Source organism: Marmota monax, unplaced genomic scaffold (genome assembly GCF_021218885.2).
Source record: "Marmota monax isolate L192 unplaced genomic scaffold, Marmota_monax_Labrador192_F-V1.1 WCK01_AAM20220418_F8-fsc00003, whole genome shotgun sequence".
NCBI classification, from domain to species: Eukaryota; Metazoa; Chordata; class Mammalia; order Rodentia; family Sciuridae; genus Marmota; species Marmota monax.
In genome coordinates this window covers 7,615,048-8,750,387 of record NW_026694084.1, presented here as the reverse complement: position 1 = coordinate 8,750,387, position 1,135,340 = coordinate 7,615,048, and the positions used below count along the sequence as shown (strand labels likewise).

The 1,135,340-nt window shown below is 35.4% G+C and overlaps 5 protein-coding genes, 2 non-coding genes and 1 pseudogene across 25 annotated transcripts; 5 read left to right on the top strand and 3 right to left on the bottom strand.

Annotated features, from left to right (window-relative positions):
- Positions 1-6,528: 6,528 nt before the first annotated feature.
- Fbxo43 (F-box protein 43) lies at positions 6,529-15,741 on the top strand. The gene is made up of 5 exons (XM_058585602.1): positions 6,529-8,005; positions 10,413-10,515; positions 13,854-13,856; positions 15,143-15,346; positions 15,450-15,741. Exons 1-5 carry the CDS (start codon positions 6,534-6,536, stop codon positions 15,696-15,698), a joined length of 2,031 nt encoding a protein of 676 aa, XP_058441585.1. The 5' UTR covers positions 6,529-6,533; the 3' UTR covers positions 15,699-15,741.
- Positions 15,742-27,693: 11,952 nt separating this feature from the next.
- Positions 27,694-137,981, top strand: Rgs22 (regulator of G protein signaling 22). 3 transcript variants are annotated; one of them, XM_046465008.2, is made up of 28 exons: positions 27,694-27,803; positions 28,288-28,316; positions 37,804-37,866; positions 50,497-50,718; positions 56,944-57,029; positions 57,905-58,073; positions 60,934-61,063; positions 62,846-63,452; positions 64,882-65,043; positions 67,981-68,155; positions 72,612-72,745; positions 74,275-74,389; positions 75,960-76,085; positions 76,952-77,053; positions 101,029-101,223; positions 103,342-103,434; positions 106,472-106,644; positions 107,952-108,114; positions 110,920-111,078; positions 114,195-114,263; positions 116,690-116,851; positions 120,828-121,007; positions 124,673-124,828; positions 129,458-129,553; positions 131,660-131,753; positions 131,857-131,940; positions 132,150-132,200; positions 133,202-137,981. In XM_046465008.2, exons 1-27 carry the CDS (start codon positions 27,779-27,781, stop codon positions 132,161-132,163), a joined length of 3,783 nt encoding a protein of 1,260 aa, XP_046320964.1. In that variant the 5' UTR covers positions 27,694-27,778; the 3' UTR covers positions 132,164-132,200; positions 133,202-137,981. The 3 variants fall into 3 exon arrangements, with proteins under 3 accessions (XP_046320964.1, XP_046320963.1, XP_058441624.1); XM_046465007.2 differs by lacking the exon at positions 132,150-132,200; XM_058585641.1 differs by lacking the exons at positions 132,150-132,200; positions 133,202-137,981 and having other exon boundaries at positions 131,857-132,121.
- Positions 137,982-187,954: 49,973 nt separating this feature from the next.
- On the top strand, positions 187,955-199,018 carry LOC124106958 (cytochrome c oxidase subunit 6C). Its single transcript, XM_046464895.2, has 4 exons — positions 187,955-188,080; positions 188,999-189,125; positions 193,990-194,118; positions 198,895-199,018. The coding sequence occupies exons 2-3, from the start codon at positions 189,012-189,014 to the stop codon at positions 194,101-194,103; spliced, it is 228 nt and encodes a 75-aa protein (XP_046320851.1). The 5' UTR covers positions 187,955-188,080; positions 188,999-189,011; the 3' UTR covers positions 194,104-194,118; positions 198,895-199,018.
- A 788-nt stretch (positions 199,019-199,806) lies between these two features.
- Vps13b (vacuolar protein sorting 13 homolog B) lies at positions 199,807-955,829 on the bottom strand. 16 transcript variants are annotated; one of them, XM_046464889.2, is made up of 62 exons: positions 955,552-955,829; positions 954,986-955,364; positions 945,709-945,852; positions 907,544-907,664; positions 900,326-900,493; positions 889,524-889,705; positions 881,815-881,989; positions 874,838-875,106; positions 863,487-863,585; positions 862,719-862,841; positions 862,136-862,273; positions 860,994-861,081; positions 857,766-857,957; positions 851,534-851,703; positions 844,406-844,600; positions 833,329-833,453; positions 789,447-789,628; positions 694,203-694,337; positions 693,276-693,449; positions 631,862-631,971; positions 619,237-619,384; positions 598,151-598,278; positions 587,376-587,610; positions 553,228-553,448; positions 536,795-536,998; positions 511,118-511,289; positions 510,458-510,572; positions 508,040-508,181; positions 505,259-505,667; positions 495,265-495,376; positions 461,828-462,031; positions 452,486-452,612; positions 450,418-450,561; positions 400,587-401,274; positions 374,972-375,109; positions 359,796-360,203; positions 342,623-342,825; positions 340,357-340,564; positions 339,882-340,066; positions 303,668-303,864; positions 294,826-295,007; positions 293,415-293,764; positions 287,935-288,096; positions 261,329-261,484; positions 253,011-253,274; positions 252,644-252,727; positions 252,290-252,465; positions 251,443-251,613; positions 250,870-251,071; positions 249,570-249,758; positions 246,898-247,044; positions 244,143-244,426; positions 241,770-241,897; positions 241,360-241,559; positions 226,079-226,197; positions 221,367-222,172; positions 217,596-217,772; positions 215,554-215,724; positions 208,622-208,798; positions 205,849-205,951; positions 205,047-205,296; positions 199,807-201,365 (listed from the first exon to the last, which is right to left on the bottom strand). In XM_046464889.2, exons 2-62 carry the CDS (start codon positions 955,130-955,132, stop codon positions 201,117-201,119), a joined length of 12,072 nt encoding a protein of 4,023 aa, XP_046320845.1. In that variant the 5' UTR covers positions 955,133-955,364; positions 955,552-955,829; the 3' UTR covers positions 199,807-201,116. The 16 variants fall into 16 exon arrangements, 14 of the variants coding, with proteins under 14 accessions (XP_046320845.1, XP_046320847.1, XP_046320844.1 ...); XM_046464891.2 differs by lacking the exon at positions 508,040-508,181 and adding an exon at positions 508,734-508,800 and having other exon boundaries at positions 954,986-955,160; XM_046464888.2 differs by having other exon boundaries at positions 954,986-955,160.
- Positions 263,948-266,947, bottom strand: LOC131424961 (synaptojanin-2-binding protein-like; annotated as a pseudogene).
- Trnaa-agc (transfer RNA alanine (anticodon AGC)) lies at positions 738,450-738,522 on the top strand. The gene has a single exon. It is a non-coding gene; the product is annotated as a tRNA-Ala (tRNA).
- Positions 934,493-934,599, top strand: LOC124107066 (U6 spliceosomal RNA). Its single transcript, XR_006856273.1, has one exon. It is a non-coding gene; the product is annotated as a U6 spliceosomal RNA (small nuclear RNA).
- A 72,983-nt stretch (positions 955,830-1,028,812) lies between the features above and the next one.
- Osr2 (odd-skipped related transciption factor 2) lies at positions 1,028,813-1,036,900 on the bottom strand. Of its 2 annotated transcripts, none has more exons than XM_046464762.2 (4): positions 1,036,494-1,036,900; positions 1,031,693-1,032,461; positions 1,030,589-1,030,688; positions 1,028,813-1,029,638 (listed from the first exon to the last, which is right to left on the bottom strand). In XM_046464762.2, exons 2-4 carry the CDS (start codon positions 1,032,346-1,032,348, stop codon positions 1,029,456-1,029,458), a joined length of 939 nt encoding a protein of 312 aa, XP_046320718.1. In that variant the 5' UTR covers positions 1,032,349-1,032,461; positions 1,036,494-1,036,900; the 3' UTR covers positions 1,028,813-1,029,455. The 2 variants fall into 2 exon arrangements, with proteins under 2 accessions (XP_046320718.1, XP_046320720.1); XM_046464764.2 differs by having other exon boundaries at positions 1,028,813-1,029,556.
- Positions 1,036,901-1,135,340: the final 98,440 nt, after the last annotated feature.

The following is a 1,135,340-nucleotide window of genomic DNA, read 5'->3' as shown; positions in this document are numbered from 1 at the left end:
ATACTAATACGTTAAAAATAGAAATTTTCAGAGGAAATTAATTTAAAATTAAAAACAGAAATTTCCAGAAAAGTATCAGTTTCCTGCTTTTTCCTTTACCCACAGACTAACAGCATAAATATTTTGACCATCAGCCCTGTTATGAAATACTTCTGTCAACCAAAGAGATAATCCAATACAAGGGGATATCTCTTCTCCACAAGAAATATTAAAGAAGACTGTTTTTATCATAAGACAAGGATAACGGAAAGCGAAGATTTCACATTTGCAAGCTATCCTAGATTCTAACTCCAAGTATCAAGATGTCTATGAAACAAATCAATCTATAGCAATCAGAATGGATCAATACAGGTAGAATATAAATGGATCTGGAGACCCTTCAGAATGGTATGACAATAACAAGGCATAGTAAGGAGACCCAGAATTTCCACAAGAGTTCATTTTGGTGCTAGTTCCCAATTGAAGGCCTTCTTTTCTAATAGCAGTAAGCAGTAATTTAGGATCTAAATTTAGCTTCATGGAAGCTACCCTATTATCTTTTGGTGGGGGATGGGGGTCTGGGTCTGGGATTGAACCCAGGACCTCACACATGCAAATGCTGTACCACTGAACCACACCCACAACCCTATTACCTATTAACAATGATGATGTTAGCTAACTTTTCTTGAGCCCTTATTACGTGTCAGATATCTCTCTCCTAATAAGAGCAGTAGTCTTGCCATCCTGGACATGAGGGATTTTAACTCTTTTGAATATGGTTATAGAGATAACAAGATGCTATCCACTCCCCCACCCCAGGCGAATTTCCCTCTTTCCTTTTCCTTGATCATAATTACTTACGAAATTGGCATTGCTTGAATGCCACGGTCAATGGGAAAATCTCACATTGATTGGTCACAAAAAGAAGCATTAGATCTTGTGGAAAGTAGGTGTATTCGACGGAATGGTGCTCAAAAACAAGAAAGGGAAACAAAAAAGCAAAAGACGGGTGGGTAAAGAATATAAAAATTTAGTTAAGTGGCTACCTCTGGAAAAATTCCTGGAAAGGGATTTTTTTTCTTTTTCTTTCTTTCTTTTTTTTTTTTTTTTTTTGTGTGTGTGTGCAGGGAGTGATGAAAATTATTCTTTCTTAACTTACACAAAAGTTCCATGGTATTTTATTTTTTACTTACAATTAAAGTATCTCTGGAAAATAAATTAACTGGAGGAAGAAAAGAGCAATGTTTGAATGATATTTGGAGGTGATGTGGATTATATTTAACGATAGGCAAAATTCCCATCCTATTTGCATTGGGTGAGGATGAGTAGCAAACATTAAAAAAAAATAAGTAGACAACATCACATTTTAGAAGGTGACGAAATGCTTGGGAATATTCAGTAGAGAAGGCGGATGGCAAAATGCCAAGCAAGGAAGGGTGAAATAGTTGTAACATTTGTTTGAAGAGCTAGGGAGCATACTACTCACTGTGTGTGGGAGTGCTTGGGAGGCCTCAGACAGGTGCTCTTGAATGATGTGTACTCCATCAATTCCTTACCTGAATTCATACATGTACTTCATCTTAACCTCACACTAAATCCATCTTATTTTCCCCCATGCCTGTTCTCTAACACTCCCCTCACCCTAAGTCACAAGTGGTGGATTCTGCCAGGTTCTTCTCCATTCCCACTGTGTCCCAGAGTGACGCAGTAGCTTCCTTGAAGCCACCCTCACCTGTCTTTATTCTGTACTTCATGCTGCCACAGTGGCTTTTCTAAAATGCTCTGCACTGCCTCGGGGATAAACTTCAGATTCTTAACATGCATCCGTAACTCTCCATGACTTGGCTCTACCCCTTTTCAAGAATTTTCTCTTGTGCTATCCTCTGGTATATCTTGTTATTCAGCTATAACAAATTATTTACAGTTTTTCTAATGTGCCCAGCTCTCAATTTCCTGCTCTTGATCATTTTGAGTTTGGAATTTCATGTTGTGCACCTTTTATGCCATCTGTCCATCAAAATCTATCTGACATGGTCATTAGAAGTTAGCATTGCACCCTCTTCTCCAGTAGCATCAGTAGGTCCCTCTTTCCTTTGTGCCACTGCTATTCTTCTATAATAGTACCCATACCAAACCATTAGCCCCTTAAACCAGTGACTGCTTGCCTTATCTTTTTTTTTTTTTTCTCTCAGTACCTAGTCCATTAACTGGCAGGAAATTTGAGTTGAGTATTTGTTAGTGAGTTTTATTTTGGATATGTTAAGGATGACCAAGGGGCATGCAGATAGAGGAAAGTCACCAGAGTAGAGTTGTGGAAGAGGCAGTTGGTAACACCAGCAATAGTTGAGCTTCTAAATGAGACTCTGAGATGATCACCTAAGTGCTGAAGTAGGGTAGGGTCTTGCCTAAGGAATGGGCCAAGGAAAAGAAGCCAAAACAAGGAGGAAGCTGCTAAGAGCAGTAGGACTGTGTCTGGCATCTAAGTGTCCAGTAAATATTTATTGAATGAAAATTAGTGTTTAAAAATACGTTTGGCATTGAAAGTATTTGGGTATATGCCATATCTAATAAGGGATGTCTGTAAATAATGAATCCATTTCACTGTTTTTTTTCCAGTTTTCTAATTACAAAATCTATATATTTGTCTATTCATTGTAGAAACACGAAGAAAAATACGAACAGGACACTATTATAAAAAACAAGCATAATCTTATCCAAAGATACAGTGACCACATCATTCCTACCTTTAAGCTCTTACTCTGTGTCTCTCTATACTTTTCACCTAAGAGCGCTCATTCCGTTTGTAACCTGCTTTTACACTTGAGCCCGGAAATCTTTTCCAGTGAATACCTTCCTGCATTATTTCTAATAGCACCGCAATGCAAAGCACAGAAGCCTTTGAAAACGATGCTTCCCCAAGTGAGCGTGCTAAAAGAGCTTCGACCTGCGTGGGTCGGGTAGGTGGGAGAGGGCAGGGCCTGCGGGCTGGCTGCGGGCGGGGCCGCGGCGGAGCCCGAGGAAGGGGCGGCGCGGGGCGGGGCGGCGCGGGGCGGTTACTCAGGGCGGGCAGTTCAAACTGAAGGAGGGAAAGGCGGCGGCCCCACGCGAAGCCGGCGTGAGGGTTGCCATAGCCCGGCATCCCTGGGGGGCGAGCGAGGCTCCTCCCGGGCGCACCCGCGGCGGCCGCCCGGTCCCCCGCCCACCCATCCGCCCGGCGAGCTGCGGGGTCGGAGCGGCAGCTGGACGGGGTAGGGCACAGGTGTGTGTGCCCGCTAGGCGGCCTCGGGGCGGCGCGCGCCCCACTGGGGTCTCCGGGTGCGGGGACTAGCGAGGGTCAGGGCACCAGCTCTCCTCCCGCGCCCTCCGCTCCAGGTGACGTCCTCGCGGCCCTGTCGGCACCTGCCGGCCTTGGCGCTCGGGTGAGACCGTTACCCACCCACCAGCTGATCGCACCTGAGGGTAAAGGCAGCGCTGCAGCTCAAGCTGCTTTTGCAGAAACCTGGGTTTGAGAAGTTCAGTCATTGCCAAGAGTAACTGGAGAAAACACGAATATTAAGAGTACTGTTGTCTGAAGGGTTGAAGGAAATTCAAAATGATTTAGGCCTTTTCAAGCGTGGTGTCTAATCCCTGTGGCATGTATTTTATGTATACTTCCAATTTTAGCATTCATTATGTTCTGCACGTTTCAATTAATTGTTCAAATTGAAGTTTCTAAGTGACATTACTTTGGCATGAGTTTTAATGAGAAAGATGAGAGATTTTCATGTTTGGAAGCCTACCTAACTTTGACATCTAGGAGTTCAAGATTTACTGATGGTAAGATTTTCCACTTTAACAAATAAAGGAAATATACTTTTAACATAATTAAATATCCATGATTTAATAGGTGCTTTCTTTTTTTTAGTTGGCACATTGTAATTACATACAGTAATAGGATTCATTATGCTGTATTTGTACATGCATATAACATAAATTGTAGGTGTTTTCTTTTTAAAAGCCTTTAGATACGCGTTCTGAGCTCTTTATCAGAAGCCTGGTTTATAAAAAAGAATATCCAAGAGACTATTTCGTAAGTGATTTGTTGAGTCAGTACAATAAGCCAAGGGGCATTCTGTGATTTGGGGTGAATAATTTTAAGGTTAAGTTTTGAAGAACCAAGTTTTGAGACCAGTGTTTTGGGGTAAATGAAAATGATGACAGCAGGGGGAAAAAAATGGTTTTGAAGGGGAGGGATTTCTGGGACTCCACTTTGTTTCCAACAATTTACCTCTCAGTTTCCCATATTCTAGCATGGTGAGACACCTAGTGGCGAAGTAGCAGAATAAATTTGTTTTTAACTGTAGAAACTCCTTGACCATTTTTTTTTTTTAACCAAAAATTGAGTGAAACTGTTTCTTCATAGAAGATTCGTGGGAAAAAAAGTAATCTGAAAACACATAATATCTTATTAATTTAATATTTGGAAGACAAAAAATGTTTTAAAATACATTGCAAGTTGTAGAAAGCAAAGTTTGATCATCTTGGCTCCCAAGCGTGTGCAGAAGTTAACAGTGATCATGAGGAGACATATGTAAGATTTATCAAGGAGTAGAGATCTCAAAAGTCAGCTACTTGGCCAAGTATAAATTATCAGTTTACCATAAAGAAATAATTTTGTGTTTAGTGTAGAAATTTGTTTATGTAACATGCTTGTTCACTATGTTTTGTTTTGTTTGAGACAGGGTCTCGATAAGGTGCTGAGGCTGGCTTTGAACTTGCCATCCTCCTGCCTCAGCCTCTCCAGTTGCTGGGACTACAGGTGTGGGCCACCATTCCCAGCTCTTTTACTGATATATCTAACTAATTTAACATAGGCATAAATCAATTGCTATCTCATTATATAATGTCAACTAAAATTTATTTCCTAATGGTCTTTTAATTGCAAAAAATCATGCATATGAGTTGGAGAAAATTTTCAAGTAATTTTCTTAGTGTCCTATGAAATATATGGAGATGTATAAAAAATGATAACTTTCTGGGGGCTGGGTGGTGGCTCAGCAGTAGAGCGCTTGCCTAGCACATGCAAGGCCCTGGGTTTGATCCTCAGCACCATATTAAAATAAAGGTATTGTGTTCAACTACAACTAAAAAATAAAATATTTAAAAAAACTATCCAAATTAGCTTCATTCCTTTGAGTTAACACTTAATTCAAGTTTCTATAAAGAAGGAATATGATAATACTGTTGAAAAGGTTAAGGAGTAAAATACTTTCTACTGTTGTTTCTTACTCATATACTTGCTAAGTAAATGTTTTCTTTAAATAACTGATTTGAATCCCTTATTTCCTACTTCAAAAGTATTATAAAGGGTGGATTTTTGCCTCTTATCTATGATTTTAAGCCTACAATGGGACCTTATGTCTTAAAAGGTTAGAAACTGAGACATAAAGGCTAGGGTTGTAGTTCAGTGATAGAGCACTTGCCTAGCATGTGTGAGGTACTGGGGCTCAAACCTGCACATCACATAAAAATAAATCAATTGTGTCCATCTACGACTAAAAATATTTTTTAGAAAACTGAAACATAAGTATAACATGTCAAGTTTGAAATGGCCCTGTACTGTGGTGCAGTGATTCATTTTGATTATCTCAAGGAAAATATATTAGTAATCAATGAGCCAAAGTCTTTGTAATTCTGATCTTATAAATTTTGACCTTATAGTTATGAGTACTGAATTTCTCTGTTATATGTGTGGTCAGCCTAATTACATTTAGACTATCGGCAGCACGCATTATTTGACACATTTTCCAAAGAGATGTTTTAAAAGTAGCATATAGTGTTTTTAAAGTAGCTTTATTTATATCACAACACTTTTAAAGGAAATACCCACCTGACAAATATAGCTAAGTATGAATAAGCTAAAATATTAAAACTAAAATTATGTAATTTCATTCTATGTAATCATAAAATAATAAAATAAAAATGAGGCTGCTAGAGGTTTTTTTTTTTTTAGTAGTTCAAGAAATAATGCTTGGACTATGGCTGGTAAAGTAATGTATGAATATTTATAATTCAGGTTTTGGTATTATGACATCAAGAAATTATTTTTAAGGGCTGGAGTTTTAGCTCACTGGCAGAGCACTTGGCTAGCATGTGTGAGGTACTGAGTTCGATCCTCAGCATCACATAAAAATAAAGATTTTGGGTCCATCTACAACTAAAAAGAAAAAAAATGTTTTTTAAAAAATTAAGGTGTGGGCTGGGATTGTGGCTCAGCGGTAGAGTGCTCACCTCGCATGTGTGGGACCCTGGGTTCAATCCTCAGCACCACATAAAAATGAACAAAATGTAGATATTAAAAAAAAAAATTAAGGTGTAAAAGAAGAAGTTGTTTACGTAGGATACACATCAGTATATTGTGTAGATTGGATTTTCAAAGTAACTTTAACAAATTGTCACACAATTTTCTAATATTATCTGTACTCAAAACAATATATTTAGTGTAAGCTGCCTGGGTACTCATTTCAAAGGAAGAATAAATTTGTTTTCACTTTTTAGAAACAGAGAGCTTGAAGATGTCACAAAGGCACTCAGATCAAGCTAGCCCTGGAACAGGAAGTCAGGTGGACTCTCCTACCATCAACTGCAAGTGCTCCAGCTTCAGACGTTCTTGTTCCACATCTTCCTTTCAAGATAGTGACCATAACAAGTTGTCAAAATCTTTCTGCTGTAATAATGCAGATAAAGAAGTTTTGGGAAACAAAGAAAAAGACCCAACAGTAACTCATGAGCACCCTGAAACTTTAAACCTAGGCTTAACACATCCTTTAGAGTCTCCCACTCAAAGAAAGAAATGTGTCTTTTCTAGGAAGGAAATGGAGAAAACCCCAGAACTTTGTGAAACTCCTAAAGTCAGTGGGAAAAAATGTCTACTGCGGAGAAGATTGAATATGTCTTTCTCTCTTCTAAAGGGGGACTTTGAATCACGAAACAGTTCTTTAGAAAGTAGTATAAGCCAAGTTCTCAACTTAGAAAAAAAGATCCCAAGCAGTGCCACAGATTTTCCCAGGCAAAATGATTTTAGCCCATTAGTTACTAGCACATTAAAAACAGAAGAAGTGACATCCAACAGTCAAAACTTGAGACTAAATTTTTCTCAACAGAAGACTTCCACAATTGATGATTCTAAAGATGATTGTGACTTATTTGAAGTTGAATGTATATCTCCAATTCAGGGCAATAATTCCAAAGATTCTATCACACATGACTTTAGTGATAGTAGTTTAAGTGTTAATGATGAAAATACACATCCTGCACTTCTGGGCTCCTCTGGTAGTGGAACAACCTGTGGAATAGATGAGGACCTATTTGTGACTCCAGTAAGTAATCTTGTAGCGAATATTAAATTTAATGCAAGTCAAACACATTCTCCTTCAGCTGAAGTGAGACACAATGTTTCAACACCTGAAGACAGTGGTTTCAACTCACTTAGCTTGGAGAAGTCTGAAGATTCCCTCTCTGACCAGGAGAGTTCTTTTCAAGAACTATTCCAGAATCATAAGGGGACTCTCAAATTGGGGGACACCGTAAGAAAGTCAAGGCGTCTTGGAAGGTCGAGAAGACTGTCCACTCTTCGGGAGCAAGGCTCACAGTCAGAGACAGAGGAGGAAAAGCAGATCACCCACTCCAACCCTGAAACGAGACTCTTGACCACTTCAAGCACCTCAGAGAGTGGGCTGGGCTGTGATAATAAGAGTGAAGATTTGACCATAAGCTTCGAGAATTTATCAAGAACCCCAGCCTTGCAATTAGTGCATGAGCTCTTCATGAAAAACAAAAGGAAAAGATTTCAGCAAAAGGATGCCCATGAATTCTTGGAAGAAAGGGATGGGGAAACAATTGCCACCTTGCAATCTGTTCTTGCAGGACTGATTGGCAAAAAGATGGGTATAGAACAGCTGGACATCTTAACAGAATTAAAGTATAGAAATTTAAGGCATATTCTTGCTATGGTTTTAGATTCCTTGACTGCAGAGAGCCTGTACAGGTAAGAAAAGTTTATGAAATAAAATTTGCTTTTACTTTTTAAGTTGAAAAGTTTTTCTGAATTGAGTGTCCTGTTTTTCATGTGTTTGTTTCTGTCTTTGATTGTCTTACACTGTATTGTTTAAGTAACCTTCCCAGTAGAGTTTGCTAGTATAGTTTCTTCTTCTAAAGCCTGATTTAGAAGCAACAATATAGTTTTTTTTTCTGGATAGAATTTGTCACTCATTTAAAAAGAGAATTCCTAAAAGTTGAACTTTACATTTTCAAAATTGTAAGCTTTGTTCCACAGATTGTTTGAAGAATTAAGAATTAATATCCTATTGTTGGATACAAATTGTATTTAAGTTCTAACATTTGGTAAGAAATATTAAGAATGTGGTTAGTAAGAAATGACCACATACAATGGATACCATTTAATTATTTAAACCAAGCTCTAGAACCCAAGAATAATAGTTAGCTTTCATTTTGGGGTTTGGTCTTTCAGGGGCCAGGGGAATATGCATTGTTTCATTTTCATTGCTAACACTGCAGAAGAAATTAATTACTTTTGGGAATTACGAACTGAAGAATTTGTGTTCACAGATATCCCAGTAGTTTGAGTGATGCTACATAATTAGAACAGACAGACCTTTAGGACTACTGAAGGCAGGAACTAGAATTACAAAGACTAAAGGAAGAATGTTCATGCTGGTGATGTGAAGGAATTTCAGGATTGTCAGAAGACAGGACCCTCAGTAATGTCATGGCCAGGAAGGAGGAAAGTCACACAGAACAGGTTTTTGCTAAGTGGTGGTGGTGGGGGGGGGCATACAGGAGGGTAGTGAGTCTCTTTCTTAATGGGAATATGCCAAGGGTTTGGTTTGTTTTTATGGCCACTACTCCTAAACACCCTTCCTCACTGCCCCCCCCCCCTCCAATATTATAGGCTATTGTAACGAATTGTAGAATTTCATAGCTGGAAGTATTCTGAAATATTTAGTCTAACTATTTATTTTGCAGATGAGGAAACAACTCTATAGAGAAGTTAAGTGACCCACCTGAAGTCACTCGGGAGACAGGAATAGATCTAGGTCTACAACTGAGCTCTCTCATTTCTCATGATTAAATGATTAAGGTCTTTCAGAATAAACTTGATAGAGAATGTATTTGGTAGGACACAAACAAATATCCCAAATAGGATAGCAAACATGTTAGGCTTTCCTTAGGTTTGTCTTTTAAAAAATTTTCAAGAGATAAATTATTTGTTTAAACAATTAAGGAGATGGCCAAAACATAGGAATGATAATTTTTTATATGCTAGAGTATTTGGATATGGCCCAGTTAAAATAAAAAGTTGGGTGATACTTTAGGGTGCTCACTTGAATGAGCAGTTGACATTCATATTTTAACAATAACTTCTTCGTACCACTATCCAAATTTATAGTGTTTGTACTGCAGAATTTGTGTCTATAACCTTAGCAGTGCTGTTCTTGGCAGCGTGAGGAATAATGGTCAGTTGAAATGGGTGTGGAGAATATCCAATTATGTCACTCTCTTCCTCATTAATAGGTGACTATGTAAGGCACATTTGTTGGCTTAGAGAAAGGCAATGGCAACTCAAGTGGCCTTGGTAGGAAGAATAATGGTGTCGAGCATTACCTGGGCCCTCTAAAATGAGCAACTGCTTTTTTTCAGTCTTCTTTCAGTTATTGATAATAGCAATCATTGGATGAAAACTGTCTTTAGATGCTTCGTTGTTTTGAACTTTGTTGAATAAAACAGGAACTTTGGTGCTACTCACAATCATGTCTATTATTTGGCACTTATTGCTTTCAATGAAGGATTAATTTTTCTTATGTTTGTTTAGGTAAAATGGAAGAGATGTGTTGAATACCACAATAGGAGAAATCAATTTAAAATTCTTGTCCTACAGATGATAATCATTTTCTTGCATGTTTTATTCCAGATTTTGAATCTTAGTGTCACTTATCTTAATTTCCCACTGGACTCATTTTGGCCTTATATGACTACGTATGAAATGGCAACCTATTAAAATGCTAACATATACTTAATATTTATCAGGAATTCTTTCATAGAGTGAATTAGTATGAGACAAGATGTTGATCAAGTCATATTTTTAATATTTTTTTAAAGAGAGAGAGAATTTTAATATTTATTGTTTAGTTTTCGGCGGACACAACATCTTTGTTTGCATGTGGTGCTGAGGATCGAACCCAGGCTGCACGCATGCCAGGCGAGCGCTCTACCACTTGAGCCACATCCCCAGCCCCTCAAGTCATATTTTTAATGTAACTTTCTAGTTTAAGTTTATGTCCAAAATCTTTTAAGTTTTTCTTATTTTTTACCATCTATGAAAAATTATAATCTTTCAGAATACGTTCAATGTAAGGACTGATCTTTCGTTTCAGTGCTTGGAAAGTCAGCAAAAACTGGCGTGAAATTGTTGTTCAAGATAAAAAAGCAAATCGGAGGAGGAAATTTTATATCACACAACTGAAAGCAAATTCTGAGGTAATAATGTACACTGTACTTTTCTAAAATGGATTTATATAAATATCCAATCATTCCACATTGTGGAAAAGCTAATTTGGTTTTCCTGCTATATTTTAACCCTTTCCATTTAGCAAACATTCAATCATAATCTTTTTACTTTTTCCAAAATCCCTTTCACGCCATCTGTAAAGTCAAATAGATAAGTGAGCACCGAGAACATCTTGTTGAGTTTTGTGGGATTTATGCAGATTTGCTGTTAATAACATCTGAATACCAATGATATACTAGATCCCATTCATAAATCAATATCTTCATAGCATTTAAAAAAACTTTTTTAGTTGTAGATGGACACAATATCTATCTGGACACAATATCTATCTATCTTTCTTTCTTTTTATATGGTGCTGAGGATTGAACCCAGGGCCTCACACCTGTGAAGCAAATGCTCTACCACTGAGCTACAGCCCCAGCCCCTCTTTATAGCATTTTTTTAAATCCAGTCTTTTGAGTGCATATTACATGACAGTAGCCAGTTGTTCAAATTACAGTGGTAGGTAATTTCTGAAATGGTCTCTGCTCTCCTGGAGCTTTTACCCTGGAAATGATACAAATAAACATGTGACTACAATACAAGTTAGGGGAAGCCCAGAGTTATACTGGACATTTAAAAGAAGTGCACCTCAGACCAAATGATAAATTAGCAATTAACTAAGAAAATGACACACGTAGAGGCCTAGAGGTGATCTTGGCAGATGAGTACTTGTGAAGCACTCCTTTGAGGATTTGAGGTCTGGCTTTGAAGTGACATGAAAAGGCTTACCAAAGCTGATGGATTCTATCTACACAGGGACACTACTTAGTATAATGGACACCTGATGACTGTCACCCATATGTTTTAATAGATTCAACTTGGAGACCTTTCTTAGGCATGAATACCCAAAGAAACTCTTGAGAGTTTGCTACCTTAAGTGTTGTTCTAGTAAAAAGTATTTAATAACATATTGTAAGAAAATTTTACAATTAGATTAAATATAATTGAGATGAAGCATGGCATTAAATATGAACATCTAAATACAGATTAGTAGTTTTCTCATTTCGGGGAAATATTAGAAACTTTGAAGAAAAGTTTTACCTTTTCACCTGCAATGCTGCCTAGGTTTATTCAGAGCTGCTGGGCACTTACTGATGTAGCTGCTGGCTCCTGGAGCTTATGTAGTGAAGATATTAACATTAACTGCTTTTTCAATGTATGTTTTCAGAGTGCTGACTTATATACTAAAGGCAGAATTAAAAACACCTATTTTTAAACCAAGTACCTATTAATATTTAAACTTTTAGCTCCATTTACTGCTTAATACCTCCTGGGAAGGAAAGGGGTTCTGTTGGCAACCCCTCCAAGTAATTCTGGATAAAATATCCTCATATCCTAGTCATCACTTAAAAAAAAAAAGTGGTTTCTTAAAATATAGTATACATTTTACCTTTTTCTTTTCTTTTTTTAAAATATATTTTTTTAGTTGTAGTTGGACACAATATCTTTATTTTATTTTTATGTGGTGCTGAGGATCGAACCCAGGGCCTTGCACATGCTAGGCAAGTGCTCTACCGCTGAGCCACAACTCCAGCCCCATACATTTTGCCTTTTTCAAAACAGTTTTTTTATTTGCTTTTTAAAACTCAAAGTAATACATTTTTAAAAAGTTTAAAAAATGAAAATGGATTGTGGCTTAAAATAAAACATGGTATTCTCCTGTCCTACTTCCTACTTCCTGCTTCCAATTCTTGCCCCATCAAGGCAATCACTTTCAACTTTTCTATTCTTGACCTCCACAATTTTAGATTAAAATGCTTTTTGTGGGGAGAGGATACCAGGGATTGAACTCAGGGGCACTCAACCACTGATCCACATCCCCAGCCCTATTTTGTATTTTTTTAGATACACGGTCACACTGAGTTGCTTAGTGCCTTCCTTTCGCTAAGGCTGGCTTTGAACTTGTGGTCCTCCTGCCTCAGCCTCCTGACCTGCTGGTATTACAGGAATGCGCCACCACACCCGGCAAAATTAAATGCTTTGACTGATATTTATTATTTTTTTTCTGTAGAGGTATTAGTTTAGATCTCTAACCTCTGTTTTGTTTTTTTTTTATTTGTAGGTGGTCACAATATCTTTCTTTCTTTTTATTGGTGCTGAGGATTGAACCCAGGGCCTCACACCTGTGAAGCAAATACTCTACCACTGAGCTACAGCCCCAGCCCCAGCCCCTCTTTATAGCATTTTTTAAAAGGGGTTCTGTTGGCAACCCCTCCAAGTAATTCTGGATAAAAAAGAGATATGACCACTACTATCACTATCTAGCTACCTCCTCCTCACCCCAAATTCATTTATCCCTTTCTTCCACCTTATTACTGTAATTGTACCACTATTTGAGAATGAGTTGGAATTAGGTATTGACATCATTGAGACAGTATTGGGAGTATTATGACTTGTACACTATGATTACCTTTTATTTCCTATGTAATTCCCCTACCCCCAGAGTTAATAATTGCCCAGTTTTTCTCTTTTTTGCTCAGTGTTTCTCTGTACAGATCCCTGATTCATCTCCCATTATCCACCAGAACTGAAAGTCTCCTCTCTGTAAGTCTAAAACCAGGTATTCTACCTCTTCTTTCTTTTCCTCAGAGGTATCCTTCCTGGAGCCCTATGTCCCCTCATTCCCATCTGGACTGTTTGCTTTCTACCTAACCTATTTTAATGTGTCACTAACTAAACAGAAAAATTAAGAAACAATGTTGTGTTGTGATTTTCCTCATGCCTAAAAGCTCCTGAAAACTTTTTGTGTAAAACAAACAAAAAATGTGTTACTGGAAGTTCCTGCATGTAAAAATTAGAAAGTACAGATCAGGTGCTCATAATAGGAGCTCAATTTTTGTCTGTCAGCTTTGGAATAGTGAGAATGAGTACTAGAATTGGAATGCCACACCTTTTCCATTGCATTTCTTAATTAATTATTCTCTGTTCTCTCATTTTTGTGGAAAAGAGCAACCATTAAATTATTCCACTCTCACACTAAAATATTATCTGGTAATGCGATGATAGCCATATTTTGAAAAATTTGGGCACTTGTGAATGTGTGCTTTTGTTGACTGCTTCACTTCTTGTTCAAAAATAGTAGCACACATTTTAAGCTTCATGAGGATTAGACTGTTTTATTCACTTGGCACCTATTAAGTGTTCTATAAATATTTATTAAATGACTGAATGTTTCTTTTGTGACTGCAATTTGCTTCAACAACATATCTTTATTCATTTTGGGGTGCATGTACACCATGTTTGCCAACTACACTGAAATCCAAAGGGTGTTCTTTTAGTGTGCTTTTGGGTTATGTGCTGTGCTCTAGGCTGCAAATCATTTATTCAAGTGTAATATAAAAGCTATATTGAGCCCTTGGATAATTTAAACATGTTCAAATGTATTTGTCCTAATTTCTGAAGGCCAATATTTGTTCATTACTCTGTGCCTATATTTTTAAGTTGTTAATCACATAATTTTTCATGACCCACTATCTGCTTTTCCTATACTTGTCCTATTATAATTTCTCACAGTTTAACTCTCCCCACAGTTAGAAGCCAACTATGGCTAAGGACACTATTGAGGGAGAGGAAACAAAGCCTAATTATAGTTAGATATTGAAGGAAATTTACCTATAGTGCATTTTATTTTGATAATTGGTTAAGAAAGTCATTTTTTTTAAAAAAAACATTTTTCCCATTACTGTTCTTAACAAAATAAAAGGCTATACAAATTACTTATTGAAAAAGATTTCTTTTTGTTTTTAATTGTTTGTTTCCAGCATTATTGAGGTATAATTTAAAATAGAAATTATATATTCTCAAGGTATATAAGCTCATTATTTCTTGACTGAAATTTGAAAAATGTGGGAATCCAGTTCAGATGAGGGAGGTTTTTTTCTCCTTTGACAACACCAAAGCCATTAAAACTTAATTGTAAAAATGAATCTACACCAGGTATTTGCAAAATTCAGCTAAAGAAATTGGGTTTTATGATCTAACCAGTTTCATACTTCTTCTGACATATGGCTAAGGTAAGAAACCTTCAGAGAATTCCATGATATCCCATGACAAACTTTCAAAAGATTCTCCTCTTCCTAGACCTTGCCTTAAAACAGGAATTGCAAACTACAATCTATAGACCAAGTCCTGCCTATCACCTATATTTTTAAAGTAAGTTTTATTGGAACACAGCCCCACTCTTTGATTTACTTATTGTCTACAGCTGCTTTCTGAACAACAGCACAACTGTGTAGCTGCAACTACATGGACAACAAAGCCTAAAATATATACTATCCAGCCCTTTACAAGTAATGTTTGCAAAATCGAGGCTTACAAAAAAATGGATATAAATTTAACGTTAGAATTTATTGTTTTAATTTTTCTTCTTACATTTCTTTGACTATATTTCAAATGTTGGAAAGACTTTTGGGGAGTTAAAAGAAGGTCTAGGGGAAAAAAATCTAGTGGTATAGCCACATTTTAAACACTTAAATCTATATCCATCAGAAAGCTCTTCTCTCTGGGAATTTTTTTGGATAGTGTGGTGTTGACTCCTCTCATCTTTTACCACAGGAGGCTGTATTAAATGTTGAAGATGCTGCCACTCGCCTCCATCTTTTAAATCGCTCAGCTTTAAGATCAGTACAAGCTCAGGCTAAGACACCCAGTTCTCAGAAAGAGCAAGTTCCAACCTTATCTCCTTGGGGAGAAATTTTGACACCTATAGCAAGCTCTTCAGTTAACCATTTAAATAGTAAACAGGAAGAATATGTTAAGGTAGGTATTTATCATAAATTATTAGAAATAAATATTTGCAGTTTGAAATAAAGTGATTATCTATATGACACCAGGAGATTTAGTGTGTGTGCTTTCACTGCAGGTTGCCAAAACACTTTTTATTGATGAAGCATTAAAACCTTGCCCAAGGTGCCAATCCCCTGCTAAGTATCAGCCATATAAGAAAAGGGGACTGTGTAGCCGCACAGCCTGTGGTTTTGACTTTTGCGTGTTGTGTTTGTGTGCTTATCATGGGTCTGAAGAATGTAGTAGAGGAACAGCAAAGCCAAGAAATAGAAAAGATGCTCTCCCAGGAAGTGCCCAGAGTAAGCGGAATTTAAAACGCCTTTAAAGAGACGAAACATAAAAGAAGCATTCCCTCTTTGCAATGTTCTGTTTGTTGACTTAAAATTATGACTATTTTGAACACATGCAAATTTTCCCATTAATGACAGATGATGATTTATTTCCTATTTTGTATAGATCATAACCCATGTTATTGTATGTTTTAAGTGATGAGTTTTGAAAAAATTTTATTTTACGATGTCATTTTTACCCATTTTAATAACTTGGTGTTTTAAATAAAGAACTTTCAATGTTGTTTTATATATATATATATATGTATTTTGCTATTTCATCACTATATGTTGAAATGTTCTTCAATCAATTTTTAAAAAACAGTTTTTCAAATAATATTAAAAATTTTGAACTTAGAACCATATAGTTTTGGAAAATGAACTCTTGACTGAAATGAAATACAAATAAAGTATTTTCAGAAGTTCTGTCAAATTTACTCCATAATTTCAATCTTTCTTATATTTGGCATATTTTGATAACTTCCAAGTAAGTAAAATTTACTTAACATTGATAAATAGAAAGACATAAAAAAGTAAATTATGGGGAATATGTGGTCATTCATAATGGGAGTCTTAATTAATAAACCCCTGTGAGTCACACATTATAAGGTAATATTTTTAAAATTTCTTTAACTGTAATAACAGATTCCATTGATTCAGTGTAGTCAAGATATTACTATTTTGACAAATTTGGGCTGATTGGAAAAGATAGTTTTTAAAATAAAACAATGTACTAAATTATTTATAATATACATTATGGTTTAAAATACCTTTTTTCCAAAAATGATTTTAGGCTGGTTGCATGTTCCGTATAAAACAGCCATAAAAAAAGAGATAAGTTCTATTGCTAAACAAATTACTAAGACCAGGGAAACATTTGACAATAGTTTCATCATTCTCTCAGCTTATGTTTAGGTAATCTCTGTGTGTTGTATATATCCATGTTCTCACTGCATGCACAGATTTTCATATAGTTATCACACACTATTTTAATAAGATGATTTAAAGTGTTAGAAATAGATATGTGTGGGGAAATCTGCCATTAATATTAATTTATTGTTTAGCTATAAATTCTGAATTAGATCAAATTTTATCCTTTTCAGTTCCACAAAGGAATTTTTAAGACAAAAAATAAATATGATAACATGTTAGTTGTATTTAATAAAAGTTAGCCATCTTTAAATTTTAGGGACTTTTTGATTTGTTTGGTTCTAACCTAATTAAGTTCTCCGCCTCTGTTTCCTGCAACATCTTCTACATTGGGCCAGTTTACTAGTTAATGCAGTACACTTCAGGCTTAACTCCTTTTCTCCATTAGAAAAATTTTCTTTGTTTTTAGGAAACTTGTTCTGGTCCCGATTCTCTTTAATGTATGAAGTCACCCTTTTGGTTTATTTAATCCAAATTACTTGTGCTTGGCTTTGCTTTCTGTGGCCCATATTGAATCATATCTTCATCTGTCATATGAACATTTTTGCTATTTCATACTCTTGATTTTCTGCCTGATCTGTCATTCCCCTGGTGACTTTTTTAGATCTTAAAACCACAGATCCAGTTCCTTGACATGACTTTTTAAAATTTTATTAAAGAACAGGAAAGGAAGACAAAGATTTCTTGGTCACAGAGAATGTCATTTTCAAGGTCACCTGGCATCCTCTTTCCTTCCCCCCCCATCACTATCCCTCTGGTGTTGTATGTGTTGCAGCCACAGTTCCCTTGCAGGGCGCTGCTTACTGTGGTCCTCCTGTGGCTATGCAGCCCATTAGAATGTGATATTATATCTCACTTAGGTGGTAAAAAAAAAAAAAAACAGTGTTTACCACAATTATAGAAATAAACAACAAACACGTTTTATTTTCTACTGAAGGTAATCTTAAGCAATAGAAGCCGAAGGTTTTTATATTTCTGGTTTTACTTGGGATTTAAGTATTTAGATCAAATAGATATAAATGAAATAGAGTAAGGGCACATATTTTAATGATTTTATAATAAAACTTCCTGAAGAAGAAAATATCAGAGTAGTAATTCAACAGGTAAAATCCTTTTGGGTGGGTTTTATATTTGTGATTATACAATCAACGTTATCTTAATTATTTAAAGTTATCGTGTGCTGTCATAACTGACTTGAGTAGTTACCCCAGCTCTGTACTTCCATAGCATCCTTTATGTCCTCTGTCATGGAACTTAGTTGTCTGTATTTAAATCACTTTAGTTTCTTTTTGCATAAGCTCTGTGAAGTCCTAGGCCATATCATATTTGACTTAAAGGCCAATGTGTCCCTAGCATCTAGCATTCAGTTATTGAATGTGAATGGATTGTTTTAGTGCTGCTAGCCATTTAAAAAAATATTTATTTTTCAGTTGTAGTTGGACACAATACCTTTATTTTGTTTGTTTTTATATAATACTGAGGATCAAACCCATGGCCTCTCATATGCTAGGCGAGCACTCTACCATTGAGCCACAACCCCAGCCCCTGCTGCTAGCAATTTTAACCAAGTAAATCATTATAAACATTAGGCAAACAATTTGTCTTAATATAATTCATTAATTTCTTAACATTTGATTTCACTGATTAATGTTTTAATACCCAAAAGGTAGAATTTAAAGGATTTAATCTATTTAAGCATATACTCAGTGAATTTGTTTGCTACTCATTTTTTTAACCTTTATTATATTTATTTATTTTTATGTGGTGCTGAGGATCAAACCCAGTGCCTCACACATTCTAGGCAAGTGCTCTACCACTGAGTTACAGCCACAGCCCTGGTCTATTCATTCTTTTAGTTGATTTTGCCCTAGAACCAGTTAGGAGATAATGGAAGGAGCACTAGGTAAGGAGAAGGAAGATTGCTAGCTTCCCAGCCTCCTAGTGAGCACACTAGCTGGACTGCTTATTAGCTATGTCCTTATACAAGTCAGCTTCTAACCTGTTTGCAAAAGATGAAATTGAGCACACCATTAATTGATCTCATGCTAACTCATTTATTCCTTACAATGATTCTATAAGGAATTCATTTTTTATTCATTTTATATATCAGAAAACTGAAGAAAAGAGGTTAATAATTTGAGATCATACAGGCAGCAAATGGGGAACAGGATTCTCACTGAGGCAGTTTACCATCAGCAAAACTCTGCACAACTCTGTTGATGAACTCAGTATACATATAATTACAAAGTCTTAAATGTTTTGGTATTTAAGAATAACTATTGGTCTAGTAGGGAAAAAAAATCTAATTTAAAATAATTCTGCTTGAATAGAGTAGTCCTGAGCTCACAATTGGATTAAACAATTTTGTCATTTAAAAATACAAATAAATTTGGCTCAGCGGTAGAGTGTTCGCCTCACACGTGTCCTGGGTTTGATCCTCAGCACCATATAGAAATAAATAAAGGTATTGTGTCCAACAACAACTAAAAAATAAATTAAAAAATAGAAATGAATTAAATGAATATACCATTATCTGAGAGTAAAGTTTAAGACTTCCAATCCTGAGATTTTATAATCTAATGACATAAGCATTAAAGTAAGTATTCTCATATTCTAGTTGTTGCAACATTCTTATCAGTTTTGGTTATTGGGGAGGGAAACAAGTAAGAAAGTTTCTCCAGACATTTATTGATGGGTATACTCTGAGTATACCTGTGTTCCTGAGGAAGTTCCAAAATAAGAGCAATAAGTACATTTGGTATTTTATTTTTGTATTTTGTTTCATTTCTTTAAAACAACATAGGAAAATCAATAAATTTTTGACCTTCTACTGATTTAGGATAAAAATCTCTGCCTTTCTATGATCTGCCCCTTGAAGGCCTTGGTGACTAATGGGCAGGAATAGTCTGTCTGATTTCTTGATTCCAGGAAGGGCAGATATTTCCAAGTTCTCTCCTCCTAGTTTGGAAGAATAGTTAGAAACTCATGGCAAATAATATAAAGAGAAACAACACTTTAAGCTTTATCATTTTATACTAGTGTACCTATGAGCACAAATGTGGATGTTTAAGATTAGCTATTAAAATAACTAAGCTTTATTATGAATTTCTTTAGTAAGAGTTGAGTTGCTATTGAGAAAATATTTTTGTTACTTACTTGGCAAGTAACTGTGTAAAGCTAAGCTTTCCCATTACCTTTGCTTAATTTATGACACAAAGCAAAACTGTCAAATTTTTGACACAAAAAATTTACTGAACAATTTGGATATTTAATGTTAATGAATTATATCATAATTTATCATTAATTTGTCATAAATTGTACCTGTTTAAAATTGTGTAACATCTAAAAAAATGCTTTATTTTAAAAGATTTTTAAATCTTCATTTTTGTATGAAGAAGGAATGTTTCAAAGATGATACTAAAATATTCCACTAGGGGGCACCAAAGACTTATTTATAGTGATTTTGGCATTTCTTCAAAAAAGTAATTTTAGCTTTTATGTATTTGACATTGATATGCTATGACATTGCCAAATAGAGGAAGTGTTCCTTGACTTAATTTTTAAAGTGTATATAGAATAAATTTGGGGAATAGTTATTACTCCGAGTTGGTAATTAAAATATTTTAGCTGGCTTGCAAGAGCATACCACCTTCCCGGATGCCTGCTAATAGAACACCTTGTTGGCAGGCTCTGGTTTGTATTTAGGCCATCTGTGTTTATTTGCCCAATGGCTCTACACTCCTGGCTCCCTTGTCATGGACTGTGGAGCCAAAGAAATGGAAGGAGCAATGGAAATATGGCAGGTGAGTGCTGGTTATGAAAGTAGTGTAGTGCTACCAGTGATTTACCTCCCAATTCTCATTCCTGCAGAAAGGTAGTTCTGGGTTCAGGGCTTAATCGCATAGGTTACTGTGAATGTCTACTTACCTAGTTACCTGCCTAGGTTACTGTGAATGTGTCCTAACAGACCCTGTACTTCTATTTACTCCCCATTTGAATCTCTCCTAAATGTTTATTGTAGTTTATTTGTAATAAATGTAGCTCTAATCACATGGCTTCCTATTTAAAATGTAGCAGAATTTAGTCTCTCTCAGTGGTCATGACTTTCTAGCAATCTGCCCCACCATTTCATTCGGTAAACTTTATACCAGCCAAATTAGACTTCTTGCTGTTTTCTAAATTTCCCATGTGATATCTCCTGCTTCCACCCTTCCTTGCCATATTATATTCCATCAAAATCCAGCTAATCTTTGTTTCCATGAGTCATTTTCTGATCTCTCCAACAAGATGAAAATTTTACTTTATTTGAATCAAATATTTATCTCTTTCTCATCATATTTCTGGTGTTTCTTTTTTGTATTAAATTCTTATCACCCACTATTATCAAGTTTCTTAAAGGTAGAACAGTTTTACCTCTCTACCTCCTTTAGCATTGTGTCTTGAACATGATAGAATATACAGAAAGGGTTAGTTGAATTGCTGAAATAATAATGATTGATTGTCATGTGATACAGTATACTTATCCAAACCTCTATTTTCCTTACTTTTTCAGGTGGTAGCATAGCAACTTCAGTTATAGTTGTTTTGAGAGAGCTGAAATAGACACCATCTTTTCTGCAGCCTTCCAACCACTTGGAATTTCTACTACATTCCATTTTCCCTCCCTCTTTGCCTTTGCCAATGCTGTTTTCTCCCTGGGATTGTCATTTCCTCCCTGCCCCCAGTGCCTCTTCTACCTTTGAATGCTCAGGGCTCACCAAGACTATCACCTCCCTCCTGCCCCAGGCTGGTTACCTCTCTCCTCCTCAGTGCAACTGGAGGCCGTTTGCACTGTTATCATCACCCTATCAGAATTTGTGGTTTCCTCCTTAGACAGTAAGTTCCTCTTACCTATGTCTGTGTCCCCAGTGCTTACTTAGTCTGAACCACAGCTCCATGTTTGTCAGTAGCCATCCCTGCCACTTCTCTGCCCAGGCTAGGTGAACTGTACATGGAGCACATTGGAGCAGAAAGAGGTGCTCCTAAGTCTTCTGTATCCTTGTTAAAAATGAAAAGATGTCAAGGCCACTGACACCAGAGGCCTTCTGTTTTTTTCTTTGCTGCCAAGGAAATGCAGGCTGCTGCTTCTCTCCATATGCACTGATACACAGTGTAATTGCCCTCATTTTCAAGTTACCCTGTTAGTGCTCTTGAATTATTTCCTAAAGAGTATAAATGTTCTGGGGCAGGGCTGTTTTTTCTTACCTCCCCTTAGTGCCTCAGTATCTGCTACTACAATCCTACAGAGGCACTGTAAATGATTAAAGGGCTGTGGAATCCCGAGACAGGGACTCCAGTTTAACATATTTATATATTTTTATTGTTGGTGGCTGATTTTTATTTTGGCCAGGCACTAGACTGTGTGCCTTGCAGACATTATCTCATTATGTTAAGAGCAACCCTATGAGAGAGGTACCCTTATTGTCTAATTTTTTTTTTCAGATAATTTAAGATTTAGAGGGGCTTAAGAACATAGTCATCCCACATTAGTAAATTTAGAGCTGGGGTTAGACAGCGGCTGTTTGATTTTACATATTTGGTCTTGGCTTCCTCCCTGCTCATGCCTTCTCTGCACCAGCAGAACTTTGGGTCTGCTGTTTCCTGCTTCATTAGTGGGAATCACTTGCTGCTGCTTGTTTAGCCTCAGGTAAGCAGATGGGAAATTCAAGCTATTGGACTTTACTATTTTCTCTTTTCATCTTTTTCTGACCACTGACACTTGATTGGGAAATGAAAATTTGAGATCTTTTATTTTGACCAATAATGTTTCCTACGACTTTTAGTAATATAATATGTCTTCAATAAACGTAGTTTATTTGTTTAGCACATTTATCGATTTGCTGCATCATGCCAGGTTTTGCTTTAGTTGATGGAGTTATAATAGTTACTGACATGGGTTAAAAAAATCCCTTTTGGAACACAAATTCATTTTTTAAAAGGAAACAGATTAGAAGAGGAGAGAAAAAGGAGAAAAATATTCTGTATTTGTAAAAATCACAACATTCTAAAAATTGAATTATCAGTGTATGCAAGAAATAAAGCAAAGGAATGGAATATATTGACAATTAGAATAAATCTAAACCAACAGGTCCAGATGGTAGTTATCTCAGATAAGTTAATAAATTACCTAATGAATATATTACACTAATTATATTCTTCAAGAAATTATGAGTTGTTAGGATGTAGGAAAAATGTCTTTTTTCAGTTAGATATAATATGGATGAGGGTAGTTATACAATATAGATAGTATCACATAATATAACAAAAAGAAAAGATAATCAGCAATAATCAAAAGGAGAATGAAAATAATAAATTTCATAGCCTGTGTTTCTAAATTTCCTTGTCACACCTGCAGTTACTTTAGGAGTTCAAGTGTGGGCATGGGAATCACACACTATTAGATGTTGAGTTGCCACTCAGCTCCAAGGGAAAACACTCAAATGTACTGCTCTGCCATTCTGGTCCATTTATGTATAAAAACTTAAAATATAGTTTAGTTGCTTGAAAATAAATGAAGACAACCCAAATGAGAACAAACAAACTATTTATTCTATGGTTGCTATAACAGGGGAATCAGCCAGGATCATTTGTATTTTTCAGAGGCTGGAAGATAAGCAGGGAGTGGGGAAGATTTAACAGCAAGAAAAGAAAAAGGATGGCCAGGTCCACTCTGCCCAGATGTTGTTATGTGGGGAGGGGGTGTTAAATGGAATCCAGTGGGCAGCCTGTGTGATTGTTTGGAGAAGGAATTGGCTTTCTCTGATTGGTCCTGATTGGAAGTGGCTGCAAACTTAGGGAAGCTGGCAGTCACTGACCCAGTCCTGACCATTCTGAGCCTATTACTACAAAGGTTGTGGTTTGATTTCCAAGGCTGGTTGCTACAGAGGTTATAGGTCAGAGTTCACTCTCATATATCTTAAGATGCTATTGTCCAGTTGCATATTAAGACTTTGGGCCTTGATAAATATCCCATTATCACTGAAAAGTGAAATTAACGAGTTGTATCCTTTGGTGCTATTCTTCTTCACACTCAGAAAAGTTGAGAACAAGCCTTAAGTTGAAACAAGCTACCATGCCAAACCCAAGGAAGAACTGGTACTGTCATTAAACAGAGGGTTGGATGCCTCAAAATATGCTCTTGATTGTCAAGGAGATCTTTAATCTACACATTCTATTTAGTCTCTCCAGCAGTAATTAGGAGAATCATTAAATAAATCCCTGAGGACTGGGATTGTGGCTCAGCGGTGAAGTACTTGCCTGGTACATGTGAGGCCCTGGGTTCGATCCTGAGCACCACATACAAATAAGATATTGTGTCCAACTACAACTAAAAATTAAATATTAAAAAGAAATAAATTCCTGAGATTTCTTACCCTGAGCAGATATACTTTCTTACCCTGAACACGGTACATAAAGTAGCCCTAATATAAATTAATCCTTGCCATTCAGAAGATCAGTGTTTGATATGTGGCTCAAAGCTATCATTTTTCTCTCTAGAAGCTTAACATGGTGCTGCTTCTGTTCTATTCCCCAGTTACACTGGCTTCTGACTATGTCACAATTTTAGATGACTTGGGGGAGACTGTCTGAGATGCTCTCCAGGGTTCCCTAAAGTTGAATTTCAAGTATACAAGATCTGTAAATAAGGCAGACTTCAAATTTGCCTTTCAAATTTGCTGATTACATGTCTAGAATCAGAAGATAATAAACAGAAATTTGATTCCACTTATGTAGGTAGAGTTTCCATTAAAACCTTTGGTTTCAACAATGATATACACTAGTTGTAGGAAAAAATGACTTTTGGTAAAACTACCTAGTGTTTACCATCTGGGGATAGAGTACAGAGAAAGAATATGAGAGTAAATAGACAGAACTCAAAGTAAATCGAATCCAGACATCAGGGAAATGCAAATAAAAACCACAAAGAGATACTGCATCATACCCAAGAGGATGGCCACATTGAAAATGTCAGAGATAAAAATGTCAGGTGAAAAATGTCAGCCAGAATGTGAAGTCAGAACCTGCATCCACTGCTCATGGAAATGTAAATTGGTACAGCCAATTGGGAAACCAGGCTGTCCGCCCCTGAGCAGATAGAAACCTAAGAGAAATGAAAATATATGTACACACAAAATTTGCACACGAATGTTCATAGCCTCATTATTCATAATTGTCAAAAGGTAGAAACCAAAATTTTCATTGATCAGTGAATGGACAAAATGTGATATAACCATACATTGGAATATTATTAAGTCATAAAAAGGGAGTACTGATCCCATACTACAATAGTAAATGAACTGGAAGACATTATGCTAAGTGAAGGAAGCCAGACACAAAAGACCACATGTGGTGTGACTTCATTTATATGAAATGTCCAGAATAGGCAATATATAGAGAGAAGGTAGATTAATGGTCGTTAGGGAAGGGAGAATAAAGGGATTCTGAAAAGTTATAGTGTGTGTTTGAAGTGATGAAATATTCTAAGTTTATAGTGATGGTTTAACAACTCTGAACCTACTTTAAATGGGTGCACTGGATATGTGAATTATATATCAATAAAACTGTTACCAAAAAAAATCACCAAAACATTAGAAGAGGTTATAATGTAGGTATTTGGGTCAAGTTATTGTCAAATTATTGTCTTTGAGTTCTCATGCTGGTTTTTAATCTTTTAAGATTATTTTCAGGGACAATGCCCATATAAGACAGTGGCCAAAGAGCAAAGAACTTGGATTCAGGGAATAGAATCAATTTGTGACTTCAATATTTTCAAATTGTGTCTTTCTATAAATTATCTAAGTGTTAGTTTCCAAAATTGTAAATTGAGAAGAACAGCACTAATCAGGCTCTTGTTAGGTGCTCTTAGTGAGAAAGTAATGCATTAGCTGCTGTTATTGTTAAAACAGATTATTATCATTATGGCTACCTGAGACAGGAAAAAAAAAAAAAGCTCATCTGTGAACAGAGCATAGTGTATAATGCCATGGAGAGGAAATCGAGAAGAAGTTCATTTCAACAAGTACCTACTGAGTGGTGATATTTAGTAGTGGGTGTGGTGCAGAGAGGAGGAGATTAAAATAAGATGAATCTCTCTTCACCCCCAGAATCATACTCACTGGTAGTGATACTAGGGGCTGGGAATGCACCTTCTTCTTGCAGTGATTTTAATATCAATATAGTTATAAAATGGGGTTTGCACCAAGTACAGAGGAGCAAGAAGAGAAGCCAATGAGAGAATACTGAAGGAGATGACCCCCAAGCTGAGTCTTGAGGAACAAGAAAATTTCATCTGGTAAAGAAAAAGCCAAAAGTTTTCTTTTGTGGCAGAAACAGGAAGTCCATAGGCAAACTCCTACAAAGTCCATTTATGTGCCATCAAATTCTGAGTTCCAGTGTCAATTGCAAACTCAAAATCTTCATTTGGATGGCCAATAGACTTAGGTCCTTCATAGCATTCCCTCCCTCAGTCGATGGCTGCTCTGGCCTTCTGGCTGTTCAGGCTGAAAACCTTGGAGTCATTCTCAGCTACTCTCTTCCTTTCCCCCATTCAACTGCTCAGATACTTCTCTGAGCTCCCCTTGAAAAATGTATGCATTTTATGCTTTAGACAAAGAAAAACTGGAGTTGGCAGAGGGACTCCTAAACCTGTGTTGCCTGCTCTGAACCTCTATCCACTCTTACCTGCCTCTACTTGTGCTGTCTACATCCTCTAGACAGCACCCAGGACAATCTTTTCACATAAAAGTAAAACCAGGACATTTCTCTGTTCAAACTCTCCTGTTTAGGACCTGTGATTATTCTCCCCACACCTCTTCTTACCTCTGCTCTCTTCTACTCCCTCTTGATTTCATCTCACCCTCTGATTTTGTCTGGCTGAGACAATAGTTTATTTTACTTTTGTCTTTTCCTATGTCATATTGAAAAAGCAATAAATATAACTGGGCAGGTGTTAGCTTCCTTGGAATGTGAGCACCAATTGTCTAACTCCTTGCTTAAGTATTTGCATACCTGCTGGCCCCTGCCCAACCTTGAGTGTCCTCCACACTGAGAAAGCAAATGTGGAGCCACTGAAGGTTTTAAGTAAGTCAGATTGGTATTCAGATAGATGATATTGCTTTCAGCATGGAGAATGGATTTAAGGGGAACTCCACTGGAAGCAAAGGCTGGAAGGGAAACAAGTGAGGAAGTTTTTACAATAGTCCAGATGGGAGCCTGCACTAAGGCTGTGGTTGCTAGTGAGAATGGAGAGGAGATTCTAGATTGCAGAAACACTTTTAGAATTGGCAAGACCCAATGCTTGACTGAATATGGGGTTTGGAAGGAAAAATTTAGGGGGGAAACTCCTAGGTTTCTGGTTTGAGAAACCAACTGGTACATGCAGCAGTCATTAGGTTTTTGTTAGAAGATGACTTTGAAGATGATGTGGAAGATGTGTTTCTTTTGGACATTTGCATTGGATACATTGCTGTGTATAGTTGTTATATATATATTTGGTGCTGAGATTGAACCCAGGGCCTTGTGCATGCAAAGCAAGCACTCTACCAACTGAGCTATATCCCCAGCCTTCCTCGGGTAATTTTTAAAACTTAGAAAACTGGAAAGTGCAGCAGCCCTAACTGGAGAAAAGGTGCGGGGAAGGATCTGGTTCCCAAGGCCGGTGGGTATTTAATTTTTTCTACAGATGTTGTGTGCTGAACTCCTTCTGCTCCATCAAGACGCCTTCGTCCTCCTTGGTTCAGGACCAGCCGGCCTGGCGTCCTCGCGCGCCCACACCCCGGGGCCAGCCGGCCTGTCGTTAGTCGGGGACTTCGCAGTTCCCTGGACGGGGCAGGCGGGGTCCTGCTGAGCGAGCCCCGGCCTGAGCCCGGGTCTCCACGGCAACCCGCCGGCTCCAAGGGTCTTTTAAGGGCGACAGCTCTCCAGGGCCCGCTCCCGGGGGGCTGCCCAGAGGCAGGAACCGGGGAAGCGCGGCGTGCGGCGGCCGCATTGTCTCGCGCCATAGCAACCGGGCGCGGCGGGGACACGCGCGCAGCCCGGCGTCGCTCTCCAGCAGACGGCTCTGGCGGGAGCCGGCACCTTGCAGCGGGCCCCGGGCGCGGGCGGCGGCATGCCGAAGAAGCGGCTCACCGCGGGTAGGTGCGCGGCTCGCCCCGGGGCCGGACGCGGAGCCGGGCCGCGCCTCGCGCAGGACGCTGGAGGTTACTGCTCGCCCAGGCGTCCCCTCTTCCTGACGGTCGGAAATCTGGCTTCACCGCCCTCGCATTGCTTTTATTAGGAAATTCACCTCCTCCCCCGTTTACATTGGCACCGAGTTGCTTTATCTTGCTTAACTCTCCATTTTGCAGCTGGAGTAACGGAGGCCTCCGTGGAGGAAGGTTAACTCCAGGGTCACAGTGAATTAGTGACCAAGCTGGATTCCAGAGGCCTGGCCTCCCCACTTCCATCTTGAATTCCAACTTAAAATTCAATCCATGTGCAGAGAATGAACAGAGGGCCAAAATTTTACAGAGCTTACCCATGTATAAAGTAGGGCTGGGCGCTGTCTCCGATTATTTCATTTACTCTAAGAGGAAATCAGATTTGAGTGAGATAATGTAATATTTTATCTTGTTTCAGAGCCACCAGATATTACAGAAGAAGAATTTGTAAGTAAATTTTAAAGGGGCTATTTATTTTTGCTTTTTTTTCCCAATATGAGATATCGTATCATAGATGAAAGCTGTGTGCTTTTCCTTTTTTCCTAGTAGAAGCTTTGATTTAGTAACAGTGGTGAAAACTGGGTACAAGACCTTCTTATATTCTTTAGAAGGAGCCAATTACTTCGTCTGATGAATTTTGATCATTATTAAAGTTCTTTCACATAAACGATCTCACTTGATTTCTCTGAACTCTTTAGCGTCTCCGTGAGAGGTAGGGTTTATTTCCATGGTTTTGTTGTGATGTGACGCACAGTTCCTGGTTGCAGTAAACATTAGTAAGTAGCATTGACTGATAGTGATTAATTTATAATTCCTTTTCAAATTTCTTAGCTATTATTCTTAGTTCAGACTTCTGGAGAAGTTGAGTAATAATCAGTATTTTGCCAAATTATACACATCATCATTTAGACACCTACTATCTTCAGTATGGGTTCATCTGTATTTCCTATTGTATATTTAAGGGACTTGCCCCAAATTACACACGGGTAGGAAATAGCAAAGCCTAATTCTTACTAAGGTCTGACTCTGAATCCAAGAGCTCTAACCACTTCTGTTATTTGCTTATGTCCTCCAGCACTTATTTCTCTTGTTGGCTGATTATCATATTTGCTTTTGGCTTTTTATTCAACAAGCATGAATGATTGCAGTCCTAGAGGGATAAGAACTAGAGAGGAGGGAGGGCTGTCTTCCTGGGTTGGCAGCTTCCACTTTGACCTTTACAGGTCTTTGCTGTTGAGACAGAGAAAGGGAGAGAGGCAGAGGAACCCCCACCTCCACCCTACACATACACCAAGGTAGAGGTACACAGAGTTAGTCAGATATTCCTCCCATCTTCTGGCCATGTTGGCAGAGTTCTGTTTAGTGGGGAAACATTTTAAAGCTTCTTCAGGCCTTAAGCCTGAACTGCTCTTTGTTCCAGTAGGAGGTGAACATTTCTGGAGCCAGCTGATCCTTTCTTCTAGGATTCCAGCACAAGCTCTCTGAAGAGCACTCAGTAACATACCCCTTGATGTTTGAGCAGTTCGCTATTTCAGGCATTTGACCCAGTTTGCACAGCTTGAAGACTCTATTAGCCCACCCCCTTGGCTTCTTTAACACCACTGTCTCCCAGTTCTTTAATCTTTCATTTATTCCTTCTTTCTAGCTTCTCTTTTTCTTTTCTCATGAAAGTATTGGCCTTCTTCAGGATTTTTTATTCTTCAGGATTTCTCTGCATGAGCTCCTTTTTTGCTTCTTGAGCTCCTTTTTTTTTTTTTTTTTTTTTTTTTGGCACTTTCAAGTCTCATACCTCTAGCGTAGATACCGCTTTTGATGCCACTTCTGTATAGCCAGTGCTATTGGGCATCATCTGGGTGTCCCTACATCACCTCAACAGAACTTTTATCTCTCTTCCTGATTCCCAATTCTTTTTCCTTCTCTTTTTCTTATTTTGGTTAATGGGGGTCCTGGTCATTCAGTCACTCAAACAAGAGCCTTTCTTCCTCCCCTGCCTGTAATCATTCACCAAGTTTCTTTCATAGCTAGATCTTTTTTTCCATCCTGATGGCTACTGTCTTATTTCAGGCCTGTATCCCTGGCCTGGACCTTGGCAGTGGTCCTAACTGATATCCCTGTCTTCAATAGTCCCTTTGCCAACTCCAGTTTTTCTTTGTCTAAAGCATAAAATGCAAACTCCTGTTCATGAACTGTACTGGTGACCAGCTACTGCTTTGCTCTACCTTTAGATTTTTCTTTTTTCCATCCTCTGACCCTAGCTACCAGATTGCTCTTAGCTCTTTTTTAAAAAATTACCATGTTACACAACCTTATTATCTGCTTATTATGACCCACATTTCACAGATGAGGAAGTTGAAGTTCACAGGGGTGAACTTTGGCTACACGTTTAATAACTGGGGGAGCCAGAATGTCAAATGCCTTTAGCATTCAAACTTTTCTATAACTGTTTAACCTTCTTTAACCTTACCTCCCAATATTTCTCTTGTGATAAAGATGACATTCATCCTGTTTAGGGTTTGTAAAGTACTTCCACATGCCTTCTGGTCCAGCCAAACTACCCTGCTTGGCTCCCGCCTTTGCTGTTGAGTTTGGTCTCAGTTGCCCTTTCCCATCCATTTCACAATCTTGCACATTCTTCCAGGCCCAGCTCATCTCCTCCATGAAACCTTTCCAACCTAACATCATCCAGACTGCCTTGGAGCTCAGGGCAGCTTTCCATTGAGACCAGTTTGTGACTAGATCCTTAAGCTCACATGCTCAATCAAGCATCCTCTACGATCAAATAACTACCCTGCCTCGAACATACATTTACCTTTCTTTTTCTGAAGTGTGAAAGTGTTGTTCTCATCCATAAACTGCCTAGTTTTAGACAAAGAGTGTGGCAGAGATTTGTAGCTCCCTTACCCCATTTTTTTTTCATTTTTCATAATAGGTACTAGACTCTTTACTCTCCAGAATAAAGGTTACATTTTCTAGCTTCCCCTGCAGCCAAATGTGGTTATGTAACTAAATTCTGGTCAGTAGAATGTACACAGAAATGTTGTGTTCTACTTCTGGAAAGTTGATGTTTACGGAGATCAGATAACCAATCCCAGGTCACATAGCTAGTAACTAGATAAGCCACAATTGGAAACTGAATTATTTTCTTTTTTTAAAAGAATTTTTAATTTGTTCTTTTTAGATAAACATGACAGTAGAATGTATTTTGACATACACACATGGAATATAAAGTCCCACTTTTGTGTTGTACATGATATGAAGTTACACTCGTCATGAATTCATATATGAGCATAGGAAATTTATGTCCAGTTTATTCTACTGTATTTCCCATTACCATCTCCCCTTGCCTTCAACCCACTCCACCCCGTCCAGTATGGTGAACCCCCCCACCACCACCATTATGAGTCAGCATCTGCATATCCGAGAGAACAACATTTGGCCGTTGTTTTTTTTTGTTGTTGTTGTTGTTGTTTTTTGGCTCATTTCAGTTAGTATGATAGTCTCCAGTTCCATCCATTTACAAAAAAAAAACGCCATAATTTCATTCTTTTTTATGGCCGAGTAATATTCCATTGTGTATAGGTACCACATGTTGGAAGCTGAATTTTTTAAACTCTAATATTCATGATATTTGGCAGCCATGCTGCCTGCCCTGAACTGCCTATGATTTTGTGAGACAAATAAACTTCTAAGATTTCATTCAAATAGTGCTTTTTTGGTTCTGTGCTCCTATATAGATAGTATTGTTTTTTCATACTAATTGTCTCAATCAATCAGTGGATCTAACAGTACAATACTGTCACGGATGCCTGTAAAATATTTTATCCTTAACATGGCCTCTTCATCCCCAAAGCATAGAACTGTTCATTAGATTCAATCATTTGTTTTCCAGAGATATGCTACCTTATATATTATATATTCATACTTATAATCTATAAATTTTGCAGTTTCTTTCTTTTTCAGTTGTCAATGGACTTTATTTTATTTATTTATATGTGGTGCTGAGAATTGAACCCAGTGCCTCACACATGCCCCCACCTTGCATTCTTTATTTACCTTGCTTTCTCTTCTGACAACATCTCTTATTATTTTATTAGTATTGTTTTCTTAGATCCTTTGTTAGGTTGTTGGTCTTTTCAGGTTTCATATCCTCAGTGTGATTATTTGAATATTTATTCAACAGGAATGTTTTAAGCATTACTATCTAAGGGCATTTGGGAATTTTAAAAATGAGTAAGAAACAGACTTTTTCTTCTGGAAGTTCACAAGTTCCAGTGGGTGAGACATGTACACAGATAATTATAGAATGAAGCGATAAATGATTTTATAGGGAAAACACAGATTACCACTATTCCAGACCTGGTGGAAAGAAAAAAGGTAGGCAGTGAGCAGGGGAGAACAAAACTCTCCAGACAAAATAATCAGAATGTGTCAAAGTACTGAACTATGAAAATTGCTGAGACTGGAGCATGTTAGTATGCGGTAAGTTTGGACAGATGAGCAGGAGCCAAATTGCACTCATCACAAGCCATATGATGAATGGATTATGCAGAAAAGATTGGGACAGTGGGCTCTTTGTATTAAATGAAGTATGTAACCTACAGGAGACTGACCCGTAGGTTAGTGTGGTTAAGGAGGGTTAGGAAAGCGCATCTGACTGGTTATGGAGAAGAGGGTGAAACAGAGGTCTCAGGTGTCTATCTTTTGTGGATAGCATCCCAGAGTAGTGCTCCAAAGATGCTCAGATAACCAGGAATTTATTCTAGAGGTAATGACAGTGATTTAGGATGTCATTTAGTACACAGGAAGTTAAGATGGCTGTCCATAAAGTGCAAAGAAATTTGGTTTTGTTTCCTTATATATAACTACCGCCCACAGCATTCTATTATGATAAATTTTTATTAATTTTTTAAATTTACATATGACAGTGGAATGCATTACAATTCATATTACACATATAGAGCACAATTTTTTTATATCTCTGGTTTTATGCAAAGTATATTCCCACCAATTCATGTCTTCATACGTGTACTTTGGATAATGATGTTCATCACATTCCACCATCATTTCTAATCCCCTGCCCCCTCTCTTTCCCTCCCACCCCTCTGCCCTATCTAGAATTCATCTATTCCTCCCAAGCTCCCCCTCCCTACCCCACTATGAATCAACTTTCTTATATCAGAGAAAATATTCAGCATTTGTTTTTTTGGAATTGGCTAACTTCACTTAGCATTATCTTCTTCAATGCCAACCATTTCCTGCAAATGCCATGATTTTGTTCTCTTTTATTGATGAGTAATATTCCATTGTGTATATATGCCACATTTTTTTTTATCCATTCATCTACTGAAAGGCATCTAGGTTGGCTCCACAGTTTAGCTATTGTGAATTGTGCTGCTATAAACATTGATGTGGCTGTGTGCCTGTAGTATGCTGTTTTTAAGTCCTTTGGGTATAGACCAGGAAGAGAGGGATAGCTGGGTCAAATGGTATTCTATTCCAAGTTTTCCAAGGAATCTCCATACTGCTTTCCATATTGGTTGCACCAATTTGCAGTCCCACCAGCAGTGCATGAATGTACCTTTTTCCCCACATCCTCGCCAACAATTATTGTTTATATTCTTAATAGCTGCCTTTCTGACTGGAGTGAGATGAAATCTTAGAGCAGTTTTGATTTGCATTTCTCCAGTTGCTAGTGATGATGAACATTGTTTTTATATATTTGTTGATTGAGTGTATATCATCTTCTTTGGAACATATAAGAAAAGAATTGTATAGCTGGGCGTGGTGGCGCACATGTAATCCCAGTAGCTCAAGAGGCTGAGGCAGGAGGATCACAAGTTCAAAGCCAGCCTCAGCAATAGTGGGGCACTAAGCAACTAAGTGAGACCCTGTCTTTAAATAAAATACAAAAAATAGAACTGGGGCTGTGGCTCAGTGGTCAAGTGCCCCCTAGTTCAATCCTCAGAACCTCCCCTCCCCGCCAAAAAAAGAATTGTGTAATGAACACTGATAGACTTATCAGGATTTCACAATTATTATTTTACAACATGTGCATTTTCTGTCCTTTTGTCTGCCTGCCAGCAATCCTTCAACCTCACTTATTTTTAAAATAAGTTACAGTGATTGGTATGCTTCACCTCCAAACACCTCAGTGTGAATATCACGAACTGTGCTTCAATATTAGTTTGATTTTTTTGTCGATGTAAAATTTATATACTCTGACATGCAAAAATTTTGGATCATTTGATGAATTTTGTCAAATGAATATACCTGTGTAATCCAAACTCCAATCAATATATAGAGCACTACCACAATTCTAGAAAGTTCCTTCAAGCTCCTTCCCAGTTTGATTCTTGCCTCTATTCCCCAGAAAAAACTACCTTAAGTTTTGCTTTCTGGCCTTTCTTCTTTGTGTAATTTCATTCTGTGCTCTGCATTGCCTTATATTTATATTTCTAAATATAGAATTTAGGGCTGGGGATGTGGCTCAAGTGGTAGCGTGCTTGCCTGGCATGCCCGAGGCACTGGGTTCGATTCTCAGCACCACATAAAAATAAAAAATAAAGATATTTTTAAAAAATTCAAAGGCATGCTTTCTTTAAAAAATATAGAATTTAAAGTTATTTAAAGTATATTTCAAATGCCATTTTCTCCACTTGAGTCTCTTCTGATTCTTTCTACTAGATAACATCTTTACCTCTGAGGAAATAGTTTATAAGATCTTTGTATACCTTAAGCATCTTTTAGAGTGGTGAAGAAATTGTAGTTCATTTGATTTGAGGGTGTAGAAAATAAGCCAAAAATTATAACCTACCATATTTAGCAAGCATGCATAAACTATTTTACCTAGCCAACTTTCAGTAAGAAATTTGAGAAGTTTGGACTAAAAATGGAAAAGTTGACTTCATTTCCACAGACGGCACACCTGGAATACATGAAAAAAAAATAGGTTCCAAGAGTGTATTCAGTTCTGAAGAACTGTTCCTACCTTCCATTGCATCATTCAGCAGAAAATCTGTGTTGCAAATTCAGCAGTCAGGTTCATGGGATGATGTAATGGAGGAATTGATTGTAACGTAGTTTTCTTCTTGATGGTACCTTTAAACATCACCAGTTTAATGTTTATTTGGAAGATATCAAGCCCAAGTAGGAAGAATTAAGAAATGAATTCTTTAAGGAATTCTTAATTAATTCATTAAGAAATGTTTATTAATTCATTAAGAAATGTGGAAAATGTGATGGACATCATTATACAAAGTACATGTATGAAGACTTGAATTGAGTGTCAACATACTTTATATACAAACAGAGATGCAAAAATTGTGGTGTGTATGTGCATAAAGAATTGTAATGCCAAAAAAAAAAAAAAGAATAGTATTACCTTAGATTAGGTAGAGGGAAGTGAAAAGAGGGGAAGGCAGGGGATGTAGGGATAAGAAAGATAGTAGAATGAAACAGACATTATTACTCTATGTAGGTATGTGACTATATGACCAAGGTGATTCTACAATATGTATACTCAGAAAAATGAGAAATTATATACCATTTATATATGTATAAAAATATACAAATGCATTCTACTGTCATGTATAACTAATTAAAACAAATAAAAAATTTTAAAAAAATAGTAACTGGTTCATACGGAAAAAAAGAAAATAATAGAGAATAACTGAGCTGCTGCTGCTTCAGATCAAGGCTTTCTTTCTTTCTTTGGTAATTAAAGACTTTGGGAGAAGAAGGTTTATCAGCTCTTCATTGGTTTGCAAGACTACCTGGTGATGTGACAGGACATTTGAACACATTTAACTGGTAACTGCAGTGGGAAATGTGCTCATGTATTTAGAGAAGTGCAGGCCTTCCCACTGAAGTGCTGTGGGAGGATCAAGCAGTCTGCGCTGATTTCCCATGGCCGAACTGCCCCATATCAACAGATCTGCCGGTGTTTAGTATCAATAGATGTTAAGTTACAACTTCAGAAAAGAAATATAGATTTTTATGTATTGGAATAACACCTAACATTTCTACGGTTGCCTGTAAGTACAAACTGAAGGTTGTGACTGCCAGGAAATGCTGAATCTCCATGGGGTTAGAGCAGGGCTACTAGTGCCACCTAAGAAGTCTTGGCCATCTGTGGCAAGATGAGCTCAGAAATCACAATTGTTTAGAATCTTGGTGGCATTTGACAAAATATGTTTATAACTATTGAATTTGGCAATAAAAATTGGGATTGCAATGTAAGTGCTTCATTTCATTTCCTAGTAATTTATTTGTACTCTTATTTCATGAAAGTTTTTGTGTCTAAAATACATTAAGGAAAAAAAAAAAACAATAACAAAATGGGTACCTCATCATATAGTTCATTGAGTTAGAGTCTTTTAGAAGTGTGAGGCATGTGGAGGTGAATATTGAAGGCCAAGGATTGTCTAGAAATTCTAGCAATGTGGCTAGTCAAAATCCTGGCAATATTAGGTCCCTCAGGCTCTATGAAATATGTATTCTATAGTACAGCTAAAAATTAAAAATAAAGTGCATAACTGAGAAAAACTAACAAGGGAATATACTCCACTACTATTGTTAATTTAAATTACACATCCTTCCATCTCTGGATTTTTGATCATGTGGCCTAGTACAGCAAAATTTGGCTACTCTTTTTCTAACACAACACCATTTATCTTGGAGATACTAAAAACATTTATTGAATTCAGATGTTTTCTCATAAGAGTAAGCAGAAACAAACTACTTAACTAAATATAGTCCTAGGAAATTAAGGTAACTTTGAAAGGTAAAGGTTATTAGCCTTATAGCTTCCCCCAAAATAATACTTGTCTTGTTCTGCTTTATTAGACCTTTGTCAATCAGAACTTATTTGCATATACTACTAAGGTACCACTTTGAATGTGTTATATTTATTAACTCCTTGGTTTGTTGTTGTTTTAACCAGTTGAAATTTCTAGTAAATTCCCCGATAAGTCCTGTGATTGTTCATAACTCAAAGTACTTGTAAATATACCATTGTAATCGTCTGGATCACACTACAATGCAGTAATTTTTTTAAAAAATTGGCCAGCATTATATAAAAGGAAAGTCATTAGTCATCTGAAAATAATAGCATGTTAGATTTGCAAAATTAAAATATAATTATGGATAACAAAATAAACACATGTACTGTTCAACAGAGTGTGCCATGATGTGCTTTTGACACAAAGGAAACAATGACTTATAAAATAAGGTATTTTATGATTTGGAAGAGAAATTTTGTTCTTGGCGGTGGCATTTCAATTTTGCCAGTTTTAAAAGTGGCTATGTTGGTGGATGATATAGTAATGGAAAAATGTATACAATCCTTATGCTGAGAACATGTGCATTGTCAAAGTTTCCTCATGCAAAAAGGAAGCAGAATATAAAAAATTTTAAAAATTGAAAAAAATGAAGCAGAACCCAAATTACAAAAACCATATCTCTGAGAGGCAGACAGAGAACATTTTCTTCACTTGGTTTAGTGCTTCTACTGGGAAATTTAAGAAATTTACCTTCTAGATTGGCTTTTAACCCCAAACACTGCTTCGGACTTTATTGACTGCTTTATTTTTATGAAATATATGGATTTTAATAAGTCTGTGGGAAATGTCCTGGGTGGTGGAATTATTTTGTATTTGTCTATTCTTTTAAGCATTGCACTACTTTTTTCATGCATTCTGTTTTGAGCTTAGTACAGCAGCAAAGTCTTGTATGTTCCATTCTGTTTTTGTTATTCCTGCCTTCCAGAGACTGTGTAGCACTGTGTTATGTTTGGGGTGAGGATTCACTGTTGACTGACTAAAAAAGATCTGAAGATATGTATAAAAATAAATTGATAGCAGAATTAGAGAATAATATGGGCATGTTTTAAAACATCTTCACATAATCAGAATATTGTGTTCTTATGTTTTTGAAGGAAGATTTTTTGGCAACAGATGGCTTCCTTGTGGACTACTTTAATGAATTCCTAAGCCTGCCAGTGAGTACATTATTATGTTCTATTGAATATATTATAAAAGGAAAATATTGTAATCACTGAATTATCTTTATAGAGTTAACCATTTGGGTTTGAGTCATATTTAGAAATTATTCTTATTGAAGAAAGCTGGAGTTCTCCTAAGCATCAAAGAGTATTCTGTATAAAATATGACAGTTGTATTTGGCATTATGTTAGGCTTTGAACAGAGATGATAAGGACAGAATATCAAAAACTCAAGAAACTCAAATGTTTTACTCCAGGCAATTATTTTCATCCTTGTGGTCAGATATGAAAGTGGAATTTACGTACAAGACAACAAGTGTTTTCTATCCGTAATAAATAAGACTTGGGATACTCTTGGTGTAACATAGGTGGGTGCTGGTTATTAGAGTTTCAGTCTTAGCAGTGACCAATAAAGTTAAGTTAGAAGTGGTTTGGGAAACAAAATGAGGGTTCATAGAAAGTTTAATATTATTGTGTGGAATAGCAGTTAAAAGAAAGTTAGATAAAGAAAGGTTTTCCTTATACGTTATAAAAAGCATGAATACTTTTTTCATTTAAACTCTTACCAGGGAAAATTTGGAATATAAAGAAGTTCAAAATAATTTTAAAGGGAGTGGACCATAAAATGTTAAATCTCTTAAATCAAACCACTGAGAGTATCTTTTGAGGAGAATGTACTACTCAGTCCTATCTAGTACTTTATTGCTGAGATTAGTTCTTGTATTTCGGTATGTATCTATTTATACATCCATGGCTGTTTTGTGATTTTTCCCACCCAAATCATCTGTGTTCTCTCCTGCACTTGGTTCAGCTGGATCTCTGGAACCATTATGGAAGAGTTAGAGACACCAAAGTACCTTCTCTCTTTCCAGGAACAGACTTGAGTGACACTTCAGGATTTGATAGTCTACCTTTCATCATCTTGTTACACATTATTTAAAAAAATACAATAGTGTCACAAAATTGCCAGAATTTGGTTCTTTTAGAATTTGTAAATTTTCTTTTGTGCTTTCAATCTCCACTGTTTCTCCAGCCTCTGTAATTATATATTTCTAATGCATATAATTTTACATATTAGAATACATGTGATCAAGGTCTCTACATATATAACAAATTTTGTATTTTTATAGAATTTTAAATAGAAAAAGTTCTGTAAGTCTAACTTTAGTTTCTGAACATTTAAGTTTCAAGATTTGTGATTATCCCAACTTTTTCTTGCTCCAAAAAATAAATTCCCCTGCTTAACTTTCTTTTTTTAAAAAAAAATCTATTTAAAATTATACAAGTAATATAACAATAATATAGAAATTTTGTCAAAAATATGAGAAAAATTCATCCATAATCCTGCCATTCAGTCAAAATAAACATTACCATTTTTGTATGTTTTCTTCCAGGCTTTGGGTGAAATAATAGAGTGTGATTTCTGTTGAACTCTGTGTAGTCATGTTTTTCATCCCTCCCCAGTAGACATTCATAAATTTGAAACCTTCATGTGTTTCAGGCTGGCCTCTTTTCTATTTCCAAATCCCCTGTTTTTACTGCCCCCTCCCCCTGTACCTTCTTTTGCACTATAGGCAATATCACATGGTCAACCTGTCAATTACCCATTCTTCACATCACAAGACAAGGGAAGGGAAAATGTCACACAGTTGCAAAAAGAATTTGGGGATAGGGAGGAGAAGGAGTGATAGATTCTTAAACCAAGTGCCTGGCAAAATTCTAGACCAGATTAGTGATGTTTAGTTTATGAGCACTTAGCTAAGAATTAGAAGCCAGCATGGGTTTACTGAGAATCAATGTGCCAAACTAATCTCTTTTTTAGGATCATTATGAACTGGTATTTTAAGGAATCATAAATTCAGTGAGTTAGGATTTCAATAAAGTGTTTTAAAAATAATAAATTGAATCATGTTACTTCCTGATCTGCTCAAAACCCTGTTTTAGAGGCTTCTCATTAACTACGAATAAAATCCAGAATCCAGTATGATTTGGTTCTTGCCATCTCTTGAGCTTTATTTCCTATCCTTTTTCCTTGGATAATTCTTTTTGAGCTTAAGTAGCCTTCTCCATGTATCTCAAATATGAATATGCCAAATATTTTCAGGGTCTTTCAGCCTGGAACACTCTTCCCTAAGGTATCTATATCACTTTCTCCCTGACTTAAATCACTTCGGTTCAGAAAGCCTTCCCTACCAATTCTAAAATAATATCCCCAACACACACACCACTTACATTGCTTTATTTGTCCCCAAAGTCCTTATCATTATCTGTGAAATTAGTTTTCAAATATTTGAACTGGTTCACTAACTATAACCAGATTGAACTTGACATTCTTTAGTATGGAATTCAAGACCCATGATAATTTGGCTCAATCTTTCTGGCTCTGCTCTAGTGTATATTATTGATGCCACTCTGCACACTGTTTTCTGCTCCTCTAACCCACCCACCCACCCACCTTGGCCATATATTTTCTTATGCTCCATTCTTACCATGTAATTGTTAGTGACAGGAGTGAGACCAAAGTGTGTTTGAGTGTGGTCTTTCTACTCATTACTGGTGTGATCTTAGAAACATCACTCAATTCCTTTACTTATTTATCTGTAAAAACAATATACTTGCCTTTTATAAGATTATTAAGAAGTGAGGGAATGTGGAGCTGGGATTATAGCTCAGTGGTAGAGTGGAGGCACTGGGTTCAATCCTCAGCACCACATAAAAATGAATAAAATAAATAAAGATATTGTGTCCATCTTAAAAAATATTTTTTTTAAAAAAAGAAGTGAGGTAATGTATATTAAGGACTAGTGCTTCTCTTTTCTTTCTTTTCACTAATTAGATCATCTCTTCTTCCATTCCTGAAACCTAACAGGCAACCACTTTGGTTGGATTGGCAGATCATTGCCAATCTGGAGAATAATCTTGTGTGCCACACAAATCTGTCATCAACTTTGCCTTTTAAAAATTATTTTTATCAGAGACTTGTGTGAAAAGTTGCAAGAGAATCAGTGTTTTTCCAGTTTAAGGTCACTCAGCTGGTAAATGACAAAGGTCCGTCTAGGACCACATGGCTCAAAACCTTTTGATTCTCCTGCTGCATTATGATGTCTACAGAACTGGCATCAGAGAAATAAAATGATCATTTGAATAACAGACTCTGGTCTCATTTTTATTCTGGTACATAGTATGAAATGAACTAAAATAAACAAAACTAATATATTTTTGGAGTACATTAATAGAAGTATAGTCAAGATCAAGAAAAACATTAGTCTGGGAGCATAGAAGGCACTCATAATAGGGTTGAATCGTGAGACCACATTTGGAATATTGTGTTCCATTCTTGGTGCCATATGTTAAGGGCTGCTCTGCCAAACCAGACTCAGGGAGACCCAGCCCATGAACACTCTGGAAACTGTGTCAGATGAGGAAGGGTTGAAAGAAGTGTGCATGTTTAACCTGGCTTAGGACTGGGTGGTTGGGGTGGGATGGAGTAGTCATCAAATATTTGAAGATCTGATTGAGGAAGAGGGATTAACATATTCTGTGACATTAGAGGATATGACCAAGGCCTCATTTATAAGGGAATCTAATTTTCAGGTTTATTTTCAAACAATGAAATAGGGCTGTCTTATGTAGGAGTAAATTCCATGTGATTAGAGGTATTTACATGAAAGTCAGGAAGTCGTCTTATAGAATATTGCATAGGGGAGATTATCTATCTGTTTCTATCTATCTATCTATCTATGGTGGAAGACTGGACTTACACAACCAAAGAAATTTTGATCAATTTCTTCTCTGCTCATTTTATTTCAGGTCAGGAGCTACATTGTAAATTTCTTGGGGACAAAGATATAGGTCTCTTTTTATTGTGTCTCCCAAAACTTCTTGAAGATGATTCTGTTTTTATTTCCTCATCTTCTATATAAGATCCTTGAAATAAACAAGTAAAGGATTACTCCTGCTTCCCTGGTCTCCATCCCCACCTCCCACCCAAAACCACTACAGAAATAAGCCTGAGAGTGTAGATACATATTATAGGGCCGTTCAGTCATCTAGATTTCTAAGAGTTCTTCTACATCTGTACTAACAAGCCCAAAGTCCCATAGCTGGATTTTGGCAAAAATGGACCTAGGAATCAGGCTTTCTGGCTCCTATACTATTTCTTTCCATTACAACATTGCACCCTTGGGACCACATTGTAAGATCCAGAAATTGATGGCTGGTAGCCTGCCTCCATGTTATTTTTTGATGAGGGGAATCCAGGACAGTTGCCGCTGTTATAAATGATTATGGCACTTTCCAAATCCTAGCTTTCATAACTTCATTCTGTTTGTTCTTGTGCCAAATTCACATTCAGATATTGTTTTCATTTGGTGTCTGGGAGGTTGTTTTTTTTTTTTTTTTCCTGCTGTCAACTCTTTATGGACAAGTGTTTGCTTATTAAGTTTTCTTCTGTGCTATAGTGTGAAAACATTTTTTCCTTTTGGTTTTGTTTTGTGTGTTTTATGCTCAGTGACTGTTGTGGGATTGAGTTGACGAGCCCACATAGATTTAGGTTGGTCCTCTGTGGGTGGTTTCAAATGTTTGTGACATTTATGGTTTGCAGAAGCTGAAGGGGTGGCCTGGTCTATACCCTCTTTGCAAGGTATGTCATGTGTTTGCCAGACCATGCTTAGCTATGAGCTTTTGGAATTGTACCATAACTTCTTTTTTTGGACTGATTCTCCACACTTTTTTTTTAATCTGTAAACTATTATAATTTCTTGCAGCTTTATGGAGGAGTTATATGCTAGATGGATTGTTAGTTGAAGGGGACTTAGAGAAACAGAAAATATAGATTTGGAGACTGAGTAGTCTGTAAGGGGGTAGAGGGCTTGGTATCCCCTTGCCAAAATTTAAATGCTCAGAGATTATTTTTTCAAGGTGTTGATGGAGCTTTGACAATTGCTTAGTTCAGTGTTTATACCTGTGGGTGTTTTGATAAACCTTGTAACTCCAACATAAAACACGTTACCTAATATAAATCACTTTATTAACTAAGGATATTTTCTGTACGTCTTATGTGACATATTATTCCTTTCATCTGATTGGTGAATCTCCAGTAAACAGTTTATAGCTAAACATCTAAAATGACAATAAAATTTAGATTAAAATAAGTTGTGATTGGGAACTGACTTGTTATATTCAAGTAGTCAGATGTTTTTTATTCACTGACTAGGATGCATGTTTAAAATATAGCTTTGGAGCTCAATTAGTAGAGACAGAGTTGGAGCAGAGATGAACATGTATTAAATTAACCTAGTCATTAGTTTTTAATTTAAATACTGTTCAGCTAAATAATTTGGCACCCGGTAAGTTTCAGTGGTGCTGGGCTGGCAGTTTAAGCACATTGCTAATTATTCACAGGTTTTTTTTTTCCCCCTCTTCTTTTCAAAGAAATGTGGAACCAGCAATTTATTGTGGTAAAAATATTTTCATGCACTTGCTTTTTCTGTGAAAATATTTTTCGCACATGGATGACTAGTACTACAAAGTTAGCTTTCACCACCTTCAGGTCAATTCATTTTAGAACATTTGGAAAATGATACCCTTGAAATAAGAAATTAAGTAAGGAAAAGGGCAGTCTGTAACAGCTTGTGGAGGATCGAGTTTGAGGTTCAAACTGAAGATTTTTCCTGTCATATGATTAAAAACTGAGTGTTCTTAATCAGCCTAGTCAGTTTTTTTGGAAAATGTTTCCCATATCATTCATTTCTATCCCCCCTAACCTGTGTATCCTTTATGGTCACATACTTAACTAACTTTGGGAGTTTTGTAGACATGCTTGGAAATGGTAAAAACAAAGGACATGATACATGGGAGAGATTCTTTTTAAGCAGAAATAAGAATTTGAGTGATAATGAAGCACAGAGTTCTTTCTCCTGTGTACAGAACATAGACAGCAGGCACCCTCACGTAGGTGAGTACAGGTGACAGCATGACGGAACAGATAGTTGGCTTTGGAGTTTGTCTTAACCTGAAATCTGCCTCTGTTCAGCTAAAAACTCCTCAGTAGTGCCTTGTCATTCTAAAGCAATGGTTTTTAAGCTTGGGTGTGCATTAGAATTACCCAAGAGCTTCTTAAAGCTAAGAATGCTGGGCCCCATCCCAGTTTCCAATTTTAGGGAGAAGCCCCAGAATTTGCATTTCTTATGTTTCCTAGGTGATGCTGATGCTGCTGGTCAAGGGACCTCTCTCAGAGAACCACAGTGCAGCTCCTCAATGAGCTAGTCCCCTGTCTTCCTCTCCAGGCTTCTCTCCTGGTGTTCTCCCCTCACATACTAAACTTCCACAATGTCACCTGCTTGCGGTTCACAAGAGGTGCCTGTTGTTCTGTGCTCCTGTATTTGGATGCATTGGCTCCACCTTTTGTCAAATTTCCTTCCCTCTCGTCTACTAAGGAATGTCCATTCTTTCTTCAGGACCCAACTCTAGCATCCCACTTTCTCCACACCTCTTCCTTAGTTTCAAAAGATAGCTAAATGAATCCTTATGTGCCACCACACCACTCTGCATTGCTTCAGTTGTGCTTTCTATGTTTTAAAGTGGTATTGCATTATAATGCATTACTGTGCAAATTGAACTGTTCATGCTTAGCAGAGGCAGCATGGATGATTTAAAGATTGAGAATAAGCTTGATTGTTGTGCCAATTTATGAATGTGTGTCCTGGAGAGGATGTGAGATGGAAGAGGAGAATCTGCCATTCCCTCATGGGTATCGTTCTTCCTTCCTCTTGATAGCGTAATCATCTCCTGCCAAGGGCAAGTCTAGTGTTAAACATAACATTTTTGCACAACATGAGTTTTAAACCCAAACATTCCACCTTATCTTGTTCTTAACTGAACAGAGGAAAACTGATCAATTTGAGAACAGTGTTTAAGGTAACATTATATTTTATGGGTGCTTTCAAAGATTTCAGGGGGGTAATTTTGACTAAATATGATTTCACCTTACATGCTGGCTTGGAGAGTGGGTCTTTATCTAGTGCATTTACTCATCTTTCTTCCTCTGTTAGACTGTGTGTGCTCTGAGGTATAAACCATGTCATTTTAGAGTTTTGTGGAGGATGCTCTATATTGGTTTCTTCAATATAGCAATATATCATCCATCATATTTTATTTAACAAGGATTCAATAAATACTTATTGAATAAATGAATGAATTAAAAGAATGGTGGAGTTGGGTGATACTGCTAGAGAAGAGAAGATACAGAATCTTTTTATCATGGACAGTCATCTTGGACTGACAGAGTATCAGATGTGGAAGGCACCTGGGGATTATCCATTTGAAGTCTCTCCTCCCCTTTTATGATGTTTCAGAAAGGCAGAGTAGTTTGCCCAACATTTCTTCCATTTAATCATTCTGCTTTTTCTTCTCTGGATAGTTTCTGGTTTAGTCAAATCTTTTTTAAAGAACAATAACTAAACCAGACATAAAATTCTAATATTGTCCTTTTGGACATATTTCCCTTTTGGAATTTGCCAAAAAAAAAAAAAAAAACACAAAACCACTACATGCTTTAGTTTTTCTCTCTAAGAATGGATATATACCTCTCCTCTTTCACCACTTACCTAGGCTCAGTATTCAGATATTTTTGTGGGCCCATATGTGTTAGTTAGCTTCCCATACTGTGACCAAGTAAGTTCCCCATGAGAACAACTTAGAGGTGGGAAAGTTTATTTGGAGCTCACTGTTTCAGAGGTTTCAGTTCATAAATGGCTGACTCTTTTCCTCCAGACCCAAGGTGAGGCTGCACATCATGGGAGGAGGCACGGCAGAAAAAGCTGCTCAGCTCAAGGCAGCCAGGTAGCAGAGAGGAGCGGGGAGGGATCACAGAGAAGAAGCACCCTTCCAGGCATGCCACTAGTGATCCACCTCCTCCAGACATGCTCCATCTGCCTACAGTTACCACCCAGCTAGTCCATTCAAACTAGGATGATGAGGGCTGATTTAGTTACAGCCCTCAATCCAATAATTTCACTTCTAAATATTCCCACATTAACACTGGAGCCTTTGGGGACACCTCATATCCAAACCATAATACTCCACCCCTGGCCCCCAGAAGCTATTGTCTATCTCACATTGCAAAATGCCTTTAGAACAACTCCAAGAGTCTCCATAGGCAATAGTTCCAGCATTACTTAAAAGTTCAAATCCAAAGTCTCATCTGAGACTCAAGGCAAACTCTTGGCTATGAGCCACTATAAAAATAAAAAGCAAGTGACATATATCCAGTATACAATGGCACAGAGTGAACATTCCCTTTCCAAAGGAGAGGAATAGGAGCATACAAAAAAGGGATGGGATCAAACCAAGACTGAAACCCAGCTGGGCAAAAAAGTTCAGTAGCTCCACATCTGGTGTCTGGTGCACATGGTAAAGAGATGTGTTCTCCAAAGGGCTTGGGCAGCCCTGCCTCTGAAGCCTTTCTGGCTTCAGCACTCATGGCCTCTCTGTTTAGCTTGGCTTTCTCTGTAGCCACAGTTTTTCTCAGCAGACAGTCTACATTACTGGCACCTCTTAATTCCTGGGGTCTCCATTCTCACTTAAGTTTCACCTTCACAACTTCATGTACTGCCCTCTCAGGGGCAGCCCATAGGGATTTCAACCCTGCTACACTTTGCCTAGCCTCCCAGGCCTTCCCTCGAAATCTCAATGGAAGCCTCCATGACCCCTAACTCCAGTATTCTGCATTCCTGAAGAACTAGCACCACATGGACAATGCTAAGGTCTGCTGCCAGCTTGAGTGGTAATTGGGCCCCTGGGATCATAACTGCAGCTGCCTCTGAGTGCCTGAGTGGCTGAGCACAGTGAAACAACTTCCTAGGTCCCCCTGTGCAAGCAGGATGCTCCTGCGCGGTCTTATTTTACTTTTATACCCTTGAACCTGTGATGTGTATGGCCAAGGATGCCCTCAAGGCATTTTTTCCATTGTTTCTATGCAAAGTATTTAGCATCTCTTTATTGGCTATAATCTCTTTAACAAGCACACCATCCTTGGCCCCACTTTTACGTGCACTTTCTGTCCAAACTGCAAGTTTTAAAAATCCTTCTGTTTTCTGGTCCCAGTAAACCTGGCTAAATGAATCCATCATTATTCATGCCACTGCCTAAATGCTGTGCTGCCTTGAAATTTTCCCAACCATATTAATTGCCCATCACCTTTAGATTAAACCTCACAGAAAGTCTCAGGACATTGGAAAAAATGTAGGTCAACTTCTTTGCCAGAATGTAACACAAACAGCCTTTAGTTCAATTCCCAATATAACCCTTGTTTTCTGAAATGTCATGAACACAATTTTTATTATCTACATTCCTATGTACATTTTGGTCTTCTGAGCTCCACTAGAATCGCCCATCATGCTCCACCATTCCAACATTCTCAGGCTTCTCCAGCCTGCATCTCTGAACTTTTCCAAACTCCTCCCACAAAACATTTCCAAAGACTTCTGAACCACCAATTTAGTCACAGCAACAACGCCCCCCTTCTTAGTACCAATTTATTTTTTAGTTAGCTTTTCATCACTGTGACCAAAACACCAAGAACAACTTAGAACACCTCATATCCAAACCTTAAGAGCATATAAGTAGTAAAATCTGAATCACACATGAATCCATACATATGAAGTCCTGAAAATATAGGTTTTAGGTTCCCAGGCCTAGCATTTCAGGAATTTGGAATAGATCCTGAGTGAGCTGGTCTGCAGCACTCACCCTAAGGCCTAATTAAAATTCCCTCGGTTAAATCTGTTTCATAATTATCAACCCAGAGTTCTGTAGAACTTATAGAACTTGCTGATACACCATGAAAGGGTCATTTAACCTTTCTCAGCCATAGTTTTGCTTTGTATTGGACAGTTAATAATTACTACCCTAAACCTAGTTGTTACAACAGTCACTCTGTCATCTGGTGGAAGCAGTCTAGCTTCCTGGCTCATGAGCTGGCAATGAGACAGTACATCCTCCAGACTGCTACCTCAGAAAACTTACTAAAACACAAACCATTAGTAACTGTGTTACTGCCCTACTTAGGATTTAGTCATGCCTCCTTATTTCCCAGAGGATCAGAAAAAGGGCTTTACTTCTTAAAATAGCATGCAAAGACGTTTATGATCTGGTCCTATCTACCTTATGTGCCTCAGGTCTCTTTCCTCTATTCCTTAAACTTTTCTACCTCTCGCTATTCTAGTTCTTTTCCAACTGTGTTGAACTGCTTCAAGTCACCCACACCCACCATGTTGCTTCATGCTTCTGTGCCTTTACTAGTAATCCCAAAGTAAAGGGAGGCATAGGCTTTGGAATCCAAACACTGGGAATCCTCTTAACTATCTAGGGTTATTACTTAGCACAGTGCCTGGCGTTGAAAAAGTGGTCAGGATGTGTTAGTTTTATTGTCTGTGAAGCAATGCAGTAAAGAAAGGTTCTTTGGAACCAGACAGGCTTATTTCCAAAGCGCTGATCTATCACTTCGTGGGTTTGAATCTATGGGTTATCATATCACTTAGCCATCTTGAGCATTAGTTTTCTGTAAAGACCTATCTCAGGAATGTGGAAGGACTTGGAGTGCTGTTAAGGTGTCCATCACATACCTGCACAGGGTAGATGGCCAGTGAACAGTAGATTTTTATCTCCCCTGTTATTTCTGCCACTGTATTTTAACTATTTAGTACTGCTAAGTAAGATTGGTTACTGAAGGGCTCAGAGTGCCACAGTTCCTCTAATGCTTTTTACTTGAGCATTTTTTTTTACTTGATTAGTAGAATTTTTTTCTTTATCTATTGACCTGACTAGTTGGCATTCTGTACTTTAAACCATCATAGCTTTGTGTTCTGCTACCAGATCTGAGGGTAGAAAGCAGAAAAAAGAAAGGAAAACAACAAAGGTCAAGCTGATTCACTTGTTCTGTGGATATTCGGACCTAGGAAAAAATCTTTTCCAGGTCTTTCACATTTCCTCTTCCATTTCTCTCATCCCGATGATCTGTGATGTCCCTTTACTACTGAGTTTAATTCATTTCCTTCTCTAGCTAGATAAATCCAGTCTATGATATCAGCACTCTTTTATCTCTTCAGTCAATTAATAGCATAATTCAGGAATAATATTTCACATTCAGATAAGTGGTGCCTGTTTGAATCTCCATATTTGAAAGATGCTAGGCAACCAACAAAAAATATATATACTTATCAATGCATTCTTATACACATACTTATACACATTCTAATACACAATTTATTCATACTTATTCATTGAGCCAGGCTTGTCATTTTGGAGGTAAGGCTTGGCTTTGAGGCTTTTTAGACCGTGGACCAATAATCTTCTTGAGCTCTGTTTGTTCATCATGTACTTCATTTATTTTTTAAACATTTAATTCTTTTTTTTTTTTTTTTTTTAGTGGTAGATGAACACAGTACCGTTATTTTATTTATTTTTATGTGGTGCTAAGGATCAAACCCAGTCCTCACACATGCCAGGCAAGTGCTCTACCACTGAGCCACAACCCCAGCCCTGTTCATGAACTTTAAATTCCTTAGGAGGGAAGACAGACAGACTTTAGAAACATGATATTATTTTACATCTCTATATAAATGTAAACACATACACATATACATATATTTTTCTAGCTCCAATTTTCCAATGACATTTTATCATTTATTAAGGTATAACTAGTGTATCCTGCAATTCCTTAGTAAAACTTGTAAGAATTAATGCTGTACTTAGGACACTTACTGATCCATGGGGAAGAGGTTAATGTTTTCTACTATTTGGCTAACTGCATATTCTGTGGATACTCGGAACTAGAAAAAAAATGAGTAGTCAATTTATTGAAGGTACCTTAAAATAAATGAATATCATGAACAAGGGACCTGTCTCTGGATTTAGACAGCAAAATGGGACAATACTTGACTAATGCACCAATTCACTTTTTATGGAAATAAAGAACCCAATATGTTTAATGATTACCCAAAGTCATAGAGCTATTTATTGTCAAGTTGGCTTTCAAAGACTCATGACTATTGTATATTAACTAGCTAACTTTAAATAAAAGCTGTCAGCATTTAGTAGTTATTGAGAAAAGCTCAACAGTGTTATTCTCTTTCACTTTTTTTTTTTTTTTTTTTGGTTACAGAGAGAGGAATGGTGTTGAAATAATTTTAATGAAGAACATATTGTCCTTAATTTTCTCTTTTAGAAATGGGAGATTGTTAGCTTTCATGGCTCCTGGGGATAAAAGAGATAATGGGAGCCTTATTTCTTCTTCCTTTATTCATTCTTCCCTTCGAATCCACCCCCTTCTTAGAGGATGAGATTGCTTCATTTTTCTTTAGTTTCAAAGAATAACAAAAATAAAATGTTTATACAAAGGGAACTTCTACCACATCATACCCTGTCACTTATCTCAAGTCACTGGTAAGGAAGGACTTGGTGGATCCCCTCATCTCTAGCCAAGGGATTTCCAAGCTCCTAATGGGAGAAGGAGATGATTAAGAACACAAAACTAAGTGCACACGCATATGTATAAACACCAAGTCTTCTTAAAGACAGTTTCTGGGTTTAAATTTTTTAAAAAATTTCCACACATTTATATTGCAGACATTTTCAGAGGCAATAAGATTTAATGTGGATTTTGGAGTTTTTGAAGTGATTAACGATGCTCCACAACTTCTGGAAAAGCAACTGAAAAAAATTCTACAAAGTCAGCAACCTCGAAATCCCATCTATGATGTAGTAAGGAAAGGAAAGAATGATGTTAAACCCATTCACATGAGTGTCCCCAGTGAAGATGAGACTATTAATGTCAACTACAATATTATGGTAAGAAAGCATATCTGAGTTTATATCTTGAAAGAGAAAGTGTTTGGTGAGAATAAATTATAGTTCTTTAGACCTCCCTTTCTGAAATCTAACTGTATTTATTGTTGTACATACACATAGTATTTGTTATGCACTATATCATCTGTGCATAGCTAGTGGTCAATTTAGCAATTTTATTGCTGTTTATCAACTAAGAAGGTTAACATAATTTACTTGGAATACTTATTATCAGGTTATTTTGTGGCAATATAAATGTATATTCTTTACTATGTAGATTAGTTGCTTTGTAGGAAATGTGAGTTTATATGGAGAATTTACTTCACTTGGGTTTTAAACCAATACCATTAAACAATTAGTAGTCAAAACTTTTGATCCTCAAGTTGCTGCAGGTGGCTTTGACCTCCCGGGTCTTAAATTCTATTAACCGCCTCTAGTTTTTGTCTTCTTAGCATGAGGTCAAAATTCTGGGTTCTGACATGGGTTGTTCATTTACCAGGTCTGTGTCCTTCAACAACTCACTTTGATGAACCTCATTTTCATCATCTGTCATGCATTCACTACCTAGTGCTTAGGTTTGTTCTGTGGATCAAATGACAATAATAATGAATGTTTAACAATACTATTTTTATCTGACAGAAATAGGCTAAAATAGGTCTAACACTTCATACATAGCTCTATTCCAGCCTTAAAGTTTTTTAATTCTTCAGTTACTAAATTGAGATATATATTCTATCTTTCCTGTTAACTTTATCAAATTAAATGCTAATATTAATACCTACATTAAGGCATTGTTTTGAAGCCAAAACGAGGAAATAAAGTCTAAATTTTTAAAAATACATATTTTTTAGTTGTAGGTGAACACAGTACCTTTATTTTATTTTTATGTTGTGCTGAGGATTGAACCCAGTGCCTCATGTGTGCTAGGCAAGTGCTCTACCACTGAGCCACAACCCCTACCCCTAAAGTCTAAATGTTATCAGTTGTTTGTTAAAAAAGATTTTTTACTTGATGTGCCTATGATATTTATTAGCAACAATAATTACTAGTGAAGAAATAATAAACATCAATAATTACATGAAATTTAAGTGGCCAAAGCACCGCAATTAAAAGTCAGAGTCAGGGGCTGGGCCTGTAGCTCAGTCGTAGAGCACTTGCCTCACACGTGTGAGGCACTGGGTTTGAGCCTGAGCACCATGTAAAAAATAAATTAATAAACAAAGATATTGTGTGTCCATCTTTAAAACAAAAAGTCAGAGTCAAATGGGATAAAAAAGAAAAACAGCTATTTTTTGTCTACAAGAAATCAACCTTAAATATAAGACATAACTAGATTAGAAAAAAAAAAGGATAGAAAAGGTATACCATAAAATTACTAATTAAAAGAAAGCGAGTGTGGTTATATTAATACTAGACAAAGTAGATTTCAGAACAAGGAATCTCGCTATGGAAGAAGAGGCGTGTGGGGCTGGGCTGTAGCTCAGTGGTAGAGCACTTGCCTCACACATGTAAGGCACTGGGTTCAATCCTCAGCACCACATGAAAATATATAAATAAATAAAAATGTACTGTGTCCATACATTAAAAAATCAATTATTAAAAAAAAAGAAAAAGAGGAATGTTCCATCATGATAAAGGGGTCAATTCACAAAGAAAGCTTGGCAATCCACAAAATGTATCCACCTTACAAGAGGACTTCAGAATATACAGTACAGAAGCTGACAGAACTGAAAGAGGAACCAGACAAGTCCATAGTTACAGTAGGAGATGAAAACTATGCTCTCTCAGTAATCAATAGAAAAGGTAGGAGATCTGTAAGGACATGAAGTTCTGTATGACACTGACAATCAAGACAATGTAGTTAATATTTATGAAAATTTTACCCTATAGTAGCAGGTACACATTTTTTTTAAGTACACTTGTACTATTTACCAAAATGGACCATATTCTGGGCCTCGAAACAAATTTCAACAAACTTAAAAGATTTGAAAGCATGCAAAATATGCTCTCTAACCCAGAATTAAACTATAAATTAATAACAAAAAATATCTGGAAAATCTCCACAAATATTTAAGTAATTAAACAAAACATCTCAAGGGAAATGAGAAACTGTGTTGAATTGAGTGTGAAAATCAAAATCCAGCACATCACAATTTGGAGGATGCAGCTAAATTAGTCTGTGGAAAGAAATTTATAGCATCAAGTATTTATAATAGAAAATACTAAACTCAAATCATGATCCACCTTCCACTATAGGATACTAGTGAAATAAAATCAAATCCAAAGTAAAGGACAAAATCAATTAAGTTGAACAGAGAAAATCAATTAAATTAAAGAGAGAAAATCAAATGAAAATGAATTCTTCTTCTTTGGGAAACAAATCAATGAAATTGATAATCATTTAGCTAGATGATAAAAAATGAAAAGACAAAAGATAAATGACTACAATCAGAAATGAAAGAAAGGATATCATTACAAACCTTATAGATGTTCAAAGAAAAATAAGAGAATTTTACAAACAACTTTACATAAACTCAATCATTTAAATTAAATGGCTATATTCTTCAAAAGACACAAATTATGGATGCTCACTCAAGGGGATGAAGATAATCTGAATAAAAGACGGGGAGGGAGCAGGACTGGAAAAGGGAGGAACTGCAGAATGAAATTGGCTAAATTATGCTATGTGAATATACTACAGTGATTTCTGATTTTATATATGTCTATAAAGCACCAATTAAAGAATAACAAATAAATTGAAGGAAGATCAGTAGAGTAAAGGAAGGAGAATAAGGAGAAGGGAGAAGGGGAGGGAAAGAGGAAGTACTAGGACTAAAATGGAGCACATATTCCACACGTGTATGATTGAGTCAAAATGAACCCCAATATTACATATAACTACAATGCACTAATAAAAACATTTTAAAAACATATCATCTGAGTAGCCCTGTGTTAAAGGAATTGGATCTGCAGTTAAAAATCTTCCCCCAAAGAAAATTCCAGTCCTAGCAGCTGCACTGATAAATTCTATCAAACATTTAGTAATGAGTGTTGTAATGAATGAGATAATACCAAATTCATGAAAATTTCCAAAAAAAAAGGAGAGATCAATTTCCATTTCAATTTTATGAGGCTAACATTATTCTGATGCTATCACTAAAGAAAATTCAAGGAAAAGAAAAAAAACCCACAAACAACTGGGTATGGTGGTACTTGCCTTTAGTCCTAGTAACTTGGGAGGCCAAGGCAGGAGGATCACAAGATTGAAGCCAGCGTCGGCAATTTAGGGAGAAGCTGTCTCAGAATAAAAAGAGCCGGGCATTTAGGTCAGTGGTAGTGCAACTCTGGGTTCAATACCCACTACCACAAAACAAACAAAAAAATGACAGACAAATATCTCTCATGAATGTGGACACAAAAATCCTCAAAAAAAAGGTAGGCAAATTGAATTCAGCAATGCAAGAATAAAAAAAGATAATTTTTATCGTGTTTTAGAAGATATCATGGGCATAAATCTTTATTATCTTGGATTAAGCATTGTTTTGTTTTGTTGTTTTTTTTTTTAGATATGATGGGGAAAGTACAAGTGACAAAAGAAAAAAATAAATGAATTGGACTTCATCAAATTTTAAAATTTTTAGCCAGGTGTGGTGGCACACAGCTGTAATCTCAGCTATTCAGGAGACTGACGAAGGAGTATTGCAAGTTTAAGGTTAACCTGGGCAACTTAGTGAAATCCTGTCTCAAATTAAAAAAAAAAAAAATTAAAAGGGCTGGGGATGTAGCTCAGTGGCAGAGCACTTGTGTAGTATGTGCAAGGTCCTGGATTCAATCTCCAGTACCACCCGCTCAAAAACTTTAAAAAAAATTATGCTCTAAAACAGATTACCAATAAAGACAACCTATACAACTGCAGAAAATGTTTACAGATTACATATTTTATGAAAATTTGTATGTAGATTTTATAAAGGACTCTTACAACCTAACAATAAGAAGGGAGATTTAAAAAGACAATTTAAAAGTCCGACTAGAATTTGAATGGACATTTCTTCAAAGAAGATATAAATGTCCAATGAGCACATGAAAAGGTATTCAACAATCTTTAGTCATACAGAAAATGTAATCCAAACTACCAGATGTCACTTGACATCTACCAGGATGGTTATAAAAATCAATTTTATTTTTTCAAACTTTTCTTTTTGGGTCAAATAGATGCCCATATTTTGTAAAAGGTGGAAATATGCAGGTAAACAATTTTTTAGTTAATTATTAGGCAGTTTGGTTTTGGATGAACTAACTAATCTGACAACCTTATAGAATTCCTAAAGGTTTTATATTGCTCTTTATACACAGTTTGGCATTTTTGAGGGGAATTGAACTCAGGGGCACTCGACCATTGAGCTACATCCCCAGCCCTATTTTGTATTTTTTTAGAGAGAGGGTCTCACTGAATTGCTAAGCGCCTTGTGTGCCTGAAGCTGGCTCTGAACTTGCAATCCTCCTGTATCAGCCTCCCAAGCCACTGGAATTATAGGTGTGTGCCATAGCCCTGAATTGGCATTTTTTTTTAACCCACTGAATGTACTGCTAATGAAGACTTCAGCATCCTGAAGGGTTGTCAGTTTGTAGCATCTTTGGAGTCTTCCTAACTGCAAGATCCAAATTTCTTTTAGATCTCACTGTAAGCCACAAGGCAGGCAGGCAGTAAGGTGCTATACTATTCAGGTGCTGGCTGTTTCCATAGTTTTCTTCTATTCTTTTGTTGCCCAGAAGATAGTGTTTGATGAAACCAAGTGGATGTTTTTGCTGAACAGGAGGAGACCATTGTGTGCCAAGTTTTCCATTCACAAGAGCCTAATGACTTTGTGCCAAATGTCAGCAATGTTGATTGAGCACATGTGCATTCTCATGAACATCGGATGTTCATGATGCCAGTAGCACTACCGTGGTCAATCACTTTCCTCATGGAGTTAGTAATGGTCTGTGTTGACATCTAATGCTATTGTCACAGCAAAACTAGGTTGTAGCAAATGGTCCATGAAAGCCACACAAATGCAGACACGAATATGTCACTGAGATGTGTGTTTTATTGGTGGTTTTACTTTTTGGTGGCATTTGTTGAAGTACTGACATTCTTTAGAATTGTGAAAAAAGTGAATAAAAAAAATTAAAATCAATAGTGAGTAGGTTTTTCAGGATGAATAGCAGCTTAAAAACTCCTCAGTAATTTTGTATTGCCTTCACAACCTCAAGGTAGAATCTAAACTCTTTAATGTTAATTAAGACTATTCACAGTCAGGCCCCAGCCTGCTCCTCCAGCCTTCCTCCTTTTATCCCTCAGATTGCATTCTGTGGTCTAATATATAAACTTGTCCCCTCTTCCCTTCCACAACCTAGCTAGTCATGCTTTAGGTCAGAGAGTGCAGGACATGCTCTGTGGAAACATCTCCTGAGTTGGGTGTGTATGTGGGCACCCACAGAATCCTGCACTGTGGCACCACAATACAGCCTTGGTATCTCTAGGAAAGTGCCTGGGAGTGTTTAATATTTGACCAAAAAAATTTTACACTACAGTGGCCTTTATTGTTTCCTTGGTGGTTCTTTTTATGTTTCTGATAATGATGATAATTGCTACTACTACTACTGCTATTATTATTATTATTATTATTAGTAGTAGTAGTAGTAGTAGTAGTAGTACTGGGGATTGAACCCAGGGGGCACTCTGCCACTGAGCTATATCCCTACCCCTTTTTATATTATTTTGAGATAAGGTCTCGCTAAATTACTGACGCCTTGAACTTGAACTTGAGATTCTCCTGCCTTGGCCAGGTCACTAGGATTACAGATGTATGCCACCAGGCCTGGATTTGTTTATGATTATCGTAACCTATTTTATGATAGTAGAAATATTAAAATTGACTGACTTTTCTTTTTTTCTCTTTCCTCTTCCTCCTCCTCCAGTAAGTTACTTAACTTTCCTGGATTCAACTAGTTAATTTATAAAATGGAGATAATAGTTGATACAGGGTTTTTGAGAGAATGAAAGAGGTACTATACGCAAGAAGTTGCCTCACATTTGTGGCTCAGGGTCATTGCTCTCTCTTGTACAGAGAGGTAGGAGTGGAGTGCCTAGTGACAGCAGGAGATCAGTATTGCTCTCATGATTAGGCCTCAGTTTTCCTAAAAGGTGACTTTCTTTGACACCGTTTTTTCACTTTCTCCTAATAGTGTCTCAATCGTGAACAAGGTATTAAGTGGATCAAAAAACAAAGACTTCCAGCATTTCTAGAAAGTGATTGCTACTTTGAATACAGGTATTAGAGTTTCATATATCTATTATTGTTGTATACCTATTTTTAAATGCCTACTTTTTCAACTAAAGTCATTTTTTTCTGTGATTTCTTAGTAAAATGGTATGCCTTTGACTCCAATGGAGTTGGATCCACCTGCTATAGAATAAGAGTGAGAGACCACTGACAAAAATTGCTTAACTTTTCCAAAGAGATTTCACAGAAGCATCACTTAACCAATGTACTTCAATTAAACTTCTTTGATCATTATACTTTAAAAATTATTTATGTGTGGGTGCTTACAAATGAATGTTAGTGTGACATTAAAAAGATAGCATGTCATCCAGGCATAGTGGCGCACGCCTATAATCCCAGCAGCTCTGGAGGCTGAGATAGGAGGATCATGAGTTCAAAGCCAGTCTCAGCAAAAAGTGAGGCACTAAGCAAATCAGTGAGGCCCTATCTAAATAAAAATAGAAAATTGAACTGGGGATGTGACTCAGTGGTTTAGTACCCCTGAGTTTAATCCCTGGAACAAAAAAAAAAAAAAAAAGAAAAAGAAAAAGAAAATAAATAAAAGATAGCATGTCAATATAGGGCCAAGATTTTCCTTTATGTTCCCTGACTTTTAAACTATAAATACCTAAGCATTCTGAAATTATACTAAAATTTGACTTTTGCTTAGAACAACCATTTTTAAAATAAAATAAATTAGAATAGAAAAATATTAAGTAATGAGTGGTTTGATAAATAAGCCATTGGTTTTAGCAGAGCTTAAGAGAATCATCCTGCAGAGCTACGAGGAGAAGAATACATAAAATAAAATTTTAGGGGTTTCTTTTTCCTGAATTCTACCATATTTGAAACTTATTTCAAAATTCATGATTTCTGCATTTCAGGTTAGCCAAATTAGTCTCACAAGTAAGATGGAGCCAGTCAGGTATGACTTTCACACTTGGTGCAGATACTTCTCCTTGGATCATGAGAAAACTGCCTACTCCACAGCCTCCTCATGATGAAGAAGACAATCTCCTGGTTCTGAAAAAGTTCTACATTTCTCTTGGCGAGGTAAAAGTATTAGTAATTTTTCATGATAGAACTTCAATGAAACTTTTTGTTTCATAGGTATGTATGTCATTTGTACTACTTAAGCAGAGAAGATGATTTCAAAAGCTTTTAAAGCCAGGCTCAGTGGCACATACCTGTAATCCTAGCAATTTAGGAGCCTGAGGATCATAAGTTTGAGGTTAGCCTCAGCAACTTAGTGAGACTCTATCTCAAAATGAAAAATAAAAAGACTGGGTTATATCTCAGTGGTAAAGTGCTCCTGGGTTCAATCTCCATTACCCCTAGCCACCCCTACCCCTCCCACCAAAAAAAAAAAAAAATTTAACCCCATTTAAAGCATACTTAACAATAGTTCTTGGGGATTTATGTGTACTCATTTTCTATTTATTCTTTCACTTAAAATAGAGTTAGATTAAGGTATCCTTTCACATCTGAAGTAACAAAAGCAAGACTAAAGAACATCTCAGTGTCACCCAGGAAGCAAGCATAACATGCATTACCCCTGATTTAATTGTTCATTCCAAAATTGTTATTTGGATTCAGTTAACTTTTGCACAAAAAGATGATGAATTGGATCTTCTCACCCCTGTACTGCTATAATTCCTTAGTAGTAAAATGCATTATTTTTTAACTGCTATGAGATAAAAATTTATCCTCCGTGATTGTAGAAATGTGGAACTGTATGAATGCATTGGAAGAGATAGAACCTAGAATCAAATGTCCTTTTGGATCATTGCAGCATTTATCCTCTAATTTTAATCAGATCTTATTTCAGGGAATATGCTTCTGATAAACAATTGTATACAAAATCAGGAATGGCAAATATGTGCTCCATGTGCTGTTGCTTTCTTAGTGCTCATTCAGGACAGACATTGCTAATCAATTGTGGCACTTTTTCTGCTGAGCTAGGGCTTGACTCCAAATTCTTTTCAATACAGTTTTTTTTTAGACAGGCACTTCCTATTGATTAAAGATGCCAGATAAAAGGAAACCTCTTTTTTGTCTGTGTTGGAATGGATAGACTTATGGTATTTAAACTTTTTTCCCCATGTGTATCTTCTAGTTAATTTTATCATTGGGGCATTTCTATCAGTAATCTTTATCAAGAATGTTTAAAATTATACCAGTCCATTATTTCTACTCGATAATGCTTAATGATGTACTAAAGGCATATTTTTCTTCTCTCTTATACTTATTTTTAAGCATTTTTTTCTTAATTTATATATTACAGAAATGTCATGAATGTCATAAAATACGGACTGATAGTTGAGGCCAATAAACTTGCAAAGGGAAGATCAATCCAGGAGACTAAGTCCTGACTCCTTTTATGTGAAATTAATCAAATATAGGAAGTAAAAATCCAAGCTAGTTTACTTTTGCTGTTTTCTGAGATTAAAAAAACTCATTTCTGTTCACTTGATTAATATTTTAACTACATCACATAATTTTTCATAGCCTTTGAACTTTGAGGATTCATAATTTTTGACTCTTAAATTATTTAAATGACTATAAATATGAATTAATCTTCATGATAATTGGTAATATTTCTTTGAGCCTTTAGTTACACCATCTAAACACAATTGGCCCCTCTTAAAGGTGTCAAGTGGAATAATTAACTGATGACCAACTGATGATTTTTTTCTCCCCTGTCCTCTACTCTCTTATCCTTTTTATGCAGTTGAAATAGCAGGGACATTGGTATATTATTCTCACTCAATGTCTTGAGCCTCAATTTTTAGCCTCCTCTCTGTACTTAAGATACTGCTTAGAAGCATAGTAGCTCTATAAGTAAATATTGAGCAACATATAATTAATATTAAATGACCTGGTTTTAAAGAAAAGAGGGAACAAAGGTGACTTCTTAGTCTTTCAAAGCTTTCATGCACAAGGAGCCTTCCCCCCAAGATGGGTAGTGGCTATGCAGAGAGGCACTTCTCCATTTTCTCTCTTGCTTTAGTCTCATTGTGTGGCCTGACTTGTCCTGCTAATTCTGTATAATAGACAGGGGACACTGTCTTTCATTTGAGCCCTGCCTCTTCCGTGAGTGCTAGGCTAAGTGCCCACCAGCTGACAATTGAGGAAAGGAGAAATGAGAGGAATGCAGGACACTCCCTTCTCTGTTCCTGTTAAACAACTTAGATTATCTAGGAAAAAAATAGGAGATGACATTTCTGAGAGAGAGGCAGCCAGAGGAATTTTCCCAGGAAAGCTGGGATAGGAGTTTCTTACGGGCTGGGGTTCTAGAAGTTACAAATCAGCTTGGGAATTGGGCCAGCTGGCTTGGGATACACAAAGCAAAGGAGGAACTGACCAAGGAGCAATTGGAGTCAGGAATCAATCAGTCTGCAGGAAGCATCCAATCCAAGAAAAGTTGTAAAAATGGAGTTTTAGGCAAAGGGGGCAGCTAAGCTTGGAGAGGTTGCCAGTGGTGCTAAGAGTAGAGGTCTATCCCATTGAGGAGGAGCTGATAAAAACGTTGAGCCAGGTCAGGCAGAATCGAGAGCATGAAATAATTGGAAAGGTTGTAAATGAGAAGAGGTAGCAAAAGATACATCAAAGGATGTAGTAAATCCAGAAAGGAGGGTTTCATGTCCAGCTTTAGTCAGCAATAACCTGAGAGTAAGTGTGGAGGAGAATTTGATGGTATTGTGCTCATTTTTTTCCTTTGATTATGTGATATGAAAAAAAAATATGGATTGAAGTTATCCTCTTGCTTAATGCATTTTAGTACAATTTTTCTTTTTTTCACAGAGTAATTTTCCCATTACATATTGTACTTCACAAATTGAATATTATTTAATGATTTGTCCAGGTTGGCAATTGGAGAATTACTGTTAATCTTATGTTCAATTTTTCCTAGGCTTCCTTCACTCAAACAAAAGATTGGTTTACACTAGCAAAACAAAGTCAGGAAACTGTATGTACCTTTTCATTACCCTGTTGTATAACCCACAGCACAATTGAATCTCCAGCGATTTCACCCATTACTGGTAAGCAGAAAAGGACAAGATTGACTCAGAGCTTCTCTTTGTTTGTTGTTTGTTCTGGTCTTATAGGACTTGTGACTGAAGAGAAAACATTATCCACACCGCCCATGCCTCTTCTTCACTTCCTCTTGCTTCTTGAGAAGCAGGTTGGGATGGTGAAAGGGGAGGGTTTAAAAGAACCCAACTCGAATACTTATACGTTGTGTGAATTTTTTATGATTTATTCCACTTCTTGTTTTTCTCCTCTATAAGATTAGACAATGATACATGCTAAATGTATAGAAAATGCCTACCCTCGTGCTTGGCACCTAATCTACAGTTGATAAATGTTTATCTTATCTTTATTTCCTATCACAGTTCACAAGTTCTTATTATTAAGCCTTTGCAATAAAGTGGGTACAATAGTTCTGTCTTCTTAAAAGTGAAGTCATTCATAGAAATTGAGTTTCCCGTCTGTTTTTTAAGTTCAGACGATTTTTTTCCTCAAAAAGCAAATAAATTTCTACTGCTATTATAGGTACTTTTGTGGGTGATACAAACGTTCCACAAAAACAACTATAAAAAAAAGGAAACTTCTAGAAATGGAACTTATTAGCTATAATATTATTAGAGGAAAAAATCTAGATGTGATTCAGGAAAAGTGTTCAGGAATTCACTTAAACAGTTACTAACTGTAAGAGTGTATTAACTCTAAACCTTCTGAAAGGTATGTGCAACTTTAGGAGAAGATAAATCTGGATACTCTAGAATTAAATCTAGGTCTAGGTAAAGAGGAACATAAACTCCTTAATATTGGATTTATGGGTTTCTTGCTATTTCTTCAAAATGCTAAAATATAATATTAGAAAGTATAGAGAGTAAATATGAAAAACAAGGTCCATAGGAGGATGGTGAGCAGAGATGTCTGTGTCATATGCTCCCTCCCACTCTATGGGATTGAGCCCAGAAACTCCTGGAAGTTTCACAAAGTCTATGATATTAGGTAGGAAAATGCAGTGTATATAGGTATTTTTTAATAAAAATTAAAGTGAAATATTTCTAGTGTATTGCGATTTGAAATCTAGTAACTAAGAAAATATTAATCAAGGGTGGGTACAGATGACAACAGTCACCTGGTCTGTGGCTATACTGACGATGTGAAATATAGTGCTGCCATCTGATATTCACTGATTTCTAAGAGAAAAATGGGAGCTAAATACCATGTCTTTAGAAAGAGTGTAAAAATAATCCATTTGTAAGCCTTCATAAGTGCCTTGTTCTTTTGTAACTTTAATGATAGGTTGTAAGAATGTTAGGATTTGAATCTTTTTTCTAAAATAGTGAATGTTAAAGAATTAATGATTCCAGTTCTTGTCTGATCATCTGTGGTCTCATCATCTATGGCAGCTAATTTTCCTTTGTTACACAACATGCACATATAATTATTTAATATACATCTTTCTACTTTTCTAATAGATTTGGTCTTTATGTTTGTCATTCTATATCAGTCTGAAATATTAAATTTTAAAAGCATACAATGTCTTTTTGAATATTCTCTGTGTTAGGAGTATCAAATATTTAGTCCATCTGCCTCCCTTGCCATGTTCAAGGAAGACAAGGAAGGCAACTGTTGGCAGTTTTTTCCCCTACTGGTTCCAAATGTGGCTTCAGAACCCTTCTGAAAATACTGGTCCATGTGCTCATCCCTGTGATAAAGTCATTTGCTATGCAGGCTCTATAACATCTGTGTAACAATATCAATTTTGTCTCATATCTAACTTAACCACACTTTATCATTTAATACAGAGAGTTTTATCTTTGATGATGGAGTTCACCCCAGGACCAAAAAAAGCCTCTCTAAAATCGCTGAATTTGAAGAAGAGGAGGAAGGGTCTATATCTCTAAAAGATACTCCCTCTCATGCTCTTCTGAGAGTATACCTTGAGAAGCAACGGGATGCGGCTAATGAAAAGTTGACATTGCACTTCTCAACGTGTGAAGAATTTTTAAACTTGTTTATATACTCTGTTTTAAGAGCAGCCATTCAGCAAATTACTGGCCAGCCTCTCACAGAAAGCCCAGACTATATAGATTTCGACAAAGTAGATCAAGTGTCGTTTCCTGATTATTTTTATCCTTTCTTTGGCAAGAATGTTTTAGCTGAACCAGTTCAAACTGAAAAGGAAAAAAAGTCAGAAGAGATATTAGAAAAAACAAGTTCAACGAGTGAGAGCATTGGACCTGAGAGCAGGGCTGACTGGTGTATGTCTCACAGAACTTATGACATTGGCAATAGAAAGGAGTTTGAAAGATTTAAGAAATTTATGAAGGGCACATTAGGGGAAAAGTATTTGTGGCTATGGATGGATATTGAAAGGTTGAAAGTTCTAAAGGACCCTGGAAGACATCAAAGGTACTTCTATTTTTTATTATTCAATAGTTTCAAAAACAAATTCTAGAATATTTGGGTTATTTAAGACAAGTAGAAAGACTGAAATAAATATAAAAATGTAGCTTACGCTTCTAGAGGAATGAATAATGATAAAATTTCTTTTATAATAATACTACATTTTGATTTCACAAATTTTCTGTTTTCATAGCTTTCAGGTACTAATATAAGAATGATTTGGGTTTGCATAATGTTTCATCCCATAAATTCTAGAACTATTCTAAAATTTTCTACTTAAGTTTTTATAACATTCCAATGATGTTAAATGTTTTAGACAAAAACTTATCAATTGTTTAAGCACACTTGCATAGTAGAGCTATTCATGTCAGTTTGTAAGGGCCTGTTCCTAGCAAAACCTCCTTGGTTAATAGATTGCATGAACTTAGATCTGATTCCAAGTAGCTGGATATCTGAATGAGTCTCTCCACTGGAAAGCCTCCTGGAGATCTAATGGGGTTCAGGTTAGCTCCATATAGTGTAGGTTACCGGAAGTCTAAGAATTTTAAGAGGACACTATTTTAGGAAAGTCCTTATTTTGACTGTAGTTTCCTGATCTTCTCTGAAGCAGATTATCTACAGTAGATTGCAATTCCTATTAAGATTAGACTGAGTATATGCTGAATGATAGGATTATTCTAGTTATTTTAATGTTTTAAGAGCTGAGGCACCATGATTGGTTATGGAGTGTGACCTGACTGATTATGGAGTGAAGGTCATTACACTTTTCAAGACATATCACAGAAGTTACATGCAAGTAACCTACATAGGTTTTTCAGGATTAATACTGTTTCAATTATTGCCACAAAAAAATTACCTAAATTTTGTGGCCTAAAGCAACTAAATTTTACTTATTCTCTTATAGTTCTGGAGGTCCGAAGGCTCTGGGTGGGGGAGGGGAGATCCATTTCTTTGCCTTTTCTAATTTATAAAGGCCACCTCCATTCCTGAGTTTGTGGCCTCTTCCTCCATCTTCAAAACCATCAGCATGGCATCTTGCCCCTGACCTCTCTATTTGTCCTCACATCTTATGACTGTCTCTCCTTCTTCCCTCTTTTAAAGGACTCTTGTCATTACATTGGGACGACCCTGATAATCCAAAATAATCTCTTTAAAGTCCTCATCTAAATACATCTGTAAAGCCTCTTTTACCATGTAAGGTAACAAATTAACAAATTCTGGGGATCAGGATGTGGACAGCTTTGCAAAACCATTCAGCCTCCCACAGATGCCCTTCTGTTATTCCCATAACTGTGAGAAATATTTGTATCACCATAAAAAATGTGTGGTATTTCTATATTGGTTTTGAGATAGTCCATTATTTGTCTGAAACACATTTGGTTAATAGAATATTGTGTCAATATGTGTGTATATGTAGGTATGTGTTTTATTTCAGACATCTTGAGAAGATGAAAAAATGCTATCTAGTGAGCAGTGGAGATTGCTACCTTTCTGCAGAAATCTTATCAAAATTTAAACTGTTAGATGGATCTCACTGGACTGAAGAACATTTAAAAAATATTCAGTCTGAGGTTTTAAAACCTTTACTTCTGTATTGGTAAGAAAAATAATGTGAATTGAAGTTTTTTACTTTCACTTTTCTTAGGCTATTTTATGAGTTATGCCTTTTGTCAGATTGGCCTATAATGCATGGAAATTTAAATAACATTATTAATCTTTAACCCTCTTAAAAATACTTAACTTTTAAGTAATTGGAATATTTGGGTGACTAAATCCATAATGAGATTGGACTTAAGTTTTCTTTTAACTTTGTGAGCACATCCTTCTACACCTTACTCTTTTATGATCAGTATCCCATAAAATTGGTGTATGTGTGTGTATGTGTGTGTGTGTATACATAAAACTAATGTTACAGTTTTATCATCTCAATGAACATTTTTTGAGCATTTCCTTTAGGCCAAGTGCTTGCCATGGATAAAGGATAAAACCTGTTCAACTAGGTAGGGGTCATGGTCCAGTGAGAGGAACGGACAGGTGAAATTAAATAATAGGAAATATGGTGAATGCACACCACGTGGTCCCTGCTTAGCACAGAGAAGAGGGCACATTTTACTTGAGACTCAAAGGACTGGTAGCAAGGAAAAGCGAACAAACACAGTATAGATTAAAATGTGTGCTGTTTGAGGATCGGCATGGTGTACATTGTAACTGTTGGATCTGATTGTGTCATTTCTCTGCTTTAAATCTCACTGTTTTTCCCAAAGAAAAATTCAGATATTTTTAAAAATTAGCAAATCAGGAGGGGCGTGGTGGCACAAGCCAGTGGCTCTGGAGGCTAAGACAGGAGAATTGCAAGTTCAAAGCCAGCCTCAGCAATGGTGAGGTGCAGTGAGATCTTGTCTCTAAATAAAATACAAAATAGGGCTGAGGATGTGACTCAGTGATTGAGTGCCCCTGAGTTCAATCCCAGGTACCAAAAAAAAAAAAAAAAAAAAAAATAGTAAATCAGGTAATCATGATTTGTTCCTTGTCAACTTCTCTGACATCATCTCCCACCTAAGTATTCTAGATTACGTACATGCTTTGTACTTTTCTATATGTAATGTTCTGTTCTTTTCTTCAGAAAATTTATTCTTTGATATTTTAAGACATACAGAAAGGTATGAATTATACTATAGTGGGTACATATGCACACACGATCCAACTTAATAAAACATTACCAACACGGGGAGATTTTCCTTTATTTAATTACACTTTTTGTTTTGAGATAATCGTAGATTTTTTGTTTTGAGATAATTGTATATTCACATGGAACTTTTATCCAGTTTCTCCCAATGGTAACACCTTGCATAATTATAGTACAATATCACAGTGAAGAGATTAATATTGATAGGATATGTCCATCTTTTCTACATATTACCAGTTCTACATGTACTCATTTGTGTGTGTATTTAGTTCCTTTATCACTTTGTATATCTATGCATGTGCCAGCATAATCAAGATACAGAACAGTTAGGATATCACAAGCTTTCTTTGTAGTGCCCTCTTATAACCACCCCGTACCTTCTGTCTCTCCCCTTATCCCTAACTCCTGGAAACCACTAGTAAATAAAATTGTATGTAATCTTTTGCCATTAGCTTTTAAAAACTCATGCAATTGTCTTGAGATATATCTAAGTTGTATGTATCGAGAGTTTGTTGCTTTGTATTTCTGAGTAGTACTCATACACACATACGTACACTGTAAATAGATTTCTCCCACTCACAAGAACTTGAGAATTAAGGTATGTACAAATGTACACAAGAACTTATACAATAGCAGCATCAAAAATAGTACAGTACTAGTTTCGGACTCACTGCAAAATGGCCCATATTATTGGATGAATTCATATAATGGCTAATCAAAGATTAATGCTATGTGAATGAAATGAGTGTAAAATTATAATGGTAAGGGCAGTAAGGATTTATGGAGTCAAATCAAGATACTTTAATGATAAGAATCATAAAATGGAAGCACCTACATTTCCTGGCCATCAGATGTGTGATGTATTTGATAAGGCATTTCTGGATATGCCCACTTACTGATTGACATGTGAAAGGAAGTAATTTTGGATACCTCTAAGTGTGCTAAATAAAGCTTCTGAAATGTAGGATAGAATGACCATGACCACAGAGATTACATGGGATGCTTCCTGACTCTAAGCTACTTTTGGACTGTGGATTCTCCTCCACTCTTGCTTTGTTCACACTGAGAAGATATATACCTTCTTCCTATCATAAAGGGAAGTAAGTTTCTGCCAGGTCCTGCAATATGGAATAAAAATTAGTCCTTGGGCTGTGGCATCTGAGGGAAAACCTGGTCCAAGAACCAATTAGCCACAGGCCTTGACAGCTGGAGTTAACCTCATGTACAATAGTTAACCCACAGACTGAGTACCAGAATATCCAACCAATTAAGTGTGGCCTTGACATTGTGCCAGACATTCTTCTTCCTAAGTTTCTTGCAGTAGAATTGGTCTTTTAATTATATAAATTGTTGTAAAATTAATTCCTATCTTGAAAATAGATAACTTGAATCATAACCTACTTTAGTAGCATATCTGAGCATTGCAAAAAATGTTTATAATGTCTAAAAATGTTAATTCCCCATTCTACCAATTTTTTATTGGTACTATAAATACTGAACTGCTTTAAAATGATCACAGTATGTTTTTTATTTTACTAGAAGATGTTATTTAAATCTTCCTTCATCAATACATGTTTCTTTTTCTTATCAAGCAAATAATAACTTAGATTATTTTATGATATTTTCTTGCACCATTACCTTTTTATATGAGCAAATAGAATCATAGGCAATTGACATATAGAAAAATATTTTTTAAGGCTAGGGAGCAGAAGAATAGAAGTTATTAGAAAAGGGATATATTAAGATTGATTGTTGATTAAAGATTATTTGTAGGCTTTTGTTTTTGAGGCTTATTGTCTAATTTAATCTTAATATCTCTAATCTTAAATTTGTTTTTCCAATAAACAGGGCACCAAGATTTTGTGTTACTCATTCACCCTCAACAAAACATGCTACAGCTGAACTGAAATTCTGGCACCTCCGTCAAGAGAAACCAAGGAAAGATATTGATCCTTTTCCACAAATGGCAACCCTCTTGCCATTAAGACCTAAATCTTGCATTCCACATATAACTGAGGTCCAGGTAGGGTGTCCAGTCTATTCTTTGGTTTCTGCTGGTTACAGTTAAATATCCATGCTTGAGTGTTGTACACTGATCCTCCTATTGGTTTTATCACATGCTTTATCAGTGTGGTGGTGAGTCCCAGTGAACATGCTGCCACAGTTAGGAAATGGGAAAATCTACAATCTGTAGCCTACAAAGCAGCAAAAGTGATCGTTTTAAAATGTATGATTATGTCACTCATATGCTCAAACTCTCCATTGGCCTCCTCTCCCATTCAGAATAAAATCCAGTCTTGGTATAGCTATATAGGCCCCTGCCTTCCTGATGACCCTGTTTCCTACCCTCTTCTCCAACTTACTCTACCCTAACCACACTGGTCCCTTTTTTTTTTTCTCTTTGATACAGCATGTAAAAACCTCGGGCTTTGCACCTACTGTTCTCTTTGCTTGAAGCACTTGTCTTCCAAATGTCCACATGGCCTCCCCCATCTCCTTTAGATGTCTGCTGAAATATCACTTAATCCTTGACTCTTCTGTATGCACACTTATGTAGAATACCATACACATCCATCTATCTGTGTGTGTGTCCTTCATCCTGCTTATTTTGCTTTTTTTGTGCTTATGACCATGTGATCTGTTTGTTTACTGTATTTTACCTCCTATAGAATATAAGGGATTTTTCTTTGTTACCTGTGTGTCCCTAGTGCCGGAAAACAGGGCCTGACATGTAATTACTGGTTAGTAAATATAAATTGAAAGAATGAATGGGAAGTTGCAACAGCAGAATTACAGGCAGTGAGTTTCCATCATCTGAGGAAGAATAAGACAGCATAAAAAGATAAAGGGAGGGCTGGGGCTGTGACTCAGTGGTAGAGTGCTTAGCACGTGTGAGGCACTGAGTTCAATCCTCAACATCACATAAAAATAAAAGTATTGGGTCTATCTGCATATATAGAAGATAAGGAGAAAATCTGAAAAGAGAAGAAAAATTAACTGACTTTAAATAGAATAAATAAATAGTCCTTTGTATTTTGGCACAGAGAAGCAATAATTATATCTTCATTTCAATAATAAGAAGCCTAATTAATCTTAGTTGGCTTTAAAGGTATTGCAGAATGTTGACTGCCATTGACTATACACAGCCTCTTCTTTATATTCAGGATATCTTATTTTTAAAGGCAGGAAGATGTATAATGAGGTTTTGAATGTTTTACTTCTACAAATAGTGTTTTAGAGCTAGAGAGACATTACAATTCTTCTGTCCATGGAGAAATTTTAAAACATACCAATGCCTGAATCCTACTTTCAGAAATTCTGATTTAATTGATCTGGAATGCATCAGGGTCACTGAAAAATCAGGGAGTTGCTTTGGAGGGTTCTCAACCCTCCTTGAATACTAGGGCCATGGTTTAGAACCTGCCTTTTTATAAGATTCCCAGGTGATTTGTATGGGAAGCACAGCTACTGGCTGTTGGTTCTCAAGCTTTGGCACACTAAGCATCACCAAAGACCTCTTCAAACAGATTCCTGGTCTTCAACAGAGATCAGGGTTCAGTAGCTCTGGGGTGGGCCCAAGGCTTTCATTTCTAAACAGCTGCCTCTCATGAGGCTGCTCTGGGGGGACCACATTGGGAGTTAGTGTGTCTTTAGTGCACAAGTATTTGCTCATCCATTGTTTTGACTTCTTCCTGGCTTCCCTTGCATATTATGGCTATACCGTATGCCACTCCACTGATTACTCCTGCTGGTTCGCCCATGTGACTCAGCGACCCAGTCACTAGGTGAGCACACATCTTGGAGGCAGACTTCAGGGAACACATCACTGAGAGCATACAAACATTTGCATAAACAACAACTTCAAACGGAGAGGTACTGGGGAAAGAAAAAATAAGATGTGGTTAAGAAAAGGACCTTGAATAAGTGAACACTGCCAAAGGAAGGGAGAGAGATTAGCTTGTGTGAAAAAGTGGTAGAAACATGGATTCTCCTCTGTTGCCTTTGGCTTCCAGAGAATTAGCACCATCTGTTGTCCTGGATACTTTGTAGCTGGACAGTGCTTTCTGATCTCACGCTCTCTCCTTGGTAGAAAGCACTCAGTGCCGTTTTTTTCCCATTCAAAAATTAAGATATCATTCCTATACAATAAAAGATGCCCTTTTCAGTGTATAGTTCTGTGAACCTTGACAAATGTGTACAATGTATAACCACCATCAGAGTCATGGTACAGTTTCTTCCTCCACCTTCTTCCTCAATTCTACTTGCCCTCTTGTTGATGTTCCCACCCCCGCCCACCCCTATCCCTGTTCTAGCTTCCACCCAAGCCAGCAAGCTCAAAAACTCTTAACTTGGGCTTCTCTCTGTATGATACACTATAATTTGTGTGTGCGTTGTGTATGGTAAAAAGCACATGGCATGACATCATCTCTGCTATGTTTAAGTGTACAGTTTGCTGAGTCGTGGCTGTCCACCTTTGTGGAACAGAGTGCCAGGCTTTGCATCTTGCAAGTCTGGCTGTACACCCATTGGAGACAATGCCCCCTACTCTCCCTCCCCTCCTGGAAACCACATTTCTATTTTCTTTTTCTATAAATTCAATTACTTTTCTATGTTTAACTGTAAGTATCACTGAAAGCTTGGTCTTTGTTCCCATTGCTAATCTAGTAACAAAGGCACAGTTTTGGGAAAAAAGAAAAAAGGTTTTTTTGCTTTGCTAGCAAGGGAGAAACACAGGGGACTCCAGTCCCAAAGGCTGTGATTCTGCCCATCAGCAAGAACAGGGGGCTTTAAAGAGATGATTCAAAAGCTACCTTCCATGTGTTCTCTGTTGGAGTGGTAATTTACTTTTAATTGCCCTCCCCAAAGTCTGGATTACTTCCTTCCTGTGGGGATTGTGTACTCAAGGACAGATACATCTGCCTACCTGGGGAAGAAAGGTAGTCCTGTTTCCCCAGAGATTAGGGTAGGGGAGAGATTAGGGAGGAACGGAAAAAGCTACTTGTCCCTTTTAAAAATAAGTTGCAGTGGCAGAGCAGTAAGGGCTATATTTAAAGCATAAAGTGGACCACTCTTACTTAAGCCCAACTTCCTATGGGGACTTTCTTTTATTGAGTGTTTGTTGATTAATGTCATGCTGTGTTCTGGATTACTAAAGGAGATTAGGAGCCCTGATATCTAGGAATCTATATGTAGAACATACTTAGGCAACTAATTTTGCTTGTAGAATTCTTAAAAATTATTAGTAGTTGTTAGGTATGTAGAGTGTATATATATATATACTTTATAGTTCTGGATATAAAATATCACAAATATAATCCTGTTTGGATTATATATAGTAATCTAATAGAAGTTAACACATTAGAAAAATTTGTTTGTTTTTCAAATTATAAAAATAATAAAACTACTATAAATTTGGAAATAGGAGACAAATCATTTCTGATATTACCTCCTTCTATGTAATTATTATTTATTTTCTCATAGGCATCTTATGGAATTTTCATTTTAGTGCATTTCTACTTTTATATTGATTATTTCTTTTAACATCATCAGTAGTCTTCTGTGTGTGTCGTCATCTTCATAGACAGTTTTTAAGTGGTACATAATGGTATGCCTATGTATACCCTATACTCAGTTGTTTCTTTTTCCTCCATTTGTACATTTAGTTATTTATATTCTAGATTTAAATTGTTAACTTTTACCATAAAGCGTGTGTGTGTGTGTGTGTGTGTGTGTGTGTGTGAGAGAGAGAGAGAGAGAGAGAGAGAGAGAGAGAGATAGAGAGAGAGAGAAAGTGAGAGAGTGTATGTGTGTGTCACTGGGGATTAAACCCAGGGGTGCTCTACCACTAAGCTACATCCTCATCCTTTTTCATTTTTTGTTTTTTTGAGACAGGGTCTTGCTAAATTGCCCAGGCAGTCCTAGAACTTGTGATCCTTCTGCCTCAGCCTCCCTAGTAACTGGGATTATAGGTGTGCACCATCTGCACCCAGCTACCATAAAGAACTTTAAGAATGGGAACAATAACCATAAAAATAAAATGTCCGAAAATGGAAGTGCTATTAAGATGCATGTTCCTTCTCCAGGGCCAAAGGGTATCTTTGTTTTATTTTCCTGCCATGCAATATCCCCCACCCCAAACATATTCAATATAGAACAAAGAAAAGTTCCTGTCAGTTGCTTCCTTCAGCAGATTCTACTTTCACAGCAGTAGAGTCAGGACATACAATTTTTTGACTATTCTTTTCTTTCCTTAAATCTAACTTGTAATGGCATTTCACTCTGCGGGTTGCATAAAACTGGGAATTGGGGAAGGAGAAAATTTCCATTTTAGTAAGAAACATGGTAGGGTGTACGGTGAAAGAAAAGTCCTCTAGTGATCAAAAGAAATTTGAGGTCTGTGTACAGAATGATGTTTTATTCTCTCCTTTTTTTCCCATTTTGCTCACTTTTGATTTTGTTCATTCTCTTACCACTTTTAGAAAGAGGACTTCAGTTTATTACAACTTCCTAAATCTGCCAAGAAATTACCTAGAGTAAAAACAGCAACTCAGAAGCCTTTGAAGAATGAATCTTTGTATCTAGTTTCTTCAAAGGATGATGGGATTGAGAAAGGGTAGGTGAAATTTTGTGTGTGTCAAGTGCTTTCATACAATGGTAAGATTTTGAAGAATTTAAAAATTAAGTAGAAACTGAAAACCAGTACATTGATTTTATGTGGGTTCTTATATTTCAGTTGATATGTATTAAAGGTTTATACTTCATATATAGACTCTAAATTAATTGTGTAATTCCACATGTTAGTAATTTTAAAGAGATGCTACCTCCAATCTCTGACCTGTCATGAGCTGTACAATAAGGACTTCCCAGAGAAGATTGCCTTCTATCCTATTCAATAATTTATGTTTCTCAAATTTAAGAACTCATAAGACTTTCCAATATTGTCATTGTTTAATATAGCATATTATTTTATCAATTTAGGCTTGTTAACATACTTACCTTTTTTATTGTTCTTTATTTCCAATGGGATTATTGGTCTTTTAAAAATTTTTTTTTTTAGTTACAAAACAGTTCCATCACAAGGATCTCTTGAACTACCATTTAATACTTACAATCACTTGCCTTCCTTCCCCTTCCTCCAGCCACTGACAACCACTAAGTTGTTCTCCAACTCTATAATTTTGTCACTTCAAGAATGTTATATAAATGGGATTGTGAAGAATGCAACCTTTGAGATTGATTTTTTTACTCTTAATTTCCTTGAGATCTATCCAAGTTGTTGCCAGTATCTACAGCACGTTTCTTTAATCGCTGTGTAATATTCCATATATTACCCTTTTTAAAAATTTGGATATATCTACACCTAAAAAATAAATATTAAAAAAAAGCAGCTTTAAAAAAATTTGGATATAATGAGTTGAATGAGTCAGAGTAATAGTTAAAGTCACTACATTTAGGAGAGAATGTTTCCGTTAAAGCTGTTCCTAAATATTTTTTGGGGGGGTTCTTTTTTTGAGGCTGTTTCAAATGGAAATGTTTTCTTTTTCTTTTTTTAAAATATTTTTTGTAGTTGTAGATGGATAACAGTACCTTTAACCTTTAATTTTATTTACCTATCTTTATGTGGTGCTGAGGATCGAACCCAGGGCCTCACACATGCTAGGCAAACTCTCTACCACTGAGCCACAACCCCAGCCCCTGGAAATGTTTTCTTAATTTCATTTTTGGATTTTTCATTGATAGTCTACAGAATACAGTTTGTTTATTTATATTTTTGTATATTTATCTTGTATCCTGTGACCTTATTGAACTTATTCCAGTAGATTTTTAATGGATTTTGCACATTATCTGAAAATGAATATAGTTTTAATTTTTTTCTTTCAATCAGGTTACCTGTTATTTATTTTTCTTCTCTAATTGCCTTAGCTAGACCCTCCAGTACAGTGCTCAGTAGAAGAAGAACAACAGACATCCTTGCCTTGTTCCCAATTTTAGGGAAAAGCATTCAACCTTTCACTATTAAGTATGATGTTAGTTATATCTTTTTCACAGATTCTCTATCATTTTGAGGAAGTTCTTTGGTGCCATATATACCAATTGTGCACAAAATTTGTTGATCAATTGGTTCTGATCCCAATAATTTAGGTCAATGCACATATCAGAAAGCAGCAAAGTTATTCGTTTAACATCTTTTACTGACATTTCTGAATGTCTGAAGCCCCAGCTGGATACAAGATTTGCTTATACAGAAGAACCTAAGGTACGTATTTTGAGGACTGGAAATCTTCTTTCTCTCTCATTGGTCAGTATCCCTTGATGTTAGAAAATTTTTTTATTGATTCACCATATTTTTCTCTACTAAGCAACACATTTTATTTTTTCCTTGACAAAGGATTTTCATAAAAAAATTCTCCTGTCCTCTATGTTTCCTTTTGTAAGTAAGTTTCATGTTTCACTTATTATAAAAACTATTTGTTCTGGTTTGGGTATGATGACACCTCAGACATAAAATAGCACCCTTTAGTATTTTTAAATTCTTAAGTGTTGATTAAATAATATTTGAAGTTAGGTTTTGGAAATATAAAAAATATTTTTAATATTTATTTTTTAGTTGTAGTTGAACACAATACCTTTATTTTATTTATTTGTTTTCTTTATGTGGTGCTGAGGATTGAACCCAGGGCCTTGCGCGTGCTAGGCGAACGCTCTACTGCTGAGCCACAACCTCAGCCCCATGGAAATATAAAAATTTTAAAAGGCAGAGTATTCCCAGAGTACAGCTACCTTTACGACATGGATTTAATGCACCTGTTCTAGATGAAGATTTCATTAGTATTATGCTTTAAGTAGAAACCTCAGAAGCCCCAATATAGTCTCAACACTTAGCTGTAATTTTGTGTAACTTTATTCTATTTTTAGCAAATAGTTCTCCTTTGTTTTTAATTAGGATTGTTTTTCCTACTAAAGTAATTATTTTTTTTTAGTTTGGAATGCTAATAGTTAAACATCATAAAACATCAAATTCTTATCTTGGAATTTGTTTGGCAGGCAGTTAAAAAGGTAGAGAGACAATACAATAGAGAGCAAGAGCCTTAATTAAACCCTAAATTTTTTCACACTCCACTTAAGATTATAAAGAAATCTGAGTTCCACAGAACAAATAACAGAGTTCATGCAAATAGCATATGCCCTCTCATATTCTGGAGTCATTCTTGTGTTTGGAGAAATAGCTCTCCATGTTTCAAGGATGGCATTAGTGTTGCTAGCATTGTTGGCAGAGAAGCCATAAACAGCAGAGTTTTATGAGAACTTATATTGCCTTTTACACTCTGTAGGCCATGACCTATGCGGGGTGGCACTGTCCAAAGAGGGACTCCCTAAGGACAGATAATGAGCAGCACTGAGAGGCCTTGAAGATAGTTCTTTTTATATCCTCTTGTAGCTATAATAGCAGCACCTCAAGGCTAAAATAACAGTAAATAAGTAGGAAAGAATAGGCCACCAACAGAGATTTGGAAGACTTCTCAAATGCCATCACTGTGCCTGAAAAATGTGAACAACTGAGGTCGGGAAGTCACTTAAGATATCAAGTTTGAAATCAGATTGGCTTATAAAAGAATGAATTTTGCTGCTATAGTTGGCTCCATAAATGAATCTTATAACAGTCATATGCAAATAGACTGCATTAATGATATGTATAGTACAAAACAAAATAACATAGTACAGTGGGAAAATGACAGGCTGGCAGAACTTAGGAAACCCACTTGTACAATGCTATTAAACATTACAATGCTTTTGGGAGGATGATAGATTTCTGTTTTGTTATCTAGGTTAAAACCATAGCAAATATTGATGCCCTAGGAGGATACGACATGGAAAATTTGTTGCAATCTTTGTATGTAGAAAACAGAGCTGGATTTTTCTTTACTAAATTCTGCGAGGATTCAGGAAACAAGGTAGAAAAGAATTATTTAAAATTTTATAATTTTGCTCCATTTAAAAATAAGTGGAATTAAAACAATTCAGTGCTCAAGTAAATATATTTGATGGTAAAATTCCCATCTCTGGTAAGAAAGTCAATATTTTATATTTAGTAAACATTTAAACATCTCAATTATAATTCTCTTTGGTTTACTACTCTACTAAGATTATAAAGAAAAGTAAAATACAGATAGACCAAGATTGGCTTGCATTACTAACACTGGTTTATTCTCATATAATTTCATCTCAGTGTAATATATTTTAGAGTAGATTTCTATCAATCCTTTAATTTAAAATATATATATATTTTTTTAGTTGTTGATGGACCTTTATTTTATTTATTTTTATGTGGTGCTGAGTATCGAACCAGGGAGTCACACATGCTAGGCAAGCGCTCTACCACTGAGCTAAAGCCCCAGCCCTCAATCCTTTAATTTTTAATAATTCTACAAATTACAATGAGTAAAGGCAAAATTATTTCACTGGCTCAATTATTAGAATAATGTTTGGTTCTGCTATAATATACATTTGCTCCTATCAAAATACCTTCAGATTTTGGTTGCATGCCAGAAACATGTGGTTACTCTTTAACTAGAACACTTGCTATTTTAATGACTAATTATGTGAGAGGCATACATGCAAAAAAATATAATGTCCCAATGACAATACCAATAAATATTTTGCATATTGCCAGTTTGTGATAAATGATTAAAACTACCATATATTGAACCTGATTTATGGTAACAGCAAGGAACTAAACAATGATTTATATTTGAAATTAGAGCTTTGTAGAGCTTTAATAATTGGTTGATCCTTGTTTATGTTCTTTTTCCATCTGCAGTTGTGGAAGAACTGTGTGTACTTTTGGTTTGACCTACAAGCTTATCATCAGCTTTTCTACCAAGAAACACTTCAGCCTTTTAAAGTATGCAAGCAAGCACAAGTAAGTAGTAAATAATGCTGGGTCCATGTGAAGCTCTAAGTACACAGAGAAATAAAAATTGTGTCCAGCCTCAAACAAGAGAAATCTGGGATTATAGGCAAAAAGGCAGCAGTTAAATTGTAGCCAGGGGATTACTTTATTTAAATGTCAGCAGAATATTGTCTTGTAATCTGATTTGTGGGTTTTCAGTTTTATCTATTTTATTTGGTTTGTTCTGTTTTCCCTTTGCTGCCAACTACTTGTTCTTCCAATAAAGAACATCTCATCCTTTTTTTCTCCCCTCTAACTTATACCTTTTTGTTTTGACTATGGGAGATTTAAAAGAAAACCCTGAGAGAGGACTTGTAATGAGTCACCGGAGTGACCAGGAGTCGCTGACCAGTGTTCTCTGAGCCTCCTTCATACCTCCACTGCTGGCTGCACCAGGCCCCTCAGCCTCCTGGGCTTCTGTGCTACACACCCTGTGAGGCACACATTCACAGGGTGGTTTCAAGACCACCCTGAAGTCTCACAGAGAAGGAAGAACAGAAGATTCTGGAAAGGGGGACAGAGAAAATGGCTTCTTTGGCGGGGAGGCAGGAAAGGGAACAGAATTATGACTCAAGCTGACTTATCCTTTTGTTTTTTTTATTCTTGGGCTCTTCTGATCTTTTTATGAAGAGAGGTCTCTAAGCCTGGAAAACTGCTCATCACTTCTATATCTGTTGATTACTTAAGTGATTTTTTTTTTTTTTTTTTTTTTTTTTTAGAGAGAGAGAGAATTTTTTTAATATTTATTTTTTAGTTTTCACCGGACACAACATCTCTGTTTGTATGTGGTGCTGAGGATTGAACCCGGGCCGCACGCATGCCAGGCGAGCGTGCTACCGCTTGAGCCACCTCCCCAACCCCCACTTAAGTGATTCTTATAACCCAGAATAGCCCATTCCAGAATACCTCCCCCCAAACACTACTGAGGAAACCAGCTTCATCATTTTATTCATCATTTCATAATCTTATTCAGGACATCAGATAGCACTGCTGGATGTCTGTTGTTTCTTCCGCCACCCTGACTCTGGCATGAATGACTCTGCTTTGTAAATCAGGGACAGAGCTTTGTACTTTTTACTGTGAAAATAAGGGCTTCAGCTTCTACATAGCCCAGATGTCTCCTTGAAATCATGAAATTAATCTCTCTTTTACCAGTTCCATTTTCTGAGACCACACAGTTGACTGTTCTACTTGTTAATCCTTTACCTGTAATTCACTGTTTATCCTCCTCCCGCTAACCCATTGCCCCTGTCTGCTGTAGTACAATCAGTTATTTTTATTATGTTTTCACTTCTACAAAGAGTACTCCTCCAAAAATCTTCAACTGCTTAATGAAGCAGGAGGTTTTTTTCCCCCCCAGGGGAGGGGGGCAGTGGGGTGGGATGGTTAATAATAACCAGATATCCATGCATTTGTAAAGAAGGAAATTCCTTTAAGCTTGGTATACTTATTAATTCTTAGTAGTGGTATTCAATTAGCTATAAATGATTATAAAACAGGACACAGACAGTTTAGATTATTCAGAGATGGATTATTCTGTTTTGAGATTATCAGGGCCTCTGAGTTTTTCCCCTATGCTCTCTTTTTGGGAGTTAAAGCCAAGTTGTGGGGAGAAAGGGAACAAATGAGACGTTTGGTTTTAGCAATAAACAGGGAGAAATAAAAGGAGCAAATTCATGTGAGTTTTTGATGTATTTTCTCCTTGCATCTATAGCTACTTTGTTTTATTTTATTTTTTGAAGGAGAAACAGTTGTCCAAATTGGTGTAGGTTTTAATTATCCAATGTTTCTGTGCCTCCAGATAGAGAAATTGACTGTAATGCCATAATCCTGTAGGTTTGTTTCACAGTTGGAAATATCACCCATTTCTTTATAATGGAAATATTGTATGGTTTCCTTCAAGGATATATTTACAATATGGATCTTTGCACTGATAATGCTACTAGCAGAATATAACTAGATGGCACTATGTTGAAGTTGCTGTGACTTGATTTATATAGTTTTCTTACATTTGCCAAATTGTATGCCAGGAGAGCAAGGGTGGATTCCAAGGGACTTACATGATTTTCTGTATACTATCCTGAAGTTTTATTGTCCCATGAAATATTATAGAAATATCTGTAGACAGACTAGATGGGGAGAGTTAGTAACAGTGATTTAGCATGACTAAAAAGTCCAAATGTTTGAACTACTGTGTTGGGCATACCCTGAAGTTTTCACTGCATGCCTTCAAGAGAACATAGTGCACAACTGTAAACCAATCAATTTGGTCTTAGCAAGGAGAAAGGCAATCACTTCTTTGTTTATAGATAAAATCTCTGACACTGGAAAGGCTTGTCAGGGAACCATCTACAACTTCGAAGATTTGAAAACTAGATACTAGACCTTTTGAATGTATGTGCTTGCTTCAGTGAGAGAGCATGACAATTGGAAAAAAAAAAAAACAGACCTGGGTACCACTGCTTTTTCTAACTTCTTACATCTTTATGAGTCTTTCAAACTATCCCAACAAAAATTATGCATTTATTATCTACCATTCTCCATAGCATACACATTGAGGTTTTTTAAAAATGGTAAACATGATACATTCATATTACATGTGTTTGTAAATATGTATACACACTGACACAAAAAATGTAAAAAATAAGAAATGAGAAGGAGGAAGAGAGAAGGAACAGTAAAACTTAGAGTCCAGAAGAAGGATTTTATGAGCCAGGTGCATTGGCATACGCTTATCCCAGCGGCTCCAGAGGCTAAGACAGGAGCATCACGAGTTCAAAAGCCAGCTTCAGCAATGGGGAGGCGCTAAGCAACTCAGTGAGCCCAGTCTCTAAATAAAATTAGGGCTGGGGATGTGGCTGAGTGGTTCCCCGAGTTCAATCCCTGGAACCTCCGCCCACCCACACACACACAAAAAAATCAGGAGGCAGTGAGTAAAAAGGCAGGTAAGAGTGTATAAGAGGATTGCTAGATAAATAAATTACACTTTTCCACAAGCTATTTAAATAAAGATATTCTATAGTAGTATGGAATTTTTGCCTTATTAGATTAGATATCAGGGTTATCTAGTGTTATTTTAAAGAATCACCTAGGTCAGAGTTATATGACATAGAAGGAAAAAAAATCACAGAACTTGGAATTTAAAGACATGAATTTAAGTCACATTCTGCTAGTTGCTGGCTGGGTAAATTCTGTCAAGTTAATTTTAATAAGCCTTGGCTTTGTGTTTTGCAAAATGTGGGCATTAATAATATTTTACATTCTGTTTTCCTTTATTGATTTGGAAATTGCATGTTCCATTTCTGCTTTTACTTTTCCAATTTTAACACAGATTCTGAAATTACAATTTGTCTAATTGTTAGACTTCTAAAAATATCTTAATTATCATTTCAAATGATTTAGGATCTTAGAACTTTTATTCTACCATACCTTGCTCATTTTAAATATAATTTTTGTAATATATATATTATGTTCTATTTTTTTATTTAAGTGCAGTGCTGAGAATTGAACCCAGTGTCTCACACATGCTAGGCAAGCACTCTACTACTGAGCCACAACCACAGCCTATATATATATATATATATATATATATATATATATATATATATATTTTTTTTTTTTTTTTTTTTGCATTGCTGGGGTTTAGACACAGGTTCTTATCTGTGCTAGGCAAGTGCTCTGCCCTGCCCCTGACCTATATCCCAGGCCCGTGTACGATGTTTTCTATTAATTTTGTTTTATGCCCTCTAAGCAGTCATCATTTTTTTTTAGTGCTGTTAGTGCTTGTATCCAATTTATTCACAAATGTTATTTCTTGCGGCCACTCCTTTTCACATCACACTCCTTCCTTTAGGCTTACTTTCTGAAGACTATCCTTGAGTAGTTTTTTCATTAGGGTACGTTAGTAGTAAAAAAAAATACCTCAGGTTTCATTTGTCTGAGAATGTGAATTTTATTCTGATTCACGATTTAGCTGGATCTAGAATTGTAGGCTGACAGTTTCCTCTCAGCACCTGGAAGATGTTTTTCTTCTGTCTTCTGCTTCAGTTGCCATTATTGAAGAGTTTACTGTTGCTTCTTTTAAGATGCTTTTCCTCACTGTTTGCTTTCATAACCTTTTCTTTTTCTGGGGGTGGGAGTACTGGGAATTGAGCTCAGAGGCATTCAACCACTGAGCCACATCTCCATCCCTATTTTGTATTTTATTTAAAGACAGGGTCTCACTGAGTTGCTTAGCTCCTTGCTTATGCTGAGGCTGGCTTTGAACTCAAGATCCTCCTGCCTCAGCCTCCTGAGCCTCTGGGATTACAGATGTGTGTGCGCCACTGTGCTTGGTTTCTTTTGTCTTTTCTGCTTCTTTTTAGACAGGTTCTTGCTCTGCTGTCCAGGCTGCCAGACTGGCCTCAAAGTCATGGGCTCAAATAATTTTAAATTTTAAAATTTCCCCTGAGCCTCTGGAGTAGCCAGAACTGCAGGCCTGGGCCACTGCACCTGGCTCTGCTTTTACACGTTTGATTTTGGTGTTCTGTATTCCACTTCCATGTGTGTACTACAGCTATCTTTCTTGGGTTTTATTTGCTTCTAGAATCTGAAGAATCAGTCAACTTTCCAGCAGTTGTGGAAAATCCTCAGCTATTATTTATTTCTGTCTTTCTACTTCTCCATTTTCTGTGTTTTAGTATTCCCAGTCTGATCAGGTGTTGATGATTAGAATATATCTTATCTTTCTTAACTTCCCTTTCAAGTTTTCCCATATTTTAATATGTGTTTTATATTTTAAATTGAAATAGATTAATTTCCTTTGATCTGTTTTTCAGTTTGTTTATTATTTCTCCAGCAAATTTCATTTGACTATTCAACCTACCTATTGAGTTAAATCATTTTAGGAATTATGGTTTTTTTAAATTAATAAACATTATATTCATGTTTTACAAATCTTTCTGGTGTTTTTATCTTTTGTCTTTTTTCTAATATTCTTTTTTTATTTTTATTTTTATTTTAAAGAGAGAGTGAGAGAGAGGGCGAGAGAGAGAGAATTTTTAATATTTATTTTTTAGTTTTCGGTGGACACAACATCTTTGTTTGTATGTGGTGCTGAGGATCGAACCCAGGCCGAACGCATGCCAGGCAAGCGCACTACCACTTGAGCCACATCCCCAGCCCTCATATTCTTTTTTTTTAATGTCTTCAATTATTTTAATCAGTTTTTAGAGTTGGTAGCTGGGTTTGTTATTTATTCCTCTGTAGCAGTATTATTACAAATTTCATGGCTTAGAACAACACACATTTATTGTCTCACAGTTTATGTAGGTCAGGATGCTGGGATACAGCTTTGCTGGTCCTCTGTAAGACTGTAATCAAAGTTAGACTGCTTTTTTCCACATGGAAAGGGAAAATCTGCCTCCGTGTTCACATGATTGTTAGCAACATCCAGTTCCTGGCAAGCTGCCAGACTGAGGGCCTCTGTTTCTGGCTGGCCATGAGCTAGAGGCCACCCTCAGCCCTGTGCCATGTGGCTTTCCCCATGTAGCAGCACACAACATGGCAGCTCGTTTCTCCACGACAGCAAGCAGGAGAGTTCCTTAGCAAGACAGGCATTGCCATCTTATGGAATACAATGGTGTACATGTGATCACATATAACACCATCACCTCTGCTGTAATCTGTTGGTTAGAAGCAGGCCACACATGCCCATGCTTGGGGAGAGATCATAAAAGGGTTTGGATACCAGGAGACACTATGTTCATGGGGGCCAACTTGGAGTCTGGCTCCCACAGTATTCAATAATTCTATGATTTGTAGTTTCTTGGAAGAACTAATTCTGCTGTTTATTAGTTCTGCTGACATGGTGGATTCTTTCTTTGCGTGTTTTGTAATTTTGAATTATGAGCTCTTTAGTGGAATTTTTATCTATGGTTCTTCATCTAGGCACATTTTTAATGCTGCTTTCTTACCGTGCATCAGTGTGTAAATGTGAAAGCCAAACTCACATGAGGGGAAATGCACAGTAACACATTCTTGGGAGATTTTTTTTTAAATGTAGAATCCAGGCAAAAACAAGCAAACTTCTTTTTTGCCTCCTAGGTTTGGTAAGTTTAAAGTCGCTTGCTTTTCTGTTTCTTACTATGGATGTTAAGTAAGAAAACATGCAACTGCTTTTCTCAGAGATCTCTTTTTCTTATATTTTGGCAGCCCGGATTACTTGAAAACTCTTCCTCTGTAAAATTTACAGAAATACTCGATAAAGTATAACAAATAATTTTCTAAATGTATGGCTGAGATGGTAAGGGAAGCCACCAGGGGCCAGAATTAAGGAATGTATAAGCATGTACAGATAATGGGACTGCCATGGTAAACCAAGAGCCTCAGGGTAGGTACCTGAGACAAGGCCTTGGGCAGACCCTCATGAGGTAAAAATATTACACTGAGACTTCACATATGCCAAGGTCCTTGAAGGGTTATACACAAAGTGAACTGGAAAATACGTATTCCTTGTGTAAATTGAAATGTAATTTATCTTATATTCAATTTCAAAGTATGTATTTTCTACATTTCATTTTTTGTGAAACCCATAGTAAGAATATGAGATATTTTTTATTCTCATTTTGCATAGCTAAAAAGGAAATTAGATTTCTGACATGTTAACATTGCTAAGGACAAAACTTTGCTCAATCTGGAGGTAGAGAGCCCTGTTTCAGGGTGGAACTCCCCTCCTCTACGAATGTTCTTGCGTCCACCTCATAGGACTTCTGTAAGGATTTTATAAGATGGTGTAGGTGAAAGTGTTTTGTGGTATAGACCACTCTATGGGAAAATAAATAAATAAGTATTGTTTTTATGATTCTTTCAATTACCTGGGTGATAGGGAAGAAAGAAAATTGGAAGTAATTACAGAAAACAGGATGGAAGAACTACAGCTCCCTCCCTAATCAATAGCTGTTCATTCAAACAATACTAGTACTTTGAGTTTCAGAATACAACTTAGATAAAAGTATACTGCATAGAATCACAACCTTTTAAGAATCTCTTTCACAATATTTAGTTGATTACCTATTAACATTCAATAAGAGACTACCAAGTAATGCCTTGTGATCAGGACAAAATTCCCCAGTAGAAGAGGAGTTAAACAGTTTAAGAGCTCATTCTGTAAGGAGAGAGAATTCACTAAAATACTCCAATCATGTTTGAAATGACAACAAAAACAGACAACAGCATCTTTAGTGGAAGATGGAATAAGTTCTTCCTCTACTAACAGATAACAGTTGCTATTTTATTTTAAAAGTCATCCACCTGTTTTCAAATACCTATGGAAGTGAGGAAATTTGTTTCCTTTTTTCTCATTTTTTGAACTAAATGCTGCTCTCTCGGTCTTATTTATGCCTTGTGAAGTAACACAAAATAAATCTTTCTTTGGATGACATCTCAAACAACTAAAAAAATTATACTCTCTTATTCATATTAACAACTACAGACTAATTTTGAAATTTTGCCAGTATTTCCAACTATAGCTAGATGAAACTTTGACATTTGGAAGTCACACCCCTGACATCTACCCAGTGATTTGTCAGCTTGAAAATACTCTCTGTCCCAATGGTCTGGTTAGAGACTCTTGTTTCTATTTACACACATTCCTACAAAGAAGTGGTTTGATGGGTTCCCATTAAATAAGTCAGTTCGAGTAACTGCTCCAGGGTTTATATACTGTCAACAGTTGTATGCTTTCAACAGTTCACAAGAGAAAAAGGAAATACAAAAGCTAAGCCAATAAAGGTCAAACCTATATAAGGCAATTGTGTTTTTAGAAAGTCAGAAGATGAAATGGGATAATAATGCAGAATTCTTTCATGTATTCACTCAGCAATTATTTACTGCTGTCCTCATCCTTTCTAACCTCAGATCATCCAGTTTCCTTTTGTGTGATCTCCAACATAGTGTGGATTCAAATGATGTTCCTGTTAGGTTACGCAGTGTGGTCCTGCTTGAGGGTTCTCCAAGTATGTCAACGCATTTGTCCCCTTTGCTCCTGCTCCTGTTTCTATTACTGCAGAAATAGGAAATTAACATAAACCAGATAGCAGCTATACCAGCAATTCCAAGTACTCACTTGCTTAGCCTAAAAATGTATATTGATATTTTTATAAACATTTATCAAATATCTACTTTATGCTAGACTCTGATCTGAGCTGGGAACATGCTGGTGAACAACACACAGTTGTTGTCCCCGGAGTTCTTTCTACCAAGGCTGGAGAATGTGCTTTTTGTTACCCACTTTTCCAGAGAGTTCTAGAAAGATCAAGAAAGACACAGACCATACAGCCCTTTTCCTATAAAATTTGCATTGTCTTATCAGTATTTTCCAGTGACGTGTGAGCTAACTATAGGAAACTAAAACCTTGAGTGTTATCATAAATTCATTTGAAAAAAAATTGTGGCATAAGAAGGGTGGTGTTGAAGATTTGTATCTGATAATCAGCTTAGTTTCTGCTTTGTTCATTGTTATCTATTGCCTTAATTGTTTAACTCCTCTCCTACCTTAGCTTTTACAGGTCTTAAATACTTCAGGGTGGTCCTGACATTTTCATTAAAGTGCTATGAGCTAAGTGCTCCTTTTCTAGGCACTGGTGTATTTTCAGGTGCACTACAGAGCTCATTATGTCTTCACTCAGCGACAGCTTTAAGAATCAAGCTGTATTTCCTAAAAGATGAATGGGCATAGGTGAGGGGTGAAGTTGGATGGCGATAGAGTGTGGAAAGTCATGAACCTTTTTATAGCTTCATGGTAAACTTCAGTGTCTTCCTCATTACATTGTTTCTTGAGTGCTGTGCAATTACTATTTAAGCTTTGTTACCTTATTTGTTTTTGTTACCAGAGAGATGGTGTCCCAAGTAGCAGTCAGGCTTGGATTCCTGAGCACTATGAATCACTGAGCATAGAATCAGCAGGGTTCTGCCTCGAAGCCCGTTTTGTTGTGTTTGCTAGTGAGTGGATTCAGGAAGAACACGCACAGCAGCCAGCTTTCTGGCTTACAGTTACCCATTCATTCCTGTTCCTGTTCCTGATGTTTATAACATACCAGCGACTCGCATCCAGTCAGAAGATTCTGAACACTATAGGACTGTGGACCAGAAAAGGATCTGTAATTATTTCTGTAATTATTATCATACACAACATTTATTTAAGGTTTACTATCTGTTAGGTTCTGTGCTAATAAATTTATGTGGATACTTTTATTTAATTCTTGACAATACTAAGAGGTAGATATTGATATTACCCCCATTCTATAGATGAAGAACTGAGATTCAGAGAATCTGAATGCTTCTTAAGGCCATTCATTTAGTAATTGTTGAATGTGGAATTAGAGTTCCGACTCCAGACCTTCTACTATCAATTTCTAAGTTGTGGCTTTCTTATTATTCACTGTCCCTACAAAAAAAAAATTGTTCTCAGTTTATCATCTTGTTTAATCTTTCATCTTAGTACCTTTATGAACATAATATATCAGATTTCACCCTTAATATTTTTCCTCACTAGACCTATGAGTCCATTAAGACTGTCTGCTTGATTGCCTTGCAGGTAGCTTATGAAAAGTGCTCTATTAATTTTTGAATAAATGAATGAACTCATGGACATGTTTATATTCAGCAACATGTTATAAATCAAATTATAGTTAATCATTGATTATTTGGATATGACCACTAGCCAGATGTTTTTATTTTTTTAAAACATCTTTGTGTAAAAATCGTTTAAGGAGCCCTCATAAACCATCACCCAGCTTCATCTATTATCCATCCATATTCCATCCTTACGGAAATACTGTGTTAATAGTCCAAATTTGTTCTTAAAAAAGAGATCTTAATAAACCTCACTGGAGCAACAGTGAAATCTTCCTGTCCCCTCTTACCTCACCAAAGTTGCTTTTTGAAACATATACGATGAAATCGATGTATAACAATTTAGAACAGATAGGAGCAATCGTTTAGACACAGAATGGCTTCATGGGTCTTTAAGATTTGTAACGAAGACATCAGTACATTTAAAGAAAGAATGTTCCTGTCAAGAAGAGGAGTTGGCTAACCAGCAGCACCCCAGAAAGGAAAGTGTGACAGAGGCCAACCTTAACTGTGCTCTGAAAGCACCAAGCTGAGATGCCTACTCATGTGAGTATCTGGTTACGTTTTAGATCTGGATAGAGAGAACAACCATAGTGACCACACAGTCAACTCCCCCTCTTCTGACTTCAGGTAACCAGCTACATGTAAACCTGTTTGTTCTTCAAGGTAGGTGCCAGTTACTGTCAACACCCAGCATGATTGATGGTAGATTTTCTCATTGCAATCACTTGATCCTCTGATTTCTTCCACTGGTCTTGTGTGCTTTGTTAGCATGGATTAGCATCTCAGTGAGATATTTTTTTAAACCAAAAATGTTAATATAATCGTGAATTTCTCATTGAATTATTCCTTGTTCATTGATTTTTTAAGATATCATTTATTATTAGGGGTTAAATAATTACATTAGTTTAAATACATGTTGTGCTTTTGATAAAGGATTTTTAAAAAATGAATAAATATTGATAAGATTTAAAAAATTATTTATTCCTTAGGTTGCCTTAGACTGCTTAGTAGAAATTCTTTTGTGTGTGTGCTTGTCTATTTTATTCCATCGTGTACTTAAATCAATTTTGCTTAAAATGTCTTGAGCAATGGCCCAAACCGGCCTTAAAAACCTAGTCTATTGTGTCCCTTGAGTTTATGGTTTGTTTTTGGCTTTACTTAACACGTTCTATTTTCCCCTGCTGATTTTTCATTCTGTCCAAAATGATTCAAGTTCGTTTTATTCTTTTATCCTATTGGCATTTTTTTTTAGGGTCTTTTGCTTTGACTTCTTAGTAGGGTCTGAGCAATTGCCAGGAATTCTCAGTTCGATTGTCATCACGTTATCTTTTTGTGTGCAATTCCATCTTGCGTTGATCTCCGCAGTAGTTTGCCTTTCGGTATCAGGATGTTGCAATCCCTATCCCATCTTTAAGCTTCCTAATTGAAAAACTTAAGTTCTTCACATGGAAATCCATTTGTGGAGAGCTCCATCTGTAATTTATTCCCTTTCGGCATCGCTCCTCGGTAATGTTTTTGAGCTCCTAGTGGGATATGAGAAGTCATTAAAAATCATCATTTTTTCCTCCTTTTGCAGAAAAAAAAGTTTGGATTGCTTGAACTTGCTCATTATTTTCTTTTTCTGCCTCATATGAACTCAGATAATGTTCTGTGCCTACTAGAGCTGTGAATGGTTATGAAAACAGACTTTTTTTTATTCTTTTTCTTTTTTTACTGAAGGAAACATTTTGTGATTTCTGCAAGTATCCTGTATCAGGGCATTTATATTCCTTTTATAAACACCTCTAAGGCCTATTTTTTGCCTTTAGCATCTTGGAACACAGTTTCATCTGATTGTTTTATATAAATTCCAAAGATAGAGTTATTGAACTCAGTTGAGATGGTCCCACATTACTCTGCTATTTGCCTTTAAGTACATCTGTCTGCTTTTTGCTTGTTGTTACAGTGGACATCTGCTCTATTGTGCTTAAGATTATCTGTGAAGTGATTCAGGTCTCTTTGGGGTTCAGAGACTGAATCCAGACCCATTAGAACCAACTGTATTTCTCTTACTGCTTTCATGTTTCTTCTTCAAAGCTGCTCCTTGTACTTTCTCAAGAGGACAAGTTAACAAGTTTTTCCCTATTACATTCTTAACCTCTTCTGACTCACTTATCAGACTGAAATTAACTTTTGAAGCTTAGCTTTACCCTTTTCTAAATAAAGACTATTCAGAGTATAAGCAGACAGATTTAAAGAAAGCATACTGGCCCTCCTTTTGTGGTTCAGAGCTTGACTCTTAACTATTAAAAGGGGTTTAACTATATCCGTATTTTTAAAAATGGATGTCAGTTAAGTGGAGTATGGAAGTAAACTGTTATAAATTGGCACATTGTGGTGTGAATTGTTTATTGTGGGACGTAGCTTTCCTCCAGTAAATATTTGAATTAACTGATGTCATTTGCCTTTTCCCTACTTTACTTCTCTTTAGTGGTCATTATAGGAAAAGAAATATATTTGCCTCTTAATCAGTGGTATGATGGTAAATGTTTAACAACCAACTATCAGGAGCTGTCCTGATTTGTAGTATTTGCTGATCTCTGGGTGTAAATACTTTACAACATGGGTGATTTCAGACCCCAACATGTCACCAGATGCAGGGTTGGGAGAGTTGGAAAGGAGCACACCATTATATAGCCTCTTCACCTTAAGATACAACAGAGTAAATAACTTCAAGAGCATGGATAACAGTAAAACAGAATCATAGGAAGCAGTGAGTTTTGAGTATTCCTTATATTCATTATCTTTGTTTTTAATATAACTTCTTAAGTTGTAACTGTAATTTAACTTTGAAACTGAGTTTAACAACTAACTCACAAAATTCCAGAAAATTTACAAATCATCATAAGATGGAGGGAGAGAGGTAATGACAAGAGAAGTATCACTCTGTTCCTCTCTGTTTTTGAGCTTCTCCATGTTAGGACTGTAGACCCTAACCCTCCACCTTCAGAATTTTCTTCCATCTTTTAGAAACTGCTCATGCCCTTGCTTGTGCCACCTTTGGTGGCACATCATCTTTGTTTTAGAATTATTAGGTCTTATAGTTTGTTCACAATGAACTTGAGGAAGGAGCTGATGAAAAAGCTTTCTGTATTTCTGTAGCCAATGGATTCTTCGTTTTTTGTTTTGTTTTGTTTTGATTTTCCTTTAGAGTATATAAAGTAATGTCATGGGTTTTGTGAGATATCTATTTTTTCTTCCTCGGGGGCTGATGGATCTTCATTGATCCTACCCCATCAGTCTATCAGGCAGATCTCCGGTGCTTTCTACCCATAAGTAGAAGGAATAGCAATGGCACACAGCTTCATATTTCCTATATACTCTTGGTAGGAATCTTTGGAAATTACTAGAAGAATGTGAAAGATGCATATTAAAATGCCTTCTGCTGCTGTTTATCATTATAGTTAAGTAATGAGTCCAAGAAAAAATCAACTTGCTAATGATGCAAAATGCCGAAGCAAAAATGTTTTCTCCTACTCTCTGAACTACTTTAATAAGTTGTTGAAAATCCATTATTTAAGTTATTTTTAAATTAGCATATAATAATTTTACATATGTATGGGTACAATGTGATGATTTGATATATACCTTATACAATGAATTAATCAGGACAATCAGATATCTATCACCTCATACATTTGTAATGTCTTTGTGGTGGCAACATACAAAAGAAAATCTACTTTATCCCCAATTTTAGTTAATCTGGTAATAGGATCTTCTTGATTCCTGTAAGCCAGTATCAAGGTCTCACAACACACAGGATCTGATACATCATATCCTCAGCATACTGAAGAGCTCATTTTAAGTCATAGAGTTCCAAAGTTTTACATTTCTCTTTCTTACTTCCAATCCTGGCCTGGTGGTGACAGCAAAACATCATGCAATCAGTGTTACCAGGCAATCATTAGAAAGACACATACACATGATCATTAAAATAAATACATCAAAAGAAAGTATGTGAAACTGTTCCATTAACATAACTAACAGCTGAAATGTAACATAACAAATCAACACATGTGCTACAACATTTGGTATTATTCTTGACTTTGCCTTTTAAGGACACAGAAATTGTTCTTGTTTTCATTGGAACACAGATGAGTGTCAAGCTGCAGCTCATCAAATGGCCCCTACTTATGGAAAAGATGCCTTCCCAAGACTGTGCTCACCTTTGGCACAAGGAGAATACTTTGCTGGGTGCTTCTACAGCATGTGTCTACAGCATGATAATTAGAATCTTAACCCATAGCTGTCATCATTTAGTCTTTGCTACAAAGAGAAATCCAAATAACACAGACAGTAGTGGAAAATTCTTTTTCCCTTTTTTTCTCTCCCTCTTTGGCATTGTTAAAAATGAGAATATAGGGCTGTGGTTGTGGCTCAGTGATAGAGCACTCACCTAGCATGCATGAGGCACTGGGTTCAATCCTCAGCACCACATAAAAAACTAAATAAAATAAAGGTAATTTTAAAAAATAAGAATATTTCCAGTAAGTCCATAAATTCCCATTCTGAAGTTTGTTTAAACTTCGTGATGCAATAAGAAAACATTCATTAACATGGTAAAAGTAAGCCTGTGATGCATTTTAATATGTTTGAAAGCTATTGAGATCCACTTCCACCCAAGAAGATGCTCAGTAACATACACTTTCAAAATGATTCTGAAAAGTTAATTGGTAATGCCGCAGTCTTGCATGCAAAATATCATAGGTTTGGAAAAAATAAAAGTTGGCATGTTATATTTTAATTTGTTTGACCCATCTGTATAGTATAATGAAGTAGTATGAATAGGATATTGTCTCTAATTAATGAAGCATCTGAGATTTCCTTGTGGAGGCAAAATTAGAAACATTTTTCCCTATAATGCCAACAAACTAATATGTATTAAAAATAAATAGTATTCTCCATTCAGTTCCCTTTAGAAAGAAAATATTTATTGGAACAGTGTTGTTTTTCTGTCCCACCCCATTTTTATTATTTTTGGTCTTCATTTCTCATTCTCATTTCTTCCGATTTGTTTCTCTATTCTTTTCCCCCCCTCTCCATTTCAACTCTTCCTGCTGTCATCTTTGTTTTTTGCTATTCTTGTTAGCCATCAGCTAATCTTAAGAATTTAGCTAAAACCAGAAAATGAACTTCCAGAACTTCAAGACTGTAAAAGATTATTTTTTAGGGAGAAGCCTTGCTTTTCTTTCCCCCTATTTGATGCAGTTGCCAAGAAAGCTAGTCACAGGCACAGGTGTAGAGAGGTGCAGGGCAGGCCGCCCGTTCTGCATTTCCTGATTACATAACCTTTGAGTGTCTCCAGGAGAGATGGAGTTCAGAGCCGTGTTGTGTGCAGTGCCAGGCAGTCTGATCACAGACAGGCAGTGCTTGTATCCTTCTCAAAAACTTTCCTGCTGGGCTGTTAATGCATCGGAGGTTAATGTTTAAATTGGAATCATGTCCGCCACAGCTGTGTATGAGTGAATCTGCTTTACTGGGAATCAGAGGGGCCAAGTGGAACATGAAGGGAGCATTTTTTTTTCGTTGTTGTTGTCGTTATTTCTTTTTTTTTTTTTTTTGTCTCCGACATGAGCTACATTGTTATTTCTCTGTGGCTAGAGAGGAAGAGCTGGGTGGGCAATAAAGCAACAAATACCCAGGATATTGAAACAATGTTTTTAACCCTTAATTAGACTGTATTATTTGGGTATCATGTGATATAATTTAAATATTTCACCATAAAGTTGGTTTACATAGGCAAAAATGATTTTCATATTTATGAAGATTTTAGCTTTTAAATTTTGTTACATAATAAACACAATATGTTCATCTCTTGCATTTGTTACATGTCAATTATTCACTTACAGGTTTTTCCCTTGGTTGTTAGAAAAATATATTCATATTTTAATGCCATACATAACTGAATGTACTATAAATTTACTGTGTTGCTCTAAAGGACTGGCAATGGAATTCTGTTTTCTCCTCCTTACCTACTTAACCACCTTTGTCCCTACTACCCTGGGGGAGGTAAAGAGGCATGCAGAGAGCCTCAACACAAGACACTAAATGTGTGTAATGTAAATTTGGCCTCTCAAGCCCCTTTCTAACACCTCTAGTTCCTGTGATTTTACAACATGGGTTAAGAATTGGGGAAGTTAAGGATGTAAGGATTTTGCTGGTTACCATAGTGGAGATTGACACTTGAAAAGAAATAAATTACTTTATCTTGAACAATGTTCTCATACACTGACTGTGAGGAAGCTACATAAATAAGTAAACAAAGTGGGAGAGCATTTATTTTTAACCAGGGAGTCTGTGAAGCTGCCAACCCAAATTCCTCATATGAGATTCTGGCTTTTGAGAACAGCTATTCAGTTCATATGATTAGAAATTAGACAAATATAAATGTTTCTTAGCGAGGGGTACCCTCTGCCTTTCTATCCTATATTGTCAGCTTTCAATGTGAGTCAAGGATTTCTAGGAGCCTTGTTTTAGAGAAACTTCATAATTTTATCTAAGTGGTGGCAGTTAAATATAGGCAAACCATAGAATTTATTATCTAAATCCAGATGCTTTTGATAGTGAAAGTGGAACAGTTACTAATATGCCCACGCAGTAGGCTTAAACCATATTGGGGACACATGACTATCCTAATTATAGCTCCTTGAGTCTATGGATCGAACAGCTAAATGCTATGCACAGCCCCTGTGGCTGAATAGAGCACATTGAGTGGCGGTCGGGAAGGACAGGAGCAGACAGCAGCTTGGGAACAAAACCTGGTTGTGTGGTGTTCTTGATACTGTGCTGCTTATTTCCTTCTCCTAGTTTTATACTTGCTCTTGGTAGTTTCTGTTTGTTTCCTTGTTGAGATTAAATTTATAGACCTCGACTTTGAGGAGAAAGGAAGGAAATGTGAGGAAGAGTCAGATTGTGCTGTGATGGTGTGTTATTAATGAAAACTGGAAACACAGGAGGAAGGCTTGGGAGGTTAGGAAAAGTGATTTGTTAAACTCCTGAGTCATTGAGGGTCTATAGGATGTTGAGGAAGCTATTATAAGAAGGCAGCTAGAAGTAAAGGTTTAGAATTCAGGGGAAAATATCAGGTCCAAAGCTATATATATATTTGGGTTTTTTTCCACATACAGTTGACTGTTAAGTCTTTGGGAATGGGTGACATTATTCACTCACTCACTCATTCATTCTACATTTAGGGTTATGATTCTGTCTTTATAAAGTTTCACTTTAAAAATAGCTCAGTGATAGAGCGCTTGCCTAGCATGTGCAAAGCACTGGGTTCGATTCTCAGCACTGCATATAAATAAATTAAATAAAGGTCCATCAACAACTGAAAAAAAAAAGTACAGGGTCCATGGGAGCACGTAGGAGGGATAGCCAGCTAAACTTAGGAGTTTGAGGAAGCTTGAATCATTTAGGACAGGCCTGGCACAAGAGAATGTAAACTGTATAAACATGAACTGAGAAGAAAGTAGAATGCGGAACTTTAGAGAGTGCCTTCTTTTAAGGGGGATAGAGGAGAAAGGAGTCCGCAAAGGAGCCCAAGAAGAAGTGGAAATAGTAGGGTCAAGAGAAAGTGTCAGAGAACTCAGTCAAAAAGAACAGAGATAATCAGCAATGTCAAAGCAATGTATGGGCTCAAATAGGTTGGAGATTAAGGAGACAGATTATTGAACTGAGATTATGTGATTGTTAGTGATCTTGGAGATCAGTTTTACTGGCATGAAATGCAGATTGCAGTAGATTATGGAAGTATGGACATTTTTAAAGAAGAGAGGTAGTGGTAATAATTTGAGGGCAAAAGCTCAAAAGTAAGGAAATATTTAAGAATGGGAGAGTCATTTCACTCAAACAACTTTGTGGCATAAGGAAGGAAATGGAAGCAGTAGAAAGATTAAGAGAGCAAAGCACTAAGGAAATAATCCCTGCTACCCTGTTGGAAGTTCGGGAGGAATGTGGTCAGAGCATATGTGAATGGTTCAGGCTTGGAAAGGAATCTTCCTTTGAGACACAAGAAAAACACACAGACTTAGAGGAGAGATCTTGTGAGGAAAAGTTAGGGCATTCATAGTAGTGTTTTCTTTTTCCAGTGAAGTGGGAGATAAAGACTATGAATGTGACAAAGCATAAAAGTAAAGTTGAGGGCTTTAAGGAAGATGGCAACATTTAGAAAGTGGAAATGGAATTGGTCCAAAATAAGCAAAAAGCAGCAAGCTTTGCAATCTCAGCTGAGGTTTTTTGTTTTGCTTCTTTAAGTCTCTACAATGGAACCAATTTGTCATAGTTTTTACTGGTACCTTGAGGATAGAGTTGGAAAAATTAATGAATGGTTAGGTGAGCCCCTAATTGAGTCTCTGTCACAGTGGGGAGGAATTAGAGATATTCATGTGAGTGTCATTGAAATAATTGACAGTCTTCAGTTCTGATTGCATGTAAGTAAGAGAAGTTAGGTGATGTATGGTTTATTTAGAGGACAGAAAGAAGCTGTGGATTGTGCTGAAGGCAAAAAAAAAAAAAAAACTCAGTGGGAGATCAGATAGAAAAGGAAGAAGAGTGTGATCAGAGATAGGAAATTGTGCAACTAATGTGGTAAGTGGTAAAGAGAAACTTGTTCTTAAGAAAATCATAAAGTGTGCTGGGTTGTGGCTCAGGGATAGAGCGCTCGCCTAGGACGTGTAAGGCCTGGGTTCGATCCTTAGCACCATATAAAAATAAATAAAATAAAGGTATTGTGTCCAACTACAACTAAAAAAAATCATAAAGTGGGGGCGGGGGAGGATTAAATGAACTCTAGATAGGGCAAAGGAGAAGAGGGGAGGGAGGGGAAGAGAGGGGAATAGGGATAGGAAAGACAGTGGAATGCAATGGTCATCATTACCCTAAGTACATGTATGAAGACATGAAGGATGTGACTCTACTTTGTGTACAACCAGAGATATGAAAAAATGTGCTCTATATGTGTAATATGAATTATAATGCATTCTGTTGTCATATATAACAAATTAAATTTTTTTAAAAATGTGGTATATATATTCAATGAAATATTACTCAGCTTTAAAGAAGAATGAAATTATGCCATATGCTGGTAAATGGATGGAGTTGGAGAATATCATGCTAAGCAAAATAAGCTAATCCCAAAAAACCAAAGGCTGAATGTTTGATATGTGGATGCTAATTCACAATAAAGGGTGGGGGCACTAGAGAAGAAAAAAATTACTTTAGATTTGGTAGAGGGAAGTGAAGGGAGGGGAGAGGAGGGGATTTGGGGATACAGGAAGGACAGTAGAATGAAGCAGACTTTTTTTTTTACTTTATGTATATATTATGCTTGCATGACCAATATGATTCTATAACATGTACACTCAGAAAAATGTGAAATTATACCCCATCTATGTATGATATATCAAAGTTTATAAATGCATCCTGTAATGTATAACTCATAAAAACAAATAAATAAAAAAGAAAAAGAAAATCATAAAGCAAAATTCCAGAAAGTAAAAAAGCCTAGGCAACTGGACACAACTGTGTATGGCAACTTGGTATGCAGTGTCCACAAAGGTTGGGTCATAACAGGATATGTATATACTGCGCATAGTCTCTCATGGGCCTCATGGTAGCAGTAGGTGGTAGACATAAAACAGGAGTGAAGGCAAGATGGGGAACAAAAGAGAAGGGAATAGATTTGGGTTCCACCAGAAGCTAGCAGTCATCATTTCTGTCACAATTATCCTAGTCACCATTTCCACATCTGCACAATTTTGCTCTCTTCAATGTTCCCATTTTTTTTTGAAATCAAATGAGTTATTTTGACTTCAATTAAAGAAATTTATATGCAGCATGTCAAATCTTTTAAAATTATAGCTTTGAATGTAGCTGACCCAAAGACAAAGATGTTGTTTTATTTTGCCATTTAGAGAATATTCCTGTTCAAATTTAACCTGACTTCTGAATTTTAGTTAGTGACCTGGGTTATTGAATTTCCTTTGAGATGACTTTGGAATTAATGGAGCAAATTATATATATATATATATATTTTCTAGTGCTGAGGATTGAGCCTGGGGCCTTATACATACCAGCAAGCACTTCTGGTACTGAGCTACTCTTTCAGCCCAAGAGACACTTTTAAATGTTGTTAATTTGGTAATTTGAACTTTCAGTTTCCTAGTGTACCTAAGTATGACATTAGTTTAATTTATACACTTTAAAAAACTTAACAACTTAGGACATATTTAAGAATAGATTTTAATCTGTTACAATCCTATCTTGTTAGGTTTATAGTAAAGTAAGGACTAGTCAATTTTGTAAGTCAGTCTCCTAAAACCCTCCCAAAATTAGAAAAAGAAATATTTCTATATGAAGTGTGTATGTGTTGTGTGTGTATGTGAAACAACTTTAACTTTAAATATTATAAAATTGTTCAGTAAGAGTATGGTTCACTTTGGGCTACTATACCCAACTATTTCTAGAAAAGGAGGTTTTTGGTTTTCAAAGTTACAGAAACCGTAGATTACTTAACTAAAAAGAACTTCTAGAATGGCTCTTAGGGTCTCTTCCCTGTATTTCACAGCACTCAAGAAGAAGAGCTCTTCTCTGCTACTGTTCAAGCCTCATCTTTTAACCACTTTAAAAATTTTGAAACCTGTCTGTTAATTTTCCCTCTCACAAATCTCATTAATGTTATTTAAAGACCTTAAGTATTCTTTATATTCCTAGAAAATTTCAATAAATGACTGAAATTTCCTTTCTCTTATATCTTGAAGCTCTTCAACATCTGCACTAATGACCTAGATCCTGCTTACCCATCTCCAATGTCTCTTAACTTTATTTCTCTTCAGTTGACTATAGAGATGGCCATACATTGTCATTTGCAACTACTCACCTCTAAATATTTGAACTCTGAAATTCTCCTTTTGGATCACAGTTTTGCTTTGAGTCATTAAGCTGTCATTCAACCACTTAGCAAAGGTTTGTTGAGTGCTTGTCACATGTTGAACTGTACAGTGTTCCCTTTTAACAGCCCTCCATTCCTCTACCTTATAACTTCTAGCTCCTTGATATTCTGATTTTTACTTTATGTGCTTTGCTAGTTTATTTTTTATTGATTTATCAATTTATTTGACAAAGATGAGAAACACTAAATGAATATAAGGATATATTAATAAAAATTACCAGAATTTAAACATGCACAGAAATAGAAAAAAGGAATTAAAAGTGAAGAACACAAAGAAAAATAAAACACAGGATTTAAAACCTGGAGTACTGCAGCATATTGTATGGCAGTGACATAAATTATTATCAAAGTGATTATCAAAAATCAAAAGATAATAAGTATTGGTGAATGTGGATTAATGATAACACTAAAACACTGTTACAAATGTAAATGGCACAGTCATTATGGAAAACAGCATAGAAATTCCTGAAAAATTAGAACTAGAGCTACCATTGGATCCAGCAAATCTATGTAAGGTCAGGCAGCAGCGACCAAAAGGAGGCAGATTTTAAAAGGCCACTGAGCGAGGCTTTATTGAGATTTCGCTCCCAGGCAGAACTCTTAGACTGACAGAGTGGGTCTAAGTAGAAGCGCTGGGGGATCCACGGGACTGGAATTCTTATTGGGCTTAGAGTCCCTTGGCCTACTGGAGTTGGTGATGGTGGTGGTGGTGGGAGCTGGCTAAGATCCAGGATTGGCCTGGGGAACCTGCTGATTGACAGGCAGTTCTGTCAGTGCCTGATCGGTGTTTCTTTCACGCTCTTGTGTTGCTTGGTGCTTTGTTCCTCAGCCGCCTCCACCTAACCATCTACTTCTGTGTATTTATTTGTTCATTTTAATTAATTTATTTAGTATAATTAGGTATATATGAAGGCAGAATGCATTTTTATTCATTGTACACAATTGCAGCACAACTTTTCATTTCTCTGGTTGTACACCATGTAGCATTGCATCATATGTGCAGTCATACATGTACCTAGAAGAATGATGTTCATCTCATTCCACCATCTTTCCTGCCCCCATGACCCTTTCTCACTCACTCCTCTTTGTCCAATCAAAGTTCCTCCATTTTTTTCCCATGCCCCCCTCGCCCCATGATGGATCAACATCCACTTATCAGAGAGAACATTCGGTCTTTGGTTTTATGGGATTGACTTACTTTTCTTTGCATGATATTCTCCAACTCCATCCATTTACCTGCAAATGCCATAATTTTATTCTCTTTTAATGCTGAGTAATAGTCCATTGTGTATACATACCACAGTTTCTTTATCCATTCATCTATTGAAGGGCATCCAGATTGGTTCCACAGTTTTATTTGCTTTCCTATTTTATTGTAGATCGTTTCAGTTGCTCTTTAACCAGCACCTTTAATCCTTTTTTTTTACTTGAACCTCACTTCATTTGACCTCTTCTAGTATTGTGTGTCTTCTCTATGGATTTGGTACAATTCAATAGTGGTTTATGGGATCTATTCTGCCAAGAACAGTTGGAGATTCACAGATGAATAAGTTATAGTCTTTTCCCTCAAGCATCTGAGCCCAGAAGAGAGGACACATAAGTACTTAATTGCAGTATAGGGTGCTGGACATAGAACATATGATCTTAGGAGGAAAGCAAAAGCTTCCTAGAGGAGGAGAAATCCATGTTAGTTTTTAATTTTTTAAAAACCGGAATTTATCAAGCAGGCAAAATGTACAATAGGCTCAATATTCAAGATTGATGGAGCAATATGTATAATGATATGGAATGGTAGACCTGCAAGATTAAAGGAAATTATAGAAAATTTGGTATTTGAGTATAAAGTTTGAAAGGCAATTCATGGAAGATAAGCATAAAAGATTGTATAGGCAGTCACTGGAGATCTCACTTGTAATATGTAGCTCTGTTGTAGCGTTTATCATACTGTATTCCACAGTGATTTTTCATCTTCATGTCACTACCAAGTGGGCTCCTTCAGGGCAGGCATTGGCCCTTATTCATTAATCTTTGCACACATAACACCTAAGCAAGCGTCTAAAACATAGTAGATACTCAGTAAATGCTTGTGTAATTAGTGTGGACTCTTTAAAACTTTTTAAAGATTTTTAAAATTCGGGCTCAGTGGCACACAACTGTAATCCCAGCTACTTGGGAGGTTGACACAAGAGGATTGCAAGCTCAAAGGGAGCCTGTGCAAAATAATATAAAAGGGTTTGGGATGTTGCTTAGAGGCAGAACACTCCTGGGTTCAGTCCCTGCTATCACATACACACACACACACACTATATATATATATATATATATATATATATATATATATATATATATATATATATATATATATATTTCTGAGTTGAGTCTAGACATTGTAAGAACCTTTTTAAAAATATTTTTTTAGTTGTTCATGGACTTTTCTTATTTATTTATTTATTTATTTATATGTGGTGCTGAGAATTGAACCCAGTGCCTTACACATGCTAGGCAAGCACTCTACCGCTGAGCCACAACCCCAGCCCCAAATAGACATTCTTAGACACTCTATTTTTAAACCTGATGTTCAGGATATGGCATATCTAGTACATAAAAATTTTACAAATAAAATGTTATCAGATTTCTTCTCAGATATAAATATTATTGATAGACAAGACCAATGGGTAGAACAGAATAGATGTCTACGGCAGGTTGGTTAAAAGTTCTTTGTATATCTTCCCATTTACTCATATCCCCTTCCTGTACCTCCTCCAGAACGTAGGACACCACATGAAGATATTTTATGACAAAAGGGATAATTAGAAGACTCATAAAACTCTGTAGCTCAGTTAGGGAGGGCAAGAGGTCTGCTTGGTATCTAGAGTAGAAGACTAATAATAGTCAAAATTTCAGTTCTTGTGTATTCTAGCCTCTTGTTTCCAAACAGGCAATTTGGAGCTGGGGCAGAATGTCTGCCTTGCATACACAAGGCCCTGGTTTGATGTCTAGTTCTACCAGCAAAAGAGCAGAGGGAGGCATTTCAAATAACTGGGGAAAGTAGAAAATGTTGTGAATATAAAGGAAAAAAAGGAGTCTTATAACCTTGACTCAATCATTATAGTACCTAGTACATCTTCAGAATTTTGTCAGCTAAGAGAAATTGGCAAATTGCTAACCACCAATGAAAAAATAGAAAAAGAAAACCCAAATTCTTTTGGGTAACACATTGCTTTGTCTTTAGTAGTCTAAAGCTTTTTTGCCTTCTCTTGCTGCTTTTTAAACGCCTTTGCTGAGGATGCTAACCACTGTGGTTTCTCCCAATGTCCTCTCATTCCTTCCCATCCTCCCTTAGTATATTTTTGCCACATATGTTGCTCCATCGGCCACTCTTGACATTGGACTGCAGCAGGAAAAGAAGAGAGACATTTACAAGAAAATACAACCACCATTTGAAGACCTCTTTGACACAGCAGAAGAGTACATCCTCCTCCTCCTTCTGGAGCCCTGGACCAAGATGATGAGGTCAGACCAAGCTACTTACAGAGAGGTATTGTGGCTCTGATAAAGGTGTGCACCTTTCCACTTTACTACACAACTAATGATAAGCAATACCGCTAACTCACAAGAGAAAAACTGAAAAAAAGAACTCACATGGGCCCCAGATATAGAGTTAAGATTTGTGTGGGTCAAAAGTTTATTTATTTATAAAAATAAAATAAAAATATTTTATGCCATTTTCCTATTGTCTCCTAACAAAAATACTAAAATCTCTGTCATTTTTTGTTCCCTGTACAAATACGTCAGTAGAGAGAAATTTGAGTTCTGATTTTCTGTGAAGCAGCAAAAGATCCATGGTAACATACTAGTTAGTATATACTAATGTCCTATCTTGTTATGTTTCAGCAGTGGCCTTAATTCTGATTAAGGGAAAAAGCCTGTTTCATTTAATGTTCGATGAGTTATATGAATATTATACCCATGGAAAGTATAAATGTTTCCTATGTATTGTGAAAAGCAGGTCCTTTGACTTCAGTGCTTCTATTTTAAAGCATCCCCAGATATTTAGGTCAGAGTGTTTTGTTAGATAAAAATTTCAACACACTTGTTTTTCATTCCAAAAAAAAAAAAAGATTATTTTAATTTTTGGTGCTTGAACATTTTCATTTTTCTTATTGGTGAGTGGAGGAATTTTCTTTAAATATTTATTTTGAATCACAAATTAAAACCATGCTTAGATATTCTTATGTTAAGTTAATCATGCATTGTATGCTTGAGGTGATTTAAGGTGGAACTCTGCTTTTTACTGCTATTCTTTATTCATATTCACTCAGCAACTTGTTAGATAGTCATGTCTTCAATCAGGAGGGGTAAGTTAGGTGATGATGGTAAAATTAATACCAAAGCACCTTGAATGGCACTATACTGGACAAGCTTGAGATTTACTAAATTCAACAACGAAAATAGATTTTCACTCCTGATTTCTCTCTTTTTTTCACTCCTGATTTTTCTCTGAAAAATTAGCATAACATCTTTTCTACTACAGAAATATATATACTAACTAGGAAAATCAGAAGATTATAAAATCTAAAAAACTTCTCTCTAATCAATTTTTAAAATCTTTACTCTATTGGGTAGAGGAAGGGTATTGTATAGGATATCCTGCAGTGGTAAAAAAGATTTGGAATATAACTAACTTCCCCAAACCCCAAATCTTCGACATTAGCAATGATACAGGACAAATTACGTACTGGTTTTTATTTATATATATATTTGTAGTTGTAGATGGACAGAATGCCTTTATTTTATTTGTTTGTTTTTATGTGGTTCTGAGGATCAAACCCAGTGCCTCACATGTGCTAGGCAAGCACTCTGCCACTGAGCTATAGCCCCAGCCCTACATACTATTTTTAATATATGGAAAAAATGAATCTCTTTCTTAGTCCTAGAAACTTTCTTAAATTTAGTCCAGAGAACTTCTCTAAAAGCCCAGATGACTCTTATTATGTAGACTCTTTCCTAAAAAGGATACTCAAGCAGACTACCCAAGCTTTCTATTAAATTCAGAAAGTTCTCTAGCAACTAGTTAGCCAAACCAGGTTTTCCCTGCAATAGAGACACAGTGATCTTGTTCTTCTGACTACATAGAATCGTGCTCTGAATACTGAGACCTGCTATGAAAATTAATTTAATGATTGTCTTATCTTTTGCTACAACAATAAAGCCTTTGCTCCCAGACTAATAACAATATGGAGTCCAGTCATTTCTTGTTCTCTTGTGAATTATTTGGTTCCTAAAGCTAGCAGTGTCTGCCTTCATGACTATTATCCTGTTACATTGAATATAAACTCGAAATGTGACCAACATATTTACATTGTTTGTTAGTCTACATGGGGTGTTCAAAAAGGAGGCATGATCATCAACAGCCTTATATCATTACATAAAAATGTCTGCAGTTTTTATTGCATGCATGTGAAGTGTGATTTTGCTGTAGCTAATATTTTTAACTATGTTAATCTTCCACTTTTGCCTCCAAAATAACTTGCTTTGTTGGCACTCATCCTTGTTTTTTAGCTCACTGTTTTTGGAAATTGAGCATTGTGCTCCACACTCTTTCATAATGTACATTCTGTTGATGTTACAAGCTTTGTAATTATTATTTTTTTAGGTGGAACTGGTGGAAGAAACTCGGCAGCTAGACTCTTCATGCTTCCGAAAGCTACGGGCTTTGCATAAAGAGACCCTTCACAAGAAAGACGAGGTAAGATAACTCTCTACATAGAAAAACTAGCCTTTTATCCTTGAGAGGGTTACTTTATATGTTGGTGGCTAGATCTTACCTTGAGGAGATCATGTACTGATAAAATGAGGACAGGCCACATCATTTTCCTGCTGGTTTTTTTGTTTGTTTGTTTGTTTGTTTGCCTAGCACATTGCATTTTACAGGTATCACATTATATTTAACAAAAGAGCCAGAAAAACAAAGCAGATAAAGTAGAATAGGGAGACAAGCCATTTGTTTGACTTAGCTAAGACTGGAAACTTGAGCTTTTAAGCGACATTACAGTACTTTGAAGTATATTGTTTTTTTTTTTTTGTTGTTGTTGTTTTGTATTTGCTCAACATAAGAAATGGTAGTGTGACAGCAATAGACAAACAACAAAGAAAAAATATGAAAAGGAATTGGGGAAATTGGTTAAAAATGTCATAGAATTGACTAGGGTATTAAAGTGTTATTTTACCTTATAAATATGCAACTTTTGCATTGGCTAAATAAACCATGATAGATCCACACAATCATAAATTTAAATGTGTGCATCTACATAGAAATGATACTTAATTGACCTAGAAAAGGTCAAGGACATATTATAATATTAAAATGTATGGATCAAAAACAATGGTATGGACTGATCCTATTGATGTAAAATCATATATGCATTTCTACATGTATACATGCATACATGCAAAAAGAGATGTCTGGAAAGATATTCACCAAAATGTTAACAATAGTTTTGAGTGGTGATTTTTCTTTTTTTTTTTTTTTTTTTTTTAGTGGTGATTTTTCACTTTCTTCTCTGTATCTACCTACAATTTTTATTCTTATACAATAAAGTTTTACAAAAACAAAAAGTTATTTTAAAATGTAAACTTTATAATAGTTGCTTTAGTAAATTAGAAGTTCTCTATTTGAGACATTACTGTTTATTATTTTTCTATGCTGAAAAATTTTATTTCTTGAGTTTAAGCAATGGAAGTCAATAATGAAAATGACAATACTGAAACAATAAAAAATCGAAATTATCTGAAGAATAACTGTACAGTTTATATATATGTGTCAACTGCCTCTGTGTGTTAAATTTCTTTATTGGCTTTCTAATAAAGCATTCCTCTGTGGTTGTTTAAATCCCTCCATCCCAACTCTCAAAGATGAAAAATTGTTTTAACAAATTTTCATCTTTGTTTGTAGGAAGAATCCCAGTTTGGCATCTTTCATGTTCTGAGTATTTTCAAACATTTTCATCTAAACATTTTATCTAAATGTTTTATCAAACATTTTTATTCAGCTCTGCATTCAGTTATGATACTTGATAACTTTTTCCTTAAAGTGCTTCTCTTAGGACAGAAAATACACTCACAAATCCTTTTGGAGACTTGTTTCATATAGGTGATAATTTGCTGTAACCAGTAGAGCCCCAAGTACTTTTTTATGTACTAAGAAAAAAAAAAACAAACAACAAAAAACACCCCTCAAACCAAAATAAACACCTGTTGTTCCCAACAGCCAGAGTGGTTTTTGTAAACATTTTCTCATGGTTGCCTCTAGTCCTTTGATTTTTATGAAAGAAATAAAATGTCCCCAGTTCTCTTTAATAAAATTTTACACATATAAACTAAGAACAAAGAACTGTTTTGACATTGTAGAGTTCTAAGAAAGAGAGGCTCAAATTAAACAAATAGTAAGTGCCACTGCATATATGGCCCCCCAAAATTCCACCAGAAAACTTCTAGAACTCATAAATGAATTCAGCAAAGTAGCAGGATATAAAATTAACACACATAAATTAGATTTGTTCCTATATATTAGTGGTGAATCTACTGAAAGAGAAATTAGGAAAACTGCCCCATTCACAATAGCTTCAAAAAAAAAAAAGAAAAGAAAAAACAACTTAGGAATCAAACCTTAGAAGATGGAAAGATCTCCCATGCTCTTAGATAGGCAGAATTAGTATTGTCAAATTTACAGATTTAATGCAATTCCTATTAAAATCCCAATGACATTCTTCATAGAACTAGGAAATGCAATCATGAAATTCAGTTGGAAAAATAAGGGACCTAGAATACTGATTACTATCTTGTGAAGTATACATAAAAATCCATAAAGTTGTCACATTTTAAAGTTTTATTTTAAACTTCATGAACTAAAAATTGTTAACACTTTCCATAATCCTTCTACAGAAAGAGAGTTAATTCTTTAAATATTAGTAATTTATCTCATGGTCAAACACTTTCAATAGCACATATGAAGATAATTAATTATGTAAGTAATTATATGAAGAAGGAATTTTCGAAGAATAAGCCTGTCTCTTTGCACTTTATAGCTTGTAAACTATCCACAAAACAACAGATGTCTTAAAATTACCTAAAAATGTAACTTTTATAGGAAGGTGATTACATTAGAAGGATGCACTATTAGACAAGTATCTTTTATTGCTTTGTAACTTTTAAAAATTGTGTTATAGAAGAGTGTTTTATGTTCATGATGTATTGTTTAGAAAAAGAACCAAGTTACAACCTTCATTTTTGTTTGTTTGTTTGTTTGTTTGTGGTGCTGGGGATTGAGCCCAGGGCCTAGTGCATGCAAGGCAAGCACTGTACCAACTGAGCTGTATCCCCAGCCCACAACCTTCATTTTTAATAAACTACATGTAATATACAAAAAAGACTGGAATGATACAAAAGCATATTAATGGTGGCTATCTCTAATGTTATTACTATTGGTGATTTTTTTTCTTTTTACTCCAAAAGACATTACTTCTATACCAAGAAAGTATAATAAAATTAATATTTTAAAATAAGTGCTTTGTATATAGTGAATGTTTACTAAATATTCATATTAAGAAAAGAATGGAGTAAAAAGGAACAGAATAAGAATCTGAATCACCTAGATACTTTATCTACTTCTACCACTACTAAAAAGCCTCGGCTTAATTGTTGATTTTTCTTTCAATTTCTCCAATGAAAATTGCCAATAGTTTGTTGCATTTAAGAGATTTTTATGCGAAGTATTATGTCACTAGGGCACCACTGGTGAAACTGGAACTAGTGTTTTATCACTCTCTAATGTCTATAAAGAAACAGAATATTGGAATAATGTTCCTGAAGAATACAAGCATTTTCGTTTTAATGATCTGCTGAACAACAAACTGGAGTTTGAACATTTTCGTCAGTTTCTTGAGGCTCATTCTTCAAGGTGAGGAACCAGCACCATTTTTAAATGTATTCCTTACTTAACACATCATTTTTCTTAGCCACTGGTTTTGATTCAACATATTATAATAGTGCTAGATTTTTACCCATGTCACTAAAGACTGTTAAGCATAATTATCTGAAATTTGTATGGATTACTTTTTTGTTGGAATGCATTTTATTGTATCAAACTCCAAAATGTTATTTTAAGTGATTACACAATATTTATACTTTCAGCATTGCTTAACTTAAAACACCACTAGTACCTTCTACTTTTTCTTTTCTGCTGTTTATTTTGCATTTCTCTAGACAAGTACTTCAATTACAATTTCTGGAAAGTATTTCTTTTACATTTTTACATTTCACTAAGTTTCTTGTTTATTTTGATATCAGGGATTGAACCCAGGGGTGCTTAACCACTGAGCCACATGCCAGCCATTTTATTTTTTATTTTGAGACAGGGTTTCACTAAGTTGCTTAATGTCTTACTAAATTGCTGAGGCTAGCTTTGAACTTGTGATCCTCCTGCCTCAGCCTCCCAAACTCCTAGGATTATGGGTGTGTGCCACCATGCCCAGCTAGCTATTTAAATTACTAGACTATTTTACAATTTATTAATGGAAATAATGGGGATGGAAAAAACAAGTCTTTGGGAGTAAAAGATAAAAGAAATTCTAAAATTAAGCAGCTTTGACAAAACTATCTTGCTGTTAGTTCCCTGAGATACAAATCTGGGACATATTAGCAAAAGTGCTTGGGTATCTCAATAAGCACAACTATATAATATATAAAGGAAACATTGTGGTTTTGAACAGAATCTTGGAAACTTATAACATTTACCTGTAATAAAATGAAGTATTGATCATATTGTTTTCTCTCAAGTTAATAGAAACTGGGTGCCAAATTTCACTCTATAGAGTTGCCCTTCATTGTGCGTGAAGTTTTTTAAATTTGGCCTTCTGTCAAATGGACATGTCGTATACAGACATTTCTCCAAATTTGAAATTGATGATCCTATTCCATCATTCGTGGAAGACCCCATCACTATTGATGAGCGGTTTTTTTTTCTGGTCCCAGTATTCCTTTTCATCACTCATTTGTTTAACCAGGATTAGGATTATAATAGTCAAGATAACTGCATAGGAAGGCAAGAGGTGACAGTGTGCTCATCAGTTGCATGGTCTAGTCCATTGTGCTCATTAGCCAAGACAGCCACTTTCTGAATCTGTCAAAACAGCAACTTGTTTAGTGTTTAGTAGAATTTAGAGAAATAAACAAGAAAGGCTCTATTTTTCTTTGTTTTCATTTTAGCATGGATCTTATGTGCTGGATAGACATTGAGCAGTTCCGAAGAATAACTTACAGTGATCTAAATCAAAGGGAGGCAAAATCTGTATACATTAAAAAGAAATACCTTAATAAAAAGTATTTCTTTGGACCTAACAGCCCAGCTACTCCATATCAGCAAAACCAGGTATCAGCATGTAAATCTGTTTTTTTATTTCAAGTATGAAAAACAGTCATTTATTTCTTTTTGCCAACAACCTGAAAGTCTGTTTTTCCTTTTGTTTTGCTTTTATGGCATATGCTAAACACTTTTGGTATCTTATTTATTTAGGTATTTACAATTCTATACATTAATGCCTTTAAAATTCATTCAAGTACATACTACAAGAATATGTTACTAAAAGTAATTTACAGGTTGAAAAGAACTTGTATTCATGTAGGTCTATATTAAGGACATTGCTCAGAAAATTAGGGATACAATTACAGCTTTATACCTATTGTACTTGAATTTCTCCTTCATTCATTCATTCATCAAATATGAGTGCCTTTGATATGCCAGACTGTGCTGGGTGCTCAGGACAAAAAGGAGAACAAGATGGACAAGTTCCCTGCATCTCTCAACATTCAAGAAGACAGCCATTGTCAACCATTAAACTAATCTCTCTTTCCTCTTAATTGTTATTATTCCAATCATAATTGATCTTTGAAAATTCTGTTTACAGTTGTCCCCAGAAACCATTTTCATTGATTAAGAACATAGGTTTGACCATTTTGTTATACCAGAGTCCTACAGATTTAGTCACAACTCATTAATAACAATAGCGTTATTAGACTTACAGCAAACACACACCTTAGATTGGGATTCAGCAATGGGTATGAATGCTCAGTGATCTAAATCAAAGGGAGGCAAAATCTATATACATTAAAAACAAATACTTTAATAAAAAGTATTTCTTTGGACCCATGTCTCAACTTTTATGCCTTTAAAATATAAAAAGTTAGGTATTATAATTTATTTAGTTTGAAGTTTGTTACTTCTTCATCACTACCTAAAGATCAAATATATACCATATGATTATGTATTTTAGAAGCTTAAAAGGATGTCTGTCCTAATGGTGCACATTTATAAATTCAGATTAATGTTAAATTTATTGAATTAAAGAAAAATGAATAGACACTCATGAATAGAGTAATCCAAACAAAGAAGCTGTAGCTTTGGAGGGGTTGGAAGAAACAAGTCTTTGGGAGTAAAAGAGAGAAGAAATTCTAAAATTAAGCAGTTTTGACAAAACTGTCTTGCTGTTAGTTCCCTGAGATACAAATCTGGGACATATTAGCAAAAGTGCTTGGGTATCTCAATAAGCACAACTATGAAATAAGTACATGGAAAACATTTGTTTTCTATTTGGTTTGTGCTATATCGTGTGAGGGTTCATGTATCTGATGCTACTGTGTGAACCTTCCATAGTACATACGACTGCATGGCTATCATAGCAGAATTTTTCCAGTGACTCTGCTTCATTTTATCATAACATTTTTTTGTTTTGTTTTGTAAGTATTTTTAGTTAAGATTGACACAATATCTTTTTTATTAATTTATTTTTATGTGGTGCTGAGAATCAAACCCAGAGCCTTACTCTTGCTAGGCAAGTGGCTTTACCACTGAGCCACAACCCCAACCTCATCCCTACATTTTTAATTACTTATTTTATACTTGAGGCTGTCCAAATGATATTAAGTTTTATAAAGATCATGCCAGTCATAATATCAGTTACTTAGCACTTTGCTCTTTGATTAGCAGGGTAATCTTTTCCTTTTTTTATGTAAAAACAATATTATTATTTGATTGTTTATTATTTGATAATATTATTTATTATTAAAAAAGGACTAAGAAGTATTTCTCTTTATAATACAATATTAGTAATTTATTAGTAATTTATTAACATGACTAATCAAAGGAGAACTAAATAAAGAGGGTGAATGTTCCAGTCAGCAATCCAGAAATTTTGAGCAGTATGTAGACAGAAACAGGTAGAGGACAGATAATTTACAACAGGAAATAGCCATTAGTGGGTTGTTGAGGCCAATAATTATGCTACAGGAAAATTTGGGCCACAGAGAAATTGTTTTTGAATGGTACCACTTATGTAAGACTATTATCTGTCAAAATGGCATTTTTCTACTTCCTGTTGCCTACTTTCTTCTGAGACTTGTTAAAATGCCCTGCATGGGCTGAGGATGTGGCTCAAGTGGTAGTGCACTTGCCTGGCATGTACAGGGTGCTGGGTTCGATCCTCAGCACCACATAAAAAGAAAATAAAGATGTTGTGTCCACCAAAAACTGGAAAAAAAATATTAAAAATTCTCTCTCTCTCTTAAAAAAAAAACAAACAACGCCCTATATAACTACCACAATTGTCATCCTGCTGTCTCCATTCAAAGTTTGTAGGAAATGGAGTATTTATTTTTCTTTTTCAAAAAAGAAATGGCTCGATTTGACTAGAATTACAAATTCAGCTTAGAAGAGAACTTAGAAAGCTAACAGATGAATGCTCTCATTTTATAATTGAAGATATTGTGTCCATGGAGGGAAAAATGCCTGTGCTTGTGATAATACAGAATAAAAATCCCACCCCTGGGGCCGGGGATGGGGCTTACTGGTACAGTGCTTGCCTAGTATGTAGAAAACCCGAGGTCCAATCCCTCAGCACTGGGGGAAAAAAAAAAAAACTACCCCTGTGTTCTTCACATTTTATTTTATAGTAAGCCAAATCATACTTCTTGAACAACCACCATACAAACAACCATTCTTGGTTGACATTAAGGGAGTTGTCTGTCATTCCTTTATACATTATAGCCAGAAAACAAAAACTTTGAAAAATTGTGGTACCTGTCAAGTTTACTGCAATAGTTTGGAATGAATGAATGAATCTTAGTGTTATTTGACAAAGCACAAGTTTGTAGTTACTGTTTCATTTTTTTATTTTCTTAGATAATGCATTTAAGTGGTGGCTGGGGGAAGATTCTTCATGAGCAGCTTGATGCATCTATTCTAATTGAAATTCAGAAGCATGTCCTAAACAGGCTAGAAAATGTGTGGTTGCCATTGTTCCTTGCAAGTGAGCAGTTTGCAGCCCGTCAAAAGATTAAGGTATGAAATTTGTATATTATTTGAATAGCAATTGACAGTACCTGTCAAAACCTCACATGCTAACCTGCTGAGCCAGCCACTGTACTTGTGTGGTTCAAAGCCTGGAGTCAGACTTCTAAGATTTTAATCTCAATACTGCCACATATTAATTGTACCACTTTTAAGTTTCACAAATTTAATTTTCTCATTTGAAAAATGGAACTAACAGGGGCTGGGGCTGTAGTTCAGTGTCAGAGTGCTTGCCTAGCATGCGTGAGGCACTATGTTTGATCCTCAGCACCACATAAAAATTAAAAAAAAAAAAGCATTCTGTCCATTTACAACTACCCCTAAAAAATCTTTTTAAATAGAACTAATAATAGTAATTGCTTCATAAGGTATTTGTGAAAATGAAATAAAATTAATATGGTTAGTTTCTTAGCATGGTGCTGAGCATACAACAAACATCAAATGTTGCCTATTAATATAGTTGCTATTTAAATTTTTTTTTAGTTGTAGATGAATACAATATCTTTATTTTATTTACTTATTTTTATGTGGTGCTAAGGCTTGAACCCAGTGCCTTATATGTGCTAGGCGAGTGCTCTACTGCTGATCCACAACCACAGTCCTATAGTTGCTATTTGTCCTCACACAAATGGGCAAGGATATATAGACATCGCTGTAATACCATAGGGGAAAATAGTTGAGTTACAATAATTTCACACTATGGAAAACTATTCAGATTACCATATAAAATAAGATTATAAAAATGAGATGAAATATAAACTTGAGATTTCTACATGTGTTGATATGAAATATGTTATTTATTGACTGAAACAAGCAGAGCAATATATGGCGAATAATTCTATTATATCTATTTCCATCTCTATATCTGTATATATACATATCTGTCTGTCTATATATTTATCTTTCCATTCAACATTCGAGCTACCTACTATGATTTGGATCTGAGGTGTCCCCCAAAAGCTCCTCTGTTAATGCAGGAATGTTGGAGGCAAAATGATTGGATTATTCAGTTACAGTTGGGTGGTAATTGTAGGCCAATGGGGCTGATCTGGAGGAGGTGGGTCACTGGAGGCATGCCCTGAAAGGGTGCATCTTCTCTGCGGCCTCTTCCCCCTCCTCTCTGCTTCTGGCTGCCTTGAGCTGAGCAGCTTCCCTCTGCCATGCCCTCCCCCCACCATGTGGGCCTCACCTTGGGCCCAGAGGAAAGGAGTCAGCCATTTGTGGACTGAAACCTCTGAAAGAGTGAGCTCCTAATAAACTCTCCCACCTCTAAGTCCTTCTCATCAGGCACTTGGTCACAGCAATGCAAAGCTAACACACTGCCTATCTTTTTACTTATACTTCTAAAAGGACCTGCCTCCTGGGAATGGGTTTGAGGAGCAAGCAGGATTTTTACTTTATAAAGTGGAGCTTTTTTTGCTTTGTTTTATTTTTATTTTATATGACCAAGTATTACTTTGATCACTTAAAACGTCATTAGCATTCCTAAAAGCAGGCAAGACTGATCTTTACAAAAATAGTAGAAGGGTTGGAAAACATGTAATTTTGGACTAAAAGACATATGGCATTAATACTGATCAGGAAGAACCCGAAAAAGCTTTTCTCTGTATTGTATTCAATTTATTAAACACTTTGAGGTCTACTTATCTGAAAATGTAGACTTTCGAGCAGAGCAACTTAGGGAAAAAGCAGTACATCTGGGAGCACAAAATTTATAGTATGGAGAAAAAGAGCCAATTTGTTTCAGGCAAAAAGTTCCTGGAAATAAACTTTGGGAAAACTCAAATCTCCTTGTTCCCTTTTCTTCGGGGAAACTCCAATTCACTATACAAAGCCAAGAAAAAGGACATTTGGCTTACTAATATTATTTACCACATTTTCTCATTATGTTTACCACAGTAATTTTATCGTAACTTGTAGTCATTTCCTGACTTAGCATTCTTTGGATGGTCAGCAAAATAAACTGATTCTGGCAACCTTAAGCCAAAGACAGAAAGGAGGGGTGAGAATTTATTATCAAATGGTGCTGGTGCATCGCACAACTTAGGGAAAGAGTTAACACCCAACCTTCAGAAAAAATGTAGGTGAGGACAGCCCCAGGAACCCTCAAGAGTTCTCAGATCTTTTCTCCAAAGTGTGGCTATTAAAAAGACTTGGGCCTGAGGATGTAACTCAGTGGTAGAGTACTTACTTAGCATGCACAAGGTCTTGGGGTTTAAACAGTTTAGCCCAACTGGTCCTAGTCCTTGTTTCTCTAGATCTACTCTTGGATCTATCTGCTATGGGTAGGGAGGTAGGGAGAAAGAGCACAGATTTGACAGGAGCAATTCCCAGAAAGGGAAAATATTATATAGAGACAATAATCCCCAAAAACACAGTTGTCTCTTAGTATCCATGAAGTACTATTTCCAGGACCCCCTTGGATACCAAAAATCTGCTGATGCTCAAGTCCCTCATATAAAATGATGTAGCATTTGCATATAACCCAATCCTCCAGTAGATTTTAATTCACCACTAATTACTTTTAAAACATTCTAAGGTAATGTAAATACTTTGTAAATAGTTGTCATACTGTATTGTGGGGAATAAAAAGGAAAAAGTCTATGCTTATTCAGTACATATATAATTTTTTTCTGAATATTTTCAATCTGAGGTTGGTTGAATCCATGGATGAATAACCAATGGATAGGGAAGGCTGAAGGGATCTACTGTGTTTTTCTCTGTGTTAGGAGTAACTTTTGGACTCTTCTAAAATTAATTGTTGAAAAGTACATGGTTAGGAAATAGCACAAAATTCTGAGGAGCTAAAATTATCACTCCAAACTCAGTTTTTATGTGAGCCAAAATAAAATAATCATCTGCATTTAGGGGATTGTGGTTGGGTGTAATCTCTATTTTGCAGATAAGGAAACTGTTCTGAGAATGAGTGGCTCACCTAGAAACCTGACTACAGGGCTTTTATTTCTAATTGATCCTCTTCCGCCTGAATGACTCCATCTCTTATCCAACCTGACCTTTGCCTCATTTTTTAAGCTATTAAATTGGTAAATAATCTCAAAGCTGAACATTCTGAATAAGGGGGATAAAATTGTTGGTTTTGTTTTTAGGTACAGATGAAAGACATAGCAGATGAGCTTTTACTACAGAAGCATGAAAGGAAAATCGGGATCTGGAAGGCAAGTGATCATTATATTCCTCCTCTTCTAAGTTCCACTCCATCTAAAGTATTATTTTTCCTTCCTCTTCATGTTCAAAAACCTTCATCAAAGACACTGCTTTCTGAACCACCAACCGATTGCTGATAACTGTTCTTACTTAGCAGATGAAATTTTGGCACAAGTGTGACTCTGCCAGAGCTCTCTTCTTAAGAATTCCTTGACCACGACCATAGAAGTGTGTCCTTTAATTATGATGTTTTATTTTGTTTTGTTTTGTTTTTGCACAAGGCCCTGGGTTTGGTCCCCACACACATACTCTGTGTGTGTGTGTGTATTTGTATATGAACATATACATACATATATATGTATATATAAAACACATACATATATACATATATGTACACACATATATATGTGTACATACACACACACACACACACACACACATATATATATATATATACACACACACACACACATATATATTCTGATTGTGATGGATTTATTGAGACAAGCTATTCTTTCCAGCATATGGTAGTTTATTTATTTTTGAGAGTAGATTATACAAAAAGAATAGTATGCAATGGGATCAGCAAGTTTAGACATTTTACATTATCCCCTTTATTTAGAATAAGTTTAGCTTTAAAATAATTAAGATACTATCATTTCAGTGATTATTAAACCCACTCTAATGATACCTTACTAGTAATTGCCCATTTTGCGATTTATAAGCATCATGAACATAGTCATCCCTTTGAGCCTACAAGTTTATGTGTATTTATTCTTCTGCAGGTCATGATAGAAGGCCACACTAGGCCCAGGTGATCCCCTGCAAACCAACAAAGATAAAAATTTAATCAAATGTTAGAGGAGTGCATGTGTCTGTTAGGATGCTCTTTCCTGGATTTCCTCTTGAACGGAAATAATTTTTTTAAATGTTTGATTTTTTTTCTGTGTTTTTAGTTGGAATACTAAATAGAATGAGCTTATATTTTCTTATTGTGCCTTATATATTATATTATTTTCTATTTAGTTAAATTATGGGTTTTAGTTAAATTACTAAGTTTTAGTATCTTAAGAAGCAGGTCTTAAAACAGTATTTGTTGAGTGGGTTTTAAATAAACATCCCAGTCTAATCCATAGTTGTTTCTATTTATGGGGCTATAATTTTAATATGGACCAGATGGTAAGGGACTTAAGTTTTTGTCCAGAGACCATGGCATGTGCCTCACTAAAGCAGTGATAGACATCTATGCACTTTATCTGGGTTAATGGCACCACCACCCATCCAGATTGCCTGGAAATGTGTTCACCCCTCAGTTCCAACTCAGATGTCATCTTCAAGCCCTGATCTCTAAAGGCTTCACTTTTCCATGCAGAATTAGTTATTCTTTCCTTTGTATTCCCACGGCACTTTATGTAACTCTGTTAAACATTTGTATTGATGATCATATATGATTTTTTCTCCCAAGGAATTTATTTTGTGCCTTGTCAGTGATAAATATTTTTCTTGTAATTTAATCATTAATATAATCTGTAAGTACATCTAAAATGGTGCCTTGGGAATGATGCTTTCTTGTATGGTTGTACACGACGATCAACTCTGGGGAACTTCAATAAAATTAAAATCTATTCATCAAATTCAATAAAATCCATTTCTTATGTTTTTTAATCTGAGAGGATAAAGGGAATTGAATGTGTGATTTTAAATAATCAAAATAAAAGGAGGAGACATGTTATATTTCAAAATTGTGAAGATATAAAATACATGTAGGTTAAAAATGCCCTTCAGCATTACTGAAGCACCATGGGTGCCTCTGGATTTCATGTTGCATGGTGCAAATCCTCAGCAGAGAAACTTTATTATTTTAAAAAAGTTACTTACTACTTGTTTTTATAATTATTGATTATTAATCATAATGTATTATTAAAATAATACGAAGATGTTCTGCCTAAAACCATGAGCTTTCAGGATACAATTATAGTGAAGTTCAATTAATTGATATCTTTAAAAAATTAGAAACTCTTAAGTGTTACACTGCTTTTACTTTTTAAAAGGCAGGAGAATTATGTAATAGTAAAATAAATAATGGAGTAATATCTAATCATGACATTAAGATTATCATGTTGTGTTTGAGTGCCGAACTCTTACCACCCGCCGACAGGTAGGGTTGCCAAGTTGCAGTGTTTTAACATTCTCTATGTAGCCATGTGTTCTAAGTCAACTAGTCATTTCCTTTTCCCTCTACCTTTAAAAAACATGATGCCATAAAAATATACAGGAGACAAGAGAGCGGGGGAGGGGAGTTGTCCAGTTCTATGGTATACATGACATGAATTTCAACAGCCAAAATTAAAGGAGATAAAAGTCAGTAATTTAGCCTACTTGGTGACTTTTCTACTTTTTAGAGCACAGTTAATTTTCTGTATTCTGTTTTGCACAGCCAGTGGAGAGTAAATGGATTTCTTCATGGAGTGATATTATTGCTTTTCGTAAAGCATTGTTGAATCCAGTTACTGCAAGACAGTTCCAACGTTTTGTGGCTCTAAAAGGAGATTTACTAGAAAACGGGGTGCTCTTTTGGCAAGAAGTACAAAAATATAAGGTATCGTATTGGAAGCTGAGGAAAAACCACTTCTTTTTTGAGGAGGAAATGCATTAACATATCAAATTCCTAACTATAACTCTCTAGACAAGATTTGTATAAGATCTCAATTTTGCCATCTTCTTCATCCCAATTTTAAGTACTGAGATGCTTATTACTCGTTGTCTAGATACACTTACTATTATATCGTGAAGAGTAAGTCCTAAAATGGTAGTAATAGGTTTTTTAAAGGCATTAACATGTATTATGATCATAGAATGAGTACCTTCCTGGAGAGAGTTTTAACTGAATTTTTCTATCTTACATATGTATATATATATATATAAGTGTGCCATACACATTTTTTCCCTTAAGATATCCATATAGCCAATACCTCTTTATAAGAATTCCTCCCAACTAAATTTATAGCAATTGTAATCAGAGATTCCGATTTATAGATAAACCACAGATGAGAAAGGTTTTTCTATTAGAAAGAAAGGCCAAATTCTTAACAAAATAAATAAGAGAATAAGGGGTTAGACACACAGATAGTTTATTTGCAGATTAAAGTGTTTAATGGAATCATATATTATATTGTCTAGACTTGAACAGAGAAATGTTGTCTAAAAATACTTAAGAGGTATCTAGCATCTGTTTAAATGCTCCCAGGGGTGTAGGCTTATTTTCTTGTAATCAGCCTATTTTATCTCATTGTAAGAGTGGGGAATAAAAATCAAACTAGAATTCAAGAGTACAGTGTTTTCAGTTGGTCTATAATGTAAGTTTGTATTATGCAACACTAATACAGTTGCATAATATTTGTTCAATAAAATTCATGCTTTCTCCAACATACATGAAACTTTTTTCTACCTTTTTCTGGTTTTGTACTATTCTCAGTTTAGGTTGTAACAGAAAAAAAAAATTTTTTTTGAGAAGTTTTTTCACAATGTTTCCCAACAATCATACCAAAATAAAATTTTTGAGAATTAGAAAGGAGGTAGAGTTTGCTTTCCACAACAGACAATTTTTGAGCAGGGTGAGCAGAATCATCTTAAAGTGAATATGAACATGAATAAGCCCAAGACTGATAGGACAAGAAGAATGAGGTAAACCTTATAAAAAAAATATTTAAAAAGAACATGGACTCATAGAAGCCACTCTTAGTGTTGTGGCTGCCCTTAGTCTCCATTTTAGTATCTTTTCTACAGTATGGCATGAAGGACTTAAGAATACTCGGTGGCTATATTTTAAAATACACTATAAAATTAGAAATCACGCTATGGGAATAAATCCATTCCTCTGAGAAGCATCTCTTTTGTGTCTGGAAAGGTGAGCACAGTGTGTTGGCAGGGTTTGAGTAGGTATAGGTGTAGCACAGAGGTAATGCTGGGGTGGTGGGGCAGGGAGATCTCAGCAGGAGTGGTGGCCCTTGTACTGGGTCCTGAGGGAACTTGCCGGCTGGAAGGGGCTCCACTGGGCAAAGCCTTCACTGAGCTCATCTTATGGGGCTTACTCTGCTAAACATTTATTGTCTGGAAGATATTGTCTTAATGCTTTTCATGTAATAATGAATTTATTCTTCACAAGTATCCTATGAGTTCAAGGATATTTTCACCATTTTACAGATGAGAAAACTAAAGCACACACACAAAAAGTTAAACTCCCAACATCACCAGCTAGTTAAATCATAGAGCAAGAATTTGAAACAAGTCATTCCAATGGGAAAGCCTAAGTTCTTAACCTCAAAGTAACACTGTCTCCTAGTAATAATTACGGTAATATTTAAAGAGCTGGCTGGAATAAGCTTAATCAGATGTTATTCTGTATTGTGAAAAAATCAGAAAGAACCAGATGTACAAGAGGACACTGGTTACAATTATGAAACATCTCCACGACAGAATACTTTGTGTCAGTAAAAATCATGCTGTGGGAGAATCATCAATGATGGAAAAACATGTTTATATCATTGATTTATTCTAAAGTAGCTACTAGAAAACAGTATGATTTGATGTAAAATGTGTGTGTGTGTGTGTGTGTGTGCGTGTGTGTGTTTATACAGAAAAGATTAGAAGGACATTTTCATCTAACAAATATTTATTGAACCCCTACCAGGGGCCAGGTTCTATATCCTGAGGGTTCAACCATGATCAAAATAATCTCTCTTCAAACTCATGATATCAAGAGAGGTTCAGACAATGGCAGACAAGGCAATAATAAGTGTGTCATTAGGGCAACAGCAGCAGGGGAAGCCTAGGATGCTAGGGAAGTAGGCAGGATGGACGTCTCTCTTGGAGTCTTGGAGAACTTACTAGAAGGAAACATACTTAACAAAACCTCTATAATAGGTGACAGTTAACTAGGCTAGTGGCATGACAGGGTGGGACAATTAGGAAAAAAATCAGGCCCAATCAAAAAATTCTTCTATATGATAAGCCCACTAGTAATGGCAACGAATGCATCCCATAATGTAACAAATGCCATTTAAATATGTTTTTTCTAAGGTGATGCTAAATTAAATAGAAATGCTAACCATTGTTACAATATAATGTTTTATATTAAGCTTTTTCACACATAACTTTTGCCAAACCATACATAAATTTTACATGACTGGTACAAGAATTTTTCTTTCATATTATGTGTAAGACAGCTAATACAATGACTGATAGGTACTGGACACTTAATAAATATTAGGTAATTTCTGACCTAGAATTAGAAGTTTTCAAATTTGTTTGCTTTCAACTGATTAGAAAACAATGTCTGGCCGGACCTAGTGGCGCACACCTGTAATCCCTGCAACTCAGGAGGAGCACAAGTTCAAGGCCAACCTTGGCAATTTAGTGAGGTCCTAAGCAACTTAGTGAGACCTGTCTCAAAAAAATCACAAGGACTGGGGATGCAGCTCAGTGGTAGAACCCTCACTAAATTCATTCTAGTAGCAGAAAAATAAATTAAAAATATCTTATTGAGCCCCTACCTGGGGCCAGGTTATATATCCTGAGGATTCAACCACAATCAAAATAATCTTCTCTCTCCAAACTCATGGTGTCAATAGAGGTTCAGATGATGGTAGATAAGGCAATAACAAGTGTGTCATTAGGGCAACAGCAAGGGAAGCCCAGGATGTTATGGAAGTAGGTAGGATGGATGTCTTTCTTGGAGTCCTGGAGAACTTACCAGAAGGAAACATTTCAGCTAATGTCTGTGGCTGGAAAATGCTATAATTCAGACTAAGTTATCTCTTTATTAAGAAAAAGAATATCCCTTTATTTGTGACTTAAAAACTGGGTCAGTTTAAGAGATGGTATTACTTTTATGTTTTTTATGAAGAGGATAATATGATGGGGTAATTGGAACAATATACATACTAAACGATATATAATGCCATTCCTTTTCACCACCAGCAGGCCCACTTTCTTCACTAGCCTTTTTAAGCCCAAGTCAATTTGGTGAAAAAGCAGCCTGGCGGGGAAAGCTATTGCATCTACCTGTAGCCTGAGTTAGATGCCCATTCTTGATATGCTGCACGGATCTTCTATATACCTCTACCATAACATACCATAACTAGCTATCCTGAATTTAAGTAGCATGTTTTCACATTTCTGCAGTAGAGATTGAAACCTCCAAGGGCATGAGCTGTGTCTGGAGTAGTCTCAGTCTGTGTCTGGCAGGTAGCAGGCTCTCAATATATAGTCATTAAATGAGTCAAAGCAGGCATTAAAACTGTTTCTTTGCCTGGATAAACAAGTGATCTGTATTAAATGAAATCTGTACCTATATAAGGTGCATGTATTAGTTTTAGGTTCTTCAAATCCAACAGAAAGAAAAGCTATGTTTATTTATTTATTTATTTATTTATTTAAGATAGCCTTGACATGTTCTGGTGCCCTCTTAACCTGAAGTTAAAATGAAATACCTTGCAGACATAGGTCTACGAAAGTGTTTTAGTAATGCATTGATCACATATTATTTTGTCTTTCCTTTCCTCCTCCTTGTTTAGGACTTGTGCCATTCCCATTGTGATGGGTCTGTCATCCAGAAAAAGATCACAACTATCATCAACTGCTTCATTAATTCTTACATTCCACCAGCTTTGCAAATTGACATTCCAGTAGAGCAAGCCCAGAAGATTATTGAACACAGGAAGGAGTTAGGACCATATATATTTAGAGAGGCACAGGTAAGAGATCAGGGCATGTGGCTAAGCATATTTTAAAATACATTAATAGGGCTGGGGTTGTGGCTCAGTGGTAGAGCACTTGCCTAGCATGTGCAAGGCACTGGGTTTGATTCTCAGCACTGCATATAAATAAATAAAATACAGGGTCCATTGAAAACTAAAAAAAATATTTAAAATATACATTGACAATCAAGATATTCTTTTAAAGCCTTTACATTATTCATATTTGGCAAGATTTCAATCTTCTGAGTACTGGGATGTTTAAATTAGTTTGCCGTGCCATTTAAATATAAGAAAATAGTAAGTCACGTGCTATTTTGTTGGTGATAAGATATAGCAAATAAAACTAAATAATACGCTTTGACTTTCAGTAGTTACCATTTTTATTTCTAATTTACTAAAAAAACTCCAGCTAATTCCTCCTTCCTTTCCCACCATTCATATTTCTTTTTAAAATATCTGCTACCTCAAAAATGTGTAAAATATGTGTGTCCCAAGATTTGTATATTTTTAAAGATTGGAATATTCACATAGCTCATAAAATAAGTGAGAGGAGATTTAAGTATTCAACCAACATAAAGTACACAAACTCATGAAAGGAAAATCATGTCTGTTAACCTGCTCAAGTTACTTCTTTTTAAGATAAATAATAGAAAACATTGACTTGGTGAACATAATTTATTTGCATTTTGAAAAGCCTTTTAGTGATGTTGTTCTTAAAAAATGATTAAGAAAAATAAATTATAATAGGGGTAATAGGGAAGGCCATGTCATGAATTAAGTGATATGAAACAGAGATTTAGAGTATGATTGCCCTTGAGCATGGAAAAAGGCCATTGTTCCTTAACTTTCATTTGTAAGCCAGCTGTGCTCTAAGTCCTCTAAGGGATTGAAAGTGGACTCACAATCCAAAATATGCATTAAAACAGGCAAAAATATAGAGAGGCATGATTGAGGATGTGCTAGAGAGAAATAGAGAAAACAGGGTGCCAGAATCAGAGCATCTGTTAATGAAGAGGTCTTAGAGAAAGCTTGGCCTCGCCTCGGGGTACTGACAAACCCAGACAGGACTTGCCAGTCTATTTCAAAGACCTTGAGCCTGGTGTTAGAGACCTGGAGCTAGGGACACTGGCTGGTTCTGGCACACTCTTCAGGAATTGCAGCCAGTGAGCTTTATTGGTGACCTCTGGCCTGTGACTTCTGTCTGATGTCCTAAAATGGAGTCCTAGCAATAGCTTAAATATAGAGTTTGAAGCCTCTGAAAATACAGGATCTTTATTTGGGGGCCTCATCCCTTTGAATCTGTTATTCCTTCTGTTGTTCCCAAGGAAGCTCAGAGAATGGCATACCACCTATCCCTCCCCAGGTATACAGCTAGTATCTGGTTGCCATCTTCATGTCTTCCCTCTCCTTCATTTTGTTACTCCCTCAGCTAATCCCTTCCTCAGATGTGTCCATTTGTCTCCTTGTCAGCTGTCACTCTACCTATATTTTCTTAAACTGTACCACACTTCAGATATGTAACAAGTCTCACATCAAATTACCAAAACCCCCTGCCTCTGGGCTCTCTCTAGTCCTTTCAACTCAATCTGCAAACAGAGTTATCTTTCTAAAATATGTCTGATCATGTCACTTCTCTGCTTAAAACGTTTCCGTTGTTCTCTCCACTGCCCTCAGAATGAAGTCCACATCCTCCATACCTGCCTGGCTCCATCTCTTACCGCTTCCTGCCATCTCTCCCCGGGTCTTCCTGAAATGGCTCTTACTGTCTTCTCTCCTGAGCGTTGTGCTGTATCTTCTTTTCTTCCTGTATCTGTCCCTGTCAGAGCCCTTATCACACTAAACTACAAGTGACTATCCTCATGTCTGACTTTCCCATTAGGCTGTAAGCCTTTTGAGGACAAGGAATGTTTCTTTCTTACCTTTGTGGCCCAAATGCTTGGCACATTTTTTGACTTTATGAATGAACGATGTGAGACGAGATCTGGCATGACAGTGAAGAATAAGATCATATTGGAAATGACAGCAGAGTTGAGCAAAAGGACTGAGTAGTAAATAAGACTCTGCTGTTTAGCATGGCCATCAGTGTACCTGTGACGACCCCTCCTGCCCATGCCCAGTGGCTGGAAAATTTCATCATCAGCCAAGTTTTCACTGATCCTTTGATTCATACTAAAACCATTGCTCATCTACTAGCATTGAGCAGAGTAGTTCTGTAGTTATTATTTTCTTTACCCCACAATTTGGTTTTCTTTTAACCTTCTGGAGGTACAGATTCCATTTATTAATTATAGGCATTAACCTAAAATCTTAATTGCATCTTTTGGAAATATTGAGCTTTTATGACTTCTAGTAAAACATCATGTCCTAATTGGGTGAACTTACTAGAGAGCCTTCTACATGGAGATACATACATTTGAGAGATGGGAATGATTAAGATTTTGGAGAGAGAATGGAGAAGTAGGCACAAAAATTGGTGGTCAGAGAAGAAGGAGTAATTAAATTAAAGTTCATATAGCTACTGTGATACCAGTATATTGACAAGGGGATTACCTAATTAAATGAGTGGCAGATAAATATAAATGAAATTTTCTTCAAAGCATGCATTTCATCAAATAAAATGTCTCTAGATTTTATGATCACATTCCCAGGAGTCTATGGAATTCAGTCACAAAACTGTCCTTTAAAAAGGGTGAATGATTTTATAATTATGAATCACATTCATGTATGGAAAAGTGGAGCAATGAAATATGCCGATTCAGGACTGTCAACCATGAAGTATTTACTTTGTAAAAAAAATAAAAAAATCTTCTTTTCCCTTAAGAGTTGGCTTGGTGCCTAATGGGATGGTTCATTTTTCTTAGGGCATTAGGTAAAGGCCATTCCTAGCCATACGATGTTGGGCTTGATTTGATGTGGCAAGTCCTACCTTCTTGGAAGTAATGTATGCCTCTGGAACTAATGGAAAAACTTGGCATGGGAATTAGAGCAACTATTCTTATCTCTGTAAATATCACAATTAATCACTTAATGTAAAGTGTCCTTATAGAAAGCATTTGTCTAGGATACCATTCTGCTTTCTAAATGTTACTTTTCTTGCTCTCACATAAAAGAAAGATTATATCATTTAAAAGTTACTCAAGATTTATTCTTAGATCTGCAGCTTTGTTTAAGAGCTTTTCCAGAGGCAAAATGGTATTTCCTTTCTCTAAAAGAAAGAAAAGGGGGTGGGGGAGTTTCCCTTGATGAACTGAATACTTGGAATACTTGTGTAGAACAGCAGTGTGTAGCAGATCAACTAGTATATGTTTTAAAAGAAAACATAAATTTCTTATTTAAAAAGACCTAATGGATTCTTTATTAATACAATCAATTGGTTAGGGAAACATAAGAATAAAGTGACTTTTAAGTGTATTTGGTCTGTGTGTGTGTGTGTGTGTGTGTATTTTTTCTAAAGAAAGAATTCTCATTGGTAATAAAAAGAACATTGATGATAAGCATGTGCTGAGCTAAACTGTACTAAGAAGTCTGGAGACAATAAGTTGAAGGAAACATGGTGCATATTAAAGACAGAATAGTTAATCCATTATTATGGTGAATTAGAGTTTAAATTGATGCATTTATATAAAATTGTAATCTGAGACATACTTTGTTTTTTTACACAGATGACAATTTTTGGGGTTCTGTTTAAATTTTGGCCACAATTCTGTGAGTTTAGGAAGAATTTAACTGATGAAAAAATTATGAGTGTGTTAGAGAGAAGACAAGAATATAGTAAGAAAATAAAATCCTCAAGCACAGATGACGAAAAATTGGGAAAGGTAAGACAAGACTTCTTTGGGATTGAATCGTACTTTGAAAAGGTATGTGGTATGTGTGAATTTGTAGAAGAATTTTCACTGAGGGAATATAGAGATAAGTTATGGAATACAGATTTTAGTGGCTTTTAAGTCTTTGTTCAGAGGTTTCAGATTTACTTTTGAATTCCCCAAGATTCATTTCAAATATTGCCTCTTCTATGTGAAGTCTTCCTTAACTCTCCTAGCTACGCAAACAGCTTACATCTGCTGCAGTAATGTTCCCCCTTCTCGTAAAGCATGCTTTTTATTGTCCTGTAAGTTTCTGCATCTGCCATCTTTGATGGATAGAGATCCTTAAAGATAGAATCACAAGTTCAAGGCCACCCTCAGCAACTTAGCAAGACCCTGTCTCAAAATTTAAAAAAGTAAAGAGGGCTGGGGATGTAGCTTAGTGGTAAAGCAGCTCTGTGTTCAATCCCCAGTATAAAGAGAGAGAGAGAGAGAGAGAGAGAGAGAGAGCCCATCTGACTCTTCATCCATGCTTATAAGCACAAATCCCTTAGCCAGCATGTTGCTTTATTATTAATAATCATCGTTTATTGAATAAATCAGGAATTCTATGTGGTGTATGTAAAATAAAGAGTGTAATATACTTTACATCACAGAATACCATTGAAAAACATGTAGAACACAGCACGTGTCATAAAGTAAATGTTAGTCACATTGATACTGTGGCAGTGGGTCTGTGCACCTCAGTCCCAGATGCTTTGAAGGATGAGGTGGAAGGATGGCTTGAGGTCAGGAATCCAAGAGCAGCCTGAGCAACATAGGGAGACTCTGTTTCAAAAACAAATGTAGCAATAATTTTTCTTCTTTATTGTAAAAATAATATCAAACATATCTTTCATTTTTATTCTTATCAAGTAGTTAAATGGAACACGGTAATCTGAAGAAAGTTATGATAAGAGAAAAAGAATCTCATGAAAATAACTTTCATTTAGTTTAATATCAAATACTTAAAACGAACAGTGTCAAATTTATTAACAAAAAGAGCACGTAGCTTCACTAAATAAAAATTTTAAACTTTTAAATGGCAAAAAATAAGATTAGAAGACAAATTGGGAGATAAAAGTTAAGATATAAGTTATAAAAACAAATCAGAAAAAAGGTAAATACTCTTAATAGAAATTTGGATGAAGAGTGTTAGTATGCAATCCCCCCCCCAAAAAAAAATTACAAATAAACAAAAGCGTTCAAAGGTATTCAGCCTCCCTGTTAACCAAAGACATGAAGACTGGCACAGAAGAAAATATTGGCAATATCCACTGTTTGTTGAGCTTGTGAGAAAGAGGCATATAAACTCATCCATTATTAGAGAAGGTATAAAATGGCACATTTTTCTAAAGGATAGTTTGACAACAAATATTGTTTAAAATGTTCATTTTTTAAAAGTCAGCACATACACTTCTAGAAATTTATTCTAAAGGAGATAATCATAAAAATGCACAAAGGTATATGTACATAGCATCATTTATAATAGCACAAAGTTGGAAATCACCTAAATTTCTAATTTATCTAAGTATATCCCTTTAATCACGTTTTGAAAATGATAGTATATGTTTTTCATTTTATCATTCAACAAACATTGAGTGCATAAGACTATTTAGTCATTGAAAATGGTGATCTAATTTATTCATTTTATCATTCAGAAAATATTTGAGGACATCCTATGTGACAGATGCTGTTCTACAAGTAAACATATTAATGGCAAATAATACAAAGGCCCAGCTTACATTCCATTTCTGTGTTTCTTTACATAGAAACGTTTTCATAAAATATTTTGCATGAAAATGCAGATTTTAAAAGAACACATATATGGGAAACCTGGAAATCCATATGCTATAGAATGAAATTTAACCCTTATTTCTCACCCCGCACAAAACTCAACTCAAAGTGGATCAAAGGCCTAGGAATTAGATGAGAAACCCTGCACTGCTAAAAGAAAATATAGGCCCAACACTCCAACATGTCAGCTCAGGAACTGACTTCCTTAACAAGATTCCTAAAGCACAAGAAGTAAAATAAAAAATCCCTACATAGGGGCGGGGTTGTGGCTCAGTGGCAGAGTGCTTGCCTCGCAATATGAGGCACTGGGTTCGATCCTCAGGACCACATAAAAATAAATTAAAAAAAAAAAGATATTGTGTCCATGTATAAATAAAAAAAATATTTAAAAAAAAACCCTACATGGGATGACACCTTTCAACAGATGAGTGGATAAAGAAAATGTGGTATTTATACACAATGGAATATTACTCAGCCATAAAAATGAATGAGATTATGGTGTTTGCTAGTAAATGAATGGAACTGGAGACTATCATGCTAAGTGAAATAAATCAATCCCCCCAAAATAAAAGCCAAATATTGTCTCTTATACACAGATGCTAGCATACAATAAGGGAGGGAAGAATAAAAATTTATTGTATTAGACAAAGGGGATGGGAATAGGAAAGACCATACAATGAATCAGACACAACTGATATGAATACACTACTGGTTGTAACTCCACATCATGTATAACCACAAGAATGGGAATGTATGTACGTATAATGTCAAAATACATTCTACTGTCGTATATCACTAAAAAAAAATGAAATGTAGTAGAACATTGTGTAAAATTTGGAGATACAAATTAATATTTAAGATTAATGCTTTAGTTCTTTTCCGTAATCACCTGCTATATTTGGCAAACTTAGTGTTTAGCAAACATTGTTCTGGATGATGTTTGCATTTAAAAGACATGTTCTGTCTTCTCAAAAAAAATGGGATGGCATCAAATTATAAAGCTTCTTCACCTCAAAGGAAATAATCAAGAGCATGAAGAGAGAGTCTACAGAATGGGAGAAAAATCTTTGCAACTTGCTCCTAAGATAGGGCATTAATATCCAGGATATACAAAGAACTCAAAAAACTTAACACCAAAAAAGCAAGTAACCCAATCAATAAATGGGCAAATGAACTAAACAGACAGTTCTCAGATTAAGAAATCCAAACTATCAACAAATGAAAAAATGTCATACATCTCTAAGAATTGGAGAAATACAAATTTAAACTACACTGTGATTTCATCTCACTGCAGTCAGAATGGCAATGATCAAGAATACAGGTAACAACAAATGTTGGCGAGGATGTGGGGGGAAAACATACACTCATGTATTGCTGGTCAGACTGCAAATTGGTGCAGCGTCTCTGGAAAGCAGTATAGAGAGTACTCAAAAAGCTAGGAATGGAACCCCATTTGACCCAGTTATCCCACTCCTTGAAATATATCCAAAGGAGTTAAAATCAGCATGATATATTGATACAGCCACAAAAATATTTATAGCAGCTCAATTCACAATAGCTAAGGTATGGAACCAATCTCGGTACCCTTCAATAGATGAATGGATAAAGAAAATGTGGTATATATACGCTATGGAATATTACTCAACCATAAAGAAGAATGACTTTATGACATTTGCTAGTAAATGGGTGGCTTGGGAGACTATCACACTGAGTGAAATAAGCCAATCCCCCCAAATAAAAGGTTGAATGTTTTCTCTGATATGTGGAAGCTAATCTACAATAAGCGGGGGGTGGGAGTGGGGGGAAGGTATAGAAGTTCAGTAGAGTAGACAAAGGGGAATGAAGGAAAGGGAAGGGATGGGAATATATGTATATAAATATACTAAGTGAATCTCACCATTGTGTACATTTACAAGAAATTAATTAAAAAATAACTATGAGTAAATGACAGAAAGATCCCTAGAAGAGAGGAAAGGGAAGGGGAGGTACTGGGAACTGAATTAGAACAAGATATATTTCATGCTTTTAAAATTATGTCAACATATATTTTTTTATATATGTATAACATGTATAACTAAAATGAACAAATAAACAAACACTTCTCATTAGTAATAAAATAAAAACATTGATGATCAGCATGTACTGAGCTCAACTATACTAAGAAGTCTGGAGACAGTAAGTTGAAGGAAACATGGTGTATATTAAAGACAGAATAGTTAATCCATTATTAGGGCGCTCTGGCATGACAGTGAAGCATAAGATCAAATTGGAAATGAGAGCAAAGTTGAGCAAAAGAACTCAAAACTCAAAAAAACCCTCAAAACTCAAAACTCAAAAAAAAGCAAAACTCCTTTTGTAAAAGGACTGAGTAGTAAATAAGACTCTGCTGTTTGGCATAGCTATCAGCATACCTGTGACTACCCCTCCTGCCCAGGCCCAGTGGCTGGAATTGCATAAAATTCAATCGACAAAACATAAACATTAAGATTATAGATTATATTTGTATTTCTATGCATTTTCTTTCGTGAGAAGTCTGGATGGATGTTCTTGAAAATGTTACAATGGTTTCTCTTAGATGCTAGAATTTGGGAATAGATTTTACATTCCACTTCATTATCTCATTTGTTTTAAAATATTTTATATTAGTATAAAAGAAAATTAAGATCAAAATGACTTGATGAAAACTCAGTTGTAGCATTCACCATGAAATATTTTTTCACATGATATTACAACTTCTTCACTTCAAATTCGTATTAGTATAGCATTATCCCTTTTCTGGAATAATTTAATTTAATATGATTACAGTTTGGAATCAAACAATATGGAAGTACTACAGGGTCTGCTACCAAAAGCGCCTTAGTCACTGAACCCCTCCAAGGCCTGCAAGCATATGGCCGGCAGGTAAGCAGCAAAAGAGCACAGGTCTCACTTCCTCTCCAGAGGACTGTGTGGTGGCTCCCAAACTCAGTCACTGGACAGTGCTGGGGTGTTTGAAAGTGGGGCTAAAGTTATAACACTAGGAATGATTGGAAGGGAATGTCCTTGAGTTTTTAGAGTTGAACAGTACTTTTAAGCTGATTCTGGACATGTAATCAAGGAAAATAACTTCTTGAAACACATGAAGATTTAAGTTGCAGAAGTTGAAATGACCATTTTACTGGAAAAGAGAATAAGAGAGAAAAAAACTATATGTATATATATATATGTTGTTATATTCTTGTGTTAAGAGATGACAGAAGAACGTTAATGCTTTGTTTCAGTTTTCTAATTTCTTGAAGCGGTCATTAAATTGGCCATTGACTAATACATTCACAACTTTTTTTGTTTATTTTTATAATGAGCACATTAATATCACTTCTCCCCAAATTTCATGAGATTATGTGCATTTTTGATTATTTTATATTGAAAGTGTTTGCATCTTAGGATAATACTGACTCAAGAAACAATCATTTTAGCACTCAGGAATGTCACATAACTTCAGTTATCTGGTTGAACTAATAGACTGAAAAGCTTTACTGTGAGAACAGAAATATTCAATTTTATGCAACCATGTGCTGAAAGAGAAATATCTAAAAGTGTACAATACCTAGAAATACATTCAGAAATATATTAGTAAATGATTAGTGTTAAACTTCAAAAACAGAGTGTAAAAAGAAAAGGGGTAAATGGCAGGGTTCCGTGGTGCACGCCTATAATTCCAGCAGCTAGGGAGGCTGGGGCAGGAGGATCACAAGTTCATAGCCAGCTTCAGCAATTTAGCGAAGCCCCTAAGCAACTCAGTGAGACCCTGTCTCTAAATAAAATAAAAAAAGGGCTGGGGATGTGGTTCAGTGGTTGAGTTCAATCTGATACGGAAGGAAGGAAGGGAGGGAGGGAGGGAGGGAGGAAGGAAGGAAGGAGGGAAGGAAGGAAGGAAGGAAGGAAGGAAGGAAGGAAATGCTGATGTAGATGACCAGGTTTATAATTTTTACTCTGCCCTTATAATTCAGCATTACCTCATTGACTGAAACTCAGCACATAATCTCCTTTGAGTCTGCTTTCTTATTTGTAAAAAGAGAGAAATGAGATGATAATGTCCTAACAGATAGCTCAAGATATTTGTAGGAAATGGAAAAGCTTTTGAAACGGAAGTGGTGATATACTCCTGTAATCCCAATGGTTTGGGAGGCTGAAGCAGGAGGATTACAAGTTTAAGGCCAGCCTAAGCAATTTAGTAAAACCCTCTCTCAAAATAAAAAGGGCTAGAGATATAATTCAGAGGTAGAATGCTCATGGGTTTGATTTTTTTTTTCAATTTTTGTTCTTTCAATACTGAAAGAAAGAAAGAAGAAATACTCTTTGGAAACCAAAGTCATTTTATAAATATAAATGTATATCATAGTTATTATAGCTATTTAAAGTATCTATGTTGAATTACTCTAGCAATTTGTAAAATAATAATAACACTGCCATTTTGCAAATGTGGGTGGGTGCCTGGTATATGCATTTTTTCAGCTAGATTTTGCACATTGAAATTGTAATTAATCCAATTGCAAAAATTATCCTCTGATTCTCCTACCCGCAAAATCTTGGATCTTTTATAAGCACCTAGTATGTAAAGATTTAACTGTCAAGATATCTATAAAGCTTTTGTGACACTGATTCACTGAGCAATATTATCATCATCCTCACATCCTCCCCCTCCACACTCATCCAGGAAATTTACAGATTTAGGCAAAAATTTTTAGAATGCCCTTACTGTATCATAAACATTCTAAGAAAAGGAGTAAGATAGATTGATAATAATTTTTGATGCCCAAAATGTTTACTAAGCAAATTCAGCTTGTGAAATTTATACCCCTTAAACTTCTGATATGCATACTTTTCTTCGTATGTGTTATACTTCAATAAAAAGTTTAAATGAAGCGATATAAGTCATTTTACCCTCAATAATAGAAGTCATTTTAACTCCAGTTTACTTCCTCAGGCAAAAATTTCTAGAATTAACTTTGAAAATCATTTTTCCAGCCAACCTGGTGCTACTCAAAGTATATAGAAGCCTTAGAACAGGAAAGAGTTCTTCTTAAAATCCAAGAGGAACTGGAAAGAAAGATGCTTGCAGGTAAGTTTTTCTCTTTATTTACAAGATTATTTTGCTATTTCCTATCACAGATTAATTTTAGAGGATTTCAGCAATTACTTTTTATTCCTTTCATTTTGCACAGGTACATCATCACTAAGTAATTTATTTAGGCCTTCTGGTTCAGTCTTGTCTTTGAAGAAGACTTGGTCTACCGTCAGCCTCCTGAGTGAGTTTCCAGGGCTAGTCCATCTTCAGTCCTCCTTTCTGCCTCTCAATTGGCCATTCAGAACATGGAGGCCATTCAGAACCCCCACTTCCCTGAATCCCAAGTTAGGGATGCGAGTGTGTCCTGGTGTGTTCTGTCTCTGTGTTTTCTCTCCTTGCTGAGGAGGAAAGATTAAGATATTTATTCCTACAACTTGACCTCTTTTCCAGAGGGACAGCATTGATTGTCAGTGTTTGCATCCTGTTGCTGATAGGTGCAAGGTGAGTCCTAGTCTGAGAGATGGTCATTCCCACCATGTCCCTTTAGCACACACTCATATATATGTGTGCAGCTGTGCACACATAAACCACACGCACACACACCACACACATCTACACATCCGTGCCCCACTGACAAATCAAGGGGTCAGAACATCTTGTCCTCCTTTTGAATGGTATTGTCTCTCCTGAGAAGTAATGCCTTTGAGAGTACTTAGTACTTATCCATCCTCTCTTCCACAGAGAACATGGATGGAAGAATGGGATATAGCACAGTTTTCCCAAAATGGGAATATAAGAAGGAACTGAGAGTAAAGACAGGGCCTTTCTCCCATAAAGATATTGATATACAGATTATCTGTCATTGTTTTGTTTTTGTTTTGCCATGTTTTTGTTTTGAGCCCAGAGGAACTCCACCACTAGGCTATATCCCCCGTCCTTTTGTTATTATTGTTGTTGCTATTTTAAGACAGGATCTCCCTAAGTTGCTCAAGCTGGCCTTGAATTTGCCATTCTCCTGATTAACATCCCAGGTAATTGAGATAACAGTGTCCACTACTGTAACCAGCCTTATATGGTTTTGACTGGGTACTAATGTTGGGGTTTAACAAGTCCTTTACAAAGTAGTCCAATGACAAAATGTAGTATATGTGTGACCCATTGGCCAGATAGTTGAAGAAGCCAGTTAAATTAAAGTCCCCTTCTTTTTTACCTTTTGTCCTGCAGATTAACTTTTTGGTTTTTTAAAATTCTTACTTTTTCTGGTTCTTGGGAGGGGTTGATGAGTAGGCCTAATGTTTTTAGCCTGCTCATTTTTTTTTCCTATTATTATTTACCCTACCCACTGTTTCCCCCACTCCTTAGGACACCACTTTCTTGATCCTGTGACAATTCTGTATAGTTTTTGTTGTCTCTGTTCTGGATTTAAATTTTCCATAATATCATTTTAAATTTATATTTTTTATAAATGCTTATGTTTTCATGAATTTATTTTTGTCTTGCAGGAATTTTTTATGTCAAAGTTAACTGACATGAGAAGCTCAAGTGACTTATTGTCTTGATGGTCTGCCATAGAGCAAGTCTAATATCCACATAAAATTTAGCTTGTTTTGCTTTTATACTTGTAAAATTACAGTTATTCTGTACACATGACATACAAGAATGTAAAATTCTCAGAAACACTACAACAAAATTACTACTATCTAGCTTAAAAGAATCGAAATGTTTTGCTTATCATAATCCTTAAAAGTATGTAATGTTTTTCTCCTCAGTTAATATTTTAACAAATATTCCTTGATTCCTTTACTATATTTAATTAGCAGATACATTCGGCAAGCCATCAGGGAACATGAATATTCCAGCAATAAATTGGCCCAAAATATAAACAAAAGAGTCTTCCCTCTTTCCTTTATAAAGAAGCTATCATTAAAGCAGTGGTTCTCACACTTTAATGTGCCTAAGATTGACATGTGACCCTGACTAGCAATTCAGGTTCCTGGGGCCACTTCCTGAGAATCTGCTTCAGTAGTGCTTGGGCAGGACTCAGAAATCTCAGTTTTTACCAGACGTCCCTGGTGATTCTGATGCAGTATTCCACAGAGGACTCTTTGAGATAAACTGATAGGGCAGCAAGAAAAGTACTTCAAAGGGTAAAAGCCCTCTTATTAACTGAAGCTGCATTTTTTACTCAGAGGATCCAGACATACCCCTTCCTTTACTTGTTTCTAGAGGGAAGGGAAAGTGGGTAAAGAAATGACCTGGGAGGGTGGTTTATGGACCTTGTGACTCAGTTGCTCCAAGGACTGCGACTAGATGACCAGATTGTGAACAATGGACTTCCAGTTCTACACAATCTTGGAAGATATTTTCAAAGTTGTAAGTGCCATTCCAAATTCTCCAAGGAGTTAAATATTTTAAGTGGGGAAAGTATCAGTAGATATACTTTAAAGATCATCTTTCCTCTAAAGCAGGGGGTTTAGGAACTCTGTAGTTTCCTATGCTCCCACAGCACCCCTAAACCCTAGAAAGCCTGTTTTGAGACTATTTTCCATTTGTTAACCTTCTTAATTCGTCTCTTCTTTTCTCAGTTCTTCTTTTCTCAATTTCTCTCTCTCTACTTCTCCCACCCCTGTTTTTCCTCTCCCACTCTTATCCTACCTTCTCTGTTTTTTTTTGTTTTTGTTTTTGTTTATGTTTTTTGGTACTGGGAATTGAACCCAGGGGCACCTAACCAGCCACATCCCCAATCCTTTTTAAAAAATATTTTATTTAGAGACACATTATCTCTAAATTGTTGACGCTGGCTTTGAAGTTGAGATCCTCCTGCCTCAGCCTCCTGAGCTGCTGAGATTACAGGTGTGTGCTACCACGCCTGGCTAATAGAGCATTTTATGTGGTCCATTTTTCTCTCTTAGCATATCAATTAGACTTCTTTTAAAAATTTTCTCACTGGTTGTCCCAAAGTGTGCAATACACATTACAACTAATAATAGTCCTCTTTCAAAGAAGGTTATAAGCACCAGGCATGGTGGTACATGCCTGTAATTCCAGCAACTCAGGAGGCTAAAGCAGAAGGATCCCAAATTCAAGTCCAGCCTGGGCAATTTAGTGATTCCCTGTCCCAAAATAAAACATAGAAAAGGCAAATTTTAAAAAAGAAAAATTTGAAAGAAGCCAGGAAGAAAGGGGTAGGGCAATTTAATCTACAGAGGAACAAAGATAAGAATTACATTTGACTTCTCTTCAGAAACCATGCAAGCAAGAGAGTGTGGAGTAAAATATTTTAAGTATTCAAAGAATGTAGCTTAGTGGTAGAGCACCCCTGGGGTCAGTCTTCAGTATCAACTCTTATCCCTCTGCAAAAAAAAACCAAAAACAAACACTATAGTATTTCTAGGTAGTACAAGTACCTATAACAGAGTATTACCAATCCTCCTTTATCACACTTTCCAATAAACTATAATCACTGAATACGTTTTGCTATTATTTTGAGCAAATTTTTATCTGTTAGAGCAATTGGAAATAAGAAAAATAAAATTTATTATTTACCTTCATATTCCTTCTCTATTAATCTTCTTTATGTAGATCTGAGTTTCTGACATGTAGATTTTTCTTTTCTCTGAAGAATGACTTTTCATGTTTTCTTGTAGGATATGTCTACTTGAGACAAATTCCTTCAATTTTTCTTTGCCTTAGAAAGGCTTCCTTTTTAAAGATAACTTCATAGGACAAAGAATTCTGGATCAGTGTTTTTTTTTTTTTTTCTTTCAACACTGAAAATATTTCACTCCACTCTCTTATCTGCATGGTTTCTGAAGAAAAGTCAAATGTAATCATGATCTTTTCTGCTGTGTGGGTTGAGCTGTCCCACTCCTTTCCTTCTGGCTTCTATCAAGATTTTCTCTTTGTCTTTGATTTTCTTAAGTTTGAATATTACATAAATAGGTGTAGATTTGGGGGCATTTATCCAGCGTGGTATTCTTCAAACGTCCTGGATCTGTTTTGTTGTCTATCATTAATGTTGGGAAATTTTGCCATTATTCTTCTAATAGTTCTTGTTTGTTTTCTTTTCCTTCTGGTATTTCCATGACAAACATTGACACCTTTTCTTATTGTGCCACAGTTCTTAAATATTCTTTTCTTTTTAATTCATCTTTCTCTTGCATATCAGTTTTGGAAGCTTCTGTTGAGCACCTAAAGCTCATGATTCTTTCCTCAAGTGAATTCGGTCTATTGATGAGTTCATCAAAGGCATTCTTCATTTATGTCATAGTGTGTGTTTTTTTATTTCTAGCATTTCCATGAGTTTTTTTCCTTGGACTTCTCTGTGCTACAGTACTCATCTGTTCTTGCATATTGCCAATTTTTGAAAAAAAATTAGAACTCTTACCATATTAATCATGGTCATTTTAGATTTCCTACTCTGAGAATGTCAATACCTCTGCCATAGCTGAGTCTGGCTCTGGTGCTTGCTCTCTTCAGACTGCATTTTGCCTCTTCACATGCCTTGTCATTTTCTGTTGAAAGTAAGACATGATGTATTAGGTGAAAGGAACTGGGGTGGATTAGCCTTTAGTGTGAGGTTCATGTTCAGCTGGCCAATGATATGAACTTACTGTGTTGTTAGAGCTTGAAATTTCCTCTTTGCCCTTGTGTCTTGTTTCCTTGTTGTGTTTGGGTTTTCCTAAAGACTAAATAGTGCCTCAGCCTTGACATTCTTGAAATTGGTCCCTGTTAATGTGGTAGTGGGGGAACATATTGTAGTCCCATGATTAGATCTCAGTGTTTCATGAGCCTGAGTTGGGTATTTCCCCTTCCCAGTTTGTTTGGGCTTTGATAAAACCCTCCTCTGTTGGGCTCTTGTCAGATTGTCTCCCTAGAGGGCAGGCCTTGTAAAGAACAGCACACTCGGGGTATATTTCAAAATGATGACTCTAGTCGTCTCCTACCAGAAGCCAGAGGAGATTTTTCTCTGGTCTTCTCAGGAAAACATGGTAAAACTTCTAGAGATAAAACTCAAGGAAATTTGGGGGCTCCCCTAAGTCTGGACCCTTGAGACTTTTTTTTTTTTTTTAACTCTCAAGCTAGTCTGCAGTAAGCCTTGAGCAATTCATCAGTTCCAGCCTCACTGTTCCTACTGAGGCTGGTTCTAGCTGCAGGCTTCTGCTCCTGATGAGCTTTCTGTCTCTCTGGTTTTAGGGGCAGCAGATTGCCCTATTACCAAAATTTTTTGATGGATGCAAGGAGAATTGTTGATTTTCAGATTGTTTAGCCCTTTTTCTTGTGAGGATGGTCGTGATGACTGACCTCCTTACATGACAGTCCAAGGCCCTCAAAGTGTCTTCAGAGCATGAGCTTATCCTCGTTTTTATCATTAGAGGGAATTTCCTTATATTAGTGTGCAGGAAGTATCATCAACTGTGGTTCCACAGGCTCTTCTCAATATTTTGTCAATTCTTCTCCTCCTCCCCTCTTTATTATTGGATGGTTACCTATTTCAGATCACCATCACCTTAGAGCTGGGCACTAATTAGTATTTCTTTCTCCTGCCTGGCCACCTTCCCCCTATCCTCAGTGTAATCTTTCTAAGATGCAAACATAATTCCCCTGTCTGAATCCTTCATTGAGATGATTGGTAAAACCTCTGTTATTGGTCAACTAGAAGTCCTTTACTTAGCATGATGCATATATAAGGCCCTTTAGGTTCAGGCTTATCCATCTCAGCACGATTATCATTTTTGCCAGATGATTATTTGTTGTTGAGGGCTGTCCTGTGCATTGTGACAGTGTCCCCGGCCTCTACACACTTATGCTGATAGCACAGCTCCCCAGTTGTGGTAACTCAAATTTCTTTAGGTATTTTGTCAAATCAGCCTTATTTGAGAAGCGCTGATTTAGCCTTCTGAACATTTTATTTTTGTTTTTTGAAATATCTGATTATAATAAAACTTTAAAATTCTAGTTTCAGAGCATATATTTTTTAAAGTGTCATACCTGCTGCCTCCATAACACCTACCAACAACAGTACTTTGTAATCACCAATGACTGATTTGTTTTAGTGAGTGTCTATATTACATCTACTTGAATAATTTCTGCTTTTTAATGTAATCACTGAAAGCATAATGCCTAATAGAGATTCCCAGCCAATGTTTGTTGAATTAATAAAACTTAAATTCCATATTCACGTTTAATGTAGCATATACTGTGTTTTAAGTAATCTTAAAAGCGCCCTTAAATCTGAATTGGGTGTGTACAACTAACTAAATAAATTCTTATTGTGCTCTATTTTTGTATTTGATGCTTCTTAATTTTATGAGTTCTCTTAAAGAAAACACAGCTCATTTTCAGAAGAGTCCTAAATTTTGAAAACACAAATTACTCTGCTGGGGTTGTAGCTCAAAGGTAGAGCACTTGCCAAGCATGTGTGAGGCAGGGGGTTTGATCTCAATACCATAAATAAGTTAATTAATTAAATTAAGGCCCTGGTCTCTTCCTAAATGAGAAATTACTTGTGTATTTTGATTTGACCTTGGATCAAAAGATGAAAAGAAAAATGGAAAAATCTGTGTTCTTTCCCTTTCCAGAGTCAGATACTTAGGGTATGTGACTAAAATTCCTGACCTGAAAATAGTTACTATTTTAGCAACGTCTTCCTTATTATTTTTACTATAAAGCTAATATACACACCTGGGGAAAATATTCAACAGTACATGATGAAGTGAAGTGGTGATCTCCCCCTTTGCCCCATTATGATACAGGCTGCTATTCCCAACATCCCACTTTGATTCCTCTTAGTACTGTATCAGACCACAGCCCAGTTGTATTAGGGCAAAGGATAGGTGCTCAGAGACTAAAGAAAACATCAGGAGATGGTGTGCAAGAAAAAAGGTTTATTGGAAAATGCTTACAGGGAGGTCCAGTGACAACAGGATGGACAGACAGCACCTCTGTCCCTCTGGTGCTTTGCCAGAAAACAGTGCCTTCATCCCTGCTGGTATCTTTGTCCAGTAGTGACTAACTAGACAAGTAGCACCTATTGTCTCCAGAGTGTCCTCAGTTACCACAGGGAGAAGAACTTTATAAATTAGGCCACAGAAGCAGTGACATCATTAGTTTGCTTTGTTCCTTGTATGACCAGAGTTCCAAGGAACAGCTGTCCTGTCATGCATGCAAGAAAGCGGCTCCTACAAATAACCCCAGTTGCCCTAGTCGTAAAACACATGAGAAAGAAAGAGCTAGTAGTATCTCTAAAGATAGAATTTATCTGGACATTCTTACCAGGCCTGCTCTTATTATTCCCTTAACTAGGCTTAGTTCTTGGGAACAGAAAGGGGTATTTCAGGGACATAGTGTTTTATTGTTTTCCTTTTCTTCAAGATGACACATAATGGGACTGGGGCTGGGGCTCAGTGGTACAGCGCCTGCCTCGCACATGTGAGGCACTGGGTTCAATCCTCAACACCACATTAAAAAATAAACAAAGATATTGTGTCCAACTACAATTTCTAAAATAAAAGATGGCACATAATGGAATCCCACCATTAGCCATACTCATGACCACCTCACTGGAGTAAACTATCCTTTCTCAGGCTACCTCACAGGTAGGTATGGCCACCTGACCATTAAGCCAAGGGGATGTGAACACAGTGTGCAATATCCATTCAAGTCTTAAGAATGAAAATGCTTTCCAACCATTTCTCTTTTCTCTCTTCCTGTGGGAACACAGTTGTGGTGCTGGCTAGCAAGCTCCACCATAAAGATGGAGCATCTGAAGAATTATGGAACCTAAGTCTCTGAATGGCCTCAAGGACAGCTGCCTCACTCTGGACAGAGAAACAAATTTCAATCTTTTCTTTAATATTTACTTTTTAGTTATAGTGGATACAATACCTTTATTTTTATGTGGTGCTAAGGATCAAACCCATGCTAGGCAAGCAATGTATGTCTGAGCCACAACTGCAGCCTCCTAATCTTTGAGTCACTTTATTCTTATGCATTTTATTGTGCTACCATAAGAAAAACCTAAAGAATATGGCATTGATCAAGCAGTCAGTTTGTGGACATAAAGAAAGCATATAATTGCAACAAGAAAGGTGGAAACCTTTGTAATATTATGGCAAAACATTTGGTAAAACTATTACTTCTAGTAACTTAGAAGGCAGACCATGTGCCTACTGTGCCCGTGGCTCTATAAAGGAGGGATTTTAAAAAGGAGAAGGAGGAAGAAGATGAAGAAGGAGAAGTAAGAGGAAGAGGGCAGAAGAAAAAAGGAAGAAGGAAGGTTGATGAACATTGTGGGTGTGTTGCTCCTTGCAGTTTTTAGTAAGGCACCATGAGAAATACATCAGGCAAGAATGAACCAGTTTACAAAAAGAAATGTAAGAAAATACAGCTTAGCTAAGGGAGGCACATTCTCTGACTATCTTGCAATGCAATTGATGTAAAATCTAATAATTGGGCCCTCAAAGTTGGTAAAGCCAACTGCAGCTACACCCCATAAAGCAGAGCCTTTAGTTATTAAGACTTTTCATCTGGATGGTGGCCACTGTATGAAAAAGATCAAAGTAAAGATAATGCTATTCTGGCCTATTGTCTTTAAAATAGCCACTGTTAAAATTTAACAGTTGTGTTAATCATAGAAATGAATAAATAAAAAAGGAGAGTTAGCAGGATTAAATCTATGACCAGAAGAAATTTTTTGACATGGAGCTGACTGGAACTAAACTGAAAGCTTACAAAATTTTTGATGAAATAATATTCTTATCAAAACTACAAATCTGTGCTATGATTTAGATAAGAGGTGTCCCCCACAAAGCTCCTGCGTTAATGCAGGGATATTTGTAGGTGAAATGCTTAGACTGTGAGCTGTAATCTAACCAGTCCATCCTAGTTTGAAACTGAGTGGTAATTGTAGGCAGGTGGGGCATGGCTGGAGGAGGTGTTTATTAGGGTTTTCTAGAGGAACAGAATCAATAAGAAGTATGACTATACAAAGGGAATTTATTAGATTGGCTTACATGACCAGAAGCTAAATATGATCAACTAAATATTTGGCCTTTGGTGACTGAACTCAATCCCCAGCTCCTATCCCCAGAGATCAGGGAGTGGGGCTGAAAGTTTCAGTCCTCTACTCACACAGTTGGTTCCTCTGAGAATTATCATCCATTCTGAAGCTATTTAGCTCTACTGTTGGGAACAACCTTGGGGACTAAAACCAAATATTATTACTAAAGATGTTTTTATGACTTAGTTAAAGGGCTTGGGGAGCTTTGTGTCAAGAATCAGGAACAGAAACCAAATATTATGTTACAGTCCATCCTGTGGTTTCTGTCCATACCCCTTACAGTAAACATCATAAAAGTCAAAAGATATTGGCACCTTACTAGAATCCCATCCACTCATTAATTAGTCCATCATCATAACACTGAAAATTTCTCCCAGAGCAAGGCCACTCAGGTTGGCAGGCTTGCTTTCTCTCATCCAAGTACTAATGAGGCCGGACCCTACTTAGCTTCCCAGATCAGACAAGATTCGGCACTTTCAGGGTGGTGTGGCCATAGACGGCAGGCTTCCTTTCTATGTTGCAAGGTTTTAGAAGCAGGAGTATTCTTATCAGACTGATAATAGTACCCTCTTAGGTGTCTGGTATAGTTGAGCCATGAAACAATATTTTATCTTGCCTTCAGTCTCTCTTAGGGTGTTGATGTAACGTTGGATTTCCCTCATTAAGGAACCCATTCATTCACTCCTTTATTGTCAGCTAGTATTCCTCCTTTCCATTTATGTCCAAACTTTTCTACCTTTGGAAGACACATTAGGTTCAGGCAGTGGTATTAATCTAGCAAGTACCTCTGTACTTCAGGCAGTGATATTAATCTAGCAAGTATCTCTCCTCAGTCTCCTCCCATGCAGATAGAGTGAGGTTCCCTAGGTAAAGAAATAGTGGGTTATTTAAAACAGTACAGTTGCCCTCACTGACAACCCCAATTTTGACAGATGAGGTGAGGTGAAGGCAAAATCTGCTTCATCATGTCCTTAAAAATTCTGACGTGAAAATTTGAAAATAGAGTTAAAATTTCTTGTTTAGGAATCATCCTTGTTTCTGGCACTTAGAGTTGCAGACCTGGTCCTATGATCACCACATCAGGTGGGAAAAAGGCTTGAGGTGATGTAGGGAAGAAAGAAAAGACATGTAATTGTTGCATGAGAAGCCTCCCCACTCAGCAATAGTTGCACAGTTATTCAGGATCCACCACACTCCCTCTTGTCTGGATCTACCTTCCCCCCCATGCCTGCTTTCTGGGGCTACCTGCTATTTTCAATAGCTCGCAGGTATGACATGTTGCACAGTGGAGTCCCCACTGTGGATTCACTCCAACAGCTCCATTCCCATGGCTGCACTTGGCATTGCCCCACTGGGATCTCTGCAGGGACTAATTCTGCAGCAAACTTCTGACTGGTCTCCCAGGATTTCCTTTGAAATTTTGGTGGAAGCCATGACCCTCTAACTCTTGAATTCTGCACTCCTGCAAAATCTTGATGTGGTCACCACAGGCTGATGCCAGCATGAGCTGCAGCTGGCCTGCTTAAACCCCAGCTATAGCCAGGGAGAGCTTTGCAGGCTGGATGCAGGGAAACAAATTCTGAAATGAGGCCAAGAAGAGTGTTTCAGGGTTCTGTGAAACAGTTCTTCCCTAAAAATCTCTGGACCTATGATGAAAGGATTGACCTCAAAGATTTCTGAGATGCAAAGCAACTTTTTTTTCATGCTAATCTCTTAACCAAGTGATTAATCAATCACATCCTTACATGCATTTTTTCTCCCTCCTTCCCCAGCCAGGTTGCAAATTTTCCAGACCTTCTTCACTCTGCTTCTTTTTGCTCCTAAGTCTCATTGTGAATCTGACTAAACATGGTCAATAATACGCACACCTTAACCTGAATGTTTTGTTGTTTTGAAATTATTTCCATAAAATAAGCCAGTCTGTCACTTTAAAAATTGTACCTTCCACAGAGACTTTGGATATGGACTCAATACAGTGAACTTCTTTGCTACCTCATAACAATGTCCTTCCCTCCAATTTCCAATTAAATCCTCCTTTCTACTGGAGATGAATTCTCTAATTTCCTCATCTCATGACTGTTTACCAGAATCACGTGTAACCTTCCACTTGGCAGAATGCTAGGCTTTTCCTGGCCTGCTCCTCCAAACTCTTCCAGCCTCCGCCGATACTTCAACTCCAAAGCCACTTCCACATTTTCAGATACTCATTATTAGCAACAGTTCCACTTCTGGGTACCAATTTTCTGTATTTGTTCATTTTCCGTTGCCAATAACACAATAATATCACAGGCCAGGCAAGTTTTAATGAAACTGGTTCATGGTTCAGAAGGCCCAAGATTGAGGAACCACATCTGATGATGCCCTTCTTGCTGGCAGAATCCTGATGTGGTACAGGGTATCATGTCCAAAAGAAAGGAAACATGCACATATGTTTTCTGGTCTCTTCATCATGAGAGCTCTACCCTGCTGACCATATCTGATCTTAATAACCTCCCAAAGGCTCTAACTCCTGAAGGTTCATACCACCTTTCCATGTTGCTGCACTAGGTATCAAGTTTCTAACACATAAACCTTGAGAGACAAACCACATCCAAACCATAATACCACGTATATCCACATAGACACTCAGGGATCAAAGGTTCCTCATCCCCTACTTTTTATCCTGCTTGTTCCCCAAACACTTGTTTCTGTAAGCCAGAACCATTCTAGCAAGTCCCACTCCTCATACCAAATCTAGGAAAGATCTGTTTCTTCTATTTCAAAATTTTTGACATCAAACATGCAGATTTTCTATAAAAAAAAAATCTCCAATTCTCTGCAAAAACCAAGTGAATTTAATTCAATTTGGACACTAACTACCCAGAATCAGTTCAGACTCCACAGGTTAAGGACTTAGTCCCATAAGACTTTCCCCATTTCAGATGTCAATTGCAAGTGTCAGGTCACTTCTGACCAAGTGACTAAATCAGGAGTTCCCACAACTCAATTTTCATGTGTAATTATTTGCTACAACATTTCACCAAAATTAAAGAAACATTTCTTTTAGTTTTATGGTTTTTTATAAAGGAAACAATTTAGGAAGCTAAATGGAAGGGATTCAAAAGGCAAGGAATGTGGGAAAGGGCATGGAGATGAGGTGAACACCTTCATTTGTTCACCAACCCAGTAGCTCCAGCTCCTGGTGCTTAAGTGTAACTTCTGACCAATCCTCGACGGACTACCACACTGTGATGATCCAGCAGTAACCCCTAGGTGGTAAGGCTTGAACATAAAACAAGATTTAAAAGTGGGCAGAGGGGGGCTGGGGTTGTGGCTCAGTGGTAACATGCTTGCCTAGCATGCGTGAGGCACTGGGTTCAATTCTCAGCACCACATACAAATAAAATAAAGGTCCATCCACAACTAAAAAACATTTTTAAAAGATGGGCAGAGGGCTGGAGTTGTGGCTCAGCGGTAGAGTACTCACCTAGCAGGTGTGAGGCCCTGGGTTTGATCCTCAGCACTACCTAAAAATAAATAAAATAAAGATATTGTGTTCGATTACAACTAAAAAATAAATATTAAAAAAATGAGCAGAGACATAAATAACTATACAGTGTACAGGAGACAGACTGTAGAATTAGTTCAGTCAGGTTGATAAACAACTAAAAACCCCACTGCCACAACCCCCAATATGGAGGAGCAGTGGGGAGTGAATCAGAATCCACATGTACTATGTTACCTGAAATGTTCAATCTTAAAAACTATAATACATTGCAAATAAATAGAAAAGTGTGACTATACACAGAAAGAAAAGCAGTCAATAGAATGTGTCTGAGGAGGGCTTACTTGTTAGAATTTGCAGATAAAGACTTCAAATTTGTTATAATAAGTATATTTAACTAAAGGAAACTATATTTATATAAAGAAAAGTATGATAACAATAATCTCATTAAAGAAGTGTATCAAGGGACTGGGGCTGTAGCTCAGCGGTAGAGCACTTGCCTTGCATGTGTGAGGCACTGAGTTCGATCCTCAGTACCATATAAAAATAAATTAATAAACAAAGATATTAAAAAACAGAAGAGTATCAATAAAAAATTAAATTCTGGAGGTGAAAAGCATAATAACTGAAATGAAAAATTTACTATAGGAATCCAATAGCATATCTGAACTGGCAAAGGAAAAAAAATCAATGAACTTAAAGTTAGATTAATAGATATTAGCCAGTCCAAAGGATAGAAAGAAAAGAATAATGAAAATAACAGAGCCTCAGAGAACCATGGACACCATTAAATATACAATATATGCTTAAAAGGAGTTAGAACAAAAGAAGACGGAGGTGCCATAAAAAATATTTGAAGAAATAATGAACAAAAACATTCCCAGATCAAAGTAAAACTCTAATCAACAACCAAGAAGTTTAGAAGCAAATTGGATGTATATTTAACAACCCAAATCACTTTATGTACTTTATTATATTAATAAATGACTGCAGCCATATGATCATTTCAATGAAGAAGCATTTGAAAAAATCCAGCACCTATTCATAATAAAAATTTTCAGCAAATTAGAAATAGAAGGGAATAATCTAATAAAAGACATCAACCAAAAAAAAAAAAAAAAGTAAAAATCATAGTCCCAGCAGCTTGGGAGGCTGAAAACAGGAGGATCACGAGTTCAAAGCCAGTCTCAACAATGGCGAGGTGCTAAGAAACCCAGTGAGACCCTGTCTATAAATAAAATACAAAATAGGGTTGGGGATGTGGTTCAGTGGTCGAGTGGCCCTGAATTCAATTCCCAGTACAAAAAATATATAAATAAATAAAAACCTATAACTCACCTTCAATAACTCAAAAGGTTCCTTGCCTTTGTTTTGGGGGGGTTTTTGTTGTTTGTTTTATGAGATCAAAAATTTAATTAAAAATTAAACAAAAATTTAAACATACAATACAGTATTGTTAACTATACACACTATGTTGTACAACAAATCCTTAGAATCTATTCATGACCATAACTGAAACTTTGTACCCATTGAACAACAATTCTATATTTCCCCCTGTTCCTAACCCCTAGCAACCACCATTCTATTTTCTGCTCCTATGAGTTTGACAATTTTGGATACCTTATAGAAGTAAGATCATACAGTCTTTGTCCTTTCTATAATTTGCTTATTTCCCTTAGAATAATAATCCATGTTGTTAAAAATGGCAGAATTTCCTTCTTTTTGAAGGATGAAGAATATTCCTATTTTAATCAGCTTTTCCACTGCTTTGACTAAAAGATATGACAAGAACAATTATTAGATGAGGAAAAGTGTATTTGGGGGGCTCATGGTTTCAGGGATCTCAGTCTATAGACTGCTAGCTCCATGCCTTGGGGCTTGAGGTGGAATCATGGTGGAAGTGTGTGTTAGACGGAAGTGGCTCACATGATGATCAGGAAGAAGAGCCTTCACTTGCCAAATACAAAATATATACCCCAAAGTCATGCCCTCAATGCCCACCTCCTCCAGCCACACCCTACCCACCTTCAGTTACCACTCAGTTAAACCCTCTCAGGGGATTAATTTTAACAGGTTGCCTTATTAATGCTCTCATAACCCAACCATTTCTCCTCTAAATCTTCTTGCCTTGCCTCACATATGAGCTTTGGGGGGACATCTCACATCCAAACCATAACAATTCTATTGCATAAATCTGTCACATTTCTTTATCCGTTCATCTTTTGGTGGACATTTGGGTTGTTTCCATATCTTGGCTGTTGTAAATAATGCAGCAATGAACATGTAAGTATCTCTTCAAGACCCTGATTTAAATTCTTTTTTAAAAAAATATTTTTTAGTTGCCAATGGATCTTTTATTTTATTTATTAATATGTGGTGCTGAGGATTGAACCCAGGGCCTCACACATGCTAGGAGAGTGCTCTACCACTGAGCCACTACTCCAGCCCTAATTTCAATTCTTTTGAACATATACCCAGAAGTGGGATTGCTATTTTTAGTGTTTTGGGGATATTCCATATTATTTTGTATAATGACTGTACCATTTTACATTCCCACCAACAGTACACAAATTTCTGGTTTCTCCACAACCTTGGCAACATATTTTATCTTTTGAAAAAATCATAATTTTTCTCATTAGGTATAAGCTGATATATAACTGTGGTTTTGATGTGCATCTCTCTGACAATGAGCACATTTTCATATACCTCTTTGTTATTTGTGTGCTTTCTTTAGCGACAGGGCCAATTAAACATTTTGCCCATTTTTAAATCATTTTTCCCCTATTTGGGTTGTAGGAGTTTCATATATATCATGGATATTAGCCTCTCATCAGTGTATGGTTTGCAAATATGTTCTCCCATTACCCTCACTGACACACTCAGAAACTTCTTAATCTTAAGTATCTCTTAATCCAATCAAGTTGGTGATTCAGATTGACCATTGCACCTACTTATCTATTCTGCTTTTCTTGCATGTGCTTTTGGTACTGTATATAGGTTGCCTTTTCATTCTTGTTGAGGTTTGGATCTTAAATGTCTCCCCAAAGGTCAGGTATTAAAAACTTGGTCCTCAGATGATGGTACTATTGGGAGATGGAGGAATCTTTAGGAGTAGGAGACTCCTGGAAGAATGTTAGAGTAACGGGGTCATGCCCTTGAAGAGGATATTGGAAACCTTGCCCCCTTTCTCTCTCTCCTTCTCTGCTTCCCAGCTTCCATGAGGTGAGCAGATTTACTCTACCATATTTTCCCCACCATGATGTTCTACCTTCTTCCAGGCCAAAATGACAAGCTATCTAGCCATGGACTGAAACTTCTGAAACCATAAGCCAAAATAAATCTTTCCTCCTGTTAAGTTCTTTATCTTGGTATTTTGTCACAGAGAAAGCTGACACATTCTTTTTTTTTTCTTCTGTTACTATACAGAAACTTTTTAGTTTGATGTAGCCCCATTGTATTAGGTTCTTGTTGTAGTTTAGATATGAGGTGTCCTTCAAAAGCTCATGTGTAAGACAATGCAAGAAAGTTCAGCAATGAAATGATTGGGTTATGAGAACCTAAACTTAATCAGTGCATTAATCCGCTTATAGGGATTCAATGGGCTGTAACTATCCACATTATTTGATTGGATATATATATCAGCAAATCAGATTAATTTACTTATCTATTTTGCTTTTGTTGCCTGTGCTTTGGGTGTCATACCCAAAAAAATAATTGGCAAAAAACAATGTGAAAAAGATATTCCTGAATGTTTTATCTTGAAATATTACAATTTTAGTTCTTATATTTAAATCTTTAATCTATTTTGAGTAGATTTCTAGGTGTATGACATAAGGTAGGGGTGTAATTTCCTTCTTTTGTTCATGGATATTCATATTTCCCAACATCCTTTGTTGAAAAAACTATTCTCATTGTTCTAAGCACTCTGGTTGAAGATCAGTTGACTATATATGTGTGGATTTATATCTAGGTTTTCTGTCCTATTTCATTGTTCTGGTTTCTGACGGTATTATACACTCTAATTACTGTAACTTTGTAATATATTTTGAAGTCAAGAAGCATGATGCTTCCAGATTTGTTCTTCCTTCTCAAGATCACTTTGACTATTCTGGATCAACGATGGTTCCATATGAGTTTTAGGAAACATTATAATTGATGCCATAGAAATAAAAAGGATTGTAAGAGACTACTATGAAAGATTATACTGTTAACAAATGGAATAACCTAGAAGAAACTGATAAATTCCTAGAAACATGCAACATCACAAGATGGAATAATGAAGAAATGTAAAACCTGAATATACCAATATCAAGCAAGAAATCAAAAATTAAATTACCACCCCCCCACACACACATAAAAACAACAAACAAACAAAAAACATCAGAACCTGATGGCTTCACTGGTAATTTCTATCAAAGTGTTTAAAAAAGGACTAATTCCATTTCTTCTCTAACTTTTCCCAAAAGCCCAAAGAGTAGAGAACACTTCCAAACTCATTTTCTGAGGCCACCATTACCCTGATACCAAAGATGAAAATACCACACACAAAAAAAGAAAATCATACACCAATATCCTGATAAAAAGAGATACAAAAATCCTCAACAAACCACTGAAAAACCAAATTAAACAGCACATAAGAAGTATCATACAGTGTATTCAAGTGGGATTTATCCCTATGATGCAAGGATAGTTCAATATTCATTAATCAATAAACATAAGCTGGGTGCAGTGGTGGAAGCCTGTAATCCCAGAGGTTTGGGAGACTGAGTCAGGAGGATTATGAGTTCAGGCCCAGCCTCAGCAAGGCCCTAAGCAACTCAGCGAGACCCTGTCTCTAAATAAAATATTTAAAAGGGCTGGGGATCTGGCTCAGTGGTTAAACACTCCTAAATTCAATCCTCAGTACCAAAACAAACAAACAAACATGAAATGCCAAAGTAATAAAATATCACATGATAATTTCAGTACATCCAGAAAAAACATTGACAAAATTCAACACCCTTTCATGATTAAAAAATAACATAGGTTTGCTCGGTTTGCTAGGTAATCCCAGCGGCTTGGGAGGCTGAGGCAGGATTGTGAGTTCAAAGCCAGCCTCAGCAAAAGCGAGGTGCTTGGCAACTCAGTGATACCCTGTCTCTAAATAAAATACAAAATAAGACAGGGGAGGTGGCTCAGTGGTCAAGTGCCCCTGAGTTCAATACCCAGTACCTGCCCCCCTGCCAAAAAGAACATAGGTTTAGGAAGAATATACTTCAACATAATAAAAATCACCCAACAACCTACAGCTAACATCATATTCAATAATGAAAAATTGAAAGTTTTTCCTTTAAGATCAGGAGTAAAACAAGAATGTTGACTCTTGTCACTTCTATTCAGCATAGTACTAGAAGTTCTAACCAGAGCAATGAGCAAGAAAAAGAAATAAAAAACTTTTAAAGAGGAAAGAAAGAAGTTAAATCATCTCTTTTTGCAGATAACATGATCTTCTATGTAGAAACCCTAACTATTACACACACAAAAATAGAGCTAATAAATGAATTCAACAAAGTTGCAAGATGCATATGAACACATAAAAACCAGTTGTACTTCTCTACAATGACAACAATCTGTCCATAAAAAAAATCAACACAAAATTCCATTTACAATAGCATTAAAAAGAATAAAATACTTAGAACTAAACTTAGCTAAGGAGGTGAAAAACATACACATGAAAACTACAAACATTGATTAAAGAAATTGGAGAAGACACAAATAAATAACAAGATACCCACATTCATGGATAGAAAAAAATTGACATCAGTAAAATGTCTATACTGTCTAAAATGTTCTACACATTCAGTGCTATTTCCTTCAAAATGCCAATGGCGTCTCTCTTTTTGTTCTTCTGTATGCAAATGTGGGACAGTAAGAATACAATCATTTTGACACCATTCCTTGATACATATAAGGGAGCCAGCAGTTTTACACACCATTGCATTAGTTTCATCAGTACAAATGTCACTAGTGAAAAAGTCAAATAATGCCCTAGTGTTATTGTGAAAATAGTTTGGACCTTGAAACCCCTTATGAAAAGGGGTCTACAGAACATTCTTTAAGAACCACTGTTCTCTAACTCACAATGGGCCAGGACAGTTTCATACCTATTCTATCTGCCTGGAAATCCCTTCTCTCTTCATTTTGCGGAGAACTCTTACGGTTTTTCAAAGGCCCAATCCAAACATCATCTTCTTGAAACTGACCCTGACCCTTCCCTCCCCCACCCAAGTTATCATCTTGCCTTTTGTCTTGCCATAGTGTTTTCTTGGCATGTACTGCTGCTACAGTACTTAGTGCTGCACTTTTTGTTTGCATATTTTATTAGATAACTCAATAATTTAATGAGGCTGGAATTTTATCATTACCTACCAGGAAATCATGACAATGGTTGTTTTGTTCTTATTGTTGTGCATGATTTTCAACTGTTTAAACAAAATAGTTCTGTCATTGGCCTACTTTGCATTATACATGGCATATTCAGTTCCTATACAATTGTAGTTCTTAGTCAGATTCTCTTATTTATTTATTATTTTCACATATATTCTACAAAGAAGAAATAATTTACCTATCCAATCCCCATGATAAATATACTGAGAGCATAGTATTTGGGGTGAAACGTTTTGTCTTTTTGTGCCCTTCTTTTTAAGTTCAAATAAAGCTTATTTACTAAAATTTTCCACTTATCATCAAAAGAAGAAAATAACTTCAATATCTTAACAATAAATTCGCTCATATGAAAAAAAAACATTTTATAACAGCGATATACTTATTTCATCTGATGATTTTAAATGGAGTGTTATCGATATAATCAATGCATTTTTCATTTTGTATACTATTCATTTTTAAGGCTTGTTGATAAAAAAGAATACTCTTAACAGATTGTGCTTTTAATTGAAGAATTTTTTTGTCTATTAAGACTATTATGGGCATGGCCCTTTTATGCCATATGTGTTTGAAATTTCCATCCTGCCAGAAATAATTTTTTTTTCAAATCAAGAGAATTATCTCTTCTCAGAAAAATATTCTTGTACACAGAAAAGCAATCATCTCATTAACTAGAATGTGAAATGAGACAAATGACAGAACAAACAAGGAACAAACACGTTGTCATACAGGAAGAATGTGCTTGCGTGCAATGCATTACTGCCGCTAAGACAAATAATTTGATGTATCAACAAAAAGTAATATACTGGGTGAGATATTTTATAGATGTGTGTGGGGGTGTATGTGTTTGAAGGATGGCTATTCTTGTTGGTAAGTGTTCATTATTTTATTTCAACCTAGGGAGAATGACTATTTTAATTCAGATATAATTCAGTAAAGACCACTGTGTAATCATTATAGCCATCAACAAACTGATTCATGTGCAATTGGTCCAAAAGTTGCAAAAGCTGTTTTCTGAGTTCTTGTTTGTACCCACCATCTTAAGATTACATCAGAATTAAAGCATGCAGGACTTGAACTGACTTCAAAGACTAAACTTAGACTTCTAGCTAGTTTAGCTTTTTTCTTTTATTGGTTCATGTTTTCCATTTGGCTCCCATATCCTGTTCTAACTTGATGCCCCTTCTAGAATTTCATTTACAAATCTTACAACTTTGGTTGGTGAAACACACTAATTAATACTGTTGTGGAGGCTGAAAATTTTAGCAATCTCATGACTTCTGCTTGGAAAAATGTCTGCTGTTTTTCCGCTCAAGTTTAGCACCATATTGAACACAGCAAATGTATCCTACATGAAACTCTAAATGCATTTAATCAAAATGCATTTAAGGAGGACTGTTTACACTGTTATCTGTTGACAATACTATTTTTTAAAAAAATATTTATTTTTTAGTTGTAGCTGGACACAATACCTTTATTTTATTTGTTTATTTTTATATGGTGCTGAGGATCGAACCCAGGGCCTTGCACATGCTAGGCAGGAGCTCTACCACTGAGCCACAACGCCAGACCCTGTTGCCAATACTATTAATCATAAAACTCAAAACTTTCAATGCAACAGAAATTTTAAAATCTGCTTTCTTTTTTAAAATATGTTTTAGTTGCCAATGGATTTTTAACTTTGTTTATTCATATGTGGTGCTGAGGATCAAACCCAGGGCTTCACACATGCTAGGCAAGCGCTCTACCACTAGCCATAACCCTAGCCCTTAAAATCTACTTTCTTTTAATTAAATTTATTTTCAAGCAAAATGATAAAGTAAAAACAGGCCATTTTATGATTTCTAAAAATTCCAAGTAATGCTTAAGCAACATTCCAGCTTTTAAAAACAGGTGATTCTACAGGCTTTGTAAATTTCTTATGATGATACTAAGCAGTATTAATTTAAGGGACAAACTCCAGTTTCATAGGTTCTTGGCTTGCCTGAGAACCCTATAGAGCCCACTAAGTTCCTATCTGCTTGAGGAAGCTTTATATGTGATGCAATTTTCAATAGATTTTGGTTAGTGCATACATCACATTTTACTTGGAATTGAATAAACCTAAAATTACTTGTGTTCATTTGCCTTCCAAGCTTATAGAGATCTATATGGTACCATCTATTTTGGGTTACTTCTTAGATTAGTTTATCTGTAGGCCATCTTGTGATGCTGTTAGTAAATGTCCATTTAGTATTTCTGAGCAGCATGTCGAGACCATGTTTTTAGCAGGTTTTAAATCTTTGAAAGAATAGTAGGGTGTTCTGTAAGCACTGTACTTTGTAAATCATGAGATTACAGTTCAGTTTCTAGCTCTTAGATTTCTCCAACTCTAGATGAGTGAGAATGAGAAAAAGACAAACTACTTTTGAAACTCCAAATTCACTGAGGTGGGATAGCACTCTTGTTGAGTTGGCTAACTTGGCTACATTCATTGGCTATCTATAAAACAGGGGAAGATGGAAAGGATGTTTTGTGAATAAGTGCTGTAGATTTAGCGATTTACACTGCCAATTTAAAAGCTCTATTTTTCCAGGTTCTCATATTGTCCAAATCCTCATGTATTTGAAAGCTTTATGTGTCCCTGGAGACCTCCTGATGAATGTGATTCCATCACACTTCCAAGAACCTGGAGATCCAGGATTAGCTAGTGAAAAGATAATTTATAATACATTTGCCCTGAGTTCTGATTGGCAGCATTTGCTAATATAGCCCCTGTGTTTTCTCTGATGTGTGTGTGTGCGCAAACACAAAGGAATGACAAGTTGGTTCCAAAACAACAATTTTAAAAAATACAAGAAAAAAAACCTGCCTGTGGCTTCCTTAAAACTGTTTCTCCTCAAAATTTAAAAATATATTTTTTGTCATGGCATGCTCCAAATTTTCTAACATTTAAATGAAAGTTTGTTTTGAAAAATAGAGAAATGTAATTCAGAAATGTATTCTCTGGCTTCTACTTCTAAAACACTTGTCACAGTCATCAGGGGCTTAATATTATGCCATTGGTATCCATATTCCTATTTTACTAGAGGGAATACAAAGGAAGGCCTCAAATGATAAAATGTGTTGCTTATGTTTTTTCTCACACTCTTGTGCAAAATGAATGGCAAAGTTATGATCAGAACTAATAACATCTAAATGTCCCTACTGTAGTGATGATGACGATGATGATTGTTGACATTTATTAAGCAATTTTTTCCTGATATCAGGGACTGAATCCAGAAGTGCTCTGTCACAGAGCCAACATCTCCAGCCATTTTCATTTTTTATTTTGCAACAGCCTCTCACTAAGTTGCTGAGGCTGGCCTGGAACTTGTGATCCTCCTGCCTCAGCTTCCATAGTCTCAGGGATTACAGGCATGTGCCACCCTGCTCAGGTATTAATACATTTTCATGTTCAAAGCTGCTTCATGTATTCCTCACAGCAACAAATAAAAACATTATTTTGCCTATGATATAATGGTGCACAAAGAGGTTAAGTAATTTGTCCATGGTTATGCTGCTACAGCTTGTATCATTAAAAAATGATGGCTTGCATCATTAATTCCTCTTCAATCCATGAAAGACCTACTCAAATTGGCATCATTTTGGAGGCCAATGGCACCAAAATGTGGTGTGAGGGAAGTTAAAATCTGAGTCTCATATAAAGCAAATTAATCTTCTCATTTTGACATCAATGATAACATTGTGTATTTCCTATAAATTAAATAGTTTACTAAGTACTAAATTCAGATCTCATACCTTTGTGGGAGGTAGGTAGAACAATCTCTTTAGAAGCCTTTGACTTTTCTTAAATGTGATGCTTGGCTTTGGCTTTAGACCTGAGTACTTGGCCTAAAGGCACACTGACTCTGAAAACATTGTTTTTTTCTCTATTAAAATACTATTTGAGCTGCCTGCACCACTACTGTCATTGCTGCCTCTGATTCCACTGCTGTCAGCCTGAGGTTGCTTGGAGGTCTTCTTTCAGAGCTGATGCAGAAGCCACTGCCGTGCCTGGAGGTCTCTTCTCTGGGCACGACCTCAGTTATCTAGGAAAGGAATTCCCACACTACCTCTGTGGTCACTGCTGCTGAACTGGAAGTGTCCTGTCAACCAACTGCCTGCTGTACCTACTGCCTTTGTTGCTGCCTCTGATTCTGCTGCTGCCAGCCTGAGATCACCTGGAGGTCTTCTTTCTGGGTACTGCTGCCCCAGAAGAAACCACTGCCCTGGATGTAACTGAAGCCGACACTTCGCTGCTTACCCTGGATTGGCTGCCTGGTGACGCTGCCCCACAGCTGTAGTTACTGTGCTGCTGCAGCCACCACTACTGCTGACCCACTGCCTGCTGCAAGCCACCACCACCACTACTGCGCTACCACAGCCTAGAGGACTGCTTCCAAGGAGACTCCAGGTTGGTTGCACATGGCTGCATCCATTTTGGGACACCAGCCAGGGCCTGGGGTCTGGGTGCCAGCAGGTTTACCACCACAGGAGCCTCTATCTGGGGACTCTAGCCGGGACCTATACTAAAGACAAAATAAATAATCTTGAAAATAGAATTGAACATATGGAGAAGATGGTAAGAAACCATGAAGAGAACATCCAGGAATTATGGGATAACATGAAAAGACCAAATTTAAGAGTTATTTAACTAGACGAAGGAGAAGATGAAGGTTTCTAAACCAAAGGAATGCATAATCTTTTCAATGATATAATAACAGAAAATTTCCCAGCAAATGAAACAATTAATAATGAGAAGAGAGCCTACAGATTGGGAGAAAATCTTTACCACATGCAGCTACAATTAAGCTACAATCAATCTCTAGGATATATAAAGAACTCAAAAAACTTAACACCAAAAAAACCAAATAACCCAATCAATAAATGGGCTAAAGAACTGAACAGACACTTCACAGAAAAAGAAATACAACTGATCAACAAATATATGAAAAAGTGTTCAACATCTCTAGCAATTAGAGAAATGCAAATCAAAATTACTCTAAGATTTCATCTCACTCCTGTCAGAATGGCAATCATCAAGAATACAGGCAACATTTCAGATAGCTGGGATTACAGGCCTGTACCATTGCCCAGCCCCTTTTGTTCTTAATAGGAGCTAGTGGGAAGATCTAACTAGATGAATTGTATCAGGAATCAAACAGGCATCTAAAATAGAATGTGATAAATACTGTGTGAAATTGTTGCAGGCACATTAAGAAAGGAGAGTTGATTTATCTCAAGAGAAGGAGAATGGGGCATGTAGAGTTAATAGCATGTTCAAGTCATATGTAGAGAGAGTTAGGCATATTTTGGGAATGTAACAACTTGGTTTAGCTTAACTCAAGTAGAGACAGTTGAGATATAAGGAAGAACTAGAATGATATACTATAATAAAGGGTCTTGTCTATAATGCTAAGGAGTTTAGACTTTATTAATGGCCATAGCACAGGATAGCTAGTTATAGTTTCAAATGATCATTTTGGCCATGGTGTAAAAGATACATTGGAGAGGGAAAACCTGAAATAGGGTGTTAAAACCAAGGACTTGTCAGACAAGTCAGAATTAGGCCAGTTTCAAATGATTTTCAAGAAAAGAGTAATTAGAGATACCAGATAACTGTTATATAACACTTTGTTTTTTAGAAGGTTTTTAAATGATTCTTGCATTGACTCAACCCTTTGATGGTCACAGCATTCTATGAATAAAGAAACTTTACAAAGGATGCTACTCAGAGGCACATTAAGTAAATTGCCCAAAGTCACAAAGCTAAAAATTGATGGAGCCAAGATTTGAACCTAGGCAGCTGGATTTTTAGAATCAGTGCTTTTAAACAAAATATGGAACTACCAAACAGTCAAATCTAAGTACCCCCAAAAAATGTATTTTGAATTTAACAACCAGAAACTTAATCCTGTAGGCTGAAATGATTCCAGAGAGCTGGGGACAAAGTCAGATTGCAGTGAGTTGAGGATTGGCACATTGTACACACATCTGGTTATTTAAATGTCTTTAACAGTGATCATTAAGCTTTGTGAGAAATCTTTGAAAATCTGACGAAATATATGTGCCTTTACCCCAGAAAATATTCTTATGTACATGCATATCAAGTGTCACAAACCATTTCAGGCTATTCAAGGACCCTAAAGCTTTTTCATGACCTAGTGGTCGATGGTCCCTCTCTGTTAAGAACTCCAATATATAGGATGTGGGACTCAAAGGTTAAGAACCCAGAAGCTTTGGACACTATCTAGTTGTGATGAGTTTGAAAAATTCTACAGTTTGAACAAACTTTTTGGATGAGATGTATTCTTGAAAAACTATGTGTACGAATACGTTTATATCAAATAATATTTCCCCGTACTACAATCAGAAAAAAAAAAGAATACAGGCAACAATAAACGTTAGTGAGGATATGATCATATCTCATTTGCACTCATATCCTATTGGCCATATGAGGATATGGTACATTGCTGCTGGGACTGCAAATTGGTGCAACCACTATGGAAAGCAGTATGGAGGTTCCTCAGAAAATTGGGAATGGAACCACCATTTGACCCAGCTATTCCACTCCTTAGTTTATATCCAAAGGACTTAAAATCAGCATACTATAGTGATGCAGCCACATCAATGTTTATAGCAGCTCAATTCACAGTAGCTAGATTATGAAACCAACCTAGGTGTCCCTCAATAGATGAATGGATAAAGAAAATGTGGTATATATACTCAATGGAATACTACTCAGCTTTAAAGAAGAGTAAAATTGTGGCATTTGCTAGTAAATGGTTGGAATTGGAGAATATCATGCTAAGCGAAATAAGCCAATCCCACTAAACCAAAGGCTGAATGTTTTCTCTGATATGCGGATGCTAATTCACAAAGGTGGGGGGCACTAGAGAAGAATAGTGTTAACTTAGATTAGGTAGAGGAAGTGATGGGAGGGTAAAGGAGAGGATGTGGGGATAAGAAAGATAGTGGAATGAAACAGACATTATTACTGTATGTATATATGTGACTACATGACCAATATGATTCTGCAACATGTACACTTAGAAAAATGAGAAATTATATCCCATCTATGTATGATCAAAGTACATAAATGCTTTCTATTGTCAGTATAACTAATTAAAACACTTAAAAAATTAAAAATACTATTTGATAATACAATGTTCATGGATGTATTTTTATATATAAGAATTGATTTAGCCTCTTGAATCCTCAAAGTATGGAGTAAGTAATTCAGTCTTTTAAATCTGAAAATTGTTTTGAATAACCTACAAGATTGACTTTAATAACAGATTTAACGGCTACTTAAATGGGTGTGTGGGTACGTGCATGTGTGTGAACTTTGACACCTAATGTTAATGCATATGCTCTGATAGTGTTCACAGTTGATGATGATGTGAATGCTATGTAGCTTCCTCTTTATCTTTAAAAATAGTCTTATCAAGTGCTAAGATCATCAAGATAGGCCAGGTTATACTATTGTAATAAACCCTGAAATCTAACTGACTTAAAATCACAAAGCTTTTGTTTATTTGCTGGTTTTCTTATTACAGCCTTAGTAAGTCAGTCAGCTTTCCTTTGTGGCTCTCCCTCAAGCAGTTACTCAGGGTTCTAGGCTTCTTACATCTTGGCAGGTGGCCATCTGAACAGCATGACCTCCAGGATCATGTGAAAGGAGGAGAGAGACTGAGTCAAGTGTGCGAGGTGTAAGGGGTAAGGTAGCATTTTATGGAGAGGTCAGAAATCATATATCTCATTTGCACTCACATCCTATTGGCCAGAACTCAGTTACATGGCCCTAACATAATTGCTTGGAAGGTGGGGAAATGTAGAAATGCAGGATAACTAGGATAAGAATAATGAAATAGAGTCTGGCAAACAGCATTTTCTCTGTCACAGTTGAGGATCAACTTCTTGGAGATCAAAGTGAGGAGGCAGAAACTACAACTGGGTTGCAATTACCTAGCTTCATACAAAATGTAGAGTGTCCCTAATTCAGTACATAAATTCCTTCTTCTACCTTAAGAATGTTTAGGGCTTAGTAGCTGCTAGTTTCACACAGTCTTAGAGCTAGTAATCAAAGGAAAATGGGTTACTAAATTTACCACATATTCCAAAAGCTGAATGGTACTTGGGTACCACTTAGATTCTTGATGTTTTAGCTTTGATGTTATGAATTTACAGATTATTTTTTCTGTATCTTCAGTGCATGATAAGATAGCTAAAATTATAGGAAGCACAAAAATAAGATTTACATGTATTTCCTATCATAGAAAGAACTTGAAGTGGCAATTGTCGGACATAGCTTTGAATACCTTTATTACTCACTATATAAAAAATGAGTGTATAAGAATTTAAGGAATATTTGGGGACTTCTGGTGCTTGACACGAAGGAATAACTAGTAGCAGACCTCCCCTCCTACTGTAAATATTTGTTAAACTGAACAAAATAATCAAAGCAACTTTTTAGGCATTGAATGGTACACAGTGCATGACTACAATCCTGAGAGAAAAGAAGTTTAAAATGGGAACTTTATTTTTTCTTGGTAATAAATTTTATTTTGAATTGACACATAATTATCCATGTTTACTGATTCCATGCGATATTTTGATAAATGTATATATATTTTAGAATGTTCTAATTGGACTAATTAATATAACCATCATATCACATGCTTATCATTCTTTGTGGTGACAGCATTTAAAGTCTACTCTTTTAGCTCTAAAAATCAGAACTTTACATTCATCTTGGGGACATTTTCCAAATCTCTTGAAGGAAATTGGAGCAGATAAATAGATTGAGGTTTTTAAGTTGCAAAGGTGCCTAGAAATTGTAGGACAGGATATACAGATAGGAAGGAGTGTCAGTAAACTGCATGAAGGTATCTTTTGGCACTTGGCCAAATCCTAGGCTGCATATGTTTTAGAAAAGATTCTGCAAGTCATATCAGAAAACAATAGCTGGAGGAGCTGAAAGCTAACCCAAGATTTTAGAATTTGTACAGCAGCACTGTGAAGACACTGGAGTTCTGATCTGCTCAGAGTGGAGATACCTTATTGAGACTTCGAAACGGTCATGCCCTGGAAGTAAGAATCATTCCATGTGTACAAGGTCTACATTCTAGAATTAAGGCAACCCTTCAATAGATGCATCCTAAGAGCCTAAAATAAGCCTTAGCTAAATAAAATTAATTCAACAGTAATTTAACTTTGTTCCAGGAAAAAAACAAACAAAAACCCTCAACACTCGTAAGAGGAAGGTAACAAAATACAGAATTTCTCTGACAACCACATTTTTTTTTAAGTTTCTGGACATGTGAAGTAACATGAGATAAATTATATAAAATTAAGAGGAAAAAATGGTCAATTGAAAAGATTCATAGATGACCTATATTTGGGGATTAATAATGAAAATCTTTAAAATTATAAATATGTTTCAAAATTTTAAAAATATTCCCCTTTAAACCTCCATATGAGACCACAGCCTTAGCTGGCAGACTGACTACAGTCTCATGAGAGAGCTTGACCCAGAATTATCCCGCTAACATAGCTAAGTAACATCAGATTCCTGACCCAAAGATACTGTAAAAAAATAAATATTGTTTTGAGTCACTAAATTATTTAAAAGATTGAACAAATGGCTAAAGAGATAAACAAATCACAACAAAGAAAGGGAAGCTTTAAAAAAAGAGTCAAATGAAAATTCTAAAAAATGGGCTGGGGATGTGGCTCAAGCGGTAGCGTGCTCTCCTGGCATGCGTGCGGCCCGGGTTCGATCTTCAGCACCACATACAAACAAAGATGTTGTGTCCGCCAAAAACTAAAAAAAAATAAATATTTAAAAATTCTCTCTCTCTCTCTCTTTAAAAAAAAAAATTCTAAAATTTAAAAATATAGTATACAATTAAAAGAGTCCACTGGATGGCTTAACAGCAGATGAAAACACCAGAAGAAAGAGTAGTAAACTCAAAGGCAGGCTAATCAAAATTATCCAAATTAAAGTATGAAAAGAAGGTAAAAGGAAAAAATTAGGATGGAGTTCTAGAGACCAGTGGGTCAATATAAAATGATCTAATTTGTTGAATGGAGTAGAAGTATTTTTTGGGGGGGAGGGGTAATCAGGGATTGAATCCAGGGGCACTGAACCACTGAACATGTGCACATCCCCAGCCCTATTTTGTATTTTATTTAGAGACAAGATGTCACTGAGGTGCTTAGTGCCTTGCTTTTGCTGAGGCTGGCTTTGAACTCGTAATCCTGCTACCTCAGCTTCCTGAGCTGCTGGTATTACAGGCATGTGCCTCCTCACCTGGCTAGAATAAGTATTTGAAGCTACAATAGCGGGCTTAATTTTTCAAGATTTTATGAAAGATATCCACCTACAATCCAAGAAATTCAGAGAATCCAAACCAATAAATTCTATGAAGACCACATGTAGGTACATCATAGTCCATTGCTAAGAGGCAAAGGAAAAAAAAAAAGAAAAATCTTAAAAACATCCAGCATCCAGAGAAAAACCACATATTACATTTAAAAGTACAACAATAAGAACAATTGCTTACTTTTTATCAGAAACAATGGAAGCTAGAATGGAGTGACCTTTAAAGTGATGAAAGAAAAAAAAATTTTTCAACCTGGAATTTTATATTCAGTAAAAATATCCATGAAATTAAAGACCTTCACTTCACCTTCATCTTTTATTTTTTTAGTTGTAGTTTGACACAATACCTTTATCTTATTTGTTTGTTTATCTATCTATCTATCTATCTATCTATCTATCTATCTATCTATTATGTGGTGCTGAGGATCAAACCCAGCACCCCACACATACCAGGTGAATCTTATCCTTTGTCAGTCTAAAACTCAGGGGCCAGGGTCAGGGATTTGGCTGGCATGGTTTGCAGAGGCAGAGTTCAGGAGCTGCCCTACATAGTTAGGAGACTGATTATATAAAAGAAGACTGACAAAATAGCATAGCAGCCTCACTGTTCTAGAAGTCAGTTACAAATATGGTAAAGAGTCACGTGAGAATAAATTGTGAGGGATTAGGTTGGAATTGGAATTATTGGTGTCAACTTACTGTTTATAGTTTCAAATTATCTCATTACTAGCTACTTACTAATTATTCATAAGTTAAAGACATTAATTTACAATGGAGAAACAAGGCACGTGCCATTTTTTTGTTGTGGTGGTAAATCTACATAATATAAATTTGAAATTTTAATTATTTCAGTGTGTGTGTTCAGGGGCATTAAATACACCCACATAGTGCAATCATCACTACCATCTCTCTCTAAAACTTTTTCTTCTTTCCAAACTGAAACTCTGTACCCATTATAAATATTTCCCCATTCCCCTTTCTTCCATCTCCTGGAAGCAGCTACCATTCTACTTTTCATCTTTATGAATTTTACTAATTTCAATACCTCATATGGGTAGAATCATACGGTATTTGTCTTTTATTTCATTTAGCATAATGTCCTCCAGGTTCATTCATATTGTGGCAGGTGGCAGAATGTTCTTTTTTAAGGCTGAAACATTTTATTTATCTATCAATGGACACTTGGATTGCTGTCATCTTTTTTTTTTTAGAGAGAGAGAAGAAAGAGAATTTTTAATATTTATTTTTCAGTTTTCAGTGGACACAACATCTTTATTTTATTTTATTTTATTTTATTTTATTTTATGTGGTGCTGAGGATTGAACCCAGCGCCCCGCTCATGCCAGGCGAGCGCGCTACCATTTGAGCCACATCCCCAGCCCCTACTTTCTGCTTTTTTTTTGGTTTTATAGTACCATCCTTTTGGGTGCAAATAAGTATCTCACTGTGGTTTTCATTTGCATTTCCCTAATGGTTTGTAATGTTGAACATCTTTTTGTGAGCTTATCAGTCTTTTATACATCTTCTTGGATAAAAAAATGTTTGTTTGAATTCTTCAGTTGGTTTTAATTGTGTTGTTTTCTGTTATTGTTAAGTTGTAGGAATTCTTTATACATTATCGATATTAACCTCTTCCCAGATATGTGATTTGCAAATATTTTTTCTTTCCATGACCTGCCTTTCATTCTATTGATTATGTCCTTTGATGCATAAAAGTGCTAAGTTTTGGTATAATCTAATTTCTCTATTTTTTCTTTATTTTGCCTGTGCCTTGGTGTCATGTCCAAGAAATCATTGCTGAATCCAACATAAGAAAGATTTTCTTCTAGGAGATTTATAGTTTTTGATCTTATGCTTAAGTGTTTGATCTGTTTTGAAGGGTCTTTTGTTTGCTTTTTTGGGGGAGAATATGATCCAGCTTCAGTATTTTGTATGTGGACATCCAGTTTTCCAGACATTATTTGTAAATAATATTCATTTTTTCCATATGATGGTCTTGATGCCCTTGTTGAAAATCATTTGAACATATTTGCAGGGATTTATTTCTGGGCTCTATATTCTATTCCATTGCTCTGTATGTTTGTCTTCATTTCAATACCATACTATTTTGATTACTGTAGCTTTGTAGTAAAATTTGCAATCAGGAGGTATGAATCCTTCAACTTTGTCCTTCTTCAAGTTTGTTTTAGTTATCCAGGGACACATACCATGTTAACCAAGTAATGAGAACAATTAACACTGTATACTTCTTGATATCATGCACCAAGAAGAACATAACATAATTCCTGTCCCCAAACACCCTTCACATACACACACAAACACACACACACACACACACCAAAAAAAAAAAAAACTCCACATCTTGATATATGAGATAAATCCAAACTGAAGGATATCTTACAAAGTAATTGACTTACATTATTCATAAATGTCAAGGTCATAAAACACAAAATGAAGAATTCATCCAGATTGAAAGAAATTAGACATGGTAACTAAATGTGATGTGTGAACCTGGATTAGATCCTAGACTTAAAAGAACATTATGGTAGTATAGTCATTATGGAAAACATTATGGGGGTTCAAAAAAATTAAAAGTAGAACTATCACATGATCTAGCAATTCCACTTCTGAGTCTGTTTATAAAGGAAATTAAATAGTATGACAAAGAGATATCTGCACCACACATTCACTGCTGCATTATGCACAATAGCCAAAATATGGAATCAACTTAAATGTCCATTGAATGAATAGATAAAGAAAATGTGATACACACATGCACACACAATGAAATACTATTCAGCTTTAAAAGGAAGAAAGCCTGTCATTTTCAACAATATGGATGAACTAGAGGATAGTATGCTAAGTGAAATAAGCCAGGCCTGGAAAGACAAATACCACATGATCTCGCACATACACAGTATCTAAAAAAGTAGAAACTCATAGAAGTAGGAGTAGGTTGGTGTTAACAAGGGAGTAGGGGAGGATAAAAAGCAGATATTTAAGTCCAGTTTCCTCTAGACAGTAGGAATTAGTTCTGGAAACTTTTTTTTTGTATAGCCTGGTGATGAATATTTTTACCACAAAAAATGTGATAAGTATATTAGGTGATGGTTTTGTTAATTAGTTTATTTAATCATTTATCAATGAATAGATATATAAAAATGTCACAAAAACATCACATATTACACCAATAATATATGCAGTTTTATGTTTTTCTGTAATTATAAAAATGAATTAAACTTTTAAAAAATACTTTACAGTTGTATGTAATTTTAATTTGTCAATTAAACCTTAATAAAGCTGGAAAGGAAAAAAATAACATTGACAGGGGAATCCGTGAAATTTTCATGGAGTCTGTGAATTAGATGATAATATTATGTCAATGTGCATTCCCTGAATCTGGGTTCATTCTATCTACAACTTTCAAATGGTTCAAAAATGTTGGGGGGGGGGGAGTGTGCTGGGGTTGTGGCTCAGTGGTAGAGCGCTTGCCTCTAATGTGTAAGGCACTGGGTTCAATTCTCAGCACCACATGTAAATAAAAATAAAGGTCCATCAACAACTAAAATGAATAAAATAAATAAAATTTTTTTTAAATGTGTGTGTGCACACACAAGTATGTCTGTGTCTTCATGTATATACATCCATAAAGAATCAAAATTAAATAAGTGTGGAAAAGTGTTAACAATTGAATGTTACCCATTAAAGTTTTTTTTAAGACAACTCTTGAATTTTCCTGTAAGCTTAAACTTTAAAAGTAAAAAGTTTCAAAAACTAGAAAAACTGTGGCTAAATATAGACATTTTCAGACAAGCAAAAGCTAAGAGACTTTTTGGCACTAGATCTGCACTGCAGGAAATATTAAGGAAGTTCCTAAGGCTGAAAAGAAATGATCCCAGATGGGAATCTGCATCTGCAGGAAGGAAGAACACTGGAAATTTTAAGATTTCTAAACTATACTTTAAGACTGGTAATTCAATATTGTGGATTAAGCATGTGTGCTTAGCTGCTCTCCCTCCAAACTCCTAAAAATTAGTTTTTAAGGCTAAAGTTATAAACCCAGAAAAATGGAGGGCATCAGTTCATTAGAGATTGCAAAAATTTTCTTGAGAATGAAATTGAGTGATAGAGTAAGCACTGAATGAGGAGCAGAGAGGAGGAAACCTCACTTCGAACAATGTATGGAAAATATTGTAGCTGAGGGAACAATATGGCTGCTCCTCTGAGACGGAAAATCCCAGCATCACCTGGATTCATTAGAAACACAGACCTCAGGCTTCATCCCCAGACTGGGTCAGAATCTTTGTGACATTGAAGTTTAAGAAGCATTCCTCTCCAGCACCTGCTAGAGTTGATCTGAGCCCCCTCTCTGCCACCTCGATGCATCCCTTCAGCCACCTCCTCCTTGATTTTCTCCCCAACTAACTGTATTTCCCTGAGAGTAGGGAACTATAATACTGTTTCCTGGTGGACTTAATTGTTTATTATCTAAATTTTTCTCTTTCCTTAAAAACATAAATCAAAATCTTTGGCTCTTAAGGTCACTCACGTACTGTAAGATTTAATTCACTGGAAATAGCAATAATATAAAAGCCCATGTTAGCATCTCAGAATTTTTGTGTGTGTGTGTGTGTCAGGGATTGAATTCAGGGGCAGTCCACCACTGAGCCACATCCCGAGTCCTATTTTGTATTCTATTTAGAGACAGGGTCTCAATGAGTTGCTTAGTGCCTTGCTTTTTGCTGAGGCTGGCTTTGAACTCGCGATTCTTCTGCCTCAGCCTCTCAAGCCACTAGGATTACAGGCATGTGCCATCTCTCCTGACCTCAAAATTTTGATGGTACCATTGATATTTTGAAAAGCAGGCCAATTTAAAGAAAAATGTTACATAAATAATAATTAGTGCAGGGGCTGGGGATGTGGCTTAAGCGGTAGCGCGCTCATCTGGCATGTGCAGGGCACTGGGTTCGATCCTCAGCACCACATAAAAATAAAATAAAGATGTTTTGTCCACAAAAAACTAAAAAATAAATATTAAAAAATTCTCTCTCTCTTTAAATAATAATAATAATAATGATAGCAAACATTCAAAGGTTGGAAGCCTAGTTTAGGTTGTAAGCAGCCTAAAATTCTCTCCTGGGGCTGCACCCATCTTCACTTGTTCTGAGTCAGCCTCTGAAGGCAGAGGGAAAAGCACAAGTAATTGACACCATGAGCCTAATTCTACCAATAAGAACAGTTTGTTATATTTAAGAGATGGGAAGCTTGGAGGAAAGATGAGAAAGAAGGGGCCTGTAAGACTCTGGGAACTTCTCAGGGTTTGAGACCGAACTGTGAGCATCTTTCCTCTCAAACTATCACCAAGTCAGGCTGATAGTAGCCCCAGTAAACATTTGTAGAATGAGCACCTTAGACTGAGAGCAAGTAGAGTTTTTGTATTTAAATTATTTAAAGAAATGCTAGTTGTGAGCTGATTCTTCATAAAAATGGAATGGCTTAAAAGAAATGACAGGTGCTGGGGATGTGGCTCAAGCGGTAACGCGCTCGCCTGGCATGTGCGGGGCTCTGGGTTCGATCCTCAGCAGCACATAAAATAAAAATAAAGATGTTGTGTCTACCAAAAACTGAAAAATAAATATTAAAATATTCTCTCTCTCTCTCTTTCTCTCTCTCTCTCTCTCTCTCTCTCTCTCTCTCTCTCTCTCTCTAAAAAAAAAAAAAAAGAAATGACAGGAGGGGCAAGAGGAGAGGTAGGTAATCATATCCTTCAAAAGTGAAAATACAATAAAATAAAGAGAAAAACATCAAAACCGAAATATACTGATAACTCACCTCAACATAACTCACCTCAACATAACAGCAAACAAACGGGGAAGCCAAAAGAAAATTAATGTGGTTGCTCAGGGATCTCGCTGGGGAGTTTGGCATTTAAAAGCCCCTACCCTGGGCTGGGGGCACAGCTCAGTGGATTTTACCCCAACACTGCAAACACAAAAGAGAACTACTTATGAAAAAGAATAATGTCAAGAATCATGAGGGGTGGTCTGAAGTTTACAGATAATGCTAAACAATTCAATTGTTTTACATATTTATTATGAAAAACAGGTGTTTCTACACATGTAACAGTAAACAGAATAATACAGTGAACTCCCCTACACCCAGGATCCAGCTACAATAATGATCATTTTACCAGGGGTAAGCAAATTATAGACCAAAGGCCAAGTCCAGCCCCACCACCTGTTTTTGTAAATACAGTTTTACTAGAACACATCTGACTGGCTGTGGTGCACAAATAATGGAGGTGGGGAGCAGTCCTTGGATCAGCAAGCTTCTCTTTATTCAGTGATGGGGTCAATCGGTCAAACACCCGACACGGCTCATTTTCAGGGGTAAAATGGCTGCTGGCCACCAAGAGGTTCTGGGCTGTACACACAACCTTAGCAGAGCCAGGTCATAGGAGAAATCAGTTACTTTTGGTGGCCAGAGGGCAGGGCCAGGTCATGGGAGTTTGGGTGGAGGGATTATTTGGGAGGGGGCAGGAGGACAGGTAGGTAACCATATCCTTCAACATTCACACTCATTTCTTTATATTTTGCTTGTGAGTGCTTTCAAATTGTAATGGCAGGATTAAATAGTGGCAACAAGAACCTTGGTCCAGTTATTATTGGGTTCTTTATAGAAAAAGTTCATGACACCCAATTTTATTCTCCCATTATCAGTATCCCCTGATTCCTATCCGTCATCCTACCTGCCAGAGTGGTATTATTTTGAAGCAAATAATCATCATAATGTCATTTGACTTATAAATATTTAAGCCAGTATTTCTAAACCATAATGCCATTATCACTCCTGAAAAGAGATTTAGCAATAATACCTTAATATCATCAAATAGCCAATTGGTGTTCCAATCAGTTTGTATGAGTTTTCTTGTCTTTCCTTTGTACAATGTGTTTGAATCGGAATCCAAAAAGGTACCACCATGTGATTCTTGGCACATGCCTGTAGTCTTTTTTAATCTATAGGTTTTCCCTGCAATTCTCGCTCTCTTTCTTTGTTTCTCGTAATTTATGTATTTATTTATTTCAGGAGTAACAGGTTTCCTGTACAGTATTTCAGAGTCCAGATTCTGCTGACTATACCTCTGTGGTGGTGTTTAACATGTTCCTCTGTCCCTTGTATTTCCTGTGAATTGATAGTTGGATTTCAAGGCATTTTTAAAAGATGCTAGACCCACTGGCATTGCCTTCAGAAAGTGGTGTGAAGACAGGATTTCTCACTCCCGTTTTATCATTACTCAAAGAAGGAGTTTTTAAAGTACAAGGAATTAGGGATTCCGCCTCTTGGGCCCCTTCTTCCTCCAGGGAGAAGTCTTTTCTACTGTCCTTTAATAAAGCTTTTACTTTCCACTCTAAACTTGCCTTGGTGTGCTTCCCTGGTGTTATACTTCAGCATGGGGAAGCAAGAACTCGTCACCAGTTAAACAGTGGTAACAGATTGGAGGTTCCTCACCAAGATCTACACTGAGACCACCCATCACTCAAATGGCCCTCCAGCCTGTTACTTCTCAATCGGACTTCTTTCATGGACCACTCGATAGACCTGATTTTTAAAAAGGGGGACTCCAAAACTGCTTGCTCAACACTGTGGTCTTTCAGCTAGAAGAAGCCAGAACGGTCATCGTCCCCTTTCCTTACAGCAGTAAGGAGTTCCCAAAATTAGAGGGGGGAATGAGGCCAGATTTAAAGATAGGTAGTTAGTGTAGTTAGGTAAATCAGGTCTAATATCGAGTAAAATCCAGAATGAAGGCCATATTGAGAATGGAGTCCAGGAAAAGGGGAATTGAAAATGTCCCCAAGGCTCAGAGCCCATCCCAAGGAAATGTTAATGAAGCAGCTGTCCCTGCCCAAATTACTCCTTCAGCCCACCTGTCCCCCACCCTTTGGACCTTCCCCATGTATATTCCATCACTGCAAGATAACAAAACTAAGGACAGAAATGCAACAGGAATGAAGGAAAGCTGAAAGAAGACCTTAGCTATAAAAAAGGGAAGACCTCCCCCTTCCACGGATTCCACCTCTTGGTTCCCCTTCTTCCTCTGGGGAGAAGTCTTTTCTGCTGTCCTTTAATAAAGCTTCAACTTTCCACTCTAAAAAAAATGAAATAAAATAAAGTACAAGGAATTAAAAATCTGTTATGGTGTAGTTCTGTGTGAAACAATGCAAGAAAGTTAATAGATAAAATCTTGGGGTTATGGGCATTTTAACCTAATTGGTGCATTAATCCTCTGATAGGGATTAACTTAGTCATAGCTATAGGCAGGTAGGATATGGCTGGAGGAAGTGGTCTCTGGGGGCATGACTCTGGGGTATATATTTTGTCCCTGGAGAGCTGGGTGCCTGTCTGTCTGTCTCTCCTTCCTGGTCCAATATCCTGAGTCACTTTCCACTGCCATGATGTTCTGCCTCACCTTGTGGCCCCAAAATATGGAGTCAGCCGTCTATGGACTGATACTTCTAAAAATGTAAGCCCCAAAATAAACTTTTTCTCCTCTAATTGTTCTTTTCATGTCTTTTGGTCACAGCAGAAAAAAAAAAACTGACTAAAACAAAACCAAAAATTTCTCTAAAACAGTACAACTTGCTTGTTTTATAGGAGATCTCAAACACAAGCCCTATAGACATAGCCCTATAACTCCAATTTTCTTTCCTTTTCTCTACTTCTCAGCCATCATGCCATAAGGTGATGGAAATTTAACCAATCTGTTGAAAGGCACTTCCCATCTATTTAGCTTGAGGAGCCAATTCTATTTTATATCACATCTGAGTGTGTTACCACCTAGGGTTACTGGATTCATTGTCTCCATTCATTAAAGACTTAAAAAACAGGATCACAAGCAAGAAGTGGGTTTATTGCAAAAGCAAAAGAGATAGACTTCTCTGAAGGAAGGGGCCATGAGCTGGGAATCTGGTGGGAATTAGTAATCCTCCTATCAGAGGATATATGCACCAATTAAGTTAAAATGCCCATAACCCAAAGATTTTATCTCTTAACTTTCTGGCATTGTTTCACACAGAGTTACACTATAACAGGTTTTTAATTCCTTGTACTTTATTTTCTTTCTTTTTTTTTTTTTTTTTTTTTTTTTTGAGTGGAATCTGGCCCATTCTTTTCATGACCTCTGGAATTTCCTCCTTTCCTTGTCTCCTTCCTTGTCCACTATTATTGATTGGGTGCCCCCTCTGTCCATGTGTCTATTTTAGGTTTTCTATTGGATCCTCCATTTAGGAACATGAGTATGGAAGTGTTTGTCTGATTGGGTCCCCGCTTGTTTCCACGAGCACTTTTGTCAACCAGGAAATTGACTTCATCAGAAGACCCTCTCCAAGCTCCTTTGTTCTGACCTATCCCCAATCACCTCACTCACCATTTTGCCCTAGCTGCCTAGGCCCTCCTATATCTCTCTCAAGTGAGGTCTTCCAGGCCAGGTCAGATCTCTCCCCCATCCAACATGGATCCAGTATCATTAGTCTTTTTGCTATTTCTGGAAACAAAACAAAACAAACAAACAAAAAAAACCCCAGCAATCTCATGCCAGATCTTTACAGTCTCACTTCCTCACATCAGTAGGAACTCTGCTAAGAGAAGTGGAGACCCCCCTCCAAAAGGGCACCTCATCACCACTTTCCTTCATTTCTTCACAGAATTTACCACTGTTGGAAGTTATAGGATGTATTTATTTGTTTACTCTCATGCTGAACAGAGTAAACAATGTAAGATCATAAATTCCACAAAATCAAGAAATTTATCTTTTTCTCATTTATCTCTAGTGTTAGTTATTGGTTGATGATTTAGTCATCTCACACTTATTTACTATTCCAAACCTTCTGCCTAAATTAATTGACTAATTTTAGTCCTGAACTCTAGTCGCTGATATTAAATTTCTTTACTCTGTAGCACAATTTCCAGGTACTAGAGCTAAGGGGCTGGGTTATAAAGTTCCTTACCCTGTCCCATAATGACAGGCACAGATCCAGGAACATAGTAGAGGCTCAGTAAATGTTTTTTGAATTATAGTAAGAGAGTTTGGTTTAATGCCTTGAACGTGAAGTGTAAAACATCACACATAGAATGGTTCATCCTTCATATTCTGTAATTTATAATCCAGAGAAGGCTTAAGATCAATGTGAAGGAAAGTGTATACAACAGGGGTCAAATCTACTCATTTTTCAGGTATTGATGGGCATGGTGATCCTACTCAAAAGGTTTGCTTGGGGCCCCAGATTTTAAATGTGCACTGTCAGGGCAACCTGGGTTCCTCTGATTGTGTCCTGTTTGTGCACAGTGACTGTCTACCCAGCAGAGCATCTGGAAACTAAGGATATCATGTTTATTGGGTCCAATTAGTTCACTGTGTCCATAAATTAAAATAAATGTGAGTTCAAAGTGGGATTTTGAAGTATCTACCAACAGACCCTTTTTCCCAAATCAATTAAAAAGTCATTAAGTGTTCTGTCATACACAATTTATATCTTTTGGCTTTGCTGTGTCCTCTTGGAAGTTAATGCATGGTATTTTCCCCTTCTCTTGATTTTTTTCCCCATACAGTAAACTTTGATTCTTTTGCTCTCTCTGTATTCTTAATGCAACTGTGTTTAACAAGACTCTCATTTAATGGCTTTATTTCATAAAGGCCTCTATCAGTCCAGGACATCTCTGAGTATAGTTTCTGTGATTGATGTCAACTTTATTCTGGGGAAACCGTTTTAATTACTACTGGCTTTGATATGCCCAAGGGAGTACCAGATCTCATCACTATTAGTCTGAATAAATAACCTCTTAGATTTTCTGAGCAGGACGTAGGAGGATATGTCTATCTAACTAAAAGAAACTGAAAGCTATGAAATAATCTACTGATTTGGGGGAGTGTTCTCAGTGGATGCTTGGGTGATCCTCTCAGCTATTAGGGACAACAACAGAGAACACAGTAGGGGCTCAATGAATTATTATAGGTCGATGAGTGTTGTACACTGAGGTAAGTATGTTTTCCTTGAGGTGTTCTTAGCCATAGTGTGGAAGGTCATTACTGGCATCTCACACTCTAGGTTCTAGTTCCAGTTCTGCTTTTTTTTTTTTCCTTTGAACCACTATGACCCTCAGTTCTTTTATCTAAAAAACAGCAATCCCGGCTATCTCATGGAATCATTGGACAAATTGAAAACATATGTGAATATGTTTTGCAAACTACTAGGTGATAAATAGGGCTTACAAATACAATGAAATAGCAACTTAGCTCTTGGAGATGGCCACACCACAAGCTTCGGGGCAGTCAGGGTTTCTTCAAATACAGTTCTCCACCAGAAGCCTTGGGCTAATGCCTCAGGCGCTCAACTTCCAAAGGAGCCCAAATATCCAGAGTTCCTTGGGCCAGCAGAGGGAGGACTATTAAGCAAAATATTTTCTATTTCAAAATTCAGGGCTTCTTCAGAATTTCTCTGGAGGGTAGGGCTGGGCTTAGGGATGCCACCATCCTGAAAGGCCTTTTATTTTCAACTTGGAAAATATTGTGATGATCAACATAGCTTATTTCCAGTGCCACCTTCCTGTCCTCATGTTCTTTTCTCATTCCTTTTTGTCTCATTATTTACACACTTGCATCCTTTTTTTTTTTTAACTTCCATGCCAGTCAGGATGAGCTACGTCTGTCTCTAGGACTGCATCAGCCTTCCATTGCTGTGACAAAATACCTGAGAAAACCACCTTAAAAGGAGGAAAGAGTTGGAAAGATTTATTTTTGCCGATGGTTACAGAGGTTTCAGTGCATGGTCACTTGACCTTGTTGCCTGTGGGCCTTGGGTGAGGCAGAACATCATGGCAGAGAACATGAGGCAGAGGGAAATACTCACCTCACGACAGCCAGGAAGCAAAAGACAGAGGGAGGAAAGGGCTGAGGTCACAATATTCCATTCAAAGGCAAATGCTCGCAATGACCTAAGTTCCTTCCCACTAGGTCCCACCTCCTAAAGGCTCCAGCATCTCCCATTAGTGCCACAGGCTGGCCACCCAGTCTTTAATACATGGCCTTCGGGGACATTTAAGATTAAAGTCTGCTGCAGTCTGGCTGGGCATGAGTTGCTGTTTGAATCTACAAGCTGTGTGGTGGCTCGTGATTTTGTGCCCAGCCAGACTGCGGCATTTGGTGGCCCGTACAGGGAGCCCCGGGACACTCGGGGGTAAGTGACGAAAAAAAGCTGCCCGTCCATAGATAGGACGGGGGCAATCTGCTCGTCCCTAGGCAGATAGGGCAAGAGGAAAAATGGCCATTTCGAGAAAATGGAGAAGATTGATACAGTATGTTTGTGTCTTGTTTTGTCTTGAAATGTTGTATTGTCTTTATGATGAAAATATGGAAGGGGTGAGAAGTAAATTACTAAGGGAAGAAGGCACCCCAGTGGAACCAAGAATAGTTAGGGCATGTGTTGATAAGAGCCCAGGAACTCTAGTCAGAAAGAAAAAGAAAGTTCAGAAGAAGAAGGATTATCAGGAAAAAAGTTGCAGCAAAATATTATTACTGAATACTTTTCGTTACCAGAGGGTGCGTGAATCGGTGCAGCGGCCGCCACGTGCGCGAGCCAGTCATGGCGCAGCAAGGGCTTTCCAAGCAGTGGCAGCCGGCTCTTCCCTGCCCCCCCCCCCCTGCTCAGGGGAGCGGGATGCCATTACAAGAGCCTAAATCTAGACCTGACCTGGAGGCACAGTCTCGCAGGCTCTTGCTCCCTGTGCCCAGTAGCAGTTTGAGTCCGGGACACTCTCTGGGGCCATCTGGGGCTTCCCAGGACACTGCAGGCGGAAGATGGCCCGCGACCCTGAAGTTTAATGTTTCCAAGGCCAATAACTACAATGGTTCTCCCACACCTGGAAGCTGATGAGTAATGAGCACTTATTAAGGCTTATTTCAAATGTAGAAAACCTTGAGATAATGTACTAAATTGTTCAGAAGGTTGTTTTCTTAGTAGAATACTACAGGATTTTCTTTAGCCGTCCGGAGTTCCTGCCTTCCTCCCAGTGCCGGTAAAGACCAAGGTGGAAGAATTTCCAGTGTTGCTGAAAACCGGAGGAGACTTCGGCTGAGAAATAGACGAGACTTCGGATCAAGCTAGTTGCCTGAAGAACTTATCTGGACTGTGATTTAAGCTAGCTGCCTGCAGAACTTACCTGGACTGTGATTTACCTGGACTGTGAGTTAATCTATTGAGACACTGCTTTACCTGGACTGAGACAACAAACTGTAATCTACAACAAATTGTAACTCGGTATCTTTGCAAATGGTGTCATTGCTGATAAAATTTTTCAAAGGGATTCTTGCATGGAGCCATCAAGTGGCTTGGTATTGTGGCATTTTGTATCCTCCCCTTCTGCTTGTAGAAGATTATTTATGGTGTTTCTGTAAAAACCACTATGGTCGTTATTTAAAACAAAAGGGGGAATTGTTAGTCTGTAAACAAGTCTGGATGGTGCCTGGCAAAATGCCAGAGGGAGTGGTTTGTGAAGTAACGCCAGTGAGCCATTAAGTGCGGAGATTCCTTATTGGTTGACTGATGTATCGAGTTTATGCTAATTAAGATAAGGTGTGAAAAATGTATAAATACCTCTGTTGTCCTACAATAAACGTCTCCCATTCCTGCTGTATCAACGTTCACAAGTTGTTCGTCACCACACCCCCACCCCCGGTTATTTTGCTGCAGCCGGACTGCGGCAAAAGTCATAACAAGAACCAAACAACCCAGGAACTTCATGGAATAACACGTGGGTAGAACCCTCCCAGCCCACGGTCCCTGGCCAGCACAGGTTAGTAAAAGCGCTTTGCTCAGCTTGGTGTCTCACACTCTGTGACATAATGTCACAGTCAATACGTCCATCCTAACAAAGGCAGGGCAAAGTGAACATGGCGAGCCACGGGGTTTGTGAAGCTTCTGCTACTGATCTCAAAGGGAGCAAGGAAACATGAACCTACTGTACTCCTGAAAGGAGAACAGAAATCTTTATCATACGGGCCTAACCATGGCCACACCTCTTATAGTACCCAAAAGGACAACACTCCAAGAACTTCTACTTGGTCTTCCCAGGATAAAGTTATAGTATGTGTCAAAGAGGAATAAGGCTTCATGGAGAAATAAGGCTGCTCACCAGCTGATGTTCAAATAGGGAGATCATCTTTAATTATCCACGTGGGCCCCAAGAAGAGGAAGGGCAAAAAGGAGAGTCAGAGGGTGGGAAGGGACAGAGCTGGTTTCAAAGGTCAAGGAGTCGGCTATGATTTGGATGTGGTTTCTCCCCCATGGTTCATATGTGAGAAGTTTGGTCCCCAGCGGGGCAATGTTAAGAAGTAATGGATTGGGGCTGGGGTTGTGACTCAGTGGCAGAGCACTTGCCTCGTACATGTGAGGCACTGGGTTCAATCCTCAGCACCACATAAAAATGAATAAACAAAATAAAAATATTGTGTCCATGTATAAGTAAAACATATTTTTTAAAAAAAGAAGTAATGGAACTTTTGAGAGGTAGGTCCTAGCAGAAGGACACTGGAGGCGCGACCTTCAAAAGGAATTGATGTAGTTCTCAGAGGACCTTGGATAGTTCTTCTAAGAGCGTTGTTATGAAAGAGTGAGACTTACCCTTGAATCCATCCCTGGCTTGTTCTCTCCTCCTGTGATCTCTCCCCTCTCACTTGTGCTCCTACCATGATATTATCAACCTGTGACTCAGCCAAAGGGACCCTCACCAAGGCTGAGTGAATGCTTGTTTGTGTATTTGGGTTTTGGTACTAGAAATTCAACCCAGAGGCACTTAACCACTGAGTCACATCCCCAACCCTTTTCATTCTCCATTTTGAAACAGGGTCTTGCTAAGTTGCTGAGGTTGGCCTCAAACCTGCAATCTTCCTGCCTCAGCCTCCAGAGTTGCTGGGTTACAGGCATGGGCTACCATGCCTGGCTAAACCCTTTTTCTTCATAAAGGCCAATGCCTCAGGTATTTCACTGTAGTAAGAGAAAGTGACTAAAACAAGGATTATTTTTTTGTTATGAGAAACAATAAAAGGCAAGGAAACAGATTCTCCACTAGAGAGTCCAGAAGGAACACAACAACCCTGATGACACATTGAGCTTAATCCAGTGAGACCTGTGTGAGACATTGGAACTACAGATATCTGAACTATTTGCATTGTTTGTAGTCAATAAATCTGTGGTAAATTTGTTATGTGACAATAGAAAACTAGCATACCTCACCTTTTGTTAAAAATATTTTTTAGTTTTTTTTTTTATTTATTTACATGTGGTGCTGAGGATCGAACTCAGGGCCGTGCACATGCGAGGCGAACGCTCTACCGCTGAGCCATAACCCCAGCCCCCATACCTCACCTTTTAAAAATCACACATTTATTATTTGTTTTTTTTTCCTGAACGTAAAAGACATGATCAAATTTTGAACAAATAAAAGTATAAAAACGAAATATAAAAATAATCCACAATACAAGTTCTTGGTGTATGTCTTTTTAGTATTGTTTTCTGCATATAAATCCACAGGTACATGAATCCATGTCACAAAACTAGATCCCTCTGCATTGCTCTGCAGCCTGCCTTTTCATTGAGCAATGGCTCATGAACATTTTCCTATGACTAAAATGTTCTGTTTCAGTCACATGTGGCTTTTAGAACTTGAAATGTACTTTGTATAAATTGACACTCACTGTAAGTGAAAAATACACCCCAGATTTCAAAGACTTAGTATGCAAAAAGAAGGTAAAATATCTGGTAATTTTTTATTGGTTACATATTAAAACAACAATATTTTGGCTTGTGGCTGGAGATGTAGCTCAGTAGTAGAGTGCTTGCCTAGCATGACGAAAGCCCTGGGTCAGAACCCCACCGCAAACAAAAAAAAAAAAAAAGAAGAGGATGAAGAAAAACCAATAACTATAGCTTTATTGGGTTAAATATATTAATGTTAATTTCACTTGTCTCCTCTCACTTTTTAATGTGGCTGCTAGAGAATTTCACATTACCCATATGGCTAGATTTATGTTTATATTATACAACACTGTTCTAACATGGAAGGATTTTTTTTCTTGGGGTACTGAGGATCAAGCCCAGGAGTGCTTTACCACTGAGCTATATCTTTATCCCCTTTTTATTTATTTATTTTTTAAATTTTGAGACAGGGTCTCAAGAAGTTTTTGAGGCTGGCCTCTAACGTTTAATCCTCCTGCCTCAGCCTCGTGAGTTGCTAGAATCACCAGTGTACCACTGTGCCCTGCTAATTTAAGATTTTAAATGCAAAGTTTTGATAGTGAAGAAATTCTTTGGAACTTTCACCATCTCTCTGTCTTACTTAGGATGATAACTACCTTGGAGAAAACAGCTAGATTTCCTCTGCACTGTCCCCAATGTTTGTCTAAAGCTGCAGTGAACTCCATTTATATGTGGGACCATGTTGCAGCTGATGATCTTTCAGCACTAGACCAGTTCAGTTCCTTCCTTTAACTGCACTATGACCTTCCTTGCCTTCCCAGGTCCATGCCAGACAGCATCAGCAACAGGTGAAGGATCTCTCTGGCACAATTACATTTCTGGGGGGGCATACAGAGCCAGCATACCTCAAGTTACCTGAAACAATATTGAACCGTTGTCAGTACCCAAAGTAGGAGATCATTTGCAGATGAATACTCACTGCCTTTGCTTTGTCAATAATAGAGTCACTGAGAAGATCCACAGTGTTGTTTTACCTACAAAAAATTTAGTTGTTTACCAACTAAAAATTCTCTCGGATTCTTAACTACATGTTGGATGCAGTCAGATTTTAAAAAGTATCTCAATCCCAAGTTTTGTGACGGTCCATATCCTCAGCTGGGTCCTCAGATCCAGCTCAGGGAAATCTTGAATATGCCTTTCAGGGTGCGGTGGGTTTTCCTGTTGAACCTTGCTGACAATTTCTTATTTATTGATCAGTGGGAAGGCAGCAAAGTTACATTATGTGGCCACATCTCTGAAACCTTAGATTTTCTTGGTGACAGTGAGTGGTAAATAGAAAATTCCTTCCCTCATCTCTTTCACTCCGTGATCTAACTTTCAACTCAGCATCCTTTTATTATTTGTTAAATTCAAAAGTACAAATAAATCATATATAAGAGAGTTAGTAGATCAACCTTGGAGATTTGTTAAATACTGTAACTGCTGCGATTTTACTTCACAGAGTTTTGTTGTTGCTGCCACCGTATTTTAACTTCTGAGCTCCTCACATTCTCTTAATCCACAAAAGTTTTTATTGCTCCTGCCATTGATATGATATCAGAAATACATAATATGTTGATAGGCTTGAAAGTTTTCCACTCTTTAAGAGTTTCTTACAACTTTGGTCAATTTCCTTTCTTGAGATCCTGGCTTGTAGTCTGTACACACCATACTGTGAGTAGCCGCTGCACAGATGATGCCAGGTCTTCTCAGAGGTACCTCAAGAGTAGGTGGTAATGGAGAATCCAGCACAGAAGTTTCTCTAATACCTAAACTCCCAAAGGGTATCTTTCAAATAACATGCAAGGTAACAGGTTGACCTGGTGATTATCAAGGCCAGGGTGCAAGTGGACAAAGGAAGCAAGACTGTAGCACTGTCTCCTTACCAATTAAGGGAGTCTTATCTTCCCCAACTGGATGCATCTCTGGTCAAGGATCACCTTGAAGGGAACTAATGTCTGCTATTGTGAATATTTAGTGGAAATCTCCCTGTATCTCTCACCTAGCCAACCCAGTTTATTCCCTGGGGCCGTGCAGAACAAGCCCAATCCTTCCACTGAGCCATTTTTTACTATAATGTAGATAGAGCATGGGCTTATCTACAGAGTGCCAAAGTCTTTCTCAACCTTCCTTTGTCCAAAGATATTTCTTTACACACACTATCTTTATCCTTATTTAATTTTTTCCTTTGCTTGTATATCCATCTGATCTATTTTTGTTATTGTCTGTTTTGCCTGTGGGAATGTAAGCTTCATGACTGTGGGCTCCAATGTCATCCCCCCTCCACCTGCAAAAGAGTCCCTGGAACATTATAGGGACAGGATACTCTCTGGCCTCACACTCTCAAGCATGCACAGGACCTCTACTCCATCCCACTACAAACTGCCTTCCCCTCAAAGGAGATCTTTCCCCCCATTCCTTTCAACAGAAGTTTCGTTGGCCTGGCTAAGGTTCTGTGCTCAAGGGGATGTGAGACATTGTTTGACCATTCCTGGGTCATCTGCCCAACTGGAATATGATTTGGCCCTTGTAGAATCACATGGTTGGAAGGGTTGATTTCTGGAAAAACAACCAGGCTCTACTACTACTAGAAGAAGGAAAGAAGGAAAGCAGATAGACATTATCTCAATGAATCTGCACCATAAGCAAAAATATGAAGAAAAACAGAAAGGAGAAAGCAGGGGCTGGGGTTGTGGCTCAGCAGAAGAGCGTCCACCCAGCATGTGTGAAGCCCTGGGTTTGATCCCAGCACCATATAAAAATAAATAAAGGGGCTGGGACTGTAGCTCAGCAGTAGAGCACTTGCCTTGCATGTGTGAGGTACTGGGTTTTATCCTCAGCACCACATAAAAACAAATAAATAAATAAAGATATTGTACCAACTGCAATTAAAAACATTTAAAAAATAAAATAAAGGTATTGTGTCCATCTACAACTAAAAAATAAATATTAAGTTGAATAACTGAAGGGGTCTGTGTGGTTGCACGCAGGCCTTGCAGGGCCTGAACCAATCAGTTTGAATGTGTACTCTCCTTAGGAATGACCTATCACTCCAGCCTGACCTGTTCCCGCCAATGAATGAACCAATCATGTTTAGGAGTTGTTATTCAATTTTCCCGCGCCTCATGATGATTTGTTCTGATGTATACAAAGCCCTCCGCCCTCCCCAAAAAGTGTACTTAAGCAGTGCTCAGCCCCTGCTCCGGGCTCTGGGCTGCTTTCCCTTCTTGAGTGGGCACGGAGCCCCAGCATGCTGGTTCAATAAATCCCCCCTTCTGCCAATTGAAAAAAAAAATTAAAAAAAAGAAAGGAGAAAGCCAACTTTGAAGGGTTAAGACATTTGCTAGTTAGAAGGTGGTGATCTGGGACTTAAACCTAAATCATGAACAGAATTCACAGATACCATCTCCCTCTGCTCACCCCCTCCACCAATCAATTTCTATTTAAGTGTCAACTTTGGTCACTCAGTATGGATTTACTGTGATCAGCCCTGCATTTCCCTACTCAACCACTGCTTCTAACTAACCGCTCTGCTCCATCCAGATCAGTCTCTGTGCCCTGAGTTCTGTCTTGGCCACATTCTTCCAAATAATATTGCCTTTCATTAATTCTCCACTTTTCCAGATCTCTCCATTGGTCTGAGACTCAGTTCTGCTTCCATTCCTTCCATGTCTTCTCTGAAGTTTTCGCTGATGGTTTTCACACACACAGAAATCCCAGTGAGTGCTCAGGTATACTGCTCATTCTCTGGTCAACGGAGATGGAAAGGGAGTGAGAACAAATGAACGCATGGACAAATACCATGTAAACATTTTTACATGGATATGTCACCAGAGATGAGATGTCACAGGAGAAGTTCCAAGGAGTTCCCAGATAGGCAGTTAACTTGATGCAGGACAAGTGGGGTCCTTGGGGTACAGGAAGGAAAGCAATTTCAGCACATGCCAATCAGAGCACAGACAAAAGATTTATTTAGGAAAGCAGATACATATTCAAGGGCGAATGCAGGCTGTCTAAAAAAAGAGAGACACATTTTGGGGTTTCCCAGCTCCTCTTTTTTTTTTTTTTTAAGAGTGAGAGAGAGAGAATTTTTAATATTTATTTCTTTAGTATTTGGCAGACACAACATCTTTGTCTGTATGTGGTGCTGAGGATGGAACCCGGGCCGCAGGCACGCCAGGCGAGCGCGCTACCGCTTGAGCCACATCCCCAGGCCGTCTCAGCTCCTTTTTTAAAGGAAACAGTGTGGGGATATATGTAGGAATGACACAGTCCTGGTGATCCCTATGATCTTTTGTCTATGCAGTCTCCATTATGTGACAACAGGCAATGCTGGGAAGACTCCTAAATAATAGGTTTGTTCCAATATCATATCTTGATTCGCTTAATCTATTTATTGGTGGGCTAATTAATAGTGTTCAAGGTAATTACCATAAGTGAATGATTTTGTGGTAACTAAGATTTATAGATTTCTCAGAAATTTGGCAGGAATAGGCTGGGGAGAAGAACTTAAGGAGTGATAGAACTGAAAAAGGAAGCAGAACTTTAAATTAAAATTGTATTTTCTTGTCCTTCTTTTTGTTTCCTCCTCCTATTTTTTCTTTCTACCTCCAGTAGACTTTTGATGAGTACACCACCCATAACCAACCCCATGATGTGGGCAAATGGATACTGGGCAAGAGCCTGCCCTAACCTGAAGCCCCCCAGGGATTCCCCTCCCCCCAGGTACAGCCACCCAATTCCCAAGTCCCATTCACTGTGCTGTTGGAATGACAGGGCCTGGGCTCTATTGCCCCTGTCACCTCAGATGGCACGTCCGGGGAGCCCTGGGTCACAGTAATGGTGAATGGCCATGAAGTCTCATTTGTGGTCTATAGTGGGGCAAGCCTTTCACTCTTGAATAAATGGCATGGATATACTTTTAAATCAAATATCCCAATTATGGGAGTCTCAGGGACCCCTAGATACTCACTGCAAATACTCCCCCCCTTTTTTTGCATATTTGGATACCCTTCATTATCCCATTCCTTTATAGTTGTACCAAGTTGCCCATCTCCCTACTGGGTGGAGATCTCCTTCACAAATTAAAAGCCTCCATTATCATTCCCGCTTTAAAGTCCACCACCATCTTTTTAATACATTCTGGCCTGGACCTGGTCTATGCACCCCATAAGCCTTCTAAATGCCCTTTACTTGCTGGAATTAACCCACAGTCTGGGATACTTTCAACCTAAAATAGTAAGACACCATCCCTCGGTTCATATCCAACTGACAGACCCCAGCTATTATGTAATCCTCCCCCAATATCCTTTAATCCCCTTAACTCTGAAATGTTTAAAACCCCTTATCTCCCATTTATTACAGGCCAAACACCACATACCAACCCACTCGCCTCATAACTCGCCCATTCTTGGAGTACAAAATCCAATGGTCAATTCTGGCTAGGACTTCAAAAAAAATAAATGAGACAGTTGTTCCCACATACCCTGTAGTGTCCAATCCCTACAGCCTTTTATCTCATATCCCAGTTTCCACCACACATTTCTCAGTTTTTTTGGGGAGCGGGGGGGAGGGGGAATGAACTCAGGAGTACTTGACCACTGAGCCACATCCCCAGCCCTGTTTTGTATTTTATTTAGAGACAGGGTCTCACTGAATTGCTTAGCACCTTGCCATTGCTGAGGCTAGCTTTGAACTTGTGATCCTCCTGTCTCAGCCTCCACACATTTCTCAGTATTAGACCTGAAAGATGCCACCTTTACCATTTCCTTCCATCCTGCCTCACACCCACTTTTTGCCTTTACCTGGACAGACTCAAACATTAACTACTTTTATCAACTCACCTGGACTGTACTCCCCCAGGGCTTCCAAGATAGCCTCCATTACTTTGGCCAGGCTCTCCAAGGAGACCTGGCCACCTAATTTTGTCCCCTAGCCACCTAATACAGTATGTAGATGACCTTCTGCTCTGCAGTCCTTCACTAGAATATTCCACATGTCACACTAGCATTCTGCTTAACTCCCTGGCCTTCTGGGGGTACCGGGCTTCTCAATCTAAGGCCTAGCTCTGCTCCCCTGAGATACAATATTTAGGAATCCTATTAACCCCCACCTCCTGCACCGTAACCTCAGAGAGACTCCAGGCTTTAAAAAACATCCCCTACTCACCACCAAAAGAGACATGCTGTCCCTCTTAGGCCTTTTTAACTATTTTTGCATCTGGATACCAAAATTCTCCCTTGTAGCCAAATTCCTCTATGAAGCTTCCAAAGGAAACCTGTCAGATCTTCTTCCATATCTCTTCTTCCATATCTTCCATATCTTCTAGTCTACAGAATTCTCTTCTCAAATTCTCAACTCTATATTACCAAACCCCAACAAGCCTTTTTTCCTGTCACTACATTCAGAAAATGAATAAGCCTTGGGAGTTCCTTACTAAAAGGCTGAAGATACCCTGCACCCCTTGTATTCTTATCTAAATAAGTAGACTTAGTTTATCAAGGCTGGCCCCAATGCCTTGAAGTTTTAACAACCGCAGTTCTCCCAATCCCTGAGGCAAGAAAATTTGCATTGTTATCAACCCATTATTGTACTTACTACACACTCCCTCCAGGATCTTTTCAGTCATTATTTATTTTTATCTATAATGTCTCACTTCTGTCCTGACATTCTGAACTTTTTGATAAGTCCATTTTCTCAAATAATGGATCAGCATTTATCTGACTCTCCAACTGGTTCATAGATGGAAGCTCCCAGAAACAGTCCCTTTACCTTGCAGGTTATGGTATAATTCAAGGAAAAGCTACAACAGATTTCCCTTTCATTCTCACTCAGATATTAGAGTTATCTCCCTTACCTCCAGGCACCATATCCCAGCAGGCTGAATTAGTGGCCCTCATCCAAGCTTTATCATTAGCCAGGGATAAATCCAGTCAATGTTTTTACTGATTCCAAATACACATATAATAAATATTATTCATTCTAACATCTTAATCTGGAGGGAGGGGGACTTCCTAACTCAGAAAGAACCCCCAATTCTTTTTTTTTTTTTTGATACTGGGAAGTAAACTCAGGGGCACTCAATCACTGAGCCACATCCCCAGCCCTATTTTGTATTTTATTTAAAGACAGGTTCTGAGTTTCTTAGCGCTTCACCATTGCTGAGCCTAGCTTTGAACTCACAAATCCTCCTGCCTCAGCCTCCTGAGCTGCTGGGATTACAGGCATGCACCACCATGCCCAGCAGAACCCCAATTCTTAATGCTAGCTACATAAAAGATTTGCTTGAAGCTGCACTTTGACCCCATTAGGTAGCAATCTTACACTGCAAAGAGAGTCAGACTGATAAAAATTACGTTTCTTTAGAGAACCAGGAAGCAGACAGGCTTACTAAGAAAATTGCTCAGTCTAGTTTTATATTCCATGCCTACAAAACTCCAGCTTCCCCCTGATAAAACAAAGCCCTCTTGTCTTATCTCCATAATTTATTCCATCCAAACACGTGTTCTCTCCAAATATTCCTAAAGAAGTCACTAAACCTGTCTCCTTCAGACTTACAATATCTCCAGCAAATTTCCCAATCATGCACAACCTGTCTCAAGGCTAACCCCAACTGCAATGTGAGACCACCTTCATTTCCCACTCACCAAGATAGAGGAGTTCTTCCAGTCATGGACTGGCAACTTGACTTCACACATATGCCACCCTTAAGAAAGACCAAATATCTCCTGGTTTTGGTAGACATCTTTACTAGATGGGTTGAAGCCTTTCCAACTAGCAACAAGAGGGCTTCCACTGTAGCAACCTTACTTTCCAGGGAAAAAAATTCCATGCTTTGGATCCAGAGTTTACTTCCTCCATTACCCAAGAATTGGCTAAAATTTTAAATATAAAATGGAACTTCCACATTCCCTATCATCCACAGTCCTCAGGAAAAGTTGAAAGGACAAATAGGTTTGCCTGAACGAAACCTAAACCACTTGGATTGGATTAGGCTCCTCCCTTTGGCTTTCCTCCAGATGGGAGCAAAGCCCAAGAAGCCCCTAGGATCAGTCCCTTTGAACTTCTCTTAGGGCGACCCACCCCTCATTCAACCTCAATCACCTAGCAATCCTCCAGAAGCGCTGAAACCCCTGTAGGCTCACCTCAGAGCTACCCTCTGGAAGTATGCCCACACCCATCTTCCCCAGCCCCAATCTTCAGGAGCCCTCCCTCCTATTACTGAAGGAGATTTAGTTTACCTTTCCCCTTCCCAAGAAAAGTGGGCAGGCCCCTTCAAGGTCATTTTAACCACTTCCACTGCAGTCAAATTAGTAGGCCTCCCCTCCTAGATCCACCTAAGCAATATAAAACTCATTCCTGCTAGTGCATCTCATCACTCCATTCCCACAGGTCCCACCTGACTTCACATTACCTACTTGCCTGCCATTCCTGAGGAAGTTGCTGAGAGTCACACCTGAAATTCCTACTGTCCCTTTTTCAAGCCTCCTTTCAACTTTTCTTAACAGCCCTCAGAGACAAATTAAATTTATTATACTCAATCCTCCTTCATCTCTCTCCTTCTCAAGCATTAGACCTATTTAAGATCTTTGGCTTCAAGGGACATTCATTGATGAAACCCACAACTCAAATCTCTTTTCTTTTCTGTGTTTTCTGCATTTTGTCTTTAACTTCATAAACAGCCACACCAGACTGGAAACAGAGGAGACAAAAATGGCTGACTTTTAATAATGAAGAAGTTAGAGGAGTTTAGCTGAAGGAATTTCTTCTCTGAACCCTTTTAAATACTTTTCTACACGTGTAACTGGATTACTAGCTATAACTATACTGTTGATTTTATTTCTGTTCTTATTTTGCATAATTTGTTGAGCAGGATGGAGAAGATTAAACACCAGAAAACTATGATTCCATAGTTATTCATGCTTGCTATGCTCTGAAGAACCTATACTCTTGGAATCATGGAGAGTACACCCTAAATCTGAGTAGGGCACATGGTCCCCACTAAGGTCAATAGAGTCCCAACTGTATTACCTGTTGAAATTATTTTCTTGGTAACAGCAAATCAATTACTCTTCACCTTTCTTATAATCACTTTACTTACAATAATCTTTCCTCTGCCTATTATTACTTTTATATAGGAACGATTTCTTAATAATACATGGGCGGATGCCATTTTCCTGCTCACTTTCTGACTCACTGAGACCACAAAGGGAAACTCCACTTATGATGGCCTCAAGGTCCTCTCCCACTGGGGTCTCCATGCTCTATTCCAGAACACTGAAAGGAGAGATCCCCCAACTTTGCTGCTTCTCAGCTTGAAGCGGCCAGATCCAGATCTGGTGCTCCAATTCCTTTATCCTTTCAGAGTCTGGAATGAAGAATTATGGAAAATAATAATCCTACAAAGCAACTCCCAAGGAAAAGCGGAGAGACTGCTCAGGAGGAAGGAGGGGAAAGTAGCCAAGCATTGACCTTCCAGTAAATCCTTTCCTGGTAACAGTGGGCCCTGAGGGAAGGAGGCAAATACTGAATGTTAGGACTTTGACTTTCCCCCATTGCAAATTAGTCCTAAAAAGACACCCTGTAAATACTGACCAATGGCCCTGAAGGAAGGAGGCAAATATTGAAACTCTGGGAGACAATAAATTCCAGAAAAAGATACCCATCCCTCACAATCTGAACTTCTATCTCTCCAAGTAACAATGAGTTTCTGCCTTTCATAGCTGCCCTCCTGAGTTACAAGTTTTAACCTACATAACTAGCCCCTGACTATCTGAATGGCACACCCACGAGTTACAATGATGAAACCACCCTAATTGCACCCTATAAAACCAAAATTCCCTCTGTAACAGCCGGCCCTTTTTGCATCCAGAAAATGAGTCCCCAAGGCACCCACGAAGAACAATAAATGGCTTCCCTGAATCTGTTGAGGTCTGAACTTGTCATTTTGAGCTTATACTTATGATCCTTTAGGCTCATGCAGTCTCTGTTATGTGATCAATTGATAATGCTGGGAAGACTCCTACATAATAGGTTTATTAAAACATTATATTTCTCTTTGCTTAATCTATTTATTGGTGGGCTAATAAACAGTGTTCAAGGTAATTATCATAAGTGAATGATTTTGTGGTAACTCTAAAGTTTTACAGATTTCTCAGAAATTTGGTAGGAAGAGGCTGGGGGAAAAGAACTTAAGGAGTGACAGAACTGAAAATAGTAAGCAGTCTACCTGTAGACTCTTGATGAGGTGCCTGAAAAATGTTGCTGAGGCTCAAACCCACTTCTGACTCTTATTAAGCACCTTTCTGTGTGTAGCTGGAAGTTTTCACTCCCTAGAGTGTCTGTTAATAAATTGAGGACAAAGACTGTATAACAATGGGCCGCCTTGTACCTGTCCTCCTGTATAACACAGCTGAGCGTAATAGGTACATAACCAAAATATGTTGAGTCAGTATCATGTGACTTTTCTGTGCCAGTTTATCTTCCACAGTGCTTGCTCAGTTGACTTAAATCATGCCTTTCAAATACAGGTCATTTCAATAATAACTAAGCCAGCACAAGTACCTGCCTCTTCTACACCACTTTCCAGGAGCTTCTAGTTGCCTGCCTTAGAAAACACTTGTTTTTTACTAACAGTCCAACATAAATGCCCCTCTCATTAAAACTTGCTCAGCTTTGTCAACTCTCCAAATTTGCTTCTGTGGTAGATAGGTGTTCGTTCTCACTGTGGGGAATTGGTATTAATCTGTTTGTGTCTGTCTTATATGTTAGGCTGTGAGTTACTGGAAGTTATCTCTTTCACCCTTTACCCAAACCAAGCGCTCAATCACATAAAATCATAAAGCTTTGATTTGCACATGCTTAAGCAATCGTTTAGCCCGGCATAATTAGTACTGCATTTATAGGGTACATTAATTTTTTTTCACATATTAAATATCTTTGTATTCCTTCATAAGTCTATAATAACTATATGAATAAGATTGCCATTTTAAGCTTACTAGGGAAACTGTCTCAGGAGGTCAAATCCTTTGCTTCAAGGTCGCATAGTATAGATCCTAAGCGCATGGATTTCCGTAGTAAACGCCAGGAGGCTCACCGAAAGACTTTTGGACTCTTTAGGTTCCCGTCGCTGCGGCCTCTAGGCGCAGTCTCCTTCTGCGCCTGCGCACTGCGGAAAAACCGTCCATTTCTCTGTCTACCGGGAAGGACGCAGGTGTGGAGGTGCGTTCGGGTACTGTTTGAGACCCGCATTGCGGTTCTCAAGACTGCCGCCTTTCGCTCTTTGTCGGCCTGGGAGTTGAGTCGTGACTTTGAGCCTCAGCCGCGGTGAAGCCCCGGACTTTTCTCCCACGTCGCCTCTTGCACGCCCCCGTCGTGGTCTTAGGAGGGCGGCGGACAGCGGGGCTGGAAGCGGGCGGCTCCTTGGGAGCGGGGTTGGCGGGGGGTCCTCAGGAAGCCTGCGGGCTTCGGAGTGGGTCGGCCGGGCCCGGGTCCCGCTGCGTTTTCCTCCCTTCAGCGTGACCTTGTTTAGGTCATTTGACCTATCGGGCCCAGTGTTTCACTCGTTAAAGGGGCTGGGGGGTTCTTCCCACCGGTCGTGTGGCTGGGGGGTCGACGTAGGGCCGCTGTTTGCTGTATAGCCTGGTTCCAGGTTAGAGTTGGGCCGCTGAGGAAGGTCACCGTGCTGCCTTTAAGGACCCCCCTCCCCCCAGGTGTCTGGGCTGCGGGGGGAGCACGGGCCCACGAGGCAGCCTCTGCGATCCCGTCTGCGTTTTAGTGGCTTACGGTGTGATTGCATAACACCCACCTCACTGTTTCATGGAATTGTCTCGAAAAAAAATTTTAAATGCTGTTAGGAGTATTTGCACGTGTAATTACCACTAGAGCTTCTGCATGTCTTTGTGGTTGGGAGAGATTTAGTCGTACTTTTTGCTCAGGGTCTCTGGTTGTGCCACAATGACCACGTTTATTTGGGGTATCTGGACTGTTATGCAGACTGAGCCACCCAACGTCCTATTGGGCTTTGTGGGAGGAGTCAGTCCACCGTTGACCTTTGCCTAAGGACTAAAATGTATCATGCATGAGAGTTCTTTAGATCTTTGTTGTTGTTGATTTTGTTTTCTTATTTTACCTATGAAGGACCCTAACTGCCATGGCTTCCGGCACTTTGGCGAAACCTCAGATGCGGGGTCTTCTGGCCAAGCGTCTGCGGTTTCATATTGTTGGAGCATTCACGGTTGCCCTGGGGGTTGCAGCTCTCTATAAGGTATGTATATTTGTTTTTTGTTTTGTGTAAAATTTCAAGAGTCTTTTAAAAATGAACTCCTCTTTACGGTGCTTGCTCTCTTCCCTTCCCTGCATTTACTTCATTATGACAGGTGGTCATAATCTCCAGATGGTTTGTCCTTCATCTTTAGATGCAGCTGTGTTCTTGCCAGTATTGCCATGACAAAGAATCATGGACATAGTGACTTAAACAACAGAAGTTTATTTTTTCATGGTTCTGAAGATCAGAAATCTGTGGGAAAGGTTGATGTGTTCTGAGGCCTTTCTTGCCTTATTAAATGGCTCTGTTCTCTTTCAATCTTCACATTGTTCTCTGTATGGGCACATGACTGGATAGATTTCCTTTTATGAAGACAACAATCATTGGGTTAGGACTTACCCTAATTTAGACCTTGTTTTTACCACATTAAAGTCCTAATTTCCAAATAGGTTATATTCTGAGGTGTTGCCACTCAGGATTTCAATGCATGAATTTTGGGAGCACACAGTCCCACCCTTAAAGAGGGTAAGTGTACAGAGGGGCAGGAAAGGCAGTAATTCTGTTTGACACCTTGAAGAATTGTCACAGTAACATTTTAATGCTGTGCTTGGTGGATTTTAACATTAAACCTTGTGTTTTTATCAAAGGCTGTATGTTATATTTATATAACCATAAATATCCAACTCAGTGCCTCATGCATGCGAGGCAAACGCCCTGCCACTGAGCCACAATTCCAGCCTATAATGCCTTTTTATAAAAATGTTTATGATAATACATATTTATCATTAATTGTCTGAGAGAATTCAGAGCTTTTGTAATTCCTCCCACTTATCATTTTTTGTTTAGTGTCTGTAATTTTTTGGCGGGGGGTACTGGGGGTTGAACTCAGGGGCACTTAACCACTGAGCCACATCCCCAACCCTATTTTGTATTTTATTTAGAGACAGGGTCTCACTGAGTTGCTTAGTACCTCACCATTGCTGAGGCTGGCTTTGAATTTGTGATCCTCCTGTCTCATCCTCCTGAGCCTCTGGGATTACAGGCTTGCACCACCGTGCCTGGCTTAGTGTCTCTAATCGTTACTAGGCTCTGAGCCTTATTGAGGCCAGGTCTGTCATTTATTTACTTTTACTTGGCACCCCCGAGTCAGGAGCCTTACACACAAACAGTTCCTTAAAAGTATCTATTGAATAGGAGCCAGTATCTAAAATTCAGTACAGTCGTATGTAACATGGAGTTTCAGGTGCATTGGAGAATCCAAAAAAATAATACAACTAATGCCTCTGTCCTTAAGAACTGAAGAGTTATGGAGAGGTTAAAAACATTTTTTAGAAGCTGTTGCAGGATAGGACATAAGTGAAAGAATGTGGTTTTAGGGCATTCTTTTTTACTTATTTATTTTTTTATGTGGTGCTGAGGATTGAACCTAGTGCCTCGTGTGTTAGGCAAGTGCTCTACAACTGAGCCATAACCCCAGTCCTTATGTGCCATTCTTTATTCAAAGAAGTGGAATTTGAGCCTTGAAAGTTAGGGAAAACTTGGAGAACAAAGAGGAAGGGAAAAACTGAACAAAAACATTAAGTGGATTCTTGCTTTGGCAAGGAGACAAGCCTTTGAGGAGACAAGCCCCAAAAGCAAATCCTTTGCTTGGCCCTTGAGATCCCTGTTGCTTGGCACATAGTGGATACAAAATAAAGTTAGAAATATTAGAAATAAATGTTAGAAAAAGGTATAGATATATATATATGAGTAAGAAAGATGGGGGACTTTTTGGCTTTGTCATCATAGTTATGATAAAAGTTCTGATCTTTATTAAAATTCTTTATGTATAGAGTCTTGTTACTTCTAACTGGTAGCCCCTAATGTTTAGTGAATTTTAAAACTTTCAACCTCCAATAGAAATACATGTATTTTTGCATTTTGATTTAGTGAACACATACATACAGGTAGAATGTTTGTAGTACATATAACTGGAACAGTTTGCAGCAAAATTGTGTGTGCTGTACTCTTAATATTCACGCTTTCTAAATTGGTTTCAAGTACTATTGATGGGTGGTGGATAATGTGAAATAAACTCATCCAGGGGCTAAAACTAAAACCTACTTTTGATTCTAATACCTTTGCTGTTTTGCCCTTTCTGCCTTTCCATTGTCATTCCCAATCACTTTTAATACATTCCACTTGGAGCCTTTAGACCTATTTGCTGCTTTCTTCCATGGTTATTAACATGCTAGGAATATTTTTTATCTCATTGGCAAATTCCAGTTTGTCTTTCAAGGCCTTCTCAGATGCTTCCTTTTGTGGAGCAATGTGTACCCTTTTCCTTTTGAGGTTGGTTGTACTCTCCTGGGTTCTTACTCATTTCATACCAAACACAGTATTTTATGTTAAATTATATTTTCTACCTTTTCTCTGAAGAGCTGGGCTCTTGCCAGACTCATGGTCTGTCTACTGTGATGAAAAGTCAGAAGTGCTTCATAATGAAGCATTTCATTTGTATATAGTTAACTAGTAGGGTTTGTTTAGAAAGAAGGTCTCCAAAACATTGAGGAACTAAAGAATAAGATAGGATCTTTGGTTGTCTTAGTTGCTGTAATAGCCTTCATTTTCCCCTCCCCATTAGTGCTTAGTGCTTTTGAAGACTTGATGTTTTTCATTTTACAGGTTTTGGAATATGTTCACATTTTCAATCAACTTTTCTGTGTGTTACATGGATTGTTATCCAGCAATTAATTTTTGGATAAGTTAGTTGTGCTCTAAAGCTTAATTTATGGATATGAGTTAGATTTTAAGAGATAAATGAACAGCATTTACATCAAAGTGGTATTTCCCCAAGGTTTACTAATTGCTATCATAAATTAGGCTTGTTCTAAATCTTCTTGTATTCATGTAACATATAAGACCTCAGGTATGTATTATTTTATAACTTTATTAAAGTTACTCATGACCTGGAGGATCTAAATTGATAAATTTCATTTCTTTCTGAAGTCCAGATTTTTCAGAGTTAAAAGAAACTTCCCATTTGAAATATTACAGACAAAAAATTTAGATGAGGTTATAATATTATTTTGTTTAATTTCTTAGGTTTACTAACAGCTTATTATTACTTTCTCTCTGCCTTAGTATTCCAAAAAAATTTTAATGAAAAATAATTCTCCTCTAACAAATTGTTTGTGGTTGCCTTGTATAGTATGCTAGGACTCTCCAGAGAAACAGAATCAGTAGGGTGTGTGAGTGTGTATGAAGAGATTATTGTGAGAATTGGCTTGAGAGTTAGGCTGAAAGGACCCACGAGCTGCCATCTACAAGTTGGAGATCCAGGAAAGTTGATAATGTAATCCAGTCCAAGTCTAAAGGACTGAGAAGTAGGGGAGCTAATGGTATACCTCCCAGTCGCAAGTACAAATGCCTTTCGGGCAAGCGGCCTAAGTCCCAGAGTCTGAAGGCCAGGAGCTCTGATGTCCGAAGGTAAAAGAAGATGGATGGGTTAGCTAATTTGCTCTTACTTTTGTTCTATTCAGGCCTTCAGTGGATTGGATGATGCCTGCCATGTTGGTGAGGTTGGATCTTTTCTAGTCCAATCTCTTCCCAAGATACCCTTACAGATACATCTAGAACTAAGTTTTTTTCATCTGTATTTCATATCCCTTAGCCCTGTGTCAAGCTTATGCAAAAAATTAAATACCATGTATAGTGATGGGCCCCAGTAGACTTCATTTGTGTTTCTGTAGTATTTCACTTATGTGGAATGATACTTGAATTTTTTCCTGGTTTTTATATGCAGGCTTAGATTTGAATTTGGATTGTAACCCACACATTGAAATACACTAAGCAGTGTTTTGTGGAGAATAAAATTTTTGCCATAGGTTTGAATCCTGCTCCAGCCCCCTGCCAGTTAGTGCTTCTTCTAGACCTTGATTAGGTCTACATTGCTCTCTTGAATCTTCATTTATTTTTTTCTTTGTTTCTCCCCTTTGTATATAGAAACTACAACATTACAACAACAAAATAAAGACCCCTCCCCCTAATCCTTTTGCTGCAGTTTTAGCAGCATTAAAGCTTTCTTTTTCTCAAAGTGATCAGTGGGCATCATCTTGGGTTCATTCCTTCATTTTAAAATAAGCCAATAAACCAATTCTCACTCTTAAGAGTTTATGTTTTTTTATCAGTACATATTAATTATACAGAATATTATTCCTTGTGGCATATTAGTATAGGTAAAACCCACCTCCCTACTACCTCCCTTATCCTACTTTTTCCCATTTCCCTTCCTCATCTCTAATAGTCTCCTTTCTACTTTCAAAAGCATATGTGTTGAAGTATAAATCATTTAGAAAGTTTCCTGTGCCTTTTAGAGGCTGATGGTTACCAAATCAATTTTAGACTCCTTTGAAATTCATAATGTGGCTTTAACTGAACTAGAAAATTGTGGCACGTCTCAGCATGCAACAAATATTATGGCGATATTTAGGCTTGCTGAAGAGAAGACTGTTTATCTTTTGTCAGACATCTTTTAGCATTTTGGCTGCTATCATCCTCTGGCTCTTACCATTCTGCACTTGTTTCTCACCAAACACACATATAAATCATACATACATAACTTGCCCAGGAAAAGGTACAGTCTAGGAAGGGGGGCCCTTTTTTGCTGTTTAGTTTTCATGAAACTACTTCCTCATTCCTTGCATCTGGGTCACCTCTCCTACTCCTTATCTTATAATTGTAGGGTTCAAATCCCATGAAGTCCCAAATTTTCAGTTCTTTGTAGGACATAATGGGTTAAAGAGTGAACACAAATGATATTGTAATTTACTTTAGATATTACTAATAATCCAAATAATACATTAACAGTATGTTAACTTTTTAGTTTGGTGTGGCTGAACCAAGAAAGAAGGCATATGCAGATTTCTACAGAAATTATGATTCCATGAAAGATTTTGAGGAGATGAGGCGGGCTGGAATCTTTCAGAGTGTAAAGTAATTTTGGAATATAAAGGTAATGCCATTTTTTTGAAGTCTCTTTTTCAAAAACATTTGAACTGGTAAAATGCAAATAAAATTTGCTATCAATCATTTGTAATTGTATAGTTCAGTAATATTTAATTACTGTACATTCACATTATTGTGCAAGCAGTTTCCAGAACTCTATTCTTTTAAAACTGATACTGTCTATCCATTAAACAACTTCCCATCTTCTGCCCTGAGGCCTTGGCAACCACTATTTTACTTTCTAAGAATTTGACCACTTTAGATATTCATATAAGTAGATTCATAGAGTATTTATCTTTTGTGACTGGCTTATTTTATTTAGCATAATATTCTTGGTGTTTATTTGTGTGTAGGATGTATACTTTTTAAGGCTGAAAAATGTTCCATTGTTTGTATATACATTTTGTTTATCCATTTCTCAGTAGACACTTGGGTTGCTTTCAACTTTTGGTTGTTGTGAATAACTACTACAAACATAGGTATTAAAATTATCTCTTCAGGGTCCTCCTTTCAGTTCTTTTGGGTATGTACTCAGTTTTTAAGAAATTGCCATACTATTATCCACATTTTACATTCTCACCAGCAGTGCACAAATGTTCCAATTTCTCCACATCCTTACCAACACTTGTTACTCTTTTATTTATTTATTTAATTTTTTTTTTTTTTTAGTTATACGGGGACACAATGGCTTTGTTTTTAGTTATTTTTATGTGGTGCTGAGGATTGAACCCAGTGCCTCACATGTGCGAGGCAAGCGCTCAACCACTGAGCCACAACCCTAGCCCTACTCTTTTATTTTTTGGTAGTAATCTTCCTAATGTGGGTGAGATCTCAGTGGTTTTGATATACATTTCCTAATGATTTGCATTGTTGAACATCATTTCATGTGCTTATCGGTCATTTGTTTATCCTTGTTGGGTATATTGGAGGTTGTAAAAATTCCACATTTTTAAATTCATATTTGAATTTGGTTGTTGTTTTGGTTGAGTAGTGGGGGCTCATTATATCAGTTATGTCATTCTGGATATAACTCCTTATTAGATATGATTGATTTGTGTATATTTTCTCCTATTTCACAAGTTACCTTTTCACTCTGAGGATTGCATCCTTTGCAGAGGTTTTAAATTTTGATGTCCAATTCATCTTTTTTTCTAAGCATTTTATTGTTTTAGTGCTTACATTTTAGGTCTTTGATTTTTTTTTTTTTTTTTTTAAGGAATTGAACCCATGACCTTGCTACCTCCCAGCCCTCTTTTATCTATTTTGAGTTAATCTTTGTATATGGTGTAAATATATAACTTGTTTAGCATGTGGATGTCCTGTTGAGATTGTCTTCTCCCAATGAATAGTCTTGGCATACTTGTAGAAAATCAGTTGTCTACATATTCAAGGATTTGTTTCTGGGCTCTCTGTTGTATTCCATTGCTCTATATGCCTGTCTTCATGTCAGTACTACACTGTTTTCATTACTATAGCTTTGTAGTTCATTTTGAAATGAGGAAATGTGAATTCCTCCCCCCCTCTCCCCCCCAAGATTGTTTTAGTTATTTAGAGTACTTTGAGAGTCTGACTGAATTTTGGAAGGCTTTTTCTGTTTCTGCCAAAAATGCTGTTGGCATTTTGATTGGGATTGCATTAAATCTGTAGATTGCGTTGGTTAGAACTGTCATCCTTTTTTTTTTTTTTTGGTATGGACATCTTTACAAAGTTTTGCACTCTGTGAGTATGGAATTGTTTTATTTGTATTTTTAGTTTTAAGTCTTTTATGTTTTTGGTAAAGTTTATTCCTGTTTTATTCTTTTTGATGCTATTGTAAATGGGACTATTTTCTTTAAAACGTTCATTGTTAGTGTAGAAAAACAACTGATTATTATATTCAGCAACTTTGCTGATTTTGTTTATTCTAATGAGTTTATTTTTTGTGTGGAATCCTTACTTTTCTATAGACAAGGTCTTGTTACTTTCAGGGATAATTTTCTTCTTTCAATTTTTGGATGTCTTTTCTTTTTGTTGTCTAATTTTTCTGATTAGGATTTCAGTACATATTATATTGAATAGCTTATAAAGGACACATATTTTAGCGTTCATTATTTATGTACCTAGTTTATTGTTTTTATCATTACAAGGTTCTGGATTCTATCAGACTTTTTTCTGCATCTATTAATATACTCATGTAATTTTAAAATCTTTTGTTCTGTTACTATGATGTTTCACATTTATGAATTTGTTTGACCATACCTTGCATTTTGGGAATAAACCTCTTGGCCCTCATGTATAATGCTTTCAGTGTGCTATTGAGTGGTTTACTTGTGTTTCATCAGGGGGTTTTGCATCAATATTAGTGCAGTTGGCCTATAATTCTCTTGTTTTTGTCCAGCTTAAGTATTGAAGTATTTTTTTTCCTTGGTTTTAGAAGAGGATTGGCATTAAATATCAAATATTTGATTTTTTTAATTGAGTTACTATATTTTTCAGCTTTTTTGTGATTATTTTTATTTTGTTCATATTGTTTTCCTGATTTTTATTTATCTGTTCTTGTTCTTCAAACTCAGTGAACATACTAAGATAATTGTTTTTAAGTTTTTAGTCAGAAGTCAGTGTTTCTTTATGGTTTGTTCTTGGAGATATTGTTTCTTGGGCCATATTTCTCTGTTTCTTTGTGTGCTTTGTAATCTTTTGTGGCAATTTGGGCATTTGAACAAAACAGCTATCTCTCACTCTGCAGATTTTGACTGCATATGGGAGAAGACTTTCACTAATCATCCCCTGGCATACAGCCTCAGAATCCTTTTCCTGAGAATGTATCTACTCAGGATTCATTTTTTGTTAAGGTTTCTGAATATTCATAATTCTTTTTTTTTTTTTTTAAAGAGAGAGATTTTTAATATTTATTTCTTAGTTTTCGGAGGACACAACATCTTTATTTTATTTTTATGTGGTGCTGAGGATCGAACCCAGCGCCCCATGCATGCCAGGTGAGCGCACTACCGCTTGAGCCACATCCCCAGCCCAGTTACTCTTAATTTTCCTAAAAAGTTTCAGTCCTGCTTCCTCTTGGAACCCTAGTTATTCTCTGCCTCTTATAATTTCTTGGCTTCAGTCTGTCTGCAGCTCTCATGCCAAGGCATCCACCATTGCTTTCATTTGTTTCCAACCTGATATTCTGACTGTACCACTATTCCCATCAGTGCTCCAAGTCAGGCAAGACAGAAACCCAGATGAGCCAGCATGTTGTAATAAGCAAGTTGTATTCTTTACCTTCAATCCCAGGGAGGAGCCAGGAATTGGGCAGTTTCCTTCATATAACACTGCATTGCCTGAAGAGGGGTTGGGGCAAAGTCAAGCAAAAATGTCACAAAATTTCCTATTTTGAGGGGTTTTCGTCTTGGTTAGGTGTTCATTTGGTTGCTGCAGCTTAACTTGTGTCTAGAGTTATTGCAAACCTACATATGTTTTATGAGGGGTAGGAGGGGTGTGGTCTGGAGTTTTATAGTCCAATATCTTATTATTGACATAGGAAGTTCCTTTTTATGTTCAAAATCATTTCACATATTTTGTTATTAACTGACAGGTTGGCATTAGGAAAATCATTCCTTTAGAAAGAAGTGACTTTTCAAAAAACAATGGTGTTTTTGCCTTTGTTCTTGTTATTTAAGTACTGAGAATTGAACCCAGGGATGTTCTATTCTAGCCAGCATATATTCATACATATACACATATACTTTTTTTTAGTTGTGAATGGACACAGTATCTTCATTTTATTTATTTTTATGTGGTGCTGAGGATCCATCCCACTGCCTGACCCGTGCTGGTAAATTGCAGAAGCCTGGAATCCTTGTAATCCTCCTGCCTTAGCTTCCCAAATTGCTGGGATTACAGGCATGTGCCATTGAGCCTGGCTAGATAGATAACCTTTTATAGTTTGTTAGAGTGTCTACAGTTGATATGCTAGTTTTTGAGGGGTAGATTCTGATTTGGTCTGTCATATCCATGTGGTCCTTATATCTCTTGTGTGAATTAAGGTTCTACATCTAAAAGTGAATTGATTGGTGTGCTCATGAAAGATCATTTACTAAATTGATCTGAAAGGATGTATTGTTAAATATAATTTATACTATGAGTGATTTTTGCCTTATATGACTTAATTCTAGAAATGCAGATAAATGTACTAAGATGTGTAGGGATGAGCTATTGTGAGACTTGCACAGGGAAAAAGACTGGAGAAGAAAGATCCACAAAAATATTAATAGACTTATAATTCTTAACATTGCTGTTTTAACTTTGAAATTTTCAAATTTTCCACAGTGGGCATGTATCTCATAATTAGATGATATTAGGCTAATTTTTATATTTGTCAGATTATTATTTTTTTTACCCGAAGGTGATTGTTCTAAAAACCAGTAAGAACAATGATGATTTGGAACAAATGAGTTCTCTTATAACAACAGGTGTAGATATGAGAGGGAATGGGGGAGGGGTTGGACTTGAGAGGGAGGGGGAGAAAGCAGAATTTGTTAAATGAAAGCAAGAAGTAAGTGTAAGATATGTTTTGTCCAAAATGGAAAAGAGGCTAGCTAGTCAAGCAGCTAAGGTGGTCAAGCAGCTTGGTAGGAGAATGAACATAAGAGCTTAGGCAGCCTGAGGTTTCTCCTGGGGTTGAAGGTGAGCAGTGAAAATGTAGGGTCTACTAATAAGGAATAGACCTCAGTTAATCTCAAAAGGTAGTGAGGTAGTGAGTATTAGAGACAATGTTTATTATTAACTATTTTCTTTCTCTCCACAGAATTTCTTTGGATTGAGATCCTTAGAAGTTTACTGACTTGTGCTCCTGAACTATTAAACATGAATATGTGGGCTAAGAAATAGTTTTTCTTGGTAAATAAACAATTAACAAATACTGTATACAATGTTTTGCTCAATTCTTATTGATAATTTGGGGCACAAAAGCATCGTAATTGGTTGGAAACTTTTAGCACTGTTTATGGACCTTATGAAGATATCTTGATTTCAGTATTTCTTGCAATTTTCATTGTTTTATACATTTTTTTAGAGATTTTTTTTTTTTTAAGGTGGACACAATATTTTTGTGTGGTGCTGCGGATCGAACCCAGTGCCTCACATGTACGAGGCCTAGCTATAACCCCAGCCCCGTTTTTGTACATCTTTTATTGCCCTGATGTTTCTTCTGTTTCACTGAGATACTCCCAGGTGCAGTTACCTGGTCCTGGCCTTGAAAGGGTCTCCAGGAGTCCATAGATAATTTCTGAAATGTGAACTCTTAAAGGACAGTGATAGTTCTTCCAATAAAATCTGTGTGGGGGCCAAGGTTGTGGCTCAGTGGTAGAGCACTCGCCTAGCATGTGCGAGGCCCTGGGTTTGATCCTCGGCACTACATAAAAATAAAAGATATTTTTTAGTTCTACAACTAAAAAATAAATATTACAGAATTCTTAGAACTTCCTGTTGTCTTTTGTTGTGATCAAAATGATACTATAGAGCACTTTGATTTATTTATTTTATCCAAAGCTAGTTTAGTGATGAATTATCATTTGAAGATAACAAAAACTGGCTTTTACCCTTTTTAACTCATGCAAAATTGAATCCCAGTGATGTAACCTGTACTAAACTCAGATGGTATTAATGAAAAACTTCATCTTAAAAACTCCTGGTTAAAAATAGATGTTTATATATGGCCTGAAATTCAAGGACACCTTTTATTTTAAACAACTTTACATAACAGTTCTTAGCAGTATGCAAAATTACCATAAAACATACAAGAATTAGTACATATTTACATTCTTAAAAATAGTTACTCTTGGGATTGACAAAACTGTCACTTTCCTAAACAAGTATATATAACAAACCGAGGAGCCATTTTTCATATACAACCTGAATTGTCCATTAACAAACAGTCTTGCTTTCCTTTAACAGTGATGTAGTGGTGACTTGTGCCTACACCTCTGTGAGAGTTCAAAGATCAGTTGGCTTTAAAATTGCATTTTCTTAGAATTTCACAATTGTAGGCAATAAGTTATAGGCCCAAGTTTGAAGGTAATAAGACAAATTTAATTAATTAGACCATGAGAAAGATACTTACTGAACATTTAAGTTATCTGGTAACTCTAGACCCTGAGTCAAACCCAATCTGAGATGCAAAATAATATTTAGCAATATCTTCATGCTTTATCAAATCACTCAGAAAAATAAACTATCTGGACTGATGTCATTGCTAGTATTAATGTTGTGTTCTTGGCTCCCCTTCCAGGACTTCCTAACATGTTATTTGTGGAACTAAAGAAACTCACCTGAGTACTTCAGGTCTGTCATTGGTAAATACAAATGATTTTTAGCTTGTCTATTTAAAACACAAACTGGAAGAACATTTTTCTAAAATGTACCCAGAGTCATAGACTGTTTTGTGAATTTCAGTAAAATGCAGACTTTGGAGGGAATACACGTAGTAGCTTTCACTAAAATAATGTTGCTGTAGTTAAGCAAATTTAACAAGTTAACCAACAGAGTTCTAAGTTCATTTCATTTAAAGAATCAACCTTTGCAAAAAAGGGGTATTGGGCAGAGGTGGTATCTCAGTCCCCCAAAACAGATGGAATTAGGGATGAAGTTTTAACTCTGGCTCTGCATTCTAAGGCCTAACCATGTATTTTTCTGTAGAGCAGAGCATTAACAGGTCCAAATAATTGTGAAAATTTTAGCAAACGGCATTGTTTTAATCACTGTCTTCAAATGGTAAAGGAACCCCATCCCCATCTTAAAGTATCTAATTTGTTTTTAGGGAGAAAGATGCTAAGATAATTTTAGAAGTTACAATACCTGAACCACCGAAAAGTGTTGGTCTTTTGTCCACAATGAATGTTAGAGCTAATCTCTAGGTTCTTTTTTTTTTCTTCTTTTTATTCATCATTGATTCGTATCTCTTGGCTAACCTCTAGGTTCTTTGTTTAAAAAATAAACTGCACAAACAAGAATCATCATCTTAGAAGGGATTCAAGGGAACCCTTTCCTTAGGGCTTTATTCTTCACCATGGTAAATTTACTAATGAAGACCTGACCAAAATGTGGGTCCACCAAATAATGGTATGTTTTAACAGTGGAAAGGGGAGGTTCCACAGCCACCACAGGGGATGGTGTTTGCATGGAAGAGCAGCTGGGGGCCAGGTGACAAGACGTCTTTGTGATATAGTCCACAAGTCTGTTGTATTGTTGCTCTGACAGTCTCTCTCGGATTCCGTCTACCTGTGTTCAAGAATAAAGATTCATTAGTTGTCAGATCTTATTATGAGACTTCCACAACAAAATTATTCTTTTTCCTTGATGCCTTTTAGGTCATCTAATAAAACCATGTTGTCCAAAGCATTGTTTCCTTTTATTTTGCCTATGAGATGTGGCAATAACACTGTTTCAGCAATGTAACAAAAGCTCTGTGTGTGAATATTAAGAGAAACTCTTTGAATAAAGCATCTGGTGTTGCATAAAGTTCCCATGTTTGAAGTTGATGATTTGATAACATTTTACCCATTAAGTATTAAAACATCTGTCATTGCTCTTTAACAAGCAGCCCAGGAACAAAGAAGAAAAAATGTCTCTCTCCCCTGTGCTTAAATTTAATCAACATTAAACGCAGCATCCCGAAATAAAAGCTCTGTTAACTTGGCTCCCTGAACCTCTTAAGATAAAACCTCTTCAGTTTGACAGAAAGTGGAGAAGAGCACCTCGTTCAAACCAGTGGCTCTGGGCAGAGCATTAAAAAAAAAAACATACCTTTTGAACTGTAACATTTTCTGTTTTTATAAATACTACAGTTTAAAGCCAGAGAAAACAGAAAAGCTGGGCAGAGGAAGGGGAAATTTTTATGGAAAAGAGGGAGGATGCAAAGTACATTTATGGTTCATAAAAGTCTGGCTCATCTTCAGTGGAACTGAAGAGGAGAACTGAGATATGCTGAGTTCTTATGTGAGCTATTCTGAGAAAGTGCCCATCAAAGGCAGCTGGAGCTGCAACAGCTATCTAGTGTGCTGATCAAGCACAGTGGGAAGTTTGCAGTGCAAGCCACTGATCTGAGAATTAAGTAGCTACTGACCTACTGGTTTTTACCTACCGAATGTTGGCAAGACCACACTGGAAGAATTATAAGCAGTTTAATGAGGGCTTTTTTTGTTCTCAAAGTAGTGGTAAATAATTTTATATTTCTGTGTAGGACCCAGAAACAACGCAGCTGAAAGTGTCTTAAAAGCTGCAGAAAGCCAGAGAGATGGCAAAGAGAGTCAAGGGGCCTGCCAGAGGAATAAGGACATCCTAGAGTTCGTCTTATAGTTTCATGCTTGAGAAAAAAGAAAGGCTCCCAAAGATTCACTGACAGATGAAAGCTGTGCACCACCAGGCAAAAGCCAGAGCTCCGATGATATCATTTGATGGGGCCAGAATTCAGCTGGAAAGCTTTGAATACACAAAAAAGTCTTAATTGCTCCTCCTGAACAGCAGCACAGGAAAACCCGTGTTGTGAAAGGAACCTGGCCAAGGAATAAATTGACCTTCTGACTCATTTTGAGCCTCTCATAAGGGATTTCAATAATGTGCCAGGCATATTAAGCAATTATTACCCCTAAAAATGGCTGCATTTAACCAAGAAAAGCAAATGCTGATTTTAAAATATCTGAATCCTGCCATATTTGAATATACTGAATGATGTCATCTACAAATTAATTCCTTCCAAAATTCAAAGGAGCTATGATTCCTAGCCTCCAAGGCAAAAGCAATAAACCAGAAAAGCTGTTTTATATGAACAGCTTGAAATACTGCTCTTGATTTTCACTGCAAGACAGCAGGTAGGCTTCCTAACCACGTTCTATACCTGCATTATGTTGAGAGGCACTGACAGGAGTGGGGCATGTCAAAGCAGCACCCCAAAGCCCCTTTCCTCCCCTGTGGAAAATACCTTGATTTACAGTCCTTTTAATGAAGGACTCAGATTAAAGTACTCTGCAGTTGGGTTTTCTCTGTGTGAGTGGGGGAGGCTAGGGTATGGATACAGGATTAAGGGGGTAGTTACTGTCTCTTAGGAGTTGAGGTGGGGACGTAAGGTGGAATAGATACGAAGAAAGCAGGATGTGGAGACGGGGCATATTGGATATCCACCCTCTGCCCACTGCCAGGTGCTGCTTTTGAGAGCTCTGCATGTCTAATGGCTGTTGTGCAACACTCCTGGTCTCCTCTTTACCTGTCTTCTCTTAGCCATCCCTGGATCCCAATCCTCCTTTATTCCTGCACTCTGAGGGAAAGCCAGTATTGAGCATGGTCTCCGAGCCCCAGTGCTTCCACCTCTAACTCAGTGATTCCATGGTCTCAGCCTTGGCATTTGCTAAGGGTACTGACTCCTGCTATCATCTCCATAACCCCTGAGGGAACAGGTCTGTTCCTCTCCAGCTACAATGAGTCCTCTCAGTATCCTTCACAAACAGAAATGCAAAGGAGAAGGATCACAACTGAAGACAGTTTAACGGCAAAAGATGAATCTCCAGTCTCAGTCGTTTAAGGTCTTCAGCTTTTCCTAGGCCAGCTAAGGAAAAAAGATGGTCACAGATATTAGGGTCTTGGAGGTTTCTTGTTAAGGACTAAGGACTTGAAGATAATGATACTATCCTCTGCCAAATCCTGTAGCCGGATCACTGCTGCTTTATTGTCAACTGGATCAGAAGATTTTTGGCAAATGTTAATAAAGTCAGCCTGGACATCTGACCTCTGTTTATTCCCAGAAAGTCATCAACTCAAAGCAGCAGTATAGCCCTGGTGCCAAGCCCCAGCGTAAAGCCTGACTGATTATGATCCAAGAAACTAGAGAAATCCTAAGAGTTGTTGTGGTTGGCTGCTTTCCATCTTCTCAGATAATTTTTACCCAAACAGTGGTGTGAGGGAGGCAGGCTCCCATATCAGGAAGAAAATAATGAAAAAAAGCAATCAGGCAAGGCTTGCTGTCCTTTGCTGAGGCCACTCAGTCCTCAGGACCAGTAAGCTACAGCTTGCCACTGATCACCCCATCTTGCCATATGGAAAAAGATTCATTTCTTGGGCCAACAGTTAGGGCTGTGGATTAGGCCATCTCTGGGAGGCAGAGATGCAGAGCAATTTTCCAGTGGGTGCATCTGCTTGCGCTAAGCTGGACTTCAGGAGGCTGCAGCCACTGGTTGGGGCTCACCTCAGCCCTGACACTCAGGATGCCCCACCTGAGCATCTATTCCATATCACCCTATGTGTTCCAGGAACTGTGGGGCCAGGAAGCTGCACCATCCCCAAACCTGTGTTACTTACAGGACAGGAAATGGTTCTATCTTATTCTTGAGAATTAAAGCAGTGGGTAGGAAAGAGATGTATTTATAAAATAAATCTCCGGGGTTGGATGTTGGGGAGGGAGTTGAGGGAGGAACCTTTGGTTGCATCAGCTTGAAGGGGGCCCTGCCCTCATCTTGGTTCCCTCACTTTTGCATCAGTTCTTCCTGTACCCACAGGCCTGCTGGAGCTGCTCGCAGGCTGTGTGTAGACTGGGGCTTCCTTTGTGGGTAGCTGCCAGGAATTGCTGCTGTGTTCCTCACCTTTCCTAGGCCATCCCACTCATTTTGGAGTCCCACCATACTGCACTGTCCTGTCCTGGCATGAAGCACTTGAGCCCTCTGACAATGGAGCAGGAAGGGCCTTGTTCTATTCGTTTGGTGCTTCACCCCAGGCTTCCTGGGAAGGCCTCGCATGCATACTGGTGGGGTCTTCCAGTAAACCCCACTCCCCACCTTCACAATCCGTTCTGTCTCACAGCTCTCCAGGTCTCCAGCTGCCCCTCCTGAGACACATAAATGCCTGGGCACCAGTGACTGGCCTGTGTCTCAACCTGCCCAGTAGTGAGCCCATCCCCCATTTTCTGAAGTGTACCTCCACATCACAGGCCATTCTCGGCTGCTTGAGCTGCACAGTGAGCAGGCTGCTTTGCTTGCTGTCCTGTGTGCAGTCTATCTCTGTGACGGGGAAGGCCTGTTGCTGCGTGTCCTCGCTGACACTCACTACGAAGAGTACTTCTGAGGTCAGCAGCAGGCACCCTTCATGTTCCTGGCCTGAACCTCTCACGAGAACCACATCCAAGGCCATGTGGACTTCTGGTCTGCCCAGAGACTGGAGCATTTTCCTGTTTAAAAGAGAGTGAGTGAGGCCCAGAGATGGCTTGGGAAAGGCAGTCACTTGTCAGTGTTCACTGTTTACCAAAGACTTGGGACAATCCTACACAAATCTCCCCAAGGGCAAAGTGCCCTCACCAATCTGATTATTCATGTTAGCTTGAAATGCTAATTGTCAGGTCCCGCTCCTCCTGGGAACAAAGATTTCCTGTGGCTCTGTTGTGCTGCTTCTCTTCCCATTAGAACTGATACCTCCTAATTAGAGTGTGGGTTCCTCAGGGAATCTCGGGCCTTCTCACAGGCCCTGGCTTTTCTGCCAATGTCTGCCCCCTCCCTGAGTGGTCAGGGTGGAACAGAATTTTGCCACCAGCCCCAAACCTGGGAACAGCAGCTTTTCCCGGGTCCTCTAGGATGCTCTGCTACTACTGCCCAAGAGGCCAGTGCCCAGAATGACTGCTCTTCTTGGGCTCCCCTGGAAGCATGGCCCATTAGCTCGGGAGCAAGCCAGGAGCTATTAACATACAATGGGGATGTAAAATTGAGCAAGTGTTTCAATAAGTTACCAGACATATTTGACATGGCTGTTTGGAGCCTGGTCAGCATGTAGATCACTTGGCTGATAGCGCTGTTTGGGAAGCTGAGAAAGTCCAGCTCCGTGTAAAATACCTGTGGGGAGAGAAGCAAGGGAGTGTACTGGCTGATTTCTGGAAAACACTTCCATGCTGCAGTGATGTCATCTGCTTAGAACCATCCATAAAACGTTACAGATCCAAAATGATGTCACATCTTGAGAAGCAAGTGTATAGGTAACCATTAGACATTACAGTGTCCTTAACCCTGGCAATCTTACATTAGCTACAAACTGAATATGACTGTGCTACAGTCCAAGCAAGGACTAGCACTTAGAGGAAGCATAACACTCCCGAGAGAAGCTCATCATGAACAACAGCTGACAGACATGTCATTTACAATTTGTGTTAAAAAAAGTCAAGATTTCTACTTGACCTCCTTGCCTATTATAATACTTCTGTATCTGTGCTATGGCTGGTGAAATAAAAACGCAACACACACATAGATGCATATGAAGGCACATGGTTTGCCTAGATACGCATTTAAATGCTAAGTGACTTAATCCAGCTGTTAAACACGATTCCATATACATTTATGAGCGCTCTTGGGGCCTCTGGTTTATTACATGCTCTCCCTGGTGCCAGCACCAAATGAGGGCACCCAGCAGCAGCCACACAAGCTTCCAAAGAGGCTCTCCAGAACCAAAGATGGTACAGCATGTGTGCTTTCTGAGGGCTTGTAAATATTTATAAACGAGGCATAGTCATTAGACTAAGAGTTAGTGGTTTGTAAAACCTTCAGTGTGGTAATAAAAGTTTTACAAGAGTGATGGAAACCAAGAGGCCATGTGAAGCCTGCTCCGAGATGCTCTTACATAAGGCTGAGCCCTGGGAAACATGGGAAGGGACAACGGCATTTTCAAAACCAAAAGAATTTATGAAGTACGAGTTGACTTTACTTCACAGGAATCTGCAGCAAAAGGAAGACTTAAAAAAAAAAAAAAAAAAAACCCTAACATATAAGGCCTAAGCATTTGATAAGGGAGAGTTTGACTTTTTCTACTTTCAAGTTGCAGCAATTCTTATTGTCAGCTTTCCTGTGAGGAGTGAGCGTGTCATTCAAGAGAGAGAGAGAGAGAGAGAGGAGAGAAGTGGAGAGGGAGAGGGAGGGCTGGAGCCAAGAGGGCACTGCTCATGCCTGTGTGGTCTCAGAGGCTCTCCTGGCTGCCTCCCTGGGGGCCTCTGTCCCACTCTCTCCCTTTTAGATACTAGTTTTATGCCCTGATGGGGCTGCCCGGCTCAGACCTCCTGAGTGCAGGGTGCCCAAGTACAGTGAGACCCAGGGAGTGAGGGCCAGAGGCAGGCGAGTGCTAGGTGTCTGGCCTTCATGTGGTCTGAGACATTGCTGGATGGCCCTGCTTCGTGACCAGAATGATGACAGCAATCTTAGGTAAAAATGTAATTCCAGTCACATGTTTACTAAAAGTCACTTTCAGGTGCTCTGCTGAGATCGTGGAAAATCAGCACAGAAGGAGAGGCGTGTGTGGAGAGAGGCCCTGGCGTGGCCTTTCCAGGTAGAAGTAGTGTCACAGGCTGCAGGGCCCCTGCTGTCAGTTCCACGGGCCAGAGACCGGCCTGTCTGGAAGCAGCAGGATGGCGTCTGCAGGTGAGAGAGCCACCCCAACCCAAAGACCGGCCCTGTTGAGAGCCACAGCCAAAGGGGCCCCAGCAAACTTCCAGCTGCTGGCTGATGATTGGCTCACAGCGGCCCCAGCAACATCTAGCTGATTGGCTCCTCGGCCCCAGCAACATCTAGCTGATTGGCTCCTCTGCGGTGATGCTCATTGGACTGTTTCCCTGCCCTTTCAGACCACGGAGCTGCTCATTGGGGGACTTTTTTGGCTCCGCCCACGTGACCCAGCCAATCGGCCTCAAGAGCAGGAGGATTGTGGGAGGTGGAGAGAAGCTTGTGGGGGAGAGAGAGGCTTGTGGAAAGCCGGTGGTGGCAGTTGAGGCTCTGAGGGTTTTTCCTGAGAGACTATTTTGTTTGTCGTGTGTGGTTCTAAAAATAAAGTTAGTTTCTTTTGAAAAAAAAAAAAAAAAAAAAAAAAAAAGTCCCCCAATGAGCAGCTCCGTGGTCTGAAAGGGCAGGGAAACAGTCCAATGAGCATCACCGCAGAGGAGCCAATCAGCTAGATGTTGCTGGGGCCGAGGAGCCAATCAGCTAGATGTTGCTGGGGCCGCTGTGAGCCAATCATCAGCCAGCAGCTGGAAGTTTGCTGGGGCCCCTTTGGCTGTGGCTCTCAACACGGCCCAGCCCGGCTCTGTGCAGGTTCCCCACGCCCAGCACTGGCTCTTAGATTTTTTCCTGCCTTATATCCTGCCTTTCCTTCCAGATTCCTCACGGGGGAAATAGTGGTCATTCTTTTCTCTGTTGCAGTGTGTTCTCCATATTGCTCTCGACCTCTAACTGGTTATTTTTCATTAAAATCCTTTTTATTAAGTATACTGTAAAAAAAGATTCTGAGACACAGAATCAAAGAATCTCCTCTGAAATTGCTAATGGAAATTACCAATTGGTGTTCTGGTTTATAATTTTCTTTTCTTTTTCAGCAGTGTAATCCTACTTTGTGTCAATAAGCACAGGGAGGCAAGAAAGGCCGCTACTATTTGCCTACTTTACTTTTCTCTCTTTTCCCATGTGAAAGGACAGAGGACCCCAGGGAACCTGGGTGCCATGATGCAAACTCATCAGTAAGTCTCTTACCGTAGCCGGTCTGTGACACGAGCTCAGCAGCTCCTCCAATGGGCTTCGTGAACACCCCCATGATTCCTTTCCCCACACCAGAGATAACACCCTTGGCCTTGTGTCCGGCTGAAGCCTGAGCCTCGGATGTTTTCTGGAAGTTCTGCATCGGCTGATCCACTATACCAGCAATTGCACCTGAAATAACAAAAGCCCCCAGTAAGTACAGAGGCTTAAAATCCTCAGAAAATGAAAAGCTCAGTCTGGCATGTAGTTTTATTTGGATTGAAAATGAATCCCCACCCTCAATATAAAGTTCTTTACATTTATTTACCAATTATGTAAGTACACTTTGGGCTGTTTACATTAGACATTTTTTATCCTCATTGAAACACAATGTGCAGACTGGGTTTGGTCCACAGTGTCAGGATCGATTATTTCCAAGTGCTACCTATGTGTGCTCCCCCAAATAAGACAACACAAGTTAACAAGAGCCAACATGAACTCTGGGGGCCGAGCCCCCAGCCATCCAGCTTCTTTCCCATGTTTCCCTGGGACCAGGGAGCCTCAGGGCTGGGGCAGGCATAGGACTGGCCCAGGCACTCAGGTCCCGGGACGTCATGGGAGAAGGGCTGGGGCCTTGGGGTTCTTATCCTCCCCAGTTGGCCTACTGTTACATATTAAACCTCTTCACCCAGAAAAAAAAAAAAAAGAAGAAGAGCTAACAATTCCTCAGCAGGACAGAAAGCCTGCACAGCCTAGTAAACTTCCACTCAATCAAGAGTGGGGCAAAGCCAGGTGCGGTGGGGCACATCCCAGCGGCTCTGGAGGCTGAGATAGGAGGATATCACAAGTTCAAAGCCAGCCTCAGCCACAGAAAGACCCTGTCTCTAAATAAAAAATACAAAATAGGGCTGGGGATACGGCTCAGTGGTTGAGTGCCCCTGAGTTCTGGTACCCCCCCCCAAAAAAAAGAGTGGGGCAAGAAAAAAGGGCCAGCCTCATTCTGTGCCTCCACTTTTAATAATGATGATCACTTATCAATAATGCAGTATCATCAATATTATGATTTAATGATTATTTAATAAAAGTAACCATTAGTATGATCATGGTCTCTCCTTATAGCTAACCTGTCTTGAGTGCTTGAGCTTCACCTATATGAGATCATTTAATCCTAAAATCCCTTGAATCAGGCATTGTTTACCTCATTTTCCAGAAGAGGACACTGTGGCACAGAGAGGTTAAGGAGTTTTCCCAAGGTCACACAGCTGTTAAATGGTTAGGCCTGGATTTGAATCCAAGGAGTGTGAATCACAGTCTCCTCTTAACCACCAAAATTTTCACTTATCCTGTTTATAAAACAGGCTCTTCTCTTCTCCTCTCTGCCAATCTTGGAAAAACTTCCTTCTCTCTTACTTCAACTGAGGTTTGGCTACTTTTCACTTCAGAATAGCTACCAAAACCCTGCTTCACTAATTTGCTCCAACTGCTTCATGACAGGGCCACCATTTCCTTTACTGAGCTTAAAGGTTGTTACAAATGAAAGACATCCACTCGTCTGGATGTGTCTTCTTGCTCCATGGGAACAATGACCAGTCTAGGAAAGGCCTCAGGAGTCCTGACTTTTTTCAGAATGAAGAGGCGGGTTCTCTAACTCAGAAGTAAAAAATTTTTTAGAGTTCTTGATAGAATTTCCTGTTTTCAACTTAAACCTGGTAGGGTTAATGAAAACCCCCACACCCCTGATAGAAATTTTACATATGTCAAATCCTATCACTCTAAATGTCACCAATTCAGAATCTCTTATAAATAGAGATTTCTAGACTTCAGTTAATGACCTGCTAAGTTCAAGCAATATTTCACTGAACAAAAGGCGGTTTCTCCAGGTCAAAGGTTAAGGATCTGAATGTTCATGGGCTCCAGTCCTTTAGGTCTTGAAAGGGTCATTTAAAATTCTGAATCCACAGACTAAGAATTAACTGAAGTGATAGGTCTGTTTCCCACCCTGAACTAATGCCACCCTAACCCTCTAAAGACATGTCAGGAGGTGACGGGAGCTAGCTGCTACTGGTTGGCCCAGGCCACCCTTGATCTCAGGGCTGAGCGTCCCTCACTTTGTCGGAACTGAGGAATCAGATGCTCCGCTCTCTACCTGTAAGATCCAGGGTCAGTGGCCACACAAGGTCGGGGGTAGAGACCACCAGCCCTGTAATGGAGAGGCAGGGACTTTGGGTCTTCTCCTCAAATCATTCCATGTCAGGTAAAGTGTGCAGCATCAGATTAAAGAATGCAGGTTTCATCATTTCATTATCTGATTTCTCTGAAAGGTTGTGCTTAAGATTACAAAAATGGGCAAATTATTACAAAAACACCAATAGATTAAATTAGTGCCAGATTCCTGGTAGAAATGTCTTTTCTCAAGTGTGGCTTTCATTAGGACTATTAAAATTGGATTGGGGGATACCCAGGCATGGTGGTGCACACCTATAATTCCAGTGGCTCAGGAGGCTGGGGCTGAGGCAGGAGGATCGCAGGCTCCAAGTCAGCCTCAGCAACTTAGCAAGGCCCTGTCTCAAAATAAAAAAATAAAAAGGGTTGGGGATGTGGCTTAGTGCTTAAGTATTCTTGGGTTCAATCCCTAGTACCAAAGAATAAATAAATAAACAAATTGGGTTGGGGACAGATGGTTCCCTCATTTACAGTCATTCCCTTTTATGCGCTAGCCCTAACCTATGCAAGGAACCTAGAGCCCTGACCAGTTCTGGTCATCGACACAGGGTGCAAACAGGAGTTGGAGAAGGAGTCATCAGACTGCATGTCCTCAGCTCAGCACCAGAGATGGGAGAAAAGCCACCCATCACACACACTGACACCTCACTGGTCACCAGGTGCTTCTGTCTCTCTATTTAGTCTCTCACTCTGTGCTGATGAGCTGGAGAACAGAGAGACCAAGAGAAACTAGCAGCCACTCCAGGCCTCTGCAAGCCTGCCTTGAGGGAGGCCACTTCTCTCAGGGCTGAGGCCCTCTTATTAAATCTAATCCAGCTAATTCCTAAAACTGGTAAATTATTTACTATCATGTACTTAAACTCTAAGGCTTTAAGTAATGGAAACTGATCTCAAGACTTGTCTGTTGGCAACAGGCCCACGGGCCACATGGAGAGGACTGTGATGTGATGCAGGGGTGAGGAGGGTAGGATGCTCCTAGGTGGGGTGCCGGGGACTCTGAGAGCTGGGCTGGGCTGCAGGGGGAGTGGGGGCTTCTTGGGCACCTTGGCTGTAGGAGGCCCTTCTTTAAGAAGTAAGGAAACTATGAGACTCTCCTTTACTTCCTCTGTGACTGTTCCCAGCATCAGGCAAGGATGCTCAGTCACTGATCTATTTTGGTGCCAGCCTTATCACACAGTGTAATCTTATGCTGGGTACTTTTTTGTCACAATAGCAGAAGTACAGGCCTAAACTGGGACACCACTCCATCCACAACTCACCAGACACAGGAGACCCACCATAGCATGAAAAACATCCCAACTCCAGGGCAGTAGTTTTTGATAGAAGAGATATGCAAACTTTGGTCTGTCACCCTGAAATTCCAATCTGTCAACCTGACTGCTGAGGAGAGACTCTGGTGCTATACATAGCTCCTCCTTGCTCACTGGAGGGAAACTCCAGCTCCACCTGGGAGAGGCCTGTTTTGTTGGGATTCTGAGAGGAGCCCCTGAGAGTGTCTAGGAGATGGAGGGGTGCGGTTGTGGGGGTCCAGCACCATGATGAATCTATCAGGCAGCAGCCTGGCCTGGCCTGGCCTGACCTTTGGTGTTTGTAGAAGGAACAGGTCTGGGAAGGAACACAAAGTGGATGAAGACGTAGAGCTGCCAGCCTTCCACAGTGCAGGCTCCAGGGCAGAGGGTCAAGTGCAGATATTTGGGGAAACGGATTTGTTAAATGTGGGAAAGGCTGATGCCAATCCTACAGGCTACGACAGAGTTCTCTCAAAAGCCGTTGCTTTTGGAAATATTGTCATATTAATAAATTGGGTTGGGGGCAGGTGGTTACTTCATTTACAGTCTTCTCCCATTTCCCTTTCATGGTAGCCCTAACCTGTTCAAGGGACACAGAGCCCTGGCGACCTCTCTCAGACAGCTGGAAGACACTTCTTACTGGGGTTGGGCTACGTGGCTGGTCATGACATCTGGAGATTTCCTTTGATTTCAGGTGACTCACAACCTTCCACAGCATCCCCAGAAAAAACAGAGTCAAGAAATCCCCCAAACCCAGATTCATTAGTGGAAGCCATGTTTCACTTATCCTGGAACTTTTGACTGTTAAGTCTCCCTGTATCCTGGCTGTTTTCAAGCCCAGAGCCCTTCAGGGGAAGGTGGGGTGGCAGAAAAGTCCAGGTTCTTGTCCTTGCTGGAGGGTTTGATCTGGGCGGTCACCTGACTTCATTCATGCCTTGGGCTGTGAAGATCAGTAAGACACTTGAAAAAGTGCTCTGTCAACCATAAAATGTACTTTAAGTACTTTTTTTTTTTTTTTTTTTTAATTAACTGGGTCCTTAAAGTTTCTGTATTACAAAGGAAGGAAATGACCAACTAGAATTTCAATTTCCCTACCAGGAGTTTCAAACTACTATATCAGGATAGCTCTAACTTCAATTAGGCATTTAATCCTATCTAGCTATTTTAAACACCATTTCTGGGGATGAATGGAATGGTGACAAATCTATATTTTTCATATATGGAGGCTTGGTTGTTCCTGTTCCTCTCCTCTCCTTCCTCTCACACTAGTAGTTCTAAGACCAGGCATTTGGAGATGAGCCAGAGGTCCTGAGATACACAGACAGAACTCTTGGAGGAGGAAAGAAAGTTGTTTTGGTCAAGCTAGAGACACCCACAATGAACTCTGAGGAGCCCAGAAATGGCAGTAGGGTGTGTGCTGGGCTGGGACCAGAGCTCCGAAGGGCTGGGGCAGGCTAGTATGGGAGTTTATGTCAGCCCCATAACTCACAGGTTTCTGGAAATTATCAGAAATGAGAAAAGACAGCATAAGCTCACGGCCATATCTCCAGCAGCATGGATAAAGACATAGGAGACACAATGACCACAGCAAAGATCAGGGTTTTGTGAGCTCTACCCTGTCAGTGAGAGCCAGGTCCAAAGTGACCTTAGTAGGACAAGCTCGGGGGTTCTCAACTAGCTGATCTCTATTTCCAGACATACTTTTAGATAGTGACTGGGGCTTCATTGGGTGCGGAAGAGAGTAGAATCCTTAGGCTAAAGTTGAATCAGGAACACGCCGGAGACGGCCATGCAATGGCCACACCAGACCTCTTCTTCCTGATCATTTGAAAACTCTCGGAAGAGCTTGGCTGGGGGAAGGAAGCTCTTGTGTCCAGGGTAGAGAGCACTAAAGCCTAGAATTCTTAGCATAAAAAGGTCCCCAAGTCCCAAAATAGTGACCTTGAAGCCCTAAGAAAACATCATGGTTCATTCCTCTAGTTTTAGCAACTTAATCCATTGGACTAAATGAAAGCAAGAATGCTCTTGCCATTACTCAAAGGCCTCTTTGCTGGGATACTCATTGAAACCATAACACAACACAAACAGGTGCTGTCTGTCTAGCATGGACCCTGTGTCTGTGGTTACTCCCAGCGATGGCATTACCAGCCCTAGTTTATAAAGCAGAAACCCAGGATTAGAGATTAAGAACTTAGCTGAGGTCAAGAAGAAAGGACTTGGACACTGAAGCCTTGGGCCCAGAGTCCTGAGGGCTGTGGTCCACACTTATCAGACCAACTTCCTTAAGGGAGACCCACATCCTCTGGGTTGCTGAGTCAAGCAAGAAGATTGTCCTTTACCCAGCCTGTCCCTTGTTGTAGGTTACTAGCTTCCCTGTTTCCTTGCATTATCAAGTGACAGTGTCCTATACCATGGACTGTTATTAATTAAACAATTTCTAGTGACTTAGCCTGTACTTGTAACTTTTTACTACTTCCTCCCTCAGCCTGGACTGGCTGCATGCAGTGGGGGGGGGGGGGCTGCAGAGGGAACTGAAGACCAGGGGAGGATGGAGCCTTTCAAGCCCCTCTTTCCCACCCTGTGCTCTGCACTGCCTTGGTCACTTTGATCTCTGAGAGCCCGCACTCCCTCAGACACGTGGGTGGCAGGTTGCCAAGCTGTACAGTTTTAAATTCTTTTGTAAGCAAATAAACAAAATATACCCTTGAAAATCCTTCAGTGCAAACTTTCAGCTTTACAGCTTCCTTTTTATAGATTTTCCAAAGCAACTTATTTTCAAACATTTGTAATGTTTTGAAACATCCATCGCAATTTTCACCTCTAACTATACCATCTGACTGCTTGAAAAACAATAATTGCTCTGAGTCAGGCAGATCTCAAAAATAAATAAATGAATAAATAAATAAGAGGAAAAGCAGGCTCCTCGCCAAAGTTCACATGACACGTGTAGACTGTGCAAGCGCTGTTCAAACAAAAGCAGGCGCCCATGGTACTTGCTATAGGAGCAGTGAGTGCTTCAGAAGGGCTGTCTGTTACTGTGAAGAGCAAAGGATGATATGTTGCTGTGTTGCGTGGACGCCACTGTGCTCAGGGGGGTCCCACACAATTAACTTTTTGCTTTGGAGCACCACATGGAAGCCCAAGCTACATTTCCTACCAGAAGCAAAGGAAGGCAGAGCACAGGGGTCTGTGTGGGCCAACATCCCTGCCAGGCAGGTCCTGGGAAGGCCTGTCATGACCATGTGATGGCTCTGAAAATGGGGTTCTGTTCTACATGAACACAGAGGCACTGTGGGCACCAGGACAAGTGTATTATCCTTTCTGAGCCTCAGCTTTGGCTACAGAAAGGAGGTGAACTTCATAGCCATCCCCAGGGAGGAGGCAAAGCAGCCAATCTTGGAGAACTGCACTGGATGGGAGTGGCCCAGCCCTTACCAAGCAGGCTGATGCCCAGCCGGGACAGGCCCTGTCGCAGCCCCTCGCCCAGGCTCTCAGGCAGTTGCCGCCGCCACTCCTCCTGCCGGTTGTAGTGCTCCTCATCCAGCGAGAGCCGGTCCATGTTCCGGGCCAGGCTGGTGGCCAGGTTGGTGATGGATGTGAGGGTACCTGAGGGCACAAGAGCACAGGGTTGTCCTCTTTGTCACATGCATACTGGATTCCAGAGCGGAGGCCCTGGAGGTCTGCTGTGGGGGAGTGAGAGGGGCAGTGGCAGCATTTGTGTCCTTCCTGGACATGCCCAGTGGGGAATGACACTGCTTCCTTTCTGGGCCATGTGAAGTATAAGTTTTAAGAAAACGAGGTAAGGATTAACATCTGTCCAGGAGGGCAACGGCACTCTTCAAGGGGGTTGAGTATGACAGGCTAGAGTTTGAGATCCATCCTATCACCTGATTGTCAAGACTTGGCAAAGCAGTTCTGAAGTCCCCGATGAAGCTCCGTTTTGAAGGCTAAAATTTGCCTGCTCTGATGTTAAAGGTTAAGGTTATGTTGCTGTATTTTAGATAGATTACAAAGAAATATTTTCATTTAGGAATGCAATTTATCTCCTCCTCATTACTTCAGTCTTAATAAAGGGAAACACTACAGTTTATCATTTGACATTCTGAGTAAATAGTTACTGTGCCACAGAGAACGCAGGCAATTTTAATATCCCAAATATTAACCCAAAACAAGTGAGAGCAGTGAAGGGAGCTTCACTCTGGTTGTCCTAAGAATGGCGACTTCAGCCTCTTGCTCAAACAGTCCTAACCCCTCTAGCAAGTGCGCATATATCTCAACTAACTAACTGTAGGACAGGCTTCTAGTCTGGAGAAGACATGGCAGATGTCATTTTGCAGCCACATTTTTTCTAGTGATCTGAAAAGAAACACACATACACCAACGAACCAAACAGATTCTGCAGGAGAAAAAGAGTAAAAATACATTTAGTGAGTAAGTTTGCCTCAATTATCGCAGAAGGTCAATTTATCTGGTGTTGGTTGTCATATTTTATAATTAGAACAACAGAGATCACAGTGTCAGAAGAACTCCCCCACCCCACCAGGCTCATCTGGTGAGGGCAGCTCTGTTCCCATGCCTCCCAAAGATCCTGGGCCGGGCAGTGGTCCTCTTCACTGTCCAAGGAACTTGTTCTTATTGCTCTTGCTGTTTTCTTATCCACTACCTCGGGCCCCCGCCCTCAATGGATTTGGATTCTCATATTTCAAGTTCAAATCTTCTTTTGAGGCCTTCTAGAGACTTCCACAACCTGCCCACTCATGACAGGATTGTGGCACTGTCTACAGTAAAATGTCTTTTATGGGGAAGAAGGCCTTTGCCCTGTTTTCTCTGCCTCCTGCTGAGAAGAAAAGGGGACTCAGATGGCTCTTGTTAGTTCCCGAGCCACTGCCAACCTGACCAAAATATCATCAAGCAAACTCACGGATAATATGAAAACACTCTCCTCTTTATGGTCAGCAGTCTGGCCTGTGTGCCCAGAAACTACTTGGGCCACAAGATGGCACTGTTTACGTATCATGCTAGAGAAAAGTTGGCTGCTTCGCCTCCAAATCGGCTTCCATGTCAAAATGCATCCATAACCTTAAGAAAGTTATGACAACTGTATCTACATTTAAAAAAAACACGATGAGGCAACACAGTGTAGGATTTCTGATGTTTAGCAGAAATCCTGAACACCTTTAATATTTCTGCATTCATCACACGGAATAACAGTTGAGCCAATCCTTGTTTTCCCAAAGGGAGGTTTAAGATTCTGAAGTTTCTGAAACATTTTCACACACTGCAGGCAAGCAGTGATCTGTTTAAAACCTAAGACATTATATATGAACTTTGTTACAAATCCAGCATTTCACTGCAAGCTAACAAACCAAACAAGCTAGAGGCGATGTGAGCACATTTACACCTTCAACGTGGTCTTCACAAAAGTAGGATAAGGAAGGAATGAGATAAAGGCATTATCACAAGGAACTGAGAGCTACCTTTGGAAATGTGCTTCACGAATGATGTTGTCCCTCGGGAAACTCCACTCACGAAAGCTCCTGGGCCTCGGGTCAGTCCCTCATATGGAAGTCTGAAGAAGTCAGCGATCCCATTCCCCACGCTCCTCACCAAGCTTGCTGGGCTGCCAAGGATCTCCAGAGACCCCACCACCCAGCCTGCAACAGACCAAAGGAAGGGGTTACTGAAACCTCGACTACCGCACTTTCAACATTTGTGAAAAAGTGGCCCATTTTCCCAGCAATTCATTTTTCACACTAGAATTGAGAGTGTAATAAGCTTCTTTGGAGCAAAATATGGGAAATAACTCATTCACTGTGAATTCATAAATGGTGAACTTTCATACTTTATAAATCAAAGTGATCCTCTGGCAGCCTCACAAATGGCTTTAATATGACTTCCTTGCCTGAGCCTCCTGGACTCCCGTAAAAGGGATCCATGTGCAGGGGGCTCCCTCCAGCCGGCCTGCGCTTTGGGCTGCAGGTGCTCCCAGGCGGGGAAGTTCCTCCTGAACTGCACAGGGCAGGGGGAGAGGCCAGATGCTAAATGGGGTGCTGTAAAGGGGACACAAACTTTTGACAAGGATAGAGGAGTTATTTTTAATTTTTCCCAATCCTACCAAGTTGAGTGCTTCCCTTCAGAGCAGGATTAGAGCCAGACAAACATCTCCCCTTCAACCCCAGCTTTGGTTGTATAAACATCAGCAACAGGGACATACTGATTAGGTTAGCAAGTGTTCCCAGTTGATGTCCCAGGGGGTAGTTTTGGATCCTGTTACCTACTTAAGCTCAGCCTGGCCATGGCTGCCTCATGGGAATGAGGCTGTGGTGCAGGTCTGGCAGAGACTGACCTTCCCCTTCTGCCTGGGGTGGGGATGCGGGACTCTGAGCCCAGAAAACTACAGGGGCAGGAGTGGGCCAAGGGCCAAGGGGAGGCGGAATCTGAAAGGCAACTTCCTCCAGGAACACATTGCCAGCCCCCCAGGCTGGTGCTGGGCCCCTTTTGTGGGAAGGGTGTGGGATTAAAGAGCCACGTGGGAGCACCCTCCCTCAACAGTAAGCCTTTGGAGGACAGCATTGTGACAGATCCTCAGTTAAGTAACAGGTCTGAGAGTATCTGGAAGGTATGAGTGGTGGAAGGCTATTTGTGGACCAGAGGTACATCTCAGTAGTAACTGCTTTGGCCAGAAAAGTGCAGAAAGTACCCAAGGATATTCCTTTTAATTATTTTCATCCAAAAGCAAACATTGTTGTCCCTTGGTATCCATAAAGGGTTGGTTTTAGGTCCCCCAAAGATAACAAGATGCTCAAGTTTCTTATATAAAATGGCATAATATTCACATGTAACCTGTACACATTATCCTGTAAACTTTAAATCATCTCTAGATTACTTATTATACCTAATAATAAATGTAAAAGCTATGTCAAAGACTCATGCCATATTTTATAGGAAATACTGATGAGGAAAAAGTATATACATGTTCAGTACAAGTACAATTCTTTTTTCAAATACTTTTGATTGGTAGTTGGTTGAATCTGAAGATGCAGAACGTGCAGATACAGAGGGCCCAGCTTATCTTTTGCATAGTTGTTTGGAAATTTGGTCGACAAAGGGAGTCTGTCTGGCTTCCCATGAAATTGAGACTTGGAGGTAGACAGGGACCTCAGGAAATTCTCAAGCCCACATTCTTTCTTTCAAATAGGGTTACTCACTTCAAATTACCATTTACTTATTTTTAAAAACTCTTCAAATGACTCCACAAACTTCCCTAGAAATGAGGTCAGGGTGTTTTTTACCACTGTGGCCAGGAACCTTCTCCTCCAGTCCAGTGGATGAAAGCTGACCCAAGTGAGATACAATGTGCTCGCTCCCAGGCCAGCCCTCGCCCTGCTGGCCCAATCTCTTCAAGACTTCTCTACCTGGCCAGAGGCTTGGCACCTCTGGCCATCTGTCCATATCCTACTCCTTGGATCACTGTTTGCTTTCAGATAATCCATAGATTTTTAGTGACAGAGTTTCCAATAGGCTCTAAAAACTTGGCTCTCTGTATTAGAATTTCTTGTCTTGGTATACAGTGAGATTGGGACAGCAAAAGGATTTTTAGGTGATTACAGAAACTACAAACAGAATGTTCTTGTGAAACCTCATTAAAAACAAAACGAAGAGATCACTTTTAGCACACAAGCTGCAGGGGCCATGGTTACTTGGGGCCACAGGTGGGGTTTCTCCTCCAGCTCATTAACAGATGGGTGCTTCCCGCACCTTGGCATCACCCAGTGACCACACAGAGTCTTACTCCTCCCCTGGCCTCAGATCAGAGCTCAGTAACCTACATGTCTGCTTCTCATGTTAAAAGAAAAGTTGCCTGAAAGGGTATGTTTCTGGAATGGTTTGTAAATATACCCATCTATTAAATTTGAAATGTTAACTGCTTATTTTTAAATGACTTCTTAGCAAGAGGAAAACATTTTCTTCATTGTTGTGCAAGCTCTCAAAACAACAGGTCTGGCAGGGCCTTCTCCCTGATCTTGTCGTTTTCTTTTATAAAGGAGTCTGGATAGCTCTCTTAACTCTAGGACTTTCATTGCAGGAAAATGTAATCTTACCAACATGGCTGGTTACTGGCATCTCACAGTGATAACATGGGCCTTTTATTGCTACAATCTGATACTTCTATGGGAATGCATTAACCAAGTACATGGTCACAAAGAGGGTAGGAGAGATGTTCTCTCCTTTGTCACTTTCAGAAAGTTAGACTTCTATGTTCTTTCCTGGAGAAGGCTGATGATGCCGACCTGGGATGGTGCTCTGCTTGAATTCCTGGGGCCATGAGGAGACAGACTATCAAATAAACTACTTTAGAGTGAACTTGGCTCAGGAACACAGGCTTTGATGCTGATTACTATAAAGTATTCTGACACCACATGGTTCCCAACACTCAATCTTTGGTGCACAGTACTGCCCATATAAGATTTTTGTACACATATCAAACCACTCCTTGCAGACTTTTCCAGCCAGACTGAAAAGGGAAGCCTTACCTCTCCCACTGAGCCCCTGAGAAACGGCAACCTCTGGCTTACCGGAGGCCACCTGCCTGGCACTAGAGGGTGGTCAGGATGAGCAATGGCCATTCTTCCTTTTTGGAGTTGGGTCTATAGAGGGGCTGAGACACTGACAGCCTTCTCTTTGCAATCCGTCTAGACAGGCAGCATGGCACAGAGCAGGCAGGGGGCTCTTTGTGCATCTTAGCACAGAAATCCTCTGAATTTCTCACCTCCAGGTATTCATGAATAGAAATGAAGAAAACTAATCACCAAGTACTGGATTTCTTTTAGGCCCAGGAGCAGAGGGCCTGGGCTAGTTTTCCTGGCTGCATTAACATGCTAAAAAGGGTCTTGTGACTGCATGTTGCTAAAAAGTTTTTGCTAAATTGAGTTAAATTCTACATCATATAATAGCAAAAATATTACAGCCATTATTGCTTGAGTGTTCATTAAGTGCCAAGCCAAATGTTGGGTACTTTACATACTTTCATGTGGTCTTCACAAAAATCTTAAAACCCACTACATAGATGAGGACACTGAGACTTGGGGAGGTTCAATAACTTGCCCAAGGCCTTACATCTAAAAGCAGCAGAGTCTAGGTTTGGATGCATATTTAACTGCCCACATGTTCCACCTCTCACTGATTGCTCAACCACTACCCCAGAGCATGTCATTGTCATCACAGACCCTCATCTGCTGTGTCCTTACCTGCTCTAAAGAGGGCACCAGCAGCATAGTGCATTGCCAGGGCATGCACAAGCTGTCTCGCAGTGGTGAAGATGGGTCCTCTTTCAAACACAGAGAAGGAGAGTGGAGTGTGGTCAGAGGCTATGTATAGCTTGAGAGATGCATGGATGCTGACAAGCAGATTCACTGGCTGGATCACCAGTCTCCGTAACTTCACTGGATTCACCAAAGCCCTGGCGTGTTGTCTCACTTGCAGAGGTAGCACCTGCTTTCCCCCAGAGAGCTGTGGGGGGTGACCAGCCAGCCTGCTGTGAGGAAGGTAAGTATCAAACAAGGTTTTGATGTAGTATACAAATGTGTCTTCCACATATAATCGGGCAGGTTTCAATTCAAAGCTGAACTCGTTGACATCCAGTGGGACACTCTTGCCCTCAGTTAAGGTGACGCGGACCTTGATAAAGCAGTTCTCCTTGTATTCTTCCAGATCTCTGCTGGAGGCAAGGAGACTCTGCCCTTTGGAACACTGAGTAGGTTCTGTTTTTTCTCCCTGGCAGATCAAGACAGCAAAGTGGAAGTTGGACTTGTTATAGAGCTGGTTGTCCAACTGCAGATCCCCACAATACACCTCCACACAGTGAAGCTGAAAGAGAGCGGCAGCAGGCTCCTCCCCCGGAAGAATGCCAGCCACAGGAGCCATGTGCAGAAAAACATTGTCCAGTGTGAGCCTCAGGAGTTCAGATGATGCTCTGTGGTGGGTGAGATCATCCGATACTGCCAGGCTCAACTGGGTGATGAACATTCTAAAGGTAATGGTCTTCTCCAGAGTTCTAGAGGAGAAAGAATAAAGGACATTAGCCCCCTTTTCTTTCTTTCATGTTTCTTTTTAAATGATAGTGCCTTATTAAACAACTCCTGATGGGACATCAGATTCTCATAAGAAACAAACAAGAACTCAACTTTCAGTACATCGTGTCTGGACAGAGCCAGCCACAGTCGAACAGTATTGGGAAATGTTCCCAATGGGATTATTACAAGTTCCTGTCATGTTTCTGTGTGTGTTTCCCTTATCAACACCAGATTTTCCTCCCAAGTCCCTCTAGTTTTTGTGCACTAATTCTCTGTCATGATGATCACAAGGCACAAAGATAAATAACTAAGACCCTTTAAGTTGAAAATGCAAGGCTAGCAGAAGAAAGTTCAACAAGAAGCCTACCTCTAACTGCCCCTGCCAGCGCCCTTCCCCTGCTTGCTTTCTGGAAGGGAACCATTTGTGCTTCTTCTGGAGGGCCCTCCAAGTGCAGCATGACCCTCTGCACTCGCCTGTTCAAGGCCATCACTCCAGTGACACAGCCCTGTCCTACAACATCTTTTCCCTAGATAATAGAAGCTTATCAGTGTGTGGTTAGTTCTCTTCTCTTAGAAAACACCTCTACCATTCAATTTTATGACCCCTTTTATACAAAGACTCCAAAGCGTTTCCTATATGCATTCTTTCCTATTCCTCTCCTTGCTTTCTCTCTAAAGCTTCCTACAGGTAGGCTTTTGTCCCCACCAATCGGACAGAACAACTCTTGTCAAGGCTTCCAGTGACCTCCATTTGGCTAAAGCAAATGATAGACTTTCAATTGTGTGCTTATGCAAGTTGCTAATGGTATGTGACATTGTTGGTAACTCCCTCCTCCTAGACACACTTTCTTTGCATATATTTTCTCAGATCTTCTCCTTCTCTGTTTACTCCTCCTCAGTTAGCTGTGCAAATCTTTTCCCAGTTCTTTTAAAGTGATGGTGCTCAGCTCACAATCCTCTTCTCTTCCCCACCTCCGCTGACCTCCTTGGGGAGTTTATGACTAATCTCATGACTTGAAATACCACTCATATGCTGCTGCCAAGAGCTCCTCCTGAAACTCCAATCCTGTATATTTAATAGCCTATCCATATAGTGGTTTAGATGGCTGAATGATATTCAACTTGCCCTATCTGTAATCAAATTCCTGATCTTATCCCTCAACCTACATACAGTCTTTCCCATCTTAGTCAATGGTAACCACATCCTACCAGCTGTTCAGACCAAAACGTTTCGAGACATCCTGTATATTATGGCTTGGATCTGGAATCTTGCCCCCAAATTGGTCCCCAGTATGGCAAACACTTTTGGGCAAATAAACATTATAATATTGTTTGAAATACTATAAAATGGAACTTTTAGGCAATGATTGGATCCTTAGGGCTTTGACACCATCAGTGGATTAATCCATTTGGTGGATTAGTAATTTAAATGTACTAACTAGGAGGTAATAAAATACTATAGATACTCTGGTTTCTCTTCAGATCGTATAAATCTTTCGCCTTTTTTAAAATACTATAGACACGTAGGGCCTATAAACCTACAAACAAGTTATATTTATTTTCTGTACCTCCCCATTCTAAACCTATGAGAATATAATCTCAAATGCAGGGGTTTTGGACTTTTTATTAATTGATGATCCTTAACCCTAGAACAGCAACTGTCATCCAGAAGGCACTTAAAAATATTTGTTGAATAAATGAATCAAGTAAGTGTAAGTAGTTAATTGGACTGTTTTTATTTCTACCACCAAATATATAGGTTGTAGTTATTGTTATTATTTATGCTGTAAATAAAATGTCTCTAAAATTGCTGTGTAGGTTTGAAATGTGGGCTATACAATTAAAAATTCTTTTTAAAAACACTTTTGGGCAAATAAACATTCTAATATTGTTTGAAATACTATAAATTCAAATCAGCAGCATCCAAATGAATGAGTTCTTAGCCATCATGAGAAGTGCAGAACTTTTTTTTATAAAAAAGGGCTTTAAATGAAAGTGTGCAAGTTAACGTTATTACTTCACATTCTAATTTAAATTAATCTTATGATGATAAAATAAATAAATGCTATTACAGAAAGTTAAAATACAGAATTTATTAAATAACTTACAACCCCACATACATTAACAATTTTGATTATTTCTTTTTCTTTCAGTCTTATTTCAATTTTTATTTTATATATCTATATACAAATATGAAAATATGTGTATATACATAATATATGTATGTGTCTATATGTACAGATAACACATAACCAGGATATTTATATCTTTAATATTATGTTTAGCCTGCTTCACTTTTGGTTATATTATATATATATTATAATATATATTTTGATTATATTATGTATATATATATTATATATAACCAAAAGTAAAGCATTATCTAGTTCATTAAAATTCTATAACACTTATTTTTTGTGATGTACTATTTGTGGTACATTTATGTATCATCTATTTCCCTACTGATGGACATTTGTACCCTGAATATTTTGCCATTATATTTAGCAATATAATAAACAACTCTCTGTTTATCTTTCCCTACTTCTTTATTTCCTTAACACTTAAAAGTGCAATTTTTAAGACAAAGGCATTTTAAAACTCAATATATATTGCTAAAGTGCTTTCCAGGAAATGGCACCAATTTACATTTCCTCCAGACTTATGGATTATCATTGGATCACCATTGTTAATTTGATAAATAATATCTTATTTAAGCTTCTATTCCTTTGATTACTTATATTTCCTCCTCTCAGATTTAGATTTTCTGTTCATATCTTTGGCCTTTAATTAAGTTTTTGAAAGAAGGGGTTATCTTTGTATTATTCCTCTTGAAGTATATGAGTTCTTTGACTTATTTTTAAAATTTTTGGGATATTATATGGCTTGGAATCAAACCAAGGGGTGCTCAACCAGTAAGCACATTCTCAGGCCTCCCCCACACCCTTTAAAATTTTTTTTTATTTACAGACAGGGTCTTGCTAAGTTACTAAAGGCCTTGCTAAGTTGCTGAGGCTAGCTTTAAACTCACGATCCTCCTGCCTCCTGGGATTACAGGCATGTGCCACCATACCTCGATTGAGTTCGTTTAAATTAGGATATCAATCCTTTGCCTATTTCATGTTTTTAAAACCTGATGGCAACACTCAGGTCAAAACTGTGGCTCTAAGAGGTATATTTATTTATTTACTTGTGTGTGTTTTAAATGGATATCCTAAACACATTGAAAGAGAAAAAAGAAACAAACTGAAATAACTCTTGAATATATTATTTTACAAACATACCTTTACTCTAATGGTTAAAAAACTAGAAGAGGGGGCTGGGGTTGTGGCTCAGTGGTAGAGCACTCATCTAGCATGTGCGAGCCCCTGGGTTTGATCCTCAGTACCAATAAAAATAAACAAATGAAATAAAGGTATTGTGTCCAACTAAAAATAAATATTAAAAAAAAAAAACTAGAAGAGGGCAATATTGAACCTTATAACTGTATGGTTGTTCTTACTATTTTTTTTAAATTTTAATTTGTGGTATATTTACATTTGATGTAGCTCTACTTGCTAAGGCTGATTACTAAGCCGTCATGTGAACATAGAAACGTTAACTTATATTTCACACTAACAATAATGGTATAATTCTGAGACACATGTCTCAGTTTGTAAATTAGTTTGTTATACTTATCACAGAAGAACTGGAAGGAGGACCCAAGAATGATATTGCTACCTATTATAGAGAGTGAGTGGTAATTACTATCTCTAACTTATAGATTACACAAAAATTAATCCAAAGTTTTCAGAGTATATGGGGATGAGAAAGAATGGTTAAATAACAGATTTACAACTTTATAAAGGGAAAGCTTACTGTTCTATTACTAGGAAAATTATGAGGCCTACCTGTTGGTGTTGGTTAAAATAGATCCTGCTTTTCCTTCTGGGGCCACAGTGATGAAGACTGTGCTACACTGATGGAAAACATCCACATACACATAGCCAAAGCCAGTGAGGAACACAACCTGCAAAAAAGAATATTCAGAATCTGATTAAAAAGAAGTAAGAACACTACTGAAATGGCTGACTTCAAATGTCTCAAATTCTGATTCAATACCACAAACACTTCCTGGTTATATTTCTTTATATTCATGTGTACAGGCAATTCAGCTGACTTAAAATGAAAACAAAAATCAATTCCAGATTTTTCAATATCCAGCTGTAAGGATCACAGAAAAAAAAATGACGGATGATGGGGCATGAGTGTCTTCATTCTCTGCTTCTTTGGATTTGGCAAATAACCCTGTATGAGCTGGAGTGCAGCCATGGGGCCAGCTTTGTGAACACATATGAATCTCTTTGGAAAAAACCCTGAGACTCTGGACTTGAAATGCAATGTGCAAAACATTTTCAGGCACGTGAGTGTTCACTTACTACTACAGGAGTGAGTGCCCACCTTCCTTGCTGGGCACAAACAGTATCCCCTAAGACACCAACAAGACAATTCATAACCCTGCCCCCTGAAGTACTCAAATAACTTGTAGAAAGAATTTTAGATAAGTCAATTTGTTTAGAGTCAAAATGAATTTTTCTATCATGAGAAGGTGGACCTAAAAAAAGTTCTATCTCAGAAGCCAGGTACCAGGCCAGCAGAACTGATGTCCTTTCAGCATTAAATACCAATGTTGCCTAAATGGATAAATATTTGAAAACAGAACAGCACTATGTGAAAAACAACTCCAAGGACATCATGTTCACAGCCAGTATTACCTGAGGGTTGGGGCAAGAACTTCTTTGTGCTTGGGAATGTTGGTTCTGATGATTTGCAATACCAATTTAGTTCAAGACTAGGCCATTTATGAATGTTAGGACAGCAAATAAAGGAAGAAAGACTGACAATTCCTGGATGAAGGAACAAAGCTAGTGCTTGCTTGACAAGTAATGAACCTATTCTAATTCTGCACACATGAAGCAATACTGGAGAGAGTATACACAAGACCACAGACTTACACTTGGAAGCAGAAACTTAGTATGCTCTTTACCTATTTGATTCTTGAGAATTCTGTATTCTAGTTACCATATCTCTTGCCCTAAGACATGATTCTTTGCTATCTTGCTTTCTTACCTCTTTATGAATTTAAGAGAGTGTCTAAGGAAAAATTATACCCTTAATCTGATTCCATTTGTCAGTTTAACATTAAAATTTTTAACAGTGAGTGTGATGTTTGGAAGCAACTTCAGGGTGACTGGGCTTCTTTCTTGACTCCCTCAGAAATCCTGCCCATATTCAGCATCCAGGGGACCTGGATGTCATGTGGAGAGCCATCCTCACGCGTGACTGGGCGACTCCCGGTTTGGGTCTGAGGCTTCTGGCTGTGTCGGAACTTTCCCGGCCCTCTCCTGATGAGAGAACCCGTCCGTGGGGGTGTGACTGACCACTGACCCCGGGGGCCCAATCACTGACCCTGACCTTGGAGTGCGGCCCCCCCCCAACCTTCATTGGATGGAATTCTCCCCTGAATTTCTTGTTCCCCAATAAAAGGCTACTCCCTGGCGTGCTCACTCTCTCTCCTGCTAGCCCTGAGTAATCCTTGCTGCCCTACAGGTGGTTTGAGGTTGGAGCCAGAGAGGGGAGCCGTCTCGGACCTGGTCATAGAAAAAGGTAACTGAGTCTGTGTGTTTTATTTCGATCTCTGCTAGCTAACTTTTATGCCAAGAACCTCATTAATGAAACCAATGCGCAGGCCGCATGGTGGAATTGGCGCCCAACGTGGGGCTGTGAGCAAATATTTTCTATCAGACTCTGTACAAAAGGCGAATTTGGACCATATGTCTCACATTCACTTTTTAGTTCCTTAATGGTTTTAAATGGGATTACAGCATGAACTCTAACTCTCTGATCTTGCTCATTAACTTGCTCAAAAACTGGAAAAAGTTGAAAACCGCTAGTATCCTCCCCATCTTCCTGTGCTTTCTTAATACCTCGCTGCAATGGGGTAAGAAAAGTCATTGTTAATCCAGCGTACCTGTTAAATTTTGTCCTTTTAGCAGGTATTGGCCGAATTCAAATAGCCTGGGCAGGCGGTGTTAAACGCAGCCTGTTAAGATTTCTCTGTAAGTCCTGAATTTCAATGTCTGATTCTTCTCCCTCAGACTGCGATTCATGGTCAGACTCTGTGCTGTCGCCATTTTGAAACTGGGCTTCTAAGCCATGTGGCTGAGAAGAACTCTGTGCCCCTCTAGGAATCTCTTCCGGATTCTCCTCTCCAGGAAGATCCTCTACCTCTTCCAGAGGGCTTTCTAGGATTTTGGAGGTTTCTTCTCTATGATATTCGTCCCTATAATCTCCCTGCGGGCTAGCCTGGTCTTGCAAGTTTAAGGTCACATTCCTAACTTTTGGTTTGGCCCCTAGCGTCTTTGTTTTTAAACGGCTTAAGGGAAAGGGAATTAACTTAGCCTCAGGCGGATTTTCCATTTGAATAGACTTAATAGCCCTCTGCATGCCTTTTAACAGGTCTTCAGGGGGCCACAAACTTTGGCCCATATACTCAAAAAGACAAACTTCTAGAGGTGTCCAAGTTTTCTGAATACTTTCTATGCCTCCAGGTAGTTCATTAGAAAGATAAACCTTTTGTAACTTTCTTCCTAATTTCTCTCAAGTAGATAAATTTGGAGACTCTTGGTCATAAAACCAAGGACAATATTCACCTACAATCTTTAAGAATTGTAATAACTGAGCTTTCTTTATCTGTTTTCCTTTCTGATTAATTATACTGTCTAAAATAGTCAGATACATTTCCTTATCCGTAGAAGTTGAATTTCCCATTTTAATTAATTTAACGTCTCTTTCCTTCAATATCTCCAGGTACTTTTGTGACTCTAAATTGTCACCACTTCCTTTATCTTATCTTTATAGCATGCTCCCACTCAATCTAGCTAATCTAGAATGCCCCCCTCGTGGGCGCCAATTCCACCATGTGGCCTGCGCATTGGTTTCATTAATGAGGTTCTTGGCATAAAAGTTAGCTAGCAGAGATCGAAATAAAACACACAGACTCAGTTACCTTTTTCTATGACCAGGTCCGAGATGGCTCCCCTCTCTGGCTCCAACCTCGAACCACCCGTAGGGCAGCAAGGATTACTCGGGGCTAGCAGGAGAGAGAGAGAGCGAGCATGCCAGGAAGTAGCCTTTTATTGGGGAACAAGAAATTCAGGGGAGAATTTCATCCAATGAAGGTTGAGGGGGGGCCGCACTCCAAGGTCAGGGTCAGTGGTCAGTCACACCCCCCACACGGACGGGTTTTCTCATCAGGAGAGGGCCGGGAAAGTTCTGACACAGCCAGAAGCCTCAGACCCAAACCCGGAGTCGCCCAGTCACGCGTGAGGATGGCTCTCCACAATGTCATTTCTGCCTCTTCCTTTTATTCCTCCCCTACAGCCCAGGTGTTATCAGATCTTCCAGCTCTGCCAGGCTACTGTTCTAACGTAAACCTTGTCTGCCATTCATCATTCCTGGTGCCTAGAATATGCTTTCCCCCATACAAGTCCTGTGTATCTTTCACATGCAGTTTAAAGAATTCCTATTCCATGAAGCACTTCTTTAACCTTTCTATTCCCTTCCTCAGTTTGACACCTGTACCTAAGTCTAAAAGCACTTAAACCATATTTATACTTGATCATGAATTTTATTGTTTGAATATTAGTTACTTGTTTTGTGTACCTGACTCAATCACTACATTATAAACTTCTTACAGCAAAATGAGTCAATTTGTTGTATCTATATTCTCCATAGACACATTTTCCAAATGCATTGTTTTCCAAAAATACCTGTTTTAAAATATTCTGTATCCTGAATTTCCTCTATTTGTTCTAGGTAAGAAATGAACTTGACTATGATAAAACTTGAAATTAAAATGGCTCAGCTCATGAATCTAAAACAAAATGGATACTCTTTGAGAAACATTCCTAATTATATAGTCATCCTTTTTAACATCATCTTCAGGCATTTAGAGTCATCTTCAGGTATTATGAAATGAGAACATGTACTGTTCTAAGATAATAAAGACAAGGCAAGTTGATGAATTCTGTTAACTGCTAGAGAGATTCAAAAGCAAGCAAATTAGCTTAAGCTTTTAAGGTATTTCTTTCTTCTGGCCCAAAACCTGGACTCTGGAGAGAGATTTTGCTGGGTGTTCCTTGTCCCCACAATGAGAATGGATGAAACAAACTTGAATCCATGGCTTCTCTCCTTGTCTCCTTTCCCATGTGGAGCAACAACTCACAACTTGAAGCCTTTGCATAGTGCAGCTGTAGTGATTAGGAAACTAGGTACCTAAGAGAAATTAGGCATATGTACCCTGACTCCGGAAATGTAAAGGAACTCTTTGCTTTGGTTTGATGGTTTGGTTATTCAATCATTTCACTTATTCCCTGACAAACACTTAAACAGTACCTACAAAGAATCAGTTACCAGAAAGTCATATGCTTAGGTTGCTCAAGCCTAGGTGGCAAAAAAGCCAAGTGCATAGATAAGGAGATGAGAACTGCCAGCTCCAGGGCAGAGGTGCCTGCGGTGCTTCCCCCTCTTAGGCACTGATCATATGTGCTCCACAAAAGCAATAGTTTTATGTCCCTTTTCTTCAGTGCTTATACCAATGCCTGGTCCTTGGATGATTTGACTGGATATCTCTGAAGGTGGTTCCTGAGGTATGACTTCTAGTGGCCACCCATGTCCAGTTCCCTCCTCTTAAAGCCACAAAGCTGAATTGTACTCCCTGCCCTTGCTGTTTGGTTTGGCCATGTGACTAGTTTGGCCATTGTGCTAAAGGTAGCATTGTGCGTAGAAGAACGATCTGTCTCCTGCTGCTGCAAAGACTGAATAAAGATCAGTGAGAGGCCACTACCTATTACTGAAAATAGAGTTTCACTGGACAGAACTATGCTCAATTTGTTTATATACTGCTTCTATTTAATAAAAGAGCCGAGAAGTTGCAGTAGAGACTATATGGCCTGCAAAGCTTAAAGTACTGTCCAGTTGAAAAAAAAATGCCTGCAGAATCCTGCTCTGATAGTTGTGGTAGACTGTTACATAATCAATGAGTTGTACATCCCAGAATCTATGCCCTTGTGTAGCCCCTTCCTATACTGACATTGGGTTTGGCTCTGACTTTCTTTGGCTAACATGACATCAACAAAAGGGAAGCTTGAAAAAGCTTGTTTACTGGAATCTGCCTTCCTGATGCCATGTAAGGAAACTGGTCTAGTCTCTTCATGGAGGAAAGACCACGTGGTGAGAAAGCTGCCCAGAGTTTGCAGCTGAGGTTCTCTCCCAAGCCCTGCAACTCCCCTTCTAAATGCAGCTGCACATGTGATCACAGGCTCACCCTGCAGGAAACTCAGTCAACTGCCAGAATCATTGTTTTTTTAAGCCAGTAGGTTTTGGGTTGACTTGTTACAATGTTGCAGATGCAAGATGATGGAATCTTTATCAACCTGGATCCCTGAGTGACCATGTAGAACAGAGCCCCTTTATGACAGATACTGGCATGTAGCATGACAAGAAGTAAACCCAGGTTACAACAGGCAATATGACCTACTTTATATACTAATGTAGATACTTGTAAATAGAAAAATGGTTCTAGTAAAAACCAAAAATATTGTGCCCTGGATTAGTGGTCAGGCATTAAAATTAGACATTTGAAAGCTACAAAAATAGGGATTCATTTTGAAATGTCCAAGCATCTAGGTAAAGCAGTTGCCTGAGGCTACTTGAGAGGTGGATCATAAACCTAATAAATTTGTAGCTCTAGAAGATGAGGTTCAGTAGTATATGTTTGCTGCTGTTGGCTTCCAGCAATGGAATCACAAAGAGATGAGCTCAGGACAGAAATGGCCAGGTTGCAAACAGAAATGAAAGAGAATAGAGAGAGTCTAGAAATTCTAGGCCTTGCAAAGTTAGAAAGGTTTTAAACCTGCTATGGTCTGAATGTGTTCCTTCTATATTCATATATGGAAATCCTAATCTCCCCACAGGTGACACTATTAGGCAGGGATCAGTGCCCTTATAAAGGGGACCCATGAAAGCCTCTCCCTTCTACTATTGTGAGGTTACAGTGAGAAGATGGCTATCTATGAACCAGAAGTGAGGCCTCATCAGATACCTCATCAATCTGCATGTACCTTGATCTTGGACTTCCAGAACATTCAGAAAAAAATTTTGTTGTTTATAAGCTATGCAGTCTATGGTATTTTGTCATACTAGCTCAAACAGATGAAGGGAAAACCCCAAACACAACAAATAAAATCAGAAAGCCCTTGAATGTGAAGGCATTAGGACTCATCACAAACATCACACTCACTGCTAAAAATTTTAATGTTAAACTGACAAATGGAATCAGATTAAGGGTATAATTTTTTTCCATAGAAGCTCTCTTAAATTCATAAAGAGGTAAGGAAGCAAGACAGCAAAGAATCAAGTCTTAGAAAGGACAAGAGATATGGTAACTAGAATACGGGATTCTCAAGAATCAAATAGATGAGGAGTATACTGAGTTTGTGAGAGATTACTATGGTCCAATACACTCATGAACCTAGACTGATAGAGACTGATAATGTGAGGCTGAAGACAAGCTTCACATGGCCCATGAAGATCCCTCCTAGAGAGTGGATCCAGGAACCTGAACAACAGTGGTAACAGTACTCTCAGGAGTAGAAATAAGGGGCTGGGGCTGTAGCTCAGTGGTACAGTGCCTGCCTAGCACGTGTGAGACACTGGGCTCAATCTTCAGCACCGCATAAAAATAAATAAAGGTATTATGTCCATCTACAACTAAAAAAAAATTTTTTTTTTAAAAGAGTAGAAATAAGGGCTGTCAAAGAAGGTTTCTTGCTTCCAGGGTATAAACCCTACTCAGAAATGTACCTGGAAAAATTTCAGAATTGCTATTGGCAAGAGGCTTACATATGTCTCATTCTTCCTGGTTTCAAATTGAAGACGTTATTACTGTTTTCCTGTGCTATGAAACAGCAGGGCAAGGTAGATCAGTTCAGATGTCTGTAGATCAAAAAGAATCATATCTAGACTGAACATCTCTCAGAAGTACTGGACTTTAAGTGTGATGTAGTGACTGCCTATAATCTTGGAAGAATAGACATTTGTTTGTTCGGTATGTGGGAAAAGAATGAACTAAATGAATAATGGTCAAGAGGATTTGTTGTTGTTGTTGTTTTTCATTATCATGAAGCAACCTAGCCAGTCCTGAACCATGTGGTCATGTTTACTTTCATCACTTTTCGCTACTAGTATATGGGGCAGGGAAGGCTCTAGGCAATATATACTAACATACTTGCTGCCTTAACCACAAAACAGACCTGGGGAGTCTCTGAGCTTTGCTATTTGAATCTGTGTTAAAGAACTCTGATCAGTAAAGCTCTCTCTTACTTAATGTGGGTATAAGAATATCATTCAAGGCCTAGGTCCTGCCTTCCTCTTAGGACATCATCTTCCAATATAATCACAAAGAAGATACACTTAAATAAAACTTGTGCTTTACTATGTACTCAGTTAAAATTTTAAAAATCATTTTTAAAATGATTTTTAAAAATTTATATCTAAGACAATAAAAAAATTATACCAACTTAATTTTTTACTTAGTAAAATTTAATTTTACTAAGTAAAAATGTTATGCAGAGATAGAAAATAAAGGGAATATGGAATATGGAAAATATTTTTAAAAGTCTATTTTCCACCTTGCTGGCATTTTCCCCCCAATAGGCTATATGTGAAGATATAGGGATAATCAAAAGGGAGTTATAAAACTCTCAGCCAAGTTAAACTTAAACAATAATAAGTTATCCTGGTTATTAAAATCTTCAGTTTTCATGAATTCTCTCTTCAACTGGGCTCCAATTCCTATGATTGGTACATCTCACTGGGCTTCTTTCCTTTGCTTCCACTTGACTCATTCTGCCCCACCTCAAAGTTTTACTTCCTTTCTTAGAAAGTCTGAGAGTTTAGCCATCTCTCTCTCTTACCTCTAGCCTTTTCTAGCTACCTTTCCACAACCAAAATTGTTCATCCACCTGGTTTTGTAAAGATCATTTCCTCCCCACGTGGAATTCTACTTAGTCTTAAAAATGATAAAAGATGATCGTTTCCTCTCCTGCTTTTGCACCTTCAAGCTTTAGTGGCATAATACATGTGCTGTGAATTGATTTGTCTAAAATGATCTGAAGATACATTAACTAGGCATTTTTCTTGTTTAGCTGAGTTTTAGCTAAAACTTTTTTTCATTAAAAACAAACAATAACGACAAAACCCAAACTCTACCTCACAAAATAATTGTGAAGGAGTAAATTAAAACTCTACTACTTACATGTCCATGGAAGTAGTTTGTAAGAGGCAAACCATGTTTGCAACTAGGCAAACCATGATATGCAAGACTGCTTGACTTCTTAGTCTTTGAAGAAAGGGAACTAGAGATTTCCACGTATGCTAAGTAATTGACATGTGGTCTGTTTTAAGTGGTCTGGAAGACTGGAGAGCCTTCTCTGAGCTGGACTCCATGTTTTAGGAATCTCTTTGGTAGCAGTTATGAACACAGACTTAAGGGTAGAGACATCCTTTAAGCTGCTATTCGTAACATCTGAGATGAACCAAAGGCCTGAAAATGAGAGAAGGTACCAATTCCAGAGACATGTCTGAGTGACTGGATGTGTGAAGGAAGGAAGAAAAAGGAAGGCACTGGGATATAGTAGGGAGAAGCCAGGTTTAGAAGCCAGGCCATCCTGGGTTTGAATCCCAGGTTGAGTTACATTGTGCAAAAATCACCTCTAGGAGTTTCAGATAGCATCAAACTTTAAAGGGATGTAACAGGGACTGATGCAAATACTTTTAGAGTTCTTGAGAAAAAACAGCAATTCAGTACTAGTTTATATCAATATTACTTAAGGCTTTTGTACTGGCTTGTGATCTGGGAAATGATCATCTTGGTTTTAGACACATTGGTGTGAGGTGCTTGAAGATCAGTGGGTAGCTGAAACACAGATTTGCAGTTTAGGAGGACACAGATTTGGAGTTTAGGAGGGATATGAGGGAGATTTTATATATATGTAGGTCTGGGAGTGATGGGTGATAGAGAGTAGCTAGACCTATGAGATGAATTATATCTTCCAGAAAGGAAAAGAAGGGAGATGAATTTCTAAGATGATTAAAGTAGAAAATGTTAGATAAGGATGAAAAGAAAAAAGTTGATATTCTGGATATAATTTTTTTCTCTGTATATTTTTTGAAAAACATTTTAGAGGAACCCCATTCTGGAGAATCTGTGGAGCAGTTGTGATTCAGCCAGAACAAACTATAAGCACACAAAAGACTCTAGACCCAGGGACTAGGCAGGCTTTCAGAAATGGGTGCCAACTTGCTGCTCTCTGTTCTGGCCTGGATGTGGTGGGTGGTAAAGGGAGGTGAGAGAAGTAAGAAAGAAATCAAAATACCTTCACTACAGATTTTCTAAATCAGAACCTCACTTGGATTGACAACCTTTTATTTTTTCTATATACAAATCCCTGGATGGAGGTAGATGTATCTCTGAAAACTACCACCTGTTACTGTAAGCATCTGTGCCTGGGTTCACCTCTGTGTGATGTTTACTTGATGGCTGATCACACTTTTGAGTTCTGGTTCATCAAAGAACTTAGCAAAGTACCTCATGACATTCTTACAGATAAGATACTACACATTATAGTTTAAAAGTACTTTTAGGTGTATTTTCTAAAAACTGTGGGCTAGATGATGTAGTTTGGCGTGTTACTGGCTGACTGGAGGGAAGTCTCCAGTGATCCTCCACAGTATACTGCAGGCTTTGGACTTGTCCTGCTCAACATATTTACTGATGACTTGGATGAACATGGAGAATGCTTGCTCACCACATCTATAGCTGACCTAAAGCTACCATGGATACCTAATATGTTAGATGACAGCATTTCAATTTTTTTAACGGTAATTTCAACAAGCTGGACTAGGCCAATAGCAACAAGACTTAATTTATTGGGGATAAATGTAAAGTCCTGTCATTGAGTTCAAAAAGTCAACTATATAGCAAGTCATACGATAAAGACTTGGGGGATGTGGTTGACCACAAGTTCAATAATAACAAACAGTCTGAACTTGTTAACAAAAAGTGAACTGAATCTTCTACTTTATTAATGGAAGCACAGGGAGGTAATAGCTGGTTAGACCACATTTGGAATACTGCATGTAATTCCAGCTGCCAGATTTTTAAGAGGGAACATAACACACTGGTGTGTTCAGACAAGGGTAACTGGTGATGGGTCTGGAAATCACATTTCCTAAAGGGGTGACTCAAGGAACCAGAAATGTTTGGCCTGGATAAGGGAACACTTAGAGAAGATGTTGAAGCCTCCCTCAAAAAATTACAGTGTGGCTGTACTGAAACAACCCTAGAGGGCAAAACAAGGATGAATGAGTGGATGCTATTGAGGGAGTTTTCAGTTGGATTAGGAAGAAAGTTTCTTATAGCCAACACTGGACGAAGCCATGACTATGACAATGGGACCTTCTAAAACGTCATGCAGGCACTCTTGCACTAGGTAAAGGGGTAATTAGAAAGTGTTCTTTAACCTGTGCTTTGATGAGCTTTCAGGTAGCAGTATCTTCAGTCAGCAGGACTAGAGAGGACGGCCAGTGGTGACCTCAGTTTGGTGTAGAAAAGAAACAGCTTCGGGAGATCCATGAGCAGAGCCAGGTGCCAGCCTGATCCTGCTCAGCTATAAGTTACCTTGCTGATTATTCTTTAAACCTCAAACCTCTCATCGGTAAATAAACATAAACATTATTGTCCTTTACAGGATGTATTTAGTTAAGTCCTTAAAGGTAGGGATAATGCCTTATTTAAAGCAAAGGGTTTGGTACTTGATAGACCCTCAATAAAATTTTTTGAACAAATGACAGAATACGGACTGTGTGGGAGAGCACTTGAATGGCAGAGAACCATATAAACACAAACTGTCACTCTCTGACATTTCCCCTCTCAAACATAAACAATTTGAGACTAGCAGTGACCCTGACCCCACTAAATACTTCCCTTAAGAGCTAAAGATCATGAGAATTCACTTGATCCTTTTAGGATCAAGGAAATTCACCTGCAAAGGGATAATTTGGAAGGGAGGTGGTTTTCAGACTGAGCATTCTACTTTGCTCATTCTTCAGTGGCACATAAAATACTTTTCAGAAGTTCATGCCTGCATATCCTTGAAGGCATAGATGAAAAGTCCCTCACCCAGAGACATTCCCTGGCTTCTCAAACTGGCCTGTTGCACACTTATTCCCTTCCTTCATTGCTCCCATCAGAGTTTATGATAATACAACTCTCCATGTGATTAGTTGCTTATTATTTACGTTTTCCACACATAAATTCCCTGGGGCAAGAGCTGTGTTTTGTTTTTGTTCAGTGCATTTTGTGTAGTCCCAGTACCAAATTTAATGCCTGGCTAATATTAGAATCTCAGTAACTATTTGTTGATTGAATGAATGAAGCAAGCTTTACAATATTTTTGTTAAATGGAAACTTCTATTGCTTTCTTTGTACCTTGTTTTGGTTTTTCAAAGTAATGTTTCCTAACTTTTGTCAAAAATAATGTTTCTATTAGAAGTTGAAATTGCATGCACTATGATAGGATTTTAACCTATTTTGCTGATAGGATCTGTACAAATGATCAGTACAAATTTATTTCTTATGCCCTCATTTGTCAAGAACCTAGAGGTTTCTCTTCCTAAGTCAGGCTACCACCTGCTGTCACATGGTAATCAGTTGTTACTTTTGGGCCTCTGGCTGAACATCCACGAGATGTCTTCTAACCAGGTGCGAGATCCAAGGACACAACTCCCGAAAGCCCATACCAACTTTATAATCTAGATTTTGTGGCCTGCCTGTTATGAGATCTTCTTTGATAACTCTTGATACAAAGAATGCTTGTTTGTGAAATTATAAACTTTTTTGTGTATATTCTTTCATATACTGCATTTAAAATTATATGAGATTGTCTTATTTACAAAACTGAGCCCAGGGACCTATGTAGGACTAAAAAAAACCCAATGCAGTTTTTTTCCTTGAGGCATAATGGAGATCTTTTGGTGTTTTAATTGTGCTTGTTTAGGCCAGCTTTGAAACTCATATCCCTTCTCTCAGATCAAGGGCTGAGGGGAGGTTCCTAGAAGACAAACCCACCCGTCCCCAAAACTGCTCTTTCATCAGGGACAGAGTTACCTCTCTCCCTAGTGATTTATATGCCTGGGGGTATTACAGAAAGAATGTTGGTGAGGGTCTGAAACATGTCTTTCTCCAGAGGAGGAAGTGCACCATGGTCTGTAGGACATATGGCATATAGCTCCTAAAAGATTAATGGGAACCTGAGACTTTGCTGGGTCCTCTGACCATGAATGATCAGGGTGTTGGAAGGAGTGCCTCCCCTGAGCTTTGAAGTATCCCTGACTACAAAGGTGTGAGGAACTTTAGAGTGAATAGGAGTCCCCAAAATAGTTTGGCAGACATATGCCTATTGTAAAGAATTCCTGAGACACATATAAGCAAGATTTCAAAACTCTTCAAACCAATGATGGGGAATTTAGGAACCCTTGAGAAGCTTACAGTGTTCATTTTGTAAATTAATAAGACTGGGCACATCTCCAGGGGCTGCAGGGACTCCACAGATTTTCGACGTTTGTCAAATAAGCACGGCTGATGGAAAGCACACCCCTGGCTGCTACAAGTGCAGGTGTCCAGGGTGAGTGCAGTCCTGCCAGCTGCTCATTCATTCTTTTGTCTATCTTTGGTCAGATCCTTCATCTGTTTCCACGGCTACTGCTTTCCCCAGACCCCTTCTTCTTTCCCTCTCTTGGCAGATCATTCACTCCACACTTCACAAATAAACTTGAGGCACTGAGAACCAATTCAACTAATTTCCTGGCCTCATCCCTCCACATGTTTCTATCTACACCTGTGCTCATTCTCACCCTTTGCCCCATTGGAGAAACAAGTGGTCTTTCTATTCAAGCTCAAATACTTTGCCTGTGCCTTGGACTTATGTCTCTGGGCACATTTTGCTCATATTTTCCAACCTCCTTGCTGGGCTTGTCTCCCACAGTATGTAGCATTTCCTCCCCACTGATCTCATTTTCTTATGGCCACGCTCCTTGAGAGAACAACACTCACCTGCTCTTCTAACTCCCTTGCTTCTACTTACTCCTGAACTTACAATTTCTTATCATTATCTTGATTGGCATCCTTCCGGGATTTTCCATCCTGTCACAGTTCTCCTCTGGACATTTCCTGTCACTCCACCCAGGTTCTCTTCCTGCCACTTGTCTCCTTTCCCTCCTTTCTTTTGCTGCTCTATACTTGCAGTTGGAGTTTTCCCAGGTCATACCTGGGACCCTTTTGGCCTCCTTCACCTAATCTCATTTTCTTATTCAGTTCATTCATTCAGACATTCATTTATTTCATTAATTTTTATTAAGATCTTCCTGTGTTGTCAGATACTCTACTGTGGTCTAGGAAAGAATAAAGTATGCACCTAACTGCCAGGAATCTTGATGCAGTAGGAAATCATTTAAAGAAATAAGTGCAGGGCTGGGGTTGTGGCTCAGTGGTAGAGTGTTTGCCTAGCACATGTGAGGCACTGAGTTTGATCCTCAGCACCACATAAAAATAAAATAAAAGACACTGTGTCCACCTAAAACAAACAAACAAAAAATAAATATTAAAAAAAAGATAGAAGTGCAACTAAATGCTATAGATGTTATAGGAGAATATAGAGGGGTCCAGAGGGTGAGGAAGAAGACTGCACAGAGCCTTTGGGAGAATCTTAAGAGATGAGAAAGAATGTGCCTTCAGGGCTGGGCAAGAGGAATTAAGGAATTCCAAGTAAAGAAGTAGCACATGTGGCACAGTGTTTCAGAGCATGGACTTTGGAGCCAGGAGATCTGGATGAAATCCCAGGTCCTCATCTTGAAGGAATGGGAATTAGAATGTGCTGCTTTTAGAGGTCTTATTTTCTATTTCTGCAACAAGACCTAACATGTATGGCTGCTGTAAAGTTTAGATAACAGCAAAAGTGCTTATTAGCACGATGCTTGTCACAGAGTATGTGATTATTAAATAATAACCATTATTACTATAAATATAATTATAACTTTAATATGTGTTTTATAACCATTACAGGAGGATCTACTTCATAAGACCAAATGAACTAAAATAAATGTGAAAGAACTTTAAAAAAAGTATAATGCAAAATTATTCAGTCATAAAAAGGAATGAAGTTCTTGTACATGCTAAAATATGAATGAGCTTTTAAGAAAACAAGTTAAGGGAAATAAACCACATACAGAAGGACAAATAGTTTATGATTCCCCTTATTTATGAGGTACTTATAGCAGGCAAATTCATAGAGACAAGAAAGAAGAACAGAGGTTCTAGGAGTTGGGGAAGGAGGCATGAGGAGTTACTATTGAATGGGCACAGAGTTTGATTGAAATGATGAAAAAGTTTTAGAAATAGACAGTGATGATGCTTGTACAACATGGTAAATGTATTTAACGGCACTGAATTGCACACTTAACAAACAGTAGGTTTCAAGTACAGCAGAAAAGGAAGTAACAAATTCATGTGCTATTTTCAACAAAAAAATACCACTAACATTCAGAGTAAGACAAACAAATCAGGACATCTTACCCACTCAGGTTTTTAAAAACTATACTTATATTTGCAGAGTTTTACTAGTATGAAAAATGTATGTTTTTAAATTGGTAAATTTTCAAAAAAGGGAATTAATTTAGGTTGGTATTTTGATCATCCTAAAATCTGGATAATGAATTTACTTCTAAATAAAGAAGTCTAATAATTGTGCCTCATTTTTGACCTGTGGTAGATTCAAGATGACTTGATTTTTTCTAGGTGCTCCCCCTGGTAAATAGTTGCATAGTAAACTTTACTGATACATATTTGTATTGAAGAATTTAAGTCTGTGGGGATATAAAAATGGATACACAAGTACCCTTACATAGAGACAAGTTTAGCATTTAGAAAGCTGCATTTAAAATAAAGAACCAATAAGGACTCAGAAAGGGAAAGTTTCCCTTGGGCCTGGGCAGGAACACATGGCTCACTGACCTGCGTCCCCTGACTGTTGATGTCAACAGCATCACTCCACTCAGTAGTTATTTCATCTGGCAACTCTACTCTCAAACAAAGGCTAGGAAGTAAGTCTTTGGTCTTGCAGTCTGGATAACTGGAAATCTGATGATAGAGCTCATGATGAACTGAACTCTCAGAAGGAATTTTTCTGCAATAAACCTCAAATTTTGGGATGTCTGAAATAAAAAAAAAGGCATATGCAGACTTAGATATGAATGATAAAGACTTAGGGATATTAAACATAATGTTGTAAAATAAATTTCTTAAGAAGTTTACAATACTTTTATTTAAACATTCTTTAAAGAATACATGTACTACTAAATAAAAGAAAAATAAACCTCCTGAAAGAAAATTTTATTCTTTAAAGTCTGTTCTATAAAATATACCTTTAATGTTTTCCTTTATAAGCACTGCTACTGGGCATCTGTTGTGGAGAATGACTCGAGGACTAGGGTCTTCTGAGAGGGTTAAATAAGTCACTCCAAAGTGTTCTTGATATGTCAATGCTATAGCCCTAAAACAGAATCAAATCAAATGACAGAGATGGTTTAGAAAAAAGTGCAAGTTTTCTCTCCTGGTCATGTTTACTTGGATTAGCAATATTCCAAACTCTAAAATGCCTTCTCTTTTATACCTTGGGGAGATTTTTCCAGAAAAATGAAGCCATCCCTTCATTTAATAGCTGTCATACATGAACTGTATATTTACTGATTTTTAAAAGGTAACATATTTATTATAAGATATCCAAAAAATAAGAGAAATTATTTAAAAGATTAAAAACCCTAACTCTACCACTCAGCGAGAACTATAGCTAACTCTGTGCTCACCTTGTCCCCGGCTCTTTTGTCCTCTATGCATATGTACCTTAAACTTCTCAGACAAGGTACCGTCTTCTCCAAAAGTGCTCAGTGAATTCTGGTAAAGGAAGAGCTGATCTACTTTAAGGACTACTTCAGAATGTGGATGCCTGTCCATTTCCATTCTAACAGCAAGCAAACAATGTTTGTTGTCAATTTTTACAAGATGGTCAGACTTTACAGGATCTACATTTTGACCACCAGGAGCAAAGGTGTATTGATAGGAGTTAGAAAAACAGCTGCCTGAGCACAGGTTGCCCTCTGTGTTAAAGAGAGAAACTCTCCTATTGTACTATAGCCTACCAAATGATATTTTATATCAAATCAGGAAAAAGATTCTCTCTGAAGTCTGAATTACATACACTGTTAGAATTAATCACAGAAATTAGTTAATTTGCTGAATGTGGTTCTTTGTTTATGCTGATAAAAATGGGTTAAGAGCACATTAAACAATTTCCTGTTTGCCATCTATTCTATTTGCCAATGTGAGTCCTTCCCAAAGATTATATTAGTTTAAGATGCCAAAGTGAACTGTGCATTAGCATTTGGTGAAAGATATACCATCAAATATGTACTACAGAGTGAGGGAGGGAAAGAGATGAGGAGATGGGGAGATGAGCAGAAAGTACATTCCTTTTCAGAGTGAAGTTCTTAGATAAACAGGAAAGATCTTTTCTTAGACTAATTTTGAAAGAACTGGGAAAACCAATCTCAAGACAGTTCTTTTGAAAGCTATGAAAGTTAGGGGCCAGGCTAAAGTATAGTCCTTTTTAACTATTTAGATTTAATATTTATATATAAGATTAATTTATACTATAATTCTTAGAATTTAAGCTTCATTTACAAATGAAGTTTTGCTTCAAATTTTGTCTTTTACTGTAAAAATAAGATTTGTTTTATAGACAGAAGGTTGCATACCTTTCAAAAATACTTCCTTAAATTCAACATGCTTAATATTATCCATAACCATATATAAATTAGAGTAACCCCTCTTTGCAGGGTTAAGGCTGAAAATATTTATAAACTCAGGTATGTTTGTGAACATTGTGACGGAAAAAAGGATGTGGGTGTGGAATAGGGCCTTGCCACTATGGACAACTCCAGTTAAGCTGTTATCTTTTAAAATATTACTATTAAATCTTTGTATATATCAAAAAAGTTAGGATGGCTGAAGTCCAAAACTCTATAAATTCATAATCATGAGCATAAGGTACCTCCCATAAGGTCACAATATGTTTTCTTTTGTAGCTGTTACATATACCATAAATAAGTTATTCCTGACATCTGTAGAAAGGATAGATTGCATGCAAAACAACCACAAAATAGAAGTCTAGTATGAAGAAAGCATTACATGTCTCTGCCTTGATTCTGTCCTGTTATTTGCATAATTGGTAATCAGTAATTGGAGCAACTTGTGTACAGGAACAACCACAGCAGCAGTGGCAGCAGTCTTCTGTGGCTTGTGTTAATCTAAGTTCTCTCACTAGATCAATTTTTGTGAAAAATTCTATTTTGAAGTAAAATTACAATATTAGAAAAGAAAAAGCTTTCTCAACTTGACTTTCTTATATTTTAGCCTTAATTTCTCACCATTTTACAGAGGCTAAGAACTCCTAAAAGAGGGTAATCTTTTTCATTACAACATATTGCTACTATCCATGGTACAAATAATATCATTTCCTCCAATATAAGATGCATACACCCCTCAAAACATCTCATAAGCATTACACTGGGACAACCCATTATATGATCACAACATTTGAGCAACATATTTGATGTCTAGAAGTCATTAAAGATAAAATTTAGTCTTACATATATGGAGCATTGCACCTATTCTCTTTGCATCTCCAGGAACAGTGACACTGACAGGCAAAGAAGGGCATTCACATATATGTAAAATACCTGGTACAGAATCCATTTTCCCTAGAATTCCCAAGGGGCACTGCCACACTCTGTCGGGGAAACTCTTGTTTAACTAGAGCTGGCAGGCTCCAACACTGTGAGCTGTCGGCACCTGTGGCAGGAGAAAAGCCCAGCAAAATCTGTTTCTGAAGCAAGGATGTGTCCAATACTGATGGCCCAACGTCAGGCATTAAATCCCAGCAAGGAAGGGAGCTGGATTTTATAGCCGGCTGCTCTCCACCTGGGCAAATGCTGAAAGTAGCACTGTCCGGAACGTGAAAATACTGGAAAAAGACAATACAGAGAGGGCACACTTACTACAACAATGCAGCCAAGTTAAGTTTTAAAAGCATAGATTCTAAGAAACCATAACCGTGTATTCAAGTTGGCAATGTGGGAATATCAGCACAAGAAAGCCCTAATGAAACAGTGAAAGCAGTGGAAGCAGGGTCTGCTTTGCTGCACATGATAGAGTTGGGGTGACTTAAAAAGATGATGCATAGTTCTTTCTCCCAGGTATTGCAAAAATCCCCATGATACTGGCGTAGAAATGTCATGTGCTGGGGAGGGAGTCCCCTTGGACAGATAGGTATGGCTACACTGAAATGGTGTGGTGTGGTGGCAGATATTAGGAAAACAAATCTGAATAACATTCAGAACAGGAAACTGGGAGTTCAGAAGACAAATTTTATGTAATGCTCATCCTGAGGGAGGAGCAAACTCTGATTGAATTTTACACTGTTTCTGGCACTAGAGTTGCTGAATTTTAGACTTCAAAAGGACCTCAAGGGATAATAATATATTTCAATAATATATAATAAATAATATATTTGAATTTCCTATTTCACAGCTAAGGAAGCTGTTTGTTTTTGTTTTGTTTTGTTTTGGTAATGGGGATTGAATCCAGGGATGCTTAACCAAATCCCCAGCCATTTTATTTTGAGATGGGGTCTTGCTAAGTTGCTTAGGGCCTTGTTAAATTGCTGAGACTGGCTTTGAATTTACAATTCTTCTGCTTGAGCCTCCTCAGCCACTGGGATTACAAGTGTAAGCCACTGCGTCCAGTAGGAAGCTGCTTTTGACTGAGCTGATGACTTATCTGTCCAATAGCACAAAGCCAGGAAGTGACACAGCCCTGCCAGAAGCCAAGTTTCCTGCTTCCAGTCTGGGTTTTCCCACTGTTCCACACTCTCTAAGAGACCAGGGATTACCATGCCTCTTGAAAAATCCTAGACCTGTCTGAAGCAGAGTCATTGTTGGAAAAGGGGACACTTCTCAGCTATAGGGGCAAATTGAGTCTTTCTCTTCTTCCAGGAAGCCAAGGCAAATGGGGAGTCCTGGGTGATGTTGATGCTGCAGATGCTGCTGGCTACAGTCATTTACTGAGCACCTATCCCTTTTATTTACATTAATTTATTTAATCCTCATAAAACCTACAAGGAATACAAAATGATGCCCATTTTAAAGTTGAGGAAATGCAGGCTGGGGCTGTGGTTCAGTGGTAGAGCACTTGTCTAGCATGTGTGAGGCACTGGATTCAATCCTCAGCACCACATAAAAATAAATAAAATAAAAGTATTGTGTCCATCTACAAATAAAAGTATTTTAAAAAAATGAGGAAATGTCATCTGGCCCAAAGTCTTGGGAAGCCCTAGAGTGAGAAGTAGGACAATTACCTAGATGAAGGCTAATTATCTTGTCAAAGCAAATGTTGTTGACCTCTATTCTTTTTTCTTAATATTTATTTTTTTAGTTGTAGTTGGACACAATACCTTTATTTTATTCATTTATTTTTATGTGGTCGAACCTAGGGTCCTGCATGTGCCAGGTGAGCGCTCTACCACTGAGCTACAACCCCAGCCCCTTGACCTCTCTTCTTAACTGGACAATAACTGGGTACTTCTGGCCACCTATTTATTTTTATCAATGAACTAGGATGAAATTCTATTGTTCCACTTTTTGTAAATACCACAATACACTGTCAACTAAAAAAAAGTGTACTATTTTATCCTAATCGATCCTTCTAATACAATTTTTAGGAACAGAAAGTAAGGGGTAATAATAACTGCAAACAAAGGTAAAGAAAGATAATGCTTTTTTATATGATAGTTTCATTAACATAAAATAGCTGCATACTACTTGGCATACTCTAAGTTTTTTTTTTTTTTAATTTCTCCTTACTTTCTTTTTCATTGAACAAAGAGCCAAGTCAAAAACTCCTCTCAACATTCCCAGATGTATTTTCTATGTGTTTTGCCATTGAGATGTTAACATAAACAAGCTGGTACATTTTCACATTCACTCTTTGTGTGAACACAAAGCTCATTGCCCCAGATCTGTGGCTCGGTTCGGTTCTCGCCCTCCGTCCACACCAGCAACTCAAACCAGTTCCTCAGCTGCTGCAGCCTGCGGGACAGATGTGTTTTTTTTTTTTTTTTATGCAACTCAGAGCTGGTCCTCAGGCCCACTGTTTTACTAGTGGGGGTTCATTGAACCTGTGAGAGGACCATGCTGGAACCTCTGAGCAGATGGAGTGCAGGCAGAACTAATCCAGCAGTGTCAAGATCTGTTGTTTTTTTGGATTTCTGCCCATTAATTACAGAGCAACCATGGCTTTAATTACAGCCAAATAAGTGGATTTCTCTTTACCTATATTCAGTGCTAGCCTTCTTTGCCCTAGGCTATAAAAAGTTGATCCTATTTGTTGTTAATTCATCAAAACATAGACAAAACCATTATGTTATGAATTGCTTACCTCTTTTCCAGAATGGGGTTTGGAGACAGATAACTGTGGTTTATAAAATATCTGATACGGTGTGTTATTGATTACTGTAGTCTTGTCTTCAATCTGAATAATCTGTATACCTTGCTGTACCATAGAAGAAATGCAGAACTGACACAACTGTAAGATAATCGAGGAAAGGGCAATTTTTACAACATTATAAGGCATATGATTATTCTTTTTTTTTTTAAATATTTATTTCTTTTAGTTATTGGTGGACACAACATCTTTGTTTGTATGTGGTGCTGAGGATCGAACCCGGGCCGCACGCATGCCAGGCGAGCGCGCTACCGCTTGAGCCACATCCCCAGCCCCAAGTATGATTATTCTTTAAAGGTTATTTATCTATTGCTTTGCCCACGATAGTACTAGTTTACCTTTTTCCAGAGTACTTAATAGCATCCTTTCAGTCTCCAAAATGCCCTGGCCAATACAAGGCAAGAGTTGACAGCAAAGTACTTTAGCAAGCCAGTTACTTGTGCTACTGTTGTACGGTATAGACAAGAGATTTGTTTTCATATTATTTCACAGATTACTTCATACAATATTTATAAAGCACTTATACATAAACAAATTCCTACTCATCTTACTCAACAGGATTCAATTCAGCAACCCTTCTCCTCACAAGTACCACAGCAGTGACCTCACAGAGTGCCTTTAAAAGTGACAATGAAGTGCCTTTAAAAGTGACTTTAAAAGTGACAATGAAGATGAAGGAAACAATATGACTGACCTTCATGTATTGCTATATCATGCACCCCACCTGTTTTAAGTAATTTATGAATATTAATTCACAAATTCCTACATATAGTAACAATATAGGGTGATTTCTAGTATCCCCATTTTACAGAAGATGAAAGTAAGATGCAGAGGTTCAGCATTTGTCAAGGTCTGGCTGGGCTGGAACCTACATGGTCTGGCTCTGCAGTGCTGCTCCTCACCAATATGTGCACTGTTCTCCTTGCACTCCTGCATCCCATGTGGAACTGATGCTTGGAGGGATACCTGCCTAAGGATAGCTGTCCAGTAAGTGGCAATCTCAGAGCAGCAGTCCTCAGAGGGTGGCTAGAGCTTATATGGAGGATCTCCAGAAAGGGGTATTAAGTTCAAAACTAAATTTATAATAATACTGACATTATATTTTTCTTTTCACTTTACTTTCCTCATGAGCATATGGTGGAATTTCCCTGAGGCTATTATGACATACCATGTCACAACTCTGATGGCTAATGGAATATGTTTAAATTCTTGTGTTTAAAAAATTTCTCTTAATTTACAATCTGGTAAAATCTGATAGAACCCATAGAAACAAAAGATCTTTGTGGGGGTCCCCAACAATTTTTAAGCATATAAAGGAATCCTGAGACTGAAATGTTTGAGAGTTATTACTAAGAATAATTGAACATCACTATATATTCCAATAGTTAGTTCATTCATTCATTCATTTGCAAGTATTTATTTAGCACTTGCTGTGGCTACTTTGTGAGGTGCTAGAGGTATTGGGTGTTTGCCTATATTGTGTAACATTTTTTTCCAGGTTTTGATGGCAGTTCTCAACTTACAACTATTCAACTTTGGGTGATTCATGCTTACAGCTCTTTGCCATTTACACCCATGTTACAGCACTTTGGCAGGCAGGCAGAACATAAACATATGTTGCCCAGACAACCTTGAGGAAATGGATACCAGCCTTGAACACTGAAGAAAGACCAATTTCTTGTTTCAGGGAAATTTGTTTTTTAAAAAATGACCAAAGAACCCTAACTTTTCTTAAAAGACTCTTCAAAGATGCTCAAAACAACTTCTTCCCAAAGAAAGGTCATCCTGAATTCTACTATTCTGATAAAGTACCCCTTCTCCTTCTCATTTGGGATAGCTAAAATAATGAAGATAATTTTAAGTACAGCAAGAGACTTCCACATGTCACACTAGATATTATTCGTTCATACATACAATTTAATGTGATTAGTTGCTATATTATTCATCTAATTAGTTTTCATAGACTTTAGATTTATGCTGAAAAGCACACACCATTTGTATTTATCTAAATAACTACTTAAATATTTTTGTTTGTTTGTGTGTGTGTATATGTGTACATTCTCTAAAAACATGGGCACTAGTCAACTGTTGAAGAACAGTTGAAGTCCTTCAGTTGAAAACGTCTTATAGGAATTCCCTCTTAAAACATTGGTTCTACGGGGAAAACAGAATTGGTCCACATCATTTTGCTCAGGATGCCCTTTGCAGGAATATGACCTCTGCTCTAGGAGGCTTTGTTCTTTCACTCAATGCTTAGAATGTTAGCAACTTTACTTCCTGGTCTAAAAAAGGAGGCCAAGTACAATTTGTAGATATTTTGGAATAAGTTCATTCCCCTTCACATACTATATATAAATCAAGTGACTGCTGAGTGTTCTGAAAAGAGCAGTTATTGGATAAATTATGTGATACAACTTTTATCATTGGTAAAGGAAAAATATATTGTAAAACAGAAGTCTAAGAAATTAAGAAATAAAGTATTTTACTGCTATGTATTATTTAGAATATGTAATACCAAAAAGGGGTTAAAAAGAAAAGGTGGGTTTATATTAAATAGCTTAAGGGGATGGCACATTTGATTTGAGCCAAATCAACTCTGTCCTTACCTTCTGATGTCCTGGGAAAGCACCAAGTCTTATTTCAGCATCAATAAACCCTTCTTCGTCCAATGTCACGACTTCACCATTACCTCCATCTTTCCACTTTGGAGATGTCAGGTTATGGACTAGTTTAATTGCTACTGACTTGTGCACAGTGTTTGTATTTGCCCAATATATTCCAATCTGAAAAGCTTCCTGGAAAAATAATGCCTTAATTATAAAGTAATTTTTCTTAACTTTGGTATGTTTTTAAATCTCAATCCACAGGATCTTTTCTCATATGATATAATAGGTCCATTAAAGCAACCAAATATCATTCCACTTTTTTTTTATAATGGCAACATATATTTTATCTTTGTTCCTAATGTTAATTTTGATTCACAATGAAATTCATATTTATGGACAGGAGAAACAAAACAAACTTGAGATGTGACTACCCTATAAATACCAAGTCTTAAAGACTGAAGGTTTCATCTCACTTGACAAGAGAATAACATGCAATAATAGGTCCATACAGGTCAACATTCCAATTCTATAAGGTAACAGTATTTGATTATTAAAAAAATGAAAAATGCAATTGAATAAAGATGTTTAGGGACTGGAATGCAAAAAAAAAAAAAAGAAAAAAGAAAAAGGACTCTGAAATTGTTTTCTATTAGGAAAATATTTTTATTTAAGAGTTACTTTATTTTCTCAGATTTATGTCTATTTGAAATGATCTATCCTTATAAAGTTAGTTTTATAAATTAGAATACAAAATCTTCTGAAATTTTTATCTTGTGATTAGGTTTTTCTACCTGTGTCACTAATAATTCCATGTTGTTTTAATTAATAACTGGATAATCCTTCATAATTATGGACATACAATTATGGACATATAAAGGAAAAGGAGCCTGACAAAAATGGTGGTTCAGAAATCCTCCATACCTCACAGAATTCACAGAATTTAAGAACTGCAAAGATTATCAAGGGGATGGGTTAGCATATAGTACAACTCTGTATCCTTAACACACTGAGAGATCAATCTTAATACTTGTCAAATATCCCGCACACAATAGAAATGAGTATGTAATTAGTACAAGTTATCCAAATTTAATCATAACTCAACCATGAATACTGCTGATAGGGGGGGAAAAGACATCTGAAAAATCTTTGAATATCAAAGAACATTCCAGACTCCTTATGTATATATCTGTGAGGACAGTTTTCCACAATGGATTTATTCCGTTAAATCATAAATGCAACCTCAGAATAAAATCTAGTTGTTGAGAGAGAAGAATTATGTTAGTTTCAAAAGTTATAGTACCTGAAAATTAGGAGGAATAATAGTTTTGCTAGCAGGAACCTGTAGAACAATCTTCTCTCCTTCAAACAGCCAGAGGTCCCACTTGGACTGATTGATAAGCAGGGCCCAGGGCAGAAGTTCTATCAACAAAGTTCTAACATATGGCTTCCAGATCGACAGCTTCACTCGCATTGGGCTATCCCACTGACTCAGCTGTTCATTCCTGTTCCAAATACCACATCCAAGAGACTCAATGAAATATGATGACTTCAGTATTCATGAAATACGTTTAAGGATTCCAGACACACAATGCTCCTGTAGGGTACCTCTTCACATCAGTCATTCAATGCTGAATTTGCAAGCAGGAAAAGCAACTTCTCATGCAATTATGTTGTACATTACGAGTAAAAAAAAAAAAAAAATATATATATATATATATATATATAAATGTACCTACTAGATGACAAAAGATCAGAAAATCACAAATACATGCAAATACATTTTTCACACTATTTATGAGATCTTAATATTTTTGTGAACAGTCATTTCTTAATATATAAGTGTGTATAGAAAAAGATAGCTGAAGACTATTACCTGTCAGAATCCTTCTTAATATAGGGCCATGTGGGTTCGAGAGATTTTTCTGGCCCATAGAATTCATCAAGGATCTGATTAACTGTACCTCCAGGGTGTATCTTAGTGGCTATTTGTTTAATTAGGGCTGTTGAGATGGGGACAGCACAATCTGAAGGGTCATATTCTTCTCTAGAAAATGGAAAAAAAAAGTGTTAGATTTCTAAGTGGTCTACAATTTATTAAAAAAACCCTAAAAATGTACTATGAATCATACTTTTAAGCGAGATTGAGTCCATTTTCAGTGATTTAGGAAAGTATGATAGTTTTTGGATGATTTGGGCCTTGGCCTTTCCTTCTCACTTGACCCTGCTTGGGTGAGATCTCAAGTCATGCCTTCTTCCACTACAGAAATCATGTGTCAGTTAAATTTAAACTAAATTATATTTTCTGATGACCTCTCCTGATTGGCTCTTTCTTTCTCTTGTTTTGAGTAGTAACATTTTTATTATAAGGGAATAATACACACTTGAGAATGGGAGAGTGGGCAATCATATGGAAGGAAGAAAAGAGGGCAGAGAAGAGGGTGAGAAGAGGGAGAGAGAGGAAGAGAGGACGAAAGGGGGAGAAGGGCAGGGGAGACACCCAAAAAACAAAACTCTTATTTCTAATCTTGATGAGAAAGGATGAATTTTATCTAAAACTATAGAGGAGGATAAGAGAATAAGAAAATACTAGGCAGGGTAATTTAAAATAACATTCTCCTAAGATAAAAATTCCATTCATGCTCCTCCAGCCCCCAACAGTACAAGGTTAATTTTCTACTGAATTTCTCTTAGGAATATAAAAAAATGTATTTTGCTAATACCTTGCTTGAAATGTTAGGTGATGTACAAGATCAGGTTCTATGTTTTGCAGTGGTTTTTCCTGCCCTCTTCCTGGAATAATCTGTGTTTCATTCAATCCCAGACTCCTTTTCTCCAAATGTATGATAATGGGGTCTGGAAGATGACTTCTCATGATAAAAAGAGGGCTGAACACAATCTATAAAAATAAAAGGACAGAACAACTTTCATATTTGCTTTGTTGCAGTATTCCAGCTGTTTGATGCTGAAACAAACTTGTAATAAATCTCTTCCCTGGGTCACTGTGACCTTAATTTATTTCAGAACAGGAAAGGTCAGAGTCATATACCATATTTTAGGATTGGGAAAGCACTCACCATTCGTTGTTGCACTTGAGAGTTGGGTTCTAAAGTCAAAACTGTACACCAGACATAAATAATGGAACTGTTTGAAGATGGCACCTGCACATGAGATAGCAGAGGATTCTATTAAATACTGAACTGCTTACTCTTTAATCAAAATAAGACACAGATATAATATCAGTTTGGATGATAAAAAATAATTTCAAGTTAGATAAAAAGCCACCAAAAACAAAAACAACTATGCAAAAACAGACTTCATCATGGCATAAAGCAAATGCACAGTGGATCGATGGGGCCAAGTCTTTCCATAAAGAACATTTCAATTTTAAAGCTGCTTTATTTTAGATTCTCATCCCTGGATCTCATATTCTCATTCTCATACCTGGATGACAATGCTATACTCAGAGGCTTTGGATTCTAGGCACACGTCTCTTGACCAGTCTTCATCTCCTTTGGCCTTCACACACAACTCTGTCAGTTCACTGTTTTCTAATATGTACGAAGGTAATTTTTGTTTGGCTGTGAGGCAGTCAAAATGTTCTTGAACTACAGCTTGTCCATCTTGTCCAATATAATGCTGAACGACTTTTAGTTCTATGCTTTGAGACAAATAACTACAGATGATCTGTCTTCCACAGATGATAATCTAAAAAACAATTTAAAAATATAGAAGGCTTCATGAATTCAGATTTCATTACATGTAATCATTTAGATAGATATGTTTATGTTAATGAAAAACAAATGAAGTAATTAGTTTAATATAAGAAAGAAAAGAGACTTAAAGGAAAGAATTTTGTTCTGTCATGTTGAGCTGTCAATACATAAAGGAGAGACTCATAGGCAGGGTCCAGTGCCCACCCAGAAATACTGACCAGGTGTGCTCTAGAGAGAAGATGAAACCAGAGACAAATATTTGTGAAAGAAAAGCTGTGCAAATATGCATTGACAGGGGATAGTTCACTTGAAGGAGAGGGTGCAAGCTCAACTCCAGAAATTGATACTGTAGGGACAGACTCAGGGTGAGAAGTCAGAGAAGGGGCCAGATGAAAAGGGGTGAGGAAGGGTAGAGGTGAATCAGGAGAAAGTAGGTTTGCTGAAGCCATGATATAATATTAGTTTGGATGATAAAAAATAATTTCAAGTTAGATCAGAAGGTGGTGATTAATCTCATCAAATAATGTATAAGATGAAAAAAATGGGAGTTGAAAGTAAGCATTAGCTCTGGTAACTGAATGGAAAATTGTGGTCTATCTATTCTTTGAAGCTGATTTCTTATAGTTTATTGTACTCTTATCCAGGAAGAGATATCTGAATACACTACTACAAATGATCTTTGACTGAGATACCTCATTATATTTTACTTTATTCAGTTTTTTTCTACATTGTAGAAGTATTTTAACTTTATAAAACACATAGAATTACCCATTAAATTCTCAGACCTAACTTTGTATCTGGACAAGAGTATAGTTTATAATGGATATTAAGAAATGTTTCTTAAATTGGTTGAAATTGAAAAGATATTGGAAAATTTACTCTTATGTAGTAAATAATTTTAGAAAGCAAATACTTCTGTAATAAGTATTCACCATGGTTATACAAACAGAACTAGTTCACAAACTACATTTCATATTTTTAATATTTTTATAGATTATAAAATAATAACTAATACATATAGTATACTAAAAGGTCTAAACATGTGATGATTAACTTTAATGTGTCAACTGGGCTATATTTTTATTTTTTAAAATATTTTTAAGTTGTAGATGGACACAATACCTTTATTTATTTTTATGTGGTGCTAAGGATGGAACCCAGTGCCTCACACAACTGGGTTATATTTTTAATCAAACATTATTCTCAATGTGTCTGTGGGGATGTTTGTAGATGACATTTACCTTTGAGTTGGTAAACTGAATAAAAACAGATTGCCCTCCCAATGTGAGAACATCACCCAGTCAACTGAAGACCTAACAAACAAAAAATGCTTATAGAGAAGGAACTCATTCTGTCTTACTACTTGAGTCGGGACACTGGTCTTTTTTGGCCTTTGACCTTGAACTGTCACATTGGCTTTTCTTGGGTCTTGAAATTGCTAGCTTTTGGACTAGCACTTTTGCCACTGGCTCTGCTGGTTCTTAGGCCTTCAGACTTAGACTGGAAAATGACCTATCAGCTCTCCAGCATACTGACTGCAGATCTTTTGACTTTTCTGTCTCTGTAATCATGTGGGCCAAGAGATAATTAATCATTCCCCCACACACTGCACATGCTATATTGGTTCTGTTTCTCTGGAGAACCTTATATAGAAAGTATTTCCCAAATTAACCTATTTATTCTATTCTCACAGCAACCTTATAAAGTAGGTGCTATTATGTCTCTCCATCTTAACAAGTAGAAAAACCACAGGCACAGAGATGTTGAATAACTTGCAAGTTGGTACCCAGAAAATCTGGCCTAGAATCTGTGTTGAAGATCACTTTTGATAGTCTGTCACTCATAAAATTAATACCTATTCATAAGAAAATTTAGATTCCCAAGGAAAGAGGGTAAAGGCTGATCACCATAACACAAATGTGGCAGATGTCATTGGGTTCCCTTTCCATAGCTGGTCCTTCTTTACTCCTGCTGTTAAAAACTGATTTGGTCTAGGTATCAAAAGATAGTCAAGCACTCAGGGGAGGTGGATATCTCCCTTGAATTTTGGAGGCTGTACTGAAATGGGTAAAAACTAATCCTGGTAAATCCATTCCCTCTTAACCAATGATTACCTTAGTGGTAAATGTGTTTTGGCTAGTAATATGAAAAGGAAAGATGGCAAAGGCTTGGAGAAGATTTTACTCCTTGAAAGAAGGGAGACAATTTGAGAAGAGAAAGTTCTCTGTTATGGAAGATATTATAAGAGGATGTACATCTTGAGATCAGAAAGGCACATCAGAGGATGGCAGAGAAGCAGATACAGTACTGAGGTGCGGAGGTCACCAATACCAAACCCACCTTCTTCCTTCTTTTGATGTGAAACAAAATGTACAAAATAGGAATAATAATAATAGGATCTACCTCATTAACTTGCTATGAAGATTAAAAAGTATATATTTGTTCAAATTTTATGAGTTTATTACATCTTTTTAAAGATAAAACATTTGGAAAACAACTATATTGCAAATAACTTGTATTCAGAATATACAAAGAACTCTTAAAATTCAATAATAAGTAACCACCTAGCCTTTTTTCTAAGTTGAAAAAAAAATCTGAGCCTTTTCACTAGAAAAGAAAAACAGGTAACAAATAATCATATGAAAATGTTCAATATTATTTGCTATCAGAGAACTGCAACTCAACACAAGATAAAATTTTGTCTCTACATACTTTTAGAATGACTGCAATCCAAAAAGAAAAATACTAACTGCTGCCTAGGATGCAGAGCAACAGAAACTCTTTTTTAAAAATATTTTTAAAAATTGTTTCTTTTTAGAAATACATGACAGTAGGGTATATTTTGACATATTATACATACATGGAATACAACTTCCCATTCTTGTGGTTGTACATGATGTGGAGTTACAAGGCTGGTATATTCATAGGAAAGTTATGCCATATTCATTCTACTGTCTTTCCTATTCCTATCTCCCCTCCCTTCCCTGCATTCCTCTTGTCTAGTTCACTGAACTTCTATTCTTCCCCTCCTGCCTTTGTTGTATGTTAGCATCCACATATCAGAGAAAACAGTCAAACTTTGTGTTTGGGGAACTGGCTTATTTCTCTTAGAATGACAGACTATAGAGCCATCCATTTACCAGCAAATGTAATAAAGTCATTCTTTTCTATGGATGAGTAACACTCCATTGTGTATGTATACATTTTTTTTTTTTATCTATTCAACTGTTGAAGGGCACCTAGGCTGGTTCCATAGCTTAGCAACTGTGAATTGAGCTGCTATAAACATTGATATGGCTGCATCACTGTAGTATGCTGATTTAAAGTTCTTTGGGTATATACCAAGGAATGGGATAACTGGGTCAAACAGTGATTCCATTCCAAGTTTTCCGAGGACTCTCCATACTGCTTTCCAGAGTAGTTGCACCAATTTGCAGTCCTATCAGCAATGTATGAGTGTACCTTTTCCCCGGCATACTCATCAGCATTTATTGTTACTTATATTTTTGACAATTGCCATTCTGACTGGAGTGAGATGAAATCTCAGAGTAGTTTAAATTTGCATTTCTCTAATTGCTAGAGATGTTAAATATTTTTTCATATACTTGTTGATTATCCATATTTCTTCTTCTGTAAAGTGTCTATTCAGTTCCTTTGCCCATTTACTGACTTGGTTATTGGAAAAAGCATATTTTATAAACATAATTAGTTGATACTTTTCCCATGTCATCAAGAGTTCTCTGTGACCATCTTTTTAAATGAGCTATTGTTTACACAAATAAATATGATTATTTTTGAAGGAACTATTATTTATCCAAAAGAAACCTACTAGATTGATAGATCAAAAATGAAATGTCATTTTTGTTCTACCTTGTGCCATTTAAATACTGGGATTCAGTATTTTCTTCAATATTTATTTTCTAACTATCCATTCATTTGCATTTTCTTTAGGAGCACATGTTTAAAACCAAGCTACATTTCACTGTTATACTTCCCTTAGACATGAGAGCCATTATATCTTTTAAAACTATGTTTTCAAAATAATAAACTAAAAGTCTATGAGCCCTAAATTAGCAGGCAAGCTTTTCTTTAGCATATGCTAGGGATTACTAGACACTCAAGAAAAAGTCTTGTGATGCCATAACAACACCTAACTTTAAATAAGCATTTGAAAACTTGGAGGCAGTATTTAACTCTGTTTTTATTCTTGATATGCTAAGCCTGGCAACATGTGTGCACCACTCTTGCCTTACAACCTTTGGACCCCAGGAGATTTAGAAGAGAATTTTGCTGTCTCTCACAGAAACCACAGACTATCTGCAAGCATCTGGGACTCACTTTGTTTAAAGACAAAGATCCTCTTGGTGGGTTTTTATAGTTTCATTTTCAACTAAAAAGCCTGTTAAATAGGCTTTCAGATTTGATAAAAAGATCATCTTTACAAGTGGCCAGGGAGGGAAGACTACTAGGATAAAGGACAATCCAAAATGGCCACTCCTCTGAGTGGTGCTCTTTCATGGTTGTGGGTTCAGGAGAGTTCTGTCTGCTCTTCTTCAAAGTGGCCAACTTATAATGCTTTTATTTTGAAAATTATGGTTAGAATTTCAAGATTAATTTATCAGTTGAAGACAGCTACTTACTTTTTTTTAATGTAGGGTTTCTCTTTAATACATATTTCCAGCTTTCACACTAATTCCCCTGTTTTACCAAAGCCACAAAGATGAGCATTGAAGATTTCCACATATGATTTTACTTAGCAGGTTTCAGAACTCTTATTAGATCAGTGCCAAGAATAGTGATATTAAAGAATAACTCCAGAGTACCAGATGCACTGGAAAATGATATCTTATCCATGATTAAAAGTATGTGTATAAAGATGCAAATATACATACATTTGGGCTTTTAGAGTGGTGAAGGTTTATTCAATGAAGGCCTGGGAAACACAGAAGCAATGTGTACATGAGTAGTCATATAATGTATAAAGGTCCTGGGAAATTTTATATGTGGTCAATTTTGATTCAGTTGTGGGAAATGAGAGGAATATAGGAAAGGCAGAGTACAGATAACAAAACTTCAATGTTAAAAAGAGCTTTAGCCAACTCTCCATTATCCAGGGGCATATTAATGTGGTTAAGGTACATGCACTCACCTCACTAAATAAGTCTTGGTAATTAGGCAGCTGCAGTTTATTGCAAATTTCCAGGCCCAGGTGGAACAGAAGGAAAGAAGCCAAGATGTGAGGGAGGCAAATATCCATGGAGCTCTTCTGAAGCTTGATTCCTTCCTTCCTCCCTCATCTCTCCATCTGAGGAAATCCTATGTCTCTCATGTACTTTAACTAGACCTAATCTGGATGTTAAACTACCCTGACAATAAAAATTAAATCCAATTGGAAAAGACATTTAAAATTTTTGCTTGTGTGTGTGTGAGTGAGAAGGAAGAAGGAGAAGGAGAGAGGTAAAATTTTGTGAGAAGTTTTTAGAAATGTGTTTTTTAATTGACCAACTACTTTGACATTTGATTTACTGTTGCATTGTGTAATATCTGTGTAGAAACATCATATTAATTTATCCCTGAAACTTAATATAATTCCTTGAAAATACAGATCTATGCAAGAATGAGGTGCTACTGTAGGTTAACACCAAAAAGTCCAACTAGTCCATTCTCATGCCTGAGAATATATTTCATTATAATAATTTTAATTGAAGTTAACTGGACTATGAGTGAGTTGGGCACACTGTAAGTACTCTGTATACACAAACTCATTTAATGTTCACACTAACTTCCTAAGGAAGCCACAATTACTATCCTTATTTTATAGATAAAGAAACTGCTTCAAAAAAGGTGAAATGATTTCCTTAAGATCACACAGTCAGCAAGGGGATACAGATGGGTTACCTAGGATCTTAATTGCTAGGATATAACACTAAAACCATTTCTTGGCACCATTTCACTAATTAGTAAATGTTCTAGCAATCACATGGAGAAGAACTGAAGAAACTGTGGTCCCTGGATCAGCAGAATCTGCCATCACTGGGAACATGTTAGAAATACAGGCCACTCCTAAGATCTACTGGATCTGAAACTCTGGGGGAGGGATCCAGCAATCTGTGTTTTGATAAGCCCTCCAGGGATTCCTTATGCGCAGCTGAGAGAGAGAGAAGCCTGGGCCTAGAGACAAAGAAAACATGCTAGCCCCCTTCACAGTTTGAAAGACTTGAATATAGAGGTGAGTTGTCCTTATTACAAGGTGTTGTGTCTTGGCTGTATACACCTCACAGTTCTGAACAATGCTAAAAGCTTGTGGAATGGTGAAAGGTTTTGGTAAAATTTGGGAAGAACTTTCTAACAGTTGGTAGAAATCAACAACAGAAAGGGCTGTGGATGAGGGGATGGGCTCTCATCTGAATTCTTCAAACAGAGGCTAAGTGATCATTTCTCAGACATGCTAGTGAATGAGAAGGTAGATGAGGCATTTCCAAAAGAGCACGAGTGGAGAATCTGAACCCCAGTTGTATTTGTTGAGCAGGTCTTTACTGAGTGAACACCAAGTAAGAGCACTCTAGGACTGATGGCAGTCAGGGGCACTTCCAGCTCTTTCAACTAGCTCAAAGCTCACACTAGTAGTTTGGTCTCCCATGAATCCTTCAAAAAAATCCATAAGATTCATTTATCCCATCTTTGTGTCATTTTTTTATGATATATCATCTGCTTGGGATGTTCTTTCTTAATCTAAATTCTAATATTTCCCAAGTTCTAGCTTAAGTTATATCTTTTAGTAAAACCTCTGCTTACTCTCAATTCTATACATGGCTGAATTTACATACATTTGCAATTTTAGAGCAAAGATTGTGTCACATACTTGGTGTCTTCCACTTTACTCTGTTTCACATCTTAAGAACTGTAGGTGACCAATACATACTCTGAGAAATGACATCTAATCGAGAAGAGTCTTCACACTTCTTCTCTGGACTCCTCTGCTATAGTTCTCTTTTCATTTTTGTTGGTCATACTAATGGAATATGAAGCCCTCTCTCTGATTAGGTGCAGACCAAGAATGTACATGGTTCGGGGCCTACTATTCCTCTCTCTCCAGTTGCTTCCTGCTTGTTTTTGGCACAGGGCAGCAGAAGAACTCCTGCTGCTTGATAAGAGGAGCTCCCCTTTCCAGGGCCCAGTACTGTTTCTATCATGTCCTAGTTCACATACGCTCTGGCTTGACTGCTAGAATCCAGATGCAGATGTATATGTGAAAACTCTTATGACAAATCCAGTTATTATGTGTGTGGTGAAGCCAGTTTTCAGATTTTAATACTTCCTTTTTTTTCCTTTCTACTCTTGTCATATGCTCCAAGCTTGAAAAACATCTTTTAGAAACCACATTTTCACATCTTAGTAACACAAAAAAAGTGTCAGATACTTTTTTCCCTTCACAGTCTTAGAACTTCAAAAACAGCCAAAAGGAAGTTTTATAAAATACGTAAAAATATGTGCTGAGAGCTGAGGTTTTATATGCCAAGAGTTAGGCTGCAGTGAATTTTTACTGCAGTTAATATTAACTTCTTGAAGAGAAAAGCTTGCTGGAGACCCAGGCTTACCCTGTCACGGGACAATATCACAACACTTTCACACAGCTTCTTCTCACATGCTGCAGAACCAACTCCTGGTTATCCACTGGTGGATTATCTTGGGTCCCCACCACCCCTTCTTCAGTTCCATTTCAGTAAAGGCCTTTGGCTATTTCACAGCTCATTAGCACCTCCACCAGAAGGTAGGTGGTGACAGGGAGAAGAGGTGAAACTAAAATCAGTAAATTTTACGGCTCGTTAGCAGCTCTTGTAAAAGATGTGGGACAAGGGGTTTGATACCATCACCATCATCATCATCATGCTCATCAACGAGCACTTATTAGGTGCCCATATGCATGGTTGTAGTAAGCCTAACCACTGTGATATTTTCATTATAAATTATTTACATTTATTTTAAGTTTCATCTCTACTACATCAAATATATGAGATGTCTAGGACATGAATACAAAGAACTTACCTGTTTTTGCACTCCATTGAGTTGTTGAACCTTGATTATGAGTGATGCAGTTCGACCCTTGTACTGAATTGTTCTAATAAACGTTCCAGCGTGGTCCACACTGAAGGGTTCTGACCAACGCCAATTGCCCCAACCTTCAATACAGATGTGCAACAGCTGGAAAGAAAAACAATAATCGTTACAATGCCAAATGTGCCAACAAAAATCTAGTCCTAAAATGAATGTCTCATTGCTGGAAAACCTTTCTATTTCTAATATCTAGCATCTGTTTTCTTTCTAACCTGCATTATTCATCCATTTCTAGCTTATTCCACCAGGCTAAGAATAGAAAATATGCCACATAGAGTCAATGTAGTTTTCCAGATCACATTTTAAACCTTCTTAAAAATAATGGTCCTATCACATAGTAAAAGGCCTGTTGAATATCTGAGAAAAGACCCATTTCATTCATTTTGGAGGACAATAAGGTTTAAATATGAGATCAAAGAGCCTTGTCTTAACTGATAGGTTTTTTTTTTTTTTTTTTTTTTTTTTGGTACTGGGCATTGAACCCAGGGACACTTTGCCATAGAGCTACATCCCAAGTCCTTTATATTTATTATTATTTTTTATTTTGAGACAGGGTCTCACTATGTTGTTTGGCTGGCCTTGAACTTGAACTCAGACTCCCATGTCACTAGGATTATAGGTTGGGTATTTACCACCATTGTCCAGCAGTTTATTCCTTCTTATAGTTAGGTAGTAATAAAAGCTAAGTTTGGTTTGTGGCATTTTATTATTATTATTATTTGGGCACTTGAGGGTAAACTTATTTTTTCCCTCTAATCTTACAGAAGAGTATAGGTTTTGTACACAAAGGATATATCAGGATCAGGGTGTTAACAGTGGGTAGAGGCCACAGGGACATTCAAGCCAATAGGAAGTCTTTTCCTCAGCAAGTCTGCCAAGGCCTACCAGATTTTTCTATGCCAAGTTTGGAGGAGATCACAAGCCTTACAAGGCTGTCATTTCTCTGATCAAATAACTTGGACGTCTTGGAATGTCATTTCTTATGGTCCTGCTATCTGTCTTCTGGAAACATCTCCTTTCTGTAGTGACATGGAATATGCTTATAGTAATCTGAGATGGGTATATAACAGGGGGTACCCAAGGAGATAGGATGTTGAAATGGAATGGTAAGATGTTTGTGGAGACTCTGGTTGGCCCCAGTTATTCTGCTGTGTCTGCTGCTATTGAAGGGGCACAGAACCAGAGGAGCCAGTCCAGTGGGCCTGTAGCAGGTGCATGGCATTATTTTTTATCCTAAATTACCATTCCTTATTTTTTTATTTTGATAAAGAACAAAATAGCAATTTGAAGATTTTGTTCATTTAATATACTCTCCTTATGAGATCACAATATCAAGTTAGAAATACCTTCAGTATTTTGATGTAAGAGAAAATCTTTGTTCTATTTTTTTTGCAGTATTTATTTACTGTAACTTTTACAAACCGACTCTCTTGATTCATATTTTAACTTATTCATATATTTTGCCACTTTTGGTACTATCTGGATTTCTTCTGTAGTTATTTAATTTTCCTATTTTGACCCATTAAATACAGCTAAGGAAATCAGTTTATGTGGGCATTCCAAAGTAATAATAATTATAAGTACTTCTTTAGGACATATTTATATGAAAATAACAATGTTCTATCTGTTTTTAAGTCACCCAGTATCATTGGTCATCCAACATGCGTTTTTATGGATGAGTAAGGTGGGGTCCTACCATGAACAAAGTATTTTAAAAAACATAACTTATTACCCTGTCTTTAATATATGGCCCCACTCTGGTTCTTTCTCCACACAATTGCCAGTGATTCTATGAAATCAAAAGCCTACCAGTGATGACTTCTAAAAAGGAAGGCTAATAGCTAAGAAGAAGAAGAAGGAAAAAACAAACAAACAAACAAACTAAAAACCTAGACAGCAAATACCTTCATGGGGAAATAGGGTCTTACATACTCTTTCCAACATAAAAGTACTAGAATATCTTTGATGTTTAAATATAAGTTACAGGGAAGAAAAAAGAATAGCAGTATTTGGAACCGGGTCAGTTTTTTATAGCAGCAATTGGGAATAAAGCTCAGGGCACATACAAAACTAAAAGAAACAAGAAAGTTGTTTTCTTTGGAGAGACTAGTAGCTGGAAACGACAAAAAAATAATGAGGCAAGGTACTTAAGGTCAAGTTCAGCTATATTTTTCCTGAACATTCCATAGACTCTAGAGATAGCTTTAATATACACTATGTAATTTTAATTGAGAACTGTTCACAATTGTATATGAGCTCAATGTAAGATAGCTGCTTTCTCTGTGTACCCAGCTTTTAATAACTGAATGTCACCAAGGAGTATGCTGTCAGGTTTTTGCCTGGCAGCTATTTGTTCTCAGAATGTGGGAATAGATTATTTTTTTATAGAATTATAAACTTTGATCCATTTGGATTTAGTTCACAAAGAAAAGTTAAGTGGTAGAAAAACTTTTATAACACTTCTCCTCATATGTATCATTAATTGAATATATGTGAAGTTTGGTCATTTGTTAAAAAAAATACCTAAATATTCAGTAGTAATTTGATGTATATAACTTATTAGGAAAGGAATTAAATTCTTAAGAGAGAAATCTGCACAAAGAATTTGAGGACGCTCAGGAGTACTACATTCCTCCTTCTCAGGGTGTAATTAACCCCATGCTTGGGAGCCTATGGCCCTGGGTTTGGGCACTGGATGGCAGTGCTCGGATACTCCCAGACATCAAGTCAGGGTGGGAGGTGGTATTCTTGCTAGACCCACTGACTCACTTTCACTGCTACAGTACTAAAAAAAATCTCCATTTAATAACAAATACTCATGTATCTATTTTCATTTCTATACAGAGGGAAATGTAAAATCAGGTACAAAAATGTGAAATTTGTGTTAGACCATTTGATTTTAATGAGATCCCCCCTCCCCATTCATCCAATATATTTTCACTATGTAGGTACTGAATGGAAGGTTACTATGCTAGGCCCTACAGAGAAAATAAGAAGGAAGAGATGTGTTCTTTGTCTCACAAGGCACTTTTGATCTTACAGGGGAAATAAGACAAGGCAAATAATAAACAGGAAGCAGTGGGAGAGGAGCATAGCCCTAGAGTAGTCCAGAAGAGGGAGGGCCTGCTTCAGGGTTTTGTGACTGAGAAAGCTTCATCATTAGCTGGGTCTCACCTTGGGTAGGATTTCAACCCACAAAGATGACAGCGGGCTCCTAGGCCAAAGAGACAATATGAAATATGAAAAGAAGAAACCATGCTTAGGGCAAATTCAATAGCCTTAATTGGCTGGATAAATGGAAATGTGGAAAAAAAGAGTGGGGGATAGGGTCAGATAGGTAGATCTGCCTGGTAATTCAGGAATTTGAGGGCAGTCACCGAAGCCTTCAGTTTAGTGAACAATGTACTACCACTACCAGAAGAGTAACTGCGGTATGTGGAGGAAGAAAAATTATAAAAGGATGATAGCAGTGTGGGGAAGGGGAAGGCAATAGGCTTTTTCCTCTTGCCTGGATACTGAGAAATTTTTATGTTCTCTTATCAACTTGGAAATTTTCTCTCACTTTTTATTTTATTTCATTTGTTTTTAGTTTTCTCACCTTTTTAATTTTCCATAAGGCATCAATATTATACTGTCATATATGCATATGTATGTGTATTATATATGTATTTGCTTTTTTAAAAAAGTAAAGAGCTCTTCTTAGTCTCTTATGTCCAATATAGGCACCAAAAATGTATTTAGAAATTAAATAAAGGCCACAAGTATTTCCCAAGGAAGATCATTAAAAAAGAAAAATCCCTTCTTTCTCTCATGTCATATAGCTAACTTTCAATGCACGCCAGCTAATGAAAAGGTATCACCCATGATGACAGGAAGACTGAACTGTTCCCTCTTTGGGTGGTAGCTGAATTTCTATTAGCAGACCTAGTAAAATATTTAACTCCTCATTTGTTCTAAGCAAGTCTTTTCTTCAGCTTTCCTTCAAACAATAACTTTACTCTTAGAATATGAAGACTTGGAGATTCTGAATAGCATGGTTCTGGGTGGGAATCAGTCACTTTAAATCATGTGTTGGCTATGCAGAGAGGGAAAGATATGGGACAATAACAGGGAAGGAGGAGAAAAGAAATGTAAGTTCACTGGGAGCACTAGAAGACAGCAAGCCTTTCAAAGGTGTTGCCAGTATCTCACTAAGGCCCAGGCTGCCACCATGGTGACAGAAACACTGGCAGCAGCACCATAGCTATGGGAATACCACTTGGCTCCCCTTCAGCTCCATGTCCTATAGGTCCATTCTGCACCTGTAACCTGTGCTGCACTCTCAATGACACAGCATAGCCTGCGTTACCACACAGGGCTACCACATCCCGGTGCAGCAGGTTCTTTAGGTCTTGACCATGTAGCCAGAGGATCTTATCACCTACCCTCCAGGAGCAGCCCATCCAGGGCCGCAACCCCATTCTCTTTGATGAGGCTGAGGTAGATGCCACTGTCTTTAGAGACATGCTGCTGATCTGTCCCACCCACGATGTTGAAGCCCAGCCCTGAAAGTCCTCCCATGAGATCAATCTCTTCCTTGGTGACCAAATAATCCTCTCTTCCATTCATGTTCTGCTGCTCGCCTGCTTCCTCCTCGGGTCAGCTGGCGCTGTGCACAGGTGAAGGTGAATCAGTCTCAGCCCGGTGTCCCAAGCACAGTCCTTTCAGTTTCCGAAGCATGCTGACCCGGCCAGGGCACAGGGAATGCAGGGAATCCTGGCTCTCGCCTTCTTTTACCTCTTTTATTTCCCTTAAAGATGCACTTCCTCCACCACCTTTCCAAAAAATCTAGTTTTTTCATTCTTTTTGGTCCATTTAGCTAGTATGTAATATTTTCCACTGTGTGTGTGTGTGTGTGTGTGTGTGTGTATGTCAAATAGAAGCCACAGGCCACAATTGTTGTGAGGTCCCAATGGGCTATGTTTTCTGTTTTTCAGCAGAACCCCCAGAATTACACTGGCATTTAGACTATATTCATAATTTTACTACTGAAGACCCCAGATAGGAGCATATATAGCTCAGTTCTTCTTTTTTTCGCCCTGTACAAGCTAAAACTTAGAAGTAGTCATCAGGGAGGACCACACACAGTGATGTCCAAAAGAGGAATTCCTGAATCAATATTCAGAAAAAAAATAAAAATAAGATAAAACCTTGGAAAATAGAGTACACCAAGAAAGAGAAAGAGCAAAATTAGGCAAAAGTTTTATATTACACTTTGAAATACAAATGATAAAAGTACCAAATATTTTCCATGAATTTATGTATTTCATTATTCATTTAAAAACTGTTATCGAGACTTTTTGTACCTCAATAACAGCAAATTAAAATTTGTCTTCGGACTTCTTTGTGGTATTCTTTTGCATTTTCTGGTTGTTTACCCCAAGTGATATGTAATGTCCAAAGAGAAACTAAAAATCTAAATAACTTCAAAAAATTTCCTGTTTCATTGTGTTCATCATAGAAATTTTAGGGATTATAAAAATTATCATGAAATCCAAGGGGAAATAAGCTATTGAGTATACATTCATTTATTTATATATTATAATATACAAATATCTGGAAATGTTGTCTATATTAATACATTAAAACTTAGGTACCAAGCATTTGTTAGACTTTAAAACTCATCACTTTATGAGTCTAATGCACACTGGTCACTCAGTAAAATTAAATAAATAAACGAATAAAGCTTAATTAACATAACCAAAAGTAAGCATCCAAAACTTTTAATGGTGACATTTATATATAAAAATATCATAAAGTGAGCATTAAATTAAAATATTTAGAAAAGTTTATGTGTTCTGCATGGATATTAAATGAAACCACAAGTCAATGTGATCCCTCAGATCCACAACTCAGATATTATAATGTTGATATTAAGATATCAAGTATACCCCAAATAATAAAACAGATGAGCTTCATGAGTGAAAATTAAATTTAAATATATTTTAAAATTTTTATGCAAAATATTATCTGGAAAGCAAATTAAACAGATCAAAGTAAATTGCTTATTTCAAATGAATGAGTCTAAGTGGAACTGATAGTACATTTCACACTGCTAAGTTAGCGTAAAATTGAAATATGTTGCTCATTGTGGCTTTTTCAAGGCAGTTGGATTTCAGGACATTAAGGGTATCTGAAATAATGCTAAGAACCGAGTAGAAAAATTTCTAGATGATGGCTCTTGTTTAATGTCATCATGACTCAATACTAAAACTCTTTGGACCCAACGTATATCCATTCATATTTATAGAACACAATCTGCCATCTAAAAGAAAGATTAGGTAAAAATAAATAAAACAGAATTGTTTGTGAGTGGATACCTTGGATTCTTTGTTATGGTTTATTTTGGTAGAAGAAAGGAAAAAAGAAAGCAAGTTAAATATGAAAGTCTTTCCAAAGCAAATTTGCAGGAAGTGACAGACACTATCATGATGCAAGTGCTGGGCTGTTTGCTTTCCAAAGAAATATGAATATGTGTAACTTTCTCCTTCAGACTGAATTCACTGAAGGCCACAAATACTATGCAAGCAGCTTGAAGCAATCTCTTTAAAAAGGTTAACATACAAAAGGCTGGAATAAAAATTGCAATGGGAGGGTAATACTTACATGAAAAATCTTAGTTTCATAGTTAGACTCATCAATTCTAAGAAAGAGTTTATCCCCAGGTGATAATATAAATATGTGTAAAGATTTATCTAGATGTGTGCTTATTCCAGAATATATTATTTGGTAGCACTAAAAACTGATTTAAAAATACAGTAAAAATAACAACATCTATCATTTATAAAAACTTTCTATGTGCTTGGCTAAGTGCTTTTTATACACTATTTTATTATTCCTTATAACAATTTTGTAGGGTAGGTACTTTTTTCCCACTTTTAAAAAAATATTTATTTTTTTAGTTTTAGGTTGTCACAACATCTTTATTTTATTCTTTTTATGTAGTGCTGAGGATAAAATCCAGTGCCTCACGCATGCCAGGTGAGCGCGCTACCACTTGATCCACATCCCCAGCCCTTTTTTTTTCACTTTTAGAGATAAAAAAAAAAAAAAAAGCTAAGGTATACAGAGGCTGAGTGACATCTTCAGGGTTGCAGAGTTGGGGAGGGAAAATATGGGATTTGAACATGTACTAACTTACAGCTTCTATTCTTAATCATACTTACACTGTAGTCCTCTCAAACTACTGAAAAAATTCACAGCATGAAAAAAAAATGCTAACACTCTGTTAACAGTAGATTAACTGAAAAAACTACAAAAAGATATGTACTGTCATGTATATCCAGAAAGAACAACAACAACAAGTTTGGTATGTGTAGTGTGTGAGAGTGTGTGTGTGTGTGTGTATGGGTTGTGGAGTTATATATTTAAAAAATTTTTTTTTTAGTTGTAGGTGGACACAATCTCTTTATTTCATTTTTATGTGGTGCTTAGGATCTAACCTAGTGCCTCACGTATGCTGGGTGAGCACTCTTACCACTAAGCCACAACCTCAGCCCCTTGAGTTTCCTTTTTTCATGTGTTTTGTATAATTTCCAAATTTTAGACTGAATTTAATTATTGTTTTCAGATAAAATTAATGTTAAAATGAAAAAAATCTAATAGTATATAGAGCTTGCATTTTGAGTAAGAAATTATACATTTCTATTTTAAAACCCTATATTCAGTCTCTTGAATGAAGTTCTCCATGTGTCCTAGTCAAAGTCACTTGTACTCTTGGCACTTTGCTAAGAGGGTGACTGAATCCTTATTTTATCTCCAGAGCCTCCATAGTTCTTAGCACAGGGTCTGGTTTGCTAAATTACTTTATTATATAATCACAAGATTCTTAGAGTAGTTTAATGTGATGATGTGAGATTCCCCCCACCACCCGCCCAGGATTTTTTTTTTTTTCAGTTTAGCCAGTATTTTTAAGGATCAAGAGCTACTAAATATTTACCATAAGCCAATTAACTGTGTAATGAATGGTGGATACAGAAAAGAATGAGACATTTTATTTGGGTTAAAAATCCTTTCAATATAGTGGGAGAAACAGATAGTCAACAACAAGAGTAAACTGCAAAATTAGAGAGTTAAAAAAAAAAGTTGTAGGAATCCAGGTGTTCTGGGGAAGTTAAAAGGCTGACAGAGGACAGATTATACTCCAAACAAGTAACATGAAAAAAGGTTGAAATGGAATGAAAGATGACAGTACTGTTATTTCTGATAAACCAAAGTAGGCAACAACCTAACTTGCCATGTGGCTACGAGGGATAGAATGGTTCTTTCTGTACAAAATTAATGTTTCCAAAGCATATCAACTGTATTACAAACAAAGACAGTTCATAAAAGTGATAAGCTATGGCTTCAAACTAATTGTGAAAACAACTTCTGGTTTTACTTCTTGCCAATATAATTTGGAAAATTAACTTTATATTAAAAATTCATCAGCTTCCTTTCCTCTAATAGTTTTGATCATCACCCAGGTGGAGCCACTGAATATTGATCCTAGAAATGACAAAGTCAAAATAGAACAAAATTCATTGTTCTAGAAGATCAAATCTTACTCATGGTCAGTCAAGAGGCCTGTGTGACTAGCTTGTTTCACTTAACATGATATTCTCCAGTTTTATCCATTTACCGGCAAATGCCATAATTTCATTCTTCTTTATGGCTGAGTAATATTCCATTGTGTATATATACCACATTTTCTTTATCAGTTCATCTGTTGTAGGGCACCTTGGTTGGTTCCACAGCTTGCTAAGTGAAATAAGCCAGTCCCCCAAAACCAAAGGCAGACTGTTATCTCTGATATGTGGATGCTAACCCACAACAAGGGAAGGGAAGATTAGTTTACTGGATTAGACAAAGGGGAATGGCGAGAAGGGAGGAGGAATCACAGGAAAGACAGTAGAATTAATTGGACACAACTTTCCTATCCTTATATATGAATACACGACCAATGTAACTCCATATCATGTACAACCACAATAATGGGATCCTAATTGGAACAGGTTATACTTGTTCTATGTATGTATAATATATCGAAAGATACTCTACTGTCATGTATATCTAGAAAGAATAACACAACAAAAAGGCCTGTGTGTAGACTGCTAGGGATACAGAGAAGGGAGGGTTAGGGAAAGGCCTTGCCTGAGGGAGTAGTAAAGAAAGAAATGCGAAGAGGCAGGGAACTCTTAGGTCAGTAACTGCTATTTCCCCTGGAACATCAATCACCAATCAACACCAGGACTGAAGTATGAAAGACAATTAAAGCAATGAAAACAGTATCCTTTGGCTGCTTGAAATAATGTAATTCATATACTGTATCTATATTCTTAAAGCTTTAAAATACTGCATTGTCATTTCATCATCTAGCTTAACTGTCACTGAATTTACATGGGCAAGTGAGGGTGTCAAATGTCACACATTTCTAGCAAACATTAAGGATTAATCTATGTCTCAGTATATCTGTAATCAATCCATTGGAATATTTTAAGCATTATTTTTCATAAATAACCGTAAGCAAAACTCTAAGTTCAAGAATTTGTTTATGGGCTTTTTGTTCGGTCTCTGCCTAAAGTTTACATACTTAGAGAAAATGAGTTAAAAAATAAGAGTAGGGTGAAGAGTAGTGACACTTTTGTTTTATATTTATCTACAAAACAATGGGATGTTTGGTGGGGCATTCTTTCTTAAAAATCATCTAAATTTAAACGATCTCAACTAGCAGGAAGTGATTTGCTTAACAATTTTCTTTTTTTGCAGAAAGATTAAATAAGCAAATGGTCTCATATATTGAGAATACTTTTAATATTTTATCCATGCCATTCTGAACATTTCCATCATAAATTATAAATGTGCACAGCAAAAGTATGAAATGATAGACAGTCTTGTTTTAAAGAAGTCATTTCAATATCATACATATTATTATTTTCACGTTTCTAAGAAGTGTGGGTTTTCCTACAGTTAAATGGTGATTGAAAAAACAACAGCAGTGATATTAATGGCTGCCTCAAGTTCAGATTGTGTGATGGTCTATTTATCCTTGATATTACCACACAGGGTTCAAAAGTGAACTTTCGAAAAACATTGATATGTATGTATACAGAAAAAGATAACTGACATTTTTAAATGAATAAATACTTCAAATAAAAACTTTGTTTTTATACAGTTGTATTAGCAGCCAGGAGATTCTGGTGCTGTGCAGACACACTCTTTTGACAGAATGATAGTCAATTTGGTCATCTTCCACTTCTTTAGTGGAAGAGTTTAGAGTACACTGGATGGAAACAATACAATTAATTTAGGTGAGCTACAAAATGGAAGCCGACAAGATAAGCAACTGCAGAAGCACTTGGACTTGGGAGAAGCATTCTGTGAGTCAAGTGGTCAGATTTTGTTTGTTTGAAACTCAATTTTGACTAAATGTAAGCATAAACAACAGAAAAACTGACCCCAAATTTTCATTAAACTTTCTTTTAAATTGTTCTCAAATGTAACTTTCATTGTTCATCAAATCTTAGTTTAATTTAGAAGACATGCCAACACATATCTTAAGAAAAGATCAAGTGGTTTTATGTGATTTAAATTTATTTTTTAGTCATTAGGGCAAATTTAGACAATTATAATCGTTATCACTAATTTTTAATTAAAGAAAAAAGAAGTCAACAGATGGATATAAAAGAAATCCAAAATTCTTAGTTATTTATTTTCACTTAACTAAACTGCCTTGCCATACTAAGAAAACATTTTTGTAAAGGTTAAGTAAAGTATTTCATGGCAACCGCTGCTTCTTAGTGCCTGTATAACAAGAAACATGAGCCAGCCAAAGTTGTGCAAGTTGGTTTTCTTTCCCAGTGAGGGAATGTGGTATCGAAGACCTTATCCTAACTCATTTTATCCCCAAGTGTAAGTCAAGCAAGTCAAACATGAACTAATGCCTGAAGGGAAGTCCCTGACTCCAAAAGTATGGATTATTTCACATTTATCTTAAAATCTACTCTCAGAGTTCTTAAAATTCACTAACTTGGCAAGTCAGGAATTATCATGAGAAATGAAATAATTTCATAACTATGAAGTCATCCAACATTCCATGCATCTGACACTCACTGGGCTTGGCCATGTCTTGGGCATTATTCTGACCTTTAAATGATAAGTTCCTCAATATTCTGGAAATAATTAAAAAGCATGGAAATAATTAAAAAGTGCCACTGTGTAATAATATGCCATTGTCTTTCAGTTAATGCTTTTGCTAAAACACATGGTGGTAAGTATGATTAAAGACAACCACATTAGTTATGCTGAAATCTTTACAATATTCTTAATCAGTATTTCCCATTATTTAAAAATGGCAAAATACCATGTTTTAATGGTGCAGTTGCATTTCCTTTCTCCAAGCACTCCGTATTAAAATTCACATTTAAAATTAGTTCGGTGAAGGATCTTTATGTTTAGACATCAAAAATTCACATTTGCAGAGCACTGGCTTGTGAAAAGGCTTTGAGTGTCTTGTAAAAAGCTTAAGGAATCTCCAGTATGTTTTCTCCAAAGCTATATTTCAATATCTAAAATTTATTGCCATGGAGGGACATGGAGACCATTAGCAGCACCAGCAGTCATTCCTCTGGGTGCTTCATAACTGAAATAATCCCCAGTCCTCCACTTTCATGCAGGTTTGTAAAAAACTCCAGAAATCAGCCCTTCGACTGGATAAAGCACCCTATCACAATCCCATCTTTGTTATTTCTTGTGAAAGACTTAAAAAGATTTAAAACAGGTCATATTGCAAACAATTTTTATAAAGAAACTTTAAAATCTACAGAAAAAGAAAACAACGTCAAACTTCTGCCTCTAATTTAAGTAGAACAAATGTGTCTCCCAATAGAAAATGAAGAAATTACAAATATGCTCTGTGCATTAGACACTTAACGACCTAAACTGTGAGGGCCCCATTTTACTTCTACTGATGACTTCAGAAGGCGCTGTGAGCTCCCTTAGAGAAAGTGAATTTCCTGGAATCCCTCATGAAACTAAAAATACTTTGAGAAAAGCAAAGGAACTGAGTCTACAGTCTACTTTTTCTGCTGTTTTGATTACTGCTTAAAACTGAAATAAAAATGCAACTGATGGTGAATGGACGGTAGTTCCGGGTACTCAAATGGAGTCAGTGTTTACAGAATATTTTGGATTAAAATCCTTGCCAGATGGTCCCAAGAAGTGTTTACCTCACTGTTGATTTTAGCTATCTTAATGTCAGCACAAAGAAAAAGAAGCTTGTTACTACCACTGGGGAGCAAAGGCATAAAATCCTTCCTCCCCAAATGGAATTGCTAGTTGCAGACAGCTGTGCCCTATACAACAACAAGGGTGATACCGTAGACTTCTGGGAAATGATTTCCATGAGTAGGGAAAAAGACAATATGTGGCAAATTTAGTTTGCAATGACATCTACTTTAAATGTGTAATATTTAGTTATTATATTATATACTGTTCATTTATGATAAAAAATACGAATTCGGATAAAATAAACACAAAAGATTAAACGAAAGTGAGAAGTTGGACATGCATGTGGGGCTGAAAGCTGGTACCATCTGAAGTAAATTGCTAATAGCAATCTGTAGCATTTTCCTATTTTATAAGATTTTGCTAGAGGCCACAGAGAGAACCAGAAGCTGTTCTCAGAAGAGTCCAAGTGCATTGAGAGAATACAGAGGTATCCATGTTGAAGTTAGTGCCTCTTTTTGTGTACGTATATACATACTATATGATGCAAAAAATAGTGTTTGTAATTTTCTTAGTTAAAATAATTAAAATTTTAAGTCTATGTTCTTGAGAAATATTAGAAAAGGTACGAGAAATCACAACATTTATCTATTCAGTGAACATTGAGTGCTTATTGTAAGCAAGATACAGGAATAGATTTTGTAGAAACACTGTTTTATTAAAGCCTACTCCTTTTTTCCCCTTGCATTCTCAGCAAACACCCACTACAACCTCATTTACATTCACACCATCCCCATTTTTTTCCCTCCTGTCTCAGAGTAGGAGGAGTCTCTTGAGGTAAATTGTCAGTGGCCACAGATCTTCTTTGGCATCTATGAGGATCTAGCTCTATTCTGTGGATCTGGCCTAACCTGTGACTTGCTCTGTCCAACAGAATGTGGCAGAATGTCAACATGTGAGTTCTGAGCCTAGGTGCGAGAGGCTATTTTATTCTTGTTCTCCTGGGATAATTTTACCGAGTGAAGATGCTGGACTAGCTTGCTCAAGAGGTTCTTGGAGAAGAACCAAGGCACCTGGCCAACAGCTTGCCAACTACCAAGTATGACGCCCAGGCCGTCTTACACCATGCAGCCCTAACTGACCTACCACCTGACTGTAGCCTCCTGAGTAAGCCCAGGATAGACCAGCAAAAGAACCTCTTTAGTGCACCAGGATTTCTAGCCAACAGTCTTATAAACTGATAAATGGGTTTTAAGCCACTGAGTTTTGGGTGGCTTATTAAGCAGCAATAGATATGTAGCATGAACTGCTTCCTAGCCAAGATTAATCCTTCCTTCTGTGGACTGAACTCTTTCCTCTTCTCCCCTTGTACGGCCTTATGCCATTAACCTTTTTTTTTTTTTTTTTCTGTTCTGCATCATCAATCTCTATGCTATTTATTTGTTCTCACATGAACATGCCTAAATTTCTTCCATGTAATGCCACCCCCCAACTTTGGCTCTGTAGCATTCTACAACTAATATCCAACAAAAGTTTCCTGTCCACTTTCTCACTTCCCATTCATTTCTCAACCTTAATCTGGTTTCTACCTCGCTCTCTCCACTGAAAGAGCTTTCCTTAAGCCATCAATGATGTCCCAATTGTCAAATACAAAAGTCTCCTCTTTTCAGTTTTTACATCACTCAATCTCCTTATGGCATCTGACAACACTGATAATTCTATCCTATTAGCCATTTTCCTTTCTTTCTTTTAAAATACCAGTATGTGCTGGTTTTCTTACTATCTCCATTTTTCTCATACTCTTATTCTCTCTCAACACTCCCCATTCCTCAGCCTAACCTCCAAATTCTACTATTGTTCTTTATGTAGTCTTATCTCCCAAATAGCTCCAATGATCTCTGCCCATGTCTCTTTTAGTGCACTCCATATTGAGGAGGCCTGACCTACATCACTAGGACACTGAAAATGATAGAGAATGACTTCTAAGGCTGAGACATAAGAGACAATGAGGCTTCTGCCTTGTTCATATGAGACCATGGATCACTTGATCTGGAGGAAGCCAGCTGCCACATCACAAGAAAAATCAAGCAACTCTATGTAGAGATCCTTGCAGTGAGGAGCTGAGGCCTCCTACCAAGAGTCATATGAGTGTGCCATTTTGGAAGTGGATCTTCCAGCCCAGTCAAGTCTTCAGATGACTGCAGGTCTAGCTGAAGTCTTTAATGCAACTCTACTAGAGACTCTGGGTTGGAACCACTCAGTGCACAACTCCTAAAATTCCTGACTAACACAACTTTGAGGTATAAATATTTATTGATTTAGCTACTCAAGTTTCGGGGTGATTTGTTACACAATAATAGGTGACTAATACAGACTGTGATATCTGTAAATGGGGTACTATTTTTTAAATATTTTTTTTATTTGTAGTTGGACACTATCTTTATTTTGTTTTTATGTGGTGCTGAGGATCGAACCCAGGGCCTCGCACGTGCTAGGCAAGCACTCTACTGCTGAGCCACAATCCCAGCCCATAAATGGGGTACTATTAAAACAAAGATCTACAATGTAGGAAAGGCTTCAGGGAAGGAAAATGAGAAAAAAACTGAAGAGACTATTTAGTGAATAGGCTTCAAAGAGATTATTATTAGAAAACTGATGGCCTCAAAAGAGGCTGCAGTAAGAAGTAAAGAAAACATTATTGGAAATGGGTGGAAAGGGAGTCCTCCCTCTGTAGTGGCAGAAAGTTTAGCAACATATCACCTGCAGTAAATTGGAAAATAGAAAATGTGCCTAATAAACTATGTGATCTAGCTAAGGAAATTTCTTTGGTGGAGCTGATGTGCCTCGTGGCTTCTTTCTACCCGATGATTATATTAAATTCAGAGAGGGGAGATACAAGCTTAACAAAAGACTTAAATAAAAAGCACAGCTTTATTACATGGCAAAGGATACTAAAATCAAGAAATGGTTTCCAGGCAATTTAGAATGAAATCTAGGATGTGATCAGGATAGTTGGGTCTAGAGATAAGACAAAGGATGTTCTTATAAAATCCTTTGTTATGACCAGAGAGAGATCTAACCTTATGCCTGGGGGTTCTCAGATAGTCAAGGGTAATGTCCCACAGAAGTGTCAGCAGAATCTTACAGTGTAGAGAAAAGCTTATCTTGAAGAGATCTATGCGTATGATTTTGTCTAATATAGTAAACCTAGAATCATATTGATAAAAATACAAAATGAAGAGGTCTTTGAACCTTCAAAATTCTGCCAGTGAAAAGCAGGTTGAGAAAACTACAAGGTATAAGGAAAGGCTACTTTTCATGGGAAATGAAAAGAGGCTAAACCCTAGAGCCGAAAGCCATAAGCCACAAAGAATTATTCCCTAGCAGGAGTAATATTAAGTACTAAACAAGAAAATTCCAACATTTATCTGCTTGGATTTTAGAATTTCTATAGATCAGCAAATGCTATATGTATACTATCTTCTTTGATGAACAGGAGCCTCTGGAGTGGTTATGCTACATTTGTAGCATAACAATTTGTAGATTGTTCTGAAGCACCAGATAACTAACAGGGGCCTCTTCTTTTGGTACAGTCTACCTAATCCTACTGCTGCCTAGGCACTGATGACTGGCTAAGTTTATATCTCCAGGCCAGACTATTTTTTTGAGCTCCAGACTCTTACATTTAATTTATCTATTTTCCACATCTATTTGGATGTCTAGATAGAGAAAAGGGAAAAAAGCAAAGTTGGTTTATATAGAGTGGGGTTCTTTACTGCATACCTCATAAATGGTTTTCATGGAATCTTGACAATAATCTCTTAATTTTGCAGAAGAGAAAACTGAAGCTCCAAGAAATTAAGAACCTGTCCAATCTCACACAACTTGGAATGAGATGAAAGTATTTATGGCTTCAAAAATGGTTTTAAGATTATTCTATTGTGTGCTCATAACATGTATCATTCTCTGTTTTTAAAACACTCCTCAATTCCCTGCCTTGGTAAACAGCAATATTACCAACTTGTCATCTAATATTGAAGCCTCAGAGTCAAACCAGATCCTCTTCTTCCATAACCAATAATCAAAGCCTGGTGATTTTAACCTCCCAAATATCTTCCAAACACACTTCTGCCAATCTAAAACTTTTCTCAGCACCTTAAAGATGTTATTTTATATTCTTTTCATTTCTTATTGAGAGAAGTCCACAGCAATATGATTTGTGGTTTCCTTAGCTAGTGTCATTTCTCTCTGGCTGCTTTCAAAATCTTCTCTTCATCTAGTTTCTAGAAGTTTCATTATGATGGACCTGGATATGAATTTCTTTGAATTGACCCTCTCTGGAGTTTTTCTGATTTATTTTTTATTTTTTTGAGATGAGGTCTTGCTTATATTGCCCAGGCTTGCCTCGAGCTCACCATTCCCCTCCCAAATGGCCAGGATTATGGGTGTGCACCCAGCTTTTCCAGAGCTTCTTTGGTTTACAAGTTTCTACCTTTCATAAAATTTGAGAAGTTTTCTGGGATTATTTAATATTTTGCCTCATTTTTTCCCTTTTTCATTCTGGAATTGCTATTTCTCATATCTTAAACATTTTGACATTTTTCCAGAGATCCGTGGGGTTCTATTTGTTCTGTTTGAATCATTTTTCTCTTTTTTCTTTAGACTGGACAATTTCTATTGACATTTTCAAGTTCACTGACTTTTTCCTTTCGACATGTTATATTTCTATTACTGAGTGACAAATCATCACAAATTTAGTAGCTTAAAACAACACACATTTAGTTTCTCACAGTGTCTGTGGGTCAGGGGTATAGGCATGGCTTGAGCTGGGTCCTCAGTTCAAAGTCTCATAAGATTGAAAATGCGATGTCATTTGTGCTGCATTCTTATCTTCATGCTGGAACCAGGAAGAATCGACTTATAAGCTTGTTCTAGTTGTTGGCAGAATTCATTCCTTGGAGCTGTATGAAGAGAATCTCAACTTCATACTGGCTGGTGCTGGTAGACACTTTCAGGTTCTGGAGGCTTCCCACAGCTCCCTGCCCCATGTCCCTCTTCAAAGGCCATCAAAACAGGGCATTTTACTTCTTCAGGGTCAGCAGAAGTGTATGTCTCTCTTATCATACATACAGTTCCAATCCCTCTTTTTAAGGCTTTTATCTCAATACCTTAGGTCCATTCAGGATTATCTCCCTTTTGATTAACTAAAAGTCAACTAATTTAGGACATTAATTACACCTATAAAATTCCTTCACGTTGATCATTATTATCCAAAGTTCAGGTATGAAGACATGAATTGGTGTGAATATACTTTGTATAAAACCAGAGATATGAAAAATTGTGCTCTATATATGTAATGAGAATTATAATGCATTCTGCTGTCATATATAAATAAAAAAATTCCTTCACATTTCATAGCTGCTTTAAACGGCGTGTCTGATAATGTCAACACCTGAAACATCTTGGGGTTAGCATCTATTAATTGTCTTTTCTTTGAAATTGAGTAACATTTTTTCTTCTGACTCTAATCCATTAAGTAATTCAGAGTCATATCATAAACACTATAAATTTTAGGTTGTCGAGATTCTGGATTCTCTTGTGACTGCTTCAAAGAGCGCTAATGTTTTTGATTTACGAGGTAATTAATTTACTTAGATTCAGATGGAAAATTCTCACACCTGGGTGAGTGGCAGCTCAAATGAGTTCAGATCTTTGAGCCCTGAGTGCAAATCACCCTCATCTCATAGCCAAGGAGCTGGGCCACATTTAAACATCATGTTCTCATTTCATGACTTTCTCCTTTCAGGATTTTTTCTTCACTCTCTAGCAGCCTTGGTTGCCTGGACTTTCCCCCTAGCACCATAGGCCATGAAGATGATATGCCACCCTACACTGTCATGACTATACTTGCCAAAAAGGTAAAGGTACAAAAAATGGGGAATACACTCTGCAGGCGACTTGCTCCACATTTGGGCTCTCTTCCACAATCTTACTCCTCTTTTTTTTAGTGCTCAGAGCCCTCAGATAGAATTTATGGCTATTATTCATAAAAAATCTTTTTCTTCGGCATTTACACCAATCTATGCCTCCTTCTTTGTCTTAATTCAGACACTCTCATCTCTCTCCCTCCTAGACTATGCAGCAGTGCTCAATCTACTCTGTGTTCTCAGTGTCCTCTAGACCCTCTTCCTCCTATACCAGAAGCATCTTCCCGAAATGCAATTGTGATCCTGGCATTCCTCTTGCCCGTCACATAGAAGGATACCACCTCAAAATGGACTGCCAGACTCTTCAGAACCCAACTCCTCTGAACAGTGGTGTGTTGGATTTGGCTCTTACTTGCTTGAGAAAACCAGTCATTAACTATTCAGGAATTTGTAAGCTGGTTTTAAACAATTGGTAGCTTGAAATAAGCTATGATGGGATTATTTCATCATGAAAAGGCAAAACCTACAAAATCAGGGCTTCCCACCACTACTGCCCTAAGAGCCAGGATAGCAGTATATATTTCTTCAGCATGGCATGACATGTTTTGATGCTTCATTTACACTGAAGAAATCCTGAATTTCTTTAACTATGTGACATACTGTCTGTCTTTGTGTGTGTTTGTGTGTATGTATGTCTATATTGATATATATTCTGGTTCTGCTTGGTGTGCTGGCTCCACTGTTGTCCACTGGGCCAATTTGTACTCATCTTTTAAACCCCACCTCTGTGGAAGGCTAGTTAGATCTCTCTGGGTATACAGACTATCACGGCCTCAAGTTGGCATTAAAACTGCCTAGCGTGGCCCACGTTTGCCTTTTTCCCATCTTGCAGTCCCATGCACATCCTGTACACTGCAGCCAAATTAGTCAGGTTCTCCTACCATACCATGTTGTTCCATGCCTCGGTCACTTTCACACTGTTGGTTCATTTATCTGGAATACCACACCTCTGCTCTCACTTCAGTGGCCTATCTACCTTTTATTTAAACATTAAATTTAACACCAATATCCTTTCTTATAGGAAGCGTTGACGGATTCTCATCCTCTTGTCATATTTAGGAGCATTCTTATATTCCAAGTAAGACTTTGTCTGAGTCCAGATGTAAATGATTTTACTTCCTGATTCTGTTTTTTTCCCTCCTATGGCTAGTGTTTTAATTAATTAACCACCCAGCATTTCTCCCTCTCCTGAACTGCTACACTGATATCCTAATAGACACTGATCATGTTGATAATGACTTTTCTGGCTCCCTCAATAGGCAGTACATTACTTAGAAGAATACATACTTAATTCACATAATGGATCATAATAAACTAAAATTTACTAATTTAGAAATGAATAGGAGGGAAGTAAGCTTTAAAATGCTGCTAGAGAGAAATCACAGGAAGGCCTGTGAGGAGACTGAGCTAGGCTCTGGACACCAGAGATCAAGATATTACCTAATATTTGTGAGGAAGCCTGTGAAGATTTTCCGACAGGGAAGAATAATAATCAAAGTATTTAGGAAAATTACTTGCAGTAGGCAAAACTGTAATTAAGAAAGAAACTCAGGGGCTAGTGTTGTAGCTCAGTGGTAGAGCACTTGCCTAGCAGTGTGAGGCTCTGGGTTCAATCCTCAGCACCACATAAAAATAAACAAACAAAATAAAGGCAGTATGTCTGTCTTTCAACTACATTTTTTTTTAAAAAAGAATGTAACTGAGAAAAACTGCTGCAACCGTTCATATAAGAAATAATAAAAATAACCATTATTGATGTATCATTATACTTGCCACTATTTTTTGTTAACATCTCAAATTCTTGTCTTTTAGTTTGTATTTTTTTTTTGGGGGGGGGTACCAGGGATTGAATCCAGGGGCACTTAACCACTGAGCAACACCCCCAGCCCTTTTTAATATTTTATTTAGAGAAAGGGTCTTGCTGAGTTGCTTAGGACCTCACTAAGTTGCTGGGGCTGGCTTTGTCTTACTGCCTCAGCCTCCTGAACTGCTCGGATTATAAGTGTGTGCCACTGCACCCAACTGTATGTAATTTTTTTAGGGGTTTTAACATTTTTTTGATTTAATAATTTGTGTACACTCATTATTAAAATGTTGAAAATGTTATAAAATAGAAAAATATCACCTTAATCCACCACACAGAGGAAACCATGGATAATATTCTAACATCTCTTTCCAGTATTTTTCTGTATATTTGCTCTGTTTTTTTTTTTTAAATTTGTCTTAATTAGTTATACATGACAGTAGAATGCACTTATGTACTTTGATATATCATACATAGATGGGATATAATTTCTCATTTTTCTGAGTGTACATGTTGCAGAATCATATTGGTCATGTAGTCACATATATACATATAGTAACAATGTCTATTTCCTTCTACTATCTTTCCTATTCCCACATCCCCTCCCCTCCTCTCCCATCACTTCCCTCTACCTAATCTAAGGTAATGCTATTCTTCCCAAGTGTTCCCCCCCCCCATTGTGAATTAGCATCGCATATTAAAGAAAACATTGGGCCTTTGGTTTTGTGGGATTGGCTTATTTCGCTTAGCATGATATTCTCCAACTCCAACCATTTACTGGCAAATGCCATAATTTCACTCTTCTTTAAAGCTGAATATTCCATTGAGTATATACACCACATTTTCTTTATCCATTCATCTATTGAGGGACACCTAGGTTGGTTCCATAGTCTAGCTATTGTGAATTTGTGCATTTGCTTTTACGTTGTGAAGATCAAACTGTATATACAGAATTTTATAGTCTGCTTTTTTGATTTATATGATAGGGCATTGTTTCCCCTTTCTAGAAATTGAAAGGTTCCATAATAGATCACTTTATAGACTTATAAGATTTTACTTATTTCCTTAAAAGTGGATATTTTGGTATTTAAAATTTTTCTACTATAAAAAATTGTGATAAACTTTTTTGTAAATAAATGAATTAGATTGAATTTTATCTTTTTATTTCTTATTTATTGCTTTTTTAGTTATACATGACAGCAGAATTCATTTTTATATAATTGTACCAGCATGGAATGTATCTTATTCCAGTTAGGACCCCATTCTTATGGATGTACATGATGGTGGGATTCAATATGGTGTATTCATATAAGTATATAGAAAATAATTTCAGATTCATTCCATTCTCTTTCCTTTTCCTATCCCCCACCCTTCCCTTCATTCCCCTTTGTCTAATCTACTGAATGTCTATTCTTCCCTTCTACCCCATATTGTGGGTTAGCTTCCACATATCAGCGAAAAGATGTATTCTATTGTTTTTTTGAAACTGGTTTATTTCATTTAGCATGATTGTCTGAGGATAGATTACTAGTAGGAGACTGACTGGGTTAAAATTTATAATCATTTTTAAATCTCTGAAACTTCTCACACAATTGCTTTCTAAAAAGGAAGTACCAAGTCCTTTTGCATATTCAGTATGTGTCAACTCATTGGCCCTTTTCAAACAAACTAACAGGTATATAGGCACATGAAAATGCTTGAAAAATGTATCAGTTCTGCTAACACAGACTTTCCTCATCCCTTAGTCTACTTTTTAAAAGTTTTTAAATTGTGATGGTGACAACAATTTATCTCTTTCCTTAGATTCATGTGCATACATGTATTACATAAATGGATTTGGAAAGAGTGGTAACTGAACAAAAATTGCAGTCTAGTTAATAAAATTGCCAAGTGACTGGAATCACCATAAGATATGCCTATACTCAAAACCTGTTGCTTTCTTTTTTAGATAGATGTCACTTTAAAATATTTCTACATTCAAAAAAAAGAAAGAGAGCTTTCTGTTTATCTGCTGTTTAGACCCGGAACAGATAAAACACAAAAATATTTTACAGTTAATATGAAAAATATTGAAAATATTTTATATTTATATTAACACACACATATACATATATATTAAGAGATTTAAACTATTATCTGTCTCAGTTTCTGAAACTAATTACCAAACTTTCAAGTGAGGAATAGCATTTAGGTCAGAATGAAAACAACTTTAAATCAAATCTTTCATCTATTGAATTTTATCAACTGAGAGACCTGAAAACGAAGATTGGCATACTTGGGCCAAATTTGGTGGCATATGTGCCAAGAATGGTTTTTACATTTAAAAAAAATTGGGGGGGGGCTGTAGATGGAAACATACCTCCATCTTATTTATTTATTTTTATATGGTGCTGAGGATCGAATCCAGTGCCTCACACATGCCAGGCTCGTGCTCTACCACTAAGCTATAACCCCAGCCCCGGTTTTTACATTTTTAAGGGCTGAAAAAAAAATCAAAAGATTTCATAATGTATGAAAATAATATGAAATTAAAAATTGACTTTGTCCACAACCAACTTCCATTGGAACACAGCCACATTCATTCACTTATGCATCACCCTGTGGGTGCTTGCAGAGTTGAGTAGCTCTGTAATGGAGACTGTAAGACTTTTAAACTTAAAATATTCACTTTCTGGCTGTCTAAAGAAAATGCTTGCCAATCTCTGCTTAAAGCAATGTAGGATTTATATTTCTCTTATTATGTCTGTTTAAAGTATTTTCCTAAGATGCTCTGCTGCTCATCAAAATTAATTCTTACCTTGTTACATTTGCATTTTTAAATTTGCTGTTTTCATCAACTTATAAAGCTGCTTTTTAATATTAATTTTGGAGAAATATTTTTATTACTTTCTATAGATGTAGCTAGAGCCTATTTCCACCTACTGGATGATTTAATTACTAAAATTAAGTCATTGGTAACTGGAATTCTGCAATTCTGGAAAATATGTGCATAATTCAGAAAGCATGTATATTTGAGGATAAAAAGCATATGTAAATCCTTACACACAAAGCAGAGACATTCCTATCCCCCACAGTTTTGTCAACCAACAGTGTTCTCTATCAGCCAGAAAAGGCTAATTGTAGCAGCCTATACACAAACCCTACTAGTTGGTGAAGGTGCCACTGTATCCAGTTTGGCTAAATTAAGCAAAGCTTCCCTCAACTCTGCTGCATACACTGCTCATATTGTGGGAAGAGATTCCATAAACTCACACTTCAGTGCTTAAGTTCAGCTCTGCACAACGCAAAGCACTTCTTTGAAGACAAACCCTTGCCTGGTTGTTTTCATTCAACCTGATCTGAAGTCTACTGAACTGGGATGTTTAAGGGCCCTTTGTGGTGGCATCTATGATTCTGTGCAGCTGAACATGGTCAATTATTCCCTAGGAAATAGTTTTGTTCTTTCTTTGTTTATTTAGGCAAGAAATTGTTGTGGGATATCCAGCATTTTAAGTGACTCTGCCTCAAAGCATGTGTTAGAAACTATAAGGAGAGTTTATGACTTCTCAATTCTAAAAGGTTTCTCAGCTTCGGGTTTCTGGAATCGGTTGTGTCCATGTTTCTTCCCACCCTACTGGGACTTAATGTTGTTAGCAACCTCCTGTGTGGTTCTAAGATATCTTGACCTCTTTGAAACCTTTCCAGGTGTCATTGCCACTTTCTTGATCTCTGCAATATAAGCTACATTGTTTAGTGGAGTTAAGTTCTATGAACTTTAGAAATTCTCCCTGAGACTATGAATTGACTAACACCCAAGGCAGCATAAACATTCAGACACAAATGTTCCTAAAACCAAGCTTGCTGGGCAATGCAGGATATGACTAGGAGTCTGGAAAAAGGAACATTTTGCTCACTTGTGCATCTCTGACTAGCTCCAGGTGCAGTTTGAAGCTAAGTGGCTAGTTTTTCTGATCCTCAGATATAACCTCTCATTAGAACAAGCAGAAGTTGCAACTGTGAATGTAAGGAATTCCACGAAGACCCTCTGGGCCTATTAAGACTGCTGGCTTCAGAGGTTCTTAAAATACACTTACTTCAGCACACACAGTTAGTAGTTTTCTGTAAATTTAATGTTAACTGAAAGAGAATTATAGTGACTGAAGCTCATCTCAAAAATTTGAATATGGAGTATGCAGTTACAACTTCAAAAGAAAAACAAAAGTTTAACTGATACCGTCTATGTTTCCTATTTTTCATTAAAAGGTTCTTATTGTTGGGCTGGGGTTGTGGCTCAGCGATAGAGTGCTTGCTTAGCATGTGTGAGGTACTAAGTGCATTTCTCAGCACAACATATAAATAAATGAATAAATAAAGGTCCATCAACATCTAAAAAATGTATTTACAAAAAGGTTCTTATTGTTTTTGGTAATACAACTAAGACTTTGCAAGTAATGCAGTTTTGGTAATACAGTTAAATATTTACTTGGACTAAGAATCCAGTTTCAGTCTAGCTTTAGACATGCATAGTCTATTCTATCAGATTGCTCAGCCCTTATCTTAAACCTTAAGATTTGCTAACACATGAATCATGCTGTCCAAACCCAGGGGAATGAGACAATGCTGTGGAAATGACACCAGGTATATGGAGAATCAAGAGATATGTCTTCTTGTCTAAAAATATGTGTAATAAATAATACAAACAACAGGAATATTGTGAAAACCAGCAATAAATACAAAAGTCTTGAAAATGTGGAAAAGGGCATAAATATGAAAGATATAGTGGCTGACAGTGATTGTTCATTTTTTTCGCCCACTGACCTCTCCCCACCCAGAAACTGTATGTCTCCACAATCCCAAGTCAGCTCTTCTTGTGATCATCCTTTCCGTCCTGGATCCAGTGTCCAGGGAATCCTGAAGGTCATGGAGGGCAATGCTAGTTATGCATCTTCACATGGCCATGAGCAAGGTTAAGTTTCTTCTGCTTTGGTTTCTGTTGGCTGAGGCCTGCAGTTAGCTGTGTGTACACGGGCAAACTGGCTACAGGTATGGTGTACAGTCACACATTACTGCAGCTCCTCAGAGGCTTCTTTCCTGCTACTAACAATAGTTAATTGCTGGGAATGCAATTATCATGGAAATCTTTATTAGATCTAAAAGGCTATACAAGAAGTGTAATAGGGGATTATAGATATGTGGATTTTTCCCCCCAACTGTGTTCTTTCACTTTTGCAATCAACAGGAAAAAAATATCAAAAAGAAGCTTAATTTTGAAATAAACATGATGTCCTTTAGCTATGTTCCAAGAGGCAACCAACTTAAAAACTCTCTAACATGGACATTTCTCAAGAAGAAAAATTAGAAAAAAAAAGGCATGTGACCACCCTGAAAATATGAGTGCACTATCATATTTTGTGACACGTTCTTGCAAGAACTTTTGTTAAAAAAGATTTATATAGTTTTAATGTCCTGTCAGATCAATTTGAATTAAATATATTTAAATAAGAAATATTACCGTATATCTACTTCTCTAAATTTTATAACAGTGTGGCAATCTGATGAATGAAACAAGAAATCAGAATCTAGCTACTGGGGGAAAAATAAAGACGTAGCCTGAGGGTATAACATATTCTGAAGCTGGCCTATAGACCAGATGGGAAACTTGTTCTCTAATCTAATGACTTTCTTTTAATCATAAGCAGACAGTTATTACTCAGAGTTTTAGAAATACATTATTCTTCAGAGTACTTCTTAGGATTTCTTTTACTCATTTAAGACCACAACTTTATATTTAATTCATCCTTGTATTATCCCTGTAGGGCACGTCTCTAATTATTCCCATCTAAAGTGACAGGAAAATGGAATTATACTATTGGAAAACAGGCATCCTTTGATATGTCTCTTCTTGATGCTCCCTTGGGCAGTCTGTCATTGTGCTCACCGCATACAGATTTTGAGCTGTCCTTAGAGAGCACAGACTGTGACTTCCATGTCTTTGTATACCCAGTGCCTAGCATGTGCCTGATACAGAGTAAGCACACAGAAAAAATCTGAATAAATGAATGAATGATAGTGCTCAACATATAATGCTTACTGTATACCAAACACTAGTCTAGTGCTTTACATATTAGCTATTTAGTCCTCACAACCCTCTGTAAGAGGTATTGTTTTTTTATTTCCATTCTACGTATAAGTAAATGAAGCAGAGAAAACAGAGCAAGGTTCTGCAGAGCCAGGATGCAGACCCACATGCTTTGGCTCTAGAGTCCCATCTTTTAACCACTACAACCCTGATGCCCCATCAGTACCCTTCTCAACAGGAAAATGCTCCATTCCAGGAGAAGCCTGTACTAGGATATACTAGGCCCTACCTCTAAACATTCTGGGTTTCCATCAGATGTAGATAACCTGTGTGGTTCTTTGGGAGATTTAAACAAGGAAATAGCTGGACACAGGCACACAAATGCAAAATAAATGAATCTTCAGCCTTAACAATCGCTGTGTTTGTAAGGCTGTTTCTCAAATACCTGTGGGGATTTGTGAGAGCGCCAGCTGTACTGGTGACTGTGGAGACTCGCCAGCAGAATATTTTCGTCAGTATCCACCTGGCCAAACCGCAGTGTCTCCTGTGTGTCATTACAGATCACAAAATGGCTGAAGACCAACTCCTCTACCTCAGGGCATTTGTTCTGAAAGAAAAAGAATATGAAAACCAACGTGTATCAGATTAATTGCAAGATGTTTGGCAGCTGTCTGCCCAGTGGCCATTGTTATAACACAGAAACCCTAAGGATCTGTTGTCATTAGCTCTGGTATACAAAATATTCTATACTTCCAGGATAAGCACACAAAAAAAAATCTTAAAGAGATCATAAATGTTCCAAGAATGTGTTTTGATTTATATTCCTACAAAATAAATCATACACACAGAAGAGTAAAAGAACAATGAGATCCCTTTTAACATTTCTCAAAATGTATTAACATACTACAAAGAGTGCTGGACTGGGTAGTGCACGTTTCTGAGAAGTATACTAGCAGCTAGAATTACCATGTCCCCAGCCCTCTAAACTCAACAATCAAGACCAATTAGCAAAGCCACAGTTTGTACCCTACAGAAAGTAAGGATCATTTAGGTAATACATCCCCAGATCCCTGAAGCGGGAGGGTGGATATGTGTGTAAATCTGTTCAGGGAGAGACATAAATAAAACCATAACTTTCTCCGTATTGTTAAGAGGCTGAACACACAAAACAGATCAACTCCAGAGTCAGTTTAAGCCAAATTGTAGTTTTCAAGAGAAATAATGTTAGTTGAAAAAACAGTTTCCAGTACCTCAGCTAATATTCATCAGTTAATATTCTTCATTAATCTGCTAAGTTTCAGCAAATTAGTAATAATGTTCCTGTGTTGACACCTCTTTTTTGACTAAATGGGGGCTTCATCAGCTGCTTTTACAGCAAAACACTGGCACAGTGATAGAGGACTTCTGTGATTATACTTTCATCATTCTGGTTAGGGTATGGTTTAAAAAACAGGAAATATTTTGGTAAACTAATAGTTTAGTTAAGTAAATTGAGAATATAAGGAAAAAATCATAATTAGCTAATCAATTTGCTGATGATGGGAGATACTATGCAACGGATGCTTCTGCAATTGGCTTCTCTCTATTTCCTGGCTGTGGCTCTAATGAACACCACAATGCCATGCTTTACCCTTCACCACTTTACCGAGGTGAGGAAGAGTCAAATGGATTGGAATTCAGAAGCACAGTGATTTAAGCAACAGGGAGGTGTGAAGCCAAGGATGAATGTATCTGGAACCAGCAAGGTTGGAGACCATACCTAGAACTTCCTCAAGGAACAGTCATTTTGGGAAACAGAATTCACTCCTAGTCACGCATATTGTCCCTGCAGTAGGTGGCAGGCACTATTCCTGCAGCTGGAGAAGAGGCCCCAATAAGCCTTATTCTTCTGGTGGCCCTTGAGGACTTCTAAGCTCTCTATCATCCATCTATTTTCACCAAACCCTGCTTGAGAGTCACATTAGTGACAAAAAGAATCTGGCTGAGACTAAAGTACTTTTAAGCAACCTGTTTCTACCATAATGTTCTCTGTTGTTGCTCTTGATCATTAGCTATGAGTTCAAAACTTGCCTGCCACCAGGTTTTAGACATCCAGTCTCACTCATGGGCCCTGCCCATGGCTCTCTGTCTGCAACTTGAACTACTTCCCATTTGCTGATGATGCTTGTTCAGGACACCCCAACTCTACCAGTCTTTTTTCCATTTTTCCAAAACTACCCTGGTCTCCTCTCAATTTATCCAACATATCAAACTGCTTTCTGCCTCACTGCCTTCTCTCTGCTGGGACCTCTTTGCCCCTAACTCTTGCCTGACTAACTTGCTTCTAATTTTTAGGTTCATCTTGAAAGGTCACTTCCTCAGAGGAGCCTTTTGAGATCCTCCCCTGACCAGACCAGGTTTCCTTATTTTATACCTACATGACACTCTAATTCACCTTTCAGAGCACTTGTTAATTTGCATCATCCTGGGCTCAATATTGTCTCCATAATTAGACTATGCTATAAAAGAGCTGGAACCCTATGTGTATTATTTACAACTTCAACGCTAGTACCCAGCACAATGTCTAATACATAAGTACTCAATCGACACTTAGGAAATACAAAAAATAAAGTAGATTAAATTTTTTAAATTCTATGTTCAGCATATTAGAAGACGAAAAAGTATGAATTTAAAAAACCCTTTAATTTTGCAATCAGCAATAAGGCTATTAACACTTTGGTGAATTTTCTTCAAGGAATTTTTTTCTCTTCTGAATATTCTGGTTACTATTCTAATCTATCCTATCTGATCTGATCTTATATATTTATCTACAAACCTCTAATCAAACTGGAATCATAGTGTATAATTAGTTTTGATGAGATTTTTCCATTTAGTATTATATAATCAACATAAACTGCTCTCCTTATAAACATTTTTCTCTCCTTTCCATCCAAGAGTACAAACATGAAGGAAGGGATATGATTCCAATCTCTCACTTAGTTACACATCCTGAGATTAGAATTCAGTTTTCATAATGAATTGGGATCAATCTCAACACAGAGGTTAAGTTACCAGATGGAGCTTGAGTAGAAAAAAATTGTATTACTTTCCTCATCTTTAAAAACTGACCTTTAATAAATGATGAGGGTTTTAGGAAAAAATGTAAATTAAAGAACACAAGGGGGTTGTTTACATTTTTCTAAAGAATACTCAAAGTCCTCAGGGAACTATTTCTTTACTGCTCCTTCATCTGTGGAGTTCATTATAACTACAATAAGTTTAAGCATATCTTGGAATGTTTTAAATTCTGTATTATAAAAGAGCTCATTCACATTTGCTGTGACATCATATAAGCTGAGCTTGAGAATGTTCACTACGGTTTATAGTTAAAAGTTGACTTATTCATATTTAAGTTTCATGAAATTAAGCAGAGATACTGTTTGTATAAAGGAAGATATATGAATATAATCTTGATTTTTGAGTAATCCCTTCAAATGCTATTTTGTTCAAATCTAGGAATGTGACAGAAATATAAAGCAAACTCACAATGGCATTTTGAGTCATTTAATTCAGTTTCACTAAACAGTCATCATGTATAAGACAGAGGAAAAAAGAAAGAAAAAAAGGAAGGAAGGAAAGAAGGAAGAAAGGAAGAAAGACCTACAGTCAGAGAAATCAAACGTTAAAGAAGGTTTCTGTTAATCTTGAATTCATGACCTAAAGGTAAAAGGCCAAACTGTTTCATTCTTTAACTCTCTGGTCCATCTATACTGGGTAAAAATGACTAGTCTCTGATATGAATCTGATAAAAAGTATTGTGGAGAACTCAAATCACTTTTCCTACTTATTAAATTCATTTTTTCTCTGTGGCAACAATTGCACTATCTGTGAACACTATATACATAATAAAACCCAAATTTTGGAAATTAAACTTCCCTAAAAAGAGGGTAAACCACATTGAGACCATCTTAGAAAAAATGAACTTAATAAACTTCCATCAGCCCATTTCAATGTCAAACATTCTATAATTTCAAAGTAGTGCACTTTCATATTTACTTTAGAATACACAGGGTTAGAAGCATACCACATTAAAACTTGGTGGTAAGTACCCTTGACATGGGAGGAAACAAGAAAATTACAGCAACAATTACAGAAGTATATCCTCTTGTGGCTCATGTTAACATTGCCAAATCCCTGTATAAATCAGAACCAACTATTCATAGAATGTACCTGTCAGCAATATGCTACGTGACATATGGCTCTACTTAATCAAATATACAATTCCTCAAAAAAATTCAGAATATTCCTTCAAGGCACTGTGTTAGCCAGTCAGTCATTCACACTCTGATGTGGTTTAAAACATTTAAATATTTATGCACCATATTTTATTTATATGTATATCTGTGTCTATGAGAATATTCCCTGGAAGGAAACTGATATTTCTGAAAGCCATTTTGCAGTAGTTGCTACACATGAGTCCTCTTATAATGGCTCTGATACCAAGACAAAAATATCCTGGGTTTAAATGCTGTATCAATGACTCTTTTATATTTTCTAGGTTTGTTTTTTATTAAATGCATTGTTCAAAATATGACAAAATAACAGGAATTGGAGCCATGAAGGTTTTTTTCACACTGCTATTTGAACCAGCTGCAAAGATTTAGATCACACTAGCTCTTATTTTACGCATGTCCTTTGCAACAAGAAAACCATGGAATGCCCTTAAAAAAGATTTTTAAAATATAAAACAGATGTGTTATCTTCTTTTCCTTTGCTATTATAGTACCACGTTAGGTAATTAATTCCTTAGTCTTGTATAGGTCTTCATGCATATAAAGAAAAACATTAAATTTTATTTCCAGAAAATTTAATTGTCATAAAAATTCTGAAGTTATAGGACTAAAAATTCTTTTTAAAAATTACTTATTTCATAAAATTTATTTTCATGAAAATTCTTACTGCCCTAAAAATCTCCCCCCAATTCTTTTTACTTACTCCCATAAAAATTTTTGAGTTAGAGAACTAAAGCCCCTTCCCTCACCCTTTAGTGCCTCTGTTCCTTCAAGAGAGAAGGTAGGAGGAAGGACCATTCCTTCTGGGGAGCCAGCTCCACACAAGTGTTTGTAACATACATAAAATGTGGGAAATGTCTCACTTTACATAGCAACCAAACATGATGGAGATACAATATATCTGTGAAAGCAGAAATGATTTGTTGTTAAATTGCTGAACATATTATCAGCTAAACATTCTGTGAAATTACTTCCATGCTAGTTAGACATGAACAAGTTTCCCATTTTAAATATGTAATTTAGCAAAGACATATACTTTGTCCCTATTTGATATGGATAATTTCTTATTATAGATATAAATAAATTAATGAAGTAACCAAGAGTCTCTGAGGGGTCCCCAAAATCCATTATCCAGTGCTTTATTTAGAGAGTCAATAAGCCAGAAAGATAGTAGAGGAAAAGACTAGAACTGTGCTGTGCTCACAGATGCCATCCTACTTGTCTTTTGTGTAAGAAGCTGGAATACTATGATAAGGAAGGCTCACAAAGGTTCTTCTTTCATTTTTGGTACATGGCTAAGTTGAAGCTTTAGCAAAATAAGGGCACAGAGTACTTGGAGAAAATTTCTGGGAATATGTTAATTTCCACACAGTTGTGGGACATTCGTCATAAAAATGTGGGCACGATCCCTGATGTGTGTGTAAAGAACTCATATTCTTGAAAGTTAAAAAAACAAAACAAAACAACAATAACAACAACAACAAAAAATGCATCATTTTGCCCAAACAGAGAAGGCTCCAAATATTATGGTGCACATCAAATTCCTCACTCTCTCACATTTTTGTGTTTATCTTATAATTAGAAGTGATAACATACAGTACCTAATAAAAGATCATATGTAGCCAAACTGTAAACTGTTCTGGAATGTGCATACCTGTTGCCAAGCTTGTACTGCAGTGTTTAGAGAATGAACTACATGCTGTCCAAAGTTTATAAATATGGAGTCCACTGTCAAGGTGCAGTCAAGCAGCTTTCCCACTGCATCACTGGAAACTGCAATTTGTCCAAAGATGCTGAAAGGCTTTACTACACTTTGCATTGTAACATTTCTGCATTCTAGAAGTTTACAGTCTGCTTGAGCTGAGAACCTGATCTCCTGGCAGATAGAACCATTATTCCATTGTCGAAAATACATGTGTGGTTCTCTGAAGGAAACAATCATGTATTCTAGTTCAGATGGTATATTTTTATCAAAAATGAATGGCTGTAGGTATTGTGGTGAAGCTGTTGAGAAAGAAACAAAAAAGCCAGGAATTAAGATGAGTCAATAGTTATACAAATAAAGAAATGATGTAAAAATTACCCACTTTTTGGTTATGAATTTAGTATTTAATAAATTCAAAAATTCTCTTGAAGATATTAAAATCTTTGAATTTTGTTTCATATTTGAAAATAAAATTGTTTTGTTCAATTAGGTCTCTTAATGTATACTGTCTAAAGGTTACTTTCACTAACAGACAAAAAATTTAACTGCAGAGAACAACAAATAAAACAGAGGAGGAAACTATGTACATTTCTGTATCTACCAAACAGATCTCAAAAACAAAAATAAAAACAAGACTCACAGAAAAAGCAGAAGCAGGTTCAACTTTAGTTTTGCTGAAAAGGCAAGATGCTTAACAGCAGCTATGTTTGGTTTTAATCTGATTTCCTCCCTCTTTTTCCATTACATGTCAGGAATCAAAATGTTTTAACTGACATGTAAATCAAAATGTATTAACTAAAAAAGATTTGGTACAGAATATAATGCTTTAGAAATGATTATCCAAGTAACATTAGAAAATTTATAAAAGCCACTTTTGGTATGTGGGGAAATCATCTTCCTTCTAAACTTATAGAAATGTGACTCCTTTAGACTAAATTAAGAATGGGTTCACCATTTGTAGAAGGTACTCAGGCAGTATCAAGTGCTGTTGGAATTTATTTGCCACTAATTCGATAACTCAGGATACAGAACAAAACCAGATGTGTTTCTGTCAAAAAGATCATAATTAAATTAATTATTAATGTTAAATTAATATTAAAACCTGCTGTTTTAAAAAATTTCTTGAAAATTCTCTTAGGAAGCATGCCAAAATGTGTGTCAGCTCAATACCATTGATAACTTACAGGTGTATAAGCTGGTTTAAAAGTAGGGGGTATACTTTTTGTACCAGAGCAACTTCAGAATAACTGCCAGTACTCACTTCATACTTCCTGGAAATAAGTCAGCTGGGTCAAAATTGATGAACTGTATCTTAAGAGCACTTAAGTGAATGTTGTCCTGATGTTAAAGGAAAAAGTACCTGTGCCTAGTTGATCAAGATGATGACAGAGATGGAACTCCAGGTGAGCAAACTGGAAGGACATGCAAAGAGACGGTACAAACCACGGGGTAAAACAGGAGTCAACTCTGGTACAGGCGGCCAGGGCTGTTGGAGTTACAAGCTGATCACAAGTGCTTTGAGAACCAGATTCACTTGCAGAGCTATAGGAAATAAGTAATAGGAAAAGTTTGATAACAGATTTTCTAATATCATATAAATATAATGTTTTTCCTATATGAATTCCTAAAGTGGGCCCAAAAAATTGTAGTCAAGATATTATCATCAAATCTTCTATATATACTCACATAAATTAGTTTAAAAAATAATTAAGTTCATGTTGACTTATCGTATGTGGATTGTTGGGAGAATATTGTCAAAGGATTCCTTCAGGTCATAATGACCTAGCTCCAACCTAATTTTATTCTCCATACATTTATAAAACTTATGGACAATTTGTTCTCATATTAGTTTAAGACCAACACAATTCAAAGCATGATTCTGCTTCTCCAAAATCTATTGGGCTTGGATTGTGGCTCAGTGGTACAGCACTTGCCTAGCATGTGTGAGGCACTGGGTTTGATCCTCAGCACCACATTAAAATAAATAACTAAAATAAAAGCATTGTGCCAATCTACAACTAAAAAAATTGTTTAAAAAAACCCTCAGTATTATCAGTGCCACCATGAATGTTTCACTTTTGCTCTACTTCTTCATATTCCCATGAGTCAGTCAGTACTCTTTATTGAACACCCAGTGAATATTGTACTAGATAACATAAAAGTTATGACCATGTCCAAAGAATGAAGGTCTCATGGACAATATTGCATGGGTCCTCTCTTCACTTGCTCATTCTCTTGACATTATTTCATACAAGTAGGTATGACTACATGAGTATTGAAGGCATCCACAAGAGGATAGCTCCTGGTATGTGCATGGGAAGCATGAACAGACTGCATTAGTGCTAGTGGGAGTATGAGAACTGGGGATTAGAGTAAAGGAGGAGAACAAGATGCATACTGTTAATTGTGGATCAATAAATAGATGCTGCCCCTTTCCTGATCTCCATTCCTGCCTTTTCAATTGAATTTGCTCTATAGTTCTGACTTACAAATCCATGAGGAGCCTAGAGAACATCACTGTGATTTATAGTATATTTGAGAGAACTATGCCAGGAAAAACTAGGGAGATACATTCTTGGTTTTTCAAAGAATTCATAATCTAACTGGTGATACCCAATTCATAGATATTTGCAAACATTATAAAACATCATCTGGAAATGGGAGAGTCAAAGTGCTGACAGAGTGGATACCTAAGAGGAACTCGAAATGGCATAGGATGAATCACAATGGATTCTCTGAGGTGTGAATCTTCAGATGGGTTTTGAAAATGGTTATGAAAAAGGTTGGTGAAAATGAAAGCTAGAAGCATTCCAATGTGTTTACTGAATTGTTTAACCTCAAAGTGTTTTTAGTTATATGGTGGTATTTATTGCAATGCCAGTAAATCTCCATAGCACACAAAGAAAATACAAACTCTGGGGCAATATGTTACTAACTAAATACTATACACAAAAATGCAGCTAAGATATTCTTAAAACATCTATAAGTGGGCACACTATTTAATTTAAATACATTTCTAGGACTTTATGGAATTTCAAATAAAAGATTTCCTTGGCAAGGTAAAATTAATTTTTATTTATTCAGAAACAGTAAACTATATTAGTTGTTCACACATTTGAGCTCTTTCCCTTATACTAAAGATGTTGTAAAAAATAGGGTACAAAGTTAGTAAAAATATTATTAAAAATAGAGGCAAGAGTTCTACAGATCAGTTTTAAAACACAATTTGAGGTGTTTATCTGAAGCATTTTTCTTGCCAACTACAATTTTTGGCACCACAACATTTTCCAAGTTTATTTTTTTTATCTGTAGAGATCAGCAGATATTATAACATATTAGAAAAGGTTGTGAAAACATCATGAGTATCTGCCATAATCTTCTTTAAAACAAACTGATTAATTCTTCACTTTTTTTCTAGATTAAACACATAATCAGTATATTAGAAAGAAATTTTTAAAGTATACATAGTAACTCCTAAATCATAAAATCATACTCATGTGATCAGCAATACTCTCTTCAATCTTGAAATTCTGACTAAAATGGTTACTAGGTTAATCTATTTCAGAAATTTAGGCTTAAGACATATCAAAATTAAACATTTCTTAAACATAAAATTAACATGGAATATATAATGTGAATGTTCTTTAACTGCACTTTGAATCAGTTCATTTGTAAGTTTCTGATACTATAAATTTGATTACCACTACATGCTAAAATGTTATCTGCTTACCTTTTACATAAGAATTGAAAAGATCTCAGTGAGAAAGAACTAAATAGTCATAAATATGAGTTATGACCTTCTAGAAACTTATAGTAGCTAAATTTTTATAATTTTTTGCATTAGGTACAGTGGACTTTGACCTGATAGAGAACTCTCACAAGTGTACATTAATGAGATATACAATAGGCAGAATAGAGAAGAAAGTTTTAAAAAGTCAAAAAATTTCAGCCTATGGTATTTATATTCCAACCCTTTCCTTTTTCCAAAAAAGATTTTCAAAACAGGTCAATTTCAGGCCAAAGACTTCTAACATGGTGGGAAATGGCTCCTAGAAGCAAGACCTCTAGTAATAGAGCTCAAGATCCAGGAGTTTGTTCAACCATTGTAAGTTCAGTGCAAAATCAATTTTTTTTTTCAGCAATGAAACATTCTGAATGCTGGGAGTTTTATCCACATATAACTTCAGTTTAGCTCAAGGGCACCTTATCAGCTATGCTGGTGGCCTACATTTAGATGTAGATTGAATCTACCTTAATGGCACTGTGAGGACCCAGGCATATCCCCTAAAGATTCACCCCTGTGTGCCATCTGAGATGAACCCCTACAACACAGGAGGGGTGTGACACAACTGATGAAGACCTGAGCTGTTTTCTGGATCCTCCTGTGGCATTAGGTTTTACTATACAGCATAATAGAGCATACAGGCTCAACAAAGAATGACGAGGGTGAGAGAACCTGTGTCAAAACACATGCCCTGCGATCATTTGTACTGCACTTAATGTTGGGTAGGTTATTTCATTGGGCTAAATGTTAGTTTTCCCATTTGTAAAATGAGTACAGTAACTAGACTTACTTTTTGAGATTAAATGAGACACTGCGTACTACTTAGCATAATGGCTAGCATTTAATAATAGGAAAAAAAATCCTGTTCCTTGCTGTCTAAACAAGGTACAATACTGGATAACTGTTGAAAATTATCTCAATGGGCACTGCCTCTCAACAATGGTTCACATAAACATTCTCCTGCTCACTGTATTAACACTGTTCTGTTCATCCTGGGAGAGTCACAAACAGATGACAAGACATGGGAGGAAGTGTGTGCTTGCCATAACACATGCCCTCTGGTCCTTACAGTTGCAGTTTCTCAAATGTCTTAACCCTACCCAACATAAAAAATACACCTTTATTGAAACACTGTAAACACATGTAAAATGGGAGGGGAGTTTTCCGATGACACATACTGATATTTTATATTGTTACTGTATCATAAAATTTATCATTTGAACCATTTTAAAGTATGTGGTTAGTGGCATTAAACACATTAATTTTTGTGCAACCATCATCATCACCCATCTCTAGAACATTTTATTTTCCCAAACTGAAACTCTATACCCCCTTAAATAATCACTCCCCATTTTCCCTGATCTCCAGCCCTAGCAACCACTATTTTACATTCAGTCTCTATAAAATGGACTACTCAGGACCACATGTAAGTGGAATCATATGTCTTTTTTTTTCTATTTTATCCTATTTTATTAAAAAATTTCATGTGCAATCTGCTAAATTCTCTTATAACCCACTAATGGATTGTATTCTGTAGTTTGAAAATCAACTTCAAATGGGTCCTCAGGTAAAGAGTTCCTTTAAATTTAGCTAGAGAGAAGAAGAGAGAATGCACACACAAGATGTAGAACTATCTCCCAAGATTCTTAGAATAAGCAACGTGATACAGAGACATTCTTAGTATTATCAGCCTAGAACTTTAAATGAGACCTGAGGGATACCAAGTACTTCAGGGAATGTGTATCAAAGACTATGTGGCAAAGAACCAAACCCCTGCAGGATTCCTGCGTAGACTTAGGTCATTAACTAAAAGGAAGTAGTCAAGGGCCTCAAGAGTATACTTGGGGAAAAAACTGCCAAGGAAGAAAGGCAGAAATTCATGTTTAGCCCTAGGAAAGAATAAAACTTTTCTGGATATATCCTGGAGTATATTATTGTATGACTAGAAACACAGGTGTCTAAAGCAATTCCAAATGTCAAGATTTATGTCTAAATGGCTTACAACATTCAAATTTTGATTAAAATAGAAAAGTTGCCCCCCAAATTTTGGTGTATATAAAAGAGGATTTGAGTAGCCGAATAGAGGGGAAGCACCTGGAGGCCACAGTCATTTCCTCATAGAAGGTGGAGAGAGAAACTTAGGGACTTAGCAATCATTGATCTCTCTTCCATTGCCTGTATTTGTGAGGGTCAGTGCTTTTAGAAATGAAACCAGTTCCTCCTCCCATACAAAAGATGTGGGTCACTGTCTCAATGATTATGGGAGATAAGTGGACAGTGACTTCTTTTATGGGATCTTAAGAGGGTAGGAGGGGAAAGAAGAAAGTGTACATGTAAATGTGCTTAATGCTACTGAACTCGTTTCCTGCTTTTTGTCACATCCAAAGATGAAAGCACTTCAAAAAACTTACAAGATGTTCAATTTTCATCACATAAGGGAAGAACCACACACCCTAAGTCATTTCTCTTTCCAAGATGACTCCCATCATCAATCAACATTTTTGGGGTGGTGATAGAAAGTCCTTATAAGGCATCTGCTCTCACATGTTTTAAAGTTGTGGAAAGATAGCCATGCAATACAGGCAATACAGGCAATGAAATGCCAAAGACAGATCAACAGAGTGTAACATTATCATCAAGCAACTTATAATCAAGTATAACTGGATATATACATAAAAATTGTGGTTATTACTGTTATATATGGTGTATATCTATAATCTGTGTGATGTTAAGCAGCCAAAATAAGTACTTCTGAAATTGGTTATTTGGAAGTGAACGTAAAGGGGGAAACAAAGGATGTTCTGATTCATCAGAAGACACCTGATAGGAAACCCAGGGAACTGGGCAGCATGGCTCAAAGTCTGACAGCAGGACCGTGACTCCTTCTCCCTTCTATTTTTTCTGAGAGTTAGTCACTGGGTAAGAAACTGTAAATTGCAATTAAGTCCATGTGTACTTGCTGGGCATCTTCTGTTTGCTATCGAGATCTACTTTCTACCCTTCTCCACATTCTTCTCTGTCCTTGGGAAGGACCTTTCTGCACTGCATCAACAAGCTATTTTGTCCTCTTGCTTGTCCTTAGGGTTAATCAGTGGAATGTACCCACAGATTAGAAGGCAAGAAGGCAGTGAAGTAAGTGTGTACATTTTCCTGGCTCCTTCTTAGCCAGATCTCTGTACATGGCTGTCTTTCTACCAAAAGTAGCTACAAATACCCACTCTGAGAGTTTTGGGTAAGAGCTCTTTCACTTGGCTCTTTTTAGGCCTAAAGTGAGGTAGTTTCCCAGGGTTCCTAGTCACAAGGTACTGTGCCATCCCCTGACCTCTCCATACTTGTAAAAAGAGTCAGTTTGAGCTGCCATCCTGACAGGGACTGACTGGTAAAGGGGGCTTATTGAGGTTCTACAATAGGCAGTAAGTATGACCAAAGACATCCATGATGGAATTAAAGATAAGTAATTAAAATGGATAGCCTCAGGAGGGTTCCAGAGTTTATGTCTCTTGCCCTAGTCTAGTGAACAGGAAATAGAACGGGTGGGTTCCTAGAGATCTATAGTATTGTGGAAACTAAGACTGAAGCACAACATTGACTATACTGCAAATACTACCTCCAAAGAACCAGAAATCGTTATCAACTCCTTGTTTAGTACAGTTAAGCAAACCATTAGTTAAAGATAGTGGAATGGAATGATTGACTCTTTGTCTTCAGCCCTTTGTACTGAAGGTTCCCTGTCATACTTTGAACTCATTGTAGCACCTATTTATTCTTCAAATTCTCAGCTTAGCAATCTGTTTCTCAAGGTCAAATACCATGTTTGTGATGGAGTCAGAACTTAAGCCCAAGTCTTCTAGTTTGGAATTCTGTTATATTTACCTCTATTTACATACATACAGTGAGGCTAGTACCATTGTGGCTGCAGACCTACACTGTTGGACTGTTGGAATGTCATCTCAATCATAGGCAAGAGGCTCTTTTTTTAAAAAAAAAAAAAGAAATTCATTTTAACTTATTTTTTATGAGCATTTTTCCAGTACATCCAATAGTCTGATGCACATCTTTCTCAAGCCATTGGAAATATTACTTATGAAAAGACAATCTCTGATCATAAAGTGCCAAGTTTTGGTATACATTTAGATTTTTCATGTGACAGAACATACTGACAGTAACTGAAAAAGCTTCTGTCTGCATGCAATTTTTGCTTTTATTTTTGATTTTTGGTGATGAGAACTAAACCCAGGATCTTGTGTATTCAAAGCATTTCTTCTACCACTGAGCTACTATAACTTAGTCCCTTGATATTTTCTTTCTAGAAATTGGATGAAATTTTTTATCCCTTTTGAAAAATATCTTCAGAGTATTTTATTATGTTGCTTTTTAAACTAACTCTTCTAATTCAATTTCTCTAATGTCAATTTTTACCTGAGAATAGATTAACCTAAACAATTTAAAGTGAGATCAATTGAAGGGCTGGGGATGTGGTTCAGAGGTGGACCACTTGCCTATTGAGTATAAAGCCCTGGGCTCCATTCCCAGAACTGGAAAAAAAAAAGTAAGGTAAATTGTGAAATATTAGAAAAAATCTAAAATACTGGGCAAGGACAAAAGATATGTGATCAAAAAGTCAAAATCTTGGTGAAAAGCATCCTGGATGTGGTTGTCTATATAAATTTCTGTCTCCTAAAGGTTCCACATTTCAATAGAGCTAAGCTTACCACAAAACTAATTGTTATGAATGTTTCAGATTCAGAGGAATTAACCTTGTCCAAAATGGTTCTTTCAGTGATGAAAAAAGCATTCTTCCATAATTAAAATCAAGAAATTACTTCTAACTTGATACTATTAATGTAACACAGAGTTTGAAAAATCAATGTAATTATCTATAGCTCTACTTTCTCTGAGATTTCCTCATTTCTGATGAGGTAATTCATATTTAGAAAAAGCAGTCTATCTGTCTGCTAATTCCTCATAGGATTGGTGTTATTTTTATTGCTGCAATACTTTGGGTAAAAATCAAGATCCTACTTCTCTAATATATTTTCACCAATTGTGTATTACTAGGTAACATACTAGGAAGATAATGACTTTTAAGGAGCTCAGATGACCTTGAAATAGAATATATAGAGTATAAAGCACATCACTATCATAAACATACAAAGTAATAATCAACAAAAAAGACTCAGGTTACAGAGTGAAATGTTAACAGGTTACTCTGGTGTGGTATGATTATAGGAGGTGTTATTTACTTTCCAAATATTCTTCAATTAACATATAATTAATTAAAATAAACACTTTAAAAAGAAAAAGCATTTTTAATTATTTATAATATAAAATAGGAATTAATACAAAATGATGTGCTATGATTATAACATGTGTATACATATGGGCAAAAGAGAAAATAATTGATTTGCAGAGTATTGGAATGGTGAATATTTTTCTCTACATTAGAGTCAGAATGTTGTGTGGGGGGAAACAAATTGTACAAAAGGAATAAAATAATGTTAAATCCAACCCAACTGCAAAATTGGAAGGTAGGACACTGAAAGCAATGAACAGTCTTGCTGTACACACAATACTATATTATTTAAGAAAACTGTTCCAATATTGTAGTTTACTTTTTTGTCTTTTATGAAAGCATGAGCAGAAAAGTTTGGTAGGGTGTGTAAATTAGAAGAGATGCTGTAGAATAGGTTGCTGAAGCCATTTTCTTTACCTTAAGTCAGTCCGTGTGTTATACAGGCAAAAAAATGGAAATGGGTATAATCCAATCCCTATCTACCACTAACCAGATATCTATTAGGAATGAGGAAGTTCCAGAGACAATGATACAGAATACTTGAATTCTATAGCTCTTGAGATTCACTTTGGTCAAACTGACTTTATAGCTGGACAAAACTTTAGCTCTCTGAACTTGGTTAGTCAAGCTTTCCTAATGTCTGCAGGTCTGTCTTTTAAATTTCTTAAAACCATTCCAGATGGAAATATTTTCAAAATTTACGTTTTAGAAGGACAGAATCCAATTTACTTAAACCTTCCTTCTAATGCCCAGGGTTATCTCTATACATACTGATTACTATGCCATTAAAAGTCTATTGAGGTATATGTGGCTCTTTTTCTCTGTATTTTTGGCTTCAGGATGACTGGATTTATTTTTTTCAGTTTGCTTTTATGTATTTTTTCCTTATATTTAAGGAATAAATTCTTAGGAAGGGTTCACAGGGCTGTATTATTAGTTAAACAGGATTTTTAGTACAGACTGTGAAACATCAGACTTTATCTTTCTTCCTCCTGCTCCTTATCTGTAGTTCAGGCAGGTGCTAAGCAGCTGAGATACAACCAAGTGTCACTAGATAAGAAAAGATAATTTGGAGACTGTTTCCCAGCCTAATTCCACTAATGCTCTTGTCTTTTGTTGAGTTACCTTTGGTCATCAACTCCGTTTTGGCTGCTATTCAAGACAATTCTCCAAAGATCTGAGGATACCAGTTTCTTCTGGTCATTCACAAGATTGATGTCCGGCAACTGCAGTTCACAAACTTTGCTTTCAGACAGACTAAATTCTCGAAATGCAACAAAAACCTTTTGGAGTTCATCCCAGTATTCCAGACTACAAGGAACCTATGTCAGAGTAAAGAAAATTTTACAAGTTATAAATAGGAACTAAGCTTTTGTATATGTTGAAATGCAAATTAAACATTCATGGAAGTTATGATATTAAGACTTTGAAAGGAGGATAAATTTGTAAAAGACAATGGTGTTTAGAATTTTTTTTCATAGTTATCTCACTCTATTTTTTTTATTTTTAAAAGACCCACAAAAAATAGACAAATTTTTCTGAATAAAAGCAAAATAATGGTGACAAGTCCTACAAGGTGTTAAGTGTACTCTAAAGCCATGAAAATTAAAAGATGAGGCTAGAGTAGCAACATATGAATAAATTAAAAGAATAGAATGAAAAGGTAAGTACAGATGAAATATTAGTATGTAATGAAGATGTTCTTTCAAATAAGCTGGCGACAGATGGAAAATGTGGTTTAGAAACTGTCTAGTCATTTGGTGAAAACAAAATAGTCCCTACATCATTCTTTACACAAAAGTAAATTCCAAAAAGATGACAATGGTAAAGGCTAAAAAAATGAAAGCATAGAGGGAAAAATATCTGTTAGTGTTTTTGTTGTTGTTTTGTTTCTGTGTTTTCTTTTTTTCTTTTGTAATTGGGCAGTATTTCTTTGTATGCAATGAAATGCATGAATGGAGAAAAACTATGATTGATTAAAATAAAATTTAAAAAAGCTTACTGGGATAAGAGGAAATATTTAATGACAGATCAAGGAATATTTGTTCCAATGGCAGAGAGCTCTTATAAATCAATGACAAAGGGATAAGCAAGCATACAGAAGAGAGAAATGCACCTGCTAAGCGCCGTGGTCCTTAACTGTACCAAATATCTATTGTATACATAGCATCCCCCTTAGGCCCTTCTGCATCAACTTGTGGGACTTGGGGAGCAAGAAGGAACCAGTGCAAATATGATGATCATGCTGTGTACTGTGCCAAAAGCAATAAAGATCTTTTTTTCTGACCCAAGAGTCTTCTGTTTTCTGCTAGCATACATGAAATATTAACAAGATAACTTACTAGCTTGCACAAGGTAAAAACCCCAGACCCCAACAGCAATTAGTTCACAGAAGAAATATAACAGCCAGTAGACATGAAAAGGGACTCAATTAATACTCAAAAATACCAATGAAAATAATAGTGTAATATTTTTATTTATTAATTTGGCAGTTTAAGAGGACTAATAGTTTCAATTTTTGTACAGGTGTGGGAAAATTCTCCTACACAGTATTTTTGGAGGGCAATTTATCAATACCTATTAAATGCTTATATTTTTATCTAGGAAGTGTATTTCTAAGAATCTGTTTTATAGATTCCAATGCAAGGGTGTGTGTATGCATATATATGTATAAATACATATATTATGTGATTGTACATATTTACATACACAGGAGTAAATATAATATTGTGTGTATTAGAAAATTGGAAACAACTCAAATATCAATGGGGGTTAGTTTTAGATCTACAAAGTGGACTACTATACAACCATTAAAATGAGTAAGGAATATCTCTATATACAAACACAAAAGATACCCAGTATATATTACTATATTTAAGAATATTAATTTTAAAACAAAAACATGGTGTTTGATCCTGTTTATCTTAAAAATAGAGAGAGGGGCTGGGTTTGTAGCTCAGGGGTAGAGTGCTTGCCTAGCATGTATGTGGCACTGGGTTTGATCCTTAGCACCACATAAAAATAAATAATTAAAACAAAGTACTGTGTCCATCTACAACTAAAAAAAGAGAGGGAGAAACAGATAGAAAGACACTTGTCTCATATGTGCTTCCTTTTAGAAGCATTCCCTAATGACTACCCTGAGCTGATCACTGCCTCTTGTGTCATCTCTATTCCTAGTCCACTCTATCACAGAGCTCCTTATACTCTGCAATTCCTGACTTACATGTTTGTCTCTTTTACTAGACTCTGAGACTCTTGAGGGTAAAAAGTCCATATTACTTTAAAATATGTTGTGAGCACTTAACACAGTTTGGAAAACATAATATCTCAAAAAAGTTTCCTGAGTGAACAGATTTCTCCTTAACCTTTTTGTCCTAAATAACCGATCTGCCCCCTCCTACCCTGGTAGTGCCAGGTATCAAACCCAGAACCTCATGCATGCTAGGCAAGTGCTCCAATACAGAGATATATCCTCAGATCCTCTTGATACTTAATCTTTCAGTGGCAATATATTTACTTCCGCTTACAATGAAGTTTCTTTTCTTTAAAAAGTGAGTGAGCATTCATATATGAAGAGATGCTAGATGGAAGAAGGGAGAACAAAACAAATATATGTAAGAGACTAACAGTACAGTAAAATAAATGCACATGTTTTGGATTTTGATAAATAACATACTCATAGTATTCTGTATTTAGCTATCATTTCTTGAAATTCTCCTTCTTGCTATCCATGGCATAATTTTCTCTTTCTCTCTCTGGGTAATTATTCCTATATTCTCTCTCAATCTAAAATCCCTGTACACTCTAGTTTCTCACTGTCTAATGTCTAAATCCTTCCCATTTATCAAGGACTAAATTAGATGCTACCTTTCTCTGGGTGTTTTTACCTCTTCAGATGGAAAAACTCTCCCCTTTCTCAATGCCAAAATTTAAAAATAGGAATCTGTTTCGTAGTTCTTATCACTATATACCTCAAATTACACTTATTTCTATACAAGGTATCTTCCCTGGTAGATATATTCCTTGAGGGAATGATTTCCATTTGGCTAAACTTTGGATTTTTATAGCACATGGGATAGCACATACAACAACTGTTCAAAAAGAGTTGCTGAATGAATAATTCATAAATGAATATATACAAACTCAGCCCATTTTTGGCACATTAAAGAATCTCTACAAAGTACAAAAGTAAAAACATGAACTTTGCAGTCAGACTTACTGGGATTCAAATCCTATCTCCATTTATAAGTTCTTGAGCAAATTAATTTTTCTAACATCAGTTCCTATCTCTGTTTAAAAAAAGGATTTTAATAGACCTACTCTCTATAAATACATATATTATATATCTTGTGTGTTTGTACATATTTACTGTACATAGGAGTTTTTGCAAAATTAAAACTGCCAGGTTAGAAAAATTACTGCACACAGTAATTTTTGCAAAAATTAAAGACCTTAAGAAATATTATCTATTATTTATCTTCCTCATGCTTGAAGACTTCTCCTGAAGGAAGCTTTATGTTATGTTGTAACTAAAATCAGGTGAGTCATAAGAGTCTTGCTTATTGTTTCCTAACAATAGGTTGTCTGAAAAAAACAAACCTCAAACTCAAATGTTTGGAAATATTATAACCGTAGGTTCCATATGATTTTCTGCTGCATGCCTGTCAAACTAGCCTTCTACGCATACTATAATTATAATGTAAAAAATTTCATTGCTTAACTTTTCTTTAGATTTCTAGTGATCCTGCTCTTTGTTTTAAGAGACTTCTAACCAAGGATGGAAGAGATGTGGGAAGTGAGGTATGAACCTCTAATTGGCAATATAAGAATCTCAGTGGTGGGGCTGTGGCTGTGGCTCAGTGGTAGCGCACTTGCCTGGCATGTGTGAGGCACTGGGTTCAATTCTCAGCACCACATATAAATACTTAAATAAAATAAAGGTCTATCAACAACTAAAAAAATACTTTAAAAAAAGAATCTCAGTAGAAGAAGTAAATGAATTTAGAAAAAGTAACTAATAACTAATGATTTTTCTGTAATACTGATAATGGAATGGAATGTTCAACATAATCTTTTTGTGGACAGATTACAGAGGAAAAAAGAGTTTGACCCTGGCATTGACTCCAGAAGTTCTGTATTAGAATTAATATACAATAGCTAGTGAAAAGTTGCGGTCATACTGTAAAGCAGAGTAGGACCTTAAGGAAAAAGTACTATTAACTTCTGATGGTGTTGGAATTAGTCTATGACATAGGAAAATTCACACTGGAAAGTGTTATGGGAAGCCAATGAACATGGACAGTACCAACACAAGTTGGGGGAAGGAGGAACTGTGGGAGCTCAAAAATGTGCAGGAAAGCTAAAGAAAAACTTTATTTAGTTCACAACTTGTATAAGGCTGACCCTATGGTTATACACTACAGTTGGACAACTCTGAAATTTCAGAAAACAATAGAAAACTAGTACAGAAATATATCCCAATACATATTAGTGTTTGTCAGGATTTTCCTTTTTGCACCCTATTTTCATTGGTTAATAAAGGGTATTAATAAATTTGCTCCAAATGAAATCCCTATTAAAAACAAATTTATACCTGAAAGTACATTTACAAGTCACACAGTTACCCTTTTTTATCCTATCATAAGAATATATACTATCTTCGGCATTTAAAAACAAATGCTAAAAACAAATGCTAAAAACAAGTATAACAAGCATTTTAAAGGTAATTTTATTCAATCATCCATTCAAATATATATATGAGAGAGTGCCATAAATTTATAAAATTAAATAATATAGGTGATAATATTCACATTACCTTATTTTTCCATCTACAATAAAAAAAAAAACAACAACAAACCTCACTGGTATTCTACAAGAGATAACATTCTGGTCTGCCACTTAAATCACTGCTCTATGACTTTGGGCAACCTATTTAACGACCTAAGCCACACTTCTCTTACTTGTAAAATGAGGGTAATAAAACATACATTTTAAAAAGTATAATTAAGGAGGACTTTAAATCTTTAGGTCTATTGTATGCCTTTAAGGGTTTTAAATAAAGAGGTGATATAGTTAAATTTACATTTTTCAAAGATTCAGAATATTGTAGAGAATGGATTTTAAAAGGTTAAGTATGGATGCAATAAGACCAATTCGGAGCTCTGAGCTAGAAATGGTAATAGCTTAGAGTATGGCTGGTGGCACTGAAGATTCTTGGGATATAAAATTAGTAAGTCTAGTTGATTGATCAGATATGAGAAGTGAGAGGAAATTATCAAGGATGCCTCCCAAATTGCAGGCATGAGCAATGATGTGGACACTGATATCATTTCTGAAATGGGTAAAAGTCTGATTTGTTTCTCTAGGGAGTAGGTTTGTGGTATATGTGGGGTAAAGATGAGTTCATCTTTGGACAAGCTGAGTTGGAGGCACCAATCAGCCTTTCTAATGGAAACACTGAGTAAGAAGTTGGCTATTCTGGAGAATAGCCAGAGGGAGTTAACTGTGCTGATACACAGCTAGAGGGTGGGATCATCCAGCCTTTGCCTCTTGCCAGTGGGGCACAATGGAAAGGACAGGCATTGAGTTTAGGGTATTTATTTGCAGGACAATGTTTTATATGATGAGTTAAGAATATAAGCTCATTAAAAGATGATATGAAAACAGCAAGTTAATGGATAGGGAGAAATCAGGGAACGATACATAGGTTTACATATAGTTTAAAGAACAACTATAGTGGAAATCGTTAAGCAGGCAGTTGGCTATGACAGACTGTTATGGATGATGCAACAAATGATTTAGGAGGCAGAAAAACACTAGATGATGACAAGATCCAGGGTTTGCATGTGGGAGTGAATAGGAATGGAGGAGATCATTGAGAGATGAGAGCAAGGCAGGGTTTGTGCTGGGTCACTAACATGGATGCTGCTGGCAGTGAGATGAAGGATGGAAGCTGTGGGTCAAGGACTTTAAAGAATGATAACCAGTGTTCTAAAAGTCAGTGGAAGGCAACAATGAAGAAGGGTGAGGATGGTATGGTTAGGCAGGACAAGTCATAAAGAAACAGGGATTTGACAGTAGGGTAGAGAGTCAAGGCAAAGTGGCACCAGTGAGCAGAGAGAACACCTTTATGTGTTAAAGAAAAGGGATGTGAGAAAATAAACAGCTCCCACACTTCATATTGCTGTGAATAGGGTCACGGGAGACACACAATTTTATTTAAGGTACTAAAGCAGAAGAAATGCTTGAAGAAGAGGAGGCTGGGGTTTAGGGAGCTCAATAACCTTAGAGTAGGTGTTCCAGAGGGCTCCATGGAAGGGTATGGAAGGTAGAAGAAGAGGGAGGTTGGTACGACTGGAAAAGAAAGGCATTCAAATAAGTATCTAAATAAGAAGGGACACATTTTATAGTTTGGGTGCTGACTAGGAAAGTAGGAAGTGTTGGAACTGCATTCTGATTTATGAGGTGGAGGGGCAGTGGTGTGGAGGGGCAGAAGTAGCCTACTGCTACTTCTTTAAGCCTGGCTTCAATGCCATGTATTCTCAGACCAGTATCTTAAAGAACGATTTCTCCAATAAATTCATGGTACAAGGTCTAGTATATAGTATATTTTTAATAAATACCATTTAAATCAATCAATATGAGCTGAGGATGTAGTTTGGGGGTAGAACACTTGCACTGAATGGAGGAGGCCCTGGGTTCACTCCCCAGCAGTGCTCCCACCCCCCTCCCAAAATAATAATAATGAATGAATTAAGATGGTTGCTGAAAAGATAACAATGTCACCTTATTTTATTCTAAAAAAGGTCTTTTATATATTTACTTGTTCATTCGCCCAAGTTATTTTGCTGTCACATTCATTGTTAACAAATGTTTAGTGTCCTAATTTTCTTTTGTCTTTCTGTTACAAGTTGACATTGCTCAGATAATCTCTAGGTTAGTAGTGACATAATTAAACTAAAAATCTAATGTGGTCATATTATGCTTACAGCTTCATATGGTAGCAATTAATTTTTCACAAAGAAAATTCTGGGCTCTATTTTGTGTGATCTATTTAAAATAACTTTATTATGTGCTTTTAGGTTTGAAAGAGATGATAGGAATGATCTTTAGTTACATATCTATAACTGAGGATTTATTACTAATGCCTGTACTGAATAACTTGAAGGAAAGATGACTATTCCAAGAAAGTTTGGTTGCCAAAAAATAGTTTAAAAAGCCTGAATATCTAGTACTGAGTCATGGGAAGTGGGAACAAGTAAATTGGTTTCACTGGAAAACATTCCACATGTAACACATGGTACATTTCAAATGACTGTCAAGATTATATATATATTTTTTTATTACATTTTGTTTTCCTATCCATTATTTGACAGGGCCTAAAAAATTAGCCAGCCATACATAATAAACTGTACTCTAAGCATATGTGGTCTTTGCATATGAATATATTTTAGATTGTATATCTGCCAGTTGGTAAGAGCACATCTATTTTTGCATTTAAAATGTTATTCCACAATTTGTTTCCATTTGATGTTTCCATTTGATGGCTAATTTGGGAGGATTTGCATGTGTGTTGGCCATTTGAAAATATTTTTGGTACAAAGGATATTTTGGCACTTAATTTGTTTTTATTACTTAGTAGTACTGCCAAGGCTATTAGCAGGGTTACAACTGGCCATCTGTCCTCATGGATGAACAGCTCTAATTTCTTTATGCAGGGGCTGCTGAAGTGAGGCGATTATCTCCTTCCCATTCAATCCCACTAAACCACCTAGGAAAATGATACAGAGAAAGTATCTTTCTTGTTGACATGTCCATAATAAAGAGATGATGGATACAGAGGAGAGATCTAACAACTGCTTCATTCTTTCAGTCTGCTTCATTCGCCCTTCCTTGGTCTTATGACCACACAAGTTAGCTGCCCATGTAGAGTTTATGAATATGAAGGCAGGCTTTCCTTTCTGGACTCAAGTTATTGAAGTTTGGCTGCAGGAGAAGTTAGTACCTTCATAATCCCTCCCATATTTCTAGATTTTGCAAAATGCCAAGTCAATAGGTGATTATAACAGAGGAAAGCACAGCTTCCTTCCATCACTGTCTGCACTTCTAGGAGTAACAACAATAGCAATAATCATGGCAGCTGGAAAAGGAGAAGACACTATCTTTTGAACAGCCCTTTACACTTTACAAAGATTTTTCTTATATATTATCTTAGGAAAATATTATTTCCACTTTCAGATAAGTTAACTGTGGCTCAGATAAGTTAGGTAATCTGCTCAGAATTTTACATTTAGTAAGTTACACGTCTTTGGTTGTAAATACTGTTCTTCAATTATCTCTAGATTAAAGAAAATAGATGCAGGTGTGTTATTTATAATTTCCAGTTTTGGTTTCTTTAAAGTGGATTCTTAGAAAGCAAATGATATAGACTACATTTTGATTTTTGATATTTATCTCAAGTGATTCATAGTTACTTTAATCTGGAAAGCTTTTTCCTCATTAAAAGTATTTGTCTTTCAGCACTTGTGTCATCTCATTGTTTTCTGGCCTCTATGGTTTTTGAGGAGAAATCAGCTGTAAATTTTATTGCTCTCCCTCATATGTAATGAGTTACTTCTTCATTATTGCTTTCAAGTTTCTTTGTCTAGGTGTGTTTATTCTATTTGGAGGTCACTGGGTTTCTTAGTTTTATGTCTCATTAAATTTAGATGAAAGTGTTCAGTCAATATTTGTTCAAATATTCTTTATTCTCCCATTCTCTCTTCTTTTGGAACTCCAGTTATGCATATATTGGTACACTTAATGGTATACCACAGGTCTCTGATACTCTGTTCATTTCTCTTCATTCTTTTTTTCTTTTTGTTCTTCAGAATAATTTCAACTGACTCATTTTCTGATTTTTTCTTTTATCTGCTCAAATCTCCTGTTTAGTTTCCAAGTGAATTTCTATTTTGGTTATTATGCTTTTCAACTCTGGAATTTCTACTTGTTTTTCAAAATTATTATAGGTTAGGCATACTTAACCTGAAAATCCAAAACGCTCTAAAATATAAAACTTTTCGAGTGCTGACCTACTGTGGAAAATTCCACATGTAACTTCATGATGGGTTGTAGTCAAAACAGAAGCAAACACAGTGCACAAAATTATGAAAGATATTGTACACTTCTCATTACATGTATGTAAATATTTTTTTAAAAAGTCTGACATCCAAAACATTTTGGATAAGGGATATTGAGCTTGTACTTCTCTATACTGATAGTCTCTATTTGGTCAGACCACATTCCAATATCCCCCTACAGACAGCTTTCTTTAGTTCTTTGAACACATTTAACATAGCTGATTTAAAATGTTTGTTTAGCAAGTCAAACATCGGGGCTTCCTCAGGAACAGTTTCTATTGCTTGTTTTATTTCTCTACATGGGCCACATTTCCTTATTTCTTTGTATCACTCATAAGTTGTTTTTGTTGGAAATTTGATATTTTAAATTATGTAAAATTTTATGATATTAACTATGCTTAATATAAACCTTGTTTATAACTTGTTTATAAACAATGAAAATTATAAAAATCAGATTTTGATCCTTCCCCAGGGTTTATCATCATTGCCATTTGGTTTAGTTGTTGTTTGTTGATATTTATGAACTAATTTTGTAAGGTCTGATATTTATTGTTGCTATGATATTGATGTTGTTTGTCCCTGTGAAGGGTCACATAATGGGAGCTTGGTCTCCACTGTGACAACATAGGAATTGGTAAATCTTTGAGGGGTTAGGCCTAGAGGTAGATCCTTAGGTCACTGGGGCAAGCCCTCAAAAGGGATAAAATTCTCCCTTGTGGTACACTAGTTAGTTTTCTCAAGACAAATTTTATAAATGCCTGAGCCTGGTCTCTCCCATATTGAGATGTGATCTCCTGCTCCCATGCATACTCCTTCCATTGCCATCCACCATGATGTGATGAGACGAGAGGCCCTTAATCTGAACTGAGCCAACGCTAGTGCCATGCCCTTGAAACTACAAAATCATGAATAAATAAACCTCTTTTCTTCATAAGTGTTCCAACTTAGGTATTTGTTATAGTAATGCAAAACTGACAAATAGGTTGTATAGCCAGTGAAGTCTTCACTTCATGAGCTTAGTGGTCACTTAATGGTTAGACAGAGACCTCCTTAAAGACCTGAAACTAAAAAACCTCCAATTATTTGCTATAGGACCCTTTGAAGATATTTGGGCATATATTCAACTCTGCCTTAGACTTCATTTCCTGCCTGAACAGTCTTAAGGACAGACTAAAGATAGAGTGTAGGCCATTTTCAGGGCTTTCTTGAGCATGCACAGAGCCCTGAATATTTACATAGTCTTGTGAATGAACATATCCATCTAATTTTTCAGAAATGGATTAGAGCTTTTCAAAGCCCTTGTGGACATCTCATTACCCAGCTTTTCCTTTTAAACTTTCTGGTTAGACTATTGTTTACCCCAGCTGTTTTCTACTGCCTCAAGAAATTTTAAAATCAATTAATTTCCTCTAGTTGTTTTTGACATATCCCCCAGGGGCTGGGGTATGTGTAATTTTTGTAATGTAAAGCTTCTAGTAGGTAACCTTTTAAAGTAATTGTGAAACACTTATTTTGACCATAAAGTTACATTTTATTTTACTAGCAAAGTAAAAGTATGTATATTGTACTTTAATAATGTCAAGGTGGTAGTAAGACCAAATATATTCCCTAATGGAGTTCTAACAATGTTAGAGAAGTAGATAGGTGAAAGAGTTTTTAATTGATGATGGAGGAGAGTAAGTGAATAGCTGAAAAATAGAAAGTAAGATCTGAGCATGAATTAGACATTTCTAATGAATGAAAGAGATGGGGCAAATATGTACAAATAGGGATGAGTGAAGAGCAATATATAGGCCATAACCTTAAAAAAAACATTTTATGCAATAATTAGGGTTTTTAGTTACGAATGTATTAGGGTTTAAATGTCCTTTTAAACAAACAAAGCTTTTAAAACTTTCAAATCAGTTATTTACATTTATCAACAGGAGACAGATAGTTTCCATTTATTCTATATAATGAGTATCTGTCTGGAAACTGAGTGAAGATATTTTCTAGTAGTTAATAATCAAAAATAACATTCTGATCATAGAACCTAATTTTTGTTTCTACTTCACTGTAAAAGTCTAACATTTAATAATGAGATCAAATGTTTGAGATCAAATGAGATATAAATGTTTGCAGTCTCCAGTGTTTCTGCTTATATTTCTTTTTGTATGTATCTGCAAATTAGTTGATTTTGAATTAGAAAAACAAAAGCTTCTATACATCTTCAACTAATAGAAGTCACACCAAAAACAAAACAAAACAAAACAAAACAAAAAAACCTTATAACATTGGAACCAGTTGAGAAACCACAAGTATTCAAATGCAGGAAATCATGATTTTATAACATTTTAATGTGATCTGCTCTTGGGAAACAAAGTTAACCAAACTATTTCTGTACAGGAAATATTTCAGTGTACAGTTGTAATACATTGTGGTGAAGGGTACAGCTGCAGATTTTTCACCTGTAATGCCCCACTGGTATTGTGGCTTACTACATTGCATTAAGACTGCCTTCCTGTCCGGAAAACCCTCTTAGTACAAACAAGCCTCTAACTCCAGATTTTATTTTCCCTTGGTATCAGAATATGGTAATTTAAGAGCCCTGAGAAATACTTCTCAGCCTTTAAAAGGAAATGTGTAACATTTTTTTATTAGGATCTATGTTTGGGTTGGTTTTTAAAAAAACTTAACATATGACCCAGTTATCTTATCAATTGATCAAGCTACCAGGTTTCAAGCAAATGCAGGTGTGTCATATGACATCCTTCAAGATTATATTTTTCTTTAAAGATAAATAATAAAAATATATCAAGACTTTCTGACTCAAAACTACCTCAGAACAGGGCAACTTTACTATGTCAGGGTTTATTTTAACGAGACTGTAAACCCTAAATTCATACTGTGCATTGGTCTCATCCCAACTATTTAGGTATTTTACTCATTTATATCAAACGCAGTTAAATGTGCATGATATTCTTTAAAAATCTACAAATAACTTGTTAACTTGTAAATGTGTGAAAGAGACTTTTCAATTATACTTTATTGAATAGATTTGTATCACATATCATACACACATAAATGTATAAGAATGTGCTTTAAGAGAGGGGGCATAGGGTAATTAATGATAGTGGAATGTGATGATCATTACTATCCAAACACACAAATAGGTGTGAATATACTATGTATACAACCAGAGATATGAAAAATTGTGCTCTATATATGTAATAAGAAGTGTAATGTGTTCTACTGTCATATATAAATAAAAAATTTTTTACGTAAAAAAGAATGTGTTTTAGTCTATTGATCATACTTAATTACTTATAAAATATTTATAAAATATTTCCATGGTAAAGACAAGATAGGAATATAATGGTCAGCAAGACAGACACACATAATTCTTGACTTCATAGAACTTATAAAGTAGTAGTAAATAAATAGTCAAGGACCTGGAGTTGCCAGCACTGATTTTAAGTGTATTTTTTTTTTTTTTAGTTTTATTGACTTCATTTTTTAAATACATGACAGCGGAATGCATTAAAATTCTTATTACACATATAGAGTACAATTTTTCATATCTTTGTATATAGAGTATGTTCATGCCAATTCATGACTTTATACATGTACTTTTTTTGTTTGCATTACAATTCTTATTACACATATATACCACAACTTTATATCTCTGTTTGTATATTAAGTATGTTGACACCTAATTCGAGTCTTCATACATGTATTTTGGATAATGATGTCCATCACATTCCACTGACCTTGCTAATCCCCTGCCCCCTCCCTTTCCCTCCTACCCCTCTTCCCTATCTAGAATTCATCTATTCCTCCCATGCTCCCCCTCCCTACCCCACTATGAGTCAGCCTCCTTATATCAGAGAAAACATTTGGCATTTGTTTTTTTGGGATTGGCTAACTTCACTTAGCATTATCTTCTCCAACGCCATCCATTTACATGCAAATGCCATGATTTAATTCTCTTTTAATGCTAAGTAAAATTCCATTGTATATATATACCACTTTTTAAAAAAATCTATTCATCCACTGAAGGGCATCTATATTTTTAAAAATATGCTTTTCTCAGAAATGTACTTATTTTATACTTTTCTGATACATATGAATCTGTCTTTTTAGTCTGATAGTCTAAATCAATGTGATTTAACTATTTATCAGGGGCAGAGATCATAATCTCATAAGTCCATATTAATGCTCTTTCTTTTTACTAGATCTTCTACAGAGCTGCTGGTAAGTATGCAAGACAGACTCATGAGATTTTAACTCTGATGGAGGTACTAATGGGAAGAAAAATTATTAGTAGACATATAACAGGAAGAAGGAGAAAGAAAAAGTATGCAAGAAAAAACAGGGGGGACTGTATAAGCAACTTCTGAGTAAGGAGCAGAATAGTGTAGTTTTAAAAACAGTAACCTTGTTTGGCCTCTGGTATTCTGGGAAAGTATCATAGGAAAATAAATCTTAGAATGATCAAAGTGGAATTATGTGCAATTTTCTATAGAATTAAGTCCCAAACCTGGCCCTCTTTCCCCAGATGACTCTTCTATTTTAATATTACATATGCCTTGGCCATCATCAGCTTGTTTCCATCAGTGTTTCTTGAAATCTCATATTATCTTTCAAACCTACTCTCTACACTACTTCTCAGAAAAACAAACCACCCGAATAACCCTTTCTTTTTTGGGGGGCGGGGGTACTGGGATTGAACTCAGGGGTACTCAACCACTGAGCTACATCCCCATCCCTATTTTGTTTTTTTTTTAGAGACAGACTCTTATTGATTTGCTTAGTTCCTCGCCATTGCTGAGGCTGGCTTTGAACTCTATCCTCCCCCAAGCTGCTGGGATTATAGGTGTGTGCCATCATGCCCAGCACAACCCTTTCTTATTCATCCAAATTAAAAGTTCTTCTGAATTTCCATAACAGACATACATGGTGCTTACAGTACTTAGTAACACTATCTTATTATCTGGGCATATCTGTACACACGGAGCTCCAGTCTGTGGATCTCCATAATTATCTGCCTCTCATCAACTGTACCCTGTGCAGAATGAGAACAATTCTCAGAGGCTATGTCTTAACTTCTTATCAGAAATATTGCATAGTTTTCTTTGTCATTATTCTACTCATTTAATAGGCTTCAGAGGCACCAAACAACTAATGATAACAGCACATAAAGTCCAGACTATAAAGAAGATACATACAGTAAGGAGGAGAATAGTGTAGTTTTACTTTAACCATGATGTTTTAGGAGACAGTATTAATACATTAAGCTAACCTTATTTTATTTCATCTTAAGCTTCCACTTAGTCATGGTCAACACCTACCAAGTAAATGTTAGGTGCTAGAAATCAAAGATAAATACCATACAAAGTCTGTTTTGAAGAAGCCCAAAGTCAGAATGGCAGCTATTATGAATACCAACAATAAATGTTGGTGAGGATGTGGGGAAAAAGTTACACCCATACACTGCTGGTGGGACTGCAAATTGGTGCAGCCAATATGGAAAGCAGTATGGAGATTTCTCAGAAAATTGGGAATGGAACCACCATTTGACCCAGCTATCCCTCTCCTTAGTCTATACCACCCAAAGGACTTAAAAACAGTATACTATAAGGACACAGCAACATCAATGTTTATAGCAGCACAATTCACAATACTTAAATTGTGGAACCAACCTAGGTGCCCTTCAGTAGATGAATGGATAAAAAAAATGTGGCATATACACACAATAGAATTTTACTCAGCATTCAAAGAGAATGAAATCATGGCATTTGCAGGTTAATGGATGGAGTTAGAGAAGATAATTCTAAGTGAAGTTAGTCAATCCCAAAAAACCAAATGCCAAATGTTTTCTCTGAGGAGGCTGACTCATAGTGGGGTAGGGAGGGGGAGTATGGGAAGAATGGACAGACTCTAGATAGGGCCGAGAGGTGGGAGGATAAAGAAGGGGGCATGGGGTTAGAAATGATGGTGGAATGTGATGGACATTATTATCCAAAGTACATGTATGAAGACACAAATTGGTGTGAATATACTTTATATACAACCAGAGTTTTGAAAAATTGTGCTCTATATGTGTAATAAGAATTATAGTGTATTCTGCTGTCATATATAAATAAAAAATTAATAAAAAAAGAAGCCCAAAGTAAATGTAAATCAGTGATGAGTGTTCAAAGGGAGGGCAGTATTCCTAGTCAGATGAGAAATTGAGGATATTATAGAAAACTTTCTGGATGAAAAGTGAAGAAATGAATATGTAAAAATAACATAAATTCACACATATATAAGATGCATTTGATCTTTTTAAGGATCAACTTAAGGCCTTTCCTACCTTAGAAATATTTCATCATGAATGAATACAAAATATATTTCATTTAAACTAAATGTGAGTTGTTAATTTAAAACATCCATAAAAATAATTGACAAGATGACAATGTGGGCTGGGGATGTAGCTCAACACCAGAGCAGTTGCTTAGTACACACAAAGCCCTGAGTTCAACTTTCAACACAGCAAAAAATAAAACCATACACAAAAACAAAAAGACCAAAATGATAATGTAATTGGCACAAACCATTATGTACTCTCTTTAAAAATGGATAAGATGGGGACTGGGGTTGTGGCTCAGTGGTAGAACGCTTGCTTTGCATGCGTGAGGCACTGGATTTGATCCTCAGCACCACATGAAAATAAATAAAGGTATGGTGTCCATCTACAACTAAAAAAAAAAAATGGATACGATGTACTTCAATGTAAACCCCCAAATGAAAAAATATTGGTTTTTTGTTATTATTGTGTATGTTAAATTTTGTTCATAACATATAAAGCCATATGAAATTCTGAAAAATACTTTTTCAAATATGATAAAGTACATATGAGCAAAGTGTACAGTTTTTTTTAAAAAAATCATATTTATCAGTGACCACCTTAATACTGCAGCCCCAAAGTGGAATGCCAAAGGAAAAAAAAAGTAGTCAGGCACATATATGATATATTGCATTATAAAGACATGAATGTCTTTGATATTGTCATGATTCTTTTCCTATTGTCTGTCATGTTACATTTGACTGAAATAATGACTTATAGTAGTATAGTGTGAATTACTTTTAACCTTAAACTTCCTTGACCTACCAAAAGAGTAGGCATACAGTGATAGAAAACATATCTGCTTACAAACCAACTGAACATACCAAACCACAGCTTGTCCTCTTAGTTTGTTTTCGGGTTTCAGGTAGCTAAGGGAACAAAGAATGCTCTCATACATATGGATAATTCTCTAAGTCTTGCAAAATCATCTCTTAGAAAAATCTAAGAGGAGGCAAATTTCCTGGACGGGAATGACTAGCTATTTCTTCATGAATTTGCAGATAGAATTTCTGGCTGTACTGACCACCATTATTTGGTGGTGACCTATGTCCTATTAAATGGATCATCATGTAGAAAGAATGTAATGTGGAAAAGATGAGTTTTAGGAATGCGTTTTAGACAATTTAGTTAAATTCATAACATCATATGTTAAAATAAAAGCTATACACACCTAGTTTTCTGTCTAGGGGTATAAAACAGACTTTTGCAGGTAGTTTTCTTGTAAGATTCATGGAAATGAAAACAATAAAAGTGTAACATAAAAAATTGATAAATAATATGGATAAGGATGACAACAACCCTGTCAACAACCAGAGGATGCACAGATTAATTCTTATATTTCCACAGAATAATCAGGAACTTCCTTGATTGTTACCCTCTTTCATTCCCTTCACCTGGTCCTGCCACCCAAAGGGGGGAAAATACTCTTGGAATAAGTTGCTCTTAAAAAAGTAAAAAGAGCTGGGTGTGGTGGTGCATGCCTGTAACCCCAGCTGTTTGGGAGGCTGAGACAGGAGGATCAAGAGTCCAAAGCCAGCCTCAGCAAAAAGCGAGGCACTAAGTAATTTAGTGAGACCCTGTCTCTAAATAAAGTACAAAATAGGGCTGCGGATGTGGCTCAGTGGCAGAGCGCCACCAAGTTCAATCCCTGGTACCAAAAAAAAAAAAAAAGAAAAGGCAAAAAGAACCAAAAGGAAAAAATTCTCCCTAATATAACCAATTCTTAAAAGTTTAGCATGCAATTAAAGATGGCATTAATTTTAGAGACTTTCCCCCTCACTAGAAAAACAAAAATAGTTTACTTTTATTGTTACAAATATAAATATTTTGTCATGTCTTAAATAATTATACAATATTTTAAAGGTTTAAGTTCTATTTATAATTCTTGACATGTGAAAACTAAAGAGCAGCAGAATGATTTTACTCCTGGTAAAAGAATACAGGATTATAGATTCTCTACAAGGTAGAATTGGCACAGGTCTGAGGAACTCAGTGCTGGTCTGTATTCACTTGAATGTAACAAACTCCCCCCCTCCCCCAACTATTTATCCTCAACCACAGGACTAGAACCTCACTTAATAGTTTGAGTATTTAAAAGAAAAAAAATTTTTTTGGCTAAAAGTCAAATTCAAGACTTTTTTTTTTTTTTTTTTGTATAACAACATATCTATTTCTAAATTTTGGCATGCTTTTTTCTTTGGATCCCATCCCTGACAGACATCTGTATTTTGTAACTTTTCCTACATTCTGGCTCTGAAGACACTCTGAGTTCTGGCCCAATAATCCTCTTCTGTTTGAATTCATTAGTGTGAGAACTTCAGGGCTGAAAAGGATTTTGGGAGGTCATATAGACATCAACTTTCTGTTCTGGACAAGATAAACTCCAAACCATGAAAATAAATGATGTCTAAACACTTGAAGAAAATGTTTTATAATGAAGTTTTTCATTTTATAAAAATGATATTTGGTGAACATCATGATTTTCCATAAAAATGAACTATCATGGAACATTGTAAGCCTCATTAAAGGGACATTTAACACTGAAATTGCTTTGGGACAGTAGAAGTACTAAGCTTATATGACATTAGCATCATTTTACTAGAAAAAGTACAAATGCTATTCATGTTGAATTCTCATTCAGTCTGGTTATAGTTTTACTTTATCCATTTCTCAATGAATGTTTTCTAGGTTAACTTTTCACAAAACAACTTCTCAAACCTATATAACTGGGACCACTGAGAAAATTAATTTCTTTATTGTAGTTTCCTTACCTACCAAACTGCAATAATGTATGGAATGCACAAGATTTGGGGGGAGAACAAGGCAAAAAAAAAAACTAGGTAAATTGTCAATCATAATTTCTGACATACAGAAATTGCTCAATAAACGCAGGTTACCTCTTTTAATGAAAAATACAATGAAGTTAATTTTGGGGGTTTGGGCAAATTCCTGACAAACCATGGTATACATCACTGGGTACTAAAACCACTGGTGAAAAGGTTGGTGGGGACTCTAAAATGATGGGTCAGACGGAAAACACCTGACCAATTTTAGCATTGTTAAAAGTGACATAAGCAGTCATATGTGTCTTTTGCTGTAATGCAAAACGATCCCTGAGAAGTATCTTTTAAAAAATTCAACTCAAACATAATAACAACTATCATGTTGCAGAAAATATGGTAGAGAGAGGAACATGTTTAAAAATATTATGAAGAGACAATGAACCCAAATTCAAAATAAGGAAAACTTTCCAGACCAAATGATCCAATTATTTCAGCAAATAAATGGCATGGTGGGGGTAGAGAGGAGACCATTATAGCATAAAAGAGTCTTGATAAACATATCACGTGAACCTCAGTGGGATCCTGACTCAAACAACTACCTCTAATGATACAGTTTTGGGATGAAGGGAGAACTAAATTGCACTAAATTTTATGTGATAATAAAGAATCATTGTTAGGGGCTGGGTTGTGGCTCAGTGGCAGGTGCTTGCCTCACATGTGTGAGGCTCCGGGTTCAATTCTCAGCATCACATATAAATAATTAAATAAAATAAAGGTCCATCAACACTAAAAAATATTTTTTAAAAAATAAGGAATCATTGTTAATTTTGTAGGCTCTGACAAAAAAGTGAAATGACATCTGAAGCTTCCTTTACAAAATAATAACATCATTAACAAAAACTGGTGAAGAAGCCAGGTATGAAGTCATCTGCCTATATTCCCAGTTATATGAGAGTTTGATGCAGGAGAATCCCATATTTAAGACCGGCCTGGGCAACTTAGTGAGACCCTGTCTCAAAACAAAAAATAAAAAAGAAAGGACAGTGGCCATAGCTCAGTGGTAGAGCACTTGCCTAGCATGTGTGAGGCCCTGGGTTCAACCCCCAGTAAAACACACACACACGCACACATACATATGCACGCATGCACGCATGCACATATGGGTATTAGATGTAATAAGGTCAACTGGATATTGATAATTTCCAAGATGGGTGAGAGATTATATACAGATTATACTAATCTTTCTACTTTCATTTACTATATATTTGAAATTCTTTATGATAGAAACTTAAAATTCTTTTCAAGGAAAATTATCAAAAATTTTTTCAACTTAAATCAATTGAAAAATAAGAGTCTAGATTAGGAATAGTAAAGATGCATATCAAAGAAGGAAAATTTTAAAACTTATTTGAAATTTTCCTCAAGACTACTTTATGAATCACATTAGAATGATAGAACTCATGTAACAGAAATCATTGTGATGAAGCCATATTTATAAACCTTAGAAAAGGCCCAATTAATATTGGATTTCTTTTCTTCAAAAAGAAAAGAAAAAAGAGAGTTCATGAGTTAAAACAAACAAACAAAAATGCTATTACTAGTAGATCTGTTAAATGATACATTTTAATACACTCAAAATACATACTGAATAAATGCTTGATAGGTTCTGTAACTTAAAACTACATGATAATACCAACATTAATGTTTTGTTTATTTTATTGGTCTATGTTGATTATGTTAATATGATAGTTTATAAGGGTATTTTTATGTGCAATGGCAAGTACCTAGTGAAGATTTTCAATACAGTATATAAATTTTAGAGAGTTCAAGGAAATGCTTAGAAAGAATGTAGAGCTGTGTGTATAGGAGTCACACCTACAAAAGGATGAATTGTGGTAAAGATTTTTCAAGACCTTTTTTTATTCTGAGTATACTAAAATACACTACAAGAATCACTAAGAGTAGTTTACATCATCATTTATCTCAAAATTTCCTTATGTGCTCGAAAGTTGTAAAAAAGAAAAAATTCAGTAATTTGTATCTTTTTAGATACTTTATTAATGAAATAGAAAGGAACTTTAAAAGTTTGCTATTTTATTCAGATATACCATGATTTAGATAAAAAGATACTGATATTGATACAGTGTTTGAAATTCAGAGTTGAAACGACTTTTATTCATGAAAGAAAAAAGAGTTGTCACAATAAAGAGTAAAAAAAATAAGATTAATGGAATCATTGTTTATATTTAAGGAAAGTTTAAGGTTGACATTGCTGCAATAAAATGAAGTTTGAGATGTGCTGAGAGTTGTGGTGATAACAAGTCCTCTGAGAATTTTAGTTACACACACACACACACACACATATATAGAAAGAGAGAAAGAGAGAGAGAGAGACTCAGTAGAACAACCACATCACTCATCTTTCTTCACTTTAAAAATGACCTTTGATGAATATTTTCTTAAATAGTTAAAAGAGGCTATATTGTGCATTGTACATAAGATAAGCAACTATTCCAGTCCAATATATGATAGTGGACTGGAATAGTTTTTCACAAGAAAACACACTTACCAGAATGCCTTTCAATAGTAGTCTAAAATCAAAGTATGATTTAGTTGCTTTGGCAGCATTCTGAGTATCTCAACCCAGTGACTAGCCACCATGTAGCTAATCAAGCAGTGAAAAAAATGGTTGCCATCTACAGTTTTGTATTTATTTATTAAGTCTGCTCTTTCAAAATAGTGTGATACCAAGATACAGAAAACTGTCCAACATATGCTTTTGGTTTAGATCAATTTTAAAAAATGCAAGGACATCACCAATAACTAAGAGTACAGGAAATAAACTAGAAATCAGAATATTATTTTATAATTATAAAAATTAATAAAATACATTGTAGAGTAGAATACAGAATTTGGGTGGGGGAAAATGGGGAATTTCAAAAAACTTTTGTGATTGGGGAAGGGGGAAGCTGCTGCTTTGGGACAATACTAAGGACTGGCAAGATTTGAGAACCATTGATCATATGTGAAGGTGTGTTTCAAGAAAGACATCTTCAAAATGATGCCCTGAAGCACCTCAAATTCAATAAGACAGAATTGTTCATCAACCTATCCCTGTAGTTAAAAGGTAGATTCAGTAATCAGAATGCCCAAGATGGAACGCTGGCTTTGCTATTTACCCATGATGATGGTCCTGCTTCACTCTAATTTCATATTCCTGATTTTCAGAATTGTGAGAGAATAAATTTCTTAGGAAAGCTCTTCAACCTGAGTCTTAGCTTCCTTATCTGTCAAACAAGAATAATAACAGTGTGTGTGTAAAGTATACGTTTTTGTATCATGAGAATTAAGTGAGATAATTATGTAAAGCTATTAGCATAATATCTGACAGTAAATGGGGGCAAACAAATAAAAACAAGAAAAAAACTACCTCTTTCAGTCCTAAAACCTTAGGGTAACAAGTCTGTGTTTTGTACTTATATCACTTGTCAAGCTTTGTTGGCCACTATGCAATACCACATGGATTTAGCCTAAACCCTCATAGAGGCCATGACAACCCAAGATTTTTTTCCCCCTAAACCACATCTTTCCTCTCATTTCTTCTATCTCTAAGGAATGAATCTTCTCACTTAACTCTCTACTTACAGGCCCTTCTACCAACCAATCCCTCTATGTCCTAGAATCAAATGTAAACAAAATTTATAACATCTCTTCTAATTCCTAACTTTTTCCCTCCACCCTTCAGCCTGTTTTACAAATACCAAGCAGCTCCTGATTTCCAGTGTTCTAGACAACATACAAACATTGATAAATAAAGGATAGAGCCTCTACTCTTGTGGAGCTTATCTATTGAGAATGTCAAACAACTGCTCAAGACACTGTTCCTGAGCACAGAATACAAGAAGGAGATGGACTCTTATAAGGGAAAGGCTCTATCATGGTGCCTGGTGACTAATACTCTCTAAGTCAACAGTGACCTCAAAGATGTCAAATTCACAGCTTGCTCCCCCCCACCCCCGGTCCACAATATATTACTTCTCAGACATGATGCTCCTGTGCACCCCAAACTTCCTGAACTTTTTACTATGCTTGAAACTTTTCACATCCCTGGCACTGTAGTCGCCTATCCCTTTCTCTCTCACCATTCCTTTGTTGATTCCTATATTAGTTTTCTAGGGCTTCCATAGCAAATTATCACACTAGGTGACTTAAACAACAGAAATTTATTCTCTCACAATTCTGGAAATCAGGAATATGAAATTAGGGTGAAGCAGGGCCATCATCCTTCTGAAGGCTCTTAAAAAAGAATCCTTCTCTGCTTCTTCCTGGTTTCTGGTGTCTCCCAGCAATCCTTAGTGTTCCTTGGATTGCAGGTGCATTCTTCTAATCTTTGCCTTTGTCTGCACATGGTCTCTTTCCCTCTTGTTTGTTTGTGTCTCTGTCTAAACTTCCCTTGTCTTACAAGGATACTAGTCATTGGATTATAGCCTGCCCTAATCCAGTATGACCTCATCATAACTTAATTATAGCTGCAAAAACTGCATTTCCATTTAAAGTCATACTTGAAGCTTTCAGGTAGAAATGAATTTGGGGAGGACACTCTTCAACCCACCATAATTCCTAATCTACTACTTATTTACTGGATGGATGCAGTAAGCTTTCTCTCTCATCTTTGAACTCTTTACTCCCTGTATGACTTATATTTTATTTGGATGGCTTTACTTTTTACATCTATGAGTCTGTCTCCCAAAACTATTTCTTAAATAACTCTGACTCTTCTCTGCCCATAATTGTCAGCCCAGATTTCCAAACTTCTGATAGACATTTCTACTGTGATTATTCCTCTAAAACCTTAAATTATAAAAGTTCAATGCAGAACTTATTATCTCTTCCACACTCCTGACTGCTCCATTTTTTTCCCTAACATTTCCAGTCCCCCATTAATGGTGGTGTTTTATCCACTTAGTCACTTAGAATAGACCAAAAGTGTCATTTTTAATTTTCCTCTCTCATTACTGGCTAGGTCCAGGCATTGAAATCTGTTTATTCTGCCTCCAGATGTGTCTCATACATAAATTTCCTCCTTCCTTTTCCAACTGTCATTCTTATTATTTCTGAGTAATTGCAATGTGCTCTGAACAGGTCTCCATGCATCCAATCTATAGTATCCTCTAATTCATCCTTTCCTGTGTAATTGGTCATGATTGTTGCTTAGTTTAATAACCATTTTAATCACTACCCTCACAGAATGAAATTATGAAAAATTCAAATGTCTCAGTTGATCTTACTTTAAAACTTTTTTCCCAAGCTCATATTCTACCATATTAACTTCCTTCTCTGCACTTTGATTATAACACTTGCTATAGTCTGTTGCATAACCATTGATAATGTATTTGTTTCATGAAACTTAAATTTTAAGTTTTTTGAGAAAATGCATGCATGTAAAGACACCTTGTAAACATTATTAATCATCATTATCTTTTGGTCTTTCCCTGAAGTTTGTAGTACAGAACAGAGTCTAAATAAGGAGGACAAGGATTCAAAAAATGAAAATACCCAAATGCCCCTCAATTGATGAGTGGATAGTTATAATTGGTATACCTATACAATGGAATTATTATTTGACAACAAAAATAAATATTGATCCATGACACAACATGGATAAACTGTGAAACATGCTGACAGATGCTAACCACAAAAAGGCCATTTACATGAGAAGTCCAGAATAAAGCAGATACATAGAAACAAAGTAAATTTGTGGTTGCATATGGCTAGAGGATGGGGAGATTGGAGAGTGATAACTAAAGGGTAGTAGGTTTCTTTTTGAAGTGATGAAAATGTTCTAAAATTGATTCTGGTGGTGATTGCACAACTCAATGAAATACTAAAAACTACCAAACCCTTTAAATGGGAAAACTATATGAGTTGTGTCTCAACAAAGCTACTAAAAAGGGAGCTAATAGTATAAGGGAGCCAAGATCCTTAACTTTAATGTTTAAAGATATTGCTATAAAACATTACAAAACATGTAATCAAGTTAGAATCTTTTTTCCAGATCAATGTCTTTATAAAAGAAAACAGGTAAAGATAGAATTTGTAGTTTGTAATCACAGCTCAACTCTATTCTAACATTCAAAATTTAGGGCAGAGTATGAGGCAAACTGGCATCTAGCTATGGCAAGTCCTTAACAGAGAGTAGTAATCACTAACATTTGTAGGGCTTCTACTAAGTGCTAGACACTAAGTGCTCTTTATATCCAGAAGCCATTCCTCCCAACAACTAAATGAAGTATGAGCTATTATTATCCCTAATTTACTGATGAGAAAGATAAAGAATAGAGAAGTTATGTAACTTGCCTGAGGTTACCAGCTAACCTTGAGTTTGGAGTCAGAAACTTTAGCTCCAGAAACTGTGCTCCTAAGAGCTGGGCTAATATTGCCTCTTTGTCCATTCTTCTTCTCTTCTGTTTGTTGTTCTCTTAAACAACGAAAAATCTACACTTAGTGAACAATGATTTTTTTTTTACTGTGAATCTCAGTGGAAAATATTTCTATTTGGCAGAGACTAATTCATAAAAAGATGATCATAGAACATCATTCATATTTATTATTTCATTTTATCTTTTTACATCTCAAACATTTTTAATACTGAGCAATAAACATCAAACACACTCTCATTGCTAAGCATAGTTCTTTGTTTCCAGAAAGAAATACCCTGTCCACTTTTAGATGCAAGAGTATTTAATGGGAAAGGAGAAATAAGCTAATAAAATTTCTACCACCAAATAAAGTGACAGGACAAAAATGACTTCAGTATTCTTCCAGTTTGCAAATGTTTTCCATTTACTTTAAAAGCACATCTTACTGACAGATTCCTTCCCCACCTCTTACTTTTTTGAAGGGTAAGGAATGCGAGCATTTCAAACTATTTATTTTTTTATTTCAAAAATAACATTTGTGTCTTAAGTTTTGACTACAAATTCTGCCTCAGCAGACCTTTCATTAATGTACTACAAAGTTAATTTTCTCACTGCACTGTACACTCACAATCAGGCAGGAGGAGAAGCAGGTTGCAGGGCCGGACAGCACAGCAGAGCCCTCCTCAGGGGTTGAGACTGTGCTGCCAGCAGGGAATACTGCTGTCTCCCAACATCTCTTCTTTCCTTCCTCCTCAGAAAATGAGCCCAATTTCCCTTTCAACTAGGTGATGCCATGTGACACAATTCTGGACTCTGGGATGTTGGCAACACAGAAGTACAGGGTGTGGGTTCCAAGAAATATCTTTAAAAGAGGAGATGTGCTTTTTTTTTTTTTTTGGTTCTTTCCTCTTCCTATGGTTGGAGTAGGGACAAGCCAATTGAAGTTTGTGCAGCCATCTTGGACCATGAAGAAAAACCAAATGCTGGAGACAGCAGAGCAGCATGAAGTCAGAGATGACTGCACCCTCAAAGCTTTGTAGAGATCCATCCTGATCTCTACAAAGCAGTCCTGATCCATCCTGAGAGGAAATGGACTTCTATTCTGTTTAACTTACTGGTATTTTGTAATTTTTGCCTTTCATTCTGAACTGAATCCTAATTGATTAGTAGTGTTTCTGGTGTTATTGGGATTCTTCACTAATGAGTCATACTTAGCTGATAAGAATCTACAAACTTCCTGAAATTGGGTGTTAAGCCTCATGCACTTTCATGCTCTTTCCTGGGAGAAGGGTCTAGGGCAACTCATTTAACGTTGCAGATCCTCTCAGCTTCCTTGTCTCTAATAAATGGACAACAATATTCCATTGTAGGACTGGTTTCAGGCTTAGAATTTGTGTAAAGTGCCTCACAAAGTGAACAGAGCTTAGCATATCAGGCGTTCCTTATCTCCAAAATTGTATAAATGTTCTCACCATACTTCTTTTTGAGCTTAAATCTCTTATTCATTTTTTGACTCCTCTTACTCTCTCCTTAAATGATCATATTAGATGTCAAGAGCATCCATTCTTTCTCTACACATGTCCTGAAATCATTTCTTTTTCTCCATCCCAATTACTCCCTTTAGTTTAAAGCCTTTGTCATCTCTGAGACCCCTGCCATTCTCATTTTTGGTCTCTCCTTGTTCCATTCTACCTCTATCAGGTCACTAGATTTAATTTTACCCCAAATCCTGGACTGCCAATGATTTGTCAAGGCTGATCAAATGAAAAATAAACTCCATACTCTAAAGGTAGTTAGTCAAGGCAGCACAACATAGACTTAAGGATTCATACAAACCCAGGTTTGAGCGGTAGTTTCACCCCACTACAAGCTCTGATGTGGAAATAACAGTACCTACTCCATAGGGTTACAGTAAAGATACAAGAGACATATATACACTCAGTACTCAATGAACAAGTTACCTTCTCCTTTCTTTTCATTGAAATGACAGATTAATAAACTGTCTGGGGCTGGGGTTGTGGCTCAGCAGTAGAGAGCTCGCCTAGCATGGGCGAGGCCCTGGATTCGATCCTCAGCATCACATGAAAATAAATACATTAAAGATATTGTATCCAACTACAACTAAAAAATAAATATCAAATAAATAAATTGTGTCTTATCACTCTCCTACTAATCCCATGCTTGTCTAACCTGGACTAGTCAAATCAGACTATTTGCCAAATCCTAAAAATGTTATATTCTGCCTTCTCTATTCAGTTCTAAAATTTTGTTCATATTGAATTTTTTCCTCTTTTTTCAATTATTTTATTTTTTTAGCTATAGGTGGATAGAATGTGTTTATTTTACTTAATGTGGTGCTGAGGATCGAACACAGTGCCTCTCGCATGCTCGGCGAGCACTCTGCCTCTGAGCCACAATCCCAGCCCCTCATATTGAAATTTTCTCATATCCTTTTCTCTATTTTATTTTCTGGAATCCTACTAATCCTTCAAGGGTCCCCTCCACAGCCATCTCTTCTGTGAAGCCTTGTCCTGATATCTCCAATCAGCTGTAAACTCTTTGTCTAAAGAGGTCCATTCTCTGTGTCTTTTCCATGGCACATCTCAGGCTATGTCTCGTCTTATTTTTTGAGGTTGCTGACTACAAGCACCTTGGGACCAGAGCTAGAACCCTCTCTACCTTTATGTCTCTCTCATGGCACCTACCTGAAGGTCTTTCATCTGTATTTACTGAGTTAACCTCAAAATTCTCAGGCAGTGCTCTTTAAAATGTATTCCTAGATCCTTTCTTCATATTTTTAACAACACTATGAAGACAGAATGATTAAAAGTGTATTCAGGGAATACTCTATTTTAGATTTCCCTTCTTTGGCTTCTGGATGTAAAACACTTAGTAGTTGATCCAGCACCATTACCCATCATTCAAAAGCATTTATAATTGTATCCACTGAGTACACAGGATCTTTTCCTTTCCTTTATTTCCTAAGAGTCTGGCTTGGCCTCTTATTTTCCCCAATGCCCCCCAGACTTTTTCTTCTTTTCTGCATTTCAACTCATATCTGGCTTTGAGTACCCCTCCTAAAGATGATGGATAGGAGCAAGGCCTTCTGGGACACATTAGTACAGCTGCCAGTGGGCAGGAGGTGCTTATAAAATAAAAAGCTCAGGATTCTGGGAACATATGTGCAGCTATAAGCAAACCAACCAACACAGCTGAAAAGAAACACTCAAGAATATTTCCTTTTATTCTTTTTAAGCTGTGTGTGGAAGAGGCAATCCACATTACATTGCAAATAACTCTCAGAAGGATTCTCTTTCTGTAGTGTCACCATATGCTAACATTGTAACCTTTGCCTATCAGGTCCATGTGCTTTAGAAGTACAGGAAGCTTGTAAAGTTTAAGCAGCAAAAGTCCAGTTTCTAATTTACTGAATAACATCAAGTACAACTGTCTGACCTGGAACATTGTCCACTTAATTCTGAAAATGAAAAAATTCCACACAACAATAAGATTTAATGAAGCTTTAGTTCAGTCTGTGGATAAACAGAAGATTACACGTTATCAGAAACTAAAAACAATGGAATCACCACCACACTACAGACATTAAAACATCTCATTGTAAAATCAAATTTTTAAACAGAAAATTATATGTAAAATTCTCATACCTCATCAGAACTAGGGAGTATATTTATGGAGTCTATGAAGCTGTCCATTAAAAAGGAAACACTGGCAAGAGTAGCATTGATTTTTTTTTTAAGTTGTAGTTGGATACAGTGCCCTCATTTTATTTATTTATTTTTATGTGGTGCTGAGGATGGAACCCAGGACCTCGGACATGCGAGGCAAGCGCTCTACCGCTGAGCCACAATCCTAGCCCTCAAGAGTGGCATTGATTTTAAGCATACTGGGGACAAGAAATCTCATGTGTATCTTATGAACCTTGTGTGACTTAGATTTTGGGAGGACAATGAGAAGATTTAAAACATGGTATATAAAGCTTTTCTCCAGATGCAGACAGCCTTTGATGTACAATCAGAAACAACTCTGCAAATAGAAAAGCTGGAAAAACCATGGCAAATAAGGAGTCCATGTTTTTACTGAAGCCGTCCTTCTAGAAACCCTTTGTCACTGGTGATCCTTTTTTAAAAACTATACACCATCCAGGGGATGGCATCCCTCTGAGAATAGAAGCACATATCATTTAGACCTTCAGAATCAGAGTGGAAAGCAATGGCTGGTGGTGTACGGTCAGTAATGACTATGAGTTTGGCCTATCCAGAGCAGTAAGAGATCTGTGCCAGAGAACAGATCCATTGGGGGTGGGTTTCTGTAAAGCTCACAGTGTTGGTAAAATGTCACTGTCTCCTATGACTATGCTTGACTGGGCCAAGAGTACCACTCCCAAAACTGGGTTAATAGGAATGTGCATTTGCCAACAGAGGTTGGACTTATCAATGTGACTTTAGGACTTTGGGAGCTATTGGGAACTTATCAGTTGCCCTAAGAAATGAGGGGGGAAAAGCCTGTCTGTTGAAAAGGAAGAATAAAACAAACATGAAAAAAGTGATAGTGGTTGAATACTCCCCTGGATCCCTGTCTTCCATTTCAGAATCCCAGCTGCACCTTGCCCTTGGCCTCAAGGACTCCCCATTGTATCTTGATAATGAACTCCCTCTTCTTTGCTTACATTAGCTTCATCGAGATTTCTGGTTACTTGCAATCTAGAAGACTACAACTGACATACTACCGCAGAGGCCACAACTGCTGAGGGAAGGTGTCTCTTACAGCAGTCATTTTCTGTCAAAGTATTCCACTTATTAATCATATACAGAGCCAGCAATCCTCAAAATTATAATGGCACTAATGAACCATAAATATAAAAAAATGTTCCTCTTAGAAATTAGGGATTTCTTGGTCTAACACATCAGGATCCAGATTCTTTGTTCAATTGATAGGATGATGATACTAATGATAATAATCATAACAGCTATTGCTGTCTGTCACAATGATTCACTGAGCCTCTAGAAATATAAGGCAACACACTAGAAGCTTTATAAACATCATCTCTACTCCTCATAACTCTTAAAGGTAGTGAAAGAAGTCTCTATGGAAAGATCTTTGACACACTGAATAACTGAGATGTCATTTGGGAAAGGCTAGCCTGCTAGAAGGCAGGTAGTAACAAGAGGGCATTTAATGTGATAGATTCACCATGATTCAAGATCTAGCTGTTAGTCTTTCAGTCTCAGAAAATTTCAGTGGTGTTCTAGCACTGACTAGACTTAGGGATGCTGACTCATGCTAACAAAGTTTACTAGAGACTAATGCATGAACCAAATGCCAGGTTATTAATTTACCATGAGATGACTAACTGCCAAGCAGCCTGGATACTGATGCTGGCTCAACCACTGTATGATCCTCTCTCTGTAGATGGACCGTACTAACAGCCAAACTGTTAGAAGGTTGTTTAGGTGGTTACATGATTTGAATGTTAGACACAAAGACTTGACAGCTGCTACATTCATCTCCATAAAGAGGATTTAGCTACCAGGTGAACGGACACTTGGGCACCATTTCTTTGGATGCTGCCAGGAAGGCCTCTGCTAATAAATGTCTATGTGACCACTCCAGGCCTCTAGTAGACCAGTCCTCCTTCTGAAGGAAACATTCTTTCTTTAGATGTCCTAGTTCCCAGCCTGTCTTGCCTCTTTGGTAGTCCTTTTATTGATTTAAAGTAACTTTTCATATGGTGGGGATAATCATTTAATGATTCAATAGTTTATAGTAAAAGATAATTTTATTTTTATTTTTTCCACATTTCCCAATGGGTAGCTCACTCACTATTACCTTAGTATATCCTCTACAATATTATCATCTCACTCATCTACACAAAGGGGAAAGAATATTGATTTTAGAGTCAGAAACACATATGTTTTAGAGTCAGAAAGGTTAGGGATGAAATTCCTGTTACCACACTTATAATTTTAAGATTCAAGACAGATAATTAACTTCTCTTATCCTGAATTTCCCCCACTTGTAAAATGGGGATAATGCCCACTTGGAAGAATAAAAATTTTTGGTTCATTGTTCTTCCAATGTGATTTTACTTTGAATTTTACAATCATACTAGTGTTACTTTAAAAACTAATTTTCCTGACTTCTGAGTTAGGGTGAAAAAAAGTGAACTGGGCACAAGTGTGGTGAGTTCTTTGGCTTACTGTTCTCCTTTTCTGCCAGAAATAAACATGGGAAACAGCTTGCGTTTGTCTTTTCTTGTTACCCTTAAGAAGATTTCTTTTAAGGACTCTAGTCAAAATTTTTATATAGAAGAACTCTGCACTAAAGTTTGAATATCTTATATAGAAGTCACTCAGTTTGGGGAATTCTGACATCTTAAGGATAAACTGAATTAATTATGAAAAAGCAAATTTGATACTAAATATATAAAATTTCATAGTACTTTTTCAACTAAAAAAGGAATTCTCAAGTTTCAGAATTTATTCTTGTTTCTTTAATATTGTGTCCTTCTTGTTTCCATTGTTATTTTTATTTATACATTACACTAAGCATTTAGATATCTTCATTTGGTATGTGACAGTGGACCCAAAGGGGAATAAGAACAAGCACATGACAGATTTATATAAGAATTAAAATATCCACTGTCAATTTTCCTACAAAGGATGGATTAAAATTTATAATTGCAACATGGATACTTCCAAATGGAATACTCAACAAACAGAATACACGACAGGATGGAGAAAGAAAAAAACCTAGTATGTGCCAGACATAGTGCCAGAAACTTCTTACACTTAGGTTCATTTAAACCACACAATCCTCCTTTGTAGGTAGTGGCATCACTTTATATTTTTATTTTACCTTACAGATTCTAATTTTATTGACATCTAAACATATTGATAAAACATAAAATTACATGGCAAAATTATAAATTTACCACAAAATAAGCTCCTTTTGTTTTCCATGAACATTAATTTCAGGGTTTTTATTTGGAACATGTTTCCCATATTTTTCATTATAATTACCAAATAAATTCCATAATATGGGGGGTTGTTTATAAATACAACCGACAATCATGAATGATAGAATATAAATAGACAAATCTGAGACTTCTGTAGTATAACTGAACTCTTTAAGGTCCGTTTTTAAATGAACTAATGGTCCTGAAGGAAAAAGGCATCCAAACTCAATTCTGCTTTTAGGACTGAGGCCAAGGAGATTAATTTATCTTCATATATAAGAACTAGCCTCTGTTTAGGGAACAAGTAGACTTGGCAGAATATTCAATGATCTCACCAACAGCCTGGGTAGCATAATAACATTAGGCTGCATGTTTATGGCAAATGATACCACTGATGAATAGCAAGCACACTGCATCCTGACATAGTTCAGTTTTGAAAATCAAAATGCATTCATTAGTCCCATAAAATAGTGATAAATAATACTTTTAAATAATATGAAATAGGAACACAGAATTCATGTATTCATTTTTCTATTCAATATATTTTATTGAGCGTAACTATACAAGATACCCTAAGGAAAATAATAACAAATCAGATATGATCCCTTCCTTTAGAGACATTAACTCTAGGAGGGATACAAGATATAGGCAAATAAAAGAAAAACTGAGGAATAAACGAGGCACAGTGGTGCACGTCTACTTGATAGGCTGAGGTAGGAGAATTGTAAGTTTAAGGCCAGCCTGGGCAATGTAATAAGACCTTTTCTCAAAATAAAAAGTAACAAGAGTTGGATATGTAGTACAGTGGTAGAGTGTCCCTGGCTTCAATCCCCAGTACCAAAAGAAAAAAAAGAGCAAGGAATAGAGTGATAAATAGCATAAAAATCATGACATTAAGTGCTCTAAGGTTTCAGATTTAAGGGCATCAGGTTTAGGCGTGTTGTCTAGGAAGGTGTTCATGAAACAGACAACTTGTTAGTCATTCTTAAAGTGTAGACAGGATTTCAATTGGCAGAGAAAGAAGGGATTCAAAGGAAGAGGAAGTGAGATGTTACAGGTTGGTTTGGGGAATGCCAAATGGGCCAGCTGAATTTGAGCAGAGATCACATCTAAGAGGCTGCAAAGCAAAGCTAGTGGAGTGGTAGTGGAGGCAGTGGCTATGGAGGGCTGTCAAGAGCAGTGTAGCAGGGGGATACACTGATAATTCTTCAGGGAATTATAAAATCCATCTGTTCCTATAAGACCTCAGCAGGATAGATTAGAAGGAAGAGTGATTGAAGGTTGGAAGTCCAGTTAGGAATCTCTTTTAGTGGTACAGGCATTTGTGTATAAAAAAAGGAGCAGAGAGAAGAAAATAAACATTTATTAAAGCTCACCATTTATTAAAGCTAAGGCATTTAGTTAAGAACATTAGTTATAATATTCCATTTGATATTATCTCCTCGAATAATTGTGAAAAGTAGATAACATTAACACTAGTGTTCAATCGAGGAAATGGAGCTCTAATAGAGTTTGCCTTAAGTTACTGAATCAGTTAAAAAAAAAAAAGCTAGGAGATGAAACTTCATATTATTTGCACTACACCCCATTGACAAAGGGCATTCCTTTCTTGAGCTCACTGTAATTTCAGATATTATAGCTGTGCCTCCTGTTTAGACTTCAATAATCACATGTAGTAGGAAAATGATTCCAACAATAGACAGATCCACCTTGAAAGCTGCAATAAGGAGACTCTTCTATACCAAACAACTACAGCGACTTTCCTGCTAGACTGAGCTTTTACATGAACAATAGTTCATCTGTCTCTTGATTCCCAAGAGTAATTCCAGGGTATGGTACTGTATATGCCTAAGAAAAAAAGTTGTTGAATTGAATCAAACCTGTGATTTATGCTATATATTCTGTTCTCAACAGAAGCACCAACAAAATAAAATAGTTTGCATGATTCTAAAATTGCACCTCATGGTTGTTTCCATTGATGAGACTCATTCTAAGTCCCGGGACAAACTCTGCTCCTAGTCAGGAGAATATGGGGACTGTACAAGGAGCTCATCAGCATGGTGTCAGGTCAACCTTGCCTGTTCTACTGTATTGCTTCATCCAAGTTGTTGATTCTGGATCAGGCTCTTTCAATTTTTAGAAGCTATAACCCTGTCTTGCTCCCTTCCTTGCCTAGTATTCTTGTCTTTGAAATCTGTCCCATCTTGGTTCCTGATTTCTTCAACAAACTATGAAACATGGCAATCTGTTGAGACCTTCCAGGTTTCTTTCATGTAGTGCTTTCTTTTCTTATATGCCAAGTTTGCTACCTGGGCCCTTGGACTACCCCAGGTCTGGACTATTCTAGTTGGTCCACAGATATACTTATATACTTTAGATAGCCAATTTAATAGAATTGACATCATAATACTGCTAATAATTAGTTATTAACTTTTACTAATAAATGCATTAATATTTAGCCATAAATCTGAACCTAAAAGTCAGCTGAAAAGAAGCTTTTACATGCTGCTGAAACTTTTATATATCAATATTTTCATCTTGATTGAAAATCTATAGGTATTCTGTGTTTAAAAAATCTAGTAAGAGAGGAAAACTCACAGATACTTCTATTTCATTTGGCAAATATAACCATGAACATATGATTTTGATAGGAAAACAACAAATTTGATAAATTAAGAATCAGAGAGGAGACTGTTGTCATCTTAGTCTGGATTGTTTTGCATATTTGAGTTCACTGGACAATATGAGGGCATGCTTCATTGTTATCGATTAAAAAGATGAACATCTGATCTGACTAAACATTATAATTAAGAATTTAAATAAGATTAATTAAGAATGCAAGAATACCTATATTAATTTGTATTTTGGATTTTTCTGATTTGTATCATTACTCTAATTTGTTAAGTACAGAGCAGTCATTTTTAAAAAAAATATTGGTGAGAACTTTTAAGTATTAGAGGTATGTGATTAAGAAACATAAGTGGCTTATTCTGTAATGATAGAAAAAAGATGAATATATAAGCAAATAAACAAATAAATGCATAAGATAATTTTTTTGGAGGGGGTACCAGGAATTGAACTCAGGGACACTCAACCACTGAGCCACGTCCCCAGTCTTATTTTGTATTTTAATTGTGAGACAGGGTCTCACTGAGCACCTTGCTGTTGCTGAGGCTAGCTTTGAACTTGTGATCCTCCTGCTTCAGTCTCCTGAGCTACTGGGATTACAGAAATGTGCCACCATGCCTGGCTGCATAAGATAATTTTGAACAGCTCCAAAAGCCATGAAGAAAGTAAAGCAAGGTAATAAGATACAGAATTAAGTAGAGCAAGTGGGCTAACCAAGATATGACATTTGAGCTAGTATCTGATTAACAAAGGTTGAGAGTGGTTATGTTCAAAGGTGAGGCAATGGCAAGAGAAAGGACTAAGATTATATGCTCAAGGAGAAAAAGAAGACCAGGATGGCTGGTGCACAGTGAGAAAGAGGAGACTGACCTGACTTCCACTCAGAGAGTAAGACTACAATTCTATTCAAATTATTAGAGGAAGCTTCCAGAAGGTCTTAAATTGTGACGTGATATGACCTACATTTATTTATTTATTTATTTATTTATTATTAGTTACACATGACAATACAATGGTCTTGACAATTCATACATTTGAATCAAATGGAGTATAATTTCTCATTTTTCTGATTGTACAGGTTGTAGAATCACATTGGTCATACAGTCACCTATATACATACAGCAATAATAATGTCTATTTTATTCTGCTGCCCTTCCTTTCCTCCCTTCCCCTCCCCTCCCATCATGACCTACATTTAAAAACATCACTCAAGCTGATATTTGGAAATGCACTACAAATAGTCAAGAATGGAAGTGCACACAGACTAACCAGGAAGTAATTAGGTGGAATAAGGAAAGGTCTTGGAGGTAGAACTGATACGACTTGTTGATGGTTGGATGTGCAGAGTTATGGAAAGAGAGAAATCAAAAATTACTCCCAGAGTTTGAATGGATGGATTTGAGATCCAGTAAAAGATGGAAGACTAAGGGTGAAACATATTTTAGAGAAATTCAGATCAGTAGAATATTAGCAAGTAGAATAATAATATAATATATCCACACTGACATTCACATTAAACTCAGAGAACTAACAAGCAATAAGCATTTCAAAACCATAGGGAATATGATCACTGTTTAGATAATTTTTCTTATTAGGAACAATCAGCCTAACTCAAGTCCCAAGACCATTTTCAGCTCTGGAAATGAAAATTAAAGTTATTGAATTTTGGCCATATGTGGGCATATTTTATTCCAGGGAGAAGTTCTAGAAACTCTAAGGAATCTAAACACAGCAGCTATTAAATGTGTGATGAATTAATGACACCTGCTTGTCCCCTTACAGTAAGACCCTGTAATCTTACACACATCAGAATGAAGAGAAGGATTAGGAACTCTTGAAATTCTCAAGTATTTTGAATCTGAATTACATCATTCCCTTAATTTAAAATTTCTATTGTACATTAGGTGTATGTACACAGTATAAGCATGTGTATTTCTCTATAATATTACTGAACATAAGGAATAAGTATGCTGCAAATCATTCTTAATGAATGATCAACACTTTCCTACACTTTATTTTAAAATGAATAGTTTCTACATTACCTGTAGCACATCACCCAGGTCTGCTGTGCTAATATCTGGATCCTCTGTGGTGTTGAAAGGTACAGGAGTTATTCGTACAAGGGTGAGTACTCTGGGTTCTGGATACCTCCACAACATCATTCCTGGGCTATCTTCTGTTTCATTATAAAACAAGACTTCATAGACACCAGGGAGTTTCAAAGGTTCTGTCAAATGAAAATATAATTCACTGTATGCTTTTAAAAGGGACATGATGGTTTCTTAGAATGAGAAGAAGGTTTTAAGATCAAGAGAAAAGAATAAAAAGAAACCATCTGATCATTTTTATATGGTTTGAGATAGAAAGAAATCAAGACTTCCCTTGAAAGACTGAATGAGAATGCATTATTATTGTACTGTATGTATGAATGTCCTGTACAAGTGATTGATGTGTTGTAATTTAGTAAGTATGCATTTAAACACCCACACATGCACACATACTCTCATACCTACTTACCAGCATCTTGAATGTACTGAAAGTGACCCGTCCGCAGGTCATCTGAACTGTGTTCACTTTTAAAGGCCTGAGTTTTTTCCACAGGAGATGGCATCTGAGGTACTGGTTCAGAAACTAGCACTTCAACATTTCTCTCCTCTTTAAGATATCCATTGAGTAATTCATGAAGGAGGACTAAACAATTCAAATGTTCTTGACCCCAGAAGACCTTTAAAGTGACATGAAAAACTGTGCTGACTTTAAATACAAAGAGTTCTTAAGGGCAATTAGGTGCAATCATATTTAAACTAATGCAAGACAGTAATTATTTTCATTTTATAGTTATTAACAATAAACTAATTTCTAAGAAATAGTTAACTTATAGAATGAGATTCTATTAAGTAAATATAACAACAAAATCAATTATATCATCTATTGTATGAGTAACACATCTTAAATGTTAGATCAATGATGAAATTACATTAATGTGAAGTAATGTTTATAAACTCATTTAGCCATGAGGGCAAAGAAAACTTATTATAGTACAAGAGAAGGTAATGAAGATCCTCTAGGCCAAAGTGCTAATAAAATAGTAATAATAACCTTGTGGAATAGCTTCCTGGATTTTGTCATGAGATTAAATAAACAATTCTGATTATGGGGCTCATTTCTTTGCTCTTTTATACTTCAGAGAAAAAAGAGAGAAGGAACCTGCTTAGTGGTCTTGAACTTGGAAGGCTATCCAACTTCGGTATATAGTAACAATATGCTAATATATGGGATTCCACAGCTCCTTCCTGAGACTATATGCCAGGAGCTACAGAAGAGTTTCAGAACAAGGGGACAAAGAGAGAGAGTTTCCATGTAATGGAGAAGATGAAATTTTCTTTTTCTGCTTTTGAATAATAATATTCTGTGACAGAATACTAGTCATAGTGATTACATCAGAGAATTTAAAATTTCCTTAATGTTAAAATTTCTCTGAATATACTGGGTAAAATCAATATAACTATTAATTCTAAGAGACCCCTGGTCAACACAGAAAAGACAAAAGAACATACAAAATAGAAAATAATAGCCTTATACCTTGTGGGTAAGTTTTAAATACTACACTTAGGTTCTGTTCTTTGGAATTGAGGCATCTCTGAAATGGAAGTAAGAGATACAACACTGTTTACTTTAGTTCTCATCAAAAAGAAATAGAGATGAGTGAAAAGTCAAGGTGGAGAAGAGAACACCATGTCCTGGATTTATGCTGTTAAAAACAGGCACTGACTAGAATGTAGTCATGATATACCTTGATTTTGCTCTTATTTCTGTTTTTAATGTGTAGTTATTTTGCTGCCTTGGAAAAAAGTTAGTAATGTTATTATTCTCTAGAAAGCACTACAAAACTGTATACTTCTCGCTAAATACCTGAAGATTTACAATAGACACTGAAAATCTCCAAAGTAACATAAAGCAATAAGCTACTGGGGTTTCCCAAATCTTACTCTGAGTCAGTAAAACTGGTGAAACTTGAAGCAATACAATTTTCAGATGAAATCAAGAAATTTATGTTTAATATGCCTCCATTACTGACAAATCAGCCATTTCAACCTTCTAGTATTTGAATTTTGTAAGCTTTTTGGATTAAGGCAATTTTAGAGGGCATCGAATCACATAAAGATCAGATTAACATCTATTCAAATATTACCAAGAAATAAGATGGGTACCCATACATTGTGGTATCTAAGGCAAATGCATAAGAAGTTGCAATGTGACTTATAGCAAGTGTTAGTAATCAGCAATCATAATATATAAGAAATCTGTCACCAGGAATGGTTCAACTACTTTGTAGTTATAAAAGTATTTATATTTTAAAAAGTTTCACCCAAAAATTCTACTCCTAATTATGTACCCAAGATAAATGAAAACACAAGTCTACACAAAATGTTAAATGCAAATGTAATATCAGCATTATTTTTAACAGCCCCAAGTAGAAAGATCCCAAATGTCCCTCTCAACTGAAGAATAAGTGGTAAAAAAAAAAAAAGTTCTACAATTGGCCATGGTAATGATCACACAACTCTGAGATGATACTAAGAAACCATTGAATTGCACTCCTTAAATAGGTAAATTATATGGCATGTGGTTATACCTCAATAAAACTGCCAAAAATTTTATAAGATAGCAATCTGATAATACCCTTTTCTCACCCACAAAGGCTTAAAATTTAGTGAAATAGTTCAAAAAAACAAAGGCATCTAAAAATTTATGGGGAAAAAAAGGGTCAATTCCTACTGACCTGTAGCAGACCACCTCTTAAATCGATGGATATTTTTGGTATGGACTGTTTTGGCCCTAGATTGCCACTGTGTTTACACCACTTAGCTTCTAGATTAGTGGTAGCACAAAATGGTCCTATGAGAATCCGACTTCTTTCTCTGAGACTTGTTTTAAGGATAAAATCATTTATGCTGAGTAGAAATGACGATCCAAGAATTATGCCTAAAAAAGAAAAAAGAAAAAAAATGAAAATGGAAAGAGGTACATAATTCTTCCTCGAACCCTCAACAAGAGTTCGGGAAAAGACTGCATGTTTTTAAAGAGTGTTAATTCACCCACTGTCAGAATCTTCTTTTTCAGTTGGCTTTCCAACCACAGTTTCATGCCATTTAAATAGAATTCTAGTTATGAAGCAGGTATACCTCATTCACATTCTTAACAAAGCAATATTTGCCAAAACATTATGATTTTTTCCACAAGTGAGTATTTTAAGTTTTATGAGTAGAGACATTTTCATTAAACTGTGCAAGTTTTTCAAACAGCTATGCTAAGAATAAGAACAGCTGCTTCATTTGTCTATCATTAAAATGATGGGAAAGGGCAATTTTCTGTGATTTCTTACAGCACCAGAGTACAATATATTATTTTGCTAGGCACTCAAAGTTTTTGACTGTCCTATGCTAAAATTCAAAACAATCAAAATATATAACACGTGTTTTCTAAAAAATTTAGTTTAACCCAAACTTCACACATCATAACCACTTGAAGTTTACAAAGTCTTAAAAACAGATAGTGGCAGGTTAGATTTATGAGAAAAACTAAATGCTGTAGTTCAAAGTAAATACACCCAGAAAAGGAATACACTTCAAAATGTAGGTTTTCTTTTGAACTTAAAGTAGGAGTACGGATCAAAACCTTTTCATAAAACTAAGAGTACACTTTTAAGATATTTAGATGCAAACTTAGAGTGGTGAGTTCACTTTCCTTCCAAGGAGCTTATATTCTAAATTGTCATTGTGAATATTGAATTTCACCAGACCAAGTGTGTAATGCACAGGGCTTATTTTTCTAATGCTATTTGATCCTTAAAAAAAGATGAAAGATTAAAAAAACACCTTATGCCCACAACATACACAGTTCATAGTATTCACACTGACTTTTCAATTCCATGGACATTTGAAAACTTCATGAGTGTTGTATGTTCCTACTGTAGAAATGAGATACACAACTTTTAATTCTGCACAGAAGGCATCATACCCAAAAAAGTGTCAGCTTGAAGACTTCTGTTTAAAAACTACTGTGGAAATCAATCTCTTAAATTTTTAAACAAATCTACTGTGCTACTGACACTTTCATTTCTTCACCCAATTATCTTTATTCAAAGTTACATTTCACTTAGACTAAAGGAAAAAATCAGAAAATAAGAGAAATAGAAATAGGTTAAAAAATACTCAAGAATCAAAACCATCTTTATCGATAGGGTTCATAACTTAAGTCATAACTTCCTGAAAACTGCATTACATTTCCTGACTTCTCAACAGTAAATATCTGCTAAATGAAACACATTAATTCATCATCCAGAAATTGTTGTAACAGGATTATAAAAACAGACTTAAGCATGGTGCTTCACACCAGTCAGTAATCCCAGCTACTCAAAAGGTTGAGGCAGGAGGACTGTGAATTAAAGGTCAGCCTGAGTAACTTTGGGAGGCCCTGTCTCAAAAATAAAATAAAAAGGGCTGATGTTATAGTTTAGTGGAAATGTATACCTAGCATGCTTGAGGCCTTGGATTCACTGGCAATTAACAGTATCATGGGGTCCAGGGAAGTATAAGCTTACTCTTCTGACAGAAGATTAATATCTAGAATATATAAAGAACTCAAAAAAGTTAACACTGAAAAAAAATAAATCAAAATGGGCATGAACTAAACAAATATTTCTCAAAAGAATATAAACGGCCAAAAAACATGTAAAAAAGTGTTCCACATCCTTAGCAATCAGGAAAATGCAAATAAAAACTACACTCAGATTTCATCTCATTCCAGTTAGAATGGCAGTCATCAGGAATACAAATAACAATAAAAGCTGGCAAGAATGTGGGGGAAAAGGTACCTCATATATTGTTGTTGGGACTGCAAATTAGTATAATCACTTTGGAAAGCAGTATGGAGAACCCTCAAAATTTTGACCAGGAATGGAGCCACTATATGACCCAGCTATCTTGCTCTTGGTATTTATTTGTTAGAAAGAACTAAAATCAGCATACTACAGCAATACATGCATACCAATGTTCACAGAAGCACAATTCATAATAGCCAAGTTAAGGAACTAGCCCAGGTGCTGGACAACACATGAATGGATAAAGAAAATACACAATAAAGTTTTACTCAGCCCTGAAGAAGATGAAATTATGCCATTTTCAGAAAAATAGATGAAACTAGAGAACATGATGCTAAGTTAAATCAGGCTATCTCAGAAGGTCAAGGGCCAAATGTTTTCTCTTGTATGTGAAAGTGAGAAAGAGCAAGCAAGAGAGCGAGAGTGAGAGAGCGAGATAAAGAGCAAGAAATCGAGAGCAACAGTGAGAAGGAATTTTAAACAAAAGGTGATCTCACAAAAATAGAAGGGACACCAACAGAATAGAGGAAGGGGACTGAGAGGGAGGGAGGAGAGGAAGGCACAGGGAAGTACAGGGAAATGAAATATACCAAATTATGCTATGTGATATATGAATATATCACAATTTTTATCCTGTAGATATGTGTGTGTGTGCGTGTGTGTGTATATATATATATATATATATATATATATATAGTACTAATTGAAAAAATATCTAGTAGTAAGAGGTATATCAGCAGAATAGAGCAAGTGGATGGGGGGAGGTGAGGGAAAAAAAGGGAGCGGGGAATGAAATTCATCAAATTATGTGCATACGGGCTGGGGATGTGGCTCAAGTGGTAATGCGCTTGCCTGGCATGCACAGGGCGCTGGGTTCAATCCTCAGCACCACATAAAATAAAGATGTTGTGTCCTCTGAAAACATTTAAAAAATTCTCTCTCTCTCTCTCTCTAAAAAAAAATTATGTGCATACATACACAAATATGGCATAATAAATCTCATTATTATATATAATTGTAATGTACCCATAAAATTTTTTTTAAAAGGGATGGGGATGCAGCTCAGTGGTAGAGTGCTTACTTGATATGCATGAAGCCCTGGGCTCAATCCCCAGTAATGAAGGGCAAGTTTATGGAATAGTAATTATTTATCAAAGAAAATACAATTAACAGAAAGAGCTGATATTTATCTCTGGAAGTTTCTTTAAGAGTGAGCTCAACAACATTTTTTTCTGATGCACACAGGTGAGTGAGATTATCTTATCTCGCTCTAGAGCAGCTTTCATTTATACAAGAATATTTGTAAGCATATGAAAAAAAATCTTACCTATGCAGACAAACATAATACACACTATATCTTACTACGTTTCTACTGTGTGGAGACTACTTCAAAATACTGATATTGTATATCCAGTTTCTTAGGTTTTGTCTAGAGAACTCTAGTACTGGAATGATAAAATTTGTGTCATCATGTCTTTTATATACTCTGAAAGTTATGTATCTTTTCTCAAAAAGGAATTTAAGTAGGGTTGATGAAAGGAGCTCTTCTTAACCACCTCAAATTATGCAAATATAAGTATTTACTGATGACATTAAGGCAAGAATGAAAAAAATCTTCAGACTTGAATTATTACAAAAACAAATACGAAATGGTGAAAGTTTTTGTGTCACTGTGTGACCTGCTAAACCCATGAACATTTCCCTGTCCTTATATGAATCCTATTTTTATTTACTTTGGGCAGAGAGAATGGGATGGCTGAAATTATCAGGAGGGAAAACATAAAGGTAGCATGTTAGCTTCATATTACTATGATGAAATATCTGAGATAAGTAACTTATAAAGAGAAAAAGATTATTTTGGATCACAGTTTTGGAGGTTCCAGTCCATGACTGATTAGCCCCATTGTTTCGGGCAGATGGTGAGGTGACACATCATTGTGGGAACACCTCATGATCAAGAAGCAAAGAGAAAAAGCAAGAGACTTGAGTTTCAAAATTTCCTCTGAGGACATGCCCCCAATGACCTCCGATAAGGCCCTGACTCCTAAAGATTCACAGCACCCCCCAACAGTGCCAGGCTGGGGAGCAAATCTTTAACACATGGACCTTTGGGGGGCACTTAATGTTCGAACTATGCAAGTAGAAACTGAAATCTCAGGAAAATGTGACAGAATTAGGAAGCCAATGGTTGGTCAACACTTTGGAAGTCTGAAACAACAAGAAAGTGAGCCAGACTCATCTGAGTCCTGAGAAGAGCAGGAGGATGCACAGTATGCCTGAGATAGGGACCTTGTAATTGTGTATTGTGTCAGGCATTGACCCAGCTATTGTTATGTTCCAGACTGGGAACTTGTCACATTTTATAGAATTTCATGTTTGATATTCACTGGAGTTTGGTTTGGTTCAGAGATAAGCATGAAATCCTACAATGAGGTATACTGCTACTTTGGGGAAAATGACCTTTCTTGCTTCTTAATCAACGATACTGGAAGTACTAGATGGTACCAATAATTGGAGCTCAAAGCTGAAGCTGGGTAATGTGGAAGGAGGAAACCTAATGATTGCTGTGGTACCTGAGGACAGCACTGAATTGGCACTTCTCTTTCATGATACTATTTAACTCACTTTTGGTTGTTTTTCTTCCACTTGCCACCCTAAGCATCCCAACTGATGGACATTTTCTAACCAATGGGGTTTTCTTTTCTTTTTTAAATATATTTTTTAGTTGTTGATGGATCTTTATTTGTTTGTATGTGGTGCTGAGAATCAAACCCAGTGCCTTGCGCTTGCTATCCCTGAACCACAACTCTAGCCCCACCAATGGGATTTTCAAGGTAATCCTTAGACTTCTATTCTTCTCTCCCTAATCTATTTCAGTGTACTTCTCTATTCTCATGGCTTTAAAGATAATTTTTTTTTTTTTTGGTGGAGTGTCCACAACCAGACCTATTTTCTTAAACAAGTGCTACTCTATGCTTCTGTGTATAAGACAATTGGACATTCTGCATCACCTTCAGCTTAATATTTATGCATGCATATATTAATTATTGAAACAAAATTCACAGATTATATAATACCTTGGGTATATAAAGAAAAAGTAAATAATTTACAATTTTCTTTTGCATCATATTCTCTCTCAAGTTCTGAGATCTCAGTAAGAACCAGGGGGAAAACAAAGAACATTTACAATACTGACGGTTGGCTGGGTATAGTGACACACACCTATAATTTCAATGACTTGGGAGGCTGAGGCAAGAGTATTGCAAGTTTAAAGCCAGCTTCACCAACTTGGGAAGGCCTTATGTCAAAAAAACAAAATTAAAAGAACTAGGGATATAGTTTAGTGGCAGAGTATCTCTGAGTTCAATACCTAGTGCTCACGTGTGCCGCTGTGCTCACACACACAGAAGATAAAAATACTGATTGCTGAGTACATGAGAACTGTTTCAGAACATGAACATTTCATTGCTTCCATATAAATTCTATTATTTTGAACCTTTTAAAATTTCACTTTATGTGCTATAAATTCTTTTATTCAATATAATTGAGTTGCTGTTCCCTTTTTCTTTCTGATCCCTTTTATTTTTTTCCCCCAATAACCACCCTCAAGCTAACATTTTCTAATCATTTAGTCCTGAAGCTCAGGCCTATTTGCACTATCACAGGCTTGTTTAAACACACTGACAGAACTGAGTATTAGTATTTAACAACTAATAATGCCAGGAGGAAACAGAAAATTGGCACTGCCCAAAGACATCAAGATCTATGACCTACCGATATAAACTGCCCTGCCTGGTTCCTTTTGTCCCCTTTCTTTTCCCACGTGCCATATACCTACAAGGAAATAAGGCAGGGTTCAATTTTGAGCCTACTAGATAAATTCAACTCATCCCCATGTGTTGTCCCTGCCTGCTACACTTACTACACACCCACCTACTAGGACTGCTGCTCAAGGAGGGTACCTGAATATCTGTAGCACCACAAACAGGTTCATCTGCAAGGATAAGCTTTTCAGTTTAAAACACTGTCTTACCTCTTTTTATGAATATTTCCTGCTACACTTCAAAAAGGCTACAGCATAGTAATAGGAAAAGATATTCAAGTGGTTTTAATCTTGGTATAAGTGATCAGTAATAAAGACTGTGGTGATCAATGAATAACAAAGTGGTTATAAATTTCACAAAGGGTCATTTATGGATGGAAGACCAACTTTATACTTTTATCATAAAAATAATCTCTGGGACTCATGACAGGGCTATTAATTCTCCTTTTTCCTTTCTCCCACTCTGAAAGCTGGCCTGTGGGACATCAGCTCTTCCTTTTTGCTTTTTTCGTTAGGAAACATAACTAAATATCTTCCTTGGGATAAAATAAACCTTATTTCACTGCACACATAAACTTGGGGCCACAGACAATTCACTGGATACTTGCACATTTAAAATCTGGTATAAATGGCAAGAGAACTTGAGTTAAGGTATGTGTTGTTCTTTCCAGTGGAGTAATGCATTGTTGGACAAAAAAACATCACAAATAAAAGTTATAGAGCTATCTTACCAATGGAACATGGGGAAAGGCTGAATAATTTTGTAAGGTTCTTTCTGATAAAATGTTTATATTTGTTCTGGCTGTAGGTACACAGGCATTTGAAGTGCTATTCTTGACGTTTTCTTTACTTTTAATTGTCCCCTCTAAATTTCCAAAAATTAGAAAGAGGGAGGAAAAATAAAAAAAGAAATGATGCAAAAGTTTAAGATGTAAAATTATCATTTACCCTTTGAAAGCTTTTATACTTACTTGATTATGAATCCAGTCATTTTTTAAAACTTCAAATTCTGAAATAAATTTTAGGTTTTTACCAAGCTTCCCTTAATATCTCACATCAAACTAGAGTGTATTTCTTTCTCAAAAGCCAGTAATTTAACAGTAATACAATACTACTAATTTATGCAAAACTCTGATTTGCATGAGTTTCTCCTCTAAAGTCTTTTTTTTTTTCCCCCTGTCCCAGGATCCCATGTTGTATTCAGCAACTGTGTGATCAGGTCATCTTGACCAAGGACATAACCTCTTCTCTCTACCTCCTTTCATTCAGCAGAATGGTTTTCTGCTAGATATTTCCACTGGCCTCTTTCAAAAATCTGTGTTTATATTTTTAATTTCAGTTTTAGAAAACTAATGGCATATATTTAATTAAACTCAATGAGGTGTAGCAACATTGAGAAGTAACTTCAGAAACAACTAGTGTGATAAATAGAATCTTGCTTTGTTTGCATACTGGCATATTTTTCATTGAGTATAAAAATCTCAAGGAACAAATAGTTTCATGACCTTTAAAATACTCCTTCAGAAGACTAATAAATGCAAACCATTTGTTTTGGAAAATATTTACAAAACGCTGCCAGCCTCACATCATCAGTACACACTAGACTCTCTAAGTAAGGCTCTTATTTTCTACATGCTGACTGAGCAAAATGCAATCTAAATCAAGCTTCTGTATATCATTAGAAAGAGTACTCAGTGACAACATGTGCTAGCAAAGCCTATCCAGGTATTTTTTTTATCCAGCTGGAAGCAATCTTAGGCTACTAGAAAATCAGCAAGCATGTGTTAGAAACATACAGAAGCTGATTTGCATAGAGATGCCTCAAAGAGGAGAAATTTTTTTTAACTATGATCCATAAAGATGTGACCAATCCTTCAAAAATAAAATCTTTCAATTTCTAGTTCATTCCAATAAACACTCTGAAGACATAAAAATGACACTTGGGTGTTGTAACCACGAAAAAACCTCCAGCTCCCCAATCAGAATGCTTAAGTTGATCTGATAATATTCAATTCAATTTGTAATAAGCTTATACAAATATATTGTATGTTAATATAGCAAACTAAAATACAGGATATAATTGATATATAGAACAAAACATAACAGAACATGTTTCAATGGAGTCTGATGTGAGCTATAAGAGAAGCCAGTGCTCTCCAACAAAGTAACTTAAAAGTCATAAAATGATAGCCAAATTGGGTGGCCCACTTACTAGTGTCTCTTTTTCAAAGTATTTAATGACTTATCCTAGGCAGGACTTCCAGTGTTCTTAGGGACTTTTACCCAGTCCTCACTGTTTAGTAAAAGCTGAGATTCCTAGTCTAATCCAGGCCTCATGTTTTGGATGTAAGAAAATGGAAAAATAACTAGAAGGCAGAAGAGGAATTGATTCATAGGGCTGTTCAGAGTATTAGATGACATAATCTGTGCAGAGAATCCTACATATTGTCAGTTTATCAGAAAAACAGAACTTGATTGGACCATGCAGTTATGTTTTTAAAAAATGCAGTCGCATATCTAACTGCATATTGGAGAGCATATAACAACCTTCTTACAGAGAAAATAACAGTAAATACATATTTGAAAAGCTTTGAGATAAATGCAGTAGCTGGTTAATTTAATTACATGAAAAAACTGCTACTAAATCAAACTTTCTTGGTCAGTGATATGGATAGAATTGGTATAAATCTAATGTTGAAAGCAAAATGATTTGCTAAGTAATTTACTACAATGGCTTAGAAAATGATCTTGATCTACATACCCAGTTTTAAAAACATGGATATAATAGAAATACCAGAAATCAGAAGTTCACTTTATTTTAGAATAACCCTGGACAGCCTGGGCATGATGGTTCACAACTGTAATCCCAGCTACTCAGGAGGTTGAGGCAGGAAGATGGCAAGTTGGAGGCAAGCCAGGGAAACTCAGCAAAACCCTGTCTCAAAATAAAAAATAGAACGGGCTGGGGATATAGCTCAGTGTAGAGCAACCCTGGGTTCAATCCATGATACGCGCCCCCACCCCAATGATCCTTGGACAAATGCTTACTCTCTCTACTTCACTCAACAAGGCAATTAACACTAGCCCAGTGGGCTTTAGCTCCTTGACACTTAGGTGGCCCATGAGATAATTTTAGTATCTTGAAGAGCATTGAAATCATGAGTCTGACACTGGGCTGTGGAATGAATAAATATTTTTATCTTTAGCTACAATCGTATCAGATTGATACAGTTGGCTATCCTAAATTCAATGCGTTTAGGTCTATGGAAGAAAAGGATAGAAAGTGCTCTTGATAAAGTATTGCCTTTAAGATAAGTTTTAGCTAAAAAATTTACTTTTCTATGACTTTAGCATTCAAATGTTGTGACTCTGTTGCGGGAAGGGAAAGAAGATAAAGGCCAGTATTTACTAAACACTTAATTTGTGCCAACCAATATGTAGGATTCTCTGCACAGATTATGTCATCTAATACTCTGAACAGCCCTATGAATCAATCCTGCCTTCATCTGGGAGATGAGTTACACAGTTGTTTCTGCCACAATCTACTAGCCAGTAAGTAGCAGGGCCGGGATGCAGACTGTCAGCCTCCTTCAAGTACTATGTTGCTTTATAAAAACTATGACTCTTAGTTTGCTCTTAGTAGTTTCATTTACCAAGTGGTAACAGGGTTGTAAATAAATGTTTGTTCCTGTCTACAGCTCTCTTGCACAGTCTTGCTGTGCTATGTCAATTTAGCCACAGGTCCAGGGGACCAGCTAGGGTATAAAAGAACATCTCAGATGTTTTTTCAGTCACTCATTACTGCCAGGGTTGCTTTGCCAGCAACTTTCTTAGCAAATAGCCTACTGGCTTCTGTGGATAAGAGGGCAATTTGCTGTGACCACAGGCAAAACTAAATGCTGCCACAAATGCAGGAGAGTGATAGATACAGATTTACTTCTAACCGTCTCTTTTTCCACAGTCCTGGGTTGGGGCTCTAACAATATGTGTTCATTTCACTGAATACTAACTAATAGGTGCTATCATTAGGATGTAAAGATGAGGCTACCAAGATAAAGGTCTCTAGTTCTTAATTATTATCGCTGAAACCTCTCCAAAGACATTGTACACCGTGAGATAGTCTCATGTTAATTGATAACACTTTTGTTTTCTCAAAGGCTTTTTATTCTACTGTCCAAGAACATTGTTTTAATGTCTGTATATAAAATGTATATCACTTGTTTTTTTATACAAATGCATCAAAATCTAGAGAAATGCATTGTTCTTTAAAATTCTTGAGTTAAAAGTTGGAGAAAAAAATAAAAACACTGATTTTTTTTCACCCTATCAGATACAGGACACACACGGGTCAATGTTATGGGATGTGATTCTAAAATATACATGACCTGAGGCCAACAGTTTTCTAGCAAAGAATTTGTAATTTGGTAACTGAAACTGATAGCAATAAATAGGCTAATTTAGGCAGGGGAAAGATTTGAGGGTGGATTTACATGGAACATTATAATAACTGCACTGCATTACTCATTAGAAGGGAGCAGAGTCTTATGAAGATTTCATACTCCCCAAGAGAACCATATTTATACAATTAACAATTCTTTTGTTGAAAAAAAAGCTTTTCATTATTGCATGTGGATACATGTGGGCTGTGTAAAAATACAAGAGATGTGTAACACACGGTAAACAGAAAGTAATGATCTTAAACAGGCCAAATCCTTGAACTTGTCATTAATAAACGTCTCTCTACATTCAGCTACCCGGGCTGCTGGGAGCCTGTTTTCTTCAAGTACTTCAAACACTGAAATCCAGGAACATTTATTATTTTAATCCATTACAGGCAGTGCTTGATTTAACTTTATTGGTTGTGGTGGTACTAGTGGTTATAAGTGGGGGTATAGCAATGTTCTTTTACACATCATTTCAAAAGGGCTTAATTATATTTTATAGTTTGGGCCAGGAATTCTGCTTGTTTTTTGTCTAACAAGGTTCAAATGGAGTTCAGGTCAGCGATGAATCAGAAGAAAAAGTCAGAGATGGTTATCTCTGTGCAGTGAGCTCATCTCCCTGTAGAAAGGCTGGGCAGGTACATCATGTTCCCCACACCACCACAGGAGATCGCTCTGATAGCCCAAGCTTGCTGCTTAATAGAAAGTATTCATTTTCATGAAACCTTGAAATTAAAACATCAGAGATTCAACTCAGGGGTTACCTTCTATAGCTTTGGAGTTACTATCCTGACTATTTAAGAACTTCCTGCAGGAATCCAAAACAGATATAATAGGCACAAGCCCTAAAACAAAAACTGTATCAAAGAACAATAATCACTTAACAGACATTTTAAGAAATGTATAAGCCTGCTACCACAGAAGAAAAACATGTCATAAAATTGACATAAAAGGCTGCACAAAAATAATTTGCTTAAACAAAAGAATAACTAACTGTATCATTTGCCCAAATAACAAAAATCTACTAGCTTTTTAAAAAGCCAAATACTCATAATTTTTAATCTCTTTTTTGAGGGTATGAAAACAAATCCCCCCCAAGGTAGTAGTATTTTAATATTGCTTATTACTGCCCAAAAGTCTATGTACTCATATATTGTTAACAGTTACAGCAAGAATAAAACTTGTACATTGAGATTCTTCTCCACTATATGTGATGCCTAAGAAGACAGAAGAATTACAGCAGTGCTTACATACATTTGTAGATTTTATTTTACATACTAGAAAAATAATATGGGACATTATTTTGAGAGAAAAAGTTATAATAATTTCACTGTTCTATTTATTTCCTATTCAATGTCTAGAATCTCCTTCTACTTTTTTTTTTTTTAATGTCTCAGTGGTTTATCAGAATGTACAGAAAAATATGACCATTGAAAAAAACTCAGTAAACTCCAGGTAATTTAAGGGTAAAAAAAAATAGGTACATGCCAGTTCATCAGTAGCAACTTTGAACCTTGTTATAAAGTAATAGGAGGGAATCTGACCAGGATTAATAGTGGTACTCAGTCCTAGAATGAGGGAGTGTCGTGTTTCACGGACTCTAGGCCATCTGTTGTGCCTGCCTACATTTTACTTCTACAAAACTATAAATGCACCTCTACCTCAGGGACTATAGAAAGGCATTATAATTCTTCTGCTTTTCATTATCACAAGATTCAGTAACTCATTTTGTTGTCAAGATAATCCCCTTTTACTCTTTCTTTTGCGCTTGCAGGGTATGCCAAAATGACAAATAAAATCCCAGATGTTACAGACCCAATGAGGTCTCCACCTTTCCTTGAGTGTTGGATTTAGGCTACTTGGGACACGGTGTCAAAAATGACAGGACCCTGAAGCATACACCCAATATTCATTAAGGTTCATTAGTGATTTGTATAGCTGTCTACAAGCTGTACTTCCACTTCAATCCTCAGTGGTTGCTTAAAAGTTAAGTTTGTCCTATGGCTTTCACTGTCAAAGAATTCATTTCCTATTGCGTAGGCACTGAAAAGGGATGCTATTTCTTTCTAGAAGTAACAAGGGTCTTTGGGGTGTTATAAATGACTTATTATTGCAATATATTATTTTAGGTAGTCATATCTAATTTAATGTTTTATTTCCCTTTAGGCTAACCTGAAATACCGCAGTATCCAAAGGCTATGATTATGCCTTAAGGGATTTTTCCTCAGGAGAACCAGTTAACAGAATGAAAAGCTGGAGCTCCGCTTTGTATCAATTAAGGATGGAGTTTCACTTTTCAGTACACGAAAAGAAATTTTAGGTTCTTGAATTTTAGGTTCTTACTGGTCCTGAATTCAGTGAACATGAGAAGAGACATTTTGTATACGTGAAAAATAATGTGGCTATGCTTTCTTTCTCTCCTCCTATTTATACACAAAGATAAGTACATCTGGATGACAGCAGTGGGGGTAGTCAGTTACTTAAACCATAATTCTTTGACTAGAAGGAGTTCAACTCACTGCTTTCTGCCTGGGTGAAAAGTTCTCAGCATTTCTCTGGACACAGAGGTCCCAACCTTTTCCCAATCTGACTAAAATATCAGTCAAATTGGCCTCATGTAGGCTTTTTCCCCTTTGTGCCATCTAACTTGTTCACCTATTTTCCTCTTCCTTGTCTATGTGGGGATTGCTAATACCAGTGCTCTTAATGGGCAAGAACAAGGTAATCTCAAGTACCACGATTTCACAGTTCTCAATTGTGTACTTTTGTTTGCTGAAATCTAAAGATCATTGCCCTAATAGCACCATAATTTATTTTGACTAGGGGAGCTAAAGTGTGCAGCTCACTCCCCACCCTGCCTATGGCACAGCCAGTTCACAATTTGCAGGAATGTCATAAAATTGGTACACTATGGTTTCTCCAAAATGATATACTTCAATTGGCAAAAAAGATTGTGTTGTTTGTTCATGTGGCAGGAAGGGGTTACTAAAAGAATGAACTATGGAATGGGATGAATATTATCTGCCTTAAAATATTTCAGAATATAAAATATAATTTTTAAAAATATTTATTTTTTAGTTGTACACAATACCTTTATTTTTGTTTATTTATTTTTATGTGGTGCTGAGGATCAAACCCAGGGCCTCGCACGTGCTGGGCGCGTGCTCTACTGCTGAGCCACAACCCCAACCCTATAAAATATAATTTTTAAACGACATTCATTGTTAGTGATAATACAATCAGGATTTTCTGCATTATGCACCAACTTTTAATATAAAAGCATTAGCCTACTAAAATCAGAACTTCAGGGACATTTTACCAAAGACAGTTGGGGGAATATGAGTATTCTAGCAGAAATATGAGTTTGGTTATTATAAGTCACTGCTAAATAGCATCTGTGCAGTGGAAAAAAAAGTCCCTTGAAATATCCATAGTTTAGGATTGCAAAACAGTATAAGAGGTTAAGAAGAACTGGTAGATTTTCCTTGTAAAGTGGAAAATATTTAACCCTTTCATTTTGTTTCATACGATGAAAACAGTAATTCCTTTAACCACTTTAGTGAATAACTTTTAAATATTAAGTTTTAAAATTTAGTAAATGAACATGAAAGAATGCATTTCAGCTTATTTAAATGTATTGACAATGTTTCCGGGAAAACATTTAACTTTCTCATTTCATGCTTTTATTATCCCCCTTTCCCATATATTTCTCATAAGCTTATGACAGCTTCAATTATTAAAAAATATATTCATAGGCAAACTCAAATATTTTTTGTACCTCTGACGAGTGAGGGTACATGCCTACAACACATTCCCAGTGGCGTTTCTCTAAATATTACTTAGCACATAAGATTCCTCTAGCATTACAAATCTATTTCAGCTCCTAAATTAAAATTCATCTGGAAAAGACCATTTTTCCTTGTTTATATAACATTGTCACATAAAGAGTGTTAAAAAAATATTTCACTAAAAATAGCTTGCGTAAGTTAGGGATTAGAGTAGTTTCTGCTGCTATAATTGTTCCTTTGTAGTTTTTTCCATGATGTTTTTGCACAGTGTTTTTGACTGTGTTTATTAAAGTCAGCACATCAAAAAGGATCAAAGAGAAAGTGAGTGAGAACCAAAGAAACCCCAAGTGTGTTGTCTCATTGGGGAGCTATGCAGATTTGAATAAACAAGTGCAAATTGTTGAGGTTTTAATGAAAATTTTCTACAATTATTTTATCTTAAGTCATTCTATACAATAACATCTGTACAGCAGATGGCCATACTGTACCAAGGCAATGCTCCTTTTTCTTTCTCTGTTTAATAGCACATCTGAGATGACTACTTTTGTCACTGTGCTCAATTGGGTTCAGCAAATAATTTGAAAAGTGCAGCTGCTGCAGATGGTCACAATAGTTATATAAACTGTAAAATCAAAGACACAGTTAAGTATTTCTGTATTAGATTCAAACTATAAAAATCCAACATTAACCCCACTGAGCTCAAAGATATACTATAAAAAATTTTGGTTGAATACAGAACGATGTCACTTGAAAACTACAAAAAGAAATATGACTACTGGTAGGAGATTTGTGTGTGTGCATGTGTGTGTGTGTTGGATACATTTTACCACTTAGCGATACTATACCTTAAAAATATAAATATGTTTGCTTACATTTCATACAAACTTCAAAGCATGAAATTTGAAGATATTCAACTGCACAATAAAATTGTTGTTCAAATATTAAATTATTTTATTTAAAAATATAAAATTAATTTTAAAAAAATGTGTAGTAATCTCTTAATTATAATTTTCCTAGAAATCAGCCTTAAGCAATAGCTAGAACTCAATACAATCTTATTTCACTAAATTATTTTATTTATTTTGCTAACTATGCTATTTTCTTGTTTGAGCATTCTGTCACATAAGGTTGAAATGGAGAAGAATTAGATTTTGGTGTTATGGTCTCAAATTAAAATTTTTACTATTAAATGGCTAACTTCAATTTTTATTTAATTTGACACAAATAATTATTTTAGAATGTTTGCTGGATACTACTCAATAGGGTTGTATAAAATATGTCCTGGTCAAAGCCATAGTTTCTATTTCTGTGTTTAACTAGATTTAAGAACATAATTGTAAGAGGAGAAGGGCTATGTAGTTATTCTAGTACAAAGGGGAGAAAAACAAGTTACAAAAATAGACTATGGCTCAGTGAGAGAAAGATTTTAATTATATTTTAGAGACTAATGTTTACCAAGGATAGATACCATTAAGAGTGGTTAAAATATGAGTAGCAAACAAACTTAAAAGCCATGAGAATGAAAACCAAAAAGGACCTAGAATGGAATACAGTATGTTTAAATTCTTCTACTCTGTTTGAGTTCTAACCTTTTCCCACTATGATTAAGGTAAGACTGGAAAGGCGTGGGAATGGGTCCAGTGTTGTCTGGGTCACAATTTATTTGTGGATAAATTGGACATTGTAGGGTCCAGTGTTTCATAGTCTTTCATGTCCCATGAACCTAACATTTTTCATTTCTAACTTTAAAGACAATAAAAAAAAATAGGGAGCTTTTAGCTGGCTTGGTCACAAATATTTCTGGTGAGAAAGAAATAAATCATCCCTGTTTTGGACTAAAATTCATACTTCTCAACTGTAAAACATTTTATTTTTCTTTATCTTTTAAACTACTGTACCCAAACTGGCTTTATGGAACAGACTCTAGCTGCCACTTGATTACTTTTTGTAAGCAACTAAACTGCACATAATTTAAGGATTTATTTTATCCCCTGTACTATCGCATAGCCCCCATTTTTTCATCCTTAAATATTAAAATGGAAAAAAGGATAGTTTCCTCTCGCTACTTTTACTTTCAGAACAAAATTTCTGGCACTGGGCCCTGAACTTTTACAGTAGCAGTTTCTGTGATTGAAAACTGTTATTTCCCACCTGTGAGTTGCATTTTCTCTTCCTTTCCTCACATTCCTTCTGCCCACCCTTTCTGATTCAGTGTGAAAAAGCACATAACAACTTAGTCATGATAACAGAAGAGAAAAATGTAGATGTCACTGCCAGTTAACTTCTCACCTCTCCACCCCTCAATGACATTCATTTTTCAGGGTCCAGGCCTCTATGCTCAGCTGGGCACAGAAACACAGCCTTTCCTTGCCAGGTGTTGCAGTCTGATAAAATGCCTCTGCAGCATTCCTGCAAAGCAGAACCTTGGTTTCGATTACACTTTGTGTAGCATATCTGCCACCACGGCAATTTTTCTTTATTAAATAAATTGTTACCAGTGACTTAATACAGCACATCAGAATCACCTGTAGGGTTTATTGAGACAGACTACTAGGCTCCATTCCTAGAGTGGCTGATTTGGTAGGTCGGGGGCAGGGTCTGAGAATATGCATTGCCAAGAAAGTCCTGGGAGATGCTGATGGTTCCGAGATCATGCTTTGAGAACCACTTTTCTAGTGGTTCACAAAACTTGATGCTCTGTTGTCCCACCATAGCTATTTTAGGTGAAAAAAAAATAGGAATTAACAGTTTTAAAACATCTGTAGGAATGTGCCTAAAGAGGTGGATAGAACAGTTTAGTTTAGTTTAGGGCATTAAAATACCTAGGCTCGAAGGATTTGTTATAAAACTATCTCTGCAATAAGGTCACAAACCAGAAATGTTCCCTTCTCTAATGGCCTTTAAAACTTTTAACTTCTACATAATAAAAATCTTCAAAATGATGCATTTTTCAGATGTTAACAAACCATTTTGCTTGCTTTCTCTCTCTCCCTCCCCCGCTTCCATTTTCTGTGACTTACCAGGTACTTTTTGTGCTGCTTTGACACTAAGGCTGCCATTAAGATTTGATAGAGATGCCAACAGGCATGGTTTATTAGGATGGGGGACAGTTTCCATGGAGAACACAATCTGAGTAGTATGGACAGAAATTTTTTGAAAGCAGGAAATGGCTCTCCACATGTTTTCTTGAAATGAAAACTTCTGCACTCCATCACCATGTACTTTAGGTTTAGACAACTTTCCATGGTAACATTTGGAGACTGGAAGCTCATCTTTATTCACTGTAGGGTCTGAAAGAGTAGAGGTCTCTTTGCTATGTGCAAAGCCATGTGCACTTTTTATCTTCTTTAAAAAATGGTTCATCTGATCCAGTTTGGTAAAACTCAGGTTTGCTTTCAAAGGCTTTGATATATCCAAGTTGATGTCTGCTATAGAAGTGAAAAAGACATGAAAATTACTGAAGTTCTCTTATTAAATACCCATTATGATGCCAGAATGTTATATTTCTTTTATTCATCACCTATTTTTTTTTCCATGTAGTTAGCTAAATAGGAACATTCGCCTTTGACCACTTATGCCTATATTCCTGATTGTCTATTCCTGCTACAGCCAGGGACGTACACCTATAGCAAGTCCCTCCATTCCATCTTTGCTCTCATACCCCAATGCAAGCTGAAGCAGGCTTTCCCTTTAGTTACTTACCTGAAACTGGCATTCCTTTTCCCAAAGAAAAAGAACTTCCCTTTATTCCCAGAAAAATGTTTGACACAAACACTGATAGTAATCAACACTGATCCAACTGACTGAAGCAGCCTCCCTTACCATTCTCTAATCAAGTTAATGCAGAAAATATTTATTTCTCTTCTGTCACCTGCTGCAAACCACAAAAGTCCCTGCAACTTTTCCTACATTCTACATTGATAAGAGTTGAAATCTCTCACCCAAGTTTATATAGGTAGATTTCTTAAAATCTATAGTGTATTTCACAGGTAACATATACCAGACACCTAAATCATAGTATTTCCCTGACTTCAGACTGGCATAGCATACACAGGACAGTATACAGAGGAGTTGCTAACTATTAGCTCAGCATGGACCCTCAACTCTTGCCCAATTTGTCTTCCTAGACTCAGCCCTGGAGTCACTTCCAGGAAATCTTTCTTGATCCCTGTTGCTGAGTGAGGTGCCTCTCATCACTGCTTTCAGAATATCCTGTGCATTTTTTTCTATCACTGGGCACTTATTTATATTATTGTCATAGTTATCTGCCTAAATGTCTGTAATCATTCAGTGAAATGTGAGCTCTTGAACATTAGAGGCTGTGCTACATCTTAGTATTCTGAGTACCTAAAATAGTTTCTTCTATTGTAATTAAATGAATGTTTAATAATGCAATGAAGGAAAAAAAACCAAACAAATACAAAGGCCTGTTTTCCCTTTCTACTGAACTCTGAAGGGCTCATCAGATCAATTTATCTATTAACTACCTTTAGACACGCTATTTTCCCTTTGTTTTAGCTAATGGTGCACAATCCACCATATGACCCAAGTCAGAAATTTGACTTTTTGACTCTTCATTTCACTTCCTTGTTCCCTGGTACCAGTCCAATCAATGAATAAGTTCTGTCAATTTTATTTCCAAAACACTGCTTGAATATAATCTCCTGTCTTTAGCATTCCAGCTACTCTTATTTTCCTCCTCTAGGCCTCTCTTTGTTCAGCTATTATAAAGCCTCCTAAATAGTTTTTCCTGTCTAAACCCATTCCCTTTAGTTCAGTCTCCAGAGTCATTTCCAAATGATTTATTTTCAATGTGATCCTGATTGGTTCACTCCTATTTAAACTCTTTACTGGTTCCTCTTCATCTAGAAAATAAAAGACCAACTTCCTTAGGAAGAGAGAAAAGGTTTTGCCTTTATTGGCAGTTATTACCTGACTCCCCCTTTAAAAAGTTCCAGAAGTATTAGAATTTATAAAACCTACTTCCCCCAACCCAAACTATGTCACATCACTAGGCCTTTACTCATGTATTTAATGTACTCCCCTGCTCCCCCCACAGCTTTTTTTTTTTTTTTTTTTGCCTAACTATTAATCTTCAGGATAATCCTCAGCATTTTCTCCAAGAAGTTAATCCACAAAGTTAGGTTAAGTGCCCCTGCCCCCTCAGAGCACTATAGCACCTGCACAAGTATCTTTATAGGAGATGATCTGTCCCATCAGTTAAGAAGAACTTAAATGCAAAGATTTTCCCTCAATTCTTAACCTTAAACTCAGCTCAAATCACATTTGGTCATTTTGTATTGAAGCACTCCAGAACATTCTAATGTGGTTCTAGGTAGGCAGAATTCTAACCAGGTACTTCCTTTACAATATTCCTGCCCCCTGATTATTGAATCAAACACTAATCTATGTACTGCTGTGCAATGAAGGGATGTTATGGTTGTGATTAAAGACCCAGGTCAGATATGGAGATTATCTGGTGGACCTGATCTAATTATGTAAACCTTTAAAAGGTACATGAAGGAGGTGAGGGGGGAAATCAGAGAGAGGTAAAATATGAGAAGGGCTCCATGATATGTAATTGTTGTGAAGATGCTGGGGGTCACATGAGATGAAATGGGTGAGCTGAGGGAACTTAGCTAACAAGGAATTGGGAACTTCAGTCCTACAACCATAAGGAACTGGATTATACAATGAATCAGAATGAATTTCAAAACAGATTCTGGCCAGAAGCTTCGAGATTAGTGCCTAGTCCAAATGACATACTGATTTTGGCATTCTGAGAGACCCTGAGTATAGAACCCAGTTGAACCCACTCTGTTTCCAATAAAGATGGAAACCTGTGCCTCCACTGGAGAGAATACAGCCATAAATTCTACATAGAACAACTATTTGAGAAAAAGTAAAGGGTAACAGGTAGACTGGGGAAGAATAGATTTCCAAATACCACCAAAATGGTATTTCTCATTTATCCTCCCCTCATCCCTAGTCTGGATCAATGGTGGCTCAAAATCCTGAGGTGGGCACTATGTGCATATAGAGGAACTATGAAGGGAAAATGTTTACTTTTGACTTCAAAGACTCTCTTAATGCTTAGAGAAACTACAGGAATTTTCCAGCTTTTTTTCTTCTTTCTTTCCTTATTATTTTCAAGCCCCGGAACAGAAGAGAATATTTTTCTATTCATTTTATGAGACCATCATTACTGATAGCAAATGTAAGATAATATAAGAAAACTATACACAAATATCCCTCATGAAGAAAGATATAAAAATCCTTAAAATACCGAGGAAATCAAATACAGAAAGATATAAAACTAATAATATATCAGAGCCAAGCAAGGTTTTTCTTGGGACTACAAGATTGGTTGAACCAGTGTAACGATATTAATAGCTTAAGGGAGAGAGGAGATATCTGTTGATACAGAAAAAGATACTTGTAAAATTCAATATCCACTCATTATAAGAACTCTTGACAAACTATGAATACAGGAGCACTTCCTTAACCTGAAAGAGGTCACATATGACAAAACTACAACTAACATCATGATTATGAAAAATTGAATGCCTTCCCCTATGATCTAAAAGAAGGCAAGGAGTTCCATTCCCATTGCTCATATTGAATATAATACTGAAAATCACAGCCAGTGAAATAAGGCAGCAAAAAGAAATAAAAAGCATATATACAGGAAAGGAAGAAATAAAACAATGCTTATTTGCAGATGACATCATTTTACACGTAAAAAAACTCAATAGGAATCTACAGAAATTTGGTAGAAGCTAATGAGGGACTCTGCTAAAGTTTTAACGCCAGCACACAAAACCCAACTGAATTTCTATATACTAACAATGAGCAGATGGAATAAAAAACTTAAAATCTAGCATTTATAATAGCTCTAAATAAAAGGAATATTTAAATGTAAATGTGATAAAATGCAAAGAATCTGTTGGTTAGCCAGGTGCAATGGCATACACCTATAAACCCAGCAACTCCGGAGGCTGGGACATGAAAATATCAAGTTGAAGGCCAGCTTCAGCAACTTAGTGAGATCCTGTCTCAAAATAAAAATACAAAGGGTTGGGTATGTGGCTACCAATTAAGTATCCCTGCATTAAATCCCCAGCACAAAAAGAAAGAAAGGAAGAAAGGAAGGAAGGAAGGAAGGAAGGAAGGAAGGAAGGAAGGAAGGAAGGAAGGAAAGAATCTGTATATAAAAAACTACAACATTGACAAAAAAACAATTAGGGGGTGGGGATACCTCAACAATAGAATGAATACTTAGCATAAACAAAGTCCTGCGTCCAACTAAAAACTAATAAATAAATAACAAAATTAACATAATGGACAGATGTACCATACATAAAACATGTTCATGAACTAGAAAATTCAACATAAATAAAGATATCTGTTCTGGGCATGGTGGCATACACCTGTTATCCAAGCAACTCAGGAAAAATGTTTATTAAGCATTTGTTTTGTTTCACAAATTTGAACAGTGAATTGTAATGTTAACCTTCTGTGGTGCTGGTATCTGAATGACCCTTTCTCAGACCAGTGATGTAGCAGAAGGATTACTTACTTCTTCAGGCACTTTAGTGACTTGATTTATCTTTTCTGTGGGGTCATGCCAAACTGTTCTATATGCATCAAACCTTTAGTTAATCTTTGGATGATCTTAAATTTGGGATTACAAATAAAATTTCTCAATCATTTGGCAGTAAATGATGAAAGTTTTTAGAAAGTCAAAAATCCAGTATAGCTATATGTGGCCTAAGATGTTAATTTTTAATAAGAAATGAAATTATTACTTAAAACATTTAGATAATTAAACTTTTCACATCTTTTATGTATGCCTGTGTATAGTATAACCTCTGCACAAGGCCCTCCAGTAGGTCAGAGTCCTTCAGGCCTTCTCTACAGTGAGAGTACTGAGCCCGTCAAAAGGACTGGGCACGTTAGACAGGACTCTAGGCCAAGAATGGGAAAAGCAGACTTGAAAAGAGGCTATATTGTACTAGAGGGGCTTCCTTTCTAAAGTCCCCATTGAGAGACAGGAACCACACACAAGAGTGAGAAGCACCACAAATAAAATAGCACCTTTGTTGATTTATAAAATATACAACATGTATCCTTTAATTGAAATCATGAAGTCAATGTCACACTTGGTAATTCAGCAAATTCATATTGATAATTGTAGTACCCTAGTGTCAACACATTTTCACCTCCTAGAAGTAGTCAGGTACAGAATGAATTAGTGTCTTCATTGTAAATATTTTTCAGCCTCATAATGAAAGGAAGATTACTTTTAGAAATGGGAATATTATGCCACAAAAATCTGGCATTTTTAAACATAAAAATAAAAATCAAGCAATTTTAAAATTAATGAAGCAAAAGTGAAGGGTCAAATGTTTTCTCTCATATGTGGAAGGTAGAGCAAAATTAGTAACACCAAAGGGGTATGGGGGAATATCATGAAACTAGAAGGGAAATCAGTGGAGTAGGAGAAGGAGATTGAGGAGGGGGAAGCAGGGACAGGAAAAGAGAGGAACTGTGGGATGAAATTGACCATTATACTATGTACATATATGAATATACCACAGTGACTTCTACCTTTATGTATATCAATAAAGCACCAATTAAAAAAATAAGTAAAAGGAAGACCAGAAGAACAGAGGAAGAGGAAGAGAGGGAAGAAGAAGGAGGGAGAAAGAGGAAGCACTGGGCATGGAATGAACCCCACTATTATGTATAACTATAATGTAGTAATAAAATTTTTTTAAAAAATTGATGAAATATAGTAACCTAATCATTAAGATAAAAACATTTAAAGAAACAGGCTAACAAGTTTTTTCAACAGACACACAGTTACATAGAATAATGTTTTATAAGGAACCAGGCATAGATTGTTAATGTGAGTTTCATTCCAATTATTATCAGATCCTTGAGTTTAAAAATTTCAATTTTTTTTCATAATCCTCATTGAACTTTAATAAATGGATTTGTTTCAAAGTTTAGATTTTGGGAATATTCAGTAATAGAGAATCTCCCAGCTGAGTCATCTACTTCTCTGCCAGATCTAATTTCTCACCATTTTTGGGACATATTCTATATCTTTAAATTACCAAGTAAACTCATGTCTGTCAATTATTTTCTAATTGCCCTTCAAAACTTTCCAAACCGCTACCAGGAAATAGAATAATGGAATGCTATGGAGTTAAAAGGAGATTAGACAAATACCAATAAATTACAGTTATTTTATGCTCCCATCACCCTAGAAGGTGACTTAATAGTGAGAGGAAAAGAATCATATTGCAATAATGAAATCAGAGAGGGAATTCAAGGCCCAGACGTGATTCCCCTAAGTTTATGTTAATGCACACCTTGTGGGGGACCAAACATCAACTGGAAAAGTTTCCTGAAAACTGTTCCAGCTATTTTCTCATTTAAAATGTTCCAACTTTACTTGACCCATTAGTCATCATATTACTTACATTTATGATGTATTATGAAATCTATTACCAAAAACCTGATGGGTTCAATATGGTTTCTTATACCTAAATCATAACATTTATAAAAGAAAACTCCTTTGTTAAATGTTTCTTTCTTTGGAATTTTATTTGCAAGAGACAATTTATTTATTTTTTTTTAGAGAAAAGTATGGCTTACTAGGAAAGCATTCGGTGCACATGTCGGTGGCTATGTACAGATACAAGAATGGTGCTGCTCTTATTCCCCACCTTAGAGAGGCAAATATAAAGCATAGAACGAATCTATAATCTAGCTTGACTCGATAGTTTATAATAACTTTAATGAAAAACATTTATATTACTAGGTCATAGTACATTTTTTTTACTCAAATTCATAGTTTTGTTACTGTATCACAATAAAGGTATTCATGATGGAGTCCTAATATTTAACTAGAAAGTTTTCAAGACAATGAGATCAACATGTTTGTGTTGAAGGGGTGATATGTAAAGACCTCAGTGGAAGCAACCTGAGTGTTTTAATTAATGGTGGTATACCAAGTGGAACTGTATATAATGTCCCATGTCCTGTGAGGAGGCTCAGATATCTGATTCAGATGGCAAGTAATTCATGGTGCTTAATACTGGGATCTGGGTATCATTACTATTAGAAGTATTACTTAGGCGCACATTTTCATGATCAAGCACTGACTTTTTTACTTCATTATTCCCCTCAAAAAACTACAATATAAAAGATATGATTATAGAGTAATTGTACTGGTTTTCTAAAATGAATGTATTGAACTGGACTTGGATAAGCTTCTCTCCTTTATCTAATAACCATAAAATGCTAAATACATTCCATGCTCCAGTAATTTGGAAACTTTTTTGGTGTCTATGTCTTTGTTTTGCTATTCTGAATGGTGGCATATACTCATCTTTAAAGACAATAGTTACAACTTTTGGAAAGAGACAAATGGTGTTTTGAGCTAAGTTTAATGAAAATGATATTAACAACCCGCTCAACAACAACAACAAAAAAAAATGAGAGATTAAAGAGAGGCTGAAGTGAATGGAAATGAAAGAGAAAAGATTACCGAAGGAAACGCAACTTAGGCTAAACCTAATAGCACAGAATTAGGATAGGCAGAGAAAAAGGGAGCAAAGATTCAGACTAAGGGACCAACAGAATTAAAGACATAGAGATGCCAACTTACAGAGGATCCCCCTGCAAAAGATGAGACAATCTGAGCATCATTAAAAATAATGAGTTTAATACCAAACAATATAAATTAATTAGCCATCATTGGGATATGCTAGAAAATATACTTATTTTTGAAAAATGTAAAAAAGTGTAAGAATTAAGCATTTATCCTGCCTTTTCTTATGAACAATAGTACTAAGTAGCTAAATAGTGAGGAAATATTTTTCCTTAGAAAATATGGCAGCTAATATATAAAAAAGGAATGCAAAAAATAGAATATTACTATTTATAACCTTTAACGAATTCAGGCACTGAGAACCAATGGCTGCTAATATCACAAAAATAGAAATCTTCAGACATTATACAGTTCCTGATGGAATAAAGCAAAATCTCATACAAAACAGTGTTGCTTAAAAAACAAACCTCAGCCAGGTGGATCAGGAGTTCAAAGCCAGTCTCAGCAAAAGTGAGGCGCTAAGCAACTCAGTGAGACCCTGTCTCTAAATAAAATACAAAATAGGGCTGGAGATGTGGCTCAGTGGTAGAATGCTTGCCTTGCATGTGTAAGGCACTGGGTTTGACCCTCAGCACCACATAAAAATAAGATATTGTGTCCATCTACAACACACACACACACACACACACACAAATGTGGCTCAGTAGTAGAGTGCCTGAGTTCAATCCCTGGTACCCCAACCCCCACAAAACAAACAAACAAAAACCCCTCAAATTAGATTAAGCCAAATGCCAATTTATATGTAGGAAATACAGAGGAGGAAAGGGGTACTAAGGGAGCGGGTAAGAAGTTTTTTGACTAGATACACTGAAAGAAGTGGGTGGTCAAGATTCATATAAGTTTGATAGAAGATGCTAATCTAGCGAGGATGGAGGAGAAGGAATTATGAAGTAAAAGGAGACTCTGAAGTTGGACTATGGAGTAATCAGGACATGTGCCTACACCTGGGAGGTAGTAAGCATAATAGAAGACCATTTCAAAGGAAAAACCAAAAGGACTTGGGATAAAGAGAAAAATTGTCAGAAGACACAATTGAAATGATGCTGCTGTCAGTTTTAAAGAAGGCTGGACACTAAGGGATAGAGAGAGGAGAGAAAAATTAATTTGATGTGAATTAACACATCATTAACAAAACATACTACTAGGCAGATGGAGAAACAGCCTTGGGGTAGGATGTAAGTCAAAACAAAAGCTAGGCCTTTGGAAGTTGTTAGCATAAAAGGGATAGCTGAGGCTGTTGTACAGTAGATGGGGTAGAGAGAGAAGATGGGAGGGGAGGGGATGGGGGATAGTAGAGGATAGGAAAGGCAGCAGAATACAACAGACACTAGTATAGCAATATGTAAAACAGTGGATGTGTAACCGATGTGATGCTGCAATCTGTATACGGGGTAAAAATAGGAGTTCATAACCCACTTGAATCAAAGTGTGAAATATGATTTGTCAAGAACTATGTAATGTTTTGAACAACCAACAATAAAAATTAAAGAAAAAAAAAAAGAACTGAAGGCTCAGGACTGTGTCCTTGGGAAGGAACAGCGTTAGTGAGTTAGGGAGAAAAGAGCTGAAACAAGCAGAAGTTAGGAGAACTCAGATTATTTTTTTCTTTTTAACCTAAGTTTACTCCATGTTCCTAAAAAGAGATTCCCTAATCACCCTCACTCTCTTCTGTAGAAGAAAGAATTCTGACATAATTAGGCTCAAAGAAGAAATAAATAAATCTAAAACATTGCTACTCACCTCACTTTACTCTGTGAGACCTGGTGCTGGCCCTTTATCTAACTTTGCCATCCTTATGACCCATGTCTGCAACTTCTAAGGTCCTACCTAAGCCAAGTAGCAGAGAGGTATGGTACCCCAGAGGTACCACAGTCAGCTAGACCTAGAAAGATTTAAGTTTCTCCATTTTATAATGAGGGAAAGTAATTAACATGACTTATTGATTCTATCATAGAAAATTTGATATTAAAATCAGGTTGTTTTCTGAATAAAATAAAAATGTTTATTTACAAAATCATTTTGTTTAAAAGAATCTATTTTTTGGGCTGGGGATGTGGCTGAAGCGGTAATGTGCTTGCCTGGCATACGCGGGGCGCTGGGTTCAATCCTCAGCACCACATACAAATAAAGAGATGTTGTGTCCGCTGAAAAATAAATTTTAAAAAATTCTCTCTCTCTCTCTTTTTTTAAAAAAAAAGCATCTATTTTTCTCAGTTCTTCCAAAATACAAGTTATAGTTGAAAAACTAAAGTCAAAATAATGAAAGGATCTTTTGTATTCTAAATTATTGATCCATTCCCTATTTGACATCCTAACATCTAGTTTGCTGTTTTGTCTTGATAAATCATGGGAAAATGAACTATGATGATATAATGCTCAAAACTGGAACCCATACAATTCAGGAAATACAAGCCAAGGTTCTTATGGCTTTATTAACTACTTTACATTTCTTAAATGTAGAAGATAGCTGGATAGTATGGCTATAAAACTGAATTAACCTAGAGGCAGGACTCCAGTGATTAAAGTATAGGCCTTAGCCCTCATTCTGGAACGAGAAAGAGGCAAAGGATTAAATATTGGGGCAACAGTAAGAGAAATAAGTTAATTAAAGTTAGCTTAAGACCTTTTCTTTCACTTTGAATCTTCCTGTCTTTAAAAAAATCACTTTTGTTCTTCATTTTCTTCCCCAGAAAATGTCAGGAGACTATTTAGCTCACCTTTTTTCAGGTATCTTAATCCCCCTGAATCAGTCACTTTTAAGATACATCTAAGTTAATCCCCATTGAGTAATGAATTTAGTAAGAACAGAACATAAAAGCAGAGTTCACCAAGAAAAGCAAAAGAATTTCAAAAATACACATTTAGGGATAAACAACATAAAACTTCCACTTTATATTCAGATAAAGAATCTATTTGAAAGATGTATTTCTGTATTTAAGAAGGTTTTTAAAATTAAAGAGGTTGGTAGAAATGTAATTGTTTAGGGTGTTCAGGAATTTTTTAAAAGGAAAAATTAAAAACATAACCTACAAAACAATAAATTAACCAATGAAATATAAGTAAAGAATATTCAAAATAGGATTATAACCAATTAAAGACAAACAGATTGTAAAACAAAAACCAAATACAACTAAAGATAAAACAAATCCAAATATAAAATAAAATTAGAAAAAATACACAGGTAATTCAATGAATAAATTAAACAGGATAAGACTAAATAAAAGTAATTGTATTAAGAGAAAAATGCATTTCAACTACAGACACTTTGTATATTAAACTAAAAGAAATGTGAAATTGCATTCATAACTTTGTATTTGATAAACCCATGTAATTAAATTATATGATAAATGGGTCATGAATTTATAATGAAACAGAAATGACTTGGGAATGTTGGTCCCAATTTGGTACTTCTGTTCCATGTTGTCATTTCAATGTCATTTTATGGTTAGAGTGACAGTGGCTCAAAATTTTCTGTGCCAAAGAACTATGAAAAACACCACCACCACCACCAACAACAAACCAAGGAGCTGAAATGTTTTTGTAAATGACCCTGAGTTAATTAGAAAAATCTGCACCCTTACCAGTTCTTTTTCTCACGTCAGCTCTCATTAAATAATAATTTAAAAAAATCTCATTTCAAAGTTAAGAAATCCTATGGTTAACAAAAATTTTAAACTGGGATCAAGTGGGCACATTCCTACATTTCTGAATGATGTCATACCAAACACTTCACAGCTGAATTTGAATTTGCAAGAGTATGAATGACTTTTCAATATAAGAAGTATCTGATCTAACACTAATTTTTTCTCTGTAGGCTTACTGTGCTGGGAACAGGTGGCCCTGCTTTCAATTATGGAGGGTTAGCATGCCAGTGTGAGGCCTGGATTAGTTCACCTTCTCACGGGGAATTTTCCTCGGTTGGGAATGGATTTATTATGGCTTCACACATGGAATAGAGCTCATGTCAGCTGAGGGCAGTGACACATCATATGATTCAAATTAACCTGCTGTGGACTGTTCCGCAGGGCTTAGATTGTGTATTAAAATGACGACATTTTAAAAACAGCTTGAAAGAAACCAGGATTTCTGAATTGCAAAGGTTCCAATTTGTTCCAACTAATCTATCACCTGCTGGAGATATTATTCTAGTGGGTTTCTGGTAGCTGCTGTTTTCCAGGTTTCTCCAAGCCACTGACCTTGCTAATGGGTACAATTGTTGCCTCTGAAGGAAAGAAGTGGGGGTTGGGGAGCTTTGAAGGAGTTTTTGATATAGATGTTGGGACCTACCATTTATTTGCCTAAGGTAATATTACATGAACAAAGGAAATAAAGGAATACTCACAAGCTCTGAAATATGTTTCCAAACACAAATGGTAGAGAACAGAATTTGTATCACTTGTTTAGCGAAAATAATCCCTAAAAAATAAAACTGAAAGGCTGATTTCCAGAACTGCTTACACTTTTTTTAAGAAAATGTAGGATGATGCAGTTATAATCAGTATTTCCTCTAACTTTCAGGGTAATCACTTTTATTGCTATTTAGGTTATAGTAAACCTAAATTCAAAAGTAAGAAAGAGTAAATGAAACTATACTACTTTAGCAGTAAGACATTATCTGGGAATGATACTTAAATAAATATACATACAGATTAAAAATCAAATGGTAGAAAATATTCCTAAGGCTAACATTAAATGACAATTTTACATAAAAATTACATGAAATTCCTTTATTATTATATGTGATTTTTACAAAATTTCCAAGGGAAGGGGACAGTATCGGGGAGTATTATAAAGCTGACGTTTGTTCTCCTAGTCTCAGCATAAATCATATTTCTCTTGCTTAAAATCTAGAAAACATAAAAATGATACACTGATATGGCAAAATGTTTTAATGTGTCTTGTTATGCAAATTAACCTTACTATTTGCTATAGATTTTTGATTTCTAAATTAAAACAGAGTAGCATTCTCACTATATAGTGAAAGAGTGCATTCTGTGGAATAACACCTACTTATCTGCTCTGACAAATTATTTACAGTAAGAAAATTTTTGTCTAAGATAGTAAATTTTGGAGCTCAAGGATGTTAGGTTAGTGTTTTAGAAGAGATCCCAAACAGTTGATCTATCTTTCAAACTAATCTTTCCTTAAATACAAAGAAAATAAAAGTACTTTTAGTTAAAATGTTTTAGACTTAGAAGAACTTAAATCACTCATTGTACATTATGTTTGATTTTTGACAATAAAAGTACCATTTTAAAAAACAACTCTTCTTTCTTTGTATCATTCTCCTTTCCTGCATCCCCAAATTTCTGGAGTTTCGTGTTCAGAAACTGTGACTGATGCTCTTGGGAAAATTTTTTTTTTTTTGTGTGTGTGTGTGTGTGTGTGTTTGAGATTTTAGAAAATAATTTTAATAAAAGTCACATAAAATCTTGCTACAAAAAGAATAGTCCCCAGACCAATAGCATTCACTTCATCTGGGAGCTTGTTAGAAACAGACTTTCAAGCCCTACCTTCTAGAATCATTAAATCACCATTTCCATTTTAACAAATTCCTCAGAGATGTTTCAAATGCAGATTCAAGTTTGAGATGATTGCTGTAAAATAACTATTTCAATTCAATAACTTAAACATTTGAATCTCCAAATATATTATCATCATTATTAAAAGGACATGAAATAAAATATGGTGTATATCTACTTCCCAGCTGTAAAAAGTATCCTAAGAAACAGAAAAGTACAATTACTTTAAAAATCACATTTTGGCTACACAGTCAGATTAAGTGCTAAAATTAAAATGTACATATAGGCATTTTTCTTAAAATTCAATTTATTTGGATACATTTGAAAATATGGTGCTACCTACCACATGGAAACTTGCAGATTCCATTCCTTTTACAAACAAATCAATCAAATGTAAACTACAAGTGAACTTCTTAGCCAAATTGAGTGAAAGACTGCTTAAAAGCAAATGAAAACTGAAAAATAAGAAGTGATCCAAGTTTCCCTGTCTTTCCTCCATGATCTAATGATGTATTGTTCTTACACTAAACCTGTTCAGTCTTTCACACGTGAACATCTCTGAAATCAGAAAATGTCCTCCAACTGACAAAGAAAAACTGAACCAGTTTCAATGGCAGATTTTTTTTTTCTTTCTCCTTGGTGATACATAAAATGTTTTTTCTTAAAATTAATGATGGTTCAGATTCAATGAAATGTGGTACTTCACACTTCATACTTAACTGAGTGCTAGGAACCATTCCTCCAATCCATCTACTACTACGTCAGACCAAAGGCTTCTTCCAAAACTCTGAAGACACCCTTGACTGCCTTAATCAGTTTCTCATTTTCCTTCTATTCTTTAAAACCATGTTTAGATATTTATCACGAAAAAGTTCTTTATATTAGCACTGGAGATATGTGCTTAAGTAGAAGTGGGCCCCAGTGAAAGGATCAGTGCAGGTGATTTCAGGCTCTGCAGTCCAGACATCATGGCTAACTGCCTTCTCCATCTGTGTAGTTAGTACATTGACAGGCCACAAAACAGACACTCAACAAGGTCCACAAGTGGATATTTTTCTTCATCAAAATCCATGCCTTCAAAGCTGTGGCTGGAGTCTTAAGAGAATGTAACATCATTGTTTGAAATTCCTAATGAAAAAACTAATATTCCTTTGATGGCTAACATATTATGAAGTACTATAAGCACAATGAAAGCAAAATGAAAAAACAGGAATTTATGTTAATAAATAGTTCATGCCACACTGAGAAGAATACTAATAGAAGAGGAGGAGGAACATAAGATGAAGGTATAAGAAAAAGAGGAAGACAAAGAAGGATGAGGAGAAAGAGAAGAAATATCTCTAATTATGTTAAAATTAGTGTGGGACAGATGCTCAGAACTAATGTTTGAAGTCACAAAGACCTAGGCTTCTGAATGGCTCTTCTATCACTGGTATTTTACTTCACTTTCTTAGTTTTATTCAGAAAATAGGAATAATTGCAGTACTCATTCCTGAGTCTTTATGGGAATGTAAAGCACACTTTGATATCTTTAGCTGTCTAGAACTGAGTGCTATGTTTCAAGTACTCTGTTAAGCATCTAAAGTAAGTGTACACAACTAATTGATCTATATACATGCTATCTTGGTTATGTATATCATATATCCCATCCATTCATCCATTCATTTTATTCTCTTTATATTACAGGTAATAAAACCAAGGCACAAAAGACTATAGCAATAGTCTTGTTTAAGATTACACAATTAATTAATAGCAAAAGTAAAAACAAAATATCAGTCTTTAGCTTCCAGTCAATTATTCCTTAATCAAAAAAACATTTGTCAGACTTTTTGATTTGTAGAATGTACAGCCTCAAAGACATATACTTCTGGAAAATAAATCAACTACTCATTTTTGGCAGGGAATGTCAAAATCACTAACAGATCTATATGCACATTCATATAGACACATGGAAAGAAATGTAGACCCTTTTGAATTATGAGTTTCTTACCTGGTCCATTAAGAAAGTCTTTAATTTGCAGCGTTACAAGGGAAGGTGGAATACCACTTTTGCTGTCTATTTCTCCAGGCACTGTCTGCAGCCACACGGTGTTGTAATCAAGGGCTTCAGGCAGTGTTTTCCCAGGATCTAGAGGGACAACGATAAAATTGAAAACATCAATTATATTACAGACATCTCATTATGGGGTATGAGTTTGAGTTGATAAACAGATGAAAAAATGGTTAAATAGCTACATGTATCTTTCATTGTTTCCTTTATTTATATATTACAGCCTACAAGTACTTGTACTGAACAAGATCAACTATGTCTGTACAAGATGGGATGATGAAATCTCATTTTCCAGGACAAGGCCAAAGAGAAAAACACATTCCAAATCTTATGTCATCTTTGAGTGAAGCTAAGTTTCTGTACTCTGCTGACTCCTAACAGTTTAATAGTTAGATTTTTTAAAGAACATGATGTTGGAAACAAATTAAAGAAAAAGGGCAACCTTGTCAGCTTAAAAAAAAATGCATACACATGTTCAAAGATGCAGTGGATTAGTACTACTTAGGGGTTATTTGATCTGTTTTAGAGTTTTACTGACATTACAATCACTTTTTACTACAAGGCTTTTGAAGTTAACTTCAGTAGCTTTCCCATAACCTTTTCTAATGATAAAAATTGGTCAATCTTTTACTAGTTCCAATTAGACTAAAACTTGGGGTTTTTTTGTTTGTTTTGACTTTGTTTAATGTTATGCATGTTTTTTACTTTTTTTCTGGTTGATATTATGTATTTTTTAAAAGTATATTTTGGCTATTGGTGATAGCAAACTTAATTTGCTTTTTAATGCTTGGAAATCCACAACTTTTATTGAAATAGCTCTTTAAATAAAAACGACTGCTGTATCTTGGCATACAGTATAGTAGGCTTTTAAAAAACTTCTAAATATTCACAGTTTTTCTTTAGTTTCAAGATTGTTTTACTCTCTGTGTTTTAATGGCCTCTGAATGTCAATTTTATAGGGATGTTCTTGCCATAGAGCCCATCTATTCCATTTTCAGTCTATTTGAAATGTGTTACTAAAGTGTTATTTATTTTAGCTTTTATTGGTTGGATTGCTTTCAAGAATAGCATTTACATACAGTGTATTATATTGAACATATGGTTATATAGTATTACTGTCATATGTGAACTGGGCATATAAATTCTGCCTTGGAATTTGTATTTCTTGACCTTATCATGTGATCCTTATGAAATCTGGCACATACAAACCTTTATGTGATTTCAAAGAAAATACTGAAAGCAATTGATTGTGACGTTAGATCTATGTGGTAAAGATCAAACAGTGAGCTAGTGCATTCTTCCCTTTTTATATGATCAGTGAATTTAAAACAATGAGTAGACCCATTACATAGTAAGACTATACTATTCTCTCTTTTAAATACAGTGGTCAGTTCTGGTGAATGGATAATAGAAGTCTGATGCTATAGGATCTACACTCTGTATGAGCTATGTAAACCTACCAGAATCTGAGTATCTATTCCTAAGGTCTCTCCTATCTAGATGTCACCAAAAGTAAGTGGTGTTTGCAAGATCTATATGAGGAGACATAATTTTTCATATTGAAGAGAAAACATTTGAGAAAGAAAAAGTTATCTGATCGAGAAAACATAGATGTGATATAAATAACAATAAATAATGAACAGACACGAATTAAGCTGAGGTAGAAATGTTAATAAGATATATAAAAAACTGGAAAGTAAAACTTAAGTAGAACAAATAATAAGAAATGCATATTCCAAATTATATAGAATTAAAAAAATTGTTAGACTTATTGCATTTAAAAAAAAAACAGGGCAGGGGTTGTGGCTCAGTGGTAGAGTGCTCGCCTAGCATGCACGAGGCACTGGGTTCGATCCTCAGAACCACATAAATGTAAAATAAAGATATTATGTCCACCTAAAACTAAAAAATAAATATTAAAAAAATTAAAAATTAAAAAACACAACCCCAGGGCTGGGGCTGTAGCTCAGCGATGGCACATTTGCCTGACATGTGTGAGGCACTGGGTTCAATTCTCAGTACCACATATAAATAAATAAAATAAAGATCTATCAACATCTAAAAAAAATTTTAAAAAACCCCACAACCTGTTTTCTACACTTTTCTAGGGATAAGGATTCCAAGTAGCAGGACAATGTACACTATGGAAATGTAAGTACATTAACTGTTATATCCTACATCATCAACAATAAGATGCCCAAACTAGAAAACAAAAGACTGGTGTACAGTAAGTATATGGCATACAAAACTTTTGTCAAAGGATAACATGAATGAAGTAAAAAGTCAAATAACCAAAAAAAGATAAAATTGCAACATAAGTGACAGTGACAAGGAGATATCACTAATATTTAGAGTTTACATAATCCATATAAACACCAATAGAAAAATTTGTGGAGTAGGGAATAAGTAAATAAAAATGGCATATAAACATTTAGAAATTGAAACATTAAAAGATACTAGTTTTAGCCAGGTGCAGTGGTGCACACCTAGAATCCCAGTGGCTCAGGAGGCTGAGAGGCTCGTCCTCAGTGTGTGTGTGTGTGTGTGTGTGTGTGTGTGTGTGGTGTGTGTGTGTGTATATATGTATATATACACACACATACACATACATATATACATATATATATACACACACACACATATATGTATATATACATACACACATATATACACACATATATACACATATATATGGATAAATTCATAAATTCAAATATATAAGTAGTTTTTTGAAGCTTTTTAAAAGTTTTCATTTTTTCTTTTACTAATCCTTCTGGAGAGTACTGCTTTGTAAAAAAACAGGAAAAATCTGTTTAGCCTCACTCTTAAATGGGACTTACAAATTAAAATGATAAACTCAAGTTTTCATTCATGAGGTCTGATAAAAAGATTGATGCTGATATCCTATTGTGTAGAGGGCAAAGGAGGAGAAAAAGATCCTCCATGTAAGGTGGATAAGAATGTACATGCAATATTTCTGTATGATCAGGGGAATTGGTTGAGAATGACTGCTCATCAAAATTCAAAATATTCATGCCCTTGGCATCAGAAAGTTTATCTATAGAAATCTAACTTAAAAAATACTTGAGAATCATAGATTAATGTCCAAAGAAGTTGACTGTAGCATCATTGGAATATTAAAAATCTGGGGAAAATAAAATTAAGTATCCATCTATAGAGAAATGGTAAAAAAAAAAATAGGACTAAGCTATGAATACTACACAGAATACTATGCTGCTGATAAAGAGAATAGAATCTCATGTACTGATATAGAAGACCTTCAAAGTACTTTCTCAGTGATTAAAAAAATAAGTAGGACAGTAGGGTTAGTAAATTTGAATAAAAGTAAAAAATCCTATATGTATATAAATGTATACATAAGTGCTTCTTTTTTAAAGATGTATGGATGATCCTAACCATATTTTGATATATAGACCTATAAGTTATTCAGGACTAAAGACAAAATAGGATTCTTTACAATCAATTTATAAAAACTAAAAGAAAGAGAAAAAGAAAATGTACACTATGGAAATGTAAGTACATTACAACTCATCAAAAAAACACTTCTCTCATCAAAGTATAAACTGGGGAATGCCAACTTCGGATTATGTGAGTGAGTTTTCCAGGTCAGTGAGGTACATTGTGTGCAGGTGCCTCTCCAATAGTAGACATTAGAGGGCCAAGCCATGTGGTGTTCCACCTAAAAATCTACCCTGGGGCACTTACAAAGGGAATGAATTAATAAGAGATAAACCAACTGACACTAGTGGGGAGCAGAATCAGGATTAAGACTATAAAAGTCTATGAAATCTAGCCAAGAAAACCAAAATTTTAATGACTATTTCCTATGAAATATTAGGATAACTGCTTTTTTAAAAAGTATGTCTGAATTTATAAGGTTGGCAGAACAGAATAATTGAAGTTAGAAACATCCAGAAAAATATAGGTAGCATTGCTGATGAATATGATGGAACCAGTATCTCCTCTCCTGGCTTTGGTTCAAATCTCTCATTATATCTGCCTATAGTCTTGGCAATTAGTTAAAGCAGGACTAGCACAAGAGTATGTTAGAATCCTAGAGATTCCAAGTTCCAAGTTCCAAAGTCACCATTTAGTCCCTATGATCAGATGCTAAAGAAGATGACTTCTAGACTTCTTGGACTCTCCTCAATTTAACTTCCCCTTAATTCCATCTTCAGGACAAGAAAAAGGGTCATGTTCACATTTCTTGGGATCCATATACCTGGGAAAGCACCAGATCAACTAAGATTAAATGAGCTTGTAAATATAATATAAGCAAAGTGACAAAGACTAGTGTTTCATACTGGAAGCTCCTTCCAACTTTTTTATACTTCAGAAACAATTATTTTATTCAAGAGGGAGAAGCTCTCAAAGAAGAATAAACTTTGCCTAATGTTGGATGGGCACATTTACACTGTTGTCCTGAAGCTGAGGAAAAAGATGGTCCTATCTTAGGAGGAAGAATAAGAAGGTGGGGAAATGGGTCAGAATAAATGGCAAATTTGCTCATAGCAAGGCCTTGAGTTCAATCCCCTACCCAAAAATTGATGTAACACTGAATATAAAATGATGTTGAATTACTTTTATACTGGATACTTCTAAGAAATATCCATCATAGATACAATTCTTTTATATACATATATATATATATTTTTTTTTCTTTTTATACTATAAATAACTTTGTTCGAGATAAGTTAGAACTCACTTTTAAAAAACACTATTATGGACCAAGTTGTAACATTTCCTTTAGGTTGACCTCACCCCCCTGCCCCAAGAAAATCATGTCACAAAGAAGATCTAAAGAGAAAATTGAGAGCCTCAGTTCAGTTTCCAGATTAATCAAAGTATTGGATTTCATAGGAACTTGATCAAGATTAGATTCCTTATATTCATAGATGACTTTACTTTTCTTTAGAAAAATCTCATTTCACTGAACTGCATGGGACAAATTCCACTAAATCTGATAAAATTGTCTTTTAAAATGCTGTAAACTAAAAAAAAAATTAACAACAACAACAAAATGCTGTGAGCTATTATTTTTAACCCTTGGCAGACATTTGTAGAGTTAAATATATATTTGTTTACCATTGGAACATACTAAATACAACATAATTCAGCTTAGCCAACTCAAAACAAAGCTTTGAAAATGAACTCAATTATGTTCTTTTAATTTTCTACATGTCAAAAAAATTGCTTCCCAAACTCGCATAGAACAGATGAATGGGACCATTTTTAAGCTTTATTATTATGCTGCTTATGTTCCACTGTATATCCTGCCATATACATAATTTTTTTCATAAAAAGTTAAGCTTTTACTAAGTTACTAAAAAAATGTTTTTCCCTGCAGATTTCAGTGGTAGTTTCCTCATTATGAGAATGATAAAGGTTTAGCTCAGTGTTAGAGTGTTCACCTAGCTCACACAAGGCCCTGGGTTCAATCCCTAGATTATTCTTAACCTCCCCCCCAAACTGATATATACAATGATGTTACACTACTTTTATCCTGAATACTTCTAAGAAATACCCATCATAGATATGATTCTTTTTTTTCTTTTTATAAAGAAAAAGAACTTTGAATTTAAAAAGCCAGTGCCATAAAAATCTGTTTATTTCAAAGTACAATACCTTTTATAGAAAGGACTGAAATGGAATTCTAAATGAACATCATTTCCCTCCTTACTCTCCCCTCTCTTCTCTACACGGTGACTTTCATCAATCATAGGCTTACTGTGGAATTGATAGTCTGCGTCTCTTTGTTCTTTCTCCTGACTTAATAGCACCTCTGCAAAGGAATTGGTTGAGAAATGGCAGAAACATTAGTCAGTCCAATAGGTATTTTCTCTGGCAGGTCCAGGCAAACGTTTTTGCATGGGAGATGCAAGTAACTATAGCCACAATAATATTTTGGTTCCCTTGACTCAATTTCCTTATGATACTCCTATTTTTTATATTTCTGTGGAAATGAGTGCTAACCTAAATATGAAGTACTATTGAGGAAATCCTCAAGCTATCCTCCTGCTTCTGCCTCCTGAGTAGCTGGGACTACATGGAGCATGCCACCACAACCAGCTTAACCACGTTTTCTTCAGCAATCAATAGCCTGTCACCCTATTACTGGCATTGGCCTTCCAATGTATGAATCTGATCTTGTTTCTGCTTGTAGGGTCTTGTCTAATATTGTCAACTCATGAAATGATACCATGTTTTACTTCCCAATCTTACTAATGCTGTCAGCATTACTAATGACATATAATTTAAATTGTTTTTCCCAAACTATTATTATTATTATAGATTCAAAATTCAGTAAATTTTGCTTTGATGCCATATTGCTTTGCACTGACTGAATTTTCTGATGGTAGCACATGATAAAAACATCACAAATTCCTCAGATGTGCAATAAAACAAATGCTTGTGTGACATTGCATTGCAAATAACTTCAAGATTTACTTCTGTCTCAATTTTATCACTTCCAGAAAGCCCAGAAGCTCTACTGTAATTTTTCTGAAAGAAATAACAGATATATACATTTTTATTCACTTTTGGTGGCGAAGTCTTCAATGAACTGTTATACAGATTATAAGTGTATTTGAGTCCATCATAGCTAATGGGACTAGGCCTGTCCCAGGCTGCCACAGAACCAAGGTGGTGCCTACACCTGCTTGGGGTGACTATTTCTCTTTGGTCTGAGGTACACTGCTGTAACATTTGTGACACAGCATTGAGATCTTGAGTAATTACTGGAAGGTGATATGATACTGTCCTATAGAAGAGATTTGAGAAATAATTTGTTAATGACCCAGGACTTACTGAGCACAACTTAACTTTCATAGTGCTTTCCTACATGTGAAAGTTTTAACATGGAAAAAAGTATGGGGTACTGAAAAGAACAGGGACTTGGGAGTAGTCAGATTTGTGTGTAAGACCTGATCCCTTTTATTGGGTAAATTCAGTTTCATGGAGCCCCAGTTTGTTTCCAAAGTGGGGATAATAAACTAAACTGTGAGACTGTTGAGAATTCTACATTATATAATGTATACAAAGTGTATGTATGGGACTTGTCTTGGTAGGAATTCAACAAGAGTCACCATTTTGTTTCTTCTATCCAAACTCTAAACAAAATGAGTGTGTGTGTATGTAAGGTATGTCATTAAAGTGTGTACTCTTCATGGTTTAAAAAGTTCTTTTTTTTTCCTTTTATTTCCCATCTAAAATAAGAGAAAAATAATAGAAAAGGTAAAAAATTTTAAAAAAGGTTTGATTATTATAAAGTATGCCATTTTAGTCTTAAAAATTTAAAACTAAGTTTTTATTCTTAAAAATTTTGTATTTAATTAAAAAAATATTAATTACTAAGGTTTTAAATAATAGTCAACATATTTGACCTCCCTGTTAGTACTTCAGACTGAGAAGAAATTTCACTCCACTTTGGTTCTGATGATTACCAAAATTATATCCTTACCTCCTTTCCCCTTAGAAGTATTTGGCCTATATGTAAAATCAAGGAAGTAAATAATCTGCAAGCCAAAATAGTCTGTTTTCTATTTTCTAAACTAGACATGAGAGTAGTATCTGAGTATATCAACCTTTATATAAAGACGACTCTGGAATTAGACTTGACAGTGATTTTCAAGTGAACATAGTGAGTGTGGAAGGAATTCAGTTTCACAGGCTGTACAGAGTGGAAGAAAATATCTAAAAAGGTATCAGGACAATAGGCCAGCACTTCAAGATTCCTTGCTTTTCTTTCTCTCAATTCTTAAAAAAGATGTTTGGAGATGGTCTTTTAGTTTAATCCTTTTATATTCAGATCAAAACAAACAAAGTTTCTTAAAAGAACTTGCAGAAAATTTAAAGGAAAGCATTTTGTAAGACCTATCATTCTAGACCTGGTTGCCTCTATCTATGAAATTAACGTTGTTAAAGCTTCCAAGTGAATTAGTCAGAAACCGTGACTGGCTTGGTCTTGGCTAGGCTTAGTGGCTGAAAGTACAACCCCCTGCAATAAATGAACCCACTACCAGAATAGTAACTCTCAATCCCTGGACATGTGAAAGGCAAAGCTATAAGCTGTAAGTTTTATTTGTTTTTCTATATTTCTTTTATGCTTCATAGTTTAATGGTTACCTGCTGCAACATGTGACTAAATCAGTCAGGGTCACTCCAGGTGAACTGGGCTGGCACTAAAAATCACACAGACACAGAAAGTACCTTTTTCTTGGGATTCAGTGTCAGCTCCTCTGCCCCAGCTTCCACAAGGGAGGGAAGAGAGGCAGGCATAAGAGAGAGAGAGCATGTTTATTTATTGGGGGGAAGACACTCTAGATCTAGAGTTCCACCCAAATGAAGCAAGGGATTGGGTTTTAAAGGGGTGTAGCTCCATCCCATTGGGTGATGCCCATTCCCAGAACTGTAATTCCTTGTCAAACTAAGGTGAGGTCCACTTGCTTTCGCACTGCGAGCAGAAGCCAGTTCCACACCTCCACTGCACAAGGCTAAGGATACAGGCTCAGCTCCTGTTCATGGTGGCCCCGACAGTTACCCTTTTTTAAAAAAACAAAAATCAACCAAACAAAGAAAACTAGCCACAGAGGTAAATGTCCATGAGGTCCCTATGATACCTTATATTATTAAGAATCCTAGATCCAAAAAACACCATAACACCTCAATTCATAGAAGCAGAATTGTCTAAGAAAACAATTCTAAACTGTTCTGAATATACCTGAGCATCATCTCTTTCTGGATATCCAGACGTCTGGCTAACTTCATAATATTATTTCCTATGCTCTGCTCTTCTGTACCTTCTCTGCACCTGGTAAGATGTCATGAGGAAGGACAAGAGATTTCCTGGCTTAAAACACCTGGTCTGCAACACACAGGAACAGAGGAGATTATAGTGGCTGCTGGGATGTTTGATCATCAGTGTACATTGGCTCTAAATTGTTTAGAACCAAGGCTTCCCTATCTCATGATATTATAAAGTTGTGGTAAATATAATTTTAATGCCTATATAATACAGAGGATATACCAGGGTGTATTGTTAGGCATTTGATTATATCTTGTTTTTCACTGTCATAAGGAATGCTGGGATTAAGTATTTTTTATGTTAAAGCAATTTAAATTTATCTTCCTATAATTCCTGAAGCAGAATTATAGAGTAAAAGATTATAAATATTTAAAGGTTCTTAAAATTTAAATTGTTTTTGGTCAAATTTTCTTCCTTCTTTCCTACTTCCCTCCCTCTCTCTTTCTCCTTCCTTCCTTTTTTGTAAGCATATTCTTTCTTTTTAAAAAATATATTTAGTTGTAGATGGACACAATATCTTTATTTTATTTATTTATTTTTATGTGGTGCTGAGGATCAAACCCAGTGCCTCACACATGCTAGGCAAGCGCTCTACCACTGAGCTACAGCCCCAGCCCTAAGCATATTCTTTCTACTTAATGATGCTAGTGAATACTGTGTGAAATATGAATTCAAGAAATTCCTTTTATTTTGTCCTATTCTGTGATATTCTTGATCACTTTCCTATTTGGTTGTTTTCATGTTAAATTCTAATATGGGTTTCAAATATTTTACAAAATATTAAAATTCAGTTCAATTAAAATAAAGTGTTATCCTGAAAAGACATGTAGTAACATGTTCTTTAGTTTATGTTTAGTTTAATCCTTTTATGTCCTTTTATATGTTTCTTTCTTTCTTTCTTTTTTTTAGTTGTCGATGGACCTTTATTTTATTTATTTATATGGGGTGCTGAGAATTGAATCCAGTGCCTCACACATGCTAGGCAAGTGCTTTACCACTAAGCCACAACCCAAGCCCCCAAAGGTGTTTCTTAAAAGAACTTATAGAAAATTTAAAGGAAAGCACTTTATAAGACCTATCATTCTAGATCTGTTTGGCTCTATCTAAAAAATTATTATTGTCAAAGCTTCCAAGGGAACTTAGTCAGAAGCCATGACTATGCTTAGTCTTGGCTAGGCTCAGTGGCTGAAAGTACTTTATCTATGAAAGGAAGTTGAACTTAATTCTAACCATCAACCTCTTGTCTAGTCTAAGCAAAGTCTGAATTCTGTATGAGTAAAGTCAATTCAGAGCCAGGCATGGTAGTGTACCTCTACAATCCCAGTGACTTGGGAGGGTGAAGCCAGGAGAATCATAAATTTGAGGCCAGCCTCAGCAATTTAGCAAGATCCTGTCTCAAAATAAAAAATAAAAAGGACTAGAGATTTAGTTCAGTGGTAAAGTGTCCTTGGGTTCAGTCCCCATTACCAAAAAAAGTAAAAAATAAAAAAATATATAAAGCCAAGTCAATGTCTTTAAATGATTCTCCCCATTTTTTTCATTCATTCTAAGCAAATTCTGATGATTAAAATAGGTATCACAAAGGCCAGGATATTAATCATATTAAAAAATGAGAGTCTATTAATTTCTCTCTTCTGCTATTATTAAATATTATATTAATAACATCATACAATAATACATTATATAATATTATATAATATTAAATATTATTATGTTAAATAATATTAAATATTATTAAATAACAGAAGTCTCAACTTACAGCTGAATAATGCTTTACATTTACAAAATATTTTGGAAATATTATCTCATTTGGAACTCAGATTAAACCATTCCAGTACAAAGACCAGATATTATTATACCCATTTGAAAGATAAGGAAACTAAAGCACTAAGAAATACATCTGCATCTGAACCAAAAAGAAAAGTCAGGGTTTCTAATGTCCTTTCCAATATCATTCTCCATATAACATTAATTCCCCCAGATGACAGGGCCATTTCTTATTTAACCTTCTCCCTGAATGAGGTACTAGAGTGCCTCTCATTTAAGAGATCTACTTACTTGCAGATGCCTGTCAAATTAAGAATTTCAATCTCACATTATTTTCTAACAACAAATGTTTCTAGCAGCTAAATTTTCAGATAAATGTCAAGTTATGATCATTATGACGTTAAAGTCACAGGTTAATTCTAAACCTTTCCAGGGACATTAACAAAACCTTTAATTCTAAAGAGACAGGTAATTTGAGTCATAATAACTAAATGAAATCAAGATATGATTTATGAGGTGTAAAAAGCTAGCTTATGGTTTTTTTAACTATTAGTTTACTCAAATGTCTTTGGCACATTTTTTGCAGTCCTATTCATAAAAGCTAAACCCGTCAATTTCTGAAACTGAAAAATTTCACATTACACAATAGTTATAAATATACTGAAATGATGTTAATTTTTCAGTTAAGTACAATTGGTATTTTGAAATAGGCTTAAATATATATAACCAATTAAAACACAACAATAATAATATTAATATTCATTGAGCCCTGTGTAGTACACTTAACCAAGAGCTTCACACACCAATTAATTCTTAAAACAATGCTAGGAGGTTGCTACTACTATTACTCCCACATTACATATAAGGGAACCAAACCAAGGATTAGAAACTAAAATAACTTATCCAAGGTCATACAGTTGTAAATAGCAGAGCTGGGATTAGAACTCAAGACTGATTATCTCCAAATCTAGAGTCTTCTTGGACTCCATTTCATGTCTGCCTCTTAAATAGACATAACATTATATCTGCAACATTTATGAAATTTTAAAATGCAGAAATACTAGAGATATTATATCTTGAATGTTACTCTCCAACAAAGAAATGTTGTCTGCTTTTTCATTATGATACAATCTAATAAACTTTAACTTCTGCATTTTAATCTAGCTGATGTTTTCATAGTTATAATCAGATAAAGAAGTTGCAAGATGAGTTATCATTTTCAACTGGTTTATTTGTTAGGTTTTAGCACACATCAACAAATCATGAGACACTGGACTGACTGTATACCAAGAAGTATGGTGGTAAGTTAAGTTCCTTCAGAAAGGTTGAAACTTTCAACTAATCAAATGGCACAGTCATTTCTTCAAAAACAAACAAAAAAGCCCTACATAAATAAGAAGAAAAATGACATTCTGAGGCTGCCTTGGGCTGCATAGTTAAGTTATGAGGAAATTTCAAATCTGGACTCCATTACCTTAAACAAAACAAATACCAATTTTTAAATATTTATAAACACAACTAATATGATTATGTTAAAAACAACTACATACATCTTTATTTAAATGAGAATTGCTAATAATACAGCTGGTACACATAAAGGTACTGGCAGAAGATCTCATTTCTGCTAGAGGCTGCTCTAGGTGGAAAGGGCATGGAAAAGACTATTGCCATACTATTTTAATATTTTTAAAGACTTCTTAACTTATAGACATATTATTTTATTTACTTGGACTAGGTATAAAGTCATTTGAAGTAGATCATAATTAATAGTTAAAAAGAAAGACATTTAAGCTGATAATTTAGTGTTTAAATAATCTGCCAGTTTTTAAATTAAGGAAAGAAAATATTGTGCTGTATATACTTAAAGATATAGTTAGCATAACTTAGAATCAGTAAATTATGCAGATTGGGAATTATACTTTACTAATAATACTTCTGAAATAAGAAATTTTTATTTTATTTCACTTCAGCATTATAAAGTAGATGTAGTTATAGATTACATTTATCAGCTATTCTGGATAGAACTCATAGGATTTAGGTTTTATATGTATTATATATAATATACACAAAATTTAATTATACATAAATCATATATATAACAGTCACATGTGCTGGGGAAGATAGGTTAACAAGAAAGGCAATTTCACACCGCATTTCCTCCTATAAATTGATTTTATAATATATGAAAGGAAAACCCTTAGGAATGCATATAGGAAGAATACCATTGCCACCCTTTGAGTATTTGGGTATGTTCTTTGCTTAGTGGTGACATGAGCAAAATCAAGTTAATGCTGACAACTTCCTAAAAGCAGTAATTATTCATTTATATTTAACTGAACTGTGTTCACAGATGTAAAGATATACATGTATCACTTTTGAAGGAAATCCTGTATTAAGTTTCTTGAAAACCAGGTCCTGGATAATGGATTAGAAAATATTATTTTAAAACTGCAGAATTCTTGGTGTCAGTCATAATGGAATAAATTCACTATTGCTGAACTCCCATGCTGCTTATAAGCAAAAGCCCTACCAAAAAATATAAAAAAGCCAATAAATATTTGAGAGCTCTGAAAAGTGAGTAAGAATAACACAAATTGGGAAAGAGAGTCTAATTTGTGGGTATGATCCATAGAGTAGTGAGTTTCCTGTTTGCTTTGTTTTGCTTTTGCTGTTTTCTGTTATAACTCTGACTTAAGAGTAAGGTCTAAGTTGTGGTACATAGTAATGAACAAATCCCAACAGAAATCCTCTCTAGACATTAGATCCCTGTAGTTTCAAAAGGGTGTGAGGAAAACGCTGCTACTTATTCTCCTTGTTTTGCAGAGAATAATTGTGTGTGTATGTGTGTGTGTGTGTGTGTAGACAGTGATGGCCGTACAATGGTGGCAGTGAAACAGGCAAATAAGACATTAAGCAGCTATTGGAACTGTACTTCACAAGGTAAATGTAAACACACCTAAAATGACTGGAAATCTAGAAGTTTTCAACAGAGAGACAGCGGCTACAATAAATAAATAATTTTATATATATAAAATTTTAGAGCTGAAAAATCAATAAAAATCATCTAATCTGAAGAATGGGGCAGGGAGAATGAGAAAGAAAGTCTTAGAGATCAGTAAGGACAATATTAAAATTAACATTGGAGTCCCAGAAGTAGAAGAAAAAGAGAGTGATGTAAAAAAAAAAAAAAGGCTTAAAACAATGGCCAAGAAGTCTCCAAATTTAATAAAAACAGAAACACTAATATACAGAGTCAAGAAGCTCAGAGAACCCAAAACACAAAACAAACAAACAAATAACTCAGAAGTCCTGCTGAAAAACAATTGCAAAAGAAGTTCTTGATGCCAAAGGAAAATGTACCAGAGGAAAACTTGGAATTTTAGGAATGAAGGAAGAGCAATGGACATGGTAAATATCAGGAACATAAGAGACTACATTTTACTCCTTAAAAAAAAAAAAAAAGTAGGATTACTGAGGCAAAGATCAAGCTCTTATTTGGTAGGACTTTCAATGTATGTTGATGTAATACATAGGGTAATTAGAACATAAATGGGAGCCAGGCACGGTGGCACATGCCTGTAACTCCAGCGGCTTGGGAGGGTGAGGCAGGAGGATTGTGAGTTCAAAACCTGACTTAGCAAAAGTGGGGCCCTAAGCAACTCAGTGAGACCCTGTCTCTAAATAAAAAGTACAAAATAGGGCTGGGGATGTGGCTCAATGGTCAAACGCCTTGAGTTCAATCTCTGGTAGCCCCACCCACCAACCTCCTTACCTCCCTGATCCTGGCAAAAAAAAAAAAAGAGACCATAAAGGGGAGATAATAAAGGAAACTATAAGATTGTCAGGCTTCTACACTTTCCTTGAAGTGATTAAAATATCAACTCTAAGTTGACTATAAAAGATTTTGCATCTATAGTGTAACCCCTGGAGCAACCATTAGACTATATTACAAAGAAATATAGTTGAAAAGTACATAAAACTAAATAGAATATTTAAGAAAGCCTGCAATGCACCTAGAGCTGAATCTACTACTAATAAAAAATTCATTAAAGATCAGTCCTCTGTAACTAAGCAGCTTTCCTTAAACCATCCCATACAACTGATAACAGATTTTCTTTTTTTTAAAATACATTTAAAAAAAATATTTATTTTTTAGGTGTAGATGGACACAACACAATGCCTTCATTTTTATGTGCTGCTGAGGATCAAACCCAGGTCCCACCATGTTAGGCAAGCACTCTACCGCTGAGCCACAATCCCAGCCCCAATAGCAACTTTTCTAAATTTCCTTCACAGAATAAGTTACAGTTCTTACTTAATTCATCTAAAGTATTTCACAGCACTCCATTTTATGAAGATCTATATTCTGCTAAACTTCCATCAATTATAATTATTAAATGAAGTGCGGTATCTAAAGGCACAAGGTCTTATTCATTACTGGTTTCTCAGTATCTTGCACGTTTGATAAAAGGCAGGTGTTCTAACTGAATGCATAAAAGATGATTCCCAAAGATTACCTGAATGTAGACCTGAAAGCAAGGGCTAAGAGGTTCATTATAAGGTAATGAGTCAAGTTGATTACATAAGACAGGAGGAAAAAATGTGATTTCAAAAACTAACTTAATTTCTTGGGGTCATCTTGAGATGTTATACCATATTCTAACAATGCTTAAAAGATTTTTAGTATTTGCTTTCAGAGTTTTTATTACTGTCTCCTAAATGTCAAACAAAATTAAGCCTTCATAATTTAATGCCAAAATAATTCCATCTTACTAGAATCACCCAGAGCCATGCTTCAGCAGTAGAGAATGTCAATGATCAAGTAACTCTTATCATTTTTAGGACCTAATGAATTCTAGAATAAAAATCTCTGAGATGATCAGGTCTTCTGTGCATAAATTCCTTTGTAACATTCTTGCATAAGAACTACAGTTTTCAAGTATATATTTCTGTTCTAATAAAATTTTGAACTTTCAGAAATCAATTTCCAATGGTTTTCATTTTTATTTTCTGTCAGAGAAATCAACAATTACAAGCCACATTTTCTTTTTTTTTCTAAGAGAGAGAGAGAAAGAGAGAGAGAGAGAGAGAGAGAGAGAGAGAGAGAGAGAGAGAGAGAGAGAGAATTTTTTAATATTTATTTTTTGGTTTTCGGCAGACACAACATCTTTGTTTGTATGTGGTGCTGAGGATCGAACCCGGGCCGCACGCATGCCAGGCGAGCGTGATACGGCTTGAGCCACATCCCCAGCCCAAAACAAGCCACATTTTCTAAAATTACTTTGCAATCAAATAGGTTTTTTTATTGTAAAATTTCTCTTTTTTTTATCTTTTATTGATTTTATTTTTTTTAAATACATGACAGCAGTGGAATGCATTACAATTCTTATTACACATACAGAGCACAATTTTTCATATTTCTGTATATAAAGGATATTCACACCAATTGATGCCTTTATACATGTACTTTGTTGTTGTTGTTTTGCATTAAAATTCTTTTTTTAAAATTTTTGTTGTTGGTTGTTCAAAACATTACAGTTCTTGATATATCATATTTCACAGTTTGATTCAAGTGGGTTATGAACTCCCATTTTTACCCCATATACAGATTGCAGAATCACATCAGTTACACATCCATTGATTTACATATTGCCATACTAGTGTCTGTTGTATTCTGCTGCCTTTCCTATCCTCTACTATCCGCCCCCCTCCCCTCCCCTCCCCTCCCCTCTTCTCTCTCTACCCCCTCTAATGTCATTCATTTCTCCCCCTTGTGTTTTTTTTCGCTTTCCCCTCACTTCCTCTTGTATGTAATTTTGTATAACCCTGAGGGTCTCCTTCCATTTCCATGCAATTTCCCTTCTCTCTCCCTTTCCCTCCCACCTCTCATCCCTGTTTAATGTTAATCTTCTTCTCATGCTCTTTGTCCCTACTCTGTTCTTAGTTACTCTCCTTATATCAAAGAAGACATTTGGCATTTGTTTTTTAGGGATTGGCTAGCTTCACTTAGCATAATCTGCTCTAATGCCATCCACTTCCCTGTAAATTCTATGATTTTGTCATTTTTTAATGCAGAGTAATACTCCATTGTGTATAAATGCCACATTTTTTTTATCCATTCGTCTATTGAAGGGCATCTAGGTTGGTTGCACAGTCTTTCTATTGTGAATTGTGCTGCTATGAACATCGATGTAGCAGTGTCCCTGTAGCATGCTCTTTTTAGGTCTTTAGGGAATAGACCTAGAAGGGGAATAGCTGGGACAAATGGTGGTTCCATTCCCAGCTTTCCAATAAATCTCCATACTGCTTTCCAAATTGGCTGCACCAATTTGCAGTCCCACCAGCAATGTACAAGTGTACCCTTTTCCCCACATCCTCGCCAGCACTTGTTGTTGTTTGACTTCATAATGGCTACCAATCTTACTGGAGTGAGATGGTATCTTAGGGTGGTTTTGATTTGCATTTCTCTGACTGCTAGAGATGGTGAGCATTTTTTCATGTACTTGTTGATTGATTATATGTCCTCCTCTGAGAAGTGTCTGTTCAGGTCCTTGGCCCATTTGTTGATTGGGTTATTTGTTATCTTATTGTCTAATATTTTGAGTTCTTTGTATACTCTGGATACTAGGGCTCTATCTGAAGTGTGAGGAGTAAAGATTTGTTCCCAGGATGTAGGCTCCCTATTTACCTCTCTTATTGTTTCTTTTGCTGAGAAAAAAACTTTTTAGTTTGAGTAAGTCCCATTTGTTGATTCTAGTTATTAACTCTTGTGCTATGGGTATCCTATTGAGGAATTTGGAGCCCAACCCCACAGTATGTAGATCGTAGCCAACTTTTTCTTCTATCAGACGCCGTGTCTCTGATTTGATATCAAGCTCCTTGATCCATTTTGAGTTAACTTTTGTGCATGGCGAGAGAAAGGGATTCAGTTTCATTTTGTTGCATATGGATTTCCAGTTTTCCCAGCACCATTTGTTGAAGATGCTATCCTTCCTCCATTGCATGCTTTTAGCCCCTTTATCAAATATAAGATAGTTGTAGTTTTGTGGATTGGTTTCTGTGTCCTCTATTCTGTATCATTGGTCCACCCGCCTGTTTTGGTACCAGTACCATGCTGTTTTTGTTACTATTGCTCTGTAGTATAGTTTGAAGTCTGGTATCGCTATACCGCCTGATTCACACTTCCTGCTTAGCATTGTTTTTGCTATTCTGGATCTTTTATTTTTCCATATGAATTTCATGATTGCTTTCTCTATTTCTACAAGAAATGCCATTGGGATTTTGATTGGCATTGCATTAAACCTATAGAGAACTTTTGGTAATATCGCCATTTTGATGATGTTAGTTCTGCCTATCCATGAACAGGGTATATTTTTCCATCTTCTAAGATCTTCTTCTATTTCTCTCTTTAGGGTTCTGTAGTTTTCATTGTATAAGTCTTTCACCTCTTTTGTTAGGTTGATTCCCAAGTATTTTATTTTTTTTGAGGATATTGTGAATGGAGTGGTTGTCCTTATTTCCATTTCAGAGGATTTGTCGCTGATATACAGGAATGCCTTTGATTTATGCGTGTTGATTTTATATCCTGCCACTTTGCTGAATTCATTTATTAGCTCTAATAGTTTCTTTGTAGACCCTTTTGGGTCTGCTAGGTATAGAATCATGTCATCTGCAAATAGTGATAATTTAAGTTCTTCTTTTCCTATTTTGATGCCTTTAATTTCTTTCGTCTGTCTAATTGCTCTGGCCAGTGTTTCGAGAACTATGTTGAAGAGAAGTGGAGAGAGAGGGCATCCCTGTCTTGTTCCAGATTTTAGAGGGAATGCCTTCAGTTTTTCTCCATTCAGAATGATGCTAGCCTGAGGCTTAGCATAGATTGCTTTTACAATATTGAGGTATGTTCCTGTTATCCCTAGTTTTTCTAGAGTTTTGAACATAAAGGGATGCTGTACTTTGTCGAATGCTTTTTCCGCATCTATCGAGATGATCATATGGTTCTTATTTTTAAGTCTATTGATGTGGTGAATAACATTTATTGATTTCCGTATATTGAACCAGCCTTGCATCCCAGGGATGAATCCTACTTGATCATGGTGCACAATTTTTTTGATATGTTTTTGTATCAGATTCGCCAGAATTTTATTGAGGATTTTTGCATCTAGGGTCATTAGAGATATTGGTCTGTAGTTTTCTTTCTTTGAAGTGTCTTTGTCTGGTTTAGGTATCAGGGTGATGTTGGCCTCGTAGAATGAATTTGGAAGTTCTCCCTCTTTTTCTATTTCCTGAAGTAGCTTGAAAAGTATTGGTATTAGTTCCTCTTTAAAGGTTTTGTAAAACTCTGCTGTATACCCATCCGGTCCTGGGCTTTTCTTAGTTGGTAGTCTTTTGATGGTTTCTTCTATTTCCTCAATTGATATTGGTCTGTTTAGGTTGTCTATATCCTCCTGACTCAATCTGGGCAGATCATATGACTTAAGAAATTTATCGATGCCTTCACTATCTTCTATTTTATTGGAGTATAAGGATTCAAAATAATTTCTGATTATCTTCTGTATTTCTGAAGTGTCTGTTGTGATATTGCCTTTTTCATCCCGTATGCTAGTAATTTGAGTTCTCACTTCTCTTCGTTAGCATGGCTAAGGGTTTGTTGATTTTATTTATTTTTTCAAAGAACCAACTTTTAGTTTTGTCAATTTTTTCAATTGTTTCTTTTGTTTCGATTTCATTAATTTCAGCTCTGATTTTAATTATTTCTTGCCTTCTACTTCTTTTGCTGTTGTTTTGCTCTTCTTTTTCTAGGATTTTGAGATGAAGTATGAGATCATTTATTTGTTGGTTTTTTCTTTTTTTAAGGAATGAACTCCAAGCAATGAATTTTCCTCTTAGAACTGCTTTCAATGTGTCCCATAGATTCCGATATGTTGTGTCTGTGTTTTCATTTATCTCTAAGAATTTTTTAATTTCCTCCTTGATGTCTTCTATAACCGATTGATCATTCAGTAACCTATTGTTCATTCTCCAAGTGATGCATGATTTTTCCTTCCTTCTTTTATCATTGATTTTCAGTTTCAATCCATTATGATCAGATAAGATGCATGGTATTATCTCTACTCCTTTATATTGTCTAAGAGTTGCCCTGTGACATAATATATGATCTATTTTTGAGAAGGATCCATGTGCTGCTGAGAAAAAAGTGTACCTGCTTGATGTTGGGTGGTATATTCTATATATGTCAATTAAGTCTAGGTTATTAATTGTGTTATTGAGTTCTATAGCTTCCTTATTCAACTTTTGTTTGGAAGATATGTCCAGTGGTGAGAGAGGTGTGTTGAAGTCTCCCATGATTATTGTATGGTGGTCTATTAGACTCTTGAACTTGAGAAGAGTATGTTTGATGAACATAGCTGCACCATTGTTTGGGGCATATATATTTATGATTGTTATGTCTTGTTGGTGTATGGTTCCCTTGAGCAGTATGTAGTGTGCCTCTACAAAAGGGATATCTTTTGATTAACTTTGGCTTGAAATCTGTTTCATTTGATATGAGTATGGACACTCCTGCTTGTTTCCGAAGTCCATATGAGTGATATGATTTTTCCCAACCTTTCACCTTCAGTCTATGTATGTCTTTTCCTATCAAATGCATCTCTTGTAGGCAGCATATTGTTGGGTCTTGTTTTGTGATCCATTCTACTAGCCTGTGTCTCTTAATTGGTGAGTTTAAGCCATTAACATTTAGGGTTATTATTGAGATATGGGTTGTTCTTCCAGCCATATTTGTTTATTTATGTTACTAAACATGGTTTGTTTTCCTCTTTGATTATTTTCCCCCCTTTCCTGTACTACATCCCACTGTTGGTTTTCATTGTTATTTTCCATTTCCTCTTCCTGTAATGTTTTGCCGAGGATGTTTTGAAGAGATGGTTTTCTAGCTGCAAATTCTTTTAACTTTTGTTTATCGTGGAAGATTTTAATTTCTTCTTCCATCCTGAAGCTTAATTTCGCTGGATACACAATTCTTGGTTGGAACCCATTTTCTTTCAGTGTTTGAAATATGTTATTCCAGGATCTTCTGGCTTTCAGAGTCTGTGTTGAAAGATCAGCTGTTATCCTGATTGGTTTACCCCTAAATGTAATCTGCTTCCTTTCTCTTGTAGCTTTTAAAATTCTCTCCTTATTCTGTATGTTGGGCATCTTCATTATAATGTGTCTAGGTGTGGATCTCTTATGATTTTGCACATTCGGCGTCCTGTAGGCTTCTAGGATTTGGGATTCTGTCTCATTCTTCAAGTCTGGGAAGTTTTCTCGTATTATTTCATTGAATAGATTGCTCATTCCTTTGGTTTGGATCTCTATACCTTCCTGTATCCCAATGACTCTTCAGTTTGGTCTCTTTATGTTATCCCATATTTCTTGGATGTTCTGCTCATGGTTTCTTAACAGTCTTGCTGAGCTGTCTATGTTCTTTTCAAGTTGAAATACTTTGTCTTCATTGTCTGATGTGCAATCAAATAGTTTTGAGCTCATAAAACAAATTTAAAAAACAGAAACAAAGAACCTAAACAGCATTTCCACAACCACATCATGTGTGTCCAAAATATTGAAAAGAATCAATTATTAGATGCATATGTGTGAGAGAATATATATATATATTTTTATATATATATATATATATATATATATACACACACACACACACATATACATACACATACACACACACATACATATACAAAATTGCTATTGCCTGGCTGTTACTCCTTACCTTTTAGAAAAAGATTAATATTCAGAGTGAAAAGTAGAACACTGTAGAAAGACATAACATGTTTCTTCTTCCATCTTTAACTTATGGTACCTTAAACAACTTCTTGACTATTCTTAAAAGGTGAGCTTCACAATGGCACTCTTTTGCCCTCCAATTAAAAGGCACTGAGGACTGCTGGACATCAGAATCAGAAACAGAGCTAGGCACTTCTGCCTTACTCTCCCCTCCCCTCCCCACCATGACCCTTAACATTATAGCCAAACATATTTCTCTCTTTCTTTTTACCGATTTAGTTATCTCAGGACTTCCAAAGACTACTGGATATGGAATGGGGCTTTTGTGGATGAGGAAAAAGTGCCACACAAAGTCCTTTTCTTTTTTGGTACTGGGGATTAAACCTAGGAGTGCTTAACCACTGAGCCACATCCCAGCCCTTTTTTATATATAGAGACAGGGTCTTGCCGAGTTGCTTAGGGCCTCACTGAGATGCTGAGGCTGGCTTTGAACCTGTGATCCTCCTGCCTCAGCCTCCCAAATTGCTGGGATTATAGGTACGTACCACTACATGGAGCGCACAAAGTCTTTTTGGATAATCAAATTGATAATGGGACTTTAATGGGTTCACGCATGTGGACCAATAGATCAGAAATTTCCTAGATTAGTTTTTGAAAAATCATTTCATTGACATTTAATAACATTTATGCATTTATAACTGTGAAGAAACAATCAGTATTCTCCTGAAAGTTTCAAAGAAAGATTTCATCTTTAAAACAAGTAAAAAAAAAAAAATAACCAGATATGGTAGTGACTTATTCAACTCCCTGAGGCTAAAGCAGTATAGTTAAAATATTTTTGGAAAGGTAATGGTGGAGAGAGAAATTCCAAATTACAGCATGACAGAACTTTAGAACTTTTATAATCATCACATTTTACAGATAAGTAAACAGAAACCCAAAGAAGTCAACTACCTGGATAAGATCACTGTGCCAATTAAAGGTAGGACTAGTAATAAAATCTTGGTTTTTCTACTTTCTAGTTTAGTAGTAATCTTTATACTACATAATAAGAACAACTAAATCAGAAACAGCAAACATTTGTGAGGGCCTTCTACTCATTACTAAAGTACTCAATTCTAAGTACTTTAGAGTTATTTAAAAAAAATCCTTCATTTTCACAACTGCTTTATGAGATAGGTATACATCTTATGACAAAGTTAGAATTTGAACCCAGTTGTGTGACACTAGTAAGACAGGTGGGACCATGTAGTCACATTATGTATGCATTTAACTTTGTACAAATTTTCCAGTTAAAACTTAGGGAAGCATTTGCATTGTCTGGAGTAGGCCAATGGAGTCTGAGAGATCCGTTGATTCATATCTTGTTCTTCACTTCAGAGATTCTAGAGTTTGAGAGTCCAGGCTCAGAAGTTCAACAAATCCTGGGTTTGAATTATATCTCTGTTTATTGCTAGGTCTGTGGCCTTGGGCAATAACTTAATTTCCCTTTTAGTTAGTTTCCTCATCTGCAATATGAAATATAACTTTCCTCAAAGAGTTGTTTTTAGAATGAAACAAAATAATGCATTTAAAGCACTTAGCACAGTGCCTGGCAGAGTCAGTACTAAATAAATGCTAGTTACATCTTTTTATAACCACTGTATTTTTCCTTTTTTAGCTTCCTGATCAATTTTGCCAGATCATTAAGTTCAATTTTAAGAAACATGATTATGTGCATTGATAACTCTTGGTTATGAGTGAGTACAGAATTACTGCATTTAGATCATGTAAGTGTCCAGGTAGATGACTTTTATATAAGGAATGGTATCCACAAGGATATCATGTAGTGGAAGCCCCTTTAAGGCAAGAAAGACTTTTTCTTCCCACACATATATTCCATACTAACCCTAGCTCATGATTTTCATTCTAGCTTCATCTGCTGAAATTGGGTTCTATGTTCACTTACATACAGAATCCTCCACTCCCTAGCAAAATACTTCATTATTTTTAACTTATGAAGATATAATTCAAATGATTATCTTTGGAATGAGACCTCATAAATTTGCTGTATAGAGATTTAGATAGAATATATAAACTTATGATTTAGGAGTATGTTAATAAAATGGATTAAAGCAGACCAACTCCAATTCAGGAAAATGGAAACAAATATATCAATGGTAGCTTTCTTCTGTTATAGTGGACCTTTGCTTGCCTCAGCTCAGTGATTATTTTCAAAGGCAGAGGATATACACAGAGTATCCTAAGGTTGGGCTTGAAGTAAACAAAACAAGGCTTCTGGGATCTGTGTATCCCTACAAATACTAGTCTGGAAGAGTCATAGCTGTTCATATCAGTCCTTTCCCCTGTTCTACTTATCTCTTCCAGGACCACAGAAGCCACCTGCCTACAGATTGACTGCAGCTAAATGAATTTAATGAAGAGCTAGAAATGAAGATTTATTTTCATAATCCTGGACCCAGTTTTCACCAATGTCAAGCAGACCTTCAAACAGGTACTAGATATGTAGGCATGAGTCCTTGAGCCATATAACATGTTATACCACTCCAGTACCATCCTCATCTCCACTACTTTTTCTTTTTCTTTTTTTTAAAGAGAGAGAGAGAGAGAGAGAGAGAGAGAGAGAGAGAGAGAGAGAGAATTTTTTAAATATTTATTTTTTAGTATTTGGTGGATACAACATCTCTGTTTGTATGTGGTGCTGAGGATCGAACCCGGGCCGCATGCATGCCAGGCGAGCACACTACCGCTTGAGCCACATCTCCAGCCCTCCACTACTTCTGAAATACCTATTTATTGTATTGTAGGCACCAAGGAAATGACAAGTGTATTTGAAGAAGGGAGGCAGTAATGCTGATAAATGTTTAACAAATGTATTGGCATATGAGAGCTGATTAATTGTTCATATTGATAGTGTAAATACTCCTATCATGGCTGATTTAAGCTACTAATGACTTAACAATTAATTGCCTTGCAAAGTTCCTGAAACTTTTTTTCAACAATTGGGTCTTTTAAGCCAGTATGAGCAGCCAGACCTAGCACATCACTGGAGAGAGGTCTATTAAGCAGCCTAAGGGGTAACCCTGGTCACTCTTTCCTTAGCAACTGGCCAGTTACCCCTTTGGTAAAGCAGGGGACTTGAATTAAGCATTGGCAAGAAACTAGGGTTCTTTCAATCCTACTACCTTGGGCTTTCTTGATCCCTACACTTGCTGTCTACTCTCCAGGGTCCTGCTGTATAAAATGGACATTCTAAATGCCCACAGCAAACCAGCCTGCCTTCAGATCAGACTAATTCTCCAAATGCCTCACTGCTGGTATCTATCTGCTACATGGGACTAAGACCACCTATAGCAACACAATGCCTGAACTACACCTGTGCTTTCTAGGGTTCTCTTCAAATACTAAGTCTTGGGTGACCTAACTACCTTCTAGACTTTGCCTCCAAATTTCCAATTCTACATTAACTCAGGAAAAAGCCCTCTCATTCTGCCTCACTCAAGCTCATTTCCAACAAACCTAGTTACCTCAGAGTTCATATATCTTAAATCTGAATATTTGCGCACCTTCCTAGTTTCAACGAGCTTCGGAAGTTCCATAGTTATGATACAGGATGCCCTCTGGTTATAAAATAAGTATGAATGGGATAACAGGGAACATCATTAACAAATATTTTTGTTGTAAATGTATAAACAAATCATCTTACTTTATTAATAAACTTTCTCCATAATATTTAATTTTGTGCTGCTGCAGTGAGATGATAAGATCAAAAAGAACATCCAAATGATAGACTTCGTGTGTTAAAGTATTTTCCTTCTTCATCTATACAGCTGCATTAACATGGACAGTATACCTTTGGGCCATTAATATATAAAAAAGATAAGCTTCCCCCACACTGGAAAAATTGTTGAGCATCTCTATAGCCAAGAACGACTCTCCTTTTCATTCACCTCCTAAGAAAAAGTGAACATTCATAGGCATAGCAAGAATGTTAAGGCTAAGCCTTGGTAAATTTCAAATTTAAATACGATTCAGCTGTGGGACATGCACTTTATATATTCTGTCGAGAAAAGAGGGCTGTCTGCTCTGCCAGCTGTTTTCTGTTTGATCAGTATTGAAACTACAGGAATAAAATTTATAATACAGTAGTAATTATTTAATCTCTAGTAATTTGAAGGCTCTTACCTGTACATTTGTAATCAGAGGCTACCCCTTTAAGCACAGCATCAAAAATGGATATTTCCACTCGCTGCTTTCTGTGGTGACAACTCAGAAGCAAGGAAGGCTGGGACACAATAAAGTACAAAAACGGTTCTAGTTGTAAGTCACCAGTTCCTCTTCGACCAGGCTGCCGGACAATAGTTATGCCAAGTGCTTGTCTTGCAGATGATCTCATGGATGCATGAAGACTTTCAAGAGAGAGAACCCCTATTTTTTTTCCTGAAGTTAAAGAAGTGCTACTGCTTAAGAGATCTTCTGCTGTCACCATGGAAATACATGCCTGGTTGGGCTTAGCAACATCTGAATCAACTTCTGAAAGATTTAATGAACTCTTGCCTGTTTTTTCATCTTCCTTCTGTTCTTGTGATTTTGATTTGGGCAAGGCTGTACAGGAATAGGTCATTAGTGAGATTCTACTTGCTGTAATAAATATGTCAAAAGGAATAAAATTTAGATTTTTTACAATTGATGACTGGCGTGAGGGACGGGCAATGCGGTGCTGACTAGCACCACTGTGCTGCTCTATTTGCACTATTCTAATTTTAACACTGTCACTGCCAATTCCACTGTCCTGAGCACCACTGTACCGAGATGAGGTTTCAGCCATGCCTCCATCAAATGTATCCATTTTTTTCTGTTCCTGTTTGGAGATCTGTAAGAAAAAAGAATATATTTCAAACCTGTGCATGTCAAGTGTTATTATATAAACAATGTTATACAAACAAGGATTTTAAAAAGGAACTTTTTTCATTAGACTTATTTTAAGTCTAATGAAACAGTAATCATAAAAACAAAGTAGGTAGGTAGGTGCTTTCTCAAAAAGAAATTCACCATAGAATGCTAAGGAAATACTTGAGAAAAAGCATTAAATGTGCATTCCCCTCATTAAAATAAACTTTTAAGTACCAGATTATCTTATTTAGGTTTAATACAATCTAGCAGATATTTTTAAAAACACCTCTTCAAATAATGATTTTAGTATTCTTTATAATGATTTTCCAAGTAATACATTGTTTCCAAATCATATTTAATGTTGGTTGAGATAATATTTTATGTAGACATAGATTATATTATGTTCTTTACCCTTGTTATAAAAGTGTTTTATAGGTTTTTGCACAGTGAGGAATGGAGAAGAAAATCAGTAATCCTAAATTATGAAAGACAGAGAAAAGTAAATAAAATTAATGCACACTATTTAAAAAGATGTTTATTTTTCTTTGTATAATAAGACTTGGCCCAAGGCTAAATGTAGGTGATCAAATAAAGTCAAAGTCAGAAAATAATTAATTAAAGCCTCTCAGGGTAGATTTTTCCTTTGTGCAATAAAGGTTATTAGTTCCCCAAGTTGTCCACGCATGAATCTGAAGAAGAAAACCAGGAACAACTTGGTGGCAGCAGAGGTTATGATCACATTGGCAGCATGACTTACCTTCCTCTTTTGTATGTCTTCCAACCATCTATTCAGTAACTAGATTTTTCACTTACTTTTTCTTTGAAGTAATATAGAATTATCAATGTAACTATGGAAAATCCAGAAGAATAAGAGAAAAAGCAAAATCCTCTTACTCCCATTTTGTCAGCAAATATAACCAATGATATTATGGAGCAAACTACTTGTAGTCTTTTTTCCTCATTTGCATAGATTCCCTCCATCTACTCTACTCTGTGGTTATGATCATACTGTAGAGACAAATTTTCAGCCTACTTTTTAACATGCTATTGTACTCTGCATAAATAGAGCTTTTAAAAGGCTGCATAATATTTTATTTAGTGTTAGGAATAATTTGTTCAAGCATTTCCATATGATTGATATTCAAGTTTCTAATTTTTGCCAACAAACATCTATGACAAACATGTAGTTGTATTTCTTTACAACAGGCTCCCAGAAATGGAATTACTATGTAAATGGCATGAATAATGTTAAAGTTACTGCTTAGGAGATCTATTAATTATCTTTCCATAAAGGCTGCACTAATTTACATTACTATTAGCAATAGAAAATTATCTCCCAAAGTACTGGATAATTATTTATCAGTTTTTAGACTCTTCCTTAATCTGGTTGGAAAAAAAGAGTATAATCTGTCCATGCTACAAGTTATTGTAAGTTGCTTGTCAAGAGCTGATGGTGGAAATATTCAAGGACTAATAAACAATTAAAGAGAATGATGCAATAGTTATTAAAACTTTTCAAATGATATTAATTGATTTCATAGTTGTTAAGGAAGACATATTGTGAAAAAAATATGCTATCTGAAACAAAACAACTTGTCCCTGGGTCTTGGAAGATACCATGTTCTTTTAAATCATTCAACTCTGCTGTACTTCTGCCTGGAGCACCCCTCTGAGTTTGCCATAGCTAGCAAAAATTTGCTTGTCCATCAAAATTAACAAAATTTGTCTGAGAATTATTTCTTTACTCTTTGTTCTCTTGATGAGATTAGTACTTCACTCATACTTCCATTATGAGTGAGGATGGGTATATTCTACTAAAATGTTCTGTGGTGTTAATATCAGACAGGGTTACATGAATATAGTATAGGACCATATAACATTTTGGTCAATGATGAATGCATATACTATGGTGGTCCCATGAGATCACAATAAAGCTGAAAAATTCCTGTTGCCTGGTTTCTCTGTAATCCTAATGTCATGAGAGCAATGCATTACCCATGTGTTTGTGGTGATGCTGGTGTAAATAAAACTACTGCACTGCCAGTCATAGAAAAATACAGGATATCAGCTATTTGGGCAACTGAGGCAGGAGAATCATGAAACTGAGGCCAGTTGAGCAACTTAGTAAGACCCTGTCTCAAAATAAAAAGTCTGGGTATGAAGTTTAATAATAGAGTGCTGAAATATCATGTGTGAGGCCCTGGGTTCAATCCCCAGTTCCAAAAATAATAATACATATAATTACACACAGAATATAGTTGATAAGAAATTACCGGTTGTATCTTTACTATACTATACTTTTAATCATTATTTTTGCATATATTTTGACTTATAAAAGTTACTATCATATTAAGTGAAATAACTGAAACTCAGAAGGTTAAGAGTACTATGTTTTCTCTCATATGAGGAAGCTAGAGAAGAAAAAGTAAAACAAAGTGGGGGTAGAGCTCTTAAAACTCAAAGAGATATCAATGGAAGAAGGAGACCAAGAGATGGGAGGGAGAGGTGGGGAAGGATGGGGGAGTGATATTGGATAAATTATACTGTTATATTATGTGCCTGTACAAATATGTAACAATAAATCCCATCAATATGTACAACTATAATGCACCAATAAAAAAATGTGGAAATAAAAATTTACTATAAACCAGCATGCCATGTTACACCTACAGCAGCCTCCTACATCTCTCTTCTTGATTGCATTGATTTTTCTTGTGCTTGAGTTTTAATCTCATGTTGTTTTGTACATCATGGCCCCCCAACACACACACGCCTAGGTGTGGAGTAGGCTCGCTAGATAGATCATCTAGGTTTGTGTAAGTACACTTTACAATGTTCATATGATTAGGAAATCGCCTAAAAGCATGTTTGTCCCACCAAGTGATGCATGACTATGTATAGGCTTTAGAGTCAGACCTGGAGATCAAGCCCAAGATGACTTTGGGAAACCTACAAACCTTTCTAAAGCTACATACTCATATCTATAAAATGAGAAATAACAATTCCTCATAGTGTTATTATGAGAATTTGACAAGGCAGTGTGCGTAAAAAAAAAAAGGTCAGCACAGTGCCTGGCACGCAGTAAATACCTAGTACCAGGTAGCTATCATGTTTATGTCTTCTACTAGGTGAAGAACTGCTGAAAGAATGGGCCAAGTCATTCCATGGATCACTAAGGAGCAGGGCAGTACCTGGCACATTGGAAAAGATCTGTAAATATCTGATGCAATGTTTGTTTCTGATATAATATTAAATGAAAAAATACTTGGTGGCACACACTATAATCCCAGAAGTTCAGGAGGCTGAGGCAGGATGATTGCATGTTCAAAACCAGTCTCAGCAACTAAGTGAAGCCCTAAGTAACTTAGCGAGACCCTGTTACTTATAAAAATAAATAAAAAATATAAAAGAGCTGGGGATGTGGCTTAGTGGCTAAGCTCTGCCTGGGCTCAATCTCCTGCTATCAAAAAGATTTTTAAAAATAAAATAAATTAATAAAAAATACTTCCCATCAAACTAGAGTTGATTGTTAAGATATAAGTATATATGGATGAAGATTTCCCAATACTATACTTTATAAGGTCTGTCCCAGATGTAGGGGTCTTTCCTGCTCTGTACCCTCTACTTTGTGGGCTGAACATACTTCAGACTATCCTCTTAGTCTCTGCTATGTCCTCATTCTCATATTGGGACTTTAACAGGCACCTTCCAGGTGCTACTAGTCTTTCCTACTTCTGCCTAGTAAAACAACTTTTTATAGCACTTTTCACAGTGTATTCTATCTCAGAGATTGTAAGCAACTGAAGATAAAAAAGATGCTACTAAGTATGTTTATAATTTGCCACATGTTGTTAGCAAGATACATACATCTTCTTTACTGTTATAATCCTTTGAGAGAAAGTATTGTTATCCACATTTTAAAGCTGAGGAAATGAGGCTTGGAGAGATTAATCAACAGGTCCAAGGTGAGGCAGCTAGCAGGCTGTGGTATGTGGAAACACCATGTTAGCATCCTCAGAACACACCACACTTTTTTTTTTCACACAGAAAAGCTTAATAACTACGTGCTGACTTAACATATGAATAAGCAGTTTTAATTATAAAATTCAGTAAAGTAAAAATAAAGTCACTGGTTTTTGAGACAACAGCTCAATTTTAAAGCTTTGTTATCCCTATTATAAAAATTTCAAATATATGTCCAAATCCACTGTCAACTAGAAATTCTCAAATAACATATGAAAAAGTAATAAAATCAAGCACATGAGTCATCTAGGATTTACTGCTCATATTTTGAAGCATTACAAACTAAATATCTGTATATAGTTGAACTAAAAAATATTTTAGGTTCAGTTCAAATCAGGAATTCAAGATTCATAAATTAATTTTATTCTCTCAGGAAAGTCAACCACAATTGACTAGATGTTTTCTGCATAGAGACTTTTCTTCTAACTTATATTTATATTTAAAATTTAGTCTCTCCTGCTTTAAAATGAATTAAGTTTCCAATAGATGTTAGCATGAAAAAACAAACCACCTGTAGGGGAAGTTTTAAAGAAATTTAGTGTCCAGCATTATTATGTGTTGAGATTGCAACATTAGGCTCCTGCATGCCAAGTGGTATGATCCTGAAATATAAATAATCGGCAGGGCAGGATGGCAGCTATCAGCTTGGGTCACACAGGTTATTGAACAGAAGTCAGATGGTAACTAATTTTAGTCACTCCCAAGTAGAATGGAATCTGAACCAGTGATACAGAGATGAAAGACCCTCCCATTGGAATGAAGGGCAAAAAGGTCTAACTTTCCCAGTACCAGAAAACTAAATTCTTAAAACTGGGTTAAAATCCCAGGTCCTTCCATTTTCCTAAGCTTCCAAATTATTTGTAGCACTGAAACAAGCTGAGGATTTTGAGACATCGACCAGTGTGTTACCAGTCCACTGTAGACTACTTATCTATAATATTGAGGAGTACCTAGCCCATTATTGAAAAATGTTTTACAATTAGTTATGTGTGCTGGCCCCTAAACTTGAGCATCAAATTTACCATTCCTCTGAGGAAAATGAAAAGTTCACAATGTAATCACTCTGAAAAATACTTTTGCTTTATTATCGCCTAAGGAGACAAATAAGTTGTCAAAAATAGCATTATCTGCTTGCTGTGGGTGAGTGTGGTGTGTATCTCTGGGCAGCACTGTTAAATCAGCTCTCCTGCTCTTTACCTAACTTTTTCAAAATGAACAATAAAAGTTTTCTTTAATTAGCTACTGGTGTGCATTAACATGATCATGATTAAACCATAAAAACCAACTGTACATTACTCTGCTCCCCTGTTCCATATGTTTTGAATTATTCTGTTTGAAAATGTACTTTGCGTCCCTTTTAAAAGTTCGACCTTCTGCTTTCAGAGAATTAAATGCATATTACTGTAGTGAAGAAGATAATGTTTCAGACCTCCAGGCATATATTAAACACACTGGCAGCACTTGAGACAAAATGCTTTACTTATTAGATACTTCCTATTCTAAACAGTGTCATCAAAGGCTAAAAACAAAATCCATATAAAAGCTGCACAATGCTTCCACACAGAACCTGTGCCAAAATCCCTGTACTTTCCAACTAATGAGGAAAGGATGTGTACTCTTAACATATGAATGTAAGATTTTCCAAGCATTCACTTTAGGAAACTAGGCTATTGATTCCATATGGGTTATGTTAAATGAAACTGTATTGGTAAAATAACCTTTAAGATATCTGGCATGATAACAATAATTAAACAATATTCAAAAGATTAAAACAAAAGGGGAATTTGGTTCCACAATGGCTAATTAAAATAAAATGAAAAAACACAGCATGCCATCCATCAAGATAAATTGTTATTGTTTAAGAACTTTTTAAATACTGTTAAAATATACTTTTAGATAAAATCTGAAAGAGCTGGAAAAATATTTGTGGCTTAAAAATGGATAGTTTGGTGAAGAAAAAGTAGAGGACTCTGAAATTTTATGTGGAGATAACAGCTTTAAAGCCTTGAGCACAACCAGATGGTACTTAAATTGGTGGAATTCTACAATTTCACTATCAGTGGGTTTCAATATGAGAGGGTTTTCAATAGGCAGGAAAACATGTCAAGTTGATAGTTTACTTCTTAGATCATTTCAGTGCATTTTCCCATCCTTTCATAGCTATATATGGTACAGACACAAGCCACCATGGAGAAGGTGCTGAAAGCTGTACTAGTAGCTAGGGAACTGTAACTAATTCCTCTTTTTCATGTACTGAGATAGGTAAATTTACTAGCTCACCCTGGAGTCTGGTTAAGACCCAGAATGTCTTAGAAGAAGTAAATAAAATCACACTCAAATAATGGGTCAATACCAAAGAATGCAATGATACCATTCCAATTACATTAATTAGATGTTCTTCAGTAGCATTTTGGAGTAGAGAAAGATAAACTTGATTGAAACCTCTTGTTGGGTCAGATCAACATTTTTTATGAGCACAATCAAAATTCAGCTATATTAAAAAAATGCTGAAAATAAATGGATGTTTAAATTTTTCAAGAAAAATGTGTGTAAAACAACCTCTTGAGAATTAACAAGGACCAAAATTGTTCTGTTTTGATGGCCAACAATGGAAGGAGATTCTGCCTCTACTCCAGTATTCTACTTCATACTATTTTTTCAAATTTCTCTCTTTTTTAAAAAAAACTTAGTATACCAAACATATGTATACCCACAGATTTTTCCACCTACTTATCACAATTATGATTATATAACAGCAATGCTGGAGAAATACTTCCAGTGGGTAAGAATTATACTTTAATCTTGATCAATATCTTTTTCCAATTATAATATGATTTTTTCACATCTTATAAATTGTAAAAAAATTAAGTGTAAAACCACAGAATATAAGTGACAATCACATCTAAAATGAATTAATTGTCCCATAGATGTTAGCATGAAAAAACAAACCACCTGTGGGGGAAGTTAAAGAAATACCACTGTGATATATCCTAATTTTACTACCCTTGCTGAAATGTAGTAGTGTTTCCAAATAAGTAAACATTGTATCTATCTTACAAAATCATATACAGTTTAAAGAAAAAAAAATCAGTCACAGTATTTTAATGGCTTCACATACTGGAATTACAAAGAAGTTACACAAACTTGAAAAAATTATGTACCTCGCTGTTTAAGCATTTGCAAACATACTTATTTTTGTATCTCAGAAGTCTGTGTAGGATGGTATGGTGTGGTGGGATCGAGAAAGGTTGTCACATGCCTTTAATGGAATCTACACTGGAAGCTTTATGTAAATAGTGTAATTTAATAAAAAAAAAGAATACATTTTTAAGTCTCAAATTTTCAATAGCATCAGTATTATAAATCATAAACCTGTATAATTCTATGGATGAATTACCATTTCAAATTAGTGATATGGGAGCTGAAATTTATCTTAATATATTAAATAAAAATGTATTAAAAAAGGGTACGCTGGCTTCATTTTAAACATCTCTTTCAGTGTCACCATTGTCATTTTTTATTTAAAAACCAAATCTGTAAAAGCTTGTATGAACTTTGGTAGTACCAATACTGAGTGCTACAAAACAACAGCTTTTTATGTTTTATTTTCTTAAACCAAATGTTATATAAGATCTCACATAATATAACTGTTCCCAGTTGGATGACCAAAAAAAAAAAGTTTTCACAATACTGCAGTGATTATGGGAAAGAGCAGAACTAATGATACCCATCACTGCTTAACAGATAGAATGGTAAAGAGTATTATAGTTTCAGGTTTTTCCTTTCATGAAGTTACTTTTCCGGCTCTTTGAAGTAAGTCTGAGGCCACTACTGCCTACTAAGTATCAGTTCAAATATTCATATTTCAAGACCAGTGCAAACTGTAATAAAAGAAACATGGCGATACTTCAGTCAACCTTGTGTTTTACTGCAGCCTGTGGCCTACAGTTCTAATTTAACTTGTAAATTTTGAAGAGGGATCAGGACTAACTATAATATTTAGATCATTATCAGTGACTGTTTTAATCATAGACAAAAAGAGAAAAACTATATGTAACAACCTACCCACACAGGCAAAGGTAAATTCAAATCCCACCTACTGAGATTTTATTTGCAGTATTGATAGTTAGACTTTTGTGTCTGTTTGTCCCTTTATACTTATATGATCTCATAGCATAAGCTTATTTGCAGGGGTTTCTATATTCATGGAAATAAAAAAAATCCAGGTAAAACATTATATATAGGGTCATAATTCAGAAATAGTTCTGATTGTCTTTCCTTTTTGTTATATGTCTTCTGCATATATAATAAACAGGAATAAGTTGGTCATTTTGTGTTCAAGGAGCATAGATCTAATTTGTTTACTTCTTGTAATAAATTCAGTTTTTTTAAAACAAAACTTGACACATTCTGGGAACCTTAATTAAAACAGATGCCTCTGTATCAGAAACAATAACCTGGCTTAGAAATAGCCACAATGTTAATTCTTAAAAAGTGGCTACTGTGTGTACAAGGTAACTACTCTTCTAACTGATGAAATCTAAGGTCCCGTTCCATTGATGTCAATGTGGAAACCATTTTGTCCCATGGCTGCTTAAAGAGTTTCAATAGGATTAAATCAGCTGCAAGTCCTCATTATATCAGGGTTTACAGTTGTGTCTGAGTTGGAGTCTGTTTCTCATAGAATTTTACTCAGAAACTGACTTAGATTGGCTCCTTAAAGCTAGTCCGATTTTACTAGAAACAACTGTATCACATCAGCCACTCTCATAAACTTGCTTTAAGATTGAATCAGCCCTAACCCAGAAGCAGATGAAAGTTTCCTGAGCCTATGCATTCTCTATAAGAGTCATAGAGAAGGTTGCATTTAATTTTCTGCAGCAAGGTAGAAGTAGACTGTGCTTATTAACTCTTCCAGAGGGCTTCTGTCTTGAAACTATGAACTTAATTTTCTGATAAGAAAACTACAGTTTTTGTAGAAATATCTATCCATAAGATAAATTTAAAACCCCTTATTTGATTACTATGTCCCCTATATCCTCTTTTCTTGCTTCAGTTCTTTAGAAAAATTATATAGGGTTTATGGAAATGAAGCAAGAAGAAGATGCTTTTAAAACAAAAGTTTCTCCAATATTAAGTACAAGTTGAAAAATGATGAAAACAATCAAGCCTATCTATAATTAACTTTATCTAGTGGCTGATTTTCATTGCCAAATAGACTATAGTTGTTTAAGAAAATTATTGAGATGATTTTCATTACAAGATATTCTATTTGCTAAATGAACTTGGCTCAGTTAACTCTACATTCTCTTCAAAGTAAGCCCAGATCTCAGGATTCTCTATTGATTTCATTTGAAATCTATTTTACAGAACAAAGGGTCATTTGCAAACTTTACTGGTTACTCTTTAATTTGATAATGGCAGATCAAATCCAAATGGACCTAAAGTCACATCCTAATTCTTTCTGTCATATATTACCAATACCTTAAAAAGTAATGATGCAAAGAATTTGGAATGCAAACTAATCAAAGTGTTAGAAATATCTCTTTATGCCCTTAGACAATTCTTCCTTTTCCTTAGAGAGATTTTTTTTGTATGTTACTCCATGAAAATCATCACTATACCAAAATGATCTTCCATATAAGTACTGATCATATCAACCTCTTCCTTCAATCCTTGGAAATTTGAAGTATCATCTAAATCAGTTAAAAATTTCTAACCATAGCTCTGTTCAGTTAGCCCAATATCATCAGTAAATTTTCATATTATGACATGTTCTAGGAACCCTTACTATTCTTAGAAAGCTACCTTCTGTAGACTCAGGAAGGTAACCCACTATATACTTTAAGTTTGGATATTTCTGGTCATGTGGGACTCCTTGAATAAGAGCTTAAAAGTCAGAAAAAATTAGATTTCTTCCTCCCAGATGTCAAATATCATCTCATAAACATTGAAGCAGTAACTAAGTCTAGACATTCCTGAGAAAACTTTCTCAAAAAATGATGAATTAGAAGACACACTTTTAACAATACCTTGTATATCATTACTCATCAGAACATCTCTTGTTGTTAAAGCTAAATTCAGATCACATTCACAATAGTATTTCCAAATCAGTACCATTAAAATGGAGAGCTCTTTGCCTTTAAAAATTACTGGTATTTATTCAAATTAGTTAGAAATACTTTGTTTTTAAAATTACGTCATTTTAAAGTAACATTATTTGGTTGATAGCATTACCAAATAATATTGAGTAGTTGGGTTTCAACTCTAATTTTATTGGAATGGAATATTTCCTGAGCTTCTTGAAGAAGCTTCAAAATTAGTCAAATGTGGAATGAAATTTTATTTCACACTGTTCATTCAACAAATTATTACTGAGCATCTATATTCTAGGGACTGGCTGGGGATTATAGCAGAAACACAGGTCATACCTTCATGGAGTTTATATTGTAGGGAAAAATAACAAAAATTATATAACTCACATACCAAATGTGTTGATGGATTAGATATTGGGTATTATGAACAACAGGAGTAAGAAATGATTTGAGTGTTTTTGTCTGAGTAGCTATAAGAATGGACAAAGATGACTTCTGAGGTTTTTGCAGGAGATTTCCAATCTATCCATGTCCCATGTCAATGCTTTTACAATTAGTCTGAACTTTGTCTGTTTTGCTAAGAACTCTAAATCTCCACAGTGATCTTTACATAAGGAGAGAACACTTACTATTCTACCCAATTCAATTATGCTGCCTTCCTAGTTTCTCCAACAAATCAAAATACTAATCAGCCAAGAACCATTCAATGAAGGGCTATGATTAGTTTTCTGGAGTTGAACCTATACCTCATTCTAGGCAAATACTTGGAGATCAGAGAAATGGAGCTAAGACTTGCATTCTTGCCAAGATCCCCAAAAATCTCAGTTGAATGAGACATAAACGACATATCTATAACATCAGCAGAACATTATAAAATGTCTTTTCCCTGAAATAACACCTCTCTACTTTAACTTTGTTTTTTTCTTCTCAAAAGATGCAAATATTGAATATACCCCCATGGTATCCATGAGTTACTTATAGTCATTCCTTCATTTCATTAATAATCCTTGGTGTTTCCTTTGTATTCTCACTGGTCCTTTCCACTGTACAAAGACTCTCAATAACTAATGAATGAATGAATTAGGAAAGGAAGAAACAAACTAAATCATTTGCAAGATACATATCAGATATACAGTCATAAGTAAATATAAGAATCAGTTAAACCTAGAGCCTGCTTTCCAGGGTAGAGAGACACATTCATTTACTAAAGATGCCTTCTGAACACATCAGAACCGGGACTGAAAGTAGGCAAAATTTGGACTCATTGAAATGGCATTAAGGACTAGGGGAATCACACACACACATCAAAGAGAAGATAAAATCAAAAACATTTTAGAGAATGAGTAAGAATAAGGAAAGGAAAATGTTTCATTTGGCTCAAACAAAGACTATATTAATGGGAATAATGGAAGATGAGGTTGGAAAGACAGGACAAAGCCAGACTCTAGCCAGGTCTTCCTCAAAACAAGGCTTCTTGGGCACCTCAGTCAGCATCACAAAGGGCCCTTGTTAAAACTGAGATTCTCCAGCCCCAGGCCAGAAGCATCTTACCTGAGGGTGAGATCAAAGTCTCAGAATTCTTACACACTCTATTGTGTGAAAAACACTGTTAAGGACAATGAAGAACTATAAGAACTTTTTAAAGCAAATCATAAGAAAACATCGTTTGATAAAATAAATGTGATGAAAATGTATAGATAGGAAATTGTAGGTAGTATTACTAGTTAAAAATGACAATCATGGGGACATGGAATTAGGCAATTTATAAAGCAGCAGGTCTCAGGTGAATGAGAGAAAATTTATTTGATTACTCCAGTTCAGAATCTGGTCATGACAGATCACTACCTACTGAATAATCTAACCAGTTTTCTGGGCCTCCTCTTTAATTCATCCCTCACTACTTCTCCAATGAGTTTCTCCTCTTTGGAGCTTCACACTCACCTTCTGGTCTCCACATCCTCCTCCTATTCTTGCAAAGTGGAGGGCCCTTCCTCTGAAAGGTTCACTTCCTCTGTGAAGTACTCCTTTGATCAGCCTATAGCAACTGTTTCTTACACTTATGTAGGGCACTATCTCTGTCATTTAGCATATGCTACTTTCTATTACAGTTTTATTTTAATCCTTATGCTTTGTCTCTTAGTTAGATCATAGAATTCTTAAGTCCAGACACATTCCACATCCATTTTCGCAAACTCTGCACACAAAATATATGATATATGTCTGCAGATGTCGATGATGATGGTGATTAGGTGATTAAAATGGTAATGATGATATCCTAAATCGTTGATTCCCTGATCATCTGTTAAGCAGCAAAATCATATTGCATAGATAACACTCATGGGATGCTTAAAATGGGTCAGGCACTGTTTTATATGTATCACACACATCAACTCACTTAATCCTCAGAACAACTCTATATAAAGTAGGTGCATTATTATCCCCATTTTGAGATAAAGAAACTGAGGCCCAGAAATATTAAGTAACTTGCTCAAAGTCACACAGCCAGTAAACAGTAGAGTTGGAATTTGAATATTTGCAATATTACTTCAGAATTCATTTTAAAATCACAACTTACAGAGACTGTCTCCCAAAACCTTATTATTTTTCTCTTCATAGCTCTTCTTAAAACTCAATGAACTTTAAACTCTTTGTTGTTACTAATGTACGACTCTTTATTAAATGGCAAGATAAGTGACTATAGGGACTAAGTAATGTTATTTACTACTACATACCTACTGCTGGGCACTGATGCTTTACAAATGAATGAAGGGGGAAAAAAAAGGAAAAGGGAATAGGAGAGAGTACACTAGTGAAGCAACAAATACCACTATAATATCTAAGGGAGCCACAGGGGTTTTCATATTGCTGCAGATTTCAGACAGATGGTTTCCAAAGACAGCCTTCACAAATACATGAATACATTTTGAAATGCTGAAAGGAAAAACCCATTTGCAAGGTGCTGGGACCAGGTGTCTTTATTTTAGCAAATCATTGTATTCAAGAACAGGAAGGAGAGCTTGGAGATAAAGCACTGCACTTGGGAGCTAAAGGCTGGCTGAGTTCCACAGTTTCCACTAAGTCACACCTGTCTTTGTTCATGGCTTTCCTTTTGTTGATATGGAGTTAAAATGGAGTAATCTAGGCCAAATTCAAATTGTCATTTCAATGCAGTAGAATCATGGTTTATTGGAGTTGGAAGAGGCTCTGGAGATCATTGTTTCCAGAAAATTTCAAACTACTTTTTTGCTACAGTATCCCTTCTTTCAAAGAAAATCTTACAGAGTCGTGGGGTAGTGGTTGAGGGATGGGAGGGAAGGGAAGATGTGTAATATGTAAAACAGAGCAAGGCTGCCATGGATGACATGTCATGCTTGTGTGTGTGTGGCATTTGAGGACAACAAAGCTCATGCTTCCTTCCAATTAACCACTCATTGATAGAATTTTCAATATTATTTTTGATTAACAAGTCACAATTATATACACATTTATGTGGTATGGTATGATGTTTTGATACATATATACAATGTAGAATGATTAAGCCAAGTTGATTAACATATCCGTTACCTAATTTATCTATAATTTTTTTTAGTGAGACATCTAAAATCTATTCTTGGTTATTTTTTGCAAACATACATTATTATTAAATATAGTTGTGCAATGGATCTTAAAACATACCTTCCTGTCTATCTCCCTATCTATCTAAAACTTGCTATCTTTTAATCAACAACTTCCCATTTCCTCCCTGGCTTCCACCATCTGGTAACTCATTCTACTCCTTCTATGAGTTCAACATATTTAGCTTCTTAATATATGAGAGACTTTGGTATTAGTCTTTTTGTACCTGGCTCATTTCAGTCAGCATAATGTCCTCCAGATTCATCCATGTGTCACAGAAGACAAGACCCTCCACCTTTAAGACTGAGTAATATTCCACTGTCTATATATAACACATTTTCTTTACCCATTCATCTGCTGATGGATACTTACATTGATTTTGTACCTTTGGCTATTGTAAATAATGCCACAAAGAACATGGGCATGAAGATATCTCTTTGATATGAGTAAGATTTCACTTCCTTTGAGTATAGACCCAGAAGAGAGATTACTCAATCAAATAGTAGTTATATTTTTAGTTTTTTGAAGAATCTCCATGCCATTTTCCATAATGGCTGTCCTAATTTATATTCCCACCAACAATGTACAAGAGTTCCCTTTGCTCTGCATCCTTGTCAACACTTATTACTCTTGATATATTTAAAATAATATTTTATTGAGATAATAATTCACATAATATATAATTCATCTATTTAGTGTATACAGATAATGAAGAAATCCCATACCCATTTGCAGTCACTTCACCTGCTAACTCAGCTCTCCCACTCCTGTGAGACCAGGTAACCATTAATATTTTTGCCTCTATGAATTCTCTTACTCTGGACAGTTCATATAAATGGAAGTATATAATATTTATTGACTAGCTTCCTTCCTTTTGTACAAGTTTGCAGGGTTCATTCATGTTGTAACATAAACATGAACTTTATTCCTTTCTTTTCTTTTTTGCAATGCTGGGGATTGAACTCAGAGGCACTAGCCATGAGATATATCCCCAGCTCCCCACCCTTTAAAAAAAGCTTTTTATTTTGAGACAGGGCAATTCTAAATTGCCAAGGCAGGCCTCAAACTTGTCATCCTCCTGCTTCAACATTCCAAATAGCTGGGATTACAGGAGTGCACACCACACCTGGCTCACTTTTTTCTTTTTTATGGACAAGTAATACTCTGTCATGTGGATATGTTACATTTTATTTACCTGTTCATTCGGTGCTAGATAAAGGTTACTTCCTTTTTTTTAACCTGTTACGAATAATGCTAGTATAAATTTTTATATTACAAGTTATTGTGTGGGCATGTGTTTTCCTTTCTCTTGGTTATGTATTTAGGAGTCCTGGGTTATATGATACTGTATGCATAATCTTTTGAGGACCTGCCATCAGCTGCATTTTTTCACATTCTCATTAAGGATGCAAAGTTTCCAGTGTCTTTACCTTCTCATTGATACTTGTTACCTGTGTTTATGATCAAAGCATACTAGTAGGTATGAGGTGGAATCTCACAGTCTGCTGATTTGCATTTTCCTGATGGCTAATTACATTGAACTTTTTCCAAGTGTTTATCTGCTATTTTTATATCTTCTTTTGAAAAATATCTGCTCAGATCCTTTCCCCAATTTTTAAATTTTGTTAATCTCCAGCTAATAAAAAAGCAAAAGGGTTCATTTGTCTTTCTTTCCCTCTTGTTATGGTTTACATATGAGGTGTTGCCCAAAACCTCAAGTGTGAGGCAAGAAAGTTTAGAGGTAAAACAATGAACCTTAACTTCATTGGTCTACTAATCCACTTGAATGGATAAACTGGGGTTAACTGTAGGCAAGTATGGTGTGGCTGGAGGAGGTATATCACTGGGGGCATGCCTTTGGGGAATATATTTTGTCCTAAGAGCTGCCTTTGCTTCTTATTTGCCATGTCTAAGCTGCTTTCCTCCCCCACACCTTTTGCTACAAAGTTCTGCTTTACCTCAGCCTACTGCAATCAAATCAGCCATCCATGGACTGAGACCTCTAAAATGGTGAGCCCCAAATAAAGTTTTCCTCCTCTAAAATTGCTCTTGTCAGGTCTTTTGGTCACAGCAGCAAAAAAGCTGACTTAAATACCTCTGAACTTTAAAAAATTATTTTATAGGGCTGGGGTTGTAGCTCAGGGGTAGAGTGCTTGTCTAGCATGTGTGACGCACTGGGTTTGATTCTCAGCACCACATAAAAATAAATAAAATAAAGGTACACTGACAACTAAAATAATATTTAAAAAATTATTTTTTAGACAAGTTGCAAACTATGGCTAAAGTAGAACTGTTGTGGATAGAGTACCTTGTGCTCATGGGTGACTGAATTTCCATGGAACAAGGAATCTTCTTCTCCAAGTGTGTCTGTACATACAGTCTTCCTCAGTTAAAATGGATGTTCCAACACAATGTCTCTATTTGAAGAGGGAGATATCTCCTTCCCCATGAAAGGGTTTAATTCAAGGACTTAAGAAAAGCGGAATACATTTCTCTCTTTTGCCACCTACTTCCCATGCTCCAATCAGTTGCCAATAATTGACTTTCTACTCTGTCCATTTTTCACTCTGCCCTAGATCTATATTTTCCCAAGAACTGGAGATGGTTCCGGATTCCATCTACCTTTGGTACTTTCCCTTCTCTAAGCACAGTTGAAGGCATACTGCAAACAAACACATTTTATCACTTATTGGGGCATATTTCATTTACAACAGGAGTCAAGAATTACACATTCAGGGCTGAGGTTGTAGCTCAGTAGTAGAGTGCTTGCCTAGCACTGGTAAGGCCCAGGGTTTGAGCCTTAGCACCACATAAAAACAAATAAATAAAATAAAGGTTAAATTCTTAAAGAGAATAAAAATAATTATACAGTCAACACTTCTAAATTCTAAATTAAGGAGAATTAAACATATTTTAATGTACTTTCTTTGAATCTCAAATATTTTGCATATGCTATACTGGTTTAGAAATACAATTTATTGTATTGTCCTGATTATTATATTTTACTCAAAAATTTTTTTCTTATTTTTATCAAATGTGCTTTTCTCACGTTATATTGGTCTTTAGATTTTATTTAAAAGAGGTACTTTAGGAACTGAGGTTTTAAAACAGCTTATAAGAACTTGTTTTATAACAGAAATGTGCTTGATATCAAAGTAAAATCACAATGAAAAACCTGTTATGTTCAAGGTTTTCAAAGGGAAAAAAAGGTCACTAAAAGTGGGGAAAATATTACTGATGCTTTTGGCAATAAGACAAAATGATGAAACAGGGCTTCTGTAACAATATAAACACAGTGGGACAGTGACTCAATTAGGAGATATTTTATTTTGATGTTTAATGGAGTTCACAGAATACCAGTTGACTTTATTCTTAGGGGCATATTTCACAAATGGTAATGATGGATTTTTAGGCCTGTTTACACCTACCAGGAAAATGTTGCAACCATTATTCATCTCTTCCACCTATGATTTTTACTGGCATCTTCTAGGAGTTACACTTTGGCACTTTTCTAAACATCATCAGGCCACAAACTCATTCTAAATCAAATATTTTTTATTTTTTATTTTTTTTACAAACTAAACAATACAGTGCTGAAAACTATCTAACTTACAAAGACCTAAAATTGTTTCCGTTGTAAGGAATGGGCTGTTTTATAGGGGGAAATGTTCTTACTACATTAAGAGAGAAATAGTTCTTTGACCCAATAGAACTGGATTTGCCAGAGCATTAGCCCAAATCATACTGGCCATCAACTACAGATGTGACCCACTGGTGACCTTTTCTAATCCCTATACCCTGTACACCCACATTGTGGATTGTCTAGACAAGTTAAATTTACCAAAGCATACCCTTAGTAATTTCTGGAAGTATCTTCCACTTCTATCACCTGTAAGTATAGTTTTATTACATAATGCTTATATTAATCAGCTGCTGTGAGAAGCAACATAGTATTGCCTTCTCAATGAAATTAAATTCTTTGCTTATTGATATTCATTATATATGTTCATCATTTATTCATTTAGCAAATTGGCATTGAGCTCTTACTCTGCACCCAGTAATTTAAGCACTATGGGTGTAACAGTGAAAAAACAAAATTTAAAAACTGTCTTTGTGAAACCTATATTTGGAGCAGGTGGAGAGAAGCAATAGATAAGTAAATTTTATAGAATGTCATTAGATCATAAGTGGTATGAGCAAGACAAGAGCAGGGTAAAGCAGATGAGGAATTCTGAAGAAGGGTTGTGATTTTTAAACAGGATTGTCATAATAGGCTTCATGAGGAGGAGATTGAGTAAAAACTTGAGGAAAGCATCCTTGCAAAGGATATGGCAGCAATCACACCATGTATGCTCAGTGAACAAGGAGGCCATTGTAGCTGAAGCAGAGTAAGAAGTGGGGACTGTTTGTAGGAGAGGTCAGACAGTGATGGAGACACCCAATCTTAATCCTGAAAGCTGGTTCATGGCTATGACCTAAATACCTACTGAGAATAAGTTGGAGGATGTAAAGTTTATTTGGGGCTCATGGTCTCAGAGGTCTCAGCCCACAGATGGCTGACTCTATTACTCTGGACCCAAAGTGAGGCAGCACAGGGTTTAATTTCATGGAGGAAGGGCCTAGCAGAGGAAAAGTGCCTGGCTCTTGGAGGAGTCAGGAAGCAGTTGGTAGGAGAAGGGGCTACAAGGAAGATGTACCCTCTTTCAGGGCACACTCTCAGTGACCCTCCTCTAGTCATACCTCCCCCTGCCCATAGTTACCAACTAGTGAGTGCATTCAAACTAGGATGGACTGATTAGGTTACAGCTCTCATAATCCAGTAATTTCACTCTGAATATTCCTGCATTAACAGGAACTTTTTGGGGGACACCTTGTTCCAAAACCATAACAAACCGAGTTACTATAAAGACTGGCTTTTCTCTGTTTAGAAGAATGCCAAAGTGTAACTCCTAGAAGATGACAGTAAAAAACATAGTTGGAAGAGGTGAATAATTGTTGCATCCCTTTCCTGGGTAGGTGTAACCACCTTGAAGAAAGCTTTTGAGGGGAAGGTGTCCAGTTTTTGGAGGTGGAGTCTGGGTTTCTTATCAAATTTTAGTGAGGTTAGTATAAAAACAACATGAAAACTAATCTCATGTTTTGCTGAGAAGAAACTTTTTAGTTTGAGTCCATACCATTTATTGATTCTTGGTTTTAATTTTTGCGCAATAGGAGTCTTATTAAGGAACTTGGGGCCTAATCCCACATGATGATGACTAGGGCCTACTTTTTCTTCTATTAGATGCAGAGTTTCTGGTTTAATTCCTAGGTCCTTGATCCACTTTGAGTTGAGTTTTGTGCATGGTGAGAGATAGGGGTTTAATTTCATTTTGTTGCATATGGATTTCCAGTTTTCCCAGCACCATTTGTTGAAGAGGCTATCTTTTCTCCAATGCATGTTTTGGAAACTCTTTGATAACTCTACCTAAAAGATGCTTGGAAGATCATGAGAATTATCAAGTGTTTCTCCAATATGCCCTTGGACACATGTACTTCAGTAAAAATTTACTGAAGAGATGGCTTCTGATCTAAGGTTTCAGCTCACTTAAGTTTGGAAAGATATTTTATTTATCCTTGTAATCATAGATCCTCTGGCACATGTATAATAGGAATTTAATAAAGGTCGCTCTTCTGATTCCCTCCTCTATGAATAACTTTTCCTCAAATCCTTTATTTTTGAGTGGTACCTCCAGGTATTTTTTAGGAATAGCTCACATATGCCTCATTATCCTTTCAAGCTACAGGGTGTTCATAAAAAAATAGTCAAACTAATAAGCAATTTTAACGCAATAAACCCAGAATTGTAGGCAATGCATTTCCCCTAAAGAAATAGTATGCTTGAGAAACAATAAGGCAGTATCATTCTAGAAATTCACCTGAAATGTCTTTTGGGTTAAACTTATTAATGCTTTCAGGAAGAATTTTGGCTTCCAGTTTGTGGGAGTCACCTTTGGTGTTTTTACTATAACATTATCATTCTTGTAAATTCATTTTTTGTTAATGTTATAAAGAAAATTTTCAGAAAATTTTTATGAAAAAATTTTATGGTAAACACCTCTATATTTACCACTTAGATTCTCTAATGAACATTTTCTTGTCCACTAGTTTTAATAATAATCTAGGGATGACATAAGCCTCAGAAGGAAAAAAAAGGGCACTTCTATGTCACTGTTTATAATTTTAAAAGCAAAACAAAAAAAGATTATAACAATTACTTTTGAGTACTTCCTATCACTTAAGTCTCATACTTACATTGTTTTTCATTTGTACAAAATTCCTACAAGAAAACTGAGGCTTAGAGCAGGAATTAAGGAACCTGGCCAAGTGCCAGAGCAGGCACTAAATGCTAAAACTTATATATTTTTAATTACTCTCTACTGACCTTAAAAATCACATTAAAAAAAAAAGACAAAACAAATGAAGTAGGCATTACTGACTACTTATTTACCATAATTCTACTTTTCCCCATCCTGAGAGAAATCCAATTTTTCATAACACTCCCTATTTTACCTTAGTGCCTCAGGGAAAGTTATCCCTTAACCCCCAACTCCAGGATCCAGAGGAAAAAATGATATAAGGGTAATCTTCCTTTCCTGTGTCTGAGTCAACAAATCAGTCCTAAACCAGTCAGATATGGCAGGGCTGCAATCACAGGGCTTGGGTCGGAACAGGCATAAGACACAATTTGGACTAATAATTCATGGAAGAAATTTTGGGGAAGAAACTTCCCCATTCCTACAAGATAGCTTTGGAAAACAACTCTGAATACTATGAAGCAATCACAGAGCTAGGAGCTGTTATAGCCACAGAGCAACCATGAAGAAAGCAGTCTAAGGATAAAATCGACAAAGAAAAGAGAACAGAGGAGAAAGTTAAGAGAAAAGAAGTTGTATTTGATTGACACAACTCTGAATTCCCCAAGTTAAGAGAAAAGAAGTTGTATTTGATTGACACAACTCTGAATTCCCCAAGTTAAGAGAAAAGAAGTTGTATTTGATTGACACAACTCTGAATTCCCCCTACCTCTGAAATGCAAGTTTCAAGAGTCAACACACTTCCTCACTATACAATTACTCTAGGTTTTCTGATGTTACTATCACATAAGAAATATGCTAACAAAACCACCAAATATATGGAAGAAATAGATCATCCGTCCTTTTATCCTTTCCAGCTAGCTGGAGTGTGGAGCAGACAGAGCAATGTGTAGCTCTCCACTGAGCTGTAACATTATAGTTAATATTTATCACAATGGAGAACAAAGTGCAACTTACCAAGAAAGGAACATTTTTCAGGAAATAGAATATCAGGAAAACACACACACTCTCTCTCACTCACCAAAAGAGGAGAGATCATGGTAAGCTGCCAGAGTGGGGTATGAAGTTTGTATACAATAAAAGGGAGGGCAGAGAAGAAGGGCCAACACATTTTTCTTCAGTTTAACAATGCTTCCTGAGCTGGGAATTATATTGTTTATACACTTTGCTTCCTTGAAACAATAAAGCCTAGCACAAGTGAGGGTAAAAAAGTTGTTTATACATCTTTCAATGTGATACATGCTGTAGTACAAGCTCATATTGTCCTCTTGTTCCTTATAGGAGTTATACCCAACTATACCCAAAGTAAGTTACGTGTTAAAAAAAAATTCCAGGTTTTACTATTCGAAATTAATATTATGTGTGTACATATAATCATCCAAATATTTAGGATTATAATAGAGCCAATGTATGAGGAATTATTTCTTATATAGAACAGATGCAATTATTAACTCCTAAATTTATCCACCTGAATTTGTCAAATCCTAAGCTTTTTCTACTGTTTTTTTTTTTTTTTTTGGTGTACATATGTGGTATCTGTGCTGAAAATTTTTAAAATTTAACTAATCATATTCCTCCAAGTAACAGTACACCACTATGCATGTGTACTGAACCTTGACAGTACACTTTGGCTTTTGTACTACTACCATACATACACATTTTACCTCCAAAATTGCCAGGTTATAAACTGCCAAATACATTGTTACTATTTTAGCTTCAGACAGCCAAATACCTTTTAAAGTGATTTAAAAACTGCAGGAGAAGGGGAAGTCCTTTTCAGTAACCAACCCCATTGTTCTGCTTTCTTTTGCACAGAGGCCTGCTTGCATCTACTATCATTTCCCTTCTGCCTAAGGGCTTCCCTTCACTTCTTATGGTTCATTTGGCTACATTATAAGGAATTCTTCCAGCTTTTATATATATGAAAAGTGTCTTTTGTTGCTTTAGTTTCATGTGGATGTAAAATTACATTTGTTTTTCTGTACTTTACAGATGATGCTCTATGTATTGTCTCCTGGCTTGCACTTTTAATAAGAAGTCTGTTATCACTCTTTTTTTCCCCTCTCAATTTTTTTAATTTTTTATTTGTTCTTTTTAGTTATACATGACAGTAGAGTATATTATGACATATTTTTACAAACATGGAGTATATCATCCTAATTAGGATCCAAGTCTTGTGGTTGTACATCGTGTGGAGATTCATTGTGGTGTATTTATATATGTACATAGGAAATTTTGGTTAGATTCACTCTACTGTCTTTCCTATTCCAGTCCTCCCTTCCTTCCCTTCTTTCTCCTTCATGTAATCCAATGAACTTCCATTCTTCCCCTCCCCACCCTTGTTATATGTTAGCATCCACATATCAAGAGAGAACATTCAGCCTCAGTTTTTGGGGATTGGCTTATTTCACTTAGCATGGTAGTCTCTAGATCCAACCATTTATTGGCAAATGTCATAAACTCATTCTTCTTTATGGCTGTCTATATATATCACATTTTCTTTATCTTTTCATCTGTTGAAAGGCAATTAGAATAGTTCCATAGCGTAGCTACTGTGAATTGTGCTGCTCTAAACATTGATGTGGTTGTGTCATTGTAGTATGCTGTCTTTAATGCTTTAGGATATATATACTGAGGAGTGGGATAACTGGGTCAAATAGTGGTTCCATTTCCATTTTTCTGAGGAACCTCCACAGTGCTTTCCAGAGTGGTTTTGCAGTCCCATCAGCAATGTATGAATGTACCATTTTCCCCACATCCTTGCCAACATTTATTGTTGTTTATTGTTACTGCTTTGGATGTTGATTTGTTCTTCTTTTTCTATGGTTTTGAGATGTCATGTTACATTATTTACTTGTTGGATTTTTATTCTTTTAATGAAAAAGATCAATGTAATAATGAACTTTCCTTTTAGCACTGCCTTCATCATGCCCCAGAGATTTTGATATGTTATATTACTATTCTCATTTACCTCTAAATATTTTTTTTTAATTTCATCTTGATTTCTTCTGCTATTCATTTGTCATTCAATAGTGTATTATTTAGTCTCCAGGTATTATAGTGCTTTTGTTTTGTATTTTATCAATTCTAATTTCATTGCATTATGCTCTGATAGGATACAAGATATTATCTCTACATTTTTTTTTGTATTGCTAAGAGTTGTTTTTTGGCCTAAGATATGGTCTATTTTAGAGAAGGATCCATGTGCTGTTAAGAAGAAAGTGTATTCAGTCATGGATGGAGGAAATACTGTATATATGTCTGTTAAGTCTAAATTATTAACTGTATTTTTTAGTTCTATAGCTTTTTTGGGGGGGTACTGGGAATTTGAATTCAGGGGAACTCAATCACTGAGCAATATCCCCAGCCCTATTTTGCATTTTATTTAGAGACAAAGTCTCACTGAGTTCCTGAGCGCCTCACTGTTGCTGAGGCTAGCTTTGAACTATCAATCCATCTGCCTCAGCCTCCTGAGTCATGGGATTAAAGTCATGGGATTTAAAGCCACTGTGCCAGGAATATAGCTCATTTATTTAGTTTTTGTTTGGAGGTTCTCAGTGGTGAGAGAGGTGTGTTAAAGTAATCCAGTATTATTGTGTTGTGGTCTATTTGATTCTTGAAATTGAGAAGGATTTTTTTTTTATATACATAGATGCTCCATTGTTTGGGGCATAAATATTTACAATTGTTATGTCTTGTTGATGTATAATTCTCTTTAGCAGTATGAAATGTCCTTCTTTGTCCCTTCTGATTAAGTTGGCTCAAAGTCTACTTTATCTGAGGAGAGAAACCTCTGCTTGTTTACAAGATCCATGTGAATGATATATTTTTTTCCCCATTCTTTCACCTTCAGTCTGTGAGTGTCTTTGCCTTTGAGGTGAGTCTCTTGGAGATAGCATATTGTTGAGTCTGGTATTTTTTTGGGGGGGGGGTCTTTATATTTAATCCAATCTGTCAGTCCATGTTTTATGATTGATAAGTTTAGGCCATTAATGTTATTATTGATATATGATTTTTATTTCGTCATTTTGACTTATTTCTGGTTTTTGATTTGAATTAGATTCTCCATTGATTCACTGTTCTTTTAGTGTAATTTTTCCCTTCCCTGGTTTTCATTTTTTATTTTTCATTTCTTCTTCATGAAATAACTTATTGAGTGAGTATATATGTAGTGCAGGCTTTGTAATTCCTGTAATATTATGGAAGGTTTTTATTTTATCATTAATTCTGAAGATGGGTATAGTATTCTTGGCTGGCATTTATTTTCTTTCAGTTTGATACATATAGTTCCAAGCCTCCTAGTTTTGAGGGTCTGGATTGAGAGATCAGCTAAGATCTGGACTGGTTTCCCTCTAAATGTTACCAATAGCTTTTCTTTGGCAGTCTTTAAAATTCTATTAAGCCTGGGCATAGTGGTGCACATCTGTAATCCCAGTGGCTCAGAAGGCTAAGGCAGGAGGATCATGAGTTCAAAGCCAGCCTCAACAAAACCAAGGTGCTAAAAAGCAACTCAGTGAGACCCCGTCTCTAAATAAAATACAAAATAGAGCTAGGGATGTGGTTCAGTGATTGAGTGCCTCTGAGTTCAATACATAGTACAAAAAAAAAAAAAAAACAGGAAAAAAAATCTATCACTATTCTGTATATTAGGTATTGTCATAATAATGTGCGTCGGTATTGGTCTGTTATAATTTTGTGTATATGGGGTCCTGTAAGCCTCCCATATTTGATTATCCATTTCATTCTTTAGGTTTGGTAAACTTTCTAATATTATTTCATTGAAAAGATTGTGCATTTCTTTCACTTATGTCTCTGAGCCTTCCTCTATCCCAATAAATCTTAAATTTGGCCTTTTAAGGTTATTCCCATATTTCTTGGAAGTTCTGTTCATGGTCTTTTAACATCTTTTCTCCACTGTCAACTTTGTTTTCAAGATTATATATTTTGTGTTCATTGCCTGAAACTCTGCCTTCCAAGTGGTCTAGTGTGTTGGTGATGCTTTCAACTGAGTTTTTAATTTGGTTTATTGATTATTTCATTTCGAGGATTTGCTCATTTTAATTTTTTAGAATCTCTCTTTATGAAAGTGAACTTTCACTTCCTGTATTTTCTCTGATTTCACTATGTATACCATATACTTCACAGATCACTTTAACTATGTACATTCTAAAATCCTTCTCTAACATTTCTTCCACTATGGCATTGATGGATTCTGTTATTGTAGTATCTTGGTTTGTTTGGGGCAATTTGTTCCCTTGCTCTTTCATGTTGTTTATGTGTCTACCATCTAACAGTATGGATCTGAGGCAGTAGAGTTTCTAGCCTGTGGACTTTTAGTGTCCCTGAAGTTTTCAGTACATTACTGTATAGGGGGAAATAAATAATAACAACAACCAATGTAAACAATATACAGCATTAAACCAAATTTTTCCTACTATGACATCTACAATATTATCACAATAAACATAAGTGATATGATCAGTTATTGCCTACAACAGAAACAGTAACTTTGCAAAAGGATTTACAAATTTCAAATGGTGGACAGGGAGAGACCAGATGTGTCTGGATATGATTATGAAGGGGGAGGAGAGAAGATAGAAGTAAAAAAGGTACGGTGAAACAGAGAACAAAAGAGATTGGTTGTTAGCAGAAGAAATGAGACAGAATCAAGGGAAACAGGTAGAAAGAAAAAATATATATATAAAATGCAAAAAATTTTAAAAATTAAAAATAAAAGAATACAAAACTGAAATACACTAATCGATTATCCTAGTCCTCGAAAAATTGATCCATGAAAAATAACTGGCTTCAAAAGTGCTTGAAGTGAACAAATAAAAAAAAAATATGAGGATGTATAAATGTTCATGTACCATTAAGGTCATAATAAATAAAGAAAAGGAAAAAAGAGGGAAAAAAAAAGCAGTTGGTGGGGTTATCTGGAACATGATGCTCCACCCTCTGGATTATTGCAGTGAGATAGGCACAATTCCTGGAGGCAGGGTTTAGGCTTAAGTGTACTCCAGGCTCTTTGCTGAATACCAATTGGTCTGGAGATTTTTAAATCAGGACACCACCAGGGCTTAGTGATAATAGGTCCATGCTGGAAGACTGTATCTCGGTGATCTGTCCTAGCTTCCACTGGTGTGGTGGAGGAGTCAATTCTTTGTTCCCTACATCACCTGCAGATGCCACATTTCTTAGACTATCCCCACCCTTCCAAATTCCTGGCCAAATGCATCTCCCCCATGGATCCTGAAAGCAGCTGGATTGGAGGGGGAGGGAGATAGCCTAGTGGGATTCCATTATCAGCTATCCTTTGTAAACCTCTGTTTGATTTTTCTCCTGGTCACTTATGCACACTCTATGTCATGTAGTGTGTGTTTACTGGGCCTGCATTTCGGGTTTAACATGAGTTTGCCAGGAATCAGCTCCCTAAGCTGTCAGCCCCTGTGTTGTAGCTGAAAAATGGTTCCTTCCTTTGTCCTCCATGTGCCACCTGGAGAGATGATGTCTTCTGTCCTGCATAAGGATATTGTGCAGTGTGCCTTTCAGATTAGTCAGGCAATATCTTTGATCTTTATAGACGCTTTGTACCCAGGCACACCTCAGGCCTCCTAAAAATAGAGGTTCTTGGGCTGGTGAAGTGGCTCAAGCCTTACTGCGCTTGCCTGGCAAGCTTGCCTCAGCACCACACAAAAAAAATAAAATAAAGATGTATTGTCCACCTAAAACTAAAAAATAAATATTACAAAATTCTCTCTAAAAAAAAAAATAGAGGTTCTTTTAATTCCCTTATCACTCCATTTTGTTCATTGAGGGACTGCTTTGGCTAGTAGTTCTGTCCATGCCTCAGCAGCAGCTGTACTGCTGAGAATTTCTTCCTTATTTTAGTATATCCAACCTCCTGGGCCTCCAATCTACTTTTTTTTTTTTTTTTTAAGAGAGTGTTAGAGAGAGAGAGAGAGAGAGAGAGAGAGAGAGAGAGAGAGAGAGAGAGAATTTTTTTTTAATATTTATTTTCTAGTTTTCGGCAGACACAACTTCTTTGTTTGTATGTGCAGCTGAGGATGGAACCCGGGTCGCACGCATGCCAGGCGAGCGCGCTACTGCTTGAGCCACATCCCCAGCCCCATCCAATCTACTTTGAATGTCCAGTTTTAAATTCCAGTAAAGTCCCTCACTTTTTTTTTTTTTTGGTTCACCCACCTTGCTGAGAAGCTGCCTATGTGCTTTCTTGGTTTCATGCCACAGAGCAGCCAGAAAAGTGACCTCTTCTATTCAACCATCCCATTTATTGATTCTTGATTTTACTTCTTGAGCTTTAGGAGTCTTGTTGAGGAAGTTGCTTCCTAAGCTGATATGGTGGAGTGTTGGGCCTACATTTTCTTTTAGTAGGTGCAGGGTTTTTGGTCTAATGCCGTGGTCTTTGATTCACTTTGAGTTGAGTTTTGTGCAGGGTGAGAGATACGGATTAAATTTTATTCTTTCAACATATAGGCCTTTGGAGGACACCATATTCAAACCATAGCAATACCTACCCCTGATTATCACTGCCAACCATATTTAGAAAAAACCTGTTAAATCAAATAATAGACAACTGGAAGGAAGGCAAACTTTTAGAATAATCAGTAGACTGATCATAATCTAAAAATAATTACTGCACTTTAAACTGAAATGTGTTCACATATTACAATTCCTCTTCTCCTAATCCATTTCACACAACAGGAAACTAGCCCAGAGTCATAGATATTTGACCAGGAATCCATCATCACTGATAAAGCAAGTTTTGGGGCAGTGTTTCTCATTCTTAGTGTAGATTTATTTCCATAATATCACAATGTTCAAATTCTGATTTAGTTTAGATCACAAAAAATTCAAAGGATATTTTTTAAATGGTTCATTATAAATTGCCCCAACATATTTAAGTATACAGGTTTTCTTAAAGAAACAATTTTTAAAAATGTATAAGTTAGGGGCTGAGGTTATGGCTCAGTGGTATAGAAGTTGCCTAGCACGTGGGAAGTCCAGGATAAGATCCTCAGCGCTGCATAAAATTAAGTAAATAAAATAGAAGTATTATATCCATCTGCAAATAAAACCAATTTTTTAAATGAATAAATTAATCTATGGCAGGGAAATCCCAGCAGTGACACCTAAAAGAATATTTGAGGGGTGTCTATGAAGTTCTAAGCCTAAGTGGTTTGATTTTTTTTTTTTTTGTACCAGGGATTGAATCCAGGGGTGTTTAACCATTGAGCCCTTTTTTATATTTTATTTAGAGGCAGGGTCTCGATGAGTTGGTCAAGGCCTTGCTAAGATGCTGAGGGTAGCTTTGAACTTGTGATCCTCCAGCCTCAGACTCCCGAGCCACTGGGATTATAGTTGTGCACCACTGCGCCCAGCTAAGTGTTTGATTTTTAATGCACATAATTTTATTTAGGCCTCACAATAAGGTTAAAACATAAAAAATACTGACTAGAAAATAGGCTTGGAGAACTTAGATAGTTTGCCAACTTTTCAAAACCAGTAAATGGTAGTGCCAGAATTTTAGCCCAACTTTTTGCACTATGCTGTATTATTTCAATTAGAAGATGGTTAATAATATTAGTCATAAAAATAAAGTGAGGAATTATCACATTGAAACAAAGGCAAATTTCAACATATATGAAATCTTCCAGATATCAATTTTAGGTTTTTAAATATGAAACTTAGTAAAGATATCTGCTTTTTTCTTCTAGATTATCACAAAATAAAAGAAAATTTTATTTAATTCCAACAGCTAAAGCATAAAGTTCTATTTTATGTAATCAAATAATACAGAGCTATTTTTAATCATCTAGATCCAGTCTAAATCCCCATATAACACTTGGAATACTGGTAACACTTGAATTTATCATTTAATTTCTTCTTGTTTATTTAATTGAGGACTGAGAATTTAGTACTAAGAGACTCCTATACATAATTATGACAAAGTCAATATTTTCCTGGATCTTTTTTCTCTAGGATTAATAATGGTTTTTTTCAGAGTGTGTTTTTTGACAGCATACCAACAAGTAAAATATATCTACTTGGTTTCACATTTACATAACCTATCATTTGGGTTCTGAGGTACTTTGTTGTCTATGATATTTTACCAGCAAACAATATACTAACATTTCATCTTTTCTTTCTGTTCCAGGTTAATAAAAGTTCATGTAACAAAAACACTAAGGATTTATTATACATAAAAGGGATCATGAGTCACTGCTTGATATATAGAGGTGCTACTCCTACCAGCTCTCCAAGTCTTTATTTATTGGCTGATTTTGTAGTGTGGGGGCCAGGTGAATGGATAAGCAAATAAAAGTGTAAACAAATAAACAAACAATAAATCTTGCTTTAATTGCTCTAAATAGCTTTCAGTCTACTAAGAGGAATGATTTAGGAAACATGAATTTATTACTTATTATAGGTCTAGAACTATGCAAGTCACCAGTAATGCTGAGAAAAATGTTGCAGAGTATTTATACCCAAAGAATTTAAAATGGAGACCCTATCCTCGTGAAATACTTATAAGATATAACACACACAGTGAGATGTATGTGTTGAGACATTTAAACATGAATCAGACATTGAACCTAGATTTTAAAAAGTTGTAGGGTAGTAAATGACCTTCTTAATGAAAAATAATTATAGACAGATATAAAGGATAAAGATATGTAAGAGTTTAAAAAAGAGCACAAGCATGGTTCAGGTATAAACTTGAGGAATCTAGAAATATAAGTGATAATTTAAGTTGACCTTGAAATCTAGATAAGATAAAAACAGCTACAGAATTTAGGAGAGGAAAATTTATTCAAACAAACAGTAGGAATAACATCATAATAGGAAAAGAGGAGGAATATTCCAGAAGCAGAAGACTGAACAAGTTTACTACCCACATTTGTGTGAGACCATTCATGTGTGAGACCGTCAGAGTCATGAGCAGCTTGAAGCTAGACCCAACTTTGTAACTGTTGGTTGTATATCTTCAATAATAATGGCAATCGAAAATTTCCAAACAACTCTGCCCCACTCCAAATGAAAACTACACAAACTAGGATAAAAGAAATAGGAAAGATAAACTGAAGTCTTCAGTCTCAGGCTGAGTTCTTATTCTGTTCAGTAGGCAAAGGGAAAACACTGAAAATTTCTGAATGAAGGGGTATTATAATCCTAAATTAACTTCAGGATATTTATTCTGGCTGCTGGGTGCACTAGACTAGCTTAAAAAAAGAAAACAACAACAAAAAAAGCAGAGACTTATTTAGGAGAATATTTAGTACTGCTGCATAGTAGTAAGGGCCACCTGGCTGGAAATGAGTACTCCATAAGACAGCATTTATGTAATCATCCTTTTTGTCACAGATAATAATATCACAATTTACTGAGGACTTCTGTGTACCAAGGACTGTGCCTAACATTTTACTTTCTTGTTTATCCTCACAACAAGCCTCACAGGGATCTGTGACTCTCAAAAATGTTAAGAAAATATAAAAATTGCTACTCTTATTACCATTTTATAGATGAGGAAATTAAAGTTTAAAAGAGTTTTTAAAAATTATACAGGGACATAAATAGTTAAGTTGAAAAACCAGGATCAGAAATCAGGATTGCTAGTCTAATGAAAAAAATGGCTAGAACTTTATATATAATCTGAGTTAGAATCATGAATACAAACTGAACAAAGATATCACCTTCAGAAAATAACTTATATCTGATTATCCTTACCACTTTTTGAAAAATGAGCATATGAACTTATATTTTAGGGGATTTTAGAGAAAATGGAAAGGATGCTCATATAGTACTTACCATACTTAGCTAATAGCAAGTTTACAACGAATGACTGTCTTCACGATCATCATCTTTATTATTCTGAGTCCTCAAAGTGCTAACATTTTTAGACATTAGGCATTATGTGTTATGCTCCATCTATACTTTTTATGGAAAAATTTAATTAAACCTATTTTATGAGAACATTATTTATGAAAAGAAGAAAATGTTTTAAAGTATATAGAAAGATCATATTAAGGTCCATTTTATTAGTGTCAAAATAAAAGTTTTAGTTAGGTTTGCTAAGAAACTGATATAAAAAGTAAAACCAAAACACCCATCACAAAACAACCCCTGCCATAAAACAGAAGATGACTTTGATAATGGTTTGGCAGGTGAAAAGGTTGTTGTGGGTAGTGAAATGACTAGTATGACAAATAAATATGTCAGTAATTTTATATGAAAAGCTTTTTGTTAAAATTTTTGGTCTATTTGATCTTAGAAAAATCAATTATTTCTAAACTACTATTTGAGAATGAGATAATTCACATAACAATATAGACAGTATTTGGTAATTACCTACTGCTATCTTCTCTTCATAATCACAATTAATAACGTGATCCTTGAGAAAGTAAAGATATATAAATATATACTTCAGAAGTCTTCCTAATAATCTCATTTCTGCTAAAAATGTCACAAATAAAGCACTGACAAAAATCTGCTTTCAATTTGATAATAATCTATACACAACTTATTTTATGTTTATTGTTTTATACAGGAAGTTTATTTGCAGGCTTTTACCTAACTAATTCATTAAACTTAGCTTTTGTACCAATAAAAGGTTTTGCAACAGAAGGCACATCTCATTCTTAAAATTTTCTTTAAACTGCTCAAATAAATTCAGTTCCTGTAGAATACTGCTTAGGGGAATTTAACATGAGAATGTTAGAATGTCACCATAATTCATATCCAATTTCTCAAATCAAAGAGTTTTTCTACAACCATTTTTGAAACCTAAGAGATTTAGATTGTGCTAAGAAACTGATATAGAAAGTAAAACCAAAACACTCATCACAAGACAACCACTGCCATAAAAAAGAAGATGACTTTAATGATGGTTTAGCAGGTGAAAAGGTGGTTTTGGGGTGGTGAAATAACTTGTATGACAAATAAATATATCAGAATTTGTCTGTCACATTGAAAATTATATATAATCTGAGTTTGAAAATTATTCAACGTGAGAGACAAATTAAGCCTACATTTAGACTTTTTCAAAATATTATTAAGATATTTCAAATATATATTTTTTTTTAGTAAAGTAGCTTCTTAAAAGACTTGGTTTCTGGCTTAAATTATAAGAACATTTCATTTTCAAGATTAGACAATTAAATAAAAATTAATTTCTAATGTTTCTTCATTTTAAAATGATGGTGGAGACAATTTACTTTCTGAATTTCATTAGATTATATAATTAGTGAAGGTAGTCAAATTGGAGAAATCAGTCACAATAATATATGTTTCCAAATAATAAACACAATTTGTTTCCATTCAAAAATGATAAAATCAGTTTTTATCAATCTTAACATTTCTGGAAAATATTTTTTGGAGAAAGAGAAACAGGGACAGAAAGCTTAATGTTTGACAGCAACATTCTCAAAGCATGGTCCATGGACACCTTGAAGTCCCAGAGACCCCATTAAGAATGCCTCAATGTCAAAACTGATTATACAATACTAAGACATCACTTTTTTCTACCATGCTGACAATTCCATTGATGAGTGCAATAGCAATGGGGGTGCTTAGCATGAATACAGGCAGCAGAAACCAATAGGAACTATTTCTTGCTGTATCCTTCCAAACCACACATTGTAGTGTAAGTGTCATTTAAGAATGTTCTTAATAGTAAATATATATATCAATAATATATATTATTGATTTCTGACACTTGAATAAATATTTTTAATATTCAGTGTGATAAAATGGAAAGTCCACATAAAATATTCTGCAGCATATCAAAGAATGATAGTTTAAGGAAAAGCAGATGTCAACTGAACTGAAAGTTAGACCAATTGATTTCTTTATGAAAAAACATTTTTTATTTGAGTGACTGACAAAATTATGGTTATTCTTAATCGGTATTTCACAAATATTTTCTTTAAAGCAAAGTAAGCTTGGTATTTCAAGGAAAATAATATATAATATTTGTTGCCAGTGATAAAACTCAAAATTTTAAAGCAAAAATTGTAAGATTTGAAAACTTGTATTTGCCATCATGAAGTTGACATAATTGTCCAACTTTGAGACTTTTCTGATGAGATGAGTAGTAATATGGTAGAACAGAATGGAAATTTTACCAGTTTAAAAGCTGAAAGGCTGTGGTTTCATACATCGACACACTGCAGCTCTGCTTACTCACATTTAACTATAAAGACCTGCAACAGCTAAAAGGTACCTGTAATAGATAACATCAGCAGCAGAAACAGAAAACAATGTAGTGAGACAGAACAATGCCCCATTTAGGCTTAGTACAGTCAAAGTTCCTAAGTTGTATGAGATGAGTCCCTAGTCTGTTGACAAGCTTGAACCTATATAAGGAATGTAAAATGTACCCTCTAATAGTATCGCACCAACTCCCTTGCCTTGATTTACCCAAAACTTGCTTATGTATAAAAGTAAAAGTCTTGCTATGCTTGGGGCTCACACTTTGGGAATTATCCCTCTGAGGCATGGCACCACTAATAAAGTGTTGTTTCCAGATCCCGGTGCAATAGCAGTGGGGGATGCTTTAGCATGAATCCAGGCATGGCCCTCATTTCCCGCTACAGTAAAGTGTGAGTTTTAATATTATGTAATAAAATTTATCAACTTTTTATGATCTATATAACTAAGTAAGCAAATTATTTTCCAAATGATCTATGCATGATGTTATAAAATTGCATATGGGTAAAAGATCCACTGAAAGTCAGGAAAAACTAATGCATTGCAGCATAAGGGAAAAAGAAAAGTTCATCATTATGGTTTCAGATTCTATACTTTAACTAACCATTAAGAAACTACTATTGTAGTTGCATGCCTGTAACCCCAGTTATTCTGGAGGCTGAGGGTGGAAATCCCAAATTAGAGGCCAGCCTGGGGAACTCAGCAAGACCCTGTTATAAAAATAAGTCTTAAAAATAAAATAAAAAAGACTGGGGATATACATCAGTGATGAGTTCAATATCTACTACCACAAAAAACTAAACAAAACAAAACAAACTACCATTGTTAAACAGAGTTACCATGTGATTCAGCAAGTCTAAACCTAATATATTCAAAAAAGTTAAGTAAACATGTCCACACAGAAACATGCCAGTGAATATTCTTAGCAGAAATACTCATAATAGCCCCAGGTGAAAAACCGCAAAGGTCCAACAATTAATGAAAGAATAAAAAACTGTGTTAAGTATGTATGAATTAAAGTATTATTCAGCAATAAAAATGGAATACTGATATATAGGCTAAAACAGAGGAAAATTATAAACATTATGCTAAATGGAAGAAACTAGTCAAAAAGGACCACATATTATATGATTCCATTTGCATTAAATCTTCAAAATAAGCAAACAGAGAAAATAGTATATTAGTGGTTTCCTAGGGCTGGAAGGGAAAGGGGAGTGGGGAGGTGACAGCTGAAGGGTAAAAGATTTTTTCATGGGGTGGCAAAAACATTCTAAAGTTGAGTATGGTAATGAAAATGTTCTACAATTGGTGTGGTGATGACCATACAACTGCATACAGTTAAGGGCTACAGAACTGAACACTTTAAATATGAACTTGCATATGGACTATATCTCAATAAAGCTCTTTTAAAAAAATATTCATTGTTAAATTATAGGTGGACAATATGTCTTTGTTTTACTTTATGTGGTGCTGAGGATCAAACCCAGTGCCTCATGCATGCTAGGCGAGCACTCCACCTCTGAGCCACAACCGCAGCCCTCAATAAAGCTCTTAGTATATCAAATTAATAAAGTAAATAAAAAGATACTACCAACTCTTAAGATTTATTGCATTATAAAAGAATACCCATAATTATATTGAAGGTTATTAAAAATTCTTTTCTAACTCCATATCTGTGTAATGTTATATTCTCTTCATATATGTCAATCAAAATAATATATTGTCACAGACTGAATACTGAAGCAAAATGCAGAGAAAATATCTGGCTGTCCTCCATAAAGTCAATACATTAAAGAAATCCATACAAATGTATAACAAAGCCAGTAATTGTTTTTGTTTTGGAAAATATACTTTCGTAAGAATTGTTATTTTTATATAAGAAGGGTTTGTATTGTTATTTTTCAATGAGTTAATAAATATCATTAATGGTCTATGTTTTATTATGATAAATATTGATAGCTCTACCCTACATAAGTTCTACGTGGTTCTGAATTTTTCAGATTATAAAGAAGTCCTTAAAAATTGATGAACTATTCCTTAATTTAAGAGAGATGAAGTGTAAGAAGAATTTGACCCACTTTGGTTGTCACTGAAGATAGAGGAAGGGTACCAGGAGCCAAGGAATATAGGAAGCCTCTAGAAATTAGAGAAGGCAAGGAAATGGATTCTTCCCTAAGGCCTCCAGAAACAAAGCCCTCTGTCAACTTGATTTTAGTCCAGTGACACATCTGTATCACATTTCTGACCTAAAGAGATAAAAGATAATAAACTTGTGCTGTTCTAAGCCACTTAGTTTGTGGTAATTAGTCATAGCAGCAAAAGAACACTAATACAGTGCTAATGTCAATTTTCACCCACGACTGACTGAAGAAAATTTACCATAATATTAAAAAAATCAGCTTTAAGGTCTCTTACCATTTTCAAGGTTCTGAACCTAATTTTGTATTTATAATTTGCATTAGTTTTAAAGAGAACCAACTGATAAGCCCAGAAAAATTAGCTCCATTTAGGGAGAAGGCTAAAAACAATATTAGAAGAATTATCCCTGATCAGATATACCCCAATTCCACAGGTTCACAAATATCTCCTGAGATCATTGAGAGAGCAATTTCTTAGTTTTTATGTAAGAACAGCTCTATGACAAGAGAGAGATGCCTGAGAAAAGACCAGGAAGATGAGAAATTAACTTCAAAAATATTTTAGGAGACTAAAATGAATGATGGTCAAAACTCTTCTAAACTATTGTGAAGAGATCATTTAAGTAGAGGAAACATTTATGAAGCGATTACCAATAATTAGAGATAACTATAGATTGAAGAGCATTTAAATTCCTTATTCTTTTTTTTCCCAAATGGCTCAAATTTCAGAAAAGCAGAAGAGAGACATTTTTAGGTTGCTTCTAGAAAGAAACTTCACTAATTATATTGAAGAAAACAGACTTTTTATTAATTATCAACAAACGATGTATAAGAAAATGTCTTCAGTAGTATTACTTTTTCTCATCTATCTGGTTGCTACAACTCATCTCCTCAACCAAGAGGCTTTTATTTTTTGGAGCACAGCATGAATTACCACTGGAGGTCAGTCTTGGGCTTTTCCCCAGGTCATCAAAAACAATGAAAGAGGAGCAGAGGGAAGTGCAGGCCAATTAGGAAGGTCCCAATCTCTTCTTTTGCAAATGAAGAGTTTTAGATATGTGTGGCATCCTAGAGATTATGGTTGCAATCCATACTACTAATTGATTTTTAATTGTTTTGAGAGTTAAAGACATTTTAAGAAAATATTTTACTTATATATTCTAACTGAAGGAAAACAGACAAACCTGAAGAATTCTGTATGATTCATGATGACTCATGTAGGTATTCTACTCTCAACATTAGATAAATCCCAATTAAAGAACATGTTTTTACAAAATATCTGACCAGGATCATTCAAAACTGTCAAGATAATACAAAACAAGGCAAGTATGAGGAATTGTCATGATCTAGAGCCTATGGAAACACAACTAAATGTCATATGGTAACCTGGATAGAATCCTGGAACAGAAAAAGAGCAGTAGGAGAATGTCTTGAGTAAAAACTGAGGCAAGCCAAATAAGGTATGGATTTTAGTAATAATAACATATCAATGTTAGTTCATTAGTTGTGACAATGAACCATAATATTGTAAAGATGTTAATAAGAAAGGAAACTGGGTGCAGGGTATAAGGGAACTTTCTATATATTTGTATAACCTTTATGTAAATCCAAACCATTCTAAAAATTAAAACATTATGGAAAATAATAAAATACTAAAACATTTATAAAATTAAAAAAATGTAGGGCTGGGGTCATAGCTCAGTGGTAGAGCATTTGCCTTGCATGTGTGAGGCACTGGGTTCAGTTCTCAGCACTACATATAAATAAATGAAGGTCCATTGACAGCTAAAAAAAATTTTTAAAAAATTGTAAAGCAATCTATATATCAATAAAATAAAACTTTAAAAGATATGTAATAAAATAAGAAAAAAATCTGAGATTCAGGCCCTGAGGTTCAGGCACTGTATTTTTATTCCTCTGGTTTTAGTTATTAGAAATCTTTATATTTCACCATTATTTGTATTCATCTTTGAAGATTCTGATCTATATTTACCAAGCCAAAAGTTAAAAGTTTAATAGAATACGCAGGTTCCTGCCCCATCTCAAACCTTCAAACCGTACTTAACATTCCTTTATAGATAGATGATCTTATATTCTATTTCACAGAGATAGAAAAAATATCATCAATGGGCATCCTCTCAACTCTCTCTTAACTAAACTCATGAATCTGTTAATATCTGATCATTTCTCTTCCATTCTGTCATACTGAAAGTATTCTGCATCCCACTGTCAACCCCTCTACCTTTTTTAGGTGAATACTATTCTCTCACTATTTTGATAATATTATATTATCAGTTTGTCCTTCTCATTCCAATAAATCTCAATCTCTCTTTCAATTTAATCCTTCTACTGACATTTCAACATGCTTGGCTTTCCATATTTAGAAATAAAACCAATAAACAAATAAATAAATGCCTCTTGAAACTTTTAGAAGAAAGTAGTCCATTCTAACATTTTTATGTACAGGCATAAAGGAAATGCTGAGATGGTCAAAAGTATAAGAACAGGTGCAACCTGGGCACCATGGCACACATCTGTAGTCTCAGCTACTCAGAAGGTTGAGGCAGAAGGATCACTTGAGCCCAGCCTGGGCAACACAGTGAGACCTCATTCAAAAAAAAAAAAAAAAAAAGGAGAACAAAGTGCAGTAAATACCATTCTGCAGCTTTGTAATTTTTATAACTCATGCTGTAAATTCCCATTTCATAAGCTAAGTCAGTGAACTACGTCTAACAATGCTTCTACTCAATATATTCTCAATGGCGTGTGTGTGTGTGTGTGTGTTTGAGAGAGAGAAAGAGGCAAGACTGACATGGGGCTGAAGGCAGATAGAGAATGCAACCCTGGCTTTGACAGTTATTAGTATATAACTGAGGCAAGTTATAAAACTTTCAGGAAATTTAGTTTCCATATCTATACAATCTGAAAAACAGCCCCCAATTCAGAGGGTGATTATAAAGATTAAAGGAGTTATGCAAAACAAACCACTGTCTTATACACGGTGGGAACTCAATAAGGACTTTTCATTGTTACAGACTTTGAGTAGCTACTCTGACACTGATGGAAATCATAATAGCCAGTGAGCTTTTGCGTCTTCTGAAGCCATGCTACTGAGTAGTTCCTGAAAGCTAGGTTTAATGAAGTACATTTGTAAATAATAAAATTCACCATTTAAAAATGCACAGCTAGATGAGCTTTTACAAATGTACACAGTTGGGCAACCATTACAACCACCAAATATTTCCGCCACCCCTGTGTGCTTATGTATTTTTTCAAAGGTACACTAATAAATGGGTCAATCTTTAGAAAAAAATGTGGGGGGCCACCTATGGCATGTTTTCCTTTTTTGTGGGTAGTTCTCTTTAGTTATACTTAGTTATTTTAGATGACAGCAGATTAATTTTGACATAATTATAAAAGCAGGGACTATATCTTGATCCAATAGTCTCTCCAGTAATTCCCCAGACCCTTTCCCTCCCTGATCTCCAGCTCCCTTTCCTCTAGATCTTTCTGCCATTTAACTATAAGTTTTTTTTTTAAGTTAATTTCTTAGAGATGTACATAACAGTGAGATCCACTGTGCTATATTCATATATGTATACAGGATTGTTGTGTCAGCTTCATTTCATTCTTTCCTTTTCCCATCTCTCCTCCCTTCATTCTCCATTCTCCACTCAAGTTCTTTTTTTAAACACCGCCCCCACACACTTACTGTGGATTAGCTTCCACATATTGGAAAAAACATTCCTTTAACCAAAGTTTCTTGGGATTGGCTTATTTCACTTAGCATGATAGTCCACAGATATATTCATTTACTAGCAAATGTCATAAACTCGTTCTTTTTTATGGCTACATAATATTGTGTATATAAACCACATTTTCTTTTTCCATTCATCTGTTGAAGGGCACCTAAGTTGGCTCCATAGCTTAATTATTGTGAATTGTGCTGCTATAAACATTGATGTGGCTGTGTAACTGTAGTATGCTGATTTTAAATCCTTTGGAGTGGGTTAGATAAATGGGTAAAATGGTGGTTCCATTGCTAGTTTTTTGAGAAATCTCCATATTGTTTTCCAGAGTGGTTTTACCAATGTGTAGTCCCATCAAAAAGTATGAGTTTCCCCTCATCCTCACCAACACTTCTTGTTATTAGTATTTTTGATAATTGCCACTCTGCTGGAATGAGATGGAATCTCAGTGTAGTTTAATTTGTATTTCTCTAATGGCTAGGGATGTTGAACATTTTTTCATATATTTGTTGCGCATTTGTATTTCTTTTAAGAAATGTATGTTTAGTTCCTTTGCTATGGCCTATTTTCTGAAGTCTATGACTCTTAAAAAGTTTAAGAGGAAGATTATTGGACTTAGGTTTGGTGTTTATTTTACATATGTCTATACTCTGGGAGGATTTTTAGTCATGTGCTGTGGAAAATCGTTGAGGATAAGCCAAAATTCTTGAAATAAGAAATCTAAAAAGGTATGAAATATCAGAACAGAATTATATACATTTCCATGGTTCTGATGTTAGTGTTTTAACAAGTCAATTCTTTTACATAATAGTAAGAAAAAACCCAGAAATTGCCTGTTAGAAAAAATACAAATTATCAGAGAGGAAACCAAGCAAATCATGGATCCTTAGTTATTTTGAAGAGCCACTCATGTATCCTATTTTTATTCAGAAAGAATAACAATGAATCAGTTATTAGCTATTTTCCCAGGGCTTTTCTTCTTATAAACAATAATTTTTGTGACACAAGAACATGGCATTAAAAGACAGCATTGGAAATTAGAGAAAAATTGGTGATGAAGAAGCAATTATTACAGATTCAGAATTGATGGTAAGAAAGAAGACTATGCCCTTAGCATGGACTGGAAGAAAAAGAAACTGAAGAGAAGTAGATGGCATAGGACTGTGGAAGGACAAGGGGAGAGAGCAGCCTTGAGAACAAGGCCTAGGGAGCACGAGGAAGTGGCTGGACCAAAGGGACTTTTACCTGCTCTGACAAGCCAGACTGAAATATTTTTAAAATACAACTTTATCATGCTTCATAGGCAGATAAATATGGTGTTCATGTAGTTCTTTATACTTTAGATAAATGTAGAGAAGCCAAGTATAATAAACAGTAGCAGAAAGTCTAGGGACACAAATCTTTACTTTAGATAGAAATATTCATTACTTTAGAAATGTTAAAAGAACATGGCATAAGAATTGTATATTTTGTAAAAGCTAAGTAAAAAGAATTTTTTTGTAAATGAGATTCTTCATAGAAAACAGAATTTTTACCTATCAAAGAGAATATAGTAAGAGGTACCAAACATGCAAGGGACAGGCTATCAAGTGAACTAACAGTGGGGACTGAAGGAAAGAGAGAGCTAAGGAAGTGCCTAAAACCAAGTGGTTAAGTGCAGGAGGAGGAAGAGAGAAGGCAAAGAAAGCAGTGCTCAATTAGCTATGAGTTGTCTACTTTCTTCTCCAGGATATGTAATCAAAGGACTCCCACATCAGATCTTCAATGATGTGGTTCTATTCTTTGCCCATGAAAATATGGTTTATATTTTGCTTCAGTTTTATTTACTCTAAGTCATTGATTTGAAAATGAGCATGTGTTACTCCTTATGCACACCACCTCTGTAAGTAGGCTTAATAAGATGATTACTTGCTATTCAGGAATAACAATAATTACTGCAGTCAAATGAACATAACCCAGGGCAATCTCAACCTTCTCACCCTTTTATTTTGTCCATTTTGAAAGTGTTTAAGAAAATAAGATAGAATAATTGCAGCTTCTGGAAACAATGGGTTATACTACATGATATAATATTTGAATTCTTTACTGAAATAATCAGATAGTAGGTCCTCATTTATATTAAGTGGGGGAAAATATACATATGATTTTATGTTTGAAGATCACAGTCTTACAGAGGAATACTATCATTGTGTGAGTTCAGCCTAAAACGGATCTGAGCTTTAAAGCATAACTAAGTCATTCTCTAGCAAAACAAACATCAAATTCTCTTGATTGCCTCTTGATTTAAATAAAACATTTTCGGTCTACTAATCACAGCCTTCCACAATATGTACCAAACCTGTCCAACAACTATAGAGTTAGTCATCAATTTCTTCAAATTCTTTTGGAGTATATGTTGCATAGACCATATCTTTTCTATTTTTAGGAAGACAAATAGGAATTCCCATGAACTAAGCAATCTATTTATTAATTCATACAGCAAGCATTTACTCAGCAGCAATTCCATTGGGTGCTCGGTATTTTCCCAGGGTTTTATCACCTCAGATTTAGAATACTGTAACAATACCTGTATCAGAGAAGATGGTGTTTGGCCTTATATAGAAAGCCAAATATTAGTGGCTTGCTTAATAATTTATGATGATTTTTCTCATATAATCTAAAGTGATGGCTGATGTGATAGTACTATTATGTCACTTGTACATCAGTATAATTTTTCATTGCTATCTCACTGTACGGTTTTTGTCCTGTTTGTCAACACATGGTCACAAGTGGCCAGTAATTCCCATCATTGTTATTCCAAGGAGGAGGAGGAGGAGGAAGTAAAAAAGTTTCCCAGAAATTCACAGAATACTTCATTGACCAGAACTGTGTCAAGGGAATCAGATGAGGTCATCAAGATCCTAGGTCAATATCTTCGCCTTGCTTATTATGTGTATTTGTCTCCTCTTTTCTAGTGTTTTTTTTTTTTTTTTAAATACAGAATAGGTTGTCTTCCCATGACAATGTTAAAGCAGAGGAACAGGGCACGGTCAATGACATTTTCAGTACTGCAATATCTAAACATTTATCCATGGGAAAGAGTTTTTTCTTCATAGTGTCTTCGTATGAAACACTGCCCTTGCCTGAGTCCTGTGACCATTTCAATCAATAACCAGGTCTGAAAGTTGAAGTACTATTGGCTAAGTATTTGTCACATGACTACCCTATAAATGGGAAGCCCTGTCAAAATCACATGAAATGGGAGAATGTTGAATACCCAAAGGAGAGTTCTGCCATTTGATGGAGAGAGGGAGAAACAATGGGAAAAGGCAGTGTCCTTACTTAGCAGTAAATAATTTTCAAGCTAACTTTATATCTGTTATAGTAAGTGGTAGAAAACTTTAGGCTGTATTTGGAAATACGGTCAAAGTGTTGTGAAAGATGCAAAGCTGCTTTCTGAGGAATATTATGGCTTTACTTTCCAGGTAACACTGAAATCTGTGAACTACAAACACCAATTATCTCCTTCTTCCACAGTAAAACAATTTCAAGCAGGCAGGGCACACAGCAGTAAAATAATGGTTAGTAGGGCACATGTAAAAAGACTACATTTCTTGTTTTCATGTGCAGTTGGGGGTGACCACAAGGCAAAGCCTGGTGTGACCATTGGAATATGATATAAAAGATGCAAGCAATTTAAAGGCCTGTCCTTACAGGGAGCAGTGTGCTCACTACTACCCATTTCTTTCACCTTTGCTCTAAATGGCTGATTATAACATACACACAGTAAGTAATCTTGGACTAATGAAGAGACACTTTAGAAATTACTAAGTAACAAGAGGAGAGGATCCTACGTCTTTGGGAGCAGTCACCATCCAGCCTTAGACCACTGATTTAAGACTGATACATAAGAAAGAAATTTCTATCTATTTTTGAGTTTTATGACATGTAGCTAAGATAAAATGGAAAATGAGATGTTATAACCCTTATTTTCACAATAGACCTTCTTCAAACCTCCCCATTACTGATCTGATTTTTCTAAGTGTATGTGCCTGTTCTTAATAAGAAATGATACATATTGTATACTCTAGATTCCAGTTGGATAGCTATGTAGCCCAATTTATAAATTCATGTGTGTGTGTGGCATGTTTTAAGAATATATAGTAAAATTCTTTTCAGAGAATATACTTTGGGTGAAGGAGTTTTTCCAACTCTGATCTACTTAATGTTCAGAATTTTGCAGAGGTACCCCAAGTATCACTGTAACAGTAGGTCACAATCTGGTTTAATGTTAAAGGGTTCTAATTCCTCACATTCTTTCCAAAACTTATTATTTGACTTCTTGATTATAGCATCTTGGTGAGTGTAAAATGGTGTTTCCTTGTGATTTTAATTTGTATCTCCTTAAATGGCTAATAATATTGAAAAAATTTCATGGACTTATTGGTCATTTCTACACTATCTTTGGAGAAATGTTTATTCAGATCCTTTATATCATTTTTAAGTTGGGTTATTTACCTTTTTATTATTGAGTCATTAGACTTCTTTATAAATCATAGGTAGAAATCCCTTATCAGATAAATGATTTGAAAGTATTTCCTCTCATTCTGTGGGCTGTCTTTTCACTTTCCTGGTAATGTCCTTTGAGCCACATAAGTCTAAAATTTTTATGAAGTCCAATTTACCTATTCTTTTAACAGAGGGGGTGCATTCCTTGTGCTTCTAGTTTCATATCTAAAAAGTCATTGCTTAATCCAAGATCATATTTTATTCTAAGAACTTTATAGTTTTAGCCTTTATATTTAGGTCTTTGATCAGTTTTGAGTTAGATATGGTATGAATTAGGCATCTTCCTTCTTTCTTTTACATGTGAATATCCAGGTGCCCTGGTACCACTTGCTGAAATGACTATTCTGCCATTGAGAGGTGTAGGCTACATGTACCTTGTCAAAAATCAATTAACTGTAGATGTTAGTCAAGTTAGTTCCTGGACTCTGAATTCCAGTCCAATGATCTATATTTCTACACACTATCTTAATTACCATAGCTTTGTCATTAGTTTTAACATCAAGAAGTATGAGACCTTCTTTTTCAAGACTGTTTTGGATCTCTCACATTTCATTATGAATTTTAGAATCAACTTGTTAATTTCTACAGAGATTAGCTGGGATTCTGAGCAGTATTTTGCTGGGTTGGAGATCAATTTGTGGAGTATTGTCATGTTATTAACTTAAAGTAAGCCTTGTGGTCCACAAATGTCTTTTTATTTATCTAGATCTTTAAAACTTTCTCCTCAGATTGAGAATATAGCTCAGTGGTAGAGTACTTGCCTAGCAGGCATGAGGCCCAGCACCAAACAAACAAACAAAGAACAAACCCAAATCTTTCTCTCAATAATATTTTGCAATTTTCAGATTGTAAATTTTGCATTTCTTTTGTTAAATGTATTTCAAAGTATTTTATTTTTTGATGGTATTATAAATATAATCATTTCATTTTTAATCATGTTTTAAGTGTATAGAAGTATAATTGATTTCTATATACTAATCTTTTTTTCCTATAACCCTGCTGAGCTCACATATTTGTTGTAAATGTTTTTTAGTTATTTCTTAGGGCTTTCTATACACAAGACCATTTCATCTGTAAATACAAATAGTTTTACTCTTTCTTTCCAATTTTTTCCCTTTTATTTGCCCTTGCTAGAACTTATAGTTTAATGCTGAACAGAAGTTATCACAGAAGCATACTTGTTTCTTTCTTGGTTTCAGGGAGAAAGCATCCAGTCTTCTATCATTAAATAGCTTTCTTACAGATACCATTTATCAAGTTGAGGAAGTTCCTTTCTTCTTAGTTAAGTGTTTTTATTAAGAAAGGATACTGGATTTTATCAAATGCTTTTTTACCCTTATTAAAATGACTGTATAATTTTTGCTTTTTATTGTATTGATACTTTTTTTTACATTAATTGAGTTTTAGATGTAAAGCCAACCTTGGGTTACTAGGTAAATTCCATCTAGTCATGGTGTATAATTCTATTTATATATTATATATTGCTAGATTTAGTTTGTTAGTATTTTGTTAATGATTCTGCATCCATATTCTCCAGAGATATTGTTCTATAGTCTTCTTTCCTTATGAACACATACAGTTTCTTGAATGCCACTTCAATCTCTTGCCAAGAGACTAGCATAACAAATAAATATCACTTCTACTATGTTACCCCATTCATTTAAGTCTTTGAACTTTGGTTCCCAACTGCCCACAATAAAATATTTACTTTGTAGTATATCTCCCATTATTTCCCAACACAGTTCCTTCACCTATGAAAGTGGACTTTTTCAATATCCTATCAAAAATCCTAATGTTTACAATTTCCATGTCTTTTTCCACATTATTTCTCTAAACCTTAACCTCTTTTTATTAACACCAAATGTAATGTCTATTCCTCTACTGCTTCTCTTCCCCAACATTCAATCTTTAATCTCATGAGTTTATTTAAGCTTATAAGAATGATTCAATCAGTTACAGAATTTAAACTAATTTTTGCATAAATGAGTAGTTGTATTTGTGTATATTCTGATCTAATCTCCATTTGTTTACTGTCTATCTTCCCTACCAAATAAATAAGCACTAGAAAATGAGAAAAGATACTTTACTACTTTTAATTGCTATCACCCTAGTGACATACTCTATCTTTAATACATAAGAACTGAATATTTATTGAGTAAATACATCGGCTTCTCTTCTCTACCTAGTCAGTTTCAACTTCTCCATGAAGTTAGGTCACTGATAAACTGGCCTAATGCCTTCTTTTTCTTCCCTGAATTCTTATAATGTTAAGCTTCCAAAGTGGGATATTTAGCACTTTACACAAACTACTCTATATTCCTTGTTATCACTCTAGTAGTCTATGCTTTATTTCCCAAATGATTATAAAATTCTAGAGGGCAGGGACCACAGCGTATTTATCCTTCATATCTCTGTTTGTCTGTAGCCCATAAATGGTAGATATTAAACATTCAATTGACACTACTGAATAAGGATAGGGTAGTCAGTTTAACAGAACCTTAGGAAAACTTACATGCATTTACTGGATTTCTGGAATTGAAGAGTGATAAACATCATTCTAGCTGAAAAAAATTCAAATTTTAATTGTCTTCTTGATATTTTCCATCTACTTTGAGGAAACCAAGATATGTTTTTGCCTGAGCACAGCCTGTTTATTAGGAGAAAATTTTAACAACTTTTAACATTTACAAGGCTTAACTTAACTAAAACTTCAATAGGTGTGAAAGTTGAAATCCTTTCCTTGAAGAGAACAGGGAGTAAATATGTAATCTCTTTCCCAGGTCTAGATTTTAAGAAATTCAAGGCATTACATCATAACCTCTCTTGTCCATTTAAGGCTCTGCTTGAATTCATATTTTATTGGAGTCTGTGTTTATTGCCTGGTTACAAGCAGACTATCCAGGTGCCTTTGAAGGGAAAAAAATACTTAGCATAGCAAAACCACAGAGAGAACACTACATGTATATTATCCAAAATTCCCATCTCCTTTCCTAAATACAGAAACATGTCACTTTTGTTCTGACTTTTCCATTTACATCTACTTCAAGATAGAGAGCACTGAGATAGATTTGAATATCAATAAACTCCTCTAAACCAATCTCCATTTCCAGCTTCTAACCCAACCTCCACCCATATATGCTCTTGGGGTATACACTGCCTCTATTTCCCTCATCTTACCCAAAATTCTACTTCATAAAACATCTATTAATATACCACCACACATTTAAGAATCCTTTTTCCTCTTCTTCACCCTCAAGTTCCTATCTCTAACTATTTCTAGCAATCCTTAAGTGGGTCAAATGTATCTGCAAGAAGTCTTTGCTTCTAATGAAAAATTTTCCATTTCTAAAATGAAGAACAACTCCAAAGCAAATTACTTTCAGTTATAGTAGTAAGAATACACTAAAAACCTCAACTTCACCACTACTTTCTGGGCATGTTTTTAACCACAGTTCATACAAAAAAAAAAAGTCTAATGTGTTTGGCTTATTTGATAACAAACTTTAAAAACATCAAATTAAACCATAGGTATAATAAATAAAATACATATAAATAAATAAATAATATATATAAATAAATAAAATATAGGTATAATAAATCATATTTCAATAGTTTTATGTTCTGTTTTTATATTTAAGCACTATCTAAGAATGGTGGGGTATGGGCTGGGGTTGTAGCTCAGTGTTAGAGCACTTGCCTCATATGCATGTGGCAGTGAGTTTGAACCTCAGCACCACATATATAAAATAAAGGTATTGTGTCCATCTACAACTAAAAGTTTAAAAAAAAATTTAAAAAGAATGGTGGAGTAAAAAATTTAGCAAATTTATTAATTTATATTCATTGAACACAATGGTTTCTTGACACCCTAGATTTTCTGCAACCCTTTATGTCAACTTCAAAAATCATAATTTCTGGGCTGAGGAAATAGCTCAGTTGGTAGAGTGCTTGCCTCACATGCACAAGGTCCTGGGTTCAGTCCCCAGTATCACACACACACACACACAAAAAAAAAAAACAAAAAAAAAAACTGTAATTTCCTTTCATTTAGCTATGTTGTGCTAAGGGTACAGCAGGTCAAGAGAAGCAACAGTATAGAATGAAGAATGCAGAACAAAGTCTTTAGGAAAAAGGGGTTAAGGGACATAGGTAACATTTTTATATAAGGTTCAAAGTGTGAAAATTATTAAACATTTTTTTTTTTTTTAATCCAGGGGCACTTTGCCACAGAGTTACACCCCTAGCTTTTTTCTATTTTTGAGACAATGTCTTGCTAAATTGCTTAAGGCCTCACTAAGTTGGCGAGGCTAGATTTGAATTTGCAATCCTTCTGCCTCAGCCTCCTGAGCTGCTGGAATTACAGGTGTGTACCACCATGCCTGGTTTCTTTCATTCTTTTTCTTTTTTCCCAGTTGTAGATGGAACTTTAATTAATTTATTTATATGTGGTGCCTCGAAATTGAGCCCAGTGCCTCACAAACACTAGGAGAGTGTTCCACCACTGAGCCACAACCCAGCCTGGTTTCTTTCATTCTTTTTTTTTTTTTAATATTTGGACACAATATCTTTATTTTGTTTGTTTATTTTTTTATGTGGTGCTGAGGATCAAATCCAGTGCTTCACATGTATGAGGCAAGCACTCTGCCACTGAGCCACAATCCTAGCCCTCTTTCATTCTTAATAAACAGAAATTAGCCTTCTCTGTGACTCATGGTAAGAATAAAAGAAATACCTTTTTTACAGTTTTTTTTCCTGGAATTTTATAGAAGATTTATTCTAAGTACAGATATGATGAAAGAAACACAAAAGAAAAAGCAAAGAAAATACTTCGAGAAGCATCTAACAAGAGTTGTTCTGTTTTATGCTGACATGCTTTGTGGTAATAATAGACTTCCAAAGAAGACCAGATCAAAATTAAAATTCTAGGCAGGCATTCAACTTCTATCATTGTGTCCTTTCTTCACTGAGTATGGGAAATAAATGACTTACCAGTTATTTATTGAGGATATTCCCACAGTACTCTTACAAAGTTCACTTCCAAAAAGAAGCCCTATCTCTGTAATGTATCTGAGTCAATGAAAGCTACACTAGGTTTCTTACAACACATTTTAGAAAATTCAGCAGGGTAATAAAATCATGTTTTTCTGAGGTCATTCTACAGCAATTTTGTAAAGTTGCATGACAAATAAGAGGAAAAGAGACTAAACAAATTTCAAAACTAAAGAATATCAATCCAGAATGTTTTATGATCATATTGTGAATAAAGTTAAATGCAGAATAATTAGCAGAAAGCATCTAGTTTAATTATAGCTGTTCTATTGTAAAGTTGGCACAAATGCAGTAACTCTTAATTAAAATCAGGTAATAGTTACCTCTGTGGCCTTTTTTGATGGTTCCAGACCAGTCATATTTGCAACTATTAACTGATGTAAGAGTTGAACTTGAGCCACACTTAGGAAGAAGTCCAGGTTTGTGGTTATATTCACTTCCAAGGAATGGCCACATACTAAAATCTCCTGAAGGAGAGGGCAGGGAACAAAGGTTGAATACAGATAAAGAAATAACATAGGCTTCAGATAATAATTCATCATTTTTATGCTTATTTGACTATTACTACTTTCTAAGTCTAATGGGACTTAAGTTCATATGTTAATGAGGAAAGCAAAAATGATGAGTAGTCACTTGCCATAGTTTAATGGATTAATTTTAAAATCATTTATATAGGTTTACTATATGCCAGGCCTGGGTCATTAAAAAGAATTTTTCACCTTTTCATATCCATTTGACTTGTTCATACTTCAAAACTTCTATCATTGTTTTAATATATAAGAAACAATGTAGTTCTAAAGCAGGATCTTGTACATCATTTCAAATCAACAAGTATTTACTGAAATTCTTCTAAGAACAGTCACTATAGTAGAATACTAGGATTATCACAAAAAAATAAAGTTGTTCTTAAAGGACAACTTGCTCATGTGGAGGTTATAATCTAAGGGAGCAGACAGATATAAATAGGCAACTCTAGGTAGGCAATTTTAAGCAAACACTATGGTGTAAGTATTCTCCACAAGAGAATTCAAAATGTTTGTAATAGCATATGGTACTGAAGCCAAAGATAGCTAGACTAATTAATTTTACTTCTTAAAACTGTTAAACTTTTAGCAGCATTAGTTACTCATCCACTATTTAATGTTGCTGTTCTGTATAACTTGAACATTTATCGCTGAAAAACCTATTAGGAAAACAACAAAAGAGACATCCAGAAGCTTCAATTAATAGTTAAGCAAAAGTCCTGCCTCCTGTCATGAAGTCCATGTGGACAACGTTAAATGCTTGGGAATGTCCAACATGCCTTCTCCTTGTTAGCATGGATTTGAAAGGACACTATGGCTGTCCAAATACAACTGGAAAGCTTAGAATAGTTTTTAATAAAGCCATAAAGAATAGCATATCTGACATGATTATCCTTTTTTTTTTTTTTTTGGTTAAACAAACTTTTTCTCCACAAATTTCCTGTATTCTCTCATTATACTTGGAATTCTTATTTTAGTCATGATGAAAAAAAGTACATTGGCTCAGAGGTTTTCTTTTTATTTTTTAATTGTCATTGTAACATTTCCCAGAAAGATGAAACATTGTCCTAAAAATATGTTAGTTCTATTAGTAGAATATCATCCTGTGAAAATAAGCATCCTGTAATTGTAGGTTAAATGGTATAAATGCAATGGTAGAATCATTAGCTAACACCATAAAAATAAGTTCTGTTTTTACTTCTTTTATAACTATCATCTTCTGATCAGTTTGATCTTTAAAATAGTTGTACATGAGGAAACTGAGGAACTGGGAATTTAAATGAATAGCTGCAGATGACATCTTTTAACATGAAGCTGAGCTTGGACTAGAACTAGGTTTTCTGCTCTTCAACTTTGTGCCTATTTCACTTGGGAATGAGAAACTTTCTAATCATGCCTTCAAGTTAGAAGATAAGTTAATTAACATGCAATGGTATTTTATTTACAGTTTGACACATATGTAACATATGGAATTCTCAGTATATAGATAGTTAGAAAGATGCTATAGAAGTTAACAGTATACAAGTTAGAGCTAGACCAACTGAGTTCATACCTTGTTATGCTTTCTACTTCTTGTGAAATTTTGCAAATTGGACACCCTCTTAAAACCTCAGTTTCCTCATCTATAAAATTCAGGTAGTAGGAGTAGATTATTAGCTACATTATCATGAGGATTAAATGAGTTATTACAAGGATAGCAATAACTGTATAGCATTAGGAAGTGCTTAGTAAATATTAGCTATGATGTTAAATCTTATTATTAATAAGCTAGTTTGATGTCACATGGGATGAAACTCGAAAATTCAAAACATATCAAGAGGAATTGCTCTATTATTTAGACTAAAATGACATCTATATTATGTCCTACCTCTGTATGTAGATTTTCTGGAGAACTTATTTTGGTGAAAATTATGGCAGGTGCTCCAGTTATTCGTACAGAGAAGTCAGTCAAAATGGGGGTCAAAATTGCTCTCCTTTCTTGATGTCGCCTTATGCTAAAAGATAAAGTAAAAAATTATTAGTTCACTTTTTTCAAGGATAATTTTCATTAAGAATTTAAACTATGAAAATAGATGACAAAATTATATTACTATTCTGAGAGTACTGCATATTTTATAGACACAGTTTCTTAATGCAATACCACAAAGACCCGTGAAAGATAGGAAAAATCTTCACTGAAAAAAAATCAGATATAATTAAGGCATTTCACATTAGTATCATCTTAAGACCATTTTTCTTATAAATAGATGCATATCATTGTTATCATCAAATAATTTTACTATTTTTGGAATTTTTTTAAAACCAGGAATTGAACCTAGGGGCACTTAACCACTGAGACACATGCCTAACACTTTTTTTATATTTTATTTAGAGACACAGTCTAAGCTGCTGAGGCTGACTCTGAACTCACAATCCTCCAGTCTCAGCCTCCTGAGCCACTGGAATTAGAGGCATGTGCCACTGCTCCCAGCTGAAATAATTTTTGATTTCCTCCTTTTAATATTTCTGACCTTCCATTTGACAACTGCCATCTTTTCCAATCTCATAGGCTCATGAGCACATCCTCTTAATCTTTGAACTCCTTTTGTTAAGCTCTAAGAACCATCTTACTTAATGAATTACTGCAGCCTTTAAAGTCCATTTAATGGCTTTTGTGTCTAAAACCAAATGTTTTCTCAAAACAACTCTGCATATAAAGTAAAAATCAGTAATAGACCCACATCACCAATGAGAAAATGAAGTTCTATACTAAAGTTATCCAATAGGAACAAAGGCTCCAGAACTGGCTTTGAGGGCAAGCTGATGTCAGACAACACACATTCTTACCTCTGATTAGTTATATAGCACAATATTTCTACTTAGCATTGAAAATTGCTAAGAATTTCAAAGGAAGCACTGATTGCATGGTAGAAGATGAAACTGGAAAACAATGCTGAGAAAACAAATTTCATGCTGTTACCTTCAAGACCATTTTTTATATCCTTAATTTTCATTCTGAAATAATATACTATGTTTATGTTTTATTGAAAGTCATACCTTAAAATTTCCTTTGAACCATATTAATATAATATTCTTTATAAAAGTTTCTTATCATTTCCTTATATTATAAAGTGATAAAGTTGAAATCAAATAATTGACATGTTATCTCATGAAAAAACGTAGATAAAATCCAAGTTTATGCATATCTTCCCCCCCCCCACCCCCTGCCAAATCAGAGGAGCCTAGAGAGTACTAACATCTTTTGTTAAATGTGCAACAGGCAGAGCTTTATGTGATGTCTGCCAAAAAAGTAAATTGGATCATCTGGTTCTGTGACACATAAGTATTAGATTTCAAGAAAGTCAATTTTAAAGAATTAAGAGATCTGGTAAGTAGAGAGTAACAGGAAGAAGTATTAAAATATGTGACTACAGAGGAAGGGTTTAGATCCTGAGAGACACTATAATTATAGCCTAATAGCTCAAATTCCATAAAATGACCAATGTGAGAAACATGTAACATCTGATGTGCTCTCATAGGGGAGTGCTAAAATATATGATGGATTAAAAATACCTTAAAATGGAAAAGATGGCAGGGAACCAAATAAAAACAAATGTTAACTAAAGTACTGATGGAAACAAAAAGTACTTGTCCACACCACATATTTTTTTATTGTTGTGTGATGAATTAAATCAGTAAAAAAGCATGAGACATATGATTATAGAATAAAATTTAAATCAAGTCATGGGTATTAGAAACAAAAAGTTAAATTCTGAAATATTACAGTTCAAAATTTAAAAGAAAGAACTAAAACCTAAAGTATTAATGAGGTTGTTTGTGGAGGACCTCAGCACTCTCAGTAAACCAAGTAAATACATTTTAATAGCTATTTTGAGACAAGGCAAGAGTTTTGAAATGAACTGGTTACCTAGATCTTGGGTACCTGAAGAGCTAAGAAAATATTAATTAACCTATCTGAAAAAGGAGCAAGGGAATTTGCCTGTTTTGCCAAGAGAACTTGTTGAAAACAAAACATAACAAAACAACAAAAAATTATGTATATAAAATACATAAACAAAAACAAAAAAACCATCTATCTTCCTGGAAAATAAAAAATGGGAAATTCCCCATGTGTGTTGAGTAGTTTTAATTTACACTACCTGTATGGTCCTGGAATACTCTTTTGGAGTTATTTACATAAAAGGGGCATCAGATCATTTATAATGCTATAGCATCTGTCCCAAATAGACCAAAATCTCTTTACAAAAACATGTCCTAGGCTGGGATTGTGGCTCAGTGGCATAGCACATGCCTTGCAAGTGTAAGGCACTGGGTTAAATTCTCAGTACCACGTAGAAATAAATAAATAAAATGAAGGTACTGTGTCCATCTAGAACTAAAAATATATTTTAAAAAAATCATATCCTCAATGAAAACAGAATTCTCCAGGACAAAGACCACTGAATATAAGCTTCTAATCACAGATTATTTTATATGCCAAAAAATCTTTATTAGCAAAAGAATTAGATCTCATTTTCAAATGTACTGCCAAGAACTTTTGATAAGAAAATTAGTTTATATGGATAATAAAATATACTTGTTTAAAATTTTAAATAAGGAATGAAGTAAAAAGAAAAAAAGCTACAAAAATAACTAAATATAATTTGCAGAAATGAAAATTGTTGCTATTAAAATTAAAATGCATATTAGTTGAGATAAATGGCATTTTAGATATAGCTTAAGAAAGTGTAAACTAAATAGAACTAGTAATACTTCAGGAATATACTATAAAGAATTCTTTTTGTTTTTTCTTCTTAATTATCACATAATAATTATAATATAATAATTATATTAGTTTTAAATAATTTAATAATTTAAAAAATTAAGAGAGAAGGAGAGAGAAGTATTTCATATTTAATTAGCATTACAAAATGAGAGAACAGAAAGAGAAAAAGGAACAAAGGCTAAAAGCTTTTTTATAAATGATGAAATGTAAGAATCCATAGATTGAGAAAAACGCAATTATTCATGGGTTCATGAAACAGTTTATCAACCATGATAACATAAGGTATTTAAACTCACCTATATAGAAAAAAGTTTACCTACAGTATGCTATGGCACATGGTGTTAGGAAAGTTGTGGAAGAAATATTTCTATGATTCACTCTAATATAACAATGATTTATACTGTCCACAGAAACAACAACAAAAAAGACACATTTATTTGTAGCTATCATCTAATATAGAGGATTGTATCCACAGAAACTAAACTCTTGTTAAAAAATTAACAAAACATTGACTCTCATAGGTTCTAATCAAATAACAGGAAAACAGTCCTGTGTTAACAAAAGCTTTTCAGTTAAGTTTCGGAAGGTGTATTTTGTAAGCAAAGGAAAGTATTGTTTTCCAAAACTATTATTAAGCAAGACTGCTACAGGTGTATGCCACATGCAGTGATGAAAACATATTCAGAAAGAGTGGCCATTTTTCCTGGGCTCAAGGTACTCTAAAATTCTGCCCAACTACCACACATTTGGTGTGTCTGTGTGCAAAATAACAAAGAAATTTAATGATACTTCAAATATTGCATATTATGAAGTAGGAAAAATGGTATCAAAGTTTTCCAAAGTATTCTACTAAAACAACAGAATGAAAAATGCTGATGACCTACTTGTGCGGCCATGCTAAAACAAAATAATTTCCTGCCATGGTATTAGAGCTGAGCTCCAAAGAGAAGTAGTAAAGCAGAAGATACTTAAGTCTTGTGATGATTACCACTGATAATCAATGAATTACAAAGGATTATTTTTAAATATGAAAAACCGTAATATTCACAAACATTTATTTTAAACCATCAGGTATCTGAAAACCTATTTGTTACATAAACCTTTTCCTAAAGATTCCTCTTATTTTGAGATTAATGAGAGTCACTAGGATAAATAATTTGAATTGTATAGTAACTTTGAACATGAAATATTTACTTACATGTTTAAGCCTACTTAAGTGTTTTTTCAAGAGGAACACTATCCAAAGACTTCCTAATGCAATTAAAATAAAAGTCAAACTCCCTTTGACCACTCCATTTGTAATTTAGCTCTTCTCTCCCTAAAATGTGACTTCTATTGCTTTTTTCATCCTAGCCAAGCATGATCCATAAATGTACTAAAGTTGTTCCTACTCAAGGATCTTTGCTCTCCTGGAACATCTAAAGTAGAAATACTGCAGGGGAATTTGCATGTACAGCTCTTTCTTTTCATTCAGGTATTAAAAGAGGCCTTCCCTGAGCCCCAATCTAAGGAAATTTCCCAGTCAACTCTTGTCACATTATACCAATATATTATTTTCATAGAATTTATCTTTCTCTGAAATTGAGAAACATGAACTTGAGTATTCACTATGATGCCAGGGTCTTTGCTAGTGCTGGGAGAAATGGCAAAAATGGATACATAGTGCTGAATCTCATGGAGCTCAGTTTAACAGGAAAGATAACTAAGCAAAATAATCATAAAGTATAAAAAATATAATAAGGGTGGTATGGGAAGACTCAGTAAATGACCTAATCTTTTACCTTAAGGTTGTACACATACAAAACATCTTATGAACAATGGTATAATGACTATAGGTTGTAATGAGAATTATTTTAAAATATATTTAAATAAAATGCCAATATAAATTTACTTTGGCAAAATCAAATAAAATTAAAAATGAATATTCCAAAAATATGCCAAAACAAAACAAAAATAACAAACCACCAAAACCATAAAACACCAACTCTAAAAACTCATCCTCAAAAACAGGACAAAACCCAACAAATAATAAAAAACTATGGTTAATGTAACTGTGATGATAACAAGTGCTAGATTTATTACAACCTCTATATGATAGTTTTATGAGTATGCCTGAATTGAAATATTAACATAACTCAATTTTACTGAGATGTCTAATGAATAATACCTCTGGTTATTCCCTCCAGTTGTTTATATTATAGCTAGAAACTCCTGCATCTAATTTTACTTGATATAACTGATAAAGAAAACCTTCAATATAAGCTTCACTGAGGAGGGAGAGACTAGAGGAAGTGCTAAATTTGTTAGGAAGAGAATATTATAGGTTGTACCTTGGAAAAAAGTAGAAATCTGCCAAGAGATGGAGGGTCAAGAGATTTCTTTTATTTCATTATAAGTCTTTTAATAACATATATTGATGTACCAGGGACACTCGTAAAATTACACGTAATAATAGATATTTGTTGTACATATGCTTTTAGGTACACTCTTGATATTATTTTCTTTGGCTACTTCTATTAAAAACAAAATGTTGCAGGAGAGAAATTAGTTATTTGAGGATTTGGTTAATTGAGTTTTAATGACTCAGTCATCTACTTGTCTCTATAACGATTACCATGCTGGAGCTGAAAGATTTCATAATAACTGAAGAATGGGCTGGGGTTGAGGGCACTTGCCTAGTATGTGTGAGGCACTGTGTGAGGCACTGGGTTTGATTCTCAACACTACATATAAATAAATAAAATAAAGATCCATTGACAACTAAAAAAAATTAAAACAAATTTTAAAAAGTATTAAAAGTAAGTGAAGTGGTTTTAAAAATTTTATGGTTCAGTATATTACTATGATAATTATATTTGATATAAAGATTTTTTTCTTATTTTTTGAGTACCTACAGTCTGTCAGTCACTATGCAAAGATATAAGGAAGAATGAGACCAGACAAGACAGGATCTCTTTCCATTTACTTCTCTGACATTTTTCAGATTGCAACAGAACACCTTCAATCAAGATGGAAGGAAGCAGATACCTGCTGGTTGCTGGAAGTAAAAACTGTTTGCTTCTTTTTGCTGTTATCAGGATTACTTTTTCCTTCACTGTTAGTCCCTAGGTACTTTAAACAGGAAGGGAATCTCATTCTTTCATGGAAAGTCATGGAAAGGTTTAAGCAAAGCATTATAAAATTTTATAATGTTTAGGCCATTCTAAGCATTAGCCTATGAAATATGAGAATTATACTAAGTTCTATAATTTCATTAAGTGTTAGGCTTGATAAACTAGCAAATTAATATAAGAAAAGGGATGGTTTTCAGGTTAAAGATTTAAAACAAAGAAAACTGCTTTCATTGCACATTCCATTTAGGATTTCAGGTGAATTCTGGAAAAATCTCATATTTGTTTAATTACAAATCAAAATATACAAAGGCTTCTGTCAGGTGTGAACACTTTCAAAAACTAAAGAGATCTAAAGTCACACCAAATATTCACAATCTCTCAGAAATAAGGTTAGTAGTAACGTGGTTCTGGGATTTTAATGTCAACACTTAGCAATAGTTACCCACATTTAATGTTATGGTGACTATGACATATAGGACTGATTGGGGGAATCTGTCATATTCAAATTCTGCTTGATAAGCAAACATAGAAACAACAATCTTAAAAGAAATCTGTTAGGGGGAACAGCCCACAGAATATCACATGAATTTGAAACATTTGTATCAAAATATTTAAGTGAACATATATTTATCTGGTAATAAAGTTTAAAAGATAAAATTTCTAAGGATATAAACATAATCAGTGATAGGAAGAAATAGAAAAATAGTTGTTAAAAGGAAATTTTTTTTAGTTTTTATATAACAGCAGAATGCATTACAATTCTTATTACATATATAGAGTTCAGTTTTTCTTATCTCTGGTTGTATACATAGTATACTCACACCAATTCGTGTCCTCATACGTGTACTTTGTATAATAATGATCGTCACATTCAACCATCATTAATTACCCCATGCCCCCTCCTTTTCCTTCCTACTCCTCTGCCCTATCTAGAGTTTGTCTATTCCTCCCATGCTCCCCCCTCCCTATCCCACTATGAATCAGCTTCCTTATTTCAGAGAAAACATTCGGCATTTGGTTTTTTGGGATTGGCTAACTTCACTTAGCATTATCTTCTCTAACTCCATTCATTTTCCTGCAAATGTTATGATTTGGAAAACTTTTTTAAAAAAAGATTAGCTAAGAATGAACTGTAGCATAAACTTATGGGGGCAAAGCCTAAGCAAATAAGGAAACTGAGTAAGGAAACCAGGGTTCTAGACTTAGTTCTATAACTGACACCGAACAAGCCAAGGATTATCATTAAACTTAGTATTCTGTAGTGCTTTTGTTGTATAACAACTTGTGAAGGATGGCTCAGAGTTTTAAGTTTGTTAAGAGAAATCTGCACAAGGTGTGGAAGGTGTAAGGAAATAGTAGTAACCAATGTTCTATGAAGATCATCATGGTTTAAATGCAGTGAAAGGTCAATGCAGAGGTGTTGGAAGATACTAGCTTATCCTCACTTTCCTTGGCTCTGTGTGATCATGTCTTCCTCCTGACTTAACTTCAGGCCCAAACCCAGATGCAGAGGCCACTACTTCCCACTAATTTCTCTATCAGTCTCCTCATGGTCCCACTCTAACAGCGAGATACACCTAGTTTCCCAGGTTCTTTTGAAAGCTGCAATGATTTTATCCAGATCAAGGACTTCGAGAGGCTTTTGTTGTGACTTTTCTCTGATCCTCTAAGTCCCTCTTTTAGATCCTTACTTCCCAGCTTCTTCCCCAATTGGGTAATATTTTATTCCTAAAATAAATTACTTATTATAATCCTCATAGTGCTCTGCTGTCTGGTTGAATCCTTTCAGCTTTGGAAAATTAAGATTTGGGAAGAGGATATCTATAAATTTTAGAATTTAATAATTCTCTATGCTTAATTTTTATTCCCTTGTTCCCAACATAACACACAGAAACCCATCATAATCAAAGAAAAAAATTGCATAACATACTCAGAAGAAGAGAATGAAAATCATTAAAAAAGACTACTATTTGGTACTGGTCAGGCGAGGGAGTAAATTATTCTTTACTTTGTATCTCTGTATCTTTTGAATTTTACCTAAAATACCTATTAAAAACAAATAGAATTATATTAAGGCCCTGTTTATACTTTTGTTGAGATTATGCATCAGAACTGGGCTCTATTAGATCTAAAATTTCCTGTCTTCATCTGAATAAATATCTCTCAGAAACATTTATACTCAGTGACCTGACTTGTCATGTCAGTTAATCATCCAACCATTCAAATTTTCATTGATCCACTCAAATCTTTATTTTCTATTATGTGACCAGTATGATGTTTTGTGCTTCAGTTTCTTTATGTATACTTAGGGAAAAAAATTTTATAACTTTATTGTAAAAATTAAGTTAAACAAGGTAAAGTGATAAATATTATGTAACCCCTTATGAATACCATTATGATGATGACGACGACGACGACGACGTGGAGAAAAATATAGTTTTGGTATTAAAGGAATAGAACTAAAGCAATCATCATTGTAAAAGGAGTATGGTAAAGACTACACAAGATGATTTAAAGAAATCTAATCTTTTTTTTAAGTTGTAGATGGATACAATACCTTTATCTTATTTATTTATTTTTATGTGGTACTGAGGATCAAATCCTGTGCCTCCCATGTGCTAGGTAAGTGCTTTACCACCGAGCTACAACCCCAGCCCCAAGAAATCTAATCTTATAAGAGAATTCATGAAAAATTAACTTTATTACAATCATAAATACCTCAGTTTTACAATATAAAGTTAAGTTTTAATGCCTAGTATCTTCTTTCTAGCAAATAATCTTACCTATCTCTCTGATAAGAACCATGAACAGCTTGGGTAAGATGGCAGTGGCTCTCTACATATCTTAATAGCTTACATTCAGGACTAATTGTTTAAAAAATGTTCTCTGTGAATATAGCTTTTAGTTAAAGACAATGGAAACCCAGAGCTAGGAATTATTGCTGTTCCTTCTTCTCTAACTTGAACATAGCGTTATAAAGCATTTGTTACTGTTTTCCTTTTATTATTTTAAGTAGAAAGAAGAGGCTAAAAAATAAAAGAATTGACCCAAAACCCAAATGGATTTCAAGAAATAATGTGATTGTATCCTTTAGAATAAAGTGAATCTTTTCATCAAATAGCAAGGTTAAACAAACAAACAAACAACTCTAATTTGTAACAATGTAACAGTGGTAAAATTAGCAGGTTTCCCAGCAAAACCATCAGCTAAATTACAAAATTTATTTTGTTTGTAAAGAAAAGCAGAAGCACTACCAAACACTTAGGTTGGGCATGCTAAAGATCACTAACCCTACTGGCAATATCAGTAATATTTCTCAACCATTTCGTACCTGCTGGCCATATTCCACTCAAGGGCTGGATTTTGAGAATTCCTTTCACTCTCTGTAAGCACCCCTCCTGTTCCACTTTCCTTCTCTGGTTTTAGTTGGTCCCACTGTGCAGTACCAATATTGATGGACTGCAGGTCTATTTGGTATTGTCTATCTTCAATTTCAGATCCAGGATCTCGAAGAATTCCTAAGTTCAAGGCTCTTCTGTAAAGTAAGTGGAAAAAAGTAACAGATGTAATAAATATCTACATTTATTTTATTTACTAAATAGTACCATAAAACTTTTTTGTATTACTGATTAATAAACTGTTAACCACATTTATGAGATAGTTAATAGAAAATTAACATATTGTGACACCAAAAATTTATCACTTGCAATCATCTATCCTATAATAATTTCTTATGTTTCCCAGCACAATACCCTTTTGTTATGTGCTTTCATATACATGATTTCAATTACAGAGATGCTTTCACATTTTGTTATATCCACCTTAACAAAGAGTAAACAAAATTCAGAGGTTCAAAGACAGCAGAGTTACAAATTTACTCAAAATACTTTCTGATGATAATCATTTACTATTCTAAGAACTTTGATATCTTGTTAGGAAAGGTGATAGTCAGCACTTGGGGTTGAGTCTGAAATATAGTATGAAAATGATTTTAGTTTGGAGAGGCTTATCTCAAGTAGGTAGTGCTGCCAAACACAAAGGAAAAGGTAAAAGCAAATTTTCTTTGGGCAAATTCAATTTCAACTCAAATAATTTTCCCAGTTTAGGTTTCAAGTAAAATGAGACATTCACATACAAAATTCACAAGTCACACATGATAATAAGGGACCCTGAGTGACACACAGTAGCAAAAGGGTAGAGAAGATATATCCTCAAAAACGTCAAAAGATACTGTGGTGTACTAGCATACATAAAATATGAAACAATTATTTAAAAAGTAAAAAAGCATCCTCAGAATAATCAAGGAGCTGGCTGAGGTGACTCACAGCTGGTTTCGATGACTCACACCTGTAAATCCCAGAGGCTTGGGACAGGCTGGGGAAGGCTGAGACAGGAGGATCAAGAGTTCAAAGCCAGCTTTCACAACTTAGTGAGGTGCTAAGCAACTCAGTGAGATCCTGTCTCTACATAAAATACAAAATAGGCTTTTTTTTTTTTAAATATCTTTATTTTATTTGTATGTGGTGCTAAGAATCGAACCCAGTGCCTCACGCATGCCAGGCGAGCGCGCTACCAAATAGGACCAGGGGTGGGTTCAGTGGTTGAGTGCCCCTGAGTTCAATCCCCATACCAAAAAATAAAAAATAAAAATAAAGAAAATAAGGCAGGAATAAGGCTTTTGTTAGAACTATGTAGATCCACAAAGAACAGAATTACTGCAATTTAAAATTCAAAACAGATTGAACCCAAAAGAAGTGATAGCAAGTTGAAACAAAGATCCAAAGACAAGTTACAATACAATTCAAAGAGACAAAGAAATGTTGTAGCTAGGTTCAAAGTATATATAGGAGAGAGCAATGAAGTCTAAAAAGTTCCTGATTGGAGTTTGAGGGAAATAATAGAGAATGGGATAGAGGCATTATTTGAAGAAATACTGTTAGAGAATGCACAATTGTTGAAAAATGCCAAATCTCAGATCTAGATAACTCAATAAATCCCAAGAAGTAATGATAAGGAAGAAACTGGCAAACATATGGATAAATCTAAATAAATATCATCTTTAAATCAATAATATTAATGTGTAAACTCAAAGAAGAAAGGGCAAAAATAAAACACTGAACAATAATAATATACAAATTAGGGGATCATGTTAAGTAGTTTTCTAAGGTTGTTGTATAGTTGTGGAGAAAGGAAAAGATACTGATTTAATTTTAGATTTTTGTTAACTTTGATACATGCTAAAATAGCTATAAAACCTCTAAAATAATAAACATGGATAACTTCCAAATAAAGTAAAAATTAGAATGTAAGAAAAAAATGAAAAGTTTTGTTTGAAAATTTAAAAACACATTTTCAAATTCATCACTTATTGGTCAAAAATAATAATGAAAATTAAGTAATAAATAGCAAAATGTTATGCATTAAACGTGATGAGATACAGTTATAGGGGCACTTTGAAGAAGATTTATCATCTAAAATACTTGTTTAGGTGCTAAGAGCCAAGTATATGATGCATGGCATTTTTGGTCGAAAGGTGACGCCAGCTAGCCATTGAGATGATATGATTATGTTAAGATTTGCATTCATATGGATATTGGACTCCTGCTGTTCACCTAGGCCGGCTATGGGACTCCTGGAGAGTTCCCATTGGTTGGGGAAGTACAGTAGGAGGGAGTTCCGGGGGAGGGGCTCTCTCTATGGGTCCGGGAGGAGGCCAGCGTGGGTGGATCGAAAATCTTCCCTTCCCGGGCGCTTACCGGACATTGGCGGCAGTTTCAAAAAATAATAAAGTTTGTTCCTGCTTGAGTGGCTCGTGATTTTGTGCCCAGCCAGACTGCGGCATTTAGGAAAGTAGAAAGACTTAAAATTAGTAAGATAAATATAAAAAAGGCAACATAGCAAAAAAAGAGGGAAGAAAATAAAAGTAGAAATTAACGAAATAAAAAAGATCATGAACAAGACTAAAAATAGACAAATCTCCAGCACTGAGGGGGGAAAAGAGATAAAAAGGCTAAATAAACTGTATTTACAATAAAAAAGGAAACATAACTATGATGCTACAGAAATTAAACAGATAATAGGATGATACTAAGAAGATTTATAGAGACAAAGATTTTGTAACTTATTGTGGAAAAAAATCTCTCCTGATCATCCCTGTCCCTGGAAGATATTTCTTCCTTTTTCACTGTGGGATTAATATAAAGGTTATCTACTCATTTCTTCCATCACATTTCTTTGTTTCATACAGTTCTTTTTCTCTATGAAACCACACTATTTAAAACCCTGACAGAACAAAACTGCTGGTAATATAGTAAGTGGTGGAAAGTAACATAGTACTGTTTGTCCTATTGTTGGTTTAGTGAGGACTATCAAAATTATCTTCCTCAAGGGTTCTTCCTGGAATGAGCTAATTTGCATTTTATCTTTGAATGCAAAGTTACTGAGCACTCTCTTTAAAGTTTTGTGATAGGCCTTAGGGACACTAGGGTCCTTACCCTCACAAAGTTTACAGTCCAGTGGGAAGAAGCAACTATAAAGCAGACAACAGTTTACAAGGTTGAATAGAGAATGCAATTAGAAAACCTGACCCAGACTTGGGAAGGCCAAGAAGGAGAAATGCAATGTTTAAAGGATTTCTGAAAAACTCTATCTTCTCATTTCATAAATAAACTGTATTTGAATAAAGTATCTCAAGTAGGGGAATCAACAAATTCAAAGGCATGAGAGTAGCTCATCCCAAAACCTTGAAAAGACTCTGAATGGGTAGCATGGACAGCTGCAGAGGAAGAAGTAATGAAAGGCAATGGGGACTTCAAGCCAAAGAAAAACCCATCCTTAGAGTTCAAGAAACTCTACAATGTTTAGGAGACCTGTACTAGGCCCAACCTTTGGGAATGAAGAAAGGTGGCCCAAAAGTTGGAGTTGCCTTGCAAATGGGCCATTTCACTCCTACCAAACAAGATACAGAAATTATGTAGTAGTGCAGTATAGTAGTTCAGAGCAAACAGAAACTTGGGTTTCCGTCTTAATTATGAAAATTAAGTGAGAAAATATATAAAAATATAATATATAAATTTTCACATCATAAAAACTTCAATAAGCATTAGGACACAATCATCCTTCTTGGATTCTCAGTCTCAGAATACAAGGTTAAATAACAGTGAAATGACTAGAAAGTGATAGGAAGAGAAACTCAGCTGAATAAAGTGCATTTTAGTATTTGCCAAAACATAAAAAAGCAGAGCAGAGCAACCAATGACCCTGAATTTAATAAGCCAAACTCAATAAATTTTACCCACATTTTCTAATTGGATTTATTTCATTAGCCTAAAAAGATTGTAATAGCATGCTGGTTAGTACTTTCTAGGCCAAGTAAAAGTTTACTGTGGAAGATTTGGGCCAATTAAAAATATACTTGCATCTTTAAAAAAACATCCTTTCTTCAATAATTTCTTAGCCTCCTGAGATATCAAAATCAGGAAATATCAATATTTCCTCTGCAGCTGCCTATTATGTAAAATTTAAATTTATCTCATAAATTTAAAAACATAAGCCATTTAGCTTGTTAGTTTTTGTTACTATTTAGATTACAAAGAGTTAGCTAACATATACACATTTCATAAGTTTGGTTTGATTTTTCCCTAATAAAAATAAATGTAGAACAGCTTTTTTTCAGAATTAGATAATTAAAATCCAACTTTTCTTTCTTAGTACATGATCCTCATGATTTATTTTCAATTCATTATAGTTTGATATATACTAGCAAGACACTGATTTACTTCATTTTCTGGAAACTAATTAAGGATTTGTTTTCAACTTGAAATAGTCACTAATTTTAAATCTTTTAAAGTATAAGCTATGCCCTTGTTTTGTTTTATGTACAAGTAAAACTGAGACCAGTTATTATTATAAAGAATATTCAAAACAGTTTTCTTTTCCAATACTAAATTAAGAAAACATACTCAAAATATTTTCAAATGCTATGCATTAAATTTTATTAAGCACTATTACAACAAGACGTCTTTTTATTTACTTTTAATTCATAGTAATTGTTCAAATTAATGGGTTTCACTGTAATGTTTTCATGTGGGCATACAGCTAGATGTCTTCTGAAAGAAATATTTCATATTTTATGGTACATTAGAATTTTTAAAAGGTATAAGTAAAATTATGTTAACAGAAGATTCAAAAATATTTTTATTTTCTATTGATCAGAAATTGTCTTATAACTTTACAACTTTTAAATGCTTTTTTCCCTAAGTAAAGGAGTGGTGGGAATGAAAAACTATCTGATTGCAAATACCAAAATTGAAGTAAATTTTTTTCAAGAGAGCTTTGATTTAGTGTATTAGATTGTCATAGCACAAAAAAACAATTGCAGAATCATTAAAGAATTCTAATAGACTGACATTTTAGTAGGGAACTAATCAGAGGAAAAGAACTGTGAGGGATGCCTAATGTTAGCAATGTTTGCCTTAAAAAGAAAAACATATCTTAAAATAAAATGCCTTAAATTATTGTTTAATTTCCTAATTAAATTTTTCCTAGAAATATCTGCAGTCAAAACCAGCAATTTTTAAATTTCAAATTTTCATACTTTTAAGCTTTGAACTTTGCTCTCTCTTCTTATTACAGCCTATAAAACCTTTTAGCAATTCAAATCAGGAAAGAGGGTGAATCAAGATGCCCATAACTTCCTTCCTCTTAACACAAAAAGCTGCTTTATTGGCTAAAATGTAGGAGTTATAATTATAATTACTTTGCCCTTCCGAAACTCTTCTCCCATACCATTTGAACCATTCAGCAGGTGGTGTGGGAGGATAAACTAAGTCTGCAATAGTTGGTCAATAATGTAATCATAGGAACCAAAGAAGACTTTAAGTGTATAACAGGAAACATAGCTTTAATGTTTTCCTTTTTAAATTGATTTAGTCTGGCTTAGGCCTTTTGTATGTTTACATAAGGAACAGCTCATGTTGAACCATTTACTGCTCATTGCTGAATAGGCATATCTCGGGAATTCACTGTAAAGAAGTAAAATTCATTCATTTATAGCTCAATTGAGATCTACAAAATGTTAAACAAGCCAGAAAATGGGAATGTGTCTTGATTAAATTAAATGTGTACATATTTATCATCAAGTCTCCATAATTTATCGTAATCTTGAAAATAAATAGGGTAGGGAATAATATGGTTGACTATCTGACTAAAACCAATGCTGTATTCCTTGAACAGTGACCCAGGGCAGGAACCTAGTCTTCAGATTGCAGAAGAATCACCTGAGGAGCTTGTTAAAAATGTTATGCTCCCAGCTCTAGAGAGTCTGATTTAGCAGGCTCGGACTGCAGCTCAGAAATATACCTTCTTTCCTTTTACTCTTATCTAGCATCCCTATAAATCCTAAAAATCCACATTGATAACATTGATAACCATATCTCTTTGACTTAGAACATTTTCTCTCTGTTATCTGAATAAGCAGGAAAAGAACCAGTAAAATCTAAAGGTATTTCATGTATAAACAGAAATTCATACTTTTCTTCCTCCTTCACTAAACTATTTAAAGGAGCATCCCTTCTGTGATGGATTTAAAGCTGATTAATACCAGAGCCAAACAATATCTATATGAAGTCAGATCTCTAGTAACATGCCAGAGGATATGTATGGCTTAATTAAATGTTTTTATAATTTAATGAATTTCATAAATGGGCAATCAGGTTTTCAGATGACAAAATTGATAAGTACAGCTAAGATGATGAATTAGAGAATTCTAATTCTCTGATAGTTCAAAAAATGAGCTCATCAAAATAAGATGAAATGACAGCACAAATTGCAAAATTCCATTTATGCCAACCATAGTCAACATACAGGCTATGGAAGAGATGGCTACACTTTACATTAAATCAATAGCAACAACAAAAGCTGCCTGGAAAAGTCAGATTTATGAGAAATAGAATTACCAACAGCTTTGTTAAAACTATAATTCTAGTCTTTTAATTTTTAATTAGCATAATAAACACCAAAGACATATTATGCATTTTCACAAGATTAAGAAATCTCTATTACACTAATAGTGTAATTCTTAAATACTATTCATTAGCATTCAAATATTAAGATTTAGAATGAATATCTTATTTGCATAACTTCGAATGAACTAATAAAATAATTCATTGACAACATGGCATCAGAAGGTTTTTTTGAGAATGTTATAATAATATGTTACAGGTGTATTTACAAGAAATCCTCATATATTACTAAAATGTGCAAGTATTTGCATAAATGTTTACTTCATATATACTAGACTCAGAATGCTCTTAATTAACAGTGAAGTTTTCTGTAATTCCCATGAAAGGTGATTTTGAAAGGCTAACTGTAAATTGATGTTCTTTTTCTTTAGGTTTCCATGGATGGTAATAAAATAAACACATTGAATTTATAATGTGTCCTTATTTGGGACAGTCAGACCTCCTACTTGCTCTAATGTTTCTTATAACATGTCTTCAACACACTCCTGTTTTAAGACTCTTCTATAAAACATGCCATGGCTGCAAATGAACTTTTATTTTATAAACATGAATCACTAACACTTTATTCCAAATGTGTTAGCATGCTTTCTCATTCATATTTTTTTCATATCTTTTTTAACGTTTACTCAAAATAACTGGTTTTGGTCATTCACAGACTCTATTTCCAAATCCAAGACGAGTTACACTATTTGAAAATTTCTGTAAAATTCTCCTAGTGTTTTTAACACTCTTTTACTGCCAACTAATTATTACCCAGCATCTCCCAGTACTAAAATTATGTTTAATAGAGGGCATCTTTTCAGAGATCTTAATTCAAATCAGAATTCAGAACTGGCTCTTTTCTTATTACCTCAGCTAATGATAGCTAGCAAGAATAACAGTATTTAAACTCAGTATTTAAAAATGAGGTTTTAAAGGAATATTTAATGACATAAGGACAGAAGTATTCAAAGTGCTTGGAATAGACAGGAAAGGCAGGTTCTTAATTTTCTAAACTTCTAAAAAATATAAAATCTTTATAAAAAGAAAATTACAAGTGAATCAATGGGTTGTATGTAAATTAGTCCTACTTTCAGACTGCTTAGAAAATCCTTAATAGAAATTTTAAAAAGATATCTCCCTTGGGGCTAGGGATGTGGCTCAAGTGGTAACGTGCTCGCCTGGTATTCGAGGGGCACTGGGTTCGATCCTCAGCACCACATAAAAAATATAATAAAGATGTTGTGTCCACCAAAAACTGAAAAATAAATATTAAAAAATACTCTCTCTTCAAAAAAAAAGATATCTTCCTTTATGTCTTATAAAATTCATCGTATTAATATGATTTTATTTATGTCATTTAATTTTTTTCTATTTAACTACATTCTTTCATTCCATGTAGTTCTGGTTCTACTATAAAACTTTGTAATGCAAAAAACAAATGCATATAAATGATAGCACTACTACCACTACCACTACTACTACTACTACTACTACTAAGACTGTACATTGGCTGATAATTTAATGGTTTGCAAAGTGCTCATTCATCAACCACAGGGTGCCAAAGGTACATTCCATTTGCAGATTCTTTATGTAGGAAGATGGAAAATAGCACAGTCAAAACTGGAAGCCAACCTTATGACTACAAATTCTGTCCCCTTTTCTCACCTACTTCTATACATAACAATGAGAACTAGTTTTTAAATTAAATAAATGATGATTCTTTATTAAAATGCATTTGTGTGACATGTAGTTGTTGGAAAAACATGAGACTTCAAGTTATAGTTAATAAAGACAATACATACAAGAGTACAAGTGAGAATCAATTTAAAACAAGAAAATTGGGTAGGACAAAAAAAACCCTTTAGATTTGGTATATAGCAAAACAATTCCTTTGAAAATAATGTCGCCAGAGTTTATAATCTATAGAATTATTTCAAGCCAACAAATATTGCAAAATTGGTCAAGAGGCATGGGAATCTAAAGTCAAGGTTTTCATGTACAATAATCAGTAAGCAATTATATGCTTATTTGTGAAAGAAAGCATTAGTTCTAAAAAAATGCACCAAGCATTCATGAAAATCTCTTTACTTATTATGTTAAAAATATAAATATCATAAAAATCATGAGAATAAAAAGAAAAGGTATCAGACTCTTCTAATTAGCAACAAGTACAGAGTCTAACACTTGATTTGAAAAACGGCATATTTTCCATACAGATAGATATATATCTAAATGTAGATTGAAGGGCATGGCACCCTTATATCAGAGGGCACATATTCATACTCAGGCACCGCAACACTGAAGTATCACTTCCAGTTGTACAGGGAAAGTATTTTTCCTTCAAAATCATTCACTCACATCTAGGTCCAAGAAGATCCTAAGCATGCAGTACCTAAACAACTGTATTAATGCAAAGCATTTGGCAAGGATGTAGAACAACAAACCTCTCATACTCAGCTATTGGGAATGTAAATCTGATACTATCCTTTTTTCAACAATAATGTGGTGATATTTAGCAGACTTGAAGTGATATATAACCTAAAATCTAGCAATTAAAATCTTAGATACATACCCTTAAATGTGTTTTCTCCAATAGAATAGCCACCAGTTGTATGCATTTAAAATTAGGTTAGTTAATATTAAATGAAGTATTAAAACTTTAGCTCTTTAGTTAAATGAATCATAGTTTAACCAAGTGTGGCTAATGGGCAGATATAAAATTTTTTACTACCACAGAAATTCAAATAGAAAGCATGTCCTAGAAAAACTATTATATATGTATACAAAGAATCTGTGAAGTTGATTCATTTTACACTGTATGTGTTACAAAAAAATTAAAAATTTTAAATGTCTATTAACAGAAGGAATGATAACCTGGCATATTTATACAAGGAAATATTAAATGTCAGTAAAAATGTATGAATACTGAATTCATGGGTCTGCATAAGGCAGCTTAAAAGGCAAGTCACAGAAAAGAGGTATGGTAGGTATAGAAAACACATTTCTTTATTCTCTATATTGTTCTAATGTAGTTGTTTCAGTAAAATTAATGGAGTTATGGTACAGTGGGATCCTGGACAATCCTGAACTTGGATGTCTTCACAACAAAAATGTGAAAAATGGTATTAAGTAATGCTGAGGGCTGTGGTGAAAATTAAAAGAGGGAATATATGCTTTGTAAATTTTAGCTATTAATGTGACATGGCCTGCTATTAGGCAGGGCTTGAAACTACAAGTTGAAAATTTTCTGGTAATTTTTAACTGCTCTAAACATCCTGAGAAAGTGGGTAATCCCAATCTCAATATCAATCTCAATCTCTCTGTGTGTTTTGTATACATCAGAAACTATAATTTCTTGGTTCTTCCAATGATATGTTACTTATTTAATTTTGTTTAAGCAACCATTAAGAGCAGAATTCTTTCACTGATTCAATCAAAATACTATAGTTATATTAACCAACTATTTACAAAACATCCAACAAGTATAATTACAACAGCCAATACAAATAGGTATTCGGTTATATTTCTGAATACTATGTGCCAGAGAAGCTGTCAATGTCCATGCATCAATTTATGTAATTCTCATATCCTATGAGAGCAGGAAATATTAATATACTACCTATGAGGTAGGAAGTATTAACATCTATGCTTGAAAGAGGAAATTTAGCTTCTTAAGTGGGCCAGTCTCTTGGCTAGTGAATGAAAACGCTGCAACACAAATCCACACAGCCTAGTACCAGAATCTGTGCTCTTAAAGTAGCTAGCATGTGCTCAGCACTCTATTTAATCCTCTGAAAATAATGCAAACCTGATTAAAAATACTCGGAGCTTCCTTAAAGAATGAAACACAAATTCCATGACAAGAAGTTCAAAGAATCCAGAATTAAATCTCAATCAATTTTCTCCACCTTTTTCTCATTATGCCCCTATTTAAAAAAATTCTCTGATATAAAAATCAAATCTCTCAAAATGTACCAGGCTTGTTTCTGCCTCTAAATGCCTCCTGCATCCTCTCTACCTGGCATATTTGCTAAAATTCATCATACTCTTCAAGGTATTATTTAATTCCAACTCTTTCACTGAGTTTTGCAATTATACCCCCAAAAGACTTCTCTCAAACTTCCCTTATCTACATCTATGATTAAGATGTGATTGATTACATGGATATGAATTAGGACACTGATTGAAAACAGCAATGTGATATCATTAAAGATACTACTGATATTATTCCGAAGATATTAATGGTAAGTGTACTTACTATTTGCGGGTCATACTAGTTACTTTCTAAGTTTTGACAATAGATTTGCTTCTTTTGAAAACCTTTCTCTATAGAATCTTAATCCTACAAGATGATATACTAAAAAAAAAACCTCTGTTAGCTGCACATGGTGTCGTACACCTATAATCACAGCATCTTGGGAGGCTGAGGCAGGCAGATTGCAAGTTCAAAGCCAGCCTCAGCAACAGTGAGGTGCTAAGCAACTCAGTGAGACCCTGTCTCTAAAAATAATACAAAAGAGGGCTGGGGATGTGGCTCAGTGATTGACTGCCCCGGAGTTCAATCTCGGTATCCTCCCAAAAAAAGCCTCCAATGAATTTGGGATTGAACAGTATTCAGATTTCCAGCAATAATCAAATTTAAAATTGGAAGTTTAACATCATATACTAATATAGATAAGAACTTCAGATAAAATGTCCTATCCATGCATCCAGGAATTAATGAAGGTGAAAATAAATCACCATGTACTCAGGAAGTGAAACATTATTATTCCAATCCTAATATGAAGATATATCTTTTTCTTCAGGGAAAATCAGAATACAATTTCTCCTCACTATTCCCTAAAGAATGAAAACCTTTTTTAATTTACTTTAACCATTATGTCTTAACATGGCAAGAATTATGAAAATATGACAATAATAAATGTAATATCCTTATTGGTAAGAGTATATCCAAAGAACAGATTCAGTACCATACCATAAGCTACATGGTATTGATTTCAGTGATTGAAATATGAACTATTTGAACAAACTAAGTTATACTATCTATTCTGTTAATAAATTTTTACATAAGATTTAATTGATACCTGAGAAAAATATTCTTGTGTAATTTTAAAAATCAAATAAGTAATTCTACTACATAGTTAAGTTTATAAATACATTAGCCTTGGAGTTTTTCTAAGGTATAATTAAAACATAAAAGTTGTAAGGATATCTGAAGCAACATGTAAGCCATAAAACAGCATAAACTTGGAAGTTTTTATAAAAAGAATATAATAAATATTTAATCTGTAGTATTTGTGTTTCTATACAATGACCCTACATTTTAGTAAAAACAGCCCTGTAACAGAAAATACTGACCAGCAAAGACAAACAGTTAAAATATTAAAATTCAATTTTTCAAAATAGGGACTCCAAACTACAGTAAAACTCCAGAGAACAATTAGATAGTTTTTAAATTTGCATTACAAAAGAAATACAAAAATAAAAGCTTTTGTATTTCTCCAAAGGAATATGAAAGAATCTAAGTTATATAACATGGTATGTTATTTTACCTACATATTCTTCCAATTCAAAAACTTAGTTCAGAAAACGACACAAAAGTGGCAAAAAAAAAAAAAAGTAGAGATATTTTATCACTAAACTTTGGACATGAAAGTGGTAAAAAAGGATATTGTTCACAATTATTGTGTGTGGGGGCACAAAAACATTCAAAATGAACTAAGGTTAATGAACTGAACTAAGGTTAATTAACTGAAAAACAATAAGATCAAACTGAGTTAAAGAGATGCTACTTTTAAAAAGACTCCCAAATTTAGCAGGTGATGAATTTTAATTCTCATTTCTTTTCACTAGAAGTGTAAAATAATCCTTAAAAAGTAACTGTTTATAGAAATAAAGATGTCCTTTTCTGTTTTAGGGTGCCTCAAAGAAGAAAAATATAGTTCCAAAGAGAGAGTGGATTGCTGTACTTACTGTAGATATATTTTCTATCAGTGATTTCTCTAACAGTATTTATTCATTGTATCATTTTTGTTCGATTATGTATCAATACTTCCTTTGCTAAATACTGAGACTGTTATTCATACTTTGTACTAATAAAATTATTCATATTAAAATATACATAATCTTATTCAATATTACCACATTTTCATTTATACATGTTGTACTTCTATGTTGCAAAATAATCCAGAAGAAATTTCAGAAAATTATTGAATCTAGTTTATTTTTGTAGACATAATTTTTCTTTTATTATTAAGAAACAATAAAACTAAATGAAGTAAAAAAGTAATGGAAATAGAAAAAAAGAAATTAGGTAAACCTAAGGAAGGCAGACATGTCACAAAGGAAAAATGAATGAATTAGAAAAGGCAAAAATCAAGAAGTAAGTGCAAGAGCAACTTTGAAATGAACAGTAAAATCAAGGGGTACCCTTTGCCCCTTCTCACTCTCCCCTTTGCCTTATCCAAAGTTAGTTCACTTATCCCATGCACCTCCCGTCCCCATATGGATTAGCATCCACTTATCAGAGAAAACATTCGACTTCTGTTGTTTCAACTTCTGTTTGATATTGGCTTACTTCACTTAGCATGATATTCTCCAACTCCATCCATTTACCTACAAATGCCACAATTTTATTCTCTTTTAATACTGAGTAATATTCCATTGTGGATATGTACCACAGTTTCTTTATCCATTCATCTATTGAAGGGCATCTAGGTTGCTTCCACAGTTTAGTAATTATGAATTCTGCTACTACAAACATTGAAGTGGTTGTGTTACTGTAGTATGCTGTTTTTAAGTCTTTAGGGTATAGACCAACGAGTGGGATAGTGGGTCTAATTCTAGGTTTTCTAAGGAATCTCCATACTGCTTTCCAGATTGGTTGCACCAATTTGCAGTCCCACCAGCAATGTATGAGTGTGCCTTTTTCCCCACATCCAAGCTAATATTTATTGTTGCTTGTATTCTTGATAACTGCCATTCTGACTGGAGTGAGATGAAATTTTAGAGTAGTTTTGACTTGCATTTCGCTAATACTAGAGATGTTGAACATTTTTTCATATATTTGTTGATCAATTGTATTTATTCTTCTGAGAAGTGTCGTGATCTATTTTTTTAAAAGGTCAGTTGATGGGCATAAGTGCAGTTCAGAAGTGGAGTATGTGACTGGCATGTGCAAGGCTGTAGGTACAAACCCCAGCACCAAAACCTAAACAAAGAAATAAGGGTCACGAAACTGTTTAAAATTTAATGTGAAAAATCTCAGCTGTTTTTTTTTTTCTTTTCTTTTTTGTTGTGCTGGGGATTGAAATAAGGGCCTCACACAAGCAAGGCAAGTGTTCCACCATGAATAACCCCTCACCCTGATTCTGTTTTTAAAATTTTCATTTTGAATATATTAAGCTTAGAATAAAATCATGATCATTTGGATCTTAAATATTAATATCAGGAGCTGGGGTTGTGGCTTAGTGGTAGAGCACTTTTCTAGCATGTGTGAGACACTGGGTTCGATTCTCAGCACCACATAAATAAATGAATAAAATAAAGGTCCATCAATATCTAAAAAAAATTTTTAAAAACTTAAAAAAATACATTAATATCATTAACTATGGTCTGAAAAATTCATAAAACCATGGTGACAATAAATTAACATACAAAACTGGTAAATATCTTCCTTTGAAATAAAATAATGCAGATGCTACATTAGTATACAAAAGTTATTAAAAAATCTAAAGACCTTTGGAGTGGTGTACCATGTAGAATTTTTTTTTTGCATTACAATTCTTATTACACATATACAGCACAATTTTTCATATCTCTCATATCAATTTTTCACAATTTGTATATAAAGTTCCAAAATGCAATAAATTATAAATGACGATCATTAAAAAAAAAAACTAGAAAAAAATCTAGAGAATTTGTTTATAATTTAAATATGCCATATATTTCTTTGCCTAGTTAAATTATGTTTAAAAAATCATTCAATGATAAAGATAATTAAGCTATGTTCTATCAAGGTAAAGAGTATTAATATATTTATCCATGTAGCTTTCCATCCAGCAAACACTTTGCAAATAGTGAGCACTCATAAGTTATTTGAAAGTTATAAATAAATGACATAATAAAGCATGTTCATTATGTATGGAAGAATGACAACTTATTTTCTTGTAGGTAGAAACTTTTGGCAGTTGGTGCATGCCTGCAGTCTTATCCAAATTATTATAGTAATGATATATTCAGCACTGGTACTGAAAGGAAGACAAAATACAAATTCCAAAAACATCTCGACACTCACATGCAAGGAAAAGATAAAACTGGTTCTTCAAATAACAAAAATTAACACACACACACACACACACACACACAAACACACCTACCTACCTCAGGTTAGAGCACATACTCCTTTAGAATTACCAAACTGTAAACAACTAATGGATGAGCTAATGACATCATACAAAAAGTAAAGTTTAAATGTTCCTAAAGCAAATACAGAGGGTTAAGAAAAAATAAGTAGGAAAGAATAAAGGATCTATTTTCACATATTTTAACTGAATAATATTTTAAAAACTTAAATAATAGCTAAAGTCTTAAAGATGCAATAGATATAAAACTATCATTTCTTTTTACTTTTAAAAAAGATTAAAATGAGTCTTTTAAAAATTAGAAAATATCCATAAATGAAAAAGAAAAACAAATGCTCACAGATGTATTATCATAGGAAACTACCTTTGATAATTTGGTGTGAAACCATTAAGTCTATTTTCCATTCTCATAGAAATATGTGAATAGATGAGATCATACTATACACACAGTTTTTAAAACCATTTTATTCACTTACCAAATACCTAAATGTTATTTCATTCCAATAAATCAGCACACATATCATCCTTAAAGACGAATGCTTAGAATTTTTTCACAGATATTCCATTATTATATTAAACAATCCTTTATAGCTGAGTAGTTAGATTGTAATCAAGTATTTGCTATTATATACAATCAGCCATTGTTGCTCATATGTTTAAAAAAAGTTTAAGTTCATAACAGTTTAGCAATTTACTGCTTCTGAATATGTGATCTGAGAATATAACAGAGCATGTGTAATTATCAAACCGTGTTTCATTGAAGGAATATAATATTGCTACTAGAGATTAGTTGATGCTTATTACATGTAAGATTCACACACCCAGGACAACCACACTGTAAACCTAGTTTCCATCTTGAACATAATATGCTCATAGGAGACTGTGGGGAGAAAAATGCTGATTAAAAAACCAGGTCTGCATGGTAAAGTGAGGAAACCTAAAGAGCATGTGTCTCCAGTAATGTTAGTATTGGCAGTCCCTAACATTGAATCATCTCTTTCATGAGAATCACAGTTACTAGGATGATTACCCAATTTTGAGAAATAAATATTTTAATGAAAATGAGAGGTGGTTATTCAAAAGAAAACAGTAACCTTAATTACAATAATGCTGCTAGGTATAGTTAATAACCTTACACATTAAGGAAGGTTGTACTTTAATAACCTGGACCACACCAGGGTCACAATTGGTAGCAGAACACTGATCATCATATAAAAGCCACCAAACACATGAAAAGAATTACAGTACATCACACATCAAACACTTGGGCTTGGTGCTTCCTTCCTCTAATCCTACTGGCAGGAAATGTTCTACATATCCTTTGAGGTGACCAGACACATTTAAAAGTAGTCCCTTGTTAAGAAAGCTCTCAGATAATGCAATCTTCTCTAAAAAGGAGAGCAACTTCTGTTCGGCACTACTGTACTACATTTCCATTTGCAGCACTGAAGTGGAGCCCCACTGATGAGGTACTGTAACTGCATAATGTAATTTCTTCTTCAAAGGATCAAAAAAGTATAGAACATGAATCTGGAAAAATAGGTTTTCACATTGTGTATGATAAAATATCAGGTAAATTCACCAATAATGTTATAGATTGAACTATTTTATTATAGATAAATGCAAATGCAGTTAAGCAGTATTGTTAACATATTTTAACCTATGTCACCTTATAAATCAGCTTTTCTCTTGCACAAGCTTATGGCACTAGAATAAATATTTTAAAATCTCTTCCACACATAATCATATTTTAACCTGGATGCGATTCTGGTGCACTGTTCAAAAAAAGGCTGCTAAGTTTTTGAGAACTCATATTCAAATAAAATAAATGAATTAAGTTAGAAAAACAGATTCAGATAAAAGAATAACTTTTCCAGGGGAATACTTGTTATAAGATGAGCTATGATAAAAAATTAAGACATTTGATTTTACTGTTTAATTTTACAGCATGCCTAAATTAATAGCATAATTTGACACTATTTACCAGAAAGACACAATATTGCTGTATATTTCATTAATATCTCTTTTGTTACCTAACTGAACAAATGACACTACAGTTTTGTACCCTAATGCATGTCAATTCTTTTGCTAGCTTTTGGAAAATTCTTCAAGTTTAGTGGTACTATACCTCAGTTTTATCAGGTGTTCTTTTAAAATCACCTGGAAATACTGAGGTTGTGTTTCACTGAACACAAGCTTCGTGAATGCTATACAGAACTTAAATGAGTAGGAATGAAAAAGACAAGTGGTCCATTGTGTGTTTGATAAGCTGACATGGGACAGAGATTCTTTTCACTGTTGTGTCAGTTTATCAAACCCATACCTGGATGACAGTCAATTCAATGACAGGAAAATAGATACTAGAGTACAAATCATGGGTTCCTTCAGAGAAGCTATGTATTCTATAATATACCAATACTACATACATATGTAGATAACGTTTCCCCTGAGTAAATGTGGCAATAAATAAAATGAATAGAAACTGGTTTAAAAGTTCATGATATAACCCAATTTATTAAGGTTTACTCTAAAATTTAATGAATGGAGGTTTTTATCCTCCTCATATCACATTCAGAGATTTACATGAAAAAATACCATGAGTAGTGAATAAAAATTGATAGTAATAAGGTATGATCAAGTAAAGTTTAAAGAAAACAAGTTTTCACAACCTAAAAAATTGATATTGACATTTAGTTACATAAAATTTTACCTATCCTTGCAAAAGTCAGAATAGTAGTTATCTTTGGCATACTACTGGCTGGGATAGGTATGAAGGTTTCTGTGTTTCTAGGTTGTGATAATGTGGCTGCATACATATGTATAAATTCATCAAACTATATACAAATGACTAATATATTTTCCTATATATATATATAACTAAAAAAAAGGAAACAAAATGAAAAAAGTGCAAGCCAGAAAAAAATTTGCTGACAATACTGAAATATTTTTACAATCAGAGTCCTATTTTTCATCACCTCTGTGAATGTGGGATACTCTTCTGGTATCTGTTTTTGCTTCAAGATCAAAGTGAGAAATTATGGGGTAAGAAAAGTGTTTCAGATTAAGGAACTGCCTGTCTTCAACACAAATGATACAAGGTCTCCAAACAGATTTTTTACAGTGTGTAAAGCAGGTAAGTCTTTACAGAGTGTAAAACAGGTAAATTGTAGTGTTTATTGTAGGATGGTAACCTCTGTGGGCACAGAATAAAATGTGAGATTAAGTTAAGTAGGTATGTTTAGGAGCTACTGTTTAACATAGGGTTTTAGAAAATAATTAACTGCTTCCATGCAAAAACTACAATATTTTTAGTAGCAGCATTTTACTTTACTAGTTGTTAGCAGGTACTTTTATATAATGTATATAGGTAATTTATTATTAATCATATATATTAAATGTATGTATAGATGCTTGCTTTATAAATTTCTTTCTAATTAGTTACTATACTGGTGGTGGGGATAAGAGGTATTTAGATGAAAATGGATACTAGTCAAAAAAGAGTAAACTGGAACTTTCTCAAAATGGAACTACCAAATCTTACCCTGTACCTTACATTTACAAATTCTCTATTTGATCTTTAAGAAATTTAGAATTCAAATAAAACAAATAAATATAAATATCGATTGTTCTATCCACCCACTCATCATCCATGCATACATTCTATTTAATCCTTTTAGGGTGATTAGTAACTTACACTATATGAATAACTATAGGCATAAACATACAAGGTACTCTTTAGATATAATATTCAATTATTATTATTAGTGGGGGAAATGGATTTCCTCTTTTACATCAGACACTCAGAGAGCAGCACAATGTTTTAGTATTTTTTAAAGAGTTGTTTTATATGTCACCAGTTATAGTAAACAATAACTATACTCCAGATACTCTGAAAAATTTAAAAATTTTTAATTTCTTATCTTTTAAGATGTATTTTAAAGATAAACTATGCCTTCCTCTCACTTGTCTTTATGCCTAAATGTTTTTTAATTAATTTTTAAAAATTTATATATGACAGCAGAATGCATTACAATTCTTATTACACATATAGAGCACATTTTTCATATCTCTGGTTGTATATTCACAGCAATTCAAGTCTTCATACATTTACTTTCGATAATAATGTCCATCACATTCCATCATCATTTCTAATCCCATGCACCCTCCCTTCCCCTCCCACCCATCTACCCTATCTAGAGTTTGTCTTTAGATAATAAATTCATATGATAATCAGGAATTGACACATTAAGATATTACATGTCCACTGTACTTTATAGAGCCCAAATGTATTTGTAAAAAGTAAAAGATAGATTTTCTATAAAAAACTGATGTGAACCCAAACATTCTATCATTCTCTAGCTTCTTTACAATATGAATGTCTAGAGGAAAGCATAAAAAAATTAATAAAAAGGGTAAAATACATTTTTAAAACATTCCACAATTTATCACAGTAGAACTTATAGTCATTTTCAACACTGTTATTGAGGTAGCTTTTGGCAGCAAACAGAACCATATTCAAGGAAACTTACATCCTGCTACAGGAAGCCACAAAAGACATAGTTAGTTTGGTGACGGCCAAGTGTAAATCCAAAGCCTACAAGTAGATCAGTTGAGGAATATTACAAAGACTAAAACTATGCCAATACCATTTTCAAACAAAGCTTTTAGGCAAACTATGCTAAATACCTACTCCTCCAATCTCTGTGACTTGCTAAAAGGGGGTTATTTAAAACTAGCACTAAGTATTATAGGATTAGGATCACAACAGTACTAGATATGAAATATACCTTGCCAAAAGCCAACACAATGGTTATTTTGAGAACATTTTTTACATATAGAGTATCAGGAAGAAATTCAAGGTTGGGAGAAGGGAGTAGAACACAATTTTGTGGGGATTTGTAGAATTTAATCTTAACCTTGTATCTGGAAACTACAGCTCAGTGTTAAAGTAGATGATAAGCCAGATTTTAGGAGAAACCATAAAAACAAAACAAAAAAGAGTCATAACTTGAGCTACATTCATCAGGAATAAAGAAAGATTATTATTAACACTTCCAGAAAAAACGCTTTTCATGTTTCTAAGTAAACATAAATTTGTTGAATTATACATACATTATTGTTAATGGTGTTATATTAATCTATGAAAGAATCCTCTTGACTATGAATTTCTATTGTGATTCAATTCTCAAATACTGAAGTATATGTGCAATAAAATTGACTTAAATCTTTTTATTTTATTTTATTTTATTTTATTTTTTTTTATTGTTGGTTGTTCAAAACATTACATAGTTCTTGATATATCATCTTTCACACTTTGCTTCAAGTGGGTTATGAACTCCCATTTTTAGCCCATATACAGACTGCAGAATCACATCAATTACACATCCATTGATTTACATATTGCCATACTAGTGACTGTCATGTTCTGCTACCCTTCCTATCCTCTACTATCCCCCCTCCCCTCCCCTCCCCACCCCTCTTCTCTAGCTACCCCCTCTACTGGACTTAAATCTTTTTTAAATTTTTTTTTAGTTGTAGTTGGACACCATACCTTTATTTTATTTATTTATTTTTATGTGGTGCTGAGGATCGAACCCAGCACCTTGCAACGCCAGGTAAGCACACAACCACTGAGCCACAACCCTAGTCCCTAGACACAATACCTTTTTATTTTTATTTATATGTGGTGCTGAGGATCAAACCTAGTGCCAACGCATGTGATAGGCAAGTGCTATACCACTGAGCCACAACCCCAGCCCAAGTTAATCTTAATCATGAATTTCACTGGTCTTATCAATCTAATGTTACTTAATACTGAGAACATTAAACCTTTGAAGCTTCAGATTGAGCATTATAAAATTTGCTGAGATTATATACAACAGAAGAAATGAAGATGTGAATCAAACAACTCCCACAAATGTATCCTGGATTGCCTCATGGTTCATCAAAATGTATTAATTATATCACCTTGAACAAAATAGTTGATTCCAGATTTTCAGTAAAGCATGTTTTTTAAATTCTCAGTAAATTGAGTATACCCCAAAGTAAATAAAGTCATATTTTACAGTAGTTTATTAAAAAAAAACCTTTGCTAACTTTGATAAAATAGTAAAGCTTCCATTTAGGAAACATGTATTTTTAAAATTTGCTTTAAATATTTATGTTACAGGTCATGAAGTAAATTTTTGCAATGAAAGTTACAAGTTTGTTTCTCAAAAGACCTGTTTTTCCACTCATTCTTTGATTGGTGGTGTCACATGAAGTTCACAGAGAGAAAGAGAGAGGACAACCCCTGTTGCAAAATTGTTCATAAAAAAAAGCAATAAGCAGCTGGAAAACAAATTCTGTATGTATTTCTGGAAGAATTCTATCATAGAAAGTCTTCTAAGGGTGAAAAGTGAATTCGTTATTTCACAACATTTTATAACACTTTAAAAGTGAAATGCAAGGATTAAACTGCCACAGAATAGGGTACACCTTTTGGAAGCCTCACTTATGAAAGATATTTTTAATAAGGTTGCCAAAATCACCAAGGGTTTTTCATATAATGTATGTAGAAATTTTTTAAGAGAATGAAACTGTCTAAGGGAGAAAACTGAAACCCAATACCAGATACAAGTCTATTAAGTACTGAACACAATAAAAAGGATTAGGAAATGTCTGCAAAAAAGAAATGAATGAAAAATCTAATGAGTGACAAATTTTTATTTATTTATTTATTTATTTATTTTTGATTGACAAATTTTTAAAGAGCTATGGAATAAATTAGTCACAGATTAAAATCCCAGAAGGGACATCAGAAGACCCACAAATATTTATGGCATGAACAAAAAACTGCACACAGGAGTTTGCAAATGTCCAATTACAAGAAAGATATAGCTTTCTTAAGTAAAAGATGAAAGTTAAGAAGCTTCTAATTAAAAAATACTACAAAAGGAAAACAGGTTTTAGTATTTACAATTTTTTAATAAATAATTTCATATAATTCCCCATAATATTTTTTATAATCACTAGTTTATTTTTAAAATTTACTAGAGTGTGTATTAAAACCTTTTGTGAACTTCTAAACAACATGAAAGTGCAATGATGTAGGGAGTAAATGTCTAATCTTAAATGTTTTCCACATTTATCTAATTATTTAACAGTTATTTTCAGATATGTAGCTTGAACTTGATAGTTCTTAATTATATAGAGGAGTTATTAGAAACATTCATAATATATTCATTCAACTTTAATATAATTTTGGAATATGAAAAATACATGTGAACAAATAATAAAAATTAAATATTAAAGTTAACATTATCTTCAATATAAATTATAAAGCTAATTTGTGGATATAAATACTCAAGGACTATGAGGAAACAAATTAACAAAATTAAGAGTTAATGTATCTCCTTTTGTTATTTTGAGATACAAATAGAATAATAAGCAATGTATGCTAAGGAAAAGAGAAGAGATTCATAAATATTTGTTTTATAATGATTTAAAAATATCTCTAATGAAATAAGAACAAAAAATACACTGACTTTATTAATCAGATAAATCTATGTTAATATTTATGTCATGATTCACTGCAAAGCACATAAAAAACATGAGAAAAATCTTGATGACAAAATCATTAGCTAGGGAGCTGTTTTTGTTGTTGATGATGATGATTTAATGCTATATTAAGCATATTCTGATGAAAATCCTTTTAAAATGGTTTATATGTTTAAGTGCTTCCAAGGACTAAGGAATATGAACATTATAGGAACGTGCCACCACACCAGGCTGAAAGGGACACTACTTCTAAGTAAAATGACTATAAAGGATTTTACCAAAGGAAATAAGGTTTAAATAAGGCACTCAAGGACAGATGTGATTCTTAAGAATTTTTTTTTTAAAGTACTGTTAGTTAGCCATGGTGGCAAGAGTATAGAAAGTTCAAGGCCAACCTTGTCAACTTAGTGAGACCTTATCCCAAAATAAAAAAATTAAAAAAGGCTAGGATATAGCTCAGTGGTAAAATACCCCTGGATTCAATCCACAGTGCAACAAAACAAAATAAACAAAATGTCGAACTCTAAAGAAAAAAACATTTTAAGACCTATAACTCCGTCAATGTAAGGTTTGTCAAAACAAAAAGTCCTGAAAAGTTGAACTGGAAGAAAGCTATACTTCAGGAAAGTTGAAAATGTATACATAAACTAGAGTCACAAAAAGGAGTATACCTGAGCTAAACAAAATATTTAACTTATTTAAACAAAATATTTACCACTTTAAGGAAATGGTAAGATTTGAAGTACAGGATGAGGTCAGATCAGGGAGAAAGGTGCCTGTTGAGTTAAAAGACAGGGATTTTCCATATGCAACAAAATGAAACTGAATCCCTTTCTCTCGCCATGCACAAAAGTGAATTCAAAATGGATCAAGGAGCTTGATATCAAATCAGAGACACGCCATCTGATAGAAGAAAAAGTTGACTACGATCTACAGTCGGTGGGGTCGGGCTCCAAATTCCTCAATAGGACACCCATAGCACAAAAGTCTAGAATCAACAAATGGGACTTACTCAAACTAAAAAGTTTTTTCTCAGCAAAAGAAACAATAAGAGAGGTAAATAGGGAGCCTACACCCTGGGAACAAATCTTTACTCCTCACACTTCAGATAGAGCCCTAATATCCAGAGTATACAAAGAACTCAAAAAATTAGACAATAAGAGAACAAACAACCCAATCAACAAATGGGCCAAGGACCTGAACAGACACTTCTCAGAGGAGGACATACAGTCAATCAACAAGTACATGAAAAAATGCTCACCATCTCTAGCTGTCAGAGAAATGCAAATCAAAACCACCCTAAGATACCATCTCACTCCAGTAAGATTGGCAGCCATTAGGAAGTCAGACAACAACAAGTGCTGGCGAGGATGTGGGGAAAAGGGTACACTTGTACATTGCTGGTGGGACTGCAGATTGGTGCAGCCAATTTGGAAAGCAGTATGGAGAGTTCTTGGAAAGCTGGGAATGGAGCCACCATTTGACCCAGCTATTCCCCTTCTTGGTCTATTCCCTAAAGACCTAAAAAGAGCATGCTACAGGGACACTGCTACATCGATGTTCATAGCAGCACAGTTCACAATAGCAAGACTGTGGAACCAACCTAGATGCCCTTCAATAGACGAATGGATAAAAAAAATGTGGCATTTATACACAATGGAGTATTACTCTGCATTAAAAAATGACAAAATCATAGAATTTACAGGGAAATGGATGGCATTAGAGCAGATTATGCTAAGTGAAGCTAGCCAATCCCTAAAAAACAAATGCCAAATGTCTTCTTTGATATAAGGAGAGTAACTAAGATCAGAGTAGGGACGAAGAGCAGGAGAAGAAGATTAACATTTAACAGGGATGAGAGGTGGGAGGGAAAGGGAGATAGAAGGGAAATTGCATGGAAATGGAAGGAGACCCTCAGGGTTATACAGTGGAGGGGGTAGAGAGAGAGGAGGGGAGGGGAGGGGAGAGGTGGGGAGGGGGGAGGGTGGAGGATGGGAAAGGCAGGGGAGCACAACAGACACTAGTATGGCAATATGTAAATCAATGGATGTGTAACTGATGTGATTCTGCAATCTGTGTATGGGGTGAAGGTGGGAGTTCATAACCCACTTGAATCAAAGTGTGGAATATGATATGTCAAGAAATTTGTAATGTTTTGAACAACCCACAATAAAAAATTAAAAAAAAAAAGACAGGGATTTTCTGTTGTTAAAAATTAAGCACTATGACAGGTGTTGAATATAGAGTTGAAATTATCAAATAATGTTTCAGAAGGGTACTTTAAAGTTCAAACTCCTAAAATATTTGAATTCATACAGTAATGTTGAATTGTGAATCACTTGGGTTTTGCAATTCAACTTGTAACAAAGTATACATTAGCTAGAATAATTTCAACTTCTAGGCAATGAGGTTTTCAGAAAAAAAAAGACAGGAAGCTGGGAGCAGTGACACATGCCTATAGTTTTCGTGAATCCAAGAGACTGGGGCAGGAGGATTGCAAATTTGAGGCCAGACTGGCAACTTAAGGAGCCCCTGTTTCAAAATAAAAAAGTTCTGGGGAGGGGCTGGGTTGTAGTTCAGTGGTAGAGCGCTTGCCTTGCATGTGTGAGGCACTGGGTTGGATTGCCAGAACCACATAAACATAAATAAACCAAATAAAGATACTGTGTCCATCTACAACTAAAAAAAAGATCTGGGGATGTGGCTCAGAGGTAGAGCACCCCTGGGTTCAATTCCCAATACTGGAAAAAAAAAGGGCATAGGTAGTATAAATATTATAAATCCAGTGTAATTTTCCTGTAACACAGCATAAAATGGCTTAAAGCTTCCACTGAAATATGTTTCTACTATTCAACTGAAACAATGATTAATACTAGAGCTAGAGATGATAATATACTGGATACTATATAATGTAAACTGTCTAAAAATTATATGTAAATCATTTAGATGAGATGAACCATAACCAAATTTATTAAATTTTTAATATGCTTAAAGTACAAACATACTTAAGCACTTTAATCTTTCTTGTTCATAATCTCTATTAATTTCCTTAAATTAGCCTAAGAGAGAACACCTTTAGCATAGGTAATTTTGGAAAATCTGCCAGTATAGTCTTTTTCCATCTTTCTCTTTTTGCTTGAGGTAAGAAATTGAACAATTTCTCAGGAGAAACAGTTGAATAAAAAATAAAAGGAAAACTATCAGGCCAGACTGTCTAAATAATTATGGTGTAAGTGAAGAAATAAATGAACATATCACAGAATAAGAGAATCTCAGTTTGAATTAAAATGATACAGATGATCACGTCCAGAAGCTGGCAATTGTAAACTAGGTAGATTAGTAGACTAGGGGAAGAGCCGAAAACAACATACACCTGGACTAAACATTGCATGAAGACTAAATAAATAACATGTCACATATGTCTTGTTGTTTTCTAGTGGATCGATCAGATTTTTTTTAGAGTAATAATGTACACATGAACATAAGGTATTAGTAAGCTAATAAAAGTATTTTATTATTTTACATTTCTTCAGTCATGGATTCCAAAGTAAACAACCACTATCAAATGGAAATGTGTGGAAACTATGACGTTAAAAGGAATTCACTAAAGGGTAAACTTGTTCAGGAGTAAGAAAGCCTAGAATGTAGGAAACTCAATTTTTATTATGGAATGTTCCACATTTATTATTAAAAAATTGTTTGGCATTAATTAAAAATGCATTTTTTAAGAAGCACTGATTTTATCCAACAGAAATCATAAACCCCTTTAGGCTTTCTAAGTGATTGATAAGCATCTGGTGCCTCAAAAATAGAGAGCTCACTACCTCCTGATATAGTCATTTTCACAAATAAACTCCTGATTTCCACTTGCCCAATCCCCAAACCAAATCCTCCTACAATTTTCCTTCCCTCAGTTAATTTTGTCATTCCAGTTGTTTAAGTCACACAAGTGAATTACCCTTCTTTGTCTTAAACTCCATGTGTGTTTCATCTACAAATTCTCTTGGCTCTATCACTAAACTATCTCCAGAATCTGACCATTTCTCATCATCTCCACAGTCACCACCCTGGGCCAAGCTGTCATAGTCTTCAGCAAGGATTATTGCACTAGCACAAACCCCTGCCCTTCATTGCCCCAGCCTATTATTCTTCACATGTTAGCTTGAGTAATCTGCCTAAATACAAACTGGATCATATTCCTTCTGTGCTCAAACTCTCTGAGGATTTACTATTTGATGAGGAAATCACTTCTCAATAATAAAACGAATTTCATATCACACATTCAGTTAACTCAAGTAGCAAAAATATCCCTAACAAGTCTATTTTAGTGTTGAATGTCATTTATTCTTCTGAACTGCGACTTTTTAAAAAAAATATAACCTCTCTTCAAAAAATGTGTATCTTTAGTACCTGTTGATGACCTCGTCATTTATTTCTGCAAGCAGATATTCAGTAAATAACAAGAAACATTAATTAAAATCTCTTTTGTGTGTGGATGCTTCAGTTTGGATAATTTATATTCATCTATCTCCAAGTTGACTCCTTTTATCTTCTGCCTTGTCCATCTGCAGTTAAGCCTCCCCAGTGAGTCCTTACATTTCAGATACTGAATGTTTTTTTAGTTTTAGGATATTTAGAAGATAGAATTTCTATTTCTAAAATCCTCTATTTTTGACATTTTTTCTTTAAAATAATGCTACCAATTATTTCAAATGCCTGTCTACTAATTCCAATTTCTAAGTCACCAACTGGTCTTTTTCTTTAGCTAATTTGTTTCCTGATAATGAATCATTTTTCCTGCTTCTTGGATATCTTACAATTTTAAAAAACATGTATCAAATCCCATTTATTAAAAAAAAAAAAACATTAAGAGCTGGGTGCAGTGGTGTACACTTGTAATCTCAGCAACCCGGGAGGCTGAGGCAAGAGGATCTCGAGTTCAAAGCAAGCCTCAGCAAAAGCCAGGCGATAAGCAACTCAGAAAGACCCCATCTCTAAATAAAACACAAAATAGAGCCGGGGATGTGGCTTAATGGTTAACTTCCTCTGAGTTCAATCCATGGTACACTCCCCCCCTCCAAGAAACATTAAGGACACTAAAGTCATCATTATTTGTCCCATTACCACCCACAGAAGGCATACCTTTCCTGCCAAGCAGATTAGATAAAGAGTGGATAGATTTTATCCAATCAGGAACTGAGCTGGATTGTCAACTTTAGGTGTATTCAATTCAGGTTGATTTCAAATATCTCAAGGACAAGACTTAGCTAGTGTTTATGTAGGTGTCTTCCTATATTGTGGCCCCATTCAATGGAAATATAAAACAAAGTGCAAATGTGAGTAATCTATAAAATCAAAATTTTCAAATGCCAACAGAGAAAAAAATTTAAATGCAAAAAGTTGTTAAAGAGTATTTCACTCAATATACCTATAATACTATCATTGCAATTAACAGTGAATATATAGAATATTGAGGTATTTTAGTTTTTCTTCATACATTTTCAAATTTTGCTGTATATTTTATGCTTATAAAACACCTTAATTTTGACTAGCCACAATTTAAAGGCAGAATAGCCCCATATGGCTAGTGGATACTGTACTGGACAGTATGTCTTGAGTGTGGCTTTCTCTTTAAGGAATATAAAACTTAGAGAGATTCCATTTCTTTTTGCCAGCACACCCTCCCAGAAAATATACTGTGAAGGACTCACTGTATGTCGGAACCTCTTCATGATACAAATTGTTACTCTTGCCCACATGATTGATAAATGCCCTCTGGTTTCTCCTTCCGCAACAGAATCCCTCTACGTATACACAGAGAGTCAAATACTAGGAGAGTTGAAAAGAACACTCCACCTTCACCTGTCTAGGAAGCGAAATTCCCCTCTGCAATTAATGCCATTGGACCACTTGATGATATCAATCTATGACATTTTTCTAAAATGAGCTTTATTGAGACATAATTGATATCCCACAAAATTGAACCATTTAAGGTGGATTTCGTATATTCTCACTGTGCTCTTGCTATGCACAGCTCATTATATTACTAATATCTAATTCCAGAACATCTTCCTCACCCCCAAAAGAAATCCGATGCCCATTAGTAGTCACTTTCCTCTCCCTTTCAACTTCTAGAAAGTGCGATCCTACTTTCAGTTTCTATGGATTTATTTACTCTGGACATTTCATCTAAATGGACTCTAAGTGGTTTTTTAAATCATTTTTCACTTTGCACAATGATTCCAAGGTTAATTCATGTTATGGCATAATTTAACACAATTCTGAAAGTATCTACTTGGCAATAACATCAGATCCCACAGGTTAGCATTAATCACACAAGACTGTTCCTCTTCTTTTTAGATACCAATTGAAAAGCCTCAGGTTGTGATCTGTGCTTCTCATGTACTGCTATATCCTGTTCTCCTCAGGTTTTATTAATTTACTAAAGCTGCTCATAGAACTGAAAGAAATAGCTTCTTAACATTACCTATTTATTATAAGGGATATCACAAAGGATAAGGATAACAGCCAGATGGAAGAGATGCATAGGGCAAAGTATGTTGGAAGGGCTTATATGGGTATATCACCACCCTCCAGGTACCCCTGTGTTTAGAAATCCAAAAGCTCACCCAAACTCTTTCTTTTGAGGATTTTACTGAGGCTTCCTTACATAAACATAATTGATTACAACAATGGTCCTTTCAGCCCTTCTCCTTTCCCTGGAGGCAGGGGAGGGAGACTTAAAATCTCAACTCTTTGATTATACCCTGGGTCTTTCTTGTGACCAGTTGTTCCCCAGCCACCAGTCATCTTGCTAATATTCAAAAGGTAGTTTTATCACTCTGGAGATTTCAAGGGTTTTAGGAGTTATGGATCAGGAAATGGGGACAAATACCAAAGACATTTTTCATAATGTCACAGGAACCTGATGCCATAAATGTTGCATTGAAAATGGGCGTGGTGGCATACATCTGTAATCCCAGTGGCTTGGGAGGCTGAGCCAGGAGGATCTCGAGTTCAAAGCCAGCCTCAGAAACGGTGAGGTGCTTAGCAACTCAGTGAGACTGTGTCTAAATAAAATACAAAATAGAGCTGGGAATGTGGTTCAGTGGTTGAATGCCTCTGAGTTCAATCCCTAGTACAAAAAAAAAAAAAAAAAAAAAAAAGAGAGAGAGAGAAAGAGAGGTTGTATTGGGTATAATCCTGAATGTGTGAAGGTAGAAAAAATACAGTATGGGTTTTTCTTATATCCCCTATAGTTTTAACTTCTCCACATTTGTTGTCTTTTTGATTACAGCCAACCTGATTGTTGTGGTTTTGATTTGGCATTTCTCTAATGACTAGTAGTGTTGAACATCTTAATATGTGCTTATTTGTCATTTTTACATTTTCATCTACATCTATTCAAATCCTTTGCCCATTTTAAAATTGGTTTCTTTTTTATCAGTGAGTTTTAAGAGTTCATTATGACAGGAGCCTCTTAACGGACATATGATTTGTAAATATTTTCACCCATTCTTTACATTTTTACTTTCTTTTTTTTAACATAAATGTTTTTTTTTTAAGAGAGAGAGAGAGAGAAAGAATTTTTAATATTTATTTTTTTAGTTTTCGGAGGACACAACATCTTTGTTTGTATGTGATGCTGAGAATCGAACCCGGGCCGCACGCATGTCAGGCGAGCACATTACCGCTTGAGCCATATCCTCAGCCCACATTTTTACTTTCTTGACAGTGAAAATGGAATAGCCACATAAAAGTTTGGAATTTTGATAAAGTCTTCTTTAGTTTTTCCTTTGTGACTTCTGCTTTGGATGTCATGTTTAAGAAGCCATTCTCTAATCAAGATAACAAACATTTACTCCTAGTTGTTCTATAAGCATTAGGATGATGGCTCTTATATCTAATGCCTAAGCTAATTTCTGGGTATTATCTAAGATCTCTAATGCCTGAATTAATTTCTGGTTATGATGGAGAAGGTGTTTTAATATAAAACACATTTCTTCCATAAAAAGTGATATTCAGTACTACAGGAACAATTAATTGAAATGACTATTGTTCACCAGTGAATTATCTTGGTACCTTTATAAAACACCAAGAAACATTAATGTGATGGTTTATTTCTAATCTCCCAATTCTATTCACTGATCTAAATGTCTATCCTTATGCCAGTATCACATACCTTGATTACTGTCACTTTGTCATAGTTTAAAGAAGTGTCTAGACCTCCAAATTTATCTACTTTCTATATTCATGGATCTGTCCATTCTGAATATTTCATACAATATACAGACTTTTACATCGGTCTATCGAGATTTCATTGTTAATAAATATCATAAGAGCAGTCCTAGGATGCAGGTCTTTTGGTGTTTGCACACCTGTTTAATCTGAGATACTTCTATTCTGATTACTTCATTCCAATGAGGTTTCTAGTTTTGCTTTTTTTTTTTTTTTTTTTTTTTTGTACTAGGGATTGAACCTAGGAAGACTTTACAACTAAGCTACATCCTCACACCACTTTTTTTTTTTTTTTAATTTTGAGACAGAGTCCTGTTAAGTGGTTGAAACTGTCCTCGACCTTTCGACTCTCCTGTCTTAATCCAAGTCACAAGGATTATAGGTCTGTGGCATCATGCCCTAACCCTCTTTTCATGTTGATACAGTATTTCAATGAGATCTTGAAATGTTTTCATGAACTCCTATGTGAATACTTTCTATAGTTTAGTTATTATTTTTTTTTGGGGGGGGGGTTGGGCACTCAAGCACCCTAGCCCTATTTTGGCTCTTATTTAGAGATAAATAAGTTGCTTAGTGCCTTGACATTGCTGAGGCTGGCTTTGAACTTGAGATCCTCGTGGCTCAGCGTCCCAAGACACTGGCATTATAGGCATGTACCACCACACTGGGCTATAGATTGGTTATTTAGAAAAGACTTTGGAATGTGAACTTTCAAGGGAAAACTATTGAGTATGGCATACAATACCCAGAATTTTATGTTTGATATTCTAACATATATTTCTAACCAGGGGCTACAGCAGCATTTCAGAGTTAGTATACATGTTTAGAATTCAATTTCTTCTCAGCCAGGAGAGCAGAAGGACTCATCCAAGAAGAAATGGGCAAGATGTGATAAAAGGAAGTTATGAGAGACATTAACATTAAAAGGGACTGTTTAGGAAGACCAGTAGGAAAATAGAAAAGAAGTGTCAGAGAGACAGAAAGAAAATGTAAAGGGATCATCTCACAAAATACAGACTGAATTCCAAACAAATAAGGATAAAAATTCATGTGAGAGCTTGAAAGTGTTTCACTTTGTTAATAGTAATGGGATTTTTTAATATAAAACACATTTCTTCCATAAAAAGTAAAGCTGGCTGAGTGTGGTGGTACATATCTGTAATTCCAGTGGCTAGGGAGGCTGAAACAGGAGGATCTCAAGTTCAAAGCCAGCATCAGCAACTAGCAAGGCCCTAAGCAACTTAGTGAGACCTTGTCACAAAACATCAAAAAAGGGCTGGAATGTGGATCAGTGGTTAAGCACCCCTGGAACAAAAACAAAACAAAACAACAACAACAACAACAAAAAAACCCTGAAAAGTAAAGCTGGACTCTGAGCTCAATTTATTCCTGCCTGAAGTGTGAAACAAACAAACAAACAAAAAACACTGGACAGAATTTCTAAACCTTAGACAATTAAAGAATTTGCACCCCAAATTTATGTTCTACTGTAATTCTCTCCTTCAACTCTAAAGGAGTTAACAATGGCTCTATCACCAATTGACTAGAGACAAATTTTTTGGATACATAGTTTCCTAATCTGTAAAATACTAATGAAGATGGATCAGATAATTCCTAAGGTTTCCTTCAGTTCTGACATACTTAGATTTTATATAAGCATAACTATATAAAAACTCATTTAAGAGATGAATATTATAAGCTATACAGAAAAAATTAGCACAAGGAAAAGACCTGACATAAAAGTCAAAGGAAATATTCTCAACTCCGATATCAGAGAAACTTTAGAAATACAATTCTTCTATCAATTTAAAGTAAAACTGAATGTTACCATGTAGGTGGTACATGTATTAACAAAATTAGAATCTTTTCCTAGGAACATCTATTGGAGAACAGTAGGAATTTACATTTTTAAAAAGTCCGACCCAACATCTGAAAAACAGACCAGCAGGAAGAATAAGATACTTGTTCATCTGTATTTCTGTGACTTTTCTCACTTGGTATTATGTGTAACTGTTTATGTCTGCAGCAGTGCCAACTTCAGTACGAATCATATATTATTTTTATCATGTTGATTACATATGTTCACCAGTTTAGTTGTCTATATATGCTTGGTGTGGTTTGCAAATTCTCAGTGACAAAGTCCAGAGCATGGCATTTTCACAGAGTTTACTGTGAAATTTCTCCTTAGAAGTTTTCTTTACTGTACAGCTTTGATCCACATGACATACACAGAACTACATTTCAAATAATAGCTTACATTTAAGTTAGGAAAATGTTACACTTTGATACAACTTGACTATAGTAGGGTGCAGTAGTTCTAGAAAGGACGTCGTTTTCTTATGTGAATAGAGATTTGGTCAAATTTGAAGTCTGCTAGAATTTTCCAAGCTATACTTCTTTAGTTTTATGATGACTTGGTACTTACATTCTGTTATTCATCAACACTTCACAGAAATACTTGATTTGTCTGAATGAATTTAAAAACCCACAACTGAAGAAAATCAGAAAAACCTGGTTTTAAATATCAAAAGATCCTGAATGAAAAGTATTTCTACAGGCAGGCTACACTTAGCAAGTTTTATTGATCACTGAACTTTGCAGAAACTGTTGCAGAATAAACTTACTGGTAAATATCTTTCCTGAGGACAGATCGGCCAAGGGGATTGTCAGCCTGGGGAGCCATGGCAACAGAACCAATCTTCAAAACCACTGTGTCTTCCTTTGCTGCTTGATTGACTGCAAGAGATGGACAAATACACTGTGGGTCTGTGCATAACTATACACAAGGAGAAATGTTTGAGGGAATGGAATACAGAAACATGAAGGCAAGATCAATAGACGAAGAAAAGCAAAAGTAAAAAACAATGTTGAATCTAAAAATATTTGATGCTTTTCTTAACTATTTTTTTCAGATCCCACTTTGATTAAAATACATGAAATAACAATGAAAAAACAAGCAACTCTACCCCAACATTAAATACATAATACATAAGTAATACTGAAGTCATAGGTTTATCTAATATCATAATCTCATAAAACTCCATCTTTCTCCCAAGAGATTTTGAGTCCTAGGTTTTTAACACTCTATTATTGTCTACAGATCTATTAAAAGAAGACCTATTAAAAGATAAAAAGTAACAAATGCTCAAAGACATTTTAATTTACACAATTAGTAATTAAAATTAAATATGAAATGCACTCTCACACACATATAGTATAGCACCTTACACTCTAAAAAGTCAGAAAATCCAAGAGAATTATGATGGCTGTAATATTGAAGATGAAAAAGAGCAACTAGTTATTTAACATGAGACGACATTTCAACTTGTTATGTTAGGCATAAATTATTTTAATTTTAATGATTTCTACTGTGCAAGTGTTTGAGAAATAGTAACATCACACCTGTTTAAAACTTCAACCTCCTAATCTCAGAAATATAAAAAAGTAAATGGATACATGAATTCTAATTCTTTGTACTGAATAAAAAATATCATTTCACCTCATCTCATGAAATTCAACACTTTTCTCACTGGATTCAATGAGTTCTCTAAGGACTATCTGGGATGGATAGGGGTTCTTGATGGACTTAGTCATTAAACTTAACTATTTTCCAACAGACAACTTCACTATAGTAGGTTTAAACATTATTTAAGTTTGTTAATGTTATATAAATTTTAAGTTTTAGAAGCAAAAATTTATTGAAACTTATAATTTCTCTGAAGGAACTATCAACTGCTGCAAACAGAATAAAAAAGGAATGACTGCAAGACTTCAGGAATATTCTGAACAGAACATGCCTTACAAAAGCATACAATCCATATTTCCCAAACTGTGGTGCCCAAGGAATGCAAAAGCAAGGAGATTATTTCCAGCTGCTTCGGCAGTACACTTGGTAAGGTCTGACTTAAATTAGTCCAAAAAAAAGAAAGTTGAAATTAAGAAAATCAGAAAAAATAAGAAGAAAGATATTCAGCAAGGAAAAGAAGGAGCCAGAATAAGATGACAATAAAGGAAATGGAAGTAAGTAAAACAGTAGAGAGGTTAGGAGGTGGGAGGATAGCAAAAGGAAGAAAAAGAGATGAAACTATCATCATAAATATTAGCATGTGGATGCTACAGTCACGATAATATTTTTCAATGTCCAATGCAAAGAAAGATCAAACAAAACTACTTCTTATGCAGCTGCAGTATTTTCAAATGTCTCGCGGTCTGTCTTGATTATAGGTCCTCATACAATGAATACTGTTTACATTTCACAGATCTTGCATTTTATGCCAAGCTTATCAAATAGTTCCATGTGGGTAAAAACTTCTGATTAAGCAGCAGGCAACAATTAAATCAATAAATAGTAATCCTGGAGAATAGACCATTCCTCAAAAGTGCAATTAATGTACTTGCTAACTGTTCTTCCAGGCTACAGATACTACTTACCACATGAAGTCTGAATTGTAACAGAAACACTGCAGTAAATGAGGTACATATGGAAGAAAAATGACGTACTTGGTGTTACATACAAAGCCAGATCCAAGAACAAAATTCTGTTTCTGTTAGAGCCAAAAGTGTTCTCAGTAAATTATACTATGAAGTTATTTTATACACACACACACATATATACACAAGCACACACTTGCATGTACACACACATAGGAACACATCTATGTATGGGTGTATGTGTATAAAGGCATTCAATAGATATTATTCATAAATAAGATTAAAATAGGATTTTATTAAAATATTCAGCTTATCAAAACACTTCATTGATATATAAACAAAAATTAAAAATGTACTTATTCAAGACAATGCCTTGAGTCATTTTTTCAGTTACTTTATAGCTAGAAAATAAGTAAAACAAACAAGCTTCCCTTTTTTGGTTTATTTCACTTGCATTTAATAGTTGGGCCATATGAGGAAATGTTTTCTCTTAAAGCATTTTCAGTGTGAAAATAAACACCTTCTTTCTTTAACTGTATTTAAAAAAACTGAGCCTAATGAGAAACTTATCACCATAGAAGACACACTAGATCTAAAACACAGTCCTCTATTCTAAAATAAAAAGTTAAGCTGGAAGTGAAACACCTGTAGATCTAGAATCTTGATAATAATTGCACATAATGCAAACAATATTGAGGTTGAAATCAGATTTTCAATATCACTTCTCTAAATTATTATTATGTTAAATATATTTTCATCATTAAATTTCAAACATAATTTAAAAGTTTTATATTAACATACCAATAGTTCTAAATCTAAAAGATTTTATCCTTTTGTGAGACAAGAGTGTATGTACATGTATGTGTATGCATGCCGAAGCATAGATGTTTAAAAGTATGTAGCAAATAAATAGAATATAAATAACTATGAAATCCTGAGCTTGCATCAGTAATCAAAAGTTTAGATAAAGGGGATATGGTTGTAGCTCAGTGATAGAGCACATGGCTAGCACATGTGAGGTACTGGGTTCAATCCTCAGTACCACATAAAAGTAAAATAAAGGTATTGTGTTCACCTACAACTGAAAAAAAAAAGTTAAAAAAAATTTAGTTTCATGCAATTGCAGATAATGTAAGACTATTGTTTACAAGTACTCTTTTTTAAGAAATATTTTTTAGTTGTAAATGGACCTTTATTTTATTTATTTATATGAGTGCTGAGAATTGAACCCAGTGCCTCACATATGCTAGGGAAGTATTCTACCACTGAGCCACAATCCCAGCCCCATGACTACTCTTTTTAAAGTCAAACATGAAATAAAAGTGTTTGGAGATTTTAACTTTTTTTTAAAGATTCTTAATATAAATATAATAAAACATCTAAAGTTTCAAGAGTATTTGAAATTGTCACTGTGTAATGCCATAGCTTTATAAAGCCATAACTATTATGAGAGCTCTACAGAAAGTCATTAACAAAAAGTTTCAATTAGTTAGTGCCATGTTAGCAGTTAAGACAGAAGATTGAATAAATGTGCAATCTAGTGAACATTATGCATATTAAGGGAAAAATTAGTTTATGAATCATCTCTGGCCCAGGCTATTTATCACTATAAGCACAGATTACTCTGTGGTATTGTTGTAATAAAATGTCTGTGGAAAGTATGGTGCAGTAATGTTTAGTTACACTATCACATGTTATGACAATTTATACATACATTCTCAATTTCTTTAATTTGATAAAAATATTATTCAAACTTTCTTTCAAAACATTTCTATAATAAAATGAATAATATTCTCTTGATTCTATTTTATTAATCATTTAACTAATGATATTTATTCTAATGGCACTGCGGCTTCTTTCAAGACTTCTACAGTTACATTATAGTCTAAAGATGTGTTAAATGGAAATATCCAATCCTCCACATAGAGTATATTTAAAAAGAATTTTTTTTTTCATTATTAGGAGTTAAACCCAGGATCCTACACATGCCAGGCCAATCCTTTCCATTGAGACACATCCACAGCCCTTTTTAGTTTTTATGTTAAGAGTCTTACTAAATTGCTCAGGCTGACCCCAAACTTGCCATCCTCCTGCCTCAGTCTTCTGAGACGCTGGGATTACAAGCATGAATGACAGCACACAGGGCCTTTTCTAAAAAAAAAAATTTTCTATAATTTGAAATGGTTAAAAGTAGTGAATAGTCTATCAATTTTACATAAATGAAAAAATTTCCATTTCCATTTTCATGGATGAAATACGTGCATATGAATTAAGAGTAGCAATGGAAAGAGATGAAGTATCAAAAAATGAATAAAATATACAAATCTTTCAATATTTGGCAAGCATTTTTATATTTCTATTTTCAGGACAAGCCCATGACCATTTATAGCATTTCAGCTAAATATGAACATAGGTATAAGTGTAAATACATATATATGTGTACAGATACACATAGAGATGCACACACAGAGACATAAACCAAAAGGTAAAGATATTTACAATACATATGCTAGAAAAAAGGCTCAATACACATAAAGGTATTATTATTAATAATGGCGAAAAGATGTAATATCTCTTCGCAATTTAAAGGCATGTACCTTTTGATCTATCCTTTTTCTAGAAATTTATTCAATAGGTATGCAAACTATAAAAAGTACCAATACTTAAATGTTGTATATATGACAAAAATATTCATATAGCAAAGGATTTATCTAAAATCACATAGAAAAATGTGAGAGATTACATATTCTAAAGATATCCACATCCCTCATCTCATATGGTCTTATTTAAGGAGACATTAGGAACTACTTAGGCATTGGAACCCTGGAATTATACAATAAAAACCTCACCACAACTGACACCAAAAAGGGGGGGGAGGACAAAAAAAAGTTTAAAAATAACAAGGCCAAAATCCAGAATTATTTTTGCAGTTACAATTAATTTATAATTTCACTAGTTATACCAGTCCAATGAAAATTTAAAACCAACAAAAATAAAAATTATGTGATATGTAGCATTAGTTAATGATTAGAACATAATAAGTAAAAAACAAAAGACAAAATTAAATAAAACACAAAATACATAGAGGAAATAAAGTTGGTTTCTTTCCTTTACTCAAATATTCCTATTCCTATTCCTTCTGACATGTACACAATTATAACAATGAAGTACATAACCTGTTTCAATAAGCCTTGGGTAAGTATCACAGAAAAATAAAACTGGAGTTAAAGGATGAACTTCTAACCTCTGCCTCACCACGAAATGCCCAGCACAGAGGGGCACAACTGCTAGGATTGGGGTTCCATGCTTTTCCTGCTGACACTCACATGTCAGAGAATAGAATGAATTCTGCTGTATTTAAACTGCCACACAGATTGGTGGTGCCTCAAAAATACAGATTTTAAACATAGAATTATCATATGATCCAAAAATTCCTCTCTTGAGTATAAGCCTACAAGAACTGAAAACAAGGATTCCCACAGACACTTGAATCTCAGTGTTCATTAGCAGAATTACTCACATTAGCCAACGAAAAGGTAGGAATGACCCAAGTGTTCAACAGATGGATGGATAAACAAAATGTGATATATATCCATACAAAACAATATGATTTAAGCACAAAATAAATGACATTCTCATATATGTTACAAATTAGGTGAAGCCTAAAAACATTATGATAACAAGGTAGATTTAAAAAAGAAAAATGTATGATTCCATTTCTTTAAATCTCCAGATTTGGCAAAACCACAGAGACAGAAAATAGATTAGAGGTGATCGGGGACTTCGGAAGTTACTGCTTAATGAATACAGACCTTCATCTTGTGGTGGCAAAAACATTTTGGAAATGGATAGTGGTAATGATTGCCCAAAATGTAAATGTAATTAATATGATGAAATTATTCACTCAATAATGGTTAACATACATTTTATCTTATGTATATTTTAACACACACACACACACACCAAAAAAAAAAAAAAAAACAGAGGGGAAAAATGGTTTACAAATCAATGGTCAACACTTTTTATAGTTATTTACAGGCAAACTCTGCCCTGGAAGGTAACATTAATCATTATAAATAAGTTCCTTCTAAAGATGACCATGTCAGAGTGGTGACAAATACTGACATGGACGGTGCAAACAAGTTGGCCATGTAGGTATCTTGCACACATAAGCTCATTTACATGAGCTCCACAATGAAGATCTAACTGAAGCAAAAGAGCAGTTTATTGTGAAAATGTCTCCTCCACTGTAAAACACTGAAGATTTTAAAGAATTATTCAGTACATCACATCAACTATATAAAATATCCTAAGAAACTGAGCAAATTTTGGATATGGATGAAATGCCCACATTGAAGAATAGCCATATCTGATTCAGGAAGATTTACCAGTAAAAATACAACTGGAACCATATATTAAAAATCTCAGCCAGGCTGGGTCATGCAGAAAAATCAACTTACTGTTTTGTATTCTTGGCCCAGTTTTAAAATTAAATAAATAGATAATGAAGCATATGCATTTGGTCTATATTTCAACACATATATTTGTGAACAATATTGGTAATTTGTAGTGTGAAAAGAGTTTCTAGAAAGAAATCCTATGGAAGTAGGGGTGTAGAACAGTGGTAGACTATGTGCATAGCATATGTGAGGCCCTTCCTTAAATCCCCAGAACAAAAAAAGAATAAAAAGGAGAGAAAATATAAATTAAAACATTGCAGGACATATTATGGGAAAAAGGATTCAATTTAGAGTCAGTTAGCATGAAATTATTATTCAGAAACCAAACAAATCATAAAATTGAGGATCACTTGTAAATCATGAACATTTATATTTTTATAAAAAGTTAACACAATTAGTATGTTGCCTTACTTCCTTTTCTGTCTCTATGCCTCTCACTATTTTCTGTTTCTTTGATAGTGTTTCCATGTCTTTCTAATAACAAACCCTTACCCCAAAATATTATTTTCTTGTTTGAATAAAATTTTGAGCTTACCAGTTATTTATGTTCACCTGAAATTTATACAACTATGGAATGGAGAACATAAAATATAAACTGAGAAATTTTCAGAGATCTAAAAGCTTACTAACATCTGATTGTAAACAAAATGTAAGAACTAACTCAAACTAGGAAAATGAATGCTTTTTATCAACCAGAGAGACATTTATAAAAAGTAATAACCTAATCTGGGCATGGTGGCAAATGCCTGTATTCCTAGAGATTTGGGAAGCTTGAGCACAAGGATCATAGGTTCCATGCCAGCCTCAGCAAATTAGCAAGGCCTTAAGCAACTTAGGGAGATCTTGTCTCTAAATAAAAAATAAAAAAGGCTAGGTATGTGGCTCAGTGGCTAAGTACTTCTGGGTTCAATCCCCAGTACTAAATAATAACAATACCCTCAATCATTGCAAATATTATATTTAGGATTTTTATAATATAGATAATTTTTTTCTCTAAATATAAAATTTCTATAATTTTAGTTTAATGAAAAATACCTACACATACTGCAACCTGATGCTCTATTTTTTTAATTAATGGACAATCCTAGAATCTTTTATCAAAATAATGATAAATTTTCTACTCAAAGTCATATTTACTTCTGTTTCCATGGTTAATTTTGCTCAAATTTTCAGCTGCAAAATAAAAAAATGATTTGATAACCTCAGCAAACTTTTATGTCCATGTCTCTTCTATTGTTACAAGGAAATGTTATTCAAACTTGTAAACTGTGGTCCTGAAAGAATTATCGTGTGTAAAAAAATGTATATTTTTCTTTTTTTAAACCTCTAACTTCAATGTAAACTACATTCTCTAAATATTCACTATATATTCACATAATAAAAGGTAACCACAGGAAAAAGCACAAACATCATCACCTCTGCAATGAACATGCAATATTTACTTTCCTGGCTAGCAGGTTGTCTCTTTCATCAATTGAAACTGCACAATAAAGACTCTTCATTCTTTGCCATTCATACGTTTTTACTAACTATCTGAACATATGAAAGTAACTTTATAATACTTTCACAATATAGCAAATTCAGAGAAGAGTAATTTCACATCTCAAAGTAACCAGTTTTAAGAAAAAATAACCAGTTTAAGAAAAAAATAGATATAAAAAGTAGGAACTAGTACGTATTAAGAATTTATACGTGTGATATATTGAATTTTACTTTAGAATTCAGATAATTAAAGACTAAAAAGTTCTGCATATATTTGTAATTGCAAAGAATCATTTTTTAATAAATTTTAATTATTGATAATATTAGTCAGGATACCTTCACTAATTAAGATCATCTGTCCATGGTAGACAGAAAAAGAGACACAATTAGATTCTGAGAAGAAAAAGTATGAAGCCAGGGATTTCTCTTTGTTGTTCATCAAATCACTGGCCATTCACAGTCTTCCTCCTCCACCTAGTAACTACAAGAAAAAAATGAAAATGACTTCTGTTATTTTTATGGGGCATAGACTATTGCCTATTTCTCAAATATCCATTCTCACTTCTCTCTCATATTCACATTAGCTGGGTATATACTATGATTTGAAATGTATGTGTCTCTCCAAAATTCAGATGTTGTAAATTAAAAAATGATGTAAAAGATGAAGGTATTAAGAAACAGGGCCTTATAATTTAACTTATTACATTTTAATTTTTAAATTTTTCTCACAGTTTATGATAACGGCATAAAAATCTGTGGATAAGCCAAGTGTGTATATAAACTATTCTTTGAGTTTAAACACTCTTTGAAATAGGTATATTTCCTTTGATTTTGAGATGTTTGTGTATGTGTGTTTATTCTTATTTTTGTATTTCAGTTACTTTTAATTATTCTTTTTTCTATAAGATCCAATATCATAAACTTATTTTGGAGGAGGAAGAGGAAGAGGAAGAAGGAGGAGGAGGAGGAGGAGGAGAAAGATCAGGAGAGGGGTAGTAGTAGTGAGAACTTTGGAACAAATTAGGTCTTGAGGGCTCCATCCTCATAAAAAAGGGCTTTGGTATATTTATCCCATTTTGCCTTCTAAATTTCTGCCACGTGAGGACCCAGCAATAAGGGACCTTCTCGAGAAATAGAGTAGCCCTCACCAGACACTGAATCAGATGGCGTTTTGATCTGGGACTTCCGGACTTCCAAACTTCCAAGCATCCAGAACTGTGAAAAGTAAATTTCTATTATATATAAATTATGTCTTTTTGTTAAAGGTTCAAGAAAGAACAAAGACAGCATACTGCCACCAAGGTAAAAACAGATTGTTATCTGAACCTTAAGTGTGGCCAATGAGGTAAATGTGGTTGTGAAATTCTTCTACATTTGTATTTTTTAAAAAGGAAGACAACCTTCTGATGAAAACACTCTGATTTATTGAGAACACAGTATGGGATTAGTGCTATAATCACCAGCTCATTTTTTCATCATTTAAAAGTAAGCTTATTAATACAACTTACTATCAAGTTAGGTACTACTGTCACTATTTTACTAATGAGGATAACAGTTTTGCTCAAGACCGTCAAAATCATAACTGGTAAAGTTGAGATTTGAACTCAATTCTGTATAACTTCAATTTTCATACCATTAAGCATTGTGCTAAAATGATTCTCAAAATCCTTCAAGTTCTCCATTTTTTAAACAATAGCATAAAGGAAACTAAATTTTTAAAAATACTCTTGTGGATGGAGACAGTGGGATTATCAATTCATTTTAGTTTAAGGCAGTAATTTCATGACACTGAGAAGCTTCACAAAGCCAGAGGGACCTTACACATTGACTAATATTTTTCCCATTATCAGTAATCAAATAGATATTTAAATAAGAATTTTTATACATTTCATCATTATTAGAAACATTATTTTGTTTTTAAGCAAAATTTTAGTTAACTTAGATGTATAGAACTCAACATTTGAATTTCACATAACAAATGACAGAAAGTATACAGCAGCCCTGGAGGAAAAAAAAAAAATCTCATATTTCTTACTCTAGTTAACTAATGGAGGCAGATACTTAATCAGTATTCTGATATAACTTCAAAAGATACAGCTATAGAATGACTATAATACATTTACTCTTTCTAAAATACACCAAACTGTAAAGTATAACCAGCTGCCCATGTTGAAACAAAACACAGAAAACTAATGTCTCTAGAATAAAATTATGTAAATTCAAAAAAAAAATCAGAACACAATACCTTCAATAGTTGACTTCATTTCTTCCATTTTTGGAACAAAAATTCTGATTACACTTGTATTGATATAAATCAAAGGCAAACTGCGTGAAGTCAGCGTATGGGTCCTCATGGGCTGACCAGGAGATTTTCTTTTCTCTTTTTGGGACCTTGGTAGTTTTGCTTGAAATATACTTGTGATGGCATTAAGTAAAGGGAAACAAAGGACAACATCAAAGGCTTGGGCTGAAAGAAGAATTTCATGAAGAAAATGAGGGGAACCATCCATTAAACCTTCAGATAACTTATGAAAACTTCTTCGTTCATTTCTTGATGTTAACTTGTGGCGAACATTTTTTGTTACAGCTTTTGTGTATGTCAGAGAGAGAAATCCATGCTGCTGATGTGAACCATCTAGAAGTTTTGTAGTTGTCTGTTTCAGAAAAAGGAAACCACAATATACATTTCATTAAAAAAAAAAAAAGGAAAGTGTTTGATAGAAGAAAATGACCTTAGTATTTTGACCTTTTTTGTAAGACCCTACAGCTCTTCATAAACATGTAACTGATCAATTATACAGATGGGGTAAAAGCTTCTATGACTAACAGAATGACTGGCCTGAAATCAGGAATCCTCTTTTGTTTGTTTCCTGAACCAATGAATCGTTCACAGACTCCTATTTTGCAAATTATGCAACATAAATCTTGAGAATTAGTAAATTTCACAGAACTTCCAAACACCTGAGAAAGTTTTTTTATTTGTTAGAGTCCCAGGAGTGATATTAAGAGAGGAACTAAAATGGGGAGGGGAGAAAGAGAATATGTTCTGAAAAATAGAAAAAAGTGAGAAGCAACAAAGCCAAGATATTTCTGTGTCCATGTCATCCCATCATTACTAAACCTCCCTTTTTTCTACTCTATTCCTCTCATGTTGATACCTATAAACCAAATAATGAGAGGAAAAAAGAATGCAGTTATGTTATTACTCTTAATTTTGCTTTTAATCTAAACTTTACAAGTAAGTGAGAAAACATTGATCTTTGTATGTATTCTCTTTTTGTACTCCAGTTAATTATTTGGTCATTAAAACAAACTTGAAAATTAATCCTTCAGGGATTGTGAAATATAATCCTTTTTTCCCCCTGAAATAACCTGTCCCTCAGAACATTTTCCATTGTTTCCAACTTTCTGTTTCTACTCCATGATTTCCCATTCTTTTGTTCTCTACACTCAAAATGAAAAAGGAGCACAGTAAAGTAAGAAAGAATACTAGTAGTTTGATCAGTCACCATGTTGCTGGCCAGCAGCAACAACAGATGATGAGGGCTGTAGTGTAGCCTCAGTGGCCATAGCAACAGCATCTATTCTAGGTGTCTAAACTGCATTTTAGGGAGAAATTACTAATCTAAAAAATTAGCAGTCATTACGAATCTAAATAATTTAACTCACAATAAATCTTTACCCATAGTAATGTTTTAATCTTGAATAAAAAGGTATTTCAATGCATGAATATTTTGATTTGGAAAAATATTTTAAACCTATTGAATATAAGCAGTCTTAATAAGTTTAAGATTGATGCGGAAAAGGTTTTTTGTTTGTTAAAATAATGCATATCTAACTCCTTAATATAATAGAAAAAAATATATAGCTGATATTGGACAAATAGAAGTATTACCTTTCATACAATACTAATATTTAATACTATTTAAGATAAAAAGTTAGAAAACATTGACAATTAAAGAAAGTCTAATAAAGGGGGCTTAATCATTAGAAATTCAGAGAACATGATCAATTTTAAAAGGAATCTTCAATTTTTTTTCTGAATACATTTAAAATTAGTAAAATTCTTTCTCATTGACACTAATGAACATTCAAAGAGAAAAATAAATCTAAACAGAACTTCCACTGACGTGAAAGCCAGATTTCAGAGGCATCTTTTTCTAGTACTATAGGGATTGCTAGAAAATTCAAAATCAATCAGAAAATATGTGCTATTATGGAAATAAACTGTTAAACATTAAGTATATAAATTAAATTATTTATATATTTTTATAATGTTAAAAATATATGACTTAAATCTTAAATAAGCTAGGAAAAAAAAGGAAATAAATAGTTCACATGTGCTGAGAAATTACCTAGTAATGTCTGTAGTGATTAAATAAATTCTTAAAAGAATACACTGTTTGAAAATATGCTCCTAATATTTAAAAATTTCATGCATTTTATTCATTTTAAGAATATCACTTAAAAGAATTAGTTTGAGAACATATGCACATGTGTTGTACTGGTAGACAATGAAGGTTTTAAACTTCTAAAGTTACTGGTATGCACTCCATGGTTCATCTTCTACTCAGTCTATGACAACACAAATTTGTCCAGATTCAAGAGGGCATCAAATTAGGTAATTTGAAGTAGCAGTGAGAAGAAAACAATGGCATAAAAAAAAAAGTAATCTCAGCAAAGTCACAAAAGGAATGACAAAGCAGTATTGGTCAACTCTTGATCATTCGATAAGTGCACAATTTGAAAGCATTATATTTAACATCTGACTTTGATTTTCTTATGGTTGATAGTAAAAATAGTTTGTCTTCACAAACCCAGAATGACAAAAGCATTTATAATTGATTCAGAAAGATTACAGTGGAAATCCAATCTATAATTTGAAAACACTTTATCGTTCATTTAACAAAGTGAATGATACAGAGAAAAATGAAAATCAAGAGTTGACTTTATGGATAGTTCAATTCCTTCTCTGGGTTCCTGGTTAAGGGCAGTTCTGTATCAAAATTTTAAAATGGTTTCTTACAGAAGGAAAGAAGCCAGAGCAATTACTGAAAGGGTCCTGCTTGCTGACGGGTCGAACCAACAAGGTGCGTCTGTTCAGCTTGTCAGTACAGGAAAGGAAGACACCTCCACATTGCCCCAAAGACCAACACTCTTCCCCAAGGCTTGAAGTGATGGACAGGAGCAAAGAAGGTTGAAAGACAAAAAGCAATAAAAGCCATAAGCAAAAAAAATCTGTAAAGATTTTAATTCTGCTCAAGTTTGCATAGGTTTAGGTTTGAGCCACAGTTAGGTAGGGACTCTGTCTGGACCATCTTCTGCAAAAGTATTGTTAATGGAAGTAAACAAAAAATAATTGCTTTTAGTCCACAATTACTTCTTTAAGTTTACGGTAAAAGACAATCCAGTATGAACTCACTTAGGAAGGGAAGAGCTTCTAAAAGTCAATGTAATAGTTCATTAAAGTTAAATAATAATAGGAATCCTACCTTTGCGTTTTTGATAAATTTACTAAATTGCTATAAAAGAAGATGGTTACAAAACATGAGCAGATTAAAAGAATAAATAGTTTTAAATTTATGAGGTAATTTTGGAGGAACATGTCAAAAAGAATATACTCCGAGCTTTAATTCTTGTAACCATTAGTCCTATTGCATGAAACAAAAATAAACAATTTAAAATGTTTTCAAAAATTATAATTACTAAATGAGTCTCACCACAGATTTTTCTTTGCATTGTAGAAATATTCCTTCAAAATGTCCTGACTGCCAACCTTCCCCTTGCCTGGAAAACATAAGTTCACCTTATCTGTTCTCTTCAATTTTTCTGAGTTAAAAAATTGAGCACATATAACTATTTCAAAACTTCAAAAGTAAACAACACTACACTAAGTTGACTCTATGAATATAACAATGCAATCAATAAAACCATTTACAAATTAGCATCACATCCTGATAATTCTGTATTTATTCTTTAACAGTAAATTATTCATTTGTTTGGTTGATTATGAATTTGAATCTCATCCACAAGAGTACATATGGTCCACAAGGGAGAAATCTATGTCTATTTTTATCAAATAGTATATCCTCAGTCCTTAGCATAGAGCTTGGCACATAACACACACTCAATAAACATTTGTATTTAAAGAATAAATTACCTAAATATATAAAATTTATATACACTTAACTATAACTATAAATCAAAGATAAACTATAATAATTGTTCATCAAGAAATTATATTGCTCAAAAATTACATTGAAATATAATTTGCAAAGATCATTTTAATATAGATATATATCACTGAAGAGAAAATAATTAAACATCAAAAGCTAATTAATAATTTATTGTTAATATGATAAAAATAATTTTCACATTATTTAATAGGATAATATTATAACAGGTTCTAATATATAACCAGTGAAATATTTTACGATTTTTCAGTTGTGACAGATTTGATAATTACTGACATAAGCAAAATGATATATATAATAACAGGTAAGAATTCAAATGCTTTCAATAAAGAATTAGAAACTTTAAACAAAACAAAAGACTGCTATTAGGATATGCAGTGGATTAATACACGTACAGAAAAACATGTTCCTGCAGGCAAACATAAAAAAATTGTTGAATGAATCCATATTCTGAATTCTGAAATAAATGGACTTTAATCCACTTTTCTAAAAGAAAATACTATTAAACAGAAAATACAATGTTATTTAAAATATTTTAGAAAAGCATTTGTGAGTTTTATGTTATATGAGTTCTATTTCAATAAAAAAATAAAAATTTAGAGTTGAGTTGTAAAGCCAAAAATACAAAAAGGATTTGCATTTTTATTTGGGAAAATCTAATGACAAAACTGTTTTACAGCTTTGTGGCAACTAAGTAGAAATTTACTTTTTTGCCATCATTATTTAGTATTCCAAACAAATCATATTTGCATATAATCTAACTTTTCATGAAAATTTATTAGGGAAGGAACAGTATGATTTTAGAAATATCTACCACATGTATATAAATGGTTTGTAATTTAAGAAGTCTTCAAAGTGCTAGCAGATATGAGCAATTGCTCCATTCCAGTGCAGATTATATAGAGAATGAATAAAAGAATACAGCAAAACCCAGAGTCATCAAAGTATTCCAGGCATCTCAGCAAATATATAACACACTTAATAAAACTGTGTGAGATTATTAGTATAATCAGGTTATTTCATATAATATGGCTATGAGAATATTTACGAATAGATAGGTTAGCTTACAAAACAAGGTATTATTATAGCACATAAATGAATGAGTACTAAGTAAAATCAGCTTATCTGTTAAGAACCCTCACTGGGAACATGTATAGTAATTTTAAAAAATAACAAGTCAAACTAAGAAAAATTCTTAAAGTGACTTTGTTCAAAGAAAATACAGTTTTCCTATATTAATTATCATTTACCTGCTTCTATAGTGATCAATATTGAAACTCTCTATTTTACATTTCACTTTGGTATATACATCCTGCACGTCTATGGAAGCACTGAGATCTTCTAGTTCACTGACCATACAAACCTCTGTAAAAGAAGCAAACATAAATATCAGTACCTCATGTTCAATATTAACATTTTCTACTTTACATTTCACATTGGTATATGCAAACTGGACAACTTCGGAGACACTGAGACTACCCAAGTTTCACTAATTATATGCAAAATTAATATTAACACAGGCCTTACAATTAAGATAAGGCATCTATCTCAAGACAGGAGAAATTCCAATTAATGTTTGAAGTGCTAAATCTGAGACCAGTTAATGATATTTATAATATATATTAACAATGATATAATGCATCAATATGACCAATGGTGAAACGGCCTTCTGGCAGTTAGGATAAATTTTAATACTAACAAGCAAAATGTAGGCATTACACAGTCAAAGAGAATATATGCACATAAACCTTAAATATTGACATAACTGTAAAATTAATAATAGAAATCACTTGAATTATACCTAATATTTACTTAATTATAAATGATAATAATAAAATTTAATTCTACTTTTAAAAAAAAGTTCTTCATAATTGATGCTTTTAATAGAGAGAAGAAAAACAATCCTATACCTGTGCCTTTGTTTTCAGGATCTGGGGCAAAGAGCTTTATTGTAATTTTGGGGAGTACCCACTGCATCCAGAGACTAACCCGTCCACTCGATCCACCAATGTTACTAGTAGTTTGTTCCAAGGTAACAGAATCTGAGAATGGTGAATCATCACCTGCCTGAATAGAATCTCCCTGGGGTAAAGAAAAACAAACAAACAAAAAAATCTGTAACAAAAATAACTACAAACAAAATTTATAATTTTAAATTATTATTTGTAACTCTTCTACATCATGCTAATGGTAATCATATAAATATTAAGGCTAATAATGTTAAGCATATAGAGTACTTGTTTTTATAGTTACAATATATAGGCATGGTATTCCAGTTTTCTCTAAAGATACATAAGATCCAGAAGTAGTTAGGATCATATCAACAATTATTTTCTTAGAGAGTAAAGGTCTATGGAAGTACTGAGATCTACTAGTTCACTGACCATACAAACCTCTGTAAAAGAAGCAAACATAAATATCAGTACCTCATGTTCAATATTAACATTTTCTACTTTACATTTCACATTGGTATATACAAACTGGACATCTAAAGAGACACTGGCCAAATCCAGCTGTTTGGGAGAATGAAGTTTTATTAGATCACAGATACATCTACTCTTTTATTTACATGGTTGCTTTTCAGCAGAGCTCAGAAGTTGCTACAAAGATAACATGGTCCATAAAGCCTAGAATGCTTACTATTTCACCCTTTACAGTGAAAATCTATTGACCTCTTATGCAGAGTATTTATGAATGAATCTAGAACCATCATAACAAAGTCATTAGCACAGTTTAAGAAACAACAAAACATTCATCATATATTACATATTTTAGTATGAGGAGACACTAAAATTAGTAGATTGGACAACAGATTTTTAAAATGTTTTAAATGATTAAACTGTAGAAGAATAAAGCATGAGCTTTTTCAATTCAATACATATATTCTCAATATTGAATATGTATCAGGTTCTAAGTTGGGTACTTACAAACTTGCCACTGAAGGCTTATTGATTTCTTTTTGGTCTTTTCAGCAGCTCTTAGAAGCTCACAAGGTGGGGTGGAAAATCCTTTTTAATTTAAAGTTAAACTGGAGTTGAATAACTTCAGTTTCAAATGAAGAAAAAGATGGTGCTAGAGGCAGTGATCACTAACTGATATGTTTTGTTCTTTTAGGATTAGCTACACAGTATTTCGAGTTTTGAAATCCCAAACTTTGCTATTCACTTGAAACTTCAAATAAAACTTGGGAGCCCAAACCCATACACTCTGAGAAGTGATCACATATAACCTGCTTATTGCCTGTTTAAAATACATACATGTGCATGTATTTAAATTTTAGTTATATGTACACTTCATTAAATTTAGTTTGGCAGGCAATATAATTTACTAGGTTAAGAACTTCAAAAACAAGCTGTGTAATTTTAGGCCAATAATTTAATTTCTCAGAGTCCATCACCTCCTTTGTAAAATGTTTTTTACAATGACACAAAATCTCTTACAGTTAAGATTAAATGCAGGGTCCATCCTGCCATGGGCAGACACCCACCAGAGCTCAGGCTCCGGCACCAGACGCCCTCTTCTGACCAGCAGACCACTGCAGGAGCTCAGGAACAGCCCAGCTCTGCCCACTGAGGCATATGTGGGACCCAGGCCCAGGGTAGGTCTGGGTTTTCCACTCCTTGGGACCCAAGCTTAACCCACTTCCATCTTGGGACACTGCAGACATCATCATAACCTTCCTCACGCAGTAGCCCCTACCTTTTGACCATAGACAGGGCCTGGAAGAAGCTGAATCTGAGAGCAGACTTTCAAAAGACAGTGTAAGGCCCACCTTTCAGGCCCATCTGTATAAGACATTCCATCCAGCTTGGGGAACTTCCACTATTATCAAGAGTTACCTCGGCTATTGCCGCCACCAACTTTAAAGTGGCACACATTTGGAGACACCAGCAGCGTCTAGAAGCCCAACATCAAAGTGAGCTACAGAAATAAACAAAAATGGATGGGAATACAAATCATGTCTCAATAATAACCCTGAATGTTATTGGCCTAAACTCACCAATCAAAAGACACATACTAGGGGCTGGGTTTTGGCTCAGCTGCAGAGTGTTTGCCTAGCACATGTGAGGCACTGGGTTTGATCCTCAGCACAACGTTAAAAGAATAAATAAAATAAAGATATTGTGTCCAACTATAAATAATAAAATATTTAAAAAACACAAAAGACATAGATTAGCAGATTGGATTAAAAAAAAAAAGACCCAACAATATGCTCCCTCCAAGAGACTCATAGGAAAAGACATCCCCAGACTGAAGATAAAGCTTGGGAAAAATCATTTCACTCACATGGGCTGCAGAAGCAAGCAGGGGTTTCCATCCGCATATCAAATAAAGTAGACTCAAGCTAAAGTTAATCAAAAGGGATAAAGAAGGACACTACATACTGCTCAAGGGAACCATACAACAACAGACTTAACAATTATAAATATATATTCCCCAAACAATGAAGCATCTACATTCATCAAACAAACTCTTCCAAATTCAAGAGTCAAACGGACCAAAACACAATAATTTTGGGTGACTTTAACACACCTCTTTCACCACTAGATAGATCTTCCAAACAAAAGCTGAACAAAGAAACTGTAGAACTCAATAATACAATCAATAACTTAGACTAAACTGACATAGAGAGAATATTTGATCCTTCAATGAGTGAATACACTTTCTTCTCAGCAGCACATGGATCCATCTCTAAAACAGACCATATATTATGCCACAAAGAAACCTTCGGCAAATATAAAAAAGAGATAATACCCTGCATTCTCTCAGATCATAATGGAATGAAATTAGAAATCAATGATAAAATAAGAAATAAAGTCTACTCCAACAGCTGGACACAAAATAATATGCTGCTGAATGAACAAGGGGTTACAGAAGACATCAAGGAGGAGATTAAAAAATTTTTAGAGGTGAATGAGAACACAGATACAACATATCAAAATCTCTGGGATGCTATGAAAGCAATTCTAAGAGAAAAGTTCACTGCACGGAGTTCATTCCTTAAAAGAAGAAAAACTCAACAAATAAATGACTTAACATTACATCTCAAAAAAAAAAAGTTGGTTCTTTGAAAAAATAAATAAAATCGACAGACCCTTAGCCATGCTAATAAAGAGGAGAGACAAAACTCAGATTACTTACATACATGATAAAAAAGGAAATATCACAATAGACATTACAGAAATACAGAAGATAATCAGAAATTATTTTGAAAACTTGTACTCCAATAAAATAGAAAATATCAAAGGCATTGACAAATTTCTAGAGTCATATGATTTGCCCAAACTGAATCAGGATGATATACACAATTTAAACAGATCAATTTCAAGCAACAAAATAGAAGAAGCCATCAGAAGCCTACCAACCAAGAAAAACCCAGGGCTGGATGGATACACAGCTGAGTACTACAAGACCTTTAAAGAATAACTAATACCAATACTTTCCAATTTATTTCAAGAAATAGAAAAAGAGGGAGGACTTCCAAACACATTCTATGAGGCCAACATCACCTGAATTCCAAAACCAGGCAAAGACACAGCAAAAAAAGAGAAAACTTCAGACCAATATCTTTAATGAATATAGATGCAAAAATTATTAATAAAATTCTGGTAAATCGAATACAAAAACATATCAAAAAGATAGTACACCATGATCAAGAGGTGTTCATTCCAGGAATGTAAGGTTGGCTCAACATATGGAAATCAATAAATGTAATCCATCAGATCAATAGACTGATAAGAACTGGAAACAAGGAAAACTACCCTCATTTTTAATAGCATCATAAATAAATACATTAATTAAATACTTGGGAATCAACAAAAGAGGTGAAAGACCTCTACAATGAAAACTACAGAACACTAGAGAAAAAAAACTAAAGACCTTAGAGGATGGAAAGACCTCCCTTGTTCTTGGATAAGCAGAATTAATATTATCAAAATGGCCATATTACCAAAAAGCACTATACAGATTCAATGCAATCCCAATCATAATCCCAATGACATTCTTTATAGAAATAGAAAAAGCAGTCATGAGATTCATCTGGAAAAATAAGAGACCCAGAATAGCTAAAGCAATCCTTAGCAGGAAGAGTGAAGCAGGTGACATTACTATAGCAGACATTAAACTATCTACAGAGCAATAGTAACAAAAACAGCATGGTACTGGCACCAAAATAGACTGGCGGACCAATAGTATAGAATAGAGGACAAAGAGACTAACCCATATAATTACAGTTACCATATATTTGACAAAGGTGCCAAAAACATACTTTGGAGAAAAGATAGCCTCTGCAACAAATGGTGCTGGGAAAATTGGAAATCCATATGCAACAAAATGAAATTAAACTCCTATCTCTCACCATGCACAAAACTCAAAGAGGATCAAGCACCTAGGAATTAAGCTAGTGATACTACATCTATTAGAACAAAAAGTAGGCCCAGATCTCCATCATGTTGGATTAGCCCCAACTTCCATAATAAGAATCCTATAGTGCAAGTTTTAATATCAAGAATCAAAAGAATACAACAGACACTAGTATGGCAATATGTAAATCAATGGATGTGTAACTGATGTGATTCTGCAATCTGTATATGGGGTAAAAATGGGAGCTCATAACCCACTTGAATCAAATTGTGAAATATGATATATCAAGAACTATGTAATGTTTTGAACAGCCAACAATAAAAAATTAAAAAAAAAAAAAGAATCAAAAGAAAGAATCAGTGAGGTGAATAGAGAACCTACTAATTGAAAACAAATTCTTACCACACACAAGTCAGATGGAGCACTAATTTCTAGAATACATAAAGAATTCAAAAATCTTAACACAAAAAATACAAATAACCAATCAATAAATGGGCCAAGGAACTGAACAGACACTTGTCAGAAGATGATATACAATCAATCAACAAATACATGAAAAAATGTTCAACATCTCTAGTAATTAGAGAAATGCAAATCAAAACTACTCTTAAGATTTCATCTCACTCTAGTCAGAATGGCAGCTATCAAGAATACAAACAACAATAAGTGTTGGCAAGGATGAGGGGGAAAACACACATTCATACATTGCTGATGGGACTGCAAATTGGTGCAGCCAATCTGGAAAGCAGTACGGAGAGTTCTTGGAAAACTTGGAATGGAACCACCATTTGACCCAGCTATCCCAGTCCTTGGTCAATGTTTATAGCAGCACAATTCACAATACCTAAATTATGGAACCAACTCTAGATGCCCTTCCATAGATGAATGAATAAAAAAATGTGGTATACATACACAATGGAATATTACTTCGAATTAGAAGAGAATAAAATCATGGCATTTGTAGGTAAATGGATGGAGCTGGAGAATATAATGCAAAGTGTAATTAGCCAATCCCAAAAAACCAAATGCTGAATGATTTCTCTGATTTAAGGATGGTGATTCATAATATGCTGCGGGGGTGGGAGGATGGAAGGATTAAATGAACTCTAGATAGGGCAAAGGGCAAAGGAGTGGAAGGGAGCCCCCTCAACTCCTATAGGGGGTAGGAAAGATGGTGGAATGGTCATCATCACCTTAAGTACATGTATGAAGACACGAAGAATGTGACTCTACTTTGTGTACAACCAGAGATATGAAAAATTGTGCTCTATATGTGTAATATGAATTGTAATGTATTCTGTTGTCATATATAACAAATTAAAATTTAAAAAAAAAAGATTAAATGCAAACTTGAATGTGAATGACATATTTACATATAACAAACATTTTATAACTGGCAGCTATAATTATCAGCACCAAGCAGAACCAATTCTAAAGAAAATGGATACTCACATTCTTATGTAACTTGATATGCCTACTTCTCATTTTGTCATCTAACTTCAGATGCAGTTCTGTTTGGTATTTACATTCTTAATCTCTAATAGTTCACTGTCGCTCTGAATGTCTCAAACAAAACATCCATTTCCTATGCTAAGATAGCGTAACAAAAAAAAACCCTAAAATTTTAGAGAAATTGGGGCTGGGGTTGTAGCTCAGAGTTAGAGCGCTCGCCTAACAAGTGCAGGGCCCTGGGTTTGATCCTCAGCACCATAAATAAATAAAAAAAGGCATTGTGTCCAACTACAACTAAAAAAATACATTAAAATTTTTTCAGAGAAATCAATATAGTAATTATACTATTTTTATCAATAGTTTTTCAGACCAGAAGTCACTTATCTCTTAAATCATCAGCCTGACATCTTAAAGTAAAATAAAATCCCATACAAAATCAAACAAAACTGTGCTCTTTACCACAAAGACACCATCCAGAAAAGGGTATGTTTTATTCCTGTATCAAGATTTTACTCTGACCTCAGTGCTTTACAACATCTTTCAATCAGAAGAAAATTCAATTTTTCCAAATCCTCAGATGGAGTCAAGACCAAATGGGGAAGACTTTCACAGAATGACATTAAGTGTTTACTGTACAAATCCTTTGGCACCAAGCACAACAAAGCATTAGAGCCTTGGGACTGACTGTGACACAAAATTATGGTTAAACCTGACTTGAAGACAGCTTTGTCACTCCTTGACCCAATTCTACCAAACAAAGAGAACAACCTGCAGTTTGTGAGGGCTTCATATAAACACTTCTTTAAAATTAGTCCTAATTTGCTACAATTGAAATTTCTAGAACTTGAGAAGCTATTAAAAAAAAAAATCAGATTTTTGGGTGGCTGTGTATGTAGCAACAGCTAATTAAAAGCACAAATTCTGGAAAATAATGCTTTTGTTGTTGTTGTTTAACAAAGTCAAATTAAATAAAAGACAACATAATGTGATCAGTATGCCTTTCTTTATGGATAGGTTCTTAGAGCTGAAGCATGCATAAATTAAATCCTCCCAACATTGAGAAGAACATTCTAAAAACTGTTTTAAGTAGAAGTGCTTATTTATATGATCCCTAGATAATTTATAATTTAAACTGAGTAAAATATTTTCCAGAATAGAAAACTGCAAAGAAAAAAAATCATCTCAAATCAACAAAACCTTAATTTTCAACATTACTGTGTACACTTGGTAAGAATGCTAAGAAAACTGTGGCTTCAAATTTAGTAAATACTCTTGAGAAAAATCTTTTCTGTACTTCCTCATTCAGTTTCAATTTCCATTTTGGATTTATAATGTTTGGTATGGCGTTGTTAAACATGTTTTTGCATTAATTTTCTGCTCTGTTACCAAATCTATAGTGAAGATGGAGCCAGAAATGGAGATGCTGAACTTTTTTCACACACCTCCTTGGGCCAAGTTCTAAAATAAACAGTTCAATTTTTTTTTAATCATTTTGTTGCAAATTGACCAAAATACTGAATTTGTTTTCCTAGGTGGATTTATCTTGATTTATCTGGAAGAACAAACACTTCAGCCATTCATCCTTGGCCTGCTTCAGAGCTCAGGAATGATCATACATTTTGGCCACATTGCTACTTTCTCTTATCAAAATTACTCCAGCATTCTTGTTCAATCACAAAATCTCCCAAAGGGCTAAACATTTCCACCACTGTTTGTACTTAAGTCAACAGAAACAAGTGGCCTTCTGAGGTCTCCACTACCTTTCTCTCACTATTTCAATGCAAGGGTTGGAAAAAATGATTAACTGCTTTTAAGCTCAGTACGTTAGTCTTTCACTCATATTTCCTACTATACCTCCACCCAAACTAAAATGCAGGATAGTACAGTGCTCATTATCAGCATGTCAGCATGAAAAAAATTACTCAGTTTAAATTATAAATTATCTAGGGATCATGTAAATAAGCACTTCTACTTAAAACAGTTTTTAGAATGTAGTTTTCAAAACTAGAATCATTTTTAGTAAGATCTCCATATTCAGGAGAATTTTAAAATAATAATTCTGACTCAAATAAGAAAAAAATACTTTCAGTAGTAAAATATTTAAAAATTTATGAGTTTTATTTATTTAAAATTTATTTTCTTTATTTCTAAATTTTTGTAGTTCTGGGGATTGAACCCATGGCCTCAAACATTCTAGGCAACTGGTCTGCCACTGAACTACATTCCCACCACCTATGCACTTTTTTGAATGCAAATTTTAATTAGAAACTTTAAAAAATCAAAACTACAATTCTGAAATGCACCCCAAATACATAATTGGCATAAATAAGCAAAATAAATATAGGGTAACATCAGATTACAATGTTATATTTATACAATAAAACTGTCTAAATTTTACAAAAAGCAAGTAGCCAATAGAGATGAAAGATAGACGCATTTTCTGATAGGAATATTTTGAAAGAGAAAAAGTATTATATACAAAACATTTTGCTGAATGGTATGTGAAGGCTACAGAATATCCTTCATTGCTTTGACCAACTTTGATATATCTTTGTTTATTCCACAGTTATGCAAGTGGTAAAGAGAATAATCTAAATGTCATGATTTTCATATTTTAAATGAAATTCCTCCATAAATATTAGAGATAAACCCATTTAAAGAAATATATTTTAAAAAGTCAATATCCAGGAAAATATTTAAAAATAATTATGAGACAGTCTTACAATAATAATTGAGTAAAAAGGTCAAATTAAATATACTATTTAAAGGATTATTTAAATAGTAATTTGAGGTAAAATATTCTGTTGATTAAATAATTGAAAATCTGAAAACAGTTTTGCTTTAGCAGTTGATGTTAAGCAATCTCTCAGTTTCAGTTTATAATTAACTGCAAGTCAATGTATTTTAAGCAATTACAGATATTTTAAAAAATAACCATCTCATGCTAGATTTTCTTTTTAAACATAGGCTGCTAATAAATTAATTTTAATTCTTTGGTCAATAAACAATGTCAACTGAATTTTGCCAAGAAATTAAGCTTTTAAACAGTGGTAGGTTAATACATATCAATTTCTATTTTAGGTAGAATCAGTATTTTTAGCATTTACTTAGAACTTTAGATTTTTTTAAAGTTTAAAAATTATTTCTTATACCGTTGTTAGAAATAAAGAAGACATCATCACACAGTTTATATAAAGTATAGGTATAAAAGCTAAAATTTTAAAAATGGTTTGACTAAAATCACCACTACATTGGGATTTAATTTCATCAACAGAGTAAAACCATCCATAATTAATGTCCTTTCTAAATTGTCTTCACTAACACTATTGAAAACACAGAGGTTCAAAATACCATTTTATGTAGTAATAACAATTTCAAAAGAACCTATAGATTGTGAGTTTTTGTGTAAGGGAAATACACAAATATGTTGTATTTGTGTGTTTTATTTGTTTAATTGTCATAAAAAAGAATCATGAAAATGTTAGTGTTTTAATGATATTTCTATTGTTGAGCTGTTCTGTCAGTAAAGATGATATACATATAAAAATTTTTAATGAATGTAATCTATATAGTGTTTCACTTTCCCAAATACCTATCTCAACGTAAATTTTTCTTGGGGTACTGGGAACTGAACCCAGGTCCTCACGCATGATAGGCAATCACTTGACCTCCAAGCTATATATCATCTACCCTCCCCAAACAAACTTTTTGATAACTTCACATAGCTGAGGTACAGTGGCATACTGGTAAAATTTGGTCTTTGGATCCATGACAACTGTTAAAATGGCATAAATACCTATCTGATTAACAAGATTTTTTTTTCTACCACTTTAGAATTCAGAATTGTCTCTAGAAAGCAGCTCAGTTATGGGCTAAATTTCCCAGTTCACCTTTTTTATTATATGTATACACATATTCATACCTCACTAGAAATATTATAAATTCTTCTAAGGATAAAAGATTATGTCTTTTACTTACTTTGTTTTTTAAAAAGGTGTAACATTAATAAGTGTCAAATTTAAGAAATTAAAAAAAAAAGAAAAACAGAATAAACCCAAGAAAAAGGCAGAATCTATCTTAATATAAGTAGGGAGCAAATGTTACCCCTGAGAATTTTTAAACTCAACTCTGGGGTACATATAGGCTGATGGGCTTGATTTCATACTGCCTGATGTTTCACGAACCTTCTAGCAATGAAATAAACAGTAAAGGGGTGTAAAGCTACTGATAGCACAGAAGTAAATACATTTGACTTTGTGAGGAACAGGCATTCAACCACTATGTAAGAACCTAATAAAGTTCTGATGAGAATTATGATGAAGAGCACCCAACACAAAATTTTATAAGACATATGGAAAAAATCTTCTATAACCAAGAGTTAAGAAAACAATAAACAGTGAAATTAGACTCTGAGGAAATTAAGATACCAGATCTGATAAAAACTATAATTAGGTTTAAAATGATAAAAAACAAATTAAAAATATAAACTTGTATATAGTTATATTCATATAAAATATTTGTAGTGGCTTACTGAACAAATATTTCTCTATATCATGTGCCATGATAAACTAAATTTATGTTAATCATTATATTAGTTGATATTATAAAATCATTTAACATATATATTCTACAGAACAATATGCTTAGAACCTACCCTGTACAGAGTTTAAAATAATGGAGGTTATCCTTTGACAATAAAGAGAATGGGTGATAAACAGTGGTAGAAAGTTTCTAAACCAAATCTAGTATAGGATTGAGATAATATAATCATGATTTGACACCTTTCTTCTGAGCCAAAGGAAATGTTCCAACCTTAGTAATTTTACTTCAAATCTATAATGTTTACCTTAAAGCTTATTTCAGATGAAAGATAGCATAAAATAAAACTAATATGAAAATAAAATGGGCTCATTTGTTAATATGTCTTTTGCTATTTGCATAAAATTTGATTAGGCCAAAATAAAGCTGAAGTTTCCCTTCCCAATAATGATAATTATCAAGAGAGAAAATTATGTTCATCTTTACAATTATTGCCTAATAGTTTTAAATGAATTGTAAAATATATCCAACCTACACTAGAAGTTCTTATCAGGACAATTAGGCAACAAAAAGAAGAAAAAGGTATCCAAATTGGAAAGAAAAAGTAAAATTACATCTTGTGAAAGACTACATTATCTTATATGTAGAAAACTTATCTAAGGGCTCAACAAAACTAACAAAATTTTCAGAACTAATAAACTCAGCAAAGTTCCAGGAAACCAAAACAAAACACAATATTCTATTGTTTCCATGCACTATTAGTGAATTTTAAAAAAAGCAATTCTAGTCATAATCCCATTTGGAAGAATAAAATACTTAGAAATAAATCTAAACAAAAGAGGGAAATGTTTGTACACTGAAAATTACAAAATGTTGATAAAATAAATTAAAGATGATAGAAATAAATGGAAAAACATCTGTTCATGTATCAGAAAATTTAATATTTAGATTTCAACTTGCTGATTAATAGATACAGAGTTTCAGTGGGGAGCAATGAAAATATTATGAAAGTGGATGGATGTACAATAATGTAAAAGTATTTAATGCCACAGAATTTTATTAAAAATGTTGAAATGGTAAATGTTATGTTGTGTATTGTTACAGTTTGGATCTGGAATATCCCCCCCACCCCCCAGCCCCGCCCAAAGCCTATGTGTTAAATAAAGGCTTAGTCCCCAGCTTGGTGCTACTGGGAGGTGAAGTACTGGGAACTTGAAGAGGTGGGACTCATGGGAGGTCTTCCAGTTATTTGGGGTGACTTAATATTGGGATCCTAGCCTCTTTCTCTTCTGCTTTCTTATTTCTAGCCATGTGGTGAGCAGTTTCACTCTGAACCTACAGCCGAAGAAAAATAGGCCAACCAATCAAACACTGAAACCTCTAAAACTGAGCCAAAATAAATCTTTTCTCTTTACAAGTTGGCGGTTTCAGGTATTATTTACAGTAACAGACTAATACATGTTTGTTTTCCCACAATAAAAAAAAATTAAGACAAAAAATGCAAATTGGAAAATAAAAATCATACTTGTAAAAACAATATATTATATATGGTTAGCATCTATAATAAATACGCTCACTAGTTTTATTTGACATAAGGCCCCTGGAATGGAATTCAAATTTTTTCATTGAGCATTATTTTTCAATGAATAATATAAAATTCAGTTTCTAGGAATATAGCCGAATTGGGACTGGGAACAGGATCAAGACACTTTCCTGCGTTCCCTTCATAAAGTGTCCATTGTCCATGTAGTCTGAACTATTTCATTCTCTATGTATTCTCATCATCTTATAAGTTAAAATTTCTAAACAAGACTTAAACTAAGACTCTTTATTTATTATAACACATATGAGTTATGTGTTATAATAAACCTCTTCAATCAAAGCAATTTTATTGATTATCATGAGGATATATAGTGATTATGAGAGTTTTTACATGAAAAGTATACTGTTGTAAGAGAGTAGAACAAGAAGGGGAAACTTCCCAACTTATTTTTTGAAGACAGTATGATCTTTATACCAATATATGACAAAGCTATTATATGACAGAAAAGTCAAAGGCCAGTGTCATTCATGACTACAGGTACCCAAATCCTAAACAATTAGCAAACATTTCAGCAATATCCCAAAAGGAAAATATATAACAACCAAGATTGTGTTTGTTTCAGATATGCAAGCTCAGTTCATCAAGATAATTACTCACATAAACAAAGGAGACAAATCAAGTATCCATTGAATATAAATATCAAATACTGAAGAATAAATCTAGTACAAAATGAGCTAGCCCATAACAAAGGAAAGCAAAATCCTCATTAAATTAAAAAACAAAAATCAACAAAGAAATATATCTTTTTCACAAGGTACTAGAGAAATATAAACTCAGATAATGGTTGAACTAACATGTTGAAAGAAGTATCAATATTACCCCTATTTTATAGACAATGTAGCTAAGGTTAAATAATGTGATATTGAGTTGCAGAGATAAAATCTCAAGTTGTCAAATTCCACAGTCTCTACCATGGATTCCATAAATTTAGAATTGTGCTAATCTAAATTGGTCCACTCTATACCTTGGATACCTTCAATTCACTGTTTCCATGTTCTAGTACATAAAGTGAAAATGTTGATCTAAAAGATTTCTCAGACAATCTCTTCTGACAATACAGTTATAAACTGACAGATTAAGAGAAAGATCTTTGCTCACATGTCAAACTCTGTAAAACTACTATACCAAACTCAGAGAAAGCCAATTCTTAGGGCTAAGATAAGTGAGAGTCTATAACATCAAATAGGAAAGTAGCAGATAGCATTTAGTTCTTGCCAGGAGAAAAGAAATACCCCTTAGAGAAATTAAATTACTAATGAACTATTTTTTTTGTTTGTTTGAAAAGTTACTATGGAAACTAAACACACTACTCTAATTTTCCCTTTTGGTATCCACATTTTATGCCAAAATTTTGAAATATGCTTGAACGCATTTGTTGTGTTCAGCACATATAATAAGTGCTACTATAATTTTAGACCATCCATGTTAGTAATAAGCAAATCATATGAAGATGACAGAAAAGTGCCCTTCAAAGTCAGAAAAATTGGTGTAAATAAAGCACCTAAAGACACCTAAAATATACTTTATTCAATACTGATTTTCTGACTTAGAAGAACACTTTTTTTTTCATTTCCCCCCTACTATTTTTTCCACATCTCAATTATCATTAGGTTAAAAAAAACAAACTAAAGAATATTAGTTTTGAAACAGTTTGCTAGACACAAGTCAAATAAAATGTAGAAGTCAAAATGATTTCACTAAAACTAATCAACCCATGTACCATAGTGTTCAAATCCAAATGTGGAAACAACCACATATTCATCAAGAGACAAAGGGTTAAACTAAACATGCTATATACATATGAGTGTTAATCAGTCATAAAAATGAATGAAATTCTTAGAGTAGTTTTGATTTGCATTTCTTTAAATTGGTAGAGATGTTGAACATTTTTTTCATACATTTGTTGATCAACTGTATTTCTTCTTCGGTGAAATGTCTATTCAGTTCCTTAGCCCATTTATTGATTAGGTTATTTGTTTTTGAGTTCATTATATATCCTGGAGATTAATGCTCTATGTGAGGCACATATGGTAAAGATTTTTTCCCATTCTGTAGGCTCTCTCTTCATGTCATTGATTATTTCTTTTGTGGAGAAGAAGCCTGTTAGTTTGAATCCATCCCATTTATCGATTCTTGATTTTACTTCTTATGTTTTAGGGGTCTTGTTAAGGAAGTCAGATTCTAAACCAACATGGTGAAGATTTGGGCCTACTTTTCAATTATACAGAATGGCAATTATAAAGAATATAAGCAACAATAAATACTGGTGAGAATGTGAGGAAAAAGGTATACTCATACATTGCTGGTAGAACTGAAAATTGGTGCAACCATTATAGAAAGTGGTATGGAGATTCCTCAGGAAACTTAAAATGGAACCACCATTTAACCCAGCTATCCCACTCCTCAGTTTATACCTAAATGACATAAAATCAGCAAACTACAGTGACACCATATCAATGTTTATAGCAGCTCAACTCACAAAAGCCAAACTCTGGAACCAGCCTAGATATCCTTCAAGAGATGAATGGATAAAGAAATGTGGTATATATACACAGTAGAATATTACAAAGCCTTAAAGAAGAATGAAATGATGGCATTTGCTGGTAAATGGATGAAGCTGGAGAATATCATGCTAAGCGAAATAAGCCAATCCTCACAAACCAAAAGTCAAATGTTTTCTCTGACATGCAGATGCAAATTCACAATAACGGGGGTGGCTAGGGAAGAAGAGAGTTACTTTGGATTAGGCAGAGGGAAGTGAAGGGAGGGGAGGGGGTCTGAAGGTAGGAAGGACAGTAGAATGAATTACCCTACGTGCATATAGGATTACATGACCAATGTGACTGTACATCATGTGCAACCAGAAGAACCATTTATGTATGATATGTCAAAGTGCCTTCTACTGTCATGTGTAACTAATTAGAATATATACAATATATATAATGATATATAACATATATTTATAATGTATATTATAATACATTCCACACTACATTTATATATAATATATATAAAACTAATATATATAATAAATGAAATTATTTTTTTTGCATTTTTTTATATTAGTTACACATGACAGTACAATGATCTTGACATATCATACATTTGAATCAAATGGGGTATAATTTCTTAATGGATGAAGTTCTGATACATACTACAACATGGTGAAATCTTAAAAACATTACACTGGATGAAAAGGAACCACTGTATGGTTCCTCTTATATGAAGTAACTCGAAATGGCAAATTTATAGAAACACAAAGCAGAACAGAGGTTACCAGAGATAAGAAAATAAGGGGCTGAGAAACTGTTCTTTGATGAGTAGAGAGCTTCTGGTAGGAATGATGGAAAAGTTCTGGAGATGCAGAGTGGTTATGGTTATACAACACTGTGAATGTACTTAATGCCACTGAACTGTACATTTAAAAATGATTATAATGGGATATTTTCAGTCATATGTATTTCACAGTTATAAAAAAAAATCACCAGCCTGACATGGTGGTATACACCCAGCAATTTGGGAAGCTGAAGTAGTAGTATCCCAAGTATAAGGCCAGCCTCAGCAATTTAGCGAGGACCTAGGAAACTTAGCAAGATGATGTATTAAAATTTTTAAAAAATCAAAAAATAAAAAAGGATGTAGCTCAGTGGTACTCCTCCTATGAGTTCAATCTCTAGTACAAAAAAAAAAAAAGTCCAGACACAGTGGCACATGCCTATAATTCCAGCAGCTTAGAAGGCAGTAGAGCGTTCCTCTAGCAAGTGCTAGGCGCTGGGTGGGATCCTCAGCAACACATTAAAAAATTAAAAAAGGGTTGGGATGTATTTTAGTGGTAAAGTTCCCTGAGGTTAAAATCTCTAGTCCTACCCGCCCCCCAAAAAAAATCATCAAAAAAATTAATTAATTGTTTTGAGATCTAACATAACTTGGTATAAGGCAAAGCGATTCAAAGACTTGACATTGAATGTCAAAAAAATTTAACATTGAAACTAAGCTGAAATGAACACTTCTTGTTTATACTATAAAAATGTAAAAATTCTGAATAAAACACCATGCTATTTTGTTTAAATACATGGAATTGTCATGTATATTTTCTTTGGCCCTCTAAATCTGCTCTGCATGTGCCACCATCCTCTATGATTTAAAAGGCTAATCTATATGAACAACAGAGATGCACTGCCTTTTCCTCTGGTTTTTAACTGGTTCCAGTCAAAGGGGAATATGAAAGGAAATAGGAAGGAGAGAAGAGAATGAAGTAAGGGTATTTATTTCCCGTTCTCATAATTGCTTCCTGTTGCCATTTAAGCCTATCAGTGGCAATAACATTTCAATATTAACTAGTTAGTATTATACCATATTTTGGGGTTTCTCCTCCGAGTTAACACCTTTTATTTAACTATTCAAAATTTCCCAATTTGAGAGTCTCATCCTTTTTCCAATGAATACAATAGCCAAACTTGAAATAAAATTTAGAGATAAATCCTAAGGTGTCAGAAATGTCACTAGGGTGACAAGAGGGAGTTGAGTCTATAGTAGAAAGTAGATGTGGCAAGCTTAGATATGGTTGAGCCTGGCATTCTGAGGCTCATTCAGGGGCTGCATATATGTCCTAGAACAACAATGGGAAAGTCCTTTACATACAGCCCATAGCCAAAAGAGCTGTCTTTTTGGCAAAAGAGGTATGAGACAATAGGCTTCATCAGGCTAAAGCAATGTCATGGATGACTTCCATATGCACAGAGCAAGATGAAAGAAGAGGTATGATGCCATTCTTAAATTACTAAAACCATAGAGTGTATTACTTGTAGTGTGGGACATCCTTTATCAATAAGGCAAGGCTTTATTGATAACAGAACCTAAAAACTGGCCTTGGTTTCGTAAATCTGGAGGGCCTTTGCAAAAGCAAAAGTAAAATTGTACTGTAGGGATAATTCCATGGTATAAGGTTCACAGAAGTCCCATAGAAAAATTATACTGTTGGAGATTAGCTCATAATAAAAAAAAATGATAATCCCTATGAGAAAATAAACCATATGGAAGAGTCAGCAGATTTCTAACAAAGGCTCAGACTCTCCAATAGCTGAAATGAAGCAAAAAATCTTAAAGGAATATAAAATAAACATTTTTAAAGGTCATAAAATAAATGCCTATAATCCCAACAGCTCAGGAGGCTGAGGCAGGATGATTGCAAATTCAAAGCCAGCCTCAGCAACTTAGTAAGTTCCTAAGTAACTTGGAGAGAACCTGTCTCAAAATAAAAAAAATAAGGAGAGATGAGGATGTGTTGCTCAGTGGTTAAACACCCTCGGATTCATTCCCTGGTATGTTACCAAAAAAATAAAAAAAAAAAAGTCAAGAAATAAAAGAATGAAGAGATATATCAGGACAATATGAAAATATAAAATACATGTAAGTATATTTATTAAGGACCAAAGAGTTCACAGAATTCAACAGGTATTGGTCATATAAAGAGGGTTTAATAAAGTAACTGCTGACAAATTAAGGGAGTGATGTTGAAGCATCCAGAAACTAGAAAGAAAAATAGAAACCCAAACCATCTTCAGGCCTAGATAGGAAAGAGGAAGAAAGAGAATTACCTAAGCCCAGTAATAACTGAAGCCACAGAGGAGGATTTCCCTAGTAGAACCTATACTCTTGGAGGACCCAGTTAGTATAAGAGGGAAATAGCACCAATGCACCATCTAATCTCCTAACTGTATCAACCACTGGCTGAAACCATGTGGGTTACTATAAGGATGGCCTTAAGTCCTAGCCTAAGCAATTCCATTTTAAAATAAACCTGCAGTCTCACAAAGCAAGCCACAGAGCCCTCCAATATGTCATCAGGCATAACCTGATAGAACAAGTCACTTTCCACCACCCTGATAAGAGTCATAGAGAAGTCACTTGAAGTCACATGTCATTTATCATAACCCTAATAAGAGCTAGAAGGGTAATATCAGGGCAGAAACCACAGACCACATGTCCTGACTCTTTAAGATGTGAGTTTTCACTAAGAAACCTGATAACAGTTGATAGGGACCAAAAGGGCGAGCAGAAGCCCAAAAATTTGGTATGAATAAGGGAGCAAGTGAACAGACATTCAGCCAGCCAGTACTGATGCACACATGCCTGAGAGCCTGATGAGGACCTGGACCGACATCCCAACTCTTCTCATCATCTGCCTGATCCTCTGCATCATCTCACGACTCTCACACTCTACAGCAGCCTCTTGAGCCTGGTGAAAAGGTGAAATCTCTTCAGCCAGCCATCAATTCTATACCAGGAGAAGTCTCTATCAGTTCCTGACCTGATGGCTGTGGTCTGAGTAAGTGTGCATCTGCTGGACTTAAGCCCTAAGACTTAAAACTTAGGCTTAGTATGCGGAGGGAATGTCTGTCATGAGCCCATCATGATTAAAAGTGTTTGCAGTGCTTAGAGTTAACTTAAAATTGTTTGCTTTGAATTAATGATGTCTATTACAGTGCCCAGCATTAAGGATTGTCAATTTCTTGATTAAGAACCATAGAGTTAAATTGTATTGAGTGATTTGAGTGAATAAAACATTGAAAAGGGCCAAAGCGTGCGGACATTCTTTATCTCTTCCCTCGACTGCATATGTCACACATTTGCCCATTGTGATGATTACAAACACTTGGAGGGAGAATGAGTAAATTCAGAAAAAGAAAAAGATTAAAGGAGATTAAAGCAAACAACTTGAAGAGAAAAACTCAGAGAGATAATGGAACAGCAAAAAGGTAGTGGCTGGTGGGTGTTAAAGACACAGAGAAAGAAAATGAGAAGTTGCAGAAATAGAAGAAGAAAGGTAATAGAGAATGTGGGAGATGTGTTGCCTCAAATGATACTAGCTGAGAATGTTCTAGAATTGATGGAAAACATCCCACAAAACCCCATGTACTAAGCAGGATAAAGAACGCATCTACATTTGGTGAACAACAACTTACTAAAAAAAGGAAGGTTAACCACTGGATCAAGTTGTAAACTTCAAATAATAAAAACACATTTGAGACTTTGGAATCAGAATGTAGAAGTTTTAGTTTCAGTTTTGCCACTTAGTAATTTCATGACTTTGAGCAAATCACTTAACCTCTATAGTCACAAATTCAACACTGGTTTGAGAATTAAAAGAGATAATGCATATAAAGTGCTTGGATTACTAAATGTTCCAAAATAGAAGGCTAATACAAACCTCCTTGACACAATTTTTCCATTTGCCCCTGAGAACAGGTAAATTCTTTTTGTTCCCACATTTTATATTGGTGTATTATAATTACACATATTCATGGGATTTGCTACATATTTGAACAAGCTCAAAACATAACAATATATTTTTGCCAATATCACTCCCCAGCATTTCCCTCCTCCTTTCCCACCTCCCTCCTTTTGATCTCTCTCCTCTACTGATTTCCTTTTGAAAAATCCAGCTTTGTTTTCCTTTTTCCTCTCTAGCTTCTGCATATGAGAGAAAACATATGACCCTTAACCTTCTGAGTTTGACTTATTTCCCTTAAGATGATGTAATCTCAGTTATTAGTAATTATAGTACAGCTATAACTAACCACAAAATACACACTGTATATTTAAATCTGTGCATAGATAATTCCGTTTATATTACAGTGTCAAAAAAAATCCTTATAATCAAAAGAGTACCACAACAATGATGACCAACAAGAGCAAAGGAATGCTAGAATTGTCCAGGAATGCTATGTTCAAAGAAGCATAAAGGCTTTTGAAGGGATTCAAACAAAATATGTTTATACACTCTCCCCATAGTCTAGGTCCTATATAGTCTCATATCATTCTATGGCTTCTCCAACGAGAGAGCATTTTATTTCTGCTCAGCAGGTAACATTTAAATATACAGGCAAATTCATCAAAATCATAAAACATCTTTTTTGTAACATGTATATGGTAACAATTTTTCAGATTAGCAATAAGGTAACCTACCATGTCAGAATCCAAAATAAAAGAAATAAAAATTACAAAGATCAATAAAACATAGTTTTTAACAGCACTATAAATTAAGGAAAAAGAAATGAAAGTTTAGGCACAAATTTTGAATTTTGAGAGAATTAAAGAAGCACAGGTGGAGTCATAGATAAAGCACTCATATATCCTGTGGAAACCAATCGTTATATTTTTTGATGTCACCCTTTACTAACTAACTCTCATAGAGGTAAATTTAAACTCAGATGCATATATAGTTAATTTAATCTCCACATAAATATTTTCTTGAGAGGAAGACAAAAAAATTAAAACATTAATTATTCAAAAGACAAACATCTCCTTCTTAGCTATAAGGTAAAGTTAAAACAAAGCCTTAGCGATGATTTTTATCATGATCATCTGCATAAAAATCTTCCTTTCTCTTAGGGAAAACGAAACAAGATAAATTATTAAAGATATTTCTTAGGGAACATGCTTCTCCGTGACTCCATGTTTCAAATCTATATTGTAATAGTAGTAATCACCCACGTCTTTTCTTGTCATAAGGAGATAGATACATTTTGAAAATGTTTGCTACTTCTTTATCTATACCTATCCCCATAACTTCCTGTTATCTTCAGTGAGCTATCTCACATGATTTTGTTTGTCTCTGAACTTGCAATCCTCCTGCCTCAGCCTCCCCAGCCAATGAGATTATAGCATGCACCATTTTGTCTAGTTTACATGGTTTTGCTTGAACATTAATTTATAAATGTTTGTATTGTTTCATTTTCAGTTCCTTGTCAAACAAATCAGATTGATTTGATAACAGGTACAAAATTAACAAATCCACTAAGAACGTTTTCATCATTTATCTTTGTGACCCAATGAGAAAAAAATTTCAACATTCTAATTTCAAGTGAATTACAGTCATGCAATGCCTTTATTAAAATCAGAATTAATTTGTTTTTTGTTTGTTTTGTAGTACTGGGAAATGAATCCAGGAACTTACACATGTTAGGCAAGTGTTCTGCTACTGAGCTACTTCCCCTTCCTAGAATTAATTTAAATATTGAGGAAATCCCCAACTTTTCCCCCTTTTTTTTAATTACCTCACATTGGCAAATGAAGATACTATTCTTCTAGTCTGTTGTATTGTAAACCTACTAAAATAAAACTTATTACCAATGCCCCATCCATCTAAAAAAAAATCCATTTCAAATGTTATCTCCTGTATAAAATATCCATAAATCTCATAAAAACAATTTGACAATCATTCCTCTATAAATCTAGAATATTTATTTGTACTATATCTCACATTTTGGCCCCCATATCTTTTGCATAAGTTGTCCAACTATGTAATGCTAGAGTATACCATTCATACTACCCTGAATGAACAGCAGTCCCTATGTGTATGTATGATCAATAGCTGTAACAATTCCTGTCTCCCCTGTACCTACAATTTTTTTAAAAAATCTTTTTTATTAACTAATTTATTTTAATTAGGTATATATGACAGCAGACAGAATTTTTATTCACTATATACAATTGCAGCATTACTTTTCATTTCTCTGGTTGTACATGATGTAGCATCACATCATATGTGCAGGCATACATATACCTAGGGTAATGATGTCCATCTCATTTCACCATCTTTCCTGCCCTCATGACCTTTCCCCACCCCTCTCTCCCCTTTGCCCAATCAAAGTTCCTCTATTTTTCCCATGCTCCCCCCCCCCCCCATTAAGGAACAGCATCCAGTTATCACAGAGAACATTAGACCTTTGGTGTTTTGGGATTGGCTTACTTTGCTTAGCATGATATTCTCCAAATCCATCGTTTACCTGCAACTGTCATAATTTTATTCTCTTTTAATGCTGAGTAATATTCCATTGTGTACATATACTACCGCTTCTCTATCCATTCATCTATTGAAGGGCATATAGGTTGCTTCCACAGTTTAACTATTGTGAGTTGAGATGCTGGAAACATTGATGTGGCTGCTTTACTACAGTATGCTGATTTGGGTATGGACTGAGTAGTGAGATAGCTGGGACAAATGGTGGTTCCATTCCAATCCTCTGAAAGAGAAAGTAGGAAAACTACCCCATTCACAATAGCCTCAAAAAAATAAAATGAAATAAAAAACTTGGGAATCAACTTAACAAAAGAGTTGAAAGACCTCTACAATGAAAACTACAGAACACTAAAGATAGAAATTGAAGAAGACCTTAGAAGATAGAAAAAAATCTCTCATGCTCTAGGCAAAATTAATATCGCCAAAATGGCCATACTACCCAAAGCATTATACAGATTCAATGAGATTCCAATTAAAATCCCACTGTGATTCCTTATAGAAATAGAAAAGGCAATCATGAAATTCATTTGGAAAAATAAGAGACTCAGAATAGCCAAAGCATTCCTTAGCAAGAAGAGTGAAGCAGGAGGCATCACTATACCAGACCTTAAACTATACTACAAAGCTATGGTAACAAAAACGGCATGGTATTGACACCAAAATAGACTTGTAGACCCATGGTACAGAACAGATGAAACAGAGACAAACCCACATAAATACACTTATCTCATATTAGACCAAAAATATACATTGAAGAAAAGATAGACTTTTCAACAAACGGTGCTGGTAAAACCATATGCAGCAAAATGAAACTAAACCCCTATCTCTCACCATGCACAAAACTCAACTCAAAGTGGATCAAGGACATAGGAATTAGTGCAGAGACCCTGTGCCTAATAGAGGAAAACATAGGCCGAAATATTCATCTCATTGGATTAGGCCCTGACTTCCTTAACAAGAATCCTAAAGCACAAGAAATAAAATCAAGAATTAATAAATTAGATGGACCTCAAACTAAAAAGCTTCTTCTCAGAAAACAAACAAAACAAAACAATCAAATGAGGTGAAGAGAGAGAGCCTACATTTTGGGAGCAAATTTTTGCCACATGCACATCAGATAGAACACTAATCTTTAGGATATATAAAGAACTCAAAAAATGTTAACACCAAAAACAAACAAACAAACAACCTAATCAATAAATGGGTCAGGGAACTGAACAGACACTTCTCAGAAGAAGATATACAATTGATCAACAAATATATGAAAAAATGTTCAACATCTCTAGTAATTAGAGAAATGCAAATCAAAACTACTCTAAAATTTCATCTCACTCCAGTCAGAATGGTAGTTTTCAAGAATACAGATGACAATAAATGTTGGCAAGGATGGGGGGGAAAGGCACATTGGTACATTGCTGGTGGGACTGCAAATTGGTACAACCAATCTGGAAAGCAGCATGAAGATTCCTTAAAAATACCTCTTAAACGAGTACTTCCCAAATAGAAAGTTCTATTCATCTCTATGAACACAGTCCTTAGCAAAAGAAAAAAAAAAAAACTTGTTTAATGGAAAACTTTCCATTCTACTATTGAGATGTCTCTAAGATTCTACCAATTTCAGCTGTAACTATAGTTCATAAAAAAAATCAAAAAACTATACATCTTTCTTTACTTGTTACAAAGAAGTAACAATAAATTGTAACTAGCACTTTATTACTTCTTTGAATACTCTTCCAAAGAATTTTATTAAATGTATTTTGTATAGTTGTTAATAGGTAGCGTATGAAAAGAGTCTAAATACATTTTGAAATTGCTGGATTCAATTAAGTTACACTCAATGCAGTACTGGGGATTGATTCCAGGGCCCTGAGTATACTAGACAAGCACACTGCCACTGAGCTATATCCTATCCCTTTTCTTTTTTTGGTGGCGGTGGGTGGGTGGGAGTACCAGGGATTAAACTCAGGGACACTCAATCACTGAGCCACATCCCCAGCCCTATTTCTTATTTTATTTAGAGACATGATTTCACTGAGTTGCTAAGCAACTCGCTTTTGCTGAGGCTGACTCTGAACTCATGATCCTCCTGTCTCAGCCACTGGAGCAGCTAGGATTACAGGCCCTAACCTTTTTCAAATTTTATTTTGAGACAGAATATTGTTAAGTTGATGATTTGTGCCAGGGTGCCTGGCACCAGTTTTCTTTACAGCATAACTTCTCCAATATTTTGTGTATTAATAAATAACATTAAGAATCTCCAAGAATGAATTCACTGCTTTTACTCTAGAACAGATAAACTCCATTACCTTCATAAGGACTCATGATATCTAGACTTTCTAGGAATACCTCATTTGGAAGAGGGAGGGAGAGAGGAAGGAAGGAAGGAAGGAAGGAAGGAAGGAAGGAAGGAAGGAAGGAAGGAAGTTAGTTTTCACTTGGTCAATGATTTTTACAATTCTCAATGAGCAGGAGGGAGAAATTGCTTGTGTAAGGGGTTTCCTGTATCTACTAAAAGCTTCATAGCAGGTAAAATTTGCCATTTTGATTTTGTTTGCTATCACTGATTTGTAAGAGAAAAAAACTTTAACACTCCATTTACTTCACTGTTCATCTACTCTATATTTAGATTTGTTTCCAGAGGAATCGATGTCTTTATGCATCTAACTTCTACCTCCATCTACTATAAGACAGTATTTTCTCAGTGGGGAAGTTCAGCAGTGTAGGAGGTGTTCTGGAAGTGAATGAGGATGTTTTTGGGTCATTGCTGGCATTTCAGGGATAGGAGTTATAGAGATATAAGAGGTTCTGTTGTGCATAAAACAGTTAATCTTGCAAAATGAAGCCAGTCTCACACATAAATCACATAGGTAAAATCTGATTCATGAATATTTGTGCATAAAATCTGTTTTCAATCTGAACACAATATGTTTTCTACTTTTATATGACTTTAATATTAATAGTTGCAGAAATGCAAATACTGATATAAAAGACTGAACTACGCTTTGTTCAGAACTTTGTCAAGTTTGTCACTACTTCAGAAAATACACCACCAACAGCAATACTAGTTATGGTATTTAATATAGACTTGCAAAAGTCTATTTGTAACCATCCCATCCACAATCATTATATGTATCTGACTATTCCATTAGGTATTCTAATATGTCACACCAACGCATTTGTATACTGAAATACACATTATTTTCCTTTATTTATATATTGTACATTTTAAACTATGTGTATATAGATTTTATCACTTTTAATTTTCATTTCATGTTATGACACTTTTATTTTCAATTCAGGATAATGAAGTTCCATTATAAAATATTTGTCATATAAGAGGGGTATCAGCATGTTTGGTAAGGTTAGGGTGTTAAAAATAAAAAGAAAGAATTTTATGATTGAAGGGAAGAAGGTGAGAACACTGCACATGATAGGGTTAAAAACCATGAAACTAAAGAAAACAGTAACACCTTAGTCAAAGAAAGGTCTGGAGGCGCACAAATGGGGAAAGTGAGAGTATGACCCTCTTTTCCACTCAACTTCTAAGTTTCCATAGTCTTAAGGAAACATGCTTTCATTGTCTCAGCTTCTGCCAATTTTAGAGTTACGTAGTCCTGAACTAGCCCACAGCCTACTGAAAGTGATAAAAATACTTGGACCAAAACGGAACATAACACACAGTTACTATTACAATAGTTCCTCATGAGCCTTCTGAATCTGTCAGCTTCCACAGTGATGAGGTCACCCTCACTCCCAACTATGATATGGAACTCTATGTTATATATTACCCTTCATTTGGTAACAGAATTTTTCAAAAACACTTACCTCAGTAGTAGTTCCAATATCAGCAGATGGGCTGCATGTGCTAGCATCTGGAGGAGCTGTGCCTACACTGCTTCGAACTGGAGAACTAGGGACAGGCCCTACCACAGTATCTGAGTAGGCTGAAAATGAACTAAGATTGCCTCTCCTCTGAATCTTATTCCAAACCTTCTTCATGGTATCAATTAACTCACAGAAGAGCTGGACCTGAGCAAAAAATTAAAATTAAAAATTAAAAAAGCAAAGAAAACAAGTTCTTCAATTCCTAGTTATAAAGTCACAATCCACTAAAACGCTAACTATGAGAAAATTAACTAGTCCAAGGAAACAATCTACAAAACAAATATTTACCATTATTTACCTCTTGCTTTTTGCCTCATACTCATATTGTGATGTCTTATAATCAACTCAGCATTTCTGTGGATTAAAACCTTAATAACTTGTTAGGAAAAGTAGATTTAACATATAAAAAGTAGAACAAATTCAGGTGTCTCTTAAACAGAGAAAAGAATCAAAATAAAATAATTACTAGAAAATAACTAACATCCTTATTTCTAAAGAATTTGTCTAAATTTTCTCTTTTTTTTAAAGAGAGAGAGAGAGAGAGAGAGAGAGAGAGAGAGAATTTTTTAATATTTATTTTTCAGTTTTCGGTGGACAAAACATCTTTATTTTATTTTTTATGTGGTGCTGAGGATTGAACCCAGTGCCCAGCGCATGCCAGGCGAGCATGTTACTGCTTGAGCCACATCCCCAGCCCATAAATATTCTCTTTTTCTGAGATGTGACACTGAAACTAGGATTTCTGCTTGGCAAAATTAATTATAAAAGAATGATATAAAATTTTAAAAAAACAACATAAAATGTTACATATGGAGTTTTCTATAGATGAAGAGCCAACCCACTACTCCAGCGGTATATGTCATTACAATATTCAGAGAAAACAACTGTTTAACTTGCACATTGTTTGGCTACACTCTAAGATATATGCACAAGATTTCATAAATAAGCATTAATCATGGAATTTATATAACAACATATTGCCATATACTGTATAAAACAAGCTCAGGGAAAAAATGCAAACACAATATATAAGCAAATCCACAGCTGGATACCATATTCTGCTTGCCATCTTAAAAAAAAATGTGAACTTCTTATATTTATAAGAAGTTTCAGCCTTAGGACACATCCAGATGATGAAGCTGTCTTCTTATGTGGGCAGAACAGATGCATAAAAACACTGTTGTCAATCCTTATTTGACATAAAACAGTACTTGGGGATACAGTTTTCTCTTGCTTTTTGTGTAATGAAGTCTCCAATCTCAGGTTATAACTGTTTTTGTTTTAAAATAATGTAAATGGCTAAAGATCCTATAAAACACTTCTCAGAGAAAACTTTTAGTTCAAATTTTTTTCTTCCTTGGAATGATGAATAAGTTTCTTTGTACAATGAAACAATTTTGTTGCAAACCACATTTTTCAAAAAGGTTATTTTGATTTTTTTTAAATAAGAGAAGTGACTAATAAGGAGAATATAAAGCAAAGGAAACAAGTTGTACATACTTTAAAGAACAGAGGTTTATTTACTTAAGAGAAATGATTCTTTTATTGTCACAATTTCTAATTTCTTTGACTGTGATTATTAAAAAATTGAGCATGAAAATGTTGTTTAAAGTGCCAAGCAAACAATGACATAAACCTTAAACATATTTCTACTTTCAAAGAAGAAAGTTACTAACTCAGACTTTCTTCAAAAAGTAAATGTTTAACAAAATAAATGTTCAACTCTCATTCTTCAAATTGTCCTGAAAAACTATACCAATGAAATCCACAATGAATTACCACTTTCCACCTATAGAATTAAATTAAATTCTAAAATTAAAAAGCCTAACCATTCCACATATTGATGAGGATTAAGAGCATCTGAAACTTTCCTTCTTAACTGGGGAGAGTGTAAAAACACCACAATTTGATAGTTTTGAAAAACTATTTATAAGAGTCAGCAATTCCAATTCTGAGTATTTCCACTCATAAGTGAAAGCCTACATCCACAGAAAGACATATGTACACAAATGTTCACAGCAGCATTATCTGTAATAGCCCCAAATTAGTAAGATTCTACAGTGGTAATCTGTCTACGGACAGGGCCTATGAAACAGTCATGTTGTCACCAGAGACATGCAGCCCCAGTCTATTGGTCTTCTATTCTGGCCAGCATTATCTAACCTAATTGCAGTGCTCTTGGGCCATGAGCAATCTCAGAAGCAGACAACCCATAACAATGCAGGCCTTGGTTATACCTAGTGCTACATTGGACTCCATGAGATGTGGGCTCAAGGTATGACAAGGGATTGAAGCATTAGTGTCCCAGGAATGGCATAGGAACCTCAGGTGGGTCCAGTGTGAATCTGCTAAGAGCCAAGTAGAATTCCGTGGTACCTGATTATAGGCCAGTAACTATGGATGAGATGAATGGGCCTTTCCAGTGGCCCCTGCCAGAGGCTTGTAGGATGGACTACTCTTTTTAGGTAAATCCTCAGTTTATGGTGAAAAACACACCAATGACAAATTTGGGAAAAATCGGGTTTCGACATAGTCTAGAGCTAAAATAGCACAAGTCATCAAAAGGAGACTCAGAGAACTGAACTTAAAGCACCATTTAGTGACAAAATAGTAGTAGTGACTACAGCCTCTGAGAAAAACAAGCAGTCTGCTTAGAATTTCTGGAAACACATGTAAAAAGTCAAATTATAAAGATTACAGTAAATATGTAATCTGTCAATGCTGAGATGTTTTCACACATGCATCAAGAACTTTGTTTTGCCAATAAAACTGAGGTACAAAAAATTGACCAAATAGTAATGTTTAACAACAACAACAAAAAAATGTTCAACTCTCATTGAAATCTCAGAGAATTTAAAACAAGAAATAATTAAAATCAGAGCTGAAATCAATGAAATAGAGACAAAAGAAACAATTTTAAAAAGTGACAACACAAAAAGTTGATTCTTTGAAAAAATAAATAAAATCAATAAACCTTAGCCATGCTAAAAAGAGAAGGAGAGAGAAAACATAAATTATTCAATCTGTGATGAAAAACGAAATATCATGATGGACACTATGAAATACAGAAGATAATTAGAAATTATTTTGAAAATTTGTTCTCCAATAAATAGAAAATATTGAAGGCATTGACAAATTTCTACAGTCATATGATTTGCCCAAACTGAATCAGGACGATATACAAAATTTAAACAGATAAATTTCAAGCAATAAAATAGAAGACACCATCAGAAACCAGCCAACCAAGAAAAGCCCAGGACTGGATAGATACACAGGTGAATTCTACAAGACCTTTAAAGAAGAAACTAATACCAATACTCCACAAATTATTTTGTGAAATAGAAAAAGAAGGAACACTTCTAAACTAATTCTATGAGGCCAATATCACCCTGATTCCAAAACCAGACAAAGACACATTAGAGAAAGAAAACTTCAGACCAATATCTCTCAATGAATATAGATGCAAAAATTCTCAATAAAATTCTGGCAAATCAAATACAAAAACAAATCAAAAAGATACTGCACCATGATCAAGTGGGGTTCATCCCAGGGATGCAAGGTTGGTTCAAAATATGGAAATCAACAAATGTAATTCATCACATCAATAGACTGATAAAAATCATATATGATCATCTCAATAGATGTACAATACATCACACATTCATGTTCAAAACATGAGAAAAACTATGGGTAACACGTAAAACATTGTAAAAGCTATCTGTGCTAAGCCCCAGTCCAACATCATTCTAAAAGAAGAGAAATTGAAAGCATTCCGTCTAAAACCTGGAATAAGACAGGGATGCCCTCTTTCAACACTTCTATTTAACTTAGTTCTTGAAACACTAGCCTGAACAATTAGATAGATGAAAGAGATTAAAGGGATACAGATTGAAAAAGAAGAACTCAAATTAGCACTATTTGCGGATGACATGATTCTATGGAATTTTTAGATCCAAAAAATTCCACCAGAAAACTTCTAGAACTAATAAATGACTCCAGGAAAGTAGCAGGATATAAAATCAACACCCATAAATCAAAGGCATTTCTGTATATCAGTGACAAATACTCTAAAAGAGCAAGTAGGAAAACTACTCCATTTACTATAAACTAAAAAAAAAAAAAAAAAAGACTGGGAATCAACTTAATGAAACAGATGAAAGACCTCTACAATGAACATTATAGCACATGAAAGAAATAAATTAAAGAGGACCTTAGAAGATGGAAAGATCTCCCTTTTTCTTGTATAGGCAAAATTAATATTGTTAAAAAGACCATACTGGGGCTGGGGACGTGGCTCAAGCGGTAACGCGCTCGCCTGGCACGTGCGGGGCGCTGGGTTCGATCCTCAGCACCACATAAAAATAAAATAAAGATGTTGTAACCACCGAAAACTAAAAACATAAAGATTAAAAAAAAATTGAAAAAAAGACCATACTACCCAAAGCACTATACAGATTTAATGCAATTCCAATCAAAATCCCAATGACATTTCTCATAGAAATAGAAAAAATAGTCATGAAATTCATCTGGAAAAATAAGAGACCCAGAATAGTCAAAGCAATCCTTAGCAAGAAGAGTGAAGCAGGTGGTATCACTATTCCAGACCTTAAACTATACTATAGAGCAATAGTAACAAAAAAGGCATGGTATTAGCAGCAAAATAGACTTCAAGAATAGAAGACACAGAGACAAACCCACATAAATACAGATATCTCATATAAGACAAAGATGCTGAAAAATTATATTGGAGAAAAGATAGCCTCTTCAACAAATGGTGCTGGAAGAACTAGAAATCCATCTGCAGCAAAATGAAATTAAGTCCCTATCTCTCACCATGCACAAAACTCAACTCAAAGTGGATCAAGGACCTAGGAATAAAACCAGAGGCCCTGTGCCTATTAGAAGAAAAGGGTTCAGTCTTTGGGGCTGGAGATGTGGCTCAAGCGGTAGTGTGCTTGCCTGGCATGCATGCGGCCTGGGTTCGATCCTCAGCACCACATACAAACAAAGATGTTGTGTCCGCCAATAACTAAAAAATAAATATTAAAAAAAATTCTCTCTCTCTCTCTCTCTTTAAAAAAAAAAAAGAAGAAAAGGTAGGCCAAAATCTTCATCATGTTGGATTAGGCCCCGACTTCCTTAACAAAACTCTTATAGAACAAGAAATAAAATCCAGAATCAATAAATGGGATGGATCAAATTCAATAGTTTCTTCTCAGCAAAAGAAACAATCAGTGAGGTGAACAGAGAGCCTACATTTTGGGAGCAATTATTTACCACGTGCACATCAGATAGAGCACTAATCTCTAGGCTATATAAAGAATTCAAAAATCTTAACACCAAAACCACAAATAACCCAATCAATAAATGGGTCATGGAACTCAACAAACACTTCTCAGATGATGAAATACAATAAATCAACACATATATGCAAAATGTTCAACATCTCTAGCAATTAGAGAAACACAAATCAAAACTACTCTAAGATTTCATCTCACTCCAGTCAGAATGGCAGCTATCAAGAATACAAACAACAATAAGTGTTATCAAGAATGTGTGGGAAAAGGCATGTTCATACATTGCTGGTAGGACTGCAAATTGGTGCAGCCAATCTGGAAAGCAGTATGGAGAATCCTTGGAAAACTGGGAATGGAACCACCATTTGACCCAGCTATCCCACTCCTTGGCTTACACCCAAAGGACTTAAAAACAGCATACTATAGGGACACAGCCACATCAATGTTTATAGCAGCACAATTCACAATAGCTAAATTGTGGAACCAACCCAGATGTCCTTTAGTTGATGAATGGAAAGGGAAACTTTGGTATATATAAACAATGGAAGATTACTCAGCATTAAAAGACAATAAATTCATGGCATTTGCAGGTAAATGGATGGTGTTAGAGAATATAATGCTAAGTGAAGAAAGCCAATCCCACAAAACCAAAGACCAAATGTTTTCTTTGATATGAGGATGCTGACTCATACTGGCAATGGAGGGGCATGGGAGGAATGGAAGAACTTTAGACAGGACAAAGGGAAGGGAGGGGAAGAGAGGGAGAATGGGGATAGGAAAGAGGGTGGAATGACTTAGACATCAATACCCTAAGTACATTTATGAAGAAGGAATGGTAGGAAAATCCTTTGTATACAACCAGTAACTTGAAAAATTGTGCTCTATATGTGTAATATGAAATGAATTGCATTCTGCTGTCATATATAACACATTAGAATAAAGAAATAATTTAATTAAAAACAGAATACAAACAACATAAGTGGTGGCAAGAAGGTGGGGAAAAAAGGCATGCTCATACATTGTTGATGGGACCGCAAATTGGTGTAGCCAATCTGGAAAGCAGTATGGAGAATCCTTGGAATACTTAGAATGGAACCACCATTTGACCCAGCTATCCCACTCGTGGGTTTATACCCAATGGACTTAAAAAACAGCATACTATAGTGAAGTTGCCACATCAATGTTTTTAGCAGCACAATTCACAATAGCTAAATTGTGGAACCAACCTAGATGCCCTTCAGTAGATGAATGGATAAAGAAACTGTTATATATATACACAATGTGATATTACTCAGCATTAAAAGAGAATAAAATTATGGCAGTAATATGGATGGAGTTGGAGAATATTATGCTAAGTGAAGTAAGCCAATCCCCCCAAACTAAATGCTGAATGTTTTTTCTGATATGAGGATGCCGATTCATAATGGGGATGGGGTTCTGTGGATCATGAGAGAAAACTTTAGACAGGGCAAAGTGGAAGGAGGGGGAGAGAGGGAGCAGGGGGGTAGGATCCACAGTGGAATGAGATGGACATCATTACCCTAAGTACATGTATGTACTTCGTGTATAACCAGACATGAAAAATTGTGCTCTATATGTGTACTATGAATTTAAATGCATTCTGCTGTCCTATATGTCAAATTAGAATAAATAAATAAACAAAAATAAAGTGTACAATTTCCAAAAACAAAAAAAAGAATACTTAACAAACTTCAGAAGACTGAAAATTGATTCAGTAGTGCAACAGAAAGATGGATGCTATTTTAAAAAATTAAACTGAAATTTAAAAGTACAGTAAGTATAACTAAAAACATGATAGAAGGCATAAATATAAGAATACATTAAACAACAAGTGATTAGGGAATTCAAAGACACAATATTTAAAAATATATCACTGGAAGGGAGAAAATAAATAATGATGAGCAGAATCAAGAAAATGGAACTTGAAGACAGCACTGAAAGAGTAAATATTTGGGTAAAAGGGCTCAAGAGGAAATTTAAACTGTAAAAGAGGTAAAAAGCTTATTCAGAGAAAATAGAAAAATTCTGAAACCTATGGGAAGGAACAGTAACATCAAAGTCCACTGGTCAGATTTAACTCAACCAAGACTACCCTAAAGATATAGTATAGTCAAGCTCTCAGACTTGAACAATAAAGAGAAAATCCTGAAGGCAATCAAGAGAATAGACACTCTTGTGTCCCAATTCACCTGACAACAGACTTCTCAGCAGAAATATTAAAGACAAGGTGAGTATGGGCTGAGATTTTTTTGTAGCACTGAAAGAAAAAATCCTGCCCACCAAGAATACTGTATATCAAGCGAAGGTATCTTTAGAAATTAATAGGAGTTAAACATTTCCAGACCAAACAACCACCAAAACCAAACGAAACAAAACAAACTTGAGGGAATATATCTCCAACCAGACTGGTCCTACAAAAAATGCTAAAGGGAGTTAGTTCTTCAAACTTAGAGGAGACATTAATGTGCAAGAACAAAACATCAAAATGTATAAAACCACTGGTAAAAGTAACTATACAAAGTCAGAATGCTCTAATGTTATAAACATAGTATATAAATCATTCGTTTCTTTAATATAAAGATGAAAATGCAAAGCAATTAATATACTATGTTAAGAGAAAGGTAATACGGAAAATGTAAAGTGGGACATCAAAAATCCAAAATGTACCAAAGAACAGAGTGCAAGTTTTGTGTTATTATTAGTATATTTTCCTTTTATAGTTTTTCTTCATGATAGATATGATGTTGCAATAATTGTGAAATAGCTTATTATAATCAATGTATTTTTTTTTGTAAACCTCAGGGGCAAAAATGTACCATAGGCAAACCAAAAATAATGAGAAAGAATCAAAACTCATTATCAGATAAGTCATTTAACCACAAGGTAAATTGTAAGAGAAATAAAGAAAAAAAAACTACATAAACTAAAATGCAAGGTACAAAATGGGTTGTCATAGGGACTTATAATTAATAATTTTCTCAATTGTAATTGAATTAAATTCTCCAGTGAAAATACATACAGTGATTGAATGAAAAACAACACAAAGCAAAACAAAAACAAGACCCAACTATACACTGCTTATAAGAAATTCACTTCCCACCTAAGGAAATGCATAGATCAAAGGAAAAAATGGAATAAGTTATTTCACGCAAAAGATGGAATCTAAAAGAAAGCAGGAACAGTTGTATCAGATATGGAAGATATAAAATCAAAATCTGTAAAAAAAAAAAAAGAAAAGAAGGGCATAAAAAAACAAAAAACATAAAAACATGAAAAAAGACATTTAAAAATGGCATAAAAAGGGGAACTTCAACATCCCACTTGCAGTAATGAACTACCCAGACTAAAAAACCAATAGCAGAGTTAAATTGTACCCAAGACAAATGGAACTACAGATATCTACAGAAGATTCAATATTACAAAATACACATTCTTAGCTACATATAGAACATTCACCAGGACAGATCACAAGATAAGTTTTTATAAATTAAAAAAAAATCACATTGTATATATTTCTGACTGTAATAAAACTAGAAATCAATAACAAAAACTTTGGCAACTAAAAACAAATGGAAATTAGATAACTTACTCTTCAAAAAAAAACAATAAGGAAATCAAAATATTCCTTTAAACAAATGAAAATGAAAACAGAACAAACTAAATCCTATGGGAAACAGGAAATGCAGTGACAAAAGGGAAAAAAACTCATAGCAATCAATGCTTATATCAAAAAAGCATGAAGAGCTCAAACAAACTAAATCTGATCTTAAAGAAATAAAAAAATAAACATTAAAGAATAAATATTAAATAATAATAAATTAAGGAATAAATATTAAAGATCTGAGCAGAAACAAGTGAAATAGACTTAAAATCAATACAAAGGATCAACAAAACAAACAGTTATTTCTTCAAACTTAACAGTACCTTTCTTACCCAGAAGTATTAAGAGAGGATTCAAATAAAGAATAACAGAGACAAAAGGGAGACATTATAACTAACACCACAGAAATACAAAGGATCATCAGAGATTATTATAAACAATCATGTGCTAACAAACTTGATAACCTAAAAGTGATGAACAAATTCCTGGACACATAAACCTTATCAAAAGTTAATCATGAAGAAATAGAAAATCTCAACAGACTAAGAAAAGAAATTGATTCATTAATGTCTTCCACCAAAGAAAAGCACAGGATCAGATGGCTTCTTCTAAACATTCAAGGAAGAACACAAATTCTTCTCAAATTGTCCCAAAATATTATAAGAGATTCTTCCAAACTCTTTCTATGAAGTCAGCCCAACTATTATATCAAAATCAGGCAAAGACTTAAAAAAAAAAAGCTACAAGTCAATATATTTGATGAACACAAATGCTGTTGTAGTTTACATATGAGGTATCCCCCCAAAACTCATGTGTGACACAATGCAAGAAAGTTCAGAGATGAAATGAATGGATTATGAGAGATATAACCTAATCAGTGGAGGAATGCACTAATAGATTAACTGGGTGGTAACTATAGGCATGCAGGGTGGGGCTGTAGGAAGTAGCTGACTGGAAGCATGCCTGTGGGGCATATTTTATCCCTGGCGAGCAGAGCAAAGTTCTCTCCCTCAGAGTAGCTGACATGTCCTGAGCTGATTCTCTCTACCATGCCATTATGCCATGATGTTTTCTTTCACCTCATGCCCACAATTGTGGACTCCACTGACCAGGAGTCAAAATAAACTTTTCCTCCTCTAAATTGTTGTCACTTCATTAGGGCACACCAACACAAAAGATGATGAAAACAGAAACTGGTACCCACAAGTGGGGTCATGGATGGGACTAACCTGACCACATGGTTCAGAAAACTTTGGAGCTGGTTTGTGGGAAGAATTTTTAAAAGTTGAGAGATGCAAGTTGGAAAAGTTTTAGGACATTGTTAAGTACAGATTAATGGGCAATTCTGGTGAGAGCTCAGTAAACCAGGATGACAACAGGACTATGGGTAGTGAAGATTGTTCTCATATTTCAGAGAAGAAGGAAGACTCTAGACTAGGGGCCATACATGGAACATTACTGCAAAAAAGTCATCTTCATTTTGCTCATGCCCTGAAACTGTGAGGCTGAATTTATAGGTGAAGGACTAAATCTAGCAAGCGAAATTTCACAGCAACACAGAATTCAGAGGGTAGCATGGATATTGCTGGCAGCTTTTAGCCAAGTTTTCTGCAATAATCCAGAGCAGAAAGCAAAGCAGAAATATTTGAATAACTTGGATTTGGGCCAGAAAAGTGCAAGTAAAACCAAGGCTAAGGAAGGAGATTGTAGTCACTAAAGAGATGCTGTGCACTTTACCCAGAAACAATAGGAAAGGTGGCCTGACAGGAGGACACTCATCTCAGACTCAATATTGAAAAAGCAAAAATTACATGGGAAAGGAATTTTATAGGTGAAGGACTAAATGACAATGGGAATAGGATAGAGCTCTGGGGAATCCTGCTTGCACAGGTGGGCCTAGGAAGTTGTTTCACTCTGCTCAGCTGCACAGGCACTTAGAAATTGCTGCAGTCATGATTCCAAGAGACTTGGGAAACAGGGTATCACTGAGTTGCTTGGCACCTTGCTAAGCTGCTGAGGCTGGCTTTGAACTTGCAATATCCTGCTTCAGCCTCCTGAGCTGCTGGGGGAATGGGGGGCAAATTTGGTAGGTGGCACAAAGATATAGTTAGGGAGTAAAAAGTTCTGATATGCTAACATATGGCAGGGTGACCATATAGAATGATAATGTAGTTTGTATTTCAAAAAAGTAGAGGAAAGTATTTTGAATATTTTCATAATAAATAAATAACAAACATGTAAAGAGTTAGATGTATTTAATCTGATTTAAACATTACACAATATATACATGTATCAACAATCACAAGGTACACAAATGTTTAGAATTTCAAGTTTTCATGTGTTCATTTAAAAAAAAACACCTTACTTTAAATCTAAAAAAAAAAATATTGACATACATTTTTTTCCTCTAATCTATATTCACTGAGGAAAAAGATGTCATTAGACAGGAACCTAAGAAAAAGTTACAGAAATATATTCTTAAGGGAGAGAGAAGATTTAAGAGGGAGGAAAAAGCTGTAAGCATCACAATATCTGACTGTGAAGCCATAGTAACTAAGAAAACATGGTATTGGCATAAAAACTGAAATAGTCAAATGGAACAGAAAAGAATATCCAGAATTTAATTTACATGTTTACAACCAAGCTACTTTCAACAAAAGTGCTAAGAAAAATATTGGAGAAAGAACAAGTTCTTCAACAAATGGTGCTAGTAAAACTGTGTGTGTGTGTGTGTATGTGCGCACACACGCGTGCATGCACATGCAGAAGACTAAATCTAGTACACTACCTTGCCCATATTTATTTTGCTTGGTTTACTGGAAAGGCTGCTAGTGTTATATAATATATAATGTTGAAAGTAGAAATGCTCAGCTTTTCCAACCTCAGAGGGAAACAATCTGGTATGTTATGTGTGTATGACAAAAACTTGCTATATCACCCAGGCTAGGCTTGACTTCACCATTCTCCTGCTTCAGCCTCCTGAGTAGCTGGGACTACAGATACGCATCATAATATCTAACATTAATATTCTGATTTCTGGTCTTGCACATATGTCCTTTGTAAGTTTGGGAAACTTATCTGTTGTGTGTAATATGCTGATAGTTTTTTTAAATCACAAATGGATATTAAGTTTCACAGGTTATTTCACCGCCATCTATTGAGATAATCACATGACTTTCTTCATTTTGTTAACATGGAAAAAATTATACTGAATAATTTTTAATGTTAAACCAGACTTGCATTCTTTTCTTTCCTTTTTTTTTTTTTAGTTGTAGTTGGACACAACATCTTTATTTTATTTTTATGTGGTGCTGAGGATCAAACCCAGGGCCTAGTATGTACTGGGCGAGAGTTCTACGCTGAGCCACAATCTCAGCCCCCAGTCTTGCATTCTTAACATTAAATCATACTTGATTGTTATGTTCCTCTTTATACAATTATATTTTATTTAGCAATATTCATTTAGAATTTAAGAAGGATACTGATATCATATTTTCTTCTTTTTTAAAGTCCTTTCTTTTCAATATATATACCTTTATTTTATTTATTTATTTTTACGTGGTGCTGAGGATCGAACCCAGGGCCTTGCACGTGGTCTAGGGGAGCACTCTACTGCTGAATCACAACCCCAGACCCCTGACTTTTCTTAATGCAAAACGTTTTGGCATTACATTTAATTTCTTGAAAAGATACAGGCTATTCAATTTCACTGTTTCATCTTACAACAATTTTGGTATAGTTCTTTCTCAGGGAAAACTTCACAGAAACTAAGTGGTTTTATTTTTTGATATATAGTTATTTATTTTTCTTATGATAATTTTAATATCTGTAACATCTATGGGGTTAACTCCCTTTCATTACAAATATTGGTGATTTGTAATCTCTCAGTCTCTTTCAGTCTATGTAGGGAATTGTCAGTTTTGTTATCTTTTTAAAAGTAACAGTTTACGGATTTAATTTTCTCTCCCTGTTTTTTTTTTTTTTTTTTTTTTAGTGGCTCTATTCAACTCTGTTAATTTCTTCATTATCTTCTTTCATTTACTTGCTTTGAGTTTATCTCATTCTTGTTTTGAACCTTCTGAAGTTGAATTTTAAGTAGCTGAGGAAAGATCATTCTTCCTAATAATTGTTTAAAGTTATGTTTCTTTCTAAACAATGTTTGAACAGCATTTCCTGTTTAACTATCATTTAATCCAAACATTTTCTAATTTCCAAGTGATTTTATCTTAGCCCCTTGAATTATTTGGAAGTATATTGTTCAATATCCTGATATTTAAAGTTTTTCTAACTGGTTTATGACTGTAGTAAGAAAACACACTTCTATATGATTGTGATTCTTTTAAATATAAGATCATTCAGACCTAAAAAAATGTGTCTTCCACTATTGTTGGATACACTCTTCTATGAATGCCAATTAGATGAAGCCTGCTCACTGTATTTTCAAAATTTTTGTACTCTCAGTTATCTATTTATTTAGTTATTTTAAAAATTTTCTTTCTTGGTGTTTTATCCATTGCTGAGAGAGGTATTAATACATTTCTTACTGTGACTATAGAATTATCTATTTTTTCCTTTGATTCTGTAGATTTTTTTGTTCTATATCACTTTTTATATCTGGTAATACACTTTTGTGTTATTTTTATCTTTATTAAAAAAGTAATTTTAATAAATAAATACTTTAAAAATAAGTAAATCTAGCCTTCTTAGGTTATTTGTATAGTGTATCTTTTCATATGCACATATGTGTATTTTTACTTGTTATTTATATTTCAAAGATTCCACTTTTTGGCAGTGTATATTACCATCTTTCCTTCCTCCCTTACCCATTATAAATTTGGATCAGGAACTTTCTCTATTAAGGGCCACATAGGAAACATTTCAGGATTTGTGAGCCTGAATGGTTTTAGTTTATTTTGGGTCTGCCCTTGAAGGAAACTGTGGACCCATGTCTCCTCCTCTTTTTCTTTTCAATCTTGTCCATGGGGTGAGCAGACCATCAAACCAGTAGGCAATTAGAAACCTTTTCTCTGTATAAGTTGATGAAGGGAAATTGGCTAACAGAATCTAAAGAAGTTGAATCTGTTCTTTTACATTCAACTTAGCGTTTGTAAAAAGAAAAAAAGAAAAAGAAAGAAAAACACACACACAAAGGTATATATCATATCTATATCTCATAAACCAGGTGAATTAAATCAACAGAAAATTAATGTCTCATAGTGTTGGAGAATAGAACACTAAGTCAAGATATCAGCAGGTTCATGTACCCTCTGAGACTGTGAGTAGTATCGTTCATGCAGTTGTTAGCTTCCAGTGTGTGGCAATCTTTCTTGTTCCTTAGTAAGCAGCTACATCATCAATTTCTGCTTCCATGTCCACATGGCACTCACTCTATGCATTTCCATATCATCTTCAGTCTATATGTTTCAGTATTTAAATTTCCCATTTTTATCGGATTAGGAATCACACTAATTACCTCATTTTAATTTCCTCTGAAACAATTGTTATCTAAATAGACCACATTCCAAAATACAAAGATATAGGATTTCAGTGTATCTTTTTGCAGGGACACAATTCAACTCAGAAGTTTCCTTTTCTCTTAGAAAAGTTGTAAGACAACCATTAGCAGTAACATTCAAATAGTATTCTAAGAGACAGAACATTTAATAATTATTTTCTTCTATATCACTGTGAGTTATAGTAGAATGGTTAGTGGGCATTACACTGTATTATTTGTTATTCAAAAATATTAGCCAGGTGTGGAGGCACACTCTTATAGTCCCAATGACTCAGGAGGCCAGGGCAGGAGGATTTAAATTTGAGGCCAATCACGGCAATTTAGTGAGTCCCTGTCTCAAAGCAGATAAAAAGGTGGTTCAGGATGTAACTTAGTGGTAGAAGTCTCCTGGGTTCAATCTCTAATCTTGGAGAAAGTATTTACAATTGATTGTTAAAGAAATGAGTTATAATGGAGGATGAACTCTTACTTTTTATGATAGTGTTCTTTTAACATAGCTGCTTTGTCAAAAGTCTAATTACACACATTTTACAGTAAGATCTTCACCAACATAATAGCTTGTCAAATTTTTTTCCGAAGGCACACATAAACCAAACTGTATAATAAAAAGAATGAAGCAGTAAGAATTTTTAAAAAAGGAGGAGGATGGCATTAGTAAGAGAACTCTATAAAATATGGACTGACATTAGAATTTCCTTTTTAAAAACATACTTTAAAATGGCATATAAGGCTGACAAAAACAGATTCATGAATATTAGTTTATCAGATCCAATAATGTTCTAAAAAGTGTTTTGAAAATATGAATTTAAATAGTATTTGACATCGACAGTCTGTGGAAAATATAACAGCTTATTTGAGGTTAGAAGTAAATATTAAATATATGTAACTAATCATTTGTACAAACATTGGCAGTATGAATTCATATAAAGATGTAAAACTGCATAATAAAACATGATTGTCCTGTGACAACTGAAATTTTATGGGATTAGGAATGTCTTTAAAAAGAGTAAACAGTGCTATTCTTTTCTTTTTAATAAATACTGCAAGATGAGTAGAGGTTCTGAATGAGAATGTGATTGAAATTTACATTTTATCACTTAATCACTTCAAGTCTAATAGTAAAATAGTTCTTCTGTTTCCAAATATAATGTCTGCTGGAAATGGAGAAAAAAATGCTAAGTGAAGTAAGCCAGACTCATAAAATCAAAAGTCTAATGACTTCTCTCATATATGGAAGCTAGACCAAAATAAGGGAAGGAAGGTGGTAGAGGAGGGGATATCATAAAGATATAGAATAGATCAGTGGAGTAGAAGAAGAAAAGAGTGAGGGAAGAAAGAAGGGAAAGGGGAGAAATATGGAATGAATTTAACAAAATCACGGTATATACATATTTAAATGTACCCAAAAGAATTTCACCTTTATATATGTGTAGAAAATACCAATCAAAAAATAAACAAAGGAGTGAAAGGAAGATCAACAGAGAAGGGAAAATAGAGGGCAGGAGGAAGGGAGAGAAAGCAGGAGGTATGGGGATTGAAATCAAATTCCTTGCATGTATTATTTTGTCAAAATGAACACAAATACTAAGTATAATTATACTGCTCTAATAAAAAAACTGAAAAGGAACAACTAAGAATGCTGGCAACATTAAAATAATTAAAATTGGTTATTGTATCAAAACAATTACATCTGGAATTGATTTCATTTGAACAGCTAAAAGGTGCATTTATGCTGCCATTATTACATTTTCAGAAGAGTTTAAATTACAAAATTTGAGAGAGCTTCAAAGCAATTTCTTAATCTAACCATGGTGATCTTGATGGACCAATTTTAAAAAAAGGGGGGTATAAGTAAAGAGAAACCCTTCAAAAAAAAATAGGTGACAATTGTTTTTAAAACATTACTTTAACACTCTTTTTATAATTGAAAAATACCAACCTGAGGATTAGAGCATTTTATCTCCAGGGACTCCAGGTCAACATGAAGACAGACAACAAATGAATGTCTGGCATCAGGTCCTGTAGCAAGTAGTTTTTGAGATGTGACAGCTAGAGTAGAGGTACAACCCATAGGTTCCACTAAGCTAAGTGTCACTTGTTTTCCAATAAGGGTATATATGCTGAAATGTTGCAAGTTGATGGTCCATGGAAAAGCATCACCTGTTAAAGGAAATAGGGAGGCACACACATACAAAAATACAGTTAACTGTCACTTGATAATAAAAGTTCTACTATCTATATTTGAAATATAAAAAATTTAACACTGTATCATAAAAAGCAAATAGATCCAGATCAAAAGTGCTAAATAAGTTAAAAGCTTTAAGTTATCTTTTAAAAAATGTTTAGGAATATACTTCTATAGCAACAATTATGTATATCCTTTACAATAAATGAACAGTGGAGAGTGTATTGTGTAACAGTTGGAGATGTATGCATCTGTACTGTGCTCTAGTAGGCTGTTCTGTGTAACAGAGGTGTATGCACCACACTTTTAAAAAACTCATAGAAAATGGCATAAATTATGTGAATACAGTAATTTTTGGAATGACTAAAAATGACCATAGACTTTTCTAGGGAATGAAAGAAGAAACAATAAACAATCTACTATAGTCTTTTGGACAACCAGTATCAGAATTGTGTGGGATATTTACTTAAAATAGAGGTGTCTGGGTTCTATAATAGACCTACTTAATTATCTCTCCTACTAATACTCAGTAAACATTTCATTATTCCCTGGATGATTCAAAAGTATTAAAAGTTCCTTTTAAATAAAATGCTCTTAATAATAAAACTAACACTCAAATGTCATTATTAAAAGCAAAATTCCTTTCCTTCTTTTATATTCTTTTACTAATTTATATAAAATTATTTCATTAATATAAATTATTCATATAAAACATCTTAGTTTTTATTATATCTACAATAAGTTACTCTGTAAAATAATTTTTAAAAGTCCAGTATAAGAAATATTTATAAACATTTATTTTTGTGATGTCAGATATTCCTGTCACTTGTATTTTGGACTACAATTCTGACAGCACTTAACATTATATAGGGTAATAGCATTTTTTAAGTAATTCAATTATTTAACTAATTTAATTATTTGAAAATAAATTGAAAACATTTATATCTAATTACAGAGGTACTCAGTAACTCACTATAATTTAGAATATATGTTATTTTAAAGAGTAATATATTTTATCCTGCCATTCCAAAAAGTATTATTAATATTTTGTCACAGTTCTTTCACATATTTCCCTCCTATGGTTGATAGTTGTGCTAACACAGAATAAGATCAGGGAATCACACTGTTCTTATAATTTTACATTCTTTATTCATTGAAGAAAAAATACCAAGTGAATTACTACAAGGATCATACTATAAATATATACTCAAGCAATCTAAATGTTCATTAGATACACTGGGATAACAGGTTCCACAGGTAGATTCTCAACAGGATGAACATTCAATATGTCCTGCTCAAATGTACTTAATAAAAGTGTAAAATAAGAATCTTTGAAATTGAAACTTTGATAACAAGAATAAATCTAGCTAAATAGTAGTTCATAATAAATGAACTAAAAACAATGTTAACTGAATAATTATATGCAGTCAACATGGTGATACTTTGCCTGTCTTAAAGATTTAAAATATTTTTCTTTGAAGAAAGAATGACAAACTTTAAATCATCTGTAATCTAAAATAGTTTTTAGACTTACATTAAATTCCATGCTATTCACAAAATAAAATCTCTGCCAAATTGGTGTCATGTTGAGAGCCACAGCCGAAGGGGCCCCAGCAAACTTTCAGACTGCCAGCTGATGATTGGCTCACAGGGGCCCAAGCAACTTCTAGCTGATTGGCTCCTCTGCGGTGATGCTCATTGAGCTGTTTCCCTGCCCTTTCAGATCAGGAAGCTGCTCATTGGGGGACTTTTTTGGCTCCGCCCACACAACCCAGCCAATCGGCCTCAAGAGCAGGAGGAGTGGGGGAGGTTGAGAGGCTTGTGGGAAGCCGGTGGTGGCAGTTGGGCTCTGAAGGTTTTTCCTGAGGAGCTGTTTTGTTTAGCATGTGTGGTTCTAAAAATAAAGTTCGTTTCTTTTGACAAGTGGCTCCTGAATTGTGCCCAGCCAGACTGCGGCAGTGTCATATATTTGGAATGATTTTAGATACATGATTTTAAAACTGAGAGTGAGAAAAATACATATTTTTTTTTCAAACCCTACTTTATCCAAGAAATTAAGTAGTGATTATGTTGTATGCAAGAACACTACATTTAAACTTGTTAAATTAAAAAAAAATCCCAAATGACATGACGGTACACTATTCTCAGATATATGTTCCTGTTTCTTCTTCAGAAACAGACCAATAAATTAAAATTGGCTTTATCATAGTCTCTTAAAATGAAATTTAAAAAGTATTATTTCATGTTCATTTACTTAGCATACACATTATTTTAAAAAAGCACAGTATGCCAAAAATTTGTCAATTAATTGCTCTGTTAAAAATTTTCAAATCAGCCAGGAGCAGAGGCACATATCTGTTATCCCAGTGGCTCAAGAGGCTGATAACCAGGAGGACTCTGATTCAAAGCCAGCCTCAGCAATTTCTTGAGGCCCTATCTCTAAATAAGATACAAAAAAAGGTCTGGGAATGTGGTTCAGTGGTTAAGTGACCCTGTGTGGAATCTTTGGTACCAAAAAAAAAAATTACAAATCACATTAAGTGCACAAGTACTACTTACACACACAAAAACAGAAACATATAAACTTTCTATAATATAACATTGGCAGAATAACATTCTACATATTTTCTCAAATACATCCACACATCCATGACAGGCCAAAAGTATATACTATTTTGATAGTCCCATGTAGATTTTTATGACCTTCACAATGAGAATTTTTTTAAATTTGTTATATGACAGCAGAATACATTATAATTCATATTACACATACACAGCATGATTTTTCTATCTCTGGTTGTACATAAAGTACAGTCACAACATTCATGTCTTCATACATGTACTTAGGGTAGTGATATCCATCTCATTCCACTGTATTTCCTACCCCCATTCCCCCTTCCCTTGCCCACCCTCCCCTTTCTCCTATCTAGGGTTCATCTAATCCTCCCATGCCCCCACCCCAACCATATTATGAATCAGCATCCTTAAATCAGAGAAATCACTCAGCATTTGGTTTTAGGGGATTGGCTAATTTCACTTAGCAATATATTCTCCAGCTCCATCCATTTAGCTACAAATGCCATGATTTTACTTTCTTTTAATGCTGAATAATATTCCATTGTGTATATATACTACATTTTATTTATCCACTCATCTACTAAAGGGCATCTGGGTTGGTTCCACAATTTAGCTTTTGTGAATTGTGCTGCTATAAACATTGATGTGGCTTATCCTTGTAGTATGCTGTTTTTAAGTCCTTTGGGTATAGACCAAGGAGTGGGTAGCTGGCTCAAATGGTGGTGGTTCCATTCCCAGTTTTCCAAGGATTCTCCATACTGCTTTCCAGATTGGCTATACCACTTTGCAGACCCAACAGCAATGTATGAGTGTGCCTTTTCCCCTACATCCTTGCCAACGTTTACTTTTGTTTGTATTCCTGATAGCTGCCATTCTGACTGGTGCGAGTAGTTTTGATTTGCATTTCTCTAATTGCTAGAGATGTTGGACATTTTATTTCATATATTTGTTGACCAACTGTAATTCTCCTGAGAAGTGTCTGTTCAACTCCTTAGCCCATTTATTGACTGGGTTGTTTTTTTGTTTTTGTTTTTTTGTTTGTTTGTTTGTTTTTGTTTTTTTGGTGTTACATTTTTTTGATTTTTTGAGTTCTTTAAATATCCTATATTTATAATATAGGATATATTATACAGTAAATTTAAAATTTCATAATAGCTCTATTTGATGTGCATGAGGCAAAAATTTGCTCTCAAAATGTAGGCTCTCTCTTCAAAAGAAACTCATTGTTTCTTTTGCTAAGAAGAAGCTTTTTAGTTTGAATCCATTCCACTTATTGATTCTTGATTTTATTTCTTGTACATTAGGAGTCTTGTTAAGGTAGTCAGTGGGTGCATTTTGATTGATGTTATTTGTTAATGTCAAACCTAATTGATCTAGGACATCTCGTCCCCATAAATTTACGGGAAGATGATCCAATACATATGGCTGTATAGTTCCTTCACATCCTTCAGGATCCTTCCAATCTAATACCATTGCACTTCTATGGGGATCAGTCGCCACTCCTAGGCCTCGAAGCGTTTGAGTGGCTTGTTGTAATGGCCAATGTTTTGGCCATTCTTGACGAGAGATGATGCTAAAGTCTGCACCTGTAATCCAGTAGCCCATTAAATTCATGCTTTCTTTTCTCCAGTGTATGTTTTTGGCTCCTTTGTATAATATGAGATAACTGTATTTAGGTGGGTTAGTCTCTGTGTCTTCTATTCTGTACCATTGATCTACATGTCTATTTAGGTGCCAATACCATGCCATTTTTGTTATTATAGCTTTGTACTATAGATTAAGGTCTGGTATTTTGATGCCTCTTGCTTCACTCTTCTTTTTAATAATTACTTTGGCTATGCTGGGTCTCTTATTTTTCCAAATGAATTTCAAAATTGCCTTTTCTATTTCTATAAGGAATGATATTGGAATTTTAATTGGAATCACATTGAATCTGTATAGTGCTTTGGGTAGTATGACCATTTTGACAATGTTAATTTTGCCTATCCTAGAGCATATGAGATCTTTACATCTTCTAAGGTCTTCTTCAATTTCTTTCTTGAGTGTTCTGTAGGTTTCATTGTAGAGGGCTTTCACCTCTTTTGTTAATAAATCCCAAGGTATTTTACTTTTTTGAGGCTATTGTGAGTGATGTAGTTTTCCTAATTTCTTATTCAGAGGACTCATCAATGATGTACAGAAATGCATTTGATTTATGGGTGTTGATTTTCTATCCTGTTACTTTGCTGAATTCATTTATTAATTCTAGAAATTTTCTGGAGGAGGTTTTTGGATCCTCTAAGTATAGAATCACGTCATCAGCAAATAATAATAGTTTGAGTTCTTCTTTTCCTATTCATATCCCTTTACGTTCTTTAGTCTATTTGATTGGTCTGACTAGAGTTTCAAAGGGCTAAGTTGAATAGCAGTGGTGAAACAGGGCATCCCTGTCTTGTTCCAGTATTTAGAAGGAATGCATCCAATTTTTCTCGATTTAGAATGATGTTGGCCTGGGGGTATATTATAGATAGCTTTTACAATGTTGAGGTATGTTCCTACTATCCCTATTTTTTCTAGGGTTTTGAATATGAAAGAAAGGGTGCTGTATTTTGTCAAATGCTTTCTCACATCAATTGATATAATCATATGATTCTTATCTTTATGTCTATTGATGCAATGAATTATATTAATTGATTTCTGTTTGTTGAATCAATCTTGCCTCCCTAGAAGGAACTCCACTTGATCATGATACACTATTTTTTAAAATATGTTTTTGTATGCAATGAATTTTTGCATCAATGTTCATCAGGGATATTGGTCTACAATTTTCCTTCCTTGATGCATCTCTGCCTGATTTTGGTATCAGGATGATACTAGCACCATAAAATGAGTTTGGTAGGGTTCCCTCCTTTTCTATTTCATGGAATAATTTGAGGAGTATTGGTATTAATTCTTCTTATTAGATCTTGTAAAATTCAGCTGTGAATCTGTGTGGTTTGGACTTTTTTTGGTTGATAGGCTTTTGATGGTGTCTTTTATTTCCTTGATTGAAATTGATCTGTTTAAATTGTATATGTCCTCTTGACTCAATTAGATTTGATCATATGCTTCTAGAAATTTGTCAGTGTCTTCGAGGTATTCTATTTTACTGGAGTATAAATTTTCTCAGTAGTTTCTAATTGTCTTCTGTATTTCAATAGTGTCTGTCATGATATTTCCCTTTTCACCATGGTTTTTAGTAATTTGAGTTTTTTTCTCTCCTTCTTTTTGTTAGGATGACTAAGGGTTTGTCAATTTTATTTATTTTTTCAAAAAACCAGCTTTTTGTTTTGTCACTTATTTGAATTCTTTTGTTTCAATTTCCTGTTTTCTGATACTTTGGGTTTCTTCCTCTTTTCCCAGGTCGTTTATTTGTTGACTTTTTCTTCTTTTAATGAATGAACTCTATGCAATAAACTTACTTCTTAGCTTTGCGTTCATAGTGTCCCATAGATTTTGATAAGTTGCATTGGAGTTCTCATTTTCCTCTAAGAATTTCTTTTTTATCTTCATCCTGATGTCTTCTGTTATCCATGTATCATTCAATAGCATATTATTTAATATCCAGATGTTTGAGTAGCTTCTATTTTTTACTTTATCATTCATTCTAATTTCGTTCCATTATGGTCAGAGAGAATGCAGGATAGTATCACTATTTTTTGGTATTTGCTAAGACTTGCTTTGTGGCATAACATATGGTCTATCATGGAGAAGAATCCATGTGCTAATGAGAAGGAAGTGTATTCACTCATTGATGGATGGAATATTCTATATATGTCTGTTAAGTCTAACGTACTAATTGTATTATTGAGTTCTATAGTTTGTTTAGTTTTCATTTGGAAGATGTACCCAGTGGTGACAGAGGTGTATTAAAGTCACCCAACATTATTATGTTGTGGTCTATTTGGTTCTTTTAGTTGGGAAGGGTTTCTTTGATATACATAGATGTCATATTGTTTGGGGCATATTTATTATTGTTATCTTGTTGTATGAATCCCTTAGGCAGTATGAAATATCCTTCTTTATCCCTTTTCACTAGCTTTGGTTTGGAGTCTACTTTATCGGATATGAGGGTGAAAACCCCTGCCTATTTATGTGGTCCACGTGAGTGGTACATTTTTTCCCACCCTTTCACCTTCGGTGTCTGGGTGTCTTTTCCTATGAGATGAGTCTCTTGAAGGCAGCATAGTGTTAGGTCTTTTTGTTTTGTTTTGTTTTTTTAATCCAAGCTGTCAGTCTATGCCTCTTAATTGATGAGTTAAGGCCATTCACATTCAGGGTTATTATTGAGACATGATTTATATTCTCAAACATTTTGGTTTATTTTTGGTTTTTAACTTGACTTGGTTTCTCCTTTGATTGGCCTTTCCTTTAGTGTAATTCCTTCCTTCTCTTGGAATACTTCCTTCTCCTGGAAAATTTTGCTGACAATGCTCTGTAGCACAGGCTTTCTCACTGTAAATTCTTTCAACTTTCATTTATCATGAAAGGTTTTTATTTCTTCATCAAATCTGAAGGTTAGTTTTGCTGGATATAAGATATTGGGTTAGCAGCCATTTTCTTTCAGAGTTTGGTATATGTTGTTCCAGGATCTCTTAGCTTTGAGGGTCTGGGTTGAAAAATCTGCTGAGACACGGATTGATCTTCCCTTATGTGTAATCTGATTCCTCTCTCTTGTGGCCTTTAAGATCTATCCTCATTCTATAGGCTAGGCATTTTCATTATAATGTGCCTTGGTGTAGATCTGTTGTAATTTTGTACATTTGGTGTCCTATAAGCAATCTGTACTTTAATTTTTAATTCATTCTTCATATTTGGGAAATTTTCTGATATTATTTCATTGAAGAGATTATGCATAACTTTGGTTTGAATCTCTGTGTCTTCCTCTAATCCCAGTAAATCTTAGATTTGGTCTTTTGATAATATCCCATAATTCTTGGAAGTTCTATGGAAAAATATACCCTGTTCATGGATAGGCAGAACTAACATCATCAAAATGGCGATATTACCAAAAGTTCTCTATAGGTTTAATGCAATGCCAATCAAAATCCCAACGGCATTTCTTGTAGAAATAGAGAAAGCAATCATGAAATTCATATGGAAAAATAAAAGACCCAGAATAGCAAAAGGAATTCTAAGCAGGAAGTGTGAATCAGGAGGTATAGCGATACCAGATTTCAAACTATATTACAGAGCAATAGTAACAAAAACAGCATGGTACTGGTACCAAAACAGGCGGGTGGACCAATGGTACAGAATAGAGGACACAGACACTAATCCACAAAGCTACAACTATCTTATATTTGATAAAGGAGCTAAAAGTATGCAATGGAGGAAGGATAGCATCTTCAACAAATGGTGCTGGGAAAACTGGAAATCCATATGCAACAAAATGAAACTGAATCCCCTCCTCTCGCCATGCACAAAAGTTAACTCAAAGTGGATCAAGGAGCTAGATATCAAATCAGAGACTCTGCGTCTGATAGAAGAAAAAGTTGGCGCCGATCTATATATTGTGTGGTCGGACTCCAAATATCTTAATAGGATACCCATAGCACAAGAGTTAATAACAAGAATCAACAAATGGGACTTACTTAAACTGAAAAGTTTTTTCTCAGCAAGAGAAACAATAAGAGAGGTAAATAGGGAGCCTACATCCTGGGAACAAATCTATACTCCTCACACTTCAGATAGAGCCCTAATATCCAGAGTATACAAAGAACTCAAAAAATTAGACAATAAGATAACAAATAACCCAATCAACAAATGGGCCAAGGACCTGAACAGACACTTCTCAGAGGGGGACATACAATCAATCAACAAGTACATGAAAAAATGCTCACCATCTCTAGCAGAGAAATGCAAATCAAAACCACCCTAAGATACCATCTCACTCCAGTAAGATTGGCAGCCATTATGAAGTCAAACAACAACAAGTGCTGGCGAGGATGTGGGGAAAAGGGTACTCTTGTACATTGCTGGTGGGACTGCAAACTGGTGAGGCCAATTTGGAAAACAGTATGGAGATTCCTGGGAAAGCTGGGAATGGAACCACCATTTGACCCAGCTATTGCCCTTCTCGGACTATTCCCTGAAGACCTTAAAAGAGCGTACTACAGGGATACTGCCAGATCGATGTTCACAGCAGCACAATTCACAATTGCTAGACTGTGGAACCAACCCAGATGCCCTTCAATAGATGAATGGATAAAAAAAATGTGGCATTTATATACCATGGAGTATTACGCTGCACTAAAAAATGACAAAATCATGGAATTTGCAGGGAAATGGATGGCACTAGAGCAGATCATGCTTAGTGAAGCTAGCCAATCCCTAAAAAACAAATACCAAATGTCTTCTTTGATATAATGAGAGCAACTAAGAACAGAGCAGGGAGGAAGAGCAGGAAGAAAAGATTAACATTAAACAGAGACATGAGGTGGGAGGGAAAGGGAGAGAAAAGGGAAATTGCATGGTAATGGAGGGAGACCCTCATTGTTATACAAAATTACACATAAGAGGTTGTGAGGGGAATGGGAAAATAAACAAGGAGAGAAATGAATTACAGTAGATGGGGTAGAGAGAGAAGATGGGAGGGGAGGGGAGGGGGGATAGTAGAGGATAGGAAAGGTAGCAGAATACAACAGTTACTAATAGGGCATTATGTAAAAATGTGGATGTGTAACCGATGTATTCTGCAATCTGTATTTGGGGTAAAAATGGGAGTTCATAACCCACTTGAATCTAATGTATGAAATATGATATGTCAAGAGCTTTGTAATGTTTTGAACAACCAATAAAAAAAAAAGAACTTAAAACTAATAAAAAAAATTCTTGGAAGTTCTATTCATTGATTCTTACTATATTCACTGTGTGGTCAACTTTATTTTCAATATTGTATATTTTGTCTACATTATCTGACATTCTGTCTTCCAAGTGATCTAGTCTATTGGTGATGCTTTCTATTGAGTTTTTATTTTTTTATTGTTTCATTCATTTCAAGGATTTCTGATTGTTTCTTCTTCTTCTTTTCTTTCAGAATCTCTTTCTTGAAGTAATCTTTTGCTACCTGTATTTGCTCCTTTATCTCTTTGTTGGTGTGATTGATGGTTGACTGTATTTGCTCTCTTAACTCCTTGTTGGAGTGATCAATTTTTGCCTGTATTTGCTCAGTTAGGTCCTTCTTTAATTCGTAGATCATATTAATTATGTACGTTCTGAATTCCTTCTCTGACGTTTCATCTACTGCACTGTCCATGCATTCTATTATTGTAGTATCTTGGTTTGTTTGGGACACTTTCCTACCTTGTTTTTTATGTTTTCTATGTGTCTCCCTTTCTTGCAGTGTGGATCTGAGGTATTACAGTTTTTACCCTATAATCTCCTGCATATTACCTGTACCTCACTTTGGTGTTGGAGTTCTAGTCCCCAGTATCCAAGGATAAATGCTACTGCAACTAAAGATGGTGGTAGTATTAGCAGAGGTAACTCAAGACAGCAATGAGGGTGTCCAAAGATGGCTGCAAACACTTTGAGAGATGGGTTACCTGTTTGGAGATACAGCTGCCTCCAGGCCCTATCTGTTGTCCCAAGGTCATGGCTACTGTGTTGGGAGGGCTAAGACAATGGCTACAAGTGTCCCAAGATGGAGGTGGGCTGAGCTTGGCTTTGGCATGGATCTGCTGGTCAGCAGGGCCATCCTGGGCCTAACCTTGACCTAGTCTCCTGTGCAGTTTCAGAGGGACAGTCCTAGGTTGGGGCCTTAGCTATGGGTCTGTAGGTCAATGGGGCAGTCCTGGGTTCTGGCCGGGGCCTGGGCCTGGGCTTTGGCATGGGTCTGCCTGTCAGTGGGATGGTCCTGGCCCCAATCTTAGCCCAGGCTCCTATGTGGGTTGGTGGGGAGGTTATATGCTTAAGCCTGGGCTCCAGCTGGGTCTGCTGGTTGGTGGGGTGGTCCCTATGACTAGGATTTTAATTTTATTATTATTATTATTATTATTATTTTTATTAATTTTTTTTGAGACAGGGCCATTCTAACTGTAGTGAATTGAAATCTCAATGTAGTTTTGCTTTGTATTTCCCTGCTTGCAACATTATTGCAACATTATTGAACATTTCTCATATATTTGTTGCCCATTTGTATTCTGTTCAGAAGTTTCTTTTTAGTTCTTTTGCCCATTTATTAATTGAGTTATTTAGTTTTTTGGTGTTAAGTTTTTCTGAGTTGTTTTTATATTCCACATATTAAAACCATTATCGAGGAGCAGGTGACAAAGACCTTCTCAAATTCTTTAGGCTTTCTCTTCAAGCCTTTAATTATTTCCTTTGCTGTGCAGTAGCTGTTTACCTTGATGCTATCCCACTTACTGATTCTTGATTTTATTTCTGGTGCTTTAGGGGTCTTTTTAAGAAAGTTGATACCTGGGCCAATGTGCTAGAGTATTGAGCCTATGTTTTCTTCTAGCATTTGCAGAGTTACAGGTCTAATATCTAGGTCTTTGATCCACTTTGAATTGACTTTTGTATAGGGTGAAAGACAGAGGTATAGTTTCATTCTTCTACACATGGACATCCAGTTTACCCACCATCATTGGTTAAAATGGTTATCTTTTTTCCAATGTATGTTTCTGGCACCTTTGTCAAGTGTCAGATGAATATATCTCTGTGGATTTGCCTCACTCTGACTTGACTTTTAACATGGCCAATCAAAGGAGATAATGAAATGCAACCACTTTCAAGCTAAATATGAAAATCACTAGGTAACTATAAAGTACCTTTACGTGTTTATTCTGATAAGAACATTATTGCAAGTGAGGTTTTAAAAAAATCTTATTTCCCAAAAATAAACTGTAAAGGTGGAGGTAATTGAGAAAATTTAAAAAACACAAATCTGGGAAGTACTTATGATTTAAAAATTGATGAATTTAGGGTGTTAAGAATGAGTCTCTGCCAACACTATTGTTTGTATTCATAATAGCTGCCATTCTGACTGGAGTAAGATAAAATCTTAGAAGTGGTTTTGATTTGCATTTCTCTAATTGCTAGCTATGATGAACGTTTGTTGATTGAATGCATATCATTTTCTGAGAATTATCTGTTCAGATGCTTGGCTCATTTATTGACTGGGTTATAGGTACACTCATACACTGCTGGTGGGACCGCTAATTGGTGAAGTCAATATAGAAAGCAGTATGGAGATTTCTAGGAAAATTGGGAATGGAACCACTATTTGACCCAGCTATCCCTGTCCTTGGTATCTACCCAAAGGACTTAAAAACAGCATACTATAGGGATACAGCCACATCAATGTTTATAGGAACATAAATCCCAATAACTAAACTGTAGAACCAACCTAGATGCCCTTCAATAGATGTATGGATAAAAAAAAATGTGGCATATACACACAATAGAATATTATTCAGCAATAAAGAGAATAAAATCATGGCAATTGCAGGTAAATGGATGGAGTTAGAGAAGATAATGCTAAATGAAGTTAGTCAATCCCAAAAAACCAAATGCTTTCTCTGATATAAGGAGGCTGATACATAGTGGGGTAGGGAGAGGAAGTATGGGAGGAACAGATGAACTCTAGATAGGGCAGAGGGGTTGGAGGGGAAGGCGGGGCATGGGGTTAGAAATGATGGTAGAATGTGATGGTCATTATTATCCAAAGTATGTGTATAAAGACACGAATTGGTATGAATATACTTTGTATACAACCAGAGATATTAAAAATTGTCTCTATATGTGTAATAAGAATTGTAATGCATTCTGCTGTCATATATAAATAAAAAATGATAATAAAAAATAAAAAAGCAGGCACATCTGAATATTGCCAGAATACCAAATGCACAAAATAAATATATACATATCCATCAAGTACAAGACAAAAGTCTGACTACTTGTAATCTGGGAGCAAACTCTGTTAAGTTTTGGCTAACCACTAAGATAAGAAGCCACAAGGTAACACCAAAAAAGCCAGCATTTAAAATAAAGCTGAGAATAAACACAAAACTCACAGAAGCATCATTGGTCACACAAACAGAAAGAAATATATGTCAGATTTAGCAAATGGAAGTTCCTAAATGAAGAAACAAACAAACAAACAAAACCACAATATATTTAGAGAAGAAAACCAGAATGTAGAGTTTATGTATATGCCTACACATATGAATTAAAAAATACTGAAGGGGTATAAAGAAAAGGGAATATGAGATATATGGCAGAAAAAAATCTGCAGGCAATAAAAATCATCTTTGAGTATCTACAGGTAATTGATATAGCACACACAAAAAAAAAACAACAGTGACAACAAAAAACAAAAAGCAGCTCATATAAATGTTCCATGAGACTATGGAAAAATAATTTAGAAATTAACTCATACTTTGAGGCTAGTATTACCTTGATTTAAAATCAGACAAGACTATATAAGAAAATTATAATTCTTCTATCAACAGAGATACAAAACTCCCTGGGGGAAAAATGGGCAAATATTCAGCAGCATATAAAGAGGATTACACACTATTACCAAATAGAATATATCCCACAAATACAAAATTACATTAATTAACTATTTAATAAATTATATAAAATTGGTTAATGTAATGTTCAATATTAAAAGCATAAGTACAAGAACTATTTAATTACCAATAGATTCATTAAACCATCTGGCAAAACCCAGAAAAAAGTAAAACCCAGTAAAAAGTCTCAACAAACTATGAATAGAATGAACCATTCTCAACCTGATGAAGGACATTTGTAAAAAATCCACAGTAGTATAGCTTGGAGGTTTTTTTAAAAATTTATTCTTCTTCTTATTTTTAATCAAAAGAGACAGGGTCTTGCTAAGTTGCCCAGGCTGGTCCCAGTAAGTGTTTGTACCATAACATGGAGCCTTACCATAGGCTCAGACAAATAGGGCCACTTATTCTTGGACTGTAACCTCCAAAACTGTAAAACAAAAATAAATCTTTACTCTTTGTAAAATCTGTACTCTTTGTAAGTTTATTATCTCAGGTATTTGTAATAATGAAAAACTAACACTCAAAGCTAACATCATACTTAATGCTGAAAGACTGAATGCCTTCCCTCTAGAAGTGGAAACAAGAAAAGCTTATCTATTCTCACTGGGTTTATGTAGTGCTACACAAGAGATTCTAACAAATGTATTAAGGTAAAATCAAAACAAATTTCATACCATTCAGATGGCAAAGAAAGAAATAAGACTGTCTTTAATTACCTGTGGCATGATACAGAATATAGAAAATCCCAAAGAATTCATAATAAAAATAATTACTACTAATAAATAAGTTTATCATGATTCAAGATACAAAAAATATACGTATATCAACTCAGTATTTGTATGTATTAGGAATGAAGAATAAAAAGAAAATAATTTCATCAGACTAGCATCAAATAAATAAAATATATGGGGAAAAAACTAAACTATAAAATATCGGTGAAGACATAGTAAACAGAAACATTCTATTCTTCTAAATTCAAAATCCAAAGATTAAATAATGTTGAGAAAACAAGGTTTTCCATAATGAACTACAAAATAAATGAAATTGCTACAAATGCCTAACAAAATTTTTCTTTGAAAATTGGTAAGTGGATAGTAAAATTTTATAAAACTACAGAGGATAAAGAATAAGCAAAATAGGAGGCATGGGTCAGGAAAGATGGTGGAATTAGATGGACATCACTACCCTAGGAATATGATTGATTGCATGTATGGTGTGACATTATGTTATCTACACAATCAGAGAAATGAAAAGTTGTGCTATAATTGTGTACAATGCATCAAAATGCATTCTGCTGTCATATATACCTAGTTTAAATAAATTAACTAAAATATGCAAAATAATTTCAAAAAAGAAGAAAATTTGATGATATTTATGATCTAATTTAAAAATTTACAGCATGATCTTGACACTAGGATAGGCATATAGATCAACGTAAAAGTAACAATATGAGAAAAAGTTGTTATTTATGGTGAACTGATTTTGAAAAAAGGTGCCAAGATAATTCAATGTGGAAAAGTATAGTTGTTAGAAAAAATAATAATGTGATAACTGAATATCCAAATGCAATAAAATTAACTTAGGCCCTTACCTCAAACCATACAAAAAATTACCTCAAAGTGGATCCTAAATAGATTTGATGTAGAGCTAAAACTCTGAAAACAAAAATAATTCATAAAAGAAAACTTATAAACTAGATATTATCACATTTAAAATTTTTATGTTTCACAAGTAACCATTAAGAAAATGAGAAGATAAGCTTCAGCCTTGAAAGTAAATCATAAATCTGAAAAGATTTGTATCTAGAATCTAAAGAATTCTTACAACTTGAAAATAAAACAACTCAAAAATAGACAAATGATTTGCATAGATGTTTTTCTAAACATACATTAATAGTAAGTAAGTAAAGAAATAAATATTACTCATTACAAATACACAAGTTGAATCAATAATGAGATACCACTATACACCTACTAGATTGGCTAGGATACCAAGTGTTGACAAGGAAACATGGAATGACCCTAACACATTGATGATGCATAAAACCATCTGGAAAGCAGTTTGGCAGTTTCCTGAAATGCTCAATGTAAATTTACCATACTGCCTAGTTATTTTCCTTCAAAGACTATTAGTGATCAATTATAACATTCACCCACACAAATACATGCACAAGTATATATATATATATATATATATATATATATCAGTATTATTCACAATAGACAAAAACTGGCAACAATGAAAGTGTGTATCGAATTTTAAACTAAGGAACAAAATATGATATAAGTATACAGTGGAATGTTCCTCAACAATAAAAAGGAATACACTACTAACACATGACACATTGTGGGAAAGCTTCAAAAATATTACATTAGGCAAACAAAGCCAGATTGAAAAGACTATATGTTGTTTGGAATTTTCCTAGTATATTAAAATGTCCAGAAAAGGCAACTTTATGTGGACATAAATTAGATAAGTGGTTGCCTAGGTTTGGAGATAGAACCAGAGAATAAATACAAATGAGAAGAAAAGAACTTTTAGGGTGATAGAAATAGGCTGAATTTATATAGTGATTGTGGCTGCATGTCTTAATTAAAATCACCTAGCTGTACACTTATAATGTATCGATATTATATGTAAATTATTCTTTAATAAATGTAAAATTTAATTAACAAAGTATTCATTTTTTCAAAGCATTTATTTATTTTTTAAAGGGTAATAGAGAAGGAAACAGCCAAGGCCAGATTCTGAGTTTTAGCACAGATTCCGTAAAGTTACCAGAGCTGCCACCATGTCCTTCTAATCCCATCCTTTCTCTGGCACAATCTACCCATTTCATACTACTTCCAATGTTCTTCTTTGGCCTTCAGAGGTCATTGAACCCCTACTTTAGGATAACTTAACAATATTCCTCCCATGTAACCTGGGAAAATACGATTTATAAAATGGTGAAATGGCCAGGGTTGTGGCTCAGTGGTACAGTGCTTGCCTAGCTAGCATGTGTGAGGCACTGGGTTTGATTCCTGGCACCACATAAAAATAAACAAATAAAATGAAATGGTGAAAGTCCACATTCACTAAAAAAAAAAAAAATGAAAGAATTAACAGTTTTTTAACAATCCTCTTACTTTAAGATGAAAATGATTTTTTTAAATGCTAACTCTATATAAAATACTCAAAAAAGACAAGGCTAGATTTTTTTTTCAATCAGTACTTGAAAATTGTACATAATACATATTACTTTACATAATGAGTATTATGTATGTATGTGGGACTATGAATTAATTATAAAGTATTTAAAAAAAAACACTGGGAAGAAATAAAAGCAAAAGAATAGTGATCACCACAAGAGTTTTTTTTTCTTCTGTATGTTTCTCATTGCCCAAATATCCTTTAATAAAAACATATTGACTTTATATTCATTAAAATAAAAAAAAAACACGGAAAAAAAGGCCCAGTGGCCAGCAGAGGGGCAGAGCTGCCAACCACGCCTGCAAAGTAGGCGGGCCTACGACCCACCGGCAGAACATGCGCAGCGGCCTGCTGAGGGGCAGAGGCGCCCCCTCCCCCGGCGCCTGCAAGGTAGACGGAACTGTGACCACCCACAGAACAGGGCCAGTGGCCTGCTGAGGGGCAGAGCTGCCAACCACGCCTGCAAGGTAGGCGGAACTGTGACCACCCACAGAACAGGCCCTGTGGCCTGCTGAGGGGCAGAGCCGCCCCCTCCCCTGCCTGCAAGGTAGGCGGACCTGCGACCACCAACAGAACAGGCCCTGTGGCCTGCTGAGGGGCAGAGCCGCCCCCTCCCCTGCCTGCAAGGTAGGCGGACCTGCGACCACCAACAGAACAGGCCAGACCTGCAACCGACAGACAGAACAGGCCCAGCGGCCTGCGGAAGGGTAGAGCCGCCCCCTCCCCCCCGCGCCTGCAACCTAGGCGGACCTGCGACCCACCGGCAGAACAGGCCCAGCGGCCTGCAGAGGGGCAGTGCCGCCGCCCGCGCCTACAAACTAGGCAGAATTGCGACCACCGACAAAACAAGCCTAGCGGCCCGCAGAGGGGCAGAGCTGCCGCCCGCGCCTGCAAGGTAGGCAGACCTGCTATCGACCGGCAGAACAGGCCCAGCGGCCTGCTGGCGCGGTAGGCACATTGCCCCAATTGGAGGAGGGGCAGAGCCGCCGCCCGCGCCTGCGAGGGAGACTTTGCAATTATACAAGAGCAATATGAATATATAGGGGGAAAATTCAATAGCACAACAGTTTCACCAAGCAGAAAGAAACGCGAACAGTATGAAGAGACAAGGAAAGAAAGGACCACAAGCAATGCAGGTCAACTCAACTTTAGAAGAGGTAATATCTGCAGCAGATGGAATGTCAGATAAAGAATTCAGGATATACATGCTTCAGATGATCTGGAGTCTCAAGGAAGACATCAGACAGCAAAATCAGACAATGAAAGATCACTTCAACAATGAATTACATAAACAAATCTAAGAAGCAAAAGATCAACTACACAGGAAGATAGAGATTATAAAAAACAAACAGAAATCCTAGAAATGCAGGAAGCAATAAACCAACTTAAAAACTCAATTGAGAATACTACCAGCAGAGTAGAACACTTAGAAGATAAAACATCAGACAATGAAGACAAAGTATTTCAACTTGAAAAGAACATAGACAGCTCAGCAAGACTGTTAAGAAACCATGAGCAGAACGTCCAAGAAATATGGGATAACATAAAGAGACCAAATTTAAGAGTCATTGGGATACAGGAAGGGATAGAGTTTCAAACCAAAGGAATGAGCAATCTATTCAATGAAATAATACAAGAAAACTTCCCAGACTTGAAGAATGAGACAGAATCCAAATCCTAGAAGCCTACAGGACGCCGAATGTGCAAAATCATAAGAGATCCACACCTAGACACATTATAATGAAGATGCCCAACATAAAGAATAAGGAGAGAATTTTTAAAAGCTACAAGAGAAAGGAGGCAGATCACATTAGGGGTAAGCCAATCAGGATAACAGCTGATCTTTCAACACAGACTCTGAAAGCTAGAAGATCCTGGAATAACATATTTCAAACACTGAAAGAAAATGGGTTCCAACCAAGAATTGTGTATCCAGCGAAATTAAGCTTCAAGATGGAAGATGAAATTAAAACCTTCCATGATAAACAAAAGTTAAAAGAATTTGCAGCTAGAAAACCATCTCTTCAAAACATCCTCGGCAAAACATTACAAGAAGAGGAAATGGAAAATAAGAATGAAAACCAACAGTGGGAGGTAGGACACTAAAGGGGGGAACATAATCAAAGAGGAAAACAAACCATGTTTAGTAACATAAATAAACAAATATGGCTGGAAGAACAACCCATATCTCAATAATAACCCTAAATGTTAACGGCTTAAACTCACCAATTAAGAGACACAGGCTAGTAAAATGGATCACAAAACAAGACCCAACAATATGCTGCCTACAGGAGACACATTTGATAGGAAAAGACATACATAGGCTGAAGGTGAAAGGTTGGGAAAAATCATATCACTCATATGGACTTCAGAAACAAGCAGGAGTGTCCATACTCATATCAAATAAAATAGATTTCAAGCCCAAGTTAATCAAAAGGGATAAAGCGGGACACTACATACAGCTCAAGGGAACCATACACCAACAAGACATAACAATCATAAATATATATGCCCCAAACAATGGTGCAGTTATGTTCATCAAACAAACTCTTCTCAAGTTCAAGAGTCTAATAGACCACCATACAATAATCATGGGAGACTTCAACACACCTCTCTCACCACTGGACAGATCTTCCAAACAAAAGTTGAATAAGGAAACTATAGAACTCAATAACACAATTAATAACCTAGACTTAATTGACATATATAGAATATACTACCCAACATCAAGCAGTTACACTTTTTACTCAGCAGCACATGGATCCTTCTCAAAAATAGATCATATATTATGTCACAGGGCAACTCTTAGACAATATAAAGGAGTAGAGATAATACCAAGCATCTTATCTGATCATAATGGAATGAAACTGAAAATCAACGATAAAAGAAGGAAGGAAAAATCATGCATCACTTGGAGAATGAACAATAGGTTACTGAATGATCAATCGGTTATAGAAGACATCAAGGAGGAAATTAAAAAATTCTTAGAGATAAATGAAAACACAGACACAACATATCGGAATCCATGGGAAACATTGAAAGCAGTTCTAAGAGGAAAATTCATTGCTTGGAGTTCATTCCTTAAAAAAAGAAAAAACCAACAAATAAATGATCTCATACTTCATCTCAAAATCCTAGAAAAAGAAGAGCAAAACAACAGCCAAAGAAGTAGAAGGCAAGAAATAATTAAAATCAGAGCTGAAATTAATGAAATCAAAACAAAAGAAACAACTGAAAAAATTGACAAAACTAAAAGTTGGTTCTTTGAAAAAATAAATGAAATTGACAGACCCTTAGCCATGCTAATGAAGAGAAGAAGAGAGAGAACTCAAATTACTAGCATACGGGATGAAAAAGGCAATATCACAACAGACACTTCAGAAATACAGAAGATAATCAAAAATTATTTTGAATCCTTATACTCCAATAAATTAGAAGATAGTGAAGGCATCGATAAATTTCTTAAGTCATTTGATCTGCCCAGATTGAGTCAGGAGGATATAGACAACCTAAAGAGATCAATATCAATTGAGGAAATAGAAGAAACCATCAAAAGACCACCAACTAAGAAAAGCCCAGGACCGGATGGGTATACAGCAGAGTTTTACAAAACCTTTAAAGAGGAACTAATACCAATACTTTTCAAGCTACTCCAGGAAATAGAAAAAGAGGGAGAACTTCCCAAATTCATTCTACGAGGCCAACATCACCCTGATTCCTAAACCAGACAAAGACACTTCAAAGAAAGAAAACTACAGACCAATATCTCTAATGAACCTAGATGCAAAAATCCTCAATAAAATTCTGGCGAATCGGATACAAAAACATATCAAAAAAATTGTGCACCATGATCAAGTAGGATTCATCCCTGGGATGCAAGGCTGGTTCAATATACGGAAATCAATAAATGTTATTCACCACATCAATAGACTTAAAAATAAGAACCATATGATCATCTCGATAGATGCGGAAAAAGCATTCGACAAAGTACAGCATCCCTTTATGTTCAAAACTCTAGAAAAACTAGGGATAACAGGAACATACCTCAATATTGTAAAAGCAATCTATGCTAAGCCTCACGCTAGCATCATTCTGAATGGAGAAAAACTGAAGGCATTCCCTCTAAAATCTGGAACAAGACAGGGATGCCCTCTCTCACCACTTCTGTTCAACATAGTTCTCGAAACACTGGCCAGAGCAATTAAACAGACGAAAGAAATTAAACGCATAAAAATAGGAAAAGAAGAACTTAAATTATCACTATTTTCAGGTGACATGATTCTATACCTAGCAGACCCAAAAGGGTCTACAAAGAAACTATTAGAGCTAATAAATGAATTCAGCAAAGTGGCAGGATATAAAATCAACACGCATAAATCAAAGGCATTCCTGTATATCAGTGACAAATCCTCTGAAATGGAAATGAGGACAACCACTCCATTCACAATATCCTCAAAAAAAAAATAAAATACTTGGGAATCAACCTAACAAAAGAGGTGAAAGACTTATACAATGAAAACTACAGAACCCTAAAGAGAGAAATAGAAGAAGATCTTAGAAGATGGAAAAATAGGGGCTGGGGATGTGGCTCAAGCGGAAGCGCGCTTGCCTGGCATGCGTGCGGCCCGGGTTCGCTCCTCAGCACCACATACAAAGAAAGATGTTGTGTCCGCCGAAAAACTAAAAAAAAAAAAAAAAGATGGAAAAATATACCCTGTTCATGGATAGGCAGAACTAACATCATCAAAATGGCGATATTACCAAAAGTTCTCTATAGGTTTAATGCAATGCCAATCAAAATCCCAGCGGCATTTCTTGTAGAAATAGAGAAAGCAATCATGAAATTCATATGGAAAAATAAAAGACCCAGAATAGCAAAAACAATGCTAAGCAGGAAGTGTGAATCAGGCGGTATAGCGATACCAGACTTCAAACTATACTACAGAGCAATAGTAACAAAAACAGCATGGTACTGGTACCAAAACAGGCGGGTGGACCAATGGTACAGAATAGAGGACACAGAAACCAATCCACAAAACTACAACTATCTTATATTTGATAAAGGGGCTAAAAGCATGCAATGGAGGAAGGATAGCATCTTCAACAAATGGTGCTGGGAAAACTGGAAATCCATATGCAACAAAATGAAACTGAATCCTTTCTCTCGCCATGCACAAAAGTTAATTCAAAATGGATCAAGGAGCTTGATATCAAATCAGAGACACGGCGTCTAATAGAAGAAAAAGTTGGCTACGATCTACATACTGTGGGGTCGGGCTCCAAATTCCTCAATAGGATACCCATAGCACAAAAGTTAATAAGTAGAATCAACAAATGGGACTTACTCAAACTAAAAAGTTTTTTCTCAGCAAAAGAAACAATAAGAGAGGTAAACAGGGAGCCTACATCCTGGGAACAAATCTTTACTCCTCACACTTCAGATAGAGCCCTAATATCTAGAGTATACAAAGAACTCAAAAAATTAGACAATAAGATAACAAATAACCCAATCAACAAATGGGCCAAGGACCTGAACAGACACTTCTCAGAGGGGGACATACAATCAATCAACAAGTACATGAAAAAATGCTCACCATCTCTAGCAGTCAGAGAAATGCAAATCAAAACCACCCTAAGATACCATCTCACTCCAGTAAGATTGGCAGCCATTATGAAATCAAACAACAAGTGCTGGCGAGGATGTGGGGAAAAGGGTACACTTGTACATTGCTGGTGGGACTGCAAATTGGTGCAGCCAATTGGGAAAGCAGTATGGAGATTTCTTGGAAAGCTGGGAATGGAACCACCATTTGACCCAGCTATTCCCCTTCTTGGTCTATTCCCTAAAGACCTAAAAAGAGCATGCTACAGGGACACTGCTACATCGATGTTCATAGCAGCACAAGTCACAATAGCAAGACTGTGGAACCAACCTAGATGCCCTTCAACAGACGAATGGATAAAAAAAATGTGGCATTTATACACAATGGAGTATTACTCTGCAATAAAAAATGACAAAATCATAGAATTTACAGGGAAATGGATGGCATTAGAGCAGATTATGCTAAGTGAAGCTAGCCAATCCCTAAAAAACAAATGCCAAATGTCTTCTTTGATATAAGGAGAGTAACTAAGAACAGAGTAGGGACGAAGAGCAGGAGAAGAAGATTAACATTAAACAGGGATGAGAGGTGGGAGGGAAAGGGAGAGAGAAGGGAAATTGCATGGAAATGGAAGGAGACCCTCAGGGTTATACAAAAGTACATACAAGAGGAAGTGAGGGGAAAGGGAAAAATAATACAAGGGGGAGAAATGAATGACAGTAGAGGGGAGGGGAGGGGGGGATAGTAGAGGATAGGAAAGGCAGCAGAACACAACAGACACTATTATGGCAATATGTAAATCAATGGATGTGTAACTGATGTGATTTTGCAATTTGTATACGGGGTAAAAATGGGAGTTCATAACCCACTTCAATCAAAGTGTGAAATATGATATATCAAGAACTATGTAATGTTTTGAACAACCAACAATAAAAAATTAAAAAAAAAAAAACACACATTTTGCTGGGCATGGTGGCTCACTCCTTTAATATAAGCGGCTAGTGAGGCTGAGGCTGGAGGAGTTCAGTTTCAAAGCCAGTCTCAGAAACTTAGCAAAACTGTAAGCAACCTAGTAAGATTCTTCCTCAGAATAAAAAATAAAAAGGGGCTGGAGATTTAGCTTAGCGGTAGAGAACCTGCCTTGCACATGTGAGGCCCTGGGTTTGATACTGAACACTACATAAAATTAAATAAATAAAGATATTGTGTCCATCTATAACTAAAAAAAAAGAAATTAAATAAAATGGTTGGGAATGTGGCTCAGTGGTTAAGAACCCTTGAGTTCAATCCCTGGCACCAAAAACACACACACACACACACACACACACACACACTTTTAAGATGTTAAGGTCATGTAAACCAAATAATTGATTAGAAAAAAAAAACTATCCACTTACCCTCTTTACAAAAATTACTCAACATGGATCACAGTCAAATGTAAAATAAAATGTAAAACTATATAACCTTGAAGACAATAGGAAAGTTCAGATAATACTGGGTGTGACAAAATGACACCAAAGGCATAGGACCAAAGAACTAATAAGTTGGATTTGACAAAACTTAAAAATGTCTGCTATGCAAAAGACATGTCAAGAGAATAAAAAGACAAGTCACTAACTATGAGAAACTATTTGCAAAAGACCTCTGATAAAAGACTATTACATAAAATATACCAACATAGAACTCAAAAGGAAAACAAACAACCCTATTAAAAATGGGCCAAAGACCTTAACAGACACTTCACCAAAGAAGGTTTACAGATGGCAAATAAGCATGTCAAAAGATGCTTATTTGAGTAATTTCACATCATATGTCATTAGGGAAACACAAATTAAAACAATGACACACTATTACACACCTATTAGAAAGGCCAAAACACTGACAATACTAAATGCTGCAGATGATGTGGAACAACAGGAACTCTCATTGATCAGCACTGAGAATGTAAAATTGTACAACTACATTTTTTTTTCTTTTGAGCTCTGTAGCTTGGTTCATCTCAACAAACTCATACACGCATGAAAATCTGTTCATTTCATATACAGGTACTCTAAAGACAGTTTGATGATTTCTTACAAAACTGAACACACTCTTGGCATATGATACAGCAATTGCACTCTTGTTCAGCATAGGTGGAAACTTACTTCACACAAAGAAACTGCATATAAATGTTTACCAACGTTTTATTTAGAATTGCTGTAACTTGGAACCAACCAAGAAGTCTCTCAGTAGGTGAACAGATATATAACCTTATGTACATCTAGACACTAAATGGATTATAAATCATTAAAAGAGCTTAACACTAAAAGAGCTGTTGAGCCACATAAAACACAAATTCTTAAGTATACAACACTAATTCAAAGAAGTCCATGGGAAAAGGGTATATCCTACATGATTCCAACCATATGACATATAGAAAAGGTCAACCTTTGGAGTCAAATAAAAGAAATAAAATAATTATGTACAAGGGGCTGGGATGGAAAAAGAGGCAGAGGGATGAATAAATGGAGCACAGCGGATTTTTAAGGTCATGAAAATACTATGTATAATACCACAATCGTGAAAATATGCTATTATACATTTCTTTAAATTCACAAAATGTATACCGCCTAGAATGAGACCTAAAGTGAACTATAAGTTTGGGATGACAAAGAAGTGGTAATACAGGTTCATCAGTTGTAATCAATATAATACTCTGATGGGAATATTAATAATGGAGAGGTTTTGCACCTACAGAGACAGGACATACATGGAATATCTCTATCTTCCTCTTAATTTTGCTCTGAACTTATGGCAGCATATTAAATTTGCCATGTTGTCTTTTGTTTTTAAAATAAGTGTATATGGTGGATTAGTAGCTGAGGAATTGATATAGCAGCAGGAATTGATATAGTAGCGGGAATGAATATACAGTGCAAGTTTCCATTTTCAGCCTTTACCAGTTACAGTACCTATAGATAAATAAATTGTGGAGCTAGCTAAATGTGTGCTACCAAGAATACTGTATGTGGCAATTCTCTCAACTATACTTAGGTAGTTTAAAAGCTTAATTTCATTTGTAATATACACATGATGGTTTCCAAGGCATTTGTATGAAAATATCCTCATTATAACAATACAATTGGAGTTCATTTCTAAGCTTTGTCCTCTGCCCAAGGAATTCTATTTACATACACAGTTTAAGAATTAAAGTCAAACAAACTGAAACTGGAAAAAAAATTGTGAAAGTATATCACCAGCTTTCAAAACAAGTGAAACTTGAGATTATGACACTATAATTGAAAGAAACAACCTAAAATGGAACTACACACACACACACACACTCCAAATATATATATTTCAATTATATATTATATATTTCGATTATAGATGTACATATATTTCACTCCTGTGAACAAGAATTACATAAAAATAGCCTTATTTTTTTTAATACATGCTGAAACACTTTCACATCAGTTTCTATTGAAACTTACTAAATCCCAAAACGGCAAAGTTTAATTTATAAATGATCTTAATATTCTATTTCTGTCAAAATATTTTATTAAAGTCACAGGTAACTCTTTCAAAGAAGAAAAAACAAACCTCTTCTAGGCACAGTATAGAAACCCATCTGCTTAGAGGTGTTGGCTGGATATGGCAAATTACATCTGCAAGGCTAGCTGCAAGTGCTCCCTAATGAAACTCAGTATGTTGATTTTGACCCAAACACTCTAACAGACTGGATCTGGCTATAGTAGAGATCTTCTCTCTTTCCATGCAATTTAAATCAGATGACACATTTCAACAAACAGTCCCTTATTTTAACTTTAGAAGTCCATGTGAAATATATAAAGAGCATTAAATCTATAATGATTACTCTTCTGGTTCATCTTATTAATCATTTCTGTTATGCTTTTCTTTCATTTTCTAAAAGTTCTTAATTATCAGGAATTCTTTTTCAAATATTCATTGATCTTAAAACTAACACTAACTAAGTTTAAATTTTTTTTTTTTTTTTACTCTTCCATTCTCCATTCAGACACCCAAACGTATTTACTTTGGACAGCTTTAAAACTTGATGCGGACTACAAGTATACAGTGAGCTGTTCTGTGCCAGGTGCTATGCTAGATGATGGGAACAGAGCAATGAACAAGATAGATAAAGTTTTCTGTCTCTTCACCATAGTAATATAATTAGATGCTGAACAAAAACAATTTTAACGTAGGATAAGTGATGCACAGTGATAAGTAGGGTGCAATGAGAATACAGAATTGTGGAACCTGATAAATGAGAGACACTTCGCAGCCTGAAGTATGAGAAGGAAGCTTAGAGAAGAAATTAGAAAGGAGGTAGCCATGTTTGTAGTGCCCTGTGATACAACAGTTCTATGTCAGTCCAAAGAACACAGAAAAGTGTACTAGAGCTGGAGCTGGGCAATAACATGCAACAGGAGAGTGTCAGGAAGTACTGCTCAGGGGCTGGGCAGGGCCAACTCTTGCTGGTCTTGTTAAAATACATTTACCCCAAGACTGATAGTAAGCCATGAAAGGGATATCATTTTCAGACATCAAAAGTAAATTACTCTGCATGGAAAAGAGAAAAGAATATTGAAATTTCTTTGATCAGGAGATTAAAAAGGAAAAGAAAAGAGAAAGAGATCTCTTATAGCACAGTTGCTAAGTAAGGGTTCAAAAGAACAAAAATATCTAGGAGACTAATTCCCATTTTAAAATTCATTTCATACAAAGTACACCAGTACCACAGCTTACCTATAGGAGAACATCTTCAGCAAACCTACTCTACATTATGCTTTTATGTGACTCATTTTTTTTTTTTTTTTTTTTTTTTGGTACAGGGGATTGAACTCAGGAGTACTTGAACATTGAGCCCCATCCCCAGCCCAAATTTGTATTTTATTTAGAGTCAGGGTCTCACTGAGTTGCAGTGAGCTATTGAAATAAAATTCATGTCTGTTTAACTTGTCTCAAAATATTGATAAAGCTTTAAGGCAGCAATAAAAAGGTTCCATTTAATAATTTTTTTCTGGGTACATTCACAATGATAATCTTGATTAATAGCATTTAGAACTCCAGAATGAGAATGATTATCCAGAAAGCCAAAAATAAAGACCAAAATAATTTCTCAGGAGGTATGAAGCAAATAAAAAAAAAAAAAAGGAAGGAGTAAAAGTTTAACCATATGATATTCAAAAATATCAGAGTCAAGAGGGGATTGATACCGAAATTTTTAATGAACAAAGTTGTTTTCTATAGTTGAACACAAGAGAGTCATTTTCAAGTCCATTTTTGCTTAAGTACTATAAACTTCGTTTCTATTGCTTACAACTACAGAATATTAAGACTTATGTGTACCTAAGTTCCTTCCTTGCTCCCCTGGCTGTCTTATATAATCAACTTTATTTCCTGTATCAGTTCTTAATTTTCTATTCAGTCCTCAAGCCACCATCATATGACTTGTATTAATATCAGCATTCTAAAAGTATTGCAATAAGAAAAATTAGTGACCTAAAATTGTCAAGTTCTCTTGATACTTTTTAGTCCTCATCTTACTGAGCATCACTGCCACATTTACAAACGATCCAATCCTTTGTCTTCCTTAAGACTATTGCTTTGTGGGTCTTCCCCTACTTGACCTTTTATTTGTTGTCTCCAACACATATTTCTTTCCTTTTCATCCCATAAATGTTAGTGCTTTTCCTTGTTATGGTGTGGTTATGAGGTGTCCCTCAAAAGTTCCTATTAACAAAAGAATATTCAGAGATAAAATGATTAGATTATGAGAGTTGTTACCTTTGATATCAGTCCCTCTCCCTCTCACCATCCCTCTCCAACCCCATCCCTCTCTCCAGCTAACCCTGTCCTGCCATGAGCTGAGTAGCTTTCCTTTGATGGGTCCTTTCACCATGATTTGCTGCCTCATCTTGGGCCCAGAGCAATGAAATCGGCCATCTATGAACTGAGACCACTGAAACCATTAGCCCCAAATAAACTTTTTCTTCTTCAAGTTGTTCTTGTCAGGTACTTTTGGTTGCAGCAATGAAAAGGCTGACTAACATACCCTTGTTATAAGTGGATCATATTGAATTTGTCACCATATAAGTGATGTTGCTCTCATCTTTTTTTCATATTTTCCTTGCTATCATTCTGTATTTGTAACAAGACCCTCTTTTGAGCTCTGGATCTGCATATGTAGCAACTCATCAGATCTATTTACCTAAATGTCCCCCAAGTATTACATAATGTGCACCTTTCCACCTTATACACCAAAACTGACACTCTTCTTTTATTACTAATCATAATATTAACTAAATAACACAGTTATTCAAGCTAAGAAGCCCTGAGATGCTCCTCATATTTTCTTCTCCTTCACTACTTATAACTACTCCAGTCACCAAGTTTGGACACTAATCTGCAAACCTCTTAAATATTTCTTTGTTCTATCCAAATTTATTTCCCAGTTACCACTATACTGGATCTGACACCCATATTTTATTCTAGATAATTTTAATAGCTAGCTTCAATATCTAATTAATTTCCATAACTGCAGTTTTTCTATCTTATCCCACCCTTCCACCTGTCCCTTGTACTTATTATAAAACATTTGCTGAATAACAACAACAAAAAGATGGAGATAAAATAATAGCATCAAAGTAGCAGACTAGAAAAGGGTGGGGGATTGAGACATTTCACATCTGGTCATACATGGATTACTGAAAATATTTACCTATATTCTGAAACCAGGAAAATTACAATGAGGGGGGGGGGGGAAGCATTAAAAGACAAAAGAAACGTGTGAATAAGAAACAATATACCAGCAGATAAGACATCACAAATTTTTGTAATGTGGAAAAAGCACATATAAAGAGCAAGTAACTGAGAACATAACATGCAGGCTATAAAGGAACAATGTGCTACATGCCATTAGTCCCTTGACAGGTTCCAATATTCAAAGTACATTTGAAAGAGAATGCAAGAGATATATTGAAAGCAGGACCGCTTGAAAACTAGTAAAAAGGGAATATATACATCCTTTTCCCATCTATGCACAGATATAACAATAAAGAATAAATAAATTTATATATATATATATATATATATATATATGGATTATATGCTCAAATTTTTATAAACATCTTTGAAAATGAGGAAAAATAAATTTATGGCCATTCATAACAAGTTAGTATTTATAATTTTTAAGTCCTAAAGAGGATTTGAATATCTTGAAATAATCTCTTTTCCTCAGGGTAGGTTTGGCCAGTGAAAATAACCATATAGCTAAAAAGTTGTTTTACTTTATGTTTCATTTTTGCTTATACACTCATCCTATATTCTCCTAAGGAGCATGAAAAATAGACTCTCTAAGTGTCTACTTGATTCTGGTCCTATCCATCTGGTATGTGATTTTTTTTTAAGTTCAAAAAAAAGCTAAGTTGTTGGTTCTAGAAGAAAAAGAGAATATAATATTTTAAGCTCTAAAGGTACAAACTTCTGTAGTTCTTAAGCCATTCATAATGTATTTGAAGAACAAGATGAAAATAAAGTAATTTATCACATGAAAAGATCAAGGTATAGCCCTTCACACAAAGGAATAATGAGGATTTTAAATGACTGGTGAAAAGATAAACAATGGTGGGTAGTTCATATCAGTTCTTTATAAAATTCATTAGACAAAAGGAGGCAAAATATTCTCATAACATCATTTAAAAGTAATCACTAAGGGTTAGGGTTAGGGTTAGGGTTTTTATATTTATATATATTTATATTATATATTTATATTATTTATATTTTATATTTATAGCAACATAGTAGACACAGTGCTCTAGATGATCTTTTCAGTAAAACACAAAAGTGATGAGTATATAATTTTATTTATATATTGCATACTATGGTTGAAATTCATATAGTTTATTTTACACACTATGTCTCTTGGAAGTTCATTAATGAATCTCCCTAAAAAGGATTTCTAAGGTCAGAGACTGAGGTAAACAAAGTAAATGACTGAGCCACTTCAAGGGTGTTAAATTGAGCATCCGTATTCACAACTAACTCCGATTTAAGATAGTCCATTTGTAGTTCTGAAACTAATGGAACATAAAGCTAGTGTACAAATAGTTATAATGTTAATGATATCATAAATGAAAAAGATTGTCCTATTTTTCTGCTTTCTATATGACTACAAGAAATCTTAACTTTGAATAAAGGAAAAATTATAATCACAACCACAACTCAGCCATAATTTATAAAAGGCTGTAGCTTGAATTTTTATTATGTAGGTGTACAGAAATCTCTAACCAAGAATTTAGTTTCAAGTGATTCTGACCTTGTAATGGTTTAACATAGCAAAAGTAAATTCATACATCCACAAAAGGAATCTATCAGGCTTTTCTTCAAAAAGATCCTATAGCAAAATTTCCAGTGAAAATAACCAAGAAAATAAAAAAAAAACTATAAGGAAAACATAGGTAATACTAGGCACAGCAGGCAAGAGTCAGTAGATCATAACAACTTTTGCTCATGTACATATGAATAAAATAAAGTTGAAAATAGTCATAAGGAGGTTTTTCTTAAAGAATCAAAATGAAAACCCTATTTATCATAGAAAAAATTTAAATTCAATAAATAACATACTATAAAGTTCAAAGTAGAAAAACTAATTCTTGGTTTTATACTTCAAAACATTATTTATGTCTGAGGAGAAAAACTGACTGGAAAAGGGCTAGAGATTACCTCAGAGCTCGGGCTATTCTTGATCTTGATTCAGGTGCTGGTACCATGCATGGGTTTACGTTATGAAAATTATTGAAAGTATACACTAAGTGCTACACATTTTTCTTTCTTAAATATTAGACTTCTATAAAAGTTTATACAAAACCCATGTACAACTTTAAGAGTAGATAAAATGAGTACAAAGAAAATTAATGAACTTGAGAAAAAGATTAATGAAACTAACCAGTCAGAATGCATCCCAGCAAGTAATGGATGTGTGTGTGTGTGTGTGTGTAATTGTAGAACTCATAAAAAGACACCAATAGTAAAAATTTAAAACACAAACACAAATTCTTAACATGGCCAGAAGGAAGGGACAAACTGGCTTCAAGGAAATGCAAAATGACAGTGGTCACTCAAGAGGCTAATGAAAAGCAAGAGTCAGAACAATAGCATCCATGAGGATGAAAACAACTATGAACAAGAAATACATGAAGAAAAATATCTTTCAAAAAGGAAATCGAAATAAAGAGTCTCAAACAAATAAATTTAAAACTATGCTCACATCAGACCTTATATAAATGGATTCTAAAGGAAGTACCTGTAGCAAAAATTAAAATATCTGAACTAGAAAGAGGAAATGGCTGTGAAAAGAAATGAATACTATGTACCTGGCATAGGGGTCATCAAGTAATAGCCTAAGATGAAATCCAATCAACCATCAGATTTTGTCAAAAAAGTTTTACTGGAACACCATCATGCTGATTCATTGAGGTATTGTTTATAGCTGCTTCTGTACCACAAATTTTGAACAGTTGCAAAAGAAACTAAAAAATGAAAAATTTATTTACCTTATGATTCTTTACTGAAAAAGTTTTCTAACCCCTGAACTAGTTTTATCTGTGTGTGTGTATATGTGTGAAACTAAACAACGATATTATAATATAATACTGATAACTTAATTTAACAAATTAAAAATGTATACTAGGGAGCTGGGGTTATGGCTCAGTGGTAGAGCACTCACCTAGCACATGCGAGGCCCTGGGTTCAATCCTCAGCACCACATAAAAGTAAATAAACAAAGTGAATGTATTGTGTACAAATAAAAAATAAATATTTTTTTAAAGTATACTAATATTTCCAGTATTGCAGTTCCCTTTTTGAAAGGATATTAATTTCCAAAATCAAAAAAGTAATAACAGTGAAGGAATACTTTCAGATAAACCACAAAAAAGTGCAATTAAAATATATTAAAAAAAGAAAATCAGGGCTGGGGTTGTGGCTCAGTGGAGAGCACTTGCCTAGCATGTGCAAGGCCCTGGGTTCAATCCGGAGCACCACATACAAACAAATAAATAAAGATATTGTTTCCGACTAAAACATAAATATTAAAAAAAAATTTAAAAAAAAAAAGAAAAGAAAATCAGGGCTGGGATTGTGGCTCAGTAGAAGAGCATTTCCCTAGTGCAGCTGAAGGTACCACATAAAAATAAAGGCATTGTGTCCACCTAACTAAAAAAAACACTTAAAAAGAAAGAAAGAAAGAAAGAAAGAAAATCAGTGAGAAACTAAAAAAAAAAAAAAAAAAAAAAAAAACAGTTAAAAAAATCAGTGAGAAACTAAAATGACAACCCACAGAAAGGGAGAAAATAACTGCAAATTATATACCTCAAAGTGGTCTAGTATCCAGACATTAAAAAAAAAAACTATTACAGCTTTAAAAAGCCAAATAACACAACTTGAAAATGGACAAAACTTGAACAGAAAAAAATACTTCAATAAAACGATATACAAATGACCAATCAGAACATAAAAAGATGATCAAAATCACTAGTCACTAGGAAGATACAAATCAAAACCATATGATACTACTTCACAGCACTTAGGATGGCTAGAACTAAAGCAACAAAACAGATAATTACAAATGGTGACAAAGATGTGGACAAATTAGAACCCTAATGTATAATCATAGTGATTGTAAAATGGTGCAGACAAGTTGGTCAACACTGGCAATTTCTCAAAAGCTTAATCATAAGAGTCACCATATTACCCAACAATCCCCCAACTAGAAATATACCTAATTTCTGTAATAAGAATAATTCTATGACATCTGCATTATATTTTAAAAATCTGTTCCATGTCTAATGTTGTATTTTAATAAAAATCCAGGGACAGTTATTTTAATCTTACAAAAGTTGCAGAGTTTGAAAAAAATTAGGGAGCATTCCACAACTCACTTCGAAAGATAAATATAACCTTGATACTCTATACAACAGCTGTTGTAATATAGAATTCCTAAAATCCAAAAGAAAATAGAAAAGAATGAAGTATATCAAAGATATTAGAGAAAGGATCCTTCTATCAAGCCAAGGACTACACACAAAGAACTTAAAAAAAAAAGTTGTCTTTAACTATTAGAATTCTATGATTTTTTTATGATAATGATATTCACATTGTAAAGGACCAACACTAATATGTAGCAGTAAATCCTTTTTATTTCTTATGAGAAAAATGGATTTTAATGAAAATTTCAGAAAGGAAAGAGAAATTAACAACAAAGTTGGAGTCAATAATTGCACAGCCTATCTACTCTTCAGTGAGATAGTACCTACAATAATTTGAATGACATCAGGATTCATATATTTACACCCTAATAATATGAACAAGGTGTTGACCCATTTAGCACTGTCAAAAATTTGAGCCTTGTTATTAAAATATAGAGTCACATTATTTACTTTGTGACTCAAAACTTTCTAAGGTTCACATTTTGTTTGAAATGAATATGTCAAAGTTCAAAAGGGTATATATTTTCAACATAAAACACAACAATGTAAAAAAAATCAAGAATGTACTGAGAAAAGAACCACGGTTCCAATCACTGCACAATCATCTACTTTGTAAATAAATGATTAAAGTTATATTATGCTTGATATAAATATTAATTTCACTACTCATGTATAATATATTCATTCATAACTCAAGAGGCTTTGATTAAGATCAACTCTTATAATTCTTAGTTCAGCAAACACACACAAAAAACAACTTTCTTCAAGTTAAATTTAACAATTATATTATATTGCACAGGTACTTTAATAGACAATTAAATTTTATATATAAATATCTGACTATGACTAAAAGGTATTAATGTCAATAAATAACATCAGTCAAGAAAATCTTTCAACAAGAAGCCTGACTTACATATATACTGATGAAGTAAAAGAAACCTAAAAATATCAGTAAAAAAATATTAATCCTGGGAAGATTTTTTTTTTTTTAAACATACCTTCTTCCAGAATAGGTCGTGGGATAACAAATGGAATTTCCTGAAGAGGTTCCATATATTTGTGACCAGCACTGATAATCTTAATTTGAGGCAAACAGAGGACAAGTGTTCCTGGAATGCTGGTTTGTCCATGGTACCAACTTCTTACAGTTCCAGGAATATCACCAGATACAATTGTACTTGGGGAAGGCAGGCTATCATTTGGAATGAAGACACAACAAGACTGAACTTCAAGCTAGAAAAGCAAAGCAGAATTAAAATTTTGTATCAGACCAAACATTCCTTGAAAACCTGATATCGCTATCAGAATAAATAGGCAAAGCAAAAATTAAAATGCGTCCTACATATCTCTATTGAGTTATATTTTACTCAACAAACACTTGAAAGGCTATTATTTTCATGCTATAAACTTGATCAAAAGCACCCAGTAAATGACATGAAAATAAAACTGCCCTTCTACAATTCTTTCCAAGAAACATGATTCAGTTACATAAATGTTCTGGCAAAAAAGGTGAGAAAATTCTCTTTCTCTTGCAGTTCATTATATTCTGTTAACACCAAACAGAGAGGCAAAATTAAAATGATTTCTATATGAATTGGGCCCTAATATTTTTACTTTTCTTATAGTTTATTAACTATAAGAAAAAATGTTTAAAACATTCAACTAATAGCTCTAGACAATCATTAAAGAACACAGTTATAGGGGCTGGGACTGTGGCTCAGTGGTAGAGTGCTCACCTGGCACGTGCAAGGCACTGGGTTCAATCCTCAGCATCACGTAAAATAAATAAATAAATAGATTTTTTTAAAAAGAATACAATTATACCACGTATTTTCTATTTTCATATACACAGATTCAAGTATATATATATATATGTATATACAGTATATCATATATATCATATAAAGTGGATATATAAGTCTAAAGAAGACGATTTGAAAATCACTTTCTTGATTAGTTCATTCTTAAATTATTACTTCAATTGTGATTTTATATGAAATTTTTATGCTCCCTTTCCAACCCTCACAAGGCCCTTAAGACTATGCAAGCACAAATCAAAAAATGAGTTTGAGTTCCTAATTCAGAAGCAACAGATTAAAATCTATTAGTCTTAGCTCTTACAAAGCAATAGTTGCTCAAATTTTATTAAATTGCCTCACTAGCCTAGCATATTTTCATTATTTGTTAAGCAAATACAAACTATAACACTGACTTTCTAGAAACTATTTGGCATTCAAATGTGATACTTAAATTATGATAAGAAATACTTTTGCTTGATAAATTCTTGGATACTCTAGGAAGTCTCAAAGACACTATTTTATAAAATATAACTAAAGATAGAGTAATATTTCCCTTTCTAAGGGTTAACACACTCCTTAGTGAGAATATAATTACATGTAACAGGTTTAGAATTCCTTGATATGATAAACAATTTTGCAGCCCATAAATAAGCAAACCTATTTGTGCTTACTTCACATATATGGCCAAAGATAAACTAATGAATTCAGTGAAGAAAAAGACACTTAAAATTTTTAAATGCTTTAACATACTTCATTAATGTTAAATTGTGTGGTTTAAAATGGCATACAAATTGCATATTTTCTATTAATTCTATTAATTTCTATTAAGAAGTCAAAATATTAAGTATAAAATATTCAACAATTCATATAGATACTGATGCTATGTTGAAAATGCTCTGAACAACTTGAGGTCATTGGTTTAATTTGCTATAATTTACAAACATACACATCTGTGTCTGTAGAAACAAATTTTAATTAGCCAAATTTTTCAAAACCATAAAACATTACAAATTCCACTAAATCAAAATTCAATTTTTTTTTCCATCAAATTTAAACAATCTGAACTATATAAATAAAATCAATAGCATGCTGGCATGAGCTAAGCAAAGACTCTAAATGATAAACATTCTAAATACAATATATGTTGTCAGGATTCCTTTTATGATAACAATCAAAACATAGATATAATCCAAATTGTTCAAAATTATTATAAAGTTACATCTATGATATATACTGAAGTTATCATATAAATCTTTTTACACTTTTAAAATAACTGTTAAACTGTATGTCTAAATAGTAGTTTTAATGTAAAATCTTGAGTGATTTATAGTACTGAATATAAATCTGCAGCAGTAAATTTTACATTAACGTAAGGATCTGACAATCCAAGGGAAAGAAAATGAAGTAATCTGCCAGTAAGAAGTCCTCAAGCCAGGGGTCAGATCATGTTCATGGAAACCATCTGGTTGGGACCCTCTGAGCCACACCACACACAAATGATCTTTTAAAAAAATATCCTATTCATTAATGCATCACAGCTGCACTGAGTGTTACTTCATTTTTCCATGGCAACATCCTTTCTGTTTCAAGGATCTTGTTTCAGTTTTGGTAGCAACGTGCTCTTTTGCCAATATTGAACACATTCATGTGTTAAAGTGAAGGGATTATTACAAATTTTTGAAGTAGAATCACCTCTATTTTGATTCCTATTAGGTCAAGGGCTACATATCTGAAGTATCACATACTGAGGATAAAGTAATAAAGTAAAAACTATTTGGTATTTTTACTTTACTAAAAGAACTTGACTTAAAGTTTAAAGTTTATGTACCAGTTGAAAAGACCTATGTCATTGTGTTTCTCCTCCACCCTATATGTGAAGTTTGGAAACCAGCTTTTTCTTTGTTTTCCCCCTGATTTATTTGCTCTATAATTGGGTTGCAAACCAGTTTTAAAAAGCAGAGGATAAGTTTCAATTACAAACTTGTAATTTCAAATTACAAAAAGTTTTCTTTTTCTTACTTTTCTTTTTTCTTTCTTTTCTTTTTTTCTGGTACTTTGAATTGAACCTAGGGTCTCATGAATGTTGAGCACTCTACCACTGAGAAACATTGTGAACCAGTAATCAGAAAATCTTAATTAGTCACTGGCCATCATGAAAAAATACTTCATTTGTAAATGTTGCTTATGCTGTATCATATTTCCACCCTTGTAAATAACATTACTGTTTTCTATTCCCAAATAAGATATTGTTTTTTACCTAAAATCTGAAATTTTAGTGGCAATTATATTTTGCAAAATTTCTAGAAAATAAGATATTGTCTATATAAATGTATTTCACTTCAAGGAATAATTTCAAATGAGAAAAATAAACATCAGAGTTTGTAGTTCATTCATATTTTTCTTTTATTCAAAGATTTTTTTAATATCTACCATGAACTAGGGTGAAAGTCATGTATACAGAAACAAAAGACACATTGCAATTCTCAAAGAGATTAAAATAAGAGTTTTCAGTATTAATTTCCTTACAAAATTTCTCATTAGAAAGTAAGCTCTAGGTAGTCAAATTACTAGCCTATTTTGTTCTCTCTATAGTATTAGTAATTGTTCAGGTACCTAGCCTGTACTAAGTATTCAAAAAATAATTGTTAAATAAGTGAACATGATTATTACAATCATCAGATATTAAAATAACTGCTTCATGCATGTTGTTCATAATTTCATTCTATAGAAGCAAGGTCTAATAAGGTAGTTAATAACACTGACTTGTCAGTCAGATGTGTTCAAAAACTCCAGATGCAGAACCTTTCCCAAATCTCTATGACTTCCATTTCCTCATCTATAATTTCAGGATATCATGGCATTGCTATAAATATTTAATGTGATACATGTCACATAAACATTTTCAAAGTAAATATAGTCAATAAACAAACACTAAGCACCTATTATTTGTCATATCCAATATCCTGGCCTTCATGGATTTACAAAAGATGTTCGCAGTGCATTTAAAAATGCTGTTGATGGGCTGGGGTTATGGTTCAGTGGCAAAGCACTTGACTAGCACATGTGAGGCACTGGGTTCAATCCTCAGCATCACATAAAAATAAACAAACAAACAAATAAATAAAGGTATTGTGTCCATCTACTGCTAAACATACTTTTTAAAAAATGCTGTTGATCATCAATGTTTGTGGAGGCTTCCAAAATAAGCAGTATTACATTTACACTACAACAAGTGTATAAAACTAACCCAAATCATGTATCCTAGTTGAAAATATTTCAATGTATTATGAAAATATTTTGGGTAAGAAATCTAAGTATAGTCATCTTGAGGTCTACATTTTAAAATCCTCAAAATGAACCTTTGTTATCTTACTTTTCAGAGTGATTATTATAAATCAGTTTATGATAAAAAAAAACTTTTCCCATAAAAATCTGTCAAAGGAAGACACGAAAAATTTCCTACATTTCAATTCCAGACTTCCTCCTTCTAAAAATTACCACACAATGGCTGTTACTTGTTCAATGATTATAAATAAGAATGTAAGTCTCTACAAAACTGCCAGCATTAAATGTTTAAAAAACTTGCTTTTATAATTAATATGACTAATAGTTCATCTGTCTGGCCTGAAATATCTACTCCTATTTGATGCTGAAAATAATTCAGGCAAGCAACATGATTACTTCATTACTGGTCAGGCTCCAGAAGAAATTTCCTAGGAGAGAGAATTCAATTGGCCAAGCTTAACTGGTTATGGTGCTTTGCTTGAGTCACTCTGACACACGAATCAGAATAACACAAAATATGGGAAGTAGTCCCCTAAAAGAATAACAGAATTACTAGGAAGAGATCAAGGTAGATTGGAGACTACTAAATATCCAAAACAAATGAACAAATAAATACTAAAAACCCAGAAACTGCTACAGAATAGTAAGGCAATGACATGAACTTCAATGTATACGACCAAAAAATGAAACAAACGTTTAAAAAAATAAAAACTGAGCCTGGCAAGAAGAAATAAAATATTCTTCTTTCTTTAGAATTCAAGGCCAGAACATTTTAATTTTATCAACTCCATGGCACTGCTTATTATAGGTCTGTAGAATAACTATGTAGCCTTTTGAGTTTAACAGATAGGATTTTTGCTGATGAGTAGATAGAGAATAATTGCAAAGAATGAATTCATGACAATCTATTGTTAAAAGCCATCCAAACAAAATTCACATAAAAAAAGACTATCTTAAGACCACATGTATTATTATAAAATAATCCATTATAATTAAGTATGAAAGTTCCATCTTCTCTCTTAAAAACAGTTTATAGCAAATATTGCTAATATCTTCATACAAGTTTTTCGATCTTTAGTGGAAGAGAATATTCTTAGTAATTACCAACTTTGGCCCCCAAATGAACTCTGATCCCAAACACGTTCACTTGTTCAAACTTCCAACTGAAAGAATAATCCTTTGATGACTTTAAGTTATGATATTGTTTTATCTGATGACACCTTCATGTTTTTCTGTTTTACATTTTGTTTCACGAAACATCTTGGAAAATGGTCAGTATTTTTCCAAAAACTCAAGAATGTTTGAGTCTAGATTTTAATTATTTAATCAGAATCTACTTTATATCTCTTTTTACCCCAAGAAAACAGTATATTGTGAATAAATTTAACAAAAGATGTGAAAGACCTCTACAATGAAAACTATAACACGCTACAGAAAGAAATTAAAGAAGACCTTACAAAATGGAAAGATCTACCTTGTTCTTGGATATGCAGAATAAATATTATCAAAATGACCATACCACCAAAAGCACTATACAGAGTCAATGCGATCCCAATCAAAATTCCAATGACATTCCTTATAGAAATAGAAAAAGCAATCAGGAAATTCAAGTGGAAAAATAGGGGACCAAGAATAGCCAAAGCAATCCTTAGCAAGAAGAGTAAAGCTAGTGGCATCACTATTCCAGATCTCTAAACTGTTGGTATTGGCACCAAAATAGAACTGTAGACAAATGGTACAGAATAGAGGACACAGAGTTTAGCCCACATAACTATAGTTATCATCTTATAGTAGACAAAGGCGCCAAAAATGATACTGGAGAAAAGATAGCCTCTTCAACAAATGGTGCTGGGAAAACTGGACATCCACAAGTAACAAAATGAAATTAAACCTCTCTCTCTCACCATGCACAAAACTCAACTCAAAGTGGATCAAGGACCTAGGAATTAAACCAGAGACCTTGCTCCTAATGGAAGAAAAAGTACGCAAAATCTCTATCATGTCGGATTAGGTCCAAAAATTATTAATAAGACTCCTATAACGCAAAACTTAAAACCAAAAATCAATAAATGGGATGAATTCAAACTAAAAAGCTTCTTTTCAGCCAAAGAAACAATCAGTGAGGTGAATAGAGAGCCTACTGAATGGGAGCAAACCTTTACCACAAGCACATCACATAGAGCACTAATCTCTAGGATTTATAAAGCACTCAAAAATCTTAACACCAAAAAAACAAACAAACAAACCACCGAATAACCCAATCAATAAATGGGCCAAGGAACTGAACAGACACTTCTCAGAAAAGGATATACAATCAACCAATAAACATATGAAAAAAATGTTCAACATTTCTAGTAATTAGAGAAATGCAAATTAAAACTTCTCTAAGATTTCATCTCATTCCAATCAGAATGGCAGCTAACAAGAATACAAACAAAAATAAATGTTGGCAAGGATGTAGGGGAAAAGACAAACTCATACATTGCTCGTGGGACTGCAAATTGGTGCAGCCAATCTAGAAAGCAGTATGGGGATTCCTTGGAAACTTGGAATGGAACCTCCATTTGACCCAGATATACCACTCCTTGGTCTATACCCAAAGACTTAAAAACAGCATACTACAGGGACACAGCCACATCAATGTTTACAGCACCACAATTCTCAAAAGTTTAAGTGGAACCAACCTAGATGCCCTTCAGTAGATGAATGGATAGGGAAATTTTGGTATATATACATAAGGAACATTACTCAGCATTAAAAGAGAATAAATTCATGGCATTTGCAGCTAAATGGATGAAGTTGGAGAATATAATGCTAAGTGAAGAAAGCCATTCCCCCAAAACCAAAGGCCAAATGTTTCCTTTGATATGAGGATGCTGACTCATAATGGCTATAGTTGTGTGCATGGGAGGAATGGAGGAATTTTAGATAGGGCAAAAAGGGAGGGAGGGGAGGGAGGGGAAGTGAGGAGGCAAGGGGGTAAGAATGATGGTGGAATGACTTAGACATCATTACCCTAAGTACATGTATGAAGACACGAATGGTGTGAAAGTACTTTGTGTACAGTCAGTAACTTGAAAAATTGTGCTCTTTATGTGTAATATGAAATGAATTGCATTCTGCCATTATGTATAACAAATTAGAATAAATAATTTAATTAAAAAAGAGGTGTTCCACCCATGATATTTCATATCTGGGCACATGGCTTTTTTCCTGCTAGACCACAAGAACTAATGTTTATTTTGTCTCCTGAACATATAATAAGACACATAACAGAAAGCAGGAGCTGAATATACAAATTAATGAAAGGAATAATAAATGGAGAGAAAGATCACATACTGTGATGCATTATTAATCAAATTGCTTTTTTAAATAATAAGTTTATACTAGAGTGTTAAAAGAGTAACATGTTCTTTATTCTTGGGTACTTCTATTTCAACAGGAATATTTTATAACTCTAATAATTATCACAAAGGACATACAGAACTTCAGAAAGCCAAGATTATATTTAGCAGCATACTACTTTCTAGAAATTTCTCATATTACATTCTACCTCCTCAGGGCTACCACTGAGAAGTGTACAAGTAATTAATTTGAAAGACACATAAGATCCAAAAGATCTGTATAGTCCCATCATAGTAAAACTTCACATATGTAAGTATCAAATATATAAATACATTGTGTATGTGTGGGTATACAAATGAATGTAGGCTAAATTTGTTTTCCAATATTTTTCTATCAAAACACTTCTACTAGAACAGAGCAGGAAAACTGTACAGAAGAAAAAAGAAGATATGCAACTTAGAAGAGCTACATACTAAAATCAAAAGAAAGCAATTTATATATGTTTAAAAACCAAAATTAAAGAGAAAAGTTTTCTATGAAAGTGTATTAATCATCAAAAAAGTCTCTGGAAAGAGGCAAAGTATGTTTTTCCTAGTAGAATTTGTAAGTCCCAATTTAGCAAAAAATACTACTAATCTTACACACATCAAGCTTAATGTGCTAGAAAACGCCTGAGTTATAAGGAAAAGCACCAGGGAGTGATCCAATAATATTTGAATTATTCCTTTCTGTCATGAAATATTATTTGTGTCAAGCCATAACTTACAATTTCAAATTGCACTATGATCAGATAAGCTTCCTGTTACATCATTACAGTAGAAAGATGTCCTCTTAATTTACTCATGTTTAGAACTACTAACTCATTAATTCAATATTTAAATTGTCTTGAATACTAAATACATCACAGATTACTTTTAGTAGAGAATTACTAAAATAATATATAACAAGATTTGTGAAATATGGATCAGAAATAAAAATTACTTATTTTATTGGCAATTTAACACATACAAAATATCCAAAGCACCTATAGGAGCACATAAGATTCTGGGAGGCATTGTGGAGAAACAAATAGGCAAGGTTTACTTTCTTATAACTACAGACTGGAGCAAGCTAAGAATACAGATTGAGTTTGATCAAATTGAGAAAGAATATGTGACTGGTAGAACTGCCATGAAGTATTCTCATTTTCATCAGTAATGGGTTTCCACTGACAATAAAGATGTTAGCAAAAGAAAAACTATATGTTATTAAGCTACACGAAGCATAGGAGATCTACCTTGAAGGGATAATTATGGGTGTGGGAGTGGAAGTTGAGTGATTTACAATGAAAGAGATGGTAAGGAGACAGTGTTTTATAGAAAGACTAACATTGACTATATGTGTTCAGCACCACCTTAGAGTATTATGTATTTCCGGCTTCTATAATCACAATGTAAATGAAACTGATGTTTTCACATTTATGTAGATCTTTCCTATATGTTGTCATCACTGCACTAATGGATGTTGCTGGGGAGAAGGAGATTTGAATCAACACAAGGAGTTATTAAGATATAATTAACAATAAAAGACTGCATGTGGTGTGAGACTGGTGAGACTTAGCTGATACTTGTGAAGGCATATTCCTACAAACCAAAGAGTCAGAACAACGCTACTGTGAAGAAATGACAAGGCACCTTTACTCAGACAGAGTACTCTTCTTTCAATTTTCTCATGAGCAGTCTGTTCAGAAAAAGAGAGGCTGTAAAGAACTGTCTAACCCAGGTTACTAGCTCTTGTATCAATATTATTTAAAATACACACTCTCACTGTCATTTTACAAATGGAGACATATAAAAAGCATTAGTTACAGGTGAATTTAAATGTAGCAATTAATCTGACTATATTACTGTTATGCTATAAAATGTGTCCGTATCTGTGTGCATTAGCTTTCTGTGCTGTATAACAAATCACCAAAAATATGGCAGATAAAAACAATATGCATTTATTATTCTGCAGTCTCTGTAGGTCAACAATCTGAGTATGGCTTAGATGGGGACTCAGACAGACTTTCAAAAAATTACTATTAAGTTTGCCATCCGTATTTTCTCCTAGAAGCTAACCTAGGGAAGAATACACTACAAAGCTTACTCGTGTGTTGGCAGAGATAATTTCACCACATGTTTAGGATTAGTGTGAGTATAACACAGACAAAGTACTCTTAGAAAATGACTGAAATTCCATTTAAGCAATGAAGTTTTTTGTTAAAGCTCTTTTATTTTGATTAAGAGTCACATGTTGTTTGAATGCTGTATTTAATTGGAAGTAAAGGGAAAAGAAACTGAGAGCCAAGTGTATATTTTTCCTCAATAGTTACTGTCCAACATGTTTACTCTTTCTGGAATACTTCATTGCTTCCTGTAAAACCAAGATTTTTATCTGTTATTACTTCTCTCCAGCTAAAAGAACACCCTTTTCTGTAGAAATAAAGTTCTCTTTTCATGTATTTATTGAGATATGTGTGTGTTTTCTGAGATTCTTAAATTAGGGCTTGCTTGTCACATGTAAATTTGAAATGTCAGCTTTGAGGGCTGAAAATTACTGTAACTTTTTAGGTCTTATAGTTTGCTCTCATTGCTAAGGTGGGAAAAATTTTCTTCTTTAACTTTTTGCATCTTAGGCAGAACGAAAAAACCCTAATAGTTAGTATATTATTGTTTGTTACACATAAAATTTCATAAAGATGTCCCTAGCATTGGTCTTCCATATTGTATACAGAGGAAAGATTCTATATAAAACCTGTAATTTGCAACTGTTCAATTACTTTTATCTAATTCCTATGAGATCAGACTATCATATAATTAAATATATTTTCACCAGTTTAAGTATCATCTGGAAGGAGGATAATTTAAAAAAGATGATACACATTTCAAAGTGAAAATCAATAAGAAAATTTAGTAACAATAAAATAAAGAAATAACTATAATAATTTTCATATTTAAATTTATAATTAGGTAAGAAAGCAATTAGACAACATAATTTAATTCCAATTAATAATCTATATCAGTTATACTAAGTGTGATTTTGCACTGAGTTTTAAAATCTTTAATAATATTTAAAAAAAACAAAAACTAGAATGAACAAACAATTTTAAAGAAGAATCTCAAAATGTGTAAATTTTTATACGGCATATGTTTCATATAATTTTGCTGATACTAAGTAAAGTACCAACAGTTTTCAACTAAACTGTGGAAATGAGATAGTTTACATGAGTGTTACTTGTGTGACAATTTTTACCAATGTTAATAATGTAAAAAATTAAAAATACTATTACAGAAACTAGAGTCATATCATAAGTTTTATTTTACCTGTAGTGTGAGACTCTTCACTGCATTCCATACTATTCCAATAAATTCTTTCATTCTTTCTTCAGGACTTCTACAGCCCTCAGATATATTAAACATGGCTTTCACAGGAACTGATAAGGGTCGGGATTCTAAGGATAAAAATGATTAATTATTTGACAGATGTATAACTTTTAATTTCACAAAACTATAAAGAAAGTATTTCAAGACTATTTCCTTGCTTAAAATATCACCTCTATATGAGATTATAAAAGTCTTGTTTGATCATTTTATCTTATAGAATTACAGTTTTTCACAATATTCAAGGTATTCGTAACTGGAAGGTGGACTTGAGTATGATGTTCTATTTATTGACTACATAGAGGAATGCATTTGTGAAATTCATTAAGTTGTAACTAAATTTATTCATTTCTCAGTACGAAAATAATACTTCAATAAATGTTTTTAAATAAATCACTTGATTCATCCAAAACTAAAAGAAAACGGACCTTCCCACATGTGAAATTTTCAGATAACAAAACCTTATCTATAGAACCAATATGATAAAGAGATTTTTAAATTAATTAATTTATTTTACAGTAGAATTAAATAATTTATTTTGACATCTTGTACACCAATGGAGCACAACTTCTCATTCCTCTGGCTATACATGGTGCAAAGTCATTCTAGTAACGTAATCATACATGTATATACGGTAATAATGTCTGTATCAAAGTAATTTTCATGTTAACAAAAAGATGAACATAGAAAGCAGATTTTGTAGTAAAATCAAATGCTATATTTTACTCTTACTAAAAATCTGCTCGGGCGGATCCAACATGGCGGCAGGCACGGAGGTATCAAGTCTCTGACCTCTCCAGCTGCGTGGGCATAGGGAGTATTAAATCGTCTAAATGCTGTTCGCTCAAGATCACTAGGCATTGCTGAGTTAATGTGGATCTGGGGCGAACAGTCTGGGCCTCTCAGAACACACACTGAGCCCGTAGGGGCAGAATTCAGGCTCCCATTCGCCCGCATCTCGCAGACAAACTGCTCTGGCTCAGTGCTAAAGAACCCGTGGAAGTCCTGACCCGCCAGCCGCTGCCCGCGAGACTCGCCCGTCGGCCGCCCGCCAGCAGCCCCCACGACTGGGCAGCTAGCCTCTGAGGCGCAGCTCAGCAGGAGCAGCGCAGGGACTCTAGGAAGAGGTCGGCCGACGGAATTCCTTCCCAGCGGAATCCACTTTAGCAGGTGTGTGACTCCCACCCCCTCCAGATACAAGCAGCCAGGAAACCTCAGGAATCTCGCCGGGGGCGTGTCTGTAGGGAAGCAGAGGGGATTCCTGATCCCCAACTCCCCTTACCACAGCAGCCACACCCAAGGTCTTAGCCGCCAGTTTCCGGGGGCATGTCCACCAAAGGGGTCCGGAAAAATTAAACTGTTGGTCCCCAGATCACTGCACCACAGCACTGGGGCTTAGATGAATGACAGAGAGAGTGCTCAGTCGTTCGGGAAATAGGACACGCGGTGGGGCTGCAAGTGTTACCAGATCTTTGGGGAACTGCCTCCGGTGAACAGGACCTGGCTGGCTGGCTGGCAGGGGGAAGCGGGGGAGGGGCCAGAGAAGTGAAACGGCTCTGGACTAACAGGATTGAGAGACTCCCAGGAGCCGCCTTACAGGGATTGCTATCGGCACATAGAGGGCAGAAGCTCGGCTCGGAGGGCACGGCTCCGCCTACTGGAAGAGAAGAAAATGGATCTCTAAGACTTCAATTTTTTTTCTTTTCTCTCTTTGTTCTTTTCTCCCCTTTTCCTTCTTTCTTTCTTTCCTGTTTCAAGTTTTCTGTTCTTTCTATTCTCCTCTAATCTATCTCTCTCTCTCCTTCTTCGTTTTTAAGAGCACCTATCTTCCCCTACCCCCCAAATTTCATCCCAAGCATTACGTCTTCCATTACGTGTAATTGTCTAAATGCAAATAGGTGAATGTTTTGAGGCTGTCTATATGGCTCCTAAATACCTAGCTACTACCAACACCCTGATCCAATCACCTGTTGGTATCCCCATTCAGGAGAGCAACCTTCTAAAGTAGCCAAGACATAGGAACCCTCATACCATCATAGCACCTAACCTAAACATAAAGTTCTAAGAACAGACAACAAATCACTATATGCATACAGAATCCAGAAGCCTTTTATGAATTGAATGAACCAGCTTTACAGTACAATAAAGCCCAACATTTCTAGGCATAGTCTCTCACCACAAAGGAGAGACAACAGAGATGTACAAAACCAAAAAAATTTATAGGAGAAAGCAGAAACACAGCAGTCAAACAGAGCTGGAAAATAACGTGAACAACATGAAAAAACAAGGGATAAAAGGATTACAAACAATGCAGGACAACTTAAATCTACAGGAGGACCTAGAGGCATCAGAAAAATGGACAGAGAAAGAACTCAAGGCATACCTAACTCAGATGGAACGGAATATTAGAGAAGAAATGAGACAGCAAGTCCAAGCAATGAAAGTATATTTTGAAAACGAATTAAACAAACAAATTCAAATGGTAAAAAATGAGCTCTACCAGGAGATAGACATTTAAAAAAAAATCAAACAGTAATCCTAGAAATGCAGGAAACCATAAACCAAATTAAAAACTCAAACGAGAATATTACAAATAGACTAGATCAAGTAGAAGTCAGAACATAAGATAATGAAGACAAAGTTTATCAACTTGAAAAGAATATAGTCAACACAGAAAGGATGCTTAAAACTCACAAGCAATCTATCCAAGAGATATGGGATGTCATAAAAAAACCAAACTTGAGAGTCATTGGGATAGAAGAAGGTATAGAGGATCAAACCAAAGGAATGGACAACCTATTAAATGAAATAATCCTAGAAAACTTCCCAGATATGAGAGATGGAATGGATTGCCAAATCCTGGAAGCCTACAGGACCCCAAACATTCAAAACCGTAACAGACCAACTCCAAGAGACATAATTATGAAGATATCCAACATACAGAACAAGGAGAGAAAATTAAAAGCTACGAGAGAAAGGAGGCAGATTACATTCAGGGGTAAACCAATTAGGTTAACGGCTGATTTTTCATCACAGACGTTGAAAGCGAGAAGATCCTGGAACAACGTATTTCAAACGCTGAAAAATAATGGATTCCAATCAAAAATACTGTATCCAGCAAAATTAAGCTTCAGATTTGACAATGAAATTAAAATATTTCACGATAAACAAAAGTTAAAAGAATTCACAGCCAGAAAACCAGCACTGCAAGGCATTTTGAGCAAAATACAACAAGAAGAGGAATTGAAAAATAGCAACCAAAACTAACAGTGGGAGGTATCTCAGTAAAGGGGGAGAAACATAACCAAAGAGGAAAAACTAGCCAAACTAAAATAAATAAATAAGTAAACATGACTGGAAGTACAAACCATATTTCAATAGTAACCTTAAATGTTAATGGCTTAAATTCACCAATCAAGAGACATAGGCTACTAACCTGGATTAAAAAAACAGATCCAACAATATGCTGCCTTCAGGAGACTCATATGATAGGAAAAGACATACACAGGCTGAAGGTGAATGGATGGGAAAAATCATACCACTCACATGGCCCTCGGAAGCAAGCAAGAGTAGCCATACTCATATCGAATAAAATCAACTTCAAACCTAAGTTAATCAAAAGGGATAAAGAAGGACACTATATACTGTTAAAAGGAACCATCCACCAAGAAGACATAACAATTATCAATACGTATGCACCAAATAATGGTGCTGCAACGTACATAAAACAAACTCTCCTCAAGTTCAACAGTCAAATAGACCACAACACAATAATTATGGGTGACTTCAACACACCGCTCTCTCCATTAGACAGATCCTCCAGACAAAAGCTGAATAAAGAAACTATAGAACTCAATAACACAATCAATAACCTAGACTTAACCGACATATATAGAATATATCAACCATCATCAAGTGGATACACATTCTTCTCAGCAGCACATGGATCTTACTCAAAGATAGACCATATACTATGCCATAGGGCAACTCTTAGTAAATACAAAGGTGTGGAGATAATACCATGCACTTTATCTGATAATAATGGAATGAAACTGGAAATCAATGATAAAGAAAGGAAGGAACAATCCTGCATCACCTGGAAAATGAACAATATGTTACTGAATGATCAATGGGTTACAGAGGACATAAAGGAGGAAATCAAAAAATTCTTAGAGATAAACGACAATACAGACACAACATATCGGAATCTATGGGGCACAATGAAAGCAGTTTTAAGAGGGAAATTCATTTCCTGGAGTTCACTCCTCAAAAAAAGAAAAAACCAACAAATAAATGAACTCACACTTCATCTCAAAACCCTAGAAAAGGAAGATCAAAACAACAGCAAATGTAGTAGAAGACAAGAAATAATTAAAATCAGAGCGGAAATCAACAAAATTTAAACAAAAAAAAACCATTGAAAAAATTGATAAAACTAAAAGTTGGTTCTTTGAAAAAATAAATAACATCGACAGACCCTTAGCCACGCTAACGAAGAGAAGAAGAGAGAGAATTCAAATCACTATCATACGGGATGAAAAAGGCAATATCACAACGGACACCACAGAAATACAGAAGATAATTAGAAAGTATTTTGAAACCCTATATTCCAATAAAATAGAAGATAGTGAAGATATCGATAAATTTCTTAAGTCATATGATCTGCCCAGATTGAGTCAGGAAGACACACACAATTTAAACAGACCAATAAAAAAGGAAGAAATAGAACAAGCCATCAAAAGACTACCAACCAAGAAAAGCCCTGGACTGAATGGGTATACAGCGGAGTTTTACAAAACCTTCAAAGAAGAATTAATACCAATACTTTTCAAGCTATTTCAAGAAATAGAAAAAGAAGGAGCTCTTCCAAATTCATTCTATGAGGCCAACATCACCCTGATCCCGAAACCAGACAAAGACACTTCAAAGAAAGAAAACTACAGACCAATATCTCTAATGAACTTAGATGCAAAAATTCTCAATAAAATCCTGGTGAATCGAATGCAAAAGCATATAAAAAAAATTGTGCACCATGATCAAGTAGGATTCATCCCTGGCATGCAAGGCTGGTTCAATATACGGAAATCAATAAATGTTATTCACCACATCAATAGACTTAAAGATAAGAACCATATGATCATCTTGATAGATGCAGAAAAAGCATTCGACAAAGTACAGCATCCCTTTATGTTCAGAACACTAGAAAAACTAGGGATAACAGGAACTTACCTCAACATTGTAAAAGCTATATATGCTAAGCCTCAGGCTAGCATCATTCTAAATTGAGAAAAACTGAAGGCATTCCCTCTAAAATCTGGAACAAGACAGGGATGCCCTCTCTCACCACTTCTGTTCAACATAGTTCTCGAAACACTGGCCAGAGCAATTAGACAGACGAAAGAAATTAAAGGCATAAAAATAGGAAAAGAAGAACTTAAATTATCACTATTTGCGGGCGATATGATTCTATACCTAGAAGATCCAAAAGGGTCTACAAAGAAACTACTAGAACTAATAAATGAATTCAGCAAAGTGGCAGGATATAAAATCAACATGCATAAATCAAAGGCATTCCTGTATATCAGCGACAAATCCTCTGAAATGGAAATGAGGACAACCACTCCATTCACAATATCCTCAAAAAAAAAAATAAAATACTTGGGAATCAACCTAACAAAAGAGGTGAAAGACTTATACAATGAAAACTACAGAACCCTAAAGAGAGAAATAGAAGAAGATCTTAGAAGATGGAAAAATATACCCTGTTCATGGATAGGCAGAACTAACATCATCAAAATGGCGATATTACCAAAAGTTCTCTATAGGTTTAATGCAATGCCAATCAAAATCCCAGCGGCATTTCTTGTAGAAATAGAGAAAGCAATCATGAAATTCATATGGAAAAATAAACGACCCAGAATAGCAAAAACAATGCTAAGCAGGAAGTGTGAATCAGGCGGTATAGCGATACCAGACTTCAAACTATACTACAGAGCAATAGTAACATGGTACTGGTACCAAAACAGGCGGGTGGACCAATGGTACAGAATAGAGGACATAGAGTCCAATCCACAAAATTAGAACTTTTTTATATTTGATAAAGGGGCTAAAAGCATGCAATGGAGGAAAGATAGCAGCTTCAACAAATGGTGCTGGGAAAACTGGAAATCCATATACAACAAAATGAAGCTGAACCCCTTTCTCTCGCCATGCACAAAAGTTAATTCAAAATGGATCAAAGAGCTTGATATCAAATCAGAGACTCTGCGTCTGATAGAAGAAAAAGTTGGCTCCGATCTACATATTATGGGGTCGGGCTCCAAATTCCTTAATAGGATGCCCATAGCATAAGAGTTAATAACAAGAATAAACAAATGGGACCCACTTAAACTAAAAAGTTTTTTCTCAGCAAGAGAAACTATAAGAGAGGTAAATATGGAGCCTACATCCTGGGAACAAATCTTTACTCCTCACACTTCAGATAGAGCCCTAATATCCAGAGTATACAAAGAACTGAAAAAATTAGACAATAAGATAACAAATAACCCAATCAACAAATGGGCCAAGGACCTGAACAGACACTTCTCAGAGGGGGACATACAATCAATCAAAAAGTACATGAAAAAATGCTCACCATCTCTAGCAGTCAGAGAAATGCAAATCAAAACCACCCTCAGATACCATCTCACTCCAGTAAGATTGGCAGCCATTATGAAGTCAAACAACAACAAGTGCTGGCGAGGATGTGGGGAAAAGGGTACACTTGTACATTGCAGGTGGGACTGCAAACTGGTGAGGCCAATTTGGAAAGCAGTATGGAGATTTCTTGGAAAGCTGGGAATGGAACCACCATTTGACCCAGCTATTGTCCTTCTCAGACTATTCCCTGAAGACCTTAAAAGAGCGTACTACAGGGATACTGCCATATCGATGTTCATAGCAGCACAATTCACAATAGCTAGACTGTGGAACCAACCTAGATGCCCTTCAGTAGACGAACGGATAAAAAAAAATGTGGAAAGATGCAAAGGTTACACAATCTGAAACTCAATTGTACATCGTTTTTAATAAATAAAAGGTTTTTATTTTTATTAAAAATCAAACTACTACTTCCACCTTAAATGTCCTTTCCTCTTAGAAATGTTAACTGATTTTGCAAAATTAGATTTGGTCCTTTCTCTATTATCTGATAAAATTCAAAGAATTATGTATAATATATAATTCTTAGTGGTATAATATTAAAGAAAAATAGCAGCTAAGCAGAGTGATAATGTATAGCAATAAGTGATATTAGTTAGTGGCTGGATTTTTACAATACACTCTCATTTATGCCCAACTATTCTTATTCTTACAGTGAAAAATAATATTTTTGTACATATTTATTAATATGCCACTAGTTGAATTAGACTAAAAAAACAAACACACAAAGTCAAGAACACAGAATTAAGTAACAATATTTTTGCCTCTAAATTTCAATGAATGACTAATACAAAAATATTCCTTTATCTCTTTAGGTAGCACTCAAATCTGGTAATAATTTTTCAAAATCATCATGTCAAAAATTTCTGTTCTCATTTTGAAGGCTTGAGTAATGATGTTAGTGATTAAATGGCTAACTTTAATATTATATTAATATGAATATACTAATGGAACCAAATACTAATATTCAATACCAAACAGTTGTGTTCTTAAAATTCAAGATTTTCAAAATAATCTGTTGCAAATACAATTAAGGAAAAATGCTGGCAAGGATGTGTGTGTGTGTGGGGGGGGGTACACTCATGAATTGCTGGTGGGACTTCAAATTAATATAACCACTCTGAAGAGCTATGACCCAGCTATCCTACTCCGTGGTATTTATCCAACAGAACTAAAATCAGCATACAGTTATATAGCACATCAATATTTTTATCACCACAGTTCATTAAAGCCAAGTTATGGAACCAGGCTAGGTGTTCCTCATTCTGTTTAGCTGCTATTTTTGTTTAATATTATACCATGAAGAATTATATGTTATACATAATTCTTTGAATTTTGTCAGATTATAGAGAAAGGACCAAACCTAATTTTGCAATATCAGTTAACATTTCTAAGAGGAAAGGACATTTAAGGTGTAAGTAATAGATTGATTTTGATAAAAATCAAAACTATTGTTTGATTTAAAAAAGGTGTGCAATTGAGTTTCAAATGGAAAAAGAAAATAGATTAATAGACTAATTGATACAGAAAATATAGTGTATGTACATAATGAAGTTTTACTCCGCCATAAAGAAGAATAAAGTTATACATCATTTGCTACTAAATAGATGGAAATGGAGAATATCATGCTAAGTGAAATAAGCCAGGGTCATAAAGCTGAGGATCAAAAGTCTTCTCTTTTATGCTAGAGAGAAATAAGAAATTTTAAAACAGAATCTCATTAAAATAGAAGGGAGAACAGTGGAATACAGGAAAGAGATTGAGGAGTGGGAGGAGGAATGGGAAAGGTAAAAAAATTTGGTCATTTTCATTCGGTACTTGCTCTCCTTTCCCATTCCTTAAGGTTGCACCTACACAATGAAAACTTTTTCAGTTCCTAAGGTCTGTAGTAAAGGTTTCTTTCCTTAAAATTTCCTCAGTTCCAAAAACACACATTTCAGGTCACATTTCTCTTTCCATTTATAACCGAAATTTCATCACAAAGAAGTTATATCATGTGTTACTTGCAATTTTCCAAAGCACATAGCAGAGAAATGAGAATTCTTCAAAAACTGAAGATTATATTTGACTGCCTGACTACAGAAAAAATTTACCTCAATATCTTGAGCTAAACTGGAACTATTCTTATCATAATTCAGCATTTTTAACTATATTTAAATTTCTAAATTACTAGGAATATATACCAATAAAAACATACAAAAAGCTGCTAACTTCTTCTGAAAGTTCAATAAGTATCCATGGAAAATCTGAGAGAAAGATTAAAAGTGATAGGAAATCAATTAAAATCAATAAAAGGACAGGGAGTGAAGGTGATTAAACAATGTGATTTGTCTGGCCTTAAATAAAAATATCAAGAGAGAAAAAATTTTGCTCATTCCTATAATAACTACTTATGACATACTTGCTCAATGCCAGGAATCAGTTGTTAGAGTCTACAAACAAAAAAGAGAGCAAGTTACATAAGGCCTGTGACAAACATTCTAGAGGACATGGAAAAAAAACCCAAATAAATAGAAAAGATGTTAAGATTTATGAGGACAAGGAAAGAGGTAATAAGCCTGGGAATCTGGGGGAGAGAAATAGACCTATTTTAGAAAAAATGAGTATTGAAGTTTTCTTTACTGAAAAGGTAACACTTAAACTGAGACCTGGAATATGAAAAGTCCATAGCTATGAGAAGAGCAGAAACAACATAGGCAAAAAGTCCCAGGCAAGAAAAAGCATGATGAGGTCCACAAGGAGAGAGAATCTGTGTAAGCAAAAATGATAAAAGATGGAACAGAATAACGGGATAGAGGTTGTATCAGGGCTAACTCTTCAAGAGATGGTATGCAGTTTGGATTTTATATTAAGAACAATAAGAAGCAACTAACATGTTTTAAGCATTAGTGACATGATCTAATTTGAATCTGGAATAAGATGTCTCTTGCCACCATCTAAACAATGAAGTGGTAACTGAGAAAAGAGGATTAAAAAACATGGTATTACATCAGTAAGGCACCTTAGTACTATTCTCTACAAGAAATAATGTGGTTCTGACTAGGATTGCAGCATACAGACAAATAAAGAGATTCAACATATAATTTTGAAAGACAATGCACAGGAACAGAGATGCTAGGAAGGGGAATCCTGGAGTTATGCCTTGAAGCAACATGGTGACTGGTGGTGAAAGAGATGTGCAGTTACAGATATATAAGAAGGCAGAGGTAACAAGACCTGTTAGGCTTCAGCAACATGTAAGATATTAAGCAGAGATCTGTCAGAAAACAGATAGGAGACACTTTCATTTTTTTGTGTAACTCACCTGGTTTGTTATACCAGTTGCTTATTTCTATTCTCTTTTTTAAATTAAAGAGAAGGAAGAACATCAATGTGAAATAAATGTCATTTTGTATGAATGCATTGATACACTGGATTTTAAGCCAACTTGCAGAAGATCCAAAAGAGAAAAGAAAGAATAAAATCACTCCTCAAGGGCTATTAGATAAAATGTTTCACTATGCTTGAAGTTTACAGATTTCCTTTTAAAATTCAAACACTAAAAATGTGATCTTGATGTTATGAGTTGTGTTTTATAATGAACTTCCACATATATTGATACTATCACTCTAGAAAGCCCCCGGGAAATAATGGCTTTTGGATGCTGCAAGTCGACGTGACATGGCATGTGAAATTGCATCTCATGCTGAGCCAACCAGGAAAATATATGTCATCACTATGTGACATTCAAAATTTCATCTGGAAGCTATAATCTTGTTCTGACTGCTGAAACAGAGTGAAAAGACTGCACACAAAACAACTTGGTTGAATTTTTTCTGAATTCTTGCCAGATCATATAAAACTAAAAGAGCATACTTATATCCCAAAAAATCCATATCTGAAAATCTTATAATGCACTTATTAACATCACAATATATCTCAAGGAACTGTACAATTAATTAACATAATGATTCAAATCACATGTTATAACTCAAATTAATGAATTTCTGGGAAAATTTCTTTATAATGAAACCGATAATAGTGAAAATTAATAAATTGTGCAAATCAGAACTGAACTGTTCAAACTGCATACAACAAAAACACATCCTAATGAATTCTAGATAGGGAGAGGGGTGGGAGGGAAAAGGAGGGGGCAGGGGATTAGCATGGATGATGGAATGTGATAGACATCATCATCCAAAGTCATGTATAAAGACACTAATTGGTGTCAATATACTTTATATACAACCAGAGATATGAAAAATTGGGCTGCATACATGTAGCAAGAATTGTAATGCATTCTGCTGTCATTTTTTTTTAAATAAATTGGAGGAAATAAAAATCCTAATTCCTTTCCCCCAAATGAATAAACTGTAGGTTAAAACAAAACAAAAGTTCTTGGAGTGTAGCTCAGCGGTAAAGAGCTTGATTAACATGAATAAGGCCCTATGTTCCATCCCTAGCACAATTTGTCTTAAAGATCTCATATCTTATCTAGATTCTTTCCACCTTCCGTAGTTCATGTGTATAATATCTTCATAATTCATTTATCTTCTTCCCATCAAAAATATGTGAATGTTACTGAGTCCAAATGTATCATACTTATGTTTTAAATATGCTGTGACTAATTGGAAAAGGAAAATTTAGTATATAGAAACTAAAATATTTAATTTCTGCTATCCTCTTATTTTCTGGTATTATATCTCATGCCCCTGTACTAAAGGATATATGACCCAGCCTGGGATGACACTGGGTCAATCACTGTACCTCATCTTTTTGGCCTTATTCACTGTTAACAAAGGCACATGATCCAAGACAGCAAAATTTTCCTTGGGTACATTTTCAATAGGCAATGAACAAAATCTATTTCTCTTTTATCACAAATGATTAAGCTTGGGAGTTCAGAGGTACTGCAGTCAACATACACTGTTATGCCAAGAAACGTATGTACAGTAAGAGAAAGTTTAGCCAACATGAAAAGACAAAGACCTGATAGTACAGAGTCTCTGGTAACAAGTCATCCTCCCCACCCCCCAAAAAAAATCCATCTTTGCCTTTTTGATCATTTTGCTTATGGGAATCAGTAAATAAATTCTCATCATCCACTTCCAAATACTGTTTATGTCTCTAATAATCAGAAAGTCTTTTCTAATTTAGGAATGTTTATTCCTTAGTGAAGAAATCACCTATCAATCAGAGGTCAAACCAGGCAATATGTCAGTAGTTGTACATGCCCTGCTTTAGCAACATCATTTTCTACCCTGCACAAATCCTCAAAAAGGTTTAAGCATATCACGGGGCTTATATTCCAACCTTATTTACTCAAGAACTATTCAACCTCTCCCCCCCCCTTTTTTTTTTAATTTGTTCTTTTTAGATACACATGCCAGTAGAGTGTATTACACATACATGGAGTACAGTTATTCTCATTAGGATCCCATGCCTGTGGTTGTACATGATGTAGAATTTTACTAGTGGTCTATACATATATGAACATAGGAAAGTCAACCTCATTCCCTTCTTAGCATCTGTTACATGGGTCTCAGTCCTCTCATTACCACATTCACTGGTCATTATTCCACTGACTCTCAGCCTAAGCCTGCAGACTTGAAGATAGTAGTACTGATCTTTTATTCTTCTGATCTTTTCTTCATTCAAGATTTCCTCAACTACCTCAGCCAATACTCTTTTAATTTTAACTTGAATTCTTGTGACCTGCAAAATGGTTCTATGAATGGTCTTGGAACAACCCAGTTCTCTTCTCTCCTTGCTTGCAATTTTCAAGAGTAGTTACAGAATGTATAGGGAATACAACAGCCTGATAGGGAAGAACTGACCAGAACAAAAACTGCACACTTAAATGCTTTAGCCAGTGAGTCCCAAGAACTCAGAGTATAAAATACAGGGCAGTTACTTTCTAGGGTTTCTCAGTTGCAGTTCAGGTGGGGCATAAACCTCTGATGAGAAATGGCTTTCCTGGATAGTTTTTGGGTGCACTAAGAGTTGGGATCACAAAGAGTCCTAGGATTCTAGTGCCCCTTGCTTATCACGTGTAAGTAATTAATATAATTCATGTAACACATTTCACATGATTGTGTTCTGTCTCTTCGACAAGTTCATTGGTAACGAGTGAAGTGTAAGCCTGTTCTGAGGATGCTCCTAGAATCTGACTCCACATGTGAGGTTTTCTGTAGGTAAAATTAAACCTCCAAGTAAAACACTATAAAACAGCAGTGTCCTGCAAAAATGTGGTTCACAAAACTAGATTATACATAGGACTGCTGGGCAAAATATGAGAACAGTTATTCACATTTTCTTTAAATATGAAAATCACAGTTTGGTAATATTTAATTAAGTTAACTTCTATATGTTAGAAGGCCACAGCCACACTGTTAAGTATAAATGAAGGAAGAGCAGACATTCAACAACAGGAAGGGATTAGAACAATCCTGCATTTGTTTTGTTACCAGTGGCATAATTCACATATAATCAGCATGATTAAGGAACATTCTAAATTTCATTAGGTTTTCTAAAGAAACTGTCACAATGTAGATACACAGACTGAATACAAAAGACATATAACAAATATAACAGTGATAAAAAATTATTTAAAAGAAAAGGCAATCATTTCCATTAAACTGGAATAAATAATTACCTTATATTTGGGAAGATGGAAATTTACTAGCCAGATATCAGCAAACCTTTGCAAAATGCACTGGAATGAAAATAAGGATGCTGAGTGCAGCTACTGATGACCTTTTCCCTTCTTAGATCTATGGATCTCAGTGAGGTGGCTTTTCACTAAAAAGCAATTGGTCTTGTTTGTTTTACTTTTCTTTCTTTTTTTATTGGTTTTAATTTTTAAATACATGACAGCAAAATGCATCACAATTCTTATTACACATATAGAACAATTTTTCATACCTCTGTCTGCATATAAACTGTTTGTACCGATTCATGTCTTCCATACACATACTTTGGATAATGATGTCTATCACATTCCACTATCCTTGCTAATCCCCTGCCCCCTCCTTTTCCCTCCCACCCCTTTTCCCTATCTAGAATTCATCTATTCCTCCCACATATATAAATATATAAATGATTATATATTTCTGTTTTCTTTAGATCCAGACTGGCTTGGGCCAAAATGTTTTGAAGGAGGAGGAGGAGGAGTGAAGCAGTGCCAATAGTAATCAAAGTACTTCAATAGAATAATTACTTTAAAGGGAAGTAATTTCCCAGCATTAAAATAATTTACCTTCTAAACTTTTCTCTCTGACTACATTTAGAGGAACCTATATCTTACCTTCAAAATAAAAATGAAAATCAAAAAACTTGGACATATTAAAAAGAATCATACACAAACATATCTTCTGCTTTAGTCTTAGAGAAATGATAATGAAAAAATGGACCGAAAAGATAAGGGGAACAAGAGTTTGGAAAAAAAAAAGTAAGTATCAGTCTTCATCTCAAAAACAAAGGTTCCAAGAAAACATATCCATGCTAAAAAAAGGAGTAGTATGTTTAAGAATAAAAAACAATAAACCTAGTTTGCTTAACAAACTACTTTATTGGAATCAATCAAAAAATACTAACTACAATATACTACCTAAGACACATTAAAAAGTGTAATTATATCTATATCTCTCTATAAGCTGCTGATTTACTTAAAGAGTCCTCATAAGAACACTAGGAAAACAATGTGGTAAATACAAGTAAGCAATTGGTAGATAAAGCTATAAAGAGTTTTTTATCACCAAATAATCAAGGAAAAACTCAAAGCATTAAAGATTTCAAGTCTATGGCTACAAACACCCACACTATGTCAGTCTATGGCTGACATATCAAAAGATTATCTGGGACCTTTAAAATTCTTAGGAAATTAACTTTTGAAAAGTGAACTACTTACAAACTTAAGCTGATTGTCCAGAATTCATGCAGAAACAACTTAAAAGGGAATTTTAAGTATCTTTTTTAAGCTCTGAAGATTGCTAATATTTTTCCCACATGAATTTTTGGTTTAGAAACAAAAATGATTTTTTTAAAAAATGGGAAATTTTCTTTTCTTATAAATGAGAAAATTTTTTTTAGATCTTCATTAAGTTCTCTGATGACATTCTGAATATTTCCAAACTGTTTTATTTTCTATGTGCATTATCAAACATACTTCATTTTATTTTGAACTTCTTTCTATTCTAAAAGGGGAAAACATTTCTAAACCATATTTTGTCCCTGTGAGAATAAAATCAACTGCACATTTTATAAATGTCTGCCCTCATAGTTTAATATTTTCCAATGAAATTGTCTAATTAATAATAAAGGAATGGAATTTTAAGCTAAACTGTATGATTAAAGCAACTTCTAATATACATAAAACCACAAAAATGTATTTCTTCTATATTAATAATAATTCTTCATTGTAATTAGGAACATGTTTAACATTCAAAATCAAATTAAGATGGCTTGAGTATTTTTAGATGATTAACTACTGGTGTGGCTCATTTTGTTTATAATTCACAGTTCTTAAAAATTAGAAATTCAAGATATATCTCAGTGCCTCTGGAGCAACTACTACTATAGTAGCACAAATTGGTAGTCTCTCTATTTAAAATAATCCTAAAACAAAAACAAATAAACAACAAAAAAGAGATAATTCCCTTAAATGTTAAAAAAAAATTACACTGCCCATAACTAGAATAATTTTTTTAAATAGATTTTTAAACTTAGGCTGGGCACTCGGGTGCATGCCTATAATTCCAACAGCTTGGAAGAGTAAGGCAAGAGGTTTGCAAGTTCAAAGCTAACCTCAGCAATTGAGAAGGACTCCTGTTTCAAACTAAAAAATAAAAAGGGCTGGGGATGTGGTTCAGGGATTAGATATCCCTGGGTGTAATCCCTGGTACTAATTAATTAATTAATTAATTAAAACTTGGAATAATATATACCATGATGAAAAATAGCAGTATAATATGTTTTGCTTTAATATACTGAATATACTCCATAAAAAAAAAATATATATATATATATAAATAAAATAAAGGGCTACTTGAGAGTTTAGTTACCTAAACAATAACAAAACTGGTTAGTGATTGTATAGGCATAAACCAGTATTTAAAAAAAATGTAATATGACCACTCCTACAATCTATGTGTGATTTAAGACTTTGAAAGTCATATTTAATATATAATCAAACATAAGTACTGTTTTATTTAGTTGCAGTAAGATTTTTAAATTTTTTTTTAGTTGTATATGGACACAACACCCTTATTTGTTTATTTTTATGTGGTGCTGAGGATTGAACTCAGTGCCTCCCACATGCTAGGCAAGCGCTCTACCACTAAGCTACAACCCCTGTCCCTGAAGTCAGATTTTTAAAAATTATCCCAGATTGATTTTTGGAAGAAAGATGATACTGATTTATTAGAGAATGAGTTCATCCAAAGTACATAATTACCATAAGCATTTTTACTCTGATGAGTTTTATTTTGCATTTGCTGACCCATATTGTTGCACTAAAAAATCTCATTTAAAATAAAAAGTCTTACTTTGGTAAATTACACATTTCCTGTTCTCTAACATTCTCTTAAACAGTGCAAGAAAAACAATACCCTACATAAATATGTGTTTGTGAAAAGAAAAATAACTAATCTGATCTACAATAATATATAGTGTTACCTTCTTAACCCTGTCTCAAAAGAAGTCATTCTCTCAAACATTAAACTCTGTATCTTTGCATCAGATTTTATTATCCTATTTATTTGTGACCTCACAGTATAAACTATCACATAATCATGACTTGACTTTATCTTTCATTTGCCTTTTCTCCTCTTCTTCTTCTCTATACCTACAGACATACCCAACTGTCCAAATAGTAACCTTTCATGAAAGAGCATTATATACAAACCATCCCCCTCCTCAATTCCCTAGCATCTAAAGTTCCTCTGGTCAACTGACCTCATAGTAAGAACCTATTTTTTAAAATTCATTGTTTAGTTGTCAGTGGATCTTTATTTTACTTGTGTATTTATACACAGAGCTGAGGATTGAACCCAGTATCTCACTTGTTTGAGGCAAGCACTCTACCACTGAGCCACAAGCCCGGCCCCTAAGAGCCTATTTTTATGGCCTTGCTGTTTCTGAAGATTGTGTAGTGCATCACAGTTACTCACATTCTTTAAAAAGTCTTTTTAACTGTCTAATATAAATTTGTTGCTATGTTACCTACTTCTTATAATGATGCTTCTAAGTCTCCTCCATCATGAATTCCAATATGTCCACATAAGATGACTCTCAAACATTTATTTATTTGTTTGTTTGTTTATTTTTTATATTTAATTTTTAGGTAAAGATGGACACAACATAATGCCTTTATTTTTTTGTGGTGCTGAGGATCGAACCCAGGTCCCGCCAGTGCTAGGCGAGCACTCTACCGCTGAGCCACAATCCCAGCTCTCAAACATATATTTCATATTGCAGAAAATCTAAGCAACACTTCAAGCATGAAAGCATTTTTACCAGATTTGTCTTCTGATAGCCTCTTTAAAAGGAAGATTTTTTTTCTCCTAATTTTATTCCAAAATTTAGTTTATTACGGTCCATTTTAAGTTACTGTGGCAAAGACTAATAAAAGACCTCTAACACATACTTTCCCCTTCTTTCTCAGAACAAATATTAGCCAGACACCTAACCTTAAAGAATACAGATTACATTCCTAGGGGATCCTTAGGTAGGTAAATATAATCATGTGACAAGCTTCTGGTCAAAAGTATGTAAACAAAAATGGGGCACAGGGAGTTTTTAAAGAAATAAGAAGTAGGCATCTTTTCTTGTTTCTGCTCAACTGAAATTCACTTTATTAATAAATAAAAAAGTCATCATAGATCATAAGGCAAGCCTGACAATGGAGGCCACCCACAGTGAAATAAAAGACTACCTGGAGTCATGATTTTAGAGTACCATAATAGTTTTGAGGTGTCTATTCAAACTTTCATGTGAGAGAAATAAAATTCAATCTTGTTTAAACCACTGATATTTAGAGTTTTCAGAATTATTCAGACAAATTTAAATCAATCCTAAATTATACAGCCATGTTATGAAACTATTCCTTAGACTTAAAACACTATATTTTAAAATAAGGTTAAAAAATACAGTCAAAAGATTCTACCAAATAATCAAAGCTCACTCCCAAAAGATTTTGTAAGAGGAGAAAGAAGAGTAAGAAATGCTTCACTATCCATAATGTAAACAAATTACCTGTTAACAGATTTTTCATTATCTTCCAAAACTAGATAATCTTAAGAGAGATTTTTCTATGAGCCTGAAAAAACTTTGAAACATATATTTGTTTTACTTTGATAGAAGTATCAATGACTCTGGAATATATTTAAGGACATATCAAGGGAAAAAATATCAGCTGTAAGTGTTTCATTTTTGAGGATCATCTAGGAACTTAACTGTGCACCATTAATGTGATACCAATGCTCGTGATACTGGTAAGGTGTTTCTCAGGAGTATCCATCTTGTGAACTCTGATGAAAATTCTTCACTATCCTAATGCTATGGGAATGGAATGCAAATTTAGAATATACCCTTGATTTAAAAAAAAAAAAGGCACTGTGAAGGTATTACAGAGGAAACAGTAGACAAGTAAACTGGCATAGATCTGATTCTCAGGGCTGACTATGTCATTAATAAAGAATAACCATAGAAAGCCTACTACATTATGGCACTATTATTTTTTTAAAAATTCTCATTAAACAACTTTTTAACCATGAATAAATGAATTGACCTATCTCAAAGATCACTATGGCTCTGTACATTTTCGCCCCCATTATTATTCTGATGCTTTATTTTGGCATGTTTCTATCACTTTGTTTTCAGGTTTGCTGATTTCTACTTCCGCGATGTCTAAAGTACTTCTAGCTTTACTGCATTATTTTTTAAATTGTGGATATTGTCTCTCTCATATCTAGAGTTGGGTCTGGGTCCTTTTGATGCCTTCCATTTCTTCCTCAATATGTCCATGTTGAATCCTTCAACATGGTTATCATACCTGTTTTACATATAAGTATTTAATGAACCTGCTAATTCTACTATATATGTCATTTCTCTATTTCTATTGGCTAGTTTCTCTTGGCGGGAGGAGTAGTTTTCCACTTCTTTACAACTGAGATTCAATTTTTTTTTTAATTTTTAAATTGTCACTTAAGGAGTATCCTGCTTTTTAATATTTTCATCTCTATTACAGACATTGTTTATGCTTTCATAGAGAGAAAGTAATGATTAACAATAGGAAATTAGATTTTTTGCTTTTATTCTTTTCCTCACTGAAAAAAAATCACTATTAAATTCTTATAAAAACATGAAGACATATAGTAAAGAAAGTAATTCTTAGACAACTGATACCATTTGTTAATTAATATGACTGATATGAATTTAAATATAAAATTTTTCCATGCATATGCAGGTGCATCTCAAAATTTATGAGTTTTATATAATTCTATATTTTGTATTTTCATTTACAAACATTTTCTATAATCATTAATCATCCTTAGCAATTATTTTAAGTCAATTATCAAATGTGATTTAAAGAACAGGACTAAATGGTAAGACAAGATAAAAATAAATGGTTGATATGTATACATAAAGTTATTTTCTTTAATTGTGTACATTTTTAAGTGAATAAATTATATTAGAGCAAAGATAATACATCAAAACTAACTACTTTCTAATTATTTTTTATCATCTGTACTCTTTCTTTTTTAAATTAGGTATATATGACAGCAGAATGCATTTTGACTCATTGTACATAATTGCAGCACAACTTTACATTTCTATGGTTGTACATGATGTAGTGTCCCTCCATATATGCAGTCATACTTGTATCTAGGGTAATAATGTCTATCTCATTCCACCATCTATCCCATCCCCACACCCCCTCCCCAACTCTCCCTCCCCTCCCCTTTGCCCCAAAGTTCCTCCATTTTTCCCATGTCCTCACATTATGGATCAGCATCCACTTACTAGAGAGAACATTCCGCTTTTCTTTCAATGATTCAATACTGAGTATACACATTTTAATCAATTGTAAATAAAATATCAACACAATAAAGAGATGATGGATATTGACAGGTAGAAGTCTAACTCCTCCTCTTAAACATTATGTTGGCGTGACTTTCCTCATGTACACAATCAATTTAAGTTCCTTAAGAAAGGGCTCATATCTTGTTTATGCACTCAATCTCACTTAACACAGAGCCTTGCCCATCACAAACACTCAACGACTGGTACTGATTTTTTGCAATTTAAATCTTTATCAATGTGGTTGGGAATATCTGAATAATATAAAAAAAAAAGCTAAACATTTAAAGAAAAATATAAAATTAACTGAAGAAAGGTGGCCCATCATCATAAAAACCAGAAATTAAAGAGAAAGAACACTGACAATGCAATCATAAAGTACATTCCTTATTATACAAACATCAATGAACCATTTTATGGAAAAATACTTGTACTTTACATTTGCATAAATGATCTATTAATTTGAGAGAAAAAATAGAAAAGAATATTGTGTACACCGTATAGTGGCTTTCAAGAATTCACTTAGTCTGGCACGGTGGTGCTTGCCTGTAATCCCAGTGGTTCGGGAGGCTGAGAAAAAGAGGATCATGAGTTCAAACCCAGTCTCAGCAATATCTAGGCACTAAGCAACTCAATGAGAGCTGTCTCTAAATAAAATATGAAATACGGCTGGGGATGTGGCTCAGTGCCTAAGTGCCCCTGAGTTCAATCCCTGGTACTCTCCCCACAAAAATCACTTAAATATAGAACAATACTCTTAAGAGACAATGCTCTGTGGGTGGCTTGTGTTTCTGCTTATTTTGTAAAAACAGACACTGGCTTTTCTTCCCAACTGTGTTTTCAAGATATCTGAATAGTGAACAGTCTCAGCAAACAGAGATGCCATCTGCCTTTCTGAAAAAAAGGGCAATTGTGCTTAGAGTCTTGAAAAGTAGACATAAAACCTCCCATCAGAGGAAAGGGCATGCATGCTTTCTATCATTATAAAATGTTCAGCTCCTTAAATTTAAGATTCCTCTCCAGTAACATAAACCACCATATATAGGTATAACCTGGCCCTTATTCACGTCACCCTGTAGGAACGGGGTTTAGAACACTAAGAGAAAAAAATGCTACTATTCGGATTTTTGCTAATGTACATAACAAAGTCCATTCTCTTCATCCCTAGAGTGTCATTACTTCAGCCAGCATCCATAAAATCCAGGTGGGCTAACTTGTTAAGTTTAGAAGCACAGTAAAACCAAAGACCCTTTAAAGTTCTTGACACATACCTGTTATTGTTTTTGTTTTTATAGGGCTGCTGGCATATTCAGAGGCCTGATATGACTGCTGTTTTGCCATGGGTGCACTTCCAACAGACAGTTCATCCTCCTTCCTTCTGCTAATTGGCATAACAAGAGGAACAGCTACCACGGGTTGCTGAAAGAGCCAAAAAGGGGATGGGGGTATTATTGCCTTTCTTAAGAAGGGAAGGCTAAACACTGCATCCTTGAGGACAATCCTTCACAATATAGGGTTGACAACTTAATAAAATATTTTAAATCATTTTCCCCTTGTTTCCTTCATCTCTTTCTTTGTTTCTTGTATAGCAGGCGCCCCCATCCTCAGGGAATATGTTCCAAGATTCCCAGTGAATGTATGACACAGACCATAGTCCCAAACCTTGGCTCTCCATATCCATGGGTTCTACGTATATATGGTCAACCAAACATGGGTCAAAAATATTTACAGAAAAAAACTATCTCTACTGATCATGTAACACACCTTTTTTTAAATATCATATTCCTAAACAAAACATATTTACAATCATTTACATTTTTTAGGTACTATAAATAATACAGCAATGATATAAAGTATAGAAAAGAATGTATGAAGGTTATATGCAAATATTACGTCATTTTATATAAGGGAAGATTTTGGTATGGGGGGTAATCCTGAAGTCAATCCCTCATGTATATTTGAGGAACAACTGTATATTTTTTCCTATACATAAACTTATAATAAAGTTTAATTTTAAACTATGAATAATAGATAATAATAAAAATAAAATAATTACAACACATAAGATATTTAAACTTAAGCATTTTTATTTCTAGAATTTTTCATTTAATATTTTCAAATCATGGTTATTAATTCTATGTGAAAACCATAAGAGATTGCAAGTACTCAGTTAAAATAAGCAGTAATAAGAAATATGACGCTAATATGGAATGGTAAAATCAAAATCAAAAAATGGTAAAATCAAATTTCCTTGGGAAATTACAACTCCAAACAAATGGAATGTTATTGTAAAATTTATAAAATAATTATTTATGTTAATATGAACAGTCCTATTTTTAAGACACACTAAGAAATATATCTATATATATATATATGTATACATATATATTATCTGACAATATATCTATGTGTGTGTGTGTGTGTGTGTGTGTGTATATATATATATATATATATATATATATATAAATAATCTGACAAAGGATAACCATAGCATATTTAGAAAGCAAAGAAAAATATCTACAGTTGCACAAAGCTGGAAAACATTATGATTTTATGTTGAATGCATGAGTGCTGAGCTGGACAATAAAGCAGCTGTTTCATCTTTGGTTATTGAAATAAAGTCTGGTGTTATTGCTGATGACTCCCCAAATAATTTTGTCAGATTTTTGGCAAAAAGCGGGGGCATTTTTCAGTTTTCTGTAGGATCAAAGATCAGTGTGGAACTGGGTGGAAAATAATCATCAAATGTTAGGTTTTAGCCATAACAGAAAAAAAATTGCAACTTGGGAAACAACAGATGATAACTGTAGGATGGCTATATCAGAGCTTGAAATACAGCTGCATCTGACAGGCATGGTCATGATGCAGTGAGTCTAGTGTTATTCTCAACATCACAAAGAATAAAGTTTACAGGTACATAAATAGAGAAATGAGGGGGAATGGCAAATTATCTTATAAGTTGCTAAATGGACTGGCAAAATGATAAGAAATTTGAAAATAGGAAAATGAAATGATTATTTATATGTTTAAATATAATAACATATTCAATATTGTGTTTTATTTAATAATATACTTAATGTTTTAAATTGCAGCTGAGACTTTAGTCAAACAATACTTAAAACAAATATAAATAGGAAACAGCTTTTTAAGACCTACGTGAGGTATATTCGGCACATCACAAATTTCAATCATTTACAAGTCCTCATCTATAAAATAGGGGGGCGGGCATGTTTACTAGAAAATTACTTTATGTTCAAATAGTGACTTCATAATCCCTTAAATTCTGTCCATCATTTACATTCCTAGAGTATAACCAAGCACTATAGGAAATTATAATCAAGTTCAGGATTAAATCTGAAAATTTATGTATTATGTAGTGTGACATGGAACTCAAGCACTGCAGCTGAAAGATTAATGAAAGCCATGGTATACCCAACAACAATACCAAAATGTCTTTGGATGACTGAAATTTTGAGTGTTTTTTTACTTACGTGAAAATCAAAAACTCTTGAGAGTAATGCTCTTGTAGGTCTTGTAAATGGCTATATATAAAATACCTATAATGGTACCCAACAAAGCCTCAATAATATCCACTGAATGACTGCTAATATAGGAACTATGTATTATTCACAACATGATACAGGAAAAGAAGTTAGACAAGTGTTTCCTTCTACTGTTCAGGAAATATGGTTACACCAGTCAAAAATATCAAAAGAAGCAATATTTATATTTAGTTACTTTCTATTGCTTCACTTGGAATGATACAGCAGATTCCTCAAAATTTCTGTTGCATACTGGCCCCAGATCTGTCCTATCCTTTCTCCATCAATGTACTACCTAAAGCTTTTCAGACTTCCCTTTTTTGTAATTTATTTTTTAAAAAAATATTTATTTTTTGGTTGTAGCTGGACATAATACCTTTATTTTATTTATTTATTTTTATGTGGTGCTGAGGATCGAACCCAGGGCCCTGCACATGCTGGACAAACACTCTACTGCTAAGCCACAACCGCAGCCCCCTATAATTTATTATTATCAAAAGAGGCTTATAAAGAATCAGATAATATCCACATTCCTATTTTACTGCATTAACAATGACTATTAACATTTTATCATATTACCCCTTCCTCCAATATTCAATCATTATCATGTTATTTGTACAAGTCCTTCAAATTAGTTTTTAACATTTATTTTTAACTATACACTCACACACATATTTATTAAGGCTCATTTGGAAAATATATACAAGTGCTCTCAAACAGCATATATCCTTGAGAAATTCCTTTTGCATTAAGCATAATTTTGAGACATTATATCAAGAAATATTAGATGTTAGTAAATAAGTCATATGAACAGGACATGCTTTATCCCTACTTCTTCACAGGCATTTAGGGTATTTCCAGCTTTACACTATGAGTATGCAATGATGTCTTGTAGATGGTTCCTAAAGCTTTACCTGAATGTCTAAGAGCATACCTACATAAAGAGGTACAATTTGAAGGTTATACGGTATGCCCATTTTCACTGGTATTAGATATTGCCCAAATGTATTTATTTTCACTCACAACTGAACTAATCATTCTGTACATTTCTACCAATATTGCATATTGGCAATCTTTTTACCCAAGAGAATTTAAAAGTAAAGAAGAATGGTCAACAGCTGAAAAATTAGAGAGATGGGTGAAGGGAACTTGTTTAATACACTATTGTCCCAACTGTACATGATAAAAAATTAAAATTATAATAGTATTTTTAGAAATAACTTTTTGGTTATTGCTGAACTATGCTAAAAGAGTAATGTTGAAAGCAATCTGGCACTATAACCAACTTAAAGTAAGCTTTAAAATGCCAAATTATGTGCATACAACTACTAATTACACTTCTAAAAATATACTTAAAAAATATTTTTGGATGTAGATAGACACAATACCTTTATTGTTTATTTTTTATGTGGTGCTGAGGATCGAACCTGGTGCCTCACACATGTTAGGCAAGCACTTTACCACTGAGCCACAACCCCAGGACCTAAAAATATACTTTTTTTTTAACTTTATTTCATTTATTTATATGTGGTGCTGAGGATCGAACCCAGGGCCTTGCACATGTGAGGCGAGCACTCTACCAATGAGCCATAACCCCAAAATATACTTTTTAATAAAGAAGAATGCAAAGTTTTAGATATGAAGATCTTTATTCCAATATTATTTGCAACCCTGAGTGAGAAGGATAATGGATATGTACTAGCTTTCTTTAAACAAAGATATTATTTTGAACACAGAATTTAAATTTAAATTTTAAAAGTAAAAAAAAAATAATAAAAACAAAAGCCCTTGAATATGCTTAATTGTCAATTAAATGAATGTCTAATTTACTTAAATAAGCTGCCAGAACATTCAAATTCATTTTAGAGGATATCTATGGTATGCTAGAAATAACTGTATCACTTAAAAAACAATCACCACCAACAACAACTACCAAAAAAAGAACAGAAAAAAAAAATTACCAAGGATTTACAATGAAAACTATTCTCCAATGGTTCCTGCCACTTGTCTCACTACTCTAGTATCCATTGTCTATATTCTGTAAGAGTAAACTTTCTAAAATCAAAATGTTTATATCAGCTTTCAATATATCTTTTTATATTTTAGGATAAAGTCTCAATAAAATAGCATTATAAATAAAATTCTGAGACCGGTGGATCACGCCCAGCGGCCTGCCAGCGTGGTACACACGTCACCCCAATTGGAGTAGGGGCAGAGCAGAGCCGCCACCCGCGCCCGAAAGGTAGGCAGACCTGCGACCGACCAGCAGAACAGGCCCAGTGGCCTGCTGGCGCGACAGACACGTCACCCCATTTGGAGTAGGGGCAGAGCAGAGCCGCCGCCCGTGCCCGCAAGGTAGGCAGACCTGCGACCGACCCGTGAAACAGGCCCAGCGGCCGGCCGGAGTGGTAGGCACGTCACCCCAATTGGAGTAGGAGCAGAGCAGAGCCTTCGCCCGCACCCGAAACAGGCCCAGTGGTCCGCGGGTGTGGTAGACAAGTCACACCAATTGGAGGAGGGGCAGACTAGAGCCGCTGCCTGCGCCTGCAAGGTAGGCAGACCTGCGACAGACCCACGGATCAGGCCCAGCGGCCTGCCAGCGTGGCAGACACGTCACCCCAATTGGAGTAGGGGCAGAGCAGAGCCGCCGCCTGTGCCCGCAAGGTAGGCAGACCTGCGAAAGACCGGTGGAACAGGCCCAGCGGCCGGCTGGGGTGGTAGGCACGTCACCCCAATTGGAGTAGGAGCAGAGCAGAGCCTTCGCCCGCGCCCAGAACAGACCCAGCGGACCGTGGGTGTGGTAGACAAGTCACACCAATTGGAGGAGGTGCAGAGCAGAGCTGCCGCCTACACCTGCAAGGTAGGCAGACCTGCGACCGACCGGCAGAACAGGCCCAGGGGTCCGCGGGCGTGGAAGACACGTCACACCAATTGGAGGAGGGGCAGAGCAGAGCCGCCGCCTGCACCTGCAAGGTAGGCAGACCTGCAACCGACGAGCGGATCAGGCCCGGTGGCCTGCCGGCGTGGTACACAAGTCACCCCAATTGAAGTAGGGGCAGAGCAGAGCTTTCGCCCACGCCTGAGACAGGCCCAGCGGCCCGCCGGCACGGTAGCCACGTAACCCCATTTGGAGTAGGGGCAGAGCAGAGCCGCCTCCCGCGCCCGGAATAAGCCCAACGACCCGCAGGCGTGGTAGACACGTCACCCCAATTGGAGTAAGGGCAGAGCAGAGCCGCCGCCCGCACCTGCAAGGTAGGCAGACCTGCGCCCGACAGGCAGAACAGGCCCAGGGTTCCGTGGGCATGCTAGACACGTCACACCAATTGGAGGAGGGGCAGAGCAGAGCCGCCGTCCGCGCCTGAAAGGTAGGCAGACCGCCGCCCGACCCTGCAAGAGAGACTTTTCAACTATACAAGAGCAATATAAATATATAGGGGGGAAAATTTTTCAAAAACACAACAGTTTCACCAAGCAGAAAGAAACGCAAGCAGTATGAAAAGACAAGGAAAGAAAGGACCACAAGCAATGCAGGTCAACGCAACTTTAGAAGAGGTAACAGCTGCAGCAGATGGAATGTCAGATAAATAATTCAGGATATACATGCTTCAGATGATCTGGAGTCTCAAGGAAGACATTAGACAGCAAAATCAGACAATGAAAGATCACTTCGACAATGAATTACACAAACAAATCCAGGAAGCAAAGATCAACTATACAGGGAGATAGAGGTTATTAAAAACAAACAAACAGAAATCCTAGAAATGCAGGAAACAATGAACCAAATTAAAAACTCAATTGAGAATACTACCAGCAGAGTAGAACACTTAGAAGATAGAACATCAGACAATGAAGACAAAGTATTTCAACTTGAAAAGAACATAGACAGCTCATCAAGACTGTTAAGAAATCATAAGCAGAACATCCAAGAAATATGGGATAACATAAAGAGACCAAACTTAAGATTCATTGGGATACAGGAAGGTATAGAGGTCCAAACCAAAGGAATGAGCAATCTATTCAATGAAATAATACAAGAAAACATCCCAGACTTGAAGAATGAGACAGAATCCCAAATCCTAGAAGCCTACAGGATACCAAATGTGCAAAATCATAAGAGATCCACACCTAGACACATTATAATGAAGATGCCCAACATACAGAATAAGGAGAGAATTTTAAAAGCTACAAGAGAAAGGAAGCAGATTACATAAATGTAATTGGGGTAAGCCAATCAGGATAACAGCTGATCTTTCAACACAGACTCTGAAAGCTAGAAGATCCTGGAATAACATATTTCAAACACTGAAAGAAAATGGGTTCCAACCAAGAATTGTGTATCCAGCGAAATTAAGCTCCAGGATGGAAGATGAAATTAAAACCTTCCACGATAAACAAAAGTTAAAAGAATTTGCAGCTAGAAAACCATCTCTTCAAAACATCCTCGGCAAAACATTACAGGAAGAGGAAATGGAAAATAACAATGAAAACCAACAGTGGGAGGTAGTACAGGAAAGGGGGGAAAATAATCAAAGAGGAAAACAAACCATGTTTAGTAACATAAATAAACAAATATGGCTGGAAGAACAACCCATATCTCAATAATAACCCTAAATGTTAATGGATTAAACTCACCAATTAAGAGACACAGGCTAGTAGAATGGATCACAAAACAAGACCCAACAATATGCTGCCTACAGGAGATGCATTTGATAGGAAAAGACATACATAGGCTGAAGGTGATAAGGTTGGGAAAAATCATATCACTCATATGGACTTCGGAAACATGCAGGAGTGTCCACACTCATATCAAATAAAATAGATTTCAAGCCAAAGTTAATCAAGAGGGATAAAGAGGGACACTACATACTGCTCACCGGAACCATACACCAACAAGACATAACAATCATAAATAAATATGCCCCAAACAATGGTGCAGCTATGTTCATCAAACAAACTCTTCTCAAGTTCAAGAGTCTAATAGACCACCATACAATAATCATGGGAGACTTCAACACACCTCTCTCGCCACTGGACAGATCTTCCAAACAAAAGTTGAATAAGGAACCTATAGAACTCAATAACACAATTAATAACCTAGACTTAATAGACATATATAGAATATACCACCCAACATCAAGCAGGTACACTTTTTTCTCAGCAGCACATGGATCCTTCTCAAAAATAGATCATATATTATGTCACAGGGCAACTCTTAGACAATATAAAGGAGTAGAGATAATACCAAGCATCTTATCTGATCATAATGGAATGAAACTGAAAATCAACGATAAAAGAAGGAAGGAAAAATCATGCATCACTTGGAGAATGAACAATAGGTTACTGAATGATCAATCGGTTATAGAAGACATCAAGGAGGAAATTAAAAAATTCTTAGAGATAAATGAAAACACAGACACAACATATGGGAATCTATGGGACACACTGAAAGCAGTTCTAAGAGGAAAATTCATTGCTTGGAGTTCATTCCTTAAAAAAAGAAAAAACCAACAAATAAACGATCTCATACTTCATCTCAAAATCCTAGAAAAAGAAGAGCAAAACAACAGCCAAAGAAGTAGAAGGCAAGAAATAATTAAAATCAGAGCTGAAATTAATGAAATCGAAACAAAAGAAACAATTGAAAAAATTGACAAAACTAAAAGTTGGTTCTTTGAAAAAATAAATGAAATTGACAGACCCTTAGCCATGCTAATGAAGAGAAGAAGAGAGAGAACTCAAATTACTAGCATACGGGATGAAAAAGGCAATATCACAACAGACACTTCAGAAATACAGAAGATAATCAAAAATTATTTTGAATCCTTATACTCCAATAAATTAGAAGATAGTGAAGGCATAGATAAATTTCTTAAGTCATTTGATCTGCCCAGATTGAGTCAGGAGGATATAGACAACCTAAACAGACCAATATCAATTGAGGAAATAGAAGAAACTATCAAAAGACTACCAACTAAGAAAACCCCAGGACCGGATGGGTATACAGCAGAGTTTTCAAAACCTTTAAAGAGGAACTAATACCAATACTTTTCAAGCTACTTCAGGAAATAGAAAAAGAGGGAGAACTTCCAAATTCATTCTACGAGGCCAACATCACCCTGATTCCTAAACCAGACAAAGACACTTCAAAGAAAGAAAACTACAGACCAATATCTCTAATGACCCTAGATGCAAAAATCCTCAATAAAATTCTGGCGAATCGGATACAAGAACATATCAAAAACATTGTGCACCATGATCAAGTAGGATTCATCCCTGGGATGCAAGGCTGGTTCAATATACGGAAATCAATAAATGTTATTCACCACATCAATAGACTTAAAAATAAGAAACATATGATCATCTCGATAGATATGGAAAAAGCATTCGACAAAGTACAGCATCCCTTTATGTTCAAAACTCTAGAAAAACTAGGGATAACAGGAACATACCTCAATATTGTAAAAGCAATCTATGCTAAGCCTCACGCTAGCATCATTCTGAATGGAGAAAAACTGAAGGCATTCCCTCTAAAATCTGGAACAAGACAGGGATGCCCTCTCTCACCACTTCTGTTCAACATAGTTCTCGAAACACTGGCCAGAGCAATTAGACAGACGAAAGAAATTAAAGGCATAAAAATAGGAAAAGAAGAACTTAAATTATCACTATTTTCAGGAGACATGATTCTATACCTAGCAGACCCAAAAGGGTCTACAAAGAAACTATTAGAGCTAATAAATGAATTCAGCAAAGTGGCAGGATATAAAATCAACACGCATAAATCAAAGGCATTCCTGTATATCAGCGACAAATCCTCTGAAATGGAAATGAGGACAACCACTCCATTCACAATATCCTCAAAAAAAAAAAAAAATAAAATACTTGGGAATCAACCTAACAAAAGAGGTGAAAGACTTATACAATGAAAACTACAGAACCCTAAAGAGAGAAATAGAAGAAGATCTTAGAAGATGGAAAAATATACCCTGTTCATGGATAGGCAGAACTAACATCATCAAAATGGCGATATTACCAAAAGTTCTCTATAGGTTTAATGCAATGCCAATCAAAATCCCAGCGGCATTTCTTGTAGAAATAGAGAAAGCAATCATGAAATTCATATGGAAAAATAAAAGACCCAGAATAGCAAAAACAATGCTAAGCAGGAAGTGTGAATCAGGCGGTATAGCGATACCAGACTTCAAACTATACTGCAGAGCAATAGTAACAAAAACAGCATGGTACTGGTACCAAAACAGGCGGGTGGACCAATGGTACAGAATAGAGGACACAGAAACCAATCCACAAAACTACAACTATCTTATATTTGATAAAGGGGCTAAAAGCATGCAATGGAGGAAGGATAGCATCTTCAACAAATGGTGCTGGGAAAACTGGAAATCCATATGCGACAAAATGAAACTGAATCCCTTTCTCTCGCCATGCACAAAAGTTAACTCAAAATGGATCAAGGAACTTGATATCAAATCAGAGACTCTGCGTCTGATAGAAGAAAAAGTTGGCTACGATCTACATACTGTGGGGTCGGGCTCCAAATTCCTCAATAGGACACCCATAGCACAAGAGTTAATAACTAGAATCAACAAATGGGACTTACTCAAACTAAAAAGTTTTTTCTCAGCAAAGGAAACAATAAGAGAGGTAAATAGGGAGCCTACATCCTGGGAACAAATATTTACTCCTCACACTTCAGAGAGAGCCCTAATATCCAGAGTATACGAAGAACTCAAAAAATTAGACAATAAGATAACAAATAACCCAATCAACAAATGGGCCAAGGACCTGAACAGACACTTCTCAGAGGAGGACATACAGTCAATCAACAAGTACATGAAAAAATGCTCATCATCTCTAGCAGTCAGAGAAATGCAAATCAAAACCACCCTAAGATACCATCTCACTCCAGTAAGATTGGCAGCCATTATGAAATCAAACAACAACAAGTACTGGCGAGGATGTGGGGAAAAGGGTACACTTGTACATTGCTGGTGGGACTGCAAATTGGTGCAGCCAATTGGGAAAGCAGTATGGAGATTTCTTGGAAAGCTGAGAATGGATTTCACCATTTGACCAAGCTATTCCCCTTCTCGGTCTATTCCCTAAAGACCTAAAAAGAGCATGCTACAGGGACACTGCTACATCGATGTTCATAGCAGCACAATTCACAATAGCATGACTGTGGAACCAACCTAGATGCCCTTCAATAGACGAATGGATAAAAAAAATGTGGCATTTATACACAGTGGAGTATTACTCTGCATTAAAAAATGACAAAATCATAGAATTTGCAGGGAAATGGATGGCATTAGAGCAGATTATGCTAAGTGAAGCTAGCCAATCCCTAAAAAACAAATGCCAAATGTCTTCTTTGATATAAGGAGAGTAAATAAGAACAGAGTAATGACGAAGAGCATGAGAAGAAAATTAACATTAAACTGGGATGAGAGGTGGGAGGGAAAGGGAGAGAGAAGGGAAATTGCATGGAAATGGAAGGAGACCCTCAGGGTTATACAAAATTACATACAAGAGGAAGTGAGGGGAAAGGGGAAAATAATACAAGGGGGAGAAATGAATGACAGTAGAGGGGGTAGAGAGAGAAGAGGGGAGGGGAGGGGAGGGGAGGGGAGGGGAGGGGGGATAGTAGAGGATAGGAAAGGCAGCAGAATACAACAGACACTAGTATGGCAATATGTAAATCAATGGATGTGTAACTGATGTGATTCTGCAATTTGTATACGGGGTAAAAATGGGAGTTCATAACCCACTTGAATCAAAGTGTGAAATATGATATATCAGGAACTATGTAATGTTTTGAACAACCAACAATAAAAAAATTAAAAAATAAATAAATAAATAAAATTCTTTAGCAACTGGCTCTCCTTTCTATCAGTCTCCACAAGAACAGTTTATTTCAATTCAGAAATAAAACTAACTCCTCCATGCCGTGATTTGCATTTTCTTTGTCCTTGCTCTAATACTTCAGTCTGAAATAACCTTCTCTCTATGGTTTATTCCTATGATGCTAACCTTATTTTTTAATTCCTCCTATTCACATATTCTCAGTTTGTGGAAAATCATTTCTCCTTTTTTTTTTTATAATCTTGGACATGTATCTACATAGCAAATAGTAAATATGATTTTTCTATATTCCTTAATATTCTCAAATGCCATAGATACTCCTGGAGAAGAAATACTCTCAACAATAACTTCTATTTCTGTAGATTCAGTGCCTACTACAAAGTCTACTATTCTGTAAATACTTTAAGAAAGAATGATACATTTAAAAGGATGGCAGAAATTTCAAATGAATTGGGATATTGTGAAGAAAAAATACTCTTAAAAGATGCTCCTTGAGGACCAGTGATGTAGGTCAGCAAGATAGCATGTGATTAGATTGAGCAAGGGCCTGAGTTTAATTCCTAGCAGAAAGAAAGGGAAGGAGGGAAGGAGGGAAGGAAGGAAAATAGAGATACTCCTTGGATTGTATGTTTCAGTAAATGTTTTAATTATTACATAATTATGAAATCATGTATTTTTCTTCTACCAATGAGTACTAATTATCACAGGGAGGGTAGGTGAGGGGGGATACAAAACTACTTCAAACACAATGATAAAAATTAAAACAATGTCAATATAAAGTGCAGTACAGTATAAATATGGCCTCAAAAATTGTCAGTTCTGTCATTTAATGACCAAGTGACTGTAGGTAAATAAAGCTCAATAAAACATCAGTGTCTTCAACTTTAAAACAAGAATAATAAAATCAATTACCAGAATTACATTTAAGTATCCTGATACAAAAATTTTAAGTATTCTTGAAATTAAAATTACCTATTTCTTGCTGTGTAATTTGTATCCTTTTAAACAAAAGTATATCTGAAATGTTTTGTACAAACAATCCTATTTCCAATATTAAGCATTCAATGAATATTTGTTAAAAAAAATCTAAAGAGGAAGAGGAAATGGTAACACGTTAAAAGAACCTAATATTTACTGAGCAATGTTCTGTATGAACAAACAGCTAGATACTATAAGGGAAATCTGGGCCATGAAACAGGCTGTCTAAATTTTTCTTATTAATCTGTCTGTTTTATAAGCAATTGTACAGAAAGCTACTTCAATATTCAAAGAAATTCTTTGTAGAGCTGAAATTGTTATGAATAAAATTAAGAAACAGAATTGTTTGAAAGAAGTAGAGCAAGGCAAAAAAAAAAAATTCTGGCACATCCATAAAAGGAGAACTAATGAAAAGACATATATAACTATATAACTATACTAAATAATTGCAGAAACAATTTGCTCATTAAGGGATAAAGACAAAGAGATCACTCACCTGTGGCATATGTCTACTTGTTCGCTTCTGAGGTTGATAGATGAGCCATGTATATAAGATTGGGTCAATATTCACAGCAATTCCTTGTATACTACAAAGAAGTACAGCACCTAAACAAACAATATTTTAAAATTCTCATAATTCCTCATGAAAAGAAATAAGCTTGAATCAATTTAGAAGTCAGATGGCTGCAAGAAAATGATACTAATTACTGTTGGTAAGGACACAGTAATTCAAACCCTTACACAGCACTGTTAGTAAAGTAAAACTGAGCAATCACTTTGGAAAGATAGTATGGCATTCCCTCAAAATTAAAAAAAAAAAAAAAAAAAAACTTACAATATGACCCAGTAAATGCTTTCTTAGGTACAAACCAAAGAGAATGGAAAGCAAATGTGTACCAAAAACATTGTACTTAAATTTTCATAAACATAATTTATAATAGCAAAAACAATACAGATATTCATAAATTGAAGACTGCAAAAATATGGCAGATCCATAAACTGGAATAATACACATTCCAAAAAAAAATGAACTACTGACTGCCCCATGCTATAAAATGGATGAACCCTGCAAACTTTATGCTAAATAAAATAAACCAGTCACCAAACAATACGTAATGTATTATTGTACCTACATAAAATGGCAGAACAGGTTAAAGCACAGAGACAAAAAGAGACTTAGTGGTCACAAGGCCTGGCAAGTGGGAAAAGTGGAAATAATTGCTAATAGATATGTAGGCTATTTACATTTTAATTATAAGTGCTTATTAATTGTGCAAATTAATGGTTCTTTTTATGGCATTTCCATAATGCACATAATATGCTTTGATCAAATCCACATCTTTCTACTGATCTCTCTGACCCTCACTGCTTCTTCAATAGGCCTTTTTCTACTTTCATTCCATCTCCCCCCCCCCCCGATTTTATAAGGGGAAACATGTGATACTTGTCTGAAAGTAGCTTATTTTGGTTAACATAATCATCTTCATTTGCATCCATTTTCCTCCAAATGATATAATTTAGTCCTTCTCTATGACTAAGTGCTATTCCATTGTGTATATATACCACATTCTATGAGTTTATGGGCATTTAGGCTGACTCCCCAACTCAGCTATTATAAATAGTTCCATGATAAACATGATGGGTATCTCTTTTGAGATGCCATTTAAGAGTAAATTGGGGACATGGTATCCACTTCTAATTATGTCACTGTACATTCATTAAAAACAAGAACATGCTCTTATGTAAATTATTCCTTTCTGAACATTTATTGTTGTTAAGATTCCTTCATGAAGGGTTTTTAAATCTTTCCTAATCAAAAGCACATTAATTTTTTTCTAAAAAAATGTCTCTCACAAAGTCTTCTAACATTCCTAGAAAGAACAAATATTTCTATTGCAAATAGGAGGAAATGCAGCACACTAAAATAAAGTATTACTCAGTCCATTTCCTTTGAAATGTATGATTTTCTTTGTTGAAATGTTTTTAGTTTTTGACACTAGTCATAGTATAGATTCAACTTTCTTTAGAAAGTCTCTGCTCCCAAATGAATAATAATCAATGTCCACAACTCCTCACAAAGAAAACCAACTGATTATCTCCTATACTCACCTACCCAGACTCTGTCTACTTCAAGCCAATAGAGTGTCAAAGCATAAAAGTATAAACTCTAAGGTGGTAATGGTACATGAAAAGATAAAATGATTCACCAGAATCTCAACAGGGTTATCTGAATTTGGCACACTCTGGGCCTTAATTTTCTCCATTTTTAAAGATAAAAGGCTCTGTAGCAGGTCAAGATAGAATAACAGGACCATATTAACTCTCCCATATCAAACAACCAAAATATTGGGAAATAATGTTTTATATCACATAAGTTATGATAAATTCTGAAAATGGGGCCCAAAAAGACTGTGAGACCCTAATATATGAAAAACAAAATAAGTGAGCCCCAAAACTGTCACATCTTACTGTAACTTTGGGAGAATTTCTAGGACATGGTACAAGAGAAGAACCTATCCAAAGCCTAGAGATATCTCCATGCTGAGAAGACAGTAGAGTTTTAGGAAACCAGGGTAGTTCAAGTTCTCATGAAAGAGAACCAAGATGTTCAGAGAACTGAAGAAATTTTCAAAGGATCTCCCTCAAGTATTTAACAAAGGGAGGAAAGAGCAACAGAAAAACAAATGGACAAGAGCCATATAAAAACTACTCATTATTATTAATCCTTACAGAAATGCAAATCAAAACCATGAGTTAGAATTTCATACCCATTAAGATAGCTTAAAAAAAAAAAAAACAACCACAAAGAATGTAAGAAGTTAAGTGTTGGTGAGGATGTGGAAAAACAGGAATGCACACACTCTGCTGATGGGAATAGAAATGGTTCAGCTACTGTGAAAAACACTTTGGTGATGCCTCGAAAAGTTAAATATTGAATTAACAAACAGCCCAGAAATTCCACTCCTAGATATATATCAAAAAGAACTGAAACCAGTACTCAAATATATTCATACACATGTTCATATTCACTAGTACTGTTTGTTAAAGACAAAAGGTGGGAACATTTTGAATAACCCATGGATAACAAGAAAATGACATGTATAACAACAAAACAACTACCTATATAAGACACATAAATGTTTGTTGTTAGTTATAACAGCCAAGATCTGGAAACTAACCAGTCATCAACAGAGGAGTAGATAATCAATTTGTGGTATATATAAAAAAAGGTATGGGGCTTGGGTTGTGGTTCAGTGGTAGAACACTTGCCTAGCATGTGTGAGACACTGGATTCAATTCTCAGCACTGCATATAAATAAGTCAATAAAATAAACAACTAAAGACATAAATAAAAAAGTAATATATGTCAATAAAAAGCAATAAACAATGTACACATTTCAAAATAACATGTTGCATACAATAAATATATAAAATTACTTTTTAACAAGTACACATGGGGTTGCATCACATTTCTATTTCATATTGTAGCTACAGATTTCTAAACTAGCACTTAGCAATAATTGTATCTTCATTCAAAAAAAGAAAGGATCATGTAATATAAATTCTCAAGTGACTTGTAGAATTCAAAATAATCTTAGTCATAAAGGAAATTAGGAGGAATTACAAAAATGAAAACAATAGGCTGATGTCTTCTATCATGACTTGTGCAGTTGCTTCCACAGATATATGCAATGTTGCAGTTTGCATATATCCTCTCCAAAGCTCTTAATCCCTACTGTAGTGGTATTACGAAGTAGAGACTTCTGAAAAGGAGTAACTCCATCCATACAATGCAATAGCTCCATCCATACAAATGCAATAGCTCCTTATAAAAGAGCTGAAGGTCGAAGGAAGCATTCTCTTCTGGCATGTGAGGATTCATCATTTTTTCCTCTACAGAAGATGCACCAACAAGATGCCAACTTGGAAGCAGACAGCAGTCCTCAATAGACACCAATGCTTCCATCAGCTTGATTTTGGGGCTTTCAGGTTTCTAGGATATTCCAGACAAGCATTTGGGGAAGTAGAAGGAAATTCAAGAGAAGCAGCATGTGGAAGCAATTGTTTCAAAGAAGACAGTGATCAACTTTGTCAAAATGGCTGCCAGTTGGATAAAATAAGGATTGAGAACTGCCAATTGAATTATTTAGTACCTGATAACTTGGACAAAGGAGTTTCAGTGGGATAGGGGGAGCAAAAACTGGTACAGATGAGTTTAGAAACAGAAGAAGAAATGGAGACAGAGAGTATAGATAATATTTTGAGAAGGCAATATGCAAAGAGGGTAAAGAAATGTGGTAGCTGGTGAGAAGAAAGTGAGTTCCAAGGAAAGTTTTTGTTTCTTTTTTGAGATAAGAGAGAAAATACAGAATATTTACATGATCCAGCAAAGAAGGAAGTTTGGATGCCCTAAAAGTATAAGTACTGATGACTGGGGTAATATCCTGGAAGAGATGGAATAGAGTAAACAAGCTTTAGAGAGAAACATGGTTAGTTCTTCTATAGTAACAGGAAGGCAAAGTATAGCAACAGATACTGAAAAGGAAGTAACTGGTTGTGTGAAGGTGTCTTTCTCAGTCTTTTCAGAGTTACAGGAAACAAAGTCATCATCCATGAAGTGGGTTTAAAGTAGGTAGGGAAGGTAAGAATAGTGGATGATCTAAAGAGAAAATAAAATCAGAAATGGTAGTTTAGGATGGTACTTTTCAAACTTAAACGTACACAAGGACTCACCTGGGGGATCTTACTAAAATACATATTATAAATCTATAGCTCTGGTGCATATCCTTATGTATGCTTTGCCACTCCCCCAGCCACCCCCACAGATTTGCTATTTTTGAGACAGAATACCATTATGTTGAACAAGCTGGCCTGGAACCTGAAATCCTAGCAAGTAGCTATTATCTCAGGTATGTGCCACAACACCAGCCACCTTTTCTCTCAATTTTTACTGGAAGCCATTTTATAGCTCTCATGTCTTCTTTTAGTTTTATCTCTATTAACATTATCTTCCTACTTTAATGCTACACAGCAAGTATTAGATGTTTGCTATAATGAACTTTTTTTTTCAAAAAAATTGATATTTTTTCTAGTTTAATGTATAATTCAATATCTACTTATTTTAAGTTCAAAGCCTAAATTTAAACACTCTGCTATACTGTAATTTGTATTTTTTTCACAGGGCTGGAGGTAACTAAGAATTGAATGAAGGGGAGCTTTAACCAATGAGCTGCACCACTAGTCCTTTTTAAAACAGGGCCTCACTAAATTGCCCAGTCTGGCTTCAAAATTACTATCACACTACCTCAGTCTCAAGTTGCTGAGATTACCAGTGTGTACCACTACACCCAACTATTATTCATATTGCTTTAAAGCAACTTTGCTTGATTGTGATGGGTATATAGAGCAATGAGATCAGTCTATCACCCAAAGGTCCTGTTGTGTTGAATCAGACACAGTTTTTCTCAGCTCATATTGAAGTTATCAGCTTTCTCACAATTAAAGAGAAATCTTTTGCAATACGTGATGATTTTAAGGAAAAGACTGAATGAAAATCTCACAGAAGTGCATTATTTTTGCACAAGAAAGACATTTTACTCTGTTTTTAAAAAGGTGGGGTGGAGAATGATGAAAAAGGTTACACACTGGTTAATATTTTTAATTTTGATGAAACTGATCACATTTATTGTCCTCCAATGATGTATATTTTAAACAAATTATAAACCCCAGCACTAAAGTTTACACTGACAATGATGTTGTTTATAATGTTAGCGGAGATCTAATTGTACTAATATTTTTACTATATTATTATTGTTTTGTGACTACTCTGGTTATAAAGTTTCACGTAATACATATTGAGGGATAACTGCTTCTAAATCTACTTCCCTGAAATATTTGTTAATGTGATGAAATTATATGAAGACCCAAGAATAAACTTCTGGCTTGACCTTTCCTATAACTAAAGGGGTCATGTAACAGCATCAAAATTTGCTGAATTATTTATCTAAAGTAATCAATCTTCCTTCTAAGAGAAAGACATAAAAAGACGCAGTGGTAGGGAAGGGAGGCAATGTTCCACTAAGCACATTCAGGAAATGAAGACTGAGTAGTATTAAAATGAGAGGTAATAGGAAGGAATCTACCATGTGACGCAGTTATCCCACTCCTCAGTATGTATCCAAAGGAGTTAAAATAAGCATACTACAGTGACATAGCCACATCAATGTTTATAGCAGCATAATTCACAACAGCTAAACTATGGGGCCAAACTAGGTAGCCTTCAACAGATGAATGGATAAAGAAAATGTCACACTCACACATACTAGAGTGTTACACAGGCACAAAGAAGAATGACTTTATGACATCTGCCAGTAAATGGATGGATCTGGAGGCTATCATGCTGACTGAAAATAAGCCAATACCCCAAAACCAAAAGTCAAATGTTTTCTCTGATATGTGGAAGCTAACTTACACAAAGTGGGTATTTTAGAAGTTCAGTGGAGTAGACAAAGGAAAATGAAGGGAAGAAGGGGAAATGGGAAAAGGAAAGAGTGAATGAATGAATCTGACATTAATTTTCCTATGTACACATATAAATATACCACAGTGAATCTTATCATAGTGATATCCATAAGAAATTAATTTTTAAAAAAATAAGTAACTATGGGTAAATGGCAGAAAGATCAGTAAAGGGAAGGGAGCAAGAAATGGGAAGAGGAAAAGGGAAGGAAAGGTACTGGGGTCTAAATAAGAAAAAGACATATTCCATGTTTGTTGAATTATGTTAAAATGGATTCTACTGTCACATATAACTAAAAAGAAGCAAAAAAAAAAAAAAAACAAAAAAACAGAATATTTTCCAGGAAAACATGGTGGGTGGGTATGATCACATGAAAAGCAAAGGGAGATTAGGAGAATAGACAAAAGAGGTGGTAAGGGAGTGGAAGAACTGGGGAAGGATACTGGCCAAACTGTATTGTTCTATTGTTGAATGTACAAATATATAATGCCATATCCCACCAATACATACAACTATAATGCAGCACCATAAAAGAAAAAAAAAAGAAAGAGAGGAAATATAGAAGGGTATACTTTAATCAAGAAGGACTTAATGTAGGAGGTCCTTGAGGATGCTGACTTCTATATTTATCCAATATACATACTAATTTCTGTGACTTAATGTCAGGGAAGGAAGGCAATGCTCTGCTAAGCATATCGAGGAAATGAAAACTATCCATCAATCCATCCATTCATCCAAAGGGAACCATATCAAATAGCATACCTCTCTACATACATTTATTTATGTCTCTATGAGTTGACAGAAGGAGAAGTACTAGTCTCCCCCAAGATATATATGAATAATTTTATACATCAGTCACCCATTGGTGAGAAGGACTAATCTAATAACCTGTGGAGCCAAGATGACAATTATGGATGATATTTTTCTCTAAAAGTTTTCTTAATCAAAATCAGAGTGTTTATAGTGGAATCAGAAGTACAATTCTACTATAACTCATATATGTGAGATGATGCCCCTGATGTTCTGATACCTTGTTTGCTATCTTGCTTCCACATCTTTTACTTTAAGAAAGGAATCAACAGACTGTACTGTGCATAATCGGTATGCCATCTGATTGCAAATGAAGAATGACTTTTATATTTTAAATAGAAACAAAGCAAAAGAATAACTGTAAGACTAGTTAAAATCACATGAAATTCAAGTGAACGTCTATAAATAAAGTTTTATTGGAATGTAGCAACATTCATTTATTTACTTCTTGTTTATGGCTGCTGTCCAGCTATAACAGCTGAGTAGTTGCAACAAAGAACACAAAAGCATAAAATATTTATAATGAATATTTAATATTCATTAAAAATAAATTGTCAAATCCTACAAAAAGAAATATACACATTTTTATTGTAGGTACTCTGAGAAACTAAATGCCTACCAATTCCTCAATAACATAGCTAACTGTCTACTGGACCTTCTAATAAGACTCTGGAAAATAATTCTGAAATTCTTTCCTGGTGATACCATGTAATAGCCATGATTATTATAAGGTAGGTATTAACAATTTCATTTTATAAATGTGAAAACTGAGAATTAGTGAGAGATGGTAACTTGTTCAAGTTTCCTGTACCTAGCAATTCAACCCAACATTGTCTCCACAAAGCCTGTAAGCATAAGCATTACTGCCTTGATATAGCAGAACAGAGAATAAAAGAATTGAGAGTACTGATTTTCCTCAAAAGACAATAATTTCCCATTGTGATACAGACAATGATACAGTAATAAACACCTTCCAGAAATCAAGACCAATATCCTTCAGAGTAAGGTATACATAACCTGTCCAATAAAACCTTTTGAAGGGGGATAAAAACTAAACTTGCTTATCAAAACTGGATCTCACTGTAATCCCCTTCCTTCTGTAAGTGATGCAACTACTCTTAATTTTCCAAATTATGTAACAAATTATCTACATAACCTTTTATACTTTCCAGGAGATCATATGCAAGATAGCAAAAGTCCATGAAAAATGTATAATTTGAAATAAGCCATGTGTGGTGATGCATGCCTGTAATCCCAAGAGCTCAAGAGGCTAAGGCAGGAGGATGACAAGTTCAAAAAGCCAGCCTCAGCAACTTAGCAAGACCCTAAGCAATATGGTCAGAACTTGTCTCTAAATAAAAATAAATAAATATATAAAAAGGGTTGGGGTGTGACTCAGTGGTTAAGCACCCCTGGATTCAATCCCTGGTACCTAAATAATAATAATAATAATTATAATTATTATTATTATTATTATTATTATTATTATTAATGGACATGGCATAGCAACTCCAGGGAGAACCAAGTCAAACATTGGGCTCTGGACTTTCATCCTTTCCCAGCAACATGAGTCTTGGGTGGAGAAGACAAAGAATGGGTTCTGCATTCTGGACTTTCATCTCAGTAACAATGGGTTTCAAACTTGTACAACTATTTTCCTGATTTAGACTTTGAACCTGCACAACTAGTTTCCTGACTGCCCAAGTCTCTAATGAGAGTAACACTAAACATTCTGCTATGAATAATTCTCATTAAAACCTGTAAACAATAGACCCCTCTTGTAACTAGCTGCCATTTTCTCCCCTGAAAATGTGCCGTTCCACCACTGTCTAATAAAGATAACTTACTGATCCGCTGAGGTCTGCTTCCATTTCAGTTGTTTTTGCTTACAATAATAAATAATTACAGAAATTAGAAAGTCCATAAATTCTTAGTTATTAATATCTTCACATCTACAATACCGTGTTTTTGAAAGAAAAAAAATGTGGCTCCCATTTGTAGTTTAGTAAATCAAGGTTTTGGTAATGTACTGATTCCTAATATACTGGCCATACTTTTCAATTAAAACAGGCACAGTTTTTATTGCATAACTTCTATGTTAAACTGAGCATGTACTGATTTAGACTACCTCTATAGTTTAAGTTTACATTTAAATTGTTCTTTAATTTTATTACAAATATCAAGACTGACTGATATAATAAACTGTAGAAGTTTAAATTTCTTTTAAAAAGATAATTCATGCATTTTTTAAATTACATGGAGGACTCTATCTAGTATTATTGTTTACTGTTGAAAATATAAAATGTCTTCCATTACAATACCTACAGCATTTGTTCTTCCTATCCTTTATATTCATCCACATTTATTAATGTGATTTTTTTTAGAAATCATACATATCATATATTTTTCTTTAAGACAAACTAGAAAATTATACATGTTTTGTAAAGGAGAATAATATCGAGGAAAAACCTGTCAAAATATAGAAGTATAACCCAGAACCCTGGAAGAAAATTAATATTCTAACATTAATGAAAATGTTGCTTTTAAAATCAATATTATTTTATGACTTTTTGTCCAAAAAGTGTATTTAATCTTATTGGCAAAGAATTATGTTTTTAAAAATCAACTTACATGTTATGTTACAACAGCAATTCATAAGAATTCAGTAACTACACAATTAATATTTATCAATATTAATGTCCAAAATAAATTTAAAATGAAATACTCATCTTTTAATAATATACATAATTTAAAGAAAAACAAGATAATATCTACAAGAGTGGTATGAAATATTATTCCTACACTTTAAAAGCTATCATGGTATATATGCCCAAGAATCTGAAACATTTAAATAAATTATTATCATAAGAGTCAATAACTTAAAATATCACAGAAATTTTACAAATTCAACACTAAAAAGTGTCCAAAGATCAAAATTTGCATATACTTTCTAATGACAATTGTAGATTTAGGTCCTCCTACTTTTGCCATCTTCCTTACCAGCACCTCTGTAATAATGGCAAGGTTTAGGAAGCACCACAAGGTGGTGCTAATATCATCTCATAACTAGTTGGGTAGACCAGAGTTGCTAATCAGATGTGGCCTAAAATGAGATTCTCCAACCCTCAGGGTGGATACCAACTCTAACATTCTCTAGTTCAAGAGAAAAAATAAAAAACATTCAGTTTTCAAAGATGTAATACTGGCTATAGAAAATAATTTATAATCCTCTAATATTTGGTTTACATCAACATTCTTGTCATATGGTAGGGGTACTTATAACTCTATAAATAACTGCCTTTATACTACTGTCAAATGAAATCACAAATTTACAGTCAATGAATGAACTTTCATCAAGCACAAATCAAGACTTCTTTATCAAATTCTTATGTGGGACAAGTGATAATAAAAGTCTAGTACTGTGAAAACCATACTAACACTACCAAATTCTGTTTCCATATTAACACTTTTATCAATTCTGCATACTTACTCATCTTTTGAATAGACATTTAGAAAAACTTTTAGTAATTTCCCAAAATTTGGGTTCTGAAGGGAATAAACAACCTACTTTCAAGCTGCTTTCAGTCCCTGTCATATAGACAAATGAAGAAATGAAAAGGAGGGAGGGAGAAAGGCAGGAATAGGTCTGGCTCCAGAAAAACAGCAATTCATAGGAAAATATAGAGTAACAACTGGAATAAATAATCCTCATTCTACCAGTGTAGAAGATGAGTTTTACAAAAGTTCATAATGAAGTTGTACAAGGTCACACAAGCACCAACACCTCTTTTTATTGTGCATTAAAATAATGCTGTTGAGCTTGATGAGGATCACCAGTACTTACTACCTGGTAACTGTGTCAAAAAATGTGGTATAAAGCATTTTATACCTATTTGTCACCTAATCAGCACACCTACCCTAAAAGGTATTATCATATTCTCCATTACAGATAAGGAAACCGAGGAACAGAAATACTGAATGAATTTCCTAATATAACTATTAAATGATAAAGCTGGGATTCAAATTTAAGTAATATGGCTACACCTCACAGCAAATGGTGTCACTCATAAAATATTTCTTTGGGGAGTCAAATTAATGGTTGTTTATAGTAGGCATTAAAAGCAAAAGGCAAAAACTTTAATTCTAACAAAAAAAATGAATAAAAATGCTAACACAGACCATGGAAACATACCTCAAGGACCTTGGAATCAAGACTGAAACAACAGTTTATTAGCCTAAAAAAGGTTTAAGTATTAAAACCATAAAACAGTAAAAAAAGCAAAAATTATCAATTACTGTTAGTTAAAGGAAACAAAATAAATATTAGAAATGGTAAAATATGAATAGTTACAAACAATAGCTAGTGTAAGATAAATATATAAACACATTGGTTAACAATAGGTTGGAAAAGTCATGAGGGAAAGGCACATTTTAAATGAATATTTTTTAATACATAGGTTTGAATAAGTGAGAAGGCAGAAAGGAAATTCTGAGCAGTTTAATAAAATGTGTAAAAATATAGATGCAGAAAACTGCAAAATTGTATTCAAAAGTTGATCCATATGACTGAATATAGTGTTTACACAGAAAAAATTAAAATAGAAAAAATTTTTAAGCTTTATTCTTTCACAGTAACCCAAAGCCTAAAGATGAATATATGTGTATGTGTGTCTATGTGTGCATGTGTGTGTTTCTTTTATAGTAATTACATTTTCTTAAAATTTTCAAAAAGCAAGAGAGAAACTAGATTTCAAATTGCATAAAGAATGAATCAAAAGGAAACTAGATGAATGTGATGTATGATAGGAAATGAAGTCACACAGAAATGGAAGAACAAATGGAATAAAAAAGTTAAAGAAATTACTAAGTCTACCAGCCTGCAATTCAGAAAACAATTAAAACCAATACTAGAGATTCCTAAATATTTTCATTAGTATACCTACTAAAATTATAACTTTACACTAAAATTCATTTTAAATTATTTCTTCCTTAAAATGATAAGGATGTTTGTTCAGTATTTTTATTTTTTTCTTCAAGAGGATAAGGAAGAACTTAATTCACAATGTTTCATGAAAAACTCCTAAGCATATAATATTTAAGTCTCAGGAAAGTCCTATTAGAAGTTACTTTACAGAAAAAGAACCATGAACCATAATCACAGAGGTATAATGACCAAATTCAAATTATACCTGGAAGTTAAGATTTCAACACAGTTTTCCAAACTTAAAAACTTCTTTTCCATGGTTAATAATTTTCATAACATTAAAAATTACTGTGTAAAACAAAATTTCTGAAAATTATCAACAGTATTACCCAAACCAGATACACTAGATATATCCCTAACCTAGACCAGTTGTTAATTCCTTTAAGCACCAAAAACTATTCTAAGCCTCAATGACATAGCAGACAAAAGAAGAGGCGGGCACACAAGAGAACAAAGTAGTAACAGGAAAAAGATGACTGGGTACCTCTAACTATTGGGTCATAATAAAGACCTGTCTATAAAACAAACATGTAAGTTGATATGTAGTTAACCAAATACAAAGCATTAAAATACCATTGAAAACAGAAGGCACATTTAGAACAGCAGACCTGTCAGGAACATATTTGTTATAATATATCCAGAACATGGTAAGACAGGGTCAGTCATAGACAAGTTCAGAGAGTTAAGAAATTTTTAAGTTAAGAAAAGAAATTGGAAATTTTATATGCAATATGAAAAGACTTTAATATGAGAATAATTTGATTTATATTAAAAGGGAAGAAATTACTCTGGTATGTAAAGAATATAACACAGCAAATTTGGAAACAGAGACATCAATTAGACTTCAAATAATCTGGTAGGGTTCTTAGCATTTTCCCCTAACATGCGGAAAATAACAGACTCCAAAATGCAACAGTCATGGAAATTCATCGCCTCCTTCAGGAAGCTATGCTCTATAAGAATAGGAGATAATACTCTTCCACTGATTACTTTCCAATTTCCTTTCATCCATAGGTAAACATTTCTCCTTTACTTCTATTTTTTCCTATTCTCTGCCTAGCTTAAAAATCCACTATGAGCATTACTCAAATCAGAGTTGAATTTCTTCCTAAAAAGATAAATCCTCTTGCCTGAATTAAACATTCTTAATACCTTAAAATGCTTAATTCTGGAGAGAAACAACCAAAAAGACATTTCCACAAATAAGCGTACAATTTTCTAAATAAGATTTAACCCTCCTGAGAAAAGTCAAAAGATAACCTAAACTCGAATAGGGAATTCCCACTTAAAAATCCAATTTCAATATGCTTTCTGAGTATAGACAAATTTTTATGCAGCTGAGGATAAAAAAAAAATAGATATTCCAGTTCCTACAAACGTCTGTGAGACACTAAAACTACTCACAGGAATCTGATGCAATAGAGAACTTCAATTCTCATTTATTTGTATCCTGAAACAACTGTTCTCTATTGTTTAGAAACCAAAGAATTTGAAGGTAAAAAGAGTCTGAAGTAGCAAGCTAATAATAATGATTCTCCACAGAAGCTATACATTATTAACTTTTTTAAATATATACCAGGAATTGAACCCAGAGGCACTTAACCACTGAGCCACATCCCCACCCCTTTTTATTTTTCTTTTGAGACAAGGTCTCACTAAGTGACCTAGGGCCTTGCTAAGTTGCTGAGGCTGGCTTTGAATTTGCAATTCTCTTGCCTCAGTACCCCTCACTACTTACCCAGCCACTGGGATTATAAGCATTTGCCACCATGCCCAACCATTTTCAACTATTAAAAGTGAAAACTCAGTTCTCAACTAAATGTTTCTCCAAACTATCCAAGTCTCAGAATGCAAACTGTGTTGATATTTTTATTCCCCCAAATATATACTGTGTGTAGTTACTACATATTGTAAAAATCAGTAAACAAAAATAATGAGTTGAAGTGATTTAAACCTATTTCCTCACAGAAATAAGGGTGATACAGCAGATTATATTTTAGTCATGGATCTGCTCTTTTTAGACATCAATCATATTTAATTGTGAAAACACATTTATATAATATTACAAAAATGAAGTACTTTATAATGGAAAAATAGTGACAAAACTCACAGATAATTTTACACAATAATAGTATACTCTTAAAACTAAGGACTTTATCTTAGTTTTCTTAACTGTTTTTGTTGCTACAGATCAGTAAAAAGCCATCATGAAGGAAATGTAATACAGGTTTTATTTAAAATACATTCAGTCACTGAAAAAATAAGGTGGGGGGAAGAGAGACATAAGTCAAATAAATGAAATGTTGAGAAACAGATTCAAAAATGGCTAAGTGCTATCTTTGCTTAACACTCAATAAATGACCAAATACTGGGCATTCAGTATTGTGTTTTTTTCTTCTGTGTGTGTATGTGTGTGTTGAAAAGTCTGTCTTTAATATTACAAATATATCTCCTTCAAATGAGCACTTCACTCTATAGCTAAAGTATGCCTGCTTTTAAAATTGATAAATCAAACTCACTTAGCCTGATATTAATAATCCCTTAGTCCCTCATTATACACTGCTTCAAAATGTCAAAAGATTACAATATTGAAGTTGTTTCACTAACTTCACATATTAAATGTTTTACTACATAAGCTTCTGTCATGGAGTTCTCCTAAAATGTAGTCAGTACAACTGCTTTTTAACTTTTATCAGTTACCTCTCAGGACTGATGTACATATAACCATCAAAAACAGAGTTTGTTGTTGTATTGTTTTTTGGCTTTTAAGTAAATTCATTAGAACTTAAAATCAAGAAGAAAATTGCTGAAATTATACTATTATATAATGTCCACAATTTTTAGAATTTGGCCTTTGGAATTTCTTTTTAAAAAATCTATTTATATTTCAACCACATAAGAAGTCATTTTTTTCTTTTGGGAGGTACTGGGGATTGAACTCAGGGACACTCAACCACTGAGCCACATCCCCAGCCCTATTTTGTATCTTATTTAGAGACAGAGTCTCACAGAATTGCTTAGCACCTTAATTTTGCTGAAGTTGGCTTTGAACTTGCAATTCTCCTGCATCAGCATTCCAAGCAGCTGGGATTACAGGAAAGTGTCACCACACCTGGCTAGAAGTCATTCTTTTTTACCTGTTAAACAAAGTTCAAGTTTTTTTGGTCACAGGCATTTTTTTCTTTCAACTTTTAAAATCTGCGTCATTCTTATTAATTCTCATTTCTTAAAATAAACTCTGTGAAGCTATTTACTAACTAAGAAATCCTTGTATTACATAAGAAGGTGGCTGAGAAAAAAATAATGGAGCTCTTCAAAAAATAAACTTGTGTGTGTGTCTGTGTATGTGTGTGTTGAAAAAAGTCTATCTTCTATACTAGTTTAAGGTCTGGTGTAGTGATGCCACCTGCTTCACTGTTCCTGCTAAGAATTGCTTTAGCTATTCTTGGTCTCTTATTTTTCCAGATGAATTTCATGAAGGCCTTTTCTATTTCTATGAGGAATGTCATTGGGAATTTGATTGGAATTGCGTTAAATCTGTATAATGCTTTTGGTAGTATGATCATTTTGATAATAATAATTCTGCCTATCCAAGAGCAAGGTAGATTTTTCCATATTCTAAAGTCGTCTTTGACTTCTTTCTTTAGGGTTCTGTAATTTTCATTATAGATATCTATAACATTTCATCCAACAATAGGAAAACACATTTTTTTCTAACATGCTCATGGAACTTTCACTAAAATAGAACATAATTTTGGATACACAGCAAGTGTTAGCAAATACAAAAATGTTAATAGAATTCCTTGCATTTCATCTGATCATAATGAAATGAAATTAGAAATCAATAGCAAGAAAATATATAAATATGGAGATTGAATACACTTTTAAATACGGAGTAGGGGTAAATTTTTTAAATTCTCAGAATCAAATGAGAACAGACATACAATGAATGAAAATATCTGGGACAAAGGAAGTTATAAAAGGAAAGTTTCTATGAGTGCCTACATTAAAAAAAAAAAAAATCAAAATATCCCAAATCGCCTGATGATGCATCTTAATATCTTACAGAAGCAACAACAATCAAACTCAAAACCAGTAGAAGGAAGGATAATATTAAGATCAGAGCCAAAATTGATAAAATAGAGAATAAAATGTACGAAGGATCAATGAAACAAATAGTTTCTTTGAAAGGGTAAACACGATTGTGAGAACTAACTTAAAAAAAAAAAAAGTCCAAAGTGAACTTAGAGGTAAAAAAGGAGATATCACAATAAACATCACTAAAATTGAGAGTGTCATATGGACTATTGTGAAAACTTACATTCCAATGTTACAAAATGGACATAAGGTGCCCCCCAAAAGGTGGCAAAACAAACCAGGAATATTTAGAAGTAAAATGATTAGATTATGAGAGCTGTAGCCAAATCGGTAGACTAATCCTTTTAGAAAATTTGGAAGATAATTTGAAAGAACTACTACTGGGTGGAATCTGTGGGCAGGTAGTCAGTGAGTAAATGAAGTAGTTCACTGGAAGTATGTCTTTGCAGTTTGTATTTTGTCTCTGGAGTCAAGTCAGTCAGTTCCCCGTCCCCACACTGTGCTTCCCAGCTTGCATGAGGTGAGCAGTTTTTCCTCTATCATACCCCCAACCATTATGTTCTTCCTTAACATGGGCCCAAAACAATTAGGTCAAGTGACCATGGCTGAAACTCTAAAACCAGGAGTCCAAAATGTACTTTTCTTCCTCTAAGTTTTTCTTTTCAATAAATTATAAAGTGTATAAGAAATGGATAATTTTGAAGAAACAAACTACCCAAATTAAACCAAGAAAATATAGAAAACCTAAACAGACCAATAATAATCAATGGGATTAAAGGAATAACACAAATCCTTCCACGAAAAAAAGCCTAGGACCAGATGATTCACCACTTAATTCTACCATACCTTTAAAGAAAAATTAATGCCAACACTCCTCAAATTATTAAATTAAATGGAAAAGAGGGAACATTTCCAAACTCATTCTACAAAGCCATTTATCACCATGAAATTGGTCTATAGACACCTGATAATGACAGCTGCAAAAATTGTTAATAAAATATTAGCAAATCAAATTTAAAAACAAGTTACAAAGATTAGACCATGGTTAAAATGGTTTACATTCAGGAATGCAAGGATGGTTCAACATATGCCAATCAATAAACCTAATACACCATACAAAGTAAAACAAGAACAAAATCACACAACCATTTCAATACATAATGAGAAACCCTTTTACAAATTCCAGCACTGGGGCTGGGTCTTGGGCTCCGTGGCAGAGCACTTGCCCAGCAAGCTTGTGGTGGCTTGCGTTCAATCCTTAGCATCACACACACACACACAAAAAAAAAAAAAAAAAAAAAGCAAGCAAATATGTTAAAGGCATGCTCTCCATCTACAACTACAAAAATTTTTTTTTAAAAAAATTTCAGCACCCATTCATGATAAAAACCCTGAAGAAACCTTTTACGTCAACATCATAAATGTTATAAATGACAAACCTCAAACCAATTTTATTTAATGGGTAAAACATAAAAAGCATTTCCTCTAAAATCAGGAACAAGATGAGTATTTCTCAGAACTCTTGTTCAACATAATACTAGAAATTTTAACCAGAGCAATTATGCAAAAAGAGAAAAGTGATTCCTTTGCTATCTATAAATGATATGATCCTATACTTGGAAGAACCTGAAAGTTCCACTAGAAAACTCCCGGATCTGAATAACAAATTCAGACACACAGCAAGATACAAAATTAACATACAAAAATCATTAGCTTTTCTGTCATTAATAATCAATCTAATGAAAAGGAATGCAAAAAAAGAAGTCTCAAACAATAATGAAAATACTTTGGAATAAACCTAACCAAAGAGGTGAAAGACCTCTACAATGAAAATTACAGAACATTGAAAAAAGAAACATAGGAAGTTCTTCAGAAATGGAAAGACCTCCCATGTTCATACATAGACAGAACTAATACAGTTAAAATGGCCATAATACCAAAAGCAATCTATAGATTCAATTCAAACTCCATGAAGATACCAATGACATTCGTCACAGAACTAGAGAGGAAAAAAGTCTTAAAATTCATAAAGGATCCAGAACAATCAAGGCAATTCTGAGAATAAAAAAGAAAAGAGCAATACTAGAGGCATCGGAACACCCAATTATAAATTATACTATAGAGGTATAGAAATAGCTAGGAACTGTCAAAAATATCAGGCATGAAGACACAAAGGCAAACCCACACAGATACAATCATCTGAAGCTTGACAAAGGCTCCCAAAACATATTAGATATAACATAAAACTTTTTACCAAATGGTTCTGTGAAAAATGGTTATTCATATGTAGAATAATAAAACTAGATCCTTGACTCTAACAGTACACAGGTCAGCTCAATGGATCAAAGACCTAGGAATTAAACAAGAAACATTCCAAGGGTTAGAAGAAAACATAGGGGCAAAACTCCAACACTGCATAGGCAATGACTTTGTCAACAGAACTCCTAAATCTCAGAAAATAATTCAAGAATAAGAGAAATGTTCTCAAATTTAAAAGCTTCTTTATAGCAAAGGAAATAATAGTATAAAGAGAAAGTCTACTAAACAGGAGAAAATCTTTGCTGGCTACTATTCCTCCAGAGTATTATATTTTTATATTTGGAATACATGAAGAATTCAAAAAACTTAACACCAGACATTTCCCAAAAGAAATAGTATAAATGGTCAATAAATATATTAAAAAAATGTTCAACATCTTTAACAGTCAGGGAAATGAAACTCAAGACAACACTGAAATTTTATTAGACCCCAGTTATAATGGCAATCATCAGGAATGTGGTTAAGGATGATGACTAGGATTCAGGGGAAAAGGAACTCTATGCACTGGTTGTGGCAATGTAAATTAGTACAACCACTAAGGAAATCAGTATGGTGGTTCCTAGAAAGACTAGGAATGAAACTACCATATGATGCAACTAAATCACTCCTTGGTATTTACACAGAAGTCTCAGTTAACATACTATAGAGATAGCATGCATTCCCACCTTTATGAGAGCACAACTCCTAAGAGCCAAGTTAGAGAACAAGCATCTACATGCCCATCAAGAGATTAATGTACTCAAAAGATATAGTGTATATACACAATGGAGTTTTATTCAGCCATGAAGTACAAAATTAAGTCAGTTGCAGAAAAATGAATGGAACTGAAGAAACACACGTTAAGTGAAATATGCAAGACTCACAAGTCAAAGGGCATGTTTTCACTCATATGTAAAAGCTAGAAAGAAAAGGGGGGTAGGAATCTCATTAAGATAGAAGGGAGGGCTGGGGATGTGGCTCAAGCGGTAGCGCGCTCGCCTGGCATGCGTGTGGCCCGGGTTCGATCCTCAGCACCACATATAAACAAAGATGTTGTGTCTGCCAAAAACTAAAAAATAAATATTAAAATATTTAAAAAAAAAAAAGATAGAAGGGAAACCAGCAGGGTAAAGGGAATCCATTAGGAAGATGGAGAAGGGGAATTATAAGGGGAGAAACTGGAAAGTGAAATTTTATTGTTATATGTATGTCTGAATATATGACAATGAATCCCACTATTATGTATAATTATTTTGCATCAATAATAATTTTAAAGTTGTCTTTAAAATTAACTCTTGCAGATAATGATGTTTAATGGAAGGTTTTGAAGAAAGGAATTACCTCATCAGAATTTGTGTGGGAAAAGATGAATAACTTGAAGTGGTTGATTAACTGAAAGAAAAACTAGGAAAAATCTATAGAGTTTTATTCTAAAAACTCTGTACACTGCACAATGGAATAAATAAAAATATGGATATGTTTAGATATTGATTAAATGGCAGGTCCTTATTTTATAACAGTTTCAAAACAAGAATCTATTATTCTCAGTAAATTATTAAAGGTAGGTAAAGTCTCCTTTGGAAAAGTTGAGAAGAGAATGTCACTTTTTTATATGTACCATTATCATAGTTCTTTTTCACCCTAAGAGTACTAAAATTGTTTATGATATAAAAACTTATTAAATTCCAAATTTATTAATATGAACAGAAGTGCTAAATAAAAAAAATAATTTCAAGCTAATTTAAGATAAAGAGTTTCATATTATAATCTCCTGATTAGCTCAGGATAAGCACTTTAAGAAACTTTTCAAATGATTTAATTTTAATTGCTAATTTGTCTTTGTATATAAATTCTTAAGGTTTTTCATTAGTTTATTTTTCTTTAATTATATCTACAAACATATCAGAAATGCAGATTTTATATATTGTACTTTTGTTGCCTACCATTTATCAACATTATCAGTAACTTCTCAGAATGTTTGCCTCATAAATAATTGTAAAGTTTGTCTCCTCCTCGCCATTCCCAACTTCTCTAAGATCATACTCCAAGTTTTCTCTCAACTACAATCATATTCTCTCTCCTTGTCTGTCAAATTTTACTTTAAAAAACCTTCCCATAACACCAGTTCTCCATATTGCAGCCAAAATGATATTTTCAAAACATAGTCTGATTCTATTAACATCTTCAGAATCACTTTGTTTGGCTCGATGGATGCATCTGACTCCTCCTTGTAGTTTAAGTTTCTGCAGGGTGCTGCTCTTAACCATTCTCTCCAGCTCTCCCTGGTATTCTTGTTTCTCCTTCTAATCATCATCCTCAACATATTACTCCTCACCCTTCATTCTTTCTGAAAAGCCACCTTTATCACCTGTTAACACAACACTAAATCACTCACATCTAAACTCAAACTTCACTTCTTAAAGAATTCTTTCTGTGGGCCAGGAGATGGAGCTTAATGGCTGGCATACACAAGGCCCTGGCATTGCAATAAATAAAAATAAATAAATTCAAATTATATAATCTGATAACATCTAAGAATCTTTCTACTGTGATATTTTTTACTCATGTAATTATATGACCATACCACTCATAAACTCTGTGAGTTATCAAATATTCAGATAACTTTTGCAATCTACTAGATCTTTACCACTGCAACAAAAACGTTAAATTAATGGCTTAAGCATTTTTGAACCATTCATATATTTTTTTAAAAACTTTTTTTTTAGTTGTAGTTGGACACAACACCTTTGTTTTCTTTACTTATTTTTTTAATGTGGTGCTGAGGATCAAATCCAGGGCCTCGCATGTGCTAGGAGAGCGCTCTAGTGCTGAGCCACAATCCCATTCCCTCTAAAGCATTTTTAAAAGTGTATGTTTTTAGGGGCAGGGATTGTGGCTCAGTGATAGAGCTCTCCCCTAACATGGGCAGGACCCGGGTTCAATCCTCAGCACCACATAAAAATAAATGCATTGTGTTGTGTCCATCTACACCTAAAAAATAAATATGTTTTTTAAAAGAGTATGTTTTAATAAATTAATTCCATATAAAACATAAAGCATTCAAAATACTCCCTTTTCCCCATGAAATCACAGAAAATAACAATCATTAAAATTCTGTTTCATTTTAATGGAGACAGAAAACTATGTATCCCAAATTATGGTTTTTAAAAAATTGAATTATATTTGGGTTGCTAGATAGCAAATAAAAATACAAGATACTCAGCAAAACCCAATGTAAGGTAAATATCAACTATTTTAAAATATAAACATGCCTGAAATATTGTTTGTAGCTCATCTGAAACTCATATTTACCCAGCCTGTACTTTATCTGGTACTTCTAGTAATCTAATACATATTGTTCTGCAATTTAGTTTTTTCCACTGTAGGTTCTACATTTTGTGTTAGGTATATTTACAGGAGAAACTGAATTGTACTTACAAGGAACTATTAGTCTGAATGGTAAGGTAAAGGGGGAAAAGTCTTGATATTTTCAAATATAAAAGAGTCTTGAATCCCCAAAATAAACTTCTATTCTCCTTTTCTGCAGGCAAAGAGTAATGTATTTCAAGTATGAAAAATTGGTATCCATTGGTGTTTCAAGGTTTCTCAAGATAACATTCAAAGATGGACATGTGGCGGAATATTTTTCAAGATAACATTCAAATATAGACATGTGGCAGAATATTTTCATGCCAAAAGAAAGCCCCTTTAATTCAACTTCATGTGCACTTAAACATATTTATATTAATATTTATATATAATATTTATTAAACTTTTATCTTTAGAATTATGGAAGGAAGCATAGACAGTGAATGTTCATGAAAAAACATCTATAAATATCTAAAAATAAAGGCATTTGTTACAAGGTTCCTTAATATAAGTAATGGATAAGTAATATAATCATATATTATTTATGATTATATTACTTTTTTCATGAATATAAAATGATATGGACTAAAATGTTAATGACAAGCCAAATTCTCTCATCAAAATCACCTTATTTGACTTGTAGAATACAGAGTTGTTTTAATGGTTCCATAGGGGAAAGAGCATCATTTAATTTATGCCCATAGTGTTTAGCACTGTAAGAAAAAAACTTACTTTTGCAAGTCATCTTAAAAGTTAATTTTCATGATTGTCTTATTTAGCAATTTTGATTTCATCTACAATCAGAAATGTGATACAAAACATGGTTTAGAAATAAGAGTTCATTTTGTTAGCAACTTAAAAAAAATAAGACCATAAAGTTGATCTTTGCAGCAACTAAAGAAATCTCATGGCAGGAACCTAAGAAATGTTGTGGTTCAAGTTCCACCAGTATCAAACCAACAGATTACAACAATAAAATGACAATTGTGTAGTGTAGGTAAAAACACTCATCCAGTCAATCTAAATTTGCTGAAATGAACAGTACCAAATTATATCATATTCTATAAAATATCTGGGGGTTTGAAGATGCAGGACTGAAAGCAAAAGCAGACAGCTGACACAGATATAAGACAGTTGTTGCAGATAAGATTATGAAAGAGTAGAAGTACTTCTTCAGGATGAAGTGCTTGGGTTGGGGTTACAGACAGTTCTGAAAGTGGGCCATATAACGCAGGGAGACTAACCTGAGCTGAGCTGCCGCCCCAGGGAGAGAGTCAGGCTCTTCATAATACATTCACTGAATGGTCTGATAAGATTATGGATCAGTTATATGCTGTCATATCACCATATAAGGTGCTTTGCTTTTGAGGTGAGGTGATGTATAATTTGATGATCTGATGTGTTTGATAAGCTCAATGGTCCAATTTTCCTAACAGGAGTTTGATAAACTCATGCTTCCATATTCTTATCATTTAATTTGATAAGTTCACAGGGGATCACTTTTTGTTAGCATGATTTATTTATTTACTTCTTTATACCTTATAATTGTGCTATAAAGCTTAGGGTTATTCTTTTCATTAAGTTCTGTATATCTAACATCTAGGAGTTATGTATTTACCTAGAAAAGTTACCAGGTCATTCTGTGACACTTGAACTCAAAATGGAGTAGCTTATAGTAAATTGCTGTTCTATAAAATGGAGTAACTCAGGGTGAGGCTCAGCCTAAAAACTGCTCTTTTATATCACATAGAATATCTCTGAGCAGGGCACAGCTTGCTCTCCAAAGAAACTCACTAGTAATCTTTAAAAAAAAAGCAAACCAGCAATAATTTAAATTTTAAATTAGCAGAAATTAATGTCTAATACTACCAAGTATGGACGAGGAGTCTACTGATCTGCAAAAGGAAATGTGATAGCATATTAATATTTGAGAGGAATTTGGCAACATCTAATGAGGTGAAAGATACACTTACCCTATCACTTGGCAGTTTCAATTCTAATATATAGTAAGAAAAATTCTAAAACACACAAATTACAAAAAAGGATATACATTGTCTAGACTAATGCATAGAGACCTTTTTCATTGTTTCTTCCCTCCCTTAGTAATTTTACAATTTTGAGTTGACTTTTTTAATACAGTATTAAATAAGATGCAATTTCATTCTTCTGCACATGAATAACCAGTCTTCCCAACATAATATATGGAAGGGACTGTCCTTTTCCCAGTGTACTCTCTTGGCACATTTGGTCAAATCATGTATGGTCAAATCAATTGGCCATAAATGTAAAGATTTCTTCTGATGTTTCCATCTTATTCTACTGGTCATTGTGCCTGTTTTTGTGCCCATACCATGACCTTTCAATTACAATTGCCTTATAATCTTTGAAATCACAAAAGGATAAAACTGCCAACTTTGTTCTTTCTGATTAAGAGCATTTGTCTTTTAAGGTCTTATATTTAAGGTCTGATTATATTTGGTCTTAAGGTTTTCTGTGGTTCCATGGAAACATAACGATTTTTTTTAGTTTCTATTAAAAATTACAGGAATTTTCATAGGGATAGCTTACTTTCAGTAGTATATAAATTTTTACATTATTAATTCTTCTATTAAAGAAAAACCACAGGATCTTGTTTTAGGCTGAGCTAATGCTTGCAGGCCCAACTATCCAGGCTAAAAATCAAAATGGGTCATTTGTGCTAAAGTTTCAAACTACCAAAATGAAACTAATCTGCTAATCTGATTTTCCCAGAAATCGGGATTACAGATACACCAGTCAAAATTCCAAAATGAGCAAGTTTCAATTTCATTGACAATCAGGATATTGCTGCCTTAATTGTGAAATTTAAAAAATGGTATCTTGACCAAAGAAGGTGCCCATCAACAGATAGATAAAGAAAATATGGCATTCATAATAGAGTTCTACTCAGACATAAAGAAGGAATGAAATTAAAGCATTTGTTGGTAAATGGATGGAGAACATCATACAAAGTAAAATCAGCCAGATTCAAATAGTCAAGGGTCACATGTTTTCTCTCATATGCTAGAGCAAAATAGCAGAGGGTGGGGGAGAGTGGGTCAAATCCCATGAAAATGGAAGAGAGATCAGTGGAGTAGAGGAAGGTGATTGAGAGGGAAATCTGGAGGGACAGATAAAAATGCTGGAATGAGGGCTGGGGATGTGGCTCAAGCGGTAGCGCGCTCGCCTGGCATGCGTGCGGCCCTGGTTAGATCCTCAGCACCACATACAAACAAAGATGTTGTGTACGCCAAAAACTAAAAAATAAATATTAAAAAAAAATTCTCTCTCTCTCTCTCTCTCTCTTAAAAAAAAACGCTGGAATGAATCTGACCAAACTTTATTAATTTTTTTTAATGTAAAAAAACTGATATTCTGAAGTAATCCGACATTAAGTCATCAAGTTGTTTTTCTATTATTGCACCTCTCTGTTCACACCTTACAAGAAAATTAATGACCAATTTGTTCTCCTAAAGTTCATTGAACACTCATTCTACTTTATGGAATAAAATGTCCCTCAATTCTATAATAAAAAATAAGGCCAATTAAGATGTTTAAATTATTATAATTTTTTTAAAAAAAATTTGATCCATGAACACATTTATTTTCATTTATTTTTTTAATCTCTTTTAGAAGTATTTTTTAGTTTTCAGTATATAGGCCTCCTTCCAACTCCTAGGTTAAATTTATATTTGTTATTTTTTTGCTGTTCTTACTACTATAAATGGTACTTTTTCTTAATCTCCTTTTCAGATAGTTCATTATTTGTATACAGAAATGCAGCTGGTTTTTAATATGTTGATTTTTATCCTACAACCTAAAGCACTAGCAACAAAAGCCAAAAATAGACAAATGGGATGTCATGGAATCAAAAAGCTTGTGAACAGCAATAGAAATGAGCAACAAAGTTAAGAAGCAATTCATGAAATGGGAGAAAATCTTTGCAAACCATACATCTGAAACAGCACCCCATACACAACACTCCAATAAAACCAACACCACAACTTCCACAGACTAAAAACTTCCACATCTAACAATGCTGGGGATGTAGTTCAGTGGTACAGCCTTTGCCTTGCATACAGGAGGCACTAGGTTTAATCCCCAGCACCACAAAAAAAAAAAAAAAAAAAATCAAACAGATAAAATAACATACAACTGAGTATAGTGAAAACTTTATAGGTAGAAGGAATAAAATGTGTTAACCATAAATGGTAAGTTATCTACAAGTGGCAGTGAGAAGAAAAAAAAGACCAAAATATATCAACTCTTGATGCCACAGGAATCAGGTATTTCGGTCTTTCCAACTGGCTTATAGAGTATCCTAAATGTATTGATTGCCCTATCTCTATCCTCTTGCTTCTGTCTTATATTTTAATTAATCTTGAGTGTACTATGAAGCAAATTTTTGTATTTATTTGGCTACCTGCTTTATAGGGTTAATGAATCTTTTTCTACTACCTTGAAGTCCTAGACAAGAATTTTTATCTTATTTTATGGTGTCACTGATGCATAAGAATTTTGTTTACCAATTATTTTATGGAAATAATACAATATAAGATTCTATATAAAACTGTCTAGCTCCTAATCTAAAATTCCCAATATGATTCTATTATTTTAACTGGAGGAAATTTGAAATAAACGAAATTTTGAACTTTCCCTACCACCATATTTAGCACTATTAGAAAATACATAAAAGTTATCAATATTTAAGAAACACATTATATCAACTCCTTCTTAATTCATGGTTTGTGAAGCTCAACATGTATTCAGACCAACAAAACCAAAACAGAAAGATTCACTACTGATATTACACCATATTATAAAACAATTAAAATATCCAGACCAAATAAGAACATTTAATAAAGCCTGGAGAATGGTCATTTGTTAAGGTGTGGAGGCAGGCTGAACAGATTTATATAAGTATTAAATCCTGTAGAAGATCCCATTTCTCTCCAGCAACCACTCCCTTCTCCTCTGTGAACAGAATCTCATTTTTTTCTTTCCCCAGGAATACTCTCACATAGAGTCGTAGCTATTCATGGAAATTCTATTCCTCTGAATAGTTGTAAAAAAAACAAAATGAAAGCTAATCAATGTATGCCATTTCATTGCAATATATTACTGGGTTAAGGGGAGGCACATGGCCTAATTTGATCTAATAACAATGAATCAAAGAAAAATGTTATTATCTTAGATAGGAAAAAATCTGGCATAAGCAGAATTTAAATTAACAGAAGTTTCTTACATTTAAGGTAATGCTTCTTAAAAACTAAGAAAAGTAATTCATTAATAATTTTAAAAATTAGTAAAGATAATAAACAGAAACTACTGTGGGAAGTATGAGCTATTTCAAATATTTCAGAAAACACTGCTTTTTATAGCTATGGATATGGTCAATATATTAAGTTACATACTATTCTAGTTCAAATTCCAGGATTCTAGTCAGAAATAAAATCACTATTCTTTAATAATACACTTTCAGTAATGATGAACTTTAGAATTCAAACCAAATTGGGCTGACTCATTTAATACAAATGCCATTTTACCCATTTATGTTGACTGCAATGTTTTATTACTTCTATTCTAAGATATACCAATTATGACACACTTTTTTTTAAAAAACCTCTACAAAGAAATAAGAATGGGTAAAAAAAGGAAGGGGGCAGGCCTTGAACTTAATAGAAGTAAGAAAACTCAACAATTAACCTTTACACTATGAAGGGCAGTGGAATAAATTTCTTCACAGAAATTAACCGCAACCCAGTACTCAATTATGGCAGTCTAAATTCACACTACCACAAATGTTTAAAAGTCAACAAATAACATAATTCAAAGTGGTCTCAGTTTGGTAGTGTCTGAGATGACTGGCAGAAGCAAACACAAATTTCCTCTAAAAAATGCTAAACACCATCTAAGGCCAATAAAAACAACAAAAATAAAGTCATTTATTTTAAGATGCAATCTAATTTCAGAAATGTTATATGATAAAAAATTAGGTGTGATAAAAGATATACTTGTAAGAGATAGATAAATATATGAAATTTAATAATTAGTATGGGAGAAGGCCTTGAAAATACTTTCCAGGTACTGCAGTATTTCATTTTAAATCTGGCTGCTGATGAAATCAGTCTCCCCATATATTTTTCAAAAATTAACCAATATGAAATAGATGGGTTTTCTCAGTTTGTTTGGTTTGTTTTTGTCAATGTTGGGATTGAGTTCAGAGCCTCACACATGCTGGGCAAATGACTGAGCTACATCCCCATCCCTGATGAATTTGTACTGTCTATTCATTCAGTCTTCTTTCTATAAATCTTAAGGATTGAATATATTGCTATGAACTTAGTTTTATTCTATTTTTTCTTCTCTTTGTGACCACAGAATTCTGACCATTGGAAAAAGTAAAGACATAGGTATTTATTTACAGAAAAGTTCAATTGTATCATATTATCTAAATGTGATTAATCAGAATTTATTCCATGAGAAAATTTTTAATTTTACAAACTCCTTTTCAACTCTTATAAGTATTAGCTTCATTTGCCTCAAACTGTCATTTTCCAATTTTGAGAGAAATTACTTTTATAATCCAACCTGCTTTAAATAAAATGTAAAAAGAAATTTGGCCTTTCTCTAAATTATTTAAGTTTTTCAAATATGTATTTACTCAGTAATTAGAAAAACGCATATAAAAAAATTTTTTTTAACCTCTCCCAAAGCTACTTGGGAAACAAAATGTATAGTCACACATAAGATATAATTGCAGTAATCGACACCCCTATTTATCTACAGGGGTATATTCCAAGATCCCCAGTGGATATGTGAAACCTCTTGTAGTACCAAACCCTATATATTTTTACACAAACACAACTATGATAAGGTTTAATCCAAAAATCAGGCATAGTAGAGATTAATAACGATTAACAATGAAATAAACAACTAAAACAATATACCGCAATAAAAGTTATGTGAATGTGGTGTTTATGGCTCTTTTGCAAAATATCTTATGGTACTATACTCACCCTTCTTGTTTGATATGATACAATGCCTACATGATAAGATAAAGTGAGATAAATGACAAAGCATTTATCATGTTTTGCAGCCATTTTGCAATTCCAGACACAAAAGCAAAATAAGAAGAATTGCTTTTTCCTTCTAACCAATTTCATAGATGTAAGATTCAGTTTAGTAACCTCAACATTTTTTTCCTTTACATGAGAGTTCAGAACGTTCACTTTCTCACTTAAATGAAGTCCTTTCTGAAAGATATAAATTGTCAGCGTCACTGGTCTCACACATTAGGGCCATCATTGCTTCATGTAGGAAAGGGGGAAGGGAGGGAGGGGTTACTGGAAAAAAACAGTGCAATATCTTGACAGTCCATATGGTAACCAAGATGGATTCTAAAGGAATAATGTGTGGGCATTATAAAGAACATGGATACACTGGACAAAGGGATGATTCATGTTCAGAGTGGGATGTCACAATTCATCTTGCTACTCAAAACAGTATGCAATTTAAAGCTTATGAATCGTTTATTTCTGGAATTTTCCATTTAATATTTTTGGACTGCAGTTGACCACAGGTAACTGAAAACACAGAAAGTGAAACCATGGAAAAGTGGGGACTAGTATAATACAAACTTATTCATTCGATATACACTGCATAACTGCTCTATATGCTAGAGATTGTGCAGTCTTTTCAAGTATAGTTATCAAAACCATAAAACAAAGAAAATTATTTACATGAATATTTTCTCAATTCTACTAAATATGGTATATAATTATTATTCTTGATGAACAGTATAAAAAGGAACCCAGTATATAGCAGCTGAGAAGAAAAAGTGATAAATAAGATATATTTATGTTTTGCTTCAATAAAGTAGTTGCAAAGATATAAATAAGCAAATCAATCATTAAGACACAATTATGGGAGCACAGAAGAATGACCTCCAAAACATATCCTAGGGAAACAAATAGATAATTTAATAAGGGAAAAAAAACTGAAGAAAGAAAAAGATTATTTTTTTCTAGATTCTAAGGACCCTGCCAGGTACAGTAGCATACACCTATAATCCCAGTGGGGTTGGGAAGCCTGAGGCAGGAGGATTGAAAGTTCAAGGCCAGCCTCAGCAATGAAATGAGGCCCTAGGCAACTTAGTGAGACCCTGTCTTAAAATTAAAAAAAACAAAAACAAAAACAAAAAAACCTAAAAAAAAGGGCTGGGAATGTAGCTCGGTGATAAAGTGTCTATGGGTTCAATCCCCAGTAGCCACCCCCCACCCTCGCCAAAAAAAGAAAAAATTCTATGGACACTGAAAGGAAAACATAATTTTAGTATTTGGAATGTACATATAGATATATTAAAAGTATTAGAAGAGTTCCTAGGCATTTGTATAAAGATACAACTAGGAAACTGGTTGACAATGGAAAATTGATATGCCTGTTTCCTATCAAAAGTGATCAATTTTTTCTAAGAGGAACTAATAAAAATATCTTCACTACGTGTGGGTCAATCATAGAAAACATTGTGAAGACATCTAAATGATAACTGCCCTTGAGATGCCAGATATATGTTGAATGAGAAAATTTTTAGAATGATCCATTTACATATAGATAGAATTACTCTATTAAGGTTGCTTTTAGTGATAAGTTTTATAAAACTCCATTTGAGAAACAGACTGAAGTGTCAATATATTTTAGTTTAGATGTTAACACTATGAAAACCAAAATGAAATTGGTTTGTTTTACTAAGATAATATATGAACAGCTGCAAAGGGTGAAACATTTGGACTTTATCTGCTAGACAATAGGAGTTATTAAATGGCTTCAAGTAATCAAAAATCAACAGGCCAATTTACACAAATGACCAAAAGAAGGCAAAATTAGCAAGAGAATATTACAGTTATCCTAAGAAGTCTACAATAAAAGTTGAGAATCTAAAGTAGGGTAAGTGGGAATAAAAAGCAAGGGGTATTTTTAAGAGTATCTCAAAGATAGCTATTTTACCACCTGCTAACTAAGTGGACTAGTAGTAAAGGAAAGTGTAGATTCAAAAACATTATTAGAGGACTGGGGATGTGGCTCAAGCGGTAGCGCGCTCGCCTGGCATGCATGCGGCCCGGGTTCGATCTTCAGAACCACATACAAACAAATATGTTGTGCCCACAGAAAACTAAAAAATAAATATTAAAAAAAAAAATTCTCTCTCTCTCTTTAAAAAAATGTTATTAGACATTTGATAGTAACAACACATTCTAGCTTGCATGTTTAGGACAATGAGGATGATTATTAAAAGTGTTTCAGATTTTATCTAAAAGATACATTAAATAGTTTATTCAGTGGAGGAAAAACAAGTCTAATTAAAGGCAAAATATGAAAATATAATACTTGTTTTGGAAATTATAATCTCTACAACTAGAGGTGATCCTACAAAAATGCTTACATTTTAGTAAGAAGTCTTAAAATTCCCCTCAGTCTATAAATAATCAGTTTTCTTCTTGAAAATATAAACTTCATAGAAATTCTCTGTTATTATGTTTTGAAATACATGATCACAAACTCTTAGGAAATAAATTTTAAAATTAAAACCAAATAGTAGCTGAATTTGTGGCATTCAAAATTTCTTAGAAGTAGAATCCTTTTTCTTTTTTCAAACAAAATCCTACAGTGTATTTCATCAAATATATCAGAGAGAAAAAAAGCAGAGCTGCTTTGAGGGAATCTTGATGGAAACATTAGACTCTGCAAAGTTTTAAAGCAAAAGGAAAAGGAAAGAAATTTCATAGACTGCTTTGCTCCAGTGGAATAAAATCTGCACAACTAACACCAAAATTAAACTATTTATCTGTTTGACAGATTGATATAAACAACTGGACAAAATTAATCTTATTTAAAATGCTAACATTTGATTACAGAAAATATGTAGTTGATAATAATTCAACAGTTTGAAAAAATGGAAATTATCATGAGACATTGCACAACTTTGAGTACTTTCCCATGTGCATACCACTGCTTCACTTCTAAGCCTAAATTTCAAACAAAGAGTCTGATCAACTCCTAAGTTAAAAAGGATTCCTACTGCTTTTATCTTTTAGTAAAGCTACTGTCTACAAAGACCTCCCCCAGAATCACTGAGTATGAACTATAGGATTTCTCATGTCTGGTTGCTTATATCCCAGCCTGCATTCATTACTTCACCCCATTAACATTCCACACTGGGAGTCCTTTGCCAGTTTTATGAGGCGAAACCACAAAATGTCAGGTTAACAAAATCCTCACACAGCAATTTTACCTTAAAATATTGCCTGTCAAGGACTTGCTTCCAAGATATTCAATAAATCACTAGCTCTATAAAGCAGGTTGCAAGTCAAATAAATGCAAAACTTTGCATCAGAGCACAATCAAGGTTAATCAAACACAAGCTGATTATTTAGAGCTTCAAAGATGACTACCTTTTCAGGTCTAAATTATTCCCACCAAAAAAATGATGCAGGGAAGTAAGTGCAGCAGTCAGATACCTGGTAGCCTACTTAACTAAACTATTACTCCCATTTCCAATCATTTAGATACTTGAATTGAGACAGCATGATATAATTCAAAGCTCTGGGGACATGTACTTAAGTATTTCAATTCCTGGTTCTGCCACTTATTAGCTATGGATCTTTGAAATGGTTAATAAATCATTTTGCAATATCTGAATCTAAGCATGTCAAAATGAAGAAAGAATTTTTCTAGGTTAAAAAGATGTAAGAAAAAAGTACCATGTATGGTGTCTGATAATAGTAAATGTTTAATTGCTGTTAGTTTCTTCTCTTCTATCCCTTGCTCTCTAAAGAGATAAGTCAAAAATTTCATCTCTCCTTCTTTAGTCATGAATTAAGCAAGTCAGGGTGAATATGAATGGGGAAAAAAGCAAAGCAAAAAGGCTACTTTGTTGTGTACACACGAGTAAATATGTGCCTGTTAAATACAGCAACCTATACAATATGAACTATCCAAACCTGTGAATCCTACCCTCTGCGTTGATCACAGTCAATGAAAGTATTTGGCTCCCTTGTGACAAGTATTAAGCCAAGCTGGATAACTGTCTTCTAAGTTAGTAACTTTAAAGTAAAATGGTAAGGCTTAGATATGTTTATACTCTCTGGTTAACCATGCTACAAATTGTCTAAGTAAGATTTACAGAGAATTTAAATTATTTCCAGACTGTCAAAATTGACAAAAATCACAGTGAAATAATCACAGTGAATCCTTAAAACTCTATTGTACTCTGGGATGTGGAGTTAGTTGCCTGAAATCTCCCTCATTAAATAATTCATTAACTATTTATTGGGTAACATGAACCAGACAATTGGCTTCCAAGGAACTGTTATCAAGACATAGAAAGATGACTACCTTTTCAGGTCTAAATTATTCCCACCAAAAAAATATAGTGTATAGGGGGAAAGGGTGGGAAGGGTAAAGGGTAGGAAAGGCAAGGGTCCCAAACTAAATAATTGTCCAGGAAACTGATATGAGAACAGATCAGACTCACACTATTCGGAAATAGTTTCCAAAAGGAAAGCAATTCATACTCTGATTCTGTCCTATACTTTTCTGATAAAAATTATTTGTATAGGTCATTATCATAACCTTTGTGAATTAGCATTTGGTGAAGGAGATAATATATATTGAAGAGAACTATGAAGAAATTAAGACAAATATGTTCAAAAGCCATTACTGTTAGTTTTCCTTGTTCCCTCCTCTACACTAATGAGAATTATTTTACTGTGCTATGAAGCTGTTCTAATTTTTCCAAATTCCTATGTAAATGTTGACAATAAAACCAAATAGAATAAGGTACCAAAATACTGATCTAGCAATATCGAAACCTTTGCATGTTTATGCTTCCCACTTCCAGTAAAAACCACAAATATTTGACAAAGACACTAGATTGCATTCATATTAAGTTCCCAATTGAACATTTAAATAAGTATTTATACTTTGAAGCTCATTAAAAAGAGTCGAAAAGAAGAATTATGATATTAAAATTAAACTGAAAAGCTATAACCATTTTAAAAAAATTTTTTAGTTGTAGATGAACACACAGTATCTTTATTTATTTTTATGTGTTGCTAAGGATTGAACCCAGTGCCTCACACATGCAAAGCATGTGCTCTACCACTGAGCTACAGTCCCAGCGCTATAATCATTTTTTCACATTAGACTAATATGAAAAGTGATCATGAATAATCCTCAAATTTAAAATGTACTTTTATTTTCTTGCTGTGCTCCATTCATAAATACACATATGAAATTATTACCACCTTTAGCCACAAACACAAACACAAATGATCCTACAAAGGCCATTCTCTGCCATCTAAGAAGTAACCCCAAGGTTATGTACCATTTCCTATACTCCAGCCATTCCTTGTTGGTTATATCATTGCTGCTGTATCTTTTTAAATCTAAAATTTTATTAATTATAAAACTTGGTATAATCATTAAAAGAAAAGAAATACGTCTTAAAAGGCAGTCTCATTTGAAAATTCCTGTGTTAGCTTTCTGTCACTATTACAAAAGACCTGAGAAAATTAAGTTGTAAGAAGGAAGGGTTTATTTTGGCTCATGGTTTCAGAGGTTTCAGTCCATGGATGCTTGACCATGTTGCAATGGACCTATGGCCACAAAGAATATCATGGTATGGTGTGTGTGGGAGGAGGTTACTCACCTCATGGCAGCCAAGAAGCAAAGGTGTGGGGTGTGGGGGATGTTAAGGTCCTAAAATCCTCTTCAAGGTCATGCACCCAGTGACCTAATTTCCTTCCAGTAGAAACCACCTCCTTAAATGTTCCACACCTCCCAATAGTGCCAGTGTGGCAACCAAGCACTTAAAGCACAGGCCTTTGGGGAATAAGCCAGATTCAAACTATAGCAGTCCTGCATAAAGATGACACATTAAAGTTGCCATTACATAGGAAATAAGAAATAAAACCACCAAATCAAAAGTTAATTTATATGACTTAAACTTTACAATAGCTAGGAAAAAACATGGGAATTAAAACCATAAGTATTAAAACCTAAAGTTATTTTTCACACAGATTTGGAGTCTGAATCCATACTACTAATGGACTGCAAAAAATTTACAAGAAGACAATTTAAATTAAGGTAGTCTGAAGTTATAGTGCTACTAGATGACCAACAGAAGCTAACACATACCAGCTAAGGTAAAACTACCTCAACTTATCAGCAATAGTAAGATATCATTAATTGTACAACAATTCCTAACTTCAAATATTCTTAAATATGGAATGCTGTAAAAGTAATAATGAAATAGCAAAATTAATACTGAAATAGCTTATAGTAATTTTCAAAATTAACAAGAATAATAAAATGAAAGTATACATAGAAACAGACCAAAAGAGACTCCGATCTCAACACATTAAGGGCTTACAAAGGAAAAATTAAAAATTCCAGCTATGGAATTTTGCTTTATTATTCATAATAAACTAAAAACACACCTTTCTTAAGGAACACTTAAAGTTAAGATGCAAAGTTTGAAAGTCCTTCTTTGCTTTTATTTATGTCAGTAAAATTATATAACTTTACAGGCTATAAAGTCTGAGGATGATAATTTCTAACACTGTTTAAAGAGATGAAACTAACTGACAAGTTGAAGATTTTAACTGCAATTAAAAAGGAAATTTAAAACATAATGCCATTTTCTCTGAAGTCAAACATATAGAAATGTGTACACTGAATAAATACACAAATTACTGCTACATTTTACCAAAAGATTAAAAATAACAGGTGAATTTTTGGGTGCCCTTCAATATTTTCCAGGCCCAAAGTCAAATTGCTACATCTTTGATAGATTCAAAAGAGAGTGTACTTTTACTCATGTACTAATACTTGAGTTAATTAATTACAATCTAACTAAAAAGCTCCAACAGACCTCACACAGCATTCAAAGCATAGCTTGAAATCTAACCCTTCCTGCCTTTTCTTTAAACTCGCTCTGAAGATGAAATCAATAAATTGTCAATTAATAACATACTTGCTTTGCTTTAATGACTTTTCAGTAATTTACTATTACCCATTTTTTTTTTTACTAATGAATAATTTTTTTTTTAACTAATGTTCTGGGATTTCAAAGAAGTTACCTCTTCCATGGGAAAACGCAGCTGCAGAGTTTTCTACTGCCAATAAGAGAAACTGGCTGATGATCCTCCCACACTAAACTCTGTAGGTGTAAGCAATCAACCAGTGAAAGTTTAATTTGTTCCACCAATGGCACAGAAAACTACCTCAATTTGTTCACTAAATAAATCTGAACATTAGTATCTTGCATATGGTTAGGGCTCTGGTTGAACTAGGTTATTTATAAGCAAAAAAAAAAAAAAAAAACATAGTAAGTAGTATCATTAAAATGAACATAACTAAGATCCCACTACTAGAGATGTGATGTTCCTGCCCACTCGTGCTCCAGCGCTCGCTCGCTCTCTCTCTCTCTCTCTCTCTCTCTCTCTCTCTCTCTATAGAGACTATACAATATTCAAATAGGAATATATTTGTGATCTGCTTACTCAGATTCTTGGCATCTTACTCTCAGGGAAAAATACCATAACTGATAAATGAATCCTATCCTCATAATTCCAAGGTCTTTCATGCTATAAAAGACAGATCCCTGTTTTCAAACACATAATTGACTTCAAGGACTGGTTCAAATGAGATATTCTTAAATTACCTCAATGAAGCCACTTCATATTTAAAAAAACAAATGTGCCAAATATGGGGAATATGATAAGTTTCACATTTCTAGTCATCTGATAAAGCAAAATGTAAATATCATTCACAGAATAAACAATTAAGAATTAAAAAGTGATGCTATAACTACATACATAGGCAATGTACATGTATACATAAATGTTCATTTGCAAATGAAAATATATGAATTCTTTTATGTGTAGGAGTGATGAGAAGAAGGTATTTTTTTCACAAAATCACTAGTGCTAATAAAATAGACAAGACCAAACAGGAACACCAATGTGGTAAACAACTAAAAGAAAGACATCTGACAAATGTCAAATGGATAAAAGCTTAGATATTAGTCCATTTTCTTATTTCTGACTTCAGTTAATTCTTATTATCTTTAATTATAGACATGTTTACCATGTATCTATTATCAAAGATATTGTTTTTAAGTCATTTATTAACTCAACAAATTTCTAACAGAACATCCATATACCTAAGAGTGAATATCAGATTTTCAGAGATAAATAAGAAATAGTCCCTGAACTTGAGCTGCTCATAATTTAATGGGAGACAATGAAAAAAATTAATTATCTTGGTTGATAAATACTTTAATAAATATATTCAATAATAGTTACAGAATGCAGAGAAGCAAATGTGAGGGACACTTATCCTGTTTTGGTAATCGAATTCAATGAGTTAATTTTCAATGGATGTAGGCTTGAGGTGAATAGAATGGAAAGAAAAAAATAAGAAAACATGGAGCTTTCTACAGTGTAAAAATCATATGTATTAATGAAAGTGGTAAGGGAGAATGGTATGACCATGAAATTTAAAATAGTCCACGTAGTGGGGGGATGGTACACCCAGGAAAATGCCACACTATATAAGGATAGAGTTGTCCTGCTAAGAAGTCTGAGCTTTTTCCAAAAATCAACAAGGGAGACATTAAAGAATATTTTTAAAAGATTGGCAAGACCATATATGTCTCACACAAAAGTTTTATAGAAAAGACTAAGAATTTGTTGCCTAGCTACTCAGGAAAATTGGAAAAGGAGGAAAAGAAAAATGTAAAACATTCCCTAAGTTAATGACTGGATTGACTGGGTTAATAATACTACCTTTCATTGTATAAAGAAAATAGGTAAATAAATTTCTTTCCAAGCCAAGCCATAATCAGTGCTATAGAGTAACGAGAAACACACTCTAAAGCTTCTCTTTATGTGGGGCTGTGCACAAGGATTCTGAAGCTGCTTCAAAATCTTTTTACTCCTGGAATTTAACTTTGTGATTCACTGAGCATAGGATACAACTGCCTTTAAATATTCAAAGCATTATTCATTCTAAAGGCCACTGAATTTTTTTAATGGTGGTATCACAAGAGAGAAAGTTAAAGCACTACACACTATTATATATCATTTTAATGTTCCAATAAAAAATACAAGGAAAAATAAAGTTAAAGCACTATGAATCAGAGGATCTGTACACCTTAGAAGTGTTCTTGGTTTCCAGCACCATTTTTACAAAAATGATGTCTTATCACTTCTCCTTCACTGCTTTTAAACAACCAAGACAAACGGTTTCATCATGTTACTCAGATATTCGGCATCAAAAAACTAATGTGCTAATCTGAAAAAAAAAAAAAAAGTAATCAGACTGGGGAGTCTGGAGCCATAGGCAAAGAAGTCAAGAAATAAGCAGAAAATTCAGTATTCCAGTAGCTGGAATGACAATCTATAGCAGGCTTGGTGCAGAGGAATATTTGGATAATCCTGCTTTCTGAAACTGAGGTCCCCTGGAAACAGCTGAAGTACATAGTTACAAAGAGACACAATCACAGTAGAAACCATTTTATTTGACACTATGAGTACTGGTACACTTTATGGAGGAGGGGGTGTCAGTTAATGTGATGAAATCACAAGAAAGAATACATATGTACTCTAAACATTTTATTTAAACATAAAACACAAATTTATATTTATTTACTAATCTTTGATAAAAGCAAAACACTTTAAATTCAAATTCTATCATACATGAACACCTATAATGAAACATCGACAATTTCTACATTCAACTTCTTTTAAAAAGGGAGGGTAATTTTCTGTTTCATAGGACTGTTGTGAGGATAAAAGAGTACCTAAAAATGCTGCCTGACACTAGGAAGCACTCAGTGAAAGCTAAAATTTTTGTTATGTGCATAGGCTTGGTTTACAAAAAGAAAAGCATCTATATATTAAATTATGTGACCCTTTCTGTAAGTCCATGAGGGGCAAGTTATTATGTACCAATATTCTAATCTCCCAGGTAAGACTATTTGAGGTACAGAGCAGATAGGAAACACACACAATAAGTCATAGAGCTGAGGCTTGAACCGATTTCCATAAGAGTTATATAGTCAGTCTGTCTTTAATATGTAAGTGAAGAAAACAGAAAACTGATAAAGAGGACACAGAAAAATGTATCATATCTACCAAAAGACATTCTGAACAAAAACACCTAGGCTGAAAAGGACAAAGCAGTAAAGATCTGAAAACCTGAAAATATAACAAGGGCACATATTAAGCTGGTCAAAAACTCATTTGAGGGCTGGGGTTGTGGCTCAGAGGTACAGTGATCGACTTGCAAGTGTGAGACCCTGGGTTCGATCTTTAGCACCACATAAAAATAAATAAGTGAAATAAAGGTACTGTGTCCAACTACAACTAAAAAATATACATATTTAAAAAAATAAACCTCATTTGAGATACAGCAAAAACTTGAAGCTACTACACATTGAGTTAAGAAATGTCTTAAGGAGATTCAGAGAATCATTTGTTGAGTATATAAAAGAAAGCAAAACCAATATACCAGAAAACATTACAATATTACAGTTGCATATTGTTTATTTACAATCAAAGTTTTCTGACAAATATATTTTTAAACATACAAAAATATCTTTTAAAAATCGTCATAAAATTATTTAGAATAAGTGACTTTCCAGTCATCAAAGAGAAAATTCATGCTTAATGTGTGCTATTCAAAAGAAATACAAGAAACAGAGCAGTCTAGGTACTGTTTGCGAACTAGAGATAAGAGTCCTACACCACGGATAATAACCAATATGCTGGAGAGAGCCTCCTAAGATATTCATTCTCATTCTCTCAACAATTGGATAGTAGCAAGGAAAATTACTTAAATTTTGTTAATTACAAATTTGTTTTTAAAAAGAAAAAACTATAAATTTACGACAGTAGAACAATGAACAACTAAAATATAAATTAACATTAAATGTAGAATCATTCTTCTGGTGAAGAAAATAAAACTTGTGGGAACAAGAAATATTTGCTCAAAAACTGTTCCAACTACTTTATACATACAATTTTACTTAAGCCCCACAAAAACCTTAAGTGATCTTTTTTTTTTCTTTTTCTTTTTTTAATGAAGAAAGTAAAAACACTGACAGAATAATTTCCTTTGGACTGAGCAGCATAGGGATTCAAACCCACATCTGGCTAACTCCAAATGCTGTATTCTTTACCATTACAAATGTTTTTGAAAAGCAGAGATGCTAATTTTTTATTGGTTCTTTTTAGTTGTACATGATAGTAGAATCCATTTTGACATAATTATACAAGCATGGAATATATTCTTATTCTAATTCAGTTCTCCAAACTTCTTCTTCCCCTCCCCTCCTACATCCCCTATACCTTTCTCTCTACTGATCTAACATTTACCCAGTTTTCTTTCTTTTTAATTAATTTCTTGTGGATGTACATGATGGTGAGGTTCACTATGGTATATTCATATATGTACATAGGAAAGTTATGTCAAATTCAATCCACTGTCTTCCCTTTTCCCATCACTTCTCCCTTTCCTGCATTCCCCTTTGTCCAATCCACTGAATTTCTAATCCAACACTCTGTTATTGTGAGGTAGCTTACACATATCAGGGAAATATCTGATCTTTGATTTGGGGAGATAGATCATTTCATTTAACATGATAGTCTCCAGATACATCCATTCACTAGCAAATGTCATAAACTCATTCTTCTTTATGGCTAAGTAATCCTCTAGAGTATGTGTGTGTGTGTGAGTGAGTGATATAAACCACATTTTCTTGATCCATTCCTCTGTTGAAGGGCACCTAGGTTGGCTCCATAGCTTAGCTATTGTGAATTGAGCTGCTATAAACATTGATGTGGCTGTGTTACTATATTATACTGTTTTTAAGTCCTTTGGGTATAAATTGAGGAGTGGGGTAGCTGGGTCAAATTGGTTCCATTCCAAGTTTTCTGAGGAATCTCCATACTGCTTTCCATAGTGGCTGCAACAATTTGCAGCACCACCAAAAATGTATGAGTGTACACATTTTCCCCACATCCACACCAATATTTATTGTTGCTTATATTCTTGATAATTGTCATTTATTCTGTGAAGAAGAAATATACTGGGTTTAGTTTCTTTGCCCATTTAATGATTGAGTTATTTGGGTTTTGGTGTTAAGGTTTTTTTGAGTTATTTGTATATCCTGGAGATTAATGCCCCAAGGAGCAGGTGTCAAGCATTTTCTCCCATTTTGTAGGCTCTCTCTTCATGTTCTTATTTCCTTAGCTGTGAAGAAGCTTTATAATTTGATACTATCCAATTTATTGATTTTTAAATTTTACTTCTTGCACTTTAGGAGTCTTGTTAACAAAGTCAGTTCCTGAGCTGATATGTTGGAGTGTTGGGCCCACATTTTCTAATAGCAGGTGCAGGTTCTCTGGTGTAATTACAACGTCTTTGATCTACCTAGAGTTTTGTACAGAGTGAGAGATAGGGGATAAATCTCATTCTAATATTTATGGATTCCCAGTTTTCAAAGTAGAGGTGAAATTTTGTGAGCAGCTTGCAGTTGTTCCTTAGCTCTGTGTTGAATCTTTACATTCATTATCTTGAAAATGAAAAACAAATCTTATAAAGGAGTACCATTGTTTTATAAATTTTGTATATGTGAAAATGAACCTTGGGGAGGTTGCAGGAAGTCACACAGACAGTTAAAGCAGATTGGCATTTGAAAACAAATTTGCCTGATTCCAAAATCCAAACTCTCTCCCAAATCATTCTAGATCAATGAAACTGAAGAAATGATAACTTTGAGTGTAAAGCTGATGCATTAAGACCTACCTGAATTTATAAAAATAGAAAAATTTAAAAGTATTTTTAACAAAATTTTAATGGCAAGGATTTTACTATCCAAATAAGAACATATCTATACAACACCTTAGAACTTTCCTAAGAGACAAAAGTATGTTAATAAGGACATAAAAAAGACACTCACTTTAATTCTATGAAAAGCTAGCCACTTGTTGCTTATAAAGCTACCATTATAAATTTTTAATTAATTGTTTACTGCTAAGCATCTGAAAATACTGGAAATGATTATCAAGAACAAAATAATGCACCAAATTATGCCTTTAATAATTTATTACATTAGGAATGTTCACAGGATGAATTCAACAAAATTGTTCACAATAGCACTTTTTAAATATTAGTGAGAAATGAGACAATTCCTAATATTCACCAGTAATGTATTTACCCAGCAATATTAATTATATTAATTTTAATGAAAACATACAAGGATGCAAAAATGGCATTGTATTTAAGATTGAAAAACCTATTTGGGGATGGAAAAAACAGTTTTTAAAACACTGCTGAATGACAAAGCAGGTATAGAAGAGAATGTATGGTATGAAAGCACTTGTGTACAATTTTATATTTATCTTTAAATATAGGCATGTACGTGGCATTCTGACCCTTTTATCTAAACATTATATATGGCTACTTGATCTTGAACATTCTTTCAAATTTAGAACAGCTCCTTCTGATAAAAAAAAAAAATCCACTACCTGCCACTTTATTAACACATTTCAAAATATACTTCTTTCACTACCTTTCTACCATGAAGACTATTTCTAGCATAGTATTAATGTACACATAAAGCTATTATATAAAATAAAAATTATATTTGTGATGTTAACTTTTGATAAATCTCCATAACTGTTTTCCAAGGTTCCATTATTATATATATCTATAAAATCTTAGCTTAACTCATCTAAATATATAATCAACCTAAGCTACATCAATAGAAGAGCAGATAGAGACAGAATGAAATACTCTTCAGCCATAAAAAATAAAATCCTCTCATTTGTGACATCATGGATGAATGTGCAGGATGTTAAGTGAAATGAGCCAAGTAAAACAAAACAAAAGCAAATACCCCTTGATCTCACTCACTTGTGGAATCTAAAAAAAATAAAAAATAAATGATCTACTAGAAATAAGAAAACAGAAAAGTGATTACCACATTTGGGGGAGGGCAAACAGGCAGGGGGCATGCAGGGAGGTTAGTCAACACATACAAAGTTATAATAAGATAGAAAAAATACATTGTACTGTTCTATTCTAGGTTGACTATGGCAAATAATAATGTGTTAAATATTTCACAATATCTAGAAGAGAGGATTATAAACATTATCACTGCTAACAAATGATAAATGTTTGAAGTAATATGCTAATTACTCTAACTTGATAGTTATTAAATGTATAAATATATGAAAATAACACAATGCACCCCATAAACGAGTACAATTATGTATGAATCAAAAATAAAAATAAATGTGATTGTCAATCTCATTTTAAATAAAACACTTTTTTTTTTTTTTTAGAGTTTAAGGAGGCACCTTTTTTTTAAAAAAAAATATTTATTTATTTATTTATTTTTAAGTTTTCGGCAGGCACAACATCTTTGTTTGTATGTGGTGCTGAGGATCGAACCCGGGCCGCACGCATGCCAGGCAAGCGTGCTACCGCTTCAGCCACATCCCCAGCCCATAAATAAAACACTTTAAACACATAAATTTAAGAGGGAAAAAAAAAACAAAACACTGACCAAACACTATCAATGTTGCCACCTCCAGCCACATACCTTCCTTCATTCTGATCAATATTGTCATAAACCAATTTTTGTGAGAATAGCAACTTTACTTCCATCTTTCAGAAAGTCATTCCAAAAAATAGCAATAACAATAAACAAATTCATTTGGTTTATTTCATACAAGATTAGCTTTATGCAGTAGACAATCTACCCAACAATATTCAGTGTTTGGTATTGCAACAATTTAATAGACTAAGAAATGATAAAAGTGAGATCAAGTAATTTAAACAAAGACTCAATTCCAGAATTGCAATTCAAGAGTAACAACCTTAAAACATAAGATGCATTTCTTCCTTCCTATAACATAAACTTTTCTTAGCTATGCTGTATCACTTCATATTTCTAAAAATTCTCTTTGAATCTCCTATCAAAAAGATAATAAAATGAAAATAAACAAAAAGCACAAATAGTTGTTTTGTGCATTTGTAAGTAGCTGGGATTCAATAAGTCTTTTCTAAAGCCTGTGCTTTAGAAAAATTGCCAAAGTTTGCACACACAAAGGGCTATAAGAGACAAATATTCCACAGAACTGCAGTCTATGGAAGATATTATTTGACCCACAGAGACAAACACATTTCAGATTTCATTTAAAATTAACAAGTTGATTCTATGATTATATCTAAATAATTTTATATTTTTAGTGATGTGAGTGTAATAAACAAGTGAAACATCTAGGTCTGTGTGTTTAATCTCATACATCTTAAGTGTCTAATATCTAAACATGATCTTTTAAGCTACAAACTTCAGAGACTTACTTCAGAGGCTATAATCATTGAAAGTAATGGACAAAGCTGGTCAGCAATTAAATTGATCATGTTTCCCTGAAGGCCAAAAATCTAGTAGATGACAAGAGAGCTCAACATTTCCCACATGTAAGGAGTGAAGGCTTTCAACATTTGGATGCATGCAGGCATCTTATTTCCCAGGATTTCAAAATCCACATGTAGGCTGCTGTTCAGCTATTTTGAATGAGTAATTCAAGCAGGGCATGACTGCTTCTCGTATTAACTTGATAAAGATGTTTCACTCCAAATGCATCAACAGTTGTGTTAAGTCATCCCTTTCACAAGCTCACTGAGATTTACTTAGGCAATGCTTTAACAATCAGTACAGTTAAAAAAAAAAAAAAAGCTCTAATCACTCATACATTTATTTTTCTAAGACTAAAAATCAAGCTCTATTTAATAATTAACTTCAAACCAAACCACAAAAAATAAATATAATCTAATAATCCCAATATTATTTTTTAATTTTAAACATTTGTCTTAGAAAACAAAAGCAGTAATAAGAATTACAAATATTTTATATTTTCAATCATTTTAACTTTGAAAAACTTCAGAAAAGATATTCTAACTACACTTATGTGAAAATACGAAAATATTTTAAGAGTTAAACATGTTTTGATTTTTCCCTTTAACACTATCTTATCATAAATATGTACCAAGCACTTTTCAGCAGCAATTATACAGTTTATAATTTTATAAAAATACGATCTTAACTAATAATAATTACCATTTAAAACAAAATAAGAAAACTGAAAGTATTTTAACACCAAAATAAGAATTTCTAGTTCATGTGCAACTTTTTGATTATGTAAGATTTAAATATCAATTCATCTTTGACAGACCTTTCCCAAGATCATTGATCTTCCTTTCCTCCATTCAAATTAATCTCTTCCGTTTTCATAATATATTATAAGTCGAGTTTGATCAGGGCCCTGTATTAAATACCTTTTTGTACCAACCTCTAGCAGTGTCTTCCATGCAGCTGGCAACCAATAAATAAAACTAAATCAAGTTCAATAAGACTGAAATAATGTATTACTTAAGTATGAATTTCTATACAACCTGTGCTCCTTGGGGCAATGCAAAAGAATATAAGTTCTGGAGTCAGGCTCTTGGGTTCTATTATAATAGCACAATATCTGGCACAAAAAAAGAACTAGAAAAATACTAATGTTGTTATTACTAAGGTTTGAATGTCCCCTTGAAAACTTTATGTTGAAATTTAATTGCCACTTGCGTGGTAGCACAAAACTGCAATCCCAGTGACTCAAAAGTCTGAGGCAGGGGAATGTTGAAGACCAGCCTCAGCAAATTAGTGAGACTCTGCCTCAAAAGCAAAAAAATCAAAAGGGGGCTGGGGCTGTAGCTCAGTGGCAGAGTGCTTGCCTAGCACGTGTAAGGCACTGGATTTGATCCTCACACCACACAAAAATTAACAAATGAAATAATAGTCTAAAAATAAAATAAAATAGTTATCCATACACAACTCAAAAAAAAATAAATAAAAAGGAAGGAAGAAGGAACAAACCTTAATTGCCACAGTAATAATATTGAGAAATAGGACCTATAAGAGGGCTCTGCCCTCATGAATAGATTAATGCCTGATAAACAAAATGAGTTCACTACAGTTTTCTCTCAAGTATACCTGTTTTCTCCCACCCTGTGATGCCTTCCACCATGTTATGAAGTAGCAAGAAGGCCCTTCCCAGATGCACCCCCTTGTTTTAAGACTTGCCAGCCTCTTAAATAATAAGCCAAGTAAACCCCCATTGTTTATAATTTACCCAGGCTATGGTATTCTATTATAATAGAAAAAAAACTAAAAAAGTTAAACTAGCTGTTTCTACTATTCTAAATAAATCCTGGTTCTCATTCTTTTATTTATTGTCTTACTGAAAGATACTCTTCTGTCTACCTAGCTTCCCTAAACCAGTCAGTAGGTGCTTGCTTTCCCTATTATGCCATTTCCCTTGGTCACCATTTAGTTATTTCCACCACATTTCTATTCAAAACATGTACAATTCTTTCCATTAGCATTACCATTTTTTTTCATTGCAACATTCACCTTTTTACTCTAACTCTCTCCTCTATATTTGCTGCCTAAGTTTGTTTCAAAAGTGTAAATATGATAAAGTCTTTTGATTTTTCCCTTTAGCACTCAGTCCAAACCCTTTAAAATCACTTTCAGAGCCTCTTATAACCAAAGGGGGCTTATTTATCTCAACAGGCTGAACTCTTACCATTGTTTCTACTTACTCTAAGCTCTGCTTACACAGGAGCTGTTTAGTTTCCCCAGGTCTGACCACGTGTTTCTCATCCAGTTCATAATGGAAGGCTCATCTTGGCCATGACATATTCCAGGAATCCTTTTCTAAGTCACAAAGACTTCAATGTAAACACATGTTATTAACTACCTTTTAAGTATCTGCTTACCTGTATGTCTCACTCAATGAATTATAACTTTATTTAAGAAGAGGTAAAAGGACTGTGCTCATCCTTTTATTATAAGTAAATATGTATTAAAGACAACTATCTGATCACCTGCAAATGATCTTTTAATATACATAGTGAAAAAGAACACCAGACTAGAAGAGTTATAGTCTTACCTCAACTGCTTAACTCTGATAGCAACAGCTGACCATCTGTAAAATGTGTCCTTTATTCTTTTCTTTTGGACTAGAAATGATCTTGACAGTCTCTCCCCCTTAATATTCTTCTACACAGAATTAGCAATAATAACAAAATCTTATTTCAAGGATAACTAGCAATTAATAAGACAAACTGATTTTTAAAATGCTTTTACCCAATTATTGATAGTTTTATTTATTTCTCCTTTCCTCTTTATTTAGTGGTTGTTTATCACCCTGTCAGAGGGTTTGGGACGTGTCACACTTATCTTGTCTCAAAGATTATTCTCTAAGCTTTATTTGCCTTTTACTAACTTGTTGTTTCAGATGGTCTCACACTCATCTACAGAAATGAGTCCTCTTAAAATTTTTGACTTTCTTCTTACTGTACCTCTGTCAACTCTCATCCAGTTAGCTCAAATAAATGTTTTCTTTCTCAACCTGAATCCAAAACTAATCCTAATCCAAGCTAATAATCATGAATTATACGTCAAGCAAAAAGGAAGGAAATGGCTGGAAATAAAGATAAAAATTTAAAAAAAGATAAGCACTGTCAGTATCTGATGTGCTAGAAATGTTGAGGAATACCATTGAGTGTCTCCATAAAACATCTTCATATTACCACAGTCTCCTAAAACTATTTTTACTTGAAGTAGAACAAATTTAGAAATTATTCAAGTTTACAGGTTTTTAAGTCTTCTTTTAAGGTTATTATTTCTAGAGTATTAATTCCTATCATTTTCCATTACAAGTTTACAGATGCTCTTCAACTTATGATGAAGTGATACCCCACTAACTCATCACAAGCTGAACATTACAGCTTAGCAACAAAGTACAACTAGAGAGAATCTGTGGTTTACCCTAGTGATCAATCACATTTCTTACTGAGAGCTACAGCTGACCGTTGCTGCCCATCATCACAAGACAGCATTCTAAGAAAGAGAACCATATCCTCTGAATCATTATTGCAACAAAGACCAAAGTTCAAAATAAAAGTATGGTTTCTAATAAATGCATATCACTTTGTACCACCATAAAGTGTTGAACCATCACAAATCATGGGTCATAGGTAATTCAAATTCATCATGGGTTTAACAAAAAAAAGAAAAAAGAAAGAACTTTTTGAATTAGTCTTGGATTTTAATTCTAAAAATATCTTTGCTTCTATATAAAAATGCATTCAAATTGTAAGAGCTATTTTTCAAGGGAACACTAGATCACAATACATGGAAGGTTTTCTCTTTTTGTATTATATCCAATGGTTGACCAATACAGTAAAATCTCAACTGTATCTCAAAAGGAAAACATTTAATTGCAACTAGAATACAAATTATAGTGGAAAATAAAGGCACATTAAACATTTCAGTCACCAGTTAGACTGAAACTGTTAAAAATTAAAGAGAAATGCAAATTATGCTATCTTAAAAATCTTATATTTTATTAAGGTACATATAATAAGACCCATAAAGAATTTTTAAACTGATAGACTGTGGCTTTCAGAGCATATATTCTTTAAGCATGAAACTATTTTTGAACATGAAACTACTTAAGTAATAGGTTATGTAAGAATCATTGTGCAAGCATGCCTTGCACCATTGTGACCTATAAATAACTTAGCTGAAAGTCAGTACTTTGTAGAAGAAATAGTTATAAACATTTATTTATCTTACCAGAAAATATCAAATACCACAGAAAAATATAACCATGAATGGGAGCTGATTCATAATTTTATTAAATGTTGGTAAATACTGCTAGAAAATAACTTTGAATGAATAAAATACATGAATATAATACATGAATATAAATATATGCACACATATATTCATATGCCCCTAATGAGAAAATTTTACAAAACTATAATTTTATTCAATATAGCTTTACTTTTGTTGTTGTTTTACAGTGCTAAAGATGGAACACAAGCATTTGCACAAGTGAGGGAAGCACTCCACCAATGAGCTATATACCCCTAGTCCTTAATGTATGTTTTTATTTCTATTTTTTCATACAAGTTGTTAATATGAACACTTCCTTATGTAATATCAAATATTTTATTGGCTAATTTCAAAGAGGGACTTCTAGGGATATATTCTGATCTATTTCATAATTTTATACTATTCGACAACAAAGATGACTTGTGATTTTCACAAATAACTGAGATAAATTTCCTTATGTTTTAAATATAAGTCTTTAAATACATCTTACATTATCCCCTTAGAATTGAGTCTTAGAACTGGGATTATAAAGAATCACAAATTTTGCTAAATTGATTTCTGGAGACTATATCAATTCATAATCCTATCACAGTTTTATAAAATTGTTTATCATACAGATTTCACAATCTTCGATTTTATAATTTATTAAATATCTGTCAATTTCATTCCTTATTATTGTCCATTTCATTGACTTCTAACAGTTTGAAATTTTTTCACTGTTCTGGTTATTTTCCCACAGTGTATTTGTATCTTTGTTATGTTATTGTTTGTCTATAACTGAGTTTCCCACAACTTTGTCTACTGTATCCTTGCAGAGATTTCCACAACATTTCAGATTTCCATATTTTATGTGAAATGAAAGCAGAAATTTAATCTAAGGAGAAACTAGAAATTCCACCTTTTTACACTCAAGGAAAGGCTTCAGATAATTTAGATAATACTTCACTTTTAATTATCACAAGAAAAATACAAGATAATATTAACTACTATATTTTAAATGTCATAACAGAATGTTAGCTCTAGGAAGTTTGGGAACCCCTCTCTCTCATGGGTATTGGAGGGGGAGAGAGAAATCCTTAATGCTTAAGCTGCGCCAAACATACAATAGGTATTCAAATATTTGCTGTATGAATTCCTTTCTCAAAGCACTCTAATAATTTAAACACAATATTTACTTAACAAAAAATAGGCTTGAACATTTTTTTATTTACTTAACAAAAAGCAAAAACAAAACCAAAAAAACCTTATTCTGCCAAGTTAAAATACTGACAAAAGGACTGGCTGAAGGGAACTTAGTATGACAAGATTTCAAAAGCCCAACTCAAATTAAGATCTATACCAGAATTATTCTACAATTAACTGTTCCTTTGAAAATGAGGAAACTCTTACTTCATCACTTCCCTCTGCCGGTGGTATTATTTCCCTTTATTTTTCCCTGCATGCCCTGAAATGTGGCTTCACAACATTACCTCAGACCTGCCTGTAACTAACCACCTGGAATTTAGAGTGGTTGTAGGAAATAAATTCTGCTCCAGTTTAAAGCTCTGCATTGTTTACAGCATACCCTTTTGGGTAGTCTGAGTTGGATGCTTTAGGATTCTACACTTTTCAATAGCCTTTGAGCTATTTTATACAACAGTAGGTTGCAGGTTATGGACAGCAATACAAATTTTTATTTTTTCATAATTATCTTAAATTTTTAATGTTTTCATTAATACAGTCTACTATATATAATCACTGTGACATATTCATAGATGCATAGAATAATTCGCTCCATTCACTCCTCAGTATTCCCCCACCACTGTCCTCATGATCCCTTTCTTCCACTCTACTGTATGTCCTTTTATTTTTTTAATTGGTGCATTATAATTATACATAAAAGTGAGATTCATTGTGATATATTCATACAACCACATAGAATAATTTGGTCAATTTCATTCCATAGTTCCTCCCCTTTCCTTCCTCCCTCCCCTTTAATCCCTTCCCCCACTCTACTTTTCTCCCATTTTTATGAGGTCTCCTTTTTAAAGAAAATTTGTATATCTCTCTAGATTCCACATATGAGAGAAAACATTCAACCCCTGACTGTGTCTGGCTTATTTCACTTAGCATGATCTTCTCTAGTTTCAGCCATTCACCAACAAATGAGAGTTGGCTGAGTGTAACTTCATTGTGTTTATACCACATTTTCTTTATTGATTCATCTGATGAGAGACACCTACTCTGGTTCCATAATTTGGCTACTTAAACTACACTGCTATAATCATTGGAAAGCAAGTATCACTACAGAATGCTGATTCATCTTCTTCTTTTTTTTTTTTTTCCCAAGAATGCTGATTCTTGACCCAAATAAATTCTGTCAGGTAGAAGTGCAGTTGACCTCCCTTTTTTACTCTTGGAAGAAACCAGTTTTCCCATTTCCAAATTTATTTTAGTATGATTTATAAATGCCTGTTTTTTCCTCCCTGTGATCTGCCTATCATGTCTACCTGGTTCACTCATTAACAATGAGTTAAATAAAGCTTTTAACAATTTTCCATTTTATAGCTTTACAAGTACCATGAGTTTACCTTTAAAAAAAATTGTTCCTTTTTTCTAATTTTGTAATATTTATTTATTTATTTAGTTTTCGGTGGACACAATGTCTTTATTTTATTTTTTTTAATGTGGTGCTGAGGATCGAACCCAGCGTGCCGCACATGCCAGGCGAGCACGCTACAGCTTGAGCCACATCCCCAGCCCCAAAAATTGTTCCTTAACACACTAAAGCCACACTAATTTTTCCCCCAATTTAGAAATAAAATGATAAAAACTAAAGATCTGTAGACAACAGGCTATGCTCAAATGGCAATAAAATAAAATACATTCTTTGGACCACTCTATATTTGCTGAAAACTTATCATGTTCTAGTCATGGCTTTTGTCCTCAGAAACTCCCAATCTCAAGGGGAAGGAATCCCATAAACAGTTACAACTGTCTGCAGTGTGATATCATCAAAGTGTCATGGCAAAATTTAGAAGGAAAGGGGAGATGGGGAGGAGGGGGAGGAGGAAGGATGAGGAGAAAGAAGGCCAAATGTCAGAAGGAAGAGAAAGTAAAACAAACAAAACACCTCCCCCCCCCCATTCCCTTATATGAACAACTGACTCCTGTTACTTATTTTTAAATTACAACAATGGTGTAAGGAATGGTTCCAGTGTGTATTGTTTCAACTAAAAGGGGTACAAAAGTTGCCTGTGGAATAGAGCTTCCTCAATAGGGGACAGAACACTAGGAGAAGGGGCAGAGAGCAAAGACAATTTCATCCCCAGATTTTGTATGAAAGCCACAACAGAGCCAACTATAAAATTAGGACAGGATCACAAAGTTAGTTTTACTGAACCTTAAACACATAAGCTAGGACTTACAAAACTAAACAGTTACCTAATAGATTTATATCAGTTTCTAAAATATAAAGTGAGGTAATAATAACTTTTTGATCCATATAAAATATACTTTAGATAAAATATAAAATATAACACATTTATAGTTAAATTTACTTATAGCCCATTTTCAACTAAATATTTCTTCTATACAATTTACTACTTACTAATGAAGCTACTACTTATTTATTTTTAATACCATTTTACTTTTACTATGCAAACAGTTTCTAAAAAAAACCTGCCAAAATTTTGACTTTGTTCTGTAAATGAAGGAAACAACTGGTCACCCACAAGACTCAAAGGGTTTCTTTCTCTGGCTTCCTTCCAGAATCCAGGATCATTCAAAGGAACAAGTAAAGTAATTTCCTGTTTGCTATTGAAACTGTTGCTAACTCCTGGAATCATGGCTTCCAGGAGACATTTCAATGTGGAAGAAGGATTCTGAAAGTAGTTGAAGCAATTTCTACTTATATTCAGAAATACATACCCACTGATTTATCAAACTAACTTTAAGAAAATGTAAACTGGATCAGGATATGTTGGAATATAGAGAACAAGGAAGGAAGACACTCAGATAAAAACATTAAGTGATTAGGGTACTATTTCAGACAGAATAATACTGAAATTTTGCACTATGTTTTACTGTACTTAAGAATACAGTATTTAGGGCCTGAGTTGTGGCTCAGTGGGCAGAACGCTTGCCTAGCATGCATAAGGTACTGAGTTCGATCCCCGGAACCACATAAAAATATGCAAATAAAATATTGTGTCCATGTCCAACTAAAAAATAAAATTTTTTGAAATACAGTATTTAACTCAATCTTCACAACAATCCTAGCTTCTAGGATAAGAATATCCATTTTCCACAGATGGAAAAAAAAAATCAAAAAGTCAAAAAGGTTGACTTGCTCAAAGTAAAATAGTTTACAATGAATGAAGGCAAACCCAGAATACAAACCATTCATTCACTCATTCTGCCATGGTTATTTATTTCTATGTCTTCAATATATTCACAATTACTTTACAGTAGAGACTCTAAGGTATCATTATATTTCTACAGATGAAAAACTTGAAATAAAGTATTTGCTGGATCAATGAGTGAAAAAATAATGAATAATTATACTAAATATGCACAATAAAGTATGAGAATAGCAAAGAAATGCTGAAAAAGTAGTCTTTAAACAAAGAATTTGACAATCAACTAAAACACAAAGTAGCTCCATGACTGCCAAAAGAAAAAAAAATATTTTTAACATACATTGGCTTTAATATATACATTTAAATACATATCTGTTTTAAATACAAAGTCCCTTAATTAATATTATAGATAGAAACTTTCATTTCTTATATTTGAAAATATTGTGCTGCTTTCATAATCATTTGTTATTTAAACTTTCTACCAAAAAGTTATAATCAAAATGCTTGACAGATATTTCACCAAACCATTCATGATGTGTGTATATATGTGCAAACATGTACATGTATGTCTCTAAATGAAAAAACATAACAGATTTTTAATAAGTAATTAGTACAATAATAGTCCTGTGCTATAAATGCAGCAATCTCAAATGCTATATCCTGGTAACCATTATAATCCTTTAGAAATTGTTTATATTATGCCTAGAAATCACTTTGTGCATATATTCCCACAACTAGTTCATATGGTAAAGAGATCAGTAAACTTACTTTTATGCGTAACATCTTTAACATTTGCTCCCCTTTCCGTGCTTGTGATTAAATGTAACATTTTGAAATCCCAAAGTTCTGAGAAAAACATAAATCCTTGTCTCACAGCTGCTGTTTGACTCTTGAAACACATGCATTTTCTTTTCAAGCATCTACCATCAAAACTCCCAAAGGGCTTGGACTGGAGAACACCTGCATCTCTTCATTTAGTTCCAATAACAGAGTCCAAACTCCAAAATTACAAAAATAGACCCTCTGTTCAGCTGTAGTTACATTTTGCCCCTAATTCCCGTGAACAAAAATGCTAGGAGCATGAAATCATTCAGGCAAGCTCTGTCATCAAGAGGATAAGATTTTTTGCACCAGAAGCCCAATGGGAACATGATAGAAAACTGGCAACAATTACAGATAAAGTACATAGTAAAATCCTCAGGGAAGGGAGAGGAAATGTAATAAGATAGATGGGTATAATTTTTACACATTTATGCCCAAACCACAAATGTGAATTGTCTTTAATTGCTACAAGATATAAGCATTCTTACTCCTAGGTTCTGTCAAAACTACTAAAAACAAAACTTCCAAGGCAATCCATTTAATTCTACATCATGAGAATTTTTTGAAACAAAGAGGCATTTCCTATAAAGCGAAATTTGCAATGCAAAATGCTGTTTGCATTTTAAAATCTCTGTAGCAATTCATATGCTAACCAACCAACATTGAATGGTATGTGTTTGATCATAGTTTTTAAAAATATTTTTTAGTTATATATGAACACAATATCTTTATTTTGTTTATTTATTTTTATGTGGTGCTGAGGATCGAACCTAGTGCCTCTCATGTTCAAGGCAAGCGCTCTGCCACTGAGCCACAATCCCAGCCCTTTGATAGTAGTTTTAATCAAGAAAGAGAACTACTAACCAATTTAACTGAATTTCTTGAGACCAGATTATAACTTTCCCTTTCACTAAATGACTAAAAGTTCCCTATATTTGGTGACTAACATCAAATTATTTTTTATTTAGAACAACACAATAAAGTTGAAAAGAGTATACTTTAAGAATTGATGGCACTTTAATATATATATATATATATATATATATTTAGTTGTCAATGGATCCTTTTTATTTATTTATATACGGTGATGAGGATCAAACCCAGGGCCTCACACATGCTAGGCAAGCACTCTACTATTAAGCCACGACTCTAGCCCTTACCTAATGAGCACTTTTGAGGAATAAGAAGATTGGCTTAAGTTGTCATTCATTTTCAATAATATTTTAAGAAAAGCATTTGTTTTACATTATTTTAAAATAGCATCATAATCACCTAGTTCTGTTTTTTCTAATCTTATTAAGAAAATGATACTTTTGAGTTCTTTGGATTAAAAGAAAAAAATAACATGTCACTTTTACAAATAACTAGTCAACCAAATATTTTTAAGTATGTCTTTGTTTTTAATGGGTAAACAAAATAAATTAGGTAAAATTTCATAGAAATAAGTATAAAAATCTTTATATACGTTCATAAGCGAATGTAGACATATAAAATATAAAAACATGCACTAAAGTAGTTCAAGTGAAAAAGACCTTATGCTTTCTAGTAACGCATGAGTTCAAAACAAAACAAAAAACACCTTATGCTTTCTAGTAACACATGAGTTCAAAACAAACAGCAACTAATCTGAAGTCTTCTATACAAATCTAAGAGGTTACACTATGTGCTACATAGAAGACTGTGTTAAATTTTGGAGTATTATTTTAAGAGAGACATTTTCAAACATATAGTGGAAATAATCAGAATGGTGATCAATATATCTATGGGAAATGATTGAAGTCAATTTATGATATTTAGCCTAGACTATTTAAAGTTGCAAAGCAAAAAACAAACAAAAGAAAAACTCCAGTGGAAAATCAATTGTATTGAAGACAGAAAGAAGGAAGAATTGAGCTAGGGCTAAACTGACCGCATTAAAAGGTAAACAGTGCGGTTATAATTTAAATGGTGAATAATGGAGTAGGAAATAGGGAAGAAAAATTATACTGAGTTTATTTTGAAATGAGTTAGTCACCATTCAAATATCTTTATGAAAACAGCTAAGAAGTGGCTGAAATTTGGGAGTTTGGATCTCAAAACAAAATAAATGGAAAGAGATAAATTTATAGTTGGTTGCTAAAAGCAGAAGTGCTGATTAGACCATCCTAAAAAAAAGAACAGGATCAATACATAATCTTAGGGAAACAAGATGTCCTATATTTAAGGAACAAAAAAGAAACCCTTTGGGGGGAAATAATGAAAGAAGAACCAAAAGCAACACTGTTTTGGTGTTTAGAATTGTAAGGGGCTTAAAATTTTACCCAACCACAATTTCATGAATGCTGTAGAAGACATGACTCCTCAGTCAAAGACTGAGGACTTTATTTATATTATCACAGGAAGCAACACCAGGATCAACATATTTCTATCAACATCTTTGCCCCCAAGTTCTACATACAAGACAGCACAAAGATGTGTCCAAATCGATGTGGTGAATTACAGAATATATGAACCCTGTGTTGAGGAGCCAAATGTTTTATGATGGGCAGTTAAGCATGCCTTCCTTGGCTACAGAGGTAAACAAGGACTTATCTTCCAACTGAAGAACTGTTTCCTAACACATGGAGGCCAAGATAGACTAAGGTTTGGGTATAGGAGTAAATGCTAGTGACTGAAGAGAATGAAACAAGGAGGGGAAAAAGAACTAAGAGAGATGAGATTTGTCAACTATATATAAGGTGATATATTATTTCATATCATCAGTAAAAATAAAAGAAGACCAAGAAATGGAAATTATAGTCCAGTGAACAAATAACCTAATAGTAATTAGAATTATTAACAGAGAAAGATACTAGTGGATAATTTCTCCAATGGTGGTTACATGCAGAAGGACAAGGAGGAAGACCTATGGAGGGGGGGAAGCTAACATGTATTAAGAATTTATACAGGGAACAGTGGTGCATGCCTGCAATCTCAGTAGCTGGGGAAGATGAGACAGAAGAATCATGAGTTCAAACCCAACTTCAGCAAAGCCCTAAGCAACGCTGCCTGCCTCTAAATAAAATATTAAAAAGGGCTGGGTATGTGGCTCAGTGTTTAAGCACCCCTGGGTTCAGTCCTTGGTATCAAAAAAAAAAAAAAAAGAATTTATTATTTATCTATCTAATAATTTATCCCTTGATCCTCTGTCATAAATGTTCATTCAGTTATTCATTCATTCAGCAAATGATCTCTCAAGCATTTCTTATATGTCAGGCAATGTTAAGAGGCCCTGCAGATAAAATGATAAGCAACCAGAACTCACTCTGGAACTCACTATCAAATGGTACAGACTGTATAATATTATCCTGTCATAAGAGCTATGAAAGGAAAAGTACAGTGAACTATGAAAGATCGTTAGCAGAGATACTTAATCAAATTGGACAGGAGGGGAAAAGGTAAAAGGATTTTGAGGGAACTCTTCCTTGAAGAGGTATATGTTAAGATTGAGCTGGCATTAAACAGATATAAAAAGGGAAAGGATAGTTGTAAGAATCAAAGGCAGAAAAAAAAAAAAACAGGATATATAAAAGCAGAATCACCGCCAAGAGATTAAAAAATGTGATTTGGAGCAAAGAAAGATAGGGAGTCTCTAACACTGCCTAAGCAACTGAAATAATTGCTTCTAAGTTCTTTTGATTCTAAGATGATAGTGTTTCCTAATAATTTTATATTCCTAAACAGTAGACACTCTAAATTTTATTTATACATTAATGCCATAATTAACAAAGACTTTTTGGCAATAGAACATGGTATAAATCATAAAATACAGCACATGAAGAACCAAAAGACTGTATGTAAAAGGGAAGAAAAATGTTCAGAACTTATTTAAAATATTTTATATAAATCAATTATAGTCAACAAGTGTTCCACCTATGAAGGAGAAAGGCATTTACTTCACTATTTGACTTCTAATATCTATACAAAAGTAAGCAATGTTAGTATCATTAAATGAACCTCCAGAAGAATAAACATGAATTGAGTTGGCACAGTCCCACTGGAGCCCACTGCTCCTTCACTGTAACCAGTCAGTCAAGTGCAGAAGGCAATCAAGGGGGAAAGAGGGACAAGTACAAAGGGAGTTGCTAATACTTCAAGGACAAAGCAATGTTGTGATATCATTAGATTGTGGCTATTCTGACAGTGCTTATTGTAAAGTTAGAAAGAAACTCCTCAAAGGCAAAAACTTTTTAAGACTAGGGGGTTCAATGTTTAGTAATGTGGATCCTAAGATTAATAGACAAAATGTTAAATAGCCTAAGAAGTGAGAAAATGTTATAATCTGAAGCTTCAAGTTCTATTCTCACTGGCTAGGCACATGGATAAGTCATTTAACTTCTACACCTCTATTTCTTCCTCAATAAAACTCAAATATTTGATAGGCTTTACACAATCTTGTTTTGTAAATAAATAATTTACACAAAAGTTATTTTTAAATTATAAAAGTATTTTATATTAAATTCAACTAATACCATGAATATTCTATCATATTATTCCCAAATTCCCATCAATAATGCTGTCCATTCCCACACAATCTGAAATCCCCAAAGTCTGCCTGACAGCTCCCCTGAAAATTCACTTCTATATAACATCACAACATTTACTGGTCCCCAGTTATAATCTCCTCCCCTTCTGTGTGGGAACATACATGCACAAATTGCCTGCTGTCTTCCACTGTCATGCCAGTATCCTTGATCCTCAGAAGATAACCCTTATGATCATTAAATTCAACAAACCCCTGGGGAAAAGTTCATTAACATGTCACCTTGACATCTATCTGCTTCTGAAAAGCCAACAAGGGTAACCTATGCTTCCCATAATTCTTGATCTAGAAGGGTTTAACTATTCAGCCCTTTAGTGGCAGAGGCGCGGGCGGGGCTGTGCACCACTGGTGGCAGAAGGCAGCAGTACTAGGAATTGAACCCAAGGGTGCTATATCCTCAGTCCTTTTTGAGACCTGGTATAGCTAAGATGCTAAGGCTGGCCTGAAACTTGTGATCCTCCCTTCAGCGTCAGCAGTAGCTAGGATTACAGACCTGCACTATGGTGCCCATCTCCTTTAAAATTAAAAATCAAGAAAGACTCCCTTTTTGTCTCATTCCATAAGATGTTGCAGTCACAAAAATGAAAGAAAAGCAAATATAATCCTTGCTTACTTGCTCATTTATTCACTCTGAGCCTACTCTCTGCTGAATAATATTCTAGGCATCAGAAATACAGCAGAGATTAAAAAGAAGAAGATGGAAATTCCAGCACCAAAATAAAATTCTGACAGCACAGGAAAAAGGCAACAAGGCGAACTGTATAGTAATGTATACTACAGTATATTACAGTAGACTATGATAACAAATAAGAAAAACTAAAGAAGAGGGGAAATAAATATCAATATATGTGTGTACTTTTGTAAGCACAGGCAAAAGACGGGGAAAAAATTAGACACTGTAGCCATGAAAGTGCTTGCTAAGAGACTAATATTTCATAGAATCTTGACAGACTATTAATAAATTATTTGAGACTTATTTATGATTTGCCTATAACATCAGTCATACACACAAAGATACACAAAAGTGCGCACACACATTCATTCTCCCTCCCTCCCCCCACACCCCACTCCTCTATAATTTAAATCTTGTTGCATGGCATAAGATTAATCAAGTTCATATTAAAACTGGCTTTAAGAAAATACTATGAGCTCTCTAAACCTTATCATAAATACCTAAGCTACGAATGTGTGTGGTAGTTCCAAGGTGGATGGAAAATTTAAATTTAAAACTGCCCTAAATAATATATTTTAATGTAGCTTAAGTATAAGCACTTTATAGTTTAGGATTAAAACATACTCCAAGTAATATTTTCTAAGCACCATATAAATAATTACATTAAAATTTTACACAATATCACCAAACCAACACTAATGTTGAAGACTAGGTGAATTTTCTTACCAGCAAGAAAAATTATGTCACTTTACCCTCAATATAACAGATACTTTTCTTATACCAGTGTACTTTTAGAACCACATAAAAAGTAAAAAAATGAAAATACAACTTTATGAACCTAGGAATGCACTGAAATTGCAAATAATAATATGAATATTTTAAGGAGAAACACATTATTATTTAAATATGCTGAACTCATTATTTATTCTGTTTAAACAGCAAAAAAAAAAAAAAAAAAATACAAACCCTAGCCCAACTCAAGAGTATGGCAAATTCAAATAAGATTTGTACATTCTCAGATATAAAACTTACAAATTTATGGTCTGGTCATTTTGATGCATATCTTAATAATTGGGTAACCTAAACGCAAAACCTACTAAAAACTACTATGTGGATAATTAAATAAGGAAATTTAGTAAACTGCATATTTAAGAAACATGATTAAATACACATTATCAAAAGCAGAATATTTAAGCACCAATCTCTTCTCCCCAGAATGAGGGGAGGCAAGCCACATAGCCAAATGCAATTCATTTTCTGTTTTTTGTAAATAGCATTACCTTGGAACATAATCATATCCATTCATTTCTGTCAATAGTTATTTTTGTGCCACTACAGCAGAACTTAACAGTTGAGATAAGAGACTATAAAGTACAAAAAAAGCCCAAATATTAGCTATATGGCCTTTTCATAAAATATTTACCAATCTATGTCATGAAGATAGGTAAAATCTTCTATCCATAGCACAGTAGTGGTATGTGTTTTGGCCTCATCCTAACAACATTGTTTCCTTAAAATTCCATACCATTCTCAATAGGACATTCTCAGGCTGGCTTTCCAAATACTGCTTTCCACGTTCTAATGTGGATGCCATTCAGCTACCAGTGATACTGCAACAAAACTTATCTTCTCAATATTTTTTGTATTCCTGAATATGTGCATTCTTGCAATGCTTCAGTATTTGCCTTCAAGAATCATTGTCTACTTAGTTACAAATCGTTTTATACTTTCTACTTTGAACTTAGTAATGTTTAACATACTCTGTACAAGCAGCAGTACTTGTTGAATATGTTAATGGAATTATACTCTTAGGCAACTATTTGAAACCATTCAATGGCCAACTAATTCTAAAGAAAAATTCACACCCTTTACCCTAATAAGAAACCTCTATAGCAATATTTCCTATTTATAGCATCAATGACTGACTACCTTTGCTTTACTAACCACATACTGGCGAACTGAGCTCAAGGTTGATGTAGGTCTCTACCTATCATACCTTCTTTCTTTCCTAGTCTTTATTGATCTTTCTGATATCACTTATCAACACAAGAGGTATGGCTATACTAATAAGAGTTGAATAAAATGAAATTAATTCTAGATAAAGTACCAGTAGGAAAAAATGTAACTCTAAGAAGTGATATCATAACATCTGATAGACTTTGTTTTTCTATAAATATGAACCTGAGGTTAAGAGATATATATAAAGCTAAATTTTCTCATATAAAAAAATCTTTATTGTTATAAACACATTTCAATTACAAAAAATAATACAAAAATGAACTGGGGATGTGGCTCAAGCGGTAACGTGCTCACCTGGCATGCACGGGGCGCTGGGTTCAATCCACAGCACCACATAAAAATAAAATAAAGATGTTGTGTCCACTGAAAAATGAAAAATAAATATTAAAAAATTCTCTCTCTCTTTCCCCTCCCCCACTCTCTAAAGAAAAATAATAATACAAAAATACTTCATTTAAATTTTGGAAAAGTACAATCGCAGAGACCATCCCAATGAACACAAATTACTTCTTTTAAAAAGCACATTTTTTAAAAGCCTTTCTGGAAAAGTAAATGCAAAATGAGGGAGTAATGACAGATTTGTACTTACCAGAATTATGGCAGTAGTCCATATATTGTGGAACGTGGACTGTGAAGGCTATCAAATCTGGAGCTAAGAGAGATTCTGGCTTTCTACTCTCATTGAGCCACTTGGTGCTATGAAGGTCTTTAGTGTCAGAAGGACCCTGAAGTAAGGGAATCAACTTCTCTTTTCCACTGTCACCTGAATAGAAATATTTATTGAAAAATATTTATACAAATATTTATTGAAAGAACAAGAGCCAACAACAAATCTTATTGAGTAAAATATAGCAGTAACTTGATGATGTTTATACCAAAATATCAATTATATTTGGTAACTTTAGCTATAATTAGTTACAAGGAATTGGTCTGATAAAAGCATTTTTAACTCTTTGTAATGAATACAGAATAAGTTCAGAACATTTTGTGAAAGAAAACAACATGAACGCATCATCTTTTAAAAAATTCAATAAATCTTTACCATAACAAACTTATCTTGAAATTTAGTTTGTGCTAAAATAATTATGCATAATTTAAAAAATAAATTATGAAATGAAACATTGGGTGAAAGCCAAAGTCAATTATTAGTCGAAATTTAAATTCAACTAGTTTTGTGTTTAATCCTACCAGAGCAACATTTTAATTTAATGTTTGTCACATTTAAGTCCAAATTCCCAAACAAAGTTTAAGCAAATATTCCTTCAAGCTTTCTCCCTCATAAACATTCTTAAACTACACAAGTATTTTCTCCTTAAATAAAAATTAATTTGGTAAAAGTCAAGAAGTATCATCCTGGCACTATTAAAATTTTTCAGTAAAGATTATTTTAAAAAATTAAAACCTCTGATTCATAGGAACAATGAGTAAATTCTTGTTTCAATAACGCTCCTTGTAAAATGCAAGGCCAATTCTCCTATACAGGCAATAAAGTTTTACACGGTCCAGCTGCACATACCTGGGGCTTTGGCACAAATTTTTATTGATCCCATGGTCCCAGAGGCACATTTGACCAATGATGTGCTGCAGTACTTCAATTCAACATTCTGGATTGAGCCCTCAAGAGTTGGCAGGGGATTCTTAGATTTCACACCTAATAAAAGAAAACTGCAAATGTACTAGCCGATTGAATTTAAATAATTTTTATACTCCTTCACCAAGGCATTTAAACTTAATTATACTTTAATTATCTACCTCAGATGTTCTTACAGTATTTGTGTTAGGTTTCAGAGTTCAATGTTTAAAAGGTGAAAGGATGCAGTTTTAAATAAAGGGGCTGAACTCTCATAACTCTACTTATGCAGTCACCTCTTGATAAGTCGAGGATGAGAAAAAGTAAATGTACAAATATTTACTTAAAAAACAAGAAACATTTAAAAAAATAATATTTGGCTTTAAAATATGCAATACGATTTTTCTTTTTAAAACAAATTTAACTTATAAATTGAGTTTCATTTTGGCAGGAGCACCGACACAGGAAACTACTGCGGTAAATAAAATGTCTTGGGCAGATGCAGTGTGAGACAGAAACAAAACAGGTCAGAAAAGTTCTTAGGTTAAAATGCAACAACTTTATAAGCAGAATGGAAGCAAAGACATTTTTACCAAGTAACCAAAAAGGTAGATATTAACATCTTTATTGAGTACTGTTCAAGTGAAGCTAATAATTACCATTATTTAAAAAAAAAAAAACAATAGTGAGAAAACTTTTGAAAGAAAGAACCTCATTTTGGTCATAAAAGATAGGTGACAATTATACAGGCAGACAAACATATAGAACATTATCCTGACCATACTAACAAACACTAAAATGATGAGAATGATGATGACCTCTAAACAATTAACGTTCCCTCAAGTCTTACTATGTGTTACGCATACAAACTCATTCAATTCTCAGAAAAAGAATATAATAAAAAGATAATATGCATATTATCATCCTCATTTTACAGAAAAGGATACAATGGATTAGAGGAGTTTTCTAATTTTTGCCTAAAGTACTATAGTTAGTAAGAGAAACGGCAAAGCTGTTTAACAAGGTCTAATTTATCACAGAAGACTTTTGCCTATTTTCACAAACACCCAAGAACATAATTGTCTTTTCTTCCCCATTCTACATTTTGACTTAATATACAATACTAACCATCATATTTGAGGATTCTTTGACTATACAGGAACAATTAAAAACATAAACTTTCTCTGATATATTAAAATTATTCTAAAAAAACTTTTATTTCAAACTTAAATGTACTCAGAAAGACCCATAAACTCTCCAAGAGATTATGACAGCGTATTCCTGAGAAGTAGCCCTGGAATATATGATTTAACGCACATACTAAATGATTTGCAAATGGTTATCAGCTAGTCTTGAAAAAACAGCTTCTCACATACTAACTCTAATTCTAATTAATTGACTAATTTTCATTTGTAATAATATATTTGTGCATCAACTGGTAGCTAGTTTCCAGTAGTCTAGGCCAGTGTTCTATGTAAAGTAGTACCTATCATCAAAGAAGGAATACTGAATGGAGATCTATGACAGAATTCAATGATTCTATGAAAGATATAAAATGGTATCTAAAATGCTAAGTATTTATGCATTTTTCTTAAGCATTTTTACCAGTCTTGAAATCATGACTTGAAAAACGTAATAACTCAAAAAATTAAATAATGCTATAATACTCATAGTAGTACTAGATATCAGGACATCTAGCCTTGAGTGCCATGCAGTATGCTTAGTTCTCTCTCTCTCTCTCTCTCTCTCTCTCTCTCTCACACACACACACACACACACACACCCATAGGTAGCTGTTACATATATATATATATATATATGAATGAAGGCTTAGAGAAATATAGATTGTGCGATTTTGCCAAAGACTTGAGTCATAAAGTGTCAAGGCATAGTTCACATTTGCTCTTGTAAGAAAGGATGCTGAGCTACCCTACATATTTAACATCTACTGTGAATGCAGGGAGTTATAATCAGAGGATGCTCTAATCACTATGCTAAGGATTAAAGGATACAGAGCTGAATAATATCTTCACCTCATTCAAGCCTCACAGACTCTCAATTTACAGATTTTTTTTCAAAAATATAGGAAATCTATGAGACAATCAGGAAGCTACTAAAAGATTCTCTAGAGTTACTAACAATGTTCACAACCAAAGAATTCAACTGGTTTTCAGTGTGTGCAAAAGAATATGGATATAACAAATCTTTTTTAGTGATTTTATGATACTAGTGCTTTCACAGTTTACAAACCTTAGGATTCTACTTTAAATCATGAATGAGAGGTCTTTGTTAACATCTCATGAAGACTATCTGCGTACTATTAAAAGAAGTAGCCTGATAGCTCCTCTGATGAGAATCTTGTATACCTGTATGCAAGGCATGTTGGTTTAGACTAACACTGTCAAGATTCTGAACCACTTGCAAACCATTTAGTATGTGCAAATCATCGAGTATGGATGCAAAAATTCTTAACAGAATTCTGGAAAATCACATACAAAAACATATAAAAAAAGATAGTGCACCACAATCAAGTGGGATTCATCCCAGGAATGCAAGGTTAGTTCTACATATGGAAATAAATAAATATAATTCATCAAATCAATAGACTTAAAGAAAAGAATCATATGATCATCTCAACAGATGCAGAGAAAGAATTTGAGAAAATACAGCTCTACTTCATGTTCAAATCACTAGAAAAACTAGGGATAGTAAGAATATACCTCAACATTGTAAAAGCTATCTATGTTAAACTCAAGACCAACATCATTCTAAATAAAGACAAATTGAAAGAACTTCTTCTAAAAACTAGAATAAGATAAGGATGACTTCTTTCACCACTTTTTTTAAGATGGACACAATATCTTTACTTTAATTATTTTATTTATTTTTATGTGGTGCTGAGGATCAAACCCAGTGCCTCACACATGCCAGGCAAGCAATGTATCACTGAACCACAAGCCAAGCCCCTCTTTCACCACTTTTACGCAACATCATCCTTGAAAATCTAGCGAGAGCAATTAGACAGAAGAAAGAAATTAAAGGGATACAAATAGGAAAAGAAGAACTCAAAGTATCACTATTTGTGATGATATGATTCTGTATTTAGAAGACAAAAAATTTCACCAGAAATTTTCAAGAAATAATAAATGAATTCAGCAAAAGTAGTAGGATACAAAATCAACACCCATAAATCAAATGTGTTTCTATACAACAGTGATGAATCCCCTGAAAGAAAAAATATTTAAAAAACTACCCCATTCACAAGAGCCTCAAAAAAAAAAACCCAAAATATTTGGGAATCAATATAACAAAGAGGTGAAAGATCTGTACAATGAAAACTATAGGACACTAAAGAAAAAAATTGAAGAAGACCTTATAAGATGGAAAGATGTCCCATATTCTTGGATAGGCAGAATTAACATTATCAAAATGGCCATTCTGCCAAAAGTGTTATACAGATTTGATGCAATTCCTATTAAAAACCCAATGACATTCTTCATAGAATGAGAAAAAGCAATCATGAAATTCATTTGGAAAAAGAAGAGACCCAAAATAGCCAAAGCAATCCTTCACAAGAAAAGTGAAGCAGGAGGAAATCACAAGACCAGACCGTAAATTATACTACATAGCCATAGTAACAAAAAATGGCATGGTATTGGCACCAAAACAGATACTAAGACCAATGGTACAGAATAGAAGAGAGAGACAAACCCAAAATGAAAACAGTTATCTCATTCCAGACAAAGGCATCAAAAACATAAATTTGAGAAAATAGCCTCTTCAACAAATGATGCTGGGAAAACTGGAAATCCATATGTAGCAAAATGAAAATAAACCACTATCTCTCACCCTGAAAAAAAATCAACTCAAAGTAGATCAAAGATGTAGGCATTAGAACAGAGACCTGAGTCTACAAGAAGAAAAACTACACCCAAATCTCCACCAAGTCAGCTTAGAAAGTGACTTCCATAACAAGACTCCTATAGCACAGAAGTAAAATCAAGAATCAATAAATGTGATAGAATCAAACTAAACAGCTTCTTCACAGCAAAGGAAATAATCAATAACATGAAGAGAGAGCCTACAGAATGGGAGATCTTTGACACCTGCTCCCCAGGTAGAGCATTAATGTCCAGGATACACAAAGAACTAAAAAAAAAAAAAACTTAACACCAAAAAAACAAATAACATAATCAATAAATGGGCAAAGGAACTGAATAGACACTTCACAGAAGAAGAAATACAATTTATTAACAGATATATGAAAAAATGTTCAACATCTTTAGCAATTATAGAAAGGCAAATCAAAATAGCACTGAGATTCCATCTCACTCCAAAATGGCAATTATTAAGAATACAAGCAACAAGAAATGTTGGCAAGGATATGGGGAAAAAGGTATATTCATACATTGCTGATAGAACTGCAAGTTGGTGCAATCACTATGGAAACCAGTATGAAGATTCCTAAGAAAACTTGGAATGGAACAAATATTTGACCCAGTCATTGCACTACAAGGTTTATAACAAAGGACTTAAAATCAGCATACTACAGGGACTCAGGCACATCAATGTTTATAGCAGCTTAATTCACAATAATGGAACCAACCTAGGTGCTCTTTATCAGATGAATGGATAAAGAAACTATGGTATATATACCCAATGGAATATTATTCCGCCTTAAAGAAGAATGAAATTATGGCATATGCTGGTAAATGGATAGAACTGGAGACTATTATGTTAAACAAAATAAGCCAATCTCAAAGAATTGAACACTGAATGTTTTCTCTGGTAGGTGGATGCCAATTCATAATAACTGGGGGAAGAACAAAAGTAATGTGGACTAGATAGAGGGGAGTGAAGGGAGGGGAGGAAGTATGGGGGTGGGAATGATAGTAGAATGAATCTGACATTATTACCCTATGTGCATACATGATTACATGACCTGTGTACATCATACACAACCATACAATGGGGAAGTTACACTCCATTTATGTATGATGTCTCAAAATACATTGAACTGTCATGTCTAATAATAAAAAAAATTTAAAAGAAGTCAGCTCTACATTGTTATGATCATTACATTTCTCAGATATTTTTAAAGTTGTGTTTATAATAAAACACATTATTGCATCATTTCTCTTTAGGAAAGTCTTTGTTTCTAAAGAAATTTGCTTTCAGTGCCATAGGCCCATTTTTAAAAAAAGAATAAAAATTTTAATTCCCTTCAAGTAGTTTTACATATTGAATAAGTAGTCTAGAAAAAATAATCTTGCTTTCCTTCTACTTCATTATCAAAGTGAAACTGAAAAATGCCCTAAATATAAGCATGAGAAAGGTAAGAGTGGGCTGAGTCTTACCTCTGTCCAACAATTCTGTTCAACAAGAATAATGCTCTAGGAAATTTGTGAAGGATAACCTTCTAAAAAGGAAGCAACATGGTAAAACAAAAAGAGCCAAATTTCTGAAGATAAATAAATGTGGCTTGAGATAGGAACAGGATTACTCGCCTACTTTGTAATTGGATAGCTTAAAGCAAGTCACTGTTTATCATTGTCACTTGCCAAGGCCAAAATAACTGTAGCTACTGTTTGATGCATTTAACTTAGAGAACTCAGTTGAATGTTATATAAAACTTAGTTCAGAAAATGGATAAAATATTTGGTAGAATCTACAGATAGCTGTACATATATATAGCCTACAAACATCTCTAGGCTACATATGAGCCTAGATAACAATAATAATTGAAAAAAGCCTTACAAAGGGGGATGGGAAGGGCCTTAGAAACTACCCTATATATTTACACTAAGGCTGTTGTCAAAGTCCACTAGAGAAAGAGAGAATCCCAAAAGTACTACAACTGAAATGCAATTTTACAATATACTATAAATAAATTAAGTTTAAAATAATTACAAAGATTTATAATACTAAAAAATGCAAACTGCAAACTTAAATACAATACAATCCTTAACACAAAATAATGCATTGCTGTTTTTTCTCCTTCCAGTACTTTTCTGAAAAAGTACAATTCTTAACACATTCTTAGGCCTGCAGTGCTCCATTAACCCTAATTCTCTTCAAACCAACTGTCTGGCCTACCATATCTTCTAGCCTCACAGAAACCTTTCCCACTCAGTGTAAAGCCTCCATTGCTAAGTAATTAAGTTACAATTATTCCTGCAAATTAAAACTAAGAGATGAACTAATGAAAACGATCTATCTATATCACTGTAAAAATCAAAAATTAAGGAGCCAAACCTCTGTTCACTCCTTAAATTCCACCAAAAGATCATTAAGAAATTTTTTAGAGCCCTAAACCACCAAATGAAAATACAAACACAAAAGTAGAATGAGCAGCTCTTGATAAGGCAAGACCTGTCACCAAAATTTTGATAGACATTTTATGAACTAGTAACAAGTAATCTTAGCAAAACAAATAAAAGTGTCTATGAGTAATTGAACTAAGAATTAAGTAGATCTGTAATAAGACCTGGATAAATAAGAATTAAAGAAAAAAAGGCAGTTAGAACGCAAGCATGCAGATGAGGTTATAAAGATAAGGAGTGAATGAAAGCCCATCTAATGACCACAGGTCCCTTCCATGCAATATGCTTTCCCTTTATCCATGTAGTCAAACAACTACATCATATTCTTCTTGGCAAAAGACTAAAAGGCTCACTCTGGAGTGGTTGAACAAGGGACTCAAGGAATATGAGATAAAACCAAAGAAAGTGATGCTTGCTAAAATTGGGGGTCGAGCAACAAATCTATATAGAATATACTAACTAAATAATGAGATCTCTTCTTTTACTCTGCTAGAACTCAAAGTGACAACCTTATAACCTACAGGAGGGAGATTTAAAAAATTCTGGTCAGTAGTCGAAGAAAGAGGAACCAAAGACATTGATAACTGATTCACGCCCCCTAAATAAGGTCCATCCAATTCTCCTTGTTGAATGACACCAGCCATTCAACAAGCTCTAACCTCACACAGAGGATCTAATTAATTATTTAGTACACCTTTCTACAATATGAAGGACCATAAAATATTATATGCAAATTACTAATGTAACAGGAAGAGATATTCTTTAAAAACACACATAGAGAAATTGAAATAAGTAAAAAGTTCAAATAATAATAATAAAAATATCTATCCCTTGAGAATAAAGAAGACAGTGCAAAAAGAATTAGATGTTTCAAAGAATAAAAAGAAACTCTTAAAATTAAAAACATGATTTTAATTCCCCTAAAATTAAGAAAAGACTGGGAAATAAAATTGAGAAAATTTCCCATAAATAAAAAAAAATCCAAAAAGACTGAAAATGAGAATAACAATATGTGTAATCAGCATAAGCAATTTAATATCTGAAAAACAAAGGTTCTAGAAAATAAATGGAGAATACAATCAAAGAAATAGTTCAAGAATATTTCCCAAAATCAAGGAATTCAAAATTAAAAGAGCCTACTATGTATCCAAAACAAATTTTAAACATACATACATAAATTCTTAATACATTTACATCAGTATTAAAAAGCTCCTTAAAGTTTCTGAAATAACAACTAAAAAACAACCAAATTCTAGACATAAAAACATACAAAAGCTAAACAATTAAAATGGCATCAAACTTAATAGTAATGTTAAAAGCAAGAAGAAAACACTGCTTTTTAAATTCTACAGGAAAGTAACTCGCAACCTAAAAATCTATACACAACCTTCTATCAATCATATATAATGCTAAACTAAAGATTTATTCAGACAGCAATAAGAACTTTCATTCACCACTGATGGGAATACAAAATGGTACAGCCATTGTGGAAGAGATTTGGTAGTTTTTTACAAAATTAAATATACTCTCACCATATGATCCAGCAACTGTGCTCTTTAGTATGTACCCAAAGAATCCAGCAATTATGCTCTTTAGTATGTACCCAAAGGAATTGAAACTTATGTCCACATAAAAACCTGCACACAGATAATTTATGGCAGCTTTATTCATAACTGCCAAACATGCAAGGAACAAAGGTATTCCTCAGCAATGTGAATGGGCAAACTGTATTGGATCCAGATAATTAACTATTAGGAATAAAAAGAAATGAACTATCAGTACATGAAAAGGCATAAAGGAAACCTGAATAAATATTGCCAATTTTTTAAAAAAGCCAACCTGAAAGGATGTATATAGTCTATGATTCTAAATATATGACATTCTAAAAAAGGCAAACTATGGAGATGGTAAAAGGATCAGTGACTGCCAAGGTTGGGGAGTGGGAGGAGGTTAAATATGCAGAGCACACTAAATGTTTAGGGTTATGAAAATACTCTATATACTCTAATGATGGATATAAATCATTATTAATCTGTCCAAACTCACAGAATGTACAACACTAAGAATGAATCCCAATATACACTAAAAACTTGGGTAATTATAATGTGTCAACGTAGGTTGATCAATGAAATAAATGTACTACTCTCATGGGGATGTTGAAATGGAGAAGCTATGCATGAGTTGAAAAAGGAGTATAAGGAAAATCTACATACCTTGCTCTAAATTGTACAATGAACCTACATGGTCATTTTAAAAATTAAGAAAAACAATTAACCTACTTTTGTTCCATACCACATTATGATTCCATGAATGGGAATGTGAACATTTCTGGGTATAAGAAACCAGAAAATAGGGGCTGGGATTGTGGCTCAGAAGTAGAGCGCTCGCCAGCACACGTGGGACCCGGGTTCGATCCTCGGAACCACATAAAAATAAAGGCATTGTGTTGTGTCCATCTATACCTAAAAAATAAATATTTAAAAAAAAAAGAAAGAAAAGAAACCAGAAAACAAATGTCTTTATTTGAAAAGTGGCAAAGCCTGGTCAAAACACTGAGAAATTACACTTTCTAGATACAGTCTTTGAAAAGAAGAATCAAGAACATGCTTTGGCTGAAAAGGAAAGAATCATTATACTGCATGTATCTTAAAGAAGAGGATTTCTGATAGTCTACCACAATGCCTCAAATATATATTCAAGTACAAATAATACCCTGATTCTTGACATTTTCATTACCAAATGCAGAAAATGGGAAAAATAAAATAAAAGTTAGCAAATCATGTCATTAATTTCTTTTCCCTCTAGCTGTCTGTAGCACCCTAGGGTTTCATCAAAACAAGTCTCCTTAGGGGTTTAGGTTTATTTTTCCTCCTTAAAATTGGCAATTCTTAAATTTGAAGATTTGCATTGTGTGTGAAGTTTCATTAGAAAAAAGGGTCTCTAAATATTTCTTCTTTTCTCTTTTCTCCTTCTGAGAGTTTAGAATACAGAATATCCCTCACTCTAATATCCAAATTTTTTACCTATAATTGCTATTTTACAGCACTGCATTTTGGGTAATTTCCTTCAAGTTCACTAATAGCGTCGTCATATGTATTTAATTTGCTGTTTAATCCAATTCAATAAATTCTGATCTTCCAGAGACATTAATTCTCTAGTCTTTTTTGTTATCTTGTACCTCTCATATTTTCCAACTCTATCTTTCACTTCTCTCATCATTCTAAACATAGTCATTTCATATGCTAATTCCAACGATTACATTTTCTGACATTCTAGGAGTCTAATTCCGCCATCAGGGGTTTCTGCTCACTCTAACTTTACTATTAGTAGATTATTTCCTCAAGTACTTTGTAATTTTGAATTTTGAGTTTATATTTCACAAGGCTTTATTTTTCAAGCACATTGCCAGAGTTGAGGGTATACATACCACAGCAAATATTTTTATTTACTACTGGGTACCTAGAGATGTAACCAGGCCACCCAGGATCATATTTTAACTTCTTGGCTTGATGGTCCCTGGATCATGCAGGAAATTAAAACCTGAGTGTAGACAGGAATGTGGTTACAAATTCTCCAGGAAAGTACCCTCCCCCTTCCCAATCAAGGCCAAGACAAAGAACATTCTTTATTAATTTAGGAGTGGAAAAGATTTTTAAAACAGTCTGCCTTTGAAATCATAAGCTTACAGAAATAGATCACTTTCAATTCCTCCTTTCTTGAGCCTACCTCCTTGTGTTGATTAAACCCAAGTCCATTCATTGGTTATTAAGATAGTCATAGCACATGAGGATAGCCAAAGCATCACTGTCTGATTTTTTATGGTTTTTCATTTCTTTTTTAAATTTACTATTTCTTGCTCTTTTTTTCTTTCTAGAAGTCATGCTATGTGCTTCCCATAGTTTATAAGTGAATTTTATAGTCCCCCAATATATGATCCATAACAGATACAGAAGCAGTAAGGTTCTTTCTTTCTTTCTTTCTTTCTTTCTTTCTCTTTCTTTCTTTCTTATTTTAATGTAAAACACTGAAGGCTATGCACAGACAATGAATAAATTCCCCCAAATTTACTTATTCCGTTTCAGTTTTTCTTGTCTATAAAACTGCTGTGAATCACTAGCTGCCTTAAAAGTCATCATGAGCATTAACTAAAATGAACAATGCATCTGCATGTTAAGTGTTCAACAACTGTCAGTTACTATATTCATCATTGCTGTTACTATTACAACAAACAATATAATCTTTGAAGGTCAATTCACTAATATTAAGAAGTAATAATGTGCGGTTGGGGATGTGCCTTAGGGGTACAGGATAAGTTTAGCATGGACACTCTGAGTTTGAAACCCAGTGATGAGACGTGAAAAAGAAAAGCGGTGTTTCAGATAGAAATATTATCATATACTTCAGCATACCAAAGAAAACTTATACTAGTTAAATTAATAAATCATTATGTTTTTGAACACATAGTATAAAAAATAGGAAATAGGTAAAGTCAGTGATGAAAGAGATTAAATTATAAAGGAATCACTATAAATCTGTTTATAAACTGATATGGCAAGGAAAACATTCCAATTATTTCATCTCATTCCCCAGCCTCAAGAATTATATGCCAGGTGAAGAATGCTAATAATTGCTTATAATATATATAATATATTATAATATAATATGCTAATATAATATGCTAATAATTGCTTATAATAACAATCACAAAATGATATAATATTAAAATATTTTTATTATGTATGAAAGTTCTTGCTGTTATAATAAATACCTCAGGCTAATTATGATCATTTAGCATTATCCCCATATATAGCAATATGGCATGAGATGCAACAATGAAGAACTCAGAAAAAACAAAGTGCCTAGTTCCTTAGTTAGGTAATTTTATAACACATAGGGAAGTGAAATACATGCAACTAGGTTCTCAGTAATAACCACTGGTAGAAACAGCTAAAGAAGGATTATTATGAAAAAGGAATATTACATTAAACTACATATTTTGACAGTAAAAAGGAAGAGGGAATGAGGAAACCATCACTCTTACACACTAAATTTTAAAAAATTAAAAATAAATGTAGATATTGAGGCAAAAATAAAAAGAGATCCTTTAAATTATTATTCATGAAGCCTAGAATCTGGTTTATATCTGATTACTAGAAACATAATGGGGGAAAATAAGATACAAACATTTTAAAAATTATTTTTACATAGATAAGGATGCTGAATGACTTTTTAAAAGGATAATATAAAGCAAAATGAGAGACAAAACTATCTTGAAAATTAAGGAAATCTTGTACACATGTGTGCATATGTGTTTAGAAAGTGTTGGTAAAGGGCACACCAGAATAAAAACAAATACATGTATTCATTCAACACAGGACAATACCATTCTTCTTTCCTTAATTTGATTCACATTTGCCACAAGGCACTCTCAATTATGCCACTAGGTAAAATTGCCATCCTACAATGCTAATTTCCCACCCCATGAATACTGAATTCCAACAAACTATTCTTTTACTGTAAGAACTCTGATTACTTACAACTAAGATTCAATGTTGTCACTACCACCACTGCCCTCCAATTCCCAACAAAAGCAAAGGCCTACTCCATACAACTCTGGACTATTTCTTACTAAATAGGGTAATAATGAACCTTGACTCACTCAACTTCAGAGAGATACAAGTTTTATTTAAACCTAACCATTACCAGGTATGAATAATTCATCTGTATAGAACTAACTTTGACTCAGATGTCTTTCACTACTAACTCGTTCATTGAATATTTACTATTAACTCACTATATAACAAACTCAACCAGGAGGTTTGGGGAAAACAAAAACAATTCAGGCTTTTCTCACATAAAATTCACAATTCCAGAAAAAGAGGTCATCATTAAAACAATAATTACACTGTTGGAGCTACAGCTCACTGGTAGGGCACTTGCCTAATGTGAACAAGGCCCTGGGTTTAATCCCTAGTACCAAATAATAATTTTTATTATTATACATAAATATACCTACTTGATGTTAAGAAAAATGCCCAAAAGAGGATGTTAAGAATACTGGGAAAATACATGGAAGAAAAGTGAGAGAGAAGATTCAAATCATTTATCCACTAAGAGACCAGAATCCAGACTGCATACAAATTCCTAATGTGCAACAACAAACAACCCACTTCAAAACGTGGTAAAGGAGTTCAAAAAATACATTTTGAAGGAAAACATACATATGGTCAATAAGTGCATAAAAATATATTAGGCATCACTAATCACTAGGAAGATGCCAATCAAAACTAAAATTGGATACCACCTGAAATCCATGAGGAAGCCTACTATTTTTAAAACACAAGGATAACAAATGCTGTTCTCAAAGATATGAAGTAACTATGGAACCCTTGGCATATTTGAGAGAAATGTAAAATAGCAGTCTCTGAGAAAAAAAAAATCAATTAAGAATAAAACTACCAAAAGACAGAACTCAAAACAATTAATAATCAGACTCCCATTGATCGAGCAATTACACTAGTGCATAGATACCAAAACAACTGAAAGCAGGACCTCAAAGAGACATTTATATACTCATATTCATAGCAGAATTATTCACAATAGCAAAGAAGAAAAGAAAACAAACCAAGTATCCATGAAGAGATGAGAAAAATATGACAAATGCATACAATTCTTATTCAGCCTTAAACAGGAAGGAAAATGTGACATTTACTAAAATATGAGTGAACCCTAAGGAGATTATGCTAAATGAAAGAAGGCCGTCACAAAAAGACAAATATTGTATTATTACAATTATCTGAGATATTTGGAGTAGTCAAAATTATACAGACAAAAAATAGAATACTGACTCCCAGGGACTGGAAGAGGAAGCAATGAGTAGTTACTGTTTAACAGGCATACAATTTCACATTTGCAAGGTAAAAAAGAGTTCTAGAGATAAATGGTGGTAATGGTTGCACATCCTTATAAGTACATTTAAAATTAATGAACTGTACACTTAAAATGATAAAAATTGTAAGTTTTTATGTACATTTTATAATAAAAGGGAGGGAGAATTAAAAATTTAAATAAAAGTCTTTTTTTTTTAAAGACAAAATATTAGCAGGTGAGGAATTAAACTAAGTTGGGAAGTTTTAAGAAAAAACACCACTTAACATGTGATAACGTTTAATAACCATAAAACACTAACTGGGACCATATACACAGTTGGAACCAGCATGACAGACAGATAACCTATATGGACATATTCACTCAAAGGACCATATATTTGATAAGTCTCATTATTATGCCTTTCATAAAGGCAATAATATTAAGTAATAATAAGTAAGTCCTGAGCATACAACACCTAGAAGGAAAAGATAGTACAGTTTGAAGTTAAATACAGTTTAGAGTTTCTAAACTTAAATACAGTTAAGAGTTTCTATTTTAGATAGTAAACATAATTATTTTAAACATATGGAGAACTCAAAGACTTTAACTTACGGGAATGTTTAAAGCTTCTTTGACAAATACATAAAAGCCTAAATAAAACAATTAATAGTTATTTTTTTAAATGACTGAATTCATGAACCCATAAATAAGTAAATAACAAAGAAAACGATGGGGCTGAACCTGTAACTCAGTGGAAGAGCTCTTACCTAATGTGCTGGCTGCTCAGCACTGTGGGGCTGAGGGTAAGGATTTACAAAAACAAATTCATATAAAAGGAAATCAAACAGTAAAAGGACACGATAAAAGATTAACGATAAATAAAGAAAACTAAAAATTAATGATTTGTATTCATTTGTTTATACAATCTACAATATTTTGTAGAGGCTTTTTAAAAACATGTATTAAATATTCATGAAATAATTCTGAAGAACAATACTAACTATGTGTTATTTTTAAACTTCAAATTCTTTTTTTTTTAATAATACCTTTATTTATTTATTTTTATGTGGTGCTGAGGATCGAACTCAGTGACTTGCACGCGCTAAGCAAGCTACCTCTGAGCCACAACCCCAGCCCCTGGAGTTCAAATTCTTTAGAAATTTATTTCAGTTTTGGGAATTGCTCCCAAATAAATAACTGAAAAGATGAAAACAGAAAATGCTTATGATAACATCAGCAAAAATCATGAAATATTTTAAATGTCACACAGGAGTATTATGAAACATCAATATTCCATTTTATTGAAAACCTGTTACTTGATGCTTACGTATATATACATACAAAATACACTTAGTAGGTTGGGCATGATGGTGCCTACCAATAATCCCAGCAGCTTAGGGGGCTGAAGCAGGAGGATCTTTCAAAATCAGTCTTAGCAACTTAGCAAGGCCCTAAGCAACTTAGGGATATTCTGTCCCAAATAGAAAATTACAAGGGATAGGGATGTGGCTCAGTGGCTAAGCACTTCTGGGTTCAATCCCTGGTACAAAAAGTAAAATAAAATTTAAAAAATAAAAAAAGTATGTGTGTGTATATATGTTAGGAAATGATAAATCAAACAATGGAATATCAAATGGAATTATGATTGAAGTTGTATTAAAATAACACATGGAAAGCATTTGAAATGATATAGAAGTTGCCTGTATTGTAAAACTATATACAAAAAATAGACGATATTTGGGAAACTTGAATAAAATCATGTGACAAGTTTCATAGTATACACTAAAGATAAATAATGTCCTATAATCATCATAGGTAGAATCAGAAGGCAATAATAAATTTTACATATATAAATATGTATATATTTAGGGAATATATATATACACACACAAAATATACATATATACATATATATATACACACACACACATACACACAAATATATATATATATATAAACCCCAAAAAAGTAAGCTTTTCCAATAAATAACCCAATTATAAACATAAAATGGAGAAAGATCTTAGGAATCCAACAAAATAAACTTAGAAGATATATGTAAGGGTAGGAAGACCAGGAATGAAAATCTAATCTATAAATAAAGTGAGCTCAAAATCATTAAAAAATCACTGCAGGTCATAACCCTAAAGAACAAAGGATGTTACCACTACCAAATTCAGATTAGAATATCATGTCAGGTAGGTTAGGTATGGATAAGCTAAGAAGTAATAGCATCAATACATGGCAGAATCCTTAATGACACAGACAGCTTTATTGTAATCAAAAAGACATAATTTTTTTAATGAAAGCTTTCTGAGGTAGTTATAAAATAAATAAACTAGTTCCATGTCCAGGAAGAGAAATTTGATGTACTTTTTCATATTTCTCATGTACGTAACACCAAAAAACAGACATCATAAATAACAAGAAATATAAAACTCTAAAACGTTAAGAGAAGAAATAATAAAGTTAGGGACTTCTGAACCAAAGGAATAACATTATAAGTCATGGTTTTGTTTCTGCTTCATATATCCCAGACTTGAAGTTGAAAAAAAAAAAAAAAACAGCAACTCAGAAAAGCAATGAAAGCTTGCTCTCCCTAGCCAAAGAACCAAAAGAGAAAATACTAACAATACAGAAAAGTTTTAGACAATAACTGTACTAGTCCAGCCAAATAACCACAGCAAAAACTATGGCTTCACCCCACTCCCTAAACAACAGCACAGGTCTGGTTGGGAACCTAGACTTCTACCTCCTGCATTCTCTAACAAGGAACCCCAAATACCCTACTGGGTAGAATAAGAGAAGGCTAAATAGGAAGTCTAGACTAAACAAACCCAGTACTAAGGAGGTGCCCTTCCCCCTTCCAGCTTTAGAGAAAAAAAAAAAAAAGATGAGACAGAAAACATATTTCAAAAAAATAAAGGCTGAGAAGGAAGATGGCAGGCCAGCTGTGTCGCTCCTTGATACAGGTCTCACCTAGTCAGAATACTGCACCTTTGAGAGTTAGAGGACCCCTATACAGCTGCTCTCTGCAGAAATCACCAGCTCGGTGACCTTGTGCAGGGCTCCTGCTCAGCACTGGAGCAAGACACCTGGCTCCCGACAATCAAAGCCAACCAAAAATCTCGTATCCAGCAAAATTAAGCTTTAGATTTCATGATGAAATAAAAACCTTTCAGGATAAACAAAAGTTAAAAGAATTTATAGCTAAAAACTAGCACTACAAAACATCCTTGGAAAACTATTCCATGAAGAGGAAACAAAAGACAACAATGAAAATCAACAGGGGGAGATAGTACCCTAAAGGAAAAACTAATCAAATTAGAAAATAAAGTCAAGTTAAATAACAAAAATAAACAAATATGGTTGGGAATACAAACCATGTCTCAATAAAAACCCTGAATATCAAAAGACATAGGCTAGCAGATTGGATTTAAAAAAAAAAAAAAAAGACCCAACAATATGCTGCCTCCAGGAAACGCATCTGATAGGAAAAGACATACATGGACTGGAAGTGAAAGGTTGGGGAAAATCATAAAACTTCCATGGACTGCGGAAGCAAGCAGGGGTTTCCATCCTCATATCAAATAAAGTAGACCTCAAGCCAAAGTTAATTGAAAGGAATGAAGATAGACTTTACACACTGCTCAAGGGAATCATACATCAACAAGACATAACATTCATAAATATATATGCCCCAAACAATGGAGCTGCTATGTTCATCAAATAAATTCTTCTCAAGCTCAAGAGTCAAACTGACCACAAAACAATAATCTTGGGTGACTTCAACACACCTCTATTACCACTGGATAGATATCACAAACAAAAGTTGAATAAAGAAACTACAGATATCAATAATACAAGTAATAATGTTAACTGACATATATAGAATATTTCATCCTTCAAGAAGAGAACACACTTTCCTCTCAGCAGCACAAGGATCCTTCCCTAAAACAGACCATATATTATGCCACAAAGCAACTCTGAGCAAATACAAAAAAGTAGAGATACTACCCTGCATTTTACCAGATCATAATGGAATGAAAATAAAAATCAATGACAAAATAAAAAATAAAAATTACTCCAACACACGGACACTAAACAATATACTACTGAATGAACAATGGGTTGCAGAACACATCAAGGAGAAGATTTTAAAATTCTTAAAGGGAAATGAGAACACAAACACAACATATCAAAATCTCTGGGACAATATGAAAGTAGTACTTAGAAGAAAGTTCATTGCAAGGAGTTCATTCCTTAAAAGATGAAAAAGTCAACAAATGACCTAACATTGCATCTTAAAGCCCGAAAAAAAGAAGAACAAATCAACACCAAAAGCAGCAGAAGGTAGGAAACAATGAAAATTAGAACTGAAATCAATGATATTGAAATAAAGGAAACAATTGAAAAAATTTATGAAACAAAAAGTTGGTTCTTTGAAAAAATAAATCAAACTGATAAATCCTTGACCATGCTAACATGGTCATTGACCATTTCATAACATGCATGATGAAAAAGGAAATATCACAACAGAAATTATAGAAATAATTAGAAATTATTTTGAAAACTTGTACTCCAATAAAATAAAAAATATCAAAGGCATCAACAAATTTCTAGAGTCGCATGATTTGTCCAAATTGAATCAGGATTATATACACAATTTAAACAGATCAATTTCAAGCAACAAAATAGAAAATGCCATCAGAAGCCTACCAACAAAGCCTACCAACAAAGCCCAGGATCAGATGGATACACAGCCGAGTTCTACAAGACCTTTAAAGAAGAACCAATTCCAAACTCTTCAATTTACTTCAGGAAATGAGGCCAATATCACGCTGATTCCAAAACTAGGCACAGACATATCAAAAAAAGAAAACTTCAGACCAATATCTCTAATGAAAAAAATGATGTAAAAATTCTCAATCAAATTCTGGCAAATCGAATACGAAAACAAATCAAAAAGATATTGCACCATGATCAAGTGGGATTCGTCCCAGGGATGCAAGGCTGGTTCAACATACAGAGATCAAATATGTAATTCATCACATCAATAGACTTAAAGATAAGAATCATATGATCATCTCAATAGATGCAGAAAAAGCATTTGACAAAATACAGCACACCTTTATGTTCAAAATACTAGAAAAATTAGGGATAACAGCAACATCTCAATATCATAAAGGCTATCTATGCTAAACCCCAGACCAAAATCATTCTAAATCAAGAAAAATTGAAAGCATTCCCTCTAAACACTAGAAGAAGACAGGGATGCCCTCTTTCACCACTTCTGAATAATATAGTTCTTAAAACACTCGCCAGAGCAATTGGACAGATGAAAGAAATTAAAGGGATACACTAGGAAAAGAAGAATTCAAATTGGCACTATTTTCTAATGACATGATTCTATGCCTAGAAGACCCTAAAAGCTCCACCAGAAAACTTCTAGAACTAGTAAATGAATTCAGCAAAATAGCAGGATATAAAATCAACACCCATAAATCAAAGACATTTCTGTGTATCAGTGACAAATACTCCGAAAGGGAAACGAGTAAAAGTACCCCATTTATAATAGCCTAAAAGAAACAACAACAACAACAACAAAATACATGAGAATAAACGTAAAAGGTAAAAGACCTCTAAAATGAAAACTACAGCACGCTAAAGAAAGAAATTTAAAAAGACCTTAGAAGATAGAAATATCTCCCTTGTTCTTGGATAGACAGAATTAATATTGTCAAAATGACCATACTACCAAAAGCACTATCAAAACTTAATGCAATTCCAATCAAAATGCCAATGATATTCCACATAGAAATAGAAAAAGCAGTCATGAAATTCATCTGGAAAAATAAGACATCCAGAATAGCTAAAGCAATCCTTAGCAAGAAGAGTGAAGCAGGTGGCATCACTATACCAGACCTTAAACTATAATACAAAGTAATAGTGACAAAAACAGCATGGTAATGGCACCAAAACAGACTGGTAGACCAATGGAACAGAATAGGGACTACCCACAAATTATAATTATCTTATATTAAACAAAGGTGCCAAAAACATGCATTGGGAAAAAAGGTAGCCTCTTTCAACAAATAGTGCTGGAAAAACTGGAAATCCATATGCAACAAAATGAAATTAAACCCCTATCTTTCACCATGCACTAAACTTAACTCAAAATGGATCAAACACCTAGGAATAAAACCAGAGACACTGCATCTAATAGAAGAAAAAGTAGGCCCTAATCTCCATCATGTGGGATTAGGCCCCAACTTCCTCAATAAGACTCCTTTTGCAAAGGAATTAAAATCAAGAATCAATAAACAGGATGAATTCAAACTAAAAAGTTTCTTCTCAGCAAAAGAAACAATCTGTGAGGTGAATAGAGAGCCTACATCTTGGGATCAAATCTTTACCCCTCACACATCAGATAGAGCACTCTATCTCTAGGATATATAAAGAACTCAAAATGCTAAGCAACAATAAAACAAATAACCCAACCAATAAAATGGCCAAGGAACTGAACAGACACTTGTCAGAAGAGGATATACAATCAATCAACAAATATATGAAAAAATGTTCATCATCACTAGCAATTAGAGAAATGCAAATCAAACCACTCTAAGAAATCATGTCATCACCCTAGTCAGAATGGCAGCTATTATGAAGACCAACAACAATAAGTGTTGGTGATGTTGTGGGGGAAAAGGCATACTCATACACTGCTGGTGGGACTGCAAATTGGTGCAGCCAACGTGGAAAGCTGTATGAAGATTCCTTAGAAAACTCGGAATGAAACCACCATTTGACCCAGCTATCCTTCTCCTCAGTCTATATATACAAAGGACTTAAAAACAGCATACTACAGGGACACAACCACATCAATGTTTATTGCAGCACAATTCACAATAGTTAAACTGTGGAATCAGTCTAGATGCCCTTCAATACATGAATGGATTCAAAAAAGTGACATATATACACAAGTGAATATTATTCAGCAATAAAAGAGAAGAAAATCATGGCATTTTCAGGTAAATGGATGGAGTTAGAGAAGATAATGCTAAATGAAGTTAGTCAATCCCAAAAAACCAAATGCTGAATGCTGTCTCTGATATAAGGAGGCTGATTCATAGTGGGGTAGGGAGGGAGAACGTGAGAGGAATAGAGGATTGCTAGATAAGGTACAGGGATGAGAGGGGAAGGGAGGGGGCAGGGGGTTAGCAATGATGGTGGAATGTGATAGACATCATTATCCAAAATACATGTATGAAGATACAAATTGGTCTGAACGTACTTTATATACAACCAGAAATATGAAAAATTGTGCTCTATATGTGTAATAACAATTGTAATGCATTCTGCTGTCATTTCTTTAAAAATAAATCATTAAAAAAATACTGAGAAACCTTGACCTAGAAAAACAAAATTCTAAGCTGGGGCTGGGGCTCAGTGGTAGAGCACTTGCCTGGCATATGTGAGACACTGGTTTCAATCCTTGGCACTACATAAAAATAAAATAAAAGTATTGTGTCTGCCTACAAATAAAAAATTACCTTAAAAAATAAATAAATGAAGGCTAAAACTCTTCCACATTTGGAAAAAAATCTAAATCCTAAGGATTAAGAATCAGAGCTGAACTGAAAAAGAATAACTGAAGAAATTCAAAGACATCATAAACTTAAAATTTAAAGGAAAAAAAATATTAAAAAGAGCAAAAGAAAAATAACAAGTTAAGAAAAAGAAACAATTTAAATGACAGCAGATATTTTATTAGAAACCATGGAGCTTAGGAAAAAGTGGCATGATAGTTTTTCAACTGCTAAAAAAAAAGGGTACCCCCCAAAATAGAAAATACCCTGCAAGTTCAAAGGAGAAAAGTAACAATTTTCAAATGAAGAAAAATTAAGAAGTTTGTCACCAGTAAACCTACCCTAAGAGCTAAAATTAGTTCTACAAAAAAAGATAAGGATTAAATAATTAATATTCTAAAATTAGGAAAGAAAAAAGGATATGATGATCAAAACTAAGGTAACTATAATAAACTATCCTTCTTTCGAGTTCTCTAAAATTGTTTCACACCAAAGTAACATACACACACACACACACACACACACAGAGATTTATTTCTCAATTTGCATATTGAAAACTATGTAATGTTTTCAACAACCAACAATAAAAAAAAAAAAAAGAAATATTTAAAACAATTTTATTCAAAGGAGGTTAGAGGCACATAAAGGGAAGTAGGACTTCTAGACTTTACCTGAACTGGAATAATAATAATAATATTAAATATGTGAAATGTAATACCTAAAAACAATCTCTAAAAAAGCTTGAGGAAATACACTCAAAATCACTACAAGAAAACCAAAATGATATTTTTCAAACAACCCACAGCAAGTCAAGAAAAACCAAAACAACCAAACAAACAAAAAAACCTAGACCAAACAGTAAACAAGTACAATGGAAGACTTGAGGCCTACCATATTAATACTTTAATTAACTAAAATTGGCTTAAACAAACCAGCTAAAAATCAAGATGTGATGACTGAATAAAACTATTTTCAAACATAGTAATATAGGTGAGATGAAAGAAAAAGGATGGGAAAAAAGCATATTATACAAGTATTAATCAACAAAAAGGGGACCACAGTAACATACCACTTAATACTATCTAGGGTAGCAATAATATAAAAGATAAAGAGAAACTAACTGTTGGTAAAGACATGGAGAAATTGGAATATTCATACATTAGGACTGGGAATGAAATTTAGCAGAGTTGCTACGGAAAACAATTTGACAATTAATCAAAAAGCTAAAAACATATGCTATAGGACCATACAATTGCATGTATTCAACTTTAACACCCAAGAAACCTGAAAATGTATGTCTACACAAAGGGTTGTACAAATGTTCACAAAAACATTATTGTTAATAGCTAATAATTAGAAACAACTCAAACGTTCACTAATTTGAACTTATTTCTCATTTCTAACTAATCAATGAATAAAAAAAAGTCATATAATCATACTATGGTATCTCATTAAAATATAAAGAAAAAAATGAAGTACTGAAGCATACCACAACAAGGATGAAACTTAAAAAATTAGATTAAGTGAAAGAAGTCAGATAGAAGTCAGATAGTCACATATTGCAGAATTCCATTTAGAAGAAATTATATTCAGGGCTAGGGCTGTAGCTCAGCAGCTAAGCAATTGCCTAGTATTCATGAGACACTGAGTTTGATCCTCAGCAGCACAAAAAACAAATAAACAAAATAAAGGAACTCTGTCTATCTACAACTACAGAAATTAAGGAAAAAAGAAATAATATTCAGAATAGGTATGTAAATCCAAGGACACACTGAAGAGACTAGTTACTGGGGGGGGGGGTACTTTTTAAATGGGCATGGAACTTCTTTTGAGGATAACAAAAATGTTTTGAAATTAGATAATGATGACTGTGGCACAACATTATGAATGTACTAAAGGCCTCTAATTTGCATAACTCAAAATGGCTTCATGGTAAATTTTCTGTTATATAAATTTTATCTAAAAGAATACTTTTACTGCTTTAAATATTTTAAATGTATTTTACTGAAGAGAATTACACGTTTATCATATATGTGTGTGTTGCTTCTAAATATATTTATCTTGTGTAATGACTAAATTGAATTAATTATCATTCATTATTTCATATACCTATTTTTTTGTATTGAGAACACATAAAATCTACTCTGCTCAATTTTCAAAAATATGTTTTAACATATTAATCATAGTCACCACATTGTACAATTCATCTCCTAATTTATTTCTCCTATCGAACTGAAACTTTGTATACTCTGACCAACAAAGGTCTAGTCCCAGGACAACAATCCCAGCCTTTAGGAATCATCTTTTTATTCTACTTCTGCTGGGTTCAACTTTTGTTGATTCCACGTGCAAATGAGATCATATAGTATATCTGTCTTTCTGTGACTGGCTTATTTCACTTACTATTATTCTCCAGGTTCATTCATGTTGTCATAAATAAGATAACTTTCTTCTATTCTGACATTAAATAGTTTCCATTGTGTGTGTGTATGTGTGCACACATCACACATATCACATTTTCTTTATCCATTGATGGACATTTTAATACAATTTCATAATCTGGAAAATATAATGTGTCAAAATGTGTGGGACACAACTAAAGTTGTGTGGAAAAAGAAACTTATACATTAAAATGTACACATTAAAAAAAAAGGTCTCAAATTAAAACCTCTACGCTCTCACCTCAAAAACCTAGGAAAAGAAGAGAAAAATGAACCCATAGCAAGCACTGAATGGGAATAGTAAAAAAGACAGCAGAAGTCAATGAAATTCACATATAAAACTTTTTCTTTTAAAAATAATTGATAAACAAAAAGAAAAAGAAGCCATAAGTTAAAAATATAAGGAATGAAATATCATAAAGACCCTGCAGAATCAAAAGAGTGGTATAGGAAAAAAACATTATAAACACAAATGGAAAATATGACTGCTATATACACCAAGAAGAAAAACAAAACCAAAAAGTAAATCTCCAGTTCTCCTTGGGAAAAAAAATCTACCAAATCTTAAAAGAATTAATATTCCTTCTATGTGATATCTTTCAGGATACAGAAAAGGAGGAAATGTTTCCCATATGATTTTATAAAGCTAGAATCACTTTAATACTAAAACCGACAATGACACTGAAAATAATAACAAATTATATACAAATATTCCTCATAAAAATATACATAAAAACAAAGTATTAGAAAGTGTAATTGAACAATAATATTAGTGTGTGTTCATCTCAAGAAGGGACAGCTGTTTCAATACTGGAAAAAAGAAATCAAAACAATCCACTATAGTAACAGGCTAAAGAAATGGAAAAACACATTGTGATTAAACGGGTGCAGAACAAGCATTTTAAAAAATTCAATGTCCATTAGTGATTTAAGAAAAAAAAAATAGGGAAACAGGAATAAACTAGAATTTCCTCAGCATGTGAAAAACCATCAACAAAACCAGGTAAAACTTCTTTAATAGGCTGAAAGCGTTCATGTAATGTCTGGGACAAGGTCAAGGATTTCAACTCTCACTACCATTATTCACAATAATGTCAGATGTTCTAGACAATGTAGTAAGAGAAAAATGCACAGATGAAATGGGGTGGGGGGACTGTCCCTCTCTACATTTGACAAAACTCTGTATAAATTCCAAGGAATCTAAAAATAACAAAAACAAAAACCTCCTTGATGGAATGGATATGTTTCATAAGAGCATATGAAATAAAAATAGACAAATCACTGTATGATAGCAATAGTATATGTATATAGATACTAAAATTAAAAATCCAGTATCACTTACAATCACTGAAAAGAAGCAAATACTTAAAAAAATACTTAGGAAAAAAATGCCCAAAATTATACACTATTTATATGCTGAAAAAAATAAAAACCTTAAGAAATGAAGATGAAAGAAATCAAAGATGATCTACATAAATGGAGAGACATATATTATGCATGGTTGGAAGACTCAAATAGTGAACTTTTATTTATAGACAATATTATTCAAAAATATTTAAAGTCAAGGGAACTAGAAGAGCTAAAGATAATTCCAAAAGAGAAGGCAGTCAAATCAATCAGTCCACCCAATTTCAAAACATACTATATACTCACAGTAATCAAGATGGTGTAGTATTAGTCAGGAAAACTACATAGATCAAAAGAATGGAATAGAGAACAAAAACCTGGACACACCTAGGTCTGCCAAATAATTTTTGACACATGTGGAAAAATGAAATTCAATGAGAAAGAAAACCTGTTCAAGAAATAGTGGTGGGGGCTGGGGTTATGGCTCACCGGTAGAGCGCTCGCCTCGCACATGCAAGGCTCTGGGTTAAATCCTCAGCACCACACAAAAATAAATAGATAGATACAAGAGAGAGAGAGAGAGAGAGAGAGATGAATGAATGAAAATAAAGTTAAAAATAAAGAAATAGTAATGGAACATGTGGGCATCCACACACAAAAAATGACCACCAATCTAGCTAAGAAAAAGGACAGAGAATCTTTGAGATCTAGAGCTAAGCAGATCTAGAGCTAAGCAGAGATCTTAACTACTAATAAACTATTAAAGAAGAATTCATCAAAGGAAAATATTTGGCTTCAAAAAATTATAAAACTATTCCTTTCTAAAAATACCTTGTAAAATTGTGTTAAGACAATGAGAAAGAAAGCTACTAACATAAAAAAAAAATTGGAATCCATATGTTCAACAAAGGACTAGTATCTACAATGTATAAAGAGCCCTCAGAGGAATCCAAGATGGTGGGATAGAGGGAAGCTGAATTCTGTGTCATTCTGTGACCTGGGATTCAAGTAGTGGTTATACTGTTTCTCTGAGAGTTATTATAGAACCTCTGACAGCTGCTTCCCTCAGGAATCACTGCCACTGTACCCATGCAGGTCTTGAAGCCTCAACATCAGCCCAGGAAGACTGGCCACTCACCCACACAGGACCTCTGGGCGCCTGAGCAGGACCATCTGCATTAGCACTCACACAGAACTCTGGCCACCCACCTACCCGGGAATTCCAGCTGCTGCTCTCACTCAGGACACACAGCCACTGCCCACACACCAGACCTCCAGCCACTGCTTCCATGTGGACTCCTATCTACCAATGTGGGGCTCTCCGGGTCACCTCAATCTTGGGACACTGCAACCACTGACATAGTCCCCTACATGCAATAGCCTGCAATTTGGTACACATGACAGGTTCTGGAGATAGCCATTAGCCAACACACTGCATGTTGCAGAGCAGCATGTCTGAACATGCTGCCAAATGCCACCCGACCCTATACCTCATCAGTGAAAACAGCTGCTTCCATCTTGCAACACCTTTGTCACCAACTTTAGTTGGGGCAACTCCCAGCTTGGGACACAGGCTGAAACTTAGAAGTAATGTCAAGATACCGAAATTCCCCAACTGCCCCTTCTCCCTGGCAGCCACTAACCCAGCACTGTGCTTCTGGCTCTGTGGCCAGTGGATAGCTGGCAAAACCTGATCCTGAAGTGCCCAATACAAAACAGTTCTCCGCAACAAGTATGCAGCCCCCAGAGCTTAGCCCACAAGACGACCACAGAGAAACGTTCCTCAATGGGAAGTAGAAAGAGAGGGAGGGAGTAAGATACAGTTTAGAGACTGAATTAGAAACCAGAAATCATAAGGTCTACAGGCAATATAAGGAGATAAAACCAGACACTCATATCAAATGATTCTCTCTTCTCTCTCTCTTCTCCAACCCTCACATCCCCAAGATTTGTGAAACCAAGCACTTTTCATGAATTAGGCTACTGAGGACTGGGATGTCTTAATAGTATATTACAGTGGTACTGTGTATTCTTTTATCTCCTCCTTTTATATTTTTAATTTTTCTTAATATTTGTGTTTGTTTTCTACACTCTCTCTATTGTCTTCCCACTTGTCTCCCCAAAATTACATTCTCTCTCTTTTCCTGCTATGAACCAACTTCCTTAGATTCCATTTTCATGGCCCTAAGACCTAATAACTTTATATACTCAATTTAGACCCCCTTAAAATCTCATCCTACACCTCACCCCCAGTTCTTTGTCCACCATCAGAAACTGTACACACTTATGTAAACCTACTACTTATATTATACATAATAATTGAACTCACCAATTCTGTATATTTAAAAAAAAAAAGCGTAAATGTCTTCATAGCAGTTATCTGTATATTGTTTGTATTGGGATCTGTTAATATTGTTCTCCTGCTTAAAGGAGAATATTAACAGAGACACTGAAAGCCTATAGGATAAACACTGTAATGCCTTGGATCAACAGTGCTAGAAGGTAAGACACATGAACAACACAAAAAAAACAAGGGAAGACAGTTCCTCAAAAATACAAAGATACAACATTATTAGAACCCATGCCCAAAGAAGGAGTTCAGGATGTATATAATTAAAATGTTCTGCAAATTAAGGGATGATATTAGAGAGCAAATACAGGTAGCAAAAGATCATTTCAATAAAGAGCTACATAAGCAAATATAAGAAGCAAAAGATTAATTCAATAAAGAGAGGATTGAAACAAAAAAACAGGAATCCTTGAAATAAAAGAAACGATAAACCAAATTAAAAACTCAATAGAAAGCACCATTAACAGATTAGATCACATGGAAGATAGGACCTAAAACAAAAAAGACAAAATGTATAATCTTGAAAAGAATGTTGAACACAGTGAAGGTGGTAAGAAACCATTAGCAGAACATTCAAGAATTATCAAATTAACATAAAAAGATCAAATTTAAGAATTATTGGGATATAGGAAGGCACAGAGTTACAAACCAAAGGAATGCACAATCTCTTCAATGAAATAATATCAGAAAATATTTCAAAAATGAAGAATGAATTGGAAATTCAAATACAAGAGGATTGCAGGACATCAAATGTACAAAATCACAACAGATCTGCTCCAAGGCACATAATAAGGAAAATACTAAGCATAAAGAATAAGGAGATAATTTTAAAACCAACAAGAGAAAGGAAGCATATTACATATATGGAGAAATCAGTTAGGATATCTGCAGATTTTTCAACTCACACCCTGACAGCTAGATGATCTTAGAACAACATATATCAAGCTATGAAAGAAAACGGTTGGCAAACAAGAATCTTACATCCAGCAAAATTAGGCTTTAGATTTGATGATGAAATAAAAACCTTCCATGATAAACAAAAGTTAAAAGAATTTACAAGAAAGCCTGTACTACAGAACATCCTTGGCAAAATATTCCATGAGGAGGAAGTAAACAAGAATGAAAATCAGCAAAGGGAGGTATTACACTAAAGGAAAAACCAATCAAAGGAGAAACAAAGTCAAGTTAAATACCAAAACTAAACAAAAGGACCGGGAATACAAATCATGACTCAATTATAATTGTAAATGTTAAGGGCCTAAATTTACCAATCAAAAGACATAGACTGACAGATTGGACTTAAAAAAAAAAAAAAAAAAAAGACCCAACAATATGCTGCCTTCAAGAGACTCATCTCTTAGGAAAAGATGTCCACAGACTGAAGGTTAAAGGTTGGGAAAATATATACCACTCACATTGACTGCGAAAACTAGCAGGGATTTCTGTCTTCATATCAAATAAAGTAGACTTCAAGCTAAAGTTAATAAAAAGGGATAAAGCAGGACACTACATACTGCTCAAGAGAACCACTTACATCAACAAGAAATAACAATTATAAATATATATGCCCCAAACAATGAAGCACCTACATTCATCAAACTCTTTTCAAGTTTCAGAGTCAAATAGACCACAACACAATAATTCTGGGTAACTTTAACACATCTCTTTCTCCAATGGATAGATCTTCCAAAAGCTAAACAAAGAAACTAAAGAACTCAATAATAGAATCAATAACTTAGACTTAAAAGATGTATATAGAATATTTCATACTTCAACGAGAGAATACACTTTCTTCACAGCAGCACATGGATCGTTCTCAAAAATAGACCATATATTATGCCACAAAGCAACTCTTAGCAAATACAAAAAAGTACAGACTCTATTCTGAATTCCATCAAGTCATAATGGAATAAAATTAGAAATCAATAATAAAATAAAAAACAGAAGCTACTCCAACACCTGGATACTAAATGATATGCTATTAAATGAACACAATGTGTAGCAAAAAAACATCAAAGAGGAGATTTTAAAATTTTTATAGGTAAAAGAGAACACTGATACAACATATCAAAATCTCTGGGACACTATGAAGGCAATACTAACAGGAAAATTCACTGCATGATGTTTATTCCTTAAAGTAAAGTCAACAAATAAATAATCTAATATTACATCTCAAAGCCCTAGAAAAAGAACAACAAATCAACACAAAAAGTAGAATACAGGAAATAAATGAGAGCTGAAATCAGTGACATACAAACAAAAGAAACAACTGCAAAAATGACAACACAAACAGTTGGATCTTCGAAAAAATAAATAAAATTGATAAACCCTTTGCCATGCTAACAATGAAAAGGAGAGAGAAAACTTAAATTAGATCTGTAATGAAAAAGGAAATATGACGATGGACACTACAGTAATACAGAAGAAAATTAGAAATAATTTTTGAAAAATTTTTGTACTCCAATAAAATAGAAAATATGAAAGGCATTGACAAACTTCTAGAGTCATAAGATTTGCGCAAACCAAATCAGGGTGATGTACACAAATTAAACAGATCGATTTCAAACAATGAAATAGAAGAGTCCATCAAAAGCCTACCAACAGAGAAAAGCCCAGGACCAGATGGATACATAGCTCAGTTCTACAACACCTAAAAAGAACAACTAATCTAATATTCCTAAAATTATTTCATGAAATAGAAAGAGGGAACACTTCAAAACTCATTTTATGAGGCCAATATCACCCTAACTGCAAAAAACATACAGAGACACATCAAAGAAAGAAAACTTCAGACCAATATCTCTAATAAAACATAGATGCAAAAATTCTCAATATAATTCTGGCAAATTGAATACAAAAACATATCAAAGATAGTGCACCATGATCAAGTGGGATTCATCCCAGGAATACAAGGTTGGTTCAACATATGGAAATCAATAAATGCAATTCATCACATCAACAGACTTAAAGATAAGAATCCTATGATCAACTCAATAGATACAGAAAAAGCATTCAAAAAATATAGCACCCCTTCATGTTGAAAACACTAGAAAAACTAGGGATAACAGGAACATTTCTCAACATAGTAAAAGCGATCTATGCTAAGCCCAAGGCCAACATCATTCTAAATGGAGAAAAATTGACAGTGGAACAAGACAGGGATGGACTGTTTCACCACTTCTGTTTAACACAGTTCTTCAAACTTTAGCCAGAGCAATTATACAGACAAAAGAAATTAAAGAGTTGAGGATAGGAAAAGAAGAACTCATACTATCAGTATTTGCAATGACATAATTTTATATAGAGAGGATCCAAAAAATTCCACCATAAAACTTCTAGAACTAATAAATGAATTCAGCAAAGTAGCAAGATACAAAATCAACACCCATAAATCAAAGGCTTCTCTGAACATTAATGACAAATCCTCTGAAAGAGAAACTATGAAAATCACCCCATTTACAAGAGCCTCAAAAAAAAAATTAAATACAATACTTGGGAATCAACTTAACAAAAAAGGTTAAAAGACCTGTACGGTGAAAACTACAGAATGTTAAAGAAAGAAACTAAAGAAGACCTTAGAAGATGGAAAGATCTACCTCGTTCTTGGATAGGCAGAATTAATACTGTCAAAATGACTATACTACCAAAAGCACTGTACAGATTCAATGCAATTCCAATCAAACTCCCAATGACATTCCTCATAGAAATAGAAAAGACAGTCATGAAATTCATCTGAAAAAAAATAAGAGACCCAGAATAGCCAAAGCAATCCTTAGTAAGAACAATGAAGCAGTTGGCATCACTATACCACGACCTTAAACTATACTGCAGAGCAATAGTGACAAAAACAGCATGGTATTAGCACCAAAACAGACTTGTAGACCAATGGTACAGAATAGAGGACACAGAGACTAACCCACATAAATAAAGTTATCTCATATTAGACAAAGTAACTAAAAACATATATTGGAGAAAAGATAGTCTCTTCAACAAATGGGGCTGGGAAAACTGGAAATCCATACGAAGCAACATGAAATTAGGCCCCTATATCTCCCCATGCACAAAACTCAACTCAAAGTAGATCAAGCACTTAGGAATTAAACCAGGGACCTTGCATCTAATGGAAGTAAAAATAGGCCCAAATCTCCATCATGTCAGATTTAGTGCCTGACTTCCTTAATAAGACTCCTATAGCACAAGAAATAAAATGAAGAATCAATAAATGGATAGATTCAAACTCGAAATCTTCTTCTCAGCAAAAGAAAGAATCAGTGAAGTGAATAGAGGGCCTACAGCTTGGGAGCAGATATTTACCACATGCATATCAGATAAAGCACTAATCTCTAAGATATATATAGAACTCAAAGATCTTGACACCAGAAAAAGAAATAACCCAATCAATAAGTTGACCAAGGAAATGAACAGACACTTGTCAGAAGAAGATATACAATCAATCAAAAAAATATATGAAAAAATGTTCAACATCTCTAACAATTAGAGAAATGCAAATCAAAAGTACTCTAAGATTTCATCTCACTCCAGTCAGAATGGCAACTATTAAGAATACAAACAACAATCAGTGTTGGCAAGGATGTGGGGAGAAAGGCACACTCATACATTGCTGGTGGGACTACACATTGGTGCAACCACTATGGAAAGCAGTATAGAGATTCCTTGGAAAACTGGGAATGGAATCACCATTTGACCCAGCTATCCCACTCCTGGGTTTATACCCAAAACAGCATACTACAGGGACGCAGCCACATCAATGTTTATAGCAGCAAAACTTACAATAGCTAAATTGTGGAACCAATCTAGATACCCTTCAGTAGATGAATGGATAAAGAAAACATGGTATTTATATATACACAATGGAATATTACTCAGCAATAAAAGAGAATAAAATCATGGCATTTGCAGGTAAATGAATGTAGCTACAGAGTATTATGCTAAGTGATGTAAATGAATCCCCAAAACACAAACACAAATGCTGAATGTTTTCTCTGATATGTGGATACTTATCCATAATGGGGATGGTAGGTGGTACACAGGAGGAATGGAGGAACTTTAGATAGGGCAAAGGGAGGGGAAGGGAGGAGGCATGAGGGTAAGAAAGATGGTGGAATGAGATGGACATCATTACCCCAAGTACATGTATGAAGACACGAATGGTGTGTCTCTACTTTGTATACAACCAGAGACATGAAAAACTGTGCTCTATATGTGTACTATGAATTGAAAAGCATTCTGTCATGTATAACAAATTAGAATAAATAAATACTTTTAAAACGATCCCTCTAAACCTTACAGTAAAAACACAGTATCATATTAAAATGGACACCCTATACGAATAATATTTCACTGAGGAAATATTCAGATAGCAAGTAACACATAAAAAATTAAATATACCATTTGTACTGCCATCGGGGAAATTCAGATGACTACAACAAGGAGATGATCGCTACAAATACATCACAATGTTTAAAATAAACAGTAGTATCACTTCCCTGTTCATGGATAGGCAGAACTAACATCATCAAAATGGCGATATTACCAAAAGTTCTCTATAGGTTTAATGCAATGCCAATCAAAATCCCAGCGGCATTTCTTGTAGAAATAGAGAAAGCAATCATGAAATTCATATGGAAAAATAAAAGACCCAGAATAGCAAAAACAATGCTAAGCAGGAAGTGTGAATCAGGCGGTATAGCGATACCAGACTTCAAACTATACTACAGAGCAATAGTAACAAAAACAGCATGGTACTGGTACCAAAACAGGCGGGTGGACCAATGGTACAGAATAGAGGACACAGAAACCAATCCACAAAACTACAACTATCTTATATTTGATAAAGGGGCTAAAAGCATGCAATGGAGGAAGGATAGCATCTTCAACAAATGGTGCTGGGAAAACTGGAAATCCATATGCAACAAAATGAAACTGAATCCCTTTCTCTCGCCATGCACAAAAGTGAATTCAAAATGGATCAAGGAACTTGATATCAAATCAGAGACGCACCGTCTGATAGAAGAAAAAGTTGGCTACAATCTACACTCGGTGGGGTCGGGCTCCAAATTCCTCAATAGGACACCCATAGCACAAAACTTAATAACTAGAATCAACAAATGGGACTTACTCAAACTAAAAAGTTTTTTCTCAGCAAAAGAAACAATAAGAGAGGTAAATAGGGAGCCTACACCCTGGGAACAAATCTTTACTCCTCACACTTCAGATAGAGCCCTAATATCCAGAGTATACAAAGAACTCAAAAAATTAGACAATAAGAGAACAAACAACCCAATCAACAAATGGGCCAAGGACCTGAACAGACACTTCTCAGAGGAGGACATACAGTCAATCAACAAGTACATGAAAAAATGCTCAACATCTCTAGCTGTCAGAGATATGCAAATCAAAACCACCCTAAGATACCATCTCACTCCAGTAAGATTGGCAGCCATTAGGAAGTCAAACAACAACAAGTGCTGGCGAGGATGTGGGGAAAAGGGTACACTTGTACATTGCTGGTGGGACTGCAGATTGGTGCAGCCAATTTGGAAAGCAGTATGGAGAGTTCTTGGAAAGCTGGGAATGGAGCCACCATTTGACCCAGCTATTCCCCTTCTTGGTCTATTCCCTAAAGACCTAAAAAGAGCATGCTACAGGGACACTGCTACATCGATGTTCATAGCAGCACAGTTCACAATAGCAAGACTGTGGAACCAACCTAGATGCCCATCAATAGACGAATGGATAAAAAAAAATGTGGCATTTATACACAATGGAGTATTACTCTGCATTAAAAAATGACAAAATCATAGAATTTACAGGGAAATGGATGGCATTAGAGCAGATTATGCTAAGTGAAGCTAGCCAATCCCTAAAAAACAAATGCCAAATGTCTTCTTTGATATAAGGAGAGTAACTAAGATCAGAGTAGGGACGAAGAGCAGGAGAAGAAGATTAACATTAAACTGGGATGAGAGGTGGGAGGGAAAGGGAGAGAGAAGGGAAATTGCATGGTAATGGAAGGAGACCTTCAGGGTTATACAGTGGAGGGGGTAGAGAGAGAGGAGGGGAGGGGAGGGGAGGGGAGAGGTGGGGAGGGGGGAGGGTGGAGGATGGGAAAGGCAGCGGAGCACAACAGACACTAGTATGGCAATATGTAAATCAATGGATGTGTAACTGATGTGATTCTGCAATCTGTGTATGGGGTGAAGGTGGGAGTTCATAACCCACTCGAATCAAAGTGTGGAATATGATATGTCAAGAAATTTGTAATGTTTTGAACAACCCACAATAAAAAATTAAAAATAAAAAAAAATTAAAAAAATAAAAAAAACAGTAGTAATGACAATAGCAAATTATACTTTATGCTTTTAAAACTATGTCAAAATGACTCCTAATGTTATATATAACTAAGACGAACTAAAAATAAAAATAAACAAAAAGGCAATAACAAAATCAAGTGCTAGTGCATATATGAATAAATTGTAAAGTCACACACTGTTGGTTGTAATACAAAATGGTGGGGCCACTCAGAAAAACAGTTTGACAGTTTCTCTAAAAAGTAATATATAACTACCATACAGCTCAGCAACTGCTCTCATGGGCATTAATCCCAGAGAAATGAAACACTGCGCTTACATAAAATCTTGTAAAGAAATGTTTAAAGCAGTTTTATTAATAGCAGCCCCAAACTAGGACACACACAACCTTCAACAGATAAATGATTTAAAAATAGCTGTGCTATAGCCACACCATGGAATACTATACAACAATAAAATGAACTACTAATAAATGCAACTTGTAAAGATTTACAAAAAATTACACTGAGAGAAAAAGTCATATACTATAAAATCCCTTCAATATGGTATATTCAGAATAGGGAAATCCACAGAGACATACAGTAGTTTAGAGGATACCAAATAATGAAAGAAAACAGGGATTCAATTACTTAAAATGTATGGATATTTTTATGTAATGGTAAAAGGTTTCAAAACTAAGAGATTTGCACACCACTATGAATACATGAAATACCAAAACACAGTAGACCTTTTTTTTTTTTTTTTTTGGTCTTGTCCCTGAAACACAGGGACACTATACCACTGAGCCACATCCCAGCCCTTTGTCTTTTTGAGAAAAAGCCTCACTAAATTTCCAAGACAGGCCTGGAACTTACATCCCCCTGCCTTGGCCTCCCAAGTTGCAAGGATTCCAGGCATGCACAATTGCACACTTGAATTTTACACTTTAAAATGGTTGACTATATGTTGTATGGATTTAAATCTTATACACACACAAGAGACAGAGACAGAGAGATGCAGGGGGGTAGGGGAGAGGGACTAACTTAAGAGAGGGAGAGAGGGAGGGAGGAAAAATCAATCACAGGTTTAAAAAGAAAACCTCCTGGTTCAAGTATTTAAAGCCTAAAACAAAATGTAAAATATACCCATTTATTATCATTTCAATTTCCCTTTTCATTCATTTTTTTTGAGAGAGAGAGTTTTTTAATATTTATTTTTTAGTTTTCAGTGGACACAACATCTTTATTTTATTTTTATGTGGTGCTGAGGATCGAACCCAGCGCCCCACGCATGCCAGGCGAGCCCTTTTCATTCATTTGTGAAAGAATGTTGTATGTTTAAACAATAAGGAGGTGCTTCTTCTTTCCACAGGTTGTACCAGAGAAAAATAAAGGATGGACTTGTATATGTAGGTGGAACCACTGCAAATCTTTATAGCCTAATACATTTTTTAATGCTTCATGGTGTTCCTTAACCAACAACAGAGCTATCCAAAAGAGGGTTAGCACACATTCCAAACTATTTCTAAGCATATAGATATAAACTATAATTTTAAAAAACAAAAGTTTAAAACTACAAAGAAATATTACTGAGGAAGTCCTTCAAAAATATTTCCAAATCTTGAAAAGAGATTTTGGAAACTGGCATTTCCTTATCATTAACAAAGAAAAATTATAATAATTTCCCTGTGTCAACAAAAATAATTTTTCATAATCAAGTCAAAAATTTCATGGGCTACACATTACAGCGACAGTTATTACAATAATAGTCTATTAATCACCAAAACAAAAATCATTACTAAAATGTTTACAAGAATATGTTTTTCACTTCTTTATCTGGTCAAACCACTGGAAGCTAAGTCGTGTCTGTACAAAGCAATCATTTCACCTGCAGTTTTATATTTCTTTAAAGCCTCATATAAAAAGCACCTGCCTAAAGTGAGTAATGGAGTTTTATATTCATTGCACTTAGGAACAGTGTATGTAACCTATTCCGTTTTCCTCCCTTGTGGAATATATTTCAGCTTATATTGCACAACACATTACCGATGCATATAAAGACTCTCTGATCAGTCATTTGGACTGCCTTCAGCAACCTGCCTGACTTTTTTTTTTCCCTTGTCCTAAATAACTTATTCAATTTAAAAAGTCAAATGAAAAAATAAAATGTTTTAATGATGGTGATCTTACTTTCTTAATAAATATATACACATTTATATGTATCGAGTTTATTTGGAATATAAATGCTGCTATATAACCCTTAAAATTTGTGCAGCTATAGTAGAAAACTAGCTGAAAATTTCATTTAGAGAAATAAAAAAGATAAGTTCATGTGATATATTTTGTGTCTGTTTTCTCTCGTGAGCAACTATAACTTAAATATTAGTGTGACCACACCAGCAACAAAGGCTAAGCTCATGTTGACCCATGAAAGGGCCTGGACATAAGGGAAACTATTATTAAAACTAGATTAACCTCACATCTGCCACAACCCCAATATATTTTTAACACACTGATAACCCAGCCATTGCCAAAACTCCCTCAAACAGAAACAAAGGCAAAATTTTAAAAGATGGTAAAATGTTGCATGCTGTTTTGTATGTCAGATAGATCTAAAAAATAAGTTAGGCCAATGAAGATTAAAGGGAATTACAGAAATAGGGAAACCATTAGGAGATTTCTTATAATTATGAAATGACAACTTGGCAATTACTCTAAAATGTTATAACATCTATTCTAATCTATTAAAAAGGAATGAGATTATTTAAAACGTGTGTGTGTGTGTGTGTGTGTGTGTGTACATGCAAGACAAAAGCTCCACACTTGCAAAGTCCCTTGTAGGTACCCTCATAAGATAACCTAAGGCCAGTAGCTAGTATCAAGTAACAAACAATAACTTATATCTAACCAGGCAAAGTTAACTATAGTAGGTATTGAAGAATTCAAAGAAGTATAAAATACAATATCTGCCTTCAATAGCTCAAAATTCATTAAGCAAGTAATGAAACAACAAGCAAAAATCTAGCTAATTGACCAATGGATTACATCAAGAACACAAAATCTAGACACGTGCAAAGTCATGATCATCCAAAATCATAATCTAAAAGTAGGGGCCAACAAACATGTTTTTCTTTCTTTCTTTTTTTTTTTTTTTGTAAAGGTGTATATAGAAATTTTTGGTTTAAGAGATATAAACTCTGTTATACGTTTTCAACTCTACGGCTGTAATGAGACCCTGCAAAACAGTCAAGTCTTGTGCTCTTGAACCCACTGACTGTGGGTGTAAAAATAAAGAGAAATCATGACAGGACAGTCTGGAGACCAAGAGGAATGTATCTATAAAATAATCTGACATTAAAAGTCAATTGGAGGGGATGGAGATGTGGATCAATAGTTAAAACTTTTGCATGAGCACTGGAAAAAAATGTGTGTGGGGGGAGGGTATTTGCAGTCATTTGTGGTGACACACAGAGATTCAGGAGGCTAAGGCAGGAGGATCACAAGTTCAAAGACGGCCTCAGCAATGTAGTGAGGCCCTAAGCAACACAGTGAGACTCTGTCTCAAAATAGAAAAATTAAAAGAGCTGGGGATGTGGCTCAGTGGTTAAACACCCATGGGTTCAATCATCGGTACAAAAAAAAAAAAGTCACATGTATCTGAAATATAATTTCTTATTATTAGGTAAGCTGAAATAAGAGAAATTAAAATACATACATAATTTTGTCTATGCTTGCAAAAAAATCACATTTGTTCTCATTTCCAAAGTCAAGATATTTATCAAGGAATAATTGCTTATTATGAAACAAACTCCACAAAGTGGACTACAAAATTTACAGAACCAATTATAAGTTCATTCTGCTTAGTTACTGAGTTCTTATGGTGCTTAAATCACAGTAACAAATGCTTAGAAAGAAAGAAGGAACACCACAAAAATATTCAAATTCAAGCAGAAAATGGCTAAACTTTATTGAATCTTGTTAAGTAAGTACACCAGGAAAAATACTTTATATGATATGATCTTTTCAAAATAAAATACAACGACATGACATAATAGCTCTATCAGTACTGAAAAACTGAGGATTTGAGAGGTTAGGCAAATTATCCCAAGTCACACAATATAATTGAACTGGACTTGAATATTCAAGATTTCACACTGAAGACTACATTTTTAAACACTATGTCATAAAGATTAAAAATAATTACAATATGAAATTGGGAAACAAGAAAGAAAAGCATTAAGAGAATGAGACAATAGTCATGTTCACTTAATAGCTGTTTGTATCACAAACATGAGCTCTGGTAGATAATAACAGGGCTATTATGTACTTCTTATACACCACATACATATACATGAACATGCATGAGTACATATATTATAAATATTGAAATATATGTACACATGTGCATGTACCTCTTGAGTACTCTATTATGATATACTCATAAAGCTAATGTAATATGGTCCTTTATCATGTTTTGTTTAGTGAATAAGCACATATTTGGCCTAATAGTGAAAAGTAACACTCAGCTGATTCAGGCTCTCATAGCATTGTTTATCAATTTTGAGATTAACTGACAAATGAATATTCTTACTGCTATTATGGAACAATCTTCTAAAATATAACTGTTTTACAGAAAGATACAGTTATCTTTCAATGTCATCTTCCAACAACTCCATGAAAAAAAAATGGGAGGGTAAGTTTTTTTAAATACAAAGACTCTGGAAATTTCTTATAAGATTTTTCATTGTGAAACCATAGTAGATTCTCATGTGCTACAAATTATGATATATCTGAAATGAAATATGCTACTTTTAAAATCTACATTAATAAAGTTTCAAGAGAAACACTAAATAATATTTGACAAAAGCAAACTCCAACATCTACAAATTAATAATTAACTCTTACAGTCAAAACATTTGCCATAAAAACTGTGCTGACTATTCAAATTTGTTTTTAATAACAGTAATTCTTAATGCAACTTGAAACATTTATAATCTCATAACTTTCAAAGAATTGTTTTATAAACTGGCTTAATTTGTGAGAAAATAGCTTATACGAATGCCAGTTGTACTTCTTTGGAAAGACAAATGTAAACCTATTTAGTGATCTGATTTTCTCTTTCATCTTGTCTCCAGTTTCTGTGTAGATTTATAATGTTCATTGTTTCCAATTTTAACAAATCACCTAATGGCAGAAAGGAAAATATGTTAACCTTGGAATTATTTGCAGTTGGTGAAATCCCTTTTGTCTGGCCCATACAGGGCCTGCAATCTGTTTTAAACACAGATTGTCTGTCTTTCGTCTGACAGCCACCAAGCTGCACAAATTACTTTCTGCCTGTTCACCTGTTTGCAGCTGCGTCTGTAAGCTAAAGATTCTGCCGTTTGACTTGAGCAACCACTTCAGGATTGATGACATGTGCTGCTGATAAAGTGAGCAATTTGAAGAAATTACTGGCTATAGTTATTGAAAGACATCTGGGCATGAGCTGAGAACTAGAAGCCTTCAATCATGTGCTTGCAACCTGCAGTGGCGGCAGTAGTGTTTGAAGTGATACCCTACTAAAGGCAGTTGGCCTTGGCACTAAATAACCAAGCAATATATGGAACGTAATCTCTCAAATGAGTAATAAAAGGTTCTTTTAGCTGTAAAAATTTAAAGTTTGGTCCTTTCATTAAAATAATCTTTAGGAAATAACATAAGGCAAAAATTAAGCTTCCCTGTTTCCATCTTTTTCTGAGTTAACTTTATATATATATATCTTATTTCCTATGTAATGAACTATGGAAAACTGTTAAATCTACTGATGTAAAGAAACAGTCAACCTTCACTGAATATATACTGCATGCTCCAAACTCTGACCCTAGAAGAACTTTTTGTCCATTACCTTAGTACTCACACCAATATTAAACTGGAATTAATATTCCCTTTATCTGGTAGAAAAATTTAACTAAATCTCCAAGAAACTAATGTCACACACCACAAGGAACAAGACTTAGGTTTGGTGTATCCTGAGTGAATTCATTTAACTACACTCCCTTTCTGTCCTGTTTTGCAATTTTCTGGTTACTTGATGTGCCTTTGTTGTATGACAAACTATACATTTTGTCAGAAACATTCTATCCCTCAAGTCAGCCATTAAGAGATGTGGTTTCTAATCCATTTTTCTGTCTCATTATACAAACCTATTCAAAATCAAACTGTCAACACGAATTGAGAAGCCTGAGTCAGTCAAAATTCACACTTCTAAGGCTACAAAAAATGCTAAAAGCTCAGACTCTTACCACATTTGCTGAAATCCAAAGATAGTAAGAGTTCAAGTAAAAATTATGTCTAAAATATTGGCAAATATACATCTCTTTTATGATAAAAAATACACTACTAATGAAGAAAAAGGAATCATGCCTACTAAAATGCTATTCAAATAAAGTCTTTTAAAAATATTTACAAGTTTGATGTTATCAATAAAAATAATAATTACAAAACTGTATAAAACATTACTGAAATATAACATAAGGAAGTATAATAAAAGAGTTCTATAAGTATGAAGTCAAAACAAAATTATAATTTACATCAATATGAGAAAAAGAGGCAATTGTTATATATTTAGGTCTAAGTATGTGAAACACAAATTAAATGTGTTTCAAATGCAAAACTGGATATAACATTATAGGACAACATATTTTATGCTATCATTTAATTTTTCTAATATAAAAATGAATATGATCTTGGATAAGTACTGGAATTCCTTCTCTCTACTTGTAAATACTGATAAATCAGTATGGATAAAATACAAGGTAAATACCACAAAAAACTATAAGTACATCAAAAACAACTAACTATTCAGAGCACTAATTTTCATTATGCAATACCTAAAAATTCTTAATTTGTATACATATTTCAAATATATTTAAAGGTAACGCTTTTTTAAATGACTCAATTGAAATATACCTGTTAATATTAGAAACCAACTTGGTACTGAAAAAATTAAAATTAGCTGGTAGGTTAATGTAGTTCTTAGGGAAAATGACTACCAAACACAAATCAAAAAGATTTTCAAATTTAAATCTCCTGTCAAGTAGCAGACATGAAGTATCTAATTTGCAAATATTAATTAGAGGATCAATTTTCCTACTGTCATAATTTTTTGTTTAGGGTGGATACGCTAAATAGATTTGTTCATTTAGTTAGAGAGGATATGTTAAAAGGAAAAAAATTGCTTTTTCAAAAGTTATTTTGACTATATGGATTTTCCATGATTTTTATGTTGGTCTTAAATATTCCATAGACTTAAAAAATATTATTCCTGGTATTTATAAATACTAGAATCTCTTTTAGAAAAATGTAAATACATTGATGAGACTACCAAAAATGCACCATCATTTCAATTTTCTAAAAATAAGAATACTTTAAAAAATAGAAAAGCCAAAGCCTTCAAGCTAAGTAGCTATATAAACTTGACTTTCACATTTCAGTATTCATAAATTGTATTCAACACAGAACGAACTCTAGTCACAAAAGAGGATATATATCATTTGTGATGATAAAGAAAACTATTTATGTAATAATATAGCAAAATATTTGTACACACAATAAAAACAGGTAAGAAATAACATCTATGTCACTATCCTCTTCCCTAATCATGAGTTCATATTTTTAATAGCAGCTTTTATTTTAAAAGACCTTGGTCATGAGAACATTCATACCACTTCATAACTTTGACAGAAAGTACGTATAAAAAGATTAGACTTTATTTGGTATAAAATCATTTGGCAGTTTTACATCTGTGCATGCAACATAAATACACCAGCTGGCATCTCAAGCACACACACATATGGACTTCAAAACAGAAACTTCCTTATTTGCAGCACTGCCAGGGTAATTTTGTATCCTCTGCATACTACAGCTATTTGTCAGGCCCCTGCAGGTGTGCACTGCACATAAACACACAGCTGTAGTCCAGCAAGCCAAGTGTTCCATCAAACACATAAAGGGAAACCTCAGCATTTGGATTAGTCATCCCCACAACAGGTCCAGGGAGAACAACATGGGTTAGTATTTTTGGAAGAAGCATGGATGGGAAATTTATGATTATACTAGTATTACCAAATAACTAGAGGATTGTGTCATTTTTAAAGTAACGCCTACTTATATTAACTTTTTGTTAGAATAGCTGGAGAAAATTAAAGTTTGTTTTCAAGTTTTAAATACACAATATGTTTTATATATAAACTAAATGCAAAACATGAAAAGGCTTTTGAATTTGTGTTTAGCTTTTGGATGCTGTCACAATCACATGTCTTGGCTGTAATATTTACAAATCAAAATTAGTATATCTTGAAACTCTTAACCAGTTCTATATTATCCTGTATGATATTTATAATTCAATGTGATATTTATATGCACTTAATGTGAACATCTAAATGCAAGCTAGTTTAGCCAAAAATTATATACTAGACAACAATTAACTATGTAGAATCACAGACTATATTGAATTATAAAAACTATAAAAATTTTTGGCTCTAAAATATGATATAATGGTACATTAGCCTAAAAACAGCTAGGGAAATACATGAAAATATAAGCACATGGTCATTTTATAATCATGTGAAAGCCTCCAATCCAATTTAATGTGATCTTATTAATATTCCTTAAAATACCTGGTAAGCACTTCAGGGAGTTGATAATTAGGACTACTTTAATTACATTTCCCCAAAAAATACTGAATCCACCTGGAAGTTGACAAAACATGAAACATAACTTAGAAAATGAGCTTCAATATATTATGCCTAATGTACTAAACTTCAGTGAACTTCAGGTCAAAGAGTTGGAAATCAAGAAACAGCAGTCTCTGACATCAGGGAATTCATGTTTTCTCATATCTGGAATATACAAAGGTACTTAAAAATTATGTTAGTCTAATACAAATCTCACCTTTCTACATGAAACCTAACTTTATTAAGTACTACTTTAACTGGGTCATAAAATATCATGTAAAGGAGAAAAAGAGAAAGTAAATAAGGAGAAAAGACTGAAAGGTTTATAATTATTGAATTAAATTTCTTTAAAGTAACTATCTCAGATCTTTTTTATGGTTTTGTCTAACTCATAAATAGGAAATACTTAAATTCACCCTAAATTCTACATTACAGATATGTCCCTCAGATGTGATTCAAAGATCTTTAAGCTTCCTGATAGCTTTAAATATTTCAGGTTAGATCTGACCAGATTCTTAACCTCAGAACTTCAAGTGACACTGCCTCAAACATTTATATCATTGTTCTTTGGCTAAAAATACTGTCATCTAGAAAAATGTCAAATGATAAAGATCAAGAGAATATCTTGTTCCTTAATTTCTACAATAAAATACATTTAGAACAAATTTTAATGTTCCAGTTATTTATCACTGTGGAATTTGGTGACTTATAACAACCTATTTTTATCTCTCTTAACAGTTCATGGATTTTCTGTACTTATCCAGATGGTTCTTCTTTGGGTCTCCCTCATGAAGCTGCCATCAGATGTAGGTTGTGCCTAGAATCATCTGAAGTATAAACTGAGTTAGATACCAAAGATGATTATGTAACTCACATGTGGAATGACTGGAACAGCTGAGGGCAGGGTAGGCATCTATCTCTCCTTCCCAATGTTAGCCTTTCTATATGGTTAGTTCTGGCTTCCTCACACCAATGTGGTAGCAGAGACAAGGACTTCATACATGGTTGCTGGATCTTCCCAGAGCACATCATCAAAGTGATCCCAGCAAAACTTGCAAGGTGTCTTAAACTCTAGCTTTAGAAGTCAAAAACTAGCAATTTTACTGGCAATCTACTGATCAAAAGCCATCCCAGACAGCAGAAGGGTCTGCAGAAAGGAATAGATACTGGGAAGCCTGATGGCTATTTTTGAGGCTAGCTAACTCTCTATAACAATAAAACCATTAAAAAAAATTCTATTTTGTGGGGGCTGGGGTTGTGGCTCAGTGGTAGAGCACTCGCCTAGCACGTGTGAGGCCCTGAGTTCGATTCTCAGCACCACATAAAAATCAATCAATAAAATGAAGGTATTGTGTCCAACTACAACTAAAAAATAAATTTTAAAAAATCTATTTTTGGCTAACAATTAACCTGTTAATGATTCATTATTTTAATTCTGCAATTCTGTTACTTATTGATAATATTTATTTACACAGGTTTGACTGTAATTACAATGATACATTAACATTGTACTTTGTAGACTGTATTATAAATTTTACCAAGGTTTCAGTTGCTCTAAGCAAACAAAATAGGAAAAACAAATCTACATTTAAAACTTTAGAGACTTAAAGAAAGAATGCCTATAAATTATGAATTTGAAATCACAAAGTCTTGTGAAGTAAAAATAAATTTTAGCAGCTTATAACAAATCGATGTAATAAAATCCAAAAGGAACACATAAACAAATAGAAAAAGAAGCTTCACTTTATCACATTATTGTGTTTTAGTGACAGATTTAGGAATTATTTTTATTTCATTCTACACATTTTCTAATAATTACCATATCACACAACCCACATTTATTATAAAGTTATATGAAATGTTATAATTTTTGATAAAGGAAATATGAGTAGTAACAAAAAGTGGAAACACACTAAATGTTTATCAAGAGAATAGCTAAATAAATAATGGTACTGTATACTATGGAACTGTATGCTGCTTTTTTTAATATTTATTTTTTAGTTATAGTTGGACACAATACCTTTATTTTATTTATTTATTTTTATGTGGTGCTGAGGATCGAACCCAGGACCTCACACGTGCTAGGTGAGCACTCTCCCACATAGCCACAATCCCAGCCCTTGTATGCCGCTTTTAAGAAAAGGTAATTATATTTGTAATAATATGCTAGACTAATAACCATAAATTAAGTGAAAAAAGCAAGTTCTAGAATATGCATACAATCTCACCAAAAAACTTAAAAGATAAAAAGCAAAGTCAATGCTTAAGCTCTGTATCTTTTATAAGTAAAATATAATCAAAAAATAAACAAAATTAAAAAGGTCATTCTCTTACAAAGTCAGTTAGGGAAATATATTACCATTTTACAAAATCTTTTAACTAATCTTAAAAAACAAAACAGTTTGCTAAAATTGTTAGCTTTGGTGTATTATCATATCAAATATCAAAGTGTGTAAAAATAAATGCCAATTATTAAGGATAATTATTATTAACACTGCTGATCATTTCTGACATTTATACTAATATTGTTGAGAATTATTCTCCCATCAACTATAAACAAAAATGTTTATTACATAGCATATCTGCAAAGGTGGGTAACAAAGAGGGTAAGTATAAAGTAATTTGACTGATTTTATCAATTAATATGTAAAACCGTATGTTCAAATAAATAAATTAAGCATACTCAAAATGCATGATGGAATGTATATAATCGTTCAGAAGAACTTCAGGTTTATATAAAATATCAGTTCTACCCCTGAATTGCTAGGAGAGCAAGAGTCAATCATTAGTAGAAAAATCACCTAGGATGGATCTCATCTATAAAACAAGACTGTGAGAGCCTATTTTAGCATATATTCCCAAGTAATTCTTACACAGATCAAAGTTGGAAATGGTTTCTCATGTTATTTAGCTAAACCAAAAAAAATGCCTTCCTTCCTCAGAAGAATTCTTTGGAGCAGAAAGAGGTGTAATTGAATGATCCTTACCAGAGAACACAGAATATGTAAAATATACTCTGATCATTGAATAGAATAAATTATTCTAGAGCAAAAACTACCAAAATAGTATATTATGTGTTTTATATATAATGCTATTCATTTTCAAAATACCCAGTTAATGTCTTAAAATGTTTTCACTATGAAATGAGAAAAAGATAAACTGGCTAATAACTATCAGCATTAATATGAAGCATCAGAAAATTTTAGACTATTCATATGAAATTAATTTCTTATGAAATTTTTATTTTACCAACATAAATTTTATTATATTCTAACATCCTTCAACCTTTTTATTCAACTAAAAACAGTGCCAAAATACAGGAGAAAAAGCTCTTGCCAAAATGGAGCCTATTTTTACCAGCCACTAGATATAGATTAACTCATCCTTCAAAATCAAGTTTAAATATCATCTTTAACCTACATAACCTTGCCTCATGGCAACTTGTTCTCCCCTGTCCCCACTAGGCTGAACTGAGAAGTAATATAATACCAAAACTTAGAACCAGAATCTATTACTTCAAAACATATTTTATTTTGTACTTACTGACCAGAAATTATCTTTTCCTACAAAACCTACCTTACACTAACTTAGAGAAATTGATAATTAAATAAAACAACATAATAACATGACAAATTCTATAAGGGAGGTACAAGGTGTTTTAAAATTATATAAAAAGGGCACCCTAGCCTCATCTAGAAATCTAATGCCCAAGCACTAAAATAAAGTAAACCAGAGAATGGGATGATAATAGAATTACTCAGAGAACTCCAGGCAATAAGAAAGCATGACTCCCTAATCTGAGGAACAAGGTAGGACTGTCTACAGAAACTGTTACAGAAGTTTAGTAGGAGAAAAGCCTATGGGGATGAGGGGTGAGAGAGATAAAAAATGAAACAGAAGAACTAGCGGCCATATTTATTTTGTACTTACTGACCAGACATCATGTAAGGAGTTTGGCATTGCTAACTAAAAATATGATCACCCAAAACTGAACACTGTAGTCAGTTGGGAAAAGAAATGCTTCCCCTAATAATTCCATATCCCTATGGGATGGCTTATTGTCCAAAAAACTTGTGTGACTTTTTTCTGTTTGACTCATGACTTTTTTGTTGTTGTTTTTCTTTGCTTGTGGTTTCAGGGAACACATCCTCGATGAGCCCTCTACCATTAAGCTAAATTTCCCATCTCAGGTCAGGATTTTTTTTTTTTAATATTTATGTAGTTGTAGATGAACACACAGTATTTTTATTTATTTTTATGTGGTGCTGAGGATTGAACCCAGTGCCTCACACGTGTGAGGCAAGCATTTTACCACTGAGCTAGTTCCTCAGCCCCAGGTCAGGATTTTTTATTAAATATTTCCCTATTCACATCTCATTCCTCACTGACAATGTGTTTTCATGGACTATTTTCATTTTTACTGAAATATTTTCTTTTCCTCTACCATATTCTCTTGGTCACTTGTTCTTCCACTGTAATCACAAAAAGCTTCAATTGTTACCCTTGCATTGACAAAATATTGAAATACTGACAGAATTTTAAAATTATATACTCTTATATTTTCGTAGTGGTTTTTGAAGTTTTTAATCAATATTTTAGTGAGTTTTTTCACTGCTGTGACCAAAAGATTTGACAATAACAATTAGTGGAGGAAAAGTTTATTTAGGAACTCACTGTCTCAGTTCACAGATGGCCAACTCTCTTCCTTGGAACCCAAGGTAAGGCAGAACATTATGGTGAAAGACCATGATGGAAGAAAGCAGTTAAGGACATAGAACCAAAAGTCATGAAAGCTAGAACTTCCATCAACATGGACAAAATATAAACCCCAAAGGCACATACCCAATGATCCACCTCCTTCAGCCACACTCTACCTGCCTAAAGAAACAACACAGTTAGTCCCTATCAAGGGATTAATGCACTGGTTAGGTTAATATTCTCAAAACCCAATCATTTCATATCTAAACTTTCTTGCATTGTCTCACACATGAGCTTTTAGGGTTTACCTCATATGTAAAACATATAAATGCAAACACTGAACATCAAGTATCTCATTTACTCCACAAGCTAAAATGTGGTTACACAAATGGAATTTTTTAGGCTACCCTATATCTATCTAAGACAGTCCTATGAAATCGTAAGAGATTCAGAATATTGAACACATTACATAAGCAGAGCCTCTTTCCTTTCCATTTTGCACTGTCTTCTTTTAAAAATTCAGGCTATTTTATAGGATGAACATGAAAAGATATGATGTTTATTGCTGAGTATAGCTAGAAACATATCTTTCTAATTCATCTGTCCTATACTTCAGCAAATACCATTAAAAAGCTATGAAGTAATACCAATTCAGTTTCATATTTATGTCAGTAAGATTTCAGAAGTTCCACTGAACTGATAGTAACAAATGAATTATATGATAAAACTATCATTAAAGAAAAATCCACAAGAACTATTTTTAGACCTTACATAACACCAACATGAGATTCAGCCAATGAAAGTGGGTAGAAACAGTAGTGTTTTGAAGCATTTGCCAGTAAATGCAACAGTGATTTGCCACGAGAGGGATACACAACATATAAGACCACAGTTAATTAAAATAAACCAGTTCTTGCATTATTAAAATGTGTTCAATGTGACTTACTTGGATACTACACAATCTCTGTCCCCACCTGTAGTAAATACTACTTTTTCACCTATTTTTGATGAAATCAGAAAGTGCTTATCATTGTCTTCTATTATTGAAAAAAAATAGAAGTTTATTTCCATATCACCCTCTGTTTCACAGTATATGGTTGTTGACATTTTGGTTTTGGTGCTAAGGATTGAACATAGGGCCTTGTACATGCTAGCACATACTCAATCACTGAGTTATACCCCAGCTTCACAGTATGTGATTCTAATTGTTCTATCTTATGAAAGAATTTATACCAAATATTGCATGCACTTATTTAAAGGAAAAACAAAATAACACAAAGAAAATATTTCACATGGCAATATTTCTCTGTATATAAATTATATTGAAAGGTATTTCAGTTTCATTTGTTTAATGTGGATTTGATATAATGTATTACTCAGTTAAAAGGAAAAATATTTTGCAGTAGTTCAGACTGTACATGTTGAAACTTATAAGAAATCCTTCCAATTTTATATTTAATATGTATGTAGTCTTTTGAATTATTGATTAAAATAGAAACTGGCCTCCAAAATATGTTAGGATGAAAATTCAGGATTTTGCATTTCTCTCTTCCAAACTTACCCAACATTCTGAAAAATTTGGATAAATTAATAAATATGGCAGACATATAGAATAAAAAAGATTTTTACTACTTTCTACCATATTAAAAATATTGCATATTACTCAAGCTGTGACAAAAGCAAAATATCATCATGGAATAAATTTCTGAAATATAAGAGTATAAATACAGAAGCTCACTGAAAAGTAGCCTTTACTAAATATTTGAAGAATTGATTTTATATGACAGTATAGTTCACAAAGAAGTTCTCACCTCCTAAAAGCCGGTATCTTATTTCTAGGTTACATTACTTCTTCCATAAAGTATTACTTCTTGAGTCTCCAAACCTACAATACTAAAATAGATGCTCAATTCCAACTGAAGATGATGGGGGAATAAGATGCTTTTTGTCTAGCATGGTTGATACTGATGTTTCTAGCAAATTATTACATTTTCCACCTACAATAATTGACTAATTAAAAATATGTACAAAGTGGTTGTAAGGCATTCTTGTAAGCCTGTAATTGTAAGAAATAAGAATTATAGGATGGCGCTGGGGTTGTGGCTCAGTGGTAGAGCACTTGCCTTACATGTGTGAGGCTCTGGGTTCGATTCTCAGCATCACATACAAATAAATGAATAAAATAAAGACCCATCAACAACTAAAAAAAAAAAAAAAATTTAAAAAATAGGATGTGCTCAAAACACCTCATTTTTCTCTAGCACTTTCTTCCTTTCATATTCTCCATATTTTTGTCATAGGTGATTCATATATTAATTTCTTAGATATTATTACTCACAAAAATTCTGTTATTTGCATTTAATTCAGTCTCACAAGTTGGGAAAAATTCCTGAATGAGGGCTGGGGTTGTGACTCAGTTGTGGAGCACTTGCCTAGCATGCATGAGGCACTAAGTTCAATTCTTGGCACTGCCTATAAATAAATAAAACATCCATCAGCAACTTAAAAAAAAGTTTTAATTCCTAAATGACCTTATATTGAGAGACTTGTGGCAAAATTAAATAACTAGAAAATAAATAGAGCCTTTTAAAGATTTATTAATGCTAGTAAATTAAACAATTCTATTAATTATATGAAGAATAAAGATTTAACCTAATCTCTAAAATGTCTTATTGTTATTTAAATGTTTAAGAACATTGTCTGTTTATATGTGTGTACCAGGTATTGAACCCTGGGTACTTAACCACTGAGCCACATTCCTAACCCATTTTTTATATTTTATTTTGAGACAGGGTCTGACTGAGTTGCTAAGTGTCTAGCTAAGTTGCTAAGGCTAGCTTTGAACTCACAATCTTCCTGCCTCAGTCTCCTGAGTTGCTGGGATTATAGGTGTGCTCCACAAATTACAAAGACCTTCATAAGGTTACCTAGGTACTTGGTTAATATTTTTGTTAACTATTTTTATCTAATCTTTAAACTTTTGAAATAATAATTAGTTTTGTACATGAAATGAACAGTGTGTACAACCAATAATAATTGTATTGTTTTATTCTTGTAACAATAAATATTGGACAGAATTTCACCACACACAGTCCATGAGGAAATATTCATTTTTTGTTAGATTTCGAATGCTTATCTTGGCTGGGCATGGTGCCTATAATCTCAGGCTTGGGAGACCAAGAGTCAATTCCCAGTTTAAAAAAAAAAAAAAAAAGAGGGCTAGGGCTGTAATTCAGTGGCAGAGCACTTGCCTTGTATGTGGGAGGCACTGAGTTTGATCCTTAGCACCACATAAAAATAAACAAATAAAATAAAGGCATGCTGTGCATCTACAACTACAAAAAAAATTAAATAAAAAAAGAATGGTTACCTGTAAGTAGTTAAAGGTAAATATGAAGACACAAACAATAAATCTAATTGGCATGTCTCTATTAGAAAAGTGATGCTAAGCCCTTAGATATGATGAAAAGCATTTTCACAAACAAATTCAAGAATGCCAGAAATGAAACTAAAGTGACTATTCTACTAAAAAATAAAAACAATATTAAAAGTAGCCAGCAAAACTAGGTACAGTGGTACACGCCTATAGTCCCTGCTACTCGGAAAACTGAAGTAGGAGAACCACTTGAGCACAGGAGTTAAAAACTACCTTAAGCTGAACTAAGTAAGACCCTGTCTCAAAACACAAAAATAAAAAAATAATAAAAACACCAACAATTGCCATTTATAGAAAAGTCACAATACACCAGGCATTCTATATTATTTCACATTACTTCCCACTATGGGCCTATGTACTAAGTAACTACTGGTGTTCCAATTTTATAGAGGAGAAAACCAAATGCTAAAGCAGTAGAGAGATCTGACTAAATCACATGGTTGATAAATGATGAGGCTGAGGTTCATACATGGGCACTAAGAAGACACTTCTTAAAGCTGGAACCTAATTTCCAAGAAACAATACACGTTTAAATAAGTCAAGATAACTAAAATTATTCTCAATTAGATAAGTCAATATTATGGTGGGATAGAATTCAAAAATTTTCTATGGGAAAGGAAAAATTCCTGACCCCAGGTAGTGGAAGCAGGGGAAGAACTCCACCCCACTCATTGTAGGACATCTGGGGTCTTAAAATTTCATGGTGAACTACACCAGAGAGCTGCATGGATCTGCTGCGGAACTAGTTAAACCTTAAATGTTCTCAACACATTCACATGAAGAGTTTCAAATGCCTAAATAAAATTCCTACACAAATGTTTACTTCCTTTTTTTCAGACCTAAGAATGGGGCAGAAAAAAATATAAAGTACTATAAGATAAAAATTAATATGGCTCTTCTAATTGGGTAAAGAACAATTACTAAAAATTAATAGAACTGATAAATGAGTTACTATAGAAATAAAGTAAATCGGTCAAATAAAGTCTGACAATGGAATTGACATACATGCTGTGTTAGTCAGTTCTTTGTCTCTGTGACCAAAATCCCTAACAAGAACAACTTTGAGAAGAACAACTTTATTTTGAGCTCATCATTGCAGGGTTGCAGTCCAGGGTGGGCCAACTCCATAGCTCTGGGCCAAAGGTGAAGCAGAACATTTTGACAGAAGAAAGGGACTCACCTCATGGCAACCAAGAAGCAGAGAGAAAAGGGAAGGGGCAAAGAGAAGATGAACCCTTCTAGCACACACTTCCAGTGAAACCATCCCCTCCAGCTATGCCCCATCTTCTACAATTATTACCCAGTTCATTCAAAGTAGGAAGGACTGATTAGATTACAGCTCTCGTGATCTGATCATTTTGCTCTTGAACATTCCTGCATTAACATAGGAGCTTTTTTTTTTTGGGGGGGGGGGGGCCCGCAAGGGTGCAGGAAGGGGGACTTCATACCCAACCCATACCACATGGTTTCTGTGGATATCATATTGTTTTCAATGACATAAATGAATTCTCCAAGTGAACGCAGACTATATCCAAGACAAACTAGCATTATGACAATTAAATATGAAAACTGGTAAGGAGGACTCAACTTTCTAGACCATTAGGTAAAATTATATTATCACTTTGGTTAAAACCTTCCAATGACCCATTCCCAACCCCCAATAAGAATGAAACCTAAAGTTCTAAATATGGCTTCCAGTGCTCCAGAATATGGCTCCTGCCAAACTCTCTTTTTCTCCCCACAACTCTCCATCCAAAGTGTCCTTCTTTTGTCGCTCTTTTATGCTGAGCTCTTTTCCATAAAAGGTCCTTTATAACTCTTTCGCTTGGAACACTCTTCCTCCATACCTTTGCTATATATGAGCACAGGGACATAACTCTTTTATTCACATCAGCCATCTCCAGTACCATCCCTAGCACATAGTAAGTGTCCAAAAGTATTTACTGAGTGAATGAATGCATAGAAGATGCATTTCATGCCAAAGTCCACTCTCAACCCTCATTTCTGTAGCAGCAACATGAATGGGATCCCTTCAACAAAGAACACATTGACTGCTACTAGGAGTGTGACTGGCTGACAGCTTCTTGCTCTTAGGTTCTATAGAGTTTGCCTCTCCAAGAGGAGAAGCCAACAGGCAGTATCAAAGTAATGTAGTACAAGGGTCTCTACATTCTACCAATGCAGAACTCCCCCAACAACTTTTCTCACTGTTGGATTGACAGAGACTTTAGCAAATAGGCTTCTCAATATGACCACTCTTCTGAATAATCCTGCTTCTATGAATTTTTTTTCTTTTTTCCACTGTTGTAACTTCCTAATAAATACTTTACAATTCAACTCCATCTCCGAGTCTGCTTCCTAGGGAACCTATTCTGTACAGTTTCCCTTTCAAAAAAATACTCCTTATATCTACAAAGGGCCATTTTTAACATTACCAAGAGTATTTACTTTATATCAATCATCTTATGAGAGACAGTCACTGTCTGTCTCACACATATGTACAACCACAAAATATTAACTCTTCAATGAAACCTCTGAATACAATCATAGGCTCTTGTGGCTTCCTTCTGAACCTCCAGCAGTACTAGTATAATTATGTGTTTATATGTCAATTTCCTATTAAAAATGCAGCTTGGTTCAATCTATACCAGCTTTACACTAATAACCCCACTTTATAATATACCTGGCAAAAATAAGTTATTCTATAAATTTGTTGATGAAGAAATTAAAATGACAGTTTAAACCCATATCATTTTCACAAAATTTATATATATTTTATCTATGAGGTTGAATAACTATGACCAACATGTTTAAACATTCACATGCTTTTAAAAAAAAAAAAAAAAACTTCATTCTTCTTAGTGATAAAATTCAATTTGTTTTGAAGAGGTGGTTATTAGTGTTAATATTGAAAGCCACTAGGCAATTTTAAGGCTTATTCATTTTGAACTTTGTAATACACTTCCTCAAAAATAACATATCAGTTATCAAGGAAAAATGAAGCACTAGTTTTTACAACTCATTAAATTTCTTTTCAACTTCATATAATCTGTCAGTTCTCAATTACAACCTCCTGGGACTAAAATAAGGCCAGGCATTCCTAATATATAAGCATAAAATAAAACTAATCCATGAAAAACATACACACGAAAAGAATAAAGTGTCTACCACAAAAGCACTTTTAAAATTATAAAATTTTAATTATGAGAATTGTTTACACCAACGGTTAAGAAATGCCACTTTTTTTTTTTAATTCATCAACTTAAAATGGAGTAAGCAACATTACTCCTCTACCCACTAATCACAGAATAGGTGAACAATTTTAAAATCCAAGTATTTTAAAGGAAGGCTAAGCCTCCCATAGGAAATAAAAGTGGAAATGAGTCCAAGGAGAAAATGGCTTAGTTCCACACCCTTAAAATTGCCTACAGCAACGCATCAAAAAAATAAAATAAAATAAGCCCCCTGAGTCTAGGTCAGCGGCATAGTGTTACAACTTCAGCATTGGGTCATCAGTGGCAATGGTAGGCTGATTAAGGATTGAGGTAATATATTTACTTACTGTAGTAAGGAACTATGTAATGGTACCACCAATAGTACAAAGAGTTCTTATGTGGATATAAGAAATACATCCATCTAGTTATATTTTAATATTGAAATATAAACATACAGAACAAGAGTTAAGTAAAAAAATAAAACCAAGTAAATAATATTGTAAATACTAATAGTTCAACTTACTCCAAAAAGAAAACTTTATTCAGCAATCTACTAATTATATTTTCTAACAAAAAAAAAACAACACATTTTTATTGCTTCAAATACTAATAGTTCAACTTACTCCAAAGAGAAAACTTTATTCAAACAAAAAAATGCATTTTTATTGCTTCTTATTAAAATCTGATTCTAATCAAAATAGCATTCCTCTATTCTAAAAGACAAAAGCAAAACTAAAATGTTGATATGGAAAATGTTCAAGTAAATATGCCACTCTATCAATAACAAAACATTTTAAACTTGTGACATTAACAGGTTAAAGATAACATTGATTTGTCTTTGGGGCTGGGGTTGTAGCTCAGGGGTAGAGTGTTTGCCTAGGTAAGGCACTGCGTTCAATCCTAAGCATCATGTAAAAATAAGTGAATAAAAATAAAGACATTGTGTCCCCCTACAAGTAAAAGAAAAAATTTTTAAAAAGATAACATTGTTTTGTCTTTGGATCTAAAAGGCAGCTCCATTAGTACAATAACCATATATGAATTATATTATGGATATTATTATTCAAGCTCCCAGAACAGAATCAGGGAGAGAATAATATTACTGTATGTGTTCCCAGTGCTTTCCAGAGAGACTAGTATGCCATACTGTCCATAAATATTCACTCAATACAAAAATTAATAAATATTAGTATCAAGATCAGATTTTTTATAAGAAAAATTTATTTAAACAGAAAATAATATCAGTACCAACAGTGTTGGTTTGTAAAAATCACTTAACATATGTTTTGATAAACATTAATATTAACAATGCCCAAGAATCATAAAGTGTCCCTATCCTTGAGCCAACATTACTACTGTTAAATTTTAGCAGAAAAATAACTTTAAAAATATTAACATGCATGAAGCAAAATATTTTGTGTAATAAATATAAACTACCTAAATTCCAAGTGTCAATGAATTCCACCACACCCAAGAAAAACACTCCGTAGAATAGTAATAATTTGAAATATTTTAATGGCATATACTATATACTTGGCATATCATGTTAGATAGCATTCTCTGGGAGTATAAATGGATATCTAAATCAGACTGAAGGATTTGAAACTTCAGCTAGATCTTAAAAGAAAAGAAGCAGAAAATGGGTATGAGGGTAGGAAAAGTGTTCCCAGCAGATGCAATGACATGTGCATCACCAAGGAGGTAATAGAGACTAGGTATTTGGGCTATTACAGGTAATTTTGTAGTTCAGAACTGCTAAATAAAGGGGCTAGAGGAAGAGTTTCCAGCAACAAGTCTGAGAAAAGGGCATGTACTGACATGGAACAAGTTTCAATTTTATAATGAAGAAAAATGGGAAAACCACTGAAGGACATAATCAGAATTCCAATTTAGAAAGACCACTGAGGTTGCAGTGGAGATAATGAATTACAAAAGAACAAGAGAGGATTGAGAGATGATGGGGGAAAATATTACAACTGTTCCAGTTAGAAATAAAGGCATGGTAGCACAAAGTACAGTCCCAAAGCCAGGAAGATTTAGGAGGAAGAAACACCAGAATATGATGACCTACAAGATATTGACAAGAGAAGGTAAGTTAAAGATAATTCCAGGTTTTTTGCATAAGATAATGGGTGAATAGTGATTAGAGAATGAGTTTAGTTTCATTTTAATATAGTGTATTTTAAATACCCTGGAACATTTGAATGAATTTTATCAGTTTCAAGGGAAAGTTCTAAGCTAGAAAGATCAATAAAGCAGTTATCCATCAATGGGGAGAGTAGCTCAAACCACATAGATTACTCCCTCTCAAGGTCAAAAATAAAAGACCAGGTAGAAGGGGCCACAAAGCAAAAAAAAGAGTTCTACATGTGTGAGTTTTATAGATTTAAACTACCAAATATGGAGCACTAAAGCTGAGTGAGGAGGCAATATGTATAGCATTATATATCATTTCTCTGTGTCAGAAAAGAGGAAGCTACAGTAAGAAAAGACAGTGGAATGAGTTACACATCATTACCCTAAGTACAAGTATGAAGCCACGAATGCTGTGAAAATACTTCGTATACAACCAGTGACTTAAAAAATTGTGCTCTATCCGTGTAATATAAAATGAATTGCCTTCTGCCGTCATATATAACAAATTAGAATAAATAAATAATTTAATTTTAAAAAAGAAGCAGGCACATAATTTAATATGAAAAGAGCCTACTTACTTGTATGTTGCTTTGGGGTTACTTTGGGGAGCACTTCTTTGAAATTCTATCCCTATAGATTTAAAAAAATCTAGTAATAATATTCAAAGACTATATGAATTTTACTTTATAACTTAAAAAAGGAAACAAAAAAAGAACTTGAGAGAGATTTAAAATCTGAAAATTTTTTCTTCATATGCTTTTTACAAAGGGAAGGACTATAGGAGTGTTATATGGCTGCTAAAAAGAGAAATTTTAAAACAATGTTATGAAAGGAAAACATAACATAAAATGGCATATACACAAGAAGTAAAGAAACATGTAAAATTTATATATAAGGACATGGGTTAGAAGAGAACAGGAAAATTAAAAACAGTCATGTTATATTTGTGTTTTTTCTTTTATGATTTCCTTTAATATTGTCCTATGTTTTCATAATTTAAAAATGAGTGAAGGAAATAACCACTCCATACATGTCCCCATCAAATCCCACCATAATGTTTAAGTATGGATACCATAATGATTGGTTAACAATAAAATATATTCCTAATCCTAATTGTTAATGTTTATCTAATTTTAAAATGTGCATTCCTAAAACTGATCAAGTTGTTTCCAAATATCTCAGTACTATAAGCCTTCCCACATCTCACTAAACGTGGAAAATATGAAGTAAATGACACATTTACTTGAACAATCATAAAAATGTTTAGAAAGTAAATCACTCATTTAATGAAAAAAAATTTAGAAATGTTTCCACATGTTTCTATGAAGTATTCTTTTCCCAATAAATGAACACATTCAAGATTTTATTTCTGGCTTTGTTTCAGAAAAAAAAAAAAAAAACCCATCTGCATAGTAGAGCACTTACAAGCACATCTCAGTCATGCAATAGTTATGTCACAGCTCATATATCAAATAAAAAATCACATTCAAGGCTACACAACCTCACAGACCCAAAGTCTTCCTTTCTATTAAGCATATTCCTGAGAGAGCTCTCACTGCAACTAACCGCTAATGTCACATGACTTTTGTTAGAAAGTTAAATCCTAAAACTAAAATATCAGTTTGTAACACAGTTGTGAATGACCTAAAACCTAACTTTCCCAAGTTATAAACTATGAATACTTCCTTTTCATAGAAGCAGGTGGAGAAGTAGTTAAAAAAAAAAAATTCACTCTACCTCACCACACTGATTTTTTTTAAAAAAGTATTCTTTCATATGTCAAAGATGTAATAAAAAGCTACTTCATTTAATATTTAAAATAAACTTGCTACATTTTGTAATGCATCTCTTTTCAATTTCACATTTGTATACATGAAAATATATTTCTCAAAGATTTAAAGTATTTTATAATGTAGCATTTTTAAAAAAATATATATTTTTGGACTTTGATGGACCTTTATTTTGTTCATTTATTTACATACAGTGCTGAGAACTGAACCCAGTGCCTCACACATGCTAGGCAAGCGCTCTACCACTGAGCCACAATCCCAGCTCCTATAATCTAGCATTTTTACAAACTTCACATATTTCTATACCAACTTTATTATTACTACCTTATCAATGTTCCATTTATAATATTACTTACTCAATAAAGTAAAGAAGCAGCAGTACTGCATAGTAGGTAAGTGGTTAGCCACTGTCCAAACATGTGGACTACTCCAGCTCTGGCACTTACTAGATCCATAACCAAGGAGAAGACTGTTAATAACTTTGTGTTCCCGTATCTCATACATACATAATGTACATAGAGGAATACAGTGATTTCTTCTCAAAACTTCTGAGAACTAAATGACTCAATAAATATCAAGCACTTAGAAAAGTGCCAGCAGATAGTAGGTATTCAATAATTAATACCATTATTAATATTTCTCTTTAAAAATATTTAAAGAAAGAATTTTAAGATATTTAAGAATATTTAAAGATCAAACTTTTATTCCACTATTATCTTATACAATAATACCTAAAATAATGTGCAAAATACATATTTTTCCTAATACACAGTAAAATAAACAAATTTAATTTTAAAAAAGTGTCCTACATACTACTGAAAATCATTTCCAATACCATCAGTGATTTATACAACAATAAAAAATATTTAATAATTACATAAAGGTCATCCTCAACACTAAAAATTGATTAAAAAAATAAAAAACAAGGATATGGCCAGGCACAGTGGCACATGCCTGTAATCCAAGTGGCTCTGGATGCTAAGGCAGGAGGATTACAAGTTCAAAGCCAGCCTCAGCAAAAGTGAGGTGCTAAGCAACTCAATTGAGACCCTTTCTCTAAATAAAATACAAAATAGGGCTGGGGATGTGGCTCTTTGGTTGAGTGCCCCTGAACACCCACATTGTTCATTCAAAGAAAATTAGAGACATTTAAATAACCAGATAAAAGCCCATGATAAATATATTACTAGGTATTACAAAAAATACACAATGCTTTCTGTAGGTAAAAGGGTATTGGGAGGGCTGGGGATGTGGCTCAAGCGGTAGCGCGCTCGCCTAACGTGTGTGGCCTGGGTTCGATCCTCAGCACCACATACAAACAAGGATGTTGTGTCCGCTGAAAATAAAAAAAAAAAAAAAAAAGGGTATTGGGAAACAAACAATGCAACACCATTCAATAATAACTGTCATCATGTTCCGCTTTAGTTTTTAAAATATTAGTTTTCTTCATTATATCAACCAAATTCCTTCTAGTTTTCATTCATTTCTCTTTTTTATAGGGTTAGACAACTATTACCTTTCATAAAATCATGAAATAATCCAGGAGGGATTTGATTATGGATATTAAACCATCAAATACCAAGTCAGGCACTGCTGACGAATGTAATGTATCACAATCAAACCATGAAAATTTTATTATACCCATATTTTCCCATGAATAAACTAAATTTTAAGAATCTAAGCAACAAGCCTAAGGTACCACAAAAAGCAAAAGGCAAAAGTGGGGTTGAAGTGGAAAAGTCGTTATGTGGAGCTAGAATTTAAACCATAGGGTCCTGATTTATGCTATTAAAAAATCTGCAAACAGACAAAGGATGGTGTCCTTTTTGGTACTTCTCACCTACAACTACAGTAATGGTCTACATTTTCATTCTTCTATATTGTCCCAGCAATAACAAATCTTGATCATTTGAAAGTGTCCTGATATTTGAAAGACATAAAAGTACCATTCATAATGAAGAGCAGTAGAGAGATAGACAATGGAGTTGAACAAATCTTCATGTTTTAGCAAAACATATGCCTCCAGAACCATGAACCAGTAAGTGTCTCTTCATTATAAATTACACAGTCAGTGGTATTCTATTATAGCTGCACAAAATGCACTAAGACACACCCCTTGTAGAAAAGCTTTAACTTTTGCTCCACTACTCGAAGTAAAGCATATGGGACCTGTAATATACAGGGAGTTTTCCCAAACTGCCAGGGTCTGATTCACTGATGTTCTGACTAAACTGAAACCTAATAGTGTCTCTACTACTGTAGCATCTCAACGTCAGGTCCAGACATTCAGTGGGGACAATGCAGTATACAGAATTTTAGGCCATTGTCAAGTCCTGATGAATCATATGATGAATGACTGACCCTTGGGTTGTTGCCAAAGGCCAAGCTGTTTGTATTGCCACTTGGAAAACTAAAAAGTAGCAGATTAAAAACCAAAGATTAGGAGCCACAAACTACAGAAAAAAAGAAAAAACATAGCTGATCAAATATCCATATTACCCATGCTGATGCTACAGCAAGGGTTCATTTTTTGATGAGACCAACTAGAACCAAGCTGCTAACTAAACCTGCACTGCTGCATCACCTAGACTGATAACACTGATGCCTGGATCCATCACTGTATCAGTCATTGCAACATGCACACCATCACAGATGGGGCAAAAAGTAAAGAAAGATGTTCTGATGCAGAGGTTGCCACTGTATGGCAGGTAAGTGACCAATAATATAAACCAGTTTATATTGTGGTAAAGAAGGCTATATTGCATAGGCCATTGCCATCCACCCCAGCCCTGTCAACTCTTATCAAACTGAAGACAAAACTTTAATCACTAGACCCCACCCCCTCTCCATTCATTATCAACTACTTCTGGCCACATCATTGTGGTTGTCAAAATTAAGCTGTTACATATTTTACCTCTTATCAGATGTCAATGGTACACCTTTTATCACGAAGAACACACAATAGCATTTGTTGAAAACTCCATTCTCCCTATCTAATCCACCATCTAATATTGTCAAGCACAGAAATGGCTTCCTGTAAATCACTTCAAAAAGAATTCTTTCTCATTTTCCTTTGGTCCACGTTACTCAATAAGGAAGTATGATCACTAAAAACAGCTCTCATGGTAACAACAGGGCCATTTTAAAATTGAATGTTAATAGATACAAGGTACTTAGAACAGTATCAGGTACACAGTAATCATGTGTTAGCAATTATAATTACTATTATTATAAATGTTTTGGTGGGATAAACATGAATTACTAGAATATAATAAACTTCCCAGTTATATCTTATAATGGTTTTTATCATTTAATTAAATTAAAGGAGTAAATGGCAAACTTTGTGTCAGTTTTACCCCCAAATTAGTTTCTGTACAATGTGAAAGAAAAGGTAATATATCATTTTCAGTTACATTTTTCATAGTAACAGGCAAAATTTAAACTCTTAATGCCACACAATAAGGTAAAACATCATTGCTTCACTTTCTGAGCAAATGCTATGTAGCTAAACTATAAAATAGTCACATATATAATTAAAATTGTGCAGTAACCACACAATGTAGTAAAATAGTCAAAATTATTAACATTTTTACACACTCAAATATTACTAAAATGTCATCATTTAATTGTAAAATGTAAAAATGAACTAAACTAGTTCATATTCTTTTGTTTTTTAAAAAAGCATCTGAACCCAGTAAGTATTTTATATTTATTTCTCAATTGATTTCTTACCATATATAGGTAGAAAAAAAAAAGTCAAATGTAACCAGTGGTTAAAACACTGGACAGCAAAATTCTGATGTTAAGTATATAATTCTAAAAAATACCAAACAAATTTTAGTATCTTTCTCTCCTTTTCCTCTGGCACTCCCCTTTCCTCCTTAACCCAAATTACTCATTCATTCATTCATTCACAATAGTTACAAGCATGAGAATACATTCCTTCAAATAAGAAAAAACAATCCAAATACAACTGAAAAGTGATCCTAGGTATAGCTAACCTAAGAGTTAAGAGGAATAAGAAAGGGAGGTAAAACAGAAGATATCTACATTGCAACATAAAAGCTAGGTAGGGATAAGGTTTAAAAAAAAAAGAAAGAAAGAAAGAACTGACAGGCAAAGAGAACAACAGAAAAAAAGCCCTAAAACAATGTGACGTTAGTGTATTTGAAGAACAGAAAACAGATTGATATAGCCTATATCTAGGAAACAAGAGTAAATATGGCACATGATATGGTTCGCCAGGGATTCACAATTTTGCTAAGGAGGTTGAAAACACAAATTAGGATTTGCCAACCTAATACTTACACAAAAACAATTTTAAGGGCTGGGGACATAGCTCAGTTGGTAGAGTACTTGCCTTGCCTTCACATGGCCCTGAGTTCAATCCCCAGCACCACAAAAAAATAAAAATAAATAAAAAATAAAAATACAGTTTATACTGAATATCTGCTTTCCTGCTGGAGTCTGGAATTTGGGTACTTGCTAGGCAAAAGTTGCTTATATGACCATCCCCCAATAAAAACTTTAGGCATCAAGTGAACTTCCCTGGGCAGAAACACTGCACAGACACCTGTATTTTTGTTGTTGAAAAAAGGAACAAACTCAAATACAACTACACAGGAGACAGTTAACATAAGGAACCACATGCACCAATTTCTCCAGACTCTTCAGCATTTTTTCTCCTTGTGACCACAACTAGAAATCCTTGCTAAATTGGTACAATAAATCTGAACCTTAAGTATTATATTAACTCGTATGAGTCCTTCTTGAGAATCCCCAAATATAAGGGCCCAAACACAAGAATATATATAGCGATTCTACTTTAACAATTTATCACATGTGACTTAAATTGCAGTATTTTCTTACCAATAAGTATTTCTCATAATTGTTAAGTGTTGACTTTGTTCACTCACTAACAGAGACAGATCTCCTAGTTCCCATTTCCTATGCCATATATGGTTGTTAAGAGGTGCAAAAAAAGAGGTGTTCATTGTTACTAGAATCTGTAAACCATTTATATTCTAAAAGTCCACCATAAGAGCAGACAAACATCTTCCAAAGTAAATACTAGTTGCTGAAGATAAAGCAGAAGAATAAATGAGATATGGCACCTGCCCTTATAGAATGTATTCTTTAAAGAAAGCTCCTCTAAGGAAATGGCATTTGAATTGGGCTCTGAAGAATAAGTAGATAAAAATTGATGAAACTGAGTGACAAGAGCACTGAGGGAAAACCCATGACAAAAAGAACCATAGTACTTTTGAGAAGTTGAAAAGCTAATAGCCATATTTTATCCTACAATTAATAGGAAATCAGTGATGGGTAATAGTATGATCATTAACTGTATTTTTCAAAGCTCATTCTGGTCAACAGACTTGAGGGCAAAAACAAATAATAGTGTTGTTCTAGTGTGGTGTAGAAGTAAAACTGGAGGTAAAATGGATATGTAGTAAAAGTAGATGGAACATAAATTTAGCAATATTTGGTGATCGATTTACCACAGGTAATACAACTTAAAGGGAAAAAAATTGGTTATCATAATCACTTAACTCTATGTATTTTGGATAAGATACCTTAACAAAATGTTGGTAAAAATAAAAACAAGTTAACAGAGAAGATTCGAGTATAAGACCTCTTATAGCTAATATTTGATTGAATAAATAGAAAAATTACACAGAAATCACAGGAATAAATACACTAGTTTTTCATAAAATCACTACAAATGAAATATTTAAAATAGGTACCAGCACAAGGCTATATAAATGATATATAGTGAACAACATTTTTCTGGTAAATGGCCATAATGAATGCTTCCTATTTTGGGGTCATATAGACTCTGTCAAAACTACTTACCTATACCAACAAAGGACAAGGGTAGCAACAGACAATTTTTAAAGGAATAAGCATGATTGTGTTCCAATATAATTTTACTTAAAATTGCAAGTACTTAAAAGAGCAAGTACTAAGCCAGATTTGCCATCCCTTGATCTTGAGAATGATATTACAAGAAAAAGATGACACAAATGTAATAAAATCAATAATAACCTTTAAAAAGGTAAAATGGGTAATCAGTAAATACATGACTTCAAATAGGTCTGGTAATATTTAGTGGGAACTACAACATTCAGAGGGCTGTAATTAAGGAAAAACCTAAAGAATCTATGAGAGTATAGAAAGGAAATTTGTGACATTAGTGTTTAATGACCTAAGATGCAAAACACAGGATGTGGACTAGTAGAAAAAAACAGGTATGCAGCAACTGAAATGTCAGTAAAGGATAGAAGCCTGGTCAACTCAAGCAGAAGTATAATCTATTAGGCTAAGCACAGAGTCACAGAAGGATTAACTGCAAAGTTAAGTAGATGCTCCTGAGTCACCTGAATATTGAATGTACATTCCTTAAATTATCCCCAGGTTTATGATAGGATTGGTCTCAGAGCCTCAAGCATGGCTGAAAAAAACAGGCAGAGATCAAATGGTTCCAGCTGTAGAGTTGAATGAGGTGGGTGTGGAGTATCAAGTAAATTTTCAGAGAAAAGAAGAATTACTAAAAAGTGATTATTTCTGAAAAAAAAAGATCTAAAATGCTGGCCAAGTTAGGGAAGAAATTGTTAGCCACTTTACTCATTAGTTTTGTTTTCTAATGTACAAATATTAATCTAATGTCACATGAATTTTTAATGTGTTCTCTTGATAGTCAATTAAAGTACAATAAAACATAATGAAGCATTTTATTTTTATTTATTTATTTATGGGGGGGAGGAGAAGGAGGGAGGGAGGGAAGGAGTAGGTCTCCAACTCACAATTCTTTTGCCTCCGCATTCCCCATAACTACACATCATGCAGGCCAGTGCCTTACAGCCACTTAATTTTGTCAGAAAACCACAGAATGAAAGTTACTATAATAAAGAGAAAGAATATGTATAATCAAAAGATACACATTATATTTCCCAACCAGACTGAAAAGACCTTTGAAAACAAAGTCCAAACCTGTCACTTAGTAGACACTAAATGGCTGCTGGACTGAGTTGACACATCATTCACAATAATAACACAAAGGAGCAAATAAGCTGTCCTTGAATAAGAAAATGATTTCTAGAGTATACCTATTAAGACTACTTCTAAAGAAAGAATAAGATAGAAAATACATGAAATCAGACTTATGAAGGCATTATTTAGCCTACAAACTTTATGGTGTGGTCAAGACATAAAGACAGAATATGTAGGGGAAGAGAGATATAGGGGTGGTCCTGAAAATGGAGCTATAGACATTGGTTAGAGAAGATTCATTGAGGTGCTTTTAGTTTTATGCTAAGAGGTTTTATCTTGAAGCCCATGACAAGCTGTATCACTTAAGATTCTCTATGATGTAAAAAAAGAAATAGTAGCAGTAGTCAGAAGGAAAAGAGAAAGAAAAGTACTACCTTAAATCAGCTTTAAAACACATGACAACATAAAGGTAGAGGTAACTTCAAGACTAGGTGCATTCTGAGATTCACAATGTCATCAGCTTTGTAACTCCATTTCTCTCAGACTCTTCAGCTCTGTTTTACTCTATATGTGTCTTTTCCCTCAGATTTCCCACCATCCTGGTTATAAGACAATCATAACAAAATGACTGTAACAGTTGCAGACTTCTTAGGTTCATAATATATTTGCCAGGAAAAACAGCCTATTTCTCTAGAGTTCTAGAAAGGTTATTCTGATTTGCCTATGCAATATAGTTTCACACTTCATTGGTCTCAATTAGGTCTCTCAAGCAATCAAAAAAGAGGGAAAGAAAAGGGGGGAAAGTTTTAAATTACTAAAATCAATCAAGTACCATGGCTGAAATAGAGTCAGAAGTAAATTCCACCAAAATTGGATGACTGTTTCATAGAGCAAAGAAAGAAATTTTCTAAAAGCAAACCAGGGTCTATTGACAGAAGGAAATAAGAATGGATTTGCTGGGAGGCTAACCAATAATATGTTAACAACAGGCATAAAGATTAGGGATTTGGTCAAGTGGGTGTGCCCCTGAGTTGAATCCCTAGTACCCCACTTCAAAAAAAAAGAATTTTTAGCAAGAAAGTGATTTCATTTTATTTGTGTCTGGGTCATTGATATCAGTGTGAGTAAAGAACCACAAGGAAGTATGTGTACAGTCAAGGAAGTCAGTTGAAAATGTACAACACAACAAATTAGTAACAGAAGGGCAATTCCTCAACCTGAAAAAAGACAAGTACAAAAAAATCCTCCAGGGGTTAGGGTTGTGGATCAGTGGTAGAACACATGCCTAGCATGTGTGAGGCATTGGGTTCAATCCTCAGCACCACATAAAAATTAATAAAGGTCCATCAAAAACAAAAAAAAAAAAAAAAAATTTAATTCATGCAATAAACAACACACCAACCAGGCACAGTGGCACATGTCTGTAATCCAAGTGGCTCCAGAGGCTAAGGCAGAAGGATCACAAGTCACCAAGTCAGCCTCGGCAATGGTGAGGCGCTAAGCAACTTAGCGAGACCCTGTCTCTAAATAAAATACAAAATTGGGCTGGAGATGTGGCTCTGTGGTTAAGTGCCCCTGAGTTCAATCCCCATCACGCCCCCCCCAAAAAAACAGACACACCTAATGGAGAAAGGACATGTGAATTTCCTCTAAGATCAGGAACAAAACAAAGATATCCACTCCCACCATTTCCATGCAAAATTGTCCTGAAGATTCTAACCAGAGCACCTAGGCTAAAAAAGAAAGAAAGAAATGGTACCCAAATAAATTATTAGTCTCTTCTACCTGACCCTACCAACATGGTTACCAAGACAATTAAAGCTCTCTAAAGGAAATAAGAAAATGCAAACACTTGAGTATTTTACAAAATGACAATTGTGGCTATATAATTTTAATAAGTTAAACAAGGGAAAAGCAGTAATAAGTAACTGGAGAGACACGTTTTTTAAAACTTTATGAAAATTGGACCACTGAAGTTTGTTTTTCAGCATTCTGTTTCTCCAGATAATGAGGTCTCTACTGAGAATTAATAGATAGCATTGAATGAATAATCACATAATATTGTATATTGACAGGGAAAGCTCAGTTTTCATGTATACATTCTCTAAACATATAATATAAGGATATCTCTAAAGTTACAGTTTAAGTGACAAGGCTAGTCCTTTTTGCATCTGCTGACTAATGGTGGATATCTAATTCCCTTAGTAACAGTGGTAGCCAGCTTCTGCTCCCAAGAAAAGGAGTCACAGGACTACAGGGTGGATGATGTACACAGGTTCTATAACATGTTCTATACAGAGTAAAAGTTTTTCCAATTTTGCTGCCAGACAAGCCATAGCTATAGCTAACTCTCCCTTCTTTTATCTCACTTATCTAAAGCTAACAAGAAAGACTGCTGGAAACATTTCAGGACAAGGGCTTCAAGTTTGCCAACACTGAAAGGGACTTCTGTTCTTGGCAAAGTATGCCCTCTCCCTGTCCTCTCTCTCTCTACTGCTGTGATAGCTCTGAACATGTGGAAGATTAGAACATATGCAAGCAGTGGGCAAGAATCCAGCCAGTTGTGTGTTTCTGTCTGTCTGTCCAAGTCAAAACAAACAAAAAATAAACACCTTCAAGACTGTATTCAGATGTGAGTAGATTTGACTGCCAAAAGCCCCTCTTATCTAGTTTTCTTATGGCAAACAAAAAGAAAAGGACCTATGCTCACCTTTCTCAGATTTTCTTCCCTTCAGGAAGAAAACATTTAGAAACTCTAATCAAATATATCTCCTATTCTTATAAAAAGAACAGATAAACACACAAGGGATAATGTAATATGCTGACAGAAGCAGACACTGGTGATGCACCTGCAAGTTAAGGAAAGCCAAGGATCCAGAGCCACCAAAAGGTAAGAAAAGATAAGAAAAGGTTCTCCTCCACAGGATGGACGGCTACTATCATGTCTCCAGCTTCTAACCTCCGAAACTATGAGACGATAAATTGTTACACCTGGACTGTTGTAGCTTGTTAGCAGTTCTACAAAACTAAGTCACTTTCTTTATTGGATATAATTACCCCTGTCCATTTTGTAAAGTCATATTTGCTCTTGTAATAGCTTACACCAAAGATTCTACATCCCTGACTATAACCATGTCTATTTCTTGTTAGCTGTGTGCTCCAAGGACTGAACATGGTACATATTTTTAAAGTATAAGTAAATACAAATAAAAAAGTAAATTTTAAGTTATGAATCAATACAATAAAGTCTGCTTCAAAAGAAAAAGCAATAAAAGTTGTATTTTTGACATAAATGTAAAACATTTCTCCATTAATATCACATAATTATCAAAATTAACTTGTTAAAATACATTTTCATTATGCTGTTTATAAAATATTTTAAGACTGACAAGTCATACTAAAGGTAGCATACTGAAGATATATTCTGTTTACTTGTTCAAAGTCCAGTGAAATATTTGTACTCATAATTTATGGCAGTTTATCTCAAATCTATTTGGTACACTCAGATTGTATAGGGTGTTTTCTACTATTTAAAAGTATTTTTCAATTATATCATTGATGCACTCTTATGTGAAGTAATACCAAAATACTCATTCTTGTCCCAAAGTTATCATTAGAAAAATAAATTTACAAACATTACCCAATGTTTAAGACAGAATGCAGGAGAAAATTAAGCCTTATAAACATTGTCAATGAGTAGTTAAGACTTACATAAATTTTTTCATTTCTTAGTAATGATCACCTATTCTACAAATGAGCTCTCAATAATAAATATTCACATTGTGAAATATTTCACATAAGCAAACTTAAAAATTCACAAGATTTGCAAAAAGTAATCTTTTAACCTAAATTTCAATATATAAAAAAAGCATTACTGGTAGTTCTTCATGTAAGTCTAACTCAATTCACTGTTATTTTTAAAACAAAGAACCAATGCCTCTATCAGGCAAGAAAATTTCGTTACAGATGAAAAATATATATCTTACAACATATTAGAGGTATGTTCAGATGTTAGGGGAAAAAGTAGTTTTAAAACAGAGGAAGAGAAAAAACATATCACTATACCTCAGTCTTTTTTGTAAGTGGTTAAAGAACTATTCAACAACTCCAAAATCCCTTTTATATGCACACCTGGGAAGAATACCAAATCTGTAACTTTGCTTGGAGTTACACTGATGTGGTTTTAGACCAGATGTTTAAATGTTACAGTATGTACATTTTCTTCCTGTCTTCTAAGGCACAAGTAAAGTAAGGGGAATATTTGACTTCACTCCACAAGAGACCTATTTAATAGTTTGGCAGTTATGTAAGTTAAGGTAGCTTGGCTAAGTTAATGTTGACGACATACAGAATGACATGATCCTAATGAGTTGGAAAATATTGGCTCTCATGAGAATAGACCAGATGCTACTGAGCTGAGAAGGCTACTGTATTATTGAATTTCATTTTTATGAGGTAAAATTTATTATTCAACCATTAAGGTATCCCAAATGAAATCCTGCATAAAATAGTTTTACAGTTACTTTCAGTAAAGTGCATTTTTATTTTAACATTAAGATATCATTTAAGTAAGGATTCAAATGTCCATTTTATCAATTTTATACACCTTCTTAAATCCGTAAGTTATTTCCCTACAAGTATCAGATTAATGGAACGAGATTGTCAACAAAATAATGAACTGACTATAGAAAAAGTGGTAGCAAGCCCTTTTTTATAGAACAAATCACATGCGACTTTGTATTTTATCTGCTGGAAAAATGACGAAAAGAATTTTCATGATTTGAATACTATCAGAAATGTAAAAGACAAAATTGCATAGTTCAATAGTCCAATATTAAAAATTTAGTTCAAACTTTAAATCTCTCCTTCATCCTTTATAATTTCTCTATTATTTTAATTAAACTTCCAATATTTGCTAAATTTTCATTAAATAAATTCTAATGGAGAACCAAATAGTAACTATCTTACACTTTTTCTGGCCTCATGTACCTAGGGAGGTTGTTTCAAACAGCAGAAATAACAAAGGCCTGTCTTCAAAAACCACTTAGTCAGTGAATAGCAGTGGAATGATATTTAAGAAAAACACTAAATTGTTCTGAGCATAAATTTCCCCATCTGTAAAACAGGATAAAATAACCTGCCAACAACAATATTACTGGTAAAAAGCCAATAAAATTTATGCATAAGAAACATCAACCTTAAATAGGTGAGCCAACTCAGACAGTCAAGTAAGTTTTATTATATCCAGTCCCTGTGCAACTCACTACAGGAAAATGATTAGCAAACACTGTAAAGTATGTGAAAAGTACAAGAAAGGACAAGGTTTCATATTATTGTTATCCCATCCTTTTAAGGTCTACTGATTCATTCCCCACTTTGGAATCCCTATGGAGAACTTAGAATATATACTTCATCATAGGTTTCTGTGAACCTGGTGTAAACATGTATGTTAAAGAGGCACCAATGTAGACTTTCTTTGCTAAATTCAAAGAACTGGATAAAAACTTTAGCTTAATTTTTAACAAGCATTCATCAACATCACTACTTACTATCCTAATTACTTTCTTACCTTACCCTTTGAAATTACTTTGTCCTCTCATTCTCTCAGCTAAAACTCTGAACCACCTAGACACCAAGTCTGACAGGAATCATCTCAGTCTCTTAAGAAAATCAGATCCTAGAACCACTTGTATATATAAATATCCTCACATGGATGATTCCTGCCAAGTTTTTACATCTTACATAACAACAAATCAGCTCACCCAATAACACTGTATTTGGCACTCATAACAACTCTCAGCAACTATAAAGATATTACCATTTTACAGATGAGAAAATTAACTGAAACTTAAAAAACAAATTGATCTGCCTGTATTCATGTAATGTTTTGAACAACTAATAATAATAAAATAAATAAATAAATTTTTAAAAAAAGTAAATAGTTACTAAGCAAATCTTCATACTCTAGTTCATAGATCTATACTTGAAAGTGAAAATATATGTACAACCTGACAAAGAAAGACATTTACTATATTATGTATATGAAAGATACAAATCAAATTAATAAAACCAAATCTCTAACAAGAAGCAACATTAAATTTTTGTTTGTAAATTTAATATACATTTAATTTTAACTTTTGCAAGAGCTGAAAAATATCATGACTATACATTTACAGAGCATATAACTAAACATTCATACAAATGTTCTCTCCAAGTCTCTTAGATTAATTCACGCATAAAATAGAAGAAACTCATAACTGATTCTGATATTTAAGAAAAACACTAAATTGTTCTAAGCATAAATTTCCCCATCTGTAAAAGAGGATAAAATAACCTGCCAACAACAATATTACTTATTTTATGACATATTTAATAAAGTTTATCAAAGAAAACACTCCTACCTGGAGGCATTTTGTACTTTTGACGCTTGAAATTAAAACTGGTATTACATTTCTGTAACAACATTTTTAGTACAATATTTAGAAAGAGAAGACCCTGAGATACAAAGTTGTTGCACGTGCAAAGACCCAAGGAAATCAAACAAAGTATGAGTTTGATGTATAGACAAAGATCTGTTCAACACCTTCTGTTATTAAAAAGAAAAATTAGGCAAAATAGCTATTTTGTAAACATGGCAACTAATCAAGAAAATAGTGAAATGATTTTGTACCTATAAAACAAAGAAGGAGGAGAAGATGGCCGCTGCGTATGGGGGTTGCTGAAGTGCTGAGCGTGGTGCTCAGAACAGCGGCTTTAATAGAGATTTCGCACAGTCTGTTAGAGCTCCTTTCACCATTAATCTGTAGCGGACCACTTTGCCAAGCAGCAGGAAGAACAAAGAGATCCAAAAAGAGACGCTTGGCTCCCGGAGGCTTGGCTGCTCAGAGCCGCGGGCGCTTTGCTCCCATCTGCTTCCTCTTTCGCTTCCTCCGGGCAGAGAAGCTGAGTGTGTAATCAGCAGTGGATTGTAAGTACCCGAGGCAAAGAAAGCTCAGTGCGCCCCGCCTTTTTTTTCTTTTTTTTTTTTTTTTTTGAATATTTTTTATACAGGGAGAGTTTGTGGATTGGGATTGTTGGCAGGGCTGTGGTTTCTGTGCCGAAAATCCACTCCGCGGGAGCCGCCATTTGCTTTCTGCTTGCTGTCTTGATGGCTCCGTATACATTGTGCGGCAGCCGCACCTAGAGGTTGGAGCTGGGCTGCGTGCCGAGCCCTGTCCTCCGAAGGCTGGACTGCAGCCTCGAGCGCCTCGGTGGCCTGTTCGCCGCTGCACCTTCGGGCAGAGCCTGCTCTGGGGTGGTTCTGCACCACCCTGCCAGGGGACCCGTGCTCCGGAGGAGGGGGACGGAGAGCCACGGCGGCAGCCACTTGGGCCCCAGGGGCCGGGCACCGGGCTGAAGAGCTACGGAGGCCAGGGCGGCTCTGCTACGGTCGCACACGAGCGCAGTGCCCGTGAGCGCGGCCCAGAGACGGAGGAGACGGCGGCAGGGTTTCATTCCTAGAAATCTGGACTGGAAACAGAAGCAGCAGTTTGTATAATCCCAAGAACTTGCTTATGCCAGGAAGCTGTAAGGGCAACATGAATATTACTGAGGAGATCTAACATGGTGGCAGGCGGAGAGAGATCAAGTCTCTGACATCTTCAACTACGCGGGCATAGGGAGCCGTAAACTGTCTAAATGCTGTTTGCTCAGGATCACTAGGCAATGCTGAGCTGACGTGGATCTGGGGTGTACAGGCTGGGCCCCTCAGAGCACACACACAGAGCCCGAATCGGAGGCAATTAAGCTCCGGTTCGCCTGCTTCGTGTGACTCAGCACTAACGATCCCACTGAAATAATTGGTCGGCCCTTAGGAACTTACAGAGGTAAAAGCCAACCGAGCCTTCATAGGCAGTGGCCACAGGACTGAAACGGGGATTGGGAGAGACAGTCAGGACCCACCCGTTGCATTGGTCACCCGGCAAAGGGAACGAACGGTCACCATTTGCATGGGAAACCACCATGGCAGAGAAATGGCATCACGGGCGGAGGAGATAACTGCATTGAAACCAGCGCGACAGGTGTGTAATCCCCTAGCCATCTCTCTCCACACAGCGGGGAAACCTTAAGGGCCACTCCCAGCTCTCCTGTGAACGCAATAACCAGACCGAGGGAATCAGGAGTGGCGCGGGACTCGCGGCGCGGAACTCCCGGCTACCGCTCCCACCAGTGCTGACAACTGAGGTCTCTTGCACCAGCTACTGGGGGCGTGGCTACAGGAGGGCAAGCAAATTCGCTGGGGGATCTCAGCCCCAAGCTCTACAAACTTAGGGTCTGAGGGAGGCAAACAGGGAGAGTGAGCCCAGGTGTTCATGAAAACAGGGCTCCCAGGAGCAGCAGACCTGGCGTGTAGACAGTATTGTGGTGAGCGCCACAGGTGAGCACGGCCTGGCTTGAGGAAACACAAGACAAGACCCTAGACACTCAGGATTGGAGACCAGCCCAGTCTAGGAGAAAGAGCTGCTGCACAGTGAATGGTTCCCACCTATTGAGAGGAGAAGCTTGGCCCAGTGGGCACAGCTCCACCTACTGGAAGAGAAGTTAATAGAACTCTAGGACTGCATTTATTATTATTATTATTATTATTATTATTATTATTATTATTATCATTTTTTTTCTTTTTCTTTTTTTTTTCTATTTTTCCTTCTTTTTCTTTCATTTTCAATTTTTATTTGTTGATGTTCTTTTACTTTTTTTCAATGTTTCTATTTTTTTTAATTTTTTTATTTTATTATTATTATTTTTTTTAAATTTTTAATTTTCATTTTTTTATTATCATTATTATTTTTGTCAAATTTTTTTTTCTCGACTTTTCTTTCTTTCTTTATTATCTAATCTTTGTTATTTTTGTTACTTTTGTCTTTTCATTTCTTTTCAATTTTTTTATTCCCCCTTCCTTGAATTCTACCTGCCTACTCTCACTCTCTTTAGTGACTTCTTCCCTTCCCTTCTAATATCTTTCCTCCCAAGCATCAAATAAATCTATAAGAGTAAACAGAAACTCAGCAGTCAAACAGAACAAGAAGTAACATGAGCAGCATAAAAAAGCAAGGAACAAAAGGAGTACAAACAATGAAGGACAGCCTAAATATTCAGGAGGACCTAGAGTCAGCAGAAAAATGGTCATATAAAGAACTCAAGGAATACCTTAGACAGATGGAATGGAACCTTAAAGAAGATACGAGACAGCAAATCCAAACAGTGAAAGAACACTTTGAAAATGAATTACATAAACAGATAAAAGAAGAAGTTAAGCATCTTTATCAGGAGATAGAGATTATTAAAAAAACCCAAACAATAATTCTAGAAATGAAGGAAACGATAAACCAAATTAAAAACTCAATTGAGAGTATCACCAACAGAGTGGAGCAAGTAGAAGCCAGAATATCAGATAATGAAGACAAAATATATCATCTTGAAAAGAGCCTAGCCAACTCAGAAAGGCTGGTTAAAAACCACGAGAAAAACATTCAAGAGATATGGGATAACATAAAAAAACCAAACCTACGAGTCATCGGGATAGAAGAAGGTACAGAGAGTCAAACCAAGGGAATGAGTAGCCTGCTGAATGAAATAATTACAGAAAACTTTCCAGAAATAAAAAAGGAAACGGATATACAAATTGTAGATGCATACAGGACACCGAGCATACAAAATCACAGTAGACCAATGCCAAGACACATTGTTATGAAGATATCCAATATACAGAACAAAGAGAAAATATTAAAAGCTACAAGAGAAAGGAGGCAGATTACATTCAGGGGTAAACCAATAAGGTTAACAACGGATTTTTCATCACAGACGCTGAAAGCGAGAAGATCCTGGAACAACGTATTTCAAACACTGAAAGACAATGGATGCCAACCAAGAATTCTGTATCGAGCAAAATTAAGCTTCAGGTACGACAACGAAATAAAAATCTTTCATGATAAACAAAAGCTAAAAGAATTTGCAGCCAGAAAACCAGCATTGCAAAGCATCTTGAGCAAAACACTACACGAGGAAGAAATGAAAAACAATAACCAAAACCATCAGTGGGAAGTGCCTCTATAAAGACGGAGGGAGGGGGGAATGCTAACCATGGAGAAACAAACTAAATTAAAAAAAAAAAAAAAAAGAAGAAGATAAATAATCAAACATGGCTGGAAGTACAAGCCATATATCAATAGTAACTCTAAACGTTAATGGCTTAAACTCTCCAATAAAGCGACATAGGCTGGTAACATGGATTAAAAAAACAAATCCAACAATATGCTGCCTCCAGGAGACACACCTGATTGGAAAAGACATACACAGGCTGAAGGTGAAAGGTTGGGAAAAAATATACCACGCACACAGTCCTCGTAAGCAAGCAGAATAAAATTGACTTCAAGACTAAATTAATCAAAAGGGATAAGGAAGGACATTATATACTGTTAAAAGGAACCATTCACCAACAAGACATAACAATTATCAATATTTATGCACCAAATAATGGTGCTGCGACGTTCATAAAACAAATTCTCCTCAAGTTCAAGAATCAAATAGACCACAACACAATAATTATGGGTGACTTCAACACACCTCTCTCATAATTGGACAGATCCTCCAAACAAAAGCTGAATAAAGAAACTATAGAACTCAATATCACAATCAACAACCTAGACTTAACTGACATATATAGAATATATCAACCATCATCAAGTGGATATACTTTTTTCTCAGCAGCACATGGATCCTCCTCAAAAATAGACCATATATTATGCCATAGGGCAACCCTCAGTAAATATACAGGGGTGGAGATAATACCATGCATTTTATCTGATCATAATGGAATGAAACTGGAAATCAATGATAAAAGAAGGAAGGAAAAATCCTACATCACATGGAAAATGAACAATATGTTACTGAATGATCAATGGGTTACAGAAGACATAAAGGAGGAAATCAAAAAATTCTTAGAGATAAATGAAAATACAGACACAACATATCGGAATCTATGGGACACAATGAAAGCAGTTTTAAGAGGGAAATTCATCGCTTGGAGGTCATTCCTCAAAAAAAGGAAAAACCAACAAATAAATGAGCTCACACTTCATCTCAAAGCCCTAGAAAAGGAAGAGCAAAACAACAGCAAATGTAGCAGAAGGCAAGAAATAATTAAAATCAGAGCGGAAAAAAATGAAATTGAAACAAAAGAAACTATTGAAAAAATTGACAAAACTAAAAGTTGGTTCTTTGAAAAAATAAATAAGATCGACAGACCCTTAGGCATGCTAACGAAGAGAACAAGAGAGAGAACTCAAATTACTAACATACGGGATGAAAAAGGCAATATCACAACAGACGCTACAGAAATACAGAAGACAATTAGAAATTATTTTGAAAACCTATATTCCAATAAAATAGAAGATAGTGAAGACATCGATAAATTCCTTAAGTCATATGATTTGCCCAGACTGAGTCAGGAGGATACTCACAACTTAAACAGACCAATAACAATAGATGAAATAGAAGAAGCAATCAAAAGACTTCCAACCAAGAAAAGCCCAGGACCGGATGGGTATACAGCGGAGTTTTACAAAACCTTTAAGGAAGAATTAATACCAATACTTTTCAAGGTATTTCAGGAAATAGAAAAAGAAGGAGCTCTGCCAAATTCATTCTATGAGGCCAACATCACCCTGATTCCGAAACCAGACAAAGACACCTCAAAGAAAGAAAACTACAGACCAATATCTCTGATGAACCTAGATGCAAAAATCCTCAATAAAATTCTGGCGAATCGGATACAAAGGCACATCAAAAAAATTGTGCACCATGATCAAGTAGGATTCATCCCTGGGATGCAAGGATGGTTCAATATACAGAAATCAATAAATGTTATTCACCACATCAATAGACTTAAAAATAAGAACCATATGATCATCTCAATAGACACAGAAAAAGCATTCGACAAAGTACAGCATTTATGTTCAAAACATTAGAAAAACTAGGGGTAACAGGAACTTACCTAGACATTGTAAAAGCTATCTATGCTAAGCCTCAGGCTAGCATCATTCTCAATGGAGAAAAATTGAAGGCATTCCCCCTAAAATCTGAAACAAGACAGGGATGCCCTCTATCACCACTTCTATTCAATATAGTTCTCGAAACACTGGCCAGAGCAATTAGAGAGACGAAAGAAATTAAAGGCATAAAAATAGGAAAGGAAGAACTTAAATTATCACTATTTGCAGATGACATGATTCTATACCTAGAAGACCCAAAAGGGTCTACAAAAAAACTACTAGAACTAATAAATGAATTCAGCAAAGTGGCAGGATATGAAATCAACATGCATAAATCAAAGGCATTTCTGTATATCAGCGACAAAACCTCTGAAACGGAAATGAGGAAAAACACTCCATTCACAATATCTTCAAAAAAAATAAAATACTTGGGAATCAACCTAACAAAAGAGGTGAAAGATTTATACAATGAAAACTACAAAACCCTAAAGAGAGAGATAGAAGAAGATCTTAGAAGGTGGAAAAATGTGCCCTGTTCATGGATAGGCAGAACTAACATCATCAAAATGGCGATATTACCAAAAGTTCTCTATAGGTTTAATGCAATGCCAATCAAAATCCCAACGGCATTTCTTGTAGAAATGGATAAAGCAATCATGAAATTCATATGGAAAAATAAAAGACCCAGAATAGCAAAAGCAATTCTAAGCAGGAAGTGCGAATCAGGCGGTATAGCGATACCAGACTTAAAACTATATTACAGAGCAATAGTAACAAAAACAGCATGGTACTGGTACCAAAACAGGAGGGTGGACCAATGGTACAGAATAGAGGACACAGAGACTAATCCACAAAGCTACAACTATCTTATATTTGATAAAGGAGCTAAAAGCATGCAATGGAGGGAGGATCGCATCTTCAACAAATGGTGCTGGGAAAACTGGAAATCCATATGCAACAAAATGAAACTGAATCCCCTCCTCTCGCCATGCACAAAAGTTAACTCAAAATCGATCAAGGACCTAGATATCAAATCAGAGACTCTGCGTCTGATAGAAGAAAAAGTTGGCTCCGATCTACATATTGTAGGGTCGGGCTCCAAATTCCTTAATAGGACACCCATAGCACAAAAGTTGATAACAAGAATCAACAAATGGGACTTACTTAAACTGAAAAGTTTTCTCTCAGCAAGAGAAACAATAAAAGAGGTAAATAGGGAGCCTACATCATGGGAACAAATTTTTACTCCTCACACTTCAGATAGAGCCCTAATATCCAGAGTATACAAAGAACTCAAAAAATTAAACAATAAGAAAACAAATAACCCAATCAACAAATGGGCCAAAGACCTGAACAGACACTTCTCAGAGGAGTACATACAATCAATCAACAAGTACATGAAAAAATGCTCACCATCTCTAGCAGTCAGAGAAATGCAAATCAAAACCACCCTAAGATACCATCTCACTCCAGTAAGATTGACAGCCATTATGAAGTCAAACAACAACAAGTGCTGGAGAGGATGTGGGGAAAAGGGTACTCTTGTACATTGCTGGTGGGACTGCAAACTGGTGCGGCCAATCTGGAAAGCAGTATGGAGATTCCTGGGAAAGCTGGGAATGGAACCACCATTTGACCCAGCTATTGCCCTTCTTGGACTATTCCCTAAAGACCTTAAAAGAGCGTACTACAGGGATACTGCTACATCAATGTTCATAGCAGCACAATTCACAATTGCTAGACTGTGGAACCAACCCAGATGCCCTTCAATAGATGAATGGATAAAAAATGTGGCATTTATATACCATGGAGTACTACACAGCACTAAAAAATGACAAAATCATAGAATTTGCAGGGAAATGGATGGCACTAGAGCAGATCATGCTTAGTGAAGCTAGCCAATCCCTAAAAAACAAATACCAAATGTCTTCTTTGATATAATGAGAGCAACTAAGAACAGAGCAGGGAGGAAGAGCAGGAAGAAAAGATTAACATTAAACAGATACATGAGGTGGGATGGAAAGGGAGAGAAAGGGAAATTGCATGGTAATGGAGGGAGACCCTCATTGTTCTACAATCTTACATATAAGAGGTTGTGAGGGGAATGGGAAAATAAACAAGGAGAGAAATGAATTACGGTGGATGGGGTAGTGAGAGAAGATGGGAGGGGAGGGAGGGGGGATAGTAGAGGACAGTAAAGGTAGCAGAATACAACAGTTACTAATAGGGCATTATGTAAAAATGTGGATGTGTAACCAATGTGATTCTGCAATCTGTATTTGGGGTAAAACTGGGAGTTCATAACCAACTTGAATCTATTGTATGAAATATGATATGTCAATAGCTTTATAATGTTTTGAACAACCAATAAAAAAATAAATTTAAAAAAAAAAACAAAGAAGGAAAAATTATGTTTCTGTGCTCAATATTCTCTGTATAAAATTGTAAATAGAAGACATGGGAAAAAAAAACTATCAAGCTGATTTATTTCCTTTGAGTAAGAAATTTGTATTAATTACTGCACAATTTCACACTGGTCATTCTTCACTGTATTATGTGTTAATGATCAACAAATCAACAACTATATTTTCTTGGATACCAAGATTGGAGGATGAATAGTATTCATATTCATGCTGTAAAGGTACATGTATTTTACAATAACCCTGTGCCTTCCCACTGCCATATCATCTAAACAGGCATAGATAGCAATACTGCAACTCCTAGCTTGAAAGAAGGTAAAATTTGAACATCATATCCTTAATTATTTAAACAAATTCTTTTGGACTAGTAAAAATGTTATTCTTTTTGTTTCTCAGATAATTTTCATGACCTCTTAGTTTCCAAAACTCAAGTACTTAAAAAAAAAGTACAGAATTATATTTTTTTCTTAGTGCATTATACTTATACATAACATTTCAGCATAAACATGTAAACATAGAATATCACTTGGTCCAATTAGTTCCCTAGTACTTCCCTTTTCCCTCCCCTCCACCCTTCTGGCTTTCCTTCTATTTATGCATGGCTTTCTTTTTATTCAGTGTTTTACAGACATACATAAAGGTAAAATTCACTGTGATATGTTCATACATGTACACAGGATAATTTGGTCATTTTCATTTCACCATTGCTTCTTTGTTCCATCACTCCTCCCTCCCCATCACCTTTCCTCTATTACACTGACCTCTCTTCTGTTTTCATGGGATTCCTACGCCCCTTTTTCCGTATTTTGCTCTAGCTTCTGCATATGAGAGAAAACATTTAACCCTTAGTTTTATGAGTCTGGCTTATTTCACTTAGTATAATGTTCTCTATTTCCTTGCATTTACTGGCAAATTCCATTATTTCATTCTTCTTTATGGCTGAGTAATACTTTACAGTGTCCATATATATACCACATTTTTTTTTAAAGAGAGAGAGAGAGAGAGAATGAGAGAATTCTTTAATATTTATTTTTCAGTTTTTGGTGGACACAACATCTTTATTTTATTTTTATGTGGTGCTGAGGATCGAACCCAGCACCCCGCACATGCCAGGCAAGTGTGTTACCGCTTGAGCCACATCCCCAGCCCAATATATACCACATTTTCATTATCCATTTATCTGTTGACAGGCATCAGGGCTGGTTCTATAGCTTGGTTATTGTGAACTCTACTGTTATAAACATTGATGCAGCTGTATTACTACAGTCTACTGATTTTAGTTTTTCTGGATAAATATCATGGATATGATACCTAGGTCATATGGTGGCTCCATTCCTAGACTCTTGAAAAAGTTCCATACTGCCTTCCAGTGTAGTAGTACTAATTTGCAGTACACCCTTAATATATGAGTGATCCTTTTCCCCATATCCTCACCAACATTTATTATTATTTGTATTCATGAAAATTACCATTCTGATAGGGCATAAAATCTCAGGATAGTTTTGATTTGCATTTCTCTGATTGCCATAGATGTTGAACATTTTTTCATATAGTTGTTCTATGTTTATATTTCTTTTGAGAGAAGTTTCTTCAATTCTTTCATTTATAAATTGGGTCATTTGGTTTTGTTTGCTTGTTTTGGGTATTAAGTTTTTTGAGCTATGTATTCTGGATATTAATCCCTTGTCTGAGGAGCAAAAGACAAAGACCTTCTCCCATTCTCTAAGGCACTCTCTTCATGCTATTAAATGTTCCTTTTGCCTTGCAGAGCCTTTTAGTGTGATGCTGTCCCACTTACTAGTCCTTGGTTTCATTCTATGCTTTAGAAATCTCATTAAGGAAATTGATGCCCATGTCAATATACTGCTGTGCTGAGACTGTGTTTTCTTCTAGCAATTACAAAGTTTCTAGTTTACTTCCTTGATCTTTGATCCACTCTGAATTGACTTTTGTACAGGGTGCAAGATTCAGATCTAGGTTCATTTCTCCATATACAGACATTCAGTTTTCCCAGCACCATTTGTTACAAAGGCTATCTTTTCTCCAATGTATATTTTTGTCACTTCTGTCAAGTATCAGATGACTATTATCAATGTGGATTTGTCTCTGTGTCTATTAGTCCATTGGTCTTTAGATCTGTTTTGATGCCAGTACCATGCTGTCTTTGTAACTATATAGCTCTGTAGTAAAATCTCAGAACAGATACTATGATGTTTCCAGCATTGCTCTTCTTAATTTGGAATGCTTTGGCTACTCTGGGTCTTATTCTTCCAAATAAAATTTAGGACTGTTTTACTAGTTCTGTGAAAAATATCAATGAAATGTTGATGAAAATTGCTATTTTGATAATATTAATTATGCCTATCCAAGAGCATAGATGGGTAGGGTTCCAGCATCTGAGGTCTTGTTTAATTTCTTTCTTCAGTGTTCTATAGTTTTTATAGTAGAGATGTTTCACACCTCCTTGATTAGATTTAGTTCCACGTTTTGGGGTTTTTTGTTTTGTTTTGTTTTTTGGTTTTTTGGGTTTTTTGTTTTTGTTTTTTGTTTTGTATTGTTTTATTTTTTTGAGGATATTGTGAATGGGATAGAGTTCCCTGATTTCATTCTCCAAAGATCCATTATGAGAATATAAGAAAACAATTAATTTAATATATACAGATGTTAACTCTAAAAGTCTCCTGATGAAGCTTTTTGAGGGGATCTTCTAAATACATGATCATGTCATCAGTAAACAAGAATAATTTGCGGGCTGGGGATGTGGCTCAAGCAGTAGCATGCTCACAGGGCATGCACGGGGTGCTGGATTCGATCCTCAACACCACATAAAAATAAAATAAACATATTGTGTCCACCTTAAAAAAAACTACAAAATAAATATTCTTTAAAAAATAATAATTTGACTGATTTTCTTATTTTTTTGTATCCCTTTAGTTTCTCTTGCCTGTAGACTCTCACTAGAGTTTCAAGGAATAAGTCAAATAGGACTAGTTAGAGTGAACATCCTTTTCTTATTCCTGTTTTTTGAGGAAATGCTTTTAATTTTTCTCCATTCAGTAAGAAGTTCACCTGGGGTTTGTCATATATAGCCTTAACAATGTTGGAGTAAGTGCCTACTATCCCTAGCTTGTCCAGTATTTTAAACATGAATGGGTACTAGAATTTGTCAAACACTCTTTTTTGCACCTAGTGACATAATCATGTGATTCACAGCCTTAGTTCTATGTAAGTGGTGAAGTACGTTGATTTGTATATGTTGAAGCAATCTTGCATCCCTGGGATGAAACCCACTTGGTCATGGGACACTATCTTCATAATGGGTTTCCAATAATTTCATAAGAATTTCTGAATCTGTGTTCAACAGGGCTGTTGGTCTGCAGTGTTCTTGATCTGTCTCTGTCTGGTTTGGGTAGCAGGGTGATATAATGGCTTTAAGGATGAAATTTGGTAGTGTTCCATCCTTTCCTATTTCGTGGAATAATCCTAGAGGAATGGCAATGATTTTTCAACTTTATAGGTCTGGCATATAACTCTGCTGGGAGTCCTTCTGTTTCTGGGCTTTTCTCTATTGGAAACTTTTTAATTGTTACTTCAATTTCACTGCTTGATATTGGTCTGTATATGTTTTCGAGATACCCATGTTTCTATTTAGGTAGGTCATATGTGTCTAGAAATTTGTAAATCTCTTCTAAGATTTCTAATTTATTGAAGTATGAATTGTTCAAAATTAGTTTCTAATGATCCTCTGAACTTCAGAGTATCTGTGGTGATTTCTTTTTTTCATGTCTAATTTTGATAATTTGATTATTATCTTTCATTTGGTTAGAATGCCTGGAAGAGGGCTGGGATTGTGGCTCAGTGGTAGAGCGGTTGACTCACATGTGTGAGGCACTGGGTTCAATTCTCAACACCACATATAAAAAAATAAATCAAAAACTAAATACTGAAAAAAAAGAATAATGCCTTGGAGATTAGCAATCTTGTTTATCTTTTCAAAGAAACGACTCTTTTCATTGATCCGTTGTATTATTTTATTATTTATTTAATTAGTTTCTCCTCTAATCATAAGTTTCCTATCTTCTGCTAATTTTGGAATTAGTTTGCTGTTTTTCTGGGGCACTGAAGTGTAATGTGACATTATTTGGGATCCATCTTTGTGTTTTTAAGGAGGAATGCCCTGCTATAAAATTTCCTCTTAGAATTGCTTTCATGCTGTCTCAGAGATTTTGATACATTTTCTCTGTTCTCAGGTGTTTCTAAAAATTCTATTTTACTTTTTCCCTGATATTCTCTGTGATCCATTCCTCATTCAAAAGTGTATTCTTTATACTGAGGATATAAATAATGGTTTGTTGTACATAAATAGTTTGTTTTTAATGTTGTTTTTGATTTATTATTTTTTATAGATGTACACAACACCTTTGTTTTATTTTTATTTGCTTTCATGTGGTGCTGAGGATGGAACCCAGTAGCTTACATGTGCCAGGCAAGCACTCTACCACTGAACTATAATCCCAGCCCATGATTTCAAATTTTATTCCATTACGATTGATTGGATGTTAGGAGTTATCTCTGTTTTTAAGTATTTGCTAAAATATGTTTTATGCTCAAAAATACGGTCTCTTTCAAAAAACATCCATGCGCTGTTGAGAAGAAAGTAAATTCAGTCATGGGTGACTGAAATATTTAGTAGATGTCTATTAGGTCCGTTTGATTAATAGTACCTTTTACTTCTAAAGAGGCTTTACTTATCTAATAACCTATCTAATGGTGAGGGCCTAGCTGAAATCATCAAGTACTATCCCATTGTAGTCTATTTGATTCTTTATATTGAAAATGGGTTGTTATATATGAACCACTGCTTAGGGTATAAATACTTATAATCATTATATCTTGTTACTGGATGATTCCTTACACAAGTATAAAGTAACCTTGTCTCCTATGATTAATTTAGGCTTTAAGTCTACTTTGTCTGATATGAGAGTAGTTACCCCACTTACTTTTGGTTTCCATTTCCATGGTATATCTGTTTTCCATTCATTTACCTTCAGTCTGTGGATTTCTTTGCCTATGACTGTCTTGTAAACATAGGTAGAATCTTGATTTTGAATCCAATCGATAGATTGTCTTTTGATTAGACATTTAATGATATTTATATTCAATGCTATTACAGAGAGATGATTTTTATTTTCTGCCATTTTGATTTATTCCTAATACTTCATTTAGATTTGACTCTCCTTTAACTAGCTTTTCTTTTAGTGAGATCCATCCCTATGCTGGTTTTCATTTTTATTTTTCATTTCTTTTGGATGAAATATTTATTTCATTGAGATGTTTTATAGTTCAGGCTTAGTATTTACAGACACTTTTAGTTTCTGCTTACCATATTTAATTCTGTTCTATGGGGTTTTTTTGTTTTTTGGGTTTTTTTAACTGTTAGTAGTAACCAATAAAAGTTGACTTCAAGCCTGGTGCAGTGTGACATGCCTATACGCAGCAACTTGGGAGGTTGAGGTAGGAATTCAAAGGCAGCCTGAGAATATTAGCAAGGCACTTAGCAACTCAGCAACACCCAGTCTCTAAATAAAATATAAAAAATATTAAAAAAAAAAAAAAAGCTGGATATGTGGTTCAGTGGTTAAGCACCCCTGGGTTCAATCCTCGGTATAAAAAAAAATAGTTGACTTCAAAATCCACTAATTAAGTGACACCTTATCATTAATAAAATGGTAAAATACCAACTCAATTATAAATGACTTTTTCTGGAAATAATGAATGTCATTAACAGCTTTGTTCTGACAGGATACTGTTATTTTGTTGGCAGTACAAATAACACATACACATGTTTCTGACAGAAAAACTCTAAAACAAATAGAAAGGAAAGAAATTAGTCTAGAAGGCTAGTATCACTGACACTGTTGGCCCTGATAATCAAGCTGAATAAGAGGATATTTGAGAGAGAGAGAGAGAGAGAGAGAGAGAAAGAATATTAAATGGCTAAAATTCATGATGATACCAAGTAACAAATAAATCAGTTCTTTAGATGGATCAATATAAAATGAACCTTTATGGATCAATATAAAAATATACTTGAGATGGGGAAAATTTAAAAAAATACAAAAAGATGACCATCAAAAAAAAAATGAAAAGATGTCAGCCACAGTGATGCAAACCTTTAATCCCTGCAATTCAAAGGGCTGAGGCAGGAGGATGGCAAGTTCAGGCTCAGCAACTTAGCAAAACCCTAAGCAATTTAGTGAGACCCTGCCCCAAAACAGGGATGGGGATGTGGCTCAGAAGTTAAGTGTTACTTGATTCAATACCTGGTACCAACAACAACAAAATAATAAAAGAAAAAACAAAAAGAAAACTGAAAGATTACCCATATAATTGCAGAAAATGCTTATAAAACATTCTGGTAAAGCACTTTTATCTAAAATAAAGAAATCTTAAAATTCAAAACAAAAGAAATGAAGAAGCCAATAAAATTAAAATACAAATTTTTGGGGTTCTGTGAAGGCCCCTCTGACCCAACTTCCACAAAGGAGGCAGGGCAGCCAAGAAAGAGAGGGAGCACACCTGGAACCCAGGTTTTATTAGTGGGGGGAGCTAATCCATGGAACATTCTATCCAAAAAAAGGGCAAATGGGTAGGATTACCCTTTCTGTATGGATAAGATATAAATAGCCAATAAATACATGAAACAAAACACAACATCATTACCCATGAGGAAAATGACCAAAATGATAACACTTCACAGCAACAATAGCCAATACCAAAAAAAATAACAATATGGCCACAGACCTGGAGAAATTAGAACTAACATATACTGTAACGAGGAATGCACAACAGTGAAGATGCCTTAGAAAGTATAATAATTCCTCAAAAGGATAAACAGAGATCTACTTCATCACCCAGTAATTCAACTCCTAGGTAGATACCCAAGAGAAATTATACGTTCACACAAAATCTTGTATTTAAATGTATATAGTAATTATAATCATACAGTCAAAAGTAGAAACAATCCAAACATATATCAAATGATGAAAAAAATGTAGAAATACATATATAATGGAACACTATCCAGCAACACAAAGGAAGGTTAAGTACTGAGAAGTTATAGTTTGGATGTGGTTTGACCATGGTCCTTCCTATTTCACATGCCTGAGTATTGGTCCCCAGTGCAGTGGTGTTGAGGTGGTAGACCCTTTTAGAGGCTGAATTTAATGGAATGTAACTATGTTATGGAGGCACTGTTCTTACAAAGGATTAATGCCACTCTCAACATGGAGTAAGTACTCAATTAAAGCTTAATTGGTCCATAAGGTCTCTGTACACATTCCCTTTCATTTTCACTTCTCTATCATCTTGTAAAATCTTGAAAAGGCCTCAAAAAAGCCATGCTGTTTGCATGCACCAACAAACAGAAATGTGAACCAAATAAACCTCTTCACATTATAATTTACCCAAAATTACTCATGTATAGCAATACAAAACGGATTCAGATATGGTACGTTGTCAGGAACTGCCCTGAACAGGAGCTATGCACACACCTTTAAGTCCTAAGTAAAGAGGTACTGGACTGGTATTGCACCCTACAATGCAAGTGGACTTTACCTCCACTGGATAAGAAAGGTGCAGCTCTAGGAGTGGGCATCACCTGATGGGGTTGAATTACACCCACCTGTTTGTTGTAATTCTACCCTTTTGCCCCCCCCCCTTTTTTTTTTTTAACTGTTCAACATAGTCCTTGAAACCTAAGGCAGAGCAATTAGGCAGAAAGAAATTATAGGGATATGAATAGGATAAAAAGAACTCAAACTATTCCTGTTTTCTGTCACATCATTCTTTAATTAGAAGACCCCAAGAAAATCCACCAGAAAACTTCTAGAACACATAAATTAATTCAGCAAAGTAGTAGGATATAAAATTAATACCCATAAATCAGTTATGTTTATATTTACCAATGATGAATCAGCTAAACTAATCCATTCACAATAGCCTCAAAAATATATAAAATATTTGTGAATCAATCTAAAACAAGAGTTGAAATACATTTACGATGAAAATTAAAGAACACTAAAGAAAACTGAAGAAGACCTCAGAAGATGGAAAGATCACATGTGTTCTTGGATAGGCAGGATTAATATTCTAATAATGGCCATACTACAGAAAGCATTATACAGATTTCATGAAATTCCTATTAAATAGCCAATGATGTTCTTCAAAGAAAAACAAAGAGCAGTCCCAAAATTCAGTATTAAAAACAAGAGGCCCAGAATAGCCAAAGCAATACTTAGCAAGAAAAGTGAAGCAGGATTCATCACAATACTAGAACATAAATAATACTACAGGACTACAGTAATAAAAACAGCATGGTATTGGCACAAACAAAAACCCAAACCTTGATTCATTACCAAGGCATGAAGACCAATAGAACAGAATTGAAGGCATAGGGACAACTCACATAAATACAGTTATCTCATTCTAGACAAAGGTGCCATGAACCTACATTGGAGAAAAGATAGCCTCTTCAACAAGTGGTACTTAGAAAACTAGAAATCCACATGTAGTATATGAAATTGGCCCCTATCTCTCAACCTGCACAAAACACAAATCAAAGTGGATCAAAGACCTAGGCATCAGAAGAGAGACCAGAGACCTAGTGCCTACTAAAGGAAAATGCAGAAACAATTCTCCTTCATGTCATCTTAGGAACAAATTTCCTCTATAAAACTAAACCACAAGAAGCAAAATCAAGAACCAATAAATAAGATAGTATCAAACTAAAAAGCTTCTTCAAAGCAAAGGACACAATCAATTATGGTATTTTTCCGGTAAATGGATGGAAATGAAGACTATCATGCTAAGTGAAATAAACTAATTCCAAAAAAAACAAAAGCCGAATGTCCTCTCTGATTTGTATGTCAGCATCCACATATCAGAGAGGACAATGGGAGTGAGGAAAGTTCATTGTATTACACAAAGGTAAATGAAGGGAATAGAAGAGGGAAGGGAATAGGTAAGACAGTAGAATGAATCGGACATAACTTTCCTATGTCCATATATGAATACATAACCAGTAAAACTCTATATCATGTACAACTGCAAGAATAGGATCCGAATTAGAATAAGTTAAACTCCATGTATGTAAGTACAGTATGTCAAAAAATACTATACTGTCATGTATATGTAAAAAGAATAAAATAAATGAAGATATACATCGGAATTAGGAACCAAAACCAGAAAGGTAAGGTACAAACATATGTGTATCAATATAGAGACCACTGAAATTCAGATTATGTGTATTTATTAATGGATAAACAAGTTCAAATTGCTGGTCCAACTAGACTTAAATACTGGAACCCACTGTGTACACACAACAATGTCTAAGGCAGAATAGGCTTTTGGAATGCCAGTATCTGGCACCGAGATTGCATTAGTTTCTGATTGCTAATAATAAATTTCAAAGCATTACCGCTTGAAAAGAAAAAAGAGGTTTTTTTAAGAGAATGGAAACTTAATCCAACTGTGTTATGCAGAGGTGAGGTCTTTAGGAAATAACTGGGATTTGATAATGTCATTGGGGTGGAGCCCCATGATTGAATACCAGAGGCCATAGAAGAAGAGAGAGACTACAGAATAAACAAGTATGCTCTAATCTCTTGCCATATGATACCCTACAGTCCTCCTCATAGAAATCCAAATAGAAATCATCAATAGACAGATATAATTTTTTAAAATATTTTTTAGTTGTAGAAGGACACAATATCTTTCTTTCTTTCTTTCTTTTTATGTGATGCTAAGGATCAATTCTAGGGCCTGACACACCTAAGAGGCAAATGCTCTACTACTGACTACAGCCCCAGCCCAAGACAGATATACTTCTATGATTATTCCAGAAATAGTGAGTGAGGCTGAGACACCCACATAGACCAGAGAACTGAGAAATATCATGATATTAAGGTAATTGGAATGATTTCACTTTGTATTGCCCCCTCACTGAAGCTGACACAGTACCACAGAGGGGATTCCCTCAGGCTCATAGTTTCTGCAGTAAAAGAGTAAGCTAAAATGGACATATTCACAGGCCTACTTCTTTCTTCCATAGGAAACACTGGAGGTACTGATACAGTTAGACCAACAAGGATCAGCTAAAAATAGAGAAAAGGGATGAGGTTCACAGAACCAGTGCAGAGATCTTGGTGGTAGCTCCCCATTCCAGCCAGCAGAGATGCCTGACCAGCAGCAAACAATAGCCTTGTCCTCTAGGAGGAATGGTAAACAGGTCTTCCATACTTAATTCCTAGCTAGCTTGCGATGAAAGCCCAAGGGTTCAGTATAGGCCTTCTCAGAGTGGAGGCAAGTCCACATATCAATAGAGAAGTGATACCACTCAACTTGTTAGTCAGCCAGTGACCCCACCCAGAATCAAAGGCCACCCTATAGAACTGCCCAACTACACATTCTCAACAGTAGAACTGCCATGACAGGAGATACAGCCTACATCCTTACCCAAACAGAAAGAATCTAATCGCAACACTGCTTCATCAGGGAGCCCTGCCAGTGACCTCACTGAATTAACAAGCATAGCTAGCAGTCCCTTCTGACCTCAAAGAATAGCCAAAAACCCAGTTCAACTAGAGAACTTTACAGCAAAATCTGTTGGCCTCTTATCATTACCAACTGGCCCATCCAGAATACCAGGCTAAATGAACCCTGAAGGTTTATCCACCTCCACCAAAGAAACGCTGCAAAGGCTGCAAAGGCCATATGTTCAAACACAATGTATATATACACAAATATTACAAATTTAAGGAAATGTGAAACCACTAAAAGAAACTAATAGAATGAAAGCATAGTTAGGAGGCAGAACAGGTGCCTAGCATATACAAGGTCCTGAGATCAAACACAAAGACAGAAAAAAAAAAGAGTAAAGGAAGAAATAAACTAATAAAGCTCCAATAATGAGCCCTACAGAAATAGAGATCTGATAAACGACTGAAAAATAATTCAGAATAATCATTATAAAGATGTTCAAAGAACAATAAGAAAGTATAAACAGAAAATTTTAAAAAATTTGGAGGAAAAAGACATGATAACTCAGGAAGTCTAAGAAAGAAACAAATAGCTTTTAAAAATCTCATTCATACAGAAAAAAAATACTATAAACTGCCAGGCATGGTAGTGCACACCTGTAGCCCCAGTATCTCAGGAGGCTGAGGCAGGAGGATTGCAAGTTGGAGGCCAACTTCAGCAACTTAACAAGGCCCTAAGCAACTTAGTGAGACCATGTCTCAAAACAAAATATAAAAGAATACTATAAGTGAACTTAAAATTCCATATAACACTTTAAGAGTAGAGTCCATCAGCAGAAAATAGAATCACTGAGTTCAGGGACATGACATTTGAAATTATAACAAAAGGAAAACAATAATGAAAAAGAACAAAGAAAACTCATTATGGATCACTATTAAGAGAATTGGCATGTGCATAATAGAAATGTATACAAGGAGAAAAGAATGAAAATGAGCTAAAATGCATATTATTGAAAAATTCACAAATTCAGTGAAAGATGCCAACATTCAGTCACATGAATTTCAGATATTTTCAACAAAATTCAACCTAAAATTAATTTACCAACACATATCATACTCTAATTATCAAAAAAAAAAAGAAAGGGAAATTATTCTGAAAAATAGCAAGTGATAAGAAACAAATTACATACAAGTGATTTCCAAGGTATTTATCAGTACATCTCTCACCAGAAATCTTGAAGATCAGGATAAAGTAGGATGACATATACAAAGTCTTGAAGAAAAAGCCTGCCAAATGAGAACACTTTATTTGGCAAACGTGCTCTCAGAAGTGAGAGGACAATACCACTTTATCAGATAAACAAAAGCTGAGGGGTTTTTATCACCAACAGAACTGTCTTAAAGGAATTAGTAAAGGGAGTTCTTTAAGAAATGACATGAAAGGTGCTACATAATAACTTCAAACATATGAAAGTACAAAACTCAATTGTATAAATATTATGATTTGGAACTGAGGTATCCCCAAAAAGCTCAAGTTAGACAATAAAAGAATTTTTCAGAGGTAAAATAAGTAGATTACAAAAGTCATAGCCTAATCAGTAGATTAATCCATTCTATGAATAATTTGAATGGATTACTTGATGGTTAATGCAGGCAGGTGGGCCATGACTAGAGGAGGTGGGTCCCTAGAGAAATGCTCTTATAGACTATATGTTGTCCTTGGCTTCTTCCCTCTCCCTTTTTCCCTCTGCTTCCCAGATGCCAGGAACTAAGAAGCTTTCTTCCACCATGAAGTTCGGCGTCACTCCAAGCTCAGAGCAATGGAGTCAGCCAACCACGCACTGAACCTATGAAACAATAAGGGAAATATAAAATTTCCTCCTCTAAGTTGTTCTTTTCATATATTTTGGACACAGTGATAAAAAGCTGACTAACACAATAAGAAATGGATAAACATAGCCCATACTAATAGAAAAAGGTAGCTATATTCATATCAAACAAAACAGACTAAGAGAAAACCTATAAAAGTAGACAAAACAGGTCATTATATAATGATAAAGGGCTTAATTAATTAAGAAGATGTAAAAATTGTAAGTATATACATGTACCAAAAATCAGAGATTTTAATTACACAGAACAAATGTCAGAGAAGTGAAACTGGAAATACAACATATTAAATCTATGGAATGCAGAAAAAACAGTTCCTTGAGGAAAATAAATGTCTATCCTAAAAAAAAGAAAGAAAGATAGATTTCAAATAATAATTTAATGTTACACTTCAAGAAACGAGAAAAAGAAGAACAAATTCAACCCAAAATTATAAACAGAAAAAAAAAAAAAAAAGATCAGAGCAGAAATAAATGAAATAGAGACTAGGAAAAAAAAATTTAATAAAAAAAACTAAGCATTGGTGTACTGAACAGATAAACAGAATACTCCAACTTTTTACTAGACTCAGAAAAAAAGAGACCATACGCAAATAAATAAGAAATGAATGAGGAGATAGTTATTATAACTGATACCACAAAAACACAGAATCAGAAAACACCATCAGCAAGAACTAAAAGCAATATTTCTCAAACTATTCCAAAAATTGAAGAGTGTTTTCTTTCAAACTCATTTATGAGACCAGCATTACCCTAATATCAAAGACGGACAAGTATAACATAGATGCAAAAATCCTTCGAAATGCGATGCAAAAATTCAATCAAATTCAATAACATTAAAAAATTATTAAACATAATTAAATGGGATCCATTTATCCCTGGGATTCCACTGTTGATAGCTCAAAGTAGGTCAATAAATATAAGCGCAGTATAGGAATCCAGCTTGACCTGACTACAGCCATCTTGAATTGTCACCACTATGACTGCCTCTGAGTAACCATAGTTTCCCAGCCAACTATAAATAAATCAAACACAGTGATATGTGGAGCTTTACAAATAGAAACTAGTCAAGTCACTGTCAGCAATGTACCTGATAACTTCAAAGTTACTTGAGATAAACCAGATACACACTCTGGTTTGAATGAAAGACATTCTTACCTCACCTTATCTAAGTCTTATCCCTCTTACCCAGGTTGTAGGGAACTAGCACTCTTGCTGCTACCCTTGACCATATTCAGTAAGTCACTCAAAACTGCACTCTGACACTGGATCTGCCTTACTCTTTCTTCAGTATCACAGGACCTTCTGCCTAAGGTCACTACTTCAATTACATTAGATTTTCCCAAAATACCTATTAATAAAATGAACAAAAACTACATGGTCATCTCAACAGATATAGAAAAAGCATCTGACAAAATTCAACACCCTGTCATGATTATAACTATCAAAATATTATAGAAACATATAATACAATAAAAGCCATATATGATAAGCCCACAGGTAACAACTCAATAGCAATAAATAAACCAATGAAAAAACAGAGAAAGAGCCTGAACAGACACTTCTAAAAAGACTAAAATGCTGCACAAGTACATAAAAAAGTGCTGAAATTCATTAAACACTAGAAAAATACACAGTGAATCCATAATGAGATTTTACCACAGAGCTGATAAAATTGTTATAATTAAAAAGATGAAAGATTATGCATTGATAAGGAAATGAAGAAAAGAGAACAAATGGTACATACACACTTTGTAGGAATAAAAATAAATAAACTCATTTTGGAAAAAGATATGGAGGTTCCTCAAAAATCTAATAATTGAAATATGATATGATCCAATAATCTTACTTCTGGTTATATCCAAAGGAAATAAAATCAAAGAAAGATCTGCATGTTCCTGCTCACTGAAGCAATTATATACAATTACCAAGATATGCAATGAACCAAAGTATCCATCAATGGATAAATAAAACTGTGTTTGTGTGTTTGTGTGTGTATGTGTAAAAGAATATTATTCTATCTCAAAAACAAAGGAAAATGCTATTATTTGCAACAAGATGAATGAATCTAGAAGACATTATGCTAAGTTAAATAAGCCTGACACAGAAAGACAAGTATCATATGATTTTACTTATAAGTGGAATCTTAAAAAGTCAGACTTATAGACAGTATGATTATGATTGCACAAATCTGGGTAGTAAGGTGAAAGAAGAAAGGGAATTGTGGAGATGTTGTCAAAGGGTAAAAAATTTTAATTACAAGAAATAATTGTTTGAGACCTATTGACTGGCATAATGACTACACCTAATAATAACATTTAGAATGCATTGCAAGAGTACATTAAAATGTCTCACCACAGATAGTGAGATATATAAGCCTACAGCATTTATCAGCATGTTAAAGACTAGATTTAATCATTACATATTACAAACATATATCAAAACTTTTAGGGGCCAGGGCTGTGGCACAGTAGTAGTGCACTTGCCTGGCATGTGGGAGACACTGGGTTTGATTCTCAGCACCGCATATAAATAAAATATAGGTCTATCAACAACTTAAAAAAAAGTTTTAAAAATATACTTTTCATTGTATCCTGTAAGGATATACATTCATGATGTCCCAATTTAAAAAAATTAAAACTTGCAGGGCAGAGTAGCACAAGCCTGTAATCCCAGCAGCTCAGGAGGATTTCAGACTTAGAGGATTCCAAGTTTGAGGCCAGCCAAAGCAACTAACAAGGCCTTAAACAAGACCCTGTCGCAAAATAAAAAGAGTGGAGAAAGGGCTCAGTGGTAAGCAACCCTGGGTTCAATACCTGTATCAATTTAAAAACATAAATTAATGGATTAAAATAAATTTTAAAATTGTATATTAGTAGAAAAATATTATCTTAAAAGTATAAAGCATATCCAAAAATTTGTATCAGAGAACAAAATTGAATGGCTTATGGTATAAGTTAGATTATTAAACATAAGCTATAAATACACAATTTCAACAGAAATATGACTGAAGTTAAACATGCTAACATATGAATTTAAATGACAAATTATTACTCACCTCTGCTACAAATTTCCCATTTATTTTTCAAGAAAACTATCTTCTTACCTATATTTTGAAAGACTTCATTCATCAAAATTTCATTCACTGCTGAAGAGCTAACATTTCCAATATGAGACCAACTTTGATATATTGCTTGCAGCAGAAGTGTCTGTGCTCTTGTAGCTTGAATTGTGAGATTTGGAAGTTCAAATATACCTTCAGTTATAACAATTTGAGATCTTTTGGTCCTGCAAAAGAAAACAGAAAAATAACAATAGATAGCATTAATAAACAACATGTTAAATTAATTAAATTGCAAGGGAAAAGAGGTATACATTCAGAATGTTTTTAAATGGAATTAAATCAATTAGATATGCAATTCTGATAATAATTTAAATTAGTTTATTCCAGAAATTCTCAGAATAATGAATGAAAATATAAACTAGAATAATATCCATAAACACAAAAGTTTTGCTGAAGAAACTGTAGCTCTTAGATCAAGTTAATCATCAAAAAATGAAATAATACAAGTTAACACATACAAATTACTAGCAAATCTACATTTTAAAAAAGTCTTGTATCTATTAACCATAGAATTCTGTCATAATAACCGTATGAGCATCTATCATATCATTTTTCAGATGCAAAAACTACCAGGATAAATTAAACTATCATAATGCTTTTTTATTGATTTTTTAAAATAAATGACAGTGGAATGCATTACAATTCTTATATATACATGTTTACATGTATACAGCACAATTTTTCATATCTCTGGTTGTATATAAAGTACGTTGACACCAATTTGTGTCTTCTCCATACATATACTTTGGATGATGATGTCTATCACATTCCACCATCCTTGCTAATCCCCTGGCCCTCCTTTTCCCTCCCACCCCTCTGCCCTATCTAGAATTCATCTATTCCTCCCATGCTCCCCGCTCTTTACCCCACTAAATTCAAAAATGTTATTTTTCCATAATACTGGCAAATAGTGGGCTTGGTATAAAGTAAATACTTCATAAATATTTGTGATATGAAGCATAGGATATAGGGCTCTTGATCAGATCACATGGAATTAAATTCCAATTTTTCCATTTAGTATTATGATAAACTATCATATTTTCACATTTATTTATGATAGTTTAGGCTGACTCATAAACTATATACTAAGATGATATTACAGTAGACTTAGGCACCTCACTCTCTCCCCTACCTCACAAACCTGTGTTTATCATTTTCCAAATCCATAGTATTTAACATCTCTCATATATCACTTTAAAAGCCTCACTCCCCAACTCTTATTCTAACCACTATGGACAACAATTCAGTGCAGACTCTGGCTGATGTTGCCTAAGATGATACATTTTGAGACAAGGTTAGAAACTACTTTGGATTCTCGTTAACAGAACCTGGAATATGTAGGGATAAATGCTCTCCCTCCTCCTTCACCCCAAGCAAACAATTCTGAGGTACATTTTATAAGTTTCCTAGGAAGTTTCCAGAAAATAAGGACCAGAGAAGAAAAAAGAATAAAATAATTTTTAAAAGCCTTAATGAACTGTGAAACATTAAGCAATTAGTAATTCAGTTAGTAACTGAATACCTAGAAAAAGTGGAAGAGGAGGAACAGAAAATTTATTTAAGGAAACAATGTCAAAAAAAAATTTTTTTAATCTAGAAAACTATAAACTCAAAGATGGAAGAAGTTCAACAATTCCCAAATAGATGTAAAAACATATCAAAGCACATTATAATCTAACTGCTTTAAACACATGTTAAAGACAAAAACCCTAAAAACAGCGGGTAGAAAAACATATTACACACAAAGAAAGAGATAGGGATGTAGCTCAGTATAAAGCACATGATTTATTTATGTGGAAGAAACAAAGGAAAGGAGAGTGGGAAGGAGGAAGGGGAAAAAAAGAAAAGCAGACTTCGCAGAAATTATGTACAAGAGAAGACAATGGAGTAAAATTACTGAATTGATGAAAGGAAAAAGAAAAGCTTTCAACCTAAAATTCAAAATTCAGAGGAAAGAGCTTTCAAAAAATGTAGGCAACATAGAGTCTTCTTATTATCAAAAACTGAGAACAAGTCCTCATCAGCATACCTGTGCTGCAAAAAAAAAAAAAGTAAATTCTTCAGGCTAAACAAGTGTGATACCAGAAGGAAATCTCTGTGAAGTTACACAAAGAAATGTGATGAATGATAAGTATGATAAATAAGTATGGGGACAAGTGCATGGAGTACTGCATACATGGCATACCTTAAGGGCATGTGAGTGGCAGGCCACTCCCCTAGTGCTAGACAAGTGAGCAGCAGGCCCGTTACTCCCATAGGCACAGCCCTGAGCATGAGGCCATGTGTTGCAGTCCCTATGCTTGCTCCATGGCCCACTCCTGGATTGGTTGCTTCAAGGACAGTAGCAGAAACTGCATTGGTGGCGGCCTGTAATCTGCTTAGCTACTGCCTGTGAGTGAGGGAGTGAGTGTGTGTGTGTGTGTGTGTGTGTGTAGTAACTGCACAATAAAATCAGACCTGCTTCCTGCTTAGTCTCTGGAGTTTTTGAATAGCGACTGTGCAGCCACATTCTCCTCTACCCTATTCCGTGGACCTCCTCACTAGACTATAGACAGCCTATGCAGAAATGCAAATGAAGTTTTTAAAATATTTTTTTAGTTGTAGATGGACACAATACCTCTACTTTAGACATCTACTTTTATGTGGTACTAAGGATCAAATCTAGTGCCTTATACGTGCAAGACAAGCTCTCTGCCACTGAGCCACAACCCCAGCCTGCAAATTAATATTTTAAAGAAAAAAGAAAATAATCTTTCTCAGTATCTTCTGAAGAAATGAAAGAACTCATTGTTAAAAGCAAAAAAAAAAAAAAGAGTAACATGTTAAGCTTATACCTTCTTTAAAAGCAGAACTATAGCACGAATAGATCAAAGAACAAGAGAAAGGAAATTAAGTACACTGCAATGAGGTTCTTATATGATGTTTGATGTGGTATTATTGGAAGAAGACTTTGATAAGATATAAATTCTAAACCCTAAAACAATTAAGCCATAAAACAAAAGGCAAATGAATAAAGGCAATAGTAGAGATAAATGGAATCATAAGAATGGAATAGTAGAAATGAAATGGAATCAATCAAAATAAATTAAAAAATAAGAAACAAAAGATGGGACCATCAGAAAACAAACAGCAAGATAGACATAAATCCAAAAATATACATTATATTAAATGTCAAAGAAGACATTTAAAAGAAGAGATTATCAGAATGCATTAAAAAAAAAAAAGCAAAGTCCCAACTCTATCCCACCAATAAGAAACCTACTTTAAATATAAGAAAGTAGAATCTAAAAAAAGGATACAATGATGGAAAGGGGAATAGAGGGGTAGAGGAAAAACTATACCATGTACATCAAATTAAAAATATTTACATAGTAAATATCAGACAAAGCACATAAAAGAGCATTACTAGGGATAAATAGGGATTGTTTGTAATAATAAAAGGGTCAATTAGTTTTACAGGATTAAAGACCTACCAAATATATCAATTTTTAATATAACTGGGAAGAGGAAGAAATTTAAAAATTGAAGATTTCAACCTATACTCACAGTAACAGATACAATAGAAAGTCAGTAAAGACTTTTTAAAAAACAAAAACACCATCAATAAATTTGACCTAATTGAGGTTTATAGAACTCCCCCTCCCAATAACTGCAGTATTAACCAATATATATTATATTCTAGGCCAAAAAAACAAGTCTCAATAAAATTAGAAGGCTTAAAATCATACAGAGTGGATTTAAACTAAAAACATTAAAGTATCTATAAAAATTCCCCAATATTTTGAAATTAAACAAAGAAAACATAACTCAGAATAGAATCACGAACATGGTAGATAAAATTCAGAAATTTACAAAAAATGAAATTTTTGAAAAATTATAAAACGATTTCAGAAAAGGATATTGAAGTATGTGGCAGAAGAGGACAATCTAAAATACACATAATCTGTGTTGCTGGAGTAAAGTGCAAAACAAATAGAATAGAAATAATATACAGAAATGTCTAACAAACAATATTTTGACTAAAATACAGACTTAAATCAAAGTGTACAATATGTCATAAAAATGTGAATTTCAGATAATCACTATTCTAGTAAACTTACTGAATGAACTACAAAAAAGATAAAGAAAAATTCAATGAACGTTCAAATAAAGTATGCAGAGAAATCAGGAGGACATCTCTACAATTTCCCTTACTCATCCACTATGGTATACTACAGACAGTCAATTTATGTGCATAATTTACCTATATTAGAACATAAGGGGATTTCAAGCAGTATCTTATAGAGTTGGGATACTAGGAGAAGAGGGCCAGGTCGGTTAGTTACCTTTGTCACTATTAGGCATGCTTTAATTTCAGTTATTTTTTTAAGTCAATAGACTCCTTATTTATCCACTTCTACAGTAGCCATTGTGCAGTATCCTTCAAAGTCAAACTTAGTTTTTACTTCACACTTTCTAGGTCCATAAATAAATGACATGTAATGTTCTCAATGTTATTTTAACTATTAGTCTTAGATTAAGCCTAGCTGTTGTATACCATAATGTTGAACTGATTCTATAGAAAATGTATGAAACCAGCAAATATTTATTAATATTCTAGTTACTTAGAAAATATTTTAGTCATTTTAAAATACGAAAGAAATAAAAATCAAAACAGCTGTCCTCTGGGAGCACACATTCCAGTAGAGAGGGAAGACAAAAATCAATACACAATCATTAAATAAAGGTATGAAAAGGTTATAAGAAAAAATACTAACAAAAATGAAAAGTAGAGCACAACTAATGGAATGAGACTGCTACAGGGTGAGCAATTTCACATGCAGTAGGTAGACATTATTATAAGGATGGACCTTCAACTGAAACTAAAGCAGTCATGAAGGAGGTGAGAAATAGCTAAATGATTATCTATGTTTCAAGCAGATAGAGATTGTGCAAAGGCCATGAGGTACAAGTGAACTTGGCAAGTTTGCAGGACACCAGCATGGCTACAAAAGCTCAATAATTAACTAATTAATTTGGCTGCTTTCCTATGGCCTCTATCCAAAGAAGCACATAAATAGGCCTTACATAGCCATTAAACTGAGAGTCCATCTAAGCCTCAATACATAGGATTCAAATTCCCAAATTTATATTTTGAAGTCTCTTATCTCCAAATCTACTCAAATATTTTCATTTAAGGTAATAGAATATGATATGAAATTTTTAAAAGTCCAACTTCTATTTCTGGCTTACCTTTTTAATGTTTTTATTAAAAACAGTAATATAACTTTTCTAAACTTCACTTGTCAATTTGAAACATAAACATAGAAACACTTACTCAAGCTATTACAGATAACTGAGCAAAAAAAATCCAACGTAGTTAACATGTAAAACTGAATTGATACAAACAGACTTTGCTAAGATCTGAGGAGACAGACACCATCTTTACACTAAAAAAATACAGTTACTGTTAGACAAGTAAACCAAGAATTACAATTCAACATAATTAATGCTAAAACAAAGTTACATAGAGATCTTTGTGAACTATGTGGAAAGATAAACTATTTGAAATAAAGAAGGATTGTTCAGACGGAACTGCAAGTTTTACACTTCAGCTGAATCCTGAAGAATGAATATTCATCATTACAGCAAAAACTCGTAATAAATTCTTTTTTATATATAGAGCTATCTATCTATCTATTTATTTATTTTTAATTTATGTGGTGCTGAGGATCGAGCCCAGGGCCTCCCACATGCTAGGTAAGTGTTCCACAGCTAAGCCACAACCCCAGTCCCCGCCCCCGTGAAAAATTCTTTACAAAAAAATAAAAGACAATGGCCAAAGGACTTAAACAGGAAACTTAGTAGAGATGAAAACGAAGTGACAGATAAAATATTAAACATGTATGTCTCTTTAACATCTCAGACTTTAACCTATCTTCTGGAGATCTATGAGATTAAAAAAAAATCTTCAAGTGAAACTCCACATTATGGATGACCACAAGAATGGAATTCTAATTAGAATAACTTATATTGCACGTATGTATAATATGTCAAAATACACTCTACTGTTATGTATATCTAAAAACAAACAAAAAAAAAATATTGCTACTATACCTGGCACAGTTGCTCATGCCTATAATCCCATCTACTCCGGAAATTTGTAAGTTTGAGGACAGTATGGGCAATTTAATGAAACCCAATCTTAAAATGAAAAAAATAAATTGGGGAGGATGGGGACAAGGGAACTGGGGATGTAGCTTAGTGGTAGAGTACTTGGCTAGCATGCACAAGGCCCTGGGGTTTAATTCCCAGCACTTAAAAATAATACTGTAATTCACATTTATAGTTTTTTTTAATGTATTTTAGTTCTCTTGGGTATATACCTATCAATATAATTGCTAGATCATATGGTAACACAGTGTTTAATTATTTATTTCTTTTTAGTACTGGAGATTAAACCTAATGGTGCTCAAATATTGAGTGACATCTCCAGTTTATTTTTTATATTTTGAAACCTCTGGATCAAGTTGCTTATGGCCTGGTTAAGTTGATGAGGCTGGGTTTGAACTCTCAATTGCCCTCTCCCAGCCTCCCAAGCTCCTGGAATTACAGGTGTGTACCACTATGCTTGGCAACATTTAATTTTTTGATAAAATGCCATATTGTTTTACACCATAATGGCACAGTTGTTTATAATCTTCTTATTTTTATTCATCCTTGCCAACACTTGTTATTTTCTGTGTTTTGATAATGGCCATTCTTCTGGGTGGGAAATGGTATTTTGTGCTTTTAAGTTTCATTACACTAATAACTAATGATGCTAAATTGCTTTTTGTTTGTTCTGTTGGCTATCTGTCTATCCTTTTTTGGAAAAATGTCTATTCAAGTCCTATGTTCATTTTTTTAAATTGAGCTTTTTATGTGTATTTTTATTGTTGAGTTATAAAAATTATTTACATATCCTGAAAGCCAGAATTTTTTCAGTTGTGATTTGCAAATATATTTTCACATTACATATGTTGCCTTTTTAGTTTCTTGATAATGTCCCATGATAAGAAACATTTTAAATTCTGATGCAAACTAATTTTATGATTTTTCTTTTGTTGCTTTTGTTGTGGGTGTCATATTTAAGAAATATTCTATTCTAAAATAATGAGAATTTATACCTTTTTTAATTTCTACAAACTACATATTTTTAACTCTTTGATCCATTTTTAGAATTTATTTTTTATTTGTTGTTTTTATATATACATGACAGTAGAGTGTTTTTGACACATGACACATGGAATATAACTTATTCTAATTAGGATCCCATTGTTTTGGTTGTCTTTGATCTGTTGTTAATTTTCATATATGATTTGAGGTCTTAGTCCAATTTTATTCTTTTGTATATGTAGTTTTTATAAAACAATTTGTTGAAAAGACTATTTTTTCCTCATAGACTGGTCTTGACACACTTACAAAATGTCATTTGACCAACCCTATTGTATGCTGGCATCCATATATCATAGAGAATATTTGGCCTTTGATTTTGGGGGACTGGCTGATTTCACACAGCATGATAATCTCCAGGTCCATGTATTTACCAGCAACAGTCATAACATCATTCTTTTTTATGGCTGAGTAATATTTCATTGTGTTTACATATCACATTTTCTTTATCTATTCGTCTGTTGAAGGGTACCTAGATTGGTTCCATAGCTTAGCTACTGTGAATTGAGCTTACAGCAATATTCTTAATGGCCAAAAACTGAAAACGAACCAAGCAAATACCAACTAATGAAGAGATAAACAAAACATTGTGTATCCACACAATGGAATATTACTGGGACACAAACAGGAATCGAATACTTATTGATACATGCTACAACATGAAGAAAATTTTCAAGATTCATTCATATTATAGCATATATGCTAAAAGAAGCCAAAGAGAAAATGCCATACAGTCTATTTTAGAGAAGGACCCATGTGCTGCTGAGAAGAAAACATATTCACTCATTGAAGGATGAAATATTCTATATATATATCAGTTAAGTCTAAGTTATTGATTGTATTATTGAGTTCTACAGTTTCTTTGTTCAGCTTTTGTTTGGAAGGTCTATCTAGTGATGAAAGAGGTGTGTTAAAGTCACCCAAAATTATTGTGTTGTGGTCTATTTGACTCTTGAACTTGAGAAGAGTTTGTTTGATGAATGTAGATGGTCCATTGTTTGGGACACATAATTATATAGTCTTGTTGGTGTACGATTCCCTTGAGCAGTATGTAGTGTCCTTCTTTATCCCGTTTGATTAACTTTGGCTTGAAGTCTACTTTATTTGGTATGAGAATGGAAATAATGATGATCATTATTATCAAAGTACATGTATAAAGACATGAGTTGGTGTGAATATACTTTGTATACAACCAGAGATATGAAAAATTGTGCTCTATATGTGTAATTAGAATTGTAATGCATTCTGCTGTCATATATAAATAAAAAAAGAAAAAAGAAAATGTCATATATTATATGACTCTACTGTATAAAATGTCCAGAAACACAGACACAGGGTTTCTTTTTTAGAAGTTTTGAAATTATTCCAGAATTAGAAAGGGGGAATAACTGAGCAACACCATGAATACACTAAAAAAAAATGAAATGTACCCTTTAAAATGGTCAAAATGATGACTATTACCTAACGTAAATGTTTACTCAATTAAAACCAAAAGGCTCCATGTAGTATTCAGAGCTCTCTGTGTCTATGCACATTAGTACAAGATACCACTGCCTTCTCTCACTTAAAACAGCAACAACAATTAAAAAAAAAAATAAAATGAAAATGCCTGTGTCTTTTAATTGGCATGTCAGATAACTTAAATATTCATTTGCAAATTGAGGCAGCCACCACCTTGTCCATACAACTTTCAAATATTTAATTACAACATATGACTCCAAGTAAACATAGCCTTCAGAACTCAGATCACATTTCACCATAAAACCCAAAGCATAAAAATGAGAGGACCAGAGAAAAATATGCACTACATAAAAGATTCTTCACACCAAAAATAGTAGAGATCACAAAGAGATAGCAACAACTTGGACCTAATTCACATATTTGAATTTAATTATCATTATTGTGTTCTTTTGTTTTTCTGACATTTGGGATACTTTCTAAATCTTGTTTTTAACTTTCTTATTATCCTTTTTCTAAGACTTAAAAAATGGACATTGATTCTATTACATTCTCAAATTTATATTCAAAATACCTGACCAAAAATGTAAACAAACACACACTGTATTGTTATTGATACTATTTAAAAACAACAAACATTTGGAACACCTGCTAAGATATGAAATGTATGACTAACCTAAGAACTCTATTTCCAGATACTCAGTCATTTAGGAGGTTCCATGGTATACCAAGAGCCATTCTTTTAACTATAGCAATAATTAAGACAAAATTATAGATGGGATTATTTTTACAAGTAGGTATTTACTTTTTCATAATAAATTTGGCTACTGTATATGGAATCATAACCTTTTCAAGCCATCATATGTCACATAAAATGATTCCCAAGTGAATAACATAGGTCTGAATAAAAACTTAACCATATGCACATTCAAAAGGATTATTTTAAACTTTAATAATGCCTAAGGGTAACATAGAATTCTCTCATTCAGAATTAACATAAAAGAAAATAACAGTTTATACATAAGTATAAATCTCATAATAAACAAGGTAATTATGTCATACATGCATGAAATGTTTTCATCATTCCATTTTTCAACTATAACTAACCACAAATAAAAGCATATTTTATTATACTTCTGTTAAATACCCTGGTAAGACTTAAAATAAATGAAATTTAAGTGATTTGGCAATAAATGGTAACTTGCACAATGTATCTGTTTGTATAACAATATCAATTAAAAGTACTTTTTGTCTTTTAGTTTTGAAAGTTTGAAAATATATCCAGTTGATTAACAAGTATGGAAAATAACAAACACCCATATATCTATTACCCAAATCATTGCACAACATCATTTTGGTTTTTTCCTTCCTTCTTTTATCGTTGATTTTCAGTTTCATTCCATTATGGTCAGATAGGATGCATGGTATTATCTCTACTCCTTTATATTGTATAAGCGTTGCCCTGTGACATAATATATGATCTATTTTTGAGAAGGATCCATGTGCTGCTGAGAAAAAAGTGTAACTGCTTGATGTTGGGTGGTATATTCTATATATGTCAATTAAGTCTAGGTTATTAATTGTGTTATTGAGTTCTATAGTTTCCTTATTCAACTTTTGTTTGGAAGATCTGTCCAGTGGCGAGAGAGGTGTGTTGAAGTCTCCCATGATTATTGTATGGTGGTCTATTAGACTCTTGAACTTGAGAAGAGTTTGTTTGATGAACATAGCTGCGCCATTGTTTGGGGCATATATATTTATGATTGTTATGTCTTGTTGGTGTATGGTTCCCTTAAGCAGTATGTAGTGTCCCTCTTTATCCCTTTTGATTAACTTTGGCTTGAAATCTATTTTATTTGATATGAGTATGGACACTCCTGCTTTTTTCCGAAGTCCATATGAGTGATATGATTTTTCCCAACCTTTCACCTTCAGCCTATGTATGTCTTTTCCCATCAAATGCGTCTCCTGTAGGCAGCATATTGTTGGGTCTTGTTTTGAGATCCATTCTACTAGCCTGTGTCTCTTAATTGGTGAGTTTAAGCCATTAACATTTAGGGTTATTATTGAGATATGGGTTGTTGTTCCAGCCATATTTGTTTATTTATGTTACTAAACATGGTTTGTTTTCCTCTTTGATTATTCCCCCCCCTTTACTGTCCTACCTCCCACTGTTGGTTTTCATTGTTATTTTCCATTTCCTCTTCCTGTAATGTTTTGCTGAGGATGTTTTGAAGAGATGGTTTTCTAGCTGCATATTCTTTTAACTTTTGTTTGTCGTGGAAGGTTTTAATTTCATCTTCCATCCTGAAGCTTAATTTCTCTGGATACACAATTCTTGGTTGGACCCATTTTCTTTCAGTGTTTGAAATATGTTATTCCAGGATCTTCTAGCTTTCAGAGTCTGTGTTGAAAGATCAGCTGTTATCCTGATTGGCTTGCCCCTAAATGTAATCTGCTTCCTTTCTCTTGTAGCTTTTAAAATTCTCTCCTTATTCTCTATGTTGGGCATCTTCATTATAATGTGTCTAGGTGTGGATCTCTTATAATTTTGCACATTCGGCGTCCTGTAGGCTTCTAGAATTTGGGATTCTGTCTCATTCTTCAAGTCTGGGAAGTTTTCTCGTATTATTTCATTGAATAAATTGCTCATTCCTTTGGTATGGAGTTCTATACCTTCCTGTATCCCAATGACTCTTAAGTTTGGTCTCTTAATGTTATCCCATATTTCTTGGATGTTCTGCTCATGGTTTCTTAACAGTCTTGCTGAGCTGTCTATGTTCTTTTCAAGTTGAAATACTTTATCTTCATTGTCTGATGTTCTATCTTCTAAGTGTTCTACTCTGCTGGTAGTACTCTCAATTGAGTTTTTAAGTTGGTTTATTGCTTCCTGCATTTCTAGGATTTCTGTTTGTTTGTTTTTTATAACCTCTATCTCCCTGTATAGTTGATCCTGTATAGTTGATAGTGAAGGCATCGATAAATTTCTTAAGTCATATGATCTGCCCAGATTGAGTCAGGAGGATATAGACAACCTAAACAGACCAATATCAATTGAGGAAATAGAAGAAACCATCAAAAGACCACCAACTAAGAAAAGCCCAGGACCGGATGGGTATACAGCAGAATTTTACAAAACCTTTAAAGAGGAACTAATACCAATACTTTTCAAGCTACTTCAGGAAATAGAAAAAGAGGGAGAACTTCCAAATTCATTCTACGAGGCCAACATCACCCTGATACCTAAACCAGACAAAGACACTTCAAAGAAAGAAAACTTCAGACCAATATCTCTAATGAACCTAGATGCAAAAATCCTCAATAAAATTCTGGCGAATCGGATACAAAAACATATCAAAAAAATTGTGCACCATGATCAAGTAGGATTCATCCCTGGGATGCAAGGCTGGTTCAATATACGGAAATCAATAAATGTTATTCACCACATCAATAGACTTAAAAATAAGAACCATATGATCATCTCGATAGATGCGGAAAAAGCATTCGACAAAGTACAGCATCCCTTTATGTTCAAAACTCTAGAAAAACTAGGGATAACAGGAACATACCTCAATATTGTAAAAGCAATCTATGCTAAGCCTCAGGCTAGCATCATTCTGAATGGAGAAAAATTGAAGGCATTCCCTCTAAAATCTGGAACAAGACAGGGATGCCCTCTCTCACCACTTCTGTTCAACATAGTTCTCGAAACACTGGCCACAGCAATTAGACAGACGAAAGAAATTAAAGGCATAAAAATAGGAAAAGAAGAACTTAAATTATCACTATTTGCAGATGATATGATTCTATACCTAGCAGACCCAAAAGGCTCTACAAAGAAACTATTAGAGCTAATAAATGAATTCAACAAAGTGGCAGGATATAAAATCAACACGCATAAATCAAAGGCATTCCTGTATATCAGCGACAAATCCTCTGAAATGGAAATGAGGACAACCACTCCATTCACAATATCCTCAAAAAAAATAAAATACTTGGGAATCAACCTAACAAAAGAGGTGAAAGACTTATACAATGAAAACTACAGAACCCTAAAGAGAGAAATAGAAGAAGATCTTAGAAGATGGAAAAATATACCCTGTTCATGGATAGGCAGAACTAACATCATCAAACTGGCGATATTACCAAAAGTTCTCTATAGGTTTAATGCAATGCCAATCAAAATCCCAAAGGCATTTCTTGTAGAAATAGAGAAAGCAATCATGAAATTCATATGGAAAAACAAAAGACCCAGAATAGCAAAAACAATGCTAAGCAGGAAGTGTGAATCAGGCGGTATAGCGATACCAGACTTCAAACTATACTACAGAGCAATAGTAACAAAAACAGCATGGTACTGGTACCAAAACAGGCGGGTGGACCAATGGTACAGAATAGAGGACACAGAAACCAATCCACAAAACTACAACTATCTTATATTTGATAAAGGGGCTAAAAGCATGCAATGGAGGAAGGATAGCATCTTCAACAAATGGTGCTGGGAAAACTGGAAATCCATATGCAACAAAATGAAACTGAATCCCTTTCTCTCGCCATGCACAAAAGTGAATTCAAAATGGATCAAGGAGCTTGATATCAAATCAGAGACACGCCGTCTGATAGAAGAAAAAGTTGGCTACGATCTACATACTGTGGGGTCGGGCTCCAAATTCCTCAATAGGACACCCATAGCACAAAAGTTAATAACTAGAATCAACAAATGGGACTTACTCAAACTAAAAAGTTTTTTCTCAGCTAAAGAAACAATAAGAGAGGTAAATAGAGAGCCTACATCCTGGGAACAAATCTTTACTCCTCACACTTCAGACAGAGCCCTAATATCCAGAGTATACGAAGAACTCCAAAAATTAGACAATAAGATAACTAACAACCCAATCAACAAATGGGCCAAGGACCTGAACAGACACTTCTCAGAGGAGGACATACAATCAATCAACAAGTACATGAAAAAATGCTCACCATCTCTAGCAGTCAGAGAAATGCAAATCAAAACCACCCTAAGATACCATCTCACTCCAGTAAGATTGGCAGCCATCATGAAGTCAAACAACAACAAGTGCTGGCGAGGATGTGGGGAAAAGGGTACACTTGTACATTGCTGGTGGGACTGCAAATTGGTGCAGCCAATTTGGAAAGCAGTATGGAGATTTCTTGGAAAGCTGGGAATGGAGCCACCATTTGACCCAGCTATTCCCCTTCTTGGTCTATTCCCTAAAGACCTAAAAAGAGCATGCTACAGGGACACTGCTACATCGATGTTCATAGCAGCTCAATTCACAATAGCAAGACTTTGGAACCAACCCAGATGCCCTTCAATAGACGAATGGATTAAAAAAATGTGGCATTTATACACAATGGAGTATTACGCTGCATTAAAAAATGACAAAATCATAGAATTTGCAGGGAAATGGATGGCACTAGAGCAGATTATGCTAAGTGAAGCTAGCCAATCCCTAAAAAGCAAATGCCAAATGTCTACTTTGATATAAGGAGAGTAACTAAGAACAGAGTAGGGACGAAGAGCATGAGAAGAAGATTAACATTAAACAGAGATGAGAGGTGGGAGGGAAAGGGAGAGAAAAGGGAAATTGCATGGAAATGGAAGGAGACCCTCAGGGTTATACAAAAGAACATACAAGAGGGAATGAGGGGAAAGGGAAAAATAATACAAGGGGGAGAAATGAAGGTCAATGGGGGGGTAGAGAGAGAAGAAGGGTGGGGAGGGGAGGGGAGGGGGGATAGTAGAGGATAGGAAAGGCAGCAGAACACAACAGACACTAGTATGGCAATATGTAAATCAATGGATGTGTAATTGATGTGATTCTGCAATCTGTATATGGGCTAAAAATGGGAGTTCATAACTCACTTGAAGCAAAGTGTGAAAGATGATATATCAAGAACTATGTAATGTTTTGAACAACCAACAATAAAAAAAAAAATAAAATAAAAAAAAAAAAAGAAAATGGAAAAAAAAAAAAAAACATCATTTTGGCTCCAGAAATTTATAAAAAGATGAATAACTTCTATAACTTTGTTAATTTATTTGGGGTAATCCTTAAAATGTCAATGAAAACTCAATAAATTGTGTGATTTTCTTTATAATTTATGCCACTATACATTTATTAAACTTCATTTAAAATAAAACCTCACAATAAAAATTCATATTAAAACTAAGAAATTCTGGACTCAATTGTTTTGATATTACTAAAGCTCCATTTTAACAGTTAATTTATTCAACAAATACCAATTTCTCATACCCAGAAGTCTTACTCTGAACATATGTTCACTTAACAGAATAGGTTTTAAAGCTAGCTATCAATTGAGATATTACTCTCTAAGGGAAAATAAATTTTAGTGTAACTAGAGAGATAAACAACTCATTAAAACTGGACTTGGACAAACTCCAGGATAAATTGAAGGAAATAGAAACAAGTAGGTCTTGATTGTATAGTAGCAAACACTGAAAATGAATATGCCCTAAGTAAGAAATACTTTAATAGATTCTTACTATACCACTTGCTGACAAACTGTAATACAGAACTGATGAAATTTCTAGACCAATCTGTCATTCCTATAAAGAAAATTCTTCCTTCCAGACTTTAAATAGAAAAAATGTAAGTGTGGTTCTTACTACTGGATGCAATCCATTCAGGTTCACAGGAACACCATAAAATTTTAGCCATAGGTACACTTGAGGAACAGACATCCATTCTCTTAAAATCAAAACACCACATAGCAATTGAAAGAATACTCTCAGCAACAGCTAGATCTGAAGATTTATGTAGAATCCCCAAATGCAAAGTTTGAACATACAGATTGGTCCCCCCAAAAAATGTATTTTTATTATTACTCATATCCTGAATGGTAAAATAATATTAGTTCACTGTTTCCAAAATAAAATGCACATAAAACATATGAATACATTTCAAAATCCAAAGACTTGTATATTTCTTTGCATAATGACTACTCATATTACATATCATAGTCAATGGAAAAAGTTTTAAAAGTGTAAAAAAATTAACTGGCAAGTAAAATGAAAAGTCAAAGATATTCTTTATTCCCACTTCACTCCCCACAGATAACCACTTTTTATGAATTAAGTGTAAACACAGAGACCTTAATTTCATGCATTTGAATGTAACACTTATAAATTTAATGGGAATATGTATATGTACACAATCTGCTTTTATGACTAAGCTACATATTTCAGAAATCACCAAGATCTTTCCACATGAATACAAACAGCTCTGCTGTGGTTTTATTTTAAATGCATATGTGATGTTTCTACTGTTCAGCAGTATAATCACATTAGCTTGATATTAGCTATTATATTTTTATTACAATGATTTTAGCACTTCAAATTACTGTTTTATACAAATTTTTATACAAATCACATCATGTTGAGAATATAAAAATATTTCACTATTTTTCAAATTTCTGAAATAAATATATGAATTCAAATGTTAGATACCAGATGAGAAGAGAAAATTGGAAGTAAAGATTACCCACTACTAAAGGAAAAATATAAAAAAGTCTTGTTATTCTAATACATAAAATACACAGTCTTATTATGTACTAAGCAAACAAAAATGAATTCTTACAAAACCATTATGAGATACTATTTCACATCCACTGAATTAGATAATAAAAAGAGAATAACAAGAGTTGACAAGACTGGAAAAACAGGAACCCTTATCCATTGTTGGAAAGAATATAAAATGGAGACATTAGCCAAAACTTATTCAAAGTTTCTTAAAACATAAAACACTTAAAAATGTGAATTTACTATATTACTCAATATTCCACAGTTGGTGTCCACCAAAGAAAATCAAAATGGAAGTCAACACAAAACCACCAGTTTTATTATTTTATATCTTATAACGTTATCTTAACAATTATTTATGGTAATAGTTATAAAGCTAAAAACAACCTAAATATCCATTATCTGGTGAATGGGGAAAAAAATGTGCTCTATCCATACAACAAAATCCTATTTAACAATAAAAAGGAATAAAGTATAATATACATTACAACATGGAGGAACCCTGAACCAAAAGACCACATATCATATATTCCAGTTATAAAAAATACCTAGGAGAAGTGTATAAACATAGCAAGTAAGTCTGGAGTTTCCTGAAGCTTGAATGGGAACAAACACTAAAAGTGTAAAAAAAAAAAAAAAAAAAAAAGAATCTAACTGGGTGATGGGATGTTGGGTGATGAATCCCATTTTGGTAAATTAACTAAAATTCATTCAACTGTATTCTTTTTTTTTTTTAATTTTTTATTGTGGGTTGTTCAAAACATTACAAATTTCTTGACATATCATATTCCACACTTTGATTCAAGTGGGTTATGAACTCCCACCTTCACCCCATACACAGATTGCAGAATCACATCAGTTACACATCCATTGATTTACATATTGCCATACTAGTGTCTGTTGTGCTCCGCTGCCTTTCCCATCCTCCACCCTCCCCCCTCCCCACCTCTCCCCTCCCCTCCCCTCCTCTCTCTCTACCCCGTCCACTGTATAACCCTGAAGGTCTCCTTCCATTACCATGCAATTTCCCTTCTCTCTCCCTTTCCCTCCCACCTCTCATCCCTGTTAAATGTTAATCTTCTTCTCCTGTTCTTCATCCCTACTCTGATCTTAGTTACTCTCCTTATATCAAAGAAGACATTTAGCATTTGTTTTTTAGGGATTGGCTAGCTTCACTTAGCATAATCTGCTCTAATGCCATCCATTTCCCTGTAAATTCTATGATTTTGTCATTTTTTAATGCAGAGTAATACTCCATTGTGTATAAATGCCACATTTTTTTAAAGCAGGTCAACATGGCATCGAGAAGTTGTTCTTTGAAAAATGAAATAATTATAAATGTACTAGGACTATGTATTAGTTTCTAAGATTTTTAACACTCTCAAAACACAATGATTCCACAGGAAGAATACTCAATTTAAATCCACATTTATTAAGCAAGTACTTAGCATTAGACTCTCCCACACAGTAATACTACTGAACAGCAAATCTATACTCATGGAGAACTTAACATGTACTATGTAACAAAAGATATCATTGTTCATTAAAATATGTGCTGTGCCAAAAACAAATGCAAGATACTGAGCTGCATATCTCCCCAACTCTACCTGACCACTGTCACCATGACCTTTTTACTAAATAAGTTTCAGGGTAAATTTCATTTAAAGAGGGGCTGGGGGTATAGTTCAGTGGTATAGTACTTGCCAAGCACATGTGAGGCACTGGGTTCGATCCTGAGAACTACATAAAAAAATAAATAAAGTGTACATTTACTGTTGGGGATGCAAATCAAGTCAAGATGGTGCCTGGCAGTTTGCCAGGAGGAGTGGTTTGTGAAGCAATGCCAGCGAGCCATTAAGATGATGAGGATTCTTTATTGGCTGACTGCTGTACCTAGATGATGTTAATTGAGTCAAGCTGTGTGTAATTAGTTAGGTATATATACCTCTGCTGTCAGGCAGAGAAGCGGCTCCTGCTACCTTGGGTGCCCACTACTTTGAGTTTTCGCTCAGTTCCCGCTGAGTTCACTCACAATAAAGTAGTTCCCGCTTCAACCTTCAAGTTGCTTGTCACCTCCCGGTTATTTGCCCAGCCAGACTGCAGCAATTTACAACTAAAAATATATATTTTTAATTTTTTCATTTAAAGAAAGGATCCTTGTGCAGGACATGGTGGCACATGCCTGCAATCCCAGCCACTTGGGCATCGAGTCAGGAGGACCACAAGTTCAAAACCAATCTAAGCAAAAGTAATGTGCTAAGCAATTTAGTGAGACCCTGTCTCTAAATAAAATATAATGGGGCTGGGATGTGACTAAGTGGTTTAGTGCCCCTGAGTTCAATCCCCCATTATGGAAAAAAAATTAAAAAGACAGAAAGACAGCAAGAAAGAAAAGATCCTTAAAAAAAGAAAAATTCCACTACATAAAGTTCATTATACCCCCAACAATCAAAGTTTCCTATTAGAAATTCTATGTCTTAGGAGCAACAGTGGGATACAACAGTTTGCTAGAAGGTCTAAACTCAACAAAGTACTAATGCTAAATAAAAACAAAATGGCTACATTGTTTACATTGTTTACAAAGGTATACATGTAACATGTACCTGTATATTAGAAACTCATGAGTTCCTTCTAAAATCTCCAATTTCTAATACTGTACAACATATCTGTAATCCTTCTTAAACATATTTGTATTCCTTCTCCATGGATGAGACACAAGGTTCAATTATCCTAAACAAATCTACTTATTTAGTCAAGCCAAGAAAAACAGAACATGCTTTAAGAATTGGAAATTCATATTACCAGTTGCCAATTCATACCATTGAAGAAAGCAAACAAGACTGAAAGTTTGAAGTCCATTTTTTGTTAGGTAAAATTTATAAACAGTAAAATATAAAAATCTATATTATATAAATGGTTGCATTTTGACAAATACTCAGACCTACATTATAAATCACACACCACTGAGATACAGAAATTGTCATCTATTCAGGAAGTTCCCTTGTATACTTACCAAATAATCCTCCTTCCTCCATCTTCTCAGAAGAAAACGTATCACATTTTTTCACCGTAGATTAATTTTGACTCTTGTAGAAATTCACACAAATAGAATCATAAACTACTGTTTATGTTTCTTTTGTGTCCAGTGTTTTTCACTCAAGATACACAATTGGTGAATGCCAGCAGTTCTTTTTTTTTTTTAATCAATGAGTTGTATTTCATTATATAAACATACTATGATTTCTTTTATCTCAAAGGTTACTTCCACTTTGGGACTATTGGGACTATTCCGAGTAAAGTTGTTATGATCATTTTCACTGTGATTTTAACTTGCACTTCCCTTATGACTCAGGTACTTTTTCATGAGTTTAGTGTATCTTCCTTTTATTAAATGTTGGTTGAGATCTTTAGTTCTTTTATAATTGGAGTTTTTTTTCTAATTAAGCTATTAGAGTTCTTCACATAATATACATACAAAAATTCTGTCAGATACATTCACATAAATAGAATCATAGACCAATGTTTATATTTCTTTTGTGTCAAGTGTTTTTCACTTTCACTCAAGGTACACAATTGTTGTATGCCAGCAGTTCATTTTTTTATCGATGAGTTGTATTTCATTGCACAAACATACTATGATTTATTTCATAGTATGTGAATATTTTCAGAGTCTGTTGCTAATTTTCTTCACATGTCTCCCAGAAGTTTCAAAAGGTATGCATTGGTTATATCTACTATATTAATACATATGACTAAAAACATTCTTCCTTTTTTTGACATTTGGTCAAATAAAATTGTTCACAATCTATTAATTTCATAAATATTGCAATGTATGTTTACTTTCAAAAGTTGGGGGGAAATGTGAATATCAGTTTGCATGCAGAAAATGGCTAGTTTTTCTGACTAGGTCACAAATGCATAAAAATCAGTGACACACACTGCTCAAAGCAGCTAATATTTATTGACTTATTTGATCCTCAAAATAATGCTAAAACAGGAAATAGAAACTCTGCCCTTTTACAAATGAGAAAACTAAGGCACAGAGAGATACCTTCCTTAGTTTGCAAGGCTAGTAAATGGAGGGGATATGATTTTAATCTAGTTTTGAGGTCCATGATCTCAAACCACTATACTACATAAATCAGATACTACCCACCATTCACATAAAACCATCCACAAAAAAAAAAAAAAAAAAATAGTAAACTTCGGGACCTTACATCTATGCATATATATTTTTTGTTAACATAAGTAGTAAAATTTTACATAATATATTCTGTAACCTTTTTTCTTCTCACTATACATCATGAAATATTTTTCCATAAATATATTTCTATAACAATATAGGCTTTGGAAAGCCAATATGATTAAGACAATAGTATGTGCATTTTCTTCCTTGCTCCTCCAAAAATGTATACGTAAGTTCTCCATAAGCAGTGGTTAATTCATACACCAGCAGCCAGGCTTGTTTGACTTGGTTTTGGAAAACTCTAATTATGTCCTTCCCTTACTAAAATATTTTGCTTCTCACTGTTTTATCCACATAGATTAAAATCTTTAAAATATTCTGTGATACTCTCCATAGTATATACCTGCTTAAATGTCTAGATTCACCAAAAACTCCTACCTACCTCCTCGTCTTTCAGTTTCTCACCTTTTAGCCAATCTTTCACTATATTTTTCCACTTGTCAATAGCCTAAACAATTATTACACATACCTTGGTTATTCACCCATCGGATATGTCTGACTAGGTCATATTCCCTTAATATATATGTATGTGTATATATACATATATATACACACACACACACATATAAATATATACCTTCATAGACGATGTTTTTGTTTATTGCTGTATTTTTCATAGAAGGAATTATACACTGCTTTCTGATTATTTAATAGCCTTTACCACTTCCAAAATATTAGTTTTGACATTTCTGGCACCAAAAACAAACCAACCAAACATATTTTATACAATAAAACACTCATTAGTCAGTTGAAACTTAAAAAATATTAAGTATTAACAGATTCTTATACAAAAGTAGCAATATATTTTAAGTCATAAATAATAACAAAGAACAGAGTCAGAATTATTATCAAGACTCTGCTATTTAATTCACAATTGCATCAAAAAAAAAATAAAATAAAATGCCTAGGAATACACCTAACTAAAGTGAAAGACCACTACAATAAAAATTACAGAACACTAAAGAACAAAATTTAAGAAGACACTATGGAAAGCCTTCCCATATTCATGATTAGCAGAACTAATATTGATAAAATAATCATACTACCAAAAGCATACACAGATCCAATGCAGTCACCATCAAAATACCACTGACATTCTTCAAAGAACTAGGAAAAAAAAGGCATATAATACACTATGGAAGCATAGATTTTAAAAAGCCAAACAATACTGAGCAAAGAGCAATGAAACAGGTTTCACTCTACCCAATTTCAAAGTATATTGAAGAGCCATAATAACAAAAACAACATATCACTAGCATAAATACTGACACATAGACTGATGAAATAGAAGGCAGAGAAGTAAAACCATGCAGCTGCAGCCAAAAACAAACAATGGAAAAAAGACAGTCTTTATAACAAGTGGTGGTGGAAGAACTGGATATCCATATGTATAAGACACTTATAGTTATATTCCTATCTCTTCCCTGTATAATATCAACTCAAAATTCATCAAAGATATAAAAGTAAGACCTGAAACTTTCAAGCTGAAAAAAAAAAAAACCCCCACTGGGGAAACACTTCAAGATACAAGATACAAGCAACAGTTTCCTGAATGTGACTCCAATAACTCTGAGAAATAACAGCAATAATCAACAAATGAGATTGCACATCAAAGGAAACAATTAACAGAGTTCAGAAACAGTCAACAGAATGGGAGAAAATCTGTGCTAGCTACTCATTTGACTGTGGATTAATATCAGAATATAAAAAAAATAAAATTTAACACAAAACAACCCAATAAATAAATGGGAAAACAAACTGAATACACACTTCTCAAAGGAGAACTGCAAAAGGCCAATAATTATCCGAAAAGATATTCAACATCTTTAGCCATCTGGGAACACAATGAGATTCCATCTTACTCCAGTCAAAATGTCTATCATCAAGAATACGAAAAGATGCCAATAAGATATGGGGGGAAAGGAATACGGACACACTGTTGGTAAGAATGTAAATTAGAATAGTCACTATGGAAATCAGTATAAAGGTACCACAAATGACTAAAAGTTGAACTAACACATGATCTAACTATACGACTCCTCAGTTTATACCCAAAAGAATACAACAGAGATAATTGCATCTCCATGGTTATCATGGCACAATTCACGACAACCAAGACACAGGATCAGAGTAGGTGAACACCAATGGATGAATAGAAGAAAATGTGGTATGCACACAAAAAAAAATATTAACAGACATACAATGGCGTATTATCCAATCACAAAGAAGAAGGAAATCCTATCATCGGCAATAAAACACATGGAACTGTATATCATCATTTTAAACAAAAGAAGCCAAATGCAGAAAAGTATCTCGTGAGTTTTCTCTCATTTTTGGAATCTAGAAAAATAAAATTAAAAAGACAACATGAAAGTAGAAGGGAGACTAATAGAGAGAAAGAATCAAGGAAAGGGTATAGAACGGGATTAAGGGAGAGTTATGAGGGGTGCATATGACCAAAGTGTGTTGTATGCATATATAAATATACCAGAATGAAACCTATTATTCTTCATAATTAATATGCACTAAAAAATAAATTAAATTTTTAAGTAAGTTGGTAATAGTTACCAACTTACTACTAATGGCTCTATCACTAATTAAAAGCTAAATGGGAGCTGGGGTTGTAGCTCACTGGTAAACTGGCTTGCTTAGCATGTACAAAGCACTGTGTTCAATTATCAGCACCACATGAAAACAAATAAAACAAAAGTGCATGATAACTAAAAAAATATTTTTAAAAAACCTATCTGGAACAAGTGACTTTCTCTAGATTAATCATATCAATTTTTCTAATCACCCAATTATACATCCAAAAAACAAAAATAATATCTATATATTACAAAAGTTGATTGTAACATTCAAATAATTCCCTATATGCAATGAAAACTCAGTTAACTACAAATTCTATACAAGAATATTAGGAAGCTACCCTTAGGAATTTCTTCCATAACTATACATTGTACGATCTTGTGAATATGGGAAACTCCTATGATTATGTGTTCCTAAATTTCAAGTCAATATTTTAAAGGAGATAAAGTCACCAATAAAGTTTAAAGGCAGTGATTTTTCTAAAAAAAAAAAAAAAAAAAAAAAAAAAGCTAAATTTAAGCCATTAATAACCACTTTTCCTTTAATAAATAATACTGAGATTTTTTTTAATATACCGTTATATTTTTGTTCCCTAAAACTAATGAAACAGACTTTAAAAGACACTGTCACTAGAATAGAATGTTGACACAGGATAACATAATACCACTGCTGCACACAGACAAAACCGAACCCTGATAAATAGCAAATAACAGTCTCATAGAAAGAGATACAAGTATTCAAAAATCAAACTTTTAGGGAATAACCTAAACATTCTTGGGTTCTAAATTCTCATTGAGGTTCCACTGAACTAAAAATTTTACAAAGTTTGAAACTTTAAACAAAGGAACTAAAAATGGATATTAACTTCCTATTCAATTTCACACACAACTTAGAAAATTACATGCAGAAAACATCAAATTTGCTAAAAATAAAAATCAAAGGAGACTCTGAATTCTCAATGCATGAACACCCCCTTGTTTCTTTATATATCAAGTATTCTTTGAACCCTCACTAGAAAAAATTAAAGGGAAAAATCTGCCTGATAAAGATAGGTGCTAATTATCTATATTTATGCTTTTAATATCCTTTTAATTCTATATACATAAATTTTCTTTTTAAAATTACATAAGTATATACTTTTTAATTAGTCATTTCTTTAAATATATTATCAAATGAGACACAATGTGAAAAAATTGGTAGGACCATTAACATATATTAAGGATTTGTCAGAGTTTCTAGGGGAGATTTTTCCACTAATGGTACACATCAGTATTCTAAATAATTAAAAAACATTACTAATACAAAAGATTATAACATTTATAGCTACAATGTGGCAAAGTATTAAAAATAACTAACATAAGCCTCAAACCAGTATAACCATTGACTTTAAAATTTGGTATTAAGAAAAACACAAATAGAATACCTGAAAAAAACACATTTGAGTTCTTCTTTTCCTATCTGTATCCCCATAATTTCTTTTGTCTGTTTGATTGCTCTGGCTCGAGTTTCAAGAACTATGCTAAACAGAAGTGGTGAATAAGGGCATCCCTGTCTTGTTCCAGTCTTACTAGAAGAGCCAAAACATTCCACCAGAAATCTCCTAGAAGTAATATACAAATTCAGCAAAGTAGCTCCATATAAAATCAACACCCATAAATCAAAGGCAATTCTGTACATGAGTAACAAATCCTCAAAGAGAAAAACTAGGAAAACCACCCCATTTACAATAGCCTCAAAAAAATTAAACACTGGGAAATAAACTTAAGAGGTAAAAGACCTCTAAAATGAAAACTACAACATGCTAAAGAAAGAAATTAAAGAAGACCTTAGAAGATAGAAATATCTCCACTGTTCTTGTATACGCAGAATTAATATTGTCAAAATGACTGTACTACCAAAAGGACTACACAGATTCAATACAATTCCAATCAAACTCCCAATAACATTCCTCATAGAAATAGAAAAAGCAATCAGGAAATTCATCTTGAATAGCAAGAAGAGTGAAGCTGGTGGCATTACTATTCCAGACCTTAAACTATACTACAGAGCAAGAGTAACAAAAACAACATGGTACTGGCATCAAAATAGACCTGTAGACCAATGGAGGACACAGAGATTAACCCACATAAATACAGTCATCTCATATTAGACAAAGTAATCAAAAATATATATTGGAGAAAAGATAGCCTCTTCAACAAACAGTACTGGGAAAACTTGCAATCCACATGTAACAAAATGAAATTAAAACTCTCTCTCTCAATATGCACAAAACTCAACTCAGAGTGGATCAAGGACCTAGGAATTAAATGGAGACCTTGCGCCTAATAGAAGTAAAAGTAGGCCCAAATCTCCATCATGTCAGATTAGGCCCCAACTTCCTTAATAAGACTCCTATAGTACAAGAATTAAAACCAAGAATCAATAAATGGGATGGATTCAAATTAAAAAGCTTCTTCTCAGCAAAAGAAACAATCAGTGAGGTGCACAGAGAGCCTACAGAATGGGAGCAAATCTTTACCACAAAAGCACATTAGATAGAGCACTAATCTCTAGGATATATAAAGCACTCAAAAACTTTAACACCTCCCCGCCCCCCAAAAAAAAACACCCAATTAATAAATGGGCCAAGGAAAACTGAAATGACACTTCTCAGAAAAGGATATACATCAATCAACAAACATACAAAAAATGATCAACAATTCCAGCTATTAGAGAAATGCCAGAATGGCAACTATCAAGAACACAAACAACAATAAGCGTTAACAAGGATGTGGGGGAAAAGGAACATTCATACATTGCTGCTAGGACTGCACATTGGTGCAGCAATCTGGAAAGCAATATGAAGATTCCTTGGAAAATCTGGAATGAAACCACCATTTGACCCATGTATCCCACTCCTGGGCTTATATCCAAAGGACTTAAAAACAACATACTACAGGGACACAGTCATATCAATGTTTATAACAGCACAATTCACAATAGCTAAATTGTGGAACCAACCTAGATGCCCTTCAGTAGATGAATGGATAGGGAAATTTTGGTATATATACACAATGGAACATTATACAGCATTAAAAGAGAATAAAATCATGGCATTTGCAGGTAAATGGACGGAGTTGGAGAATATTATGCTAAGTGAAGTAAGCCAATCCCCAAAAACCAAAGGTCAAATGTTTTATTTGATATATGAGGATGCTGACTCATAATGGTGATGGGGGGGGGGAGAGCATGGGAGGAATGGTAGAACTTTAGATAGGGCAAAGAGGAGGCAGGGGATGGGAGGGGGCAGTGAGGTAAGAATGATGATAGAATGAATTAGACATCATTACCCTAAGTACATGAATAAGACATGAATGGTGTGAAAATACTTTGTGTACATCAGTGACTTGAAAAATTGTGCTCTATGTGTGTAAAATGAAATAAATTACATTCTGCCATCCTGTATAACAAATTAGACTAAACAAATAACTCAATAAAAAAAGAAAAAATCATATTTGAAACCAAATGTTAAATTTAGTTCTGGAATACTTTTTATAAAAGATGACTTAGAAGGCATTATTTCTATAAAATTTTAACACATAAAGTATAATTAATAAGGATCACTCAGTCAAGACAAATTCACAGAAAATTGAATGACATAATTTTTAGGAAGAATATTCTAAACCAAAATAAAGCCTACTACCATTTCTTTTGGAACCCTTGAAGGGAAAAACCACATATATACATAAATATACACACACACACACACACACACACACACACACAGAGATTCTTGTAATAAAATCATTATTTCCGCAACGAACAAAAAAGATATTTGAGACCACAGTTGTAATTTAGGTAAAACTTGTCACCTTGATACAAATCCAGGGTAAGAATAAATTCATCAAATAAAATAAAATAAAATAGAACGGTAGTAAAATAAGTTTTCAAAAAATTTTAAGTTAATCTTGTTCAAGAATTACAGTCATATGTTTCTTGTCACAAAATATATTACCACCCCATACCTCACATATAAAAATTGTTTCTATTTTCCTATTTTTATCTCTTTCTAAAGTATTAATACCTTTCTAAAGTATTACCTAAGCAAAAGATGCTTATGAAATGAAAGCATGTGAGCGTGTGTGTGTACGTGTGTGTGTGTGTGTGTAAACTTATAGTCAGGCATACGGGTGCACGTGTGTAATCCCAGCAGCTTGGGAGGTTGAGGCAGGAGGATCGCAAGTTCAAAGCCTGCCTCAGCAACTAAGCCAGGCCCAAAGCAATTCAGCAAGACCTGTCTCAAAATAAAAATAAATAAAAAGGCTGGAGCGAGGTGTGGTGTTGCATGTCTGTAATCTCAGCGGCTCAGGAGGCTGAGGCAGGAGAATGATAAGTTCAAAGCCAGCCTCAGAAACTTAACGAAGCCCTAAGTAACTCAGTGAGACCCTGTCTCTAAAAGAAATACAAAAAAGGGCTGGAGATGTGGCTCTGTGGTTAAGTGCCCCTGGATTCACTCCCCAGTACCAATAAAAGTGGGGGACTCCCCGGCTGGAAATGTGGCTCAGTGGTTAGATGCCCTAGGTTCAATCCCTGGTGGTCCCCCCTCCAAAAAAAAAAAAAACACTCAGAATCTTTTTTTATGCAACTGAAAATGCTTGTGCCTTAGTCTTTGACACCAATGGGCTACAGAAATCCCAGAAGCCCTAGTAAAGGGAATTCATCGCCTCCTTGAGTTTTGGAGAAAAATAAATATTAAAGCAAGGGACAGTGAATCGCTACCTATCCAACAGCCAATCACACTCATAGATCATAGTATTGGATTGAGATGAAATACTCGAACAAGCAGAGGAAAGACTGGATGAAATGGGATAGAACAGAATTTTGGAAATTACAAAAATGTTCTCTATCTTGATTTGGGTGGCAGTTACAAAACTGTGAAATTGTAAAACTCACTGAAATGCACACTTAAAATTGTAGACCTTCACCATATTCAAATTATACCCTAAATATTTTAATGCTGATAAGCACTTTACTACTGTGCTACACCTCTAGTTGAACTCTAATTTTAAAATGAAAACTATGTTACTGCAAAAACTGGCATAACCACGCAATAAACTATTATAGATTACTTTATAAACCACATTCTACACAACTCTGGAGCACTTTGAAAATCTTTCTAAAGTTACATATATTCCCAGGTGTAAGTAATTCCTCTGGTACTTCTAGAAATTTAAAATTCCTCCAGGGATTTTATAAAAATATGAAGGCTTCAAGAAAGAAGCAGATGGTAGAATAGAGCAAAGAAACACTTCCCAGTAGGTCTTCAGTTTGAGATTAAAAAGCAGGAAAATGGTTCCTTAAGTGAAATGGGTGACAGAGAATTTACCAAAACTCAACAATGAAGAGCAAAATAATCATATAGACACAGAAAGTCAGAAACTTTGAACACAATGTAAGAAATAATAATTAGAGAAGTACCACTCCACTGCAGAGGAGCAGAGAAGCAGAGCCAGAGAGAAGAAAACACAGCTAATAAAATTGGCTTGGGGAAACCTGAAGAATAGAGAGGGTGGCTGATTTTAACTAACCCAGATACAATGCAGAAAGCTCTTGAAGAAAAAGCAACTAAAATTAAGTAAGTCAAGGAGCTGAGAGCTCAACCCAAAGTAGGAACAATTAAAGGGGAGTTCAGGTTCCTCTTGGAGACGTCAAAAGACCCTAAAACCAAAAAGATAACTATATACCAAAGGATACATGTATAAAAATATACAACATAATAAGAAAGCCCAAGACCTCTGAAAACATGAAGAAACAGACAAACATACTTCCAACCAAAATTCAAAATTCCCCAACAAAGAAACCCACAAATGTGAAAGTAGATGAAATTTCAAAAAAAGGTATAAAAAAAAACTCATTATTAAAATATTCAATGAATGTAGCTTACTGATAGAGTGCATGCCTAGTGTCTGTGAGGTACTGGGTTCAATCCTCAGGACCACAAATAAATAAATAAATAAATTATTTTTAAAAATCAACATAAAAAATATTCAATGAACCAAAAGAAGATTAAAGGAATGAATTTTAAAAGCTCATACAGGAAATGAAATACTGTTAAGGGAATAAATATACTGGTGAAAAAAAAATCAAAACTCCTGGAAATGAAATACTCAATATATCAAATTTAAAACACACCTGAAAATACCACCAAGATAACAGACCACATGGAAAATAGAATTTCAAGAGCTGAGCACAGTGGTGTACACCTGTCATCCCAGGGGCTTAGGAAGCTGAGACAGGAGGATCGAAGGTTCAAAGCCAGCCTCAGCAATTTAACAAGACCCCAAGCAACTCAGTAAGACCCTCTCTAAATAAAACATAAAAATAGGCTGGGGATGTGGCTCAGTGGTTAAGCACCCCTGTGTTCAATCTCTGGTAAAAGAAAGGAAAGAAAGGAAAAGGAAATAAGAGGGGTGGGGAGAGGGAAGGAGGGAGGGGAAGGAAGGAAGGGAGGGAGGGAGGGAGGAAGGAAGGAAGGAAGGAAGGAAGGAAACAGAACTTCAAACCTTGAAGACAGAACTTCAGGCCTTTAACACGAAATAGTCAGACTGCAATAAAGGGAAAAAATAAAGAAAAAAAACGATCAGAATATATGAGAACTCTGGGATTCATCAAGAGACAAATCCTAAGAGTCATTGGGATAGAAGAAAACATGGAGATAGAGGCTAAAGGCCATAAAAACCTCATGTGTGAGATAGTAGCAAAAAATTTTCACCACCTTAGAAATGAGATAGACATCTACATATAGGATGCACATAGGACCATAAACAGATAATATCAAAAAAAGAATGTCCCCAAGACACACATAATCAAATTGTCTAACATAAAAAAAAGGAAATTTTATTAAAAGCTGCAAGAGAAATTTGTCAGGACACATATGGAAAGGAACCAATAAGGCTCATTTCTGACTTCTTAATTCAGACCCTAAGATCAAGGAGGAACTAGAAAGATAGAAGACACTCTAAAAGGAAAAAATTGGCATTCAATAGTGCCGTATCCAGCAAAGCTATCTTCTAGAATTAAAAGTTCCATAATAAGGATAAACTTAGAGAAATCATGACCACTAACCCAGCACTACAAAGAATACTTTAAGATAAACTGCACACAGAAAAACCCAAAATCAAACCCCAAATCTCCGAAGTAGATGAAGCTCGTTAGAAGAGGAACTGTATTAAAAGAAAAACAAGATAGAAATACATACGGGAAACTGACCAAAATGACAGCAAATAATCATCATCTATCCATAATACCACTGAATGCAAAGGGTTTCAAACTGCTCAATTAAAAGACAGATTGGCAAATGTATAGAATATAAGACTCAACTACATGCTGTTTGTAAGAGACTCATGTCTTAGGCAGACATTCATAAGATGAAAGTTCAATGATGGAAAAAAATATTACATGCAAACAGTATGAAAATAAGCAGTCTCCTAAAATAAATAGTCTCCTATTTGACAAAACAAGAATACATAAGAATGGTAAATATTTATTCCCCAAATGTCAGTGCTTGATTACAGGAACACTGGCTGATTTCAACACAACAATATCACTAACAGACAGATCATCCAAACATAAAAATAAATATATTTCTGACCTAAATAATATTATAAATCAAATAGACCTAACAGATACCTACAGAATATTTCACCCCAAAGCAGATGAATTCATTTTATTCTCAGCAGTTCATGGAGCCTTTTCAAAAATAAACCATATTTTACATCACAATTCAAGTCTTAGCAAATACCAAAAAAGTGATATAATCCGTGTATTCTATCAGGTCATAATGAAATAAAACTAGAAAGAAAGAGCAAAAAAATTTATAAAAACTACATAAACATGGTGATTGAACAATACTCTAATGAAGAAAAAAGGATGAGAGAAGAAATTCACAGAAAGATGTGAGAACAGAGACACAACGTATCAAAATCCCTGGGACAGCATGAAGGCAATTATAAAAGGAAGTTTACAGCATTAAGTGCCTTCATTTAAGAAATAGAAAGATTCCAAATAAATAGTCTAATGCTATATCTCAAGGCCTCAGAAAAGGAAGAACAACTTAATGCCAAGACAAATAGTAGTCAGGACATAATTACAATAAGAACCAAAATTAATAAAATTGAGAATTAAAAAAAATACAGTGAATCAGTGCAATAAAGAGTCGGTTCTTTGAAAAGATAAATAAGATTGGTAAAGCATTAACCAAACTAACTAAAAAAAAGATCAGGCCAAAATTAACAAAATTAGAGATTTAAAAAAAAAAAAAGGAAAATTCAAGAAGACACTTCTGAAATCCAGATGATCATTAGTAATTATTTCAGAAATGTACTCTCCAAAGGTAGAAAACCCAGAAGACACTGATAAATTTCTAGACATATCTGACTTGTCAAAAGTGAACCAGAAAGATATAGAAAATCTAAACAGACCAATATCAAAAAAATTGAAACAGCAATTAAAAGTCTTCCAAAGAACTTCAAAACCAAAGGAATTCTTAGCCACAATCCATCAGACCTTTAAACAAGAACTAAGGCCCATCCTCCTCAAATTATTTCATTAAATAGAAAAAGAGGGAACACTACCAAATTCATTCTATCATTGATACCAAAACCAGACAAAGACACAGCAAAGAAAAGTACAAACCAATATCCCTGATGAACACAGATGCAAAAATCCTTAATAAAATATTAGCAAACCACATTCAAAAAAGTGTTCAAAAAGATAGTACACTATGATCGAGTGGATTACATCCCAGGGATGCAAGGCTAATTCAACATGTTCAAATCAATATATATAATTCACCAAATAGAATTACAGACAAAAATCATATGATTATGTCAATAGATGCAGAAAAAGTATTTAATAAAATCCAGTACCCATTCATGTTCAAAATACTGGAGAAACTAAGGATAGAAGGAACTTACCTCAACATTACAAAGCCTAAATATAACAAACCTAATATATCAAACTGAATGGAGAAAAACAGAAAACAATTCGTCTAAAATCTGGAACAGACATGAATGTCCACTCAATATTTCTATTTATTATAGTCTTTAAACTCTACCCCCAAGCAATCAGGCAAAAGAAGGAAGTAAAGTAATACAAATTTTTAAAAAGTCAAATTATCTGTTTGCTGATAATATAATACTATATATAAAAGACAAAAAAAAAAACTCCACCAGCTGACTTCTAGAGCTGATAAATTCAACAAAGTAGCGCAATACATGATCAATATTCACAAACCAATAGCTTTCCTATACTTCAATAACAATTCTACTGAGAAAGAAATCAGGAAAACTATCCCATTTACAATAACATCAAAAAATAAAATGCACGGAAATTAATCTAACAAAGGAGGAGAAAGATCTCTACAATGAAAACAATAGAACACCGAAGAATAAAATTCAAAACCTATGAAGATGGAAAGACATCCCATGCTATTGGATGAGGAAGAGTTAAAATTATCAAAGTAGCAATACTACAAAAATCATTATCCATATTCAATGCAATGCCCAACCAAATACCAATGACATTCTTCACAAAACTAGGAAAAGCAGTCCTAAAATTCATTAGTAAAACAAAAAGACCCAGAATAGCAAAAGTCATCTTTTTTTTTTTTTTTTTTGATAGAGAAGACAAAGAGAGAGAATTATCAGTGGACACAACATCTTTATTTCATTTTTATGTGGTGCTAAGGATCGAACCCAGCACCCCGCGCATGCCAGGTGAGTGCGTTACCGCTTAAGCCACATCCCCAGCCCTAGCCAAAGTAATCTTAAGAGGAGTGATACTGGAGGTATCACAACACCAAATCTCAAGTTACACTACAGAAGTATAATAACACAAACAGCATAGTATTAGCATCAAAAGAGACATGAAGAACAATAGAACATAATAGAAGACAGACAAACCCACATAAATTATGATCATCTGAGAGTTGACAAAGATGCCAAGCATCAAAAAAGCAAAAAGATAGCCTTTTAACATACAGTACTAGAAAAACTGGATAACCATGTGGAAAAAAAAAGAAACTAGATTAGTATATTTCGACCCTCACAAAAGTCAAATCAAAATGGATCAAAGACAAGAATTAGACCAAAAATTTTGCAACTGCTAGAAGAAAACACAGGGTCAAAGCTCCAATATACTGGCATAGTACAAAGTTAAAAGAACCCAAAAGCACAAGAAATGAAACCAAGAATCAGTAAGTGAGACAAATTGAAAAGCTTGGGATGATGTTTTCTAAGCAGATTCATGGCATGAGACCAGGAAGACGGATAAACATTCTCAGTGAGGTGGGTAAAAAAAAAAAAAAAAAAAAAAAACTTTATGGGGACTTAATACTGAACTTTCAAAACAGTTTAGGGACTCAGAGGCTTGGATAATAAAATTTCAAAAGAAAAAAATAACACCACCAGTGCTGGCAACCACCAGGGCCAATTCAATGCAGGCAAACCACTGAGGGGAACTATGAAAGCCCAGATTTCAAGCAGCACTGTGGCATGTGTTGATGCAGAGAAATCAGAGATCAAGGACATCCCTGGACTAACTCAGTGAATGAGCTACATTATGTTCTTGTGTAGAAAAGAAGCTGCACATCTCCGAGCTGTTCAAGGACAGTCAAGACAGACGCCATACCCCCTCCAACGCTATGGCAGCTGGTGGCTGTGGGACCAAACCCTGATCCCTAGACCTTTGTAATACAAGCTAGGCCCCAAAAAACAGGAGAGAGAGAGGCCCGCCATATGACGCAGAGTGTGCCTTGAAAACCAGAAGAAATTCAAATACAGTTTTACCCAGAGGAATACCAAACACTCAGATCCAAGAGATACTGGATTCCCCTCACCTTTTGAGTCTGGCAGTTCTCAAGACCAGTGTGTGGGGTTGAGTGTGCACTTTAGACAGAGCCCAGGAAGCCAAGAAAAACTGGATTTACATGTGGCAGAAGGGGATGAAGGAATGAGTTCTCTGCTGTGCAAGCGAAACTGAGAATACATCAAGGCAGTTCAGACTTTAGTCGTGGATAAGCAGCTGCCTGGCTCTGGATCTGTGCTGATTGAAAATCTTCAGACCACTTTGTTGAGAGCCACAACCAAGTCAAGATGGCGCCTGGCGTTTTGCCAGAAGGAGTGGTTGAGAAGCAATGCCAGCAAGCCATTAAGATTATGATAATTAAGTTAAGCTGTGTATTAAGATAATGACTGATTGCTGTAATTGGATGATGCTAAATTGAAACAAGCTGTGTATTCAGTTGTGTATATAAACCTCTGCTATCTGGCAATAAGGCGGCTCCTGCTACCTCGGGTGCCCGCTACTTTTGAGTTCCCTTTGAGTTCCCGTTGGTTCTCGAGGAGTTCCCGCTGAGTTCCTGTTGGTTCTCGCGGAGTTTCCGTGGAGTTCTGGAAAGTTCCCGTGGGGTTCGGGCAGTAAAGTAGTTCCTGTTTGAACCTACAAGTGGCTCGTGACCTCCCGGTTATTTTGTGCCCAGCCAGACTGAGGCACCACTTGCCATTGAAAGAAGCGCTAGGGGACTAACTGAACCTAAACACTGCCTCCAGGAGCTCCCATCTAGGAAATATTCTCAAAGAATTCTACAGTGACCCCATCCTGAGAGTGGAGCAGGATGGGGTCACTGTAGACTCTCTAAGCTGCCCCACATCGTAAGAAACCACAATTTTTGAACTCCAACCACCAACCTGAAGAGCAACACAAAACGAAGAAGGTCTAGACAGGCTGCAGGTACTACTCTCATGTACCTCAAGAAAAAACAGAAAGAAAGAAACTTGGGAACAGACAACCAATATATATTATCACTGACAATTTTTGACCATGGCATTTGAAACAACTCCTTAATTTTTCATCAAAAACCTTTTCATTTTTATTTATTTTGAGTACTAGGGATTGACCTCAGGGACACTTTGAAAACTGAGACATATCCCCTACCCTATTATTTGTATTTTATTTAGAAACAGGGTCTCACTGAGATGGTCAGTGCCTGACTTTTGCTAAAGCTGGCTTTGAAATCTCAATCTTCCTGTCTCAGCCTCTTGAACTGCAAGGATTGCAGGCGTGAGCCACAGTGCCTGGCTAATTTTTGTTTTTGAATTATTTATATTATTTTATTTTTTTAATCATGTGCTTAATGGTTCGTGGATATTTGTACATATACATACTTGTCTAACTTTTCTCATTTCGAGCATTTATTGAAGGAAGTTATTTTTCATGACTCTGACCTGTAAGGGCTAGGGATTTTGATTAGAATATATTTTGTTGCTTTTTGTTGTTGTTTTCGACTTGTCTATTTCTCGATTCTCTTTCTCTCTTTTCTTTTTCTAAGAGCTCTCTCTTTAACTCTTCTTTTATTTTTTTTTTACTTCTACTTTCTCTCCTCCTACCTCACAATCATGAGAGCCTACATTTCTTTGACATTTTCCCATTTCAACTTTTGAAATAGCAAACCTTTTGCAATCTTCCTGTTTTTACTGTTCCAATTGCTTATCATACCATTTCTTTCTATACAGAAATTAATATCCATATATGTGATAATAAGAACAAAGTCTTTCATTTACTGCCATATACTGTTTGCATTGGTTGTTTTCATTATTTGTCTACCCCGAAAACATGACGTAGTAGAAACATTCAGGATATTATAAGTTCACAGAGTAGAAGCTCAGCTGGCTAAAACTCATACTGAATAAATGGGGTAGAAACACAAACAATATGAAAAACGGAATGAACCATTCCAAACAAATCAAAATACATCAATAACAGAATCCACTAATACCCAGTGGACTAAATGTCAGAGAAGGATTTTTGAAGGTTTATATTTACACTGATCTTCAAAACAAAAGAAGACATTAGGAGTGAAATCAGACAGAAAAAAGAGTAAGTGAAAGATAAGTTGAATAAAGAGATAGAGATTCTGAAAGAAAACAAGCAAAAATCTTCAAAATGAAGAAATCAATGACCAAATTAAAAATTCAAAGGAGCTGGGTGCAGTGATGTACTCCTATAATCCCAACGGCTCAGGAAGCAAAGCAGGAGGATTACCAACCTCAGCAACAGCAAGGCACAAAGCAATTCACTGAAACGCTGTATCCAAATAAAATACGAATAATAAGGCTGGGGGTATGGCTCAATGGTTGAGTGCCCCTGAGTTTAATCACCGGTATGCAAAAAAAAAAAAAAAAAAAGGAAAACATCATTAGCAGATGAGACCACTTGGAAGGCAGATTTTAGACAATGAAGACAAAATATATAATCTTGAACATAAAGTCCATAAACTACAGAGAAAAATGTTAAGAAACCATGAAGAGAATTTTCAAGAAATATGGGAAAACATGAAAAGATCAAATTTAAGATTTACTGGGATACATGAAGGCTCAGAAACACAAACTAAAGGAATGCACATTTTTGTCGATGAAATAATATCTGAAACTTCCCAAATCTTAAAAAATGAAATGCAAGATAAAATACGGGAGGTATAAAGGATTCAAAACATACAAAAATACAACAGAACCACATCAAGGCACGTTATTATGAAAATGCCTAACATACAGAAAAAGGATATTTAAAGGTGCCTAGAGACAAATGACAGGTCACATTTAGAGAGAAAACAATTGATTTCAGATGATTTGTCACCCAGATGCTAATTAAAACTAGGACGTCTTGGAATAATATATACCAAGCCCTGAAAGAAAATGGATGTCAACCAAGAACAGTATACCCAGCAAAATTAACCTTCATATTTGAAGAAGAAATAAAAACCTCCCATCATAAAAAAAAGTTAACAGAATTCACAACTAAAAAGCCTGCACTACAAACATTACTCAATAAAATATTTCATAAAGAAGAAATTAAAATTAAATAAAAACTAACAGAAGGAGGAACTACACTACAATAATCAATCTAAGTAGAAATTAATACAAATTAAAAACTAGAAATGAAAAAAAAACGGGGTAGAACAAAGGTCATCACTCAATAACAGCAATGACTATAAATGGCCTAAACTCATCAATCAAGACATAGACTAGCAGATTAGATAATAAAATAAGACCTCAAAATGTGCTGTCTCCAAGAGACTCACCTCATAGGCAAAGATATCCACAGAATAAAGAACAGGAAAAAAATGTCATTCACATATATCTTGTTAAAAACAGGGGTTTCTATCCTATCAGATGAAGTGAGCTTAAAGCCCACATTAAAAAGAAGGGACAAATGTTGAGAGCCACGGCCAGATCAAGATGGTGCCTGGCATTTTGGCAGAAGGAGTGGTTCCTGCTGCCTTCGGTGCCCGCTATCTTTGAGCTCTTGCAAGTTCCTAGAGAGTTCGCATGGGTTGGTTGAGTTCTGGTTGGGCTCTAGCGGACTTCCTAGAGAGTTCACGTGGGTGGAGTTCACGGTTGAGTTCCAGTTGAGTGCTCTCAAAGTTCCCCATGTTCTGGTGGAGTTTGCGTGGGCAGCGTGCCCGTGAGTTCTAAAAATAAAGTTCGGTCCTGCTTGAATCTTCAAGTGGCTGGTGATTTGTGCCTGCCAGGCACCATCTTAACCTTACGGTTGCTCTCAACAGACAAAGAAGAATTGCCAAACCAATCTTAGTGAGAAAAGGGAAACAGGAAGCATCACAATATCAGACCTTACATTATACTACAAATCTCTACTAACAGAACAGCATAGTATTGGCACTAAAACAGACATGTAGTCCAATGGGATAGAATAGAAAACAGAGACAAACTCACATAAATACACTTATCTCATCTTAGACAAAGTGACCAAAACCCTACACTGGAGAAAAGATAGCCTCTTCAACAACTAGTGCTGGGAAAACTGGAAATGCATATGTACTACAAGGAAATTTAGCCCCCATCACTCAAGGTGGATCAAGGTCATAGGCATCTGAACAGAGCTCCCACACCTATTAGAAGAAAATGCAGTCCCAATTCTCCATCATGTCACCTTAGGAACCAACTATCTCAACAAGATTCCGAAAGCACAAGAAATAAAATCAAGAATCAATAAAAGGGATGACAACAAACTGAAAAGCTTCTTCAACAGTAAAGGAAACATTCAAGAATGTAAACAGAGATCCTAGCGAATGGGAGAAAATCTTTGCCACTTACACTTCAGATAAGAGCACGAATCTCCGGGATATATAGAGAACTCGAAAAACTCAAAAACAAAAAACCAATAACTCAATTGATAAATGGATAAAGAACTAAACATGGACTTCACAGAAGAAATATGAATGGTCAACAAATATTTTAAAAATTCAATATTTCTAGAACTTACAGAAATGCAAAATAAAACTATACTTAGATTCCATCTCACTCTAGTCATAATGGCAATTATCAAGAATTCACATAACAAAAAATGTTGGCGAGGATGTGGGGAGAAAGGTACTGTCATACATTGCTGGTGGGGTTGCAAATTGGTGCAACCACTATGGAAATATAGAGATTATGGAGATTCCTTAGAAAACTGGTAATGAAATCACCATTTGACCCAGTTATCCCACTCCTTGGTGTATACCCAAAAGACTTAAAATCAACATAGTTCAGCAACACAACTACTTCAATATTTACAAGAGCTCTATTCACAATAACTAACCTATGGAACCAATCTAGATGCCTTTCAACAGATGAATGGATAAATAAAATGTGCTGTATATACACAATGGAATATTACTCGGGCATAAAGAAGAATGGAAAAAAATCACAAAATTTTCTAAACCTTATACATACCCATATTTTTTTCTCATTTCTATGATTTTTGAAGCCACTTATTTTTCGAAGATCAGTTTTTTGAAGTCTAGGGTGTTAGATTAGTAATATTCTAGTTTTCTTTTGCATTCTTTTACTTTTACATTTATTTTTAACTTAAAAAAATTTTTCTTCACATATACTTTTCTCTATCCCTTGATTTTTTTCTCTCTTACTCCGAAAACAGCCAATTTCTATTGTTCTCTCTTTCACTCTTCCTTTTTACTCCTATATTCACTCCTCCTCCCTCATTATCATCACATCCAATATCACTGTTTTTTTCCCTGCCTACCATTTGAAATTGTAATTCCTTTTGCAAACTTGCTGTTTTTAATGTAGACAAAAGCTGATCATATCCTTTCTGTTTACTGTGATAATTAAAATTATAGACATCATAGTAAGAAACATTCAGAGACACTATAAGTCCAACAGGTAGAAATTCTACTGCCTCTATTTATAATATTACATGGAAGGACACACAAAATAATAAAAAAGCAGAACAGATTGCCTCACACAATCCATGTTACTCCGGTAATAGAATCCACCAACACCACAGAGGAAGAAATGCCAGAAAAATAATTTAAAATATACATAAAGTAATCTGCAAAATAAAAGACAGTAAAAGGAGAGAAAACAGAGAGACAAGTAAGAAGTGAAAGAACACTACTAGCAAAGCTAGGGATAGTAGGAATGTACCTCAACACTGTAAAAACTACCTATGCTAAAACCAAGGCCACATTATTCTAATTGGAGAAAGATTGAAAGCATTCCCACCAAGAACTGGAACATGACTCTTTCACCACTTTCATTCAAACCCATCCTTGAAACTCTAGTCAGAGCAATTTTTTAGACAAAAGTAAGAAATTAAAGGGATATAAATAGGAAAAGAAAAACTCAGACTATCCCTACTTCCCATTATTCTATATGTAGAAGACACAAAAATCTCCACCAGGAAACTTCTAGAACTAATAAATGAATTCAGTAAAGTATCATTAACACGCGTAAATCAACTGCATTCCCATGCATCAGTGATGAATAAACTGAAATCAGGAAAACTATCCCATTCACAGTAGCATAAAAAAAAATAAAATAAAACGTTCTGGAATCAATCTAACAAAAGAAGGGAAAGACCTGAACAATGAAAACTACAGAATACTAAAGAAGGAAACTGACAAAGACCTTAGAAGATGGAAAGATCTCCCATGCTCTTGGATAGGCAGAATTAATACTGTCAAAATGGCCATACAACCAAAAGCACTACATAGATTTGATGAAATTCCTATCAAGATTCTGATGATGTTCTTCACAGAAATAGAAAAAGCAGTCATGAAATACATTTGAAAAAATAAGAGGCCCAGAATAGCCAAAGCAATTGTGAGCAAGAACAGTGAAACAGAAGACTTTACAATATCAGATCTTAAATTACAAAAATGGCAAGGTATTGGCACCAAAATAAATAAATAAACAAGCATGAAGACCAACAGTACAGAATAGAAGACACTGCACTGGGACAAACCGACATAAATCATGTTCTCTCACAGTAGACACAGGCACCATGAACCTATACTGGAGAAAAGATAGCCTCTTCAATAAATGGTGCTGGGAAAACTAGAAATCCATATGAACAAAATGAAATTAGACTATGTCTCTCACCCCACACAAAACTCAGTTCAATGTGAATCAAGGACCTAGGCACTAAAATGAAGACCCTGCACCTACTAGAAGAAAATGTAGGCCCAAATCTCCATCGTGTCATCTTAGGAACTACCTTCCTAAATAAGACTCCCAAAGCACAAGAAATAAAATAAAGAATCAATAAATGGGATGGCAACAAACTAAAACCAAGCAAAGGAAACAATCAAGAATGTAAACAGAGATCCTAGACAATGGGACAAAATCTTTGACACCTGCACCTCAGACAAAGCATTAATCTCCAGGATATATAGAGAATTCAAAAAACTTAAAAACAATAAACTAAATAACCTAATCTATAAGTGGGCAAAGGAACTAAACAGGGACTTCACAGAAAAAATACGAATGGTCAACAAATATGATAAAGTGTTCAACTAAAACTACACTGAGATTCTCTCTCACGCTAGTCTGAATGGCAACTATCAAGAATTCAAGTAACAATAAATGTTGGTAAGGATGTGGAGAAAAAGGTAAACTCATACACTGCTGGTGGGACTACAAATTGGTGCAACCACTCTGGAAAGCAGTTTGGAGATTCCTTAGAAAACTTGGAATGGAACCACCATTTGATGGAGTTATCCAACTCCTGGGCATATACCCAAAGGACTTAAAATCAGCATATTATAGTGATACAGCCACATCAATGTTCATAGCAGCTCAATTCACAATTATGGAACCAATCTAGGTGCCATTCAATAGATGAATAGATAAAGAAAATGTGGTACATATACACAAATGAATGCTACTCAGCCGTAAAGAAGAATGAAATTATGGCATTTGCCAGTAAATGGATGGAACTAGAGGATATCATGCTAAGTGAAATAAGCCAATCCCCAAAACCCAAATACCAAACAGTCTCTCTGATAGGCAGATGCTGACTCACAATAGATGGAGAGAGTGGAGGGAGACATGAAAGTTCATTTAATTGGGACAGGGGTAAGGCGGGGGGGCAAAGGAGGAGAGAAGGGAATGGGAAAGACAGTAGAATGAATGAGACATAACTTTCCTCTGTTTATATATGAAGACACAACAGTGTAACTCCACATAGTATACAATCAAAACAATGGGAAGTTATACTCTATATATGTATGATATGTCAAAATACATTCATTCTATATGGCAAAATACATTCTATTAGTCATGTATAACTAAAAAGAAAAATTTAAAAATATGAAATAAATAAATTACTCTTAGTAAGCAGCATCTCAATTGATTGAATTTTGTATGTATTACTTTCAATTTACACTTGCTAAAGTTATGTTGAAGATAATTTTTCTATTTAAGAAAACTAATTTCAACAAACTATTTAATAGCAACATACTTCTGTAAAATAAGGCAAAAGAAAACTCACTGAAATAACATAGAAGGGGTCATGTCTAGAAAAACAACAGAACACACCCAAATAAAACTTAACATTCTGTGATCTATGTCTTCAGTATTTACTGGAATATTTTTAGATAGGCACAGACATTTTAAGTCACAGCAAAATTTTTTTAAATTTATAATTAGTTATACATGACATAAGAATAGAATGCATTTTGACACACTGTGCACAAATGGAGCACAACTTCTCACTCGTTCAGCTATACATGGTGCAGAATCACACAGGTACAGTAGTCATACATGTATACATGGTAACACCCATCGCATTCCAATGTTCTTCCCACACCCATACCCTCTCCACTCCCCTCACTCCTCTCTGCCCAATCCAAAGTTCCTTCATTCTTGTCTATCCCCCTACATTAAGGACTGGCATCCACTTCAGAGAAAACATTCAGCCTCTGGCTTTGCAAGGTATTGGCTTATTTCACTTATCATGATATTCTCCAGCCCCATCCATTTACTTGGAAATGCCATAATTTCATTCGTCTTTAAGGGTGAGTAACATTCCATTGTGTACCTATACCATATTTTCTTTAACATTTGACTTTATATAAACCTTAGATATCCTTAAAATGAACATATTTAAATACTCAATTCTTTTCATGTAAAGGTTACAATTCATTTTGGAAACTAGGGTGTAATAAACAGCACTGTACACAAAAAAATTATTTTGGTCCTGTAATTGATAAATATATTAGCACATAATTGAGATATCCATTTTCAGAAATGATTATTAAAATTGGTACTCACACATCAACTGTGACAAATCTGTACTCTTTCTTAATACATTAGAATATAAAATGTGGCTGAAATACAACATGTTATATACATAGAAATAAATATACTATCTATCACTATAAAACGTAATAAAGGATATATGAGGACTATGGATAAATAAAGGCAAAATGAACTTTACCAAGAATAAGAATAATAACATTAAAGTGGAACAATTTTATAAAGGAATTCATACCAAGACTATAGAACAACTTCTTTTTTTAATTACCTGGATCAATAGGCAACTTTCATTAAAATGTGAGCATTTACCTTACTAATTTAAAAGTTAAATACTATTAAAGAATTTAAAGCATTTTGGATTTTTAAAAATACCTATTTTTTTCTTTTAATAATAATAAAAAAAATCAACAAAATACTCTGTAAAAATAAGATTACTGGAGCTTAGGGCTCAGCAGTAGCACACTTGCCTGCCATGAATGAGGCACTGGGTTCAATTCTCAGTACAGCATGTAAATAAATAAAATAAAGGTCTATCAACAACTAAAAAAAACTCTTTAAAAGATAATAAGATTGCTAATTAGAATGAGAAAGCAAAAAAATACTTTACAAACAATTGAAATATTTCACATTTTCAAGTGCAAAAATACTTTAATTTCTTTAATATATTAAAAGCATTATTTTTAACTAAAGTGATATGACTAGACAATATTACTAGAAAATATGACTTTTCTATAAATCTCTTTGAATTTAAGTAAAAATGACCTCCAACTAAAGCAACCCACACTGAATAAAAATAAGAACTAAAAAATCAGTTTCTTCCAAAATGTAGCTATGATGACAAACATTATAACTTTATATGTAATGCATATGCTTTGCTCAGTGGCTGTGAATACATTTGAAATTATTTAATACATGAATACTCAGGCCTTCATATTAAAAGCACCTCTTTTCTAAAACTTTTAAAAGGCGGGGTACACTTGCTCTTGCAGTATCTATTACAATCTGAAGCTACAACACCTTCTTGAACTTCAATGATATATCAACAATTACTATTTACAAAAAAAGACACGATAAACAAACACATTTAGACATTTACACTATAATATAGTTGATAAAGTACTAACATATGGACGTAAGACAGAAATATTTTCTTTTTCCTCCCTAAAATTATAAAATGAAAATTAACGTAAAACACATTTTAACATAAATGCTTACCAGCAAGTGGGGAATTTCAGAAATTTACCATAAAGAGCAGTGCTGAAGGAGGGAATAATTGGTACAGGTAAGCAGTAAGATCCACTGACATCCAAAGATGTCAGTCCTGCCTGAAAACCAAATATCTGGAAAAAAGAAAAGATCCAAATGTTCACCAAGTTTTAATACGCACAGGATAAAATGTCAGTTTCAATTTCCTGTAAAACAGATGTATAATATGCTTCAATCTCTTTCTCTATTTCCAAAATTATCAACATTTTCTTTTGTTGATAAAAGAAAACTGAAAACTACAAGATATATTTCATTGATATCCCTAAAAGATCACCATCTTTTGGACTAATTTTTTAGGCTTCATATTTTATTTCTATATGTATTCTTTCTGTGTTGTTCTGTGATCCACTGAAATATACATCTTTTTCTATAAAAGGCTGACTGCATGTTCCACATTATAAATTATAAATTAGTATTATCTGACAAAAAGAGTATTAACTACAAGAACAATGTTTAAAGTGTCTTTTGCCTTCAAATTGGATTATGCACACACAACAAGTATATCCAAAAATATCCTAAAATATTAATTCTTTCTCCTTTATTCTATGAAAATGATAGTAAATTTGAGGTTCATACTCCAGGAAATTTGGTTCATGACATAAATTAATCTTTATATTAGGTATACACTTAAAAGGAGCAGATCACAATTTTTAAAAATCTCAAGAGCAATGCCTGAAATTCCTGGACACTGAATTTCTCATAATAGAAACATGTCAAACTGGAAAGGCCAACTGACAGCACTGCAAAATAAAGGGTTATTGTTTACGAATAAAATACAAAAGCAACTTAACCTCAATATTTATCTTCAGTCATTATATTTATTCTTGGATTTATAATGACTTCATGCATATTAAGCCACTTTAACATTTATACCAAATACATTAAAACATATTTAGAATTTCCTCATAACCAATTTTCAAAAACAAATTTATTCCGTTAGCATACAACAATGATCAATTTCTTAAAAAGAGGGCAGGAGGTATAGCTCAGTGGTAGAGAGCACTTCCCTACCATAAGGGAAGCCCTTGGATTTGCTCTCCAGCATCATAATAATAAAAATTTTAAAAAAAATTTACCTATTTTCAAATGGTTTCAAAAACCTATTATGCCCCTAACATTTATCAAATTCACAGTGTCAAAATTCATTCTTCTGAAATTAGTTTTCAATAACCAAAAAACAGAGTTTAGAGAATAAGACATCAGAAAGAATTACATTATCAGAGAAAACTGCTTTTTAATGGACGTACCCATCTAAATACTATCAAGAAAAAATCATAATGGTATATATTAATTCCTACAGTTCCTACTCTTAACAACTGGCAAGAATTATTTAAAAAACATGTTTCTAATACTAAATGATTGCTTTACATTTTAACTTAAAAATTAAACTATTTCATATTCATTCATTTTGAAAACCTTTTCAGGGCAACAAAGTTTGCAAACTACTATGCTGGGAACTGTATAATTTCGGCATTTCCTCCAAAAGGCCCAATATTTAAAAGGTTCTGAAATTTACACGTATATGACAACACAAAGCAAAATTATTAAAACAATGTCTATTCAGGAGGCTGAGGAGAAGGATTCCAAGTTTGAGGCCAGCCTTAGCAACTTAGCAAGACACTGTCTCAAAATAAAAAATAAAAACTGGAGGATGTAGCTTAGTGATAAAGCACCCATGGGTTTAATCCACAGTTACAAAAAATAAAAAAGTCTAACCTCTAACCTCCAAATATTTCTAGAGTTATGAATAAAGCTGAACAAAGGTAATACTGTATCACATAACAACTATGCTAAACTAGTAACTCTCTCAAAGTCACCAATTTTTCTTTAAGCCCCCGCAGTATAATTATAGACACTATCATTAATAGTATTCAGAGGAAATTGGATGTAGAGGAGATCCCCTGCTGGTTATTTGCAGAATTACAAGGGACTCTGGGGAAACTAAATTATTCTATTAATTTAAAAAAAATATTATGCTTATGTGTTGTTCTGAGATGCTCCTAAGAAAATATTCAAGCAGATAAAAATTATAATGAAGAGAGGACTGCTGGACAATTAAATTACCTTCTATATAGTCTCAAATGATTATATTTACAATAGTGATATTGTGCTTCCTATAATTCACTATGGCAAAATATTATAAAATAAATCCTCAACTCTCTCTTTCAAAGTACAGCATTTAGATACATTGGAAGGACTTACATAATCTAATAATTTGTCGATAACCTTTGACTAAAGTTATAAATAGCTCATATGGGAAAAGGAAAACAAGCCCACTGTGAACTAAAGTTGCTGTCACAAACAATAGTTCACAGATTCAGAAAGCAATTAAAGTGCAGAATTCTAAAAACTAATTATTTGAAGTAGTAAAAATGCTATCAAGCAAAGAAAGTTAACAACCAATATAAGTTTTACCTAAAGACAAAATTGAATGAGTTAAAAAAAATTAAATTTAAAAAAAACTGAATGAGTTAAACATTGTATTAAATTAAAAGATAAATAGAATGCCACATAACAACAACAACAAAAAAAAAAAAACCTCATTTGGCAAACTATAAAAATATATCATTGATATTTTAACATTTTATAAGAATTGTTCTTAAAATAACACATCAAATACAAGAAACTAAAATAAACTTCGAAATACCAATAAAATAACTTCAAGAAGAAAAATTAAACATATAACATTGTAATATTAAAAAGAAAAAATATTGGAAAGCAGTATGGAGATTTCTTGGAAAGCTGGGAATGGAGCCACCATTTGACCCAGCTATTCCCCTTCTCGGTATATTCCCTAAAGACCTAAAAAGAGCATGCTACAGGGACACTGCTACATCGATGTTCATAGCAGCTCAATTCACAATAGCAAGACTGTGGAACCAACCTAGATGCCCTTCAATAGACGAATGGATTAAAAAAAATGTGGCATTTATACACAATGGAGTATTACTCTGCATTAAAAAATGACAAAATCATAGAATTTGCAGGGAAATGGATGGCATTAGAGCAGATTATGCTAAGTGAAGCTAGCCAATACCTAAAAAACAAATGCCAAATGTCTTCTTTGATATAAGGAGAGTAACTAAGAACAGAGTAGGGACGAAGAGCATGAGAAGAAGATTAACATTAAACAGAGATGAGAGGTGGGAGGGAAAGGGAGAGAAAAGGGAAATTGCATGGAAATGGAAGGAGACCCTCAGGGTTATACAAAAGAACATACAAGAGGAAATGAGGGGAAAGGGAAAAATAATACAAGGGGGAGAAATGAAGGACAGTAGAGGGGGTAGAGAGAGAAGAGGGGAGGGGAGGGGGGATAGTAGAGGATAGGAAAGGTATCAGAACACAACAGACACTAGTATGGCAATATGTAAATCAATGGATGTGTAATTGATGTGATTCTGCAATCTGTATATGGGCTAAAAATGGGAGTTCATAACCCACTTGAAGCAAAGTGTGAAATATGATATATCAAGAACTATGTAATGTTTTGAACAACCAACAATAAAAAAAAATAAAAGAAAAAGAAAAAATAATTAAAAGTATGAGATAACTATATTTATGTGGGTTTGTCTCAGTGTCTTCTGTTAAGTTCCACTGGTGTCCATGTCTGTTTTAGTACTAATACCATGCCATTTTTGTTACTATAGTTCTGTAGTATAACTTGAGGTCTGGTATTGTGATGTCTACCGCTTCATTTCTCTAAGAATTACTTTGGCTATTCTGGGCCTCTCATTTATCCAAATGAATTTCATGAGTGTTTCTTCTATTTCTATGAAGAGTGTCACTGGATTTTAATAGAAATGGCCTTAAATCTGTATAACAGTTTTGATAGTATGGCCATTTTGACAATATTAATTCTGCATATCCAAGAGCATAGGAGATGTTTCCTTCCTCTAAGGCCTTCTTCAATTTCTTTCTTTAGTGTTCTATACTTTTCATTATAGAGGTCTAGCACCTCTTTTATTAGACTGATCACTAATATTTTATATTTTTAAGGCTATTGTGAATGGGATAGTTCTTCTAATTCTGTTTCAGTTTATTCATCACAGATGTATAGGAATGCAGTTAACTTACATGTGTTAATTTTATAACCTGCTATTTTGCTGAATTAGTTTATGAGTTGTAGAAGCTTTCTGGTAGAGATTTTTGCATGTTCTAAATAAGGAATCATGTCATATGGCAAATATGGATAGTTTGAGCTCTTCTTTTCTATTCATAAGCCTTTAATTTCTTTCTTTTGTCTAATTGCTCTGGGTAAGGTTTCAAAACTATGTTTGGAAAAAAAAGGGGTGAAAGGGCAGCCCTTTCTTGTTCCTGTTTTGAGAGGGAATGCTTTGATTTTTCTCAATTTAAAATGATGTTGGCCTTGGGTTACCATATATTGCTTTCACAATGTTGAGGTATGTTCCTACAAATACTAGTTTGTCTAGTGTTTTGAGCATGAATGGATGCTGAATTTTGTCAAGTGGTTTTTCTGAATATATTGAGAATATCATGTGATTCTTCTCTCAAAGTTTATTGATGTGATGAATTACATTCATTTATCTCCATATACTAAAACCAACCTTTCATCCTTAGGATGAACTGCACATAATCATGGTGCACTATCTTTTTAATATGTTTTTGTACAGGATTTGCCAGTATTTGATTAATAATTTTGCTTCTATGAGAATCAGGGATGTTGGTCTGAACTTTTCTTTCCTTGATGTGTCTTTGGTTACAGTTATCTCATATTAGACAAAGGCACCATAAACATATTGGAGAAAAATAGCCTCTTCAACAAATAGTGCTGGGAAAACTAGAAATCCATATGTAGTAGAATGAAATTGAACACTTCTACCCCTGCACAAAACTCAACTCAACGTGGATCAAGGACTTCAGCATTAGAACACAGACCCCGTGCCTATGAGAAAAAAATACAGGCCCAATTCTGCATAATATCAGTTTAGGAATCGACTTCCTCAAAAAGACTCCTGAAGCACAAGAAATAAAATCAAGAATCAATAAAATGAATGACAACACATGCGAGACCCTGGGTTCGATCCTTTACTCTTCACAGTAAAGGAAACAATCAAGTATGTAAACAGAGATCCTAGAGAATAGGAGAATATCTTTGCTATCTGTACCTCAAAACATTAATCTCCAGGATATATTTTTTAAAAACTTTAAAAAAAAATTAACACCAAAAAATAATAACTCATTTAATAAATGGGCAAAGGAACTGAACAGACACTTCACAGAGGAAGAAATAAAATCAATCAATAAACATGAAAAAATGTTCATCATCTCTAGCAATTATAGAAATACAAATTAAAACTATACTAAGATTTCATCTCACTCCAGTCAGAATGACAATTATCAAGAATTCAAGTAACAATAAATGTTGATGAGGATGTCGGGGAAAAGGTTAACTCATGCAGTGCTGGTGGTACTGCAAATTGCTGCAACTACTCTGGAAGCATTAAGGAGATTCCTTAGAAAACTTGGAATTGTAATAGTCCATTGTATGGATGTACTACATTTTATTTGTCCATTTGAACTGTTTGTATTATTTAGGTATGTGCATTCATATCTAGGTTTTTATTTCTCTTTGGCATACAATATCTAGGAATGGAATTGTTTGGTAACATGACAACTATATATTTTAAATTTTTTATTTGTTCTTTTTAGATATACATGACAATAGAGTAAATTTTTATAAATGAATTCAGCAAAGTAGCAATATATAAAATCAATACCCATAAACGAGGGGCTGGGGTTGTGGCTCAGCGGTAGAGCACTCGCCTCACACTTGTGAGACCCTGGGTTCGATCCTCAGCACCACTTACAAAAATAAATAAGTAAATAATCAGGTGGGAAAAAATAATTTTAAAAATACCCATAAATGAAATGCATTTCTATATATAAGTGATGGATCCACTGTTAGAGAAATTAGAAAAACCACCTATTCATAGTAGCCCTCCAAAATAAAATACTTGAGAATCAATCTTACAAAAGAGGTAAAAGACCTGTACAAGGAAAACTACAGAACACTAAAGAAAGAAATTGAAGAAGACCTTAGAAGATAGAAAGATCTGCCATGCTCTTGAATAGGCAGAATTAATATTGTCAAAATGGCCATACTACCAAAACTGTTATACAGATTTAATGCAAATTCATATTAAAATCCCAATGACATTCTTCATAGAACTAAAAAAAAAAAAAATCAGTTACAAAATTGATTTTGAAAAATAAGAGACCCAAAATAGCCAAAGCAATTCTTAGCAAGAGAAGTGAAACAGGATATATCATAATAGCAGATCTCAAACGATACTACAGAGCAATAATAACAAAAATGGCAAGGTTTTGGTACCAAAATAGACATGCAGACCAATGGTACAAAATACAAGACACAGAAACAAACGCACATAAATATGGTTATCTCAGGGTAGACAAAGGCGCCAAAAACATATTGGAGGAAAAATAGCCTATTCAACAAATGGTGCCGGGAAATTGGAAATCCATATTTAGCAAAATGAAATTAAAACTCTCTCACCCTGCACAAAAATCAACTCAAAGTGGATCAAAGACTTAGACACTCAGACCCTGAGCCTAATACAAGAAAACATAGGCCCAAATTTTTATCATGCTGGCTTAGGACCTGACTTCCTTAACAAGACTCCTAAAGCACAAGAAGTAAAATCAAGAATAAATAAATGGGATGGATTCAAACTAAAAAGCTTCTTCTCAGCAAAAAAAAAAAAAAAATCAATAACATTATGAGAAACCCTACAGAATGGAAAAAAAAAAAAATCTTTACCACACGCATATCAGATAGAGCAATAATCTCCAGGATATATAAAGAACTCAAAAAACTTAAAAATTAAAAAAAAAAAACCTTATCAATAAATGGGCTATGGAACCGAAAAGTTGACAGAAGAAGAAATATAACCTTTCAAGAAGCATGAAAAAAGTGTTCATCATCTCCAGCAATTAAAGAAATGCAAATCAAAACTACTCTAAGATTTCATCTCACTCCAATCAGAATGGCAATTATCAAGAATACAAGCAATAGTTAATGAGGATGTGGAGAAAAAGGTACACTCTCATATTTGCTGGTGGGCATGCAAATTGGTACAACCACTCTGGAAAGCAGTATGGAGATGTCTCAGAATTCATGCCAACTCTCCCAATTAATAAATTCATTAAATGAATGGAAGTTTAAAAAATTCATCATATAGCTAGTACAATAAAAACAAAGTATAGAAAACTTGGAATGGAACCACCATTTGACCCAGTTATCCCACTTATCAGCATATAACCAAAGGACTTAAAATCAGTATACTACATTGATGCAACCACATCAATGTTTATAAGGAGCTCAGTTCACACAACAGCTAAACTATGGAACCAAATAGATTCACCCTTCAACAGATGAATGGATAAAGAAAATGTGATACATATACATGTAATGGAATATTGCTCAGCCATAAGGAAGAATGAAATTATGGAATTTGCAGATAAATGGATGGAGCTGGAGAATATCATGCTAAGTGAAATAAGCCAATTCCCAAAAAACAAAGGCTGAATGTTTTCTCTAATAAATAGATGCTGATCCATAAAGGGCGGGGGAGAGAGGGGGACAAATTAACTTTGAATTGTGCAGAGGGGAGTGAAGAGAGGGATAGGGCAGTGGGTATGGGAAGAATGACAGAACCAGACAGACATTATCACCCTATATACATGTATGATTATACTACTGGTGTGACTCAGAACCATGTACAGCCAAAGGAATGAGAAGTTATGCTTCATCTGTGTACAATGTGTCAAAATTCATTCTACTGTTATGTATAACTAATTAGAATTTTAAAAAATTTTTAAACCTGTATTACAAAAAAAATTCAATTATTACATTTCAAATTATGTCAACTTGAAACTTTGGAAACGTTTTTCTTCTTGTTCTTTTAAGTACCTACCATAATCCTTAATTTTGCCTACTAGCCTACAAAGCTTATAATATTTACTCTCTGACCCTTTAAACAAAAGCTTGCTTCACTCTTGCTATGGAATATACATTGAAAATTGAAACAAATGAGTATTAGCATAGAACTACTTTCAAATTCATTAGATCCTACTAAAGTAATTTGCAAAATTACTTGCCTATCAATCAGTTGTATATGAAAGCACCATTTCCTCCCAAATCCCTAGGTGTTCTGATTCTATCTTAACAAACCTACTTGATCTCTCTTAAAGCATCTGTTTTACTTGATCCTTATGCATAACAAAGCCTTAAACTTGTATATTATTTAACAGCTTAGGGTAAATTCACATAATTTTGTACATTTCAAATATGAGATGCCTTGAAAGGTCTTAGCTACTCAATGCCATACATAAAGCATGGATTTACAAGATAAATAAAATGAACTTGTAAGGTACAGGCAAGTTTTATTTCTGATAAGAAGGGTTTGGGAAGATGTTGGTAAAAGGATATGAAACTTCAGTTAAATGAGAGGAAAGTTCATGAGCTCTGTTGTATAATATAATGATGATAGGTAGGTTATAAATTCTGAACTTTGAAAATTAATGAGATTGTGTTTTTACCACAAAAAAGGTATTGCATGTGTTAGCCAGATTAAGCCTTTCCACAATGTGTACATTTTTCAAAGTATGTAGCATGTAGTATGTGATGAACCCATTCACTGTCAATGAAAATAAGAGTTTTATCTTCTTATTTTCTACAAATTCATGCCAACTCTCCCAATTAATAAATTCATTAAAAGAATGGAAGTTAAAAGAATTCATCATATAGCTAGTACAATAAAAACAAAGTATAGAAAATTAAAACTCAAGCATTTGTCTGTTTTTAATGGAAAATTACAAAATAGGCCAAACATAGAACACACACAAATCCTCTATTATTATAATACTAAAACACTAAATATAAAATTTTGAAAACTTCCTCAAAGGTCACTGAAATCACAAGAAATATACACTGCTTTATACTTATTAACAAAATTGCATTTTGAGTCAATTTGAAATAGTCAAATAAACAACAGCTCTCTAGCAAATTCTGAAAGTATTAAAATGTACTAGGTCACATAAGTATAAAAAAATGAAACAAAAAAATTTGGGGAGGGACCAAGGATTGAACTCCGGGGTACTCGACCACTGAGCCACATTCCTAGCCCGACTTTGTATTTTATTTAGAGAGGGGATATCTCACTGAGTTGCTTAGTGCCTCACAGTTGCTGAGGCTGGCTTTGAACCTAGGATTCTCCTGTCTCAGCCTCCCAAGCCACTCGGATTACAGCTGAGCGGCACCACACCAGGCTAAAAAATGAAACAAAATATTTAAGACAAGCAGGACTTGAGGTTTTATTTCATAAAGTATTTAATACTCCAAATATCAATAAATGGTTTTCTTGCCTATGTTATACCAATTCCTATTCTGCTCAATAACTTACTTCTCCTAAAACATTAAACTTATCCATTATAGCTGTATTTAAACTAACCACAATAGAAAAGACAACTGGAAGGTATATGTAGCAAAAGTCCCTTTCTTGAAACATAATTGCTCACAGACTAGACTATAACTTTTACATTACACTGGAAATTCAAGTGAGCTTTAACACATTAACAAATAGAAATGATGAACAACTATTCCATTAACTTTCATGTCAGTATGGATGGTAACCATATTGGTGATCAAAAATTTGGTGACCATTTTCCTAGAGGATGACGAAATACTTTGTTTATTAATGCAGAATGTCTGCAATATGGAAAGAAAATATTCAAAAAATGAACATAAGCAGAATATGTTAGAAAATATAGGGAAATGCCAAAAACTAAACCGGCTTAAAGAAAAAAGACATGTACTCTCAACATTATTCTAATATTCAGATTATATCAACATGGGAATGAATTAAAAAGCTCAAGGATAATATGCTCAAGATATCCAGATTCAAAACTATCTTCTGCTACTTTTTGTATGACATGAGACACTATGATAGATCATCATAATAACAGCCCCCAATGAATCACACATCCCTATGTTCAAATCCCTTTGCAATGTTATATGATGATCCTCCATCAAAGGAGACCCGCCTCTTGAAAACGGATTTTTTCCAAGGTCATCTAAAACACTTGTCCGTCTGCTCTATGTGATTAGAAAATAGTTGTATTTTAACATCTTATTTAATCTACAGGTGATGTAAAACTATCATTTTTAAATTGATTCCTTTTTATTTGACTAATATAAAATATATAAGAATTTTAAAACATTATAAACCATTGGCCAGAGATTTTTTTCATGAAGTCCTTTAATCTTTTGGTATTTTTCATGGAATTTAGTGTTTTTATAATACTTATTCTTGAATTGGACATTGTAGGGTTTCCTTTTATTGATAAAAGAAAATTTGATTAGGCAGATGATAAGTCTACTTAGGAATATATATCTGTATTTACTTCTAAAAATATTTATAATTCAACATTTGAATTTATTATTTTTCTGTGTACATATTTGTACTGGAATACATTACTTATTTAAAAAAAAAAAAAAACAGAGCTGGGCTGGTCACAGCTTCCAAAAATCACTTTACTTAACTATATTTGTAATAATAAAAAAGATTTGTCTCTTTGCATCAAGAATTAACATCATTTCAACTAAAAAAAAGTGGCCAAAAACCTAGCATGTGAAACTATTTTTATGAAACCTTATGCTGAACATAAATAAATGTTCCCTTCAAAGAAATCATAAGTCTTTTAAAGCACCCATATTAAACTGCATATAAAAATAATTATCAATATATAAAATCTTCAAAAATTATATTAAGCAAGCATCAGACAACTAATTCCAAATAGCTTAAAAAATTCTTTTTATTTTACTGAATTACTTTGTAACAATGAATAAATCTATCTTAGATCTTATTTTCATTTTACTTTATGCACTACTAGTTCTATGAAATTATAACTCCAGGAAAAAAGAAACTTATTTGACATTCCCAAAGTGAAACACATAATAATAAACAAGAAAATTCATTTTTCATACCTTAAGATAGCAGTGAACATAGCAATAATGAAGCAGATTATCAGAAGGCTGAGTAAGGCTGCTGACCACATGCACCAAATGCTCAGCATACATTGGGACAGAATGTTCCAGATTGATTTTATCCACCAGTATCTGAATGGATGGCAAAGGACGAAGAGACTGGAAGTTTGCAGTATTCATGAAATTACTTGAGTTCTAGAAAATAAGAGTATTCACTTTATATTTTAGGAGTACAGCAGTCAACTAATATACAATTCCTTCTATACAAGCTTCAGACTTGCACATTTTGCAGTTATAGTAGGTCAATCTAGAAATGATGCCTTTATATAGAATTCTCTTGCTATAACTAAATATGAATATCTGCTTTAAGTATGCCCCATATTTTAAAGAATGCATATTTTTTCTAAAGGTTCATAACATTTTAGCTAAAGCTTTTTTATTTTTTCAATCAACTTCACAGTATGTACTACATGCCTCAGAATGATGAAAACACTTTCTTAAATTAAGCTTAATCATTCTAAAAATTTGTCTAAATATTCAAGAACTAGCAATCTTTTGTTTTCTTTCCCTTTACTCACATTTAGATGACTACAGAAAATAAAGGACTATATCATACAGTGTAAAAGACATTCACAATAAGAAAGTATGCAGAAAGGAAAAAATAACTGATCCCAATCATACTAACAATATTTATATTAACAGCACATAAAGTCATAGGAATCTTGAGGAAGGCTTGGTGGTCTCAGTGTTACAGAACCATCTAGAGCATCTAAATAAATATGTGTAAGTTTCAAGATATACAGAGAATGTGCCCTAATTAGTAAGTAATCTCTTCCTACAGGTAAAACTAACTCCCTTAAAATATCTTCCACATGGTGCTCAATGAGGAATGCCATGACCTTCTACCCAAGAGAATCTGAAAATATATGACAATAATATTTTCCTTTTTTGTTTTGTCTGGCTTTCACTGTCATAGTAACATTTCCATTCAACAGGCTGCGGCTGAAGATGCTAAACACTACATGACAATACATGACACCAATCCAAAAACAAATAAGTCATTACTGAGAATATGCCTAAAATTGAATAAACTGAACATACAATCCAGATTGTTTATTAATTATTGATAATTTTAAAACCAACACTTATTTAGTAATTGTTTACTTTATTTAAGTATTTTTGATTACTGAAAAAAAAGAGTAAAGCATATAAATCTGGACCATGGAACTCAATAAATTCTTACACTTATAATTACCACCCATTTGAAGCACCTTGAAACGTTTCCAATGTCTGTTTCATAGCAATACTGAATACACTCCTGAGGAAGCCAATATTCTCACTTTAAACACCACATTTAGTTCCTTCTTGAACTTAAGAAAATTGGAATCACAGTGTACATCTTTCACTCAACATAACATCTGTGGGAATTAACTATGCTACTCGTTCTTTGAACTGACACTTTAATCAACACGAAGTGACTATTTCGGATAATATTTCTTACTTCAAAAATTACCTTTATGATATTAAAATAGGCTATTTTATTTTGATTAGTACTGAAAAGGTACATATTTCTACCCCTTTTCTTCTTACCTATGCCCCCTTATACATTCCAATTCCAGATTTTTAATTTCATTTGTTTCATGGATTGTCTTATGAAAACTTTTACATTTTTCTCTTTTTCCTTCAAGTTACTGAAGTTACTTAAAAATCAATGTGTAATAACCTCCATTGTTTTTCTATATGTACTATTGGGGATTGAACCCAGATTAAGACAAGTACTCTACCACTGAGCTAATCCCCAGTCCTCCGATATCCTAATCACTTCTAACACTATTTCTGTAATTATTTATTTTGACACTCAATTCATTTTGTTCGATTCTTTTAGTATGCTTATTTTTTTAAAGGCAATTCATGTCATGGAATAAATTACAGAGGCTCTTTATAGTGTTATCGTCCTTCAAAATGAGGCAACTATTCTTTAGCAAACATGTAGAATAAAAGCAGATCAACATAGTCCTGTTCATGAATGGAATTAGGCTTTTTTAAGGCTAATCTGCTTCAATTAGTACTTACTAATAGACTGTGACTCTTGTAAGGTATGAGAGAAGAGCAAGAGGCTCTCACTTGACAGGGCTTAAATTCTACCCATTCATGCCCAGCACCAAGCAGATAGTGAAATTTCTCTTTTGTGCTTTCCACTTTATTTTCCTCTACATTTTCTAAAGTTTCTCTAAAGTTTTGCATTGCACTGAGAAGCTTAGAGTTAGCCAAAAATCTGAAGGGCGTTTTGTGCAGATTTGAGGTTGACACCTCAGTGAGGCCTCCTTATTAGCATTTTTCCCTTTGAAGATCAGACATGGCTGAGGAAAGAATCTATGAGCTTTATGTTAAGTGAAATAAGCAAAGCTTAAAAAGTAAAAGGTCCATGCTTTCTCTCTGACGTGAAAGCTAGAGAGGAAAAAGGAAAAGAAAGGTGGTGGTGTGAAGCTAATGAAAATGAAAGGGAAACAAGAAGAGTAGAGGAAAGAGACCATGGGAAGAGAGGAGGAGAGGGAAAGGAAAAATAATGGAAAACAAAATTGATCAAGTTATTGGAAGATGACTTGGAATCCATAGTTGGCCATGGGTTTCTGAGAGCCACTCGCTTGGCAGGTGCAACCACTGTGAACATGAGGCTAAGCACCCAGTGCCTGTGCCTATGCTCTGAGAAGCCCCTCACTCCTATGTCCACTGCCCTCAGAAGACCCTTCCACAGGTGCACAAGTCACACTAGCACCACTGGGGGTGCCTTCAAAGGTTTGCTCCACCCTCTTGCCTCCTGCTTCCACTCTGAAAAATGGGTATAGGCCACTAGCTCAGAACCCCTTGACATAGGATCACTACTCTGACATTGCAACAAGACTCCAGCAGGAGAGGCAGCTTTCCAGTGCAGAGTACTCTGTAAATGCAGGTCATAATTTTCAGCTCTCCTATCACTCTTCAACTTGATCACAGAATTCCAAGCTTCCATATGCTTAACCTCATTCAAATCAAAGATTCGTTTCTAATTGACAAAGTTTTTCCAAAATGAAACTTACCTATGCACATTTAAAATGATTTCACATTTTAAAATTAAGATAAATTATTGTGTGAAGAATTGTACTGCTTTCCAATACCCATCTTTTCTTTGTCCTTAATTTTTTCACCTACCTTTAAGTATAATTCACGTTTATCTATAAAATATATATAGATAGCAAATTATAGTGTTATATCACGTGCATGTAAGAATATGTAACAACAAACCCCATTATTATGTATGATTATGATGCAACAATTTAAAAAATGTGGAAAAAAGTAAAGGAGAAAAAGACTTTCTCAGACAAACAAAAATTGAGAGAATTTATTGCCTGTACACCTGTCTTTTAAGAAGTATTAAAGGAAATCTGTGGGAGAAGAAAAATGATACAGGTTAGAAACTCACTTTTCAGAATTCATATCTACTTTAAAAGCATCAGAGAAAAAATAAATGAAGTTTACATTAAAAGCTTTTATTTGTCTTATTTTATTTATTTATTTATTTATTTGATTGTTTATTTATTTTTAGTATCAAGGATTGAACTCAGGGGCACTCAACCACTGAGACATATTCCCAGCCCTATTTTGTATTTTATTTAGAGACAGGGTCTCACTGAGTTGCTTCAGGTCTCACTAAGTTGCTGAGGCTGGCTTTCAACTCGCGATTATCATGCCTCAGCCTCCTGAGCTGCTGGGATTGCAGGCGTGCACCACCATACCCGGCTTATTTGTCTTATTCTTAATTCATTTAATAAATCATAAAGTTGTTCAAAATAATAGAAATGATGAATTCAGTTGTGTGTGTGTATAAATGTGTTTGTAGGCTTAAGTTTGCTTATCTATAAGTAAAATTAATGACGCAGTAATACAAGAGCCAGGACAGTGAAAACAGGGTTACTTGTTATTATGAGAAACCAGTGAGGTGGCATAGTGTTATATGGAAATAACAAAACAAAACAAAAAAAGTTTGGGATATACTTTGTGCTAGGTAAGTGCTCTACAGCTCAGCTACAATTTCAGGCACTTAACAAATTTAAAAGAAGAGATAAAAATATCTGCTTTCAAAATTCAATATAATTAAACAATAACAAAAACATAACTGGAAAATCTCAAAGTTCTTGGAGATTAAGTAACACATGGGTCAAAAAAAATCACAAGAAAAATTTTTGAAAAAAACAACTTGAATTAAATGAAAATGAAAACAATTTATCAATATTTGTGGGATATAGTAAAAGCATTCCTTAGAAGGAAATCTGTAGCACTGAATGCATATATTAGAAAAGAAGAAAATATAAAATCAATCACCTACATTTCCATTTTAGGAAACTAGAACCAAAAGAAGAAATTAAATCCAAAGCAAGCATAAAAAATAAAAGAAAGAACAGAAACCAATGAAATTGAAAAGAGAAAATTAATGAAATCAAAAGCTGGTTGCTTTTTTTAAAAGATCAATAAAAATTGACAAGCTTTTAGCCAGACTAAGAAAAAAACAAAGAGGACATAATTTATTAATATCAGAGCCTTGTGCCTGTAATTCCAGCAACTCAAGAAGCAAAAACAGGACAATCACAGTTTGAGGAAGCCTCAGCAACTTAGCGAGACCCTGTCTCAAAATGAAAAAAGGATTGGGGATATAGCTGAGTAGTAAAGCACCACAGGTTCAAACCTTGTACCAAAATAAACAAATGAGTTCTTAATGCCAGAATTGAAAGCGATACATCATTAAAAAACCATGAACATTTAAAAGGTTAACAAAGGAACACTATACATATACTCTATGCCTACCAATTTAATATCTACATAAAATGTGCCAATTCCTTAAAAGACACAAACTGATTACCTTGGGTATAGTGATAACTTCTAGATATGACATTAAAAACATATTCTATAAAATGGAAAATTAGTAAACTGAACCTAACTAAAATTAAAATTTTCTGACCTGTGAAGATATTCAGGAGAATAAGATAAGCCACAGACTTGGGGTAAATATTTGCAAATGACATGTTTGTAAAGGACTCTTACCAAAATATACAGGAAACTCTTACATGTTAATATTAAGAAAACACACCCTATTAAATATGCAACAGATTTAAAGAGACACCTCACCAAAGAAGATAAACAAAAAAAAAATATGAAAAAAATGCTCCATATCATATGTCATCAGGGAAATGCAAATTATAACAACATTATAATTCTACACCTATTACAATGACAAAATACCAGGAAATTTACAACACCAAATGTTGACAGGGATATAGAGAAATGGGAATGCTCATTCACTGCTAATGAAAATGCAAAATCATACCATCACATCAAGAGACAGTTCAGCAGTTTCTTTAAAAACTGAACATACTCCTACTATACAATCCAGAAACTGCCACTTTGAGTTAAAATTTTTTGAGTACACAAAAATTTGCCCAGACATGTTTAATAACAGCTGTATTAATAACTGTCAAAACTTGGAAGCAATCAGGATATCTTTCAGTAAATAAGTGGACAAATAAACTATGATAAATCTAAACAATGGAATATTACTTCCACCAAAAAGAAATGAGCTTTAACACTTGCCTAGCATGTGTGAGGTACTGGATTTGATTCTCAGCACCACATATAAATAAATAAATAAAATAAAGATTCATCAAAAACTAAAAAAGGTTTTTAAAAATAGAAATGAGCTTTAAAATCATGAAAAGACATGGAAGATATCTAATTGCGCAGAGTGAAAGAAGAGAATCTGAAAGGCCACATATTTTAAGACTCTACTATAAGGCATTCTAACTATTTGGTATTCTAACTATACAGCATTCTGGGGAAAAAAAAAAAAAACAAGGAAAAAGATCAGTGATTATCAGTGATGAGGGAGAGCAAAGGATGAACAGGAGTACAGATTTTTAGGTTAGTGAAACTACTCAATGTGATACCATTAGGGGAGACAAATGCATTATGTAGTTATCAAAACCCATAGAACATAAACAACAAAAGTAAACCCTAATGTCAACTTGGGACTTTGGGTGATAATGATGTTCCGAGAGAGGTTCAACAATTATAATAAATTTACCACTCCTGTGGAGAACTTTGATCATGAGGGAGGCCATCCAAATATATGGGCAGAAAGTATATGGAAAATGACTGTACCTTCCACTAAATTTTGATGTGATCCTAAACTACTCTAAAAAATGAAGTCTAGGGCTGGGGATGTGGCTCAAACGGTAACGCGCTAGCCTGGCATGCGCAGGGCGCTGGGTTCGATCCTCAGCAACACATAAAATAGAAGATGTTGTGTCCACCAAAAACTGACAAATATATATTTTTTTAAAAAATTCTCTCTCTCTCTCTCTCTCTCTCTCTCTCTCTCTCTCTCTCTCTCTCTTTAAAAAAAACAAAAAAACAAAAAACTGAAGTCTGCAGCTGGAACTGGAGCTCAGTGGTGGCAGAACGCTTGCCTAGTATGAGTGAGGCACTGGGTTCGATCCTCAGCACCACATGAAAATAAAACAAATAAAGGCATTCTGTCCATCTACAACTACAAAAAAAAAATTTTAAATAAAGTCTATTTTTCAAAAGTTGGAAGATAATAAAAATTGAAATAACAGGAAATAGTGACATTTTAATTTTCTCCATTGAAATTCTCTTCAAATGCAATACTCATTTAGCAGAATATATAGAGCAAATATACGAAATGAAACTACTGCCTCATAGTCACTTCTGCCATAAGTTACTCTTTCCTTTTTTTAACCAGGGATTAAACCAAGGGATGCTTAACCACAGAATCACATCCTCAGCCCCCCCCACACACCCTTTATTTGAGACATGGTCTCACTAAGTTGCTTAGGGCCTTGCTAAGTTGCTAAGTTTCACTGGAATTTGCTATCCTCCTGCCTCAGCCTCCTGAGTCACTGGGATCACTGAAGTGCCTGCCCCATTGCAGCCAGGTATAAAATCACTTTCTGAGAATTATCAATCACAGTTACATTGCTTTTATTCCATCATAGATAAAGATATAAGCAGATATTATTTTATTTAATAATCACACATATACATACACAAGGGGAAAAAAGTAAACTCCTATTATACCTTTCCTCCTATAATGACAGGAAGCAAACAATCCAGCAAGTTGAACTCAGCCATGAAAATTGTACAGGTACATTTGAGAAGAGTTACACTTGTATGTCGAGTAGGAATATACTCCTCCAAAGAAGCCACTTCTTCAGGATTCAATATTGTTTCATTTTCATCCTTAATTTCTAAAATGAAAAATGGAACTTTAATGAAGAATATTTTTAAATAACTAATTTTCTTAAACAACTGAAAATTTGCACGTGTGAGGAACTGGGTTCGATCCTCAGCACCACATAAAAATAAATAAAGATATTGTGTCCAGCTACAATTAAAAAAAATTTTTAAAAAGAAAGAAAGAATTCATAGATAAAAGGGCAAAACAAGGCTTGATAAGCAAAAAGTCATATATAAAAATAGATAAAGTTTACATCAAAAGCTAGAGAACATCATTTGGCATCAGAGGACTGCAAATAAAGTCACAATGTGATAGAACTACACATCCATCCAGAGAGGCTAAAATGAAAAACAGAGAATACTACATGTTGCCAAGCCTGTAAAGCAAAAGTCAGCAAACTTTTTTTGTGAGGAGTCATACAGAACGTATTTTAGTTCTGAGCCATACGTTTGTCACATTTACTCAAATCTGTCATTACAGCACAAAAGCAGCTGTGGACAATACAAGAACCAGAGGAACATGGCTATGCTCCAATAAAATTTTATTTAAGGATACCCAAAATTAAGTTTAATATAATTTTCAAATAAATCAGAATTAAATTTATTTTTAACAATTTAAAGTATAAAAAAAATTCTGCTCATACCTATATGAAAACTGGCAACAAGTCATAATTTGACAAGTGAAAGTGAAAGTCCCACATTGAGCTGGTAAGAGTGTAAAGTGGTTCAACCACTTAAGAACACAGTTTGGAAATCTCTACTAAAGGTGATATATGCAATCATTTGACCTAGTGATTTCACTTTTAGTAGCTCAACAGCAATGTATACATATATTTACCAAATAACATGCACTACAATGATTGTAGCTTCACTATAAAAATAGCCAGAACTAAAAACTAACCAAATACTCATCAACATTAATGTGAATAAATACGTTATAATACCCAATAGAAACTTACACAACAAATCTCATAAACATAATGTGGGTTAGCCCAGAGACAAAAGAGCACATATTGTGTAATTCCATTTATGAATTCAAAATAAACAGAACTAAATCTATGATGTAAGTAAATAAGAATAGTGGTTATTCTTTAAGACAGAATATTTAGTAACAAGAAGAAGATTTTTGAACTGATGCTAAGCTTTTATTTCCTGACCAATTTTCTGACCAATTACTTAAATAGATGTGATTAGTATAAAAATTTCATAGTGCTCTATCCATAAATTTTATATACTTTCCAATAAGTATATATACTTCAGTAAAAAGCTAAGAAAAAAAAGGAATAAGCAGAAGTGCTAATAACTTAAATTTTAATATGTATGCACTCAAAAACATATGTATACAAATGTACAGGAAGCTCTCACTTTGCTTAGTTGCTGTGAAAGAATCTGTTATATTTGATTCTGTGAAAGAATCTATGATGACATATCACACTTATGGTTCAAATATCAATTGCCAATTTATATTAACTGAACAATTACATAAATTATGAACTTTTAGTTCTTCACAAATCATAGGTAAATAATAGATGAGCATCATGATCAAAAAACAATCACATCATTTCTCTCAATTGTGTCAGGCTTAGACAGTGGTTACAGTACATCTGCTACTGAACTCAGGCTAAGACAGCAAAGCAAGTAGTTGGTTGCCTCATGTGCCACTGATAAACCTACATGACATTTTACAAAAATGAATAATCCAAACAGAGAAAGATAAAAGTGCGGAGAAGGAAACAAAAATTGGTAACACTGGAAGTAAAATTCTAATTGAACATAAATGGAGAAATGGAAGAAAGAGATAAGTTTGAAGTATCAACACTGCACCTTTTCTAAAGACTCAAGAGAACTTAGTGAAAACAAACTTATGACAACAAGGTGATAAAAAGACTGAGGATGTCCCCAGAAAAAGTGACACAAGGAATATCACTCGTTCTCATTAAAGGAAGACATAAACTCTCACAGGTTTTAAAGAAACTAGAAGTATATAGGACAAAATGACAGAATCTTATCCAAACTTAGAAAGGAGTTATGACAATTTATCAAGGCTTATGAAATATATTTCATATTGTAAGTTATACCAGAAGACAAACACTAGTCACACAACTCATTAAATTTTTCCCACAAACGTTAAAGTTTATTTTTATAATTCTTTATTATTCCTTTTCGATTTTTCACTTCTCTGTACATTTATAACCAAAAATAAGAGTTTTAAATGTTTTGACAACATGTTTTGATTAAAATTAATACTGTAATGGTGAGCCAACACTGATCACTACTCTATATCACTAGTTCTAAGATAAAAATAAAAGAGTTATTAGAAGAGGCTGGGAAGTGTGGAGGAGAGGGTGGATAAAACAAAGTTAGACAGCAGGTACAAAAACACAGTTAGATACAAGGAATAAGTTCTGATGTTCCACACACAGAGCGATGGCTATAGTTCACAATAACCTATTATGTATTTAATGATGATCTAGAAGAAATGAGTTTGAAGTCTTTACACATAAAGAAATGATAAGGAGAGGGAAATACTAAAATAACCCTAATTATATAAGTGCATGCTGTATACATGTGTTAAAATATCATAAGCCACGGGCTAGGGCTGTAGCTCAATGGTAAAGCCCTTGCCTAGCATGTGTAAGGCACTGGGTTCAATCCTCAGCACCACATAAAATAAATAAAATTAAGTTATTATGTCTATCTACAACTAAAAAAGATTTGGGGGAAATATATATACATACATACATGTACATATATATATATATATATATATATATATATATATATATATATATACACACACATATATATATCATAAGCCAGATACAGAAAGACAAATACTGCCTGTTCTGATTTTTCACTTTGGTGCATAACCAATCGAATAGAAGAAAGACCACCATAAGAACAAATGGTGTTTGCTGGAGCAACTGGAAATTCAAGAGCAAATAAATAAATTATCTACCTAAAATATACTCCTTATGAAAAAAAAAGAATTCAAAATAGATCAAATTTACATATAAAATGAAAAATGATCAATGTTTTCAAACTAATAATCCAATTAAAAATGGACAAAAGACATGAACAGATATTTTAGTAAGTAAAAAAGAAAAATTGTAATGGCAAATAAGCACATGAGGAGGTATTCAACATCAATCAATGAAGAAATGCTACTTAAAACTACAATGAGATTGCAGACTGTTAATTAAAACTACATATCTATCAGAATGGCTAAAATAAAAAGAGTGACAATACCAAATAGTGAAAACATGTAAAGAAACTGAATCATTCATTCTTTATGGATGGAAAAGTAAAATGGTACAGCTGCTCCTAAAAAGAATGTGGTAATTTCTTTCAAAAAATTAAATATACAACTACCATATGACCTATAAATTACATAGGTAGGCATTTATCCCAAAGAAATGAAATCTGATGTTCTCACAAAAACAAGTGCATAATTACTCGAGCAGCTGTATTTATAATAGCCCAAGAACAGACTCATTCCAAATATCCTTCAATGATTTTACAAACTTTAGTAAATACATACAATGTAACACTACTCAGGAATACAAAGAAACCACTACTGATACATGCAACAGTTTAGATAAATCTCCAGAGAATTTTGCTTAGCAAAATAAATCAACCCCAGAGATTTATATACTAACTGATTCCACTTATATAATACTTATGAAACAATAAAATTTCAGAAATTGAACACATTAATAGTTTTAGGGGTTAGGGATAACAGAATAGAGAGGGCCAAGATAGAGATATGAGACCTTTATAGTGTTGGAATTGTTCTTTCTGAATGTGGTCAGGGACAAACCTACATGGCTGATAATATTGTACACAATACACACACACTCTTTCACATACATACACACACACACACACACACGAGTACAAGTAAAACTAGGAAGATCTTTTTTTTAAAAAATTAATGATTGGTGGTGCACTTGCCTAGCATATGTGAGGCCCTGGGTTCAATCCTCAGCACCACATAAAAATAAATAAAATAAAGGTATTGTGTCTACTTTTATTTTAGCCATTTAGCCACTCTTTTTATTTTACCCATTCTGATAGATATAATAAAGTTTTTATTAACAACCTGCAATCTCATTATAGTTTTAAGTAGCATTTCTTCATTGATTGATGATGCTGAACACCTCCTCACGTCCTTATTTGCCATTACAATTTTTTCTTCACTCACTAAAATATTTTTTCATGTCTTTTCCAATTTTAATTGGATTATTTCTTCTAATAGATTAACTTTGGTAATTACTATTAAAGTAATAAGTTAATATCTTCCTTACTCAAGACCTTCCAATGATTTTCATCACATTTAGAATAAAATTCAAGGGCACCTTTTAATACTCAGCTGGTAGACTGAACAGACATTTGTAGAATAAAATCCAAATTCCTTTGACCCCAAGACCTAACAGAGTGATGTCTACCTCTCTGACTTACCAGTATTTATTATGCTCCATTTATGCAGTCTGCTTTTCTCCTTTTATAAGAAGCTAAGATGTCCCTATCTTAAAGTTTACTTAAACTCTCTTTTCTCAGGAAACTGCAAGACTAACTCCCTTACACAGTCATGGGTCAGCTCATATATAAACACTTCAGAAATGACTTTCTTGTTTTAGATAAACAGCTTTCCTCTCCTCCTATCTTTAGATTTCTTTCCTACTTCTTTTATTTTATTCTCAAAACTCTTACCAATGTCCAAAAAATAATAGGTTTACTTGTCTACTCTGTCCAATCCATAAGGATATAAGGGCAGAAATTTCATATATCTTATCTGCCTCACTACCCTAGTACACAGAATAAAGTCTGGCATAATATAGGTATTCAGGTAAGGTACAATCCACAAAGCATGAACATGTCAAACACCCTGCACTAGGCACTATGCTAAGTGCTTTTACACGCACTATCACATTTAGTGCTCACAAAAATATTTGGACCTACATCCAATTATTTTTCATTATTTGGTATAACAGTAAGGTGGCTGTGTAAAAACTAAAATAGAAGTTTCAACAACAACAAAAAAAAAAAACACAAGCTTATTTCTTTTTACTCAACAACTAGAGTCTAAAGGACATGGTGATACCACAGTACTGAGGACCTAGGTTCTTTTTATCTTGCTGCTCTGTCATCCTTAGCCCTGCAGCTTTCAGCTCAGAGTGTAGGATGGCAGCTCCAATTCCTGCCATTATATTTATTTTCCAAAAGAAAGAAAGGGAGAAGGGAAAAGGGTATGCTCTTTCCCATTTAAAGTCAGGACCCAAAAATCCAAACATATGAAGTTCATTTCCAGTTGTAGTAGCCAGAACGTGGTCATATGAGTATACCTAGAATGTAAAATCTTTATTTCCATTACAGAAATTTCTATTATAAAAATAAGAGAAAATTAGATATTGGGAAGACAATTAGTCTCCTCTATCATAGTAACTGAACGCAGTACAGAGATAAAGAAATGGAAGACCAGAAACATTAATTAAATTTTCTAAGGTCAATAAGAAGTAGGGTTCAGATTTCAAGTCAGTCTAACTCCATAGGCAAAATTCTTAACTACTATTCTAGATTCCTTCATTATGATGTTCTGTTCTACTCTACTCAAGACCTTTATTCCATTAACAAAGAATTCGTCTTTTTATGAAACTGATAACTATACATTTATACCATGTACAAAAAAAATTAGTAATACAAAAAAATTTCTTTCTACTAGTAGTACCAACACTTTCTTAAATGTTAAATATGTATTTTTAGAGGACATCTTCATATCTGGCTCTTAGAATCCATTAGTGTGGGAAAAAATGGTCATAATTAACAAGTACACACTCAAAAGAAAATGACAATTAAATACTGGAAAATTAAGTACTAATGCAAATGAATTCCAATTTTTTACCTCTCCTAGAAGTTGCACACATAAGTTCATTCTCTAAACTGACAGAATACATAAAAGTCCTTGCTGACAGACAAAATGTAGTAAAGATGGAAAGTTAGCAAATAGGACAAAATGGAGTATATAATCATTCAAATCAACTAAAATAGATTCAAAATTAAGCCAAAAACAAACCTGGTTTTAGCCTGCTATATGGTTCATATTCATGTTCCAAGGCACAAACAATCATTTTCAAAATCCTATGTACTGAACTGCTATCCAAGCGAAAATCAAGGGGACCTACAACAAGGGTTTTAGTAGACTTCTCTTGAACTGTTCCCAAATCTTCATTTTTCCCTGTAGAAAAGTCTTGTTGATTTGCAGAACCTATAAGAAGTTTAATTTTACATTAGTATTTTAAGCATCAATTAGACATACCAAGTATATATTTTAATATTTCACTTTTATCTTTTTAGCTTCTAATAACTAAATGCCTACAAAGCAATTCTCATCAGCTAGATACAGAGAGCCCACATTATTTATCTTTATGTCCGTACAGATTCCCATTATCTAATGCTACAAGCACTACAAAATCAAAATGGTCATTCTTAGAAAATGTTCTGTAAAACCTAAAGATCTTAGATCCATTGTTTTTTATCTAGAGAAACTTTGAAGGAAATTTCACTTTACTACAATTATCTTCAAGTTTCATAGAAAATTAGTTTAAAAATATATGTGCACAAGGACTTTGAGGGTTATCTAAAGACCATCAAAATGAACATTGTTACCTGCTTTGAAATATGCCAGAATAAAACTATTATGACTTTGCTCTATGATACAGTCCTTCTATCCCTAGATCCTTCATTGCCCATATACTGAAGAGGAACAAAAGCTTTTCTAAAGAAATCTTGGTTCTAGCAACAGACATTTCTTATTAACTAATACAAATTCTTATTAGAATATACAAATTCTAATATATATTAGAAATAATATATAAAAAATATATAGGAATATATAGGGGCCGGGATTGTGGCTCAGCAGTAGAACACTCACCTAGCACATGCAAGGCACTGGGTTCAATCCTCAGCACCACAAAAAATATATAAATAAATAAGGTATAAAAAATAATATACAAACCCATTATTACATGTGACAATATAAAATATTTTTTAAATCTTAAGCCGTTTTGTTTATTCAAACGAAGAGGAAAATAAGACTTTCCAGCATTAATAAAATTTTAGAATTTAATAAAATACAAAAAGTCTGTATCTGTACCTTCTAATAACTTTACAAAAATATACAAGGGAGTACAGTTAATATTTAGTGTCAGTAGCATGAACAAAATTAAATTTATTATTTATATACTTACTAAGATGACTCAGTAGGCATAAATTTTTTAAGGTGACTATGTAATACAAATACAAAATCCATACACAGACTTACATGTCAATTAAAACATACAAAGTTCATCTGACACATATTTCTGACATGCATAATTAACATTGACTCACAGAAGATATGCATAATTAATATTGATGCATAGAAGTTAGGTATAAATTACACTATTCAGATCTCCCATAAATGGTTATGGGAATTAAATAAACTAACACATGTAAGACACTTAGAACTCTGCATTTAAATCCAATAAATATTAATTATTATAAGCATCATCATCCACACATAAGTGAATACAGGTTCACAATAAGGAATATGAACATTTAAACATAGCTACATAAAAGCAAGGAAATAAAAAGATTACTGAGTAAAGAAATATGAACACATATTTAAAGTACGTTGATAATCACAAGTGAACAGTGGAATTTTGTTATTTTCTTTAAAAAAAAAAAAAAAAGTTCAGCTGCAAAATAAAGAGATGTTGCCAGGCACAGTGGTGCACACCTATAATCTCAGCGAGTTCAAAGCTAAACTCAGCAAAAGCAAGGCACTAAGCAATTCAGTGAGACCCTGTCTCTAAATAAAATGGGAATGTGGCTCAGTGGTCAAGTGCTTCTGAGCACAATCCTCGGTACACCCCACACACACACACACAAAAAAAAGGATGATTCAAGACAGATTTCAGAGATGAAATTTGACACTCCACCCCCTCCCCCCCAAAAAAAGGCAATGGCTTTAATGCTGAAAAAGAAATCATGATTATAACCAGAGTTCTGGTTTGAGCAACTAAAAAATAATGGTAAAATTTTCCAAGAAAAGGTGACTGAAAATAAAGAAGGGATACAGGTAGTAGGTGGTCATGGGGATGTCAACAATTCAATTTTTTACATACTCAGTTTTGAGATATTTGTGAGACACAAAAGTGAAAATATCAAGGATACACTGGATATTTAATTCTGAATCTTTAAGAAGTCTATACTAGAAATTCAGATATGTGCATCAACAATATAAAGTACTTCAATGCAAGAAAAGAATGAGATTATTTCAACAGACAGTTCAGGGGTAAAAAAACGAATCCAGGGACTGACTGATGAAAACAACATTCAGAAAACATTACAAAAAGGAGAGGCAGAAAATTACTACTCTATCGTCTCTCCTCATTAGATAAAATTTTCATCAAGATCAACTCTGTGGTGAGGTCTTCAATCCCTCAAACAAAAGCTGTCAATTTCTTACTTGGACCTCTCTTTCCTATTTATATGACTATTCTTAACAAATAATATAATGACCATTAATTTAAATGCCTAATTCTGCACTACTTGTTGGCTTCTTAAAAAACATTTTGATCTTCTATTTATCCACAGTACCTATTACCTAACATATATTATGCTGGATCTTAGTTAAAAGGCTAAGATACAATAATACAAACAGATAATTTTTAATACAATAATGTGAAAAAATAAAAAGAGACCCTATTTTTCAATATAAAAAAGACCAAAATCATAATAAGCACATCATATGAGCACATAAAATATCAAATGGTGAAATATTTTAAAACATCATTTACTTCCTATAGCAAAATAATAATTACATAATAAAATGATAAACACGGGTTTTTCAACTCTGGAATAATTTGTTTCTACTTTTTTGCTTTGAAACAAACCCTCTTTTTAATAAAAAGACCTATATAATCTTCTAAATGAATTCAGTTCAGAAAATAAACTGTTTCTTTTGGACAATTTAATGCAATATAAAATCTAATGCTTAAATTTTTAATATTTAGTACATATATGAGAACCATCGGTAATACAAAATGTCTTTTCAATCAGCTATACAAAAAAAAAAATGGAAAAAATGACAAGATTCCAAGAAATTTCTAGCATAACATTAAAATTAAACCATTCCCCAAAGTATCAGAATGTAAATATAACATAACAGAATACAACCAGTTAAATGCCAATTGACTCTAAAGATGCCTTTGTTTCTATTGCCCAAAGAAAAGCAAACATAAAGAAAAGAAGCCAATACCTTTGCCACTGGTGCTCTCCATTGTGTACAGGTAATCCATGTAAAAAGCCCCAAACCTTTGCATTCCAGCTATCTCAGTATATGTCTCCTGCAAACAAAGCAATGCAAACAGACATTGTATAAAAGAAAGTTGAGTTTAAAACCTGATAGTCAGATATATATCCTTACATAGATTATATCAACTCAAATGATTATCTAAACAAAAGAACAGATTGGTACCCAAAGAATTCACTTCTGAGAAAGATAATGTTTCCTCTACTGCAGACCACACAAAAGGACTTTCATAATTCTACAGATATTTTGGCCACTTTATCAACAATTTCTAGTTAATGAGTACCTATAATGGAATAGATATTATATTTTTGACCTTTTTCACTATCACAAAACTGCCTAATAATGTATACTCTCAAATGGGTCTTAAAACATTTTAAAGACTAAAGATATACTAAAATATTCTAAATGAATCTTAATTGTGCATGTCAACATTAAATTCTTTACTATTAACAATGAAAATAAATCTTTTTTAAAATTTTTTTTAGTTGTAGATAAACAAAACACCTTTATTTTATTTATTTATTTATTTATTTTATGTGGTGCTGAGGCTCAAACTCAGTGCTTCACACATGCTAGGCAAGCGCTCTACCACTGAACCATAACCCCAGCAAAAAATAAATCTTAATGAAAAAGTTAAAATATAAATTATTTATTATGTTAATCTTCAGATAATTTTTTTGAACTTTAAAATTTATTTTATAAATTAATATTCCACAAACATATTCACATACTCTTACATAGTACTAAAAAGTATATATAGTGAAAAGGGAAATTCATGTCTTCTCATCAACCTCACATGCTAGAGGTAACAAAAATTAATAAAGAAAATTCTATACATTTCCTCCAGGACTATTTCAGCAGTACATGGACAAATAAACTACGGTTATTATTACATAAAACTAAACATCTCTGTGCATTCCTTAAGCCTATCTAGATGTAGAAGCTGGGCAAAAACATTCTAAATGTTTCAGTAAATGAATTTGCATTCAGAAGATATTATCTGAGAAGAAATATGGCAAACACAAGTATTCACACAGAGTGTCCACCCAAACAACAGCACAGAATTTGGCTCAAATATACTGTCTGACCTTATGATGAGCTGCATCCAAGATAAATTCTGCACGAGTACCATTATTTTCTGGGCTTCGATAATCAAACAATGAATTTGTAAGGTATGTCAAACCTTTTGTGCTTAAATTTTCACCACAAATGAAGAAACTGGCTTCCTGAAAACAAATGTAAAATTTCTAAACAGGAGGTAAAATCTGTTAAAGAAAATAAAACCTTAACTTTATAACATCCATTCAGTATTATTAATATTTGAGGAACTGTAAAAAGATAAGGAATGCTGTCTCCACTTTCAACTCGTATTTTTGGCAAAGAACATTTTTACAAACCAAATAGGAACTCTTAAGTAGATGCCACAAAAAGAAAGAAGAAATATTTATGAATTGGAAATATTTAGAACTCATATCTAGGTGTTAAGTGCTACCAACTTTTTAAATTCCCCTGTGTTCTATAATTTCTTGCAGGGGAAATGTACAGGAAAACAGTAAAGCTTCTCTCTCAAGCTAATGATATATGCAGTCTAGCAGATTTTATAAGGTTAAGAACTTCACTGTCCCTGCATCAAATTCAAAAAAGGATGGAGAAAATGAAATTTTAACTTACAGTTTCACTTCTATTCATATTTTCTTCAAAATCTTTAACACCCATAATTCCTTTAAGACACATGGCTCTGCAGCCTACAAACCCAATCTGGCAGTCAAAGAAAGGATCTCCCATCATAAGGGCCTATAAGAGAAAGGGAAACATTAGAATTAAAAACACATTCAATGAAAATATTACATGCTTTCTTCATAAAATTTCTAAATTATCTAGACATCTTTAGACACCCAAATGTATTCTCCTTAGATCATAAACTGTATGAAAGTAAGAAACATTTATGTTATGTTTTTTCTGTACTCTCAATCCTCTGTATCATCAATGATTTATACTTCATGACCGCTAATATGCACATACACATCCACACATACATATAAGATAAACAAAGAAATAAACTAAATGAAGGAATAAATTCATGTTGCATATTAAAGTATTTGTTAAAGAAATAATTATTCTGGGCTGGGGCTGTATCTCAGTAACAGAATGCTTGCCTAGCATGCATGAGGCACTGGGTTCGATCCTCAGCACCACATAAAAACACACAAATAAAATAAAGGCATTCTGTCCATCTACAACTACAAAAAAGAAATCTAGAAAAGAAAAGAAATAATTATTCCAACCAATACTAATGAATACTAAAAAAGAAATATACAACTAAGTATAATATTTTAAATATACTACTATTATTAACTATCATTAACTTGTTAACTGTAAATATTAACTTTAAAAACATTCAAAGATTTTTTTTAAATATATTCAATATTGAGAGATTACCTCAATGGTAGTTCCTTCTTGTTCCCAACACAATACTTCCTTAGATTTTACTTTCTGTGGGCTATAGTAACTACTACTCTCAGCTTGCATTTCAGTGAGCTAAAAAATAAGAATATTAAGTAAATCAAAACAAGTATTTAATGGTAATATGCTGTCATTATTATGATGATCTGATGAAAACATGGTCAATTTTAGATTCAGGAAACTTAATTATTAAGCAGGAAAACAGGTGCTGCAAAAACAGCTGTAACACATTACTCATGGAATTAAAATTGAGCATACTAGTCTAAACTTATTTACCATTTTTTTAAAACTCTTTCTTAATACTGCTTTAAAAAGTTAAAGCTATGAGAAATAACAGTCTCACTTATAAAACAATTCATATATTCTGCCAAAATTTACATATTATAAACTTAATTCATTTATTTTCACTAATATATTCAGCCATGTTTAATTTCAACCAATTTTAAGTTTTCTCACTATTTGTAATTTTTTAAAAAAGAAGAAAGAAAGCTATGAAGAAACAAATAGGTCAACAAAACTTTCTGGTTCCCATGAGGAAGGTAGGATCCTCGGTACTCTCTATCAGTCTCATACTATATCTCATAGACTCATTCAGTTACGTGACAAATACTTTTTGAGTGGCCTCGTAGATAACAAGGACTAAATAAAATGCTGACAAAAGCAAAAAATTGGTTTACAAAAGTAGGACCTATATTATCAAAATTAGATCATTTAAGTCATTTTTTAAATTCTTCTCTAAATAGAATGTGGTATCCCAGTATGACCATGGTATGGAAAAAAGAACATTATAAAACTCAGTTAAAGTCTGCAATTTAATAGTCATGCAACAATTTTGGTGTCTTAGTTTTGACAAATACACTGTGATAGCCTAAGATGGCACAACAATAGGAGAAACTGGGTAAGCAATGTAAGTGAACTCTGTCCCATTTTTGCAACTTTTCCATATCTAAAACTACAAAATAAAAAATCAATTTTTAAAAAATTAAGATACTGCCTGGATTTGATGAAGATTTTTAGTTACCATTATTCCCATTAAAAGGATTACATAGTATTCTTCAAATATAAACACAAAGTCAAAGATCATATTTTAAAAAACTATTTAAGTAAATAAAACTTATTTAATCAAAAGATTACAATTTTAGTCTAACTACTTTTTATTGAAAACCAACTAATTATTCTCATTTTTATAAGAAAGTTTTTATGTACTATATTTTTCAAGTAAGTCCTTAATTCCTGGATATTCCTACTACTGGTATATTCATTGCTATTTTAAAGTACAATTCTGTAAGCTAAAACGCTTAAATAAAATTGAATTTTTAAACTTGATCACCCTTCAGCTGTCTACAATTACTGCAGAGAAAAAAGCAATTAATTGATTAAAAGGACTCAAACATTACAAGAACAATTTTAAACATTATTAGAAAAATGCTACATTTAATTTGGCATGATTTTTGTTGGACTGATATCAACTGTTCAAAATGCTAATGCAGAAACATGACCTTATTTTCTGACCAAAATATGAACCACAAATTAATTCCATACATTCTTCAAATCCAAGCTGATCCATGAATTCTAATGTTTTCCTTCAAAATATCTATATATTTTCCTTAAAGAAATCCTTGAGAAACAAATATTTTAAAATTTTAAAAAAGATATATTTAATAACAAATACTGCCCAAAAAAATCCATAAAAGTTTTGTATATAAATGCTGATTCTGACTCAGCTGAAAAAAATTATTTTCAATAATAGAAATGTACCAGAATAATTTCAAATTTAACAGTAAACAGGCAAAACTCTCCAGAAAAGATTGCACTTAAAGATCTGGACTTCCCTAGCAAACTCATTTTAAAAATAAACCATGCTGGACTCCTAAAACCAAAAAGTTTTAAAACTTCAGGTCTACAAGTAGCATTAAAGTTTATCAGAAATGGATGTAATCTAGAAATACAGATGGCAGAATATGCTGATGAACTGGATGTGATAGAAGAAAAAAAGATATTTATAATTGTTGAAGTCTAAGCAAGTGAGTGAATAATGTTGCAATTCAATGAAATGTAAAACAGTAAGGGGAAATCAGGAGTAAAGGAAAAATATCAAGTGTTCTGTTTTTGACTGGAATTAATGACTATTAGATATGCAAGTAATGACAAAATAGTTCAAAAATAGTACAAAATAGGGAACTAAATTCTAAAGCTCAAAGTAAAGACTGGAGGCAAAAATCTGGCACTCTGTCATCATCTACATATGATCAAATTATACCACCTTAAGAACCAAATACAATAAGGCTAGAGACCAAATCCCATATGCCAACATTTTAAAGTCAGACCAAAGAGAAGCAGCAAGAAAGAAGATTTAAAAAGTACATGGTAAACAAAGAAAGCCCCAGAAAAAAAAAAAAAAATTAAAGAGGAGCCAGACAAAGCAGTATAGGCCTATAATCCCAGGAACTCAAGAGGCTAAGGCAGGAGGATCACAAATTCAAGGCCAGCCTTGGCAACTTAGTGAGGCCCGAAGCAATGCAGTGAGACCCTGTCCCCCAAAATAAAATAAAATAAAATAAAAAGGTAGGAGGATGTGGCTCAGTGGTTTAAGTGCCCCTGGATTCAATTGGAAGGAAGGAAGTTAGTAAGCAGGCTTGTTGGAAAGAAGGAAGACTGGTTCATTCAAACAGAAAGACCCTACCTGGAGAAATTCTTAACATATATATATACGTGCTAAAACATATGTAACACAGTGTTATTAACAGCAGCATTTTAAAACATACAGCAAAAATATTAAACAAGTGGTATGACTCTCCACCCTTCCTTGTTGCAGTCAAAGCAATTTCCAAGTCATTCTGTTCATTCTATGAAGATTTTGGTTTGGATTCTCTCTCACATTACATTATCATTGTCATGATTCCTGGTGATTTCAATATTCATGGAGATGGTCATCTTAAAGTCTGATCTCTCAGTTTCTTTACCTCCACTCCTACAAAGATCTTGTCCTCTACCTTACCTTCATCATTCATTCACCTTTACTCAAGTAGTGGAATATGACCAGAGAAAAGCACAACCACAATGCCTGGTGCCTCTACAAATTCATGATCATCACAAATCCTTGCTTCAATATCCCTTTCACAATAAAAACCTTTCCTGATCATTCAATTTTAAGTTACATAATCCTCTTTCTTTTAGTCAAACACTCTATTCTTCTTCCCTGGTTTTTCTTTGTAACTCTTACCATCAATAGACAAACTATGTATTTCATTTACCAATTTATAACAATAACAAGTTTTAAGAGGCAGAGGTTTACATCTATTCACTACTTATCCCTACAGACAAAACAGTGCCTGACACAAAGCTGGCAGTAATAAATATCTACTGCATGAATTAATATATTGTTCAGGGATAATACATGTATGGTAACTGTATTATAAAAAGTAAGAAACAAATAACCTGAAACTCAGGTTAGGTTATATTTGGTAGATATTTTAGCATATATATATGTGTTAGTTTCTCCAGGTAGGGCTTTCTATTTGAATGAACCAATCTTCCTTCTTTCCAACAAGTCTTCCTTCCTTCAAATTAAACCCAGGGGCACAAAAGAAGGCAAAATATGACCAAAGAACAATAAAAGATAGCAAAAGTATAAGAACTTTATATTTTATAAATGAACGGGTATTCATTTTACTGTTCTTTATGAACTTCATCATTATATACTATTATGAATATATAGTTTTACTCACATTTTTAATGGAAGAAATGGTCAAGGTATGTTAAATGTTTCTAGAAATTGAGTTAGAAGATAAATTTAAGAAATTGAGACTGTCTTAAAAAGTGAAAAGTAAAAAGAGAAACTGTATATAAATAGCCCTGCAAAGAAATTTTGTAATAAAATGCCAGCAAGAGGGCTGGCTCAGAGGTAGAGAGCTTGCCTACCATGTGTGAGGCACTGGGTTCAATCCTCAGCACCACATAAAATAAAAAATATATTTAAAAAAAAAAACACTATTGGCAAGAATGTAGAGAAAGCTGGCACAGTGGCACACACCTGTAATCTCAGTGGCTCAGGAAGCTGAGGCAGGAAGGATCTTATATTCAAAGCCAGCCTCAGCAACACATGAGGTCCTGCCTCAAAATAAAAAATAAAAACATGCTGAGGATGTGGCTCAGTGGTTAAGTGCCCATGGGTTCAATCCCCAGTACCAAAAAATAAATAAACAAACAGGACAGGAACAACAAAGATAGTGAAGGAGACTGCACAATTCAGCTCAAACTGCTGGTAGAAAGCTATGCCAGGCAGGGCAGGCATTTTGTAGAGACCACACATAGCTACTCATCCTAGAAGAAATAAACTCTATACAGTTTTCTCTCCATATCTGTAGATAAAAACACATAAAACCATAAGGAACACCTTTGAAACTGGTTGTCCCAGTAATTGGTGTAGAAGGATCTTGCAGAGAGATAGCTGCTAGCAAAAGATTATAGAAACACCCTCCCCTCTCAGTAGACAAGGGGAGTCGGGTGAAGCTGATCTGAGAGCCAGTCACTCTCAGTGGTTGCTACACTAGAAATGTACCCAATAGTGCTAGCTGCCATAACACAGGCAAAGATAGGCCAACTGACACCCTTCTCCAATGGCAGGTAAAATTCCTATGCTATGCAATAGGGCAGAGAATTCCATGATAGAGCAGAGCTCAAACACCCCAAAGAGGACCTGTCCGTACAGGTCTCATGGTCACAGACAGCTACCAAGCATTTAGACAAGAGCCACTACCCACAATCACCAACACAGCAAAACAGGTACTTTCAATCCACAGCAGCCAGCAATATCCCTGATCCTTGCACCCCTGCACCCAACAGAAACAACCAGTAGATGTCACAGCCATTGAGAATGCATATTTGGGCATTTGAGCTAACAAACAGAGCAGCTGGCTCCAGAACCACACCCATCAGAGCAGAAGATCCTGTGTCCCAGAAAGGTATTGTACCACTCAGAGGGTACATAACCAGGAATCCGAGAGCTACCAGGAGACACCAAGCTCATTCAGTCTTGGGGGCTCATGCTAGGCATTTCCTGGAGGCAACTACTCATACATATGCAACACAGTACTGTCCCACAGACACAAGCCACTTCCGAATGTGTCCAGATACAAGCCCAATGACCTGCACATACACCAGAGGGGTACAGCAGCACTACACCTCCCATGGGCCACCCAGCACCACATCAGCTAGCACCTGTCTTTTACTGCTTTGAAAAATAGACATGCACCAGATTTTATAGCTCTGGGTTCGTATAACTTCTCTTCAGGAAGGTACAAAAACCTGTACCCCTAACAGGGAGAAACCTGGCTGCTAAGTAACAAAAAAATTAGGGACTATCTCCTCTGAACCACCAGGAAGCTAGTAGGTGCCTGAACACAACAAAGAATGGAGGGGGATTTCTACACTTGATCTTAGCCAAAAGGCCCAGAAGGGATGGAGGGGGATTTCTAAAACTTAGATCACTATCTCCACACCCAAAGAAACTCAGAGGCAAAGTCAAAAGCCCTAGGCATCCACTGAAAGTTCCAATCCTGATAAAATCAAATCAGGAAGACCTAATAAGAAATCTCATCACCTCAAAAAAGCTCAACATGGAATATCATAAATATTTCAAATGTCAGTTTTGGTCAGGCAGCAATTATTTTTCATATTGAATCTATAGGGGTTCCCTAATTATTCAATATTATAGTCCTAAATCCAATGAAGTATATTTCTTCAAATGTTTTAAAGCTTTAAATGGAATCGTTTTATCTTTCTTCTGCTAGCTCAGTTTTAAAAGTGCTCTGTTATGGTTTGGATATGAGATCTCCTCCAAAAGCACCCATGCTAATGCAGGATTATTCAGAAGTCAAATGATTGTGAAAGGTGTAACCCAATCAGTCCAACCAGTATGAAAGGATTGACTGGGTGATCATTGTAGACAGGTAAGGCATAGACACAGGAAGTGGGACACTGTGCATTGTGCCCTAAAAGAATTATTCTTCCCTGCACCCTTGCCCTTGCCATCGCCCTCATGGGTACCATGAAAGGTGCAGCATTCCTCCACACCCTTCTGTAATGGCTTACAACCTCACCTTGGGCCCAGAGCAATGGATTCAACCAACCATGGACTAAACCTCTGGAACTGTAAGCCAAAATAAAATTTCCCTCTTCTAAATTGTTCTTTTCAGGAATTCCAGTCAGTCACAGCAACACAAGAGCTGACTAAAATACTCCTCTCTAGTCTTTCTTGTGCCTGTTGCATTTACCTGCTCCTGTCTCAAACTCCCTCTCATATTTCCTACTTTTAATCTTTGTTTTTTTCTTTTTTCTTTTCTCTTTTTTTGGTCTGTTCATTTCCTTCCTTTTCCCTTTATAATAGTACATTTACTGTATTTAGTATCTAATTTCCCAAACTACTCAAAAACATCTCTCTCATTTTATACTTGGATTAAAAGAAATTATGGAGAACATTTTCAAAACTTCTTTTTAGGGGCTGGGAATGTGGCTCAAGCGGTAGCGTGCTCGCCTAGCATGCGAGCAGCCTGGGTTCGATCCTCAGCACCACGTACAAATAAAGATGTTGTGTCCACCAAAAAATAAAAAAATAAATATTAAAAAAAATTCTCTCTCTATCTCTCTCTCTCTCTTAAAAAAAAAACTTCTTTTTAAAGCTAATTAGTATAAGGCTTCATTCTGAAGTAATTGCAGATAATAGAGATTACTAACTGTCTCTCAAAGTGGAGCTTGATACTGAACTCAGCAGCAGGTGCACACTGAGTAGGAATACTGACACTTGGATTCACTCAGACTAGGACACTTAGTAAAGAGAAACCACTCACCAAAAAGTTTCTTCTATAAAAGTAAAATAATCATCCCAGCAGATGGGTAGAAATACTAATTATATCAAAGTGCAAAGAAATAAATCACCCCAAGTAGCTCACAAGAATTCAACAACTGACCCCACTGACACTATGATGGAGGAAATTTCAAATAAGGAGTTTAGAAAGTTGATACTTAAAATGATCAATAAACTAAAAGAATATCTAAAAAAACAAACTATGAGAAAATTCAGGAAATGAAAGAACATTTCAATAAAGAGAGAGAGACTCTGAAAAAAAACCAAACATAAATCCTAGAAATGAAAGACTCAATCAGTCAAACTAAAACTTCAATTAAAAGCATCATCCACAGATTAGACCACACAGAAGACCCATTTTCAGGCCTCAAAGACAAGGCATATAACCTTGAAAACAGAGTCATCAATAAAGAAAATATGTAAACAGACCATGATCAGAATATTGAAAACAACTGAGATAATCTACAATCATTGGCTTAGAAAAAGGCAGCAAGATATAAAGTAAAGAAATACAGAAACTTTTCAGTGACATACTATCAGAAAATTTTCTAAACCTTGTGGATGATATGAAAATCCAAATAAAAGAGGTATTTAGAACTCCAAATAGACAAGATCAAAAAATACCCTAAGACAAAATGTAATTAAAATGTCTAATATACAGATACAGAAGGATAGAATTCTAAAAGCCACAGGAGAAACAACATGGGTAATACTCAGAGATGATTCAATTAGACTTTCTGCTAACCTCTCAGTTCAGACTCTAAAATCTAGAAAATATATACCAATGATTGACTGATAATGGTTGCCACCAAGGTTGCTATATTCAGCAAAATTATCCTTCAGAATTAAAGATGAAATATAAACCTCCCTAGATAAGCAGAAACTAAACAAATTCATAACTTCTAAGCCAGCTCAACAGAAAATACTTAGTGAACTATTACATGCAGAAGAAATTAAATAAAAACCATCTCTCTATAACACTGAATGTAAATGGTCTCAACTCTCCAAGTAAAAAAAGTGAACTGGCACAGTAGATTTAAAAACATGACCCAAACATATGTTGTTTATAAGAGACTTATCTACAGGCAAAGACATTCACAGGCTAAAGGTAAAAAAAGAGAAAAAGATATTTCATGCAAACGAGACTGAAAGCAAGCAGGAGTAGCTACTCTCATACCTGACAACATAGACTTCAAGCCAAAATTCATCAAAAGAGACAAAGACGATCAGTTTATACTGGTTAAGGGAACTATCCAACAAAATATAAAGATTTTAAATATTTATGTCCCAAATATCAATGCTAGTAATTACATAAAATAAGCTCCACTTGACAAAAGGCTCACAGAGACCCCCAATACAAAAATAGTGTGTAATTTCAATTGACCACTCTCACCAAAAGATAGATCATCCAGACAAACTAAGTAAAGATTCTTCAAAAATTTAAAAAAAAAAAAAATACTATTAATCAAATGGACCAAACAGACATCTATAGCAACAACTGAAATCACTTCTCAGTTGAACATGAAACATTCTCAAAAACAGACCATATTTTAGGACACACAAAAACTCTTATGAAATACACATACACATAAAATAACAAGTTAATTTCTTGCATCTTATTAGACTATAATAGAATGAAATGAAAAATTAATAACAAAAAAATCAATTTAACGTGGAGATTGCATAATATGCTTTTAATCAAGGAATGGGTCACAAAAAAAATAGAGGGAGAAAATGTTCTTAAACAAGTGAGAAAAGAGAAACAATATATTAAAATCTCTAGGATTATATAAAAGCAGTTCTAAGAAGAAAGTTTATAGTATTGAGTGTCTACATAAAAAATAAAGATAGCAAATAAATATTCTAATGTTAAATCTCAACATGCTAGAAAAGCAAGAACAAATTCCTAAATCAGTAGAAGACAGAACAATTCTCAAAGTCAAAATTGATAATAAAAAAGATACAAATGATCAACACAACAGGGTTGCTTCTGTGAAAAGATAAACAAGATTGTTAATTCCCTTAGCCAAACCAATCAAAAGAAAAAAAAAAAGTCAACATTACAGGTGCAAAATAAGACATCACCACAGATATTTCTGAAATCCAGGGTCATTAGCAACTATTTTTCAAAACTTATAATAAAATGGAAAATCTAGATAATGTTGACAAAATTTTGAGACACATATGACCTACCAAAACTGAACTAAGATGTTATGGAAATCTAAACAAACAAATATCAAGCAACAAGACTAATTTTAAGTCTTCCAACAAAGAAAATTCACTACATAGAGAGTTAAGGATAAACATCACATGATCATTTCAAAACAGGCAGAAAAATCTTCCAACAAAATAATGCACTCATTCATATTAAAAACACTGAAGACAGTAAGGATAGAATGAACTTATCTAATATCATAAAGGATATATATGATAAACATAAAGATGACATCATATACAATGGAGGAAAAAGTCAAAGTGTTTCCTCTAAAATCAAGAACAAGGTAAGGATGTCCACCCTCATCACTCCTATTCAACATAGTTCATAAAAACTCTCACCAAAGCAATCAGGCAAGAAAAAAAATTAAAGGGATACAAATAGAAAACTAAATCAGCAAAGTACCTCTACTTGCTGATAACATGAATCCTATACTTAGAAAACCCCAAAAAAATCAAAGACTTTTAGAGCTGAAAAACAAATTCATCAAAGTAGCAGGATACAATAGCAACATACAGAAATGAATAGCTTTCTTATATTCCACTAATGAGCTGAGAAAAAATAAAGAAAATAATTCCATTTATGAAGCCTCAAACAGAATAAAATACTTGGTAATTAATCTAATCAATGAAGTGAAAGATCATGATAATAAAAATTATAGAATAAGAAATTTAAAGATTAAAGATCTCAGAAGATGGAAAGATCTACCACATTTTTTGATAGACAGAATTAATACTGTAAAAATGGCCAAATTACCAAAAGCATTCTACAGAATTAATGCAATCCTCATTAAAATACCAATGACATTCTTCACAGGACTAGAAAAAAATAGTCCTAAATTTCATTTGGAAGAATAGAAACCCAAGGGCTGGGGTTGTGGCTCAGTGGTAGAGCGCTTACTTAGCATGTGTGAGGCACTGGGTTCAATGCTCAGCACCACATATAAATAAATTATAAAAGAAAAGTCCATCTACCACCAAAAAATTTAAAAAATTAAAAAAAAAAAAAACAATTGAGACCCAGAATAGCCAAAGCAATCCTAAGCAAGAAGAGCAATGTTGCAGGCATCACACTACTATTGGACCTCAAATTATACTACTACAGGGTTATATTAACAAAAACTGCATGGTCTTGGCTTTAAAACAGACACAAAGACAAATGGAATACAAGACACAGACAAATCCACATACATACAATCATCCGACCCTTGACAAGGTACCAAAAACATATTCTAGAAAAACATATGCTCTCACCCTGCAAAAAAAGTCAACTCAGAAAGGATCAGAGAACTAGGAATTAATTTGGGAACAGCATAACTACTAGAAGAAAACATAGGGTCAACACTCCAACATATCCACACAGGTATGCTGCAAACTACACTGAGATTTCATCTCACTCCAGTTAGAATGACAATCATCAAGAATACAAATAATAATACATGCTGATGAGGATGTGGGGCGAAAAGGTACCCTCACACATTGTTGGTGGAACTGCAAATTGGCACAACCACTCTGGAAAGCAATATGGAGATTTCTCAAAAGACCAAGAATGGAACAACCATATCTCTCACTCTCCCACCCTGGGTATCTGTTTAAAAGAAATAAAGTCAGTTCACTATAGCGACACATACAAATCAATGTTTATACAGCATAATTCACAATACTAAAGTTAAGGAACCAGGCTTGTTGCCTATTAACAGAAAAATGGATAAGAAAATTTGGTGTATATACATAATGGAGTTTTACTCCATAAAGAAGAATGAAATTATGACATTTGCTAGTCAATGACAGAAATAGAGAACAACATGCTAAGTGAAATAAGCAGATGCAGAAACCTTCTGCATGAAGGTTTCTGCATCTGCTTATTTCACTTAGCATGTCAAATATTTTCTCAGATATGTGGAAACTGGAGAGAAATGAGAAATTATTAAAAGGAGTATCCCATGAAAATAGAAGGGACCACAATGAGATAGAGGAAGGGGATCAAGGTAGATGCTAGAGGGATGGGAAAGGGGAGGGAGGCACTGTGGATTATAATTGGCCAAATTATGCTACATGCATATATATCAAAATGAATTCTACTTTTACATGTTACTATAATACCCCAATTGAAAAACAGTAAAAAACATTTTTTTATTATGTCTACTGAGCACAAAAAAACATTTTGTTAATCAAGAATCTTACTAGCAATAAAAATTTAAGCATTAAAGTTGAAAGAGATATTAGCAGCAAAAGAAAATACACCTACTTTGAAAGTCACAGTTGCCTTTGTGCAGTAAAATCCTACAGAAACAATAGGATCCTTCAAAGTCTGTACTTTCTGCTGATGTATGGTTAATGTAGAATCATTCCCAGTATAGTCTTCCTCACCATCATCATAACTCACAATTGCAGGCACAAATGACCAAGCCCAGGATACCCATCCCTGTGGCTGCTCTTCATCTTGTTGTGAATACAACTCTTGGCCTTTGTACTGAGCAGGATACTGCATATCTATTCTTGTTTCATCTTCAGCACCTAGGAATCAAAATAAAGCTGATTTAAATAAATTAAGAAAACAATTTTAAAAAAGAAATCTAAATCTCATTTAAAAATCATGCATTAATATTATCATTTGAAAACAATGTCATTCTCAAGGTCTTATGTTGTACTGTGTCAGTCTTTATAAGTTAGGGTTAATGTAATATGGATAACACTTTATCAACTACACATAATTTTAAGTGTTTTTAATAAATAAAAGAATAAGATAACTTAAAGTCCCATCCACAAACACTTGCTTCTCAAAAATAAGAATAATGTGTTGAAAGACTGAAACCTAATACCAGAATGATCCAAGTTCCTCATTTCCTAATGCATCCAACTGAGAAAATGACAAGTACTTCTAGACAAAACATATCCACCAAAACAAAAATTATCCAAAAGAATAAAACTAAATGTTACAAAGAAGTAACTTTTATAGGCAGTTAAGAAAAATAATGATGTTGGTGACTCTTATTAGTGGATAAGATATATTCATACTTTTCCTATTCTAAAGATAAAAAAATTTCAGAAAAGAAATTCTATCAGTCATGAATTGGCAGACTAAAGATATAGATTCCAACCACTCATTAGTTTATTCCTAGTAAAATGTCAAATTGGAAATCATCCATTTTATACTGATTATCAGTTATAAAACAAGAAATCAGGTCACTTCAACTCAGGAAAACAATGACCAGCTTGGGTATATAGAACTAGTCTCTAGACGCCTCTTGTCTAACCCATTAAAACTGAAGTGGTAATCACTGATTCAGGTTTGTTTGTTGAATATTTTTTTAATTGTTGATGGACCTTTCTTTAAAATTTATTTATATGCAGTGCTGAGAATTTCAGTGCCTCACACATGCTAGGCAAGCACTCTTAATTCATGAAGTAGAAGAGTTACTATCTTAGTAATGAGAATAAAATGGGCCTAAGCAGGGGGCTGGGGTTATGGCTCAGCGGTGGAGTGCTCGCCTCACATGTGTGAGGCCCTGGGTTTGATCCTCGGCATCACACAAAAATAAATAAATAAAATAAAGATATTGTGTCCATCACAACTAAAACAAACAAACAAAAAATGGGTCTAAGCAAATGGCTATTCTGATCCCATCTCACAAACCTACAAACAAGCCTTAAAGACTTTAACTGTTTCCAGGGAACTGAAATAATTGTTGGAACAAAAAAAATCCAGCACCCAACAAGGCAAAATTTATAATGTCTGACATCCAATTAAAAATTATTGGGGAGTTAGATACAGACTAGTAAGTACCCACAGTCCCAGCTATTCAGGAAAATGAGGCAGGAGGATCACTTCAGCCCAAGAGTTTAAAATGAACCTGGACAACCAGCAAGACCCTGACTCACCCAAAAAAAAAAGCCAGGCATGGTGGCTCATGCCTGTAATACAAGATACTCAGGAGGTTGAAGCAGAAGGAGAATCAGAAGTTCTAGCCAAGCCTAGGAAACTTAGTAAACCCTGTCTCAAAAAAAAAAAATTCAAATTCTAAAGGGCTCGGGATACACCCAAAGCACTCAGAAATAGAGAGCTCCTGAATGCAATCTCTAGTACCACAAAGAAGGAAAAATACTAGACAAGCGAAAAAGAAGGAAAATATATTCCATACTGAGGGGAAATGTCAATCAACAGAAATGTATCCAGAATTCACAAAGATCATAGCATAAGCAAACAGAAACATTAAAACAACTATACAAATAAATGCATATGTTCAAGAAAGTGTAAACATGTTAAGGAGAGACATGAAGTATAAAATGAAACCCAAATTGAACTTCTAAAGATAAAAATAAAATATATGTATGTTTATACATTTATAAAAATTTCATATATATAAAATATATACTAGATGTGACCAACAGATTAGACACAACAAAGATTAGTAAATTTTAATTGAAATAGAAACTATCCAAAATGAAACAGAAAAATAAAATGGAAAAAAGAACATAAATAGCAACTCTCAAACATTAAGCAGAATAACATACATAGAAATGGAGTCCCTAAAAAAATAGACCAGGAAATAAAAAATTTTTGAAGACATAATGGCCAAAATTTTTACACATATAGATACATATAAACTGTAAACCCGCAGATATAAAACCTGCAACCACAAGTAACATAAAGATATAATCCTAAGGAACATCATAATGAAGATGCTTAAAACTTTCTGAGAAAAAGTTCACAGGTTTTACCAAAATGTCAAAGGAATCCCTGGCACACACCCCGAAAAAAGGTTAAGAGTCCATGCTTTAAATAATACAAGAAAACTAAGTCAAATGTCCCTGAAATCAAACAGTGGAGTTGCTTTCTTTCTCTCTTAATAAACAAGAAAAACCTAGTCATTTTCTTAGGTCACAAAAAGCAAGTTATAAAAGAAATTTGAAAATTACATTTTATCAAAATTTAAAACTTCTATTCAAGAGACACCTACTAATAAATGAAGAGGCAATGAGCTGGGGACATGTCTCAGCAATGAAGTACTTGTCTAGTGTGTGAAAGGCCTTGGGTTTGATCCCCAGTATGAGGAAAAAAAATATTATTCCACAAATCACAAACTGGCAAAGAAAATAATTTGAATTCAGAATAAACAAAGAACTCTTACAAACCACTAAAGAAGCCCAAAAATAGTTTTTAAAAGTTCTTAAATTTATTTAACATACATTTCACAAAGGTAGATTTATTATAGGTCAACACGAACATGAAAAATTTCAAAATATTTACTTATGAAAGATATAGCAATTAAAACCATGAGATATCACAACACACAGATCAGAATGGCAAGAAGGAAAAATATGCTGACCCCACCATATGTTATAAAGATAGAAAGCAACTAGAAACACTCATTGTTGACAAGAATGTAAAATGGTACAACTACTTTCGAAAAAAGGTGAGGTAGTGCTATGGTTTAGGTAAGTGTCCCCCAGAGATCCACATGTTGTTAAAGGATAGCTATCCTGAGAGGCTCTATTGGGAGGTGGAGGAATCTTTAGGTAGGGTCTGGTAGAAAGATTCTGGGTAACTGAATGCATGCCTTGCAAGGGGATAGTGGGGCCTCATCCCTTCCTTTCTCTTTTGCTTCTTGTCCACCAAGTGAGCCATTTTGCTTCAACACTTGCTCCCATCAGGAAGTGCTGCTTTATGACAAGCCCAAAGCAAATGGGGTCAGTCCATCAAGGAATAAAAGCTTCAAAAGTATGAGCAAAAATATACCTTATCTAGGTATTATTAGTAGTGATGGAAACGTGTCTAATCCAGGTAGTTTTTTAAAAACCTAAAACATATAATTCTAACTCTTAGGTATTTACCAAAAAGAAAGAACAACACAACTCTACATGAAACTTTTGCAAGAAAGTTCCTGGAAACCTAATTTACAGTAGCCAAAACCTAGAAATAATTCAAAACTATAAAACCTCTGTTAATCAACAGGGAAATGGGGTGGGGGAAAGAAACTGTGGTATAGTTAGATGGTTTATTCAGACAATGTTTCTTGTAATAAGAAGGGGGGAAATGACCGATACATGCAACACCCAGAAAAATTCCAAAAACATTATGCTTACTAAAAAAAAAAAAAGAAAAAAAAAAGCTGTATCATCCCTAAATAAAAAGGAGAACAAGAAAATAACAACTCCCTAAATGCCCCTGACTGCCCCCTCTGTGTTTAAAAAAAAAAAAAAAAAAAAAGCCAAATAAAGGGAACAGTGAGAACAAGCCTGAAAAGGAAAATCCAGCTTTCTCTTGTGCACCCTAGGAATTAGGGCAAGTTATTGTTAACTAAAGAAAGCTATTTTGTTGCATATAAGAATAATTCCTTCTTATGATGTTGGTTATGCAAGCACACTAACCCTGATGATGTCACTGCCTCTGCAGCCCTATGAAACCCCTCTCTGAGACAAAATGAGTGAATAACTCAGGGCACTGAGGAAAGGAAACTCGTTACTCATACAACCAGCCACCAGGGAACAAAGGTACTGCTTGGTGAAGCATCTTGAGAGGTGGAGGTGCTATCTGTTCAGCCTACCACCCCTGAACTCTTCTTGAAGCAGTCACTAATCTCTTGCAAGCTTTCCCCAATAAATCATATGTTTCACACATTGTCTTGAGGAACTTCCTTTGGTCTTTCTGCAACCTACCATTAATAGTGACTGGCTATTTTCACTTAAGCTTTCAGAGTATGTTCATATTGAAGCATGTATAATTTAATTCCAGCCATACAAAGCCCTGGTGCAAATGGGCTAAGAATATAACAAAAGTCTTTCACAAAAAAGTACATACTGTATGATTCCATTTATATTAAACCCTAGACTCAATCAACTAATTTATAATGTTAAAAAAAGTTAGAACAGTAGTTTCCTGAGTAGAGGCAGTCAGGTATAGGGGCGATGACTGGAAAGGAACATAAGGATCTCTTTGAAATGTTAAGAATCTATATCTTAGTGAGTGTTTTGCAAAACACAGATATATGTATTTCTCAAAACTCAATGAATAGGACTGGGGCTGTAGCTCAGTGGCAGCATGCTTGCCTTGCACGTGGGAGGCACATGGTTCGATCCTCAGCACCTCGTAAAAATATACACAAATAAAATAAAGGCATGCTGTCCATCTACAACTATAAATTTTTTTTAAATTAGTGAATAGTATACTTAAGATTTACACATTCACTTTATAAGTTTAACCTTCCAAATAATACAAAGACCCATTAATAAACAAACTCTGGTAGACAATAGTCAATAAAGTCTTGGGGTTAAGTGCACTAGCTGTAACTTACTTTGAAAGGCAGTAAAACTATTGGCTGTATTAAAAAAGAGGGATATTAAGACCTCTGTGGTAGCAAATGTAATAAAAATAAATGGTGGAAGCTAGATAGTGAGTACATAAGTGTCCACTGTACAATAACTCGGTTTTTCTGTATATTTGAAATTTGTCATGCTAGGAAAAAAAATATGAATAAAGCACCTTCTATATGCTGGGTTTTGTTCCAGGTGTTAGACAATGTTCCAGTCTCAGGGGTTCATTGTCTAACAGAAACTTCACTAACAGGAATTCACTGTGAAATAAAGGGGTATTTATTTAAAGTAACTTAGTAGTTATTGTTCTTTTACTTCTTTCCAGGTAAAAATTTTTAATGACTTAATATTCAAATACTGTAAAATTTACCCTTTAAAAGTATATAATTTGGGGCTGGGGTTGGGGCTCAGTAGAATAGCACTTGCCTAGCATATGTGAAGCCCTGGGTTCAATTTTCAGCACCGCATATATATAAATAAAATAAAGGTCCATCAACAACTAAAAAATATATTTTTTTAAAAAGTACATAATTCAGTAATTTTTAGAATGGTAACAAAATTATATACCATCACCATTAATTTCAAAATATTTTCATCACCCCCAAAAGAAACCCACCTACTTGGAATTATTCTCTCTTCCTCTCAGCCCCTAGTTACTAAAGCTATTTTGTATAGAACTGCCTCTATAGAACTGCCTGTTGTAGACATTTCATATAAATGGAATCATACAATCTATGTTCCTTTTTGACTGGCTAATTTTACTTAAAGTTTTCAGGGTTCATTCATATTGAAGTACAAATCAGTATTAAATTCCTTTGTATGGCTGTAGTGTAGATATATACCATAATTTGTTTATCCATTCATCAAGTGATACATATTTGAGTTGTTTCCAGGTTGTAGTTGTTATGAATAATGCTGCCATGAATATTCACATACAAGTTTATAGCTGTGCATATATGAAATCTCTTGGTAATACCTAGGAGTGGTTATGATAACTATCTTCAACTTTTGAAAGAATTACCAGATTGTTTACTGAAACATATATCTTATTTTACATTCCCACAAACAACATATATAGGTTTCAGTTTCTCTACATCTTCAACAACACTTGTTGTTATGTCTTTTTTATTATATTCACCCTAGTAGCTGTAAAGTGGCATCTCAATGTGGTTTTAATTAACACTCCTCTCATGGGCAATGATGTTTAGTATTTTTTTTTAGTATGTGTCTGTTGGCCATCTATCGTCCTTGGAAAAATATTTATTTGTCTACTTTAAAATTGGATTATTTGTCCTAAGTTTTAAATGCTCTTAAGGTTCTATTTCCTTTAATTATTGATTTAAATTATTCCTCACAGATCCAAAGCAAGTTAAAATTAATCATTCCTTTCATCATCCTTCTACTACAGATCATTCACATCTGTTTATCATTCTGCCACTATACCTCATCAAACTTAACTATTCATTTGGCATTAAGATTTTAAGGGAAGAGAACACATCTTATTTATCTCACATTGCTCATATATTTTCCTACACTACAAACCACACTGCCTTCCATATAGAATTTCATAAAATTGGAATGAACTGACTTGACTTGATACACTTAATATCCTTCAATGAAGTATACATGTCACTAACTATATTACAAAACTCCACTAAGTAAATGAGTAAGTTAGCCTTTGCAGAAAAATACCAATATTTTTTTACTAGGAAATTTTAAGTTGTATCACTTTAAATATACCTATAAGTAAACATTCTCAACACTATTTTTTTACTATGCAGAAATATACACACACACACACACACACACAATGGAATATATAACTCAAACTATTGTGCTTTTTAAAATTTTACCAGTGAGGAAAACATTTTCTAAGAATGACAATTCTATATTCAATTTTGCTGTATTTACCTGTAATGTTTCCTAACATATCTTTATTGTGACAAGCAGAATCCTCTGTTTCAACATCTTTAAAATTGCCTATTTCTCCATAGTAAAGAGCAATCCCAAGCTGCATTATACGAATAAACATAGGCAACTGCTGATCTGTGATAGAAAGTTTCAGACTTTCTACTAAGGTATGAATCTGTATTTTGAAAAACAAAAGACAACAAAAGCATGTTTAATGGGAATACCTTTTAAAATAAGAGAATAAATTTCAAAGGTATTAAAATGCAAGATCATTTGAGAAACACTGATGTACCAAATTTCTAAAAATTAAGCCAAAATAATATTTACTCTAAAGCTTACAGATTAAGTAAATTTTTGCTATAATGATTAGCAAACTTCAGATAAAAAAATGGATTAACAATGCAAACACAAATAGAATAATCAGAATATATATTTTCATTAGATTTACACATAACTATTTCATAAAAAAAAGTAACCAAATACCTACAGTATAATACTTATTCTCCCCCATGGGGGTAAGTGGGAGATCTCTGTCAAAACCAACAATGAAAATTTCATGATGTCATTTTAGTAAAACTGTAATCACTTATCCCAATTTTATTAACCAAAAAGAACACATATGCATTCTCAAACCATATGTTTGAGAATATGTAATATGTTTGAGAATAAGTAATAAAAGAATAATAACTATTTATGTATGGAAACAATAAAATTTTATTGTCAAATATAGAAAATCAAGTGAAATATGTTATAAAGTTCTTCAAATTTTAAATATATTTAAACATGACATAAAATTTGTAACATAAATCAATTATAAGAAATTGAATTAATTACTAAGAAGAAGGATATATAACATTCGAAATTCTTAAAGAAACATAATGGAATATAAACACTGCTTCAGTGTAATGGTTTCCTGCAGTTATATAAACATGAAAGAAAATCAATTAAGCCATGAAGTCAAGTCTCTTAGGCTTATTTTGACTAACTAGTATTTGAGTGTCTATGAAAAACAGGTAATGGTAATCATATTTTTATAGCTCAAGGCCCAAAATAATTATATTAGTAAGAATGAGAGAATGATATATATGGGAGAAGGGGTATAAAATACTACATTTCATATAAAGGAACAGGTCTCTTCAAACTGACCTAAAACCAATATGCTGAATAAACCATGAAGAGATCTAAAAAAAAAAAAAAAATTGTGGGGAAAAGAAGTAGTAAAAGGAGTTATGTAAGCTTGCTAAGCTTTTCTTAGTTGAGATTTCTGTAACATCCTTTTATAAATAATGTGTTCTACCAACAGAACCAGCGATGAGCAATTTCAGCAAAATCAATGAACAAAGAATTTATCCTTCACATATACATTAAAAGTTCTTTAGAAATCATCAAGATGAATCCTCATTAGAAAAATGAACAAAGAACAACCTTCAAAATTCCAACTCACTAAAAAAATCAATATACTTGTGTTATTTTTTGCTCAATAGGTTAGCAATTTTTTAAAAAATATGATCACAAATAAGGCTAACAAGAGTATCATACAAGCACTCCCCTTAATGTTCATCAAAGCATAACCTGATTAAACCTCTCTAGAAATAATTCTACAATCCCGATTACAGGTCTTAAATTTTTGGGGGTGGGGGGGGTTTCAGGGATTGAACTCAGGGGCATTCAACCATGGAGCCAAATCCCCAGCCCTATTTTGTATTTTATTTAGATTCAGGGTCTCACTGACTTGCTGACACTGGCTTTGAACTCACCACCTTCCTACCTCAGCCTCCTGAGCCACTGTGATTACAGGCGTGCACCACCGTGCCCAGCTAAAATTTTTCTAAATATATTTACAAATATAGGAATTTATCCTAAGAAATTAATCAGAGATGTAGCCAACTATTTATCTGCAGACTTTCTATGCCTCTGAAAAGTTACAAAGTAAATTTTAGAAAGTAGAGAAAATGATAAATTATGTACCCATATGATCTGTTTCTCATAAATATAGGTCTCTATGTCATGTTTCACACAAAATATGGAAAATTATAAACACCTACCCAAAAATATAAACCAATATAATCAAAAGCTACTTAAGCATATGTGAAAGGTTTAAAAAAATTAAGATATCTGCAAATATTTGGAAATTACCCTGTCTTTGAGGTGATGCATTAACTACATCTCTTTTTAACACATATTTCCGACAACTAGAATTGAAAGAATCTTAGGTCTAATCAAAAATTGCAAATATTATACTAAAGTATTAATAAAAAATTTTTAAATGTATTTCACTTGCACATAATACAGTGATACCCTATATGTGGTGATTACCATAATCAAAAACCACATTGCATAAAGCTTATTTATACTAATGTACATTTCATAGTGAAATGTTATGCAAATCAACTTTGAGAACACACAATGAGATATATCTACAGTAAGTTCTTCCTCAAGTTCACAATTTTTACTTTGCACCAATTTATCTACATCCTAGAATATACAATTAAATTTGTACTAATGATCAATAAGATTATTTCATATAGGAAAATTTCCAGACATCCATTACCTGCTTTTTTTCAATAACACAAAAATTTATTTATTTAAAAATAAAAGTAAACTAGAAGAAAATGTCTGTAACTAATACAATTATGTTGGAACAAAAAAATCTTTAGAAACATGAAAGGCATAATCTGTAAGAAAAAAATATCAGATTAAATTACAAATTTAATGATCACATTTTTACAGCTCAAGGCCCATGGTTTCTAACTATCTTCACTGTATGATCCACTTTATTTTCCAGGTTGTTAGGCCATTAACATTCAGAGTTATTATTGAGACATGATTTGTATTCCCAGACATTTTTGTTTATTTTTGGTATTTAACATGACTTGGTTTCTCCTCCATCCATTTACCTGCAAATGCCATGATATTATTCTCTTTTATGACTAAGTAATATTCCACTGTATATATATGCCACATTTTTTTAATCCATTCTTCTACTGAAGAGCATCTAGGTTGCTTCTACAGTTTAGTTATTATGAATTGTGCTGCTATAAATATTGATATGGCTGTGTCCCTGTAGTATGCTGTTTTTAAGTCCTTTGGGTATAGACCGAGGAGACAGATAGCTGGGTCAAATGGTGATTCCATTCGGTTTTCCAAGAAACCTTCATACTCCTTTCCATTAGGCTGCATCAATTTGCAGTCCCACCAGCAGAGTATAAGCATACCTTTTTCCCCATATCCTCCTCTACACTTATTGTTGTTTGTCTTCATAATAGCTGTCATTCTGACTGGAGTGAGATGAAATCTTAGAATGCTTTTGATTTGCATTTCTCTAATTGCTAGAGATGACGAACATTTTTTTGTATTTTTGTTGATTGACTGTATATCATCTTCTGAGAAGTGCATCTTCAGGTCCTTGGCCCACTTATTGATTGGGTTATTTGGGTTTTTTTTTTGGTGTTTAGCTTTTTGAACTCACCACTTCATATACCCTAGTGATTAGTGCTCTATCTGATGTGTGAGGGGTAAAGATTTGATCCCAAGATGAAGGCTTTCTATCCACCTCACACATTGCTTCTTTTGCTGGGAAACTTTTGAGTTTGAGTGCATCCCATTTATTGATTCTTGATTTTACTTCTTTTGCCACAGGAGTCTTATTAAGGAAGTTGGGGCCTAATCCCACATAATAGAGATTAGTACCTACTTTTTCTTCTATTAGACACAGGGTCTCTAGTTTTATTCCTAAATTCTTAATCCATTTCGAGTTGAGTTTCATGCATGGTGAGAGATGGGGGTTTAAATTCGTTTTGTTGCATACGGATTTCCAGTTTTCCCAGCACCATTTTTTAAAGAGGCTATCTTTTCTCCAATGCATGTTCTTGGCACCTTTGTCTAATAAAAGAAAATTGTAATTTTGTGGGTTAGGTTCTGTGTCCTCTAATCTGTACCACTAGTCTACCACCAGTCTGTTTTGGTAAAAATACCATGTTGTTTTTGTTACTATTGCTCTGTATTATAGTTTAAGGTCTGATATACTGATGCCACCTGTTTCACTCTTCCTGCTAAGGACTGCTTTAGCTTTTCTGGGTCTCTTATTTTTCCAGATGATTTTCATGATTGCTTTTTCTATTTCTATAAGGAATGTCATTGGAATTTTGATCAGAATTACACTAAATCTGTATAGTGCTTTTGCTAGTATGGTCATTTTGGTAATATTAATTCTGCCTATCCAAGAACAAAGTAGATCTTTCCATCTTCTAAGGTCTTCTTTGATTTCTTTCTTTAGGGTTCTGTAGTTTTCACTGTATATATGTCAGTTAAGTCTAAGTTATTGATTGTATTATTGAGTTCTACAGTTTCTTTGTTCAGCTTTTGTTCGGAAGATGTATCTAGTGATGAAAGAGGTGTGTTAAAGTCACCCAAAATTATTGTGTTGTGATCTATTTCACTCTTGAACTTGAGAAGAGATTGTTTGATGAACATAGATGTTCCATTGTTTGGGGAATATATATTTATAATTGTTAATTTTTGTTGGTGCATGGTTCCATTGAGCAGTATGTAGTGTCCTCCTTCTTTATCCTTTTTGATTGACTTTAGTTTGAAGTCTACTTTATTTGATATGAGGATGGAAACCCTTGCTTGCTTCCACAGTCCATGTGAGTGGTATGATTTTTCCCAACCCTTCACGACCTTCAGTCTGTGGATTTCTTTTTCTATGAGATGAGTTTCTTGGAAGCAGCATATTGTTGGGTCTTTTTTTTTTTTAAATCCAATCTGCTGTACTATGTCTTTTGATTGGTGAGTTTAGGCCATTAACATTCAGGGTTATTATTGAGACATGATTTGTATTCCCAGACATTTTTGTTTATTTTTGGTATTTAACATGACTTGGTTTCTCCTCTTAGATTTTCCTTTAGTGTAATCCCTCCCTCTGCTGATTTTCATCATTGTGTTTCATTTCCGCTTCTTGAAATATTTTGCTGAAGATGTTCTGTAGTGCAGGCTTTCTAGTTATAAATTCTTTTAACTTTTGTTTATCATAGAAGGTTTTTATTTCATCATCAAATCTAAAGCTTAGTTTTGCTAGATATAAGATTCTTGCTTGCTATCCATTTTATTTGAGAGCATGGTATATGTTGTTCCATGATCTCCTGGCTTTGAGGGTCTGGGTTGAGAAATCTGCTGAGATATGAATTGGTCGCCCCCGTATGTGATCCAATTCCTCTCTCTTGCGGCTTTTAACATTCTATCCTTATTCAGTATGCTAGGCGTTTTTATTATAATGTGACTTGGTGTAGATCTGTTGTAATTTTGTACATTTGGTGTTCTGTAAGCCTCTTGTATTTGGTTTTCCAATTTGTTCCTCATGCTTGGGAAATTTTCTGATATTATCTCATTGAACAGAATGTGCATTCCTTTGGTTTGAAACTCTGAACCTTCCTCTATCCTGATAACTCTTAGATTTGGTCTTTTGATGCTGTCCCATAACTGTCCCATAATTCTTGGATGTTCTGTTCATGGTTTCTAACTATCTTCACTGTGTGATCCACTTTATTTTCCAGGTTGTATACTTTGTCTTCATTACCTGACATTCTTTCTTCCAAGTGATCTAGTCTATTGGTTATGCTTTCTATTGAGTTTTTTATTTAATTTATTGTATCCTTCATTTCAAGGATTTCTGACTGGTTGTTTTTTTTTGTTGTTGTTGTTGTGGTTGTTTTTTCAGAGTCTCTATCTCTCTCTTGAAGTAATCTTTTGCTACCTGTATTTACTCTCTTTTCTCATTGTTGGAGTGATCAATTTTTGCCTGTATTTGCTCATTTAGGTAATTCTTTAATTCAGAGACCATTTTAATTATGAACCTTCTGAACTCCTTCTCTGACATTTCATCAACTTCACTGCCCATGGGTTCTGTTATTATAGTGTTTGGGGTACTTTCCTCCCTTGTTTTTTCACATTGTCTATGTGTCTTCCTTTCTTGCAATGTGGATCTGAGATATTATAGTTTGTTCCCTATATTCTTACAGTACCTGTACAAATTGTCTGTACCTCACCTTGATGTTGGGCTTCGGGACCCTGCTGGTGTTCTTCAATGGATGCTACTGCATCCTGGATCTGGTTCCTATACAAGCTGGTGTGGGTGGATCTGGGACAACAGGCTTAATCTCCAGTGGTAGTCTGCTGGTTGGAAAAGACAGTCCTGCACCAGAGGCTAGGCTCTGGCGGGTGACTGACCCGCCAGTGGAGGGGTGAACCAGGCCTTCTGAGAGCCTGGGTCCCAGGTGGGCTGGTGTGGGCATTCTGGGCTGGATTTCAACCATTACCTGCTTTCAAAATGTATTTTAAATGTACCTTCTCATTCCTTCTCATTCTCCAGATTAGTAAAACATTCAAGGCTAAAAAAAGTAAGCTTAGTTAACATTTTTTCATATCTATATTTGCCAAAGAAACAAATTCAAAAATAGAAGAAAAAAATAATAGTTTTGAAAAAAACATGATAGAAGATAAAAGTAACATAAAGATGGCTGAAAAACAAATAGATTTTATTTAGAGATAAAATGTATGGTAAAGTTACATAATGAAAATATGTTTTAATAAATTATGTAAAAATCAATATTTATATAGGCACACAAAAGCAGGAAATACTATTATTGTTCAGAGTTAGGGCCAGTCCTCCTATCACAGAACTATGGTAATCAGAGGCAAGTAATTCAATAATAAAAATGTATCCCACATTGAAACTTAGTTAATAAGCTCAAAGTTATTGTGTGAATTCGTCCAAGAAAAATAGGCAGCAGGACAATATTCATAAAACAATTAAGTAACAAAATATGACGGAATTTATACTTATATACCACACTGAAAATATATACCGCTACCTTAAAGACCAACAAATTTTCATGTTAATCAAAAGACATGTCCTGAAAAACTCCCACACTGTAAAATTTTAATTATATATTGAAATCATGGATTAAAACATAAAACTTCTGAAACCAACAAACTATAAAGTTAGCAATATAAAGCCTTATAAGATTATCTAAGAAAAAGAGAAAATAACTATTGTTAACTAATCATGCTGAAGAAATTATAAGAATTAAAATATAGATTCCTGATATTCGGACCACTATGAGTATACATTTCTCTGTGTGGTATTGAAAACTGAACCCACAATCTCATGTTTTGTTTTGTTATTTTAATTTTTCTTAGTTATATACAACACCAGGACAAACCCTGATATTATCACAAAAACATGGAACACATCACTAGAATTCAGTCCCTAGTAATTCCCCCTCATCCCTTCACTCCCCCCTCCCCACTGATTCCTCTTCAATCCATTTACAGTTTCCTATTTTTTTTTTTAATTAGTGTCCTATGGATACACCTAATGCCCAGACCCACCATGCTATATCCAAATCATGCTATTTTTTCTTAAGATCTCTTCTATCAACTTGAAGAGAAACATTAATAAATAGCTAAACTTAAAAATGGAAATTATAACTATACAAAACAAAAAGATTATCCCAAATATCTCTAATATAACACATACAAAAAATTATAAATATAAAAATTATGAATACACAAAAACTTTATAAAAATGAATGCCATATATATTCATGAGATTAATTTTTTCTTGTCTTTTCTTTGTGCATGTAAGCATGTACAAGAGCCAATAAATAAAAGAGACTTGTTTATTTAATTACAGAAAAAGAGACACTTACTTTAATAACAGATGGCATCTTGGAATTTAGGTTATCATATGTAAAATGTAGACGAGTTCTGAAGGAACATTTGTACAGTAAAGGATCCTGGTAAAATTCTATTTTACCACTGGCATTTCGTTTATCAAGACAAACTGTACAGTCAGAAAAATTGATAACCTTTCTTAGCACCAGATCAGTTGCTACAAAGAAAAGAAAAACACTTTAATTATAAAGGAAAATTAGAGGAAAAGGGCAACTATTAATCATTAGTACAAGTAGCAATTAAAATAATAAATACAGCAAAATAATATTCATGAAACATTTAATGCATGTCATATACTATGAAAAGAATTTCTCATGTTTTATATCATTTAAATATTCCAACAATTGCATTAAATAGGAAAAAATATGTGTATAAAGAATCTGAGGCCTAAGTAGACTGCCCCCTAAGTAGACTGCATGACAAGTATCCAAAACTGAAGACAAAAAGTAGAAAAATATTCACCATAGTTCTTTCCTACAATAAGATAATAACATCCTTGAGAACCCAAATCTGAAATAAACTTCTGAACAATAGCCACTCATTTAGTATTTGTATAGCCACTAAAAAGCCACTGCTACTTTAAACCCACATTGTTCAATGATAGCCAACAGCTGTGGCTATTTAAACTTACATTTAAATTATTGTAAAAGACAACAATAGGGCTAGCATTTAACAAGCACTCATTAATGAAAGACATCATTTTTTATTTATTCTAATTTGTTATATGTAACAGAAGAATTCAATTCAATTCATATTATACATACAGGGCATAATTTTTCATGTTTCTGGTTGTTCACACAGTACAGTCACACTGTTTGTGACTTCATTCATGTACTTAGAGTAATGATGTCTAACTCATTCCACCATTTTTCCTACCCCCATAATTCCTCCCATTCCCTCCCTCCCCTTTGCCCTATCTAAAGTTCATCTATTCCTCCCTTGGTCCACCCCCATCCCCATTATTTATCAGCATTTTTATATCACAGAACACATTTGGCATTTGGTTTTTTCGTACTGGCTTACTTCACTTAGCATGATATACTCCAACTCCAACCATTTACCTACAAATGTCATGATTTTATTCTCTTTTAATGCTGAGTAATGTTCCATTGTATATATACACAAAAGTTTCTGTATCCATTCATTACTGACGGGCTTCTAGGTTGGTTCCACAGTTTGGCTATTGTGAATTGTGCTGCTATAAACATTGATGTGGCTGTGTCCCTGTAGTATGCTGTTTTTAAGTCATCTGGGTATAAACCAAGGAGTGAGATACCTGGGTCCATTCCATGTTTTCCAAGGAATCTCCATACTGCTCTCCAGATTGGCTGCACCAATCTGCAGTCCCATCAGCAATGTATGAGTGTGCCTTTTCCCTCACATGCTCACCAACACTTATTGTTTGTTTACTTAACAACTACCATTCTGACTGGAGTGACATGAAATCTTTTTTTTTTTTATTGTTGGTTGTTCAAAACATTACATAGTTCTTGATATATCATATTTCACACTTTGCTTCAAGTGGGTTATGAACTCCCATTTTTAGCCCATATAAAGACTGCAGAATCACATCAATTACACATCCATTGATTTACATATTGCCATACTAGTGTCTGTTGTGTTCTGCTACCTTTCCTATCCTCTACTATCCCCCCTCCCCTCCCATCCCATCCCCTCTTCTCTCTCTACCCCCTCTACTGTCCTTCATTTCTCCCCCTTGTATTATTTTTCCCTTTCCCCTCATTACTTCTTGTGTGTTCTTTTTTTTTTAATTTTTTATTGTTGGCTGTTCAAAACATTACATAGTTCTTGATATACCATATTTCACACTTTGATTCAAGTGGGTTATGAGCTCCCATTTTTACCCCATATAAGGATTGCAGAATCACATCAGTTATACATCCATTGATTTACATATTGCCATACTAGTATCTGTTGTGTTCTGCTACCTTTCCTATCCTCTACTATCCCCCCTCCCCTCCCCTCTTCTCTCTCTACCCCCTCTACTGTCATTCATTTCTCCCCCTTGTATTATTTTTCCTTTTCCCCTCATTACCTCTTGTATGTTCTTTTGTATAACCCTGAGGGTCTCCTTCCATTTCCATGCAATTTCCCTTTTCTCTCCCTTTCCCTCCCACCTCTCATCTCTGTTTAATGTTAATCTTCTTCTCATGCTCTTCGTCCCTACTCTGTTCTTAGTTACTCTCCTTATATCAAAGAAGACATTTGGCATTTGTTTTTTAGGGATTGGCTAGCTTCACTTAGCATAATCTGCTCTAATGCCATCCATTTCCCTGCAAATTCTATGATTTTGTCATTTTTTAATGCAGAGTAATACTCCATTGTGTATAAATGCCACATTTTTTTAATCCATATGTCTATTGAAGGGCATCTGGGTTGGTTCCACAGTCTTGCTATTGTGAATTGAGCTGCTATGAACATCAATGTAGCAGTGTCCCTATAGCATGCTCTTTTTAGGTCTTTAGGGAATAGACCGAGAAGGGGAATAGCTGGGTCAAATGGTGGCTCCATTCCCAGCTTTCCAAGAAATCTCCATACTGCTTTCCAAATTGGCTGCACCAATCTGCAGTCCCACCAGCAATGTACAAGTGTACCCTTTTCCCCACATCCTCGCCAGCACTTGTTGTTGTTTGACTTCATAATGGCTGCCAATCTTACTGGAGTGAGATGGTATCTTAGGGTGGTTTTGATTTGCATTTCTCTGACTGCTAGAGATGGTGAGCATTTTTTCATGTACTTGTTGATTGATTGTATGTCCTCCTCTGAGAAGTGTCTGTTCAGGTCCGTGGCCCATTTGTTGATTGGGTTGTTTGTTATCTTATTGTCTAATTTTTTGGGTTCTTTGTATACTCTGGATATTAGGGCTCTATCTGAAGTGTGAGGAGTAAAGATTTGTTCCCAGGATGTAGGCTCCCTATTTACCTCTCTTATTGTTTCTTTAGCTGAGAAAAAACTTTTTAGTTTAATTAAGTCCCATTTGTTGATTCTAGTTATTAACTTTTGTGCTATGGGTGTCCTATTGAGGAATTTGGAGCCCGACCCCACCGTATGTAGATCGGAGCCAACTTTTTCTTCTATCAGACAGCGTGTCTCTGATTTGATATCAAGCTCCTTGATCCATTTTGAATTAACTTTTGTGCATGGCGAGAGAAAGGGATTCAGTTTCATTTTGTTGCATATGGATTTCCAGTTTTCCCAGCACCATTTGTTAAAGATGCTAACCTTCCTCCATTGCATGCTTTTAGCCCCTTTATCAAATATAAGATAGTTGTAGTTTTGTGGATTGGTTTCTGTGTCCTCTATTCTGTACCATTGGTCCACCCACCTGTTTTGGTACCAGTACCATGCTGTTTTTGTTACTATTGCTCTGTTGTATAGTTTGAAGTCTGGTATCGCTATACCGCCTGATTCACACTTCCTGCTTAGCATTGTTTTTGCTATTCTGGGTCTTTTATTTTTCCATATGAATTTCATGATTGCTTTCTCTATTTCTACAAGAAATGCCATTGGGATTTTGATTGGCATTGCATTGAACCTATAGAGAACTTTTGGTAATATCGCCATTTTGATGATGTTAGTTCTGCCTATCCATGAACAGGGTATATTTTTCCATCTTCTAAGATCTTCTTCTATTTCTCTCTTTAGGGTTCTGTAGTTTTCATTGTATAAGTCTTTCACCTCTTTTGTTAGGTTGATTCCCAAGTATTTTATTTTTTTTGAAGATATTGTGAATGGAGTGGTTGTCCTCATTTCCATTTCAGAGGATTTGTCGCTGATATATAGGAATGCCTTTGATTTATCCGTGTTGATTTTATATCCTGCCACTTTGCTGAATTCATTTATTAGCTCTAATAGTTTCTTTGTAGACCCTTTTGGGTCTGCTAGGTATAGAATCATGTCATCTGCAAATAGTGATAATTTAAGTTCTTCTTTTCCTATTTTTATGCCTTTAATTTCTTTCGTCTGTCTAATTGCTCTGGCCAGCGTTTCAAGAACTATGTTGAACAGAAGTGGTGAGAGAGTGCATCCCTGTCTTGTTCCAGATTTTAGAGGGAATACCTTCAATTTTTCTCCATTCAGAATGATGCTAGCCTGAGGCTTAGCATAGATTGCTTTTACAATATTGAGGTATGTTCCTGTTATCCCTAGTTTTTCTAGAGTTTTGAACATAAAGGGATGCTGTACTTTGTCGAATGCTTTTTCCGCATCTATCGAGATGATCATATGGTTCTTATTTTTAAGTCTATTGATGTGGTGAATAACATTTATTGATTTCCGTATATTGAACCAGCCTTGCATCCCAGGGATGAATCCTACTTGATCATGGTGCACAATTTTTTTGATATGTTTTTGTATCCGATTCGCCAGAATTTTATTGAGGATTTTTGCATCTAGGTTCATTAGAGATATTGGTCTGTAGTTTTCTTTCTTTGAAGTGTCTTTGTCTGGTTTAGGTATCAGGGTGATGTTGGCCTCGTAGAATGAATTTGGAAGTTCTCCCTCTTTTTCTATTTCCTGAAGTAGCTTGAAAAGTATTGGTGTTACTTCCTCTTTAAAGGTTTTGTAAAATTCTGCTGTATACCCATCCGGTCCTGGGCTTTTCTTAGTTGGTAGTCTTTTGATGGTTTCTTCTATTTCCTCGATTGATATTGGTCTGTTTAGGTTGTCTATATCCTCCTGACTCAATCGGGGCAGATCATATGACTTAAGAATTTTATCTATGCCTTCACTATCTTCTAATTTATTGGAGTATAAGGATTCAAAATAATTTTTGATTATCTTCTGTATTTCTGAAGTGTCTGTTGTGATATTGCCTTTTTCATCCCGTATGCTAGTAATTTGAGTTCTCTCTCTTCTTCTCTTCGCTAGCATGGCTAAGGGTCTGTCGATTTTGTTTATTTTTTCAAAGAACCAACTTTTAGTTTTGTCAATTTTTTCAATTGTTTCTTTTGTTTCGATTTCATTAATTTCAGCTCTGATTTTAATTATTTCTTGCCTTCTACTTCTTTGGCTGTTGTTTTGCTCTTCTTTTTCTAGGATTTTGAGATGAAGTATGAGATCATTTATTTGTTGGTTTTTTCTTTTTTTAAGGAATGAACTCCAAGCAATGAATTTTCCTCTTAGAACTGCTTTCAATGTGTCCCATAGATTCCGATATGTTGTGTCTGTGTTTTCATTAATCTCTAAGAATTTTTTAATTTCCTCCTTGATGTCTTCTATAACCAATTGATCATTCAGTAACCTATTGTTCATTCTCCAAGTGATGTATGCTTTTTCCTTCCTTCTTTTATCGTTGACTTTCAGTTTCGTTCCATTATGATCAGATAGGATGCATGGTATTATCTCTACTCCTTTATATTGTCTAAGAGTTGCCCTGTGACATAATATATGATCTATTTTTGAGAAGGATCCATGTGCTGCTGAGAAAAAAGTGTAACTGCTTGATGTTGGGTGATATATTCTATATATGTCAATTAAGTCTAGGTTATTAATTGTGTTATTGAGTTCTATAGTTTCCTTATTCAACTTTTGTTTGGAAGATCTGTCCAGAGGTGAGAGAGGTGTGTTGAAGTCTCCCATGATTATTGTATGGTGGTCTATTAGACTCTTGAACTTGAGAAGAGTTTGTTTGATGAACATAGCGGCACCATTGTTTGGGGCATATATATTTAAGATTGTTATGTCTTGTGGGTGTATGGTTCCCTTAAGCAGTATGTAGTGTCCCTCTTTATCCCTTTTGATTAACTTTGGCTTGAAATCTATTTTATTTGATATGAGTATGGACACGCCTGCTTGTTTCCGAAGTCCATATGAGTGATATGATTTTTCCCAACCTTTCACCTTCAGCCTATGTATGTCTTTTCCCATCAAATGCGTCTCCTGTAGGCAGCATATTGTTGGGTCTTGTTTTGTGATCCATTCTACTAGCCTGTGTCTCTTAATTGGTGAGTTTAAGCCATTAACATTTAGGGTTATTATTGAAATATGGGTTGTTGTTCCAGCCATATTTGTTTATTTATGTTACTAAACATGGTTTGTTTTCCTCTTTGATTATTCCCCCCCCCTTTACTGTCCTACCTCCCACTGTTGGTTTTCATTGTTATTTTCCATTTCCTCTTCCTGTAATGTTTTGCCGAGGATGTTTTGAAGAGATGGTTTTCTAGCTGCATATTCTTTTAACTTTTGTTTGTCGTGGAAGGTTTTAATTTCATCTTCCATCCTGAAGCTTAATTTCGCTGGATACACAATTCTTGGTTGGAACCCATTTTCTTTCAGTGTTATTCCAGGATCTTCTAGCTTTCAGAGTCTGTGTTGAAAGATCAGCTGTTATCCTGATTGGCTTACCCCTAAATGTAATCTGCTTCCTTTCTCTTGTAGCTTTTAAAATTCTCTCCTTATTCTGTATGTTGGGCATCTTCATTATCATGTGTCTAGGTGTGGATCTCTTATGATTTTGCACATTCGGCGTCCTGTAGGCTTCTAGGATTTGGGATTCTGTCTCATTCTTCAAGTCTGGGAAGTTTTCTCGTATTATTTCATTGAATAAATTGCTCATTCCTTTGGTATGGAGTTCTATACCTTCCTGTATCCCAATGACTCTTAAGTTTGGTCTCTTAATGTTATCCCATATTTCTTGGATGTTCTGCTCATGGTTTCTTAACAGTCTTGCTGAGCTGTCTATGTTCTTTTCAAGTTGAAATACTTTGTCTTCATTGTCTGATGTTCTATCTTCTAAGTGTTCTACTCTGCTGGTAGTATTCTCAATTGAGTTTTTAAGTTGGTTTATTGCTTCCTGCATTTCTAGGATTTCTGTTTGTTTGTTTTTTATAACCTCTATCTCCCTGTATAGTTGATCCTTTGCTTCCTGGATTTGTTTGTGTAATTCATTGTCGAAGTGATCTTTCATTGTCTGATTTTGCTGTCTAATGTCTTCCTTGATACTCCAGATCATCTGAAGCATGTATATCCTGAATTCTTTATCTGACATTCCATCTGCTGCAGCTGTTACCTCTTCTAAAGTTGAGTTGACCTGCATTGCTTGTGATCCTTTCTTTCCTTGTCTTTTCATACTGCTTGCGTTTCTTTCTGCTTGGTGAAACTGTTGTGTTTTTGAAATTTTTTCCCCCCCTATATATTTATATTGCTCTTGTAGAGTTGAAAAGTCTCCCTTGCAGGCGCGGGCGGGGGCTCTGCTCTGCCCCTCCTCCAATTGGTGTGAGGTGTCTACCACACCAGCGGACCCCTGGGCCTAATCCGCCGGTCTGTCGCAGGTCTGCCTACCTTGCAGGCGCGGGCAAAGGCTCTGCCCTGCCCCTCCTCCCACGCCCGCGGACCGCTGGGCCTGATCTGCAGGTTGGTCGCCGGTCTGCCCACCCTGCGGGCACGGGTGGCAGTTCCGCTCCGCCCCCACTCCAATTGGGGTCACGTGACCACCACACAGGCGGGCCGCTGGGCCTGATCTGGGCGCGGGCGAAGACTCTGCTCTGCCCCTACACCAGTTGGGGTGAAGTGTGTACCACGCTGGCAGGCCGCTGGGTCTGATCCGCCGGTCTGTCGCAGGTCTGCTTACCTTGCAGGCGCGGGCGGCGGCTCTGCCCTGCTCCTCCTACCACGCCCGCAGACCGCTGGGCCTGATCTGCAGGTTGGTCGCAGGTCTGCCTACCTTGCGGGCATGGGCGGCGGCCCCGCTCCTCCCCTCTGGCTCGATGACAAAGCGAGAGAGACTCGGGTATCTGTGACTCACCCTCCCTACCAGGAGACCAACTGTTTCCGTCGCCGCTGGCACCGATGAAGTTCTCTCCTTGGCTGCTCTCCGATGACATCAGATCTCTGCCATGCTGGCATCCCCTGCGAACAGCGGCATCTCGTTCCCTCCGCTGGGCGACCAAAGCAACGGGTGAGTCCCGACCGGCCCCCACAGGCCCCATCTCAGTCCTGCTGCCACTGCCCACGAAGGCTCTGTTGGCATCCACCTCCACAGTACTCAGCAGGACCCGGACCGAGAAGCAGTCTCCGCGGGCTCCTCAGCCCTGGGCCAGCGCAGTTCCAGGAGCCGGAGCTCGGCCTCTCCGTGCTCGGTGTATGCTCTGATAAGAGCAGGCTCCAAGAAGCAGTTTCCACGGGTTATTTAGCAATGACCCTGAGTAATTTGTCTGCTAGCCGCGGGCGAATAGCAGCCTGAAATTACCTGTTCTATGGCTGAATCACATTTTCTTCTCTTCCAGTAGGCGGAGCTGTGCCCTCCGAGCCGAGCTTCTGCCCTCTATGTGCTGACAGAAATCCCTGTAAGGCGGCTCCTGGGAGTCTCTCAATCCTGTTAGTCCAGAGCCCTTTCACTTATCCGGCCCCTCCCCCTGTTCCTCCTCCCAGCCAGCCAGCCAGGTCCTGTTCACCGGAGGCAGTTCCCCAAGGATCTGATTACACTTGCAGCCCCACCATGTGTCCTATATCCCGAACGATGAACACCCTCTCTGTCATTCATCTAAGCCCCAGTGCTGTGGTGGGGTGATCTGGGAACCAACAGTTTAATTTTTCCGGACCCCTTTGGTGGGCACGCCCCCAGAAACTGGCGGCTAAGATCTTGGGTGTCGTCACTGGTGTTAAGGGGAGGTGGGGATCGGGAATCCCCTCTGCTTCCCTACAGACACGCCCCCGGAGAGATTCCCGAGGTTTTCTGGCTGCTTGTATCTGGAGGGGGTGGGAGTCACACACCTGCTAACGTCGGCGGAACTCCGGTGATGTCACCTCTCTGCTATGGCGGGCCCCAGGCTCCTTGCCAGAGTGTCCGAAGGGAGGGGTGGGACTGGTCTGTCTCTGGTTGGTTTCAGCTCCCGGTTCGCTATTTCATGAAGGCTTGGCGAGAGACCTCTTCCTAGAGTCCCTGCACCGCTCCTGCTGCACTGCGCCTCGGAGGCTATCCGCCCAGACACGGGGACCGCGTGTAGGCAGCCGACAGTCGCCAAGTCGCGCGGGCAGCGGCTGGCGGGTCTGGACCTCTGCGCTGCGTGGCGGAGATTCACTCGTCTGGGGCAAACTGTCACCTCCAAAAATCCTACCAATTCCCGGCCGGTCTCTCTTTAGTGGAATTTTGCTAGGAGTTTCTCAGCAGGTCGAATCTAAGCGTATCAATGCGTCTCTCTGACCCCGTTATTGAGGAGGTACTGAAAGCGCTGCCTCCCCACTCGCCGCCATGTTGGATCCCCCCGACATGAAATCTTAAGAGTAGTTTTGATTTGCATTTCTCCAATGGTTAGAGATGTTGAACATTTTTTTCATATATTTGTTGATTGATTCTTTATCATCTTCTGAAAAGTGTCTGTTCAGTTCCTTGGCCCATTTATTGATTGGGTTATTTGGTTTTTTTTGGTGTTTAGCTTTTTGAGTTCTTTATATACCCTAGATACTAGTGCTCTATCTGATGTGCAAGTGGGAAAAATTTTCTCCCAAGCTGTAGGCTCTCTATTCACCTGATTGTTTCTTTTGCTGAGAAGAAGCTTTTTAGTTTGAATCCATCCTATATAAATCTATTAGGAAAGTTCTATTGGGTTCCTATATAAAAATGAGAAAACTCAGAGAACAGTTCACCCAAGGTCATACAGAAACTTACCCAGGGTCATATACAAACTCAGTTAGTGCTAGCAATTGAAAAAAAAAAAAAAAAACACCATCTCAAGTAACATTTTAAAAAAGTGCTTACAATAGATTTGATACTCAAAAATCCAATTCCATAAAGCAAATATTATAACTAATAATACCTATCCCAACAAACCTAAACATTGTATATTTTCTTCACAGCTACATTTTCGATACTTAGTACAGTGCCTACCAACCCTGTAGAACAGAAGTAAACAGTACTAAATAAATGTTTTTTTAAAATTGTATTGGTGCTGGGGATGTGGCTCAAGCAGTAGCGCGCTCGCCTGGCATGCGTGCGGCGCAAGTTCGCTCCTCAACACCACATACAAACAAAGATGTTGTGTCTGCCGAAAACTAAGATATAAATATTTAAAAAATAATAATAATAATAATAAAATTAAATTAAATTATATCATTACCCTAAATATATGTATGAAGACACAAATGGTGTAACTCTACTTTGTGTACAATCAGAGATATGAAAAATTGTGCTCTATTTGTGTACTATGCATTGTAATGCATTCTGCTGTCATATATAACAAATTAGAGTCAATTTTTAAAAAGTAAAAACCAGCAAAAAAAAAGTATCATTATTTAATATCTCTTTTAAGATAAGCAGAAAAATGCAGCAACTAATAGTTAAAATGAGGCTTTAAGATAATCAAAATTTTCCAAATGTGCTGTAGATTATACATAAGCCTAAAACAGATCAATCAGATATATTAGTTTGTCATTACCAGGCTTTGAAAAAGCAACATGCTGCCTTTTCCTCTTCAAAAACATTAAAAATTCAAAGCAAATACTTAATTTTTATCACTTCAACCCATGACCTACAAAATATTATGCATCACATTTGAAATAAGCATTATGAAGTAAGAAGAAATAAAAATTAAGAACCTTCAAAATCAAGTCTACGTGTTCTTAATCTCAGATTTTATTAATCTCCTATAATTATACGCTACATTTGTATATGCACATTCCCCACACACACACACACTGGAGGCGAAAAGCTTTTAATAGATTCACCCAAAAGCCAACTTGTGCAATAAAAGGTTTTAAAAAATGAAGGCAACTGCTTTATTTATGGAAAAAATATACTGTGTTCTTGACATTTACTCACCAGAAATATCCATAAATGCACGATCCCATAATTCATCCACTGTATAGCATTCTGCAGAAGTGATATTGACTGAAAGAACAATATCATCTTCAACATATTTTAGTATGAGATTATTTATAACAATGTTTACATTATTTACAACTCGTCTAATCAGACTTTGCACATACCCTATAAAGTAGAAAAAAAAGGGTCCAATTAGCCACAAATCTACCAATGAATAATTAATTCTTAAACTGCTGTTAGACTTAACAGATGTGAAAAGTGGGTATTATCTAAGAAAGAAGAATCAAAAGTTCACATAGGTTAAAAACTTACTCAAGTGAACAGTTAATAAGGAGCATATTCAACTCAACAAAAACTTATACCAAGAAGTTCTATAATGAAGCACGCATGCACTAAGAGAAACCACAGACACCTAATCTTTGTTAAAATATAATGCTAAACCCCATATAATGATTATACTATACAAGTACTTTATCCGGTTTCTGCCCATTTTATAAACATTTATACATATTTAAAATGCAGCAATGTTATTATAAGCTGCTATACTGTGTGTATGAAAACAGTGTCTATCTTCTTTACAGCTGTATTTTCAATACCTACTACATGCTTACTTATAGAACATAAGTAAATAGTACTAAATAAATGACAGTTATTAAAAATTATATCATTATTTAATAGCTCTTTTAAGATAAGCAGAAGAATGCAGCAAGTAATGTTAAAAAGAAGCTTCAGGGCTGGGGTTATAACTCAGTGGTAAAGCGCTTGCCTAGCCTGTACAACACACTGGGTTCAAACCTCAGCATTACATAAAAATAAAATATTGTGTCCATCTACAATGAAATAAATATTTTTTAAAAGGCTTCAAGATAATCAAAAATTTCCAAAAGTGCTCTAGAATATACTTAAGCCTAAACATATATTGATCAGATAGATATATTTGTATACACACACACACACACACAATAAATTAAAAGATGAGCTTCTTTTTGAATGAACAACAATAATCCTCTTGCCTCTTTAGCCATAAAAATATCCAAAAGTTATGCCTAAGGGAAAAAAAGTGAAACATGACCATCCTGATGAATTTAACTATATTCACTTAATAACATGCAATAATGAAACAGAGTAGAGGAGTGAAGAAGTGAAGAAGAAAACATAAAAAAAAAGTTAAAGGGGCCGGGGTTGTGACTCAGTGGTAGAGCACTTGCCTAGCATGCGTGAGGCACTGGGTTCGATCCCCAGCACCACATACAAATAAAATAAAGGCATGTGTCCATCTACAACTATAAAGATATTAAAAAAAAAAAAAAAAAGTTAAAGAATACAGTGAAGATAAAAGAAAAAGTAATGTATGGAAAGAAAGAGACTGAACCAAAACAATGAGAATATGAAAATACAGAAATAGATATAATAATTTTTAAAAACTAACTCAAAACAATGAAAGTAATTAATGAACACTCTTTTTCTCCACAGGCTACTTAGAATTTTCAAAAGTTTTCTTTTAATTTCATGCTATTGTGGAATAATCCATAATCCTCATATTTCCCATATAAAAAGTACATAAACAGACATATTATTGAGGAACTTAACTGAAAATATAAATAAAACTAATTGAATATAAACAGTATTTTAAAAGACAGGGACGAAAAACAAAAACTCTTCATTTTACTAAAGTGCACATTACACTATAAAAAATATTTAAAAGATAACTAAAATTTTAGCTTTTTCAAGAAAAAAATACACCTTTGCATTCTTTAAAACAGAACTTTATTGGACAAAACTGAATGAACTTCTTCTGTCAGCATATGATATTAACAATATCTACACTAAAGCCTCCTAGGAAAAAGCTTATTATCTAATTATAACATGTTTGCAAGTAATATTCAATTATAACATGTTTGCAAAAAACACCTCCTTCACATTTATTTCCACTGGATGCAAACAGGAAAGAAATGTAATACAAGTTAGACCCAAGGTTTTTCCTATATGAAAACTATTAAGAGTTATTAACACACCAGTTATCATATGCTATAAAATTAACACAATAAATAGTAATAGGTTTAAAGCAAAAATGTGTATATTTATAGCAGCTCAATTCACAATAGCATTAGCTATGGAACCAACCTATGTGCCCTTCAATAGATGAATGGATAAAGAAAATTGGGTATATACACAGAAAGGAGTATTACTCAATCAAAAAGTAAAATGACTATATGACATCTGCCAGCAAATGGCTGGATTTAGAGACTATCATGCTAAGTGAAGGAAGTCAGTCCCAAAAAACCAAAGGTCCAATGTTTTCTCAGCTATATGAAAGCTAACGCACAATAAGGTAGGGCAGAGGGAGGTTGAGGAGAACAGAAGTACAGTAAATTAGAGAATAGGGAATGGTGGAAGGGGGCGGGATAAGCAAAGGAATGACAGTGAAATTAATCTGACATAATTTTCCATGTACCTATATGAAAACAACACAGTTTGTTGAATTCCACCATCATGTTCAACCATAATCGCACTCTAAACTAGAATAAGATATATTCCATGCTTGTATATTTATATCAAAATGGATTCTGCTGTCATGTGTAACTAGGAAAAAAAAAAAAGATCCAACTTTGGGATTTCTTTTCCAGCTTAATAAACCACATTTCAAGTCTACATTGTTATGTGCATAGAATCACTCTAAAATTTTTGAAGAACTATATCTCTTGTTATTATTTTATCTCTATTACTTATCTCAATGGTTTTTTCTTTCACTTTTATTTTCCTTCATTTTCACCCTAAAACTGCAAGTTTATTTTGGGTATTGTTTGTCTGTTATGTCATTTCTCATCCTTTCATTTTCAATTTTTTATGCCTCTTTCTTTTATGTTGTTTTGGATACCACACAAACCTGGACATAACTACTGTTTCCATTTAGTGTCCAAGATAAAATATTACTTGTGCTTCATTAGAACTCTTTTTTCTTTGGGCTTACATAGTGACTGGTAGCTTTCAAGGTCTCCTACACTAAACAGTTAATTCTTTCAGAGAAAAGGTTGCCTTGAGTGAGCTGCTCTACCATATTCTTATTGCCCAAACAATTCATTTTAGGAAACTGAACCACCTGCCCTCAACAAATATTTTTAAATTCATAATTAGAATGAAATAAAGACTCTCCATACCATCTTTGCTATTACGAATAAAATATAAACATCAGATAGCTTTATAGTTATTAACGGGAAAATAGTTTGAAGCAGATTTTAAAATGGATGATACGTTAATGAGAAAGTACATCTATAGACCTATACAGGGATATCATTCAGTTTTAGCGCTCTTGCCTAAAACACCAAAGATGCCTGGCTATCCATAATTTGTGCCTCTCATTTCAGAATGTGGATTTGTTACTAAGATATAACTCCTAAGATGCACATAATATCCATGTAAATAATTTGCCTCAATAAAATATGAGAAGATTATGTATCATTTCCAACCTGGAAATATTAAGAAATAGTTAGGTCTTCTCCAGACTCTCCTCTTGAAAACATGCTGAAAAAAATAGTCTGAATTTCTGGTAGGACACTATCTTTGTATTTGTATGTTTTTTAAAAATATGTTTGTTGTGTTAAGTCACTGAAATTCAAAAACTAACTTATCCACCAGTTAATATTTCCCTAACTTACACAATCTGTGTCACTTTTAAATATAAAAAATGAGTCTGACCAGAACACTTTAATGCACAATGTTAAACAGTGAAAGCACTGAAATGTTAAAGCATTAAAAAAAAGAAAATATGAAATAAGTTCTGCTTTTTTTTTTAATCATTTGCATGAGGCCCTAAGTTCAAACCCCGGCACTACATTTTCAAAGGGAAGGAATGGAGGGAGTGTGGGAGGAAGGGAGGAAGAAAACCAAGCCCAATATGTTAAGGACTTAAGCATATTTACTCACACACACTTTTCTCTATTTCATATTTAATATTTTCTGCAATATGTGACTTCTAATTAAATGATGTCTCTTCATGGATATCAAAATATCAGTTTCTATTTGCTCTTTTGCAAAATGCAAAGACATTTAAACTTATGGATTGGCTTCGGCAGGTATATGAATGAAAGAACAATCAAGGCTTGCCGTCGGAGAAAAATGCCTGTTTATTGAGGCAGCTCTGCATATTTATAGGGGGGGGGGGGGTTGACAGTTGAAACAGTTTAACAATTTAACGGTTTTTTGGCAGCTGGCTTGGGGTGCGTTCTAATTGGTGGGTAAGGATCATGTGAGCCAGCAGGGCTCACCATTGGACGGCAGGATCATGTGAGCCAGCAGGGCTCACCATTGGACGGCTCTTCTTGGGGGATGGGGAAGTTAGTCTTTGGAGCTGGGGCAACTCCCAACAATGAATACTCTAAAGTTATGTCAATTTTGAATGTGTGTATGTGAATGTGCACAATTTTTTCAAAAGATTTTCAAAGATCCATGACCTAAAAAGGACTGATTGCTCTAGACCAGAAAATCTGATCTTCTTATTCCAATCTCAGTGACTCTATGAATCAAATTATCTAAGCCTAAGAAAAGTACTATGTGATTTTATACAATTCAAAAACATGTAAATGCTTATTATAAATCAGATGTTATATTTATTTAGTCAGGGGCCAACAAAACAGGATCTGTGACATCAAGTTTTAAAAAGAAAGTTTTATTGGAAAACAGCCAGAGTCATAAATTTATTAATCATCCATGGCTGGTTCCACAGTATATGATTAGTGTGGAATAGCTGTTGTGATAGAAAACAGACAGCCTGCAAGTGGGCCTTTATCAAATAAATGTGTTTGCAAACCCCTCTGTTATATGACATATATCAAAAATGACTAAATTTTAATTTCTGACCAAATAGGCACATGGTTTTCAGTTTAATTATATTTTAAACATTTCCAACTAAATGAGTTATAACATATCTACATTTATACACATACATACATCTTTTTGTTAAATTTTTTTTTAGTTGTAGTCACAATACCTTTATTTATTTATTTTTATGTGGTACTGAAGATAGAACCCAGCACCTCCCACATGCTAGGCGAGCGAGTTACCATTGAGCCACAACCCCAGCCCATATATATACATCTTCTGACCAAAAGAGTAAAGAAAAGGAAAGAAAATTAGATGACAAAAAAAGAAAAAGAAGCTACGCAAGAGAACACAAATTCATTTCTGAGTATCCTAGCAGGAAAAGAAAAGGAAGTAACTGTTTAATAATTTAAAAAAATATACTAGTTAGACTCTGAAAAATTAAAGGACAATACCCTTTAAAGCCATTTTAAGAAAATGAAGAAGCAATCCACAAATTTCTGCTTCTTACAATGTCCTTCAATAAAAGCCAACAACTATATAACTCAACACATGGAAAAGTGAACAATCCATCTCTCTATTTTAGACATGGTTACTTTATACTGAGATAAAGTACACAGAACTGGGGCAGGGATATCATTCAGTTTTAGTGCTCTTGCCTAGCATGCATGCACAAGGCCCTGACTTCAATCTCCAACACTACAAAAAATAAAAATAAAGTGCAGAGAATACAAAGAAAAGCATGAATAAATAACTAAATGAAACATCATCATTAAACTCTCTAAATGAAAATTGTCAGCATATCTTACAGAATATTCTAAGCACATGATTCAAGACCGTTATTAGCAGTAATTGAAGATCTCAACCTAAATGCATCATTAACTTAAATAAAATATGTATGCTTCAAATCAGATTCAAATTCTTTTGATTTTCTCCCAGTAAAAAATATTACACATAATATCTCAGCACAAGTACGTGCACACACACAAGTTTTTTGAAATATTACTATTACCATAAGGCCAATATGCTATGGTGTTTTCTATTGTACACCATATTTTTTTTTTAAATGACTAACATGATCCACTAAACTGTTTTAACAATTCACTAACGGGTCAAGATTCGTACTCTGAAAAAGACAGCTCTAGATAACAAAGCTAGAGTTTGCATGGATATGTTATATACTTCTTTTTCTATTGGAAAGCCACCTACCCAGCAAAGTAGTAAAACAAGTGCCTATCTACTGACAATACCAAAATTTCTCTCAAAAATCATCTCTGGCTGAATAAAAATGCTCAAATTCCAAAACTGTAACCACAGGTCCCAGAAGAAATAATCTTGACCCAGACATTTATCTCTACCATGAAAAAAAATATGATTCTCGAGCAGGATAAGGTTGCAAGAAATGAATCTTCAAATAACCATTTGAGTTTAACCTTTAAATAAAATGATTTACCATTTATCCAACTAGACTCTTAATACAGCCCTTGGCAGTATTGAGTTTAGCTGCTCTGACTCCCAGTAATTGGCCAATAGATTCAGTTACTTCTTAAAGCAACTTCCTGTGATTTATGTCAGTATAAAAAGACTGTGTGTCTTCCTATTCAGTAAAGTAGAAAAGCACATGCTGCCAGGTGTAGTGGTGCACACCTATAACCCCAGCAGCTGGGGAGGCTGAGGCAGAAGGACAGAGAATTCAAAGCCAGCTTCAACAATGGCAAGGCACTAAGCAACCCGGTGAGACCCTGTCTCTAAATAAAATACAAAACAGGGCTCAGGATGTAGCTCAGTGGTTGAGTGCCTCCGAGTTAATCCCCAGTATCAAAAAAAAAAAAAAGACATGCTAACCCAAAACTACCTGAGGTAATTCAGGCAGAACAAAATTCTGTCTTATGTCACTAAAAATAGGATGTTTTATATTATGTTTTATGCAAGTAAAAATAGGCCAACGGAGGCTGCAGTTCTAGCTCAGTGATAGAGTGCTCACCTAGCATACATGAGGCACTGGGTTCAATACTCAGCACTATATAAAAAATAAGTAAATAAAATAAAGGTAGAAAAAATAGGCCAACAGTCACAATTATATCAGTCTGAATTCTAATATGGTTCTAAAGAGCTATTACATACATAAATAAAAATATCAGAAAATAAAAGTGATAATATACAAGCTCTTTCCAGTTATAAAATTCTGTTATTAGTAAATTTTAGAGTTTCCAGAAATTCAGAATAATCCAGTCTTTTTTGTTACCAACGCACAAGGGGGAAAAAAAGACCATGAATCTTCATTGCTAGAGGCTGTAAGAAAGAAATTCAAATAACAACTTGCTGAAAAAACAAACCAAAATCTGAATGAAACCCACTTGTAGAATTCTGGCTCCAAAATGTTCTAAAAGTAGTTACCTGGTGGTAAATCAGGATCTGTAGGAGCAGCCTGCTGAATTCTTCGGGGTTTTACTGATGATTTTGTGTTTTCAGTAGCACTACGATTGGTAGAATTAGAACCACAGCTTTCATGGTCATCCTATTTTTATTTTAAAGAAAGGAAAAAGAAACACATCAACTGCATTCAAGTCTAAGGAAAAATTATGTTCGATATATACAGTACATGGATACTATACATTAGATATATTATTCTTATTTTTAAGCTCTACAACCTGTATAATCAGCTGGGCATGGTGACGCACACCTATAAAGACCAGCAGCTCGGGTGGCTGAGGCAGGAGGATTGTGAGTTCAAAGCAGCCTCAGCAATTTGGTGAGGCCCTAAGCAACTCAGCAAGACCCTGTCTCTTAATAAAATACAAAAAGGACTAGCGAGGGGCTGGAGCTGTGACTCAGTAGTAGAGCACTTAGTTGTAGATGGACACAGTATCTTTAAATTACTTACTTATTTGTATGTGGTACTGAGGATCGAACCCAGCGCCTCATGCATGCGAGGCAAGCGCTGTACCACTGAGCTACAGCCCCAGCCCGCAATAGTAGAGCACTTGCCTCAAAAGTGTGAGGGACTGGGCTGGGGATGTGGCTCAAGCAGTAGCGCACTCGCCTGGCATGCATGCGGCCTGGGTTTGATCCTCAGCACCACATACAAACAAAGATGTTGTGTCCGCCGAAAACTAAAAAGTAAATATTAAAAATTCTCTCTGTAAAAAAAAGTGTGAGGCACTGGGTCTATCTTGGCACCACATAAAGTCAAATAAAGTGCATATACAACTAAAAGAAAAATTTAAAGGGTGGGGGGGCTGGGGATATGGCTCAGTGGTTAAGCACCCGTGGGTTCAATGCCCAATACCAGAAAAACAAGCAAACAAATATCAAAAACAAAAATATATATATAATTAAATCCTTTCTTTCTTTAGCTACTATCAAAACAAACTACTTGCCAGGTGTGATGGCATACACCTGTAATCCCAGCTACCGGAAAAGCTAAGGCAGGAGTATCTCAAGTTCCAACCCAGCTTCAGCAATATTTCAAGACTCTGTCTCAAAAAAATAAAAATAAAAAAGGGCTGGGGATGTAAAACCCCCTGGGTTCAATTCCCAGTACAAAAAAAAAAAAAAAAAAAAAACCCTACCTGAAAATGTCAGAAGAATTCTCATTTATATTTCTAGCAAAAGAAGAGTCCATTTAACAAACATTTTTAAATAATTTTCATGTCTATCTACAAGCAGAAATAAGTGAAAAGGGTCTTATTCCCCACTTATTTGTTCTTTATATATTAAGTTCCTCACCATTTGGAAACTAAGCTATCTTCTTAGCTAGCTTTTAATGATTAATCTAAACCATTCTTACAATCCTGAGCAACCTATTTTAACAATGTTTACTGAATTGTTATTCATGTTTTAGATGCAAGATCTAAATAACTAAACAGAAACTCTTCAAAAGAAGAAACACAGATGGCCAACAAATGAAGAAATGTTCCAGAATGCCAGAGTACCACAGTGTCTGGCCCCCCATTAACTCTACCCCACCTCATAGCTCCTCAGTGGAAGGAGACCTGCTGCACCTCAGAGCAGGTCTGGATAGGCTTTCTGATCAGCCCTCCCTTACCTTAGAGATCTTCAGGGGAAAGGGATCTCAGCCAGAGGCTGTAAGAAAGAAATTCAAATAACAACTTGCAGTGTACCACTGCACTCCCTGAGGGAAAAGCAGCTGCTGCGCAGGGCCTGAGGAAACTGCCAGCAGAGACTAGATGAAAGAACAGGTTCCCTTAAAGCCGGGTTGTGTTTTTTTTTTTAAAAAAAAAAAAAAAAAGAATTAAAAACAATCCCCAGAAAGCCCGTGAACCAAAGAAACTGAAATTGGCATAAATTTTTATTATTTTTTTAACCTAGATCATTCAGCATCATGACCCCAAGGGAGAAAACCCACATTCCTACAGGCACTACAAGTGTCATGCAGGTACATCTGCACTCCGAGGCAAATACCTATTACTTCATATTCATATCAGTGAAGCCGAAACTGGTGACAATTTTATCAGTATACCCAAAAAGCAGATTTTACTTGAGATCTAGACAAGGCAGAGACTGGATTCTCACCAATGCAATAAGGGGAGAGGATTAATCCTCAAATACCCACCCACAGAGTTCTAAAGCTAAGTCAAATCTAAACTGTAATTACTTAAATCTTCAACTCAGAACTCAGCACCACCCTCCCCACAACAGAAAAATACAATTTATCATCACCAAAACAGTGCTAAATCACCATATACTGGGCAACTGGAAAAAGATCTATTACAATTAGCTGTGACACCTAGCCACAAAGGCAGGCAGCCAACGTGAGGAACACAAAGTTGTTGGCTATACAATCTCCAACTGTCAAGTCAAGGGCTGAAAAGTCAAAAGAAAATGCAAAGAATGAGCATCCATTCCAGCAGTTTTGAACAACCAGCAGAAAGAAGCTTTTTATTTGCAGCAAGATTTCTTCTCCCTTTTTTTCTTCTCTTTTCTTCTTTTATTCTACCAAACCCCCACTTTAATTTTTTTAATTCATCTTTCAAATTTCAACTCCTTAAATTTTTTTCCAATCATCACTCCATCACATAGTATATTTTTCACTTTTTTCCATTACGTATGATTTGAAGTGCATGAATATGGTTGTTTGTGTGTAAGTGTGTGGGTACTCATTGCACAGATAGATTCTAAGAAAATATAGGTGAATATTAGGCCATAGGTTTTAAAGGAGACACCAGACAATCATCTTAAAATTCACATTTCTGTCATTATCATTAGAACTATTACTGACTCCACTCCCACTAAGAAGCACTGGAAGTCATTGGCATTTTTAAAGTTTCCAGAGTAGAATCCCTGCTTTCAAGAAATAATCACAACTCAGCCAAGCAACAGGGAACTCACCTCACAGTTGATCCAACCCTGAGTGTAAACATTACTTCAACTCAAAGAATTAGAAGACAAAAACCCTAATCCAAAAACCAGGGCCAATAGAAGAACAATCAGATGGGAACTTCAGGTTTCCCAGCTAGAGGTCTACTCATATATCCAAAACAAAAATTCTATAATAAAAAAGAAATATATACATAAAGGCACATACATAGAAAGGAAGAAAAACCGACCTCAATTGATGCACAAGAAAAGGATCTTAGAAAACCTGAGGAAACAGGCAAACAATTCCCCCACAAAATTCAAAATACTCCAACAAAAGATAACACAACGGCTGGGATTGTGGCTCAGCGGTAGAGCACTCACCTAGCACGGGTGGGACCCAGGTTCGATCCTCAGCACCACATAAAAATAAAATAAAGATATTGTGTCCACCTAAAGCTAAAAAATAAAAATTAAAAAAAGGTAACACAAAAATGGAAGTGGAGGAAATTCCTAAGAAAGATTATAAAAAACTGATTATCAAAATGTTCAATGAACTAAAAGAAGAACTAATGAAATAAGAGAGCAAATGTAGGAGATGAAAGACCATTTCAATAAAGAATCAGAAATACTAAAAATAAACTGATCATAACATCTGGAAATGACAGAAACAATGAATCAAATTAAAAATTCACTTAAGGGGTTGGAGTTGTGGCTAAGCAGTAGAGCACTGGCCTAGCACGTGCAAGGAGCTGGGTTCATTCCTCAGCATCACAAAACAATAAATAAAGGCATTGTGTCAAATTACAAATAAAAAAAAATTTTTAAAAATTCACTTGAGCCACGCACAGTGGTGCACACCTGTAATCCCAGCAGCTCAGGAGGCTGAGGCAGGAGGATCACGAGTTCAAAAGCCAGCCTCAGCAACAGTGTAGCTCTAAGCAACTCAGTGAGACCCTACAAAAGAGGGCTGGGGATATGGTCCAGTGGTTGAGTGCCCATGAGTTCAATCCCCAGTGCCAAAAAAATTTCACTTGATAGCATTACTAACAGATCGAATTGCACAGAAAATAGAACTTCAATGCTTGAAGATATAACCTTGGGACTTGAAGACAGGATACACGAATTTGAATATACAGAGTGCAACAATGGAAAAAAATAATAAAATATGATGAAAATATACAATAACTCAGACAACTTTGAAAGACCAAACAGGAGAATCAGTCACATAGAAGAGAAAATGGCGACACAACCTGAAGTCATCAAGTACATTTTCAATGAAATAGTTACAGAAAACTTTCCCTGTATTATAAAAGAGAGAGACATGTCCATACAGGAGGCATACAAGACTCCATATAGACCTAACCAGGAGAGAAGTTCTCCAAGACACATCATAATCAAAATGTCCAACATAGAAAATAAGAATATTAAAAGCTGCAAGAGAGAAAAACCAGGTCCCATGTAGAGGCAAACCAATTGGCTCATTTCAGACTTCCCTACTCAGACACTAATATTAAAGAGGGCATGGAACAAGATTTTTTCAAGATCTAAAAAACAAACAATTGCTAACAGAGATTACTGTTCCCAGCAAAGCTCTCCCTCATATTTGATAGGGCAGTAAAAAGCTTCTATGACAAGGATAAACTAAATGAATACAGGACAAATACAGGACAAACCAGCACTACAAAGAATACTCAAAGATAAACTACACATAGAGGATCACAAAATTAAAACTCCCAAATAAATGAAAATCAATAGAAGACAAATCATCTAAACGAAAACCACAGCAGAATAGAATAAAAAATGACAATGAACCCAATAACATAACCATAATAATACTGAATATAAAGGTTTCCAACTGCCCAATTAAAAGACACAGATTAGCAGAAAAAAAATTTTTAAATCCAACCACATGATAATTGTAAGAGACTCACCTCATAACTAAGGACACTCACAGGCTAAAGGTAAAAGGATGAAAAACAATAGTCCATGCTAACAAACTCTGAAAACAGGCCAGAGTAACCATTCTCATATCTGTCAAAGTTGATTTCAAGCAAAAATTAGAAGAGCCAAAAAGGGTCATTACATTCAGGCAAAGGGAACAATCCAACAATAAGAATTAATAGTAGCTAAAATACACATCCCAAAAGTCAAGTGTACCCAACTACATTTTAAAAATACCCTGACAATAAACCCAAGACAGACCCCAACATGATAATACTGGGAGATTTCAACACACTCTTATGATCAATAGACAGGTCATCAAAGCACAAAATCAATAAAGATATATCCAACCTAAATAATGCTATGAATCAAATGAACCTAACAGACATCTACAGAGTATTTCACCCCAAAACACCTGAACTTACCTTCTTCTCATAAGCTCCTGGAAAATTCTAAAAAACATACCTCATTCAGTGTCACATATAACACTAAGCAAATACAAAAAAATGATAAAAGCCCATGTATCATGTCAGAAAAGGGAATGAAACTAGAAATCAATAGCAAGAAACACACAAAAACATGCAGATTAAATATCCTTTTATATATACATTTAGTTGTAGATGGACACAATACCTTTATTTATTTATCTTTATGTGGTGCTGAGGATTGAACCCAGTGCTCCACACGTGCTAGGTAAATGCTCCACTACTGAGTCATAATCCCAGCCTTAAATAACCTTTTAAATGAAGAATGGATCAAAGTAAAAATGAGAGAAGAAATCAAAAGATTCTTAGAAACAAAAAAAAAGTATATCAAAATTTCTGGGACAGTATGAAAGCAGTACAAAGAGGAAAGTTTATAGCACTAACTGCCTACATTAAAAATATGTAGCTGGGCAGGGGCTATGGCTCAGTAGTAGCGCACTTGCCTGGCTTGTGTGAGGCACTGGGCTCTATTCTCAGCACCACGTAAAATAAATAAAGAACTATCAACAACAAAAAAAATTTTTTTTAATTTTTTATTGTTGGTTGTTCAAAACATTACAAATTTCTTGATATATCATATTTCACACTTTGATTCAAGTGGGTTATGAACTCCCATTTTTACCCCATATACAGATTGCAGAATTACATCAGTTACACATCCATTGATTTACATATTGCCATACTAGTGTCTGTTGTGTTCTGTTGCCTTTCCTATCCTCTACTATCCCCCCTCCCCTCCCCTCCCCTCCCCTCTTCTCTCTCTACCCCCACTACTGTCATTCATTTCTCCCCCTTGTATTATTTTTCCCTTTCCCCTCATTACCTCTTGTATGTTCTTTTGTATAACCCTGAGGGTCTCCTTCCATTTCCATGCAATTTCCCCTTCTCACTCCCTTTCCCTCCCACTTCTCATCCCTGTTTAATGTTAATCTTCTTCTCCTGCTCTTCGTCCCTACTCTGTTCTTAGTTACTCTCCTTATATCAAAGAAGACATTTGGCATTTGTTTTTTAGGGATTGGCTAGCTTCACTTAGCATAATCTGCTCTAATGCCATCCATTTCCCTGCAAATTCTATGATTTTGTCATTTTTTAATGCAGAGTAATACTCCATTGTGTATAAATGCCACATTTTTTTTATCCATTCGTCTATTGAAGGGCATCTAGGTTGGTTCCACAGTCTTGCTATTGTGAATTGTGCTGCTATGAACATCGATGTAGCAGTGTCCCTGTAGCATGCTCTTTTTAGGTCTTTAGGGAATAGACCGAGAAGGGGAATAGCTGGGTCAAATGGTGGCTCCATTCCCAGCTTTCCAAGAAATCTCCATACTGCTTTCCAAATTGGCTGCACCAATTTGCAGTCCCACCAGCAATGTACAAGTGTACCCTTTTCCCCACATCCTCGCCAGCACTTGTTGTTGTTTGACTTCATAATGGCTGTCAATCTTACTGGAGTGAGATGGTATCTTAGGGTGGTTTTGATTTGCATTTCTCTGACAGCTAGAGATGGTGAGCATTTTTTCATGTACTTGTTGATTGACTGTATGTCCTCCTCTGAGAAGTGTCTGTTCAGGTCCTTGGCCCATTTGTTGATTGGGTTGTTTGTTATCTTATTGTCTAATTTTTGGAGTTCTTTGTATATTCTGGATATTAGGGCTCTATCTGAAGTGTGAGGAGTAAAGATTTGTTCCCAGGGTGTAGGCTCCCTATTTACCTCTCTTATTGTTTCTTTTGCTGAGAAAAAACTTTTTAGTTTGAGTAAGTCCCATTTGTTGATTCTAGTTATTAACTTTTGTGCTATGGGTGTCCTATTGAGGAATTTGGAGCCCGACCCCACAATATGTAGATCGGAGCCAACTTTTTCTTCTATCAGACAGCGTGTCTCTGATTTGATATCAAGCTCCTTGATCCATTTTGAATTAACTTTTGTGCATGGCGAGAGAAAGGGATTCAGTTTCATTTTGTTGCATATGGATTTCCAGTTTTCCCAGCACCATTAGTTGAAGATGCTATCCTTCCTCCATTGCATGTTTTTAGCCCCTTTATCAAATACAAGGTAGTTGTAGTTTTGTGGATTGGTTTCTGTGTCCTCTATTCTGTACCATTGGTCCACCCGCCTGTTTTGGTACCAGTACCATGCTGTTTTTGTTACTACTGCTCTGTAGTATAGTTTGAAGTCTGGTATCGCTATACCGCCTGATTCACACTTCCTGCTTAGCATTGTTTTTGCTATTCTGGGTCTTTTATTTTTCCATATGAATTTCATGATTGCTTTCTCTATTTCTACAAGAAATGCCGTTGGGATTTTGATTGGCATTGCATTAAACCTATAGAGAACTTTTGGTAATATCGCCATTTTGATGATGTTAGTTCTGCCTATCCATGAAAAAAAATTTTTTAATTAAAAAAAAAAATATATGGAATTGGGCACAGTGGCACATGCCTGTAATCCCAGCAGCTTGGGAGGGTGAGGAAAAAGGATCACAAGTTTAAAGCAAGCCTCAGCAATTTAGCAAGACCCTAAACAACTTAGCGAGACTATGTCTCAAAATAAAAAATAAAAGGGCTGGGGATGTGATTCAGTGGTTAAGAGCCCTTGGGCTCAATCCCTGGTACCAAAAACATAAAATAAGAAAGAGATCTCAAAAAAGTAAAATAAATCTATGCTCCACCTCAAGGCCTTAGACAGCAGAAGACAGGAAATAATAAAGATCAGAAATTTAATTAATGAAATTGAGAATTAAAAAAAGACAATACACTGGACCAACACTAAAAAGAGTTGGTTCTTCAAAAAGATAAATAAAATTAATAAATCCATACCATTCTAACCAAAAGAAAGGGAAAGAATACCTAAATCAATAAAATTAGAGATGAAAAAGGACATATCATCACAGACTCTTCTGAAATGCATGGGATCATTATAAACTATTTTGAAAATTTATACTCTAATGAATAGCAAAAATCTAGAAGCACTGAGAAAATTCTAGACACAAATGATCTGACCAAACTGAATCAAGATACAGAAAACCTAAACAGACCAATATCAAGTAATTCAAACAGCAATCCCTGATGAGCATACATGCAAAAATCGTCAATAAAATACTAGCAAAGTGCATTCAAAAAGATATTCAGAAGATAATACAACACAATCAAATGGGTTTTATTCTAGGGATATGACTAAGCTATTACACTATCACACTCTTTGGTATTTATGCAAAAGAACTAAAATCAGCATAATATACTGACATTGCCACTTCAATGTTTATAGAAGTACAATTCACAATAGCCAAATTACAAAATCAACCCAGATGCCCATCAACAGAGGAATGTATCAATAATCATGGTATATATACACATTTAAGTTTTACTCAACCATAAATAAGAATGAAATAATCGTATTTGTTAGTAAATAGATGAAAATATAGAAAATCATGGTAAGTAAAATAAGCCAGATTCAGAAACTCCAAAGCAAAATGTTTTCTTTCATATGTGGAAGTTAGAGCAAAATAAGTGAAAGAAGGTGGCAAGAAAGGGGACTAAGTATCATAAAGATATAAAATCAATAGAGTAATAGAAGGAGAACAAGAAGGAAGGAGGAAAGAAGGTAAAGGAGAAGATATATAGAATAATAGCTTGTTACATACATATAAAAATGTACCGAAAAGAGTTTCACCTGTGTGTGTGTGTGTGTGTGTGTGTAGAAAATACCAATCAAAAATAAATAAATAAAGAAGTGAAAGGAAGATTAATAAAAGAAAGGAGAGAACACAGTGGGGAATAGGGAGGGGGAAATGAGGATCAAAACTCAATTTTTTTGCATGTATTAATTTGTCCAAATGAATGCAAATACTATGTATAATTATAATGCTCTAAAAAATAAAAAAATTTTAAAGTACATATGTGTGTGTGTTAACAAAAAGAAATTATGGTATATACAGTAGAGTTCTAGTTAGACATAAAGAAGGATGAAATTACAGCATTTGCTGGTAAATGGATGGAAATGGAGAACATCATGCTAAGTGAAAGATGGCAGACTCCAAAGTTGAATATTTTCTCTCATATGTGGAAGCTAGAAAAAGGAGAAGGGAAGGATATCATAAAGATATAGGGAAATGAGGCTGGGGTTGTGGCTCAGCGGTAGAGCACTTGCCTAGCATGTGCAAGGCACTGGGTTTGATCCTTAGCACCACATAAAAATGAAACAAATAAAAGTATTTTTTTAAAAAAGATATGGGGAAGGCCAATAGTGGATAAGGATATTGGGAGGCAGAGTGGAAGGACAGGAAAAGGGAGGCAATGAAGAATGAAATATTTAAAAATCATGTTATGTGCATATATAATTTATGCAAGGAAAATTATATTGGTTCTAAATTATATTGGTTCTTTATAATTATAAAGAACCAATCAAAAATAAGGAGATAAGGGCTGGGGTTGTGGCTCAGTGGTAGAGCACTTGCCTAGCATGTGTGAGGCACTGGGTTTGATTCTCTGCACCCCTTAAAATAATAAATAAAGATATCATGTCCATCTATAACTAAAAATATTTTAATTAAAGAAGGGGCTAGGGTTGTGGCTCAGGGGTAGAGTGATCGCCCAACATGTGCAAGACCCTGGTTCAATCCTCAGCACCATATAAAAATAAATAAATAAAATAAAGGTATTGTGTCCAACTACAGCTAACAAAATATTTTTTAAAAAAATTAAATAAACAAACAGATAAGCAAAAGGAAGTCTAGTAGAGTTGAGGAAGAATAATGGGGTGAGAGGATAGGGCAGGGAGGAAAGGAGAGATTATGAACTAAATCAAATTCCATGCATGCATGACTTTCTCAAGATGAACACAACTAGTATGCATAACTATAATGCTCCAATTTAAAAAAAAAAACTCACCTGAAAGCTTCACTAATAGATTACATTAAGTGCAAGAAGGACTAGCAGGTCTTAACAAGACTGATAATTTATCAATTCAGACAGCAGCAAAGAAAAAAAAAGAAGAAAATATATAAGAATTCTGAGATACCATCAAGAGACCAAACATACAAATAATTGGAATACACAAAGGAGCTACTGCAGAATGAAAGCACAGAAAGGGTATTCATGAAATACCAGGAAAATTCTCACAGCTTGGGAAAGACCTGGACATATAGCATAGGACACATTTAGAACACCAAATAAATAAGACCAGGAAAGAACCTCTCCGTGACACATTAGATAGAGTTAAATAGCCAAAATTACACAACAAAAATAAATAAATAAATAAAAACATTAAAAACTGCAAGATACACCAAGTCACATTAAAAGCAAATCCACTGGCACAGCAAATATCTTGACACAAATTCTAAAGGCCAAAAGGGCAGTGAATGATAGATATATTTCAAGTCCTAAAAAAAAAAAAAAAACAACTTAAATTATTATTCCAGCAAAGTTATCCTTCAAAACCAAATGAAAATAAAGACCTTCTAAGACAAGTATAAAACTAAGGGGATTCATGACCACTAAATCAGCATTACTGAAGATACCTAAGGGAAACCCACACCCAGAAGAGGAAAAGACATAAACACAAACATGAGAACGTGGGGGAAAAAAAATCACACTAGAAGAGTAGATAAGCAAATTAGAGTTAGGAAAGAAAAAAAAAAAAGGAAGTAAAACATCAACCTCTAAAATGAAAAAGTGCCATGCATAGTGGTCAACGCCTGTAACCCCAGCAACTCAGAAGGCTGAGGCAGGAGGATCGCAAGTTCAAAGCCAGACTCAGCAACTACAAGGTACTAAGCAACTCAAACCCTGTCTCTAAATAAAATACAAAATAGGGCTGGGGCTCAGTGGGCAAGTATCCCTGACTTCAATCCCTGGTACCCAAAAAACAAACATAAAAAAGATAAGACCCAACAATAGGCTGCCTGTAAGAAACTCAATGTTTATGCACCAAGTAATGGTGCTGCGACGTTCATAAAACAAACTCTCCTCAAGTTCAAGAATCAAATAGACCACAACACAATAATTATGGGTGACTTCAATACTCCTCTCTCACCTTTGTTTGGAGGACAGATCCTCCAAACAAAAGTTGAATAAAGAAACTATAGAACTCAATAACACAATCAATAACCTAGACTTAACTGACATATATAGAATATATCAACCATCATCAAGTGGATATACTTTTTTCTCAGTAGCACATGGATCCTTCTCAAAAATAGACCATATATTATGCCATAGGGCAACCCTCAGTAAATATAAAGGGGTGGATATAATACCATGCATTTTATCTGATCATAATGGAATAAAACTGGAAGGAAAAATCATACATCTCATGGAAAATGAACAATATGTTACTGAATGATCAATGGGTTACAGAAGACATAAAGGAGGAAATCAAAAAATTCTCAGAGACAAATGAAAATACAGACACAACATATCGGAATCTATGGGACACAATGAAAGCAGTTTTAAGAGGGAAATTCATTGTCTGGAGGTCATTCCTCAAAAAAAGAAAAAAACCAACAAATAAATGAGCTCACACTTCATCTCAAAGCCCTAGAAAAGGAAGAACAAAACAACAGCAAATATAGCAGAAGGCAAGAAATAATTAAAATCAGAGCGGAAATCAACGAAATTGAAACAAAAGAAACTATTGAAAAAATTGACAAAACTAAAAGATGGTTCTTTGAAAAAATAAATAAGATCGACAGACCCTTAGCCATGCTAACGAAGAGAAGAAGAGAGAGAACTCAAATTATTAACATACGGGATGAAAAAGGAAATATCACAACAGATGCTACAGAAATACAGAAGACAATTGGAAATTATTTTGAAACCCTATATTCCAATGAAATAGAAGATAGTGAACACATCGATAAATTTCTTAAGTCATATGATTTGCCCAGACTGAATCAGGAGGATACACACAATTTGAACAGACCAATATCAATGGATGAAATAGAAGAAGCAATCAAAGGACTACCAACCAAGAAAAGCCCAGGACAGGACGGGTATACAGCGGAGTTTTACAAAACCTTTAAAGAAGAATTAAAACCAACACTTTTCAAGGTATTTCAGGAAATAGAAAAAGAGGGAGCCCTTCCAAATTCATTCTATGAGGCCAACATCACCCTGATTCCAAAACCAGACAAAGACACCTCAAAGAAAGAAAACTACAGACCAATATCTCTAATGAACCTAGATGCAAAAATCCTCAATAAAATTCTGGCGAATCGGATACAAAAACACATCAAACAAATTGTGCACCATGATCAAGTAGGATTCATCCCTGGGATGCAAGGATGGTTCAATATACAGAAATCAATAAATGTTATTCACCACATCAATAGACTTAAAGATAAGAACCATATGATCATATTGATAGATGCAGAAAAAGCATTTGACAAAGTACAGCATCCCTTTATGTTCAAAACACTAGAAAAACTAGGGATAACAGGAACTTACCTCAACATTGTAAAAGCTATCTATGCTAAGCCTCAGGCTAGCATCATTCTGAATGGAGAAAAATTGAAGGCATTCCCTCTAAAATCTGAAACAAGACAGGGATGCCCTCTATCACCACTTCTATTCAATACAGTCCTCGAAACACTGGCCAGAGCAATTAGACAGACAAAAGAAATTAAAGGCATAAAAATAGGAAAAGAAGAACTTAAATTATCACTATTTGCAGATGACATGATTCTATACCTAGAAGACCCAAAAGGGTCTACAAAGAAACTACTAGAACTAATAAATGAATTCAGCAAAGTGGCAGGATATAAAATCAACACGGATAAATCAAAGGCATTCCTGTATATCAGCGACAAAACTTCTGAAATGGAAATGAGGAAAAACACCCCATTCACAATATCCTCAAAAAAAAAATAAAATACTTGGGAATCAACCTAACAAAAGAGGTGAAAGATTTATACAATGAAAACTACAGAACCCTAAAGAGAGAAATAGAAGAAGATCTTAGAAGATGGAAAAATATACCCTGTTCATGGATAGGCAGAACTAACATCATCAAAATGGCGATATTACCAAAAGTTCTCTATAGGTTTAATGCAATGCCAATCAAAATCCCAATGACATTTCTTGTAGAAATAGATAAAGCAATTATGAAATTCATATGGAAAAATAAAAGACCCAGAATAGCAAAAACAATGCTAAGCAGGAAGTGTGAATCAGGCGGTATAGCGATACCAGACTTCAAACTATACTACAGAGCAATAGTAACAAAAACAGCATGGTACTGGTACCAAAACAGGAGGGTGGACCAATGGTACAGAATAGAGGACACAGAAACCAATCCACAAAACTACAACTATCTTATATTTGATAAAGGGGCTAAAAGCATGCAATGGAGGAAGGATAGCATCTTCAACAAATGGTGCTGGGAAAACTGGAAATCCATATGCAACAAAATGAAACTGAATCCCTTTCTCTCGCCATGCACAAAAGTTAATTCAAAATGGATCAAGGAGCTTGATATCAAATCAGAGACTCTGCGTCTGATAGAAGAAAAAGTTGGCTCCGATCTACATATTGTGGGGTCGGGCTCCAAATTTCTTAATAGGACACCCATAGCACAAGAGTTAATAACAAGAATCAACAAATGGGACTTACTCAAACTAAAAAGTTTTTTCTCAGCAAGAGAAACAATAAGAGAGGTAAATAGGGAGTCTACATCCTGGGAACAAATTTTTACTCCTCACACTTCAGATAGAGCCCTAATATCCAGAGTATACAAAGAACTCAAAAAATTAAACAATAAGAGAACAAACAACCCAATCAACAAATGGGCCAAGGACCTGAACAGACACTTCTCAGAGGAGGACATACAATCAATCAACAAGTACATGAAAAAATGCTCACCATCTCTAGCAGTCAGAGAAATGCAAATCAAAACCACCCTAAGATACCATCTCACTCCAGTAAGATTGGCAGCCATTATGAAGTCAAACAACAACAAGTGCTGGCGAGGATGTGGGGAAAAGGGTACACCTGTACATTGCTGGTGGGACTGCAAATTGGTGCGGCCAATTTGGAAAGCAGTATGGAGATTTCTTGGAAAGCTGGGAATGGAGCCACCATTTGACCCAGCTATTCACCTTCTTGGACTATTCCCTAAAGACCTTAAAAGAGCGTACTATAGGGACACTGCTACAACAATGTTCATAGCAGCACAATTCACAATAGCAAGACTGTGGAACCAACCTAGATGCCCTTCAATAGATGAATGGATAAAAAAAAATGTGGCATTTATATACAATGGAGTATTACTCTGCACTAAAAAATGACAAAATCATGGAATTTGCAGGGAAATGGATGGCACTAGAGCAGATTATGCTAAGTGAAGCTAGTCAATCCCTAAAAAACAAATGCCAAATATCATCTTTGATATAAGGAGAGCAACTAAGAACAGAATAGAGAGGAAGCATGAGAAGAAGATCACCACTAAACAGGGACGAGAGGTGGGAGGGAAAGAGAGAGAGAAGGGAAATTGCATGGTAAAGGAAGGAGACCCTCATTGTTATACAAAATTACATATAAGAGGAAGTGAGGGGAAAGGGGGAAAAAAAACAAGAGAGAGAAATGAATTACAGTACATGGGGTAGGGAGAGAAGATGGGAGGGGAGGGAAAGGGAGGGGAGGGGAGGGAAGGAGAGGGGATGGGGGATAGTAGAGGATAGGAAAGGCAGCAGAATACAACATACACTAGTATGGCAGTAGGTAAAAAAGTGGATTTGTAACTGATGTGAATCTGCAATATGTATATAGTTTAAAAATGGGAGTTCATAATACGCTTGAATCAAATGTATGAAATATGATACGTCAAGAACTTTGTAATGTTTTGAACAACTAAAAAAAAAAGAAACTCATCTCAGTGAAAAGGTATACACTATATACACAGGCTAAAAATTAAAGGATGAAAAACAATACTCCAAGCAAGCAGAATCCCAAAACAAGCAGGAATAGCTATACTTATATCCAACAAAACAGACTGTAAGCCAAAATCAATCAGTAAAAACAAAAAGGATCACTACCTATATTGATAAAAGAAACAATCCAGCAAGAAGATAGTAAATACATGTGGGCCAATTATTGGAGTGCTTAATTGTATGAAACAAACACTGCTGGACATAAAAGGAAAGTTAGCGCCCAATACAATATGAGTAGGTGACTTCAATACTTCCCTTTCATCAGCAGATAGACCATTCGGACCAAAAATCCAACAAAGAAACATCAGAATGAAATTATACTACAGATCAAACAGATTTAACAGAAATCTACAGACTATTTCATGCAACACTGCAGAATACACAGATTTTTTTCATCAGCACCTGGACCTTTTTCCACGACAGATCTTCTACATCTTCCTCATGGTTCTCAAACTATACAGCCTCATCTTGACTCTGGTAAGAGCCACAACTTCTCCCTACAACCCGCTCCTCAGCCAGCCAACAGCTCCACTCCAGGAGAAGCCTGCCTTGGTTCCTGATCTGATCACTGCGGTCTAAGTAAGTGTGCATCTGCCAGACATAAAGCCTAAGGCTTTAGACTTTTGATCTGAAACTTGAACTTAGCATACAGAGGGAATGTCTGTCATTAGCCTGTCATGATTAAGTGTGTTTGCAGTGCTTAGAATTAATTAATCTACAATTATTTGCTGTGAATTCATTAATCTAGAAGTGTTTGCTGTGAGTTAATTAACCTAGAATTGTTTCCTGAAAATTGATTATGTCTATTGCAGTGCCTAGCATATTAAGGATTGTCATTTTTCTTGATTAAAAACCTATAGAGTGAAATTGTATTGAGTGATTTGAGTAAATAAAACATTGAAAAGGGCAGAAGCGTGTGGACATTCTTTATTTCTCCCCCTCGACTACATAAGTCACTCCTTTTGTCCATTGCCACACACACACACACATACACACACACATACATACACACATTCCATAATCCAATATCCTTGATAAATAAAGGTACATAAATTTTCACTCTTCTAGTCTCAACTGCTCCAGAAGCAGCAGCTTACAGTGCAGACATGGGCAAGTCCAAGAACCATACCATGTACAACAGTCCTAAAAATGACGCAAAAATAGCATCAAGAAACCCTGAGCACAAAAATATGAATTTCTTAAGGGGACAGACCCCAAGTTACTGAGAAATATGCATTTTGCCAAGAAGCACAAGAAGGAGCTGAAAAAGCACAAACAATGCCAAGACCATGAGTGCACATGCCAAGGCATCAAGGCCCTGGTAAAGCCCAAGGACGTTAAGCCCAAGATGCCAAGCCACAAGCTTGATCACCTTGCCTTCCTTGCCCACCTCACGCTCAGAAAGGCTGCTCATGCCCACGTGGCCAGAGGTCATAGGCTCTGCCTGCCAAAGACCAAAGCCCAAGCCCAAGCCAAGACACAGAGTGCAACTCCAGCTCCAGTATCAGCTCCAGCTCCAGCTCCAGCTTCCAAGGGTACCCAGGTCCCTGCAAAGGATCCCTAATAAGAGTCTGTCTATGAATGTGAGGACGGAAAGACTGGTGTGACCCTTGGGCCCCTGTCTACAGGGGACTGGTATTCTCCTGTGCTGTTTGTACAAATAAATCCAGAGGCAGAGGTAAAATAAATAAATAAAGTATCTGAAACTCAAATTCAAGAGCACATTAAAGAGGGGTTGTGGCTCAGTGGCAGAGCACTTGGCTAGCATGCATGAGATACTGGGTTCAATCCTGGGAACCACATAAAAATAAACAAATAAAACAAAGGTATTGTGTCCATCTGCAACTACAAAAGAGCACATTAAGAGATTATACAATATGATCATGTCAGTTTCATCCTGGGAATGCAGGGAATTAGTGAATGAGCAGCTCAAAGAGTAAATGAGAAGTTAAACTAGAACTAACAAGCATAGATTGCTCTTTCAAGAACTCAGCATTAGAAAGAAAATAGGGTGGTAATATGAAGAAAAAGCACCTGGCAACTTCTTATTCACTTTTTAAGGACAAAAGAGCATATTGTATCATTGGAGTAGAGGAAAGGGATTCAAGGGAAGGAGAAGGAAATAGAGGGTAAGAAGGAGGAAGTAGGGAAGAACAGGAAAAGGGAGGAAATATGGAATGAAACAGAAAATTATGTACACATATGAATATACCACAGTGAACTCCCCCTTTTTGTATATCCACAAAACACCAATTCAATATATAGCCGGGCACAGTGGCACTACTGGATTGTAGAATCCAGCAACTTGGGAGACTGAGGCAAAAGGATCACAAGTTCAAAGCCAGCCTCAGAAACTCAGCAAGGCCCTGAGCAACTTAGTGAAACTCTGTCTCAAAATAAAAAACAAAAAGGGCTGGGGATATAGCTCAGTGGTAAAGTACTCCTGGCTTTAATCTGGTACCAAAAAAAATAAATAAAAGAACAATAAATAAATAGAAGAAAGACCAATAGTGTCAAAGAAGGTAAGCAGCAGAATGAAAGAAGGGAGGGAAAAAAGTACTGGAGATTATAATGGAACAAACATTATTCCATGAATATGAGTGTGTATACGTATAACTATAATGTACAAATTAAAAATTTTTAAAAGAGTACATTTTAACTTGAAGGAAGGATGTAGAGATGGAGAGCAAAAATACCAGCAAAAGGGTAAATGATGGTGCACTATACATCACCAACTCATTAATAACAACGTATTATTTTGCTATGTTCGTATATGAATACACAACCAGTGTAGCTTCACATCATGTACAACCACAAGAAAGAAAAGATATATTCCATGTATGTATAATATGTCAAAATACATTCTACTGTCATGTATAACTGAAAAGAACAAATAAAATTTTTTAAAAAGATAATATATTTTAAATATTTACAATAATGGCAATGAGGTTTTCTATTTTATATGTTTAAGGAAAAATTATAAGCACAAATAAAAAGAAATCATTAAATTTACCAATATAATAGGGTACTAGAGGCAAATGAGAACCATGAGAGAAAATATCCTTTAGAAAATAAAATTATTATTCAATACCACACTAGGAGAAATATACAATAATAAATGATGACTCTTTTACAAAAAAACATAGCTTCGTGCTAGGAATACATTCAGGAAAATTTTTGTTTGAAGCTTCATACAAACAAAAGTAAAACAGTTGATATCAAGGGCTGGGATTGTGGCTCAGCGTTATAGCGCTCACCTAGCACATGCAAGGCCCTGGGTTGGATCCTTAGCACCGCATTAAAATAAATAAATAAAATAAAGGTATCGTGTCCAACTACAACTAAAAAGATAAATATTTTTTTAAGATAGTTGTTATCAAAAAACAAAGAAAATTTTCTAATAAAGTCATGTTCTTTTTAAGTTAATGTAAAACTAATATCACAGTTTTGCATTCCACAAAACAGCTTCACAATTCAATCCTCAAAATGACATCTTCTGTTATTTAAGGAGATGTTGTAGTCTTTAAACATTAAAAGACTACTACCATGAATAAAACCTTACTGTAATTACTTTCACTTCAAATCGGTAAAAATGTCCATAGTCATACATTTCTGCACAATGTTAACATTAAAAGCACACCATTAATTTTTGAAACATGTGGTCACCTCAAAAGCCCAGAAGTAAAACATGTTCATTAAAGAGATGCGAAAAAGTTCCAAGTGAACTGCCAAAACTAGCATAATTATGAAAATATTTAAAACTGAAACCATCTGAAATCACATACTACATATAGATTACAGTGATGTCATAATAAACATTCCAGCCAAATGCACTAAAACTACTGCAGTCCAATAAATCTGGTATACATGGGATGACAAACATGTTAAAGCAAAAGAAAGAACAAGATTTTTTTATTTTAAAAAATTATGAGCAGCAAAAAGGGGTAGATTAACCCTGTTTCCAAAGAGTTAAAATACACACACATAAACAGTTAATAAAGTTTCCCTACAAACTACACTGTTAGTATTCAAAAGAACTATTTGGGGCTGGGGCTCAGCAATATAGAGCTCGCCTAGCATGTGCAAGGGCCTAAGTTCGATCCTCAGCACCACAAACGAATAAATAAAGGTATTTTTTAAAAAAGAACTATTTGCTTAAATAAAATTAATAAACCTGAAATTGTAGTATGCTCAAAAATGAACATTAGGGCTGTGATTGTGGCTCAGCGGTAGAGTGCTCACCTAGCATGCATGAGGTACTGGGTTCGATCCTCAGCACCACATAAATATAAAATAAAGATATTGTGTCCACCTAAAACTAAAAAAATAAATATTTTTTTAAAATGAACATTAATTGTACTCAAAGGAATATACACTATGAAACAAACATTACCAAATGTGCTAACACATCTTTTTTAATTGGGATTAGGAAACTGTAATTACATACATATTATAATTTTAAAAATAATCCTTTTGATAATCTGAACTTGTTTTCATTTCAATTATATTTTAAATTTTATCAATTTTAAGTAGGTTTCCACTCAAATCCTTCCCTAGCCAAATTAAATAAAATAAAAGCAAAACAAGAAAAACTAAGAACACAGAATAAATCTAATATTTACTACTAAAACTGGAATTGCTTCCATAATTAGTTTTGAGTTCATGATGTCCTTTTAACTAATAGGCATCATTTTGGACCATTACACATTTATATTTCATTGAAAGCACCAGAGTATTAATAAAAGACATTCTGTTCTCAAAAATACTAACTAAACTATCTTAAGATAATTTTTAACCCCAAACACATTATAGTTTCTTTCTTACAACCTAAGTACAAATATGTCTACTAAGTACATTTCATGGCAAAAGAATGTTTTTTCATGACAATCACTTAGTTGATTTCTGAAAATACTGTCCCTTGCTCCTCATGACAACCAAGAATGTCATTTCCTTACAAAATTTCCTAGTTTAGGTAAAATGTGGCCAGCCATCAGTGTATGCAAATAGATCTACTGCTTTTGTACTGACAGATCATGGGCATACTGAATACTCATTCTCTTAGCCTTTATAGGTCTACTCAATTAAAACTTGAAATCATCAAGTACCAGATTTTCAGTGTTGTAAATAAGACTGAAAATAAAACTTAAATTAGATGACTGAATTATTCCAATTCTGTCTAAAGACAGAACAATAAGTTCAGATACAAGAAAGAGCTGAAGAAGAAACACAATGGAGGAACTAAGAAGTGATGTGCTTTATGCTTTTCAGCCTTGTTACAACAAACTTGGCCACTAGAAAACGACTAAGGCTCATTTAGAAGCTGTGATCACCAAAAGGTTCCTAAACCGTTAAATAAATTGCTACAAGACTCTTAGAGACACTCACCTTTGTCCTGTGCAGTAACAAGTACTATGGCTACTGTCACAAGCCATAAAGAATCCCTTTGAATAAAACCACATTTCAGAGAGTCAAAAAGCCAATGAAGTAGCCAGCTCAGAGGCATACTTGAAGAACACAAGACAATGCTAAGAAAAACACATTTACTAGATCTCATGACAAAAGTGAAATCTCTGATTTACCTGTATACCCTTAGAACTATCTATCAAGTTAATTCAGGTCACTGAGATAGCCTGAGTATATTCCCCAAAATTTCATGTGTTGGAAACTTAATCCCCAAATTCATATTTTGATGGCATTTGAAGATAGGGCCTTTGGAAGGTAGTTAGAATTAGATGAGGTCATGAGGACAAGGTGAGGCCCCCATGATGGCATGAGTGGCTTTAAAAGAAAAGGAAGAGAGACTTGAGCTGACTGCTTGCTCTGCCCTACCATGTGATGCACTGACCACATGTTGAGCAGATGTCAGTGCTCTGCTCTTGGACCTCCCAGCCTTCAATTGAGTAAGCTAAGTAAATCCTGGGTTTTTTGTTTGGTTGTTTTTTGCAATGCTGGGGATCAAACCCAGGCCTTAAACATGCTAGGCAAGCACTCCACTGAACTTACACTCCTGGCCCCTATACAATTCTATTCTTTATAAATTATCAGTCACAGGTATTCTATTATACCAACGGAAAATGACTAAAACAGCCATTTGGGGGAGGGGTTGGGGATTGAACTCAGGGACACTCACCCACCGAACCATATCCCCAACCCTATTTTGTATTTTATTTAGAGACAGGGTCTCACTGAGTTGCTTAGCTCCTCACTTTTGCTGAGGCTGGCTTTGAGCTTGCAATCCTCCTGTATCAGCCTCCTGAGTAATGAAAGAATTAGTAATTTATTTATGTCATAAAGCAATAGCAGTTGCCTTTATTGAGTACTTGTATATGCTAGGCAGTAAGTATTCAACAGTAAGAACAATAAGGAAACACTGGAGGAAAGGGACAAGAAATGCTATTAAAAATAAGAAAACTTTAAGTTCTAGGCAGTGAATCAGACTTAAGATGACATACAGCTCTGCTGCAGTTGGCCCTTTCTCTTAGAGACCTAGTAGAGTTAAATGGTTATGATTGAATGGTTTAATAGCAATAAGATTTTGAGCCATTATTTACTCTGTTATGGTTTGGATGTGAGATGTTCCCCACAAGCTCATATGTGAAGCAATGCAAGAAGGTTTGGAGGAGAAATGACTGGATTATAAAAAGCCTTAATCCAGTCATTGAATTAATCCCTGTGAGGATTAACTGAGTAGAAAATGAAGGTGTGGCTGGAGGATGTGGGTCCCTGGGGGTGTGGTCTTGAGGCATATATTTTGTGTCTAGCCTGTGGAGTCTCTCTCTGCTTCCTGATCCTTGTGTGAGCCAGTTCCCTCTACCACACTCTTCTGCCATAAGTTCAGCCTCACCTTAAACCCTCAGGAATGGAGCCTGCTGTCTGTGAATTGAGACCTCTGAAACCATGAGCGCCCAAGTAAACTTTTCCTCCTAAAATTGTTCTGGTCAGATCTTTTAGTTACAGCAGCAAAAAAAAAAAAAAAAAAAAAAAGTGTACTAAAACACTCTCTTGATGCTTTACTTTCCACCCATAAAGTGGGAATATTCTTGCATTCATAGGGCTTATCAGGGGAATTAAGAGAGATTCAGGTATATCTTTAGCAGTATTAACCTGTTGGAAGTATCATAAATTTGTTGTTTTTGTTTTTGTTTTTGGTACCAGGTATAGAACTCAGGGGCACTTGACAACTGAGTCACATCCCCAGCCCTATTTTATACTTTATTTAGAGACAGGGTCTCACTGAATTACTCAGTGCCTCGCAGTTGCTGAGACTGGCTTTGAACTTGAAATTCTCCAGTCTCAACCCTGAGCTGCTAGGATTACAGGCCTGCACCACCACACCTGGCAAATACAAATATGTTTGTCTCTTTTTTCTTCTTTCCTTCCTTTTCTACTTTTCTGAAAAGAAATCTAAATGTAGCACATTACTAAATATCTATATTACAAGAAAGGAGAAATCACAATTAAACTTGAGTTGTCAGAAAATATCACAAAGAACATGATGTCTGACTGACCTGCAGGAAGAAAGGGATAAAAAGGAAGAAGCAAATGTCTTATTGAAATGAGAGTGGGTAGCTCAATTTAGGTAAAATGGAGAGCAGTAAAATATAAAGCTGTAAAAGAAGCTGGGGCCAAAGATAGCCTTGAATATCAGAGTCCAAGAAATTTAAGCTTTATTATTCAACAACCCAATGAAACTCAAGAGAGAGAATAACAATATGAAATACTTGATTCAGGAAAAACCTTCAAAAGCAGAAATACCAACAATTAATAGATTGTCTAAAAAGTTTAAAAATTGAATGAAGAAAGAAGCAATGAGAATTCTTTTTATAATGATAGCACCACAAATTCCACATGTCTAAAACAAAACATATAAACACTGCAATTGATTCAACTTATTAACCCACTACTCACATTTTTCCTACAAATCCTCTTGGTCCTTTATGCCCTGATTCAATGACACTATCATCTTACTCTCCTAAGAAAGTTGAACATGATCTTTCATATCTGCTCTAACTTTGCAAAATGATGCTAATGAGTCTTACAAATTTCATGGCAGAAAAGCAGATGCTCCATATTAACCAGGAAACAACAAATCAAACTTTTGAAAGATGCCGTGTTTTTTAAATATGGTTTTAGTTTTGATAGACGTTTATTTTATTTCTTTATATGTGGTGCTAAGAATCGAACCCAGTGCCTCATACATGCCAGGCAAGTGCACTATCACTGAGCTATAGCCTCAGCCCTGAAAGATGCAATTTTTAAACTGAAATGGTAGATGCAATTTTAGAGGGAGGTGTTTCCAGTAAAGGCATATCATAGCTGAATGTATTCTAACAGAGATCAAAACAGATCAAATAAACAAAGAGTTAGGGGCTGGGGATGTGGCTCAAGCGGTAGCGCGCTCGCCTGGCATGCGTGTGGCCCGGGTTCGATCCTCAGCACCACATACAAACAAAGATGTTGTGTCTGCCAAAAACTAAAAAATAAATATTAAAATATTCTTTCTCTCTCTCTCTCTCTCTCTCTCTCTCTCTCTCTCTCTCTCTCTTACAAAAAAAAAAGAGTTAGGACCCATCTAAATAGAAGTGATGTTTGGAACTTTTAGGTTTCCAATTTTAAAAAATTATGCTTCTAATAGTAGTATACTAGATAAAGGGAAACATGTTAACAATAAAATAAAAAGAAAATTTTAGCTAAGTCAAGGCAGTGAATCAGAATGAAGATGACACATAGCTCTGCTCAAGATGGCAGAGGCACAACAGGAATACAGAGGATTCAAAGTGGTCATGCAAGATTAGAGATAGTTACTAGGCTCAATATTTAAAATCAGTAATGGAGTGAAGCTTCAGTTCTTGAAAGGAGGTCAAAAAGAGATACTGACAACTGCTGCGTAGAAGCTGCACAGAAAGAAAGTCAGAAGGAAACAAACTTCAAAATAAAAAACAGAGAAAAACTCTATGATATCACCCAATATCAATATTGCAGGAGCTCTGATTTGACAAGACCTGACTCTGACAAGACAAGACTGCAGAACAAAAACAACTATAAAACTACAAGGCAAGAAGAAATGTGCAAAAGGAGAGCTTAAAAGTGAAAATGTGACATAGATAATGACCCTTTTAGTCAAAATAACCTTACAAACCACTATTCTAAAGCACTCGAAGAAAACTAATGCTAAAGAAATCAACAAATGGGACTGGGTTACAGCTCAATGGTAGAGCACTTGCCTCCCATATATGAGGCACTGTGTTTGATCCTCAGCACCACATAAAAATAAATAAAGATATTGTGTCCATCTACAACTAAAAAAAAAAAAAAAAATTTAAAGAAATCAACAAAATTTCTTCAATAAAATTAATGTTCCAGAATAGCCTTAAAAGATTTTACAATAAATGAATTAATATCCTTACAAAGTGGGCTGGGGCTATAGCTCAGTGGTAGAACACTTGCCTAGCATGTATGAGGCACTGGTTCAATCCTCAGCACCATATAAAAATAAACAAATAAAAGGAGGTATTCTGTCCATCTACAACTACAAAAAAAAAAAAAAAAATTAAATCCTCACAAAGAGATCTAAATGAATACTCCTATACACACACAAATTATCCCCTGTCCACATTAGGATTTATTTTAAAACCATAAAAATGTAAACAAGCCAATGAAACAGAGGAGAGCGCAGAAACAGAGCCATATATATGTATGTATATATGTATGTAAATATGTATACTTGGAATAGAACAAAGGTAGTATTATAAATCAGTGGGGAAGAGAACATTCAAATGATACAGGGAGAACCAGTTACCATCTCTGCCTTATACTATACATGAAAATAAATTCCATGATTAAAGGTAAATGAGAAGTTACACTTGAATCTATTAGAAAAAGCCATAGGAAAATATCATTATGATCATAGGTCAACTGGAAATTTTCCATGAGACAAAAACACCAAACAAATAAAAATGAAAACTAAAAAATCCAGTTATATGAAAACTACAATAAACAATTCTACAAAATAGGAGGTATTAAAGAAAACTTAAGACAAACCAAAGATTGAGAGAAGATATCTGCAACACACCTAATAAGCAACAAAACAGGGTATCCTGAATAAAGAAAGAATCCCTGCAATAGAAAGACAAAATATAAGAAATGCTAATGCATATTACATATTATATAATGTATTTTACATTACGTAATATAACTATAGTTTTAATTATATAGTATATATGACATTAACAAGAATAGTAAACATTCTCTCTTTTTTTCTTTTAAAGTACTAGGGATTTAACCCAGAGACACTTAACCACTGAGCTACATCCCCAGTCTTTTTATTTATTTATTTATTTATTTATTTATTTTTAGAGAGAGAATTTTTTTAATATTTATTTTTTAGTTTTCGGTGGACACAACATCGTTATTTTTTATTTTATGTGGTGCTGAGGATAGAACCCAGCGCCCCACACATGCCAGGCAAGCGCGCTACCGCTTGAGCCACATCCCCAGCCCCAGTCTTTTTATTTTTTTGAGACAGAATCTCACCAAGTTGCTTATAGCCTCTCTAAAATGACAAGGCTAGTCTAGAACTTGTGATCTTCCTGTCTTAGCCTCACAAGTCACTGGGATCACAGGCATGTGCCACCACACCCAGCTAACAAAGGCAATTACACAAAAGGAGAGCCACTTGTTCTTACAAAAATGTAGATATAGATAATGTTGATGCCTAAAGTAGAACATCAAAAATAACAAAGAATTAACTTTTACTACTTATTTCCACACTGTCTGAATTATTTTTCAACAAGCATTACTCCCATGACAAAAAAAATCGTAAACATTCAAGTATTTAGTCTCATGTGGTTAAAATTTCACTGAATATAAAACTGGAGCTATCTTAGAAAACCCAATGTATGTATTATCAAACTATGTATTAAAATACAAGAAAGAATGTTTTCACAGAAATGACTGATATAATCATTCAAAAAGACTTCAGCATGAGGCTGGGATTGTGGCTCAGAGGTAGAGAGCTAGCCTAGCATGCATGAGGCACTGGGTTTGATCTTCAGCACCACATAAATATAAAGACATTGTGTCCACCTTTAAAAAATAAATAAATAAATAATTTGGCAATAAATAAAGGAGCTTATTTAAAAAAAAAAAAAAAGACTTCAGCATATTTAATTGACTGGAGAGAAGACACCTTGGTATTTTAGAGCATTAATAATTTACTACAGGATATGATATACCATATATTTTAAGATAATCCAAAATTGTTTTAAAAATAGATTTGTGAAAAAAGAATGATGAGATTTTTAATACATTTTTCCACTATATTAATAATTCTTTTTTTTTTTTTTTTTATGGGGCTGGGGCTTGAACCCAGAGCCTCCTCATATTAATTATCTCCCTAAAAGTACATGTGCTCTAAAGTTTTCAAAGATATTTCTTATTTTATCCCCTAAGTTCTAATAAGAATGACGATTTACTAAAAGAAAGGAAGTGTCTGTTTAAAAATAAAATAGGCCAAATGACAATTTGAGAGGTATAAGGAAAAGAAAAGATAAACATTTATGGAAAGAAAGAATATATGCAACTGCTGCATAATATGAAACTGCATATTCTAAACCTATGCAAAAGTAAAGGTCAAAATCAGGCCAATATGATGATGATCTAAAAGCAACATGGGAGTGCTCAATTCAGCAGCACATATACTATACTTGGAACAATACAGAGAAGATTAGCATGGCCCCTGAGCAAGGATGACATGCAAATAAATGAAGCATTCCATGTTTTTAATTATATTCCATGTTTTTATGTCAAAATGAATCCTAAACTAAAAAGAACCAATTTTTTAAAAAGAAAAAAAAAAGTAACATGGGAAAAAGATAGGATGGGGGGGGGGGTGGAAACGCAAACATCTTCTAATGATGTCTAATTTCAAAAAAAGAGAAACCAAGGAGCTGGGGACATACCTCAGTAATAGAGCACCTGCCCAGCATGGACCAGGCCCTGGGTTCCACTCCCAGCAGCAGAAAAAGGAAAAAGAGAGAAAGAGAAACTCAAGGAATAAATAGTGTTTAAGTAAAAAATAATGCATTTCAGATAAATTTTCAGTAAGGCACAGAATTTTCTCAATAGTACTATTGAAGACAACTGAGACTTTAAAGTTTTAAACTGAAGTTAGAAATGTTAAATTATATATTATAATACTATCAGTAAGAATAACATTTATAGATTCCTTAAGCATTCAGATCTTTCTCATTCCAGTCCTTGCTATTTTCTTGAATACAAAGTAAAAAAAGCTGCTATTAGAAAAGCCCTTGCACATGAGCAGAAAAACAGAGACCTACCCCAAAAGTTAAATTCTGAAATCAGAATCTTTGAGCAAAGTAAGTAGCAAATTCTTTAAGCATTTACAAATTCTTTTAGCTAAAAGATTTTGAAGCAAGATCAAACAGACTATGAAAAAATATTAAAGGAAGGTCAAGCTGAAGTAAAATGCTGATGGATCAAAGTTTTTGAAGTACATAAAGGAAGAGCACAAAAAATAACTATGTAGGTAAATAAAATATCTTTTATTATTTCTTTCTTAAAAATCAATGGACTTCAAAGCAATACTAAAATATTGTACCAGGGCTGGGGATGTGGCTCAAGCGGTAACGCGCTCGCCTGGCATGCGCGGGGCGCTGGGTTCGATCCTCAGCACCACATAAAAATAAAATAAAGATGTTGTATCCACCAAAAACTGAAAAATAAATATTAAAAAGTTCTCTCTTCTCTTTCTCTTTAAAAAAATAAAAATAAAATATTGTACCACATAAAATGACAATGTTATCACAAATTATGGTAGAGGATAAAGAGAAGCATACTCTTATAAACATAATAAGGTATAATGTTTTATATGAAGTGACATAATATTGAAAGTAGATGGTGATAATTACACTTGCATGTTGTCAGCCCTAGAGCAATCAGCAAAAATAAAAAGGTATGACAGTTTAAAAACTAATAATAAGGGCAAAATGGAATACTAAAATACAGCAGTTACCCCTTACATATGGAGGATACATTATAAAATGTTCAATGTAAGACTGAAACTGATAATAGAATTAAACTCTATGTGTTTTCCTATAAATACATATTTATGATAGTTCAATTTATAAATTAAGGCATAGAAAGATGAACCAAAATTAATAAAAACAATTATATACCAAAACTACATACCAAAAAAATTGCCTGTATCACTACTCCTGCACTTTAGGTCATTATTAAGTAAAATAACATTTATTTGAACACAAGCACTATGATACTGCAAAATTCTATCTTACAACCAAAACTGCTACCAAATGACCAAGGGGCAGATAGGGTATACAGTGTGAATATTCTATACAAAGAAATTATTCACACTTCAGATTTCATCACACTATCTAAAACAGCATGCAATTTAGAATTTGTGAACTGTTTACTTCTGGAACTTTCCATTTAATATATTCAGACCATGCCAGGCTTCAGATGACTGAAATAACAAAAAGCTAAATCACAACAGAAGGAGGATGACTACATGCTCAATCCAAGAACAGACAGGAAAAGAAAAATTTAAAAAAAAGAATCTGATAGAACAAAGACATAACAAATAAAAAGCATTGGGCGTTAATGTATCCATAATAAAAATTATATGAAATAATGCCAGGTGCAGTGGCACACACTTGCAATCCCAGTGACTCGGGAGGCTGAGGCAGGAGGATTGAAATTTCTAGATCAACCTCAGCAATTTAGCGAGGCCCTAAGGACTTAGCAAGACCCTGTCTCAAAACAAAACAAAATAAAAGGTTTGGGGTTGTAGCTCAGTGGCTAAGCGACCCTGGGTTCAATCCCTGGTACCAAATAAATAAATAAATATGAATATATATGTATATGTGTGTATGTGTATGTATGTGTGTATATATATATATATATATATATATATATATATATATATATATATAAAATGAAATCTAAATACTTCAATTAACAGGCAGAACAGGCAGAAATTTTCAGACTAGTAAAATCCAACAATAATCTGTCCATAGAAAACTCAGTTCAGATATGCTCAGTATAGTTTCTAAATACTAAATATCTTGAGTTTCAAAAAGGCGGCCATGGCAAAATGAACTAGTTCAAGGAAAATCAACAACTCCCAATCATCAAAACTAAAATCAGAGAACTGTTGCATGTGTGTTTGTGAATCAAACACAAACAAAACAATCAAAGGTGTGGGCTAAGGATGTAGCTCAGTGTTAGAACACTTGCCTAGTATTCACAAAGCCATGTGTTCAATCCCCAGCACCACCAAAACTAAAAGGAAAACAAAACCTGTAATCTCAGTTCCTTATTATCTGTAATGCCAGGTAACAATTTGGACAGTAACCAGCAAGGAAGGGAAAACTTGGTGGTTACAAGCAAACTGTAAAGTTTCAAAATAGAATATTTTTCTGTATGCAGACTTGAGACATATAAATTCTGGAGACCAAGTACTAAACACTATAATTAAGGTTGCACTGTCATTTCTTCTACAACCCATATTTTCAATCATTCTTACAAAGTCCCTCATGAAACTAAAGCTCCCCTTGTATCAATCCAAATGTTTCTTCCTCCTCAGAAGAACTATAAGTGAATAAAAATATACCTTTCAGCCCAAAAAAGGGGGGAGAATTATCCCCCCAAAAATAAAATATAATAAAACTCCACATACTTCCAACAGATATTCCTCAATAAGTTAAAAAAAATTATTGAACCACTTTATACCAGGTTTGGTGTTCATATGCCATAAACTTCATAAAAGACACTAGAAAATATTTATATATATTTATATATACAAAATATTTATATATATTTATATATTAAAAATTTATATTTTTTAATATTTATTTTTTAGTTGTAGTTGGACACAACCCTGTTATTTCACTTATTTATTTTTATGTGGTACTCAGGATCAAACCCAGGGTCTCGAACATACGAGGCGAGTGCTCTACCGCTGAGCCACAACCCCATCCCCTCAATATGTATATTTTTTAAAGAACTATATCTTTATGTTATCTTCCCAATAGCTAACTAAATATATTTTTTTCCTCCTACCATTTCTAGGCTCTAGACACAGGTAAAAGTTCAGGAAACCATGATTTTCCTCTGTTCCTTAACTCTAAAGGCATTCAACACAGTCTGAAATACATTTACTTATGTTTTCATCCATCTATAGGTTAGCTGTTTGTGGCTTTTGGCTTTTTATGTCCATTTCAGTAATATTGTTTAACAACCCCAATTATTTCACCTCAAAAAGAAGTTAAACCTAAAACAAAACAATTTAGCTTCCAATTATTTTGAGACTACCAACAATATTTCATGCTAAAATTAATTCAAAAACCACATGTAATATGTGAATTTTTCCTTAAAAACTTCAAGGAAAGAAAAGTGCTTTTCTGTCTCATTAACTACTATATCCACAGCATTTAGTACAGAGCTGTCAACTCAACATATATGTACTGAATGGATTTAACTTTCCAATTTTTCCTTCAAAAACAGGAAAATAGTATTAGAGTGATAATTTTGTATGTAAGTTTTTCACAATGTATAATGCCTACGTTATTATACTACTTCAGTTAGATACTAATTACTATGTGAGCATATGGGCTTGACAAGTTTTTAAACTCTTCAAAACCTAAATTAGGGCTGGTGGTTTGGCTCAATGGTAAAGCATTTGAACAGCATGCATGAGGCACTGGGTCCCATCCACAGCACCTCGAAAAAGAAAAAAAAAAAAATCTAAATTAAGAGTACCATAATCCAGTAAACCACACCAATAGTCCTAAACCAAAATTCCGAAAGTCATCCTAGAACTTCTATACTCTTACTCTAGAATCTATCCACAGCCCTCTATGGATACAGGGAATGACAGATCTATCTAGTTCCTATCCTAGAATGTGGGAACCTAGGACATTCTCTTAGAATGTGACAAAATGAATTTAATTAATTCTCTGAATTCTCCTCCTCCAATCCTTTCCTCCATGGTGAAAAACCAGTTAACTTCCTAAATTACAAATGCAACAAGTTGCTTACCTGTTTAAAATACTTCAGTGACTCCCTAACAAGTAGGCCAGTGGTCCTCAAATACTTTTATCTCTTTTAAAAATTACTGAGAATCCCAAAGATGATTTACATGTATGACTTTTACTATTAGAGATAAAGAGAAAACATGTTTGAAGTATATTTAAATTTGTATACATATTTAGATCCTTTTTTTTTTTCATGCTGGTGAACCTAAGTCCTCTTGCATGCTAGACAAGTGCTCTGCCACTGAGCTACATTCACAGCTTGTATACATATTTTATTATGTATTTTAAAATAAAAATATCACATATCATGGAAATTTCAAAATAAACTATAAATTTTTAAATTTGCATGTTATGAAAAATAGCTGTATTTTCCAAAACAAAATTAGTAAAAAGAATGGCATTATTTTACATTGTTTTTTAGCTCTGGATTAGTAGAGGACAGCTAGATTCTCATATCTCCTTCTGCTTTCATTCTGTTCCAATGATATATATCAAGTAGTCTCTGGAAAAGTCCATAGTACATACATGAGAGAATGAGAATTTTTAAAAAGTAAATCATGTTTAGTATTATGAAAATAGTTTTAACCCAGCATAAAAAATGGAAAACATGAGGAAGACCCTGAAGGACTTCAGAGAACACTGGAATACAATAAATATTAAAGTCTCTTATGAGTTGCACAAAAGTTCACTATAAGAGAGAAGAAAATCATTGGATGAGAAAGAAAACAGACTTGAGGAAATAATTCACATTTAGGAATATTCCTGGAGGCAGTTTGAAAACTTGTATGAAGGCTGAAACAGATACTTTCAAAGATAAGATAGCAGTAGAAACCAGAGTTTGATGAATAATTGGATATGAGGCACATTAAGTTAAGGATGACTTCTGGGTTTCTGATTTGGATTGAATGTTCACAGTAGAACTGTTCAATGAAAAAGGAAATATATAAAGGACCAAAAAGGATTTAACTTTAATAAGAATTTCATTTGGGATATTTTATAAGACATACAGGTGAAGTTCATTTAGCTATTAGTGCTGGGGGGGAAAAAAAGACTGAACCCTAAAATAGCATTTTATGAATAAAGAACATAGAAAACAGAATAATAACTAAGACTACTGGAAATAATAGCCAAGGAGAGTAAAATATGACTAAAATAATGAAACCAAAAAAATTTCAATTTAAATTTGGGATAGATAATAGAAAATGATTAAGAGAAGCTGAGAGAAAAGGAGCCAAACAGGTAGAGGAAGTGATTAAGAGGAACCAAGAAAGTGAAATTTTGAGAAAGAGATCAGAGCACTAAATATTGAAGGGAAATGAGAATTTAAAAATAAATGAACAGTGTACACTGGATTGTGCAAACGTGATGTTACTAATGACCAGTACTGAAGTGCTTACTTATAATGGCTTCTGTAAAAACACTCATCAATTCAACAAGGGTAGGATCACACCTGTAAAACCAGAGGTTCAGGAGGCAGAGGCAGGAGAATCACAAGTTCAGTTCAGCAATTTAGTGAGGCCCTAGGCAACTTAGGAAGACTCCATCTCAAAATGTAAATTTAAAAGGGCTGGGATCTAGCTCCGTGATTAAGCGCCCGAGTTCAAGCCCCAGGACCAAAAAAACAAAAAGTGGGGTGGGAGGGCATATGAATTGAAAACAAACTAAACTGTCTCTACTTGTAGATAATGTTATTGCCCATGTAGGAAATCCCAAAGAAATCAACCAAAACACTACTAGAATTAATAATGTAAGCAACATCACAGGATATAAGATCAATGCACAAAAATTATACATATAAAACTGCAACTTTATTTATATATAAATGCTGAATTTATATATGAAAATGAACAGAAAAAAAATTAAATTCACGATATTCATAAATGCTCCAAAGAAAAAAGATATAAATCTAATAAAACATTTAAAAGAATTGTAGGCTGAAAACACAAATTCCTAATTAAAGAAATCAAGAACAATCTAAATAATTGGAGAGGCACACTGTGTTCACAGAATGGAAAACTCAACTTAGTAAAGATGTCAGTTCCCCTCAAAATTATCTATACATTTAAAGCAATTCCTCTGAATCCCAATAAAGGATTTCCACAGCACCTAAAGACATAAGGATAGGTAAAATCTGCCCTCTTGTTTCAAATACTAACCAAGATTAGAACATTAACAGAAAGCTCAGTTTTTTAACTCAGTACTTTAAAGTTTTTGTTGGGTGCAGAGCAGGCTGAACTCTGTTGTCTGCAGGGCAGGCTGAACAGATGTTGGCTGCAAGATAGCCCACGCACTCAAACCCCCCTCTATCTGGTCCTTTATCACCTGTTTGCCTCAAGTCTGAACATTCAACCCTGCTTAAGGCTGAACACTTAACCCCCCCTTGGGCCAACAAGGCAGCTTGCAGACCCAGAGGCCCCATTAGATTTGGGCTATAAAAACTCCCTCCTGCCAGGCCCCCCTCTCTCTCCCTCTCTCTTGCTCCCTCTCTCTTGCTCCCTCTCTCTTGCTCTTTATCTTTCTTACGCGCGCTCTCTGTCTCTCTCTTGCTCTTGCTCTCTCCCTGTTCATCTCTTCTCTTTTCTCTCTCTCTCTTTCCTTCTTTCCTTTCTCTTTGTTGCACTGCTGCAATAAAGATCTTTTGGTTGCTCCGAGTGTTGTGGTCACTTTCCTTTCAGTTTTGGTTTAGGTTAAAAACATTTTTAAAGTTTATTCGTAAGTATTACTTATATAAACAACTTAATGAGTGGTTGCATTCATTAGGTTAAAAGTTTTTCAAAATTTACTTTCCAGATGTTATAAAAACCAGAATAAATAAGTACTTTAAAAACAAATTCACGACTCTCTTTAGATTGCAGAAGTATTTTTTCCAAGACTTAATACACTAAGCAAAGAATGCACGCTCATCACAAAATTTAAAAAACTGTGTAGAAAGTCTTGTGCTATTTTGCAGATGAGGTTCACCAAGGATGAACAAGCAAGAATACAAATAAGGAGAGGAAAACATAATTAAATGTAAGTTCTTGGTAATGTTTTAGCTCAAGTTATAAGATAGACTCGCAAGTATTTGATTATATAAGGATGGATATGTAATGATACAGTTTGTCATGAATCAAACTGTATCTGAAATCCAAAATAGAAAAAAAAACAGATCACAAGTTACAAATCCATAGGACCTAAAGGTAGGGACAATGACATAGAAGGACTCTCTCAAAGTAAACATCAAATCTTTAACAAGTATTTTATTTAGTTTAAAATTATTAAAAATCATTCTAAGTGAACATCAAAGTGGCCTTTATTTTACCCAAAAGAATTTGGGTCACTCTCTTTCAAAAATCTCTGTAATTAAAATGGATTTCAAAGAAATGTTGAGTACATTATAACCATGACCACTACAGTCACACTGAAACATTATAAATCTCTTTGTCTAAGTGTCCTTTGCTGAGATTCTACAAATATCTTAGCCATGCTTTGCAATTCACTGCAGGTTAGGCAATCAACAAATGTTGGCAGAATCAGATTGAACATAAAAAATTGTTATGTCCTTTTATCAAAGCATTTAATGATGGGCTGGGGAGGTAGCTCAGTGGAAGAGTACTTGCACATGTGAGTCACTGGGTTTGATCCTTAGCACCACATAAATAAATTTACAAAAAGGTATTGTATCAGTCTACAACTAAAAATGTATGTATATTATTTTTTAAAGCATTTAATGATGCTGTATTCTTTTAAAATCTGAATTAAACCTCATATTCCCATCTTTTAATCATTTTAATACATTCCCATACATTAAAGTTAACATTTTTCCATATTCAGATATTTGAATACCTGTGATTTTAAAAGCCCCCTTCTTTTAACCTACCATCTCACCCCACTTTTATTTGGGAAATAAAGACTTTTCTTTAATCCTTTTTTTTTTAGTTGTTTATAAACCTTTTTTTTTTTTTTAATTTATTCATATATGGTGCTGACAATTGAATCCATTGCCTCACACATGCCAGGCAAGTGCGCTACCGCTGAGCCCCAGCCCCTAGTCTTTTCTTTGGTATGATGGTACAACATAATTAAACTTCAAATAATTTAAATATGGAGCCATTCCATTCTACTAGTACATGCATAATTTTAACTTAATTACATACTATACCTATCAAAGCTTAAAACCTAAAATTAAAATACTTTAAGTTTTATAATGTTTCTACTCAAAATTTAATTCCAATTACTAGGATAAACCCAAGTATTACTCTCCAGGGGTATACACTTTTAAATAATTTGTCCAAATGTCAAATGCAATTTTCAAAAATCCTTTCTACAGCAAAATTTTAAACATCTGTAAAAAAACACTTTTTTTGAAAGTGGTTTACATTCATGACATTTGACCTTTTATTCCACACACCACAAAATTCAAGTTTCAAATACCATGCAAACAGGAAATCTGATCATTCCTTCAGTAGCCATCTGCATGGTCCAATATCAAATATTAGTTCTAAGTTGCACTAAGTCATGTGTTACAAATCTTTTTATGTAGCCTCTATAATTAGTTGTAATTTGTCTATTTTAAATGTGTTTCTTATGGGACATCTGGTCTTGAAACTTCCACCTTTCCATTGAAAAAAATACTTAGTGACTGGGTTTTTTCCTTTCCACCTTTTAATACAGAGCACAACATGGGTGGTATAACCAAGTCCAGACTTTAAAAAAAAAAAAAAAAAAAAAAAAATCTAATAACAGATGATTAAGAACTATTGCAGTATTACCAAACATAAATGTAAAATAAAACTTACTACAATATAACTATCTACAGGTTTCTCAAATCAATCTCTCAAATACTTAAAGTTCACAAAGAAAGTTTTCATGAGAATATAACATTGGTCTATTTATTCTCAAGAACCACCTTATTTAAGTTAAATTGGATAATGTAGGTTTAAAATCAAATATTTCATTAATGGAAAAAAAGATCTGTGCCTAATGAATTGATATAACAATTACTTTAAAGAATCTACTTAAGGGGCTGGGGTTGTGGCTCGGTCATAGAGCACCTGCCTAGCACAAGTGAGGCACTGGGTTCAATCCTCAGCACCACAAAAAGATGAATAAATAAAGGTATTGTGTCCATCTACAACTAAAAAAATGTTTAAAAAAAAAAGAATCTTCTTAAAATAAGAAATAATTTTAATAACTCATAAATAAGTCAAATTTCACAGAAATTAAAGTTATACTTAGGATTTGCTAAAACTACCTTACGGTTCTCATGAAAAACAGTCATTTTAATAATATTTATAGGGACTGGGAATATACCTTAGTGGCAAAGTGCTTGCCTAGCCCTCACAAGACCCTGAATTTGATTCCCAGCACCAAAATAAATAAATAAACAACTTATCAATTCACTTAAAACTAAAAAGTAAATGTTAAATATGCAAGAAAAAAGTAAAATAATAATAATAATAACAGACACACTACTACAAGATGAAAGTGAAACATACTTCACAGAATGCTGCTGTCCTGACCTGCTGGGCTTCCTGAATAGGAAAAATTTTGGCAGATACTCCCCTCATACATTGCTGGTGGAACTGCAAATTGGTACAACCAATATGGAGAGCAGTATTAAGATTCCTTGGAAAACTGGGAATGGAACCACCATTTGACCAGCCATCCTACTCCTTGGTTTATACCCAAAGGACTTAAAAACACCATACTACAAGGACACAGCCACATCAATGCTTATTGCAGCACAATTCACAATAGCTAAATTATGGAACCAACCTAGATACCCTTCAGCAGATGAGTGGATAAAGAAAATGTAGTATATATACACAATTGAATATTACTCAGCATTAAAAGCGAATAAAATCATGGCATTTGCAGGTAAATGGATGGAGTTAGAGAATATTATGCTAAGTGAAGTAAGCCAATCCCAAAAAACCAAATGCGGAATGTTTTCTCTGACATAAGGATGCTGATTCATAATGGGGATTGGGGGGAGGGGGATTGGGGAGGTCAGCATGGGAGGAATAAACAAACTTCCCTAAAAGAGGAGGAAGTAGAAGAGAGGGGTTACTGGGGTAGGAAAGATGATGGAATGAGATAGACGGACATCATTACCCTAAGTACATAAAACTGGTGTGACAATAGTGTGTACAACCAAAGACATGAAAAATTGTGCTCTATTTGTGTAATATGAATTGAACTGCATCCTGCTGTCAGATATAACAAATCAGAATTTAAAATTTTTTTTTTAAATAGCAGACAGCAACAACAACAAAAAAAAAACCCGATTATACCTTTGCAAAAACCATCAATAAGAAATGATGAGGGCTAGGATTGTAGCTCTAATGGTAGAGTGCTTGCCTAGCATGGGTGAGGCTCTGGGTTCAATCCTCAGCACCACATAAAAATAAAATAAAGATATTGTGTCCACCTAAAAAACTAAAAAATAAATATTTTTTTAAAAAATTAGCCTGAGAAATAGATTTAGAAGATTTGTAAATAAAGATTCACACTGGTCCTTCGCAAAAACTCAAAAATCTTAATCTAAAAATTAAACTGATTTAATCAGGCCTTGCTTCCATTGTAAATATAGGTAATAAGCAATATATATTGACTCCTATTAAGGTTATGATCAATAAAGCAAAATTTGTATGAAAATATCCTTTTAATGTTTTGTCCAAATTTCAGAACACCCTTATTTAAATAAGGCATGTAAACAAAGTGTATACAGTTATATTTATTCATGTGACAGTGAGTTCTAAAAGTTATAGAAATGTCAGATATAATAAGTATTAAAATTAGTTCACATTCAACAACTAGGTTTGATAATTTCTTACCTGTATTCCATCTTTAAGTTTCAATATGCATTCCATTGTATTGATGGTAATTACCACTGGTTCTGAACCCAATTTTGTCCATGGTACATGAATTCTCAATTCATGAATATGTCCGCTTAAAAAAGTGAAGGGTAATTTCAGTTCCTTAAAACACAAAACATTAAAGTTAGTAAGCACTTAATATTTTTTATCCTTGTATCCAAATTCCTTTCTTAAAAGAAAAATAAAATTTCCAGTTCAAAATATTTCATTCATCACTGTTTATCACAAAGCAGAATTAAATAACTTACTAAACTATACTTTATGATAAACCACAAAAATTTATTATGCAACTTACATTTAATAAGTTACTTAAACTCTCTAGGCTTCAGTTTGCTACTCTGATGAGTGAAAATGACATACAATATCTGGTCTATGATAAAGGTTCACATGTGGTAGTGGTAGCAGTCATAAAAATGGATCAAAGCCCTAGACAGCAGCAGTACTTGAGAAAACTGCAGTTGTCTTAAATTTCTAAAATATGTCCTCAAAAGATATCTGCGGGGCAAGTTGAAAGGGGGACTGAAGTGGAGAAAGGAGAATGACCTGACTAAATAAAAACTGACCAACTACAAAAACAACCTATGTACTTTGTCTAATTGAAGAGTTTACCTCAGTACTATTTGGTCATAAATTTCACATTTTTCTGATTGCTTTCTATTATTACTTGACAAAACTTAGATATGATAGCATAAATCTTCATGATAATCACTTTATACTACTTTGTTCCACTCTGGACAAAACTTTTGTTACAAGTCAACAAAGGAAAAAAGACTATATTTCTATCACATTTTTATAGCTATTGCAGCTACGTGCAACAGTTAATAAAAATTATTAATCTTATCCCCTCCGCATCTACTTGGTTTAACAAAATACCAAATAGAGCTAAATACAGGCAGAATGGTAAAGTGCTTACAACCAATAACTCTACAGCCAGCAGACATGGACTTAAATCCAATCTCTGCCACTTAGTACCCAATTACACTAAGTAAATTGTTTCATGTATCTGTGGCTCCTTTTATTATCTGTAAAATTTGAATAATTATAATCTTTTGAGGATTGAATCAATTCATTTTATAAAGTGCTTAGAACACTGGTCTTCCTCATACAGAAATCATTATAAAGATGCTAAATATCATTATTATTATTACTACTAATATTATTATAAAAGTGTGGGTCTAATTTATGTCTTAAAACTAGAGACTCTAAGGCCACATTACTGAAAATTTATTGTCACTACTATTTCTAATGAAATGTTGTCACTGTTCTTTCTGATGGAATGTCACAACTTTTAACTACTTCTCATTATTATATTAAGTTTAAACATGCAGTAATTATTTCAAGCATTATTTAGCTAGCACAAATTATATACTAATCAGTGTCTGCAACAAAGAAAGTATTTACTAAGCACTCACGATGGAAGAGGCACCATTCTAAGCACCTTACCTGCATATAACCATATAACCATATAACATAAGAACAACAAAACGTAAATACTATCAGCCTATTTTATGAAGAAGAATCTGAGGCATGAAGGGTCCAGTAACTTCCCAAAATGAAACAACAAGAAAAGCCAGAACTGAAAACTGAGACATATGACGCTAAAATTCTTTCTCTTAACCACTAATAATATTGCCTTTATATTACCATTATGATTATTGATTACATTTACACTGGCAATGTGTTTCATTGAAAAATGAGTGGATTTTATTTCCATCTCCACCACCCTTTGACTTATGCAACTCTGATACATTTGCAAAATGGCTACTAGAATTGCAGTCTATAGGCACAAATTCGGTTTTCTCAGGGGGAAGATAAAAGATACCCAAATTAAACTCAAGAACTTAGTGCCATAATAATGTTACTCATCAGTTTAGCTACTAACAAATATTAATACACATGTTAGACATGGAATTTTAAACCATATGGTCCATGGTAGAGATCTAACTAAAATTCAACACTTATTATCCCTGGTACCAAAAAAAAAAAAGGAAAGGAAGAAGTCAAATTATCACTGTTTGCAGATAACATGATCCTATACTCAGAAGATACAAAAAGCTCCACCAGAAGACTGCTAGAATAAAAATAATTCAATAAAGTAGCAGGTTACAAAAACAACAAACAATAATCAATACCTTTCCTATACATTAATAACGAATCTACTGAAAAAGAAATCAGAAAAACAATCCCATTCACAATATCATCTAAAAAATATTCTCTAGGAATAAATCTAACCAAAGAAATGAAACATCTCTACAATGAAAATTATAAGGCACTGAAAAAAGAAATCAAAGAAGACACAGGAAAATGGAAAAACCTCCTATGATCATGGTAGGCAGAACTGTTATTGTTAAAATGGTCATATTGCCAAAAGAAATATACAAATTCAATTTTGATGGGGATCAAAACACCAATGACATTCTTCATCATAGACTCTGCTGATCACAGGTGAATTAAATTAGAAATCAATGACAGAAAGTTGATTAGCAAATTTCCAAATGTTTGGAAATTAAGCAATATATTTCTGAATAACCCACTGATCAAAGAAATCAACATAAAAATCATAAAAATGTATAGTTGTTAACTGGAAAGATACAAATTTCTGTGACAGAGATAAATATTTGGTTAAAGAGAAATTCATAACATTAGATGTATATATTTGAGTAAAAAAAGGTTTAAAAAAACAATGACGTTAAGTTTTCTTAGATTCTCAAGAAGCTAGAAAATAGTAAATCACAAAGTGGAAAGAAATGAGAAAAAAATGACAAAACAAAAAGTTAATCAAAACCAAAATTTAATCCTTTGAAAATATTAATATTTTGATAATTAATAATTTTAAAATTAATAATATTTACTGATGAGTTCCTAGCAATATTGATGAAGAAAATACAAATTATCAAATGAGGAATATAAAAAGACATCATTATGAATTCCACAGTATGTTGTTTTTAAACAATTTTAAAATAAATAACAAAAAAACTTTATATATTTAAATAGGATGATTTAGGGCAGGAGTAAGCAAATTTTTTCTGTAAAGAGAGAGCAATATTTGGGCTGGGGCTGGGGCTTAGCGGTAGAGCGCTCGCACAGCATGTGCAAAGCACTGGGTTCGAGCCTCAGCACCACATAAAAAATAAATAAATAAGGAAATGGAGAAATTCTCTGAAAAACAGTCCTATATCTGATTAAGGAAATTAAATCAATAATTTACAACTTCCCAACATGACACAGATAACTTCACAGATAATTTTTCCTACACTTAAAAAACTAAGAAGCAGGGGCTGGGGATGTGGCTCAGTGATACAGTGCTTGCCTAAGCATGTGTGAAGCACTGGGTTCAATTCCCAGCACCACAAATAAATAAATTAAATAAAGGTCCACAAACAACTAAAAAAAATTGTTTTTAATTACCTCACATGCACAAGGCCCTGGGTTCAATTCCCAATACCACCAAAAAAAAAAAAAGAGGGAAAAAAAAACAACAACTTTATGAGTAATTTGGCAAATGATTTCTTAGGTATGACATGAAAAACCCAGACAACAATAGAAAAAAAAAAAACCTAAGTGGACAACATCAAAAATTAAAACTTTTATGCATAACAAAGGATACTATCAACAGTAAAAGGCAACCCAAAGAATAGGCAAAAGTGGGCTGGGTTATACTCAGTTGGTAGAGGGCTTGCCTAGCACATATAAGGCACTGGGTTCTGTCCTCAGCACCACATAAAAATAAAATAAAGGTATTGTGTTCACCTACTATTAAAAAAAATAGGAAAAAGTATTTGCAAATCGTGTATTTAATAAGAGATTGACAGCCACAATAAATAAAGAACTCCTGCATCCCAACAAAAATAACAACAACTTTTTAAAAAACTGACTCAAAACTGGGCAAGGAACTTAAACAGACATTTCTCCAAAGGTGACACAAAAATAGCCAATAAGAGCCAGGCACGGTGGCACATGCCTGTGATCCTAGTAGTTCACTAGGCTAAGGCAGGAGAATCTAAGTCTGAGGCTAGCCTCAGCAACTTAGTGAGACCCTGTCTCAAAATAAAAAAATTAGAGGACTGGGGATATAGTGCCCATAGGTTCAATCCTCAGTACAAAAAAAAAGACGAAGAAGAAGAAATAAATACTAAGTATATAAGCAGGTGCTCTCAGCAACACTGTTCATAAAGGAAATACAAATTAAAACTATATACCATTTTGCACCCATTAGAATAGCTATAATCAAAAAAAAAAAAAAAAGGAAAAAAGTGTTGACAAGGATATGGAGCAACTGGAATCCTATACATTCCTCAGAGGGATTTATAATGGTGCAATCACTGTGTCACTGTGGAAAACAATATAGCAGTTCCTCAAAAAAAATTAAATGTAGAATAACTATAGGCAGAGGGGTTGGAGGGGAAGGGAGGGGGCATGGGGTTATTAATGATGGTGGAATGTGATGATCATTATTATCCAAAGTACAGATAAGAAGACACGAATTGATGTGAATATACTATGTATACAACCAGAGATATGAAAAATTGTACTGTATATACGTAATAAGTATCTTAATGCATTCCGCTGTCGTATATAAATAAAAAATTAAAATTAAAAAAAAAGAATTACTATACAATCTAGTAATTCCACCTCTTAGTACATACCCAAATGACTTGAAGGTAGGATCTCAACGAGGTATTTTTACACTTATGTTTAAAAGGTATTTTCACAAGGTGTTTTTACACTTATAGCAGCATTATCATAATAGCCAAAAAGTAGAAACAATCCAAGTATTCATGGATGGATAAATAGATGAACAAAATGTGTTATATGCATACATACATAAATACATACACACAAAAATATTATCTAGCCTTAACAATGAAGGAAATGCTGACATATTTCTATAGTACAGATGAGTTTTGAAGACAATGTGAGTAAAATAAACCATTCACAAAAGGACAAATATTGAACAATTCCACTAATATAAAGTATCCAGAGTAGTCACATTCATAGAGACAAATGGAATGGTGGTTCCAACAGGCTGGGAAGATATGAAGACAGAAGTTAATTGCTTAATGGGTACAGAATTTCAAGTTTAAGAAAATGAGAGAGTTCTAGATTTGGATGGTAGTTATGGTTTCACAAAATCTGAATGTAATTAATGACACAGAACTGTACACTTAAAATGGTTAAGATGGTAAGTTTTGTTATATATAATGTAAAAATAAACAAAAGGAAAAAACTAACGATATCAATCTTATTTTCTAGAGATTATGAGCATAAGAAATACTTCATAAATAATCTAATGAAGCCAAACTATCTGATGCCGCAGTCTGGCTGGGCACAATCAGGAGCCACTTGTCAAAAGAAACTAACTTTATTTTTAGAATCACACACGCCAAACAAAACAGCCTCTCAGGAAAAACCCTCAGAGCCTCAACTGCCACCACCGGATTTCCACAAGCCTCTCTCTCCCACACAAGCTTCTCTCCACCTCCCACAATCCTCCTGCTCTTGAGGCCGATTGGCTGGGTCACGTGGGCAGAGCCAAAAAAGTCCCCCAATGAGAAGCTCCGTGGTCTGAAAGGGCAGGGAAACAGCCCAATGAGCATCACCGCAGAGGAGCCAATCAGCTAGATGTTGCTGGGGCCGAGGAGCCAATCAGCTAGATGTTGCTGGGGCCGCTGTGAGCCAATCATCAGCCGGCAGCTGGAAGTTTGCTGGCAGCTGGAAGTTTGCTGGGGCCCCTTCCGGTGTGGCTCTCAACAATCTGATAATCAAAATGTGGTAACCACATCACAAAAAAGAAAAATGTTAAGCCATTATCACAAACACAGATGCAATGAAACTAAACAAAATCCAACAATATGGAAAAAGGGGACCATAACAACTAAGGTTTATTCTAGGAATGCAAGATTAGTTTAATTAAAAACTCAATGTAATTTATAACATTAACAAAATAAAAATCAAATATGAAATCATTAAATATAATATTTTACATAATTCAACATTCATTAAACATTCTAAAAATTCATTGGAAAGTAAAAACAGAAGAGAATTTCTTTATCCCAATAAAGGGTGTTCACAACTAATACAATGACATAATATTTAGTTCCCATCAAAGTTGGGAACAAAAAAAAAAAAAATCTATTCTCACTATGTCTACATTGTAAGAGGCCCTAGCCAATTCAATAATGAAAAAAAAAGAAAGAAAGAAAGAAAAGGTACAAGGTAAATAAATAAAATGTTATTTTATTTTATAATGAAATAAAACTGTCATTGTTTTCAGATAACATGATTGTCATTCCCAAAGAATCTAACAAAAAGCAGGACACACTGGAGTATTACCCAGCCATAAAAAAGAATGACTTTATAACTTCTTCCGGTAAATGGATGGATCTGGAGACTATCATGCTAAGTGAAATAAGCCAATCCCAAAAAAAAAACAAAGACTAAATGTTCTCTCTGATATGCAGACGCTAACACACACTAGGTTGGGGGGAGGGAGGGAATAGAAGTTCAGTGGATTAGACAAAGGGGAATGAAGGAAAGGAAGGGAGGATGGGTATAGGAAAGACAGTAAAATGAATTAGACATAACTCTTCTATGTTTATATATGAATACACTACCAGTGAAATACCACATTATGTACAACCACAAGAATGGGATCCTAATTATAATGTTATACTCTATGAATATATATCAAAATACAAATATATCTAAGAAGAACAAATTTAAAAAGTGTTAGACAAATTAGAAAGAGAAAAATTTCATAAGACATGAAAGATCCTAGCTATATAGAAAAAGATAGTAGATCTCAATAAAATTATGAACTTCTATTCATCAAGATAACTTTAAGAGAGTAAAATGATAAGCCATAAACCAAGAGAAGATACTGAAAAGCATGAAAACATGTATCTGGCAAAGAACTCATCTTCCAAATATTAGAAAAATTCCTAGGGATTTGGGTATAGCTCCATGGTTAAGGCCATGGTTTCATCCCCCTACCCCTACCATTCACCCACCCCACAAAAGTAACTCCTGGAGAGATGCAAAGACAGAAAACCCATTTAAAAAAAAAAAGGCAAAAATCTTGCTAAGCACAGTAGCACACACCCATAATCCCATCTACCCAGGAGGCTGAGGCAGGAGGTCTACCAGTTCCAGGCCATCCTCAGCAACTTAGCAAGACCCTGTCTCAAAAAAAAAAAAAAAAAAAAAAAAAAAAAAAAGCTACAGATATAGCTCAGTGGCAGAGCAACCCTAGATTCAATCCCCAGTACTGCAAAAAACTTAAAGAGAATTTACAAAAGAGGATATCCAAATGGCCAGTAAGTATGTGAAAAGAAACCATTCTCATCATTAGTCATTAGGGAAATACAAATAAAAATTACATGAGATATCACTACATACCCATCAGGAAGGCTAAAATTAAAATAACAAATGTAAAATAACTGGAATTTTCATACACAGTGAGACTGTAAATTGATAAAAACCACTTTGCAAAATTATTTGGCAGTATATATTAAACACATGCTTACTTCTTAAGTATACATCTACAGGAAATTAATACTTGCATCCATCAAAATACATGTACAAGGATGTTCTCTGAATAGGAAAGTAAACCATGGACTCTTTATGCAACAGAATACTATAGGTCAGAACTGGGGCTGTAGCTCGGTGGTAGAGTGCTTGCCTAGCACATGTGAGGCACTAGGTTCAATCCTCAGCACCACATAAAAATAAATAAATAAAATAAAGGTATTTTGTCCATCTACAATTTAAAAATATATAGAAAAAAAAGAGTACAGGGTTGAGCTATAGCTCAGTGGCAGAGTGCATACCTAGGTTGTGTAAGGCACTGGGTTTTGATCCTCAGCACCACACAAAAATAAACAAATAAAATAAAGGCATTCTGTCCATTTACAACTACAAAAAAAATTTTTTTTAAAAGGAATACAATAGGGCAATATGAAGAATACTGTTCATCCAACAATATAAATTAATCTCACCTATAATGTTCAATGAAAAAAATAAAAGCCAGACACAAATGATTCCAATATATTTGACACTTAATAATGAACAAGGGCTGGGATTGTAGCTCCATGGTAGAGTGCTTGCCTGGCACATGGTGAAGCACTGGGTTCGATCCTCAGCACCACATAAAAACAAATAAAACGAAAGGTATTCTGTCCATCTACAACTTAAAAATACATATATATCTGTATATATACATATACACACATATACATAAAGAATGAATGAAACATCTATTTTTTGACAGATATCAGATTATCAGTCATCTCTTTTAGGAGTATGAATACTGAATACAAAGGAACACAAAAAAGCTTTTGCAATACTGTTAAGAGTGCTGGTAGTCACACAGGTGTATACATTAAAAACTGAGATTTGTGCTTATTAAGAAAAATAAAACAAAAAAAATTAAGACACACAATTAATCTGAGGGAAAAAAGAAGCCAAGAGTTTCTTAGTATTAATTCTAGATTATTCAATAATGGAGCAGGTGGAGGAAGAGAAAAACTGATAATCACCACCATCAGATTAAGTATTCCCTCATCACCTAAAAGGCAGCAGGTCTCTGACCCTTTAGCTTCCACGGATACTTTGTATCCTCAAATGTAACAACTGCTTGGAATATGTTACTATTAAGTGTACTAAATGAACTAATAAATGTGAACTATGAAGTTATGGTTTACTTCAGATCATTCTCACATTAAAAGAAACGGCTTAGTAAAGAGACTTTCAATTTTACTGCCATTCTCAATCTGTGTCTACTGAGTTCTGTGAGGATGCCATGGGTAATGTCATATTTCCTACTGAAAGAACCTTTCTCAAGATCTAATCTTACTGTCTTTCACACTCTTCCACTGTCCAAAAAGGAAAACAAGAAAGTAACATTTTGCAGCTTCAGACATAATTTTGAAATGTACATTATCCCCTCCCCATCGAGGAGAATTAACAGTTTCAACAATTCTGACAAGAACAACGAAAACATTTTCCTATCAATTGAAACAACTTTGGGGAATACTATTGTTATAAACCCTTACTAAAAGAAACCATTAAAATATATATGTAAAATAAAGTCTCTAGTTTCAGGGAAGCCCAAAATACGTTAGCAGGAAAAGTACATTTTTTTACAGCATAAAGGCAAAGCACAGAAAACAGATTATGTCCAAAAAAAAAAAAAAAGTTGAAAATGTTTCTAGTCAATGTCAGCTACACAGCTTACCTGTTCCAGCACATCTAACTTTAACTCCAGCTTGCTGAGAACCACGTCTCCACCCCATAGTGAAAGCTGTAAATCCGAAGGTTTTAAATTCTTGATATAGCGATTCACATAGCTCATTAAAATTGGAGTTACATATGACTCCAACATCTTTTAAGGTTAGGGTCAAAGTCAGACTCTGAAAAGGGTTAACACAGAAACGTTAGAACTGAGTCAGCGGTGCAGCGAGGTTTCTCCAGAAGCATTTTTCAGGAAGGACTGGAAAGGCCGAAAAGCAGCAGCTCGCCAACTACCACAGCAGAGAATATTCAAGCGGACTCCCAGCTACTACAATTCGCCTCACTTGGCCCGGCGAGGAGTGGGAGAGAAGACAGCGGGTCCCCTGGAGTGAGAGGAGGAGAAGCAAGCTCCCTTAGGCTGCTGCAGCCCTTCACCAGCCCCGCCACCCCGCAAGGCCCTCGCCTCCCGGAACCCAGCCGGATCTTCCAACATTGAACCAGAAGGAGAGCCAGGTCCGCTCCCACTCCCACCACCGCGGCCACCGCACCCCACCCTCTGGAGACACTCACGCCAGATTGCTGTGGCGTCTCCTCCACCTCGCGGTACCTGGCATGCGCCCCCGGCGGCGTCGCCGCTCCAGTACAGCGCCACTTCCGGGTGTGCCTCACTCCGTGCTCAAAACAGTACGTCTCTGCCGCCTCTTCTCCCACTCAGCAGCCCCTCTAGATTTCTCAGGTCTTTGAAGCTAATGGGTCTTCTTGGAGAACTCTTAAAAACGGCTAGCTTGCACCTCGGCACCAACCCTAATAGTTGTCAGGACAAAGCTCTAGGAAGTGCCCAAGGCAGGGGGCGGACCGGTAAAGTGGAGACACCCGAGATCCGGAAGTGGCGCTCCCGAGAGATGGTGGTTGAGGGTGTGAGATCGCTGCACCCAGGGCTGTTCCCGAAGTGGAGGTCAATCTTAGGTGGGCCAACGCTAGGGTCCATAGGTCCGTGACTGCGTGGGAGATGGTCCTAGTACTTCAGACCCGGAAAATATATATATAATTGTTTCTCTGGGGAAACCGACGCACCGGGCAGAGAACTTGGGTTGAATGAAAGAGCAGGGGTAACAGGCCGCAGGTTGGAGGAGCGAGGTAGCGGGAAAAATTTAAATTTAGGCCCGAAGTTTAGTTGACGGAAAGAGGATGGATGTAGAAAAAAAAATGAAAGGATTAGGATGTACACTTTTGGAAGATGCATTAGGATTAAACAGGCTCGCGTGGTTTTTTTTGTTTGTTTGTTTGTTTGTTTTTTGTTGTTGTTGTTTTGCTTTCACGAAGCATTGGTAGAGTATACCCTACTTTGCTGAGGCAGGTGCAAGATTTGGGGGAACCTTAAGATTACAATCTGATATGAAATTTCAAAAAAGCCGCCGGAATATCAAAATGAAGGAAGGCAGAATGCTAGAGACAACGTGAAAGTACTTGTTGGGAATGAATTCTGAAATTTGAAGATCAGTATTGGTTTTTGCTAGGCTATTATGAATGTATGAAATACACCGTTCTTTGTAGCAGCTTGCAAGCTATCAAAGTCAAGGAACTCAGAGTGTACACTGACCTTATAGGAATAATAGGACATGCTACCTAATTTTTTTTTAAATCAGCTTATTTTTAGCAACCTCTGAAGTAAACACCTACCACTGAACTTTGAAAATAGACATTTCTTGTAAAGTTATTTAATACCTACCCTTGCCTAAAGCACTTTACTGAAATTCAAAAATTGGTTTCTTGAAAGAATTTTAGTGACTACAGGGGCAAAGAGGCATAAATAAGAATGCCAAGGTGTTTCGACTTTTATTAAGGAAAATGTTTCATGCAAAAAGAAAAGGAATAGCAGCCAATTGCTAATTCAGAGCAGCTGCTTCCTCATAAAAACCTCAATGAATAACTCCAACAATTTGAGTATTATACAAACTTGGTAAATTAGGCAAATAAAGTAATTTCTTAGTTATCTCCTTCACTTGAAAAGCAAACAGGTTGAAGCCATGACTAAGAGGTTTTAATATAAAGAAAATGACTCCTCCCTCTAATTGTGGAGCTCTCGGTAGTCTACACTACGTGATCCGCGTCCTGTCATTTTTCTAGAGAAACAGAAAAGGACCTACTTTTATTTTGCGGTAGTCTAATAAATAAAAACACTCTATTAGGATAAATTAACCAGATAATTAAGATACATAGCAGGAGATACAAGTCTTGACATTTTTAAACTAAATAATAGAATGTTAAATATTTTTTGTTTTAGTATGCCATTTTTTTCTTGGAGCTAACAAAATATTGCCAAATTGCTGACTTAGGAAAATCATCTGGGTGCTGTTTGTTTGCTCTTAAGTATCAAAATTTAGTAATTTCAGGGTTCAAGCCCCAGCACCACACCAAAAAAAAAAAGTAGTTTTCAGCCTGTATCTTTTTCTATGAACAGTCAAGATAAATATAATTCCTTTTTACTAGTATGTTTCACTGCTCGTTATTTTTTTTAATAGTCAAGTGGGCAATGTTTTCCAAGTCTCCCACAGTTGTAAGTCTTTTTATTATACAACTTTTGTCCCCACAAATATTTTTAAGTCTCCTCTAGAAGACTTTGAGGGAAGTTGATTAACTAAAGTTTCTACAGAGGCAGGCTTTGATCTTAGGAGAAAACTGTGAAGTTTCTCACCATTAAATACATTATCAGTTGTAGGATTTTTAGACATAACTTTAGCAAATCGAGGACGTTCCAAACTATTGCTGGCTTACTAAGACCTTTTCATGAATGTCATTTTGATTTTGTAACATGCTTTTTCCGCATCTATCAATATGATCTGTAATTTTTCTTCTCTAGCATGTTGATGTGATGGAATACATTAGTTGATTTTTGTACATTGAACTAGATTTGCATACCTGGGTTAAATCTCAGTCCTATCTTAGTTGTCACTGACAAGATACCTAAGATAATCAAAAGGAGGAAAGACTTATTTTGGCTAATCGTTTCAGTCCATGGTCACTTGGATCTGTTGTTCTGGGTTGGGGCAAGGTAGAACATCATGTCTGGGAGCATGTGGTCAATCAAAGCTGTTTATCTATTAGGAACTGGGAAGCAAAAAAAAAAAAAAAAAAAAAGAGAAAAAGGAAGGGACTAATATCCCCATCAAAGGTACATCTCCAGTGACCTAACTTCTTTTCACTAGGCTCCACCTTTTAAAGATTCCACCACCTCCTACAGACTAGTGACCAAACCTTCAACACATAGCCTTCAGGGGACATGTACAACCCAGAGCATAACAGGCCTTCGTGTATAATTTTTTTTTACATTACTTAATTTAATTTGTTAATATTTTGTTGAGGACTCTTGAATCTATTCTCCTGAGAGATACTGGTTTGTAGTTTTCTTATACTGTCTTTATCTGGTTTTGGTATTAACAGTTATGCTGGCTTCATAGGATGAGTTAGGAAGTTCAGTAAGAGATTGATTCAGTAAGATCTTCTAACTTCTGTAAGAGATTGTAGAGAATCAGTATAATTTATTCCTTAAATGTTTGGTATTATTATCCACTGATCCCTTCTGGACCTAATGTTTTCTGTTTTGGAGAATTATTATTAACTCAATTTCTTCATTTCTGCTATAGTGTTTTCGCATTTCTTTTTTCTTCTTTCATACAATGTCCATTTCTCTGCTTATATTATCCATCTGATTTTACATGTTGTTCATCTTTCCATTAAAGCCTTTAGCATATTAATAGGTTTTCTTAAATTCCTGGTCTGATAATTCCAACATTCCTGCCATCTCTTACATTAGGATGAAGAGACAATTTCTAAACTCCTTATATGCCAGACGAGAAACTGGAAATCTTTAGGTGAAGTTCTTAAATACTTAAATGGTGAGTGGAACAGGTAGAGAAAGACTCCTTCAGTTTTCTTCTATGAGTAGTATATGTATGGGATACGGGCACCTTGCATATTATGTGGTAATTAAAAGATCATGGCCATGATTGACTTTAACAATTATTCATAAATCTGTTTCCATTTCCTCCTATGTAGATGGCTAGATTATTCTTCAGCCTTTCTTATGGGTGTTATTAAGTAACTGCATCCTGACCATCTGAATGTGGACAGACCTGGCTCATAAAAAGCCTTCCATATGATAGCCTCTTTCCTTTATCACCAAGCTGAATTAATAGGATGCAGAGAACTCCAGGACTGAGGAAATACCAATGACAAAAACAAGGAGTTAGTCTATGAATCATTTTCTAGTGGAATACAAACTGATAATTGGTAGTATCTGGAGGATTTTACATAATTGAGAAATCAGCTACTGTTTAAGTTATTGACACGTTTCATAGCAGGAGGAATTATTTTAAATAATAGAGATGAACTGAACTTAATTCAACTTTGTTATTTCAGGAACACTAAAATTATAACTTGATTTACTCATGAAATGATTGAAGTTTGATTAAACTTTAAAATATACTTACCTGGACAGTTATTGAATTACTTATTTAATACTTTTTACATGTTATTCTTTGTTACATTTATAACAAAACATGAGAACATGAAACTCAGATGCAAAATGGTAATTTTGCATTACCAGTGGCCACAGCCAATCAACCCAAGTTTTCTGATTTCAAGTAACATTTCCCCCACTTCCCACCCCTCCCCACCCCACCCTTTTTTTTTTTTTTTTTTAATTTGGAGACAGGATCTCACTAAGTTACTTAGGGCCTAAGTTGCCAAGACTGGCTTTGAACATGAAATTCTCCTGCCTTAGCCTCCCAAGCCCCTGAGATTACAGCATTTCTCTCCTTTGAGATGGAAAAATGAAATTAATTACTAGAATCAATAGCACAACAAGGTTGTCTAGATTTGGTCATATACATTAAGTAGCCACAAAACACTTAATAATTAGCTTCCTAAACAGTTAAAGCATATAAACATTCTTAGGGTACAAGTATCTAGTCATCTTATATAGGCGTTTTTCACTATGATAATTGGGTACAGTGAAGTACATTTGGTAGGAAATTAATAATCATCATAATTGGTTGAAGTTATTTAAGTGTTAGTTTGATGTTATGAATTTACTCATTAACTCAAAGCCTTTTTTTTTTTTTTTTTTTTTTTTTTTTGTGTGTGTGTGTGATGGTGGTGGTAGTGGTACTAGGGATTGAACCCAGAGCTTTACACATGCTGGGGAAGTATTTTACCATCTTAGTACAGCCCCAACCTCACAGACATTCTTTGAATGCCAACCATGTGGCATATACCATGCTAGGCACTTAGGCATGCCTACATAGAAGGAGTTCAACTTAATTGAAATCACAGATATAAATAACTAATTAAAATATTATGATTAAGTGAAAATGTACAAAGTGCTGTGAGACATTGAAAAAATCATGTAGAACTGTAAGAGAAGTAGTCAGGATGTAAGAGAGGAATTGTTAGCTACAGATAATATTTTACTATTACCTTCTATTAAAGAAGTAGTTTGATTCTCCAGGAACAGAGACTGGAAAAGGTAGGTAGAGTCCAACTTCTGCCCAACAAAAAATCAAGGTATTTTTCCCACTGACTTAAGCTTTTCAAGAAAAAGTAGTTAACTTCCTGTTTGTAAGTCTCATTATAATAGAGTAGATGATATCACCAGTGGAATGGTCTAATTTAAGACTCTATCAGAGGACAAAAACAGTCCTACAAACTTCCATTAGACTAAAATTAATTGGAGGATAGATAAATACACCAAAGGGACTGAGTAAAGAGCTAAGGCTAACACAGGAGGATCAAGAGTTCAAAGTCAGCCTCAGCAACTTAGCAAAGCCCTAAGCAACTTAGCAAGACCCTGTATCAAAATTTAAAAATACAAAATAGGGATGTGGCTCAATTGTTGAGTACCCCTGAGTTCAATCCCCTCAAAAAAAGAATAAAAAAAAAAGAAGTAAACCTCATTTATGACTTTTTTTTTTTTAAATACCAGGGATTAAACCCAGGGATGCTCAACCATTAAGCCATATCCCTAGCCCTTCTTTATTTTTTATTTGCGGCAGGGCCTCCCTAAGTTGTTGAGGTAGCTTAGATCCTCCTGCTTCACCACCTCCCCAGCCTTGTGCCACAAGGACAGAAATAGCCTTACAAATCAGTGGGAGAGGGTTTGCATAATTGAATAACTCTATTGAACCAATTACTGTCTATTTAGGAAAATACTAAAATTAGATTCCTACTTCAGATATAGGAGTGAAGTCCAAGTTTTGGGGGGCCTGAAACTTATAATCTGTGAATCCCCATTTAAGAAAAATAATACTAGAATATTTTACTTTTGCAAATTGTATAAAAATATATAACTGATATGAACATATTGCTTGGACTTTCCAGGTAAACCCTAAATCCAATGACAGGTGTCCTTATAAGATGAGGTAAAGGCAGGTAACAAGGACAAAGGAGGTAACACTGGAACCATGGAGGTAGAGACTGTAGTGATACAGTTAAAAAAGTCAGGGAATGCTAAGAGCCATCAGAAGCTGGAATAGGCAAAAATAAATTCTCTTCTAGAGCCTAGAGGGATTACAACACTGCTGACACCTTAACTTTGAACATCTGACCTACAGAATTGTACAAGAATAAACTTATTTTGTTTAACCTGTCTAGTTAGTAGTAATTTGTTACAGCAGCCATAGGAAACTAATACACTAAGTCAGATTGGCAGGAGAGATAGTCTGCATATAGCATGAATATTAAGCTTAAGCATAAGAAGATGTGTCAAGATGCTATCTTGATTGACCAAAAGACTTATGACAGAAACCCAATGAAAACTCTTTTACAGAGAAATTCAACATACATCTCTATGAGGTCAGGATTTGAAAATTAGTTGAAATATTTTTCTTTTTTGTTGTTTTGTTTTCTGTAAGACCAGAGCTTCACACGTGCTAGTCAAGTGCTCAAACACTGAACTACATTCCCAGCCCTTGAACCTTTTTTTTTTAACTTTTAGTTGTAGATGGACACAATACCTTTATTTTTGTTTATTTAGTTTTTTTTATGTGGTGCTGGAGATCAAACCCAGTGCCTCACACGTGCTAGGCAAGCGCTCTACCACTGAGCCACAACCCCAGCCCCAAAACATTTCTTTACCTAGGATGGACCCAGTATATTAGGAAGGAAATGGAGAAAATAGATTTACTGTGATAAAATATGGGAAATCTGGGCCAGGTGTTGTGGTGCATGCCTGTAATCCCAGCGGCTTGAACTTGAGGCAGTAGTTCAAAGTCAGCCCCAGCAACTGCGAGGCACCAAGCAACTCAGTGAGACAATGTTTCTAATATACAAAATAGGACTAGGGATGTGGCTCAGTGGTTGAATGCCCCTAAATTCAATCCCTGGTACCCACCCCCAAATATATATATATATTATGGGAAATCTAGATCCAACCACCTGCTCAAGGAGACAAGGGCTGAATAATTTTCTTTCCTAAGGCAGCAACAATAGAAACATCTGGGGGGTTTGTTTGTTTTGGTAAGGGATTGAATTTAGGGGCACTCAGTCCCTGAACCACATCCCCATCCCTATTTTGTATTTTATTTAGAGGCAGGTTCTCACTGAGTTGCTTAGCACCTTGCTTTTGCTGAGGCTGGCTTTCAAATTCTCATCCTCCTGCCTCAGCCTCCCGAGCCGCTGGGATAACACGTATGCATCACTATGCCCAGCAGAAACATCTTCATAACTTTTTTCTGCATGAATTGCCTTGTTGGTTATAATGGTTTTAAAATGTGTCCACAAATTCATTAATAGTACCCCCTTCAGAAGGTGGAGCTAAATTCTTCCTCCCTTTGATGGTGGGTTGTATTTACTTCTAAAAAGTACAATGTGGAAGAAATGATAAAATGTGACTTCTGAAATTAGAACATAAAAGGTATTGTGGCTTCCATTTTGTTTTTTCACTTGGATTATTCACTCTTGGTGAAGCTAAATGCCATGGAAAAGTCCCCATCATGACAAAACTGAGGCTTCCTGCCAATAGTAAGGAATGAACTTGGGCTTTCTGTCCACAGTCAACCTTAAGATGGCTACATCTCTTGCTGACATCTGGACCACAACCTCATGAAAGACTCTGAGCCAGAACCTCCTTTCCCACCCCCAGGAACAATGCCCCTAAATTCCTAAATCTCAGCAGAAACTATAAGATACTAAATATTGTCTTAACCTAGTAGAATTTGGGTTGATTTCTTACGTGAGTAGGTAACTAATATACTGATGCACCTCCCAGATACAGCATCATGTTCAGAAAGCTTTACCATAACAAATGTTCTAGGCATCCTATGAATCACTAAACATTGTCAGTCATAAATAATCTTGATACCACTATTGTCTCCTAACAAGTTTTAATAATACCATTCATTTAGTACGTAATATGTACTGTGAATTTTATCAATGAAAGAACTTTGCCTTTGAGTACCAAGCCTCATATTATATTACGAGTAGAAGCTAGGTTGTAGGATTGCATAGAATTACAAAGGTGCAGAAGGAAACTTGAGGATTATGGAAAAAGCATCTTAACGGTGATATCAAATTATAAACTTTAACAATAGCTAGAATGTGGAACAACCTAGATGCCCTTCAATAGATGAATGGATTAAAAAAAATGTGGCATTTATACACAATGGACTATTACTCAGCACTAAAAAATAACAAAATCATGGCATTTGCAGGGAAATGGATGGCATTAGAGCAGACTATGCTAAGTGAAGTTAGCCAATCCCTAAAAAACAAATGCTGAATGTCTTCTCTGATATAAGGGGGGTGACTCAAAATGGGATAGGGAGGAAGAGCATGAGAAGAAGATTACCACTAAATAAGGAAGAGAGGTGGGAGGGAAAAAGAGGGAGAAGGGGAGTTGCACGGAAGATGGAAGGAGAACCTCATCGTTATACAGAATACATGTATGATGTTGTGATGAGAAAAAGAAAAAAAAGTATGTCACATTAGATTGGATAGAGAGAAATGATGGGAGGGGAGGGGAGGAATAGGGGGGATAGGAAGGGCAGCAGAAGAGAATAGACATTATGATTGCTGTATGTATATAGGTGACTCTATGACCAGTGTGATTCTGCAATCTGTACAATTAGAAAAATGAGAAATTATACCCCAATGATTCAAATGTATGAATTGCCAAGATCATTGTAATGTCATGTGTAGCTAATAAAAAAATAAATTTAATTTTTAAAAAATTATAAACTTTAAATATGTACAATTTATTGTACATCAGCTATATTTCCATAAACCTGTTTATATAATGGGATTGAAATACATACAGCATTAGATGTATGTATAAATACATATAATATGCATACTAGCCTAGAAAGAGTTCACAATATCATAGCAGCATAATTCATAAGAACCAAAACGTAGAAACAGTTCAAGTGTCCATCAATTCATGAATGGATAAATAAAATTTGGTATATCTAATGGAATATTATTTAGCAATAAAAGATAGTTACTGATACATAAAACACATATGTCCAAGATCTTTGCATGCTCAGAAAAGGACCCTAAGCTTACATCTCTGAATGATCTTTAGTGTTAGTACAAACAGGAGATATAGTATAAACAGAACTGTAGGTGGCCAGTCTAAGCATTTAAAAAAAAAAAATGCCTCAGTTCAGAGCCAATCTGAAAAAAACAAGGAGAATTGTTTGGTGGGCTCTCCCTCCACCCTTTTGGCTACAAGCATTTAAGGAGATCTCTGTCAGGTCACTGGCTGATCACTGAGATAATACAACAGAGCCTTATATAACCATATGCACAAAGAATATAATCCTTGAGAAAACAATTTGAGAACATTGCTAGAAAGATAAGAGTAACCCTCAGCAATAGTAGTAAATCCTGTATGGAAGGGGTGATTCCAATTTCCAGCACTGATTTATAATATTCAAAATATCCCAGTTTTGACAAAAAGAAAAAAATCACAAGGCACACAAAGTATGGCCCATTTTCAGGGAGGAAAAAAAGTGACTGAAACCATGGCCATGTAAGCCCAGACTTAAGTCAACTATCTTAAATATACTCAGCAAAAGAAAACCTAGGCAACTAAACTAAAGAAAAGCAGAACAATGTATGATCAAATAGAGGATATCAATAAAGACAAAAATTCTTTTAAAAATATTCTGGAGCTGAAGTGTACAATAGCTGAAATTAAATTTTCACTATAGGGAACAGATTTTAGTAAGCAGAAGAAAGATCAGCACTTGAAGATAAGACAATTGAAATTGTCCAGTCTGGGATCAGAAAGAAGATAGAATGGAAAAATAACAGCCAAAGGGATCTGTGGGACACCATTAAGTCTACCATAATTATGGAAGAACAAATAAAGAGAGGAAGAGGCAGAAAGAATATTTGAAGAAATCGATGGTTGACAAGTCCCCAAATATAATGAAAGACATGAATCTATATGTTAAAAAAAGCTCAACAAACTATAAGTAGAATACACCCATAAGAGATACACATCAGAACACATTATAATAAAACTATTGAAAAGCAAAGAGATTCTGGAAAGCAGCAAGAGGGAAGTGATCAATACATGATCCTTCAATAAGATTAACAGTATATTTCTCATCAGAAAACCTAGAAGCCAGAAAGATGATATAAATGTTTTCCAAAAGAAAAAAAAAAGTCAATTTAAAAAAAAGGGAAGGGATCAACTAACATTTTTAGCAAAACTATCCTTCAAAAATGAAGGAGACATTAAAACATTCCCAGATATATGAAAGCTGAGGGAGTTCAATGCTAGAAGACCAACCCTATAAGAAAAGCCAAAGAGGACCCCTTCAACCTGCAGTGAAAGAACACCAGAAAATAACTCAAAGCCATATGAAGAAATAAAGAATGTCAGCAGAAGTAAAGGTAGAAGCCAGTATCATGTTGTTGTTGTGTGTGTATTTGTGTGTTTTAAGTTTGGAAACTTGGTTTTGTATGTTTTAAAAGACAAATTCATATGACAGTAATTATAACTCTGTTAAGGGACAATAATATATAAAGATATAATTTGCAACAACATGAATTGGGGAAACAACTGTATGAAAGTAGTTTTGTGCTATTGAAGCTAAGATGGTATCAATTCAAATTAGAATGTTATAAATATGAGATGTTAATTGTAATTCCCCAGAGTAAACACTAAGACAATAAAATTAAAAGTATACACAAAAGAAATGAAAAGGTATCAAAGGTATAATAAATAACACAAATAACGCAGTATTAAAATAATTAAGGAATGAAAAAATCTAAAACATAGTAATCAAACAGCAAGTTGGTTAAGTAAGTTCATATTTATCAGTAACCACCTTAAATGTAAGTGGATGAAATTCACAAAAGACAGAAATGGTCAGAATGAATTCTTAAAATATATATATATACAAGAAACTCACTTTAAAGTTCCATAGGCACAAATAGGTTGAGAGTGAAAAGATGGAAAAAGACATTTATGCAAATTGTAACCATAGGAAAGCTGGTTGCCTGCACTAAGACAAAATAGATCTTAAGTCAACAACAGTTTCGAGAGTCAAAAAAAAAAAGGATATTATATAGTGATATAAAGACCAACTTACCAAGAAAATACAACAACTGCATCTCTGTAAGATGTTAAGATGACAATACAACCCAAAACTATACACAGATTAAATATAATATTTATCAAAATCCAAAAGGTAATTTTTGGAGAAATGGAAAAACACATCCTAAAATTCCTGTGAAGTCTCAAGATATCCCATATGACCAAAACAATTTTGAAAAAGAAAGAGGTTAGAAGTTTCTCACTTCATGTTTTCAAAACTTATATAGAGCTGTTGTAATAAAAATAATGTGATATTGGCATAAGGATAGACATGTAGTCCAATGGAATAAAATTGAGAGAGCCCATAAATAAAACCTCACATCTGTAGTCAATTGACTTTTTTTATTGGTGCATTACAGTTGTTCATAATGATGAGATTTGTTGTTATATATTTATATATGCACAAAAGAAAAATAGTTTGGGAGGTATTATTCCCCAGCACTTACCTACCCTACCCTCCCCCATCCCTTTCCTCTATTCTACTAATCTCCCTTTGATTTTCATGACATGACCCATCCATCCCCCCCCCATTCTTTTCCTTTTTCTTCCCTAGTTTCCACATATGAGAAAAAACACAACCCTATGGTCAACTGATTTTTATTTATTTATTCATTTGTATGTGGTGCTGAGGATTGAACCCAGTGCCTCACACGTGCTTAGGCAAGTGCTGTACCACTGAACTACAACCCCAGCCTCCAGCTGATTTTTGACAAGTATGTCAAGACCACTAAATGGGAAAAGAACAATCTCTTCAATAAATATTACTGAAGAAATTGGATATCCATATGCAAAAAAATCGAACCCTATCTCACACCATATACAAAAATTAGTTAAAAAATGGATTGAAGCTGGGGTTGTGGCTCAGCGGTAGAGCACTTGCCTAGCACATGTGAGGTCCTGGGTTCAATCCTCAGCACCACATAAAATAAATAAATAAAATAAAGGTATAAAAAATGGATTGAATATATAAATTTAAAAGCTGACCTATATGCTAGGGAATAATTTATGCATATAAAAATATGTAACAATAAATCCCATCAGTATATATAACTATAGTGCACCAATTTTTTAAAATGTGAAAAGAAAAAAATTTCAAAGAAAATGTGGTATAAAAAAGGAAGCTGCCAGGCAGGGTGGTGCATGCCTGTAATTCCAGCAGTCCAGTAGGCTGAGGCAGAAGGATGGCAAGTTCAAAAGCCAGCCTCAGCAAAAGCGAGGTATAAGCAACTCAGTGAAACCCTGTCTCTAAATGAAATACAAAATAGGACGGGGATGTGGCTCAGTGGTCAATTGCCCCTGAGTTTAACCCCCAGAAACTACACACAACTCCAAATAATTTATGTACATATTCCACCCTCAAAGAGTTGAAGCACAACTCCTCCCTCCTTACTTTTTCCAAAGAGTATGAAAAAGTAAAAAGGGGAGGGAGTGACTTTACAGTGGCAAAACCTGACATTCTCAGGAATGAAGGTCAACATTAACAGTGGTAAGTCACTTTGATAGTATGTATTTTTTATATGATGTAATATTATAAAAATGGCAATTTACATTCGTGGTCTTCCTCCAGAAACCTCCTCATAACCAATCTAAATCATGAGAAAAACATCAGACAACCCCCAGTGATATACATTCTACAGAACATCTGAACAGGTCAGTAAAAATAAAAACTGAGAAAGGAGCCAAGAGACTGGGCGTCATGGCACACACCTGTAATCCCAGTGGCTCTAGAGGCCAAGGCAGGATAACAAGTTCAAAGCCAGCCTCAGCAACAGCGAGGCACTAAGCAACTCAGTGAGACCCTGACTCTAAACAGAATACAAAACAGGTCTGGGGATGTGGCTCAGTGTTGAGTACCCCTGAGTTCAATCCCTGACACTGCCCGCACCCCTACAAAGCCAACAGAAGCATAAGGTGACAGGAAAACTAGATGTAATATACTCTATTGGATGGGATCCTGGAACAGAAAAAGGAAAATAAGCACAAAGCAAGAGAATCAACAAAACACAAACTTCATGATAACTCAATATTGATTCATTGATCGCTATAAATGTACCATATTCATGTATGATGTTAATAATAGGGGAGAAGGGCACAATGATACATGCCTCCAATCCCAACAACTCAGGAGGTAGAAGCAGGAGGATTGCAAGTTCAAGACCCACCTCAGCAATTTAGCAAACCCTGTCTCAAAATAGAAAGAGCCAAGGAAGTAGCTCAGTGGTAGCATGCTCCTGGGTCAATCCCTATTACTGCAATAATAATAATAATATAATACAGGAGACTGGGAATGAGTATGTGAGAACCCTCTTCACGATTTTCCTATAGTCTTAAAAAATAAAATGTAGTTTTAAAAGATAAAGTGTATATACAATACAATGCAATTTTTCACATGTTACCATATTAAGATGAAGAGTGTTATAATTGTTTAACATTATGTAATGCAGATCAGAATCTCACTGGACATACAAATCTGGATCCCAAGCTTGACTTTAACCTTGATTTGTTTCATGATCTCAGAAAGTCATTTACAATCTCTAGACTTTTTGTTTACTCACCTTGAATTTCACAGACTTGGAGATGTTAACTCTCTTTAAGGTCCAAAGTTCTATAAATCCATGATTTTATTTCTGCATTAATCCAATTATATCTGACAAAAACGCATATGGGAAAATGAAGCAGCATTCAAATCATTAATGCTTACTAAAATAAGATCACTATAAGAATTTTTTAAAACACATCATTTCATTAATGATAACTCAAATATTACTACATTACAGAATTTTTGAGCCTGTGCAAAGTGAAGGCAGAACAATAGTTATAAAAGCTTCTTATGAAATACTTTTTTATGGCCAGGCACAGTGGTACAATCCTATAATTCCAGCAACTCAGGAGACTGAAGCAGGGGGATCTCAAATTTTAAGTCCAGCCTCAGCCTTGTCTCAAAATATCTCAGTGGTAAGGTAAAGTGCCCCTGGGTTCAATTCCCACTACCATTAAAAAAAAATATTATGGGGCTGGGATTGTGGCTCAGCGGTAGAGTGCTCGCCTAGCACGGGTGGAACCTGGGTTCCATCCTCAACACCACATAAAAAAAATAAAAAGGCATTGTGTTGTGTCCACCTACCCCTAAAAAAAAGAAATTAAAAAAAAACTTATTATGCCATAGAATTCATTTTATTTAAACTTGTATCAACTTACATTAATGTAAGTTGTCCAGGGAAGGTATGTGGAAGGTGCACAGTTTCCATATATTTTGAAAACACAATGCAATGCCATTTTAATCTCCTAATGTTGGAATTAGGATGAAAGATTGAGGACCCACTCATTAATATTAGTGTTCATTAAATGGTAATGATTTTTCTAAAACAAAATAAAAGAAAACATTTTTAAGCTTAGCATTTTACCAAAAGTATCTAACTCATTACTCTTATAAAGTTTATGTGACAGCAGTAATCAAATTTAGGATAATTTCATTTTAAGAGTATCTTTCATAGTCATTACATTCTTATAAGCAAACTATAAACATCAGAAAATTTTAAGGGAAACCTAATAATGTCAAATTAAATTAAAAATATTTTACCATCACAATGTTACAGAAGTTCACCCTCATGCAGCTTTCTGTGATAAGTCTGACCTTATGAGATACTCATAAGGTGTACATCAGATTAAAGTGTTTGTTTTATTCTTCTCTCTGACAGTAATATAATCTTAAACAACCCCGGGGCTTACTTTGGTCTGAAAGGTCAACACTACAACGTGCAGAGTACAATAATATTTACCAGGGTTTTTTTTCTCTTTTTGTTGTATATGTGAAAAGTAGGCACTAAATGTCTTAGTCTTATGTGAAATTGTCATAGGAAAATAATAAAATAATCAGGGCTAACTGTAAGCTTTGTATACAATATTTACTTATTACTAAAAATGTTTAACATAGAAAATGCATTGTAAATAATAATATATCAGATACCTTGAGATATTAGAAGACATATTTTCTATCACTTAGCCTGTGACCAAAAAATTACCTTTTTTCATCTTTCAACAAAATGAAGTCCAGACCTCAAAGTGCCTCTCACATATTTGAGTAAAAGATTTTTTAAATAAGTCATCTTTTCTCCACATTTTTATTGGTACAGTATAGTTGTACATAATGGTGGGATTTGTTGAAACACATTCACACATGCATACAATATAACAATATAATGTGGCCAATATCCCTCCACAGCACTTTCTGCCCTTCTCCCACCCACTGGTTAATTTTCTCTATTCTACTGATATCCTTTTGCTTTTCATGTAATCACACCCCACCTTTCTTTTCCTTTTTCCTCTATAGCTTCCATATCTGAGGAAAAACAACTCCTCAACTCTTGAATTTGGCTTATTTCGCTTAACATAATTAATGGTCCATTTTCCTGCAAATGACATAATTTTATTTTTCTTTATGACTGAATAAAACACCATGATATAAAGAAAATGTGGCATATATATATATGCCACATTTTCTTTATCCATTCATCTGTTGATAGATACATGAGCTGGTACCATGGTTTGGCTATGGTGAATTGTGCTGCTATAAACATGCATATGCATAAATCACTATATAGTATTGACTTCAGTTCTTTAGGATAAATACCAAGGAGTGATATAGTTGAGTCATATGGTAGTTCCATATTTAGTCTTTTGAGAAACCTCCATATTAATTTCCATAGTGGTTTACACTCCCACCAATAGTATAAAAGTGTTCTTTTTTCTTCACATCCTTTCCAAAATGTATTATTGTTTGTATAGTTTTGAATAAATATTATATTTGAATCAAAATTTAAGGAAATTTTATAACATCAAAAATGGAGCTCTTAGGAAGAGTGAAGCAGGTGGCATCACTATACCAGATCTTAAACTGTGCTACAGAGCAATAGTAACAAAAACAGTATGTACTGGCACCAAAACAGACTGGTAGACCAATGGTACATAATAGAGGACACAGAGACTAACCCACAAAACTACAATTATCTTATATTAGACAAAGGTGCCAAGAACATGCATTGGAGAAAAGATAGCCTCTTCAGCAAATGGTGCTTGGAAAACTGGAAATCCATATGCAACAAAATGAGATTAAACCCCCATCTCTCACCATGCACAAAACTCAACTCAAAATGGATCAAGGACTTGGGAATACAACCAGAAACTCTGTGTCTAATAGAAGAAAAAGTAGGCCCTAATCTCCATCATGCGGGATTAGGCCCCAACTTCCTTAATAAGACTCCTTTGGCAAAGGAATTAAAATCAAGAATCAATAAATGGGATGGACTCAAACTCAAAAGTTTCTTCTCAGCAAAAGAAACAATCTGTGAGGTGAATAGAGATCCTACATCTTGGGATCAAATTTTTACCCCTCACTCATCACTAGGATATATAGAGAACTCAAAAAGCTAAACACCAAAAAAAAAAAAAAAAAACCCAAATAACCCAATCAATAAATGGGCCAAGGACCTGAATAGACACTTCTCAGAAGATGATGTACAATCAACAAATACATAAAAAAAAAACTCATCATCACTAGCAATTAGAGAAATGCAAATTAAAACCACTCGAAGGGCTGGGGGGATGTGGCTCAAGCGGTAGCGCGCTCGCCTGGCTTGCATGTGGTCCGGGGTTCGATCCTCAGTACCACATACAGACAAAGATGTTGTGTCTGCCGAAAACTAAAAAATAAATATTAAAAATTCTCTCTCTCTCTCTCTCTCTCTCTCTCTCTCTCTCTCTTTCTCTCTCTCTTTAAAAAAAAAAAAAAAACACTCTAAGATTTCATCTCACTCCAGTCAGAATGGCAGCTATATTGCACACAAACAACAATAAGTGTTGGCAAGGATGTGGGGGAAAAGGTACACTCATACACTGCTGGTGAGACTGCAAATTGGTGCAGCCAATATGGAAAGCAGTATGGAGATTTCTTGGAAAATTGGAAATGGAACCACCATTTGACCCAACTGTCCCTCTTCTCAGTCTATACCCAAAGGACTTAAAAACAGCATACTACAGGGACACAGCCACATCAATGTTTATAGCAGCACAATTTACAATAGCTAAACTGTGGAACCAACCTAGATGCCCTTCAATAGATGAATGAATAAAAAAATGTGGCATATATACACAAGTGAATATTACTCAGCAATAAAAGAGAATAAAATCATGGCATTTTCAGGTAAATGGATGGAGTTAGAAAAGATAATGCTAAGTGAAGTTAGCTAATCCCCAAAAACCAAATGTTGAATGTTTTCTTTGATATAAGGAGGCTAATTCATAGTGGGATAGGGAGTGGGAGCATGGGAGGAATAGACAAATACTAGATAGGGCAGAGGGGTTGGAGGGGAGGGGAAGGGGCATGGGATAATTAATGATGGTGGAATGTGATGATCATTACTATCCAAAATACATATATGAAGAAACAAATTGGTGTGACTATACTATGTATACAACCAGAGATATGAAAAATTGTGCTCTATATGTGTAATAAGAATTGTAATGCATTCTGCTGTCATATATAAATTTAAAAATTTACATTAAAAAAGAAGAAAAAAGGAGCTCTTATGCTGCTAACATGATTTCTTTTTGTTTTAGAGTATTTAAATTTTTTCAAAGCAATAGACTAAAAGAAATGTATTCACACATTATATTATCTAAATACCCATTTTCTTAATCAACTAAAGTAAATATTTATCAAGGTATTTTATATGACTAGAATACTACATACAAAAAAAATAGTAAAACAATGTCTGACACCCTTCAAATGGTACTTTGACTTTGTTGATTTAGTGTCAGTTACTGATTGCTTGCATTGAAGAACTCCCTGCATGTATTACTAAAAACCTGTCAAAATTACATAGTACCTTTAACATCAAAAAAACATCACAGCACTTGCTGTCCTCAGTTTTGGATAGAATAAGAAGATTGCACAGTGAGATGATGTCTTCAGTAGGAGTTTGTGTTTGGTTAAAAATAAAAATTTTAAAATTAAGTCAATAATAAATCTAAAATCATTCCTTTCAAGAGCTGTTTAAAACCATGTTTCTTACTTTCAGAATCCTTTCATCATTATGAGTTATTTTTTTTACTGGGTCAAAAATTTTGCTTCCCTCTTTTTTAAAGTTATTCTTTAAATCATTGAACTAGATGAGCTAATTTCAGATGGCTTATTTACCTGCTCATGGATTTATATGCCACCTGCTTTTGCTTTTTCTACAGATGCAAAGTCAACCTCTGGGGCAAAATTCCACCTTTCTCCTTCTGCCACACAAGTGGTAAATAACATTACCCAATAAATTTTAGCATTTCCCCAAATGTGTAGGATACAAAAAATGTATTCAGTCGTGTGAGATATAAAAATGTACACTCACACTTCTGAAATCAACAGCCAGCCATTTCACACTTGGGCCAAAGGCAAACAAACATAATTCTCACTGGCAGCTGGACAACATTCCAAGCTGCCACCACATTAATTAACTCACCTCAATCAGATTCCACTTCAGCTTGCACAGCTTGCTGCCAAGACGCCTAGCAATAAATTGTTAGGTTAAATACTGAACAAGGTAGGGAAATACCATATGGTATGTTGTTGTAGAGGGTGGGGTATTCTTGTTTAACACTAGTAGCGGGGTTTTCAATTTGCTTTTTATTATTGTCTCTTGTGATTTGAGAAAAAATGAGTATATGTTCTTATTAAATGACCTTGCATGTCTTATTGTGTAGAGGAGTGATATGGTAACGAGATAACAAAATACCTTTGTCCAAAAACTCCTATAGTTAATAGTCCCTAAATTTGAAAACCATTGCTCACTTAGCAAAGTACTGGGAACCAATTAATGATAAATTATTAGTATTAAATTTTTAGGGAATGTCAAGGAACAAAGGACACAAATAAATTCCCTTTCATTGAGGACTATTGGGAATTTACACATAAAATAAACTACTTGTAGTTGAAAAACTTTGCCTGGTGGTCAACATTTGCATCTGAGTCCAGTTTCTAACAAGTTATGCCACTTTGATCAAACCACTAGACTTCTCTCATATTATTTCCTCACCTGTCATATTAAAGAATTTGACTAGATGAATGGTTTCCAAAACTTAATGCACATATCGATTTAAGGAGCTTGCTAAAAATGCAGATATTTTAATTTCACCGTTAGAGTTTGAAGTTGACTGGTTTTGATATAGATCCCAATAGTACACATTTATAACGAGCAAATTATTATTTCACAGATTTGGGATCACATTTTGAGGAATAATGGACTACCTGATATCTAAGATTCCTTTACCTCTGATAGTGCTTTATTTTACTTACCAGGCTTTATCATTGCTTTTAGTTATAACTTGTGTGATTTGGGAAAGCAGCATAATTGGGAGTGTTGATTCATGGTATAATCTGCAGTAGGCAGTCTAAATGTCTAGTGAAAAAGATTGAGAACAGCAAAATATGACCATCCAAATTCATGTGAGTATTTTTCTAGGATTATGAGAAGGATGATAGGGGTGATAGCTGACTGGGCTTCTCCCCCTCAAAATCCTGCCAATATATGTAGCAAGACTCCAAATTTAGATAAAGAAAAACACTGAAATCCATCTAGCAGATCAACTTTACTCATGTTCTTGATCACTTACCCAGCAGGTGTCTTTCTTCGCTCTGAGGGTATTGTAATAAATGCTCATTTCCTTTGTCTTGCTTCTTGTACATCTGATTCATGCTGCTTTACTTTTAAATTCTAGAAATCAATGGAATATTTCCTACTTGTTTGCGAAACTGTAAAAGAGTAGGAACTAAGGGAAATCTCATTCTTCCTGTTTTTTGGATCATGATTTAATAAGGAAAGGAAAAAAAGATCTTACTAGTATATCCTTTATTTCAAATAAGAGCTTTGGACTTATAATAATCCATGTGTCTTCCTTCATCTGATCCCTCTTATGACCAGCAGAATGCCAATTCATAAGGCAGTCGTCTTTATAAGCCTTAAGTTAGGAAAGAATATCCCTAAGTGGTCCACGTAAAACAGCATTCAGCACAGGCTTTTCTCATGAGTTACAAACTTAACAGACTTGAAGCCTCAGAAACAGACATCATTATTTCTTACTTAAAACTGTGATATCCCTTTGCCCTTAGCTTCTGTCTGTGGAGGGTATAAAGAGGCAACACAGTGGTGGTTTTGAACAGAAGCAGCCAGATTCTCTTAAATTGAAGTAGTTCCCTCCAAGCTATTTTAATCATCACAAATGTCTCCAAGTTCTAATACTGTCCTTAAACCATGGGTAATTAGTCTCTTGTTGATCTTTGTTTTCTCCTCAGCTGCTAGAATAAGCTCTTTGCTTAGTAGATGCTCAATAAAAGAATGTTAAAGCTATTCTGACAGAGGTGTTGAATCCTGTTGCAGACTTCCTCCTCCCCTGCAGGTGGTGCTGGCAGACAGGTTCTCTTTTTACTTACTTAATCATAAATATTTGGGCCAGTAAAGATGTTCTCAGTACTTAATTTAGAACTCTTGTAATTATCTAAATTACCTCCTCTCCTTCACTTTAGTTACTGAGTACCTAGAGGAATACAAAGACTGAAAAAAAGTGATTCAAGTAATGAAAATAGATCCAATTAACATAACTGATGCTAACTCCAGGCCCAGCAGTGGAAAGATGTTATACAACTTTGAGGGAAAGAAACTATATTTTTAGTTTCAAATAGAACATTTACTCAAGAAACTATTCCATGGTACTAGCTGGCCATCTCCTCAGATCTACCATATTAACTCTAGTACCATATCTGTCCTTTTACATATAGGATTTCTCACCAGGGTCAGTTGTCACTGATTGCTGGCTTTGGGGGCTTCATTTAAAGATTCTTTGTCCAAACCACAAATGGTCCAACACACCCACAGTCATAATCAATAACCCTATCCTGTGTGTTCTTCCAGATTAAGGAACATATTATGTTTTAAATATCCAAATCTCCCACTTACTTGGAGTTTCCTGTAAGGTAGAGATTATATCTTTATCATCTTTGTATCACGAGTTCATACCCTTGGAATGTACTAAATACTAATAAATTGAGTTAATAAAATAATCAACAAATTAGTAAGAATACTTACAGCTACTGATCAAACCTGGGACAAAGTAGGAGTTTCTCTTCTATCTTTCCTGCCCTGAAGCTTTCTGAAGCCCCAAGCAGAGATCAGAGAAGATAGTCATAAATAAGAATATAGTATTGCTTTAAATGGCATAATATGATTCCCTCACCTACATTTCTATCATCTCTCTTCCACCTCCCTACACAAAAATCATTCACACCTACCAGCCTATTCTCACTCTGATCCTTATGCTCTCCCACTTCTGAGATTATGCCAAGCTCCTATTTTTGCCCTCAGACTGTTGTTACTCAGTGGTTCTCAAAATGGTTCTCAAGGGGCCCACAATATCAACACTATGTTCATGGTACTACAACCATCCTGTTTTTACTCTCATTCTCTTACAAGTGTGTGTGGTGTTTTCTAAAGGCCATGTGACTTATGATACAACAGATGCAGATATAGGAATCTAGCTGACTTCATTTAAACCACATATTAACCCATTTTGTCCTGTGACCCCAGAAGTGGAACACCTACAAAAATGTAAATGTGGGGCTGTGGTTGTGGCTCAGTGGTTGTGCGCTTGCCCTGTGAGGCACTGGGTTCGATTCTCAGCACCACATACAAATAAATGAAACAAAGATCCATCAACAACTAAAAATATATATATATTTAAAAAATGTAAAAACACATACATTATATGTTTATTTATACAACTTATATATAATAATAATAAATATAAACTATAAAATAACATTGATTACTTAACATATTTATTTCCTTTTCCTTTTAAATGATCAAATCCAGGGCCTTGCACATTCTGAGTAAGCATTCTACCACTGAGATATACTCCCTACCCCATATTAACATGCGATTTATTTTAAGTAAACTAAATATTTAAAATTTTTCTCAGCTTTAATTTCTAATAGGTAAATACAGGTGGATACAACCCATATAAGCAAAAGCTCTTTGGTGACCTCAATAATTGAAGAGTGTTATAAAAGGTTTTAAGACCAACGAGTTTGACAATGCTGATTTAAATCATCCATATCTTTTGAAGTCCAAATGAAAGCCTTCCTCCTTGGTAAGTTCTTTGGCTAGTGTAACTAGAAAGGATCTCCTCTTTGGAGATGCATTGGTTGTTTTATTCATTCAATTTGTTTAATGTTTTCTACATTCTCCTGTGTACTCTAAATGCCAGGGCATTTACACATTTGTGATTCTTTTATACCATTCACCTAGGACCAAGATCATGCCAAAAAAATAATTAATATGGTTATACTGATTAAGAATCATAATTAATGTCTGGTACTGAATCATAAATAATCCCTATACTTTCCAGTCTCTGATTATAATCTTTCCAGATTAAAGGGGAAAAAAATTTTTTTCTTGACTTTTTGATTGATCCTTTTTCCTAGAAAATTATAATAAAGTTTAATAAAATATACAAAATATTTGTTTGGGGTTTTTATTTTAAACCTGATAAATGTTTATCGAGAAAGGATGAAACAAAAAGTTAGAAATCAAAAAGTTAAATTCACCCATTGTCCTAAGGTAACAACTACTAATATTTTAGTATATGTATTTCCAGTCTTTGCCTAAATATATATTTTTAATAAACTTAAGTTATATTGAACATACTATTAAATTATTTATATACTATTTTGTTAAGATGCTTTTTTGTTTATTTCACTTACTGTCATATGGTGTCCAGAGGGATTTGAAGAAATTGGTGATTTTATTTATTTGTTTATCTATTTATTTATACTGGGGATTGAATGCAGAAGTGCTTAACCACTGAGCAGCCCCTATCCCATTTTTATATTTTATTTAGAGACAGGGTCTCACTAAGTTGCTTAGGGCCTTGCTAGGTTGCTAAAGCTGGCTTTGAACTCGAGATCCTCTTGCCTCAGCTTCCCGAGCTTCTGGGATTACAGGCGTGGGCCACTGTACCCGGCAGCGATGTTCTTTTAAGTAAGTGAACATGAGTGTTCATTTCATTTATTTTTCTTTCAATTAACTATTTCCACTTTAATTTTTTATATGAATAATTTTATAATAAATAAGTTTTTAATTAATTAATAAAAAAATTTTCTATATCATTAAGTGTTCATTATCTTAACTTTGTAATATCTATTTAGGATTATTTAATCTATGCTTTAACCATACTGTTTTGGAATTTAAATTTGTCTAATTTTTTAATACTACCAATCATACTTGGATTTTATTCCTCATGTATACATTTTGCATACATTTCTGATGATTTCTTTAGATTAAATTCTTAAAGGGGGATTATACACAAGTAAACACTTTAATCTAAAAGTACAATCATCTTTTGATGGCACTTACAGTTTTTAGATAGAAGAAAAACAAAACTGTGATTTGATAGAAAAAAATATTTCAAGAGGTAGTAAAGAAAAGTGGTAAGGACATGGAAAAATTAAAACTAAGGGAAAACCAGAGCTGGGGCTGTAGCTCTGTAGCAGAGTGCTGCTTGCCTAGCCCATGAGAGGAACAGGGTTCCATCCCTAGCACCACATAAAAATAAACAAATAAAATAAAGACATACTGTACGTCTATGACTACAAAAGGGGGGGGGGCTGCTACCAAAGGAAAGAAGATAAGAAGAATAGAAAGGATTAGTAGAGCTGAAGAATAGAAAGCGGGATCACAAAAACCAAAGAGAGGTTTTAGAATCAGGCAGGTGTGGATTTAAAATACAACTCATCCATGAATTATCTGTGTGACTTAAGCAAGTTACAGAACTTGTCTTTTCATTAAACTTTTTAAAAATTGGTAGGAGATTAGATTAACATTAAACTGGGATGAGAGGTGGGAGGGAAAGGGAGAGAGAAGGGAAATTGCATGGAAATGGAAGGAGACCCTCAGGATTATACAAAATTTCATACAAGAGGAAGTGAGGGGAAAGGGGAAAATAATACAAGGGGGAGAAATGAATGACAGTAGAGCGGGTAGAGAGAGAAGAGGGGAGGGAAGGGGAGGGGAGGGGAGGGGAGGGGGAGGGGAGGGAGGGAGGGGGGATAGTAGAGGATAGGAAAGGCAGCAGAATACAACAGACACTAGTATGGCAATATGTAAATCAATGGATGTGTAACTGATGTGATTCTGCAATTTGTATACGGGGTAAAAATGGGAGTTCATAACCCACTTGAATCAAAGTGTGAAATATGATATATCGAGAACTATGTAATGTTTTGAACAACCAACAATAAAAAAATTTTTAAAAAATTGGTAGGAGAACAAATCAGCCTTCAGAACTTATTTCTTTAACTGACCCGAACTCAGAGGCTCACATGGTACACCTGAGTGCGTGCATGCGCGCACTCAAGCACTCACTTTATCTTTCTCTTCTATTAAACAAAGAAAAACAGGTAGCAATTCCCCGTTTACCCCTCTGCTTTCTGTTACCTAACCTCTGTTCTTTGTTTCTCTTCTATGAACTAAGAATAATATTCAAAGTTAAGAATCTCCTTTCTTGAATTTCCCCAGCTGGACTAGAAACCCTGAGAAAACAGGTTGTCTTTTTCTCATGAAATTTTTTTGGCATTTCATGCTTCTAGCTATGCCAAGAATGTCTTTGTACATTTTATTTGACTATTCCTCTTGAAAATCTAAATCAGACCTGCCTGTCCACCACCACAATTTTAATATGATTAAAAGAGAGAACTCATCAAATCTTAAAGGGTTTTATTTAAATTAATAAAACCCAAATCAATTTTTATTTACCCCCAAAACTAAGTTAGCTGTTTTTTAATAGCTAACTTAGTTTCAGACTGATGGAACCATCCCTATGGGTGGTGAAAAATTCTCTTTAATTATGCTCTTTATTAACTACTGTTAATTCTTTTGGAGGATTCTACAAATAAGGATGATAGTGGTTTTTCACACAAAAATTCCTTTTTAGGCACAACAAGAAACACAGTAAACATATAATATACTTAGTTGGAAACAAAATAGGACGATGAAGAACCAGGTGAAATAAAGAATGGATGATGAAGGCAATTTTAAATCCATTTTAACAGTAGCAGTAAGTGCGGTTAGACCAGACCACACTTCCAATTTATTTTGGACTCCTTGAGTTATCCATTAATTTCATCTCCCCCACTTCAGATAGCATTATCTTCCAAATTTTATTTCTCTTCTCCTCACTTTATTAATATCTATCTTCCCAGAAATCTGAATAATAAGACTCTAGTTAAAAACATGTGCACATGTTCTAGAGGCGTGATTCAGTAGTAGAGTGCTTGCCTGGTATGTGCAAGGAATCAAATTAGTTAAGTGTACTTCATTCTTTCATATACCTTTGTGTTTTAACTTCTTTTTAGTAATTCCCCCCATTCTTAACCCTAGTACACAGACTTTGATTTAATAAAAATTGTTTGATTACTTCCTTATAATGTCAAATAATATGTAAAATTTCTGGTTCTCAGTTTTCCAGAAACATTAAGTCTTAGAGTTCTCAGCAAAGATAAAATAAAAGCATCCTACAAAAGGTTTCAGTTAATTTATATTAAAATTATTAACACAGGATTAGCACCATGCATCGTCTTTTCTGTACCTAAATTATAGATTCCTGAGAACAATTTTTTTTTTACAGTACTAAGAGTTGAATCTAAGGATTGCACATGCTAGGCAAGCACTGTGCCCCAACCCCTGTGGCATCTTTTTTAAAAGGCCCAGTTCTCTTAAAAATATCAAGGATATTGAACTTTTCAGACCATAAAGATGTTTTTCAGGGCTGGGGATGTGGCTCAAGAGGTAGCGCGCTCACCTGGCATGCGTGCGGCCCGGGTTCGATCCTCAGCACCATATACAAACAAAGATGTAATGTCCGCCGATAACTAAAAAATAAATATTAAAACTCTTTCTTTAAAAAAAAAGATGTTTTTCATACAAAAATTTGCATCTCCCTAACAGCAAGACATATAAACATCATTATGGATTATGGGTCAGATGATTATGGATAATACTTACATATACTCCAGTGCTTTACATAACAGATTTTTAAAATTTAATGATGAAATTGGATAGGCTAGATCTACACTGCCCAACACAGTCATCAATAGCCACATATGGCTATTTAGATTTTTATTTTAACTAATTAAAAAGAAATAAAATTACTATTTTGGTTCCTCAGGCACACTAATTACATGTAGCTATTAGCCGACAGCCACATGTAACAATTAGCTACCCTACTGGATAAAACAGACATAGAACATTAACATCATCACAAAGTTGTATTGGATAGCATTAGTTTAGATTAGTCAAATATGGCATTAGATAATAACCAATGTAATCATTAGCCAGTCATAAATGAATTATAACCATATATTAAAAGGTTATTATTTCTCCATCTATTATGATAAATTGATGAGATAGATATATTAAAAGGTTATTATTTCTCCATCTATTATGATAAATTGATAAGATAGATGACTTTAATATGTTCCTATGAGCTGAAAAAAGAGCATTAAGTGAACAATTAAGCAGAAGTTAGCAATGCAGAAATGTTTTAACTCACATAAGCTATATAATATTGCCTTTTTTGTAAATAAATTGCCAAGTGCATGTGTACCCTTCAAAATGTGTGTGAACTCGTGACTACTTTAAAATGCTTACTTCCCATAAATTCTAGGGAAATTCTTCCCCCTGAAATCAATGAAAACTGAGTCAAGTTCTATGAGGATGGATGAAAGTAGATATTAGCATTAATATGCTTCCTTAAGTGTGTCTGAAATTCTGTTGTGTTTTAGCTGGGCACTGTGGTGCATCCCTGTAACCCCAGCTACTGGGGAGGCTAATGCAGGAGGATAGCAAGTTCAAGTGCAGCTCAGCAATTTAGCAAGATCCTGTCTCAAAATTTAAAAAAATTAAAAGGGCTAGGAGTGTAGCTCAGTGAAAGAGTGCCCCTGGGTTAAATCTCCAGTGCTGAAAAAAAAAATCTGTTGTCTTTTAAAAATTCTCTTAGACATTGAACATCATGGACTGTAGAAATGTAATAACTGGCTGGATGCCAACAACTTTTTCTATTTCTATCTTTCCAAGAACAGGGACCATCAGAGCATTCCAACATATCTCCTGACAAAGGCTTTTGGGAAATGTCTACACACTGAGATTGTTCTGGAGCTGGAATCAGTTAGCTGTATTTTTTTTTCTGTTGTCAGCATACACAGGAAAATACAACTGCTTCATAGAGCTTATCATTTCTAAAATGATCTGAGAATTTATAAGTAATGTCAAAAACTGTCCAAGTCAGACAATTACACAAAGAAAAAAATATTCCCTTGATCCAGACTTCTCAGGATGTAATGCTATGGCTCATTCCCTCATCATGAAGGGATTCAGGATAAGAAAAAAGTTAAAATTTCAAATTATTGGATCAGTTGACTTCTATTAATAAAGCTATCAGAAACCTATAATGTAGCAGGGTACGGTAGTACATGCTTATAATCCCAGCAGCTCAGGAGGCTGAGGCAAGAGGGTCACAAGTTCTAGCCAGCCTCAGCAATTTAGCAAGGCCCTAGGCAACTTAGTCTCAAAATAATAATAAAAAGGGCTGGGGAGGGGGGGTGCTGGGGTTGTGGCTCAGTGGTAGAGCACTTGCCTAGCACGTGCAAAGCGCTGGGTAAAATCCCCAGCACCACATAAAAATAAACAAATAAAATACAGGTATTGTGTCCAACTATAAGAAAATTAAAAATTAAAAAAGGGCTTGGGATGTGGCTCAGTGCCCCTGGGTTCAATCCTTGGTTCAAAAAAGAAAAGAAAAGGAAGAAACCCATAATGTGCTTTTGTATTTGGTATAGTTTTCCCTTTTGTCACATTCTTCATAGCACAAAGGACTTTTTTTTTAATACAAAGCTGAGAAAAGTTCAGTTCAACAGATATTTTTACAATACTTTTTGTCACAAAGCCAAATACAATTTGGCTCCTGCCCTCAAAGAGCTTTTTTTCTACTGAACACTTGCCATAAATAACAAAGAAGTACTATGATAGTTACGTAAAGCCTGCGATGGAAAATCAAAGGAGACAAAATCACAGAAAGATTCCCTAGAAGTAAGGTTATCCATGTAGAGTCTTGAAAGATGAACAGTAGTTAGCCAAGCAAGAAAGAGGCAGTAAAAGAATAAATTGTAGGCAAGGAAGAACATGAGTGAAGGCACATAAGTGAGAAAACAGCACAGTAAATTCTGGGAATTACAAGTAGCCCATATTGCTAAAATTATTGGTTCAGAAAAATAAGTGTCAGAAAGGTAGTCAGGGACTAGATCATGGATTCTTCTAGTTTTTATCCTATAGATGATGAGGGAATTACTAAATCTTTTTAAATTGGGCGTGATCTGTTCATGTTGTCATTTGTTCATGTTCCTGTTTGTGTTTTAGATGGATTACTTTGTTGAACTCTGGAAACCATACTTCTATTGATGTGGAAGGGGCAGGTTTGAGAAATGTTAGGAAAAAGTGCTGAGAGCCACGGCGGAGTCTGTATGGCCCCTGGCATTTTGCCAACAGTATTGATTGACAGGCGAGGCATTACTATCGACCTCTGCCACTACTTTTGAGTTCTCACACTATTTTAGAGTTCTCTTGGGGATTTCCTGAGAGTTCCCATTGGTTGGGGAAGTGCAGGAGGAGGGATTTCCGGGAGAGATATTTCCGGCTGGGGGTTCCTGGACGAGCCACGTGGCGTTCGGGAGGATTCCCCGGGAGCTGTGTGAAGTGTTTTCCTGCAGTTCAAAAATAAAGTTTGTTCCTGCTTCAGTGGCTCCTGATTTGTGCCCAGCCAGACTGCAGCAATTGGCGGCCCGTGCGGGGAACGTTTGAAACTTCGGGGTAAGTGAAATTGCTTGCCCCTAAGGGAAGGCAAGAGAATGGGTGACCATTTTTAAAAAAATGTGTTCTTGTTTTGATTTGTTTTGTGTTTGTTTCAAGCTGCCTATCCCTAGAATTTTCTCAGGCAGATTGGGAAAAATGGTTGGCTCAAGGTTTGAAGTTGTTCGCTCCTGAGGAAGAGATAGAAATAGACCACAAATGCACATATCAAGAAAATAGGAAAATTGATACAACGATTTTTTGTTCCGTTTTTGTTTCATTCTGTTTCGGTTTTGTTTTGTGTTATCTTATTGGGTTGCGTTATCTTTATAACAGATTAGAAATTCGTAAAAAACAAACTGAAAGAGTGTAAAGTAAATTGTTAGAGGTTCAGACCATGGAGAAAGACATTTTAGATCAAGCAAAAGAGAAGGTCTCTCAAGCTAGTCAGACAGAGGAAGAAAATTTAAAGGAAGAAAGCTTAGAGGAGAAACAGCTATTAGGGAAAAAGCTATAACAGGAGGCTGCTACTAACACCGTTCTATCACCAGAGGGCGTAATTCAACCAACAGCTCCCCCTATGGAGATAGCTGAGTGGCCCTCAAACCCTGTAGTTGATAGATGGGATCCTGAGACAGGACCTCAAAGATTAGCATGCCCTGTACTTGAGCAGGCAGGAGGGCAGCGAATTCACCGTGCTTTAGATTTCAAAACAGTGAAGCAGTTAAAGGAGGCTGTAACAACCTATGGTCCTCAAGCACCGTTCACTGTAAGCATGGTCGAATCCATTACCAACTTGGACATGACGCAAGCAGATTGGGCTAGTATGTGTAAATCTGCTAAATGGAGGACAATATTTGTTATGGAAGGTTGCCAATGAGGAATTTTGCAGGGAGACAGCTAGGCAAAATGCAGCAGCCAGTTACCCTCAAAGAAATCTAGATATGTTGTTAGGAAAAGGACCTTATGAGGGTCAACGGCAACAAATTGAATATGATCCTGGCATATACGCACAAATTGCTGTAGATGCGGTTAGGGCATAGAAAACTTTACAGGGGCATGGAGATTTACAAGGTCAATTATCTAAGGTAATACAAGGAGCTAATGAACCTTACGCTGAATTTGTAGATAGGCTTATTCAAGCAGCTTCCAGAATTTTTGGGGATACAGAACAGGCAATGCCATTTATAAAACAACTGGCTTATGACCAAGCAAATCGTCGCTGCAGAGAGGTCATTAGACCATGGAGACATGAAGATTTAAACACATATATTAAATTATGTAGAGACATTAATGAACATGGGCAAGTCTTAGCAGCAGTACAACAGGCTTTAGATGCCAGGCCAAAAACATGCTATAATTGTGATCAAACAGGACATTTTAAAAGGAGTTGCCCCATAAGAGGAGGGTTTAACAAAGCTAGGTATCAAAGGAGTAGAATACCGGGTATTTGCCCACGATGCCGTAGAGGGAAACATTGGGCTAATGAATGCCGTTCTCAAACCACCATAGAGGGTATTCCGTTATCAAAAAACAGACAAGGACCAAGTGTTTACCCACGATATCGTGGAGAAAGGCATCGGGCTCCATTGCCAAAAAATGGACAGGGGGGCCCAATGCTCCAGGGCCCACGACCACAAATGTACGGGGCACTGGAGGAACCCAGAAACACCATGGAGGAACCCAGCAACACCATCAGGGTAGTGCCCAGGACACATTATCCATCAGATCTCTCATCAAACGAACCAGAGGGAGCGCAGGGTTGGACATCTGCGCCTCCGCCAGAGCAGTACTAACTCCAGAGATGGGAGTTCAAATCATTCCCACAGGAGTAAAAGGACCTCTTCCCCAAGGAACAGTAGGCTTATTGTTAGGACGCAGTTCTTCTACGCCAAAAGGACTTATGATAAGTCCCGGGGTAATTGATCCCGATTATGAAGGTGAAATAAAAATTATAGCTAGTTCTCCAAAGGGTATATCAGTAATTTCACCAGGAGATAGAATAGCACAGTTATTAATAATACCCAGCCTACATGATAAATTTTCCAGTAGTAGTATAGAAAGAGGTTCCAGGGGATTAGGCTCTACAGGTGTAGATTGGGCTATGCTGTCTTTAAATTTAGATTCTCGCCCCATGCTAAAACTAAATATTCAAGGACATGAATTTAATGGGCTACTGGATACAGGTGCAGACCTTAGCATCATATCTCGTCAAGAATGGCCAAAACATTGGCCATTACAACAAGCCACTCAAACGCTTTGAGGCCTAGGAGTGGCAACTAATCCCCATAGAAGTGCAATGGTATTAGATTGGAAGGATCCTGAAGGATGTGAAGGAACTATACAGCCATATGTATTGGATCATCTTCCTATAAATTTATGGGGACGAGATGTCCTAGATCAATTAGGTTTGACATTAACAAATAACATCAATCCAAATGCGCCCACTATTAGGGCTAGACAAGGTTTTAGGAAAGAAAAAAGATTAGGAGAACAAGGTATAGCAGCACCAATTCAAATAGATCAAGGAATAAATAGACATGGACTTGGTTTTCAGAAGGGGTCACTGAGGCAATAAAAATTACTTGGAAATCAGATAGACCAGTATGGGTTCCTCAGTGGCCCCTGACTAAAGAAAAGATACAAGCAGCCCATGACCTGGTCAAACAACAATTAGCGGAGGGACATATACAACCTTCTGTACCTCCTTACAATACTCCCATTTTTGTCGTTAAAAAGAAATCTGGTAAATGGAGATTATTGCAAGATTTAAGAGCCATTAATAATGAGATGGTTATTATGGGACCTGCTCAATCGGGGATTCCTCAATTGTCTGCTTTGCCAAAAGCCTGGTACGTTTTAGCTATAGATATTAAAGATTGTTTTTTTTCAATTCCAATTCATCCTGAGGATAGTCCACATTTTGCATTTACTATCCCTGCACTGAATCATGAAGGTCCTGATCAGAGATATGAATGGAAAGTACTCCCTCAAGGGATGGCTAACAGCCCAACTATGTGTCAAATTTATGTTAACAAAGCAATCCAGCCACTTAGAAATCAAAATCCTAAACTACAAATATTTCACTATATGGATGATGTATTGTTAGCACACAAAGATAAAAACACATTGCTAGAATGTTATGCCACACTTATAAATTTATTAAAAAATTATAATCTAGAGATAGCAATAGATAAAGTACAATTAAATTTTCCAATTAATTATTTAGGAGTTCTATTATCCTCAACCATGGTCCGTCCACCAAAAATTCAAATACGAGTAGATCAACTCCAATCACTTAACGACTTTCAAAAGTTATTAGGAGACATAAATTGGATAAGGCCTTATCTAGGCACACCAACAGGAGAGTTGGGACCTTTATTTGATATCCTAAAAGGTCCATCAGATCCAAATTCACCCCGCATGTTAACGCCTGAAGCAAGAAAGACATTAAAAATTATTGAAACATATATGGAAAATATGCATTTGGATAGAATTGATATAACTTTACCTTTATTATTTATTGTAATACCAACAAAAAATATTCCTACAGGAGTATTTTGGCAAGAAGGTCCATTATTGTGGATACATTTATCTTATTCTCCTAACACTATTCTTACTAGGTATCCTGAGGCTGTAGGACAATTAATACTCAAAGGAATAAAAGCAGCAAAGGGAGTGTTTGGAATTTCTCCCAATAAAATTATTACTCCATATACTATGGATCAAATTGATGAGTTAGCTAATGAGTTAAATACTTGGGCAATAATCATGTGTAAATCTAATGTTTCATTTGATAATCACTTACCATCTAATCCTTTGTTGTCTTTTTGGTCTTCGCATCCTGTAGTTTTTCCAAAAATGACAAGAAAAACCCCTATCATGAATGCTCCAAATGTATTCACTGATGGGTCAAATAATGGTACAGCAGCAGTAGTTACCCCTGATCAAACTTTTACATTTTTAGTACCCAAACAATCAGCTCAAAAGGTAGAGCTTAATGCAGTTTTACGAGCTTTTGTGATGTTTAAAGATTCTGTATTTAATTTATTTTCTGATAGTCAGTATATAGTTAATGCTATAGTATCCCTTGAAGATGCTGGCAGGATTTCCCCTTCCTCTACTGTTTTCTCTTTGTTTTCTGCTATACAAAGTCTAACCTGGGACAGAAAAGATCCATTCTTTATAGGACATATCAGAGCACATACAGGATTGCCTGGAGCCCTTAGTTTGGGCAACGATTTAGCAGATAAAACTACACATGACATACATATTTTCTCTACACTAGAAGAAGCTACACATTTTCATAAAAGGTTCCATGTCAATGCTAATACTTTACAAAAGTGTTTTAAAATAACTAAGGAACAAGCTAGACAAATAATAAAACAATGTCAAAATTGTGTGACCTTTTTACCACAAGTTAATCTTGGAGTCAATCCTAGAGGACTGATACCTAACCATATTTGGCAGATGGACGTCACACACTTGCCAGAATTTGGAAAATTAAAATATTTGCATGTTACAGTTGATACTTCTTCCAGATTTTTGATGGGCTCCCTTCATTCCGGAGAAAAAACTAAAGATGTTATAGCTCATTGCTTACAAAATTTTGCCACTGTGGGCGTTCCAAAACAGTTAAAAACAGATAATGGTCCTGGTTATACTTCTACCTCTTTTGAACAATTTTGCTCATCATTTGGCATTACTCATATAACAGGAATTCCATACAATCCTCAGGGACAAGGCATAGTTGAAAGAGCTCATCAAACTATTAAAATGTACTTATTAAAGCAAAAAGAGGGAATTGGAAAGGGGTATATATCACCCAAAGATAAACTTAAAATAACCCTTTTTACTCTAAACTTTTTAAATTTGGATTCATCAGGGCTTAGTGCTGCGGAAAGGCATATGTATTCAAAAAATGTACATAAGCCTAAGGTACTTTGGAAGGATATTCTAACAGGACAATGGAAAGGTCCTGACCCAGTAATTGTCTGGAGTCGGGGTTCTGTTTGTGTTTTTCCACAGGGAGAACAGCAGCCGATTTGGATTCCAGAGAGATTAACTAAAACAATTTCTACAGACCAAAAGGAAGATGATTTGACTCAAATCCATAACAGCTGATATCCAGAACTCCAGTTTGGCTATTCTTACATCTGCGACAGTGATTAACCACGATGCTTTTTTCAATATTTATTTTATTATTTGCCTTTTCCCACATCATAAAGTTCTATTTTATTTTTGAGCTCATACAGACCTAGGTTAATGTTTTTCTGATCATTTTTATTTTTTGACTGTGGAGTTTTTAAGCATTGCAATGGAGATTTCACCTAGGTAAAGCTACAAGGCCTTTACTATTGTCTTATGTGTTGTATGTTATGTGTGCACACTTCTGTTTTGTGTTGTATGTCTGTATGTGCGTATGTCCATATATCATATATGAGGAGCGCTCATGAATAAATGGATCCGAATCTTTTTATTCACGTGATTTTAATGGTTTAATTTAGATTGGGTAAACAGCTGTTGAAAATTGTTTTAATATGTGAACAAATAAGGACGTTAACAGATCTGTTTGTTTACTTTCACCTTTCCTTCTCATTATATTTAATAATTCTGTTCAGGATAATGTAAATTGTTCAAAAAAATGTTTTCTTAGTGCCTGTTGGAATGTTACATAATTTTTTTATTAGCATCATTGCCAGAATTCCTATCTTCATCCCAGTGTCGGTGAAGACAAAGATAAAACCAAACTACAGCTTCTTCGATAGTTATCACAACAAACTGTATAAACTGATGCATCAATGAATAATAACTCAACAAGTAATGCTCAATCAAGGAGTCGATTTACTTTGGGAGGAAATGGACATATTGACAGATTCCTCTGCTTTGAACTGCTTGGAGAACTTGCCTGGACTATGTATCACTTGTATGCATTGTGAACTATCTGTTGGTGCAGCGAATTGTGGTAGTGCTGGAGTATTTTTGCTGATGGTGTCATCGGTGGTACAATTTTTCAAAGGAGCCCTCAATTGGCTTAGTGTCATGGCATTTTGCATCCTCCTCCATTCTACTAGTGATGGTCTAAAATTTGGGGGCCAACAGAGGTGAGGCAAAGAACCTCACCCCCCGACTGGCACCAAGGCCAAATTTGGGGGCCAACAGAGGTGAGGCAAAGAACCTCACCCCGCCACTGGTGCAAAGGCCTATCCACAAGTATGGCTGTATGCTGGACCGGTAGTCAGTGACGGGTATGATCCAATTGCAGTGGTACCAACCTAAGATAGGAGGCTGACGCCTAGAAGTCAGTTCATCCGATGACGGGTAAGGACCATATGTTGAATTGGACTGCCTAACAGGCACGGTCCCTAAGCCACATTGCTTGTTGTTTAATTAAACAAAAAGGGGGAGATGCTGAGAGCCACGGCGGAGTCTGTATGGCCCCTGGCATTTTGCCAACAGTATTGATTGACAGGCGAGGCATTACTATCTGCCTCTGCCGCTACTTTTGAGTTCTCGCACTATTTTAGAGTTCTCGTGGGGATTTCCCGAGAGTTCCCATTGGTTGGGGAAGTGCAGGAGGAGGGATTTCCGGGAGAGATATTTCCGGCTGGGGGTTCCTGGACGAGCCGCGTGGCGTTCGGGAGGATTCCCCGGGAGCTGTGTGAAGTGTTTTCCTGCAGTTCAAAAATAAAGTTTGTTCCTGCTTCAGTGGCTCCTGATTTGTGCCCAGCCAGACTGCGGCAAAAAAGCATGACCTTTTTCCATTTTTGGATTCCACCATGACCTAGTGGAATCCAAAAAGAAGAACTGAGGTGATTCCAACATTTGCAGCTTGTTAACTAAGTGCCACATATTGAGATGAGGAATATAGGAGGAAATATAGGTTTGGGAGGAAGTTGGTTTAGGTTTAGTATTGATACAAATTATGTGGTGCTGCTGGATACCTCCAATGGCAACTTGATATATACTCTTGATTTAGAGCAAAGGTTGGGCCCAGATATACCTCAAGGTGATGTTTAAAGACATGAAAATAGAAAAGATCTACACAGCAAGAATGGAAATGATGATGGGAAATTGAGAGAATGCAGGGTAAGAAGAGAATGAAGGGTAAAAACCTGAGAATGCCAATCTCAAAGGAAAATTATAGCAGAAATGGATCCAGTGAAAAAAAATAATGGAGAGAAAGGAGATCCAGAATAAAATGGAATAAAGTCCATTGGTCTTAGAAAAATAAGCTTTTTGAAGGAATTCAAAGAACAAATAAGTATAACAACAAACTATAACCCATCATTCTTCTTGTAGCCCTATGCCCTTCTTGGATGCTTCACCTAGCCAGTCCAAGCCTCTTCAACAATGGACTTGGAATTCCTTTCTTCCACATTCAAGAGGCCAACATTAATTTATGCTGTAAGGGAGAATCAGATTCAATTATTCATATACATGGTAACATATGGTATGTGACTTCTTTTTACAGGAGAAACAAAACTTTGTAGAGAAAAGCAGGGTTAAATTAGGTTAACATATAATCAAAAAAATGGAAGAAGATTTCTTGGTAGTCAATCTAAGAGAATGCCAAAGAAATTACTGTTGTCTCAAAGTGAATTTTATTTTTTAACCTATGCTTGGCTGCCAAAACAGTTTTGATTCATTGGATATTTCAAGTTTTCATTTCCTTTTGGAACTTTACCTCTCTATACCAAAGGTTTTTTGAAGACAGGAATTGATAGGCAAAAATTTCAAGTAATTTTTGAATATAGTAATAGTGGAGGAATGAAATAAAAGGGAAACTAAATGTGAAGAGTCAAGATTTTCAGGAACCAAGGGCTAGAGTTGTGGCTCAGTGGTAGAGCATTTGCTTAGCACATGTAGGGCACTGGGTTCAATCCTCAGCATCACACACATACAAAAAAATAATAATAATAAAATAGATGAAATAAAGTCATGGGAAAAAAAAACAGATTCTCAGGAACCAGGAAGAGGTTGGTTTGGTTTGGTGGGTCTTATAGTTTTTATCAGTACCTAGATGAATGGGAACTTTTAGGACATTGTCACACAAAAAATAAAGGACTAATGTAGTACAGTCAGTAAAATTCTGATAATGAATCAGAGCAAACCAAAAACCAAGTGCTAACCTGTATCAAGGAAACCAACACACTCAGTAAAGATCTTCATTAGTGATAGATTTCAGGAGCAAACAGGAATTCTCCTAGCTAAAAATATGATGTAATTATACCAAAGGAAATTTAAAAAGCAGATGAAAAATTAGCACATTTTAAAGAAGTCAGCAAATATGTAGGTGAAAACACAAGTTAACTCCAAATTAAGCCCCAGATTTCTAGGCCTCCAGGAACTGTAGCCTGCAAGCTTCAATCTACCAGAAAACTTTTTTTTTTCGTTCTATAAATGGATGCCATAAAAATCTCCTACAAGTCAGGTACTTTAAAGAATAAGGAATTTTATTTGACTTAAAAATCAATAGAATGTCTTAAAATAGGATTGTATATTTTCTGACACCATCTGCATCTGGAGGGTTTGGACAAGCATTTTTATGGCTTTTGTAGATGTTCCAACAAAGTATCTCCCCTGCCCCCACTTTTCCTCTCTCACACACACACCTTTCCAAAACTCTCTTTAATTACTTAAGCCCTCCCAAACGAACAGATTAATGACCAAAAAGAATTAAACTAAAGTGGTGCTGACTAGGAAATCCAACAACCAATAAAAAAAATAATGTGCAAGAACTGGAAGCAAAATTTCTTGCTCATATGAAAACACAGCCAAAAAAGCTGAGCTGACGTTGGATTATTGTGGACAAACAGTTCCTGACTCATTCACTAAGTGAAATAAAAACTGCAAATATTTTTCTATTCCTCTGCTAACATTTTGATAAAAAGTGCCTGAAAAGGGGAAAAAAGAATGTTAGTTAAATCACATACACATAGGAACACAATTTCTCCTCTTTTTTTTTAGTATTTTTTTAGTTGTCAATGGAGCTTTATGTTATTTATTTATATGCAGTGCTAAGAATTGAACCCAGTGCCTCACCCACTTGCTAGGCAAGTGCTCTTTACCACTGCACTACAACCCCAGCCCACAATTTCTCCTCTTGAGGAATTATTAAACTATTTGAATAATAACTTCCATTTATATAATTCTGAATTAAAAAACTATGCATTATTGTTAATGTTTAAAGTAAGAAGACTCCAATCACTATAATGGTGATTTGGTGGGAAAAACCACAAAACAAATAATAGTTTGAGGAAAAAAATTGAAGGAAACCCTAGCAATATTATAAATAAGCAAAAATATAATTTCTTTTATGGGTTACAAACTTTTACATTATTTTTGTAGTTTTTTTTGTCTTCAACAGGGAAAAATTTCCCCTGTGTATGCAGTATTTGTTACTTATAAAAAAGGCAATGTAAATTTTATTTATCTGATATAGGAGAATTAATCAAAATTGTACGATTCAAAGCAACTGATAGTATTCAAAACACTAAATATCCTTTTGTTACATGATTAAATGCTGAATGACCAAATGTCATAACTAAAAATATGGAATTCAAAATATTCAATAACATAATAATAACTGTTAAATTATATTACTCTGAAATTTTTATATATTTTCAACTTTTCAGTTATAAATCTTAACAATTTTATATGCAAAAACTTATAAAATAGAAAATAGGTATAAGAAATAAAATAGTAGACCAGATTTTGGGAGAAGACATTTCTATTTAAAAGAACCACAGTGAAAAACCCTGGGTTTAATCCACAGCACTGTAAAAAAAAAAAAGAAGAAAGAGAGAACCACAGAAACTAAGAAGTATGAAAAATAGATTTACAAAATAATTATTAAACTATATTAAACTTTAAAATGTGAAATATAAAATGAATGAAATTTATAAACATATGCAAATTAAATAATACTAGTCACCATTGCTACATACTCAATCTGTCAAGTACTACACTGGGCATTTTGTACATATATATATCATCTCATTTAATCACCACAACCATACATGAAGAGCCTCACTAGACATTTGGATATGTAGAGTTCTTTTAAATTTTCAGAAAATATAATTCTCCCAATTATATTTTCACATTATGCCATAAACTAGACAAAAACAAAAGAAAATGTTAGCCCAATGTAAATTAGAGATTAAAAATGGAAGGAGAAATTAAAATCACTGACAGTAAAAAAAAAAGAGGGGGACAGTTATAGACTTAGTTTTATATCTTCCAACTCCAATTCCTTATCTACTAGATGACAGTGATCCTAGGAAATAGCTTAAAATTTAATCAGCAAGGATTCAATGAGTTTCTATATTTTATGAAGTGTAAGAATCATGTGTGTGGGGGCTGTGGCTCAGTTGCAGAGCACTTGCCTAGCATGTGTGAGGCAATGGGTTCAATTCTCAGCACTGCATATAAATAAATAAATAATATAAAAGTCCACTGAAAACTTTAAAAACATTTTTTTTTAAAAAATGTGTGTTATAGAAAAATAGAAAAAAAGCAAAAATAAGAAAGGAAAAATTGGAAATGTAAAGGAAGAAAAGATTCCATTGAAGAACTTAGTACATGAGAAGAAAACAAATATTAGAAATGTAAAATAGTATATGTCATTGAGTGCAAAGTAATAGCTGTGAGAATTATCTTAAATATTTAACTCTGCTCAACTCTCATGATAATAAATTATGCATTTTTATTTGAATGAATCAAATCCCCACAAATTTTATTGAATTAACCTCATTTTTCTGGCTAAAGAGAAATAACTGTTATCAAAATAAATAAATAAATAAGGTTAACAGCTAAATAACTAGAGAAGAATGCCTGACAATCTTTCCAGAAATTCCTATTCTAATAGATTTTATTTGAGTTGAATTTATAAGATGTCAAAATATTCATCAATATCTCCACAAAAAGCTATTAAGAGGTATGAATGGAAAAGTTTAAATTATTAATTACCATACTTAAGCTATAAACGAAGCAAACAATATGAGAAAAAAACATGTTATTTGAAAACAAAAAAGAAAATATAACTTATACACAGATAGTATTTGGCTCAGAATATTGTTTAAAGAATAAATCAAAGTATACAAGATGCAGATACTATTTTTTAGAAAATATAATGCCTAATCAAAGGAAAGCTTCATACACTTTGGACATTTAAAAGCAGTTAGGCAAAAGTCACTATATAGTTGTGTTGTTAGGGTTGCAAGATAAAAATATTAAAAGAATAAATTCATTCTGTAAAGTCAGTATATTCCTTCTGACTTTAAGACAGTAGCCTCTGGGGCTGGAGATGTGGCTCAAGTGGTAGCACGCTTGCCTGGCATGCGTGGGACACTGGTTTGATCCTTAGCACCACATAAAAATAAAATAAAGATATTGTGTCCACCTAAAAATAAAAAATAAAAAATAAACCCAACTAAAAAAAAAAAAGACAGTAGCCTCCAAGAAAAGATATGTCAGCATTCAATTCTGTAACTTATGGGGAAACACATTGTTACTATGTTTTAGTGTGTGGTGACTTTTATTTCTCATATGTTTCACCTTCACCTTCTAATTACTACTAATTTTCTTCCAGTCTCTTTCAATAGTTTCATGCAGCCTTTATAGATAAACCTCACTTATAAAACAACATTTCTGAAGCTAGCTTAAGGACACTTAAAACATTCAACAAACATTTGAATACCATATGGGAGCCGAGCACAGATCTAGGAACTGGGGAATAGAAGGTAAATAACACATTAGCAATGCCCTCAAAACAGAGTTTTAGCTCAAGCTTTTCAAACTTCAGGTTATGACCCTTTTGAGAGTTAGGAATCAGTTTAGTGGTTTCTGACCAATGATCTTAAAAGACTAAAATAAATTAAAACAGAATTTTAAAACCCATGTGCATCACACATAGTAAGGTCAATATTATTTCATGAAAGTTTTGTCTCAGTTACCTGTATATGTGTATTGGGTCATAATGTAAAATTTATTTCAGATTATGGGTTACAGTCAAAAGTCTGAAAAAGTCTCCTTGTTTAGGAAAGTACCTACAAGAAATTTTCACAAAACATTTTTTTTAACCAAACATTTTATGAAACTGTCACAGACTGGCAACTTCAAACATTCTAATTTAAGTTAACTGACAAGACTAAATAAATATCTTACAGAACAAGTAGTCAAGCACCAGCAATGTCTTTCTTTCCAAAAATGTTATCTTCATTTAGATCTCCTATATTAAAGTGTTTACCAGTCAATCAAAAGGCTATGTAGTTGCAACCAAATATTTTTAGCATTAGTTAAGACAACATAAAGTAAGATTAATATGATTTTGTTCTGACATGGTTGGGACTCAGAAGATAGGGATTAGGGTATAGTTACATTATCCCTAGTGGGTGTTAATCAGAAACATTATATTCTGAATCAATTTTAAGGTTAAAAATTTTCTTCAATAATGGTAAGCTATCAGGGCTAGGGTTGTGGCTCAGTGGTAGAGTGCTTGCCTAGCACATGTGAAGCACTGGGTTTGATCCACAGCATCACATAAAATAAAGAAAGCAAAGGTATTGTGTCCATCTACAACTAAAAATAAAAAATAAAAAAATAATGGTAAGCTACTTACATATGAATCAAGGAATGCATGGTATCAAAATATTTAGATTATGAGAAGCTGAGGTTGGTTTTAGCTCAGGAGTACAGTACTTTCCTCGCACACGTGATGTTCTGGGTTTGATCCTCAGCACAACATTAAATGAATAAATAAATAGAGAGATAGATAAATAAATAAATAAAGATATTGTGTCCATCTAAAAAGAATCTTAAAAAAATTTAGATCATGAAATACTAAGTAATTTAAACAATCCCGACAAAAGGCTGAAAATCCATCCAGGCATACACATTTTAGAAGCTGATACAATCCAGCTAAACATATCTGAGCTCCACAGGTTATTGTGTTTACTTACTTTTTTTTAACTATTTAAACTTGTACTAACTCCTAAACAACCTAAAGGCAGAGGATACATTCAATGTTTTGCATTCAAACAGTAAGTGTTAAATTATTAATGTTGAGTGTACTGTTGCTATTAATTTATGTTGTATTTTCATCTTATGAAAATATATGTATCTATATTTGATATAGAGTCATATATCTCTACTGAAAGAGATACATTCTATGGAAAATTTAAATTCATATGACCTCATACTTTTCTAATAGTTAAATAATTAAAACCAGTGAGTGTTCATGACAATTATTTTGTCCTGGAAAATAGAGAAATGAATCTAACCCACAGAATAATAAAGTTTAAAGGTCACCTGACCCCACCCTCTTTAAAAACAGAAATCAGATCTGAGAGAGATTTAGTAATTTGTACAGTCAGACTATGTGCAAAATACTGCCTGGGTGATCTGGGGATTATAATAAGACTGTCCTTGGCATCAAGCTACTAAAAATGAGGAAATATACAGAAAAAATGTATTCAAACATTGATGGGGCACTACGTTTTTGCAAATTACTACAGTCATTCAATTCAAATCTCATATTCTCTGAAAATTCATTCCTGACCATGGCAAGCTAAAATATTATTTCCCTGCAGTAGTAGAAAGAACAACAGATAGGCAACAGAGAGGCCACATGAAACCTTAATTTTTGATGTTTCTATCACTAATTAGAGGTTGGAAAAATGATTATTGAATTTCAAGTTACTCATTTGTAAAACAGGGAGGGGGATAAGGGGTAAGTGATCTTTTAAAGGTCCCTTCCAGATCTAAGGTTCTAGTACCAACTGTCCATACCAGTCCATTCCAACTTTAGACTTTAAATCAGAGCCATTGACTGTACCCACCACGGGTTGCAGATTCATCAAGTTTGTTTGGGGCAACCACCCAGGACCTTACCATTAATTCCTTTTTCTTATTCAGTTTCTCTCTGGTTCCTTTTTGAGTCATCTCTAACCTCTTGATGTCTCAACTTGGTTTCCCTGATTTTGACACCTACTGCTCTCTAAAGGACTTGTTTTGTACTGACACTCTGGCTCTTCTTGTGCCTGTTCATGTCAGGAAAATACTCCCACCTCATCTACCTCTGGTCTTAGGATCTAAGACTGGGTACATTCAGGGACACCCAACAGAGATATCATGACCCCAAATTTGGCAATTTTCAAAGTACATATTTTAGATATTTCTACTATTGCTATATTGGTTGCTAAATTGTTATCGTTTAACTTCTGATATGTTATGCTAATCCTTGATATCAGATGTATTTTGGAATTCAGATTTTTTGGCTTTTATAGGGGGCTGAGATTGTGGCTCAGTGGTAGAGCCCTCTCTTGGCATGCTTGAGGCATAGGATTCAATCCTCAGTACCACATAAAAAATGAAATAAAGGTATTGTGTCTACCTACAACTAAAAATAAATGTTTTTTTAAAAAAGATAATATGACACATATACTATGTAAAACAGAAAAACATAATCAAAAGAAACATTTTTTCTGTGAAACATATGAACATTCTTTTTTAAGTGGAATAATAAAAAAATATAAATAGCTTCATACCAGCTCAAGTCAAGTTTTCTGCCATACTAGTTAATCTTGGGTTAGATTTTACTGCCAAATACACTACCTAAAATAATAATAATGATGATGATCATGTTTTCAGGCAATTATTGGATATCAGAATTACACTAAGGGATTATGTATCTAGTAAATGATGTGGACTTTGGTATAATTGTCTTCTGACTAGACTGCATGTATCACAGGGGGCAGAAACCAAGTATTTCAATTCTTCAAATTTCTAGAAAAGTGACTCGCTAAACACTTGACAAAAATATGTGATGTTTATTTGAAGAATCCTTCACTAAGTGTATAGCATGTGCCAAAACTATACTTAGGAGTTATAAGGCAATAAAAAAATGATACATAGAACCTGACCTCAAGAGCATTACAGTCTCAATAGGAACAAAGTATAAAACAAATGTTAAAAATGCATGTCTGTGGTTAAGTGCTAAAATTCGTAATTTAGGCAATAAGGGTGTCCAAAGTAGAAGTTGTAAGTTGAAATGTGAAAACTGTAATTTAGTTTAACATTCAGGAGCTGTCAATATCTCACAGCTATCAAAGTTGGCATAATGAGTTTTAGTCTGGACAGGAGGTGGTGTGTAATTTGGTAAGAGAATGCTATTAGTCATAAGAAGTTATACTGAAAACTCCTTTAACCTTTGCACTGGATATATGGTTTTTCAGGCAATGTTTCATTCACACTGTTTCCGGAAGTGGACACTAACTGAAAATGACTCTTCAGACACAAAAATGTCAGAACATAAGACCATAGGGCTATGCCACTGGGTAAAACAGCCCTAGATGAAACAATCTCATTTTGTGCAAAGAGGAAATTGTTTTTGATGGACTTTTTTTCTTGTTGTCAATTGGACCTACATTGAATTCTGGTAAAATTTAGCACTTCTTGAGCCACAAACAAATCAGAGAGAAATGAGATCCATTCAGATCACATATTTGTAAATCACTAAGTAACTTTAAAGATATAAGTGATCAATAATATATACAGTTGTAATACATTTAAGTTTTTATAATAGAATTTATCTGTTGTCTCTTAAAATTTTAAATATTCCTCAAAGGTGCTAACTAGGTTTATGCCTGTTTTACAGATGAAAACCTTGATCCTGTTTTGATACTGAATGGTTGAAAGGCAATTAGAGCATTAGTACATTCTAATTAGTTTTCAATGCAAAAATGCTAACTCCAACTTCACTAATTAACCACTACCTACCAGTAACCAAGTCTAGACAAAGCAATTTGAAAACTTACTGACAATGCTTTTCCCCAGTAAGTATATTCAAGTACCTTCAGGAATCAAGAAGTCAAAAATAACATGTTGCTTTGTCCATAAAATCATTTTCTAAGCCTTGTCAATCCCTTAAATTTCTGAAACAGAAAACCAGTAATAAGCAAGTTATCACAAGAGAGGTAAAGTCCATTCTGTTCTTTCTTATGTTTTTGTGGTGTTGTTTTTTGGCTTGGTTTGGTTTGGGTTTTGCTTGTATTTATTTATTTTATAATTGATGCATTATAGTTATATATAAAAGTGGAATTCATTGTGATATGTTCATACATGCCCTGGATGTAATTTGGTTAATTTAATTCTACTAATCTTCCCCTTTTTCATTCCTCATCATTCCCATCATCCCCCTTCTTCTACTCCACTGTTTTCTATTTTCATGAGATTCTTCCCTGCTTTTTAAATACCTCATTTCTCTCTAGTTTCTACATGTAAGAGAAAGATTCAGCTCCTAACTTCCCAAGTCTTGACTTATTTTACTCAGCATGATGTTCTCTAGTTCCATCTATTTACCAACAAATGGCATAACCAGAATAGCCAACCAATTCTGTGCAATAAGACTGATGCTGCAGTCATCACAATACCTTATGTCAGATTATACTTCAAAGCTCCAGTTACAAAACTGCTTGGTATTGGAATCCAAACAGACATTAAGACACAGAAGACACAGAGACAAAGCCACATAAATACAACTATCTATATGGTCCTTGCCAAAGGTACCAAAAACATTCACTGGAGAAAAAATACCCTTTTCAACAAATGGTGCTGGGAAAATTGGATATCCATATGTAGAGAAACGAAACTAGATTCCTATCCCTCACTGTGCACAAAAATCAACTTAAGGTGAATCAAAGACCTAAAAATTAGAAGAAACACTACAACTTCTAAAAGAAACATAGGGTCAACACTCCAATATATTGGTGCAGGTACTGACTTCTTTCATAAGTGCCACAGTCCGGCTGCAGCCGGGGTGACGAACAACTTGTGTACATTGATACAGCAGGAGGGGGAGCCGTTTATTGTAGGACAGGAGGGGTATATATACATTCCACACAGCTTATCTTAATTAACATAAACTAGATACAGCAGTCAACCAATAAGGAATCTCCACACTTAATGGCTCACTGGCGTTACTTCACAAACCACTCCCTCTGGCAAAATGCCAGGCGCCATCTTGACTTGTTTACAGACCCTAACACATAAGCTTCCTAAAGTCCAAAAAATAAAACCAAGAATCAGTAAGTGGGATGGCTTCAAATGAACAATCCTCTGCACAGCAAAGAAAATAGTTACGAGCATTAAGAGAGAGCCTACAGAATAGGAGAAAATCTTCTGCCTGAAACTCTTCCTATAGGAAATTAATGTCCAGAATGTATAAAGAACTCAAAAACTAAAAATAAGGGCTGGGGATTAGCTTAGTTGGTAGAGTGCCTGACTTGCATGCACAAGGCCATGGGTTCAATCCCCACCACCACACACACACACACACACACACACACACACACACACACAAAACAATCAATAAATAGGCAAATGAACTGAACAGACATTTCTCAAAAGAAGAAATGCAAATGGTCATCAAATATCTGAAAAAAAAATGTTGAACATCCTTAACAATTAAGGAAATGCATTCCAGTTAGAACAAGGATGTGGGAGAAAAAGTAGACTTAACATGTTGTGATGGGACTGAAAATTTCCCTTCCTTGGTATATATCAAAAGAAGTAAAATCAGCATAGTATGGCAATACATGCATACCAATATTTATAGAAGAACAATTTACAAAAGGCAAGTTATGGAACCAGCCTAGGTGTCCCTGAATAGATTATTGGATACATCTGCCTCAGCCTCCCAAGTAGCTGGGATGGTAGGTGTGTAAGCCATGTACCAACATCGTGATATTTTCTACCTAGTCTTAGAGCATAACATTCCCATATGAATTTATGAACCATATTAATGATAATTTGTTTTAGATCAGATCATTTATTATCAGAAAGAAAAATTCTTTACATTTTTATTCTCTTCAGGAAGCTAAATTCTTGGTCTGATATCAAGTAAATTGTGAAGTATTTTTAGAAGAAACTTTTTTCTATGAATTAAAGAAAGGAAACATCCTAGCTATTTAAATTGGAAAAACAACTTGGCAAAGACCATTACTGGTAAAAATGAAAGGAAGCCCATAAATGATATCAGATGACATTTTCTACAGGGTTATTTTGGTGGTGATATCATCTGACATCTTCTATAGGGTTATTTGGGGTGAGTGTGACATTTTCTTAATGAGAAGATTAGGAAAATGCCCTAAAAGAGCTTATATAATGTATAAGGCCAAGGAACATATGGATAAAGTGTTGCTGGAGAAGTGTAAATATGACTCTTGAAGCAGTAAATGAAGGTTAAAGATAAGCAGCTGGTCCAGGTGAAATGAACAGGGTAAAAAAAGGAAGCTGTCTGTTTTTGACTGGTATTTCAGTACCCAGTAAGTCACCTTTGCATAGTATTTACTTCAAGTCACCTGGCCAAAATATATTGCATTTTAGAGTTTAAGTAAAACTTGTAAATTTGCTTTCATTTAGTTAAATTAACCAAAAAAGACATTCTAGGATTGCCTTTTAAATATACTTTAAATTTTGAGCTGTGCAGATTTATTTCCCTTTTAAAGAAAACAGAACTTTTTTGGGGGGGTGGGGAGGCAGTAATGGTGATTGACGCTAGGGGTGCTTAACCAATGAGCAACATCTCCAGCCCTTTTTATTTTTTATTTTGAGACAGGGTCTTGCTAAATTGCTGAGGCTGAACTTCAACTGGCAATCCTCTTGCCTCAGACTCCCAATTCATTAGAATTACTGGCAAGCATTATCATGCCCAGCCTTCTGTACAATTTGAAAATAAAGACATTACTAGTTGGTGCTTACTCAAATTGCATAGCAGAATTAAGTGAATTAAATGTAAGAATTAAACATCCCCAAACATATTATTAAATATTATAGGAGCCCATGTGTAGTGATCATTCCACAGGAATGTGGAATTTATTTCAGCCAATAAAATCTATCTATCACTGGTATACTTCTGGTAGTAGATAAAAATGATGGTATGAAAAGTAAGAATATTCCACTGAGACCAAATCATTACCAAAGTTGGTAAACTTGGAAGTAGAATAAATGAGGCTAAGTTTTTCATTTTGCTTCAAATTGTTTTCTGGGGTGAAAAGAAGTTGCTTCTGACTTGAATTTTTAAAATCCTGCCATTAAATGCTAATTTTTCTAGACATCAAGAAAAAATTTATGTATTAACACCAACTATTAATCAATTCTTGATCTCCAAAAATATATATTAATGGTCTTATTATAGCATACATTTTTGCTTTTATAGTCTAAAGAAGTAGTGTGTAATTTGGTAAATGATGTCTATTAGTCATGATGGGTTATATTGAAAAGCCCTGTAACTTTTGCTCTAGATAAATGATTCATGTTAAAAATTGCAGTAAATATAATACTGAATTTGATTTTATATCTTGGAGCAAAAAAATTTTAATCTAAACCAAGATAAAAATTATTCTGACCAGTATTGAGTGCATATTTTAATGGGGTAAAATTATATCTGCTTATAAACTTTCATATAAGCTTTATCTTATATGAATTCATATTGGACAGGACATGTTTTAATTTTATCCAGTTTGAGTTTTATTCATTTAGTTAACATTAAAGGAATATACAATGCAAGGCATTGCATTAGATAAGGTGCCTCTGCCCACAAAGAAGCTTACAGTCTGGAAGGCAACATAAAATATGTGCACAAACAACTGTTACATGATTGGAATATAGTAAGTGCTCTAAACGAGAAATACAAAATGTATCATGAAAATGTAGTGGTGGAAGAGATTAGAAAAGAACCTCACAGAGGATGTGGCTTTTGAATCAGGTTTTGAGGAATGAGTAGAATTTCCAAAGAGAGGAGTGATAAATAAACATGATAATTAAGCATAATTTATTATCACATAATTATTATATCCAGTAAGTAAGCACATGTAAGGTATTGATGCTATATCTATTAATGAGATCTATAAACATTTTCTGTAATCATGGAATTGGCAGTGCATTGAGATATGTATTCAAATACTAAACAAAAAATGGTACTCTTAATTAAAAAAAAAAAATGGGGCTAAGGATTGAATCCAGTACCTCACAGGCGCTAGGCAAGAATTCTGCCACTGAGCCCCAGCCCCAAGTACTCTAATTTTTATAAAGCCAACGAAACATAAAAATAGAAAGAGGGGTATTGCAAAATTATGCCTACTTAATGTAGAGGGAATTTAAATGTTGATTAACTCAATTATTTTAATCCAAATTTTTGCTACATTTTACTCATACCTTCATTTTGTCTTTACTAAAGTAAAATCGACATCTAATAACCTACATTGAGTAATATTAAAAAATATTGAGTAGGAAGTTTAAAAACACATGTTTAAAGTGTGCCACTTAAAAGGTAAAAACATATGAAAGAAATGTCCACCCCTATTTGGAGTTTGAGTCCTCACTCTGTCACAAACTGGCTATATTAACTTGAGGCCACTACTTTAAGCCTCAGTTTCCCTGCCTATAACACAAACCTAAAAGTACACATTTCAGAAGGTTTCCTGTGAGAAATCCATAAAATACATGGATACTGCCACACAAATGTAATGTGATTGGTATCTTTAGCTTCCTGTTGAATTTTACTCAATAAAACAGGCAATCTAAATTACCTACCTAACAATCCTTACCAAATAAAAAGAACTGTTTAACCAGGTTTTACTTTATACTTTTTGGGATTAACCAGTTCAAAGAGGTAGAAGTCCACTATCAGAAACTTGCAAATCTGGTTAAAGCACTGTATTTTAGCAAAACTGGGAAGGTCTGCCTAGCCAAGTAAGTATTAATATGCATACAAAACATATAAACTATTCATTTCCCAAAAACTTTATGCATATTTTAAGTTTAATGTCCTAAGATCCTAAAATAATTGTTCATAAAACAAAAGAAAATCTTCTTTGAAATAGAAGCTTTGTTGGGAAATTAGTTTTTTAATATATATACATATACAAATACAGCTACATACATACACACATATATGTATATGTAGAGACATATATACACAATCTATTATATATTTAACTAAATATTAACTGAGAATAAAAGATCTTTATATTCCATAAATTTGAGTCATTTATAATCATTGCTAAATAATTTTTCAATATGTCATAAGTCACTTTCCAAAACCAAAGTCCAGGAGTGCCAACTTCTACCAGTAGGCCCATCTTTCTCAGGCTGAAACCACATAAGACTGAAGCTGCTCCATTTATTCCCCTCATAGCCACACCATTTATACAGTTTTCAAGAGTTTAAATTAGCAATATGAACAATGGTTTCAGGGATTTCCTGCGATTTTTCAATATGCTACATTTAAGTAGTAACAATATATTAATATTTTATTTTTGCATGATTGCTCTAATGATGGTGGATTCATTAATGACATATACGACTCTGGATCTATAAACCATAATTTTGGTAGTATGATATGATGAAGGTCATCATAAACACAGTATTATAATAAATATATTGGAATTTCTGTGTGTGTTTGGGTGGGAGGAGGTACTGGGGATTGAACCCTGGGCCCTTGGCATAAACAAGTGCTCTACCACTGAGCCACGTTCCCAGATTTAAAAAAAATAAAAATAAATTGAGATAGTTCTTGCTAAATTGCCCAGGTTGGCCTCTAACTTGTCATCCACTTGCCTTGGCCTCCCAAGTGACTGGGATTACAGACACATACCACCTCACTTGGCTTGGAATTTTAATTAACATTTGGATTATTTGCCTCCTTCCTATTACTGATACGTGATCCTCTTTCAGGCACCAATAAGCAGACACAGTCTTGTATAAACCTTTATTTCAATAAAATAATTAGAACCAATTCTTACGAATGAGTCTCTTATAAAACAGTATTGATGAATAGCCTTAGGTTCCTTAACAAATGACATTAATAGGAGAGTCCTACACAGACGGTCAAGAATTAAAATTTCTGCCTTACAACTTCCTTTTTAAATGCTAGGCCAGCAAGTCTGAACTTTTCAGAGTTTCTACTTTTCAATCTTTTGCTAATATTTCATTCCAACTCACTCCCCTGTTTTTAAGAGCAGAAAGTGGGTAGCGAAGACACCAATGGCCTTAAGGTCTGAATCCGGTCACTGGGGCTAGGAGTAGTAAATGTCTTATTACAGGATACGAAACCACCTCCCCTAAACGAGTTAATTAATTAATTTCAGAACTGGGAATTCAACCCAGAGTCCCACGCATTTAAAGCAAGTGCTCTCCCACTGAGCTACGTGCCTACCCCAGCCTTTTTCTTCTTTCTTAATTCGTCCACGCAGCGCCTCCTGCCGGTTCGATGGCGCCATTCCTGGCTGGGCCCAGACTGCGCCAGTCCAGGGGGCTCCCGGAAGAGCACTTGCCCAGGGCTCCAATGCCAGCGGCGACGCTGCCCTCCTGGCCTCCCAGAAACCTGGTGGGCGAGCTCGGGCCCCAGGGCTGCGCGAACGCGAGCAGCCACTGCACTGTCCCTTCAGGGCAGCAAGCAAGCGCCCAACGACGCGCCCAGCGGCCCGACTTCACCTGGAGGTCGTTCAGGGGCCCTAAACTCACGCCGGCGCCCCAATTATCCCATCACTCCTCCCGGCGTCGAGGCCCTGGATTCAGGATGAAGTGGCCTCGGAATGGCCTCAATTGTTCCACCAGTGTCAAGCCCGTCGCCAGGGTCGCTTCTGCCTTCTCCATGCCTCACGCCTCACCGAGGTGGCTCCGCGGTGTATCCGCTGGTGCTGGCCATCGGGCTGGCCCCAGTTCAGTGACCCTGTCCTGGGCTACACGCGTCCACTGCCCCGAGGCTGCCGCTAGGGCCGAGCTGGGCGCATGGCTCCCGCCCCGCCGCGGGCTTCCCGTAGACTGCACGAGCAGCCCATAGTATTGACTTCGTCTTATCTCTACTCTCCGAGGTCTCCCCGGGGTCACTGCGAGCGCACTGAATCCCACAGTGTGCTTACAATGAGTAAAACAGAAGGAGCTCAAATAAATGTTAACCAACTGTGAAGAAAACCTGTTCCTGGGTCCTCTCTCCCGTCTGGCAAGTCCTCAGGCTTGCAGCGTCTCTCCAAGATCTGGGGCCTGCCCACTGCCGTCGCAGTGCCTCGTTTCCTCCACGGTGTCTGGGGCAGGACACACGCGTGGCGGACGCCAGATAACCCGCGTGGGCGTTCGGAGGGACGCTCCTGCTTTGCTTGAAGGAAGCAAGCCAAGCACCTGTGAAGCTTTGAAGGAAGGCCGACTGCGTCAGGCTCTGGCGCTAAGTCCGTGGGGTCTCGGGACTGGGCAAGGGCTGGGGAGCTGGAAGTGCGCGCGCCCACGGGTCTCTGGGGCTGTGGAGACAGGGGTGGTCATGCGGCTGGCCTACACAAGACGAGACTGACGGGCTTTCCTGGAGTGTCTGGGGGCTTGTGAAACTTTCAGTGGACACTGGCAGATGAGGAAAAGCCTCACGAGCACAAAAGAGGCCTCTTTCGATATCCCTGCCCACCGCCCCACACCCGGATCTCTTCCATCTCTCTTTGTCCCTCTTCCACTCCATCTTCGTTACCGCCTTGGATCTCTCTTCTTCTCTCCCCATTGCCACTAGGTCTTCTTCCTGTCCCTTTATTTTCTCCAACCCCTTCCCTCTCTTTTATGCCTCTTCCTTCTCCAATCCTCTCCCTCTTAACCGGCTTGTTTTCCCTTTGATCTATTTTGATCTATTTATTTCTAATTATTTCTTCTTAGTTCATATAGAAATAAGTTCTCCCCGGAAACAAAGGCTAATTTCACCTACTTTTTTTTTAATTAAACCAAAACACACTTTCTGGTGTACAAGGGAGGCTGAATAAATGTAAAATACGTTTTCCAAAGGATTCTCATAAGAAGTTTCCCAGCGTTGGTCAAGTCGAAGGACCTCTGTTACACTGTTGTAAGACAAGACCTTCCATTGGCCTGCAAGTTCAAAGACAGAGTGAGGCTGCCTCTTAAAAGTCGTGCTAGGTGCTGTGAGCACTGAGGGCAGGGGTCGGAGCTGGGGAAAATCTCCTCCTGAAACTGTGCTTCAGGCTGTGGGTTCAGTCGGTCTGTCCTGCCCCCGCGAAGGTTGCTGGACGCCGGCAAAAACCCAGGCCTTCAGCTCTCTCTAGGCATCAATCTGTTCCCTGTAGAAAAGCCTAAAGGTACGGTAGCGCTGTCCAGTCAGGGAATTGTGGTGTCCAGGAGCCTAGAATCCTTGGGCAACCATTGATACTCTCCCAGGATCAAAATATAACGAGCCAAGTCCGAGCTCAAGAGTGTCGACCATGTGGCCTCTTTCTGCTCTGGATAGTTTGTTAACATTTGTGTTTTTAAAATAAGTTGTATATAATATACTTTAGATACAATAATGAAACTTTTACTGATTACCAGAGCTTGCAAGGACCATGAGTAGAGAGTGTCTCCAAAGAAAAAGAGATTGCAAGGACTGTAACTTGGGGAAATTAGGACCAAAATACAACTCTTACTCTCAATTTATTTAAGTGGTTTTAGGCAAGTCACAAACCTTTTCTTTCCCTTTATTTCATCATCTACTATAAAATTGTTGAATAATCTTTATGATTCTTAAGGTCTTTTCCAGCTAATATCTCCCCCTAACAAAGAGGTTTTCTTAAAAATTTCAATTCACTTTTGAATCATTGTTTTTGCTTTTCTTCCTTTTAACCTTTGTTACTCCTCTTCAGAGAAAAGAGGGGAAATACCTTAAATGGGAGAAAACATTCAGAGAAGTCTGCAAAAATGAGTAATGAGAACTAAAGTGAAGAGATCCATTAATGTAATAGAATTATTACATTGGTAAAAATTAATAATAAAAAAGGAGCCCTTTAGACTCAGCCTCTGGTTCAGTTTATGAAGGAACACTGAAGCTCAAGTCTGTAGAGGACAGGATATATATTCACTTGGTAGGCCCCAATACACTTATATCTCCAGCTGCCAAATGGAGTACTCCAAACCTTAGTTGTTATTTCCATGAAGAGTGTGTAAAGTGGTTGTGCTAATGCTCCAGAGTTAAATGGTGGCACTTGGCCCTAAGTTAAGTGGAGGAGAAGTGGTCTGAGGAGCCTCCAGCAATGAATGGTGCCACCTTAACTCAAAGCCTGTCTTTCCCTTTAGCCTCTTAGGTTGACACATGACATAGCTAAGAGGGTAGAGTAACACTATTCCTGAATCCACTTCTTGATTGAACCAGCAGTCAGCATCTATTATGAGCTAGGCATGGTACTGGGGACACTCTATAGAATAAATTTTGGTGTCCATTTCACAAAGTAGTGAGAGAAATGAATAGTATGAAAAGTTACACAGCAATATGTGGGTATCATGGGAACATTAAGGAGAAACACTAGAGTCAGGATCAGGGAGAATCTGTCCAGAAGAATGGCCCTTGAACTGAGCTTTAAGAGCTAAAAGGGGCATTTGGGCAATGTGTGTGGGCACCCAAGGACATGCAGAAAGGTCCAAGGCTAGAAATATCTTCCTCAGGAGAAGTTCAAGTAATCCTTTAAAGCAAAGACATGAAAAAGTTAAGTAGTGGTAAATACAGCTTAAAAAAGAAGGGACCAAGTCTTGAAGGGTTTGGGATTCTGAATTTGAAAGTTTTCCTAAAAGCTATGGAAAATTCAAAAAAGATTTTAAGTGGGAAATGCATGATATGATTTGCTTTTTTTAATGTTTATTTTTTAGTTGTACACAATACCTTTGTTTATTTATTTATCTTTATGTGGTTCTGAGGATCGAACCCAGGGTCTCGCACGTGCTAGGCAAGCACGCTGTACTGTTGAGCCACAACCCCAGCCTGATATGATTTGCTTTTTACCAATATCATTTTGACAGTAATATTGAGAACAGGTGAGAGGGTTAAGTAGATTGTAGGAAAACCAGTTAGGAGACTATTGCTGAAATGCCTGAGAGAAGTGATGAGAATTTGAATTTGGGCAGATATAGTGGCTGTAGAAATGAAATTGAGAGAGGACAGGGAGAGAGGGAGGAACTGATACAAGAGATAATAAAAGGGAAGACTTAGAGAACTTGATGACTAATTGAGTGTGGGGGATGAATGAGAGAGTAGAGATTCCCAGGCTTCTGGCTTAGGTCTCTGGGGATTCAATGAACTACTTACTGAGAGAGAAGCTAGAGTTGGAACATTATTCATTTTGAACATATTGAGTTTGGTGTGTTGAGGGTGGTGTGTGAGATATCCAAGTGGACATACAGATGAATAGAGAGCTAGCTCTGGAGTTCAGCAGTGATCTGGACTGAAGGTTGAGATTTTAAAGTCACAAATGTAAAACTGCTGTCAAAATCCTGGGTTTAGATGAAGTCAAGGTGAGTTAAAGAACAAATTTAGGAAATACCAATTTAACAAATCATCACAGAAAGCAGAACCTTTGAATAGCATTAAGGAGGAAGGGCCATAAAGGCAGAAGGAAAACTTAAATACCAGCACCATTTGGGGGATACCTATTATCTTCTAGTCAATGGCCCAGGGTTCTGCTTCTCCTCATGCTGGAGATTGAACCCAGAACCCCAAGCATGTTAAGCACACCTCTACCACTAAGTTACACCTTTAGCATCCCAGGGACTTTATATACATTATTTCCTTGTATCTTCCTATCCCTAGAATCCAGTAACTTCAGGAGATAGATGTTTTCAAATAGAAAAACTTAAGTTCTGAAAAGTAAAATAACTTGACTATAGTATGTTCAGCCTCTGGAGTCAGAGAAAACCTAGGTTAAAATTCCATCTCCCAATAGCTATGGAAAATATGCAGATATTTGATTTCTCTGAGTCTCAGTTTCCTCATCTGCAAAACAAAATTAATTGAACCTAACTCTGAAAATTAGATGAGATAACATAATGTAAAATTCCTTTCATAGCTACATAATTGGTTATTATCCTTAACTCCATATGACTATTTTAAAAATAGGGTTTTGTGTATATTTAACAATATACAACATGTTGTCAGATATATACACTTGGTTACTATAGTAACCATTAACATACTCATCATCTCAGTTAACTATTTTTCCCTATGTTGCATGAGTAGCTATAGTTTATTCATTTAGCAAAAATCCTGAATGTAAAACACTATTATTAACTATATTTCCCATGTTATAAATTAGATCTTTCAACTTGTTTACTCTATACCTGTTACTTTCTTTCCTTTCAACTAAATTTTCTCATTTCGTTTCTCCCCAAATTTGGTAACCCCAATGTTGTTCTCTACCTCTATATATTTGACCTTCTGGTTTCTGGGGTTTTTTTAGATTCATGCAATATTTGCAATATTTTATTTTTGTGTCTGGCTTATTTTAAGTCTATCAATATTGTGGCAAATGGCAGAATCTCCTCCCTTTTTGAAGTTTTATATATATTTACACATATACACACACACACACACAAAATGTGATAGCAATGGAATACATATTCCATATTATATCCATTGGCCCATTGATGGAAATCTAGATTGTTTCCATATCTTAGCCATTGTGAATAATGCTATAATGAACATGGGCATGCAGATATCTTTATCAGGAAGTGCTTTCTCTTCCTTTGGGTATATAACCTAAAGACAGATTGCTAGCTTCACATATTACTATCAACTTGAGTGTCACTATCTCTTCTTTGACCCAAACATGGACCCCAAATTATCACCTGAAGTTTGTAGCACACAACTGAAACCAAAGTCAAGGTAAAGTATAATGATAATCCATAATTGAAGGTTTGGACATAGGCAAATAAGAATGAACACATAGAGCAACATAAAGACAGATAATTTGAAAGCTTGTCATTTTAGTTTGGGACCTCCTATAGGGGTAGCGTCTTCCTACCTATCACTGGGAGAAGCCATCTTTCCCATACCACATGGGAGCACCCTCAAAGAATCTACCTACCTGAAAGGCTAATCAAAGTGCATCCCAGAGGAAGTCAGGATTGCTTCTCAGGTCCAAGACCTACCTTCCAAGATTCTATTACCTGAGAACTTGTCCCTTCCTGCCCTTCTCTCTATACTTTCTTCAGAGAGTCATTCTATGGCCTCAACAGGAGAGACTTATTAAAACCCAGAATGAGCCCAACATTCATATATGAGTTATACACTTCAGTATTCCTAGAAAAGATAATATACTTTATATGACCTCTTACTCTTTCATGACCCTTAGGTCTTCTATGCAAAAGTCACTGTAAAAACTGGGGGTTTGGAAAAGCCAAAAACTGACAACAGTCTAAGTACAACAAGACATTATAGCAAAAGGAATCTACCAAACTGAAGGTAAAAGAAAGACTTTGTTAGTATAATCAAGAAAAAAGCCCATGATATTTGTTAGGAAAATCAAAAGCTGTAAGTACATATAGAAATGAATAAATTATTGGTTGTGTTCACTCATGTGTTTTTAATCCTCTAATGTGATTAGGTATTTCAAAGTATAGAGACTTTTGATCATGGCTTTAGTACAATTTATAATGGCAGTTCTTTAATTTTTTTTCTTCACATTTGTTTCAAGGAATGCAGAGACATATTCTGCCCTGGGGCTTCAATCCTTTCACCTCTAAGGTGAGGATCCTATGCAGGTTTTTTGAAAACTAGGTACAGAAATTTATTAAGCAACAGACTTCAAGTCCTGACCTATTTTGCCCATTCAAAAAGGCTGCATGTGGGGCTGGGGTTGTGGCTTAGTGATAGAGCGCTTGCCTAGCATGTACGAGGCCCTGGGTTCCATCCTCAGCACTATATAAAAATAAATAAATAAAATGAAGGTATTGTGTCCAACTACAACTAAAAAATAAGTATTAAAAAAAAAGGCTGCATGTGTGACTCAGTGATAGGTGCTTGCCTACGGCATGCACAAGGCTTTGGGTTTGATACCTAGAGCCGTAAATAAATTAATTAAATAAAAGCCATCCCCATTAGCCTTTTTAGTGGTGATCACTACCTGTGAAACATGGAAAATCTGAAATGTATTAGAATTTATGTAAAATTTATTTCATTAGCTCCAGCATCTGTTTTTTTGTTTTTTTTTTTTTTAATGGGGAATTGCCCTCTTTAGGTTAAGGATTTTAATATCACCTGTCAGTATGGCAGTGGGTCTCCTCTCAATAATAGATATGAGTTGTAATCAAAGAAATATGAGAAATTCTGGGCTATTCTTTGTTAATTAGGTTTCATTACTACCAGGCTTCTCAGAGATGTTAGTCATTAATTAATGTACATTGTGAAGTTTCAGATGTATTCAATGACAAAATCTTTTTTTCTCAAAGTATCTAAGAAGACTTATGAATTATTTTTTAAAAAACCTGCTATTTGCCATTACTATCTGCTCATTATAAGGATATAATGCTCCCACTGGAGAAAGTCATTTGAATGCTCTCTTACTACTGATATAACATTCACCTCCTCCAGCAAAGTCTCCTTAGTCCTTCCCTTTCTCCCTCACTGACAGGAGAAACTTCTATATATTTCCTTGGAAACCTACACCTACCTGGATCATGACATATTTATTTTTTTATTCCTGTTTTCATGTTTTCTTTTTCCTCATTTGTCTCTCAGGTTCATATGGTATCTAACACATGGTAATATGCAATATTAATTGAATGATAAGTATTGGAAAATTGCTATTCAATCAGAAGAATTTCTTGGTTGAAGATATGCCCTGGGTTCCTCATAGGACCCCAGTGTGTAGGAAGATAAAAAGTACACCTCCCCGCTGTTGACACACGCACTGGACAAACACCTATTCCTTATTCTTTTGTCCAGGCATCCTTAATCATTACCAAGAGCTCCTGTGAGTGGAACCATAGCTGTGTAATTCCATTGGATTGTTTCCATAAGGTTTAGCTCAAGAGAGAAAACATGACTAGGGAAAAGGAATCCTTAATTACATCTTAAAAATATGATCAAAAGCAACATTTAAGAAAAGTGTTTCCAGGGAAGAGCTGAGGATGACACTCAGTTTATAATAATTCATTTTCCCAACCTCAGAACATGTGATCAAAGCTGATATACATTATCTCAGGCTTGGTACCAGGGTGACTCATTTTTTTTCTTACTTTTTTTGAAGTTATTATTTGGATGAATAAATAGATGAGAATGTGCCAAACCAGGGCCGGCCGGCCAGCCAGGTGTAGATGCTAAGAGTCCTGCTGCATAATCTGTACTCATTTTTTTTTTTAACAGAGAAGCTGTGGCCTTTGAGATACTATCAGGTAATTTAGGCCCTTTTGTGTCAAGATGGGAACATAGCATGTTAGAACTTGCAAGAGGAGGACAATGGAACCTCCTCATTAGAGGTGGAGGAGGTTGCAATCAGATTAGTTATTAGGTAAATCAGTGTGATACAAGTCCTCTTGACAACCTGTGTGCTCAACACTAGGGTCATTCAGTTAATCTAGGCCAGGGATTTAAGAGATTGATACACAGTAAGCCTTCAGCTCAAACCAGTTAATCCTCCTTCCTAACACACCACCAAAGGAGGAAATAAAATTATAAGCTTCTAATTCCTTCCCTCTCCTCCCATAAGGTGTGCTTATGTTGATGTGTTGGTAATTTCTGGCAGATCTCCCAGGAAGACTGAAAATTTGATAAATTCAGTGGAAGATGAAAGCTTCCTAGTTTAGAATCTAAATAAAGACAGAAGGAGCAGGGTTTTTTTCCCCCCTGAGGACCTGATCGTATGGAGACACCATTCCCTAACAATTCTAAACATTTTACAAAGTTCAATGCAAATACATCATCTGTTTATAGGAAAGGAATTCTCCTTCCCTTACTCTAAATTTATGGCCTAAAAAAAGCAGAAAGCAGACTTGGGACCGATAATTGGAAGGTGCAATGAGATGCGTTTTTGAGTCCTGCAAGACTTTTCTAACACAGAGTTATCTAACAGTGGTACCTTGAACTCCTCAAAATAGTTAAATGCCTTCCTTGCTGATAATGCTGTGTGAAAGATGGACAAAGACATTTCTGAAGTTCCTTCCAATCAAGAGACACTGCTATTCTTGAAGCATAATTAAGATCACAACTTTAAAAATATGCCAGCTGTCATGACTAGCAAGCTAATGACCCATTAGCTCTGTACCTCACCTTCTTTGGTAAGTAATGTTTCCTTAATCATTGGTTGCAACTGAGAGGGAGGTGGGATGGAAATGGAGGAAAAAAAAACACCTCCTGAGCAATGAAACACAACATATTCACTATTGCATATTTTTAGTAGAAAATTTAAGAGTTTCTATTTCCAAAAGGAAGAATCATATGGTTAAAAGCTCCTTGGTGGGCTGGGAATATCGGTCAGTTGGTAGAATGCTTGACCTAAATGCACAGGCCCTGGGTTGAATCCCCAGCACCACCAAAAAATTAAAAAAAATTTAAAAATAAAAAGCTTCTTGGTCACCTGAATTGTGAGATCCCCATTAAAAGAAGAAAGATGATCAGGAATCATCAAATTACTCCATAAAACCAATTTATTCCCCTGAAAAGAACTAAAAAGAACTAAATTGAATTTTAATCTGACGTTTTCCAATCTTTTTATTTGTGTAACATCATATATTATTTCTAACATCAAAGAATAAGACATTTTTAAGAACTTCATATTAGCTCGTATTTTAGGCAAAGTCTGAATTATTTATGTTTTTAAGCCATATATATCACTTGATTCCATCAATCTACTTTATTCTTGTTTTTTTAAATATTTTATTATTTTTTAGTAGTAGTTGAACACAAAACCTTTATTTTATTTATTTTATTTTTATGTGGTGCTGAGGATCGCACCCAGGGCCTCAGATGTGCTAGGTGAGCACTCTACCGCTAAGCCACGACCCCAGTCCCTTTATTTTTGTTTTTTAACGTTGATTGCACAGCTATTATATGCCAGCCATTGTGCTAAACGCTTTCACATCATTTTATTTGGATAAATAATTCTAGAATCATGAGCAACAGAGTCTAAATTACTAGTTTATAGGAAGGCTTCAGAGAATTTGTAAAGCTGAATGATGCATGTAAGAGCAATTATAATAATGATAAGTAAATAGGGACAAATTCTTTCATGTAAATTCCTTTACTATGTTATATTTTTTTTCTGTTTCACTGTTTTCTTTCCTGTTTTTTAATAGTAGCTTCATTGAGATATAATTTATATACCAAGACTTTTACTGACTCTTAACACCTTATGTAAGTAGTCAGAGGAACTCGATGCCAAAGAACAGAAAAAGCCTTAATTGTAAAACAAATTAGCAACTCTTCAAGAGTCCATGTTTCACTAATGTTTAAATTTAAATATGATTTTTAGAAATATTGGAAAGAAAAAAAATTTAAAGAAAAAAAGGCAGTTACAGGAGATAATAAAGGCACCTGAAAAAGAACATAAAGGAATAAAAGTTAGTAACATAGAGTATGTATGTGTATGTGGGGGTAGTGTGAAGTCTGGAAACTGAGTTTGGTGAATATCAACAGGATGGATCAGGGCTTTTGAGAGAGGATGGGAAAGATTAAGAGACCAGCCAAGTTAATTTGGAAACAAGCCAGGTTCACATATAATAAGCTAAAGAACTCTCTGAGAGGATAGGTAATTCAAGAAGGTGGCCAAGGAAGGCTTGCTGCACATGGAGTAAAGATAAAACAAGTAGACTGATGTCTGAAGTTTAGCTCAAGGGGAAAAATAACCTGTATGTAAGACTGGGCCACAAAGCAAAGACAAGCAGCCCATAGCCTATTAATCAAAGATTCATGTTGTGCTTCGGCATTGTTTTGATTCCAGTCTAAACTGAATGAATCACCAGGAAAACCACACTAAAAAAAAATGTTACATCATTAGTTCAATGTATAGTAAATAATCTATTTTCAGAAAGAAATGTAATTATAGGATCCAGTAAAAAACACTTTCTAAAAACTCACACAGAGGGGCTGGGGTTGTGGCTCACTGATAGAGCACTTGCCTAGCATGTGCGAAGCCCTGGGTTCAATCCTCAGCACCACAAATAAATAAATAAATAAAAGTCTTGTGTCCAACTACAACTAAAAAATAATTTTAAAAAAATCACAAATAGAGGGACTAGGGTTGTGGCTCAGTGGTAGAGTGCTTGCCTAGCACGGATGAGGCCCTGGGTTCGATCCTCAGCACATAAAAATACATAAAAAAACAAAGGTACAATACCTTGTGTCCAACTACAACTACAAAATAAATTTTTAAAAAAATCACACAGAGAAGAAATTTTGGATTTGAATTTAAAATATGACTTCTTAAATTTTACCAAATGTCCCAAGTATAAATGCAACTAGAATTAGTGTAATGATGATCAGATTATTTGGTATTCATTTTGAATGTTGCAAACTTAAAAATATCCAATGACTTTTTCACATCAAAATTTGTTTCACTTATTGTTCTTTCCCAAATGAAACTACTGTTTTTACTCAGTGGATTATAGTCACAGTATAAATTAATTCATGCCACTGCTAATTAGAGTATAATTCATTAACCAAACAAATAGAAAACTTATTATTATTACTAAATGTAATGGAAAACTTTTAAGCTGCTTTGTTTTTTACCACTTTGTACCACCAAAACAGCATATTTTCACTTTTCAACCAAATTAATCTTTTTATGTTATTTATTACCAATAAGCAGCTAGGCTTTTTGTTAACCCTTGTTAGATTAGATTAGAGTGTTTGTATGTAAATTTAGCCATAATTGAGATTACACAAATTACCAAAAGTGTGATCACTTGTTAATGTTTAAAAATAAGTATATCTTACTGGCATTTAACATTTTATATATATTTGTGTATATTGTGTACTCTCAATAAAAAGAGAGATTTAAAACTCTGCTTATTCAGATATTTGAAAACTTTTAAATATATAATAATATAAATAATTAAATAAAACAACACATCTTAAATCTTTTTTTGATCAAGATGTCTCTGAAAAATCTGACAAAAACTACAGCTTCCTCTCCCCAACAGGAAAAAATCCACATGTATATATGCATGTGACATTTTGCTTACAGTTTTACAGAGTTTATGGACTCTCTAAAGTCAGCCTATGGACCCACGAAGGTCCATGAACTCTGGGTTAAGAACCTCTGCAATAAACCCATCCTTTGTTTCAGCAAGAAGGAAAACTATTAGAAACTATGACTAAGCTTTCATTCTTTAGGAGCATATATCAGAAAGGAATAATTTTTTAAATCTATTCTCTAAAAATCTTTGGCTCAGTTACGCCTCCTGCTTAGCCTTAAAATGAGGACCAATTTCCTTTGGGTCAAACCTCGAACTCTTAGAGTCTTGACTTTCTAAATGCTTGACAACTATAGACACTTTAATGAAATCCAAATGGGTGAAATTCAACACTTCATTTTGATGCTCTTTACAGATGTTCTTAATAAGGACACTGAAGAAGTCCTTAGAAGGCTAGCTTCACACATCAGCCAAGGAAAGAAGGAATTCATTGGAAAATGAAGATAATAAGCAATTCTAGAGTGTTCTTGTACCAGTCAATGCTGAGTCCTTACAACATAAACCTATAATTAGCTTTGTAGGGAAGTCTGTGGGTACATAAGGATAAACCCTGCTGATGGATTCCTAGGTAGAGATAGTGTTAGACCACACTACCTTCTGATGTTGGATATATTCTGCCAAGAGTAAGTTTTCCCCATAAGGACTTCATTTCTATAAGTGACCAATTCTTTTTTAATGAACTCAGAAAGAAGAAGCTGTAACAATCACCATCAGTTATAATATTATTAAAACAAAAACAATTACTTTAATAGAGATGAAGATAATTACTTTGATAGAAACTTTATGAATCCTAGAATTTTTTAAAAAAATATTTTATTTTTTATTTGTAGTTGGACACAATACCTTTATTTTATTTATTTTATTTTTATGTGGTGCTGAGGATAGAACCCAGGGCTTCACACATGCTAGGTGAGTATTCTCCCACTTAGCCACAACCCCAGTCCCTGTATGTTGCTTTTTTTTTTTTTAAGGAGAATGGATGTCATAACACCATCTAAGTTGACTAGGCCACCATAATAATTTTGTTCTTCTACTCCCTTTATTTTCCAACTGTGGGTAAAAGCTCACCTGAAATCTGTCTTCAAAGCTCTGAATAGAACAGTTACAGTCCAGGAAATGATTTCCCAGAACATACCCTGAGATCATCTGGACAGAAGAGTTTGCACATTTAAATATAAGTTTAGATTAAATATTTTTACCAGTGAATTTACAACCTTGGAAGTGAAAAAATACTCAGTTTATTTGACAAGACATTAGTGTTAAGGGCCATTATAATTTTCAAAAGAATGGCGTTGGCTTTACAGGATTGTGTGGAAGTGAGACATGTTAACCCAAAAGGGAAGATCAAAAAGAAAGATACTTAAGATTTTGCATTAGATTAATCAGAGTTCTGAATTCTGATCCAGAACCTGTCATTCTTCTTACCTACAAAGCTTTAGGCAATTTACTCCACCCTACTGCTACTCCCCCATTCACCTCTTTCTTCACTCATGAAATGACAATAATGCTGACCTACCTAATAAAAAGTTGTGTAAATGTAATGTCATGTTCACAATATTCCAATAATTTTTAGACTATTTGGATATGTTTTTGGCATTTGCTAAATGTGTACCTTGTGCCTATAATGTAAATAGAGGTGGCAACAAAATAAGTGTGACACTATCAATGCTTTTGCCTAATACTTCAGTAATTAGAATAACATTAAGTTAGAGAATGACCAAGGGAAAATATGGAAGGCAGAGAGGAAAGGGAACGTTCTAGAACTAGCTTGCATCTCAGAAAAATCACTTAACTTTTTTGCTCCTCAGTTTTCTCAAACTCAAGTGAAATGAAATCCTCTGTATAGCTCTTAGTGTTACTCTTTTACTTGTATTTGGTCTCTTTCTGTAGAACAGTAGAATGTAAGTTCCAAAGATATAGAGATCTTTTGTCTGATGCAACAGTGTATCCCGAGCACAATACTCAGTAAGCTGCTCCCTTAATGTCCAATTCTAAACATTTCCGAAAGTCCCTTTCAGTTCTAATGTGATATTTTGGGATAAAAAATGTTTATGGGCTGGGGATATATAGCTTAGTGGTAGAGCACTTGCCTAGCATGTGTGAGGCTCTGGGCTCAATCCCCAGCACTGGGGGAAAATGTTTATTATGAAAAATTTCAAGCACATAGTAAAGTACAGAGATTAATATAATAAGCCCCCATACATTCACATTCTGTTTCATCATCTTAATTTCTGTATTTGTTTCAAATATCTTTTTAAGAAATAAAACATCATAAATACAATTGTAAACCCTTCACTGCTAGTTGCTAATACCTTCCCTTTTTCTCCACAAAGATAACTACCATCCAGACTTTGGTGTTTATTATTTCCAAGAATATTTTATATGTTCACTGTATTAACATAAACTACACATTTCAAAGTACATGAATGATAAAGACTTGTTGTTCCACAACTTGCTTTTTTCCCCCACACAACATTATATGCTTAATACATGTAGTATTCATCTGATCATTTAACTACTATAGGATATTCCACTATGTGAATATTCATGATTTATTTATCCACTGCCCTGTTAGTGGTACTCTATATTCCTTTGAGTTTTGCTCCATTAATAATAATAAGAGAGTTCATGTAAAAAGAAAGAAAGAAAGAATTATAATGAAAAAAACAGTATTTCAAAAAACATTCTTATCTATGTCTCTTTCTTCAGATGTATTTGAGTTTTTCTAGTGGACTCAATGAGTTGGAGGGATATGTGTCTTCAACTTCACAATGTCTAATTCACTTGCCTATATTCTTATTGAGATAGGTCAAATTAATTCTTTTTTTCTTTTGATAGGGTTAGGAAATGAAGTGTTAATCTAACTAACAAGAGTGTCAATTTTTCTATTTCTCACTTTTTCTCTCTATATACAGAAATGAAGCAAAATCTTTTTGGAAGTCAAGAAGATTAACAAAAATAAGGATATTTCAGATGGACCTAAATCAGAACCATATAAAAGCATGACAATGTCTTGTCATCACATTATAATATTTACAACATAGCACTGTCAATATGTGGTGTTGCAAAAACATAATGCCACGTGGTAAATATTGCAGAGACCTTTTAATAAATCCCTTTGAGAGCCCTTGCTCTTTATGACCCAGTTCCCAAATGAAATAGTTTTTAGAACTTAGAAGCACTGACTTTTTAACTTAAGATAATGGGAAATGTTAAGTTCTGATCATAATACCAATTAAACTACTGCTTTAGTTCTGTCCTTAAGTAGGCAATATGTGTATTAGTTTTACATTATGATCCAAATGCTAGATCTTGTGCAATCTGTTTAGCCCTGTATTTTAGATGATCTGTTTGGAAGGTAGGTTATGGAAACTTTCTTAGTCTCTGCAATTACTACTGGTTCCTTATTCAATAAAAATTAAAATACAATTTTAAAAATTAAAATACAATAAAGTATATGAGTATTTGCCTTATCTATTTAAAGTAGTTTCTTTTTTCTAGATTAATTTTCTTATTTGGATAAAAGATGCAGGGCATGATCAGTCCAGTTTCACTGTGAAGTTTATCTTGATAAAAAGACAGGAGCTATTACATTCTATCTTGTCAATGATCCATGGATAATGGGTCACCAGAGGATTTAAGAACTGTATCTTTCAGTACTTGCCAGGGAGGTATATCAATGTGCACTGATGTGAACCATAATATGACACACCTTGAAGAATGCTCAAAACCCCTCAGGCACTTTCTCAGCTGCCTTCTTGAAGATAAGGACTAAAAGTTGTCAGTTAAGGATGGTGTTTTGTAAATAATTTTAATAACAGAATGATTTTACTATTTCTCCACATTAAATTCTAATTAATCCTTAGGTTTGTTATTTTCCTCCCATTACACTAGAGGCAGTTCTGTTTATACTGATAGGAAGAGAGAGAAGGAAGTTGCAAAACAGTATGATCCGGTGTGTGTGTGTGTGTGTGTGTGTGTGTGTGTGTGTAAGTACATACACTTGCATATACACAGCAAAACATCTGGGAAGATACACCAAAATGTTCAGAGTGGCTACTTCTGGGGAATGAAAAATTGGGAGGATTAATGGAAAGGGAAGATAAGAGGCTTATTTTATACACTTCTGTGCCATTTAACTTTTTTTTTTTTTTACAATAAACATGATTGTTTCCATAACTGGAAAAATATATACATTTATTTTTCAGTGTAAAAATATTACTTTCAATCAACAGTCTTCTGTAGAGTCTCTAAAAACTCAAAGGTTTTAAGAAAACAAATGATATGACAGTTTCAATTAGAGATCATATTTGCTTTTATTGAACTAAACACTTTTATAGGACAGAAGTTATATGATTTCTGGTTATTTTCTAGATTTTTGTGAAGTCAATAGTAATTTTCTAAAAATATCTTTATGTAGGTTGGGGATATAGCTCTGTGGGAGAGTACTTGCCTAGCATGCAAAGGGCCCTGGGTTCAATCCCCAGCACTGAAAACAACAATAGCAACAACAGAATGTACTTAGTGTTCCTTAATGATAACCATAAGTCTTCCAAGTCAGAGAGGGCATTATAAACTGTGTAGTATAAATTCTTATTTTATAGATGAGAAACTGAGTCTTAGAGAGGTTAAATGTCTTGTCTATAAACAGTTCCAGAGCTTAAAACAAATTAAATCCATCTTCTGACTTCATGTCCCTGGCTGTATCATAAAATGGCCTCCTGCTCCGAAATTTTAGAGTGATATTAATATTTTAAAAATCTAAAAAGCACTTCAGATTAACTCTAATCTTATACCCAACATATCTCACACCTCAATAGATAAAGCATTATCACAGCAAATGAATGTTTTTATATGGAAGCTGATTAAGAAACAATTTGGTAATTATATTTTTTATTTTTATTTTTTTTAGTTGTAGATAGACACAATATCTTTATTTTTATTTATAAAAATAAATAAATATTTTTATAAACCCAGAGCCTCACGTGTGTGAGGCAAGTGCTCAACATGGAGCTACAACCCCAGCCCCAACAATAGTTCAATTAACTAATTGAAAATTATATTTACCCTTTGATTTTTCTCATTTTAACCAACTATTACATTGTGTTTTCTCTTCTGCCTCTAAGTTAGTGAAGGAACTAAGAGAATGAAGAAGAACTAAAAATTAAAATATCAAAGCCAAAATGTCTATGAAGAAAAATTGAAATTTGGACAGCAACAATAGACATGTAGATAGATGGGAGAGACTCTGGAAAAGCTGTAAGAATCAAAGCAGAGGAAAAGTTGACAACTTCAAGGACAGTGAGTAAATAAGTAAAGTAGGTTGAGATTTGCTTTATTTTTATTAGGGTAAGCAGGTCATAAATGGCTGATGGATAAGATAAAGGGAAGGATGGTGTCAAAGGCTAACTCAGAAGTTCTCCCCTAATATAAATAAGAACTACCTGAAGTGTTTGTTTAAAATAGAGTCTTTAGTCTTTATCACAAGAAATTCCAATTCACCCACTGGATTAGGTAGGGAGGCCCAGAAATGAGAACTTGGGTAATTCTAATGCTGACACCTTGAGCACCAAGAGGCCAGAATTACTGAAGCTCTTAAGGGAAAGAAAACAAGGAACCAGGGTAAAGAAATCTAGAGAAAAGGAGAGATGGGAACCAGAGTTCTCAATGTAAATCCAGGAAGAAAGAAAGGGAAACGAGAAAGTAAAGTTGTAACTGGATTAAGGAATGGTTCAGAAGCCTGGTTAGGATTTATGTAGGTCTATGAAAAAAGACTAGCAAAGACTGCTGGAGATAATAAATCAAGATGAAAAAGTAGATATATTGATCAAATTAAGGCTTCATTTTGGATTTTTAAAATAATAAGTATTGCATTTTTCCTTTAAAAAAGAGCATAAGTGCTAGTTGTGGAAAGTTAAAAAATAAGAAAAGGAAAAGGGAAGTGTATCCTTAGTTTGTCAAATATGGAATGGCTGCTGTTAACACTTTGGCATATTTTCTGTTAGCCTTTGTTTCTGCTTAGTGTTTGGAAGGTTCTGTTTGTTTTATATAGTTGAAATAATTCTGTATATGTCATTAAATATCCCAATCTAACATTAGCATCTCCTAACATAACATTATTAACAGAAACAATTTTTTAATGTCTGCCTAGTATTAACAATAATCAAGCTGTAATCCCAACAGAAGGGGAGGCTGAGGCAGGAGACTCACAAGTTCAATGTCAGCCTCAGCAGGAGCAAGGTGCTACAAAACTCAGTGAGACCCTGTCTCTAATAAAATCCAAAATAGGGCTGGGGATGTGGTTCAGGAGTTAAGTGCTCCCGAGTTCAGTCCCTGGTGCTACCCCCGGCCCACCCCCACCACATCCCCAAAAAACAAAAACAAAAAAACACTATAGTTAATTGTCCTATCTTTCCTATTAGTACAACTCAGGCTTTTTCAGGTAGTCATGGGCCTCAGGGAAGGCTGACTCCATTTCTGCACTTGGAAGGTGATGTTTATTTAGTCTTAGCCAATAGTGGTATAATTCATTCCCCTCATGGTTGATTGGCCAAAGAAAGGCAAATGGCTTACTTCTGGCCAATAAGATAAAAGGACGAGTGTACAGGTTGGATTTGTGGAAGAGATTCTTCATTCTTGAAATCATCCACCCCCACCACCCATGGAATGTGAGTGAGGAGGAAACAGTGGAGCTCGTGCAGCCATCTTGTGGCCATGAAGGGAGGCTGGCCTGTGCACTGAAAATGGAAAAACAGGGAAGTGGAAAGAACAGGGCCCCAGATGATCTTGTTACTCCATTAAATTTCCAGTCCCTAGACCCTACCTTGGGGCTTCTTGTTATATGAGAAGATAACCCCCTGATTGTTTAAGTCTATTGTAGGTGAGTTTTCTGTTTCTTACAGTAGGAAGCATCCTAACAAATATATCATTACAATTTATTGAACAATTTTCCTCTTGTGTACTACATAGATTATTTACAATATTTCACCATCAGTTTTTGTCTGGTTCCCATCTCTCCTCTTCTTCAAGAAAAGAAGTTACATGGCTTAGTAATAAAGTAATTTGTGTAGGGGGAGAAACAATAAGCTAAAAAAGAAAGAAGGAAACAGGAATGAACTTGAAATATCTTGGGTCATCAAAGTTAAGTTACTCTGAATCTCCACTCCTTTTTTTTGCTCATTGCTGTCAGCAGAGGTGATTATCAGTGGCAAGTTACATTTTAGGAGGAAAAATCGGGGAAATACAGTCTTAATATAACACATTGATAAGGGTGAACCCAGATAATCCACCAAAATACAAAAGCCATTCCTGTTTTTGCAGAGACCTGTTAGGTCTCATCAATATTTTCTCATTCCTTATAGTAATAACATTAAAGTTATTTTGGTAAAAAGAAAGCCAGTCCATTATGCCAATGCTTTTCTCATACTAAAATTTGCTACACATTCTACACAGTGTTTAATCTAAATTATCTAGTTTGTCAAATCAACAATCTTTAATAAATAATGTTTCCCAATGGCTCCCCCTCCAAAATCAAAGTTGGGGAATGGGTATCTAATTGAACATAGTAAGTGAAGAGGTCCAAATGTCTATGCTAACATCTGAAAAGCGAACAGAAGAAATTCTCAGTAACTCTCTCTGGATTTCATCACTAGTTCTAGTTGGGCCTCTTTATAATTTTAGCTTTCTTTATTTTAAAAAAATATTTAGTTACTCTAGAGTCAAATTTTAGAAAGCTCTCCTCCTGTAAGAGGGTGTTACCTGCGCAAAATAGCAATTTAAATTACTACAATTATAAAGCACTAGTACTACAATGACCTACATTTCAAGATCAGCAGCAAAGCATTCAAGAGCATCTCCCACATCCATAATTTTGTATTAACAATTTATTATAATGTAATTAATTTTAGAAATCAGTTTCAAAGGCTCACACACAGATGATGAGATTATAGTTGCAGCTTAAGGACAATTCTTTTTGTTTTTTTAGTTGTAGATGGGACACAAATACCTTTATTTTGTTTGTTGATTTTTATGTGATGCTAAGGATCAAATCCAGTGCCTCACACATGCTAGGCAAGCACTTGACCCCTGGGCTACAACCCCAGCCCCTAAAGAGCAATTCTTAACTATTGTTCATGAAGTTTTTTAGCACTGTGGTTATGACTTGTGATACTTCCTGCTTCTGGTTTCTTGCTAGGAGTATTGATTCTTAAGTTGATTTTGGTAGAGGGTGTAAGGAAAGCACAGGCTAATCTAAAACTTAAATAAGGACTCCTCTGAACCAAAAAGCTCTAGCAGATCACTTTTCCCTATTAGTCTCATGAGTTTGTCTCACACAAGATTAATTTCCCATATATTTTGACATCCTAAAGAATAAAATAAAACTTAGAATTCTGAGAGGAATCCATAAAGAATGTGTGGAGTCTACTCAGACAGACGCTAGATCCTTTCTAAACCTAGATGGATGCTGGATTTAAGTGTCAAGGTTGAAAAGTGATGTTAAATTAAGCCCTATAGCAATTTTTAAATTGTCCAAGAAGTCAAGATCCTGAAAATGTATCACTAGATGTGGCAAGCCAGAAACTGATAATGAGAATCAGTGGAATCTGGCACATGAAAAATCCATAAAAATCATGTATGAAATTAATAAAGGACTAATTCTAAGTAAATTAACTATAACTTTTGAAACAGTATGTGTGTGGGAAGAGGAACTACTTTTTTCACTTTCTCCTCTGCCCATCCTCTTTCAATTCTGCATTTTTTCAAGTAAAACAAATGGAGAGGGACAGTATTCTGGTCATCCTCTCATGTATCCCAATGGCTGGGACCTCAAGATTGTGCTTGAGACTTGATAGTGAGCAAGGGTCATTCTGTGATAATTCGACTGAACCCAGTGCAATGGAACCATGACTCTTGTAGTCAGTAGGGGTGAGTGGGGCTGCAAGACTACATAGAAAAAGCCTGTAGGATTAGGGGGACTCTAGGGACAGTCAATGTGTAACCCTTCCCTGAAGTATTCAAATCTTCTGTGCCAAGACATGCAGGATCTTGAGAGAGTAGGGATAGGGAGGTCACTGAGTTAATTCTATACAAACAAAAGAAAACAAATGACACATGCCCTCCATGTTCCATCCCTGCCCTTTCTCCTTAGTAAAGTCTTTGGCCTCCTCTTATGGTGGGGAATGAATTTGTGTGTGAATTAGACAGATAAGTAGACATTTTGCTGGAAAGAATTGCTCTTTGGCAAGGTGGAGAAGTGACTTCTATCTAGCTCCCCTGAGAACAGGGTAAATAGTCAGACTGAAATATTTTTTGAAACCTGCTAGCAAGTTGTATTGAACAAGGCACTGGTGAGAAATTTTGAATCTACTCCTCAAAAAAAAAACAAAAACAAAAACAAAAAACAAACAAACAAACAAACAAAAAACCCTACCTACCTTTCCAGAGGATTCTAAGATACAAACACAGGAAATGTTGCCTGGTATTACCCTAAGGTGAAACATGCCATCTCCATACAAATATATAAATTTTTTTTAAAATCTGAGAATTCCTAATTCACCCCATTGTTCAGGATTAACAACATTTCATGAGAATCTACTGGGCCACAGGTTCTTCTGATGTACCCTATTTGAATTCAGTCATTTTCCTTCTTCCATTTTTTGCACACTAGTATTTATCTCCTCTTCAAGCCTTCCACCCAAATCCTACACTATACTTCAAAGTTGTCATTATACTAATGTCATTTTCTCTAGGAAACATTCTGGAAAGGTTGAGATGCCTCAGAAAGTGATAACATATTCATCACAAGCTCTCTACATGGTTTGACCTGCACTTCTGAGGTTTTCCCAGGGACAGAAAGCCAACCAGTGCTGGAAACCTCATTAACGACCTAACTCACTTTGCTTTGTGAAGAAATCCTAACCTCCTAGCAGAAATGATCTCCACCCTTGGACAGAAATATTATGTGCAAACACAGCTCAGTAGTTTCTCCTTCCTCCTGCTCTTCCCTGTCCTCTTGAGGCTGTTTCTTCCTGCAGACTTCTACCCTGATGGCAGGATAAAGTCTCTGTTTAGAGTGATAAATCATAGCGTTCAAAGTCTAATGGTAAGAGAAGTTGCCCATCATAAACTTTGACAACAGGTCAAGGACTTCCAGAAAATAAAGTGGTAAGAAGCTCCCTCTTCTCTTGCTTTATGCTTCTCCCCAATCTGGGCTTTCAAGTAGGACAGCTACTGAAGGTCATGTTATTAGTAAGGTTGATATATTGCTCAAATCTGAAAGGGTAGTAAATAAGGAATTGGAATAAACAAAAGGGAGTGAAACCTCAGAGATATCCATTTTAATATTTTTGAAAAACAAAGAGAGCACAATTGTCCAATTTTAAAATGTCACTGTACAAAAAAGGGAAGGGCTGAAGTTTCCGTAAGAAAATTGTGAGAAGCCCTAGTTTTAAAACCTGGGAATAAAGAATGCCTTTCCATATTACAATTTTTATAAGAGACTCTCCTCTTCCAGAATCTAGAGGAAAAACAAGTTGAATACCAGGACACTTTCGCAGGAGTGTTGAAACAAACAAGAAAATTTTTTATTTTGAAAATACAAAGTCTTTAAAGATAATTTTGGCCTCCATTTTCCATATCTAGGTTCATCCAACAAGATACAAAAACAAACAAAACAACAAAACAAAGACCCACGACATTATGTACAGAGCTCTAAAATGAGCTGTGAATATCTACAAGAAACTAGCGTATGCTCTTTGCGAAAGGGTGTAGTGTGTGGCTTTCTACAGTTCTCAGTCCTCCCGAAGCACAGTTAACTCCCTGGAGCTGCAGGTGCGGCTGCGGCAAGGGAAGAGCTGGGGTCAGTGAAGGGTTGGGGGTGGGACCCTCGGGTGGGAGGCGTGGAGAGGTGTCTGGGGAGGGGAGCAGCGGCGGCGGCACGGGACAGATCCTGGGCTTCTCTAGAAGTCCTGCCGCGGGGTGTGAGTCAGGCTGTGCCGCCGCAGATCACAGTTTCGCCTGAACACTTTGCCGCACTGCTCGCAGCTGTAGGGCTTGATGTCTGTATGGGTGAGAAGGTGAGTTTTCAGATTACTTCTCTGATTAAAGGTTCTTCCACATGTGGGACATTTGTGTGGAGATTCCTGTTCAGATGTGAAGCAAGCAAAGGATTAATCCTTCACACCACCACTGCACCCTTCTCAATAGTTTCTGTCTTATCGGTATCACAAGCCTTAACATAACAAGCGCACAACAACAAAAGAAGGGACTTGCAGGAACAAATCTGCTCTCCTAATCCTCCAATCACGAAAACACACGTGCAGGCACACACGGAGGCAGATTACACTGATAACTGCGGAGGCAGACCCCGGGCCACAGCCACTGTGGTGGGCTTTGCGATTTCCAGCTCTTCACATTTCACCACCATGTCACAGGCAGGAAAAAGGGGAAGGAAAAACCCTAATCCTCTCTTAAGGAACGACATTCTCCCGGGTAATAAGGTTCCTCTTTGCTGGAAAATTAAACTATTCCTCGATGTTCTGAAAGCTACAAATTATGAGGCCCCTGGGAAAGAGAGCGTATGGGATTTCACCATGCCTCCATTATCAAAATTACCTTTATTTCCTCCCAAACACGAAAGCTTTAAACACAGGGCATATCGGATGAAAAAAATAATTCTAAAATTAGGATTTACTATAAACAGAGCGGCCTGTTCATTAAGACAAACAGGAAAAAAATGCTTTATGTTAAGTAAGATTAATTTATGCATTTAAAAATAAAAAGTGCTGGGGCTGAGGTTGTGGCTCAGTGCACGAGCACTTGCCTTGCACATGTGAGGCACTGGGTTCGATCCTCAGCACCACATAAAAATAAACCAACAAAATAAAGATATTGTGCCCATCTATAACTAAAATAAATAAATAAATAAATAAATAAATAAATAAATAAATAAATAAAAGTGCTGCTTTCCTCACCTAGAGAACTAATCTAAAGAGGGTTCTTTAAGAGACAGAACCTGACATTGAACATGTTTTGTAAAGCAATAATGGTAAAACAAACCAGTCACTATTTTTAAGCAAGAAAACAAACTTACCTGCATATGTAAGGTTTTGTGAACTGCTAGAGTTCTAGACTGACAAAATCCTTTCCCACACTCCTGACATTTGAAGGGCTTTTCTTTGGAATGGATATACCTGAAAATCAATATAAGGTTTCATTGAAATGGATTACCCCCATGAGGAGGAAGTTTCTTTTGAAAATTAGTCAAAGGAAGTTGTGGAAGGACCAAAGAAACAGAATTTTTGTTATTTATGTTTTTAGATTTTTTTTTCCTGTGTAATTCTTTTTATGGTTAACCTCAACTAACAGACTCTTCAAAACATTCACCGGGCCTTCTGGCTTTATCTACATTTGATCGCCCTCTCTGGCATATTCTGGAGCTTAAAATGCGAGGAACCAACCCTTCTTGGCCTTCACGGTTTTCTGAGGGATTTAAATTGGCCAAATCAGGATTTTAAGGCAAGGCCGAATTGTGGAGAACTGATCTCAGCAAATCCCTTAACAGTTTCAGAGGATGGGTACAGAAGTCCCACCTCTGCAAATAGCAGGTAGATTCCGAAGAAGATACTTCCACCCATACCACCAGGGAATGTTTTTAACCAGTGAAAACACTGTTACAGGTTACAGGTATTTCTTCAATTGTTATTTGTTAATGCTGAGTTTAAGGCAGGGATTGGGAGCTGTTTCTAAGTTCTAAGGTCCATGACCTCATGACCCTGGTAAATGCAACTTAGAAGGGTCCTCATTGCAGGTTCTGGGGAGGAGAGAGAAAAAGGGAGGAAGGGGACCCGGTAGAGATGGCCAGAACACATTTCTAGTAACCGCACCAGCACCATCGTGGGAAGACTCTGAGGCCCCCTCCTCCCCAGGGGGACTGACTGAGATGGAAATAAGATTCTAAGACCAACCCACCAGATTTTTCCTGACCAAGGATGGGGAAAGGTCATTATCCCAAACTAGAATGCAGCAGGGGAAAAACGGTAACCCTCGGGGATCGGCTGAAGCCAATTAGGGAGGGTCTTTAAGAGTATAATCTAGATCAGAGGGTACTTTAGTGACACTTGGAATGTCTATTAGGACTCTATATCCTGGACAATTTCACCTTCCCTCTCCCAGCCAACCTCCTTCTCCACCTCACCTATGATCCCGCAGGTGATCTTGCCTCCGGAAGGCCTTGTGGCAGATGTCACACGTGTATGGCCTCTCATCCGTGTGGGTCCTCTCGTGGATGAGCAAATTGTAGGATTTGGTAAAGTGTCTGCCACAAAACTTGCAGATAAACTCTTTTTTCGTTTTGGAGGGCAACCTCCCTCGAGAGGGCTTTCTGTCCGGAGTCAATTTACTGAGGCCCGAGATAGGGCTACCCAGCCCCGAGCTCAGCTTGGTTAGATCTCCCATTTTAGGGGGATCCTCTTGTGTGGCGGCCACAGCCAAGTTGGCAAAGTCAAAACGCGGCCGGTCCTTGTGCAGGGCTGGGAGGACGTGGGCAATGGCCCCCTGCTTGGGGTGGAATAGGTGAGTGGTAAAGGGCAGAGCCGGGAAGGGGAAGCGAGCATCCACCAGACCCTGCGCCGCCGCCATCTCGGTGATGGTTGAGCGGGTGATCTCATGCACGTTGGGGTACCCCAGGGTCCAGTGGTTCATGTGCATAGTCTGCACAGCGCTGAGACCATACAGGCCCTGCAGGTGGTCCACCGCGGCAGGGAAGGTGTTCACGGCCTGCAGGAAGGAGTAATTGGTGAGCTGCAGCGATGGGTGGAGCGGGATGGGCGCCGGAAGGGCCTTGCTCCCCATTTTCCTGGATGCTGGGGGGCGGAGGGAGCCGCCCCTTTCTTCCAGAACTCAGAGATGGGTGGGCGTGGGGCTCCGGGGAAAACGCAGGGAAACCAGAGCTCGCGGAGAAAGCCCTAAAAATGGCAAGGGGAGAGAGGAAGAGATCGTGACTATCATCCAAGCCAGTTCTCTGGACCCTTTGGTTCCCGAGCGGGTTACCACATTTTCCAAGTTCCTTTCCTGCTGAGAGCCATTGCCGGCACTTTCCCACTTCTAAGACCCCCAAAAGGAGCCGTGAAGGGACAGCATAACGCCTTGCCAGCGAGTGCACAGAGTCCTGGACTCCGGGATAGTAAGTGTTCCTCGGGTCAGCAGGGCGCCCGCAGGAAGAACGAATTCCTGGCACGCACTGAGCAGAAGACTCAGTCCGTGGAGAAAGAAAGGTAGGTCCCCAGGCTAGCCCACCCACCCTCACCCTGTCAGGAGAAGCTCAGTCAACCGCGACCGCTGAGACGCCGACGTCTGCGGCCGGGACAGAGCCGTTGTCGCTGAGGCGCCTCCAAGCTCCCTGGGGAACGACGGGTTGTAGGTCCGACCCCGGGCTCGAGGGCCTGGTTCAGCCCCGGTGAAAACTACTCCTTTTGCGGCGCCCGGCGCCCGCCGCCTTTCCCGCTTCCCCGGACCACGCCGGGCGTGTGAGAGGGCAGAGGGGGCGCGCTCAGTCCTCCTGAACCAGAGGGCCCTCGAAGGGCTCGGCTTCGCCCCGCGCTGACCTCGGAGGTTTTCTTTTTCTTTCTCTGCCTCAGTCCCATTTATCAGTAGTGACGGGCAGCAGGAAAGAAAAGTGACACCTCAGGGGCTGGTTCGGCCTGGAATCACCCCCTCCTCCTTCCCAGGGGTTGCTTCCCCTCCCACCCCCCACCAAGATCCCTTCCAGATGGTGCAGACTCCCGGGGGTGGGGTGGGGCGGAGGACGTCCCCGAGGCCGGAACCCCTTTTCCCAGACTGAGCGCCAAGCTCTCAGGAGGCCCGAGCGGCTTCCTGGTCTGGCACGAGGAGCAGCCCCTACACCCGGGAGGCCTCCTGAGAGTGGAGGAAAGGAGAGGGCTCCCTAGGGAGGCAAAGGGAAGGAGCTGCAGGGGAACCGCAGCAGGCTGAGTACAGAGCGGCCCTGCGGGCCTGGAGGTGTGTGCGGCGGCGCTCCTGACACCAGGAAGGCCAGATCCGGGTCTGCGCCTGGGCCTAAGCAAGGAGGTCCCAGCTCTGTGTCCTCGGGTTCTGATTTCAGACTCAGGCATCCTGGAACACCTCACCGCTTTCGCGGCGGGCCCACCGTCTCCCAGCGCCAGCCCCCTTTAAAAAGTCGGTTCTCCCAGTCCCGTGGATCTGGGCCTTCCTTTGGAGGGCGGCCTCCTAGATGCGGGACTTAGGGCTAAGGGCTTCCCCGGGAGGGCTAGGCTGACCAGTCTACCAACAACTGCCGCTCCAGGAGTTTGAACCCAGCAGGAAGGTGGGAGAGCCTGTCCTGCACTCCCTGCCCCTCCACTCCTTTCTGCGCCTGAATTTTTTTCTGCAATGTGTGGTAAAGTGGTGCCTGTGACTCCATCTGAGGGCAGACTTTGGGAGCTATGCTAAAGACACAGCGCTCTGGCAAAAGCTGAATCTGGCTGCCCTCTTGGGGTCCACACCTTCCTCCTCTGTTTGGAACAGCTCAGAGACAGAGATTTATTAATGAATGGCTTCTGCCTGGTGGTATGTGGTCTGGGAGTTCAGGCTAAAAGTTAATGAGAGGTGTATAACAGTCAGAGGGTCTCAGTCAAACCATTCAACCGAAACTGTAAACCCCCATTAGTAATAAACTTTCCCACCACAAATCACTATTCACTTTTGATCAGGAGCAAACCTCAAGTCTTCTCCCAGGGAATTAGGAAAAAGGGATTCTACTAGCATCTCTGGTAATCTATCTGATAATTTTCCTTTCCATTAAAAATAAATTTCACCTTTATTTCCTTCTCCTTGGGTAATGAGGATTTTCCAGAGATTCAAAATACTTTCCCCCTAGTGTTGAATAGCAGTCTCTCCCCTATGGAGAGGAAACCAAAATTATTATTTGGGTGTATTCCCAGACTAGATTTCTTAGAAATAAATACAGGAGGCAAAGCACAACTCCTACTACTGTGATATGGGGGTAGAAGGGGGATGTTGTTAACTGAAGGACTATTAGGATCTGTGATTTTTTTTTTTTAAATTCCAAGTACACAAAGTAAACTTTGGCATAAAGGTTATACTGTTAATTCTGCTGTCAGAAAAAAAGGAGTGCCATCTTCCTTTCCTTTTCTCAACAGTTTGTAATACAGAAATCAATGACATTATTAAAATTCAGCTTTGTGTTGGCACAAAAGTGCTACTTCACAGTGTACCTTGGTTTTAGTTTGTAGGGCAGATAGTTTCTTCACAAAGGAAGAGCAAACCATTGGTGCCTTCTATGAAATCGTTTTACAAACAACAACCCTAAGTATCCACTAAACACTGTTACCATAAATAATCAGGGAGTTTAGATTTGCACACTCCTGTTGAGTTGCTAGAAATGTATGTCAAATGATATTTTAAGCCAATGCAGAGGTCTAATGTACTTTCGTTTTGTCTAGAGCTCAGCCATGTAGATCCCACATTCAGTTTCAGGGAACAACTGTGATCATCCTTCTTTGCTGTCATTTTTCCACCATCCCTTTTCGGACTATTGATTACTTTTCATTTTGCAAGGAGAGAAAGTTAAACCATGAAAAGGCATACATAGACCACTGGAGCAGAGGCCACTTTTCTTTCACATCTTCTTCATAGGAATTTCTAGGCATGTATAGGAGTTTTATAAAATATAGTTTACTACCTGTCAACAAGGGAGATGTATACATACTAATTTCAGTTCAGCGAAACTTTCAAAATATTGCAGAAAAAATGACATTGGTAATTTGATAAGGAGTCTCATTCTTTGGTAATGGTTTTACTACATGAGTTATCTAAAAATAATATCAAGAATCATCTGCTAAAACTTGTATGTTGTTATCTGAGAGAAAAGACTGAGGACGGATAGTTTCACTGAATTTCAGTCCAAACCACAATAGAATTATATATAAATCAGAGATCTGTAGTGTAAAGCAATCTAAGATCGTTAAAAAAAGAAAAAGAAAGAAAGAAAGAAAAGAAAAGCCAGACTGGATCAGGTGAATAAAAGAGAGGGGGGAAAAAGCGGCTGCGAAGTTCCTGCCCCTTCACAGCGCCTCTGCCTTCCAGAGGAGTTAATTAAATTAAGATGCCTTCTGCATAATCTGGGTTCTGTTTCTCTCTGCTCCCTCGCTCCCCCTGCGTAATTTTCTTGTTCTGCTCAGGACTGCAGTTTGTTTAGTAGAGAAAGTAGCTGTCTGCGCCGTCGTTTCATTTCCGAAAACGCCAGCCTTCTTTTGTTCTCTGCTAACAGGTAGGGATACAGATCCTTCGCTCGCTCCACAAACACCTTTTTCTCCCTCCTTCTTCCTACAAACCCCAACTCCTTTTTCAGTTACTTCTAGCAAATCCAAGCACTTAAAGCCCTCGGGAGTTTGCTCTCTGCCCTCTCGGCCACGACAGTAGGGTGTGTGTTGGGGCGGCGGGGGGTGGGGTGGGGTGGACCCAGAAGGCCAATACAAGGGTGGAGAATTTCCTAGGGCTGAACTATTCCCCTGTTGAAACGCGCCTTCAGTGTCACTAGCTGGGCTGGCACCGTGTGTTCCGGCCCTTCCGCGCTGAGCTGCTGAAGCCGCCCTACGACAGGTCGTCCCGGGCTTTCTAGGACAGGGGCACAAGCATCATGGTGTTGTGGGCTTGATCTCAATCTACGTCTATCAACTTTTATAAAAAATCTTGCTGAATTATTGGGTTAAATGTCCCCCCCCCAAAAAAAAAGAAAACTTAAAAATAGTACAATGTGTGTGCGGTTGGATGTTAGCTGGGCTGCTCGTGCTGGGGATCCAAGGAAGTGAGAAACACAATGCCCTGTGATCGCATTCTTACCAGTTCCTTTCACATATCTGAATTTATAGCTCGCCAGACCAAGAATGTGAGCGCCCCCTCTCCCCTAAAATTTTCTTTCCTTAGGGAGGCTACAGCCCGTTCCCAGAGTGGACACTCACCTCTGGCAGAAAGGTCTGCCTGGGCAGCGCTGCTCAGACCACGTCCAGGCAACAAGGCGCACAGCTTGGAAAGGTCATTGGGTCCACGCCGGGCAAACTTCTTCGGTGCAGAGTCCCCGAGGCAGAGGACATGATCTGGAGCTCCGCGAGGAGCGAAAGCGAGAGCGGATCCTTGTTTTCGTCAGTGTGTGGACGCGGAACGTGTAAAGACTGGGAGTACTTGGGCAGGCGCTCAGCGCTCACCCAGAGCCACGCGCCTCCTTGAGCCTCTCGCCGCCGACTCCGGGTGAAGTCGGAGCCCGCAGCCTCGCAGGGCCATCACCGTCCAGCAGCGAGCGCGCGGAGCTCCGTCCCCGCCCGCGTCCCTCCCCAGGCTGCCTGGGGCCGCGAGTCGTGGGCTTTAGTAGCGGCCCCGCCTCCCCTTCGGGCGGGCGTCCCGCCGCCGCCGCCGCCGCCGCTGCCGAGCCGGGCCCACTGCACCCTGGCTCCGCCTCCGCGCCCGGGCGCCCGCTAATGGTCCACTCTGTTTACTTGTGTTTGGATAGCAACTGAGTCTTAAAGGCACAGGTTTGCTTGAGGTTTCACTGTTATAGAGACAGCCCAAGGTGACTCAATTCAAAACTCACACGAAAAGACAACGCCCACCCCCTTCCTTCTTGCTGCCACTTTTCCTCATAGTGTTAGAAACTGAACAACTGGTTCTCTGCTTTTCAAAGATTGTGCGCAGAAGACTTTTGTAGTTTTACTTGGTACGCTCGTTGGCTAATTTTCACTTCTTAACACATTTAACACAGCCATCCTCTTCAAAGGATAAAGTCAGTTCTAGATTATACTCTCCAGTACATATCACTCTTCTCCCAATTTAAAATGGTTTCGTACATACTTTTGGTTGATTATGACTATACGTGTAGTATACTTTCGCCTGCTCTTTTCAAAACGAAGTTTGTTTATAGAGGTGACAATTGACTTATTTCGTAATTACTGCAAAGACATTTGGAACGTTCCAGGAGAAATTTCCAATATCTAAGCTTTAATCAACTAATGTACATTTTATAAGTAGTTCACCAACTTAGTTAAAGGGTTGGGCATCTGCAACCCACTGGCAAACAATAAAAGAATTCATCTGAAATGGGTGAAGAACACTCACTTTTTTTAAATTAAGGAAATAATGTTCTAGCGTCTCAAAACATATACTAGCTTCATCCTCAGCAAAAAATTTAGTTCATTGTTCAGTCACCAGGAAAATTAATCGAATTTGAAGTGCTGTGATACATTTTTCAAGTTCTTCTAAAAGTTCAGTTTTGCGTTGAGTGTAAATGTAGAACACACTTCAGCCACAATGGATTAGGGTGACAGAGTGACAGAAGGGAAATGACACACACCCATTTTAAGCAGCTTCTTTTCAGATGAGATATGCCTGAGCAACACTAAAAGAATCATCCTTCGTCCCAGACGAGTCGCCAGAGGGGATTTGCGTTAGCCCAGGCAAGCCTGCGCTTTAAGGAGTGTAGATCTTCTAAGAGGATGTATAATTCAAGTGTTCCGCCAAAAGACAGTTTTAGAGGAGTTTCCCCAAAACTCATTTAAAATAATCTCAAACGCAAGGGGGAAGTGGACAAATATAAACATAAGGATAAAAAAGTCAAAAGGTTTAAACAGTGACCGGGAAGCCAGGCAAAAGCTACATTATTTTATTAAGATAAAACTCTATTTCATTTATGCCAAGGTAGATTGAATTTTTCGTTCCTTTGGCAAAACATAATTTAGGAATAACAGATCTTTCCCCCGTTTCTTCCCAGTTTTAGATTCCCAAAGATTAAAAAGTGAGCCTGGAATGAAGACCCGAGTGCTTAATATCCTTAAATGCTTCAAAGTAAATTTGAGGAATAACATGGAAATAGCCGGATGACTGAGAGTTCAGGGGGTTTAAAAAAATGTTTTCCCTAGAGTTCCATAGAGGTGCTTTCATTTCAGTGCTCAGTCCTGAGCCTCAGCTGCGGGGAAGCCTGCGGTCCCCTTTCTCCAACCGCCTCATTCCTTCCGCAGCTTTTCTCAATTTGGGATATTTGGAAGGAACTTTCTCTACTTTCAGACCCCCCCAGGACATACACTCATGGGGTGGTGACCTGAAGAGCGTTACTACGCTTCGTATTTCCTTTTTACCAAAGTGGAGGCAAATCCCCAGCGGCGGGCTTCACACCTTTCCTGCCCTGTGTGTGTGTACGTTGGGTGCGGAACCGCGAGGTAGACAGAATTTCCCACCACCCACGAGCTGCGACCACTTTCCACAAACCTCCTGAGCATGTTTTTCTGTCCCCCCCCCCATAAATGTGTTTACCTCGCCCACCCCAGCCTCCAAAGTTCCAAAATGGAATCTGGGCCAACTTGGCCCGCGCGCTGTAGATCTCTGGAAAAGTAGAGAAGAATTGGCGAGATCCGACTTTTGGGGGGCAAGCCGCGTGGCCCCGGCAGCGTCTCAGCAGCCTCCAGGCTTCGTTGCCGCGATGGGCAGGTGCGCACCGGGAGCGGGGAGAGACCCGGAGGCCGACTGCCGCTCGAGGCTGTACTCTGGTTTCCCCAGGCCATCTCCACGCGCACCCGGGACTGGCCCTTAAGATTCTCCGTGTTCTCACCCTGCAAACCCCTTGGCCAGGCCGGCGTTTACGGTGCACGCACTGCGGGGGGCCCAACTACATGCAGCTCACCCACCAGGTTCCCCTGGCAACAGCGCCTGGCTCGGAAAATAGGCCACCCGGCCCACGAGCGAGTTATGGGGTCTGAGTGTGCAGAGAGGAAAATTCCGGTGTCTGCAGCGGCCCAGCTGCGCCCTCAGGTCTGAGCCTCTCCGGAGCTGTCCTACTCTCCCTGAGCCCTCCGGAGCTGAGCTGCCGGTTCACTCTGAAATTTCCGCCGACTTGGTCCTCTGCTGTCCTCTCGGCTCTGGGCTTTCGACACCAAGGACGCATCCAGAGAAATGGCCAACAAACTCACAAGGGGCGCTAGAGCAATTGCGCCCGAGCCCCCAAAGCAGCAAGTTTACGTCCCCGGAGGCAGCGACGAAGATCTGGGAGAGGAAACGCGGAGGAGGAGATGGTGGAGGAGGAGGCGGCGGCAAGCTGCTCAGGCCCCTTCCCCCTCGGCCCACCCAGGAGGCTCTACCAGTTGTGCGGCGAGCAGGTGTCAGACAAACTTCCCCGGAGTTGACTCGGAGCCTTCTCCTTGACGCGCGCTGCGGACATCCTAAAACTTTTACACTCAAGAAAAAAACAAATGATGAAACATTTACCTTTTTTCCCCCTGGGATCCTAGTTTCCACTACCTCGGAGGACTGCTTCCTTTTCCCCCAGCCTCTCTCAGTCTCTACGAGGCGGGGACCTTTTGCATTTGAACTTCCCGCACTGCTTACATTTTTTGGCGGGGATGGGGACTGGAGGAGTTGGGAACCCAAGCCTTGCTGCGAGGAGGTGCACTTCAGTCCCGGAGTAGTGAGAGGCTCGGGGGTGTTCAGAAGAGGATTGTTTGCATTCGATTCAGAATTGAAGGTGAGGAGGTGGGGACGAAAAGACTACTAATTTCATCCTAAGCTTGTCGAAGTCCTCGCTCTAGAGAGAAATGAGAAAGCGCAGCTCCTGGCCGCTCCAGCAGCTAGCGGGAAGGGCCGCAGCGCCCCCTGGAGGCGCAGGCCGAGCACTTCGTGGCGTGGACTACTGGATGTAAGTGCGTGGAGGCCAGCTACCGGGCCCTATTTGGTTCTCATCACCTGACCTAGCCCCTTTGCTGCAGAGGAGCAGTGTGAAGTAGCAGACGTTTTGGGAAGAGGGCCTGGATCTGTCGTCAGAGCCAATAAGCCATTCTACCCCCACCTCTGGACCCTTTGTAGGACCCTACTCAGTGTCCCTCCTCCCCCAACGACATTTCTTCTAGAGGGTTTCTAAGATGGGTTTTAGGACCAATGACCCTGAATTCCCCAGGGCAGAGAAAAAACACTCGTTCTGATCCCAACACCAAGATTTCTCAAGATGGTGGGATGCTCCTCAGCTCAAATGCCAAGGTCACGGACTTTGTAACCAGCAGGAGATGCAAATGGGGTTTTCAGGGTCCTCATTGAGAAAGGCTGTCTCACTCACTGTGACCTACCCCTCAAAACTTACCCAAGCATTTGAAACTTGGTGGGGCCTGGATTCCTGGGTATCTGTTCTCCTGAAGACTGAGAACTGGAAGAGGTGTGTCTGGAGGTATAGGAGAGTGTGCGCGGTGCGGTGCGTCTTATGGCTGGGGGACCCTAGTACAGCACCTCACTCCAGTCCAGTCCCCCGGCCCAGCCACTCCCAGAATCTGATCCAGCTGGCCAGCCCCCGGCGCCCAAGGTTGGGCCTTATCCAAAGATTCTTGGCACTAGGGAGAGTGGAAGAGAGCGCGTTGGGCCCAGGAGCGCTCTCCAGGTGCCTCGCTCAGCCTCACTCCACTGGAGACCACAGCGGGTGCCCTTCTGGCTACCAGCTTGCGGAACACCAAGTGACCGGGGAAGGGGAACCTTCCGTGGGGAGGGCGAACACAGGTTTGCAAAGTTACGTGGCCAAGCCTGGGGTCCTGCCTGGAACCGGTATCCAGTCCAGGTTTGGGTTTTCTAAGTGGGGCCTTTGACTAGGGCAGCTGCAAAGCCCAGAGCAGACTCAAGACCATTTGGTGACCTGCCAGTTCCTCGCTAGAATTGAGGTGCTGCCGCGGTCCTAGAGGGTGAGAGCGGGTCAGCGCCTCCCAGCCGCCAGAGTCCAGACAGGCCTCTGGGGCAGGAGATTGCGGAATAGCAGACTGGCTCTTGCACGTGCTAGGGTGGGTCCGCTTCACTTTCAAGGCCCGCGCCACACAGAGGCTGCAGGCGCTCGATCTAAGGGTAAATGGCAGCGTGGTGCACTTTTCGCCTTCCATTGCCCACATGGAGACAGATCTGCTGTTTTCCTCGCCAAAGAACAAAGTCAACTCCTATGCCCTGGCGTCAAAGGACAGCTGCTTGAGTTCATGGTACTTTTCTAACCAAACTGGTCAGAGTCCAAGAGGAAGAACATCAGGCAGCGAAAGGCAAAATTCAGGTCCATCCCAAGAAGAGACTGCCGAGAGAGTTCCTCTGGGGCTTCCCCACCTGCTCATGAGGGATTGGCTGGGTTTTCATGTTCTGAAAAGGTCATCCTCAGAAAAAACTAGAATCTGTAAACTTGAGGTTTTTCAAAATCAAGTTTTCGTGCGTACGTGTGTGTAAAAACGTGCTTGCTAACGCTTTAACGATGGGAAAATTAGAACGGAAATCTTGATTTCCAATAAGCTGCAATTCCTATGCGGCAGTGAGCTGGCTCGAATATGCCACTTTGCTCTTGTCTCGGAGTTGTTTTAAGAATGCGAAGCTGAAGAATCGTCGTGAAGTTTCCAATTCTCGCTACAAAATTCCTTTTCTCTGGGATATGAGAATCCCTTGAGAGTTACCCTCTAAAACTGCGGTTCTCAAAGTGTGGTCCAGCAGCACCGGCTGGAACTTGTTAGAAATGCAAATCACCTGGCCACACCTACTGAGTCAGAAACTGGGAGTGGCCCCAGCAAGCTGTTTGAACAAGCCTTCCAGGTGATTCTGATGCACGACAAAGTTTGAGAATATTGACCTAGATTAAATTGACATTGGGAATAATCAAGGTCACCTCATTTATCTTTCAGGTTCTCCCTGTCCTGCTTCTGCCTCTGCCTCTTCTGCCTCTGCCTCTGCTTCTCTTTTTCCTTTCCTGAGGAGAATGAAAGCTAAAACTTTTCGCCTAGGGCAGGTCATTCATTCATTCATTCATTCATTCATTCACCTATACACTCATTCGTTCAATTTTTAATTTTTTTTAAATTAAAATTTTTATACTTGTAGATGAACAGAATGCCTTTGTTTATTTTTATGTGGTGCTAAGGATGGAACCCAATGCCTCACACAGGCTAGGCAAGTGCTCTGCCACTGAGCTACAGCCTCAGCCCGACTCATTCACCCTTTTCATCTGAGGTTCCAGAGGCACCCTCCTAGTCCTGGGAAACCTACTGAGGATACCCAGGGGAACTGGGCAACCCTTCCCACAAAAAGTCTGGATTGATAGTGTAGGGCAAAAGAACACCAGAGACAAAGCAGTGTGTCTTCCTTTTCACAGCCAGTTGTTGTTTTAAATTATTATTATAATCTAATACCAGATTTGGTCTGATTTCATGAAATATCCCTGTCACAGACCGAACAAACAGGAGCATCCATTTCATTTTACAGTATCTAAGCTTTAGGAATATTCACCTCCCCTCCTTCTCCAAGTTGATTTTATTCTCTCATTTTCATCACATTCTAGGGATTCTCTGTGTTGGCTGCATTCACTTCCATACACACCTTGACTCACACTGCCCACAGCCTGCCTACTCTTCCAGCATTGGGTCAGAGTGTGTAGCACTGTGGAGGGAGTGAAGGACTGTCATCACCCTCAGCATGGTGTATTCACCAGGACTGGGAGCCTCTGTGCCCTGAGTTGCCCTAAGGCTGGGCATGGGACTTCTGAAAATGATACAAACACTGCACTCTCCTACTCTGCACACACTGGCTTCCACCAGCTTCATCCTGCATCTTGCTGCCTCAAACTGCCTAGCTCCCAGCAGTCAGGTGATCCTCCATCTGCCAATTTCTCACCTTAAGATTGAATCAACCTAGATGCCCTTCAGTAGATGAATGTATAAAGAAAATGTCACACACACACACACACACACACAAATGGAATATTACGCAGCAACAAAAAGATAGTAAAATCATGGCATTTGCAGGTAAATGGATGGAGTTGGAGAATATAATACTAAGCGAAGTTAGCCAATCCCCCAAAACCAAATGCCAATGTTTTCTCTGATATAAGGAGTTTGATTCATAGTAGAGTTTGGGAGGGGGGTCATGGGAGGATTAGATGACCTCTAGGTAGGGCAAAGGGGTAGAAAGGGAAAGGAGGGGGAATGGGGGTAGAAAAGATGGTGGAATGAGATGGACATCATTAAGTACATCTATGAAGACACGAATGGTATGAATAACTTTGCATACAACCAGAGATAGGAAAAATTGTGCCTCTATAGGTGTAATATGAATTGTAATGCATTCTCCTGTCATATATAACAAATTAGAATAAAGAAAAAGGTTGAATCAAGTCCTTTACCTTTCTCTAGGCAGTACAAAACTGTATTACTGTCCCCCTCCAACTACAAATACCACCAAATCAACCTCCCTTAAGATTTCACTTTGCACTTTCTCTCTAGAACCTTGACTTAAACTTCTGTTGGCACCAGTCAAAGAACCACTTCCACTAGACTATTTAATTCCTCAGAGATTTTTTTTGGTTGTGAGCAGCAAGAGTAGTAGAAAGCACTTGACTTCACAGACTATCCAGTCCCTCAAAAATGAGTTTAACTAGAAGTTTTTGATAATCAGTCTATTTTCAGATTTTAAAATGTTTTATTTTAGTGAGTCAGTGCAGGGAAGCCATTGAAAATGCACACAAAAATGAATATTCATACTGACCACAGTCATAAATTGTACACAAGTAGTCATCTCCACTTTGACAAAGACTTGCTATTTTAAAATGACTTTTTCTTAGGGGATTTTCAAAATATAAAACGTATAATGGTCAGGAACATGATAATCTCTTTACAACTAGTGCTCATATTTCTCAAGTCTTTTGCTTCCCAGTGCAGATGGTTTGACATAGTAACATTCAAAGCAGCCAGCACTTAGGAAATGCCAAGGCCAATATTTGAATTCAGATACAAGTTTTAACAAAGGGAAATGTATATCCTTGTAGCTATTTGCCTGTGAATATTCCCCCAGAGGATTATACGCTATTCTTGAATTCAATCCAAGTCAGCAAACTCTTAAAAGGTCTGTGAGGTGCCAACTCGTAAGTACATGTAATTCCTTTTTAACAAATATTTTTGAGTGTCTACTATGTACCATGTACTGGGCAATTGTATTATTATTTGAAACCCTGAACTTAAATCTTGAAATTGGGATGGGGGTGAAAGCAAGGAAGATGGGATTTTAAGGTTGGTATCCCCTTGGTTTTGTTAAACTGTTAAAGTATTTGTACTTAACATTAAAACATTTATTTAACTCTTTCTTACATTTTTAGGTCATTTTTACAAGTCAAGGAGAGAAAGTCAGTGTTTAAGCCAGCTCATTTATTGGAAAGGGAATGCCAGCACAGGCTTAACTTTTGGCTTTCCAATTGGAAGGCAGCGTGTTATAATAATGTTATTTCAAATTATGCCAGGTGATAATTTAGCTTAGATTCCTTCTGATTGGTGGCCATAGTTCAATCAAGCCTGTTCTCACCTCCTGACTAAGTAAGGAGCAATAGGGAGAAAACAAACACTTCTCCCTCTGGCACCCTGCTGGAGAGAGGAGTCAAGGAAGTGGGGATGGCTAGATTGGCTCCATTCTTGTAGTTCCTTGGTAGAATGTGGAACAGGACCAGCTTAATTCAAGGTTCAGAGAATCCAGATCTTATAAGAAGGGATGAGCTCTGTTATCTGAGCCCCAGACACAGATAATTTCCGTGGATCTGGGGACATGGAGGTTGAGAGGCTCACTGCTCTCTTACCCCATGCACTGTATCATAATGCCTGCTCACATTGTGCCTGTTAGCCAGGTACCCCTCTTTATAGTCACCTAACTCCTCTGTCCACATCCTTTCTCCTTATAACCTTCCTAGTCCAGGCTTGGCAAACAGGCTCAACTCCAGGAATCAGACTGGGCGGATGCTATGATGTCAGAATATGGGCCTGCAGTGTTTCTAACATGTGTTAGGCTATGGTTGCCTTTTCCTTTCCTTGGAAAAGTACACAAAGTGCAAGTTGTTTCCCAGGCCATGAGGCACACATCCAAATGCCCTATGTGGTGGGCCCACCCAGGCCCAGGAGAGCACAGAGGAGTACAGGACTGTGTCATATGGGTGTGTTCACTAGTCCCCTCTGTCTCATCCTTGACCACATTATCTCGACAGGCCCATATGGCCTGGGAGTGACCTGGAATATATTAGGAGCATTTGCAGAGTAAAGAAGCAATGGCAGAGTGGAATTTTAGTCTTGTTAGTTCATTTGACATATATTTACTGAGAATTTGGTATGGTAAGCCCTGTGGTAAGTGCTAGGAATACAACAGTGAATAAGGAGTTACTGTTTAGTAGGGAGATGTACAAGTAAGTAGGTAATTATAATACAGTATAAATCAGAAAACCAGCTGGGTGCAGTTGGCACACACCTCTAATCCCAGTGACTCAGGAGGCTGAGGCAATAGGATCATAAGTTCAAAGCCAGCCTCAGAACTTAGCAAGGTCCCAAGTAACCTAGTGAGATCCTGTCTCAAAAAACAAAAAGGGATGGGATGTGATTAAGTACTCCTGGGTTCAATCCCTAGTACCAAAAAAAAAAAAAAATCAGAAAATCTGGGTCCAAGGTCCTTTGTTAATAGCTTAATTTAGGCAAGTCATGCCATTTGTTGAAGTCTCAGTTTCTGAATCTGAAAATTGCAAATTATGGATATTCTAAGTATTAATGACATGGATAGATACCTATGCTCTTAGTAGTTATGATTCTTTCTTACCCATTAACATGAACTGACCTTGTCAGCACAAAACCATTTCTTCCACCCTGGCAAGGACTTGAAGAGAAGAAAGGGGACAAAATTTGACCTAGCACTTAGTATCTAGTTATCAAGAGTATACAAATTAAGTGACTGCAAAAAATATTAAAGAAAAAGTCATCTGCTTTGATGATGACTTTTGTCAAGGGAAAATGTCTATATGTGCATTGTTTACTGGAAAGTAGGAGTACTCTATTGTGCATTGTTTTATTGTACTTTTTATTGCAATTAGAGACACAGAGAAAATCTAGATGGAATAGATTTTTTTAAGGCTTCACAGCCATTATTTTGTAGCTGTTAACTCTCTAATGAAAGAATAATGCAATGAATTTTGAGATGTCATTGACATATGAGACCTTAAGGAAGAAAGTATATCAGAAAACAATTGAGCTGTATTATAAAAATCTAAAACAAATCATGATTTTAAACCACAGAGAAGTTGATTTCTCTCTCATTTAAATTTAGACCACATGGTGGATAACTTCTTTATTACCAGGTCCTTGGGCTTCTTCTATCATGTCATTTTACCAAGCTCAAGACATGGCTTCTACCTTATGGTCCAATGTGGCTGCACCCTGGTCAGCACCAATGTGAAAGGGCAAACCTCCACTCTTTCCAAAGACTTTCCAGAAACCAGACAGAACCTAGTCACTAAGCATATCCAGCTGCAAGGGAGAATGGGAAATGTAGTCTTTTGCAGGCATGTGCCCAATTAAAATTCATTCTTCTGGCCAGGTGGGGTGGCTAACACCTGTAATCCGAGCGGCTCAGGAGGCTGAGACAGGAGGATTGTGAGTTCAAGGTTAGTCTCAGCAATGGTGAGGTGCAAAGAACTTATTGAGACCCTAAAATAAAATATGAAATAGGGCTGAGGATGTGGCTCAGTGGTCAAGTGCTCCTAAGTTCAATCCCTGGTACCCAACCCTCCCCCCACCCCACAATCACATTTCTATTACTAAAGAAGAGGAGAATGAATACTGGGGGACAACCAATAGTCTTGGCTGTAGGTTGTCTAGGCCTGGGGCTCAGGTTTGTTTTGTTTTGTTTTGTTTTACTGGGGATTGAGTCCTGTGACACTTTACCATTGAGCTACATCCCCAGTCCTCTTTATTTTTTATTTTGAGATGGCTCTTGCTAAGTTGCTGAGTCTGGCTTCAAAGTGTGACCCTCCTGCTTCAGCCTCTAAGTTGCTAGGATTATAAGTGTGCACCTCTGTGCCTGCGGGTGCTTGGTTCTTCATATATGTGTTGGCATTATAATCACTGCCATTGGTTCTAGATAGTTTTGACTGCACTATTTGCTGCTTTTATGAGCTTCAAGCATTTATATGCATCAGTGGATTCTATTTTGGAAAAACTGAGCAGTTGCTTCTTTCTGGTTTACTCTTAGCTGTACTTATGCAACCTCTGGTTAGAGTGGGGAGGCGTGAACAAAGAAGATAGGTCAGTTTTGTAGAGAAGAGGTATTAAGAGCCTGGGCTGGAAAGATGTTGCTGTGGATTGTTGGGAAAGGCCACATGTACCACAAAGCAGCATTCTTTTTGTGGGATGTGTCCTGGGTGTCAGGTGGATTGAGTGATTGGGTCTTTTGCAGGAGCACTTCATTTTTTCCTTAGAAGATGGGGTAAGAAAAGAAATAGTACATCACTAGTGGAAAAGCTCCTATAATGAAGCTCTGGATTCTTCTTGGCACTGTAGCCATGTGAAGGAGACTTTACATGGGGGCAACTGCAAAAGCCAAGAATAGCTTTTTTACAGGCTCTGTAGCCAAAAACTGTAGAAAAAAAAAATTGTGCAGCTCAGGTTCCCTGGAGCGGCAGAGTTAAAACTGCAAGTAGACCTCACACTCAGAGGGGAAGGCCCTGCTCAGCCAGAGCCCAAGGACAATCTCCAAAGATAAGTGTGGAGAGACTTAATTACCATTTAAAGTTATTCTGGCCTGACCTCTCTGCTTGTTGGGTTAACTTTGCTTTTGAGCCTTATCCTGTGTTAATACTTGCAGGCTCTGTTCTCCCCTCCAAGCTTAGGAGGATACTTAGTAACATGATCTTCCAGGTGTAGACAGAGCTGGTGGGAAGGGCCTGTTGCTCCCCAGTCTCACCTGGAATCACCTTCAGGATGCTGTTGGCTTGGGGGCAAGTCTTAATACAGAGGTTCCATACAGGGTGTTGATGCCAGTGTGTGGAGAAAAGGATTCTTTCTCTGCAAAAACATCTGGAGCGACACTGAGGACATACTTGTACACATTTACATGAACCTCAGGGGATTCTCATGCCTGAGAGAACTGGCTAGATAGTTCTTATTACACATTTATTTCCTTAAAGGAGGTATTTTATATTCTACCCTGTAATTCAATTCTTTTGGCTCCCCACCCCACTAAAAAGGAAAAGAACATACCGTCCAAACAATTTTTAAAACCCAGTTTTTTTCTCTCCAAATAGTAAATGTGCAGTTTGTGCAATATACACACATCTGTAAGCTATGACTTGTTTATACCAGCGCTTACAATATTTTAAAAATAAAGTATAATGTTTTTCAGTCTGTATACAATAGCATTTTCTTTTATCAACCTCTCACATACAAATGTATTTCCCCCTTTTAGGGTGTAATTACATGTCTAAATAATAATGTATACAATTGAAATATAGGAAGGACATGTATGTTTTATGGCAAACATACCAAAGGATGTAAAATGCACATGCTGATTCTTTACAGTACAGTGCCTAGTAACCTTCAGAGTTAGAAAAGGCCTCCTAAGTTAGTCCAACTTTATTCAATGTGCTGGGGTTAGAGGATTTAGGATCATGGAATGTGAAAGTATTTTAGAAATACATCCAGTTCTCTCATTTTATTTGGCCACAGATGCTCAGGAGGAAAGTAGTTTTAAAAAAATTTTTTTTAAGTTGTCAGTGGACCCTTAATTTATTTATTTATATGCAGTGCCTCACACATGCTAGGCAAGTGCTCTGCCACTGAGCCACAAACCCAGCTCTAGGAGGAAAGTAATTTTATCAAGCTGGCTGATTGTTCCACAGCAAAAACCTGGTACTCCTAATTTCAGGTGAGGGTTTTCTGTTATGACTCACAATCTCATCTAGATTGAAGGTGACATTTGGCTCCAGGAAAAGATGTTGACTTGATCTGCAAAGTATTGTTCTATATCAAGAACCTCTGAGTACTGGAACTCCAGTTGTCCTCCAGGGCTTACCCTTTCAGACTAGCACATAGCAGCTGGTTAGAAGTGCACTCAGTTCTACTGAATGAGAATCTGTACTTTAATAAGATAGGTCCCTTAGAGATTTGCTTATAGATTAAATTTGGGGAGAACCACTGCAGGCCAAGTGCCTTTACTGCCAGATTATTTTCTTAAACACCTTTTAAACCATCTTCCTCTGATATATTAAAAAAACCCATTGTTTATCTGTTTCTATCCAACTGTTTTAAAAGTTCTGTATCAATCCCTCCTAACCTGAGGAGTACTGGTTTCTTGGCCTTACACAACATTTCTGTAGAGCTCAGTCTGGGAATCCAGCTATTGTAAAAGAACTTCCTGGATAATTAGTCTTCGTGGATCCTTCAATTGGCTGTTTAAGGACTACTAACTCAAAATATTGCTCAGGAAAAATTCATAGGCCAATCTTGGGAAACAGCAAGCACTACCCCCTGCTTTGTTCTTTTTCTCACATGCCAAAACACAAAAGCTGTTTTCCTACTGATTATATTTTCTCTCTGACTTTTCCCTTCATTGGCTTTCACTTGTTCCCAATTTGAGAGGATAAACTCCACATAATTTCCAAAATAACTCTTCTACTACCCCTGTTAATTGTTATCACTAACACGAGTGAACTACCCCAGAGGCCTGTTTAGATCAAATCAAGAATCCTTCATTGGTTTGATTTGGTTTTAATACCTGACAGTCCATCTGCTCTCCAGGATTGACTTAAATAAACTGCTTTCCTAAGTGCAAGTCTCCACCTCCCTCATCTTTCCATTAAAGTCCCTTCAGAAATTGTGTTTTGATCAAAAAGAACAACATTCCCAGAGCAAGAGGGATCATTCGTTTGTCAAGACCAAATCAATTAATGACCTCCATTTTTTAGAGCAGAAAGAAAGAATACTTAAGGTTCCTAGCTCTTAACTTGCACAAACAGATCCAGGAAAACATTGTTGTGCATACAAGAGAGCAATCTAGTTCAGCTTGATTGTTTTTATTCTGACAGGGCTCCTCTCCTACAAGGCAATGATTTAGGGTGGGGCCAGTCAGCAAAGTTTTTGTCCTTATAATAGGCTGTTATGAAAAGCCAGAGCTTTCCAGTGGCTGTTCAGTTACCTCATTACAACAGTGATGTTATCTCTTGAGTGTCTGGGTTTACCACTGACCACAGCAGAGGCCTGGACGTTATTTGCTCAAATGACTTTTTCTTCTTCCTCCTCCTCTTCCTCCTCCTTTTTAAAAGTTAAATACGTGCAAAATGAATTGAGTTGGGGCAGGCAGGGTGGGGATAGGGGTAGTTGTTCCATGGAGTACAATGTGTACTTTTTCAGCATTGTACTACTTCCATAAAGTAGACTTTATGAGCTGTATGCTTGCATTTTTGTTTCCTGACTTATTGTTCTCTATCCTACAATTGTTCTATTAATTTGATAGTATATGGTTTCAGCCAAACATTTGTTCCAAATTCTGCCAGATTAAGGAGAAGTTTTCAGACAAAACCCTGCCTAGGGGCCTTCCTAAACAAGCAGAACTTCTTCAATCCATCTCCCAGCCATTCATATATTCTTAGAGGCCTTTGAGAGCTGAATGGGGTCAATAGTTGGAACCCAGCTCAGCTTATTTCAAGGACACCTTGTCTCCAGACACATCAGTAGGCAAATCTGGGACCAACTCAGGGGTAGAAACAAGGGTCAGACAGAAGCAGTGGGTTAAGAACTTGATCTGAGTGTTGAGAAATGAAGTACAGAAGCTTGTAGGGTCAGCTGCATCCTTCTTGGGCCAAACGTTTTCCTTCGGGCTCTGTGCAGGCCTGTTCACCCCAGGATGACATTCACATTCCACTCAAGTAGTCTGCTATTCTAATTCCCTGGGGATTTTCATGAGTATAGAGGTCACTGTCCCTGACAATTAAGCTTTAAAGTTAATTCCCAAGATAAATAGAGCAAATTGACACCACTTTGGTTGTAATTTTTCTGCTTCAAATTCTAGAAGACAACAGTGAATACCAGCTGCCAGGCTCAGTTCCTGGAAATTTAAGAAACATAGGCATTTTATTTTCTACCTTTCTAAATGAGGCAATTTAGGGCCGTCAGAAACAGCAAAATCCATGTAAACGTCTTAATTCTACAATTTTGCTTGCATTTCTGAGAGGACAGAGAATCATTGTTTCCATTTTTTTTAAAGCTACATAAGTGGTGGTTTCTGTTTAAACTGGAATGATAGAGGGTTGTAATCTTTTTAATTCAGACCTTGCAGCAGAAAATCTGGGTTTACTTGTGAACTGCATTATTCAGTAACACACTGCATGGAACAGGGAAAGTAAATAGCTGAACACATACTTTATAGTTACACATGGGGCGGTTGGGGGAGAGATTCAAATCGGCAGTGCAGGGAATGGAGATTGGGAGCCTGGGGTGGCAGCTACAGCTTCTGATTTCTCCCTCACAGTCTGAGGGTACAGGAACCTGGAGGTTCCAGCAGCAGGACCCTGGGCGTTGAGAGAGTTGGGTGAAGGATTGTCACTCTAGGTCTCAGCTAGCAGGAATATTATTAGAATTTACAGAATAAAATGTGAGCCTTGGCAGGGATGCTAGGGATCTACGACACTATTTCCTAGATAGTGTTGAGAACATGTCAAGATTTTAATAACTTTTCAGGGGGGAAAATATTTCATTGTCAAAGAAGTTTGAGAAAGGTTGTGTAATAGGTCCTTTTTGGAGAACCAAAGTGTACCTTAATCATCCCAGGCTTTGAGAAGTCCTATAGTTGGGATATCCATTTATTCCAGTCTTCCTGGCCCTTATTAGATTTCTCACTTTCCCTTTGGCTACAAATCGCTAAAGGATCTCCCTGACCAAGCACTTGTTGCTCTTTGAGCTATTTCAATCAATTAGGAAGACAATGGTGATAAGTAATTCAAATTGGTTTATAACACACTCGAAGAGGCTGGCACAATTTCATTGTACCAACTTGATCTTTTAATTACACCACTATTATTTATCAGCAGTATTGACACTGAGTATCCATCCATTTGCTTCAGTTTCTCAACTTTTGATTTTTGATTTTTTTTTTTTTTGAGACAGGTGTCTCACTCTGTTTCCCAGGCTGGTGAAGTTGTGGGCTCAAGTGATCCTCCTGCCTCACCACACCCAGTTCCAACTTTTGACCTTTGAATTAATATGGCATTATGTAAAAATGTGGATGTGTAACCGATGTGATTCTGCAATCTGTATTTGGGGTAAAAATGGGAGTTCATAACCCACTTGAGTCTAATGTATGAAATATGATATGTCAAGAGCTTTGTAATGTTTTGAACAACCAATAAAAAAAAATCTTTTCCGGCTATAGCACTTGTCTATGTGTGACAATATTGACTAGATTTTCTTTTTCCAGGAGTTTCTCTCAGTGTTCCTCACTTCCTCATTCACTTCACCGCAGAATCTATCACTCAGTTTAGAAACTGCCTCATTAATCTCATACTTCCTCATTCATTTCACCACAGAATCTATCACTGAGTTTAGAAACTGCCTTCTGGTCCATAAAGTAGTGTTGTAGGGGTCTATTTACAAGTCAAGAGTTTGTGCTTCCTCTTGGGAAGGTCATGAATATAATTTTTTTTAAATTAGGAAAGTAATACCAGTATTGCAGAATCTTTGGAAAACCAAAAAAATAACTGCAGAATGGTATTTAGTTAATGAGCATTTACTAAGTGCCAGAGATTGTCCTAAAATCTTTGCTAATATTAATCCCAAGGCCAGCCCACACCAAAGCCCTCTACTCTTCATCCCAGGAACCTAAAAAGGACACTTTCAGTTTGTTAAAGATAGAACAAGTGTTAACTCTATCCAGCTATTCTTGAGGTCAAGCTAACTAACCAATCCTTTAAGAGGAGGCATGAGGGGTATTTCAAAGTGTGAGTATTGCAGTTATCTTGATTTTCACAGGTGTGGCCTTCTGCTGTTCAACCAGTATTCTGTGGGTTATTTGCAGTGTGCTATAAACCTGGGCATTGATAAGGCAGATCAAATATTTTCTCCCGGTGAAATGATAGCCCTGTATTGCTTTAACTTTAGGCTTCCCTCCAAGGGCCGGTGGAGTGTATCTGTGGAGAGACAGTATGTTTACAGACCCCCACTGATGCAAGGCACAATGGCAACATAAGGACAACTGGAGCCAGGGAATGCCACAGCAATCACATGGATGTCATCGGATGCCAACCTGTACTTACCAGACTCTGAGTAATTTCTTTTGCTCTCATCTTCCCCAGTTACCCCAGTGCATACTGAAGTATCTTACAGACAAGCCTGTATGAGTCAGGATTTTATTTTTTTCAGGTGAGAAAACCCAACTCTAACTAATTTAAGCAATAAAGGGAAATAATGGTCCATGCAAATTAAAGTCCATGGTCAAATAGCTTCAGGCACACTTAGATTCAGGATCTCAAACCATACCAGGAGGTCTCTTTCTCTCTTTTCATAACTCCTAACCTCATTCTCTTTTACTGCAGACAACTCCCACCCCATGGCCTGGGGCGATGGCCACTTGTATTTTCAGTTGATGTTTTCTTTATAGCCTTATAATCCCAGAGCAGGCTAGTGTGTCTTTCCTTGCAGGCAAGTCGCACGGGCCATGGGACCAGACTAGTTATACAGTCTGTTTCTACCACTTAGTCTTGTGATTGTGGACGAGTTACTGTGTCTTTGTTTCAGTTCCATTATCTATAAAGGGAAGATGATAATAGGATTACATTATCAAATTACATAAGGATTAAATGAATAATGTATCTTAGGTGTGTAGAGAAGTTGTTTTAGTCAACTTTTTCGCTGCTGTGACCAAAAGACCTGACAAGAACCCCATAAAGGAGGAAATTTGGGGACCCATGGTTTCAGAGGTCTCAGTCTATAGATGGCCAGCTCCATTCGTCTGGGTGTGAGAACATCATGGCAGAAGGGTGTATTGGAGGAAAGCAGCTCAGGACATTATCAGGAAGCAGAGACAGAACTCTGCTCAACAAAGACAAAACATAAACTCCAAAGGCACACCTCCAAGAACTCACCTCCTCCAGCCACACCCTAGCTGCCTACAGTTACCACTCAGTTAATCCCTATCAGTGGATTTATTCACTGATTGGGTTAAGGCTCTCATAACCCCATCATTTCATTTCTAAGCCTTCTTGCATTGTCTCATGCATGAGCTTTTGGGGATATCTAAACCATAACGGAAGTTAGTTGAAAACACTAAATAAATTCCAGTAGTAGAAGACCTTCCATAGAAGCATTAGTTCAGCTTGAACAATATGCTGTCTGTGGTTAAATCACTGTGACAATAGGGAACAAAGTAATCTGCTTGACAGACTGTCACATTTTAACCCTTGTGCTCTGGTTGGGCTATACCCAAACCACAGTGAATCACAGAGAAGTCATTTCCAGAGGAAGAGCTGTTGCATAGAGAAATAACATGTCCACTAAATGACACACACCTGATCCAATCTCAACTATGACAGGAAAGAGACAGGTGACCTCTGCCCTGGCCTTCAGTGTAATTTGGAATGAAGCTACATTGCCAGTATGGTAGTATATTCACAGTTTGAGCATGAGCCTAATGTAGCCCTAAATGGAAGCATCCTCACTCTTGTTCTCTCAGATTTGGGCCAATCTACATACTTAATTCCAGCTCAATATCCTCTTAGTTACTCAGTCTAGAGTCCTGGCTCTGGATATGGTGGGACACACCATGAACTTCATTGTTTGCCTGTGGCCCATACATATCCTGGTCTAGATTCTAGTTCCCTGACTTCTCTGGGAGTCACACACATACCACTCACCACTGCTGCCTGAACCTCTGGGCACCTTGCCTTGCCTGCTGGTTTAGACCAGTGGTACTGAACTATACCTAGGTTTGCTGTGTCCTAAGACACCTCCCTTGAGTATTCTGGAGTTAGTTTCCTCATGGATTCACCTCTGCCTTGCCCTAACTTCCTCCTTTGTTGCCCCAAATTTCAGAATGTTTGCCCCACCTTAATAAGATGGGGCTATGCTTTATTTCTCTACAGTCTTATTCTTACAACTCTATTTGTATATTGTTTTTTTTTCTCCTCCTCCCCCTCCTCCTCCTTGTGGCTCCAGGGATTGAACCCAGGGTTCTTAAACACTGAGCCACATCCCTAGTCCTTTTTATTTTTTTTTTATTTTGAGACAGTCTCACTAAATTGCTGAGGCTGGCTTTGAACTTGCAATCCTCCTGCCTCAGCCTCAAGAGTTGCTGGGATTATAGGCATATGCCACTGTGTCTGCTCTGCTGGTCATTCTTTCAGAGTTTTGGTTCTTATTGAAAAAATTTTCCCATCTATATTACTGGGATGTATACACACACACACACACACACACACACAATTTGCTTTCTCTTGAAGACAGCATAATTTTCAACGTCTTAGCTCAGGGCAACATGGGATGTGATAAACTTGAGTCTCTCTAAATGGCATCTTGGGTAGAGTGAAAAGTTCCAGATTCCATATGTATGCCTTAATAGACAACCAGTTCTCTAGCTGGCTAATAAATTACATTTCCATGTCAGCAAGTGGGTTTTTATATTACAATAAATGATTCCTCAAATACAAGAACTTCTAAAGAGCAGATAAAAGCAGCTGCAAATGTGATCTAGGAATAAATATCAAAAAAGGAAACACAAGCAGCCTGCAAAGCTCCAGCTGCTCTCCCTCCACTTATCAACATGGTCAGGCACATTTTGAAGTTGGACGGCACTTTTCCAACAGCTCTCGCCCTTATACATGGTTCTTGGAATATTGCAGACATTCTGGTTCCTATCAAAATAGTAGTCACTGTCACCAAAAGTATTCACTTCCTCCTCATCCTCTGTTCTTCTTCTGGCCTTTCTTTGGCATCTGTGTCTTCCATCCTGATGCTTGAGATGACAAATGCTGATTAGGGGAGGCTATGACGCTACATGCTTTAGTACAAGCTGAGCAGAGCCAGGGTTAGCCAGTGATTTATGTGATCATTCTACTCACTGGGACAGGCAAGGCTCTTTTAATACCATACGTTTAATCCTTGCCTCCTCTAAACCAGTCACATTTCCATCTTATTGTTGCAGCTGCAGCAAGTTCCTTGAAACTAAACTGCAGTTTTCCAGCGATGGTAATTCCATTTTACTGAGCTGATTCAAAGATTAAACAGAGTGCTTCAGTGACTGCGTTCTCAGCAAGCTGCAAGGGCAATCAAAAAGTAGTATTTGGGCCAACAACAATACAAATTTCAGATGGAAAGAGGGGCTGAAAAACATCTTTAAAATTAGAGGCATTTGGATGAGTTTATATTTTTGACATTGGAGCCTATGGGGCTGCCCTTCTATATCATAAAGTGCAAAGGATTTTGTATCATTAGTTCCTCAAACTTGAGTCCCTCAGTAAAATTAGTAAGCAAGGCATACAGTACATAAAACAGTTTCACCACAGTTCTGCAACCAATCTGCACCATAATCTAATGAAAAAAATTTTTTTTGCATAAAATCCATGTAATTCTCATTAGATTTTCAGTAACTGCCTTTTCCTGCCTTGTGATGCTCTCAAGTCTGGATGCCTTATTTTATAGTTTTAATTGAAAGAAAAAATGTCTATTATCACTAAGCCTGGCAGAAAAATTAGGATTATCGATCCCAAAGAAAAATAAAAACTTGTCTTAGGGATTGATTGTCAGGAGAGCTATGACCATCCACTGCATAGAGACAGCGCAGTCACCTAGAGACTAATGGGTGGCTTTAGAGAATAGGTGGGCACTGTATCTGCTCTGTCCAGTCAACTGAACCTTGTTGTGGGTAACCTGGAGAAGGTCTGGACTTCAGGCACACCATTTGTATGGCAGGACATCTTCCCAGGGGGAATCTAGCTTTGAATTATTGGTGTGAGTAGTTTCTCTCCTACTTTCCTCCTTTGTCCTCCATCATGTTAAAATCAGAGGATTTTGTCCTTTTCCTTCTGATTGTTGCCAAACTGCGCCACAAACCAGCAACAATCATGAGGCATCTCATGGGCACAATGCCCAGACTTCACTCTCGGGTGGGAAAAGAAAGCTGGGTTTATCCATGTTCCTTTGAACTCCCCAACTTCTCCTTGCATCTACTGCTCTCTGTAGACTTAACTTCTAATCCTGACATTCTCCCTTTTAGTTTTATCTGTCCTTGAGTCAAGAAATTCAACTATTTGTTTCTAAGTTCTGGCTTTTTACAAAGTTTGTTGCCTGCGTGGTATGACTTAGCATTGTCATTCCCAGGTGTAAACCTTACCTCCATGCCCAAACATGGGTCTACAGTGATTCATTTCTTGGTTTGTGCCCCTTATCATCTCTCTCTCTCTCTCTCTCTCTCTCTCTCTCTCTCTCTCTCTCTCTTTCTCTATTTAAAGGATACTGTAAAGAAATCTGTTGGTCCTTTAATAGATTGCAAGATGAAAGTAATAGCTTAACAAGGCATCTGGGTCTCTTAATGAGGGAGAAGTTTGCATAAAGAAGAAGAAAAGATCTTCTAGAAAGAAACTGTTCTGACTTCACCACTCTACCCAGGGCGGCCTGCTTACACAATTTTGTCATTTCTTTTTCCTGTGTATATAAAGCCTTTATATAACAGTTGGGGTAAGCAGAAACTCAATTTAGCAGAGAAACAGAAGCAGATAATGTTTGTTTATTTACAAGGGAAGCAATCAGCCTTTGTTCACAAACTTATTAAACAGACAAGGGTTCTCTCTGCTGCCCAAATTGCAATCTGAAGAATTAAGAGCAGGGAGGCCTGTTGGGGGAAAGGATACTTTCCACAAAGTTTTCAGAAGCAAAATGGGATCCTTGTCCTCAGGCTTCTCTGCAATTTTTTTTTTTTTTTTTAGTACTGGGGATCAAACCCAGGGGGCACTTTACCACTAAGCCTTATCCATGGTCCTTTTTATTATATTTTATTTTGAGACAGTGTCTTGCTAAGTTATTTAGGGCCTTGCTGAATTGCTGAGGCTATCCTTGAACTTGAGATCCTCCTGCCTCAGCCTTCCGAGTCACTGGGATTACAGGAGTGTGCCACCATGCCTGGCTCCTTCCCTACTTTTTAATTTTAATACTTTTTTTTTTTAGTTGTACCGGACACAATACCTTTATTTATTTTATGTGGTGCTGAGGATGGAACCCAGAGCCCACATGTGTGAGGTAAGTGCTCCACCACTGAGACACAACCCCAGCCCTTCCTTGCTTTTTTGATATGGACTCTCTGGGCCTTCAGACCTTTATGAGTCTCCTTAAGAAGATCTGACACCTATTTCAGAGTACCAGGGATGGTTCTGGTGCTAACGTGTTTCTTTTTTCTTATATCATGATGTAAACAACTTCCACAAGGGGGAAAAAAAAAACTGCCTGGCTCAACATAAAACAATTGACATGCTTCTAAATCTCTCCCATCACTGTCAACATATAAACACATACATACACAAACACACACGCACACTCACATGTTTTTGCAAAGCTATAATCTGTGTGTACACACAGTTTTATGTTTGCTTTTTTAACTTTATTCCATGTACACATTTCCATGACTGGGCTGGTATCCCAGGCTTCAAAACTTTTAATAGCTATAGAATATTCTACCTTGGGCACAGACCTCAGGCTGTAGAACCATGCATGTTCCTCTGTGAGCGTCTGCTTGTTCTAGCCTAGGCAGAACCATTTATTTGTGCTTAAGGACATGCCCAGGGACTTCTCAGGCCATTTTTACAAGTACTGCTAGGTTTTAGGTCTGTTTGGTTGTTTGTTTTTATGATCTCTCTGTCATAGTTCTCTTTTACGTTTGTATGAGAACGTTATTTCTAGATCTGGTTTCTTTAAAAATATATCATATTCATCTTTGCCAGCTATCAGTGCATTTGTTCTGAAATGCAATCAAGGTTCATTCTCAAAAAAAAAAAAACACAAAAAAACAAAAAACAATACAAGTGTTGCCACCTGTTGATGGAAAAATTTATTACTCTTGTTTCACTTGGGCCTTGATGAAGAACAGCATGAAAGGAAAAAAGAAATTTTATTATAATTCCCACAAACTTGATCCCTAGACTTATTAACATAATATTTGCATTATTGCTGTTCTTTTTGTTATTTCAGACCTTCTTTTAACATGGGTCATTGACTGTAAGCTAGTATAAATTTTGCTTCATTACAATTTGCATTAGATATATTTAAAACTTTTCCATTTGATCAAGGCTCCACATTGTTTTCTAATTTAAAAGTTCCAAACATCAAACATTTTGAAAACCCATGGATGGTATATATCCTAGTACTCCAAATGAAATGATGTCAGCAAGCAGCCAGAGTTTGACAATCCTCAGTGGAACCAATTTTAGCTAATTTCAAAGAAGAAAAATAGTTTCCATATTTCATAGAAAGGGTTCCGCTAATAAACATAATAAAGGAACATAGAACAGTTATTTTTCTTCAATCTTCAAGAATGAATATGTGTATATTAAGAAAATAAGCAAACAGCATTCACTTTGATAAACCATAATTTATATAAATCAAAGAGCAAGAACCAAGAATTATAATAGTTTGTAACCAATGCCTTATATATACAATAGTTCTAAAATATTCAACTAAATAATAAACTCTAACAACAGCCCTCCCTCAGCAATAAGCAGTGCCTTGTATATAATAAAAGCTTAATAAATGACCTTCTGAATCCCTTTTTATTCATTTGCTGATTCGTTTGATCATTCATTCAACAATTATTGAGTTCTTACTATGTACCCAGGTTCTGAGTTAGGTGCTTGGGAATAACAAGTTGAATAAACACAGTCTCTGTACTATCTAATGTGGATGTAAGAAAAGAATCAGGTATGAAGTATTTGAATGCAGGTAATAGAAGATAGAACAAGACACTGATTGTGACTCAAAGATTGCAGATATTTATATTATCCTACTTAAGAAGAAGGCTAGAGGTAATTGGCTCCAGGAGAAATTCAGTGACTCAAAGAAGCAGGAATCAGGCTATTTTTGTGTTTCTGATCTACAAGTCTTAGGCATTACATTTTCCTCCTTCTACTTGTCAGCATTGGGTGCAAGAGGACATTACAGTCTACATTTAGAAAGGAGAAAGGGTAACAACCAGAGTTATTTTGCTTGAAAATAACTTTAAAAAAAAAATCAAGAAACAAAAATCAAACAAACAAAAAAATATTTTCTGAAGTACCCCAGGAAAATCCCTCTTATACCTTATTGACCAGAATAATGTCATCTGTACACCTAGCTGCAAGGGAGCTTTCTTGCCTCCCTAGTGAGAAGGAGAAAGGGAAGGGAAGGGCAGTTGGGAACAGGCTGTGGATACCCAGCTGGCAGTGTTCAGGACAGTATGAAAAGCTTCCAGCCCCTCATAGGCTGTAGCAACTTGAAGATTAATCCCAACGGCTTGGAATGCTGAGGCAGGAGGATCGCGAGTTCAAAGCTAGCCTCAGCAATGGTGAGGTGTCTCTGTATTTTATTTAAATACAAAATAGGACTGGGTATGTGGCTCAGTGGTTGAGTGCCCGGTAGTTCAATCCTCGGTACCAAAAAAAAAAAAGTTTCAATGTATTCATTCATTCAGTAAAAAAATTTATTTGAGGGCTTTTTTTGGGGGGCCAGATCCTTAAGACAATCAGTGAACAAGCCCTTAAAGAACTTAAAGTCCAAAAGGGAAAATAGAGGGCAACCAAATAACTACAGTAAAATATGATGTTTTCATGAGATTCTAATGACCCCAGTAGGATTTAATCCCAAATCCAACTACAGCTTGGGAACTCAGAAAGGACCTTATCAAATAGATATAGGGAGTTATAAAACTTGATACACCCTCCCATTCACTTGCTTGACTAACCAACCAATCAACCAAAGAACCCACCAAACTATTTCCAATGTGTATTTCAAACGCAGCTGTTACAATTAGGCTTTTTTTTTTTTTTTTTTTTTTTTGCAGTTTCACAAGTTGACCTAAATGGGCAATTTTCATGTTCAACTGGCGCCTCCCAGCTAGTCTATTATGTTGGGCAGCCAGGCACTGACGAGGCAGATCACTGATTCCCAGGGTGAGGTTGTAACCCTCTGCTGTTCTAACTTCAGCCTCTTGCCCTGCCTCTCTGGGGACTAGAGGATGTGGCCAGGCAGTGAGCATGGCTGTAGGCCAGCACAGGAGCCTGGGGGGCTTTCTTAGTGAACATGGGTAACATTTGGACAAACTGAAGCTTCTGGAAAAATCAGAGAGCAAAGCCCCAGGCCTGAGAAAAAAACCATCAATGGACTCCACCAGGCCCAAACAACGGCTGGGCCACTTGTGGCAACATAAAAGGCCAACATCCCGGCCATGAGTAATGTGCTCTTGGCAGCTGTTAAAAGGGGCCTAAAACCCCACTGGCTCCCAGACTCAGCCGGACGGGCCAGGTGCAGGCTGACAGGAGAGCTGTGTTGATTCTAAAGGCCAGAGATGTTATTTTGAGGTTTGACTGTTTATGTCTCATTACTGCTAATTTCCATGAGTTTGCAGGCCTTGTTCTGACAACCCCAGCCCCTGGTGGAGAAATCTATCTACATATGAAGGCTATTCACTAACCTACCCCCACCCCCAATTTTTTGTTTGATGAGAATAATTTCTGGGAATACAACAATCTTCATGTGGAAGTTTCTTAAGCAATTTTAGTTTGGGTTTGTGGGTCTCTCTCCTCTGAAGTCTCTCACTGGGTATGGGTAGGACTGGCCTGGGATACATTTAAACAAAGTTTTTACCTTCTAATTCTCCTCCTCTTAGAATGCTTGTAAGTATTAAGATAGTGGTCTGTGTAAATACACAAAAGCATTAGCTTGCTTTTATAGTTAGAAAATTCAGTGGGAAAAGATTCAATATAGAAGAAAAAAAAAAGTAACACACAGCATTAAATTGGACAAGAAATGTGCAGGAGACTCAGGCCTTCCCTCCCTTAGGCATTTTAGTCTGTTCCCCACTCTGCCCTTGACTGTGTGGGACTCATTCCACAAGGCATCTTCCTGGTGCCTCATCCTACCTGAGAAAGAAATAGCAGAGAATGTTCCTAACAAAGATTTTCACAGCTTTTTATTACTGAAAACTCTAAACATATACAAAGTAACTGCCATTTGTTTATTATTGCCACCTTTATTCTCCCCACCCCATTCCATTATTTATCTTACAGTTTTTTTAAACCTTATTTTATTAGTTTACTTTCTTTATGTGGTGCTGAGGATTGAACTGAGTGTCTCACAAGCACTCTACCACTGAGCCACAACCCCAGTCCTTCTTACAGTTTTTAAAGGTAAAATTTACATACACTGGCATGCATGGCTCTCAGCTGTACAAGTTTCATAAATGGATATGTCACCCATGTAACTTTCACCCATTACAATAATACATTTCTACCACTGGGGGAATTTCCTCATGTGCCTTCCCAGTCAATACCCACAGGCAACCATTGTTCTAATTTTATTTTTTTTATCCCTCAGATTTTTGGTGGTGGGTGGGGGACTGTATAAGAACTGACAAAGATTTTTCTGTGTCCTATCTCTGAACTCTACTCTCAGTTTCCTAAGGGAAGAGCTGGCTTATCTGCTGAGGCAATGCACCCTCATCTATTAGTAGGTGCTAATGGATGGATGTGTTACCCCTCTAAAGTCAAATCTTGGCATTATTTCACAGAGGTCTTTAGAGGTATAGCTATTAAACTCAAAAGAGTCCTCTTCCAAGGGGACCAGTGATAGTAGGGGAGATGTTTGAGATTCTTCAACTCTGCCCTCTGGGCCTGTTGTATATTGTACCTGTCAAGGGACAATATAGGGTTCTTACACAGATACAATGGCAGATCTTGCTTGAGAAATCTTGGCTTAGGAACACTCTCTGTTTCCTTCTTCCCTCATTACTATAGCTTATTGTCATGTTATGGGCTCATCTGTTTGAGCCAGCTCCCCTGACCCTTTCTTCTGCTTGGCTGGGACCTTGCTACTGCCTCCTACTCTGCAGCTGATCTAGACATGGCTGATAGAGGGGCCGTGTCACTTCTCCTCACATTGTGATTGTCAGCATCCCTGCTGAGCCACAGATTTGAACACTAGAGAATGCCACCTAAAGCAAGGATTTAGATTTTTTTCTTCTATTGTTAGTCTTAAGTATTAAGTTAGTATTTTTCTTCTGTTAGCATAAGTATTATGAATATTAAGCTGTCCTGAGGTAGAATAGCTACCTTTTAATGTAGCTCTGGGTCTCTCTCAGCCGACATGAAATATGTGCATTCTTATTATACAAATTATATGCCAGATTCTTTTTTTTTTATGCCAGATTCTTAATCAGCTTCTAGGGTGTTAGCAGCATAATGTACCCCAACTACTTGGCTTTGGTATCACAAGTAAGTTTTTACCCTTCAGATACACTAGGGCTTGGCTTCCCTGGGGGAAACTTCCTAACATCATTATCATTATAGCTTTAATATGTTGGTCACCCACTATTGACTAAGCAACTTTATATATTTGATCTATTGTAGTACTTTTGAAGGCGGGTATTTTAGTCTTCAGAGAAAAAGGGGGAGGAAACAAACATTTTTTGTGTATTGGTTTATATCTGCTCTTCAGGTTATGAAGTAGGCACTATTCATATCACCTCTGGAAGAGTAAAGGAGTTAATATATCTGAGTTCTTGAGAACACTACATAAATCTTTACTTTAGTTATTAGTAGGTAATTCACTTGCTTGAGGTTGCTTAGCTAGAAAGAAGCGGGCATGAGCTTTGAGTTGCTATTCTTCCCTCACCACATTCCCCAGGGACACTTTCTGAATCCTTAAACCCAGAAAAAAGGGCACTACCTGGTGCTTGGCAGGGGTTTGGTGGGGTCTGTAATCTACAACAGGATATGAGAAGTTTCTGAGAGAATACCATAGACTAGATAGCATATAAACAATAGAAAATTATTTTCTCACAGTTATGGGAGCCTGGAAGCAAGATTAAGGGACTGGCCTCTTCAGTGTCTCGAGGGAACTTACTTCCTGATATGTCCTCACATGACAAAAGGGGCAAAGGAGTGCTCTTGGATCCCTCATAAAAGGGCACTAATCCCATTCATAAGGGCCCTACACTCAGGACCTAATCACCTCTCAAGGACTGTACCTCCTACTACCATCACTTTGAGGGTAAAGATTTCAAGATATAAATTTTGAGAGGATACAAAAATTCAGTCCATAACAGATGAGAAGCCTGCCTGTGGATTCTGTTGTCTGGAATGCAATCTGTACTCTTGTCCTTTTAAAAAGACTATGCTGAATCAGCATTGTCAAAATGGCCATACCACAGAAAGCACTATACAGATTTAATGCAGTTCCTACTAAATTCCCAATGACATTCCTCATAGAAATAGAAAGAGCAGTCATGAAATTCATTTGGAAAAATAAGAGAGCCAGAATAGCCAAAGCAATCCTTAGCAAGAAAAGTGAATCAGGAGGCATCACAATACCAGACCTTAAATTATACTACAGAGCTATAGTAACAAAAATGGCATGGTATTGGCACCAAAACACAGACACATAGACCATAGTACACATAGACCAATAGTACAGATTAGAAGACACAGAGACAAACCCACATAAATACAGTTATCTTATAACAGACAAAGGCGCAAAAGCATACATTGGAGAAAAGATAGCCTCTTCAACAAATGGTGCTGGGAAAACTGGAAATCCATATGCAGCAAAATGAAATTAAACCACTATCTCTCATCCTATCAACTCAGCTCAAAGTGGATCAAGGACTTAGGCATTATACCAAAGTCTCTGTGCCTAGTAGAAGAAAATGTTAGGCCCCAATCTCCACCATGTCAGCTTAGGAACTTCCTTATTAAGATTCCTAAAGCACAAGAAGTAAAATCAGTAATAAATAAATGGGATGGATTCAAACTGAAAAGCTTCTTTACTGAAAGGGAAACAAACAGGAACGTGAAGAGAGAGCCTACAGAATAGGAGAAAATATTTATCACTTGCATCTCAGATAGAGCATTAATCCCCAGGATTTATAAAGAACTCAAAAAACTTAACACCCAAAAAACAAATAACCCAATCAATAAATAGGCTAAGGAACTGAACGGATACTTCACAGAGGAAGAAATATGATTGGTCAACAAGTACAGGAAAAAATGTTCAACATCTCTAGCAATTAGAGAATGCAAGCTAAAATTACACTGAGATTTCATCTCACTCCAGTCAGAATGACAATCATCAAGAATATAAGCAACAAAAAATGTTGGAGAGGATGTGGGGAAAAAGTTACACTCCTACATTGCTGGTGGGACTGCAAATTGGTGCAACCACTCTGGAAAGCAGTATGGAGATTTCTCGGAAAACTTGGAATGGAACCACCATTTGACCTAGTTATCCCACTCCTTGTTTTATTCCCAAAGGACTTAAAATCAGCATACTACTATGATGTAGCCGTATCAGTTTTTATACCAGCTCAATTCACAATAGCTAAACTACGGAACCAACCTAGGTGCCCTTCACCAGATGAATGGATAAAGAAACTGTGGTCTAAATAAATCAGACATTATTACACTGTGTGCATATATGATTACATGACCAAGATAATTCTATATCATGTACAACCAGAAGAATGAGAAGTTAAACTCCATTTATGTATGATGTGTCAAAGTGCACTCTACCATCATGTATAACTAATTAGAACAACAGGAACAACCAAAGACTATGCTGGTCCATCTGCCAGTGGCTCAGAGCCCTGGTCAAATAGATGACTGTTAAATAGATTTATCTAAGGTGTTATGTCTGTAGGAAATTAATAGACTAATTTATTAAATGCCTATTGTATGTTGAGGAAATTAAACAGGAATGTGTGCATTTCAGAATGTCTTTGGAATAATCCTTACTATGGCTTTGGTGCTCTGGCTTCCATCAGTTTTCTGTTTTCATCTTCTCTTTCTCTTCCATTTGCTTACTATGTTCCAGCCGCAATGGACATCCTGCTAGTCCACTGTTGCATCGAGCTCATGCCCATCTCAGGGCCTGCACTGTGGGTCCCTTTCTCAGCCCCAAACACTCCTCTCCCAGGTCTGCTTATGGCTGGCTCTTTCCAATTGCTGAGGAAATCCCTATCCTCAGAGAGGCCCAGCTAACCTAGAATTACTCCTCTCTCCATCTGTTGTGTATTAAAGTTATAGTGCCCTGTTTATTTCCCACCTATTACTAATTCTAAATTGAATTTATTATTACAATTACCTAGGAGGCTGCACAAAGGGCAGAGATCTTAGTCTGATGGTTTTATGTTATGTCCCCAGAGCCTAGAACAGTAATCTCAATATTTGCTAAATGCACAATAGTTAAAAATAATATTTGGATCATGCTTCATTGTCACTCATAGTCAGGTGGTCCTCCTAATAACCAGGGGAGACAGAGGGAACAATTATACTTAAGTTACAGAAAGGGAAACCGAGTCTCTGTCGTGGAGACTGACTCTGGACGTGGTGCTTGCTTCCCATTTTCCTTTTTATATTTTTGCATCCTGCACTGCATGTCCAGCTTGAAGACAGCAGCTGGGGGTTTGAGCACTGCCTTCATCTGGAGGAAGCTGGCCTTCTCGAGCTTTGGCAGGCTGCTGCCACAGCAAGAGTGCAGCTGAGACAGCCAGGCAAGGCTTCTTCCGCGTCCGCAGCATAAGAACGTGGGGACTCTGCTGGTGGAGGTCTTCAAAACAGGAATAGTTTTTTTCTACTTTTCATGGTTTCTGGAAAAGTTGCCCAAAAGTAGGAGTGTATGGAAAATGACCCTTCGATCCCTGATTTCTGTCACTAGAAAAGGAATTATTAGATAACCATATCTAGGGAGGGGCAGAGGAGAACCACTTGGAGAGACAACTGGATGTGTCCTTGGTCCGTGGGGAATGGAGATGTTCTTGCAGGTTTGCCTTGAAACAAACAGGAACGTGAAGAAAAAGGGAAACAAACAGGAACGTGAAGAGAGAGCCTACCTAAGGACAACTTACAAAGGCTCGGATTTTTAAAACACACACAGTGTTATTTGCATTTTGAAGAGATGGCTCAAATGATAAAATAATACTGCAGTAACATCTAGTGTACTTGGTAGTAGGCAGTCACTTCTGCAGTCTCTCAGTTGGTTCTCACAACCACACTTCCCTTTGAGGAGGGTGGTTTTTTCCTCCAGTTTTCAGAGGGGAAACTAAAGCTCAGAGAGAAGGTTTAAAGACTTTGTCCAAAGTTACACAGTAAGCGGCAAAAATAAATTTGGACTTAAATCCAGTGTTCTTTAAAAAATGTAGTCCTAAATAAGGGATTGTCCTATAACACACAAAATGTGATTCTACTTAATGAAAGATGTATTTGTCTTCAATTTTTCAGGAATGTTTCCTTCAGTCAACCACTATCTATTGTCCTTGTGTCACATCCATCTTTCAGGCACATTTTCATCGAATCAGCTCATTCAGCTCCTAAATGCCCCCAAGCAGATGGTGCTGGCTCCACCATCCTATTTGGAGGACCCATGTTTAGAAATCCATTCTGCTTAAAGAGAAATGAGGACAGTTTGAAAGGACAAAACATAACCTGGTACAATTAACATGTCAATAGCAGCAACATGAAACCCAAAGTTGAGCAATTTGGGCTTGTAGGAACAACTGAAATAATTCCAAGCCCCTTTGTGAATGGTGTATGTGAGTGTGTGTATGTGTGTGTGTGTTGCACACCAGCCTAACTTACAGTTTTTTTTTTTTTTCAAAAAATTGTCTTTAACTGAGTAATCCTCACAGAAGTATTTTTCACCTTAATTACCATAAGAATGTTTGGATAGAAAGAAACTGAAGAAACAGAATTTCAAAGTAGTTCCAGTCTGATACATCCAGTCTCTTTATTTCTGAGATAATAATTTGGAGGCTCAAGGACTGAGAGTAAAGAGAGACCCAGGTCCCTCAGCCGCGGGCTGTTGGCACTCATTGCCTTGAAGACTGTGTTCTCAACCCTGGATTTCTGTTTGCTCCTGAGCAGAGATATTCATTTATGTGTGATGTGGAAGATTCCTTCCCTCAGGTTCAGTCACATGCGGTGTGGAAAGGCATTTAGTTTAATGCCTGAGTAGGCAAATGCGGTGCAAGAGGCTTGAACCCTAAAGTACCTATGTGAAAAATCTCTGTACCTGGCATCTCCTTGGCGGCACTCAGGCGCATGTGGATACTTTGTCCCAAAGAGTCTGGAAGAAGGCCAAGAACCTTGCACAGCAAGTGTGGGTGTTGGATCAACATTTCTGGTTATGGCTCTCCAGGGACTCTTCTTTGAAGATTACACAACTCCAGCTAAGAGGATGGGCTTTCTTTACCAGCTTTACACACTGGATTAACTTTTAAAAACAAACAACAGCTTCCCTACTCTCTTTGAGAGAGATTTTTATTTTTCTGTTTCTAGCTAAGTTGTGTTTAGGGAAAAGATAGAGAATGCTATGGGGCAAGACATTGTTTTTCTGATTTTTAAATTTGATTTACAAGGCATTTTTAATATATGTTGAATATGAAAGAAGCACACATCAAGTGAATATATTATTGTGCATTTTAAAAAGAGAGCTTGCTCTTGTTTGTTTTTTCAAAATGTAAGAGATGCCTCTGTTTCATGATCATTTCGGCAAAGCTATTTGACACCAAAAATTTTAAGTCAATTTTGTTTAAAAAAATAGTTGAAACTAATTTTTTTAGGATTGCATAGTCCTGCCTATCTGACTGGAGTTTTTAACCATTTATTATTGTTACAAGTGGGTTAGGATTCTCCTTTTCACCTGGTCTAATTGATCTGAAAAGACTTTCCTTAAGGGAACATTCCTGATCTCTCTGTTTCTGATTTGTGTTTGGGAATAAGGACTGGGCATGCTTGGCTCAGCTCTTTGAGACTTCACTTCCCTTTAGGCTCTACCTTCAGAGAGCACATTTTCTGATCTGTTCTCCAAATCATATTTCTAGTGGGACACATTCCTTTTTGTGAGGAAAGACTTTGGTTTTTCACCATTTTCTGTGACTAGGCAAGTAAGTTTAGTTTAGGGACAAAGTGTAAGTCCACCATGGTGCCAGATCTAAAGCCACATTCTCCAATCCAGCCCTTCTTGTAATCAAATTAAAGTTTTGAGTGCTTCCTCTGAAACACTGCTGGCTGGCCTTGCCTTGATGCATGCAGGCCTTACCATTGATTTCCATTTGTCTGACCCTTAATGTCTATCTTTCAGTTTCTTTGTAACTCAGGAGGGGCAAAAAAAAAGGGCTCAACTTTCTAAAACCTCAACAAATATAAAGTTGGGCAAATTCTTTGTTAATGTTTTCCTCTAAGCCATCTTTTTAGTCTGGGAACAATTTTTAAATCAATCTTTCTTTTTTTAATTTTTATTATTGGTTGTTCAAAACATTACATAGTTCTTGACATATCATATTTCATTAAATCAATCTTTCAAGAACAAAAAACATTACTATAAGCTGTAATAAATATGAATCATTTAGGATCAAGCTTTGTTATTTATTTTTTGCTTATTAGTTTTCAGTTAAAAATATATGCTCATTAAATAAAGTTTGGAAATAGGAAAAAGTAGGATAAAACTCTTATAAGGATCCGAGGGCCTAAACATGGACGCCTGAGGCACTTCCAGATCCTAGAGCCTAAACATGGATGCCTGAGAAACTTCCCGCCCCGGGGGCTTAAACATGTACGTGGACCTGACAAACTTCGGGATCCTGGGGCTTAAACATGGGCGTGTACCTGAGGAACTTCCTAATCCGGGGCCCTAAACATGAATGTCTGAAGAACTTCCGGATCCTAGAGTCTCAACATGGACGTGCACCTTAGGAACTTCTAGATGCTACGGTCTAAACATGGAGGACTGAGGAACTTCTGGATCCAAGGGCCCAAAGATGGACTTGCACCTGAGGCACTTCCGGATGCTACGGCCTAAACATGGATGTGCGCCCGAGGAACTTCCAGTTCTGGGCACCTAAACATGGACGTGCACCTTTGGAACTTCCAGTTCCGGATCCATGGGCCTAAACTTGGATGTCTGAGGAATTTCCAGATCTGGGGGCCTAAACATGGACGCTTAGGCACTTCCGGATCCGATGGCCTAAACATGGACGTGTCCCTGGAACTTCTGGGTCCTTGTGCCTATAAAGGGCAGGGTGTGACTCTCAGAGGGACATGGCCCATGAAGGGGAGCTGAGTATGGGGGCTGTTGGGGGGCAGACTGAGCTGTCGCACCCTGAACTTGAATGTGATGGTGCCCTCACTTCCCGGCCTTCCCCTGGGTGTCACTTTCTCCCCTTCCAGTCCGTGCTGGGGAGGAAGTGAGACCAGATGCAGGGGCCAGGCCCTGAGAAGGGACACCGTCTTTCTCCTCGATTAGCCAGGCGCCTGGCCTGGCTGGGGACGGGGACATCTTGTGACACTGGCTGCCTCCTGCATCCCTGCCCCAGGACCTCAGGGACCACAGGCGGGACAGTGGTTGATTCTCCCCTGGCCGCTAACCCTCAGACCCAGGGTCTGCCCAGGAGAGCTCTGTCTCCCAGAGGGTCAGGGGGCCCCTGTGACCTGCTGCTCCTTACCCACCGTTATCCTGGGCGAGCACAGGTCAGGACACCAGGCACTACTAAGAGTGACATCTCCTGGATGAGCAGCTGGGGACTTTGCCTCTGTCCCCAGGCCTCAGACACCGGATGATCCCTCCCAGAGATAGAAAATAAGCCCAGGCCCAAGACTTATTTTTAAGCTTTGGATTCTGAAATTTTCCTGCATGCCACCTTCTTTGTGAAGCCAGTTTTTCAACAGAGACAATATTCCAGGGGAAAAACAACAACAACAACGTGGAGTCAATCAAACCAAGCTGACACATTTGGTCCTCTAAGAGAAATCTGGATTGGAGGGAGAATAGCCATTCTCAACTGGTGAAATAGTGAAGTTTCCTTGTCCTTATTTTGTGTAAGCAAAATAAATACTCTGATGTTAACTCATCAAATTATTTTTGATGAGTGCTTGGCTCATAGGAAAACTGATTCTGTTTTATGGAATGAAGTGTTACCTGATTTTAAAATTAAAAATGAAGCCAATAAAAAAATAATCTTTTCCTTCAAAAAAAAGAAAAAAAGAAAAACGCTTATAAGACCATTACTCCAAATATGCTGCAATTACTGTTTTGGTATATTTCATTTAAGAATATTTTCTAGCCAGGCATGGTGGTGCATGCCTGTAATCCCAGCAGCTTGGGAGGCTGAGTCAGGAGGATCATGAGTTCAAAGCCAGCCTCGGCAATGGTGAGGCATTTAGCAACTCAATGAGACCCTGTCTCTAAATAAAAATACAAAAATAGAGCTGGGGATGTGGCTCAGTGGTTGAGTGCCCCTGAGTTCAACCCCTAGTACCCTCCCCACCCCCAATTTTTTTTCTATGAATAACACACCCCTGTAGCTGCCTTAGGAATTCTGTAAGGGAGGTTACTGATGTTTTATTGATCATTCCAAGAGCAGAATCTTGACTTAACAATTAGTTGTGATTTACCTATATCTAAAAAGCTGTTTAAACTTTGAACTTCAGGAAGACAAAAAGATAACAATGACCAAACCCACTCTTTGTAAAGAGGGCTAGGTTACAAGATTATAGGCAACCAACCAACTAATCAATCAGTAAATAAATTGACATCTGACTGCAGTCACTAGTTCTTCCTCAAAAAAGACCAGTGACAATCTTTTCCAGTGAGTGCTTCCTCCGAAACACTGCTGGCTGGCCTATCTTGATGCACGCGGGCCTTACCAGGAGCTCTGTGAAATTCCAGCACTTTCTTCTTGCTGAGTATAAAGGCTGACCATTGTGTCCCTTCCAGTGGACTATATACACATGCTGTCCTGGAGTTGCAATCTCTCTGCCCAGGCAGTTTTCTCTTGGGACCTGGAACATGGGAGAGACATCTGAAATGGCTTTTGGTAGAAAGACTCATTTCTGGAGTCGACATTGAAGGATACTCTCACAGATAGTGCTAAACACTTCTAGTGTGGTATCATTTAATACTTCAATTTCACACCACCTGGAAGGAACTCAGAGGGACTAACAATCAGCCCATGATGTGGGCTACATGAGTAAGTATAGAGCTTTCTTTTAAATCATAGGAGTCAATTATGAACTACACATATTCAATAAAAAATAGGGTTTTCCTAAAGTGTTTCTCAGAAAAGTCAGAGTCACTATAATTTCAAGTCCTTACAAAGTCTACCGTATTTATACATACTATAGAAGGCTCTTTCTCATTACTTTCTTTTGAATAACAATATATTGCTTGGGAAAGACATGTTAGCTTGGCAAAAACTTCAGTCAATGTTAGTTTTCCATGTTTAGTAAGATCATCTGCTAGAATCTTCAAAAGTTAGTGAAAAACTTAATATGGAGTCAATAATTCTTTCCTGACCCTATGACTACACAATTGTAAGTGCTGTTTATATTTATGTTTATAAAAGATGACTTATAAAAGCATAAATGGCTATATTAATGAATATTCCAAATACAATGGCAATGGTTAAAAGTCAAGTATCCTATAACTCAATAACAGAAAGACAAATAACTAAAAATGGGCAAAGGAAATATACAAATTACCAATAAGTACATAAAATGTGCTTAGAATCATTAGTCAGGATAGTACTAATAAATCAAAACTACAGTGAGATACCACTTTCCACCCACTAGAATAGCTAGAATCAAAAAGTCAGAAAACAAGTGTTGGTGAAGATGTGAAACCTCATATACTGCTAATGGGAAAATTAAATGGTGTACCTGCTTTGGAAAACAGTCTGAGAGTTCCTCAAGTTGTTAAATATAGGATTACCATATGACCCAACAATTCTACTTCAGGTATATACCCAAGCAGAATATAAGCATATATCCACATAGAAACTTGCACAAGAAAATTTATAGTTGCTTTATTCATAGTAGCCCCAAAGCAGAAACAACCCAAATGCCCATCCAACTAGTGAATGAATGAACAACATGCTGTATATTCCATACAGTGGGATATTATTTGGCCATAGAAAGGAAAGAAGTACTTATACATACTATAGCATGGATGAACCTTGAAAATATACTAAGAGGCACATGCCTGTAATCCCAGTGGCTTGGGAGGCTGAGGCAGGAGGATCGAAAGTTCAAATCCAGTCCCAGCAACTCAGTGAGACCCTGTCTCTAAATAAAATATAAAAAGGGCTGGGGATGTGGCTCAGTGGTTAAGTGCCCCTGCGTTCAATCTCTGGTACCAAAAAAAAAAAAAAGAAAAAGAAACCAGCCAATCACAAGGATCACTAATAATGATTACATTTGTATAACAGTTTAGTGCAGGAAAAGCAGATTAGTTTGTTGTTTAGGGCTGAGGGAGGGAATACAAAGACAGAGAGGTGATAGTTGAAAGATACAGGGATTTCTTTATGAAATGATAAAAAAAAGTTCTAAAGTGGACTGGTAATGTTGCACACGTCTGTGAATAAACTGAAAACATTGAATTGTAAGCTTCAAATTGGCAAATTGTATGGTATGTGAATTCTATCTAAAAAATTTAACATTTATCAATAAATATAGTTATCTATTGACAAGAAAGGTTAGCTGTCCTAGTAGTTTACTATTTATTGTTTGTAGTTTACAATAAAATTTCAGGGACAGGAGCCCATATAAAATAAGAAAGTACCATGTCACAAATAAAATAAAACAAAAACAGGGCTGGGGATGTGGCTCAAGCGGTAGCGCGCTCGCCTAGCATGCGTGCGGCCCGGGTTCGATCCTCAGCACCACATACAAACAAAGATGTTGTGTCCGCCGAAAACTAAACAATAAATATTTAAAAAATAAAAAATAAAAAAAAAAAACAAAAACAAAACTAAGTTTCTCTCTCTCTCTCTCTCTCTCTCTCTCACACACACACACACACACACACGGTCACTGTTGGTAGATATTAGGGAACAAACTATTCTGAAAACTATTAAATAGAGATAAAGTATCAAACGTTTATCCTGTCTTTCCAGAAGATTGTACCTTTGGGGTAAATCAAAAGTGGCCGACAGCTAGGCATTGTGGTGCACTCCTATAATACCAGAGGCTCAGGCAGTTGAGGCAGGAGGTTTGCAAGTTCAAGACCAGCCTTGGCAACTTAGTGAGGCCCTGTCTCAAAATAAAAAAATACTGGAATGTATCTCAGTGGCAAAGTACCCCCTTGGTTCAGACCCCAATAAAAAATAATGACTTAAAGTTTCTCCAAGTATTCCAGGTAATAAATGGGGCTGTAGGTGGTGCTCAGTGATAGAGCATGTACTTAGCATGTACAAGGTCCTGGCTTCAATCCCCAGCAGAAAGAAAGAAAGAAAAAGAAAGAAAGAAAGAAAGAAAAAGAAAGAAAGAAAGAATCACAATTTTGCACTTCTCTTGAAATAATGACTCTAGGTAATGATGACTGATAGCCATAATGTCACAAGAAGGAAAACAACCAAACATTGCCTGCCCCTTGAGGAAAGTCCTCAAATTACCTATGAAATATTCTTGCTGTCCAACAAATAGAATGTGAATGAGATTAACGCCTCTAGAACTATTAGTTCCCAGGAGATGAAGGGAACCTGAGAAACCTGTTATGTGACATGACACTAATGAATGCAATCAACAAAATTCCAGATGTGGGAAACCCAAAGGGTCACTCAACACATGAATTGCATGGATGAGAAAAAAAAAAGAGAGCCAGAGAAAGGGGTACAAATATTAAAATAGAATTTAAAAAAATTATCAACCAAAAGCAAAGTATGAACCTTGTCTAGATCCTAACTTAAGCACCTTTATGAAATAATTGGGAAAATTTGAACACTTTGAACATTTGATAATGTGAAGGAATTGTTCATTTTGGGGATGCTATAATGATATGATAGTTAAAAAGGACCTTTGTTTTAGGGACATACTGAAATAATTTTGGACAAAATAATATGATGTCTGGGATTTGCTAAAGAGGAGAATGAATAATTGATAATAATTGAGACTTACATGTACTTCTACTTATGTTTGAAATATTCTGTACCAAAAACTATTTTAAGAAAAAGGTACTATACCTCAGCTACTTTAAACTGAAATGAAGATGAGGTGGCTTACAAAATTAGTAGATTACATATCCTTAAAGATGAGGGAAGACACTGATATCAAAATGTGCAATTTTCATGAAATGTGAGAGTAGAAAAAAGCAATTAAAAAAACACCTTTTCTCTACGTGAGATTTTTGTCTAGTATTTAAAACTAAATGAATAGATTAAGTGTTACAAGAAGGTAGTTAAACATTTCCTTTTAGTTGCTAAAAGATTATATATTCTAGTTTTCCGTCACCTGCCTCTAAAAATCCAATTGATTTAAAATTTTCACTAAAGCTGGACACAAAGGCACAACATGCCTGTAATCCTAGCTACTCAGGAGGATGAGACAGGAGGATGAAAAGTTGAAGGCCAACTTCTGCAGCTTAGTGAGACCGTATCTCAAAACAAAATTAAGAAAAAGGGCTGGAGATATATAGCTCAATAGTAAAGTGCTTGCCTGGCATGCAAGAGGCCCTAGATGCAATCCCCAGTACCACCAAAATAAATAGATAGATAGATAATTAAATAAAAAGGGCCAGGTATGTGGCTCGGTGGTAGGGCACTTGCCTAGCATGTGCAAAACTCTGGGTTCAATCACCAGCACTGCAAACTTAAAAAAAAATTATTAGGATTATTTGGGATTGCATAATAGTTAAAATTGCTTTATATTCAGGCATATATAATTAAAGCAATTATGCATCTAATGTCATAGCCTAGTCATTCCAGGTTAATATAAAGTTGTAGTAAACATAATTTTAATAGCTATGGAAAACAGTGGGTATACCAGAGTGTGTTATTAGATATTTGATTTACCTTGTTTTTCTCTGTTATACTTATTTATTTAGCTAGTGGATTTGCTTGTTGGTTTGGACTTTGGTGCTGGCAGGGATTAAATATGCTAACCAGACACCTTACTACCATTTAGCTATTATTAATTAAGCATCTACTACTATGCTAAGCTCAGAGGTATAGTAATAAATAAAGTAGTCATGGTCTCTCCTCTCATGGACCTTATATTTATGGGAGAGGGAAACATTAAATAACTATATATGTATAATTAATTTTGGTAAGTGCTAGAAAGTAAAGTACAGGATGAATTGAGAAAGCATAATATCATTAAAAAATTTAGATAAGGATTTATAAAAAATTTTCTTGGTGACAAATTGACATTTAAGCTGAGTCCTAAGGGAGGACTTGGGCCACACACTTAGGAAAAGTGTTAGAGGGAAACTTATATGCAAAGGCTCTGGAGCAGGAAGGAGTATTGGAGTCACAGAAAGAAGATCAGCATGTCTGGGACACAATGAACAACAGAGATGACAAAGGAGATGGTGAGGTGGAGGCCAGGTCACATGGAGTCTTGAAGGCTGCTTGGATTTCATCTTACGGGAAAAGGCAGGATAGGAGAGATTGAAGAGCTTTGGGTTTTAGGGTAAGAATGAGTTCAAATTGTAACTTTACCTATTCTGGTTCTGTCAATTTGGGCAAATTGTTTAATCTCTCCAAGCCTTAGTTTCCTTATGGATAAAATAGGATGGTAATTGCAGAGTTTTAAGGATATATTTGAGACAATACCTGGGGTTCTTTGCAGAGTTTAACATTAGCTGTTATTAAATGCAATGGGGAGCCATTCAAGTGTTTTTGTGTAGGATAATGACATGATCCCATTTACTGTGTTTTAAAATATCTCTGATATTTTCCATGAGGAGAGCTCAGGGAGATCAGCTCACTAACCATCCAAAGGGGGCTTAGATGCACCAGGCTGGTGACAGTGGGAAGATGCAAGCAATATTACTGGGGATGTAACATTTAGAGGGGAGGTGTGGTCAGTTGGGTGGGGATGGAGGAGAAGGAATCAAAGATGACTCCTGGCCTCAGATATGCACAAATCCCTGGGCAGATGGGAGTCACTGTGATTCACTGATAGGAATGATTTGGGGGACTATGTATTGGGGTGTAAAGATCTAGAGGGTTTTTATGTTTTGTTTGGTACTGAGGATTGAACTCAGGGACACTTAACTCCTGAGCTACGTCCTCACCCCTTTTTTATATTTTATCTAGAGACAGGGTCTTGCTGAGTTGCTTAGAGCCTCACGAAATTGATTACTTTGAACTTTCTTTCTTTTTTTTTTTTAAGAGAGAGAGAGAGAGAATTTTTAATATTTATTTATTTTTTTAGTTTTCAGCGGACACAACATCTTTGTTTGTATGTGGTGCTAAGGATCGAAACCTGGCCGCACGCATGCCAGGCGAGCCACATCCCCAGCCCCATCTTTGAACTTTCGATCCTCCTGCCTCAGCCTCCCAAGTCACTGGGATTACAGGTGTATACCACTATGCCCAGCAAGATCTAGAATTTTGGCATGTTAAATTACAAAAGATTTCCGAGACAACTAAGCAGAGATTTCAAATCCATGATATTCTGGTGTTCAGAAGAAAAGTCTTGAGTTGGAGATAAAAAATGTAGGAGTAGATGATATTTCAACTCATGGAAATGGATGAGGTTGCCTAGGGAGAAGGAGAGTTCAAAGAGAGGGCAAGACTTAAAGCTGGTCCCTAAGGAACTCTGTTTAGAGGTCAAGTCGAGGAGAAATGGCAGGCCTATGAGAGTGAGATGGAATATCCAGTAGGAAAAGGCCCAGGAGATGATGGTGTCATGGAAGCAGAGAATAGTGTATCCAGAACCCGGGAGCACTCAACTGTGCGGAATGCTACTGAGTCTTCCTGGGACAACAAAAGGCACCTAGGGAGTTGCTGGGCGAATGCAGAAAGGCAACAGAGAGCACATGTGAAGTCAATGCTTTTGAGAAGGGCTGGGGTTGACCCTTTGTCCTCTCTACTGCCCATTCTTTCCCAGCTTGCCTATTAATGATTTATTTGACTCACAGCAGTTTCACATTTCTGCAGGGATCAGCCCTCTTTGAAAGGCGGAGTATTTCAGACAACTGAGAATCTCTCCCAGGACACAGAAAGCTGCCCTGCCCTCCCAGCTGCAGCCTGCCGTAGTGGCTTCTCTCATCCCAAGGGAGCCAGCCTTGGAATGAGGCTGCCCCAGGAAGCAGGTGGGCACGGCCCACACATCCCAGCAGTGAGCAGATCTGCCCTGTGAGCTACCTGGGAATGGAATTTCAGCCTGGGAAGCCCTGCTGGTCCTGCATTTGCCAGAGCAGGGCTGAGACAGGCATGCCGTGCAACCAGAGAGCCTGGCAGGGCCTCCTGCTCCCGAGCTGTTTCTCTTCATCTCTCCCCTTTCTCCTCTCACTCTCTTAAACCAATGTAATCCCTGAGCACATTTCTGTGAAGCCATTGATTAACTGAAAATGTGAAGTAATGCTATTTGGATGGGAGGGAGAAGTTTGTAGTTGAGAACAGCTATTAATAAAAGCTTATAGCAAATAAGAAAAACATAAGGGCTTTATATGTATTATCTCACTTAATCCTGACAATAATCCCATGATGTAGGAATCATTATCCCCATTTAAAGAAATAAATAAACAAAGGCTTACAGAGTCAAGAAACTTTCCTAAAGTCACCTGGTACTAAAACAGTGGAACTGAAGATTCTATTTTCGTTCTCTCTCACATGGGGCCCAAACTTTTCATCACTGTGGTCAAGAGAAAAATATTCCAGAATGGCTCATCTATTTGTAATAAAAGATGACAGTCCTGGATAGTATGTAAGATAGCATTCTTATTATTCATGCCATTCAAAATATGTACAATAATGTTAAGTTAGAAAAACAGAATAGGGGCTGGAGTTGTAGCTCAGTGGTACAGTACTTGTCTAGGACATGTGAGGCAGTGGTTTTGATCCTCAACACCACAATAAAAAAATAAAAACAAATAAACAAAGGTATTGTATCTATCTACAACTAAAGAAAAGAAAGAAAAACAGAATATAAAACAAAAACAATGTAAAAAACACACGGGGAAACAGCATAAGAAAATATACCAAAAACATGTGCAATGCATACATATATCAAAACAATGTGCTGTATACTTTAAACATAGTTCTTGTGGATGTGGTGTTGGGGATTGAACCCAAGGCCTTATGCATGCAAGGCAAATGTTGTACCATTGAGTATTCCCTACCACATTACATGATTTTTATTTGTTGATTATAACAAAATATAGTTGAAGTGGGGGTGGGAATGTGTGTGTGTGTGTGTGTGTGTGTGTGTGTGTAGAGAGAGAGAGAGAGAGAGAGAGAGATGGGATTTGGGTAATTTTGTATTTTCCATCTATATTTTTCACTTTTGGTAATTTTAAATTTTACATTTAAAAAAATACAAAAAAAAAGGGACTGGGGCTGTAGCTCAGTGGTGGAGCACTTGCCTAGCATGTGTGAGGCACTGGGTTTGATCTTTAGCACCACATAAAAATAAACAAATATAGTAAAGCATAATGTGCATCTATGACTAATATATATATGTATATCTATGACTAATATATATATGTATATCTATGACTAATATATATATGTATATCTATGACTAATATATGTATATCTATGACTAATATATATGTATATCTATGACATATATATATAAAAGAAAGAACACACCTGATTAGAAAATCAGCTTTTGTCCAACAGGTCCCCTTTTGACCTAGCTCTGTGGACTTTAGTTTTCCATGTGTAAACTTAATTACTATCTAACATTTATTGAGCAATTGCTATGTTCTAGGCAAGTTTACAAACAGAAAAATTTAAATTTCCCTACCATACTCTAAGGAAGATATTTTGGCCATTGTACTAAGGAGGAAACAAAGACTCAGAGAGGTTGAATAGGAAAGGCAGTAGAGAGCCTCAGCCCTGGTTTTGCACTTCGGTTTCCCTCTTACAAGTTAACTGGCTACGGAGAAGTTACTGTCTTAGAATCTCAGTAACTTCTACCTTCCAGGGTTCTTGTGAAGAGTAAATGTGATTATGCATATCATGCCCTTGGCACAGAATAAAGTAGTCGATGGACAGTAACTATTATTAAGTTTAAGCACCTTGCAAAAAAGTTTTGTGAACTGGGACAAGGCAAATTAGGAATTCAGTCTTAGGGTTGCATGAGAGCAGAGCCTTGGCACTTTGACCTATGAGGTGCTCCTGAACGACCCCACAGCATTTTCCATCCTGTCTTCCAGGTCTAACAGTTTATAATTCTAACATCGTCAGCTTTGCTCAAAGGAGAGTTGTAAAACAAAGCAAGGGCTTTTTTTTTTTCTTTTTCCATTTTTATAAAAGTGTCCACAGTCAAAGGCCTTGGACTCAAGGGCTAGAACCTTATCTTTCTTTCCTTCTGGAAAGCACATGTGTGAGTGTATTGTGTGTGTGTGTGTGTGTGTGTGTGTGTGTGTATAGATGCCAGCAAGGATCAATCCACACATTGGAGATTTTGTCATCCTGACTCAGCACACACCAGGCAGGCTCAATTTAAATTAGCTACCGTCATAAGGTTACAAAACACGTTTGCTCTGGGTGTCTTTAAAAATTACTTTTAATACTGAAGAAATATCATGTCATGTTTAAGGTCCTTGGAGCCCAGAAAGTCTTTGAGAACAGTGATTTTATGCATTTGTATAGTTGGCTGCTTCTCTAGGTCTACTTCCTATATATTCTTCTCCTGTGCAGAAAAATGAAGTTACTGCTAGTTGAATGATGTAATCTTTCACTTATAATGCATATTTCTTTGTGATTATTGGAAGTATTTTGTTAAGTCATATAAAAAAATTTTAGAAAGAGAGAGAAGAGTTTAGGGAGTACTTGGATCATGCTATACCTGGGGCCCCTTTTCTCAGAATAGGAGCCTAAACCATTCTTTTCTGAAACATCAAGTCACTTAGGTATTCCTTGAGTGAAATGGACGCTGATGCCTTGGTAACAGCTGATTAGACCAAGGTTTGATGTCCAAGCCAACGACGATAACATGAAGCTGGATATGCAGGAGGTTAATGACCTCTGACAGAGTTTGCCATGAAACACTGCCCCATGGACAGAGTCTGTTGAATAGGGGTAAAGTGACATGAGTTCACACAGACAGTCTCGCTCCATGTCAGGAGATGCTCTTCCAGTTCTCCACGGGACGGGCATGTGGCCATAGCTTGGAAGCTCAGGCACCCGGAGTACAGCCAAGAACATGGAAGAATTATTCCACTCCCATAGGCAACCTGGTAATCTGAATGCTTCTTCCTCCAACAATCTCAAAGAATAACCCTAAAACTGACCCTTAGGAATAATATGATCAAGTTCCTTCTTACAAATGAGGACAACTGAAGCCCAGAGGAGAAAATGGCCTTATGGTTAATTAGCAGTGATCCTGAGGAGAGGAGTCCAGGTTTCTTGTAGTTCTTTAGACTACAATGCTGCCTCATGTTTTGATATGCTGCCTTGACTCATAATAAGCATGCTTTAGAAGAAACAAATTAATATTTATCTTAACATTCATTCATGTTGTAAGTACTTATTTAGAACCTGCTAAACATCTAGAACTGGGCTAGGAAGTGAGGGGGAAAGAAAGAGAAAATATAGACCTTACCCTTATTTATGCTCTGAGTATACAGACATCAATCCGTTTTATAATTAAGTAATAATGTGAGTTGTTAGAATGCTGGGATGCGGGCTGTACTTAATACAGGGGATCAGAAGACATTTCTTTTTGAGCACCACTGGAATGGCAGTAGTTGATGTGATGCATGGATAGGGAGTATGGAGCTACCAGTCACAGGAGAAAAGCACCATGGACTGGGAGCCATTGATAATTTCTGATCTGTGGGTGCTGGGAACATGGGGCTTGCATTGTCGGATTTCTGGGAAAGGTGGGTCAGTTTTGCAGGTTTACACACAACATACCTGATGCAACAAAGAGAGTAAAGCCTTGAGGGTGAATGTGTATGTTTGGACACAGTTGGGAGACTGATCAAGAATGGGAGCAGGGCTGGGCACGGTGGCGCATGCCTGTAATCCCAGCGGCTCAGGAGGCTGAGGCAAGAGGATCACAGGTTCAAAGCCAGCCTCAGCAACAGCGAGGCACTAAGCAACTCAGTGAGACCCTGTCTCTAAATAAAATACAAAATAGGGCTGGGGATGTAGCTCAGTGGTCAAGTGGTCCTGAGTTCAATCTCTGGTACCAAAAAAAAAAATGAAGGCAGATAATTAAATAGGTAATGGATGACAAGAGGAAGGATTTTATTCTATTCTCTGACAAAGCCAGTGATGTGCAACTGTGTGAAATAAAGATACCAATTGACTCCATGACTCACTAGGGATGGTGTGATTCGGAGGAGTGAAGTGGAGGTAGGACAGGGCGGGCAGGGAAGATGCTGACTGACTCCTCCTACTCTGTGGCACACTACTTTATCTATTTTATACATCATAATGTAAAAAATCATTGTTTAGCCTTGGAAGTAATGGTTTTGTGTTTTAATAAGACAAGTTTGAAAACCACTGCGATATGCAATGGAGATGTCTGGAGATTTTTGTCTCCTGAATTCAATGCTTTAGAAAGCTTGATAGGGTACTAGTATGTCGACAGTAGACTGGGTTCAAGAAAGTACTGTTGAGTCCTGCTGCACTTTTCAAGTGTGAGGAGACAAAGCTCTGACTTAGGATGAAGGTGGTTATACCAGAGCAGAGAGGATTCATAAGAACCATTTCAGGGCAAACCCAGAAAGGGGGAAGTAGCCCCATCCCAGGAAATAAATAATAAAAAAATAAAGTTTTGTTCATTTCCAAAATTTGGACTCTGTCCAATTAATTTATCTTCTAGGCTATAAATTTTGTGAGGTTAGGGAATTAGGTCTGTCTTGTTTACTTAGATTAGTGCATGGAACATGGAAGATATTCAATAAATATTTGTTCCAGAGCCAAATGTCACATTAGGACGATTTCTGCTGCAAATAAGAGAAGTCTTGATCTCAAATCTGCTTTAACAGCAAAGATGTTTATTATTTCACCTCCCTAAGAGACCAGGGTAGAGTAGGTTCCAGATTCAGCACAATCAGCGGCTGAGTGCTGTCATCAAGCCACATTCTCTCCTTGCCACTCGACGCCCTTGGCATTGGTTTCCTCCTGAGATTGATGCTCCTCATGTTCTAGAATGGTTGCCTGTAGTGGTCAAGCCACATGCTTCTTTGTTCAAGGACACCAGAAAGGAAAAAGAAAACTTGCCTTGAAACATAGACACAGTCTGTAGTTCCTATTCCCGTTTTGCATCAGCCAGAAGAACAGCTTGTACTGATTGGCTTTGGAGCTGGGGATGGGATTACTTTTCTCTGAGTACTCAAGGAGGGAGGGTCAGATACATGGAAAAGACTGGAGTCTAGTAAAAAGAACTAAGAAAGAATGGGTGCTGGGGGCTGGGGCTGGGGCTCAGTGGTAGAGAACTTACCTCACATATGTGAGGCCCTGAGTTTGATCCTCAGCACCATGTAAATAAAATAAAAAGGTATTGTGTCCACCTACAACTAAAAAAATTTTAAAAAATTAGTAAAAAGAATGGGTGTTGAACTGAGTGACGTTATTTGATGTATGGTTTGAGGATTAGCAAGCTCAGTGTCAACTGGGACCTTGTTAGAAATGTAAAATATTAGGGCTCACCTCAAGCCCAGCAAATCACAATCTAATTTAGCAAGATTCTTTGGGGGGATCATATGCAAGTAATTTTTGAGAAACATTGCCCTTATCCCTTTGGGACCCTTTGCCATCCATATAGGGAAAATGAGTATTCACTTTGTCTTCAAGACCCAGGTGTGAAAGATTGACTGTAGTACATGCCACCCTGGGTTACTATGGCATTCCTACCTGTATATGTATTTCATCCCATTGCATTATATCTAGATATTTAAATTATCCTAGAATCCTTAAGCACCTACCTTAGAACTTGGTACTAAAAGATACTCACATTTGGGCTGGGGTTGTAGCTCAGTGGTATAGCGCTTGCCTAGTACATGTGAGGCCCTAGGTTAGAACCTCAGCACCACATAAAAATAAATCAATAAAATAAAGGTATTGTGTCCATCTACAATGAAAAAAAAATATAGTCACATTTTGATCCATTCATTCATTTATTCAACAGACTTTTGCAGAACATCTATGATACCTGATACCATTCTAGATTCTGGGGATACATCATTGAACAGAGCAGACCAAGCTGACCACTTCAGGGAGCTTAAGTTCTAGTTAGAGCAGTGAGGTATTTGAAATTATATCATGTATTATATATACTTGTGGAGTGAATGAATTCATTCAACAGATATTTATTGAGTGCCTACTATGTATGTCAGGCACTATTCTGGGCACCAGGATAACACCAGTGGATCAGAACAGACACAAATTCCTGTTTTCCATGGTGCTTACTTTCTAATAGGAGTTGAGGAGAGTCTGATAAATAATAAATAGATAAATAAAGTATGTACCATGTTAGAAAGCAGGGCAGTTGAAGGGGGGAAATCAAGAATGCTGAAGCCATTGCAGTTTTCGTTGTTTTGGAGACAGAGTCTCACTATGTTGTCCAGGCTGGCCCTGAACTTCTGACTTTCCTGCCTCAGCCTCTTGGCCTCCAAAGTAGTTAGGGATATAGGCACATATCCACAGTGCTTGTCGAAAATTCTTATTTATTTAATTTTGGTGCTAGGTGTTGGACCCAGGGCCTTGCACATGCTAGCTAAGCACTGAGCTCCAGCACCAGATGGAGTTGCAATTTTGAATTGAATAGTCCTAGTGGGCCATATTGAGGAGGTGACAGTATATGTCCTAGTATATCACCAGGAGGAATATAGTTTTGCAGCTGGCAAAAGTAAGGATGTCATAGATGTGATTCAGTTTTGTTTTTTTTTAATGGAGGCAAGATTAAAAGTCAATTTGGATTTGTTGAGTTGGAGCTCTTGGTGAGATATTCAAAGGAAAATATACTATAGATTGAAAAATGTGGGCCTGGAGTTTGTTTATAAGGTCAGAGCAGTTATATTGATTTAGTATTGATTTGCATGCTGCTTGAACCTAAAAGTAAGGGCCATGATATAGAACTGGTTCACCAAAGAAAGAATCCTGAGGACAAACATCAAGAGTTCATGGCAGAGCCTTGCAGATTGCCTCTGATTGTGGAGTTGAAAGAAGATGATTTTTTTGCCTTGCCCAGAAACATCACTGAGTGTTTGAGTGGGGGCAATAGTTAAACAAGCTAATTTCACTTACTATCCTTTCTTTGTACTGATTATATACAAAAAGGGAAATATATGTTCTTCTTGGAGAGGAATACATAGGAAAGTCAGTGATAAGTAAGAAATAGGTCATAAATATGTGTGTCTAGATAAGTTCTGTCAGATTGGCTAGGGGGAAAAGTCTGTCCAACACCCCTTGCCTTGACCTTGCAGCTTCTTCATGGTACAGGCCTGGGGACAGAGCACCACCATTGGGCCAGCCCTGGGTAAAGCCACTGAGCCAAGTGCTGGTACCTCATGGTGCTATCCATGCAATGGAACAAACCTTTCATTGTGCTAGCCTCAGGGATGAACTAAGTTTTGGTAGCTATTTTCTTTTTATCCATGAAAGGCTCTTTCAACCTCTCCTGGTGATTTCTGTTTTTCCCTCTTTCCCTTTCCTTTCTCTCTTGGTTAACCATTGGACAGTCTTTATCCTGTCTCCCAGTTCTCCAAAGCCAATTCTGCCTTTTGTTCTTGAATTGTCTCAAACATATTCTCAGACTGCTTTAGTGAGAAAAATCACACTTAAGTGTGAATTACCAACATTGGTATGGTAATAGAAGATAAGACATTTCCTGGAAATTATTTGCTCATTTAGTCAAGAGATATTTATTGAGTGACTGTTATGTGATAGGCATTGTACTAGGTCTTAGAAATAAAGTAGAGAACAAGTGAATAGTTCTGGCAGTCATGAAATATATAGTATAATATTCAAATGAATAAAATTTACATAGTAAGAAAGTGCTAAAATAAAAATAAATTAGCCAGGTATGGTGGTATATACCTATAATCCCAGTGGCTCAGGAGACTGAGGAAGGAAGATCACAAATTCGAGGCCAGCCTTAGCAACTTAGTGAGACCCTGTCTCAAAAAAAAAGGCTGTGTCTCAGTGGTAAATGCCCCTGGGTTCGATTCTTGGTACCCAGGGGAGAAAAGGGGTTTTTTTTAGTCTTTAAGGAAAAGAAGAGGGAGTGTTCTAAGCAGAAGAAATAATGGGTACAAAGGTCTGGAAGCAAGGATGAGGGACAGGGGATGGGGTTGTGGCTCAGCAGTAGAGCTCTTGCCTAGCATGTCCAAGGCCCTGGGTTCCATCCTCAGCACCACATAAAAATAAATAAATAAAATAAAGGTATTGTGTCCAACTACGACTAAAAAAATAAATTTAAAAAATTATTTAAAAAAGAATGAGGGACAGCTATAGTTTGGATCTGTAATATCCCCCAGATATTAAAGCCATGTGTTGAAGCCTTGGTCCTCAACTTGATAGTACTTACTGGGAGGTGGTGAAAGTCTTCTGGTCATATGGGGATATGGAGATCCTAGTTCCTTCTCTTTCTCTCTCTTTTGCTTCCCAGCTGCCCTGAGGTGAGCAGCTTGTTCTTCCTCATGTTCCCTGCCATGATGTGTTGCCTCACCCACAGTCCCGAAACAACAGGATCAACCAACCATTGAATAAAACCTTTAAATCTATGATTCCAAATAAAACTTTCCTCTTTTTAAGTTGATTTATTGCAGGAATTTGTTACAGTAGTGCAAAACTGTCTAACACAGAAAAGATATGTGCCCATGGGGAAACAGAGCAAGAGAGGGACCTGGAGTTGTGAGAAATGACCAGACCATGAGGGCCTTGTCAACCCATTAAGGAATCTCAGCCTCATCCTGAGACCATGAAGAGTTGGCTGATGGTTTTATTTACGTACATATTTTTTGAGGCAGGATTTTGGGCTATGTTGCCCAGGCTGGTCTCTAACTCCTGGGCTCAAGAGATGCTCCCATCTCGGCCTAGCCAGTGCTGGGACTACTATGGGTGCCCATCACCATGCCCATCTTCAGCTAATTGTTTTAAACTAAGATTGCCATAATCAGACTTACATCTAAGAAAGATCAAGTTTGTCAAAGTTGCACTGTGACAAACAGACTGGAAACCCAGAAATAAATCAGGGGGCCACTGCAGTCATCCTGGCAGGAATCCATGGTGATCTGAACTATTGTCCTGTCAGAGGGAATGAAGATAAAATGAGCTCTGTAGGAGGAATGTGTGATTGGTAGAATGGGGGTCAGAGAAGGCAAGAGGAGTCAAGGATTATGCTCAAATTTCTGACTGGGGTGGAAATATTTCCTAATTATTGAATTGCTAGCATCTGGGTCCCAGTTCTGTAGCAGAGCCATTTTGAGGGGATGGAGTGGGCGTTTGTCACACTTAAAATCCCATTATGCAAACAGCTGCCTGACCCAAATATTTACCTTTCAGGATGTGCTGGCCCACACTAATGTTTTACTAGTATAGGCAGGTCCTTTGTTATGCTAGGACAAGGAGTGTTTGGGGCCTGAGTACTTTCAAACTCTTGTGGAAGCCCACAGAGTATTTTCAACAATTCTTCAGGCTGTTGGCTATTTTCACGTAAATGATAACTTGAGTCCAATCCCCAGTCTTTCACATTGTGAAGTTTCACCTTTATGTAGTCTCTTTTTCCTCTGGATCCCATTCTTCCCACCTCCTGTTTATTTATAATAGAAGGAGTTGACGGCTGAGAGCCTTTTTATTTTTTTTAGTTGTAGATGAACACAACTCTATTTATTTTTATGTGGTGCTCGGGATCGAACCTAGTGTCTCACATATGCAAGGCAAGCGCTTTACCACTGAGTTACAGCCCAAGTCCACAGTTGAGAGTCTTTTAATAGCATGTCAGACTGAATCAAATAGACCTTCTTTTACTACTGTTTGTATCTCAGCACTGTGTATCTCTCTCTCTCTCTCTCTCTCTCTCTCTCTCACACACACACACACACACACAGAAGGCTTTATTTTTTTTAAATGTTAAGTTGGACAGAGTAGTGCATAACTGTCATCCCAGCTACTAGGCAGGCTGAAGCAGAAGGTGAGAGTCCAGAAATTCAAGGCCAGCTTGGACAACATACTGAGGTCCTGTCTCACACACAAAAAAAAAAGTCTGCATAACTTACAAAACTTTTAACAAAATTCCAAGCAACCTGCATCTCAAACCTTGCTCTGTATATGTTGAGAGTGCTATAGTATAGATATTTGGATGCTATCCATCTAAAGGAATCTACCATATCAATTAATTATGTTTTATAGTTCTCATTATAATTTATAGGGCAACAAAGGATGGTTAATGTTGCACATAAAGAACATAAGAGTCATAAATGGGAATATTTGACAAAGCAATAAGAGTTAAAAAGAAAATAAGTGCACCTGGTCTGCCTTAAACGCTTTTTAAAAGACTCTTTCAGGAAAGTTCCTGTAAGTGAATTAAGTCTCTGTTTCTCTCAGGGCTGCCAGCACTTTCTTTGGCCAACAGCTGCACTATGTGATGGTGCCCAGCTGTAAAAGGCTCCTCTTGTGGCTGTGGTTGCTGCCCCAACCCTGGCAGACTGACCTGCAGGAGTTCTTAACTGGCACTTTTTTTTCCCCTTTGGTGCTGGGGATCAAATCCAGACATATATGTTCATGGTGGCCTCTCCCATGGAGTTACATCCCCAGTGCCCTAGTTGGCACATTTAAGAACTGTTAGGAAGTCAGATTTTTTTTTCACTTGTGCAACAGTGTACAAACCTGTGTGCTTTCAACAGACTCTTTAAACTGAATCAAAGGCATTTGTGAGTCAGACAGCATGGCTATCTTTCAAATTAGGTATCTCAGTTGCTGGCATTGATAACCCTGCTCAAGGCTGAGACAATAAAATGGAATCATTCTTCAATTCAAGGACAAACACAATGCCAAGCTTAGTGGTGTTCAGAAGATGTATCTTTACCAAAATAATGTTTTATCTGTATATCTATGCTTTCAGATAATGAATGGTTGTGAACCCTGGCCTAACCTCCTAAAGGGGTTTTCTTCTCTGAAATTACAAAAAGACTAGTTTTATAGGTGTTTTCTTTTCTTCTTTGAGGACTCTAGTTGTTGATTTATGTGTTGTACCAAGGCCTGTGGTAGAAGAGGGTAGGTTTGTGAATTAGAAAATTCCAGTGGAAACTCGTATTTATGTGACCCCTGGTGGCTGGTGGGAGTGACTGGTATGCCTAAACAATTTTTCTTAAGTCCAGTGTCCTTATAATAACAGAGAAGCAGATTGACACGTAGGGTCTGGTTGGTATTTCCTAAGTTTCTATTGTTACTTGATGTCACAGAGACAAGGTAGATAGAAGAGTAAATAAATGGTACTACATTCATTATTTTATTCCTAAAAATCGTAACTAAAGTCTGGTGTGGCTATTAGGCTGCCCGATTTTGACTCCCTTTCTTAGGCTATGAAGATGCTTAAAAGGAGAGAGGAGAAATTCCTGGACTGGGGATTTAGGAAGAATTAAACCCAAACAATGCAGTGAAAACAAAAAGGTAGCAACCAGTGGAGACATATGAATGAATTAGTATCATGGGAGCTTCCTCCTGCCTTGCCAAGCCCAAGTCCCATTTTACTCCAATTGTGGCAAGAGCACTGGTGTGGCAGTTGTGACATCTGAGTACTTTGTCCCTGAAAAGTCATGGACTCACTGAAAGCTTTGCACAAATTGATTCTCTCTAAGCCTTAAATTGTCTCACTAGAAAAATGAAAGTGTTGGACCAGACAATGCCAGTTTCTAGGTTGTCCTGAACTCATTGCTTTTCTTTTTACCCTTCCTAACACTAGAAAAGCTAGGTTCTTTATTTCCCCACTTACTGTTAGTACAAAGCTTATAGAAATCACACCACGCCCCAGGTTTGGAATAGGCCATACATATCATCTCCTGCAGTAATTTTTGGTTGGTTGGTTTTTTTTTTTTCAGTGTTTATAATTTTTTTTATTGGTTGTTCAAAACATTACAAAGCTCTTGACATATTATATTTCATGCATTAGATTCAAGTTGGTTATGAACTCCCGGTTGGTTGGTTGATTGGTGTGGGGATTGAACCCAGGGCCTCATGAATACTAAGCATCTGCTTGACCACTGAGCTGTACCCTTACTCCCTGGGTGGCTCTTCAAGTGTGATCCAGGGACCAGCAGCATGGACATCGCGGAACCTATTAAACACACATTCTTGGGACTCCCTCAACACCTGCTGAATCAGAGAATGTGGAGGTGGAACCCTGTAGTCTGTGTTCTAACATGCTTTTCAGATGATTCTGACACATGCTAAGGTTTAAGGACTACTGATCTAAATGAAGTATGAAACATAACAGTTAAGTGTAAAAAGCATTACACTCTTGTTCTGTTATGCTTTGCTGATCCTAACAGTTTGGTATTTTTATCTTTAAGAACATGCCCAATGGCATTGGTGATAAGAGAAGATTTGAAATAAGCTGAGTCAACTCTGTATGTCAAAAGTTGTCACATGTAAACATTTCTACATTTTTTTTTACAATTATAGAGTAGTTTAAAATATATCCTAAGGCCCAAGTAAAGAGGATTCTGGGAAATGTAGTTTATTTATTTATTATAGGAGAACTTTGTAAAGGAGAGGAGGAAAAGGTGTTCTGGGAACTGTCTCCCCAGAGAGGTATGAAGTTTTCCAGGGCACCCCAGAGTTGGCTGAAAGAGAGCCATGTCTGCTGTCGCTGGCAGCAACTGTCGGGCAAAAGTCCGCTGCATTTTATCTTTGCATGTTTGTTTGTTCTGCTTTTGAACACTGGCTTTCATACCATCTTGTTCTGTAATTCAAAACTGACTTTATAATTAGGTCTGAAAAGGAATGGTTCCCAGGCAATTCCTTTATGAAACTGGTAAAGACAGTTGCATTCGCTTTGGCTTGTTTTGATGTAATTTGTCAGAGAGGGCTGCAGGGTCGCTCTGTTTTAAGTTATACTGAGCTGGCCTTGTCTCTGTGTTTGTAAGCAGGAGGGGATGAGGGCTGAATTCTGCTCTTGGGAACTTTGGATGAGCAGAAGATGCTGGTGTACTCTTTCATCTTGGACAGTAAACTTAAAATTAGTTCATATGGTTAAGCCCACCTGGCTCAAGTTTGACTGTTTGGCCTAAGGAAAAGATTTAACTAGTTCAATTACAGGGGCCGTGGGGGACTGCCTAGGAAGCAGAAGGAAAACTATTACTGGTGTACTAATTCAAAGTTTCCTTTTTCAGATTCCATCTAGTGGATACTTGAGACATTCCAGTTAATTTGCGTACTTAAAAACTGGGGTCCAGAGTTGGGATTGAGACTCAGTGGTAGAGCAATTGCCTAGCATGTGTGAGGCACTGGGTTTGATTCTCAGCACCGCATATAGGTAAATAAAATAAAGGTTGATTGACAACTAAAAAAAAAGTATATATATATATATATATATATATATATATATACACACACACACACATATGCTCTTAAAAAAATTGGGGCTCAAACCTAACTTCTCAAAATTAGAGAAAATTGTCACTATATTTGTGAATTCCTTTTTTGCTTCTTTTGCTTTTATAGGTTTGGGGCCCTAAGGAGGCCTAGCAGCATTGTGACCCAGCTTGGGTCTTAAATACCCACCTCTTGCTTCTTCTACCAGAGCAACTTCGCTTTGTTTTGGTTATTTACATTTTCACTTAAGATCTCCTTTGGAGAAAATATTCCACTGCTTAAAAAATTTTGGAAACCATTGTGTTAGATTAGGGTTGGGTAGCCTAATCTTTACCCTATAAATCAGGGAACTTTACCTGCTAGTTCACAGAGTAAGCCTCAAACACTGAAGATTCTGGGGACCTCGCTTCATCCGCTCCTGTGCTGTCTGCTTGCTTTTTCCCAACAGCTCAGACTTCAACTCCTCCTCTGGACCCAAATTTAGCCTTCACTCTGGTTCTCCCCAAGCACTAAATTCTCTTGCCCTATTAAAGGCTGCATCTGCCTCATCTCCAGCTGTCAGGGAGGCAGCAGAAGCCTCTTGAGCCATGATCCTCCCTAGCAGCTTGTCTTTTCATTCAGGCTTCCATACTATGGTGTTCTTCTTAGTGTCCTTATCCAGAACAAGACTCTTCCTTCTGACTGCTCCTTGCCCTAAAGTCATCTCTACTGTAGTTCAGAGAAACCAGTTATAAATAATTCTCTTTTGTCCATCTGGTTTGCAGATTCTAAATTTTTATAGTTGTCTCTTGATTTCTATGGCCTCTTGTACAGGTGTGAATGTTCTTCTAGGTTCATAATGCTTTTATTTCTCTACTCCTTTTATTGAAATTTCAAAAGAAAGGAGGTTATCATGTACATTGAATCTATCATTTTACTAGAAATCCATTGTATTGCTTTTTAAAAAAACTTTATATTGAAGTAATTGTAGATTCACAGAAAATTGCAAAAGTAGCAGAGAGTTTTCATGTATACTTCACTCAGTTTCCCTTAATGGTAAAATCTTACTTAACTATAGACCAATGTGAAAATTAGGAAATTGACACTGGTAAAATCCACAGAACTTGTTCAGATTTTGCCAGGTTTACATCTAGTTGTGTGTGTGTGTGTGTGTGTGTATGTATGTGTGTATAGTTCCATACAATTTTATCACATATGGATTCACATGACAGCCACAAGTAAGATATAGAATGATTCTACCACAAAGAACCCTTACACTACCTCTTCAGGGTCAGGCCTTCCAGCCCCTCCCCCTCCTCACTATCAACCTCTGGAAATTGCTAATCTGTTCTCCATCTTCATAATCTTGTCGAAAGTTATATAAATAGAATCATACAAAATGTAACCTTTTGATATTGTCTTTTTTTTTTTTTTTGTACCAGGGATTGAACTCAGGGGCACTTGGCCACTGAGCCACATCCCTAGCCCTATTTTGTATTTTATTTAGACATAGGGTCTCACTGAGTTGCTTAGCTCCTCGCTTTTGCTGAGGCCGGCTTTGAACTCTCGATCCTCCTGCCTCAGTCTTTTTCTTCACTCAGTATATTTACCTTGAGATCCATCTGAGTTGTATGTTTCAATAGTTTGTTTCATTTGACTGCTGAGTAATATTTTATGATGTAGATGCATAATAGTTTGTTGAACCATTTTCCCAAAGGAAGAAAATTTGAATTTTTCTTCCATTTTTTGATTGTCACAAATAAATTCATTACATTTCTAATAAATAAAAGTATAAAACATAAAATCCAAAGAAGCACTGCAAATGTTGAAGATGACACCTTCTCCCTTGGGGAAGTGGTGGTGTTGGGTATCACATCCAGAACTTCATGCATACTAAGCATGTGCTCCACAAGAGCATGCCATCTTCACTCTTTTGAAAGAGGGAAAAAACTTGGCTTCAGCATTACTGGCTACTGGTAAGTTCTTGCTCCAAAGCCTCTTTTACTCACCTTTTAACATGAACTGTGCCCTCTTGAAATCAGTGCACATCTGTGGGGGAGCAGGGGGGCAGGCCTCATCATGGTTCAGTTAATTACCCAATGAGTTTTATAACCTTAGTGAGGCCACACTCTGGTATATTAAGAGAAGTTTGTTAAACTCCCTAAGGCCATTCTTCATAATAATGTGACTAGTTCCAACTGAGTTATAGGTGATTTGTCTAACACATGGCTAATTGTTAATAGGGTACTTCAACTGAGATTTATTTAATGTTTTTTTACAAAGACATACCCAACCACACAGATTGTATTGCAGTATTCTTCACACTTTTTTAAAATACTTTTTATTATTTATTTTTTTATGTGGTGCTGAGGATTGAACCCAGGGCCTCACATGTGCTAGGCGAGCACTCTACCATTGAGCCACAACCCCAGCCCCCTTCTTCACACTTTTAAAAGTAATTCTTTTAACAATGGTTCCAAGCATCACAAATTTTTTGAAAGAATTAATTTATTTGTTTAATCAATAAATGTTCATTGAACACATAATATGTGACAGGCATCACTTTTTTTAATATATGTATTTTTAGTTGTAGACAGACACAATACCTTTTATTTATTCATTTATTTTTATGTGGTGCTGAGGATTGAACCCAGTGCCTCATGAGTGCTAGGCAAGCACTCTACCACTGAGCCACAACCTCAGCCCAGGCATCATCATTTTTAAAGTGAGGTGACCAAACTGAAGTAGTTATTGCTCTGGTGAAGCTGATGTTCTAATGGGGTAGACAAATTAACCAAATAACCACACAGATAGATGGGAAGGTACAACTGGGATAAGTTTAGTGTAGGAGAGACATGGAGCTGTGGAATCGTACGGTGATTTGATCACCTTCCAAAGGCCCATGGCCTCAGGGATTAGTATTTCAACATATGAATTTTGTGAGGGACATGAGCATTTAGTCCATTGCAATTCGGACCAGAAAAGAGAAATGGTGGGACAGTTGGCAAACTTTGAATAAGGTCTGTAATGATAATATGATTATATTAATATTACTTCCCTAATTTCAATAAATAAAGCTGTGATTATGTAACACACTAACACTTGGGGATCTGGGAATTCTTTATATTTGCAATTTTTTAAAAAGTCTGAAATTGTCTCCTCAGCAGAACTCCTGCTCTGTTCAGAAAGACCCCCTTAAACTGCTTCCTTGACTCCCTCCCCATCCACCTCCCTATATGCAGAAGTTGTCCTTGGCTACCTTATTTATTTGTGACTCTTCCCTTGTGACTTCAGTTGATGAAACTAGGGCATGAGTTTTAACTCCAAATGGGCCATTCAGTGTTCCTTCTTTAGGAATTTGAGTAAAGGACTAGGACATATCTCTGAGGACTACACCACAGTGACTCTCAATATCATGCACATCCTCAAGACTGGGATCCTAGTTAGAATAAGATATACTCCATGTTTGTATAAATATCTAAAAAATAGATTCTACTGTCATGTATAACTAAAAAGAACAAATCAAAATTAAAAAAAAAGAAGGTGACTTTTTTTTTTGTACTGGGGACTGAACCCAGAGGTGCTTAATCACTGAGCCATATCTCCAGTCTTCTTTATTTTCTATTTTGAGACAGAGTCTTGCTGAATTGCTTAGGGCCTCACTAAGTTGCTGAGGCTGGTTTCTAACTTGAGATCCTTCTACCTCCGCCTCCCGAGTTGCTGGGATTACAGGCCTGGGCCACCATGCCCAGCACTGAGCTAGACTCTCAAGTGGAAGAAATGTTACCACTCATGGTCAGCTTTTTTTGTTGCTGTGACCAAAAGACCTGACAAGAGCAATTAGAGGAAAAGTTTATTTGGGGACTCACAGTTTTAGAGGTCTCACTCCATATATGGCTGGCTTCATTCCTTGGGGTTTGAAGTAAGGCAGAACATTGTGGCAGAAGAGGCAGAGGAAAGCAGCTGAGGATGTGGATCTAGGAAGCAGAGAGAGCTCTCTTCACCATAATAAAATATAAACTCCGACCTCCTCTAGTCAACCTGCTTTTAGTTACCACTCACTTAGTTCCCAGCAGGGGATTAATTCACTGATTCAGTTAAGGTTCTCATAACTCAATCATTTCACTTCTAAACCCTCTTGCAGTGTCGCATACATGAGCCTTTGGGGGATATCTCATATTTAGATCACAACACTGTACCACTAAGCTATATCCAAAGCCCTTTTAATTTTTTAAAACATTTTAAAATTTTGAGACACGATCTTGCTATGTTGTTGAGGCTGGGGTAAAACTTGCTATTCTCCTGCCTCAGTCTTTCAAATTGCTAGGATTACAGATATGATTCACCACACTCAGCTCAAATTCATCTTTATTTATCAAATGTGATATATTTTCTTTTCCCAATTAATAAGAAATAACATGCAGCCCAGTGTGGTGATGTTTGCCTACAATCCCAGATACCTGAGAGGCTGAGACAGGAGGATCACAAGTTCAAGGCTAGCCTTAGCAACCACGGTAAGACTCTGTCTCAAAATAAAATTGAAAAAGGGGTGAGAATAGAGCTGTGGCTATGGCTCAGTGGTAGAGTGCTTGCCTAGCATGTGCGTGTGAGGCACTGGGTTTGATCCTCAGAACTGCATAAAAATAAATATATAAAATTAAGGTATTGTGTGCATCTGCAACTAAAAATATTTTTAAAAAGGGGGTAGGGATATACCTCAGTGGAAGAGCACTTTCTAGAATATACCAAGGCCTGGGATCAATCCCCAGTACTAAAAAAGAAAAAGAGAAAGGAAATAGAAATAACACGCTAGTCTCTGGATTCATGAATTTTTAGTAATTCATATATTTTTCTTTCATTAATTTACAGGAAATTTTAGATCATGTGTTTAAACAAAATTAGTGGAGTTTGACATTTATAAATTAATAGACTTTTTAAAAAATAATAAAAATCCTTCTTTATTATCAAATTCTTGTGGAGAAATTTAAATGCAAGGGGTATATCCTCTTGTAAATTAAAGTCCAAAGAAAATAGATTTAATTTATTAAATATTTTTTATTTGTTCTTATTAGTTATACATGATAGCAAAATGTATTTTTTAAATGTTCTTTTAAATAACTTTTTTAGTTGTAGTTGGACACAATACCTTTATTTTATTTATTTATTTTTATGTGGTGCTGAGGATTGAACCCAGTGCCTCACATGTGTGAGGTGAGCGCTCTACTGCTGAGCTACAACCCCAGCCCCAGTAAAATGTATTTAACAATAATACATATATGGAGTATAACTTCTCATTCTTCTGGTTTTACATGATATACAATTACATTGGTTGTGTAATCATATATCCATATAGAATAATAATATCAGATTCATTCCACTATATTTTCTATTCCCATTTGCCCTCCCTTCCCTTCATTCCCTTTGTCTAATCTTAATTCCTCCATTCTTTCCCCTACCCCCACCCCACCCCTGCATTATGGATCAGCATCCACATATCAGAGAAAATATTTGACCTTTGGTTTCTGGGGATTGGCTTATTTCTCTTAGCATAGTATTCTCCAACTCCATCCAGTTACCTGCAAATGCCATAATTTCATTCTTCTTTAAGACTGAGTAATAATCCATTTGAGTATATATACCACATTTTCTTTATCCATTCATCTGTTGAAGGTCATCTAGGTTGGTTCCAAAGTTTAGCTATTGTGAATTGAACTGCTATAAACATTGATGTGACTGCATCACTGTAGCATCCTTATTTGTCTAATTTTTCTTGCTAGGGATTGCTTTGGCCATTCTGGGTCTCTTATTTTTCCAAATGAATGCTGCTGAATCCCAAGATGGAGGCCCATGTTGGTAGAAAGGGTCCACACGGGAGTGGTGGCCGGAATTCCTGCGTCTAGGAAGCTGCTGGGTATCCTGTGTGGGAGTGGCATCAGTGATTTCTGCTCCGGTGGCTGGTTGAAAGTTCTGTGCAGGGGTTGATGGTCCCACTCAGGCACCCAGTAGTCCTGCGTGGGTGAGCAGTTGGGAGACCTACTCTGACGCTGAGCCCTGGAGCCCTGGATGGGCATGGTGCTTCCTGTGTGGAAGCAGGAATATCGCTTGCAGAAAAGTAGTATTCTCACTACTTGAATCCCAGGTCACATAGCAACACAGAATGCTGCCTCCCTCTTCGCCCGCCCCCCCCCCATTTTTTTTGAGGCTATTATGAATGAGGTAGTTTTTCTAATTTCTTTTTCAGTAGATTCATCACTGATGTATAGGAATGCATTTGATTTGTGGGTGTTCATTTTATATCCTGCTACTTTGCTGAGTTCATTTATGAGTTCTAGAAGTTTTTTGGTAGAATTTTTTGGGTCTTCTAAATATAGAATCATGTCATTGGTAAACAGGGACAGTTTGAATTCTTCTTTTCCTATTCATATCCCTTTAATTTCTTTCTTTTGTCTAATTGCTGTGGCTAGAGTTCCAAGGAGAATGTTGAATAAAAGTGGTGATTAAGAATTAAGAATGCAAAAAAAAAAAAGTGGTGAAAGAGGACATTCTTCTCTGTTTCAGTTTTTAGAGACAATGCTTTAATTTAGAATGATGTTGGCCTTGGGTTTAGAATATATAGCTTTTACAATGTTGAGAAATATTCCTACTATCCCTAGTTTTTCTAGTGTTTTGGACATGAAGGGGTGCTGTATTTTTTCAAATGCTTTTTCTGCATCTATTGAGATAATTATATTATTCTTGTTTTTTAAGTCTATTGATGTGATGAATTATGTTTATTGGTTTCCGTATATTGAACCATCCTTGCATCCCTAGGATGAACCCCATTTGATTGTGGTGCACTGTATTTTTACTATGTTTTTGTATGCTATTGCCAGAATTTTATTGAGAGTTTTTGCATCTGTGTTCATCAAGGATATTGATCTAAAGTTTTTTTCCTTGATGTGTCTTTGTCTGGTTTTGGTATCAGGGTGATACTAGCTTCACAGAATGAGTTTGGAAGGGGTCCCTCCTTTTTTATTTTATGGAATAATTTGAGGAGTATTGGTGTTAATTCCTCTTTGAAGGTCTTGTAGAACTCAGCAGAGAATCTGTCTGGTCCTGGGCTTTTCTTGATTGGTAGACTTGATGGCATTTTCTATTTCATTGCTTGAAATTGCTATGTCTAAATTGTGTATGTCCTTCTGATTCAGTTTGGGTAGGTCATATGTCTCTCGAAATTTATTGATGTTGTTGAAGATTTTCCATTTTATTGGAGTATAAACTTTCCAAATAGTTTCTGATTATCATCTGTATTTCAGTGTATTTCAGTAGTGTCAATTTTGATATTTCCTTTTCTTTTTTTCTTTTTTCTTTCTTTCTTTCTTTCTTTTTTTGGTACTGGGGATTGAACTCTGATGTGCTTAATCACTGAGCCACATCTCTAGCTTTTTTTAAAATATTTTTTTTAGATATAGTGTCTCACCAAGTTGCTTAGGACCTCAATAAGTTTCTGAGGCTGGCTTCGAACTTGTGATCCTTGTGCCTTAGGCTCCAGAACCACTGGGATTACAAACATGCATCACCATGCCCAGTGATATTTCTTTTTTCATCATGAATTTTACTAATATGAATTTTCTTTCTTTTTTTCATTAGCCTGGCTAAGATTTTATCAATTTTATTTATTTTTTTCAAAGAACTAACTTTTTGTCAAATTAAAAAAATTTACTTTTTTGGTTGTACACAATACCTTTATTTTAATATTTATTTTTATGTGTTGCTGAGGATCAAACCCAAGGCCTCACAGTGCTCCGTGAGCGCTCTACCACTGAACCACAACCCCAGTCCTTGTTTTGTCAATTTTTGAAGTGTTACTTTTATTTCAATTTCACTGATTTCAGCTCTGATTTTAATTGTTTCCTGTCTTCTACTGCTTTTGGTGTTGATTTATTCTTCTTTTTCTAGGACTTTGAGATGCAAAGTAAAGATATTTGGTGATTTTCTATCCTTTTAATGAATGAGCTCAATGCAATGAACTTTCCTCTTAAACTCTCTTCATAGTATCCCAGAGATTTTGATATGCTGTGTCACTATGCTTATTTACTTCTACATATTGTTTATTTCATCCCTGATTTCTTCTGTTATCCATTTGTCATTCAACAGCACATTATTTAGTCTCTAGGTGTTAGTGTACCTTCTGTTCTTTTATTGTTGATTTCTAATTTCATTCCGTTATGATCTGATAGAATGCAAGGTATTATCTCTTTTTTTTCATTTGCTAAGATTGCTTTGGGACATAACATTTTAGAGAAGGATCCATGTTCTGCTAAGAAGAAAGTGTATTCATCATTGATGGATGAAATACTCCATATATGTCTGTTAAGTCTAAATTATTGATTGTATTATTTAGTTCTATAGTTTTTTTAAACATGTTGCCATTCAATTTTTTTAATATTTATTTTTTAGTTATAGGTAGACACAATATTTTATTTTTATGTGGTGCTTCAGATCAAACGCAGTGCCTCACTCATGCTAGGCAAGCGCTCTGCACTGAGCCACAACCCCATCCCCTAGTTTTTTTTTTTAGTTTTTGTTTGTAGTATCTGTCCATTGGTGAAAGAGGTGTGTTAAACTCACCCAGTATTATTGTATTGTGGTCTACTTGATTCTTGAAGTTGGGAAGAATTTGATGATCCATTGTTTGAGGCATAAATATTTATGATTATTATGTCTTGTTAGTGTATAGTTTCCATAAGTATTATGAAATATCTTTCTTTGTCTCTTCTGATTAACTTGGGCTTAAAGTCCATTTTGTCAGATATGAAAATAGAAACCCCTGCTTGTTTACAAGATTCATGTGAGTGATATGTATTTTCCCATCCTTACACCTTCAGTCTGTGAATATCTTTGCCTATGAGATGAGTCTCTTGGAAACAGCATATTGTTGGGTCTTGTTTTTTAAACCAATCTGCCTTGATGAGTTTAGGCCATTTACATTCAAAGTTATTATTGAGGTATGATTTGTATTGCCAATCTTTTTGGTTTATTTCTGGTTTTTAACTTGAATTAGTGTCAGAGCCATCTGTGGACTATATGTGGAAATCAGAATGGAAGCCCATTGAATAGGGAAATCTGGCATTTGGGAATTTTCAGTGGCAATCCCACTGGTAAGATCACCCAGATCCAAGTGAGTTCTATTCATCTCTAACAGGTCCCACAGAGCACCAGAGATGGGTGACCTACTGTAGCCACATAGCCTCTCAGAGAAGGGCACAGCCTACCAAGATGCCACTCAACCTGTTGACTGCAAGATTTCATGAAGCAAGACTTCAACCCTGAAACCTTATCCCTGCCTTTGATGTACTTCCTTAAATAAAACCACCAGAGCCATTTTCTAGTTGTTCAACTTCAATTTCTGTGTGGACTAGACCTATGAGGTGCTCTGTATTTAAAACTATTTTTCTGACTTTGTCTTTTATTTCTTCACCAATTATTTCAGACTTTATTTTCTCAGTGGCTTATCTCCTCCTGAACAGGAAAAATTACCCTGGTGAGGTACTGGCTGCCTTGTGATCAATTAGATAAATTAGTTTCTCCTTTGATAGACTATTCCTTTAGTGCAGTTTTCCCTTTGTTGGTTTTCACTGTTAGTTTTCATTTAATCTTTAAAATATATATACACCTTTAGTTTATTTTTATGTAGTGCTGAGGATCAAACCCAGTGCTTCACACGTGCTAGGTGAGTGCTCTACCACTGAGCCACAACCCCAGCCCCTTCATTTAATCTAAATGGAATATTTTGCAGAGACTGTTCTGTAGTGCAGGCTTTCTAGATATGAATCTTTTAACTTTTGTTTATCATTGAAGGTTTTTATTTCATCTTCAAATCTGAAGCTTAATTTTGCTGGGTATAGTATTCTTGGTTGGCATCCATTTTCTTTCAGAGCGTGGTATATATTATTCCAAGACCTCCTAGCTTTGAGGGTCTGGGTTGAGAAATCAGCTGAGATCTGAGTTGGTTTCCCTCTAAATGTAATCTAACATTTTTCTCTGGCAGCCTTTGAAAATTTATCCTTATTTTGTATGCTAGACATTTTCATAATAATGTGCATTGGTGTGGGTCTGTTGTAATTTTGTAAATTTGGGGTCCTATACGCCTCCTGTGTTTGATTTTCCATTTCATTCTTTAGGTTTGGGAACTTTTCTGATATTATTTCATTGAAAAGATTCTGCACTCCTTTGGTTTGTATCTCTGTGCCTTCATCTATCCTGATAAATCTTAAATTTGGTCTTTACATGTTATCCCATATTTCATGGAAGTTCTATTCATGGTCTTCTAACATATTTTCTCCACCGTCAATTTGATTTTCAAGATTATGTATTTTGTCTTCGTTGCCTGAAACTCTGTCTTCCAAGTGATCTAGTCTGTTGGTGATGCTTTCAATTGCATTTTTAATTTGGTTTATAAATTACTTCATTTTGAGGATTTCTGTTCATAATCTCTCTTTTTGAAGTGATCTTTCGTCTCCTGCATTTTCTCTCAGATTTCACTCCTTATATCATCCTTTACCTTGCAGATCAGTTTAACTAGGTACATTCTAAACTCCTTCTCTGACAGTTTTTCCACTGTGATGTGAATGGATTCTATTATTGGAGCATCTTGGTTTGTTTGAGGCAATTTGTTCCATTGTTTTTGCATGTTGTTATTGTGTCTACCCATCTAGCAGGTAGATATCAGGCAGTACAGTTTTAACCCTGTAGACCTGAAGGTTTCCAGTACCTCACTGTTAAGGGGGAGACAAATAATAACAGCAACCTGGATTATCAGCACCCTGAGAGCTAATTCCCGCTTGGAGGTGTGAACTGGCCGGGAAAATAAAAGGTCTGAAAATAATCAATAAAGAACAAAAGACAATAGGCTGAAAATAGTTTTACAAACAGGGGCCTAGTGGGTCTTCCAACCCCAATGGGAATTGGAACTGAACAAGGAAAAAGGCCCAAATTCTGTATTTGAAGGGAAATAACATCAAAAGTTTTCATTGTGGCAGGCTTCTTGAGGAAAACAGAATAAAGATGGGAAAAACAAGTTGTTTGTGACTAGGGAGGTTATGCCCACCTCCAGGGACTGTGTTTGAACCTAGGGCTGTGATCTAAGGTAGTGTGTAATCTTTCAACTGAGCAATCTGCTACTGGTGGATTCACATACCAAGAGTTCTCAGAAAAGCAATCCCCCTGCATTCAAACAAGCCCATAATTCATAAAGAGCCTCCAACAGCAACCAATGCAAACAATATACAGCTTTAACCAAATAGTTCCTACTAAGACATCTATAGTTTTGCAATAGACTATTTTAGAGCAATTTTGTGTTCATAGAAAATTTGAGTAAAAACTGGATCCCAAGGTTGGGGATGTGGCTCAATGATAGAATGCTTGCTGAGCATGCATGAGGACCTGGGTTCAACCCCCAGTAAGACCAAAAAAAAAAGTTTCCATACACACTCCCCCTCAGTTTTTTTCATTCATTTATATTGTACATTTGTTAACTGACAAGCCAATATTGATATGTTATTATTAACTGAAACCCACAGTTTACATTGGAATTTGCTTCTTTCATTGTACATTTTTTAGGTTTTGACAAATGTATGATGATGTGTATCCACCATAACAGTGGATGTATATCATCACATAAAATTTAATAATTAATGATAATTTCACTGCCTTAAAAATTCTTTCACTCCATCTACTCATCCTTCACTTTTCCCAGATAAGGCTGCAACAATTTATCTTTTTACTGTCTCCATAGTTACCTTTACCAAAATGTCATATAGTTGGAATCATAGGTTGAAGCCTTTTGCAATACACTTCTTTCATTTAGCAGTATGTATTTAAGGTTTTTGTCTCTTTTGTTGTTCTTTTTAGCATTAATCAAGATCCCCTGGTCTGGGTGTGCCATAATTTATTTATTCACTCACCTATCGAATGACATCTTCATCATATCCAAGTTTTAGTAATTATGAATGAAGCTGCTATGAATATTCATACGTAGTACATAAGTTTTCAAGCCATTATTATAAATACCAAGGAACAAATCTGCTCAATTGTATGCTTAAGAGTATGTTTGCTTTTGTAAGAAACTGCCAAATTGACTTCTAGACTAGTGGTACCATTTTGCATTCCTTCCAGCAATGAGCTTCAGTTCCTCAAGAGCCACATCCTCACAGCACCTGTACCATGGTTTTTGGTGTCTTGCATTTTAGCCATTCAAATAAGGGTGTATTGGTTTCCCACTGTTGTTTTAAATTGCAGTTCCCTAATGACACATGATGTTGAGTATATTTTCATTTATTTCTTTGGTGAAGTGAGATCTTTTCAAATCTAGTCTACTTTTAAATAGGATTGTTTGTTTTCTTATTATTGAGTTTTAGAGTTCTTTGTATATTTTGGATGCAAGTCCTTTTTCAGATACAATTTTCTCTCTGTTTTTTTATTCTCTTAATGGAGTTTGACTTTTATTTTTGATGCATATTTTTTCCCAGAAAATGAACACCAGAGTTTAAACAAATTTGCCAAAGTAATACTATGCCTTTTATGGAATTACACACTTCACAAATAATCTAAAAATATAGTAACACATCATGTTACATTTTTACAAGTTAAGTAATAAAAGACAGCAAGTTGATTTATTGTCTTGATTATCATGTTTGAATAACATGCTATAATTAATTAAATGCTATATTAATTAAATCATATCAATTTGATCTTTAGGAGGAATTTCCAATTCTACACTTTCACACATCTGAGGAAGGTCTAATCCATTTAGGATCTGCTGTATCATTAAACATCATTTTTGATGACATATGATTTTTCAAATTTAGAAGGAATTGTAGACCTGATTAACATTGCAATAACAAAATTACTTCTGTCCCTATCTGATTTATAATGTGATTTTTCAATGTTTACATTTATTAAACAGGCAAGAGAGGTAATATAAAATGCTATCTTACTCTAACTATAAATCATATTAATTCATGGATACATGAACTAATTGAAGAAAAATTTTACTAATTTCATTGAGACACTTTTTAAATTCTATATATATTTATATATGACAGTGGAATGTATTACAATTATTATTACACATATAGAGCACAATTTTTCATATCTCTGGTTGTATATATAGTATATTCATACCAATTCATGTCTTCATACCTGTACTTTGGATAATAATGATCATTATATTTCACCATCATTAATAACTCCATGCCCCCTCCCTTCTCCTCCAACGCCTCTGCCCTATCTAGAGTTCATCTATTCCTCCCATGCTCCTACTCCCTATCCCACTATGAATTAGCCTCCATATATCAAAGAAAATATTTAGCGTTTTTTTGGGGGGGGGGGATTGACTAACTTCACTTAACATTATAACATTATCTTCTCTAACTCCATCCATTTACCTGCAAGTGCCATGATTTTATTCTTTTATTGCTGTGTAATATTCCATTGTGTATATATGCCACATTTTTTTTATCCATTCATCTATTGAAGGGCTTCTAGGTTGGTTCCAAAGTTTATCTATTGTGAATTGTGCTGCTATAAACAATGATGTGGCTGTGTCCCTATAGTATGATGTTTGTAAGTCCTTTGAGTATAGACCAAGGAGAGGGATAGCTGGGTCAAATGGTGATTCCACTCCCAATTTTCCAAGAAATCTTCATACTGCTTTCCATATTGACTGCACCAACTTGCAGTCCCACCAGCAGTGTATGAGTGTACCTTTTCCCCCACATCCTCGACAACACTTATTGTTGTTTGTATGCATAATAGCTGCCATTCTGAATGGAGTGAGATGAAATCTTAGAATGGTTTTGATTTGCATTTCTCTAATTGCTAGTGATGATGAACATTTTTTCATGTATTTGTTGATTGATTGTACATCATCTTCTGAGAAGTGTCTGTTCAGGTCCTTGGCCCATTTATTGATTGGGTTATTTGGTTTTTTTGGTGTTTAGCTTTTTGAGTTATTTATATACCCTAGAGATTAATGTCGTATCTGATGTTTGAGGGGTAAAGATTTGCTCCCAAGATGTAGGCTCTCTATTCACCTCACAGATTGTTTCTTTTGCTGAGAAGAAACTTTTTAGTTTGAGTGAATCCCATTTATTGATTCTTGATTTTACTTCTTGCACCACACAAGTCTTATTAAAGAAGTTGGGGCCTAATCCCACATGATGGTGAGAGATAGGGGTTTAATTTCATTTTGTTTCCTATGGATTTCTAGTTTTCCCAGAACCATTTGTTGAAGAGGCTATCTTTTCTCCAGTGCATGTTCTTGGCACCTTTATCTAATATAAGATGATTGTTGTTTTGTGGGTTGGTCTCTGTGTCCTCTATTCTGTGCCATTGGTCTACCAGTCTGTTCTGGTGCCGATACCATACTGTTTTTGTTACTATTACTCTGTAGTATAGTTTAAGGTCTGGTATAGTGATACTGCCTGCTTCACTCTTTCTGCTAAGGATTGCTTTAGCTATTCTGGGTCTCTTATTTTTCCAGATGGATTTCATGATTGCTTTTTCTATTTCTATGAGGAATGTCATTAAAATTTTGATCAGAATTGCATTAAATCTGTATAGTGCTCTTGGAAGTATGGTCATTTTGATAATATTAATTCTGCCTATCCAAGAGAAAGTAAATCTTTCTATCTTCTAGGGTTTTCTTTGATTTCTTTCTTTAGGGTTCTGTAATTTTCATTATATAGATCTTTCATCTCTTTCATTAAGTTGATTCCCAAATATTTTATTCTTTTGGAGGCTATTGTAAATGGGGTAGTTTTCCTTGTTTCCCTTTCAGAGGCTTTGTCACTGATATACAGAAATGCCTTTGATTTATGGGTGTTGATTTTATATCCTGCTATGTTACTGAATTCATTTACTAGTTCTAGAATTTTTCTGGTGGAACTTTTAGGTCTTCCAGGTATAGAATCATATCATCAGCAAATAGTGCCAATTTAAGTTATTCTTTTCCTATCCGCATCCCTTTAATTTCTTACATCTGTCTAATTGCTCTGGCCAGTGTTTCAAGAACTACATTAAATAGAAGTGATGAAAGTGGACTTCCTTGTCTTGTACCAATTTTTAGAGGGAATGATCGATTTTTCTCCATTTAGAATGATGTTGGCCTGGGGCTTAGCATGGATAGTGTTTATGATGTTGAGCTATTTTCCTGTTATCCCTAGTTTTTTAGTGTTTTGAACACAAAGGGGTGCTGTATTTTGTCAAATGCTTTATCTGCACCTATTGAGATGATCATATAGTTCTTAACTTTAAGCTTATTGATGTGATGAATTACATTTTTTGAGTTCTGTATGTTGACCTAACCTTGCATCCCTGGGTGAATCCCACTTGATCGTGGTGCACAATCTTTTTTGATATATTTTTGTATTTGATTTGCCAGGATTTTATTGAGAATTTTTGCATCTATATTCATTAGAGATATTGGTCTGAAGTTGGTTTTGTTGTTGTTGTTTTTCTTTTTTCTTTTTTTTTTTAATGTGTCTTTGCCTGATTTTGGAATCTGGGTGATATTGGCCTCATAGAATGAGTTTGGAAGTGCTGCCTCTTTTTCTATTTTCTGAAATAAATTGGAGAGTATTGGTATTAGTTCTTCTTTAAAGGTTTTGTAGAACTGGGCTGTGTATCCATCTGGTCCTGGGTTTTTCTTGGTTGGTAGACTTTTGATGGCATCTGCTATTTTTTCTTTTGAAATTGATCTGTTTAAATTGTGTATATCACCCTGATTTAATTTGGGCAAATCATATGACTCTAGAAATTTGTTGAAGCCTTCAATATTTTCTATTTAATTTGAGTACAAGTTTTAAAAATAATTTCTAATTATCTTCTTTATTTCTGTATGTTGTGATATCTCCTTTTTCATCATGTATGTTAGTGATTTGAGTTTTCCTCTCCTTCTGTTCACTAGCATGGCTAAGAGTTTGTCAATTTTAATTATTTTTTTCAAAGAACCAACTTTTTGTTCTGTCAGTTTTTTAAATTGTTTCTTTTGTTGCAGTTTCATTGATTTCGGCTTTAATTATTTCCTGTCTTCTGCTGCTTTGGGTGTTGGTTTGTTCTTCTTTTTCTAGGGCTTTGAGATGTAGTGTTAAGTCATTTATTTGTTGACTTTTTCTTCTTTTAAGGAATGAACTCCATGCAATGAACTTTCCTCTTAAAACTGCTTTCATAGTGTCTGAGAGATTTTGATATGTTATATCTGTGTTCTCACTCACCTCGAAACATTTTTTTAATCTCCCCCTTGATATCTTCTGTAACCCATTGTTCATTCAGTAGCATAGTATTTAGTCTCCAGGTGTTGGAGTCAATTTTATTTTATCATTGATTTCTAATTTCATTCCAATATGGTCTGATAGAATGCAGGGTAGTATCTCTATCTCTACTTTTTTACATTTGCTAAGAGTTGGTTTGTGGCATAGTATGTGGTCTGTTTTAGAGAAGGATCCATGTGCTGCTGAGAAGAAAGTATATTCTCTCAATGAAGGATGAAATATTCTATATATGTCAGTTAAGTCTAAGTTATTGATTGTGTTATTGAGTTCTATAGTTTCTTTGTTCAGCTTTTATTTGGAGGATCTATCTAGTGATGAAAGAGGTGTCTTAAAGTCACCCAGAATTATTGTGCTGTGGTCTATTTGACTCTTGAACTTGAGAAGATGAACATAGCTGCTCCATTGTTTGGGGCGTATATATGTATAATTGTTAAGTTTTGTTGGTGTATGGTTCCCTTGCACATTATGTAGTGTAGTGTCTGTCTTTATCCTTTTTGATTGACTTTAGTTTGAAGTCTACTTTATTTGATATGAGGATGGAAACCCCTGCTTGCTTCCGCAGTCCATGTGAGTGGTATGATTTTTCCCAACCCTTCACGTTCAGTCTGTGAATGTCTTTTTCTATGAGATGAGTCTCTTGGAGGCAGGATATTGTTAGGTCTTTTTTTTTTAATCCAATCTGCTAGTCTATGTCTTTTGATTGATGAGTTTCAGCCATTAACATTCAGGTTATTATTGAAACATGATTTGTATTCCCAGCCATTTTTGTTTATTTTATTTTATTTTTTTGGTATTTTGCTTATTTTTGGTGTTTAACGTGACTTGGTTTCCTCTCTGATTAAATTTTTCTTTAGTGTATTCCCTCTCTCTGCTGATTTTCATCATTGTTTTTCATTTCCTCTTCTTGGGATATTTTGCTGAGGATGTTCTGTAGTGCAGGTTTTCTAGCTGTAAATTCTTTTAAATTTTGTTTATCATGGAAGGTTTTTATTTCATCATCAAATCTAAAGCTTTGTTTTGCTGGGTATAAGATTCTTGGTTGGCATCCATTTTCTTTCAGAGCTTGGTGTATGTTGTCCCACGCTTTGAGGGTCTGGGTTGAAAAATCTGCTGAGATACGAATTGTTCTCCCCCCATATGTGACTGGATTCCTCTCTCTTGCAGCTTTTAAGATTCTATCCTTATTCTGTATGCTAGGTATTTTCAGTATAATGTGCCTTGGTGGAGATCTGTTGTAATTTTGTACATTTGGTGTCCTCTTGTTTTGGTTTTCCAATTAGTTCTTCATGCTTGTGAAATTTTCTTGATATTATCTCATTGAAGAGATTCTGCATTCCTTTGGTTTGAATCTCTGTGCCCTCCTCTATCCCAATGACTCTTAGATTTGGTCTTTTGATGCTGTCCCATAATTCTTGGATGTTCTGTTCATGATTTTTAACTTTCTTCACTGTGTGATCAACTTTATTTTCCAGATTGTATACGTTGTCTTCATTATCTGACCTTCTTTCTTCCAAGTGATCTAGTCTGTTGGTTTTGCTTTCTATTGAGTTTTTTATTTGATTTATTGTATCCTTCATTTCAAGGATTTCTGACTGTTTGTGTTTTTCAGAATCTCTATCTCTCTCTTGAATTAATCTTTTGCTTCTGTCTTTGCTCTCTTAGAGCAAAGGTGAGTAGATAAATAAGTTGTGGCACATCCAGACCAGGGGATCTTGATTAGTGCTAAAAAGAACAACAAAAAAGACAGAAACTTTAAATGCATACTGCTAAGTGAAAGAAGTCCATTGAAAAAGGCTTCAATCTATGATTCCAACCATATGACATCATTGTTGGAGTGATCAATTTTTGCTTGTATTTGCTCATTTTGGTCATTCTTTAATTCACAGATCATTTTAATTATGAACCTTCTGAACTCCTTCTCTGACATTTCATCAACTTCGCGCTGTCCATGGGTTCTGTTATTATAGTGTCCTGGTTTGTTTGGGGTACTTTCCTCCCTTGTATTTTCATGTTGTCTATATGTCTTCCTTTCTTGCAGTGTGGATCTGACATATTACACTTTCCACCCTATATTCTTGTAGTACCTGTGCAGATTGTCTGTCCCTCACCTTGATGTTGGGCTTCCAGACCCTGCTGGTGTCCCTCAGTGAATGCTACTGCTTCCTGGATCTGGGATCTGCATAAATTGGAGTGGGTGGATCTGGGCTGCTGGGCTTGACTTCTCCTGTGGTAGTCTGCTGGTAGGAAGGGGCCAAAGGCTAGGCTCTGGTGGTGTCTGCCGGGCCTCCTGAGACCTGGATCCAGAGTGGGCTGGTATGGGTGGCCTGCAGTAGTCCATTGTTCAGAAGGGGCAGTCCTGCACCAGAGGCTAGGCTCTGGTGAGTGTCATTGAGGCACATTTCTATCAAAAGTAACTTTTTATGTTTAGTGATCTTTAATCAAATATTGCAATTATTATTATGTGCTAATAATAATTATAATGATAAGTCAAATCAGAATGATTTTAATACCAAGAGAATTGTAGTCACAGAAAATAAGACAAAATTTATCAATTCAATTTATATCAATATTTCTGTTGTAGAGAAGTATGACAGAGTGATTAATAAATGATTTTAAATAAGAAATGAAAGACCATAATAGTACAAAATTCTGTGAAAATATATGAATAAAAAGAAAAAAGTAAAATTTAAAATAACAAAAAAGATTGTTCAGGTTTGGGTTTTTGTTCTTAGTGCATAATATATAATGACAACCAAATTGTGAGGTTTTTTTGGGGGGGTGCCAGGGATTGAATCCAGGGGTGCTTACCCACTGAGCCACATTCACAGCCTTTTTTTATATTTTATTTTGAGGCAGGGTCTCACTGAGTTGCTTGGGATCTCACTAAGTTGCTGAGGCTGGCTTTGAACTTATGATCTTCCTGCTTCAGCCTCCCCAGTTGCTGGGATTACAGGTGGGTGACATCGTGCCTAGCTCATTGTGACACTGATGTTATTTTAGATACATTTAAATTTGATGCAACCATTTTATTTTAGAGTGTTTATATTTATGGTATGACCCAAATTGCATCCATTTAACTACATGAATATGTGATGAAAAATTTTAGGTTTTGTTACCTAAAAACCTTTTGTAAACATTGGATGACTGAGTTCATTATCAGAATAGTATAATTTTAAAAGATGAGCTGAAGAATGAAAATCTAAACCATCAGTTGAAGGCAATGTTCTAATATCTTAAGCTCTAGAATTTGAAAGTAGACAAATTGTTCTACCTAGTCTCCTGAGGTAGAACAAAGACAATAGGGAGAAAGTCAACCTGCCTGTTACTTTACATTCCAGACTCATGGTTGATAAAATTATAATTGTACTTAAGTGCTGACCTAATACTGTTATTAAAATGCCCTGTTGTGTTTAATTATGAACAGCATGGGCAGTACATAGCCTATATAAACCCGCCCCCCCTTTTTTTTTCAGTGCTAGGGATCAAACTTCCTGCATGACAGGCAAATGCTCTGCCACTGAGCTACATCCCTGCAATATAAACCTTAAAAGATCTGTTGACTTTGAACTTCTACTTGTAATACATTGTAGTACATGTTGTTTTAAAAACCTTTTGAAATAAATGTCAAAATTTCAAATCATAGTTATCTATCTAGTCAGAGTCATTCTATCTAACAAAGTTTATGAAATATGTAACAAATTCTTAGATAACAGTACAAGGCTACGTTAGTTTTAACAGAATATCCAGGATCTTTGTGTTCCAGGCAGAGTAAAAATTCCCTTATCTATTCTGTGAGGAGTTTATTCAAGGGCATTTATATCTTTCCAAAATGCAAATTTACAAGCATATTGCCCACATTTAAAAATACAGATCGTTCTCTTTTGATCTGCAGAGTGCCCTGCAACAGACAGGGGTGCCCTTGGTCACGTTTTGAAGCAGCTGAACTGGAAAGACTGAGGCTTAAGATTAAGTGACAAACTTTACTGACCCCTAGTAGGAGAAGTCATTGTCCCTGACCAAAGCCATATACATCCTGGCCTAAAATCCAGGAGGCTGAGGCTTTTTGGAGCCCCAGTGTCCTGAGAGGGTTGTGTTGTTATTCTCAATAGGAAGCCTCTTTGTCTGTCCCTGAGGCTGTGGTCTACTATTGGCAGTCCTGGGCGTGACCTGGCTTGCTAGCTTTGTTAATGGCAGCCAGAGACCACTGATTCAGATTCATGCAGACTCCAAAGTCTGAATCTAAAGGCATTTCTCCTGAGAAGGATACTGTTATAGCTAGAAGCATTGAGAAATTAATTTTTATTTCTCAAAGTAAGAAAACATGAAAACAATGAGAGAAATATCTAGAATCATCTTGGTCTTTGACCCACTTCTCCAAGTAGCCAGATAAGCTTGGGTAATGGTCCTGCTTTCATACCCAGGAAGAATTAAAAGACTTTTCCTCACCTAACCCTCCAAAGCTTGGGCTCCTTGAGGTCCAAATGGTGGGGGAGGCTGAATGGACTACCAATTGCTCCCCTAATGTGTACCAGAATGGACTGGACATTTGACGGGGATGGGAGCCGCAATGCTGGGAGGGGGGACCGCAAACTCAACACTAAGAACTATTACCTCTGGTACCACGGTAGAAGTCCCCTATGACTGTGCTTGGCTCTGAGGGTAATGGAGAGAATAGGGCTCTTCACCTTTAAGCAGGCCCTGAAGGCTTGGTCAATGAGCAACTGCTACTGTGCTGACCTAAGGAATGAAGGCTTTCCTTGTTTCTGGGTACCATATTATCTGACCCCGACTCCTACTGTTAGATTATCCAAAAGAGGAGGAGGAAATCCATACCCATCATAACTATGATGACAGCTGCCATTCATTGAGCATTTACTGTATGCTTGCAACAGTGCTTGCTTAGCAGGACAGTTTATTTTACAGACTTCATGTGGCAGAATAACTTGATTACAAAAGTAGCTGTATCTTGTGTTCAAGGCTGTAGGCTCATCAGCAAAGAATGAGAGGAATTTTTCCATATCTCTTTCAACTGAAGAGCCCAAGCATTATGTTCTGAAGCCTAGATGTATTTTAACCTTTGAAAAGAATGAAAAGCCTCTATTTATTAAGGTCTAATTCACACATGGAAATCTTCTGTCTTTTATTTGGCCTGAAAACTTGAATTAGATGTTTGCATTGAAGAAAAAAAAAACCCAGGTGATTTCATAAATTTCCAGTTTCTTGAAAAATCAGGAGATTTGGTATCATTCAGCCTGAATCCTCTGTGACAAGCAGTTGGAGCAGAGTTGGAGCTCCAACTCGAGACAAGGATATTCTTCCTGGCTTGCCACAGAACCCAACACATCTGAATATCTTCAATGATAGAAGAATATTTCTGCTTGGCTTCATTTCAGTTTTTGATCTCTGTTCAGGGTCTATTGATGAGAAAAGAATTGAATATTTCTACGTCATTGAGGGAGATGGCCCAATTCCAGATGTGGCCAATTCATGTCTACGTAAGAGGATAGCCTCCAGGGCCTATCTATTGGTACATGTTTGGCTATAAAGACTTTATAAAGACTTCTAATTTTTTATTCAGACAAATATGTCAAGCACATGCTATTGAACAGTGAATGTCGTATATTATTCTAAAACAAAAGTTTTATTATTGCCAAGTGCAGTGGCATGAGATTGTTATCCCAGCAGCTCAGGAGGCTGAGACAGGAGGATCACAAGTTCAAAGCCAACCTCAGCAGAAGCAACTCAGTGAGATCCTGTCTCTAAATAAAATACAAAATAGGGCTGGGGATATGGCTCAGTGGTCAAGTGCCCCTGAGTTTAATCCCTGGTACTCACAACCCACCAAAACTGTATCACATTATTTACAACTTGCATTTTTAATTTACTGGATATATTAAAAAAATAAAACATTAAAAAATGTTTTAGTTGTAGATGGACACAATACCTCTATTTTAATGTGGTGCTGAGAATTGAACCCAATGCCTCCCACACACTAGGCAAGCACTCTACCACTGACCCACAACCACAGCCCAAAACATCTTGATGGACAGTATAAATATACTTGTAGCTAACAGAGGAAACAGTAAATAGGATGATACATTTGAGTTGGACAATGATTATGTTTCTTGGGGCTATTATAACAAATATGTAGCAAAGGTGATAGATTAAAACAAGAGAATTTTATTCTTTTATAGTTCTGGAGCCAGAAGTCTGAAATAAATGTATCAGCTGAGCCACACTAATTTTGAATCCCCTAAGAGAGAATCCTCCCTTGGAACTTCCAGCTTCTGAAGGCTCCAGGCATTTCTTAGTTGTGGCTACACGACTCCAATCTCTCCCTCTGTTTTCACAAGGCCTTCTTCTCAGCGTGTCTCAATTCTTCCTCTGCCTTTCTCTTACAAGGATACCTGTCATTGGATTTAAGGCCCACACTGATTGTTCAGGATGATCTCCTCTTGAGATCCCTAATGTAATTACATCTACATTCCACATAAGGTCACATTACAGGTGATCATATCTTTGGAGAGGGTGCTTTTTAACCCACTACCCTTGGTTAAATAATTTTCTTCTTAAAAATTATTTTTTAAAAGGCTGGTTGATTTAAATTCCTGGGTCCTACTCTCATTTGGCTACATGTGGGCAGAACTGTGCTGAAGACAAAATTTACTTCGAATCACTTAGCAGCTCCAGGGGCAGTATGTGATAATGTAACACAGGCCACATACCTAAGAAATATGCTGAGGGCTTAGCTCCCTGAGCTTACTATCTGGAGGAAGTAGTGGTGAAATGGCAGCAATAAAGTTAATGATCCCTCTCCCCAGGGTGTGGGATTTGGATCACAAAACTGGACTGAAGCTTTGAGACTTCGCCTCCATCCTTGCACTATTCAAAACTTTCTCAAAAGCAGACTTTGATAAAAGGCATTTTGTTTGGCAAACAATAAGCTGTTCTAACAGTTCTATTTATTGTGCCTCTGGGATTATGCATTGAAGGCTTAGTTGTAGTTGGCACTCGGTAGATTTCTGGAGTTACCATGACCATCTAAAAGCTGAATTCTTGAAACATCCAGGTCCATAGAGTCACCTCTGGTGATGAGATTGTGTATGGTCCCCAGAGAGAGGCACTGTTCTATGAAAATAGTAGGCAAGGCTCAGCAGAACTTTGGAGATAGTATTTCCTGCACTGCACTGTCAAAAGAGTTACTACGAGTGGGCATATAACAATCATAGGTAACATCTACCATGTCCTTATTACAGGCTTGGCATAGCACTGGGCCCTAGCAGGAGCACACTCTGTGTTTATCCTTCCCTTCTTCCTTTCCTTGTTTTCTTCCTGGAGCTGAGCATCGAACCCAGGACCCTGCATGTGATATGGAAGCACTTTACCACAGTTACATTTTCAGCTCTGTTCTTTCATTTAAACTTTATAATAACCCTAAGGGGCACATACAACTATTATCTTCATTTTACAAATGAGGAAATTGAGGTACAGAGAAGTTTAATATTTGCTTGGGGTTGGTAAGCAGCAAAGCTGAGAGTTGATGCCAGTCAGGGTGACTCCAGAGACTGTCTCACCAGTTTGTTATGTGCATCTGCTAATCCATTTCTGACAAAATTGTGAAGGAGGTGAGGCTTTGTCTAGTATTTCTCCATCCCTTTCCTGCTTCTCCTTTAGCTTCCTTTATGAGGCAATGTGGTATAGTAGTAAGTGTATGGATTTTTTAGTCAGTCTGACCTGAGTTCAAATACTGGATAGGTGAACGCAGACAGGTTAGACAACCTCTTTGAATCTCAGGTTCCTCATTTTAAAGTGGTGATTATGGCAATTGTAGTGATTACTTCATAGGCTCTTCATGTGGATTAAATAACAATATAGTCGATGCTGTGGTGGGCTGCCTAGATCACCCTTTCAGGAACAATCCCCTCTTCTTCTCCCTCCCTGACTACCAGGAACATTGCTACTGAGAATGTGAACATTGACAGTTCACAGCTCAGCATCTTCCAGAAATCGCCTTCAGTTGAAGGAAGTCAGTCACCCAAAATGATGCCCCTTTCCCAGTGGCAGCTAGACTCCAACTGTGTGGGCAGGGCAAAAAGGCCACCCCTTGCTTCTAATTAGGACAACTCTGGAGGACCTTCCCACCTATGTACAAGGATTGGTCAAGGCCTCGATTGAACTTCATTCTCACGCCACTGCTTCCTCGGCCCAATTCTGCTTCCTTCATTCCTCTCAGGTGTTGGCTGAGATCACTTCCCAATAAACCTCCTACATTCAGTCTGTTTCCTGGGGAACCTGACCTGCCACAGTTAATGTGTGTACAAAGTCTGACACATAGTACACACTCTATAATTTTTTTCCAGTGTTCCTGGCCCCCTCATAGTCTTCCTACTGTAACTTCACCATCCTGAGAATTCCTTGTGCCTCCAGCTACCTCTCTCTCTGCAAAATTTGGCAATCACCCCCACCCCCCGAATTTGGCAATCCCATGTTTCACTACCATGAGGGGAAGCACCTTGTCAAAAGCTGGTTAGATGGTGTGTGCGGGCACACACCTGTTATCTCAGCAACTCAGGAGGTTGAGGTAGGAGGATCACAAGTTGGAGACCAGTCTGGGCAACTTAACAAGACCTTGTCTCTGAAAATAACAATAAAACAGCTAGAGATGTCGTTCAGTAGAAAAGTGCTCCTGGGTTCAGTCCCCAGTACTGGGGGAAAAAATGGGTCAATTTTTATTGACTCTTTTTCACCTGGATGGGTGGGCACATAACCGTTTAGAATGCATTAAACAGTCACAGGGTGAGACAAAATTCTAGAGAAGACCCAATTATACCATGTAGGTAGCTGCCCACAGCTCTAGACATAACAGGCTCACAGTGAGTGTTTGTTGTTGATGATGTAAGGCTGCTTCTGACCCCAAATAATGAATGCTTAGTTTTCAGATTCCAAGTAGATGGAATTCAGAAACTACACATAGACACTCTTTCAACAGTAGGCGCTTTGAGAACTTCACAAATTTTGGAATTTCTGCACCATTAGCAACATGCCTGAGAAATCTGAGCACCATGGTCTAAAATCTTTAGGATATAGATAGAGCAGGGAGCAGCAGCCACGGAGGGCAGGCAGCGACACAGCCCGTAGGCACAGGGACCTGCACATAGTTTGCAGAGGCTCTGGGCATTCCAGGCTAGAGGACTGTGTGGCTAGGAGGGAGAAACTGTCTGAGGCAGCACTATGTGTTGTCCTGTGGGAGGCTCCAGACCTTGTAGAAAAGCTAGCTGGCTAATCCAAGTGATGGTCACTGCAGGGCAGTAACAGAGTTACAGTGGGCTCTGATACTCTACTGTCATCTAAAGTAACATGAAGATGGACTTTGATGCCAATGGCACTGGCCTGTTAAAAATTTAAAGCCACTTTTATTGAGAAGTACCTCTGAGCAATGGCTAGTGATTAAAAATTAACAAAACTAATATGGCATAGAAAGACTTCTTTGGGTTGCTTATGTTGGGAAACTGAGCAGTATGGGAGAAAGAAAACAAGCTCTGATGCAAGATCAACCAGCTTCAAAATAGCCCACTTGCTAGCTATGACACCCTGAGCAAGTTATTCACCTCATAGGTCTGATTACCAATCTATGAAAAGAATTTTTTTTCATATTTTTTGTTGTAAGGATCAAATAAGGACATTCATTTCAAAACTCTTTGATGTGAAATACTACCCAAATGAAAGATATAAGTATATGGCATGGCAGTTGTGATATTTAAATAATCACTGTCCAAAAATGTTTGGATTCTCAAGAAATGTTCCTTATATGTTATAGAGGACCTCTCTAGTTTCTACCTGCTCTTTGGATACTAGAGCCCTCTTACCTGTGGCAAGTTCATTTCATGTGACTTGTGTGGCAATGCGCTCATCTCCTCTAGCCTCAAGGAGTGAGAACATAATTGTCCTCCCTGGCTGCATCAGTTGGTTAAAGGATGAAAGTAACTTTGATGCAACCTGGGTCAACCAGAGTCTTTTCCAGACTTTTCTATCAGAACTATTGGAAAAGACTATCTCTCTCTTTTTGTTTTTTGCTAGATTTCTGTCTTAGTAGGATGTAAAGCTAGGGATGCTGAAGAACTTGTTTTCCACATGGGGCAGGCCTATCCAAGACATGGGGAGTCAGAAACTTTAGAGACCCTGTATAGATAGGCATGGCGGAGAATGCCTGTAATCCCAGTGTGATTCCATTTTGCTATTTACTTATCTACTCTTTTGGCATTTTTCCTCCCCAGAAGTATTTTTTTAAATATTTTTTAAGTTGTCAATGGACTTTATTTTGTTTATTTATATGTGGTGCTGAGAATCTAACCCAGTGCCTCACACATACTAGACAAGCACTCTACCACTGAGCCACAACCCCAGCCCTCCCCAGTAGTCTTTTGTGTTTCAGATACTCCCATGTGGATGTTCCATTGCCTACTTCCAGGCCAGTTCTATTTGGCATCTACACATGCCACTCTACTGTTAATGGGCATTTAGGCATTTTCATTTTGACACTGCTCTGAATAGTTTTGCTATGAACTTAACTTTGAATGGGACATATTTATGCCTGTCTGTTGCATATATAGCTAAGAGAGGGATTTTTGTGTCATAAAGTATACATTTATTCAGCCTTAACAGGTACAACTTAAAAATTTCCAAAATGTTCCACATCTTTTTTTTAATGGTGAAAAAAATGTATATTTAGAGTTAACCAGCTAGATTCAGTTTAGATGATCACAATTTTGTAGGCCACATCCAAAGCATCATAACTAGTAGCCAGTGGAACATGTGTCTTTTTCTATCTATGAGACCTGACTCAGGGTGTTGACGTTGGCCACACCAGTGTCATAAAGCTTTTTCTGAACCTGTTTGATCTGGTGCTTGTTGGCCTTGACATCCACAATGAACACACGTGTGTTGTTGTCTCTGTCTTCTTCGTAGCAATGCAATGGTCAGGGGAAACTTATTGATGGCAGAATGGTCAAGCTTGTTTCTCCTGAGGGTGCTCTTATAAGGCTATCTGGACTATCTCAAGAGCAACACAGTATCTTGGGCCACCTGAAGATGAGTGACATACAGATCTTATCTTTACGGCTGTGGACACTGCCTTCTTGGCCTTCAAAGCCTGGGGCTTTGACTTCAACTTTGGGAGTGTTAGGAGCTTCCTTCTTTACTTTGATACCATCTTGGTGAAAAAGCCACATTTTTAAATATAAGACCATCTTGTTTGAAGTTATGAAGGGAATCGGGATGGCACTACAAAGCAGACACCGGTGGAACAATGCTTTCAAATTCAGAGGGGAAATTATATTCAACCTAGATATTAAAGCCAGAAACGTCACCATTCAAATAAGAATGTAGATGTAGACTATGTTTCTCTTTATTCTTTGAAGCCTGGTGTGCCCTCCTAATTAGGTTTTGACAAATGACACAAAAGCCAAAGTGATATAAGCAACCTTTGGGACATGCCCCAAAGACAGGGACTTGCTCCTCTTTCCTTCCTTCTGACTGAAATATAGGTGTCATAGAAGGAATCAAAGCAGCCAACGTGGACCACAAAAAGCTACTTATTGAGGATGGAAGTAGTAATAAGAGAACAAGACGAAGTTCACCATATTAGCCTTGAGTGCTTATGCTGAGTGTTACGTGACAGATATAAATTTCTGTCTTATTTAAATCTCTATTAATTTGATGTAGTAGCTAACCAATATTTTACCTAAAATCACAAATCTCCAAAAGTTTGCCTGTTATGTACTTCTCTTATGAAGTTACTTATGACATACTCTATCAAGAGAATCCACCAAGGAAGAGGAAACCATGAGTTTCAAGAAACAGAAGATTTAATACAAGTCAGAGACTATGGAAGCACTCAGGGATTTAGCTATATGAAATAGAAGTTCTAAATAGCTAGTGGCTTTAACTAGGAGGATTTTTCTCACACTAAATGAGAGGTCTAGAAGATAGCAGTTCATAGCTAGTATGCATGCTCCATAATGTCTTCAAGCACCCAGTCTCTTTCTAGTTTCTTTTCCACCATCCTCATGGTATTCCTGTTATCCTCAGTTTTACAAGATGGTCACTGGAACTTCAGACATCACTTCCATGTTTTAGATAACAGGAAAAAGGAATGGCTGGTGATGAAATGGTATAAAATTAAGTTAACTTGGTCTTCTTTTTAAGAAGCTCTCCTAAAAGCTCCACCCAAAACTTGCATTTTCATCTTATTGCCATAAATTAGTCACAGGACCCTTCTTACTTGAAAAAGGAGGCTGGGAAACAGCCTTCTTTTGTCACCCACAACAAAATCAGCATGTGGTTAATAAGGAAGAAAGAAAGACTAAATGTTACATAAGAAAATGCTTATTTCTATCACTACCATCTTGTACTTCCTCTCACAATGTTTCTATTGCCTTAGGTAGTGGGATTCTGCATGGTGATGGATTGATTTTACTTTAAAAATGTTTGAGCCATCCCAGCAGCTTACGAGGCTAAGGCAGGAGGATTGCAAGTTCAAAGCCAGCTTCAGCAATTTAGTGAGACCCTGACTCAAAATAGAATATTTTTTTAAAAGGCTGAAGGTGTGGCCCAGTGGTTAAGCACCCCTGGATCAATACCTGGTACAAAAAAAAAAGTTTGAGCCAGGTGTGGTGGAGCACACCTATAATCTCAGTGGCTCAGGAGGCTGAGGCAAGAGGATTGGAAGCTCAAGGCCAACTTCAGCAACTTAACGAGGCTCTGTCTCCAATAAAATATAACTAAAAATAAGGCCTTGAGATGTGGCTCAGTGGTTAAGTACTTAAGTACCATTAAGTACCCCTGGGTTCCTTCCCAAATACAAAAAAAAAAAGTTTGTATGCTGATTGTTTTATAGCAAATATGTATTCTTGCTCTAATTATCCATAAATAAATATAATAGCTAACTTTTTTATTACTTACTGCATACAAATATGGCTCTAAACCATATATATATATGTATATATATATGAATTTCTCATAGTAAATATTTGAGGTAGGTGCTTCTGTTTATATATATGTATGTATTTATATGTGTGTGTATACACATAAAAACCCATTCATATATATATATTTAAATGTTGGCAAGTGGACTTGATAGCCCTTGTGTTTGGATTTTGTTAACAAATTCCTGGCAATAATGATTCATATATATATAGTTTTAGATAACAGGGTGGTGAGTGCCTGCATATATATATATATATATATATATATATATATATATATATATATGAATGTGCACACACATGTGCACACACACACAGGCACGGGGAGTTTAAGCAACTTGCTCATCGTCATCCATGTGGCAAGTGGGAGAGCCAGTCTTCAGACCCAGGGAATCTAGCTGTGAGTCTGCCTTCATTTCAAGGTTGTACTCCCTGCCCCCCGCAAAAAAAAAATTAAACAAGAAAATAAAGAAAAGAAGCCAAATGTTGCTAACTTTAGTAACAACCCCATTCTCACTATTTTCATGAAGAAAGAACTGCAATTCCAGCATCTTTATTATCTGGATGTCCTCTGTGTCAGGTGAAATCTTCAACTGGGGACCTCCTGCACACACTATGAAAAAAGAATCCTATCTTGAAATCAACTGCGTTCCCACCCAGAAGGTGGTGGGATTGGGTTCTGCTCACTTTAAATACATCTGACATCCCTGGCAGTGCTGGCCATCATCAATACCACTTAACATACTTCCAAGGAGTCTGGTATGTTTGGGAGTGTCTCCTTGCTCTGACTAAATTGGCCAATCCATAGGATGGTGAGTGCCTGCGTCTCTCCTAGGCTGGTCTGAACCTGTTTTGTGTACATAAGAATAAAAAATGTTAGACATCTGTCACTTCATCCAATTACATCCCACTTCAGTTTATTAATAGAGCCAAGAGTCTTAACATAGGTCACCTGACTCCTTCTTCAGTAGATGACATTTCAATGGATTTTGCAGCCCCTCTGAGACCAGCATTCTCATTTCTGCTTTCATTTCTTTAAATGATTGCATTAACTAAAATCGCATAAGCTGAAATTGCATTGGCTGTGGCTGGTGACATCTGAGAGTTCCAATGCCTCTAAAAAGCCCTATTCAGTCTGGCATTGAGCCATCTTCAAATGAAAAACCCATTTTTTTTTTCCTGGCAAGAAACAATTGATGCAAACCTAGACTACAATGGTATTAAAGAGGCCTATGAATTTACATAGCAGAAGATTGTTTGCTAGAATCCAGGTCAGGCAGTGTAAAAATGTTTTCCCTCATTGGCTGAACCATGGATGGATTTGAATCTAACTTGGTTTAAATGTTGGCAAGTGGACTTGGTAGTCCTTGTGTTTGGATTTTGTTATTAAAATCCTGGCAATAAGTGATTTAGCCCTGTAATACCTAAACACCCTTGAAACCAGTGTTTGTTTGTTTCCTTTATTAAGAAAGGAAAAAAAAATACAGCACCCCAGAGTTCCACAGTTTTCCTTTTTGGCAGTAAACTAAATTTTATTTTTCATACATCTTCCCTCTGTTTGTTCCCTAACAAGCTGTACTTGCTTCTCCTAATGACCTTCCTTTGTCTTCAGGGTCTATGGATTGCCCATTCCCCAGTCAGACTAGGACTAATGGAACACCCAGCCATGGCGCTGAGTATGACCACAGGGTTGAGTGGAAAGAAAGACCAGTGAATCTTATTGAGACAGGCAGGAACTTTCATTTAAACTATCCAGTTCAATCTCTGCAACAAATCTCTTGGACTGACATTCTTTCAGATGATGAAACCAGGATTTAAAATAATTAGTTAAGTCACACAGTGAAGTAAGTCCACGGACTTTGAACCTGGTTCACAAAATCCTCTCTGTTACCTCCTTAAAAATCATCTCTTTAATTCTGCCCTGTTCAAAAGTTTCAGGTTCATCATTACTATTTCTTTATTTATAAAGCAGAAAGAGCTTTAATGATATATACAAACTTATATCAAGGTGTTGCCATTCTCTCTGTGTCTGTCTGTCTGTCTGGCCCCCCTCCAGGTTTTAAAACATTATTTGCATATAAATAATTGGATATTCCTATAATTGGAATCATTTGAATAACAACAACAAAATGGCACTCTGATTAAACTGCATTTTACATCCCATTTTACAGCCTGCAGGACACCTTGGACCAGCCTGGATTTTACTCTGATTTCACCGTCCTTCAATCAGCTTCCTCAACACACAAATTCTTTTCTTTTCTTGCTGCCAGACAGGCAAATGGGAGAGGTAGGTGCGACCTTCATTATTGGCGGTTCTTGAGTCTTTGATGTGAAAGGGACCGCGCAGTCATTAAACTTGGTCCAAACTCTTCGCATCTTAAAAGTTAAACAACTAAAAGAAACACAGTAAGAAGGCCATGTTTGTGGGGTGCACAGTCCGTGATGCGTGCCTCGGTATGATTACCTGTTGCTTCTCCTGTTTGGCCGCTGCTTTTGAAAGCAATGGACTTTTCCCTTGCGTTTCTGACTTCTTCAGTTTGGTCCTTTTGAATTTCTCTATCTCAGCCAACCAATTTGTCAGATATGATTGGCAGGAAACTGAGCAAGGTGTGTGGGTGAGTGGAGTCTGGTTTGCAAGGTGACCCACAGAAGTGCTTTTCTCTCTTGAAGGAGACCTCTGGAAGATTAAATATCCCAAGAAATGTGAGTCATTGTGAGATAATTAAACATAGTGTTCCTCCTCCCTGGGTGATTTGTTTCAATTAGACCAAAACTTAAGTGAAAAGAATGAAACTCAGACCTCAGTGAGTCCTGCTTCCTGGTTCCTCTGGAAAAGAAAGTGGCTTGGTGGATCTTCAGGGTCCTTCAATTTCTGCATTGTCAGGAGCCCAGACTCCCATTCCCATATTCTCTGCCCTTTCTTGCTGCTGTTTCTGCTTCCACCAGAGAGCTTGTTCTTAGCCTGGTGTCCAGATTTCTGTGTTTGTAGTTTCCTTGTCCTTAGTTCCTCTTTCTCAGCTTCATGAGCATACTTCTTTCTGAAAATAATTTGTAACCTACCATCTCTCACTCCTATTTAATATTTAAAATAAAATTAATGTTATATATACATACATATGCATATGAATGAATGATAGAGTCAGTGTCCCTTTCCTCTGAACACACACGGTCATACCTTTCATGTAGTATGTCTTCTCCCACATACCACAATTGTTTTATTTCTCTGTGTAGACTTATAGTGCCTGTAGGCAGGTACCCTGCCCTACTTATCTGTGTATCCCCCTGGCATCCTTTAGAGTGCCTTTCACAGTGTAGCTTCTCAGGAAATCTCTGAGTCAGGAATTCCATTTTATTTGGTGCCTAGCAGAGCCCAACAAATATCATTTGTGTTCTTAACAATGATACAGTCAACCCACATTCTGTCTGTATGATGCAGTTAACCCACGTTTTGCCTATATGGATAAGCATGTTCATTTTGCATGATACTGATGCATAAGGTAGACAAGCATGCCCTGAATGGCCAGCTCCTTCTAGTTATGCTCTGGGTCTCAGAACCAAATGTTCTGAGAGTAGTCATGGCAGCAGTGTTGCTGATGGATAGAATAACCAACAATGTCAATGGTTTTATCTCTAATAACCTTGTTCTGACCTTTTGAACTTTGACATCATACCAGAATATTTTTTTCTTTTTTGAGAACAGCCTCAATGACGCCTAGATTTCTATGCTCCACTGTGACTTAGCAATCAGATCCATTTAAAACTAGAACTTGGATAGCTTTCCCACTAATGTGTTTGTAAACTTAGGCCAAAATTCTTCTGCCATTTTTGCTTTGCATAGTTTATCCCTGTCATTTTGGCATAGCACTTCTTGTAAAAATTTAGTATTGTTTTCAAATTTAGAGATTTTACTGTGCTCTCTTTTCCAAAACACAATAAACCATTAAATTAGATTGACCTAGGATTGATTGGTTGAGAAATAACACAATTTACACTTCTACATTTAATAATATGCCTGCCCTACTACTTGGACATTAATTCTTTATCCATAATAAAACCCTCTGCCTGATTTGTAGGGTAACTTAATTAAGAAATAATTATTGGTGTGAAAAATTGTCAAAGACTTTTTCAAGAATAAAATGCATTCATGATTTCCTCTTTCTCCAGAAATTTATTTTCCTTCTGAAAGAACTTTTATAGATTAGTCAAGCTTTATTTCTTCTTCCAGAGACCAAGTTGGCTTTCCTCTAATTGAGAAGATCCAGTAATCCTGTTTTTTATTTGTGTTTCCATAAATGTGTAGAGAGCTCCCTGTTAGATACTCTACCCCCTCCACTATTTCTTCAGATTAAGCAAATCATGGTTGAGTCTAGGATCCCAATTTTCAATCTTTGTTTGCTAAACATAGAAAATAGATACAAGAAAACATTTTTAAAAACCATCAGACCTTCTTTATTACTTTAAATTATTATTTAAAGTTGTTATAGTTATTTTTCTCATTACATGATGAAAAAATGTGTTGTTCATGTACACACTCAGTCATTGATAAATATGTAGGAAAATTAATTTTAAAAAAGACTTCATAAAAATTGTTCTATTTTCCAGCACCCAGTTAAACATTTCAGACACACTTTTCCTCTCCTTCCCTTTCCTCTAGTTTTGCCTTTTAATTGATTCTGTCATCATCCTCCTATCCAGGTATTGTTACAGCTCCATCCTCAGGATTTATATTTGTCTTTTCCTTTTATCCCTAACTCAATAACTCTGTATATATTTTCATTGCTTACAGCCAGTAGTTGGCCTCATAATTATTTTTAACTTGATATACTCTTTTGGCTTCTACTTGAGGTCATTAATGTCACTCTTAGAATTTTTAAATAGACTTTAATGCATCATTCCTTTTTTTAAGAACTTCAAAAGCTACTTACTCTTCAAGAAGTTTAAACCTATCTATTATTCACTAGCATACTTCTTTAAACAATGAGCAAATAAAACATTAAATCTTTTTTCTTTATTCTGCTTTCCTTGATAGAAACTTAGTACTCTTGATTTGTTAATAAGGCAAATAAATCTTCCTTTGAAAGACGTGACAGGTGCTGTACTTGTGTTTAGAGTCATAATTAGAAATTCTGAGCTCCCAGATAATAATTTTTGAGAATGTTCCTTTAACTTTCATTAATTGCAAAATAAACAGATCCACGAAGCTCAACCTTCAGAAATCAGTACTAGACGTTCAAAGCTTTTTAATGTTTTGAGAAGTTGTCAAATACAGTCCTTGGGTGGATTTGATTATTGCTTGTTTCTAACAGCTTTATTGAAATATAATTCATATGACATACAATTCACCTTTTAAAGTATATAATTGAGTGGTTTTCAGTACATTTACAAGTATATGTAATCATTTCCACCATCATCATTAAAACATTTTCTTTTTTTAAAAATATATTTTTAGTTGTTGATAGACCTTTATTTTATTTATTTATATGTAGTGCTGAGAATCAAACCCAGTGCTTGACACATGCCAGGCAAGTGTGCTACCGCTGAGCCACAACTCTGCCCCTCATTAAACATTTTCATCACCCCAAGAAGTTCCCTATTCTTTAGCTATTCTCTCCCTTACCTTAGATACTCCTTCTACCTTGCCCTAAACAATGACTAATCTACTTTTAAATATGTATATATATATTAAATATTTATACATATATACACATGCACAAAGAGATTCTCTCTTCTGAACATTCATATAAATAGAATAACATAGTATGTGGTCTTTTGTGACTGGTTTCTTTCACTTAGCATAATGTTTTCAAATTTTATCTATGTTGTAACAATGTTATCAGTATTTGTTCCTTTTTATGGTCCAATAATATTCTATTTCATGGATATACTGCATTGTGTTGATCCATTCATTAGTTGATAGACATTTCGGTTGTTTCCGTCTTTTGGCTTTTATGAGTAATGCTGCTATAAACACTTGAGTATAGTGTTTATGTCTTCATTTCTTTTGAGTATATACCTAGGAGAGGAATTTCTGGGTCATATGGTAATTTTAAGTTTCATAATTTCGGGCACTCCAAGACAGTTTTCCAAAGTGGTGACACCATTTCACATTCCCACTAATAGTGTTCAGAGTTATAATTTTTTTATACCCTGAACACTTACTGTTATCTGACTTTTTGATTCTAACTATCCTTGTAAGTATGAAGTGGATCTCATTGTGGCTTTGATTTTCTTCTCTCTTATGATCAGTGATGTTGAGTATCTTTCCATGTGTTTACTGACCTTTTTGTTAAAATCTCTTTTTTGAATCAGTGTTTATTCAGTCATGTGCTTATTTTAAAATTGAGCTGTCTTTATTTTGTAAAAGTTCTTTATATAGGACTTTATTGATTGATTGTGCTGAGGATCAAACCCAGGGCCTCACACATGCCCAGCAAGTACTCCACCACTGAGCCACAACTCCAGCCCTCATTTTAAACTTTAAGGATATCTAAATATCCTTATCGTATCTATATCAAATCTATATCATATATAAGAGACCATGGCTGAATCTAAAACAATGAAGAGTAGCTGGGGTGCAGTTCAGGGGTAGAGCACTTGCCTAGTACATGCAAGGCCCTGGGTTTGATCCCTATCACCTCAAAAACAATTTAAAAATAAAATCAAGTAATGAAGATATAGCTCTGTTTTTTCTAAGATTTTATAGTTTTTGTTCTTATTTTTTATGTCTTTGGCCAATTTTGATTTAATTTTTATCTGGTATAAGGTGAGGGTTATTTTTTGCATTTGGCTATCCAGTTATCCCAGCACCATTTGTTGAAAAATTGACTCTTTCCCCATTTAATGGTCTTCACACCTTGTTGAAAATCAGTTGACTATAGATATGTGTGTTTATTTCTAGGTTCTCAATTTTATTCCACTGAATTGTATGCCTATCTCTGTGCCAGTACCACATTGTCTTGATTACTGTTGCTTTGTAGTGTTTGAAATTTTTCTCCTTTTTAAAAATTATTTTGTCTATTCTGGGTCCCTTACAATTCCATATGAATTTTAGAATCAGCTTGTCAACTTTTACAACGAGGTACCTGAGATGGACATTGAAATCACATTGAATTCACAGATCATTTTGGAGAGTATTAACATATTAATAGTGTTAAATCATCTGATTCATGAACATGAAATATATTTTATTTTGCAAATATATTTTTATTTTTGTATATTAATCTGTTAACCTGCAGCCTTGCTGAATTCATTCCCTGGTTATAGTAGTTTTTAAATGAATTCCTAAGGATTTTTCTATATGCAAGATCATGTCATCTTCAAATTAATTTTGCTTCTTCCTTTTCAATATGGGTGCCTTTATTTCCTTTTTCTTGTCCATTTACAACCATATTCATAAGAGGTATTGTTTAGGGCTGGGGATATAGCTCAGCTGGTAGAGTGTTTGCCTTGCATGCACAAGGCCCTGGGTTCAATCCTCAGCACCACACACACACAAAAAGGTATTGTTTATATTTTTGTTTCATTGGGATGTATTTTTCTGGTCTTGCTATCAAGGTAAATCAGACCTCATAGAATGCATTGGGAAGTATTCCCTCCTCTTATTTTGTGGGGGAGATTTTTGTGAAGAATTGACATTAATTCTTCATTGAATATTTGGTAGAATTCGATGGTGAAGACATCTGGGCCTACATTTCTCTTTGTGGATGTTTTAAAAAATCATTAATTCAATCTCTTCACTTGTCATACTTCTGTTCAGATTTTCTTTTCTTCTTGAAGTGGTTTTGGTAGTTTGTGTCTCACTCTTGGTTTCTGATTCTCTAAGCTTTCCCACTTGACTATCTCTAAGAAGATTTGATGAATCAGCACAGAACTGTGAAAATGGCTGGATGCAAGACTCAGAAGGTATTTAAAAACAAGTCAGGGATCTGTGAAATAATAAGCCAGAATGTGCATTAGCAAGGAAGTTAGGACTAGGTATGAAATAGAGACAGTTGGAGACCGGACCCCAGAGAGAGGGTAAGAACCAGAAGGTGTGCAAACCTGGGAAGGGAAATGAGCAATAGAAGAAAAAGCAAACCAAGTTTTAGCCAGAGACCAGCAGGAAGAGCTTAATGCCTGGTTCTTGTGAACCAGTGTCTGCTTCTCAGAGTTTGTGGTGAAGGCAGGAACCACTCCCCTAGCTTGATGCCGTGGGGATTCAAAGACGTAGACATCACATTGGAGAATGAGGAAAAAGAACTGAAATCATGTAAGAATCCTGAAATGATCTATATAACTTGCTCAAGATGAACCCTAAACTGAACCCCTTAACTGTGACAGAGACAACCCAAGAACAATTAATTTAATTTAATATTCATGTGTGTAATTTAAAATCTATTCTTGAACAATTTAGAATCTCTTCTTGAGCTATACATGATTACACCAAACAATGCACAGACGAGCATTTTATATGTCCCAGAAACAAGAAATTATTTTCTCATATTTTGGAATATAAAAGCTGAATCTTTATCCCAAACTAATTCTCTGCTAAAAAGAATGGGTAACATGAATCCATTAAACAAATAAAAGAAGTAAAATGGAAAATATTTTTGATCACATCGTTGATTAAAATATTTAGTATGATGTGTATCTGGAAAAAGACAGTCCCACGAGGAATACAAATTCCAAGTAAGATGGGGTTTATTTTAAAGGGAGAAAGCCACAGCTATGCTAATAATCCCTTTTAAGATGCTGTGGATAACATGAGACCCACAGTAGTATCTAACATAAACATGCAAAGAGATTGGAGAGAAACACAACAAAAATAAACTGTGAGAATTACCCCTGCAGAGTTTTTTCCACCCTCTGGCTCTTATAAAATCTCAAGGAAAGGATGAGAACTTCTAAAAAAGAGGATAAAAAAATTAGAAAAGTGAATTTGTGAACTGTGTCCCTAAAGAACATATTATTAGGTAGGTGTAGAGATGGAATGATCAGTAGATATGTCATTAACTGTTTCAGGACACTTCCAGTTGAAAGTCCAGAAAAAACAACATAAATTAGCTTAGCTTCAAAGGCAACTCCTTGGTTCACATGGTCGCAAAGTCTAAGACTTGAGCTGGATGCTACCCATGATTCTTTTGTCTTTCCATCTAGTGTCTCTGCCTTCTTCCTGCTTATCCTCCTCCTGTTCCTCCTGCTCCTCCTCCCCTTGTCCTTCTTGGTCTCTTCTCATCTTCCTCCTCCCTTCCCTTTCCCCTTCCTCATCTTTTATCCCATGTTGCTTTATTCTGCTGATGGCTTCTTCCATGGGACTTGAGAAGATAGCCTCTGACAAAAATCGAATTTCATACTCCCCAGAGTTAATTGCCAATTTAATTAAAGAACTAATGAACACACTTCAGACCAATAGAGTCATAGTAACACAGAAGACCAGGGGCCCAGATAAAGGCCATGTCTGAAGAGCCCTCTGACTCTGTGTCTTCAGTCCCTTCAACTATGACCTCATCAAAAGAGCCTTTCTCCCCAGCTGCCTGGACCTGGTGGGCTTATGCACAGTACTTGAAGATGAGAATGTTTGGGGGTTTTTTGGTATTTATTTATTTTTAATATATCTTTTTTTTAGTTGTAGTTGGACACAATACCTTTATTATATTTATTTATTTATTTTAAAATATTTTTAGTTATACTTGGACATAATATCTTTATTTTGTTTATTTATTTTTATGTGGTGCTGAGGATCAAACCCAGCGCCTCACACATGCTAGGCGAGTGCTCTACAGCTGATCACCACCCCAGCCCCTTATTTTAATTTATTTTTTAGTTGTCAATGGACCTTTATTTTACTTATTTATATGCAGTGCTGAGAATCAAACCCAGTGACTCATACATGCTAGGCAAGGGATCTACCACTGAGCTACAACCCCAGCCCAAGAATGGTTTTAATGCAACAGTTATCCACTAAACTGTTAGGAGTTGTTAATCTCCGGTGTGTGATGTCTGCAATATGGAGATCAACAAGATAGATGAAGTCCTTGCTTTCATGGGAATTACATTAGAGGTGGAGGGGAAAGAGAGGTATGTGAGTGTGTGTGTGTGTGTGTGTGTTGTTTGCTAATCATTTGTTTGTTTTTGCAATTCTGGGGATTGAACTCAGGCTTCTTATATGCTAGGTAAGAGCTCTACCACTGAGCTATATCCTCAGCCCTGGGGTGTTGCTTCCTTGGATAAAGTCCAAGGAAAGACTCTTTGACAATGTGACATCTAAACCACTATGTTAGGGATAAGGCATCCTTAGCCACATGGACATCACTTTCTAGGCAGCGAAAAATCTCCAAGAAGTTCCCGCTGAACTTCTACCTCAATCACAAGAAGAAGTTAGGCATGTAAAGGTCACACACCCTGCCACACTTGCATAATTGAGTTCCTCTCCATCTGTACCACTGTGGCTATAGTAACCTCTAGAACAATCCGGAAGTCTCCTTTAGGAAAACTCTGAATCCTCCACTCCTGGGTTGGATGCCTGTGATGTGTACTTCAAGCACCTGAGTTGACTTTAATCACATCAATTGATAGTCATTTTCAGTTTGCTTCCACTTCTACTAGACAATGATATCTCTGAAGTCAGGATCCTTATCCTAGCATAATGTAAGGCAAAATAGACTTATGAGAAACATTTTAAATACATAAGTCATTTTGTAAAAACTACATAGAACCCAAAAGTAGAGGCAGATTATATTCTCAATCTTTCAGAAAACTGAATAAATGATTATAAGGCAAACTCAAGAAACATTTTAAAAGACATAGAAAATTGATAAAGAGATAGATGAATATTTTGAGATTGAATATAATGCTGTATTGGACAGTTGTTTCTTTTTCATTTAATAGATGTATATTTTTTCCTTTCAGTAACTTCTTGTGTCATGCCTAGTATTGGTGTCGATCATTTGACACATTGTATGAAGCCTGACCTTTGGTTCACTTGCTACTAATATCTTTAGATAAATATTAGTAACTTGAAATGGAATGTAGTAAATGTCAGGCCTTGACAGGAAGGATTGGCTGAGTTGAGGTATGGTATGTGGTAATGAGGATTCCTCTGTTCCCACCTGAGAATTGAACATTAAAGGTTATGGGGTAAATCATAAAATTTAACCACAAATTAAATTTAAAAATTAAAGTTGCTTGTATTTTGGAAATCTGATCATATGCCTCCTATGACCAAGTGCTTTAGTGGCTTGAAGAATATGTCAGGATATTGGAGTAAGTTAATGACTTTTTGGTATTTTTAATAATGTCAAGAAAAATACAGCCATCATTAAACAGTTAAACATAGTTAGCACATATTTCAGCAATTTCACTCCTAAGTACTCCTAAAGAAGTGAAAACATATGTCCACATAAATAATTGTGCATGAATGTTTATAGCAACATTACTCATAGAAAACAACCAAATGTCTGTCCATTAACTGATAAATGGATAAAGAAATTATAGTATAGCCTAAAATGGCATATTATTTAGCAATAAAATGTGATGAAATTCTGATACGTCCTACAACATAGATGAACCTTGAAAACACTAAGCTAAGTGCAATAAATCAATCTCAAAGGTCCCCACACTATATAATTTTATTTGTATTAAATGTCCAGAATAAACAATCTATTGAGATAGAAAATAGATGAGGAGTTGCCAGGGTCTGGGAGGGATAAGAAGAAAGATGAGTACTGATGGGGAACAGGTTTTTTTGAAGTAATGAAAGTATTTTAAAATTGATTATGGTGATGGACACACAGCTATATGTATATACTCAAAAGTCAGTGAACTGTATCCACTAAGTGAATGAATTTGTATGTTATAAAAAGCTTTTTTTTTTAAGTGAAGGCTTTATATTTCTTAAATAGTAAGCAGAAAGGGAATGGCATATAACTGCTGGGAAGCTCTGTCTGCCTCTAATCACCAATCTAAAATGCCTGAGAGTCAGCTAATCGTGCGCATTTGGAGAAGTCTAAGAACAGTGTTCTCTACTTGAACCTGAAACTAAAGTTAATGAGAGTAAAGTTTGGGAGGAGCAATAAGATGTCAGGAGGGTAAAAGCTTGGCCCCTGGGCTTCACCCACCTATCTCCAGCTGTCACTTTTCTGAAATACATAGTTAAGAGTGATTCCACTGTTAAAGGCAAACTAGCGAAAGATTATTGGTGCTTGGGTGTTGGGTCACATCAGAGTCAGAAGCTGAGAGAAGGACAGTTAAAACAAGGGCTGGGGGATTGACAGAGCATCAAAGACTATGGCAAAGAGAAAAAATCCACTGAGATGGGGATTTAGGCTAAAAAATTAGGGCTGGCCAGATCTCCCTTTGGCTACTAGCATAGAGCTGACAGTACAAAAGAACTCTGCTGTGAGGACAGGGTCCTTGATCTTCCTTTTATCAACATACATACATAATGTGCTACAGAGTGGTGGCCACTAGCAGTTGGTTTCTCATTTTTAAGCATGGGTTTTTGCTGTAGTTTTCTGTTTTATTTCATATATTGAAATACATAACACGTTTGAAATAGTTATGTTTCTTATTTCTCTATTAGGTGTTAGCTGATAAGAAGTAATATCTGGACCTAATATTCTGGATTTTAGAGCATACAATGGTGGCTGGTTTGGAGCTTTTTTCTTTTTTAAAAATATTTTTTAGTTTTAGGTGGATACAATATCTTTATTTTATTTTTATGTGGTGCTGAGAATTTAACCCAGTGCCTCATGCATGCTAGGCAAGTGCGCTACCACTTGAGCCACATCCCCAGCCCCTGGACTTTATTCTTGTGGGGAGGAAGAGATGGTGTTTTTGTTTGTGAAAGAGAAGTTTGTATTGTAATAGGAACAAACACTTTTAAAAAATGAATGTATGACAATATGGATGAGTGGGGTGTGTGTGTGTGTGTGGTTTGGAACAGAATGGAATGTAATAGACATCAACTCTGTCTTTGTGATTTCAGCACCTCTTCTTCTGTTTGAGAGCCGTCTCTTCAACATCTGGTGGGCATATGGCATATGCACTTCAATACTGATTGGTCTTGGGTGCATCTCATAATAAAACCAATTAGAATCTTTTTATTGTGTGGAATTTATATGGATTCTGGGGGAGGAAAGTTAGTTCGCCTTATGATAACTCAAGCAATAAATAGCATATAAGCCTGCAGCTCCTGGGAGCTATTTTTGCTACCATTTTCAGAGAGTCTATCAGAGAACAAAGCTAATGCAGAGGAAAGTAAGCACCAAGGGGGCAAAGATTTATGTATGTTTTGTTCATGGTAGAATCCTGGCATTTAAAACAGTGTCCGGCACACAGCACATGCTCAATAAATGTTAGTTGAATAAATAAAATCAGAACTGAGAAATAAGAAGAAAGAAAGAATGCTGGTGATGGGGTCTAAACTTCTGGTTTCACTTATGTCTAGAGCCAGTTTTATTCCTTGGACTTCCCAGGTACTGGAGTCAGTAAATTCCTTTTACTCTCTTAATTAGAATGGCAGATATTGCAAGTTGGCTTATTCAGTATCACTCCAATTCCTCTTAACATGACTTCCTTTACACCTTTTCAGTGAGGATTTCTGCGTGTGAGGTAGCATCCACCAAATAGATGCATCTGAATAAGATTTGGAAGGGATTTATGGGCTGTATAGGGTGGCTACCTGGCAGCAGAGTCTCAAAGGCATTTTGGTACTTTTGCAGCAGCTAAGTCAGAAGCTCTGATGAACTAACTAGTCAGTCCCTAGCTCTGTGCAAACCTCAATGACAGCAGCCATTTCTCATTGAGCAGCTTTCTTGCCGATAGCAGAGGAACCATGGTCTCTAAGTTAGTACAGTACTGGTGGCAGTAAGCATCTTTGTTAGGGCAGATTTAGATGTGGCTCCAGGAGTTATTCCTCAAAGTCCAGCCACACGGTAGTGTCATGACTCGTGACTTGGTCTTTTCTGCTCCAACACATCTTCCAATCATCTGTTAACAAATTAATACTCTTCAGTAAGTATTTGTAGGATTAAACAGGCTTGAGTAAATTCTTTTGACTACAATTGTACTT

Bases quoted from the DNA above. Each gene is read 5' to 3' on its own strand.
- Fbxo43 (XM_058585602.1), top strand. From the start codon at position 6,534: ATGTCACAAAGGCACTCAGATCAAGCTAGCCCTGGAACAGGAAGTCAG. The intron at 8,006-10,412 runs GTAAGAAAAGTT...CTTTCGTTTCAG, and splicing joins ACTGCAGAGAGCCTGTACAG to TGCTTGGAAAGTCAGCAAAA. The intron at 15,347-15,449 runs GTAGGTATTTAT...CTTTCACTGCAG, and splicing joins AACAGGAAGAATATGTTAAG to GTTGCCAAAACACTTTTTAT.
- Rgs22 (XM_058585641.1), top strand. From the start codon at position 27,779: ATGCCGAAGAAGCGGCTCACCGCGG. The intron at 77,054-101,028 runs GTAAGTAGTAAA...ATCCTCCCTTAG, and splicing joins AAGTATGCAAGCAAGCACAA to TATATTTTTGCCACATATGT. The intron at 114,264-116,689 runs GCAAGTGATCAT...TGTTTTGCACAG, and splicing joins GGAAAATCGGGATCTGGAAG to CCAGTGGAGAGTAAATGGAT.
- LOC124106958 (XM_046464895.2), top strand. From the start codon at position 189,012: ATGGCTTCCGGCACTTTGGCGAAACCTCAGATGCGGGGTCTTCTGGCC. The intron at 189,126-193,989 runs GTATGTATATTT...TTAACTTTTTAG, and splicing joins GGGTTGCAGCTCTCTATAAG to TTTGGTGTGGCTGAACCAAG.
- Vps13b (XM_046464889.2), bottom strand. From the start codon at position 955,132: ATGTTGGAGTCATATGTAACTCCAATTTTAATGAGCTATGTGAATCGC. The intron at 889,706-900,325 runs GTGAGTAAATGT...TTTTCTTTGTAG, and splicing joins TGCATTTATGGATATTTCTG to CAACTGATCTGGTGCTAAGA. The intron at 303,865-339,881 runs GTAATGTAGAAA...ACTCTGACATAG, and splicing joins ACCTGGGTGATGTGCTACAG to GTTCCTTGTAGTCTGGAATA.
- Osr2 (XM_046464762.2), bottom strand. From the start codon at position 1,032,348: ATGGGGAGCAAGGCCCTTCCGGCGCCCATCCCGCTCCACCCATCGCTG. The intron at 1,030,689-1,031,692 runs GTGAGGTGGAGA...ATTGATTTTCAG, and splicing joins GATCACCTGCGGGATCATAG to GTATATCCATTCCAAAGAAA. The intron at 1,029,639-1,030,588 runs GTAAGTTTGTTT...ACATCTGAACAG, and splicing joins ACAAAACCTTACATATGCAG to GAATCTCCACACAAATGTCC.